The 1,006,943-nt window shown below is 39.3% G+C and overlaps 7 protein-coding genes, 1 long non-coding RNA gene, 1 other non-coding gene and 1 pseudogene across 21 annotated transcripts; 5 read left to right on the top strand and 5 right to left on the bottom strand.

Moving 5' to 3' along the window:
* Positions 1 to 51,379: 51,379 nt before the first annotated feature.
* PCCB (propionyl-CoA carboxylase subunit beta) lies at positions 51,380 to 146,619 on the top strand. 2 transcript variants are annotated; one of them, NM_001038548.2, is given in 15 exon segments: positions 51,380 to 51,566; positions 53,603 to 53,722; positions 54,865 to 54,933; positions 57,604 to 57,660; positions 59,451 to 59,564; positions 70,879 to 70,989; positions 91,620 to 91,728; positions 94,354 to 94,474; positions 96,071 to 96,152; positions 111,843 to 111,966; positions 143,047 to 143,154; positions 143,393 to 143,493; positions 143,889 to 143,987; positions 144,912 to 145,011; positions 145,998 to 146,619. In NM_001038548.2, coding segments are annotated over 15 exon segments (1,620 nt in total). In that variant the 5' UTR covers positions 51,380 to 51,383; the 3' UTR covers positions 146,120 to 146,619.
* A 4,602-nt stretch (positions 146,620 to 151,221) lies between these two features.
* STAG1 (stromal antigen 1) lies at positions 151,222 to 656,238 on the bottom strand. 4 transcript variants are annotated; one of them, XM_059889103.1, is made up of 35 exons: positions 656,055 to 656,238; positions 594,343 to 594,386; positions 503,865 to 503,976; positions 497,212 to 497,314; positions 474,966 to 475,130; positions 429,568 to 429,664; positions 373,331 to 373,407; positions 334,894 to 335,098; positions 318,257 to 318,408; positions 316,199 to 316,272; positions 291,077 to 291,200; positions 255,131 to 255,229; positions 254,551 to 254,630; positions 248,194 to 248,301; positions 245,896 to 246,010; positions 237,152 to 237,269; positions 222,490 to 222,593; positions 209,287 to 209,379; positions 209,094 to 209,183; positions 208,736 to 208,939; positions 207,665 to 207,735; positions 206,160 to 206,247; positions 192,996 to 193,076; positions 176,686 to 176,778; positions 174,624 to 174,798; positions 172,808 to 172,947; positions 170,021 to 170,122; positions 166,877 to 167,025; positions 165,940 to 166,068; positions 162,257 to 162,462; positions 157,870 to 158,044; positions 155,880 to 155,990; positions 155,251 to 155,365; positions 153,297 to 153,377; positions 151,222 to 153,209 (listed from the first exon to the last, which is right to left on the bottom strand). In XM_059889103.1, the coding sequence occupies exons 3-35, from the start codon at positions 503,891 to 503,893 to the stop codon at positions 153,186 to 153,188; spliced, it is 3,777 nt and encodes a 1,258-aa protein (XP_059745086.1). In that variant the 5' UTR covers positions 503,894 to 503,976; positions 594,343 to 594,386; positions 656,055 to 656,238; the 3' UTR covers positions 151,222 to 153,185. The 4 variants fall into 4 exon arrangements, with proteins under 4 accessions (XP_059745086.1, XP_059745085.1, XP_002685098.1 ...); XM_059889102.1 differs by lacking the exon at positions 594,343 to 594,386 and adding an exon at positions 526,483 to 526,578; XM_002685052.7 differs by lacking the exon at positions 594,343 to 594,386.
* LOC101905125 (prefoldin subunit 4-like) lies at positions 527,293 to 527,989 on the top strand. The gene has a single exon (XM_059889108.1). It carries the CDS (start codon positions 527,293 to 527,295, stop codon positions 527,842 to 527,844), a length of 552 nt encoding a protein of 183 aa, XP_059745091.1. The 3' UTR covers positions 527,845 to 527,989.
* A 76,185-nt stretch (positions 656,239 to 732,423) lies between the features above and the next one.
* Positions 732,424 to 734,501, bottom strand: LOC104971043 (heterogeneous nuclear ribonucleoprotein A1-like; annotated as a pseudogene).
* Positions 734,502 to 741,082: 6,581 nt separating this feature from the next.
* SLC35G2 (solute carrier family 35 member G2) lies at positions 741,083 to 777,374 on the top strand. Of its 3 annotated transcripts, none has more exons than NM_001075524.2 (2): positions 741,083 to 741,222; positions 775,945 to 777,374. In NM_001075524.2, the coding sequence occupies exon 2, from the start codon at positions 775,963 to 775,965 to the stop codon at positions 777,196 to 777,198; it is 1,236 nt and encodes a 411-aa protein (NP_001068992.1). In that variant the 5' UTR covers positions 741,083 to 741,222; positions 775,945 to 775,962; the 3' UTR covers positions 777,199 to 777,374. The 3 variants fall into 3 exon arrangements, with proteins under 3 accessions (NP_001068992.1, XP_059734656.1, XP_059734676.1); XM_059878673.1 differs by lacking the exon at positions 741,083 to 741,222 and adding an exon at positions 741,241 to 741,467; XM_059878693.1 differs by lacking the exon at positions 741,083 to 741,222 and adding an exon at positions 741,485 to 741,592.
* On the bottom strand, positions 741,586 to 759,127 carry LOC112447834 (translation machinery-associated protein 7-like). The gene is made up of 3 exons (XM_059889924.1): positions 759,056 to 759,127; positions 742,596 to 753,574; positions 741,586 to 742,496 (listed from the first exon to the last, which is right to left on the bottom strand). Exons 1-2 carry the CDS (start codon positions 759,125 to 759,127, stop codon positions 753,281 to 753,283), a joined length of 366 nt encoding a protein of 121 aa, XP_059745907.1. The 3' UTR covers positions 741,586 to 742,496; positions 742,596 to 753,280.
* LOC100847791 (uncharacterized) lies at positions 770,147 to 782,497 on the bottom strand. The gene is made up of 3 exons (XR_139219.6): positions 781,667 to 782,497; positions 771,205 to 771,336; positions 770,147 to 770,635 (listed from the first exon to the last, which is right to left on the bottom strand). It is a non-coding gene; the product is annotated as an uncharacterized lncRNA (long non-coding RNA).
* Positions 782,498 to 782,730: 233 nt separating this feature from the next.
* NCK1 (NCK adaptor protein 1) lies at positions 782,731 to 859,062 on the top strand. 7 transcript variants are annotated; one of them, XM_059885463.1, is made up of 5 exons: positions 782,734 to 782,849; positions 792,548 to 793,226; positions 839,235 to 839,478; positions 855,768 to 856,480; positions 858,367 to 859,062. In XM_059885463.1, the coding sequence occupies exons 3-5, from the start codon at positions 839,253 to 839,255 to the stop codon at positions 858,559 to 858,561; spliced, it is 1,134 nt and encodes a 377-aa protein (XP_059741446.1). In that variant the 5' UTR covers positions 782,734 to 782,849; positions 792,548 to 793,226; positions 839,235 to 839,252; the 3' UTR covers positions 858,562 to 859,062.
* Positions 859,063 to 868,447: 9,385 nt separating this feature from the next.
* IL20RB (interleukin 20 receptor subunit beta) lies at positions 868,448 to 908,297 on the top strand. Its single transcript, NM_001102175.3, is given in 8 exon segments — positions 868,448 to 868,666; positions 885,911 to 886,037; positions 887,882 to 888,072; positions 892,089 to 892,213; positions 894,377 to 894,469; positions 894,471 to 894,528; positions 898,709 to 898,851; positions 907,353 to 908,297. Coding segments are annotated over 8 exon segments (918 nt in total). The 5' UTR covers positions 868,448 to 868,593; the 3' UTR covers positions 907,461 to 908,297.
* Positions 908,298 to 930,982: 22,685 nt separating this feature from the next.
* LOC112448286 (U6 spliceosomal RNA) lies at positions 930,983 to 931,088 on the bottom strand. Its single transcript, XR_003036657.1, has one exon. It is a non-coding gene; the product is annotated as a U6 spliceosomal RNA (small nuclear RNA).
* Positions 931,089 to 1,006,943: the final 75,855 nt, after the last annotated feature.

Raw genomic sequence — 1,006,943 nt, 5'->3', positions numbered from 1 at the left:
CCTGTTCCATATGGCATATGGTACTACTTGAAGTTTGCTAGTATCAGGGCCACCAACTTACTGTACAGGGTTTAGCATTACATGATTGAGACAGTTCTCTAGTCAAGCAGGTTGAGTCAAGAAGGTAGGACTAAAAGAGCCTTAGTCCTAAGTTTGATTGTTCAAAATTTTAGTATTAGGGAAGGTAGCAAGAAAATTTCACTGAGAGAGTAATGAGAGTTTGGAATTGCTGCTGTGTGAAATGAAAGAGGGAACTGCTTAGGGAAAGGAAAAACGGGATTTCAGAAATTGTTTCTAAAAGGGTATATCTCTTAGATAAAATGAGATCTGTAAAGATATCTTAGGAGACACTCCTGAACAACAAGGCTTAAAAAATGATCTTTGAACCACGCAAGATCCTAAGGAGCCAAAGAACTCCTGAGAAAGAAGAACAAAGCAGGAGGCATCACACTTCTTGATTTCAAGCTATACTATAAAGCTATAGTCATCAAAACAGTATAGTACTGGCATAAAAACAGACAACTAAACCAATGGAACAGAATCAAGAGCCAAGAAATAAACCTAAGCATATATGGTCAACTAATATTTGAAAAGGGGGCCAAGAATACTCTGGAAAAAATACAAGTCTTTTTAATAAATGGTGCTGAGATAACTGGATACTCACATGTGAAAGAATGAAACTGAATTCATTTCTTATAACACTTAACTCAAAATGGATTAATGACTTAAATGTAAGACCAGAAACTGTGAAACTCCTAGAAGTAAGCATAGGAATAAAGGGCCTTCATATTGGTCTCAGCAAAGATCTTTTGGATATGACGTCTAAGTCACAATCAACAAAAGCAAAATAAACAAGGGACTATATCAAACTAAAAAGCTCTGCACAGAAGAAGAAACCATCAACAAACTGAAAAGATAGCCTGTGGGATGAGAAAAAATATTTGCAAACCATTTATCTGGCAAGGGGTTAACTATCCAAAATATAAAAAGAACTTATATAACACAAAAGAAAAAATCCAATTTAAAAATGGGCAAAAAAATATAAATAAATAAAAATGGGCAAAGGACCTGAATAGATATTTCTCCAAATAAGATATACAGAAGGTCAAGAGGTACAAGAAAAGATGCTCAGCATCACTAGTCATTAGAGAAAATGCAAATTGAATCTCCAGTGATATATCACCTCAAGTCTGTTAGAATGGCCATCATCAAGATGACAATAAATAACAAATGCTGGTGTGGATGTAAGGAAAAAAGGGAACCCAGGTGCACTGTTGGTGGGATTCTAAATTTGTACAGACACTGTGGAAAACAGTATGGAGGATCCTCAAAACATAAAAAATAGAACTACCATATGATCCAGCAATCCCACTTCTGGGAATACATCCAAAGGAAATGAAAACACTAACTCAAAAAGATAGCTGCACTTCCATGTTCACTGCAGCATTATTTACAATGGCCAAGACATGAAAACAAGCTAACTCTCCATCCATGGATAAATGGATAAAGAAGTTCTGGCATATATACAATGCAAAATTATTCAGCCATTAAAAAAAACAAACAACAAGAAAATCCTACCATTTGTGACAACATGGATAGACCCTGAAGGCGTTATGCTGAAGGCATTATGCTCTCTGTCAGAAATAAGTCAAACAGAGAGACAAATACTGTATGATCTCATTTATATATGGAATCTGAAAATAAAAACTCAGAAAAATATATCAGATTTGTGGTTACTAGGGGTGATGGGTGGGAAGAGAGAGTATTGGAGAAATGTAGTCAAAAGGTACAAACTCTCAGTTATAAGATAAATAAGCTCTAGGGATGTAATGTACAATATGATGACTATAACTAACACTGATATATAATAAATAGGAAATGTGTTAAGAGACTAAACCCTAAGATTTCTCATTATGGGGAGAAAATGTTTTCCTTTTTTCTTATTTATTTTTTCTTATTGTATCTATATGAGAAGATGAATGATAATTGAACCTATTGTAATCGGTTCATGACATATGTAAATCAAACCATCTTGCTATATACTTTAAACTTACACAGTTATGTGTGTCAATGATTTCTCAATAAAATTGGAAAAACATGGTATTTGCAACTTAAAGACAAAAAACAGGCTAAGAATGAAGATTTCTAACCTGTTTTATATATGTATGTATGTATGTATGTATGCTGTACATCTGAAACTAAATTAACACAAATTGTAAATTAACTGTACTGCAATTAAAAAAAAAAAGTTTAAAAAAGCTTTCTAACCTGAAGTTGAGCCAAACATTCTTGTTATTCCTGTGTTTTGGGGGGTGGCATGGGGTAGTGATATTAGTATGAAATCTTTATTCCAATATTTACTGTGTAGATTTGGGGAAAATATCCAAGCTCTCTGGGCTTTAGTCTTCTCATCTGTAAAATGGGGGTAAAAATACTTACCTTGAAGGGTTACCATGGAGAGTCATATAGTCATCAAATGTAATTCTAACATAGGTATTATGAGTACACAGGTGAAAAACACAGTCTCAGGAGTTCCAGTCTACCAGCTAAGACAGAAATGAATATACAGTTATAATGCAATGAGACAAGTACTTCAATATGGTGCTGTAAAAACATGAGATTTAGGTCATACCTGAATGGTCTAGTGGTTTTCCCTACTTTCTTCAATTTAAGTCTGAATTTGGCAATAAGGAGTTCATGATCTGAGCCACAGTCAACTCCTGGTCTTGTTTGTGCTGACTGTATAGAGCTTCTCCATCTTCAGCTGCAAAGAATATAATCAATATGATTTCAATATTGACCTCCTGGTGATGTCCATGTGTAGAGTCTTCTCTTGTGTTTTTGGAAGAGGGTGTTTGCTATGACCAGTGCATTCTCTTGGCAAAACTCTGTTAGCCTTTGCCCTGCTTCATTTTGTATTCCAAGGACAAATTTGCCTGTTACTCCAGGTACTCTTGACTTCCTACTTTTGCATTCCAATCCCCTATAATGAAAAGAACGTCTTTTGCGGGGGTTAGTTCTAGAAGGTCTTGTAGGTCATCATAGAACCATTCAGCTTCAGCTTCTTTGGCATTAGTGTTTGGGGCATAGACTTGGATTACCATGATATTGAATGGTTTGCCTTGGAGACGAACAGAGATCATTCTGTTATTTTTGAGACTGCACCCAAGTACTGCATTTTGGATTCTTTTGTTGACTGTCAAGGCTATTCCATTTCTTCTAAGGGATTCTTGCCCACAGTAGTAGATGTAATGGTCATCTGAATTAAATTTGCCCAGGCCAGTCCATTATAGTTCACTGATTCCTAAAATGTCAATGTTCACTCTTGCCACCTCCTGTTTGACCACTTCCAATTTACCTTGATTCATGGACATAATCTTCCAGGTTCCTATGCAATATTGCTCTTTACAGCATTGGACTTTACTTCCATCACCAGTCACATCCACAGCTGGGTGTTGTTTTTGCTTTAGCTCTGTCTCTTCATTCTTTCTGGAGTTATTTCTCCACTCTTGTCCGGTAGCATATTGGGCACCTACCAATCTGGGGAGTTCATGTTTCAATGTTATATCTTTTTGCTTTTTCATAGTGTTCATGGGGATCTCAAGGCAAGAAGACTGAAGTGGTTTGCCATTCCTTTCTCCAGTGGACCACGTTTTGTCAGAACTCTCTATTATGACCCGTGCATATTGGGTGGCCCTATACAGCATGGCTCATAGTTTCACTGAGTTAGACAAGGCTATGATCCATGTGATCAGTCTGGTTAGTTTTCTGTGATCATGGTTTTCATTCTGTCTGCCCTTTGATGGATAAGTATAAGAAACTTGTAGAAGCTTCCTCATGGGAGAGACTGACTATAGAGGAATCTGGGTCTTGTTCTGATGAGTGGGGCCATGCCAGTAAATCTTTAATCCAATTTTCTATTGATGGGTGGGGCTGTGTTCCCTCCTTATTGTTTGGCCTGAGGCCAAACTATGGTAGGGGTAATAACAGTAATGGTGACCTCCTTCAAAAGGACTTATGTTCCCACTGTTGTATTCAGTGCCCCTGACTCCTCAGCAGGCTACTGTTGACCCACACCTCTGCAGGAGACTGCTGGACACTCACAGGAAAGTCTGACTCAGTCTCTTGTGGGAACACTGCACCTTTCTCCTGGCTCCTGGTACACACAAGGTTTTATTTGTGCCCTCCAAGAGTCTGTTTCCTCAGTCCTGTGGAAGTTCTATCATCAAATCCCACTGGCCTCCAAAATCAAATTTCCTGGGGATTCTCAGTCCCTCTGCTGGATACCCAGGTTGAAAACTCTGTTGTGGGTCCTAGAACTTTATTAATTAACAGTGTGAGAATTTCTTTGGTACAGTTATTCTGCAATTTGTGGGTTGTCTGCTTGACAGCTTTATGGTGGAGCTAATGGCAACCTCCTCCAAGACCGCTTATGCTACATGCTACATGTCCCAGATCTGCTGCAGCCAGAGCCCCTGTACCCACAGCAAGCCAGTGCTGACCTGAGCCTCCACAGGAGACGCGCAAACACTCAAAGGCAGGTTTAACTCAGTCTGTGTCGGGTTCCTGGGTTCTAGTGCACACAAGGCCTTGTTTGAGCCCTCCAAATATCTCTGCCAGGTATGGGGTTTGATTCTAAACGTGATTTCACCCCTCCAACTGTCTTCTCCTTTGCCTTGGATGTGGGGTATCTTTTTGGAGGGATTCAACATTCTCTTGCTGATGGTTGTTCAGCAGTGAGTTGCAATTTTGGAGTTCTTGCAGGAAAAGAAGAGTGCATGTCCTTCTATCCTGCCAAAGATTCAAGGGATTAGATTTGATAGATAGAGTGCCTGAAGAACTAAGGACAGAGGTTCCTAACACTGTACAGGAGGCAGTGATCAAGACAACCATTTTGCTTTTTTCCATTTATTTTTCTTGGGCATCCCCAAGAAAAATAAATGCAAAAAGGCAAAATGGTTGTCTTAAGAGGCCTTACAAATAGCTGAGAAAAGAAGAGAAGGGAAAGGCAAAGGAGAAAGGAAAGATATATCCATTTGAATGCAGAGTTCCAAAGAATACCAAGGAGAGATAAGAAAGCCTTCCTCAATGATCAGTGCAAAGAAATAGAGGAAAACAATAGAATGGGAAAGACTAGAGATCTCTTCAAGAAAAATAGAGATACCAAGAGAACACTTCATGCAAATGTGGGCACAAAAAAGAACATAAACGGTATGGACCTAACAGAAGCAGAAAATATTAAGAAAAAGTGGCAAGAATACACAAAACTATACAAGAAAGATCTTCATGACCCAGATAGTCACAAAGATGTGATCACTCACCTGGAGCCATACATTCTGGAATGCAAAGTCAAGTGGACCTTAGAAAGCATTGCTATGAACAAAGCTAGTGAAGGTGATGGAATTCCAGTTGAGCTATTTCAAATTCTAAAAGGTGATACTGTGAAAGTGCTGCACTCAAAATCCCAGCAAATCTGGAAAACTCAGCAGTGTCCACAGGACTGGAAAAGTTTTCATTCAAGCCCCAAAGAAAGGCAATGCCAAAGAATGTTCAAACTACCACATAATTGCACTCATCTCACATGCTAGCAGAGTAATACTCAAAATTCTCCAAGCGAGGCTTCAGCAGTACATGACTAAGAACTTCCAGATGTTCAAGCTGGATTTAGAAAAGGAAGAGGAACCAGAGATCAAATTGCCAACATCTCTTGGATCACAGAAAAAGCAAGAGAGTTCCAGGAAAACATCTATTTCTGCTTTATTGGGGCTTCCCTTGTGGCTCAGCTGGTAAAGAATCCACTTGCAATGTGGAGACCTGAGTTCAATCCCAGGGCTGGGAAGATCCCCTGGGAAGTCTACCCACTCCAGTATTCTGCCCTGGAGAATTCCATGCGCTGTATAGTCCATGAGGTTGCAAAGAGTCGGACATGACTGAGCAACTTTCACTTTCTGCTTTGTTGACTATTCCAAAGCCTTTGACTGTGTGAATCACAACAAACTGTGGAAAATTCTTAAAGAGACAGAAATACCAGACCACCTTAACTGCCTCCTGAGAAATCTGTATGCAGGTCAAGAAGCAACAGTTAAAACTGGACGTGGAACAATGGACTGGTTCCAAATTGGGAAAGGAGTATGTCAAGGCTGTATATTGTCACGCTGCTTATTTAACTTACATGCAGAATGTATCAGGCAAAATCCTGGGCTGGATGAAGCTCAAGCTGAATCAAGATCACCAGCAGAAATATCAATAAGTTCAGATATGAAGATAACACCACCCTAATTCCAGTTGAGCTATTTCAAATCCTGAAAGATGATGCTGTGAAAGTGCTGCACTCAATATGCCAGCGAATTTGGAAAACTCAACAGTGGTCACAGGACTGGAAAAGGTCAGTTTTCATTCCAATCCCAAAGAAAGGCAATGCCAAAGAATGCTCAAACTACCACACAATTGCCCTCATCTCACACACTAGTAAAGTAATGCTCAAAATTCTCCAAGCCAGGCTTCAGCAATACATGTCCCATGAACTGTGAACTTCCTGATGTTCAAGCTGGTTTTAGAAAAGGCAGAGGAACCAGAGATTAAATTGCCAACATCCGCTGGATCATGGAAAAAGCAAGAGAGTTCCAGAAAAACATCTATTTCTGCTTTATTGACTATGCCAAAGCCTTTGACTGTGTGGATCACAATAAACTGGAAAATACTTCAAGAGATGGGAATACCAGACCACCTGACCTGCCTCTTGAGAAACCTGTATGCAGGTCAGGAAGGAACAGTTAGAACTGGACATAGAACAACAGACTGGTTCCAAATAGGAAAAGGAGTATGTCAAGGCTGTATATTGTCATCCTGCTTATTTAACTTATATGCAGAGTACATCATGAGAAACGCTGGGCTGGAAGAAACACAAGCTGGAATCAAGGTTGCCGGGAGAAATATCAATAACATCAGACATGGAGATGACACCACCCTTATGGCAGAAAGTGAAGAGGAACTCAAAAGCCTCTTGATGAAAGTGAAAGTGGAGAGTGAAAAGCTCTCATTAAAGCTCAACATTCAGAAAACAAAGATCATGGTAACCGGTCCCATCACTTCATGGGAAATAGATGGGAAAACAGTGGAAACAGTGTCAGACTTTATTTTTTGGGGCTCCAAAATCACTGCAGATGGTGACTGCAGCCATGAAATTAAAAGACACTTACTCCTTGGAAGGAAAGTTATGACCAACCTAGATAGCATATTCAAAAGCAGAGACATTACTTTGCCAACAAAAGTCCGTCTAGTGAAGGCTATGGTTTTTCCTGTGGTCATGTACGGATGTGAGAGTTGGACTGTGAAGAAGGCTGAGCGCCAAAGAATTGATGCTTTTGAACTGTGGTGTTGGAGAAGACTCTTGAGAGTCCCTTGGACTGTAAGGAGATCCAACCAGTCCATTCTGAAGGAGATCAGCCCTGGGATTTCTTTGGAAGGAATGATGCTAAAGCTGAAACTCCAGTACTTTGGCCACCTCATGTGAAGAGTTGACTCATTGGAAAAGACTCTGATGCTGGGAGGGATTGGGGGCAAGAGGAGAAGGGGATGACAGAGGATGAGACGGCTGGATGGCATCACAGACTCGATGGACGTGAGTCTGAGTGAACTCCGGGAGTTGGTGAGGGACAGGGAGGCCTGGTGTGCTGCAATTCATGGGGTCGCAAAGAGTTGGACACGACTGAGCGACTGAACTCTGAACTGTGAATGGCAGAAAGCAAAGAGGAACTAAAGAGCCTCTTGATGAAATGAAAAAGGAGATTGAAAAGCTCACTTACAACTCAACATTTAAAAAATGAAGATCATGGCATCTGGTCCCATCACTACATGGCAAATAGATGGGGAAACAATGGAAACAATGACAAAATTTATTTTCTTGGGCTCCAAAATCATTGCAGATGGTGACTGCAGCCATGAAATTAAAAAACACTTGCTCCTTGGAAGGAAAGCTGTGACAAACCTAGACAGTGTATTAAAAAGCAGAATTACTTTGCCAACAAAGTTCCATATAGTGAAAGCTCTGGGTTTTCCAGTAGTCATGTATGGATGTGAGAGTTGGACCATAAAGAAAGCTGGGCACCAAAGAATTGATGCTTTTGAACTGTGGTGTTGGAGAAGACCTAGAGAGTCCCTTGGGCTGCAAGGAGATCCAACCAATCCATCCTAAAGGAAATTAGTTCTGAATATTCATTGGAAGGACTGATGTTGAAGCTGAAACTCCAATACTTTGGCCGCCTGATGCGAAGAACTGACTCATTTGAAAAGACCCTGATTCTGGGAAAGACTGAAGGTGAGAGGAGAAGGGGACAACAGAGGATGAGATGGTTGGATGGCATCACCGACTCGATGGACATGAATTTGAGTGAGCTCTGGGAGTTGGTGATGGACAGGGAAGCCTGGCATGTTGCAGTTCTTGGGATCTCAAAAGGTTGGACACGACTGAGCAACTCAACTGAACTGAACTGACTGAAAAACATGGTAAGGGACACCTAACTAGACATCAAAGCTCAGGAAAGTATAAAGGAAGTGGTATACAAAATGTGACCTGAAGGAGAAGTAAGAGAAAGTGGGAAAGGCGGGAAGAGTCTCTAGACAGAAGAAACAGCATGTACTAAGGCCCAGAGGAAACAGCTTGTGTATTTGGGAGACTTCATGTAGCTGCGTAGGGCTAAAATATATATAGTGCAAGAGAAAAAGTGATGTAATATGAAGGACTTTATGGACACTTAGGGTCATCCTAAGAGTAATGGGACATCATAGAAAATAGATTTTGCAAGAAGCGGGTACAAGATCAGAAGCTGAGAGACCAGTTAAGAAGTTATTGCAATATCTCATCAAAAAATGATCTTGCCCAGGAGTTGGCAATTACAGACCAAAGGCCAAAGGCCTATTTTTGTATGGTACACAAAATAAGAATTTTTTACATTTAAAACTTTTTAAAATAATATTTCGTGGCACATTAAATTCAAATCTCAGTGTTCATTAATAAATCTTGTTGGAACACAGCCACACTCAATCATTTATGAATTTATATATATATTTTTTATTACTTCAGGAGATTTGAGTAGTTGTGACCTGCAAAGCCTGAGATATTTACCAACTGGCCTCTTACATTAACAAATTTTCTGACTCTTGATCTTGGGCATCAAACTAAGGAGGTATCAATGAGAGAGGAGAGATATTAGGAGACTGAATCAATAGAACTTGATGAAAAAATGGAATGTGAGAATGAGGGACAGTCACAGGTGATGTCCAAGTTCTCTTATTTTGCCAACAATAATGACAAACACTTACCTGGCTTTATCATGTGCTGGGCACTGATTGAAGTCATTTAATCATATTAACTTGTTAACCTGTTCAACATCCTTATGAGGTAATTGCTATTTTTATCATCCCCATTTCGCTTATGGGGAAGCTGAGGCACAGAGGTCCAGTAATTTGTTCAAGGTCACACAATTAATATGAGGTGAGAATTGAATCCTGGTTGTCTAGTTCCACAGTCTCTACTCTTCAGATCAGATCAGATCACATCAGTCGCTCAGTAGTGTCTGACTCTTTGCAACCCCATGAATTGCAGCACACCAGGCCTCCGTGTCCCTCACCAACTCCCGGAGTTCACTCAGACTCACGTCCATCAAGTCAGTGATGCCATCCAGCCATCTCATCCTCTGTCGTCCCCTTCTCCTCTTGCCCCCAATCCCTCCCAGCATCAGAGTCTTTTCCAATGAGTCAACTCTTCGCATGAGGTGGCCAAAGTACTGGAGTTTCAGCTTCAGCATCATTCCTTCCAAAGAAATTGAGGGCTGATCTCTTTCAGAATGGACTGGTTGGATCTCCTTGCAGTCCAAGGGACTCTCAAGAGTCTTCTCCAACACCACAGTTTAAAAACATCAATTCTTTGGCACTCAGCCTTCTTCACAGTCCAACTCTCACATCCGTACATGACCACAGGAAAAACCATAGCCTTGACTAGACGGACCTTTGTTGGCAAAGTAATGTCTCTGCTTTTGAATATGCTATCTAGGTTGGTCATAACTTTCCTTCCAAGGAGTAAGTGTCTTTTAATTTCATGGCTGCAGTCACCACCTGCAGTGATTTTGGAGCCCCGAAAAATAAAGTCTGACACTGTTTCCACTGTTTTCCCATCTATTTCCCATGAAGTGATGGGACTGGTTGCCATGATCTTCGTTTTCCGAATGTTGAGCTTTAAGCCAACTTTTTCTCTCTCCTCTTTCACTTTCATCAAGAGGCTTTTGAGTTCCTCTTCACTTTCTGCCATAAGGGTGGTGTCATCTGCATATCTGAGGTTATTGATATTTCTCCCGGCGATCTTGATTCCAGCTTGTGTTTCTTCCAGTCCAGCGTTTCTCATGATGTACTCTGCATATAAGTTAAATAAGCAGGGTGACAATATACAGACTTGATGTACTCCTTTTCCTATTTGGAACTGGTCTGTTGTTCCATGTCCAGTTCTAACTGTTGCTTCCTGACCTGCATACAGGTTTCTCAAGAGGCAGGTCAGGTGGTCTGGTATTCCCATCTCTTGAAGAATTTTCCACAGTTTATTGTGATCCACACAGTCAAAGGCTTTGGCATAGTCAATAAAGCAGAAATAGATATATTTCTGGAACTGTCTTGCTTTTTCCATGATCCAGCAGATGTTGGCTCTCTACTCAATGTTCTATAAATTCAGAATAGGGAACTTAGTAGGTAAAATAAGTGTGGAAGGAAATGATAAATGCAGGTTTTGGACATGTACAGTTGCTATGAAACATCCAAATGAAATGCCCAATAGGCAGTTAGATGAGTCTGGTGCTCCAGGTATGGAAGGGAGGGATCTGGATTATAGATATAAACCTGGCAGTCAGCTGGCGAGAGCAATCATGGGAGAGACAGGAATTACCCAGGGGAAATAAGAAGAGAAAAAGGCTAAGAATGAAACCCTGAGGACCACCAATATTTAAACAAAGAGCAGAGAAGAACATCTCACAAAAAAGACTGAGAAGGAGTAGTTATGGAGGTAAGCTGCAAACTGGAAAAAATTTTCATTTTTAGTGAAGTGGTATATGTAAATGTCTAGCATACTAATGAGCATACGGTAGGCATCACAAATTGAAGCTCCTTTTACTACTGAAGTCTTATTTGAAAGGGCCACCTCTTTCTTAGCTGTGGAATGGGACTGTCTGTTCCAAATCTTTTCCACATTCTCATGTCTTTGAACTCCCATCTTACCTTGCGGTTCTTAGCAGAACTTACCTCTCTACTTTAAGGAGAAATTTGAGATCTTTTTCTTGTCTGCATCAAAATAGTCCATAATTCCCCATCTTTTATCCTTGCCTTCTGTTTCTGGCTTCCTCCGGGAATTTGTTCCACGGTTTTCCCGAATCTTATTAAATATTTCTTCAGCCTTCCATCCCTCATTGCTATGTTCCTCAGTTCTAACTGGGGCATATGTTTCAGAAACCATCTTTCAGACCATTTCTTCTCTCTCTTCCTTTGATCTGTCAAACTTTTGGTAGAATTCAACCTTATTTCAATTTTTTTCATCTCTTGAAATCAGATTTCTGTCTCCACCATTTACTGAAGCTATATTCTTCAAAACCACAGAGAGCCCCACTGTTTGACTCATTTATTGTCCAATCACCACTTTCAACCATGCTATATTAAATTGGCCTTTCTTGTCCTTGTATTACATGTTCTGTAGAGTTCATAAATTTCTGGTTAATAAAGCCTCAGTTCAGTTCAGTTCAGTTCAGTCGTTCAGTCATGTCCGACTCTTTGCGACCCCATGAATCGCAGCATGCCTGGCCTCCCTGTCCATCACCAACTCCCGGAGTTCACTCAAACTTATGTCCATCGAGTCAGTGATGCCATCCAGCCATCTCATCCTCTGTCGTCCCCTTCTCCTCCTACCCTCAATCCCTCCCAGCATCAGAGTCTTTTCCAATGAGTCAACTCTTCTCATGAGGTGACCAAAGTACTGGAGTTTCAGCTTTAGCATCATTCTTTCCAAAGAAATCCCAGGGCTGATCTCCTTCAGAATGGACTGGTTGGATCTCCTTACAGTCCAAGGGACTCTCAAGAGTCTTCTCCAACACCACAGTTCAAAAGCATCAATTCTTTGGTGCTCAGCCTTCTTCACAGTCCAGCTCTCACATCCATACATGACCACAGGAAAAACCATAGCCTTGACTAGACGGACCTTTGTTGGCAAAGTAATGTCTCTGCTTTTGAATATGCTATCTAGGTTGGTCATAACTTTCCTTCCAAGGAGTAAGTGTCTTTTAATTTCATGGCTGAAATCACCATCTGCAGTGATTTTAGAGCCCCCAAAAATAAAGTCTGACACTGCTTCCACTGTTTCCCCATCTACTTCCCATGAAATGATGGGACCAGATGCCATGATCTTTGTTTTCTGAATGTTGAGCTTTAAGCCAACCTTTTCACTCTCCTCTTTCACTTTCATCAAGAAGCTCTTTAGTTCTTCTTCACTTTCTGCCATAAGGGTGGTGTCATCTGCATATCTGAGGTTATTGATATTTCTCCCGGCAATCTTGATTCCAGCTTGTGCTTCTTCCAACCCAGAATTTCTCATGATGTACACTGCATATAAGTTAAATAAGCCTAGTCTAGTTTAAAACTTTGAATCAAGGGTAGGTTTGGATGAAATCACAGAAAATCTAAAATAACAATTTTTAAACAACACAGGTATCCACTTCTTTCATATTTTTTAAAGAAAAAGTCCAGAAGTAGGACTTGCACAGTTAGCATGGTAGTTCCACTGTCATCAGGAACTCAGGCTTTATCTTTATACTCCACCATCCAAAACCGTCTACCTTCAAGACTGTCTTATAGTACAAGATAGCTTCTGAAGTTTCAGCACTTCAGACAACAGTAAGGAGAAAGGGAAAACTAAAGGGCCCACCTTCCATCTGAGTCAGCACCTTCTAAGAAATTTCCAGTTTTAAGCAGCCCACGTAACACTTCTTTTACATTTCTTTGGCCATAACTTAATCACTTTACCATGCCCAATGGGAAGAGAGCCTAGAAAAACAGGCTTTTAGTAGGTGCATGGACTTGCCAAGCAAAACGGAAGTTCTAACATCAAGGAAGGAGAGGGTAGACTTTGGATGGCAACTAGTAGTTTCGACCACAAACTATAATCTCAAAATATTTTAAAATCTCATCTCTTTTTCCTTCACTCAAGATCTAGCTCTTCTGGTGTGTTGGTACAAATAGGAGAGGAAGAAGAACTAGGGCAGTAGAATACTTAGACCCAGACTAGAAGGAGCCACTCTGGGGAAGACTCTCCTTCTTCCAGGTAGAGGGGTCCACAAAGCCAAAGAGATTTGCCCAAGAGTCTGAGAAGTGGTCAAGGGACAGCAGTTGGTAATAGAGGTTGGATGTTTGAGTTGAGGTGAAAAACCTCAAGGTTAGGAACTTTGAAGAATGAGGAAGAATCAGAGTAAGAAGAGAAGGGAGGTGGGCCAGGAGCCATAGTTGGAAGACCAGCTCTGCCTGTGCTGCCACATTCTGCTGTGAAACACCAAAGACTTCAAAAATTCTAAATTGTAACCCCGCCTTACATGTTGTTTTGAAAATATGTTCATCAAAGTAGGAGGATAAAACATATATCATTTAAAACTTTGTTAGTTTGATTTATAACATGTAAATATTTAGACCTATTGTATGTAAGCTGGCATTTGTACACTTGTCTTGAGCCCTGCACATGGTTGGGGTGGGTCTCAACGAGTGTCTACCCAACTAGGAAGGATCACAGTTCTTGCCCTTATAGTTACCTCTGCTTCTTTGGAATTACTCATTCTTGTTATGAAAAATGATGGAAGTTCAGACTACTCCATAGCCTGCTAAGTCACTAAAGTAGTGTCCGTCTCTTTGCGACACCATGGAAGGGGTTGCCATTTCCTACTCCAGGGGAACTTCCCAACCTAGGGATCAAACCCACGTCTCATGTCTCCTGCACTGACAGGTGGATTCTTTACCACTGTTGCCACCTGGGAAGCCCCCATAGCCTACCTCCAATGCCCATTTGACATCTCTCTTCAGTTCCTTTCGCTTTGCTTCCATCAAGTCTCCTACTCAAAAATACATTCAACAGGAAATCAGCTTCCCTTTCCCACATACCACGACTCCAAACTCACTTGGTGGTGAGAATAGAGGAAAAGCATTGCTTCCCTGGGGGAACAAAAAGCCTCTTGGTATAAACACACAACCTGGAGTGGGTTGCCATTTCCTTCTCCAGGGGATCTCCCCGACCCAGGGATTAAACTGGAATCTCCTGTGTCTCCTCCATTGGCAAGAGGATTCTTTACCACTGAGTTACCTGGGAAGCCTGATTAATTAAGGTACTATGTTGGATATACTTCGGTCACTGTCCTAAGTGATAGAAGAAAAATAAAAATATGGATACAGTCCTTTAACCCTCATGTGCCTCTACAGTAGAGTTGGAGAAACTAACAAAACTGAAATTAATCAAACATTCACACAAATAAACATACAATAACAACTTTGATAATAACAAATAAAAATAAATGGTATAAGAGATAAAACGGAAGAATTTGACTTAAAGAAGTCATGGAAGGCCTCTCTAAGGAAGTGTCAAACTAAAATGTAAGGATGAGTAGACTTCAACCACTGAAAAGAGAAGAGATGCAGTGAAGGCAAAGACCTTGCAGAAGGAGAAACATGGTGACGTTCAAGAGTTGGTAGAAGACCAGTTTGGCTGGAGCAGAGAGATTGGGGGATGTACTAGATGAGTCATAGAGGTTGGTAGGATCTATGCCATGTAGGGTCTTATAGACAGTGTTAAGAATGCTTGTCTTTATCATATGAGCACTGAGAATCCATTGAAGTGTTCAGATTTGAGAATGGCATAATCCTGAAATAGTTGCTTAAGGATGGATTAACTCAATAACTAATTCTTCCTTTAGATTTCTGATCTTCCCCATTTATATTCTGCTCTGGGCAAACCACCCACTTTCAAGTCATGTGTACCTGCACAAAGGAGACTGGAAACAAGTAGTCAGTGATGCAGGAGGGAAATTAGGAGTATGCGATGTCAAAGAGGCCAAGAGAATTTTTCATGAAGGAGAAGGTAAAGAAGAAGAGAGTTATCATTAGTATTTAAAGCTACTGAGAGTAGCTTTAAATTAAATGTAGATTTAATATGTCCATCACTTCCAAATGCTGATGGGATAAAGCCTGAATTTCTTACTCTGGTAGAAGGGCCACAACAACTATATCTTTACCTACCTTTCCATTATTTTTCTCATGACAGTGCTAAAATGAGCCTTTTAGATAAGTTGCCCTTCAGATAAGGTGCCAAATTTTCTTTTTAATCTAGAACAGATAGTATACTCTGCCTAACAATCACCATTGAATATATCTTCTGCCCATCACTACTTATCTAATTACTGCCTATTTTCTAGGCCCTGACCCTATCTTACCTCTCCTATGAAGATTGCTGTGGAGGTCATTAGAATATACTTCTCAGATCTCTGATTGCAGTGAGCATAATTGACTGTGGGCACTAGCTACTGACCTCTGAAATTCATCACTGTTTGCACCAAGGTTCTTCTTCCCATGGGCTGCTCCCAGACAATGACTGAACACTGCACAGACGCCAAAGCAGGCCTATTCTTGGGAGATGCCAGACTCCTCTGATAGATGACTTTGAGAAACCCTGAAAATCCTTGTCCAGCTGTGCTTAGAACTGCATTGGGGTGTAAGATGCTTACATTCAATCTTCCTTCTCTCATCCTTTCACTCAGAGTCAGACTTGTTTTGTAATCTGATGGCTCTTCCAGCATCTTTTTTTTTTTTACCTCCCTATTTTCTCTACAGTCATTTCCTCTAATTCATTTCTTGCATGATTAGTCTTGTCTTGCATCATTTCTCAGTGACCTGGACTTACACAAGTGGTACCAGAAGTGGTCCAAGAAAACAGGCGGTAAGATAAGAATTTGGACTGGCTTATCTACTGTCTATTCAAAGGCACACCAAGCTGGTTTGTAGGTGGAACATAGGTAGTAGCTCAACTGCTAAAGATTCTACCAGTGTTAACCCGGGGAAATGGCCCAATGGATGGGAATGCTGTGGCAGATGTGATGACACAAGCATTTTAGAACGTGGGAGCGGGATTGGGGGGCACTTCCCTGGCAGTCCAGTGGCTAAGACACCACACTTGCAATGCAAGGCACACAGGTTTGATCCCTGGATGGGGAACTAAGATCCTGCATGCCATGTGGCATGGCCAAAAAAAAAAAAATAATAATAATAATAATACATAAAAACATGGGAAGGAATAATGCTTACAAAGTAAAATTGAGTGATTACTACCAAGTTGTATTGATGCCTGCAGAGAAATCATGAGAGTTGAAAGGCCATTAACAACAAGTAATTTTTGGTTAAGCAAGAAGCCATAGGCCTTTGGAATAGCTTACAAAGAGACTTTTATGTCCATCAGGGGTAGGGAATACACAGCTGAGTTGCAGGATGAAGACCTAATTGTTAGAGTAGCAGAGCTCCAGAGACGTTGGAATGCTCAGCTAAAGCAGGTCTGCAGTGGCCTCCAAGGGCACTGAAGTACTTGATAGAGGCAGCAAGTTACAGTGTAGAGTTTGGTGGATGGGGTGCCCATCTGATTTAACACATACAAGACACAGTGTATGTGTTAAAGCAGAGATCTCTACATGGTGCTATGTCCTCGTTAGGAAGGATACATGGGTCTAGGAACCAAGAGATAGAAGCAGAAGTGACCTCACTTGCTATCAGACCCAATGTCCCACCAAGAAGTTCCGTGCTTCCTGGACCCACCACACTTTTTTTTTTTTTTTAAGTTACTTGGCTGTGCCTGGTCTTAGTTGTGGCACATGGGATCTTTATCATGTGGGCTCTTATTTGTAGCATGTGGGATCTAGTGCCCTGACCAGGGATTGAACCCAAGGCCCCTTGCATTGGTAGTGCAGAGTCTTAACACTGGATTACCAGGGAAGTCCCTAGACCCACAACTCTTAACTCTGCAGGTTAGACATCCAAGTCCCCAAACAGGGCACACTTTTGCCAGAAGATATAATGAGGACCCCTTTGAACTACAAGCTGAAGCTTCTGCCATGGCTCTTTGAGTTCTGTGCGTCCAGGACCACAGGTGAGAGGAATCACTATCCAGAAAGGGTAATTGACTCTGTTTAGCTGGGTGGGGGTGAGGTGGGATGGAGACATGGCTTTTACACATGGGGACAAGGAGGAAACATGTAGAAGCCAAGTGATCCACTTAGGTGCCTCCTGGTACTCTCTTGTAGCCATAAATGCAATATAGCCTGGGAAAGATTCAGACTCTTCCAGGATGAAAGTTTGGGTCACATCACCAGTTAAGTCAACAAGACCTGCCAAGGTGATTGCTGAGGGTGAGGGGATTTGAGAATGGGTGGTGAGGATGGAGAGAATGAACACCAGTTGTGGCTCTGAGAGTAACTGCAGCTACAGAGGCTATAGCTTGTGCCACTAAATGCCCTTTTTTGAGTTTTCCTCTCGGAAAGAAAGGCCCACAGAAACAGAGAGGAACTGCTTCCTAAACCTATGGGAAGAGGCAGATCTGTGTGGGGGTGGAGGGTAGACTGTGGTGGCCCTGAGAATATACCTTTCAGATCTCCAACTTCAAGGAATATAACTGACCAATCACTGCTGCTCTCCGAATTCCCTGGCTGGATTTTCCCCATGGCTGTACATCCCATAGGCTGCTCCCAGTCAATGACTGAGTGTGGCAGGGAAACTGAAGTTCCTGGGAGATGTGGGGCTTATCAGGTGGGTGACTTTGCTCAAGAACTCCTGGATGGTCTGGCTCCACTTTCTTTAACCTACACTGCAGTTTAAGATGCTTCCACATGTCAAAGATTGCTCAAACTACCACACAATTGCACTCATCTCACACGCTAGTAAAGTAATGCTCAGAATTCTCCAAGCCAGGCTTCAGCAATATGTGAACCGTGAACTTCCTGATGTTCAAGCTGGTTTTAGAAAAGGCGGAGGAACCAGAGATCAAATTGCCAACATCCACTGGATCATGGAAAAAGCAAGAAAGTTCCAGAAATATATCTATTTCTGCTTTATTGACTATGCCAAAGCCTTTGACTGTGTGGATCACAATAAACTAAGGAAAATTCTGAAAGAGATGGGAATACCAGACCACCTGACCTGCCTCTTGAGAAACCTGTATGCAGGTCAGGAAGCAACAGTTAGAACTGGATATGGAACAACAGACTGGTTCCAAATAGGAAAAGGAGTCCATCAGGGCTGTATATTATCACCCTGCTTATTTAACTTATATGCAGAGTACATCATGAGAAACGCTGGACTGGAAGAAACACAAGCTGGAATCAAGATCGCCGGGAGAAATATCAATAACCTCAGATATGCAGATGACACCACCCTTATGGCAGAAAGTGAAGAGGAACTCAAAAGCCTCTTGATGAAAGTGAAAGAGGAGAGTGAAAAAGTTGGCTTAAAGCTCAACATTCAGAAAACAAAGATCATGGCAACCGGTCCCATCACTTCATGGGAAATAGATGGGGAAACAGTGGAAACAGTGTCAGACTTTATTTTTGGGGGCTCCAAAATCACTGCAGATGGTGACTGCAGCCATGAAATTAAAAGACACTTACTCCTTGGAAGCAAAGTTATGACCAACCTAGATAGCATATTCAAAAGCAGAGACATTACTTTGCCAACAAAGGTCCGTCTAGTCAAGGCTATGGTTTTTCCTGTGGTCATGTATGGATGTGAGAGTTGGACTGTGAAGAAGGCTGAGCGCCAAAGAATTGATGCTTTTGAACTGTGGTGTTGGAGAAGACTCTTGAGAGTCCCTTGGACTGCAAGGAGATCCAACCAGTCCATTCTGAAGGAGATCAGCCCTGGGATTTCTTTGGAAGGAATGATGCTGAAGCTGAAACTCCAGTACTTTGGCCACCTCATGTGAAGAGTTGACTCATTGGAAAAGACTCTGATGCTGGGAGGGATTGGGGGCAGGAGGAGAAGGGGACAACAGAGGATGAGATGGCTGGATGGCATCACTGACTCGATGGACATGAGTTTGAGTGAACTCCGGGAGTTGGTGATGGACAGGGAGGCCTGGCGTGCTGCGATTCATGGGGTCTCAAAGAGTCGGACACGACTGAGCGACAGAACTGAACTGAACTGAACCTAGGATTTCTCTCGGAGAAGGCAATTGCACCCCACTCCAGTACTCTTGCCTGGAAAATCCCATGGACGGAGGAGCCGGGTAGGCTGCAGTCCATGGGGTCACTAAGAGTCGTACACGACTGAACTGACTTAGCAGCAGCAGAACTTCTCTGGAGGTCCATCGGTTAAGATTCTGAGCGTCCACTGCAGGGGGTGCAGTTTCAGTGCCTGGTCAGGGAACTAAGTTCCCGTATGATGTGCAGCACAGGCAAAAATAAAAAAGATGCTTCCAGTCAGATCACTTCTCAATTCTCCTTCACTCAGGGTCAGGTTACCTTATATTCATAGTCTAGAGTCTCTCCCAGACTCCTCTGGCTCACTGCATTTTCTCTCACTGCTGTGCTGTGCTTAGTTGCTCAGTTGTGTCCAGCTCTTTGAGACTATGTGAGTAATGCGACCACGTGGTGAGCCTGTAGCTCACCAGGCTCCTCAGTCCATGGGGATTCTCCAGGCAAGAATACTGGAGTGGGTTGCCATGCTCTCCTCCAGGGGATCTTCCCAGCCCACAGATCAAACCCAGGTCTCCCACATTGCCGGTGTTTTTACCCTCTGAGCCACCAGGGAAGCCCTTTCTCTCACAGGCATTTACCTTAATACATTTCTTACACATTCAGTCGTGTCTGGGTGTCAGTTTTTTGGAGGCCCTGGACTAAACACCTGCTCTAAGCTCTCAGCAGTCAGTGACAACTTCCTATTTTGAACTTTTATGGCACTTGCCCGCACCACTCACTTGATAATTCCCAAGTGCTACCTAAGAAAACAAAAGTTATCTTTCTATATACATTTACATCTTCCCAATAGTTTCCAGTGATCATGTATGGATGTGAGAGTTGGACTGTGAAGAAAGCTGAGCACCGAAGAATTGATGCTTTTGAACTGTAGTGTTGGAGAAGACTCTTGAGAGTCCCTTGGACTGCAAGGAGATCCAACCAGTCCATTCTAAAGGAGATCAGTCCTGGGTGTTCTTTGGAAGGAATGATGCTAAAGCTGAAACTCCAATACTTTGGCCACTCATTGGAAAAGACTCTGATGCTGGGAGGGATTGAGGGCAGGAGGAGAAGGGGACAACAGAGGATGAGATGGCTGGATGGCATCACTGACTCGATGGAAATGAGTTTGAGTAAACTCTGGGAGTTGGTAATGGACAGGGAGGCCTGGTGTGCTGCGATTCTCGGGGTCGCAAAGAGTCAGACACGACTGAGCGACTGAACTGAACTGAATAGTTTAGAAGTCTCATGGAGATACCTACCATTATGTCACACTTGTCAACCTCTGCACTTCACCAAGTGCTCTATACACAGAAGGAATTCAGTGCAACAGTCATAGGAAAGAGGTTGTCAGGGATGCTGCATTTTTCAGACTATCCTGCACCCCAGGATTGATGTTCCCCATTTACTTCCACTTCCTGGTGTACTATCTCTTTCCTCACTCTCCAATCCCCTACTCAAAGAGTTCCCCATCTTTTCAGGTTGCTTTCATCTTTACTTCCCTGATCGAAAACCCTACACACTTCACCACATACTTTGATTCAGTAGAGGATGTGGCATAGGCAGCATATTGGCAACCACACTTTTTCGATTCCCTTTCTGTAGTGTGGAGTTGTTGCTAGAAAGTGGCTGGCCAGTCAGGGATCGCATGGCCAAGCTTGCTCCTGTATCCAGGGATAGCTGGGATCTTTAAGAAGCAGGACTCCTCTTCTACTTGCCCTCTTCCCTATTCTCCAGTTGAATACAGAGGACTCTAGGGATAGTGAGGCCACAAGATGGAATATACCTCGGCCCCTGAAACACCATGTGCAGGAAAGCTGCCCACCATGTGAGGAACACCTACACTGGAATGTTGGATTAGTGAACAATAAGCTTCTATTACGTTAGGTCACTGAAATTTGGGGGTTGCTTCATTACAGTTGCTAGTATTATTCTAAATAATACAGAAATCATTTGTCCTTTTCTTGGCTACTCACCATTATAACTCCCTTTTATTTAAAGGGAGTCTCCTTTCATGGGACTCTTGACAAACGGATTATATCGTTCTCATGCTAGAGTGTGGGCATTTTACTTAGTCTCTGACAATCTGACATGTTGCCACTCAAAACTCCAAATGTGGGAGTAACACAAAGATACATAACAGTATCAAAACCATTCACAGGAGTGGTATGGCCTTGAGAATCCAGGGGCAGTGCCAGCATGGCCTGGCAACAGTGTTTTTTAGGTCAATGCTCTAAGCAGACTATTCTTGTGGTATGACCTTGGCTCTGTTTTCCTACTTCTAGATTCACTTACTTTTTGACTTTTCTTCAGACTTTTTGACAATTCCTTCCTTGCAATAGTTAGCTATCTTATTCAGAGCTACAGGACTGGTTTCATCTATACGATCTTTCCTGTCTAATTGGCCTCTCCTCTCAAGCTAGAGTCAATGAGATTAATATATATTAAGCACCTAGTGCATACCCAGCATGTGAAAGACACTTTTAAATATGCTGTCACACTCAATTTAATCCTTCCATCTCTTCTATAGGGTCAATATTAATATTGCTGTTAATAAATGGGAAAACTGCAGCTCAAAGAGATTAACTGAAGTTTTCAGTCCTGTGTTACTTGAAATTCCATTTTTATGGCATCAAAGCATATTTTTTCATTGTGCCAGAAACCCTTTACTAACTCCTAACTACTGCACTGCTCCTCTCTAGGGCCTCTTGTAGCCTGTGATCATCTGATTCTGGAAGTATGAAATACATCAATATTTACTTGATCCTTCCCTACATATAAAAGAGGTTCTAGAGAAAATTCTCCTATTTTTAAGGATTTCTAAGGCTGATTTCTAAGCCTTCAAACAATATGTGTTTTTCATTTCCTTTCTTGCCCTTCCCTGCTCTTCCTTTTCTTCCTTTCTCTTTCATCTTTCCTTATTTTCCCTTTCTTTCTCCTTCCTCGCTCCCTCCATTCCTTCTTTCATTTTTCCCTTGCTTCCTTAACAAAATAACAAATCACATGGGACAGCAGATAGCACTTGGTGGCATCACGTCATTCAACTCCCGGACTGACTTTCCTTAGAATGCACTGCCTTTTCCCAAACCTCCTTCCTTCTTTCTCTCATTCACTTAGGGTCATTCACACTTGCATCAGTCATGAAATTGGATGAACCATGTCCTAAAGGAAAACGACTATCTTTATTACTTTTGATATTCCCCAGGAAGTATGTCTCAAATATCAAAAACACCATTGGGAAACTGTATAGGTGTCCCATGCTCCATGAAAAACAAGTTGCTTTTTCTTTTAATTTATTTTTTTAATTGAAGGATAATGTCTTTACAGAATTGTTTTGTTTTCTGTCAAACCTCAACACGAATCAGCCATAGGTATATATATATCACCTCCCTTTTGAACCTCCCTCCCATCTCCCTTCCCATCTCACCCCTCTAGGTTGATACAGAGCCCCTGTTTGAGTTTCCTGAGCTATACAGCAAATTCCTGTTGGCTATCTATTTTACATATGGTAATGAAAGTTTCCATGTTACTCTTTCCCTATATCTCACTCTCTCCTCTCCTCTCCTCATGTACATAAGTCCATTCTCTATGTCCGTTTCTCCATTGCTGCCCTGTAAATAAATTTTTCAGTACTGTTTTTCTAGATTGTGTGTATGTGCATTAGAATACGATATTTATCTTTCTCTGACTCACTTTACTCTGTATAATAGGTTCTAGGTTCATCCACATCATCAGAACTGACTCAAATGCATTCCTTTTTATGGATGAGTAATATTCCCTTGTGTATATGTACCACTACTTTTTACCCATTCATCTGTAGATGGACATCTAGGTTGCCTCCATGTTCTAGCTATTGTAAACAGTGCTGCGATGAACAATGGGATACATGTGTCTCCTTCAGTTTTGGTTTCCTTGGGGTAGATGCCTAGGAGTGGGATTGCTGGGTCATATGGTGGTTTTATTCCTAGTTTTTTAAGGACTCTCCATACCGTCTTCCATAGTGGCTGTATCAATTTACATTCCCACCAACAGTGCAAGAGTGTTTCCTTTTCTCCACACCCTCTCCAGCATTTATTCTTTGTAGACTTTTTGATAATGGCCATTCTGACCGGTGTGAGGTGATGTCTCATTGTGGTTTTGATTTTCATTTCTTTAATAATGAGTGATGTTGAGCATCTCTTCATGCGTTTGTTAGCCATTGGTATATCTTCCTTGGAGAAATGTCTGTTTAGGTCTTTTTCCCACTTTTTGATTGGGTTGTTTGTTTTTCTAGCTTTGAGTTGTATGAGCTGCCTGTGTATTTTGGAAATTAATCCTTTGTCAGTTGTTTCATTTGCTATTATTTTCTCCCATTCTGAGGGTTGTCTTTTCACCTTCCTTATAGTTTCCTCTGCTGTGCAAAAGCCTTTAAGTTTAATCAGGTCCCACTTGTTTACTTCTGTTTCTATCTCCATTACTCTAGGAGGTGGGTCATAGAGGATCTTGCTTTGATTTAGGTCATTGCATGCTCTGCCTGTGTTTTCCTCTAAGAGTTTTATAGTTTCGATCTTACCTTTAGGTCTTTAGTCCATTTTGAGTTTATCTTTGTGTGTGGTGTTAGGAAGTGTTCTAACTTCATTCTTTCACATGTAGCTGTCCAGTTTTCCCAGCACCATTTATTGAAGAGGTTGTCTTCTCTCCATTGTGTATTCTTGCCTTCTTTGTCAAAAATAAGGTACCCATACGTGCATGGGTTTATTTCTGGGCTTTCTATCTTGTTCCATTGGTCTATATTTCTGTATGTGTGCTAGTAGGATACTATCTTGATGACTGTAGCTTTCTAGTATAATCTAAAGTCAGGAAAGTTGATTCCTCCAGCTCCATTCTTCTTTCTCAAGACTGCTTTGGATATTTGGGGGCTTTTGTGTTTCCATATGAATTGTGAAATTCTTTGTTCTAATTCTGTGAAAAATGCCATTGGTAATTTGATAGGGATCGCATTGAATCTGTAGATTGCATTTGGTAGTATAGTCATTTTCACAATATTGATTCTTCCTACCCAGGAACATGGAATATCTCTCCATCTGTTTACGTCATCTTTGATTTCTTCCATCAGTGTTTTATAATTTTCTGTGTACAGTTCTTTTGTCTCCTTAGGTAAGTTTATTCCCAGATATGTAATTCTTTTTGTTGCAATGGTGAATGGGATTTATTCCTTAATTTCTCTTTCTGGTTTTTCATTGTTAGAATATAGAAATGCAAGTAATTTCTGTGTATTGATTTTGTATCCTGCAACTTTACTAAATTCACTGATTAGCTCTAGCAATTTTCTGATACTATCTTTAAGGTTTTCTATGTACAGTATCATGTCATCTGCAAACAGTGAGCACTTTACATCTTTTCTGATCTGGATTCCTTTTATTTCTTTTTCTTCTCTGATTGCTGTAGCTAGGACTTCCAAAACTATGTTGAATAACAGTAGTGAAAGTGGACACCCTTGTCTTGTTCCTATTCTTAGAGGGAATGCTTTCAATTATTCACCACTGAGAATAACGTTTGCTGTAGGCTTCTCATATATGGCCTTTAATATGTTGAGGTAGGTTCCTTCTATGCTCATTTTTTGAAGATTTCTAATCATAAATGGGTGCTGAATTTTGTCAAAGGCTTTTTCTCCATCTATTGAGATTATCATATGATTTTTAATATTTCAATTTGTTAATATGGTGTATCGCATTGATTGATTTGCATATATTGAAGAATCCTTGCATCCCTGGATTAAACCCAACTTGATCATGGTGTATGAGCTTTTTGATGTATTGCTGAATTCTGTTTGCTAAAATTGTGTTGAGGATTTTTGCATCTATGTTCATCAGTGATATTGGCCTGTAGTTTTCTTTTTGTGTTGTCTTTGTCTGGTTTTGGTATCAGGGTGATGGTGGCCTGATAGAATGAGTTTGGAAGTGTTCCTTCCTCAGCAGTTTTTGGAAAGAGTTTTAGAACGACAGACATTAGTTCTCTAAATGTTTGATAGCATTCTCCTGTGAAGCCATCTGGTCCTGAGCTTTTGTTTTTTGGAAGATTTTTTGTCATAGCTTCAATTTCAGTGCTTGTAATTGGGTTGTTCATAATTTCTATTTCTTCCTGGTTCAGTCTTGGAAGATTGAACTTTTCTAAGATCCTGTCCATTTCTTCCAGGTTATCCATTTTACTGCCATATAGTTGTTTATAATAGTCTCTTATAATCCTTTATATTTCTGCATTGTCTGTTGTAACCTCTCCTTTTTAATTTCTAATTTTGTTGGTTGGATTCTTCTCTCTTTCTTCATGAGTCTGGCTAAAGGTTTGTCAGTTTTGTTTATCTTCTCAAAGCACCAGCTTTTGGTTTTATTAAGCTTTACTATTGTTTCTTTCATTGCTTTCTCATTTATTTCTTCTAGGATATTTATGATTTCTTTCCTTCTACTAAATTTGGGGGGTTTTTTGTTCTTCTTTTTCCAGTTGTTTTAGGTGTAAAGTTAGGTTGTCTATTTGATGTTTTTCTTGTTTCTTTAAGTAGGATTGTATTGCTATAAACTTCCCTCATAGGACTGCTTTTGCTGCATCCCATAGGTTTTGAATTGTGTTTTCATTGACTCTAGAATTTTTTTGATTTCTCTTTTGATTTCTTCAGTAATCTGTTGGTTATTTACAAACATGTTGTTTAATCTCCGTATGTTTCTGCTTCTTAGAGCTCTTTTTCCTGATCTAGTCTCATAGTGCTAGGGTTGGAGAAGATGCTTTATACCATTTCAATTTTCTTATATTTACTGAGGTTTGATTTGTAACCCAAGATGTGGTCTATCCTGGTGAATGTTCCATGTGCACTTGAGAAGAAGGTGTATTTTCTGCATTTGAATGGAATGTCCAGAAGATATCAAGGAGATCCATCTCATCAAATGTATCATGTAAAACTTGTGTTTCCTTATTAATTTTCTGTTTTGATGATCTGTCCATTGGTGTGAGTGGGGTTTTAAAGTTTCCCACTATTACTGTGTTACTGTCCATTTCTCCTTTTATGTCTGTTAGTGTTTCTCTTATGGATTGAGGTACTCCTATGTTGGGTTGCCTCAGGCAGTCAGTCAGTACAGTCACTCAGTCGTGTCCGACCCTTTGCAACCCCATGAATCGCAGCACGCCAGGCCTCCCTGTCCCTCACCAACTCCCGGAGTTCACTCAGACTCATGTCCATCGAGTCAGTGATGCCATCCAGCCATCTCATCCTCTGTCGTCCCCTTCTCCTCCTGCCCCCAATCCCTCCCAGCATCAGAGTCTTTTCCAATGAGTCAACTCTTCGCATGAGGTGGCCAAAGTACTGGAGTTTGTGCTTTAGCATCATTCCTTCCAAAGAAATCCCAGGGCTAATCTCCTTTAGAATGGACTGGTTGGATCTCCTTGCAGTCCAAGGGACTCTCAAGAGTCTTCTCCAACACCACAGTTCAAAAGCATCAATTCTTCGGCGCTCAGCCTTCTTCACAGTCCAACTCTTACATCCATACATGACCACAGGAAAAACCATAGCCTTGACTAGACGGACCTTTGTTGGCAAAGTAATGTCTCTGCTTTTGAATATGCTATCTAGGTTGGTCATAACTTTCCTTCCAAGGAGTAAGTTGTCTTTTAATTTCATGGCTGCAGTCACCATCTGCAGTGATTTTGGAGCCCCGAAAAATAAAGTCTGACACTGTTTCCACTGTTTCCCCATCTATTTCCCATGAAGTGATGGGACTGGATGCCATGATCTTCGTTTTCTGAATGTTGAGCTTTAAGCCAACTTTTTCACTCTTCACTTTCACTTTCATCAAGAGGCTTTTGAGTTCCTCTTCACTTTCTGCCATAAGGGTGGTGTCATCTGCATATCTGAGGTTATTGATATTTCTCCCAGCAATCTTGATCCCAGCTTATGCTTCTTCCAGCCCCGTGTTTCTCCTGATGTCCTCTGCATATAAGTTAAATAAGCAGGGTAACAATATACAGCCTTGATGTACTCCTTTTCCTATTTGGAACCGGTCTGTTGTTCCATGTCCAGTTCTAACTGTTGCTTCCTGACCTGCATACAGATTTCTCAAGAGGCAGATCAGGTGGTCTGGTATTCCCATCTCTTTAAGAATTTTCCTCAGTTTATTGTGATCCACACAGTCAAAGGCTTTGGCATAGTCAATAAAGCAGAAATAGATATATTTCTGGAACTCTCTTGCTTTTTCCATGATCCAGCGGATGTTGGCAATTTGATCTTTGGTTCCTCTGCCTTTTCTAAAACCAGATTGAACGTCTGGAATTTCACAGTTCATGTACTGCTGAAGCCTGGCTTGCAGAATTTTGAGCATGACTTTACTAGCATGTGAGATGAGTGCAATTGTGTGGTAGTTTGAGCATTCTTTAGCATTGCCTTTCTTTGGGATTGGAATGAAAACTGACCTTTTCCAGTTCTGTGGCCTTTTCCAGTTCTGCTGAGTTTTCCAAATTAGCTGGCATATTGAGTGCAGCACTTTCACAGCATCGTCTTTCAGGATTTGAAAGAGCTCAACTGGAATTTCATCACCTCCACTAGCTTTGTTCATAGTGATGCTTTCTAAGGCCCACTTGACTTCACATTCCAGGATGTCTGGCTCTAGGTCAGTGACCACATCATCGTAATTATCTGGGTCGTGAAGATCTTTTTTGTACAGTTCTTCTGTATATTCTTGCCACCTCTTCTTAATATCTTCTGCTTCTGTTAGGTTCATACCATTTCTGTCCTTTATCGAGCCCATCTTTGCATGAAATGTTCCTTTGGTATTTCTCATTTTCTTGAAGAGATCCCTAGTCTTTCCCATTCTGTTGTTTTCCTCTATTTCTTTGCATTGATCGCTGAAGAAGGCTTTCTTATCTCTTCTTGCTATTCTTTGGAACTCTGCATTCAGATGCGTATATCTTTCCTTTTCTCCTTTGCTTTTCACTTCTCTTCTTTTCACAGCTATTTGTAAGGCCTCCCCAGACAGCCATTTTGCTTTTTTGCATTTGTTTTCCATGGGAATGATCTTGATCCCTGTCTCCCGTACAATGTCACGAACCTCATTCCATAGTTCATCAGGCACTCTATCAGATCTAGGCCCTTAAATCTATTTCTCACTTCCACTGTATAATCATAAGGGATTTGATTTATATCATACCTGAATGGTCTAGTGGTTTTCCTTACTTTCTTCAGTTTCAGTCTGAATTTGGCAATAAGGAGTTCATGATCTGAGCCACAGTCAGCTCCCGGTCTTGTTTTTATTAACTGTATAGAGCTTCTCCATCTTTGGCTGCAAAGGATATAATCAATCTGATTTCGGTGTTGACCATCTGGTGATGTCCATGTGTAGAGTCTTCTCTTGTGTTGTTGGAAGATGGTGTTTGCTATGACCAGTGCATTTTCTTGGCAAAACTCTATTACTCTTTGCCCTGCTTCATTCTGTTTTCCAAGGCCAAATTTTCCTGTTACTCCAGGTGTTTCTTGACTTCCTACTTTTGCATTCCAGTCCCCTATAATGAAAAGGACATCTTTTTTGGGTATTAGTTCTAGAAGGCCTTGTAGGTCTTCATAGAATCGTTCAACTTCAGCTTCTTCAGCGTTACTGGTTGGGGCATAGACTTGGATTACTGTGATATTGAATGGTTTGCCTTGGAAACGAACAGAGATCATTCTGTCGTTTCTGAGATTGCATCCAAGTACTGCATTACAGACCCTTTTGTTGACCATGATGGCTACTCCATTTCTTCTGAGGGATTCCTGTCCACAGTAGTAGATATAATGTTCATCTGAGTTAAATTCACCCATTCCAGTCCATTTTAGTTTGCTGATTCTTAGAATGTCAACATTCACTCTTGCCATCTCTTGTTTGACCACTTCCAATTTGCCTTGATTCATGGACCTGACATTCCAGGTTCCTATGCAATATTGCTCTTCACAGCATCGGACCTTGCTTCTATCAACAGTCCCATCTGCAACTGGGTTTTGTTTTTGCTTTGGCTCCATCCCTTCATTCTTCCTGGAGTTATTTCTCCACTGATCTCCAGTAGCATATTGGGCACCTACTGACCTGGGGAGTTCCTCTTTCAGTGTCCTATCATTTTGCCTTTTCATACTGTTCATGGGGTTTTCAAGGCAAGAATACTGAAGTGGTTTGCCATTCCCTTCTCCAGTGGACCACATTCTGTCAGATATTTGGGTTGCATAGATATTTGCAATTGTTGTCTTCCTCTTGGATTGATTCCTTTGATCATTATGTAGTGTCCTTCCTTATCTCTTGTAATATTCTTTATTTTATGGTCTATTTTGTCTGATATGATGATTGCTACTCCAGATTTCTTTTGCTTCCCATTTGCATGGAATATATTTTTCCATCCTCTCACTTTCAGTTTATATGTGTCTTTAGGTCTGAAGTGCTTTTCTTGTAGACAGCATGTATATGGGTCTTGTTTGTGTATCCATTTAGCCAGTCTCTTGGTTGGCGCATTTAGTAAATTTACATTTGAAGTAATTATTAATATATATATTCCTATTGTCATTTTCTTGTTTGGGGTTGATTTTGTAGATCTTTTTTCTTCTCTTGTAGTTCTTGGCTATATAAGTCCTTTTAACATTTGTTGTAAAGCTGGTTTGGTGGTACTGAATTCTCTTAACTTAGGCTTGTCTCAAAATTTTTGATTTCTCCATCAATTTTGAATGAGATCCTTGCTGGGTACAGTAATCTTGGTTGTAGATTTTTCCCTTTCAGTACTTTAAATATATCTGCCATTCCCTTCTGACCTCCAGAGTTTCTGCTGAAAGATCAGCTGTTAAGTGTATGGGGTTTCCATTGTATGTTACTTATTGCTTCTCCCTTGCTGCCTTTAATATTCTTTCTTTGTGTTTAGCATTTGTTAACTTGTATTCTTGCCTGGAAAATCCCATGGATGGAGGAGCCTGGTAGGCTGCAGTCCATGGGGTTGCTAAGAGTCAGGCACGACTGAGCAACTTCATTTTCACTTTTCACTTTCATGCATTGAAGAAGGAAATGGCAACCCACTCCAGTGTTCTTGCCTAGAGAACCCCAGGGACAGGGTAGCCTGGTGGGCTGCTGTCTATGGGGTCGCACAGAGTCGGACACGGCTGAAGCGACTTAGCAGCAGCAGCTGCAGAGGCAGTTTGATTAGCATGTGTCTTGGGCATGTTTTCCCTTGGGTTTATCCTGTATGGGACTCTTTGTGCCTATTGGACTTGATTGTCTATTTCCTTTTCCATGTTGGGAAAATTTTCAACGATAATCTCTTCAAAAATGTTCTCATATCCTTTCTTTTTCTCTTCTTCTTCTGGAACCCCTATGATTCGAATGTTGATGCATTTGATATTGTCCCAGAGACAATCCTCAGTTCTTTTCATTCTTTTTACTTTAGTCTGCTCTTCAGAAGTTATTTCCACCATTTTATCTTCCAGCTCACTGACCCGTTCTTCTCCTTCAGATATTCTGCTATTGATTTCTTCTAAAGTGTTTTTAATTTCAGTAATTGTGTTGTTTATCTCTGCATGTTTATTCTTTAATTCTTATAGGTCTTTGTTAATTGATTCTTACATTTTCTCCATTTTGCTTTCAAGGTTTTTGATCATCTTTACTATCATTATTCTGAATTCTTTTTCAGGTGGTTTGCCTATTTACTCTTCATTCATTTGGACTTCTGTGTTTCTAGTTTGTTCCTTCATTTGTGTAGTATTTCTCTGCCTTTTCATTATTCTTTTTTTAATCTTATTGTGTTTGAGGTCTCCTTTTCTCAGGCTTCCCTGGTGGTTCAGTCAGTAAAGAATCTGCCTGCAATGTGGGAGACCTCGGTTAGATCCCTGGGTCAGGAAGCTCCCCTGGAGAAGGAAATGGCAACCCACTCCAGTATTCTTGCCTGGAGACTTCCATGAACAGAGGAGCCTGGTGGGCTACAGTCCATGGGGTCACAAAGAGTCAGACACGATGGAGTGACCAACTTTCTTTCCCAGGTTTCAAGGTTGAATTCTTTCTTCCTTTTGGTTTCTGCCCTCTAAGGTTGGTCCAGTGGTTTGTGTAAGCTTCTTATACGGTGATATTTGTGCTAAGTTTTTGTTTGTGTGTTTTTGTTTTTCCTCTGATGGGCAAGACTGGGTGAAGTGGTAATCCTGTCTGTTGCTGATTGGGTTTGCATTTTTGTTTTTTGTTGTTTGGATGATGCTTCCTGCACAGGGTGCTGTTGGTGGTTGTGTGATGCTGGCTCTTGTATTCCAGTGGTTTCCTTTGCATCAGTTCTCACTATTTGATATCCCTGAGGGTTACTTCTCTAGTAGTCTAGGGTCTTGGAGTCAGTGCTCGCACTCCAAAGGCTCGGGGCTTGATCTCTGGTCAGGGAGGAAAATTCCACAAGTGGTTTGTTACGGCATTAAGTGTGATTAAAACAAATATCCAAAAATGAGAAACCAAAGATGAACCCAAGACAAATGGCAGTTACAAAATCAGGCTGATAATAATTAAAATAATGGAATATACACATATACATATACACCCATGAGCAAAGTCAAAACAGTCCAACAAAAATAAAGTACAATAGGTTGACCTGGCAAACAAAGGATATAAAAAATTATATTTACCAGTTAAGAATAAAACTAACTATGCAGAAACTGGAAAACAAAACTAAAGCAAGGTGCCAAGTGGGGAATAAAGCAGTAAAAGCATAACTAACAAATATGTTGAGAGGAAAGGAAAGAATAGATATGTAAAGTTAAATAGAGGTAGATGAAGAAGATTTGTATATAGAAAGGTTAACTGCAAGGGGAAAAGAGCAGCAGGAAAGGCAAACAAAGGAATAAATGTAGAAAAAATATATTAGGTTTAAGAAAATTAAAAGTTAAAATTATAAAAAAGAGAAAAGAAAATTTTTAAAAATGGAAGAATAAAGAAAAATTTTTAAAAAAGGAAAACTCCACAGAATTGTAAAAGCCCAACATAGGTGTAGAAGTTTATAACAACAATAAAAATTGTGACTGAAAATACACATATACACATACACCCATAAGCAAAATCAAAACAGTCCAACAAAAATAAAGTACTATAGTTAGACCCAGCAAACAAAGGAAACCAAAAATTATATCTACCAGAAAAAAAGTAACTAAAGCATAAACTGGAAAACAAAACTAAAGCAAGGTGCCAAGTGGGGAATAAAGCAGTGAAAACAAAACTAACAAATATGTTGAGACTAAAGGAAAGAAAGAAAAGAGAGAATAGATATGCAAAGTTAAACAGAGGTAGATAAAGAAGATTTATATATATGAAAGATTAACCACAAGGGGAAAAGAACAGTAGGAAAAGCAAACAAAGGAATAAATGTATAAAAAATAATAGGTTTAAAAAGTTAAAAATTAAAATTTAAAAAAGAGAGAGAGAGAGAAAAAAATAACTATCCAGACCTTCAAAAGCCCAACATAGAGGCAGAGGTTTTATAACAACAATAAAAAAATGTGACTGAGGAAAAAAAGAAAATAAAAAATAGTTCAAAAGATTTATTGGATTTCATAGTGCCAATAAAATTGACTACAACAGAGGGGAGGGGAAAAAGGAAAGAAAAGAAAAAAAATCCAAAAGAATCTATAGTGAAAGTGTAGTCACTCAGTTGTGTCCAACTCTGCGACCCTGTAGACTGTAGGCCACCAGAGTCCTCCGTCCATGGGATTTCCCAGGCAATAATACTGGAGTGGGTTGGCATTTCCTTCTCCAGGAGGTCTTCCCGACCCAGGGATCGAGCCCAGGTCTTCCGCATTGCAGGCAGATACTTAAACCTCTGAGCACCAGGGAAGCCCCTAAAAGAAAGAATCTATAGAACAAGTCAAAACATAAGAATAATAAATGTTTCTTGAGTCACTGCTGTCAGAGTTCTTTCCCTCGCTGGGAGTCACAGTCCACTTCACCTCCCTAGGATGCCCTCTGACACTGTGCTGATCTCTGGACCTGCTGTTGGGGGCAGCTCAGATTCTGATCTGGTCCTACTCCTCTGTGTTCTCACCTCCAGTGTCCACAGCTATCAGAACTAGCATGTTTTCTTTTGTGGGAGCTCTCAATGACCTTTAATATACTCCATAGACACAGAGTCTGCCTAGTTGATTGTGTGGATTTAATCTATAGCTTGTACAGCTCATGGGAGGGTTTGGGGTCTTCTTCCTTAGTCACACTGCCCCTGGGTTTCAATTGTAGCTTTATTTCCACCTCTGCATGTGGGTGGTCCACTGGGGTTTGCTCTTGAAGCTGCTCTGGAGGAGTTGGGTTTGCCCCTGTGAGGGTCAGGTATGGAGGTGGTGCAGCTGCTTGGGTCACAGGGGTTCTGGCAGCACCAGGTACTCAGGGGAGTTGGCAGCTAAGGCAGCAGGAAATATAGTGCTCTAGAAGCAAATGGCAACCATTGGCCAATCTGCTCCTGTATTCTTGCCTGGAGAATCCCCCTCCCTGTCAGAGAAGCCTGGCAGACCACAGTCTACAGGGTCACAAAGAGTCACACACTACTGAAACATCCCTGCCCACATAGACGCAAGATTTGTTTTTGCCTGACAGCTCTGCCCCAGTGACAGTTGAGTGTGAAGGTGGTGCAGCTGCTTGGCTTGTGGGGACCCTGGCGGCACCAAGTGTGCAGGGACACGGACTGCCTCAGCCACAGTGTTACGGCCTTATCACAGTCTTTTCTCGAGCCTCTTGTAGCTGGCGATCAGAGGGCCTCTTTGGCTGGTCCTTCTCTGTAGTTCCACCCAGCCGTTCAGGCACTTAGAGGGCTTCCTTGCCTGGGGTCCTTCTCTGTTGTTCGGCTTATCAGGCACGTAGAGGGACCCCCCCCGCCCCATCTCCCCTCCTCCCTCCTACTCTGTATATCAGCAAGTCCGGCACTTAAAGGTGCACCCTGGGTGGGGTCCTACTCTGTAGTTCAGTGCGTCAGGCGTTTGATGGGCCAGCCTCTCTATTGTTTAGCTGCCAATGCTTCTATGTGGGAGGAGAGAGGCTATGGTGATGGCCCTACCCCCTATGCGTGACTCAGCAGTATCGCCTTGTTTCCATGGCTGCCCGGCTTTTCTCCATGGGCATTTCCCACCACAGTCTCCTCCCCCATGTCCCCTCAATCTGTCTCTCTGCAGTCAAAAGCAGCCCTCACCCAGGGATTGCACCACAATCCCTAAACTCCAGCTCCCATCCACTGTGCGATCTGGGGTATGTATGGCTGCAGCAAGACCTGTCTGATTCTCATTCCATTTCAGTTCAGTTCAGTTCAGTCGCTCAGTCGTCTTCGACTCTTTGCAACCCCATGGACTGCAGCATACCAGGCATCCCTGTCCATCACCAACTCCCGGAGTTTACACAAATTCACGTCCATTGAGTTGGTGATGCCATCCAATCATCTCATTCTCCGTCATCCCCTTCTCTCACCTTCAATCTTTCCAGCATCAGGGTCTTTTCAAATGGGTCAGTTCTTTGCATCAGGTGGCCAAAGTATTGGAGTTTCAGCTTCAATATCAGTCCTTCCAATGAATATTCAGGACTGATTTCCTTTAGGATGAACTGGCTGGATCTCATTGCTGTTCAAGGGACTCTCAAGAGTCTTCTCCAATACCACAGTTCAAAAGCATCAATTCTTCGGTGCTCAGCCTTCTTTATAGTCCAACTCTCACATCCATACATGACTACTGGAAAAACCATAGCCCTGACTAGATGGACTTTGTTAGCAAAGTAATGTCTCTGCTTTTTAATATGCTGTCTAGGTTGGTCATAACTTTTCTTCCAAGGAGTAAGTGTCTTTTAATTTCATGGCTGCAGTCACAATCTGCAGTGATTTTGGAGCCTTAAAAAATAAAGTCTGTCACTGTTTCCACTGTCTCCCTGTCTATTTGCCATGAAGTGATGGGATGAGATGCCATGATCTTAGTTTTCTGAATGGTGAGTTTTAAGCCAACTTTTTCACTCTCCTCTTTCACTTTCATCAAGAGGCTCTTTAGTTCTTCTTCACTTTCTGCCATAAGGGTGGTGTCATCTGCATATCTGAGGTTATTGATATTTCTCCCAGCAATCTTGATTCCAGTTTGTGCTTCCTCCAGCCCAGTGTTTCTCATGATGTACTCTGCATATAAGTTAAATAAGCAAGGTGACAATATACAGCCTTGGCATACTCCTTTTCCTATTTGGAACCAGTCTGTTGTTCCATGTCCAGTTCTAACTGTTGCTTCCTGACATGCATACAGATTTCTCAAGATGCAGGTCAGGTGGTCTGGTACTCCCATCTCTTGAATAATTTTTTTGAATCTTTTTTGGGTGTTAGTTCTAGAAGGTCTTGTAGGTCTTCATAAAACTGTTCAACTTCAACTTCTTCAGCATTACTGGTTGGGGCATAGACTTGGATTACTGTAACATTGAATAGTTTGCCTTGGAAACAGAGATCATTCTGTCATTTTTGAGATGCATCCACATACTGTATTTCAGACTCTTTTGCTGACTATGATAACTACTCCATTTTTTCTAAGGGATTCCTGCCCACAGTAGTAGATGTAATGGTCCTCTGAGTTAAATTCACCCATTCCAGTCCATTTTAGTTCACTGATTGCTAAAATGTCAATGTTAACTCTTGCCATCTCCTGTTTGACCATTTCCAATTTGCTTGGATTCATGAACCTAACATTTCAGGTTCCTATGCAATATTGCTCTTTACAGCATCAGACTTTGCTTCTATCACCAGTCACATCCACAACTGGGTGTTGTTTTTGCTTTGGCTCCGTGTATTCATTCTTCTGGAATTATTTCTCTACTGATCTCCAGTAGCATAATGGGCATCTACTGACCTGGGAAGTTTATCTTTCAGGGTCCTATCTTTTTGCCTTTTCATACTGTTCATGGGGTTCTCAAGGAAAGAATACTGAAGTGGTTTGCCATTTCCTTCTCCAGTGGACCACGTTTTGTCAGAACTCTCCACTATGACCCGTCCATCTTGGGTGGCTGCCACAGATCATCTATTTCACTCTCAGCCTTAAATGTTTCTCCTCTGACTCAGACAATTTCCCCAATGTAGGGATTGAACCCCTGCTTCAGTTCCCCCACAAGCTGAGGGCAGGTCCAGTCCTACTAATACTCCTGTTCTTCCCCCTAGTTCATTCATCCCACCGAGTTTTGGGTAGGTCTATATATTCTTTTCTGCTGGTCAGGCACTCCTGTCTGCTTTCAGCTGGTGTTCTGTATGCATTTCTGTGTCTGAGCTGTATTCCTGATGCATCCGGGGAGAGAGATGTACTCCACGTCCACCTACTCCTCTGCCACCTTGTTTTCTCTGAAGTTGCTTCTAATAATGGAACTGAGGGTCAGAAAATTCCATTTTCCCAAAGAAACTAGAGTAAGGAAATGGGAAGTTCATTCAGTGATTGAATACCTCCCCTGGACTAGGAACCATTGGTCGCTAGAAACTTAGAAATAAAAATGAAAGAATCCTTATCCTAAACAACCTTATAAACCAATAGAGAGTCATATATGAATACTCAATTTTTCCGGTTTCTAGATGTTAACTTTAATTGCTTTAGAATAGTATAATTCATACCAAATGCTTGAAACCATCCATTATAATAGAAATAATTGTGAAAGTAGCATAGATCATCTGTTTGAAAGTGAAAGTGTTAGTTGCTCACTTGTGTCTGACTCTTTGAGACCCCATGGACTATAGCCCACCAGGCTCCTCTGTCCATGGAATTCTATACCAGAAATCAGAAAAGAAGTGAGGAGGAGAAGCCCCTAAATAAAAGAAACATTTCTTAATCCAGTACCATGACTCTTGTCTTGGAATTTTCTAAACAGTTGGAAGAGGGCTAGGAAGGAGGAAGATAAGGGAAAACGAAAGAATATTTCTAGTATGATGGTTAGATTTTAATTTAAATGCAACCCAGTATCCAGAAATGGAGAGAATCATTAAGACTTTCAGTTGAAGTGGAAAAAGCTATTCTCAAGGGTAGTAGAATCAATATACTCAGAAGGTAACACTGGAACTGTTTTTGCAAGCTCAGGACTCTTTCTTCAAATCTACATCGTTTTTCTTATCTTCTATCATTCCAGCTGGGTGTATGTACCTAATGTACCATAGTCCTGAACACATTCATCCCGAACCCATTGCCAGGTATAAATACAGATAGAATTGGAGTGTAACGTGGATGGTAAGGGGCAAGTTTGCAAAACCCGAACAAGTAATTTTAATGCAACTTATCAAGAAGGTACCATCACAGAAGTAGGGACAAACAATGGGAACATGAAAAACAAATGCACACATGTTGGATATTAGAAAAAAGGGAGTAAGGGTATCAGAAAAGGCAAGAAGTTGAAGGGAGTGTTCTTGGAGAAAGTTCAGGCGATCAAGGTGACTTCCCTTGTAGTCCAGTGGCTTAGACTCTGCACTCCCAATGCAGTGGACCTGGGTTCAATCCCTGGTTGAGGAGCTAGATCTAACAGTTTGGATGCTGCAACAAAGACTGAAGAGCCCATGTGCCACAACCAAGACCCAGAACAGCCAAATTAATTAATTAATCAACTGATTTTAAAAGGGCTATCTAGTGGGCCCTGAGGAGGTAGAAGAAAACCTTAAGCAAAGAACTGAACTGGTCAAGGAGAGAAAAGGGAAGCAACCAATGGCCTGATTGAGAAGTGGAAGTAGAAAAAGGACAGGTTGCTGAGCACTGGGAGGAAGCGGAAGCAAGGGGGAGGAAGACAGAGAACTAGTTAGGGAAGAAGAATCACTAAGAATCACAAGTTTCTTTTGATTGAGAAAGACAAAGACGATTAGGGTAGAGGGACCAGGGCAGCATGTTCATTTGTGGCAGGAACAACATAAATAATTCCAGTCAGAGCTAAGGTTCCAAAGTGAAGATTGATAATGAGATAGTTTCTGCAATCCAGGGAACCAGAGATTTCACTGGTAACAGGTAGAAATTGATAAAAGCCATAAATTAGGAACAAAAAGCAGATGGGAGTTTAGCAAAAGAAGAGGTTGCTTGGTGTTTGAAAGTGGATGTATTAGATTTGGACATGCAGATATAGGGTTGAAGAGAACAGCAAGGAACAGCAAGAATCTGCAGTGATGTAGTGCAGTGTTGGGAATGATGTCCCCCCAAATGATACATCCAAGCCCTAACCCCTAGCACCTGTGAATGTGACCTTATTTGGAAATAGACCCTTGTATATGTAATCTTGTGCATGATCTTAAGATGAGGTCATTCTGGATTTAGAGAGCGTGCGTGCATGCTAAGTCCCTTCAGTTATGTTCGACTCTTTGCAACCCTATGAACTATAGCCTGCCAGGCTCCTCTGTCCGTGGGATTCTCCAGGCAAGAATACTGGAATAGGTTGCCATGCCCTCTTCCAGGAGATCTTCCTGACCCAGGGATCAAAGCCATGTGTCGTAATGTCTCCTGCATTGGCAGGTGGGTTCTTTGCCACCAGTGCCACCTGAGAAGACTTCCTGGACTTAGAAAGTGAAAGTGAAGTCGCTCAGTCATGTCCAACTCTTTGCGACCCCATGGACTGTAGCCTATCAGGCTCCTCCGTCTGTGGGATTTTCCGGGCAAGAGTGCTGGAGTGGATTGCCATTTCCTTCTCCAGGGGATCTTTCCGACCCAGAAATTGAACCCGGGTCTCCCACATTGCAGGCAGACGCTTTACCATCTGAGCCAGTTAGGGTGGGCCCTAAATCCAATGACTGGTATCCTAACAAAGAAAGGAAGAGGGAAAGTGCAGACAAGGAGATCCAGAGAAGAAGACCACATATGTGAAGATGGAGATAAGAGTGATGCTACCATAACCTTAGGAATATCAGGAATCACCAGAAGCTGGAAGAGACAAGAAAGGGGTCTCCTCAAAAGACTTTGAAGGCAGATTGTCCCTGCCAACACCCTGATTTTGGTTTCTTGTCCTCCAGAACAGAGAGAGAATAAATTTCAATTCTTTTAAGACACCAGTTTTTTGGTAACTGGTTGCAGCAACTCTAGGAAACTAATATGCCTGATATGCTTTTTTTTTTTTTTACTTCTTCCAGCAACTGTGGGCAGTCTGTGAGCAGAATCAGCATGATCCAAAAGAAGCGGTGACCCAGGGTTGGGCCTTGGCATGGTGATCTTGATGGAAAGGGGTCAAGAGAGGATAGTGCTAGAGCAGGTAGAGTTTAAATAGTTATACTGTGGGAATTAACAAAGGTTATATGGGGATTTTTCTGGTGGTCCAGTGGTTAAGAATACATCTTCCAATGCAGGGGATGTGGCTTGATTCCTGGTCCGGGAACTAAGATCTCACATGCCACAGGGCAACTAAGCCCACGTGCCACAATGAAAGATCCCTCCTGCTGCAACTAAGACCTGACTCAGCCAATAAACAAATACTACTGGACTGTCCTGGTGGCATAGTGGATAGGAATCTGGCTGCCAATGCAGGAGATATGGGTTCAATCCCTGGTCCAGGAAGATTCCACATGTCTCAGAGCAACTAAGCCCCTGCACCACAACTACTGAGCTCTAGAACCTGTGCTCTGCAACAAAAGAGGCCACCACAAGGAGAAGCCCGTGCACTCAGGGAAGAGTAGCCCCACTCGTTAAAACGAGAGAAAGCAGGAGCAAAATAACAGAGACCACCACAGCCAAAAACAAAAATAAATAAATACTCCTGCTATGTCATCTTCATTTAAAAAAAAAAAAAGAAAGGGCGGGGAAAGGTGGGGGATTATATTGAGGGCATGGACCAGATTCAGTTTGAAGAAAGGGTATTGGAAAGGAAGGAGGACAAAGAGTGGTAGGGAGAACCTCTGGGTTCTAGGTCCTGGAAGTGAAGCAATTCTAGGTGATTAGAAGGCCCAGCATGTGGGTGGCTGAAGTGGAAGACAGCTGAAGGCCCTTCTTGTTAGGGAAGCTGAGGCACTCTCAGGCCAGATAATCAGAGGATATCAGTATAAAGATTGAATGAACTCGTTCACAATGGTGGTAGAATGAAGATCTGAAGGTTAATTTGATGAGTCAACCTAACTAAGTTTAGGCTAAAGGATGTCCAAATTATTTCTGGGTGTGTCTGTGAGGGTGTCTCTAGAAAAAATTTGTATTTGAGCATACTGGGTAAAAAGGATCATCATCACAAATGTGGATGGGCATCATCCAATCGACCAGGACAAAAAGGTAGAGGAAGGCCAAATGTCTCTGCTTGAGCTGAGACATCCATTTATTTCCTGCACTTGAACACCTGTATTCCTGATGGCTTTGGGACTCAGTTGGAGATGTACATCATTAATTCTTCAGCCTTCTTTTCTCAGAATTTTCTACTCAGACTGAATAGCACAACAGGCTTTCTTTTTAAAAAATAAATAATTAAATAATCTTTAGTGCCACAGCTGCTGCGTATGCTTTGCTGGAGCAGCCATGAAGAGATACCCTACGTCCAAGGTAAGAGAAACCCAAGTAAGACGGTAGGCGCTGACAGAGGGGATGAGAGGGCAGACAGACTGAAACCACAATCAGAGACAAAATAGCCCATCTGATCACATGGACCACAGCCTTGTCTAACTCAATGAAACTAAGCCATGCCATGTGGGGCCACCCAAAATGGACAGGTCATGGTGGAGAGGTCTGACAGACTGTGGTCCACTGGAGAAGGGAATGGCAAACCACTTCAGTATTCTTGCCTTGAGAACCCCATGAACAGTATGAAAAGGCAAAAAGATAGGACACTGAAAGATGAACTCCCCAGGTCAGTAAGTGCCCAATATGCTACTGGAGATCGGTGGAGAAATAACTCTAGAAAGAATGAAGGGGTGGAGCCAAAGCAAAAACAATACTCAGCTGTGGATGTGACTGGTGATAGAAGCAAGGTCCAATGCTATAAAGAGCAATATTGCATAGGAACCTGGAATGTTAGATCCATGAATCAAGGCAAACTGGAGGTGGTCAAACAGGAGATGGCAAGAGTGAATATCGACATTCTAGGAATCATCGAACTAAGATGGACTGGAATGGGTGAATTTAACTCAGATGACCGTTATATCTACTACTGTGGACAGGAATCCCTTAGAAGAAATGGAGTAGCCATCACAGTCAACAAAAGAGTCCGAAACGCTGTACTTGGATGCAATCTCAAAAACGACAGAACGATCTCTGTTCGTTTCCAAGGCAAGCCATTCAATATCATGGTAATCCAAGTCTATGCCCTGACCAGTAATGCTGAAGAAGCTGAAGTTGTATGGTTCTATGATGACCTACAAGACCTTCTAGAACTAACACCCAAAAAAGATGTCCTTTTCATTATAGGGGACTGGAATGCAAAAGTAGGAAGTCAAGAAACACCCGGAGTAACAGGCACATTTGGCCTTGGAGTACAGAATGAAGCAGGGCAAAGTCTAACTGAGTTCTGCCAAGAGAACACACTGGTCATAGCAAAAACCCTCTACCAACAACACAAGAGAAGACTCTACACATGGACATCACCAGGTGGTCAACACCGAAATCAGATTGATTATATCCTTTGCAGCCAAAGATGGAGAAGCTCTATACAGTCAGCAAAAACAAGACCAGGAGCTGACTGTGGCTCAGATCATGAACTCCTCATTCCCAAATTCAGACTTAAATTGAAGAAAGTAGGGAAAACCATTAGACTATTCAGGTATGACCTAAATCAAATCCCTTATGATTATACAGTGGAAGTGAGAAATAGATTTAAGGGACTAGATCTGATAGACACAGTGCCTGATGAACTACGGATGAAGGTTCGAGACATTCTATAGGAGACAGGGATCAAGACCATCTCCAAGAAAAAGAAATACAAAAAACCAAAATGGCTGTCTAAGGAGGCCTTACCCATAGCTGTGAAAAGAAGAGAAGTGAAAAGCAAAGGAGAGAAGGAAAGATATACCCATTTGAATGCAGAGTTCCAAAGAATAGCAAGGAGAGATAGGAAAGCCTTCCTCAGTGATAAATGCAAAGAAATAGAGGAAAACAATAGAATGGGAAAGACTAGAGATCTCTTCAAGAAAATTAGAGATACCAAAGGAACATTTCATGCAAAGATGGGCTCAATAAAGGACAGAAATGGTATGGACCTAACAGAAGCAGAAGATATTAAGAAGAGGTGGCAAGAATACACAGAAGAACTGTACAAGAAAGATCTTCATGACCCAGATAATCAGGAAGGTGTGATCACTCACACTCACCTAGAGCCAGACATCCTGGAATGTGAAGTCAAGTGGGCCTTAGGAAGCATCACTAGGAACAAAGCTAGTAGAGGTGATGGAATTCTAGTTGAGCTATTTCAAATCTTAAAAGATGATGCTGTGAAAGTGCTGCACTCAGTATGTGAGCAAATTTGGAGAACTCAGCAGTGGCCACAGGACTGGAAAAGGCCAGTTTTCATTCCAGTTCCAAAGAAAGGTAATGCCAAAGAATGCTCAAACCACCACACAATTGCACTCATCTCACACACTAGTAAAGTAATGCTCAAAATTCTCCAAGCCAGGCTTCAGCAATATGTGAACCACAAACTTCCATATGTTCAAGCTGGTTTTAGAAAAGGCAGAGGAACCAGAGATCAAATTGCCAACATCCCCTGGATCATCAAAAAAAGCAAGAGAGTTACAGAAAAACATCTATTTTTGCTTTATTGACTATGCCAAAGCCTTTGATTGTGTGGATCACAATAAGCTTGGGAAATTCTGAAAGGGATGGGAATACCAGACCACCTGACCTGCCTCTTGAGAAACCTGTATGCAGGTCAGGAAGCAACAGTTAGAACTGGACATGGAACAACAGACTGGTTCCAAATAGGCAAAGGAGTACATCAAGGCTGTCTATTGTCACCCTGCTTATTTAACTTATATGCAGAGTACATCATGAGAAACGCTGGGCTAGAGGAAGCATCAGCTGGAATCAAGATTGCTGGGAGAAATATCAATAACCTCAGATATGCAGATGACACCACCCTTATGGCAGAAAGTGAAGAAGAACTAAAGAGCCTCTTGATGAAAGTGAAAGAGGAGAGTGAAAAAGTTGGCTTAAAGCTCACCATTCAGAAAATTAAGATCATGGCATCCGGTCCCATCACTTCATGGCAAATAGATGGGGAAACAGTGGAAACAGTGGCTGACTTTATTTTTCTGGGCTCCAAAATCACTGTGGATGGTGATTTCAGCCATGAATTTAAAAGATTCTTGCTCCTTGGAAGGAAAGTTATGACCAACCTAGACAGCATATTAAAAAGTAGAGACATTATTTTGCCAACAAAGGTCCATCTAGTCAGAGCTATGGTTTTTCTAGTAGTCATATATGGATGTGAGAGTTGGACTATAAAGAAGGCTGAGCATCGAAGAATTGATGCTTTTGAACTGTGGTGTTGGAGAAGACTCTCGAGAGTCCCTTGGACTGCAAGGAGATCCACCAGTCCATCCTAAAGGAGATCAGTCCTGCGTGTTCATTGGAAGGACTGATGTTGAAGCTGAAACTCCAGTACTTTGGCCACCTGATGCAGAGAGCTGACTCATTTGAAACGACCCTGATGCTGGCAGGAGAAGGGGATGACAGAGGATGAGATGGTTGGATGGCATCACGGACACAATGAACATGGGTTTGGGTGGACTCTGGGAGTTGGTGATGGACAGGAAGGCCTGGTGTGCTGTGGTTCATGGGGTTGCAAAGAATTGGACATGACTGAGAGACTGAACTGAACTGAATATTGATAACACATACAAATATGAAATAAACTATGAATATTACAGAGTGCTTTCTTTGTTAATTAGAATTTTTAAACTGTAGGCTTTTTTTTAAACTGTTTATTTTGTAATGGGGTACCGCTGATTAACAATGTTGTGATAGTTTCAGGTCAACAGCAAAGCGACTCGGCCATATATACATATATATATATGCATCCATTCTCTCCCAAACTCCCCTCCCATCCAGGCTGCCACATAACATTGAACAGAGCTCCATGTGCTATACAGTAGATCCGTGTTGGTTATCTATTCTAAATATAGCAGTGTGTACATGTCCACCCCCAATTCCCTAACTATCCCTTCCCCTCATCAACCATATTAGTTCATTCTCTAAGTCTCTGAGTCTCTTTCTGTTTTATAAGTTCATTTGTATCATTTCTTTTTAGATTCCACATATAGTAGATGTCATATGATAGTTCTCCTTCTCTGTCTGACTTTACTTCACTCAGTATGACAGTCTCTAAGTCCATTCATGTTGCTGAAAATGCTTTTTTTTTTTTAAATTGAGGTGTAATTGACATATAACATTATAGTAGTTTTAGGTATACAACATAATGATTCTATATTTGTATACATTGTGGAATGGTCACCACAACAAGTCTTGTTAACCTGACACTATACATAGTTACACATTTTTTTCCTTGTGATGAGAACTTTTAAGATCTATTCTCTTAGCAACTTTCAAATATGAAATACAGTATTATTAAGTATAGTCACTATGGCAACCCACTCCAGTGTTCTTGCCTGGAGAATCCCAAGGATGGCAGAGCCTGGTGGGCTGCCGTCTATGGGGTCGCACAGAGTCGGACACGACTGAAGCGACTTAGCAGCAGCAACCTGTACATTACATTCCCCATGACATATTTAGTACTGGAATTTTGTACCAGCTCTGGCAACCACTAATCTGAGCACTTTAAAAAAATTCCACGTATAAGTGAGATCATACAGTATTTGTCTTCCTCTGCCTGACTTATTTCACTTAGCATAATACGGCAAGGTCCACCCATGATGTCACAAATGGCAAGATTTCATTTTTCTTCATGGCTGAATAATATTCATATTATATTATTTACCCACTCATCCATTGGAGAACACAGGCAGTTTCCATGTCTTGGCTATTGTAAATAAAGCTGCCATGAACATGGTGGTACATATATACCTTTTCAAATTAGTGTTCTCATTTTCTTTGGACAAATACCCAGAAGTGGATTGCTAGATCATATGGTAGTTCTGTTTTTAGTTTTTTGAGGGGCCTCCATAATATTTTCCATAATGGCTATATCAATTTACATTCATACCAACAGTGCACAAGTGTTCCCTTTTCTCCCACATCATCACTAACACTTGTTATTGCTTGACTTTTGGTAATAGCCATTTTAACAGGTGTGAGACTAACACCTCATTGTGGTTTTGATGTGCATTTCCCTGATGATGAGTGATATTGAGCATCTTTTCAGCACCCATTAGCCATTTTCTTTGAAAAGATGTCTATTCAGATCCTCTGTCCATTTTTAAATCAGATCATTATTTTATTGTTGAGTATAGTTAGTTTATAATGTGTTTAATTTGTGTTATATAGCAAAGTGACTCAGTTATATATATTATTTTCTATTATAAATTATCACAGGGCAGTGAATATAATTCCCTGTGCTATACAGTAGGACCTTTTTGTTTATCCATCCTATATATAATAGTTTGTGTATATAATAGTTTGCATCTGCTAATTTCAAACTCTCAATCCCTCCCTACCCCACCCCCCACCTTTGGGAACCACAAGTCTGTTTTCTATATTTGCGGGTTTGTTTAGTAGATATGTTCATTTGGGACATAACTTATTTTATTTATTTAAAATTTTTAATTAATTTATTTTTGGCTGTGCTGGGTCTTTGTTGGTGTGCGTGTGCTTTCTCTAGTTGCAGCAAGCAGGGGGTACTTTTCGCTGTGGTGCACAGGCTTCTCATTGTGGTAGCTTCTCTTGTTTCGGAGCATAGGCTTAGGGCATGTGGGCCTCAGTAGTTGCTGCATGGGGACTCAGTAGCTGTGACTTGCAGAGCATGGGCTCAGTAGTTGTGGCACGAGGGCTTTGTTGTGCCACAGCACGTGGAATCTTTCCAAACCAGGGATCGAACTTGTGTCCCCTGGATTGATAGGTGGATTCTTATCCACTGCAGCACCAGAGAAGTCCTTGTGCCATAGTTTAGATTCCACATATAAGTGATATCACATGTATTTGTCTTTCTCTTTCCCACTTATTTACTATAATAATTTCTAGGTCTGTCCTTATAACTGTAAAGGGTATTATTTCATTCTTTTTAATGACTAAGCAAAAAGTCCATTGTCCACATATTCTTTTTCCATTCATCTGTCACTAAATATTTTGGTTGTCTCCATGTCTTGGCTGTTATAAATAGTGCTGCTATGAACATAGAGGTACATGCATATTTTAACAGTTTTGTCTGGGTATACGCCCAGGAGTGGGATTGTGGGGTCATATGGCAACTCTATTTTTAATTTTTTGAGGAACCTCCAAACTGTTCTCCATAGTGACTGCAATAATTTACACTTCCATCAACAATGTGAAAGGGTTCCTTTTTCTCTACACCCTTTCCAACATTTGTTATTTGTAGACTTTTTAATGATGGCCATTCTGACTGATATGAGGTAGTAGCTTACTGTTGTTCTGAGTCAATTCTTATAAAAAACCTCTCTGTGTGTCTTTCCCTGTCTCTATCTATTGCCCAATAGTTCTATTTCTTTGGAGAACCCTAATCCTGACTAGTATAGTAGGGAAGAGGGAAAATGTGAGCCTGACATAGACATTGTAAGAGAAGGCAGAGGAGGTATGTTGTGGAGGTCAGGGAATGCTGAAAGGTGGTATCAACACGGCAAAAACTTCAAAAGAAGAGCAGCTCATCAAACGTGGAAGAGAGGCCTGGAAGTGCCTCTGGAAAAAAGGATAAGCCAGTTCTGTTCATTTCCCACAGAGCCCAAGGAGTCAGAAAAGATAATTTTCCAGGATGACTTGAAAAATGTGTGGACTGGGGAAAACCAGGTTCCACATCTTAATAACAGTTTTAACTGGAATTTAAACCAGGGCTCTTGTGACCCAATCTCAGCAGTCAAAGAAACATGGTCCAGAAAAAAACCAAAAAGTGAATTTAAAGTACTTTCCCCCTTCACTTAAAAAAATAGAACACTGAGGGATAAGTGCATTCATAATGTACAAGAAACATTTAAAAAATCATCTCTCCCCACATGGATGGCAGCTGCTGTCCAAAATTTCCTGTAACACCCTTTCGTCCTACCTTCCCTAAGGTGAGAGGATACCAGTACTACACTAATCCTAACTGACAGAGAGCCCCTGGCTTCATTCCTTAATTAACTGCTGTACTTGCCTGAGGCCACGCCTCTCACAGTCTCTTAAAATGGCACATTACTCTAAAAAGCTCCTAGTTGCCCTTCTTCCTTCTCTTCCTCTTTGGGGGTCAGACTGAACTGCAATCTGACTGAGGGGTCTTCCAGCCTCTCCCAGGTGCTGTCCCATTTTCTCTTATAGGCGATTACCCTAATTGATTTCTTACATGTTTAATTCCTTTCTTGGCAGCTGCTTTTCTGAAGATTCTGATTAACCCACTCCCCCAAATATGCCACTTCTTCCAAATTTACTCCTTCCATTTCACCCATCTTTGCTGACAGTGGTCACTGACAAGCACAGAATGGCCAGATCAAGGTGACTCCTGTCTTGAAGTGAAGAAATAACTCAAACATAGCCCAGAGGATTCCGAAGGGCAATTGTCGAGTACTTAAATCTTCCTCCTCCTTCTCCCACCCCCCTAGGCTTACATTTGAAGTAGCAGAAATAACATGATAGATCTTCAGAATTCTGTACAGTATTGGGTAGCCAGGGTGGGTTACTAGAACAGTGATGAGGAAGACTGGGAGGAGAAAGAAAGGGAGGGAAAGAGAACTATCTGGACAGGGCTCTTAACAACTCTTAACAGTTGTTTATGGATCCCTCCTGTGCTGTGCTTTCTGTTAAATACACGTTATTCAAAGTTAATAAGAAAAACAAACTTCTTTGCTGCCAGAGGGACCAATAGTTTCCCTAACTCAGGTAGAGGGAGGATCAGGGTAGACTGCCTGAGGAGAGGATATCTGAGCAGAGCCTGGAAAGATGTAGAGGTCTAGGAGAAAACCTCCTGAACCACATGCTATTGCCACAAACACATTCTGAAGGTCTCTTTTGTTTTAGGTCTTCTTCTAGGTGCAGGTGCCACAGTGGTGAGCAAGCTGACATGGTCCCTGCTCTCTGGCTTGGGAATCTCACTGGGAAGAGAGCTAAACACAGAGTGAAATGTTAACACAGTGTGAAATGAGCCACAGGAGAGGGATCTGCAAAGCACCTTAGGACAAAGGTGTCCAATGCCCCAAGCCAAATCAAGTCCCAGTTTCAGAATGTGGCAAAATTCTTCACACTGTAATTTACCACCATTCTCCCTAAAGCTGGGGACACAATCATGTGTATGAATTTGGACAGGCCATTACTCCTGGAATGCAGTTACCTTCTTAGAGATAACTCTCCTTGACACATTCAGCCTTGCCCAAATTCTTCCCTGTGCTACCAGGCAGGTCCCTAGTCTACTTCTCTAGGTTGGCTGAGTTGCATGCACACTCAGCTGTGTGCTCAGTCATGTCTAGCTCTTCTCGACCCCCAAGGACTGCAGCCCACCAGGTTCCTCTCTTCATGGAATTTTCCAGTCCAGAATACTGGAGCAGGTTACCACTTCCTACTCCAGGGGATCTTTCTGACCCAGGGATTGAATCTGTGTCTCTTGTGTCTCCTGCATTGGCAAGTGAATTCTTTACCACCGTGCCACCCAGGAGGGACCCAAATGCAGGGCCAAGAGCATCTATTAACACTATGGAGTCAGAGAGCTGCAGGTGGGCTTTGTCTAGTCATATGACTTCAGGCCTAAAATCCTCAGCTTCCCTGCATATCTAGGTGAACAATTTGTACTCCAGGAAAGTAGTAAGTACGGATGGTTTGTTCTTGGCAGATAGCAACTGTTTCAGCAGATTCAACATTTGCTGAATTGAGCTGTATTAACACGGAACTGAACTGAACTGAACACTGAAGTCTCAGGCCAGAGTTTGGACTTTATGAGTGCCCTGGCTGTGAGCTCAGTGGGATTAATGATCAACTTCAGCAGTTTCCTGTGTTGAAGAACATAAACTTGAAATGTACCCCTTATTCTTTTCCTTAAAGAGTTGACTTTTAGCTGGGGAAACAGACAAGCTCCCAACAGTTCAGTTCTAAAGCCCCAGAGTAGTGGTTCTCAAACTCAGAGCAAGTACCGAAATCACCTAGAGGTCATCTGTTGAAACAGATTGCTGGCCAAACCCCCAGAATTCCTGATTCAGTAGGTGTGGGATGGAATCTGAGAATTTGAAAGTTTGCATTTCCCTACTGGCCTTCAGGTGACGCTGACACCAGGTGCTCAATAAGTCGTATATAATACATCTCTGTGTTTGAATCCTGGTTCCATTTCTGTAGTCCTCGCTGGATCAATCACCTTACCTCTTTTAATTTGCCTCACCAGTGAAATCAGGATAATAGCTAATACAGAAAATGCTTAAAGTGACACTTGGTACAGTGTTCCATAAAGTTAATTATTGTTGTTGTTGTTCAGCCACTCAGTTGTGTCCAACTCTTTGTGACTGCATGGACTGAAGCACACCAGGGTTCCGTGTCCCCCACCATCTCCTGGAGTTTGCCCAAGTTCATATTCATTGCATTGGTGATGCTGCCCAGCTATCTCATCCTCTGACACCCTCTTCTCCTTCTGCCCTCAATTTTTTCCAGCATCAGAGACTTTTCCAATGAGTCATCTGTTTGCATAAGATGACCAAAATACTGGAGCTTCAGCTTCTGCATCACTTCCAGTTAATATTCAGGGTTGATCTCCCTTAAGATTGACTGGTTTGATCTCCTTCCTGTCAACGGCACTTTCAGGAGTTTTCTCCAGCACCACAGTTCCAAGACATCAATTCTTTGGCCTTCTGCCTTCTTTAAGGTCCAGCTCTCACAAAACGTGACCACTGGCAAGGCCATGGCCTTGACTTTATGGACCTTTGTTGGCAGAGTAATGTCTCTGCTTTTCAACACAGTCTAGGTTTATCACCGATTTTCTGCCAAGAAGCAATTGTCTTCCGATTTCATGGCTGCAGTCACCATCAGCAGTGATTTTGCAGCCCAAGAAGAGGAAATCTGTCACTACTTCCTCCTTTCCCCCTTCTATTTGCCATGAAGTAATGGGGCCAGATGTCTTGATCTTAGTTTTTCTAACATTTGGTCTTAAGCCAGCTCTTTCACTCTCTTCCTTCACCCTTGTCAAGAAACCCTTTAGTTCCTCTTCACTTTCTGCCATTAGAGTGGTATTATCCACATATCTGAGGTTGTTGATGTTTCTCCCGTCTGTCTTGATTCCATCTTGTAACTCATCCAGCCCAGGATTTAGCATGATGTGCTCGGTGTATAGGTTAAACAAACAGGGTGACAGCAGACAGCCTTGTCATACTCTTTTCTCAATCTTCAACCAATCTTGAACTGCTACTGCTGCTGCTAAGTCGCTTTAGTCGTGTCCGACTCTGTGCAACCCCATAGACGGCAGCTCACCAGGCTCCCCCGTCCCTGGGATTCTCCAGGCAAGAACACTGGAGTGGGTTGCCATTTCCTTCTCCAGTGCATGAAAGTGAAAAGTGAAAGTGAAGTCGTTCAGTCGTGTCCGACTCAGCGACCCCACGGACTGCAGCCTACCAGGCTCCTCTGTCCATGGGATTTTCCAGGCAAGAGTACTGGAGTGGGTCACCATTGCCTTCTCCGCAGTTGTTCCATAAGAGCTTTCCATAGTTTGTCATGATCCGTACAAAGGTTTTAGTGTAGTCACTGAAACCACACATAGATGTTTTTCTGAAATTCCCTTGCTTTCTCTATAAACCAGCGAATGTTGGCAATTTGATCTCTAGTTCCTCTTCCTTTTCTATATCCAGCTTGGACAGCTGGAAGTTCTTGATTGCTACGTGTAGGACACAACTAGCGGTCTAGGTAGCCACAAAGAGCAAAGGCTAAGTCCCTTTTCTGTGCAACCTGGAGGGCACAACACAGATTGATTCGTCCCACAGGACTCAGGGTGACGTCCTAGCACAGCCTCAGGATTCCAAGGCCTTTCTCCCAAAAGCCTTCGGTATTCCAGCCCACAAGCTCCCTACGTCCCGCCCATGCTGCGCAGGCGCAGACACCACAGAGCGACCACTTGACACACATGCGCACTCCGGTTCGCTGATAGAGCAAAAATGGCTGCAGCAATGCGCGTGGCTGTGGCCGGAGCCAGGCTCAGTGTTGTACTGAGAAGTCTCCGGGGCGCGGGGCGCAGCTTGTGCACCCAGCCTGTATCGGTTAACGAACGCATCGAGAACAAGCGGCAAGCTGCACTGCTGGGAGGAGGGCAGCGCCGCATTGACGCGCAGCATAAGCGAGTGAGTCGTGAGGGGGTCCAGGCCAGCCAGCCCGCCCCCAGCGGTCGCGACCTATCACAGCGAGTGCGGCTCGCTGCGTAAGAGGCCTCCCAGCCAATCGACGCGATGTCTTGAGGGGCGGGGTGGGGCCGAGGATGTTCACCTTGTGAACCTGATGCCTTTCAACTGGGCAGGTAAAACCAGGACAAGCACCATTGTGCTTTGTCACTGTCTACTTTCTCTTTGAAATTTTAGACGAGCCTGGCTGGGCTCCAGCGGCTCACCAGTTAACTTGGACAAGTTACGTATTCCCCCGGAGTCAGTTTATTCTTAACAGAAAATGGCAATAATTCTCCCCTCATAATCTTAGTGGAATAAGATAATGAAACAACGATAGGCACGGAAAAACAAATGTTGCTCTTCTCATGCCCGGTTTAAGAGTGGTAGGAGCTTCTTGCTCCAAGGAAAATCAAGACATTTGGCAGGGGAAGTTACATGGGCAAACTTTCCTTCACCTGGGTAGGCGTGTGGTTTGTATAGGAAACTTGTGGAACCTCTTTCCCCAATGCCAGCTGAAACTCTTATGGGTCTCAGAGTACATCGACCTGCTTTCTGGGTAGGAAAGGCACCCTAGGAAGCAGGTGTTTGGGGTTTTTTTTTTTTTTTTTTTTTCCCCCTGGGGTTGCTCAGGTCAGTCTGGGTGTTTGACTGAAGTGAACAGCTTAAGCACTGCCCGGGGTGCTTCTGTAGATCATTTTAGTAGCAGAAAAAAAAAAAAAAAAAACCAAACTGAGGCCCAGATCAGTGACCTGGGACTTGAGACCAGGTTCGCCCAGTGGGTCCTGGACACGTGTGAGTCTGGATTGGTGTGCCGGAAGAGTTAAATAACCAACCTCGAAGGCACAAAAGTGAAATTCTTAGAGATGAAGGACACTGAGGCATAAACTCACAAGCAGGGGGGAGGTGGGGTCTTCAGTGAGGAGATTTGCACCAGCCTTTTATTAAGTTTAAATTGAATGTTGATTTAGATGTTGTAAATACCCGTTTGATAAGGGCCTGAAGGTGACAGTTCCTTTTTGCCATTTGGGAGTGAGATGTAACTTTGGTTGATAGTGTGTGGTGCCAGGAGTGCCCCCCGACCCCAGGTGGCTGTGTTTGTGAGGGAACTTCAGATCGTCCTCTGCAAAGGCCTGTTGGTGCTCTGTGCACTCTTTCTGTTGGGGTCCATCGCTCAGTCCCTCCCTGGATCATCACCCCAAGCATTTCCAAGTGATCCTACTGGCTTTAGATGTAACCCCCAGAAACTTTTTCTTTTGCCAAAGCTGACGTAGTCAGGAGGCTGACTTGGTTTAAAACCTCTCACTCCACCCGCTTTTACACAATTTTTGGACTACTTCCATAGGGTAGATTTCCAGAAGTGGAATTACTAGGTCAAAAGATCTGAATATTTTTCAACACTGATATATTATTGCCCAATTGCTTTCCTGAAAATATATTTTACACAGTAGTGTGGAGGATTGCCTTTTTGTGTTAATATGCAATGCTAGCTTTGGTCTCTTTCTTAAGGGGAAAATATAGCTAGTTAGAGGTGTTTTTTGTGTTGTTTTCTTTTTTTAACAGGGCTGGTGGGGTTCCCTATAGGAAGTCTGTGAACCTGGGGGTGTAGCCTCAGATCCTTTGCAAAGCCTGAGTTTTCTACCTCCTGCTTCTCCATTCTTCTTTTTATTGACCCTTGGGTCTCCAGTAAATGTTTGTGGAACTAGTTATCTTGTTCCAGGGTCAGGCTCTCCTTACCCCCTCATTTGTCCTCTCCAACTTTTCCTCCTACTCTTTATTTGTTTTCACAGTTAGTGGCTCCTGGAGCAGCTGGTTTGCCCTGATTGCCTTACTGGCTGAATTCTACTGATAACACCTGTCTCTTGGGCAGGTTGATGGAATAGAGAGAGGGCTTTCATGTGGAGTGAAGGCAAACCCAGTCCTCCTGGCCCTCCCGTGAACACTCCTTGCCTACTGACTGTGTGTCATGACATTGCTGAATGATTTTTGTTGCATTTTAGGGAAAGCTGACAGCCAGAGAGCGGATCAGTCTCTTGCTGGACCCTGGCAGTTTTGTTGAGAGCGACATGTTTGTGGAACACAGATGTGCAGATTTTGGAATGGCTGCTGATAAGAATAAGGTATCTGTTCACAATGGTGCAGGCCTCCAAGTTGCACTTACCAGCTGTGGCCCTGCTGGTCTACTGCTGCTGCTGCTAAGTCGCTTCAGTCGTGTCCGACTCTGTGTGACCCCATAGATGGCAGCCCATCAGGCTCTACTGTCGCTGGGATTCTCTAGGCAAGAACACTGGAGCGGGTTGCCATTTCCTTCTCCAGTGCATGAAAGTGAAAAGTGAAAGTGAAGTCTACTACTAGATAATAAAGTCCTGCCAGAACTCAGAATACATTGAAAATTTTCAAGTATCAGGTTCTGGAATTGCAGAAGTGCCTCTTGAGAAGCACTGTTGGGGCCTCCAGGTTCCCCACTCACCCTTGTCTGCAACTGAAGGAATGTGGGTTCACTGCTCATGCCTTGTGCAAGGTGACTGGCCTAGCTCCCAGGGCTCTGGTGTGGTTTCCTAGTTCTCAAAAGTGTAGAATGACAAACTTAGAAGGAAGGTTGAGAATGTCTTTTGATTGGGTTCTGTTCTGCCTAGGTACCAGGGACCCCTAAAGGCTAACCAGTCACCTCTTTGACATACTTTAAGTTTATGCTTTGGAGTTTTGGAGGTCAGAGTCACCGACACCTATTCTTTCGACTGGGTGTTCTCCAAGGTGCACAGAGTTCTCTGGACTCACTGGGTCCATTTTCTTCAGGTCTATGATCAAAGATTTGTAACCTTGGCAATAAACTAGCCAGCTCCATTTGATTCATTATGAACCACACAGTGACTGTCAGAATTCCAAGGAAAATGCTAGGTTTGCTTTAAGGTTTAGGGGGTGGTATGTGGCTTTGCAGAAATTGCCATGTTTCTTTGTATGTCCTCTTCTTTCCTCTGAGCCCTCAGTAGTGACAGCCCTAGGAGGGTCTCCTGATTGTTCTACTTCGAGGAAGGATACAGTGCTTTTCACTTGTGGTGATGAAGCAGCAGCCCAGTGCTTGCTGTTGCAGAGCTAAGTCGGGGAGGAGGGGATTCCTTCATGTTCTGTATTTATACTGAATTTTAAGGGATTTGGGGTGGAGTTTTATTTTAGGGTGGGATCTTTCATTGGGGCATAATTGCTAGATTCATGAGAGAAGTCTTTGGATTTTTTAACTTTTATTTTTCTGTTTTTCTGGTAGTTCCCTGGAGACAGTGTGGTCACTGGACGAGGACGAATCAATGGAAGACTGGTTTATGTCTTCAGTCAGGTATTTTCTACTCTAATTGGCTGAGCTTTCCTTGAGGGCAGAGCCAGGAGCAAAATGTTCTTTTCTTTGAAAAGAAAACAGTTCTGGGGAAAGAATGCTTACCTATAGTTGGGGCTGGTGGGGGAATTATTATTTTTTTTTAGTACATATGTCCAGAGTATTATACTATGTGGGTTTTTTTTTTTTTTTTTCTTAGGGAGAAAGAGTCCTTAGTCTGTTTGGGGGAGGATCATAGGACAGTAGTCTTGTAAGCGGTCTTGGGAGACAGGAGTTTATCCAAGTGAGTGAGATTCCCCTTGGCAGATTGGGTGTGTGCTGGGAGGGCTGCCGTGGTCTGGGCAGTGGATGCATTTGGGCAGAGGGGAGTTGACTCTCAGAACCATAGGCCCTTTTGGGCTTTCATGAATGTGTTCAAGCAAGTTTTGTTAGGCTGTATCAAGACAGATACAGTTTCTTCACATGGAGACCGTAGGAGAATGCGGTAGACAGAATAGTGACTCAAATCCTAATCCCTGAAACTCGTGAATATGTAATTTTACCTGGCAAAGTAGAACTAAGCTTGCAGATGGAATAAATGTTACTAATCAGTTGACTTTAAAATAGAACAGCTTGGGTTACGTAGGTGGGCCCGGTGTAAGCACAAGGGTCCTTAGAAGTGGAAGAGAGAGGCAGAATGGGAGGTTGGAGTAAGGCTGTGTGAGAAGGACTCTGCCTGCAGTTGCTGCCTCAGAAGAGGGTGGACAGGAGTCGTGAGGAGAGGAAAGCAAATAGATGGTCTCTAGAAGTTGGAAAAGATAAGACAAGAGATTCTCCCCTGGAGCCTCCAGAAAGGAGCATAGACCCGCTAACCACGATTTTAGCCCAATGAGACCCATGTAGGACTTCTGAATTACAGAACTGTAAGGTAATGAATATGTATTGTCTCAAGCCACTGAATTTGTGGTAATTTGTTACAACAGCAATGAAAACTAATGCAAAGAACATGTTGTATACTATTTTTTGTTTGACTTTTTTTTTCCCCCTCCACTAAGAGATGGGAATATATATATAATTCTAAATATTCAATTTCTTTTACACATCTTAAAAGTAGAGAGCTTGTTTAGAAACCTAGAATGTTTTCTGGGTTTGGCAGTAAAATAATTATACTTGATTATTTTAAAATTTAAACTATACTAATTTGCAAATAGGATTACTTTTGAAATATTTTAAAACTTTTTTATAAATGAGTCTACCAAATGCCTGACTAGAAGGAATCATATCTTTTTTTTGTCATTTAGGAGAGCTAGGCAAAAAGTTGTACAGAAGGAACCATTAGTAAGATAGCTAAAACAAAGAAGGTTATTGTGTTTTGGGGGCACAGTGTTCTCTGAACTTTAAGCAGATACAAAAATTCATTGAATTGATACTCTGAGCGCCTCTTCTGCCCCTGTCTGGTGGGAGTGTGGTGGAGGTGGAGATGATGAGACAGTTCTTGTCCTGAAGAAGCTGATCATTTTGTTGATGGAGTGGGGCAGAACAGGAATGGCTACATCTACAGTGAGGTTCCGGACTAGCTCTCAGGACACGGAAAGATCACATTGGGATCCAGGAAAGCTTTAGGGAACATGGGGCATGTGAAATAGGCCCTGAAAGATACCGAGGGGAAGAATGATGAGCCAGCTTTTTTTGTAGTGATCCCCCAGATGTTCGTATCTGCAGGCCTTTTTTCTAGGAGGAGCATACATTTTTCCAGAGAAGCAGTCACAGTCTTTTGTGCGATAATTGGCTGTAGATGTGTTCCTGGCGGAGGGAGGTCAAAATTGGCTCATCATTCACTGTACACATTGGAAATCTCACCTGTTATCAGCCTCATCTTTGCTGCCTATAGTGGCGGGGGTTGTGACAACAGCCCTCTGGTTAGGTTTCTTTAGGGAGTAAACATCCTTTCTCCTCTCCAGGTAAAGAAGAGGCCCTGTGCTCTCAACCCAGACTTCCTGTCAGCCACTTCCCACCACACTTTCTGTGGTTCCTGGGCTGTCCGCTCCTGAGGTTATCCCTACACAGGTGTAGAGGCTTCCCTTTGCTCCCAGTTAGATAGTCCTGGGCTCTCAATCTGCTCATTTGTTCACTCTCTCGTCTGCTGTTGTTTGCTCTTCCTTTTTTGTCCTCATGGGCTGAATCTGTTATTAATTCTCTACAATCTTTTTGAGGCAGTTTTAGGAAGTTGGTCATTCCTACAGAAAGCTTTTTATATCAGAAGGTAATGAAAATCTAGAGGCAAGAAGCAGCAGTGAGGCCTGTCACTCACTTTTTCACCTCTTTTGTCAAAACAGCAAATATATCCTAGTAATAGAAATGCCTGTTTGACCTCCATAGACCCTCTGATAACCTCTGACTTTGGAGGTTAATTCTGCATGAAAGCTTTTCCTTTCCTCAGCGCTACAAATCTTTTTTGTAGATAAAAACTAGGTCTTTTGCTCTTCACATTACATGGACCCCTTTTAAGATATTTTATTCATTACTTATTCTATGGAATAATTTAGAAGTCAGACTTTTCCCCCCAATCTTTTAAACTTTTGAAAATGCTTTAAAAACTTTAAAATCTGTGAATTTTTCATTTCTTCCTCCTAGTGGGTCTTCGTCTCTGCCTAGTCATTACATATTTTTTTGATTTAGTTGTTTTCTTTTTAGGATTTTACAGTTTTTGGAGGTAGCCTGTCTGGAGCACATGCCCAAAAGATCTGCAAAGTAAGTATTTAATGTTGCAAAAGAAACTCAGTACTTTCATCAGTTACATGGAGTGGGTCAGAGGTATGCAGGATGTGGTGCTGACCTGAAGGTTCCTTCAGTCCAGGGCAGGAGTTCTTAACATTTTTTGTAACATGGAACTCTTTGGCAATCTTGTGACGCCTGGACCCACATTTTTACACATGCATAAAATAAAATATGTAGGATTAGAAGGGATTAAAAATATTTAAAATCACATATGTAATATATATGCTTCCTTATTTAATGTGTTAAATAACAAGATTTAGCAGTGGATACACTCTGGTTTCAAAGTAGGTATGAATGAAAACAGTATTTTGAGATTATCTGAAGGAACTTTAGTGGGACATAAAAGTCTTTGATGACAAAAATCACAGGTATTTCTAATACTTATGTGGTTAATAAAGATGTAAGATTTTCCCATCCAAGTTCATAGACTCCTTGCTCTAAGGGTCCAAGTTCACAAGCCACTTTGGGTTCTTGGGACCCCAAGTAAAGAACCCATGGTCTAGGTGTAGAGTTCAGTTGCTAAAAGAACAGTGCAGGGATTACATGATGGTATTTAAAAACCTCTGCTAGAGATTAGATGCTCTGGAAGTGAGTAATAGTGTAGGTTGCAGTTGGAGAGTTTTGGAATTAAAGGTGCTGTGCTTAGTTGCTCAGTTGTGTCCTACTCTTTGTGACCCCATGGACTGTAGCATGCCAGGCTCCTCTGTCCATGGGGATTCTCCAGGCAGGGAAACTGGAGTGGGTTGCCATGTCCTCCTCCAGGGGATCTTCTCTACCCAGGTATCAAACCCAGGTCTCCCGCACTCTGGGCAGATTCTATACTGTCTGAGCCACTAGGGAAGCCCAGAGGTAACTATGGCCTATATGGGAATTGAACCTGCAACCTTGGCGTTACTAGCACCACGCTCTAACCAGCTGGTCTAAAGGCAGACATTACTTAATAGGTGGGTGGGTTTCCCTGTGTAACAGAACACCTGGCTTTTCGACGTGGTCCTGTCACGTGTTATTCCCGAGATCTTGGGCCAGTCACTTCATTTTTAAACCTTCCTAATTTTTCTTTTCTTACTGCCTCTGTGATGATGGTTAAATGAGATAATGGAAGTGAAAGTACTTTGTAAATTCTCTAGCACTGTTAAAAATGTTGCTCATTAGGCTGTCAACTACTGACCTGTGAGAAAAATCTGTCTTGTTGGAAGTAGAAGGCCTGAGGCTGGGTTCCACATTTACTTTCACAAAAATACTGCTTTGAGGGACTTCCCTGGTGGTCCAGTGGCTAAGACTCCACGCTCTTGATGCAGGAGGCCTAGGTTCGATCCCTAGTTTGGGAACTAGATCCCACATGCCACAACTAAGACTCAGTGCAGCCAAATAAATACATAAACACTAAAAGAAAAATATTGCTTTACCATTCTGTCTTCTATCCGTTCTTTCAAAAGAGTAATCAGGAACAAAACTGACTATTGAAAAAATATTACAGCCTGGGCCTCTGGCTCTAGAAATTGCCATGAATAGTCTTGGCCTCTGCTAATGGGAAGTTCTTTGGCTCTGGGCTGCTTGGGGGTCTTTAATTAGCCCTTTAAATATCTGATTCTCTGTCTTCCATGAAGGTACCCAGTCACCATGGGGAATGAAGCCAGTGTTACCAACTCCTGTTTTGAAAAGTACACTTAAAACATTTTCTAGAAAACCACTGTGGTGCTTTGTAAATATGGTTTTTCATAGCAAGATCAGTTGTCTCACAAAAAATTTCTCTGCTGTCTCAGATCATGGACCAAGCCCTCACAGTGGGGGCTCCAGTGATTGGACTGAATGACTCTGGAGGTGCACGGATTCAAGAGGGAGTGGAATCTTTGGCTGGCTATGCAGACATCTTTCTGGTGAGAAACTGTTCAAAGAGAATCAGAGTACAGGACTGAGTTCTCTAAGCTGTGTGCTGGTTAGAGCTTCCTCATCTCACCTTGTGTCCTGTGGCTCATTCCTGTGTCATGGGGTGGCATGAGGGCGGTTGAAAAGCAAGAGAGATGGAAGTTCCCTAGATGCCTAGTGGTTAGGACTCTGCCATTGCCTGGGTTTAATCCCTGGTTGGGGGAACTGAGATCTTTCAAGCAGAGTGCTGCAACAAGGGGAAAAAAAAGCAAGAGAGGTACCATGGGGAGGATTTTCTTCCTTTTTTACTCGTAGAGGCCTCGTACTTACTGGGGAAAAACAAAATTAAGATCATTCAGAAGCGAAAGTCACTTAAATATATATATATATTTTTTTCAAAAGCAAGGAGGAAGGAATCTAAAAGGTTAAAATGAACTGACTTGCTGGAATTAGGAATTTCTTATATAATTTTTTTTAAACTTTTTATTTTATATTGGAGTATAGTTGATTAACAATGCTATGTTAGGTTCAGATGTACAGTGTAGTGATTTGGTTATATGTATACATGTATCTATAGGATTGGAAATTTTTAAAAAGCAGTGCTTTTTTTTTTTTTTGGTTAAGACATTACAAGATAATTACAAAGTTCAAGCTGTAGGGCAAAGAAGAAAGAAATCTCCCTTCCCCCAGACCTCACCATTCAGGAACACTTGGTGAACATCATTTCAGATGTCTTTCTGCTTTCTTACAGACTGAAATTAAAGAGAAGGAAATAAAAAGAAACACAAAAGTAAATTAAATGTGTTATTTGAAGTGGGTAGTGTGTTGTGAGAGTATAGTAAGGGAGGCTGGGGTGAGGGAGAGATCCTGCCAAATGGAAACTTAAGAGAAGGGACAGGTCAGCATTTCCAGGGAAGGGAGGAGAGATAGGAGGGAGACAGGCAGACATTGTTTCTAATCAGGCCAGCTGTTCTTGTTGTCCTCTGGCCTGCAAGCTTATGAGGGCTTTTATTCCTGGCCACTGCCCTCTGTGATCAGATATAAAAATGTGTGTTTACTTTGTGTATGATACTCAGCTAGTTGTGAGAGCACTTGGGTGCGTTAAGCAGCCACTTTGTAGATCTTAAACCTACTTTTTAATCTTTAAACTTGAGCTCTAGGGATAGCCCACTAGGGAGTAAAGGAACTCCTATATATCGTTTACCCACATTCACCAGTTTACATTTTTCGTGTTTGCTCTTATCATTTTCTCTCTCTATGTGCATATTTGCATGTTATATTTTTCTGAAACATTTGAGAATAGATTGGAGATTGTGCACCCTTTATCTCCTAAATCCTTCATTGTTTTCTAAGAACAAGGACATTCTTGTATAAACAGAGTACCATAGTTAGGAAACTTCATACTGACTCATCGATGTTATTCATATTCCATCAAATGATCCTAATAAAGACCTTTAAATTACTCCCCACTCCCTGGGCATCACCACCTCCCCCACCCCCAATCCAATCTAGGATTAGGTACTGCCTTTAGTGGCTCAGAGGGTAAAGCATCTATCTGCAATGCAGGAGACCTGGGTTCGATCCCTGGGTTGGGAAGATCCCCCCTGGAGAAGGAAATGGCAACCCATTCCAGTACTATTGCCTGGAAAATCCCATGGACGGAGGAGCCTGGTAGGCTACAGTCCATGGGGTCGATAAGAGTCGGACACGACTGAGAGACTTCACTTTCACTTTTAGTTGTCATATCTCTTTAATCTCCTTTAATCTGTAACATTTCCTCAAATTTTGTTTGTCTTCCGATATTTTCAAATACAGCTTTATTGAGATATAATTTACAAGTCATAAAAGCCGTCCATTGCATACAATTCAACAAGTGCTGCTGCCGCTAAGTCGCTTCGGTCTTGTCTGACTCTGTGTGACCCCATAGACGGCAGCCCACCAGGCTCCCCTGTCCCTGGGATTCTCTAGGCAAGAACACTGGAGTGGGTTGCCATTTCCTTCTCCAACGTATGAAAGTGAAAGTGAAGTCGCTCAGTTGTGTCCTACTCTTAGCAACCCCATGGACTGCAGCCTACCAGGCTCCTCCATCCATGGGATTTTCCAGGCAAGAGTACTGGAGTGGAGTGCCATTGCCTTCTCTGTCAACAATTTCTAAAATATACTTAAACCATTACCACAATCTATAGTTTAGATTCTTTCCTTCCAAAAAGATCCTTTTTCATCTGACTCTCTCCACTTAGCATAATGGTTTTGAAGTTCATTCATATTGTACTGTTTATCAGTGGTTTGTGTTTATTGCTGAATAATATTATATAGATAGATATACCACATTTTGTTTATCTAATTGATGGACATTTGGATTTCTACTTTGGCTATTATAAATAATGCTGCAATGTACATTTGTATATAACTCATTGTGTAGACATATATTTTCATAACCCTTGAGTATATTCCTAAGAGTAGAATTATTGTGTCAAATTATTGAACCCAAGTTTGTGTGCCAGATGCACAGTGAGGCCAAACAAAACTAAAATGTTGGAGTTTGGAGTGGAGGAAGATTTATTGTAGGGCCAAGGAAAGGCCTGTACTCCTTGGTGGGTTTCAGGGAAGAGTTTTTGGGAAGGTGAGGGAGGGGAGTAGCAGTGTGTCTGACCTTCCTCTATCTGGCTGATCGGTGAGATAACATGGTGGTGTTCCAGGAATCTCACTCATCAGCATTCTGGTTCCAGCCAGGCTGGGGTCCAGTGCATATGCTTAGTCTCAAGTTACCATCCCCCACCCTGGTGGTAGAGGGCCTTAGTTTCTGTAGAACTCAGAGATGTGTGTCAAATTGTTAGGCACATCCCCTGAGGATGAACAGGCCCAGGCCCCATTCACTCCCTTAACTAGTTACTGTTTGAATCTGCCCTTTGGAACTCAGGGAAGGTCTAGGAGGCTGAACCATTTTTCCTACAAACAAGAATTGCAGGACACAGTAAGATTTTTGTATTTGGAAAGGTCTTACAAGATCCTGCTCAACTTCATTGTGATAAGTTTATGTGTAACTATACAAGAAACTGCCAAAATATTTCCAAAGTGGCTGTAATTGAGGGTTTCAGGTTCCAGCCATCTTTGTTGACACTTAGCATTGTCATCTTTTTTCCTTATAGCCATTTCAGTGATAAGTAGTGGTATCTAAGGTTTTAGTCTGTATTTTTCTGCTAATGAATCCTGTTGAGTATTTTTTAATGTATGTAGTAGTCATTTGTATATTTTATTTGCTGAAGTGTTTATTCAGATCTTTTGCTCATTTTATAATTGGATCTTGAGTTGTGAGAGTTCTTTATATATTCGGGATACAAATCCTCTATCAGATTTACAAGTTTATTTTTCTAGTCTGTAGCTTTTTGTTTCTTAATGGTGGCTTTTGAAGTACAAAATTTAAAATTTTAAAGTCCAGTTTATCAGTTTTTTCTATTGTGAATCATGTTTTATTTGTCATATGTAAGAACCCTGTGCAATATGTCATGAAATCATGAAGATTTTGTCCAGTGTTTTTTTTTTTTAAATGGAGTTTTATAGATTTTGGCTCTCATATTAGGTCTGTGATCCCTTTTGAGTTAATTTTTGAGTATGGTGTGAGGTCAGGGTCCAAATTCATCCTTGTCTCACCACCATTTACTGACATGATCATTCTTTCTCTCTTGAATTGTCCTGGCACTTTGGTGGAAAGAAAATCAATTGACATAAATGTAAGGGTTTCTTTCTGGACTCAGTTCTTTTCCACTAATCTATATGCTTATCTTCACATCAGAAGTACAGTCTCTCCTGGTATATGGTGTTTGTTGATTCATTTGATGTTTTTCCACACGTTCCTCAGTCTCTAGTCTTATTTTTTTTTCCTTTTTCGCTGTTCCTCAGAGTGAATAGTTTCAGATGTCTTGTCTTCAAGTTCTCTCAGGTTCTCCTGCTTGCTAAAATCTGTTAAACCCCTTTAGTCATCTTTTTGTTTTAGTTATTGTACTTTTTAACTCCAGAATTTATGCTTGGCTTCTCTCCATAATTTCTGTTTCTTTAGTGTCTTTCTCATTTTGTTCACACACTGTTTTCCTGATTCCCTATAGCTCACTGAACATATTTAAGACAGTTAATATAACATCTGTGACTTATAATTCCATTGTCTGGGCTTCCCAGCAGTAGTTTTTGTCAGGTTCTTTTTTTCCCTGTAAATAGACTATACTAGGCTGTTTCTTTGTTTAGTAATTTTTTTTATGTACTAGACATTGAATTACGTTTGGTGATGTTGGAAATCTAATTCTCCCACTTTTTAGATTGCTGATTTTTGCTTATTGGGGGCTGAAAAGTGAAAGTGTTAGTTGCTCAGTCGTGTCTGACTCTTTGTGAACCCACGGACTGTAGCCCATCAGGCTCCTCTGTCCGTGGGATTTTCTAGGCAAGAACACTAGAGTGAGTTGCCGTTCACTTCTCCAGGGGATCTTCCTGACCCAGGGATTGAACCCTGGTCTCTTGCATTGCAGTCAGATTTTTTACTGTCTGAGTCACCAGGGGCTTCCATTTGTGACTTTTCCAACTTATTTTGCAAAATGTTTTCCATTCAATTCAAGAGAGAAAGAATGATCATGTCAGTAAATGGTGGTGAGACAAGGATGAATTTGGACCCTGACCTCACACCATACTCAAAACTTAACTCAAAAGGGATCACAGACCTAATATGAGAGCCAAAATCTATAAAACTCCATTAAAAAAAAAAAAAACACTGGACAAAATCTTCATGATTTCATGAAGTTTTAATTCTGTTGCAGGAAGGGGAACCCCTTCCGGGGCCTGAAAGTGGGCTCTTGTCACACACTCACTGAGGGACACACATGCTAACAAAGCAAGAGGTTTTATTGGGAAAGGGTGCCTGGGTGGAGAGCAGCAGGGTAAGGGAACCCAGGAGAACTTCTCTGCCACGTGGTTTGCAGTCTCAGGTTTTATGGTGATGGGATTAGTTTCCAAGTTGTCTTTGGCCAATTGTTCTGTTTCCTGATGGCACGCTCAGCCAAGAGGGATGCCAGTGAGAAGGATTCTGGGAGGTGGTAGACACCTGGCACCTCCTTTTGACTTTTCCTGAACTCTTATGGTTGATGGTGGCTTCTTAGCTTCATGTTCTTTACCAGGACCTCCTTCATAAAATAACTCATGCAAATGGTTACTATGGCGCCTGGCCAGGGTGGGCAGTTTCAGTCAGTGTGCTTCCCCTAACAATTCCATTGTGTCTACAGTCATCTGGTGACCTGACAAAGATTTCTTTAAATATCTGGCTCCTAGGAGATGAGAAGTCCCTTTAAATCCCATCTCAGCTGGGAAGTGGCTTTAGCTAGTCAGGGGTAAAACAGTGGCTAGCCTCTGTGCTGGCCTCCCAGTGATCAAAACCTTTGATCAGTAACCAAATCCACAAACCTGATTTTTGGAGGACAAAGCCCTTGTTACCCACCCTGACCCCAGCTAGCCACCCTAGGAACCCAGGCTGCCACAGGGTTGTAGGCCGTGGGAGGGTAGCTACTGAGACCTGGGACTCTTTGCTGCAATGCTGCAATGCTTGTACCTGGACACACCTCGAGCAACAAAATACAGAGAAACTATATGGGACTAAAAATAACTTCATGCATGGGCAGTCAGGACAAATCTGGACAAAAGATACAAAGAAACCAGAAAACACAACTGCTGCTTCTAAGGAGCCTGGAGCGAAAGCAGGGTGCTGTGCATGCCGTCTGCACAGAACACTACCGAGGGGGTGGGCAAACCACCTAAGCCACCCTCTGGTCTGACACCTGGACACACCCCTGCTGCTGCTGCTAAGTCGCTTCAGTCGTGTCCGACTCTGTGCGACCCCATAGACGGCAGCCCACCAGGCTCCCCAGTCCCTGGGATTCTCCAGGCAAGAACACTGGAGTGGGTTGCCATTTCCTTCTCCAATGCATGAAAGTGAAAAGTGAAAGTGAAGTCGCTCAGTCGTGTCCGACTCCCAGCGACCCAATGGACTGTAGCCTACTAGGTTCCTCTGTCCATGGGATTTTCCAGGCAAGAGTACTGGAGTGGGGAGCCATTGCCTTACTCTCACCCAATATAATGAACAAGCTCACCACCTGCCTGCCTCCCAATTTGGGGAACCAGCAACCAAAGGAAACTTGTTTGTTCTTGCTCCTCCCTGCTGAGCATGGGTTTCCTCCTCCCTCTGCCCACCCTAAGCCTCCCCTGAATTTCTTATCTGGTCTCTAGTTAATTTCTACTAATTAAGGAAGCCAAGAACTCTGTTGCAAGACTACTATGCTAAATGTGAAAATTGACCGAAATTTACCTACCACTTTAGGAAGTCTTTCCTGGAAGCTACAAGTGTTCCCTTAGATTCCAGAGTTTCAAAAGAGTTGCTTCAGACAGTTCCTGCCAACTCCATAGTTATTTTGGTGGTGGGATGGATTCCTTTTCTATAATCTTCTTTGATGTCACTCAAATATTACGTCAAACATATATTTTTAAATGTACCTTTTCAATTCCTCTGAACTTTTGGTACTGTATGAGTTTTTTAAGTGGTTACTCTTGTTGAAACTCAGCCTCTCTTCACAGGTCCCAAATAGAAACACGGAGACAGAGTTTTGGGTGAAGTAGAAAAGACTAGCTTTTATTGCTTTGCCATGCAAAGGACAGAGGAGCCTGGTAGGCTGCAGTCCATGGGGTCGCTAAGAGTCAGACACGACTGAGCAACTTCACTTTCACTTTTCACTTTCATGCATTGGAGAAGGAAATGGCAACCCACTCCAGTGTTCTTGCTTGGAGAATCCCAGGGACGGGGGAGCCTGGTGGGCTGCCGTCTATGGGGTCACACAGAGTCGGACACGACTGAAGTGACTTAGCAGCAGCAGGCAAAGGGGGCCAGAGTGGGCTAATGCCCTGAAGACTGTGTGACCCACCCATGGAAGGGGTAGTGAAGAGTTTTATAGTGTTCAAGGAGCAGGGCATGATCAGCTCATGGACAGTTCTTAGATTGGTTGGCATCAAGGTGAAGTTTCTAGCATCATCAACTGTGGGGAAATTAACAAGATGGCTCCAGTCGGGCTCTCTCGCTCCATGTTCTCACACCCTCTCACCCTATGTTCTGTAAACAATGTCTTTGCAGGGTTATGTAACAGCTGAGATCAATTATAGCAATACTCATGCACTCCACGAGATACTTGCTTGGCCACTGGCTACTTTTGTTCTATAAATATATATAAGCTTCACCTGAAAAGCCCTGGCTGCTGGGGTGGCATCATGGTTATGTTATGTGAGATAATGTGATGACTCGGTTATGGCTATGTTGTGGCTGCTGCTACAGTTGCTGTGTCAGCTAGGAGAGAGGCTGTGTTATGGCTGCCGTGCCAGCCAAGAGAGAATAAACATGTCTGCAGTTCCTATGGCTCCTTGTGTCTTCTTCCAGCCTCTTAGCTTGCCTACCCTGGGTTCAGTGAACAGTGTGAACAGCAAAACAATTGGCATCACGAACGGGATCAGCAATACAGTCAACCTTCTGGTTTCAGCCAGCCCAGGGTCTATGCTCCTGTGGTTAGCGTTTTTCATCTGGAGGGGGTCTGCTTCCTGTAAAAACAACTTAGGAATGTGTGTCAGGGGTTTATGTCTTTCAGGAAACTGGCAGTTTGGTGATTCTGTTATGTGGCAGAATTATAGTCTAAATTGTTACCAGTGCCTTAGCCCAACAGCTACTCTTTGTTTCTGCATCTTCACCTTTCCCACTCATTAACTCTTGAGTCAGCATTTTACTTCAAAAGACAAGGACACGGGGCTTGTACATGGTTTCAGCTCTAAGGGTAATAATATGTAAATTTATCTATTTCAAATTGATCCTGACTTAATTCTGGTAAAATATAAGAGCTTTGTTCCACAGAGCTCCATTTTTATCCTCCTTTCTTTGTGCTGTTATTGTTATAAGTCTTAACATCAACGTGTTACCGTTTTTGCTTTATGTACCCTTGTTGTTTTAAAAGTATTGAGAGAGAGAACTATGTTTATGCAATATTGTATATTTAACCACACATTTACCAGTTTTAGTGTTCTTACTTCTTGTGGATTTGAATTACCGTCTGGTGGTATTTTCTTTCACCCTGAAGGACGTCCTGAGCTTGTGTGGGCAATGATAGAGCCTTGGTTAAGAATGCCTTAGACTCCCACCGTTCTTATCACACAGTCAGCAGCTTTTCATTAGTAAACACGCCTCCGTTAATGTTTGGTCCAGTTTCAGAGCCCTGAAATGTTTTTGACAATTTAGTGATATTTTATAGTTGGTTTTTGGGGAGAGATTTTCTGAACTCTTCACTCTGTCATAGCTGGAAGCCTGTTCACCCAGCTTGATATTTTCTGCAGAATATGGACAGCTTTTCTTCATCTTTTTTAAATAGTTGTGGTAAAATATGCATAATAGAAAACTTACTAAATTTAAACATTCTTAAATGTACAGTTCAGTGGTCTTGAATACATTCATGATTTTATGCACCTGTCACCATTGTTCATCTCCATAACTTTTTGTCTTGCAAAACTGAAACTCTGAACCCATTAAACAATTACTCTCTGTTATCCCCTTCCCCAACCCCTGGTAATCACCATTCTACTCTGTTTCTATTATTTGAAGAAATAGCTTATTTAAGGAAAATTGCACATTGGTTTTTTTGTGACTGGCTGAATAATATTCCACTGTATACACATACATTTTGTTTATCCATTCATCTATTGATGGGCATTTGGGTTGATCCCACATTTTAGCTATCGTGAGTAATACTGCTATGAATGTGGGTGTAAAATTATCTCCTTGAGACGCTGTTTTGCATTCTATATGGTATATCCCCAGAAGTAGATGTTGTGGGTTGGAAAAGAAATTCCTGACATGAGGCAGACTGAGAGGAGGATTGAGTTTATTAGAGTGGGGGATGCTGTTATAACAGTGGCTGGCTCAAGCGAGAGCCCACGCGTTTCGTGGGCTAGTAGCCAATATTTGTAGCCTCACAACAAAGAAAATTCCTGCTGGAAGGGTGGCATTAGGTGATTGGTGAGGATGCTATAAGGTGGTAAACAGGGTGGATATTTTTATCTAATATGCTGTCAGAGAACAAGCCAGTTTAGATTAGAGGGGCTCTCGGCAACAGTTGTTATGGGGCTCAGTCAGTTCCGGAGATGACCTTGGTTGTGGGGCTCCACATCTGTGGCCTTGGTACAAGGCCTTGCACCTGTGACCTTGGTATAGGGCTCCACAGTAAACATTCTGGATTGTGTGATAATTCTATTTAAAGATTTTTTAGAACCCACCATGCTATTTTTCGCAGCAGCTGTACCATTTTACATTCCCACCAGCAGTGCACAAGGGGCCCAGTTTCTCCTCATCCTTACCGACACTGCTTATTTTCTATTTTTTAAAATAGTAGCCATCCTAATACGTGTGATGTGGCATCTCATTCTAGGTTTGATTTGCCCTCATGCAAGTGATTCTGAGCTGGAGGGAGGGGCTTGCAACAATGAGGTGAGGTGCAACAACCATGGCTGCCTAACTTCCTAACTGCACCTCTGGTTAGAATCAGCAGCTGACCATCATAGCATGGATTTCCAGTATTTGGAGGACAGAGTCCTTTTTGCCTTTGTCTGGGTAAACTGTTCCAGGAAAACATGCATAGCTGCTGCATGTGCCTCATGGCTCGGGTTAGGGGCTGGGTAGGGGTAGCTGCTGCTGTGCTAAGAGCTGAAATTTGAACCATAGTAATGTTTTACATACTCTCCCTCCACGAAATAAACAATGAATTAAAATTAACTAAGCCTGTAGATTTAGTTACTCCTTGGAAGGAAAGTTATGACCAACCTAGACAGCATATTATAAAGCAAAGACATTACTTTGCCAACAAAGGTCCATCTAGTCAAGGCTATGGTTTTTCCAGTGGTCATGTATGAATGTCAAAGTTGGACTGTGAAGAAAGCTGAGGACCGAAGAATTGATGCTTTTGAACTGTGGTGTTGGAGAAGACTCTTGAGAGTCCCTTGGACTGCAAGGAGATCCAACCAGTCCGTTCTAAAGGAGATCAGTCCTGGGTGTTCATTGGAAGGAATGATGCTAAAGCTGAAACTCCAGTACTTTGGCCACCTCATGAGAAGAGTTGACTCATTGGAAAAGACCCTGATGCTGGGAGGGATTGGGGGCAGGAGGAAAAGGGGACGACAGAGGATAAGATGGCTGGATGGCATCACTGACTCGATGGACATGAGTTTGGGTGAACTCTGGCAGTTGGTCATGGACAGGGAGGCCTGGCGTGCTGCAGTTCATGGGGTCGCAAAGAGTCGGACACGACTGAGCGACTGAACTGAACTGAGTCTTCCTCTGGAAGTTAAAAACCTTCAGTAGGCTCTGGAGTTCCAAAAAATTACATGAGGCAGATTCTGCCAGTGCAGTTTTTGTCTAAGTGGGGTGTCAGATTCCTGGTGCTTCCCACTCTACTATGTTCCCAGAATCTTCTCTATAGATCCTTTTTATGCCATCCTGAGCTATGTCCTGAGTTATAGAAATTGGGCTCAGACCCAGGGCAGGGCTAAAAATGGACGTACTTCTCTTAAGCTGACATGGCTCAGGGAAGGATAGAATCCGGTCATTGGGCTCATATCTTGTCTGGGTCCTCCAGCACCCTGGGATCTTGTTTTTCCCAAGAGATGGCCTGAGGGTTGGCTCTTCACAGCACCGTTGTCCCTGTGGAGCCCTTCTGGCTCCTGCTGCCTCCTTATTGCCCATCTGCTTTGTCTAGGGGTGGGCAGACACTGAAGACTCAGGGTAAAGTAGCACTTAACCTCTTAGGCTTACCCTGTAACTATTGGGTATCCTCTGTGTGGAGTGGGAAGGGGCTCCAAGAAGAGGTCAAGGGTCCAGGATAAGTGTTGGCACTGTGTATTATGCCTAAGGTTTCTATTCATTCTTTCAGCCAGTTTTGTACAGACAGGCTCTGGCCTGAGGTGTGTTTAGAGGTGGGGTGAGAGTGGTGGGGTTCTCTCTGAGTTCATGTCCTGGTGGAGCTTTTGGGGAATGAATGCCCCGCCAAGGAGAGAAGAGGTTATTTGGTCCAGAAAGTAATATGTCAACCCTCCCACCAGTTATGGGGAGAAGATCCCATATACAATATTGGAAGAAACTGTACAGATTAGCTCTCTTGGATAGAATTTCTGTGAATAAAAGCCAAATGTACTTTAACTGTTGCCTCTGTCTTTCTGCAGATAATGCCTTGAACACCTCTGTAACTAGATACCTTTGCCTTTCTCTTTTGGCAGAGGAATGTCACGGCATCCGGAGTCATCCCTCAGATTTCTCTGATCATGGGCCCATGTGCTGGTGGGGCTGTCTACTCCCCAGCCTTAACAGACTTCACGTTCATGGTGAAGGTAAGAAAGAAATTCCTGGTTCTCCTCCCCTTTGAGAGTTATGCAGCACCTCACCTGCAATAGCAATCATTCCTGACCCAGATCTGGGTTGTTATCTGTACAGTTGTATTGACTTTCAACATAGTGATGATAAAATCTTGGTAGGGAGAAAGTTCTGGCATGAAAATGCAGCTTGTGTGCATTCAGTGGCAGAATGTGCTTGGGTACTTGATTGGCGGGTGATTTTACTTGCTGATATGAATTGCAGATGGTTTTAGGTAATCAAAGGATTCTATCCTCTGCCCAAACAGGTGATTATTTACTGGATTCTATTAGAAAGTTTCTCATGGAAAACTTTTCTGTAATCTGTTTCACTGGGAAGTTGTTTCTTATGTTCTGCCTTTATTTCTTCAGCTCTTTACCATTTTATTATATTTTGTCTATGATGATAATGTTAAATCTGATTTCTAGCTTTATTGTGCAAGGTACATATCTTTATTACATGATTTAGATGACTTGATATTTTAAAATGATTTTGGGGGACTTCCTGGCAGTTTAGTGGTTAAGACTTTGCCTTCAAATGCAGGAAGTTTGGGTTTGATCCCTGGGTCAGGAATATCCCCTAGAGAATGGAATGACAAGCCACTCCAGTATTCTTGCCTGGAGAATTCCATGGACAGAGGAGCCTGGTGGGCTACAGTCCATGGGGTCAAAAAGAGTCAGACACAACTGAGTGACTAACATACTTTTCTGGGAGCTAAGATCCCATAGTCCTCATGGCCAAAAAACCAAAACATAAACAACAGAAGCAATATTGTAACAAATTCAGGAAAGACTTTAAAAATGGTCCATATTTAAAAAAAAAAGTCATATAATTGGAATCATACAATATGTAGCCTTTGAAAAAAATGATTTTTAAAAGAAGCCTATTTGAAATCATACGTATGTAATTACCCTTACCCTGATACTTAAAAAAGTCTTTTCTCTTAAAATATTTTTAAACATAATGAGCAATAAATGTCAAGACACATTAGTGTGCAAAATGAAAGAGAATCATCCAAGATGAAAACAGTGTAAACACAGGGAACATACATAGGAAATGCTTTTCTCTTTGGCATTAGGAATTAAGATTTAGCAGAGTCCTTACCCCTTGATTCAACTATTTTTTCTTAGTGATGTATTAAAAACAACCTAAAAGTTCAATGTTCCATTTAGGTTGGGCTTTAAAAATTAAGATGACCACATCCCTTGCTTCCTGAACAAAGCGGGATTCCTTGAACTGCCCACTAAATCTGTGTATGCCATACCTACCTGGTGCTACCCTAGTTGTCTTCCTACCTGGTAGGAATGGAGGTGTGGGATCAGTTCCTTTGGATAAAGCCTTCTTTCCTCCTCTCCCTACTTACATGCTGGGATTTTAAAACATTTTCCCCTGTTTTATTGAGATATAATTGACATATTACATTGTTCTAGTTTAAGGTGTACATGTTGATTTGATACTTACATATTGCAAAGTGATTACCCCCATAGTCCTCGCATAAGTGCCATTCCTATTTTGTGATGATAACACTTAAGATCTACTCTCTCAGCAATTTTCCGGTATATGATATGATATTTACTGATAACTAATCACCATGTTGTACAGTAAATCCCCAGAACTTATTCATCTTATAATTGGAAGGTTGTATCTTTCAATTAACATGCCCCCCCAACTTGGTAACCACCATTCTTTTTCTACTAGTTCAGCTGTTTTAGAGTCCACATGTAAATGAGATCATACAGTATTTCTCTTTCTCTGACTTATTTTGCTTAGTATATGCTAAGCAAAGTGCCCTAAGAGTCTATTCATGTCACAAATGGTAGGATTTCCTTTTTTATCATGGCTTAATATTTCTCTGGGCATGGTTGTGTGTGTGTATGTGTCACATTTTCTTCATTGATATGCATATCCGATGGATAATGCTCTGTGTGTGTGTGTGTGTATGTGTGTCACTTTTTTTTTTATCCATTCATCCATTGGTGGGTACTTAGGTTGTTTCCGTATTTTGGTTATTGTGAATAATGCTGTATTGAACATGGAAATGCAGTTACCTCTTTGAGGTCCTGATTTGATTTCCTTTGGATATATACCCAGAAGTGAGATTGCTGGATCATTTTATAGTTCTGTTTTTAGCTTTTTGAAGAATCTTTCTGTATTTTTTTCTACAATGGCTGTATCAATTTACATTCCTACCAATGTGCACAAGTGTTCCGTTTTTTTCCCACATCCTCACTAACACTTGTCATTTCTTGACTTTTTGGTAATTGCCTTTCTAACAGGTGTGAAGCTAAAACCTCATCGTGGTTTTGGTTTGCATTTCCCTGATGATGAGTGATATTGAGCATCTTTTCATGGACCCATTTTTATATTCTCTTTGGAAAAATACGTGTTCAGATCCTTTGCCCATTTTTTAATCAAAAAAACTTTGCTGTTGCTTGAGTTCTCTATATATTTTGAATATTAACTCCTTATTAGATATATGATTTGCAAATAGTTTCTCCCATTCAGTAGGTTGCCGTTTCATTTTGTTGATTGTTTCTTTTGCTCCGTAGAAGCTTTTTAGTTTGATATAGTCCCACTTACTAATTTGTTTTTAAAAATTCATTTATTTATGGCTGTGCTAGGTCTTTATTGCTGTTCTAGGTGTGAGGGCTTCCATAATTGCAACATGTGGGCTCTGGAGTGCTGGCTCAGTAGATGTGGAGCATGGCCTTAGTTGCTTGGTGGCATGTGTGATCTTCCCAGACCGAGGATCAAAGCTGTGTCTCCTGCATTGGCAGGCGGTTTCTTTATCACTGAGCCACTATGGAATCCTCACACCTATTTTACTTCTGTTGCATACCCTTTTGGTGTCATACATAAAATTATTGCCAAGACCAGTGTTAGGGTCTTGGGAGTGTTAGGGAGTATTTCCCCTGTGTTTTTTTTCTAGGAGTTTTACAGCTTCAGGTTTTTAAGTTGTTAATTCATTTTAAGTTAATTTTTGTGAGAGGTGCAAGATATGGGTTCAAGTCCAGTTTTACCTTCTGCGTGTGGTTATCCAGTTTTCCCATTGTAAATCTACTGAAGAGACTATCTTTTCCTCACTGAGTATTCTTGACTCACTTGTCAAGTATTCATTGACTGTGTATGTGAGTGCTTGTTTCTGGGCTCTTGATTCTGTTCCATTAGTCTGAGTTTCTCTTTTTATGCCATGATGACAGATTTCTGTTGAAAAATGCCATTGCAGTTTTGATAGGAGATGCATGGAATTTATATATGGCTTTGAGTAGTATGAACATTTTGACAATATTTTTATCCATAACCATGGGTTTTTTTCCTCCCATTTATTTGTGTCTTCTTTGGTGTTTTTTATCAAAGTCCTGTAGTTTTCAATTCCTTGGTTAAATTAATCCCTAGGTATTGTAATGTTCGATGCTATTGTGAATAGGATGGTTTTATTTCTTTCTCAGGTATTTTGTATATAGTATGTAGAAATATAGCTGATTTCTATGTTGACTTTGTATGCTTTGTCTTTTAATCCTGTGTTCTCATTCTTCACTGGTAGAACTTTAATACCTATGTATTGGTACCACCTCCTCTTTCTCGTTCTCCACAACTAATCATTAAGCCTTAACCAGTCTGCATCTTAAATGTTTAATGAGAGTACAGTAAAAATGCTAGCAGATTCTCTTTTAAAGGACTAGACAAGGTAACTATAAAGTTCGTATTAGGGGGAAAACCACAGTGTAAAAATAGACATACCATGCAGGAAGTGCAATGAAGGGCTAGTGCTGCCAGGAGAGAAAATACATTATAAAGCTAAAATAACTAAAACTGTTTGGTCAGTTTGTAAATAAATAGCTGCTGCTGCTAAGTCACTTCAGTCGTGTCTGACCTGTGTGACCCCATGGACGGCAGCCCACCAGGCTCCCCCGTCCCTGGGATTCTCAAGGCAAGTACTCTGGAGTGGGTTGCCATTTCCTTCTCCAGTGCATGAAAGTGAAAAGTGAAAGTGAAATCGCTTAGTCATGTCCAACTCTTAGCAACCCCATGGACTGCAGCCCACCAGGCTCCTCTGTCCATGGGATTTTCCAGGCAGGAGTACTGGAGTGGGTTGCCATTGCCCACTTACTTGCCATTGCCATTTACTTCTCCATAGTAAATAAGTGGACCAGGGAGCAGAACAGAATTGAGAAATAAATCTAAATATACTTGTGTGTGTTAGTCGCTCAGTCATGTCTGATTCTTTTTGACCCCATGGACTGTAGCTTGCCAGGCTCCTCTGTCCATGGAGTTCTCCAGGCAAGAATACTGGAGTGGGTTGTCATTCCCTTCTCCAGGGGATCTTCCCAATCCAGGGATCGAACCTCAGCCTTCTGCATTACAAGCAGGTTCTTTACCATCTGAGCCACAGGGAAGCCCAAATATACTTAGACATTTAATTTAGGGTGAAAAGGATATTATTCTATTCAGGGTCATTGGTAATATCAGTTTCTCTTATCAAAGACATCAACGATTTCTGTATCACTAAATCCAGTGGACGTTTCTCAGGCCTCATGTTTCTTGGTCTTCCAAGCAGCACTTGGCCCGTCTTGCCACTTCTTCCTCTTTGAAACAGCAGGGCGCCATACTCTCTTGGTTTTTTCTAGCAATTCTCTCATTCCCTTGGTGATCTTATCCTACCTCAAGACTTTAAATATCTATGTGCTGACAGCTCTCAGACCTATTTCTTCATGATGGAACGGTTTCCTGAACTCCAGGACTAGACATTCAGTTTCCTATCAACGTTTCCATCTGGACTTGAATGGGTTTCTCAACATGGATAGGTTTAGATCTTTCCCGAACCTTTCCCAAAGTGCTCTTCTGTAGCCTTCCTCGTCTCAATAAATGGCAAGACCAGCCTTCCATTGGCTCAGGTCAAAAACATTGACATAATTTTGACTCATATTTTTCTGTCAAATTCCAAGTTCAATCAGTCAGAAATCATGTTTACTCTACCTTAGGATGTAATCTAAAGCATAATCAAATTGGCATGTATGTCTTATCACTTACACTGCCATTACTTTGAGTCAAACACCCCATTTAGGGTTATTGCAGAATCCTTCTAACTGATTTTCCTGCTTCTGTCTCAGCCTCCTCTCCCAGTTAATTTAAAAAAAATTTTAAGTACTCTATTTATTTACTTGTTTATTTATTTTTATTTTTGGCTGCACTGGGTCTTACTGTGCAGAGACCCTCTAATTGGGACAAGCAGGAACTACTCTCTAGTTGAGGCGTGCAGACTTCTTATTGCGGCGGCTTGTCTTGAAGACAGGGTTTAGAACACAGGCTCAGTAGTTGTGGCACGTGGGCTTAGCTGCCCCTCGGCATGTGGGATCTTCCTGGAGCAGGGATGGAATCCATGTCCCCAGAATTGACAGGCAGATTCTTAACCACTGAACCACTGGGGAAGTCCCCCAGATTTTAAACACTTTAAATTTTCTAATGTAGTACATACTCAGGGAAGTACATAAAGTATGTAAAGCAATTATTATTAAGTACAGATTCATGTAAATAACACCCAGATCGAGAAATGGCCCTCCAGGGACTTCCCTGGTGGTCCAGTGGTTAAGGCTCTGTGCTGCCACTGCAAGGGGGTGTGGTTTTGATCTCTGGTCAGGGAACTATGATCCCATATTCCATTCAGCTCAGCCAAAAAATTTAAAGAAAGAAATGGCCCTCCAGGAGCCCTGCTCTCATCACCCTCCTAATCATTATTATCTCCATCTATCCTGCCTAGAAGTATTTATTTCAACTTCTACGGTAATTTAAAAATTTGTTTTGCTGTTTGCTTTAAAATTTTATTCATGTCTCACTAAACAGTGGGGTAATGCTGCCTATTTTACCTTTAAAGTAAATATAATATACATTCTCTTGTGTGTGACTGTGACTTGTGCTTTTAAGGTTTATCCATGTACTTTGTAAAAGTATTTCATTTTAATAGTGGTATAGCCATTACAAATCATGCTGATGTAAGCATTCTTACACATGTATCTTGCTGTATACATGTTTCAGTTTCTCAAGGTCATAGGATATACATATCTTCAGCTTTTCTAGGTAACACTTGTTACCAAGAAGTTGCAGCAATTTACATTTCTGCTGGTAGTGTGTGAGAATTTCACTTGTTCTATGTCCTTGCCGACCGCATCGATGGCATCACTGATTTGATGAACATGAATTTGAGCAAGCTCCGGGAGTTGGTGATGGACAGGGAAGCCTGGCGTGCTGCAGTCCACGGGGTCGCAAAGAGTCAGACACGACTGAGTGACTGAACTGAACTAATGTCCTTGCCAGCACTTTTATTGACGTAATTTAATTAATGCCAGTTTACATGTGGTGTGGTCTCTTCTTGTCTTAATTTGCATTTACGTGACTGATGAGGTTGAACCCTTTTCATATGTTTCTTTTATTTATTTATTTTTTGTCTATGCTGTGTGACTTGTGGGATCTTACTTCCCTGACCAAGAATTGAACCCTGGCCCTTGGCAGTAAAAGCAAGGAGTCTAACCACTGGACTGCCAGGGAATTCATTTTTATGTTTCTTTTGTGGCATGCCTGTTCATCAATTTTGCCCATTTTTAAAAATTGAGGTTTTCATTTTTTTCTTACTGGTTTTTAGCAGTTCTCTATATGGTCTGGATATAAGTATCAATTATGTATGTTGCACCTGTTTTCTTCAACTCTGTGATGGGAAGTTTTCTGTCTCAATGCTATCCTTTGGGCAGAATTGAAAAAGAAATCTTTTTATCTTGAAATTTCAAATGTACAGAATTCTTAACTGAGAATGGGTTATATATATCATGTCCCTTTACCTTATTAATGTTTCAGTGTATAATTCTTAAGCACTTATATAACCAGTTGTTAAATTCCAGAGGTTTAACACTGATATAATACTTTTGAAAAGTTGTTGACTTATTTCTGACTGTGCTGGGTCTTGCTGCACATGCTCCTCTCGAGTTGCAGTGAGCAGGGGCTACTTTCTTGTCGGGGTGCTCGGGCTTCTCATTGCAGTGGCTCCTCTCATTGTGAAGCTTGGGCTGCAGGCGTGCGGGCTTCAGTAGTTACGGCACATGGCTCAGTAGTTGCGGCTCCCAGGGACTAGAACACAGACTCAGTAGTTACGGTGCATGGGGTTATTTGCTTCGAGGCACGTGGGATCTTCCCTGACCCAGGATCCAGCTGGTGTCTCCTGCACTGGCAGGTGGGTTCTTCACCACTGAGCCATCGGGGAAGTCCAGATATAATACTTAAAAAAAAAGTTATAGAATATACATAAGAAATGGTTAATGTGGTAAAAATGTGTTACGTTTCTGTGGCCTTAGGTACATTTATATACTTGTGCAACCATTACCACCAGAAATTTTTCATATCTACCACAGTTGAAACTCTGTACTCATTAAATGTTGGTTCCTCATTCCCCACTCCCAGTCCCTTTCTATCTCAGAATTTTGGACTCATATAATATTTGTCTTTTTGTGACTGGCATATTTCGGTTAGTATGTCTTCACGGCTCATGCATATGGTAGCATGTGTCAACCTTCCTTTATAAGAGTGATTATATTCCTTTGTATCTACTACTATATTTTGTTTATTCATCTGCCAGTGAACATGTGAGTTGTTTCCACCTTCAGGCTCTTGTGAATAATTCTGTAATAAACATTTGTGTATATATATCTGTTTGAATCCCTGTTTTTAATTCTTTTGAACGTATATTTAGGAGTGGAGTTCCTGGGTTCAATTTGTCTCGTGACTCAGTTGTGTCCAACTCTTTGCGACCCTGTGGACTGCAGCACGCCAGGCCTCCCTGTCCATCACCAACTCACAGAGTTTACTCAAACTCATGTCCATTGAGTCGGTGATGCCATCCAACCATCTCATCCTCTGTCGTCCCCTTTTCCTCCCACCTTCAATCTTTCCCAGCATCAGGGTCTTTTCAAATGAGTCAGTTCTTCGCATCAGATGGCCAAAGTATTGGAGTTTCAGCTTCAGCATTAGTCCTTCCAATGAATATTCAGGACTGATTTCCTTTAGGATGGATTGGTTGGATCTCCTTGCAGTTCAAGGAACTCTCAAGAGTCTTCTCCAACACCACAGTTCAAAAGCATCAATTCTTCAGCACTCAGCTTTCTTTATAGTCCAACTCTCACATTCATACATGGCAACTGGAAAAACCATAGCTTTGACTAAGATGGACCTTTGTTGGCAAAGTAATGTCTCTGCTTTTTAATATGCTGTCTAGGTTGGTCATAACATTTCTTCCAAGGAGCGAGCGTCTTTTAAATTCATGGCTGCAGTCAACCATCTGCAGTGATTTTGGATCCCCCAAAATAAAGTCTGCCACTGTTTCCACTGTTTCCCCATCTATTTGCAATGAAGTGATGGGACCAGATGCCAGGATCTTAGTTTTCTGAATGTTTTAAGCCAACTTTTTCACTCTCCTCTTTGACTTTCATCAAGAGGCTCTTTAGTTCTTCTTCACTTTCTGCCATAAGGGTGGTGTCATCTTCATATCTGAGGTTATTGATATTTCTCCCAGCAATCTTGATTCCAGCTTGTGTTTCATCCAGCCCAGCGTTTCTCATGATGTACTCTGCATATAAGTTAAATAAGCAGGGTGACAATATGCAGTCTTGATGTACTCCTTTTCCTATTTGGTACCAGTCTGTTGTTCCATGTCCAATTCTAACTGTTGCTTCCTGACCTGCATGCAGATGAGAAGAGGCAGGTCAAGTGGTCTGGTATTCCCATCTCTTGAAAAATTTTCCACAGTTTATTGTGATCCACATAGTCAAAGGCTTTGGCATAGTCAATAAAGCAGAAATAGATGTTTTTCTGGAACTCTCTTGCTTTTTCAGTGATCCAATGGATGTAAATAATTTGATCTCTGGTTCCTCTGCCTTTTCTAAATCCAGCTTGAACATCTGCAAGTTCACGGTTCATGTACTGTTGAGGCCTGGCTTGAATAATTTTGAGTATTACTCTAGTAGCGTGTGAGATGAGTGTAATTGTGTGGTAGTTTGAGCATTCTTTGGCTTTGCCTTTCTTTGAGATTGCAATGAAAACTGATCTTTTCTAGTCCTGTGGCCACTGCTGAGTTTTCCAAATTTGCTGGCATATTGAATGCAGCGCTTTCACAGCATAATCTTTTAGGATTCGAAATAGCTCAACTAGAATTCTGTCACCTCCACTAGCTTTGTTCATACTGATGCTTCCTAAGGCCCACTTGACTTTGCATTCCAGGATGTCTGGGTCTAGGTGAGTGATCATACCATCGTAATTATCTGGGTCATGAAGATCTTTTTTGTGTAGTTCCTCTGTGTATTCTTGCCACCTCTTCTTAATATCTTCTGCTTCTGTTAGGTCCATACCATTTCTGTCTTTATTGAGCCCATCTTTGCATGAAATGTTCCCTTGGTATCTCTAATATTCTTGAAGAGATCTCTAGTCTTCCCCATTCTATTGTTTTCATCTATTTCTTTGCACTAATCACTGAAGAAGGCTTTCTTATCTTTTCTTGCTATTCTTTGGAACTCGGCATTCAAATGGGTATATCTTTCCTTTTCTCCTTTGCCTTTACCTTCTTTTCTCATGTATTTGTAAGGCCTCTTCAGACAACCATTTTATTACTTTTTTGCTTTTCTTTTTCTTGGGGATGGTCTTGATTCCTGTCTACTGTACAATGTGATGAACCTCTGTCCATAGTTCTTCAGACACTCTGTCTATCAGATCTAATCCCTTGATTCTATTTCTCACTTCCACTGTATAATCATAAGCGATTTGATTTAAGTCATACCTGAATGGTCTAGTCGTTTTCCCTACTTTCTTCAATCCAAGTCTGAATTTGGCAATAAGAAGTTCATGATCTGAGCCACAGTCAGCTCCCCGGTCTTGTTTTTGCTGACTGTATAGAGCTTCTTTATCTTTGGCTGCAAAGAATATAATCAATCTGATTTTGGTATTGATCATCTGGTGATGTCCACATGTAGAGTCTTCTATTGTGTTGTTGGAAGAGGGTGTTTGCTATGACCAGTGTGTTCTCTTGGTAGAACTCTATTAGCCTTTGCCCTGCTTCATTCTGCACTCCAAGGCCAAATTTTCCTGTTACTCCAGGTGTTTCTTGACTTTCTACTTTTGCATTCCATTCCCCTATAATGAAAAGGACATCTTTTTTGGGTGTTAGTTCTAGAAGTTCTTGTAGGTCTTCATGGAAGTGTTCAACTTCAGCTCCTTCAGCGTTACTGGTTGGGGCATAGACTTGGATTATCGTGATGTTGAATGGTTTGCCTTGGAAATGAACAGAGATCATACTGTCATTTTTGAGATTGCATCCAAGTACTGCATTTTGGACTCTTTTGTTGACTGTGATGGCTACTCCATTCCTTCTAAGGTATTCTTGCCCACAGTAATAGATGTAATGGTCATCTGAGTTAAATTCACCCATTCCAGTCCATCTTAGTTAGCTGATTCCTAAAATGCAACGTTCACTCTTGCCATCTCTTTGACCACTCCAGTTTGCCTTGATTCATGGATGTAACATTCCAGGTTCCTATGCAATATTGCTTTTCACAGCATTGGACTTCGCTTCTATCACCAGTCACATCCACAACTGGATGTTGTTTTTGTTTTGGCTCCGTCTCTTCATTCTTTCTGGAGTTATTTCTCCACTGATCTCCAGTAGCATACTGGGCACCTACTGACCTGGGGAGTTCGTCTTTTAGTGTCCTATCTTTTTGCCTTTTCAACAAAATGGTAACTCTGTTTAATGTTTTGAGGGAACATCACACTGTTTTTACACAGTGGCTGTACCGTTTTACATTCCCACCAACAATGCACAAAAGTTCTGTCTTCTCCACATCCTTGCCAGCACTTGTTTTCTGTTTTGATTATAGCCATCTTAGTTTGTGTGAAGTGGTATCTCATTGTGGTTTTCATTTATATTTCCTAATATAATTAGTGATGTTGAGCCTGTTTTCATATTATTTGCCATTGATACAGGCTTCCCTGGTAGCTCATTTGGTGAAGAACACGCCTGCAGTGCAGGAAACATGGGTTTGATCCCTGGGTTGGAAAGATCCCCTGGAGAAGGAAATGGCAAGCCACTCCAGTATCCTTGCCTGGAAAATCTCATGGCAGAGGGGCCTTGGGGGCTGCAGTTCATGGGGTCGAGAAGAGTCAGGAATGCCCGAGCAACCGATACTTTCACTTTCACATATCTTTTTTGGAGATGTTTATGTCTTCTTGATTGGATTGTTTTTGTTCTTGTTGAGTTGTAGAAGTTCTTTACATATTCTGATATTACCGCTTAACAGATACATCTTTGAAAATATTTCCTCCCATTCTGTGGGCTACTTTTTTATTCTGTTAGTATTTTTTGCACAAAAGATTTTAATTTTGATGAAGTCTATGTACTTTTCTTATCTCTGCTTTTGTTGTCATACCTGAGAAATCTTGCCAAATCCAGTGTCACAAAAGAGTTTCCCCTTTTTCTTTTCTAAGTTGTACAGTTTTAGCTCTTATGTTTGGTCCTTTTGAGTTAATTTTTGTATATGGTATTACATAAGGTCCAATTTCATGTTTTTGCATGAAGGAAAGTTATGACCAACCTAGATAGCATATTAATTTTTTTTTTCAATTTCTATCTAATCAGGTTTTTTATTTATTTAAAAAATTTTTTTAAATATAAATTTATTTATTTTAATTGAAGACTAATTACTTTACAGTATTGTATTGGTTTTGCCATACATCAACATGAATCCACACAGGTGTACCCGTGTTCCCCATCCTGAACCCCCCTCCCAATTCCTTCCCCATACCATCCCTCTGGGTCATGCCAGTGCACCAGCCCCGAGCATCCTGTATCATGCATCGAATCTGGACTGGTGATTCATTTCACATGATATTATACATGTTTCAGTGCCATTCTCCCAAATCACCCCACCCTCGCCCTCTCCCACAGAGTCCAAAAGACTTTTCTATACATCTTTGTCTCTTTTGTTGTCTCGCATACAGGGTTATCGTTACTTAGATAGCATATTAAAAAGCAGAGATATTACTTTGCCAACAAAGGTCCGTCTAGTCAAGACTATGGTTTTTCCAGTGGTCATGTATGGATATGAGAGTTGGACTGTGAAGAAAGCTGAGCATCAAAGAATTGATGCTTTTGAACTGTGGTGTTGGCGAAGACTCTTGAGAGTCCCTTGGACTGCAAGGAGATCCAACCAGTCCATCCTAAAGGAGATCAGTCCTGGGTGTTCATTGGAAGGACGGATGCTAAAGCTGAAACTCCAATACTTTGGCCACCTCATGTGAAGAGTTGACTCATTGGAAAAGACCCTGATGCTAGGAGGGATTGGGGGCAGAAGGAGAAGGGGACAACAGAGGATGAGATGGCTGGATGGCATCACTGACTCGATGGATGTGAGTCTAAGTGAACTCCGGTAGTTGGTGATGGACAGGGAGGCCTGGCGTGCTGCGATTCATGGGGTCCCAAAGAGTCGGACATGACTGAGTGACTGGACTGACTGACTGATCCAGTTTTCCCAGCAGTATTTTTTTTTCATTATAGTTTATTATAGGATATTGAATTTAGTTTCCTGTGCTCTACAGTAGGTCCTTGCTGTCCTATTTTATGTATAGTAGTGTGGCACCCCACTCCAGTACTCTTGCCTGGAAAATCCCATGGACGGAGGAGCCTGGTAGGCTGCAGTCTTTGGTATCGCTAAGATTTGGGGACGACTGAGCGACTTCATTTTCACTTTTCACTTTCATGCATTGGAGAAGGAAATGGCAACCCACTCCAGTATTCTTGCCTGGAGAATCCCAGGGACAGAGGAGCCTAGTGGGCTGCCATCTGTGGGGTCTCACAGAGTCGGACATGACTGAAGTGACTTAGCAGTGTGTATCTATAGGTCAAGTGGGCCTTAGAAAGCATCACTATGAACAAAGCTAGTGGAGGTGATGGAATTCCAGTTGAGCTATTTCAAATCCTGAAAGATGATGCTGTGAAAGTGCTGCACTCAATATGCCAGCTAATTTGGAAAACTCAGCAGTGCCCACAGGACTGGAAAAGGTCAGTTTTCATTCCAATCCCAAAGAAAGGCAATGCCAAAGAATGCTCAAACTACCGCACAATTGCACTCATCTCACACGCTAGTAAAGTAATGCTCAAAATTCTCCAAGCCAGGCTTCAGCAATATGTGAACCGTGAACTTCCTGATGTTCAAGCTGGTCTTAGAAAAGGCAGAGGAACCAGAGATCAAATTGCCAACATCCGCTGGATCATAGAAAAAGCAAGAGAGTTCCAGAAAAACATCTATTTCTGCTTTATTGACTATGCCAAAGCCTTTGACTGTGTGGATCACAATAAACTGTGGAAAATTCTGAAAGAGATGGGAATACCAGATCACTTGACCTGCCTCTTGAGACACCTCTATGGAGGTCAGGAAGCAACAGTTAGAACTGGACATGGAACAACAGACTGGTTCCAAATAGGAGAAGGAGTATGTCAAGGCTGTATATTGTCACCCTGCTTATTTAGCTTATATGCAGAGTACATCATGAGAAACGCTGGACTGGAAGAAACACAAGCTGGAATCAAGATTGCTGGGAGAAATATCAATAACCTCAGATATGCAGATGACACCACCCTTATGGCAGAAAGTGAAGAGGAACTCAAAAGCCTCTTGATGAAAGTGAAAGAGGAGAGTGAAAAAGTTGGCTTAAAGCTCAACATTCAGAAAACGAAGATCATGGCATCCGGTCCCATCACTTCATGGGAAATAGATGGGGAAACAGTGGAAACAGTGACTGACTTATTTTTCTGGGCTCCAAAATCACTGCAGATGGTGACTGCAGCCATGAAATTAAAAGACACTTACTCCATGGAAGGAAAGTTATGACTAACCTAGATAGCATATTAAAAAGCAGAGACATTACTTTGCCAACAAAGGTCCGTCTAGTCAAGGCTATGGTTTTTCCTGTGGTCATGTATGGATGTGAGAGTTGGACTGTGAAGAAGGCTGAGTGCCAAAGAATTGATGCTTTTGAACTGTGGTGTTGGAGAAGACTCTTGAGAGTCCCTTGGACTGCAAGGAAATCCAGCCAGTCCATTCTGAAGGAGATCAGCCCTGGGATTTCTTTGGAAGGAATGATGCTAAAGCTGAAACTCCAGTACTTTGGCCACCTCATGCGAAGAGTTGACTCACTGGAAAAGACTCTGATGCTGGGAGGGATTTGGGGCAGGAGGAGAAGGGGACAACAGAGGATGAGATTGCTGGATGGCATCACAGACTCGATGGACGTGAGTCTGAGTGAACTCCGGGAGTTTGTGATGGACAGGGAGGCCTGACGTTCTGCGATTCATGGGGTCACAGAGTCTGACATGACTGAGCGACTGAACTGAACAGTGTGTATCTGTCAGTCCCAAACTCCAAATTTTTTTCCTCTCCCTGCTCCTTCCCCTTTGGTAACCATAGGCTTGTTTTTTATATTTAGAGGTCTGTTTCTGTTTTGTAAATAAATTCATTTGTATCATATTTTAGATTCCACATATAAGTAATATCTTATATTTGTCTTTCTCTTAGTCCCTGGTGACTCAGATGGTAAAGAATCTGCCTGCAGTGTAGGAGACCCAGGTTTGATTCCTGGGTTGGGAAGATCCCCTGGAAAAGGAAATGGCAACCCACTCCAGTACTCTTGCCTGGAAAATCCCACAGACGGAGGAGCCTGGTAGGCTGCAGTCCATGGGGTTGCACAGTCAGACATGACTGAAGCGACTTAGCAGCAGCATTTTATTGTATACATGTAGTACATCTTTATCCAGTCATCTCTTGATGGACATTTAGATTGCTTCCATGTCTTGACTGTTGTTAATAGTGCTATTATAAATACTGGAGTGCATGTATTTTTTCTGAGTTAGAGTTTTCTTTGATTATATGCCCAGGATTCCAGCATAATGCTGGATTCCAGCTCCATTTGTTGGAAAGACTGTTCTTTCTCCATTGAATGGTCTAAGGATCATTGTTCAAAACCACTTGACCAAGTATGGAAGGGTTTATTTCAGGGCTAATTATTCTGTTCCATTGGTCTGTATGTCTGCTGTTATGCCAGTTCCACACTGTTTTGATTTTTATAGCTTTGTAGTAGGTTTTGAAGTCAGAAAGTGTGAGATCTCCAACTTAGTTCTTTTTAAAAATTGTTTGACTGTCATTCTTTTATTGATTCAATTGAGATGATTTGGGTTTTTTTTTCCTTCATTCTATTAAGGTGGCATATCACATTGATTAATTTTTGTCTGTTGACCCATTCTCAAATTCCAGGAATAAATCTCACTTTATTATAGTGTATAAACCTTTTAATGTACTCCTTTGGTTTGCGTGTATTTTGTCCAGGATTTCTATGTCAATATTCGTAAAGGATATTTGTAATTAAAAATAAATATATTGTTTGCATGCAGAGTCTCTTGAGGTTCCACATCAAATTTAGGATGGATTTTTCTGTTTCTTCAAAAATGTCATTGCAATTTTGATAGGGATGACATTGAATCTGTACATTCCTTCTGGTAGTTTTGACATCTTAACAACATTGAGTCTTTCAATCCACAAACAGCTGTCTTTTCCGTTATGTCTTCTTTAATTTATTTCAGAAATGTTTTGTAATTTTCATTGTACAGGTTTTCTTTTTTTTTTTTGCCTTTTTGCCTTATTCCTAAGTGCTTTATTCTTTTTTCTTGTTTTTGTAACTTTCTTTTCAGATTTTTCATTGTTAGTGTACAGAAATGCAACTGATTTTTTGATGTGTTAATTTTGTATCTTGCAACTTAATTTGTTCATTCTAACTTTGTGTGTAATCTTTAGGGTTTTCTGCATATAAAATGTATGTCATCTGCAAACAGATAATTTTATTCTTTCTTTCTGATTTAGATGGCTTTTTCTTTTTTTTGGTTGTTTTGATTAGGTCTGTGTTGAAGTGAGAAAACGGGCATCTTTACTTTGTACCTGTTCTTAGAGGAAAGCTTCTAATCTTTTACCATTGAGTATGTTAGCTGTAGGCTTTTCGTATATGACCTTAATCATGTTGAAGTAGTTTCTTCCTAGTTTTCTGAGTATTTTTATCATGAAAGAGTGTTGAATTCTGTCATGCTTTTTTTGCATTGAGATGATCATGTAACTTTTTTCTTTGTTTTTTGTTAATGTGGTGTATTAGATTGATATTGGTGTGTTCAACCATCCTTATATTTCAGGAAAAATTCTTCTTCATTTTGGTGTATAATTCCTTATAAAATATTGTTGGTTTAGATCCTCTAGTATTTTGTTGAGTATATTTATGTCAGTATTTATATGGGATATTGATCTGCACTTTTCTTGTAGTGTCTTTGTCTGCTTTGGTATTAATGTAATGCTGGGTTTCATAGAATGAATTACGAGATACTTCCTCCTCTTCAATTTTTTGGAAAGAATTTGAGGGGATTGGTGTTTAATCTTTCTTAATATTTGGTAGAATTCAGTGATGAAACCTCTTGGTCTTGAGCTTTTATTTGGGAGGTTTTTGATTACTGATTGAGTCTCCTTACTAGTTACAGGTCTATTCAGATTTTCTACTTTTTCATGATTCGGTCTTGGTAGTAGGTTGTATGTTTCCAGGAATTTGTCCATGTCATCTAGGTTATCCAATTTGTTGGTATAGAATTGTTCATAGGACTCTTATAATAATCTTTTTATTTCTGTAGAATTAGTAGTTATGTTTCTACTTTCATTTCTGTTAAAAAAACTTTTTTGTCTTGGGCAGCACTGGATATTCACTGCTGCATGTTTGTTGCTGCACGTGGGCTTTCTCTAGGTGTAGTGAGGTGAGTGGGGGCTACTCTCGTTGTGATGGGTAGGCTTCTAATTGCAGTGGCTTCTCTTACTGAAGAGCACAGGATCTAGGGTGTGCATGCTTCAGTAGTTGTGGCTTATGGGCTCTAGAGTGTGGGCTCTGTAATTGTGGCAGGGATTGAACCTGTGTCCCCTGCATTGGCAGGTGGATTCTTAACCACAGGACCGCCAGGAAAGTCCCCCCACTTTCATTTCTGATTTTAGTAATTTGAGTCTCTTTTTGCTAAATATTGCTAAATATTTGTCCATCTTGCTAAATATTTGTCAAGTTTGTTGATCTTTTTGAAAAACCAACTTCTGGTTTTACTGATTTTTTTTTCTCCCTCTATGTTTTCTATTTTTCACTTATCTCAGTTCTAATATTTATTTCCTTCCTTCTGCTCTTTAGGTTTAGTTCTTTTTTTCTTGTTAAGTTCCTTAAGGTGTAAAGTTGGGTTCAGAACTTTCTTAGTGTAAGTGTTTACAGCTTTAATTTCTCCTCTTAGCACTGTTTTTGCTGTATCTCATAAGTTTTTGTATGTTTTCATTTCTGGATATTTTTAAGTTTCCTTTTATTTCATCTTAGTCCATTGGTTGTTTAAAGAGTGTGATGTTTAATTTCCATGTATTTGTAAGTTTCCAGTTTTCTTTCTGTTCCCAGTTTCATTCCATTGTGATCAAACAAGATAGTTTGTATGATTTCAATTTTTAAAAATTTCTTAAGCTTGTTTTGCATATGACTAACATGTAGTCCATCTCATGTAATACTTTTGTTTACCAAGCAGATTCCAGTTCAGTCAGTTGTCCCAAAAATGTCCTTTATAGCATTTTCTTTAGTACAGGATCCATTTCAGGATCACATATTGCATTTAGTTGTTATATTGCATTAATTTCCTTTACACTGTGACAATTTCTCAGATTCTTTGTCATGACATTGAAGGCTGCAGAATGAATTATCTCATAGATTGTTGCTCAGTTTGGGTTTATCTGGCATTTCCTCATGATCAGACTCAGATTAGATATCCCAGACTGTCTACTACATTAGTGATATTGTCTCCTGCTTAGATGATCACATCTGGAGGCAAGTGGTGGCCATCTGCCCTTCATTGATGATATTAATTTGATCATTGTTGAGGTGTTGTCTGGTTTCTCCACTGTGTAGTTACTGTTTTTCCTTTGTAGCTGATTCTCACTGGAAAGATGCTTTGAGGCCAAATAACTGTTCCACGTTATACTTTTGCTCCTTGATTAATATCTATCGATTATTCCTGTCCAAACCAATCTTTACAAGGTGGTTATTTTCCAGCTCCACCACTTGCTTCATATTAACTGGCATTCTACTTTAAGGAAGAGCCCTGCATTTCCTGGGCATTTATTCATTTCACTGACTTAATATAGGTTTATGGATTTCAGATTTTACTGAGTGGTTTATAATCCATTACTATCATTATTTTGATGCTCAAATCATCCTTCCCTTAGCCAGTGGAAGTTCCTGTAAGCTGGCTTCTGTGCCCTTTTGATAGGAGAACCAGTTTCAAATGAATACTTTATGGATAGTGTGTTTAAGTTCTTGAACCTTTTCCAACCCTGAAGTCATGAAGATACTTTCTGTTTTCTAAAGGCTTTTTTATTTTGTGTTTTATATATTCATCTAAAATTGGAGTGGCTTTTACACATAGAGGCTAATTTGATTTATTAAAAAATTATTTTTCCAATACAGGTACCTAGTTGACATCTAGGCTTATATTGAAAAGAACATTGTTTCCTGCTCTGTAATGTCATTTATGTCATGAATCAAGTGTCCACATATCAAGAGTGTTTATTGCGCTTTCTCAATCCTTATTTGCTTATCTCTGTGGCAGTCAGTATGATACTATCAATGACAATGGCTTTATAATAAATGCTAATATCTGGTACGAAAGTTGTTCCCCCTTATTTTCTTTAAGTCATATGGATATGGGATATTCTTGACCCTTTGCATTTCCACATATTTTACAACTTTGAGATATAATTGATATATGGTGAACTGTACACATTTAAGTTGTGTAATTAAGAGTTTTTTGATGTATGTTTATAGCCATGAAGCTATGACCACAATTAAGATAATGAACATAGCCATTACTTCCCAAAGTGTCTTCTTGTATCACTGTAATTCATTCTTTCCTACCTCCCAGCCCTGTCCTCAGGTTCATCTGCTTTTTATCACACTAGATTAATTTGCATTTTTTTATAATATTATGTTGATATAAACAGAATCATACAAAATGACATTTTACAAAATAATATTTTGTATGTACAAAATATGTACAAAAAGTATGTACTTTTTTTTTCATTCACAGTTTTCTAAAAAACTGAGTCTTTGTTGCTGTGCATGAGCTTTCTCTAGTTGCGACAAGCAGGGCCTATTCTAGCTGTGGGTGCATGCTTCTCATTGTGGTGGCTTCTCTTGTTGCGGAGCGTGGGTTCTATGCATGTGGGTTTCAGTAGTTGCGGTCCTCGGGCGTAGTTGCAGGACTAATCTTCCGGGACCAGGGATTGAACCTGTGTCGCCTGCGTTGGCAGGTGGACTCTTCACCACTGGACCACTAGGGAGGTCCACTGTGTACTCTCTTTTTGTTTGTTTTGTGACATGGGGCTGGTTTCATTCACTTAGGATAATTATTTTGAGATTCACTTGTTGATGGAATTGGGCTGTTACTAATTTTTGGCTGTTACAAGTCATGCTCTTATGAACATATGTTTGAGTCCATGTGTAGAGTGGAGAAGAGAGACCTCTCTAGCTAGGCCATTCTAGCAAGATTCCAAACACAGAGCCATAAAATAAAGATTGATACACACAGGTAATAATCTAAGCACTGATGTCCTTTACATAAAAACATCTATCCAGTAAGAAAATAGGCAAAGAACATGAACAGTGAGTTGACAGAAAATTGTAGTAAGATATTTATTGCAAGATTGCTTGCTATAGCAAAACTCTGGAAACAATCTAAAAGACCATCAGTAGGTGACAGCAGTAAATATGTGATACGTATTTTACTATCCTCATGTGGAATGATCATCAGGAAGTTCCAGAACAGTGTGTGGGGCACTGTGCTAGAGAGAAAATAAGAAGGAAAAAATATATAAATGCTCCCATATGCATGGATGTCAGAGAAACTGACAGCAGTTGCCTTTGGGGATGGAAATTGGAGGCCTGGAAATAAGGGCTGGCACGTAGACTTACATTCCACTGTATCCCCTATTCTGGTTAAATATTTTATAATATGTCTTTATTATCTTTAAGTTAGAAACTAGAAACCAAAGCCTATCAGTGTCTCAGAACACCAAACATTGATTATTATCATTATCTCCAGATGGCTTCACTTAAAGTGACTGGTTCATTTTAGGCGAGCTGCAGACCAGTGCCTTTCTTCATCTGTAAATAAGGTGATAATAGTACCTAGGCTTTAATGACAGAGTCTGGTGAAGTGCTTAGAAAAGTCCTTAGTGCATAGCAAGGTCTGCACCAGGGCCGCTTGTTAGGGTGTGGCCCTACAGATGAGTGACCCTGAAATGTTAGCTATACTACAGGTCATTCTGCTGAGAGAGAACCAGGCAACAAAGATTTTTTGATGGCAAGGCAGGGAAAACATGGCTCTTTACTTTGGTTAGGCATCTGTGAGCGTATCCTAACCTGGTTCTGCCACCATGTCACCACCTTCTCTGAGACTGAACTTTCTGGAATTCTCTGGTTTCAGGACACCTCCTACTTATTCATCACTGGCCCTGACGTTGTGAAGTCTGTCACCAATGAGGACGTTACTCAGGAGGAACTCGGGGGTGCCAGGACCCACACCACCATGTCAGGTGAGGGGCCTTGAGGCTCACCTCACTGTCGTCAGACACGGAGAGGAGGCGTTGCTAGAGCTGACAGTCTGTTACAAATATCGCTTTATCGACAGAGTTTATTTGAATAGACTGTAGTGTGATGTATTATCTACAGATAGTAATAAATGTGGATTTATATCTCAAACTCGTTAACTAATGGGGTACTTCTAATGCTTTTCTAGTCTTTGAAAATGTTGAACTAACTAGAATGATGGCTGTAAGAATTATGATTCATGTGCATATAGTTGAACTTAAAAAATTGCATTTTGATGTGACTTTTTAAAAAGAAAATAATTATTTGGCTATGCTGAGTCTTAGTTGAGGCAAGCAGGATCTTTAGTTGTGGCATGTGGGATCTAGTTCCCTGATCAGGGATTGAATCCAGGCCTTCTGCATTGGGAGTGGGGAGTCTTAGCCACTGGACCACACCAGGGAAGTCCCTTGGTGTGGGACTTCTTTTATTCCAAAGTTGGGATATGTTTTAAGAGTCATCAGAGAAGGCAATGGCAACCCACTCCAGTACTCTTGCCTGGAAAATCCCATGGATGGAGGAGCCTGGTAGGCTGCAGTCCATGGGGTCGCTAAGAGTCGGGCATGACTGAGCGACTTCACTTTCACTTTTCACTTTCATGCATTGGAGAAGGAAATGGCAACCCACTCCAGTATTCTTGCCTGGAGAATCCCAGGGACGGAGGTGCCTAGTGGGCTGCCATCTATGGGATTGTACAGAGTTGGATACGACTAAAGCGACTTAGTAGCAGCAGCAGCATCTTACCAGTCACCATTGGCCAGTGAGCACATGGTCAAGACCCGTGTGTTCATAAGCTTGGTCATAGCTTTTCACCTCCTTAAGGTTAAGTGTCACATATGCTGGAAGATTATCCTTTGCTTTCACCATTGAAAGATGCTGTTTATACACAGAGGCATGTAATTGGGAGCAGAGCATGAATCTGGTATTAGAGAAGACAGTTGTTGGAATAATGATTGGAATTCCATAATTCCTTGGCAAAAGACCTCAAATTGTGAAAGTACTGCGTACCACACAGCAAGCAGTGTAACTGAAGATGGGAGAAATTGCCTCTTTGAGAGATTTCAGAGCATCGAGGGGCTGGTGGATGATCTGCACCTCGCTGTATTGTGCGTAAGGCATTGGGTCATCATTTGATTGTCAGCATTTCTTTCTTAGTGTACATATAGTCGAGGTATGTCTTAATGTCCGTGAGGTCTTAACATTTGATGAAATCTGCTTAAAAAATAAAAGTCAGATCTCTTGATTCCCCCTACCCACAGTTGTTCCTCCCCTATCTTGGGTGGGGGTCACCTTGACACACCCCTTTTTCTCACCCCTGAAAGAGTCCTTTCAGCTCTCTGGCCAGCACACTTCTCACTGCTGACCCACAGCTTGTCACATTCCTATCTCAGGGCTCAATTGGCAGCAGTTTTTTTCTTACTGGAATATAAAATAATGTTGCGACTTTTTTTCCCCTTTGTTTGTAGTCTTGACTTTATTTTAGATTTATAGATCACAGTGCAGAAGTTCTTAAATTAAAACCATGATTGGAAATTAACCATGGTGTTTTCAAAACTGTATGTATTTATTTAATTAGAGTATAGTTTTATAATGTGTTCATTTCTGCTGTAGAACAAAGTGAGTGTGCTATATATACATAAATCCCCTCCGTTTTGGATTTCCTTCCCATTTAAGTCACCACAGAGCACTGAGCAGAGTTCCCTGTGCTATACAGTAGGTTCTCATTGGTTATCTATTTTATATATAGTAGTGTCTATTTATCAGTTCCAATCTCACAATCCATCCCACCCTAAATAATGTTGAGTCTTGATGGAGTCTTAGATTTGATGAAATATGCAATTTTTTTCCTGACTGCAATGGTATTATGTTTATAGTAGACAATTTAGAAACTATAGGAATAAAAATCACTAGGAATTTTATACCCAAAGATAAACACCATTCACTTTTTGGTTATACCCTGCAGTCTTTTTGTGCAGATGGATGTGAATATACAACTGCATACTCAAACATAGGTGTATAATGTTCATTTGTGGCCTGTTTTTTCATTTGACAGCTTAATGTAATGAATGACTGTTTGTGACATTATATTTTCTTCTATAACATAATTTTAGCTTTAAAAGCATCATTTGGTATCCTGAATCTTAGGCTCTTGGGCTGTGTCTGATGCACTTAGCTCTGTAGTCTTAGAGTAAGACCCAAAAGATGCTCTACATGCATACACACATATATATATATATATATATTTATTTTTTAGTAATAGCTTTATTGAGATATAATTCACATAGTGGGCTGCGTTTGAGAGAGGGGCCAGGGGAAACCCCAGTGACTAGGTGATATTAGGGCAAAAACTTGTATAAGGAGTGACCTCTGTAGGGGTGTAGATTCAAAGCAGAAGAAACAGGCTGCATAGACTGAGCATCAGCCTGAAGGCATGTGGTGGGGTGCCATCCTCAGTGGAGGCAGGCAGCAACAGGGCTGTCAGCCGGCCTGCCCTAGAAGGGGCAGATGGGCATGAAGCTGTGTCTCTGGGCTGACAGGCGCCCTGGCTCATCACGTCCTCCCTGTCTTCTCAGGTGTGGCCCACAGGGCTTTTGAGAATGACGTTGATGCCTTGTGTAATCTCCGGGAATTCTTCAACTACCTGCCTCTCAGCAATCAGGACCCAGCTCCTGTCCTTGAGTGCCATGACCCCAGGTGAGTTGCAGGTTGGAGTCCTTCTCTGGTCCCCCTGCTCTGGCTGGATCTCCAGGATCTGCCCTGGTGGGCAACTGGAAGTAGACTGTGGAGTGGAGTCAGGTGTAGGCATGGTGGTGGCATGTCTGGGTACAGAAGCCAAGAAAGATATCATTTATTTATTAAAATTTTTTTTCTTTTAGAGTTTATTTTTGGCCATGCTGTGTGGCATGCGAGATGTTAGTTCCCCAACCAGGGACTGAACCTGTGCTCCCTTTAGTGGAAGTGTGGCGTCTTAACCACTGGACTGCCAGTGAAGTCCCAAAAGATTTTATTTTTATTTTCCTTTTTCCTCTCTGTAATACCTGATAAGTAGCTTGGGAATAAAAAAAATGGGGCCCCAAAATATTATTTCTGGCAGTCTTAATTTGTTCAGAATTGAGATAGATTTTGTTTGTTTGTATTAACATGAAGTAAATCAGTGTGAACTGATACAGACAGCGTGCCCTTTAGGAAATGTGCTTATGCACACTTGCTTGTGGCCAGAAGCTAGGGCAGCCCTGGGGAAGGCCGTGTTGCTGGCCACCCTGTGGAGACCTTCTCCACTTTGCTTCTTGCTTATTTGGGCCACTGTCTGATGTGGGGGCACGCCACAGAGTAAACCAGACGCCCAGCTGGGGAACCACTGCTCCAGACCTCTGGCGGCTTACTTCTCCACTTTGTTTCCTCTCTGATTTTGAAGCGCTCACTTGGCTTACACGACTTCTGCAGAAGGATTTGAAATTGTGCCCCTTGAGAAGAAGCCATTTTCAGACCCTCCGCTGTGGGTGGACCTGGGCTCCCACCTTCTGGGCTGTGTCTGGGCCAGAGTTGCTCTGAAGAGTCATGTCCCCAGGACCCCTCCCTGTCTGCCTGCCTTACTCCTCAGGGGACCCGACCAGTGGCCCACTGTGTGTGGTCATGAAAGGGAGGGTGGTCACAAGGCCTAGAGCAGTGGGCACAGTCTCCTTTTCCGAGCCTCTGCACTGTGTGTGGGTTCTCAAAAAGTTTAGGGCATCTTTGAAGGTGTTACAGACCAAGGGCCTACACATGTCTGAATAGCCTGCTTTGGCCCAGCCATAGCTGCTTTCTCTTCAGTCCCAGGGAAGCTGTATGTGTCTGAGTAAACAGCGAATGAACAGTAAAGGAGGCCTTTGTTACTGGGTGGGGTGATGCCCAAAACCCCAGCGTGGGAATTGTCTTGTTCCCACAAGACAAATTGGACGGGCATTGTCTTGTTCACTACATGTCTTTTAGTGCCCTGTACAGTCCCTGGAATGTAGGAAGTGTTCAGAGGATAAATGAAGGCATCACCACATTTAGGGAAATAAGCTCGTTTTTTCCCTCTAAATGAAAATGGGAAGATCTTCTGGGTTAATATCAAGCTCAGGTTCATTTTAATGTGGTGGTAGCATAGGAATGTATCTTTGGGGACTGCTTTTCAAGCCCAGCAGAGACAAAATCAGTCCAGCCCCTACACATTCTGTCTCCCCTGTTTCCCTCTCCTATCCCCCACCACCCACAGAAGGCAACCGGCTCTTCCATGTTGATTAAATCTACTTCTCTTTCTACCCAAAGTGACCGTCTGGTTCCTGAGCTTGACACAATTGTCCCTTTGGAATCTACCAAAGCCTACAACATGGTGGACATCATACATGCTGTGAGTCCCACATCTGTTTGTCTGTCTGCTGGCTTGGCAGTGTGCATGTCCTGGTGCTTTGGCTCAGTGAGGAAGTGCAGGACCCACACGCCTTCAGAGCAGGCACCACAGGCAGGGCATGGGGTGGCGCAGAGCCAGGGCACTGAGGAACATGTTGTGGGAAGAGTCAGCGGGTGTGGCCACCCTACTGGCTTAGATGGACCTGAGGGAGGGGCAGCACTTGGGCCAGCAGAGCCCAGAGGTCCTGAGCTGGCACTCTGTGGGGCCATGTGTCCAGAGCCTGGAGCTGAGGTGGGTTGACTCTTCACACACTTCTGTTTGGGGTCTGTTGGGGTCATGCTCAGAGGGCGTTTTGTTTCTCTAGAGAAAGGAGAGTTCACGAGGCATCCTGTGACATAGTTGAGGGACATGTTTGTAGGTCTGAGGAGCACAGGAGTCCTTTGTACCTTTTTCTTGGTGTAGTGGGTTCCTGGCTCATTAAGTGAAGAGGACAGTGTTGGAGTGAACTGGAGGCGCCTGTCCATGGCCATTGTCTCCCTCCTTCCTGTGTGCTTCCCTGTGTGCTCTGAGCTCTCAGCTCTTCTTGCTTAATTCAGCCCAGGTGGCTCTGTGGGGACAGCCTCTCCCAAGGCCCTGGCTCCCCCAGGGACCTGTTCCTTCTCCCCCATGCTGTGGTAAGCCGGCGTGAGTCAGCAGCTGATCCTTGTTGCCGGGATCATTGCCTGCTGAGCACCATGTGAGCCCTCTCCCTCCAGCATGCCTTCCTCTGACCTTGGCCTTCACTACTCTCTGCACCTCGCAGTTGTCCTGTCTGTCTCTCACTGTCTCTGTCCTTCCCTTTCTTCTGGAGCCCTCCACGCTTTCTGGAAACTTCCTTCCTGGCCCAGCTTGGACTCTGCCCTGTTCTTAGTGACACTGTGATGGACAAAACTTTACCTTGGCAACCTCACCTCCGGGTAAGACATTCAGAGAACAAAAGCATACCCAGCATGGGTAATTTTAGGTCCAAAACTACAGTGAATAAGGTAAAATGGGATCTTTGTTATCAGTGCCCCAATTCTCCTTTGATCCTATGGAGCACCATCCCTGGTTCAAGGCTGCAGTCATCTGCCCATCCACCCGTGTTGCTAGCCTGCTGGGGGGAAGCCCTGGAGCCTTGCTCCAGCCTGAGCTGGGCCCTCGGTGTGCCTCTCTGGCCCCTGGCTTGAATATGTGCTGTGAACCTCCCCTCAGCCCCTGGTCTTATCTTCTTCACTCTTCCTGATCCAAACCCTAACTTTCATGTCTACTCTGCACTCGGATCACATGACATTGGCATTTCCTTTATGGAGAAAATTAAGAGCATCAGGTTCCTCGAGCCCCATAGGTTCCATTTCTCCCCTCCACCATCCCCTTCCCAACCCCCTACATCGTATCTCCCCAGGCTCAGGAAATGAGGTGCCTTCACCGGGGCTCCTTGCTTCATCCCTGTCTATCTGGCCTCTTGCTTTCTTACCTGGTTTAACTTCTCCCTCTCATAACTCTTTCCTCTGGGCAGTCAATGTGTTTGAACATGTATGGACTTCTTGTCTGCTAAAACGTGCCCCTCTTTACCTGTATTTCTGCTTAACTGCTGTCCACAGTCTTTTCTCCCTTTTTCCTTCATCTCCTCGTGTCTCTTCTTCCTTTATTCCTCTCTGGAACCTGGCTTCTGGTTTTGTCCCTCTGTTGAATGGCAGCCCTCCTGATGACTTCTCCAATTGCTAATTCCAGGGGACCAAGAGCATTACATGGGTATAGTTACAGAGGTAACCATTATTATTATTATTATTATTTTTTTTTTTTAACAATTACAAGTCTTCTAAAAACAAAGCAAAATTATGTAGAGTAGCTCAAATGCATCACATAGAGAAACAGAGAAGCCTCCCTGGTGTTCTCTTCCAGGCACTGTTTCCCCCTAAACCTTTCAGGGAAACCACCATCCTGACTTTTAATAGCATAGTTTAGTTTTTCTTGGTTTTGTATATTATAGGAATGGAGTCATGTAGTGTGTGGTCTTACCTGTCTGGCTACTTTGATTCAACATGACAATTGGAATTCATCTGCATTGGTGCAGTGTATATTGTTGCCGTGGTTCTTCATCTTTTGTATGAACAGACCACAGTTTATCTACTGTTGATGGGCATTTGGATAATTCTGGTTTGAGGCTATTGCAAATAGTTCTGATATGATCGTTCTGTTATATGATTTTGGCAAAAAAGAAAACAAAACTTTCGCGTCTCTGAGTCCATACTGAGAGTGGAAGCCCACATCACAGTCGTGCATACACGGAGCTTGAGTGAACGCTGCCCAAGTGTTCTTCCTCTTAAAAGGACACCAGTCCTTTCAGACTAGGGCCTGAATCTTTATGACCTTGTTTACTTTATCTCTTTAAAGGTCCCGTCTCCAAGTATAATCACACTGGGTGTTAGGTTTCAACATATGAATTTGGAGGGAGGGGGTACACAGTTCAGTTCATAAAGTGCCATAATAAGAATGTGCAAGTTTTCTTTCTTTTTCTATGGACTGAACAACTGAAATAGCATTGGGATTTTCTCCTCTTTAAAAATGTGGGAGAAATTCTCATAAAATTGTCAGTGCCTAATGCTTTATTATTATTTTTTTTGATGGAGGAGTGGCTTTTTGATAACTTCCTCTGCTCTTTAATGCTAATGTCTCTAAACTTTATCTTTGCTGGGGTCCGTTTTGGTAAAGTATATAAATTTTTCTCTGTGACTCTCTATTTCATCCAGATTTTTAATTTTACCTGCATAGGGTTATGTAGGGTTATATAGTCTCAGATCAGCAAAATCCGTTTCAGTAGTTTTCTCCTCTGACATTTTGTATTCTGTATTTTCTTGATAGTTACCTAGTAGTTGAAATATTTTATTGAGGTATTTTGAAGGGTCAACTTTCAGAGTTTTTTCTTTTTTAAGGCTGTTTTTTGCTTTTATATTAACTCCTTTTCTCCTTTCATTTAATCATTTTTTCCCCTTCTCAGATTTTTGAACCAGAAGTCTAATATATATTTTCTTTAATTTTGATAAAATCACATACAACTGCAGGGAAGGTTAGGAAATAGGGCCATTTGGCCGTCGTTTCTGTTACAGTGGTAGAAATGGAAGCTGGATTTTTGGTGGATACTTAGGAGTCTCTGCTACACTCTCTTAATCCTTTTAAAATAAAAGTAAGTAATATGAACAAAGGAGAAAACAGTATAGAAACATGCAAGGTGAAATGCAAATTTTTTCTCTCCTTATCAGTCTTTCTCAGAGGTAACTACTATTAAGTTTCTTGTATATCTTTTCAGAAAACAAATTATATGACAAATATGTGTCAATATATTTACTTTTAACTGAAAAAAATTATTACAGACACTTGCATACCTTGCTGGTTTTCACTTTCTTTCCCAATCATGGCATACAAATTTACCTTATTCATTGTGATGAATGTATATTATTCCATTGTATGGATGGAACGTTATTTAAGCATCACTGTACTGATAGACAGTTTAATCTTTTGTAGTTTTTGCTTTTACAGTAGTGATGCAGAAAACATCTTTGTGTATCAGTATGCTTTTGTGACTGTATCCATTGGATCAGAATGGCTATTTGCCCAGTAATGGAATTTGGCCAGAGAACAAAAGTCTTAAAATATTTTTTTTTTTTTTTAAGAAAAAAAGGCGGTGGGGAAGGTGGTATTTCTGGGTAGTCATGGTCTTCTAAATCCAAAACTGTACACATCCTTGAAAAACTATGTAGGTCAATAAGAAGAAAAAAAAAACCTACCAACTCCATGCATTTATTGTAACTGGAAGACAGGAAACCATAAACTTACTATAAAAATGAGTGGAACAATAAATACCACTTTCTAGTTGGACTGTTTCTTGAGTTTTGGCTATAAGTCTCTGTGGAGAGCTAGAAAAAGTGTCGAGATGTTGCTCAGAAGAAAGAGAAGGGTATTTAGAAGAAACCACTCAGAGAGAAAGTTCACTCTAAGAGTGAAAATATTGGAAAAGAGTCCTGTTAGTTTAGAAGAGTTACTTCAGAGGGGAGATTTAAACATGTACAAGAATCAAGAAGACAGTCATAGAAGGGTATTCCTTCTTGGGAAGAAAAGATTTAAAGGAAGAGAGAGGCACCTTTCAGTTCAGTTCAGTCGCTCAGTCATGTCCGACTCTTTGCGACCCCATGAACCGCAGCACGCCAGGCCTCCCTGTCCATCACCAACTCCCTGAGTTCACTCAAACTCATGTTCATTGAGTCAGTGATGCCATCCAACCATCTCATCCTCTGTTGTCCCCTTCTCCTCCTCCCTCAATCTTTCCCAGCATGAGGGTCTTTTCAAATGAGTCAGCTCTTTGCATCAGGTGGCCAAAGTGTCAGAGTTTCAGCTTCAACATCAGTCCTTCCAGTGAACACCCAGGACTGATCTTCTTTAGGATGGACCGGTTGGATCTCCTTGCAGCCCAAGAGACTCTCAGGAGTCTTCTCCAACACCACAGTTCAAAAGCATCAATTCTTCAGCACTCAGCTTTCTTTATAGTCCAACTCTCACATCCATACATGACTACTGGAAAAACCATAGCCTTGACTAGACAGACCTTTGTTGACAAAGTAATGTCTCTGCTTTTTAATATGCTGTTTGCTGCTGCTACTGCTGCTGCTGCTGCTAAGTCGCTTCAGTTGTGTCCGACTCTGTGCGACCCCATAGATGTCAGCCCACCAGGCTCCCCATCCCTGGGATTCTCCGGGCAACAACACTGGAGTGGGTTGCCATTTCCTTCTCCAATGCATGAAAGTGAAAAGTGAAAGTGAAGTTGCTCAGTTGTGTCCGACTCCTAGTGACCCTATGGACTGCAGCCTACCAGGCTCCTCTGTTCATGGGATTTTCCAGGCAAGAGTACTGGAGTGGGTTTCCATTGCCTTCTCCAATATGCTGTCTAGGTTGGTCATAACTTTCCTTCCAAGGAGTAAGCATCTTTTAATTTCATGGCTACAATCACCATCTGCAGTGATTTTGGAGCCGTCCAAAATAAAGTCAGCCACTGTTTCCCCATCTGTTTCCCATGAAGTGATGAAACTGGATGCCATGATCTTAGTTTTCTGAATGTTGAACTTTAAGCCAACTTTTTCACTCTCCTCTTTCACTTTCATCAAGAGGCTCCTTAGTTCTTCTTCACTTTCTGCCATAAGGGTGGTGTCATCTGCATATCTGAGGTTATTGAGGCACCTTTGGAAATTATGAAATGAGGGAAGAATAAAGAAAGAGATAAATTTATGTGTTTGCAAGATAAAAACAAAAATTTGAAGGTCGTCATACCCCTTTCCCTAGCACTCTAATATCAAGACACCCATTAACTAAATAACACTTTGTTATACTGACAGAAGAGGGTGCTCTTGAACTGGGAATCTTGTTCACCATCAAAACTGCCAACCTGTTCATTCAGATACAAGTAGTTTATCTATATAAAGCTACTAAAATTAGAAAACCAAAAATGAAAGTGAAAAACTTCAACAAAACTCCTTTCAGAGTAAGAGTTCATTCAGCAGATGATCACCCTGCAGTTGTGTTCAGTAGCCTCAAATCATTTGAATTGTGAAAAATCAGAAACGAATAACGGAATAGACATAAAATAGGAAGAAGTAAAAGTTAGTGGTGACTGAATTAAAATGTGAGGAACAAAATCACATATCAGAAATGAAGACAATTATAAAGTGCTCTAGGGAGAAAATTTGAATGAAATTTAATAAGGAATGTTGAAGAAAGGGGGAAGACAACCAAGAATATAAAGAGAAAGGTAGAAAAAAAAATCAGAAAACAAGTGATTAAAGTGGCAAAGAAGACTGAACATACATATAACTGGAGGGTCTGACGAAGGACAAACAGGACTAGAATTGATGTGTAAAACTGTAATCCAAGAAAGCATTCCAGAAATAAGACCCAGAGCCAAACTCCCACTGAGTATATGGGAAAATTAACCAAGAATGATGAAACTAGTTAATATCCACATATAACCATTAGATTAAAAAAATCCTCAGATCAGTCATGACTGAGCACATAATGCATGTACAAACAGGACTTTGAGGCAAAAAGATGAAAACTTACAAGGTTAGAAGGACTAGAGTAGCAGCAGATTTCTCAAAGCAACAAGAAAGCAAGACAACAATAGAAAAACACTTCTGGAGACTGCAGGAAAGAGTATGGGACTGAGGATTTTGTCTGGCCAAGCTGATGTTCATGTATGAAGGCTAGAGAAAACTAGTTTTAAATAGGTAAAACAGAGGGAATTCTGTATTCCCAGGTGTTTCTTGAAGCTACCAGAGGATGAGATTCATCCAACCAAGAGATAACTGGAGAAATTTTAGCAAAGGGATTGATGGTACTTATTTAATTATAAGGCTAAAACTGGGTTGGGAATGAGTGTTTCAATTGGAGAAAAATGCCACTGGAAGATGAAAGAGAAGGATGAGGGAAAGAGTATAACAATAAGTTCACTGATAGTTGTGGCTCAGCAGATTTTAAAAGTAGACAGCTCAGTTAATAAAGATATTAAATGGGGAAACAGACTGAAGGCAATAAAAAGGTATAATTGCAGTGGCAACCACTAGATCAAAAATATACATCTTTTAAAATAACAACATAAAACATATCATTTAGAATGGCAAATACAACATAATAAACAGAATAATTATAAGAATAAAAATCTGAAATACCAATAAATACGAATGGCTTAACTTATTAAATTCATCTCATTTATTAAAAGAAAAAGATGTTCAATATACCTCATAAAGTAAAACCATCTGTATGTGATGTACAGGAGACAAAGTGATTCTGAAAAGTTAAACATAAGGGATGCGCAAAGGTATGTCAGGAGAACAGAAATAGCAAGTATGTGTGGGCCTAATATTGGATGATGTAAAATTCAAATATTTACTGTGACAAGGAAAGACATTTTCAAATGTTAAAAGCCACAGTCCACAACAATGATAGAAAGATCTATTCCCTAAATGATACAACTGCCATCTTTGAAAATGAAAAGCTATAGGATATTTAAGTAGACATAGGTAGAAACAACTAAACACACCATAATTAGCACAATGTACATGAAATAGACAGAAAAATTAATATATGGAAGATCTCAGTAACATCACAGATAGATATTATGAATGTATTTCAGACTTTACAGCCTGGTAAAAGGCAACGAGGAGAAGGCAATGGCAACCCACTCCAACACTCTTGCCTGGAAAATCTCATGGACGGAGGAGCCTGGTAGGCTGCAGTCCATGGGGTCGCTAAGAGTCAGACACGACTGAAGTGACTTAGCAGCAGCAGCAGCAGCAAAAGGCAATGAATCTTATACTCAAGTGTGTGTGGAACATTTACAAAAGTTGATCACATATTTGGTCAGAAAGAAAGCATCCTAGCAGCCCATAAAGCAAAAATATTATAAACAACACTGATCAAAACTAGAAATTTATAGCTATAACAATAAATATACTCATTTGAAAATAATTTTTCTGTTAATTCTTGGATAAAAGGAGAAAATATAAGCCAAAATGACAGAATTATAAGGTGGTGCTAGTGATAAAGAACCCGCCTGCAAGTGTAGGTAGATGTAAAAGATGTGGGTTTGAGTCCTGGGTCAAGAAGATCCCCTGGAGGAGGGGATGGCAACCCACTCCAGTGTTCTTGCCTGGAGAACCCCATGGATAGAGGAGCCTGGTGGGCTATAGTCCACATGGTCTCAAAGAGTTGGACATGACTGAAGCAATTTAACTTGCACACATGACAGAATTATAAGAGAATCAAGATAAAAAAAAAAAACACTTCATATCAATATCTACAGAATACTCTCTGTGAGAGGAGGAGAATGTATAGCCTTCAATGCTTAGTGAAAAATGAAAGAAGGAAAAGAAACTAAATTCTGTACTCAAAAAGCTGGGGAAAAATAAAATATTCTAAAGAATTCTAAGAATTTAATAATAAAGCAGAAATTTTATGATTTAGGATATAGAAAAACAACTGTAGCTAATGGAATAGAATAACTACTAGACAAGTTAAAAAGACAAGTAAAAAGTGCAAAGGTAGAAATAGAGATCAATGAAACAAAATAGAAACCCCAGAGATAAATCCATGCACCTATGGACACCTTATCTTTGACAAAGGAGGCAAGAATATACAATGGAGAAAAGACAATCTTTTAAGTGGTTCTGGGAAAACTGGTCAACCACTTGTAAAAGAATGAAACTAGAACACATTGTAACACCATACACAAAAATAAACTCAAAATGGATTAAAGATCTAAATGTAAGACCAGAAACTATAAAACTCCTAGAGGAAAACATAGGCAAATCATAGCAGGTGTAAATCATAGCAGGATCCTCTATGACCCACTTCCCAGAGTAATGGAAATAAAAGCAAAATTAAACAAATGGGATCTAATTAAACTTAAAACCTTTCGCACAACAAAGGAAACTGTAAGCAACGTGAAAAAACAGACTTCACAATGGGAAAGCAACTGACAAAGAATTAATCTCAAAAATATATAAGCTGCTCATGCAACTCAATTCCAGAAAAGTAAATGACCCAATCAAAAAATGAGCCAAAGAACTAAACAGACATTTCTCCAAAGAAGACATACAGATGGCTAACAAACACATGAAAAGATGCTCAACATCACTCAATATCAGAGAAATGCAAATCAGAACTACAATGAGGTACCATCTCATGCTGGTCAGAATGGCTGCTGTCATAAACTCTACAAACAAAAAATGTTGGAGAGGGTGCAGAGAAAAGGGAACCCTCTTACACTTTTGGTGGGAATGCAAACTAGTACAGCCACTATGGAGAACAGTAGAGATTCCTTAAAAAACTGGACATAGAACTGCCATATGACGCAGCAATCCCACTGCTGGGCATACATGCTGAGGAAACAAGAAATGAAAGAGACACGTGTACCCCAGTGTTCATCGCAGCACTGTTTAAAATAGCCAGGACATGGAAGCAACCTAGATGTCGATCGACAGACAAATGGATAAGAAAGCTGTGGTACATATACACAATGGAATATTACTCAGCCATTAAAAAGAATGCATTTGAATCAGTTCTAATGAAGTGGATGAAACTGGAGCCTATTATACAGAGTGAAGTAAGTCAGAAAGAAAAACACCAATACAGTATATTAATGTATATATGTGGAATTTAGAAAGATGGTAACAATAACCCTATATGCGAGACAGCAAAAGAGACACAGATGTAAAGAACAGTCTTTTGGACTCTCTTGGGAGAAGGCAAGGGTGGGATGATTTGAGAGAATAGCATTGAAACATTTATATTACCATATGTGAAATAGATTGCCAGTCCAGGTACGATGCATGAGACAGGGCACTCAGGGCCGGTGCACTGGGATAACCCTGAGGGATGGGATGGGGAAGGAGGTGGGAGGGGGGCGTTCAGGATTGGGGGACACATGTACACCCATGGCTGATTCATGTCAATGTATGGCAGAAACCACCTCAATATTGTAAAGTAATTAGCCTCCAATTAAATAAATTAATTAAAAAACAAAAAAGTGCAAAGGAAATATAAGAAATTTCAAAATCACAAGAGGTGAGATGAACTGGACATTTTATTTGGCAAATACATTTACCAAAAACTGACCCTCTTAGACATAGAAAGCCTAAGTAGACCCAATTACATAGTAGTTGTTTCATAAAAATAGCAGCAGGCCTAGATAGTTTCATGTGGGAATTCTATGAAACTTTCAAAGACTAAAGAGTGACAATGCTACATAAATTGTTTCAGAGACTAGACATTAAACACACACATACACACACCCTTTACAAATTCTTTTCATGAAGCCAGTATGGCATTGATACTTGAATCTGATGTAGAGTAGAAAAACATTTCAGATTGGCATTACTTACCATCACTTGGCAAGAATACCAAATAAATTAACAGATTCCAACACTGTGTTAATATATACCTTAAGGAAGTAGGATTTATTGGAATGCAAGGTTGGTTATATGGAAAATCTGTGCTATACTCTGTTAAAAGATGGAAGAAAGATCATGTAGTTGTTTTCATAGATGCTGAGAAAAGCTTTTAAGAAAGTTCAACACCTAATACACACAAGAGACTAGGAATTGATGAACATTTAACATGATAGACTTTAATATACACTTCTTCAAAACCAAGCATCTTACTTGATATGGAAATACACTAAGATCTGGGATGCTGTCCATCTTCACTATTATTTAACATGGTACTGGAGGTATCAGCCAATGCAATTCGGCAAGAAAGTCAACTAGAGGCAAAAAGCTTTGGAAAGTTTAACCTATGCTTGTGCAGGACATAATATGCTAAAGATCCTAGAGGATGTGTGATAAATAGAATAAATAGGGAACAGGATATAAAATTAACCTAGGAATAGTGTTCATATACACAAACAATAATCAATTGTATATGGTAGTGTAAAAACTCCTTTTACATAGCAGTAAAGATAGAACTGGACATGGAACAACAGACTCCTTTTCAAAACTGGAAAAGGTGTAGGTCAGGGCTATATATTGTGACCTTGCTTATTTAACTTTTATGCAGAGTACATCATGCAAACTGCTGGGCTGGATGAATCACAAGCTGGAATCAAGATTGCTGAGAAAAATATCAACAATCTAGATATGTAGATGATACCACTTTAATAGCAGGAAGAGAAGAGGAACTAAAGAGCCTCTTGATGAATGTGAAAGAGGAGAGTGAAAAAACTGGCTTAAAACTTAACATTTAAAAAACTAAGATCATGGAATCCGGTCCCATCAGTTCATGGCAAATAGATGGTGAAAAAGTGGAAACAGTTGCCGGCTTTATTTTTGGGGGCTCCAAAATCAATGTGGACAGTGACTACAGCCATGAAATTAAAAGATACTCGCTTCTTGGAAGAAAAGCAATGACAAACCTAGGCAGTGTATTAAAAAGCAGAGACATTGCTTTGCCAACAAAGGTCCATCTAGTTAAAGTTATGGTTTTTCCAGTATTCATGTACGGATATGAGAGTTGGACCTAAAGAAAGCTGAGCACCGAAGAATCAATGCTTTTGAATTGTGGTGTTGCAGAAGAGTCTTGAGAGTCTCTTAGACAGAAGGGAGATCAAGCCAGTTAATCCTAAAGGAAATCAACCCTGAATATTCACTGGAAGGACTGATGGTGAAGCTGAAGATCTAGTACTTTGGCTACTTGATGCAAAGAGCAGACTCATTGGAAAAGACCCTGATGCTGGGAAAGATTGAGGGCAGGAGGAGAAGGGAGCCACAGAGGATGAGATGGTTGGATGGCATCACTGACTCAGTGGGCATGAGTTTGAGCAAACTCTGGGAGATAGTGAAGGACAGGGAAGCCTAGAGGCTGCAGTTCATGAAGTTGCAAAGAGTTGGACACAACTTAGCAACTGAACAACAACAAAGATAAAATATTTAGTAACATGAATATAGGCTTAAACAAATGCAGACATCCCTTGATCTTGGATATTGAGTTAATATAAAAATGTTAAAAGAGAAACTATGGCCATATCCTTTATTAAAGCATGCTATAGTTAAAACAGTGTAGTCTTGACACATAAATAGTGGAATAGAAAAGAAAAACTAGAAGTTGATTCAAGTACGTACAGAGTTCAGGCACATCTGATAAAGCTATTATGTCAAATTCTCGGGGCAAGATTAGCTTTTTAATGGTGCTAAAGAATTTGCTGGCAGATCAGTGGTTAGGACTCTACTCTCTCACTGCTGAGGGCCTGCATTCAGAAAAAGAAAATGGCCCTCCCCCCCAAAATAATGGTGCTAGGTGACTGGATAGCTGGTTGCATGCTTAGTCCCTAAGGTGTATTCTACTCTTGCAACCGTGTGTACTGTAGCCCGCCAAGTTCCTCTGTTCATAGGATTTCCCAGGCAAGAATACTGGAGTGTGTTGCCATTTCCTTCTCCAGGGAATCTTCCTGACCCAGGGATCAAACTTGCGTCTCTGCATTGGCAGGTGGATTCTTTACCGCTGAACCACAAGGCAAGCCCAGATAGCTGGTTAGGAAAATATAAAATTATATTTTTAGTTCATACCATATACAAAAATAAACTACAAATAGATCAGAGAACTAAGTATAAGTGAATTAGTACTAAAAGAAATCATGGATCAATTTCTCTAGGAGAAGATAAAGGATTTTGAACTGATTTAAAATGCAGTTTAAGTTAAAAAATTGATAAATTTGACTGTGTAAACATTTAAAAATTGCACTCCACATAGTAAAAAGTACATACAGTTAAAAGACATCCAGGAATGGTGGATGGACATCTTCCCTGGTGGTCCAGTGGCAGAGACTCCACACTCGCAGTGCAGGGGACCAGAGTTCAGTCCCTGGCCAGGGACCCAGATCCCACATGCAGGAACTGAAGAGTTTGCATGCTACAGCCGAAAGATCTTGCATGCTTCAGCTAAGAGCCAGTGCAGCCAAATAAAAACATGAATGTTAAAAAGACAACCAGGAATTCCTTAGTGGTCCATCGGTTAGAACTCTGCTTCCACTGCAGAGGGCTGGAGTTCAATCCTTGGTCAGGGAACTGAGATCCCACATGCCCTGAGGTGTGGCACAAGAGAAAAAAAAAAGACAACCAACAATCGGGGAGAAAATATTTGTGACATATATTGCAAATAAAGGACCGAGAACTCTAAAATGTAAAGACCTTTTTAAAAAATTAAGAGAACAAAGACTAAAATTGATAAAAAGCAGGAAAAAAATCATGAATAGATAGCTCACACACACACAAAAAAGATATGAAATTGACCTTAAACATTTTAGAAAGATGTTTAAGTTTACTCATAATGCTAGAAATGCAACTTAAAATTATACTGAATTGTTTCTCCTTTGTCAAATTGGCCAAAAACTAAAAACTTGGAAATACTTTCTGTGGTAAGTCTGTGGGGAGTAGACACTCTGATATATTGCTGGTAAGGGTTATGGTAATATTTGAGGTTTTGCCCTAGCAGCCCCACCTCTAGGGATTTACCTTGAAGATACACTTCCCACCATACAAAATTATAGATGAACAAGGTTGCTACTGTTACATCATTATTTATGATTACAAAATATTCTAAGCAACTTGAATGTCAGTTTCACAATAATGTAAACAACACATAGGCTATGCAGGAGTGAAAAAGATCGAGGTAGAGCCCTCTGATGGAGAAGGCAATGGCACCCCACTCCAGTACTCTTGCCTGGAAAATCCCATGGATGGAGGAGCCTGGTGGGCTGCCGTCTGTGGGGTCGCACAGAGTCGGACACGACTGAAGCGACTTAGCAGCAGCAGCAGCAGCAGAGCCCTCTGAGCTCATATGGAGTGATTCCCAGGATATATTAATTGAAGAAACTCAGAGTGCAAGAGGGAGTATTTCTCTGTCTAAGGTGGAAGGGGAATCAAAATGTTATAAATGTATCTACTCATTTCTGCAATACACACACAAATCATAAATCCAGAAAATGATGACATTCAAAACATGATGAGTGGAAGAGATTGGGAATGACATTTTTAAACTATGTTAATGTTTACATATTAAAAAATAAAATCAATACTGGGTGGTTAACCTTTGAAATAAAAACAAAAGAACATGAGTTTCAAGTGAATAACTTGAACACAGTATTTTGACTCTATACCTTTAGTGTAATGACAGAAATAAGGAAATGCTGAATTGAAGTTATATTTTCTGTGTGTGTGTGTATTTGGCAGTCATATGAATTCTGAAACTATTTCATTTTTATTTGCATATTGAATAAATGTTTTGAGGTTAAGGGAGTTAGATTCCACCGTAGGAGCAAGAGGTATGGAAAGGGAGGTACTAGAATGAACCCTGGAGTTGAACTAGAATGAAGTTATCAGTGTGAACTCCTGATTTTCATATTACTCACAGAAATGTGTATATGTGTATGTCTGTGGACTTCCTATCTCTTTGCTCTGGAATAGCTTCTTGGAAGTAATTATTTACCCCATCTCTCCACCGCAGGGACCTGGGCTTCTTGGAAAAATGGCTGTTTATACATTTGGGGCAGGAAAAAATTATGAGATAAACCTGAAAGGTAATTCCAGAATGTAAGGTAGTGCTCAAAGAACGATGGAGAACATCAAAAGGGCATAGAATCTATCTTGAATGAGCTCTCACTGTCAAATATGGGAACATTCGAACATAAAGTAATGTTGGTAAAGATTGTAATCCACACAATAAAATATAAATCTGTAAATTCACACTGTGGATTTTCCAGTAGTAAATGGGAAAGGCAAAGACATTTCTAACAGTAGAATGCCAAGTAATAAGTGGAGAAGGAAAATGGGGTTAGAGAAATCATTTGACGGTTATTGTGGCAGTAATTTGGGTTCCCTGGGGGCTCAGAGGTAAAGAATCTGCTTGCCAGTGCTGGAGGTGTGGGTTTAATCCCTGAGTTGGGAAGATCTCCTGGAGAAGGGAATGGTAACCCACTCCAGCAGTCTCACCTGGGAAATCCTATGGGCAGAAGAGCCTGGTGGGCTACAGTCCATGGGATTGCATAGAGTCGGACACGACTGAAGTGACTGAGCACTCATCCATGAATGTTAAGTAAACCTCCTGAGTAAAAACTTGATGAAGAATAGGATTTTTACATAAGTTCAAAATACTTCCCCACAAAATACTAATTACAAGTGGAAAAATAGTGACTTTACAGGAGAGAAACCTGGCATATCTCACCACTACTAATGGGCAAATTGACTGTGCGTGCCTTTTGATGTGATGCACTTGAGAGGGTCACTTCTGTGATATTCTGCCAAAAATGCTTAGGCTGAAATTAAACATGAACAAACATGAAACCCAAATAACCAAATAACCGACCTCAAAGATGTTATGAACATGAAAGACAAAAATGGAGGGGAAAAATTTAAAGGAAAAATTTAGGGTAAAGAGACATTACCACTAAAAGTACCAGGTGACCAGACTTTTGTTGCTGTAAGAGGTGTTATTGGAATCACTGGCAAAATGTGAATAAGATTATATAATAGATGATAATCTATTAATATTAGCATCCTTATTTTGACAATGTCATTAAAGTTACATAGGAGACTCTCCTATTTTTAGGAGATAGACAACTTAGGTACTTAGAGGTAAAGAAGCAGCATTTCTGTAATTCTCAAAATTCAGAAAAAAAGATTGCTTGAATATATATACATAGTAGTAAATACATATACACACTTATATGCTTGAGAGACTAGGAGAAGAGTAAGGTAGCTAGATAGGGAGAGGGAATGATAAAGCTTATTTGGTAAAACGTTAATAACGGGGAATCCGGGTGAAGAATATTTAAATTTTTTGTACTATTCTGGAAATTGTTATGTAAGTTTGAAATTATTTCAAAATAAGGTAAAAAAATATATTAAATATGCCAAGTTAAATAGAACCTTTAAAAAGAAGGGCGCACTCACTGATTTGTCTTCCCCCAGCCGTGCACAAGGAAGAGGCACCGCCCTTGCCTGCTGTCCTGCTCCCAGGGAGAACCTGTGCTGGGGAGCGGCTGTCCTGCCTGGAAACTTGCAAATATCTGACTTTCTGTAATGTGGTTATATCTTGTTTATCATTTTGAGCTCAGGAGTGAATTTATCCCTGCAGGTTGTGGATGAGCGAGAATTTTTTGAGATCATGCCCAATTATGCCAAGAACATCATTGTTGGTTTTGCAAGAATGAACGGGAGGACTGTTGGAATTGTTGGCAACCAACCTAAGGTGGCTTCAGGTAGGAGGGAAATGCTCTAGACACAGACCTAAATCGGGGTGGGGAGCGGATGGGGGCCAGGGCTGCCTGCGCCCGCAGTGCCTGTCTTCTGCCTTTTCCTCAGTCAAGGCCTTCTATGGCCAGAGAAACTCAAATAGATGTTGCAGAAGCTCCTTTCTCTCTTAATTTCTCAAAATTAACATACGCATCTGAAAATGCTTCTTTCATGCTTCTCTAGTTTTTTAAGTGTTTATGGATTACTTTTTAACTTTTAAGCTCTTTGCTTCTTCAGAGGTCTGCCTTCTGTCCATCTGTTTATGCTATGACTAACTTACTGAACTGTGAGCTCCATGAGGCCAGGGGTGTTGGTGTCTTATTCATAGTTTTATTGCTAGTGCCTTCAGGGGTGCCAGGAACAGAGTTATATGTAACAAGTGAACAGCATCCTGCTGTGCACAGTTTTCTGGTGACATGGCCACACTTGAATCCCAATCAGGTGATGGGGACTATTCCATGCTCATGCTCAGGGTGGGACTGGGGACTCTGCTTACCACTTCCCTCCTTACTCTCTTCCTTCTTAGGTTTCCTTTGCATCCCTGTGTGGGATGCATACACCTTCCCTTTTTGACCCAGTCTCATCTTTTGTTTCTGCCATGGCAATTTCTCCTTGTCTTTAGAAGAGGCTTTGTAAAAATGTGTTTTATTGTGGTACAATATATTAACATTAAATTTGCCATTTTAACCATTTTTTGTGTTAGTGAACTATGGTTAATTTACAATATTGTGTTAGTTTCAGGTGTACACCAAAGTGATTCAGTTTTTATATACGTGTGTGTGTGTGTGTGTGATATGTCAGTTCAGTTCAGTTGTTCAGTCATGTCTGACTCTTTGTGACCCCATGGACTGCAGCACACCAAGCTTCCCTGTCCATTGCCAACTCCTGGAGCTTACTCAAACTCATGTCCATCTAGTCGGTGATGCTGTCCAGCCATCTCATCCTCTGTTGTCCCCTTCTCCTCCCACCTCCAATCTTTCCCAGCATTAGGGTCTTTTCAAATGAGTCAGTTCTTCGCATCAGGTGCCCAAAGTATTGGAGTTTCAGCTTCAGCATCCGTCTTTCCAATGAATATTCAGGTCTGATTTCCTTTAGGATGGACTGGTTTGATCTCCTTGCAGTCCAAGGGACTCTCAAGAGTCTTCTCCAACACCACAGGTCAAAAGCATCAATTTTTTTTTTTTGACACTCAGCTTTCTTTATAGTCCAACTCTCACATCCATACATGACTACTGGAAAAATCATAGCTTTGACTAGATAGACCTTTGTTGGCAAAGTAACGTCTCTGCTTTTTAATATGTTGTTCAGATTGGTCATATTTTTTCTCCCAAGGAGCAAGCATCTTTTAATTTCATGGTTGCGATCACCATCTTCAGTGATTTTGGAGCCCAAGAAAATAGTCTGTCACTGTTTCCATTATTTCCCCGTCTATTTGGCATGAAGTGATGGGACTGGATGCCATGATCTTCGTTTTCTGAGTGTTGAGCTTTAAGCCAACTTTTTCACTCTCCTCTTTCACTTTCATCAAGAGGCTCTTTAGTTCTTCACTTTCTGCCATAAGGGTGGAGTCATCTGCGTATCTGAGGTTATTGACATTTCTTCTGGCAGTCTTGATTCCAGCTTGTGCTTCATCCAGCCCAGCATTTCATATGATGTACTCTGCATATAAGTTAAATAAGCAGGGTGACAATATACAGCCTTGACGTACTCCTTTTCCTATTTGGAACCAGTTTGTTGTTCCATGTTCAGTTCTCACTGTTGCTTCTTGACCTGCATACAGATTTCTCAAGAGGCAAGTCAGGTGGTCTGGTATTCCCATTTCTTGAAGAACTTGCCACAGTTTGTTGTGATCTACACAGTCTAAGGCTTTGGGGTAGTCAGTAAAGCAGAAATAGATGTTTTTCTGGAACTTTCTTGCTTTTTCCATAATCTAGCAGATGTTGGCAATTTGATCTCTGGTTCCTCTGCCTTTTCTAAATCCAGCTGGAACATTTGGAAGTTCATGGTTCACATACTGTTGAAGACTGGGTTGGAGAATTTTGAGCATTACTTTGCTAGCGTGTGAGGTGAGTGCAATTGTGTGGTAGTTTGAACATTCTTTGCATTGCCTTTCTTTGGGATTGGAATGAAAACTGACCTTTTCCAGTCCTGTGGCCACTGCTGAGTTTTCCAAATTTGGTGACATATTGAGTGCAACACTTTCACAGCATCATCTTTTAGGATTTGAAATAGCTCAACTGGAATTCCATCACCTCCACTATCTTTGTTCATAGTAATACTTCCTAAGGCTCACTTCAGTTCACATTCCAGGATGCCTGGCTCTAGGTGAGTGATCGTACCATCATGATTATCTGGGTCATGAAGATCTTTTTGTATAGTTCTGTGTATTCTTGCCACCTCTTCTTGATATCTTCTGCTTCTGTTAGGTCTATACCATTTTTGTCCTTTATTGAGCCCATCTTTGCATGAAATGTTCCCTTGGTATCTCTAGTTTTCTTGAAGAGATCTCTAGTCTTTCCCATTCTGTTGTTTTCATCTGTTTCTTTGCACTGATCACTGAAGAAGGCTTTCTTGTCTCTCCTTGCTATTCTTTGAAACTGTGCGTTCAAGTGGGTATGTCTTTCCTTTTTTCCTTTGCCTTTCATTTCTCTTTTTTTCTCAGCTGTTTGTAAGGCCTCCTCAAACAACCATTTTGCCTTTTTGCATTTCTTTTTCTTGGGGATGGTCTTGATTGCTACCTCTTGTACCATGTCACGAACCTCTGTCCATAGTTCTTCAGGAACTCTGTCTATCAGATCTAATCCCTTGAATCTATTGTCACTTCCACTGTATAATCATAAGGGATTTGATTTAGGTCATACCTGAATGGTCTAGTGATTTTCCCTACTTTCTTCAATTTAAGTCTGAATGGCAATAACGAGTTCATGATGTGAGACAGTCAGCTCCTAGTCTTGTTTTTGCTGACTGTATAGAGCTTCTCCATCTTTGGCTGCAAAGAATATAATCAGTCTGATTTCGGTATTGACTATCCAGTGATGTCTAGATGGTTATAGGTTATTATAAGATATTGAATGTAATTCTTTGTGCTGTACAGTAAATTCTTGTTCTTTATCTTTTTTATATATGATAGGGCATGTGTACACTTGTTCTTTAGTCACTAGATTGTGTCTGTCTCTTTTGACAGACAATGACCCTGTAGACTGTATCCCTCCAGGCTTCTCTGTCCATGGGATTTCCCAGGCAAGAATACTGGAGTGGGCTGCCATTTCCTTTTCCAGGGGATCTTCCAAACCCAGGGACTGAACCTGCATCCTGTGCATTGGCAGGCAAATTCTTTGCTACTGAGCCACCAGGGAAGCCTTATACTACATTTTATTTAATCATTCTTCTGTTGATGGACACTTGGGTTGTTTTTACCTTTTCAGTATTGTGAATAATGTCACAGTGAGCCCTGAAATTTAAGTATTTGTTTGAAACCCCATTTTCAGTTCTTTGCATATATACCTATATTTTTACATGTAGTATGAGTTAGGGGTTCACTTTATTCTTTTTTTAAAAAATTAATTTATTGATTTTAATTGTAGGCTAATTACAATATTGTGGTGGTTTCTGCCATACATTGACATGAATTAGCCATGGGTGCACATGTGTTTCCCATCCAGATCCCCCTTCCCACCTCCCTCCCCATCCCATCCTCCAGGGTCATCCCAGTGCACCAGCCCTGAGCACCCAGTGTCATGCATCAAACCTGGACCGGGATCCACTTTACATATAATAATATACATGCTTCAATGCTATCCTCTCAAATCATCCCACCCTCACCTTCTCCCACAGAGTCTGAAAGACTGTTCTTTACATCTGTGTCTCTTTTGCTGTCTGGTGTATAGGGTCATCCTTACCATCTTTCTAAATTCCATATATATGCGTTAGTATACTAGATTGATGTTTTTCTTTCTGACTTACTTCACTCTGTATAATAGGCTCCAGTTTCATCCGCCTCATTAGAACTGATTCAAATGCATTCTTTTTAATGGCTGAGTAATATTCCATCGTGTATATATACCACAGCTTTCTTATCCATTCGTCTGACAATGGACATCTAGGTTGCTTCCATGTCCTGGCTATTGTAAACAGTGCTGCAATGAACATTGGGGTACACGTGTCTCTTTCCCTTCTGGTTTCCTCAGTGTGTATGCCCAGCAGTGGGATTGCTGGATCATAAGGCAGTTCTATTTCCAGTTTTTTAAGGAATCTCCACACTGTTCTCCATAGTGGCTGTACTAGTTTGCATTCTCACCAGAAGTGTAAGAAGGTTTCTTTTTCTCCACACCCTCTCCAGCATTTATTGTTGTAGACTTTTTGATAGCAGCCATTCTGACTGGTGTGAGATGGTACCTCATTGTGATTTTGATTTGCATTTCTCTGATAATGAGTGATGTTGAGCATCTTTTCATGTGTTTGTGTTTGTTAGCCATCTGTATGTCTTCTTTGGAGAAATGTCTGTTTAGTTCTTTGGCCCATTTTTTGATTGGGTCGTTTATTTTTCTGGAATTGAGCTGTAGGAGCTGCTCATGTATTTTTGAGATTAATTGTCAGTTGCTTCGTTTGCTAGTATTTTCTCCCATTCTGAAGGCTGTCTTTTCACTTTGCTTATAGTTTTCTTTGTTGTGCAAAAGCTTTTAATTTTAATTAGGTCCCATTTGTTTATTTTTGCTTTTATTTCCATTACTCTGGAGGTGGGTCATAGAGGATCCTGCTGTGATTTATGTCAGAGAGTGTTTTGCCCATGTTTTCCTCTAGGAGTTTTATAGTTTCTGGTCTTATATTTAGATCTTTAATCCATTTTGAGTTTATTTTTGTGTATGGTGTTAGAAAGTGTCCTAGTTTCATTCTTTTACAAGTGGTTGACCAGTTTTCCCAGCACCACTTGTCTTTTTTCTCCATTGTATATTCTTGCCTCCTTTGTCAAAGATAAGGTGTCCACAGGTGCATGGATTTATCTCTGGGCTTTCTATTTTGTTCCATTGATCTATATTTCTGTCTTTGTGCCAGCACCATACTGTCTCGATGACTGTAGCTTTGTAGTGTAGCCTGAAGTCAGGCAGGTTAGTTCCTCCAGTTCCATTCTTCTTTCTTAAGATTGCTTTGGCTATTCAAGGTTTTTTGTATTTCCATACAAATTGTGAAATTATTTGTTCTAGTTCTCTGAAAAATACTGTTGGTAGCTTGATAGGGATTGCATTGAATCTACAGATTGCTTTGGGTAGTATATTGATTTTCTGATCCATGAACATGGTATATTTCTCCATCTATTAGTGTCCTCTTTGATTTCTTTCTTCACGGTTTTATAGTTTCCTATATATAGGTCTTTTGTTTCTTTAGGTAGATATATTCCTAAGTATTTTATTCTTTTCATTGTAATGGTGAATGGAATTGTTTCCTTAATTTCTCTTTCTGTTTTCTCATTGTTAGTGTATAGGAATGCAAGGGATTTCTGTGTGTGAATTTTATATCCTGCAACTTTACTATATTCATTGATTAGCTCTAGTAATTTTCTGGTGGAGTCTTTAGGGTTTTCTATGTAGAGGATCATGTCATCTGCAAACAGTGTGAGTTTTATTTCTTCTTTTCCAATCTGGATTCCTTTTATTTCTTTTTCTTCTCTGATTGCTGTGGCTAAAACTTCCAAAACTATGTTGAATAGTAGTGGTGAGAGTGGGCACCCTTGTCTTGTTCCTGACTTTAGGGGAAATGCTTTCAGTTTTTTCACCATTGAGGATAATGTTTGATGTTGGTTTATCACATATGGCTTTTATTATGTTGAGGTATGTTCCTTCTATTCCTGCTTTCTGGGGGATCTTTATCATAAATGGATGGTGAGTTTTGTCAAAGGCTTTCTCTGCATCTATTGAGATAATCATATGATTTTTATCATTCAATTTGTTAATGTGGTGTATCACATTGATTTGCGGATATTAAAGAATGCTTGCATCCTCGGGGTAAAGCCCACTTGGTCATGATGTATGATTTTTTTAATATGTTGTTGGATTCTGTTTGCTAGAATATAGTTAAGGATTTTTGCATCTATGTTCATCAGTGATATTGGCCTGTATGTTTTCTTTTTTTGTGACATCTTTGTCTGATTTTGGTATTTGGGTGATGGTGGCCTCATAGAGGAGAAGGCAATGGCACCCCACTCCAGTACTCTTGCCTAGAAAATCCCAAGGACAGAGGAGCCTGGTAGGCTGCGGTCCATGGGGTCTCTAAGAGTCAGACATGACTGAGCAACTTCACTTTCACTTTTCACTTTCACGCACTGGAGAAGAACACTCCAGTGTTCTTGCCTGGAGAATCCCAGGGACGGGGGAGCCTGGTGGGCTGCCATCTATGGGGTTGCACAGAGTCAGACACGACTGCAGCGACTTAGCAGCAGCAGCAGCAGCAGGCCTCATAGAATGAGTTTGGAAGTTTTCCTTTCTCTGAAATTTTCTGGAAGAGTTTGAGTAGGATAGGTGTTAGCTCTTCTCTAAAGTTTTAGTAGAATTCAACTGTGAAGCCGTCTGGTCCTGGGCTTTTGTTTCCTGTAAGATTTCTGACTACAGTTTCGATTTCCGTGCTTATGATGTGTCTGTTAAGATTTTCTATTTCTTCCTGATTCAGTTTTGGAAAGTTATACTTTCCTAAGAATTTGTCTATTTCTTCCAAGTTGTCCATTTTATTGGCATATAGTTGCTGATAGTAGTCTCTCATGAGACTTTGTATTTCTGTGTTGTCTGTTGTGATTTCTCCATTTTCATTTCTAATTTTGTTGATTTGATTCTTCTCCCTTTTTTTATTGATGAGTCTGGCTAATGGTTTGTCTATTTTATTTATCTTCTCAAAGAACCAGCTTTTAGCTTTGTTGATCTTTGCTATGGTCTCCTTTGTTTCTTTTTCATTTATTTCTGCCCTAATTTTTATGATTTCTTTCCTTCTACTAACCCTGGGGTTCTTCATTTCTTCCTTTTCTAGTTGCTTTAGGTGTAGAGTTAGGTTATTTATTTGACTTTTCTCTTGTTTCTTGAAGTAAGCTTGTATTGCTATGAACTTTCCCCTGAGCACTGCTTTTACTGATTCCCATAGGTTTTGGGTTGTTGTGTTTTCATTTTCATTCGTTTCTATGCATATTTTGATTTCTTTTTTGATTTATTCTGTGATTTGCTAGTTATTCAGAAATGTGTTGTTTAGCCTCCATGTGTTTGTATTTTTAATAGTTTTTTTCCTGTAGTTGACATCTGATCTTACCGCATTGTGATCAGAAAAGATGCTTGGAATAATTTCCGTTTTTTTGAATTTACCAAGGCAAGATTTATGGCCCAGGATGTGATCTATCCTGGAGAAGGTTCTGTGTGCACTTGAGAAAAAGGTGAAATCCATTGTTTTGGGGTAAAATGGCCTATTGATACCAATTATGTCTAAGTGGTCTATTCTACCATTTAAAGTTTGTGTTTCCTTGCTAATTTTCTGTTTAGTTGATCTATCCATAGGTGTGAGTGGGGTATTAAAGTCTCCCACTATTATTATGTTACTGTTAATTTCCCCTTTCATACTTCTTAGCATTTGCCTTACATATTGAGGTACTCATATGTTGGGTGCATATATATTTATAATTGTTATATCTTCTTGGATTGACCCTTTGATCATTATGTAGTGTTCTTCTTTGTCTCGTTCCATGGGCTTTATTTCACAGTCTATTTTATCTGATATGAGTATTGCTACTCCTGCTTCTTTTGGTCTCCATTTGTGTGAAATATCTTTTTCCAGCCCTTAACTTTCAGTCTGTATGTGTCTCTTGTTTTGAGGTGGATTTCTTGTAGACAGCATATATAGGGGTCTTGTTTTTCCATTCAGCCAGTTTTTGTCTTTTGGTTGGGGCATTCAACCCATTTACATTTAAGGTAATTATTGATAAGTATGATCCCATTGCCATTTACTTTATTGTTTTGGGTTTGAGTTTATAAACCTTTTCTGCATTTCCTGGGTAGAGAACATTCTTTAGCATTTGCTGAAGAGCTGGTTTGGTGGTGCTGAATTCTCTCAGGTTTTGCTTGTCTGTAAAGCTTTTGATTTTTCCTTCATATTTGAATGAGGTCCTTGCTGGGTATAGTAATCTGGATTGTAGGTTTTTCACTTTGATCACTTTAAGTATGTCCTGCCATTCACTTCTGGCCTGAAGAGTTTCTATTGAAAGATCAGCTGTTATCCTTATGGGAATCCCCTTGTGTGTTATTTGTTGTTTTTCCCTGCTGGTTTTAATATTTGTTCTTTGTGTTTGACCTTCATTAATTTGATTAATATGTGTCTTGGGGTGTTTCGCCTTGGATTTATCCTGTTTGGGACTCTGGGTTTCTTGGACTTGGGTGGCTATTTCCTTCCCCATTTTAGGGAAGTTTTCAACTATTATCTCCTCAAGTATTTTCTTGGCCTTTTTTTTTTGTCTTCTTCTTCTTGGACTCCTATGATTTGAATGTTGGGTGTTTTACATTGTCCCAGAGGTCTCTGAGGTTGACCTCATTTCTTTTAATTCTTTTTAATTTTTTCCTGTTTCATTTATTTCCACCATTCTATCTTCCACCTCACTTATCCTATCTTCTGCCTCAGTTATTCTACTGTTGGTTCCCTCCAGAGTGTTTTCGATCTCAGTTATTGCATTATTCATTATTGATTGACTTTTTTATTTCTTCTAGGTCCTTGTTAAACATTTCTTGCATCTTCTCAATCCTTGTCTCCAGACTATCTGTAACTCCATTTTTTTTTTTCAAGATTTTGGATCATTCTTACTATCATTATTCTGAATTCTTTTTCAGGTAGACTCCCTGTCTCCTCCTCCTTTGTTTAGTTTGGTGGGCATTTATCATGTTCCTTTACCTATTGAATATCTCTCTGCCTTTTTATCTTGTTTAGATTGCTGTGTTTGGGGTGGTCTTTCTGTAAGTTTGTGGTTCCTGTTTATTGTGGAGGTTCCTCCCTATAGGTGGGGTTGGATGTGTGGCTTGTCAAGGTTTACTGATTAGGGAAGCTTGCCTCAGTGTTCTGGTGGGTGGAGCTGGATCTCTTCTCTCTGGAGTGTAATGAAGTATCCAGTTCTGAGTTTTGAGGTGTCTGTGGGTTTGGTGTGACTTTGGGCAGCCTGTATATTAATGCTCAGGGCTATGTTCCTTCATTGCTGGAGAATTAGCATGATATGTCTTGCTCTGGAAGTTGTTGGCTCTTGCATGGAGCTTGGTTTCAGTGTAGGTATGGAGGTTTTTGGATGAGCTCTAGTTGATTAATGTTCCCTGGAGTCAGGAGTTTTCTGGTGTTCTCAAGTTTTGGATTTAAGCCTCCTGCCTCTTGTTTTCAGTCTTATTCTTACAGTAGCCTCAAGACTTCTCCATCCATACCACACCGATGATAAAACATCTAGGTTAATGCAGAAAAGATTCTCCACAATGAGGGACACCCAGAAAGGTTCACAGAGTTACATGGAGAAGAGAAGAGGGAGGAGGGAGATAGAGGTGACCAGGAGGAGAAAAGGGGGAATCAAAAGGGGAGAGACCAAGCTAGTAATCAGTTCCCTATGTGTTCTCCACAGCCCGGAATACCCAAAGAGATTCACAGAGTTGGGTAGAAATGAGAAGGGTAGGGAGGAGATAGAGGTGACCTTGGGGAGAAAAAAGAGAGTCAAAAGGGGGAGAGGGCAATCAAGCCAGTAATCACCCTCATAAGTTAAAATGGGTACTGAAGATTGGATTCTTAAAGGTACAAAATTGATAACAAATACCAAAAAACAAAGATAAAAAATCTGGAGTAGAGGTTAGACTCTCAAAAATACAATATTAAAAAAACAAAATCAGAAAAATTACAAAAAATATGTATGAATTTGCTTTAAAAATAGGGGTTTTTTTTTTTGCAAGGTAATAGTAGGTTATAAAAATGAAAATTAATGGAGTACTAAAGGAATTAAAATTTAAAATTTTAAAAAATTTAAAAAGTGGTAATAGTAAAATATATCTAGGAATTTCTCTGGAGCTGTTGTAGGCAGTGTGGGGTCAGTTCAGTTTCAGATAGTTCCTTGTTCAGCTTATACTTCTTCTCGAGGTCTGTAGGCACCTTCCAACGTTGGTCCGAATTACAGGATTTTCATCTGTGGCACCTGTCACTTCCAAAGTGGTTCCATCTGTTTATTTTGGTTTCTTCTGTTTGCAAGTCTCTTCAGTGTCTAATTTCCACCCTGACACAAGGGGGCAGAGGTGATTACTTATTTAGGCTCACTTGTTCAGTTGTGCTGTGGGAAGGGAGGAACACTGCAAACAAATATCACTGGTGTGTGTGGGTAGTGCTCGCTGTGTCTGGGTCACACTGGGTTTGCCCCGACTCACAGCGTGTGTGCTTTCCTGGTCTACCCCACTCAGGCTCCAGGTTGCTCTGCAGGGGAACTATCTAAAGCGGGCCTTGGATTGCGTGCACTTCCCAGGTTTAAGCTGCTCAGATTCAGATTCTCGAGTACTCCACAAAGGCACAGACTCAGTTGGGCCTGCGTTTTGTGCCCTTCCCAGGTCTGAGCAGCTCAGGCAACCAGGTGCTTGGCGAGCGTGCTGTCCCCAGGTGGGGCGGTGCATCTTATCACCTCCCTGGTCCCAGCCAGTTGGTTTCCTATGTGCGCAGTGGGAGCACCATCTCAGGTGTGCCGTGTCTCCTCTGGGGAGCTGATCTCTGGCTGCGACCCTCCTGGTGGATGTCAACTGTCCACGATCCCAGGAAGACTTGGTTAGCAACTGGGGGCCTGCTCACAGTTTGGTGGAGGATGCCGTCTGTGGGGCAGAGATTGCCCCTCTCCCTCCAGCTCTGGTTGTTGCCCGCCTGCCTCTCTGCCTCCGGCAGGGGATGGGCCAATCTGCAGCCAGCTAGCTCTCCTCTGGTATTCGCTCAGTCCTTTGTTCTGTGAGTGGGCCTGGCAGTGCCTTAGGTTAGAGCTTTTCATGGGAAAGTTCTCTCTTTCTCTCTCTCTCTCTCTCTTTTTTTTTTTTTTTCTCTTTAGCTATCCCACAGTTTGGGTTGCTGTCTCAGGTTAGCTCCCTCAGATTGTCCTCAGGGCATTCAGGCCTAGTCCTTGCCCTAAGCAATGCAGCCTGCGCCTCCTTGTTCAGTCCCCGCTCGCTGGTGGCAGATGCAAGCATGGCGGATGCAAGCTTCTGGGCTACTTTTCTGCTGGGAGTTGCAGTTAGGTTGTACTCTGTGGATTTTATTTATTTATTTTTTCCTCCCAGTTTTGTTGGCCTCTGAGATTCCAAAACTCCCCACAGACCCGCCGGTGAGAGGGTTTCCTGGTGTTTGGAAACTTCTTCTCTTTCACGACTCCCTCCCTGGGACGGGTCTCCATCCCTAACTCTTTTGTCTCTCTTTTTATCTTTTATATTTTGCTCTACCTCCTTTTGAAGACAGTGGCCTGCCTTTCTGGGTGCCTGGTGTCCTCTGCCAGCGTTCAGAAGTTGTTTTGTGGAATTTTCTCAGTGTTCAGATGATCTTTCAATGAATTTGTGGGGGAGAAGGTGGTCTCCCCATCCGATTCTTCTGCCGTCTTAGGACTGCCCCCCCCCCCCCACTTTATTCTTTTGGATGTAGAAACTTAGTTATCCCAGCATCATTTGCCGAAGAGACTATTCTTTTCCTATTGAATGGACTTGGCATTTTTGTCAGAAATCAATGGTCTTGGCATTTTTGTCAGAAATCAATGGTCTAGAGATGTATACATTTATTTCTGGCTTTTCAATACCATTCCTTTCATCTACATGTCTGTCCATATGCTGGTATTACATTGTTCTGATTACTGTAGGTTTGTAGTGAGTTTTAATAGTGGGAAGTGTGAGTCTTCTTGTGCTGTTCTTTTTCAAGATTATTTTGTAGCCCCCTTGCAGTTCCATATGAATTTGACTATTGATTGGCCTTTATACTGTTGCGAAAAAGGATGTTGGACGTTTCATGGTGATTGCAGTGAGTCTATTGATCACTTCGTGTAGTATTGACATTTTAACTATGTAAAGTCTGACCCATGAACACAGGATGTCTTTCCATTTATTTTGGTCTTCTTTTATTTCTTCAGCAGTATTTTGTAGTTTTCACTGCATAAGTCTTTAAGTAACCCCTTGGTCAAATTTACTCCTCACTGTTTTATTCTTTTAGATGCTATTGTAAATGGAATTCCTTTTTCAGTTTCCCTTTCAAATTGTTCATTATTGGCGTATAGAAAGCCAAGTATGCACCTGCTTTTGGTTTGCTGATCTTATAACCTGCAACTTTGCTGAAATTAGTAGCTTGAATAGCTTTCTTGTAAATTCTCTGGAATTTTCTATACATAGGATCATATTTATCCAAATAAAAGTAATTTTACTTCTTCCTCTCCAACTTGGATGCCTTTTCATTATTAACTGCTCTGGCTGGAACTTCCAGCACAGTGTTGAGTAGCAGTGGTACTAGTGTGCATCTTTGTCTTGTTCCTGATCCTAGGGTGAGAATTTTGTGTTTCACTATTCATTATAGGATGTTAGCTGTAGGTTTTTGTACATGGTCATGATGTTGGGGAAATTTCCTTCTGTTTGTAGTTTTCTGAGTGTTTTTCATGAAAGGTGATAGATTTTGCCAAATGCCGTTTCTGTGTCAGTTGAGGTGACCATGTAGCTTTTGTCCTTTGTTGTATTAATGTGGTATATCATACGGATTGATATTTGTGTATGTTGAACCACTTTGCATTTCTGTAGGTTTTAATAAATATATAATGATATGTATCTACCATTTGCAGCACCATACTAAATGGTTTCACTTGCCCTAAAATTCCTCTGCCTATTCATCACTCCCTTAGCCATAACCCTGATAGCCTGATAACCACTGGCAGTCACTCATGCGTCTATTGTTTCTATAGTTTTCCGAACTTTTGCAAAATACTGTGTAGTTAGAATCACACAGTATGTAGATTTTTTGGATCAGCCCCGTTCCAACTTGTTATATGGGAGAAGCTGGCCTGATAAAGCTGTTTACTCTGTGGTTCAAGTTTCCTCCATGTCTTGTCATTGCTTAATATCTGATTTCTTTTTAGCGTTAATATTACATTGTCTGGTTATATTACAGTTCATTTTTCTATTAATCTACTGAAGAATGTCTTTGCTGCTTTTAAGTTTTGGCAGGTTATGAATAAAGCTGCTAAAAATACATATGCAAGTTTTTATGTGGACATGCATAGGTTTTCACCTCATTGGGTAAATATGGAGGAACATGATTGCTGGCTCAAAAAAGTAAGAGTGTGTTTTGCTTGTAAGTAAATTTGTAAGTATGTTTAGTTTGCCAAAGTGTCTTCTAGAGTGGCTGTGCTAATTTGCATCCCTACCAGCTGTAAGAAGAGTTCTCTTGCTCCACATCTTTTTTCAGCATTTGGAGTCAGTGTTCTGAGTTTTGGCTGTTCTGATAGGTGTGTAGTGGTATCTCATTATAACTTGCATTTCCTCGATGACATATGATGTAGAACATATTTTCATATGCTTATTTGCCTTGTCTGTGTTGTCTTTGGTAAGGGATCTGTTCAGGTCTTTTGCCCATTGTTTTGATTGGGTTGTTATTGTTGAGTTTGTTTGACCTAAATATAGAGGTGAACTGAAACAAGATCAAGAAAATGAGTTTATTCAGGAATAGCAGAGGAACTGTAATTCAGGACAAGCAAACTGTAGCAAGTTACAGATGAGTCCATTGAGGGTTTGGGGCAGGTTGTATTTATGGACAAGGAATGTAAAGAGGGGAGAGTTCAGTTAAGAGTCAGTTAAATAAACAACAAATGGAGACCAGCCTTGAAAACTTCCTGAGCAGATAAAAATCAGTTTAGCGACACAAACAAAACTCAGCCCTCTCTTTGAGTCCAACCTGACCTGGGTCATCTCCCGTTTTTTAAACTTCCCGAGTTTGATATGAGACAGCCCCTGGTCAACCCCCTGTCATCTGAGAAAATTTGGGCACTACTGGTGTTGAGTAAATCAGGCATTTTAGAGAAATCCGTTTAAGTTTTGTCTCCCTGAGGACAAATGTATGAGATTCTACATTTTATATCCTATTTTAGACTGAAATTCTTTCACAAGTTTTAAGAGTTCTTTGTATATGTTAGATAGCAGGCTTTTGTCAGACTGTGTGTTTTGTATTTTCTCCCAGTCTGTGATTGTCTTCTCATACTCTGGATAGTGTCTTTCACAGAGGAGAAATTTTAATTTTAAGTCCTGCATACCAATTATTTCTTTCATGGATCATGCCTTTGAAAGTAGAGTATCTAAAAAGTTAACTGCCATACCCAGGGTCACCTAAGTATTCTCCCATGTTGTCTTCTAGGAGTTTTATAGTTTTGTGTTTTACGTTTAGGTCTGTGAATCCATTTTGAGTTAATTTTTTATGAAAGGTATAAGGTTTGGGTCTACATCAGTTTTTTTGGATAGGGATGTCTGGTTGTTTCAGCATCATTTGTTAAAAAGACTGTCTTTCTTCCATTTTATTACCTTTGATCCTTTGTCAAAAATTACTTTATTATATTTATGTAAGTCTGTTCTGGACTCTATTTTGTTCCATTGATTTATTTCACCAATACCATACCTCATTTATTTCACCAGTACCATACCTCTTGATGATATTGAGTCTTTCTATCCATGAACATGGAATATCTCTTCACTTATTTAGCTTTTTGAGTTTTGTAATCTTTGTAAACTCTACATAAGAGTTTTGTAATCTTCCTCATATAGATCTTGTATTTGTTTTGTTAGATTTATGCCTATATATTTATTTCTGGCAGAGGGGTGTGTGCTAATGTAAATGGTGTTGTGTTGTTACTGATAGTTTCAAATTCATTGCTGGTATATAGAAAAGTGATTTACTTTAGTAAATTCACTTTGGATCCCACAACTTTGCTGTAATTATTAGTTTCAGCAGTATTTTTGTTCTATAGGATTTTCTACATAGACAATGGTGTCATCTGTAAACAAAGTTAGATTCCTTCCTTCCCAGTCTGTGTGGCTTCTGTATATTTTCTTTTCTTGGTTTATTGTATTTGCTAGGACTTCCAGTACAGTTTTTACAAGGAGTGGTGAGAGGGCACATTCTTGCCTTTATACCTGATCTTAGTGGAAAAATTTCTAGGTTTTCATCATTACATATGATGTTGGCTCTGGGTTTTTGTGGATGTTCTTTATTAAGTTAAGAATATTTCCCCTTTTGTTGGGAGTTTTTAATCATGAGATGCTGGGTTTTGTGAATGCCTTTCTTCATCTATTGATATGTTCATGTAGTTTTTCTTTAGATGTTGATGTAGTGGGATATGTGAATTGTTTTCCAGATAAATTATTTAATTGGCTGTGCTGGGTCTTAGTTGTGGTACACGTGGTCTTTGATCTTTGTTGTAGCATGAGGGATCTTCAGTTGCGGCATAAGAACTCTTAGTTGCAATATGTGAACTCTTAGTTGTAGCATGTGGGATCTAGTTCCCTGACCAGGAATCAAACCTAGTCCCCCTGGATTGGGAGCCTGGAGTCTTAGCCATTGGACCACCAGGGAAGTCTATTTTTCAGATGTTGAATCAGCCTCACATACCTGGGATAAATCTCACCTGGAAGTAGTCTATAATTATTTTTGTCTGTTACTGAGTTTGATTTGTTAAATATTTTGTTGAGAATTCTTGCATTTATGTTTGTGAGAGACACTGGTCTGTAGTTTTCTTGTAATGTTGTTTCAGTATTAGGGTGATGATGGCCTCATAGAATGAGTTATGAAATATACTGTCTGATTGTATCTTCTAGAAGAGATCATAGAAAACTGGTGCAATTTCATTTTTAAAGGTTTTTTAGAATTCTCCACCAATGAACCTTTTTGGAGTGCGTTTTTTGTTGTTGCTGTTTTGTTTTTTGACTACACCACATGACTTACACAATCTTAGGTTCCCTGACCAGGGGTTGAACACAGGCCCTGGCAATGAAAGTGTGGAGTTGTAACCACTGGACTGCCAGGGCATTCCCTGAATTTGTTTTTTAAATCATGTAAGAAATAAAAAGTGGTATTACAGTAATAATGCCAGAAATAATAACCAGAAATACAGTAATAATGACTTTCATATTTCCCTATGTAGTTATCTTTACTGGAGATCTTGATTTCTTTATATGGTTTTGTGATACCATCCACTATCTTTTTATTTCAACCTGGTGGGCTTGCTTTACCATTTCTTGTAGGGCAGGCATAGTGGTAACACACTCTTCAGCTTGTTTATCTAGAAATGTCTTAATTTGTCCCTCATTTTTGAAGGACAGCTTGCCAAGTATAGACTTCTTGGTTGAGCTTTTACTTTTTCAGCACTTTGTTTCTTACATTTTTAATTGAAGTATATATTTTGTATATATTTTGTATAATATGTTACAGTGTACAATATAGTAATTCACAATTTTTGAAGGTTATAATTAAAAAATATTTATAGTTGTACATATATTTATAGTTATAAAATATTGACTGTATTCACTATGTTATGTAATATACCCTGTAGCTTACTTTATACCTTGTGCCTCTCACTCTCTTACCCCGATATTGCTCCTCCTGTCTTATTTCTCCCCATTGACAGCCACTAGTTTGTTGTCTACATCCGTGTCTGATTCTTTTTGGTTGTATACACTAGTTTTTTATGTTTTTTAGATTCCATATGTAAGTGATATCATACAGTATTTGTCTTTCTCTGGCTTATTTCGCTTAGTATAATGCCCTCCAAGTCCATCCATGTTGCCACAAATGGCAAAATTTCATTCTTTGTATGTCTGAGTAGTATTCCATTATATGTATGAGTGTTAGCCACTCAGTCATGTCTGACTCTTTGTGACCCAGTGGACCATAGCTGAGCAGGCTCCTCTGTCCATGTTATTCTCTAGGCAAGAATACTGCAGGAGTAGTCATTCCCATTTCCAGGTGATCTTCCTGACCCAAGCAGGAACCTGGGTCTCCCACATTGCAGGCAGATTCTTTACTGTATGAGCCACCAGGGAAGCCCATTATACATATATACCATTTTTCTCTATCTGTTCATCTGTTGATTGACACTTAGGTTGCTTACATATCTTGGCAATTATAAATAATGCTGCTGTGAACATTGGAGTGCATGTATCTTTTTGAATTAGTGGTGGTTTTTTTTTTTTTTTGGATACATACCCAGGAGTGGAAATTACTAGAGCAGAAGCACTGAATAGACATTTTTCCAGAGAAGAAATGCAGATGGCAAACATGCACATGAAAAGATCCTCAACCTCGCTAATTGTCAGGGAAATGAAAAATCAAACCCCCAATGAAATATCACCTCACACCTGTCAGAATCAGTCAGTTCAGTTCAATCGCTCAGTCGTGTCCAACTCTTTGCGACCCCATGAATTACAGCACACCAGGCCTCCCTGTCCATCACCAACTCCCGGAGTTCACTCAGACTCACGTCCATCGAGTCAGTGATGCCATCCAGCCATCTCATCCTCTGTCGTCCCCTTCTCCTCCTGCCCCCAGTCCCTCCCAGCATCAGAGTCTTTTCCAATGAGTCAACTCTTCGCATGAGGTGGCCAAAGTACTGGAGTTTCAGCTTTAGCATCATTCCTTCCAAAGAAATCCCAGGGCTAATCTCCTTCAGAATGGACTGGTTGGATCTCCTTGCAGTCCAAGGGACTCTCAAGAGTCTTCTCCAACACCACAGTTCAAAAGCATCAATTCTTCGGTGCTCAGCTTTCTTCACAGTCCAACTCTCGCATCCATACATGACCACTGGAAAAACCATAGCCTTGACTAGACGGACCTTTGTTGGCAAAGTAATGCCTCTGCTTTTGAATATGCAGAGACTATCTAGGTTGGTCATAACTTTCCTTCCAAGGAGTAAGCGTCTTTTAATTTCCTGGCTGCAGTTACCATCTGCAGTGATTTTGGAGCCCAGAAAAATAAAATCTGACACTGTTTCCACTGTTTCCCCATCTATTTCCCTGTCAGAATAGCTATCATCAAAATTAACACAAATAAATGTTGGCAAAGATGTGTAGAAAAAGGAGCCCTTGTATACTATTAGTGGGAATGTATATTGGTACAGCCAGTATGCAGAACAGTATGGAGGGTTCTCAAAAACTAAAAAATAAAATTACCATTAAAAAAAAATGGGGGAGCAAAGACTGCCACCACATTCTGCCTAGCAGTCTGTCTGCTGCACACACTGGGGTATCCCTCCAGGACCTGGCTTCAGAGAGGGGAGAATCCTTTGATGGGTCTGTGGCTTGGAAGAGTTTCTTCACCTGACCACACCAGGTACCTTGATCACAGACTTTCAGCCTCCAGCACAAGATCAAGCCCTGAGTCTTTAGAGTGGAAGCATTGACTCCAAGACCATGGACTACCAGAGAACTAACCCTAGGGAGTATCAAATAGTGTGACTCACTCAAAGGAAACCACTTGAATACAAGACCCAGCATCACCCAACAACCAGTAGCCCCCTGTGCAGGATGCCTCATCTAAACAACAAACAAAATAAAAATATCACTCAGCTTTGCCCATCAGAGGAAAAACAAACAAACAAATAAAAACTCAGCACAAATCCCACCTATACAAAGCTTACACAAACCACTGGTCCAAACTTAGGAGGGCAGAAACCAAAAGGAAGAAAGAATTCAACCTTGAAGCCTGGGAAAAGGAAACCTCAAACACAATAAGTTAAAAAAAGAATAATGAAAAGGCAGAGGAATACTACACAAATGAAGGAACAAACTAGAAATGCAGAAGTCCAAATAAATGAAGAGGAAATAGGCAAACCACCTGAAAAAGAATTCAGAATAATAAAGATGATTAAAAACCTTGAAAAACAAATAGAGAAAATGCAAGAATCAATTAACAAAGACCTAGAAGAATTAAAGAATAAATATACAGAGGCAGACAACACAATTACTGAAATTAAAAACACTTTAGAATAAATCAATAGCAGAATATCTGAAGTAGAAGAACAAATCAGTGAGCTGGAAGATAAAATGGTGGAAATAACTTCTGTACAGCAGAATAAATTAAAAAAAAAATGAAAAGAACTGAGGATTGTATCAGAGACCTTTGGGACAATATCAGACACACCAACATTCAAATTATAGGGGTCCCAGAAGAAGAAGAGAAAAAGAAAGGGTATGGGAAAATTTTTGAAGACATTATCATTGAAAATTTCCCCAACAAGGAAAAGGCAATAGTTAATCAAGTCCAAGAGGTGCAAAGAGTCCCATACAGGATAAACCCAAGGAAAAACATGCCAAGACACATAGTAATCAAGCTAACAAAGACTAAACACAAAGAAAGAATATTAAAAGCAGCAAGGGAGAAGCAGCAAGTAACACACAAGGGAAACCCCATACACTAAACAGCTCTTTCAGCAGAAATTCTGCAGGTCAGAATGGAGTGGCAGCATATATTTAAAGTACTGAAAGGAAAAAATCTACAACCAAGATTATTGTACCCTGCAAGGGTCTCATTCAAAATTGATGGAGAAATCAAAAGCTTTTTAGACAAGCAAAAATTAAGAGAATTCAGTATGACCAAACCAGCTTTACGACACATGTTAAAGGGACTTACATAGCCAAGAAATACAAGAGAAGAAAAAAAATCTACAAAAATCAACCCCAAATAATTAAGAAATGGCAATAGGAACATATATATCAGTAGTTACTTTAAATGTAAATGGATTAAATGCTCCAACCAAAAGACACAGACTGGCTAAATGGATACAAAAACAAGACCCATATATATGCTGTCTACAAGAAACCCACTTCAGACCTAAAGACACATACAGACTGAAAGTGAGAGGATGGAAAAATATAGTCCATGCCAATAGGAAGGAAAAGAAAGCTGGAGTCAGTTCAGTTCAGTTGCTCAGTGATGTCCCACTCTTTGCGTCCCCATGAATCGCAGCATGCCAGGTCTCCTATCCATCACCAACTCCCGGAGTTCACTCAGACTCACGTCCATTGAGTCGGTGATGCCATCGAGCCATCTCATCTTGTGTTGTCCCCTTCTCCTCCTGCCCCCAATCCCTCCCAGCATCAGAGTCTTTTCCAATGAGTCAACTCTTCACATGAGGTGGCCAAAGTACTGGAGTTTCAGCTTTAGTATCATTCCTTCCAATGAACACCTAGGATTGATCTCCTTTAGAATGGACTGGTTGGATCTCCTGCTGAAGTAGCAGTCTTCATATCTGACAAATAGACCTTAAAGTAAAGAATATTACAAGAGATAAGAAAGGACACTACATTATGAACTACATTATGATCAAGGGATCAATCCAAGAGGAAGACATAACAATTATAAATATTTATGCACCCAACACAGGAGCACCTCAATACATAAGACAAACACTAACAGACATAAAAGGAGAAATGGACAGTAACACAATAATAGTAGGAGACTTTAACACCCTACTCACACCAATGGACAGATCATCAAAACAGAAAATTAATAAGGAAATACAAGTCTTAAATGATACATTAGATGAGATGGATATCTGCAGGACATTCCATCCAAATGCAGAAGAATACACCTTCTTCTCAAATGCACATGGAACATTCTCCAGGATGGACCACATCTTGAATCACAAATCAAACCTCAGTAAATTTAAGAAAATTGAAATGGTATCAAGCATCTTCTCCGACCATAATGCTATGAGACTAGATATCAATTACAAGAGAAAAACTGTAAGAAATACAAGCACCTGGAGAGATTAAGCAACACGTTTGTAAATAATCAACAGGTTACTGAAGAAATCAAAAGGGAAATCAAAAAGTTTCTAGAAACAAATAACAATGAAAACATGACAACTCAAAACCTACGGGATGTACCAAAAGCAGTTCTAAGAGAGAAGTTTATAGCAATACAGTCCTACCTCAAGAAACAAGAAAAACGTTGAATAGACAACCGAACTTTACACCTAAAACAACTGGAAAAAGAAGAACAAAAAACCCCTCAAAATTAGTAGAAGGAAAGAAATCATAAAGATCCTAGCAGAAATAAATGAAAAAGAAACAATAGTAAAGATTAATAAAACTAAAAGCTCATTCTTTGAGAAGATAAATAAAAGTGACAAACCTTTAGCCAGATTCATGAAGAAAAAAAGAGAGAAGAATCAAATCAACAGAATTAGAAAAAGGAGAGGTTCCAACAGACAATGCAGAAATACAAAGGATTATAAGAGACTATTATGAACAACTATATGGGAATAAAATGGATAATCTGGAAGAAATGGACAGATTCTTAGAAAAGTTCAATTCTCTGAGACTGAACCAGGAAGAAATAGAAATTATGAACAACCCAGTTACAAGCACTGAAATTGAAGCTGTGACCAAAAATCTCCCCTAAAACAAAAGCCCAGGACCAGATGGCTTCCTTCACAGGAGAATTCTGTAGAACATTTAGATAAGAGCTAATGCCTATCCTTCCAAAATCTTTCAAAAAATCGCAGAGGAAGGAACACTTCCAAACTCACTCTATGAGGCCATCATTACCATGATACCAAAAACAAAGACAAGCCAAAAAAGAAAGCTACAGGCCAATATCACTGAAGAACATAGATGCAGAAATCCTCAACAGAATTTTAGCAAACAGAATTCAGCAACACATTGAAAAGCTCATAGACCATGATCAAGTTGGGTTTATTCCGGGAATGTAAAGATTCTTCAATATATGCCAATCGATCAAATTGATATGCCATATTAACAAATTGAGAGATAAAAACCATATGATAATCTCAATAGATGGAGAAAAGTCTTTGACAAAATTCAGCACCCATTTATGATTAAAACTCTTCAAAAAATGGGCATAGAAGGAACTTACCTCAACATAGTAGAGGCCAAATATGAGAAACCTGCAGCAAACATTATTCTCAGTGGTGAACAACTGAAAGCAGTCCCCTTAAGAACAGAACAAGACAAGGGTGTCCACTTTCACTACTGTTATTCAACATAGTTCTGGAAGTCTTGGCCACAGCAATCAGAGAAAAAAAAGAAGTAAAAGGAATCCAGATGGGAAAAGAAGAAATAACGTGCTCATGGTATGCAGATGACATGATACTGTACATAGAAAACCCTAAAGATAGTATCAGAAAGTTACTAGAGCTAATCAGTGAATTTAGCAAAATGCAGGATACAAAATCAATACACAGAAATCATTTTCATTTCTATATACTAACAATGAAAAATCAGAATGAGAAATTAAGGAATCAATCCTTAACAAAAAGAATTAAATATCTAGGAATAAACTTACCTAAGGAGACAAAAGAACTGTCCACAGAAAATTGAAAGACACTGAAGGAAGAAATCAAAGACGACATAAACAGATGGGGAGATATTCCATGTTCCTGGGTAGGAAGAATCAATATTGTGAAACTGGCTATACTACCAAAGGCAATCTACAGATTCAATGTAATCCCTATCAAATCACCAATGGCATTTTTCACAGAACTAGAACAAAAAATGTCACAATTCATATGGAAACACAAAAGCCCCTGAATAGCCAAGGCAGTCTTGAGAAAGAAGAATGAAGCTGGAGGAATCAACCTTCCTGACTTCAGATTATACTAGAAAGCTACAGTCATCAAGACAGTATGCTACTAGCACAAATACAGAAATATAGACCAATGGAACAAGATAGAAAGCCCAGAAATAAACCCATGCACCTATGGGTACCTTATTTTTGACAAAGAAGGCAAGAATATACAATGGAGAAAAGACAGCCTCTTCAATAAATGGTGCTGGGAAAACTGGACAGCTATGTGTAAAAGAATGAAATTAGAACACTTCCTAACACCATACACAAAGAAAAACTCAAAATGGATTAAAGACCTAAAGGTAAGACCAGAAATTATAAAACTCTTAGAGGAAAACATAGGCAGAACACATGATGACATAAATCAAAGCAATATCCTCTATGACCCACCTCCTAGAGTAATGGAAATAAAAACAAAAGTAAGCAGGTGGGACCTGATTAAACTTAAAAGCTTTTGCACAGCAGAGGGAACTAAGCCTGGTGAAAAGACAGCCTTCAGAATGGGAGAAAATAATAGTGAATGAAACAATGACAAAGGATGAATTTCCAAAATATACATGCAGCTCATAGAACTCAGTGCCAGAAAAGCAAACAACCCAATCAAAAAGTGGGAAAAAGACCTAAATAGAAATTTCTCCTAAGAAGACATACTGATGGCTAACAAACACATGAAGAGATGCTCAGCATCGCTCATTAGTAGAGAAATGCAAATCAAAACTATAATGGGATATCGCCTCACACTGGTCAGAATGGCCATCATCAAAAAGTCTACAAACAATAAGTGCTGGAGACGGTGTGGAGAAAAGGGAACACTCTTGCACTGTTGGTAGGAATGTAAATGGATACAGCCATTATGGAAGACGGTATGGAGATTCCTTAAGAAACTAGGAATAAAACCACCATATGACCCAGCAATCCCACCCCTAGGCATCTACCCTGAGGAAACCAAAATTGAAAAAGGCACATGTATCCCACTGTTCATTGCAGCAGTATTTACAATAGCTAGAACATGGAAGCAACCTAGATGTCCATTGACAGATGAATGGATAAAGGAGTTGTAGTACATATACACGATGGAATATTACTCAGCCATAAAAAGGAAAGCATTTGAGTCAGTTCTGATGAGGTGGATGAACCTAGAACCTATTATACAAAGTGAAGTGAGTCAGAAAGAGAAAGGTAAATGTCATATTCTAACGCATATATACGGAATCTAGGAAAATGGTACTGAAGAACTTATCTACAGGGCAGCGGTGCAGAAACAGACACAGAGAGTAGACTTATGGACATGGGGAGAGGGGAGGAGAGTGTGAGATGTGTGGAGAGAGTAACATGGAAAATTACATTACCACGTGTAAAATAGACAGCCAGTGGGAATTTGCTGTTATGTTTCAGCAAACTCAAACAGGGACCTGTATCAACCTAGAGGGGTGGGATGGGGAGGGAGATGGGAGGGAGGTTCAAGAGGGAGGGGACATAGGTATACCTATGGCTGATTCATGTTGAGGTTTGACAGAAAACAACACAATTCTGTAAAGTAATTATCCTTTAATAAAAAAATAAATAAAAAAATAGAACTCTCAGCACTTTAGATATGTATCCCATTGTCTTCTGGCCTCCATGGTTTCTGCTGAGAAATCAATTTGTAATCTTATTGACGATTCTTTGTATGTGATTAATCACTTACTTTTGCTACTTGCAGGATTCTTTTTCTTTAAATAGTTTGACTATAATGTGTCTCAGTGTGGATATGTGTGAGTTTATTCTACTTAGGCTTACAGTTTCTTGGTTTTGCTTCTTCACATCTTGTGCCAAATTCGAGAAATTTTTTGGATATTATTTCTTCAAACAATGTCTCTACCCGTTTCTCCTCTCTCCTTCTTATGGTCCTGACTTGCTGTATATATTGGTTTACTTCATGATATTCATAGTCCGTTAGTCTCTAATCACTTCAGTTTTTCTTTTCTTTTTGTTCCTTTGATTGGATAATTTAAGTTTTGTTATTTTCAGGATTCCTCATCCTTCTTCCCGTCTCCTCAGTTCTGTTGAACCCCTGTAGCGATATTTTCGTTTCCGTTATTGTACTTTTTAGTAATAGAATTTGTTTGGTTCCTTTTTATAATTTGTTTCTCCATCGATATTCTCATTTTGCCCATGCATTTTTTTCCTGTTTTCTGTTTGTTTGTTGTTTATTTCTTCATGTTTTTCTTTACCTCCGTGAGCATATTTAAAACAGTTGTTTTAAAATCTTTGTTTAGTAAATTTATTGTCTGGGCTTCCTTAAGGATGATTGTTTATATTTATTTGGTTCATTTGAATGGTTTTACTTTCCTGTTTCTCTGTATGCTTTTTTTTTTTATTGTTGAAAACGGAACACTTGAATATTATAATGTGTTAAACTCTGGAATCATATTCTCCCCCTTTTCCAGAGTTTGTTGTTTTTTGATTGTTGAATGCTGTAGTAGTCCATTTGTCTAGTGACTTTTCCTAACTGTTTTTGCAGAGGCTGTATTCCTTGTTCTCTTCCATAGCTAGTATCCAACTACTATTTTTGACTGAGGTGCCAAAATAGATAAGAAAACATCTCTCTTAATCTTTGCAATTTGGCTCTGTATTGAGGCTTTCTTTCAACACTTGGCTAAACAGAGCTTAGGGGTCAGCCCAAGGTTAAAGCTTAAGATCCTCTCAGGTCTTTTGTTTTGTAATGTTATGATTTCCTTTTCATTTTCATTCATCTCAAGGTATTTTCTTTTTTAGAAAAATTTTATTCAAGTATAGTTAGATGGTATCACCGACTCAATGGACATGAGTTTGGGTGAACTCCGGGAGTTGGTGATGGACAGGGAGGCCTGGCGTGCTGCAGTTCATGGGGTCGCAAAGAGTTGGACACGACTGAGTGACTGAACTGAACTGCAGTTGATTTACAGTTTTGTGTTAATTTCTGCTATACTGCATAGTCAGTTGCATTCTCATTTATCACAGGGTGTTGAATATTTTCCCCTGTGCTATACAGTAGGACCTTGTTGTTTATCCACTGTCTATAGAATAGATTACACCTGCTCATAACCGCACTCCTAATTTGACTTCCCCGTACACCCTCTCCCTTGGCCACCATAAGTATGTTTGTCCTCTGTCTGTTTCTGTTTCGTGCATGTGTTCATCTGTGTCGTATTCTGTATTCCACATAGAAGTGATATATGGTATTTATCTTTCTGTTTCTGAGTTACTTCACTTAATGTGAAAATCCCTTAGTCTATCCATGTTGCTGCACATGGAATTATTTCATTCTTTTTAATGGCTGAGTAATATTTCATTGTGTGTGTGTATACACCACACACATCATTCTGTCACTGGACATGTAGGTTCTTTCCGTGTCTTGGCTGTTGTAGATAGTGCTGTTATGAACAATAGGGATGCAGGCGTCTTTTCGAAGTATAGTTTCTCTGGGTATATGCCTAGGAGTGAGATTGCTGTGTCATACTCCACCTCTATTTTTAGTTTTTTGAGGAACCTCCATAATGTTTTGCATTGAACTGCACTCATTTACATTCCCACCAACAGTGTAAGAAGATTCTCTTTTTTCTGCTCTCTCTCCAGCGTTTATTATTTCTAGGCTTTTTAATGTGGTCATTCTGACTGGTGTGAGGTGGTACCTCATTGTAGTTTTGATTTACATTTATTTAATAATTAGCAGTGATGAGCATATTTTCATGTGTCTGTTGGCCATCAGTGTGTCTTCTTTGGAGAAATGTCTGTTTAGGCCTTCTGACCATTTTTTGGTTGGTTATTTGCTTTTTTGTTATTGAATTGTAGAAGCTGTTTATATATTTTGGAAATTAAGCCTTTGCTGGTTGCATCATTTGCAAATATCTTCTCTCAGTTGGAAGTTTCTCTTTTTCATTTTGTTTATGGATTTCTTTGCTGTTTGAAAGCTTATATGCTTGGTTGATCTCATATGTTTATTTTTGCTTTTATTTCTGTTGCTATGAGAGACTGACTTATGAAAACATTGGTACGATTTATGTCAGAATGTTTTGCCAGTGTACTGTTCTTGGAGTTTTATGGTGTCTTGTCTTACATTTAAGTTTTTCGGCCATTTTGAATTTCTTTTTGAGTATGCTCAGAGGGTGGTTTACATGTTGCTGCCCAACTTTCTTAACACCACTTGCTGAAAGACTGTTTTTTCCCATTGTACACTATTGCCTTCTTTGTCGAAGATTAATTGCCCTTAGCTCTGTGGGTTTATTTCTGGGCTCTCTGTTTTGTTTCACTGATCTATTCAAGGTACTTTCTAATTTCCCTTCTCAGATCTTTTCCGAGCATACATCTCGCCCTAGGCATATCTGCCTCTTTCTGAAGTTCCTTGTATATACAGTTGCTCTTGAATGTCCAAATTCTGCCCCACCCCCGCCAAACCCCCACTCTGCCTGTTTTTTTTCCTCCCTGGCCTTAGATGATATCAACTGTAATCTCTTGCCCCAGATGACTGTCGGCGGTTCTTTTTTCTCACAGTGAGCGTTGGCTGCTCCTTTTGTGGTCTGGGTGAGTTCTGAGTTAGGTACAGAGATGAAAGGCTTGCGTCATCTTTCAGGGCACCCTCACACAAGGTAGAACAGACTTACATGGTGGTTTGTGTCTGAGGTCGTCTTTCCTTCCTCTAGAACCAGGGAGAATGTGGGGCAAGTGTAATTCAAAATGCCACAAAGCTTTTCTGCAGTTTCTAAATTGCCTTTTTTCCCATTTCAGCTTTTGCTTAGTTAACTTGCCTGTTTCAGAATTTTGACAAAGTTAGTTCTGACTGTTTCTGCTTGTTTTTTGCTGCTTCTCTTTGAGGATAGGAGCTAGGTGCTGTCTGTCCCACCGTTTTGTGTTTAGAAATTGTGTTTACACATGCTGAATGTGCATTTTGTTTCTGTGGTAAGTTCTCATCTGTTCACATATTCTCGAGTTCCTCCTCCTCACTGTGTCTGTCCCTGGCGTGGGCTTCACATGATTTCCTGTGTCTGCACAAAGAGATTTCTTGTCCCAAGAGCATGTCTGCAGGTTCTGGTACCCTCCGGTACAGGCACACTCTCACAGGCTCACTTTTGAAGAAACTGCTTGGCTTATTCTGGAAACTTTATCTTCAAATACCTAGACTTCTATCCCAGGGCCTTCCTGAGCCCTGATTGGGGTCTGAATACTTGGTTCCATTGTGGTTCTTCAGCTTCCCTCCTTCTGACTTTGTAATTTTCTTTGTGATATTTATGGTGAGTCCTAAAGTGTCAGAGGCTCACAGAGGAGGCCTCTGTCATGGCTCTCATTTATGTTCCTTTTTCATTGATGTAGTTGATTTACAATGTTGTGTTAACTTCCGCTGTACAAAAAAAGTGATTCAGTTATACATATATTAATGTATATATACTTTTTCATATTCATGATAAACCATGGGGTATTGAATATAGTTCCCCATGCTATATAGTAGGACCTTCTTGTTTATCCATTTTTTGTATACTGGTTTGCATCTGCTAATCCCAAGCTCGCACTCCTCTCCCCTTTCTCTCCTCCCCCTTGGCACCGGTTCTTGTTTCTTCCTTGTAGAATTAGCCAGGGCTCATTGGACTCCCTGGGTGCCAGATGCTCTGACAGGCTTGGACTATGGTGAGGAAGCCAAGCTCTTGGACCTAGGGCCCACTCTTGGCTCAGGGTCACAGGTTTTCCATTTCTGACTATTTTCAATTCCCCAGTGATTTTATCTTGTTTTGGTTGTCATTGCTCATATTTTTCTTCCTTTTGATTTTTATTCTGACCTCTTTTCCATCTTGTGGTTTCTTAGAGTTGTCTTCATCCCAGGACTCATCATTCACATTCTTTATTAACATAGATTTGGATAGAGAGGGAAGAGGGGAGATTTAAAACATTTTTTTTTCACTGAGTTATAATTTACAGACCATAAAATGCACAGCTTTTACATGCTCATTTGGGTGGGTTTTGGCAGGTTGACAATTGATGTGTGCTAAATCACTTCAGTCATATCTTTGTGACCCTATAGACCGTAGGCTCCATGGGATTCTGCAGGCAAGAAAACTAGAGTGGGTTGCCATGCCCTCCTCCAGGGATCCTCCCCACCCAGGGGGAAACTCTGAACCTGTAATGCATCCAAAATAAGATACAGAACATTCTGTCATCTCAGAAAACGCATTTAGCAAGAGGGAAGCTTTGCCTATTGTTGTTATTTTTTGAGTTGTCTTTTTATTGCTAATTTTTAAGGTTCTTTACATATTCTGATGTGAACCCTTTGTCAGATTTGTGTATTTTAAATATTTTTTTCATGGTCTATGACTTGTTTATTTATTTAAGTCTTTTGACTCACATTATTTTTAAAAAGTGGTAAAATCCTTTTTATCAGTGTTTGACTTCTGATTAGAGCTTTTTGTGTCCTGTCTGGGAAATCTTTGCCTACTGCAAGGTTTCGAAGACAGTCCAAGTCACCTTCTCGGAGCTTTGTGGTCGTGGGTTATGTTAAGCTCTCTGATCCATTTTGGTTGATTTTTGTGTGTAGAGTATGGAGTGAAACAGTATTACCGTTTGTTAAGAAGACTTGCTTTCCACATTGTTTTGGTGTGTGGTCTGAAATCAGTCCTCTGGGTCTATTTCTTCTCCATCTGTCCTGTTTTGTTGCTGGTTTTGCCCACCTTTATGCCTCTGCCATCTTGTCTTGATTTCTGAAGCTTTATAGTTCTTGGTGGTTCTCAACTAGGAACAGTTTCAATGTACTGGGAACATGTGGCTATATTGGAAACAATTTTGATTGTCCCAGTGGGAGTGAGGGGTGGAGGGGGGCTCCTGACATCTAGTGTGTCTAACCCAGAGATGGTGACTAAACATTCTACATGCAGAAGTCAAACCCCCATAGCAAAGAATTATTCTGTCTGAAATGTTGGTAGTGCCAAGGTGGAGAAACCCTGCTTTTGTGAGTTTTCAGGTCAGCTAGGGAAGTCTTCTGATACTGCTGTTTTAAAAAAATACCATTGACTAGTCTATCTTCTTTGTATTACCATATGAATTTTAGAATCTGCTTATCAGTTTCTACAAAGGCATTTCCTACGATTTTGATAGGAATTGCTTGAAAATGCAAATTTGTCCAGCTATGCTAGCCTAGCTATTAAGCTTTAAATCTGAAATAATAAAATAGTATAAGTAATTAAGATTCAATACGATTAGGAGCTTAGTCTCTCACTTTCCCTAGTCGTATCTCAGGTGTTCAGTAGCCACATGTGTCTAGTGGTTACTATGTCAACAAATACCAGAGCCAGAGAACATTTTCATCATCATAGGAGGTTCTCTTGGACAGCACTGGCATAGTTCAGTTTGGGGATTTATATATTCTTCTGATCCAGGAGTACTTAAGTTTTTTACGGACATTCTTTATCAGATAGTAGGCGTTCCATTGCACTCATAGTTTAGTGCTAGTTTTTAATTATGAATATTGGATTTTCTCAGATGTTTATGTCTGTTGCGATGACCGTATTGTTTTTTTCCTTTAGTAAGTTCACTGCTTTTCACACATTAGATCAACTCTGGATTCTTGGGTTAAACTGCACTTGCCAGTGTTTTTATACTATCTCAGGACTCGCTGCATCTGTGTTCATGAGGGATTTTGCTCTGCATTTTCTTGACCCAAAACAAGAAGTTTTGGTATCAGGATAATGCTGACCTCATAGAACACTCTGCAGACTGTTCTGGGTGAGAGGATTTACTAGGAATTGAGCTCTTATTCTATTCTGTGCCATTTTACCGATACCATCTCCTTTAATCTTTAAACTATGGTAGGGCTTCCCTGCTGGCTCAGTTGGTAAAGAATCTGCCTGCAATGCGGGAGACCCCGGTTCGATCCCTGGAGAAGCAAATGGCAACCCGCTCCAGGGCTCTTGCCTGGAGAATTCCATGAACAGAGCCTGGCTAGCTATAGTCCATGAAGTCGCAAGAGTTGGACACAACTTAGCGACTAACCCACCACCTCCATAATAGGGGTAGTAACATCCCTCCTTTTCAGGTGGGGAGTCTCAGGCTCAGGAAGTAATTTCCCCAAACACATGGCTGTGGTTGATGGAGGCAGAATCCAATTCCACTACACAGACTCTAGAAGACCAGCCCTTGGATGAGGCCTCCCACTGCGGCTCCAGGGGTGAGGTGGGCTGTGCCTCAGGTGACAGCTGCCCTTCAGTTCACCAGACAAAGACTGGATGTCTGTGCTGGGGTGTGGTGCCAGCCCCTGGGGCTGAGCCACTGCTGGGTCCTCTGGCCAGTGCCAGGGGGATTCTCCTGTCTCCCCTGTTTTTCCTGGAGTATGAAGCTCTCCTTTAGTTTCTCTGATGATGAAACTTTGGTACCCCTGTGGAAACCAGCTCTGAATGGTTGCCCAGTTTGGGTGGGGCTTGGACTGGTCTCTCTCTTTCTAGGCTGCTTGGACATTAATTCTTCTGTGAAAGGGGCTCGTTTCGTCCGATTCTGTGACTCGTTCAACATTCCCCTCATCACTTTTGTGGATGTCCCCGGCTTCCTGCCTGGTGAGTCACTGATGGAGGTGGGCCAGGAGAGGTGGTTTTGTCCAGTGAGACGCCCGCTTTATTTGGAGGTCCTCTTGTACAGTTCCCTCAGGATTTGTGACGTTGCCATCCTCTGGGTGTCTGGAGGGTAGGGCTGGCTGGGGGTGGCCCTGTGGGGAAGGGGAAGCCCTCACAGCTGAGAGTGGGGGTGGGCCCTGGGGAGACTCTGTGGGGATCCAGTAACTTGCCCGTGACATAGGCACCGCGCAGGAGTATGGGGGCATCATCCGCCACGGCGCCAAGCTGCTGTACGCGTTTGCAGAGGCCACTGTGCCCAAAGTGACGGTCATCACCAGGAAGGTGAGGAGCTCAGGCTGGAGCCTGCTCACCCCCAGCGGCGGGGCCTGGGGGTTGGGGGTCTGGCCAAGAGGGTCAGCAGTGCTGGAAGGAGTCTACGCCTCACTCCCCTTAACAAGTTCTTGAGGATGGCTCGGCGTGGATGGTCCTGCAGACACGCCCAGCAGAGAAGTCCCTGCTCATCTGGGAGTGGGGAAAGGCCGGCAGACCATGACTGTGAACTGTGAAAGGCCTGTGGCTGCGCCCTGGTATTCTCGGGCCTCCCAGCCCTGGGCCTTCAGGAGCCCAGGAGGGCCAGTCTTGCTTTTTATCCTCATTTCACTTGGCTTCCTGGGGTCTTATAGGGACGTGATCTGGTTGACTCAGGCGCTAACATTCAGCATTTGGGACTGTTCTAGGCCTACGGTGGTGCCTATGATGTCATGAGCTCCAAGCACCTCTGTGGTGACACCAACTACGCCTGGCCCACGGCAGAGATTGCAGTCATGGGAGCAAAGGTAAGACCCTCCAGCTTTCCCTTCTCCTGGCTCCAGGGACTCCACTCTCCCTGCACAGCTGGGAAGTGTTGGGAAAGGCCTGGGCCCCTGGGGTCGCCAGGCCTCTGGGGAGTTGGGGTCTGGACCTTGGCAATCCCCCTCCTGCACTCTCACTTCAGGCACAGACCCAGGTAGTAGGCACCTTGAGTGGATTCAGGGGTTCAGTAGAAGGGAAAGGGCTGAGTCAGCTGAACTAGTTGTTGGAGGACTGGATGTTTCCCCAACCCCATCCCCAGCTCCCAAGAGGGCCTGGAGCCACTCCTGCAGCCCCCGGAGGCTGAGCTGTAGTCCTGACCCTGCTGACTCTGGGCAGGGTGCCTTCTGTTGCTTAGTCTACCCACCACTCCTTTCCTGCTTTGAAATAGCTGTCGGGGTTGAACCAGGTATCTCCCAGGCCCCAAGCTCCCCAAGCTGACTTTTAGGGGTTCTGACAGGAAGGCTTCTCTCTCAGTCCTCATTTTTCTACATTTGCATTATAGTTTCTCTGCCTCTGGCCATTGAGTTGTGTGCTCAGGGCTCAGGATAATGAAAAAGTGTAACAGCATTCTGCTTCCCTTGATACAGGGACCTTGACTCTTAACAGTGGAAACTAGGCCAAATATCTTAGACTCGGAGAAGGACAAATGCACTTGGAGAGGTTAGGACAGAATCTAGGGAGGCAGGTGATGCCGTGGTCTGGGCCACCCGGTCATTGGAGCCGTGGCTGAGCATCCGTTGCAGCCGTGGGGTTATGGCGGCCGCTCCAGGCACCTGTGTGGCCACTGCTCTCCAGCACATGTTGTTTACCGAGACATTTGCAATCACTCCCAGTGGTGTTGAGAGGAGGGGGGCCCTACCCTGGTCTCCGGGGGCCTCCAGGACGATCACCAACTCCTCTCGTGACAGGGTGCTGTGGAGATCATCTTCAAAGGGCACGAGAACGTGGAGGCTGCTCAGGCAGAGTACATCGAGAAGTTTGCCAACCCTTTTCCTGCAGCCGTGAGAGGTGGGTCTGCGGTGGGGAGAGCGGCTTGGCTCAGTTGTTGGATTGCTTGCTGCTTATTTTGCTTCAGAAGGCCTACCTTTGTCCTTCCTGTTGAGTCTGGAGACTAGTGAGGGCTGGCTGGACCATGAGCCGTCATCACTTAAGGGCAGAGGGGCCTGTATGGGCCACTTTGTAACAGGTCAAGAAAACATTGCTGAAGTGGCTAAATCTCTCTTTGTGGTGTTCCAGTTACCCAGTACTGTGAAAAATCTACTCAAAACAAAGTGGTCTAAAATAACCTCCCTGCATCTTCCCCTCGTAGTTCTGAGTGTCAGCATTTGGTCTGGGCTGAGCTGGGTAGTGGTTCTGCTGGCATCAGTCATGGAAGTATGTCATCTAGCTGCCTGGCTGGGGCTGGATAGTCCGTGGTGGCCCTACTTACATGGCTGGTGCTGGCTGTCAGCTGGACTCTCCTTCACGGGGTTGCTTATTCTTTGGGAGGTGAGTCCACGCTGCTCTGCAGGGTGTCCTGAGGGCAGCAAGAGGGTGAGAGGGGAGAGAAGGTGCCTTGAGGCCTGGGTGTGGAAGTTGCAGTGTTACTCTTGCTACATTCTACTGGCCAAGGCAATTTACAAGGCCAGGTGAAGAAGTACAGTCCACTTCCTGATGGGAAGAGTGGCAAAGTAAAGTGGCAAGACGGACTTATGCACAGGATGGGACGAATGATTGTAGTGAGTTTTAAAAAATAAAAGTGCACTTCCATCTTGACAGGATGGAAGAGGGGTCACATTTTCCTTTTCTTGCTGAATGTTTCTGGGCCAGTTTGGGACCCGCCAGAGGAACAGGGGGCTCCTGGGGTCATGGGGAGGTTCGCAGGACCGAGCCGCTCTTGTGTCGGCCTGGGCCCTGTGCACACTGTTGGCCCCAGAAGGTGGCGCCCACATCGAGCACCACGTAAGGGGTTGGTGGGCAGCAGGTGATCCGCTTCCTTTCCTGTGCTTCCCCAGGGTTTGTGGACGACATCATCCAGCCTTCTTCCACACGTGCCCGAATCTGCTGTGACCTGGATGTCCTGGCCAGCAAGAAGGTACAGCGCCCTTGGAGGAAACATGCGAATATTCCATTGTAAATGAATCAGGCAAAGATAAACCAGGAGCTAATTACTGCCTGGCCATTTGTATACGCCCCTGCCTTTGCAATCATGAAACCTGGGAATCTAAATACAATTAATCACTTGAAATGGCTACGTTTATTAAATCCTAGAAAGATTTCATTTGTGCCTTACTGTAAACTTATTTTATTAAAAATCTTAACTGATATATTTTGAGCTTAAATTTATTTTTCTTTGTGGTAGAAATCTGAAAAATGAAGAAAACTAGAAAGAAAACACTACAGTGTGATCACTTTGAGCTGACCCTTATCTGTGTATTGTTTTCCTTTCTTTCCCTAAGAATTAATTTTTTCTCTGAAGGTGAGATAATAAGCCTTTAGGGTGAACTACTTATCTGCGTAGGCTTCAGTTATAAATGATATATGATATTATAAATGATATAATATTTAAATGATGTATACTGTCCTTCTGTTTCCTTCAGGAAATGTTGAGGATTAAAGGTATTTATAATTGTGTTGTATACATGTGTGTGTCTATCAGAATAGATGCTTAGGAAGCATATGCTGTATAGTAATTGCTTACCTTATATTAACTTCTTTCCAGAAATGTGTTCTCAGATTTTAAAAAACTTTTTTGGAAAATTTCAAACCTGTGGAAATATGGCAAGAGCTGTATACTCTTTACCTAGATTCTCCAGTTCTTAACACTTTCTACATTTGCTTCATCTCCTACATAAATGTATAATTACTATTTTTATTGACCTATTTGAGAGTAAGTTACAGAATCATAAACCTTTGTCTCTCCAGATTTCAGTGTTTATTTCCTGTGAAACAAGGCTCATTGTCTTACATGGTCTTTAATGAGATTGACATTTTTGAAGCATGTTTGTAAAGTATTTTGTAGACAGTCGCTCAGTTTGGGTCTGTCTGTTTACAGACCTTTAGATCCAGGTAAGAATAATACACGAGTGTTCTTTTCTTATATTACATTAGGAAGCATGTTAGTTTTTTCCCATTATTGATGAAATTGAATCTGATCACTTGGATAAGGTGACAGCTACAAAGATGACAGCCTTTGTAATTTTCTCTTTGTAATTAGTAACGAATCTGGGGGCATTTTGTAAGCCCACTTTTGTCAGCACACTTTTGTCTAGTACTTGTAGTACGATTCTTGCCTCAATCAGCTGTTCTGTGTTGGTTATAAAATACTGTATTTCTGATTCTATCATTTTATCCATAAGGAAGGAAGGATGGAGTTTTCTCCTCTTCAAAAAATTTTTAGTATCAATTTAGACATGTAGATTATGTTTTCATTTTTAAACAGTTTTCCTGAAATAGTTTATTTTTCTTACTATGTTCAGTTGTGTCTGACTCTTTGCGACCCCATGGACTGTATTGCTAGGCTCTTTTGTCCATGGAATTCTCCAGGCAAGAATTCTGGAGTGGGTTGCCCTTCTCCCCATCCAGGGATCGAACCTGGGTGTCCTGCAACTGCAGCCAGACTTTTTACTGTTTGAGCCGCTGGGGAAGCCTTTTCTTACTGTGCCATCCTTCACCCTATCAAATTGTCAGACGCACGTTATACTAGTTTGTTACATTTTTCTCCCTGTCCCATACCTTCACCCCAGGGTTTTTTAATTTATGATTTTTGGCTGGGCTGGGTCTTTTTTGTTGTGTGGGCTTTTCTCTAGTTGTGGCAAGTTGGGGCTACTCTGTAGTTGCACTGCTCAGGCTTCTCGTTGCAGGGCACAGGCTCGAGGGCATATGGTTTCCCAGTAGTTGCGGCTCCCAGGCTCAGAAGCACAGGCTCCGTAGCTGTGGTGCACGGGCTTAGTTACTCTGAGGCATGTGGGATCTTACCGGACCAGGGATCGAACCCATGTCTCCTGCATTGGCAGGAGGATTCTTTACCACTGAGCCACCAGGGAAGCCCCACCCTAGGCTTTCTTGAGATTGAGAATCATATTTTCATAGCTGAAATCTGTGCTTGGTACATAATTTCATAAATGCTTGTTTTTAGTGAATGAATATAAATATATTCAATCATGGGTTCTTTAAAGATTTAATGTTACACATTTTGATGTTCAGAATTTCCTGATATGGCCAGAGGGGTGCTCTTTCAAGCTGGTTTCTTAGTCCTTTTGGTATGTTACAGTAATTTTTTGTGCCCTTGCTTATTTTTTGACACAGGATAATATACTCGGTTCATCGTATGTTTTTCTTAGAGCCGTGGTTTCTTTTAGTAGATGAAATTTGGATGCAAACATTGACCCTAGATTTTCACATTGATACTGGCTTGTCATTGCTTCTAGGTATTTTCAGCGGACTATGAAATATTTATCCTGGTATGTGTGTGTATATATATGTATATGGGGAACATATATACATGAAAATATATATATTATGTACATTTTTGAAAATATGAGTTCATACTGAAACTTTTAATTCTAATCTAACATATAAGTTATTTGCTTTTCTTTTTTTCCATAATTAGGTCTTCTCCTACACTGATGAAATGGGCTCTTATTCGGTATATACTTGACCCTTGAACAATGTGGAGGTTAGGGGGGCCTGCCCTCCTGATGTTGAGAAGCCATGTAAAATATACTTGGCTCTCCCTATATGCAGATCCAGTCTGTGGTTCCACGTCCAGGATTCAATCAACTGTGGGCCATGTAGTACTGTAGTAGCTACTGTTGAAAAACCTGTATAAGTGGACTTGCCCAGTTGAAACCTGTGTTTTTTAAGGGTATTTTACTCACTTGCTTAGTCCTACAATAAACACCAATGTCAGAGATACTATAGCTTTATCAACATCAAATCTTCTAAAGTTCAAGACTTTTTTGTAATTGTTTCTAAACAGAAGATACATGGTTATTTGGATTAGTAACTTGAGTGGTTATCATTTTTAAAGAATCAGTCCTTTATGTCTGTAGACCACTTTATAGAGTTTTTTTCCCCTACCCTTGTTGATTTTATTTTTCTGAGTATGTAAACTATTAAGTTATACCAGAAATGGTGATTTTAAGTGATTCCAACATGAAGACTAAAGCATGGGTGTGCTTCTCTGAGGTGAGAATTCTGAATCCTTCAATCCCTGATGACTTTCTTGGTTCCAGACTCTTAGCTCCAAAGGTCTGTAAGCCCTGCTTGATTGTATCATTTTAAGCTCAACTTAACCTACATGTGACTATCATCCACTTTTCCCATTTCTGCCAGTCACCCCACCATTCTGGATAGACAGGTTTATGCCCCTAGTTATTTTTCTTGAGCATCTTCCCTCTGTTGGGGGAATGGAAATCTCCCACTCTAGTTGGGTTCCGAGTTCTTTTACAACAGTCTTCCCCCTCCTCTCGCCCATCTCTGTGGCCTCCTGCTAAGCCAGAAATCCATGTCCAGATCTTGTTGCATTTCTAGCACTTCTAATGGATAGCACCCTGCTCTCCAGAGTCTGCAGCCCACACAGAAGGTTCTGGTATGTCCCTGTCCTGCCTCTAGTGAGTTTTGAGAATACTGTCTTGCTTCAAGTAGCTCCAATCTGCTCACGCTCAAGGGCCTGACTTTCCCATTAGTTCATCTCAACTTGTATTGAGATGATTCTGTCATAACATGTATTTTTTAAAGCAGCTTATGGTGTATTCCTCACCCTCCTTTCCTTTTTAGACCTGAAACAGTTTTGTCTTCCAAGCTAGGTGATAAGTTCCTAGTGGGTAGAGATGTTTGGCCAGGGGTCCTTTGTACTTCTCTTTGGCATCAGCAGAAAGATTAAGCTATGGGAGCTGGGAAAGGAGTGGTGGCAGATTCCTGGGTTTTTAGAGGCCTCCTGGCTAAGGAAGAATCATATAGGTTGGCCTGTGTGTGGCTCAATAGTTTGAAGTTGCCTGGCCAATAGTTTCTGGGGTCTGCAAATCTAGGATTTGGCCCATTTGAAAACCAAGCTGGTGGTGAAGGAGACACAAGGCTGTTAAGATCTTGGCAGCTTTGTCCAGTAGACCAGCCTTTTTGGGTTACAGAGTGGCATTGAGTTCTCACGGGCTGGTGTTTAGGCATGCCTTTCCCAACTATGGTCTTGTTTTAGAGGAAAATGCTGAATCTTGTCACCAGATTTATTATTTAGTATTTAGTAGGTAGGTACTTCCCATGTCCCTACTGTCTTTGTGATCATTTGTGTGTCCTTGGGAGTAGAAAGCTATCCTTGTCCTCTGCAGAGCAAGGCACTTGGGAGGGCAGGGACGGAACCTTACTTGAGTTTGGTCTGCTATGAACAGGCACTAAGTCTTTGCTTCCCAGGAAGATCCTGCTTCTTGTTTCTTTTCTGAGAGCAGGGCCAACAGTCACAGCCAGGGTAGAATCGCACCTGGGTAAAGCCCTGGTCTAATCTCATAAGCACAAACCTTCAAGATGAGCTGCTAGAGCCCCAATTTAATCACCTTCCATCTTTGGCTGCCTCAGAGTCCCCACTGCCCATTTATCTCCTGTGTTCCTGCTGCTTCTCATGGACATCTCAGGCCATCTAATGAACACAGCCCAGGGAACATGGTGGGGCCCGTAAAGTCTGCTGCTTCTCATGGACATCTCAGGCCATCTAATGAACACAGCCCAGAGAACATGGTGGGGCCCGTAAAGTGTAGGACATGATTTTGTGCAGTGACATCTAGCAGCAGTGTCAAGAGAAACCTTCACTTTTGGCAGCCATGTAGAACACAAGTCTTTAAAGGGCATGGTCATGCCTAAGTGCTGGGTCTGGATCTCAGACGGGGGAAGGTCCCAGGCTTCAGACCATTTGATAATCCATGAATGCCTCCTCCAACACTCAGCCCACAAGAGACTTCCTCTTGAATGCTCACTTGGTCTAACCAGTCTTTCCTTCTCTCCAAGGAAATCCAATGGATGAAAGAAAATTGATGAGCTAGTCCTAAAATTCTACTTGCTTAAAAAAGTAAAGCCTCATTGATAACAGTGATTTGCTGTTGTTTTAACAAATTATCCTAAACAGCAAATTCTCAGCTCTTGGTTTAAAAAAAAAAAAAAAAAGAAAGCGTCATCATTCTGTTGAACAGGACGAGAAATCACCTCTTTCAAGCTTTACCTAATGGAACAATAGGATGACTACCACAAGCCTGATTTTGAATAGTTTATTAAAGGAAAGGTGAAGCATCAGTTTCAAATTGTACAAAAGGAAAAAAACCTCATATTGCAAATGTACAATTTACAGAATTACTAGCAAAACCAATCAAGGAGACACTGAAAATACAAAAATTCGATTGACTTCAAACTAAACTGGAAACCCATTGGAGTAGATACTAAGCCTTTTCTGTCGTGTGGTTGTCTACGATTCTAAGTCGGCACTGGTTTTTCCACATGAAACTGTCCAGCAAAGGACCAATCTGTGCAGGTGCCAGGGCTGGTATGGACAGTCCAGTCATCCCTGCCCGTTCATGTCCAGTGAAATCCATATTTCTGGAAGAAAGCAATACCCCAGCCCCCCTAAATGGGGCCCAGGAATTGCTAAATTAGCAGATAAAACATTTTTGGTGACCAAGAAGTTTTTTTCAGAACTGTACAAATGTTGAGAAGTTTGTTTACTAAAAGGATGAATAAAATAACCCATTTTGCTTTCCCACATAGTCACTGGGTGCACAGATTTGTTATTTAAAAAACGCTTTTATTTATTTTTTTGGTAAAAAGGGAAAGCAAAGCCTCATCATTCTGTTGCAGCTACTTTAAAAACCAGCCGGGAAACAGCTGTGGTGGATTGGTTTGCAAATTTTGAGGCTTACTTTTAAAATCAGAAAGGAAGAAACTAAGTGGGCTTTTTAAAATAACAGTAGCAGCAAGTCATAAAAGTCTAAGCAGAATGTAACTCTAAACCATCGAAGGCTGTCCTGAAGATTCATAATTTCTTTCCCCCAAAGAATTATCCTTAATATGCACATTTAACACTGAAATGTAGCTGTATTTCAAGGTAAGCTTAAGAACTTCACCCTCTAAGCACAGACTTCTATGCAGCACATACTTCTATAATTGGTAAACGTAATTCACAAAATTAGTGCATAAGGGTAGTAAGTGCATGGGAAGTAGACACGGTTATGTTACACTTAAAATTACGTTTGAATGGCAAAGGAGTTCATGATTATCTTTTTAAGAAAATCGAAGTCCATGTAACTTGAATTTGGCAGGGCATGAAATAAGTGGTAAAAACAGCAAACTGATAACTTGAGAACCATTTTGTTTTACTGAGAATACTTTATTTGCTGGTAGAAGTTGCTAAAAATGCACAGAACAAATACCAATAGAAAATGTACTGTATTTGAATCTCCCTATTCTATATAAAATGAACGGTGTACAGCATCTGTTGGAAAAATGGCTGCATGGACATTTCTTATTTTATGCCCCCTTATAAATAAAAATAAACCTTTTTATTCAAGAGTATATAAAATCTGGGAATTCATATCCATGTCCACAGAGGGTGTGTGGTTTTTGGCAGAGATGCACTGTGGGAATTTCATCATAGCTTGTCAATATTCTGCTCCTCCATATTCCCGTATTCCACATGGTCAACCAAATCCAGTGAGCTCCAAAAACACTCTTCGGCAATTAGGGTGAGCTGCTTACTCATAGGTTTAATAAAAATGGTTAGCTTTTAAAACATAAAAAGGCAAAATGTTAAAACGGTTTTTAAATTGTACAACAGGAAAATAAAGTTAAAAATATTTTTTTTTTTACTCAATGCTGAGTTTTCATAAAACAGGTGTATTACAGTGTTTATCTTGACAGCTGTTTTAAAAATTTAAAATTTCTTCCTCCCTCCAGAAAAACACACACATCTGTACTGGGATAAGTCCAATAATAGGACACAAATGATTTTTCAGGTCAGTCTTTCTGAGGTGACATTCACCAACATTCCCTTGGGTAATTTACATGCGCCTCTTCTGTCACTGCAAAAAGGGATTGACCTTAATCATTTGATTAAAAAACAAATCAGATCACATCAAAAGTGTTTTTTTCCCCATACAAGCTATCACAGTATATAGGCCTCTAGCTCTAAATAATAGAGTTCCAGATTTGTAAATTTTCTTCAGACTTCAGAACATAGGCATTCCAAATCCCTAGAAAAAATGAAACACAATTATTAACTTCATGCATAAACAAGACCCAGAAAACACAAGAAAGAACAGTAATAATGTAACATTTACTGAATCGTCTTCTATGATAGCTGCAGAATCAAAGAAATCTGGCCTCAACTCCGCTCTCTCTCGCCGATTTCTTGATGGGGGCTGGAAAGAGAAACCGATACTTAATTTTTTTCCTGAGATACATTAAGACAAACTGTGATAATCAGCTAATATTTCTATGGTATCATTAATATAAATAACTGTTAAGTGTCACTTTGAAAGGAAAAGAGTCTGACTTATAGGAGCATACATTAAAGAAAAATCTAACTTTGGCTTTTATCACTTAGGTTTTTTTTTTTTTTTTTTTAAAGGCTTTCAAATTACAATGAATGTATAAAAGTATATAATTTTGGGGCCTATAAACAACACACCTTTCAATCATGGAATAATTATATTCAATTATTATGGAATAATTATATTCCAGTCAATCATGATCAAACAGTAGGTGACAAAACTTCACTAAATTCCCTACCCCAGGTAGGCAGATGGAGACCTACTGATGGGTGGGTTGAAGGCGGTTATAGACCGGATATGTCTCATTTACATTTCTTACCAAACCTTTTCGTTATGTAAAGGTTTGGTAAGCATATAAGTTACATAAAGCATACTGTTATGAGCTAAATTTTGCCCCTCAAATTAATATATTTAAGTGCTAACCCCTAGACCACAGAATTTGACTGTATTTGGAGATAGGCTTTTTAAAAAAAGAGGTGAGGTAGTTAATAGGAGATCATATGAACGTGAACATGAAATTGCTCAGTCATGTCCGACTCTTCGGGACACCATGGACTGTAGCCCGCCAGTCTCCTCTGTCCACGGGGATTCTCCAGGCAAGAATACTGGAGTGGATTGCCATTTCCTTCTCCAGGGATCTTCCTGACCCAGGGATTGAACCCAGGTCTCCCACATTGCAGGCAGATTCTTTATCCTCTGTGCCACAACCTGTAGCCCACCCGGTGTCTCTGTCCGTGGGATTTTCCAGGCAAAGCTACTGGAGTGGTTTGCCATTTCCTTTTCCAGGGGATTGTCCTGACCCAGGGATTGAACTGTGGTCTCCTGCACTGCAGGCAGGTTCTTTACCAACTGAGCTACCAGAGAAGCTCAGAGATCATATGGGTGGGTTCTAATTCAATGTGATCTATGTTCTTATAAGAAGAGGAGACACAGAGAGGAAACATCATGTGAAGACAGAGGGAGAAGAGGGCCATCTACAAGTCAAGGAGAGAGGTCTCAGAGTGAAATCAACGTTGCTGACACCTTGCTCTCAGCCTTCTAACCTCCAGAACTGTGAGAAAATAAATGTGTTAAGCCACCCAGTCAGTGGTGTGTTTGTATGGCAGTCTAGCAAATTAATACCCAGAGGAAGCAGTATGGTGAACCCCTGTGCACCTCTCACCCAGCTTCAACAATTTTCAAACATTTGGCCAATCTTGTTTCATTGAATCACCTGTTTTTTTTTTTCCTTCTCATGTTATTTCACTTCGGACAACTTCAGTGTGTCTCTTAACAGATCTCTTTTTAAAAGAACATAACCCCCATGTATTTCTGACAAAGTTAATCATTTCTTAGTATACCTACACTAAGTCCATATTCAGATTTCCTTAAACATGTCTCTCTTTACTGAACAGATAAGGTCCATATTCTGCAACTGGTTGCTATGTTGGAGCACAGTGTATATAGTCAGACTCCAATTTAAAGTACGAGAGGCCAGATGCACATGCTGCACTGAAAGGCAGATCTCGGGAAGCTGTTTTTCATGAATGTAATAAGGAGCCAGTCCCTATTATTGCCAGAATTCAAAATCTGACTTGCTTTGAAAGCAGGTTTGAAAAACACAAGCTCATCCAAATGCCACACCCACAGCTAGTCAGTGTTACCTCCTCTCGTCCCTCACAGGGTTCTTAAAATAAGAGCATCATCTTACACCAACGCTTTCACATATTTTAACAGAAAAAAATGTATTGAACTTCCTTACCAGGTCAATAACCATGGTGTCTTCAAATTCTTCGTTCATATCTTCTAACTGGCTCCGGGATGACATCATCACATCTTCAAAGATGGGCTCAGCATCTTCCTCCATGAGACCCCGACTAACATGAAAAGATACAGTCAGAAAGCTGTTCAGACTCATAGAACCTGGAATCCTGACTTTCATATTGGGTTTCCAAACCAGTTAAAGCACCTTCCAATTGCAGCCAACAGACTGCACAAATTATGCTATTGAACTCAGGTAATTAAGGATCATTCATTTGATTCACTCAAGATTTCATCTCAGTTCATCAGAAGGAAGTTAAACGCAATAACCATATTACTAGCTAACTATGTACACAAACTCCCACTATTATCCCAGATTTACAAATGAGGAACTGGAGGCACAGAGGTTTTAGAGCTTACCCAAGACCACACAGCTGACAAGGGACAGCACTAGGATTTAAATGCTGAACGCATTAAGAGCCCATGCCCTCCATTCCTATTCTACGCTGCATAGCATATTTGAATTGATTTTAACTCCTAAGACTAAACATCAGAGAAACCCAAGTCATTACACAGAATGACCATCATCACACAGTCGTCATGTTCTCATGAACTTGATGGAACACTTACACGGCATGCCTTACTCCAGTTCTCACTTTCATGTAGTTCATTCCTGTTCTGTCCTTCCGATTTAAGTCTTCTAATTTCGGCTGGCCTAACCAAGAGATCTGCATCTGAGGACTAAAAGAGGGTAGTATTATTCATTTTGTGGCAGCAGAGGCAGGGTTTAGGTAATCGGTCCCATGCTAAGAAGGCATAGTTGGTTGGTCTAATCCCCATGTAAGGGGACTTAGCTGGATTTATTCCAGGGTCAAGGTTGAGATAATTATCAAAGGACCTGTCTTGGCAGAAATGGTAGTAAGCTGGAGATCCCTAAGTCCCCAAGAGCTGTGGCAGCTAGTTGTTAGGTGTGAAAGCAATCGGAATATGTCATCCCCAAATATACCTCTTGAGCTGAAGGCAATTAAGCAGCAGCAAAATACAAAAAAACAGTTCCCCTTTTCATCTTAAAAGGGTAGGAAATAAATTATCCTTTTACTGGAGACAGACTCTGATGAGCCCAGAGATGGCAGCAGAGGAACCTGCAAACAAACCTTGCTAAGCAAATGCTCATTCTTCCTGGTTAAGGAAGATGAGGACCACCTAGCCCTGGCGCCACCCCTAGTCCAAACTCATGTGTCTTGTCATTTCTTCACAAATGTATTGTTTCTTTGTCTAAAAGGCTTAAAAGCTTCCTACTCTGGTTACTTCTTCAGATCTTCCTTCTCTTGTGAAGGCTCTCCTGTACATGTAAAAATTTAATAACATTTGTATACTTTTCTCCTGTTAATCTGTCTTTGTCAGTTTAATTTTTAGACCCAGACAGGGGCTCTAAGAGGGCTGAGGAAAACTTTTTCCTCTCCTATTAGGTACTTAAATTATCAGCTTAATTCCCCAAATCCCTACTGAACAAGAATGCTTCTCAGACTCCTGTATCCAGCGGCTACCCTATTTACAAGTGTTCCTAGCTGGACACTAAATCCCCTAAGAGACAGGAATGATGCCGGCTTGGTGGCTCAGAGCTCTCCAGAGTCAAACAAGGAAGGGTAGACCACATTTTTTCTCAGTCCTGAGGAAGTTTGGAGTCAGATACATACTGGGCCACATCTTCACCTGCACTCTATCCTTCCTGAAACATGGACACTTGCATACATATGCTTCTTGAGAATTTTATAGGATGCAAACTTAGATGGGATGACTTTCTGGTAGCTAAAATCTGCCACATGAAGTTCTCTCAAAGCAGCTGTCTTTGTATCATGTGAGGCTACCACCTTGATTCAACCTATAAAACTATAGCAGGAAAAAGGTGACAGACCACAGCCAGGAGGGCCTGACATGGTATCAAGTCAGGAAAGCAAGGCGAGCTGCTCAAATAAGACTTCCCACTGCCCAAGGAAGTGAAGTAGGAATGTTGGTCATAAGGCAAACTCCCCTCTAAGACTGCTCAGTTATGCAGGAGCTGACAATAATTATCCTTTCAGCTTTGAAGACGGCAGACCTTCAGAGAAAGGATTCCTTATGAAAACCCAAGATCTGAATACTTTTAACATTTCTAACCTTTCTCTTTTCAACCTGCTAAGTTTGTTGAGTTTGAGTGAGAATTCTTTTATCCATCAGAATAACTCAACAGAATTATTTTAAATGAATAGAAACACAAGTGAGGAGCTTAGAGACTTTCAAATTTGAATAGAAAAATAACAAAGAAAAACTTAAGGTTTTCATAGCAAGTCATGCCATCACCCTGACTTTTCTGTGATTTGCAGAGCCATAGTACCAGAAAACACTTTAATCTCTGGTGTGGGAAAAGGTAAGAGCTTGATTCTCTTTTACAGAAAGAGCAACTATTCTCAGAATTTATCACCACTTTAGAAGATATTATATATCTTCTAATATAAGTTATTTAATCTCTTGGTGGTTTTGTTTTCTCATGAATTGAGAAAAGAATATGCTCGGATGAAATAATAATTCTTACTTTAACAGCTGAAGGTTTATGCCAAGAAAACCATTTTTTACTACTCACTTGTGTAAAAAGTCAGGCTCGGAGCCATGTTCAGACTCAGGCTCCTGAATCTGCTCTCCCATGGGCCGGCTGTTCTCCCGCAGGACGGTGGAAGTGAGCTGTGGTGCGGGCAGGGGGCCAGGAGTCTGAATCATGGTGTCAGTCCTGTTCAGCCACGTATTATCCAGGCTTTCATCTGTAAAATTCCAGTTGGAGTCACAGAATGTCACAGGTGGAATGAGCTCTGGTAGAAGTTACAGCACACATTCAAAGAGCATGGCTCTGGAGTAGACTGCATAGGTCTGAATTCCAGTTATACCACTCACTTGTGTGACTTTGTATAAGCTATTAAATTTCCAAAATTCAATCTCCTCATATACAAAATGGACTTTCAGTAACTGCCCTCCCTATTGTAAGGATTAAATGAGGTGATGTATATAATCAGCAAATACATGTTAGCTATCCTACATCATCATCTCTTCCAAGTCCCTCTACTTCCAGAGAGAGGAAGAATGTAGCCAGCCAGAGACCCCTCTACCTCCCTTTGCTCAAGCCATAAAGGGCCTATTTGCTGGGTCTTACAGGGGCCCCAGGCAGTAGCACTGAAAGTCTGGCTTCACTGAGAAATCAGCAAATCCTATTACACAATTAGGGTCTGGTCACCAGACAAGTAACTCTCTGCCAAGTTATACTTCTAGGGCTGGATTGAAGGTCTGTTTTCACACCTTTAACTTCAGCCTCTTTAGGGAAGTCTTCCCTGGTCACCCTGCTTGGCCCCTACTTACCATTCTTTTTTAGCTTCTAGAGGAAACAGAATCATTCTTGCTCACTTAGGGCTTAATTTTATATACTCTCCTGGCAGTGATCTGTAATGTGCATTCGCTATCTTTATAATCAGATTTAAGTTTCTTCAAGAGACCAGGAACTATTTTTTCCTTCTTCTAAAGATCATTCATAAAGGCTTGAACAGATTAAATCACTGTTTATAGCATCATTTGCATATCTAAATTCTGATAAAATACTATGTAATCCTAAAGTTCTACCTATAAAATTCTAAATTACAGTTGATCCTTGAACAATATAGTTTGAACTGTTGGGTCCATTTAAACATGGATTTAAAAAAATAAATATGTATTCCAGTGCTATATGCTTCATGGTTGGCTGAATCCATGGATGCAGAACCATGTATATGGCCTATAAAGTTAGATATGGATTTTCAACTATGTAGGTGGTTGCTCCCCCTCACCCCATTGGTTCAAAGTCAACTGCATTTTCTTGTGAAGAAGAATTTTAATCACAATATATATTACGAAGTTTTCCTCCCCCATTAAGTCACAGAGACAATGTGCACGCGAGGCTTCTCTTTAGCCATCAAGCATTCTATCGCCCTCAGGTTTTCTAAAATTTTGTCAGATGCACGTATGTTCTAGATAAGCTTTTTTGTTCCTGGAAATATCTATCTACTATCTGGTTAAGGTCATTCCACTGATCTGAAGCTCACTACCAAATCTCTTCTAAGTCAGCCAAGATTACATCTTTTATTCATATCACTTTCATTCAACATTTAATTCAAAACTGTTATTCTCTGCTGCAAAATTTGATGACCATAGGAATGGTTTCATTTAAGTTTTTTAACTTGGTAAACCATCTTTCAGCTTTCTACTACACGTCATCTCCAAAAAAATCTTCTGGGATGCATTAAGAGATTGGTCACTCCTTGTATGTTTCCAGAGAACCTTTCTGGCCCATCAGAGCACTCACCATGCTGAACTGAAACTGCCTGCTTCTGTCTCCCTTTCTGTAGTATGAACTCTTTTCTTAATACCAAATCCCCAGCATCTAGCACAGTTCTTAGGATGGTGCTTGGTAAAAACTTACTGAATAAAAGAATAACTTCAGGAAGAATTTATTCTTCTTGAAGAGATCCTACTAACCCCTCAAGATACCTCAATGAAAACACTTCTTGCAAAGCTCTCTCATCTTCATCCCAAACTGATGAAACCCCATTGCTTAAGGGTTCTGGACACCTAACCTACCTCAATCACTTGGTAAATCTGAAACTAATACAGAGAAAGATTTTCTTTTTTTGCAATTAAATTGTTACGAAACTGGGTTATCTGGCCCCACATATACCTCTCTGTCCTGAGCACACTAATGACGAACTCTCCATTAGTGTGTAGATAAGTGGGTATCTAAATTCTCTAGGCCTTTGTTTCTTCTCTGTAAAATCTGGGTAATAGTGCTTAACTCAGAACTGATTTATAAAACATCTACATAGCATTCACTATGTGCCAGGAACTGACCTAAGTGCTTTACAAACATTGGTCAAATAAATGATTAAGTGATAGAATGTAAGTATATAGCAAGGATTTGATGAATGCTGGCTCATAAATGCATACTACACCTAAGAAAAGCTGTGAGCAGGAAAAAAAAGTCCAGATAGATGAATAGATGTGGGGTGCCCAGATAAAGACATTTTCAAGAGGAAATGACTGAAATCATTCTTTAGGGAAAAGTTGAGGATCCTACACTATAAAGATAGGGTTCTGTTATTTTCATTTTCTGGACCAAAAAGATGTTAAGTCCTAAAGTTGAAACTTCAAAGGAAATCTTTAACATTAATTTTGTAAATATATTCAAATCTTTTTATTCTCTTTGAAATATACATTCAGCCTAATCCACTGACTAATGCTAGATGAGGGGCAATACTATATGATGACCACATCTGAACAATGGCAGCTAACATTTATCAAACGATGCCTTTGTGTCAAGCACTATGCTAGGTAATCACTGTCTGTGTACTAAGTTTTTTACTTAAGAGTATCTCATTTAATATTCACAATAGGCAACAGGACAAGTACTCAGATCATCCTTCATCTGCTCAGTGACTGGGGTTTATAGAAGTTCAGTAACATGCTCAAAGGTTATACAGCTGAAAAACGAGAAAGCCAGGTCTGTAGTCTAGAACTCTGAATTTAGACTTTGTGCTCTTCATCAATAGTTCATACCACCTCCTCAATGATGAAAGAAACATTAGACTTAAATTCTAATTAATTCTGCTACAGATTTCAGCAAAGTCTTTGATGAGTCACTGTTTTTAAGGTAGCAGAAGTAAACAAATTTGTAAAAAGAAGCATATTGCTCTCTTGGTTTGGAGAAATTTTATTAGGAGAATCATGGAGATGGAGGAAGATTATTTGAGGAAATAAGCATTTTTACTCTTGAGTTTTCTCTTAGTTTAAGAATAATCCTTAAAAAAAAAAAAAAAAAAAGAATAATCCTTTGGGCTTCCCTGGTGGCTCAGATGGTAAAGAATCCTCCTGCAATGCAGGAGACCTGGGTTTGATCCCTGGGTTGGGAAAATCCCCTGGAGAAAGAAATATACCCACTCTGGTATATTATGGTCTGGAGAATTCCATGGACAGAGGAGCCTGGCAGGCTACAGTCCATGGGGTTGCAAAGAATCGTACACAACTGAGCAACTTTCATACTTTTGTTTTAATAGCAATCTTTAGTCTTTTGGGATATAGGAATTTCTACTCTTGATCACATTTTCATGACAATTCAACTCCCCGTTCCCCATAGCCTATGAATAATCTAGATCTATGAGGTCTAGATCTAAAACTAGATCTGACCATCACTATTTTAATATACAAAAATAGATTTTCCAACCAAGCAGTGGAAATGGAAAGTTGTTTTGGTATATTCAATGTGTTGGAGAGTTCTACCCTCAAATTACCAGAATCTCTCCTATATTAGGATACATGTTGATAGAATAACATTCAGTTAAGTTCAGTTGCTCAGTCGTGTCCGACTCTTCGCAACCCCATGCATCGCAGCACGCCAGCCCTCCCTGTCCATCACCAACTCCTGGAGTTTATCCAAACTCATGTCCATCGTGTCGGTGATGCCATCCAGCCATCTCATCCTCTGTCATCCCCTTTTCCTCCTGCCCCCAAACCCTCCCAGCATCAGGGTCTTTTCCAATGAGTCAACTCGTCACATGAGGTGGCCAAAGTACTGGAGTTTCAGCTTCAGCATAAGTCCTTCCAACGAACACCCAGGACTGATCTCCTTTAGAATAACATTATGACTGTCTTATTTTAAATTTTAATGTATTAGAGGTCTATGGTAAGGGAATCAATCTTGTAAACCTTCTTGTCTCCTTTACTTCTCTGTGCTTATCATCTTCCTGTGTTCAATGCTTTTTCAACTTCAATTTCTTTTTCCTTGACCCTCTTCTTGACTTTGTCTATTCTAACCTTCATGCCTACACCTCTCTCAGTGTGTATGAAACACACAAGGAAATAATGTGCATAACAGAATTACCTTGCTTCAGCAGAGTATTCACTGCTTTATTTATCTTGACAGGCACATTATTTGCCTCACACCATAGAGGCACACTTACCTTCTACTCGTTTTTTGTGAAGTGGAGGTCGTCCTTTCTTATTCCTTACTGAGGAGGTTTTGCTGCTGCTACTTCCACTGTTCACAGACATTCTGTCATCTTCACCGCCAGTGACTAAAGAATTTCTATAGGAGATGAGTGGAAGCCATACATCCTCTCTCCTTTCCATCATTTGTTCCGTAAGGAATTTTTCTAGGTATGAGTGACTAGAGACAGAACAGAAGCAGTCATTTTTATGGAAGCAGTTCATGCATCACTTATTTAATTTTTTTCACAACCTGAAATTCTCTTCTCTCTCTGAATAATCCTTAAAGATACACATTAAACTGTTCACAGTGGTTACCTTTAGAAAGACAGGGATTGAGAATTTAAGATTTTGCTTCACATTATCTCTGGAATAAGCAATGTATTACTAAGGGTGCATGTGTGTTTCTTCCTTTCTTCCTTTTTTTGTTTTTAAATACCAATGTTAAAAAAAACCCAGAAGTTTGGCTCAAAAAGGATACTGATTCTCTTTTAAAATGTTCAAACAGGGCAGGATTTCTAAAATGGTGGTGTGTGGAGAGCTGCATACCCTGTCCCCAGCAAAAACCACCTTTTTGGTGGTAGATGTTGAGAGTGGGGGACGTTAGGGGGTCTATGGGATGGGAACTGTCTGTACCTTCCCCTCACATTTGCTATGAAGCTAAAACTGCTCTAAAAAAGTAAAGTTAAATAAAATAAATATGTTATATCACATGTTTTCCTCTTGGTCTAGAAGACTACATGGCCCAAGGCTGCCCTTCTCAGGAGCAATCAGGGAGGAAGCTTCTAAGCTGCTGGTCTCCTGACTGACCATGGGGCAAAGTAAACAATCTGAACTGTGACAGCAGCTTTTAAAAGGCACACACATATCCAACAGTAAAAGGTAAAAATCTAACTTGCTAATAAGGAAGTTTAAGCACAACCTTTGAGAGGCTGATACAGGTTAAATGATAAAAAACAAAGAATAAAGATCTGAGTAGGGACAGTAGAGGCTGCATACTGCAAGAGAAACAGACCTCACAGTTTGGTGATGCAGGTCTCTAAAGAAATAAACAACCAAGTAACCAATCACATCAATCTCTAGGGAGATAAAGAATGAACATCATGAGTAGATAAATTATTATCTCATGATGTATCATAAGTGCAATGTTATCTAAAATGGTCACTTTTCAACAAAAAATTATGAGACATGCAAAGAAATAGGGAAATGTAATCCATATACAGGGAAAAAAAACAACCAAGCAACAGAAAACCTGGCATAAGAACTAAAGAAAACAATGTCTAAAGAATTAAAAGTAAGCCCCATAGTAACACTATTTTTCATTAAATAGAGAACATGAATAAAAAGATAGAAATGATAAAGAATCAAATGGAATTTTGAAGTACAACAATGGAAATTAAAAATTCATTAAAGGTGCTCAACAGATTTGAGCTGGCAGAAGTCAATAATCTTGATCATATATCAATAGAGATTATGTAATCTGAAGAGCAGACAGAAAAAAAGTGAAGAAAAATGAACAGTGCCTGAGAGAAATGTGGGATATCATTAAACACACTGACATGTGTAATGGGAGTACCAGAAGAAAGGTGTAGAAGCAAACTTGAGGAAATAATAATAACTTCAGAATTTGATGAAAAACAATCAACACATCCTCAAAGCTCAACAAACTCTAAGCAGTATAAATACAAAGAGATGCACAACAAGACGCATCACAATGAAGATGCTGAATGCCGAAGGTTAAAAAATCTAGAAAGTAGTTAGAGAAAAGTAATCGATTACAAACAAGAGAATGCCAATAAGTGTAAAAGCTGACTTCTCATCAGACACAGTAAAGGCCAGAAGGCAGCAGGATTACATAGTCAGTATGCTAGAAGTAAAACACTATCAAACAAGAATCTTGTATCTAAAAAACTATACTTTAAAGGTAAAGAGGAAATAAAAACACTCTCAGATGGACAAAAGCGTATAGAGAATTTGTTGGTGGCTGACTTGCCTTACAAGAAATACTAAAGACAGTTCTTCAGGCTAAAAACAAACACACCAAAAAGTAATCTGAATTTATATGAAAAAATGATGAGTGTGGAAGAGTAATTACCAGGTCATAAAGAACAATATAACTGCCTACTTATCTTTTCATTGATTTAAAAAGCAACTATATAAAACAATATGCACTACTGTGCTGTTGAGCCAATAACACAGAAACGTGTATTTAACAACGTACACAGAAAAGTGGGTGATGGCAAAGATGTATTGGAGTAAGGAAATGATATGAGATAGAGATGGAATATCACATCCACAATTAAGGAAGAACTGAAAAATATAATTAAGGACTGAAGGAATTAAAATGTTACAGTAGAAAATATCTATTTAATATAAAAGAAGGCAATAAAAGAGGGAAAAATCAAAGAGACATACAGAAAACGTTATCACTGGCAGAGACTGTTTTAAAACAAATAACATGATCTAATAACAAATAACATAACTAATAACCTCATTTTATTGTGCTTTGCTTTACTGCATTTTGCAGATACCTCAGTTTTTACACATTGAAAGTTTGCAGTAAGCCTGCACTGTCAGATGATGGTTAGTATTTTTAAGCAGTATGTGTTTTTAAAATGAAGGTATGAACACTGTTTATAAGACATACTGCTATCATACACTTAATATACTACAGTAGAGTGTAAATACAACTTTTCTATGCACTCACTGACAAACCGAAAAATTCATGTGACTTTATCACAATATTTTCTTGTGGTGGTGAGGAACTGAACCTATAATATCTCTGAGGTATATGCTGTCTACAAGAAACATACTTTAGATTCAAAGGCAAAAAAGATAGGAAGTGAAAGGATGGGAAAAGAAAGCTATACTATGCAAACAGTAACTAAAATAGAGCTGGAGTGGTTACACACTAGTATCAGACAAAATAGACTTTAAGACAAACTTTTCTAGGGACAGAGAAGGCGGTGGAGTTAAGAGTCAATCAATCCACCAGGGAGACATAACAATTATATATACAACCTAACAACAGAGTCCCAAAATACAAAAGCAAAAACTGAGGACTGAGAACTGAAAGGAGAAATAACAATTCAATAAAAATAGTTGGAGACTTCAATACCCCACTTGCAGTAATGGACAGAACTAACAGAAAATAGAAGACTATTATGTTATGAAGAAAACTATAAGCCAACTGGACTTTGATTTTATGGAAACAAGTCAAATACAAAAAAAACTAAACTATAACTAATATAAAAGGAAAGAGGAAAGTGTTCCACAATGGTTAAGCTAGTGTTCACAGATCTTTGAATAAGAGAATAAGAAATCATTCCCACTTGCAAATTCTAGGCTACTGAAAGGTAAGCAAAGAAAAACTATACAAAGTTTAAAAGAAAATTATAGTCCTTTAAACTATCAGAGCCTAAGTTATCAATGTAATTACATGATTAATTCCTTCAAAAATTGTAACACTTAGAATTATAACATGAGTGAAGTTGCTCAGTTGTGTCCCACTCTTTGCGACCCCATGGACTGTAGCCTGCCAGGCTCCTCTGTCCATGGGATTTTCCAGGCAAGAGTACTGAGTGGGTTGCCATTTCCTTCTCCAAGAATTATAATGGTGTCATGATAAAAACCACTTGTCCTACAATGTGCAACTTACACAGTCTTTTTGTCTTGCCGAAGAAGCTTAGATGAAAATTCACTTAGTACTTCTAGGAAAGCCAGATTAGGAGGTGGGTATTCTTGTCCTTTCTGATTTTGGTATTTAAAGGCAAATTCTATGCCATCCCTGAAATAAAAGAAAATATTGTCTTATTTTTCCAAATAGCTAGTATAGCTCTTCAATAGGCTATAATTAAAAAAAAATAGTTGGGACGACCCAGAGGGATGGTATGGGGAGGGAGGACGGAGGAGGGTTCAGGATGGGGAACACATGTATACCTGTGGCAGATTCATTTTGATATTTGGCAAAACTAATACAATTTGTAAAGTTTAAAAATAAAATTAAAAAAAAATAGTTGGGAAGGCAGCAAAATCATCACTGAGGGTAAAAATAAACTCAAATGGTAAAGTAATAATTTGCATGACATAGTCGCATAATAATATTTAATTTTAGTATTTATAGTGGAAAACAACTTATGTTGTGAAGTTATATTTCAAAACTTACATTGTAAAAGATAAAAAATAGCTATGTAGCCACAAAGCTAAATTTCTGTGTAGCTTTCAGAGGTAACAGAATACCCTGGAAAGATACAGAAATTGTCAGAAAATCTGGTTCTTAAGAGTTTTTGTAAGGTACTTAAAAACTTTTTTATCATTCAGTTTTCAATTATGAAATGAGGATGCACAGTGTTTTTAGATATATGTCTCCCACAACATTTTCTCACTGATAAGAGTGACGAGAATATTTTGTTAAAACTTTCCTTGAAAAGTCTAACATTTGTTACTTTAAAAAATTGATAATTGGCAAAACTAATACAATTATGTAAAGTTTAAAAATAAAATAAAATTTAAAAAAAATTGGTCAAATAATAGTTGTTTTTGGTAAGTTTCAGTAAACCAGATTGTGTATAACAGTGTCTATTTAGCTCACTTACTTGTGGAGTGTGGCAACTGCTTCTCGTGTCTTGATCTGGTCCAATCCGAATGTAAGGGCAAAGCGACGTGCCAATTCTTTAATGCCACTGACATGGGCAGATGTCCTATCTAGGTTGGGCCCTTGCTCTTGAACAAGTTCATTAAACAACTGGTAGAAAGAAAAAAAGAGGAAAAAGTTCATAGCTAAGAAATATTTATTTATTGTTAGAATAGGTAATACAATTTAAAAAATATTTAAAAGCCATATGGTAAGATACGTATTTCCCTTCTTGTATTAACAGTAGCCACACTTTACCCTTCTCCAAGTCATCTACTATTATCTACTATTTCTCAAGCTCATTTTCATGCTAGTTGTGTGATTACATGCAAACCAGAATTTATTTTTCTACCAAAAGGAACATATTTTGGGTTGGGGAAAATGTTTACAAAAATATACTATGTATTCTTTTTGTTGTTTTCACAGGAATGGCAATATATAAAACGCAGGGTTCAGAACTTTGTTTCTCACTCATTACATCTTAGACAAGAACATTATGTAAAAGAAGATCATTAAGATATATGAAATGTTTTTTCCCATCCAATGACAAAATACACAAAAAATGTTCTAAAACTGAGTGATGGGATTTTATAATCACATACACATTACGTGTATTGCATCAAAATAACAGAATCAAAACTCTGGAATACTAAAGAATATAAAAGCCATCGTCATTCCGCCACCAAAGTTAGACACTTTACATGTATCTGCGTCCTCTTTTATTATGAGAGAATGAACAGTCCAAGCTCTGATCTGAAGCCACTCCCTGTTTATGTACTGGATCTCGCCTCCTTTACCGACTTAGTGGTTTGGTCCTGTGTACTGCTTTTTCCTGAATCATTAACTACTCCCTCTCTTAGATGCATGCATCTTAAAAAACAAACAACCCTAACTTCTTAATTCCATCTCCTCTGCCAATTACGGATGCATCTGTCACATTCTCTACCCAACGATCCTGAGAAATACTGTTTATATTTGTTTTCTTTACTTCCTCACCTCCCAATCTCTCAATTCACTCTAGGCACACCATTTCATTGAAATAGCTCTTATCTTCTATTAATTATGTTGTCTACCTTTTTAGGTTTCTTCAGCAATAGACTGGCTTAAACTATTTACTCTGCCATGACTAGAAAAAGCAGTTCTTCCAGAGATTTTCAAATTTATTCATGAGTAATTGTTTATAAATTATTTAATTTTAAAATGTTTTCAGAGATAGTTGTATAAAATAGCCTTAAACTCTAAAATTTACATTCAAAATAAATACAAAGAATGTATTTCACTGTATAAAATTCAAGGAATATCAAAGTAAAATTCTCTTTTCTCTTTCCCATTATATATCATTCTTCTCTCCAAAGGTAATCAATGTTAGGGTTAAAGTTTTGAAAGTTTTTTTTTAATCAATTTAGACACATTAATCGGAGAAGGCCCACTGCAGTACTCTTGCCTGGAAAATCCCATGGACGGAGGAGCCTTGTAGGCTGCAGTCCATGAGGTCACTAGGAGTCGGACACGACTGAGCGACTTCTCTTTGACTTTTCACTTTCATGCATTGGAGAAGGAAATGGCAACCCACACCAGTGTTCTTGCCTGGAGAATCCCAGGGACGGGGGAGCCTGGTGGGCTGCCATCTATGGGGTCACACAGAGTCGGACATGACTGAAGCGACTTAGCAGCAGCAGCAGCAGCAGCAAACACATTAATATATTTACACGTACATAAAGTTTTAATTTTCGTTTATATGGTATTGTACTATATTTTGTCCTGAAACTTGCTGTTCTTCACTTAATATTTTGTCTTACAATTTTTTAGCTATTTCAGAATAAGTTTATTTTACTAGTCCTATGTTGATGAACATTTAGAATCTTGCAATATTACACAGACTGTTGCAATAAAATGATCTTTCATATACACGGTTTTGTGCATACCTAAATGTTATCTATGTAGATACCTAAGTAGGAAAAAACTGGTTCAAAAGGAATGTATATCTTAAACTTTGAAATATACTGCAAAATTATATTCCAAGAAGGTAGGAACAATTGCTTTCACAAAGGACCTTTTTCTTGCTGTATCTTTAACAATCACTGGTATATCTATCATTTTAATTCTTGCCAGTCTATTTGGCAGTGATAAATATCTCCTTGTTTCAATTTGTATTATATTAATTATTAATGATGTTTTTTTCACGTTTATTGCTTTTTAAGGAAAAGTTGTCTCTTCCGAAAAGTGGCTTTTTTCATTTGCTCACTTTTATATGGGATTTGTTTACCTTTATTACAGATTTGTAGGATTTGCTATGTATGATTAAAAATATTTTCCTATAATCTGTCATTGGTTTTTTAATTTTGTTCAGAGTGTTGGTTGATGTATAAAGCTGTTTAAGTCTATATTGTGGCTTCTCTCCTGGAGGACTTCCCTACTCCAGTATATAAAAATATCCTTTTATATTCTTTCAAACTTTTAATTTTATATATATATATATATATATAATCCACCTAGTAGTTATTTTGGCTACATGTTCAGTAGGGCTATTTATAGCCATTTCTCCAAATACATAGTCAATGGACCCATCACCTATTAAAAAGGAGGTGATCCTTTCCCCACTGACCTTTATCAAAGGCTAAATATATACATACATACATACATACATACATACATACATACATACATACATACATACCTATAGCCACTACTACCCCTCATCTCTACTTTAATACTAGGCATTTATTAGGAATCTTCCTTAGGAAATACATGTGACATATTTTCTTATTTGGATACTACTGTTGCCCCTTTTATTATTAAATACTTTTGAAATGTATTTTTATATTTGTTCTTTAAAAATGATCACTTTTAAAATATCCAATTTGGCATTTCATTTGGTCTAAGAATAGATCACCTTAGGATTTCACCCATTTGAAATGTAAACTATAGGACTGTCTTCCTAAAGAAAAGACACATAACACATCTTTGTACCAGAAAGTATCCATAGTAATGTATTAATATAATGATCTAATTTAAATGAGGTAAGATAACTAGCATATAATAATAAGCACATGCCAATACTCAATAGTATTAATTCTACTCATTTCTTTTCCTTCAAATTTCTTACCTGCTGTAAACTGAGAATGAGGGTCTTGGCACACTGAATTTTATCAATTTGCCTAGTTTTACTCAATGTTTCCTTAATAATATCACCATAGTCATTGTAATACTGTAAGGAAAAGAAATACAGCTTTAAAACTGTTGACATTTCATGAGATAAAGAACAGGCTGGTGAAAAAAACGGAAAGGTGAGTAAAGACATGTTTAATTTTTCATGTTAAAAACCTAATGAGAGTTAAAAGATATTGTCTAATGTTAAATATATACACATTGGACATTTAAAATTATGAAATAAATAATAAAACTAGATAACTAGGAAATTCAAAGAGGAGAAGTGATATATGTGAGCAAAATTACTCATTCTTTACAACATGGATTCAACAGACACCACTTGTCCAGATCAAGAAACAGAACTCTGACAGAAACATCTTGAAGAACTAAAACCTAAACAGTCAAAATTGCTTACTTCTGGGGAGAGGGCCTAAACAAAGGAAGGGTAGATTACAATACAGATTTAACTTTTCATTAAATATTTTTGTGTACCCATTTCCCCCCACAATGTCTGTATTTTACTATTATATATAATATAAAAAGTAAAAACAGTGATTTCTTCAACAGTGATTGGGAAAATTTCAACTAATTTTATAATTCAATTTTTTGATACAGGATTTAAAGAGTTTTCCTTGTGAGTAAATAATTAGGAGAAACTCTGAGACTATTAAATCTGGATGTTATTTCCAAACTAAAGCCTAAAACCTATAAACTATGTAAAGAAATGAGTATATTAGCTTCAAGCAGATGGATATATTTCCATGATGGGAGGTGCAAAAAAAAAAAAAAAAAAGGGGAAAGCAAAAGAAGGGGAAATATCTCAAAAGAATCATCTTTTCAGTGCAATTAAAAATTATCTCAGTGCAGATAAGAAGAAAAAGATATATGAGAACACTAAAGTAGTTCAACAGGTAAATCAACAAAAATTCAGATTTTTAATAATCACATAGAGAAATGAGGCAAAAAGCCAAATAGACAAGGATATATAAAGAATAGTAAACAGCAATTAAAATATTATAAAAGATTAAAGCCTATAATGAACACAGGTGTGTAAAAACTGCTAAGGATGATAAAAGTTTGGATAAAGCCTGTTTCTTGAACCCAAGATAGTACTGCTGAGGGACGACAAGGAAAACCATGGTAAGCTCATATTCATCCAACCAAGTCCTATTTAGATATTACTATTGGAAGCCTGCCCTAGTTGCTCACTTAAGTGTCTATATATCTGTGCTTGCTTTGTAATTTATACATCTATCACCACAATAATCATGCTGAGGTTTTGTTTTACATCTAGTGGAAAGAGTTAAGCTTTAAGTTAGAGAAATCAAATGTCAGTTTTTGCTACTTTAATAGTTGTGTGACCTTTGAAAGTTACTTTGCTTCTCTGAGCCTTGATTTCCTTTTCTATAAATGTTGATTTCCTAAATCACAGTTACTGCAGTCAACAAAGATAATATAAAAGCCTTAGAGCAGTCTCTTGAATGTAAATGGCATAGAACACAGGCAGCTATTCATTATTAGCATGTTATATAATGTTTACATTTCAGTTTCTCTGTAATCTAGAACTGCCATACTACAGAAATTGTATCTTATTTAAACCTCTGGCTACCAACATAGTACTCACATGGGAGTTGTCTAGCAAAATATTTAGTTACTGTGTCATAACTAGAATGGAGCCCAAACATGGACAAAGACACAAGTGAATGAATGGCATACACAATATTCTGAACATGGGCAAAATAAAATACTGTCTCTGACATAAAAACAAGGCAAAAATACATACACCGATAAGTATGCCTGTTAGGTTTTATCATAAAGATTTTTGAGGACTACTTTTTTTGAGTGTCAGAAACAAAATGGAGCTTCTGGGAAGAGCAGCCAGGAAGTCGGAGACTTTAGAATGGTGTAAAACTCTCAACATCTCCTTACCTCCTGCAGGAAAAAAATCCCAAATTCTCACACAACATATACGGTCTAACCTCATTTAATATCTTTAAATCTTACCTCTAGCTCCATTCTCATAAGCAATCTATGTTGCTGTATCAAATTACTTGCATTTTCCTCAATTTCCTTTGTCTTTGTACAGGTAGTCCAATGTGCCTGAAAGCCCTTTAACTAGTTCTTTGCTTGACTAATGAATGCTTCTCATCTCAGACTTAGTTCAAAAGGCATGTCTAATGGTTTTCATTAACCCTCATATTTCTTAAGAGTGTATCTATTTTATATATTTCCAGGAACCCCTATACATATCTCTCTACACTGCAGAAATGCAACTGTCTAATCACTTGATTGTCTCCAGCTTTAGACCACTTTGGAGTAGGAATTTAAAAATCTTTGTTAACTTTAGTGCCTGGCAGGTAGCATTGTAGGCACACATATAAACGTATCTGGAGAGATGTCATAGGGAAGAGAGAGTTTTCTTCCATAAGAAGTGTCCATGGCTTTAAGAAAATAAAACAGCATTCTTTCTTATAAATGTAAGGAACTCCTACTTAATGGAATTGATATAATGGTATAGAGTGATAAAAAACTCATAAAAAAGAGAAATTTTAAATATGTCAGAAAACCATCAATAATATTTAGGTAAAAGCTGTCAATTTTAGCTTGCTCACTACTCTTTCGTTTTTAGTTGCAAACTTCTAAGGCACTTAGGTGGAATGAGAAAAACAAGAATATGAAGCTACTACCTTAATCAATCAATAAATGTCCTTGACCCATTAAAAAAAAGACTATCAAACTATACCTTCATGTAGTGTTTAAAGATGTCTGCAGCTGCATGCATGTCAACAATATCATAGATGATAAGTTTGCTGAAGGCAGCAAGTAGATTCCTTCTCTTGTGTAAGGCCTCAATTTTATTAGCTTCATCTTCTTCATCACCCTCTAACCACAGAAAATAAATTAGTTATGAACTTTGGCCCTTTATCCAAGGTAAAACATTGTAGACAATCTGTAGAACAAATAACTAGGATATAACTTTACAAATAGGTACAATTTAGTTTTAGATAGGATAAAAATTATTAGCCGTACTGATTATTTTAGGGTGCTACACTTGGTTACATATTTATTAAACACTAGGCACTAAGTTTCTAGGAGATTATCATAGCAAAGACTAGTTAGAGAAGCAAACCATATATAGGTTTTTTCCTTATACTTTTGTCATAACAATACTGTTGTCCTTTTACCTGAATATTCCTTATGTGCTAATCTATTTCTACAGAGAAGAAATTTATAGAAAAATTTAAGACACAGGGAAAAGTTTTCTTTTAGAAACATATATGGGGAGGAATGGAAATTACATGAAGGAGTTAGTTTTCAGTTCTTGTCTTAAATGTGGTTACATTATAAGCTGAGAAATAAAGTATATTTTGCAAACCATGTTATGTACATACACATTTTTAAAAACAAATCATTATCAAATGCTTTCAAACAAGTGGTGTTTATTCCTCATTTTTTAGATTCTCAGGTTTATCTATTTCTAATCCCCCTCAAAATATCTCCACAAGTCTCAGACGATAAAAGATGACACAGTTGTTTCAGGTTCTGTACTGACCCTCTCATGTCTTGGCCTGCCCTTATTTAGGGACAGTGTTCTTTTTCTCTTCTTCACAAGTGTATTCATAAAATAACTTATTCTCAACTTCTCTCTTCCCTTTCTATTACCTGGGCCTGCTGTGAAGCATCAGTGCTTTTGGAAGTTGGAAATCTTTTTGCTTAGGACAAGTAGCAGGTAAATATTGTTTCCTGAGATTAACATGAACTCAGAGATCCTTTTTTCACAGTCTAGTATTTTCTAAAATGTTCTGTTAAATAAAGAACATTCCAATAGCACCAGGTAGATCTGTGGATTTGATATGCCATGGATCTTACTTAAGAGAGCTTAAATCATCTATTTCACAAATAACCTATTTTATATAGTATTTATTTATAATTATTTATATTCAGTCTTATTTTGCTAAGTTTTCATTCTGCAGGCTCAGAACAATTTTGACTGGTGAGGTTTCATAATATTCTCTTAGAGTTTAGTATCTTAGAGTAACATTTTGTTAATTTAAGTAATATATGATCACTCCTCAGGAACAGAAAGGAACTCAGATGCTTTTCTTTAGAAAATTGTGAACCTGGAAGCAGTTCTATTAGAAAAAAAATCTATCTTGAACATACATTTCAAACATGTGGGAAATGACAAATGTACACAATTATCCATTATAGTATAGCTTAGGATAGCAGAAGACTGGAAACTAGTCAAATACCAATCAATATGAGATGAATAGTATAAATTATGCTATATTTAAATAATAAAATACTGTGTAGCTATTAGAATTAGAATAAGGAACTCTGTACTTAGTGATGGGGAAAGGTCTCTAAGGTACTATGTTAAAGGAGAGACACTTCACTGTGCATATTATTATTCTTGATTTCTGACTTATATGAATGTATTAACTTTTGTTTAAAAGAGAGAAATTGTAGTATTTTTTAGGACTGAATTGGAAACTTTCTTCAATCTCTTGGGGTTGTTAAGACAAGATCAATATTGACAAGATGATAGCTGCAAATACCCATGCTCTGGTTCTCCTCATCTTGGTCAATGAAAACATGATCCATCACAAAACTGAGGAGTTCAGACTGAAGTCCAGTATCTGGATTAAACACCAAAGGCTGAAGGCCCTCCCTGCCACCTGTCATTAATTGGTGGCTAAAAATCATCAAAAGATCACAGAGTAGCATGAAAGCCTGAAATGAAAAGGAAATTCATCAGTAAAACATTGTACAATAGTAACTACAAATGAAAATATACTAAATTACACGCAGTTCAGTAATGGTACCATAACAGAAACGCTAAGTATTCAAATTGCAGCTACTTAAACTATTTTTAATTTGGCTGTATTAACTTAAAACGATTAAGAGATTTTTGACTTGAACTTATAAAAAATGAACTGAATTCAACTCTGGAAACACAAAATTGAATTACTATATTAATGACAGAGAGTATAAGTCAATCGTATACTGCATAAGCAAAAAAATAAGCACAAATCTTAAGATAAACTGTATAATTCAATCAATTACAATATAGTACACTACATCTGTAAGTTACCATTTTGGATTCTTCTTTTAATAATCTACTGTAAAACAAAATTCTGAACCATAGGTTAAAGTTGGATTCAAGATCATTCACTTAAAAAACAGTGATGCAAAGCTTCCCAACAAATGTATTCACATAAAGAACTTTCAATATATTTTCCCATAGAGAATACATTAAGGTTATATTGCCACATTTATCCTATTTAATGGATGGTACAAAATGAACTTGTGTCATTAATTTACTGTTATGGAATAACTGAGGGCTCTTACACTCTAAAACAATCCATTCACCCCCCTCTAAAAACTGACTTCTGTGGAAAACACAATTTTGGTATAAATTTGGAGATGGTTGTATACTTGGCCGTTTACCTCCAGCAAGAATCATGGAAATTCATGCTATAAGTACATTACCATGAAATACATAAATTTAGAAACAAGTCACTTGAAAAGAGGAGAGCATGAAAGGAATCTAGGGAAATGTATATTTTTAACTGAGGCCATACTTCTGCATGTCACCAAACAGTGATGATGCAGAAACACTGAATTTCTGGCTTAAGTGTCCTGAGTTCGGTACTTTTAGATAGCACTGGTTAAGTTCAGAAAATTTAGAGAATAAGGTTTAGGAAAGATAATCTCTGTTCCCATTTTAAGTTAGACTATGCTGATAATAAAGAAGAGACCTGTGATACCCTATTTGTAAGATGAGTTAGCACAGGGTAAGTACTATTCTATTCTTTAACTAGATATAGACTTTCTAGTTGAACATCATAATAAAAAAACAGCATGGAAAAGATATATCTTTTTTTTTTTTTTTTTGATAGAAGCTCTTCCTAATAGAACAGTTTTAGCTTACAAAATCACTTTGTGAAAACGGTATTGCCTTGGGCTTCACTTTGACTGTCTTTGGTCTACACCCCTTGCCAAGGGGTTAGGAGTCTGTTGGTCCAGTGGGATATGCCCATCAGCACCCCAACTTTACATCTCTGTCCAGGGGCAGGGATTCAGGAACTCCCTGCCCTCACAGACTGGATTCTGCTATAAGGGGCTGCACAGGCATCCTTCTGAGACACAGGTATCCCCAGTGTGTACTCCTAGGCCCCAGGATAGTTAAGGAACAACTTGTTTAAGGAAGTGATGCTGATAGTTTGGATATGTGGGTTAAACTGTTCACATGCATATGTGAGAAGTTCTAACTGGTGTGGGAAAGAGCTGAAGGTAAGATGAGAAGAAAGTGAACCCTAAGCCAGCTCCCATTCTGGTACAGAATCCTCAGGTTCTGGTATAGAATTCTTAAGAATCAAGAATTCTAAACTTAAACCTGACCTCACTTGCCAAGGTACAAAGATGTATAACAAGTTTGTTAGCTTACTTTATAACTTAACTATTTAGCATCTATACTCTTGTCCCAGGTCCCATAAGATAAACTACATGCTAAGAACTGCCATAAAAAATTACACCTTAAAAAATTTACATCTTCTTATGCTTCTTCAATGCATTTGAATTATTTATATTGAGGGCTCTTAACTGACAATCTCTTACCTGTTCCTTCACTGGAGTATTAACATTAGATAGGCACTGCTGGCAAACAGCCAGAAAGGACTTCACTGTTTTCCTCAATACCAACAAGTCCTCCTGTAAGACACAAATTTGCAAGCACGAATTACAGTATTCTTGAAAACTGAAGAAATAATAAATGGAAAATAGCCAAACCAGTTTATTGTTAAGGAAATTCATAAAATCAAATTTATCACTGGGAACCAAATCATAATTTCCTAGTTATCCTAATGGAAGGGGCAGTGAAACCAATAATCCCAAATACTCTGTTCAATTTTGCTTTGGAATGCTCAGTATGATTTCCTCCAACATATTTCCTTTATAAATATGGTTTACTTGGGCTGGTATTAAAATTGATAGTCATTCCTATTACAAATACTAGATGTAGTAAAATGAGGAAGTGCAGCAGCATCGGGAAAAAAACCAATTAAGCAGTAAACATGTACTGAATTTTTTCCATATTCTCAGCACTCTGCAAAATGTCAAGGCAAAGAGATAACTTTAAGATAGTGTTCATGTTCTCAAAGAGTTAATATTTTAGCAGGGAGTTAGATCAATCATAGAGTAATTAATTGTTTAATTTTTTGGTATCAACTCTAATTGTAGCAGACAGACATGGCTGAGTTGGGGGCAGCTTCATAGAAAAATGAGCTTTAATCCAAGATTGGATAGGTGAATAGGATTTAATCAGATAGCCATATTACAATATTCAATATCAAACACTGGAAAACTATAAAAGGAAATTTAAATTTATCAAGTCCCTATAAAGTGCCAGGCACTGGTAAGAGGGCTGTTGTATAATTTAATATTTATATTGATTATAAGAAGTAGTTATTATTAGCAAAGATGAAAGCAGGACTGTCTGATATCAGAGCTCACATTCTTTTCACTAATAAGCAAGATGCATGCAGATAACTCAGTATTATATTGATATTTAAAATAGTAATGAAGAGTAATTAAATGAGCATAGGCTTGTATAGAAATCACTTTTAAAAAGTATTCTATGAAACAAAGATTCTTTAAGCTTCTCTATTTTGCATAGTTGACAGTACTATTTCCTTTTTGGAATCTTCACATCCCAAATAATACTTCAAAAATTACATATATTTCCTTTTGCTAAAATGAGTGCAGTATTTAGAAGGAATAAGACCCTCTTGCGCAGAGTATTAAAAAGGACACTGTCTCTAGAAACTTTAATGTTCCTGTAGATTAACATCCAACAATCAAACCTCAACATTCCTTGATCTTCTTTAATTTCAAAGACTCATAAAGCATCAGGGGAAAGAGACAAGAGTAGGCAGTCACAAAAGAATTTAAGGAGTCCTTACATTGGAAAGCTTAACCCAGAGTCAAGAGCAGTCACAGCAGGGTTGCCAAAAAGAGTTCTGAACAACTAAAAATCATCTACCTATAAGGAAAGGTGTTCCAGAGGGCACAGAATGTTCAAAAGCCTGGAGGTGCTTTTGAGAGACTACTGTTAATTTATTGCAGTTGGGGTGCAAATGGGAGGAGAGTGGTGAGAGAAAACTGAAGAGAAAGAGGACCCATTTCCATTTAAATGGAATACAACTTAAAATGCCATGTTAAATTATTTGGCTATTATCCTGTCAGCAATAAGGAGTTAATGAATAAGGATTTTTATCATGAAGTTGCTAAAAATTTATGCTAAGGAATCATACTCTAAGGAAAAGGGAGAAAGATGTAAAATAGTAAATAAACTCTTAATAGTATTAATAATAAATACAGTCTTCTCTTGAGGGTTTATTATGTACCAAATGCTGTGTTCTAAGGGGCATGGTGAAGAGCAGGGAAGCTGGCATGCTGCAATTCATGGAGTTATTAAGAGTCCAACTGAGCAACTGAATGAACGACGATGAACAGGCATAAATTTAAGTCTTACAATCAGCCTATGAAGTAAGTGATTAATATGCCTATATTACAGAGGAGGAAACTGAGGTTCAGAGCATCTGCAGATTTTAAGTGATAGAGTAAGGATCCATACCTAGTGCCATCTGACTCTAAAGCCTATGCTTCAAACCATCATCCTACAGTTCATCATATATTAACAGACACCATAGGAATAATCTGAAAATAAAATATTGGGCCTAAAAATAAAATGCTGTCAGTAAAGATGTTAACCTGGTGTAGAGAAATTAAAGCAGAAGAATTGATAGCATTTAGGAGCTATCAGGAACAGAGGATGTTGATGTGACTCCTAATTTCTAGGTAGTTGCCTACTAGATAGATTATGGTATAAGTCACCAAGATAGTTAATACAGGAACAAATGCTAAGGTAATAAGTTTGGCTTTAGGGATGCTGATCTGCAAACCCTGAAAGATATCGTTAGGTAGTGAGAATAGGAAAAAGAGGTCCAAAATGGCGGTGGGTAAAAGACAAGGAAGGGAAAAGCCTGCAAAAATAGAACAAACGAAGGAGTGAGGACCTTAGGTAAAACAAACAGCCCTCCTGGGTAGCCCAGTTTACATAGGGCAGGCTCAGGGGGAAGAAAGAAAACAAAGAGAGGAGCAAACCTGAGGCTAGGGCTTTTCTTTTCTCGTATTTTGGGTTGGACCACCCTCACACCTCCAGGACGTATTTTCCTTTGCTTGCCAGTAAAACTGAGCTATAACACTGGTCCATTCATCACTTCAAATTTTTGCTGCGACTGAGGAAATTACATGGAGAATGCTTAAAATTCTCCAAGCCAGGCTTCAGCAATATGTGAACCGTGAAATTCCAGATGTTCAAGCTGGTTTTTAGAAAAGGCAGAGGAACCAGAGATCAAATTGCCAATATCCACTGGATCACTGAAAAAGCAAGAGAGTCCCAGAAATTTTTCTGGAATTATTTCTCCTTTATTGACTATGCCAAAGCCTTTGACTGTGTGGATCACATGGGCATACCAGACCACCTGACCTGCCTCTTGAGAAGCCTGTATTGCAGGTCAGGAAGTAACGGTTAGAACTGGACATGGAACAACAGACTGGTTCCTAACAGGAAAAGGGGTACGTCAAGGCTGTATATTGTCACCCTGCTTATTTAACTTCTATGCAGAGTACATCATGAGAAACACTGGGCTGGAGAAGCACAAGCTGGAATCAAGATTGCCAGGGGAAATATTAATAATCTCAGATATGTAGATGACACCACCCTTATGGCAGAAAGTGAAGAGGAACTAAAGAGCCTCTTGATGAAAGTGAAAGAGGAGAGTGAAAAAGTTGGCTTAAAGCTCAACATTCAGAAAACTAAGGTCATGGCATCTGGTCCCATCACTTCATGGCAAATAGATGGGGAAACAGTGGAAAAAGTGGCTGACTTTATTTTTCTGGGCTCCAAAATCACTGCAGATGGTGATTGCAGCCATGAAATGAAAAGACACTTACTCCCTGGAAGGAAAGTTATGACCAACCTAAACAACATATTAAAAAGCAGAGACATTACTTTGTCAACAAAGATCCATCTAGTCAAGGCTATGGTTTTTCCAGTATTCATGTATGGATGTGAGAGTTGGACTATGAAGAAAGCTGACTGCCGAAGAATTGATGCTTTTGAACTGTGGTGTTGGAGAAGACTCTTGAGAGTCCCTTGGACTGCAAAGAGATCCAACCAGTCCATCCTAAAGGAGATCAGTCCTGGTTGTTCATTGGTAGGACTGATGTTGAAGCTGAAACTCCAATACTTTGGCCACCTCATGGGAAGAGCTAACTCATTTGAAAAGACCCTGATGCTGGGAAAGATTGAGGGCAGGAGAGAAGGGGACAATGGAGGATGAGATAGTTGGATGGCATCACCGACTCAATGGACATGGGTTTGGGTGGACTCCGGGAGTTGGTGATGGACAGGGAGGCCCAAGCATGCTGCAGTTCATGGGGTTGCAAAGAGTCTGACACGACTGAGTGACTGAACTGAACTGTAACACTGGTCCGCCCATTGCTTCCAGTTTTGTTGCGGTGAGACAGAACCAAGGAAATTACACACTCCCAAGACAATATCCTATTAAAGATGTCTAAAAGTCAGCTGGATGAGTTCAAAGTCCACAGTAAAGGATCTGAGCAAGAAGAGATTTGGGAGGCCTCAGCATTTAGAAACAATGGAAGTAGATGAGACCGTTAAAAAGAGAATATGTAAATAGGGCTGACAAAAGTACCCTGGGGAACACCAAAACTTAACAGACGGATAAGAAAGAAAGGCATATGAAGAAATCTAAGAAATAGTCTGAGAAGTAGGAACAAAATTAGAATATGGCATCCCAGAGGTAAGAAAAGGAAACATTTAAAAATGAGTAGAATTGAGACTTCGTTGGTGGTCCAGTGCTTAAGAATTCACCTGGAGCACTATACCTTAAATAAACCACTGCAGGAGATGTGGATTTGATCCCTGGTCAGGGAACTTGGATCCCATAGGCTGCAGGGAAACCAAGCCTCGTACCACAACTACAGACAGGCCTGAGCACCACAACAAAAGATCCTGTGTGCTGGACTGAAGATCCCCCATGCAATGAAGATCCCACCTGCTGCAACTAATACCCGACACAGCTAAAAAATAAACAAATAAATAAAAATATTAAACAACAATAATGAATGGAATAGTTTAATGATGACAAATGTCACCAAGAGAAAAGAAAAGGACTTGAAGGTGTTGCAAGAATAAAGCAACAATGTTATGAGTGACCTTGGGGAGAACACTTTCAAATGGATTGTTGTTTAGTTGCTAAGTTGTGTTCAACTCTTTTGTGACTCTGTGGACTGCAGCACACCAGACTCCTCTCTCCATGAGATTTCCCAGGCGAGAATACTGAAGTGGGTTGCCATTTCCTTTTCCAGGGGATCTTCCGACCAAGGAATCATACCCATTTCTCCTGCATTTACCACTGAGCCACCAGCAAAGCTCTTCAAAACAATCTGTTGTTGTTGTTCAGTTGCTAAGTGGTTCAGTTGCTAAGTGGTGTCTGACTCTTTGGACTGCAGCACACAAGGCTTCACTGTCCTTCACTATCTCCTGGAGTTTGCTCAAATTCATGCCCATTGAGTCAGTGATGCTATCTAACCATCACCTGTCGTCCCCTTCTCCTCCTGCCCTCAATCTTTCCCAGCATCATGTTCTTTTCCAATGAGTAGGCAGGTTCTTTGCATCGGGTGGCCAAAGTACTGGAGCTTCAGCTTCAGCATCAGTCCTTCCAATGAACACCCAGGACTGATCTCCTTTAGGATGGACTGGTTGGATCTCCTTGCAGTCCAAGGGACTGTCAAAAGTCTTCTCCAGCATTACAATTCGAAGGGATCAATTCTTCCCAGGTGGCACGAGAAGTAAAGAATTTGCCTGTCAATCCAGGAGTCACAGAGATGCAGGCTCTCTCCTTCGTTTAGGAAGATCCCCTTGGAGTAGGAAATGGTAACCTACTCCAGTATTCTTGCTTGGAAAATCCCATGGATAGAGAAGCTTGGCGAGCTACAGTCCATGGGCTCACAAGGAGTCAAACATGACCGAGCACACACACTCATTCAAAGGAATTAAAAGGGCTTTAAACGGCAATGGTAGAAAGGATAAGAAAGCAAGCAACTCTTTCAAAAAAGTCTGACTGTAAAAAGTGAGAGAAAAATAGGACAGCTACTGGAGAGGTCTTTGGGGGTCTTTGTTGTCCTTTTCAATAGAAAAGATTTGAAATGTTTGTTGAATAAATAACTGAAAGAAAAACAAAATGCAGGCCATGCTATGAACTAGTTTAGACCTTAGAGAAACTGTATCTCAGGATTACAGATTTTAAAAATTTATAAACAAAAGGGTTGAAATATGTATTCTCTGAGGTTCTATGGCATTCTGTGAATCTGTTGAATTAATCTAGGCACTCAAATGAGAACAAATACAGGTGCTAACTGGTAAACCTAGTATTCAAAGGATGAATGTTCACTCTTCCTGCTGGTACCTAAAACAGTGTTTGGCACATGGGCAGATATATAGTAAATACTTGCTGAATAATATCCAAGTACACATAATACAGATGATAGCACAATCCAAGAGACAAATAAATGTGTTCATTTTACTGCACAATAAATATAGTTAAAAATGATGCCAGGAGGCATTAATGCTCCTTTATTCCCTTAAATTTCATGGTTACTGTGCAGTTTGAAGCAGTCTAGGGAATCAGCTATTGCTGGAGTTGGAGACAAAAGATTCCTTTAAAGGTCAGTCATAAAGCAGATGTGCCTTATATAAAATGATTACTTGCCAATCCATCTGAGAAGTTGTAAATTTAACATCACAACTAGGTAAGCAACCTACTGATTGCTTACTAATCAGCAGTAGCATTTTAAGAATGTAGAAATGGAAAACAACTAAGGAAATAGAAGCTTTTTTAGCAGTAAGTTTAGCATAGATTTGGATAGAACTTTAATATTCAGTGCTCAAGAAAGTTAACTTAATTGTAATCAGTTAGAACCCACTGAGAGAAGTTTAAGTACCAACAATTTTAGGTAAACAGGCATAGATACTGTATATTTAACAGAGGTAGCTAATCTCAAATAGTAAATTCCTCTGAACAGCTGAGAACAAAATTTTAGTTCTTTTGGATTTCAGAACACTGTGCTTTATTTATTCATCCTATAATTTTCCTACAAACCTCATTATGCTAGCATCTCACACTACATAAAGTTAACATCTATTGGCAGTTACTGTGTACTAGGCACTAATCTAAGCTTCTCACATATTAATTCAACTGTGACGTGTATAGATATTATCACTTCGATTCTACAAATGAAGAAACAGGCTCAGAAATGTTAAACGCAGACCCAAAGACAAAGCTTTGTCTTTGTGAGGCAGTAAATTAATCAGAACAGTTTGCCTCCAGAGTCTATAGTCCTAACCATTTTGCTATAGTGACTTTTTATAATGCAGGAAAATTAATATACTGAAGAAACAGGCAGCATTATGGAGCTAAGAAATATAAAACTCAAATTACTCAAAAAGTATTATAAACAAAAACGCAGGTCAACCCAAAAGACACTGAAAAAGAACAACACATGAGCTAACTTATCTGTAATAGACTGTAATTTTAAGTGACTAAAATTTTTAGGGAGTGCTTCTAACACTCTGAACATGATGGGATTTCTATTTAAATTCTTTCTAGCCAGAGTATTTGCATTATAGTGATAAAAACTGAAGGCAGAGTTAGAACAGTAATCTCTTCTCTCAGTCCATATAAGAGAATGTAGACTAAGAATACAGTGCCTCCTTTTAAATGCTTTTCCCTAGATGAAACCAGTATTTTCTTTTATTTTCAGAAAGCAGCTTGGGGTTAAAAGCACTTTTCCTAAAGTAGTTATGGAAAGGAATTCAAAAGAGTCAAGTGAAAAGATGACACTGAGATTTAAATTATAATATCTTGGCTATGTTCTTTTATATGCATTTTGCAAGTTGCTTCACTAAGAGAAGCTTTTGCTTCCCTGTAGATTTAGTGAAACCAAGAATCAGAAGATTGAAACCCAATATACTCAAATGTGAAAGGGCTAAAAGACCTTCAGTTTTTCAGTGATTTATTGTTAAAAATAAAAAGAAATCTCTCTTAATGAACTAACATGATGTTTTGAAAATATACCCTAGTCAGCAAAATCTCAACAAAGAAGAGCCCCAAATAAGGCTGGCACAATTAAGATGGTGGACTTATCATATAAACTATATTAGAAGTTTTCTTAAAGGTACAAAGGCTCAAACTTGACTTACCCTAATATCTTGGGATGAAAAATGTCCTTTAAGAGCCAAGTATCTCAACATGATTATAGTCAGTGAGGCAAGATAAGGGTTTAATTCATAAACACACAAAACATGAAGATCCCGACAGATTTTTTGTTTTTCGGTCATACCACAGGGCATGTGGGATCTTAATTCCCTGACCATGGATCAAACCGGCACCCCCTGAATTGGGAGGCAAAGTCATCCACTGAACTCCCTGGAAGACCCAAACAGGCAGATTTAAATGGGTGATTTCCTTTCATTTTTGCATCATAATTTTATGTGTCTAGAGGCAGACTACATTTGGCTGCCCTTTTATCCACAACTATGAAATATGATTTAGATAATCATAGAAACTGAAGCCATGGAAAAACTAGCAATAAATATCTAAAACTAGTTCAACATTATCTGACAATTATACATTTTCAGAGTGTGCAGAAGTAAAATATGGGAAGTTGTGAAATAAGGACCTAGATCAGGCCAAAGATCTTAGAATATGAGAATAAAGCCTGTTAAGAATTTAGTGAAACATTTTTTGTGATTAAAAAATGGGGCATGAAACTAAGCTAGTTAAAAACAAGACCAAGGGGTTACTCTACTAGGCCAGGTACTGGCAAAACTTTTGGGTAAAGGGTCAGATAGTAAATATTTTAGGGTTTGTGGGTCATAATGTCTCTGTTACAGCTACTTAAGTTTGCCTTTTGAACAAGAAAGCAGCACATAAATGAATGAGCATTGTTGTGTTTCATTAAAACGTTCCTTACAAAAACAGGTGTCTAGTCAGATTTGCCCCATGGGCTATACAGTTTGTCTAGCTTGTATTGGGCTACAAAGCTCTTTGGACATATAAACTGCATTATACTTTTATGTACTTAGCATCATTACTAACATAACGTTCATTAAATTATTTTTCAGCTCAACTAACTCATTATCCATAGTAAATATGACAGAAACATATTTAGGTAATTCATCCACTTGGGACACATCAGTGGGCAAGAGACAAAAGCCTCACCACTGCTATAGGGTAAACCCTATGGAATATCTTTGAAACTGCTTTCATTCACGAGTAACTGCTACTAGCTTCTCTTCTGAAGATAAGGAGAATGTGCCACTTTTGTGAATATACAGTAAAATACTGGATTTTAAAACCCCAAATGTAATACCTAGTTTTCAGTGTTGCTTTTCTTGGTGATCTGAATCCCCACCTGCTGCCTCCTGCCATTGCCTCAAGGGTAATCCACTTGATCTAGGAACCCTTAAGCTGCCTACTGTAGTTCCAAAACGTCTTCTGATTTCTCTTTTCTGTGGTGTACAAAGATGCAGGAAGCTAAAGGAGGAGTCAGAGGGACAGGGGGAAAGTAGTGACTGTTAGGAGCAAAGCAAGAGATGTGAATTCTCAAATTTTTCAAAATACAGATGGAGGACAAAATCTACCATGCTATATTCCAAACCTACACTAGACACTGAGCATGTTTATGTACTTCCATAACTTTATATAACAGTTCATTTAGCATTAATTTTTGGTTTTGGCAGGAGAGAAGACTAGGAAAGCACAGGCTAGGACTGCAATTTAATGCTATCAAAGCAACAGTTATTGCTGACTAAAACATTTCTTTTAATTTAATCTTCCCAACAACCCTGTCCAGCAATGAATATCACTTATTAGCAAACTAAAGTTCAAATGTAAAGTAATTTGTATACCTTTGTCACAGGTGGTAAGAAATAGAGCCAAACTTCAAACTCAATTTAACTCCAAAGGCCATGTTTCAACACAAAAAATGCTGGAAAGATATTATTTATTTATAAACTGAAAGTTTCTTATATATATATAAATTGGGTTAGCAAGAAGAAATCATTTCAACAAATACCTAGTAATTACAGAATGGCCACTGGAAAAAACATTTTCAAAATAAAAAACCTACTGCAGAAAGGAAAAGTGATTATTTTATCACTCAGGGAATATTAAATAATATAAAATACTTACATTCTTTTATTCAAATAAATGACCTGACAGGAAAGTAAACTTCCTTTATAATTAATTTTGGTGGAGAAAGATTTCCAATTTCTGTACTGAAGAGTGGAAGTGTTATGCTTTGTTTAAATATTATTTTTAAAAAATATCTGGCCACACCACACAGCATTAAATATTGTTAACATTGCTTTCAGCCTCTAATAAACAGTTAAAACACATTTTTACATTATAATAATTGTTATTTAGAATAGATCTTCTCAGTCCTGGCTCACTGCTTAGATCCTGAGGTATTAAATAAATTAGGAGTTAAGAGTATTTATAAAGTGGCACTTTAAAGACCACTGTCCCCGTGCAAGTAAAAACAGCATCCAAATAAACAGGCTAGTGAAGTTGAGGAAGCCTTATGCTGTCCTTCAAGGGGTGGGAAGGCATTCCTTACCAGAAAGCAAGCTCCAAAAAGTAGAGGCCCAGGAACAGGGTTGCAAACACAGTATGGAATTCTTAATAAGATGTTGGAATCATGAATTGTACATGCCCCTCAAAGTTGAACATACTTATGATTTCCAGAAATTTTTAGAATGTTAGAGTCTAATAAAATTTTGGACAAGTTGAGAGTTTAGCCATCTACTTAAGTATTCCAGTTTAAAAACAAAACAAAACAAAAAAAGAACCCTCCAGGAGCTGAAAAAGAAATGAATATAAAACAAGTCCTGGATCTTTCCCTCCTAACTTTCCTAGACCAGCCACTCAGGCACTTGAGACTGGACACACTATTAATAGAAACAAAGCTATAAAATAATCACTCTGAAGTCATGGACCAGTAAAAAGGAAAGGCTTAAGACTAAAACCAAGTAGATAGTTATTGAGGATAGACTTCTTAAGAAATAAAAAGGTAGGGGAGGGGAGATCTAGAAAAGAATGAAGCAAAACGGTTGTATACTTTATTCCTAGAGGGATAGCTACTGTTGCCAGCTGTTGGCCTCATTCCCTTCCCCTTCAAAGCAGTGAACTCTGCAGACTGAGGTATATTATCTGTATTTTGTTATTATAAGAGTTTGGGGACAAGGACCTAAGTGAGCTATCTCTTTCGTATTCACAGATATTAATGCTCTATAGGACTTGGAAGGGGAGAGAAAGAGGTCTAGAAAGAAGACTGTGGATTTTTATACACAGCAAGGTTAAACATTTCTCCTCATGGGCCTTGGCCACCATCAGTCCTATCTTTACCCTAACTGTTTGGAGGTAAACAAGTTGAAATTTGCAGAGGAGAACCTTCAGTCAAGAGTGTAATGGAGGAACAAACTTTGTAATAAATATGCTATACTTCTCACTAATAATTTGACTTGTAGCTCCCTGAGGGATGTAGATTTTCTTTAATTTGAAGACTTAAGGATAAAGCCTGGGTCCAGAATACAGGGATGTTTCCCCCAGGCCATTCCTACTGCTGTCTAGAATAGAAACATGCAGGGTAAGGCAGAGAGCACTACAAATTTAAGACTACAGAGGGCAGGACAGCTCCTCTCAGGAGGAAAAAAAAAATTGAGGATAAATTCTAGATCCCCAGGCCTAAAAAGGCAATAGGGGCATTAGTTCAGCCCTAAGTCTTATTTACCTGGCTCTTTAAATGTCTCGTATATGTCCAGAAGGAGCTGAAGGAAGAAGTGTGTTTTCTGCTACAGAGAAGAGAAACTGAAGGCTGCTTCTACAGGACCAGCACTAGGGGGCACCCGAGCAAAGTATACTGAGCTTGACCTGTGAGATAGCCAAAGAGGTTCAACTCTGGAAATTAGGGGAACAGAGGAAATACCCATCGGTAAAACCCAGTGGACTTCCATTTTAAATAAAGATCTAATCCTGATCTTGACACAGTCTTCTCATGTACTTCATTTTATAGAATACTGTTCACTGTTAAGTTATAATTTGAATTTAAACTTCAAATATAACTACCATTCATAATCCCCCAAATGACAGTGTTCATGACAACAGAGAAAGAAGAAAAGTAAATTTTAGACAGTATTCACTAAAGAGCAGTTTGGTAATGTTTAACCCTTAAAAGTATGTACAATCTTTGACCAAGCAATTCCATTTCCAAGAATGTAAGATGAAAAAATGCAAAACACAGAACAAGCTTTTGCACCAGAATGTCCATCACAGAATTTTATTACTTAAAATGTGTAAACAATCTAAATATCCAAGAGAGCAGTAAAATAAATTATAAACTACACTATGTACTATCATGCATATGTTAAAATATTATCTATAAACATTAAATACATGAAGAATGTTAATTGAAGAGACACAAAATTATAAATACATCATAATCTTAGTAAGACTGAAAAGTATGTAAGAAAAAGTACTGAAAGAAAATACATCAAAATATTAACAGGTAGTAAGATTTGGAAATTTCATTTTGTGTATATAGTTTTTATAATGAACACATAAGTAAGAAAGCTCAAATTTATGAAAACCATTCTACCTTATATTTTACACCAAAACCAAACATGCATAATTTATTAATTAAAAATATAAGTGACCTTTTCAGAGGTTTAAATGAATTTCTATAAATATAACAAAAATGAGCAGAGAAAAACAGTAGTCAGGTGGCCAGTTCCTCACTAAATAAATGGCTCATTCTATATTAACAGTTATTCAACAATAAAAAAAAAACAAAATTAATTCATGTAGTAAGACTTTCATGTTACCTCTACAAAATCAATATTACAAATGTTAAATATATAGACCCAAAGGGTTTGCTGTATTACATTTAAATTTCAGGGAACAAATTAAAGGGGAGAAAAAAGGACAGAGAATTTCAGGTGCTTCATTAGCAAAGTTTTCCATATACTTTAAGCACTGACATTACAAACTGAGCCATTTAAAAATCATGGTAACTTCTCATTTAAATACTTTGAGGGATACAGAATGACCACAGAAAACTGCCATGTGTCATACTTTTTCAATATACAACTGACAAATGATATTGTTCAGTAAGGAATCAACCAATGTGTCCTTAGAAAATTTGCTTTTAAAAAAACCAACTACGACAAAACTCCATAAAAAGTAGTTGTATTAAAAGCTTAATAATACAAGATTTTAAGGAGTAGTAACAGAAAGACAGTATGTTGAGATTCAGAGACTTGTGCTCTAAGTGTGATTTTAGACAACTCTCAATTTTTGTTAAGTATTAGGTTCCTTTTCTGTAAAAATGGGATTATAATATCCACTCTATAGGATAATTAAGCAGATTTAATCAAATTAGAACATTTATATTAAAATGATTAATAACATGTAAAATACAAACAGGTAAAAATAACAACGTCCCCTTATAGGTTTCATCAAATTATTTTCAAACTCCTTTATAGCTTTAATATTACACTTATAAACAACAAAAGAATGCTATAACAGCAAGTAAGATACAGAACATACTATGTACTTTTTTAGTACTCATCTAAGTCCAATAACTCAGTGAGTTATTTGTGATAAACCAAAACTTAAGATTAGAAGATGGAGAATAAAAAAATTTTCATAGTAATAGTTTTAAAAAATTAATTTTTAAGATATTAATATGCACCATAAATATCAACAACAAAAACAATCCCTCAAAAAGTATCAAAAGGTATAAATGGAAAAGTAAATTTCTCTCCTTATGCCTGCCCCCAAACAATTTTTACTTCCCAGAGGTAATCACTGTTAAGATTCTTGTATATTTATCCAAACATCTTCAGTATAGCGGTTTTTAAGTTTAGCATAGGTTGTAGAATTCTAGAGCTAGAAAAGATTGGCGACACACAACTATAAACTTCATAACAAAGTAACGTGAGACACAGATAAATGATTTTTCAGTTGTTACTAGAATACGGAAAGCCCTTTACAACTGATAAAATGCTTTGATATAAATTATTTATTTTAAAATTATTTAAGTGACTTGACTCAAGGTTACTTTCATAACTTAATGATGTAGCCGAGTCTATACTTAGGAATTTGATATCTTACCAAGTGGGATGTTACTAATACAGATTCATGTATACAAAGTTTATGTATGTGACTCATACATTTTCAAAGATATCCTATATTATATAGAGGATTAGAAAGTTTGACAATTCCTGATCTTGTGATTATTATAAATAAGAATCATTAAAGTAACTATTTTAAAAGAAAAAAATATTAGCAGTGGAAGATTAATTTTTCAAGTTTGTGTGTATCCTAAAGATTCATGTTTTATAAGGTTATCAGTTTCAGCGAATCAGTTTTAAACTATAGACACAACCAATACATGATTACTAAATATACTTTGGTTTACAAAAATTACCAACAACTTCAAAGTGAGAAGAAACATCCTGAGATACAGCTAAGTAAGGATAATTTCACATGTGATATAAATGCACACAAAACCAAAATGGAAATCAATGAACACTAAAGCATCTAAAAGGTGCTAGGGCACACTTTCTGGAATAAAGAAAACCAATGTTGGCTACAAAAATCTGCATTGCCATTGTGGCAATGACAAAAACAAAATCAGTAGAATGACTAACAACAAAAAGGAAGCTATTTTCATTAGGAGAATATATGAGATGAAAATTACACAGCAAAGGCAAAGAATCTCAAAATAGCTCTGCTGCAACAGGATTAAAAAAAAACAAAATATTCTGGACTTCCCTGGTGGTCCAGTGGTTAAAATTCTGTGCTACCAATGCAGGGGGGCATGGGTTCGATCTCTGGTTGGGGTTAAAAAACAAAATATTCAAAGAAGGAGGTCCAAGAATAGATTCTTACTCTAATTATGGAATTTAATTGTAAAGGGACAAAATTTAAATTAAATGAAGGAAATAACCACTAATTATGCTAAAGTTTTAGGCTAGTGTATATTTCAAATTTACTAAAATGCAGTTATCAACATTCAGTTAAAATACAAATAACTCAGACAATCAAAATGATCTCAGTGGAAAACAACATAAAAGTCAAATAAACTAAGTGAAAAATTCAAATAAACTAATTATGCATAACATATAAACTCTTGCTTTCAAATTTTAACTTACATATATACACTCTCCTTTAATCTTTTCATATAAAAGAATATTTCAAAAAACATGAAAATGTTATATAGTTTTAAAGTGGTTTTTGTTTCCAATAAAAGAAGATTAACCTTGATTTTTGCTTTTCAAGACTAAAACTTTTAATAAAATAGAAAAAAACCAAAAAGCCAACAAATGTATCAACCTCCTTCTAACTGAAAATGAACAGAACTCCCAATTACTTCCAAAGGCACAGAAATCCTCCAATCATTCAACAGAAAAGACAAAAAGAAAAAAAATTCTTTCTCCTAGAAAAGAATACTCTGTATCAAGTAGTTGGTTCTATATGGAAATGTATTATTAACATTGTTACTGGTTAAATAGCTTCTGTTTTGTTAAATGAAGAGATTCAAAGTAAAAAATATTTTATAGATTGAAATTATCTGACATAAATACAAAATAAATATATTTCAATTGTGTTATGAAATCAAAGGGGCTTGAACATATGCCCAAAGAGCACACATTTGATAAAGAACCAAATAAAGAGACTCTGATAATTTCAATCTATAAAATATTTTTTACTTTGAATCTCTTCATGGTTTCTAGTCTTTTTAGTAAAGTTGGCTTTTTAATATGAGCTCATTTTTCTTAAAACTCTGAAAAACTCTCTGAGGCAACTTCCTTCAGAAAGGATTTGTATTTGATTCTCTTAGGTGCTTGGGGATACTACCATTATAGAACATAATCCAAATCTTATTTATTCCCTCATGAATGGAATTGGTATGAGTTTATTTCTAATTTAACCTCATGCTGGGAGTAGCTCTTTTTGGGATCCCAACTTTATCAAGGGACATGCTACTTATTAGACAGTCCTCTTCAGGAGGGCTTTGGGACTTGTCTAGATTAGCAAATATTCTCAAGATTTTTCACTTTCATGCATTGGAGAAGGAAACGGCAAACCACTCCAGTATTCTCGCCTGGAGAATCCCAGGGACGGGGGAGCCTGGTGGGCTGCCGTCTATGGGGTCGCACAGAGTTGGACACGACTGAAGTGACTTAGCAGCAGCAGCAGCAGCAGTACTCTGCTTGACTTTCTGGGATCTGAATTTCACTTAAGTTCTGGTTTGTATTTTCTCTTTGTTTTGCATGGTCATGGGTAAGTTAAAAATTAAAAAAAAAAAAATTTTATCCAATGATTTAAAATGTTCACAAACAAGTTTGTTTAGTTTGGGCCCCAAGGTGCCATAATGCCAGAACTAAAACCTACACACTATTGTCTTTCAATATTATTCTCTTTCTTACAGCATATCACCTATCAAAGCTCTTCTGGTTTCAAGTACAGTTATTTCTTAAAGGAATTTAAACTTCACGTATACATACAATTCTGTGGCTACTGCTTGAAAAACTGTTTATCTTTCAAAGATGTAAAATATATATATATATATGTGTGTTTAGGATAAAACAAGAATTGATAACAATAATTACATATTTTATTAAAATTATAGTAATAAAAATAATATAATGAGTTAAGCAAGATCACTGTACTTTAGTAATAATCCTTCTGCCTACGGAAACTCTTACTTACTTTGGAAGGAGAACCATCAGTAATTTTCACCAACTGCCAAAGAATCGAGTAATGGGAACACTGCAGTGCCTGTACGACTATCTGTATCAAATAAAAAATTCAAACAAATGAGACATAATTTACGTTTGTACAATATTAAGAGAATAATATTTATCATAGTTTTTATCTTACAATAAAGTTTCAAGTCCAAATAGTTGTAGAATTAATAAGAATGCACAAAATAATATTTAGTTTAAAAAGACAAACCAACCAATCAATCTAGAGAATACAGATATAATGTATCTCAATAAATATGGACCCCAATACACTATGCTTTAAACAAAAATGCATTGTCATAAATACTTTACTCAGTCAAATTTTTAAGAAGAGATTGAAGAAACTTTTATCCAAATGTTACACTTAAATGATTATTTAATTTGTTTAGAGTTTTTCATAACTTCGTAACACTTTCGTAACACTCACACAGAAATGTGCATAAACATATATAAAACTTAATGACTGAAGTATATGAAGAAAATTCTGTCACAGATTAGTGTTTGTAGATAAATGTGGATATTATTTGATACAACACCAAATACTTCAATTTGCACTTGTGAGAGAAAGCAAATGACATCTTTCTCTTGTATGAAGATAGTTTGACCTTATGAGCCTGCCTTGGAAATCTCCCAGGCTCCCTGGACCACATTTTGAGAGTCTCTGCTCTGAGAACAGGATTGCTGGGTATGTGTGTATTTAACTTTACAGGAGATAGTACCAAATTTTTATCCAAAGTGGTTATATCTAATATTCTTTGACAGGTCTTGTGGCTCTATGTTTTTATCTACATTTGATGTCATCACATTTTTTACATCAGGTGACTTTATTTTATGCATGAGTAGTATCTTAATGTGGTATTAATTTATATTTTTCTAATTATCAATGCAGATGAGCACCTTTTCATTTTTTATTAGCACTGAACCCCTATTCTGTAAAATATTTACCCATATATTTCAGCAAGGCAAACAGTAGAGTTTAGGAAAATAAAAATTAAAAACATTAATAAAAAAGAAAACTTCATTTTGGATAGGGCTTTTATTAACATTTCTGTTTGAAAACATGATAGATCTCTATTGCAATAAAGCATATCAGATATGATACTCCATTATTATAGTGTCTCTATTATTTTCCCCTCTAGATAGACTAAAAATCATAAGAATGAATATATGTATAAGATAAATCAAGAGAGAGATCAGTAAGTGGACTGCTTCAGGAAGTAGAAATTTGATTGGTTTTACTTTAAAAATTTCAGGTTTCAGATCCAGTGCATCTTCTCAGCTCTGAAAATAACTCATCAGAATTAGAAGGATGACTGGTGCTGCTTTTCATACAGTACTAATGAGATGTCAAGGTTTTATTAAACATGATAATTAAATGCCTGATTTATGTCAGAATGCTAGAAACAAGACTTACTGAAACACCGTCAACTTATGAACATTAATGCTAAAGAAATCCTCTTACTACACTTAGAAGATACTCAATATGGTACACTTCTGGTCCTGAGACACCCTCTGATAACTTCTACCTTATAAAAAAGTATTGAAGTGGTTTGTGTGATTTAAAACTTTTTCTTGAATTTGAAACTATTTGTATTGTTAGATTACTAGAAAAGTGATATACAAAAAAACATTAATCAATGGGAAATTAAGATATGGAAAAAAGTATTATTGAAGATCTGCTTAATTTTGGTTATATCTATCCTAATCATTATAAATATTTCTTTTCATTCTACATTTCTATGACCTATATACTAGGAATTACTCAAAATGTATTTCAAAGTAATACACAAGTTTCTTAGATTTAGAAGAAACAGGTCACTTCAATACCTATACAGCATCCCCATTTTAATTTTCAATACAATGGTATTCATTATATGTTTACTTCAGAAGGGCTCCACAGTATTATTTTAAAATAAAAAGCTCACTCTCATTGATTGGGAAACATTTTACTTTCTCACAGTTATAATTATGTAACAATGTAGTTGATCACACTTCAAAAGAAAATTCAGAACTCTTTCTTCCAGGCTTTACATCAGTCATATTGATTTTTATCTCCCAAACTAGCAATGTTATCCTAAATCTGAAAGTCATTTTTATTTAGCAACTTCACCTTTTTGTAGTACAGGTAAAACAAGAAAGACAAGCAATTAAAAACTGAAAAAGCCAAATGATAATTCTAACCTAGGAGCAGGATAGCCCTTCTGCCTTTTCTTGACTAACACTGCTCTGACTCTGGAAAGGATCTTTTAATAATACCAAATAGATGGGGAAACAGTGGAAACAATGGGTGACTTTATTTTTGGGGGCTCCAAAATCACTGCAGATGGTGACTGCAGCCATGAAATTAAAAGACACTTACTCCTTGGAAGGAAAGTTATGACCAACCCAGACAGCATATTAAAAAGCAGAGACCTTCGCCAACAAAAGTCCATTTAGTCAAGGCTATGGTTTTTCCAGTAGTCATGTATGGATGTGTGAGAGCTGGACTATAAAGAAGGCTGAGTGCCAAAGAACTGATGCTTTTGAACTGCGGTGTTGGAGAAGACTCCTGAATGTCCCTTGGGCTGCAAGAAGATCCAACCATCCTAAAGGAAATCAGTCCTGAGTGTTCACGGGAAGGACTGATGCTGAAGCATCACTCTTAATACTTTGGCCACCTGATGCGAAGAGCTGACTCATTTGAAAAGACCCTGATGCTGGGAAAAATTGAAGGCAGGAGGAGAAGGGGACGACAGAGGATGAGTGGTTGGATGGCATCACCGACTTGATGGACATGAGTTTGGGTAAACTCTGGGAGTTGGTGATGGAGGGAGGCCTGGCGTGCTATGGTCCGTGGGGTCGCAGAATCAGACACAACTGAGCAACTGAAGTGAACTGAACTGAGTAATACGAAGTACTAGTCTCCCGACCCAAGAATTTCTTCCAACCCTACTCTTCTGACCTCATTTTTGCACAAGGTAATGATGTTCCCAGAAGGACACAGTAATGTATACTGCACACTTCTGCGCAAAAATTAGTTAAGAAGCAGGACTGCTTTCTTCATCCTTTCCATCTCTATCTGCCAGCCAAGATACCAACAATCCAGGAGACCATGGGTCTCTGAATGACTTGGCTGTGCAGTGACACCTACTTCCTGTAATTGTGCTTTATGGTTATGTAAGTGAGAAATTACTTTCTATTGTGTTAAGCCACTGAGATACTAAGATTATTATAGCAGCTAGTATTACCTTAACCAACATAAAAATTCTTTATTAGCCCTTTTAAAAAAATAATTACTTTAATCTATTTAAAGGAGCTAGCTCTATCTTTGATTAGCAGATTGAATCAATGAGAATCATTCAACCTATAACTAATGATATATCTTGGAGATGAAGGTGAACTGTATTTATTACATGTAAGTTAAGACTAAGAGAGAAAATCTTAGAAAGTTTAAAGTTTTGAAAAACTGAATTTGCCTGGAAAATAAAATCTGACAAGATACTAATAATAGGAAAAATGATTATGACACTAAGAATGGGAAAAATTCTATGTAATATATATGCATGTGTAGATATATATCATCTACATATACGGGACATGTTTAAAATTCTGAAAACCTGGGTGCACAGTTCTTGAGGCACTAGCCTGCTATGTTCCCCCTTTGCCTGGCAAAGTAATAAAATTCTGAAAATACACATAATGACTGGGATAAACTAAGACTCTTACTTTTTTTCTGTTTGTAAGACACTTTAAGGGGAAGGATGATAAAATTTTTTTAGTGGACAAGTGCATGTCAAAAGAATGAACTGAACTTAATACTAGTGTGCTTCTAATATCCCAAACTGGTTTTTTTTATTTATCATATTTGGACTTGGTTAACATGAATAAAAAGAACCTTTAAGGTAAAAATTAATAACCAACATGGTTTCATCAAAATGGATATAAGGCTGGCAAATAAGTACATGTAGACATGTTTAACATCATTAGCATTAAGAAAACATACATTAAAAAACACAGTGAAACACCAATGCATATCTACTCAGGTGGCTAGAGTAAAAATTGCTGATGATATGAAGTGCTGATGAGAATTCAGAATAACTGGAACTTTCATACATTGCTGGCAGAAATGCAGAAGGGTACAGTTACTCTGGAAAGTGGTTTGGCAGTTTCTAATAAAGTTAAACATATACTTACCATAAAACCCTGCAATTACACTCCTGGGAATATACTTTAGAGAAATGAAAATTTATGTTCAAACAAAATACTACACAAATATTTACAGTGCTCTTTTGGTGACAGCCAAAAGTTGAAAACAACCCAAATATTTTCAACTGAATGACTAAAAACAGTGATGCATAGGTTGGTGCAAAAGTAACTGCAGTTTTGCACTGCTGAACTTTGCCATTTGATACTGGAATACATTCTTAAATAAATGTGGTTATGTTGTACACCATTTTAATGCACATTTTTTGCTTTATGTTTTTTTGCTAAAGACTTATTACTTGCTGTTTATTTTAGACTAGGGAAATTATGTTACCCAAAAAGCAAATTCGATTTTTTTATTCGAGTTCAAAATGTGTTGTAAGCAGCAAAGATGACTTGCAACACCAACAATGCATGTGGCCCAGGAACTGCTAACGGACATACAGCATGTGGCAGTTCAAGAAGTTTCATAAAGGAGAATGAGGATGAGGAGCGCAGTGGCCGTCGGGAGTTGACAACAACCAATTCAGAGAATCACTGAAGCTGATCCTGTTACAACTGCATGAGAAGTTGCCCAAGAACTCAACATCAACCATTCTATGGTCGTTTGGCATCTGAAGCAAACTGGAAAGGTTAAAAAGCTCCATAAATGGGTGCCTTATAAGCTGACTATAAATGTAAAAAAATCGTTGTTTTTAAGTGTTGTCTTCTCTTATTTTATGCAACAACAATAAACCCTTTCTCTATTGGACTCTGATGTGTTATGAAAAGTGGATTTTATATGACAACTGGCAACAGCCAGTTCAGTGGTTGGACCAAGAAGCAGCCCCAAAGCACTTCCCAAAGCGAAACTTGCACCAAAAAGGGGTCATGGTCACTCTTTGGTGGTCTGCTACTAGTCCGATCCACGACAGTTTTCTGAATCCCAGCGATACCATTACATCTGAGAAGCATGCTCAGCAATGAACTGAAAACTGCAAGAATCGCAACTGGCACTGGTCAACAGAATGGGCCCAATTCTTTTCCATGACAATATCCAACCACACGTCACACAATCAATGCTTCAAAAGTTGAACTAATTGGGCTACGCTGTTTTTCCTCATTTTCCATTTTCACCTGACCTCTAGCTAACCGACTACCACTTCTTCAAGCATCTCTATACCTTTTTGCAAGGAAAATGCTTCCACAACCAGCAGGAGGCAGAAAATGCTTTCCAAGAGTTCTTGAAACCCTGAAGCATGGATTTTTTTATGCTACAGGAATAAACAAATTTATTTCTCATTGGCAAAAATGTGTTGATCGTAGTGGTCTCTATTTTGAATAATAAAGACTTGTTTGAGCCTAGCTATAATGATTACAAATTTATGGCTTGAAACCACAATTACTTTTTCACCAACATAATTATTTACACAATGGACTAACAATGAGCAGTAAAAACAAACTAACTACTGACTCACACAATAACCTGATTTAATCTGAAAGGCATTATGTTCAGGGTTTATACTATAAAATTTCATTTATTTGGAAATCTCAGAAAGACAAAACTATAGTGATGCAAAACAGATGAGTGATTTCCAGCAGTCCTATGTAGGTGGTGCAAGCATATGACTGTGATGGGATAATATGAAGTTTTGGGGATGATGAAACTGTTCTGCATCCTGACTGTGGTGGTAACCACATAAATCTATACATATGTTAAAATTCTTTACATAGGAAGGAAGACAAGTCAGTTTTACTGTATAACAATGAGTAAGAATCAATGTGGCAAAGAGTAGAGTTTACAGTAATATTTTTGAGTGAATGCAAGAAAAGCACAAACATGGAAGCAAATCATAGTGTTATAAAGTGACAAAAATTATTTAATAAAAAGGAGAGATTCCTAAATCCTACACGTGTTTTGGGAATGAGAGATCATCCACTGTTGTATTACCAATATGCATACTATATAATTTTTTTTTAAATTGTAAGCTTGAAAAACTCAAGCAAAATATTCAAACAATAGAAGGGCTCAGTAGTAAAGAATCCACCTGCCAATGCAGGAGACATGAGTTTGATCCCTGTTTTGGGAAGATTCCACATACGGTGGAGTAACTAAGCCCTTGCACATAACTACTGAGCCAGAGCTCCAGAGCCCAGGAACCACAGCTACTGAAGGCTGCGATTTCTAAGTCTCTGGTCTATTTTAAGTTAAGTAAATGAACTGAGATTCTTTTTTTTGGGGGGGGGGCATATGGATATCCAGCCATTTCAGCATCACTTGTGAAAAGATCATCCTTTCTCCAAAGAACTGCTTTGACACCTTTTTCAAAAATCAATTGACCATATATGTGTGGGTCTATCTCTGGATTCTCTATACTGTTCCTTTGATTTATTTATGTCTACGGGGTCACACAGAGTTGGACATGACTGAAGCGACTTAGCAGCTGCAGCATCCTCTCTTCAATGTCACACTAAAACTTTTTGTAGTCTTGAAATCAAGTAGAGTGAATCTTCTTCATTCATTTTTAAAACATTCTTTTGGTTATTTTATTTCCTCTCCATATAAATTTTAGTATCAAGTTGTCACTTTCTACAAAAAAATTTTGCTGAGATTTTAACTGGAATTGTGCTAAATCTAAGATCAGTTTGGGGAGAACTGACATTTAAACAACACAGAGCTTTGTAATTCACAAACCCGAAATATCTTCATTCATTAAAATCTTCTTTGATTTCTATCATTAGTGTTTTATAGTTTTCAGTATACATACCCTGCACATATTTTGTTGGATTTATACCTAAGCATTTTGTGTCTTTTGGTGCTATTGTAAATGGCACATATTTCTAAAGTTTCATTTGCCAGTGTTTACTACTAAACAACTGGCTTTTACACATTGTAGTTTGTATCAATTCTATACCCTTATCTTGCCCCTCCCCCATACCTTTACCCTACTGGTCTTAAACAGCTGGTTTTTAAACTTAAAAAGCAGTAAGTATATTGGTAAAATTTGTAACAATATAATTTGTTTTTCTTTTTATTGAAGTATAGTTGATTTACAAAGTTGTGTTAGTTTCAGGTATATAGCAAAGTGATTCAGTAATACATACGTGTGTGTGTGTGTGTGTGTGTGTGTGTACACAGATTTTTCAGATTCTTTTCCCTATAGGTTATTATGAAATACTGAGTATAGTTCCCTGTACTTTACAGAAGGTCCTTGTTGGTTATCTGTTTTATACATAGTACTGTGTATATGTTAATCCCAAACTCCTAAATTACCTACCCCCTTAAAATTAAGTTTTGTGACCACTACAAATAAAGCCACTGTTAAAGTCATTGTTAATTTCTTATGTATCATTCCAGAAATAGTCTGTCAATCAAAAGGAACATGTATATATAAATCTTATCATCCTTTTAAATTTACATTGTTCTGTTCCTTGACTTTTTCATAAAATTTCTTCTCACAGAGAATATTATAGAACAAATAATATCAACCCCACTCTTTTAATTATGACTACACAGTATTATACAGAGTCAAAACAGTCCTTCCATAGATAACCAGTTTTCTGTTCCTGGACATTTAAAATTATTTTAAGTTTTAAATTTTTATAAGTAATTTTGCAATGAATATCTTTGTTCCTATGTCCAAGTACATACCTGTAGTCTAAATTCCTCAAATTACTAAAGCTCAATGAAAGGTATGTCCACTTTTAATTTTGATAAGAGACTGACAAATAACCTTCCAAAAGGATCACACTAATTTTTTCTCAGAACGGTATTTGAAAGTATGTCAGTATTACAAACAACAACAACAACAAAAAAACAACTCCATAACATTTTCTGACACACACATATAGTTGAAAATTACTGGAATAGAACCTAGACTGGACAGAGGATGAAACTCAGGTTACTAAGACAAAATAGGCAGCTACTACTATGATCTGCAAGAGAAGATATGAAGGATGAAACTAAGGAAATGGCAGTAGGGCTATCAGAATGATGACAGGAAGAGACTTAAGGAGGTAGAATTTTTAAAAAGATCAAAAGTCTCCTGAGGTTAAACACTGCTTACAAGATATCCTTATACCTCCAGAATCTGACACTCAAACACATTTTTGGTCAATAAGGACCACAGAATTAAGAAGATGTGTGTGGAAGGGTCGTGAAGATGTTCCGAAAAGTTCTGATATGGCATGCCCAAAGAATAGTAAGAAGTTGGTAAGTGAAAACATTTTTATGCCCAGTCAATGAAATAAGTATGTAGTCTTTCAAGGAAAGCATGACTACATCCATATACTTCTAGAGAAAACAAGGTCCCATTATTTACATAATAAGCTTTATTATAATCATAAGCAATAACTTGACTAAAATTAAACTTAACCTCATATACTATGTTATGTCTAAAGAAATATGTTGAGGGCTTCCCTGGTAGCTCAGTGGTAAAGAATCCACCTACCAATGCAGGAGACAAGTTTGATCCCTGTTTCAGGAAAATCCCACATGTGCAGGAGCAACTAAGCCCATGCACATAACCATTGAGTCTGTGCTCGAGAGTCTAGAACTGCAACTACTGAAACCTTCTAGAAACTCATAGATCCTGTGCTCCGCAAGAAGAGAATCCACCACAATGAAAAGCCCGTGCACTGCAACTAGAGAGCAGCTCCCTCCCACTCACTGCAAATACAGAAGCCTGTGCAGCAGTGAAGATTCAGCATAGCCAAAATTAAAAAAAAAAAGAAAGGTGTTGATTTTCAGTTCACAATGATAAAGTATCAGCATCTAATCTCTCCCCATAATTCTCACTAGAACAATACAAAAGAAGTTCAGAAAAAAATATAAAAATGCAAAATAATAAGAGTTTGACATGGGACAAACATCAGAAGGCATGGGATACTATAAATAGTAGTAGCAAACTAGCAGTAGAAAATATGAAAATACAATGAAAAGAATTTAAAAGCTTGGTTTAATAAGGTATGAAGCAGTTATGAGGCTCTGGGGAAGTTAATGTCTATTTGCTTCAGTTTAATAATAAAATGAGAATAACGATGTATATTCCATAGGGTTGTCAGGAGGCTTCAACAAATGTATGCATATAAAGACTTAAAATAGTACACTGTACATAATAAACACAAAACTAAAATTTTCTATTACTGATGGCTTGAAAGATCCAAAGTTACTGACATGATTAACTTCCTTTTTTATATGTATAATCACACTATTGTTATATAGCAAATATTTACCAAAATAACTTATGAATTTTTCTTTATTGGCTTTCAATTTTTAGAATATGGTAAGATAATTCTTGGAATTACGTATTAAAGCAGAATTTTAACACTTAATTTTTCTTAGATATTGCCTAAGAGGAGTTTTAGATAACTTACAGACATACTAATAAGAAATATAAAACAGGATAAGAAGAATTTAAATATTTAATTTTTTTTGCCTTCATTTTTTTTACCAAAAAAAAAAAGTATGAATACTACAATAAATTCTGAAACGAGCTAATGACTACTGTGTCAAGGAGTTGCAGTCAGTCTCATGTTTTCCATAGGTTAAGAATTCATTAGCATAGGGGGGCCTAAACAGACCTTGGAACATATTTTTGAGCCGGAAAGTATGTTAATGCCCCAAAAGATGTTTAAAGCACACAGGAGCAGGCTGGAAAGAAATTCTGTCTGGCTAAATCTATGACAATTTGAGCACCAAAATAAATAATCATAGTACTGTTTTAATCAGATGAACAGAATAGGAATAAAACAGGAAACCATAAGTCCATTATGCTACTAAATTTTTAAAAATAAATTTAAAATTTAAAAAGGTAAATTAATGAACAAACACATAAGTATATAACTATTGGGAGTAAGGAAAAGCTCTTTCTTACAACGGAGGGCCAACAAATAAATATAAAATAAAAGAAAATCACCACTTAAGCTACCATTTTGTGACTATCATAGTAATAAACGAGTCAGGCAAAATCATAAATGAATGCTCAAATTATTATGTCAAAGTTTGATAGGAAACAGGATTGTATACAGTCTTAAGGAATCTTCCCACAGATTACTTACGCATTAAAAAAGAACATGGCAACTCTACACAGGAGTTATTTGGCAGACCTCACTTACTAAAGTAATCAAAATTAATTATTACCAATACTGAACAAACTGACGTCATGTGCTTCCTGATGTGATTCACTGAAAACAGAGTATCATTTGTGTAGCATTCCTGCCAAGAATGCATCATCTAAATCTAAACATGTAGATCACACAAAACTAAATGGAGAACATTCTATAAAATAACTGGTCTGTACTCTTCAAAATGTCATAAAAGACAAGCCAGAATGACCATTCAGATTTAAAGAAGACCAAAAAAAACACCAAAGATATTACAAAAATGTAATGCATTATTATGACTTGGATCCAGGGCTAGAGAAAAATTCTAGAGTATTATTAATATTTATTTTTAACATGCATATTATTATATGGGGAGAAGAGAGAAAGAGGGACACAGCAAGTGCAAACGTGAGTGTGCAACTATGGGAAATAGCTGATGAACTGAAGGAAACAAGTTAATTTTTCTATTATAACTTTTTTTATAATTCAACTTTAAAAACGTATTTTATGAACAGCTAGATTTTTTAAAATTTGGTTTTACATATTGTACTGTAATAGTTAAAATAGCACTGAAATGAGATCATGGAAAGAGGAAGGAAAAAAAGAATTCAGTTAATCTCAAAGAGTGGGACTGTAAAACTTCTCATTGAAATGGTTACCATAGAAAATGAACAGTCAACCATAAAAGAACAATACAGTTCCACGAAACAGCTGGTAAATAAATTTTAGTCTATCTTCAAAATGTTAAGCATAACTGAGGTTTAATAATAGTACACACTGTGGTAGTTTTTTGATATATATTTTGGATTCTGAAAGGAACAGAACTGGAATCTAAAAAAGCAAGCTTGCATGGCAATGGCTGCACACTCCAGTATTCTCGCCTGGGGAAGTTCATGGACAGAATGGACAGAATTTCATGGACAGAAGAGCCTGGCAAGCTACAGTTATGGGGTCGCAAACAGTTGGACACAACTAAGCGACTAACACTTCTACTTTTTTTTTTTTCACGGTCCTATGAAGAAATGACTGAATTCACGTTTTGGATTTTCAATACTGGGTATCTAAAGACATGTTTCTAAGAGCTGTTAAATGCTAAATAATTTCTAATTGCTAAAATGAATATGAGTACAATCTAGTAATGATGTACTCAAAATGTATACACATGATGAGAGTTTAAAGAATGTGTCTAAGAAGTTAACAAAGCTAAAGCAAATGTCACATAAATATGTTCTTTTACTCAAAGAAATTAAAATAAGATGGGGGTAAATAATGCATATGTAGTACAAATAAATAACAGAAAACCAGCATAATCACCAAAAAATATTGTGAGACTATAACAAGTGACATCTAAAACAAAAAATGATAATGATTATAAAGCAATTATCATTCAATTATAAATAAATAAAATTTAAAAAGACCACTAAGAAATTATGGTATTGAGAATTAAAAATAAATTTAGACATAGTTATAATCTCCAGATAAAACAGCAAAGTGCTATTCCTATTCTCTTCTTGAGGAAAATAAGTAGACCAAAAAAAGATTATCTTAACTCTATCATTTCAACTCTGAAGCACAGCTTAGAGTATCAGTGAATTGCATTTAGGCTATTGAAAAGTCTGAGATAAAAAGGGATGAAAGCTGGAAGAGTCAACAATAAATGAAGAACAAACAAGGGGTCAAATATTCAACATTTTCGCACAAACTGTAATAAAACATCTAATACAATCAGGGATATTTATTATTAACAGTGCCTACAAAGTGGAGATCAAAGACAACTTAAGAGTTAATCATAGCAATAATAAAGCATGGTTTCTGCAATTAAGTTTTAACGTGAATTAATAATTAATTGTTACATCTATTGACATTCTTATTGCTTTAGTATAATGAAGTGTCATCTAAGAATTCCATATTATCAAAACAGGAATGGATGAACTCACCCTTAAACATCATCTGTACCTAACCACAGGGATAGTATTAATATTTTGGTCTATATGAATGAGTGTCTGCAATGTACAAAATAACTCTTACTTCTTAACAACAGATTGTTACTGTTAATTAGCAGTAATTATAATTGCTAATTAATAACTCACAACTTAATTCTCATATAGAAGTATTATATTCTTAATTCTCTGTGTGATAACTGACAGAATCTCTTTCAGACTAAAGACACTTTTTCACTCCAACTTACATATAAATACAAAAAAGTCTAAAATCTGCTAAAAGCCTCTAAACTTATTTAACTATGATTCCTCCACAAAAACTAAGCCATATCTAAGGCTTACTCTTATCAATACCTAGAACAGTGCCTGAAACACGCATGATCAGAAATTTTCATTATATTACATTGATCAAGTTTTGAAATTGCTTCTAGATTAATTAATGGTATTTTCCCTAAAAGAGCAACAATACTTACTTCAAAATTATTCATATTAAACTTCTGCTACATTATAGCAAACTTTTTCTATTTTTTTCTGTTCAAATCTGAAGGTAAAATATACCTATCTGTAACACTCAATCACTAAGGTGATAATTCTCAAAGGAGGTGGCTGCATTTAAGAGTTGTAGGATTATCAAAAGCCTTTCATGGTCAACTATGTTTCCATGAAAGGCTTTTGATAATCCTACATGATCTCAGAAAAGCTTAGCTTTCTAAAATGACACAGAAGGACTTTGCTGGTGGTCCAGTGGGTAAGACTTTGTGCTCCCAATGCAGGAGGGCTGTGTTTGATCCCTGGTTGGGAAACTAAATCCCATATGCATCCTGCAATGGAGTTGCAAGCTGCAACTAAGATCCAGCACAGCCAAAATAAATAAGCAAATAAATAAATAAAACGACATGGAAGGAATAATGATAAACTCCTACCTGCTCTGGCATAGCTCCATGTTCAATTCCAGTCTTCAATAATCTGTAGCAATTACCAAATAGATCCCATTTTGTGAGATCATGAGCGCTAAAATAAACAAAGATGCATTAACTTTATTCTAGAGTGGAGTAAAGTTTAAATTTGTTGAGCTCAGTTTCAGTGGGGGAAAATAACATAATCTCATTTTCCAGTAGAAGTGTAAAAGTTCCATAAGGAAATGTTCAAGTCTCCAAACTTAGAAGGAAAAAGAGAAAGAGGGGGAGAGACAGAGAGAGAGAGAGAGAGAGAGAGAAATGAAAAAAAGAGGGAAGAGGGGAATGAGAGGGAGAGAAGAGGACAGAGGTGGGTAGAGAAAAAGAGTAGACGCTGATATTAGGAATTCATTAAGAGAAGTCAATAATAATAAAACTTCATATGTTTAAGTTACCATTCTTTCTAGTATATTTTAAAGCATATTTAAACAAATTCATTTATAATTTCAAAGTATAAATACATGCATATTTTTGAAAGAGATCTGTAATCATCACAAGACGGAGATAACAAAAGACATGAAAGACAAAGTCAGGGTAAGGGAAATATAGCACAGTTCAAAAACTTTAGTGCAGCTGTCTATATGGGCTGAGGACTTCTGAATGAGGTAAGACTGACACTAAATTCTCATGAGCTCTACTACTAAAAACAGTATGATTACTGGCTGTCAACTTTTATTTTCAAGTATCAAAATATTTTCTTGAAAAGGAGTTTTGACACTGGTTGTCAACTTTTATTTTCAGATGTCAAAATATTTTTTCAGATATGAGTCTGTTTCTCCATGGAATTCTAAAAATGTACTTGTGTATATAGAAAAGGCTTAGATTTTAGACAGTGCTTTTGAAATGACTCTGAAGTATTCATTAAAGTAAGAGCTATACCTAAATATTCTTTTTCACAACAAAATTTTACTTCCCCCTCTTTATGGAGAAGATAAGCATGTCTCATTACAACGGATATGTAAAGTAGAATTTGAAAACGATACCTATTTCACTGATATGAAACCTTTTTACCTTACTCAAATCCAACTGTTCTGTCTACACAGTAAGAACACAATAATAAACAGACAAACAAGAACAATTCAGGGAAAAAAGCATATGGAAATAACTTTTATGGCTTTTGTCAAATTGTGATTCTTATTTAGCAAGCTTTCTAAGATCTATGAACTGAAAATTATACCTACAAAACTCTAGCTTACAGAATAAGCCCATCTAATTTGTTAATAAAACTAATTATCTTCAAGTTTTTACAGTGTACAGTGTATATTCACCATGCTGAAAGATAAATCTTACTCCGTAAGTAATCAAATAACGCAAAATTTATCCTGAGAAAATCTGAATAATAAAAATATTTAGATCTCAATATTTCTCTAAAATTTCCCATTGTTACTCAGATGTTAAACATTACAATCAGTTTGTTTTATGTTAACTAATATAGGATATTCACTAAATCTACTTTAAATAAAATGACATACTTGTGAAAAGAGGTTAACCGCTTTAATGTAGAAAGAACATTGTAAATATCATCATCATCAGCTTCTTCTCCCTATAAACAGAAAGCAGATAGCACCTCACTACCATAAATTTTACTCATCCTCAAATTCACATGAACGTGTATTAATACATACCATATAAAGAAAAATTCTTTTAAATTATACAAAAAGTACATATTCACTGTTGGTAAATGATAAAGTACAAATAAGCAAAATACCAGAAAATAAACACCTGTAAGTCCAAAACCCAGAGATGACCACTTTTGCATTTTAAACAATGTCATAAACATGACTTTGTACCCTTTTCAGATTAATACCTTAGGATAAATTCCTTGCAACTGCGGAGTGGAAGGACATATACTTTAAAGATTTTAATGGTTATTTCAAACATTTTACTGACTGTCACTTACATGTGTAACTGCAAAATCACAAGGAAAATTTTAAAACAGGTTAAAAAATTAAAAGTTAAAATTAAAAATAGGGGAAAATTGATTAAAGGGATTAAAAAGAAATCGTATGAGCCTGGGTGTCAGGACATACAAAGCTGTGGGAATTCCAGGTTGCCTTATATAGATTGAAGGAAGATGGCAACACTCAGGAATCACAGAAATAATCATAAAAGTAACCAGTTGGAGGTGCTTGCTGCTTTCCTAGGCACACCACTGGTGAGCAGCCATTCTTTATTAGCACACTTTATTTTCATGTTCTATTCACTAGTACATCATAATAGTTCAGTAATATTAAAATGCAAATTAGATTCCAGGAATAGAAGATGAAATAAACATGAGCTAAAAAGCTGGCCTTAAAAAGAATTTCCTTAAAAGAAAAAAACAAAAAAATCTGCCCGTTATGAAACAGGTTTTTTAAAATAAAAATAAAGTGTAACTAAGGCTGATCTTTATAAAATGAACTGCAATAATGCTGCCAGGCTGTGAAACCGTTAAGAGAATTCTACTAAATTTCATTTTTAAAATGGAAAAATTTACAAACTCAGCTACCTTGAATAATTATTAGCCAAAATTATTATATGTATACATTAACTTTAAAACCAACCTCTTGCAATAGATCTTCCACAGAATGATTGAATCGATCTACAAACTCATCAATCAGTTGGCTTCGAGCTATGTCAACTCTGTTCTGGATGGTATACTCTTCACTGCATAAGATGCTATAGGTTTTACTGCAGGCTTCCAGAACATCTGATTCTACATGTTTCTCCACAACAAATTTAATCTGTTTTAATAAAGCGTCTAGATGCTGCAGAGGAAAAAAAACTATGATATTTAGATTAATAACAAAAAACAAAACTAAGCATCTGTCACATAATAAGCCTATAAATTACATGAAAATAAAATAATCCAGGTAATAAAACAGATTATAATAGTAGAATTTCAATTTTACAGTTTCTTACCTTTTCCATTCTACCTGTGCTATAAATTTCTAGATCAAAATACTGTGGGATTTGTAGCAAGTTTGCTACCTTCTCTGCATCTGCAGAATACTAGAAGAAGAAGCAAAGAAAAACATGTAACTACTTTAATAGTATAGTGTAGTAAAGCAAATTTGGTGGCATACTATCACAAGACTGAAAATGGAAACTGTACCTTTGACAGCAACATCGGCAGTGTGATAATAAAATGCTCAGTCAATTTGTTTCTGTCATCAATTTGAGTTTTCCTTTCTTTGGCAGTTAGCACCTAGAAATAAATTTACATGTGTAAAGAATAAGTGTCATGTACTAATTTAGAAATCTAGACTGTTACAAAGATGATGAAGCACTGGCAGATAATTTAACAGAATTTGCAGAAAAGCTTAACAAATGACTAAAATAAATGTATCTAGTTTTACTCAAATTACTAACAAACATGTACTCTTCCTTTATTAAATAGCTACTTATTTTAGATAAATTATTACTTGTTTAGATCAAAACAAAAACATTTCTAAAAAACCAGTTACAATATTTGAGACAGAGGGGTATAGCCTGTGCTCACTGAGCAGACTAGAGCCCTTCACCTTAACCTGTACTCAACTAAATTAAACCATAGGTGGTTCCAAAAATAAAACATTAAAATGCAGGCTCAGTGAGGATAATTACTTTCCCAAAGTATTCTGCAGTTTGAAGGAATATGCCACCATAATTTTGAATGATTTTACAGGACAGAAACATTCCAATATAAACTGCTACTTTATAAATGTAAACCTCAATGTCTGATAACATATGAAAGAATAGGATGTCCTATTTAATTGTTCTTTCAGGGGCTTTATTGCTTTTCAATAAAATCATGGCATCTGGTCCCATCACTTCAGGGCAATTAGATGGGGAAACAATGTAAATAGTGACAGACTTTACTTTCTTGGGCTCCAAAATCACTGCAGATGGCGACTGCAGCCATGAAATTAAAAGACGCTTGCTCCTTGGAACAAAAGCTATGACAAACCTAAACAGTGTATTAAAAAGCAGAGACATTTCTTTGCCAACAAAGGTCTGTATAGTCAAAGGTATGGTTTATCCAGTAGTCATGTATGGATGTGAGAGTTAGACCAAAAAGAAGGCTGAGCATCCAAGAATTGATGCTTTTGAACTGTGGTGCTGGAGAACTCTTGAGAGTCCCTTGCACAGACAGCAAGGAGATCAAACCAGTCAATCTTAAAGGAAATCGACCTTGTATATTCAATGGAAGACTAATGCTGAAGCTGAAGCTCTAATACTTTGGCCGCCTGATGTGAAGAGCAGACTTATTAGAAAAGACCAATGCTGGGAAAGACTGAAGGCAGGAGGAGAAGGGGACAATAGAGGATGAGGTGGTTGGATGGCATCACCGACTCGATGGACATGAGTTTGAGCAAGATCCAGGAGATGGTGAAGGACAGGGAACCCTGGCGTGCTACAGTCCATGGGGTTTCAAAGAGTTGGACACAACTGAGCAACTGAACAACAACTGTTCTTCAACCTCTTAAAACATAAATATTTTGGAATGCTCTACCACAAAGTGTCAAGCTTGGTTTTGCACAAAATAATTAAAGGGGCTACATATAAAATGAAATGTATATGTATATAGAAATGTATTTAGAATATTGAGAAGTCTTGAAATTCATTAGACAATGAAGGTCTAAGGATATTGATTTTAGGGTAATAGCTATCTTCAATTAAATGGTCATTGTGTCAGGCACTCTATGTACATGAATTTATTTAATCCTCACGGAATCTTCGATGGGAGAGCAAAAATGGCATAATACCTATGAAGGGGAATTTCAAAATATCCAACAAAACCGTACACACTTTTTTTCTTTGCCCCAGGTATCTTACTTTAGCAATCTACCCCACCAACAAACTTGGTACAAGTATGAAATGATACAGGATTATTCACCTCACATTATATCTAGCAAAAGACTGGCAACAACCAAAAAGACTCTCAATAGTATATCTGCAAAACAAATCCTATTCAGACATAAGAAAATACAAAAAATCTGCAAGTAAAGTTATGTAGTAATACCCAGGATATACTGCTAAATGAAAATATAAGGTACAGAACACCATATATAATATGCTATCTTTTATACAGATAGGAGATTGAAAGGGAAGAGGATGGAGAATAAAAGTACATGCACCTGTATTTGTGCATGTATTTATCTATATTTGCAAAATGAAACACTGAAGGAGAGATTAAAAAAAACAAATAAAATTGGATACAGGTAGAAAAGGAGTATAGAGGGAAGGATTTAAAAGACTTCTCTAAACATTCTGATTTTTTAACAAAGTAAATTTTTTATGTATTTCCAAAAAATAAAGATGCAAAACAAAATCAAAGAGGTAAAAACTCTGTTATGCTAAATTTAAGTCAGAAATATTAATATGAATGCATGATTTAAGCACAATGTATATATATAAATATATGTATTTCTTAGCTCTGTATACCAATGGTGCCTAGAAGAAATGATAACCAATTGGCAATGAGTATTCTTAGTGAATCACAACAAACTGTGGAAAATTCTTCAAGAGATGGGAATACCAGACCACCTGACCTGCCTCCTGAGAAACCTGTATGCAGGTCAAGAAGCAACAGTTTGAACTGGACATGGAACAACAGACTGGTTCCAAATCGGGAAAGGAATACGTCAAGGCTGTATTATTGTCACCCTGCTTATTTAACTTATATGCTGAGTATATCATGAGAAACGCTTGACTGGATGAAGCACAAGCTGGAATCAAGATTGCCAAGAGAAATATCAATAACCTCAGATATGCAGATGACACCACCCTTATGACAGAAAGTGAAGAACTAAAGAGCCTCTTGATGAAAGTGAAAGAGGAGAGTGAAAAACTTGGCTTAAAACTCAACATTCAGAAAACAAAGATCATGGCATCCAGTTCCATCACTTCATGGCAAATAGATGGGGAAACAGTGGAAACAGTGGCTGACTTTACTTTTCTGGGCTCCAAAATCACTCCAGATGGTGACTGCAGCCATGAAATTAAAAGACACTTGCTCCTTGGAAGAAAAGCTATGACCAACCTAGATAGCATATTAAAAAGCAGAGACATTACTTTGCCAACAAAGGTCCATCTAGTCAAAGCTATGGTTTTCCCAGTAGTCATGTATGGATGTGAGAGTTGGACTATAAAGAAGGCTGAGTGCCGAAGAATTGATGCTTTTGAACTATGGTGTTGGAGAAGACTCTTGAGAGTCCCTTGGACTGCAAGGAGGTCCAACCAGTCCATCCTAAAGGAAATCAACCCTGAATATTCATTGGAAGGACTGATGCTGAAGCTGAAACTCCAATACTTTGGCCACCTGATGTGAAGAACTGACTCATTGGAAAAGACCCTGATGCTGGGAAAGACTGAAGGCGGGATGAGAAGGGGATGACAGAGGATGAGATGGTTGGATGGCATCACTGACTCAATGGACATGAATCTGAGTAAACTCTGAGAGTTGGTGATGGATGGGGAGGCCTGGCGTGCTGCAGTCCATGGGGTCGCAAAGCGTCGGACGTGACTGAGCGATTGAACTGAACTGATCTTTATTGACAAGATTTTGATTTTTACATATCACTCTCTATCAAAAGGAACTAGTGCTCGTGGGAGATTCCTATTCTAGGGCAATGTAGCCTACAGCGTGGGTCCCCAAAGACCATTGGTTTCCTAGTATTCATGCCCTTAATAGAATCTCTTCCAAAAATGAATAAGGCTGACATGTGTAACCTAAAGAATACTGTGGGAATTATGCTATATGACTTTTGAGGTCATAAAAGACATAGAAGTGTCCACTTTATTCTCTCTTGCACCATTCATTCTGGGGGAGGCTTGCAGCCTTGAAACAGTACTACTAAGAGGTCAACATGGTAAGGATCTAAGGCTTCCTACCAACAATAAACACTAACTTACCAATCATGTGACTAAACCATTATGAAGTAGCAAATTTAATATTAAGACTCCAGAGGTTAAGGCCCTGGCTATATCTTAACTGTAACCCTACGAGAGACTCTAAAGTAAAAAACAGCCAAGTCATTCACAAATTTCTGACCTACAGAAACTATATGAGACAATGAATACTTATTCCTTTAAGCCTCGAAGTTTGGAGTACAGTTGTCCCCCTTAACTGTGTGGGATACATTCGAAGATGCCTAGTGGATGTCTGAAATTGCTAATTGCCCTGAACCCTTGATATAGTGTGTTTTTTACCACCACGAACATGCCTATGTTAAAGTTAAATTGATAAATTAGGCATAGTGAGAGATCAACAACAGTAACTAACAGAACAATTATAACAATATACTGCAATAAAATGTGAATGTGGTCTCTCTCTTTCAAAATATTTTATATAAATTTAATGCCTTTTCCATCTTAACTAAGAATTCATCAAGTATTGTGGCCATTACTTTTGCAGTTTGATGTATGACAGTAAACAAACAGAAATTTCCTTTTCCTTCCTCACAATGTCACAGACAGAAATTTATTCTTAACGAACATCTTTGCAAACTCAGTACATACTTTTTTCTCTTCCTGTTAAGTCTAGAACTTTCATCTTTTCACTTATAGGAAGCAGTTATGGCTTTTCTTTGACATATCCAAAATGCCAGCATCACTACTCTTGTGCATTCAGGTCAATATTTAGTACAATAAGGGATACTTGAACACAATCACAGCAACACTATTATAGCAGATTTGGTAACCTATAAGAAGTGTCTAACTGGTGGAGTACATTTGACAATGATATGATTCATGTTCCGGATAGGATGGAGAGAGACAAAGCTGGATGTCAGAATTTTTACCATGCTTCTCAGCATAGCATGCAACTTCAAACTTATCAACTGTTTATTCTTGAATTTTCCATTGAATATTCTGGACCATAGTTGACTGGTAATTAAAACTTGGGAAGAGAAATGATGGATAAGGGACAACTACTGCAATTCTTTTAAATATAGCAATAGATTACTAATATAAGCAGTAAAGGAAGAAAGTGAGCCTGGAACATTTTGCTCTAAAAGAAAGCACTCAAAAAGTGGTAGTATGTCAAAATGACAAGAAATTAGCCCAAAGGGGCTGTCAGTCAAAATTACATTCTGTCATTGCTTCATCAATTTCTCTAAGTTTTTTTTTCCCCATTTGTAGCATTTTAAGGCAAATTGTTGGTATATCATTTCACCCCTAATATTTAAGTATGTATTTAACAGATGAAGATGCAAGAACAGACTTTACATCTCCAATATTAAACAATAATCGCTTATTATCATTACGTACCCAGTCACTACTTTTCTCAGTCTTTACTTTTTGGAATCTTTCCTGTATTCATGTGGGTGTGCTAGGTCGCTTCAGTCATGTCTGACTCTTTGCAACCCTATAGCCCTCCAGATTTCTTTGTCCATGGGATTTTCCAGGCAGGATTCTGGAGCAGGTTGCCATGACCTCCTCCAGGGGACCTTCTTGACCCAAGGTTCAAACCTGTGTCTCTTAAGTCTCTTGCACTGGCATGCAGGTTCTTTACCACTAGCGCCACCTGGGAAGCCCTATGTTCATATTTAATGAAATTATTAATACGGTTAAATTTGTATCAGCCACTGGGCTATTTGTTATCTATGTATCTTTTTTTCCTCCCCTCTTTTCATTCTTTGTTGTCTTCTTTGCAATTAAACATTCTTCAGCATGCAATTGGAACTTCTCTGTTGATTTTGTTCTCCTTTTTTAGGTATGAGAGGTTGTTCTAGAGGTTACAATATATCAATAGCTCTTCAACTTATTACAAACAACTTCAAATTAATAATGAATTAATTATAACAAAATACAGCAATTTTACTCCAAGAGAGTTCTATTTCCTTTACCCTTCTTTGTGCTATTGTCACATGTCTATATGTATTACAATCTTAACACTACAATGCTAGTACTATTGCTTTAAAATAATCTCATGTCCCTTTAAAAATTACACAGCCGTTTATGTCCACCCACATATTTATCATTTCTAGTACTTTCTATTTCTTGCTGTGGATTATGGTTTCCATTCTTTACAACTTAAAGGATTTTCATCTTTAGTGTTTCTTCAAAGGCAGGTCTTTTAAACAACATGTCTCTCAATCTTTGTTTATATAGGAATGTTTTCATTTCACCTTCATACTTGTAAAATAATTTTACTGAATTTAGAATTCTTGGTTGGCAATTTTGTTGTCTTCTGGTGACTGTCATTTTACTGTCTTCTGGCCTTAACTGTTTCTGATAAGTCAAACTATTAAAGCTATTGCTGCTGTCCTCCACATTAGTTCTTTTTCACTTGCTGCTTTCAAGATTTTTCATTTTTGTCTTTCAACAATGTGACCTGTGTTTACACTATTTGGGTTTTTAAAAAATTTCTTGGATCTGTGGATTAATATTTCTCACCAAATTTGGGAAGTCTCTGGCAATTACTAATATTCCTTTAAATGTTTTCCTTCTTGTCTCCTTCTCTCATTCCTTTCTTTCTAGGACTCCATTATACAAATCTGGTGCACTTGATGTTGTTTCACACATTTCTTAAGCTCTGCCATTTCTCTTCATCTTTTTCCCTGTTTTGTTCAAAATGAATAATTTCTATTAATCTTTCATGGTCACTCTTTCTTCTGTCATCTAAAATCTGTTGAGCTCATCTAATAAATTATAAATTTGTTATTGTAATTTTCAACTCATAAATTAGCATTTGAAAAACAAATTACTCACTCCTTATTTCTTGTTACTATATTTTCTTATAATTCTCTGAACATATTTTCCTATAAGTCTTTGAATACATTTATAAAAAGGGCTCTGAAGTATCTGTTAAATCCAACAATTGGGCCTATAGAGAAGTCATTTCTTGTTTCTAAGCTTTTTTTTTTTTACATTTTAAATTAATTTTAATTTTCTTTAACCTGCCCTGGGTCTTTACTGCTGAACGTGGGCTTTCTCTGGTTGTAAGTCAGGACTACTCTTCATTGTGGTGCATGGGCTTCTCATTGTGGTGGCTTCTCTTGGGGCAGAGCACAGGCTCTAGGCATTCAGACTTCAGTAGTTGAGGCATGTGGGCTTAGTTGCTCTGTGGCATGTGGGATCTTCCCTGAATAGGGATCAAATTAGTATCCCCAGCACTTGGCAAGTGGATTCTTAACCACTGGACCACCAGGGAAGCCCCTGAGAAATCATCTCTATTGTCTACTTTCCCCCCTGAGTATGTTCACACTATACTGGTCATTTTTTTTTTTTTTTGGCATGGCTCCAATTTTTCTAGAAAAGCAGACATTTTGGGGTATCTTGTAACAGCTATGTATTTCAAAGTTATTTTCCTAAGTTTCACTTTAACAAATTAATCTTTAATTGAAACTGTGTAACTTTCTCTCTCCCATGATAGATGGTTTCTGTTTGGAATTTTACTCTTTTTTTTTTTTTTTTAACCTGTCTTTCTGGAAGTTTCCTCTGTGTTTCAACATATCACTGGTTAGCCAATGATTTGGCAGAGATTGTGTTCAAATGCTTCAAATTTGTAAGACTCCTCTCTGAGACCTGATTTGCTGTGGCATAGGGAGCACATTCAAGGTTCAGTCAGTTTTCTTGATTTTTATTTTCTGTTGCGTTTTCTCAGGTTTCCCAATCAGCCAGGGATGTATGAAGAGTTTATTAAACTTTTTACTGTTTTCTTGTTTCCAGTATTTTTATGGTTAGATTCTTGGCTGGTCCACTATTCTTGCCAATTGCAGATATAATCTCTGAATGTCACAGGTGAAAGTTTCTCTTATATGTGTTTCTTTCGTTTCTAGTTGACAAAGTTGTGGACTTTTCCCTCTTGTCCCATATTGAGCCTTTTCTCTCTGACAGCAATTGTATGCTGGTTTTTGCATACAGTGCCATTCTGGTAAAATTAGAGATGTCACCAATCAAGCTTGTGGGCTGTGTACACTGTAATCCTAGGCAAAGGCTGTAGCCCCCTACAGCTTTAAACTGAAGCTTCAGCAATTTTTCAAGAATATAAGCACACCTCATTATATTTTGCAGATACTGCATTAAAGAAAAAAATCCACCAAATTGGAAATCTGTGACAACCCTGTCTAAGCAAGTCTATTGGTGCCATTTTTCCAGTAGCATTTGCTCACTTTGTGTTTCTGCGTCACATTTTGGTAATTCTGGCACTACTTCAAACTTTTTCATCATTACTATTAGATTTGTTCTGGTGTGAACAACAATCTTTGATGTTACCACTTAACTTGTTTTGGGGTGCCAGAAACCATGCCCATATAAAATGGGGAACTTACTCGATGAATGCTGTGTCTCACTGATGCTCCACTAACTAGCTGTTTTCCCCTCTTTCTCCCTTTCCTCAGGCTTCCCTACTCCCTGAGACTCAACAATATTAAAATTAATAACCCTACTAACCCCTAATAAGCCTCTTAAGTGTTCAGGTGAAAAGCTTCATCACACATCTCTCACTGCAAATCAAAACCTTGACGCAGGTGAAAGAGGAGGATGAAAAAGCTAGATTAAAACTCGGCATTCAAAAAATTAGATCATGGCATCTGGTAATATCACTTCATGGTAAATATATGGGGAAACAATGGAAACAGTGACAGACTTTATTTTCTTGGGCTCCAAAATCACTGCGGATGGTGGCTGCAGCCATGATTTTAAAAGATGCTTGCTCCTTGGAAGAAAAGCTATGAGAAACCTAGATCAGTTCAGTTTAGTTCAGTCACTCAGTCGTGTCCGACTGTTTGCGACCCCATGAACTGCAGCACGCCAGGCCTCCCTGTCCATCACCAACTGCCAGAGTTCACCCAGACTCAACGTCCATCGAGTCAGTGATATCATCCAGCCATCTCATCCTCTGTCATCCCCTTCTCCTCCTGCCCCCAATCCTTCCTAGCATCAGAGTCTTTTTCAATGAGTCAACTCTTCACATGAGGTGGCCAAAGTACTGGAGTTTCAGCTTTAGCATCATACCTTCCAAAGAAATCCCAGATAGCATATTAAAAAGCAGAGACATCAGTTTGGTGACAAAGGTCCGAATAGTCAAAGCTCTGAGTTTTTCAACAGTCATGGACAGATGTGAGAGTTGGATCATAAAGAAGTCTGAACCTCAAAGAACTGATGTGTTTGAACTGTGTGCTGGAGAAGACTCTTCAAAGTCCCTTGGATAGCAAAGGGGATCAAACTAGTCAATCCTAAAGGAAATCAACCCTGAATATTCATTGGAAGGGCTGATGCTGAACCTCTAATACTTTGGTCACCTGATGCAAAGAGCTGACTCATTGGAAAGGACCCTGACGCTGGGAAAGACTGAAGGCAGGAAGAGAAAGGGACAACAGAGGACGAGATGGTTGGATGGCATGACAGACTCAATGGACATGCGTTTGAGCAAACACACAGGGAAGCCTGGTGTGCTACAGTCCATGGGGTCTCAAAGACTTGGACATGACTTCAGTTCAGTTGCTCAGGCATGTCCGACTCTTTGCAACCCCATGAATTGAGCACACCAGGCCTCCCTGTCTATCACCAACTCCCAGAGTTCACACAAACTCATGTCCATCGAGTCGATGATGCTACCCAGCCATCTCATCCTCTGTCGTCCCCTTCTCCTCCTGCCCCCAATTTGTCCCAGCATCAGAGTTTTCCAATGAGTCAACTCTTCACATGAGGTGACCAAAGTATTGGAGTTTCAGCTTCAGCATCACTCCTTGCAAAGAACACCCAGGACTGATCTCCTTTAGGATGGACTGGTTGGATCTCCTTGCAGTCCAAGGGACTCTCAAAAGTCTTCTCCAACAACACAGTTCAAAAGCATCAATTCTTTGGTGCTCAGCTTTCTTTATAGTCCAACTCTCACATCTACACATGACCACTGGCAAAACCATAGCCTTGACTAGCCAGACCTGTGTTGGCAAAGTAATGTCTCTGCTTTTGAATATGCTATCTAGGTTGGTCATAACTTTCCTTCCAAGGAGTAAGCGTCTTTTAATTTCATGGCTGAAATCACCATCTGCAGTGATTTTGGAGCTCCCCCAAATAAAATCTGACACTGTTTCCACTGTTTCCCCATCTATTTCCCATGAAGTGATGGGACCAGATGCCACGATCTTCGTTTTCTGAATGTTGTGCTTTAAGCCAACTTTTTCACTCTCCTCTTTCACTTTCATCAAGAGGCTTTTTAGTTCCTCTACACTTTCTGCCATAAGGGTGGTGTCACCTGCATATCTGAGGTTATTGATATTTCTCCTGGCAATCTTGATTCCAGCTTGTGCTTCTTCTAGCCCAGCGTTTCTCATGATGTACTCTGCATATAAGTTAAGTAAGCAGGGTGACAATATACAGCCTTGACATACTCCTTTTCCTCTTTGGAACCAGTCTGTTGTTCCATGTCCAGTTCTTACTGTTGCTTCCTGATCTGCATATAGGTTTCTCAAGAGGCAGGTCAGGTGGTCTGGTATTCCCATCTCTTGAAGAATTTTCCACAGTTTATTGTGATCCACACAGTCAAAGGCTTTGGCATAGTCAATAAAGCAGAAATAGATGCTTTTCTGGAACTCTCTTGCTTTTTCCAAAATCCAGAGGATGTTGGCAATTTGATCTCTGGTTCCTCTGCCTTTTCTAAAACCAGCTTGAACATATGGAAGTTCACAGTTCATGTATTGCTGAAGCCTTGCTTGGAGAATTTTGAGCATTACTTTACTAGCGTGTGACATGACTTAGTAACTGAATAACAAAAACTAGACACGATTAAGCTTAATGGGGAAGGAGTGCTGAAAGTTAAGACAGGTCGGAAACTAGGCCTCATGCATCAAACAGTTAGCTAAGCTGTGAATGCAACGGAAATGTTCTTGAAAGAAATTAAAAGTGCTACTCCAGTGAAAACATAAATAATAACGAAGTGAAACAACCTTATGGAGGATATGGAATCAGCTTTAGTGATCTGATAAAAGCAAACCAGATATATAATTCCTTATGTCAAATTCTAATTCAAAGCAAGGCCCTCTTTTAAATTCTATGCTGAGAGAAGTGAGGAAGCTCCAAGAGAAAAGTTGCAATCTAGTTCATGAGATTTAAAAAGAAGCCATCTCCCTAACATAAGACTTGAAGGTGAAGCAGCAAGTACTGATGCAGAAGCTGCAGCAAGTTATCTAGATCTAGCTAAGACAAGTAATGAAGGTGGCTACGCTAAACAAAAGATTTGCAATGTAGATAAAATAGCATTATATTAAAAGAAAATGCCACCTAGGATTTTCATAGTTATACAGGTGTGACTTTAAGCTGAAGCCAATGTTCATTTGCCTTTCTGAGAGTTCTAGGGCTCCTTGATGGTGGTGGTTTAATCGCTAAGTCATGTCTGACTCTTGCGACCCCATGGATTGTAGCTTGTCAGGATCCACTGTCCATCGGATTCTCCAGGCAACAATTCTGGAATGGGTTGCCATTTCCTTCTCCAGGGGACCTTCCCAACCCAGGAAATGAACCTGGGTCTTCTGCACTGCAGGCAGATTCTTTACCAACTGAGCTATGAGCTGCCTATCACAATATTCATTTTGCAGCCCCACGGATCAAGGGACCCTTGAATTATGCTAAATCTAACCTGCCTATGCTCTATCAATGCGACAACAAAGTCTGGATGATAGCACATCTGTTTACAATGTGGTTTCAGTTCAGTTCTGTTGCTCAGTCGTGTCTGACTCTTTGTGACTCCATGGACTGCAGCATGCCAGGCTTCCCTGTCTATCACCAACTCCCGGAGCTGGTGGTTTGGCAAGTATTTTAAGCCCACTGTTGAGATCTACAGCTCAAAAAAAAGATCCCTTTCAAAATATGACTGCTCACTGACAATGCATCTGGTCACCCAAGAGTAATGACGGAGATGCACAAAGAGAATAATGTTTTCATGCCGCCTAACACAATATTCATTTTGCAGCCCCATGGATCAAGGAGTAATTTCGACTTTCAACTTTTACTAGTTAAGAAAAATGTTGTAAGGCTATAGCTGCCATAGACAGTGACTCGTCTGAGGAATCTGAGCAAAGTCCATTGGAAACTTTCTAAAAAGGATTCAGCATTCTAGATGGCACTAAAAATATTCATGATTCAAGGAGAAGAGGTCAAAATATCAACATTAATAGGATTTTTGAAGAAGTTGATTTCAACTCTTATGAATGACTTTGAGAAATACAAGGAGTTCTGTGGAGGAAGAAACTACAGATGTGCAGGAAATAACAAGAGAAAGAATTCAAAGTGGAGTCTGAATATGTATAAACCTCATGACAAACACTTTAACAGATGAGGAGTTGCTTCTTATGGGTGAGCAAAGGAAGTGGTTCCTAGAGATGTAATCTACTCATGGTGAAAATGCTGTGATGATTGTTGAAATGACAATCAAGAATTTAGAATATGACACATACTTAGTTGATACGCAGTGGCAGGGTTTGAGAGGACTGACTTCAGTTCTGAAAGACTTCTGCTGTAGGTCAAATGCTATCAGACAGCATTACATGCTACTGAGAACCAGTTTTCAAAAGGAAAAGTCCACCAATGAGGTAAACTTCATCATTGTCTAACTTTAAGAAATTGCCACCAGCAAAAAGACTCTAACTTTCTGAAAGCTCAGATTATTGTGTTTTTCTTTAAGCAATAAAGTATTTTTAAATTAAGGTATGTACATCGTTTTTCTAGGCATAAGGCATTGTACACTTAATAGACTATTGTATAGTGTCAATACAACTTTTATATGCATTGAGAAAAGAAAAAAATCATGTGCCTGGCTTTACTGCAATATTTGCTTTATTGTAGTGGTCTGGAACTCAACCTACAATATCTCTAAGATATGCCTAGAAATACTTCTCAATTTTTTTTTTTTTTTTAAATCTGTGGTGAATTTCCAGAGCCCTGATATGGGTTTTGATATTTTTTCCAGTTTCATTCCTTTTTTTGCGGGGGTGGGGGTGGGGAAGAGGAAGGGAATTGCCTACTTCTTCACACTACCAGAGTTAGTCTTTCCATCTGTGATCATCTCAATTCATCTGGAATAACAATGAAAGATCTAATCCTTAGGAACGTTGATAAAGAGTCTGGGGTCTTCAAGGAGGAAGGGGTCCAGAGCCCTTGAGGAAGAAGGGGTCAGGGGCTCTCAAGGAGGAGAAAAGGACAAACTTTTTCTACATTGCTTTGTCTTAGTCAATATAACAATGTATCTTGCTTGAGGACATGTTTCTCCTTAACAAGAACCTTCTGACTAATCTTGTTATCTTAAGACCTTTCTATTGTTAGTTCTAATCCTATTAATTTAAGATGTATGTTGTGGGAGTGGGTCTGGTAAAAGTATGTAAGGCCAACTTACTCTCTTGCCGGTACCCCTTCCCACTGGAGGATGTGCCTCAGCAGCTTGACGAATTGTACAAACCATGAGCTCTATAAGAGCACTCTCCTGACGGTCGGACATTGCTAAAGTCAAACAAAACACATTAGCATAAGTAGATAGTTTTATAATAGCCACATATCAAAAATGCACACAATATAAAAAAAAACCTGCACACTATTACTTAAAGACTAAGGTTAAGTTCTATTCTTTGTCCTTTTTATCTTTTCAATAATATGTATCTGTCATAAATCAAATAAGAAAGAGATACACAAAGTAAAGAAAAAAAGGACAACCTCTGGTTTCTTCTAATACCTAATCTCTTGTAATATCATACTTCTGAATTGGGCAATGCCAAAATTTTCCGTCTATATCATTTCAAAGTTTACATATATTTTTCTTTTTTTAGTAAAAAAAAAATTAATAGATTCTGAGTATCTTTCAAGTGATATGACGTATATGAATAATTACCTTAAATAATTACAAGTTATTACATAGTTTGTGTTTCACAGTTTATCCAACCTGCTCTATTAACATTCACTCAAATTTTCCCCAAATTCTTGTCACATTTATAAAAAATTCAATAACAAGTATCATAAATACACACATTATGTAACTAACACTTCTATTTCAGCAGAATAAATGTCAAGAGAGGGAATAATGAGTCAAAGGTTAAAATCTTGGTACTGACAAATCAATAAGGTTACTTACTGCAATCCACACCTCCAACTGCAATGATGACAATATTTGATTCCTTTTATCCCTGCCAACACTGGATGTTATAAGTTCCTTTAATTTTTGCCAATCCAATCACTTAAAGTGCTATTTCTTATTTTGCTCCTGCATAATTAGTGGAGTGCATTTTCTTGTTTATTAAATTTTTTTGGAGATTTTTCTGTTTATTCTCTACTAACTTTTCTATTGTTATACATGTTTCTTGGATTCTTATATTTTAGTAGCATTAACTTTGTCTTAAATGATGCAAATATTTTCTCACAGTTTGTTCTTTTGGTTTTAGAACTCCTCATGGTATATTTTGTCAGAAATAGTTAACCTTTACAGAGTCATATCTATACTGATTTGTTTTCTGACTTTCAGATTTCTCTCTTTGCTTTCCAGGATTTTTATTTATTTGTTTTTTTGAGAGATAAGTGACATACAATACCATACAGATTTCAGTTGTACTACACAATGATTTAATTTACTTACATTGTGAAATGATCACCATAGTTAAGTTTAGCTATTATCTATCATCTCATATAAATTAAAAAGAAAAAAGTCTTTTGGGTTTCTTGCATTGCTTTCAAAGAGCTCCTTTCTCCCAGAGATCAAAGAAGTGTATTTTCTTCTCTGTTTCTGTTGCTTGCTTTTACATCTCTTATCTATCTGAAATTTATTCTGCTGATAGTATTAATATCAGGTATGGGTCTGTTTACTCCCACCAGAGGAGCACTCAATGATGCCCCCACCATTGTTGAAGAAAATCAGCTTTCCTTGGTTTATTTGAAATGTCACCTTTTAACATGTTTTAGATGCTCCTATATACTTTGATCTATTAATATTTCTGGATTCTTAAGTTTCAGTGTTATAAAGCCATGCTGTTTTGATTATAGCAACTTTATAATGTTATATACCTTAATGTGTAACTTAATTCAACTAATTTGAATATTTAGTTGAACAAATTTCCCTTATCTAATGCTTTTCCCTAAAAATTTCTAATTACTATAAAGGTAGTAGCAAACAATTTATTAAGTATTTTCTATATGTAGGGCACAGTTATAAATAACTTTTCAAACTACTCAATTAGTAGTAGACCCAAGATATGAACCCAGGCAGTCTGACTTCAAGGTTTATGCTCTTAAGCACTATGCTATACTGTCTTTATAACATATGCATGAAATTCTGCATAAATTTTAATTTTTAATTTTTATTGGAGTATAGTTGATTTACAGTGTTGTGTTAATTCAGGTGTACAGCAAAGTGAGCCATATATATATATATATATATATATCCACTTTTTTTTAAGATTCTTTTCTCATATAGGCCATTAAAGAGTACTAAGTAGTTTCCTGTCCTTTACAGTAGGCCATTATTAGTTATCTATGTTATATACAGCGGTGTGTATATGCCAATCCCAATCTTCCAATCTATCCGCCTCAACTTTCTGGTAACCATGTTTGTTTTCTGCTTCTGTAACTATTTCTGTCTTGCAGATTGTTCATTTGCACCCTTTAAAAAGAATATTCCACATATACCTAATATCATATATTTGTCTTCTCTGTTGGACTTACTTTACTCAGTCTATGTAAGTTTTAAAATCATTATGCTTAGTTCATTTTCTCACCTCACCTTTCAGAACTCTCTCAAATGCATTGGAATTTGAACTGGTATTTTTAAGAAAATTATACATTATGTTGGGAAGAACTGACATTTTAATCATCTTTCCAGACAGGAACATGATATAACTCTTCATTTATAAGATCATATTTGACATTATTTAATGAAACATTATGATTTTCTTCATACTGATTCTGTACTTTTCTTATTGAATTCATTCCTATATATATATCTTAAAACATTTTGAAACTAATTTGAATAGTTTAATTTTATCTTTGTCTCCTTCCTTGTGTTCTTTTCTCTGTATACATGTTTATGCTAAAGACAAATTAAAAAAAGAAGACCAATAGATATGGGGATTATAGAGACAGAATTAGGCATAAAGAAAAAATAAGAAGCTTTGGAAGCTGAGACGTTTATATTGATTATTTCAAAATAAACTGGGGCAACACCAACGAAAAGACAAGCAAAGACGTTACATCTTATCCCTTACTCTATACCAAAATCATCCTGAACAGGAATATGTATGTACATCTTAATTCAATCATTTTTAACACTTTAACTGATAGGAAAAACACATGAACTTTAGCTTGTCTTAGTAAAACCACAGAAACAGCTTCAGCTTTCCATTTATACTCTCTGATTCAATGCTTAATAATATGAAAAAACTTCCCGTGCAATAAAACAATCAAAGTTTCTACTTTATGATTCTAGAATTTCTTGTTTTTTGACATTTGGCTGGGGATAAAGGAGTGACGAGACTATGAACTACTGGGTCAGCCAAAAAGTTTGTTTGGGTTTTCCTGTAAGATGTTACAGAAAAACCTGAATGAATTCTCTGGCCAACCCAATAAATGCATTTTCTATTATTTATGAAAAAAAATCAAGTTCTGTGGAAAATGAGGACAAAGAAAACCTTATTAAATATAGAAATACTCTTCTCTTATACACTAAAATATACAGATTATTGTTGAAGAATAACTCAACCTTATATAGTGTCTAACATCATCAGCTTTATTAGTGTATAATTTGAAACATCCATTTTGATATGGCAAATTCAAAACAATTGAAATTTACAAGTGAAAACAAGCAAGCCTTAAGCCACAGTTGAGAGCCAAACAGCCACAATGGCAGAAAGGAATGGGTGCTGTTTGCTCTATGAATTATCAAATAACTACACAACTTTTTAAGTTTTCAGAAACCTTTTTACATATCTCAATTTCAATCTTATCACCTTAAACTCTGGCTTTTCTCCTTAATACCACTGAAAAGAAACACTAAAAAGTCACGGATGACCTAAATGTTCACTTAAAGCTGATGGTCTTTGCACAGTCCTTTTTCTCCTCCTTTGCAGTATTTGATATTATTAACCACAGCTCTCTTGAACACCCTTTTTACTGGGCCTTCTATAGTGTACAGTTATCTCTTACCATCCTTTTTATATAGCTTGCTCTCACCCTTGTTCTTCCTTCTTTTGTCCCTTTCCTATCACAATTTTAAAAACTCACATGGGCTTTTTATTTCTATAATTTATCTTCATCTTTTGTATTTTTATTATCATTTCCCATAGAGACCACTGCAACAGTTATCTAACTGATCTTCTGCCTATTCCAAAAATGTTGACAAAAAACATTTTTCTTAAAATACGAAGGTGATTAAATAACTTTCCTGTTTAAAATCTTTCAGTGGCTTCCTATTACACTTTAGATCAGATCAGTCACTCAGTTGTGTCCGACTCTTTGGGACCCCATGAATTGCAGCACGCCAGGCCTCCCTGTCCATCATCAACTCCCGGAGTTCACCCAGACTCAAGTCCATCGAGTCAGTGATGCCATCCAGCCATCTCATCCTCTGTCGTCCCCTTCTCCTCTTGCCCCCAATCCCTCCCACCATCAGAGTCTTTTCCAATGAGTCAACTCTTCGCATGAGGTGGCCAAAGTACTGAAGTTTCAGCTTTAGCGTCATTCCTTCCAAAGAAATCCTAGGGCTGATCTCCTTCAGAATGGACTGGTTGGATCTCCTTGCAGTCCAAGGGACTCTCAAGAGTCTTCTCCATCACCACAGCTCAAAAGCATCAATTCTTTGGCACTCAGCCTTCTTCACAGTCCAACTCTCACATCCATACATGACCACAGGAAAAACCATAGCCTTGACTAGACAAACCTTTGTTGGCAAAGTAATGTCTCTGCTTTTGAATATGCTATCTAGGTTGGTCATAACTTTCCTTCCAAGGAGTAAGCGTCTTTTAATTTCATGGCTGCAGCCACCATCTGTAATGATTTTGGAGCCCAGAAAAATAAAGTCTGACACTGTTTCCACTGTTTCCCCATTTATTTCCCATGAAGTGCGGGGACCGGATGCCATGATCTTCGTTTTCAGAATGCTGAGCTTTAAGCCAACTTTTTCACTCTCCACTTTCACTTTCATCAAGAGGCTTTTGAGTTCCTCTTCACTTTCTGCCACAAGGGTGGTGTCATCTGCATATCTGAGGTGATTGATATTTCTCCCGGCAATCTTGATTCCAGCTTGTGTTTCTTCCAGTCCAGTGTTTTTCATGATTTACTCTGCATGTAAGTTAAATAAACAGGGTGACAATATACAGCCTTGATGAACTCCTTTTCCTATTTGGAACCAGTCTGTTGTTCAATGTCCAGTTCTAACTGTTGCTTCCTGATCTGCATATAGGTTTCTCAAGAGGCAGATAAGGTGGTCTGGTATTCCCATCTCTTGAAGAATTTTCCACAGTTTATTGTGATCCCCACAGTCAAAGGCTTTGGCATAGTCAATAAAGCAGAAATAGATGCTTTTCTGGAACTCTCTTGCTTTTTCCAAAATCCAGAGGATGTTGGCAATTTGATCTCTGGTTCCTCTGCCTTTTCTAAAATCAGCTTGAACATCAGGAAGTTCACAGGTCACATATTGCTGAAGCCTGGCTTGGAAAATTTTAAGCATTACTTTACTAGCGTGTGAGATGAGTGCAATTGTGCGGTAGTTTGAGCATTCTTTGGCATTGCCTTTCTTTGGGATTGGAATGAAAACTGACCTTTTCCAGTCCTGTGGCCACTGCTGAGTTTTCCAAATTTGCTGGCATATTGAGTGCAGCACTTTCACAGCATCATCTTTCAGGATTTGGAATAGCTGAACTGGAATTCCATCTCCTCCACTAGCTTTGTTCATAGTGATGCTTTTAAGGCCCACTTGACTTCACATTCCAGGATGTCTGGCTCTAGGTCAGTGATCACACCATCATGATTATCTGGGTCGTGAAGATCTTTTTTGTACAGTTCTTCTGTGTATTCTTGCCATCTCTTTTTAATATCTTCTGCTTCTGTTAGGTCCATACCATTTCTGTCCTTTATCGAGCCCATCTTTGCATGAACTGTTCCTTTGGTATTTCTGATTTTCTTGAAGAGATCCCTAGTCTTTCCCATTCTGTTGTTTTCCTCTATTTCTTTGCATTGATCGCTGAAGAAGGCTTTCTTTTTTTTTTTTTAATTTTATTTTTAAACTTTACATAATTGTATTAGTTTTGCCAAATATCAAAATGAATCCGCCACAGGTATACATGTGTTCCCCATCCTGAACCCTCCTCCCTCCTCCCTCTCCATACCATCCCTATGGGTCATCCCAGTGCACTAGCCCCAAGCATCCAGTATCGTGCATCGAACCTGGAACCTGGACTGGGATCTCGTTTCTTACATGATATTTTACATGTTTCAATGCCATTCTCCCAAATCATCCCACCCTCTCCCTCTCCCACAGAGTCCATAAAACTGTTCTATACATCAGTGTCTCTTTTGCTGTCTCGTACACCGGGTTATTGTTACCATCTTTGTAAATTCCATATATATGCGTTAGTATACTGTATTGGTGTTTTTCCTTCTGGCTTACTTCACTCTGTATAATAGGCTCCAGTTTCATCCACCTCATTAGAACTGATTCCAATGCATTCTTTTTAATGGCTGAGTAATACTCCATTGTGTATGTGTACCATGGCTTTCTTATCCATTCATCTGCTGATGGACATCTAGGTTGCTTCCATGTCCTGGCTATTATAAACAGTGCTGTGATGAACATTGGGGTACACGTGTCTCTTTCCCTTCTGGTTTCCTCAGTGTGTATGCCCAGCAGTGGGATCGCTGGATCATAAGGCAGTTCTATTTCCAGTTTTTTAAGGAATCTCCACACTGTTCTCCATAGTGGCTGTACCAGTTTGCGTTCCCACCCACAGTGTAAGAGGCTTCCCTTTTTTCCACACCCTCTCCAGCATTTATTATTTGTAGACTTTTGGATCGCAGCCATTCTGACTGGTGTGAAATGGTACCTCATAGTGGTTTTGATTTGCATTTCTCTGATAATGAGTGATGTTGAGCATCTTTTCATGTGTTTGTTAGCCATCTGTATGTCTTCTTTGGAGAAATGTCTATTTAGTTCTTTGGCCCATTTTTTGATTGGGTCATTTATTTTTCTGGAGTTGAGCTGTAGGAGTTGCTTGTATAATTTTGAGATTAGTTGTTTGTCAGCTGCTTCATTTGCTATTATTTTCTCCCATTCTGAAGGCTGTCTTTTCACCTTGCTAATAGTTTCCTTTGATGTGCAGAAGCTTTTAAGGTTAATTAGGTCCCATTTGTTTATTTTTGCTTTTATTTCCAATATTCTGGGAGGTGGGTCATAGAGGATCCTGCTGTGATGTATGTCAGAGAGAGTTTTGCCTATGTTCTCCTCTAGGAGTTTTATAGTTTCTGGTCTTACGTTTAGATCTTTAATCCATTTTGAGTTTATTTTTGTGTATGGTGTTAGAAAGTGTTCTAGTTTCATTCTTTTACAAGTGGTTGACCAGATTTCCCAGCACCACTTGTTAAAGAGATTGTCTTTAATCCATTGTATATTCTTGCCTCCTTTGCCAAAGATAAGGTGTCCAAATGTGCGTGGATTTATCTCTGGGCTTTCTATTTTGTTCCATTGATCTATATTTCTGTCTTTGTGCCAGTACCATACTGTCTTGATAACTGTGGCTTTGTAGTAGAGCCTGAAGTCAGGTAGGTTGATTCCTCCAGTTCCATTCTTCTTTCTCAAGATCGCTTTGGCTATTCGAGGTTTTTTGTATTTCCATACAAATTGTGAAATTATTTGTTCTAGCTCTGTGAAGAATACTGTTGGTAGCTTGATAGGGATTGCATTGAATCTATAAATTGCTTTGGGTAGTATACTCATTTTCACTATATTGATTCTTCGAATCCATGAACATGGTATATTTCTCCATCTATTAGTGTCCTCTTTGATTTCTTTCACCAGTGTTTTATAGTTTTCTATATATAGGTCTTTAGTTTCTTTAGGTAGATATATTCCTAAGTATTTTATTCTTTCCGTTGCAATGGTGAATGGAATTGTTTCCTTTATTTCTCTTTCTGTTTTCTCATTATTAGGGTATAGGAATGCAAGGGATTTCTGTGTGTTGATTTTATATCCTGCAACTTTACTATAGTCATTGATTAGTTCTAGTAATTTTCTGGTGGAGTCTTTAGGGTTTTCTATGTAGAGGATCATGTCATCTGCAAATAGTGAGAGTTTTACGTCTTCTTTTCCAATTTGGATTCCTTTTATTTCTTTTTCTGCTCTGATTGCTATGGACAAAACTTCCAAAACTATGTTGAATAGTAATGGTGAGAGTGGGCACCCTTGTCTTGTTCCTGACTTTAGAGGAAATGCTTTCAGTTTTTCACCATTGAGGATAATGTTTGCTGTGGGTCTGTCATACATAGCTTTTATTATGTTGAGGTATGTTCCTTCTATTCCTGCTTTCTGGAGAGTTTTTATCATAAATGGGTGTTGAATTTTGTCAAAGGCTTTCTCTGCATCTATTGAGATAATCATATGGTTTTTATTTTTCAATTTGTTAATGTGGTGTATTACATTGATTGATTTGCGGATATTGAAGAATCTTTGCATCCCTGGGATAAAGCCCACTTGGTCATGGTGTATGATCTTTTTAATGTGTTGTTGGTTTCTGATTGCTAGAATTTTGTTAAGGATTTTTGCATCTATGTTCATCAGTGATATTGGCCTGTAGTTTTCTTTTTTGGTGGGATCTTTGTCAGGTTTTGGTATTAGGGTGATGGTGGCCTCATAGAATGAGTTTGGAAGTTTACCTTCCTCTGCAATTTTTTGGAAGAGTTTGAACAGGATAGGTGTTAGCTGTTCTTTAAAGTTTTGGTAGAATTCAGCTGTGAAGCCGTCTGGACCTGGGCTTTTGTTTGCTGGAAGATTTTTGATTACAGTTTCAATTTCCGTGCTTGTGATGGGTCTGTTAAGATTTTCTATTTCTTCCTGGTCGAGTTTTGGAAAGTTGTACTTTTCTAAGAATTTGTCCATTTCTTCCACGTTGTCCATTTTACTGGCATATAATTGTTGATAGTAGTCTCTTATGATCCTTTGTATTTCTGTGTTGTCTGTTGTGATCTCTCCATTTTCGTTTCTTATTTTATTGTTCTGATTTTTCTCCCTTTGTTTCTTGATGAGTCTGGCTAATGGTTTGTCAATTTTATTTATCCTTTCAAAGAACCAGCTTTTGGTTTTGTTGATTTTTTGCTATGGTCTCTTTTGTTTCTTTTGCATTTATTTCTGCTCTAATTTTTAAGATTTCTTTCCTTCTACTAACCCTGGGGTTCTTCATTTCTTCCTTTTCTAGTTGCTTTACGTGTAGAGTTAGGTTATTTATTTGACTTTTTTCTTGTTTCTTGAGGTGTGCCTGTATTGCTATGAACTTTCCCCTTAGGACTGCTTTTACCGTGTCCCACAGGTTTTGGGTTGTTGTGTTTTCATTTTCATTCGTTTCTATGCAAATTTTGATTTCTTTCTTGATTTCTTCTGTGATTTGGTGGTTATTCAGCAGCGTGTTGTTCAGCCTCCATATGTTGGAATTTTTGGCTTTCTTATCTCTTCTTGCTATTCTTTGGAACTCTGCATTCAGATGTTTATATCTTTCCTTTTCTCCTTTGCTTTTCGCTTCTCTTCCTTTCACAGCTATTTGTAAGGCCTCCCCAGACAGCCATTTTGCTTTTTTGCATTTCTTTTCCATGGGGATGGACTTGATCTCTGTCTCCTGTACAATGTCACGAACCTCATTCCATAGTTCATCAGGCAGTCTATCTATCAGATCTAGGCCCTTAAATCTATTTCTCACTTCCACTGTATAATCATAAGGGACTTAATTTAGGTCATACCTGAATGGTTTAGTGGTTTTCCCTACTTTCTTCAATTTCAGTCTGAATTTGGCAATAAGGAGTTCACGGTCTGAACCACAGTCAGCTCCTGGTCTTGTTTTTGCTGACTGTATAGAGCTTCTCCATCTTTGGCTGCAAAGAATATAACCAATCTGATTTCGGTGTTGACCATCTGGTGATGTTCATGTATAGAGTCTTCTCTTGTGTTGTTGGAAGAGGGTGTTTGTTATGACCAGTGCATTTTCTTGGCAAAACTCTATTAGTCTTTGCCCTGCTTCATTCCGTATTCCAAGGCCAAATTTGCCTATTACACTTACAATAAACTAAATAAATAAACTAAATAAATAAACTAATAAACTAAATAAATCCACTTATGAACTTAAATATTCTACATCATCAGGCCTCTGCCTCTATCTCATCTAGTACCGCTGACCCACAGTGCTATAGCTATTGCAGCTTCTTGAATATAACAATATCATTCATGCTATAGGCACTCTGCAGTTACCATTTCCTCTATCCAGACAGCTGTTTTCTTCTAAAGGCTAGCCCCCATATCCTTTAGATTCCTGGCTCACGGATGGCATCCTTAGAATCTCCTTTTGAGATTCAATCTAACAATGGACACCTTCTTATTGTTATCACCTATCATAGGTACTTATTAACTTTTGAAATTATTCTGACCACTTAGTTTTGGTCTACCGTCCCCACTTGAAATGTAAGCTCCATATGGGCAGTGAGCTGTCTCTGCTTAAGACTACACTCGCAATGCTTAGTATAACAGCACATAAGAGATGGTCAACAAATATGTTTATATTATAACTGAATTAATGACTCACTACCTGAAGAATTCCACTTATCCATGTTACGTCAGCCTCAACTGGATCACAGAATTCTAACCTTCAATGACCACAGAAGTTTATCTAATCAACAAGACTTTTCTTAATAAATGAAGAAGCTAAGACCCAGAGAAGTTAAATAACTTAGCTATGGCCCTGTTTTTGCCTGATTACCTGTTATCTAGACCTTCACATTACACTAAAAAATTTAACCAGCAATTTGATTTTGCTGTAGAATACACATATATCCCCACAAACTACCATCTCTTAAAAACACTGCAAAGTAGTCTTATAGAAGTTGTGACTTATTATTATTTTTCTTTTCCATTATGGTTTGTTATACAATATTGAATATATTAACAGTTCCCTGTGCTATACAATAGGACCTTGTTGTTTATCCATTCTATATACATTTAGGATTCCCTGGTGGCTCCGACGGTAAAGAGTCTGCCTGTAATGCAGAAGACCAGAGTTTGATCCCTGGGTCGGGAAGATCCCCTGGAGAAGGAAATGGCAACCCACTCCTGTATTCTTGCCTGGAAAATCCCATGGTCGGAGGAGCCTGGTGGGCTACAGTCCATGGGGTCGCAAAGAGTTGGACACGACTGAGTGACTTCACCTTTATACAGTCGTCTGCATCTGCTAGTCCCAAATTCCCAATTCAACCCCTTGCCCTATCAGCAACCACAAGTCTGTTCTCTATGTCTATGAGTCCATTTCTGTTTCACAGATAAGTTCATGTGTGTCATATTTTAGATTCCATGTATAAGTGGTATCATAAGGTATTTGTTTTCTTCTTTCTGACTGATAATCTCTAGGTCCATCTGTGTAGCTGCAAATGACATTCATTCTTTTTTATGGCTGAGTAGTATTCCACTGTACATATGCACCACATCTTTTTCATCCATTCATCTGTTGATGAACATTAAGGTTGTTTCTACATCTTGGCTACTGGAAATAGTGTTGCTATGCACTCAGGGGTGCATTTTATCTTTTTTACTGATAATTTTGTTTGGACATATAGCAGTTATAATTTAAACTTCTATTGGTAGTCTTTGATAACTGTTTTGAAAAAATTTTAGTCCTATATTTGCAACTACTAACTAGACTTTCACCCACTAGAATACCTATCAAACTTCACTTACCTAAAGTACAACTTAACTTCTAATTAGTCTTAAGAAAATAAGTTACTATGGCATTTTATTATATGAAATACAGCAATATGGTAGCTCAGAATATTGATTTGGATGTCATTCCATACCAAAGCTTATATGTGGTACAGCATGCATATGGACAAATGTATGAAAAAAAGTTGAATCAGGATTTTAAAATAGTTCTGCACTTGTTCTGAATAAATTCTCCAGCCTTGCCTTTCCATATTCAACCATACCCTAAAATTGTGGTTGATTTAAAAATTTTCCCCCATTTTACAATCTGCTTTTCTAGTTAAAATCCAACAAAATCAAACGAAACCAAACCAACTGGCTGAAAGTTAAATCCAATGTCAACTAAACTTAAACCACAAAGAAAATCTAATACTAAGATATAGTTATTTTAAGAAGGCAGATTCATCTAGAACACCCTGATGACTAACAGTCATGGTAATTATTTTCTGAATGACATGTTTTATATATTTAAATGAGAGTAAAAAGTTAACAATACCAAGGACTTTCCTGGTGGTCCGGTGGTTAAGAATTAGCGTTACTGCTTGGAAACAACACTAAGGGATGGTCACTAATAAGTATAGGAAATCTATTGCAGGTAATGGCTAATTCTGCTCTTATGTACCAGAGAGCTGAACCACACAGAAAAGTAGGGAAAAAAAAGAACAGAATCAATAGTAAACTATTTCATTTATACTCACAATATCTATTTAAGAAAATAAGAAAAAGAATCTATGTTTTAAAGAAAGGTAATCTAAGGAACAGAAAAAAGACGATATAAGTAACAAAGGATAGTTAGATATCTGAATCTGTTTCTTTCAATTCTAAAGTTCATTACAACCCTCACTTACATTAAGGTATCATCTCCATTCTAGGAATTCATATAGATTACATGAAACAGTCATTTTTTACACTACTATTGTGGGGAAAACCACTAGGCAATTCAAGTATGACTTAAATCAAATCTCTTATTATTATATAGCATAGGTAACAAATAGAGTCAAATGATTAGATCTGGTAGGCAGAGTGCCTGAAGAACTATGGACAGAGGTCTGTAACACTGTACAGGATGCAGTGACCAAAACCATCCCAAAGAAAAAGAAATGCAAGAAGGTGAAGTATCCAACATCCACTGAATCATAGAAAAACAAGGGAATTCCAGAAAAACATTTACTTATGCTTCACTAACCATGCTAAATCCTTTGACTATGTGGATCACAACAAACTGTGGAAAATTCTTAAAGAGATGGGGATACCAGACCACCTTACCTGCCTCCTGGGAAACCTGTTTGCAGGCCAAGAAGCAACAGTTAGAATTGGACATGGAACAAAGGACTGGCTTCAAATTAGGAAAGGAGCACATCAAGGCTGTATATCGTCACCCTGCTTATTTAACTTACATGCAGAGTACATCATGAGAAATGCCAGGCTGGATGAAGCACAAGCTGGAATCAAGATTGTCAGGAAAAATATCAATAACTTTAGATATCCAGATGTCCCCAACCTTATGGCAGAAAGTGAAGAGGAACTAAAGAGCCTCTTGATGAAAGTGAAAGAGGAGAGTGAAAAAGCTGACTTAAAACTCAACACTCCAAAAAACTAAGGTCATGGCAACTGGTCCCATCACTTCATGACAAATAGACGGGGAAACAATGGAAACAGTGACAGACTCCAAAATCAGTGCGGACTGTGGCTGCAGCCATGAAATCATAAGACGCTTGCTTCTTGGAAGAAAAGCTATGACAAACCTAGACAGTGTATTAAAAAGCAGAGACATCAGTTTGCTGACAAAGGTCTGTCTAGTCAAAGCTATGGTTTTTCCAGTAGTCATGTATGGATGTGAGAGTTGGACTATAAAGGCTGAGCACTGAAGAACTGATGCTGTTGAATTGTGGTACTAGAGAAGACTCTTGAGAGTCCCTTGGACAGCAGGGAGATCAAACCAGTCAATCCTAAAGGAAATCAGTCCTGAATATTCATTGGAAGGACTAAAGCTGAAACTGAAGCTCCAAAGCTTGGGCCACCTGATTCAACGAGTGGACTCACTGGAAAAGACCCTGATACTGGGAAAGATTGAGGGCAGGAGGAGAAGGGGGTGACAGAGGATGAGATGGTTATATAGCATCACCAACTCAATGACATGAGTTTGAGCAAACTTCGGGAGATGATGAAGGACAGGGAAGCCTGGTGTGCTGTAGTCCACAGGGTTGCAAAGAGTCAGATATGACTTACTGACTGAACAATATTCTGGGCTAGACTGAAAAACAAGCTATACAGAAGAGGCACTGCTAGCTTTACAGAGCTAATATTCATATAAGCTTTTAGAAGATGAATGTTTTATTAAGTATACATATCCAGTCTGCTGTTCATGTTATTACACAAAGTGTAACATTAAGACACATACTTCAGAAATTATCAGTATAGCAATTATTTCTCCGTATTTCTTCTTTTTCTTAATATTTATTTATTTGGCTGTGCTGGGTCTCAGTTGCAGCATGTGAACTCTTAGGTGCAGCATATGAGGTCTTGTTCCCCTATGAGGGATCAAACCCAGGCCTCCTGCACTGGGAGTGTGGAGTCTTAGCCACTGGACCACCAGGGAAGTTCCCTCCCTATTTCTTGAACAGCTAAGTAAGTGACTTTATTGTTGGTTTCCTAATTTTAATGTTAAGAATATATATAACGAAAGATGGGATGATTGTGGTGTAATTAAACCTTGTATGTGAAAGATCAAGTACTTATATACAGCAAAAAGACTCTGGATGAACCATTTTTTTTCTTTTTACTTTAAGTACATCAGTATTTTGTAGCTGAAATCAGCATAAAGAAAACCTTGAATGCTCCATGATGTTTACAGGGTTTTAAAAACTTGTAGGACATGCATGATTGTAGTCCTAATATAGAAAGATGTTAGATACTATTAAGACACCTTTGCTTGTTACAGGAAACAAACTGTTCTTTTTGAAAAAAAGATACACAGATATACTTGCATATACTCATTTTTAAGAAGTCATTTATACAGGATGGTATGATTATTAATATCAACCCAAAACAATATGTAAATCAACTTTTCAAAATACTGTACCTTCCTCTCCTTGAACAGGTTCTTCTAATAGCAATTCTGTCATACATTCCCAGTCTTTCAACAGTTCTTGAGAGCTCTCCCACAAACTGTCCACCAAGTAGGCAGCATGTTCATGTAACTAAAAATAACAAATCAAATGTGACTGAAGAATATTTAATGAAGAAACTACTACTAATATATTGAGTTATTCAGCCATTTTGTTTATAATTAAAACTGTTGACAATGTTTTCAAGAGCCACTTAGAGAATACACACACACACATGCTTTCTACTACTGATAATGGGGATACAATACATAGACTCAATCAATTTTTTAAAACAATAGTAAGGTTAAGATCTCCTAGTCCAACGGCATGATCTTTAATGAGTAAACTGAGAGGACAACTAGTTAACAGAATTCCTGAAGTTACATTTGGATTTATGCCACTATTCATTACTTTTGGTTTGTCTCTCTCTATAACAACCTTTAAAAAAAAAAATCAAGTACTTTCTCCCATAATTTCATTTGAAACATTGGTACCAGACTTACTTTTTATCTCTGTTTTCTTGGTAAAGGTCAAAATGTAAGTTACTCCATATCTCTGCTTTTCCCCTCTCATTTCCACTTAATTCAATGAATCTGTCATTTCACCACACCGTCACATTTTGCTGCTTATTACTTGACTATTTTCTTTGGAATCCTTGTTCCCACAGTAAACAAATGCTCTCAAGTTCCTCATCAAACATTTCATGCTCAACTCTTTTCTGCTTGTCAGTCACTAAACTGTGAAGAATATAAATCTCTTTATATAAAAGTTCTTTAGAAAAGGTAAGTAGAGGTGTTGTCCATGTTCTAGTTTCCGCTACTTAAAATTTACTTCTCTATCCTTGTATGAAAGTTCTACTACCTTTGAGTCTCATAACAACCACCTTCTAGATCAGCATTTCTCAAACTTTAGGACTGCAACCCATTCACTGGCTGTTAATATAATTTAATGTGTTGAGATCCAAGTTTTAAAAAAAGGAAACAGTAAAAAAGAGCGTATAGCACATAGAATGTTAAATACTATTTTAAATATCAGTCATATGTTCTTGTATTTGTGAGCGAAAATAGTTTTACATTATGAGGAGGGGTCTGAAAATGTGAAAGTCACCTTAGTAGACCTAATGGTTATCTACTGATATCTTGGTACATTTTGCAGGTGAGTTGCTTTTCTTCCTCATTCCTAATTCTATCGTTATGCTTAACTTCTATGTAAATTTTGGTGACCTATTTAAAGCTCTGCCTCATTTCACCTCTTGAATTCTATACTTCATTTCCATTGCATTTTTTTTTTAATTTTATTTTATTTTTTAACTTTACAATATTGTATTGGTTTTGCCATATATCAAAATGAATCCACCACAGGTATACATGTGTTCCCCATCCTGAACCCTCCTCCCTCCTCCCTCTCCATACCATCCCTCTGGGTCGTCCCAGTGCACCAGCCCCAAACATCCAGTATTGTGCACCGAATCTGGACTGGCAACTCATTTCATATATGATATTATACATGTTTCAATGCCATTCACCTAAATCATCCCACCCTCTCCCTCTCCCACAGAGTCCAAAAGACTGTTCTACACATCAGTGTCTCTTTTGCTGTCTCGTATACAAGGTTATTGTTACCATCTTTCTAAATTCCATACATATGCGTTAGTATACTGTATTGGTGTTTTTCTTTTTGGCTTACTTCACTCTGTATAATAGGCTCCAGTTTCATCCACCTCATTAGAACTGATTCAAATGTATTCTTTTTAATGGCTGAGTAATACTCCATTGTGTATATGTACCACAGCTTTCTTATCCATTCATCTGCTGACGGACATCTACGTTGCTTCCATGTCCTGGCTATTATAAACAGTGCTGCGATGATTGGGGTACACATGTCTCTTTCCCTTCTGGTTTCCTCAGCGTGTATGCCCAGCAGTGGGATTGCTGGATCATAAGGCAGTTCTATTTCCAGTTTTTTAAGGAATCTCCACACTGTTCTCCATAGTGGCTGTACTAGTTTGCATTCCCACCAACAGCTCAATTCCAGAAAAATAAATGACCCAATCAAAAAATGGGCCAAAGAACTAAATAAGACATTTCTCCAAAGAAAACATACAGATGGCTAACAAACACATGAAAAGATGCTCAACATCACTCATTATCAGAGAAATGCAAATCAAAACCACAATGAGGTACTATTTCACGCCAGTCAGAATGGCTGTGATCCAAAAGTCTACAAGCAATAAATGCTGGAGAGGGTGTGGAGAAACGGGAACCCTCTTACACTGTAGTTGGGAATCCACCGCATTTTAAATCTCACGTTCTGTTTTCTGAAATGCCTCAGGAAACTACGTACACACTCATGCACACTCAACATCCACAGTTTCCCAGTGTTTTTCGTCAAAGCCAGAGTAGATAATACTGATTAGCATCTCTGTTCAGAAAGAAGATGGGGGAAGGTTTGCAGCCAGATATAGTCAAACTTTCTAAATCACATATCCTAGGAAAATATCTCTAGACTATCAGTAACATCATTCCAACAGAGACAGGCACAAGTACGGTGCACAACCTGGTATCAAAAATGAAAATTAGCAGAAAATAGAAAAAACAATAGTTTTTTTTTTTTTCTAAACAGGCTACTAAGCCTATGCTGAAATGGAGTTACTATTTAGTGGGTATCGAGTTTCAATATAGGGAAGATTTTGAAAAAGTTCTAGAGATTGATGGTAGTGACACCTGGACATCCATGTGAATGTACTTAATGCCAATGAACAAGTACACTTACTAGTAGCTAAAATGGTAAACTGTTTCACCAAAATTTAAAAAAATGCTTAGTAAACTTGAGTTTATGCTTGACATACTTAACCATATCTATAGAATAGGTATAAAAAGTTCACAATTATATTTTTGGCAGATTATATCTTCTATACATATCGTCCCTATCCCTTTTAGTTCTGAATTCTGGACTTATATATGACATTGCCCCTTCAGCTTTTTATAAGCATTTGTTAATTACATCCAGTATTTATCCAGTTCACTTTCTGTGTTAAATTTTTGATTAAGGTATATTTGTAAACATTTAATCTCTTTATTTCAACCCTATATGATAACCTGCCTTTTAAATAAAGCATGTTAGTCCATTTACATTTACTGAGATTACAGATGTTGGCATCTGCTTCCCCTGTGCTCTACTAATGACATTTTTTAAAATATGTGCTTCCTGCAGAGTTTTTTTCCTAACTTGTTTTTTCCATCACCATGATCACCAAAATTTAAAAATTTTATTTGCCTTAAGCATAACAGCCATATTGTTTAGCTTGATTCCTAGACTTATCTGTTCACCAATATTTCTTATATTCCTTATTTTCCTGTTATTGCATCAATTTTTCACTTTGCTAAAAAAATTTCCTCAAGTAATACTTTGCATATAGGATACGAAGGTAGTAAACATTTAAACTACATATCCTTTGTTTAGTTTCTCCCCACTTCATTCTCTGTTTTCTTTAGAGTTTCTACTAGGTAACATAATAAAATGTCTTAATCTGTACCCCCTATTTCTTAATTTCTCTCTCATACTTTTAATTTCTTTCCTCCTTTGGAAAAAATTTTTTCCTTCCTGGAAAAAAATCCCTTCATCTACAGCCAATCCTTGGTTATGTCAATTCAGGTCATTTAATGATCCACCTTTCCCCCACATTTTGAAAATCATGTTAATTTCTAAGAACTCTCTTCTTTCATAATTACTTCTTATTGTATTTGGGGGCATTAATAAAAAATTTTTCGTATGTCAGGCCTTGTGCTTCTTTTCCATGGTATTTTATTTTCAGGTTCCAGAGTTTCTTGGGTACCAGCATGCATGCATATATATATATATATATATATATATGTATATATATATATATACATACATATATCAATGAGCCCAGACTGAAGAATGTTAGTAGCTAGAATGCTTTTCTTGAGTCTGATTGCAAGGTCCTTGCTTCCTTGGTTGTGAAGAAAGTGGAAAGGGGGGATATATAGGCAGGCAGGCTAACTGTAGGTATGCACTTTGTATTTTGAGTGCAGAAGTTCCCTGTCTCTACAGGTACCTATAAATTATTGGGGTATTTATTCACAATTTTGCTTCTTAGCCTAATGTCTATATCCCAATGCCTGGACCAGCATTTCTAAAGTGAAGAATAAGCTCCACTAAAGGGCAGTCACTTAATTATTACTGATAGCTTACTCCTTTCACCAGCCTTTGTTGCTCTCTCTTGTCTTTAACGTTTTTCAGATTTCTACTAAAAAAGTCTCAAAAAAATTTCCCCCTATTTTTGTCTTCTGTGAGGGTATGGGTTACTTAACTCTATTGGAATGAATTAATAATCATTTACTTTGCATTGTTCTGTCAACTGGTAATGTCTCATTCATTTTGACATTTTTAGCCTGAGGTTTTCAGTTGGATGAGTTGTTGGCACAATTCAAGGCTTTAAATATTGTGATTCCCCTAGTATTGGCATTTTTAAGGATGATTTTGCCTTAAATGACAGCATATTAAAATTTAACTCAGAAATGTTGTCATTGTTCTAGAAATTTTTTGTGTGTATATTCTCAATATAGATGCTAATGTCTTGGACCATTTCCTCTTTCTGACTGTAAGGTGGTGGCTTAGTAAAATGCATTCTGTTAACACTAACAACCTCTTGTTTCAAACTCAATGTGTACACCAGCAGGGCAAGATAATATGTTGGCCCATTATCTTATTAAAAATTTTAAGTTCAAGAGTATTAGCAACAACAATCAGTACAACATAGTCTGTCAGGAACTGGCTTGACATAATATTCATGATACCATCTTCCTGTCTTGGGGAATCTGTGATGGCCACATAACTTGCTACTCTCAAACCTCTACAAGAATACCAGGTAGACAGAGCCAAGTTTGAGAAAAAAAAAAATTTTTTTTTAATGTGGCCAATAGGGTAAAAGGTTACAGTAGTCTTTCAGACAATTCATACCAAGGGTTTTCTATTGTAAGTGAAAGATGAAGCTATTAAGAAGAAAGGTCTTGAGGCGTTCTCAATGGCCATAAAAAAGCCCTGGGATTAAAAAGGATCTGGAAACCTAACAATGAAACAAAAATTTACTTTCTAAAAACAGTTTTTGGTATCATAATTTTATAAAACAGCATGAAAATCAGGTTGTGCAAGCATTCTTTGTATTCCTTTGAAACAGATGAACAAAAAAGGTTGCTCATTAATGGATAAAGAGTCACTGTACAGCAAATAATCAGAATTATATTAGATACATAAATTAAAATTACATTTATGTGGGGGTGAATTTTACCCTGCTATATCTAAGCATAATTTATTTTATAGAGTTTCCTCTAATCTTGTATATAACAAACTAATTTCATTTTCCTGGTGACTTTAATTAAAATTTTCTCAGTGTGTTCCTACTTGTCTTTAATTGGTTTCAAGGTTATTCATAAATATTGTACCTCATGTCAAATAGTTAACTCTTCTGTCAAACAGTTAATACTCTAAAGGAGCTCACAGTATAAAGGAATCTTACACTTATTCCTTTTATGAAAAATCATTTACAGTGCAAATAACCATTCTAAATAATTAAGCCTAAATTTGTAAATACTCTTATACTGGGTTTATTCTCTGCTGAAACAGAGTCAGCTTTGGTAATCCTGAAGAACACATTAAAAAAAATAAAACCAAGAAAAAGTTATTCTGGGGGGGATTTCCTGGTTGTTATATTCATAATATATCTGTTAACTTTCTGTCTTAAATGACTGCCATAATTGGCCTTATCATTCTAAATGCCTAGAAGTACAGTTACAATACTTCTAGATTGTCCGGAAATGTTCTGGGTTATGATTAACTGCTTTGGAATAATTATTAACAGCATCATCACTCTGAAAAGCATCAGTTTCAAAAGTTTGTATAGTAAGTATCATGGTCACACAACCTACAGGGAAATCTGGACTTATCATACACAAGTACCATTTTTCCTACTATTTGGCATGTATTTCAAACAACAACGACAATCTCAAATACACTAGGTATTTTTTCACTTGAAACCAATGACTGCTAAAAAAGTTGTGATGGCTTAAAAATGCCACTTTTTGGTACAAAAAGAAAGAAAAACTAATTTAGGTAGATATCTTAATCTTGATTATTTCACCTATAATTCATATATAAAAGAGGAAGACCCTATGGACTGCAAACCTCTTTCAATTCAATATTTTACAATTCTATTATTAAAATGTTACTACTTAACATCCCAGGAAATTCCAGGGACAGAGGAGCCTGGTGGGTTACAGTCCATAGGGTTGCGAAGAGTTGGACAGGGCTTAGCAAGTAAAGAACAACATCATCATCCCAGTAAAACAAAGGAATAGGAAAGATAATCAGTTCAGTCAATTCTAGGTAACTGGTTGATAATTCAACTATAAGCTAGACTTATTCTACTTTTATGATTTCTAAGGTTTCTTTCAATTCAACTTTTTATGAGCCTATGACTAAAATATTACTAAAACACACATTATAGCAAAACCAGAGGAATTCAGAATAAGGTATAATCAGAATCCCACCATATTACAAGAATATGGGTTTAATAAGCATTCAACTCCAGGTGTACACTAGTATTACAAAATAAGAAGAGAGATTTTAATAAACAATGCTTCCTATAAAACAGGAGACCATAAACACCAATATTATGATCATGAATCAACTAGAAACCCTTAACTACAATTTGCAGTTGTTTTTGCAGCTGACAAGAATGTCACAGAAGACAACTGGGAAATATATTTTAATGTTCTTGTAACGTTTTAGTAAAGAGCAGCAAACACATAAAACAGTAATACCATTTCAAAAATAGAGCAGTAATACACTTCACAAATTACTGCTATGAATAGAGGATGAAACTGTAAAACTAAGTACTTACAGCTTTTAATATACCAAAAAAGTAAAGTCCTTGGACTTTCAGAGATCCAAAACATTTTATTTCAATTAATAATCAAGTTCAACTAATCTGATCATATTTCCCAAACTTTTCAGCAGTTTAATAGTATATATGTATCTCATTCCTACCAATTTTTGATACTACCGTTACTATTAAAGTCAAAATTTTAAATAGGACTTGATTGTTGCAAAGTACTTTTAACCTCATTTCTTTAAAACCTAAAGGGTTAAGAGTTTAATTTGAATAGTCTATCACAGGTGTGATATTTGCTGAGTATTTAGTGTTTTACCTTAAACATTCACAAGCATCTATATTTTACTCCATAATAATATCCACACTTGCTTTGTTAAGAAAATAATGCTTTGGACTCTTGCTATCCAAGTGGTTCCTGGACTTCTGGTCCAGAAGCATAAACAAAAAGTAGCATCTCAGATTCCAACTCAAAAGTAACTGAATTAGAACTGGCATTTTAAGAAGATCCCCACAAAATCTGTATACATATTTAATACACTGTTCTTAAACACATCCCTTACACAAATGCAACTCTCCAGCTGGTTTCATTTTGACTATATTCTTTCTCTGTTCCCAACTCACTTAAAAAATACCAGCAATTCCTTCACTTTTCTGGTTCTGCTTTGCCCTAACCCCACTCTTTCCACTAATCCTTACATCTCTGTCTGATCTTAATTTTTTTATAGACCACCTGTTTGTCTCTCAATTCCTCATTTCTACAGAGTATCTCCAGCATGTTCAAACTTGAGCAGTCATACAGTCTCTTACGTTTCTCTTATTCCTAGACATTCCCATACAAACCAAAAATACTCTTTCTCCAAGTAAAGTTCAGGGTCCTAGATTTCTAGATTTTTGCTACCTTTATTTGGAACTCTATTCCCACTCATTTCTAAGCCAACAAGTTTTTTCATTCAGGTATAAGTTTGCTATCCCCCCATGTTATACCAGCAGTTGGAAATACAGTTCTAATATTAAAGAACATTTAAATGGGCAAACTAAAGTTCACATGTGCAAACAGATTCTGATAGATAATATGTTACGGATGTTAACTGTTTGATAAATTGACATGGAAATGCTGCATAAGCTTGCATAACTAATTTACATTCAAATTCATATTTTTCCTTAAATAACAACTTTCAAACAAGATAGAACCAGTGGTTTTGACAGCTTGAAAATGTTCATATACTGTTTCAATAATATAATTTTTCTTTTTATTTTGGCCATACCACACAGCTTGTAGGATCTTAGTTTTCTGACTAGGGATCGAACCTGGGCCCTCTGCAGGGAATTCCCTGGTGAACTGCTGGATCACCAGGGAATTCCCTAAATAATGTAATTTAAAAGCTACAGGTAAAAAGAAAAGCTACAAGAAAAACAAAAAGTAACAAAAAGAGTATGCTGTATTGCAATGAAGTACTATAAAACTTTAAAAACTGCTAACCTATGTTCAGTGTTAATCCATATCTGCACACATATTCCCAAAAAAGGTAGTGTACTGATCCCATTATCATGGAATCAAATCTATGGAGCTAAGGAATTTCCTGGTGGTCCAACGGTTAGGACATGGGCTTTCACTCAGGGAACTAACATCCCACAAGTTGTGCAGCACAGCCAAAAAATTTAAAATATCCATGAAGGCAACTTTGTAAGAAACAGTCTTGTCTTTATTTGATTAAAAAAAAAATCACTAATTACAATGATTAAATGATAATTTTACTTAAAATGTAATCTAATACAACAAAATAAATAGCTATGTTAAAAATTTACCTCACTTTCAAGAAAGAAAAGGACAAGCATCCTAATAAGGTTCCCATTCGGACTGTTTCTCCCCCTTCTCTTTGCTAATGCTTCTTCTGCTTGTGGGTCATGTCTGCTAAACAATCTGGAAATAAGTAACAAAACAAGAATATTACAAATTTACATGGATATGAATTTAAGTCTTCTCCTTCAGTATATAAATTTCAGTGTTGAGACTAAAAAACAGACTAAGTGTATGTGGATGTACATTTGATAAAAAAACAAACAAAAAAACCAAACTTGATCATGGAATTCTGAGTCTACTCTACAGTTTACTTAACAGATTTTAAAAGATCACAATATTAAATGGTAGGAAAATGCTAAAAAAGATTAGCTTTTTCAAAAGTTCTCCAACTGAGTATTTCCAGGGCAGGGGAATAAAAGATGCTTATGAGGCGAAGCTTTTGTTTACATAGGAATTGACTCCATTTTCTTAAAGAAATAAAATATAATGGAGGCTTACATTGGTAGATATTTATATGAAATGTTAAATTTAAAAAATTTTAGCAAATGTTTCAAACTTAGACAAATACAATACAGATAAAATTACATATATCCAAGGGCTCTTTCTGATTCCAGTGTTGCCGTTAATGGCCTCCATTCTGTAGATAATGAACCTTTTTAAATCTATCTTTTCTTTGAAACTGCAGAAGCAATACATTCTTTCTAAACATACAGAAACAATAAATTCTTTCTAAAATTCCTTTTGAAAAGTTAAAAAAGAGACTAACTAGAATATAATAAAACAAAAAGAAAGGGAAATTAAGACTACAATATACCCTTGATATTTGCGACAGACAACACCTCAAGATAAATATGGAAATAGCACTATTCTATATTAGCCAATGAGTCAGAGTCGCATCTTACTGTAAAAGCCATGCCTGAAAATTCTGACTTCTTCACTTTCATTAGCAGCATGCACTACTAGCCAGCTTCCTTCTTAAATAAAGATTTTTTTTTACACAGACATAGCTCTTTCTTGTTTTGAGAGGTATCACTGAGTAAAGAGGGGCTTCCTCAATGGCTCAGCTAGTAAAGAATCCACCTGCAATGCAGTAGACACAGGAGATCAGGTTCGATCCCTGGGTCGGAAAGATCCCCTGGAGGAGGAAACAGAAAACCACTCCAGTGTTCTTGTCTGGAAAATCTCATAGACAGAGGAACTTGGCAGGCTGCAGTCCAAAGAGCTGGACACGACTGAGTGGCTAAGCACACTGGATGTGTGGCACCTCCTTGTGCTTTGCTGACTCCTATGACAGCTGAGCACCCTCAGTCTTAGCCTACTTTGTAGTTGTCCACAAAGAAACAGGTTTAAAAAGAGACAGTGAGACAAATATATAATAGTGGTAAGCAAGAGTCACTCTACCACTGAGTAAAGAGCAGTTTGTGATTGTAGCACCAAGATGCTGATGCTAGATGGAGGGCCACGCTTGCTCATTATCAAAGTCAATCACCCATGTACAACAGTTGCCCAGTGCATGACTTATATCTGTGCTTAGCATAATCACACATAATTACAAATCACTACATGTAAAAGACCTCTGGGTTAACCAGTCAAAGTGACTATGTTAAATCTATGAATAAAAACAAAAACACAGCAAAACATCCCCCTGCCCAAGAATATGCTTATATTTTAAGAATGAATTAATAAATTATAGAATATATATAGTAGAGACCATGATCAAAAACATATTTCATAAGGATGTTTAATTACATAAAAAAACTCTCATTAGCGCTATGCTTTGTCAAAAAATTGGATGAGATTTTGCTTTGAAATTAAACTGTAGCTGCATACATATTTTTACTATCATTACAGATTACTGATTAAAATAATGCTCCTCCTAATAAGATGGAAAAAAAAAACCCTGAAAATGTGGGAGGTATTTTGAAGATAATTTTAGATTACCAGTGTTGGGAAGTTAAGATGAGAACACAGAATTTTAAAAGGGAAAACAATTTGATGAAATAAAGTATCAATTACTTAGGTGAGTCTTTATAAACTTCAAGCACTTCTGCTACCTCCATTTACAAGGAGCTGACTAGCTGATGACTGTCATTTTAGATTTTAGATCAAAGGAATACGTCACAAGGGACATCCTTCTCAGAGATGTGATTCACGATGTGTATGTAGGCTGTAAGAATGTTACAGCCCACAGAATTTGCAGTGGCCACTTCTAGCACTATTTTCAGTCACTCTTTTACTAACTATAAAACAACAACAAAACAAAAACAGAAAAGTGGAACTTGTTTCATAGAGAATTAACTCACTTTTTGTGAAGGAATTCTCCAGCTGCCACAGCAACAGGGCGATGTGCTGAGTACACCAAATGGTAAACATTTTCACAGTCTTCATTGGAAAGAGCTTCTTCACTTCCACTGAAAAATTCAGAAAAGTAAAACTGAGCCAAAACAAATGTTTACTGTCAGTTCTACCTTCATCAAAATTTTGTATGGTTCTTTATAAAAGCTCAAGGTATTCTGATTTTATTTTTCCACTCTTTTTAGTTGAGTTTGAAAATAATATTTTTCCTTAACTATAAAGGGCACTTCAATTGTTATATAAAATTCAGAAAATACAGATAAAACAAGAAAATAAAAGGTCCACATTTCTTTCCATACACACCTATAGACAACAACTCTTAATATCTTGGGATATATATTAGCCCAATTTAGCTCAGTTTCTTTAAACGTGCATAAGTTTTTTTGTTAACAGACATTAGTCATATATTCACCTGTTTCATAGTTAAATTGTTACTGTGCTATGTCACTCTTGCCAGAATTGTCTATTTTATAGTTTATCACAATATTTACAATACTAGTCTTCTTTCTATATAAAATGGATTTACCAGTCATAATCATTCCTTTACTAATGTAAATTTGCCATCTTTCTTTTCATGTAGTCGTAAAGTTTCAACCTTTTATTGGTTTGCTGGAATGTATATTTAAGTATTTTTTTCCCAAAGAGGGAATATCTATTTCCTGACTATTAATATGGTTAAAAACATTTGAAAGGATTAAAGATTAATGACTAGATGGGGTACAGAATGTTTAGGCTGTACAGGTTCTTGACGAGATGTAGCAGTATAAACTCATTCCACAGAATTCAATTCTGGAGATGCCTCAGAGACTAGAAGGAAACTAGTCAAATGAATATAAATTAGAATGATCTTTGCAGCAAAATAATGTGGTTGCATCATAATATAAGGAAGAAACTTTAGTTTTGAATGAAAAAGAGCTGGATTTCAAGGAAGGGAGACAGATTAGAAGCAGTTTAATTTTAAAGTTCACACTTTTCCCCTCTCAACAAGGCCTAAGTTTTAATCACTTAATTATATGTATATAAATCAGCTCAATGAACTAATACCCTCAGGATGAAGTTAAACTCCTAGGAAAAAAAAAAAATTAAGATTTCTCAGTAATCCAAGCTCATAAGGGAAAGGAAATAATCTACACCAAAAGAAGAATAAACAGATGGAGAAAAAAAGAATTTAAAGATAGTACAACAGGATGTTAAGGTGACTTTAACTTGTTATTTTGAGGAAGTTTTGGTAGACATCTCACAAGCCAAGAAAAATAAGGCCAGATTATTTCATGCAGTGCTATAAGAGACTGGAGAGTTAGTTTGTGAACCTCACCATGAAAGTAGAAATCAGGAGACAGAGCAATATAATGAGTAGAAATTCATAGTTCCTCCAAGTTTCCTTTAGGCCAGACATGAAATAATTAAAGACAGCCAGCCTGGATAGTTTTAAAAGACATCCTGCCCAACAAGGCCATATACAGGGCAAGCGATTCAAAGAGAGGAAACCGAAAGCCAGGTGCTGAATCACAAAGTAAATAGCCAGAGGAAGCATCATCCACTGTGGGGAACCACTGTCATAAACACCCAAAGAGGGAATAAGACAGGAGGGAAAAGGGCAGGACACAAACATGAAATAATGACGATGGGGAGCACCTGCTGGCATGCTGGACAGGCTGGAGCCAGCTGAAACCAAGGTGGCTTTGAGAATAGTACAGTTACTGACCTTTCGCTCATAATACCTTCACTGAAATACTAAAAAGCACTCCTTTCACACCATGTCAGTTCTGAAAAGAACCATAAAAGGCCAAAAAGAGTGGGCAGTGGCCCCATTTTGGGGAAATACCCACCCTTCCCCAGAATAGCAAGAATATTTCTCCTACTCATTAGCCTATGAAATCACTTAACCCAAAAAAAGTACGTCCCCATGCCTCTGGGCCTATTTCACTTTCCCAGAGGACCCTGTGCCCTGGGGTGGCTCTTGCCTTCTGAGACAGACTGCATTCTGTCTATGGAATGCATATCACTAAATAAACTTGCTTTCCCTTTACTATGGTTCCCTCCTAAATTTTTCCTGTGGGTTGCCAATAACCCTCACTAGGAGGTCCATCCTAAGGACTTCTGTGGGTCTCAGGATGACACCTCCCTCTCCTGCAACAGGGAGAGCTCTCTGAGGAATCCAGAAAAGGACCAAAGTTATCTAATGAATTAGATCATCTGACACAGTTGGAGGGCCATAACTGTACTTTTAATATATGTTCTGACCTTATTTCTTCCAATGAAAACACAGAAAAGAATCTTAAAAATAGACTTTTGAAACTAGCCAAACTACTTTCTAAATTCAAGAGGAAAGTATGATTTTTTTTTTAGCCAAACAAGGTATCAGATAGTTTGAAAAACACTCTTTAAGGAAGTAAACTAGCTAGAAAATATATTGGAGGAGCCTATGAGAGACTGCTGTAAATAAGGCAGAGCACCAAAGACTTGATGCCTTCGAACTGTGGTGCTGGAGAAGACTCCTGAAAGTCCCTTGGACAATAAGGAGATCAAACCAGTCAATCTTAAGGGAAATCAACCCTGAATACTTGTTGGAAAGACTGACACGGAAGCTGAGCATAGTGAAAGTCGCTCAGTCGTGTCTGACTCTTTGGGACCCCATGGATGATACAGTTCTTGGAATTCTCCAGGCCAGAATACTGGAGTGGGTAGCCTTTTCCTTCTCCAGGGAATCTCCCCAACCCAGGGATAGAACACAGGTCTCCACATTGCAGGCAGATTCTTTCCCAGCTGAGCCACAAGGGAAGCCCCAAAATACTGAAGTGAGTAGCCTATCCCTTCTCCAGAGGATCTTGCCAACCCAGGAATCAAACTGGGGTCTCCTGCATTGCAAGCAGATTCTTTAACAACTGAGCTATCAGAGAAGCTGAAGTTGAAGCTCCAGTATTTCAGTCATCTGATGCGAACAGCCGACTCCTTGGTAAAGTCCCTTACGCAGGGAAACACTGAGAGCAGGAAGAGAAGAAGGCGTCAGAGGATGAAATGGCTGGATGGCATCACAGATCCAAAGGACATGAACTTGGCAAACTTCGGGAAATGGTGAGGGACAGGCAGGCCTGGCGTGCTGCACTCCATGGGGTCACAAAGAATGGGACATGACTGGGCGACTAAACAGCAACAACAGAGAGAATTACTCTTCCCTGAAGGTAAGGGAAGAAGTATTGAAAATATCAAAGCAGTTAACACTTGCCTGAATGAGCAAGTATTAAAACTAAATTTAAAAAAAGGCAAAAAGAAAAAAAAAAAGGGTAAAAAAGTAATCCTTAACAACAGATTTTAAACTCTAGACAATTTAAATGAAAAAAGATGAGTGGGTGGAATGAGGTTATTTTTTGTTCAAGGGAAAGACATTGATAAACTTGTAAAATTCAAACTTAGATTATAATCTACTTGTCATAGTAGTCATAATCTTCATAAATGACAAAGAAAGAGATATAACAATAAAGTGAATACTATCAGAAGATGTACAAATTATGAATAGAGAGGTACTGATCTATACAGTGTGTAAGAAAAGATAAGATAGTAGTTGGAAGACTCTAACACATCCTTCTGAAAAAATAGGCGAAAAAAAGTAAAGTTATAGATAATTTGGATGACACTGAATAAATTCAAAGTAATGAATATAAATACATTAACTATATAAGCAACACAGATAAGTATTGTTTTTACATATATTTAGAACATTCAGAAGATTAACCAAAATATGCAGAACACATTCTTAAATAATACAATAAAATAGAAAGAACAGCTTTAAACAATCTGATCTAGGGAGAACAGAAATTACTACTGAATAATCCATGATTAAACTGAAAATCATAACAGTAATCAAAATATTTATCATTAATTGCCTATGAAAATATTCCATGTCCAAATTTTTGGGAGACAAGTAAAGTAGTGAAATTGAAAGTAGTACTTAAAGGTATATTCATTACTTTAAACATGATTATTCAGAAACAATAAACAAATAGCTTAAAGAAGCTAATTCATTGAAAAGAACAGTAGGATGGACAAACCTCTAGCATGACTTATCAAGAAGAAGGGGATACAAATAAAATAAATGATGAAAAAGAGAAATAACAGAAAAATAGCAAAGTTTTATGAATAAACATATCATAAACAATAAAGTTGAAAACTGTGATAAAACTGATATATTTTCAAAAGCTTATAAAAAGCCAAAATTAATATAAGAGGAAATAAAGATTAACTTAGACAGATAACAGTTAAAGAAGTAGGAATGATGATCAAAGACTTCTCCTCAAAAGAAACTTAAAACTGATATGGCTTTAACAAGAGAATTCTCTCAAACTTTTAAGAAGAAAATCTTCATCATAGAAAAGTTATTTCAGAACAGAAAAAGGGTGAGAAATTACTGATGATAATTTACAAAGAGTATACATATAACCCTGATTTCAAAGTTGGATAAAGAAAAGAAAAAAATGTTAAAGCTATATATAACACAACTGTGAAAATCCGAAATAAAACATAAAACTGCATTTAAGCAAATTACAGTGAAAACAAATATGTCACGTTCAAACAGGATTTAGTTTAGAAATGCACATGTGGTTTACCATTAGACAAATACATCAATTTCATTCAGACTCATCTATGTAAAAAAGAAAATCCCAGAAAACTGAGAATACAGAAGAACATTTTTCATATCAAAAACCTATCTCAGTAACTGCAGAAACAAAAAAACTTTAGATGCCTTCCTAGAAAAAGAACAAAAAAATCCACTATCAGGGATACTTAAAGTGCTCAATATCCGGGCTAATGGAATTAGACAAGAAAATGAAACAAAAGTTTTAAAATGAGAAGAGGAGAAGACAGAACTAAAATTGTCTTCACATCATAAAATAATCTACATAGTAAATTCAAGAAAATCAAACCATCAGCATGGATAAAAGTTCTACTATGCTGCACATAAAAGACAAACATGAAAATTAAGGTTCTCTGTCTTAGCAATAATTCAGTAGAAAATATTTTAAAACTAAATATTTATCACATAACAAAAAAACCATAAAGTATTTAAGAATTAACCCAGTAAACAATGTACACTACTGCTACAAAACAAATTTAAACCTTACACAAGACTTAATGAGATCTGAATAAAGGAATACATCATTTTCATATATAAATTATATATATAATTATAAAAAGTTCCATTCTCTCCTAAATTTATCATAAAATTAAATGCAGTTCTTTTTTTCTTTGGCCACACCACTATAAGATCTTAGTTTCCCAGCTAGGGATCAAACCCTTGTCCGTGTACTCAAAGTGCAAAGTCTTAACCACTGGACTGCCAGGGAAGTTCCTAAATGCAGTTCTAATATTTAAACTCCCAACCAAAGTTTCTGAGGAATTAGACAAAAGCACCTTAAAAATTCATAAAGAAAAAAGTAGCTAAGTGCATTTTAAAAAGAAAGGCAAAGAAGGTACTGATCAGTAAGAGGCCATAAGCACACAACATCTACCAGACTATAAAGCCACAATAATAAAGAATATGGTAGTACAGCAGAAAGAGGCAAAATGAGACCAAAACAACAATAGACCCTGGCATACATGATATCTGGTATATGACAGATATATAGCATCATAAAATAGGGAGTAGAGGATTTGTAATGACTTTGTCAGGTCTTGCATTCTCTCATACAGATTCTTCCTGGTTTTTAGTTAGTTCTATATATGAAACTATTCCTATTTTAAAATCTATAGCATATTAATGACATAATTTAATCACCTTGTTTCCTTCTTTTACTTCTGTACCATTCTAAAGAAGTCTATTTGAAAAACCTAACCCTTTTAAGTCTTTTCTTTCTCATTTCTCTGTCTCTCTCTTTAAATAGAAGAACCCACCTGCCAATGCAGGAAATGTGGGTTCAATCCCTGGGTTGGGAAGATCCCTTGGAGAAGGAAATGGCAACCCACTCCAGTAATCTTGCCTGGGAAATCCCATGGACAGAGGAGCATGGTGGGCTACAGTCCAACGAGTTCCGAAAGAGTTGGACATGACTTAGAGATTAAACAATAACAATGTTACTTCATGGATACTTTTTCTGGATTGCATAAAAGAACTTGTACATAGAGGAAATAGAAAATATTCAAAATAAAAGACAAACAGAAAACATTTTGTTTCAAACCTAACCTTAAAATAAGAAAGCAAAACCAAAAGTGGTAAGAATACACATTAGGATTATATATGTGAAGGGCACTAATAATGCTGGGAAACAACATTAATATTTTAACAGATTAAATTAAAATATTATACTTACTGAAGTATTAGTGTAACCAATCGAATAGCTTCAACAGCAACATCATATTCCTTATCAAGTGTCATTGATACAATGCGATCCTGAAGAAAAGTCATAAGTCAAACCAACCATGAACAGAAAAGAAGCTGAGACAGATGTGAGGTAATGTTTTGTGGGGAGATGATGGAAGAGTAATGATAGATTAGTCTAATGATGATTAGATTAGATGGAAAGTTTTCCTTTTCAAATGTTATCATCATGGTTCTATGCACACACAGGAGGTGTTGTAAATGTTTATAATTTTCATCAACTAGCATTCTCTAACAAAGAGACAAACCTTACCTTGCAAAATCATTAAGTATAAAAAGATGTCCAGGAAAAAAATCTTATTTTAAGCAGGAGAGCTTTCCATTGAAGGTAATAAATAAGACCTCATGTTGGTAATATCTTTTCTAAAGCAGAGATTCATCTATTTAATACAGGGCTATTTAAAGAATATGTATTAAGAATATGAGCTACACTTGCTATGGTAATGCCATTTGCTAAGCTAGCTATAACAAGCATTTTTAAAGTGAAAAAGAAAAGAAGTTAACATTCTTACCTTGAATCGGTTAGTGAAGAGCTCCAACTTGGGGAATAATTCTCTATTGGTATACAGACTTTGTAGAGCTTTCAAACACTTCAGTCTGACTTCTCCTTGCTTCAGAAATACAAATAAAACCAAAACACAAACAGTCAATTCAATGTTACAAAAGTTAGATTTTCAAGTCTATATGAAAACTAAAGTGATTTTCAGCTTAACCATTCAATTTATTTCATACTGTAATTTGACATAAGACAGAACAAGTAACTATATTGTACTTACATTTAACTAAAAATGCACTAAAACCCCTTAGTTAGTTGAGAGTAAGTCTATATCTTTTTCAAATGTGTATCAATTCTGGTTCAACATGAAATATTTCCTACAATCATACCTGTGGCACTGTGAGATAATTTTTAGCCTATGATTTTAACTAAAGAAGGGTATGCTAATTTCTCCTTACTTCAAAAAAAATCTAACTTCATAACAAAGTATTATCACTCATTTATTTAGCAAATATTTACTAAAAGTCTTTTATATTCCAGAAAGAGCAGTTAGGAAAACATGATAAAGGGAAGAATGTTTAAAACAAAGGCAAAATGATAGTCATGTGTCCTGGGGTTGCTCTTTACTAGGGCAATATAATAAAATCATTAACTTGGAGTAGATGTTGGTAATCAAAATGCATTCAGGATCACATGGAAACTTAGCCAATCCAAATGATTCAAAAGGAAACAAAATTTCTATGTTCAAAAAGCAACATGTTCCACAGTGGGCGTCCAAATTTTGGAATCAGACAAAGCTAGATTTCCAATCTGTATATTATTAGAGAGATGATAAGTACACTAAAACCATCCCCAAGAAAAAGAAATGCAAAAAGGCAAAATGATTGTCTGAGGAGGGCTTACAAACAGCTGATAAAAGAAAAAGGAAAGGTAAAGGAGAAATGGAAAGATATATCTGTCTGAAGGCAGAATTCCAAAGAACAGCAAGGGGAGATAAGAAAGTCTTCCTCAGTGATCAGTGCAAAGAAATAGAGGAAAACAATAGAATGGGAAAGACCAGAGATGTCTCCAAGAAAATAAGAAATACCAAGGAACATTTCATGCAAAGATGGAACGGTAAAGGACAGAAACGGTATGGACCTAACAGGAAGCAGAAGATATTAAGATGTGGCAGAATACACAGAAGAACTATACAAAAAAGATCTTTATGACTCAGATAACCATGATGGTGTGATCATTAAACTAAGAGTCAGACGTCCTGGAGTGTGAAGTCAAGTGGGCCTTATGAAGCAACACTATGAACAAAGCTAGTGGAGGTGACAAAATTTCAGGTAAGCTATTTCAAATCCTGAAAGATGATGCTGTTAAAGTGTTGCACTCAATATGCCAGCAAATTTGGAAACTCAGCAGCAGACACAGGACTGGAAAAGGTCAGTTTTCATTCCAGTCCCAAAGAAAGGCAATATCAAGAATGTTCAAACTACCACACAATTGCACTCATCTCACACGCCAGCAAAGTAATGCTCAAAATTCTCCAAGCCAGGCTTCAACAGTATGTGAAACAAGAACTTCCAAATGTTCAAGCTGGATTTAGAAAAGGCAGAGGAACCAGAGATCAAATTGCCAACACTTGTTGCATCATAGAAAAAGCAAGAGAATTCCAGAAAAACATCTACTTCTGCTTCATTGACTACGCTAAAGCCTTTGACTGTGTGAATCACAACAAACTAGAAAATTCTTAGAGATGGGAATACCAGACAACCTTACGTGCCTGTTCAGAAATCTATATGCAGGTCAAGAAGCAACAGTTAGAATGGGCATGGAACAACAGACCGGTTCCAAATTGGGAAAAGAGCACATTAAGGCTGTATACTGTCACCTTGCTTATGTAACTTATATGCAGAGTATATCATGAGAAATGCTGGGCTGGATGAAGCACAAGCTGGAATCAAGACTGCTGAGAGAAATATCAATAACCACAGATATGCAGATGACACCACATTTATGGCAGAAAGTGAAGAAGAACTAAAGAGTCTTTTGATGAAAGTGAAAGAGGAGAGTGAAAAAGTTGACTTAAAACTCAATATTCAAAAAACTAAGATGTTGGCATCTGGTCCCATCACTTCATGGCAAATAGATGGGGAAACAATGGAAACAGTGACAGACTTCATTTTCTTGGGCTCCAAAATTACTGCAGATGTTGACTGCATCCATCAAATTAAAAGACACCTTCTCCTTGGAAGAAAAGCCGTGACTAACCTAGACAGCATATTAAAAAGCAGAGACATTACTTTGTCGACAGGTTCATCTACTCAAAGCTATTGTTTTTCCAGTAGTCATGTATGGATGTGAGAGCTGGACCATAAAGAAAACGGAGCACCAAAGAACTGATGCTTTTGAACTGTGGTGTTGAAGCAGACTCTTAATAGAGTCACTTGGACTGCAATAGATCAGACCAGTCAATCCTGAAGGAAATCAGTCCTGAACACTCACTGGAAGGACTGAAGCTGAGGCTGAAGCTCCAATATTTGGGCCACCTGATATGAAGAACTGACTCACTGGAAAAGATCCTGATGCTGGGAAAGACTGAAGGCAAGAGAAGGGGACGACAGAGGATTAGACGGTGGGATGGCATCATCAGCTCGATGGACATGAGTTTGAACAGGCTCTGAGAGTTGGTGACGATGGACAGGGAGGCCTGGGGTGCTGCAGCCCATGGGGTTGCAAAGGATTGGATGCGAGTGAGAGACTGAATTGAAGTACACTAATCATTCTGATACTAGTTTTCTTACTTATAAAATACGATTCTGACTTTTAAAATTTGAGTGCAGAGGTATGTTGGTAAAAGTTTTAACAACAAGCTCTGGGAATGGAGCCCTGAACTGTTCCATTTACAGATTTCTGTGATGTGATTACTCGCTCCACAGCCAATTTCAAGATACCAATTCTGAACTGATATAAATGAATGGATGTGCATTGAATGCTGATTCAAGGTAGCTCAAGCCCCCTCCTGTGAGATATGCTTGTTGGTAAAGTCTCTAGCACAGAGAAGGTATCTGTGGTAGTTGCTGTTGATGACCTGCCCAGAAGTCCAAATCCTAATATACACGGCTAATCTTCCCACTTCCTTCTCTATTGACAGCTAATGGAGCTTATCTGCATCTCTCTGTGGAGAATTGACCATGGCTGGAAAGAACCACCTAGTACAGAGATTCCTATGCTCTACTTTGCCTTTGCCTCCTTCAGGATGAAGCTCATAGCCATGGGGGAATGAAATAGGAGGGTAAAAGAGCCCAATCTCCTCGTCTCAGGACAGGATAATCTCTGAGGTGCAATTTATTCATCAAAGTTCCTTCTGAGGTGATGCTCAGACAAAACTCCTGAAACCACATTTCTGTCAGTGTCTCCTACTTTATCCTATATTCCTCATTTACTTACAGGTTTCTCCTGAGAATATAAACTTCAATGTATTTCTAGCACAAAAATCTCTGACTGAGGCGAGATTCTAGGGAATGTGACCCAAACAGCTGGTAGCAAGAGTGGTCCTAACAAACAGACCTCACTGATGGGATTCTGAAGATGGATCACTTGAATGAAGAGCTACCATGAGGATGTACCCAATTACTGTTTGTAAGTGAAGTCAATGACAGTCTCTGACATAGAAGAGTAGCCATTTGCTAATTCACTTGTACATGAAAGGAGATATGCACTTAGCTTGTACAACATGACAAGCATTTGAGGGATTACGTTATAAACAGTAACTATAAGGACTACGGAATTGGGTGGCTGTCACTGAGAGTGCTGAAGAGAGAAAATGACAGGCTAATTAATCACCAGTTTAAATTAACAAATGGCAACATTTAAGAGACTTTCATCTCCTGCAGATCAAGAGTTCATTATATTGAAGACTAGACTGAGAACTCAATTTTAGGGGTGGCAGAATTTATGAGACATTGCATCTCAGGCAAGTCTATGCCAAAATCACAGCCATATAGGAAAGAAGTGGGAGTTCAAAGGCTAGCTGGCAGATGTAGATAGAACAATGAACTTGAAGTTTTCCATAAACATGTGGGCCTGCAAATAAGTCTCAAGTTCCCCTGTTAGAAGAGAGCATGCTTCTTCCACCTAACTATCCCCTTGAATATATGGAAACCTCAAGTGAAGCAACTACCTTAAGGACAATGCTAGTAGCTTTCCTCATGATCTATACCAACCTTCCCTTATGGCCACAAGCTAAGGTCAAATTTCAGTATGGCCCAAGTGGGGAAGTAGCAGGTCTGCTAAAGGAAGAGGAAGATTATATTGCTGTAAGTGCTACAGGAATGGGTCAATTTGAACAAGAACTGAGAGTGGTTGCTAAGGGTACTGGACTAGGGAATGGGAATATCAAACAAGATAAGAGAGAGTTTTTGGATATGGGGCATTCTTTCTTGCCTCAGGATTTAAGGCCCATGCAAATAGACTAACATTGCTGGATGACCTCTGGAAAAAGCAGTGGTGCATATTAAAGAAATAAGAGATCCAAGAATCATTGTGGCAGACTGTGAAGAAAGGCAATTAAAACACAGTGAAGTAAGCAATATAAAGGATCTACTGTATAAACTCAGAAGACCTACTGGTTTGGTATGTTCCTCAGGAGGGCCTGGACAATACTGTTTATCAAGGCAATAAAGAAAAGACTGGGGGCCCAGGCATTACTGAGAAACTACAAAATGGCTGTGTTCTGGAGGCTAGAGCTGGCAACAGAAGAGACTCAAACAGAATTCAGTTTCCATTCCAATAACAAAAATGATGAAGAGATTACAGAATAGCAGAAACAAGGTAGCATCACCGAATTAGTAGATGCAAGGTGGACATGATAACTGTAGTGGGTAGAGCAATGTTGAAGAGCAGCCCATGGGATATGGATATGGCTCATAAGATATGGTTTTCCTGGAGGCATGATATATGAAAACCCAACAAAAGTATCACGTAATATGTATCCATGATCACAAGAGATCAACAGATAAGCAAAAGATTAAAGACAGCTGACCCAAAGTAAAATTATAACTCCAGATTTAAGATAGCATGTAAGAAGTTTCTTTACCTCTAAATTTCAAAATAAGGCCAAAATAGATGAAATTACTTTCACCCAATCAAGTTCACACAGAAAATTATACATAGAACAAAGACATTAATCAAGTTTTATCTACACCTTGTTTGGTGATGCTTCCCAATCAAGTACCTCTCATACCAAATCTTTGTTCTTTACCTATAACATGGCCTGCTTTCATTACAGGAACTTAACTAAATAACTTTAACAATAACTTAAATGAAAAAGCCACTTGAATTTTTGGTAATTTTTCTCTTTTGGGACTCCATTATACTCTGATTGTTATTAAAATGCATACAATAATATGAACACCCCAATGGGAATACTGCGAAAGAGTTCATATTCGGTTCAGTTCAGTCACACAGTCATGTCCAACTCTTTGCAACCCCATGGACCGCAGCATGCCAGGCTTCCCTCTCCATAACCAAGTCCCAAAGCTTGCTCAAACTCATGTCCATTGAGTCAGTAATGCCATCCAACCATCTGATCTGTTGTCCCCTTCTCCTCCTGCCTTCAATCTTTCCCAGCATCAGGGTCTTTTCTAATGAGTCAGTTCTTCGCACCAGGTAGCCAAATGTTGGCGCTTCAGCATCAGTCCTTCCAATGAATATTCAGGACCGATTTCTTTTAGGATGGACTGGCTGGATTTCCTTGCAGTCCAAGGGACTCTCAAGAGTCTTCTCCAATGCCATAGTTCAAAAGTGCTCAGCTTTCTTTATAGTCCAACTCTCACATCCGTACATGACTACTGGAAAAACCATAGCTTTGACTAGACGGACCTTTGTTGGCAAAGTAATGTCTCTGCTTTTTAATATGCTGTCTAGGTTGCTCATAGCTTTTCTTCCAAAGAGCAAGTGTCTTTTAATTTCATGGTGGCAGTCACCATCTGCAGTGATTTTGGGGCCCCTCAAAATAAAGTCTCTCACTGTTTTCATTGTTTCCCATCTATTTGCCATGAAGTTGATGGGACTGGATGGCATAATCTTGGTTTTCTGAATGCTAGGTGTTTTTTTTTTTTTTTTTTTTTGAATGCTAGGTTTTTAGCCAGCTTTTTCACTCTTCTTTTTCACTTTTATCAAGAGGCTCTTTAGTTCTTCACTTCCTGCCATTAGTGTGGTGTCATCTGTGTATCTGAGGTAATTGATATTTCTCCCGGCAACTTGATCCAGCTTGTGCTTCAACCAGTCCAGCATTTCACATGATGTACTCTACATATAAGTTAAATAAGGAGGGTGACACTATACATCCTGATGTACATAGTAGCTCTGTGAAGAATGAAGTTACTCATAGAAGGCCATCCACACATTTTTGGGGATGAGGCCCTTTAGACCATTTCAGGTGCTGATAATCTTATCACTGAGTGGTTCCTATCACTGAGTATATAATAGGCATTAACATTTTGGCTGTATATAGTACTGACCACCACCACTGCCTCATAGGGTATGTACGACAAGGACAAATTCAAGAACAATGAGACAGGTGCGCTCCTAACCAACTCCAGAGCTGTCCAAATCACGGTACACTGTTCAACAAAAACACTAAATCTATGGTGGGGAAAAGGACATCATTCTGCTAATTCAAGATAATACAAGCAGTCCAATCTGGCCCATAAGGAAGGCCTCCAGAGACTAGACGTTGACAGATTACCAAAGGATAAAAGTTGCAGTTTGAGCTTTTGCCCCAGCAGCTTCTGATATTATCACCATCGCTGAGACAGTGCAACCCATATGTGAAACAACCAAGCTGTGACTGAGCTGGCTAAGGCTTTTTACTTGATCCCTTTGCAGAATGAGGTCATGACCAATTTTTGTTCACACTGAACAGCCTCCAGTGTATTTCTACTGCACTCCTGCAGGGATACCTAAATCATTCTGCAATATGCTACCAGAGGGCAGGGCTTGATTCTCAATAAGCCCAAGTGCCCACAGAAATTTTAGTCATCCTTTAATTAATGAGATGGCTACAGTGCTGCTAATGACATGGAGGCTACAGTGCTGTACTGGGCCACTGACACTGAATGATTAGTGCCAATTTGACTATAAATCCAGATAAAGTCCAGGCCCTAGGCACAGCAAGTGCAATTTCTAAGGCTCAGGGTTCAAAAATGACATTATGGCATGGTTTACTGACAGCTCTATGAAACAAAGGCAGATAAGTCCTGCTAGGTTGTAGCCATCATCTGGACCAGTGGACGGCTATCTTTTGACTATCAGGTGTGTCAGCATTTCAATAGGCCAAGCTCTGCACTATGATAATAGCAGTGCAGGTCACCCCTACTACCATTCCTTGTAACATTTTTCACCAACAAGCAGGTTGTTGCCAATGATCTAGCCATCTGGTCAGGCAAATGGCAACTAAAAGACTGGATCCCCCATATGGGAAAAAGAACTATGGCAGCAGCTTGCTCCCTGGGAAGAAAACAACATATGTCACTTATGTAGATACTCACAGCAAAAGATCTTCTCTTTATATTTATTGAAGGATAGTGGATTATACAATATTATATTAGTTACAGGTATACAACATACTGAGTCAATATTTTATAGATTTATCCTCCATTTAAAGTTATAAAATATTGGCTATATTTCCTGCTTTGTACAGTATAGCCTTGTAGTTTGTGCCTCTTAATTTCCTACTCCTTCCTGGCCCTCTTCACTTCCCTCTCCCCACAGGTAAACACTAGTTTGTTCTCTATATCTGTAAGTTGGCTTGTTTTATAATATTCATTCATTTTTAGGTATGTATTAACATGCAGTATTTGTCTTTCTCTGACTTTTCACTAAGTATAGTACTCTCCAGATACATCCATGTTGTTGCAAATGGCAAAATTTCGTATTATTATACGGCTGAGTAATATTCCATTGTATGTGTGTATATATGTATATATAACACCTCTTCTTTATCCATTCATCTGTTGATGAACACAGGTTTCTTCCATATCTTGGTGATTGTAGATGATGCCATTATGAACACAGGAGTGTACATATCTTTTCAAATTAGTGTTTTTGTTTTCTTTGGACATAAACCTAGGAGTAGAACTGCTATATCACATATATTTTCAGTTTTTTTAGAAACTGTCATGCTGGTTTTCACAGGGGGCATCTCCAATCCATTCCCACAAACACTGTAGACAGGTTTCATTTTCTCAACATCCTTGACAACGTTTGTTACTGATGACAGCTATTTTGACAGGTATGAGGTGATATGCCATTGTGCTTTTGATTTGCATTCCTACAGTGATTAGCAATGTTGAGCATCTTTTTATGTGCTTGTTTGCCATCTGTATGTCTTTGGAAAAATGACTATTCAGATCTTCTGTCCATTTAAAAATCAGGTTGCTCGGTTTTTTGATATTGAGTTGTATGAGCTGTTTTTAACCCCTAATCCATCATATCATTTGCAAATATTTCCTCCCATTCAGTAGGTTGTCTCTTCATTTTGTTGATGGTTTCCCCTTTCAGTAGGTTGTCTTTTCATTTTGTAGATGGTTTCCTTTGGTAAAAGCTTTGCAAAACTTTTGAATTAGTTAGGTTCTATTTGATTATTTTTACATTTGTTTCTTTGGTCTTAGATTGAGCCAAAAAAATATTGTTATAATTTATGTCAAAGAGTATCCTGCCTGTTTTCTTCTAGAAGTTTGTACTTTTGGATTACATTTAGGTCTTTAATCTATTTTGAATTTATTTTTGTCTATGGTGTGGAAAAGTGCTCTAATTTCATTTATGTATAGCTGTCCCCATACCACTTATTTTAGAGACTGTATCTTCTCCATTGTATAGTCTTGCCTACTTTGTTGTAGATTAATTGACTTTATTTTTGGGCTCTCTATTCTGTTCTATTTATCTGTGTGTGTGTTTTAGTGCCAGTACCATACTTTGATTATTGTAGTACTGTAGTGTAGTCTGAAGACAGGGAGCATGGTATCTCCAGCTTTGTTCTTTTTTGTAAAGGCTGCTTTGATTATTCAGGGTATTTTGTAATTCCATATACATTTTAGGATGATTTGTTCTACTTATGTGATAAATGACATAAGTATTTTGATACAGACTGCAATCTGTAGATTCTTTTCAGTAGTTTAACCATCTTAACAGTTCTCTTTCAGTCTGAGAACAAGGAGTATCTTTCCATTTTTTCTATCATTTATGATCTTCAACAATATTTTATAATTTTCAGAGTACAGGTCTTAGCTGGAGTAACAGGCAAGTTTGGCCTTGGAGAACAAAATGAAGCAGGGCAAAGGCTAACAGAATTCTGCCAAGAGAATGCACTGGTCATAGCAAATACCCTTTTTCAACAACATAAGAGACGACTTTACACATGGACATAACCAAATGGCCAATACTGAAATCAAACTGGTTACATTTTTTGCACCTGAAGATGGAGAAGCTGTATACAGTCAGCAAAAACAAGACCTGGAGCTGACTGTGGCTTAGATCAACTTCTCATAGCAAAATTTAGGCTTAAACTAAAGAAAGTGGGGGAAACCACTAGGCCGGCCAGGTACGACTTAAATCAAAGAGAAAGTGAAAGTCGCTCAGTTGTGTCTGACTCTTTGCGACCCCATGGACTTAGTCCATGGAATTCTACAGGCCAGAATACTGGAGTGGATAGCCTTTCCCTTCTTCAGGGGATCTTCCCAACCCAGGAATCAAACCCAGGTCTCCCACATTGCAGGCAGATTCTTTACCAGCTGAGCCACAAGGGAACCCCAAGAATACTGGAGTGGGTAGTCCATGCCTTCTCCAGGGGATCTTCCCAACCCATGAATTGAACCGGGGTGTTCTGTATCGCAGGCAGATTCTTTACCAACTGAGCTATGAGGGAAGCCCATGACTTCAATCAAGTCCCTTATGACTATGCAGTGGAGGTAACAAATAGATTCAAGAAAAACTATGGATGGAGGTCTGCAATATTGTACAGGAGGCAGTGAACAAAACCATCCCAAAGAAAAAGAAAGGCAAGAAGGCAAAGTGGTTATATGAGTAGGCCTTACAAATAGCTAAAGAAAAGAAGAGATGTGAAAAGCAAGGGAAAAAGGGAAAGGAATATCCAACTAAATGCACATTTCCACAGAACAGCAAGTAGAGACAAGAAGGCTTTCTTCAATGAATAGCATATAAAACAACAGAAGGAGAAAGACTAGACATCTCTTCAGGAAAATTGTGGCTATCAAGAGAACATTTTGCCCACAGATGGGCACAATAAAAGTCATAAATGGTAGATACCTAGTAGATGATGAAGAAATCAAGAAGATATGGAAAGAATACATTGAAGAACTGTACAAAAAAGATCCAAATAAACCTGATTACTGTGATGGTGTGGTCAGCCACGTACAGCATGACATTCTGAAGACTGAGGTCAAGTGGGCCTTATGAAGCACTGCTGTTAATAAAGCTAGTGGATACAACAGAATTCCAGTGAAACTATTCAAAACCTTAAAGGATGATGCCATCAAGGTGTTGCTTTCAATATGTCAGCAAATATGAAAGACTCAGCAGTGGCTGCAGGACTGGAAAAAGTCAATTCTCATCCCATTTCCCAAGAAGGGTAGTGACTAAAGAATGTACTGACCACTGGACAATTGCAGTCATCTCCCAGGCTAGTAAGGTCATGCTTAATATCTTACATGCTAGGCTTCAGCATTATGAGAACCAAGAACTTCCAGGTGTCCAAGCTGGGTTTAGAAAAGGAAGAGGAACCAGAAATCAAATTGCCAACATTTGCTGGATCACAGGGAAAGCTAGAGAATTCCAGAAAAACATCTACCTCTGTTTCATCAACTATGCCAGAGCCATTGACTGTGAGGATCATAATAAACTGTGGAAACCTCCTAAAGAAATGGGAATACCAGACCATCTTACGTGTCTCCAGAGAAACCTGTATGCAGTGAAGAAGCAACATGTAGCAGGCTGTATGGAACAACCGATTGGTTCAAGACTGAGAAAGAAGTATGACAGGGCTGTCTGCTGTCACCCTGTTTGTTTAATGTATACATTGAGAATATCATGAGAAATGCCAGGCTGGATGAGTTACAAGCTGGAATCAAGATAAGTGGGAGAAATATCAACAACCTCAGATATGCAAATGATACCACTCCAATGGCAGAAAGTGAGGAGAGTGAAGAAACACCAGGCTTAAAACTAAATATTAAATGAAGATCAGGGCATTTGGCCCCATTACTTCACAGCAAATAAGGAAAAGGTAGAAGCAGTGACAGATTTTTCTCTTCTTGGGCTTTAAAATCACTGCAGACGGTGACTGCAGTCATGAAATCAGAGTCATTTGCTCCTTGGCAGGAAAACTATGACAACCTAGACAGTGCATTGAAAAGCAGAGACATTACTCTGACAAACGTTCATAGTCAAGGCTATGCTCTTCCCAGTGGTCACATATGGTTGTGAGAGCTGGACTGTAAAGAAGGAGAGCCGAAGAATTGCTGCCTTTGAACCATGGAGAAGACTCCTGTGAGTCCCCTGGACAGCAACAAAAATGAACCAGTCAATCTGAAGGGAAATCAACCCTGACTAGTTGTTGGAAGGACTGAGGCTCAAGTTGAAACTCTGGTATTATGGTCATCTGATGTGAACAGCTGACTCCCTCGAAAAGTCACTGATGCTGAGGAAGATTGACAGGAGAAGGAGAAGAAGGCATCAGAGGATGAGATGGCTGGATGGCATCACTATGCTAATGGATATGAACTTGGGCAAACCTTAGGAGGTGGTTCGAGACAGAGGCCTGGCGTGCTGCAGTCCATGGGGTCGCAAAGAGTTGGACACGACTGGGCAAATGAACAACAGCAACAGGTCTTTCATCTCCTTGCTTAAATTTATTCCTAGGTATCTTATTTTTTTTGATGTAATTACAAAGTATAATTGATTTACAGTGTTTTGTTAGTTTCAGATGTAGAACAAAGTGAATCAGTTATAGATATACATACACCCACTCTTTTTCAGATTTTTCCCCATTATAGGCCATTACAAAGCATCGAGTAGAATTCCTGTATAGATCATTATTAGCTATCTGTTTTATATACAATAGTGTATATACATCAATCACAATGCTCCAATTTACTCTTCTCCCTTACCCCCTTGTAATCATGTTTGGTTTCTATGCCTGCAATTATTTCTGTTTTGTAGATAAGTTCATTTGTACTCTTCAAAAATTGTTTTAAAAATTTATTAATTGAAGGATAATTACTTTACAATATTGTGATGGTTTCTGCCATACATCAACATGGATCAGTTATATGTATACATGTGTCTCCTCCCTCTTGAACCTCTCTCCTAGGTCCCTCTCCACTCCACCCCTAAAGGCTGTCAGAGTCCTGACTTTGGGTTCCCTGCATTATACAGTAAATTCCCACTGGCTATCTATTTTACATATGGTAATAGATATGTTTCAATGCTACTCTCTCAAATCATCCCACCCTCTCCTTCCCCCATTGTCTAAAGTCTGTCCTTTATGTCTGCATATCCTTCACTGCCCTGCAAATAGGATCAACATTACCATTTTTATAGATTCCATATATATGTATTAATATACAGTATTGGTCTTTCCGACTTATTTCACTCTGTATAATTGGCTACAGGCTCATCCACTTCATTAGCACTGACTCAAACATGTTCCCTTTTCAGAGCTGAACAATATCACATTGTGTATATGGACTACTTCCTTATCCATTCATTGTTGATGGACATCTAGGTTGCTTCCATGTCCTAGCTAATGTAAATGTGCTGCAATTAACACAGGTGTACCCCCCTTTTAGATTCCATATATAAACAGTACCACAGGATATTTGTCTTTCTCTGATTTACTTCACCCTGTATGACAATCTCTAGGTCCATCCATGTTGCTGCAAATGGCGTTTTTCCATTCTTTTTTATGGCTTAGTAATATTGCATTGTATACATGTACTACATCTTCTTTATCCATTCCTCTGTTGATGAACACGTAGCCTGCTCCCATGTCCTGCCTACTGTAAACACTGCTGCAATGAACACTGGGGTGCACGTATCTTTTCAAATTGTTTTTTTCTGGATATATGCCCAGGAGTCAGACTGTGGGATTATATGGTATCTCTATATATAGAGATATATAGAGATATCTCTATATATAGATATGCAGACTGCTTTCCACAGTGCATGTACCAGTTTATATTCCCACCAACAGTATATGAGGGCTCCCTTTATTTCACACCTTCTCTCGCATTTACTGTTTGTTGGTTTTTTGATGATAGCTATTCTGACTGGGGCTTCCCTGAGAGCTCAGTTGGTAAAGAATCTGCTTGCAACGCAGGAGACCCCAATTTGATTCCTGGGTTGGGAAGAAACGTTGGAGAAAGGATAGGCTACTCACTCCAGTATTCCTGGGTGTCTCCCGTGGCTCAGCTGGTCAAGAAATTCACTTGCTGTGCGGGAGACCTGGATTCAATCCCTGGGTTGTGAAGATTCCCTAGAGAAGGGAAAGGCTACCCAATCCAGTATTCTGGCCTGGAGAATTCCATGGACTGTATTGTCCATGGGGTCCCAAAGAGTCGGACACGACTGAGTGACTTTCACTTTCATTCTGACTGGTGTGAAATGATACCTCACTGTAGTTTTGATTTGCACTTCTCTAATAACTACTAATTTTGAGCATCTTTTCATGTATTTTTTAGCCATCTGTATGTCTTCTTCAGAGAAATGTCTATTTAGTGTGCCGTATTTTGACTTTTTTTTTTTTTCTTTGAGCTTTATGAGCTGTTTGTATGTTTTGGAGATTTATCCTTTGTCTGTTGCTTTGTTTACAAATATTTTCTTCCATACTGAGAGTTGTCTTGTTTATGTTTCCTTTGCTGTGCAAAAGCTTTTAAAATTAGGATTCATTTGTTTATTTTTATCTATATTACTCTCAAGGAGGTGGATTAAAAAATATCTTGCTGAGTTTTATAGTATCCAGCTTTACATTTAGGTCTTTAATACATTTTATCTTTGTGTATGATGTTAGAGAGTGTTCTAATTTCATTCGTTTACATGTAGTTCTCCAGTTTTCCTGTACTACTTACTGAAGACTTTCCTTCTTCCAGTTTATATTCGTGCCTTCTGTCATAGACTGGGTGCCTATAAGTGCATGGGTTTATCTCTGGACTTTCTATTCTGTCCATTTAATGCAGTTTTAAATGGGACTGCTTTCATGCCTTTTTTTTCTGATAGTTCATTACTAGTATATAGGAAAGCAACAGATTCTGGTACATTAATCTTGTGTCCTGCAACTTTACTAAATGCATTTCTTAGTTCTAATACTACATTAGTGGACATTTTAAGGTTTTCCAAATACAATATCATGCTATCTGCAAATAGTCTTACTTTTTCCTTTCCAGTTTAGATGCCATTTATTTCTTTTCTCTTCTGATTCTTGTGGCAAGGACTTTCAATACCATGTTAAATGGAACTGGCAAGAGTGGGGCATTCTAGTCTTGTTCCTGATTTTAGCAGCTTTCCACCACTGAGGATGATGTCAGTTGTGGGTTTGTCATGTGTGTGTGTGTGTGCTAAGTCACTTCAGTTGTGTCTGACTTTTTGTGACCGTATGGACTACAGCATGCCAGGCTCCTTTGTCCATGGGATTCTCCAGGCAAAAATACTGGAGTGGGTTGCCAGAATACTGGATCGTCCCAATCCAGGGATCAAACCCGTGTCTCTTACGTCTCTTGCACTGGTAGGCGAGTTCTGTACCACTAGGGCCTCTTAGGTTTGTCATAAATAGGCCTTATTACTTGACATATGCTTTCTTGATATCAACCTTGATGAGAGCTGTTGAATTCTATCAAATGCTTTTTCTGTGTCTACTGAAATGATGTGGTTATATTTGCCATTTTGTCAATGTGGTGTATCACTGATTCATTTGCAGATATTAAATTATCCTTATATCCATATAATAAATTCTAGTTGATCATGGTGTATGATCCTTTTCCTATATTGCTGAATTAGCTCCATTCATATTTTGTTGAGAATTTCTGCACTTTTATTAATCAGAGATATTAGTCTCTAGTTTTCTTTTTTTGATAGCTCAGTTGGTAAAGAATCCGCCTGCAATGCAGGAGACCCCGGTTCGATTCCTGGGTCAGGAAGATCCCCTGGAGAAGGGATAGGCTACCCACTCTAGTATTCTTAGGCTTCCCTTGTGGCTCAGCTGGTAAAGAATCTGCCCACAATGAGGGGACCTGGGTTCGATTCCTGGGTTGGGAAGATCCCCTGGAGAAGGGAAAGGCTATCCACTCCAGTGTTCCGGTCTAGAGAATTCCATGGACTGTAAGATCCATGGGGTCGCAAAGAGTTGGACATGACTGAGTCACTTTCACTTTTTGAAGTATCATTGTCTGGTTTTGGTATTGCGTAATGGTGGCCTCATGGAATGGATTTGAAAGTGGTTTTCAATTCTTGGGAATAGTTTGAGAAGGATAGGTAGTACCTTTTCTTTCTGTGTTTGGTAGAATGTCTCTGTGTAGCCATTGGATCTTGGACTTAAATTTGCTGGGAGTTTTTTGACTATTAATTCAATTTTACTACTAGTGACTGTTCAGCTTAGATTATTTCTTCCAGAATCAGTCATGAAAGATTGTAAGTTTCTAGAAATTTACCCATTTTTCCCCCTAGGTTTCCAATCTGTTTGCATATAACTTCTCATAGTACTCTCTTTTGAGTTTTTTTTTATGTCTGTGATATCGGTTATAGTTTCTCCTCTTTCATTTCTTATTTTGCTTATTTGAGTTATCTCTCTCTCTCTTTTTAACAAGCCTGGCTAAAGGCTTTTCCATTTTGCTTATGTTTGCAAAGAAATCAGCTCAGATTCACTGATCTTTCCTGTTGCATCTTTTTTTCTTGGGGGGGGGGCGTGGATAGGGGGCTCTATTTCATATATGTCCTCTCAGATCTTTATTATTTCTTTATTCCTGCTGACTTTGGGCTTTGTTCTAACTCCTTCAATTGGAAGGTTAGGTTGCTTGTTTGAGATTTTTCTTGTAGACCTGTATTGCTACAAACTTCCCTCTGAGAGCTGCTTTTCTATATCCCATGGATTTTGGCAAGTTGTGTTTTTATTTCCATTTGTCTTGAGGTATTTTCTGATTTCCTCTTTAATTTCTTCATTGACTCACTGATTTTTTTTTAACAGTAGCATTTTATTATTATTATTTTTTTTGCAAAGAACTACATGCCTGAGTTTGCAAAGGACCTTTTAAAATACATACAAGGAATTCACGTGCCAATCAAATTTGTGCCCAATAGGTTGCAACAGATGCCTGGGCCCATCTATGGGAAAAGGAGTCCACTTCAGATGCAAAAATGGGCTGGAGCTCAAAGGTGACCTAGAAGTCTAAGGATGTAATACAATCTTGTGATTCTCACTGATATACTTCAGTCATCCAGAGAGAAGAACTGGGATACATTAACCGAGGACTTGGACTTGCCTGGGTCTGGCAGATTATTCACATCGAACCCCTGACGACCAGCCATAGGCAAGGATGATGCTTCACTGTCATAAGGCCTGGTCAGGCTATGGTATTACTATTTCAGTCTGGCATGTGGATGCCAAAACTATCATAGCTTCTCTTGAATAAAAATACATCATATTTTTGGATACCCCATGCGACTTGACTCTGTCCAAGGAAAATCTTTCACTGCCCAAGCAAGACAGCAATGGGCACACTCCTATGGACAATGGAGACTAAACACTCCAGTTCAAGGGAACAAGGCTCTGCAAGACATGTTGGGAAACAGTTTGATCGTGGTAGAAGTGAACTAGGCAGTCACAGAATTAGGCTATGCCTGCAAAATAACAATCTCAACATGTCAATAATTATTTTGATTTTTTCTCCTTGGAGTGTACAACTTTGGGGTGGTCTGAGGTTATGGGTACCAATGTATCCCAGATAGGGCTCCTTGACTCTAGTCTTGATGTGATGCTTCCCATGGGCACTTTCCTCCTATGGGATACCATAAAGGTGGGAGATGAAACCAAGCAGTACCAGGGTGTTAGCTAGGATCCTTCTAGTAGTGCTGGCACGCTGCTGACCATTCCAATCAGGTGGGTGATGTTATCACGCATGTGAAGTTTGTGCAGTCCTTCTTAGACTGGCCAATTGAAGCTAAAACCTTTGTGTTTTGCTTCAAGCAAAACAAGCATAATGCAAGAAAGAAGGAGAACTGTACACATAAGCTAAAAGTAAAAACATTACAGTCATATTTCCTAACTGGAAAGGACAGAGAAAGGCAACCTAGAGTCATGAGCATAAATACAAAAAGATTTAGCCCAGAGCACAAGATTACTAAAGGTCTATTTAAATTAGATCTGTTCTGTGTCATTCTCAATGTTAGAAGTAAAATGAATGGGTAGGAATTTGGAAATAAGTTTTGGTGGAGAGAAAGACAAACTGAATTTCTAACAACTCCTTTAACTAAACTAGAAATTGTTTGTCTTTCTATTGGCCAAAACTTATACTTTAAAACTTACACAAACCAGCAGCATTATAAAAATGTTTGTCTTATTTTTAGGAGGGTAAACTATATAATAGTAATATATTATATAATAGTTATATAGTATTATAGTAATATAATATATTATAGTATATATTAATATTCTAAATAAAAATAGAATATCAAATTATTCTGTACACCTTAAACCAAAACAATGATAAAGGCAATTATATTGCAATAAAAATGGAAAAATGCAATTGATAATTAAAATGCAATCTTAAAAAAAAGAGAGAAGAAATTTTATCAGCTCATTAGAGTTGGATCTGAACACAGAAGCTATAGCCTATACAATGAGCAGTTTCAACCAGATGATTAAATGGAGAGAAAGGAAATTACTTTGGTCCTCAGAGGAAAAAAAAAATACAAGGTGATGAAAAGGGAATGACAAAAAAGAAAGTTTAGAAATAAATATTTAACACTTACCCCCTTTTCTAAGTAAAGCAACTGGAGAGCACACAAGAAGTTTTTAAAATCATTCTATGGAAAACTCCTTAAATCATTTTATCAACAACATAAAAGAGAAATCTACCTCTTTCTTTATCTTGACAGAAGATTTCTACAAACATAGTTTAGCGATTTATTTGAAAAGGGTGGTTATTTTTTGATAAGTAACATCAAATTGGTATTTTCCCCAGTTTTGTGGACATACATAAGTTCCGCTAAAACTAGTCAATGTTATTGTTACTGAAATTCAGTATAATACTCTACTAGGGAGATAAGGAAAGGAGGAAAACTGGTATGGTAGTAGTGGGGAACAAAAATGAAAGACTTTAAACTTATTCCTACTAAGAAGTTGGTCTTTTCGGGTTTAATTGTGTGGATATGCCCGCATAATGGCACAGGGTGAAATCCTGTAATGTCTCACACTGTAGTAAAATTTAACTGGATGTACCTGAGATGAGACTTAGACATGAAGACCCCAAAAACTACATGAAGACTGGAAAACAAAAACGAAATCGAGCATGGGATTTATTAGTGAAGAGAAAAGAATCTGAACTGCTAGGGAAAATAAATATTCAGGAAAAAATTTGCTATGTACATACTAACTGGATTTCCCCTCACATGAGATAGGAAATAAGAACCATCTATTTACATCTAACTTTCTAATCATCAAATAAAAATCAATAATTGTGAAATTGAACAACCCATCTGTGATGCTCTGAAATATCTCTTATAGCAAAAATGGCATTAGTAAATTCCACTGGAAACTTTCATTATAATTTATGTAATTTTGTCATTTTCTAAATATCTTTTATAATACTTAGCACACTACTATTAAAAAAACATGTTTGGGGGACTAGATCAAGATGGCAGAGGAGTAGGATGTGGAGCTCATCTTCCCACAGATACATCAAAAATACATTTATGTGTGGAACAACTCTCATAGAACATCTACTGAACACTGGCAGAAGACGTCAGACTTCCAAAAGGGCATGAAAAGTGGGTAGGGCAAAAGAAAAACAAAAAAAAAGAGAAAGAAATACAGACAAGACCTATGCCTCTGGGAGGGAGCTGTGAAAGAGGAATGCTTTCATCACACGAGCAAGTCCTCTCACTAGCAGGGACACAGGTGGAGCTTTGGAGCCTCAGAGAGCCCAGCAATAGGTGTGCAGAGGGCAAAGCAGAGTCAGGTCCTCACCACCCAGCACTCTCCAGCCTGAGGTATCTAGAGATGGTGGGGGCTGGGTACTAAGGCTCAGGCTTCAGTGACCCTGGAGACTGGACTGGAGTTGGCTGCATGAAGACAGCCTGAGGGGCTAGAGAGCAGTGCACCACAACCAAAGGAAACTGGGAAGAAGCCTGGGCCTGCCAGAGAGCCATGGGACCATTGTTAGGAGGTGTGTGAGGAGACGGGTGGGCCAATGCTGCTTTCTCCATGCACTTGCAGGCAGCAGGGCTCTGCCTACATGAACTCCAGGGGAGGCTGTGAGCTGTGGCTGCCATCTTGGACTCCAGATGCAGGTGCAGATTGCTGCTGTTGCTGCCACCTTGCCAAAAATTCTGTGAATGGGTGTCACTGGCCCCATCTTCCCAGAAGTCAGCATGGCCTGTCACTGCTGAGGGTCCTGTGATCCAGGACCAACATCCCCAGAAATGAGGATGGCCCACTGCTGCTGAAGAGGACCCTGTGACCTGGCACCAATCACTGCTCCCACCTCCCAGGGGTGCATGACACACTGTCGCCACCTAGGGTCCCACGCTCAGTGGCCAACTTTCCTAAAGACTGGTGACTTGCTGCTGCCACTGCTAGGGACCCATGATTGGGAGGTGATCACTGATGTGCCTCCCTGGGAGTGAGCACCCGCACATCTCCATTCAAAGGGACAATAGCCAGCATAGGCTGAGGAAACAGACAGCAAGCATGTAAACCAAAAACACCCCTCAAGTCAAAAACAAAAATTGTTTGAATCCACACAAGTTACACAGGGACGTTGTTGTTCAGTCACTCATTGGTGTTTGACTATTTGCGACCCCATGGATTGCAGCATGCCAAGTTTCCCTGTCCTTCACTATCCCAAGGAGTTGGTCAAACTCATGTCCATTGAGTCAATGTTGTCATCCAACCATCTAATCCTCTGTCACCTCCTTCTCCTCCTGCCCTCAATCTTTCCTAGTATCAGTCGTCTCAATGAGTCAGCTCTTCACATCAGGTGGCCAAAGTACTGGAGCTTCAGCTTCAGCATTAGTCTTTCCAATGAATATTCAGGGTTGATTTCCTTTAGGATGGACTAGTTTGATCTCCTGGCTGTCCAAGGGATTCTCAAGAGTCTTCTCCAACACCACAGTTGAAAGGCATTAATTCTTCAATGCTCAGCCTTTTTTATGGTACAATTCTCACATCTGTACATGACTACTGGAAAAACCACAGCTTTGACTCGACAGACCTTTGTTGGCAAAGTGATATATCTTCTTTTTAATACATTGTTTAGGTTTGTCAAAGCTTTTCTTCCAAGGAGCAAGCGTCTTTTAATCTCATAGCTGCAGTCACCATCCACAGTGATTTTGGGGCCCAAGAAAATAAAGTTTGTCACTGTTTTCATTTTATTCCCATCTATTTGCCATGAAGTGATGGGACTGGATGCCATGATTTTAGTTTACTGAACACTGAGTTTTAGGCCAGCTTTATCATTCTCCTCTTTCACTTTAATCAAGAGGCTCTTTAGTTCCTCTTCAATTTCTGCCATGAGGGTGGGTGTCATTTAAATAACTGAGGTTACTGATATTTATTCTGGCAATCTTGATTTCATCTTGAGCTTCATCCAGACAGGTATTTCTCATGATGTACTCTGTATATATGTTAAATAAGCAAGGTGACAGTATACAGCCTTGATGTGCTCTTTTCCCAATTTGGAACGGGTCTGCCTTGACATACTCCTTTCCCAGTGTGGAACCAGACTGTTGTTCCACGTCAGGTTTGAACTGTTGCTTCTCAACCTCCATACAGATTTCTCAGGAGGCAGGTAAGTTCATCTGGTATCTCCATCTCTTAAAGAATTTTCCACAGTTTGTTGTGATCCACACAGCTAAAGGCTTTAGCAGAGTCAATGAAGCAGAAGTAAATGTTTTTCTGGAATTGCCTTGCTTTTTCTATGATGCAACGGATGTTGGCAATTTGATTTCTGGTTCCTCTGCATTATCTAAATAGTCTGTACATAAGGGAGTTCTTTATTCACATACTGCTGAGGCCTAGCTTGAAGGATTTTGAACATTACCTATTAGCATGTGAAATGAGTGCAATTGTGCAGTAGTCTGAACATTCTTTGACATTGCCTTTCTTTGGGATTGGAATGAAAACTGAGCTTATCCAGTCCTGTGGCTACTGCTGAGTTTTCCAAATTTGCTGGCATATTGTTTGTAGTGATGCTTCTTCCTAAGGCCTCCTTCACTTCGCACTCCAGGCTATCACTCTAGGTGAGTGATCACACCACTGTGGTTATCTGGGTCATTAAGACCTATTTTGCAAAGTTCTTCTGTGTATTCTTGCTCCCTCTTCTTAATATTTATGTTCCTGTTAGGTCCATACTGTTTCTGTCCTTTATTGTGTTCATCTTTGCATGAAATGTTTCCTTGGTATCTCTAATTTTCTTGAAGAGACTGTTAGCCTTTCCCATTTTATTGTTTTCCTCTATTTCCTTGCATTGTTCACTTAAGAAGGCATTCTTATCTCTCCTTGCTATTCTTTGGAACTCTGCATTCAGATGGGTGTATCATTCCTTTTTTCCTTTGCTTTTGCTTCTCTTCACTCCGGCTGATAAACAGCCTTTTAAGACCACAGTAGATAATTGTTCCTCCTAAACTCAGAGTAAGAGAAATATAAGAAAATGAAAAAGCAGAGGAACCACTTTCAGTTAAAAGACCGAGAAAATGCCCCTGAAGGAATAAACAATGTAACAGACCTCTTCAGCCTAACAGATACGGACTTCAAAAAGGAGGTATTGAAAATACTGCAGAAATTAATAAACACTATTGATGAAAATGCAGGGTATTATAAAAAGGAAGTAGAAGCTATAAGGAGGTGTCAAGAAAAATTAGAAAATTCCTTTCCTGAGAAAAACCTGAGCTCAAGGCAATGAATAATAGCAGAACGAATGCAGAAGAAAGAATAAGAGATCTGGAAAATAAGACTGATTAAAAACTACCAAATCCTGCTGAATAACCACCAAATCACAGAAGAAATCAAGAAAGAAATCAAAATTTGCATAGAAACAAATGAAAATGAAAACACAACAACCCAAAACCTGTGGGACACGGTAAAAGCAGTCCTAAGGGGAAAGTTCATAGCAATACAGGCACACCTCAAGAAACAAGAAAAAAGTCAAATAAATAACCTAACTCTACACGTAAAGCAACTAGAAAAGGAAGAAATGAAGAACCCCAGGGTTAGTAGAAGGAAAGAAATCTTAAAAATTAGAGCAGAAATAAATGCAAAAGAAACAAAAGAGACCATAGCAAAAAATCAACAAAACCAAAAGCTGGTTCTTTGAAAGGATAAATAAAATTGACAAACCATTAGCCAGACTCATCAAGAAACAAAGGGAGAAAAATCAGAACAATAAAATAAGAAACGAAAATGGAGAGATCACAACAGACAACACAGAAATACAAAGGATCATAAGAGACTACTATCAACAATTATATGCCAGTAAAATGGACAACGTGGAAGAAATGGACAAATTCTTAGAAAAGTACAACTTTCCAAAACTCGACCAGGAAGAAATAGAAAATCTTAACAGACCCATCACAAGCACGGAAATTGAAACTGTAATCAAAAATCTTCCAGCAAACAAAAGCCCAGGTCCAGACGGCTTCACAGCTGAATTCTACCAAAACTTTAAAGAACAGCTAACACCTATCCTGTTCAAACTCTTCCAAAAAATTGCAGAGGAAGGTAAACTTCCAAACTCATTCTATGAGGCCACCATCACCCTAATACCAAAACCTGACAAAGATCCCACCAAAAAAGAAAACTACAGGCCAATATCACTGATGAACATAGATGCAAAAATCCTTAACAAAATTCTAGCAATCAGAAACCAACAACACATTAAAAAGATCATACACCATGACCAAGTGGGCTTTATCCCAGGGATGCAAGGATTCTTCAATATCCGCAAATCAATCAATGTAATACACCACATTAACAAATTGAAAAATAAAAACCATATGATTATCTCAATAGATGCAGAGAAAGCCTTTGACAAAATTCAACACCCATTTATGATAAAAACTCTCCAGAAAGCAGGAATAGAAGGAACATACCTCAACATAATAAAAGCTATGTATGACAGACCCACAGCAAACATTATCCTCAATGGTGAAAAACTGAAAGCATTTCCTCTAAAGTCAGGAACAAGACAAGGGTGCCCACTCTCACCATTACTATTCAACATAGTTTTGGAAGTTTTGTCCATAGCAATCAGAGCAGAAAAAGAAATAAAAGGAATCCAAATTGGAAAAGAAGACGTAAAACTCTCACTATTTGCAGATGACATGATCCTCTACATAGAAAACCCTAAAGACTCCACCAGAAAATTACTAGAACTAATCAATGACTATAGTAAAGTTGCAGGATATAAAATCAACACACAGAAATCCCTTGCATTCCTATACCCTAATAATGAGAAAACAGAAAGAGAAATAAAGGAAACAATTCCATTCACCATTGCAACGGAAAGAATAAAATACTTAGGAATATATCTACCTAAAGAAACTAAAGACCTATATATAGAAAACTATAAAACACTGGTGAAAGAAATCAAAGAGGACACTAATAGATGGAGAAATATACCATGTTCATGGATTCGAAGAATCAATATAGTGAAAATGAGTATACTACCCAAAGCAATTTATAGATTCAATGCAATCCCTATCAAGCTACCAACAGTATTCTTCACAGAGCTAGAACAAATAATTTCACAATTTGTATGGAAATACAAAAAACCTCGAATAGCCAAAGCGATCTTGAGAAAGAAGAATGGAACTGGAGGAATCAACCTACCTGACTTCAGGCTCTACTACAAAGCCACAGTTATCAAGACAGTATGGTACTGGCACAAAGACAGAAATATAGATCAATGGAACAAAATAGAAAGCCCAGAGATAAATCCACGCACATTTGGACACCTTATCTTTGGCAAAGGAGGCAAGAATATACAATGGATTAAAGACAATCTCTTTAACAAGTGGTGCTGGGAAATCTGGTCAACCACTTGTAAAAGAATGAAACTAGAACACTTTCTAACACCATACACAAAAATAAACTCAAAATGGATTAAAGATCTAAACGTAAGACCAGAAACTATAAAACTCCTAGAGGAGAACATAGGCAAAACTCTCTCTGACATACATCACAGCAGGATCCTCTATGACCCACCTCCCAGAATATTGGAAATAAAAGCAAAAATAAACAAATGGGACCTAATTAACCTTAAAAGCTTCTGCACATCAAAGGAAACTATTAGCAAGGTGAAAAGACAGCCTTCAGAATGGGAGAAAATAATAGCAAATGAAGCAGCTGACAAACAACTAATCTCAAAATTATACAAGCAACTCCTACAGCTCAACTCCAGAAAAATAAATGACCCAATCAAAAAATGGGCCAAAGAACTAAATAGACATTTCTCCAAAGAAGACATACAGATGGCTAACAAACACATGAAAAGATGCTCAACATCACTCATTATCAGAGAAATGCAAATCAAAACCACTATGAGGTACCATTTCACACCAGTCAGAATGGCTGCGATCCAAAAGTCTACAAATAATAAATGCTGGAGAGGGTGTGGAGAAAAGGGAACCCTCTTACACTGTTGGTGGGAACGCAAACTGGTACAGCCACTATGGAGAACAGTGTGGAGATTCCTTAAAAAACTGGAAATAGAACTGCCTTATGATCCAGCGATCCCACTGCTGGGCATACACACTGAGGAAACAAGAAGGGAAAGAGACACGTGTACCCCAATGTTCATCACAGCACTGTTTATAATAGCCAGGACATGGAAGCAACCTAGATGTCCATCAGCAGATGAATGGATAAGAAAGCCATGGTACATATACACAATGGAGTATTACTCAGCCATTAAAGAGAATACATTGGAATCAGTTCTAATGAGGTGGATGAAACTGGAGCCTATTATACAGAGTGAAGTAAGCCAGAAGGAAAAACACCAATACAGTATACTAACGCATATATATGGAATTTACAAAGATGGTAACAATAACCCTGTGTATGAGACAGCAAAAGAGACACTGATGTATAGAACAGTTTTATGGACTCTGTGGGAGAGGGAGAGCGTGGGAAGATTTGGGAGAATTGCATTGAAACATGTAAAATATCATGTATGAAATGAGATCCCAGTCCAGGTTTGATGCACGATACTGGATGCTTGGGGCTAGTGCACTGGGACAACCCAGAGGGATGGTATGGGGAGGGAGGAGGGTTCAGGATGGGGAACACATGTATACCTGTGGCGGATTCATTTTGATATTTGGCAAAACTAATACAATTATGTAAAGTTTAAAAATAAAATAAAATTAAAGCAAAAAATAAATAAATAAATTAAATTAAATTAAATTAAAAAACACAAAAAACTACCAAATCAATGCAGCAGACAGAATGCCAAAAATAACACACACAAAAAAAAACGTAACATAAAGAGACCTATGGGATAATATAAAGTGGGTTAATCTATGCATAATAGGAATTCCAGAAGAGGAAAAAGGAGGACAGAGGATTAAAAATGTATTTGATGAAATTATGGCAGAAAATTTTCCAAACTTAAAGAAGGAAACAGATATCCAGATACAGAAAGCACAGAAGGTCCCAAACAAGATGAACACAATCAGATCTACACAAACACCTATTATAATAAAAAAAAAAAAAGGCACAAGTTAAAAGGAGAGGATTCTAAAGGAATCCTTAGAATCCTTAGATTCTAAAGGAATCTAAAGGAAGAGAAAAAAGGTTTTTTTTAACAAGCAATTCCCATAAGGCAGTCAGCTGATTTCTCTGCAGAAATACTGCAGGCCAGAAGGGAGTGATGAAATATATTCAAAGTCTTAAAAGAGAAAAATCTGCAACCTAGAATATTCTAGCCAGCAAGATTATCATTTAGAATAGGAGGAGAAATAAAGAATTTTTCAGAGAAACAGAAATTAAAACAACATAGCAATATTAAACTTATCCTAAAATAAATATTGAAAGGTCATTGCTAAATAGAAGAAATAGGAAGGAGGAAATCACAACTGAAAAGTAAAGCACTTAATTTAGCCAGAATACAGATGAAAAGGAAAAAACAAAAACAAAAACCCTATTTGTGAAAGCAATGATGAACACAAGGAACAGCAAAGGGATAAATATGAAGATATAAAAAGGGACATCAAAATCATAAAACATACGGAAGGAGAGTAAGAAGATGCAGATTCTTTTTCTTTTCTTTTTTTTAAGAAATGTATTTGAGCCATATGAGTATCAGTCTAAATCAAGTGGATTAGGAAGGGGTTAACAGACTTGAAAAAACAGGGCAATGACAAATTAAAAATATACAAGAAATCCAAAGACTTTAAAGCAAAGGCTGAAAGATAAAGGGCATTAATAATGATAAAAGGATCAATACAATTAGAGGATTTTTACCCACTTCAATATATATGCACCTAATATACGAGCACCCCAATACTAACAGAACATAAAGGGAGAAATCAATATGAATATATTAACAGCAGGAAACTCTAACATCCTACTCACACCAATAGACAGATCTTCCATACAGAGAATCAATAAGGCAACATAAGTCCTTAATGATACAACAGAACAGCTTTGCTTAATTGGTATTTTTAGGATACTACATCCAAAAACGGAGAAGGCAATGGCACCCTACTCCAGTACTCTTGCCTGGAAAATCCCGTGGACGGAGGAGCCTGGTAGGCTGCAGTCCATGGGGTCACTAAGAGTCGGATACGACTGAGCGACTTCACTTTCACTTTTCACTTTCATGCATTGGAGAAGGAAATGGCAACCCACTCCAGTGTTCTTGCCCGGAGAATCCCAGGGATGGGGGAGCCTGGTGGGCTGCCATCTGTGGGGTCGCACAGAGTCGGACACGACTGAAGCGACTTAGCAGCAGCAGCAGCACATCCAAAAAAGAAAACAAACAAAAAAACAAAACCCCAAATAAACATTCTTTTCAAGTGCACATGGAACATTCTCTAGGACTGACCACATCCTGGGGCACAAAACTAATCTTAACAAATAGTACAGAAACTGTTTCAAGTATCTTCTCTGACCACAATAGCATGGAACCAGAAATCAACCACAGGAAAGAACTGAGAAAAAAATGATGACCTGGAGACTAAATAACATGCTACTGAAAAATGGGTCAATGAGGAAATCATAATAAAAGAATTTTAAAAATACCTTGAGACAAATGACAATAAAAACACAATCATAAAAAATCTGGATGCAGCAAAAGCAGTTCTCAGAGGAATGTTCAGAGTGATACAGGCCTTGATCAAAACCAAAACATTTCAAGTAAACACCCTAAACTACCACCTAAAAGAATTAGAAAAAGGAGAACAAAAACAATAACAAAAAATTAAAGTCAAAGGAGTGAAATAATAAAGATCAGGGTGGAAAGAAAATAAAGATTAAAAAACAACAACAACAACAACAACAAATCCAAGAGCTGGTTCTTTGAAAGGGCAAACGAAATAGACAAACCTCTGGCCAGGCTCACCAAGAAGAACAGAGATGGCACCCAAATAAACAAAATAAGAAGTGAAAAAGGAGAAATTTCAATTGATAGTGCAGGGGGGAAAAAAGGTGAGAGAATACTGCAATTATACAGCAACAAATTGACAACTTAGAAGAAATGGACAACTGTGTAGAAACATATAGACAACCAAAAGTGAATCAAGAAGAAATAAATAATTTGAAAAGACTGATCACTAAAAGTAAAATACAACCTGTAATTAAAAAACGTCCTAAAAAAAAATTCAGTCCAGGACCGGGTGGTTTCACAGACAACTTCTACAAACACACATATAAGAACGTATACTGATTCTTGTTAAACTCTTAGAAAAGACTCAAGAGGAGGGAACACTCTCAGAGACAATCTCTGAAGCCCCATCACACTGATACCAAAATCAGACTAAGACATTATCAAAAAAGAAAATGACATGTCAGTATTTTTGATGAATGTAGATGCAAAAATTCTCAATAAAATACTAGCAAACCGAATCTAGTAACACATAAAAAAGACAATATAACATGACTATGTGAGATTATATCCCAGATTTACAAGGATAGTTCAAAATATATGAATAAACGAATGTACTAACATCACATTAACAAAAGAAAAGTAAAAACCACATGATCATCTCAATAGATGCAGAAAAAGAATTTGACAAAATTTAACATCCATTCATGATAAAAATTCTTACCAAAGTCAGAAACGAGGGAACAAAGCTCAACATACTAAAAGCCATTTATGAGAAATCCACAGCCACTATAATACTCAACGAGGTAAAATGGAAAGCCTTCGCAGTAAAGGCTGGAATAAGACAAGGATACCCACTGTCACCACTTCTATTTAATACAGTTTCGGAAGTTCTAGCCACATCAATCAAACAAGGAAAAGAAATAAAAGGTATCCAAACTGGAAGGTAAAATTTTTACTATGTGTAGATGACAAGATACTATACACAGAAAATTCCAAGGACTCTACATGAAAACTAATAGATATAAAAAGTGAATTCAGGATAGCAGAATACAAGATTAACATTCAGAAATCGGTTGCATTCATTTACACAAACAATGAAATATCAGAAGGGGAATGTAAAAAAAAAAATACTATTTTAAAGAATTACATCAAAAATAAAATACCTAGGTGTAAACCTAACCAAGGAGGTGAAAGACTTATATGCTAAAACTACAAAACATTAATAAATAGAATAAAAAAATTCAAAAAATGGAAAAATAACCCATGCTTTTAAATTTGAATAATTAACACTGTTAAAGAGGCAATACTAGCCAAAGTAATCCACAGAGTTAATGCTATCCCTATCAAAATACTCATGACATTTTCCACAGAACTATAACAAATTTATATTAAACCATAAAAGACCCAGAATTACCAGAGCGTTCTGGAAGGAAAAAAAAAAAAGAAAAAAGCAAGCAGGAGGCGTAACTCTCCCAGACTTCAGACAATACTACAAAGCTATAGTAACCCAAACAGCGCGGTACTGGCACAAAAACAGGCATGTGAATCAAAGGAATAGAGGGCCCAGAAATAAACCTACACAACCACGGTCAATTAATATTTTACAAATGAGACCAGAATATACAATGGGAAAAAGAAAGTCTCTGCAGCTAGTGGTGCTAGGAAAGCTAGAGACCTGCATGTATCAATACATCAATGGAGTTAGAACACATCCTCACACAATGCACAAACATAAACTTGAAATAGCTTAAAGACTAAACATAAGAAGAGACACCATAAAACTCCTAGAAAAAAGCATAAGCAAAACACTCTGTGACATAAATTGTACCAATGTTTTCTTAGATCAGTCTCCCAAGACAATAGAAATAAACCAATGAGACATAATCAAATTTATATACCTCTGTACAGCAAAGGAAACCATTAAAAAAAACAAAACTGAAAAAACCTATGGAATGGGAGAAAGCATCTGCAAATGATGTGACAGACAAGGGCTTAATCTCCAAAATATACAAACAACTCAATACAATTTAACAACAAAAACCCAGATAACCCAATCAAAATGTAGGTAGACAACCTTAATAGACCTTTCTCTAAACAAGACATACAAAAGGCCACTAAGTCCATGAAAAGATGCTCAATGTAACTAAATTATTAGAGAAATGCAAATGAAAACTACAATGAGGTACCACCTCACACCGGTCAGAATGGTCATCATTAAAAAGTCTACAAGTAATAAATGCTAGAGAGGATGTGGCAAAAAGGGAACTTTCCTACACCGATGGTGGGAAGGAAAATTTGTACAGCCACTATGGAAAACAGAATAAAGGTTTCTCAGAAAACTATAAAAGCAGAATTATTATATGATCCAGTAGTCCCACTGCTGGGAATATACCTGAACAAAACTGTAAGTCAAAAAGATATGTGTACCCCTATATTCAATGCATCACTGTTCACAATAGCCAAAATATAGAAACGACGTAAATGTCCATTGACAGATGAATGGATTAAGAAGATATGGTAATTATAAACAATAAAATATTACTCAGCCATAAAAAAAAATGAAATAATGCCACTTGCAGCAACATGGATGCATCATACTAAGTGAAGTTAGGTCAGAAAGAGCAAGACAAATATCATGAGAACTCATATGTGGAATCTAAAATATGCTACAAGTGAACCTATGAAATAGAAACAGAATCACTGACATATAGAACAGACTTGTGGTTGCCATGGGGAAGGGGGAGAGAGAGAGAGATGGACTGGGAGGCTGAGGTTGGTAGATGAAAACTATTACATTCAGAATGGACAAAAAACAAGGTCCTAATATACAGCACAGGAAACTATACCAAATATCCAGTGATAAATCATATTGGAAAGGAATATAAAAAAAGGAATATATGTATCTGTATAACTGAGTCACTTTGCTGTATTACAGAGATTGGATAATATAAACTAAATATTTTTCAATTAAAAAAAATTTTAAACTTTCCAACCTATTAAAAAAAATAAATTGCCCTGAGCTCTTTAAAAATAAACTACAGGTTTATTTTTAAAATGTAGGTCATAAAAATGACCTACAGGTTAATAATGGTAACATACAGAAAATAAGTCTTAATTGTGGACACAATGGAGAAAAGAGAGGGTAGGATGAAGGGAGAAAGTAGCATTGACATATATACATTCAGTTCAGTTGCTCAGTTGTGTCCGACCCTTTGAGACCCCACGGACAGCAGCACCTCAGGCCTCCCTGTCCATCACCAAGTCCTGAAGCTTGCTCAAACTATATCCATTGAGTTGGTGATGCCATCCAACCATGTCACCCTCTGTTATCCCCTTCTCCTCCTAACCTTCAGTCTTGCCCAGCATCAGGGTCTTCTCCAATGAGTCAGTTCTTTGCATCAGGTGGCCCAAGTATTGGAGCTTCAACTTCAGCTTCAGTCCTTCCAATGAATATTCAGGACCAATTTCCTTTAGGATGGACTGGTTTGATCTCCTTGCAGTCTAAGGGACTCTCAAGAGTCTTCTCCAACACCACAATTCAAAAGCATCAATTGTTTGGCACTCAACTTTCTTTATGGTTCAACTCTCACACCCATACATGACTACTGGAAAAACCATAGCTTTGACTAGACGGACCTTTGTCAGCAAAGTAATGTCTCTGCTTAATATGCTGTCTAGGTTGGTCATAGCTTTTCTTCCAAAGAGCAAGCGTCTTTTAATTTCCTGGCTGAAGTCGATATTTCCAGTGATTTTGGAGCCCAAGAATAGTCTCTTACTGTTTCCATTGTTTTCCCCTCTACTTGCCATGAGGTGATGGGATTGGATGCCACGATCTTAGCTTTTTGAATGTTGAGTTTTAAACCAGCTTTTTCACTCTCCTCTTTCACTTTCATCAAGAGGCTCTTCAGTTGCTTCTTGCTTTCTGCCATAAGGGTGGTGTCATCTGCGTATCTGAGGTTATTGATATTTTTCCTGGCAATCTTGATTCCAGTTTGTGCTTCATCTAGCCTGGCATTTTGCATGATGTACTCTGCTTATAAGTTAAATAAGCAGGGTGACATTAGACAGCCTTGATATACTCCCTTCCCAATTTGGAACCAGTCTGTCATTCCATGTCCGGTTCTAACTGTTGCTTCTTGACCTGCATACAGAGTTCATGAGGCAGGTAAGGTGGCCTGGTATTCCCATCTCTTTAAGAATTTTCCACAGTTTGTTGTGATTCATACAGTCAAAGGCTTTGGTGCAGTCAATAAAGTGGATGTTCCAGATCTTTTTCTGGAACTCTCTTGCTTTTTCAATGATCCAGTGGATGTTGGCAATTTGATCTCTGGTTCCTCTGCCTTTTCTAAATCCAGCTTGAATATCTGGAAGTTCTTGGTTCAGGTACTGTTAAAGCTTCGCTTGGAGAATTTTGAGCATTATTTTGCTAGCATGTGAGATAAGTGCAGTTGTGTAGTACTTTGAACATTCTTTGGCACTGCCTTTGTTTGGGACTGGAAAGAAAACTGACCTTTTCCAGTTCTGTGGCCACTACTCAGTCTTCCAGATTTGCTGGCATATTGAGTGCAGCACTTTCACAGCATCATCTTTTAGGATTTGAAATAGCTCAACTGGAATTCCAACACCTCCTCTAGCTTTACTTCTTAGTGATACTTCCTAAGGCCCATATGACTTCACATTCCAGGATGTTTGGCTCTTAGTTAAGTGATCACACCATTGTGGTTATCTGGGTCATAAAGATCTTTTTGCCACCTCTTCCTAATAGAGTCTGCTTCTGTTAGGTCCATACTGTTTCTGTCCTTTATTGAGCCCAGTTTTGCATGAAGTGTTCCCTTGGTATTTCTAATTTTCTTCAAGATACCTCTAGTCTTTCCCATTCTACCCTTTTCCTCTATTTCTTTGCATTGATCACTGAGGAAGAGTTTCTTATCTCTCCATGCTATTCTTTGGAACTCTGCATTTAAATGTGTATATATTTCCCATTCTCCTTTGCCTTTCGCTTCTCTTCTTTTCTCAGTTATTTGTAAGACCTCCTCAGACAACCTTTCTGCCCTTTTGCATTTCTTTCTCTTGGGGATGGTCTTGATCACTGCCTCTTGTAAAATGTCATGAACCTCCATCCATAGTTCTTCTGGCACTCTATCAGGTCTAAACTCTTGAATCTGTTTGTCTTTTCCATTGTATAAGGATTTGATTTAGGTCATACCTGAATGGTCTAGTGGTTTTCCCTACTTTCTTCAAATTAATTTTGCAATAAGGACCTCATGATCTGAGCCACAGTCAGCTCCTGGTCTTGTTTTTGCTGACTGTATAGAGCTTCTCCATCTTCGGCTGCAAAAATATAATCAATCTGATTTCAATGTTGACCATCTGGTGATGTCTATGTGTAGAATCATCTCTTGTGTTGTTGGAAGAGGGTGTTTCCTATGACCAGTGTGTTCTCTGGGCAAAATTCTGTAAGCCTTTGCTCTGCTTCATTTTGTACTTCAAGGCCAAACTTCAGATATCTCGTGCCTTTCTACTTTTGCATTCCAGTCCCCTATGATGAAAAGGAATCTTCTTTTGGTGTTAGTTTTAGAAGGTCTTGAAGGTCTTCGTAGAAACCATTCACCTTCAGCTTCTTCAGCATTACTGGTTCAGTAACAGACTTGGAATACTGTGATACTGAATGGTCTACCATGGAAACCAACACAAATCAGTCTGTCATTTTTGAGACTGTACCCAAGTACCGCAATTTGGACTCTTTTGTTGACTATGAGCATTACTCCAATTCTTCTAAAGGATTCTTGCCTAAAGTAGTAGAGATAATGGTCATCTGAATTAAATACGCCCATTCCAGGCCATTTTGGTTCACTGATTCCTAAAATGTCAATATTCACTTTTGCCATCGCCTGTTTGACTACTTCCAATTTATGCTGATTCATGGACCTAACATTCCAGGTTCCTATGCAACACTGTTCTTTACAGCATTGGACTTAACTTCCATCACTAGTCACATCCAGAACTGGGCATTGTTTTCACTTTGACTCCGTCTCTTCATTCTTTCTGGAGTTATTTCTCCACTCTTCTCCAGTAGCATATTGGGCACCTACTGACCTGGGAAGTTCATCTTTCAGGATTCTATCTTTTTGCCTTTTCATACTATTTGTGGGGTTCTGAAGGCAAGAATACTGAAGTGGTTTGCCATTCCCTTCTTCACGCAACCATGTTTTGTTGTAACTCTCTGCCATGAGTCATCCATCTTGGATGACCCTACATACCATGGCTCATAGTTTCATTGAGTTAGACAAGTCTGTGGTCCATGTGATTAGGTTGCTAGTTTCCTGTTATTGTGGATTTCATTCTGTCTGCCCTCTGGTGAATGAGGATAAGAGGCTTATGGAAGCTTCCTGATGTGAGAGCCTATACTATCATGTAAAAATGGCTAACTAGTGGAAAGCTGCTATATAACACAAGGAGCCCAGCCTGGCTTTCTCTGATGACCTAAAGGGGTTGGATGTGAGCAGAGGAGGAGGCTCAAGAGGGAGGGAAAATGTATAAAATAATTTCTGATTCATATTGTTGTATGCAGAAACCAACACAATATTGTAAAGCCATTATCCTCCAATTAACAAATTTTAAAAATAGCATAAAAAAGAAAGTCAAAGAATATTACCAAAATTATCCTAAAAGTCTAAAAATAAAATTGCACTTAAAAAGATAAAATACTGGGCTTCCCTTGTGGCCCAGTGGTAAGGAATTCACCTGCCAATGTAGGAGATAAGGGTTCAAATCCCTGATCTAGGAAGATCCCGCATGCCATGGAACAACTAAGCCCCTGTGCCACAACTCCTGAGCCTGTGCTCTAGAGATCAGAAAGTGCAACTACTGAAGCCCACATTCCCTAGAGCCTGTGCTCTGCAAAAAGAGAAGCCACACCATTGAAAAGCCTACGTACCATAACCAGAATGTAGCTCAAGCTTGCCACAACTAGAGAAAAGCTGGGACAGCAATGAAGATGAAGCACAGCCAAAAATAAATAGACAGAAATTTAAAATGTTTGAATTGATGCTTTTGAACTGTGGTGTTGGAGAAGACTCTTGAGAGTCCCTTGGACTGCAAGGAGATCCAACCAGTCCATTCTGAAGGAGATCAGCCCTGGGATTTCTTTGGAAGGAATGATGCTAAAGCTGAAACTCCAGTACTTTGGCCACCTCATGCGAAGAGCTGTCTCATTGGAAAAGACTCTGATGCTGGGAGGGATTGGGGGCAAGAGGAGAAGGGGACGACAGAGGATGAGATGGCTGGATGGCATCACTGACTCGATGGACTTGAGTCTGAGTGAACTCCGGGAGTTGGTGATGGACAGGGAGGCCTGGCGTGCTGCAATTCATGGGGTCGCAAAGAGTCAAACACGACTGAGAGACTGATCTGATCTGATCTGAATACCTATGATACTCATAACAATTCAAATAATGGAATATAGCAACTTTTAAAACAGACTGCTGTGAGATTTAGTTTTATTCTGTGACAATCTGGCAGTTCAAGTTATAGGAATCTAGGTTATTCAATATAAAAATTCCAGTGATTTCTCATTCCTATCCTTTGTTATTTTAATGATTACATATCCAGTATTCAATACTGTGGGACTCCTTTTACGTCAGAGGCTTTTCTAAGAGAGTGGAAGTACAGAAATAGTTTAAAATCAAATATTCTAAAATCCAACAAATCTATTCACCTGTTATAAAAGTTCTACTATGGATATGACCCTTGAGAATCAAAAAAAGAAAGCTTATTTAGTTTCTATATATCAAGAGAAACAAGGAATCTCTTTTGATTATTAACTAGAAAAAGACTGTAATCATAATTGTAATTAGCTTCTTAAAATACTATATCCTCTTAAATTTAGATGTACCAGGCTGTCAATGGTGGTTTAAGATAACATTACAACTAAGTAAGACAAGAGTTTTGAGACATGTGCTGATGTTTCAAGTTTCATCATGGCCACAAGTAAACAGTATTCAGCTATATCATCTCAAATTTCATTATTATTTCACTTTTTGGGAAAAAACCCAACAAATGCCATCTTAATTTCAAGCTTTTTACCATTAATATTTGCACAAAGCATATCTTCTATCAAAGCTGAGAACAGAGTAACTTACCCTGTCATGAAGAGTCCAGCCAACATATTTTAGGTAACTGTCATTCAAAAAGGCATCACTATACATTTTCATCCATACTCCAATTTCTTCAATACAAATGGCTCTAATTTCAGCAATAGCATCACTAGAGGAGGAAAAAACAAAAGAAAAAACAAAGAAAGAAAAACCTCTGACTAACATTCAAAGGTAGAATGGACTTCGTACTCATTTTCAGCAAGCAACAAAAACAGTATTATCCAAATACTGGGCTTTCCAGGTGGTGCTAGTGTTAAAGAACCTGCCTGCCAAAGAAGGAGACATAAGAGATGGGGGTTTGATCCCTGGGTTGGGAGGATCCACTGAAGAAAGAAATGGCAACCACTTTAGTATTCTTGCCTGGAGAATTCCATGGGCAGAGAAGCCTGGTGGGGTAAAATCCATAGAGTCACAAAGAGTTGGACATGACTGAAGCAACTTAGCACAATCCAAATACTGTTATTTATACATGCACTCTCGAATGTCTCCAACATGAATATCTTCTATTTTTTATACGACTTCTATAAAAACTACCAATAACAAACTGAAAAAAAAAATGCTTCTGGAAATCATCTTATTTTGACTCAAGTGCTGTATTTTCAGTAGACTCGGAAATGGCATTTGCAGTTTTCTGAAAACCTCACAATTATGGGATCATTAAACATGTTAAAACTTCTAAGGAACTAGAGTATCAATATCCAAATACAGAATAATGCAGAATTCAAAAACTGTTTCTCTAAATAACTTTAAGTTATAAGCTAGTACACATCTAAAGAATTAAAACGAAAATAATTTTCATGAACATCAAATTAGTATTTATGAGGCAAAATTTTAGAAGCCTGTATTATTTGAAAATGTATGAGCATGTGTGTTCAGTCACATCTGATTGTGTGATCCTATGGACTGTAACCCACCAGGATCCTCTGTCCATGGAATTTTCCAGGCAAGAATACAGTAGTGGGTTGCTATTTCCTTTAACAGGCTATCTTCCTGACCCAGAAATCAAACCAGTGTCTCCTGAATTGGTAGGCAGATTTTTTTATTACTGTGCCACTCGGGCGGCCCTTGAAAATATAGCTTACAAAATCCAAGACCTTAATTCATGTTTAGTCATAAAAGAACAATCCTGGTGACTACACTATGAAATTGTAGGAGAAAAAAACTGCCAACGGCAAGGTCTCTGGCTCTGTGCCCAGACAACTTGTCACCTAACCATCAGCATCCACCACAACCCTCTTGGGATTACTTCTATTCTAAAATCTGTGCACCACAAACAAACATGGTATTAATTTTTCACCTTATCTTTCAACAGGTTAATAATTCTGGCTAAAAACACTCCCAAATTATACAATATGGTAAATCCTACCTTTCTTTTGTAGATCAATCTTAAAGGTTTCTGAGCTGCCATACATGAATACATAGTTAAAACTTCAGGTAATTTTTAATTCTCCAATTTACACAAGGCAATCATCTATCAAGGTGCTTTTCTTGGTTTCTTTTTTGAGATGAGTGCTAGTATTCTAATATTTCTCTGCCCTAATAAATTTTAGTTCCTTCTAAGTCCATGTCATTGCTAAAAAATAAAAATATGAAACGCTCTCTCTCAAAAGTATACTGCCAATTACAGAGTTAAGGTCTTCCTACATTTTTGTTGTTGTTGCGGTTGCTAATACCCTTTTCTCTATAGCACGGAGGCGAGTGATACAGACTTTGGAGCAAGATATCTTGAGTGTAAATCCTAACTCTGCTATTTACTAGCTGCAAATTACTTCCCTCCTTCTTAATTTCCTCATCGGTAAAACAATAATGGAATCTAGATCTCATAGTTACTGTGAGAAGGTGTAACTGTGAGAAGGTCTGAGAGTAAAATAAAATATTTAGAAATGTGTTTCGTGCACGTGTGCTCAGTCACTTCAGTTGTGTACAGCTCTTTGCGATCCTACGGATTATAGCCTGCCAGGCTCCTCTGTCCATGGGAATTCTCAAGGCAAAAATACTGCAGCGGCTTGCCATGCCCTCCTGCAGAGCATCTTTCCAAACCAGAGATCGGACCTACGTCTCTTATATCTCATGCATTGGCAGGTGTGTTCTTTACCACTCGCGCCACCTGAGAAGCCCAGAACTGTGTTCTGTACCTACTAAGTTACAGTGAAGTGAAGTCGTTCAGTCACGTCTCTTAGCGACCCCATGGACTGCAGCCTACCAGGCTCCTTCGCCCATGGGATTTTCCAGGCAAGAGTACTAGAGTGGGGTGCCACTGCCTTCTCCAATACCTACTAAAACCTTCCCTAAATGTTCATTATTATAATCTTTTAGTTATCATCAATCTAGACATTTGCATCTAGACAAGACGATATAAAAAGCAGCTTAACATCTGTAAAAGAATGTTCCCTGACCTGTAAAATACTGAATGCAATAGATCAAGGGCATTTTCTAAATATGAAACATTTATTTTTTTCTGAATATGAAACATTTCAGACATTACAAAGTTATTAAACTTTAACTTCATATTACATATTTTGAAACTTTACATACATTATATCTTGTAGGTATTGTCTGCAACTTGATTTTTTCACAAGTCAGGTTTTACAATTTATATATACTGATTCATATCACTTCAACTCCAATATATTAACTTTAACTGATTCAGTGATCTTTTCTACAAATAAATTACAAATTACTTACACATTCTCTCAGTTGCAGACCCTGGCTGTTTCCCAGTTTTTGGTTTTATTAACAATGAATGCCATAAACATTTTCTTACATGTCTCCTTATGCACATGTGTAAGGGTTTCCCTAGGGCAGTGTTCTTCAAACAGTGCATTATTACCTATCAGCACATTATAAGTGGCAACCAAAAGCGTTCAGCACAGAAAACACTAAAGTCCTTCACATCGGGTGAGGCACGTATTTTTTCTTGAATCATCTGTGTATTTGATGTAGGACATGGTCAATACAGGAATCCGCCTACAATGCAGGAGACACAGGTTTGATTCCTGGGTTCGGAAGATCCCCTGGAGAAGGAAATGGCAACCCACTCCAGTATTCCTGCCTAGAAAATCCCATGGACAGAGGACCCTGGAGGGCTACAGTCCATGGGGTTGCAGGAGTCAGAAACGAGTTATGGACTAAACCATGGTCAATGAAGTCTGTGAGACAGTGCTGTTATACTCAGAAGTAGAATTTACTGGGTGAGAATGAATACACATCGTCACCTTAATTAGATATTAACAAATTTCTCCGTATAGTGCTTTAAATCCCTGCCTGACATCGTGTTCTACTATTTCATATAAATTTCCACCTCTAAGAACTACAAGTTCATATATTTTGCGTTCTACTGGAGTAAGTCAAAAACAAAACAAACAACAACATAGCTCCTCATCCAAAACCAAAACATAAACACAAAATACCCGTTTTAGTTCTCCCAGTCCTACCAAGCAGTCATTCCCAGAGATCTATTACACTTATTCCCTGCTAAATTACTTTTGTAAAGACTAATCCTAAAATAAAAATAAAAACCAAAACAAACCAAAACCAGGCTGAGTTTTTTTTTTTTTTTTTAAACGACACAATCTCAGGGAAGCAGGCGAAGGATAAAATGAATAGGTATAGTGACTGAAACTATAGTAACTATGGGACTTCCCTTATGATCCAGTGGTTAAGAATCTGCCTTCCATTGCAGGGGACATGCATTGGATCCCTAATCTGGGAGCTGGATCCCACATGCCATGGAGGAAGTAAACCCATGCATCCCAACTACTGAGTCTGTGAGCCTCAACTGGAGAGAAGCCCATGCGCTACAATGAAAGATCCCATGAGCAGCAACTAAGACCTGATGCAGACAAAAATAAATGAATAAATAAATATTACAAACAAACTTTAGTGACTACTAAGTATGGTAATTCATAATATAGCTCAATCATTCTTCTACTCATTACTATTGGTATTATCCTTACTATTGGAATTGAGATTATGGGTGGTTGATTTCCAAGGCTAGAGAATATAAAGGCTTAGTTTTATTTCAATAGGAAAAACTGAAAATAGTGTTCAAAATCTTTTTTTTATAACCATATCTATGTCTAACCCTGATCTTTAATATCTTTTTTTAAAAAGGTATTTTTTGTTTGAGTATAGTTGTTTTACAATGTTGTGCTATTTCCTGCTGTATAGCAAACTGCATCAGCTATATGAATACATATTCTAATGCCATTTTGGCTCACTTTATTAGACTCCCCAAAGCTCATGTTTTTGGAACACAGCTCTCCTCTGTATACACTGCCAATATTTTGATTCAGCTTTTCTTCTTGGAATCCCAGTCCCTGTCTACTTCAGATGCTCATCTGACCCTTCCAACTTCAATTTAACTGTGTGTGATAAGATAGCTCATTTTACTACTATTAAAAGTCCCTTAGTATTATTTCAGGTCTAGCTATAGCTATAAATAATGATTTCTGAATCTTAAAACATATTTCTCAAAAATTAAAAAGACTTTAGAGGTAGGCAAGCCTGAAAATCTACTGTCAATAAAGTTTTGTTTTCTGTAAAAAAATAAAATAAAAATAAAAGTCCCTTGGTGATTCTTCTCCAATTTGGGTTTTGGAGTGCTAATATACTTTGTTTGCTGATACCACCCTATTAACCATTCTCTACATGTAATTATATTATGTAATCATAAATTATAGAGTAGAATTTTTTGGTGGTGGTCTTACAATTTCCATAGATTTCGTTACTATTCCCTATTGTGGAGGCACATGCCTTTTTTCTTGAATATGGGTATCTTTATTGCTTCTTGTTACATGGTGAAAGATAACCAATATTATTAATTTTTATACTGTTCAAGATGAGGGTGAAAGATGACAGTGAAAAAGCTGGCTTAAAACTCAAAAGTCAAAAACTAAGATCATGGTAACTGGTCCTATCAATTCATGGGAACTAGATGGGCAAAAAGTGCAAAGTGACAAATTTTATTTTCATGGGCACCAAAATCACTGCAGACAGTGACTGTAGCCAGGAAATTAAAAGATGTTTGCTCCTTGGAAGAAAAGCTATGACAAAACCTAAGTTCAGTTCAGTTCAGTTCAGTCTCTCAGTCATGTCCGATTCTTTGCGACCCCATGAATTGCAGCATGCCAGGCCTCCCTGTCCATCACCAACTCCCGGAGTTCACTGAGACTCACGTCCATTGAGTTGGCGATGCCACCCAACCATCTCATCCTCTGTCATCCCCTTTTCCTCTTGCCCCCAGTCCCTCCCAGCATCAGAGTCTTTTCCAATGAGTCAACTCTTCGCATGAGGTGGCCAAAGTACTGGAGTTTCAGCTTTAGCATCATTCCTTCCAAAGAAATCCCAGGGCTGATCTCCTTCACAATGGACTGGTTGGATCTCCTTGCAGTCCAAGGGACTCTCAAGAGTCTTCTCCAACACCACAGTTCAAAAGCATCAATTCTTCAGTGCTCAGCTTTCTTCACAGTCCAACTCTCACATCCATACATGACCACTGGAAAAACCATAAATAGCATATTAAAAAGAAGAGACACCTCTTTGCCAAAAAAGGTCTGCATAGTTAGAGGTATGGTTTTTCCAGTAGTCATGTATGGATGTGAGAGTTGGACTATAAAGAAGGCTGAGCACCAAAGAAATGATGCTTTCTAACTGTGGGGCTGGAGAAGACTTTTGAGAGTCCCTTCGACTGCAAGGAGATACAATCAGTCCATCCTAAAGGAAATCAACCCTGAATATTCATTGGAAGGACTGATGCTGAAGCTGAAGCTCCAATACTTTGGCCACCTGATGCGAAGAGCTGACACACTGGGAAAGATCCTGATGCTGGGGAAGACTGAGGATAGGAGGACAAGGAGAGGACAGAGGATGAAGTGGTTGGATGGCAACACTGACACAACAGAAATGAGTCTGAGCAAACTCCAGGAGATAAAGAAGGACAGGGAAGCCTGGCGTGCTACAGTCCACAGGGTCTCAAGGAGTTGGAAATGACTTAGTGATAGAGCAACCACAACTGTTAGTTTTATTATTATTAAAAGCCTTTACCAATTAAAGCCATAACAAATTTTCTTCTAGTTTAGTCTGTGAATGAGTTCTTTAGTCCAAATATCTCAACTATACAGACTACATGTCTGTGATCATTCCTAACCATACAATGCCCTCATTCCACTCTGATTATGTACAATGATTATTCTTTTAAGTTTCAGTAAAGTTTCAGTTCTCCCACGATTCATGGCATATCCTCTTATTAACAGAGAATGCTTTCTTGCTTTCCAGGAACTAATGTTCTATTTAAGTATATGAACTAGGAAATGAAAATTTAGTACACTTCTAAATATTCCCTGGTTTGATTACAGTATATCTTTTGATACACAGATATTTTTCTCATATAAGAGTCTTTCAGTCCTTGATTTTCATACTAAATTTATTTTTAATGTCTTAATCTACTTCTGAAGGCCTCACTCCATTTTGAAAGGTAACATTTAACTGCAGGTGTTTGGAAGTTTCCAAGATAAAGATTAAAGTGTGGGAGCAGAAAACTTAGTAAAACAAGAGGAAAGGTATAAAGACAATAATATGAGGAACTAATTTCTATTAGTTCTAATACTGGGGTCTTGAAATGAACAACTAAAAATGAAGTTAGAATATACATTGTTATTGATATTTAGTCGGTAAGTCATGCCTGACCCTTGATTGTGACCCAATGAACTGCAGTCTGCCAGGCTCCTCTGTGCATGGGATTTCCCAGACAAGAATGCTGGAGTGGGTTGCCATTTCCTTCTCCAAGGGATATTTCTGACCCAGGGGTTAAACCAATGTCTCCTGCTTAGACGTGGATTCTTCACCATTGAGCCAATTGGGAAGACCAGAATACACTTTACCTGCAAACTCAAAGAAAGAAAAAAACTAGAAAAGAATAATTCTGTGGCAATTAATCCTTTGCTGTACCTCTTTTTTTTTTTTTCACAGTATAAAAGAATAATTATATTCATTTCTATGGAAAACTTCCATACTTTATTGATCCTCACAGTTACTGTACCTTTAATTTAATATCTGGACTTAAGTTTTTGTTTTGAATTCCTTTCCTGGCAGATGAAATTTAAATTGTTTTCTGTTAATTAATTTTAATTACATATTTTGTGAACTACCCTTACAGATGCTTTCCCAGTAAAAAAGAATGCTAAATTGGCAAATAAATTTCAGAGACAAATTCTTAGTTAATATACATGTTTTGACACAGTTCTCTCTCTTATGCAAGAAATCTCATGAGGGCACTAGATTAGGAAGTATGATTACGAATGCTGAGAAGGTCTGCTATCTAAATTGTACAACACAGTAAATTTATGTCTCAACCAATTTTGTCACTAATGTTTAGCTAAAAAATTTACATTTTTCAAAATAGCACAACTCTTACTAGGTGAACAAAAGCCTAAGGGAGAAATGAATAGCTGAAGGAGTCACTAAAAAGTCATACTGTATCATTCACTGGACTGTGAATAAGAACTAGAGAATACACAGCTTGCATAAAATGATTAAAATATTCACTTAGAGAGTGTTAAATGTTAATAAAGGGCAGTACAGGGAACACTGAACCATGTAAATGATGGAGAGAAACAGAGGGTCAAAGAAGGCTTCTGAGAGGCAGTAATGTTTGTATAGATCCAAACAACTGAAACTCTCTTGGTGTGCTTACAAAATCCAAATCTTCCACTAAACTATTTCAGTATGACTTAAAGCTGTGGTCCCTAACCTCTGGGATTTAATGCCCGATGAAATGAGGTGGAGATGAAATAGTAATAATACAAACGAAGGGCACAATATATGAATCCTTGCAAAACCATTCCCCTTCACCTCTGGTTCATGAAAAAATTGTCTTCAATGAAACCAGTCCCTGGTACCAAAAAGGTTGGGGACCACTGATTTTAAGTGCATCAGAAACATAATAAGCTTACAGAAATTAAAAATACATTTCCTTTCATTTGTTGTATTATCCATTAGAAAAAATACAGGCAAAATACATGACAATGATTATATCACTAAAAGTATCCCACAGAACAGGTGACATAGTTATCTGCTATCTTGTATTACCCCTTAACATGTGACTATTAACAGAAGTTTATGTATAAGAATAAAAACTGAATGTCAAGGATACATTAACTTTCAAGGAAAAATATATTTAATTTATATTTACATTGAAACTATGAATTTGACCCACATGTTTAGGTCAAAGATGAAATGTTAGGAAGTAAGGATATTAAAGAAGTAGAATGACAGGTTTACTCATAATAAATCATATCACTGTAGAGTATAAGAACAGTTCTGAAAATGTGATTTGAAATGTTCCATTACTGTATAAAAAAATGAAAGACTCAACAGGTCCTTCTCAACGGGTTTAGCACTGAGCTACCAGAGAAGCCCAAAAACTAGTAACATTTAAATTCTTGTACTGACTTTAAAATAACCGTCTTTCTTTTCTGATTGCTTTTAAGACCTTTTCTTGGTCTTTGATGTTTTGTACTTTGACTATGGTATGCATAGATGTGAAATATTTTTCTTAACCTACTTAACACTAATTTTTTTTCATTCTGTTTTTCTAACCAATTTTTGAAATTTCAGTAAATTTTATTACTACTTTCCAATATGTCTCTCTTCTTTTGAAATATTATGTAAAGGACTTACAAAGCCTCTCAAATGATTGCCTTTTTTTCAGAAATGCCATTCTATTACATTCTATGTCTAGACTCTTCAACACTCTATATTTTATTCACTAAATATATATCCATTAATAGAGTTTTTATATCTGGTATTTTAAAATTGTATTTTTAAGTCTACTTGTTTATATTATATGCCATTTAATTGTTGAATAAACTGAGTTATTTGCTATATGAATTTCCCACATTCTGGACTAAAATGATACCATAAGGATTCAGACAGAATGATCTTCTATTTTCTGTATTTCCTATAATTAGGACTTAAATCTAGCAACATATACATTAATATTTAGTTTTTGTTTGAAGCTGGGGTGGCAGGCGAGACACAAAGCATCAACTGAAACTGGCATCTCTCCATGGAACTTCTATTTCTATGTATATGCAATAACATCTTTCTTTAACAAATAAAATAGATTAAGAGATACTTCTGGAAAAATCAATAACCGGTATTCATGACATGCTAATCACTTTGGCAAGAAGATCATACTCTTCCATTTTGAGGAACTGAAATTCAGCATTTCAAAAATGAGCTAGTTTATCAGGCACTCTGTTTATCAGACCTAGTCCCTCGAATCTGTTTGTCACTTCCACTGTATAATTGTAAGGGATTTGATTTAGGTCACCCCTGAATAGTCTAGTGGTTTTCCCCATTTTCTTCAATTTAAGTCTGAATTTGGCAATAAAGGAGTTCATGATCTGAGCGACAGTCAGCTCCGAGTCTTGTTTTTGCTGACTAGAGACTTCTCCATCTTTGGCTACAAAGAATATAATCAACCTGATTTTGGTGTTGACCATCTGATGATGTTCATCTGTAGAGTCTTCTCTTGTGCTGTTGGAAGACTGTGGTTGCTATCACCAGTGGGTTCTCTTGGCAAAACTCTATTAGCCTTTGCGCTTCATTCTGTATTCCAAGCCAAATGTGCCTGTTACTCCAGGTGTTTCTTGACTTCCTACTTTTGCATTCCAGTCCCCTATAATGAAAAGGACATCTTTTCTGGGTGTTAGTTCTAGAAGGTATTGTAAGTCTTCATAGAACTGTTCAACTTCAGCTTGTTCAGCATTACTGGTCAGTGCACAGACTTGGATTACCATGATATGGAATGGTTTGGCTTGGAAACGAACACAGATCATTCTGTCGTTTTTGAGATTGCGTTCAAGCACTGCATTTTGGACTCTTTTGTTGACTACGATGGCTACTCCATTTCTTCTAAGGGATTCTTGCCCACAGTAGTAGATATAATGGTCATCTGAGTTAAATTCACCCATTCCAATATATTTTAGTTTGCTGATTCCTAAAATGTCGACATTCACTCTTTCCATCTCTTGTTTGACCACTTCCAATTTGCTTTGATTCATGGAACTAACATTGCAGGTTCCTATGCAATACTACTCTTTATAGCATCGGACCTTGCGTCCATCACCAGTCATTTCCACAACTGGGTGTTGTTTTTGCATTGGCTCCATCTCTTCATTTTTCTCGAGTTATTTTGCCACTGATCTCCAGTAGCATTTTGGGCACCTACTGACCTGGGGAGTTCATCTTTCAGGGTCTTACCTTTTTTGCCTTTTCATACTGTTCATGGGGTTCTCAAAGCAAGAATACAGAAGTGGTTTGCCATTCCTTTCTCCAGTGGACCACATTTTGTCAGAACTCTCCACTATGACCTATCCATCTTGGGTGGCCCTACACGGCATGGTTTATACTTTCACTGAGTTAGACAAGGCTGTGGTCCATGTGATTATACCTGTTAGTTTTATGTGATTGTGGTTTTCAGTCTGTCTGCCCTCTGATAGAGAAGGATAAGAGGCTTATGGAAGCTTTCTGATGGGAGAGACTGACTGAGGGGGAAACTGGGTCTTGTTCTGATGGGCAGGGCCAAGCTCAGTATGACTTTAATACAATTTTCTGTTGATGAGTGGCACTGTGTCCCCTCCCTGCTATTTACCAGGGGCCAAATTATGGTGGAGGTAATGAAAATAACAGCGACCTCCTTCAAAAGATCCCATGCATGTACTGCTACACTCAGTGCCCCCAACTCTGGAGAAGGGTACCACTGACCCACACCTCCACTGGAGATTCCTGGACACTCACAGGAAAGTCTGGGTCACTCTCTTGTGGGGTCACTACTCCTTTCTCCTGGGACCTGGTGCATACAAGGTTCTATTTGTGCCCTCCAAGAATCCATTTCCCAGTCCTGTGTAAGTTTTGGCAGCTCTGTGGTGAGGTTAATGGAGACCTCCTCCAAGAGGGCTTACGCCATATGCAAGTCTGCTACACCCAGAGCTCCTGTCCCTGTGGCAGTCCACTGCTGACTGCACCGGCACAGGAGATGCTCAGACATAGTTCTGTCTCAGTCTCTGTGGGGTACCTGGGTCCTGGTGTGCACAAGGTTTATTTGAGCCCTCTGAGCGTCTCTGGAGGGAATGAGGCTTTATTCTGAATGAGAATTCGCCCCTCCTACCATCTTGCTGGGGCTTCTCCTTTGCCCCTGGGGGTGGGCTATCTCCTAACAGCTGCTCCTAGACAAAGTGCATGATGAAGTATGGGTAGAGGCATGTGACACTGTAGAGGAGGCTGGGATCAAGACCTTCCCTAAGAAAAAGAAATCGAAAAAGCAAGAGTTCCAGAAGAACATCTATTTTTGCTTTATTGACTATGCCAAAGCCTTTGACTGTGTGGATCACAATAAACTCTGGAAAATTGTGAAAGAGCTGGGAATACCAGACCAGACAGGTCAGAGCGCAACAGTTAGAACTGGACATGGAACAATAGACTGGTCAGAGCGCAACAGTTAGAACTGGACATGGAACAATAGACTGGTTCCAAATCAGGAAAGGAGTATGTCAAAGCTGTATATTGTCACCCTGCTTATTTAAGTCATATGCACAGTACATCATGAGAAATGCTGGGCTGGATGCAGCACAAGGTGGAATCAAGATTGCTGGAAGAAATATCAATAACCTCAGATATGCAGATGATACCACCCTTATGGCAGAAAGCGAAGAAGAATTAAAGAGACTCTTGATGAAAGTGAAAGAGTAGAGTGAAAAAGTTGTTTTAAAGCTCAATAATCAGAAAACTAAGATCATGGCATCCGGTCCCATCACTTCATGGCAAATAGATGGAGAAACTGTGGAAACAGTGGCAGACTTGATTTTTTGGGGGCTCCAAAATCACTGCAGATGGTGATTGCAGACATGAAATTAAAAGATGCTTACTCTTTGGAATAAAAGTTATGGCCAACCCAGATAGCATATGAAAAGGCAGAGACATTACTTTGCCAACAACGGTCTGTCTAGTCAAAGCTATGGCTTTTCCAGTACTCATGTATGGATGTGAAAGTTGGACTATAAAGAAAACTGAGCACCAAAGAATTGATGCTTTTGAACTGTGGTGTTGGAGAAGATTCTTGAGAGTCCCTTGGATTGCAAGGAGATCCAACCAGTCTATCCTAAAGGAAATCAGTCTGGAATATTCATTGGAAGGACTGATGTTGAAGGTGAAACTCTAATACTTTGGCCACCTGATGCGAAGACTGACCCATTTGAAAAGACCCTGATGCTGGGCAAGATTGAAGGTGGGAGGAGAAGGTGATGACAGAGGATGAGATGGTTGGATGACATCACTGACTTGATGGACTTGAGTTTGAGTAAACTCTGGAAGTTGGTGATGGACAGGGAGGCCTGGCATGCTGCAGTCCACCGGGTTGCAAAGAGTTGGACACGACTAAGTGACTGAAATGATAATGAAATTGAAAACTGAGCTATGGCAGACTCAGTAATAGCATGCAAGGTCTGATTAAATTAAAAATCAATAAGCTAACAGTAAGAAATTAAAGAATTGTTGTTTCTATGAGAATAATAGACTGAAGACTTTGGCAACCCTCAAAAAGGGTGAGTCACTAAAAGAAAATAAAGGCTATGTTACTTTGGGCTTGAAGACTAAAGTAAAATCATAAAAAATGAAAACGGATTCTGCACTGAATATTGCATGGCTGAGCCAAGATGGATAGGGTTTATACTTCTACTAGAAAAAAGTAAAAAAAGCTGCATAAAATATATAAAATAATAGCTTTTAGATGTTGGAATGTCAGGCAGAGAAGCGCAGTAGTATAAGCAGAGGAACCCAGAAAGAGACTGGGTATCTCCCTGAGTTGAGGAAAAGGAGCTGGGACTATAGATGGCAGGGTAGCTAAATTACTACAAGGCACGGTACCGAGATGCACATGACAGTGGGCTCCGTAAGTGTGCAGAAAGACCCCAGCAAGTCTTCAGCTGAATACTCAAGAGCATGTGCATGTGAAGAAACCACCCAATGCTGAGGAAAGAATGGCAAGAGCAGACAGGACAATATCTGGAGCAAACATAGGGCCTGGAATACCTTTGTGTTCCAGTGAATTAGAACAGAAAAGCCTTGTAATTCATCAAGAAAAGTACAAAAAATGTTTTACCTTAGTACCTGGGTAAAGTTAACCTTAGACTAAATGCTGCATTGGTCCACTTTACATACCTTGATAAAAAAGTCTTGAAAAGACCAAACACTAATTATGTCCCAGAAAAAAGTGGATGATAATTTTCAGAATGTCTTATCTGGCACTCAACAAAACCCACTGGCTGGCATCTAATAAAAATTATGAGGCCTTCAAAGAAGAAAGAAAATGACTCATGAGAATAAGAAAAGTCAATCAAAACAAACAAAACCAGAAATAATGCAATGATGAAACTAGTAAAATAAAGAGTAAAACATAACAACTAAATTCATGTGTTCAAGAAGCTATAGGAAAGCCTGCAGAGAATAAAAGAAACATGAAGAAAATGACCCCAAAGAATAGCATGAAAGAACAGTAAAAACTAGTTACAAATTTTAAAACATCTTAAATACAACCCAGTGCAAAAGATAAATTAACTACAAAGGATACAAGATAAGTATGATAGGAGTTTTAGGTAGAAACAAGGCAAACCACAGAAAGTGGATCAATTCCTTTAAAAGACTGAAAAAAAGTCAACCTAAAATCCATACTAATAGAAAACACCTTTCTAATCCCCTCCAAATAACTCAAAATATAAAAATAATCTTTTGTTTTTTTAAGAAGTTGAGAAGCATTTACTTGTAAAAAGGTGATAAAATTTGAGCCAAAAAGAGCAAAAATCTATGGCATCTTAGAAGGGACCTAAACCCTTCAAACATCCTAAGAGTAGGAGCAGAAGGTATAGTTGAGTTGACAGGACTGGGAATGCCCATGAAAATCAAAGATTTAAGCTGAGGGAGGTGACTCAACTGATACAGCATGCTACATATCTACACCCAGGGAAGATTTCAATAAAAATGCTGAACTCTATAAGAAATGAATTTGGAAAGAACAGAGTTCTGCTTAAAGCTACAGTCCAGCAGAGAGAAATTTTTCATATTAAGTCCAACTAAATTATTCAAAAACAAAATCGCCAACAACAGAACAAATTTCAGGGGTAAAATCAGAACCCAAATTTGGTATATTTTGTAAAATAAATAGTTTCTAATAAAAGTTGCATGATGTACTAAGGGAAAGGGAAGTAATAGTTATACCTGGAAATTGAAAAAATCTAAAGAAACTGTCTCTGAGTGGGCCCAGTGGTTAAATACAGCAACAGTATTAAGGCAGATATAACAAACAGAATTAGATGAGAACATGGAAGGACACGAGTGGATTATGAAGAATACCAACTAGAAAATAGGACCAACTGAAAAGTACAATAAAAAAACCTAAAAACTCACAATACTTTCAGCAGTATATTTGAATTGACAGGAAAAAAAAAAAAAAAAACCAAACCTGAAGATAACAGAAAATATCCAAATAATTGAGATGAAAAACACTGAGAAGGAAAAACAAGAAAGAGAAAGAGTGAGGAAGAAGGGGAGAAGGAATGAGATAGAGAGAGAAAGAGAGAATGTGAGTAAGCTCCAAAACCCTAAAAAACAGCATCATGTGTACCAACATATGTGAAAAAGGAGTCCAAACAAAGAGAAATAAGTAAAAAAATATTAGAAGAATCCATGGCTAAAAGCTTCTGAAACTGATGAAAATCATTAATCTCCAGTTCCAAGAAGGTCAACAAAATCTCAGGATAAACACAAAGAGGTCCATATCTAAACAGATAAACAAACTGTGGAAAGCTAATAAAAATGGGAAAGAAAAGAAAAATAAACAATACAAAAAAAGTGACTCATGATGTACAGGGGAAAAGCAAGACTAACAATTACGTTTTTATTCAGAAAATATGAAGTACAGTAAGTGGCAGAAAGGCATTGAGTTATTGCAAGGAAAATAAAACTATCCATCAAGAATTCTATACCCAACAAACCTATCTTTTAAAAATGATGATGAAATAACACATTTCCAGATAAAGAAAGACTGCTAGCACACTTGCCTTACAAGAAACAGGAAAGAAAGTCCTTCAAACCGAAAGGAAATATAACTCTATATAATAGCTCACATTCATAGAAGAAAATGAAGAATGTTAGAAATGCTAACAACAGGGTAAACAGAGAAGACAGAATGAACATTTACTTGTTTAATTTCATTGAATAGCATAAGATTTTGATAGTAGATTATGGTTAAGATGGCACTATTAAGACAATAACAAACAGAGATAAAAGATATATGACAATAACACTACAAAGGAAGAACAAGAAAATGGAGATATACTGAAGCAAAGAAACTGTATTTATGTGAAGTTAGTTATGCTAATGGGATGAAATTTCTGTAGCAACCATAAAGAAAATAAACAGATTGTTTAATGATTAAAACCCAATATCCATCTCTAGGATCTCCATAAGAGACATGTTTCATGTTCAAAGACACAAGTAAGTTGTAAATAAAAGGATGAAAAAAGATGTCATATATCAAACAAACAGAAAAGAGCTTGAGGTATGTTATTTTGAAGCAAAGAAGTCTTTAAGAAAAAGAAGTTTTATATTAGAAAAGGACATTTCATAATAATAAAAGGTCTATGGGAAGATGTAACAAAATAAAATATATTCTTCTATGCACATGGAGTGTATTTTTGGAAGAGGACATCAAGTAAACTTGTTGTCTCTCACAATTTTTTTTGAATATTATACTGGATAGTCAAGGTAAGTATTAAAAGTGTCTGTTCACAAAAGACATGATCCTGTATGTAGAAAATCTTAATGAATCTAAAAAAACAAAACACTGAAACTACAGAATGAATGAAAATATTTTATAATTTTTGAGGAATAAATGAATTATATTTTTAACATATTGGTAAGAAGGAATCTAGAACAAAATTAAGGAAACAACCCCCCATTTATAACAAAATAAAAATGAAAACGTATAGAAATAAATTCAATAAAAGCAATAAAGACATATACTGAAAATAATAAAAATTGCTAAAAGAAACTAAAGAATATCTAAGTAAATGCAGATACAACCTATACTCACAGAATGGAAAATGCAATATAATGAGGAAGGCAATTTTCTCCATATTGAAGTACTGATTGATTATATTCTCCATCAAAATTCCAGTAAGCTTTTATGTAAAGACTTTATCTATGTAAAGACTTTATCTTATGTAAAGCTTTTATCTATAAAATTTTATGTTCTCACTTTTATGTAGAATTAAAACAGTGAACCTACAGAAATACAGAGTACAAAGATGGCTGCCAAATTCTAAGGGTGGGGGTAAAGTGGGGAAGTATTGATCAAAGAGAACAAACTTCTAGTTTAACATAAAAAGGGTCTAGGGACCTAATGTACAGTACGGTGACTATAGTTAACCATATTGTATTACACAGTTGAAAGCTGCTAAGGGAGTAATTTTTAAATATTACCACAACAATAAATTTTAAAAGGTGAGGTGATGGAGGTTAATCATTTCAAAATATATGTGTTTCAAAGGACTTTGTTGTACACCTTAAACGTACGTATCTTATATGTCAACTAGATCTCAATAAAGCTTTTTAAAAAATTTATTCAACGCAATCCCTATCAAGCTACCAATGGTATTTTTCACAGAGCTAGAACAAATAATTTCACAATTTGTATGGAAATACAAAAAACCTTGAATAGCCAAAGCAATCTTGAGAAAGAAGAATGGAACTGGAGGAATCAACCTGCCTACCTTAAGGCTCTACTACAAAGCCACAGTCATCGAGACAGTATGGTACTGGCACAAAGACAGAAATATAGATGAATGGAACAAAATAGAAAGCCCAGAGATAAATCCACGCACATTTGGACACCTTATCTTTGACAAAGGAGCAAGAATATACAATGGAGAAAAGACAATCTCTTTAACAAGTGGTGCTGGGAAATCTGATCAACCACTTGTAAAAGAATGAAACTGGAACACTTTCTAACACCATACACAAAAATAAATTCAAAATGGATTAAAGATGTAAACGTAAGACCAGAAACTATAAAACTCTTAGAGAAGAACATAGGCAAAACACTCTCCGACATAAATCACAGCAGGATCCTCTATGACCCACCTCCCAGAATATTGGAAATAAAAGCAAAAAATAAACAAATCGGACCTAATTAAAATTAAAAGCTTCTGCACAAGAAAAGAAACTATAAGCAAGGTGAAAAGACAGCCTTCAGAATGGCAGAAAATAATAGCAAATGAAGCAACTGACAAACAACTAATCTCAAAAATATACAAGCAACTCCTGCAGCTCAATTCCAGAAAAATAAACGACCCAATCAAAAAATGGGCCAAAGAACTAAATAGACATTTTCCAAAGAAGACATACAGATGGTTAACAAACACATGAAAAGATGCTCAACATCACTCATTATCAGAGAAATACAAATCAAAACCACTATGAGGTACCATCTTACGCCAGTCAGAATGGCTGTGATTCAAAAGTCTACAAGCAATAAATGCTGGAGAGGATGTGGAGAAAAGGGAACCCTTTTACACTGTTGGTGGGAATGCAAACTAGTATAGCCACTACGGAGAACAGTGTGGAGATTCCTTCAAAAACTGGAAACAGAACTGCCATACGACCCAGCAATCCCACTGCTGGGCATACACACCCAGGAAACCAGAACTGAAAGAGACACGTGTACCCCAATGTTCATCACAGCACTGTTTACAATAGCCAGGACATGGAAGCAACCTAGATGTCCATCAGCAGACAAATGGATAAGAAAGCTGTGGTATATATACACAATGGAGTATTACCCAGCCATTAAAAAGAATACATTTGAATCAGTTCTAATGAGGTGGTTGAAACTGGAGCCGATTATAGAATGAAGTAAGCCAGAAAGAAATACACTAATACAGTATACTAACACATATATATGGAATTTAGAAAGATGGTAACAATAACCCTATATGCAGGATAGCAAAAGAGACACAGATGTATAGAACAGTCTTTTGGACTCAGTGGGAGAGGGGGGAAATGATTTGGGAGAATAGCATTGAAACATGTATAATATCATATAAGGAATGAATCGCCAGTCCAGGTTTGATGAAGGATACAGGATGTTTGGGGCTGGTGCACTGGGATGACCCAGAGAGATGGTATGGGGAGGGAGTTAGGAGGGGGATTCAGGATTGGGAACACGTGTACACCTGTGGCGGATGCATGTTGATGGATGGCAAAACCGATACAATATTGTCAAGTAATTAGCCTCTAATTAAAATAAATAAATTAAAAAAAATTTCAAAACTGAGATCAATACAGGTGGTATGGGTGTAAGAAAAGATTTTAGAAAGATGATAACGATAACCCTGTATGGGAGACAGCAAAAGAGACACAGATATATAGAACAGTCTTTTGGACTCTGGGGGTGGGGGGAGGGGGATGATTTGGGAGAATGGCATTGAAACATGTATAATATTATATAAGAAATGAATTGCCAGTCCAGGTTCAATGCAGGATACAGGAAGCTTGGGCTGGTGCACTGGGATGAGTCAGAGGGATGGTATGGGGAGGGAGAAGGGGGGGCGCGTTCAGGATTGGGAACACGTGTACACCCGTGGCAGATTCATGTTGATGTATGGCAAAACCAATACAATATTGTAAAGTAATTAGCCTCTAATTAAAATAAATAAATTTAATTTTTTAAAAAAGAAAAGATTAAAAAATCCAAAAAATAAAACTTTGCATTTATAGTAATTCAAGTCCCAAGAAAAGCACTAAAGCAACTCAGCTGAAGAACAGCCTTCCACCAATGGTGCTTCTAAAAAATACACCTATATCCAAAAAGTGTACTTATACCCTTATATATACCATATACAAAAATTAACTTAAAAATAGTTTATATAAATTAATTTAAATGATTAAACCTCTAGAATATAAGGCATAAGAATGGGTTAGGCAAAATGTTCACAGATATGACATCAAAAGCATGACCAAAGAAGAAAAATGGATAAATTATTGCACTGAATATGAAAACTTTTGCTCTTCAAAAGGTACCATGAAGAAAGAAAATAAAGTCACAGGCTGGGGAAAATTATGGAAATCATTTATGTGATAACACACCAGAATTAAGAATACAAAAAGTACTTTTATAAAATCCTTCTTGATAATTGTTAGAATAAAAAGATCAGTAAGGATAGAAAAGACTTAACCAAGCATCAACCAACTCTGACCTAACAGGCATAAAAACAAAAGCATGATACATACTGTTTTCCTACTGTATCACAATAGAACATACTGTGGTACATAAAACAAATCTTATTAAACTTAACACTTAAATCATACAAAGTATATTCTCTGACTAAAATGATTTTAAATTAGGATAAAATAATAGGAAGTTTTGAGATATTTGCAAATATACACAAAATTTCTAAATCTAAATAATCCATGGTTCAAAAAAATAAGCCCAAAGGGAAATTAGAAAGTATTTTGAACTAAATGAATATGGAAACAGCACACTCCACATCTAGGGAAAACAGGTATAGCACTGCTAAGAAAGAAAATTGTAGGAGTAAAAAAGCTCCAATACTTTGGCCACCTTATGCTAAGAGCAGAGTCATTGGAAAAGACCTTGATGCTGGGAATGAATCAAAGCAGGAGGAGAAGGGGGTGACAGAAGATGAGATGGTTGGATGGCATCATCAACTCAATGAACACTGACTCTTTGTGACCCCATGCACTGTAACCCACCAGGTCCCTCTGTCCATGGGATTTTTCAGGCAAGATTACTGGAGTAGGTTGCTATTTCCTTCTCCAGGGGATCTTCCCAACCCAGGGATTGAACCCAGGTCTCTTTACCATATGAGCTACCAGGGAAGCCCAATGGACATGAGTTTGAGCAAACTCCGAGAAATTGAATGACAAGCAAGCCTGGTGTGCTGCAGTCCATGGGGTCGCAAACAGTTGAACACAACAAACTGACTGACAACAAAGAATTATAGCACAAAGAAAAGCAAGGATTAAACCAACGATCTCCGTTTCCACCTTGAGAAACTAAGGACAAAGGAAGGAAACCTAAAGAAAGTAGAAGAAAGAAAATAATAATAAAAAGAGCAGTCCTCAAGTGAAACAGAAAACAAAAACAGTGAAGAACCAAAATCTCGTTCTCTTAAGAAAAAATAAATATAACTGATTAGTTCTAGACAGAAGATACATGAGATGACAGAGGAATATATTTCAGACAAAAAAACAGGATAAAACCACAGAAGAACAACAAAGAGAAGCAGAGACAGGCAATCTACCTATGCGTTCAGAGTGATAATTGTAAAGATGATAAAAGGTACTGAGAGAAGAATGGATGCATGGAGCAAGAAACGAGGCATTTTTAACAAAGAATTAGAAAATATAAAGAATAAACAAAAGAATACAATAACTGAAATGAAAAATATAACAGGAGTAATCAACAGAAGACTACATGAGGCAGAAGAATGTATCAGATGGAAGACAGAGTAGTGAAAATCACTGCCACAAAATAGGAAAAAAAATGATATAAAATGAGGAAGTTTAGGAGAATTCTGGGAAATCATCAAGCAGATTAATATTTACATTATAGGAGTCCCAGAAAGAGAGGAGAGAGGTGGAGGAAGAACTTGAAGAGCTGGAAACTTTCCTAACCAAGGAAAGAAAATAGTCACCCAAATTCCCACACAGGATTAATCCACAGAGGAACACACCTAGACACACTGTAACCAATTAACAAAAGTTAATGGGATTCCTTTCCAATCCCACCACATACACAACACAACCTTCTCTGGATGAAGAGTGGCCTTTGGTGTGGTTGGGGTTGGTTTGTTTCACTTGCCCTAAGATCTCTTCCATTCCACATTACCAAGATGGTGGAAATTATTTTCAACGCTTGATTTAGATATTTTGAGTATCTCAGCTATCTCCTGAACAGTGTAACATTGATTGTTTTCAAATAAAGTCTCCATTTGACTACCATTGACTTCAACTGCTCTATCCGACCTTGGAGCATTTCCTGCAAGAAATCCCCAGCATGAAACTTTGCAAACCTCTTTTGACATCTTTGATTAGTCACAGCACCTTCTCTACACAGTGCACAAATCTTCTGCCACTTCAACGGCAGAAAGTGAAGAGGAACCAAAGAGTCTCTTGATGAGGGTGAATGAGGAGAATGAAAAAGCTGGCTTAAAACTCAACATTTAAAAAGTGAAAATCAAAAAAAAAAAAAGTGAAAATCATAATGTCTGGTCCCATCACCTCATGGCAAATACATGGGGGTAAAGTAGAAACAGTGACAGATTTTATTTTCTTGGCCTCCATAATCACTGCGGACAGTGACTACAGCTACAAAATTAAAAGATGCTTGCCTCTTGGAAGAAAAGCTAAGACAAACCTAGACAGTGTATTAATCAACAGCGAATATTCATTGGAACTTCTGATGCTGAGGCTCCAATACTTCAGCCACCTGATGGGACGAGCTGACTTATTAGAAAAGACCCTGACGCATGGAAAGATTGAGGGCAGGAGGAGAAGGGGCCAACAGAGGATGAGATGGTTGAATGGCATCACCGACTCAATGGATATGAATTTGAGTAAACTCTGGGGGATAGTGAAGGATAGGAAAGCCTGGCATGTTGCAGTTCATGGGGCTACAAAGATCTGGACATGACTTAGTGAATGAACAACATGGCAAAAAAATCAGGAAAAAAAAACAGATTTACATTCATGTACAGTGAGTGCCCTCCACACAAACCTGCAAGTTGTGAAATTTCAAAGATGAGAATGTGTGTTTGCATGTCCAATTTATGTAAAGTAGTTCATATGTCCGGCATACATTGTCATGTGTGTGCATCCTCTACAAGTGGTTGTTCTTTTCTGTACTTTACTGTGTAACACTGTATAGAGTACAGTAGTATAGGATCTTTATGTAAGTCCAAGGTGTCTATAAGTAAGCATAAGAGCAGCAGTGATATAAGTGGTACTGCTAAGAAGTGCCAGGAATTGGAAGCTCAGAGAAAAAACAAAGAAGAGAAAGAAGTAACTCAAAGACTGAAGAGATCCATGATGCTGGAAATGGCAAGGGGATTTTATTTGAGGAAGTGTTATTTGTTTGTAGGCACAGGACTTTAACGTAGACCAGTACACGAAGCTTTCAGCAACAAGCTTCAGAATGCAATCCAGTGGTACTGTGTCATCTATGGTAAGAAAAATAGAGCTACTACCCACACATCATGGGATCATTTTTCCCCCCCAAGAGAGTACACAGAACTGAATCCCGCAAGAAACCAGAAACTGTGCAATCATTGTCAGGTGTGAGTGAAACTGCACCTTGCTCTCTCTTATTGCTGACAATCCTTCAGCTCTACCATCTCCCACTCTTGCTCCCTCCTACAGTCAGCACCTCTTCTTGCTTATTCACTCAATGCCAACTCCTGTATGTCAGCAGCTGTAATACTGTACTTTTTATAATACTGTAAAGATTAAAAATATTTGTTTTTTTGTGTATTACTCGTGTATAAAAGTATTATAAAACCATTACACTATGGTACTGTATTATATGGGCTTCCCCGGAAGCTCAGCTGGTAAATTCACCTGCAATGCAGGAGACCTGGGTTTGATCCCTGAGCTGGGAAGACCCTCTGGAGGAGGGCATGGCAACCACTCCAGTATTCTTGCCTGGAGAATCCCCATGGACAGAGGAATCTGGTGGGCTACAGTCCATGGGGTTGCAAAGATGTTGTACATGACTGAGCGACTAAGTACACTACTGTACTATATAGCTGATTGTGTTAGTTGGGGGTTCAGGATAACTTTGTTGGACTTATCAACACATTGGACTTAAAATTTGCTCTCAGGACAGAACTCATGCTTGTGTAGGGGACTTAAAGCATGTGCGATATTTTTCTGTGTGTGTGTATGTGTGTGTGTATATATATGAGTCACTTGCTGTGTACCAGAAACATGATGCTGTAAATCATTTGTACTTTAAAAAATAAACCTGAATTTATAGTGATAAAAACATTCAAATGAAGAAAAGTAATACCTCATGATTATGTGGGTTTTAACCCAAGAACTTACGGTTAACATATGAGAAATCAACCAAATTAACTCACCACATTAATAGTCTTAAAAAAGAAAAACCACAAAATGATCTCAAAAGATGGAGAAAAGTACTTGACAAAAATCAGCATTTATTCCTAATGAAGTCTCAGAAAATCAGGACAGGACATGAAACTTCCTGAACTCAACAAAGTTAATCTATGAAAAACTTAACAGTTCAGTCGTAGGGATGAAAGACTTTAATTTTCTTAGTGAAAGAAATCAGAAGGAGATAAGAACGAGAATCAGGAGTACAATATGTAAATTCTATTTCTATAAAATTTTAGAAAATGTAAACAAATCAGTTAGCTGATTAATGATTGCTTAAGGATGGGGAAGGTGAAGAGTGGTAGGAAGGGAGGAATTACAAAGTGTTATGAGAAATCTTTTCAGGATATGGACATACTTTGCCTGTCACTTTTACAGGGGTGTGTGTGTATGTGCCAAAACATCAAATTATGCACTTAAATGTACAATTTATTTTATGTTAATTATATTTATGTATGTATGTACATGCTCAGTCGCTCACTCATGTGCGACTCTCTGTGACCCTTCGGAGTGTAGCCTGCCACTCTCCTCTATCCGTAGGATTTTTCAGGCAAGAATACTACAGGGAGTTGTTGATTCCTTCTCCTGGAGATCTTCCTACTTTAGTGATCGAACCCACGTCTCCTGTGCCTCTTGCATTGCAGACAGATCCTTTAACCACTGATCCGCTTGGGGAAGTCCAAAAAGACTGCACAGCAGGTAGGAATGCAAGGAAATTCTTGCATTTTCGAAAATTAATTTGTTGATAATTTATTATGAAGTGAAGTTCGCTCAGTCGTGTCTGACTCTGCAACCCCATGGACTATACACTTCATGAAATTCTCCAGGCCAGAATATTGGAGTGGGTAGACTTTCCCTTCTCCAGGGTATCTTCCCAACCCAGGCCTTCCACATTGCAGGCAGATTCTTCCTGGCCACCAGGAAAGCCCAGTATATGGAAGGAAGAGCATGTGATTCTCCATTGAGAGAATCCACACTCAAAGTAAAAGCCTTGGTTATATTTCAAGAGTTTTATATTTTGAATGACATCAAAATGATTTAAAAGTAAATTATCAAAGTTACAATTTTTCCTTAAAAAAAAAAAAATTCCCCCTACTTTCTCTGTTTAAGTTTTAAAATTAACTGGCCCATCACAAGTTTCAAATGTGTCTAAAAAAAGTCTTATTATCTGTATCTGTGTCTTATCTATGTAAACATCACACCTAATTAACAGAAAACAACAAGCATATGTATTTGATTCATTAATTCTCTATGAAATACACTCATGTAATTAATATTTTAAAAGTTCACAGGTTTTAAAGAAAGACACTTGCAATAGAGCATGACAAAAATACTTCAGGAGTATTTTGCTCCTACTTTCATGTATATAGTTGAAGGTAAAGAAGAATGATATTACAGAGATGCTGCATTATTTGCAGAGGTGTCCTTTCCTGTACACATTTCTCCCATAACAATTTTTAAAACACTGCTGGTTAATTTGATCATATAATAAGATGTGTACAATGGGGCATTAAGCATGGAATTTAATTCTTTCAAAAATGAAGATAATGAAATCATATTAAGGCCACATTAACTTACGGATATGTTATTAATTAAAATGAAATTAGTACAAACGCAAGTACAAAGGAAGTCTCTAACAGTATATATTCTGAATCTGGAAGAACGTGTCGATGACAGCTGTGGTACAATTTTGACCACAGTTAGTAGCATGACATTTATTTAGCTTTCATATACAATGGTGCTTTCTAGCTAACAAAACAAGTAATTAAAGAGTTTATGTTTTTATAATTGAGTAGGACTACAAAGAAGCTACAAATTAAGTTAAAAATCTTCTAAATGATTTTTAAAATCCCTTACCGGTATCTATGAACAAATATACCCTTAAAAATAGAGTTCATCATATTTTCGATTTCATCCTGATTTTCTTGTAGCTGAAATGAGAAATAAATATAAATTAAAATACTAATAATTTTATTTGAAATAAAGAGTTCCAATCATTTTAAATTCATGATTATTCTCATTCTGTGTAATTTTCAATCCTTTTTCTTAAGTATTGTGCAACAGATGTCTTAAATTACCAGGATCCTTTCATTTTTTTCTACAGCTTTACTACATTGGCTTAGAACCTCTTTCTGTCTCTCTCAACATGTATTAATGGAGAAGGAAATGGCAACCCACTCCAGTGTTCTTGCCTGGAGAATCCCAGGGACGGGGGAGCCTGGTAGGCTGCCATCTATGGGGTCACACAGAATCAGACACGACTGAAGTGACTTAGAAGCAGCAACATGTATTACACAATGACTAAAAAATAGTGGTATGGTTTAAGTGTGACCAGATGCCTATCACAAAATATTATTTGCTTTGGGAATAGGCCTCAACTTATATACCTCTCCTGTCCAAACCAGGTCCCCTGCTTGGTTTTACTTTTCTCAGTAACAGATAATTCTTGATTATTACATTTGCCATTGTATGGGAACGTTCCTATTTCACCTAAAGTACCCATTAGCCTCAAAGTAAGTGTAGGTCAAATTCCCAATAAAGGAGGAATACAAGGCAGCAAGCATCTCAGCCATTAGTGATGAAATGCAGCAACAAAATGAATACTATAGAAAAGAGATGAAGAAATTTCAGGCATTACTACTCACTGAAGTTAAAATCTGAGTTCAAATATTACTCAAAAGGAATAAAACCAGTGATACAAAAAGTACATTCAATACTATGACAATAAAATACCTTCAGATATCCTCTTTTGCTATATGCTTTATTTTCAGTTTTACTGAAATAAGTTTGGGATAATAATTATTGAAACTTAGTTTAAATTTACTTTTGCTACCTTTATTATACAAAAACTTAATAATTTATATAAAAGGTATACAGTTTGGTTAGCAGGACTTACTAAAGAACAATTCCAAAACTTACAATTATTTCTAGTATGGAATGTGCTGTGAGTTGTATTGTGTTCCTCAAAACTTCATATACAGAAGTCGTAACTCCTAGACCTCAAACCTTATTTGGAAATACGGTTGTAGCAGATGTAATTAGTTAACTTGGAGTCATAATGGAGTAGGATGGACCTCAAATCTAATTGACTGCTGTCTCCTTTTTATAAGGAGAAACTTAGAGACACATACAGTGAGAAGGCCATGTGAAGATTAGAGTTACCCTTTACTTTCTTTTTTGTTTTTTTTTTGAAAAATTAATATTTAATAACAATGTAAAAATCATTTTATGTATATCCTTTACTTTCTAGCCTACACAACTGTGAGACAATAAATTTCTGTCCGAAAGAAAAATCAGTTTGTGGTATCTGCTGTAGCAGCCTTAGCCCTCCAATACATCATAGACTATGATTTAATCAATCATAAGTTTGTTCCCTCTTATTGCCAGTTATAACCCAGTATTTGTTGACAGCGATGTGTTTATAGCACTGAGATACTTTTCTTTTTTCAAGGTAAAACAGAGATTAATACTGTACATCTAAAATTTTATTTCTGATTGGATGAAAAAATATTGCCTATAAAAATCTAGTTTAAAATCATTTTCAACCCATATATGAAACCTTCACTATAAAATTGGGGCCAATCTTATTTTTTTTTTTAATTCACAGAAATGTCTCATACACCACAAATACACAGTCTTTGGCTTTCTTGTGGAATGCAACTTTGCTGGCCCCTACTTTTGATGTTAGTATTTACTGTGCTTTCTGGTTTCATAGCTTGATAATCTCTCTGAGTTATCTAACTCTCAGACTACCTTCTTTCTAAACAGGGTTGTTTTGTGATACTCTTCTGCCATCACACTGCACTCAGATAACCACTGGCTGGAATCAAATGCCAGATTCATTTGAAAACTTTGAGATCAAACAATGTACCTTTAAAAGACAAATTGAAGAATCTCAGTTACTGTGAAACTTACCTCTTTACGTTTTTGAAGTAGTAACTCCAACCTTTCATTGGCTCTCTTCCCAATCATTTTATTTCTCTCAGCTTCATATTGTCTCTGTGTATTATCCTGATGAATACTGAGGTTTAAGGCAACATTCACCAGAGCAGTCATGAGCTTCATGGCTAAGAAATAAAGGAAGATTATAGTATTCACCTGTGAATCAGAACTTCAAAAGTTTACAATTTTGTAACAGAAATGGATGATGGAAGGAAACTAGTCAACTTCTATGTTTGATAATCTAGGCATAATTAAAATAAAAAGAAAAATTGTTTTATGGAAATAAAATCATTTTAGTCTGCAAAAATTTTCTCTGTCTCAGTGTCCCTATAAGCTTGGCTTATTAATATTCCTATGAAAACCAGACTCATCCTGGGAGTTCTCTAGTGGTGCAGGGGCTAGGAATTGGCACTTTCACTGCCATGGCCTTGAATTCAATTCCTGGTTGGGGAACTAAGATCCTATAAGCTGCATGGTGCAGACACAAAGAACTAACAATAACAAAAAATAATCCCAAACCCAAACACCACCCCTACCCCCGCAACTGACTCATTCTAATTATCACCATGAAGAACTTAAACAGTATCTTCAACAACTCCTTTCCCTCACCTTCACACATACACAAATCTAAGTGTGTGCGTGTGTGCTCTCACTTCAGTCGTGTCCAGCTCTTTGCAACCCTACAGACTGTAGCCCACCAGGCTCCTCTGTCCACGGGATTCTTCAGGCAAGAATACTAACCAAGCCTTTCAGACCTCACTTCTGGCTACCAGTTCTGTGCATACAATTGCTTCCTTAATATCTGTGCTTAGATGCCTCAAAGGTGTCTCAGCTGTGTACAATCAATTTATGACTTTTATTACCACAGATGGTTCTTTCCCTGTGTTCCTCACCTCAGTGAATGGCATAACTTTTGATTCCTGAAAAATGGACTGAACCTATGAAACACATTAAATTCATCAAAAACATATTTTGTGAATTTCTGATTGATCTATTTTCCCCACAGTGTTCATGTACTTTTAAACATTCACCTGTGTTCATAAATCTATTTAAATATTTTCCAACTTCTGTTTCAAATCCTCTGAGGAACAGGTATGACACAATACTTAATCTTTTGTCTATTCCTATTCAGTTTCATCATTTAGATGCTGAGAGTATAGGGAAATCTGTTAAAGGAACGGAAGAACTTGTGATGGAAAAATAATCTCCCCTTTTTTCCCTTTAGTTTACTTATCTGCAATGAATGCTCAGTTACTACTGAGTGTTTTGGAAGAACCAATACAAATATATAAATAATTAAATGAGCCTGCATTTCTTTTAAAACTTCCGAAATTTCCTTTAATTACACATAAACATATATACATAATGCTCTATCTATACCTTTCTATTCATACACACACACACACACACACACACGTGTTATTCTGAAACTCTATCTACGTTTTGGATACTATCAATTGATACTGGCCTCAAACCAAAATATTAACACAAAAATCCTAAAAAAAAAAAAAAAAGCATTTAAGTTAGTGAGCACTTTGAAATGCATTTAAATGTTTCTTTTTTCTTGAGATACAACATCTAAATATAATATATTGAGAAATCTTGTGTTTCAAAATATAGGCTAGTGATTTGACAGCATTTTACACATTGTCAGTAGAATACCTCTGAAAGCTAAAAGTACTTTTAAAATTAACCTGTATAAAAAAGAATAGCTCAAAGACAGAATTGATCAGGGGCATTCAAACTGCCTAAGTCAAGAATAACTTTTCTTTTAGGGATAATATTTTAAGGGAGTTTGTCCTAAGCATACAAAGTCATACCCAAATGGAGCTTAATTCTGTTTATACTTCTAGACTTCTAAAATAAAATGACTTGAAGATCAAGGAGTTGGAAAGCATTTAAATTTCCACCAACTCTGTCTGGAATTAATCAGTGGACGCTGAGACATTAATGCTCTTGAACTTAACCGTGTTTTGTTGTGTTATATCGCCTTGCGAACCCAGATCCCAAACTCCCCAACTGGCAGTTGTGTAATGACCCTTCTCATACTCTAGGTATATATCAACAGCAAAATATATCAACATACTAAAACAGAAGAAATGTAAAATAATCAGTATATTTTCAGAAATATATTAGATATGATAATGCAGTATTTAATGTGTATGAGTATGTAAAATTTCAACTTCACTGAAATTTTCACCTTAAATACCAAAATACAAGCAAATACAGCTAGTGAAGAAGACTCCTAACTTAACAATATAGGTACAATAATGGGGACTGTGATAGGGATGGAGTCCCCTGAAAAAAGACTCATTCCTGCATAAAGTGAGCATGAATTACAATTTACTGGTATTATTAAAAGAATTTTATAAAATAATAATCCTACAGGAATTCAACCTGGTCTATGATATGGACTTTGAAAGTATCTTCTCTTTGCTTACCAAAGTGAATATTTCATTTAGCATTCACATTTTAAAGGTTAGCTATGGAATGACAAACTTGTTCTATTGCTGTACTACTAAAAGTGTGCTGGCTTGTTACCAGTTCAGTAAAGTATAAATTTGTTCATACATGATCTGGTTTGGCCTCTTGTACTTCTGTTAAAGTCATAACAAGAACATGCTCTGGAGAGCTGCTGATTCCAGAAGAGAGAAATTTTGAGCACTTTTAATCGAAATTACAGCTTGGAGTCAAAACACACTTGCAGCCTAGAGTCTAGCCAGCTAATCCCTATTTAGTCCACAGAGACTTCCAAGAAAAATTATAAATTTATTAGCGAGAAAAATAAACGTTTCTCGTTGTAAAAAAAAAAGTATAAATTTGAAAGTTTTTAGAAATTTTTATAACAATCTGACAGAAAATCTTATATATATTGAGTCTATTAACAAAATGACATTAAGAATATAATGTAAAAACTAGTCTTTTGCCACAAAAAATACTTATTTAGTGCTTCCCACTCATCTGCCAATCCGGAATAAGCACTGTTCTGAGTATTAGAAGCTGAAAAGTAAATGAGACAGTATCTGCGTCCATAAATTTACTGTCTAGTGAGGAGAAGGCAAAGTACCAATAGATAATATAAAATAAAAACTATATCAGTTAAATAAAAATAAAATATGGTTAGAAAGAAAAATAAAGTATGGTAAAAAGGACAGAACACAATTGCACTCGTTTCATGTGCCAGCAAGGTAATGTGCAAAATTCTTTGACTATGCCAAAGCCTTTGACTGTGTGGATCATAATCAACTGTGGAAAATTCTGAAAGAGATAGGAATACCAGACCACCTGACCTGCCTCTTGAGAAACCTATTTGCAGGTCAGGAAGCAACAGTTAGAACTGTACATGGAACAACAGACTGGTTCCAAATAGGGAAAGGAGTACGTCAAGACTATATTGTCACCATGCTTATTTAACTTATATGCAGAGTACATCATGAGAAATGCTGGGCTCGATGAAGCACATGCTGGAATCAAGACTGCCAGGAGAAATATCAATAAACTCAGGCATGCAGATGACACCAGCCTTATGGCAGAAAGTGAAGAACTAAAGAGCCTCTTGATGAAAGTGAAAGAGGGGAGTGAGAAAGTTTGCTTAAAGCTCAACAGTCAGAAAACAAAGATCGTGGCATTTGGTCCCATCACTTCACAGCAAATAGATGGAGAAACCGTGGAAAAGGTTGCAGACTTTATATTTTTGGGCTTGAAAATCACTGCAGATGGTGACTGCAGCCAGGAAATTAAAAGACACTTACTCCTTGGAAGGAAAGTTATGACCAACCTAGACAGCATATTAAAAAGCAGAGACATTACTTTGCCAACAAAGGTCCATCTAGTCAAGGCTATGGTTTTTACAGTAGTCATGTATGGATGTGAGAGGTGGACTATAAAGAAAGGTGAGCACCAAAGAATTGATGCTTTTGAACTGTGGTGTCGGAGAAGACTCTTGAGAGTCTCTTGGACTGCAAGGAGATCCAACCAGTCCATCCTAAAGGAGAGCAGTCCTGGGTGTTCATTGGAAGGACTGATGCTGAAGCTGAAACTCCAATACTTTGACCACCTGATGCAAAGAGCTGACTCATTGGGAAAGACCCTGATGCTGGGAAAGATTGAAGGCATGAGGAGAAGGGGATGACAGAGGATGAGATGGTTGGATGGCTTCACCGACTCAATGGATCTGAGTTTGAGTAAACTCCAGGAGTTGGTGATGGACGGGGAGGTCTGGTGTGCTGCAGTCCATGGGGTCACAAAGAGCTGGACACGACTGAGTGACTGAACTGAACAGCAGCTTCAACAGTACGTAAACCAAGAAATTACAGAAAAAAAGCTGGATTCAGAAAAGGTAAAGGAACCAGAGATCAAATTGCCAACATTCGTTGCATCATAGAAAAACCAAGGGAATTTCAGAAAAACATCTACTTCATTGACTACACTAAAGCCTTTGACTGTGTGGATCAGAACAAACTGGAAAATTCTTAAAGAGATGTGAATACCAAACCACCTTACTTGCCTCCTGAGAAACCTGTATGCAGGTCAAGAAGCAACAGTTAGAACTGGACTAATTAGATTAGATTAGAATCAACAATTGTGAACTGACCAGTTCAAAATTGGTAAAGGAATACGTCAAGGCTATATATTATCACCCTGCTTATTTAACTTGTAAACTAAGTATATTGTGCAGATTGCCAGGAGAAATATCAATAACCTCAGATATGTAGATAACACCATACTAATGGCAGAAAGGGAAGAGGAACTAAAGAGCCTCTTGATGAATTTGAAGGAGAGTGAAAAAGCTGGCTTAAAACTCAACATTCAAAAAACAAAGATCATGGTATCCGGTCCCATCACTTCATGGCAAACAGATGGGGAAGAATGGAATGGAAAAATAGTGACAGACTATTTTCTTGGGCTCCAAAATCACTGTGGACAGTGACTGCAGCCATGAAATTAAAAGACACTTGCTCCTTGGAAGAAAAGGTATGACAAACCTGGACAGTATATTAAAAAGCAGACACATCACTTTCGACTAAGGTATGTGTAATCAAAGCTACGGTTTTTCCAGCAGTCATGTATAGATAGTCATGTATAGAGAGCTGGACCATAAAGAAGGCTGAGTGCCAAAGAATTGATGCTTTCAAACTTTGGTGCTAGAGAAGATTCTTGAGAGACCCTTGGATAACAAGGAGTTCAAACCAGTCAATCCTAAAGGAAATCAATCCTGGATATTCACTGGAAAGATGAATGCTGACGCTCCAATACTTGGGCCACCTGACGTGAAGAGCCAATTCACTGGAAAAGACCCTGATCCTGGGAAAGACTGATGGCAGGAGGAGAAGGGGGCAACAGAGGATGAGATGATTGGATGGCATCATCAATTCAATGAACATAAGTTTGAGCAAACTCCTGGAGACAGGAAAGGACAGGGAAGCCTAGTGTGCTGCAGTTCATGGGGTCACAAAGAGTTGGACATGAATGAGCAACTGAAAAACAACAAGAAAGGACAGAGAGCAAACAGGCTGGTTAGGCTTCACCGAAGGGCTCACAATTAAGCATAAACTGAGGCGATGAACATGATTCTGTAACAGAATTGTGTCCCAGGGAGAAGGAATAAAAAGTGCAAAGGTTATGAGGTAAACTGTTCATAAAAAGAGCAACATTTGTTCTCTCTTATCCAATTAAAGTTTCTTTTCTAGAAAAAAAAAAAAAGAGCAACATATTTAGTGTGGCTGAAGCACAGAAATAGGCAAGAGACAGGCTGAGGAGGAAATGAAAAGGCCAGGTTGCAAGAGTTTTACTAGGAACTAGTTAGAACACACGGAGAAGGCAATGGCACCCCACTCCAGTACTCTTGCCTGGAAAATCCCATGGATGGAGGAGCCTGGTAGGCTGCAGTCCATGGGGTCGCTGAGGGTCGGACACGACTGAGCGACTTCACTTTCACTTTCATGCATTGGAGAAGGAAATGGCAACCCACTTCAGTGTTCTTGCCTGGAGAATCCCATGGATGGAGGAGCCTGGTGGGCTTCTGTCTATGGGGTCGCACAGAGTCGGACACAACTGAAGCGACTTAGCAGCAGCAGCAGCAGTTAGAACACAAGAATGAAATCTAAATGAGATACGAACGACTCACTGGAAATTTTGGTGTGGGTGAGAAATAGCCCGATTTATATTTTAAAATACTGTGTGAACATTTATAGAAGAGTAAAAGTGGAAGAAGGAAGACCAAATAGAACACTGAAAAAGAGCTGCACATATTTTGTCAAAACCTTATTGATTCTCAAGTTTTTGGCCTTAAGCAACTCAGTAAAGCAATTCTGGCTTTGATTAGAGTGGCAGCAAGAGGTAGAGAGAAAATCACATCTGAAATATATTTCCAAGGTAAAGCTGAAAGAATATGATAATATAGGAAATTAGAGAAACAGCAAATGCAAGGGAAATTGGAAAGTCTTGTGCTTGTTAGGTATCTAAGTGGAAATGGGGCTTTCCAGATGGCTCAATGGTAAAGAACCCGCCTGCTAATGCAGAAGGTGCAGATTCGATCCCCGGGTTAGGAAGATCACCTGGAGAACGAAATTTCAACATGTTCTAGTAGTCCTGCCTGGAAATCCCATGGACAGAGGAGCCTGGTGGGCCTCAGTCCATGGGACTGCAAAAGGAGTTGGACACGACTTATCAACTAAACAACAAGTGGAGATGGTTAACAGATATACATCATCACCAAAATACTAGTTTCTAAAGCCATTAAACTGGATGTCATATTGATTCAATGGACTTCAATTTAGTCACTGGAAACAAATGAGGCATGATTTGTATGCTGAAAAGAAGTCTACCAAGACACTTGTTAATGGAGAAAAAAAAGATGATTGTCAGTGTGTATATTATATTATCATTTATACATAAAGAAGGAATGCATTATTTACTATTATATGCCAGTCAGTCTTCTAAGCTCTTTACACACTTATTCATTTGTACCTCACAACTCTTTCAAGTACTATTATTATTTCTTTTTTATATAAGAGAAACCTGAGACACAGATTAAAGATTTGGAAATTACACAGCTAGTAGCTGGCAGAGATATAATTTGATTGCAGCCATCATGTTTCACAGTCTAAGCTTTTAACCACTATACCATACTGCCTCTCACTGAATATGCATTTGCTACCATATTCATAAAATATCACTGGAAAGATGTACTAGAAACAGGAAACTCTGGATGCATTCAGAGAAGATAATTTGTTGCCTGAGAGCCACGGGTAGGAGAGTGACATTTCACCATATAACATTTTTAAATCTGAAATTTTAAATCAAATGACAGCATTACTCTCCTACCATAATTAATTTTTAGTAGAAATAATAAAAACATGGAATTTGTTTTCACTTTACTCACTGAGAAGTGAATAAAGATATAAAAAAATGAAAATATCTTTAGATTGAGTCCTGAGATAATTCAGTATTTACAGTTTAGCTTTCTAAGACCCATCAAAATAGCATTTTAAGAAGGAAGAAGTAGCTATGTCTTTCAAGAAAGAGAAAGGTAACAATGGAACTGCCCAGTGATTAGGACGCTAAGAAGGTAACTGCCGACCTCAACAAGAGCAAAGGCAGTGAAGAGGTAGAGATAAAAACCCTACTGGAGTGGGTTTAAAGAGAGTAAGAGGAGAGTGAGTAGAGACAATAAACAGAAATAATTCTTTGATATTTGAAAAGGAGAAAAGGAGAAAAATAGGAATGTAGCTAAGGACCATGTGGAAACAAGGGATGGTGGGATGGTCAGTCTTAGGTATCAACTTGGCCAGGCTATCAGTTCAGTTCAGTCACTCAGTTGTGTCCAGCTCTTTGCGTCCCCATGAACTGTACCACGCCAGGGCTCCCTGTCTATCACCAATTCCCAGAGTCCACCCAAACCCACGTCCATTGTGTTGATGACGCCATCCAACCATCTCATCCTCTGTCGTCCCCTTCTCCTCCTGCCCTCAGTCTTTCCCAGCATCAGGGTCTTTTCCAATGAGTCATCTCTTCGCATCAGGTGGCCAAAGTATTGGAGTTTCAGCTTCAACATCAGTCCTTCCAATGAACACCCAGGACTGATCTCCTTTAGGATGGACTGGTTGGATCTCCTTGCAGTCCAAGGGACTCTCAGGAGTCTTCTCCAACACCACAGTTCAAAAGCATCAATTCTTCAGCACTCAGCTTTCTTTATAGTCCAACTCTCACATCCATACATGACTATTGGAAAAAACATAGCCTTGACTAGATGGACCTTTGTTGGCAAAGTAATGTCTCTGCTTTTGAATATGCTGTCCAGGTTGGTCATAACTTTGCTTCCAAGGAGTAAGCGTCTTTTAATTTCATGGCTGTAATCACCATCTGCAGTGATTTTGGAGCCCAGAAAAATAAAGTCAGACACTGCTTTCTGGCTAGGCTATGGTATCCAATTATTTAAACAAACAGTAATCCAGGTGTTACTGTGAAGCCATTTTGTAGATAAAATTAACATCTATAAGTAAAGGAGACTACCCGCAATAATGTGGTGGCCTCATCCAATCAGCTGAATGCCTTACGAGCAAAATCAGAGGGGTTCAGGAGAAGCAATTTCTCGTTCAAGACTGTACAACTCCTGCCTAAGTTTCTGGCCTGCAGGTCTGCCCTACAGATTTTAAAATAGCAGATTCAAAAGTGTGTGTGTCATTCACTAAAATAAATCCTCCTCTCTCCAAATATATATATATATATATATATGTACACACACATACACACACAACATAGCTTAATGGTTATATTATGCAAATAAGTAAGCAAGTAACAAAGTATATTTTCCAATGGTTCTGTTTCTGAAGAGCCCTAACTGATACAAAGTGTTTCTAAAAGATAAGGGCTGTTACAGCCTGCAGTATAATGATAAAGGGTGTGGGGGAAGTGAAGCCGGAAAGAGAAAAAACTTCTTGAGGTAGTGAACAGGGATCAGATCCACTGCACAAGTGCAAGGACTGATCTTAGCTAGACAGCACCCTCATAAGAGAAAACGCAGAGTATATGTGTAAACGCAGAGTATATGTGTATAGGTACAGCTAAAACAAGAAAATTTAATCCTTGAAGGATTGTATTCTGTTCCTATAATCAGCCAAGTGTGAAGAGGATAGCAGACATTACAGGTTTGAGAAGGTATGAAATAATATTATAAGAAAGGAATATCCATGGCATAAAATACTGTAATAGGATTGCTAGGTAGAAATGAGAGAAAAATTGTAGAAAGCCGAGTCATTATGTGTTTTTCTACACTCACTTTGAACTCCACTGGTGCAGTTATGGAGCAGGTGATAATATGAGGTTTTCCTAAGGGATATAATAGAGAGCAAGCAGGCAAGGATGTTACGGGTCCTTCATGAGAAGGACATGATTATAATTAATCTGGGTAACAGAATCTAAGCTAGGAAAGTGGAGGAAGTAAGGACATCAAGAGCACTAAACAAAGAGGATCAGGAATTTAACGGCCTAGTAGAGGAGAAGGCAATGGTACCCAACTCCAGTACTCTTGCCTGGAAAATCCCATAGACAGAGGAGCCTAGTAGGCTGCAGTCCATGGGGTCGCTAAGTCAGACACGACTGAGAGACTTCACTTTCACTTTTCACTTTCATGCATTGGAGAAGGAAATGGCAGCCCACTTCCAGTATTCTTGCCTGGAGAATCCCAGGGACAGAGGAGCCTAGTGGGTTGCCATCTATGGGGTCGCACAGAGTCAGACATGACTGAAGGGACTTAGCAGCAGCAGCAGCAGAGGAAAAACAATACTGGAGCTGGGAACATATAAAACAAAAACAGGGACCAAAGGTATCAACAAATAGGATGGCTGAAATTAAGATTATGGACACTGGCCATTTAATCACTATTCAACAATTTACAATTATGTTTTCTTAAACATGAAAATGAAAACTAAAAATCTGCCCTTATATTTAGTGATACTTATTATACTTTTGAAAAATATTACTGCAAACTCTAAAACTGTTTGATAGTGGGACAAAACTAAATTTTAAAGAGAGATAAGATTATCTTCCTCTTTTAAAAATTGAAGTATCATTGATTTACCATGTTAGTTTCTAGTGTACAGGAAAGTGATTCAGCTATGCACATATATATTATATTCTTTTCCATAATGTTTTATTTTTACATATAAAATACATTATTTTACATATTTTTACATATAAAATATATTATGTATTTTTACATACATATTTTACAAAATGTTTACAGGACAGTAAATATAATTCTCTGTGCTATACCAAACAACCTTATTGTTTATCTGTTTTATATACAGTAGCTTGTATCTGCAAATGTCAAACTCCTAATTTATCCCCCACCCTCATTCCCAATCATAAATTTCTTCTGTATGTGAGTCTGTTTCTGCTTTCTAAATAAGCTCATGTGCATCACATACCATATGTCTTTCTGATCACTAGGTCTACCCACGTTGCTGTAAATGGCATTACTTCATTATTTTTTTAAGGCTGAAGAGTATTCCATTGTAATCATGTTTCTTCGTTAGTTTTAAAAAACTTATTTAAAAAAAAAAAGGTTTACAAGCTTCCACTTTACAAAGAATACTTAATAAATCTTTGTCTCTTAAAAACCCAACCAAAATAATGAGAAAACAATTTTCATCCCCAATAAATCCAGAAAAACACTTGCAATGCCAAACCATAATATGTTAATATATGTATATGCAAAGCAGATGGATGAAGTATTCAAATCAAACTAAATGGTCAAAAAAGCTTGACAACTCTATTTAAAGAAAAAAGACAAAAACAAAACAGTTTTACTCTGTAGAACCCAGAAGCACTAAGGAATTGGAGAAGTACTGGCTTTTACAGAAGATGGAGTGAAGTAAGGTCTAAAAACAGGAGCATTTCAAAGTCTGTATAATAAACAATTAAATCTCCACTTGAACCAAGGCAGTCATGTAATTCCTCCAACACAAACTCATCTTGGAAGTTAAAAAAGTTTATTCCCTAAAGAACATAGAGATTTGGATTCATCAGATACAGAGGAGGGATACATGTGAAGTGCAGAGTGCCCTGGGTGCTCCTTCACCCTGTATAACTCCCAAAAGGTAGATAGCAACCAGACCTGAGATTGAAAGATCCTTCTACAAAGGAGCTGAACTTTCCCAGGGAAAATAATTATCAACACCAACCCTTTATGGTTCATACTGAAAACGGTAAGTGACCACAGGACCACCCTACAATGATGGTCACCAAAAAGGTTAAAGTCACTGCCACTGCCTGTCAAACACAACACACACACACACACACACACAGGCAGGCAATCAGTTCTTTAGTGTCTCATTGTTAGCAATGATTAGAGAGCCAACAGATACTTAAGGAAAGCTTCCCATGAAAGACACTCATAAAAGAGAATTGAAAAAGAGGTCAGAATGGGGCACCAAAAAAACAAAAACAAAACTTCTGAGTAATAACACTGTCAACGAGATAAGAGAAAATGTTACACTCATGATAATGTTAAAAAACAACATGGAGAATGGAAAAGAACTCTTAGAATATTTAAAACGATAATGAAAATTACCTCAATAAAGTTGAGGAATACAAGCAAAGTGAACAAAAAGAGTAAGGAATGAAAACTAAAAGAGGAAATAACAAGAAACTTAGGACTGATTCAACAGATTAACATCCAAGTAAAATATATTCAGCAGAGAGTAATGAATGGGAAATTATACATCTGTATATATCTATATATATCAGGATATATCACCATGATATTTCATAAAATGAAGCTTCCACTGACAAGAAACAGGATCAGAATCATAAGTTTGAAAATGTACTGGAATTCTCAACAGCAATGCTGGAAACAAGACAAAAATTCTCAAGAAAATCTTAATGATGAATTCTATACTGGGCCAAATAACATAAGAATATAATGTATTTCTCAGGCATGTAAAATCTAAAATATATACTTTTCCAATGCTCTTTTTCTCAAGAAGCTATCAAAAAACATGCTACCCAAAAAGAAGAGGCTAAATTTAAAAAAAACAAACAAAAAAAACAACCCAAGGCAAAAGGTAGGAGATCCAACAGAAGACAAAGGATCCAAATAATGGCAAAAAAGCTACGTTAGTTAAAGGACATCTAGATTTTAGAAGATTAGGCTGCTATATTAAACATAATTATAAAAATTTAAAGCACAGAAAACTCATTCTACAAAATTGATTATAATATCCTATTATTTGTTTAAAAATAAAAAAATCCTAATATATATGTATACGAGAAAAAAACTAAAAGGAAACACCAGCATGTCATGGCAAAATTAAGAAGTGGTATGATTATGGCTGATTTTTACTTTTGTATTTTTCTCCTTTTCTGAATTCGTTAAATTGTATGTGTAATTTTATATCTACAGAAAATGTTTACATGTGTAATATGAAAGCACTAATGGAAAATCTACAAGATTTTCTCAGTTTCTCTGCCCGCTTTAGAGTCAAACCAAGCAAGCTTTGTCATTCTATCATAATTATTACATCAGACACTTACTGAATGACCTGTATACGTGAAACATTTAACACAAATTCTTTCATTTAAGCCTCACAACACTCCTAATAAAATGGGACTATTCATATCAATATTATACAGATGAGGAAAGGCACCAAAGTTATGTAACTTGCCCAAGGTCACTAGGTTGACATAGAAAGGACATGCTTATAAAATTATTTTAAAAATCATAACTTCCTTACAAAAACTAGCTCCCCAAAGAAAACTGATTTTCATACCTGGTGATAGAAAATAAGAGATAATTTTAAGAAAATGATACTTCTTTATTACTCTAATTATCTATATTTACATTTTAAAGAGCAAATTACATTTAAAAAGTTTACTATATTTTATGTATACAGTTATATGATATATGGTGGCACTTGTAGATCTGGTCAATTATTGGGCATTAATCCTAGAATACCAGAAGTCTACCATATAGAAATTCATATCCAATTTGGTTAAGAGTCATAAAATACTTACTGAATTTAATAAACAGAATTTGGCACTGAAGAGCCAAAAGACAAATAAAATGAAAGTACATACTATTAGTTTTCCTAATAATAGTTTTTTAAAGATCTGTTAATTTACATGTTTGTTTCTGATTTCCCCATCTATAATGTCTTCTATTACTAAAATAGTAGGTGTTCAATAAATTCTGAGGGAAAAAGAAGTGAATGAAGGGAAACACTGCAAATACGACTGGCTCTTTTTGTAATTACAGAATAATAGCATTAGTTTACTATATGTCAGGCACCATTCAAGCTTTCCTAATTTCCTTTAATGAGATAGTTATCAACATCTTTCCCATTCTGCATATGAAGAAAGTGAGGCCCAATAAATTATGGACTTGTCAAAATTACCCAATTAGTAAAATGCAGAAAAGGATATGTATTCAGACAATCTGGTTCAGAACCCATTCTATGAACCCTATATTATATGATTTCAGCAACTGAAAGCCAAAGAAAAGATATCAATTTACTAAGATAAAATTATTTTTGTCTATGACAAGAGAACAAAGAAATTTCATATAGCTTGCCTTGCCTCAGTAAAAGTCCAGAGATGCTGACTTGGTAAAAAGTGCTAATTAATAACAAATCATATGTCAATATAAAAATCAATCATATACCAACACAATGATGTTAAACAATGAGATATAAAAGAAATGTTTACTTTCCCAAGAGTCTGAGAGGCACTCATTATTGTTAAATAGTGATAACCTTCCAGCATAATGAGGCCATCTATCATATGATGATTTTACCCATATTTTCTAATTTTTCCATAATTCATTTTAGAAAAAATAGAACAGAATCAATCAAGATGCTATTAATAAAATTCTGTACGGTTAATCCCTCTTTGTTCAAATTAGCATTTTTACCTTAGAAGCGAGAAATATCCATTATTAATCTATTTCTAATGTAGAAAATTATGTAGGTGAGAAAAAAGCAAAAAATAAAAAAGATAAGCCAACATTCAATTTCTAAAGTACTGTCAGAGACTATAACAGCAAATGACTGAGTATAATATAACTATAAATCTGAAAAATAGATCCTTTGAGAATAGAATTGTCTTTATAATACCAAAGAACAAAGTGGTAAAACAAAGGGAATCCTACTTAGTTTTGACCTGGAGGAGAAAAATATTTTTTCATGAAAATTTCATGAAACTGGAGAAAGAAAATATGGCCAATCCCAGATTGTAAATCCACCGAAATATTACTTATATATATTAATTCCACAAACTGTGTTCTAATATGTCTTAACTATTTAGCTATCTATTTGTCTATGTACCTTCACAACAAAGGCACTTAACTATGAAGATTGTTAATGAAAAGTTTACTACAAAGTAAAGCTTCTTTATTGAAGATAAATCAGACAAACAGGAGAGTATGCTTTACAAGTACAATTAAAAGAATAGAAAAAATAAGGAAAATGTAATATAAAATCTAATTGTTAACAGTCTGTTTCAATTTAATAGTAAAAAGAATTTCAAAAATAAAAGGGAAAGTTCAGTTTATCACCAATGGAAAATGAAACTACTTCTACCTGGAGAACAGACAAATGTGAAAAACTACAAAATGATGAAAAATTTTAATAAAAACGTGGCAAAATATACAATTAAATGCAATGCATAAACACTAACAAATTGGGACACACTATTAATTAATAACAAGAAAATGGGGTATTGGTAAACAGATTAAAAGTACTACTGATAAGATCACTCTGATGACTTATGAAGTTCTAAAACTTATCTTGTCTGTACCCTAGAAAACAACTAACCTGATTGTCTCTCTTCTCAGCTAAGATATAAGCAATGTCAAGGAGCATTTTATTCCAAAGCCGATAATCATATCTGGCCATAACTGCCTTGTTAACTGTCCATGCACATAGTCTTTGAAGCAGAGGATTAAATGTTCCTGCCCATTTTATCTAGTCCCCAAGACTCGTCCTGCAAAGTGAATAAAAACGATTATCTTTAAATCTATCCCTCATACATATACTATAAAAGAAAAAAAAGGGGAAGGGAGAACCAGAGAAGAGATTAAAGATGAAAAGAAAATAATCCTTGAAAAGATGGAAATTATTATCCAGCCTGGAATTAAATTCTCAGCAAGATTTCCACACTTTGTTGAAGGGTAGGACTGGTGTCTCACTTTTTATGAAACTGAACTTTGGAAGACACGATCATTAATGTACGAAGAGAAATTACTGTAGTATTCTGAAGTAAATTTGAGAATAACTTGAAAAATAGGTTAGCTTTTGAAAAATAAGGATAAACATAACATTGATCTCCTATTTTTCCTGGTACAATGCATCTGAAAAACAGCCAAATAAATGGAAATTGCTGTACACAGACAGAAGAATGATAGATGAAAAGTAAATAGAAAATATAACGAAAAGAAAAAAGTACATATAAAGGGCAGAAAATAATAAAAGTCATGAAATTAGAAAATATATATAGTATCAGGTAACTTTTAAGTAATAAGTAGTATATTTATAGTACCTTGTCAAAAAAGCTACAACTTGGTACAAAGTCTCTCACAACACAGAATAAAATGTGCTTGATGTTTGTTCTATCAGAAAATTTTTTCAACAATAAACTGTGATTTTACCTTTATAAAAAAGATAAAATTAAGTAAAAGATCTGCCTCTTTACCTAATAAATAGGAAAGGGATACTCTTAAATCTCATTTTTGTAATGGTAATGTGTATAAATTGAATATAGTCAGTTATTGCTACTAAAAGGGATGTAATTGGGGAATATTTAAATATATGTTTATGCAAACACAGGTTCTTTATAAACATACACATATATATAAGAAAAAAAGAATAGTCATTTAGTCATTTTAGGTAAACACAGTTAAAATCGTTGAAAAACTCAGAACAGCTAAATAAACAAAATTATCTTGTTACAGGAAAACAAGGGGAAAATGAATATACTTGACTCAGAAGTTATATAGATAATTCTAAAACAGAAGCAACAGGGAAAATGATAATGTATCAGTTCTTCAGGACTTAGTCTACCTACTTAAACTGATTTTAGAAACACTACATTTAAATTATTATACCACTAGGAACAGAAAGAATCCTAGCTAGGTCACAATTACCTATTACAATTAGATGGAACTGTTTAAAATATATATATATATATATATAAACAAATATTTACACATTTATGTATAACAATGAAACCATGTAATTAAGTAGGAAAATACCTGTGACTTTGGAATTTCAACTATTATTTGGTTTTATCAAAGAATATGGCCTGCTGGACTCCTACAACTTATTTGGTTATAAAATAACGCAAGAAAATAACTACACATTCAGAAAGAGATTTGGTAACATTCATCAGAAAATTGCAATTTTCATTCTCAAGACTAACAAATGCCAGTTATCAAAATAAGCACAAATTTTACTTCAACAGAGAATACAAACCATTCATGCAAATTTTGGAGAAACATTGTGTTTTTCAAGAGCAAAGTAATCAATTTAAATTAATATTGAATTTAAATACAGCTTAACTGGAATATATTTAACAAAACTAAATGAAAAGGAAATAAAGTGTTAGTTACTTACCAGCAAGAGTACTTGTATGCCTAAAAGCTCTGACCTGGGAGTCTGACAAACCAGTCAAAAGCGAGATTACTGTGTCCATCATATACTCATCATAAATTATGCTATATTGACACTGTCGAATCAGGACTCCAATAAATTCACAAAAGTTTGAACGAAACTTTTTCCACTGAGGTCCAGGCATGGTAAGGGGATAATCACCACTGTCCTAAAAGGGATAAAAAGAAAAAATAACATATTAAGTATGATATATGACATACAGTTTGATTTCTTTTTTCCTCCTACTGGAAAAGGAACATTTTTCTCTCAAAGTACATGTGGACAGACACCAAGAGGTACATGATGGCTTTCTCTTTTTTGCTTGTTTTGATCTACCCCAACTGAATAATTGTTAATGAGTTCAAAATTGTTATTTACAATCAGTATTTAATTCATTATTCTAAGCCATTCATTCAAAATAATAGTTTAAGTTTTGTTGTACTTGGGAACTAGCTGAGATAATTTAAAGTAAAGAAGAAAACAAAAAAAGAAAGAAGTTTAACTAGAAAGGATTACTTGCTACTGAATTCAGATCAAACTAATCATGACATGTGTAACAGCACCTTTCAATTATTTTAAATAAGACACTTTAAAGAGTTAAGAATTTTAAGAGTATAACCAACTTCCCACATATGAAATTTCAACCCTATTTCTTCTAACTCTACTATGAACTTTCATTTAACTCTACAGTTTATGCACTGAATTTATTAACTTTTCCAAGAAAAAGCCTACCATGGGCTCTTGGGATCCCCAGATTGTGTCATTTTATTTAAAATACAAAATTGAGAGCTGAATCCAGCAGAGGTTTCTCACTCTAGCCTAAAACATTTTGGTGGAGAAATGGAAATTCACAAGGCAGAGGGTGAGAAATTCTGTGAACTTCCTTATCAGACTATTCTCAATTTGTGGCTATTTGTTTTTTACAGGCCAAAATGCAGCTAGGAAAATTGGATACAAATGAGGTCTTGAGCTTTGTGGTGTTACATGAAAGCGTACTTTGATACTTACAATAACAGAGAATCTCAAAGAATCTCAAGAGCCTTGAACAGAAAGAAGGGGAAACCTTGGCACTTAGTTAAATACCCCATAAAGAGAGTTAATTTTGGTATTACATGAGTACTACATGGGCTACTAAGCTTGATCAGTTCAGTTCAGGTCAGTCGCTCAGTCGTGTCGACTCTTTGCGATCCCATGGACTGCAGCACAACAGGCTTCCTTGTCCATCACCAACTTCTGGAGTTTACTCAAACTCATGTCCATTGAGTCGGTGATGCCATCATCCTCTGTTGTTCCCTTCTTCTCCCTCCTTCAATCTTGCCCAGAATCAGGGTCTTTTCAAATGAGTCAACTCTTCACATCAGGTGGCCAAAGTACTGGAGTTTCAGCTTCAGCATCAGTCCTTCCAATGAACACTCAGGACTCATCTCCTTTAGGATGGACTGGTTGGGTCTCCTTGCAGTCCAAGGGACTCTCAAGAGTCTTCTCCAACACCACAGTTCAAAAGCATCAATTCTTTGGCACTCAGCTTTCTTCACAGTCCAACTCTCACATCCATACATGACTACTGGAAAAGCCATAGCCTTGACTAGACGGACCTTTGTTGACAAAGTAATGTCTCTGCTTATTAATATGCTGTCTAGGTTGGTCATAACTTTCCTATCAGGGAGTAAGCATCTTTTAATTTCATGGCTGCAGTCACCATTTGCAGTGATTTTGGAGCCTCCGCCCCTACCCAAATAAAGTGTGCCACTGTTTCTATTTGCCATAAAGTGATGAGACCAGATGCCATGATCTTTGTTTTCTGAATGCTGAGCTTTAAGCCAACTTTTTCACTCTCCTCTTTCACTTTCATCAAGACGCTCTTTAGTTCTTCTTCACTTTCTGCCATAAGGGTGGTGTCATCTGCATATCTGAGGTTATTAATATTTCTCTTGGCAATCTTGATTCCAGCTTGTGCTTCTTCCAGCCCAGCATTTCTCACGATGTACTCTGCATATGGTACTAAGTAAGCAGGGTGACAATATACAGCCTTGACGCACCCCTTTTCTATTTGGAACCAGTCTGTTGTTCCATGTCCAGTTCTAACTGTTCCATCCTGACCTGCATACAGGTTTCTCAAGAGCCAGGTCAGGTGGTCTGGTATTCCCATCTCTTTCAGAATTTTTCACAGTTTATTGTGATCCACACAGTCAAAGGCTTCGGCATAGTCAATAAAGCAGAAATAGATATTTTTCTGCAACTCTCTTGCTTTTCTGATGATTCAGCAGATGTTGGCAATTTGATCCCTGGTTCCTCTACCTTTTCTAAAACCAGCCTGAACATGTGGAAGTTCATGATTCACGTATTGTTGAAACATTACTTTACTAGTGGGTGAGATGAGTGCAATTGTGCGGTAGTTTGAGCATTATTTGGCATGGCCTTTCTTAGGGACTGGAATGAAAGCTGACTTTTTCCAGTCCTGTGGCCACTGCTGAGTTTTCCAAATTTGCTGGCATACCAAGTGCAGCACTTTCACAGCATCATCTTTTAGGATTTGAAATAGCTCAATTGAAATTCCATCACCTCCTCTAACTTTGTTCGTAGTGATGCTTCCTAAGGCCCGCTTGACTTCATATTCCGGGGTGTCTGGCTCTAGGTGAGTGATCACACCATCGTGATTATCTGGGTCGTGGAGATCTTTTTTGTACAGTCTTCTGTGTACTCTTGCCACCTCTTCTCCTTCTGTTAGGTCCATACCATTTCTGTCCTTTATTGAGTCCATCTTTTCATGAAATGTTTCTTTGGTATCTCTAATTTTCTTGAAGAGATCTCTAGTCTTTTCCATTGTATTGTTTTCCTCTATTCTTTCTATTTATCACTCAGGAAGGCTTTCTTATCTCTCCTTGCTATTCTTTGGAACTCTGCATTCAAATGGGTATATCTTTCCTTTTTTCTTTTGCTTTTGGCTTCTTCTTTTCACAGCTTATTTGTAAGGCCTCCTCCGACAGCCATATGAGCTCTATAAGCTCCATATAAGCTCTCCTAAGCGCTATAGGAGACCAGAAAGGAACTGAAGGGGCTGGCTGAATCTCCCCAGCTCTTTAGATTGGGGATGTGGAAACACAGATTGTAGAGGGTAGCACAATGGAAAGGTAAGGTATTTCTCAAAGCTATCTCTGAAGGCTGCCTGCTGCTTCTATTTCACAAAAGCCCACCAGGGAAGAGTTTCTTTTGCTTTGTAGCAACTGTGAAAGTCAACCACTAAGAGCTCATAACCTGACCTGGGCCCCAAGGAAATAGAAAGAAAATAATCTTTCTGTTCAGGTCCAACAGCAAAAAGAAAGGAAGCCCGAAAAATCAGCATTTGGGAAAATCTAAATAAAAAATAAGTATACTTCAAAGATTCAAATGTAGCATAAAACAAACAAAAAACTCTAGAGAACTTATATATATATCTATATATTTGTACTTTTTTGAAGTATAATTCATATATAACATTAGTTCCAGGTATAAAATATGATTCAATATCTGTATATATTTTTAAAAATCACAATAAGTGTAGTTAACATCGCAAAATCACTGCAGATAGTGATTGCAGCCATGAAATTAAAAGACGCTTACTCCTTGGAAGGAAAGTTACGACCAACCTAGATAGCATATTCAAAAGCAGAGACATTACTTTGCCAATAAAGGTTCGTCCAGTCAAGGCTATGGTTTTTCCAGTGGTCATGTATGGATGTGAGAGTTGGACTGTGAAGAAAGCTGAGCGCCGAAGAATTGATGCTTTTGAACTGTGGCGTTGGAGAAGACTCTTGAGAGTCCCTTGGACTGCAAGGAGATCCAAGAAGTCCATTCTGAAGGAGATCAGTCCTGGGTGTTCTTTCAAAGGAATGATGCTAAAGCTGAAACTCCAGTACTTTGGCCACCTCATGTGAAGAGTTGACTCATTGGAAAAGACTCTGATGCTGGGAGGGATTGGGGGCAGGAGGAGAAGGGGACGACAGAGGATGAGATGGCTGGATGGCATCACCAACTCGATGGATGTTGAGTTTGAGTGAACTCTGGGAGTTGGTGATGGACAGGGAGGGCTGGTGTGCTTCGATTCATGGGGTTGCAAAGAGTCGGACACGACTGAGTGACTGAACTGTACTGAATATCTGTTACCATGAACAGTTACAAAACTTTTTATTTTCTTGTGTTAAGAACTATTAAGGTCTATTCTTTTAGCAACTTTTCAATATGCAATAAAGTAGTAACAACTATAGTCACCATGCTTTACATCCCCAGGACTTATTTCATTACTGGAAAATTTATATCTTTCGACCCCCTTCACCCATTTTGCACATTGCTCCACATTGAGAAACACTAACATGTTCTCTGTATCTATGAGCTCAGTGTTCTTCTGTGTTGCTATTGTTTTGATTTCACATATAAGTGGGATCATATGGTATCTCTCCTTATCTGACTTATTTCACTTAGTGTAATGACCTCAAGGACCACCCATGTTGTCACAAATTCCAAGATTTCCTTTTTTTAACTACTGAATACTATTTCTTGTGTGTGTGTGTACCTACCACACTTTCTTTACACACTCATCCATTGATGGACACTTAGGTTGTTTCCATATTTGGCTATTGTAAATAATACTGCAATTAACATGAGGCTGCATATATCCAAAATACTTTATTTCTTTAGAAACTCAATTGATGAACTGAAGGAAAGGATGGTCACTGACAGAAGTTACACTAGTAGCCTAGAAAATAATACCCTAGATGGGACTTGTGGAAAAAAATCTTTTAAAATGGACAAAGGAGGTTACTATGACCTCTTCAACCTTTGCCCTTTCCTTTTTCACTGGATTTGGTACTGATATTCAACAGCCATTTTGTAACCATGAGGGAACATGGATAAGGATTCCTAGAGAGAAAGATGGATAAAGTATAGGTTTTTAATCTGTTAAGGTGTAGTACTAACCATGCTTTGTCTACTTGCAGATTTATTTTGTGTGAGACAAACTCCTGTGAATTTGAGTCACTACTAATCAGATTTTCTGTTACAAACAAATTCATTTCTGTTACAGAATAATTATGAGCAGTGGGGAAAGATAATTCAATAAATAATTTTGGTACAATACAAGTGGCTTTTCATTAGAAAAACATTAGATATCACTGTACCTTATACCAAATTAAATTTCCAATGAAATAAAAATACTCAACAAAGAGAGAAATAGAAGAAAATATGGGAGAATATTCTCAGAGTGGGTCTTTTTTTCAAAAATATTTAAAAAGTCAGAAGTCATAAAGAATCAACAAATTTAAAAAAAGAACCAACAAATTCAATCAACATAAAAGTAATTTTTTGCATTAAAAAAACACAACACTAAAAGTAAAGTCAAAGAGTAACAACAGGGTTTAGCTTCTGCTTAGAATATAAAATGCTACAAACAATGAAAATAGCTTAATCATCAAAAAAAAAATTATAGTTTTTCTTAATCCCATCTTGAGCTGAAGTAACTTGAACTCCAAAGAACAAGCTTTCCAAGAAAAGATGAGCCACACAAACTCTACCACCTGTGGCAGAACCCAGAAGAAAAGGTTCTGTGACAAAAAGAGGTAAGAAGAAATCAGGCAAAATGCTAACAAATGTCAAAGACCAAGTGTGGGCCAACTTGTCAGCGCAGAATTACAAGGAATTCACACTCACTCCAAATCTCTTTTTATCAGTTGACCACAGGTTTCAACCAGGTAATAAAAGCCTGAGACAGCAGAAAAGACAGAACCTATTTTGATGCAGGCCTACAGAGGATGATCCTCAACTGCTATGGGAAAGGTAAGACGTACAGCTCACTTCTCTAGACCTTTCTCCCATAAAAGCCAGAAACCTTAATCTTGTTGGGGAGGGTCAGTAAATGGATTCACCATCATGGCACAGCAAAAACCTACTATAGCTAGAAGAGTAGAAAAAAAGCATCCTATAGTACATATAAAGATGAGAAAAATAAGTTCTAAAGAACCTGTCCCAGATCACACAGCTACAAGTCTTCTCTGGTTCTGTGTTTGTAAAATCCATGTATTCTCTATTCTACAATGGAGCTTCACCTGGTTTACACCAGTAGCCTTGGAGGACAGAAAGGCTGTCTAGTGAATACTCTTCCAAAGGAGAAAAATTGTTTTTGTTGCCAAACAGAAAGACAAAAAACTAATGGAAACACCTATTTTGGAAGTTCTGGGAACACTGATGGGTGTGGTAGGTAAGGGTGCCAACCTTCATAGACAAGAGTCAACAAAGAGAACTAGAAGATTGTGAGCTTCTAACTAGGATTAAAATAAGAATCTTAAAAGATAAGAGGTCCACTGCAAGGCAGAACTCATGCAGCTAGCAGAGGTGGAAGGCTAACTGCCTAATTCTTAAGACTTTGGTATTTGGGAACGCATTGTGGTCACAAATTACAAATATTTAAAGAGATAAAACACTTTCTAAGAATAAATTCAAGAGATTTGATTTTTAACCCAGCTGATGGACAATGTTATAAAAAAAAGTTACCTATTTGGTAAAACGTGGCTTTTGGTTACCTAATTTCAACAGACTTTGCCGGAGGATATGTACCACTATTGCTTAAATCAATGATCTGCAAACAACTGTTTGGAGAAACTATCCATCCACCCACTCATTTATCTATTCATACCATTTATTAAGCAACAAATAAGCTCTGGCACTATACGAGGTCATCAGGCATACAAAGATAAGCAGAACAAGGATATTATTAGAAGAATTTCTACTCTATATATTTTTTACAGCTTTATTGAGATATAATTGATATATGACACTGTGTAAGTTTAAGTTATACAGCATGTTGATTTAATACATATATATTGCAAAGCTTATCACCACTCAATTAGGTAACACCTCCATCCCATTACTTTTTATATGTGTGACATAAGATTTAAGATCTTTTCTCTTAGCAAGTTTTAAGTATGCAACATATACTATTGCTGTACATTAAATCGTTAGAACTTATTCATCTTGTAAGTGGAAATTTAAACTCTTTTATCAACTTCTCCCCATTTCTTCAGTCCCCTAAAGAAACTAATTTAATTGATAAGATGAACACATTAAAAAAACTGTAAAAGAATTAAATATAATAATAGGAACTTGACAAGGGTATATAGTACTTAGAAAGGAATGTCAATTCTCTGCAGAAGCAACTGGACAGGGAAAACAGGGTCAACACCTTTTCTAGGTAATAACAATTAGTGAAGGCCTATAAACAAAAGTGCAACAATGGGAGTACAGAACTGCATTACATTTGGAATCTAAACTGGATTCTGTAACCAAGAAGAAAGATGGGGTTGGATCAAAGAAAGGTAAGGAAGTAAAACTTTACTTTGGAGAAAACAGGTGGTCACTGAATTAAAAAGCAGAGACATTACTTTGCCAACAAAGGTCCATCTAGTCAAAGCTATGGTTTTTCCAGTAATGATGTATGGATGTGAGAGTTAGACTATAAAGAAAGCTGAGTGCCGAAGAACTGATGCTTTTGAACTGTGGTGTTGGAGAAGACTCTTGAGAGTCCCTTGGACTGCAAGGAGATCCACCCTAAAGGAAATCAGTCTTGAATATTCATTGGAAGGACTGATACTGAGGCTGAAACTCCAATACTTTGGCCACCTGATGCGTAGAGGTGACTCATTTGTTTTTTTTTTTTTTTTTGACTCATTTGAAAAGACCCTGACGCTTGGAAAGACTGAGGGCAGGAGGAAACGGGGATGTCAGAGGATGAGACGGTTGGATGGCATCACCGACTCAATGGACATGAGTAAACTCTGGTAGTTGGTGATGGACAGGAAGGACTGGTGCGCTGCAGTCCATGGGGTCACAAAGAGTCGGACACGACTGAGCAACTGAACTGAACTGAACTGAAGGATGTTCATCAACAGCTATGAGCTTTAAAAATGTATTTTTGGTTCCAATGTGAAAAACAGAAGAAAAGGTGAAGGACATGGAGCAAAGGTGACTCTCCACTGCAGTCAATCCAAAACCAAAAGTGTGAGGGGAGAGACCGTTTAATATAGTAACAATAATGACAGACAAAATGGGAGGGATGTGATGAATATTTGAAAATTAAAGAAATAAAATCTACTGAAGTAAACTGAGTAATGGACAAAAATGACTTTCTGTTTCTGGGCGGAACCTGTTTCCTCACAACAGGAAACAAAGAATTCTTTACTCCCTGACTACTGCAGAAGGCATAACACTTTTAAGAATACCTAATTAGTATATCCCATAAGAAGAGACTGCTGCTGCTAAGTCCCTTCAGTTGTGTCCGACTGTGCCACCCCAGAGAAGGCAGCCTACCAGGCTCCCCCATCCCTGGGATTCTCCAGGCAAGAACACTGGAGTGGGTTGCCATTTCCTTCTCCAATGTATGAAAATGAAAAGTGAAAGTGAAGTCGCTCAGTCGTGTTTGACTCCTAGTGACCCCATGGACTGCAGCCTACCAGGCTCCTCCATCCATGAGATTTGCCATACAAGAGTACTGGAGTGGGGAGCCATTGCCTTCTCCCTTTAATTCATAAATGACTGATAGAGAATATCCTATTTTTAGACATCACAACACACTGCTATCTACAGTCAAAATAAATACAAAATTTCTGGAACGTGCTGTCAATGGATGCTAAACCATTAAGACGCAAGTTGACATAAGCAGAATGTTAATAAAGTGCAAAATAATTTGAGACTTGAAAAGGGAAAAGTAGTTTCACAAAAAGATTCAAGAGTTATTATCTTAAACTAAACAAGTGCTCAATCAGAATAATAGGTGGGCAACCTGACATTATGAGCTACCCTACTGTGACAAAATATGAAGTATACAGCATCACGGATGAAATTATCTTTCCAGAGAATGTAAATATAATTTAACAAAGTCACTAGACATAACTTTCAGTTACAAAATAGAGGCTATATTTTAGGAGGCTATACTATAGAAATAAATTAAATGATACCATGGAGGTAAAACAATTAAATAAAAATGTGAGGCATTTTTTTAGACGACAACTAAGTTGTCATCTAAAAGTTAATGTGATGTAAATAACAAAATATGTGGAAAAACTATTTCATATTTAAAAAGTCCTGAGAACACAACAATCAAGTGCAGTATGTAAGTCAGTGTGCTTTACTTCCCTGTTGTCTAATATCCTAGTTATGCTTCTATCAAGGGGCCATTTGCCCTTATTGTTTTCTCTTCCCCCAGATATATGCCTGGATGCTCCATCACCTCCTTCAAGTCTTTATCTAAGGTTACATACTTACACAGTTTTTCTGACCATCCTATTTAAAATAATCCTTCCCTTCCTAATTTCTTCAGTCTTCTCTGATTTATTATTCTGCATAGCATTTATTATCATTTGTCATACTCTTTTGGCTAATATATAGCCATTCATTAGCTTTTCCCCTGAATGAAATGAAAATTCCAATGAAGACTGGGATTTTGGTTTATTCAGTGCTGTATCTTCCATTTTTGGCATGGTTAATAGTCAAATATTTCTTGGTAGAACAAATGAATTACCTCAAAAATGATACTGTCAAAATGGGCCTAAAATAATGGTTCAGTTCAATTCCGTCACTCAGTCGTGTCTGACTCTTTGCGACCCCATGAATCGCAGCACGCCAGACCTCCCTGTCCATCACCAACTCCCGGAGATGTGCATTGAGTCGGTGATGCCATCCAGCCATCTCATCCTCTGTCGTCCCCTTCTCCTCCTGCCCCCAATCCCTCCCAGCATCAGGGTCTTTTCCAATGAGTCAACGCTTCACGTGGGGTGGCCAAAGTATTGAGTTTCAGCTTTAGCATCAGTCCTTCCAATGAACACCCAGGACTGATCTCCTTTAGAATGGACTGGGTGGATCTCCTTGCAGTCCAAGGGTCTCTCAAGAGTCTTCTCCAACACCCCTGTTCAAAAGCATCAATTCTTCAGCGCTCAGCTTTCTTCACAGTCCAACTCTCACATCCATAAACGTATCTAAGTGATCCCTATCAATATTTTCCTTAATCATAAACTTTGATGACTTTTGTTTCTTTAGGCATAGACAGAAATGAGGAAAATATATAAAGTCAAACCAGCAATGGGACTACCAATGTTGCTCCTTTTAAATATGTCCTGCTCCACACTGACATCAGTTATTTAAGTGAAGTGCTACCAAACATCTGGCCTTTACTCCTATCCATGCATCTTCACAAACATTTCATGAGGAGTGGTACATGATTAATGGGTTTGTAAGAAAAAAAAAATGCTTACATACTTCAAGACATTGATTACCTCTGATAAGAAGCATTTTAGTAGTATTAATAGTTCAGTTCTTAAGCTGAGGGTGGGAGATTTACATATCTTACACATTAAGTACATTTTTTGGTATGTATCGAGTGACATATAATTTCTTTAGGTGGATGCATTAAAAAGTGTTTGAAACTATCCACATCAACATCTTTGAGTTCCTAAAATGACTAGAAGAAATCCCAAATTCTGGGGTGTCATTATCTAAATTATCACAATGTCACAGTCTGTGTTTAACATCTGTGAATTTACATATCACAATGATCAGTAGAGTTCTTCATTTTAATTTTCCTTCAGAATGTCAAAATGCATAACAATTGTGTGTCATGGGAACAAAGAAAAGGATATAGTGCTTATCTTTGGAAAGATCAGAGAAAACATATTTACAAAACAAAACTATTTTACATTTTATCATTAATATTTTATTATTAAATGTATCCCTTGAACTTTTGTTTTTAAATTATACTGTATATTTAAAAACAAAAATAACTATAAAAATTATTTATAGGAGAGATTTTGTGGCTGTCTGCCATGATGCACAAAAGAGAAATTGCTCTTTACTATGAGACCTCTGCTAATTAAGCTGAAATTAACTCTTCCAATTTTGGCAAACCCTCAGACTTTCGAAGTATCAGTAAATTCATATGCCTATAGAAATATATGTACACTAATTAAGAAATAATATAAAAATATATTTGGAAAGAACAACTTTTCAAGTCAATCTAACAAAAATGTTATTATAATCTTACTCATCTCTGTATCTCTAGCATTTATCTAGGACACTGTCTCATGTGCTTAGGAGGACAACAATGTTTTGGACATGACTTATTTATTAGTACTAAATACAATCTCCTTAGTCTAATCTACAAGGCTATTTTCATTCTTTCCAGCTTTGTATGTCACTATCTCCTCCTCTACAGGTTAAACATCATCTTCTCTTTAAGCTCCTTCCAGGTTTTATGACTGAACTTATATTAATCTTTGGAAATCTAATTTTAATGGTTAAATAATCATTATCTGATGTATGAAGCATTCACACCTCAGATAATGAACTCATCCTTTGGGTTCTCATGGGTCTTATATTTTTTAACTATTGAAGTTGTCAGTGTATTACTGCTATTAGTTTACAAAGTTCTTTCATCATTTAGAACATAAATTCACCGTCTAGAGCTATAACCTTGTTGATCTCTATAGTACCTATCCAAAAGTTGGACATGCATTGTTATTACTGAACAAATACAAAATTACATTAACACCATAGAAATAAGTTTGAAAGATCAAACAGTTCATTTAACACTTGTTAAAAAAGAAAGTTATCCCTAAAATGTCACATTTATGTCACACATCAATTACATCATGATTTTGTAGGTATATTTTAAAACTGAAGGATATAATGCTTGAAATTACCACAAAGGAATAACCTCAATATACAGCTGATTATGATTAACGCAGATAGGGAGTTAATCCAGTTCCCAGCGATACAAGTATTACTGTTGAGTCATACTTTGGTTTATGATTATCTCATTTAAGCATTTCTCATAATGAGAGTGTCTGAGAAAACTCAATCTAAATTAAAGATATCATATTAATCAATAGAATATAATTGATCCTTTAAGAAATACTAGCTAAATCTACAACTTATTCAGTTAGTCCTAAGACACATGTAATAAAACCCACCAGAAAGTTTATAATATGACTGAAGGTGTAACTATTACTTGTACCCATCTCCAGCTATTTCAGATTATACACTTAGAGTTACATATTAGGCAGAATACAGTAGTGGCTACCAATATGAACTTAGGAGCTAAATGATCTGGGTTCAGTTCCTGGCTTTGCCATTTACTAGTTTTGTGACCTCAGAGAAATGTCTCTACCCTTTTGGCCTCAATATTATCATCTGTGAAAAGGAGATAAAGAAAACCTGCCTCATGAAAATGTCAAGAATTACATTTTTATGAAAAGTACTTACAATGGTGCATGATACAGAATAGGTATGGTATCTGTATCTGCTACTATTATTTTTCAACATGTTTTATCATGTTTCCAATAATTATACTTCAAGGTTCATAGGTACAATATTATTTCCAGTCTGGAACCTTTCCACATTACAAACTGGGTACAACTTCTTGAGTCTATATTACTTTTCTACACGATTATTCCTTTGTTTTGGCATTTCTCATATCCAACTTTGCTTCCTTTCTTTAATATTCTGTTTACCTTCCTCAACTTGGAGTAGTCTCCAAAGTAATACAGACAACACAAACTGAACAATGCACTGCAACAAAATACAACTTTTTATTTTTATCTAAAAATAAATAATTTACTATAAATATTTAAGACAATGAATAAGATTGGTATGTCCTCATTAGGTCCACATTTCAGATTGTTCTGTGTCACAGATAGTATTTGAGGTATCCTATTTGAGTTATCCTAGGAGAACAAAAATAGTTCAGTGCTCTAAAGGATTGACACGAGAAATTAAACTCTCCACAGGTTGTTCATAAGTTACTTATCATTGCAATGGATTTATGATTTATACTACGTTTAACTCTTCACAAAATGGAAATGCAAAGATTTCTGGAGAAAACAGACACAAAACAAAAATCTATAATCACAAGTGAATAACAAGAAACATGGCGGCACTGACACTTCCTGCACAAGCTCTCCTTTAGACCACTATGAAACTTAAAGCCATGATGACAAGCTAATGACTTCCATCATTAGAAACTCACCAGCAATTATCCTTCAGTTAAAAATAAATTAAAAACAAAAAGAAACTGACCTAGTAGTACAAGCACTTAATTCTATAAATAAATATATGCTTTAACAAACACTAACAATAAATACAGTCTACTGACATAAGGATAAAAGGAAACAACTTCCTATTTTTATTCATTAGGTATTTAGGAAATAAACTTAGTTCAGTTAAATTAAGAAAGTCGGCAACAATTAACAGGCAGCTACTTTTTAAGTAATTTCCTTACAAGAACAGAACTATATAGCCTTCTGAGAAGAAGTATGGGGAAGACATGGGCAGAATAATTTCATATATAAAATTAGCCTTTTCATAAGTTTTTATTACTAGAAATTTAGATTAAAAATGTTTCACTGATAGAATATACAATCAAAAATATTTAGAGACTTTAAATTCAGGTTTCCTCTATCATGTTTTCGCATCTCTTCACATTTTCTCAGTTTGTACTATTTGAACATTTTTACATTTCATAATATTTTTAATCATTTGTTTAATAACTGCTCAAATGGATAAGTAAAAAGTACTATACTTAAGTTTAAATCAACAAATTCACATAAGCACATATGATTAGAAATGAGAAGAAAAAAATCTAGAAGATAAGTCATAATCACTATAAAGAGCACAATAAACAACATTTAGAATTATGAGCAGAGCAATACAAAATAACACACATACGAATGAAAGGCACTAAGTGAATACAGTTGACCCGTGCACAACACAGGTTTGAACTATGCAAATCCACACAAAGTTTTTCAAATTTAAATAAATTGGGAAAATTTTTTATAGATTTGCAAAAACTTGAAAATTAACTGGCAAACCACATAGCTTGTCAACCAAAAAACTAAGAAAAATAGAAATATCATAAATGCTTAAAATAATGATATCATTTATTTTATCACTACCATATAATATACATAAATCTACTATAAAAAGTTAAAATATATCAAAACTTACCCACACAAACACTTACAGACTGTCACATGGCGCCATTTGCAGTTGGGAGAAATGTAAACAAATGTGAAGATGCAATATTAAAACATAACTGCATAAAATTAACTATAGTACATACTGTATTACTGTCATAGTTTTGTAGCTACTTCCTGTTGCTATTTTAGTGAGGACTGGCTTAATATGCTGTGTGACACTAATCATCTCCTGTGAGCACTTTGTTTCTTTAGTAAACTGCATAATTACAATAAAATGGAATCTCTTGCTGTTCTTTCATATTTAACATCATATTTAGTACAATACCATGAAAAACCTTCAATAATACCATGAGACCCACAGAAGTGCTACTAGTGATGCTGGAAGTGCTTCTCTGAAGCAGAGAAAAGTTGCTTGATATGTATGAAAGACTGAGGTCTGCAGCTGTGGCTGCCCACCATTTCAAAATAAATGAAATCCAGCAAAAAGACTATTTAAAAAGAAAAGGAAATTCATGAAATGATCACTGTAGCTATTCCAGCAGGCATAAAAACCTTGCACTTTTCATGATATCTTTTTATTTCATATTGAATGCAGCTCTTATATTGGTATAGGACTGCTTCAAGAAAGGCATACCTATGACTTCTAATATAAGTGGAGAAAATGTAATCATATGAAAACATAAAGCAAAAGAAAGGTGAAACATCTAAAGCTGGAGAATTTAAAGCGTGAAAAGGATTGTTGATAATTTTAGAAAAAGTGTTTGCTTTAACAAACATAAAGATAACAGGCAAAGAAAACTGTGCTGACCAAGAGGCAGCAAATTCCAAGTCTTCATTAAGACAATCACTAAGGAGAAAGGACAACTGCCTAAAATAAATTTTTTAACTTTTATTGAAATACAGTTGATTTACAATGTTGTATTCGCTTCAAGCGTACATCAAAGTTATTTAGGTGTGTACATATGTATGTGTATGTATATGTATTTCTGTTTTTACATTCTCTTCCATTATATGTTACTACAAGATAGTGTAGTTTCCTGTGCTATAACTCTTAGGTACTTGCTGCTTATGTATTTTATATACAGTAATGTGTGTACTTTGGAACCAAACCCCTTGTGCCTTTTAGTAAACCAAAAATTTGTTTTCTATGTCTGTAAGTGCATTTGTTTTCTACATAAGTTCATTTGTATCACTTTTATTAAATTTCACTTATAAATGATATATGGTATTTGTCTTTCTGTCTGACTTACATCACTTAGCATGATAATCTCCTAGGTCCAACCACACTGCTGTGAGATTTCATTCTTCTTTTTCTTCTAATGGCTAAGTAATGTTTCACTGCAAACACACATACACACACAGCACTCTTTATCCATTCATCTGTCAATGCACACTTACAGAGCTTCCATGTCTTGACTGTTATAAATAGCACTACTGTGCACATTGTGGTGTATGTTATCTTTTCCAACTTTGCTTTTTTTTCAGGATATGTTTTTTTTTCACAAGCCCAGGAGAGGGACTGCAGGATCATATGGTAGCTCTATTTTTACTATTTTAAGGAACCTCCATTATGTTCTCCAAAGTGGCTGTCCCAATATACATTACTACCAACAATGTAGGAGGGTTTACTTTTCTCCATACCTTCTCCAGCATTTATTTATAGAATATGATGTAGGTCATTCTGACTGGTATGGGGTGGTATCTTATTATAGTTTTGATTTGCATTTCTCTAATAACTAGTAATGTTGAACATCTTTTTGTGTGTCTGTTGGTAATCTGTATGCTTCTCTCTCTCTTCTGCCCATTTTTTATTTGCTTGCTTTTTTGATGTTGAGTTGCATAAGCTCTTTGTATTATTTTAGAGATTACTCCCATTTCAGTTGCATCACTTGCAAATATATTCTCCTATCCTATAGGTTATCTTTTTGTTTTTTAAATTATGTCCCTTTTTAAATTTGTTTTTGTTTCCACAACTCTAGGAGATGGATCCAAAAAGATATTCCAATGACTTATGTTAAATAATGTTCTATGTTTCCATATAGGAGTTTTATACTATCTAGTCTTTATTTTTGGTCTAATCCATTTTGTTTTTATGCATGGTATGAAAGAAAGTTCTAATCTTATTTTTTATATGTAGGTTTTAGATTTCCCAGCACCACTTACTGAAGAGATTTCCTACTCTCCATTGTGTATTCCTGCACCATTTGTCATAGATTAATTGACCACAGGTACATGGTTTTATTTCTGAGTTTGTATCATGTTCTGTCTGTCTGTTTGTGCCAGTACCATACCATTTTGATGACTGTAGCTTTGTGATACAGTCTGAACACAGGGTGCCTGCTTTCTCCAGCATCAGTTTTCTTTCTTAACAGTGCTTTGGCTATTTGTGGTCTTTTGTGTTTCCACACAAATTCTGCAAAAAGTCTACTTCTGTGAAAAGTGCCACTGGCAATTTGATAGGAATTGTACTCAGTCTGTAGACTGTCTTCAGCAGAATGGTCATTTTGACAATGTTGATTCCACCAATCCAAAAATATGGTATATCTTCCCAACTATTTGTATCATCTTCAATTTCTTTCAGCACTCTATAGTGCTTGGAGTATAGGTAGTTTACCTCCTTTACTAGGATTGTTGCTACTGCTAAGTCACTTCAGTCATGTCTGACTCTGTGTCATGCCACAGACAGCAACCCACTCCTAGGTATTTTTTTTTCCCTTTGATACAATGCTAAATGGGATTTTTCTTTAACTTTCTGAATTCCCATTGTTAGTGTATAGAAATACAACAGATCTCTGTGTATTAAATTCATACACTTTACAAAATTCACTGATGAGTTTCAGCAGATTTCTAGTACTATATTTAGGATTTTCTACAGGCAGTGTCATCTGCAAACAATAAAAGTACTATGTCTTCTTTATCAATTTGGATTCTGTTTATTTCTCTTACTACCTTGACTAGGACTTCCTAGAGTGGCGAGAGCAGACAACCTTATCTTGTTACTGGTCTTAGAGGAAGTCCTTTCAGCTTTTCACAACTAAGTATGATGGCAGCTATGCCATTTGTTCATATATGGCCTCTATTATATAGAGCTCTATGTCTGCTTTCTGGAAAATTTTTTAAATTATAAATGGATGTTGAATTTTATCAAAAGCATTTTTCTGCATCAATTAAGGACCATATGGTTTTTATTTTCCAACTTGCTAATGCAATGTATCACACTTACTGATTTGCAGATATAGGAAAGTCCTTGCATTTCTGAGATAAATCGACCTAATCACAGTTTATGCTCTTTACACCATATTCGATTTGCTTGTATTTTCTTGAAGAACTTTGTACCTATGTGGATCAGTGAAACTGGCCTGTGATATATACATAATTTTTTTTTTTTTTTTTGCACATCGTGTGGTATCACACTGATGCTGGCCTCACAGAATGACCTTGGACATGCTCTATCCTCAGGTGTTTTAATTCTCTTCTAAATATCTGATAGAATTCACCTGTGAAATTATCTGGTTACTTTTGTTTGTTGGGAGATTTTTAGTCTCACATTGAATTTCAGTACTTATAACTGTCCTATTCTTGTTTTCTATTTCTTCCTAGTTCCAGCTTGCTGCTGCTACTGCTGCTAAGTCCCTTCAGTCGTGTCCGACTCTGTGCAACCCCATGGACGGCAGCCTACCAGGCTTCTCCATCCATGGGATTCTCCAGGAAAGAACACTGGAGTGGGTTGCCTTCTCCTCCAATGCATGAAAGTGAAAAGTGAAAGTGAAGTCGCTCAGTCGGGTCTGACTCTTAGCGACCCCATGGACTGCAGCCTACCAGGCTCCTCCGTCCATGGGATTTTCCAGGGATGAGTACTGGAGTGGGGTGCCATTGCCTTCTCCCAGTTCCAGCTTAGGAGACTGTAAATTTCTAAGAATTGTTCCACTTCTTATAGATTGTCCATTTTATTGGCATACAGCTGCTTACAGTAGTCTCTTAAGGTCCTTTCTATTTCTGTAATGTCAGTTTTAACTTTTCTTTTTAATTTCTAATTTTATTGATTTGGGCCTTTCCCTTTTTTTTTCTTGATGAGTCTGGTTAAAGTTTTACCATTCTTTAAATCTTTCAAGGAATTAACTTTTAGTTACACTGATCCTTTCTATTGCTTTTTTAGTCTCTGTTGCATTCATTTCTACTTTGACGTTTGCATTTTCTTTCCATCTACTAACTGGGAGTTTTCCTTGTTCTTAATCGGATTGCTTTTGTGGATAGTTAGGATGTTTATTTGAGATGGTTCTTGTTCCCTAAGGTAAGAATGTATTGCTATAAACTTTGCTCAAAGAATTGCGTTTCCCACATCCCACTGATTTTGAGTCTTCATCTTTTCATTTGTCACTAGGCCTTTACTGATATCCTCTTTGACTTCTTCAATGATCCATTGGTTGTTTCCTAGAATACCTTAAGTCTCCACATGTTCGTGCCATTTGCACACTTTTTTTTCCTATAGTTAATTTCTAGCCTTGTGTTGTGATTGGAAAAGATGCTTCATACAATTTAAACATTCTTAAATTTACTGAGGCTTGCATTGTACCTGAGCATGTGATCTATCCTGGTGAAAGCTCCACGTATACTTGAAAAGAATCTGTACTTTGCAGCATTACGATGGAATTCTCTATGAATATTAATTAAGTCCATTTGGTCTGACACATCATTTCAAGTCTGTGTTTCCTTCTTTTCTATCCAGATGATCTGCCCATTGATGTATGTGAAATGTTAAAGGAATCCTTATTATTGTGTTATTGTGAATTTCTCATTTTACATCCATTAACATTTGCCTTATACATTGAAGTGCTTTTATGTTGGGTACATTCATTTACAGCTGTGATATAATTTTGGATTTGTCATTATACAATACCCTTGTTAGTCTCTTATAATAGTCTTTTTTTTTTTTCTTTTTAGTTTATATAGTCAGATATGAGTATTGTTTCTTCCAGGTTCATTTTGACTTCCATTTGCATGAAATACCTTCTTCTATCCCTTTCATTTTGTATAACTATAGATCTAAAGGGATTCTCTTGTTGACAGCATATATACAGGTCTTTTTTTATATTCATTCAGCCAGTCTATGTCTTTCGGCTGAGGAATTTAATTCATTTAAATTTAAGGCAATTTTCAATATGTATGTTCTTCCTGTTATTTTGGTAATAGTTTAGGATTTACTTTTATAGTTCTTTTTTCTCCCTTCATCTTCTGCTCTCTTCTCTTATGATCTGATAATTTTCTTTAGTGCTGTGTTTGGATTCTATTTTCTTATTTGTGTGTATATCTATTATAGCTTTTTCCACTGCAGTCACCATGAGTGTTTGATACAGCAGTCTGTACATACACATGAATGTTTTTAGTTGTTGGTCACTAGATTTCAAATGTATTTGAAATATCCTGCAATTATATGCTCCTTTCACAATTATTGGTATAGATACCATTTATGCACATGTATGATTTCCTATCTTTATTGAATATTTGATTTTCCTGGTGAACTTTCTTGCTATGTAATTTTCCTCCTTCTAAAAGTGGGCCTTTCAACCTGTAGAATTTCTATTAGCATTTGCTGTATATCTGCTTGGGTGGGGCTGGATTCTGATAGCTTCTCCTTGTCTGTAAAGCTTTTGATTTCTTCATTGAATCTAAACAAGAGATTTGATGGATAGTGAATTCTTGGTTGTAGGTTTTTCCCATTCTTCATTATAGAGGTACTATGCCAACCCTTTCTGGTCACAAAAGTTTCTGCTAAAAATTCAGCTGATAACACTATGGGTATTTCCTTGTATGTTATTTGTGGTTTTCCCCTTGATGTTTTTTTTTTAATATTTTCCCTTTATCTTTTTGTCAATTTGATACTGTGAGTCTTGGTATGTTTCTCCTTGGTTTCATCCCATATGCTACTTTCTAAACTTAGTAAACTTAGTTACTGCTTCCTTTTCCACGCTGTGGATATTTTAAGCTATTACCTCATCAAATGTCTTCTCAGGCCCTTTCTCTCTCTTCTCTTATTAGGACTCCTATAATCCAAATGCTGGTGCATTTGACATAGTCCAAAAGATCACTTAAAATACTATTGTTTCGAGAGAGAGCGATGTATGGGTCTGAGCACCTGCAGATTTTGTTTCTGGCAATGGGGAAATGAGATTGAAGCAGACTGCTAACGGTCTATGGGACAGCGAGACAAACATGATGCACAAGCTCTACTCTTTGAGGTCACTGTCTCTCTCAACCTTACAGGAGGGTTGTGGAGATCAAGCCCTGATCCTTGGAGTCGGAACACTGACTCCAAGATCCTAGACTACCAGAGAACTAACACTGAGAATATCAAAGAGAGAGATGCTTGAGAGAGTCAGTAAAAACAAGACCGAGAGCTGACTGTGGCTCAGATCATGAACTCCTTATTGCCTAATTCAGACTTAAATTGAAGAAATTGGAGAAAACAACTAGACCATTCAGGTATGATCTAAATCAAATCCTTTATGATTATATTGTGCAAGTGAGAAATAGACTTAAGGGACTAGATCTGATAGACAGAGTGCCTAATGAACTATGGACAGAGGTTCATGACACTGTACAGAAGACAAGGATCAAGACCATCCCCAAGAAAAAGAAATGCCAAAAAACAAAATGGCTGTCGGAGGAGGCCTTACAGATGGGCTGTGAAAAGAAGAGAAGCAAAAAGCAAAGGAGAAAAGGAAAGATATACCTATGTGAAGGCAGAGTTCCAAAGAATAGCAAGCAGAGATAAGAAAGCCTTCCTCAGAGACCAATATAAAGAAATAGAGGAAAACAATAGAATGGGAAACACTAGAGATCACTTCAAGAAAATCAGAGATATCAAGGGAACATTTCATGCCAAGATGTGCTCAATAAAGGACAGGAATGATATGGATCTAACAAAAGCAGAAGATATTTAAAAGAAATGGTAAGAATACACAGAAACTGTACAAAAAAGATCTTCATGATTCAGATAATCACAGTGGTGTGATCACTCACCTAGAGCCAGACATCCTGGAATATGAAGTCAAGTGGGTCTTAGGAAGCATCACTACGAACAAAGTTAGTAGAGGTGATGGAATTCCAGTTGAGCTATTTCAAACTCTGAAATATGATGCCGTGAAAGTGCTGCACTCAATACGTCAGCAAATTTGGAAAACTCACCAGTGGCCACAGGACTGGAGAAGGTCAGCTTTCATTCAAATCCCAAAGAATGGCAATGCCAAAGAATGCTCAAACTACCTCACAATTGCACTCATCTCACACGCTGGTAAAGTAATGCTCAAAATTCTCCAAGCCAGGCTTCAGCAATATGTGAACTGTGAACTTCCTGATGTTCAAGCTGGTTTTAGAAAAGGCAGAGGAACCAGAGATCAAATTGCCAACATCCGCTGGATCATGGAAAAAGCAAGAGAGTTCCAGAAAAGCATCTATTTCTGTTCTTTGACTATGCCAAAGCCTTTGACTGTGTGGATCACAATAAACTGCGGAAAATTCTGAAAGACATGGGCATACCAGACCACCGGACCTGCCTCTTGAAAACCTGTATGCAGGTCAGGAAGCAACAGTTAGAACTGGACATGGAACAACAAACTGGTTCCAAATAGAAAAGGAGTGTGTCAAGGCTGTATACTGTCGCCCTGCTTACTTAACTTATATGCAGAGTACATCGTGAGAAACGCTGGGCTGGATGAATCACAAGCTGGAATCAAGACTGCAAAGAGAAATATCAATAACCTCAGGTATACAGATGACACGATCCTTATGGCAGAAAGTGAAGAACTAAAGAGCCTCTTGATGAAAGTGAAAGAGGAGAGTGAAAAAGTTGGCTTAAACCTCAACATTCAGAATACTTAGATCATGGCATCCGTTCCCATCCCTTCATGGCAAATAGATGGGGAACAGTGGCAGGCTATTTTTTCTGGGCTTCAAAATCACTGCAGATGGTGACTACAGCCATGAAATTAAAAGATCCTTACTCCTTGGAAGTTATGACCAACCTAGACAGCATATTAATAAGCAGAGACATTACTTTGTCAACAAAGGTCCATCTAGTCAAGGCTATGATTTTTCCAGTAGTCATTTATGGATGTGAGAGATGGACTATAAAGAAAGCTGAGTGCCGAAAAATTGTTGCTTTGAACCATGGTGTTGGAGAAGACTCTTGAGAGTCCCTTGGACTGCAAGGAGATCCAACAAGTTCATCCTAAAGGAGATCAGTCCTGGGTGTTCACTGGAAGGACTGATGCTGACGCTGAAACTCCAGTACTCTGGCCACCTGATGCAAAGAGCTGACTCATTTGAAAAGACCCTGATGCTGGGAAAGATTGAGGGCAGGAGGAGAAAGGGATGACAGAGGATGAGATGGTTGGATGGCATCATCAACTCGATGGACATGAGTTTGGGTGAACTACAGGAGTTAGTGATGGACAGGGAGGCCTGGCGGGTTGTGGTTCATGGGGTTGTAAAGAGTTAGACACAGGAGAAAAAAAAAAAAAAGAGTTAGACAGGACTGAGCGACTGAACTGAACTGAGCGAGTGAACTGAACTGAACTGAACATACAAAGGAAACAACGTGAATACAAGACCCAGCATCACGCAACCACCAGTAAGCACCCTGTGCAGGACGCCTCATCTAAACAAGAAACAAAAGAAAAATACAAACCAAATAATCAGTAGAGATGATTACCATCTCACTTAGCCTTGACCATCAGAGGAAAAAGAAATAAACAAGTAAACAAAAACTCAGCACAAATCTCACTCTATATGAAGCTTACTGGAATCAATGGACCAGCCTTAGGATGGCAGAAATCAAAAGGAAGAAAGAATTCAACCTTCAAGCATGAGAAAAGGAGAACTCAAACACAGTAAGTAAGAAAAAATAATTAAAAGGCAGAGAAATACTACACAAATGAAGGAACAAACTAGAAACACAGAAGTCCAAATAAATGAAGAGGAAACAGGCAAATTATCTGAAAAAGAATTCAGAATAATGATAGTAAAGATAATAAAAAAAACCTTGAAAACAAAATGGAGAAATTGCAAGAATCAATTAAAAAGCCCTAGAAGAATTAAAGGATAAACATGCACAGACAAATAACACAATTACGGAAATTAAAAATACTCCAGAAGGAAGTGACAGCAAAATATCTGAAGCAGAAAAACAAACCAGTGAGTTGGAAGATAAAATGGTGGAAATAACCCCTGAAGAGCAGTATAAAGTAAAAAAAAAAAGAAAAGAAAAGAACTGAGGATCATCTCAGAGACTTCTGGGACAATATCAAACACACCAACATTCGAACTGCAGAGGTCCCAGGAGAAGAGAAAAATAAATAGTATGAGAAGATTTTTGAAGGGATTATAGTTCAAAATTTCCCCAACATGGAAAAGGAAATAGTCAATCAAGTCCAGGAGGCAAAGAGAGTCCCATACAGGATAAACCAAAGGAGAAACACACCAAGACACATACTAAACAAACTAATCAAGACTAAACACAAAGAAACAATACTAAGAGAAGCAAAGGAGAATCGACCAATAACATACAAGGGAAACCCCATACGCTTAACAGCTGATCTTTCAGCAGATATTCTGCAGGCCAGAAGGGAATGTCAGGATATATTTAAAGTACTGAAAGGGAAAAATCTATAACCAAGATTATTGTACCCAGCAAGGATCTCATTCCAAATTGATGGAGAAATAAAAAGCTTTTCAGACAAGCAAAAGTTAAGAGAATTCAGTACCACCAAGCCACCTTTATAACAAATACTGCTACTGCTGCTGCTGCTAAGTCACTTCAGTCGTGTCCGACTCTGTGCGACCCTACAGACGGCAGCCCACGAGGCTCCCCTGAGATTCTCCAGGCAAGAACACTGGAGTGGGTTGCCGTTTCCTTCTCCAATGCATGAAAGTGAAAAGTGAAAGTGAAGTTGCTCAGTCGTGTCCGACTCTTCATGACCCCATGGACTGCAGCCTACCAGTCTCCTCCGTCCATGGGTTTTTCCAGGCAAGAGTACTGAAGTGGGGTGCCATTGCCTTCTCCGATAACAAATACTAAAGGGACTTATATAGCCACAAAATACAAAAGATAAAGATCTACAAAGTCAACCCCAAACAATTTAAAAAATGGCATAGGAATATATATATCAATAATTACTTTAAAAGTAAATGGATTAAATGCTCCAAAGAAAAGACATAGATGGGCTGAATGGATACAAAAACAAGACCCATATATATGCTGTCTACAAAAAACTTACTTCATACCTAAAGACACATATAGACTGAAAGTGAGAGGATGGAAAAAAACATTCCATGCAAATGGAAAGCAAAAGAAAGCTGGAGTAGCAATCTTCATATCAGACAAATTAGATCGCAAAATAAAGAATATTACAAGAGATAAGGAAGGACACTACATAGTGATCAAGGGATCAACATAAGAGGAAGACATAACAATGGTAAATATCTATGCACCCAACATAGGAGCACCTGAATACCTAAGACAAACACTAACAGACATAAAAGGAGAAACAGACAATAGCACAATAATAGTAGGAAATTTAACGCCCCACTCACACCAATGGAAAGATCATCAAAACAAAAATTAATAAGGAAATGAAGTCTCAAATGATACATTAGATGAGATGGATCTCACTGGTATCTTCAGGACATTCCAACCAAATGCAGAAGAATACACCTTCTTCTCAAGTGCACATGGAACATTCTCCAGGAGAGACCACATCTTGGATCAAAAATCTATGTCAGTAAATTTAAGAAAATTGAAATTGTATCCAGCATCTTCTCTGACCACAACACTATGAGACTAGATATCAATTACAAGAAAAAAACTGTAAGAAACACAAACACATGGAGACTAAACAACACGTTTCTAAATAACCAACAGGTTACTGAAGAATTCAAAAGGGAAATAAAAAAATTTCTAGAAACAAATGTCAATGCTGCTCCTGCTGCTGCTGCTGCTAAGTCGCTTCAGTCATGTCTGACTCTGTGCGACCCCATGGACTGAGGCCTACCAGGCTCCTCTATCCATGGGATTTTCCAGGCAACAGTACTGGAGTGGGTTGCCATTGCCTTCTCCCAAATGTCAATGAAAACACAATAACTTAAAACCTATTGGATACTGCAAAAGCAGTTCTAAGAGGGAAGTTTACAGAAATATAATCCTACCTCAAGAAACAAGAAAAACATTTAATGGACAACGTAATTTTACTCCTAAAACAACTGGAAAAAGAAGAACAAAAAAACCCCAAAATTAGTAGAAGGAAAGAAATCATAAAGATCCTAGCAGAAATAAATGAAAAAGAAATGAAGGAAACAAAAGTAAAAGTTAATAAAACTAAAAGATGGTTCTTTGAGAAGGTAAACAGAATTGACAAACCTTTAGCCAGACTCATCAAGAAAAAAAGAAGAATCAAATCAACAATATTAGAATGAAAAAGGAGAGGTTACAACAGACAAGGCAGAAATACAAAGGATTTTAAGAGACTATTATGAGCAATATATGGCAATAAAATGGATAATATGGAAGCAATGGACAGATTCTTAGAAAAGTTCAATCTTCCAAGACTGAACCAGGAAGAAACAGAAATTATGAACAACCCTACTACAAACACTGAAATTGAAGCTTTCATCAAAATTCTCCCAATAAACAAAAGCCCAGGACCAGATGGCTTCACAGGAGAATTCTATCAAACATTTAGAGAAGAGCTAATGCCTATCCTTCTAAAACTCTTCCAAAAAATTGCAGAGGAAGGAACACTTCCAATCTCATTCTATGACCCCACCATTACCCTGATACCAAAAACACACAAAGACAACACACAAAAAAGCAAACTACAGGCCAATATCACTGATGAACATAGATGCTAAAATCCTCAACAAAAGTTTAGCAAACAGAATTCAGCAACACATCAAAAAGCTCATACACAATGATCAAGTCGGGTTTATACTGGGGATATAAGGTTTCTTCAATAAATGCAAATCAATCAATGTGGTACACCTTATTAACAAATTGAAAATAAAAACCATATGATCATCTCAATAGATGCTGAAAAAACCTTTGACAAAATTCAGCACCCATTTATGATTAAAACTCTTCAAAAAATGAGCATAGAAGGAATCTACCTCAACATAGTAAAGGCCATATATGAGAAGCCTACAGCAAACATTATTCTTGATGTTGAAAAACTGAAAGCACTCCCCATAAGAATAGGAACAAGTCAAAGGTGTCCACTTTCATACTATTATTCAACATAGTTCTGGAAGTCCTAGCTACAGCAGTCAGAGAATAAAAAGAAATAAAAGGAATCCAGATTGGAAAAGAATAAGTAAAGCACTCACTGTATGCAGATGACATGTAACTGTACATAGAAAACCCTAAGGACAGTATCAGAAAATTACTATAGCTCATCAGTGAATTTAGCAAAGTTGAAGGAAACAAATCAATACACAGAAATCACTTGCATTTCTATATACTAACAATAAAAAATAATAAAGACAAATTATGTAATCAATCCCATTCACCATTGAAACAAAAAGAATTAAATATCTAGGAATAAACTTACTTAAGGAGACAAAAGAACTGCACACAGAAAATTTTAAGACACTGATGAAAGAAATCAAAGATGACATAAACAGATGGAGAGATATTCCATGTTCCGGGGTAGGAAGAGCAAATATTGCGAAAATGACTATACTACCAAAGGTAATCTAGAGATCCAATGCAGTCCCTATCAAATTATCCAAAGGCATTTTTCATAGAATTAGAATAAAAAAATTTCACAATTCACATGGAAACACAAAGACCCCAAATAGCCAAGGCAGTCTTGAGAAAGAAGAATGGAGCTGGAGGAATCAACCTTCCTGACTTCAGATTATAGTACAAAGCTACAGTCAGCAAGACAGTATGCTACTGGCACAAAAACAGAAATACAGACCAATGGAACAAGGCAGAAAGCCCTGAAATAAACCCATGCACCTATGGGTACCTTATTTTTAACAAACGAATATACAATGGGGTAAAGGCAGCCTCTTCAATAAATGGTGCTGGGAAAACTGGACAGTTACATGTAAAAGAATGAAATTAGAACACTTTCTAACACCATACAGAAAGATAAACTCAAAATGGATCAAAGACCTAAATATAAGACCACAAACTATAAAACTCTTGGAGGAAAATATAGGCAGAACACTGAATGACATAAATCAAAGCAAGATCCTATATGAACCACCTCCTATAATAACGGAAATAAAAACAAACGTAAACAAGTGGGACCTGATTAAACTTAAAAGCTTTTACACAGCAAAGGAAAGTGAAAGACAACCCTCAGAATGGGAGAAAATAATAGCAAATTAAAAAAATAGCAAATGAAAAAACTGACAAACGATTAATTTCCAAAATATATAAGCAACTCATACAACTCAATGCCAGAAAAACAAACAACCCAATCAAAAAGTGGGGGAAAAGATCTAAACAGGCATTTCTCCAAAGAAGACATACAGATGGCTAACAAACATATGAAAAGATGCTCAACATCGCTCATTATTAGAGAAATGAAAATCAAAACCACAATGAGATTTTCAGCTCACAGCAGTTCAGAATGGCTATCATCAAAAAGTCTACAAACAATAAATGCTGGAGAGGGTGTGGAGAAAAGGGAACGGTCTTGCACTGTTGCTGGGAATGTAAACTGATACAGCCAATATGGAAGACGGTATGGAGATTCCTTAAGAAACTAGGAATAAAACCACCATATGACCCAGCAATCCCACTCCTGGGCATCTACCCTGAGGAAACCAAAATTGAAAAGGCACATGTATCCCACAGTTCATTGCAGCAATGAATGAATGAATATACTTAAAAAATAGCTAGAACATGGAAGCAACCTAGATGTCCATCAAGAGATGAATGGATAAAGAACTTGTGGTACATATATACTATGGATATTACTCAGCCATAAAAAGGAACACATTTGAGTTAGTTCTGATGAGGTGGATGGACCTAGAGCCTATTATACAGAGTGAAGTAAGTCAGAAAGATAAATATCAGAGTCTAACGCACATATACGGAATCTAGGAAAATGGTACTGAAGAATTTATTTACAGGGCAGCACTGGAGAAACAGACATAGAGAATTTATTTATGGACATGGGGAGAGGGGAGGAGAGGGTGAGATGTATGGAAAGAGTACATGGAAACTTACATTAAAATATGTAAAACAGATAGCCAATAGGAATTTGCTGTATGGCTCAGGAAACTCAAACAGGGGCTCTGTATCAACCTAGAGGGATGAGATGGGGAGGGAGATGGGAGGAAGGTTCAAAAGAGGGGATATATGTATACCTATGGCTGATTTATTTTGAAGTTTGACAGAAAACAAGAAAATTCTATAAAGCAATTATCCTTCAACAAAAAAAGGAAAAAAAATACCACTGTTTCTTTCCATTCTTTTTCCTTTATTCTAAACCACAATGGTGTTATGCACTACTCTGTCTACCAGTACACTTATTTGGTCTTCTGCTTTATTTAATGGTTCCTTCCACTGTATGTTTCATTTCAGTTTTTGTACTCTCTTTCTAAATTTTTTCTTTGTTTTATTTTTGGCTGTACTGAGTCTTCAATGCTATGTACAGGCTTTCTCTAGTTATGGCAAGTAGGGGCTACTTTCTGGTTTCAGTGTGCAGGCTTCTCATTGCAGTGGTAGCTTCTCGTTGCAAAGCATGGTCTCTAGGATGCATGGGCTTCAGTAGCTGCAGCACACTGGCTTGGTAGCTGTGAAACGGGCTGAGCTGTCCTACTTCAAGTGGGATCTTCCTGGATCAGGGATCAAACCCATGTACCATTCACTGGCAGGAGGATTCTTCACCAGTGGACCACCAGGAAGTCCTCAGATACTGCATTCTAATTTTTCTAATCCTTGTTAAAAACTTCTTTTAACTTATTGCTCTGTATATCCATTCTCTTCCTAAATGTTTGCATCCTTCATGTTTGCATCTCTTCCTAAATGTTTGCATCATTACTCTGCACTCTTTCTCATATAGTTACCTATCTCCACATCATTTAGTTGTTTTGGGACTTAATTTTGTTCCTTTATCTGGAACATGTTCTTCTGTCATTTCATTTTGTCTAAAGTTCTATTTTTATTTTATATATGTGTAAAGTTATTATTCTTGACTTTGAAAAAGAAACCCTCTGTTGAGTATGTCCTAGGTGTTCTAGCAGTACAATTCCCGCTCATAACGCAATGATCAGGTACCAGCTGTTCCCATTTTAAGTTCTGACCTATTTGTGGACTCAGCTCCACAGGGTGTAAGACTGTATGTTTTTTGCTTCAGTTGTCTGCTCCCTGGTGAGTGAGGCTGGTCTAAAGGCTTGTGGAACCTTCCTGATGGGAGGGAATGGTGCGTAAAATTGGATCTTGGCTCTCTGGTGGGCAGGGCTTTGTCAAAATGTGTGCCAAGAGGTGGCTGTGGGATCAGGAAGTCTTTAGGCAGCCTCTTTATTGACAGGTGGGACTGTGTTCCAGTCCTGGTGCTTACTTGGTCTGAGGTATTCCAGGACTGGAACCTACAGGCTATTGGGTGGTGCCAGGTCTTTGTGCTAATGTCCCAAGCAAGATGTCAACCCTCAGATAATTTCTTATGGATATGTTCACTGCCAACTTTTATGACCCAATAGAGAACCACAGCCCCGTTCTCCCTCCCAGGAAGCCTTCCAAGAGCAGGATTAGTTCCAGCCCAGGCTCCTATGAAGTCACTGCTTTCCCTCTGAGTCCTGGTGCTCACACAACCTCACATGCATCATCCAAGTCTGGAGTCTCTGTTTTCCCCAGTCCTATAGAGCTCCTGTGATCAAAAGTTGCTTGAGTTAGAAGCCAAATAAATGCTCTGTAGGCATTTCCTCCTGATGCCAAACCTACAGGCTAGGGAGCTTAATGTGAGGCTCAGAGCTCTCACTCCCATAGGAAAATTTCTGTGATGGAATTATTTTCCAGTTTCTGGGTCAATCCAGATGTATGGGATTTGATTATATCACAAATGTGCTCCACCTATCACTTCATGATTTCTTGTCTTTGGATGTAGAGTACCTTTTCGGAAGGTTTCAATCTTTTTTATTTATGGCTGTACAGAAGTTAGTTGTGATTTTGATATTCTTATGGGAGGAAGTGAACTTAAGTTCTTCTACTCTGCCATATTGTTTTCTTTCCTGGCCAGCTAAGGATGGGGCACCTGCAGGAACTAGCAAGAGCCACAGACCCTTGCTTAGTGTCAACAGTGCTAGAAACTGCTCTCCAGCATAAAAGATACCTCGCTGTTCACGGCTGGGTGTGTTCCTACATATCTCAATGGCAGGAGAGTAGCTCATCTTTGCTGGACTAGTGATCTCAGTTGCAGCTACTGTCTCTGGACTGAGCAGAAAGTTCCAACCATCCTGTCCTAGTCAACAAAACTTCTGAAAGGAAAAACTTCTTTCCCTTCTAGCTTGGATCTGGTAGAGAGGGCCTGAAGATTAACTGACAGCCAACAGACTGAGTGGAGAAGAGACAAAGTTTATTTACAACTGTACATGCTCAGTGGTATGTAAGTCTGCCTGAACAAGTTTTTAATGCAGATGAAAGTGCCCTTTTGTGAAAAAAAAATTTTTTTCAGGAAAAAAATTATCATAAAGAATATCATTAGTAAGGAAGAGAAGTGAGCACCAGGCCATAAAACATGAAGGCATAGGTTAACTCTACTTTTTGTACACACACAAGTCAGGTTTATGATCAAGACTCCTCTTAACTAAAAAACTACAAACTCCTCAGCCTTGAAGTAGAAAAGATAAACACTGGCTACCAGACTTTTGGTTGTACAATAAGAATGCATGGACAATGAGAACCCTTTTTCTGGACTGATTCCATTTATGTTTTGTCACTGAAGTTAGGAAGTACCTTGCCAGTAAGAGACTGACTTTTAAAATTCTTTTCATAATGAACAATACCCTTGATTACCCAGAACTCTATGAATTCAACACTGAAGGTGTCAAAGTAATCAAACTGTTCTGAAATAAAACATCTCTAATTCGGTCTTTAGATGAGGAAGTCACAGTCGTTGTTGTTCAGTTCCTAAGTCGTATGCAACTCTTTCCAGCCCCATTGTCTACAGCATGCCAGGCTCACCTATCTTTCACTACCGCCTGGAGTCTGCTGAAATTAATTTCCATTGATTCCGTGACACTATCTAACTATCTCATCCTCTGCCACCCTCTTCTCCTTTTGCCCTCAATCTTTCTGAGCACCAGGGTCTTTTCCAGCGAGTTGGCTCTTCACATCAGATGAGTATTGAAGCTTCAGCATCAGTATTTCCAATGAATATTCAGGGTTTATTTCCTTTAGGATTGACTCTCTGCAGTCCGAGGGACTCTCAAGAATCTTCTCCAAAAGCACAATTCAAAGGCATCAATTCTTCAGTGTTCAGCCTTCTTTACAGTCCAACTCTCACATCCATACATGACTACTGGAAAAACCATAGCTTTGACTGTATGTACCTTTGTTGGCAAAGTGATGTCTCAGCTTTTTAATATGTGGTCGAGATTTGTCATAAGCTTTCCTTCCAAGGAGAAGGGTCTTTTAATTTCATGGCTGCAGTCACTGTCCAGTGATTTTGGATCCCAAGAAAATAAAATCTACCACTATTTCCACTTTTCCCCCTTCTATTGGCCATAAAGTGATGAGACTGGATGCCATGGTCTTCTTAGTCTTTCAGTGTTGAGTTTCAAGCCACCTTTTTCACTCTCCTTTTTGACCCATATCAAATTCTATAGTTCCTTTTCAACTACTGTCATTGGAGTGGCATCATCTGCATATTTGAGGTTGAAATTGATATTTCTCCCAGCAACCTTGATTCCAATTTGTGATTCATCCAGCCTGGCATTTCACATAATGTATTCTGCATATAGGGGCTTCCCAGGTGGCACTAGTGGTAAAGAACTTGCCTGCCAATGCAGGTAGATGTAGGAGACTCAGGTTTGATCACTGGGTTGGGAAGATGCTCTGGAGTAGAAAATGGCAACCTATTCCAGTACTGCCAGGAGAATCCCATGCACAGATAAGCCTGGTGGATTAAAGTGACAGGGCTGCACAGAGTCAGACACCACTGAAGTGACTAAGCATGCAAACACACACTCTGCACACAAGTTAAATGAGTAGGGTGACAATATATAGTGCTGTTGTACTCCTTTCCCAATTTTGAACCAGTCAGTTGTTCCATGTCTGGTTCTAACTGTTGCTTCTTGACTTGAATATAGGCTTCTCAGGAGGCAGGTAAGGTGGTCTAGTACTCCCATCTCTTGAAGAAATTTCCACAATTTGTTATGATCCACACAGTCTAAGGTTTTCATGTAGTCAATGAAACAAGTTTTTCTGGAATTCCTTTGCTTTCTCTATGATCCAATGGATATTGGCAATCTGATCTCTGGTTCCTCTGCCACTTCAAAACCCAGCTTGTACATTTGGAAGTTCACATACTGCTGAAGCCTAGGTTGAAGGATTTTGAGCATTACCTTACTATCATGTGGAATGAGCACAAATGTATGGTAGTTTGAACATTGTTTGGCATTGCCCTTCTTTGGGACTGGAATGAAAACTGACCTTTTCCAGTTCTTACAGCTGAGTTTTCAAACTTTGCTGACATACTGAGTGTAGCTCTCAGGATTTTTAAATAGCTCAGGAGGAATTCTGTCACCTCTACTAGCTTTGTGCATATAATTATTTCCTAAGTAATTATTTCCCACTTGACCTCACACTCCAACATGTCTGGTTCCAAGTGAGTGACCACATCATTGCGATTATCTGGATCATTAAGAACTTTTTTGTATAGTTCTTCTGAGCATTCTTGCCACCTCTTCTTAATGTCTTCTGCTCCTGTTAGGTCCTTAACCGTTTCTGTCCTTTACTGTGCCTGATGATTGAATAAAATGTTCACATAAGGGCCTCATGATACACAGTAATTGATGGAAAGGATTGTCTCTGTACTATAGAAGATAGAACATCATGAAAGTCTGAAAGAACTTCACCACTGAAGTTGCCATTGTTGCTACAGAAAAAGTCATGAAAGCTATCAGACCTGAAATAATAAATTCCCACTGGAGATAAATTTTGCCTAGATGTTTTCCATCACTTCAGAGGACTTAGGAGAGAGCCTATCAAAGGAATCATGAAAGAGACTATGAATATGGCATAAAAGGTGGGGTGTGGTGAAGCGTTTTAAGATACGAATCTTGGAGAAATCAAGAGCTAACAGACACTACACCAAAGGAATTATGAGAAGATGACTTGACAGAGATGAGTGCTTCCAAACCAGTACTGTACAATGAGGAAGAACACATAGAATAAACAATTCCAGAAAACAAATAACATTAGACAATCTTACTCAAATACTACTTTTAACTTCTTTAACAACAAGGACCCTTTTAATATAGAGCACTGAAACTAAAGTGAATGGTGGAAGAAGGTTTGGTATTATATAGAAGCATTTTTATACAGATGAAAAAGCAAAATTCAGACAGAAATTATTATGTATTTGCATAAAATTACACTGAATATGCCTGTTTTCCTGCCTACTGTTCCACCTCTTCCACATCTGCCATCTCTGAAACAGCAAGACCAAACTCTCCTCTTCCTCAGCGTACTCAATGTAAAGATAATGAGGAAAAAGACTTTTATGATGATTCACTTCCACTTAAGGAACAGCAAATAATCACCATGCCATACACTCAATAAATGTATCTGTTGTATATGTGTGTGTCTCCAATGGAAAATATCCCACATAGCTCAGTAGGTAAAGCATCTGCCTGCAATGCGGGAGATCTGGGTTCAATTCCTGGATCAGGAAGTTCCCCTGGAGAAGGAAATCGCAACCCACTCCAGTATTCTTGCCTGGAGAATCCCATGGACAGAGGAGCCTGGCAGGCTACACTTCATGGGATCACAAGAGTCAGACACACCTTAGCACTATCTTTATCTTTTTATGGCAAGAACTGTGTAAGTTCTTGTGCCATCATCATTGCTTAAGTGTTCAATTATGTTTTGTGTCCAAGACAAGCACAAGGTGAGTGATATTTTTCACATAGTGTTCTATAACTTTGCTTTCAAAGAGTTACATTACTATATAGTAATGTATATAGTATGACTCACTCTCTCTCATATAGCTGGAGAAACTATGTATCAACATATCTTGTATCAGCTATATATGAGCTGAAACTATGTATCAGCGTGATTTACAAAAATGTTTCCAATAGTATATTATAAATATGACAGTAATACTATATGCTATAAAAATTTTATAACAATTCATTCATTAGTGTAAAGGCAAGGCTACTGTGAAACAATTTTATCAGTTACACTAGGCTAATACAAAGCAATTATATTATTGCCTTCATCATCATCACCCATAAATCATAATTATAAATCAATATGAATTATTCACAGTATCTTTTCATTTTTGATGTCTAGTGTTAGTTATATATGTAACACCTACTATGGTGTTTTGTATCATATAAGACAATACTGATAGAGGTACTAACTGGATGATTCACCTTGTAAACTGATGACATAAACTTTCTGTAATGATAAACGTAGTACACAATACTGCAAATTTACTTTCCCCTTTTAATGATTTTAATAACATTTTATTTTCTCTAGATTACTTTAGTATAAGAATATAGCATATACTACACATAAAACACAAAATACGTGTTAATTGACTGTCAATATTATTGGTAAAGTTTCCAGTCAACAGTAAGGTATCAGTAGTTAACTTTTGGGAGTGTCAAAAGTTATATTGACGATTTTCAGCTACAGAGGCATTACAGTAACCAATACCCACATTGTCCAAAGGTCAGCTGACTATGAAACGTGTTGTGTTGCAAAGATTCCCCAACATAGATGTCTTACTTAAATATTTGAAAACTACACAAACTGACCTTTGAGAAACCATATCTAAGAATTTATATATGGAGATCTGATTCTAATAATCTCAGGAAGAAATACAATTACATTTTCCTTTATCTCATGACAATTTGGTTGTCCACCAGGAACCAAGTATATCTACTGACCTTGAAGAGTTATAGACTGCTTTGGGAATTAACGTATTTCTAATTAGGTTGTTATTACAATTATAAAAGACTTTTGGCCAAGTAGAGATTTGTAGGGCTTTCAAAAAAAGGTCATGTAATAACTGGGTATGACTAGTTTGTAATAAGGAATAGAAGTTACAGCATACTAGTTTTTCAGGGAATAAGATACTTTTGACCACCTTTTTCAATTCAGTTTCAATCAAAATGATTTCTACCTCATTTCACCTTTACTTCACTTCGCTATAATACAACATATTCAGTCATTCATTCAACAGAAGTTAGTGGCTTTTCCCTATTAACTAGGCATTTTTCTAGCATCTTGGGATCTAATGACTCCTTTCATCAGATATTTCAGAATTTTATCACAAATCATAATTTAAAAACTAACCTCCTTCTACTCCCAAGGAATTAAGTATTTAAGAAAAAAAAAAACCTGTGTATTTAATAATACGCAAGGATTTAAATGCATTCTCAAGTATATACACAGTAGTAAAAGATTAATATCTTTCTAAAGAATTGAAGTTAAAAATTTTTGTTATCTGCACCTGAATTATAATTTCATTGAGTTCATTACAGTGAACAATGTGTGATTCACTCCCACTTATACTTATTATGTACTGAGCTCATAAGTCTTACCACTCTGCATCATCAATGGCTTTTGTAAATACATAGTCTATCCCTCCAAAACACAATACCACCTTTCAAACAGAATTTCCACTTGTTCTTGCTTCATTGAATCTTGTCATACTAGCAGACAATCATCTTTGTCAAATAGGTCTGGCACATCTTGTTCACTAATCTCTCTGGAAATTTTGTGTATCTGTTTGCTTGTGTGTTTATTTATTCATTATTCTGAGTTCAAATTTTTATTTTTCAAATTGTTTATACAAGAAAATCTCAAGCAAATGAGTAAGCATCCTATTTTTTTTAATGACACTGTTTTAAGCCACCTAATTAAATTATATAGATATTTAAAATTGAAACTTAAAATATTTATTAAAATTTCTAATCATCACAATTATATTTATTTACTTTTATGTAGCCCTAGGAGATATCTAATTCTGCTTTAAGTTATTCTAATAACAATAAAAATAATATTAGAACAGAATTATATTCAAATAGAACTGTGATTTTTAAAAGTCTTTGATTAGGTCAATAATCTCAAATATTCAGACAAAATGTTTAAGAATATGAAACATGCATTCTGAATAATTTCATTTGTTACACTGTATTCATTTTTGTTTTCCCCTCAGCCTGTTTTCATATATGAAGTGTTCTTATAACTTAAATCTTGGATTCCTCTTTTTACTTACCTTAGAATAATAGTTCTCAATAGTTGTTCTATGTTACAATCACCTGGTGAGCTTTTTAAAAAAAAATCCCTATGCCAAGGTCACATGCCTTACAAATTAATCAAATGTCTAGGGCATGTGTAAGGGAGCCAGGAATCAGTATCCCAGTGAGACATTAATTTGCAGCTCAAATTCCGTTTGGGAACCACTGTCTTAAAATACATAATAATCATTCTATCATGTGTTAGTCCTGGGAAGGTCCAAGACATATACCACTTTTAAATCTACAATCTGAATCACCTGTATTGCAGGCCACGCATGGGAGAATAGCAGCTGGTGAGTAAACCTACTACTTGCACCTTAACTGTATGTTACCTGGCTTTAACTTCTATTTCTAACGTATAAACTCATATATTAACAACAACAACAAAATACATTTTACTGAACAGTAGCGCCACAGAAATGTTTCAGAATCTAGGGTTTTTGAATTTTAAAAGTGAACTTGGTTCATAACCTTATATTTCATCATACCCCCAATAAAACCTGGTGTAGCACTCTGTAGTTAAGAACATTAATATTTAACAGCAATGCATATATATATATATATAATTTTTTTTTCAAACTGTGAGAAATAAAAATTGACTGTAAATAGCCTATGTTAGTTGAGGCCAAGTGGCCTTAGAGCCAAACCTCAGAGTTTGGATTACGAACTGTCAGAGCTTTTTGAGATTACAGAAATTAAGGCAAGTGATTCTGAAATATTATGTCCACAGGTTACAATTCAAGGTCTTCCCTATGTCCCATAAATTGTGACTACATAGTCTGAAATCCAATGACAGAATGTTTATCTAGAAAGATGCACATTAAAACATTTTGATACTGCTGCTAAAGGTGAACATCTGATGAGAAAAAGACATTGAGCAGCCTATGCTTGAATATTTACCTTAGTATGTATTTGTAGTACTTTTTTCAATTAAAAATAAATACTACTGCTACTATTAATAAAAAACCTAAACCCATGTTACTAAAAAAGTGGACTTATAAGAAAACCAATCCTTGTGGTTAGTGTTGAAGGTCAAAACAAAGGAACACCTATCAGAAAATAGAAAATAATACCAAAGGCAGAATGTTAAAACAGGAACTGATGCTGGCCTAAAGCATGACATGAATTGAGTTCACTATAAATAAAGAAATAAAACTGTTAAAGTGTCTCAAAAATAAACATTTATGACTAGTGTAAAACTATTTGAGAGAATATTTAAGTCTTAAAATGGAAAATCATGCATGATTAACTTGTGAAGACTAACAAAGAAAACTCGTATTCTGAATAGAAATCAGATTATCTCAAGTAGAGTGTTCCAAATAGAAGAACTATACACACACACAGAAAATGGAAAGGGGGCGGGGGAGGGCAGAGGGACACATGTCAGTGGCAGGGATCCATATAAAGTAAGAATTCTGGATTAAATTTAGGAAATTTTTCACTGTTAGGATTTCTAATAACCTTAAATAAAAAAATGTGCTTTGACAATCTTAGGTCAGGTATCTTAGGTAGGTATAATAGCCAGCCTTCTGACACTTCCTTGACCTCCAAACCCTTTTTTCTTTAAAACATTTAAGAGGACTAGCATTCCACAGAATATGGAACTGTTGGAGGTGCACTTATAAATTCAGGATTTGAGATGGTCTTCAAGAATGAATGTAAAGAATCAACTCATACCTCATACCATTAATTTTCCAATCATTATCAGCCATCAGTCATTACTCAGTGCTACTATCTCCATGCAATGTAATAAAATTTCCAAAGATGATTCATTTTGGAAATAACAGCATGGATTATCACATAAAGGAGAAAATAGTATAACTTCTCTTATACTAAGTACAAAGTCAAAACAAAACTTAAAATAATCAACATATTCACCATTTACAAGTACAAAGCAGGCAATTTGTATAAACAGCGAAATGCTATACCTCATCAAATTCTTCGGTCATTTTTCTGATGATTTCTGCATTCTGCATATTTCGAAACATCTCTATTCTCACAGTACCTGTGGAACAACAGATTCTATAGTTAATTTTTCCTCTCCATGCTAAAAGTTAAATTTAACTTGACCATTTGAAAAGTTTTATATGAAAGTGATTGGGTTTTTCTTTCTTCCTCAAACTTCTATTTTAAAGGAATCCCTTGTTTAAGAAATTTAAAATTCTTTAAACGTTTAAAAAAAAAAAAAAAACCTGAATAACCTATGCATTAGGTAAGTCTAATGAAAAATGTTGAGAGAAGTATTGAAGAAGGAAAAGACAAAGAATAAAACACGAATTTACGTAGTACAGAGGGCCCTAAAGATGGCTTATGATAACCAGATATATGAGGCTTCCCTGGTGGCAGATGATGAAGAGCTGGCCCGCAAAGCAGGAGACCTGGGTTTGATCCCTGGGTCAAGAAGATTCCAGGTGGCTAGCTACCTTAGTCCAAAAATCACCCAAGTATAGAGAATGTTATCTCCCTTCAAGGCACCTTCTGTTTTTGTTTTTTTTTTTTTAATCATCAGAATATCCTCCTTTTATTTAAAACTAACTGTTCCTTAATTTAACAATACTTTCAGTTGAATCTGTTTTCTTTGAAGATGCCAGGAACCTCTACATAAGGATCAAACAAAGGAAAAAGCTGTAACCCCCTTGTCATCTCATTCCTTTATACTTCTACCTTACTTTACTTTTATCTCAAATATGGCTATGTAAGTATTATCACTCTTATAAGAATGAGTGGTTTACACTGAAAATCTATGTTAAAAATAACAGAATTTAAAGAAAACTGAAACAAGGTTCAAAATCAACTTAGATACAAAGAATTCTGACATAATAATTAAAGGAGGTTCTGTTTTAGTTGGATAAATGTGTTGGACGCTAAGCTGTGTCTGACTCCTGTAACCCCATGGACTGTAGCCCCAGGCTTCTCTGTCCATAGGATTTCTCAGGCAAGAATACTGGGGTCGGTTGCCATTTTCTGATCCAGGAGATCTTCCCGACCCAGGGATCAAACCGAGTCTCCTGCATTGGCAGGTGGATTCTTTATGACTGAGCCACCTGGGAAGCTCAATAATTAAATGAGGTTTAGTTTCAATTGCATAAATGTAAAATATTCAAGTTAAAAATCACAAGAATAATACTCAATAAACAGTAGGAAAATAATTAATTTGTAACTTCTGACAGGCTCCTTGCAAGTGATTAATATCAGCTCTATCTGCAGTCACAATTAGGAATGGAGGCAGGAAGAGTCTCTGAGTCATACTGTATGAAAGAGCATGGAGCAATGAATAGTCATTAAAGTCAAAGTATGATCTAGAATCAGAGTCCTAAAAAAACTACAGTGGCGTATTTAGCTCTTATTTAACTTAATTTTTACTAATCTTAAAATGAGAAAAATTATGTTTGCCCTATCTTTAAATCAGAACCATTTTACAGCACATTTTATTTATTGATACATAGCTCTCATTAATTTTCAATAGGTATTCCAAATATTCAACTGTAGAAATGATAGGTTGGAAGGAGAATGAAAACGAAAATGTTTTTAAATAGTTCTTCCCCTTAAAAGTTCTTAAAAACTTCCAATAGTTTTTGGAAATATGCATGCTAAGTTGCTTCAGTCCTGTCCGACTCTGTGTGACCCCAGAGACGGCAGCCCACCAGGCTCCCCGTCCCTGGGATTCTTCAGGCAAGAATACTGGAGTGGGTTGCCATTTCCTTCAATGCATGAAGGTGAAAAGTGAAAGTGAAGTCGTGTCCAACTCTGAGCGACCCCATGGACTGCAGCCTACAGGGCTCCTCCATCCATGGGATTTTCCAGGCAAGAGTACTGGAGTGGGGTGCCATCGCCTTCTCCGTGGAAATATGCAATTTCCAAAAAAAAAAAAAAGATAAAATTTTTACTGTGATTTAAAATTTTATGAGAAAAACAGTAATGCACAGAGTATTCAACAGTGTTGAAAATAGGCTGTTTATGTACTATAGAACAGTCTATATTTTCAGAGGATTTTTAAAAATTAAATAAACAAGAAATGTCCTTAACTGATAAGTGAGCTCAAATAAAAATAACTTTCTGTTAGATATGCTTAAAAATCACTCAATTAAATAAAATTGTTTATACCTTGTATGGGTCATAAAATATTGCATCAATCTGAAACAGATTTCCATAGATAAAAAGGAAGTCATTTCAGGAGTTACTTCATGGTATTCTTGATAAGTGGAAGGACTGATGCTGAAGCTAAAGCTTTAATATTTTGACCACCTGATGCAAAGAGATCACTCACTGGAAAAGACCCTGATGCTGGAAAAGACTGAGAGCAGGAAGAGAAGGGAGCAACAGAGGATGAGATGGCTGGATGGCATTACCAACTCAATGGACATGAATCTGAGCAAACTCAGGGAGGTAGTGAAGAACAGAGAAGTCTGGTGTACTATACAGTTCATGGGGTCACAAAGAGTCGGATATGACTTAGCGACTGAACAACAACAACATTTGATAAGTAAAATTACATTCATCTGTACTTATAAAGCAAAAGAAATAAAATAAGATGTTAAAATTATTAAACATGAGAAGAACTGTTCTTAGGGGGAAGGAAATATTGTAGATCTTGAATAGAGTGTCATAAGTATGGCTGTATGCATTTGTCAAAAGCTATCTATCTATATACTCTGGTGGCTTTTAATGCATGGATATTAGACCTTGGTAAAGTTGATTCTTTAAAAATTCAAGAAAAAGGACAAAGCTAACCCTACTTCTTCAGCAATGAGTTGCACATATCACTGTTAAAATATTTCCAATGTTAATAATGCTCAACTACTCAATTTCCATAATTGACAAGGCAGTTTTCACAGAGTGGAATTTTTAAATATACTTTCAATAAAATAGCTATGTTAGTTCATAAAGGGAGGACTATTTCATGGCATCAATTTAATGTGGTGAAGGGAAAGGCAACAAAACAGCAACCAGTATTAAAAGCAATATAAAAAACTTTAAAGATGACTATAATATATAAAAAACAATTACTAAGAAAATAAAATCAGATGTTTAAAAGTCATACTTTTTAAAATGAACAGAAGCTTTGCATTGATACTTTTTAAGAAAAAAATTCCTTTTGCTGCCATAATGACTGTCCCAAAGATTGCCTTATTTACTTATTTTTCTCCTGTTCATTCTTCTCCAATTGAGTCCCACAATTCTACCGAAACTGCTTCCTCACACCAGTCATCTCTGAACTGCTACATCAAACAATCTTAGTAATAATCTATCTATTCTATTTAAAGCATTTGTTTATTTCATTGGTTCCTATAGCATTATATCGGAGAAGGCAATGGCACCCCACTCCAGTACTCTTGCTTGGAAAAATCCCATGGACGGAGGATCCTGTTAGGCTGCAATCCATGGGGTCGCTAAGAGTCAGACACGACTGAGCGACTTCACTTTCACTTTTCACTTGCATGCATTGGAAAAGGAAATGGCAACCCACTCCAGTGTTCTTGCCTAGAGAATCCCAGAGACGGGGGAGCCTGGTGGGCTGCCATCTATGGGGTCGCACAGAGTCGGACACGACTGAAGTGACTTAGCATAGCATAGCATTATATATTTGTACTATATTTTCTGTTTATTTGTTTTGATTTCTTTCACTTACTTTTAGGCATTTAACATGAGTAAACAAAGGTATTTTCTAAAGCTCCATTCAAGCATTCTTCTTTGTCCATTTTTAAATCTTCTAGCCTGCAAACGGCCCCCATCTAGCTCACCCGATAGAAAAAAGTATAGCAGTGACCACTATTTACTGATCCTTTTATTTCTCCATGAGCAAGTTCCTCCGTCCTATTAAGTTTTCTTTGATAATAATAATGAAGAATATTGCCCTAATTCAAGACTAATTTTCAGAACACATTAAAAAGCTAACCTCAGTTCATTTTCAGGTTCTTCATTCTTAAATATGAATATTTCTAATAGATTATCCTAAGATTTTGAAGAGTAAAGGTAAATAAATCTGAAATAATTCAGATTTATGGAAACAAAACTATACGAAAATACAGAATAAAAAAGAGTAAAGATCATCTTTCAAGCCCTTAAATACTAACAAGTTACCTATGAGAATCTTAAAAGAGTAAGCCACCAATATACATATTTTATGAAAGGTTGTTTCAGCAGGCTCTCCAGACAGGATTGTAGTTTTAATAAAGAAAAAGGAAGAACTTTAAAAACTGTCATTTTAAATTATGAATAATTTTAGAAACAGAAGTAACATCAGAAATCTACCTGCAAATTCTTGATTATTTAAACTATGTCAAACACTGATGACAGCAGAAATTGATACAATCCCTGTGGGATGTGATTTGGCAAATGTCTACAAAAATTACAAATTTATATTCCTTTTTGCCTTGATACTGTACTTGTTGAGAAGTATTCATAAAATCACATGTGTGCAAAATAATGAATACACAAGGTTATGCCCTGAATCATAGTTTACAACAATAAAAAAGGTAAACACCCCATTTCCCCATAAATAAGAATCTGATTAAGTAAAAATGGTGATGATAAGGACAATGATGGCCGGCAACATTTGGCTGCCCACTACCAACTAGGCATTGTACTAAAAAGTGCTTAATCTTCACAACAACCTTATTCAGAATACAATTTTTCTCCCATTTACAGATGAGAAACTTGAGACACTTAAAGAGATTTAGCAACTTGTAAAGGGCTTTTCCAGCAGCAGATCCATGGCCTATATGTAGGCGGACTGGCAACTGATCCATGGAAACCGCTACTATTAAATGGCTCTGAAAGTCAACGGAAGCCATGGATATAAAAAACAAAGTTACTTATGACTGATAAAAAAAGATTTGTAAGATATATTCATACATGAAGAAGGGAGGTCTAGGTTTTAGTTTAAGGTGGCAACATACGAAGATCCTAAACTCACCTTCTCCCATGGAAACAGTAAACAGTTACATATGCAAAGACTTCCTCTTAAAAAAAAAACCTAAAGGTTGGCAGAATGATGATTATATATCCGGCAAACAACAAGAAAATCACATCAAACCAGCAAGACAGGCTGGCACAAATATCATCAAATGTGGCACAAGATAAAACCAATCTACACTGCAGTGAACTACAACTTGGACGAACTCAAAACCAGAGCTTCTCCCTGAGGAGTGAAAGGCTCAAACTCCACATCAGGCATGCCAAATTTTAAGATATGCACTTGAGAGATGAGCCCCATCCAAAAAAAATCTACTTTTGAAAATCAACAAGGATCGCATCTTGAGACCCATAAAACAGCATCAATCTAGCAGAAAGTTCTAAAAGGGCCTGCACAACTTGAACTCTTCCACCCAGGCCTCAGCTCAGGTAGGTTAAGGCAACTAACACTTAAAGCGAATAAGGATCACATGCTTACATTAAAACCATGGCCTAAGACGCAGGCATCTAATTTAACACATGCACATCTAGGAGCCTGATGGAACACTCTGGGGACAAAGAGTAGTGGGCACCATTTTTTACTTTTCCCGTGCCATGCTCTGGAGCACCAATATCTCCTAGAAGGGGGCCTACATGTGCCTGATGTCCTAATTTTTGCAGCTGTTGCTGACAATATAATTCTTGATCACCTGGCTCTAGAGGTCAGGGGAGTTTGCATTCCTGATCACATGGAACTGTAATAATCAGTGTCATCAGAATGGAGCTCCTATCCACCTGGTGCCCTGATTTTTGTGACTGCTGCCAGGGGGACACCTTTGTTTCACTTGACTTTAGAGGCCAGTGGGACTTAAAATTGCAGATCTCGCAAGACCTTAACCAATGAAGAAAGAGTTCTAAATCAGCTACCACTTCCAGGGAATAGGAAGAAGCAACAGATCCAAGAGTTCAATCTTTCTGAGAAAGAGACCTATTAGTCAGTCATTACAATTGTGACCGGAAGGGCAGGGTTCTCTTTAAACAAATATCTAGGGACTGAGCATTGCTTTTTCAGATTTCAGAGAGTGGGCACTATATTTACCCTCACTCTCTGAAGTGTTCCAGAGCACCAGAGTCTACTGGTAGGAACTTTTACATGTATCTGGTGCCCTGGTTTTTTGTGTTTAACACCTGAGATTTTACAAATGGAACTCACGGCTACCTGATCACCCTGTTCTGATACAAGGGGCTGGGGTACCTGGATGAACTGTGGCAATTAGAGAGATGATTCTAGGCAGGTTAACACACATAGACCACTGCACAAATAGCTGCCTGAAAAACATTTCCAGTCTATGGAAGAGGCTACTTTACTTCTCTTGGACCTTTGGATCAACAAACAGGCTTCAGGTTTGACACACATGTAGCAGCATATATGGAGCAGCTCTCAAGGAATACAGACTGTGGATGTCATTTTGATGCTCTCTTTGGCCTTGTTCCAATTCACCGTTATCTTCTACAAAGAAGTTATACACTCATCTGAAGCCCTGATTTTTGTGATTGCTCTCTAAGATACGCTTTCAGATTGCCTGGCTCTGGTAACCAGTGGGTCTTATGCTTGCAGCCTTTAAGGACTGCATATATTATATCTACATATTTTTAAAAGCTGTTAGCTGATGGCCTGGCTTCTAGACTTCCTGGAGTCCACCCAAACCCATGTCCATTCAGTCAGTGATGCCATCCAGCCATCTCATCCTCTGTCATCCCCTTCTCCTCCTGCCCTCAATCATTTCCAGCATCAAGGTCCTTTCAAATGAGTCAGCTCTTTGCATCAGGGGTCCAAAGTATTGGAGTTTCAGCTTCAACATCAGTCCTTCCAATGAATGCCCAGGACTGATCTCCTTTAGGATGGACTGGTTGGATCTCCTTGCAGTCCAAGGGACTCTCAGGAGTTTTCTCCAACACCACAGTTCAAACCATCTATTCTTCGGGGCTCAGCTTTCTTTACAGTCCAGCTCTCACATCCATACATGACCACTGGAAAAACCATAGCCTTGACTAGACGGACCTTTGTTGGCAAAGTAATGTCTCTGCTTTTTAATATGCTGTCAAGGTTTGTCATAACTTTCCTTCCAAAGAGTAAGCGTCTTTTAATTTCATGGCTGCAATCACCATCTGCAGTGATTCTGGAGCTGAGAAAAATAAAGTTAGCCACTGTTTCCCCATCTATTTGCCATGAAGTGATGGGACCAGATACCATGATCTTAGTTTTCTGAATGTTGAGCTTTAAGCCAACTTTTTCACTCTCTTCTTTCACTTTCATCAAGAGGCTCTTAGTTCTTAACTTTCTGCCATAAGGATGGTGTCATCTGCATATCTGAGGTTATTGATATTTCTCCCAGCAACCTTGATTATGCGACAGTACCAAATATACTAACATTCACATTTTAGGTCTCCCAGGAGAAGGGGACAAGAAAGGAGCAAAAATCAGACATTCAAGGTCTAGAAGCCCAGAGAATACCAAATAAGATGAATTGAAAATAGCTCAAAGGAAGGCACATTATAAAATGTTAAAAGTTAAAGACAAAAGGATAATGCTAAAAACAACAAGAGAAAAGCAACTGCCTATACAAAGACCTCCCATGAGACTTTGAACACACTTTTCAGTAAAAACTTTACAGGCCAGAAGGGAATGCATGATATATTCAAAGTGGTAGGAAAAAAAAAAGGAACGAAAGAAACTTCTAACCAAGCAAACTCCACCTGGAAGAGTTCTCATTCGGAACTGAAGATGAGGGAGTTTTCCAGGCAAGCAAAAGCTAAAGAAATCTATACCATTAAACTAGTCTACAAGAAATGTTTAACGGACATCTTTAAGATGAAAGGAAATAGCACTACTTAGTTATCAGAACACATATGCAATAATTAATCTCACTGAAAAGCAAATATATAGTAAAGTAGTGGATTAATGACTTGCATGTAAATAATTAGTTAAGAAATATATACGTTTTTCAAAATGTTAAATATAACATCAAAAATATAAAACATGGAGTGTGGGGACAGAGTAGACATTTTGAGCCTTAAAATGGGATGAAACGTAAGTTATTATCAACTTAAAATGCTGTTATAAATCTCATGGTAATCCAAAGCAAAAACCTATACTATAAATACATAGAAAATAAAGAAATATACACCTACCACTAGATAAAGTTATCAAACTACAAAGGAGAGGCAGAGAAGAAGAAAGAAACAGAGAGTAACTACAATAGCAGCTAGGAAACAAGAAAAAGGCATAAGCAAAAATCTATCAGTAACTACTTTCAATGTAAGTGGACTAAATTCTCCAAACAAAAGACATGGAGTAGCTGAGTAAATTAAAAACCAAGTTCCTTCTATGTGATGCCAACAAAAGATACACTGGAGGTAAAGACACACAGACTGAAGTAAAGGTACAGAAACACTATACCATGTAAATAAAAACTAAAATAAAGCTGGGATAGATATTTACACATCACACAAAACAGACTTAAGTAGGAGACAATTAATGGAGACAATTAAGGAGACAATATAAAAAAATAATTTAATGTGTAAAATAATGGTAAAGGGATCATCCAACAAAAACACCTGAAAATATTTATGCACAAAAGAATTAAAGCAATAAAAGAAAAAAAGCGAGAAAGAGATGTATAATAGAAGACTTTAATAACTTAAGAAGAAAATAATTGCCTTAGATGAAGTATTAGAACAGATGGACTTAACAGATATACATTGAACATTCCATCCAAAATCAACATTTGTTTCTAGTGCACAGGAAACATTCTTAGTGCATTTCTAATGCACAGAAAACATATTCTTAGATCATATGTTAGGCCACAGGCCCCGTGGACCTTTTCTAGTGCACAGGAAACATATTCTTAGATCATATGTTAGGCCATAGACCCCATGGACTACAGGCGGGCTATAGTCCATGGAGTCACAAAGAGTTGTACACGACTGAGCAACTAAGCACACAGCACAATGCTGTCTGGAAAGTTGGTATAGTAGATGGACATGACCTCACCCTTTCTGACAGAAACACTATAATCACAACTAAATCCTGAATAACCATGGTGGAGGGGGGGAGCATGCTGGAAGCTACCAAAAAACATACTTTAGATTCAAATAAAAAGAAGAAACGACAATGACACAGTAGGGGGGGTGGAGTCACAATAAAATCAAATCCCATACTTGCCAGATTGATGAGCCACAAACTGGTAAATAATTATACCCACAGAAGTTCTCCCATGGTAGTGAAAGGCGTGGGCCCAGGTCAAACTTTCACGGTTTGGGGCCTGGCAACAAGGGGAAGGGACCCCACAGAATCTGGCATTGAAGGTCAGTGGGATTAGCTCACAGAGATTTCATAGGAATGTAGAAAACAAACTCCACTCTTGGAGGGTGCACGCAAGGTCCCACCCACAACAGCACATAGAGAAAAAAAAAAAAAAGCAGTGACCACATAAGAGTCTGGTGTGGACCTACCTTTTAGAACTGGATGGTCTTCTGCAGAGGTGACATGCGGGGGGGCGGCGGTTGGGGGGGGATGGGGGGGGTGGCTGTTGCTGACTGCAGGGATAAACACACTGGCAGTTTTGGTGAATAGTCACTCATATGAGCCCTCCTGGAAACCATCATTTCCTCCCCAAAACCTAGCCTAACCCAACAGCCTGTAGGATCTAGTGCTGGAAGGCCTCAGGCCACACAACCAGCAGTGCCCCACCCAACAAAAGACAGGCTGCTTAGGTCTTCCTGAGCACAGTGCTGTCCATCAGAAGAACAAGACCCAGCTCCACCTACCAGTGAGAGCAGGAATAAACTCTCCCACAAGCTTGCACAAGCCTCTCAGACAGCCTCATCCAGCAGAAAGGCAGAGAAAAGAAGGGGGAAGAAACTACAATTTTGTAGCCTATGAAACAGAAACTGTAACCAAAGAAAATTAGACAAAACGAGATGGTAGAGGAATATAATGCCGATGAAGAACATGACAAAACCTCAGAAAAGTAATGAAGTGAAGTCCAAATAGACAATCTACTGGAGAAAGAATACAGAGTAAAGAGAGTGAAGAAGATGCAAGATTTCAAGGGAAAAAAAAATGGAGGCAAAGATTAAGAAAATGCAAGGAATGCTTAACAAAGACCTGTTGGAGAAGACTCTGAGAGTCCCTTGGACTGCAAGGAGATCCAACCAGTCCATCCTGAAGGAGATCAGCCCTGGGATTTCTTTGGAAGGAATGATGCTAAAGCTGAAACTCCAATAATTTGGCCACCTCATGCAAAGAGTTGACTCATTGGAAAAGACTCTGATGCTGGGAGGATTGGGGGCAGGAGGAGAAGGGGACAACACAGGATGAGGTGGCTGGATGGCATCGCTGACTTGATGGACGAGAGTCTCAGTGAACTCCGGGAGTTGGTGATGGACAGGGAGGCATGGCGTGCTGCGATTCAAGGGGTCGCAAAGAGTTGGACACGACTGAGCGACTGAACTGAACTGAACTGAACTGAATAGAACTACAGAACAAAAACAAAGGAACAATACAATAACTGAAATAAAAAAGACAACAGAAGAAATCAATAGCAGAATAACTGAGTCAGAAGAACAGATAAATAAGGTGCAAGAAAAGAATGGTGGAAATCACATCTGCAGAACAGAATAAATTAAAAAAGAATGAAAACAGCCTCAGAAGCTCTGGGACAACATTAAATGCACTAATTTGCATTACAGGAGTTCCAGATGAAGAGAGAGTAACGACCTAAGAGAATATTTGAAGAGATATAAGAAAACTTCCTTAACATGGGAACGGAAACAGTCATCTGAGTTCAGGAAGTGCAGCAAGTTCCAGGCAGGATAAACCCAAAAAGGAATACACTGAGACATAGTAATCAAACAGACAAAAATTAAAGACAGAAAAAATATTTTTAAAAAAACATAAGAAAAGCAAGAAGTAAAATATAAGGGATATCCCTCCCGTAAGGGTATCAGCTGATTTCTTAGCAGAAACTCTGCAGGCAAGAAGGGAGTGGAATGATATATTTAAAGTGATGAGTGGGTAAAACCTACAACCAAGAATTTCCTGTCTTGCAAGGCTCTCATTCAGATTCAACAAAAAATAAAAATAAAAACCTTTACAGACAAGCAAAAAGTAAGAGAATTCAGTATCATGAAACCACCTTTGCAACAAAAGCTATGGGAACTTTCCTTAGTGAAAAATAAAAGACCACTATTAGAAACAAGACCACTACTATGAATGGAAAAATTCACTGGTAAAGCCAAATATAAAACAAAGGTAGGAATTCATCTGCATACACATAGGATATCAAAACCAGCAACTGTGAGAAGAGGAGAGCAACAAATGCAGAATATCAGAAAGGCAAGTGAATTTAAAAGGCAGCAACTTAGAATATTCTTGTTATAGACTGCTATATCAAAACCCCACAGGAACTTCCCCAGTGGTCCAATGGTTAAGACTCCATGATCCCAAAGCAGGGGACACGGATTTGATCCCTGGTCACGGAGCTAGGATCCCCACATATTGAGCAGCAGGGCCAAAACAAAAATATCCCCCACTCCATCCTTTGGGCCTTCCCCCAGAAGTCCAGTAATTAGAACTCTGCCTTCCAATGCATGGGATGCATGTTGGATCTCTGATCAAGAAGCTAAGATCATACACGTCTCATGGTCAAAAAAATCAAAACCTAAAAACAGAAAGAATGCTATGAAAAACTCAATAAAAAATTTTAAAATGCTACACATAAGAACAACCTAAAACAAACCATCACAATAACCACAAATAGAAACTCTATAATAGATAAACACACACACACATAGAAATCCAAATACAACACTAAAGTTAACCATCAAATCAGAAGAGAACAAAATAGGAAAACAGGAAGGGAAGGAAAAAAGACCTACAAAACAAATTCAAAACAATCAACAAAATGGCAATACTAACATACACTGAGATAACTACCTTAATGGATTAAATGCTTCAACGAAAAGACATAGACTGGATGAATAGATACAAAATCAAAACTTGTACATATACTGTCTACAAAAAACACACTTCAAATCTAGGGACATATATAGTCTGAAAGTGAGGGATGGAAAAAAGTATTTAATGCAAATGGAAATCAAAAGAAAGCTGGAATAGCAACACTCATATCAGACAAAGTACACTTTAAAATAAAGACTATTACAAGAGAAAAACACTGCGTAATGATCATCGGATAAATTCAAGAAGAATACATTACAACTATAAATATATACGTACCCAGCATAGGAACACCCCAACATATAATACAAATATTAAGAGCCATAAAAGGAAAAACTGTAATTACCTCAATAACAGTGGGTTGCTGCTGCTACTGCTGCTAAGTCGCTTCAGTCGTGTCCGACTCTGCGCGACCCCATAGATGGCAGCCCACCAGGCTCCCCCGTCCCTGGCATTCTCCAGGCGAGAACACTGGAGTGGGTTGCCATTTCCTTCTCCAATGCACGCCAGTGAAAAATGAAAGTGAAGTCGTTCAGTCGTGTCTGACTCTTAGCGACCCCATGGACTGCAGCCCACCGGGCTCCTCCATCCATGGGATTTTCCAGGCAAGAGTACTGGAGTGGGGTGCCATTGCCTTCTCCAAACAGTGGGTTAAGACCCCACTTTCATCAATGCACAGATCATTGATGATCAATAAAGAAACACAGGCCTTAAATGACACGTTAGACCAGATTGTCTTCACTGATATTTATGGAGCATACCATACAAAAGCCACAGAAAGACATTCTTCTCAAGTGCTCATGGAATATTTTCTAGGACTGATCACATGCTGGGCCACAAAACAAACCTTGGTAAATTTAAGAAAACTGAAATCATATCCAGTATGTTTTCTGACCACAATGCTCATGAGATTAGAAATCAAGGATGAGGAAAAACTATAAAAAACACAAACATGTGGAGGCAAAATACGATACTAAACATGGATCCTAGGTGGCGCTAGTGGTAAAGAATCTGCCTGCCAATGAAGGAGACACAAGAGACATGGGTTCAATCCCCAGGTCAGGAAGATTCCCTGAAGTAAGAAATGACAAACCACTCTAGTATTCTTGCCTGGAAAATATCCTGGGCAGAGTAGCCTATTGGGTTTCCATTCATGGGGTCGAAAAGAGCTGGACATGACTGAGCAACTGAGCAGAGCATAGTAATCATGAAGCTGCGAAAAAATCAAAGATGAAATTAAAAAATATCTAGAGACAAATGATAATGAAAACACAAATATCTAAAACCTATGGGGTACCATAAAAGCTGTTCTAAGAGGGGAAACAAACTTACCACAAGAAATAAGAAAAACCACAAATAAACATCCTAATGTTACACCTAAAGCAACTAGAGAAAGGAAAAAAAAAAAAAAAACTTGTTAGTAGAAGGAAAGAAATCATAAAGATCAGAGTAGAATAAATGAAACAGAAATGAAAACAATAGAAAATACAAATAAAACTAAAAGCTGCTTCCTAAAAAGATTTTTTAAAAATCCATAAAACTTTAGCAAACTCATCAAAAAAAGAGGGGTCAAGTCAATAAAATTGCAAATGTAAAAGGAGAAGCTACAATATACACTGCAGAAATACAAAGGATTATAAGAGACTACAAGCAACTATATGCCAGTAAAATGGACAAAATTACAGAAATGGGCAAATACTAAAAGCATACATACTGTCTCCCAAGACTGAATCAGAAAGAAAGAGAAAATATGAACTGAGCAATCACAAGTTTCAATATGAAATTGAAACTATGATTTTAAAAATTCCCAAGAAACAAAAGTCCAAGACATGAAGCTTCACAAGAAAAGTTTATCAAACACTTAGAGAACAACAGTTAACACCTATCCTTCTGAAATGATTTTTTTTAAAAAACTGCAGAGGAAGGAATATGCCGAAACCATTCTACGAGGCCATGATCACCCTGATACCAAACATTACAAAGATATCACACACACAAAAAAGAAAACCACAGGCCAGTATCATTGATGACTGTAGACACAAAAATCATCAACAAAATGCTAGCAATCCAAATCCAACAAATGCCACATTAAAAGGATCATACACTAACGATCAACTGGAATTTACCTTAGGAATGCAAAGATTTTTCAGTATCTCCACAAATCAATCAATGGGATACACCACATCAACAAACTGAATAAAAAGCACATGATTATCTCAATAGATTCAAAAACAGCTTCTGACAAACTTCAACACCCAATTAAAAAAAAAAAAAAAAAACTCTCCACAAAATGGGCACAGAGGGATCATATATCAATATAATAAAGGCCTTCTATGATAAACCAACAGCTAACATCATACTCAATGGTGAAAATCTGAGAGCATTTCATATAAGATCAGAAATGCAAAAGGATGTCCACTCTCCCCATTTTAATTCAGGATAGTTTTGGCAGTCCTAGCCAGGGCAATCAGAGAAGAAAAAAACAAATAAACAGAATCCAGATTGGAAAAGAAGACTTAAAACTCTAACTGTCTGAACTTCCCTCGTGGTCCAGTGGTTAAGAATTCACCTGCCAAGGCAAGGAACAAGGGTTTGATCTCTGGTTCAAGGACAACCTGTGCCACGGGACAACTAAGCCCATGCGCCACAAGTCCTGGGCCCACGTAGCACAACTACTGAAGCCTGCATGTTCTAGACCCTGTGCTCCACAAGTAGAGAAGCCACCACAATGAAAAGCCCGTGCACGACAACTGCAAGAGTACCTGCTCATCCCAACTACAGAAAGCCTGTAGGAAGCAGTGAAGATCCAATGCAGCAAAAATTAAATAAACGAGTAAACAAATTTTAAAAAAGTTTGCAAATGAAATGATACTTACTATACACAGAAAATTCTAAAGATGCTACCAGAAATCTACTAGAGTTCATCAATGAATTTGGTAAAGCTGTAGCATACAAAATCAATACACAGAAATTTGTTGCATTTCCATATGCTAACAAACAAGAGATAAATTAAAGAAATAATCCCAGACTACTCTGGTGGTCCAGTGGTTGGGAGTCTATGGGCCAATGCAGGGGACATGGGATCGATCTCTGGTCCAGGAAGACCCCACATACTGAGGGCAACTAAGTTCATGCACCATGATTACTGAGTCTAGGCTCTTGATTCTGCAAGGTACAACTACTATGACTGTGCACAGCAATTACTGAAACCCATGCACAGCAACTACTGAAGCCCGTCCACTCTAGGGCCTGTGTGCCACAACTACTGAACCTTTGCATTGCAGCCACAGAAGCCCATGCACCTAGAACCAATGCTCTCCAACAAGAAGCCACCACAATGGGAAGGCTGTACACTGCAACGAAGAACAGCCTCCACTCACTGCAACTAGAGAAAGCCCACACATTGCAACAAACAACCAGCACAGCCCAAAGTAAATATGATTTTCAATAAAGGAATAAAATTTGATTTCAAAAAATTTTAAATAAACAATACCATTTATCATCACATCAAAAAGAATAAAATATCTAAAAAACTCCCTTAAGGAAACAAAAGACCTGTACACAGAAAACTAAGACACTGAAGACAGAAATTAAAAATGACAGAAACACATGGGAAAGATATACAATGTTCTTGGACTGGAAGACTCAATATTGTCAAAATGACCAAAGCCAATCTATATATTTGATGCAATTCCTATCAAATTACCAATGGCATTTTTCACAGAACTATTACTTTAACAACAAGAAAAAAAATCTTAAATTTGCATGAAGACACAAAAGATCCTGATGTCAAATCAATCTTAAAAAACAAAAACGGACCTGGAGGAATCAGGCTCCCTACCTCAAGGCTATACTACAAAGCTAAAGTCAATATTAAAACAGTATGGTATGGGTACAAAAATACAAATATAAATCAATGGAACAGGATAGAAAGGCTAAACTCATGCACCTATGGTCACGTATGACAAAGCAGATAAGAACATACAATGGAGAGAAGACAGTCTCTTCAATAAGCAGAGCTGGGAAAATTGTAAAGCTACATGTAAAAGAATAAAATTAGAATATTCTCTAATACCATACATAAAATCAAAACAGATTAGAGATCTAAATGTAAGACCAAATAGTATAAAACTACTAGAGGAAAACATAGGCAGAACACTCTTTGACATAAATCACAGCAGTATCTTTTCCAACCCATTTCCTAGAGAAATGGAAAACAAACAAACAAACAAATGGAACCTAATTAAACTCAAAAGCTTTTGTACAGCAAAGGAAACCATAAACAGAACAGAAAGTCAAACCACAGAATGGGAGAAAATATTTGCACAGGATTCAACTAACAACGGATTAGTCTCCAAAATTCACAAAACAGTTCATGTGGCTCAGTATTTAAAAAAAAAACAAACCAAGGAACCCAATCAAAATATGGGCAGAAGACCCAAACAGACAATTCTTTCTCCAAAAAAGACAGATCACCAACAGGCACATGAAGCAACACTCAACATTTCTACTTATTAGAAAAATGCAAATGAAAACTACAGTGAGAAATCACCTCACACCAGTGAGAACTGCCATCCTCAAAAACCTACAGTGAATGTTGGAGAGGGTGTGGAAAAAAGGGAACCCTCCTACGGCATTGGTAGGAAGGTAAATTGGTACAGCCACTATGCAGAATGGTATGGAGGTTCCTTAAGAAACTAAAGACTACATGATCCTTAAGACCTACCTTAAGACCTGGTTCCTTAAGACCTACCATATGATCCAGAAATTCCAATCCCAGGCATGTATCTGGAGAAAAACATGGTTCCAAAGGATACTGACATGCCAAGATTCATAGCAGTGCTATTAACAATAGCCAAGACATAAAACAACCTAAATGCCCACTGACAGATGAAGAGATAAAGATGTGGTACCAAAACACAAATTATTGAGTCATTAAAAAGAATGAAATAATACCATTTGCCACAACATGGACAGATGTGGAGATTATCAAATAAGTGAAGTCAGACAGAGAAAGACAAATATCAAATAATATTGTATGTTGATTCTAAAAAAATAGGATACAAATGAACGTATCTAAAAAACAGAAACAGACTCACAGAGTTAAGAGAATGACCTTCTGGTTCCCAGCAGGGAAGGGTGGGAGAGGGACAGAATGGGAGTTTGGGACTGACATGTACACACTGCTATATTTAAAACAGATAATTAACAAAGACCTACTGCATAGCACAGGGAACACTGCTCAATATTCTGTAAAAATCCAAATGGGAAAGAACCTGAAAAAGTATGGGCTTCCCTGAGGGTTCAGACAGTAAAAAATCTCCCTGCAATGTGGGAGACTTGGGTTCAATCCCTGGATCACAAAGATCCCCTGGAGAAGGAAATGGCAGCCCAGTGCAGTATTCTTGCCTGGAAAATGCCATGGACAGAGGAGCCTGGTGGGCTACATCGAGTGGCAAAGAGTTGGACACGATTGAGAAGCTAACACATACATTCATTGAGAAAGTATAGATACATGAACAATATACATAACCTAATCACTTTGCTGTATACCTGAAACTAATACAACATTGTTAACAATTATGCTCTCTAATATAAAATAAAAATTACAAGAAAACTTAAGAGGATTGAAATCATATTAAGCATACTTCATGACCACAATGGTATAAAGTAGAAATTAGTTACACGTATAAAACTGGAAATTTTACAATTTGCAGAGATTAAACCACATATGATATTAAATAAATAATGTCAAAGAAATTTTTAAAAAATACCTTGAGGCAAGTGAAAATAGATATGCAACATGTCAAAATTTATGAGATACAGCAAAAGCAGTTTTAGGTGGGAAGTTTACTGAAATAAATGCTTACCTCAAGAAACAAGAAAGCAATCTAACTTTATACCTAAATGAATTAGAAATAGTAGAAAGAAATGAAGCCAAAAGTTAGTAGATGGAAGGAAACAATAAAGATTGGGGCAGTAATGAAACAGAGACTAAAAGGAGAGTAAGCAAGATTAACGAAATGAAGGTGAATCTTTGAAAAATGAAACTGAGAAGTGTTTGGATAGACTCACCAAAAGGGGAAAGACAGACAGAGGACTCAAACTTAAAAAAAAGAAATGAAAGAGGTGTTCTATCTGATTTTACAGAAACACCAAGGACCATAAGAAACTGCTGCTGCTATGTCGCTTCAGTCGTGTCCAACTCTGTACGACCCCATAGACAGCAGCCCACCAGGCTCCCCCGTTCCTGGGATTCTCCAGGCAAGAACTCTGGAGTGGGTTGCCATTTCCTTCTCCAATGCATGAAAGTGAAAGTGAAGTCGCTCGGTCAGGTCCGACTCTTAGTGACCCCATGGACTGCAGTCCTCCAGGGTCCTCCGTCTGTGAGATTTTCCAGGCAAGAGTACTGGAGTGGGGTGCCATCGCCTTCTCCAAGAAACTACTATAACCAAAGATTTGCCAACAAACTGGACAACCTAGAAGAAATGGATAAATACCTAGAAACAACCTATCTAAATAGTCAAACAAGACAAAATAGAAAATCTGAATAGATAGATTACTAAAGAGATACAAGTAATCAAAGCTCTCCCAACAAACAAAATCCAAAACCTAATGCTTCACTGGTGAATTCTATCAACTATTCAAAAAAGTATTAATGCCAAACCTTCTGAAACTCTTCCAAACACCAGAATTGGGGGCAAAGGGAAGGGAACTCTTTCAAAAACATTTTACAAGACCAGCATTATTCTCATACTAAAATCAGACAAAGTTGCCACAAAGAGAAAATTGCAGGCCAATATCCCTGAAGAACACAGATGTAAAAATCATCAAACAACAAGGAAAATCAAAGATCCTGTATGCTGCAATTAAGACCTGGCACAGCTAAATAAATAAATGAATAAACAAATACATACAAAATTAAACATCCATAAATGATAAATATTCTCAACTTAGCAGTTATAGAGGGAACTTATCGCAACACAGTATAGGCCATATATGACAGGCCTATGGGCTTCCCAGGTGGCACTGGTGGTAAAGAATCTGCCTGCCAATACAGGAGATATATGAGAGGCAGGTTCCATCCCTGGGTGGGTAAGATCCTCTGGGGTAGGGCACGGCAACCCACTCCAGTATCTTTGCCTAGAGAATCCCCATGGAAAGAGGAGCCTGGCGGGCTACAGTCCACAGGGTCGCACATAAGTCGGACACAACTGAAGCAACTTAGCATGCACAAATGCGTGACAAGCCTACAGCTACCATTATACTTCACTGTGCATAGTTGAAGCCTTTTCTCTAAGATCAGGAACAAGACAACAAGGCTCACTATTGTCATTTTTATTTACCATAGTACTGAAAATCCTAGTCAGAACAATTAATCAAAAATAAACACACAAACAAAAGGCATCCAAACTGAAAAGGGAGAAGTAGCACTATCACTGTTTGCAAAAGACATGGTCTTATGCATAGAGAAAATCCTAAAGATTCCAACAAAAACCTGTGACTACTAAACAAACTTTAAAAAAAATTGTTAAACTAAGGACGGGAACTATAAGAGACAATAAACGTAAAGTACTCAGCACAGTATCTGCAGGATATAAGATGTTCGGTTAGTATTATACTCTCTTACTTTAAGCATTCATTTTTGGATAGATTATTCTGCAATTTCAGAGGCAAGCTAAGAGCTCTAATTTCTTACCTGACTTCTACTGAACTCCAGATTCCTACTTGTGCATGTTGCCAGGTTAATGCTCTTTGGAGAATGAGATCAGTCACCTCTTTTAATCCAGAATTGTGGAAAGTCAGCCCAGCAACTTTCCCATCACCCAGACCTTTAGCTTCCATGTCCAGAGTGGAGCTGATCAAATACAACAGCAGTAAACATCTGTGCCCCAAAAGCCTAGAACCTGTCACAGGGAAAAGCTATGGCCATAAAGAATTCATTCTGAGAGAAGTCAAGCAGGAACCAGCAAACTGTCTTATTCTTATATGTATGAATTCATGGCTTAAAGAACATCTCATCTTATCTTCTTCAATCTTTTCAATTCTATCCCTGCACTACTTTATGATACCAGACAGACAGGAACATTAGCCTTCTCTGTATCATTCCAACAAGATACAGAAGCAGGTAGAAATGAAGAATGAAAAACCACCTATCTAAAAATAACAAATATTTGTAGCTTTTATGACATCGTAACATTACAGCTCACTCAAAATTAACCTGGGAGTTGGGATTTCCTGCATGTAGGACACTAACATTGCCTGGGAGCACTTAACAGAGAACCTTCCAACCAGTAAATGTTTTCTAAGTAACTGGTCTGTGTATTTAAAAACATTTAAGACTTTTTTTTTTTTTTTTTTCAGAGTGGATTACAGAGTCTAAATAAATAAAATCTAATATGATGAGGGACCAGAGAACCCAAGTATGTAACAGGATGGTTTGGGTGTCTTTTATTTTTTTGTCTCATTTTATTTTACCTAATATGCAGCAGACTATAAATCAAAATAAAATGGAGAAAGAACTTCTGTGGTAGTCCAATGGTTAAGAATCTGCCTGCCAATGCAGGGGACACAGGTTCCATCCCTGGTCCAGGACGATTCCACTGTCTCAGGGCAACTAAGCCCGTATGCTGCAACTACTGAGCTCACACCCTAGGGCTGGAGAACTGCTGAAGCCTGTGCTCCACAATAAGAGAAACCACTGTAAGGAGAAGCCCCACACACTGCAAATAGAAAGTGGCCCCCACTCCGCACAACTAGAGAAAGCCTGTTCACAGAAACAAAGCCTGTTTGCAGCCAAAAATAATTAAATAAAATGAGAAAAACTGAACATAAACATGGTTAAATTTATTAGACAAAATTTGAGTCAAAAGAGGGGAAATATGCTGAGGCTACTAAAACTGCTGCTGCTGCTAAGTCGCATCAGTCCTGTCCAACTCTATGTGACCCCATAGACGGCAACCCACCAGGCTCCCCCGTGCCTGGGATTCTTCAGGTAAGAACACTGGGGTGGGTTGCCATTTCCTTCTCCAGTGCATGAAAGTGAAAAGTGAAAGTGAAGTCGCTCAGTCGTGTCTGACTCTTAGCCACCCCATAGACTGCAGCCTACCAGGCTCCGCCATCCATGGGATTTTCCAGGCAAGAGTACTGGAGTGGGGTGCCACTGCCTTCTCAGGAGGTTACTAAAACTGAGGAGTCACTGAAGGAACATCTGCATACCAAAAATGTAGACTGTAACAGAAACCTAGGATTCCAGTGACTATATGTAAAAGTCTTTCTCAAGATTTAAGAGGAGAGAGTGGGGAAAAGGTAGAGAGAGAGAGATAATTTACTTCCCTTTTAATAAGCATTTCAAGCTTAATTATAAAAATCTTAGGATGTATTTGGTCTAAGTAATATATGAAAATATGGAAAAAGTTAACTTACAAGTTATTATAAATAAATATGGAGTTTCAGAAAGATAAACCTTTCAAAATTGCATAAAAATAAAACTTGTTGTGATGTCTCCAGTGACACTCTGTCTCTAGATGGCACTCTGTGCTTTGTAACATTCTTTGTTAAGAAAAAAAAAGTTAATATACTTCTTCCTCTATAAATATAGAAGGTAAGGGAAACATCAAAATAATTGCTCAAAAAGAAAAATCACACATCGGCATATGATATGATGAGTACCAAGTCTTTAAAAACTGAATACAATATATTTCATCCATATCAAGAACAAATAATTTTACTAAAATATTAGAATTTGAAATTTTGGAGCTTGTTTGAGCCATGCTAGTATAGCACAGGGCCAAAGCAAAGCAATGTCCCAGAGCTATAATATTTCAAAGTATTTTCACCAAACCTTCAACAATATTATAACAACTTTATTTTCAGGCTAGTGCTGTTCATACAGACAAGAATTAAAGAAAAATGAGGAAATAAACATTTTTAAAATGCCTGTCTGCTACCTGAGGCTCTATTACTATTGCTAATGTAATTCAAGACAGACAGGCTTTAATCTGTAGCACATGGATTCTTAAGTATCTATGAACCTTTTGAAACTATGTGAAAATCTGGCTCTATGTATTTCTGTAGAGAAAGGTCCAAACTTTTCAGGATATTATTAAAGGAATTTGAAAAATCAAAAAAAGTAAAAATTATCCACTGCAGAAAAAATACTAAAGATTTTTCTTCTTAGAAAAATAAACAGAGAAATAGAACTGTGACAGTAAAGAATAGCTCTAGACAAGATTCACCCTTCATAATGTGGTACAGAAAAGCAAAGACTCGACTTTAAAATGGAGAGAAGAAAAGGCTGAACTCTTTCCCATCCTAATAAATCAAGCCATGAGTGAAATGGTATTGTTTAAAGAGAACCCCCCCCAAAAAAGAGAACCCCTGTAATCTCTAAATGGCAAAGGAAAAAGCATAAGGGAATTTGCACATTAGATTAATCCATAAAGAGTGAAAATTTTTATTTACCTATTATCCAATTTACAGAAAATGCTACATATTTCACTTGAGCTACATAATATAATTTAAGATTTAAATATTTGAGATTATACAGGATTATTTGGCAGTTTCTTATCAAACTTCATGTAAATAACCAAGTCCTGTTTGTTTAAACTGTGTTTCAAAGCTTTATCAATAGAAGGTCCTAAATACTCTCAAGCACAGTTTTGTAAAATCCCTCTTATAAAATTTTTATGAGCCATTAAAACTTGCTCAACTTATCTTTGTCTAAAAGGCCTTTTTCCTATTTTATCAAACTTAGGTATGTGATCAAAGAGAAAAAAAAACTAACTGGTTTTAATAAGAGTCTCAAAAAGTTTTTCTTAAAGTGAATTCCCCAATATTTTCTTAAAATATACATTTTATTTCAGAATATTTTAGGCTGACAGAAAAGTTATGAACACAGTACACAGGTTGTCATATACACCACAACTAGTTTCTCCTACTATTAGAATGTGACATTGTATGGCATATCTGAAACAACAAGCCAGTATTGATAACACTACCATTTTCTGACTAACATTATTTTATTGAGAAATAATTAACATACATCACTGCATGTACGTTTAACACATATAGCATGATGGTTTGACATAGATACACAATGAAATAATTACAATAGGTTTAGTTAACATCCATCATCTCATATAGTTGCAATAAAAAGAAAAAACTTCTTGTGATGAGAACACTTAGGATTTCTACTTAGCTTTCTTACTGGAGAATAGAATTGAAAACCAAGATTTGGTCTGGGTGTGTTCATTGCTACCGGCTCACTATTAGTAGAATGTCATTTCCCCTAAGCCCTCTCAGCTAAAATAACAAGGAAACACTTATGTGGGGCTTCCCTAGTGGCTCAGTCCCTAAAGAATCTGCCTGCAATACAGGAAACTGCCTGTAGCACAAGAGTCCTGGGTCTGGAAGACCCCCTGCAGAAGGAAACGGCAACCCACGCCAGTATTCTTGCCTAGGAAATCCCATGGACATAGGGGACTGGTGGGCTACAGCCCCTGCCAGTATGCTTAGTCATATCTGACTCTTTGTGACCTTTTGGAATTAGCCCATCAGGCTCCTCTGTCCATGGGGTTTTCCAGGCAAGAATATTGGAGTGGGCTGCCATTTCCTTCTCCAAAGGATCTTCCCAACCCAGGGATCGAACCTGCATACCCTGTGTCTCCAGCATTGCAGGCAGATTCTGTACCCACTGAGCCATCGGGGATGCTCAGTCCACAGGGTCCCAAAAGTCAAATACAGCTTAGTGACTAAACCACCACCACCATACACACATATCAATAAATATTTTCATATGTAATAATATATATATTATGTTATATAAATTATACTAATAACTTCAACAGAATTACCAAATGGATTATTCTAATGTCCTCCACTGGATTATCTACAATCTCCTGCTTCAACATCAAAAAACCAGGTTCCTAACATTAATCATATATTTACTTAATTTTCCAAACTAAGCATAACTCAGAATTGGTAACTGACACTCCAATGGGAAACAACTTGCTATTTAAAGTACAGTGCTTATATACAATTCCTTTTTTTTAAAAAAAAATTCAAGTATAGTTGATTTATAGCAGAAAGTGAAGAAGAACTAAACAACCTCTTGACAAAAGTGAAAGAGGAGAGTAAAACAGTTGGCTTAAAGCTCAACATTCAGAAAACTAAGATCATGGCATCAGGTCCCATCACTTCATGGCAAACAGATGGGAAAACAGTGGAAAAAGTGGCTGACTTTATTTTAGGGACCTCCAAAATCACTGCAGATGGTGATTGCAGCCATGAAATTAAAAGACGCTTACTCCTTGGAAGGAAAGTTATGACCAAGTTAGACAGCATATTAAAAAGCAGAGACATTACTTTGCCAACAAAGGTCTTTCTAGTCAAGGCTACGGTTTTTCCAGTTGTCATGTATGGATATGAGAGTTGGGACTATAAGGAAAGCTGAGCGCAGAAGAATTGATGCTTTTGAACTGTGGTGTTGGAGAAGACTTTTAAGAGTCCCTTGGACTGCAAGGAGATCCAACCAGTCTATCCTAAAGGAGATTAGTCCCGGGTGTTCATTGGAAGGTCTGATGTTGAAGCTGAAACCCCAATACTTTGGCCACCTGATGCGAAGAGCTGACTCATTGGAAAAGACTCTGATGCTGGGAGGGATTGGGGATGCTGGGAGGAGAAGGGGATGACAAGAGGATGAGATGGCTGGATGGCATCACCGACTTGATGGACGTGAGCTTGAGTGATGGACAGGGAGGCCAGGCATGCTGCTATTCATGGAGTCGCAAAGAGTCAGACACGACTGAGCAAATGAACTGAACTGAATGACAAATGACATTGAGTGTCTTTTCTCATGCTCATTTATCGTCTGTATATTTTATTTGGTGAGATGTCTGTTAAGATCTTTTACCCACTTTTAATACAATTGTTCAATATGCTATTATTGATTTTTAAGGGGTATTTGTATATTTTGGATACAAATGATTTTTCATATATGTGTTTTGCAAATATTTCCTCTAAGTCTGTGACACTTTAAAAAAAAATTTTTTTTAATGCATTTATTTTATTTTTGACTGTGCTGGGTCTTCACTGCTGTGCTAGCTTCTCTCTAGTTGTGGTGGATGAGCTTCCCATTGTGTTGGATTCTATTTTTATGGAACACAGGCTCTAGGGATGTGGGCCCAGTAGTTGTGACTTGTGGGCTCTAGAGCACTGGTACAATAGCTGTGATGGTATGTGGGATATTCCTGGATCAGGGATAGAACCCGTGTTCCCTGCATTGGTTAGCACTTCTTTACCATGAACCACCAGGGAAGCCCTGTGACTTGCTTTTTGCTTTTCTAACCATTATCTTCTACAGGATAAAAATATTCTTTTAATATAATCCAACTTGCCAAATTTTTCATTCCAGGGATCACATTCTTCCTGGTTATATCTAAAAACCTCATCACTTAACCAAAGTTCATGGAAACATTCTTCTATGTTTCCTTTTACAAGTTTACAGTTTTGTATTTTACAGGATCGATTTTGAGTTAATTTTAGTGTACAGGAGTAAGCACTGTGTTAAAATTCACTTTTTACATATAAACATCCATTTGCTCTAGCACCATTTACTGAAAAGATATTTATCCATTTAACTCCCTTTGCATCTTTATACATATATATATATATATATATATATATATATATATTAAATCAGTTGAATACATTTGGGTGATTTCTGTAATATTTTAAAAGATAATTACAGGTATAAAAATTTGATACCTCATATCCAGGAAGCCAATGGAAAAGAAAGGCAAATATATAACAAAATATTTCAGGTTCCATTCTATCCATATTTTAATAATATTTATTCTGTTCTCTTCACATCCAACCGTAAACCTGTCAGAATTATCTGTGATTTCAACAGCACTCTATCCAATATATTACCTGTATAAGTCTATATTCAAAAGCACTTTCAAAAACAAGAGAATAATAATGAGTTTAGACTTAAACGTAGTCCCAAGAGATTCTAAAGTACATAAAAGTAGAAATTAATTTACCACAAAAGATAAATACATAAAATATGTTCAAACTGTGAAAATTTTAAAAATTTCAGTTATATTTATACATGCACACACTTATAATTATCCAAGGAAAGAAGTTACTTTTAATTGATATATACAAATCCTGATTATGTGCTATTTTAAACATTATTAGTAACAGAAATCTTTGAAATGCTATGAAAAATATGCAAAATATTAAAAAAGCATCTGAAACATTATAAAGTTGTAAAAAAAAAATTACTATGATAATTAACTAAAAGTAAAAACCCAAAATAAGGAAGGAACATTGAAATCATCTTGCTCTGATAACACCTGCTGAACCTACAATGCATGAACTCAGGATTCTAAAGTGAAACGTCAGGAGAAATAATTCTTTCATGAAGTGGGGGCTCAAAGAATTTAACCTCTAGGTTAAGGTTAAACTAGCAGTATACCTCCCCTTCACAGATCTTTCTTCATGGCAAACGGACTTGCCGGTAACTTTAAGCCATGAGCCACACTGTTCAAAGCCATTGAAGACAAACAGGTCACTTGCTGTCAGAACTTCAAGAAATGCATTAAAAAACAACAATATATGACACCAAAAGATGAGTCCCACAGGTCTGAAGGTATCCAATATGTTACTGGGGAACAGTGGAGGGCAACTACTAACAGCCACCAAAAGAATGAAGTAGCTGGGCCAAAGCAGAAACGATGCTCAGTTGTGGATGTGTCTGCTGATGGAAGTAAAATTTGATGTTACAAAGAACAGAATTGCATAGGAACCTGGAAACAGATCCATGAATCAAGGTAAATTCTTTAAGTCATTTCCTCTCTTCCAAGGTCAACAAGCTACAAAGCGAACTCCTAGTTCAACAAGGATATACAGAACTACCTGCGGCTGGGGAAAATATCCATCATTCACCGTTAGACGGGTACTGTCATAAAGACTCTGAGGCTTGAGACTAGCAGGGTTGGGAGGAGGCCCAACACCCCTTGCTGTACCAGCACAGCAGGACGTAGCCAGAGAGACCTCAATGCTCCTATCCCCAAAGAATTGGGCCTCCTATCTCTTGAGGGGAGAACATTAGGTACTTAGAATAGAAAAAAGGAGTCCAAAATGCTGGGGGCTACCGTCTATGGGGTTGCACAGAGTCGGACACGACTAAAGTGATGTAGCAGCAGCAGCAGCACAAGACAAAGAAAGGGAAAAAAGCCTGTGAAAATGGAAAAAAAGACAATCCAAGGATGACAGTGAAAACCTTAGGTGAACCAAACTCAACTCCTTCCTGAATATCCCAATGTGCATAGGGTAGGCTCAAGGGAGGGGGTAGGTGGAGACAAAACACATAAAAAGAGGAAGCACAGAAGACTACACATGGACGTCACCAGATGCTCAACAGGGAAATCAGACGGATTATATTCTTTTCAGCCAAAGATGGAAAAGCTCTATACAGTCAGCAAAAGAAGACCGGGAGCTGACTGTGGCTCAGATCATGAACTCCTTATTGCCAAATTCAGACTTAAGTTGAAGAAAGTAGGGAAAACACTAGACCATTCAGGTATGACCTAAATCAACTCACTAACGATTATACAGTGGAAGTAAGAAATAGATTTAAGGGCCTAGATCTGACAGACAGAGAGCCTGATGAACTATGGACGGAGTTTTGTGGCATTGTACAGGAGAGACAGGGAGAAAGACCATTCCTAAGAAGAAATGCAAAAAAGCAAAATGGCTGTCTGAGGAGGCCTTACAAATAGCTGTGAAAGAAGAGAAGCGAAAAGCAAAGGAGAAAAGGAAAGATATACCCATTTGAATGCAGAGTTCCAAAGAATAGCAAGGAGAGATAAGAATGCCTTCGTCAGTGATCAGAGGAATACAACAGAGGAATACAATAGAGGAATACAACAGAATGGGAAAGACTAGAGATCTCTTCAAGAAAATTAGAGATACCAAGGGAACATTTCATGCGAAGAAGGGCTCAGTGAAGAACAGAAATGATATGGACCTAACAGAAGAGGAAGATATTAAGAGGTCACAAGAATACCCAAAAGAACTGTACAAAAAAGATCTTCACAACCCTGATAATCATGATGGTGTGATCACTCACTCACCTAGAGCCAGACATCCTAGAATGTGAAGTCAAGTGGGATTTAGGAAGCATCACTACGAACAAAGCTAGTGGAGGTGATGGAATTCTAGTTGAGCTACTTCAAATCCTGAAAGATGACGCTGTGAAAGAGCTGCACTCAATATGCCAGCAAATTTGGAAAATTCACCAGTGCCCATAGGACTGGAAACGGTCAGTTTTCATTCCAATCCCTAAGAAAGGCCATGCCAACGAATGCTTAGACTACCACACAATTGCACTCGTATCACATGTTAGTAAAGTAATGCTCATAATTCTCCAAGCCAAGCTTCAACAATACGTGAACCACAAACATCAAGATGTTCAAGCTGTTTTTAGAAAAGGCAGAGGAACCAGAGATCAAATTGCCAACATCTGCTGGAGCACTGAAAAAGCAAGAGAGTTCCAGAAAAATATCTATTTCTGATTTATGGACTGTGCCAAAGCCTTTGACTGTGTGCATCACAATAAACTCTGGAAAATTCTGAGAGATGGGAATAGCAGACCACCTGACCTGCGTCTTAAGAAATTTGTATGCAGGATAGGAAGCAACAGTTAGAACTGGACAGGGAACAACAGACTGGTTCCAAATAGGAAAAGGAGTACGTCAAGGCTCTATACTGTCACCCTGCTTATTTAACTTATATACAGAGTACATCATGAGAAATATTGGGCTGGATGAAGCACAAGATGGAATCAAGATTGCTGGGAGAAATATCAATAACCTCAGGTATGCAGATGATACCACCCTTACGGCAGAAAGTGAAGAAGAACTAAGAGCCTCTTGATGAAAGTGAAAGAGGAGAGTGAAAAAGTTGGCTTAAAGCTCAACATTCAGAAAACTAAGATCATGGCATCCATGCCATCATGGCATCACTTCATGGCAAAATAGATAGGGAAACCATGGAAACAGTGGCAGACTTTATTTTGGGGGGCTCCAAAAACACTGCTGATGGTGACTGCAGCCGTGAAATTAAAAGACGCTTACTCCTTGGCAGAAAAGTTATGACCAACCTAGAAAGTATATTAAAAAGCAGAGACATTACCTTGCTAATAAAGGTCCGTCTAGTCAAGGCTATGGTTTTTCCAGGGGTCATGTATGGATGTGAGAGCTGGACTATAAAGAAAGCTGAGCACCGAAGAATTGATGCTTTTGAACTGTGGTGCTGGAGAAGACTCTTGAGAGTCCTTTGGACTCCATGGAGATCCAACCAGTCCATATTAAAGGAAATTATTCCTGAATGTTCATTGGAAGGACTGATGTTGAAGCTGAAACTCCAATACTTTGGCCTCCTTATGGGAAGAACTGACTCATTTGAAAAGCTCCTGATGCTGGGAAAGATTGAAATGGGGAGAAGAATGGGACAACAGAGGTTGAGATGGTTGGATGGCATCACCGATTCAATGGACCTGAGTTTGAGTAAATTCTAGAGTTGGTGATGGACAGGGAGGCCTGGCGTGCTGCAGTCCATGGGGTCATAAAGACTCCTAAATGACTGAGCAACTGAACAGAGACAGATTGAGGCCTCTCCTTTCGGGTCTGCCTGCCCTCATGCCTCAGAAGGTACACTAACCTTTGTTTGCCAAATGTAATTCTGAGCTGTAAGGGAGCTGTAACATTGGACCACCGTTTCAAATCTTTGTTGTGAGAGAAAGAACTGAGGAAATTACACTCTCCTAACATATTTCGTGGAACTTCTAGATGTCACAGCTGGGTTTAGAAAAGGAAGAGGAACCAGAGGAACCTTTGCTGTGAGGACCATAATCAATTGTGGAAACCTCTTAAAGAATGGGAATACCAGACCATCTTACCTGTCTCCAGAGAAACCTGAATGTAGGTGAAGAAGCAACACATAGCAGCCTGTATGGAACAACTGATTGGTTCAAGATTGAGAAAGGAGTATGACACAGCTGTCTGCTGTTGCCCTGTTTGTTTAATCTATACGCTGAGCACATTGAGAGACATGCTGGGCTGGATGACTTACAATTGGAATGAAGATAAGCGGGAGAAACACCAACAACCTCAGATATGCAGATGATACCACCCTCTTAATGGCAGAAGGTAAAGAGGAACTAAAGAGGCTCATGATGAGGGCAAGGAGGAGAGTGAAACAGCCAGCTTAAAAGTATTATTTTCAAAACTAAGATCGTGTAATCTGACCCATTACTTCATGGCAATAGAGGGGGAAAAGATGTAATTAGTAACAGATTTCCTCTTCTTGGGCTCTAAAATCACTGTGGATGGTGACCGCAGCTATGAAATCAGAAGATGACTGCTTCTTAGCAGCAAAGCTATGACAAACCTAGACAATGTGTTGAGAAGCAGAGACATTACTCTGCAAACAAAGGTTTGTATAGTCAAGGCCATGGTCTTACCTGTGCTCACATACAGTAGTGAGAGCTGGACAGTAAAGACAGAGTGCTGAAGAATTGAAGCCTGGGAACCGTGGTACTGGAGAAGTCTCCTGGGAGCCACGTGTAACAGAATGAAATTACATCATTCCTTAACTCCGTACACAAAAATAAGCTCAAAATGGATTATAAACGTAAATGCTAGGCCAGACACTTCTCTGTATTCTTGTCACGTTTTATTAATCTCTTTTGTTTTTGTTAGCTCCTTACTTTTTCTGTCCTTCATTGTGCCCATCTTTGCATGAAATGTTCCCTTGGTATCACAAATTTTCTTGAAGAGATGTCTAGCCTTTCCCATTCTATTGTTTCCTCTATTTCTTTGCCTTGTTCACTTAAAAATGCTTTCTTATTTCTCTTAGTTATTCTCTGGAACTCTGCATTCATATGAGTGTATCCTTTCTTGTCTCCTTTGCCTTTAGCATCTCTTCTTGGCTCAGCTATCTGTTAAGGCTTCCTCAAACAACCATTTTGCCTTTTTGCGTTTCTTTTTCTTGGGGACGGTTTTGATCAACACTTTCTGTACAATGTCAGGAACTTCCGTCCAGTTTTTCAGGCACTCTGTGTGTCTATCACATCTAATCCCTTGAATCTATTTCTCACTTCCACTGTATAATCATAAGAGATGTGATTTAGGTCATGAGTGAATGGTACAGTGGTTGCTAATTTAGATTTCAATATATGAAGCATGACTTCTTTTAAAATTGATATGGCAACCATTAAATCAATGTAAAGAGAAATAAAATGTTCAAAGTAATAGATGGTAAAAAAATAAACTCTTTTAGATTAAAAAAATCTAAATGTAATAAAAAAGAGAAAAATAAGGAAAATACAGAGGAGATAGGACAAAGAACAAGCACTGATTCAATGTAAAGCTACATATCCAGTGATTACACTAAAAGTAAAAACAAGATTACATGATACAATTAAAGTCAAAGACAATTTTTAGAGTAAATAAAAAACAACTCAGTTCTTTTATATACAAATAGTATCTAATACGTATGGTTAGAGAGAAATTATAAATATAAAAAGACAGAAAAAGCTGCATCAGAAAACCACAATAGGGGGTATGTCTCATTAATATTTCAATACTTTTAGAATAAAAGCATTCTCAGAGATTTTTTAAAAAGAGCATTAAGTAAATGCAAACTGAGTTGTAAGAATTATCTGAACATCTGTATTAGCCTAGTAACATAACAAGAGTAGGGGAAGGAGAGGATCTGGAGGGGAGTGAGGGAGTGGGGAGACCTTCAAGGAGTAATCAATAAGAAATATACAAATCTACAATCATAATATGGAATTTTAATATATTTCTCTCAGAAATTATGACAAAAACAAATAATGAATACAAAATATTTTAACACAATTATTGAACAACCTTAACTTAAAGGACACTGCTGCTAAGTCACTTCAGTCGTGTCCGACTCTCTGCGGCCCCATAGATGGAAGCCCACCAGGCTCTGCCATCCCTGGGATTCTCCAGGCAAGAATACTGGAGTGGGTTGCCATTTCCTTCTCCAGTGGATGAAAGTGAAAAGTGAAAGGGAAGTCACTCAGTCGTGTCTGACTCTTCGAGACCCCATGGACTGAAGCCTACCAGGCTCCTCTGTCCATGGGATTTTTCCAGGCAAGAGTACTGGAGTGGGTTGCCATTGCCTTCTCCTTAAAGGACACAACGGCACCTAAATAATACATATACATTTCAAGTATGCATGGAAAGAATATTTGCAAAAACTGAAAATAAAACTTTAAACAAGAGTTTACACAAATTAGAAAGAAACCATACAGAACATTTTCTCTGGTCTCAAGTCAATTAGTCCAAGAAGAAACCAATGAAAAGTTAACCAGAAGATCTCTTATTTGAAAATTAAGAAATATACTTTTAAGTAATCCAAGAGTCATAAAGAAAACTAAAATACATATGGAATTAAACTAACAAAGGAAACAACACAAAAAGTTAAAAACATTAAAAATACAAGGGCATATTACAAAACACTTTATTAAATGAATTTGAAACTTTAGATGAAATGGACAATCTGCTACAAATATAATCTGTCCAAATAATAAAACACCTGAATAATGTTAAATCAGTTAACAAAACTGGATGATAACAAAATACTTCAGGGGCTTATGTTTTCAATAATGAATTGGATAAAATTTCCTATAAATGATTAATTCTAATTTCAGAAAGCTTTACAGAAAAAAGAAAAAGAAGATCCTCTACATTATTCATTTTTTGTGATTAGCAAAGTCTTGATAATAAAACCTGAAATGGAAAGAATAAAAATGAATAATTTAAGTCCAGGTTCGATGCACGATACTGGATGCTTGGGGCTAGTGCACTGGGACGACCCAGAGGGATGGTATGGGGAGGGAGGAGGGAGGAGGGAGGAGGGTTCAGGATGGGGAACACATGTATACCTGTGGCGGATTCATTTTGATATTTGGCAAAACTAATACAATTATGTAAAGTTTAAAAATAAAATAAAATTTTTTAAAAAAATGAATAATTTCAGGCCAATTCAACTGATGAATACAAATGTAAAAAAATCCTAAACAAGGGATTTCCTTGATGGTCCAACAATTCAATTCCTAGTTCAGGAAGATTACACAAGCCACAGAGCTACTAAGCCAGCATTCCATAACTACAGAGCCTGTAATCTGGAGCCCAAAAGTCACACATATTGAGCCTACGTGCCACAACGACTGAAGCCTGTGCGGCTAGACCCTGTCCTCCGAAACAAGAGACACCAATGGAATATAACGTGGTGTGAGCACACCAAAACAAAGGGCAGCCCCGACTTGGCTGCAGTTAGATAAAGACTTCCCAAAACAATGAAGACTCATCGCAGAGAAAAATAAAAGCAAAATGAAAACATCAACAGAATATTACCAAACTGAAACTAAAAATGATTTTAAAAACACAATTCACCACGATCAAGAAAAATTTCTTTCAAGAATAGATAATACATATAACATTAAAAGATCAGAGGTACCCAGGATTAAGGGATGGAGAGTTACTGATGAGATAAATAGGAGGAACATCAGTTCAATTCACTCAGTCGTGTCCAACTCTCTGCAAACCCATGGAATGAAACATGTCAGGCTTCACCATTCATCACCAACTCGCAGAGTTTGCTAAAACTCAAGTCCATTAAGTCAGTGATGCCATCCAACCATCTCATCCTCTGTCGTCCCCTTCTCCTCCTGCCCTCAATCTTTCCCAGCATCAGGGTCTTTTCTGATGAGGCAGTTCTTCCCATCATGTGGCCAAAGTATTGGAGTTTCAGCTTCAACAGTCCTTACAATGAACATTCAGGACTCATCTCCTTTAGGATGGACTGATTGGCTCTCTTTGCAGTCCAAGGGACTCTCTAGAGTCTTCTCCAACACCACAGTTCACAATCATCAATTCTTCAGCACTGAGCTTTCTTTATACTCCAACTCTCAAATCCATACATGACTACTGGAAAAACCAAGTTTTGACTAATACAGACCTTTGTTGGAAAAGTAATGTCTCTGCTTTTTAATATGCTGTCTAGGTTGCTCATAGCTTTCCGTCCAAGGAGCAAGCATCTTTTAATATCATAGTGCAGTCACCATATGCAGTGATTTTAGAGCAGAAAAAAACAGTCTCTCTTTCCATTGTTTCCCCATCTATGTGCCATGAAGTCATGGGACCAGATGCCACAATCTTAGTTTTTTCAATGTTGAGTTTTAAGCCAACTTTTTCACTTTCCTCTTTCACTTTCCTCAGGAGGCTCTTTAGTTCTTCTTTGCTTTCTGCCCTAAGAGTGGTATGACCTGTGTATCTGAGGTAATTGATATTTCTCCCTGAAATCTGGATTCCAGCTTGTGCTTCATCCAACATTTCACAGTATGTACTCTACATATAAGTTAAATAAGAGATTGATAATATATGACATTCACATACTCCTTTCCCAATTTGAAACTAGTCTGTTGTTCTATGCCTGGTTCTAACCATTGCTTATTGACCTGAATACAGATTTTTCAGGAAGTAGGTCAGGTGGTCTGGTATTCCCATCTTTTGAAGAATTTTCCACAGTTTCTGGTGATCTACACAGTAAAACACTTTGGCATAGTCAATAAAGGAGAAGTAGATGTTTTTCTGGAACTCTCCTGCTTTTTCCTATGATCCAACAAATGTTGGAAATTTGATCCCTGGTTCATCTGCCTTTTCTAAATTCAGTTTGAACATATGGGAGTTCTTGTTTCATGTACGGTTGAAGCCTCGTTTGGAGAATTTTGAGCATTATTTTGCAAGCATGTGAGATGACTGCAATCATGAATAGTTTGAATATTCTTTGGCATTGCCTTTCTTAGGGACTGGAATGAAAACTGACCTTTTCCAGTCCCGTGGCAACTGCTGAGTTTTCCAAATTTGTTGGCATATTGAGTGCAGCACCTTAATAGCATCAACTTTTAGGATGTGAAATACCTCAACTGGAATTCCATCACCTCCACTAGCTTTGTTCGTAGTGATGCTTCCTAAGGCCCACTTAACTTGGCATTCCAGGATGTCTGGCTCTAGGTGAGCGATCACACCGTCGTGATTATCTGGGTCATGAAGATCTTTTTTGCATAGTTCTTCTCTGTATTCTTGCCACCTCTTCGTAATATCATCTGATTCTGTTAGGTACATACCATTTCTGTATTTTATTGTACCCATCTTTGGATGAAATGTTCCCTGGGTATCTCGAATTTTCTTGAAGAAGTCCTTAGTCTTTCCCATTCTATTATTTTACTCTATTTCTCTGCATTGTTCACTTAAAATGCTTTCTTACCTCTCCTTGCTATTCTTTGGAACGCTGCATTCAAATGGGTATATATTTCCTTTTCTCTTTTGCCTTTGCTTCTCTTCTTTCCTCAGATATTTGTAAGGCCTCCTCAGACAACCACTTTACCTTTTTGTGGGTCTTTTTCTTGGGGATGGTTTTGACCACTGCCTCCTGTAGAAAGACAAACCTCCGACTACAGTTCTTCAGACACATTATCAGATCTAATCCCTTGAATATGTTTGTCATTTTCACTGTATAATCATAAGGGATTTGATTTAGGCCATACCTGAATGGTCTAATGGTTTTCTTTACTTTCTTCAATTTAACTCTGAATTTGGTAATAAGGAGTTCATGATCTGAGCCACACTCAGCTCCCAGTCTTGTTTTTGCTGACTGTAAAGACTTACTCCATCTTTGGTTACAAAGAATATAATCATCTGATTTCAGTATTGACCATCTAGTGATGTCCATGTGTAGAGTCGTCTCTTGTGTTGTTGGAAGAGGGTGGTTGATATGACAACTGCATTCTCTTGGCAAAATGCTATTAGCTTTTGCCCTGCCTCATTATGTACAACCAGGTCAAATTTACCTGTTTTTCCAGGTATCTCTTGACTTCCTGCTTTTGCATCCAGTCCCCTATGATGAAAAGGACATCTTTTTTGGGTGTTAGTTCTAGAAGATCTTGTAGGCCTTCATAGAACCATTCAACTTCAGCTTCTTCAGCATTAGTGGTTGGAGCACAGACTTGGATTACTGTGATAGTGAATGGTTTTCTGTGGAAACCAACACAGATCATTCTGTTATTTCGAGATTGCATCCAAGTACTGTATTTCAGACTCTTTTGTTGACTATGATATGGCTACTCCATTTCTTCTAAGGGATTCTTGCCCATAGTAGTAGGTATAATGGTCAGCTGAATTAAATTGGCCCACATTCCAGTCCATTTTAGTTCAGTCATTTTAGTTGATTCCTAAAATGTTGATGTTCACTCCTGCCATCTCCTGCTTGATCACTTCCAATTTACCTTGATTCATGGACCTAACATTCCAGGTTCCTGTGCAGTATTGTTCTCTAATGCATCGGACTTCACTTCTATCACCAGTCACATACACAACTGGGGTTGTTTTTGCTGTGACTCCATCTCTTCATTCTTTCTGGAGTTATTTCTCTACTCTTCTCCAGTAGTATACTGGGAACCTACCAATCTGGGGAGTTCATGTTTCAGTGTACTATCTTTGTGCCTTTTCATACTGTTCATGGGATTCTCAAGGCACTAATACTGAAGTGGTTTGCCATTGCTTTCTTCAGTGGACCACATTTTATCAGAACTCTCCACCATGATCTGTTTATCTTGGGTGGACCTACACGGCATGGCTCATAGTTTCATTTAGTAAGACAAGGCTGTGGTCCATGTGATCAGTTTGATTAGTTTTCTAGGACTGTGGTATTCATTCTGTATGCCCTCTGAGGGATGAGGATAAAAGGCTTATGGAAAGTCAAAGTGAAGTCGCTCAGTTCTGTCAGACTCTTTGCGACCCTATGGACTGTAGCCTACCAGGTTCCACCATCCATGGGATTTTCCACGCAAGAATACTGGAGTGGGTTGCCATTTCCTTCTCCAGGAGATCTTCCTGACCCAGGGATTGAACCCGGGTCTCCCACTGGGTAGGCATTGTAGGCAGATGATGTAGGCAGAAAATAAAAGGGTCTTTTAATTTCATGGCTGCAGTCACCATCTGCAGTGACTGTGGAGCCCAAAAAACTAAGTCTGCTTCCATTCCAAAACTAATCACTGCTTCCATTGATTCCGCATCTATTTGCTGTGAAGTGATGGGACTGAATGCTATGATCTTAGTTTTCTGAATGTTGATTTTTTAAGCCAACTTATTCACCATCCTCTTTCACTTTCATAAAGAGACTCTTTAGTTTTTATTCGCTTCCTGCCATAAGGGTAGTCGCATCTGCATAGCTGAGGTTATTGATATTTCTCCCAGCAATTTGATTACAGATTGTGCTTCATCCATCCAACCATTTCACATGATGTACTTTGCATATAGTTAAATAAACAGGGTGACAGCCTTGACGGACTCCTTTCCCAATTTGGAAGCACTCTGTTGTTCCATGCCAGGTTCTAAGTGTTGCCTCTTGACCTGCATACAGATTTCTCAGCAGGCCTGTAAGCTGGTCTGGTATTCCCATCTCTTGAAGAGTTTTCCACAGTTTGTGGTGATCCACACAGCCAAAAGCTTTGTCCTAGTCAATAAAGTAGAAGTAGATGTTTTTTGGGACTCTCGTGTTTTTTTGATGATCCAATGGATGCTGGCAATTTGATCTCTGGTTCCTCTGCCTTTTCTAAATCCAGCTTGAACACCTGGAATTTCACAATTCACATACTGTTCAAGCCTGGCTTGGAGAATTTTCAGCATTACTTTCCTACGTGTGAGGTGAGTGCAACTGTGCAGTAGTTTGCGCATTTTTTGGTATTGCCTTTCTTTGGCATTAGAATGAAAACTGACCTTTCCCAGCCCTATGGCCACTGCTCAGTTTACCAAATTTGCTGGCATATTGAGTGCAGCACTTTGACAGCATCATCTTTTAGGATCTGAAATACTTCAACTGAACTACTAATGGAGGGAAATCCATCACCTCCACTAGATTTGTTAGCAGTGATGCTTCCTAAGGCCCACTTGACTCTGCATTCCAGGATGTCAGGGTCTAGGTCAGTGATCACGCCATCATAGTTATCTGGATCATGAAGATCTTTTTTGCATAGTTCTTCTGTTTATTCTTGCCACCTCTTCTTAGTGTCTTCTGCTTCTGTTAGGTCCATACAATTTTTGTCCTTTATTGTTCCCAAAACTTTCATGAAAAGACCTCTAGTCTTTCCCATTCTATTGTTTTCCTGAACACAACAATCACAGAAAACGAACCAATCTGATCACATGGACCACAGCCTTGTCTGACTCAATGAAACTGTGAGCCATGCCATGTAGGACCACCCAAGATGGACAGGTCATGGTGGAGAATTCTGACAAAACATGGTCCACTGGAGAAGGGAATGGCAAACCACTTCAGTATTCTTGCTTTGAGAACCCCATAAACAGTATGAAAAGGCAAAAAGATAAGACAATGAATGATGAACTTCCCAGGCTGGCAAGTGCCCAATATGCTACTGGAGATCAGATAATACCAGAAAGAATGAAGAGATTAAGCCAAAGCAAAAGCAACAACCCAGTTGTGGATGTGACTGGTGATGGAAGTAAAGTCTGATACTGTAAAGAGCAATACTGCATAGTAACCTGGAATGTTAGTTTAAAGAATCAAAGCAAATTAGAAGTGGTCAAAGAGTAGATGGCAAGAGTGAACATTGAAATTTTAGGAATCAGTGAACTAAAATGGACTGGAATGGGTCAATTTAACTCAGATGATCATTATATCTACTACAGTGGGAAAGAATACGTTCGAAGAAAGGTGGTAGCCATCATGGTCAACAAGAGAGTCCAAAATGCAGTACCTGGATGTAATCTCAAAAATGACAGAATGATCTGTGTTGGTTTCCACGGAAAACCAATCTGTATCACAGTAATCCAAGTCTATGGCCCGAGCAATAATGCTGAAAAAGCTGAAGTTCAATGGTTCTATGAAGACCTACAAGGTCTTCTAGAACTAACACCCAGAAAAGATATTCTTTTCATTATAGGGGACTGAAGGCAAAAGTAGGAAGTCAAGAAATACCTGGAGTAACAGGCAAATCTGGCCTTGTAATAAAGAATGAAGCAGGGCAAAGTCTAGTAGAGTTTTGCCAAGCGAAAGCACTGGTCATAGCAAGCATCCTCTTCCAAAACACAAGAGAAGACTCTACACGTGGACATCACTAGATGGTCAATTCCAAACTCAGGTTCATTATATTCTTTGCAGCCAAAGCTGAAGAAGCTCTATTCAGTCAGCAGAAAGAAGACTGGGAGCTGACTGTGGCTCAGATCATGAACTTATTGCAAAATTCAGACTTAAATTGAAGAAATAGGAAAACCACTAGATCATTCAGGTATGACCCAAACTGTATCCCTTATAATTATACAGTAGAAGTGACAAATAGATTCAAGGGATCAGATCTGATAGATGGAGTGTCTAAACAATCCTGGACCAAGATTCCTGACACTGCACAGGAGGCAGGGATCAAGACCATTCCCAAGAAAAAGAAAGGCATAAAGACGAAATGGTTGTCTGAGGAGGCCTTACAAACAGCTGTGAAAAGAAGATAAGAGAAAGTCAAGGAGTAAAGGAAGAATAGCCTTTGATTGTGTGGATCACAATAAACTGTGGAAAATTCTGAAAGAGATGGAAATATCAGACCACCTGACCTGCCTCTTGAGAAACATGTATGCAGGTCAGGAAGCAACAGTTAGAACTGGACATGGAACAACAGAGTGCTTTCAAACATGAAAAGGAGTACGTCAAGGCTGTATATTGTCACCCTGCTTATTTAACTTATATGCAGAGTACATCATACAAAATACCATGCTGGATGAAGCACAAGCTGGAATCAAGATTGCTGTGAAAAATATCAATAACCTCAGATATGCAGATGACACCACCCTTGTGGCAGAAAGTGAAGAACAACTAAAGAGCCTCTTGATGAAAGTTAAAGAGGAGAATAAAAAAGTAGGCTTAAAACAAAAAACTAATATCACAGCACCCAGTCCGATCATTTCATGGCAAATAGATGGGGAAACAGTGCAAACAGTGGCAGACTTTATTTTAGGGGGCTCCAAAATCATTGCAGATGGTGACTGCATCCATGAAATTAAAAGACACTTACTCCTTGGAAGGAAAGTTAGGACCAACCTAGACAGCATATTAAAAAGCAGAGACATTACTTTGCCAACAAAGGTCCGTCTAGTCAAGGTTATGGTTTTTCCAGTAGTCATCTATGGATTTGAGATTTGGACTATAAAGAAAGCTGAGCACTGAATAATTGATGCTTTTAACTGTGGTGTTGGAGAAGACTCTTGAGAGCCCATTGGACTGCAAGGAAAGCTAACGAGCCCATCCTAAAGGAGATCAGTCCTGGGTGTTCATTGGAAGGACTGATGTTTAAGCTGACACTACAATACTTTCACCACCTAATGCCAAGAGCTGACTCATTTTCAAAGACCCTGATGCTGGGAAAGACTGAAGGAGGGAGAAGAAGGGAATGACAAAGAATGAGAAGGTTGGATGGCATCACTGACTCAATGGACATGAGTTTTAGTAAACTCCGTGAATTGATGATTCACAGGGAGGCCTGGTGTGCTGCAGTCCACGGGGTCACAAAGAGTTGGACATGACTGAACTATGGTTTTTCCATTGGTCATGTATGGATGTGAGAGTTGAACTGTGAAGAAAGCCAAGCACAGAAGAATTGATGCTTTTGAACTGTGGTGTTGGAGAAGACTCTTGAGAGTCCCTTGGACTGCAAGGAGACCCAACAAGTCCAGTCTAAAGGAGATCAGCCCTGGGTGTTCTTTGGAAGGAATGATGCTAAAGCTGAGACTCCAGTACTTTGGCCACCTCATGCGAAGAGTTGACTCATTGGAAAAGACTCTGATGCTGGGAGGGATTAGGGGTAGGAGGAAAAGGGGGTGACAGAGGATGAGATGGCTGGATGGCATCACCGACTCGACGGACGTGAGTTTTAGTGAACTCCGGGAGATGGTAATGGACAGGGAGGCCTGGAGTGCTGCAATTCATGGGGTCGCAAAGAGTAGGACATGACTGAGCAACTGAACTGAACTGAACTGATACCCATTTGAATACACACTTCCAAGGAAAAGTAAGGAGAGTTAAGAAAGCCTTCCTCAGTAATCAATGCAAAGAAATAGAAGAAAACAATGAAATGGGAAAGACTACAGAGCTCTTCAGGAAAATTAGAGATACCAAGGACAGTCCTAAGGCACTGTCAGAAGACCAGGGAGTAGGCCCAATTTCTGGAAATCTCCACCCCTTCCCCAATATAGTTGGAATAATCCTCCCAGTAATTAGCATATTAAATTACCCAGTCTATAATAACTAACGAGGCCACATTTTGTAGCTGCACTCGCCCTCTGGAATGGCACACGCTCTATCTGTGAAGTATGTTTCTCTCTGAATCTGAATAAACCCACTTTTTTACCCATCAGTTTGTCTCACTGAATTCTTTCAAAGATAAGACATCAAGAACCTGAGCTTCATTAGGTCCTGAAACCCAAGTACCATGGATTTGGGGTGGGTTAGATTTCCAGTCTTATGGGTTAAGTCCCAAATAGGGTTTGGGCCAGGATCCAGTCCAACCATGTGGGTTCAAGTCCTAAGATGGGTTTTGGCAGCATTCAAGTTCCAGCACATGGGTTCAAGTCCCAATCCAAGGTAAATGGCTTCAAGAGCTCTCCAAAAGGCCTCCATCTCAACACTGTCAACTACCCCACCAGCACTTGCCTGTCAACTACAAATTGGTACTTCCTAAAAGCATTTGGCAGCAAGTGAACAACAAGGGTTTTTGTCATCTGCTTCATGGAGACTGAAGCCCGTCTGTGCTGTTGCAGCTACTGACCTTCAATACCTCCTGAGGGTATTGAAGAATGGTGATGAAGAATGAAGAATTCAGGGCGAAGAATGAGGCACTCTGCTTCAGGGAAACAGGTGGAACAGGTCTTCAGATAGTTAGATATTTTCAGGAACTACTTCAAGATTCCAATGCTTGCATCTTTTCACATCTAGAAAATCACTAAATCCCTTCATGATGACATCAGCTCTTTGTGACTAGCAGAAAACCTTTTGTAAAGTAGGCACTTGATTGCACTTAACTTCCCTTCACCAAAATCTTATATATTGACCTTTCCCCACAGCCTCTTTGGAGCAGTCTATCAGAGCTGTCTGAGGTGTTATCTCCCAGGCCGCTATACTCATTTTGCCCCAAATAAACTTTAATTTGGAACTCTCACACTGTGCATCATTTTACCTGACAACACTAAAACCTGGTTCCACTGAACAGCCAGCAAGCTCCAGTGCTGGATGTCTCATGCCAAACAACTAGCAAAATTGGAACAGAACCCCACCCATTAGCAGCCAGACTGTGTAAACCCATACTAAACTCAGAGACTCCCCGAAACACACAGTGGAGGCAACACTGCCCATCAGAAAGAGAAGACCTAGATCCACCCAACAGAACACAGGCACCAGACCCCTCACTAGGAAGACTACACAAGGCACTGGTCCAAACCCAACCCACCGAACCAAGATGCTAGAAGTTTAAGATGAACTATGACCCTGAAGTTTGTGGAAAGGGGACCCTAAATTCAGTAAGTTAAACAAAATGAGAAGACAGAGAAATATGCAGAAGATGAAGGAGAAAGGCAAAAACCAACAAGACCAAAAAAAAAAAAAAATGAAGAGGAAAGAGGCAGTCTATCTGAGAGAAATTCAGAGTAATGACAGTAAAGATGATCTAAAATCTGGGAAACAGAAGGAAGGCACTGATAATAGAATGGAGAGCTGATAGAGAAGATACAAGAAATGTTTAACAAGAACTTAGAAGTACTAAAGAACAGACAATCATCAATGAATGACTCAAAAACTGAAATAACTACTACACTAGAGGGAACTAATAGCAAAATAACTGAGGCAGAAGAACAAGTAACTAAGCTCCAAGATAGAATGGTGGAAATAACTGAAGCATAGCAGAATAAAGAAAAAAGAATGAAAAGAAATGAGGACAGTTACAGAGACCTCTGGGACAACATTAAATACATAAGCATATAAATTACAGGGGCCTCAGAAGAAGAAGAAAAAAAGAAAGGATATGAGAGAATATTTGAGGAGATTATAATTGGAAACTTACCTGACATAGGAAATAGCCACCCAAGTACAGGATACTCAGAGAGTCTCAAACAGGATAAACCAAATGAGAAATAAAACAAGTGAAGTGAAGTCAAAGTCGCTCATTCATGTCTGACTCTTTGTGACCCCATGTACTGAATAGTCCTTGGAATTCTCCAGGCCAGAATACTGGAGTGGGTAGCCTTTCCCTTCTCCAGGGGATGTTCCCAACTCAGGGATCAAACCCAGGTCCCCCACATTGCAGGCGGATTCTTTAACAGTTGAGCTACAAGGGAATACAACAAAACACATATCAATCACACTAACAAAAATTAACACAAAGAAAAATTATTGAAAGCAGCAAGGGAAAAGCAACAGATAACATACAAAGGGATGCCAATAAGGTTAACAACTAAAGGAAATAAAAAAGAACCAAAAACCCCCAAAGTCAGTAGAAAGAACAGAATCATGAAAATTACAGCAGAAAGAAGTGAAGAAAACAACAGCAAAGATCAATAAAACTAAAAGCTGGTTCTTTGAGAAGATAAATGAAATTCATAAACCATTAGCTAGACTTATCAAGAAAAACAGGAGAAGACTCAAATCTATAAAATTAGCAATGAAAAAAAGAGAACTAATAATACACAATACAGAAAAACAAAGGATCATAGAGACTACTGTAAGCATCTATATGCAAATAAAATGACAATCTACAAGAAATGGGCAAACTGTTAGAAAAGTATAACCTTCCAAGACTGAACCAGGAAGAAATAGAAAATATGAACAGATCAATCACAAATACAGAAATGAAAACTGTGATCAAAAATATTCCAAAAAATAAAAGCCGAGGGCCAGATGGCAGGAGAATTCTATCAAATGGTTAGAGAAGAGCTAACCATCCTGATCAAACTCTTCCAAAAACTGAGACGGAGGAACACTTCCAAACTCATTTTACAAGCCCACCATCACCCTGATACCAAAACCGGACAATGACATCACAAAAAAAGAAAATTACAGGCCAATATTCCTGATGAACATACATGCAAATATCCTCAACAAAATACTAACAAACAGAATCCAACAACACATTGAAAGGATCATATACTATGATCAAGTTGGGTTTATCCCAGGTATGAAAGGATTTTTCAATAGACACAAATCAATCAATGTGATATACCATATAAATACACTGAACAATAAAAACCATATGATCATCTCAATATGCAGAAAAAGCTTCTGACAAAACAAAATACTAATTTATGAGAAAAACTTTCCAGAAATTGCGCATATAGGGAACCTACCTCAACATAATAAAGACCATATATGACAAACCCACAACAAACATTATTCTCAATGGTGAAAAACGGAAAACATTTCCTGTAAGATTGGCAACAGGACAAGGGAACACACTCTCACCACTACTATTCAATATAGTTTTGGGAAGTTCTGGTAATCAGATAAGTACCAAGGCAATCAGATAAGAATAAGAAAGAAACAAAAAAATCCAGATTGGAAAAGAAGTAAAACTGTCTCTCTTTGCAGATGACATAATACTATATACATGAGATCAGATCAGTTGCTCAGTCGTGTCCGACTCTTTGCAACCCCATGAATCGCAGCACGCCAGGCCTCCCTGTCCCTCACCAACTCCCGGAGTTCACTCAGACTCAAGTCCATCGAGTCAGTGATGCCATTCAGCCATCTCATCCTCTGTCGTCCCCTTCTCCTCTTGCCCCCAATACCTCCCAGATTCAGAGTCTTTTCCAATGAGTCAACTCTTCGCATGAGGTGGCCAAAGTATTGGAGTTTCAGCTTTAGCATCATTCCTTCCAAAGAAATCCCAGGACTGATCTCCTTCAGAATGGACTGGTTGGATCTCCTTGCAGTCCAAGGGACTCTCAAGAGTCTTCTCCAACACCACAGTTCAAAAGCATCAATTCTTCGGTGCTCAGCCTTCTTCACAGTCCAACTTTCACATCCATACATGACCACAGGAAAAACCATAGCCTTGACTAGACGAACCTTTGTTGGCAAAGTAATGTCTCTGTTTTTGAATATGCTATCTAGGTTGGTCATAACTTTTGAAAACCCTAAAGATGCCATCAGAAAATTACTAGAGCTAATCAGTGAATTCAGTAGTCACAGGATACAAAATTAAAAAGAAATCTCTTCCAATCCTGTAAACTTATAATGAAAAATGAGAAAGAGAAATTAAGAAAACTAGAGCTAATCAGTGAATTCAGTAGTCACAGGATACAAAATTAAAAAGAAATCTCTTCCAATCCTGTAAACTTATAATGAAAAATGAGAAAGAGAAATTAAGAAAACAATCTTACTCATCACTGCAAGAAAAAGAATAAAATATATACAAATAAACCTACCTACAGAGACAAAAGGCCTGTATACAGAAAACTTAAAAACACTGATGAAAGAAATCAAAGATCACACAAACAGATGGAGAGATATACCATGTTTTTGGATGGGAATGCTATACTACCCAAAGCAATCTACAGATTCAATCCATTCCCTATCACATTACCAATGGCATTTTCCACTGAACTAGAAGAAAAAATATCACAGTTTGTATGGAAACACCAAAGAATACAAATAGTCAAAGGAATCTTGAGAAAGAAAATGGAGCTGGAGGAATCAACCTTCCTGACTTCAGACTATAGTACCAAGGAATAGTAATCAAGACAGTGTGGTACTGGCAAAAAAAACATATATATATAGATCAATGGAACAAGGAAGTCCAGAGATTAACTCACACACTGATGGGCACCTTATCCTTGACAAAGGAGGGAAGAATATACAATAGAGAAAAGATAGTCCTTCTATAAGTGGTGCTGGGAAAACTGGACAGCTATGAGTGAAAGAATGAAATTATAACACTTAACAACACCATACACAAAAATAAACTCAAAATGGATTAAAGACTGACATAGTAAGTTCAGAAACCGTAAATTATAAAACATAGGCAGAACCCTCTTTGACATAAATCACAGCAAGACTCTGTTTGACCCACCTCCTAGAGTAATGGGAATAAAAAAAATAAACAAACGGGATCTAACTGAACTTAAACGCTTTTGCACAGCAAAGGCAAGTATAAGCAAGGTGAAAAGACAACCTTAAGAATGGGAGAAAATAACCGCAAGTGAAGCAACAAAGAAGTTCAGAAATAAACAAGCAACTCATGCAGCTAATTATCAGAGAAACAAAACCCAATCCCATAAAGGGCAGAAGACCTAACCAGATATTTCTTCAAAGACATACAGATGGCCAATAAACACATGAAAAGCCCAGTACTGTTCATTATTAGAGAGATGCAAATCAAAACTACAGTGAGGTACCACCTCACACCAGTCAGAATGGCCATCATTAAAAAGTCTACAAACAATAAATGCTGCAGAGGATGGGGAGAAAAGGGAACCTTCTTACACGGTTGGTGGCAATGTAAACTGATACCGTGACTATGGAGAACAGTATGCAGAGTCCTTAAAAACTAGAACTAAAACCACTCTCTGACTCAGCAATCTCATTTTCGGCACAGACCTGGGAGAACCATAATTTTTACACATGTACCCCAATGTTCATTGCAGGACTATGTTAACTAGCCAGGACATGGGAACCACCTAGCTGTCCATCAACATATGAACAATAAAGAAGGTGTGGGCATGTATATGCAATGGAATATTACTCAGCCATAAACAAACAAACGTGAGTCAGATGAACAGAGGTGGATGAAACTAAAGCCTGTTATACAAAGTGAAGTAAGTCAGAAAAAGAAAAATACCATATATTAATGTACATATATGGAATCAAGATAAAACAGTACTGATGAACCTATTTGCAGAGCAGGAATAGAAACACAGATGTAGAGAATGAACTTGTGGTAGAAGGAGAGGGTGGGATGAACTGACAAGAGTAGCACTGACATATACACACTACTGTGTTTAAAACAGATACCTAGTGGGAAGCTGTTATATAACACATGGACGCCAGCCAGGGTTCTGTTATGACCTAGAGGGGTGGGATGCAGTGGGGTGGGAGGGAGGTCCAGATGGAGGGGTTATATATAATTATGGCTGATATGAGTTTTTGTACAGCAGAAACCAACACAATACTGTAAACAATTATCCTCCAATTAAAAAACAAGACAAAATAAAATACTAATATTTGGGTTTTGGTGCCAAAACTCCTATATATCCTGGTTCCTCCCTTACCTCTTTGGAGTAGTCCCTTTGAGCTATCTCATAGGCTATGTTTTAGGGTTAGGTCCTCAGCAAGCCCACAAAATAAAACATAATTCTCAACTTTTAGGTTGTGCATTTTTTTCAGTGGACAAACCCTAATGTCAACTAAGGACTTTAGTTAATAATATCAATACTTTTCCATCAATTTTAACAAATGTACAAGATGTTAACAGGTGAAACTGAGGGGAGAAGAGGGTATATGGGAACTGTATAATTTTCACTTAATTTTTTTGTTAAACCTCAACCTATTAAAAAAAAAGTACTTTAGAAAAAATGAAGACTCTACTTATAATGATTTAATACCTAAAGTTCAGAAATAAAAATTTTGGAAACACAAATATAAGACTTTTTTACTCATGTACACAAAATTGATGGAGATGCACCAAAAACTGGAATGCCTGAAGCCAGCACTGGTCAACAGAAAGAGCCCAATTTTTCTCCACAACAATGCTTGACCACAGGTCACACAACCAACATTTCAAAAGTTGAATAAACTGGGCTACAAAGTTTTGCCCCATCAGCCATATTCACCTGACCTCTCACCGGTACCAACTACCTCTTCTTCAAGCATCTTGGCAACTTTTTGCAAGGAAAATGTTTCCATAACCAGCAGGACACAGAAAATGCTTTCCAAGAGCTCACCAAATCCCAAAGCACGGATATTTATGCTACAGGAATAAACTTATTTTTCACAGGTAAAAAATGTGTTGACTATAACGGTTCCTCTTGTGTTTAATAAAGATGTGGTTGTGCCTCGTTATAATGATTTAAAATTCAGGCTCTGAAACTGCTATTACTTTTGCACTAACCTAAAAGCTATGTGTCTGTCATACTTACGCCTTTTTATACTGCCATATATCCTCCATACCAAGTTTGATGTTTCCCTGATAACTCAGCTGGTAAAGAATCTGCCTGCAATATGGAGACCTGGGTTCAATCCCTGGGTTGGGAAGATCCCCTGCAGAAGGAAAGGCTACCCACTCCAGCATTCTAGCCTAGAGAATTCCATAGTCCATGGGGTCGCAGAGTCAGACATGACTAAGTGACTTTTGTTTGATGAGAGTTTTTATCATGAATGAATGAATACTGAATTCTGTCTACTGAAATGATTGTGTAATTTTATTCTTTTCATGAATGTGGTGCATTGATTTATGAATGCTGAACCATCCCTGCATCCTGTATAAAACCAATTTAATCATGGTGTATGATCCTTCTGATTGCTGAATTTTGATCATGGTGTATGATCGTTCTGATTGCTGAATTCTGATCTTGGTGTATGATCCTTTTGATGATTGCTGAATTCTGATCTCGGTGTATGATCCTTTTGATGATTGCTGAATTTGGTTTTCTAATACCTTCTTGAGATTTCTGTACTTATATTCATCAGAGATATTGGCTTGTATTTGGGGTGGGGGCAGTCTGTGCATTAGTAGCCTTACAGAATGAACTTAGGAATGTTTCCTCCTCTTCAACTTTTTGTAAAAGTTTGAGAAGGACAGGTAGTAGATATTCTTAATATGTTTGGTAGAATTCTCCTGTGAAGCCGTCCAGTCTTGGACTGCCCTTGCTCTGTTCCAACATAAGACTGAGTCTGAGCTAGCTCCAAATCTCCAAGTCCTTACCCTACTTGGCAATGGCAGCCTTCATCCTAGGAGAGTACAGTGTGAGAGGAAGGGGGGCCAGAGCAAGTACCCAGTGCAAGCTAGAGTGTGCGATGGGACAGCTGCAGGAAATCAGTCAGAGTCTCAGGTCATTTTAAATCTGCTTCCTCCACCTTGTTCCCGAGGGGAAACAAGTGTTTGCATGCAACCATCACAAGTGGAATTTTGGTTTTGTATAGCCATACAGTAAGTCTTAGTGGATTTCAAACCAGCTAAGGGGACTCATATTCCTGGTAATCCCAAATCTGGGTTGCCAAATATGTAGCTCAAATGTCTCACACCCTAGGAAGGATCCTTGAGCTTGTGATATGCTCTCCTTGCTAGGGGTGCAAGTCCAGAACTGATCATTTCTCTTCTCTTCCTACTCAACTCTGTGTGAATCTTTCTTTGCAGTCTTGGTTACAGAAAGGCTGTTCTATCAGTGTACAGTTTGTTTCAGTAACAGTAGCCACACATGTACTGTATTTCTGAGATGTCCATCAGGGAGAAGGGAGCTCAGCATCCTCATACTCTGCCATTTTGATCTCTTTCAGAATTATTATATTGTTTTTACTAGTTTTGCAAACTGAACCTCTTGAAATTTCTCAACTTTCAATATTACTCTCAAATAGTGATCATACATACTTCACTTTACTGGCTTCACCACAAACATGCTGGCTTATATGGATAATATTAACTGGCAGTTGTGAAAATGGGCATCTCTGTCTTGTTTGACTTCAGTGAAAATTATTCTACTAGATTCCCTTGAGCATGATGTTGGCTTTGGGGTTAAAAGGATTTTTCATCCTTCCATTTTTCACTTTCCAGAATTTACAAAAAAGTTGTAAGAAAAGTACATGGGATTCTGAATATCCATCACCAAATTCTCAGATATAAACATTTTACATTTTTTATCCTTTCCCTCTTCACATATCCCTTTATTCATCAATACTTCTGTATATATTTCCTCAAAGCAAAAAAAATCTAATACAACTACAGAATAATGATCAGAATGATGAAATTAACAATATAATATATATGTTCTAATTCACAGAACTGATTTTGGAATTTACTATTTGTCTCAATAATGTTATGTCAAAGAAAAATCTAAGATCGTGTATTGCATTAAGTTCTGGAACAGTTCATGACAGGGACACTCTTACAGAGCACAGGATAGTTATTATGAAAAAATATACCTCAACTTGAGCTTGCCCACTGTTTTCTCATGAGTAGTTTCAGACTCTGTACTATAGGCTAGAATAATACGAAAATGAGGTTGAGTTCTTATAAGTGCCTACCATGAAGCACATGCTATCAATTGGTTTAATAACTGTTTGCACTGTTTGCTTTCATAATTTGTTTAAGGTGGTGTCTATTAAGTTTGTACAGGTAAAGCACCATTTTACTCATAATATATATCTTGTAAGAAGACAATGTGAGGAGGGAAATAATATGTTTTCCACTTTCCCCCACTAGGTTTGGAGTATAAGCACTGAGTTCAAATTTTAGTTTGTACTTTTTATACTCTTCAGCATGTGTTATTTATGCATGACTCATCTATTCTGAGTGCATCCAAGTCTTGGATTTTCTGTCCATCTTCACTGATTTTTCTTTTTTTTCTGAGTATATGATACATGAAGATAACTCCCAAAGTCAAGACTGTTCAAAAAGTATATTCCAGTATCATCCCTCCACCCCAATTCCCTGTAAGTTTTCCACTCCATTTACATACACACATAGCCTACAGGGGACTTCCCTGGTGGCTCAGACAGTAAAATGTCTGCCTACAATGCAGGAGACCCAGGTTCAATCCCTGGGTATGGAAGATCTCCTGGAGAAGGAAATGGCAACCCACTCCAGTATTCTTGCCTGGAAAATCCCATGGACGGAGGAGCCTGGTAGGCTACAGTCCATGGGGTCACAAAGAGTTGGACATGACTGAGTGACTTCACTTTCACTATACCCTACAGGTAGGCAATCATTATTCTGCGTCTTATCTTCCCTTTGTTTCTTTATGGTCAAGAGACCAGATACATGTGTATATTCTATTATTTCCCTTCTTTCCTCTAAAAAACGTTGAATACTTTTACACACTCTTTTGCACTTAAAAAAAAAAAATGTATCCTGAAAATCTCCCTGCATTAGCCCACACAGTTTTTCCTCATAATTTTTTGCCATGCCCAAAACCTCCACTGAACAAGTTTTGCCACAGTTTATTCAATCACTGTCCTATACATTGGCATTTAGGTTGTTTCCAATATTTCACTACTACAAATAATATGTTACTGAATAACCTTGTGCATTTATTTTTGTAAAATGGAAATATATCTTCATGGCAAAATTCCAGAAGCAGTATGGCTAGGTCAAAAGGTAAGAACATATGGAGTTTTGGTGAAAGTGAAAGTTGCTCAGTCGTGTCCGATTCTTTGCAACCCCATGGATTGTATACACCAGAATACTGGAGCGGGTGGCCTTTCCCTTCTCCAGGGGTTCTTACCACCGAGGGATTGAACCCAGGTATCCCACATTGCAAGCGCATTTTTTATCAGCTGAGGCACAAAGGAAGCCCAAAAATACTGGAGTGGGTAGCCTATGCCTTCTCCAGCAGATCTTCCCGAACCAGGAATCAAACCAGGGTCTCCTGCATTGCAGGCAGATTCTTTACCAACTGAGCTATGAAGGAGTTTTGGTAGATAATGTCAAATTTATATCTATGAGATATGTATCCACTTTTATTCCAACAAATAATTTAAGAGTGTCTGTTTCCTCACAGCCTAAAGAACAGAGATTATAACTTATAATTTTTTCAATCTGATAGATGAAAAATGGTATATTGTATAGTTTTATCTTGCAGCTGTCTTTCTTTCATATGTGCTAGTAGTATCTGCTTACTACACGTTCACAGGTACTTGAATCTATTTTAGATTTTTATTATACTGCACTAATATGAGAGACAATGAGCTTTCTCTTTTAAACATGTTAAGAAAATATGCATCTCAGTCTGATATACTAAAATGTTTTAAAATCTGTTTTGTCAAATGCTTTTTCAGGAACTACGAAGACAGCTAAAAGGAAAAGTAGCAAGAGATATGAACAGAAAATGGAAAAAACAAGAAAAATGGCTCTCAAGCCACACATGTAAGAGAAATACAAATTAAAATCATCCAAATACAAAACTTAACCATGGATCAATGACCTACATATAAGATTTAAAACTATAAAACTATTAGAAGAAAATATGGAGGTAAATCTTCATGCACTTAGAACTGGCAATGGATTCAAAGATTTGATACCACAAGCGTGAGCAAAAGAAATGAAAAAAAAAGTTGGACTTCACAAATATTTAAAACTTTTGTCCATCAAAGGACATCTTTAATAAAGGGAAAAGACAACCTACAGTGTGGGAGTAGTTGCAAGTTATACACAGTTCCATATTATGTATCTGATAAAAGATTTACTATCAAGAATAAACAAAGAAATCTAATACAATAACTCACAGCAAAAATAAAACCCATCTAATTTCAAAATAAGCACAGGACTCAAGTACACATTTCTTCAAAAAAGACATACAAATTGCCAAAAACACAAAAAGTTGCCCAAGTCACTGGTAATAAAGAAAATGCAAATCAAAACCATAAAAAAAAAAATACCACTTCATACCCACTAGGACATTAAAATTTTAAAACTGGAAAGTAAAAGTGTTCTAGAGGATGTGGAGAAATAAGAGTCTTCATGTATTTCTGGAATTTAAAATGGTGCAGCTGCTGTGAAAACAGTTTGGCAGTTCCTCAAAAACTTAAAATAGAATTACCATATGATCCAGCAATTTCACTCCTAGGTATTTACACCAAAGAATTAAAAAATAAGTACTCAAAGAGATACCTAACCATAAATATTCATAGTAACAATATTCACAACAACCAAAAAGTGCAAGTCCAAGTGTCCATCAATGGATGAATGGATAAACTGTAATATATACATACAATGAAATGAATTTTATCAATATATGCTACTACTCAGAGAAATCTCAAAGATATGCTAAATTAAAGAGATCAGATACAAAACGTCACATACTGTACAATCTCCTTTTACATAAAATGACTAGAACATAGGAGCAGAAAGCAGATTAGAGGTAGCCAAGGACTGCAGGGGAGAGGCTTTAATGTGGAGTGACTAGTATAAGTATTTTTCTGGGGTGATAACAAAAAAGTTTTGATACCAGAAAGAGGTGGTTGTAGAACACTATTAATGTGCTAAAAACTACTAAACCACCCACTTTAAAATGGTTAACTGTTTAAGTGTATTTCACCTCAATTAAAAAAAAAATCATATGATGTATTTTTAAATCATTCATAAAACCAATAAAAAATTTTGATAAAAACACTTTGTTGAAAAGACCAAATAAAAAAAGATATTTTCATATATTACTGATAGGAGTAAAATAGACATAATTTCCAAAACAGGAAATTTGGCAGTATCTAATATAAATGAAAATATAATAACCTACAGATATTCATTCTGCCACAAAGAACAAATGAGGTATTAGAACAGTGTTTTGGACTCTGTGGGAGAGGTTGGGGAGGGGGGGGATGATTTGGGAGAATGGCATTGAAACATGTATAATATCATATAAGAAACGAATCGCCAGTCCAGGTTCAATGCAGGATACAGGATGCTTGGGGCTGGTGCCCTGGGATGACCCAGAGGGATGGTATGGGGAGGGAGGTGGGAGGGGGGTTCAGGATGGGGAACACATGTACACCCCTGGCGGATTCATGTTGATGTATGGCAAAACCAATACAATATCGTAAAGTAATTAGCCTTCAATTAAAATAAATAAAAAATTAAAAAAAAAAAGAACAAATGAGGTACACACGAAATTACTCATTGTAAGAATAAAAGACAACAGATAGTAGTCAATGCGCTGTTAACAGACAACTAGTTAAATAAATTGTTGTACATACATAAAAAGGAATGCTTTGATGCTGGAAAAGAGGGAGAGGGAAGGGAGGAAATGGAGAGGAGGGAATAAAGAGAAGAAAAGGAAGGGAAAGGGAGGAAGGGGAGAAATGTGAGGGAAGGGAGGGAAGGCAGGAAACCAAGAAAGTTCTCTATACACCATTATCTTTTGTGTGAGAGGGATGAGGAAGAAAAGAGCATACATTTCCTACTCATACAGACAGACAGATGGATATACAACAAAGGAGTTAAGAAGTAACTCTGTGGAGATAGATGGGAAGGCAAGAAGTATAAAGGCTTTTTGATTTACATTTCTCTTATTATGGTTTTTTTTTTTTTTTTTTTGGAACCATACGAACAATTTACAAAAGCAAAAAATTTTAAGACTACCATTCGTTTTAAAACCAAAACTCATTCTAACAGGACACTTACATAGATTAGATAAGACCACATATGTAAAGCACTTCACTCAGTACTTACCTTTCCCAGTTTAAGACTGTAAAATTAACAAACTCACTTTCCTTCAAATAAACTAATCTCTTGCCAATCTTCATCTAACTCTATGCTCCAGGTTGCTGCCACAAACTCTCTTTACGCACTAGAGTGTGCTGTACTTTCTCTTCTTCTGGAATTTTTATACCAACTGTCAACTTGGACCTTTCTCTTCCACCTTAATTTACTCTTATGCAACACCTCAGTTCCAGTATCAAGTCTGTTCCTTTGAGATGCACTTTCTTACAAATATCCCCATATTCACACACACAGAAACACACAACCTAGGTTCAGTCAGAAGCTCCTCCTTGTTATTCCTACACTACACCTTGTGGTTAGACACGGAGACTCCAGATAGCGACAAGCCTGAATCTAAATCGTAAATTCAGCACTTAAAAACTGGATGATGTCCAAAAACTAACCTAAGCCCTGAATCCTTAGTTTCTTGAACGACAGAATAAAAATCATATCTGACTGATAGAAGTGTCAAACCAATATCAAATGAGCTAATGTATGTAAAGCACACAGCTTGGCACATACACTGCCAAGCTCAAACAGTCATTAAATTGTAACCAACTTTATTAGTCTTCTGGTAATGAGCAGTTCAGTGAATTACTGGTATATTTCCCTCCTTTTCTTTGCAAAACATCCTTCTTTAAAAACTCAACAGTAGAAAAAAAAATAAACTAAAAACTCAACAGGGACTTTCTTGGTCATCCGGATAAAAAGACTTCACACTTCCACTGCAGTAGGCAACAGACTGGATTTCCAGCGTAAGAATTAAGATGTTGCATGCTGCATGGCATGGTGAAATGAATAAATAGCAAATAAACTCAAATTAGAAAGGACATTAAAAAAAATTAAAGCAGAAATTATTTAAAAAAATAAATAAAAATTAAACGTATTCTAATAGTTACTGGGGCAGAGACTGTCTTGATAATATATATATATATATATATACACATACATACGTACATACATAAATACATAGGAACAATAACCTAGGTACTTGGTAAATATTCGATAAAATTCTTATGTTAATATGCTGAGTGATAACTTCATCAGAAATAAGAAAGCCTTCAAGAAATCAATTTGATCAGTGACCTCAATAGAAGATCACCTTTCTGCACTGATAAGCAAAGAAAGGTGTCTACCAACTGATTTATCCCATACGGTACAATTTAACCTGTTAATATTTATTCTACAGAAAAAAGATCTCTATCAGTTACCAACTAATACGATAAAAAAATTTTCACTTTTTAATAAACTGTCTATGGATTCCAAATGATTGTAAACTTAAACCTGATTTTCATATTTATGTTACCTTCAAACATTTATGCTTCAAGAACTTTGTCTACAAGATAAGGATTCAAAATAATGAATGTTAGCAACTGGCACAGTTCACAACATACAGCATATATACAAATAATACCAGTAAACATTAACTATAAAATCTTGTGATCTAAAAAGTCAAATCACAAACTCCTCAATTTCAGATTTCCTTCAAAACATTAAAATTTCAGAAATCTGTTATGAGTAAAATTAAACTAAGAAAATGAGAAATATTTTTAAATAAAATAAGTTAACGACAAAAGACTAGCAATGAATTCCAGAATGAATTATAAAATGATTAACACAAGGTAAAGTAAATTTGAAACTTCTGGACTGACAAAGTCTCAGTGTACATCATTTATTCCAACATTCTGTACCTCGACATCCTGAACACTGGATAAAAAAGTTGATTAAATCCAGAAGTGCAATGTCCCTGTCTTGTTTATATGATTCAATCCAGTCATCGACCACAGACTGTGGGGGGGGGAAAAAGAAAGAAAAAAATTTTAATTGATATTACAGCAAATGAATTTTCAATAAATTATTGGTTTTCTATGTGCAGCTATTTAAACACGAAAACTACTTAATTAAATCACATGTATAACATATATTAAATTATATATATAATACAAAATTAAGACCATATATAATAAAATACATTTTCCCCCAGGAACACAAGGATGATTCAACATTAGGAATTCAATTCAATTAATCAACAATGTAAAGAAGAAAACTAAATGATTATAATACCAGATCTCAAAAGGTATCTGATAAAAATCCTGGAGCCATGCTTAATAAACCTCATATAAGTAAGTGAAGTTGCTCAGTCGTGTCTGACTCTTTGCAACCCATGGACTGTAGCCTACCAGGCTCCTCTATGGGATTTTCCAGGCAATAATACTGGAGTGGATTGCCATTTCCTTCTTCAGAGGATCTTCCCGACCCAGGGATCGAAGCCGGGTCTCCTGCATTGTACACAGATGCTTTATCGTCTGAGCCACCAGGGAAGTTGCCGGTGGCTCCAAGAGCGCACAAACACGGCCGAGAGGAGCTACCCGACGTCCGAGGTCAGGGGCAGAAGCCAGGAGGACCCCATGCCCAAGGGGCAGAGGCCAAGAGGAGCTATCCCACGTCCGAGGTCAGGGGCAGCAGCTAAGAGTGCCAGGCTGCGATGGCACAGGAACTGCCGAGAGGAGCTACCCGACATCCGAGGTCAGGGGCAGAAGCCGGGAGGACCCTATGCCCAAGGGGCGGTGGCCAAGAGGAGCTATCCCACGTCCGAGGTCAGGGGCAGCAGCTAAGATTGCCAGGCTGCGATGGCACAGGAACTGCCGAGAGGAGCTACCCAGCGTCCCAGGTCAGGGGGGGCGGCCAAGAGTTCCAGGCTGTGGCAGCACAGCAGCAGCCTAGAGGGGCTACCCCACGTCGGAGGTCAGGGGCGGCGCCCTGGAGGAGCTACCCAACTCGAGGCTAGGGGCGGTGGCCGGGAGGAGCTACCCCACGCCCAAGGAGCAATGGCTGCACTGGCGCAGGAGGGCCTAGAGGAGCTACTCCACGTTCAAGGTCAGGAGAGGCACCAAAGAGCATATATCCCTCGTCCAAGGTAAGGAGCAGCAGCTGCGCTTTGCTGCAGCAGCGATGCAGAGATACCCCACGTCCAAGGTAAGAGAAACCCAAGTAAAACGGTAGGTGTTGCAAGAGGGCATCAGAGGGCAGACACAATGAAACCATACTCACAGAAAACTAGTCAATCTAATCACACTAGAACCACAGCCTTGTCTAAGTCAATGACACTAAGCCATGCCCTGTGGGGCCACCCAGGACCGGTGGGTCATGGTGGAGAGGTCTGACAGAATATGGTCCACTGGAGAAGGGAATGGCAAACCACTTCAGTACTGTTGCCTTGAGAACCGCATGAACAGTATGAAAAGGCAAAATGATAGGATACTGAAAGAGGAACTCCCCAGGTCGGTAGGTGCCCAATATGCTACTGCAGATCAGTGGAGAAATAACTCCAGAAAGAATGAAGGGATGGAGCCAAAGCAAAGACAATACCCAGCTGTGGATGTGACTGGTGATAGAAGCAAGGTCCGATGCTGTAAAGAGCAATAATGCATAGGAATCTGGAATGTCAGGTCCCTGAATCAGGCAAATTGGAAGTGGTCAAACAGGAGATGGCAAGAGTGAACGTTGACATTCTAGCAATCAGCGAACTAAAATGGACTGGAATGGTGAATTTAACTCAGATGACCATTATATCTACTACTGCGGGCAGGAATCCCTCAGAAGAAATGGAGTAGCCACCATGGTTAACAAAAGAGTCCGAAATGCAGTACTTGGATTCAATCTCAAAAATGACAGAATGATCTGTGTTCGTTTCCAAGGCAAACCATTCAATATCACAGTAATCCAAGTCTATGCCCCAACCAGTAAGGCTGAAGAAGCTGAAGTTGAAAAGTTCTATGAAGACCTACAAGACCTTTTAGATCTAACACCCAAAAAAGATGTCCTTTTCATTACAGGGGACTGGAATGTAGAAGTAGGAAGTCAAGAAACACCTGGAGTAACAGGCAAATTTGGCCTTGGAATGCGGAATGAAGCAGGGCAAAGACTAATAGAGTTTTGCCAAGAGAACGCACTGGTCATAGCAAACACCCTCTTCCAACGACACAAGAGAAGACCCTACACGTGGACATCACCAGATGGTCAACACCAAAATCAGACTGATTATATTCTTTGCAGCCAAAGATACAGAAGCTCTATACAGCCACAGGAGCTGACTGTGGCTCAGATCATGAGCTCCTTATTGCCAAATTCAGACTTAAATTGAAGAAAGTAGGAAAAACCACTAAACCGTTCAGGTATGACCTAAATCAAATCCCTTATGATTATACAGTGGAAGTGAGAAATAAATTTAAGGGACTAGATCTGATAGACAGACGGCCTGATGAACTATGGATGAAGGTTTGTGACACTGTACAGGAGACAGGGATCAAGACCATCCCCATAGAAAAGAAATGAAAAAAAGCAAAATGGCTGTCTAGGGAGGCCTTACAAATAGCTGTGAAAAGAAGAGACGTGAAAAGCAAAGGAGAAAAGGAAAGATAGATATACGCATCTGAATGCAGAGTTCCAAAGACTAGCAAGGAGAGATAAGAAAGCCTTCCTCAGCACTCAATGCAAAGAAATAGAGGAAAACAATAGAATGGGAAAGACCAGAGATCTCTTCAAGAAAATTAGAGATACCAAGGGAACATTTCATGCAAAGATGGGCTCAATAAAGGACAGAAATGGTATGGGCTTAACAGAAGCAGCAAATATTAAGAACAGGTAGCAAGAATACACAGAAGAACTGTACAAAAAAGATCTTCACGACCCAGATAATCACGATGGTATGATCACTCACCTAGAGCCTGACATCCTGGAATGTGAAGTCAAGTGGGTCTTAGGAAGCATCTCTACGAACAAAGCTAGTGGAGGTGATGGAATTCCAGTTGAGCTATTTCAAATCCTGAAAGATGATGCTGTGAAAGTGCTGCACTCAATATGCCAGCTAATTTGGAAAACTCAGCAGTGGCCACAGGACTGGAAAAGGTCAGTCTTCATTCCAATCCCAAAGAAAGGCAATACCAAAGAATACTCAAACTACTGCACAATTGCACTCATCTCACATGCTAGTAAAGTAATGCTCAAAATTCTCCAAGCCAGGCTTCAGGGATACATGAACTATGAACTTCCAGATGTTCAAGCTGGTTTTAAAAGAGGCAGAGGAACCAGAGATCAAATTGCCAACTTTCGGTGGATCATCAAAAAAGCAACAGAGTTACAGAAAAACATCTATTTTTGCTTTATTGACTATGCCAAAGCCTTTGACTGTGTGGTTCACAATATACTGTGGAAAATTCTGAAAGAGATGGGCATAGCAGACCACCTGACCTGCCTCTTGAGAAATTTGTATGCAGGTCAGGAAGCAACAGTTAGAACTGGACATGGAACAACAGACTGGTTCCAAATAGGAAAAGGAGTACGTCAAGGCTGTACATTGTCACCCTGCTTATTTAACTTATATGCAGAGTACATCATGAGAAATGCTGGGCTGAAAGAAGCACAAGCTGGAATCAAGATTGCCGGGAGAAATATCAATAACCTCAGATATGCAGATGACACCACCCTTATGGCAGAAAGTGAAGAGGAACCAAAAAGCCTCTTGATGAAAGTGAAAGAGGAGAGTGAAAAAGTTGGCTTAAAGCTCAACATTCAGAAAACGAAGATCATGGCATCCGGTCCCATCACTTCATGGCAAATAGACAGGGAAACAGTAGAAACAGTGTCAGACTTTATTTATTTGGGCTCCAAAATCACTGCAGATGGTGACTGCAGCCATGAAATTAAAGGACACTTACTCCTCGGAAGGAAAATTATGACCAACCTAGATAGCATATTGAAAAGCAGAGACATTACTTTGCCAACAAAGGTTCGTCTAGTCAAGGCTATGGTTTTTCCAGTGGTCATATATGGATTGAGAGTTGGACTGTGAGGAAGGCTGAGCACCGAAGAATTGATGCTTTTGAACTGTGGTGTTGGAGAAGACTCTTGAGAGTCCCTTGGACTGCAAGGATATCCAATCAGTCCATCCTAAAGGAGATCAGTCCTGGGTGTTCATTGGAAGGACTGATGCTGAAGCTGAAACTCCAATACTTTGGCCACCTCATGCGAAGAGTTGACTCACTGGAAAAGACTCTGAATCTGGGAGGGTTTGGGGGCAGGAGGAAAAGGGGAAAACAGAGGATGAGATGGCTGGATGGCATCACCGACATGATGGACGTGAGCTTGAGTGAACTCCGGGAGTTGGTGATGGACAGGGAGGCGTGGCATGCTGCGATTCATGGGTCGCAAAGAGTCGGACACGACCGAGCGACTGAATTGAACTGAATGCGTAATAAAAATATGTCTAGAAAAACTGGGGTTATGTGATATGCTGGTAAACAACATAAAGACAAATCTAAAACATACTTCTTGTGGAAACTTTTAACACTTTTCAGCTCTAAGAAGAATGAGGCAAGGATGCATCCCTAAGCATTTAACACATAAAGATTTTAGTTTATGCAAAAATTAGTAAAATAACAATAAGTACAATTCTCCTTCTCTACTGAGTCTCTACTAATGTGATTTAAAGATTAATAAAAAATTTGACAACTGACAAAAGATAAATGTACAAAATCAAATTTGAACATTAGCAATATTATGAAATATAAATGGATTGAGAATGCTGCTCACAACAAAATCATCTAAAAACAAATTGAAGGACTATATAAATTTTAATGAAGATCATTATAAAAACACCTTTAGGTTATAGAAAATGACTTAAATAAGTTCCATATTAAATAAGCTTCATGCTGCATCAAGAAAGTCTTTCCAAATTGTTAGATAAATTTAATGTAATTGCACTTAGCATACTACCAGGCATAACTATTAAGAGTTTTGCTGGGGGTGAAGGGGAAGCACAAGAAATAGATAAAAATTACTTTTTTAAAAGTTTTAAATAAATTTCTGTACTTAGCTACAACTGTATAATTAATGCAGAAATCTTAGGGTATTCCCTGAAGAAAGTTTACATGTACATGCACCTGTATAACCATAACCAAAATGCATATATAAAAAACACTTCCAGAACTCAAACAGGCTGCCTCATGTTCCCTTCTAGTTAGTAACCATTCAGCAAGCAAATAATTATTATTCCTTAACAATAGATATGCTTTTGAAATTCATGTAAATACTATTATGTTTGGTGTTTGATTTATTTCAGTGTTTTATCAGTGAGATTTCGTCATGTTACTATGTGTTATTAGTAATTCCTTGTTTGTACTGCTGGACAGTGTTTCATTGACTTATCATACTTTATCTTATAACCCAATTTACTATTGATGTACATGAGTGTTGTTTCCATTTTAGGGCTATTGCAAATAAAATTATTATGAACACAACTATATACATATCCTCACATAAACATTTTTTCTGCTGTATACATACCTAGTAGCAGACTTATTAACAATACATATACATTGAGGTTTAGTACACAATGTCATACTATTTTCCAAAACAGGTATATTAAATTATACTTCCTCCAGCAACATACGATATTGATATTCAGTGCTCCACATATCACCAATTCTAGATTTCATCAGCCACTTTTTTTGTTTGTTTTTTACAATTTTTAAAATCTTTATTCTGTTATTATTTTCCATAGGGTTTAGTACAATTTCCCAAACATACAGATTTTCACTGGCAAAAAAAATCTAAATTGTTTGAATGGATTTTAACCCATTCTGACTGAACATTTCTCTTCTTTAGTGATCTGAGGAGCAATCATATTTCCTTCTATGTTTAAGGGGAAGACCCTTTATTAAAAGCTGGTGTATATAACAACTCTCTCTCAACACATTAGCATCTGGTAGATTTTGTTTTTAAAGTATAAAGAAAATACAATGGTGGTGGTAGTTCTCAGTTGTGTCTGCATCTTTGCAACCCCATGGAATGCAGCATACCAGGCTTCCCTATTCTTCACTATCTCCAAGAGCTTCTTCATGTCCATTGAGTTGATGATGCCATACAATCATCTCATCCTAAGAATCTAAACAGTTAACTCCAAAAAGATAAGCCTTTCTTAGACTGGCAGACTGATAACTGTTAGAGACATTACCAAGTATGGACACAAGCACACGGAAGATACAACTTGTCAGAATTTACAGGGCCCTGGATGATAGGTGAAGAGGAGAATAAAATAAAAACTTCATAAGGTACATCAAAACTGAATAGCTGGGAACATTTAATAAAGAGGGAAAAAAATCCATAGGGTACATACATGAGATAAAAGAATAAGATATATGGCACACTTCTCAAAGAAAATAATAAAAGCCAGTGAATAATGGTATGATATATTTAAAGAAAGAAAGAAAAATTGCCTATTGGTTGGAATAAAACCCAGCTTTTCCATCATCCCATAAAAATAAATGTCTGGAGCTTCCCTAGTGATCTAGTGGTTAAGAATTCTCCTGCCAAAGCAGGGGACATGGATTCCATCCCAGGCAGAGGAACAAAGATTCCATATGCTGCGGAGCAACTAAGCCCATATGCTGCAGTTACAGAACCCATGCTCCAATGCCTCAGTGATATAAATTGTTCATAGAAATTTTGTAAGTTTGAAAAACATATAATATTGCCTTCTTGCGTAAGTCTCTAAAAGACATGTAAGGAAGGTTACATCCTGTGGCTGGGATTGGCAGGAAGATCAAAGCATAACTGCCAAGCTAATCCTCAAAAGAGCAAAGCAAGATAGAATACAGCTGTGAGGGACAGAAAACTTTTGACTCAGAGGGAGCAGATGAGAAACTAAGATTCATACAATGGTCAGGGGTGTGCGGGGGGATCATCTCCTTTTGCTTAAGTGTTTGTTCCTTGTAAGTGGGTAGACTGGGATGTGAGCAGAATTCTGTGTGAAGCAGCTTTATCCTTAAAGAGGGATAGAGAACTTGCAGTGGCCATGGATAATGAGGATGATCTTATGTAGTGCCTAGTTGTTGTGAAGATTAAATAAAACGGTATGTGTAACATTTAGCACAAACCCTGCTTCATAATAAGTGCACAGTAAGCATTGTTGGGCTTCTCTGGTGGCTTAGAAGGTAAAGCCTGCAATGCAGGAGACCCAGGTTCGATCCCCAGGTTGGGGGGATCCCCTGGAGAGGGGAATGGCTAGTCACTCTGTTTTTGCCTGGAGAATCCCATGGACGGGGGAGCCTGGTGGGCTGCAGCCCATGGGGTCACAAGGAGTTGGACACGACTGCGCAACTAAGCATAGCACACAGCACAGCAATTTGGCTAGAATCCTTTCTGTTAGTATGATTCAATAGAGAAAATCAACTATTGAAAACTACATACAATTTTAAAAAGCTGGAGCCAATCTGAATTATCATATTAAGTTATTCTGAAGAAATAAGAAGATTTGGAAAATTATATGTATGCTTACAAAATTCATAAAGATAATACATTGATGAAACTGTAACAGGTAATGATGAGAGAATAGGAAAGTGCTCTTAGAAATGCAAATCACAACTGTTGAGTTATAAAAAGTAAGAAGCAATAGGCTTTCCAGCTGGTGCTGGTGGTGGAGAGCCTGCCTGCCAATGCAGGAGACCTAAGAGATGTGGGTTCGATCCTTGGGTTGGGAGAAAAGAAAAAAAAAAGAAAAGCTACCACAATGAGAAGCACACGCACTCCAATGAAAAGTAGCCCCTGCCTGCTGCAAGAGAAAGTCCTCAAGCAGCAAGGAAGATCTAGTGCAGCCATATATAAACAACTAAATCTTTTTTTAAAAAACAAACCAACCAATGACTGAACAGCTATCCAAGAACAAAAAAAGATCCAGGAGCTCTCTATAGTCCACTTATGAAGTTTTAAGAACAACAAAACTGAGAACATTCACATTAGAAGAAAATGAAGGTTAACTTAATTTTGCCTGCATCATCCCATCCCCCAAACTGGCACCCTTCAGTGCTAAGAAGAAATCTTCCACAGCTAAAAAGAACTCTTCTTGCCAAGAAAAGGAGTGTGAGGTGACTTGACCAGCTTCCTTAGCATTGTACAGAGGTTCTGCTTTGGTTTCATTCCACCAAGCCCAGCAACCTGAGATGTTATTGACCCAGCTATGAACAAGGAATAAAAACAGAAGTAATATTATTAACAGAGAAGCAGTCAGAGGTATCACAGTTCACAGAACGGCTCTTCAGACAAACTCAGCAAATTTCACCAACGAGAAAGCCAAAGGCCACCATAGTCACTGTAGACCCCTACAGACCTTGCCAGCTTTCCCCCCACAGGTATTTGTGTTTGTGTTCATTGATGCCAACTGCCTGAGTCTCTCTGTACCCTTTTCCCGCCAATACCAAACCTACACTGTAGCCACTACAGTGGCTATTTTATAAATAAGGATATTTTATATTTTATAAATATATAAAATAAAGAAATACACACACACACAATGGAGGAGGGGAGGAAAGATTATAATATGTTATAGCTCTCTACAGCTGTGAGAGTTTAAGATGCCAGCCCCCTGAATCTACCCACCAAGGAGCCAGCCAGCCACACCTACAGCCAACTGGGGCTGCTGCAGCTGCACAAATGCAAAATACCAGCCTAACACCACCTCCCTACACTGAACCAGACCACTGTGTTCATGCTCAGGGATTGTCCCTCCAACTGTGCACTACCAGACTGACATCCATCACTGGCCTCCCCTGCAGTGAGCATGCACAGAAGGGATGGGAGGGATATGCAGCCACCAGTGAGAGCACCTACAACAAAGGCACCCCATAGCTTCTTGTGGGCCCAGATAAGGCCCTGCCTCCTGTCACTGGCCAGTACCAACAAGTCCACCTATACTTAGCCACTCCAAGCTGTGCACTGCACAACCCAGCCCAATGACCTCTGCCAGCCTTCAAAGCAGTGTGCACATGTGAGCAGAGTTGTGTGCAACCACAGGAGATGACACTGATGGCCAGGAACTCCAGTTTAGCCAATGGGGCCATAGTTAGCACCAATCCTTGTTGTCTGCAGTGGCCCTCATCACTGTATGTATGCCTGCAACTGGCCTCTACAACAGCCTGCCTTGGTCCCTAGCTGATAAATCCCTAGTGAAGGCCCTGCTTAGAACTACTACAAGGTTCCTCTCAGTGCTGAGCAAGAACCACACAGTTGTCAATGGTGTGTAGTCCAGTGGCCTGAGCTAAATACACATCATGCCCACAGGGATCCAAACTACCACATGTTCCCCACACTGTCACCCTGCATCACTTACCTAGGGTCACAGCATGTGCCAGTGTACCCTCACTCACAGGTGAAATGCTGACCCTTATCAAATTCAGTCTATAAATTCTGGAATAGGTTAACTGCTTCTTCAAATGAACAGACATGAAAACAAAGCAACTGGGATTATGAAGAATTAGGGAAATATATCTCTACCAAAGAACATAGTAAGCCTACAACAACTGGCCGATCCAGGAGATCTTTGCCTGACAAGGAGATTCAAAATAATCACCCTGCAGATGGTCAGAGAGCTATAAGAGAACACAGATAAAAAAAAACTAATGTATCAGGAAAAAAAAAAATACAAGAACAAAATGAGTTCAACAAAGAAACAACAAAGGAACCAAACAAATTTTGAAACTGAAAAATGTAAGGACTATAGTGAAGAATTCAATACATAATATATTAATGAGATACACTTTTATTGGTATAAATAGAAATTTGTTATCTATTACTGTATCTTTTGATTACAGACCTTAGTGCATTCACATTTAAAGTAATTATGGATATGTATGTGTGATTGCCACCTTATTAATTGCTTTCAGGCTGCTTTTGTAGTTCCTCTCTATTGCTTTCTCTTTCTCTTGGGAAAAATGAAAACGGAAATATAACAGACCAAAATTCATGGGATACAGCAAAAGCAGTTCTAAGAAGGAAGTTCACTCTGATAAACACCCATCTCAAGAGACAAGAAAAAGCTCAAATTAACAACCTAAGTTTATACTTCAAGAAATTTAAAGGAACTAAGCTCAAAATCAGTGGAGAGACAGAACTATAATAATAAAGATTCAAGCAGAAATTAAGAACTGGTTCTCTGAAAAAGTAAACAAAACTGACAAAATCTTTATCTAGACTCATCAAGAAAAAAAGGCTGAAATAAACAAATTCAGAAATAAAAGAGGTATTACAGTTGATTCCACAAAAATGCAAGGATAATGAAAGACTGCTGTGAACAATCATAGGCCAACAAATTAGAGAACCTAGGGAAAAAATTACTAAATTTCAGGACTTCCCCAGAGGTACAGTGGTTAAGATTCTGCCCTCCAACAAGGGGGTGTGGGTTCAATCCCTGGTCAGTGAACTAAGATCCCACATGCTGCAAGGGTGTGACCAAATATTTAAATAAATAATTAAACCTGATTTTAAAAAATGAGTAATTCCTAGAAACATACAACCTAGAAGGACTATCTCATGATGAAATAGAAAATCTGAACTAGCTAGTTACTAGCAAGGAGATTGAAATCAGTAATTAAAAACCTCACAACAAACAAAGTCCAGGACCAGAAGGCTTCACTGGTGACTTATAACAAACATTCTAGGAAGATGGTGGAGGGCTTCCAAACACATTTTATGAGGCCAATATTACTCTGATACCAAAGCCAGACAAAAATATAACACAAGAAAATGCCAATATTCCTGATCACAGATGCAAAAATCCTGTATGAATATTAGCAAATCAAACTCAACAATATATTAAAAGGATCATATACCTTGACTAATCAGGATTTGTTTCAATGATGCAAGGATGGTGCAAAATGTTAAAATAAATGTGATACACCACATGAATAGAGTAAAAGATTAAAAGTACACTCTTATCATCACTCCTGTTCAACTCTCCTAGCCAGAGCAAGCAGTCAAGAAAAAGAAAATATATTTTAAAAGACATATAAAAGGTATCCAAATAGAAAAGTAAGCAATAAAAAAATGTTTTTGCAGATAATGACGTTCCATATAGAAAATCTTCAAGACTCCATGAAAAAACAAGTCAACAAGTTGCAGGATGCAACAATAAGTTACAGGATACAAAACCAACATAAGGAAAACAGCTGCATTTCTATGCAATGTAAAGCTCCATTTCTATATTAAATCAAATTAATAAATCACTAACTTTAATAGAAAACAATCCAATTAAAAGCAGGTAAAGAATTGAATAGTTTTACACAAAAGACATACAAATGGCTAAGAAATACATGAAAAGACACTCAACATCATTTAATCATCAAGAAAATGCAAATTAAAACCAAAATGAGATATTAATGCCACACCAGTTTGGAATGGCTATTATCAAAAATATAAGACATAACAAGCATTGGTGAGAGTGCAATGTTAGTGCAAATGTCAACCAGTACAGCCACTACATAAACAGTACAGATGTTCATCATAAAATTAAAAACTAGAACCACCATATAATACAGAAATCCTACTTATGGATATATATATAAAGAAAATAAAATCAGGTGTTGGGGGCCAGAGTGAGGTACTCCGCCCATGGCAAAGGTCATGAGGAAGGAGGCTCGACATACGCAAAGGCGGGATCGAGCCTCAGGAGTCCCCCTGGAAATCCTCGAGCGTCTACCCCCATAACCAGAGCCTGCCTACTTTACTACTTTGTGCTCTCACCTACATCTCTGACTTTACGGGGGGCTGTCCCCCACCACCTCTTTCGGAGAAGGAGTTAACCTAGAGCTCCAGTTAATAATAATTCTTGGGCGTGATAAGAGTGTTTTAACCTACAAACTCCTCTGAAGGTTCTCTAGCCTGCCTGACAGGCTCGTCCAGCCACATGTGATTGCTCACAGCCTCCCAACCGTGAGAGGAACAAGATGCTTTAAACCCTCTAAAAACAGGTTCTTTAGAGAAGTTAGAAAACTATTAGTATAAGTATAATGGGCTAATTAGAAATTGTGTTGGTGAAGGGTTTTTCATTTGTTGAGCCAATGTTTGTTGCTAAGTCTCCATATCCCCTGCCCTTATACACATTAATGAATATATAGAATTAACCTTTGATATTAATCACGTTAGACCTTAGGCTAAGTAAATTCTTTCCTTAACTAAAACCCACTACACCCTCACCCTGTAGGAATGTAACTTTATTTGGGTGGCGTCTGTTTTGAGAATAATCAGCCCTGGAGAAATAAGTGTCCTGATTGACTGACCGCTGTCACAAGGAGAGGGTCGTAAATTGTCAGCAGGCCCCCCTGGCCAGAAGATGATGTAACACCCCTAAGACCTCTGTATACCTTTGTATGAAGCACCTGACTTTGATAAAAGTCAGGACTGCTGTCCCCACGTGACTTTTGCATAACATCTCAGTGTATAAAAGTAGACCATGGAAAATAAAGAATTGGGATCAGTTTCTCAAAATACTGGTCTCCCCATGTCTCTCTCTCCCTCTGGCTGAGTCTCCATCTGGAGCGCGGAACCCACCAAGCTTACTAATTTTGCCTGGGCTTCTAAGATCCGACCGGGGAGGCCTCAGTGTCTCCTCTCCTTCGGGAGAACGGAAGGACGCCTGCGGCCTACGTAAGTGGTGCAAACTTCTTGTCTTGAAGTTTTATTGGTCTCCCGCGTAAACCAAGCTACTCAGCCTCTTTTCTCCACTGAATTTTCCTACTGAGCTATCCTTATTCTATTACTCTTTATATCTTTAATTAATATCTAATTGAAGCTATTATATCCTGATCCTCGCCTACGCCGTCTCTCCTTCGAATACCCTGGATCAGCCGGGGCTGGTCCCCGGCAATCAGGATTTTATTGAAATATCCACACTCTTATGTTCACTGCATTCAATGGTCAAAATATGGAAATAACTTCAGTATCTTTTTTTTTATATTCTACATATAAGTGTTACACAGTGTTTGTCTTTCTTGGATGTACTTCACCTAGTACAACAGCCTCAAGGTTCATCTAAGTTGTTGCAAATGGCAGGATTTCTTCCTCTCTCATGGATGAATTAGTATTCCTCTCCCCACAATACACACATATAGTATATCTCAATAAAGGTGGAGAAAATAAAAAAACTGCCTATCCAGAATTTTGTATATGGCAAAAAGATACCTTCAAATTAAAGCAACATAAAAACTTCACAAAGAAAACTAAAATAAAACCAAGCAAATAGACTAATAAAGACTACTGAAAAACAGAAAATCCAGACTGAATAAAAATCAATCACATGATATTTACAAGGACATACCTGGAATATAACAGCACATATAGGTTACAGTAAAATGGAGAGTAAATGTATACCATGTAAACTTTAACTATAAAATGCTGTTATGATTGTTATATTAGACAAATAAATCAAGACAAGGAGTATTACAAAGATTTTTTTAAAAAACCTTATAATAATAAAGTGGTAAATAATCAGGAAGATAAAATGACTACAAATTTTTATATACCAAATAATGACTCCCCAAATACATAAAGCAAAATGTGAACTACAAGGAAAAATATGCAAATAGACAACCATAGGCGAGATTTTTACTACACCTCTATTGGTAACTGAGGGAAGAAGCAAACACAAAAAATAGTAAACATATAGAAGATTTGAACAGCACTGCTAATAAGCATGATCTAATGATCTAATCAACATACAATCATAATACCAACAATTACAGAATACACACTCCTTACAGCTACACACTGAACATTCCACCAAAAGACCTAACAGAAAGCCTCTATGGGTTCTTAAGGATAAAAAAACACAGGGAAAATTCTCAGAACATTATGGATTTAAATTAGACATCAGCAACAAAAATGTTATATGAAATATCCCAAATGTTTTGGTAATTAGGCAATATTTTGAACTGAATGATAATTAAAGTAAAACATATCAAAATTTGTAGAATGCAGTTAAAACAGTGCTTAGAGGGAAATTTATAGCTTCACATACTTTATAACAAAAGAAAGTTCTAAACCAATGATTTAAGCTTCCACCTTAAGAAACACACATTACATTTAAATGTTGGTTGCTCTCAGTTAAGGAGCAGAGAAAGATATTACTCCAAGATTACAAGAAAAAAACATTTCTAATAACACACCCACAATCTCTCAGATAGAAGAACATATAAAATACAAGTCACACAATCATTCTCTGGGAGCTAAGGTGACAGAGGCTCTATCATCCTCTATCACCTTATAAGGTCATATAAGGTCATCCTCTATAAGAGGCTTCCAAGGTTGATCATGAGAAGTCCAAAGCCAGCTAATGGAAGAAAAAAACAGAAAAGCATGGCAGATTTTTATAATTCAGCTTTGGAAGTAGTATATAATACTTTGTCTAATACTTCATTAGCAAGAACATATAAACTAGCCACATCTAGATAAATGGGAAGCATGAAGTCTGTTTTGGCCAGTACCTTCCTGGAACTTTATCCACTATGAAAAAGGAAAAATAAATTTGGTTAAGTGGCCAGTCATGTCTGCCAAAATCTGCCCTCTTGTCTATAAATATTTATGTATTTCTTCTTCCTACACAGAAAAAATACTCATCTGCCTGGATACGTTAAGTACTGCTTACTGGGACAAAAGTATCAATCTAAAATATTTATAGAAGAACGTTTCACAAAATTACATTATATGTGTACAGAATAAAATATAACTATACAAATGAGCTATATCAACGTTAGCACTAACGATATAAAGTTATTTGTGACATGTTAAGTGAAAAGAGAACTATATGATTCTACTCTTAGATGATATCACACACACGCATTTATAGTAGCACAGAAAAAGATATGCAAAAATTCAAACTGTGACACTGACAGGCTTGTCCTCAATTCATTACAAAAAGTTTAAATCTAAGACTTTACTAAAATGATAATCTCTGAGAAGTTAGAGATCCTCAAAGAGAAAACCATAAGCCAGCACCTGAATCACAGATAACAGTGAAGTGACAAAAATCATGACATTTGCTATACGTTTTAACATTCTACACATATAGGACAGTATAATAAATTTATAGTAGTTAGAAGTATAGCTTAAAAACTGAGAAAGAAAAACTAAAGCGAAAATACAAATGTCATGGATAAGAACAGGAAACAGAAAAAAATGTGGAGCAGTCAATATCATAGTTTAAAATGAGTTTTAGATTTGCCTCTAAGCATCATAAAGTAAACCTAAAAGAAAGATTTTAGATATTTTTTCAACACTGCTTTTACTAATACCATTTACATATTTCCTCTGAATGCAAGTAAAAAAATAAATATGACATAGGTAGACTGAGAAGAGTTTTTTATTATTCCATGAAACTAGATTGTTATTTTAACCTCAGATATAAGCTAAAATATTCTTCTTTCAGAGTTCTCTAAAGGCTGCTCTTTCTTGTTGATTATTGTGTTAACTGCAGTTTCCGGCCAGTCTGATCACCTTATCACTGTCCTTTTACCCAACTGTATTATTGCTTAGAGAAATTTGTTTTAAACTCAAAAAAATGCTGTGACCCATCATGTGACAGGGCAGATTTTATTCCTGAGTTAGGAATGGAATCACTTATTGTAATGTCATTTCAATGTCATTTTTCAGAAAAATAAACCACTTTCACACTTGACACTAATCTTGTTCTGTTTTTCTTTTGTTTTGTACTATTCAGCTTTTGAAATAGAAAGCACTTTTAACAAGTATACTTTTCAGTTTAACGTGATAACCTAACTAGGTCTGAAGTTAAGTACTATAGTAGTGATATGTAAGTAAAATGGTACAAATACATTAAAGTGATATTTTAAATATCAGTTCTCTTAATATAAAGTTTTTATATTCCTGGCCTCAGAGGAACTACAGGGGATTATTACTGTAAGGTGAGTTGCCTCCTAACTCCTAAAGCTGGGAAAACACTATCCAGTTAATAGAACTATTGGTTAGTGTGATATTCACAGGAATGGAGGCCACGGCAACACACATTATTCATGAATTTCTGGCAATGGAAGGATCCTAATAATTGGATTTGACCACCCAAATTAAAACAAGTCTTAAGAAGGCAAAGCAAAATAATACGCCAAAAAGACTCAGCAATCAAGAAGGAAAAAAGAAAATTGGGTATATATGAAACAGATGGAAGATTTAAAGCATGAAAAGACTTTCTGGAAGTTAAAAAAAAAAAAAGACTTTAAAATTTAAATATTCATTGGACCAATTTAAGATAAAGAATAAATTTAAAATCCTGGAAGGTGAATGGGGAAACAAATCTCAACACAAAAATATAAAAATGGAATTCATGAGGAAAAGGGTAAAGTCGAGATAAAATCTTATATCAGAAAGCCTATACAAACTCCACTTCTACACACAGAGCATCCAACCTGCCTCTCTCTTAAGAAAGCAAAGAGCTGCCAACACCAGACATTTAAGGAAATCTCCATCAATTACCAGTTTACTACGTTACCAGTTTACTATGCCTCAACTCCAAAGTTACCCTTCAATTATCTGCTCTGTACTAATGAGCAAATATTTCTCTCACAGTAAGCACTATTACTTCTCTTTCACAGTAAGCACTATTTAAGCTTTATTCGCATATAGCTCTGGAAGAACACTGCAAGAGGAAAGGGGCCTCTCTTCCTTTTCATATGTCGGTCAAGTTATTCTTGCTCTTAACATATAGTCCAATAGCAGCAATTATATAAAAGGAAATCCAGTGGTGTTTATCCCAGGCTCATGACAAGAGTGTGCAGTCCTTTGGCAACCTTAAACCCCAGCCTGGGATTAGTGATTACCCTTGTGATGCAGGCCTACTGACACAGACACTGGCATGCTTCAGGTCTCATGCTGGCAGCAGTGCCCCCATCTTTCATGTACAACTGTCTACCATGCTTAACACGGCTATAACTCAGTATTGTTTTCTGCTGCCCAGTAACTGTGAACCAGCTCTGGTTAAGGCAATCCAGTAAACTTCTCTGTTATTTAATAGGCTCTAACTCCACTTTCTCCAATAAGGTCTGAACTCCTGCCTAGGGAACCCTGTCTTCCAAGGCTGTCTTTCCTTGAGAAATCTCCTTCAGCCCTATAAGATTTAGTGTTATCTTTACATCTTTATAGTTACTCTTCTATCATAGTTTAGTAATTATGTATAATACATTTTACCAATTAAAACTCTGTCGTTTTCAACTCGCAACTGAATCCAGATAGGTATAGAAATAGTCCTGGGAATGGTTCCAAATGATAAACCAGTAAAGATGAGATTTGGGGACTGGTTTGGTCATGTCCTGGGGATTAAGCACAGGGCTGAGATCCTGGCCAAGCAAATGGGATGCTAGTAATATATGGCAGACAGCAGTTTCAGGAAACCAATGAACCTTTCAGCTGTGTTTCATCGTGATGAAGTGTCAACTCAACTACATGCCTTTGGAACTTACCTGGCTACTATATTTGCCACTGGGTTTCCCAAGTGATGCTAATGGTAAAGAATCCGCCTGCCAGTGCAGGAGACATAAGAGACCTGAGTTCAATATCTGGGTCGGGAAGATCCCTTGGAGGAGGGCATGGCAGCCCACTCCAGTATTCTTGCCTGGAGAAACCCACAGACAAGAGGAGCCTGGCGGGCTACAGTCCATAGAGTCACAAAGTCTGACATGACTGAATGACTTAGTACAGCACAGGATACCTCCCATTATGGTAGTAATGATGACAACTGAGCACTTAGAAAATGAAAGGTTCAAGTCCATTAACTCTCACCTTAAGTCACATTGTGAGAACAAGAGAGCTGACATTGCTGAAAGTCAAACTAAAAATTTAATTGTGTACACTGCCGAATTACAAAAATCAGCTAAATTCAGTCTCCAGTTTCTCATTTGAAAATTAAAACCTTAACGGGGAAAGAGTAAGATCCTGAAATTCGAATGAAGCATCTAGTTGGTCTTAAATGAAACTAACAATTTTGACCCCTTCCCTACTCCCTAACCCTCCCCTGGTAATTAGGAGCCTCCTATACAGGTGGAAATAGCTTGCTTTCCAGTGTCTAAGAACACTAGCCCTCTTTGGCTTAAAAATCTTCTGATAATCTCACATGGAAAAATTCTTGAAGGGTTATGCTCATTTTCCTAAAGACCCACCACAGCCAACTCCTTTGGCCATTAGATTCATAACTAGAGTCAAAACTCAGCATGATCCAGGGGGGACAGGTACACTCTATGACCCAAGAGGAGACAGCTTACATACCCAGAAGAAACTAGAGAAACGTGTGGAGTGGATTCCTAAAGTATTTGACCATAGGGGGTAAAATATAATGCCACATCTGGACAAATTAATTGACATGGGTACCCTTGGCAGAGAGAACAGATTTAATACACTAGTTCATGTAGTTGAAAGTGGTTAAAAAAAAAAAAAAAGAAAGAAAGTGGTGATCATTATTATCTAATCAGTGCACCAAAAGCTGGATTTAAAGGTTGAGATGTCAGAGCTTTCTTGGCATTGATACGGAAGGAAGGAGTAAAGAATGTAATGATTTAGGGAGCTGAACTGGACTTACCATGTGAGAATTTCATAGTGCCATTCTTCATCTATGTTACACAAGAGAGCCCAGAGAGCATTAGTGCAGGGAGGAATGACATCTACCATCCTTACAAAGGTCTGTGATTACTCTCCTTTGTGAGCCTGGTAAGACTGCAGGGAATGTGGTCATCAAGAAGAGCTTCCAGGCTTCAATGGAGATGATGAGAGCCAAGGTAACACAGTCCAAGAGGATATACTTAAGCACCAAAGACAAGGTGGGTACATTACCATCTGTACAGGGATGTACTTATCATTGGCAGCAGCTAAATGGTTACAGTGCCCCCAGGAACAAAACAGGTGTGCAGTCCATGTTTACTTTTATAACAGGAAAAATGCTAGGTCTTGTAGCCCGAAGTCTGTCACCAACACATAGTGCAGAGTTAAAGCCTTCTCATCAAGTTAGCTTCTCACCAAGCACTTAAAGCCTTCTCATTCCCAAATCTGAGTTAGCTCACAGATGCAGAGTCAGCTGAATAAAGTGGAAACCAGGTCCCTTACAAAAGGACCTTGCAGAAGTTAAGTCACACCATATACCCTCCTCTTAACCTTCCCCAGAGACTTGCAGCCACTAATTGGAGGTATTGTGTATCATAAAAATGAAACAGTTATTAATAAACATTGTCTCTGAATAGCCCTTAATTCCTGGCACTGTGGTTCAGAAGTTAATTTAAGAAAGAGGTTTATGGTGATACATGATATATGTCAAATCATATACATGGAGCTGTTAACTCCAGCCTGACCAAGAATGAGGCCAAAAGGTCCAGGAATTCACCCTGTGGTTATTTCCTTGGTTCCTGAATATATACTTGGAACAGACATACTTGGCAACTGGAAGACACTCACATTAACTTTCTGACCTGTGGAATAAGAGGCATTTTGGTAGGAATGTCTGAAGGAAGTTCATGGAACTTCCTTTCCTTACCAAGATAATAAACTAGAAGCAATACAACATCCCTGAGGGAATTACAGAATTTAACCAAAGACTTCAAAGAGGGAGAGGTAGAGAAATCTATCTTATCCCTACTAAACTCATCAGGTTGGCCAACACCAAAGTCAGATGGAAACGGGAGAACAACTATGGATTATTGTAAGCTTAATCACTTGGTGACCTATGGCACCTGCAGACCCTGTCAATTGATATGCAGCTACCAACCTGGTTGGGCTACCCAGGTGGGCTCAGTGGTAAACAATCTGCCTGCCAGTGCAGGAGATGCCGGAGACATGGGTTTGATCCCTGGGTCAGGAAGATCCTCTGGAGGAGGAAATGGCAACCCACTCCAGTGTTCTTGCTGGGAAATCTAATGAACAGAAGAGTTTGGTGGATTACAGTTGATGGGTTGCAAAGAGGTGGACACAACTGAACACACACACACACACACAATCTGGCTAATGTCTTTTTTCCTTATTTACAAGGACCACTCAGTATTTTTTATCTGGAATGGACAAGAAAGTACAACTTCCACAGTGCTGCCTCAGCACTATGCTAATTTTCCAGCTGTCATAAACAGCTTCGTGATTACCTACATATCCCAATCTTTGAGAGTCAGGAATCTAGAAACAACTCAGCTGAATCCTCTCATAGGGTCTCACAAGGCTGCAATCAAGGCATTTGCTATCCTACATTATCACTTGGAGGTGCAAATGAGAAAGAATCTACTACTAAGCTCACTTACGTTGTTGGGAGCATTTATTTCCTTGTGGTTGGTTAAAGAATTGAGGACCTTGACCGCCTGCTGGCTATTTGCTGGAAACAAGTTCCAGATCCAAGAAGTTGCCCACAGTTTCTTGCCACATGGACTTCCCCAACATGATCAATTACTTTGTCAACCAACAATCACAATCCTTAGACCAAATCGCCTAGCAAGACAGAATCTTGTATAACAAAGGGTTAGCCAGGACATGGAAGCAACCTAGATGTCCATCGGCAGATGAATGGATAAGAAAGCTGTGGTACATATACACAATGGAGTATTACTCAGCCATTAAAAAGAATACATTTGAATCAGTTCTAATGAGGTGGATGAAACTGGAGCCTATTATACAGAGTGAAGTAAGCCAGAAGGAAAAACACCAATACAGTATACTAACGCATATATATGGAATTTAGAAAGATGATAACAATAACCCTGTGTACGAGACAGCAAAAGAGACACTGATGTATGGAACAGTCTTATGGACTCTGTGGGAGAGGGAGAGGGTGGGAGATTTGGGAGAATGGCATTGAAACATGTAAAATATCATGTATGAAACGAGATGCCAGTCCAGGTTCAATGCACGATACTGGATGCTTGGGGCTAGTGCACGGGGACGACCCAGAGGGATGGTATGGGGAGGGAGGAGGGTTCAGGATGGGGAGTACATGTATACCTGTGATGGATTCATTTTGATATTTGGCAAAACTAATACAATTATGTAAAGTTTAAAAATAAAATAAAATTAAAAAAAAAAAAAAAGAAGAATTGCATTCCATCACCCTTGCTATAACTGATGGTTTGAAGCAAGTCACAGGTCTCAACACAGTCAATGGGATGAGTCAAGAGCATGAATACCAGGAAGCCATCAGGGGCAACACTTGAGTCTACCACCAAAGTAGTCCACAGGTATCTTAATCATCTTTACATTCCACAAAACATCACATTAGTTCACTATTTTGATGACATGTCCCAACCACTGAATGCCCAAATACTTAACTGAGATGGCCATGGGGCCCCTAATGTTTCTGAGTTATGGCCCTGTATTTTGCATATATCTACGGCTTGCTTGTATTTAATACCTTCTGTTCATCATATTCAATCAGCACAACGCTGTCCAAAATAAAAGTGAGTAATTATGTTGAATAAATATCAGAAGAGAATGTTGAAAGAAATGAAAATATTATTTTGAGAAGCAGGACTGGGAGTAAGTAGGTAAAGTCATGACAAATTGCAATTATAGTCCCTGTATTCTTTGATTTCTCTAAAAAATCATGTACATACATATAAACCAATTGGCTTAAAAAAGGAAGAAAATAAAGATATGGATGAGAAATACTAGGTGAATAAACAAAAACAGATATGCTGAGTGGAAATATAAACATTAAACTGGAATTTAAAATTAGAAACACTAAACAGAAAGTAGATATTATATAATTCTAAAAGGCTAAATACTAAAGACATTTAAACAAGTACAATGTTTGCTTTAAGTTTGCTTTTAGCATTCTCAATCCAATTATTTTTCATATAACTTTTTTCTAATTGTTTTATGACATCACTGTGTATATTTAATTCTCTACTACATTAAAAAAAATTTTTTTTTGGCTGAGCCAGGTCTTCCTTGCTCTGTGCAGGCTTCTGGTTCTGGTGGGTTTTCTTGTCCCAGAACATGAGTTCTAGAGCATGCAGGCTCAGCAGCATTTGGAATCTTCCCAGACTAAGGACGGAACCAGTGTTCCCTGCACTGGCAGACAGACTCCTGACCAATGGACCACCAGAAATACACTCTACTCACTTAGACTTTGGTGTATTATAGGAGAGGAAGTGCTGCATTTTTTTTCAAGTTGTTAATCAAGTGACAACTATGAAGAGAAACAAATAGGAAGGGTATAATTTTTAACAAATTATTATATATGCTTAGGTCTGTTTGTGCTTAGCGGATCCATTTTCCAGTTGTTGAGCCAATCACCAACATTAATGTTTTCTGCAGTTTTACAGTCTACTAAATGGCAGACAGAGTCCCTTGTTACTCTTTATTTTTAGAATTTTCTTGGCCACTTAAGTGTAATTTGTTTTTCTCAATCACTTCAGCAATTTCAAAATCAATGCCTAAGATTCTGAATGGTGTTGCATTATATAAATAAATAAAATTTTAAAGACTTTTAAAGGAAATATTAGTGAACAATACTATTTCAGGAAAAACATGATTTACTTCTAAGAAAAGAAACAAAATCCTGGGGATTCAAAGTTCCAACATTTAAAAACACTTTTTAAACTGATGTATAGTTGATTTATGGCAACCCACTCCAGTATTCTTGCCTGGAGAATCCCAGGAACGGGGGAGCCTGGTGGGCTGCCGTCTATGGGGTCGCACAGAGCCGGACACGACTGAAGTGACTTAGCAGCAGCAGCAGCATAGCTGATTTAGTATAAAGTATAAAGAAATATAGTTTATATTTCTTTATAAAGAAAAATAAAGTATAGAGTATGATTTAGTATAAAAAAATATCTAAGAAGGCAGTGGCAACCCACTCTAGTACTCTTGCCTGGAAAATCCCATGGACGGAGGAGCCTGGTAGGCTGCAGTCCATGGGGTCGCGAACAGTTGGACATGACTGAGGGACTTCACTTTGACTTTTCACTTTCATGCACTGGAGAAGGAAATAACAACCCACTCCAGTGCTCTTGCCTGGAGAATCCCAGGGACGGCAGAGCCTGGTGGGCTGCTGTCTATGGGGTCGCACAGAGTTGGACACGACTGAAGCGACTTAGCAGCAGCAGCAGCATACAGAAATATACTTTATTTTTCTTTATAAAGAAAAACTATATAGTATAAAGAAAGCTGAGCACCAAAGAATTGATGCTTTTGAATTGTGGTGTTGGAGAAGACTCTTGAGAGTCCCTTGAACTGCAAGGAGATCCAACCAGTCCATCCGAAAGGAAATCAGTCATGAATATTCATTGGAAGGACTGACGTTGAAGCTGAAATTCCAATACTTTGCCACCAGATGCGAAGAACTGACTCATTTGAAAAGACCCTGATGCTGGGAAAGATCAAAGGCCGGAGAAGAAGGGGACAACAGAGGATGAGATGGTTGGATGGCATCACCAACTTGATGGACATGAGATTGAGTAAGCTCAGCGAGTTGGTGATGGACAGGGAGGCCTGGTGTGCTGCAGTCCATGGGGTCGCAAACAGTCAGACACGACTGAGCGAATGAACTGATAGCTGATTTACAATATTGTGTTAGTTTCAGGTGTATAGCATACTGATTCAGCTTTTCTTTTCCAAACTATATTCCATTATAGGCAAATACAAGATATTTGATATAATTCTCAGTGCTATACAGTAAATTTGTTGCTTAATTATTTTATGTATAGTAGTTTGTATCTGTTAGTCCCATACTCCTAATCTGTCCCTCCGCTACTACTTCTGTCCTTTGAGGGTAACAATAGTTTGTTTTCTATGTCTGTGAGTCTGTTTCTGTTTTGTACATAGATTCATTTGTATTATTTAAAACTGTTTATTGAAATATAGGTGATTTAAAATATCACATTAGTTTCAAGTATACAGTATAGTGATTCAGTATTTTTACAAATATTTTCATTAAAAGTTGTAATAATAAGATAATGGCTATAATTCCCTGTGGGCTTCCCTTGTGGCTCAGCTGGTAAACAATCCGCCTGCAATGCAGGAGACCTGGGTTCAATCCCTGGGTTGAGAAGATCCTCTCCAGAAGGGAAAGGATACCCACTCCAGTATTCTGGCCTGGAAAATTCCATTGACTGTACAGTCCATGGGGTCACAAAGAGTAGGACACGACTAAGCGACTTTCACTTTCACAATTCCCTGTGCTGTACAATATACTCTTATCAATTGTATACATAGTAGTTTGTATGTCTTAATCCCATAGCCAATCTAGCCTAGACAGCATATTAAAAAGCAGAGACATTACTTTGCCAACAAAGGTCCGTCTCGTCAAAGCTATGGTTTTTCCAGTAGTCGTGGATGGATGTGAGAGTTGGACTACAAAGAAGGCTGAGCACTGAAGAATTGATGCTTTTGAACTGTGGTGTTGGAGAAGACTCTTGAGGGTCTCTTGAACTGCAAGGAGATCCAACCAGTCCATCCTAAAGGAAATCAGTCCTGAATATTCACTGGAAGGACTGATGCTGAAGCTGATACTCCAATACTTTGGCCACCAGATGCGAAAACGACTCATTTGAAAAGACCCTGATGCTGGGAAAGATTGAAGGTGGGAGGAGAAGGGGACGACAGAGGATGAGATGGTTGGATGGCATCACCAACTCAATGGACATGAGTCTGGGTAAACTCCAGGAGTTGGTGATGGATAGGGAGGCCTGGCATGCTGCAGTCCATGGAGTCACAAAGAGTTGAACACAACTTAGCAACTGAACTGAACTGAATCCCACAGCCCCACTTTTCCCTTCCCCACAGGATAAGTACTAGTTTGTTTTCTATATCTGAGTCTGCTTCTTTTTTCATATATATTCATCTGTATTATTTTTTATATTCTGCATGTGATATCATACAGTATTATCTTTCTTTGACTTATTTCACTAAGCATAATATTCTCTAGGACCATCCACATTATTGCAAGTGGCAAGATTTCTCTCTTTTTGAGGCTGAGTAATAGTCCATTGTGTATATATATATATCACATTTTCTTTATCCATTCAACAGTTGGGTATTTGGGTTGCTTTCACATTTTGGCTATTGTAAACAGTGCTGCTGAGAGCAATGAGAGGCATCTATCTTTTCAAGTTCGTGTTTCCATTTTTTCCAGATATATTGCGGAGACTGGATTTCTTGGGATTATACAGTTCTATTTTTAGTTTTTTAAGAAATTCCACACTATTTCTCACAGTGGCTGTACCAATTTACAATCCCAACAATCATGTACAAGGGTTTCCTTTTCTCCACATTCTCTCCAACACTTGCTATTTGTAGACTTTGAGAGGACAGCCATTCTGAGTGGTGTGAGGTCACTGTCAACTATTTACTAAATGCTGAATATATGCATTTTACTGCAGAAGGTGGTATACTAGATACAAAAAGTACTTGTCATAGTTGCTGATACTCAAAAATACTTAATCTTGAGGGTTTTTGGAGGGAGGGACGTGGGGGCAGGGAGGGACACAAACATATCATAAGCGTGTAGCTAGTATCTGGCATGAGAGGAGTTCATGCATTAAACTTGACCAGAAGAAGCTGTATACACTTTAAAGAAAGCTAAGGGAGTTTGCCTCACATTGAACAGATGTTTTTAAAATAACAGTTAACAGTGACCACCTGTTTTTCAGTAAGCCATCAGCAGGAGCTGATAATGGAAAACCTAAGAGAAAATGGAGCCTGCTATACAGTTGGCCAGAAGTTCATTCAGGTTTTTCTATACCATCTTATGGAAAACCCAAATGAACTATTTGGCCAACCCAATACTTACCAATAATGTCAGAGTTTAAGTTAAATTAGTGATTCAAGATGTTTTTATTTCATGAACCAGCAAGTCTAAATACATGATTTGAGAGATAAGCAAAGAGTTGCCAACAACTTAACAGTAATATAATGAACAACAAGATATGAGAAAGACAGTCAATACTTGCCTTTATTTTTCTCTTCTGCATGAATTACTGTCAAAGAATTAATGGAACTATTCTGAACTGTTATGTTTCTTTGCATACTCATAACAGTCCTTTACTAGAAGAGATACTGATATCAAAACAACTAAAAATGTCCAAATTAGTTATTTTTTTAACCTCAGCATTTTATTATAAGCAGCATTTTATTAGAGTACATTATCTAATACACATTTCAAAAGAACATGATTAATTTGTGGTAACTTACATTACACATGCTTGGCGAGGTCTGCCTTGGCTTAAAACATGACCTCCCAGAATACTTTTCTTTATAACTTTCTCCAGCTTTAACCAAAATTTTAGCATGATGCATTCTAAAATTCCCCTATAATATCTACAAATACAAGCCCAAAACACAGAATCAAAACCACATTAAGTCTCACTGAAAGGTGAGCTTTGAATTTTATCATAAACCAAGTATGACTAAAATATTTTGTATCACAACACACTGCCATAAATTAGCCTTATTTATTCTCACAAGGAGCCTAATGTGCACAATAACAATCACTGATAAGGAAACTATAGGTAAAAGATGTTCAGTGACTCTCAAGGCCATCTCAACTGAATAATGAAAATTTTGTCTTCTAACAGTGCAGCATTTTCCCCACTATTGTCTAATAAGGCTCAGTTTTAGGTCAATCAAAGCTAAAAATACCTGGAGAACTGAATGCATTGAATTTTCAAATCATCTTAAGCCACGTTTATTCTGAAAACTGAAGTCGGTAAATCTCTTAAAATGACTGTATACCCTGTATCATTTATAAACATTAAAACCACTTAGCCCATTTTTTCCTGCTTTAGAATACTACACAGTTTTTGGTTTCTTTCTCTTAATTCACTCTCCAACTATTTTCCTTTCAACTATTTTCTCTGAAAACATCCAGAACTAGCAGTTTACTGTAAAATTCCTCTACATGGTTTAAACAATTCAATGTCTCTGTATCCTTAATGTAGTCTGAAACTTGGCTATTCTCCCTAATGGCTTCATAATACTACATACTTCCTTTTTTGTGCTTTATGATAATTGGCTTTAATTTCATAGGAAAGCCACACTGTTTCTATCAGCATTCAAACCTCATCAGCCTTTAAGATCCTTGACAAGTGGCTTACCCTCCTACTACCCACCCTTTTTATGATACACTAATTATCCCCTAGGGTCACCCCCTACCCTCTCTCTCTCCCCTATGTAACCGAACCTGTTTCTTGGTCAACGTCTTCCCTTCCACCCCAATCAAAGCATCCCAAGCCAATTCTAAAATGTTAATAAAGATATATCCAATATTTTAAGATACATAATTTTTACTTCTGATCATCTGAAAAACCATCAATATTTTAAATTCAAATACCCCAAATATATCTAAGAGACTGAGGAACTACTTCCCCTTCGAAATCATTAAATTTCCATACTACCTGGCATGATCTCTGTTCATTAAACACAATGTTTTATACCCACACTGTGCCTTTTGAGCCTCATCAATAAACTTCAATCTTGTAACTTCTTTATCTTCAGTTAATTTCTTTACCAATTATTGGAGTGCCATTACAATTTATCATACTAACTAGAAAAACTTAAAGGATGAAAGGGGGTACTATTAATTACACTAGAAAAGACTGTCCTAAATCTTTTCAGTCTCTTGCCAGGATTCTCAACTGCTTTGTGCTGCTGAGGCGGGCTTCAACCAGTAACACAAGGTTATTCTGGAATTAAATGTTCAAGTTAGTAGAAAAGTGGAGTTAAAGTCACCCTAACTAATTTTTTCTCTTTCATTTTACTCTGGGATCGATCGAGTCCTTCTACAATTTATTAAATGAGTAAATATCATTTCATAAACCAAAGAGTTCTAAAAGGATTTTTAAAATAACACCTTAAAAAAAATCTTGCCAGTCCTTAGTATCACTTAAGAATAACCTACTATTGTATCAGTATGTGGAAAAGGTGTGAAATGGCCGGCTATAAATGATCAGGAAGTGATATCATAGCAGAAAAATCGAAGATATATGTGTGGATATGATGACATGATTATTAAAACTCATGACTGTAGTGAAAATACACCTGTCTTGCAGTTAATGCATGAATGTTGTCATAAAGTTGGCAACAGCATTTTCCAAGTATTGAATATACGTCCACAATGTACCTTCTGAAATCAAAATGACTAAATTATGAAGTATTGGTATTTCAAAACCAAAGTTAGGCTATGGATATTATACACTAATGATTTCCTACCATATCTACCAGAAAAACCCTGTTAATCACACTCTTCTCAGTTAAAATATCGGATCTTAGTAAAAATACAGATTAACATTTGTCAGACCTACTTAAAATGGACAGGAAGAAAAGACCTAAGCACAACCAAGTTTAATGTATAAGACATCAAAGTTCACATGGAAAAGCTAACAAGAAATATATCTAGACAAGCATCTCTGAGTGATAAGTGAAAGTTGGAGTTTTACTAGAGCTTATGAAATATGTGACTTTCTTGAAAATGTGTATTCATACACTACAGAATTTCTGTAATCAGAAAGCATTCATATTTGAGCAAAGATGCTGCAAACAACACAACATATACACATACTCTAAAACTATTAATGTCAGATTAGTTTGCATTGTTTCAAGTAATCATAACCCTCAAAGAACTACAACTGTTGAAAAGGAGTCACTAGCACAAATCACATGGAATACATTTCTCCATCCTCTCACTTTCAGTCTATATGAGTCTTTAGGTCTGAAGTGGGGTTTCTTGTAGATAGCATATATATGGGTCTTGTTTGTGTATCCATTCAGCCAGTCTGTATATTTTGGTTGGAGCATTTAATCCATTTACATGTAATTATTGATATATATGTTCCTACTGCCATTTTCTTAATTGTTTGGGGTTTGCTTTTGTAGATCTTTTTCTTCTCTTGTATTTCATGACTATATACGTCCCTTTAACATTTGTTGTAAAGCTGATTTGGTGGCACTGAATTTTCTTAACTTTTGCTTGTCTGAAAAGCTTTTGATTTCACCATTAATTTTGAATGAGATCCTTACCAGGTATAGTAATCCTGTTGTAGACTTTTCCCTTTCAGTATTTTAAATATATTCTGCCATTCCCTTCTGACCCGCACAGTTTCTGATGAAAGCTGAGCTGTTAAACATGGGGTTTCCCTTGTATGTTACTTGTTGCTTTTCCCTTGCTGCTTTTAATATTCTTTATGTTTAGTCTTTGTTAGTTTGATTAGTATGTGTCTTGGCATGTTTGTCCTTGGTTTTATCTCGTATGGGACTCTTTGCGTCTCTTGAACTTTATTGACTATTTCCTTTTCCATGTTGGGGAAATTTTTTTTACTATAATCTCTTCAAAATTTTTCTCATATCCTTTTGTTTCCTCTTCTTCGGAGACCCTTATAATTCAAATGTTGGTGTTTGATATTGTCTGTGAGGACTCTTGAGAGTATCCTCAGTTCTTTTCTTTTACTTTATTCTGCTCTTCAGAAGTTATTTCCACCATTTTATCTTCCAGCTCACTGATTCTCTCTTCTGCTTCAGATATTCTGCTACTGATTCCTTCTAGAGTGTATTTAATTTCAGTAATTGTGTTGTTTGTATGTTTATTCTTTAATTCTTCTAGATCTTTATTAATTGATTCTTGCATTTTCTTCATTTTTCTTTCAAGGTTTTTGATCATCTTTACTATCATTATTCTGAATTCTTTTTCAGGTAGTTTGCCTGTTTTTTCTTCATTTATCTGGACTTCTGTGTTTCTAGTTTGTTTTTTCATTTGTGCAGCATTTCTCTGCCTTTATTATTATTATTTTTTAATTTACTGTGTTTGAGGTCTCCTTTTCCCAGGCTTGAAGGTTGAACTCTTTCTTCCTTTTGGTTTTTGCCCTCCTAAGGCTGGACCAGTGGTTTGTGTAAGCTTCATATAGAGTGAGATGTGTGCTGAGATTTTTGTTGTTCTTTGTTTTTCCAGTTATGAGCAAGTGAGATGGTAATCTTGTCTGCTGATGATTGGGTTTATATTTTTGTTTTGTTTCTTGTTTAGATGAGGTATCCTGCACAGGGTGCTACTGGTGGTTGGGTGATGCTGGGTCTTCTATTCAAGTGGTTTGCTTTGTGTCAGTTCATACTATTTGATACTCCCTAGAGTTAGTTCTTTGGTAGTCTAGGGTCTTGAAGTTAGTGCTCCAACTCCAAAGGCTCAAGGCTTGATCTCTATTTTTTGCGCCACTCTGTGTAACAGGATGCTAGTTCCCCAACCAGGGATCGAGCACATGTCCCCTGATATTCTTTTGGAAGAGAAGCCATTGGAACGAAATTGATGTTCCGAAGCTTCTGTGAGTAGCATAGAAAGATCTGACAACCACTGTTTCTTCTCCATGCACTTACTTTTTAAAAATCAATTTCAAATTTGTTATCACTCTCTTCATCTCTGTTCATGCTTATCAAAAATTCTAGCTTTGATTCCAGGTTAAGAAATCCTGTACTAGATCAAAAGTTCTCAACAGGAGGAAAATCCTTTTTGTCTTCCATTTTCAAAGGCTTGGGTGTCCTTGCGGCTCAGCAAGTAAAGAATCCACTTATCATGCACAAGACCTGGGTTAAATCCCTGGGTTGGGAAGATCCCCTGGAGAAGGGAAAGGCTACCCACTCCAGTATTCTGGCCTGAAGGATTCCATGGACTGTATAGGCTATGGGGTCACATAGAGTCAGACACGACTAAGCAACTGTCATTTTCACTTTTTCAAAGGTTTAGGACTAAAGCCCAGAATATAATAAGGAATGTTATCAACATATATATACTTTTCTTAAAACAGTTTAGAAACAAATCCTGGAAAAATTTTTTGAAAGTTTCTGTTTTATACATGATTAGTTAGCATATACAGTAAGAAACTACAAGAGCACATAATCCAAAGTTATTGAGGTGGACAAAAGAAGAAATGCTAAGAAATCTCATTTATACCTCAATACATCTTTATTTACGCTTCCCTAAGGGCACAGCATTAAAGAATCTGCCTGCCAATGCAGAAAAAACTGGTTCGATGCCTGGGTAGGGAAGATCCCCTGGAGAAGGAAATGGCAACCCACTCAAGTATTCCTTTGTTTTTAAATTTTTCTTTATTTTTTATTTGATGGACAACTGCTTTACAATTTTGTGGTGGTAAAGAATCCATGGAATTCTCCAGGCTACAATATTGGAGTGGATTGACATTCCATTCTCCAGAGGATCTTCCTGACCTGGGATTAAATCTGGGTCTCCTTCATTAGATTCTTTACCTTCTGACCACCAGAGAAGCCCTAAGAATTAGACAGACTCAGGGAAGAATCAGAAACTTAACTTTAATATCTTTTCTCCTGAAAATATTGACATCGCTCAACAAATAGCATAAAAAGATTGTCTTCACTCGCTCATTTTTCCACTGTGGCTGGTAAACAGTAGATATATGTAAATATACATGAATCTTTGAGAAACAGTAAACAATGCTAATACTTCAAAATCTACGCAACACAAAAACTGCAAGGTATACAGTTTATGTTTAGAACTTTGTTACAACTGTTGTCAAATAACCTGGGCATCTTAAGGCACTAAACTGATTATGAAATAGTCTGGAACAGTTCTAAATGTCATTTTAACATAGGCACAAAATAATGATATGTGACCATGAATCTTAAACAATAAAGGAGTTGAAAAATAACCCATTCAAAAATCTAAAATGGATCAACAATGATTACTGTATAAAAATTTAATCATTTATGGGAAAAACCTTGGATTATAAAATTGGAACATTTCTGAAGTTAATTTCTGAAGTTAAAATTAAGTTACTATGATTCTAAGGTGTGTACCCTGGTATGTTAATACCATGACTAAAGTAACTATTTCATTTATCCAATTACTATTTGAAGTTCTATTTAAAACATCTTCCTCTTATGTAAAACCTAACTCAGGATAAAAAATATATATATAGGTTTCTTTTTTTTTAATTGGCATTATTCTGATGCAAGTTCAAACTCTCTCGTTATATATCTTCTTCACATTTTATTAAACTTCATTAAGTTTGCAATATTAAGTCACAAAAAATACTAGTGACAAAGTATATACAAGTATTTTAATATAATAAAACATTACTAATATCAGCTATAATAAAGGCAAGCTGAAGAATAAACCCTGACAATTTCTGGACAGTCTTTCACAAAAAAATAAAAATGTGTTTAGGTAACTAAATTCCCTTTTAAGTGAGAAGCATATGTGTTGGTGGTTTGGCCACATGACATGGCCATTATGCAAGCCCAAATAAAGCCAAATTTTCTTCTCATCAATAAGTAGTACTAGCAGATAATTCAGGATGAAGATGATACTTCTCTCTTTGTAATGTATTGAAAAACAGCTATTTCTCACCTAAATTCATCTAAGCCTTCAAAAGGTATTCCATCACTTTTAATGATTCTAGAATGTAATCCTAACCTTTTATTTTAGACATAATCAACGATATCATTAATTTGTCTGTCTTTAGAGAATCAGATTTCTTATCCTTGGACTAAGAGTTCAGTTCAGTCGCTCAGTCATATTAGAGTCTTTGCAACCCCATGGGCTGTAGCACACCAGGCTTCCCTGCCCATTACCAACTACTGGAGCTTGCTCAAACTCACGTCCCTTGAGTCAGTGGTGCCATCCAAGATCTCGTCCTCTGTCGACCCGTTCTCCTCCTGCCTTCAATCTTCCCCAGAATAAGGGTCTTTTCCAATGAGTCAGTATTTCACATCAATCAGGTTGCCATGGTACTGAAGTGTAAGCATCAGTCCTTTCAATGAATATTCAGGACTGATTTCCTTTAAGATTGACTGATTTGATCTTCTTGGTGTCCAAGGGACTCTCAACAATCTTCTCCAATACCACAGCTTGAAAGCATGAATTCTTTGGTGCTCAGCTTTCTTTTTGGTCCAACTCTCACATCCATACACGACTACTAGAAAAACTATAGCTATGACTAGATGGACCTTTGTCAGCAAAGTAGTATCTCTGCTTTTTAATATGCTGTCTAGGTTTGTCATAGCTTTTCTTCCAAGGAGCAAGCATCGTTTAATTTAATGGCTGTAGTCACCAACTGCAGTGATACTGGAGCCCAAAAAGAGTCTGTCATTGTTTCCCTTCTTATCCCATCTATATGTCATGAAGCAATGGGACCGGATGCCATGATCTTCATTTTCTCATAGTTAAGTTTTAAGCCAGCATTTTCATTCTCCTCGTTCACTTTCATCAACAGGCTCTTTCGTTTCTTTTTGCTTTATGTCATAAGGGTGGTGTCATCTGCATATCTGTGATTACTACTATTTTTCCCTAAAATCTTGATTTCAGCTTGTGCTTCATCCACCCCAGCATTTCACATAATGTACACTCTGAATATAAGTTAAATAAGCAAGGTGACGATATACAGCCTTGACTTACTCCTTTCCCAATTTGGAACCAGTCTGTTGTTTCATGTCCAGTTCTGTTGCTTCTTGACCTGCATAAAGATTTCTCAAGAGGCAGGTCTGGTGTTCCCATTTCTTTAAGAATTTTCCACAGTTTTGTTGTGATCCACACAGTCAAAGGCTTTGGCATAGTCAATGATGCAGAAGTAAATGTTTTTCTGGAATTCTCTTGCATTTTCTATGATCCAACAGATGTTGGCAATTTGATTTCTGGTTCCTCTGCCTTTTCTAAATCCAGCTTGAACATCTGGAAGTTCATGGTTCACATACTGTTGAAGCCTAGCTTGGAGAATTTTGAGCATTACTTTCCGAGTGTCTGAGATAAGTGCATTGTGCGCTAGCTTGAACATTCTTTGAAATTGCCTTTCTTTGGGCTTGGGATGAAAAATGACATTTTCTATTTCTGTGGCCATGCTGAGTTTTCCAAATTTGCTGGCATATTGAGTGCAGCACTTTCACAGCATCATCTTTTAGGATTTGAAATACATCAGCTGGAATTCTATCACCTCCACAAGCTTTGTTCCTAGTGATGCTTCCTAAGGCCCACTTGGCTTCACACTCCAGGATATCTGGCTTGAGGTGAGAGATCACATCATCATGGCTATCTGGGTCATTAAGATCTTTTTGTATAGTTCTTCTGTGTATTCTTGCCACCTTTTCTTAGTATATTCTGCTTCTGTTAGGTCCATACTGTTTCTGTCCTTTATTGTGCCTATCTTTGCATGAAATATTCCCTTGGTATCTCTAGTTTTCTTGAAGAACTTTCTAGTCTTTCCCACTGTATTGTTTTCCTCTATTTCTTTGCACTGATTCATTTATAAAGGCTTTCTTATCTCTCCTTGCAGTTCTTTGGAACTCTGCATTCATATGGATATATTTTTCTTTTTCTCCTTTGTCTTTCGTTTCTCTTTTTTTCTCAGCTATCTGTAGGGCCTCCTCAGACAACCATTTTGCCTTTTTGCGTTTCTTCTTCATTAATCTTAACCTTTTATTTTAAGCACAATCCAAGATGACATTATTGTGTCTGCTTTTACAGAATCAGATTTCTTATCCAAGGACTAAGAATAAGAAGGAATATTAGAAATGGGTCTTTAAAAGAGGTTGGGACACAAAGCCAGAAAGAAAGATAGTCCTAGGAAAAGAACTGTTAGGATGGAGACAAGTAGGTGAGAAGAATGGGATGTTGGTGAAGAAAGTACAATATCTGCCTTGAGTCGAGAATCAAATTTCACTCCTGAAGTGGTCTGAACACTGTTCTCCGACTCTCCCCCCTATAAGCATATGCTGGGGTGTATATTCAGTTTCCCAGTCCTGGATTCCTGCCTTCTTGTACTTCCCTACTTTCTCCTGATGTTGATCAGCAGGATTGCAATGCTAACAACCATGGCCAGCAGGACCATTACAGTGACTGGAACTAGCTGTCAAAGTTTTATGGGGGTTAGGTTGGATTTCTTATCCATGTAGAGATTACCAGCAGGGGACTTCCATGTAAGTGCACAGTGAGACTTCTAGACCCAGAAGAGTAAATCAACCCTACCCTTGACTCAAAATAGGCAGAGCTAGGAATGTCCATCTCATCCAATGTCCATCTCATCTAGGGTCTTCTAAAAAGTGCTCTGTTGCTGCTTAATATCAATGGTGGGCTGCTTGTAGTGCCAGCATATAGTTGGAATTTAGCCAGGAGCAGTCACAAAAGAATCACTGCAGCTCAACTTCCCAGTCTGAGTTGAGAAGCCACAGACATCCTAGCAGTGATGTTTTTGCAATAGGGTGTTTTGTTGAAGACTCAGATTTTCTTTTTCCAACTCATGGATGCCACCCAGGTTCACCAACACAATTACATCTAGTTGCACTAGTAGGCCTTCAAACATTTCCGTCACATTTGGGGCTCTGCAGCAATCAGTGTCCACAAAGGTATGCTTGCTAGGCCTTACTTACCAGGCTTTGACCATTCTTGTGGCCATTCATGCATGGTTTATCTACAGGAGCTGAGGTTTAAAATGAAGCAGTTCACCTCAAGAGCTCAGTGCCTGGCACCTGCAAGGACTTCCTCCCTCACCCCATCACTAAAACATCAACTTATTCATGGAATATGTAACGTGTAATGTGGCTAGCTGTCATCATTAGTAGAAATATTAGGTCCACAAGGGTCAAGACAGAGGAATGAGAAATAGGACTGAAAAGATAATCACCACATTTAAAATAGGACCCAATGTCTGCTACATTGGGTAGACTACAATTGTGCTGCTGTGGTGACTTTCTATTATGTAATATTCATTTTTTATAAATATCAAAATGTATAGCTGCCGGGAGAAATATCAATAACCTCAGATATGCAGATGACACCACCCTTATGGCAGAAAGTGAGGAGGAACTCAAAAGCCTCTTGATGAAACTGCAAGTGGAGAGTGAAAAAGTTGGCTTAAAGCTCAACATTCAGAACACGAAGATCATGGCGTCCGGTCCCACCACTTCATGAGAAATGGATGGGGAAACAGTGGAAACAGTGTCAGACTTTATTTTTCTGGGCTCCAAAATCACTACAGATGGTGACTGCAGCCATGAAATTAAAAGACGCTTACTTCTTGGAAGGAAAGTTATGACCAACCTAGATAACATATTCAAAAGCAGAGACATTACTTTGCCAACAAAGGTCCGTCTAGTCAAGGCTATGGTTTTTCCTGTGGTCATGTATGGATGTGAGAGTTGGACTGTGAAGAAGGCTGAGCGCCGAAGAATTGATGCTTTTGAACTGTGGTGTTGGAGAAGACTCTTGAGAGTCCCTTGGACTGCAAGGAGATCCAACCAGTCCATTCTGAAGGAGATCAGCCCTGGGATTTCTTTGGAAGGAATGATGCTAAAGCTGAAACTCCAGTACTTTGGCCACTTCATGCAAAGAGTTGACTCATTGGAAAAGACTCTGATGCTGGGAGGGATTGCGGGCAGGAGGAGAAGGGGACGACAGAGGATGAGATGGCTGGATGGCATCACTGACTCGATGGACTTGAGTTTGAGTGAACTCCAGGAGTTGGTGAGGGACAGGGAGGCCTGGCATGCTGCAATTCATGGGGTCGCAAAGATTCGGACACGACTGAGCGACTGATCTGATAGCTGTTATAGTTATGATTACATATTCCTTAACTTATTAAAGTATTAAAATATGTTAACAATTTTGATGCTCTGTCAGTCTACCTACTGCCATTGCAAAGATCACCTAAGATATTTTACATATAAGAGAAATAGAAATAAACTATTATTTAAACAATGGCTATTTTCAGTTTTCCACATTTACCATCACCTAACCCACTCCAGTGTTCTTGCCTGGAGAATCCCAGGGACGGGGGAGCCTGGTGGGCTGCCGTCTATGGAGTCGCACAGAAGCGGACACGACTGAAGTGACTTAGCAGTAGCAGTAGCAGTCAAACTTAATCTAAATGTTTTATGTTAAGTTTAGATATTATGATACTGTTAAAAATCAGAATAAATCTTTTCATTTTTTTTCATGATTTTTAAGTCCTATACTCCAATATCCTGTCACTGTAGTGTTTGTACTTATAAGCAGGTATTTCTCATATTACACTCATACATTGATCCTATTCAAGTACTTATGTATTTGCTTAGTTTTATAAGGTTTCACTCCTCATCATCATTATAGTATTTCCTTCTTTCAATATATCCTGACCATCTTTGTTATAAAATTTCATTTCACGCAATAGTTCTAAGTTCTCCTTTTCATTTCATGCAATAGTTCTAAGTCCTCCTTTTCATTTCACGCAACAGTTCTAAGCTCTCCTAATAGTATTTGTCTCCTAAGGTTTGTTTCATCACCAATTCTTCTATAATTACACCTCTTACGACATTCTTCAGCTATTTTCAGTTCAGTCGCTCGGTCGTGTCCAACTCTTTGCAACCCCAGCAACTGCAGCACACCAGGCCTCCCTGTCCATCACCAACTCCTGGAGTCCACCCAAACCCACGTCCATCGAGTCAGTGATGCCATCCAACAATCTCATCCTCTGTTGTCCCCTTCTCCTCCTGCCCTCAATCTTTCCCAGCATCAGGGTCTTTTCAAACGAGTCAGCTCTTCACATCAGGTGGCCGAAGTATCGGAGTTTCAGCTTCAACATCAGTACCTCCAATGAACACCCAGGACTGATCTCCTTTAGGATGGACTGGTTGGGTCTCCTTGCAGTTCAAGGGACTTTCAAGAGTCAGCTATTTTAATACTTCTTAAAACTTTTAAGCTTTTAATGAACATTCAGAAATTAAAAAACTATTATGGACATATTTATCCATTCAATTAATAGCTCAGCAAAGTATTCAATTCTCATACAGTCACTACCTAACAGTCAGTTCAAACACAAGTTAACAGGTGTGATTTTAATAAACTCATAGGTGCTTTTTCACTTTCCTTGGTGTCATCATAAAGTAAGTAAAACTTACCTACACAAACCTTGGGGGAGAACTCCCCTGCATTTGCTACCTTGAGATCTGGCATCTAACCCATTTGTAAGTTGGGTACTAGAAGAAACGAATGCCCTGTAAAAGTTTATACTTTTATTTAGCATCAGAACAAAGTTTCCTCCCTAAAAGAAAGAGTATGACTAATCACAGACTAACGCCCTAAGATACCTGTGTCTTTCCCAATCAAAACTTCAACAGACAAAATCCGTTTTATCTTCATAGTCATCTGTCGAAAGCAAACAGGAAGCCAACCTGAGCCATTGAGTATACTTCATTTATAGGCTGAATCCACTTCCTTATTCACAAAATTTATTATATCTGTACATTAAGACCAAATGGAGTTTTCTTAGCATTAATCAACAGTTTGTAATAGTACATTAACAGACCATTTGACTTTGATACAGAATTTCCTCTCCCATCTATGGTTAGAAAGTCTATGAAGGGAAGGGTCAGACAAGCTTCAGTTCAGTTCAGTTCAGTCGCTCAGTCGTGTCCGACTCTTTGTGACCCCATGAGTCGCAGCATGCCAGGCCTCCCTGTCTATCACCAACTCCCAAAGTTCACCCAGACTCACGTCCATCGAATCAGTGATGCCATCCAGCCATCTCATCCTCTGTCGTTTTCCCTTCTCCTCCTGCCCCCAATCCCTCCCAGCATCAGAGTCTTTTCCAATGAGTCAATTCTTCGCATGAGGTGGCCAAAGTACTGGAGTTTCAGCTCCAATGCCTTAAACAAGAGCTCTCAATGAATTTCTGTTGAATGAATCAACTGTAGCCCAACTTTTTTAGATGAAGTCTGGGGTACAAAATGTAAATGGATTATAAAAATTCATTATAATACTACTTCATAACTACTAAAGCAACAAATAACAGAGTAACAGCTTGAATGTTCCAAAATTCAGTATGTAGTCAGTGTCACGCATCTAAATGGCAAAATGTCCAAACCAAACTATTCCCATACCCATCACTAACACCTATATTCTTACAAATTTCCTTTCAGTGAATATTCCCAAGTCAAACAAATAGGAATTACCTTATATTCTGTCCTCTTTCTCATCTTTCAGAAGCATCTTGCAGCCTTAATATTTATAGAATCAGTCCCTTTCTCTTCTTCTTCCCCTTCACTGACACTATAAACTTTCATTACTTAGGAATTAGATTAAACAAAAAAAAAGGCCTCCTAACTAGTCTCTCTGCTTCCAGCCTCACACACCCCAAATCATCACCTAAACTGTTTCCAGAAAGGTACTTCTAAAAATGCTAATATGATCATGTCATTTTCTTACTAAAATGCCATCAATTTCAGAAAAAGCTAAATGTTTAGAATCTAGCCTCTTTAAGCTCTACTCTTACTGGACATCTTATGGCTTCCATGGTAGGGGTAGAGATTTTATCTTTGTGTGTTGCATTTCTGCTATAAGAAGTTCCCTCTGCTAACTGCCTAGCTAACTCCTTTTCATCCTTCAAGTCTCAGGTAAAATTTATTTTCAGTTATACAGGCAAGAACATTCAGGAACTATCTAGCACAACATCCAATTACAGGAGGTATGTAAGGTATCTGTTAAGCCAGTAAAGTTGATTTTTCACAATTCCAATAAGGAGAAAAGACTAAAATACAAAATGGTCATAAATAGTTATAGGAGTCAAAGGTTTGTGGAATGCTGGATAAATAAAAGAAACTAGGGTCTTTAAAACCAATCTTACCAAAGTCTTCACATGTCACTTCTCCAAAGGGGAAGGGATACAATCATTTTTCAAATATACTGGCAATATAAGTCCTCCTTTAGGAAGCATTTCAGAAATACTCACTTTTATTATAAATAGTAAGATAGATAAGAAGGTACAGACCATCCAGTTTCAACAACAGTTAATATTTTACAGCCATATTTGTTTCTTTATGCTTCTTTTTTCAGTTATTGCTATAGCAGTCCAAATACACCTGTCTGATCCCTTTAGGTATGTGTTTATATAAGTAGTACTATATATTATGTATCATTCTGCAGCTTGCTTTGTCCCTTAAAATGCATTTCTAAAATTTGTCCATAATGGTACCTAAAGCTCTAGTTCACACTAGTTTTAACTGTAATAGAAAATTTAACTGTCTGAATATACCACATTTTATTTATCAATCGTTCTGTTCACAGACTTTTACTTCCTTTGTCTTTCTTTTCACCATTACAAATTAAAATAAAAATTACTGTATGAGCCTCATCTATAAAACTACATAAAATTTTCTCTAGATCCCAGTTAAAAGAAGAAAGACATAAGAAAGAAAAAGGTGTTGCCCACAGTGTAGGTACTCATTAAATAGTTGCTAAATGAAGGAAAAATGAATAGATCATTTAACCTTAATACTGTCAAATTTTTCTCCAAAGGGGTTATACAGATTTGTACTCTCACTAGTTAGTACTCTCCATCCTTACTGACTTTTAGTACTTTCCAGATACTTTTATGTTACTCAAATAAAGAGTATGAAACAGAATTTTATTCTATTTCATGCCAAATTTTATTCATTCTTCTTCCTATTTTCTTAGATGGCCTGTTTATTACTACTTTACACAATGCTGTTTTTTTTTTATAGTGTTAATTTTCTCTCTTGGAGTTTTACTGAATACTCATTAGTCCAATAGTCTAGGTTATGTTGAAATTCCTACATAGACAATTGTATATTCTGCAAATACGGATAATTTTATATTTTCAACTATTATACTCTAGTGCTTGTTCCTGGGAATACATCTAAATTTCCCTGTTAAAAATGGTGTAACATGAGCTACAATGTTTGTGTGATAACCTTTACCAAGCTATGGAACTTCCCTCTTGATGGTTTACTCACAAAGTTATTGTTCACTGTATCAGCTATTATTTTATCAAATGATTTTTATAAACATTCTACATCAATTTTCCCCTTGATATGATTATCTGCTATATAAGTAAAAGACTTTCTAACATTAGGACTTCTCTGGTGGCTCAGACAGTAAAGTGTCTGTCTACAATGTGAGAGACCTGGGTTTGATCCCTGGGTTGGGAAGATTCCCTGGAGAAGGAAATGGCAACCCACTCCAGTACTTCTTGCCTTGAAAATCCCATGGACGGAGGAGCTTGGTGCAGGCTACTACCCATGCGGTCGCAAAGAGTCGGGCACGACTGAGCGACTTCACTTTCACTTTCTTTCTAACATTAACCTACCCTTGCATTCCTAAGATAAGACCAGTAAGTTTTAAGTGTATTGAACTCAAACTGCCAATATTTTGAATCAGTAGACCTTTCTATCATTTCTTTTTCTACTTAATTTCCATTTCTACTTTTTTTTATTCCTTTCTTCCTAATTACTTCAGGTTTGCTATTTTTCTTTCTCTAAATTGATACTATTATTGCTAATTAGTGCTTTTGCTGATATTACTTTTATTAACATTCACACTTCAACTGTTTATTTAACTCTTTACTACATGAAATAATTAAAAGTGCCTTTCGAGATTTGTGACTATGATGTAGTGTAGAAAGGGAAATTATTTTGAATATTTCAATCTTACTTGCATTGTGGTCAGCAAAAAGGTTCAGGCAATCCCTAATGAAATATTTCAAGACTTTCTTCCAAGCCTCAATATTCTACAGTTATACTGTACAGGCATACCTTATACCTATTAAGGATTTGGTTTCAGATCACTGCTGCTGCTGCTACTGCTAAGTCGCTTCAGTCGTGTCCGACTCTGTGCGACCCCATAGACGGCAGCCCATCAGGCTCCCCTGTCCCTGGGATTCTCCAGGCAGGAACACTGGAGTGGGTTGCCATTTCCTTCTCCAATGCATGAAAGTGAAAAATGAAAGTGAAGTCGCTCAGTCGTATCCGACTCTTAGCGACCCCATGGACTGCAGCCTACCAGGCTCCTCCATCCATGGGATTTTCCAGGCAAGAGTACTGGAGTGGGGTGCCATTGCCTTCTCTGCATCACAGCAAATATTACAATACAGTGAGTCACATGAATTTTTGGTTTCTCAGTTTATATAAAAGTTATGTTCACACTATATTATATTAAGTGTGCAGAAACATTTATGTCTAAAAAATCATTACACATACCTTAATTAAAAGATAATGCTGTTGGAAAAATGGTGCTTATAGACTTGTTTGATGAAGGGTTGCCATAAGCCTTCAATTTTTAAAAAATGAAGTATCTGCAAAGCGCAGGAAAAAACAACAACAACAACAAGGAATGCCTGTGTAATGATTTTCACTTATCTTACTCCTGACAACAAACTCTAGATCTGAGGAAATGTGACTGAAATTTTCTAAAAGACTACCTCTTCAAAACCTGTCTCTTCTATTCCCTTGGAATTCTTCCCCTGCATATTTTGGAACCCTTTCAATCCACATCAAAGTCACTCAACTGCTCTTTCATATTTACTTTTTTATTTCTGGGCTACATTCTGAATGAATGCCAATTCTTGAATTCTCCCTTTGATGGCATCTAATGCAGCTTTTTAACCTCAGAAAAACCTATTTACTAAGTTTATTTCCTTTTTAGTATTAGGTAGAATTTCTTTCATCTCTGTGGAAACTTAAACATACTTGTTTCTTTTATTTTTTACCCCTTCCTATGCTTTTGAGATTATCTCTGCTCCATCTACTCACTTCATGGAGAACTAGATCGTACAGTGGGCTTAAAAAGAACTTCCTGCTCTAAGATGATACAGGAAATTTTAAAGATTCCCTCACCAATCAAGAAAGTAGTCATTTTACTTCAGGTCCTGATTATAAGGACTATGTCTGTCCTCTTCTTTCCTTCATCTCACGATTTCCAAAAAGTGGGGTTTTAGCATAAGCCAGTATCCAAACTAGGCCATCCTGAATAGTAAAGGAGTCTCTATCAGTTAACTACATGGATGATAAGCATAAAGCAGAGTCTCAAGACTAACCTAAGATATTTATTAATATGATCCCCTTAAACACAAGCCTTAGCCTATGCAACAGTTATCAGTGGCTTTCTTCCATCTCCTTTCCAAGTATGGGGTCTCATATTAGGCCCTGGCTTCATGTATTTTAAGCCTAACTTTATTCATACACACTTCATGAAGCACCTTACATCCTTTTAACATACAAGATCAAAACTCTTGGCTACAAGTATCTGCTTCTGCTACCTTAAACCTAATGCTGACCACTAGGTAGTTTTTTTCCTATATAAACCACAGAAACATTTAGTTTCTAAACCCATTAATGTTTAAACTCTTTCTAGCACTTTGTCTTTCATTACTTTATGAAGGGATTACTTTGAAATGAAGGAATAATAAACACTGAAATTAGTGTGCCAGCTTCATTAAAATACTTGCATTCATTTTTTAAACATGAATTTTTAGGCATTCCTTTCGCTCAGTGACCACTTTCAAGAATTTACATTACAAAGGATTCCTACAGGCAGGGTTTCATAAGGATATATAAAGATCTTCAAAGAAGTACTATTTTTAACAGAATAAAACTACTCTTAGTTATCTTAAATATACTTATTCTTCTTAAACAATAAAGCAGTCCAAAAGAAAACTAATTAGATAATATAAATGTTAAAAATTCTAAGGTTAATCCACTGGAAAAAAATGTCCACAACAGAACGCTGAATAAAATGAAAAAAATTACAGCAATTTGTAGATTAATATGAATACAGCTAGGAAACAAAAACATAAAAGAATAATAAAAAATTACAGCAAAGTTAAAAAATACATAGGGTCACTTTCAATAGACGAATAGTGAGAAAAAGTTGAAAAAGTGAAGTTAAAACCAAATTCTGGAAGGTACTAAGGTTCTGACTACTAATCTTTACCCTTTATAAAATATGAATCCAAAATAATTTAAAAAGAGAATAAAGTATGAAAACAGCGATAGGAAAGACTAATGTAGATGAAGAATACAGAACATAGTGAGTGAAAAAGAAAAAAATCTTATACTCATCACTAGTGTATATCAAAATCAAATGACTAGATTTTGTTCACAATAAATATTGAAGATTTTATTCATATTAAATAAAAGCTAGAAAAATAAACTTTTGCATGAAAAAAGAAAGCAAAATAATGAAATGCAATTTTAGAATTTAATTTCCTTGATTTTCTGTTTGTATCTCTACCTACGGATGGGAGGCAACAAATAGATTTTGATTAATATCTCTATAGCCTGTTAACAATTTTTCTATTGCAGTTTGTATCTGCAATATAAACTATCAAGCTTAATGGCTAAAAATCACTTAATGTATTTCAAAATTATACTTATATATTTTAATGTTGTCCACTGCTTTGGATCACTGGGAATTCAGTATTTCACCATTTAGCATCATCAATATTTAGCATCATCATACCACTCTAACACCCTCCCCTTCCCATACAATATTCCAAGATTCCTGAACAAATCAATCCGGTAACATACATTAAACCCCTTTAAGGAATTCAAAAAGAAATACATGTAAAAAATAAAAGGTGTATTAATGGAAAGTTGCCTGCTTTTGGTTCTAAAGTAAATCTGTTTCATAAATTACCCATTGAAAATGAAGTATCAAAAATGAGCAAAGACAAAATAGATTAAACATACAATCATTAGTAATTTAAAAATGGAAATTAAAATAATGAATTACTGTCTTTACCTATATTGCCAAATAATTCTTAAATATAAAATCCAATTGCTAGCTAAACTTCTGGTGAAAGATAAACTAGTACAAATTCTGGAGAATAAAATGGTATTTATTACTACATAGTTAAGAAATATTCTTAAAATAATTTTACCTCTAGTCCTTTAAAATGAAAAGAAGATGTAAGGAACTAAATACAAATGATTAATAAGTTTTAAAATATTCTAAAAATGTAAACACACACTAAAGGAATCATAATACTTATAGTTTATCCTTAAAATAAATTAGTCAGAAGCCAATAAAGATATGCTCTTCGAGACTATTTAATGACACTTATTGAGTGAATGAGGGCAGAAAAAACAGTGTAGGAAGTTATAAAACATCACACAAACACAAATAACCATAAAATGTTTACTGTGGTTATTTCTAATTCACTAACGCTTTTTTTTACACCCTTTCCTCTTTCAAATATTCTTCAATACACATATGTTACTTACATTAAGTCAAATTCTAAAAATACACATGACTGAAGCAATACAAATTCTCAGGCAGTTCCTACTATATTGCAAATTATTTTATTCAACATAATGCAATTTAAAATTTGTAACATTAACTTACTATTAAACAATATGCCTTTCCTGACACTTTTACAAAACAAGCAAAGAAAAATCCTTAATAAACTTGACTACACATCAACAATTGTATAAAAATGTCAAAATACACACTAACAGGTTTTACATGTTATTGACCCTATATTGCTTTATTAGTAAAATAGAAACACTTAAAATTTACCTGCATTGCACTTTTCCCCAGTTTCACCACTTCAAATAATGTGACAGGTTCCCCTTCACCATTCTGTTGAGGGTGCCCATTGGCTCTTCCACGGCCTGTTCCTCTAACTCCAGCTTCAATTCTACTCTTCTCTCCTGGTGATTTTCGCGGTTTCTTATTTGTAGACTGAATAAAAAAAGAGGAAAAGCAAAATTAAATGCAGGCATATTTGCCTTATGCAGAGTGATCTCAAATTATGTTTGAGCCTGTGAAAGGCAAGTTAGCACTGTTATAGGTAAGAGACAATTTCAAAAGAAGCTTCACAATGTTTGTATTGATTTAAAAAAAAGTGCAAACAGCAAAATACAAGTTAATTTATACAAGGTATGAAAAGAAAAAGATTTACTATTTTGTACAATAATGACAATGCTGTAACCCTGCCCCCAAACACGACCCCATCTTGACATTTTCTTATTACCAACCTCAAGACTAGACTTCCTCAGAAATCATTTTCAACAAATTGCTACTTGGACAAACTGCATGTTCAACTTCTCCTTCAACTTAAGTACTAAAATATTTCATATTCAGTCATGCAACAAATATATATTGACAATTTTTGGAACCATCCCAAGTACTAAAAATACGGCAAATATTCTGGCCTTAGAGTTGTTTTTCAGTCAGTTCAGTTCAGTCGCTCAGTCGTGTCCGACTTTGCTACCCCATGGACTGCAGCACGACAGGTTTCCCTGTCGATCACCAACTCCCAGAGATTGCTCAAACACGTCCATTGAGTCAGAGATGCCATCTAAGCATCTCATCCTCTGTTGTGACCTTCTTCTCCCCCCTTCAATCTTTCCCAGCATCAGGGTCTTTTCCAGTGAGTCATTTCTTTGCATCAGATGGCCAAAGTATTAGAGTTTGAGCTTCAACATCAATCCTGCCAATGAATATTTGGCAGCACTGATTTCCTTTAGGATTCACTGGTTTGATATCCCTGCTGTCCAAGGGACTCTCAAGAGTCTTCTCCAACACCACAGTTCAAAAGCACCAATTCTTTAGCACCCAGCTTTCTTTATGGTCCAACTCGCAAATCCATACATGACTGCTGGAAAAACCATAGCTTTGACGAGACAGACCTTTGTTGGCAAAATAGTGTTTCTGTTTTCTAATATGTTGTCTAGGTTTGTCAGAGCTTTCCTTCAAAGGAGCAAGCATCTTCTAATTTCATAGTGCAGTCGCCATTTGCAGTGATTTTGGAGACCAAAAAATAAAGTCTCTCACTATTTCCATTGTTTCCCCATGTATTTGCCATGAAGTGATGGGACCAGATGCCATGATCTTAGTTTACCGAATGTTGAGTTTTAAGCCAGCCTTTTCACTCTCTTCTTTCACTTTCATCAGAAGGCTCTTTAGTTCCTCTTTGCTTTCTGCCGTAAGAGTGGTATCAACTGCATATCTGAAATTACTAATATTTTTCTCGGAAAACTTGATTCCAGCTTGTGCTTCATTCATCCAGCCCGGTATTTCACATGATGCACTCTGCATAGAAGTTAAGTAAGCAGGGTGACAACAGACAGCCCTGACGTACTCCTTCCCCAATTTAGAACCAGTCCATGATTTCATGTATGGTTCTAACTGTTGCTTCTTGACCTGCATATGGATTTCTCAGGAAGCAGGTAAGGTGGTCTGGTATTCCCATCTCTTTAAGAATTTTCCACAGTTTGCTGTGATGCACACAGTCACAGCTTTTGGAATAGTCAATAAAGCAGAAGTTTTTCTGGAATTCTCTTGCTTTTTCAATGATCCAATGTATGTTGCCATACATCTGCTTTTTCTAAATCCAGCTTGAACATCAGTACTGTTCATTTACTGTTGAACCGTAGCCTGGAGAATTTGGAGCATTACTTTGCTAGAGTGTAAGATGAGTGCAATTGTGCGACAGTCTGAACTTTTTAGCATTACTTTTCCCTGGGATTGGGATGAAAATTGACACTTTCCATTCCTGTGGCCATTCTGAGTTTTCCAAATTTGCTGGCATATTGAGTGCAGCACTTTGATAGCATCATCTTTCAGGATTTGAAGTAGCTCCATTGGAATTCCATCACCTCCACTAGCTTTGTTCGTAGTGATGCTTCCTAAGGCCCACTTGGCTTCACACTCCAGGATATCTGGCTTGAGATGAGTGATCACATCATCATGGTTATCTAGTCATTAAGATCTTTTTGTATAGTTCTGTGTATTCTTGCCACCAATTCTTAGCATATTCTGCTTCTATTAGGTCCATGCCATTTCTGTCCTTTATTGTGCCCATCTTTGCAAGAAATGTTCCCTCAGTATCTCTAATCTTCTTCAAGAGATCTCTAGTCTTTCCCATTCTGTTGTTTTCCTCTATTTCTCTGCATTCATCACTAAGGAAGGCTTTCTTATATCTCCTTGCTGTTTTTGGAACTCTGCATTCAGATGGCTGTATCTTCCCTTTTCTCCTTTGCCTTTCGCTTCTCTTCTTTTCTTAGCTATTTCTAAGGCCTCCTCCGACAACCATTTTGCTTTCCGGTATTCCTTTTTCTTGGGAATGGTTTTGATCAACACCTCCTGGACAATGTCACAAACCACAATCCATAGTTCTTCAGGCACTCTATCAGATCTAATCCCTTGGATTTATTTGTCTCTTCTACTGTATAATCTTAATGGATTTGATTTAGGTCATACCTGAATGGCCTAGTGGTTTTCCCTATTTTCTTCAGTTTAAGTCTGAATTTGGCAATAAGTAGTTCATGATCTGAGCCACAGTCACCTCCTGGTCTTCTTTTTGCTGACTGTATAGAGCTTCTTCATCTTTGGCTGCAAAGAATATAATCAATCTGATTTTGGTATTGACCACCTAGTGATGTCCATGTGTAGATTCAGCTCGTCTTCTTGGAATAGGGTGGTTGCTATGACCAGTGCATTCTCTTGGCAAAACTCTGTTAGTCTTTGCCCTGATTCATTTTGTACTCCAAGGCCAAACTTGCCTATTACCCCAGGTATCTTTTGACTTTCTACTTTTGCATTCCAGTCTATGATGAAAAGGACATCTTTTTGGGTGTTAGTTCTAGAAGATCTTGTAGGACTTCATAGAACCATTCAACCTCAGCTTCTTCAGCATTACTGGTTGGGGTATAGACTTGAGTTACTGTGATACTGAATGGTTTGCCGTAGAAACCAACAAAGATCATTCTGTTGTTTTTGAGATTGCACCTAAGTACTGCATTTAAGACTCCTCTGTTGACTATGATGGCTATTCCATTTCTTCTAAGCAATTCATGCCCACAATAGTAGATATAATGGTCATCTGAATTAAATTTGCCCATTCTGGTCCATTTTAGTTCCCTGATTCCTCAAAGGTCAATGTTCACTCTTTCCATCTCCTATTTGATCACTTCCAATTTACCTTGATTCACGGACCTAACATTCCAGGTGCCTATGCAACACTGTTCTTTACAGCATCATACTTTACTTCCATTACCAGTCAGTCCAGAAAAAAACTGGGATTTTTTTCTGCTTTGGCTCTTTCTCTTCATTCTTTCTAGAGTATTTCTCCACTCTTCCAGTAGCATATTGGGCACCTATCAACCTAGGGAGTTCATCTTCCAGTGTCCTATCTTTTTGCCTTTTCACACTGTTCATAGGGTTCTCGAGGCAAGAATACTGAAGTGGTTTATCATTCAGTTCTCTAGTGGACCACATTTTGCCAGAACTCTCCACCATGACCCGTCCAACTTGGGTGGCCCTACAGGGCATGGCTCATCGTTTCATTGAGTTAGACAAGGCACATTCTTCAATTAACAACCCATCCCATGCCATGCCCCCAACTTACAAAGAAAAGTCAACACCGGCTATCACCTTATCTATGTCTCACCTTTAGAGTCAAGATAGAGTAGCTTGCAGTCACTATTCTTGTTATCATTCCTATAAATTTCACTAGTATATAAACTCATTAGAGTTACTGATCAAACTCACCAGTAAAATTAATGTTGCTAAATTTAATAGACATTTTTTTGCAACCCTCCCAGCAAGCCACATTATCCCTATGTGCTTCAGATATCTCTTCCCTCCCTATATTCCTTCCCTGTCAGTGTTACCTTGCTGCTGCTAAGTCACTTCAGTCCTGTCCGACTCTGAGCGACCCCACGGACTGCAGCCTACCAGGCTCCTCCATCCATGGGAATTTTCCAGGCAAGAATACTGGAGTGGTTTGCCATTTCCTTCTTCAATGCATGAAGGTGAAAAGTGAAGGTGAAGTCGCTCAGTCCTGTCCGACTCTGAGTGACCCCACGGACTGCAGCCTACCAGGCTCCTCCATCCATGGGATTTTCCAGGCAAGAGTACTGGAGTGGGGTGCCATCGCCCTCTCCGTGCAGTATTACCGTAGGTCTCTGCTAAGCATCTTCTCAATCTTTATACGCTTTCTTGAGTGGTTTAGTTCTCTCTCATACCAGCCTGTTTTGGTTATCAATTTACTGTTCTCCAAATGTACTCTATTTTGCCACACTTTGTGATGCTGGAACTGGATTCGGTAAACATTTTTCTAGTCGTCTGCTGCAATGGTAAGCTTTATAACTCAAATGACCTGGAGGAACACTACAAAGCACAGCATAGTGGCGCTTCTCTTCCTGCTCATAGGACACATTCCCATCATTCTCTATTCTTATATTCTTCAAAGTATCTCTCACTCCTCTTGATATTATAGTTAATAGCCTGACCTCTATTTGTGTGTGTGGATTAATACATAATAAATTTACTGCCTATTTTTAAATAAAGTATTTTTAGAACAGTGTTAGCTATACAAAATAAAGTCGTGAAGACAGTACAAGGAACCCCCACATGTATCTTACCTAATTAGACCTATTATTAACACCTTATTATTTGTATGATATGTTACAATTAATGAACCACTATTGATACATTAACAAAAGTCCATATTTAATTCAGATTTTCCTAGTTTTTTTTTTAATGATCTGTTCTAGAAGCCCACCCAAGGGCTCTTAGACATATTCACATCATGTCTCCCTAAGCTCCTCTTGGCTGCAACAGTTTTTATTCTTTCCTGGTTTATGGTGACCTTGAAAATTTTAAGGAATTTTGGACAAGTATTTTATGTTGTATAGGTATTTTATACAACGTTCCTCAACTGGGGTTTGTCTGATGTTTTTCTCACAACCAGACTGGAATTATGGGTTTGGAGAAGAAGATATGAGAGATAAAGTGTCATTTTTGTCACCTCACAATCAAGGGTATAGTCTAACACAAGACTTATCATTCTTAATGCTGACCTATTAATCAGTTGGCAGAGGTGATATTTGTCAGGTTTTCCACTAAAGTTACTTTTACTCTCCTCTCCATGCTTCACTGTTTAGAAGAAAGTCACTATATGCATTCCACATTGAAGGGGTGAGGAGCTATGCTCCACCTCCTTGGAGGTCGAGCATTTATACACAGTTTGATATTCTTTCATCATGGGAAATTTCTCTATTCTCTCTCATTCATTCAATCATTTATACTAATGTAGACCCATCAACATGTATTTTGGATTACAATTCAATATTATTTTATTTTGTTGTTCAACTTGTTTCAGCTTTGGCCATTGAGAGATCTTTCAGTTTTGTCTCCTATGTCCTTCTGACATATTATATATATTGTGTGATAAATATACACATACTCCATTGTGTGTATTTTTTATTTAGTACTTGGTTACTTTCTGGCAGCACAACATTCTCCATGCTCATATTGTATATTCTGTTTTCCAGTTTTAGACTCGGGTAATAGTCCTGGTTCCTTTTATTAGAGAATTTTATTAGGAATGAAGATCTGGGCACTAGGTTTTGCTCCTTGATACTGAGTGCCCTTGCTTCTAGGCCCTTAAGTGGGCAAAACAATGAAATGTATGTTCCATGTATATACACATAACTACAAATATTTCTGTATGCAATGATCTGTTATCTATATTAAGTAAAGCAAATTTTTTTTGTAACTGGTATCTCCAACTCTAATCCATTAGCATATGGATGCTTCCTCCCCTTACTCATCTACAAACTCCCACTCCAACAGTGAGAAATCTGGCTCTCATCAGTGTACTTATATAGCAGTATTTTAAGCCCTAGTAGTATTTTAAGCCCTACCCCATGGGAAACAATTTTATGAACTAGATTGCAAGTTCTTTTATGCATTGTGTACAGCAGTTTTCTTCGACTTTAGTCTTACAGACTCATTTCCAAAGTTACTAAAGTCAGCAACAGTGTTAGATGATATTGATTCACTCTACATTCCATCCTAGTATTCCCCTGACCTTACAAATGATTTTTAAAACATGTGAATTAATAAAATTCACTTTTTATGAAAAGTTTGATGATTTTTGACAAATACATAGTGTCATGAATGCACAATTATGGTATAACAGAAAAAAGTTTCACTACCTTAAAAAATGCCTGTGCTTCACATTTAACCCTCCCACTTTCCCTTGGCAAACTCCAAAAAATATTTTTTAATCACCACTACTGTTTTGTCTTTTACACAGTCATGTAATTGTAGTCACACAGCATACACTTTCATACTGGTATTTTTCATCTTAACAAAACAAATTAAAGATTGATCCATGTCTTTTAGTAGGTGAATAGCTCATTTCTGTTTATCTGTAAACAATATTCCACTGTATGCATGTACCATGTTTTGTCATCCATCTACCTAACGGTGGACATCCTGCCCACCACTTTTGGCAGTTAGGAATAAAACTCCTATAAGAATTTACATGCAGAATTTTGTATAAACAAAACTTCCAAATCCATTGTGCAAACACCTAGGATTACCAGATCATATGGTAAAACTATGTTTAGCTTAGTACAAAACTTCCAGTCTTCCAAAGTGGCAACACCATTTCACATTCTAACAAGCAATGAGTTCCAGCTTCTGTTGCTTCACATTCGTGCCAGGAAATTGGTATTGCCAGGTTCTTAGATTTCAGCCACTCTAACACGGAGACAGTTAGTTGTCTTAATTCACAATCCTTGAATGATAAATGATTAAAGAATTTTCAACAAATGATAATTTCTCAAATTACATTTTTCTGTTTGAATTACTGGTGAAGGTTTATCTCCTGATTAGACTCTCCAACCTTGTACAATCTAACATCATAACCTCTATCCTCACAAAGCTATTAGGATGGTGCAAAAGTAAATGTGGTTTTGCACTGTTGAACTTTGCTGTTTGATACTGGAATATACTGTTAAATACATGTGATTATCATATACATCATTTAAATGTACATTTCTCACTTTTTTTCCTAATGACTTAACACTTGCTCTTTATTTTATATTTCTTCTAGAAAGCAAAATTTGAGCGTTTTTTTTTTTTTTTTGAGTTCAAAATAGGTCATAAAGCATCAGTGACAACTCACATCAACAATGCATCTGGCCTAGGAACTGCTGGTGGTTCAAGAAGTTTTGCAAACTACACAACAGCCTTGAAGATGAGGAGTATAGTGCCCAACCATCAGAAACAGACAACAACTAATTGAGAGCAATCATCGAAGCCAATCCTCTTACAACTACACATGAAGTTGTCAAAGAACTGAATATAAACCATTCTACAGTCATTAGGCATTTGAAGCAAATTGGAAAGGTGGAAAGGCTTGGTAAATAGGTGCCTCATAAGCTGACTGAAGATCATAAAAAAGCGTCATTTTGACTCACAATAGCCACAAACCATTTCTCGATTGAATTGTGATGTGCAAGGAAAAGTATATTGTATGGAATAACTGATAACGACCAGTTCAGTGGCTGGACCGAGAAGAAGTTCCGAAACACTTTCCAAAGCTAAACTTGCACCCAAAAAGGTAACAATCACTGTTCGGTGATCTGCTGCCGGTCTGATCCACCACAGCTTTCTGAATCTTGGCAAAACCATTGTATCTAAGAATTATGCTCAGCAAACCGATGAGATGCATTGAAAAGTGCAATGCCTGCAGTCAGCATTAGTAAACAGAATGAGCCAATTCTTCACAAAGATGCCCAAATGCGCATAACACAACTAAAGCTTCAAAAGTTGAATGAACTGGGTGACAAAGTTCTATTTTATCCCCCATATTTAGCTGACCTCTCGCCAACCAATTACCTCTTCAAGCATCTTCACAACTTTTTGCAGGGAAAATGCTTCCACGACCAGCAAGACACAGAAACTGTTTTCCAAGAATTCACTGAATCCCAAAGCACTGACTTTTATGCTAGAGGAATAAACAAATTTATTTCTCATTGGCAAAAATGTGGTGATTGCAATGGTTCCTATTTTGATTAATAAAGATGTATTTGAGCCTAGTTATAATGATTTAAAATTCATGACGACATAATTACTTTTGTACAACTTAATATTTCAAAGGGTAATAATATAAACATTACCTTTTAGTATCTTGTGACTTTTCAGACTCCCTTGGTTACATATTTTTGATACAAAGGTTAGGACACCTGTAAACATAGTCTCATTCCTGGACAAGAAATCACGGTGCTCTCAAATGAAAGAAATGGGTGATGCTCTGTATCAAACTTACTTGACTGGTCCAGTTTCCAGTGGTGCCATCTTAAGAACTGAGCCATACTGACCAGTGTGAAATAATATCTCATCTGTGGCTTTAATTTGCATTTCTCTAACAATTAGCAATGAGTATCTTTCCATGTGCCTATTGACCATCTATATATCTTCTTTGGATATATACTCTTTGGTCTTCTGCCTCCCCTCCTTTTTTGACTGAGCTGTTTGTTTCCACAATATTGAGTTGAATGAGCTGTCTGTATATTCTGGTTATTAATCCCTTGTCAGTCATATCATTTAAAAATATTTTCTCCCATTCCGAGGTTGTCTTTTCTTTTGTTGATGGTTTCCTTTGTGCAAAACCTGTGCAAAAGCTTTTAAGTTTAATGAAGCCCCATTTCTTTATCTTTTCTTTTATTTCTTTTGCCATGGGAAACTACTTGAAGAAAATATTGCTACCATTTGTGTCAGAGAGAATGTCTAGCCTATTTTCTCTTCCAGGAGATAATATAGTGTCATTTCTTTAGATCATTAAAGCATTTTTTAGTTTATTAATGTACATAGTACACAGGGATGTTCCAATTTCATTGTTTAAAATACAGCTGTCCAGTTTTCCCAACACAACTTATTGAAGAGGGTGTGTCTTTTCTTTTTCCCATTGTATATTCCTACCTCCTTTGTCATAGATTACTTGCCTGTGAACACATGGGTCTATTTCTGGGCTCTCTATTCTGTTCCATTGATCTATATGCCTGTTTTTCATGCCAATATCACACTGTTTCAGTTACTATACCTTTGTAGCATAGTCTGAAGTCTGGAAGGGTTACCCCTCCAGCTTTGTTCTGTTCCCTCAGTATTGCTTTGGCAATTCTGGGTTCCATATAAATTTCAGGGCCATTTGGTCTAGTTCTATGAAAATGTTATGGGCATTTTCATATAGATTGCATTAAATCTGTGGACTCCTTTGGGCACTATCGACATTTGAACTATTAATTATTCCAATTTAGGAGCATGGGATATCTTTCAATTTCTTTAAATCATTTTCAGTTTCCTTTATCAATGTATTATCATTGTCAGCATATAGGCCTTTCAACTTGGTTAAGTTTATTCTTAGGTAATTTTTGACACAACTTTAAATGAGATTTTTCTTTAGCTTTCTCTTTCTGATATTTCATTTTACTATAAAGAAATGTAACAGAACACCTCACACTGGTCAGAATAGCTTTATCAACAAGTCTAGAAATAAATGTTGAAGAGGGTCTAGAGAAAAGGGAACCGTCCTACACTGTTGATGGTTATATAAACTGATACAGTCACATGGTACAGTATGGAGGTTCCTTAAAAACAAACAAACAAAAAAAAAAACTGAAAATGAAGCTACCATATTATCCAGCAATTCCACTCTTGGGTATAAATCAGGAAAAAAATGAGAACTCCAACTCAAAAAGATACATCCATCCCAATGTTCACAGCAGCACTAAATACAAAAGTCAAGACATGGAAACAACCCAAGTGTCCCTCAACAGTCAACTGGCTTAAAAAGATGTGGCACATATATAATGTAGTATAACTCAGGCACAACAAAAAATATTACCATTTGCAGCAACACAGATGTACCTAGAGAATATTATATTTAATAAAGTAAGACAGAGAAAAACAAATATTATATCACTCATATGTGGAATCTAAAAAAAAAAAAAATGTATCTGTATACAAAATAGAAACATACTCACAGGTGTAGAAAACAAACATGGTTACCAAAGGGGAAAGGATAAATTAGGAATACGGAATTAATAGATACAAACAACTAAAACAGATAAGCAACAAGAAATGTGCTTACTGTAAGCACAAAGAAATATACTCAATATCTTATAATAACCTATAATGATCTATAACCTATAATGGAAAATAATCTGAATTATATAACCTGAATCACTTTGTTGCATACCTGAAACTAACAATATTACAGATTAATTATGCTTCGATTTAAATAAGTTAATAGAAAAAAAAAAAAAAACTGAGTCTTTCCCTTAATTCGGAGGTTACTAATGCCTTAGAAACCCAGCCAGTAACTCAGTTCCCTGGAGGTAGATTCCTGTCCATTATCAGTTTGTCTCAGGGACTGAAATCCTATCCTTGAATCCCAGGCCATTGGGTGGGGCCCTCATAACAGGCTACCAGGCAATACAGGTGCTAGCTCTAGACCAGATGTACCTTATGATCCTAGAGTTACAGTTTCCCTGGTAGAAGATGATCAGCTTACTCCATTTATCCCAGCTATTACCTGTCTAGTAAATCTTTCTTCCACTAATGGAAAGTGAACCTCTTTCCAAATATGTGCCTCAACCAAGTATGCATGCCTAGCTTCTCATGTCTTATCTCACAGAGGCTCATTTATTCTACCTCTAAGAATTTATGCTTAATAGCCCAAGTGACACTAAGCGGTAATATTATCAAATATGCATTACGTGAATTTAATCACGAGCAAAGAGACATGCTCAAATTGATTCAATCTACAGAATGTATCAGACAATTTCTTTCACTCATTCAACACAACTTTTCTTTCTATATTCATTGTCCAGTTACTATGTGCCAAAAATATTAAACAGTTGATCCTTCTATATAGTAGCACACTATCTCTCAAAAAACTCACAGTGTTTAAAATGTATTTTTCAACATCCTAATACAATTCTGTCATTTGGTGGTGGACGAGGGACACTGAAGCTTCAAATCCCATAAACCATAGTGCAAGTGAGACATCTATAGTACACAGGGTTCAGGTATTCACTGCTATAGGTAATTCAAGGGACACTGTGGGGAAAAAAGACACGAACAAATACCTGGGGGGCGGGGAGGGGAGTGGGCGGACGACTTTCTAAAACAAACCCTGACTCAATGTATAAAGTAATGAATTTTCTGGAAAACAGACTCAGGAATTCAAAAACCTATATACATCGTTCACTTTGTGAAAATGATGCATTTTAACGTCAGAGTGTACGCTTGCCTGGAGAATCCCATGGACGGAGGAGCCTGGTAGGCTGCAGTCCATGGGGTCAATAAGAGAAGGACACAACTGAGTGATGTCACTTTCATTTTTCACTTTCATGCACTGGAGAAGGAAATGGCAACCCACGCTAGTGTTCTTGTCTGGAGAATACCAGGGATGGGGGAGCCTGGTGGGCTGCCATCTATGGGGTCACACAGAGTTGGACACGATTGAAGCGCCTTAGCAGCAGCAGCAGCAGCAGCAGCAGACCAATCTTTAGAACAAATGCTTTACTTCAACTCTATACTACTTAATTTAAATGTATATCTACACTTCTAGTAAACTATTTTAAGTTGGCATAATTGGACAAGAAGATTTTCCAAACCTACTCTATCCCACAAGTTCTCTACAGGATAAATTGCAGTCTATATGTACAATAAATTGTCTACAAACTTTAAGAAACAGAGAGAGAAACTGAGCCTAACCTAAACTTATTCATGAGGTATGAATATAAAGTAATCCTCATCCTTTCACAAATAATGAATATTAAATATGTGGGGTAGCTTAAAGTAAAATCTTCAGAAACTAACAACTGAAACAGAAACACAAATAACTACAATAAACTATAGTATATTTTAAAAAAAGACTTTTCATGGAAACTTGCTTTAAGATAAGCACTGGAACGGTTCTATGAAAGGAAAAATAACTTTCACTGACTGATAATCAGGGAAAACGTCACACTAGAGATAAGTATAAAATTGAGACTTGGTCAATTAAATACAATTAATAAAATTAGTTAGATTACTACGAACAGAATTTAGGAAACAAAGATTTCAAAAAGAAAATAAACACCATGAGTTAAGGTTCAGTTCAGTTCAGTGGCTAAGTCGTGTCTGATTCTTTGCAACCCCATGAACCACACAGCACACCAGGCCTCCCTGTCCATCACCAACTCCCGGAGTCGACCCAAACTCATGTCCACTGAGTCGGTGATGCCATCCAACTATCTCATCCTCTGTCGTCCGCTTCTCCTCATGCCCTCAATCTTTCCCAGTATCAGGGTCTTTTCAAATGAGTCAGCTCTTCACATCAGGTGGCCAAAGTATTGGAGTTTCAACTTCAACATCAGTCCTTCCAATGAACACCCAGGAATAAGTAAAAACACACAAGCCATATACAGAAGGACAAAAGAGATGTATTTGACTGAATAAAAGGTTATGAGTTTACAAACACAATAAAATAAGTTAGAAGAACTTGCCCCAAATAAAAAGATGCTTCTTAATATTTGAACAAGTTAAAATAAAAAAGGGTCAACCTGGCAGTGATTTAAAAAATAGGATGGAACAGGGAAAAGTTTAAAAACAGGAAGGTAACTACAAAGTCCTTTAAAGTGAGGCCTAAAGAAAGGAACATTGGAAATGTAAAAAAAAGGGACAGATTGTATAAGACATTATGAAACAAAAATTCATGAGACTTGGAATCTCATTAGATATAGGATGGAGGGGAAGGGATTTGGGATGAGGAAATTAAATGGTGACTGCTGTTTTAATTCTAGATTCCTGGAAAAATTATGGTATCTTTTAGCATAATTAAGGAAGCCAGAACTAAATGTTAGTCTATAGAAGAAATGTTCAATGAAAAAAATTTCAAAATAAAATAAGAAAGCTGACTTGACAAAGAGGAGATAGATACAAATCCAACTGATAATTACATTTCCAAAACTGATCATAAAAGTATGTAGGCTTAAGCTGCAAAAACTATTTTAAAAAGATATTTCAGTTGCTTAGAAAATTAAAAATAGAAAAAGTGGTATGGAAAAGGACCAATAGGCAATTCAGAAAAGAAATACAAATGACCACTATTGCAGAACATATTGACAAAATGTTACAGTACTTAAAAAAAATCAGAAAAGATTTAACAATCAGTATACTCAAAAGTAATATAAGTAATGCCATATATTTTGTTGTGTGAAAAGTAAGGCGGTAACATACATTAAAACCTTCAAAATATATAGCATATCTTTTGAGTAATAAATTCTAATTTTAAGAATCTAGACTAAAAAGTATCTATGGCTCTAGAACAAAATTTATTCCTGAGATATAACCTTATGTCTGCATGGTTTAAATTAGTAAGCAAATTTTAACATTTATGTTCAAGAATAGGGAATCAATTAGATAATTACAGGCAGAATACTATGAAGTGATTAAATTTATAAAATATATATCATAAAATTCATAACATAAACAATAGTACCAAGGAATTTAGAATATCTAATTTTCAAAAATATATTCACTTGTTAACCTTTACTTCTCATACTCATTGTTAATGTTTTGTTGTATATGCTACACTAAATTTTCTATGTACATGAATATATGGGCAGAAAAGTAAAAATTGTATCTCTTTTTTTACTTTTCCTACTTACCCTACACAAATATGAAAGTTAAATAATGTTCAGAATATAAGTACTGGTTCTCACTTAAATAGAATGGAGAACAAAAAACATAATAAAACATTAAACCAGAGAGTAAAGACAAGTGACGTTACAGTTATGCTGATTTACATGACAGCTAAAAGAAACATGAAATCCTGGACTGGATCATGAACCAAGGGGAAAAAAACTTTTTTCTTTTATTTAGGGCATTATTAGAATATCAGACAAAATCTGAATGAAATTTATGCACATAAGGTCAGTATTATACAAATATTGTTTTCCTTATTTTTCAAACATGTACTGTGGTTGTGAAGAATATATTTGATTTTAAGAAAATGTATACTAAATAAAGTACTAGGAGTTAAGTGGCATCATGTCAACAAAGTACTCTCAAAGAGTTAAAAAATAATAATTTGTATATAGTAAATTTGTATATATAAATGTATACTTACATTTATGCATTTGTCTGTATATATAGAGAGAGAGAAAATATGATAAAGCAAATATTGTAACATGTTAACATTTGGACAATATGCATGAAGAATCTGCACAGGAATTCTTTGTAGAATTCTTGGAATTCATCTGTGACTGAAATTATCTCAAAATTTAAAAAATTTTAAACACTAAGGAAAAAAGAGTGATGATTTAACAAAATTAAACACCATTCATTAACTCAATAAACAGTCACTGAAGTCAAACAGTAGTATAGAGCAGTAAACAAACCAGATAAAAATCCCTCACTTCAAGCAGCTTACCTTCTAACAGACACTGACATTGACATTTAAGTCGCTCATTCGTGTCCGTCTCTTTGCGACCCCATGGACTGTAGCCTACCAGACTCCTCCGTCCATGGAATTTTCCAGGCAAGAGTACTGGAGTGGGTTGCTATTTCCTTCCCCAGGAGCTCTTCCCAACCGAGGGATCAAACCCGGGTCTCCTGCATTGTAGGCTTACCGTCTGAGCCACCAGGAAGTCAGACAATGAATAAACACCTCAAGGACATACTATGTGAGATAACAATAAGTACTACAGAGAAAGGGGAGAACACACAAACACACATACGATGAGGACAAAAAGGGGAGAAAACACACACACACACACACACACACACACACACACGATGAAGACAAAAAGTCCCTTGCAGTAGGAGGGAAGATACACAATTCCAGATACGATCATTAAGGGAGTCCCCACTGAAAAGATGACACAGGACTCTGAGTCAAGGACCACACATGATAGGTTTCAACAAAAGCACATGATGGTGGCTTAACTCAGCATTACAGTAAAAAAATGACTGATGCAATTTGCAAATCAATTAGACAACATATGTTGATAGTTTAGATATAGTCTGGGAAAGAAAGATTCAATGGCTACATGGTTTACAGCTGAGCGACTAGAAGAACAAAGCTACCATGAAAGGGCTGAGCAGGGGATAGGAAGCGTGAAAGTTTGGCTTTTTTAAATATCTTGGGACCATTAAATACCTAAATGATGATTCTCAGTGGATACTAGATGTGGTCTGGAATCCAGAGTAAAGTTCAAGCTGGAGACATAAATCTGGGTAACATGAGCTTACAGATGGTGTAGAGAGAGAAAACGATGTTCATTAATTCCTAATAAAATCACAAGGGTAGAAGAAACATGATACTATATAGTGTTTGTTTGGAGATCAATAATTATTTGAATTGTTGTTGTTCAGTTACTCAGTCTTGTCCAATACTTTGCAACCCCATGGACTGCAGTACACCAGGCCTCCCTGTCACTCACCATCTCCCAAAGTTTACCCAAGTTCATGTTCATTGCATTGGTGACACCATCCAGCCTATTCTTCTGACAACGACTTCTTCTTCTGCCCTCAATATTTCCCAGCATCAAGAATTTTTCCAGGGAGTCAGCTGTTCACATCAGGTGAACAAACACTGAAACTTCAGCTTCAGTCCTTTCAAGGAATATTCAGCCTTGATTTCCCTTAAGATTGACTGGTTTAATCTCCTTCCAGTCCAAGAGACTCTCAAGAGTCTTCTCCAGCACCACAGTTTGAAGGCATCAATTCTTTGGTGTTCTGCGTACTTTATGTCCCGCTCTCACAACCATATGTGACCGGTGGGAAGACAATAGCCTTGAATATACAGACTTTTGTCAGCAGAGTAATGTTTCTGCTTTTGAACACACTGTCTCAGTTCAGTTCAGTCACTCAGTCATGTCCAACTCTTGGCAACCCCATGAACTGCAGCACGCCAGGCCTCCAAGTCCCTCACCAACTCCCGGAGTTCACTCAAACTCAGGTCCATCGAGTTAGTGATGCCATCTAGCCATCTCATCCTCTGTCATCCCCTTCTCCTCCTGCCCCCAATCCCTCCCAGCATCACAGTCTTTTCCAATGAGTCAACTCTTCCCATGAGGTGGCCAAAGTACTGGAGTTTCAGCTTTAGCATCATTCCTTTCAAAGAACACCCAGGACTGATCTCCTTTAGAATAGACTGGTTGCATATCCTTGCAGTCAAAGGGACGATCAAGAGTCTTCTCCAACACCACAATTCAAAAGCATCAATTCTTCGGCGCTCAGCTTTCTTCACAGTCCAACTCTCACACTCATACATGACCACTGGAAAAACCATAGCCTTGACTAGATGGACCTTTGTTGGCAAAGTAATGTCTCTGCTTTTGAATACGCTATCTAGGTTGGTCATACCTTTACTTCCAAGGAGTAAGCGTCTTTTAATTTCATGGCTGCAATTACCATCTGCAGTGATTTTGGAGCCCCTAAAAAAAATTCAGCCACTGTTTCCACTGTTTCTCCATCTATTTCCCATGAAGTGATGGGACCAGATGCCATGATCTTCGTTTTCTGAATGTTGAGCTTTAAGCCAACTTTTTCACTCTCCTCTTTCACTTTCATTAAGAGGCTTTTTAGTTCCTCTTCACTTTCTGTCATAAGGGTGGTGTCATCTGCATATTTGGGATTATTGATATTTCTCCTGGCAATCCTGATTCCAGCTTATGCTTCTTCCAGCCCAGCGTTTCTCATGATGTACTCTGCATAGAAGTTAAATAAGCAGGGTGACAATATATAGCCTTGACATACTCCTTTTCCTATTTGGAACCAGTCTGTTGTTCCATGTCCAGTTATAACACTAGTAAAGTAATGCTCAAAATTCTCCAAGCCAGGCTTCGTGAACTCCAAGCCAGCAATACGTGAACCGTGAACTTCCAGATGTTCAAGCTGGGTTTAGAAAAGGCAGAGGAACCAGAGATCAAATTGCCAACATCCGCTGGATCATGGAAAAAGCAAGAGAGTTCCAGAAAAACATCTATTTCTGCTTTATTGAATATGCCAAAGCTTTTGACTGTGTGGATGATAATAAACTGGAAAATTCTGAAAGAGATGGGAATACCAGACCACCTGACCTGTCTCTTGAGAAACCTGCATGCAGGTCAGGAAGCAACAGTTATAACTAGACATGGAACAATAGACTGGTTCCAAATTGGAAAAGGAGTATGTCAAGGCTGTATACTGTCACCCTGCTTATTTAACTTCTATGCAGAGTACATCATGAGAAACGCTGGGCTGGAAGAAGCACAAGCTGGAATCAGGATTGCCAGGAGAAATATCAATAATCCCAAATATGCAGATGACACCACCCTTATGACAGAAAGTGAAGAGGAACTAAAAAGCCTCTTAATGAAAGTAAAGTGGACAGTGAAAAAGTTGGCTTAAAGCTCAACATTCAGAAAACTAAGATCATGGCATCTGGTTCCATCACTTCATGGAAAATAGATGGAGAAACAGTGGAAACAGTGGCTGAGTTTATTTTTGGGGGCTCCAAAATCACTGCAGATGGTAACTGCAACCATGAAATTAAAAGACGCTTACTTCTTGGAAGGAAAGTTATGACCAACCTAGACAGCGTATTCAAAAGCAGAGACATTACTTTGCCAACAGAGGTCCATCTAGTCAAAGCTATGGTTTTTCCAGTGGTCATGTATGGATGTGAGAGTTGGACAGTTAAGAAAGCTAAGCGCCAAAGAATTGATGCTTTTGAATTGTGGTGTTGGAGAAGACTCTTGAGCATCCCTTGGACTTCATGGAGACCCAACCAGTCCATTGTAAAGGAGAGTAGTCCTGGGTGTTCTTTGGAAGGAATGATGCTGAAGCTAAAACTCCAGTACTTTGGCCACCTCATGGGAAGAGTTGACTCATGAAAAAGACTCTGATGCTGGGAGGGATTGGGGGCAGGAGGAAAAGGGGACGACAGAGGATGAGATGGCTAGATGGCATCACTGACTCGATGGACCTGAGTTTGAGTGAACTCCGGGAGTTGGTGATGGACAGGGAAGGCCTGGCGTGCTGCGGCTCATGGGGTTGCAAAGAGTCGGACACAACTCAGTGACTGTACTGAACTGAACTGAACTGAATGGGGCCAGATCCCATTAGTTTTTTAATACTTAGTTCTAAGCCAGTTTTACTACTCTCCTCCTTCACCCTCATCCAGAAGCTCTTTGATACCTCTTTGTTTTCTGCCATTAGAGTGGTATCATCCACATATCTGAGGTTGTTGATATTTCTACTGTCTATTTTGATTCCACATTGTAAATCGTCCCATCCGGCATTTCTCATAATGTGTTCAGCGTGTAAACAAACACAGTGACAGCAGACAGCCCTGTCGTATTCCTTTCTCGATCCTGAACCAATCAGTTGTTCCATACAGGGTGTGAACTGTTGCTTCTTGACTCACATACAGGTTTCTCAGGAGACAGGTAACATGGTCTGGTATTTCCATTTCTTTAAGAGCTTTCCGTAGTTTGTTATGATTCACAGAGTCAAAGGCTTTAGCACAGACAATGAAACATGGTTTTTCTGGTATTCCTTTACTTTCTCTATTATCCAGCAGATGTTGGCAATTTGATCTCTGGTTCCTCTGCCTTTTTCAAACCCAGTGTGGACATCTGGAAGTTCTTGGTTCACATAATGCTGAAGCTTAGCATGCAAGATTTTAAGCATGACCTTACTAGCAAGGGAGAGGACTACAACTGTCCTTTGATTTGAACATTCTTTAGTACTACCCTTCTTGGGAATTGGGATGAGGATTGACCTTTTCTAGTCCTGTGGCCACTGCTGGGTCTTCCAGATCCTCTGACATACTGAGTGCAACTCTTGGATAGCATCATCCTTTCAGAGCCACAATAATTAACAAGTACGAATTAGGACATCTGCAAAGTAACAGTTCAGTAAGAAAAGTCTCTGAAATAATAACCTACTGAAAAGAAACACCAAAAATGAAATGTCTCCTAAGAATTTAGAAATAAGGAAAATAATGCTGCCCAAAGCAGAAGTCCTTATACAATTTGTTCTTCATTTCACTGAGTAAATTAGTAAAATAAGAGATCCATAAAGTCCTTTTAACAAGAATGAATAGTAACAAAAAGTTTATGAACCAAAACTTAGAATTGTTCAAAATGGAGCCAGTTGAGGGCAAGTGCCCAAGCCATCTTCAGAACAGGTACTGTGGAATAACTCAAATATGATCATTCTGACAATTATACCTCTCAATTTTAATTAACATCTTGGTATTTTGGCATTCTTGAGGGAAAGAATTTGGGAGGCAGGTTATGAATTTAAATCCTAGCTTTGTTCCTTATGCAACAGTGTGACCTCAGCCACTTTCTTTTTTTGTTTTCTACTTTGTAAACTGCATACAAGACCTATTTAACAGTACTGGTATGAAGATTAAATGACATAAAAAACATCAATACAGTACAAAGCCCAGAGTAGAAACTCAGGCAGCTCTTTTGTTTCCAAAGTTAAGAAATGGGTCTGAGTCAGGTAAAAATATAAAAAGCTATGTGACTAATGAGTGTGAATATAAGGACTAGAGTCTAACACATGTCTCTAGAATGCTATTATTCTATGATGGTTGACAGTTTTTCCATACTAGAAACATGGGATGAACATGTACTATTTACATATTAGATTATGTAGTAGCAGTTTCACTAAAGTCAGTGTTAGTCCTTCAGTCATGTCGGACTCTTTGCAAACTCACGGACTGTAGCCTACCAGGGTCCTCTGCCTATGGAATGCTCCAGGCAAGAATAATGGAGTGGGTAGTCATTCCCTTGTCCAGAGGATCTTCCCTACCCACAGACACAACCTCAGTCTCCTGCACTACAGATTCTTTACAGTCTGAACCACCAGGGAAGCCAATTTCACTAAAAATAAAATCTTATTTCTAACCACAAAAAAGCTAAGCATTTGGATACACAGACTCCTTTTCATCAGGAAAGCAAAACATTACATGAATATAGCTGTAGACTATAGCTATAGACAAGTCAAAACTAAATAGGTTATAAAAAATAATACAACAGACTGCTGAAGGGGTGATAAATTCTGTTTAGGAAAATAAATAAAGGTGTTCTTGAAGAAGACAGCACTTAACCTGAATTATTAAGTAAAGAATTTTAACTGGAGGGGAACAAATTCAAGAAAGCAATCATGTTTGCAGTATATTCTATTATCTTCAAGCAACTTTAGTCTTATTTCAAAATGTGTACTTATAAACAATGAATTGTAGAGAAGGCAATGTGACTTGCCAATAGTCTTAGAAAAACCATATAGTAGTAAGACAAACTCAAAGAGTCTACCGCTTCTAGCTACAAGACTCTCACTTTGCCCAACATGTTTTTTAAAGGAATACCATAGCATCAAATACTTCTACAAAATAAAGGATTATAAAGACTGCCTATGATATATGTCTTTTCCTCCACTATTTTTTACTTTACATAAAGGTGAAGGATAAAATCAAGTGTAAAGAAAACTGTAGATGTCATCCTTCTATCCCTTTCTTTGTTGTTGTAAGATTGTCCTGGAAAGTAAATGCTATGGAGTTTCACTGAATCTAATAAGAAACTGTGGCAAACAGAGAAATATTAATAGAACAAAATTAACATAAAAAACATTTTTGTTGCTGCTAAGTCGCTTCAGTCATGTTCGTCTCTGTTCGACGCCATAGACGGCACCCCACCAGGCTCCCCCGTCCCTGGGATTCTCCAGGCAAGAACACTGAAGTGGGTTGCCATTTCCTTCTCCAATGCATGAAAGTGAAAAGTGAAAATGAAGTCGCTCAGTCGTGTCCGACTCTTCACGACCCCATGAACTGCAGCCTACCAGGCTCCTCCGTCCATGGGATCCTCCAGGCAAGAGTACTGGAGTGGGGTGCCATTGCCTTCTCCGAAAAAACATTTTTAAGTCACTACAGATGACATACATATATAATAACTGGTTAAATAACATAACCACTGATTGCAATAGGTAGATCATGAGTCAAACTAACAAGCTAGTTTTTAAAAGATAATATTTATGAGATGATTATAAACTTTAAATGTCTTATTTGGTGATTTTACTAAAATACTGTCATCTTGCATTATAAGAATGATATTGGTTGTTGTTGTTTAGTTGCTAAGTCATGCAGTGATGTTTAAAAAAGAGAAGGAAAGCCCTTATCTTTTAGATACATTCTGAAATATTCAAAGATAGAATGCTATCTAGAATGACCTTCAAAAATAACACAGGAAAAAAAGATTGGCAATGACTTGATAACTGCCGTAACTTAGATTTATATGCAGAGTTTATTATACTATTATGACTTCCACAGAAGGAGGCTAAATTTGTCCATAATAAGAATTTTTTTTTTCATAGTAAGAATTTTTATAAAATAAAATTTTAAAACTGCAATAACAAAGTCAACTCACCTTTATACTCATAAAGGTGAGTATAAAATAATACAAGCTTTAACCCACTGATACCATTGATACTACTGCCTCTGACAGTACTACTTTCAATTAAATGACGGTGTACTCCTATGACATAAAGATACCATACAATAAGAATAATTAGAGCTTTTCTAAACTTCTCAATCATGTGTAAATGAGAATATATTCTGAGACTGAACTCAAATACTACAAAAATGCATAAAGAGCTCACAAGAAATCAGAGCTCCATCTAAAAATAAAAAGCAAGGAAATCATAACTACATCTCATTCCATGTCGATCATCTTCCCAATTCCTTCACATGGACTACCATTTATTTATAAGAGAGGCATGGAAAGCAAAAAAGATACTATAATTAATTTTCTTTTTCTAACCACTGCTAAGGCTATTTATGAAGCAAAGTTTCCAAGACATTCTAATGTGTACGATTTTAAAAAGTATTTACAGTATTATAATTAACATATAGCTCATATCAAGAACCTTTACTTGGTAACCATTATAGAAACAAAGATGACAAGTATATACATACTGGAGGCCGGCCAGGTCGACCTCTTTTTCTTTTTCCTTTGACCTCTGTTTCTTCAAGTTCACTGCCAGCATCAGAATGGGCAGTAGTCTCATTAGTTGAATCTCTAGAAAATATGATACATTATTTTAGTGAACAAATTAATAAATACATACCTATTAACAATACAATGCAGCTCTATTCCTCTAGCTTTCTTACCTTTTGCTGTATGTACACATATAGCTAATTAGAAGTGGTTTATGCTTTCACGTTCAGAAAAAAATCTTTAGCAAATTCAAAATATTACCCTCCCTGGTTAATATTATGTAACAATGAATAAAATGATTTTCCAAACAGAGAAATACAGACAAGGAAATGACTGTGGAAATGGCAGCTGCTATAGAAAATATAAATGCAAAATACAACTGCAAAAGACTGATTCTTGAATATAAAAAAAAATAAAGGCTTGGGAGGAACTTTATTGATTTCCTAATATAATGAAAGTGTGTTAGTAAATGTTTAAGAATGGCACTTCAAAGAACTTATGCACATAAATTATTAGAAACAGTACCAATGTAAATGCAGTAGAGCACACAAATTACAAACAATAATAAAAATGCACAATATTCTTTTTCATAAATTCTATCTAGTTCAGTTCAATCACTCAGTCGGGTCCAACTCTTTGCAACCCCATGACCACAGCACGCCAGGACTCCCTGACCATCACCAACTCCCAGAGTTCACCCAAACCCATGTCCATTGAGTCAGTGATGCCATCCAACCATCTCATCCTCTGTCGTCCCCTTCTCCTCCTGCCCCCAATCCCTCCCAGCATCAGAGTCTTTTCCAATGAGTCAACTCTTTGCATGAAGTGGCCAAAGTATTGGAGTTTCAGCTTTAGCATCAGTCCTTCCAAAGAACACCCAGGACTAATCTCCTTTAGAATGCACTGGTTGGATCTCCTTGCAGTCCAAGGGACTCTCAAAAGTCTTCTCCAACACCACAGTTCAAAAGCATCAATTCTTCGGCGCTCAGCTTTCTTTATAGTCCAACTCTCACATCCATACATGACCACAGGAAAAACCATAACCTTGACTAGACAGACCTCTGTTGGCAAAGGAATGTCTCTGCTTTTTAAGACACTGTCTAGGTTGGTCATAACTTTCCTTCCAAGAAGTAAGCGTCTTTTAATTTCATGGCTGCAATCACTGTCTATAGTGATTTTGGAGCCCAGAAAAATAAAGTCTGACACTGTTTCCAGTGTTTCCCCATCTACTTCCCATGAAGTGATGGGACCAGATGCCATGATCTTAGTTTTCTGAATGTTGAGCTTTAAGCCAACTTTTCACTCTCCTCTTTCACGTTCATCAAGAGGCTCTTTCATTCTTCTTCACTTTCTGCCATAAGGGTGGTATCATCTGCATATCTGAGGTTATTGATATTTCTCCCAGCAATCTTGATTCCAGCTTGTGCTTCCTCCAGCCCAGTGTTTCTCATGATGTACTCTACATAGAAGTTAAATAAGCAGGGTGACAATATACAGCCTTGACATACTCCTTTTCCTATTTGGAACCAATCTATTGTTCCATATCCAGTTCTTACTGTTGCTTCCTGACTTGTATGCAGGTTTCTCAAGAGGCACATCAGGTGGTCTGGTATTCCCATCTCTTCCAGAATTTTCCACAGTTTATTGTGATCCACACAGTCAAAGGCTTTGGCATAGTCAATAAAGCAGAAATAGATGTTTTTCTGGAACTCTCTTGCTTTTTCCATGATCCAGCAGATGTTGGCAATTTGATCCCTGGTTCCTCTGCCTTTTCTAAAAGCAGCTTGACCATCTGGAAGTTCATGGTTCACGTATTGCTGAAGCCTGGCTTGGAGAATTTTTAGCATCTATCTAGTTTACAGATTCATATAAAATGATTTGGTAATTTTGTGAAACTCTTGTATCCCTAGCTAACCTATGGTTTCAACTGATGAGCGAACAGGCTTTTGATGTGCAAGACAGTTGATACCTTTGTGCACTTTAATGAACAGAATGCAAAAGAAATGACAAAGCCATCTGTTGGAACTTCACTCATTGGTCAATGTTGTGAGCATCTTCTTTACTGAATTGCATATGTAATAGTTCTCGAACACTAGAAGGATATGTCCTCAAATTTTTGTGGTATCATAATATAATGACTAAAGACCTGATACATCTTTAAGGTTAATCTGCTTTATTAACAATTTCTACGTCACTTTATTGAGTCTACAAACAACAAAATAATAAACTAAGTTCTGATTTATTGTGTTTGCTGGTTTTCATAAAGTGAATACTCTTATCACAACCAAATTCAAACTAGCAAAGTGACATCACCAAATACAGAGTTGAGAAGTAATTAACAATAGTAGTATACTACTACAAAGTATTTCCACCATACATGGAATAAATAAAAACCTTGAGAGCATAGAAAATGGTAAGATGTAAAATAATTAGGAAGTGATGAGTTTTGAAAATTTACTTTTATTTTTAATAGGATTTATTTAATTTTAAGCTTGCACAATTTAACTTTCCATAACAGCTATGTTACATCTGGACTTCTCAGGGCTGCAAGTGGTAAAGAATCCGCCTGCAATGCAGGAAACATAAGAGATGCACGTTTTATCCCTGGGTAGGGAAGACACCCTGGAGGAGGGCATGGCAACCCACTCCAGTCTTCAGGCCTGGAGAATCCCATGGACTGAGGAATCTGGAAGGCTACAGAGATCCATAGGGTCGCAAAGAGTCGGATACAACAGAAGCAACTCAGCATGCACACATGCATGTATGTTATATTTAACAAGGTCACAAAATTCCTGGAAATTTAATATTCAGCTCTCCAGGCCAATACAGACTGGCCCTAGCATGGCATTAAAAACACATGGATAATATTAACAAAACTATCTTCACTGAATTCTATATTACTAACTGTATCTATATACAACTGCAAATAAGAGGAAGGGTACAAAGCAAATGGTAAACTCAACTCACAACTTAATATTTCTGAAACTGCTCCACTGACGGCTCTTAGCTCCATTCTCTTTGTTTTGATCCCTTAAAGCTCATCTCATTAGTATCTGCTCTTTTCCCTTTAAACTAACCTCTCTTGGAGATCTCATCCAATTGATGTGGAACTTTTATGCAAATGACTTCAGTATATTATCACTAGACCTATCTGTAATTCAAGATTTTCAACTGTGTGTGTAACACTTCTTTACATACCATCGCAAATTCACCAAATAGCACACATAAAATTAAGTCCAGGTATGACTTATTTCTAGCTCTCTATTCAAAGCAATATCACTAAATAACTAATTTATTAATACCCAAATTTGCACTGTTTTATAAACTTATTATTGTCACCATTACCCTGTTGTACTCAAACCTACAATCACATCAGTCTTTCTCTTAGGCCATCAGTTAAAAATCCTCCTGAGTCGTTCTCTATGTACTAATTCCGTCTCCGATTCTTTTTATGATTACTACCATAATCACAACTTTTTGAATTAATCACAACTTATCTCTCTGCTTCTAACATTTCCCTGTCCCAGCCACTCTATACACTACTGTCACTAATATTCTCACATCATGTTCCTTCTTTGTTTGCAAACCTTCAAAGGCAATTTGGTATTTAAAACTATAAATAATACTGATCTAGTCCAAGGGTCAGTAAACATTTTCTTTAAGGGCTATACAGTAAATATTTTAGGCTGAATGGTATGAAGTTCTCTGTATCTGATACTCAACTTGTGGACCACAGCATGAATATGGCCATTCATAAAGACAAGTGAATGGATATTGCTGTGGTCCAATAATATTTATAAAAACAGGTTTCTGAAACAGTATCAGTAGTCTTTCAATCACCTATTTAATTAAGAATAATAAATCATACTGCTTTTTCTCCCCCACTATAATCCAAATAGACCATTTAGTATATACTGTGTGCCGGTTTATACACATTACCTATGCACAAAACCTTATTAAGACAACATATTGATGTCTCAGTTTTACAAATGAGGAAATGAAAGATCTGAAAATCTTAGATCTCAAGGTAAATGTGAATTCTCTATCTCCACGGCAGGATGGCAGAATGCAAATATTATGTTTAGTATTTCTCTTATGTGGACAGAATACACTAGTACTTTTGATGCTTATAGAAATCTCCAGGCAAATACAAAAGCAAATTTGTTCCAAGGATACAAAATGTGTCCCATTAGTGAAATTAATTTATCCTTCAGCAATAGTTCACTGACAACAGAAAAAATTACAACTGCTTTCTAATTCTTCATACTTCAGCCAGCTTAAAAGATGAAAGTTATTATCAACAAACAACTAACATACTTCAATCAGTGTATGTATTTTTTATTTATGAGAATACATGATATATAAGTATGATTTTTAATTTCAAGGAAGAGTTTCACTTCACTATACCCTAACTCTGAATTTCAATCTGCAGAACAAGATTATTAAGTTTTATCAATACTGTCATAAATACTTATGTTCTGGCATATATATACATAAATACAAAGCAATGTCTACATTTTAATTTTTTAAACTTAAATTAATAGGAGTTTTCCTACAAATACAAAGGATTCCTAAATTCTACTCTATAAGTTCACTATCTGTGAGTACTTAGACTGTCTCCAGTTTTAACTGCTACAAACAGAGGTGAAACAACTATCCTTGCACCTTAACTCTTATTACACATCAACAAACACCTCTCTAGAACAGACAAAGAAAGCTGGATCAAGGGCTACGCAAACTCAAACTTCAACCAAACTGCTCTACCAAAAAGCCTGCAAATGACTACTGGACATAAATAAAGAGAATAGAAAAATCATATTCAACCTTATAAAGTCATTCTTTTTAATCCCCCGAAAACTCTCTAAATTCTGCCTTACTCTCTCCATTTTCACTGTAATCGTTTTAGCTCAAGTTGTTATTATCTCTGGCCTGGACACTGCAACACGTTTCTCCTAAAAAGACTCCTCGTTTCTTCTGTTGCCTTTTCCAGTCAAATCACTATACTGTGTACTAAGAATGATTTTCAGTGTATCTTATTCTGTCTCTTTCATGATTAAAACTCTATGATGATTTCCTTCTACTTCCAGGGGAAAACAACCTCAAAATTTTTAATTTAAGACTTAGCAGATCCTATACAATACAGCCCTACTCTACTTGCAAGCCATATCTCACCCCACTCTCCATCTTTAATCCTGAAAAAAGAAAAATCACAGCTTTATTTCAGTCCCTCAAACACACTGTGATTCCTCCTATCACGATTCCTCCTACCTCCCTACACTTCTTCCTTAGAAAAGTAGACTAATTCAAGGCATGTATTAAAATTCTAATAAAATCCTCTAGCTTACCTTCAAAGCAGTTTAAATCTATATGTTGGTGATTATTTGATTAATATCTATCTCTATAAGCTTCATGGCAACAAGGACAAAGTGAGTTTTTTCCACTTTCTCTTTCTCCTCAAAGCCTAGCATAGCTCTACTACAACATTTGGTGGAATAAATAAAATGGTGTAATTGGCGATATTTAATAACGTTTAATAAATAGTAAAGTTTGCCGGGTGGCTCAAACAGTAAAGAATTTTCCCACAATGCAAGAGACCAGGGTTTGATCCCTGAGTCAGGAAGATCCCCTAGAGAAGGGAATGGCTGGCCACTCCAGTATTCTTGCCTGCAGAATCCCCTAGACAGAGGAGCCTGGAGGGTTACAGAGTCAGACAGAGCTGAACGATTAACACTTTCATATTTAGACAAATTATTAGGGTAGGTATTGATGGCTTTTAGCATGTAAAGTAATTTGGATAGCATTCTGTCTTAAAACTCTGGAGGAAAAACAGAAGGACAGGAGACCAACTGGAAGGAGACTACAATTTCTTAGAAAAAACACATATAAATGATCTGGAACTATAAAAACATATAAATAATTATGTAAGCTGTTGGTCACTTTGATTATATCTAAACTGCTGTTATCATACACGATCAGACTATATAGATTCCTACATTGGAGCTTAATGAAACCTATAAAAGGAAAAGTATTTGCCATTACACGATCACATTTCCCAGAGAATCGAAAACAAGATCAAATTCTAAACGTGTCCTGTAACTTCAACAAAATCTAATTAGATGCCACCAGAAATTAGACGCCACCAAAATCTAATTAGATGCCAAGAAGGACTCATCAATTACAATCTCAATCCCAGGGAAAAGAAGGGGTGAGAGGGTGATATGGGATAGAGGTTTACAAACTCTTGTCTATATAGTAAAACAAAATATTTCTGTTTGCAGGTTAATTTTTTCTCTAGCACATAAACAATTCTGCAAAGGAGTCAGTGTGATTTTGTTTCATTAATACTTTATTTACAGAAGAAGTTGGCATGTCAAACCAGCCCAGAGTCATAGTTTCTGCTGAATCCTAAAATGAGATAGTAACTTTTTTGTTCAGTAACATGGGCATCACATAGTGACATGAAAATACAAGGGCTATAGATGGATATAATAAGTATAACCTCTAATAGTTCTTTTACTTCAAACATATTGCCCAACTATCAAAGAACACATTTCATGTCTCATTAATAAAAGTATTTTGATACAGAAAAGTGTTACAAGAATTTTAAAAAATGAAAAGCTGTAATACTTACTGTAACACAGGTAACTCTGAAGTAATCATTGCTGCAAAGATCTTTCCACAATGCAGCAAAATAATCAAGTACTGTACAACTCAAAACTTTCAAAATAACCTCAAAGGTAATCCTGTTAATTAAAAAAGAAAGAAAGAAATTATTTTTCCAGTTTACTAATGTATAGTTGACAAACTATAAGACAGTTACAGCAAGACAATTTGATATATGGACACACAGTGAAGGGCGTCCCTCACTGAGTTAATACATCCATCATCTCACACATCTTCTTTTTTGGCCCAAACATTTAATATATTCTACTCTCTCATAAAATTTCAATTATACAAGAAAGTGTTATCAACTACAGTCACTTTATTATATGTTAGATCTTCAGACCATATTCATTTACAACAAAGTTTGTACCTTTCACCAATCGCTCCTTATTTCTACCACGTTGCCCTTGGCAACTACTTTTTCCACTACTTTTCCCATAAATCTACCCACTCTATAGATATCACATATAAGTGATCTCATGTGATATTTGCCTTTCTCTGTGGTGCTAATTTCATTAGCCTTCCAGGCTAATCCAAGTTGTCTAATGATCAGTTGTTTTTTTGTTTTTTTTAAAGACTGAGTAACATTCCACTGTGTGTACACAGAGACAACCAGGTTTCCTCTATTCGTTAAGTCCATGGACACATAAAGCTGTTTCCATATTTTGATTATGGTAAATAATGCTGCTGTAGTTCAATTCAGTTCAGTCGCTCAGTCGTGTCTGACTCTTTGCAACCCCATGAACCGCAGCATGCCAGGCCTCCCTGTCCATCACCAACTCCCAGAGTTCACCCAAACCCATGTCCATTGAGTTGGTGATACCATCCAACAATCTCATCCTCTGTCATCCCCTTCTCCTCCTGCCCTCAATCTTTCCCAGCATCAGGGTCTTTTCAGTCAGCTCTTTGCATCAGGTGGCCAAAGTATTGGAGTTTCAGCTTCAACATCAGTCCTTCCAATGAATAGTCAGGACTGATTTCCTTTAGGATGGACTCGTTGGATCTTTTTCCAGTTCAAGGGACTCTCAAGAGTCTTCTCCAACACCACAGTTCAAAAGCATCAATTCTTCAGCAATCAGCTTTCTTTATATTCCAAATCTCACATCCATACATGACCACTGGAAAAACCATAGTCTTGACTAGACGGACCTTTGTTGACAAGGTAATGTCTCTGCTTTTTAATATGCATGGTCGAGAGGAGCTACCCCACGTCCAAGGTCAGAGGCAGCAGCCGAGAGGAGCTACCCTACGTCTGAGGTCAGGGGCGGCGGCCGAGAGGAGCTACCAGATGTCCAAGGTAAGGAGTGGTGGCTGTGCTTTGCTGGAGCAGCCGTGAAGAGATACCCCACGTCCAAGGTAAGAGAAATCCAAGTAAGACAGTAGGCATTGAGAGAGGGCATGAGAGGGCAGACAGACTGAAACCACAATCACAGACAACAGGCCAATCTGAACACACGGACCACAGCCTTATTTAACTCAATGAAACTAAGCCATGCCATGTGGGGCCACCCAAGACGGACGGGTCAAGGTGGAGAGGTCTGACAGAATGTGGTCCACTGGAGAAGGGAACGGCAAACCACTTCAGTATTCTTGCCTTGAGAACCCCAGTATGAAAAGACAAAAAGATAGGACACTGAAAGAGAACTCCCCAGGTCGGTAGGTGCCCAATATGCTACTGGAGATCAGTGGAGAAATAACTCCAGAGAGAATGAAGGGATGGAGCCAAAGCAAAAACACCACCCAGTTGTGGATGGGACTGGTGACAGAAGCAAGGTTCGATGCTGCAAAGAGCAACATTGCATAGGAACTTGGAATGTTACGTCTATGAATCAAGGCAAACTGGAATGCTGCTGCAAGCATGGGATAAACACATCTATGTGTTTGGGATAATGATTTCATTTATTGTGGATATATACTGAAAAGTGGCTATATAATATTATATATATAATACAATAGTCTTATTTTTAATTATGTTTTCTAGAGATTGTACCAAATTACATTTCTATCAACAGTGAACAAGGTTTCTCTTCTGTCGGTATTCTCAACAAGAATATCTCTCTTATCTTTTTGATCAAAGACATCTTCACATAGGTGTGAAGGAATACCTCATTACGGCTCTGATTTTCATTTCCCTGAAGATTAGTGATGTTGAGTATCTATTCATGTAGATTTTGCTTAACTGTGTATATTCTTCAGAAAAATGTCTATTTGCTGCTGCTGCTGCTGCTGCTGCTGCTAAATTGCTTCAGTCATGTCCGACTCTGTGCGACCCCATAGACGGTAGCCCACCAGGCTCTGCCGTCCCTGGGATTCTCCAGGCAAGAACACTGGAGTGGGTTGCCATTTCCTTCTCCAATGCACGAAAGTGAAAGTGAAGTCGCTCAGTCGTGTCCGACTCTTCGCGACCCCATGGACTGCAGCCTACCAGACTCCTCCATCCCTGGGATTTTCCAGGCAAGAGTACTGGAATGAATCGCCACTGCCTTCTCCAAATGTATATTTAGGTCCTCTGAAAATTACTTTAGAAAAAAATGAGTATGCCAGAATACACAGACTACAATCAACAGTACTACCAACTACCAACAATCACACTCCTTTGTATTTCCCCAAATAAACTGAAAATTCATCATTACTTAACACTTAAAAGTAATGAGCTATCAAACCAGGAAAGGACATGGAGGAAGCTCAAATGCATATTACTAACTAAAAGAAGCCAATGTGAAACAGCTACACCCTATATGATTTGAATGACATGGCATTCTGGAAAAGGTAAAACTATGAGGACAGTAAAAATATCAGGGATGGCCAAACGTTGTGTGATAGGAAAGATGAACAAGTGAGACCACAAGATTTTTAGGGCACAGAATCTATTCTGTATGATACTAGAATCATGGGTACATCTAAATAGTACATTTAAAACAAAACCCATAGAATATATAACACAAAGAGTGAACCCTAATGTAAACTACAAACACTGGGTGATAATGACATGTCAGCGTAGGTTCACTGACTGTAACAGATGGATCACTGTGATGTGGGATGTTAATAGTGGAAGAGGTTATATGTATGTGAGAACAAGAGTTATGGGGGATCTCTCTAACTTCTATTCAATTCTACTGTGAACCTAAAACTTATCTTAAAACTAAAGTTTATTAAATTAAAAAAAAGGCAGCAAAGTGAGACAAAACAGAGCATCCAAGACAGGCTATGGCACAATACCTAACAGAATAACACATAACTAGAATTCAGAAGGAGAGAGAAACATCAAGTCAAAAACAAACATTTCAAGAGGTAGCAAGCAGCTTCCCAAAAGTAATTTCAGATTTTAAAACACAGAAGAAAGATCAGAGAATTCCCATGAATATTCTAAAATATAAATATTGGTAAATATGAAGAAAATTCAAAAGGAAACAAAAGTAACATAATTCCTGACATACAAAGAAACAAACAAAAAATTCTGATCAGACTTCTCGGTAGAAACTACGCAAGCTGATTAACAAGTCCATTCTAAAAGAAATCAATCCTGAATATTCATTGGAAGGACTGATGCTGAAGCTGAAACTCCAATTCTTTGGCCATCTGATGCAAAGCCAACTCACTGGAAAAGACCCTGATGCTGGGAAAGAGAGAAGGCAGGAGAAGGGGACGACAGAGGATGAGATGGTTAGATGGTATCACTGACTCAAGAGACATGAGTCTGGGCAAACTCCAGGACATGGTGAAGGACAGGGAAGCCTGGAATCCTGGGGTCCATGGTATCAGTCACTCAGTTGTGCCTGACTCTTTGTGACCCCATGGAGTGCAGCACGCCAGGCTTCCCTGTCCATCACCAGCTCCAACAATGTAAGCTGAAAGACAGATAAGCATTGTTTGAAACGTGAAGTGGAAAAAATCATGAAAATTGAATTATCAATCTTTCAAAAACAAAAGAAAGAAATGATGTCATGGAAAATGAAAGACTAGGAAACCTCAAAACTTAGGCCCTCCAGTAAAGGAACTTTTGTTGTTTTTTAGTTATGAAGTCAAGTCTAACTTTTTGGGGACCCCATGAACTGTAGTCCACCAGGTAACTCTGTCCATGGGATTTCCCAAGCAAGAATACTGGAGTGGGTTGCCATTTCCTTCCCCAGGGGAGTCTTCTTGACCCAGGGATCAAACCCACATCTTCTATATTGGCACGTGGATTCTTTACCATTGAACCACCAGGGAAGCCAGAAGCAACTTAGTTTGGCCAAAAAAACAACAAAGCTCATCTCTTATGAACATCTGGAATCTAATAAAAGTTTATGATAAAGAGAGGAGTGCCAAAAGACGTCTATTATATGTGATAAGAGAGCACAGTAGTATTTTTGCTTACTTATATACCACCTCCATAGCCTACAAGGACAGCACACCAAGTTACTGGTGTGGCTTCCTAGTGCCAAAGAGAACACCATGGACTTGTTCTCCCAAACTGTAGCAGAGTGTTTTGAAGAGCTTCCTTTTTCTTTTTTTGGAAAAACTATTATCTTTCAAAAGCATTTAAACACACAGTGATACAAGTAGCTGTCTGTGGCAAGAGAGTGGATTGCATAAGCATTAAACAATCTAAAAAGCCTCAAATTTAAAAAGGGGGAGAAGAAAGATATTTGGGGAATAAGAACTCTAAAGGGGTATCACATATGCAAGGAAATGTAGAGTATTACATGAATGCCCAGGGCTGGATGGATTCTTAGACAAGAACTAAGGAGTATAGGCTTTCAATTCTAGGTGATCTTTGCTCTCCATGCAAGCACAAAGTGAATACTAAGGCAAAGCTGTAGGAAACCTGCCTAATTTTTGAAGAAGTACCTCAGCTAATAGACCATCTGCAAAAAAAAAAAAAAAAACAGAAATTACTTGTTTCTATTAGCAAAAGAAATCTCAAAGACGACCACTGAACAAGACAACAAAATTTTAGGACCCACACATGACAAAGAATACAGTCCTTGCAAAAACAGATTAGCAAAGCAAATAAAGAGATGACTGTAGTCCTTGAAAAGACAACAGGAAACCATGGGGAGGAGAGAAGAACCTAGTGTCCAATGTTACAACAATGGACATATTGAAAATGTCCAGTTTTTTAATAACATCAGAAATTCAAAAAGCATACAAAAAAATATGAAATGATGGCCCATTAACAGGAAAAAAAATCACAGAAATCATCTCCATCTAAGCCCAGATATTGAACTTAGACTTCCAGAAGTACATAAACAGAGACAAGAAAGAATATCTGAAGATACATGGCAAAAACTTAACCTATTTTAAATACATAAATCTACACAATCAGTAAAATAAATGAACTCCAAGAAGGCCCCTTCTCCTCCTGCCCCCAATCCCTCCCAGCATCAGGGTTTTTCCAATGAGTCAACTCTTCGCCTGAGGTGGCCAAAGTATTGGAGTTTCAGCTTTAGCATCAGTCCTTCCAAAGAACACCCAGGACTGATCTCTTTTAGAATGGACTGGTTGGATCTCCTTGCAATCCAAGGGACTTTCAAGAGTCTTCTCCAACACCACAGTTCAAAAGCATCAATTCTTCAGCAGTCAGCTTTCTTCACAGTCCAACTCTCACATCCATACATGACTACTGGAAAAACCATAGCCTTGACTAGACGGATCTTTGTTGACAAAGTAATGTGTCTGCTTTTGAATATGCTATCTAGGTTGGTCATAACTTTCCTTCCAAGGAGTCAGCGTCTTTTAATTTCATGGCTGCAGTCACCATCTGCAGTGAATACTGAAATTGGGCCAATTAGTAAACCTACAAGAGCCACTATGTGTTCAACTCAAAGGAAGAACTGTATGTCTCTCACTTTCAATCAAAACCTAATTGTGATTAAGCTTAATGAAGAAGGAATGTTGAAAGCTCAGAGTGATCAAAAGCAAGGCCTCTTGCACCATGCAGTTAGTCAAATTGTGAATTCAAAGAAAAGTTCTTGAAGAAAATTGAAAATGCTATCCTAGAAAACACAAGAATGATAAGGAAACAAACAGCCTACTGGTGATAGAAAGTCTGAGTGATCTCGATAAAAGATCAAATCAGTTACAACTTTCTCTTAAGCCAAGTCTAATCCAAAAAAGGCCCTAACTCTCTTAATTCTATAAAGGTTAAGAGAACTGAAGAAGCTGCAATAGAAAAGTCTGAAGCTAGCAGAGATTGGTACATGGCACTTAAGGAAAGAAGCTGTCTCCTTAAACTAAAAGTGCAAGGTAAAGCAGCAAATGCTGATGCAGAAGCTGCACCAAATTAACTAGAAGATCTAGTTAAAATAATTAAGGTATTTACACTAAATTGGACTTCAAAGTCAAACTCCCTGGGAGTTCTCAGTCCCTTTGCCAGATACCCAGGTGGAGAAATCTGTTGTGGGGCCTAGAACATTCACAACAGTGCAAGAACTTCTTTGGGATAATTGTTCTCCAGTTTCTGGGTGGCCTGCTCTGTGGCTCTGTACTGGGGATAATGGCGACCTCCTCCGAGAGGACTTATGCCACTAGCCACACCTCCCAGAATTATCCCAGCAGCTGGTCACTTCTGATGCACACTTCCACAAAGGACATTCAAACACAGACAGGCAGGTCTGGCTCAGCCTCTTGTGGAGATCACAGCTCCTTTCCCTGGTCCTGAGGAACACAGGTTTTTGTTTGCACCCTTCCAGAGTATCTGGATGGTATGAGGTTTGATTTTAAATGTGACTGCACCCTCCTACCATCTTCTTGTGGCGTCCTTTGCCCTTGTACACGGGGTATCTTTGGGGGGGGTTTTCAACATTCTCCTGTCGATAGTTGTTCAGCAGCTAATACACAGAGTGCCTGAAGAACTATGGATGGAGGCTCGAACGGGAGGCAGTGATCAAAACCATCCCCAAGGAAAAGAAATGCAGAAAGCAAAATGGTTGTCTGAGAAGGCCTTACAAATAGCTGAGAAAAGAGAAGCAAAAGGCAAAGGAGAAAAGGAAAGCTATATCCATCAGAATACAGAGTTCCAAACAACACCAACAAAACATAAGAAAGCTTTCCTAAGTGATCAATGCAAAGAAATACAGGAAAACAATATAGCAAAGACTAAAGATCTCTTCAAGAAAATTAGAGATACCAAGGGAATATTTCATGCAAAGACAGGCACAATAAAGGAAGAAACCGTATAAATGTAACAGACGCAGAAGATATTAAGAAGATGGTGGCAAGAATACACAAAAGAACTATACAAAAAAAAAGTTCTTAATGATCCAGATAATGACAATGGTATGATTGATCACTCATCTGCACCCAGACATCCTGCAGTGTGAAGTCAACTGGGCCTTAGGAAGCATTACTACGAAAAAAAGCTAGTGAAGGTGATAGAATTCAAGAAGAGCTATTGCAAATCCTAAAAGACTATGCTGTCAAAGTGCTGCATTCAATATCTCAGCAAATTTGGAAAACTCAGCAGTGGCTACAGGACTTGAAAAGGATAGTTTTCATTCCAATCCCAAAAGAAGGCAATGCGAAAGAATGTTCAAACTACCAAACTGCATTCTTTTCACATGCTAGCAAACTAATGCTCAAAATCCTTCAAACTAGCCTTCAACAGTATTTGAACCAACAGCTTCTAGATGTACAAGCTGGATTTAGAAAAGTCAGAGGAACCAGGGATCAAACTGCAAAAATCTACTGCATCATAGAAAAAGCAAGAGAATTCCAGAAAAAACATCTGCTTGTGCTCCACTGACTACACCAAAGCCTTTGACTGTTTGGATCACAATAAACTGTGGAAAATTCTTTAAGAGAAATACCAGACCACCTTACCTGCCTCCTGAGAAATCTGTATGCAGGTCAAGAAGCAACAGTCAAAACCAGATATGAAACAATGGACTGGTTTCAAATCGGGAAAGGAGTACGTCAAGGCTGTCTATTGTCACCCTGCTTATTTAACTTAATGCAAAGTACATCATGCGAAATGCCGGGCTGGACGATGCACAAGCTGGAATCAAGACTGCCAGGAGAAATATCAATAAACTCACATATGCAGATGACATCATCCTTATAGCACAAAGCAAAGAGGAACTAAAGAGCCTCTTGATGAGGGTTAAAGGGAAGAGTGATAAAACTGACTTAAAACTTAACATTCAAAAAACAAATATCATGGCATCTGGTCTTATCACTTCATGGCAAATAGATGGGGAAACAGTGGAAACAGTGGCTGACTTTATTTTTCTGGGCTCCAAAATCACTGCAGATGGTGATTGCAGCCACGAAATTAAAAGAGGCTTGCTCCCTGGAAGAAAAGATATGACAAACCTAGACAATATATTAAAAAGCAGAGACATCACTCTGTCAACAAAGGCACATCTAGCTAAATTCATAGTTTTTCCAGTGGTCATGTACGGATACAAGAGCTAGACCATAATAAAGAAGGCTGTGCACTGAAGAATTGATACTTTTGAACTGTGGTGTTGGAGAAGACTCTTGAGAGTCCCTTGAACAGCAAGGAGATCCAACCAGTCAATCCTAAGGGAAATCAACCCTGAATATTCATTGGAAGGACTGATGCTGAAGCTGATGCTCCAGTACTTTGGCCATCTTATGGGATGAGCAGACGCATTGAAAAACACCCTGATGCTGGGAAACACTGAAGGCAGGAGGAGAAAGGGACGACAAAGGATGAGATGGTTAGAATTCAATGGACATGAGTTTGAACAAACTCCGGGAGATGGTAAAGGACAGGGAAGCCTGGTGTGCTGCAGTCCATGGGGTTGCAAACACTTGGCCATGACTGAGTGACTGAGCGACAAAACTAAACAAAATTTTCTCAATGTAGACAAAATAGTATTACACTGGAAGAAGATGCCATTGAGAACTTTCACAGGTATAAAGAGAAGTCAGTGCCTGGCTTCTAAGTTTCAAAAAAACAAGCACACTTTCCTGACAGGGTCTAATGCAACTAGTGACTTTAAAGTGAAGCCAGTGTTCATTTACTATTCCAAAAATCACAGGGCCCTTAAGAATTACACTATTATCTATTCTGCCTGTGCTACAGAAATGGAAAAACAAAGCCTGGTTGACAGTACATCTGTTTGCAACATTGTTTAGTAAATGCTTTAAGCCTACTTTTGAGATCTACTGCTCAGACTAAAAAAAGATTCAAATATTACTTACTGTTCGTTGACAATGTACCTGATCAACAAAGAGCTCTGCTAAAGATGCACATTGAGACATATGCCATTTTCACATCTCCTGACACAGAACCCATCCTGTAGCCCACAAGGAGTTATTTCACTTTTCAAGTTTTTTTAGTTAAGAAATACCTATTTTAAGATTGTAACTGTCATAGATAGTGATTTCTCTGATGAACCTGGATGAGGTCAGATGAAAACCAGGAAAACATTCATTCATTCAAAATGGTATTTTCTAGATACCATTAGTGATGTTCCTGATTCATGGAAAAGGTCAAAATACCAACAAGAGTTTGCAAACACTTATCAACCCTCACAGATGACTTTGAGGCATTCAAGTCTTCCATGGGAGAAAGAACTGCTGGTGCAGTGAGTGAAATAGCAAAGAACTAAAATTAGAAGTGGAGTCTGAATATGTGACTGCATTGTTACAAATCTCATGATAAACTAACAAATGAGAAGGTTCCTGCATATGAGCAAACAAAGTACTTTCTTGAGATGAAAGTTGTAACTGCTGAAGATGCTGAGCAGATGTTGAAATGTCAATAAAGAGTTTAGAATATTATGCAAACCTAACTGGTAAAGCAGTGGCAAGTTTGGGAGGGCTCACTCCAATTTTTTAAAAAAGTTCTATTGTGGGTAAAATAGTATCAAACAGCACTGCACTCTATAGGGAAATCATTCATGAATTGAAGAGTCCCCAATGTGGCAAACTTCACTGTTGCCTTATTTTAAGAAACTGCCACAGTCACTCCATCCTTTGGAAACCACAACCCTAATTATTCAGCAGCAATCAACACTGAGGCATGACCCTCCTTCAGCAAAAAGACTACCAATAGCTGAAGGCTCAGATGATGGCTAGCATGTCTTAGCAATAAAGTATTCTTATATATGTAAATAAAGGTATGTACATCATTTAAGACATAGTGACACTGAAAACTTAACAAGCTATAGTTTAGACCAAACATAACTGGAAAACTTAAAACTTTATTGTGCTATTTGCTTTACTGTGGTGTTCTAGAACAAAATCCACAATATATTTGAGGTATGCCCAAATATATAAATAAAAAGTCAAGTTACTACTGTTTCAAACTAAATTGATATAAACATAAGATATCATGATCACCAGTGTAATTTAAAATGAAATTTTTTAAATGAAAAAGGTACACTAGAAGATCAAACACAAAGGAAGGCAGTGATGGAGAAATTAAGCAACAAAGAAGATCACTGTAGCAGTGTTTACAATAGCCGAAACACTGCTGTTCAGTTGCTAAGTTGTGTCCAACTTTGTGACCCCATGGATTGCAACACGCCTGGCTTCCGTGTCCTCCACTATCTCTAGGAGTTTACTCAAACTCATGTCCACTGAGTCATGATGCCATGCACCATCTCATCCTCTGTCACCCCTTTCTCCTCCTGTCCTCAATCTTTCCCAGCATCAGGGTCTTTTCCATGAGTTGGCTCTTTGCATCAGGTGGCCAAAGTATTGGAACATCAGCTTCAGCATCAGTCCTTTCGATGAATATTTGGGTTTAATTTCCTGTAGGATAGACTGGTTTGATCTCCTTGCTTCCCTAAAGACTCTCAAGAGTCTTTTCCAGCACCATAATTATAAACCATCAATTCTTCAGCATTCAGCCTTCTTTATGGTCCAACTTTCACATCAATACATGATTACTGGAAAAACCACAGCTTTGATCATACAGGCCTTTGTCAGCAAAGTAATGTCTTTGCTTTTTAATATGCTGTCTAGGTTTGTCATAGCTTTCTTTATAAGGAGTAGGAAGTTTGTTGTTTTTTTTTTTTTTTTTAATTTTGTGGCTGTGGTCACGAAAATCACTACAAACTGTGGAAAATTCTTCAAAAAATGGGAATACCAGACCACCTGACCTGCCTCTTGAGAAATCTGTATGCAGGTCAGGAAGCAACAGTTAGAACTGGACATGGAAAAACAGACTAGTTCCAAATAGAGAAAGGAGTACTTCAAGGCTGTATATGGTCACCCTGCTTATTTAACTTCTATGCAGAGTACATCATGAGAAACGCTGGGCTGGATGAAGCACAAGCTGGAATCAAGACTGCCAGGAGAAATATCAATAACCTCAGATATGCAGATGACACCACCCTTATGGCAGAAAGTGAAGAAGAATGAAAGAGCCTCTTGATGAAAGTGAAAAAGGAGAGTGAAAAGTTGGCTTAAAACTCAACATTCAGAAAATTAATCATGGCATCTGGTCCCATCACTTCATAGCAAACAGATGGGGAAATAGTGGAAACAGTGTCTAACTTTATTTTTTTGGGCTCCAAAATCACTGCACATGTTGACTGCATCCATGAAATTAAAAGACGCTTACTCCTTGGAAGGAAAGTTAGGACCAACCTAGACAGCATATTAAAAAGCAGAGACATTACTTTGCCAACAAAGGTCTGTCTAGTCAAAGCTATGGTTTTTCCAATAGTCATGTATGTTTGCGAGAGTTGGACTATATATAAAGAAAGCTGAGCGCCAAAGAATTGATGATTTTGAACTGTAGCATTGGAGAAGACTCTTGAGAGTACCTTGGACAGCAAGGAGATCCAACTAGTCCATCCTAAAAGAAATCAGTCCTGAATATTCATTGGAAGGACTGATGCTGAGGCTAAAACTCCAATTCTTTGGCCACGTGATGTGAAGAACTGATTCACTGGAAAAGACCCTGATGCTGGAAACGATTGAAGGCGGGCGGAGAAGGGGACGACAGAGGAGGAGATGGTTGGATGGCATCACTGACTCGATGGACATGAATTTGAGTAAACTCCGGAAGTTGGTAATGGACAGGGAGGCCTCACATGCTGCAGTCCATAGGGTCGCGAAGAGGTGGACACGACTGAGCGACTGAACTGAGCTGGAAAAACCACAGCTTTGACTATATGGACCTTTGTCAGCAAAGTGGTAGCTCTGCTTTTTAATACACTTTCTAGGTTTGTCATAGCTTTCTTTATAAGGAGTAAGAGCTTTTTAATTTCGTGGATGCAGTCACTGTCCACAGTGATTTTGGAACCCAGTGGAAAATGTCACTGTTTCCACTTTTTTCTCCATCTATTTGCGATGAAGTGATGGGACCAGATGCCATGATCTTAGTCTTTTGTGTGCTGAGTTTTAAGCCAGGTTTTTCACTCCCTTTTTTCACCCTCATCAAAAGGCCCTTTAGTTCTTCTCTGCTTTCTGCCACTAGAGTAGTATCATCTGCATATCTAAGATTGCTGGTATTGTTCCTGACGATCTTGATTCCGGCTTGTGATTCTTCCAGCCCTGAGCTTCACATGATTACTCTGCATGTAAGTTAAAAAAGCAGGGTGACAACATACAGCCTTGAGGTACTCCCTGCCTCATTTTGAACGAGCCAAGACATGGAGGCAAACTAAATGTCCATTGACGGAGGAATGGGTAAAGAAAATGTGGTGTGTATATATATGTGGACACACCACACACACACACAATGTAACATTTCACACAATGTAATATTACTAAGCCATTAAAAAGAATGAATTAACACCATTTGCAACAATATGGATGGACCTACAAAATGTCATACTGAGTGAATTAAGTCACACAGAAATATTATATAACATCCCTTTTATGTGGAATCTAAAAAGAAATGATACAAATGAACTAACTTACAAAACAGATACTCACAGACTTAGAGAACAAATTTCTCATTGCCAGGGTAGGGATGGGAGAAAGGGATAATTACGGAGTTTGGGATGGACATATACACACTGCTGTATTTAAAATGCATAACCAACAAGGACCTACTGTACAGCACATGGAACTCTACTCAATGTTATGTGCCAGCTTGGATGGGAGCGGGGTTTGGGAGAGAATAGAAACATGTATATGTACGGCTAAGTCCTTTTGCTGTTCACTTGAAAATATCACACTATAGTTTGTTAATCAGCTACACCCCAATACAAAGTTAAAGAAAAATGAAGATATAAGACAAGCAGGAAAGAAAAGAAAAAAAAAAGCAAAGTGTCGGAAGTCTTTCCTTATCAAGCGTGCATGCTCAGTCAGTCAGTTGTGTCGGACTCTTTGCAACCCCATGGACTGTGGCCATAGTTGGTGATTTCAATACACCACTTCCCAAAAAAAAAAAAAAAACCAAGACCAGACATAAGATTAATAAGGCAATAGAGGACTTGAACAACAGATACCATATATCAAACAGACCTAATAGACATATAAGGAACATTCCACCCAAAAACAGAATACACCCTTTTCTCAAGTGCACATACAACTTCTACAGCATAGCTGATTAGGCCATAAAAAAGTCCCAGCAACTTTTAAAAGCTTGAAATCACAGAAACTGTATTCTTAGAGCAGAAAGCAAAGGAAGTAGAAATCAGTAACAGAAGAGAAACTGGAAAATTTGCAAATATGTGGACACTAAACAGCATACTCTTAAATTACTGAGTTAAAGAAGAAATGACAAATTAGAATACTATGAGACTAGTGAAAACAAAGACATTATATGTCAAAATTTATGAGACATACCAAAAGCAGTGCTCAGAGGGAAATATAACTGTAAACACCCATGTTAAAAAGAAATGTATCAATTCAATAATCTAACTCTCTACCTTAATCAAGAGCAAATTAAACCTGTATGCGTGCTACGTCGCTGCAGTCATGTCTGACTCTTTGCGACCCAATGGACTGTAGTCCGCCAGGCTCCTCTGTCCATGAGATTTTACAGGCAAGAATACTGGAGTGGGTTGCCATGCCCCACTCCAGAGGATCTTCCTGACCCAGGCACGAACCTGCTTCTCTCATGTCGCCTGCACTGGCTGGCAGATTCTAGTGCTACCTGGGAAGCCCAAGTTAAACCTGAAGGCAGCAAATTTATGAAACAATAAAAATAAAAGGAGAAATAAACAAGAGTAGAGAAATAATAGAATTTATAAGGCTAAAATTTGACTTTTTTAAATGTATTGACATTACTGACAAACTTTCAGACTCAGTAAGTAAAAAAGAGAGAAGATGCAAATAACCACACTCATAAATTAAAGCAGTAATATTACTATCAACCTTACAAAGAAATAGGTTCCCACAGTAAGCCACTGCTGATTCATGCCTCCAACCTCTCCAACACTAGTAGTTCCCTCACCAGGGATCGGACCCATGGCCCTGGCAGTGGAAATGTGGAACTCTAACTACTGAACCACCAACAAATTCCCTCTAATGGAACATTTTCATATCAAGTATTTCAAATTAATGAAGGTCTAACTTCATGAAAGTGTGTGCACTGTCAAAGGTGTCATCATGCAGCTGGCATGTAGAATACTAAAAAGAACTTAAGGGTGAACTGAACTGAATTCATCCAGGAATTCAACCTACATGAAGACTTGACATCAGGACCTGTACCTATCATTCAGCCTACAGGAGCCCCACTCTGCCATCCTGATCTGAGCCCCATGCCAACTGGCTCCTAAGCCCTGTGCAGCTGCCCTGGGTGAAGAGATACGAGCTCCTCCCACAGTTACATGGCCTTTGTTCAGATGACTGAAGCAGACAAGCAGATGGTAGAATATCTGAGGAGGGACAGGACGTGCTGATATGATGCTCATTCTCTGTCTGCCTCTGAAGACAAGTTGGGACCAGTAAGACCCAACCCTGGATAGGCCACTGATGTTGGAGACTATGGCTTGGAGGCTTTGAATACTCCTAGGGGTTCTGCTCCTGAGGGCTGAGGGGACCAGGTCTCCATTTAGGGAATACTAGGAACATTCAGGAAAGCTCTGCACTGGGGTTTTTCAAACTTTGATGTGTATCAGAATTACCTGAAAGCCTTGTTGGAATACAACTGCTGGATCTGATGCCCAGGGTCTGATTCAGTAGGTATGGGGTGTAACTCAAGAATCTACAGTTCTTTTTTTTTTTATAGCCACGCCATGCAGTTTGCTGCATCTGTTCCCTGACCAGGGATTGAACCCATGCCCTTGGCAGTGAGAGCACAGAGTCCTAAGCACTGGACTTTCAAAGAATTTCCAAGATTCTGCATTTTTAACTGTGCCAAGGTGATACTGAAATTGCTGGTGGGGAACCATACCTTGAGAACTATTGCTATAGAGCCTGCAAGTGTTTCCTAACAGGATCTGATTAAAGGAATTTTAAATTTACATATTTATTTATTTATAAATTCCCACCTTTCTTAAATTTCTAGAATTAAAAACCTTATAGAAACAAAAAAGATTATAAGAGATAGGAAAAAATTATATGCCAATAAACTGCATAACCTATATTAAATGGCTCAAGGAAAAGTAAAAGATTAGAACAAACCTGTAACATTCAAAGAGATTCAGCTATCAAAACCTCCTAACAAAAAAGTCCAGAATCAGATGGTTACACTAGTGAATTCTACAAGCAATTTAAATAAATAACAATGATCATTCTCAAAATCTTCCTAAAAATATATGAGGAAGATTTCCTAACTCAATCTATGAAGCCAGCATTTCTTCTATATAAAAGCCAAACACAGAACCCGCCCCCCCTCCCAAAAAAAACCTACAGAACAATTTCTCCTATAAAGGTAAGTGCTGCTGCTGCTAAGTCACTTCAGTCATGTCCAACTCTGTGCGACCCCATAGACGGCAGCCCACCAGGCCCCCGCCAGTCCCTGGGATTCTCCAGGCAAGAACACTGGAGTGGGTTGCCATTTTCTTCTCCAATGCATGAAAGTGGAAAGTGAAAGTGAAGTCGCTCAGTCGTGTCTGACTCTTAGCGACCCCATGGACTGCAGCCCACCAGGCTCCTCCGTCCATGGGATTTTCCAGGCAAGAGTACTGGAGTGGGGTGCTATTGCCTTCTCTGAAATATAAGTGCAAAATTTTTCAAATAGCAAACATACAACTACATATTATATAATATATACCATGGGGAAGGGGGGCCTACCCAAGAATGCCAAAGTTGTCCAACATTAGAAAATCAAAGTAATAAGATACATTATTAGAAAGTAAAAAAGAACCACAAAATCATCTCAAATTAAGACAAAAAGCATTTCACAAAATCTCAAGAGACACTAAAGAGCCAAAACATTACTTCATGATAAAAACATTCAAAAAACTAGGAAACTGAATGGAACTTTCTTAATATAATAAAGAGCATTTATGAAAAACAAGTAACTAACTTCATACTCTGTTGAACGACTAAAATAAAAGCTACCCCCCCTAAAATCAAGAAGTCAACAATGTCCATTTTTACCATGGTTTTCAACAAATTAGTGTATGTTGAAGCAGAACAATTATGCAAGAAAGAGACATAAATCACATGCAAGTAGGAAAAAAAGTGATACTATCTTTATTCAGAGACGACATAATCCTTTATATATAGAAAATCTTAAGGAATCGACAATAGCCAAATACTAGTTGAAAATGGCATCACTGACTCAATGGAAATGAGTTTGAGCAACCTCATGGAGATAGTGAATGATAGGGAAGCCTGGTGGGCTGCAGCCCATGGGATCGCAAAAAGTTGGACACAACTAAGCGACTTGAACAAGTTGAAAAAAACTTGTAGGTGGAAGACAACATACAAAAATGAATTCTTTTTTAGAACTAATAAGTTTAACAATGTGAGAGGATAAAAAATCAACCACAAAACACTGTTTCTGTACAGTGACCATTAAAAAAAATGAAAGGGAAGAAAATTACATTTACAGTTGCATTAGAATAAAGGAAACATTTAAAAAAGAAATTTAACCCAGGTAAAAGATTTGTTTACAGATGGGAAGACAATATTATAAGGATGTCACTAGGCACTCAAAACAATCTACAGATTCAATACTGTACTTGTCAAAATCTTAATTCTTTTATACAGAAAATCTCATCCGAAATTCTTATGGAATCTCATGGAAAGGACCTTTAAAGCCAAAATGATCTTGGAAAGAGAGACCAAAGTTGGAAGTCTCACACTTCTAGAGATCAAATTTCACCACAAAGTGACAGTAATCAAAACACTGTGATACAAGTATAGAGACAAACATACAAACCAAAAGAAAACCACTTCCAGAAATAAATCCTCACATATTTGGTCAAATGGATTCTGGCAAGAAAACCAAGATCATGCAAATAAGGGAAACACTGTCTTTTCAAAAAAAACGGTGCTGGGAAATATAGATATTCACATACAGCAAAAAAAGAAATTGAATCCTGGTCTTACATCATGCACAAAAATCAACTGAAAATGGACCAAACATCTAAGTGTAAAAAAATTATAAAACTTCTTAAAGAAAAACTAGTGCAAAAGCATCATGATAGTAGATTTGGAAATGATTTCTTGGCTGTGACATCAAAGGCACAGGCAACAAAAGAAAAAATAAGATAGATTTCATCAATATAAAAAAACTTTTCTGCATCAAAGGACTTTATCAACAGAGTCAGAAGGCAATCAAAGGATAGTAAAAAAAAAAAGTTTGGAAATCATTTATCTGATAAGAATCTAGTACCCAGAATACAAAGATGACCCTTGAACAACACAAGGCTTATAAGGTTCAACCACCCATATGGTTGAAAAATCACATATAACTTCACAGATGGCACTCTACATCCAGTTATGCAGACACAGATTCAACCAACTGTAGACTGTGTTTAGTACTACTGGATGCATTTATTGAAAAAATTCTATGTTTAAGTGGATTCACATAATTCATATTCATGCTGTTCAAGAGTCCACTGTAATTTCTTACTATCGAATTACACCAAAAAAAAAAAAAAAACCCAGTTAAAAAGAAATTGTCAGAACTTCTCTGGAGGTTCAGTGGTTGGAAGTCCACCTGCCAACACAGGGGACATAGGTTCATCCCCTGGTCCTGCAAGATCCCACATGCCTTGGAGCGACTAGGCCTCTGCACAACAATTACTGAGTCTGTGCTCTAGAGCCTGTGAGCTGCAACTACTATACTCACGAATCTGAAGCCCATGCTCCACAACAAGACAAGCCAGGATAAGGAGAAGCCCACGCACCACAACAAAGAGGAGCTTCAGCTCACCACAACTAGAGGATGCTGCCTGCAGCAACAAGGATCCACCACAACCAAAAATAAATAATATATATATTTTTAATGGTCAAAGGACTCAAACAGACACTTCTCCAAAGAAGATATATTATTGGCCAATAAGCACATCAAGAGTTGAGGCTCAACTTGTTAGAGAAATGCACATCAAAACCACAATGCAATAACATTTTCCAGTTTTGAGGATGGCTATAATCACAAAATGGAACATAACAAATTTGAGAAAAGCTTTGTCATCTCTGGTTAGGTAATGAGTTCTTACATGTTGACACCAAAAGTACCATTCATAAAAAGAAACAAAAAAGAGACTAACTGGACTTAATCTTTTTTCTCTGAAAAAGACATGTGAGAGATTTTAAAAAGTCATACACTAAGAGAAAATACTTTCAAATCATGTAATTGAAAAAGAACTTATAGGAAGAAAACTTTCAAACGTCAAATATAAGACAGAAAACAGTTCCTTTTCTTCCCCATAGGTGAAGGATTTGAACAGACACTTTAACAAAGAACATAAAAGGGTAACATATATTTCCAGTGGATGCTCTTTACCATTGTTTTGTTGTTTTAGTCTATTAAGTTCTATCCAACTCTTTTGTGATCCAATGGCCTATAGCCCACTAGGCTCCTCTGTTCACAGGATTCCCCAGGCAAGAGTACTGGAGTGGGTTGTTATTTCCTTCTCCAGGTGATCTTCTCATTAGGGAATGGACTAGAACTGAAATGAGATACTACTACATACATATTAACATGACTAAAATTAAAAAGACCATTTCAAGTGTTGGTAAGGAGTCAAAACAGCTGGAAAATTCATACATAACATAGCTGGAAGAAATGGAAAAATAGCACAATCCCTATGAAAAACAGCTAGTAACCAGACACTAACTGTTAATATATAACTAAGCAGCTAAAGTTGAATGGTTCTATGAAGACCTACAAGACCTTTTAGAACTAACACCGAAAAAAGATGTCCTTTTCATTATAGGGGACTAGAAAGCAAAAGTAGGAAGTCAAGAAACACCTGGACTAACAGGCATTTTGGCCTTGGAGTACAGAATGAAGCAGGACAAAGGCTAATAAAGTTCTGCCAAGGGAAAGCACTGGGCATAGCAAACACCCTCTTCCAACAACACAAGAGAAGACTCTACACGTGGACATCACCAGATGTTCAACAACAAAAAATCAGATTGATCATATTTGTTGCAGCCAAAGATGGAGAAGCTCTATACACTCAGCAAAACACAAGACCGGGAGGAAACTGTGGCTCAGATCATGAACTCCTTATTGCCAAATTCAGACTTAAATTGAAGAAAGTGGGGAAAACCACTAGACAATTCAGGTATGACCTAAATCAAATCCATTATGATTATACACAGGAAGTGAGAAATAGACTTAAGGGACTAGATGTGATAAGAGTGCCTGATGAACTATGGACAGAGGTTTGCGGCATTGTACAGGAGACCGGAATCAAGACCATCCCCAAGAAAAATGAAAAAAAGCAAAATGGCTGTCTGAGGAGACCTTACAAATAGCTGTGAAAAGAAGCGAAAAGCAAAGGAGAAAAGGAAAGATACACCCATTTGAATGCAGAGTTCCAAAGAATAGCAAGGAGAGATAAGAAAGCCCTCCTCAGTGATCAATGCAAAGAAACAGAATGTGAAAAACTAGAGATCTCTACAGAAAATTAGAGATACTAAGGGAACATTTCATGCAAAGATGGGATCAACAAAGGACAGAAATGGTAGGGACCTAACAGAAGCAGAAGATACTATGAAGATGTGGCAAGAATACAGAGAAGAACTACACAAAAAAGATCTTCATAACCCAGATAATCACGATGGTGTGATCACTCAACAAGAGCCAGACATCCTGGAATGTGAAGTCAAGTGAGCCTTAGGAAGCACCACCATGAACAAAGCTAGTGGAGGTGATGGAATTCCAGTTGACCTATTTCAAATCCTAAAAGATGCTGCTGCATTCAATATGTCAGCAAATTTGGAAAACTCAGCAGTGGCCACAGGTCTGGAAAAGGTCAGTTTTCATTCCAATCCCAAAGAAAGGCAATTCCAAAGAATGCTCAAACTACTGCACAATTGCACTCATCTCATATGCTAGTAAAGTGACACTCAAAATTCTCCAAGCCAGGCTTCAGTGATACGTGAACTGTGAACTTCCAGATGTTTAAGCTGGTTTTAGAAAAGGCAGAGGAACCAGAGATCAAATTGCCAACATCCACTAGATCATCGAAAAAGCAAGAGAGTTCAAGAAAAACATCTATTTCTGCCTTATTGACTATGCCAAAGCCTTTGATTGTGTGGATCACAGTAAACTGTGGAAAATTCTGAAAGAGATGGGAATACCAGACCACCTGACCTGCCTCTTCAGAAACCTATATGCAGTTCAGGAAGCAACAGTGAGAGCTGGACATGGAACAACAGACTGGTTCCAAATAGGAAAAGGAGTACTTCAAGGCTGCATATTGTCACCCTGCTTACTTAACTTATATTCAGAGTACATCATGAGAAACGCTGGGCTGGAAGAAGCACAAGCTGGAATCAAGATTGCCGGGAGAAATATCAATAACCTCAGATATGCAGATGACACCACCCTTATGGCAGAAAGTGAAGAACTAAAGAGCCTCTTGATGAAAGTGAAAGAGGAGAGTGAAAAAGTTGGCTTAAAGCTCAACATTCAGAAAACTAAGATCATGGCATCTGGTCCCATCACTTCATGGCAAATAGATGGGGAAACAGTGGAAACAGTGGCTGACTTTATTTGGGGGGGCTCCAAAATCACTCCAGATGGTGACTGCAGCCATGAAATTAAAAGACACTTACTCCTTTGGAAGCAAAGTTATGACCAACCTAGACAGCATATTATTATTTTTTTTTTTAGACAGCATATTAAAAAGCAGATGTTACTTTGTCAACAAAGCTCTGTCTAGTCAAGGCTGTGGTTTTTCCAGTAGTCATGTATGGATGTGAGAGTTGGCCTATAAAGAAAGCTGAGTGCTGAAGAATTGATGCTTTTGAACTGTGGTGTTGGAGAAGACTCTTAATAGGAGTCCCTTGGACTGCAAGGAGATCCAACCAGTCCATCCTAAAGGAGATCAGTGCTGGGTGTTCACTGGAAAGACTGATGTTGAAGCTGGAACTCCAATACTTTGGCCACCTGATGCAAAGAGCTGAATAATTTAAAAGACTCTAACGCTGGAAAAGATTGAGGGCAGGAGGAGAAGGGGACGACACAGGATGAGGTGGTTAGATGGCATCACCGACTCATGGACAAGAGTCTGAGTGAACTCCAGGAGTTGGTGATGGACAGGGAGGCCTGGCGTGCTGAGGTTCATGGGGTTGCAAAGAGTCGGACATGACTGAGTGACTGAACTGAAGGGAACTGAAAGCAATGCCACTCCTAGGTGGCGAAGTTCAAAGAAAGCTTATGTTCTTACAAAAAAAAAAAGGTGCATTAATAATCAAATGCTCGTAGTAATTTATTCATAACTGCCAGAAACTGTAAACATCCCCAAAGTGAAAGTGAAGTCGCTCAGTTGTGTCCGACTCTTTGCGACCCCATGCCCTGTAGCCTATCAGGCTTCTCAGTCCATGGGATTTTCCAGGCAAGAATACTGGAGTGGGTTACTATTTCCTTCTCCAGGAGATCTTCCCAACCCAGGAACTGAACCTGGGTCTCCCGCATTTTAGGCAGACGCTTTACCGTCTGAGCCACCAGGGGAGTCCAAACATCTCCAAACTATCCTTAATTAAAAGATTATAATTATACGATAGCACATTCACAAGATGGAATACTATTCAACAATTAAATGAGTCTCAAGTACACAGACTATGTACTTACTGTAGAATTCCACTTACAAGACATTGTTAGAAAACCACACAGAACAGAACAGACCAGTGGTTGTTAGAGACTGGGGTAAAAGAGGACTGACTAGAAAGCGACAGCATAACAGAATCTGGGGGTTGAACAACATATCCAAATGACAACTAACTTCTAAATCCAATCAGGATCGTCTGCAGAAACTCATTTAATTCTCAAATAAAATCTCAAATAACTGAGATAATTCTCAAAACAGAAAGGAACTAAAATGAGTAACTACAATATTTTGAAAAAGAAAAAAGTGAGAATAAACAAAATACCTGATTTCTATAAGTACACAAACTTACACAAGTTTAATAAGAAATACAATTATGGAATGCTTTACATGTTTATATGCAATTTACATTTTTTACTTGGAAAAAGCACTGTGGAAATTCTATACCATTTGTTAATACTTATGTGTCATAAGTGTATTTAGATCCTTAAGGATCTGTCTTCCTTAATCAGAAAAACATTTTAATATATACTTTAAACTTACATAAACACAGTATGGGGCTTCCCTGGTAGTTCAGCTCTTAAAGAATCCACGTGCAATGTAGGAGACCCGCGTTCGATCCCTGGGTGGGAAGATCTCCTGGAGAACAGAATGGCAACCCATTTCAGTATTCTTGTCTGGGAAACCCCATGCACAGAGGAGCCTGGAGGCCTACAATCTGTGGGGTTGCAAGAGTCAGACACAACTGAGCAGCTAAGCATAAACCTACTATAGTTTTAGTTTTATACCAATACAACATTAAAAGGCAGAACACTCAGCTTACCTTCCTGCATTTAATATTCTCGCTCAGAGAGTAAAGTCCACTGCTAGGTTTTTTTTTCCCTTAGGGGCTTCCCAGGTGGCACTAGTAGTAAAGAACCCGCATGCCAATGAGGGAGACATCAGAGATATGAGTTCAATCCTTGAAGTCAGGAAAATCTCCTGGAGGAGGGCGAGGCAACCCACTCCAGTATTCTTGCCTGGACAGAGCAGTCTGATGGGCTATGGTCCACTGAGCTGCAAAGAGTCAGACACAACTGAAGCAACTTAGCACATATGAACACCAGGTTTTGGGATCAAGAAACAAGAAGTCTAGTGATAGTTTCAGGACATCTGCAAAATTTTGAGAATCTCATTTTATGAGTATTTTACTTAAGTAAAATAACCCAGTGCACTCTTATTCTCTATTCCCCATTTTTAATTAAGTCTCATTTTACTAAACACAACCAACTTTGTCTTATAAACCTATATATTTGGCTCTCTACAGCTCTCAAGGAAAAAAATCTCCCTTGGTGGAGAAGGTATATAAAAATGATGCATACCAATTTTTCACTTAACATTTTACCATCCTTTAATCTTATTTCTGTTCTAATCATAGCTTTAAAACTCATGTTTACCAAGATGGCAGCCACCATGAAGAAGACAGCTGCAGAAGATGTCAATATCACTTTTGAAGATCAACAAAAGATAAAAAAATTTGCACAGAATACAAGTAGAATCACAGAGCTGAAGGAAGAAATAGAAGTAAAAAAGAAACAACTCCAAAATTTAGAAGATGTCTGTGAGGACATCATGCTTGCAGATGACAACTTCTTAATGACACCTTATCACATTGGCGATGTTTTCATTAATCATTCTCAAGAAGAAACACAAGAAATGTTAGAAGAAGCAAAGAAAAATTTGCAAGAAGAAACTGACGCCTTAGAATCCAGAATGGAATCAATTCAGTGGGTGTTAGCAGATTTGAAAGTTCAGTTCAGTTGCTCAGTCATGTCCGACTCTTTTTGCAACCCCATGAATCACAGCAGGCCAGGTCTCCCTGTCCATCACCAACTCCCAGAGTCTATCCAAACCCACGTCCATTGAATCAGTGATGCCATCCAAACCATCTCATCTTCTGTCAGTTACATGCAAAATCTGGGAGTAACATAACCTTGAAGCTTAAACATTTTATATAAGTTAAACATTTTAACTTATGAAAGTTAAACATTTTATATAATGTTTTAGTTTAATAAACTTGTATTTTGTTTAAAATGATAATTTCCCTTCTTCAAATGAAATGGAAAGCAAAACTTTTTTTTAAATTTTCATTTATTTAATGGAAACTTGCCTATTTTCACGTCTTGCTTATTTATTTCATATTTTTAAAAGAAGACAGTATTCATCTATGTATTTTGCATAACAATTATATCAAGTGTAGGGGCTTTATGTCATGTTATTAAAATCAGTTAAGCAATCAAAAAAACAAAAAACTCCTGTTTGTACTTACTACGTTTTTCATAAGCCATTCTAAACATTTCTCTTGTCATTCCAGCAATCTTATAAATTTATCATTGGTCATATAGTCCTCTATTTCATTTTTATAGTAGTCACCCATAAATTGGTATCACTCTATAACTAACTTGGTATTGTTTTTTTTCTCTTTACTGAGAACATCCAACATTCATTAAAGCATCTACCTACATGCTAGACACTGTGCTAAACTTCACTTTCAATAAAGAATATTCCCCATTCTTTCTGAATTATGTTGGTTTTAAAGATGCATGCGTGCTCAGCTGTGTCTAATTTTTTGCGACCCAACTATAGCCCATGAGGCTCATCTGTGCATGGGATTTTTTCCAGGCCAAAATACTGGAATGAGTTGCCTTGCCCTCCTCCAAGGATCCTCCTGACCTAGGGATCAAATGCAAATATCCTGCACTGGCAGGCAGTTTTTACCACTGAGCCACCTGGAAAGATACTACACCTGAAAAAGCACATACATCTCTCTCTCTCTCTCTCACTCTAAAGGTACATTTCTCATCATTCCCAAGGTTATCTTCTAAGCTGAGCACTTCTTCTCAGGGCTCCTAACTCTTTCACTTCTCCCATCAGTTCTCACCCTCAAAACAGAATGTAAAAGAGCTGTTCCTCTCATTTTGTCAAACTTCTGAGGGATAAAGAACAGCAACAAAAATAGTAAAAAGCAGGCAGAAAATCAATAAAGACACAAGTGAACTCTATAACACGATCAATCAACTGTATTTAATTGGCATCTATAAACTGTTTCATTCAACAACAGCAGAATTCACATTTCTCTCAAGCTCACATGGAACATTCATCAGAACAGATAACATTCTGAACCATAAAAAATTCCTTAACAAATTTGGAAAAGCAGAAATCATACAATGCATGCTCTCAGGCTACAATGGAATTAAATTAGAAATCATTAATAGATAGTTGGAAAAATCACAAAACACCTGGAAATTAAACAACATGCTTCTAAATAGCATGAGTCAGAGAAGAAATCTCAACAGAAATTTTAAAACATTTCAACTGAATGAATATGAAAATACAACTCATCAAAATTTTTAGGATGCAGCCAAAGCAGCTTACAGAGAATTTATAGCACTGTCTGCATGTAGCAGAAAAGAAGAAAATCTAAAATCAATCGTCTAATCTTCCAACCTAAGAAACTGGGGGGGCGAGAGGGGGGGCGGGGGAGAACAAAGCAAATAAAAACTAAGCGTTAGAAAAGAAATAATAAAAACTAGAGCAAAAGGCAAAGAAGTTGTAAAATAGTAAGTCAAAAATTATGGAAGTGACTAAAACCAAATACTGGTTCTTTGAAAAGATCTATAAAAATTAATAAACATCCACCTAGGCTAACTAAGGACACAATATCAGAAATAAAAAATGGAATGTAAACAGAAAACGACAACACAAAAAGGGTAATAACAGAATACCATGAGTATACTCACAAGATGTGAAACAGAGATGAAATGGATCCAATATTTGAAAGATAAAATATGCCAAAACTCACAAGAAACAGGCAATATAAACTGGCCTACATCTATAAAAGAAACTGCATCAATATTTTAAAACCTGCCACGACATAAAGAACCAAACCCAGATAGGTTCACTGGCAAATTCTAACATTTAAGGAAGAAGCTATAACCAAGTCTCTACCATATCTTCCAAAAGATGAAAGGAGAGGGGATATTTCCTACCTCATTTTATGAGACAGTATTACCCTAACATCAAAATTAGACAAACACACTGCAAGAAAATTACAGACCACTCTATGTCTCATCAACACAGATATAAAACTGTCAACAAAGTGATAGCAAATCAAAAATTTTAAATGTATTTTAAAATTATGTACCACAAGCGAGATTTATCCCATGTACAGTTCAGTTCAGTTGCTCACTCATGAGCAATCCCATGAACTACAGCACTCCAGGCTTTCCTGTCCATCACCAACTCTCAGAGCTTCCTCAAACTCACGCCCATTGATTCGGTAATGCTATCCAACCATCTCATCCTCTGTCAGCCTTTGTCCTCCCGCCTTCAATATGTCCCAGCATCAAGGTCTTTTCCAATGTGTCAGTTCTTAGCATCAGGTAGCAAATATTGAAGCTTCAGCATCAGTCCTTCCAATGAAAATTCAGGACTGATTTCCTTTAGGATGGACTGGTTTGACGTCCCTGCAGTCCAAGGGACTCTCAAGTGTCTTCTCCAACACCACAGGTCAAAAGCATCAATTCTTTGGCGCTCGGCTTTCTTTATGGTCCAACTCTCACAACTACACATGACTACTGGAAAAACCACAGCTCTGACTAGAAGGACCTTTGTTGGCAAAGTAACGTCTCTGCTTTTTAATATGCTGTCTAAGTTGGCCATAGCTTTTCTTCCAAGGAGCAAGTGTCTTTTAATTCCATGGCTGCAGCCACCGTTTAGATGGTTTCCCCATCTATTTGCTATGAAGTGATGGGACGGGATGCCATGATCTTAGTTTTCTGAATGTTGAGCTTTAAGCCAACTTTTTCACTCTCCTCTTTTACTTTCATCAAAAGGCTCTTTAGTTCTTCTTCACTTTCTGCCATAAGGGTGCTGTCATCTGCATATCTGAGGTTATTGGTATCTATCCTGGCAATCTTGATTCTAGTTCATGCTTCATCCAATCCAGCATTTCACATGATGTACTCTGCATGTAAATTAAGTAAGTAGGGTGACAATATACAGCCTTGATATACTCCCTTCCCAATTTGGAACCAGTCTGTTGTTCCATGTCCAGTACTAACTATTGCTTCTTGACCCGCACACAGGTTTCTGAGGAGGCAGGCAAGGTGATCTGGTATTCCCATCTCTTTAAGAACTTTCCATAGTTTGTTGTGATCCACAAAGTCTAAGGCTTTGGTGTAGTCAATAAAACAGATGTTCCAGATGTTTCTCTGGAACTGTCTTGCTTTTTCAATGATCCAACCAATGCTGGCAATTTGATCTCTGGTTCCTCTGCCTTTTCTAAATCCATCTGAACATCTTGAACACTTCTTGAACATCTGGAAGTTCTCAGTTCACATACTGTTGAAGCCTCACTTGGAGAATTTTGAGCTCTGCTATCATGTGAAGAGTCCAGCTGTGCAGTAGTTTGAACATTCTTTGGCACTTCCCCTTTCCTGGATTAGAATAAAAACTGATCTTTTCCAGTCCTGTGGCCACTGCTGAGTTTTCCAAATTTGCTGGCATACTGAGTGCAGCACTTTCACAGCATCATCTTTTAGAATTTGAAATAGTTCATCTGGAATTCCATCAACACCACTACCTTTGTTTGTAGTGATGCTTCCTAAGGCCCACTTGACTTTACATTCCAGGATGTTTCGCTCACGGTGAGTGATCACATCATCGTGGTTATCTGGGTCATTAATATCTTTTTTGTATGGTTCTTCTTTGTACTCGTCACCTTTTTTTTTAATATCTTCTGCTTCTGTTAGGTTCATACCATTACTGTCCTTTATTATGCCCGTATTTGCATGAAATGCTTCAGGTTCTCTATAATGTTCTTTAAGAGATCTCTAGTCTTTCCCATTCTATTGTTTTTCTCTATTTCTTTGCACTGATCAATAAGGAAGGCTTTCTTATCTCTCCTTGCTAGTCTTTGACTCTGCATTCAGATGGGTATATCTTTCCTTTTCTCCTTTGCCTTTAGCTTCTCTTTTCTCAGTATTTGTAAGGACTCCTCAGGCAACCATTTTGCCTCTTTGCATGTTTTTTTCTAGGGGATGCTTTTGATCACTGCCTCCTGAACAATGTCACAAAACTCTGTTCATGGTTCTTCAGGAACTCTATCAGAGCTAATCCCGTGAATCTCTTTGTCACTTCCACCGTGTAATTGTAAGGGATTTGACTTTGGTCATACCTGAATCGTCTAGTGGTTTTCCCTACTTTCTTCAATTTAAGTTTGAATTTTTCAGTAAGATGTTCATGCTCTGAGCCACATTCAGCTCCCAGTCTTGCTTTTGCGGACTGTATAGAATTTCTCCATCTTCAGCTGCAAAGAATATAATCAATCTGATTTCAGTACTGACCATCTGCTGATGTACATGTGTCGAGCCATCTCTTGTGTTGTTGGCAAAGGGTGTTTCTATGACCAGTGCATTCTCATGGCAAAACTCTGTTAGCCTTTGCCCTACTTTATTTTGTACTCCAAAGCCAAACTTGTCTATTACTCCAGGTATCTTTTGACTTCCTACTTTTGCATTTTAGTCCCCTATGATGAAAATGACTTTTTTTTTTTTTTGGTGTTAGTTCTACAAGGTCTTTTAGGTCATCATAGAACTGTTCAACTTCAGCTTCTTCAGCATCAGTGACTGGGGCATAGACTTGGATTACTGTGATACTGAATGGTTTGTCTTGGAAATGAACACCATGAACTATAGCCTTCCAGGCTCCTCTGTCCATGGGATTCTCCAGGCAAGAATACTGGATTGGGTTGCCATTTTCTTCTCCAAGGAATCTTCCTGACCTAGGAATCGAACCCTGGTCTCGTGCATTGCAGGCAGATTCTTTACCATCTGAGCCACCAATAACGTCCTTTATCCCAGGTACACATGTCTAGTTAAAATGTGAAAATCAAATAATGGAACCCATCATAACAAGAGGCAAAGAAGTAAAGCCACACAGTCATATCAATAAATTCAGGAAAAACATTTCATAAAATCCAACACACATTCATAATTTTTAAAAGAACTTTCACTAAACTAAAATAGATGGGAACTTCTGAACTTACACCAAACACATACATAATGGGAAGAACTAGCCCTCTTAAGAACAAAGCAAAGATATCTTTTACCATTCCTTTTGAACACTGTACTAGAAATTCGAGCTAAAGCAATAAGAAAAGGAAATAAAAGGTATACAGACCAGGAAGGAAGAAATCAAACTTTCTTTGTATGCAGATCACATGACTGTCTATACAGAAAACCTGAAAAAACTGAAAAGCCATTTTTCATATATAAAATGAACAAATGAAATTTGAAATTAATACACCATTTACATTGTTCAGTCGCTATGTCATGTCTGACTTTTTGTGACTCCAAGGACTGAAGCACACCAGACTCCTCTGTCCTCCACTATCTACCAGAGTTTGCTCCAATTCATGTCTATTGATTTGGTGATGTTGTCTATCCATCTAACCATTTATATCAGCACCAGAAGAAAGATAAATATTTGAATATAAATCCAAAACAATATGGACAAGATCTAGACAAGGAAAACTCCAAAATTTCAATGAAAAATCTAAGAACTAAATATGTGCTCAGTTGCATCTTGAGTCTTTGTGATCCCATGGACTATAGCCCGCCAGGCTCCTCTGTCCATGAAATTTTTCAGACAAGAATATTGGAGCAGGTTACCATTATCTACTCCAGGGGAATCTTCCAACCCAGGGATGGAACCTGTGTCCTTGGAATCTCCTGCACTGGCAAGTGGATTCTTTACCACTGCGCCACCTGAGAAGCCCAAGAACTAAATAAGCAGATAGCTATTCCTGGTTCAGATAGGAAGACTCAAAATTGCCAAGATGTCAGTCCCATATTGGTCCATAGATTCAACACATTCCCTGTTGACTGCATAAGAAGTTAATTTCTATATATCAAAAACTGGTGCTAAAGTTGATTTGGAGGGCAAAAGATCTAGAATAGGCAAAACAATATTCAAAAACAAGAACAAAATTAGAAGACTGATAATATCTGAATTTAAGATTTGCTTTAATATGTCTATAGCAATCAAGACTATGATAGTGACAAAAAAAATAGACAACTAGATTAATAAAATAATACAGAGAGCCCAGAAGTCAACCCACCCAAATAGTCAATTGATCTGTGACAACTGAACAAAGTGATATAATGGAGAAAACATCATCTTTTCAACATATGATGTTAAAATTGGATATCCATGTGGGAAAGAAAGAATTTAAAGCCTTCAAAAAATTAACTCAACATGGATCAAAGAACTAAATATAAACTCAAAAGTAAAACTCTTAAAATAACATATGGAAAAATCCAGATGACCTTGGGTATGGTGATGATTTTTTAGGCATATGGTGATGACTTTTTAGATACAACACCAAAGGCACGAACTATGAGGAGAAAATGATAGTTAAACTGGACTTACTAGAATTAAAACTTCTGCTCAGCAAAGGACTGTCAAGAAAATGAAAAGACAAGTCACAGACAGGGAAATAATATTTCTCTAGACATTTTTGTTTAATATTTTCAATATGTTTTTAATCTAATATCTTAAGCATCCAAAATATATAAAGAAGTGTTAAAACTCAATAAGAAAACAAATAACCTGCTTAAAATATGGGTATAAGACTCGAACACCTCACAAAGGAAACTACACAGCTGGCATATAAGCAAAGAAAAGATACTTAACATCCTATGTCATTAGAGAACTGCAAATTAAAAAACAGTACGATACTTCTACACTCAGAATGGTGAAAAGCCAAAAGACTGACAAAACCAAATGCTGACAAGTAAATGGAACAACAGAAATTCACTGCTGGCAGGAAAACAAAATGGTATAGCAACTTTGGATGACAGTCTGGCAGTTTCTTACAAACTCCATATATTCTTACCATATGTTCCAGCAATCATGCTCCAAAGTATATATCCAAAGGAAGTAAAAACTCATCTTCACACATAAACCTACATAAAGATGTTTAGTGGTTTTATTCAAAAGTGTGAAAACATGGAAGGAACCATGATGTTCTTCAGGAGATGAATGGATAAATAAACTGTGGTACATGCAGACAATGGAATATTACTCAGTACTAAAAGGAACGAGTCACCAAGTCAGGAAAAGACACAGGAAAAGTCATATGCATATTAGTAACTGAAAGAAGTCAATCTGAAACTGCCACATACTCCATGATTTCAACTACACTGCAGTCTTGACAAGGCAAAACTATGAGACGTTAAAAATACCAGTGGTTGCCAGGGATTACAGGGCAGAAGAGATAATAGGTGGAGCACAAAAGGTTTTTACAGCAGTAAAACTTTTTGTATGATACTATAATGATGGACACATGTAATGATATAGTTATAAAAAGCCATAGTTTATACAACACCAAAAGTGAACACTAATGTTCACTCTGGGTGATAAGGACATGTCAGTGTAAGTTCACCAATTAAACTCACCGCTATGTGTGTATGTACCGCTATGGTACAAGATGATGATAGTGGAAGAGACTGTATGTACTTGGGGACAAGGAATATATGGGATAGTCTCTGTATATTCCATTCAATTTTGCTGTGATTCTAAAATTTCTCTTAAAAATAAAGTCTTTTTTTAGAAATAGTAAATAACTTATTAGCCAATTAAAGTTTTCCACAGAGTTAATTTATATCCTTGGTCAATTTTCTGATCTCACGTGGATTTAAGCACATGTGTACACCCAGAGATACAGAGGCATAATGCCCCATCTACTTAAATACGCAGTGCCCCTATCTGTTTACCATGCACTGTGCCAAAGATGATGACAGGAAGAAAAATAAAATTCAGAATATAATGACCAGCCAGTATCTTGCCTAAATAACACCCGGTTTTATAAATTCTCATTAACTGATTCAAGAACAAGGGTTAAAAAGCAGTATCTATCACACAGCTTATTTCCAATTACAGGCAGTATCACCTGTGGAGTACAAAGTTCTAGTCTTTAATCAGAGGAATTCACTCTCCAGGCAGACTTACAATCTAATTAATTCAGGACCCTATTTTATCACTCCTAAAATTTTATCTGAGCTGTCTCAGAGAATCTCTTAGCAGTGAATATGTATATATATACGCATGTGGGTATATGGTAGTGGGTGGCACATGATTTGCAAAGCAAAACAATGATTAAAATGGTGTTTCTGAAACTGTGGACTTCTCCAGTGATCCAGAGTTTAAGAATCCACCCTGCAATGCAGGGGACAAGGATTCAATCCCTGGTTAGCAAACTAGGATCCCACATGCTGTAGGGCAACTGAGCCCTCACACACTAGAGAGCCCATGCGTTTTTCGCAATGAAGATCCTTAATGTTGCAGGTGGGATCTGAAGTACTACTCTGCACCAACACAGAAATGTTATACTCATTTACTGTTTTAACTAGAATTATGATTGTTACCTATGTTCATGACAGCAAATTAAAGATATTAAGAGAAAAAAAATTTCCAATACATAAATGTATACATCATACTATGAAAAATTTAAGTAGATTTCAATCAAGAAAACAAAGTACCAATCTCTTTTCTAAGTAAAAGTAGCCTACAAATGAGAAAATTTTTCTAGTTCTTTCAGTGAATAAAAAGAATGCCAAAATAGAGTTCAAACCTCCAATTTACACAGCAATACCTACTACAAGATGAAGCAAATAGGAAAAAGGCACTATTATGACACAGGAAATGGAGAAGTAATAAACTTTGGAAAACATTAATCCTCAAAATCTCAAATATTAAAGAGACAAGACAACTTACACCAAAATTGAATTACGTGCTAAATGGGATAGTTCACTGGTAACAGCAAGTTGACTCGTTCATTAGTCCTCTTTTTCTCTTCAAATATTCTAAAAAAGTATCCCCTTCTTTTACCATCTCCAGGTAACAAAGCCTTAAAATTAAAAGGAATTATAGCAGAGGGCTTCAAGAATTTGGGCCCTGGATCCAGATCATCTGGGCCTTAAGCTTTCTAACTCTGTAACTCACTATGCCTCAGTATTCTCACCTCTCAAACAGAAATAATGCAACTAACAAAAAAAAAAAAAAAAAAAGCTTCATTTGGTTGCTGAGAGAAATAATTGGAAGAATGCCTATAACTTTAAAAAATATTAAGACTGAGCTACAGAAAGAAGTATATAAAAACATAAAGCTCTGCAAGCCCAAGTATCTGTTCTTTTTGCCCCATCTTACACTCTTAATGGGGCTTCCCAGGTGGCACTGGTGGTAAAGAACACGCCTGTCAATGCAGGAGATGCGGGTTCGATCCTTAAGTTGGGAAGATCCCCTAGAGGAGGGCATGGCAACCAACTCCAGTATTCTTGCCTGGAGAATCCCATGGACAGAGAGGAGCCTGAAGGGGCTATAGTCCACAAGGTCGCACAGAGTCAGATATGACTGAAGCAAATTAGCACACATGAAAGCATACTCTTAATGCCTGAAACCTAGTAAAAATTTGTTCAATTAAACTATGTGACCATGCATGTATATTATGTAAATACATTTGTAAAAGCAGTAGTTGCAAAACTGAACATGAGAATTCTCAGATGGTTAACAAACCAAAAGCAGCAGCATTTTCTTTAAAAGCAAACACAAAAATAGTTGACAGTAGTATTCTCAGTAACTGACTTATTCAGCAGTGACATTAAGATGTTGGGCAGATGAAAGTGGGAAGCAAGGGGGTTAAGTGAAAAGATGGAGGAACAGCGCATATGAGAAATGGAAGAAAGTTGTTTGAAAAAGCCTCCCACAAGTGATCTTATACACACATACAACTCTACCACACAGAAAAATGTCCTGGCACTAAGGAAAAAGGACAAGCCAAAATAAGACTCCTGTCATATCCAGAGAACTTCAAATTTTTTTGTTTTGACCGAACTCTTCCAAAACTTTACATGTTGCCCTTGGAAAATGCAGTTCCATGATAAACATCCTCAAACTATTTCCCAAATTCTTCCTTCTTATCTTCTTCACATCTAGTCACATTTTCCCTTTACTTTTTATATTTCCATTACTTTATGTTCTTATAACTCTAAAACCAAGAGATAACAGCAAGAAACTTAAAACTCTCCTACAATCGCAACTTTCACTGCTTCTCTCCCATTACTTTACTCCTAATTTCAAAGTGCTTGTTATTTCTCGACAAAACCAATTCTCTTCTGCTTCTGTGCATGTGCAAATACTACCTCATGCCCAATAAAACCCTACTCCTCCTGAAGCAAATTCGAAAGCTCTAAACTTCTTGAAATCTAGGCAGGGTTAAGAATCACACTTATAAGCTTTCATACCACGCTGTACGTACCACTGAGAGTACCTTTTGCTGCATACTATGTGTGTGTGTCTGTGTGTGATCATGTATTATTTTGTTAGTAATAGTTCCACAAATTTCTTTCAGCTCCTTACTTCTGTCACTCCACTCTGTTACTTTCTCTATTAATTTATTTTTAATTGAAGGATAACTGCTTTACAGAATTTTGTTTTCTGTCAAACCTCAACATGAATCAGCCATAGGTATACATATATCCCCTCCCTCGTGAACCTCCTCCCCATCTCTCTACCCATCCCACCCCTCTAAATTGATACAGAGCCCCTGACTGAGTTTCCTAGGGCAGTTTTAAGTTCACAACAATTCACCACGCAATTTAAGTAATTCATTTGCATTTCTAGCTCTGTAGGAGATTTTATGATCTTCTAAAGAGAAATGTACCCATTCCAGTGTTCTTGCCTGGAGAATCCCAGGGACGGGGGAGCCTGGTGGGCTGCCTGCCGTCTATGGGGTCACACAGTTGGACACGACTGAAGCGACTTAGCAGCAGCAGCACCAGCAGGGAGAAATGTCTTCTCATCTTGTTCTTAAGGAAATGTCTAGTACCTGGCACCCAGAAAGGTGGCTTCTTAGCAAGTGTAAAACATTAATAAAGTGGTAAGTGAAAGTGTTAGTCGCTCAATTGTGCCCCAACTCTTTGCAACTGCATGGTCTGCCCATGGAATTCTCTAGGCAAGAACACTAGAGTGGATTGTCATTCCCTTCTCCAGAAGATCTCCCCAACCCAGGGATCAAACTGCATCTCTTGCATCTCCTGCATTGGCAAGTGGATTCTTTACCACTGAGCCACCAGGGAAGCTCACTAAAGTTGTAAGTAAATTGCTAGTTCATTTATAAGTTTGTTTGAAATATTTATTTATGTGGCTTTAGTTGCACCATGTGAGATCTCAAAAAAAAAAAAAAAAAAATCGTAGTAGGTGAACTCTTAGTGCCAGCAGATGGGATCTAGTTCCCTAACCAAGGATCAAACCCAGAGCCCTTGCACTGGCAGTGTGGAGTCTTAGCCACTGGACCACAAGGGAAGTTTTTAAAGCTATTGTGCATGGGATCTTTTTCTCACTATAATTTCTAACCAGTTACATAGCTGTCATAAAAACTGCCTTTTAGTTTGACTGAGATTTCTCATTTCTGTAAATCTGTACAGCACCAAAACTACAAAAAGAAGTCAGATTACAGTAAGCTTCACCCCTGGTTCCTCTCTAGAGAAGGTTGAGGCCTCCTGAGTTAAGTTTCAAGAGTTCAACAGGCAGGTGTACTATGTGAAAAATGTAGAAAAATAAAAAAGCATCAATTGAACAGATCCAAACTAGAGTTTTGATAAGGAATCAGAATCCAAAGTCAGATGCAAAATGACAAATCTAACAAATAGGAGTAAAATTACAAACACAAAATGGAACTAAGAGAAAAGAATCTTACATAAAGTATTACATCAAGACCAGAGCAGACTGGAAACAAATAACAAAACTTCAAAGACCACATGAATATAATACATGGATTTGTGGCAGAGTCAAGACATTTGCTCATCTTTATTATTAATCTAACTTAACAAAAATTTTAAGAAAGCATTATAAATATGTATCCATTATCATTTTAAGAAAAAATTAAACTTAAATAAATTTAAATATATAGCCCTCTAAGTGAAGTGAGTGAGTGAAGTCGCTCAGTCGTGTCCGACTCTTTGCGACCCTGTGGACTGTAGCCCACCAGGCTCCTCCGTACATGGGATTCTCCAGGCAAGAATACTGGAGTGGGTTGCCATTTCCTTCTCTTTTAGCCCTCTAAAATTATCTTTAAAAATATTAAATTATACAACTAACCAACTACAAATATGTTATTGATTGGCTTGCTCTAAATTTAAATAGGATTAAAAATGCCATCAACCTTTAAGATAGCTAATAAGTAAAAATGAACACCAAGGAGATTAACTTCCTTACACTGAATCATCCTGTACTAAGTATACAAGAGAGAATACAATTGCAAACACTTAACTGACATACCTGTCTGCCAAAATTTCCACAATATTCTTTTATTTACAATTCACTGTTTATCAGCTTGTACAATATTAATTTGCAAAACTAACTTTCTAACAGTAATTCTAATTTTCAAAATAAAAGCAACATATTAAACTTTTCTCACTGCACAATGCATACTTCTATTCTCTGGTTTAGGGATGAATGTGTAGTCTCCAGGAGACATTCTGGAATAGTTTTCTACATGCTTAGTTTCACAGATGAATAATCCCACAAACTTAAAAAGACAAGACCATATTCTTCTGGAGCCCTCCATTCCATATCCCCAGTGGTATTTAAATGCCCCCAATGGTATTTGATCTACAAAATGCAAGGCAATGTTATAAAATGTTGGTATCAAAAAATGTTTAAATTATGGTGCTTGCCATGGTCAAGTAGGGTTTATCCCATGGATGCAAGGATCCTTCAATATACACAAATCAATCAATGTGACACTCTGTATTAACAAAAGGAAAGACAAAAACCATATGACATTCTCAATAGATGCAGAGAAAGCCTTTGACAAAATTCAATACCCATTTATGATTTAAAAAAAAAAAAAAAAACTTCAAAAAATGGGCAGAGAAGGAATCTACCTCAACAAAATAAAGGCCATACATGATAAACCCAGAGTAAACATTATTCTCAATGGAAAAACTGAAAGCATTACCTCTAAGATCAGGAACAAGACAAAGGTGCCCACTCTCACCACTATCATTTTTTGGAAGTCCTATCTATGGCAATCAGAGAAGAAAAGGAAATAAAGGGAACCCAGATTAGAAAAGAAGTAAAACTCTCACTGTTTGCAGACAACAATGATACATGGAGCCCTAAAGATACAGTAAGAAATTTACTAGAGCTAATCAGTGAATTTACCAACATTGCAGAATAAAAAATCATTACACAAAAATCACTTGCATTTCTATACACTAACAATGAAAAATCAGAAAGACAAATTAAGGAATCAATCCCATTCACCACTGAAACAAGAATATCTAGGAATAAACCTACCTAAGGAGACAAAAGAGCTGTATACAGAAAAACATAAGACCCTGATAAAAGAAATCAAAGATGACATAAACAGATGGAGAGATACTCCATGTTTCTGAGGTAGAACAATCAATATTGTGAAAATGACTAAACTACCAAATGCAATCTACAGATTCAATGCAATCCCTATCCAATTATGAATGGTAGTTTTCACAGAACTAGAACAAAAAATCTCACAATTCATATGGAAACAAAAAGGACCCAGAATAATCAAAGCAATCTTGAGAAAGAAGAATGGAGCTGGAGCAAACTTCAGACTATACTACAAAGCTACAGTCATCAAGACAGTATGGTACTGGCACAAAAACAGAAATATAGGCCAATGGAACAACACAGAAAGCCCAGAGATAAGCCCAAGAAACACCTATGGACACCTTATTTTTGACAAAGGAGGCAAGAATATACAATGGGGCAAAGACAGTCTCCTCAGTAAGTGCTGCTGGGAAAACTGGACAGCTACATGTAGAATAAAATTAGAACACTTCCTAACACCATATACAAAGAAAAGCTCAAAATGGATTAAAGACATAAATGTAAAACCAGAAACTACAAAACTCTTAGAGGAAAATATAGGCAGAACACTCTGTAACATAAACCACAGCAAGATCCTCTATGACTCACCTCCTAGAATAATGGAAATAAAAACAAAAGTAAACAAGTGGGACCTAATTAAACGTAAAAGCTTTTACACAGCAAAGGAAACTGTAAGTAAGGTGAAAATACAACCCTTAGAATGGGAGAAAATAATAGCAATTGAAACAACTGACGAAGGATTAGTTTCAAAAATACACAAGAAGCTCACACAACTCAATATGAGAAAAACAAAACACCTACCCAACAATTGGGCAAAAGACCTAAACAGACGTTTCTCCAAAGAAGACATAGAAATGGCTTATAAACACATGAAAAGATGCTCAACATCATTCCTTATTAGAGAAATGCAAGTCAAAACTACAGTGAGTCAGTCTCACACCAGTTAGAATGGCCTCCATCAAAAAATTTACAAACAGTAAGTGCTGGAGAGGGTGTGGAGAAAAGGGAACCCTCTTGCACGGTTGGTGGAAATGTAAATTGATACACCCTTTATGGAAGACAGTACAGAGATTTCTTTTAAAACTAGGAATAAAACAACCATGCTGCTGCTGCTGCTGCTAAGTTGCTTCAGTCGTGTCCGACTCTGTGCGACCCCATAGACGGCAGCCCACCAGGCTACCCCGTCCCTGGGATTCTCCAGGCAAGAACACCAGAGTGGGTTGCCATTTCCTTCTCCAATGCAGGAAAGTGAAAAGTGAAAGTGAAGTCGCTCACTCATGTCCAACTCTTCGCAACCCCATGGACTGCAACCCACCAGGCTCCTCCATCCATGGGATTTTCCAGGCAACAGTACTGGAGTGGGGTGCCACTGCCTTCTCCAAAACTACCATATGACCCAGTAATTGCACTACTAGCCATATGCCCTGAGGAAACCAAAATTGAAAATGACACCTGTATTCCAATGTTCACTGCAGTACTATTTACAATAGTTAGGATATGGAAGCAACCTAGATGTCCATTGACAGATGAACAGATAAAAAAGCTGTGGTAATATCCACAATGGACTATTACTCAGACATAACAAGGAATGCATTTGAGCCATTTCTAACGAGATGGATGAACCTAGAGCCTATTACACAGAACAAAGTAGAGAAAAACAAATACCTAAACTAACACATAAATATGGAATCTAGAAAGATGGTACTGATGACCTATTTGCAGGGCAGCAATGGAGACACAGAGAACAGACTCATGGACATGGATGGGGGAAAGGAGAGGGTGGGCTGTATGAACAAAGTTAACATGGAAACATATTACCATATGTAAAACAGATAGCCAACGGGAGGTTGCTGTATGACTCAGGGAACTCAAACCTGGGCTCTGTAACAACCTAGAGGGGTAGGGTGGGGAGGGACAAGGGAGGTAGGATCAAGAGGCAGGGGACACAGGTATACCTATGGCTGATTCATGTTGATGTTTGGCAGAAACCAACACAATACTGTAAAGCAATTATTCTACAATTAAAAATAATTATTGAAAACTTATGCTGCTTGCTCTTAAGAAACTCAGCAAGACAGAAAAAACACACAGAATCCATGATAGATTCTTAGTTGTTGAGGGAGGAATATGTGCCTATTCAGTTTGATAAAAGCAGTGAAAAAACAGATTCTATGGGTTCATGAACAAGAAGAAATGGGTTCTTAATAAATCCTTATGACTAAACAAACTTTAAAGAATGAGGTCCAATTTTTCAAAAGATGACACAGTGATGGCTAACAGGCACATCTGCTAATTATTGGAGAAATGCAAATCAAAGCCACAATGCGGTATCACATTATACCTGTCAGAATGGCTATCATCAAAAAGTTTATAAATAATAAATGTTAAAGAGGATGTACAGAGAAGGGAGTCCGTTCAGTGCTGACTGGAACGTAATTAATAACAGCACTATGGAAACATTAAGTTGTTGCTGCTTAGTTGCTAAGTCACGTCCTACTCTTCCTACTCTTTTGCAACCCATGGACCGGAGCCCACTATAAGTTTTCCTCAGTTTAAGGGATTTGCCACGCAAGAAAATTGGAGTAGGTTGCCACTTTTCCCTCCAGGGGACCTTCCTGACCCAGGAATTGAACTCGGGTCTCCTGCATTGGCAGGTGGATTCTTTACCACTGAGCCACCAGGAAGCCCATGGAAACAGCATGGAGGGTCCTTTAAGAAACTAAAAATAGAACTACCATATGATCCAACAATTCCATTCCTGGGCATATACCGAAAAAAAAAAAAAAAAAAACCCGTAAACTTTAACTTGAAAAGATACATGTACCACAGTGGTTACAGCAGCACTATTTACAACAGCCAAGACATGGAAGCAACCCAAGTGCCTATCAACAGACACCGGGTTAAGAAGATACAATAGCCTGTTACTCAGTCACATAAAAAGAATAAACTACTGTCATCTGTAGCAATGAGAATGGACCTAGAGAATACTATGCTTAGTGAATTTAGTTAGAAAAAGAAACATATTATATGTAACTTATATGTGGAATTACAAAACTAATACAGATGAATGTATACACAAAACAAACCCACATAGAAAACTTGTGGTTACCACAGGTGACACAGAAGGGGAGAGAGTCAAATTAGGGGTGCAGGATTAAGGGACACAAACTACTATATATATATACAAAATAGATAAGCAACAAGGATATACTAGTATAGCACAGTGAATTATATCTATCATCTTATAATAACCTATAACGGCATATAATCTGCAGAAATGCTGAATTACTATGCTGTACATCTGAAACTACCACAATATTTAATACTTCAAGTTAAAAAAATAGAGATCCAAACCAGATAAAAGATATGAAATTTTACAGATTCACTGCTTTGTGCATAGGTTTATGAAAAGTTCTTTTACAACTAGAAAATTTGAACATTGTTTATTTGAATAATAATTAAAGTATCTAATTGTGTCTTGCTACTTTAAATCCAGAGAGTTACTGTGAGTTCTCCTCAAATCTACTGTTCCACGAACAACTAATATTTTATCTTAAATTCTGAAAAATTCTTTAAATCTTGAAGACTAGTATAATTAGAAAAACCTGAACTATAATAGCTTGCTAAGTCACTTCAGTCATGTCCGACTCTGTGCGACCCCGTAGACGGAAGCCCACCAGGCTCCCCCGTCCCTGGGATTCTCCAGGCAAGAACACCTGAGTGGGTTGCCATTTCCTTCTCCAATGCATGAAAGTGAAAAGTGAAAGTGAAGTTGCTCAGTCGTGTCCGACTCTTAGTGACCCCATGGACTGCAGCCTACCAGGCTCCTCCGTCCATGGGATTTTCCATGCAAGAGTACTGGAGTGGGGTGCCATTACAACCCCCAAAATAAGACAATCATCTAACAGTACATAATGATACAAATAAAAATTGAATGGAAAAGTAAATGGGGGAGAAGGGAAAGCTTTACCTCACAGTAGAATAAATGTATAAGAAATGATAAAAGAAGAAAAATCACCATTTAATAAACATCACAACTGCTTTTTCAGGTAGGAATCATTAATGGATACCAAAACTGGAAGGCAAAAGTATAACGAAAAGTATTGCTCGAAGCATCTCCTTTGTACAAGATACTAACTAATGACAAAGAGGAAAACAGTCACACTACAATGGAGAAACCTGGCAAGCCCTCCTTAACCAGGGAATCAGTTAACAGTGCCAATAATGGGTCAAAATTATTTAACAACATAAAAACAGGAGCCTCCTGATAGGAGGAACAAAAAAGGATACAATTTCAGTTCCACTGTATTCTTGCCAAAAAAGAAAAACTTAAGTTCAATCATAATCATATGAACCAAAACTGAAGGACATTCTAGAAAATAAAAACCCGGTATTTGTCAAAAAGGTCAAAGTCATGAAAGACTGAAGGCTGAGAAACTGCCACAGTCAAGAAGAGGCATAACAACCTAATGCAATATGTGATCCTGGATTAGATCCTAGATCAGAAAACGGATGTTAGTGAGACAACTGATGAGATATGAATAAGGTCTGCATACTAGTTCATAATATGGATTAGTTTATTTTCTGATTTTGATAATTGTGCTGTGATAATTAAGATATTGGCATTTGGGGAAGCTAGATGAAGAATGTGGAGAATAAATCTCTGTATTAATTTTGGGGCTTAATTTATATTATTTTAGGAGGTAAAGAGAAAAATCCAAAATAACTCCCAAACTGTACACTAAATACACCTCACTATAAGATCCAAGAACATGAAAAAAGAAACAATTGATTTTATAAACTGATCATTCAACTTGCCCCCAAAGGTTGAAAACATTGCTTCGTTCTTGTTGCTATTTTGTCACTAAATCATGTCCAACTCTTTTCTAACCCCAGGGACTGTTAGTCCGCCAGGCTCCTCTGTCCATGGAATTTCCTAGGCAAGAATACTGGAGCTCCATGGGACTGTTCAGTTCAGTTAGTCACTCAGTGGTGTCTGACTCTTTGCAAAACCATGACTTTGCAGCACGCCAGGCCTCCCTGTCCATCAGCAATTCCCGGAGTTTTCTCAAACTTATGCCCATTGAGTAGGTGATGCCATCCAACCATGTCATCCTCTGTCTTCACCTTCTTCTTCCACCTTCAATCTTTCCCAGCATCATGGTCTTTTCAAATGGGTCAGTTCTTCACATCAGGTGGCAAAGTATTGGAGTTTCAGCATGAGTCCTTCCAATGAACATCCAGGACTGATTCCCTTTAGGATGGACTGGTTGGATCTCCTTGCAGGGACTCTCAAGAGTCTTCTCCAACACCACAGTTCAAAACCATCAATTCTTCATCGCTCAGCTTTCTTCACAGTCCAACTCTCACATCCATACATGACCACTGGAAAAACCACAGCTTTGACTACACGGACCTTTGTAGGCAAAGTAATGTCTCTGCTTTTTTAATATGCTGTCTAGGTTGGTCATAACTTTTCCTCCAAGGAGTAAGCATCTTTTAATTTCATGGCTGCAATCACCATCTGCAGTGATTTTGGAGCCCAAAAAAATAAAGTCTGCACTGTTTCCACAGTTTTCCCACCTATTTGCCATGAAGTGATGGGACCAGATGCCATGATCTTAGTTTTCTGAATGTTGAGCTTTAAACCAACTTTTTCACTCTCCTCTTTCACTTTCATCAAGAGGCTCTTTAGTTCCTCTTCACTTTCTGCCATAAGGGTGGTATCATCTGCATATCTGAGGTTACTGATATTTCTCCCGGCAATCTTGATTCCCACTTGTGCTTCTTCCAGCCCAGTGTTTCTCATGATGTACTCTGCATATAAGTTAAACAAGCAGGGTGACAATATACAGCCTTGACATACTCCTTTTTCTCTGTGGAACCAGTCTATTGTTCCATGTCCAGTTCTCACTGTTGCTTCATGACCTGCATACAGGTTTCTCAAGAGGCAGGTCAGCTGGTCTGGTATTCCCATCTCTTTCAGAATTTTCCACAGTTTACTGTGATCCACACAATCAAAGGCTTTGGCATAGTCAATAAAGTGGAAATAGGTGTTTTTCTGGAACTCTCTTGCTTTTTTGATGATTCAGTGGAAGTTGGCAATTTGATCTCTGGTTCCTCTGCCTTTTCTAAAAGCAGCTTGAACATCTGGAATTTCACGGTTCATGTACTATTGAAGCCTAGCTTGGAGAATTTTGAGCATTACTTTACTAGTGTGTGAGATGAGTGCAATTGTGTGGTGGTTTGAGCATTCTGTGACCATGGTACTGATCTGTGCAACAAATGAAATTTCAATAAATCCTTAAAGGGGGAAATTTTTTTTTCTGATAAAAACTGATATTTGTACATTCTTCAAATGCAATAAATGTTCAATCCCACTAAGAAAATTACTAACAAAAGAATTTAAAAGTCAGAAGCCAGAAAAACAGAAGTAAATTCTTTCATCGTTTATGCTTATATTTTACACTTCCAAGGTTCCTTGAGCTGCTGTAAGAATATGCCATAAACTGGGTGGCTTTAAAGACCATCTCCATAGAAAAGAAATGCAGAAAAGCAAAATGGCTGTCTGGGGAGGCCTTACAAATAGCAGTGAAAAGAAGAGAAGCAAAAAGCAAGGGAGAAAAGGAAAGATATAAGCATGTGAATGCAGAGTTCCACAGAATAGCAAGGAGAGATAAGAAAGCCTTCCTCAGAGATCAATGTAAAGAAATAGAAAAAACAGAATGGGAAAGACTAGAGATCTCTTCAAGAAAATTAGAGATACCAAGGGAACATCTCATGCAAAGATGGGCTCGATAAAGGACAGAAATGGTATGGACCTAACAGAAGCAGAAGATATTAAGAAGAGGTGGCAAGAATACACAGAAGAACTATACAGAAACGATCTTCATGACCCAGATAATCACGATGGTGTGATCACTGACCTAGAGCCAGACATCCTGGAATGTGAAGTCAAGTGGGCCTTAGAAAGCATCACTACAAACAAAGATAGTGGGGGTGATGGAATTCCAGTTGAGCTATTTCAAATCCTGAATGATGATGCTGTGAAAGTGCTGCACTCAATATGCCAGCAAATTTGGAAAACTCAGCAGCAGCCACAGGACTGGAAAAGCTCAGTTTCCATTCCAATCCCAAAGAAAGGCAATGCCAAAGAATGCTCAAACTACCGCATAATTGCACTCGTCTCACACGCTAGTAAAGTAATGCTCAAAATTCTCCAAGCCAGGCTTCAGCAATATGTGAACCGTGAATTTCCAGATTTTCAAGCTGGGTTTAGAAAAGGCAGAGGAGCCCGAGACCAAATTGCCAACGTCTGCTGGATCATGGAAAAAGCAAGAGAGTTCCAGAAAAACATCTATTTCTGCTTTATTGACTACGCCAAGGCCTTTGAATGTGTGGATCACAATAAATTGTGGAAAATTCTGAAAGAGATGGGAATACCAGACCACCTGACCTGCCTCCTGAGCAACCTATATGCAGGTCAGGAAGCAACAATGAGAACTGGACATGGAACAACAGACTGGTTCCAAATAGGAAAAGGCTTATTTAACTTATATGTAGAGTACATCATGAGAAACGCTGGGCTGAAGGAAGTATAAGTTGGAATCAGGATTGCCAGGAGAAATATCAATAACCTCAGATATGCAGATGACACCACCCTTATGGCAGAAAGTGAAGAGGAACTAAAAAGCCTCTTGATGAAAGTGAAAGGGATTCTCCAGGCAAGAACATTGGAGTGGGTTGCCATTTCCTTCTCCAATTCATGAAAGTGAAAAGTGAAAGTGACATCGCTCAGTCATGTCTGACTCTTAGCGACTCCATGGACTGCAGCCCACCAGGCTCCTCCATACATGGGATTTTCCAGGCAAGAGTACAGGAGTTGATTGCCATTGCCTTTTCCGGAAAGTGAAAGAAGAGAGTGAAAAAGTTGGCTTAAATCTCAACATTCAGAAAACAAAGATCATGGCATCTGGTCCCACCACTTCATGGGAAATAGACGGGGAAACAGTGGAAACAGTGTCAGACTTTATTTTGGGGGGCTCCAAAATCACTGCAGATGGTGATAGCAGCCATGAAATTAAAATATGCTTACTCCTTGGAAGGAAAGTTATGACCAACCTAGATAGCATATTCAAAAGCAGAGACATTACTTTGCCAACAAAGGTCCGTCTAGTTAAGGCTGGTTTTTCCAGTAGTCATGTATGGATGTGAGAGTTGGACTGTGAAGAAAGCTGAGTGCCGAAGAATTGATGCCTTTGAACTGTGGTGTTGGAGAAGAATCTTAATAGGAGTCCCTTGGACTGCAAGGAGATCCAACCAGTCCATCCTAAAAGAAATCAGTCCTGGATGTTCATTGAAAGTTCATTGGATGTTCAGTTGAAGCTGAAATTCCAATACTCTGGCCACCTCATGTGAAGAATTGACTCATTGGAAAAGATTCTGATGCTGGGAGGGATTGGGGGCAGGAGGAGAAGGGGACGACAGAGGATGAGATGGCTAGGTAGCATCACCAACTCGATGGACATGAGTTTGGGTAAACTCCGGGAGTTGGTGATGGACAGAGAGGGCTGGAGTGCTGCGATTCATGGGGTCGCAAAGAGTCAGACCTGACTGAGCGACTGAACTGATGGTACTGAAAGGAACAGAAATTTACTCTCACACTGCTCTAGAGGGAAGAAGTCCAAAATCAAGATGTTGACAGGGCCATGCTCCCTCCAATGCCTCTAGGTGAGGATCCTTCTTTGCCCCTTCCAGTTTCTGGGAATCCCAGGCATTCCTTGGTGTATTACAGTGTAACTCCTACCTCTGTCTCCATCTTCACATGGCTATCTTCCCTATATCCCTTCCCTGAGTCTTTGTGCTTTCATACAGCATTTTTCTTCCTCTGTTTTAATTCTTTCTTCTTATAAGGACACCTGTCAAACTGCATTAGGGCTCACTTCCCAGGTGTTGTAGTGATAAAAAAAAATCTACCTAACAATGCAGGAGATGCAGATTTGATCCCTGGGTCAAGAAGATTCCCTGGAGTAAGACATGGCAACCCACTCCAGTATTCTTGCCTGGGGAATGTTATGGTCAGAGCAGCATAGCAGGCTAAAGTCCATGGGGCTGCAATGGACACAACTGAGCACATTTGTAGATCACAGAATCAGACAATAAATAGACAAACATGACTACTGCGGATTATGCAGTGACAGGAGGTGATAAAGTACTTTAAACAGATGGTTTAAAACTTTCTGAGAGGCTAACGTTTGAGTAAAGACTTGAGGAGTGTGCAAGTGTAATGGTCAATGTAAAAGGATGGGAAGTGAAAGTCACTCAGTCGGTTCCAACTGTTTGTCCAACTGTTTGTGATCCCATGGAATAGTACATGGAATTCTCCAGGCCAGAATATGAAGCGGGCAGCTGTTCCCTTCTCCAGGGTAGCATCCCAACCCAGGGATCGAACGCAGGTCCCCCACATTGCAGGCAGATTCTTTACCAGCTGAGCCCCGAGGGAAGCCCAAGCAGAATGACTATTCTTGACAACGAAGGAAGGGAAGGTATTTCTTTAGTTATCTGTTATGGCCATGTGGCAATGGTGCAGACAGTTTACAATTTATTAAGCATACCTAGTTTAAAATTATGATTCTTACTTAGAATCTTTTATTAAATTCTGTACATCAAAATGTTAAGACACTTAACTTTTTATGTTATTTCAATTTTGAATCATTTAAAACTGTATAGTCCCCAATCATACCATGAGAGTTTGCTGATCACAAAAGTTGGGTTTCAAAAGACATTTAACTTGGTAATTGTACGTTAAGTCAAGACACCATGCTGTTTTCACACAAAATTAATTATATAGTTGTAAGTTTACTGTTACTAAATATTGTTGTTGTTTAGTCACTAAGTCGTGTCCAACTCTTTTCAATTCCATGTACTACAGACTGCTTGGCCTGTGTCCATGGGATTCCCCAGGCAAGAATACTGGAGTGGGCTGCTGTTCTGTTCTCCAGGAGATCTTCCCGACCCAGGGACTGAACCTGCGTGTTCTGTATTGGCAGACAGATTATTTACCACTGATTATTATTGCCCACCAGAATAAGACCCAGTTTTCCCCAGAGCCAGTCCCTCCCATCTGGAAACTTGCACAAGCCTCTCATCCTCATCCATCAGAGGGCAGACAGACTGAAAACCACAGTCAGAGAAAAGTAACCAAACTGATCACAAGGACTACAACCTTGCCTAACTCAATGAAACTATGTGCCATGCCATGTACGGCCACCCAAGATAAACAGGTCATAGTGGAGAGTTCTGACAAAACGTGCTCCACTAGAGAAGGGAATGGTGAACCACTTCAGTATTCTTGCTTGAGAACCCCATGAACAGTATGAAATGGCACAAAGATATGGCACTGAAAGATGAACCCCCAAGACTCGTAGGTGTCCACTATGCTACTAAAGAAAAGCAGACAAATAGCTCCAGAGGGAATGAAGAGACTGAGCCAAGGCAGAAACAATGCCCAGTTCTGGATGTGACCGGTAATGGAAGTAAAGTCCAATGCTATAAAGAACAATATTGCACAGGAACACAAATGTTAGGTGCATGAATCAAGGTAAATTGGAAGTGGTCAAACAGGAGATGGCAAGCATGAACATTGACATTTTAGGAATCAGGGAACTAAAATGGACTAGAATGGACGAATTTAATTCAGATGACCATTATAACTACTACTGTGGGCAAGAATCCCTTAGAAGAAATGGAGTAGCCATCACAGTCAACAAGAGAGAACAAAACACAGTACGTGGATGCATCTGAAAAACGACAGAATGATATCTGTTCATTTCCACAGCAAACCATTCAATATCACAGTAATCCAAGTCCATGCCCCAACCACTAATGCCAAAGAAGCTGAAGTAGAACAGTTCTATGAAAACCTGCAAGACCTTCTAAAACTAACACACAAAAAAAGATGTCCTATTTATTATAGGGGACTGTAATGCAAAAGTAGGAAATCAAGAGACACCTGGAGTAACAGGAAAGTCTGGCCTTGGAGTACAAAATAAAGCAAGACAAAGGCTAACAGTTTGCCAAGAGAACACAATGGTCATAGCAAACACTCTAATTCAACAACACAAGAGACAATGACACATGAACATCACCACCAGATGGTCAATATCAAAATCAGATTCATTATATTCTTTGTAACCAAAGATGGAGAAGCCTTATACAATCTGCAAAAACAAGACCGGAAGCTGGCTGTGGCTTAGATCATGAACTCCTTATTGCAAAATTCAGACTTAAATTGAGGAACATAAGGGAAAACCTCAAAGCCATTCAGCTATGACCTAAATCAAATCCCTTAAAATAAATACAGTGGAAGTGACAAAGAAATTCAAGGGATTAGGTCTGATAGACAAAGTACCTGAACAACTATGGACGGAGGTTCCTGACACTGTACAGGAGGCAGTGATCAAAACCATTCCCAAGAAACAGAAATGCAAAAAGGCAAAATGGTTGCCTGAGGAGGCCCTACAAATAGCTGAGAAAAGAAGAAAAGTGAAAGGCAAAGGAGAAAGAAAAGATATACCCATCTGAATGCAGAGTTCCAGAAAACAGCAAGGAGAGATAAGAAAGCCTTTTTATATGAATAATGCAAAGAAATAGAGGAAAACAATAGAATGGGAAAGACTAGAGATTTCTGCAAGAAAATTAGAGATACCAACGGACATTTCATGCAAAGATATACACAATAAAGGACAGAAATGGTATGGACCTAATAGAAGCAGAAGATATTAAGAAGAGGTGGCAAGAATACACAGAACTATACAAAAAAATCTTAATGACCCAGATGACCACAATGGTGTGATCACTAACTTATAGCCAGACATTATGGAGAGTCAAGTCAAGCAGGCCTTAGGAAGTTAGGCTTTACTAGAAACAAGGCTAGTGGAGGTGATGAAATTCCAGCTGAACTATTTCAAATCCTAAAAGACTATGCTGCTAAAGGCTATACTCAATATGTCAGCAAATTAGGAAAACTCAGCAGTGGTCAAAGGATTGGAAATGGTCAGTTTTCATTCCAATCCCCAAAAGGGGCAACACCAAAGAATGTTCAAACTATCACATAATTGCACTCTTTTTCCCATGATAGCAAAGTAATGCTCAAAATTCTCCAAGCAAGGCTTCAACAGTACATGAACCGAGAATGTTCATGTTCCCGATGTTCAAGCTGAGTTTACAAAAGGCAGAGGAACCAGAGATCAAACTGCCAACATCTGTGGGATCACTGATAAAGCAAGAGAGTTCCAAAAAAACATCTACCTCTGCTTTGTTGACTACGCTAAAGCCTTTGACTGTGTGAATCATAGTCAAACTGCAGAAAATTCTGAAAGAGATGGGAATACCAGACCACCTTACCTGCCTCCTGAGAAACCTGTATGCAGGTCAAGAAGCAACAGTTAGAACCAGACATGAAACAACGGAATGGTTCAAAACTGGGAAAGGAGTATGTTAAGGCTGTATACTGTCATCCTGTTTAACTTCTATGCAAAATACATCATGGGAAATGCCAGGCTAGATGAAGCACAAACTGGAATCAAGATTGCCGAGAAAAATATCAACAATCTCAGATACGCAGATAACACCACACTTATGGGAGAAAGCGAAGAGGAACTAAGGAGCCTCTTGATGAATGCAAAAGAATGTGAAAAAGCTGCTTTAAAACTCAACATTCAAAAAACAGATCATGGCATCTGGTTCCAACACTTCATAGCAAATAGATGGGGTAACAATGGAAACAGTGACAAACTTTATTTTTTTGGACTCCAAAATCACTGCAGATGGTGACTACAGCCATGAAATTAAAGGACACTTGCTCTTTGGAAGAAAATCAATGACAAACCTAGATAGCATATTAAAAAGCAGAGACATTACTTTGCCTACAAAGGTCTGTATAGTCTAAGTTACAGTTCTCCCAGTAGTCATGTATGGATGTAAGAGGTGGACAATAAAAGAGGCTGAGAGCAAAAGAATTGATGCCTTTGAACTGTGGTGCCAGAGAAGACTCTTGGAGTCCCTTGGACTGCAAGAAGATCAAACCAGTCAATCCTAAAGGAAATCAACCCTGAATATTCATTAGAAGGACTGATGAAGCTGAAGCTTCCATACTTTGGCCACCAGATGCAAAAAGCTGACTCATTGGAAAAGACTTTGATGCTGGGAAAGATTCAAGGTAGGAGGAGAAGGGGACAACAGAGGATGAAATGGTTGGATGGCATCACTGACTTGATGGATGTGAGTTTGAGCAAACTCCAGGAGATGATGAAGGACAGGGAAGCCTTTCATGCTGCAGTCCATCGGGTCACAAAGAGTCAGATACGACTGAGTGACTGAACAACAACGGAATATTATTGCCCATGCCATTCATGGTACCTATTTATAAAACTTGACTCATTTTATATTTATACATGACTATTTTGAGTTTTATGGGTAAGGCCAAGATCTTGGACATCTTCATATTGAAACATCTCAGCTATGTAGAACTCAGCTGAAAAGTTGGACAAATATTTTCCTATAAACTGAATTTTCTTCATTACCCACAGCCTCTCCTAAACTATTACCACTCCTGCCCTCCAAGTATGTATAGGCTCTAATCTTCCTCAACAGCGTCATTCATCTACTCATTTCCTGATCACCTACCACTGTTCTTCATATTCACTGAACAAGTTTATATCTTGGTCAGAATTTTGCCTTTTTAAGTTCTATCACCATGGGCAACACCTATCTAAAACCAAAATCTCAAGATTCCTGAACCTTTTCAATTCCAAAGACCTTCACACACAGCCTCTGGACTTCATCTACCAATTTTATATAGAACACTAAGTTAATCTGACCCAATCTTCCAATATTCATAACTCCTTCATGCCCACACTATCCTTACCTCCGCTCCTCAACTTTATACACAAAGCCTAGCACTAACCACTGTCTACCTAGTCCCTTTGTCATCTTCTTTCCTTGTGTGGTGTGGTTTCGTCACTAAGTCATGTCCAACTCTTAAGACCTCAGGGACTATAGCCCACCAGGCTCCTCTGTCCATGAGATTTCTCAGGCAAAAATACTGGAGTGGGTTGCCATTTCCTTCTCCAGGGGATCTTCCTGACCCAAGAATTGAACCCAGGTCTAATGCATTGGAGGTAGATTCTTTACTCAGCTATGAGGGAAGCCAGTAACCCTACATGTGAACTATCTCTTAAACCTCTTCCTCAACAGCACGTTTTTACCGCTGGTCCTTCTATAAGATCTGTCATGCAAAAGTCCAAGCCTAAAACAATCCCACATAGTGCTGCTAAGTCGCTTCAGTCATGTCCGACTCTGTGCCACCCCAGAGATGACAGCCTACCAGGCTCCCCCGTCCCTGGGATTCTCCAGGCAAGAACACTGGAGTGGGTTGCCATTTCCTTCTCCAATGCATGAAAGTGAAAAGTGAAAGTGAAGTCGCTCAGTTGTGTCCGACTCTTAGCGACCCCATGGACTGCAGCCTGCCAGGCTCCTCTGTCCATGGGATTTTCCAGGCAAGAGTACTGGAGTGGGGTGCCACTGCCTTCTCCAATCCCACATAGTATCTTCTCTTAAATATCTAAGCTACTGAGAATCTGGAAAAAGGATCAGATATGAAAATGAATACCACTTTTAACTGTGGTCTACAATTTCATATGGAATCTTAATTCCACTAAAGCAATATTTTTATTTAACCCTGGTAGGTACCCTTTCTTACTCTCTTTAACAACTACTTCGAAGTTTAATCTTAAGACCCTTTCCCTTGGCCAACCTCCACCCTCTCTAAAGTTAATTAAAAAAAAAAAAATCAGTGATTAAATCTGCCCAACTCTCAGCCTCTCCTTCACTCACTGTCTCTTATTTAATATTATTTCAGAACATAATTCCTTCTCTTGTTTTTGCTCTATTCCCTCATGTCATTATTTTGTTCTCTACTTCTCTTTCCCTAAGTCTACAAACCACTCAAGTGTCCCCTTATCACTTAAAACAGAAAGACTGCAGCTCCCTATCCTTGGTAGGTACCACAAGTATCTGTTTTCCTTCTTAGAAGAGTAAGTTACATTCACTGCTTCCATCTCCTTGCTTCTCATTTCCCCTTGCAGGTTTTTAAAATCTGATTTTAGCCTTAATTTTCTGAATTACACTTTCAAAACAATCACTTGGAAATATTTTTAGATTATGAAATTATCAATATTTTAAATGTTTCTTAAGGTCATTATCTTTTATAAATACATACTAAAATATTTACAGATGAAATGGTATGTCACGGATTTGCCTCAAATGAATATAGGATTGGAGATACACAGATGAAACACTATTAGCTATGAGTTGGAGCTGGGTTCATTACATATGGGTTTACTATACAATTCTATTTATTTCTATATATGGAATCTTCCTTAATAAAACGTTTATAATAATAAAGAACACAGATCTATATATTTTAGTATTCTTTTCAACTAGACCATAATTTTTAACCACCACAGAATCTTTGAATCATCAACCTCCCCAAAATCCCCCAATCCTTGTCTTCATGTGACAATCAAATACTTTAACCTATGGGATGTGATATATCCTTTGGGTGTGTTGGAAAGGTTTAAACATCGTTTACATCAATTTTAAAGTACCTGATCACTCCAAAATCTTATTTCAGATTTAACTACTTCTTCCTGTATACATTTCTTTAACTGAAAAATAGTGACTTTCAGCTATTATTATTATAAATTGAGCATCTTTTCTCAACAGTACTTCTTGACTTTCAAAAAAAAAAATAAATTAATAAAATTAAATTTTAAAATTGTTTTTCCTCCAAATTGCTCATCTCATCTCACAGAGTTCATCCTGCCACCCAAGCTGAAAAATCAGAATCCCTGAGATCAGCCTTGATTCCTCCTTAAAATCTTACCCATTTTACCAGCAAAATGTATCTTAAATTCACCTTTAATCTCTCTAATCCTCCTCACACTACCCTAATAAAGTCCCTCATTGTCCCCATGAGTATCTCAATAGTTTCCTACTCTTCATGTTTCCTTCAATTCAATACACCATCCTAGAGCCAGACTGGTTTGTTTAAATATTAATCATACTAGATCAGTTTAAAATCTTTCAATTAGATCCATATCATTTCTAGGGTGAAACTCAAGTTCCTAAGCATAGCAAACAAAAATTGTAATGATCTGGTTCGTTCCTAGATTCACTTCCAATCTTTCCCTGACATTTTATAATACTACTCTGATAATACTAAATTACTTGCAGTTTCAACGCAAATACTTTTCTGTTTTACACTTTCATGACTTTGTTCATGTTATTTCCTCCCTCAAACATTCTATTTACCATTTTGTTTGTGTGTTAAATTAAGAGTCCAGTGTGAGTTAATAAAGACTTTAATAAGGAAGCTAATGAACCAGGGAAAAAATGAATAACTTGTTTTTATACCAAAAAAGCTGAATAAAAATAATAAAAAACTAGGATTTGAAAGTCCATATTAACAACACAAAAATTCTAAGTTATGTATAGGATTTCCTGAAATGACAATCCACTCCACTATTCTTTCCTGGGAAATCCCATGAATAGAGCAGTCTGGCAGGCTACATACAGTCTATGGGGCCGTAAAAGAGTCAGCCACGACTTGGCAACTAAACAACAACAGCAACACAGGACTCCCTGATGGCACAGTGGATAAGAATCCGCCACCAAGGCAGGTAACACAAGTTTAATCTGTGGTCTGGGAAGATTCCACATGCCTTGAAGCAACTAAGCCTGTGCAGTACAACTCCTGAACCTATGCTCTGGAGCCTGTGTTCTGCAACAGGAGAAGCAACTGTACTAAAACCTGTGTACCACGAGAGTAGCTGTTGCTCACCACAAGAGAAAGCCCACATGGAGCAACAAAGACCTACCACAGCCAAATAAATAAGCAAAAATTTTAAAGGTATGTATAAACTTATCAAAACACACAAGATATATATGAAAACACTCAACTCTTATGAAGTTCATTTTAAAAGACTTGACTAATGATTATCTCTATTTAGTGAGGTTATGAACAACTTTTATTCCCTGTTTTTGCTTCTCTGTACTTACTATAACCAACTATTACATACACAATAAAAGAGTTATGATTTTTAATTGAAATAGTTAATTTACAATGTTAACGATACTTCAATTAAAAAAAACAATGTGTTAGTTTCAGGTGTATAGCAAAGTAATTCAGATATATATATATATCACATATATAAGCTCACATCTCAGTTCCAAATTTGCAATGGTCCCTGCTGCTGCTGCTAAGTCGCTTCAGTCGTGTCCAACTCTGTGCGACCCCAGAGACAATGGTACCTGAGGTACCTCCATAAAATCCGGACCTCTACGGAAACTAACAGTGAGGGGAAGAGCCTGTGAGGGAGGAGAGTGAATATTTATGACCACCTTCAATCCCAGCACTTCAAGAGAGGTAACACCCAAAATCAGGTGAGTGATTCAGAACAAAAGGGAACGGATTAATAAGAACAGCCCCCTTTAACCAGGAAAACATCACAGATATAAGCAGAAAGATCACAGGAAAGTCTCAGAAGAAAACAGCAGCAGGCATAAAACCATTAAATGATCTTAACAAGGAAAGATAAGTAGATTTGACTTCATGCAAATCAAAACTCTGCACATCAATACAAACAAGCAAGCTAGGAAACAAACCATAAAAAACCAAAGTGTCCAAATTAACAGAGTTGTTAACTTACAGAAACAGTGAAACTAGTAACACTAGGCAAGCAAACTGGTAAAGGCTAAAACTACAAAGGAAATCTGGCTAATGCACTTGCAGAAAAATTCTTGGTATCACCAGTGAAACATATTTCATAATTCCTTTAAATTATTATATTTCTTTTGACTAATAGTGAAGTTAAATATTCTCCCCTCAAAAACATACTTTAAGTATTAATACTTGACAATAGCAAGGTAAAATGAGATTGTGACTATCTCTTATATTTATGGTGTTACTTTACATTAAGAAACTTTAAACTCATTCTATAAACTTGAGAGGACAACAAACATGCCCACTGTCACTGACAGTGTTTAACCATGGTAAAGGTCCTGGCCAATGCTAAACGAAAAGAGAAAAAGGATAGAGGGAGGAATGAAGAAAGAGTGAGAAAATACAAACCAAGAGACCAGATCATCAACACAGACAAATAATTAGAATCTACAGAATTTAAAGAGTCCAGCAGTATTGCCAGAGAATTCCAGAAAAGTATCTACCTCTGCTTTATCGACTACAACAGTCTTTGACTGTGTGGATCACAACAAACTGTGGAAAATTCTTAAAGATATGGGAATACCAGACCACCTTACCTACCTCCTGAGAAATCTGTATGCAGGTCAAGAAGCAGAACCGGACATAGAACAACAGACTGGTTCCAAATTGAGAAAGGAGTTCATCAAGGCTGTATATTGCACCCTGCTTATTTAACTTACATGCAGAGTACATCATGAGAAATCCTGGGCTGGATGAAGCACAAGCTGAAATCAAGATTACAGGTAGAAATATCAATAACTTCAGATATGCAAATGATACCACCCTTATGGTAGAAAGCCAAGAGGAAATAAAGAGCCTCTTGATTAACGTGAAAGAGGAGAGTGAAAAACCTAGCTTAAAACTCAACATTCAAAAAACAAAGATCATGGCATCCAGTCCCATCACTTCATAGCAAATAGATGGGGAAACAGTGGCAGACTTTATTTTTTGGGGCACCAAAATCACTGCAGATGGTGACTGCAGCCATGAAATTAAAAGACGCTTGCTCCTTGGAAGAAAAGTTACTACCAATCTAGACAGCATATTAAAAAGCAGAGGTATTACTTTGCCTACAAAGGTTGATTCAGTCAAAGCTATGGGTTTCCCAGTAGTTATGTATGGATGTTAGATTGGGACTATAAAGAAAGCTAAGAGCCGAAGAATTGATGCTTTTGAACTGTGGTGTTGGAGAAGACTCTTGACAGTCCCTTGGACTACAAGGAGATCCAACCAGTCCATCTTTAAGGAAATCAGTCCTGAATATTCATTGGAAAGACTGATGCTGAAGCTCCAATATTTGGCCACCTGATGCAAAGAACTAACTGATTAGAAAAGACCCTGATGCTGGGAAAGACTGTAGTTGGGAGGAGAAGGGGACAACAGAGGATGAGACGGGTTGGATGGCATCAACGACTAAACGGACATGAATTTGAACAAGAAAGCCTGCTGTGCTGCAGTCCATAGAATCAGAAAGAGTCGGCCACAACTAAGCAACTGAACTGAACTGGGCGGTATTGCCAGATACAATATAACAGAAAATCTATACCATTTCCAACTAAAAAATAAAATACACAATTTACAATGGAAACAACAAAAAACATGTATCTACCCTGGGCTTCTTAACTCATCATTTCCTGACACAGGGAGCTAGATAACCGTTGTTGTGGAAGAGAGTGTGTACAATGCAGGACGTTTAGCAACATCCCTGTATTCTATTCACGAGATGCAGGAGCATCTCCCAAACTATCTCCAAGACAAACAAAAATGTCTCCAGACAAGGCAAATGGTTCCTGGGGGACACAAAATGACCTTGATTAAAAATCAGTGATCAAAAATAATGAGTACTAAAGAGAAAGAAAATAAAATCTAATTTTAGTAAAATACACGAAAAGTTTTGATCAATGGAGAGTCACTCCACACCCTTGGATGTATCAAATATACCAATTCAATGTAATTTCCTCCTATATTCTAGCTGGATTTTCTTACTTTGGTAACAGTAAGCCACTTAATGTAGCATCTAATCTGTGCCAGTCATTAATGTAACACTACACACATATTCACAAATTTAATCCTCAAAAGGGCAGGAAATTTCTCTTAACTTCATTTCGCAAATTACAAAACTGAAGCAGCCGGTGGTTAAGCAAGCCCAGGGTCACAGAATTACTACCTGACACAGCCAGGATTCACCCTAACCTGACTGGGTCCAAAATGTACACTCTTAACCACTTCACTATCCTATCTGGCAAAACAACACAACAACTCTTTCAGTCTTTCAGAAAGACTGAAATGAAATGCCTGGAAAACAAGAACACTCCTAGAACTTGGAAGCAACTGGCTCTTTCCTACTAATATTGAAAAAACTGACCATATTAGGAATTTATTTATAGTGGAAAAACCGGAATCCTCATGAACTCCTGGTGGGAGTAAAGACTAATGCAATTACTCATAAGAGTAATCTGGCTTTAGTAAAACTGAGTATATACACACATAACCCAGGAATCCAAATCTTGAAAATATATCCATAAATGGACATGCATCAGTTCAGTCACTTAGCCGTGTCCGACGCTTTGTGACTCCATGAACTGCAGCACGCCAGGCCTCCCTGTACATCACCAACTCCTGGAGTTTACCCAAACTCATGTCCATTGAGTCGGTGATGCCATCTAACAATCTCATCCTCTGTTGTCCCCTTCTCCTCACACCTTCAATCTTTCCCAGCATCAGGGGCTTTTCAAATGAGTCAGCTCTTCACATCAGGTGACCAAAACACTGAAGTTTCACCTTCAACATCAGTTCTTCCAATGAACACCCAGGAATGATCTCCTTTAGGATGGACTTGTTGGATCTCCTTGCAGTCCAAGGGACTCTGAAGAGTCTTCTCCAACACCACAGTTCAAAAACATCAATTCTTCGGTGCTCAGCTTTCTTTATAGTCCACCTCTCACATCCATAAATGACTACTGGAAAAATCATAGCTTTGACTAGACGGACCTTTGTTGGCAAAGTAATGTCTCTGCTTTTGAATATGCTGTCTAGGTTGGTCATAACTTCCTCCCAAGGAGTAAGCATCTTTTAATTTCATGGCTTGCAATCACCATCTGCAGTGATTTTGGAGCCCAAAAAAATAAAGTCTGACACTGGTTCCACTGTTTACCCATCTATTTGCCATGAAGTGATGGGACCAGATGCCATGATCTTCATTTTCTGAATGTTGAGCTTTAAGCCAACTTTTTCACTCTCACTTTCATCAAGAGGCTCTTTAGTTCTTCTTCACTTTCTGCCATAAGGATGGTGTCATCTGTATATCTGAGGTTATTGATATTTCTCCCAGCAATCTTGATTCCACCTTGTGCTTCTTCCAGCCCAGTATTTCTCATGATGTACTCTGCATGTAAGTTAAATAAACAGGGTGACAATGTACAGCCTTGACGTACTCCTTTTCCTATTTGGAACCAGTCTGTTGTTCCATGTCCAGTTCTAACTGTTGCTTCCTGAGCTGCATACAAATTTCTCAAGAGGCAGATCAGGTGGTCTGGTATTTCCATCTCTTTCAGAATTTTCCATAGTTTATTGTGATCCACACAGTCAAAGGCTTTGGCATAGTCAATAAAGCAGAAATAGATGTTTTTCTGGAACTCTCTTGCTTTTTCCATGATCTAGCGGATGGTGGCAATTTGATCTCTGGTTCCTCTGCCTTTTCTAAAAGCAGCTTGAACATCTGGAAGTTCGCAGTTCATGTATTGCTGAAGCCTGGCTTGGAGAATTTTGAGCATTACTTTACTAGCGTGTGAGATGAGTGCAATTGTGCAGTAGTTTGAGCTTTCTTTGGCATTGCTTTTCTTTGGGATTGGAATGAAAACTGAGCTTTTCCAGTCCTGTGGCCACTGCTGAGGTTTCCAAATTTGCTGGCATATTGAGTGCAGCACTTTCACAGTATCGTCTTTCAGGATTTGAAATAGCTCAACTGGAATTCCATCACCTCCACTAGCTTTGTTCGTAGTGATGCTTTCTAAGGCCCACTTGACTTCACATTCCAGGATGTCTGGCTCTAGGTCAGTGATCACACCATCGTGATTATCTGGGTTGTGAAGATCGTTTTTGTATAGTTATTCTGTGTATTCTTGCCACCTCTTCTTAATATCTTCTGCTTCTGTTAGGTCCATACCATTTCTGTCCTTTATTGAGCCCATCCGTGCATGAAATATTCCCTGGTATCTCTAACTTTCTTGAAGAGATCTCTAGTCTTTCCTAGCCTATTGTTTTCATCTATTTCTTTGCACTGATCGCTGAGGCAGGCTTTCTTATCTCTCCTTGCTGTTCTTTGGAATAAGAATAAGGATGCTTTTTTTCAGCACTGTTTGTGCTAACAGAGAGCTGGAGGAATTATAGTGTACATCACCGCACTAAGGCAATGGTTAAGTGAAACATGGCAGGTGGAACACTATGGAATACTAAGAAACCATTAGATTCAATGGACAAGACAGGCATAGAGTAACATGAATAGATCTTTAAAACATTATGCCAAATGGGTAGGAAAAAAAGTAAAGGACAAAATGATGCCAATTCTACCCTATGTCTGACAAGGAAAAACTCCACACAAGACAGCAATATGTTTCTCAAGAATGCACACAAATAGATTTCTGTGTGTGTGTATGAATCATGTTATATAAACGCCTGTGAGAAGAGATAGAAGAGTAGATAACACAGATGAAAAGAAATAAATAAAATGAGAGTAAGACCTTAAGTGAGTCAGTAATTACCATGTGCCATAAAGTGAGGAGAGTATTCATTCTACATTCCACACTTGGGGTCCAACAAGTAAATTTAAAGTAACTTCAAAGAAGAAAAAAAAATGAAAAAAAAAAAAATTTCTTCTAGAAAGCAGCTAACAGATTAAGACCTTTAAAATATCAGTAATCTTTGACTTACTGTTATCCTCTGAATCTATATTAAATTTTTAAAAATTAAATATTTTTACACATACAAATTTTCACACATTGTCCTGAAACATTATAATAGAAAATAAAAATAAAACTGGAAACAATGCCCTATAAATGGACAGCAGTATATTTCATGTATCATTAAAATAATGACTATGAAATATTAAACATGAAATGTTAATGAAACTGTATGGAAGGAAAATATATGAACAGTGACTTGCACACGTACATACACAGAAGACTGAAAAGGAGATGCACTAAGAAGATGCACTAAAATGTTAACAGGTGATTATCTACGAGCTACATACAAATCTGAACATGATTTCCAGTACTTTTCTTTAAATTTCATAGTATTAAATACAAAATGGGAGTGCTATTTAATATTTTCATTTAGGTAACAGAAATAATAATAATAATTCAGTACTAACAGAATGGCCCAGGCAGACCAGGACCTAGGGTCACCAGATCCCCCAGATCACATGTCATTATCATTTAAAAACAAATGCTATTTTAAAATATTTCCAAATATCATACTGATGATGGGCATACAGGTTTAGTCTTTAGAAGTCATTTACTGAACTTCCAAAGTGTTTTGTCCAAAAATTAATGGGGGTACCACACACTTCTATACAGTGTTATGAAAAGTTCTTTAATATCATAAAGGATTTCTTTAATAAGGGACATATCAAAGGTAATTTAGGGTGTTACCAAGTGCTAATTAATTTTTTATCATGAGTTAGTTTTGCTAGCAAAATAAGAAAATCTAATATAACTATACATACCAACACAGCTATTGCTTAGTGTATCAATTTCAGCACCACCACCACAATTAACTGTTTTTAACCCTAACATAAAGTAGAAACAGCAGTTACTTAAATTCATATAATTGCCCTCATTCTAACATCATAGTTACTAAAGAGGTGGTAGGTAGACACTGAGAAAAATTCCATCATTTAAGTAGATAGATATAAATGTGCCAATTTGCATGGCTCAATTTATTTTTACTATCATAGTCCCTAATTAGACTTGATTTTACTTAATAGGCCCCAAAATCCAAAATACACACCACCACTCCCTTTTCACACCATTCCTATACCCCTAACACAGGCAGGTTCATGAGACTTCATTAAGAATCCAAGTGACAGCAGACTCTTAACTCAGGTAAATAGAGTCTATTTAAACTTCATTCCTAGTTTTACCATTCTTTCTGAGCCTGCACAATTAGTAATCTCTCCATGTCTCAATCTAATTAACTCCTCTGAGGTAGGTGCTACAGACAGTAGAATATGGAATGTAACTGACAGTTTTGAGTGTTTCTTTAAACAATAGTAAAATGAGGAAAAGTGACAACGCAAGCTTCCAGCATTCTTAAAAGGGTTCAGAAAATTATTTTTCCAAAAATGTTTCCTGCCTTTCATTATTCATAAACTAGTAAATTGTTTAAACAGTGTTATAAATATTAAAATTTTGTGTGTTAGTCTGTTAAACTTCAAGAGGTTTAAGAGGATCCCTTCAAAACCCTCTTTCATTTGCTCAATTCTCTTCTCAAGCCTATTAGACTCCATTAACAGCCAATCATGTAAGCTGAGCTGCAAGTGACCCGAGAGTTGCCATAGCAACAGCTGCTTTCAGAAATACGTGTTATGCATTTTAAAAGCTCTAGCAGAGAGGATACCACATCTATCAATTAACAACCTAAGCTCAACATAGCACATTACCCTAATGAAAGGAGAAACTGAAATATCTTTAACACAGGCAACTACTTTGTAACAAAAGGGATACTGGATACTCTTGAATCAAAATGTTACCATATTCTGTAAATTTCAAAATTGAGCTTATAATTAATAACACAGAATATAAAGAATAGGTGCAGAGTTTTTTTATAAATGCACAAAACTGATACAAGAAAGGAGATAAATCAGAACTATATTTAGCAATAGACCATCAAAGGTAATAAACATAATATGCTAAAATAAAAACTGCCAAATTTTCATGCAATTTTACTAATGGAAAAGTTGGCCTAAATGTGGTAGAGCAAAATGTTTCTCAATGCACATATGGCGTGTGCACGTGTATGTGTCACACACACTTCACAGATAAAAGATGTGCAGGCAAATAATAAATACAAAAGACATTTCACTATTTTTAAGAAAAATTATTCTTCTGGCAACCCATCAGAGATAAGACATCTTTTCTTCAAAGACTATACTGACGAAATTCCTTCTCATGAAGAGATACACAGCTAGTCAGGGTTAACCAATGAAGTCATTTGAACAGTATGCAATTCTGCAATAAAAAACTTTCAAAAACAAATCTGTATCTACAAATAACTTCAAATGTCTATTTAATGCTTTTACATGACTAAAGGAAAAAATAGTAAACAAAACTTAGAAGTCTTAAAAAATCTATTTCTAAAGCTATACTCAAACATATAATTCACCTAAATAAACACAATGTATAAAAAGTATTACCCAAAGTGTTTTTAAACAGGAAAAAAGTTGCTACAAATAGGATAACTAGGTAAACTACACTGAAATTACTAAAAATCTAATACTTTTGAGTATGTGATACTCAAAAACTATAAAAATATTCTGAATAACTCTCTGGAGCTCCAGAAAAACATCTATTGCTGCTTTATTGACTATGCCAAAGCCTGTGACTGTGTGGATCACAATAAACTGTGGAAAATTCTTCAAGAGATGGGAATACCAGACCACCTGACCTGCCTCCTGAGAAATCTGTATGCAGGTCAGGAAGCAACAGTTAGAACTGGACATGGAACAACAGACTGGTTCCAAATAGGAAAAGGAGTACATCAAGGCTGTATATTGTCACCTTGTTTATTTAACTTATATGCAGAGAACATTATGAGAAACATTGGGCTGGAAGAAGAACAAGCTGGAATCAAGACAGCCGGGAGAAATATCAATAACCTCAGATATGCAGATGGCACCACCCTTATGCAGAAAGTGAAGAGGAACTAAAAACCGTCTTGATGAAAGTGAAAGTGGAGAGTAAAAAAGCTGGCTTAAAGCTCAACATTCAGAAAACGAAGATCATGGCATCTGGTCCCATCACTTCATAGGAAATAGATGGGAAACAGTGGAAACAGTGGCAGACTTTATTTTGCAGGGGTTCTAAAATCACTGCAGATGGTAACTGCAGCCATGAAATTAAAAGATGCTTACTCCTTGGAAGGAAAGTTATGACCAACCTAGATAGCATATTCAAAAGCAGAGACATTACTTTGCCAACAAAGGTCTGTCTAGTCAAGGTTATGGTTTTTCCAGTGGTCATGTATGGACGTGAGAGTTGGACTGTGAAGAAGGCTGAGCACCAAAGAATTGATGCTTTTGAACTGTGGTGCTGGAGAAGACTCTTGAGAGTCCCTTGGACTGCAAGGAGATCCAACCAGTCCATTCTAAAGGAGATCAGTCCTAGGTGTTCTTTGGAAGGACTGATGCTAAAACTGAAACTCCAATACTTTGGCCACTTCATGCAAAGAGTTGACTCATTGGAAAAGACTCTGATGCTGGGAGGGATCGGGGGCAGGAGGAGAAGGGGACGACAGAGGATCAGATTGCTGGATAGCATCACTGACTCAATGCACATGAGTTTGGGTGAACTCCGGGAGTTGGTGATGGACAGGGAGGCCTGGCATGCTGCGATTCATGGGGTCGCAAAGAGCCAGACATGACTGAGCAACTAAACCAAACTGAACTCTAAAAGGAAACAATAAGTTAATGTTATATCTGTATATCATGTATATCTGTATATAATATATCATATTATATACAGATATAATGTTATATCAGTGTATCATCTGTATATAATATTATATACTATATATCATACATATTTTAACTTTAAATTTTGTACAACTTGAAAATAAATTTCTAATAGGAGCTAGGGGAGGAAGGAATAGGAGTTTGAGATTAGGAGAGGCTACCTATTACATATAGAATGGATAAACAAAGGTCTTACTGTATACAGTTCACAAGGAACTATATTCCAGTATCTCATGACAACCATAATTGAAAAGAACATGGGGGTCAGATATATATATCTGAGTGACTCTGCTCCACAGAAGAAATTAACAAAACATCATAAATCAACTACACCTCAATAAAACAAAAATAAATAAATAGGGGTTAACTACTGTTAACTACTAAAGGAGAAACTTTTTTAATAAGACATAACAAAGATGAAAGAGAAATCTTTTAATGGCTATTAAATGAGACAGCAACAATGACTAGGTATGGCTCCAAACACATAAGAACAACCCTAGAAGGCCCAATGACTGCAGTATTATCTGTATTAATAAAATATTCATTAATTTAGATTAATGCCTTTGCTCCAAATGCTATCTCACCTCTAAAGAGTAGAAAACAGTACATTTCTCCTTTCACTGCAAAAACCTCACCCTTTTTACATCTCTATACTCCTTACACTTTAACTCTGAACACCATCAAACACAATTCAAAACTCTAGCAACATATCAAAATTACTAATAATTAAGCTCTTCCAAGCAATTTTTATGTGTTAATTCATGGGATCTTCACAATAATCCTTATTATCTCCACTTTACAGATGATGAAACTGAGGTACAGAAAAGTAACTTACACCAAGTGACACAGCCAGTAAATAAGTCATGGAATCACTGTTCTAACCCAGACAATCCGACTCGATATCCCTTACTTTTACCTATATCCACAATGCTGAAGTAAGTGAATATGGTTTACAACCTTCAACCCATTAGCCTAACTGATGTTTCTCTAATTACCTCTTACCCTTGCTATCCTTAATTTAGTTAACTCATTCTTAGCTATGTCAATTTCCCAGCTTAATAATTCCATTAAAGTAAAAATGAATTTGATTTTTTAAAATAAAAATCAAGTAGGCTGAAAACCCCCACAAAAGGAGGAAATTGCTTTAATATGAAACCTAGATAAAAACAATGTTCAAGAGGATAAAACAAAATACCATTTCCTTCTTCTTATGCAAAAAACCACACATGTATAGATGAATATGGTTATGATAGTGACATAGACAAGTAACAATCAAATGCTTACTACATGTCACAAAAGTGAAGTGAAAGTCACTCAGTTGTATCTGTCTTTTTGTGACGCCATGGACTATATACAGTTCATGGAATTCTCCAGGCCAGAATACTGGAGTGGTAAGTCTTTCCCTTCTCCAGGGAATCTTCCCAACGCAGGGATCGAACCTAGGTCTCCCACACTGCAGGCAGATTCTTTACCAGCTGAGCCATCAGGGAATCCCAAGAATACTGGAGTGGGTAGCCTATCCCTTCTCCAGCGGATCTTCCTGACTCAGGAATCAAACCAGGGTCTCCTGCATTGCAGGCGGATTCTTTACCATCTGCGCTATTAGGGAAGCCCTAAAAGTCAAAGTCAAGTCGCGCCAACTCTGTGCGACCCCATGGATTATACAGTCCATGGAATTCTCTAGGCCAGAATACTGGAGTAGGTAGCCTTTCCCTTCTCCGGGGAATCTTTCCAACCCAGGGATCGAACCCAGGTCTCCTGCGTTGCAGGCAGATTCTTTACCAGCTGAATATGTCACTAGCACTGTCCTAAAAGTTTTGTTTTTTTTTTCAATATGCTCTAAATTCTAATGATTACAACAACCCTAAGAAGTACATATTACTACCCTTACTTTAGAATAAGCAAACAGGTAGAGAGAAATGAGGTTATTTGCCCAAAGGTACAGAGCTAGTAAGTGGCAAAACTGGAATTCAAAAACCTCTGGCAGCTACACCACAGACAGCTTAACTCTTAATTATGACCCAACCAACCACTTAGCTCTGGTGAAATGGGGAATCAAAAGATTTTACAGGTAGATACGTCACACAGTCAGTCAACATAAACATTCCTAAAATAACCGTGGCTATGCATGCAGATTTAACCATCATAAACTTGCATAAAAATTGGAAAACACGTCGCACAGTTGTGTCTGACTCTTGGAACCACACGGACTGTAGCCCACCAGGCTTCTCTCTCCATGGAATTCTCCAGGCAAGAATACTAGAGTGGGTTACCATTTCCTTTTCCAGGGGATCTTAGCAACCAAGAAATTGAACCCGAGTGTCCTGAATTAGACGCAGATTCTTTACTGTCTGGGCCAACAGGGAAGCCCAATGTTAAATAAACTAAAGAACTTCCAATTCAAGATGGCAGACTGAACACACAAAGGTGCCTTTAAGAAAATACATCATAAACATATGGAAGAAAAAGCATTCCACAATCAGATCAGAAATTTTGGATAATACCTGGAAAAAAAATTCAGATTAAGAAAAAGTGAACAAAGGGAACTGAAACAAAGATAAGCACTTTGGGTCTTCCCAAAGTCAAAAAGAGGCATAAGCTTAAAATACTGGGTTGGCCAAAAAGCTCGTTCATGATTTTCTGTAGATCCCAATAAAGAGCAGCAGGTGAGGGTGGGGTGTCATCCAGAATATAAATCAGTATATCAGTAATAAAAGAACTGCATTCCAAATAATTAGTCAGCTCTTCCTGCTTAAAGAAAAAGCTGAGAGCAGTGGTTCTTAGTCTTACAATTAATTAAGCCCAGGCACTAAAGTCCTCTTCAAACTATGCTGCTGTGCTCAGTTGCTGCCCAGCTGTCCAGCTCTGTGCAACAGCACAGACTGTAGCCAGCCAGGCTCCTCTGTCCGTGGGAATCTCCAGACAAGAATACTGGAGCAGGCTGCCATTTCCTACTCGAGAGTATCTTCCTGAGCCAGGGACTGAACCCACATCTGCATCTCCTGCACTGGCATGCAGACTCTTTACCACTGCATCATGTGGGAAGACCCTATTCAAACTACAGGTCTGAAAGAATTTAGATGGGTTACAGCTAGCAATTTTTAACAGTCAAGAATGAATAGTACAGAAAATACAAAGTGAGAGTGTACACTACTTCAAGGAACTTTTGCTCAGTTATGAATCTATAAATTTATGTATATTTGTATGTACTAAGTTTCAATGAAAATATCAGAAGACTGTTACTCGAAATAAAGTGTGCAGGGCTGTGGAGGGCTCCTAGGGTGGGTGCTGAAGCATGAAAAAAAAAGCAAAGCAGCAGCTGAGACACTCTCCACATAAGCTATGATGCGTTTGGCAACTGTGGATACCCAACAGTCTGCCTCCTCCTCAACTAAATACCTTATAGCACTTTTCCCACCTTCCTTTCCAATATTTACCTACTAGGGAGTTTTTCTAACATCTTCACCCTAATCACCATTTCCATGAAATTGTAGTACCACAGATATACTGTGAATTTGTTTGTGTACTACAGATATATGTATCTGTGGTTTATACTTAAAAAGAGCCACTTTTTTTAAACCCCATAACCAATTTTTATCCCATACCTGTGGTGGATTCATTTTGATATTTGTCAAAACTAATACAATTATGTAAAGTTTAAAAATAAAATAAAATTTAAAAAAAAAAAAAAAAGAATTAATGCCTTAGAGCAAATAAAGAAGCCTACCATAGTATAGGAAGGAATGTATTAATAAAACAAACCTGCAGCAAAGAAACTCACTTACCAACTTAGTCCTTCTTCCATGAGTATGAATAGACAACCAAGAATTACCAAATATAAGGAAAGATAAAAGATGAAAAACCAAACAACAGAAATACCCAAATAGGGCAGAGATGCAAGCCCAGAGGGCAAAGGTCCCAAATGCAGAGGATTATTCACTCCCAGGCCTTAACATCTACTAGTAATTTCCCAACTGGTTTTTTAAAAAATTAATTAATTAATTTTAATTGGAGGCTAATTACTTTATAATACTGTAAAGTATTGTGGGTTTTGCCACACATTGACATGAATCAGCCATGGGTGTACATGGGTCCCCCCAATCCAACTGGTTTTTAAAAGTTACTTGGTACTTGTGACTAATTTTTCTTTCCATTTTCTCCCTTTTGAACTGAAAAATCTAATAACTATCATCTTAATGCTGTCCCACCACTGTATTTTTGGGATGGATAACTATCTCATTAGTTTCACAGGTCCAGACAGAGAGCTTCACCCATACTTGAATTAAATAATTTAGACACAAAACTTAAGACTTCTAAGCTGATGATACTTAGAACTCCAAATTGATACTCTAAGAAGGATGAGGCCTTTGGGGATCTTGAGACAGGGTTAACACATTTTTATACAAGAGACAGACAAGGATCACAGAGGCCAGAGGGAGGACTGTATTAGGCCAAGATTTTGGCCACCTGATCTCCGTTCCCTGTAGTTACTTCTTTATACATCTCACTACATGAGAAATTAGTTAGGACCTTTTAAACAAGGAGATTATCACAGAGCAAGAGTCATCACGACTTAGGGACTAAACCACCACCATCACCATACAGGTAGACTATACAGGATTTAGAAAAGGCAGAGGAACCAGAGATCAAATTGCCAACATCTGTTGGATCATCAAAAAAGCAGGAGAGTTTCAGAAAAAATTCTACTCCTGCTTTACTGACTACACCAAAGTCTTTGACTATGTAGATCACAACAAACTGTGGAAAATTCTTAAAGAGATGGGAATACCAGACCACCTGACCTGCCCCCTGAGAAATCTGAATCAGGTCAGGAAGCAACAGTTAGAAACGGACATGGAACAACAGACTGGTTCCAAATTAGGAAAGGGGTACATCAAGGCTGTATATCGTCACCCTGCTTATTTAACTTATAAGCAGAGTACATCATGGAAAATACCATGCTGGAAGAAGCACAAGCTGGAATCAAGATTTCTGGGAGAAATATCAATAACCTAAGAAATGCAGATGACATCACCCTTATGGCAGAAAGCAAAGAGGAACTAAAGAGTCTCTTGATGAAAGTGAAAGAGGAGAGTGAAGAAGTTGCCTTAAAACTCAACATTCAAAAAACTAAGATCACGGCATCCGGTCTCATCACTTCATGGCAAATAGATGGAGAAACAGTGGCAGACTTTCTTTTTGGGGGCTCCAAAATTTCTGCAGATGGTGACCACAGCCATGATATTAAAAGGCGCTTGCTCCTTGGAAGAAAAGCTATGACCAACCTAGACAGCATATTAAAAAACAGAGACATTACTTTGCCGACAAAGGTCCATCAAGTCAAGGCTATGGTTTTTCCAATAGTCATGTATAGATGTGAGAGTTGGACTATAAAGAAAGCTGAGCACCAAAGAATCGATGCTTTGAACTGTGATGTTGGAGAAGACTCCTCAGAGTTCCTTGGACTGCAATGAGTTCAAACCAGTCCATCCTAAAGGAAATCAGTCTGGAATATTCACTGGAAGGACTGATGCTGAAACTCCAATACGCTGGCCACCTGATGCAAAGAGCTGACTCATTTGAAAAGCCCCTGATGCTGGGAAAGGTTGAAGGCGGGAGGAGAAGGGGCCAACACAGGATGAGATGGCTGGATGGCATCACCGACTTGATGGACATGAGTTTGAGTAAGCTCCGGGAGTTGGTGATGGACAGCGAAGCCTGGCGTGCTGCAATCCATGGGGTCACAAAGAGTAGGACACAAATGAGCAACTGAACTGAACTGATACAGGTAGGTTCAAAGGTAATCACAAGCAAAGAGGAAGGGAGAAGATCAAGGATCAGCAGAAGAGGCAGGAGAGATTTAAAGCTTGAGAGGAACTCAACCCTCCATTGCTGTTTCTGATATGAAAGGGACCATAACAAAAAGAATGTGGTAGGCCTCTACATGCTGAGAAGGACTCTTCTCCCCAAAGCCAGCCAGGAGGAAAAGAGACCTCAGCCCTAAAACAACTTCTATAAATTCTGCCAACAATCTGCATGATCAAGGAAATAGTTTCTCTCCTAAAGCTTCCAGAAAGGAACCAGTCCTGCCAATAGATTTTGGCCTTGGGAAACTACAGAGGCTCAGCCTAGTCTACTGAATCTAACCTATGGTAACTGTAAGATGCCATGCCCATGGTAATTTCTCAATTGTTAATCAAAAGTCAATATAACTGATATCAGATGGATTCTATCCTTTGCAGTCGAAGATGGGAAAGCTCTATCCAGTCAGCAAACACAAGACCTGGAGCTGACTGTGACTCAGATCATGAGCTCCTTACTGCAAAATTCAGACTGAAATTGAAGAAAGGAGGGAAAACACTAGGCCATTCAGGTATGACCTAAATCAAACCCATTATGATTATACAGTGGAAATGACAAATAGTTTCAAGGGATTAGATTTGATAGGGAGCTTTTAGAACTCTGAAAAAAGTTCAAGGTCATAACATTTTACAGCAAACAGTGGTCAAAACCATCCCGAAGAAAAAAAAATGCAAGAAGGCAAAGTGGTTGTCTGAGGTCTTCTAAATAGCTAAGAACAGAAGTGAAAGGCAAAGGAGAAAGGGAAAGATATCCCAATCTGAATGCAGAGTTCCAAAGGATAGCAAAGAGAGATAATAAAGCCTTCTAAAGTGAATGCAAAGAAACAGAGGAAAACAATAGAATGGGAAAGACTGGAAATCTCTTCAAGAAAATCAAAGATATGAAGAAAACATTTCATGCAAAGATGGGCACAAAAAAGGCAAAAACCTAACAAAAGCAGAAGATATTAAAAAGACGTCTCAAGAATACACAGAACTGTACAAAAAAAGGTCTTAATGACCCAGATAACCATGATGGTGTGGTTACTCACTTAGAGCCAGACATCCTGGAGTGTGAAGTCAAGTGGGCCTCAGGAAGCATTACTACGGAAAAAACTAGTGGAGGTGACAGAATTCGAGATGAGCTATAATCCTAAAAGATGATGCTATTAAAGTACTGCACTCTATGCACCAGTAACTTTGGAAAACTTAGTGATGGCCACAGGACTTGAAAAGGTCAGTTTTCATTCCAATCCCAAAGAAGGGCAATGCCAAAGAATGTTCAAGCTACCACACAATTATTCTCATTTCACATGCTAACAAGGTAATACCCAAAATCCTTCAAGCTAGGCTTCAACAGTACATGATCCGAGAACTTCCAGATGCACAAGCTGGATTTAGAAAAGGCAGAGGAACCAGAGATCAAATTGCAGACATACACCGGATCATAAAAAACAAAACGAATTCCAGAAAAACATCTATTTCTGCTTCTTGGCCTACGTTAAAGCCTTTGACTGTGTGGATCACAACAAACCGTGGAAAATTCTTAAAGAGAGAGGAATACCAGTCTACCTTACCTGCCTCCTGAGAAACCTGTATGTACATCAAGAAGCAAGTTAGAATAGACATGAAACAATCAACTGGTTCAAAACTGGGAAAGGAGTACATCAAGGCTGCATATGACTTGTCACCCTGCTTATTTAACTTATATGCAGAGTTCATCATGCAAAATGCCAGGCTGCATGAATCCACAAGCTGGAATCAAGTTTACTGGGAGAAATATCAACAACCTCAGAAATGCAGATGATACCAGCCTAATGGCAGAAAGCAAAGAGGAACTAAAGAGCCTCTTGATGAAGGTGAAGGAGAGTGAAAAAGCTGGTTTAAAACTAAACATTCAAAAAACTAAGATTATGACATCCAGTCCCATCACCTCATGGCAAATAAATGGGGAAACAATGTAAATAGTTGCAGACTTTATTTTCTTGGGCTCTGAAATCACTGTAGATGGTGACAGGAGCTATGAAATTAAAATACACTTGCTCCTTGGAATAAAAGCTATGACAAACCTAGAGAGCATATTAAGAAGTAGAGACATCACTTTGCCAACAAAGGTCCATCTAGTCAAAGCTATGGTTTTCCAATAGTCATGTACAAATACGAGAGTTGTACCATAAAGAAGGCTGAGTGTCACAGAATTGATGCTTTCAAACTGTGGTACTGGAGAAGACTTTGAGAGTCCCTTGGACTGCAAGGAGATCAAACCAGTCCATCCTAAAGGAAATCAGTCCTGAATATTCACTGGAAGGACTGATGCTGAAGTAGATGTTACAATACTTGGGCCACCTGATGTGAAGAGACGACTCACTGGAAAAAAACCCTGATACTGGAAAAGATTGAGAGCAGGAAAAGAAGGGAGAAGAGAGGATGAGATGGTGGGATAGCATCATTGACTCAATGGTCATAAGTTTATGCAGACTCCAGGAGACAGTGAAGGACAGGGAAGCCTGGCGTGCTGCTTCCATGGGGTTGCAAAGATTCAGATTTGACATAGCAACTGAACAACAACATATGAACTTTGCAGATCAGAATTTTTAAGCTGAGAGCTTAAGTAACTTGCTCAATATCACATTACCATAACTACTGATATTCAGATTCAACCGTAAGTAGTGTGGAATGTGTTCTTAACCACTGAAGAAGACAACATGAGCAGGAAGGAACAGAGATAGCTGGGCATCTAGAATGAAACTTGAAGACTTTCTCTGGCAGAAGCTAAAATACATAGAATTATACTCCTCCTTTGTAGTTTCAACAAATCACTTGGTTCACAACTAAACTATACAATTATAAAATAGCAGATGCTACTGTTTAAAATATATTTTTTAAGTCAACTGATAGTCAAAACACAGTATAAATTATAGATTTTATAACTACGTATAAACAAAACTTTGATGAGGTAAAAATAGTAACAAGTTAACAAAAATTAAAAGAGAAGGAGGAATTATAAAAGGAATGTAAGATACACTAATTCCCTGGTTTTTCAAAACAGTAAGATAACATACTACCTAAAGTTGACAAATACAAAAATAGTAAGAGTATGACACTGGTATAAAAATTAACTTGTGAAGATTGTTTTCTGAGGGTTTGGGGGAAGGGGTAGATATTTTACTTTTCATTTTGTGAAGTTCTCTGCTTTTTTAGAACCAAGCACATGTATTACATCTATAACACTGAAAAAGATTTAGTAAACACTACACACCTGGATGTGAGTCAAGTCAGTTTCTCTGGGAATCAGACCCAATATGCAGTTAGAAGTTAAAGAAATTCATTATGAGAAATGCCTATGAAGAATGAAAGGGAGGGACTTCCCTGGTAGTCGAGTGGTTAAGACTCCAGGCTTCCAAAGCAGGGGGCACAGGTTCCATCCCTGGTACAAGAACTAAGATAAGATACCACATGCAATGCAGCCAAAATGAAGAAGAAGGAAAAAAAAAAAAAGAATGAAGAAAAGGAGGAGGAACAGAAGCAGAAGCTGACAGGCAGAGAAACTGTTCAGGCTGCAATGCAGGTCTGAGTACTGTAGGAGCCTCAGACCAGTGCAGCTCTGGTCTGCCAGCACAACAGGGAGTTTAGGTACAAAAGATAAAGATGTCCTATTCTTGTGATCCCATGAACTGCAGCCTGCCAGGCTCCTCTGTCCTTGGGATTCTCCAGGCAAGAATACTGTAGTGGGTTGCCATTTCCTTCTCCAGGGGAACTTCCAGATCCCCAAAGAACTGCCTTAAAAAGAACCCATGTTGGGAAGAAATGGAGTGACGTTAGTATCCCACTGTACTCAGTTACTGGCAGACAGCTGCCCAGGAAGAACATGGCCACGCCTCAATGCTGCAGCAAATCCCACCAGCTCTGTTGCCTGGAGGCTGTCATCTAATACTTCTTAAGGCAGGTTTCTTCCAAGGGAGAGCTAAACAGAATACCTATAGGGCTATTACAGATGCCATATAAAGGAATACACTCTGCAGCCATTAAAAATGTATGTTAGTCCTAACTTTGAACTACACTTCCCAGAGTTCTTCAGAGGTATCTCCAAGGAAGATTATTCAAGCTAGGGAAAAAAAGCCAAATACTAAGTTTTGTATTTCCATCCTATTTTCAACAAACCAGCTCCACTGTTATCTATTTACTACATTTCTCCCTAAAATTAGTTTGAACTAATGGCTGCAATGCTAAAAAGAACTCAGAAACATCTCTGCCACAAAAAATAACTTCTAATTGAAAAAACTAACAAATTGTGTTTAGAATTATTCTTGTGCTTGTGTGTAAGTCTGTAACAAACATAAAAGACTATAAGGATAAATGTTATAGTCTTTTAAAAAACATCAAAATGATGTAACCTACTCAGTGGTGAGATTATAACTTTTTTATTTTTTGCTTACTTGTATTTTCTGTACTTTCTACAATTCCCACTACAAGATCTTGCCAATCAGAGAAAGTAAACTCTATTAAAATTTAAAACCCTGAACTGACAAACTGTCTTTCTCTACAACTTCAGATCTATGTATTACTTCAAAAAATTACTTGGCATCTTATTAATAACAGAAAAGAAAATCACATTTACAAAGCCAAAGACAAAATCCCTTATATGTGGAATCTAAAGAAAAAAAAAAAAGTACAAATAAACTTATTTACAGAAAAAAAAAAAGTACAAATAAACTTATTTACAGAAAAAAAAATAGATCCACAACTTAGAAAACAAACTTATGGTTACCAAAGGAAAGATGAGGAAGATAAATTAGGAGTTTGGAATTAACATATACATACTACCATATTTAAAACAGATAACCAACAAGGACCTAACTATATAACACAGGGAACTATATTCAATATTTTGTAATAACCTATAAGGAAAAAGAATCTGAAAAGAACAGATATATACATATATGCATAACTGAATCACTCTGCTATATATATAAAACTCACACACTGTAAATCAACTATATTTCTATTTTAAAAAAAAGGAAAAATGCAATATACCTATCCCCCTCCCCAAAAAAAGTCACATTACAAATTATAACATTCACTTCAAAGAGCACCCTACCCATTAAGGAACAAGACCTGAATTTAATTATTCTAAATAACATACTTACATTCAACTAATGAAATCATGGCACTTACTATTTATAGCAGCACACAAATAACTAACACATATTACATAACTTTCGGGAAATTTTCAATGATTTGAATATATGTGTCAGGAACAACTTACAGTCAAATTACTCACTTACCATTTCAATTTCACAGACTCCTTCAACATTACCAGCAATGTATGTAGTAAAAAGCACATAATTTCACATTTCTCTTTTGATTTTTCCAACCCTGTAGCCAAAAAGGCTTCCAGTATTCCCATTTAATAAATGCAGAATTTGATGTATGAGTCCAAGGTTGCCAAGCAAGTAAGTGGCAAAGCCAGGGAAAAACACTGATTCATAACTGATTTTTAGACTATACTAGTAAGGCTCTTGCAAAACTCACCCATTCTTTCAGAACTCTTATTTACCAGAATAAAAATATTCACTTTAAAGAAAAGAGCTAGAACTCTAGGTTTTTTTTTTTTTAAATCAACTTGTACTTTGAAGAAAAATAATGTATCCCAGTACATGCTGGGATAGATATTAACTGACACCACCAAGAGTTTCAATAATGGATGAATTTTCCAGCTCATGGTGAACTGTTATTGTTTTGCATCTATAAAGACTATCCCAAAAACAACACAAAAACAAACAGGCTCAATTTTTTAATGACCTTTTATTCTCTTTAAAATAAACTGACCACAACATGTATTTATCTTACAGCTCATGTTTTTTCTCTTCCAAATGCTTTATAAACCTATAACAGATACTATCTCATACTCTATTTGGTTCTCAATACAGTCTTACTATTATCTTCACAAACGCAGACTGATAGGAAGCAAAGGAGAAAGCTAACGTCTGGATCCAACGTATCTCTAGATAACTCCTTTGACAGCACCAAGAAAAATATTGTTGCTGTAGGTATGTAGTGTACAGTCACTAAGTCACGTCCAACTCTGAGACCACATGGAGTACAGCATGCCAGGCTTCCCTGTCCTTGACTATCTCCTAGAGTATGCTCAAACTCACGTCCTTTGAGTCGGTGATGTTATCCAACCATCTCATCTTCTGTCATCCCCTTCTCTTTCTGTCCTAAATCTTTCCCAGCACCAAAGTCTCTGCCAATGAGTTGGGTCTTCGTATCAGGTGGCCAAAGTATTGGAGCTTCAGTACCAGTCTTTTCAATGAATATTCAGGACTGATTTCCTTTAGGATAGACTGATTTGATCTTCTTGCTGCCCAAAGGACTCTCAGGAGTCTTCTCCAGCACCATAGTTTGAAAGCATCAATTCTTTGGCACTCAGCCTTCTTTATGGTCCAATTCTCACATCCTTACATGACTACTGGAAGAACCACAGCTTTCACTAGATGGACCTTTGTTGGCAAAGTGATGTCTCTGCTTTTTAATACACTGTCTAAGTTGGTCATAGCTTTCCTTCCAAGGAGCAAGGGTCTTTTAATTTTGTGGCTGTAGTCACTGTCTGCAGTGATTTTGAAGCCCCAGAAAATAAAATCTGCCACTGTTTACTTTTTCCCCATCTATTTGCCATAAAGTGACAGAACGGGTTGCCATGATCTTAATTTTTCAATGTTGAGTTTTAAGCCAGGTTTTTCACCTTCAGATAAACTTAAGAAATACTTGAAAAACAGGACTCTTGAAGAAGAATTTTAATAAAAACACAATATACTGAAATGATGACCAGATACAAATGAACAGATACAAATAATTTAAGTGCAGAACCAACAAGGAATAAATTAATATTCTCATCTTTAGTGATTTATGACATAGTAGGAAGCTGAGCTACTGAAACATGAGCTAAGTCAAATAACCCATTCAACAATAAAGCATATTTCTACAATTTCATTCAAATAAATATGCAGAAACACTTCTCTATTTTGTTGCTGTTGTTACTATTTACAAATCAAAGATTTCCTTGACATGGACCTAGCATTCTAGCCAACATATATGAGTCTAACTAGAATATAGAAATGTCATCAGAATTCAGATTAGCCCGCAAAAATGAAGCCCACAAACTGAAAATTACTGCTCCTGCTAAATGTATCAGTTAAGATGGAAATAGCATTTTTAATGGATGTATGTACACACAGAGATATGTGAGCTTCATTACAACAGAAGATCTTAAATCTGGGGATAGGGAGTTAATAAGTAAATAAGGATACATAATGACAAGACTCCTTACCCCAGAGGCAACTAGACCCACCACTGTAATCAATTGTGTCTGTATCTTTTCATCTGTATTATATGCCTAAACAAACATATATGCATATATGTGTACATTTTTTAAGTAATCCAATTTAGAGAAAGAAAAAAACTATGATGAAGTTTTGCTATTTTGTATTTTTGACATCCACATATTTTAATTAAAATTTTACCACAAAACAGAAATTAACAAAGTGATTTTTACCAAGATGTAAAAATCAACTAGAGAACCTGGAATAAAGTTATCATTGAGTAAATGTACCAACCACTCCACTCCATGCCAAACACACACACACACACACACACATACACACACCCACCCCAAGTCAAAAGAAGAGAAGAAACAAAGAGAATTAGTACAGTTTCAGATTTTGAATACAAGATTTTGAATGCAAGAATATTGTTAGACAAAGGGAACAATAAAGAGGCTGACTAAACTAGTAAATCAGATATAAGGGGAAAGAGACTACAGAGAGCATACCAACACAGATATTCAGGTCCTGTGAACTGAAAATTGTCTAAAATCCTTCATTAATCTATGGTTAAACTTTTTTTCGCAAAGACAGTTTAAAAGTAACATCACGTACCTTCTATGTTCCTGCTGAAGTGTGAACATAAATTCAATTTTTTTCCACTGTGAGTGATGATGAATCTGATCATTTAGTTAATAAAATGGTAAGATTTACCAGATCTTTCCCTTTGCAATTTGTGGAGTGATATTGTTGCCCAGAATACCTTTCATGTAATGGCATTAAAATTCACTGATGATTTTTATCTGAATCAGTTATTTCACTGGTGATAGCAAAATGGTAATTTTCTAATTCTTTTATTTCTTCCACATTTACTCACTGGCATTTTTCTATTACCAAAAAAAAAAAAAAACACCTTCCCCTTACAAGTGAAGGTAAACTATAGCTTGCCTAAAAATGCAGCAGAAATGCTTAATTCTTTACCTTAACCATATTTTCAGAATAGGGAGTTTATCCAATGTACATTTCTATGGTAGCAAGTCAGTTTCTCATTTTGTCTTATTGAGTACCCTTGTGTATTCACAGTTCTTATATTTTCTATAATCAATTATAGTTATTCTTTTTGACGTTAAAATTTTCAGAATTTAGCCAGTGAGGTTTTTTTCATGCACAGGGAAAACAAAATTGGAGACCAAAGACTGTCATCTAATGGGCAGGCGTTGAAATGAAAAACTTCCCCTTTCTCTTTAGATATTAGTTACGAAAAAGAGATTAAAATATTGAGGTAGTAACACTGTAGCATATATATACAACTTGAAATAGGGGTTGTTGGATTGTTATATTATAGTTTTCTAATGCCTACATCAAGTGGTCATTTCTGATGACCCAAATTCATCTTTGTTAAACTTGCTACTCCTTTTAGATTTAACAACTCGTGTGTTCTAATATATTACATAATATATTATCTAGTAATTATATAATTATAATATATTATGAACATTTCCCTGGTGGCTCAGACAGTAAAGCGTCTGCCTACAATGCAGGAGACCTGGGTTCGATCTCTGGGTCGGAAGATTCCCTGGAGAAGGAAATGGCAAGCGACTCCAGCATTCTTGCCTAGAAAATCCCGCGGACGGAGGAGCCTAGTAGGCTACAGTCCACGGGGTTACAAGGAGTCGGACACGACTGACCGACTTCACTTCACTATTATAACTAGTACAATTTTTCCTTCCAAAAATTAAATAATAAATGAAATATCTATTCATCCTGGGCTCAGAACATACTCAACATTATCAGAGAGTTAAGAGACTTTATGGTAAAAACTAGTTATAACTAAAAAGTTTTCAGCAAACACAGTCATTCAGTGTTTTCAGTTCACGAGGAATACAGAAGGAACAAGTTAAGAATACCTCTGAAACAATTAAAAAAAAAACCAGTTGAGACATTTTAAAAGTAAGCAGTCTTGTCTAGTAAAAAGTCAGTATCTTACAAGGAAAAGAGCATGAGTTATTCTAGATTACAAGAGAACAAAGACATAACCATAGGCCTTGATGCAGTGGGTTACCTATACACACAAGGGAAGGAAAAGACACTATGAAAGACCTTTGAAATCAACTAGGTAAATTTGAACAAAGCATTATATTATAATAAAAAACAAATCACTAGTATTTTTCTCAGACATGATAATGATACAGTAGTCATCTAAGAGAAATGACATTTTTAGACAATGTGGACTGACATTATCTATGGAAATGAAAACTTACATCCACACAAAAACTTCTACACAAATGTTTGAGAAGAATTTATTTCTACTGGGTTAGTGAAAAATGTTCCTTTGGTTTTAAAGTAAAAACAAAAGACACACCTGTCTTTTCACCAAGAACTCTACTGAACAAGGTATTCACCAAGCATTTTGTTTCACTATCTTCTGCAATTTTTCAGGCAACTTCATAATTCCATCTTCCCAAAACTTTTCATCTTTTTGAGCAAAGAACTGTACAATCTTTTACAATCTTCCAGGGAATTAAAACTTTTTCCCATTAGAAGAATTTTGTAAAGATCAAAATAAATGGAAATCTGAAGGTATAATCTCTGGTGAACACAGCAGATGAATCAGAACTTCTCAGCCAAGCTGTTAACAGTTTTTGCCTGGTCAACAAAGAAACAGGCAGTCTTGGATTATCCTGATATAAGATTATGCATTTTCTGGTGACCAATTCAGATGCTTTTCATCAAGTGCTGCTTTCAGTTTGGTCTACCTGGGAGCCACACTTGTTGGAATCAATCGTTTGGTTTTCCAGAATGAGCTCATAAGAGAGGACCCCCTTCCAACCCTAGCATGTACATAACATCACCTTCTCTGGATTAAGACTGGTCTTTGGTGTAGTTGGTAGTGGTACATTTCACTTGTCCCACATTACTTAACACTATCCAGTTTTCATCACTCCTCACAGTGTTTAAAAAACAGAACATTTTTGTTACATTTAAGTAGACAATCACATGCAGAAATAGGGACAAGAAGGTGTTTTTTTTCCACTTAACTTAGGTGGATGCCAAACAACAAAGCAATTAACAAAACCAAGATGGTTCCAATGATTCTCAATGGCCGATTTAGATATTTTGAGTATGTTGGCAATCCCAAGTGGTAGAACATTGATTGTTTTCAATTAAGGTCTTAATCTGATTGCTATCAATTTCAACTGGTCTACCCGACCGTGGAGCATCATCCTTTGAGAACTATTCAGCATGAAACTTTGCGAATTACTTTTGACATCTTTTATCAGTCACAGCACACACCTTCTCCATATACTGTACAAATACTTTTTTCCATTTCAGTTGGGTTTCTACCTTTGTTGAAATACTAAAGCATAATATGCCAAAAATGTTGCTTTTTTTTCTTCCATCTTCAATATTATAATGTCTACACAAAAATTTGCCATTTCTGGTAAGTTTTTTTTTAAATCACAGTTGTCACAAAACAATCTAACAAAATTCTTTCGAATTAAGTTAAAGATAACTAAGTGCTATAGAGCCATCAATGGAAAAAAAGTGAACAAACTTATTGGCCACACCAGCAACAGCCAAAAATGTCAACAAGGGACTAGACAAATTGAATACATTCAAACAACAGAATGTTTTGCATCAATAAAAAAGAGAAAAATACTGATACATACAACAACATGAAAGTGAAAGTCGCTGAGTTGTATCTGACTCTTTGCAACCCCATGGACTACACAGTCCTAGAACTCTCCAGGCCGTAATACTAGGGTGGGTCACCTTTCCCTTCTCCAGGAGATCTTCCCAACCCAGGGATCGAATACAGGTCTCCTGCATTACAGGCGGATTCTTTACCAGCTAAGCCACAAGGGAAGCCCAAGAATATTGGGGTGGGTAGCCTATCCCTTCTCCAGCAGATCTTCCCAAACCAAGAATCGAACCAGGGTCTCCTGCCTTGCAGGTGACCTGCTGCTGCTGCTGCTGCTGCTAAGGCGCTTCAGTCGTGTCCGACTCTGTGCAACCCGAGACGGCAGCCCACCAGGCTCCCCCGTCCCTGGGATTCTCCAGGCGAGAACACTGGAATGGGTTGCCATTTCCTTCTCCATGCATGAAAGTGAAAAGTGGAAGTGAAGTCACTCAGTCGTGTCCAACTCCTAGCGACCCCATGGACTGCAGCCTACCAGGCTCCTCCGTCCATGGGATTTTCCAGGCAAGAGTACTGGAGTGCCATTGCCTTCTCTGGCATTGCAGGTGGATTCTTACCAAGTTAGCTATGAGGGAAGCCCTATACAACAACATGCATGACTTTTAAAAGACACTACCTTACCAAAAGAAGCCAAGAGCAAAACTATATACACTTATTGATTCTATCTGTTCTATTGAAATATTCTGTCACATACAATGTAACTATAGGTGCCTGAGATAATGACTGAAGGAAACATGAGGAAACTCTCTTGGACCACTGAAAATGGTTTCATCTTGATCATGTGGCAGTGGTTACAAAAACCTATACATTTGTCAAAACTAAAACCATATACTTAAAATTCAAACATAAACACCATCCCCAAAAAAGTTGATTTTAGGAAGTAACAAAAAAAAAAGTCCTATTCAAAATTGTATCAAAAAGAATAAAATGCCTAGGAATAAATTTAATGGAGAAGAAAGAAGTACATTTTAAATTAGAAGACACCTATGGAAAAAAAACTGAACATGACAGAAATAAATGGATATACCATGCTCAGGAATTTAAATTAATGCTGTTAATATGCCCTTACTACTCAAAACAATCAACAGATTCAATGAAATCCCTATCAAAATTCCAACAGCGTTTTTCACAGAAACAGAACAATCCAAAAATTTGTATGGAGCCATAGTAGACCATGAATACCCAAAGCAATCTTGAGAAAGTATAACAAATCTGGAGGCATCACACTTCCTAATTTCAAAACAGTATTGTATTGGGAACCAAACAGGCACAGAGATCAATGACAGAGCCCAGAAATAAAATCAAGACTATATAGTCAATTAATTTATGACAAATGAGCCAAAAATACACAAGGAAAGAACAATCTCAATAAATAGTGTTGGGAAAACTGGACAGCCACATGCAAAAGAAAGAAATTGGACCACCATCTTACATCATGCACAAAAATTTATTCAAAATGATTAAAACTGAAGGTAAGACCTGAAGCCATAAAACTCCTAAAAGAAACTATAGGTGCTAAGACCCTTGGCATTAGTCTTGTAAATAATTTTTTGAATTTGATAGCACAAGCAAAGGCAACAAAAGAAAAAACAAGTGGGACGATATCAAACTAAAAATTTTCTATACAGCAAAGGAAACCATAAACAAAGTAAAAAGGCAACCTACTGTATGTGAGAAAATATTTCTAAGCCATATATCTGATAAGGGGTTAATATCAAAAATACATAAAGAACTCATACAACTCAATAGCAAAAAAAAAAAAAAAATCCAATTTAAAAACGAGTAGAAAATCTCAATAGATACTGTTTTCAAAGGCATACATATGGCCAATAGGATATGAAAAGACACTCAATATAACTAACCATCAGGAAAATGCAAATCAAACCAAAATGAGCTACCACTTCACATGTAGTAGAATTTTGTTGTTCAGTTGCTAAGTCATGTCCAACTCTTTGGCTATAATCAAAAAAGAGAAAAAAAATAAGTCTTGGTGAGAATATGGAGAAAAGGTAACACTTGTATAATGTCGATGGAAATATAAATTGGTGTAACCACCACGGAAAACAGTATGAAAGTTCCCCAAATATTAAAAATAGAACTACTACATGATCCAGCACTTCCACTTCTCAGCATTTGTCCAAAGGAAATGAAAACATTATCTCGAAGAGACCTGCATTCTCATGTTCACTGCAGCGTTATCCACAATAGCCAAAACATGGCAGGAAGCAACTTAGAGTGCATGTTGCATAAAGAAAACATTTCATATATATACATGTGCATGTGTGTGTACACACGTGTGCACACACACCTGTATATGTAGCTATATATATATGCAATTAAATATTATTCACCTATAAAAAAGAAGAAAATCTTATTATTTGAGAAAAATGGATGGACCATGGGGGCATTATGATAAGTCACACAGAGAAAGAGAAATACTACATGATCTCTTAAATACAGAATCTAAAAAATTTAAAACAGAACACCAGCTCATAAATACAGAGGGCATTGGTAGTTCTCAGAGGCAGGAGGTCAGGGCAGGCAAAATGGGTAAAGGTAACCAAAAGGTACAAACTTCCAGTTACAAAATAAGTTAAGTCCAAGGGATGTAACGCACAGCATGGTGACTACAATTAATAATGTTGTATTATACATTTTAAAGTTACTGACAGTATTAAAAGTTCTTATCACAAGAAAAAAAATTTGTCACTGTGTATTGATGGACATTTACTAGACTTATTGTGGTGACCACTGTGCAATACATACAAATATCAAATCATTATGTTGTATACCTGAAACTATTATAATGTTACACATCAATTACATCTCAATAACAAGAGAGGCATTAACAAAAAAAAATTTCCTAACTTCAGTGACAATGTTTTCACAAGCGTATACTTATGTCAAAACTTAATAGTACAATTTAAATACATACATTTTATTGTATGTCAATTCTAATTCAATAAAGCTATTAAAAACAAAGCTAAACAAACCTGAATAATTAGTTCCCTATTCCCCATTCTGTAAATAAACAAATGCTATGAACAACCCCTGAAAATGTAGAGAACTTTAAAAGAAAAAAACTAAGTGAACTAGGAAAAAAACTTGAATATAACTGAGACAACAAAATTAACGAGTGTCTTTTTTAACTGTGAAACGCTAAATGACATTAGTTTAAATAAGGATCTAGATGGGAAAGTTCATGTGCCACAAACTTTCTGACACAAATCTCACTCCCCACCATCTTATCGCCCACCAACTTCCAGCCAAGAGTGACCATTTAACAAGGTCAAGCCTTGAGATTTGAAGACTACTTTGGAGTTACTGATACAATCACTGTTGTTGATACAATCACTTCCTCTATCTTCCTGTGCTTGAAGCCATATCAACCACATGCAAACATGAACAAGAAGTCAAGAATAAATTATGGAGCAAGAATTAATTATCTGTTCTGCTATCACTGTATCAATGAAGCAATACAAAAGACAATTGTGTAAGAAAAATGAAGTTCTATTTTATCAAGCCAAGGTTATCTGGTTTTCTGTTTCCTAACACCAAGTTCAAGGCTAAGTAATACAAATAAAAAGTCACCGTTTCTTTTTAAACACTGAGATATAATTCACACAACACAAAATTCAACCTTATATACTTTAAGCACACAATTCAGTAGTTTTCAGTTTATTCACAACATTATATAACCATCACCACTATCTACTTCCAGGACATTTTCATCATCCCCAAAAGATACCCTACACCCATTGGCAGTAATTTCTCATTTCTCCTATCCATAGCCCTTGACAAATAGTAATCTACTTTCTGTATCACTGCATTTGCCTATTCTGAACATTTTCATATAAATGGAATCATACACTATATGAACTTCTGGATTTGACTCTTTTTACTTGGCATACTGTTTTCAAGGTTCATCTATCTTATCTAAAGCACAAATCAACACTTGGTCCCTCTTTATGGCTAAATAATGCTTTGTTGTATACCACATTGTTTTTAATCCATTTACCAGCTGATGGCTAGAGAAAACAGCAATATACAAAAATCAATAGTTTTTGTGCTGAAGGAAGAATAACCTTAGAGAAATAAGTAAGAATAAAATGTTCTCATTACAAAAGCATCAAGACCTATAAAATATTTAATTAAGTAATTTGGAAAAATACATAAAGTATGCATTATTATTAAAAAATATAAACATTATCATATATTCAGAAAGCACTATCACAGACATCAGTTATCTCTTATGCTAATGAATTTCATGTAATTCAAATTAGACTCCAAATGGCTTTTACAAACTATTTTTAAGGAAAAAAACAATCATACTTATATATAAGAACTAATGCTGCAAGCCAAAGATGAAAAAGGTTAAGCTGGAACCTGCATCTAATATGGAAACACATTACTGTTAGAGAAAACTACTCAGTATTTATACAGAAACAGAATAGTATAAATAAAAAAACAAACAGAGAAAGAATACCATAAAACTGAAAATTTTTAATAAATAAGGGCATTCCCTCAAGTTAGAGGAAAATGGATGGCTTCAGTTCAGTTCAGTTCAGTTCAGTCCACTCAGTCGTGTCCGACTCTTTGCAACCCCATGGACTTCAGCACGTCAGGCCTCCATGACCATCACCAACTCCCAGAGTTTATCCAACCTCATGTCCATTGAGTCAGTGATGCCATCCAACCATCTCATCCTCTGTCGTCCCCTTCTCCTCCAGCCTTCAAACTTTCCCAGCATCAGAGGCTTTTCAAATGAGTCAGTTCTTCTCATCAGATGGCCAAAGTAATGGAGTTTCAGCTTCAGCATCAGTCCTTCCAGTGAATATTCGGGATTGATTTCCTTTAGGATGGACTGGTTAGATATCCTTGCTGTCCAAGGGACTCTCAAGAGTGTTCTTCAATACCACAGTTTAAAAGCATCAATTCTTAGGCACTCAGCTTTCTTTATAATCCAACTCTCACATCCATACATGACTACTGGAAAAACCATAACCTTGACTTGACAGACCTTTGTCGGCAAAATAATGTCTCTGCTTTTGAATATGCTGTCTGGGTTGGTCCAAGCATCTTTTAATTTCATGACTGCAATAACCATCTGCAGTGATTTTGGAGCCCCAAAAAATAAAGTCTGTACTGTTTCCACTGTTTCCTCATCTATTTGCCATGAAGTGATGACTGGATACCATGATCTTAGTTTTCTGAATGTTGAGCTTTAAGTCAACTTTTTCACTCTCCACTTTCACTTTCATCAAGAGGTTTTTTAGTTCCTCTTCACTTTCTGCCATAAGGGTGGTGTCATCTGCATATCTGAGGATACTGACATTTCTCCCAGCAATCTTGATTTCAGCTTGTGTTTCATCCAGTCCGACATTTCTCATGATGTACTCTGCACAGAAGTTAAATAAGCAGGGTGACAATATACAGCCTTGATGTACTCCTTTTCCTATTTGGAACCAGGCTGTTGTTCCATGTCCAGTTCTAACTGTTGCTTCCTGACCTGCATACAGATTTCTCAAGAGGCAGGTCAGGTGGTCTGGTATTCCCATCTCTTTCAGAATTTTCCACGGTTTACTGTTATCCACACAAAGGCTTTGGCATAGTCAATAAGGCAGAAGTAAATGTTTTTCTGGAACTCTCTTGCTTTTGTGATGATTCAACTGATGCTGGCAATTTGATTTCTGGTTCCTCTACTTTTTCTAAATCCAGCTTGAAGATCTGGAAGTTCTCAGTTCACGTACTGTTGAAGCTTGGCCTGGAGAATTTTGAGCATTACTTTACTAGCATGTGGACGAGTGCAATTGTGTGGTAGTTTGAATATTCTTTGGCATTGCCTTTCTTTCAGATTGGAATGAAAACTGACCTTTTCCAGTCCTGTGGCCACTGCTGAATTTTCCAGAGTTACTGCCACATTAAGTGCAGCACTTTCACAGCATCATCTTTTAAGACTGGAAATAGCTCAACTGGAATTCCATCACCTCCACTAGCTTTGTTCATAGTGATGCTTCCTTAGGCTCACTCAACTTCACACTCCAGGATGTCTGGCTCTAGGTGAGTGATCACACCATCGTGATTATCTGGGTCATGAAGATCTTTTTGGTATAGTTCTTCTCTGTATTTTTGCCACCTCTTTTTAATATCTTCTGCTTCTGTTAAGTCCATATCATTTCGGTCCTTTATTGAGCCCATCTTTGCATGAAATGTTCCCATGTTATCTGTAATTTTCTTTAAGAGATCTCTAATCTTTCCCATTGTATTGTTTTCCTCTATTTCTTTGCAATGATCACTGAGGACGGGTTTCTTATCTCTCCTTGCTTTTCTCTGTAACTCTACATTCAAATGAATGTATCTTTCCTTTTCTCCTTTGCTTTTCACTTCTCTTCTTTTCATAGCTATTTGTAAGGCCTCCTCAGACAACCATTTTGCCTTTTTGCATTTCTTTTTCTTGGGGTTGGTCTTGATCCCTGCCTCCTGTACAATGTCACAATGGTTTAATTAATTTGTTTTTTAAATGAAGGCTATGGTTTTTCCAGTGGTCATGTATGGATGCGAGAGTTGGACTGTGAAGAAAGCTGAGCGCCAAAGAATTGATGCCTTTGAACTGTGGTGTTGGAGAAGACTCTTGAAAGTCCCTTGAACTTCAAGGAGATCCAACCAGTCCATTCTAAAGGAGATCAGTCCTGGGTGTTCACTGGAAGGACTGATGCTAAAGCTGAAACTTCAGTACTTTGGCCACCTCATGCAAAGAGTTGACTCATTAGAAAAGACTCTGATGCTGGGAGGGATTGGGGGCAGGAGGAGAAGGGGATGACAGAGGATGAGATGGCTGGATGGCATCACTGACTCGATGGACCTAAGTCTGAGTGAACTCTAGGAGTTGGTGATGGACAGGGAGGCCTGGTGTGCTGCAATTCATGGGGTTGCAAAGAGTTGGACACAACTGAGCAACTGAACTGAACTTAATCTTGAAGAAAAAGTGGGTACTCTAATGTTGTAAGACACACAAAAATAAACTTAAGACAAATATGAGTGTAGAAAAAGTAAAAATCTTCCACGAAAAAAAATCTGGGAAACATCTTATTCAAAATTCAAAACTAAAAAAGTACAAAGGGATTCGCATAAAAAGCTTTCTGTACCTGGAGAGAAATAAAAACATCTGCAACAGAGGTAATGTATTAATGTATTAAGACACAGTGAGCTCTTACAATATGAAAAAGACAAAGAACTCAAACAGAATTTGGGCAAAAAGGATATCAAAAGAACAATTCACAAAGAGGAAAATCAAATGATCACAAATAAAAAAATAAGATGTCCAAACTCCTTAGTACTCAGGGAAATTCAAATTAGAAACAACAATGAAATGAACATTACACCTACTAGACTGGCAAAGGTTTAAAAAACTATAGCCCCAATTCCTGGCAGAGGTGTAGGAGAAAAAGTATTATCACACATTGCTAATGGAAAATTTTGGTAAAAAGCAATTTGGCAGCATATACTTAAATAAAAAATATAAAAACCCTTCAAGTCAACAATTCTACTTCTGGAAATCTATCCCAAAGAAATAAAACCATCTGGAAGAAAGGACATATTCAAAGACGCAATACTGTTTAAAATGACAATGAACTAGAAAGACTATTTCCATAATTTTATACAACACACAATTAAGCATTCTTTTGAAGTCACAAAAACAATGAATTATAGTTATACTTCAAATGGATAGCAAAGTTACCCTTTAGATGGGGGATTTCTCTAAGGCACTATTAATGAAAACAGAAAGGATGCAGAAAGTATATATAATGATCCCACCTTTTTAAACTCGACATCACAGCAAGTCTATATATGTAACTGGGAATACAAATATCTGTATAAGATAATATGAAGAGAGATAAATATGGAACAATAGATATTATGCTATTTACATAGAATGAAGGAAAAGTTGAGAGCTAAGACAAAAAGAATAGCAAAAGGGGGATAAATTCTCATATCTTTATGTAAAAACTATATGAATTGAATATTTTTAAGTAGATTATATCAAGATGCAAATTTTGTCCAATATAAGGATTAAAGAATTATATATAATAAAGAAAACTAAACTAAGCACTGCCTGTTGTAACACACACAAAAATTTGATTTTTTGCATGGTAAAAATATGTAAATATGAATAACTATCAACTGAATTATACAGAGGAAAATAAAATCATTCAAACTCCTGAAGATAGTAAAGGATAGGGAAGCCTGGCATGCTGCAGTCTATGGGGTTGCAGAGTTGGACACAACTTGGTGACTGAAGAACAAAAATTATAGTATCTCTTTGACTTAAAATATATTAATCTGAGAATTACAGTTCAGAACATTACAAAATAGCAACATATCTATGCCTCTTTTATACTAGAACTGAAAACTATCAAACTCACCAATATTTAACTATATGACTTAAATAAGCAGCTTTCATATGTGAAATTCTGTCTGTAGCCTTAGGGGAACCAATATACTCCCTTAAATCAGGTATAATCCAAGCAAGGCAGTATATAAACACGAGGTCAAAAATAAGAACTGAATTACCACACTATACAAACTCTGTATAAAATGAACATAGTCTTGTCATTTACTAAGACTATCATCATATAAACAAAAATTATTTTTTTAAATGTTTCAAGATTGAGCTAAACAATAGCATACTGAAAGAATTATACCCCTTAACCAAATGGGATTTATTCCTAGAAAGCAAGGATGGATCAACATATTGAAATCCATCAATGTACTACACAGTACGTTAATGCGCAAAGGGGGAAAAATTACATAATCATCTCAAGCAATACAGAAAAAGCACTTTACAAAATGTGACACCATGTTAGATTGAAAACAACAAACTAGGAATAGAAGGAAATCATCTTTTTAATGATAAAAGTAATATATGAAAATTTCACTAATACCTAATAGTGAAAGGCTGAAAGCTTTTCTCTAAAATCTGGAAGGAGCTAAGGATGCCTACTTTCAACACTTCTTCTCAACACAGTATTAGAAATCGCAACAATCAGGCAAGAAACATAAAGAAATGGCATCCAAATAGGAAAAGAAATAAAGCTATCTGTAGATCATATAATAATACATGCAGAAAATCCTAAAGATTACACACACAGAGAAAAAATTTAGCACTAATTTTAAAAATTTAGCAAACCTGTATGATTAAAAATAAACAAATATATGCTGTTTCCATATAATAAATATGAACAATCTGAAAATGAACAATTCCATTTATAATGCCATCAAAAATAAAATACTTAATCCTTAAAACATTAAAAACAGAGCTAACATATGATCTTGCAACCCCACTTCTGGGCATATATCCAAAGGAAAACATAATTTGAAAAGAAACACACACTCCAATATATATTGCAACACCATTTATAATAACTAAGACATGGAAGTAACCTCAGTGTCCATCAACAAATGAATGGATGTGTATGTATCCCCACCCCCCCCAAACACAATGGAATATTACTCACCCATAAAAAAGAATGAAATGTCATCTGCAGCAACATGGATGAACCTAGAGATTATAAGCCAGACAAATTTCATGCAACATTGCTTATATGTGGAATCTAAAAAACTGATACAAATGAATTTACAAAACAGACTCACAAAGAAAACAAACCTATGGTTACCAAAGTGAGGGATAAATTAGAAGTTTCAGATTAAAATATACACACTTCTATATAAAAACATCTATTTCTGCTTTATTCACTATGCCAAAGCCTTTGACTGTGTGGATACAATAAACTGTGGAAAATTCTGAAAGAGATGGGAATACCAGACCACCTGATCTGCCTCTTGAGAAATTCGTATGCAGGTCAGGAAGCAACAGTTAGAACTGGACATGGAACAACAGCCTGGTTCCAAATAGGAAAAGGAGTTTGTCAAGGCTGTATATCGTTACCCTGTTTATTTAACTTATATGCAGAGTACATCATGAGAAACGCTGGACTGGAAGAAACACAAGCTGGAATCAAGATTGCCAGGAGAAATATCAATAACCTCAGATATGCAGATGACACCACCCTTATGGCAGAAAGTGAAGAGGAACTCAAAAGCCTCTTGATGAAAGTGAAAGTGGAGAGTGAAAAAGTTGGCTTAAAAAAACGAAGATCATGGCATCCGGTCCCACCACTCCATGGGAAATAGATGGGGAAACAGCATCAGACTTTATTTTTCTGGGCTCCAAAATCACTACAGATGGTGACTGCAGCCATGAAATTAAAAGACGCTTACTTCTTGGAAGGAAAGTTATGACCAACCTAGATAACATATTCAAAAGCAGAGATACTACTTTGCCAACAAAGGTTCGTCTAGTCAAGGCTATGGTTTTTCCTGTGGTCATGTATGGATGTGAGAGTTGGACTGTGAAGAAGACTGAGCGCCGAAGAATTAATGCTTTTGAACTGTGGTGTTGGAGAAGACTCTTGAGAGTCCCTTGGACTGCAAGGAGATCCAACCAGTCCATTCTGAAGGAGATCAGCCCTGGGATTTCTTTGGAAGGAATGATGCTAAAGCTGAGACTCCAGTACTTTGGCCACCTCATGCGAAGAGTTGACTCACTGGAAAAGACTGATGCTGGGAGGGATTGGGGGCAGGAGGAGAAGGGGAAGACAGAGGATGAGAGGGCTGGATGGCATCACTGACTCGATGGACGTGAGTCTCAGTGAACTCCGGGAGTTGGTGATGGCCAGAGGGGCCTGGCGTGCTTCGATTCATGGGGTCTCAAAGAGTTGGACACGACTGAGCGACTGAGCATCTGATATGATCTGATCTGATATATAAAACAGATGATCCACAAGGACCTACTGTGTAAACATAGAGAACTATACTCAATATCTTGTAATAACCTATAGTGGAAGAGAATGTAAAAAATAAATATATATATTTGTGTGTTTGTGTGTGTGTATTTTAACTGAATCAATTTGCTATGTATCTGTAACTAACACAACACTGCAAATCAACCATAAGTCAATAAAATAAAAAATAAAATTGAAAATCTGAAAATAAAATACTTAAGAACAAATATAACAAAGAAAGCAAAATCCTTAAATACTAAAAACTACAAAAAGTTGTTTAAAGAATTTAAAGAAGAAATGAATGATCCAGTAATTCCACTTGAGTATATATCAAAAACAATTAAAAACAGGGCTTCAAGGAGATACATGTATATCCACATTTAGCAATCCAAGTGTACATTGATGGGTGAATGGATAAAAAAAATTATATATACATTATACATATAATTCAGCCTTAAAAAAGATGAAAATTCTGACACACGTTATAACATGGATGAACCCTTAGGTCATTATGCTAAGTGAAACAGACTAGTCACAAAAAGACAAATAGTGTATGATTCCACTTATATGAGGTACCTGGAGTAGTCAAATTCATAGACACAGAAAGTAAAATGGTGGCTGCCAATGGCTATTAAGAGTGAGAAATACAAAGTTGTTTACCCAGTATGGAGTTTCCATTTTGCAAGATGGAAAGAATTCTGATATTGATTGTACAATATGAAACTACTAAACACTACTGAAATGTGCACTTAAAAATCAAGATGGTACATTTTATGTTACGTGTACTTGAACACAATTAAAAAAAACCTACAGCTAATTTCATTCCTTAATGTTGAGAAAACAGAAGCTTTCCCAGTAAGATCAGGAACAAGTCAAAGATGTCCCATCATCACTGTGGCTAATGCAATTAAACATAGAAAGGAAATAAAAGGTACATGGATTGGAAAAGATGAAATAAAACTGCCTTTATTCACAGATGACATGATTGTCCATGCAGAAAATCTAAATGAATAGACAAAAAATTCCTATATAATAAGCAATTATAAAAAGGTTGCAGGATACAAGGTTAACATACAAAAGTCAACTGCTTTCCTATATTTCAGCAATGAGCAAGTGCAATTTGTATCAACACCAAAAAATGCAAACATAACACCATTCGTATCAACACCAAAAAATGCAATACTTAAGCTAAATCTAAAAAGTTATATATAAGATCTATAGGAAGAAAACTAATAATGATGAAACTGGTGACAGACACCCAAGAACTAAGTAAATGGAGAGCTATTCCATGTTCATGAATAGAAAATATTGTCAAAATGTCAGTTCCTCCCAAGTGGAGCTATAGATTCAACACAATCCCAATCAAAATCAACAAGTTACATTATCTATATCACAAACTGGTTCTAAAGCTTATACAGGTAGGCAAAAGACAGAAAAACCAATACATATTTTTTAGCTTTTAATTGGAAGATAACTGCTTTACAATGTTGTGTTGGTTTCTGTCACACAACAACGTGAATCAGCCATAAGTGCTGACCCCATCCCACCCCTCTAAACTGTCACAGAGCACTGGACTGAGCTCCCTGTGTGGTACAGCAACCTCCCACTAGCTATCTAGTGTAAATATGGTCATGTATATAATTCCAGGCTACTCTCTCAACTCGAACCACCCTCTCCTTCCCCTACTGTGTCCACAAGTGTGTTCTTTATGTTGGTGCCTCTATTCCTGCCTTGCAAATACATTCATCAGTACCATTTTTCTGGATTCCACATATACACATTAATGTACAATATTAGTTTTTCTCTTTCTGACTAACTTTATATAATAGGCTCTAGGTCCATCCACCTCACTAGAGCTGACTCAAACTTGTTGCTTTTTATGGCTGAGTAATATTCCATTCTGTATTTATACATCACAACTTCTTTATCCATTCATCTGCTGATGGATATCTGGGTTGCTTCCATGTCCTAGCTATTGTTAAACAGTGCTGCAATGAACACTGGGGTATACGTGTCTTTTCCAATTATGAACCAACACAATATTAAAGAAATTCAGGGGGACTGAAGCCACTCAACTTTAAAACTTTCTTTTAATCTACAGTAATCAAAGCAGTGTGATAATGGCAAAAGAACAGACAACTAGATTAAGAAAATATTACAGAGAGCCCAGAAATAGACCCACACCAATTTAGTCAACTGATCTTTGACAAAGGAGCAAGGGGTGATACAGTGGAGAAGAAAGTAAACGTTTTCAACAAAGGGTGCTGGAACAAAGAGACACTCACATGCGGAAAAAAAAAAAATCCAAATGAAGATTATACATCTTCACAAAAATGAATACAAAATAGATGACAGGCTTGTATCTAAAATGCATAAAAATCTTAGAAGATAACACAGGAGAAAAATCCAGATGATCTTGGGTCTGGAGAGAACTTTTTAGATACCACATCAAAGGCACGATTCATAAAAGGAAAAAATTAGGTTGGACTTTGATAAATTAAAAACCTCTCCTCTGCAAAAGACACTGCCAAGAGAATAAGCAAATTCAAAGACTGGGAAAAAAATGTATATAAACAATATATCTAATAATGACTGTTATCTAAAATATACAAAAGACTCTTAGCACTAAACAGTAAGATAGACGAACAATTCAATTTATAAATGGGCAAAAGACCTAAATATCTCACCAAAGAAGATACTCAGATGGCATATAAAAAGATATTCAACAACACACATCTATCAAAATGGTCAGTCTGGAACACTGACAATATCAGATGCTGATGAGGATGTAGAGTATCAGGAACTCTCTTATATTGCTGGCAGGTATAACCACTTGGAAGACAGTTGGGGAGTTTCTTATAAAACTAACGTACCTTTACTCCTTGAAGGTTATCTAAATGAATTAACAACTTGTGCTCACATAAAAATATACACACAGATATTCAGAGCAGTTTTATTCCTAATTGCTAAAACTTAGAAGCAATCAAGATGTCCTTCAGCAAGTAAATGAATAAACTGTGGTGTTATTCAGTGATAAAAACAAAATGAGTTATCAAGTCATGAAATGACATGGAAAAAGTTTAAATGCATATTTTTAAGTGATGTAGCCAATCTGAAAACACTACATACTGTATGATTTCAACTAAATGGCATTCTGGAAAAGGCTAAACCATGGAGGACAGTAAAAAGTAGCTGCCAGGGATTAAGGGGATAGAAGGGATAAACAGGCAAAACACATTTTTTTAGGGCAGTGAAACTATTTTACTACTACTACTAAGTCAATTCAGTCGTGTCCGACTCTGTGCGACCCCACAGACAGCAGCCCACCAGGCTCCGCTATCCCTGGGACTCTCCAGGCAAGAACACTGGAGTGGGTTGCCATTTCCTTCTCCAATGCATGGAAGTGAAAAGTGAAAGTGAAGTCGCTCAGTCGTGTCCAACTCTTCACAACCCCATGGACTGCAGCCTACCAGGCTCCTCTGTCCATGGATTTTCCAGGCAAGAGTACTGAAGTGGGTTGCCATTGCCTTCTGGTCGATACAGGTCATTACATTTTTGTCAAACAAAAAATAAACAATAAAATGAACCCTAATGTAAACTATGGACTTTGGGTAATAATGACGTGTCGATGTAGTTTCATTGATCATAACTAGTGAACCACTCTGTTGTTAATCAGGTCGGCTGAGAATGGGGGGGGTTGTGGCTATACAAGATTCTCTATGCTTTCAGCTTAATTTTGCTATAAACCTAAAATGCTCTTACAAAAAGAAAGAAAGAAATGAAGTACTGATAAATGCAACATGGATGAATCTCAAATGCATTCTGCTTAGTGAAAGAAACCAGAATATGTGATTTCATTTATATGACATTCTTAAAGAAGCAGAACTATAAGATGAGAAAGGAGATCAGTGGCTGCCTAGGTATGGGGTTGGAGAAATAGGCGACTACACAGTGGCATGAGAGAATTGTTACAACTCTTCTATATTTTGATTCTGATAGTTTCACAGTTGATGCATTTGTCAAAACTCAGGAAAGAGTAACTTCTACTTTATGTAAATTCCACCTCAATAAACCTGACATGAGGGAGAAAAATTTGCTTTCTTCAACATCAGAGGATATTCTTTTTGAGGAGGAAATGGCAACCCACTCCAGTATTCTTGCCAGGAAAATCCCATGGACAGAGGAGCCTGGCGGGCCACAGTGTGTGGGGTTGCAAAGAGTCGGACATGACTGAGCAACTGAGCACACACACATTATTAATAATATTTGGGATTTTTTTATTTCATCTAAAAACTTTAAAGGTTTAAGACTTATGAATACAATGAATACAGTAATAACCTTTCTCCTTTACAAATTAAAATACAGAGTTTACCACATAACACTTTTTACTTTGAAATCTATTATAATTCCTATGTTCCTTATCAACTAAGCTTCTTCATTTAATATTGCATATCCTCCAAAACAAGCAGTTCATAACCTAAGAGTACAGTTCTCAAAGTGTAGTCCCTGGATTGGCATAAGTACCACCTAAGAACTTACTAGAACTACAAAATATCAGGCCCCAAACATAACCAGCTGAATCACAAATTCTCAGTTTGGGATCTAACAAACTCAGAAGAGCCCTATAGGTAATTCTAACACTATTTTAAGAACCCCTAACCACAACTCCAGATGCATTAAATCAGATTTTCTGGGGGTGGGGTCCAGTCATCTGTAATTTTTTTTAATCTTCCGAGGTAATTCCAATGTGCAACTAAGGTTTATTTTGATTCAGCAAGTCTTGGGTTGGAATCAGAGGTCAGATTTTTAACAGCACTCCAGTCATTTCTAATGTCAGTAGCCTAAGGATCCACAATTTTTTAAAAAAATCATTCATCACAAATAATGACTACAACCCACTACCACAATGTACTGTACTTTTTTATTACTGCTAAAACTCGTCTACTTGAACATTCTTGAAATCAGACACAAACCAGACATAGAAATAGAAAATGAAGAGACCAAAATTTCCTCATCCTGACTGCATCCCCAAGATCTGTATCTTGTTTAAGAGAGGAGTTAAAGTATATATTTATAGAAGCTAGACTATACAACAAATATTTAAGCAAATAAATATGAGGTACATTTGGCAAAAGTGAGACAGATATCCACAATCACATTTTTCAATGAAATACACATTACAACTACAGAAGATCCAATGATTATCAAACTTTAGCACTAATACAGACTCTGTTTCAGATTAATTTTACACACAAGAAGAAAAATAGTGAAGAAAAATAAATGATAGGTGAGCCAACTGTTAACTTTGGGCTATTAAAAACTCATTTTATACTAAATACTCTTTGTAAAACTTAAACATAAAATTTTATTGGGTTTTAATATTATAAGACTCAACTTTTTGACATTTCTTTTCCTTTTTTCCCCACTTTCCCCTGGCTTTCCATTTACAATCTTTAACATACACACACACACACACACACACATATATATATAACAGTTTACTAATCACTTTCAGATACCTTCTCTCAGTCCCATTAATAAGAAGCATTATCAATTTATAGAACAGGAAACTGTGACTAAAGAAGGTATTTATCCCAAAAAATCAAGTAAGTCAAGACATAAACCTATATTCTCCTGCTTTTCAATGCTATTTTATTCATTGCTTGAACCCCACTTTAAGACCCACTGATTCCTGAAACAAACAGTTGCAAAGTAATTCTCCTTAAGATGATCCCTTACTTCCTGAACGTGTCATTTTGTCTTCCTGGAATTCTGTCTCATACCATAATGCAGTAAACAAGTTTGTGGAGAACACACTTTCTTGTTTTCATGTTATTTTAATCTATATAAAAAGACAGGCAATTACTGCTTAAGGAAGGTTGAGTTTCCTATAAAACTGGTTACTCTTTGTAAAAATCTTCTGTCATTTACCTTCTAAAATTTATATTCATTTTAGAAGGTATGAGAATAAATGCTGGCAGAATGTTGTTCCCATGGAGACTCTTAAGCAAAAATCTTCCATTCCTGGGATTCTGTATCTAACAATTCAACCACACTTGCTTCATAGTCGAGAATCAAAATAGTTTCTTATTTTGCTCACACTGAAAATACTTTGATACTAGTGCTATTTGCTAACCAGCTGTCTTACTGGCCAGATCAAACCATCTTCCTTACTCCTATTAAAAATGTCTCCTTTTAATGTCTCACTAGCCTACTTAATTTTATAGGGAGATAATGTCTCTGCTGAGATACCTGCTTATTCATATACTTAAGGCATTCTGTGTTTGATTGTTTATCCACTGTTGTATTGTACTTTGTAAGAAGAGGGTCAGACTTTTAAACCCTATCCCCTGACCTCCAAGGAAGGAAGAAAAGAAAGGATGGAGATTAATTAATCACCAATGATTAATGATTTATCAATTATGCCTGTGCAATGAAATCTCCATAGAAAGCCAAAAGGAAGCTGAGAGCTTCTGGGTTGGGAACTCATGGAGGTGGGGGTGCCATGTCTCTTCTCCCACACCTGGCTCTATACCTCCTCTTCCACCAGGTATTCCTGAGTTCTATCCTTTTATAATAAACCCATACTCTAGTAAACAGACCACTAACCTGAGTTCCATGAGCCATTAGAGCAAACTAATCAAACGCAAGGAGGAAGGTGTAGGAACCTCCACTGACAGCCAGTTGGTCAGAAGCACAAGTAACAACTTGGGTTAGTTATTGGTATCTGAAGATACGTGCATGTGTGTCTGTATGTCTGTGGGAGGAGAGGTGGTGGGCTTTGGTCCTGTGAGATGGTCTTTTACTTGTGTGATCTGCTGCTAACCCCAGGTAAAATGTCAGAATTAACTAAAATTTTGGGATACCCAGCCAGTGACAATGAATTGCTTGATGTTTGGATAACCAACACATCTGGGCAGAGTCTTCAATATTGTAGCAGAGAAGAGAATAAATACAAGAGTGTTCTTCTTTTCACCCACATAACCAAAAATTGTCCCAAATCAGAAAATCAGTCAACTGCATTTTCTCGTCATCACTTGATTATACTGGCCTGGTACTCTTCATTGCCTTCAAAGTTTTCCAGGGTCCCTCATAACTATGATCACAGCAAAAAAACAAAAAACCAATAACTCCTTCATTCCTAAATGATGTTGACTTGCCTCATCATGCACCATTTCCAAAGTGTTGTTCAGCTTTTCTTAACTTTATGACAATTTGTCATTTTTCATCCTAATTTCTTTGGCCAAGTGTAAGAAAAAGTAAAAATGAAGATTAAAATTTTTTTAAAAATTGAACAAAACTCACAAAATGTATATTCTGAATTAAATGACTGTATTAGAACAGTACCTTAAGACAGAGCACACTGAATCTGGGCCATCTTTCACAGACCTATGACTCAACAGACATCAATCTACCAAAACAGTAGAAAACCTAGTTAAGGAAAAAACCAAAGGGATCAATCAAATCTTCAGTGTTGGAAGTAGTAGTTAATATAGGAGTTTCTTGATTAAGTGACTCATTTCTTAATTTCAGATGGGGATCAAACTGCAATCTAATTCACTAGTCATATTTTCTGTTTATGACAACAGGAGCAATAAGTCTTTCTCCTTTAATTATCTTCATTTAAATAACCTAAGATGCTCTGAACGTATTTAATTTCAGTAATTAAAAACATCAGGTTGATTTGATTTTCATAACATACAGGATTCTTATTATGAAAGACCAATGTCATGCTTTACATGAAACACAAAGAAAAATGAAATGAAATCTAGGAATAGGGCTCAAAGAAGAGTGGTGTGAGAAGTTGTACCAAGAACTCATTATTTTAAGTGATGAGAATTACATACACTTCATAACAAAAGTGGTTTTCTAATACTTACAAACGACCAGATTCTGTGAGTTAAACAATTTCATTATATGCAGGCTTACCTGTATTTTATACAAGTTCAACATACCAAACTACGTTTACAAGATTCTACTTCTGTCTTCAAAGGTTACAAAGCCGCCTCCCCCAACTCTGCCCTCCCTTCTTCTAAATCAGCATTTTATGTTATGTTAGCCTTATTATTACCTTTGATTAAACTAATAAAGGAAGATAACTGTCAACTACAAACAAAAGAAGATTATACATTTGTCTCTTAAAAATATACTTGAAGTTTATTATACTTAGCTATTTTCTTTTAAACAATGGGTATCATGGCAGAAAGTGAAGAGGAACTAAAAAGCCTCTTGATGAAAGTGAAAGTGGAAAGTGCAAAAGTTGGCTTAAAGCTCAACATTCAGAAAACGAAGATCATGGCATCCGGTCCCACCACTCCATGGGAAATAGATGGGGAAACAGTGGAAACAGTGTCAGACTTTATTTTCCTGGGCTCCAAAATCACTGCAGATGGTGACTGCAGCCATGAAATTAAAAGACGCTTACTCCTTGGAAGGAAAGTTATGACCAACCTAGATAGCATATTGAAAAGCAGAGATATTACTTTGCCAACAAAGGTCCGGCTAGTCAAGGCTATGGTTTTTCCTGTGGTCATGTATGGATGTGAGAGTTGGACTGTGAAGAAGACTGAGCGCCGAAGAATTGATGCTTTTGAACTGTGGAGTTGGAGAAGACTCTTGAGAGTCCCTTGGACTGCAAGGAGATCCAACCAGTCCATTCTGAAGGAGATCAGCCCTGGGATTTCTTTGGAAGGAATGATGCTAAAGCTGAGACTCCAGTACTTTGGCCACCTCATGCGAAGAGTTGACTCACTGGAAAAGACTCTGATGCTGGGAGGGATTGGGGGCAGGAGAAGGGGACGACAGAGGATGAGATGGCTGGATGGCATCACTGACTCGATGGACCTGAGTCTCGGTGAACTCCGGGAGTTGGTAATGGATAGGGAGGCCTGGCGTGCTGCGATTCACGGGGTCGCAAAGAGTCGGACACGACTGAGCGACTGATCTGATCTGATCATTTTTAGGCAGCCTTACAAATGGCTGAGCATAAGAAAATATTTAATTCACTAGCAATCAGAGGAAAGCAAAACAATATACTACTTTTTACCCATTAGATAAGAGAAATTAAAGATTCTTAATATTCAGTGTTAGTGTAAGCAATGCTCAAACTGAAAATGGGAATATAGATTAAAACAATCTTTTAGGAGGGCATATTTGGCAGATTTTCTGGAAATGTGACAAACATACAGCTACTGAAGAAGGATAGATTTTGTTCTTTTACAACAATTGCATTATATCTCCATATGCTCAATCTACTATGCTCACCACAAAGGCTCTAGAGGAAAATTCTTCCCTGCCTCTTCCAGTTTCTGCTGGCTCCTAGTGTTCCTTGGCTTGTGGATTAAACCTCTGCTTCCATCTTCACATCACCTTCTCCCCATATTTGTTGACTTCACATGTCTGCTTCTATGTCTTCTCTTCTCTTCTAAGGATATTTGTTATTGGGATTTAAATTCCACCCTAATCCAAGATGATCTTGCCTCAGGACCCTTAATTATATCTGCAAAGACCCTTTCTTTCAAAGTCACATTCACAGGTTCCAGAGGTTAGGACATGGACACATAACTGGTACTATTCAACACTACTCAGCTCAGCTACATGTTGTTAATTGTGTGTGTGTGTGTGTATATATATATATATATATATATACACATTTATATATATATACATATATATATATATACACACATTTATATATATATATACATATATATATATATATATATAAGAACATACATTTTTAGCTAGAAAAAAGGTATGAAAGGATACAGAGAAAAATATTAACAGCAGTTACCTCTGAGGAAGGAAGGCAGATAAAAAAATGAATGGTAATTTTCATATTCTACTTTATATACTTCTGAAAAAAATTAAATAATGAGCACTTTATTTCCCACTGTCCTAGACAACCATTTTACACACACCCACACTAAATCTCTCTTCAATCCTACAACACACCGTTTACCATTTTTGCTCAGCTTCCCCTTTCACAGAAAAAAAAAATTGAAATTATCAGAAAACTTCCATGAACCAAAAACCCTTCATTTACCCACTCACTGGCACCTACACCCACAGACTTGCCTCCCTCCAGTGAACCTGTCAAGGATATATTCCCACAATTTCTCAAATTTTTTCCAACATCAATTTTTCACATACTATTCATTCACCTCAGCACAGAAACGAATTTGCATTTTCTTTTAACACCTTCACCAGGGAACTCCCAAGTGGTCCAGTGGTTAAGACTTTCCTTCTAATGCAGGGAATGTGTGTTGGTTCCCTGGTCATGGAACTAAGATCCTACATGCCTCAGGGTCAAAAATATCATCAAATAGAACAGAAACAATACTGTAAAAAATTCAAGAAAGACTTAAAAATAGTCCACATCAAAAAATTTTTTAATTAAATAATAAAAAAATCTGGAGCCCATTTTAATTACCTGTACTTGCTATTTCCAACACTGCTCATTCCATTCTTTCTTAAATTCACTTTTCTGTAAGACTTTTCCTCCACTACACCATCAAAAGAGCTAGCCGAAGTCACCAGTAACTCCTTTTTGCTAACCCTAGCAGTCAATATTCAGTCTTCATCTTAACTTGACCTATCAGCAGCACAAACATTTAATTTAAAACATTTGTTGACTTCTGGATTACCTTACTTTTCTAGCTGTTCTCCTTTGCTGGTAACAACTTTACTGGATCGTCCTCTCCTTCCCTGGCTTCCCAAGTGACTTAGTGGTAAAAGAATCTGCCTGACAATGCAAGAGACACAGGACGCAGTTCAATCCCTGGGTCTGGAAGCTCCCCTTGAGGAGGAAAGGCCAACCCACTTCAGAATTTTTGCCTGGCAAATTCCATGGGCAGAGAAACCTGGTGGGCTAGTCCACAGAGTCGCAAAGAATCAAACACTACTGGGCACACACACACACCTCTCCTCCCCAACCACTTGAGTACATACCTCAGTGCAAAACAACCCTAAGGCTCTTCCCTATCTATGATCAGTCTCTGCAGATGTAATTTTACAGATTTAAAGATCTAAAATATCCCAACTTTATATTTCTAGTATAGAAATCTTTCCCAAACTCCTGGTTTGTTTTATGTAACTTCCTACACTGACATCTTTCCTTTTCTCTTTTGCCTTTAGCTTCCCTTTCTCAGCCATTTGTAAGGCTTCCTCAGACAACCTTTTTGCATTTTTTTTCTTGGGAATGGTTTTGATCACTGCCTCCTGTACAATGTCACAAACCTCCATCCATAGTTCTTCCAGCACTCTGTCTATCAGATCTAATCCATTGAATCTATTTGTCCCTTCCACTGAATAATCATAAGGGATTTGATTTAGGTCATACCTGAATGGTCTAGTGGTTTTCCCTACTTTCTTCAGTTTCAGTCTGAATTTTACAATAAGGAGTTCATGATCTGAGCCACAGTCAGCTCCCAGTCTTGTTTTTGCTGACTGTATAGAGATTCTCAACAATCCAGTGATGTCCAGGTGTACAGTCATCTCCTGTGTTGTTGGAAGAGGGTATCTGTTATGACCAGTGCATTCTCTTGGCAAAACTGTTAGCCTTTGCCCTGTTTCATTTTGTACTCCAAGGCCAAACTTGCCTTTTACTCCAGGTATCTCTTGACTGCCTACTTTTGCATTCCAGTCCCCTATGAGGAAAAGGACACCTTTTTTTGGTGTTAGTTCTAAAAGGTCTTGGTAATAATAGAACTGTTCAACTTCAGTTTCTTCAGCATTAGTGGTTGGGGCACAGACTTGGATTACTGTGGTATCAAATGGTTTGCCTTGGAAACGAACAGAGATCATTCTGTCATTTTTGAGATTGCAACCATGTACTGCATTTTGCTGACTCTGAGGGCTACTCCCATTTCTTGCCCACAGTAACAGATATAATGGTCATCTAAATTAAATTTGCCCATTGCAGTCCATTTTAGTTCACTGATTCCTAAAATGTTGATGCTCACTCTTTCCATCTCCTGTTTGACCACTTACAATTTACCTTGTTTCACAGACCTAACATTTCAGGTTCCTATGCAATATTGTTCTTTACAGCATCAGACTTTGCTTTCATCACCGGTCACATCCAAAATGGCATTTTTTTTTTGCTTTGGCTACCGACCTGGGGAGTTCATCTTTCAGTGTCATATCTTTTGGCCTTTTCATACTGTTCATGAATGCAGAGTTCCAAATAGCAAGGAGAGATAAGAGAGCCTTCCTCAGGGATCAATGCAAACTAACAGAGGAAGACAATACAATAGGAAAGATTAGAGATCTCTTCAAGAAAATTAGAGATACCAAGGGAACATTTCATGCAAAGATGGGAACAACAGAGGGCAGAAATGGTATGGACCTAACAGAAGCAGAAGATATTAAGAGGTGACAAGAATAACAGAAGAACTATACAAAAAAGATCTTCATGACCCAGATAACCACAATAGTGTGATCACTACCTATAACCAGACATCCTGGAATGTGAAGTCAAGTGGGCCTTAAAACCATCACTACGAACAAAGTTAGTGGAGGTGATGGAATTCCAGTCGAGCTATTTCAAATCCTAAAAGATGATGCTGTGAAAGTGCTGCACTCAATATGCCAGCAACTCTGGAAAACTCAGCAGTGGCCACAGGACTGGAAAAGGTCAGTTTTCATCCCAATCCCAAAGAAAGGCAATGCCAAAGAAAGTTCAAACTATCACACAACTACACTCATCTCCCACACTAGCAAAGTAATGATCAAAATTCTCCAAGCAAGGCTTGCAACAGTACGTGAACCAAGAATTCCCAGATATTCAAGCCAGATTTAGAAAAGGCAGATGAACCAGAGATCAAATTGCCAACATTTGCAAGATCATAGAAAAAAGCAAGAGAGTTTCAGAAAAACATCTACTTCAGCTTCATTGACTAACACCAAAGAATTTGACTGTGTGGATCACCACAAACTGTGGAAAATTCTTAAAGAGATGGGAATACCATACCACCTGACCTGTCTGAGAAATATGTATGCAGGTCAAGAAGCAACAGTTAGAACCAGACATGGAACAAGGGACTGGTTCCAAATTGGGAAAGGAGTATATCAAGGTTGTATATTGTTACCCAGTTTATTTAACTTCTATGCAGAGTACATCTTGAGAAATGTCTGACTGGATGAAGCACAAGCTGGAATCAAGACTGCCAGGAGAAATACAAATAACCTCAGATAGGCAAACGATACCATCCTTATGGCAGAAAGCCAAGAGGAAATAAAGAGCCTTTTGATGACAGTGAAAGAGGAGAGTGAAAAAGCTGGCTTAAAACTCAACATTCAATGGCACTGAATTATGTATAATATCATATATGAAACGAGTCGCCAGTCCAGGTTCGATGCACGATACTGGATGCTTGGGGCTGGTGCACTGGGACAACCCAGAGGGATGGTATGGGGAGGGAGGAGGGTTCAGGATGGGGAACACGTATATTCCTGTGGCGGATTCATTTCGATATATGGCAGAACCAATACAATATTGTAAAGTTTAAAAATAAAATTAAATTAAAAAAAGAAAAAGAAAAAAATAAATAAATAAATTTTTAAAAAGATTAATTAAAAAAAAACTCAACATTCAAAAACCAAAGACCATGGCACCCAGTCATCACTTCATGGCAAAAAGATGGGGAACCATGGAAACACTGACAGACTTTATTTTCTTGGGCTCCAAAATCACTGCATATGGTGACTGCAGCCATGAAATTAAAAGACGCTTGCTCTGTGAAAGAAAAGCTATGACCAACCTAGACAGCATATTAAAAAGCAGAAACATTACTTTGCCGACAAATGTCTATCTAATCAAATCTATGGTTTTTCCAATAGTCATGTATGTATGTGAGAGTTGAACCATAAAGAAAGCTGAGCGCCAAAGAATTGATGCTTTTGAACTGTGGTGTTGGAGAAGACTCTTCAGAGTCCTCTGGACTGCAAGGAGATCCAACCAGTCCATCCTAAAGGAAATCAGTCCTGAATATTCATTGAAATGCTGAAGCTGAAACTCCAATCCTTTGACCACCTGATGCGAAGAACTGACTCATTGGAAAAGACCCTGATGCTGGCAAAGATTGAAGGCAGGAGAAAGGGACGACAGAATATGAGATGGTTGGATGGCATCACCAACTCGATGGACTTGAGTTTCAGCAAGCTCTGGGAATTGGTTATGGACAAGGGAGCCTTGTTTGCTGCAGTCAATGGGGTGGCAAAGAGCTGGACACAACTGAGCGACTGAACTGAACACTGACATCACCACCAAGTATCTGCAAAGTTAACTTTCCCTACATTAAATCCCTATTTAATGTAGATTAAATACCTACACCAGATTATTTATGTCTTCTGGTCTCTGGTTCTCAACAGTTTTACTCTTACCATCCTAAAACAAATTTCAACATTCCACCTCTTAACACTCTCAATCTCCTTACTCTGCTCTACTTTTTTCTTTTAGAAGAGTACTTACCACTTAATCTATTTACTTATGTTCAGCTATTGTTTACACTGTGCCCTCCTCCTCAAATTGAAATGTAACTTTCTTTATGATAGCGATCTTTGTCATCTTTGTTCACTGATTTACCTAGAACAGAGCCTGTCACATGATAAACACATTTATTTGCTAAACTGATTTTTTAACTAAAAAAATGTAAATAAGAGTAATACAGAAGCATATACACTACCATATGTATACTAGATAGGCATCAAAAATTTGCTGTATGACTCAGGAAATTCGAACTGGGGCTCAGTAACAACCTACAGGGGTGGGAAATGCTGGGAGGTGGGAGGCGACATTCATACATGTGTGGCTGATTCATGTTGATGCATGGATGAAATCAAACAAATGTTGTAGAACAATTATCCTTCAATTAAGAATAAATAAGCTTTTTAAAAATGTAAATTAAAAAGCCATTCTTTATTCTGCTAATATATGTAGTTCACTTGGTACCCAAATTTCAGTTGTCTGTGATTTGCCTCTGAACTCTTCTAATTGTATTTCTAAAGATAACTGAAGAAGTCTTTCTCTGTGACACATCATTCTGTGTTATATCTCCTATTCAAAACATCAATTCAGTTTCAGCATTAACATATTCAGTTAAACAAACATACTTTAAAACTCATCCTTATTTTAAAGCTTTTTCTATCAACTCCAAATTCAGACTTCTCCAAATTCCTGTCTTTGATGGAAGATTTAACTTTTTCAACCCTCTTTTCAGAGAGAAGGTAGTAGGCTGATACAGAATAATCACGTGGGTAGCTTTCCCCAGAATATAAATAGTATCTTCCTCTCTACTCTGACCCTACATTTGTACATTCTGATTTACCAAGGAGAATCATAAATAGATATGTACTTTCCAAAAAGCTTCCCTAGACACTTCTAACATTATATAACCCCAAACACTACATTGACAATCACTGAATTAAAATATACAAGGCTGTGATTCATAATCTGTAAGTCTTCACATCCGTGATTCTCTTAAAGAAAAGTACTTTCAGAGGAACAAGAAGTTAATAGTTAAATTAATAGATTAATCAATAGGTTTGATCAATACTAAGAAATAAGGAGGGACCTACTAAGTAGCCACATCTTGTCTACATATGACCACCTTCAAAATTCTATGCTTGTTACCATGCAACAGGTCTCCAATTCTTCCTCTTGTCTGCTAATATCTATAAATTTACTTTAGAAGATTCAAGAGGCCTCATTGTTGAAAAAGAATAGTTTAGTCTTCCCTTTCTTTGATATTCTTCCACATGATTAAAATGCAACAATGTCTTTCCAAACCTTCTCCCCTTATTGGCATACCTCCCAAACTTTTTCTTCCTCCCTGTCTAGAAAGCTTTGCCTAGAATTGGCAATTACAGAAAATGATTTCTAGATGTTCATGCTATCTTCCATTCCTAATCTTGAGCAATTAAGCACCAAGGGAACGGAAAGCAAATGTATCACAAAACTGGGTCTCTCTCTGGAGCAGGAAACGGCAACCCATTCCAGTATTCTTGCCTGGAAAATTCCAAGGACAGACTAGCCTAGTGGGCTACATACACTCTATGGGGTCACAAAGAGTTGGACACGACTAAGCACATACACACAAACTGGGTTTCTCATCTTAGTAACTTTCAAACTCAGTTTTCTCATCTGATAAATGGACATACAGAAGTAGATTACATCAAAAATCCCTTTCAGTTACAGGATATATGATGTAATGATTCTGTTACTTATATGGCATTGCTAGCAAGAAATCAACACAAGGTCTTGCAAAAACAATTTAAAAGGACATAAATATGCTTCCTCAAGTATTTTAAGTAAATGTATTATTCCCTATCTTGAGTTATTGCATCTTCAAAAACCTTTAAATATTTTTCAAATATCCAGTTTGTCTGAAATATATTAAAAGTTTTTTTTTTAATAAAAACCTGACTTCTATCCTTGAATAGTTTGGTTCCTGATTAAATTTTAATCCTAGCTGACACACCACCACCACTACTCTATCCTCAAATGTCTACATGTGTACACAGCCATAAAACTACTAAGAAAGAATCTCCTAATGAATTTATGGTTGCCAGGGCAGAAGGATGTGGGAAGAGAGGGAGTCTGGAATGGACATGTACACACTGCTATATTTAAAATGCATAATTAACAAGGGCCTACTGTATAGCACATGGAACTCTACTCAATGTTATGTGGCAGGCTGAATGGGAGGGGAGTTTGGGGGAGAAAGGATACAAGTACATGTATGGCTGAGTCCCTTGCCTGTTCACCTGAAACTATCACAACATTGTTAATCAGTTATACTTCGTACAAAACAAAAGGTTTAAAAAAAATAAAAAAGATCCTCTTTGAAAACATCAATACCCCATACCTCATCATAGGAAATCTCTCCAGAGTAAGTCGTATTCTTTCTACTTTTTCAGGTAAGTTCTAGAAGTCACTGTATCCCATAATTAAAAGCAGATCAGTAAAAGAGCCAGAAGGACCTGAACATGCCTCCAACCTCTGCCACTTAATAGCTGGTATTGGCCACCCCACTGTGTGCATATACCTAAGCACTCTGAACATCAACTGTCTCCAACTGAAAAGATAAATACCTATCTTGTGAGGATGCTCTGAGGATTAAAATGGATCATATACTGCAACTTTCAGTGTCCTAGGAATATAGCAATCGCTCAATAAAAGGTGACTATTACTTTTGTGGGACTCATTTAATAAATCAATTCTTTCTATCCACTGAAAACTTCAAATGAAGTCAGCTAATTAACATCATAAAATATGAAGAGCTATTTCTCTGCCCCAACAGTTTTACTACACAAATTAATTAGATTTTAATTATTGATTCAAACCTAGTTTGACTATTCTTTTACATTTTTAAATGAAAATCACTACTTGTTAAAATTATTTCCAACCAATAATGGCCAATATTAGATTAATTTAAATTATTAAATTAAATTAGCAAATGTAACTTTATAAATTCACCATAATTAAACTTATAATTCATTTCAACAATCCAGGTTCATTTACTGATTTTAGGTCAAAAAAATTGATAATGATTATAAGCAAGCAAAAAAGCCCAGAAAAACACATGCAAATATTGAGAACTGAATGGAGAAACAGATGATAATAGTTGTGAAGACTCTAAAATTCTGCTTTAAACAACAGCTGGAACAGCTAGACAGAAGATCAATAAGAAAATAGAGTACACAAATAATACTATAAGTCAACTAGATGTAACAGACATACATAGAACATTCCACCTACCAGAAGAGCATATACTCTTCTCAAGTATACATGGAATATTCTCTGGGATATACCACATATTGAGGTTTCAAAACAATCCTTGATAAATTTAAACAGACTGAAATATACAACATATCTTCTTGGACCACAATAGAACGAAACTAGAAATCAATATCACTGGGAGGGATTGGGGGCAAGAGGAGAAGGGGACGACAGAGGATGAGATGGCTGGATGGCATCACTAACTCGATGGACGTGAGTCTAAGTGAACTCCAGGAGTTGGTGATGGACAGGGAGGCCTGGTGTGCTGCGATTCATGGGGTCACAAAAAGTGGGACACGACTGAGTGACTGATCTGATCTGATCTGATCTGAAACACTTGCAAAATTATTTCGAGAATGGCTGCATTCATTTTCACAAACTTTCCTGTGCGAGAACCTGAGGATCTTTATCATAATTTGGAGAATACTTGTATGTTTTATAATTCAGAATTTCTCATGATTTACTTTTTTTCAAGTCTGTCTTAAAGATTTTTCAATAGATGTTTTCCCAAGGATATGCTCTGCAAAAAATCAGATTTAATACAGACAATCATTTTCATTAAAAAAAAAAAAATCAATATCAGAAGGAAAACTGGAAAATTAGCAATATAAACCCACCTTTAAACAAGAAACAAGTCAAAGAATAGATCACAAAGAAAATCAGAAAATAACCTGAGACTAATGAAAATGAAATTACAAGTTACCAAAACCTGTATATAGCAAAGGCAGTGCTCAGAAAGTAATTTATAGCACCTATAAACATCTACATTAAAAAAAAACAGTATTTGAAATCAATAACCTAACTTTATACCTTAAGGAAATAGGAAAAGAAGAGCAAACAAAACCTAAAGCCAGCAAAAAGGAAGACTAGAGCAGAGATAAATGAAATATAGAGAACAGAAAAACAACTTACAAAAATCAACAAACTTGGCAAATCTTTACCTAGATTAAGAACAAAAAATCAAAATACAAATAATTAAAATCAGAAATGAAAGTGAGGGTATTATCACCAATCACACAGAAAATAAAAGGACTATAAGAAAACACTATGAACAACTGTACACCAGCAAATTACATAATGTAAATGAAACAGACCAAAACTAACTCAAGAAGAAAATCAATATATTTCTAACAAGAGAATCAATCATCAAAAGCCTCCAGACAAAGAAAATCCAGCTTCACTGGTGAATTCTACCAAACATTTTAAAAAAGATAACGCCAATACTATCAAACTCCTCCAAAAATTACAACAAGAAATACTTCCTAACACATTCTATGAGGGCAGTATTACCCTGACACCAAAGCTAGACAAAAGTACAAGGGGGAAAAAATAAAAACACTACACAACAATATTCTTTATGAATATACATGCAAAAACCCACACAGAATATGAGCGAACTACATACAACAGCACATTAAAAGGATTATATACAATGACCATATGAGAATTATCCTGGAATGGCTTACACAATTTCATTAGTGTAATAAATCATATTAATAGAACTTGGGTGGAGAGACCATATGATAATATTAACAGACATACATACAAAAAGTATCTGACAAAGTTCAACAGCCTTCCGTGCTAAAAACAATACTCAGAAAACTAGGAATAGAAGGAAGCTTCCCTAACATAATAAAAGAAATTTATGAAAAATCAATAGTTATCACTGAAGCTTTTCCTCTAAGATCAAAAACAAGATAAGGAAACCCACTGCTATTTAACACTGTACTGGCAAGTTAAATTAGGCAAGATTTAGACAAGAAAAAATTAAAGGGCATCCATGATGCTGAAGCTTCAATACTTTGACCACCTGATCCAAAGAGCCAACTCACCAGAAAAGACTCTGATGCTGGGGAAAATTGACGGCAGAAGGGGATGACAGAGGATGACATGGTTGGATGGCATCACCGATAATGGACATGTGTTTGACCAAACTCGACGAGATAGTGAAGGACAGAGAAGCCCGGCGTGTTGAAGTACATGGGGTTGCAAAAAGTCAGATACAACTTAGTGACTGAACAACAACATAGTAGAAAGGAGAACTACTTCTAATGTACAGACAGGATCAGATAGATATACAAACTATACGAAAGAATCCACAAAAAAGTTCAGATCAGATCAGTCACTCAGTCGTCTCCGACATTTGAGACCCCATGATTCACAGCACGCCAGGCCTCCCTGTCCAGCACCAACTCCCTGTCCAGCACCAACTCCCTGTCCAGCACAGGCCTCCCTGTCCAGCACCAACTCCCTGAGACTCATGTCCATCAAGTCAGCGATGCCATCCAGCCATCTCATCCTCTGTCATCTGCTTCTCCTCTTGCCCCCAATCCCTCCCAGCATCAGTCTTATCAGGTGAGTCAACTCTTCGCATGAGGTGGCCAAAGTACTGGAGTCTCAGCTTTAGCATCATTCCTTCCAAAGAAATCCCAGGGCTGATCTCCTTCAGAATGGACTGGTTGGATCTCCTTGCAGTCCAAGGGACTGTCAAGAGTCTTCTCCAACACCACAGTTCAAAAGCATCAATTCTTCGGCGCTCAGTCTTCTTCACAGTCCAACTCTCACATCCATACATGACCACAGGAAAAACCATAGCCTTGACTACACGGCTAATTTGTTGGCAAAGTAATGTCTCTGCTTTTGATTATGCTATCTAGGTTGGTCATAACTTTCCTTCCAAGGAGTAAGTGTCTTTTAATTTTATGGCTGCAGTCACCATTTGCAGTGATTTTGCAGCACAGAAAAATAAATTCTGACACTGTGTCCACTGTTTCCCCATCTATTTCCCATGAAGTGATGGGACCGGATGCCATGATCTTCGTTTTCTGAATGTTGAGCTTTAAGCCAACTTTTTCACTCTCCACTTTCACTTTCATCAAGAGGCTTTTGAGTTCCTCTTCACTTTCTGCCATAAGGGTGGTGTCATCTGCATATCTGAGGTTATTGATATTTCTCCCAGCAATCTTGATTCCAGCTTATGTTTCTTCCAGTCCAGCGTTTCTCATGATGTACTCTGCATATAAGTTAAATAAACAGGGTGACAATATACAGCTTTGATGTACTCCTTTTCCTATTTGGAACCAGTCTGTTGTTCCATGTCCCGTTCTAACTGTTGCTTCCTGACTTGCATATAAATTTCTCAAGAGGCAGATCAGGTGGTCTGGTATTCCCATCTCTTTAAGAATTTTCCACAGTTTATTGTGATCCATACAGTCAAAAGCTTTGGCATAGTCAAGAAAGCAGAAATAGATGTTTTTCTGGAACTCTCTTGCTTTTTCCATGATCCAGCGGATGTTGGCAATTTGATCTCTGGTTCCTCTGTCTTTTCTAAAACCAGCTTGAACATCAGGAAGTTCACGGTTCACATATTGCTGAAGCCTGGCTTGGAGAATTTTGAGCATTACTTTACTAGTGTGTGAGATGAGTGCAATTGTGCGGTAGTTTGAGCATTCTTTGGCATTGCCTTTCTTTGGGATTGGAATGAAAACTGATCTTTTCCAGTCTTGTGGCCACTGCTGAGTTGTCCAAATTTGTTGGCATATTGAGTGCAGCACTTTCATAGCATCATCTTTCAGGATTTGGAATAGCTCCACTGGAATTCTATCACCTCCACTAGCTTTGTTCGTAGTGATGCTTTCTAAGGCCCACTTGACTTCACATTCCAGGATGTCTGGCTCTAGGTCAGTGATCACACCATCGTGATTATCTGGGTCATGAAGATCTTTTTTGTACAGTTCTTCTGTGTATACTTGCCATCTCTTCTTAATATCTTCTGCTTCTGTTAGGTCCATACCATTTCTGTCCTTTATCGAGCCCATCTTTGCATGAAATGTTCCTTTGGTATCTCTGATTTTCTTGAAGAGATCTCTAGTCTTTCCCATTTTGTTATTTTCCTCTATTTCTTTGCACTGATCGCTAAAGAAGGCTTTCTTATCTCTTCTTGCTATTCTCTGGAACTCTGCATTCAGATGTTTCTATCTTTCCTTTTCTCCTTTGCTTTTCGCTTCTCTTCTTTTCACAGCTATTTGTAAGGCCTCCCCAGACAGCCATTTTGCTTTTTTGCATTTCTTTTCCATGGGGATGGTCTTGATCCCTGTCTCCTGTACAATGTCACAAACCTCATTCCATAGTTCATCAGGCACTCTATCTATCAGATCTAGGCCCTTAAATCTATTTTTCACTTCCACTGTATAATCATTAGGGATTTGATTTAGGTCATACCTGAATGGTCTAGTGGTTTTCCCTACTTTCTTCAATTTCAGTCTGAATTTGGCAATAAGGAGTTCATGGTGTGAGCCACAGTCAGCTCCTGGTCTTGTTTTTGCTGACTGTATAGAGCTTCTCCATCTTTGGCTGAAAAGAATATAATCAATCTGATTTTGGCGTTGACCATCTGGTGATGTCCATGTATAGAGTCTTCTCTTGTGTTGTTGGAAGAGGGTGTTTGTTATGACCAGTGCATTTTCTTGGCAAAACTCTATTAGTCTTTGCCCTGCTTCATTCCATATTCCAAGGCCAAATTGGCCTGTTACTCCAGGTGTTATCTTGACTTCCTACTTTTGCATTCCAGTCCCCTATAATGAAAAGGACATCTTTTTTGGGTGTTAGTTCTAAAAGGTCTTGTAGGTCTTCATAGAACTTTTCAACTTCAGCATCTTCAGCGTTACTGGTTGGGGCATAGATGTGGATTACTGTGATATTGAATGGTTTGCCTTGGAAACGAACAGAGATCATTCTGTTGTTTTTGAGATTGCATCCAAGTACTGCATTTTGGACTCTTTTGTTGACCATGATGGCTACTCCATTTCTTCTGAGGGATTCCTGCCCGCAGTAGTAGATATAATGGTCATCTGAGTTAAATTCACCCATTCCAGTCCATTTCAGTTCGCTGATTCCTAAAATATCGACATTCACTCTTGCCATCTCTTGTTTCACCACTTCCAATTTGCCTTGATTCATGGACCTGACATTCCAGGTTCCTATGCAATATTGCTCTTTACAGCATCGGACCTTGCTTCTATCACCAGTCACATCCACAGCTGGGTATTGTCTTTGCTTTGGCTCCATCCCTTCATTCTTTCTGGAGTTATTTCTCCACTGATCTCCAGTAGCATATTGGGCACCTACCGACCAGGGGAGTTTTTCTTTCAGTATCCTATCATTTTGCCTTTTCGTACTGTTCATGGGGTTCTCAAGGCAAGAATACTGAAGTGGTTTGCCATTCCCTTCTCCAGTGGACCACATTCTGTCAGATCTCTCCACCATGACCCGCCCATCTTGGGTTGCCCCACGGGCATGGCTTAGTGTCATTGAGTTAGACAAGGCTGTGGTCCTAGTGTGATTAGATTGACTAGTTTTCGGTGAGTATGGTTTCAGTGTGTCTGCCCTCTGATGCCCTCTTGCAACACCTACTGTCTTACTTGGGTTTCTCTTACCTTGGGCGTGGGGTATCTCTTCACAGCTGCTCCAGCAAAGCGCAGCCGCTGCTCCTTACCTTGGATGAAGGGTATCTCCTCACTGCCGCCCTTCCTGACCTTCAAGGTAGGATAACTCGTCTAGGCCCTCCTGCGCCCGTGCAGCCAAGGCTCCTTGGACGTGGGGTAGCTCCTCCCGCCCGCCGCCCCTGCTAAGCTAATAAACTAAGCCAAGTTGCAGAACATAAGATCAGTATACAAAAACCCTGAGTTTTCTATTCACAATGAACAATCCAAAAAGGAAATAAAGATAACTCCATTTATAACAACATCCAAAAAATAAAACACCCCAAAATAAGTTTAACCAAGGAGGTTAAAGACCTGTAAACTAAAAATGAAAAGAATACTGCTGAGAGAAATAAAGAAGACCTAATGAAATGGAAAAGCATCCCATATTCACAGAATGAGAGAGTATTTAATATTGCTAAAGTGGCACTACTCCTCAAAGTGATCTACAGATTCAGGACAATCCCTTTCAAAGTTCTCATGGCCTTTTTGCAGAAATGGAAAAATCAACTCCTAAATTAATATGAAATTACAAAGGGCCCTGAACAGTCAAATCAATACTGAAAAAGAAAAACAAAGTTGGACAGTTCACACGTCCTAATTTCAAAACTTCCTACAAAGCTACTAAGTCAGAACAGTGTTGTACTGGTACAAAGACAGACATAACCAAGAGAAAAGAAATGAGAATCCAGAAATAAACATAATTCTACAGTCAACTGATTTTTTACAAGGATGCAATGACTATGATGCTGGGAGGAATTGGGGACAGGAGGAGAAGGGGACGACAGAGGATGAGATGGCTGGATGGCATCACTGACTCGATGGACTGAGTCTGAGTGAACTCTGGGAGCTGGTGATGGCCAGGGAGGCCTAGCGTGCTGCGATTCATGGGGTCGCAAAGAGTCGGACACAACTGAGCGACTGATCTGATCTGATCTGAAGACAATTTAATGACAAACAAATCTCTTCAACAAAACATGTTGTGGTAATTTGATATCCACACAAAACAGAATGAAGTTGGACTCTTACCTCACACCATATAAAAGTTAACACAAAATGGATCAAAGACCTAAATATGAAGGCTACAACCATAACACTCTTATAAGAAAATCCAGAGGTAAGCAATGGACTTGCAGTTGGCCATGGTTTCTTAGAGATAACATCAGAAATAAAGAACTTCAAAAAATAAACTGTACCTCATCAAATTTAACTTTGGACACTATCAAGTGAATTAAAACACAGTTCAACAGACTTCAAGAAAATACGTGTGAATCATACATCTGATAGGGAAGCCCTGGTGGCTCAGACGGTGAAGTGTCTGCCTGCAATGCAGAAGACCAGGGTTCGATCCCTGGGCCAGGAAGATCCCCTGGACAACGAAATGGCAACCCACTCCAGTACTCTTGCCTGTAAAATCCCATGGATGGAGGAGTCTGGTGGGCTACAGTCCATGGGGTCACAGAGTTGGACATGACTGAGCGACTGAACTGAACAAGATGTAGACTAATAGGAAGTCTACAATGCTGGTGAAAACGTACAGTGGTGCAGCCACAGTCAAGAAACGTTGACAGTCTCTCAAAAGCTAAACACCGATCTGGCATATGATCTGGCATATGATAACCATGTGATCTGGCAATTTCACTCCCAGGTATATACACAAAAGAAATGAAAACACAGGTTCACACATAAATAAATTTGTACACAAATATTTATAGCAGCATTATTAACAATTAGCCAAAATGTGCATTAGATGAACGAACAAGCTGTGGTACAATTGTCCCTTGGTCCCAAAGGGACCCAAGGGATTGGTCCCAAGACCCCATCACAGATACCAAAATCCACAGATGCTTTAGTCCCTTATATAAAAAGGCATACATACAATGGAATTATCATTCAGTCATATAAAGGATTAAGCTACAACCTGGATAAACTTTGAAACCATTATGCTAAGTGAACCCATATATTAAATGATTCCATTTAAATGAAATACCATAAATAAACAAATCCATAGAGATTTGCTGAGGGTTGATTTCTAACAAGTGTAGGGGGCAGTGGGGAGTGATTCCTTAATGGATATACTGTGTGTTGTTCTGGTGTTATGAAAATGTTTTGAAACTGGAGAGGTGTGGTTGCACAAAACTATGACTGCACTAAATGTCACTTTAAAATAGTTAACTGGATGTTATACGAATTTTTCAATTTAAGAAAAAAAGGTTAATGGAAAACCAATATGAATTATGAAATACTAATTTGAAATAAACAGTTTCATTGCTTACTAACAGTGGTATTTGTACCATTTAGGTGCCTAATTCAATCCTCCAACGCCCCCAAATACAATGTGTAGTAAAAGTCACAGAATCTTTGAAATGTGTAGTAAATTCTTACAATTATTTTAAGCATGTGTATATTTACTAGTACCTACTTTATAACCAACCCTGATGTAGAATTTATGATGTAGGAAAGTCAGATTACAGTATGATTTACATAGATGATGTATGGTTATTTGTCAGTTTAAATGAACTTTGCCCTAATTAAGGAAGAATTTGAGAACACCAGATAAGTCCCACAGAATTCACTCATAAAACATTATACATTTTCTGGTCTATTTACCCCCAGAAATACGTGGGATTTTTTCTTTTTCCTTCATTTCTGGACACTGTTTTTAAGGGCTAGGAAAGTTCAGTTCACTTCACTTCAGTTGCTCAGTCATGTCCGACTCTTAGCGACCCCATGGACTGCAGCACACAAGGCTTCCCTGTCCATCACCAACTCCCAGAGTTTGCTCAAACTCATGTCCATCGAGTCGGTGATGCCATCCAACCATCTCATCCTCTGTCATCCCCTTCTCCTCCTGCCTTCAGTCTTTCCCAGCACCAGGGTCTTTTTCAATGAGTCAGTTCTTTGCATCAGGTGGCCAATGTATTGGAGCTTCATCTTCTGAACTGAATTAAACTAGCCTATCTATCCCCAAAAATATCTGGGTTTTGTTCTTTTTCCTTCCTTTCTGGATATTGTTTTTAAGGTCTAGGAAAGTTCATCCACACAAAATTCCAATGCATAAGTTTTTATTAAATGAAGATCAGTCTTCCCACAGTATTGAAATCTGAATTCATCATGATTTTCCAAAAACAAATAAGCAGTTCAAGTATTATTTTATTATTCCATTCTCTAGGGTATTTTATTTTACCATTATTCTCTGATACTTTTCTCTCTTAAACACTCTATTCCAGGGCTCCAGTTCCAGAGTTCCTGACTAATTTTTTCTCTCACACACATACATCACTATGCAGAATTAAACCTACACTGTATACACTTTCCTTTCCACAGTCACAGAATTTCAAAATATCTTTTTATACTTCATATTCATTGCAACAAGGCTGGAATTTGCATAATGTATTTCACTTTAATGTTTATTTAGGTCATAGTCCTACCCCATTATAACCAGGGACCAGAAGAAATGATTTAATACAAAGTAGAGTTTGGCCAGAAAAATCTAAAACTAAAAAAAAAGTAAATAGATCGTTTTATTTAAGCAACGATTTCTGTAACTAGCTTAAAACTGTAAATGCAAATAAAGGTCAAATGCCAAAAAAAAGTCTATTCAACCAAACTGGGTTAAAGTGAAATGGTCATGTGTATGTATTTTTATCACAACACACAAGAATCACTTGTCTACCATCTTTGAAAGCAAAAGGAAAATACCATTATTAGAAGCAGTTACTTTGTGTAGTATCTGGAACTTGTCAGGCTTTAGAAATGCTAAAGATGCTTTGGACAATTTGGCTTAGAACTAGAATAAAACTCTGTTCACAAAAAATTTTGCTACAAAACTCCTGATTAAAAAAAAAAAAAAAAAACTCCTGATTAAAGTATCCCAATTTCTGTGAGCTTACCAAAAAAAAAAAAAACATTAGAGTACTTATAATAGCATTTTAAAAAACCAAATATCTAATAATAAATCTAACAAAAGATATGTATAACTTCTACCCAGAAAGCTATAAAGGATGTCATTTCTCCCCACCACAAAACTGATTTAAAGCAACAATGCAATTCCAATCCAAACTCCAACATGTTCTAGAGTTTTATTGATTTTTTTTTTAATGGGGGTGTGGTGAGGGAAGACCTGGCAGGATAGTTCTAAATTACACATGAAATGCAAAAATTAGACTAAAAAGTCTTGAACGAAAAAATAAGGTGGGAAGACTTGCTTTGTAGAATAGTCTAAGTCAACATTAAACTCAATAAATAAGGCAATGATATTAGTGCAAAGACAGACAATAGATTGATGTAACAAGATGGAAGCACAAAGACAAAGCATGCATATATGAACACGAATTATAAAAAGATGATGCTGCAGAGCAACAGGAAAGGTTTCTGATGTCTTGTTTGCTTGTTTCTAAATGCTGCCAGGACAACTGGATATCTATATAAAAAAATATTAAAATATGACTTAATACATACACAAAAGTCATTTCCAGGTAAAGTACACACCTAAATAAGAAAAGCAAATAAAGCTTCTAAATGATTTAAAACAGTAACTTCATAACATCCAAGTAAGGAATTTTTTTTAAACAGGACACAAAAAGCACTAAGCAGAAAGGAAAAAACTGCTAAATATAACTATATAAAAACAACTCTGCACCAAAAGATACCACTTTAAATGGCACCTTAGGCAACTACAGAATGGAAAATGGTAGGGATCTATTTAAACTGACAAAGGACTCAATATTAAGAACCTCTATTAATCAAACCAGAGACAATCCAACAGAAAAATGGACAAGTGATAAGAACAATCACTTCACTTATAAAAAGAGCCAAAAGTGAGATTCTTAACAGCATTAGTACCCAGTGAAAATACAAACTTAAACCATCAAAAATGGCTAATACTTTAAAAGACTAGGAGCAAGTGCTGAGGAGAAATACAAAGAAAGGAAAGAGAATTCTCATATGCTAGTAGAAATAAAACATGAAACAACAAAACTACTGCAGGAAACAAATTGGCGTTTTTGGATGACATACATTAGGACCAGAAAATCTGACTCCAAGATACAGATCCAAGAGAAATGGCATTAAAAACATATACAGGATTGTTCTTAGAAGCATTATTCATAATGGCCCTGACCTGAAAATAATCTAATGGACACTGACAGCAGAATGAATAAACTGTGGCATAGTCACACAACTGAGTACTTACTAAAAATGAACTATGTCTTCACAACCTGGATGAATTTCACAAATACAGTACTGACTGAAAGAAGCAAGACATTAAAAAAAACAGCGTGATTCCGCCCATGTGTAACTATAAAATAGACAAAGCCAAGCTATAACATTTAGGAATAAAGACTTAGGAGGTAGAAATATTTTTTAAAAACAAGAAAAATTCTAACCAAAAAAAAATCAGGATAATGATTCATTTAGGGTAAAGGGATGGGGCTGTAATGCAAACGGGCATGCAGTGGAGGAGATTCTCCAGTGTGGACAATGTCCAAGTTCTTGACCAAATCAGTTTCACAATGTTTACTTTATAATTAAGCAGTACATTTATATTTGATGCACTTAATGTGCTTTATTTCACAGTTGAAAGTCCTTTTAGAAAGGCAAATAAATAGAGAAAGTCTGCTAAACATCTTAGTCAATTACTGTAGCTAAAAAAGGAATATATAAGGTGGCTCAGAGCATAAAGCATCTGCCTGCAATGCAGGAGACCTGGGTTCGATCCCTGGGTCAGGAAGATCCCCTGGGGAAGGAAATGGCAACCCACTGCAGTACTCTTGCCTGGAAAATCCCACGGACAGAGAAGCCTGGTAGACTACAGTCCATGGGATCGCAAAAAGTCGGACACGACTGAGCAACTTCACTTTCACACATAAATTGACATGAATCATTTCTAATGGCTCACATCATAGATAAAGAAGTCACTTTGGGCCTGTCATAAATGGTTTTTGCTCTGGTCTTGCTCTTGCTTAGTATGAATGCCTGCACCTTCCTTAGCTCAATTTTTCTCTATCAGCTTATTTTACCTTGAAAAAAGATAAAACTCTTAGGGTTAAATCTTCCAAATCTGAGTTTTCTCCAATGAGTGCTATGCAAACCACCAGTGGCTAAGGAAGAGTTCCCGGTGCAACACTAAAGAAGTTTTTAATCTAAAACTGGAAAATGGCAAAACTGCTGACATTTGTATCTGAAAAACTGAAGTTCTGAAAACACATTTGATGACCCATTGCTTTGACCATGTGCTTTCAGGATGCTTATTCTATAAACCCAATTCAGCCATGCAGATATCAGAAAATAACTCAAGTTTTACTTTTCTGTAAAGTCGCCAAAATATATTACTAACAAGTATGGTTATATTACAAATATTTTAATTAACTAACTGGCCAAAGTAGCTTTTAACATTATAATGCTTAAGACAAAAAAAAAAAAAAGAGTAAAAATGTGCATTATCTCCCTGGTGTACAACTGCCCACAATAGAAAGAAGCATAAACTTTCAAATTAAAGCAGCCCTAGACTGAAATTCTGACATTAACTAGTTGTAAGCACTTTTGCAAATTACTACACTTTTGCAAGCCTTAGATTCCTCACTCATAATGAGGAATGTGTATGTAAAACATACACATTTTGTAAAACACTTCACATTTCTGAGCTTTGGTTTAGAATGAAGATAATAATATATATAATCTTTCCAGCATTGTTGTAACAAGAGCAGGAATTTATGTAAATAAATTACCACAATGAGTTGTATCTAACAGGAACTTAATAGCTGCCCTCTGTTTTTCTATTTCTCCTTGCTCTGCTCTGTAAATGCATGAAGTTTAACACCATCAGTTCAGTTCAGTAGCTCAGTTGTGTCCGACTCTTTGCAACCCCATGAATCACAGCACACCAGGCCTCCCTGTCCATCACCAACTCCCGGAGTTCACGCAAACTCATGTCCATCGAGTTGGTGATGCCATCCAGCCACCTCATCCTCTGTTGTCCCCTTCTCCTCCTGCCCCCAATCCCTCCCAGCATCAGAGTCTTTTCCAGTGAGTCAACTCTTCGCATTAGGTGGCCAAAGTACTGGAGTTTCAGCTTTAGCATCATTCTCTCCAAAGAAATCCCAGGGCTGATCTCCTTCAGAATGGACTGGGTGGATCTCCTTGCAGTCCAAGGGACTGTCAAGAGTCTTCTCCAACACCACAGTTCAAAAGCATCAATTCTTCGGCGCTCAGCTTTCTTCACAGTCCAACTCTCACATCTATACCTGACCACTGGAAAAACCATAGCCTTGACTAGATGGACCTTTGTTGGCAAAGTAATATCTCTGCTTTTCAATATGCTGTCTAGGTTGGTCATAACTTTCCTTCCAAGGAGTAAGCGTCTTTTAATTTCATGGCTGCAATCACCATCTGCAGTGATTTTGGAGCCCAGGAAAATAAAATCTGACACTGTTTCCACTGTTTCCCCATCTATTTCCCATGAAGTGATGGGATCAAATGCCATAATCTTAGTTTTCTGAATGTTGAGCTTTAAGTTAACCCTGTCCAATATCCATGCTCCATCTACTAAACCTTCTCATCTTATTCTTTAGTAAATCTGAAAGCCCAGACTTACCATAAAGTTACCACTGACTTTGATATTACAGGTGTTTTGGTACTAATAAGAAATCAATTATGTGTATCAGGAAAGGAAAAACTGTACTCTTTTCAGAAAACAAAACAAAAAATAGACTATGAATCTGGGAGTATCCAGAGGATCTATAATGCTGATCAAAAATCATGTTATAGAAAGTTGTGTGCTGTGCTTAATCACTCAGTTGTGTCCAACTCTTTGGAACCCTGTGGACTGTTGCCCACCAGGTTCCTCTGTCCGAGGGGATTCTCCAGGCAAAAATATTGGAGTGGGTTGCCATGCTCTCCTCCAGGGGATCTTCCCAACCCAGGGATCGAACCCAGGTCTCCTGCATTGCAGGTGGATTCTTTACCGTCTGAGCCACCAGGGAAGCCAATTTTGAATGTAAATTTTAAAAATTTTCCTAAAACTGCAATAAAGTAAATTTCAATGAGAAACAGCAAATTCCTTCTAACCTCGCCTCATGTTTCAAAGATACTTTAGTTGCTCAGTCGTGTCCAATTCTTTGCGACCCATGGATTGCAGCATGCCAGGCAGGCTTCCCTGTCCAACACCAACTTTCAGAGCCTGCTCAAACTCATATCCATTGAGTCTGTGATACCACCCGACCATCTCATCCTCTGTCATCCCCTTCTCCTCCGGCCTTCAATCTTTCCCAGCATTAGGGTCTTTTCTAGTAAGTCAGTTCTTCGCATCAGGTGGCCAAAGTATTGGAGCTTCAGCATCAGTCCTTCCAATGAATATTCAGGACTGATTTCCTTTAGGATTGACTGGTTTGATCTCCTTGCTATCCAAGGGACTCTCAAGAGTCTTCTCCAACAATACAGTTCAAAAGCGTCAGTTCTTCGGCATTCAGCTTTCTTTATAATCCAACTCTCATCCATATGTGACTACTGAAAAAACCATAGCTCTGACTAGATAGACCTTTGTCAGTAATGTCTCTGCATAGAAGTTAAATAAACAGAATGACAACAGACAGCCTTGATATATTCCTTTCCCAGTTTTGAACCAGTTCATTGTTTCATGTCTGGTTCTAACTGTTGCTTCTTGACCCGCAAACAGGTTTCTCTGGAGGCAGGTAAGGTGGTCTGGTATTCCCATCTCTTTAAGAATTTTCCACAGTTTGTTGTGATCCACACAGTCAAAGCCTTTAGCATAGTCAATGAAGCAGAAGTACATACTTATCCTCATGTAAATGGACCACAGAAAGCATAATCCCATTCTCTATACCCTCAAAACTTTGTCATATTTTTCTAGGTGGGGAGGAGAGGAAAATATAGAACTAAAAAATGCATAAAGAGACATTTCTTTAAAACACAGACACACACTCCAATTCCTGAGTTAGAAATATATTTTTTAGCATTAATATTTTCAATAGTAGACATTTAAAATTTTCTTTCTGCATCTCACTCTTCTAAAGCAATAAATTCTTAGTAAAGGATTATTACTAATAGCATCAGGTATGATAATGGCTTTATCTTTAAAATGTCTAGGGTTTGCTTCAAAATAATATCAGGGAGAAGAGAACAGATATGGCTATAGACAATACTGGACATGGTAATTTTGAAACTGGGTGACGAGTATGTGAGGATTCACTGAACTAACCTGTCATCACCTACATATTTTAGGTTTTTCTGTAATTAAGAGCTAATTTTAATTAAAGTAACAGATTTTCCCCACAGTTCTATAGAATGCTTTGTCTTAATTTTTTGATTACATTCACCTAGTTGAAATTTAGGTTTTTAAACATTCAGAAGAATATTTTTACATTTTCTAATTTTTCTTCTAGCTTTAGAAGTAAAATCCTGTAATGCTATGATTCTTGTTTGCTGATAGCAACTAATATCATATGTGATATTAAAATCTAATCAAAGAGACATCTAAAACATTCAGAAACCCTCACACACTGATAAGCAGAAACGTAAAGTGGTACAGCAATTTTGGAAAATAGTTTGGCAATTTTTAAAATGTTAAATATAAATTTAACAACAATTCTACTCCAAGGTATCAATGGAAAAGAAAAAAATATGTCTTTACCAAGACTTGTACACAAACTTTTAACAGCATTGTTCACAACACCCAACAAACGGAAATCCAAATGATCGTCAACTGGTCAATGTATCAACAAAATCAATATTCTTCAACAATTAAAAAGTAAGTACTGAAACATGCTATAGTATAGGTCATCCTTCAAAACCACTTAAATGAAAGAAGGAAACACAGAAGACCACATATTTTATAATTCCGTTTATATGAATTATCCAAAAAGGGCAAATGAATAAATACAGAAAATAAATTAGTAGTTGCCTAGGTTTAGGGGTGAAAATGTGGAGTGACTGCAAATGGTTACGGAATTTCTTTGGGGATGACAGAAAAATTCTAAAATTAGACTGTGGTGATTGTTGTACAGCTTACTGTTGTACAGTAAGTTAACTAAAAATCACTGAATCGGATACATGAATTATACCTCAGTATAACTGTAAAGGAGAAGGGAAAAGGGGGCAAGACGGAGCAGAGAGACTAAAGTGCCTCTGAGATGATGAATGAATGGACAGACTGATCTCAGTAACCCGACCAAAAATCTCAGCTAAACAGATGTCAGAGCCAATACTGAGATCCAAACTTGACTACAAAATCCTTATTCTTCCTACATCCAGAAGTAAGGGTACACTCAAAGCAGTATTACTCAACTTTGCAAGGATAAATTCAATCCACTAATGAAGCAGTACATGGGACACAAAGAAAAAGGTTCCTTTAAAACTGAGGTAAAGTCAGAATGAGAATTAAATTAGAGAATGAAACATAAGAAATAAATCATCTGTAGAATGAAAAAAAGTAAATACATAAAATATAAATAAGGCAGCATGGGAAGCAGGACCCCGCTCTTGTCCATGACTATATGAAAGCAGAAACCAAATTAACTGAACACTGAAGAGCACTGAAACAAATTAAATCTGGCAGTTTGTCTCCAACCCTGTCTCTGGATAGTGTTCTGACCCAGATCTGCTGCAGTGCAGACATATGTATCAGGCTATCACAGTTCAATAATACTGACAACTAAGATGACTGAACTTACTTTGGGTTCATTCTAGGTTTACTGGTCAATCTTCAGATTATAATCTGTGTCTGACACAGGTCTTTGGCCAGGAGCAGAATAAAATGACTAATGAGCACAGGCAGTCCATTTCATTTGAAAGTTACATTTCTCAATGTACATCAATAGACTGACATCCTGACTTACTTATACCTCAGACTTCACCCGAAACTTAAATCACTCCTACATTTAAAAAATAAATTGAACTTCTAAACATATCAATTCTGAAAACCAGAGTATGGTACATAGTTCATCAGTTCCTGCCACACTTAAGAATTGACTCATCAGACAGTCAGCCTTCCCTGGAGACACTCTACCGCCCTGCTGCATGCCTCTGACAACTGCAACTTGTATTTTGTTTGTTTAATAAACTGGATGAATGCTGCTCAGAAATCTGCAAATGTACAAAGTGTCCCCTCAAAAGACAACTGTACATATTTATTTTTCATAGTTTATAGAGCACTGTTACAGTAGCCCATTTACTAATATCCTCTGAGATAACAAGGACACACATTCTTATCCCTAACGTCAATGAAGCTTATCCCTAAAAGTTATTCACAAAAAGACATGCTGCTAATAAATGGACTAGCTTGGATTAGAATCCAGATCTTTGGTGTCCAAATTCAGTTGTTCCTTCCACTTTACACAATGCAAGTGTCTAAAAAGCAAACCCAATAAGACCAAGAAAGCCTATGCTTCTACCAGAAAAACCAATGATTATTTTCTGCACTCTTAAGAGCAGTCAGAGAAATCTTTTAATAATAAGATAATCTTATAGGGATCAGGATGAACTATAATAGAAATGATAAAATCTGAATACAGGTAGGAAATTTATAAATACTTATAAACAACACTGAAGGAAGTACTAGCAGAAATAAAAATAGTTCCATTTGGAGCCAAATGAAGAATTTTAATCTTATATGTAAATGTAAAACAAAAAAAGTGCCTTTTCTTAGAGTCTTGTTAGAAAGTCTAATGCTCTTTTTGTATTCTTTACTAAAAGGAATGACATTGCTTATAGACAGGGGTACACATGGACATCACCAGATGGTCAACACCGAAATCAGACTGATTATATTCTTTGCTGCCGAAGATAGAAAAGCTCTATACAGTCAGCAAAAACAAGACCAGGAGCTGACTGTGGCTCAGATCATGAACTCTTATTGCCAAATTCAGACTTACATTGAAGAAAGTATGGAAAACCACTAGACCATGCAGGTATGACCTGAATCAAATCCCTTATGATTATACAGTGGAAGGGACAAACAGATTCAAAGGATTAGATCTGATAGACAGAGAGCCTGAAGAACTACGGGTGGAGGTTAGTGACATTGTACAGGAGGCAGTGATCAAGAACATCCCCAAGAAAAAGAAATGCAAAAAGGCTAAATGGTTGTCTGAGGAGGCCTTACAAATAGCTGATAAAAGAAGAAAAGGTAAAGGAGAAAAGGAAAGCTATTCCCATCTGAATGCAGGGTTCCAAAGAATAGCAAGGAGAGATAAGAAAGCCTTCCTCAAAAAAAAAAAGAAAAGAAAGAAAGCCTTCCTCAGTGATCAAAGCAAAGAAACAGAGGAAAACAATAGAATGAGAAAGACTACAGATATCTTCAAGAAAATCAGAGACACCAAGGAAACATTTCATGCAAAGATAAGCACAATAAAGGACAGAAATGGTATGGACCTAACAGAGGCAGAAGATATTCAGAAAAAATGGCAATACACAGATGAACTATACAAAAAAGATCTTCATGACCCAGATAACCACGATGGTGTGATCATTCACCTTGAGCCAGACATCCTGGAATGAGAAGTCAAGGGGGCCTTAGGAAGCATCACTATGAACAAAGTTAGCGGAGGTGATGGAATTCCATTTGAGGTATTTCAAATCCTAAAAGACAATGCTGTGAAAGTGCTGCACTCAATACACCAGCAAATCTGGAAAACTCAACAGTGGCCACAAGACTGGAAAAGGTCAGTTTTCATCCCAATCCCAAAGAAAGGCACTGCCAAAGAATGTTCAAACTACCGCACAACTGCACTCATCTCACACGCTACCAAAGAAATGTTCAAATTTCTCCAAGCCAGGCTTCAACAGTATGTGAACCGTGAACTTCCAGTTGTTCAAGCTGGACTTAAAAAAGGCAGAAGAACTAGAGATCAAGTCGACAACATCCAAGGATCATCAAAAAGCAGGAGAATTCCAGAGAAACATCTACTTTTGCTTTACTGAATACACCAAAGCCTTTGATGGTGTCGATCACAACTGTGGAAAATTATTAAAGAGATGTGAATACCAGACCATCTGACCTGTCTCTTGAGAAATCTGTATGCAGGCCCGGAAGCAATAGTTAAATTGGACATGGAACAACACACTGGTTCCAAATCAGGAAGGAGTATGTCAAGAACAGGTATATTGTCCCCCTGCTTATTTCACTTAAATGGAGAGTACATCATGCGAAATGCTGGACTGGATGAAGCACAAGCTGGAATCAAGATTGCCGGGAGAAATATCAATAACCTCAGATATGCAGATGACACCACACTTATGGCAGAAAGTGAAGAAGAACTAAAGAGCCTCTTGTTAAAAGTGAAAGATGAGAGTGAAAAAGTTGGCTAAAAACTCAACAGTCAGAAAACTAAGATCATGGCATCCGGTCCCATCACTTCATGGCAAATAGATGGAGAAACAAGGAAAACACTGACAGATTTTATTGTCTTGGGCTCCAAAATCACTGCACATAGTGACTACAGCCATGAGTTAAAAGAAACTTGATCTCTGGAAGAAAAGCTATGACCAATCTAGACAGCACATTAAAAAGCAGAAACATTACTTTGCCAACAAAGGTCCACCTAGTCAAAGCTATGGTTTTCCAGTAGTCATGTGTGGATGTGAGAGTTGGACTATAACGAAAGCTGAGAGCCGAAGAATTGATGCTTCTGAACTGTGGTGTTAGAGAAGACTCTTGAGAGTCCCCTGGACTCCTAGGAGATCAAACCAGACCATCCTAAAGGAAATCAGTACCAAATATTCACTGGAAGGACTGATGCTGAAGTTGAAACTCCAGTACTTTGGCCACCTAATGAGAAGAACTGACTTATTTGAAAAGACCCTGATGCTGGGAAAGATTAAAGGCGGGAGGAGAAGGGGACGAGAGAGGATGAGATGTTCGGATGGCATCACTGACTCGATGAACATGAGTCTGAGTAAGCTCTGGAAGGTGGTGATGGACAGGGAAGCCTGGTGCACTGCAGTCCATGGGGTCGCAAAGAGTCGGACACAACTGAGCAACTGAACTGAACTGAAAGTTAATGATTTGGTTTCATTACAAAAGAGGCATTGACTGAGCTACCTGGAAAGCCCAAGAGGCATTGAAAAGTATACTAACCCAGCAATTCCATTCAAGGTATATGTATCCAAATAAAATTAAGAGCATATGTTCACCAAGAAACTTGTACAAGACTGTTCACAGCAACTTTATTTTAATAGCCAAAAACTGAAACAACCCAAATGCCCACATACACATGCAAAAAAAAAGGTATACATTTTGGTATATTCATATAGTAGAATTCTATACAGCAATAAAAAAAGAACTGTGAGTACATGCCACAGTATGGATGAATCTCACAAACATCATGTATAGCAAAAGAACTCAGACAAAGTACAATTAAACGACAGCTACAAAAGTTGGAATAGTTTAGGGGAGGAGAGGGAGAAGTAACTAAGAGAAGCTTTTGGGGTGCTAGAATTGTTTTAGATCTTTGATCTGGGAAATGGTTACATGGTAAAATATCATCAAATTTATGGGCAGTGTTATTTACGTATTAACATGTTATACTGCAGTTTTAAACGGTGGCACAAGATATTTATTTGGAACTTTTAACACAACGCAGAAGAATGGTTTTAATCTTAAATTTCAAAACATAAAACTACTCCAAGAATGTAATTATAATTGAAGTGATTTTATACTAAAATCAGCCCACAGTAGATTCAACCAAAAGTATTACAAAGATAAATATTTTAAATTTTGTTCTAATATTTCTATCTTAGTTTGGTGTATGCCTCCAAGGGTTGGGCATAGCAAATGTCAGGGTAATCTCTATCTAGCCTCATTTCAACATATTCTGGAAATAAAATAGTAATTAAATCCAAGTTTATCAATGAATAGATATGATCATCTACTGAGAAAGAGGGTAAGTGGTTAAGTAAGGGGGTTACAAGAGAGTTAAAATTTTTTAATAACTGCTATGAGAAGTGAAAAAGAACTAACTAGGCAAAAAAGAATTACTGGGTAATGATGATGATCCAATTAAGATTGGTTAAGCACAAGTAATTTAGTAACTCCAGTCAGCAAAGTTATGGTTTTTTCCAGATGTGCTCAGCAGGTGGGAGCCAGGTACATAGAAATCAGTACTGATCTGTGGCTGAGTACTGATTGAAAAGATACAATGAAGAGACAAAGAAGGAAAGCAGCACAACATATTTCGAAAGTTAAATAAGGTTCCAAGCTACATGAGAAAATTAAATCAGGAGGGAGATAAGAAAGGTGTCAAAGAACGAAGGCTCTGGACTGAAAAGAAACTGTCAATGACTGTGTTCAAAAAAAATTTTTTTTCAAAAATTCAACATATACAGAAATTCATGAACAGGTCTTATATACAAAGTATCATTTTTTTCTCATTATTTTAGAAAATGAAATGCTCCTATTAAAAGATTTCCTGTTTTAAGGGAACTAAGATTACAAATGGAAAACGTTAAATGTCTGAAGTATTATAATTACAAATTTATATTTTCCTCAACATTCTATGTAAATCCAAAGATAATTTTTTTTCAATAATATTCTGAATTAACTAAAGAAGCATCCAAATTTCTTGATCAATCAATGAACCTGTACCATCTTTATCAAAAAATCTAATGTAAGCAAACAGGTCAATACATACATCAATATACCATTCTTTAATTGTGTGGGTATCTGTTTAAAGTAAAGTCATATGACAAAGAATTATTTCCCATTTCCAAGCTCTGTTCAGCTTGACCTTAAAAGTGAAACTGGTCAGTAACAATATGCAATGAATGAATGAAGTATAAGTAGACAGGAAAAAGGTAGCTGACAAGATTTAGGAACAAATAGCATGATACAGGAATTAATCTCAGCAAAGAATGATGTTTTCAGCATATCTAAAGCTAAATGCAGTAATATCTAATAAAAAGATTTAAAGTATAACAATTAAGCTTAGTATATAGTATGAATCTAAATTATTCAATACAGTTGAATTAAGCAGTATTTATTCTGTCTATTATTTTGCCCAGCAATGTGCTTGCTCCACTGCTATAAGGCACACATGCAAAATCATGTCCCTACCCTGAAAGACACTTTATAGTATAGAAAACCATATGTGAATTATTACAGTTTATCACAATACAAACAATATTTTAAGTGCCAAACAAGTAAGATAAAGTCATAACAGGGTATTTGCGACTTGACCAATATGGTTATTACGGGGGGGTGTGGAATAATATCACTATGAGACCTCACAGGTGTACCTGATGTTTCTGACCGGCTCAGAAGAATGGTAGCAGTGAGAGAGTTGGGTTTTGTACGTCAAAGAAACATTACTAACATACACACATATGCACACACCATTTATATACAAAGGAACTTCGTTTTGGTTAACAAACATTCAGTATCTGTTTTACCTTTTAATATAATGCACCAAAACTATTAGCAAACTGCTTTCCAAAGCTATGTAAGTTAAACTATTAATAGAAATTATAATGCAATATGTGTGTGGGGGGGAGCCAGCTAGGTTTTCTAACTAACCAAAATTAAGATGTATTTGCCTATACATCGACTCTGTAAAACTGTGCTGCTAGTATAGGCACAAGGAGAAGGCAATGGCACACCACTCCAGTACTCTTGCCTGGAAAATCCCATGGACGTAGGAGCCCGGTGGGCTGCAGTCCACGGGGTCGCTAGAAGTCAGATACGACTGAGCGACTTCACTTTGACTTTTCATTTTCATGCACTGGAAAAGGAAATGGCAACCCATTTCAGTGTTCTTGCCTGAAGAATCCCAGGGACGGGGGAGCCTGGTGGGCTGCCGGCTATGGGGTCGCACAGAGTCGGACACGACTGAAGTGACTTAGCAGTAGTATAGGCACACAGCCTCAAAAATCACATACACATGGAATTTCATTGCTTTAATTTCATCCTTTAGCTTCTACAATACTGCCTTAGAGTGATTTCTTACTTGTCACCCTCTGTATCCATTCTTTCAACAAATTCTATCACTGTTTGACCAGCTCATTGTAAATCCAAGTTTTCACCTGCCAGTGATCTTTAAAAAGTGAGTTTCCCAACTCCATTCACCATTGCAACGAAAAGAATAAAATACTTAGGAATATATCTACCTAAAGAAACTAAAGACCTATATATAGAAAACTATAAAACACTGGTGAAAGAAATGAAAGAGGACACTAATAGATGGAGAAATATACCGTGTTCATGGATTGGAAGAATCAATACAGTGAAAATGAGTATACTACCCAAAGCAATCTATAGATTCAATGCAATCCCTATCAAACTGGTATTTTTCAAAATGGTATTTTTCACAGAGCTAGAACAAATAATTTCACAATTTGTATGGAAATACAAAATACCTCGAATAACCAAAGCGATCTTGAGAAAGAAGAATGGAACTGGAGGAATCAACCTGCCTGACTTCAGGCTCTACTACAAAGCCAAAATCATCAAGACAGTATGGTACTGACACAAAGACAGAAATATAGATCAATGGAACAAAATAGAAAGCCCAGAGATAAACGCACGCACCTATGGACACCGTATCTTTGACAAAGGAGGCAAGAATATACAATGGAGAAAAGACAATCCCTTTAACAAATGGTGCTGGGAAAACTGGTCAACCACTTGTAAAAGAATGAAACTAGAACATTTTCTAACACTATAAACAAAAATAAACTCAAAATGGATTAAAGATCTAAACATAAGACCAGAAACTATAAAACTAGAGGAGAACACAGGCAAAACACTCTCCGACATACATCACAGCAGGATTCTCTATGACCCACCTCCCAGAATATTGGAAATAAAAGCAAAAATAAACAAATCAGACCTAATTAAAATTAAAAGCTTCTGTACAACAAAGGAAATTATAAGCAAGGTGAAAATACAGCCTTCAGAATGGGAGAAAATAATAGCAAATGAAGCAACTGACAGAGAACTAATCTCAAAAATATACAAGCAACTCCTGCAGCTCAATTCCAGAAAAATAAACGACTCAATCAAAAAATGGGCCAAAGAACTAAACAGACATTTCTCCAAAGAAGACATACAGAAAGCTAACAAACATGTGAAAAGATGCTCAACATCACTCATTACCAGAGAAATGCAAATCAAAACCACAATGAGGTACCATTTCACGCCAGACTTCTGCTATCCAAAAGTCTATAAGCAATAAATGCTGGAGAGGGTGTGGGGGAAAACCCTCTTACACTGTTGGTGGGAATGCAAACTAGTACAGCCACTATGGAGAACAGTGGGGAGATTCCTTCAAAAACTGGAAATAGAACTGCCATATGACCCAGCAATCCCACTGCTGGGCATATACACCAAGGAAACCAGAATTGAAAGAGACACGTGTACCCCAATGTTCATTGTAGCACTGTTTAGAATAGCCAGGACATGGAAGCAACCTAGATGTCCATCAGCAGACAAATGGATAAGAAAACTGTGGTACATATACACAATGGAGCATTACTCAGCCATTAAAAAGAATACATTTGAATCAGTTGAAGCATTTGAATACATCTGAATCAGTTCTAACGAGGTGGATGAAACTGGAGCCTACTACACAGAGTGAAGTAAGCCAGAAAGAAAAACACCAATACAGTATACTACCGCATATATATGAAATTTAGAAAGATGGTAACAACAACCCTGTATGCGAGACAGCAAAAGAGACACAGATGTATAGAACAGTCTTTTGGACTCTGTGGGAGAGGGAGAGGGTGGGATAATTTGGGAGAATGGCATTGAAACATGTATAATATCATATATGAAATGAATCGCCAGTCCAGGTTTGATGCATGATACAGGATGCTCGGGGCTGGTGCACTGGGATGACCCAGAAGGATGGTATGGGGAGGGAGGTGGGAGGGGGGTTCAGGATGGGGAACACATGTACACCCGTGGCGGATTCATGTTGATGTATGGCAAAACCAACACAGTATTGTAATTAGCCTCCAATTAAAATAAATAAATTTATATTTTAAAAAAATAAAAATTGAGTTTCCATACATAGAAATCATTTATATTATTAACAAGTACTATCAGTAGTGCTATTAATCCATTTCAACATATCATATGTTAAACGGACTGGTATGGGATGTTTCTGACCACCTACTGCATTTCACATTTTCCCCCTATTTTAACATTTCTGAGATAAAGATGTATCTCACAATTAAAGGCATTTTATAATGTGCTCAACAGACAGTAATTAAACAAAGCTGCCACTGTTCACCCATGAACTCAAGCCTAATTGTTGACTGACCTTGTCATCAACTGAATTGTCTGCACTGTCAGTTTCATGCATGTTGAGTTTAACTACCTGCTAAATGTCTTAAAATATTACTCTGCAATTTAATATTGAAATGAAAACTTACCATGCACAAAGTTACAAAAATTAAGATTAGTAAATAAAATTTCATTATTGCTAATAACAATCTCAATTTCATGTTTTCTTGAAAAGCAACAAAGCGACTTATGGGGAATGAGAACAGCCACAAGTATTATGTTTTGCTACTGAGATACATGCTAAAGGACAGCCTATCACATGTCAAGCAATGGAAATGAAGGCAGAAGAAGTTGTCAAATCTCTGGAAATAGATAAAAGGTTTCCAAGCAATGAGTGGCTGGTATGACCAATTGTAGACTGCACAAGCGTACAGCATTTTCTTTCTTACTGCCCATAAAATAGTGCTGTGTTATCTTTTAATGGCAATTCAGGTTCCATGAATAAGATTTAAAAAATTAGAACTCATCATTCTCGGTCTTTCCCAAGGTGGTGGCCAGGATGGCACCACCATTCACTCAGTTACTAAAGTCAGAAACCTAGAGATCATTCTTGACTCATTGTTTCCAAAACATAAAAACAATTACATTTCTCATTATTAGCTCTACTGCAACCATGGTACAGGTACCATCACCTGGACACTGCATCAACCTAACTTTTCCTTCTTCCATTCCAACCCTCAGCACAATCCAATATTCACAAAGCAGCTAGAGCAGTTCTCAACTTTGGCACTATGACATTTTGGGCCAACAATCCTTTGCTGGAGGGGGCTTAATGAAGAACGTTTAGCAGCATCCCTTGTCTCTACCCACTAATGCCAGTAGCATATATCATCACCCCCCAGTCATGACAATCAAAAATCTCTGCAAATTGCCCAATGTCCCCTGTAAAGCAAGATATAACCCATAGTTGAGAATCACTGAACTAGAGGGAGGGATGTTGTTTAAATGCTTCCCTGCTTAAAACTCAATGGTTTCTCATTTTACATATAATAAAATCTGCACTCCTTACAGTCCCTGCTAACCCAAACATATCACACATAAGCCAGACTCTGGCCTAGCCCTCTAGCCTCAGGTGAAGCCACTACACTGTTCGGGTATTGTGCTCGCTCCCTGCATTATCACCTCTCAGTTCCTAAAATACAACAGCCATTTCTGCTACAGAGATTTTGCACCAGCTCTTCCTTGTGCCTGGACCAGTCTCGTCAGGTTTTGTGCAAGCTCAGCTTAAATTTAACATCCTTAAAGATGCCTTTCCTGACTGTATGTATCTCATTATTGCTAATCACAATACCTCAATCATTCCTTTCACAGCTTTCAACACATGTATGGTTATTTTGTTTACCTGATTATTGACTGTCTCTCACATGAAGACAAATACCTTGTCTGCCTTATTTCCAACATCTAGGCAAAATGAAATGAATGAATTTATCAGCTGGAGAACCTTAAGTACTAGATAAGCTGTTATCAATAACCTCAGCACCACTCCCCTCTCATTCCCCACCTATATTTATGATCATTCCCTTGAAGTGGAGAGGGGAAAGCTGAGAGAAGAGGAAGAGACTAACAAAGTCCTCATCCATAATCCTTGTCATCATCATGTTCTCTGAGGCATTGCGTGCAGATTAAATGACATATATAATGAATCTAAAGCACTGGAAGGGTGTGAAAAACAGCCTATATTTAATAAATGATGACTTTATATGTAAAGCCTCAAGCACAATGCCTATACAGATAACTGAAAAATGACAGTTTTCTTGCCCCTTTTAATATCACTCTACCACCAGCTCACCCGGAATAGAGCAAGAATGGAATTTTGTACCTCAGAGATATACCTCTCCCTTTCTGGGCCTCCAGGAACCCAACATACCATACTAGATGTAACCTAAGTTAGTCACATGTGTATATTGACTAAGGAAAGCCAAATATCTATTAACCAAAGCCAACTCATCACAAAACAGCTTCAGAATTATATTTCAGTTAGTTTCAGTAAACAAAATAACCACATGAATATTCAGTTTCTGAACTCAGCTTTAAATTAAACTTAAGAAAAGTATAAATTACTGTTTAACAATATCAGTATTGGTTACTAAAAATACCTAATACATCTAAGACAAATTTACTTACAGGAAATAAACCAGTAAGCTCTGCACAACTTTTAGCTAATAAAGCAAAATGAGTGATCTTAAATTCCTTTTTAAAATGTTGCTTCTGACAGCATCCTGTATATGCATGGAGGCAGCGGGGGAAAGTGATTAAAGGAATATATTAAAAAGGGAACATAAAGGAAGCCAGACTGCCAGGGTCTGAATCCCCAGTTCTGCTAATTACTAGCTATGTGAACTTTGGAAAATCACTTAACTTCTCCATGTTTCAGGTTATCTGTAAACTGAAACGTAAAAAGTGTCCACCTCATGGGGTTGTTATATGGATCCCATAAGTTAATATATAGGTAGTACTGCTATTAGTGTTATTATATTGCTGTTATCATTATTTTGATTCTTTGCATTATTATGGTTAATAGATACCATACTGGATAGCACATAAACAAAACATTTCCATCACTGCAGAAAGTTCTATTAAATAGCATTGTATCAGATGACCAGACAGTTAGAATGCCTGATAAGATAATGCATATATCTCTTCTAATTTTTCAGAAAGTACTTTTTAAAAAGGCACTCCAAACCCAAGTAGTCTTTAATAACTTTGACAATAAGAAGAACTTGGATTTTGGTCCTATTTAACAGTCAAAGAAAAGAAAAGTGGTGAAGGAAAGAGAGATTGTCTTTTATAAGAATCTCAATTCTACAAGATAACAAAAATGATTTATTTTCTGTCCACCTTACTCTACTAAACTCTCTCAGCAAAGGCTATTATCTAGAAAAGGAATTCATTATTAATTATATTCAAATGTAATTATCAACATATTAAGAAAACACATTTGTGAAGAAATGCAAAAAAAGCAAAATGGCTGTCTGGGGAGGCCTTACAAATAGCTGTGAAAAGAAGAGAAGTGAAAAGCAAAGGAGAAAAGTAAAGATAGAAACATCTGAATGCAGAGTTCCAAAGAATAGCAAGAAGAGATAAGAAAGCCTTCTTCAGCGATCAATGCAAAGAAATAGAGGAAAACAATAGAATGGGAAAGACTAGGGATCTCTTCAAGAAAATCAGAGATACCAAAGGAACATTTCATGCAAAGATGGCCTCGATAAAGGAAAGAAATGGTATGGACCTAACAGAAGCAGAAGATATTAAGAAGAGGTGGCAAGAATACACAGAAGAACTGTACAAAAAAGATCTTCACGACCCAGATAATCACGATGGTGTGATCACTGACCTAGAGCCAGACATCCTGGAATGTGAAGTCAAGTGGGCCTTAGAAAGCATCACTACGAACAAAGCTAGTGGAGGTGATGGAATTCCAGTGGAGCTATTCCAAATCATGAAAGATGCTGCTGTGAAAGTGCCACACTCAATATGCCAGCAAATTTGGAAACCTCAGCAGTGGCCACAGGATTGGAAAAGCTCAGTTTTCATTCCAATCCCAAAGAAAGGCAATGCCAAAGAATGCTCAAACTACCGCACAATTGCACTCATCTCACATGCTAGTAAAGTAATGCTCAAAATTCTCCAAGCCAGGCTTCAGCAATATGTGAACCGTGAACTTCCTGATGTTCAAGCTGGTTTTAGAAAAGGCAGAGGAACCAGAGATCAAATTGCCAACATCCGCTGGATCACGGAAAAAGCAAGAGAGTTCCAGAAAAACATCTATTTCTGCTTTATTGACTATGCCAAAGCCTTTGACTGTGCAGATCACAATAAATTGTGGAAAATTCTTAAAGAGATGGGAATACCAGACCACTTGACCTGCCTCTTGAGAAATCCGTATGCAGGTCAGGAAGCAACAGTTAGAACGGGACATGGAACAACAGACTGGTTCCAAATAGGAAAAGGAGTACGTCAAGGCTGTATATTGTCACCCTGTTTATTTAACTTATATGCAGAGTACATCACGAGAAACGCTGGACTGGAAGAAACACAAGGTGGAATCAAGATTGCTGGGAGAAATATCAATAACCTCCACCCTTATGGCACAAAGTGAAGAGGAACTAAAAAGCCTCTTGATGAAAGTGAAAGTGGAGAGTGAAAAAGTTGGCTTAAAGCTCAACATTCAGAAAACAAAGATCATGGCATCCAGTCCCATCACTTCATGGGAAATAGATGGGGAAACAGTGGACACAGTGTCAGACTTTATTTTTCTGGGCTCCAAAATCACTGCAGATGGTGACTGCAACCATGAAATTAAAAGACACTTACTCCTTGGAAGGAAAGTTATGACCAACCTAGATAGCATATTCAAAAGCAGAGACATTACTTTGCCAACAAAGGTCCGTCTAGTTAAGGCTATGGTTTTTCCTGTGGTCACGTATGGATGTGAGAGTTGGACTGTGAAGAAGGCTGAGTGCTGAAGAATTGATGCTTTTGAACTGTGGTGTTGGAGAAGACTCTTGACAGTCCCTTGGACTGCAAGGAGATCCAACCAGTCCATTCTGAAGGAGATCAGCCCTGGGATTTCTTTGGAGGGAATGATGCTAAAGCTGAAACTCCAGTACTTTGGCCACCTCATGCGAAGAGTTGACTCATTGTTAAAGACTCTGATGCTGGGAGGGATTGGGGGCAGGAGGAGAAGGGGACGACAGAGGATGAGATGGCTGGATGGCATCACTGACTCAATGGACATGAGTCTCAGTGAACTCCGGGAGTTGGTGATGGCCAGGGAGGCCTGGCGTGCTGCGATTCATGGGGTCGCAAAGAGTCGGACACTACTGAGCGACTGATGTGATCTGATCTGATTGTATGTGCTTCTTTAACACAGTAAATAACACATCTAGAGGTGGATCTACCAGTTAGCCCAATTTTAAAGCACTGCTTAGGATAAAAGATATTTTGAGATATCTGCAACATCTGTAATTTAATATGAAAATATTTCTGATTTCTATTTGTAAGAAAGCTATAGTATTGCTCATACAACCATGATTTGTTACCTACATTCAAAATCAAAGAAAATGTGAAATCTCTCTTAGAGATTAGGGAAAATGAAAATATGATTATTTTCCCAAGTTTATGAATCCCAGGTTTAAAAAAATTGCTTAAGAGATTTATTATAGAGTTTATTGCTTAAGACTTTATTATAGAGTTATAAAAACTTGGACTCAAACCTACCACTTCCTAGCTAGGGAAAAGTACTTAACCTCTGTACCTCATCTGTGAAATGTAATACCTATGTAAGACTGTGGTGTTATTTATCATCATGCTACTGGACAAAGTATTTGACACATTCTCAATAAACACATATTCTATTATAATCAGTAACCAAGTTCTGTCAGGTACGTACTTCAGAACCCTCTGTGCATCACAAAGTCAGAGACTGGATGTCAGTTGGTCTGGGGTAGATACCAACCATTCTTTATTTTCTGTTTTTTTAAACTTCTATTTATTTTTAATTTTTTGGTTGTACTGGGTCTTCATCACTGCAGGCAATCTTTCTCTAGTTGCAGCTACTGGGGGCTACTGTTCATTGCAGTGCACTGGCTGTTCACTGCAGTGGCTTCTCTGGTTGGAGAGCACAGGCTCTAGGTGCAAGGCTTCAGTAGTTGCAGCACATGGGCTCAGTAGTTTCAGCTAAAGGGCTCTAGAGCACAGGCTCAGAGGTTGTGGTTCACAGGCATAGCTGAATCTTCCCAGACCAGGGACTGAATCAGTGTCCCCTGCACTGGCAGGCAGACTCCCATCCACTGAGCCACTGCTGCTGCTGCTAAGTCGCTTCAGTGGTGTCCGACTCTGTGCAACCCCAGAGACAGCAGCCCACTAGGCTCCTCTGTCCCTGGGATTCTCCAGGCAAGAACACTGGAGTGGGTTGCCATTTTCTTCTCCAATGCATGAAAGTGAAAAGTCAAAGTGAAGTCGCTCAGTCCTGTCTGACTCTTAGTGACCCCATGGACTGCAGCCTACCAGGCTTCTCCGTCCATGTTTTTTCCAGGCAAGAGTACTGGAGTGGGCTGCCATTGCCTTCTCCGGCTGAGCCACTACGAAGTCCCATTCTTTAGCTTATGTTTAAAGCTCCCAGGTGATTCTAATGTGCAGTCACTGGCCAAAGGACAAAGTTCAAACTCTACTTTGGCACACTCGGCACTCTGGTCACTGCTTACAGCTCTATATTTTAATCTCTCTCTATAGCTAACCCCAAGCCTCTTCACACACCCTCAAACTAATGCTTCCTCAATAAGTGGGCTATAGCAGTGGCCCTCAAACTTCAGACTGCATCAGAATCACCAGAAAGACCTGTTAAAACACAAACTGCTGGCCTCTACTTCAAGAATTTCTTGATACAGCTGGACTAGGGTGAGGGCCAAGAACCTGTATTTCAAACAAGTTCTCAAACAGGTAATGTTAATAATACTGGTGCAGGGAGCACAATTTAAGAACCACTGAGTTCTAGACCAGATCACTACATTATCCCTCTATATTTACCTGGAATATTTACCTCTATATTTACCATTCCATCTCCATCATCCCAGTCTTGCCTGGTTAACTTCTATTCTTCTTTCAAAACTTATGTAAGAATTTGTGTTCAAGAAGCACATGCTCCTTCAACAAACCATTTCAAGGCATGTATTACCTACTATAAAACTTATCTGCCAAAAAAACACACTATGGGAAGTTCTTAATGGTACACTTATGCACAGGGTAGATATCTGCTACCATATGCAAGTTCTTTTCTAAGAACTGGGGGAAAGGGCCTCTGGGCAGATGATTAAAAAATCATGAAAAAAGCAAACGGATAGTTGGTCAAGAAGACTGAAATCTGGATTTCAGCCCTGACCAAGCCCCTTGGCTGGAGCACCTTTATGCAGAGCATCACCAATTCCACAGCCAATCATGGCACCCCGGCACAGCATACCACTAAAAGACAAAGGAATAGCACTTTGACCAATCCTGGATTTGAGAAAGGGAGAAATAGTGGGAGGAAGGAGCAATAAGGCTATTGGAAAAGGATTTTTGGAGGTTATCACACCTAAGTTCTGAGTCTTGAATTCTCTGCACATCAGGAAGACAAGAACTGTGCTTTTATGTCTTTATAACCAGAGTGTAAGGCACACTACAGGTGTTCAACAAATGTCTCAATAACTCAAAATGACTAAAATTATATGAAGACACTTGCTAATCTTTTTTACACCAAATAAAGAAGTAAACACCCATAGCTAAAACCAAAAACTGTTAAGTACGATCTAAATATTAACGTATTTGGTCTGTACACGAATCAGCTAGAGCAAAGCATGAATTATTCTAATAAGCTGTTAGAAGATGAGACAAAGGAGCCTGCTGATAACACACTCAAACTTTAAACTAAAGTCTTTAAAATCAAAAACTTTGCATTACCTGATTCAGACTTGATTTCCTCAACAGAGACTAAAAAATTTACAGGAATCTTGGAAACTAAGTCCAAGTCACAAATTTTACAATGAAGAAACTGAGGTTCAGAGAAGTAGTGATTCAAAGACACACAGCTATTTAGTGGTAAAGCTGCGATTAAAACTCAAGTCTCTAGCCCTACCCTCGTTTTTCTCTCTTATATCACATTCTCTTCACATTTATAAATTATTAAATATCCAAAACTTTTTTAAAAGCTCAGATTAACCCAGGTTTTGCTTCCTGTACCCCATTTTTATGACAGGAAAAGCAGCCATCTGACCATCTTACTTTAAGAACTTACACAAAGAAGTAACTTTCGAAATTATGTTTTGCTTTTGGTAAAGATTCATTCCTAGTCTCTTTGCGAAATTATACATGCAAAGCTATTTTTATTTTTTTATAAATAAAAATCTTGATACAGCCATCGAATCTTAATTACCAAGGAAGCATTACAATGGATTTCCAAGATGTACTACTTTCTAGAGAAAAAAAAGTCCGATTTTTTAAAAATATATTTAACAATAAGCACAAAACTCTGGCTATAACCCTCATCTCTCTATTAACCTGAGAACCTCACCCTCTGACCACTCTCATTAACAGAGCTTATTGTTGAACCAGCTTTACGTGCTAAGAAGAATCAGCTAGCTCTATGTGCTAGTAAGAACCAATTAATTAATAGTCCTTGCTTCTGGAAAGTAATCTTATGATGTATCTGGATTGTAACTTTATTCACCTTTTAAATTTAACACTAATATATTTACATAAAAAACAGCATGGTCTAACAGGTAAAAGTTACCTTTTTAACTGATACATTAATCCATGAGGCATTAGTGACATTACACAGGTGAGAAGACTGAGGTTTAGAGAGGTTAAAGAATCTGCCCATGTTTACATACCTAGGAAGGAGATGAATTAGAATTTGACACCAGGAGTGTAACTCAGGCCAGAATATCTCTTAGACAACAGACAATGGCTTTCTTAGCCCTTCAGTATGTGACAGTGCTTCCTTCATCTGTGAACGCACAAACTTTTTAACTATCTCCACAGTACAAAGCATACACTAGGGCATTTTCTTCCTGAAAATTAATTTAGGCTTTAACAATTAAGCAGAACATAGCGTAAGACATTCTTTAGCTTCTATATCTTGCGTTCTGTCATAAGAATTTCTGCACATATACTACTTTGTACTGTCTAGTATCTACTAGAGAACAGAGAAAGCCTACCTCTCAGTACTCTCAATGAGATAGGAAAAAAATTATAATAACCTAATATAACAGAATTGGCAGAGCTTCAGGATAACTTCACGGAAGATAACTTCAGGATAGCTTCAGGGAATCAGTTACCTCAAAAGAGGCAATTAGGTCATATTCATGCTTGACTACGTATAAAACACTTTTTTTTGCCTCTCTAAGACTGAGGAAACAAGCAGTGGCGTCTCAAACCTCTACCTGTACCTTTAGACCAACTCAACAATTATGAAGAGAAATCTTGCCAGAGGCTAAAAACAGTACAGGTGATACTTAACTACCAAAGTCAAGGAACTACCCTGAAAAACTCTTCTAACTCTTCCTGATACATTAAAAATGATCTACTTTGGGAGGCGGGGGGGAATGACAAGGAGAGGGGCACGGCCTCTTACCTCTGTACTTTATGCTTCCAAAGTATCCTGAACCTAATGCTCTCACAACTTCCATGTATTATCCTTATTAGCTTGGTTTGTTGCTTTGGGGGGTTTGATTTTTAAATCTCTCTCGTTAGAACAGAAGCTGCTTAAAAGCAAAGTCTACGTATTAAACAACTTTGTATACTCACTACTAGTCATGGAGTAGGCATTCATAAATATTTATTGAAAGAATCTTAACTGGATCCTCATCACAGAGATAAGACAACTGAGGCCTCTAGAAATCAAATGTTCTACTCAAGACTACCTGACTGCTGTATGATGGAAAAGGAAAGAAAATCAAATCTCTGTAAGATAAACTTCAAAATGCAAAAGATTTCAAACAGCATAAATAAGGCTGAGATTAAAATGCCCTTTTAAAAGATTTAAATTGTGGGTTCTGAAAGTAAGCAGGTTTAAATCCTGACTCTCATTCATTAGTTGTGTGGCCTTGCAACAAGTACTCTACAAAATACCATCCTTATGAACCCCACCACTTACCAAACATTACTGTGCCAATACTATATCTGCAATAAATGAAAATACAAAGAGAGTGAAGATATCAGGAAGACTTGAAATAGATTCTACAGCTCAGTGTTTATTTCCTTTTTCTGTTTTTCCTTTCTTTGTGAAATATAACAATTATATAGCATAATACATAAAATCTAAATAATAGTTTAAAGAATTATAAAGTGAGCACTCCATGTAACTATCACTAACATCAAGAAATCAAAGAATTCTCTATAATGTGTCCCTCCCTCATCACAAACATGAGACTTAATCAAACCTAATAAACTTATCTAGTTAAGATTAAATAAATTTAACCTAACCTTTAAAACAGAAAATAGCAATATAACTTCTTCACAGGGTTATTGCAAAATATTTACTGGTATACAGTAAATACTCAAGGAGTGTTCCTTACACACACATTATACACCAGAACAAAGACATGAAGGACGTGGGATAAAGTATGAAATCAATCTAGTGAGAGCATAAAACCCAGAGAGAAGTACAGTGCAGAGACAGAAGTGGAAAGCTAGGCCGGGGCCATCTAACAAAGAAAAGAAAAATCTAAGCTACATAGGGGAAATTGAGACAATTCACTGGGCAGTTTTGAAAGAATTTTCCATGGATCTCTTGTTTTTCTGCCTATCTTGAAAACAGAGACACCAACTGTCTTTGATCCAACATTTTCAAGTATATTTGTAGAGTGAATTATCTTGGGAAAGAGAAATAGCATCTCCCTCAGAGAAAAGGAGAGGTATGCTTATAACCCATTACAAAAATACGAGTTTCTCTAAGCTTGGGATTCCTCTCCTCTAACACAACCCAATACACATGTAGGTGTCACATCTTCACTCTACCATGTACAAAGTGGGGCTCCAAGATCTGACACCAATGCTGATGCTGTGGCTACTGTTATTGCTGTAGTGCACTGTTCATCTCTGACCAAGGAGTCTCATGACTCCATTAAACTGTAGCAGGTTAACTTGTTAGCAAGTTAAATCTCAGTAAAATCTTAGAACTTCCACATTTTTTGACAGGCATTAGTACATAATCAATGTTCAATCAAACCGAAAGATGCCACTTCCATACTGTCAGAATGGATTTTTAAAAAAGCAAAACTCAACTATATGCTGCCTTCAAGAGGGACATTTTAAACACAAAGAAAAATTTAAAGTAACTGGATAGAAGAAAATACACTACAGAAACAGTAAGCTCAAGAAAATTAGAGTGGCTGTATTAACTGAATGTGCCTAGAAACATAGCTTCAAAATATAGAGGCAAAAAACAACAAAATTAAGGGAGAAATACGTAATTCAACAGTCATAGTTAGATATTTTAACATCCCTCTCAGCAACTGATATAACTAGACCAAAAAACAAACAAAACAAACAAACAAAAAAAAAACAGTACACACAAATGATTTGAAAAATGCTACCAAAACACCTGAATCTAACTGATATTTTACAGAATAGTACACCATACAATTGCAGAATATGTATTTTTTTTTCAAGTGTGAAAAGTATATTAATATAAACCACATAATGAACCATAACTCAAGGTTCTATACATTTGAAAAGATTAAAATTATACAGCATATATCTCAAGCCTCAAAATGAAATTGTTAGAAATAAATAACAAGATATCTAAAATAATGCCAAATATTTGAAAATTAAACAAAACCCTTTTTAAATAATCCCTGGGTCAACAAAGAAATCACAAAGCAAGTTAGAAACTATTCCGAAGTAAATGATAATAAGAATATCAAAATCTGTAGGCAACGGCAGTGCTTAGAAGAAAATCTAGAGCTTTGCATATTTAAATTAGAAAACAAGAAATGTCTGAAATCTCTAACCACTTTAAGAAGCAAGAAAAGGAAAAGCAAAATACATGGGGGAAAAAAATTATAAACAACAGGAAAAAAATGAGAGAGAAAAGACAAACGGAGAAAACCAACATTGTTATTTTTGAAAAGATATACAGATAGACCAAGAATTAGACTGGTCAAGAAAAAAAAGAAAGAACACACTAATAACATCAGAAATTAAAGAGATATAGATACAAATCCTACAAACATCCTAAAGATGACAAGGGAATTGCACAGAAATCAATGTCAACAAACTTCTTTAAAAATACACCAAAATTAACATAAGATGAAACAAAATCTATGTCCAATTAAAAACAAAAAAGAATTTGAACTTACCAAAAGTCTCCCTACAAAAAAAGAAAAAAATTTAAGTCCAAACGGTATCACTGATGAATTCTACCAGTCAAGGAATATTGCAGTAAGTAGAGGGAACACCTCCCATACTTTTGAGTGAAAGTGAAGGTGAAGTTGCTCAGTTGTGTCCGACTCTTTGCGACCCCATAGACGGCTGCCATTTCCTTCTCCAGGGATCTTCCCAACCCAGGGATCGAACCCAGGTCTCCTGCATTGCAGACAGACGCTTTACCGTCTGAGCCACTAGGATACTTTTGAGAGTATCCTAATCCAAATACTGAAACCTGACAAAGACATTACAATCAAAGAAAACTACAAAATAATATTCCTGATGAAAAAATATCCCCAAATTCTAGCAAAACATTAAATGTAAAAGAGATAATACACTGTGACCAAGTGAGGTTATCCTACAAATCAAGATTATTTTATCATTTGAAAATCACCACTGGTATTTGAAAAACAGTGGTAGAATGATGAACATTTTGGCTACATTTTGGCTATTGCAAACATTTTTGTTCACATATCCCAGCATACAAGAATTTCTCTCATTAGGAATAAAAAGACAAAAACATAATTACTAGGTTAACGTACATGTATTCTACTGCTACAAAAGTCACTTTCTTTTACAAAATGACTATGTCCCTCCAAAAGTGGTAGGCTAATTTCTCCACATTCTCACCAACACTTGATATCATCAGAATTTTTAGTATTTGCCAATCTGATAGAAGTGAAATGATTTCTTATGGTTTGGTTTTACTTCGCACTCTCCCAATTAACAATGAGATTATAATTCAGCCAAGTGAAAGGGTTGCTATAAATCACATAAGTGAGCTGCAACCAGCATTCTTAGTTTCAAAAATATATACAATATATCAGCATGTACTGCATAAAAGTTAAGTGTTATTTCCATAGTGTGTGTTTGCACTGGGTCACAACATTAAATGTTTTTGTAACTTTGTCTTCCAATAAGTTAAAAGCCATCTATAGAGCTGTTTGGAGAAGGCAATGGCACCCCACTCCAGTACTCTTGCCTGGACAAATCCCATGGACAGAGGAGCCTGGTGAGCTGCAGTCCATGGGGTCGCTAAGAGTCAGACACGACTGAGCGACTTCACTTTCACTTTTCACTTTCATGCATTGGAGAAGGAAATGGCAACCCACTCCAGTGTTCTTGCCTGGAGAATCCCAGGGACGGGGTAGCCTGGTGGGCTGCCGTCTATGGGGTCGCACAGAGTCGGACACGACTGAAGTGACTTAGCAGCAGAGCTGTTTAATTGCAGCAAAACTCTATAGAGAAATTTGAAGGACTAACTGGTGCATCATTTAGGCTCACAGCACAAAGGAATGTATCCTATAAAGAAGGTAGGACTGACTATCCTTTAAGCACTAACTGGCAAGAACACAGAAAAGGAAAGGGAAGAAACTTGAAAGAAGCAATAAGGTGTGAATTAGTACACAGAGAAAAGATTCTATAAAACCAACTGGCCTATGACCTACTTAAAGCTCAATTAAATAGAATCTCATTTGTCAAAAACAAGGTTTCTCTCAGCACTAAAACTCAGGAAGTTGGGATCCTGTCCTCTTGACTACCAAACTGATCCCTTCTCCTCTGTAGACACATCCTTATTTCCACCTCAAGAATCATCTTTCCTAGGCTTATGCAAGAGCATCCTTTTAATTCTCCGCTTCCTTCTTTTCCCTACAGTATCACAGTAGCAAGGATCCTATAAATTCTAGAGACATATTTTAATTCAGCTAACAAAGATCTACCAAGCCCTTACTTTATCACCTCTCTATTAAGAAATTTAGCTGTATCTCCTGAACAATTTTAACTCCTGGTTATAGTCTCTAAATCTTATTCTTAACTAAATTGCCTTCTTTTGAAGATATTTTGCTTCTTAGACTGTGAAACCTCCAATATACCATGACCAATTTTTGCTCCCCTCTTTGTCCACCAGTTGATCTAGGTTCGATTCCTGGGTAGGGAAGATCCCCTGGAGAAGGAAACGGCAACCCACTCCAGTATTCAAGCCTGGAGAATTCCATGGAGAGAGGCTATAGTCCATGGGGTTGCAAAGAGTAGGACATGGTTGAACAACTAACACTTTTCAATATCTGTACTCCATTTTAAATAATTATTCTTTTTCACAATTCTCTCTTCAAAAGTAACTGGACCAACCATACCACAGCAACTGTCTGATGTAATAAGTTTGTAAATCTACCTGCCACTTAATAGGAGGGTGATCTTAGTCATTTATATTTCTTAACTTCCCTGAGATTCAATCACATTCCTAAAATGAGTAAAACAATAGGTATCAAGCAATGATGAGAACTGCATAATCTCCACTGTCCTTTTTTTGCCTTTCTACTTAACTTTTTAATTTTTAATTTCTTTTATATACAATAAAATATTTTTATAGAGGCAGGCACTTCAACTGAGGTACCAGGAAATACAAAGAGGAAAAAGCATAAAGACAAAACAAGTATGAGTAAACTTATCAAGTGGGGTTACTGCTTTGCCTAAGTGGTCTTCTTGTACATAAAGATTCTAAATTGTAAAGATACTTCTGTCCCCGTGGCAAGCAAAATTCTAACAAACCACAGTGACTCACCCTCATAAGCAACCCTCCAGTATGGGAGAGACCTGTAATTATAATGGGGTATCACTCCTGTGATTGCTATATGGCAAAAAGATTTTTGCATATGTACTTAAGGTCCCTAATCAGTTGAGTTCATCAAAAAGATCATCCTGAGTAGGTCTGATCTAATTAGATCAGCTTTAAAAAGGAGTCTCCTAAGGGAGTCCAGAGGACAAAGACAGAGGAAGCCAGAGCAACTTACTCTTGCTTGCCTGGATGAAAGCAAAAAGTCATGACGTGAAAATGCCTATACGACATGTGGTAAGGAAGTGAGAAAGCCCTGCCAACAGCTAGAAAGAAGATGGTGAGTCCAGTCATACAGCCACAAGGAAATTCTGCCAACAAGTAGTGAGCATGGAAGGTCCTAAGTCTCAAATGAGAACTGAGCCAGCACGCCCAACATCTTGATTTTAGCCAGGTGAGATGTTGAACAGAAAGCCCCGCTACAAAGTACCCAGATTTCTCACCTATATAAACTGTGAGATAATAAATAGGTGTTGTTGGAAGCTGCTAAATGTACTCTGCATTTAACTTACATGCAGAGTACATCAGGAGGAACGCTGGGCTGGATGAAGCACAAGCTGGAATCAAAATTGCCGGGAGAAGTATCAATAACCTCAGATATGCAGATGACACCACCCTTATGGCAGACAGTGAAGAACTAAAGAGCCTCCTGATGAAAGTGAAAGAGGAGAGTGAAAAAGTTGGCTTAAAGCTCAACATTCAGAAAATTAAGATCATAGCATCTGGCCCCAACACTTCATGACAAAAAGATGGGGAGACAGTGGAAACAGTGGCTGACTTTATTTTTCTGAGCTCCAAAACCACTGCAGATGGTGATTGCAGCCATGAAATTAAAAGACGCTTATTCCTTGGAAGGAAAATTATGACCAACCTAGACAGCATATTAAAAAGTCGAGACATTACTGTCAACAAAGGTTCATCTAGTCAAGGCTATGGTTTTTCCAGTAGTCGTGTATGGATGTCAGAGTTGGACTATAAAGAAAGCAGAACACCGAAGAATTGATGCTTTTGAACTGTGGTGTTGGAGAAGATTCTTGAGAGTCCCTTGGACTGGAAGGAGATCCAACCAGTCCATCCTAAAGGAGATCAGTCCCGGGTGTTCATTGGAAGGACTGATGTTGAAGCTGAAATTCTAATACTTTGGCCACCTGATGCAAAGAGCTGACTCACTGGAAAAGACCCTGATGCTGGGAAAGATTGAGGGCAGGAGGAGAAGGGGACGACAGAGGATGAGATGGTTGGATGGCATTACGGACTCAATGGACATGAGCTTGAGTGAACTCCGGGAGTTGGTGATGGACAGGGAGGCCTGGCGTCCTGCGGTTCATGGGGTCGCAAAAAGTCGGACACAACTGAGCAACTGAACTGAAGCTACTAAATGTGTGATACCTCGCTATACATTAAAATATATATATATACAAGCCAAAAATTTTCATTTTAGTGATAAGGAAAGTAAGGCTCAAAGAGCGACACCACAAAGATCAAATACCTAGGAAAAGTTTAAAATAACTTCAGTCCTGGGCTCTCTTCCTACCACAGCCCCCTTAAGGCTTTAAGAAAGTTATTCAAATCAACAGTATTTGTATACTGTGTTCAAAGGAAGCAATTCTAGCAACATTTTCCATATGGAAAATAACAATTTTCCACATTTCACATATATTTAAATACCCCTAAGTTTTGCCAGAATATCAAAACTGAAGTGGATATTGAGGAATTTCCAATCAAGTAGCTTGGTTGTTAAAATGACCATTGATAGACCACCGGAGTAAACTTAATGTACGTTTTTAAATATAACGAAAAAATTGTAGCAAAACTCCTGTCGATTCTTCTAGTACTTTATTTAGATAGCAAACTACTTGTGTTATAACTATTCTCAAAATCTGAAAGCAAGTAAACAACCTTCCCGAACTTTTCGCTATTTCCTCCCTGGAGCAAATTTTTTTAGCCTGAATTTTTCGTACAGTATAAATATGAGTACAAGGTACACTATTCAATACAATACACAAGTTGTTTTTATTTTCACTGTTCTGAATCTTTATTTTCCTAAGTGTTTCACCATCAGAATTTGCAATTTTCTGAAAAAGACACATGAAAATCTAAAAGATGGAGTCAAATACCACGTAAGTCACAAATCACACAACTTTCTTTATGCCATGTCAAATACTTTCATAAACACTACGTTCGCGAAGAGATGAAAGAAAAAAAAACTCCTCTCTAGTCACAATCACGAAAATAAACTATACACATCATCTTAACATCGACGAACAGCAAATAATTCGCTATCGTCGCATACAAACAGCATTGGTTTGAATCTATAAGTGCCCAAAACCATCCCCTGCTTTACACTCCCGGGGCACGATTCTCTGCAATATGAAGAGAATCGGTTAACATTTTAAATGTAGGTAGAAGAGGTGACGTGACTATCCTAAAACCTGAAAATTTCTTAGTCCCCATAGCACACAAGAAGCACCCAGTTTGGACTCTCCAATTGAGGCCCAGGTTCAACTCCAAGCACTCCCGTTTCCTAGCTCTTCACCCCGCCCCCACCCCGAGAAAGGAGGGAAAACAACTTTTATTGGCCTCGTCTCCCGGGGGGCTGGAAAACTAGCGGGGCAGTGCTCCGGCCTGCACACGTTTCACAAGGAGGCCTCCGTCGGGGGCGGGGAGGGCAGATAGCGGGAAAGGCCCGGCTTTGACGTCCCCTCTGCCCCAGGCGCCAGCCCCCCGCTCCTCCCCACTGAGAAGAGGCCTGGGCCGGTCGCCTCGCCGAGCGACCCCCAGGCCCCTCAGCCGAGGCGAGCTCGTTGTCATGTGACGACGCCGCCGCCGCTAAAACACCGCAGAAACGCAGGGCGGCGGATGGCATTCGCACCAGCCGCCTCGGCCCGGCCCCGCCGGGCGCGGGCGAGTCCCGAGAGTCCGGGCGGGGGGGCGGAGGGCGGGCTTGGCGGCGGGCCCGAGCGCGCCACAAAGGCTTCCGCGCCCGTCGCCGTAGTGCCCGAGCGGGCGGGGGCACAATTTTCGGGGCCCGCGGGAGGGGTGCGGAGCGACTAGGGTTCCGGGGTACCCGCCGCGCCCACAGCCGTCCCCACTGGCGCCCGGACGGCCGGAGACCGCCGCGCCCCGCACAGGCCTGCGCGGCCTCCCTCCCCCGCGCGGGGCCCGCGCCCGGCCCGCCCGCTCTCCGCTCGCGCTCTCTCGCTCTCGCCCGGCCTCCATCTTGGATCGGCGCTTCCAGCCCCCGCGCCGCTGCCGCCGCATTCCCCCTCTTTCCCGCCCCCCGCCGCCGTCGCCGCCGCCCGCGCTCACCTCAGCTGCCCATCCGGGCACCGCCGGCCGTCGACCTAGTTTCCCCCCAAAAGTCTCCGGTGTGTTATTCCCGATGTGGGGGGGTTGTTACGGGGTGGTCGCCGGGGGTTCGGGAGCGGGGGCCGCGCCTTCAACGGAGCTGCAATCCTAACCCGCCATCTGGTGGCATTTTCCACACGCCAATGGCGCCGCTGCAGACTTGGGTCCGGACCGCCCTCTGCTGGCCGCGGTGCTTACTGCCTCGCTGACGGGACGGGCCTGCCCGGAAAGGGGAGGGAGCTGAGGCGCGAGCTGGGGGCCGCGGCGGGGACGCGCGCGAACGCTTTCCTGTGGGGATTGCGCGCACGCGCACCAGCGGGGCGGGAAACGTGGCCTCTGCGTGGCGGCCCGGCCCCCGCACGGAGCGCTGGCCCAGCTCAGCCAATCGCAAGCGGCGGATACCTCTCCGTGAGGGGGCTGTGGAGGTTCGTGGGCCGCCCGAGGCGGGCGGAAGGATGGCGGCAGTGGCGCCTGCGCGCCCCGCTAGCTGAGTTGCCGCCCGCCATTTTTGGAGCTTTTCCGAGACCTAGGAGGGAAACCCGCCCCTGGCCCCTTCACCGCGGCCCCTCCCCAGGTCGCTGGACTAGCGCAGCCCCGCCCGGTCCAGCTGCCCCCATCCCCCGCCTCTGCAGAAAAGCGGAAGGGTGGCAGCGCTAAACCACGCTCCCGCCTCTCCTGGTGTCAACCAGGGCCTCAGAGCTTAGCATTGTACGAGCGATTTATTGTCTACGGTTGACGAGGTGCTTTCCCGGGCCTGGGTGAAAAGGTTTTGAGAGCTGTTTGGGACCTCCCTCGCCGTGCATCTAGACGCAACACTGCGCGCCCCAGGCCGATTGGCGTCGTCACTGCCTCTAAAGCAGATCCTTTCCGTGGTGCCGGCTTTGCATAAGGCGGCAGCATTGGCTAGTTAGTGAGGAAAGAATGTAAGTAGATTGAGAAAATACAGCCTCCGCTTTGGAATCAGATTTCTCCTTCCACAGCCTAAGACTATTCTCAGTAGCTCTGAAATGGACGGGAGAATCCTAGCCGTTTAGCTGCCAAAAGGGAAACAATTGACTAGCGTGAGATCATGCCCAAAATATGCCTTTGAATGTCGCCTTTTCCCTACTCTACCCCCTGCCTCTGCCTGATCGTGGCTCCTACCTTTCACCCACTCAAAACTTTCAATACAGAAGTGAATCCTTAATCTCGCAGGTCATCAGCCCCATTTATGACTAAATTCTCTTGTTACTGTAGCCAGCAAGCTCTATTTCTGTATTGCCTTAGAATCGCTCGACTCCTTTATAGTCTTAAGGGTCAGTCTCCAATAAATTATCCCAATTTCTGATTTCTCTCTCAAAGGTCATACTGTGTGGTTTTTCACTGGAGAAAGCCCCAGTTCTACCTGGTTGGCTATGAAGTCGTGACTGCACTCCCACTTTATATATATGTATATATATATATATATATATAATATAAACTCATCTTTGGATGAATTCCTATCGTATTCTCTACAAACTGTTTCTCATTTTCCTTGTTAAGGTGCCAATCCCGATCCATACTAATAGATAAAATCTTCTGATTAACAGGGATCAGAGCCATGAAATTCCAGTTTAATATTCTCTCCATCTTAAAATATTGTTGACACGCCGTGTTCATGACCTTTCAAATTCTCACCAAATTGACTCATTCTCCCCCTCTCCTTCTCCCCCAGATCAGTGCTTCTTCCAGGACTACCTATGTCGTTCATTCCTATTTCCTCCTTCCACCTCTACTTTCCTAGGACCTTATATCTTCAGTATCTTAGCCGTTGGCTTCTATTTTTCAACAGTTTCCAAGGGCTTTTTAAAAATTTGTACTACTACCGCCTGTTACTGTAATATCAACCTTCTTTTCACTGTCTCCTGCTTTCACTTCCACCTTATTCCTTACCTTTTATCAATCTAACCCATAATGGCAAACTGAATTTACACTTTATAAAGTGCTCAAGTTCTAACCATGCTCAAGCTTCAACCATTTTCTCATCCTCTTTTTCTTGGCACACCCAATCCTTATCCCCTTCTTGAAACCCTGTCCCCACCGCCCCCCCCACCCCCGCCCCCACCCTTTTTAAGACAATTCCTGGGATCAGTCTACCTGGTTTTCTGGTCTTTGTATTCCTTTGCTAGTGCCTCCTCTTTCTTCCAACCCATAGGTCAACTCTTAAGGCTCTCTGTGGTGTTCTCTACTACATTATTGCCCTTCAAAAATCTCTTTAAATTACTATCTGTTCCTGATTTTCCCTTAGCATTCCTCATATTCAGCTTTCTTGACAGGAAGCTCCAGTGCAAAATTCAACATTTAAAATAATACATCTTTCTTACTCAAGTTTCTGATTCCTCTTAGTAGCTTTGTAATATCAGGTACATTCAACTTTTAACTATTTGATAAGATAAAGTAAAAGCAGTTCAGTCATCTGACCCCATGGACTGTAGTCCATGGAATTCTCCAGGCCAGAATACTGGAGTGGGTACCCTTTCCCTTTTCCAGGGGATCTTCCCAACCCAAGGATGGAACCCGGGTCTCCCGCATTGCAAGCGGATTGTTTACCAGCTGAGCCACAAGGGAACCCCAAGAATACTGGAGTGGGTAGCCTATCCCTCTTCTCCAGCAGATCTTCCCAACCCAGGAGTCAGACTGGGGTCTCCTTCACTGCTGGCGGATTCTTCACCAACTGAGCTATCAGAGAAGCCCAAGATAAAGTAGAAAGTTTAAGTTCAGTCGCTTAGTCATGTCTGACTCTTTGCAACCCCATGAATTGTAGCCTCCTCCGTCCATGGGATTTTCCAGGCAAGAGTACCGGAGTGGGTTGCCATTTCCTTCTCCAAAGGATCTTCCCAACCCAGGGATCAAAACTGCGTCTCCCACATTGTAGGCAGACGTTTTACCGTCTGAGCCACCAGAGAAGTCTATAGGTCCTACAACAAGTTGACTGTTGCAGAGCCATATGTTTCCCAGGAGCCTCTGCTTTCATGAAATTCTTAACCAAGAGTCCAAAGACCTCGGCAACGGTTTTCAAACACCACAATTTTTATTAACAGCTTCAAGTTAGAGGTATGAACAAAAATGTCAAAAAGAATACCTGGAACTAGTGTGGATAGAGCTAAGGATTCTTAAGTATTATTTGGGGTAGGGAGTAAAGTATCAATAGAACAAATATTTGACCTGAAATGAGACCTGACCCACTTTGAAGATTCAGGTTGATAGGTTAGTTGTCTAAAGAGGAAGCACATGCCTATTAGACTTTTGTTTCAACTCAATCTCTTAGCCAATCTGGTCCAAAAGTATATAAACATAAAATACTAAATTTGAAAGTTTTATTACTATAAATTTTTAATTACATTACAGAATTACATGTAAATGTAATATAAATGCTTCACAGAATAAATTGTTAACATTTATTACCCAACAATGTGAAGAACTTTGCCTTATAAAAAGCTAACTTGTGGCTATTTAGATGGCAGAACTCCTTCTAAATTTTGACTGAACTTACATCTTTTTCCCTTCTGGATAATTTTAGCATGAAGAAGATTTCAAAGTTATTCCGTTGACCTTAGAATCCTGCTTAAAGTAAAAGACATTCAGCCAACTTGCTTCATGACAGTAATGATTGCATTCCTTTCACAGAAGCCTTTTTTTTTTTTAATGACTTTTTTTTAGAGCACTGTTAGGTTCACAACAAAATTGAGCGTGCACACATGTATAGCCTCCCCTGTAATCAACATCATTCACCAGAATGATACAGTTGTTACTGAGGATAAACCTATATTGACATATTATAATCACTCAAAGTCCACAGGCAATTCCCTAGGCTTCACTCTTAGTATTGTACTTTCTATGAGTTTAGACAAATGTGTAGTGACATACGTCCATCATTATAATAGTTTTTTCATTGCCCTAAAAATCCTCCACACTCTGTATTCATCCCTCCTCCTCCCTCATCCCTGGAAATCACTAATTTTTATTGTCATATGGATAGGTAGCCTTTTCAGTGGCTTCTCTCACATTGTAATATGCATTTTAGCCATTTCCATGCCTCTTCCATGTCTTTTGATGGTTTAATGGCTCATTTCTTTTTAGAGAATAATTCATTGTCCAGATATACCACAGTCTTATTTATTCATTCACTCACACACACGTAACTGGGACCTGTTGTTTGCTTCCAAGTTTTGGCAATTATGAATAAAGTTCCTGTGGACTTCCCCAGTGGCTAAGTGGTAAAGACTCTACCTGCCAATGCAGGAGATGCATGTTCAATTCCTGGGTCAGAAAGATCCCCTGGAGAAGGAAATGACAACTCACTCCAGTATTCTTGCCTGAGAAATCCCATGGACAGAGGAGCCTGGTGGGCTACAGTCCATGGGTCGCAAAGAATCGGGCACAAATGAGTCACTAAACAACAACAACAAACATTCCTATATAGGTCTTTGTGCAGACATAAGTTTTCAACTCCTCTGAGTAAATACCAAGGAGTGTGATTGCTGGATCATATGGTAAGAGTCTCTTTAGTTTTGTAAGACACTGCTAAACTGTCTTCCGAAGTGGCAGTACTATTTTGCACCCCCACCAGCAATGTAAGAGAGTTGCTGTTGCTCCATATCCTCATCAGCATTTGGTGCTGAAAGTGTTCCAGATTCTGGCCATTCTAATCAGCATGTTATGATATCTCATTGTTGCTTTAATTTGCACTTCTCTGACGGCACATTATGTAGACCACCTTTTCGTGTGCATGTTTGCCATTGTGTATCTGGTGACATGTCTATTAAGGTCTTTGGCTCATTTTTAAATTGGGTTGTTTGTTTTCTTATAGCTGAGTTTTAAGAGTTATTTGTACAACAGTCTTTTATCAGATATGTCTTTTGCAAATATTGTTTCCCAGTATGTGGCTTGCCTTCTGATTCTCTTGGCATTGTCTTTTCCAGGGCAGAAGTTTTTAATTTTATGAAAGTCCAGCTTATCAATTATTTCTTTCATGGATTGTGTCTTTAGAGTTGGGTAATACATAAAAAGGTATCACCCTACCTATGGTCATTTAGATTTTCTCCTAAATTATCATCTAGGAGTTTCATAGTCTTGCATTTTACGTTTAGGTCTATGATCCATTTTGAGTTAATTTTTGTGAAGGATCTAAGACCTGAGTCTAGATTCTTCTTTGGGGGGGATGTGGGTATGCAGTTCTTCTAGCAACATTTATTGAAAAAACCATCTTTACTCTACTATATTACCTTTACTCCTGTGTCAAAGATCAGTTGATTATATTTATAGGAGTCTACTTCTGGGCTCTCTGTTCTCTTCCATTGATCTATTTGTCTATTCTTTCATGAGTACCACAGCTGTCTTGATTACTGTACCTTAATATTTAAGTCTTGAAGTCAGGTACCATTAGTCCTGGTACCTTTGTTCCTCTCCTTCAATATTATGCTGGCTATTCTGGGTCTTTTGCCTCTCGATATAAACTTCAGAATCAATTTGTTGATATTCATAAAATAACTTGCTGGGATTTTCATTTGTATTGCATTGAATCTAAGATCAATTTGGGAAGAACTGAGGTCTTGATGATACTGAGTCTTTCTAGCCATCTCTTCATTTATTTCGTTCTTTTCTGATTGTGTTTATCAGAATTTTATAGTTTTCCTCATATAGATCTTGTAAGAAAAACTGTTTGAAGTAACATTTTATTCATAATTCTCCCCTTTCCCATACCTTATAATAGAGTTCCAGACACACCTCTTGATATTTAGACTAAAGAAAAGTCTTCTGATCATACTTCATTTTGACTGCCTCCACAAACCACATGGATATCTGTAACACAGTATTTTAGGGATCATGACCACTGTCTCAATTTACTCTTCCCAAATCAAGTATTCTTCCTTTGCATTTTTCACTTGCCTACAGGATATTTCCTGTTGTTTATCAGCTAGACTTTTGCAAAAATCATAAATGGTTTTCCCATCTTTTCTACTCTTGCAATTAAGGCGTGCTGCCAACTGGTGGCAGTAATGTGCCATAGTGGCCTACCTATCAAATTAAACTGTGACTTTTTCCATTCCATTTTTTAAAACATTTTAATTTATTTATTTTTAATTGAAGGACAATTGCCTTACAATATTGTATTGGTTTCTGCCATACATCAGCATGAATCAGCCATAGGTATACATATATCCCCTCCCTCTGGAACCTCCCTCCCACCTCCCACCTCATCTCACCCCTCTTTTTTCCCAACTCCTTCTAAACATGAAAAATCAATTCTGTCCCAAGACCAGAAGTCCTCCCCTTTCAGAATCAGTAAAACTGGATTCAGGAAAAACTCTGTCCCCCCAAAAAATGAGGAAAAGAACTACTCAGACACTTTAAAAAAGAAAGCAGAGTGCTGGAGCTAGTAATGGTAGAATTAAGGACTCTTAAATGTCATTTGGGCTTCTGTGGTATCTCAGATAGTAAAGAATCTGCCTGTAATGCAGCAGACCTGAGTTTGATCCCTGAGTTGAGAAAACCCCCTGGAGAAGGGAATGACTATCCACTCCAGTATTCTTGCCTGGAGAATCCCATGGATAGAGTAACCTGGCAGGCTACAAATCCATGGGGTCACAAAGAGTCAGACACGACTGAGAAACTAAGTAAATATCATTTAGGGTAAAGAGTAAAGTATCAGTAGAACAGCCATTTGCTTAGTCCAAGTATCTTGGTGTCCTTGGAATTTCATTTTAAAAATTCTGAAAGGAGGCCTGACATATTTCAGGGAGTCAACTTTGATAAAGGTAGATGTCTAAACTATTGTTTCCATATAAACAGAGCAACCAGTCTCTAATTTTTTTTCAATCAAAGAAGTGCACAAATGGCAACAAATGAAACAAATTATACTGTAACAAACTGCACAAAAGAATTTGTGATGAAAAGCAACAAATCTCATGCTAATCGTTTCTACCTCTATGCCTATTCACCAGGGACAACCTATTTTACATGTTTTTGTTTGTGATTACTTCAGTATTTCTAAATATTCTCATATCAGTTTTAGACAGTATCTAAGGACACGCTCATAGAAGATGAGGATTGTGTTAACAACCAGTCTTCTGATACTTCAGTTCAGTCGCTCAGTCGTGTCTGACTCTTTGCGACCCCATGAATCGCAGCACGCCAGGCCTCCCTGTCCATCACCAACTCCCTGAGTCCACCCAAACCCATGTCCATCGAGTCAGTGATGCCATCCAACCATCTCATCCTCTGTCGTCCCCTTCTCCTCCTGCACTCAATCTTTCCCAGAATCAGGATCTTTTCAAATGAGTCAGCTCTTCGCATTAGGTGGCCAAAGTATTGGAGTTTCAGCTTCAACATCAGTCCTTCCAGTGAACACCCAGAATTGATCTCCTTTAGGATGGACTGGTTGGATCTCCTTGCAGTCCAAGGGACTCTCAAGAGTCTTCTCCAACACCACAGTTCAAAAGCATCAATTCTTCTGTGCTCAGCTTTCTTTATAAGTTACATTAGTTTCAGCTCTTTTGTTGGTTATCTTTGTAACTTTTAACAGAATACTGTGAAACTCTAGGTAATACTTCAACCTACGATAATATTTCAGTTCTAGTGTTAATACCACCATTCTTCCTTCCCACCTTCTACTCACCTCCCTTAAACACAGTCAATATCATTTGTGTTTTGTCTATTAGTTGATTCTAAATTAACAGCCAACTTCCAAGCTATGAAAAGTGCCGGGATTACATTTTCGTCTCTAGGCTACCCACTCCAGTATTCTTGGGCTTCCCTTGTGGCTCAGCTGGTAAAGAATCCACCTGCAATGCGGGAGACCTGGGTTGGGAAGATCCCCTGGAGAAAGGAAAGACTACCCACTCCAGTATTCTGGCCTGGAGAATTCCATGGACAGTCCATGGGGTCACAAGGAGTCAGAGCCAACTGAACAACTTTCACTTTCTCTTTCTCTTTAAGACCTCTGTCACAACCACTAGAAAGCCACTCAAAACATGCAGAGCAAGGATCAAATAAATTCTCTCCCCTTATTATCCATTGCCCAAATATACGTGCATCATACTTGGACCATAAGCTGCTCATTTGGCTTTATTGCTTCTAGAGCTTCAAATTGTACTTTTTTTCCTGTATGTTTTACATAGTTTATCTAATCAAGTTTTTCTGTTTTCTCTATCCTTTTACAGAGATGATCTCTTTCTTTTGTCCTCTGGTGATCACACCTGACTGACCTTTGGCCTTCTACCCCTACTTTGCCTAACTGTTCTTAAATTCTACTGTACTGCTAAGAGCCTCCCTTTACTCTGCTCCAAAGTTGGAGCTACTCTTCTAGAATCTTCGTCTATGTTCTTGGTTAATCTTCTTGTTTTTCAGAAGAATATCCTCAATAACTACATATTAAAGAATAGGAAGTAATGCTGTCAATATAACTGAATTTACTTTCCCTTAAAACTCTTAAAGCATTGTCTAGTGTATTCTAGTATTCAGTGATACTGATAAACTGGGTGGAAGTGTGGTCTTACTCTCAATGAATGACTAGTTGCTTAATTTCATCATCACCACCAGAAGCTTACACATGTTTAATTTGCTTTATTTGCTATAAATCATCACTGGATAAAATATTTTATGGAAACACATTCAAATCAATTCCTGTGATTTTTTACTGCATTTTTTAAATATCAAATTTTTTCTTAAAAATAACTTTTTTTGCTGGTTTCCTACTAATTTTGTCAAACTTACATAAGTATTTTCTCAACTATGAGATGAACTAGGATCTAATATTAGTTTTCTATTGCTACTGTAACATTTTGCCGAAAACATGTGGCTTTACAGCAATACAAGTTTATTATCTTACAGTTCTAGAGTCAGAAGCTCTAAATAGTGTCCACAGGACTGAGTTCTTTTGGAGGCTCTAAGTGAAAATCTACTTCCTTGCCTCTAGCTTCTAGAGGTTGCCCACATTCCTTGGCTCATGGCTGCTTCCTTAGATCACTGTTCTCTCCTCTATAATTTGCCCTCCTCTATTACATTGAGAAGAAGAACCTCTTAATATAAATACTACATGCATGTGACCAATTTTAAAAGTTACCTATCTTTTCCCCCTAGCCTCTTAGTTCTTTCAAGAAGCAGCCACTATTACCCAGTTCCAGAAACATTTGGACTTTTTCTTTAATCTTAGTGTTATGACATTTCTAGGGATCAAATTTTAATAAAAAGTTACCAGGACCTTGCAGTTTTTCTGAAACCATGGAAACAATCAATGAATATAAGCATCTTCTTTCAGTGATGTTTAGGTAGATGTGCATTAAGCACTTACTAGTATATATGGCAGATACTTGGTATGTTTTGTTTGTTTTGTTTTGTAGATTTAGTTTTATTTTTTACAGTTATATTGAGGTCTGATTGATATATAATAAGCTGCACATATTTAAAGTATATGATTTACTAATCTGTAACCTATATAAACCCATGGAACCATCACCATAATCAAGATAATATATCCATCAACTCTAAAAGTTGCCTCATATCACTTTGTAATCCATCCCTCTCTGCCTTTATTGGGGTTTCCCTGATAGCTCAGCTGGTAAAGAATCTGCCTGCAATGCAGGAGAACCCAGTTGATTCTTGGGATGGGAAGATCTGCTGGAGAAGGGAAGCAGCTACCCACTCGAGTATTCTGGCCTGGAGAACTGCCTGGACTGTTCAAAGAGCCAAACACGACTGAGTCACTTTCACTTTTTTGGACTTCCCTCCTGACTCAGCCAGTAAGGAGTCTGCCTGCAGTGCAGGACACCCAGGCTCAATCCCTGGGTTGGGAAGATCCTCTAGAGAAGGAAATGGCAACCCACTCCAGTATTCTTGCCTGATAAATCCCATGGACAGAGGAGCCTTGCAGGCTATAGTCCATGGGATCACAAAGAGTTGGACATGACTGAGTGACTTCACCTCTCTCCTCTCTCTCTGCCTTTATTCATCCATTCAGGCAACTACTGGTCTGCTTTCTGTCACCATAGATTAACTTCATTTTCCAGAATTTTATATAAACTGAATAATATATTGAAAGGGAAAATGTTAGTTGCTCAGTCATGTGTGATTCTTTGCGAGCCTATGGATTTGTAGCCTGCCAGGCTACCCTGTCCATGGGATTCTCCAGGCAAGAATACTGGAGTGGATAGTCATTCCCTTCTCTGGGTGATCTTCCTGACCCAGGGATTGTACCCGGGTCTCCTGCATTGCAAGCAGGCTCTTTACCATCTGAGCCACCAGGGAAGCCCTGAATAATCTATTAAGTTCAGTTCAGTTCAGTTGCTCAGTCTTGTCCAACTCTTTGCGACCCCATGAGTCGCAGCACGCCAGGCTTCCCTATCCATCACCAACTCCCGGAGTTCACTCAGACTCACATCCATCGAGTCAGTGATGCCATCCAGCCATCTCATCCTCTGTCATCCCCTTCTCCTCCTGCCCCCAATCCCTCTCAGCATCAGAGTCTTTTCCAATGAGTCAACTCTTCGCATGAGGTGGCCAAAGTACTGGAGTTTCAACTTTAGCATCATTCCTTCCAAAGAAATCCCAGGGCTGATCTCCTTCAGAATGGACTGGTTGGATCTCCTTGCAGTCCAAGGGACTCTCAAGAGTCTTCTCTAACACCACAGTTCAAAAGCATCAATTCTTTGGCGTTCAGCCTTCTTCACAGTCCAACTCTCACATCCATACATGACCACAGGAAAAACCATAGCCTTAACTAGACGGACCTTTGTTGGCAAAGTAATGTCTCTGCTTTTGAATATGCTATCTAGGTTGGACATAACTTTCCTTCCAAGGAGTAAGCGTCTTTTAATTTCATGGCTGAAATCACCATCTGCAGTGATTTTGGAGCCCAGAAAAATAAAGTCTGACACTATTTCCACTGTTTCCCCATCTATTTCCCATGAAGTGATGGGACCGGATGCCATGATCTTCGTTTTCTGAATGTTGAGCTTTAAGCCCGCTTTTTCACTCTCCTCTTTCACTTTCATCAAGAGGCTTTTTAGTTCCTCTTCACTTTCTGCCATAAGGGTGGTGTCATCTGCATATCTGAGGTTATTGATATTTCTCCCGGCAGTCTTGATTCCAGCTTGTGCTTCTTCCAGCCCAGCATTTCTCATGATGTACTCTGCATAGAAGTTAAATAAACAGGATGACAATATACAGCCTTGACGAACTCCTTTTCCTATTTGGAACCAGTCTGTTATTCCATGTCCCGTTCTAACTGTTGCTTCCTGACCTGCATATAGATTTCTCAAGAGTCAGGTCAGGTGGTCTAGTATTCCCATCTCTTTCAGAATTTTCCACAGTTTATTGTGATCCACACAGTCAAAGGCTTTGGCATAGTCAATAAAGCAGAAATAGATGTTTTTCTGGAACTCTCTTGCTTTTTCCATGATCCAGCGGATGTTGGCAATTTGACCTCTGGTTCCTCTGCCTTTTCTAAAACCAGGTTGAACATCAGGAAGTTCATGGTTCATGTATTGCTGAAGCCTGGCTTGGAGAATTTTGAGCATAAAAAATTTCTTTACTTGGTACAATTATTTTGAGATTCATCCACATTGTTGTGTATAGAAATTATTTATTCCTCTTTAGCACTGCTGTAGTGTTCCATTATATGATTAGACTACAATATGTCCATTTAACTGCCAATGTATATTTTGTACTTAATTTTTTTCTTATAGTAAATGAACACTGAGACACTGATTATGTTTCACTGGATTTGGTATTTAGTAGGTAGACTAAATCATGAATCACAGATAGCTGAGGAAAGAAGAGAAGCAAAAGGCAAGGGAGAAAGGGAAAGATACAGCCAAGTGAATGCAGAGTTCCAGACAATGACAGGGAGAGATAAGCCTTCTTAAATGGAGAATGAAAAGAAATAGAGGAAAACAACAGAATAAATAGAGTAAAACAATAGAATAGGAAAGAGAGATCTCTTCAAGAAAATTGGAGATATCAAGGGAATATTTCATACAAGGAAGGGCACAATAAAGGTCAGAAGTGGAGAGAACCTAACAGAAGCTGCTGCTAAGTTGCTTCAGTCATGTCCGACTCTGTGTGACCCCAGAGACGGCAGCCCACCAGGCTTCCCTGTCCCTGGGATTCTCCAGGCAAGAACGCTGGAGTGGGTTGCTATTTCCTTCTCCAATGCATGAAAGTGAAAAGTGAAAGTGAAGTCTCTCAGTCATGTCCAACTCTAGCGACCCCATGGACTGCAGCCTACCAGTCTCCTCCATCCATGGGATTTTCCAGGCAAGAGTACTGGAGTGGGGTGCCATTGCAGAAGCAGAAGAGATTAAGAAGAGGTAGCAAGAATACCAGAAAAACTATACAAGAAAAGTTGTAATGACCTGGGTAACTGTGATGGTTTAGTTTCCAGACATCCTGGAGCGTGGAGTCAAAAGGGCCTTAAGAAGCATTTCGATTAACAAAACTAGTGTAGGTGACAAATCTCTAGCTGTGCTATTTCAAATCTTAGAAAATTATGCTGTTAAAGTACTGCACTAAATATGTCAGCAAATTTGGAGAACTCAGCAGTGGCCTGAGCTGAAAACTCAGCAAATTTGGAAAACTCAGAAAGTAGGGAAAACCACTAGACCATTCAGGTGTGACCTAAATCAAATCCTTTAAGATTATACAGTGGAAGTGACAAATAGATTCACAGGATTAGGTCTGATAGACAGAGTGACTGAAGAACTATGGACAGAGGTTCGTGACATTTACAGGAGGCCGTGATCAACACCATCCCCAAGAAAGAGAAATGTAAAAAGGCAAAATGGTTGGCTGTTGAGGCCTTACAAATAGCTGAGAAAAGAAGAGAAGCTAAAGGCAAAAGAGAAAAAGAAAGGTATACCCATCTGAATGTAGAGTTCCAAAGAATAGCAAGGAGAGATAAGAGAGCCTTCCTCAGTGATCAATGCAAAGAAATAGAAGAAAATAATAGAAAAGGAAAGACTAGCAATCTCTTCAAGAAAATTAGAGATGCCAAAGGAACATTTCATGGAAAAATGGGCACAATAAAAGACAGAAATGGTATGGCTCTAACTGAAACAGAAGATATTAAGAGGTGGCAAAAATACACAGAAGAGCTATACAAAAAAGATCTTTCTTCATGACCCAGATAACCACAATGGTGTGATCACTCACCTAGAGCCAGACATCCTGGAATGCGAAGTCAAGTGGGCCTTAGGAAGCATCACTATGAACAAACCTAGTGGAGGTGATGGACTATTGAACTATTTCAAATCCTAAAAGATGATGCTGTGAAAGTGCTGCACTCAATATGCCAGCAAATTTGAAAAACTTAGCAGTGGCTCCAGGACTGGAAAAGGTCAGTTTTCATTCCAGTCTCAAAGAAAGGCAATGCCAAAGAATGTTCAGACTACTGCACAATTGTGCTCATCTCACACACTAGCAAAGTAATGCTCAAAATTCTCAAAGCAAGGCTTCAACAGTACATGAACTGTGAACTTCCAGATGTTCAAGCTGGATTTAGAAAATGCAGAGGAACCAAAGATCAACTTGCAAATATCCACTGGATCATAGAAAAAGCAAGAGAGTTACAGGAAAACATCTACATTTGCTTTATTGACTATGCCAAAGCCTTTGACTGTGTGGATCACAACAAACTGGGAAATTCTTCAAAGGATAGGAATACCAGACCACCTGACGTGCCTCCTGAGAAATCTGTATGCAGGTCAAGAAGCAACAGTTCAAACTGGACATGGAACAACAGCCTGGTTCCAAATTGGGAAAGGAGTACATCAAGGCTGTATATTGTCACCCAGCTTATTTAACTTATATGCAGAGTACATCATGTGAAATGCCAGGCTGGATGAAGCACAAGCTGGAATCAAGAATACTGGGACAAATATCAATAATCTCAGATACGCAGATGACACCACCCTTATGGCAGAAAGCAAGAAGCAACTGAAGAGCCTCTTGATGAAAGTGAAAGAGGAGAGTGAAAAAGCTGGCTTAAAACTCAACATTCAAAAAACTAAGATCATGGCATCCAGTCCCATCACTTCATGGCAAACAGATGGGGAAACAATGGAAACAGTGACAGATTTTATTTTCTTGGACTCCAAAATCACTGCAGATGGTGACTGCAGCCATGAAATTAAAAGACACTTGCTCCTTGGAAGAAAAGCTAGGACAAACCCAGACAGCATATTAAACAGCAGAGACATTACTTTGTCAACAAAGGTCCATTTAGTCAAAGCTTTGGTTTTTCCAGTAGTCATGTGTGTATGTGAGAGTTGGACTATAAAGAAAGCTGAGTGCCCAAGAATTGATGCTTTTGAATGGTGTTGTTGGAGAAGACTCTTGGGAGTCCCTTAGTCTGCAAAGAGATCCAACCAGTCCGTCCTAAAGGAAACCAGTCCTGAATATTCACGGGAAAGACTGATGCTGAAACTGAAACTCCAGACTTTGGCCACCTGATGCAAAGAACTGACTCACTGGAAAAGACCCTGATGCTAGGAAATATTTAGGGCAGGAGGAGAAGGGGATAACAGAGGATGAGGTAGTTGGATGACATCACTGACTCGATGGACATGAATTTGAGCAAGCTCTGGGAGTTGGTGATGGACAGGGAAGCCTGGCATGCTGCAGTCTATGGGGTCTCAAAGAGTTGGACACCTGAACTAAACTGAGTGGTGGCCACAAATTGGAAATGGTCAGTTTCATTCCAATCCCAAAGAAAGGCAATGCCAAGGAATATTCAAACTACTGTACAATTGTGCTCATTTCTCGTTTTGTTTTCAGTCACTCAGTCATGTCCAACTCTTTGCAACCCTATGGACTGCAGCATGCCAGGCTTCCCTGTCCTTTACTATCTCCTGGAGTTTGCTCAAACTCATGTCCATTGAGTTGATGATGCCATCCAACCATCATCCTCTGTCACCCCCTTCCTCCTATGCAAGTAAGGTTGTGCTCAAAATCCTTCAAGCTACACTTCAGCAGTATGTGAACTGACAAAATTCCAGATGTACTCGCTGAGTTTAGAAAAGGCAGAGGAACCAGAGATCAAATTGCTAATATTCGTTGGATCATGGACAAGGCAAGGGAGTTCCAGGAAAATATCTACTTCTGCTTCATTGACTACACTAAAGCCTTTGACTGTGTGTAACTGTGGAAAATTCTTTAAAAGATGAGTGTACCAGACCACCTTACCTGTCCCCTGAGAAACTTGTATGCAGGTCAAGAAGCAACAGTTAGAACTGGACATGGAACAACTGACTGGTTCCAAATTGGAAAAGGAATACAATAAGGCTGTATGTTGTAACCCTGTTTATTTAACTTATATGCAGAGTATATCATGTGAAATGCCAGGCTGGATGAAGCACAAGCTGGAATCAAGATTTCCAGGAGAAATATCAATAACCTCAGATAGGCAGATGATACGACTCTAATGGCAGAAAGTGTAGAGGAACTAAAGAGCCTCTTTATGAGGGTCAAACAGGAGGGTGAAAAAGCTGGCTTGAAACTCAACATTCAAAAAACTAAGATTGTGGCATCCAGTCCCATCACTTCGTGACAAACAGGAGGGGGAAAAGTGAAAGCAGTAACAGATTTTATTTTCTTGGGCTCCAAAATCACTGCAGACAGTGATTGCAGCCATGAAATTAAAAGACGCTTGCTCCTTGAAAGCTATGTCAAACCTAGACAGTGTATTAAAAACCAGAGACATTACTTTGATGACAAATGTCCACATAGTCAAAGCTATGATTTTTCCAGTAGTCATGTATGAATATGAGAGTGGAACCATAAGGAAGGCTGAGTCCTGAAGAACTGATGCTTTCAAATTGTGGTGCTGGAGAAGACTCTTCAGAGTCTCTTGGACTGCAAGGAGATCAAACCAGTCAATCCTAAGGGAAATCAACCCTGAATATTCATTGGAAGGACTGATGCTGAAGCTGAAGCTCCAGTGCTTCGGTCACTTGAAGAGCCTACTCATTGGGAAAGACTCTGAAGCTGAGAAAGATTGAAGGCAAAAGAAGGAGGGGGCAGCAGAGGATGAGATGGTTAGAAAGCATTTCTACTCAATTGACATTAATTTGAGCAAACTGAAAGACAGCAGAGAACAGAGGAGCCTGGCATGCTACAGTACACAGGGTTGCAAAGAGTCAGATGACTTAGTGACTGAACGACAACAACGTGGACTGAATTGTGTCCTGCTCCCTCAAATTCATCGGTTGAAGTCCTAACCCCCTATGTGATTGCCTTTGAAAACAGGGCTTTTAGAAGATAGTAATTAAGGTTAAATACAATTTTATAGGGCTTCCCTGATGGCTCTGCAGTAAAGAATCCACCTGCAATGTGAGAACACAGATGCAGGTTCGATCCCTGGGTAGGGAAGATCCCCTGGAGGAGGACATGGTAACCCACTCCAGTATTCTTGCCTGGAGGATCCCATGGACTGAGGAGCCTGGTGGGCTACAGTCCACAGGGTCGCAAAGAGTCAGACATGACTGAAGCAACTGAGCACACACAAAGTTTTATGAATAGGATCCTGATCTGATAGAATTGGTGGTCTTATAATTAAGAGGAAGAGACCTCTCTTTCTCTCCCTCCTTTCCTCCCTGTCTCCTTCACATTCCCCTCCCTTCCACCTCCTCTTCTCACTCTCCCCACCACACACAGGGAAGGAAAGGTCATATAAAGATACAGCCATAAGGCTGCTGTCTGCGTACCAAGAAGAAAAGGTTTATTGGGAACCGAATCAGCTGGCAGGCACCTTGATCTCTTCCTAGAACACTGAGAAGTAAATTTCAGGTGTTTAAGTCACCTAGCCTATGGTATTTTGTTATGGCAGTCTGAGCTGACTAAAACAGGTGCCTATTCCTTAGCCAGATTGATGCACTGTAAAAAGATAATGATAAGCTAAGTGATTAATCACCAACCGAAAGCTAAAATGAAGACTATAGTACTTTGGTAGTGCACAAAGTAACTGTCATCTCCTACAGTGGGAAACCAAAATAAATTCAAAGTGGCTAAGCTCCGAAAATTAAATTTTTAGTCAAGACAGATATATTAAGCCAAAGTCAGGGCCCTGGTTGGAAAAGAATGGGGCTTAACACAGTAGATGAAGATATTCCTAGTAGTGGCCCACCTTCCTCTGCTAAGACCTGTTCCTTTCCCATTATTCAGAGATGGTACAAAGACTTCTTCCCATCAGGACAAGTGCCCTCCCTCTCAAGATTTGTTCTCAGTTTGTATCCTGTCCAAGAGGCCTTAACTCAAGGTACATCTCAATGTGCTGGATCTAATAATTTAGGAAAATAACTATATTCCAAAGGAGCTTTAATACCTAGTCAGCGTAAACTGAGAGAGCATGTGTAGAATTGAATTTTGAGGCTGCCTGATGAACAGCAAGGGAATGTAAGGATGGATAAGGATGAAATTAGATTTGAGAGCATTCTCCTGGTAGTCAAGATTTAACATCATAATTAAACCTCCAGGAGACAGTGTGAATTTGCTACTAGAATGATTTCTGCTGCTGCTGCTGCTGCTAAGTCACTTCAGTCGTGCCCGACTCTGTGCGACCCCATAGACGGCAGCCCACCAGGCTCCCCCATCCCTGGGATTCTCCAGGCAAGAACACTGGAGTGGGTTGCCATTTCCTTCTCCAATGCATGCAAGTGAAAAGGGAAAGTGAAGTCGCTCAGTCGTGTCCGACTCTTAGCGACCCCATGGACTGCAGCCCACCAGGCTCCTCTGTCCATGGGATTTTCCAGGCAAGAGTACCGGAGTGGGGTGCCATTGCCTTCTCCGAGAATGATTTCTAGAAGCATGGAAAAAGCAATGATCCATACAAAGTTGGTTTAAAATCCGTAACTGCCCTGACAGACAGCGGAAGAAAGAATTTAAAGAATCAATTGATTAAGCAGACCATATACTATGCACAGATGAAAAACCCACCAGATGATCAGATTACAAAAGGCTAGGAAGCTACATCACATGTAAAGACACAAGAAATGTAGCGTTGTGAGGACACCAGTATGATTACAAGGCTCCATGGTGACTTTTTATCAGCTAGAACTGATGGTAAAAGAAGCCATTAAGGAGCTAATTTTATTGATACCAACAGAGACAACAAGGCCCCCAAATGACAGAGGTCATGTTGTGGTGTTTAATGGTCAGAACCCAAGTTGGACAATTGTTGTCATATAAATTTAGAGGAGCAATTGGGGGAAGTGACCTACAAGAATTATGGAGACATTATTAGAATATGATGTCCCTAGGGGAAAAATAGATGGGCAGTCAATAAAGGTGCGACTCAGTTTGTATCATCAGTTGAATTCAAAATTGATAGGAGACTAAGGCAATTGTCCCAATTAAAAGCATGATTCCTTGCCAAGTTTTAAAACATGAATCTGTGTTTAGACCTGGAGTCCCACTAACTTAAGAAGGGATCAGGTCCCCAGGAGGAAGGAACCTGTAACTCATTGCAGATGTAGTCAGTAATGGATTCCCTCAATTTTTCACCAAAGTTTGGTCCAGAGCCCTTGGGCCTAAGGCCATTTACTCAGATAACTGTGCAACTGGGAAAATGAGAATATATAAAATTTTTCAAGGACTATTGATTATAGAATCTGAATTGACACTGATACTTGGAGACCCAGAGAATCATCACGGCCTCCTTTTCAGAGTAGGTGCATATGGGGACCATATAATAAGTGAAGTCCTATCCAAGTCACAGGTCAGGTCACAGTGGCCCCAATGGCCTGTAGATTCACATGTTAGTCATGTCTTCAGTACTCACATATGTCATCGAAAGAGATACATTTCACAGTGGGCACAAGTCCCACACTGAGTCCTTGATCCATGAAGTAATAGGCATCATGATGGGGCAAGCCAACTGGAAACCTCTGAATCTGCCCCCTCCCTTAGCTAAGACATACATTTTGAAAAGTATTGCTGAGGGAAAATGCCACTCCTAAAGATCTACAGAATGTAAGGATGATGATCCCCCATCATTCCTCCATTTTATTCACCAGTTTGGTCCCTGCAAAAACCAGACTGATTATGGAAAAAGATACAAAATATGATTCTTTGCTAGAGTAGAATAACATAGACACAGGTTCTTTTCCATCTCTTTCAGAAACAAGCATCAGAAGCAGTTCTCATTTACCTGTACTAGAAAACAGAATACATTAACATTTCTGCCCCAGGGCTGTAATTCTCCCATCCTTAGTAATAACACAGTTGTCAAGAACTGTGAAGGTTTTGAGATTTTACCCAATTTGCAATCTGACAAGTTGGCCTGCCACTACTGTAGATGCTGGTAGAAGACATGAAACTCCTGGGTCAGAGTCAGTAGACTTTAATGTTCACAGCACAGCAAGCAACATGAGACTTACATTCATGCTGGTTTCCCTTGTTCCCCAAGAACCATAAGGAAGAAGTAGAGTGGTCTAGACACAGCTGTACATAGATACAGCAGTATCATGGCTGACATATTTTGAGTTTAGAGAAACTTTTATCAAATAACTTGCTCAAATTTTTCCCTAGATGCATTATCTTTATTATATTGAACAGTAAACAAGCTGTCTTCTGCAAATGTCATATCACTTATACATGGAATTTAAAAAATGACACAAATGAACTTATTTATAAAATAGAAATAGACTCACAAACATAGGAAACATACTTATGGTTACCAAAAGGGAAAGTGGGGGAGGGATAAATTAGGAGTTTGGGATTAGTGGATACACACTACTGTACATAAAATAGATAAACAATAGGGATCTACTGTATAGCATAGGGAACTATATGTAATATCTTGTAATAACCTATAATGGAAAAGAACCTGAAAATAATATATATTATATATGTGTATATAACATATGGGAACTTCCCTGGTGGCTCAGACGGTAAAGCATCTGCCTGCAATGCGGGAGACCTGGGTTCAATCCCTGGGTCAGGAAGATCCCCTGGAGAAGGAAGTGGCAACCCACTCCAATACTCTTGCCTGGAAAATCCCATGGACGGAGGAGCCTGGTAGGCTACAGTCCATGGGGTCGCAAAGGGTCGGACACGACTGAGCAATTTCACTTTATATAACATATATGGGCTTCCCAGGTGGCACTAGTGGTAAAGAACCCGCCTGGCAATGCAGGAGACATAAGGGATGCAAGTTTGATCCCTGGGTTGAGACGATCCCCAGGAAGAGGGCATGGCAACCCGCTCCAGTATTCTTTCCTGGAGAATCCCATGGACAGAGAAGCCTGGTGGGCTACAGTCTGGGGTCTCAGAGTCGGACACAACTGAAACGACTTAGCACACTAGCCTGCATAGCATATATATAACTGAATCACTTTGCTGTACACCAGAAACTAAAACATCCTTGTAAATCAACTATATTTCAATTTTCTAAAAAACTTTGTCTTTTATTCTGAAGAGAGACACCAACTCTATCTTCTAAGGTTGTTCCTGTACAAACATCCTTGAAAAGATAGCTCAGAACAAAAGCTGTTGGTGTCCTCAGGGAAAATCAGCAGAAACAGATCCATGGAAAATTGTCTCCCAGCTCTGCAGAGTTGGAGGTACAGGTCTCCAAAGGCAATCCAGTTTTACCAGCGAACACAGCGAGACTCCCACTGAGCTACAAGCTAGGCTGCTAACCCAAGCTCTTTGGGTTCTTTGACTCCAGGGACCAGCAGGCATCAGTTTCTGAAAAACGGCTCAAAGGATCTGCCTCAGAACATTTTCTATAGCCCTTGAGGAGGAACTATAAGTCCTTAACTTTGCTTTAGAACTGTTAGTCACTCAGTTGTGTCCAACTCTTTGCGACCCCATAAACCATAGCCCACCAGGTTCCTCTGTCCATGGAATTCTCCAGGCAAGAATACTGCAGTGGGTCATCATTCCCTTCTCCAGGGGATCTTCCCAACCCAGGGATCAAACCCAGGTCTCCTGCATTGCTGATGGATTCTTTACCGTCTGAGCCACTAGGGAGGCCCTAACTCTGCTTTATGGCTAAACTATTATTATTTTGTCTTAGACTCTTTTCCTTTGTTTCTGCATTTTCTGACTTCTCTCATTAAACTTGCTCTTTGGAACTTGGGGAAGGCCTAGGAGGTTAAAGCTTTGCTACAAATGAGAGGTGGGGGATTGGGAGGCTGTCTCTAGAAAGGCCCTGCAGGGTCCTGATTGGTTTCAGCTGCAGTGGACATCATACTATGCTGCGCCCAGATCACTATTCAGTGAAGGATTTGTTACCCTGATTTCTGGGAATGCTATTAGCTCCTTCAGAGATGGTCTTCTCTGCAAAGAGGTGTGTCTCTTCCCAGAATGGCCCATATCCATTGACAAGGCAATGCCAGGGTATGAAAGGCCTGGCATCTCAGTCTAATGTGGGATAATTCTTGGGGGCAGGAGGTGGCATTTCAGCACCAGAATTCTTTGTGAGGTCAACTGACGCTCTCATTGGGCTTGCATCCCAGTTTAACTTCTCTCTTTCTAGTTCTGCTTCCTTCTCCTTCCTCCCATAGATTTTGATACCAAAGTCACTCCTTAATAAATATCCTACCTATTAAAATTCAACTCAGAGTCTGCTTCTCAGGGGACCCAGCCTGAGACAGCCATTTATAGTATTACCTCTTAATAGATTACTGTATACTTATTAAAAAGATACTGTACCTCCATAAGATGTGTTGGCTTGGAAAGAAACATTAAGTTAAATAAAATCAGGTTACTATATAGTAAGAAAAGAATCTGGATGTATACCTTGGTGTTAATGGTAATAATATCTGGATAGTAATTTTTCCTTTTTACTATTTTCCTACATTTTCTGAACTTGTATACTTATTTTTAATCAAATGTGCAACAAAGCTATTTTAATTTTGGAAAATTAACTTTGTCATAAATAGACAATCTCTTCCACACCTAAGGCAGTAAACTACTGTAAACAATCTGGAAATTAACTTAAATGTATGTATAAAGACCCTTAATTCCCAGTAATTCTATTTTGAGGAATTTATTCTTTGAGTATAATTTTAGACGGGATTAAATAAATTAATGGGGAATTGAATATACACAAAGATATTTATCACAGCCTTACTTCAATTAGTCAGAAAGAAAAGAATAAACAACATAAATGATTCACATGTATGCATATGATATATGAAAAGTGAAAGTGAAAGTCACTCAGTTGTGTCCAACTCTTTGCAACCCAGTGGACTATACAGTCCATGTTCTCTAGGCCAGAATACTGGAGTGGGTAGCCTTTCCCTCCTCCAGGGGATCTTCCCAACCCAGGGATCAAACCCAGGTCTCCCATATTGCAGGTGGATTCTTTACCAGCCGAACCACAAGGGAAGCTCATACATGATATATGTATGTGCATAAATTTTATAGCTTTTCAAAATATTGTTTTCAAAGAATATTCATTAACATAAAAACATTACAATATAGTAAATGGCAGCAATTTGCCATTTACTATATTACAAACTAGTAATATTACAAACTAGTAAATGGTAGAAATTAATATATAAAGTTATAGATACAGATTGATAATTAATAATCCCCATTATCTTGGGGATTGGGGATTGTTTTGTACCAGCATATACACATGGATGTATATGTATCCACACGCATACATATACTCTCACAAAGGAAAAGACTGAGAGAAAATATATCAAAATGTTAACAACAAATATTTCTGAAAATTGGAATTTCAGGTCCTTTTAAAAATCTTTAATTTTTCTTAATAAAAAATATAATATACATGCTCATGACTATTAAAATAGAAAATTATATTGCAAAAAAGTATATGCAAGGGAAAATAAAACTTCCTAACACTTCAGAACAATATTCCTCCCCAGAAGAACCAGTTTTACAAATCAAAAGAAATCTTTTTGTGCCCATATTGCCCGTTTTAAGTTTTCAAATTTTTTGCACAGATGAGTGCATACTGTTAACATTATCCTACATCATCCATTTTCTCTAACAACTGAATGAGAAACAAGACATCTACTTTCTTTCTAATGGCTGAATAGTATTTCACTGTGTAAATGTACCATATGGACATTTAGGTTACTTTAAATTATTTATTGTTGAAACATTCTTTTACATTTTTATCTTTTCATGCTCATGGAATGTACCTAGAAAATAAATGGAATTGCTAAGTCAAAGAGTATACGGATTTTAAATTTGTATCATTAATTTTAATTTCCCTTCAAAGAGAGAATACCAATTTGTACCCACAATCTACCAAAAAACAGGCAGGATATAAAACTAAAAATGCATATAATTTCATTTTTCTAAAAAATTGAACTATATGGTATCAATAACAAAAACACTATCAGAAACTACACGAAAATGTTTGTGGTATATTTCTAAGGTATTAGAATTAAAGGTGATATTTATTTTCTTCTCTGTTTTTGTGAATGTTCCAAATTTTCTATAGTAAACATAGACTGTTATAATCAGAGAAAAATGATGTCTTTAAAGTTAAACAATGTTAAGTGTATTATACATTTTTATGTATTCATTTCTAGAAACTGAGTAGTATTACAAACATCATTTTGTTTGCTACTTCTGAAGCTATAAAATAATATGGTATGCAATATATCATAATGGAAAATGAATTATTAAACATTCATATTAGTATTTAAATAATGAAAAAACCATTAAAATAATTGAATCTAATTTTCACCACTGAAAAGGTTCTTTTAACTTGGGCTAAAGCACTGAATAACTCTTGGATGAATGGTTTCTGAGCATCATAAGCAGACAGCTAGAACTGGAAAGAAACATGAAATCCAAGTCCAGGTGACCTTCCATTAGAAAGAGAGAGGCCTAGGTATCTGCATGTGCCTCTCAGAGGCTGAAACCAAGACATACTGTGAGTCTTAAAGAAAAGAGATTACTCTTCTCACAGAAGGCTGGGAGAATCTGAGAATGAAGCAGTTCTCATTCATTTACCAAATATATTTGAGTACCTATTATAGTATATAAAGCCCCATGTTAGGTGTTGGAAAGACAATGATGAACAAGACAGACACAGTCCTCACCCTCTTAGAGATTAACATTCTAGCAGAGGATAAAAGCATTAAACAGCTAATTACATAATAACTAAGGGACTAGATCTGCTAGGCAGATAGCCTGATGAACTATGGATGGAGGTTTGTGACACTGTACAGGAGACAGGAATCAAGACCATCTCCAAGAAAAAGAAATGCAAAAGAGCAAAATGGCTGTCTGAGGAGGCCTTAAAAATAGCTGTGAAAAGAAGGGAAGCAAAAAGCAAAGGAGAAAAGGAAAGATATACCCATTTGAACGCAGAGCTCCAAAGAATAGCAAGGAGAGATAAGAAAGCCTTCCTCAGTGATCAATGCAAAGACATAGAGGGGAAAAAATAGATTGGGAAAGACTAGACATCTCTTCAAGAAAATCAGAGATTCCAAGGGAATATTTCATGCAAAGATGGGCTCGATAAAGGACAGAAATGGTAGCGACCTAACAGACGCAGAAGATATTAAGAAGAGGTGGCAAGAATACACAGAACTGTACAAAAAAAGATCTTCACGACCCAGATAATCACGATGGTGTGATCACTCACCTAGAGCCAGACATCCTGGAATGTGAAGTCAAGTGGGCCTTAGGAAGCATCACTACGAACAAAGCCAGTGGAGGTGATGGAATTCCAGTTGAGCTATTTTGAATCCTGAAAGATGATGCTGTGAAAGTGCTGCACTCAATATGCCAGCAAATTTGGAAAACTCAGCAGTGGCCACAGGACTGGAAAATGTCAGTTTTCATTCCAGTCCCAAAGAAAGGCAATGCCAAAGAATGCTCAAACTACCGCACAGTTGCACTCATCTCACATGCTAGTAAAGTAATGCTCAAAATTCTCCAAGCCAGGCTTCAACAATATGTGAACCGTGAACTTCCAGATGTTCAAGCTGGTTTTAGAAAAGGCAGAGGAACCAGAGATCAAATTGCCAACATCTGCTGGATCATCGAAAAAGCAAAAGAGTTCCAGAAAAACACCTGTTTCTGCTTTATTGACTATGCCAAAGCCTTTGACTGTGTGGATCACAATAAACTGTGGAAAATTCTTCAAGAGATGGGAATACCAGACCACCTGACCTTCCTCTTGAGAAATCTGTATGCAGGCCAGGAAGCAACAGTTAGAACTGGACATGGAACAACAGACTGGTTCCAAATAGGAAAAGGAGTACGTCAAGGCTGTATATTGTCACCCTGCTTATTTAACTTATATGCATAGTACATCATGAGCAATGCTGGGCTGGAAGAAGGACAAGCTGGAATCAAGATTGCCAGGAGAAATATCAATAACCTCAGATATCCAGATGACACCACCCTTATGGCAGAAAGCGAAGAAGAACTAAAGAGCCTTTTGATGAAAGTGAAAGAGGAGAGTGGAAAAGTTGGCTTAAAGCTCAACATTCAGAAAACTAAGATCATGGCATCCAGTCCCATCACTTTATGGCAAATAGATGGGGAAACAGTGGAAACAGTGTCAGACTTTATTTTTCTGGGCTCCAAAATCACTGCAGATGGTGACTGCAGCCATGAAATTAAAAGACACTTACTCCTTGGAAGGAAAGTTATGACCAACCTAGATAGCATATTAAAAAGCAGACACATTACTTTGCCAACAAAGATCCGTCTAGTCAAGGCTTTGGTTTTTCCAGTGGTCATGTATGGATGTGAGAGTTGGACTATAAAGAAAGCTGAGCGCCAAAGAATTGATGCTTTTGAACTGTGGTGTTAGAGAAGACTCTTGAGAGTCCCTTGGACTGCAAGGAGATCCAACCAGTCCATCCTAAAGGAGATCAGTCCTGGCTGTTCATTGGAAGGTCTGATGTTCTGAAACTCCAATACTTTGGCCACCTAATGCGAAGAGCTGACTCATTTGAAAAGACCCTGATGCTGGGAAAGATTGAGGGCAGGAGGAGAAGGGGACAACAGAGGATGAGATGGTTGGATGGCATCACCAACTTAATGGACATGGGTTTGGGTGGACTCCGGGAGTTGATGATGGACAGGGAGGCCTGGCCTGCTGCGGTGCATGGGGTCGCAAAGAGTCGGACACAATTGAGCGACTGAACTGAATTGAACTGAACTTACATAAAAAACTATGTAACAAGTAGGTATATAGTTGTTATTATTATTCAGTCACTAAGTCATGCCTGACTCTGCAATCCCATGGACTGCTGCACAACAGGCTTCCCTGTCCAACTCCCAGAGGTTGCTCAAACTCATGTCCATCAAGTCGGTGATGTCATCCAACCATCTCACTCTCTGTCCCTTTCTCCTCCTGCCTTCAATCTTTGATCTTGCAATCCAAGGGGATCTCAAGTGTCTTCTATAATAGTGAAAGTGAAAGTCGCTCAGTTATGTCCGACTCTTTGCGACCCCATGGAATAGTCCATGGAATTCTCCTGGCCAGAATGTTGGAGTGGGTAGCCGTTCCCTTCTCCAGGAGATCTTCCCAACCTAGGGGTTGAACCCAGGTCTCTCGCATTGCAGGCAGATACTTTATCAGCTGAGGTACACTGGAAGCCCAATAGTAGCTATTCTAATTGTCATAGTGCTATGAAAAAGTGCAGGATTGTAAGATGCCACATACAGGGGCATCTGACTGATGTGAGGATTCTTGAAAAGACAACTTCAAAGAAATGTTGCTTTAGCTGAGACCTGTAGAGCATGGGTTGCTTGTAAGAGCTATTTGTGCACATGTCTTCCCAACTGTGCTCTGTGATGTCAAGTTGAAATTGGGATTTACACCATGGATATTGACAAATGCTAAAACCAGTGATTCTCCCCTTCTTCAACCCTTGAGAGCCAGTTGCTAAATATTTACTGAACTTCGCTGGTGGCCCAGTGGCTAAGACTCCACCCTTCCAATGCAAGGAACGTGCCACAACTAAAGATCCCTCATGACACAATTAAGACCTGATGCAGCCAAATAAATAAATGTTTTTTTAAAACTCTGAATGAAAAAAAAATTTTCCAGCATGTCACTGCTACTAATTTATTCTTCCAAAATAAGGACTCAGTTTCATGGCAGCAGATGTTACCTGCCTCTGAGCAGTGGTGGAACTGAGGATGGCTTTGAGTTTAGTAAGAGATGTTCACTTTACCTTTGTAAGGTCCATCAGCTTTTGGCAAGGTGAGAAGAAAGCACTGACTTTGTCCCAGGATAATGCATGATGGATGCATTCACAGAGTGATCTTTGGAACTATAATCTGTCCCACATGGTACACACTTTGGTTGCTACTGTATTTGATTTGATCCTGTAGCGTTTCTACCATGGCTCCGAGTCTGTAGGTAATTGTCAGCCTTTGTTTTACTCTTGCCTCATCCCAGCTGTTCAGCCTTTCAGCTCCCTGCAAATTGTTTACCCATTCTTTGGAATTATAAAAGGCTAACAGTAGAAGGCAATTGGATGGCTCTTATCCCAGGAGTCAGTGGCATTGGTAATAGTCTTGGGCTGCTCCTTCTTAGCTTCTGTAGGTATCTTGTAATTTTCACCAGAAGGAAGGCCTGCTGCCTCCCAGATCTCCTTCTGGAAGGTCACTTTGGTACACTTGACCACTTTCTTCCCAGTCCCCTTTCCTCAATCAGTGATGCAAACGTGAAGGATACTCCTGTATCTCCGCAGTCTACCACTAACAACTTGGATACTTTCTCCAGTCAGGTCCATTTTCTGGGGGCTGTCTGTTGGCCTTTTCTTCCCTGACTGGTTTTTAGATGGCTTTCCACAATGACACTGCTCAGAATGATACTACTGCTGTATCTACCTATGAAATGTCCTAAGCATCTTACCAGAGGAGAGGATGGGGTTGTTTTTGTAGCTCAGAGTTCAGGATGGTTCAGGGCCTTAGTCATAGGTCATAGGCCTTAGTTCAGGGTCAAGGTCATAGCATCCCCTTAAAAGTTTTAGCTACTGTCCTCTTCAGCTGAGGGAACTTCTCAGGCTGTTTTGTTTTTTTATTTTTTAAAATTTGGCCATGCCATGTGCCCTAAGGAATCTTAGTTCCCTGACCAGGGAACAAACCCATGCCCTTGGCAGTGAAAATGCAGAGTCCTAACCACTGGACTGCCAAGAAATTCCCACAAGGCAGCTTTAAACTGTCCTTTTATATTTAATTCTTTTTCTTCTGCCTGTTACCTTTAATATACATTCTCTCTCTTCATTTTTCCTTTAGCACAACCTAGGTTATCCTAGCTATTAATCTTTTCCTTTTTTTTTTTTTGCACTATGCTTATTCACTCAGTCATGTCCAACTCTTTGTGATCCCATGGACTGTAGCCTGCAAGGCTCCTCTGTCCATGGGGATTCTCCAGGCAAGAATACTGGAGTGGGTTGTCATGCCCTCCTCCAGGAGATCTTCCCAACACAGTGACTGAACCCATGTCTCCCACACTGTGGGTGGATTCTTTACTATCTGAATCACCAGGGAAGCCCAAGAATACTGGAGTAGGTAGCCTGTCCCTTCTCCAGGAGATCTTCCCCTGGAATCGAACCAGGGTCTCCTGCTTTGCAGGTGGATTCTTTACCAGCTGAGCTTTTTTTTTTTTTTACTATGGAAAATTTCAAACATGTACAAATTTTGAAAGAATTGTATAATGAAGGGTATACTTACATATATCCATGACCCCAGCTTCAGAAATATAGTGTATATACCCCTATATAGTTTCCCAACAGATCTGCTTTTAGGCAGATCAAAGAAGTCTGAAACTGAACTATTTCTTTTTTCTAGTTTGAGAACAGGTCATTTTATGCAAAACCATCTCCTCATTGCCTCATTCTTTGTATATGACTCCTTAGTGAATAGCCCCACCCTCCCCGCTGGAAACACAGCTTGGCTCCTCCTCTTAATCTTTCACTGTCCAGTTGATAGTCTAGCTGGTCCTGCCTCCTACATACTACTCGGCTCCATTCCCTTTGTCATGGTCCTGGTCCAGGCTTTTGCATTTCTGGAGCCTGACACTTGAGATTTGGGACACTTCTTAGACAACAAGCATTAGGAGTTTAGTGTGTTTATTATTTATCTATTGCTGTGTACAAATTACCCCAAAATTTAGTGGCTTCAAACCATACACATATACCATATTACAGTTCATGTAGGTCACAAATCTGGGCAGAGCTGGGCTGGGTTCTCTACTTTACAGTCTTTCACAAGGCTGGGATCATGGTTTTAGCCCAGAGTCTGTGATCTCATCTGAAGGTTCAACTGGGAACGAATCAACTTCCAAGCCAACAACTCACTGGCTGTTGCACAGAGGACTTCAGTTCGTTGTTGCCTTTTTGCTAAAACAGAGGTTCCCAACCCCTGGGACATAGACAGGTACTACTCCATGGCCTGTTAGGGACTGGGCAGTCAGCAGGAGGTGAATGGTAGGTGAGTGAAAAAAGCTTCATCTGTATTTACAGCCACTCCCCATCACTTGCATTACTACCTGAACTCCACCTCTTGTCAGATCAGCAGCAACATTAGATTCTCATAGGAGCGAGAACCCTATTGTGAACTGCACATGTGAGGGATCTAGGTTGCATGCTCCTTGAGAATCTAATGCCTGATAATCTGATCTGAATTATGGTGAGTTGTATAATAATTTCATTATATATCACAATGTAATAATAATAAAAATAAAGTGCACAATAAACATAAGGCACTAGAATCATCCTGAAACCATTCCTCCATACCCTGGTCCATGGAAAAATTGTCTTCCACAAAACCAGTCTTTGGTGCCAAAAAGGCTGGCAACCACTGAGCTAGAAGCTGCCCTCAGTTCTTCGCCATACAGTCCTCTACTACATGAATTGCTGACTTCCTCAAAATGATCAAGTCCAGAGACAACAGAGAGCATCTGCTAGCAAGACAGAGTTATAATATCTTATAACTTAATCATCAAAATGACATCCCATAACTTATTCCATAGAATCAACTCAATAGGTCTAGCTCATACTCAAGGGGAGGGAATTATGCAAGGGTATGAATACTAGGAGTTGGAGAATCATAAGAAGCCACCTTAGAAGTCTACCTACCACAGTGAGACAGGAGGGAGGTTTTTACAATGGCCAGAGAGCGAAACTGAATGAGCAACAGAAAGTTCTACAGTAAAATACAGCACAAGATGAAGTTATGTTTGGGACTTCTCTGGTAGTTCAATAGTTAAGACTTCAGCTCCCCAATGCAGGGGCTATGGGTTCAATCCCTGGTCAGGAAGCTAAGAGCCCACATGCCTCACAGCCAAAGAAAAACCAAAACATAAAACAGAAGCAATACTGTAACAAATTCAATAAAGGGCCCACATAAAAAAATCTTTAAAAATGTAGTTGCATTTGCTATAAGTTTTTTTGTCAGTATAAATATTGGCTGCCAGGCATATTTATAATGCACTTTTCACAGGGAAGCCGAGTTTATATGTCATTAAAATACAGAATCATTTCTTGGCTTTTCTCATTAATTATTACGCTTCAAGGGCTCACTTTCCTCGGCTACCTGTGAAATGTGAACATTATCTAGGATTAAGAACTGTGCTCTCTCTCTTTTTTGTGTGTGGTTACCTCTCATTTCTCTCCCTCACAACTCCTTCACTCTCACACCATTAACAATGCAGAAAAAAATTCCAGATCTACCTCATTAGTTCTCACTTCTCCAACTGCCTATTTAAAATGACCAGCTGTTCTTGGAACATTGCCACCAAGATATAACATCATAATCCTCCACTTAATGTGTCTCAAACCAGAGTCATAATCTGTCTCTCAAAATTAATCCTTCAGATTCACACAGAGGAAATCATTAACCACAGTTACTGATTAACTATGGGGTAAGGGATGATGACTTCAGAGTGGGGAGGTTCTTACTTTTCACATTAATGATACATTTACTTTTCAGAAGGAGCACGTTCAATATAAAAATAAAATAAACAAAAAGGAAATTATAATTTAAACCCAGTCATCTCTTCCTCCTGACTTAAGCTGGTATATTTCTGGTCATGGTTCCCCATTCCTGGTCATCCAGACTCTGCCTCCTCCTTGATCCTCTCTCTTTCAGGGTCTATTCAAGTGTCTGAGGTGATAGGTACTGGTGTCACTTCATATTGTGACAATTGTGAGTGATGATTAGAATGCAAACCAGAGACTCAAGGAAAAAACCATGATGAACCTGAATGTGATGGGACTGTGGATAAGAACATAGGGCAGAAATTCTTGAAGTAGTTATTGTTTTTGATATTGTTACGGCAGAATTTTACATTGATTTCAGGGTATGAGACCAGCAAATTAGGTAGCCATGAGAAGTGGGCAGAGATTCCCAGGCGGCTCAGTGGTAAAGAATCCACCTGCCAAAGCAGGAGCCACCTGCAGGTGATGCAGGTTTGATCCCTGGGTCAGGAAGATCCCCTGGAGGAGGAATTGGCAACTCACTCCAGTATTCTTGCCTGGAAAATCCCATGGACAGAAGGTCCTGGTCGGCCAGAGGACCATGTGGTAGTTCATGATTGGTGTTAAGAGTCAAGGCTGTCATAGTGGCAGAGGCAGGTTTATAGTGAAATCATTAGAACTTAAGCTCCAGGGTTACTGACATGCACACAATTCTTTCAGAGCTCAAGAGAGAACCCAAGAAGAACATTCTAATAGTGGTATATTTTTGTAAACTTTGCAAAAATAAGAAATTTATTTCCACTTAAATTTCTCCTGTGTCACACTTCTTGAGTTGTGCATCATTGGAATGGCCATGAGCATTTTGGAAATCTGGTTAAGGAGAAGTTGAGTTGGAAAAACAATTAGTTTGGATTTACTGAAGTGTATTTATGTACTTGGGCTTACCTGGTGGTTCCAATGGCAAAGAATCCACCTGCAATGCAGGAAACCTGGGTTTGATTCCTGGGTTGGGAAGATCCCCTGGAGAAGGGAATGGTTACCCACTCCAGTATTCTTGCCTGGAGAATTCCATAGACAGAGGAGCCTGGTGAGCTACAGTCCATCAGTCATTTCTATATGTAGTAATTTATTGCTTACTGCCCTGGGTTATAAATGTCTTCCAGGAGAACTCCTTCTGCCCATTATACTGATTTACCTGGGATCATGACATTAGGGTATGAATTAGAGGATGAATTGCCATATGAAGTTGTCCACAGAACCTGACAATTGAAGTATATGGGGAGTGGAAACATAGTTTGAAATATATAGGTCCAGATGTTACTCTGTGGAATATTTTAGCAATCACTACACATAACAATTATAAACATGTAATTCTATTCTCATTCATGCCTTTGAGAATGTGGACTTCCCTGGTGGCTCAGACAGTAAAGTGTCTGTCTACAATGTGGGAGACCTGGGTTCGAGCCCTGGGTTGGGAAGATCCCCTGGAGAAGGAAATGGCAATACCCACTCCAGTATTCTTGCCTGGAAAATCCCATGGACAGAGGAGCCTGGTAGGCTACAGTCTATGGGGTCGACACAACATTTATAACTATAAATACTTAATACATTCCTAAACCTTTTTTGATGGAATTTCTATGAACTAGAATTTGTCAAAATTTCTGTGTTTAACTTTATGGCTAATTTGATACTACATATTGATATGGATGGACTTCTCTGGTAGCTCAGCCAGTAAAGAATCTGCCTGCAATGCAGGAGACCCCAGTTTGATTCCTGGGTTGGAAAGTTCCTCTGGAGAAGGCAATGGCTACCCACTTCAGTATTCTTGCCTGGAGAAGCCCCAAGGACAGAGGTGCCTGGTGGGCTACAGTCCATGGGGTCACAAAGAGTTGGACACTACTGAGCAACAAAGCATAGCACAGCAGCACTGATGTGGATAAAGACAATATAAAACTCAAAAGGTAGGGCTACAACTGGAACACTGACAATGTACCAATGAGTGAGCATCATCAGTTCAAAAAGTGCTTCAGATTAGTCCTTGTGTTAGACAGAAATTTATCTTCTAACAGTTCTGGTGGCTAACAGTCCAAGATCAAGGTGTCAGCAAAGTTTTTCTTCTGAAGTCTCTCAACTTGGTTTGTAGATGGCCATAGATGGAAGAAGAGCATTTGACGAAATCCAACGCCAATCATGACAAAAACTCACAGAAAATCAAGAATAGAGGAAAACTTTGTTAATCTGACAAAGAATGTCTATAAAAAAATTTACACATGGTATCATACTTAGTGGTAAGAAAATCAAAACATTCCTATTATGATTGGAAACAAAGCAAGGATGTTCCTTTTTATCACTGTTTTTTTATCATACTGGAATTCCTGGCTAGTGCAATAAGACAAGAAAATAGAACATATATAACTTGGAAAGGAAACTATATACATTTTAACAAAGACATCCATCTTTGTTCACAGAGGAAATGGTCATCTATGTAGGAAATCTGAAATAATCAACTAATAAGCAATTATAGAAAGTTTGCAGGATACTAGATTAGTATCTTGTAAGTAAAAAAATCAATCACTTTCCTATATATTAATGATGAACAAATCAGATTTGAAATTAAAAACACAATACTATTTACACTAACTTTCAACAAATTAATTAAGTATAAATCTAATAAAATATGGACAATATTTATATGAGGAAAACTATAACACTCTGATGAAAGAAATACAGAAAGAACTAAATAAATGGAGAGCTACTCCATGTTCATGGATAGGAACACTCAGTATTGTCAAGATGTCAGTCCTTCCCAACTTCATCTATAGGTTCAATACAATCCTAATCACATTCCAGAAAGTTATTTTGTGGATATTTATAAGCTGATTCCCAATTGTGTATGGGGTGATGTCACCAAGATGACACTGTAGGAGGCTCCAGTCGCTGTCCTCCGACAACAGTTGACAATTAGAAGGGCATCCAAAATAAAAACAGCTCTGGGAGAGCTCAGGATTCCACTTAAGAAATTTCAGCCACACAGTAGGAAAAAAAAAACCTGAGAATAACTCACAAAAAGGAAGAATTAACAGTTCCATTTTGCCTGCATCATCCTATCCCCTAGGCCAGCACTGCTCAGCTCCAAGAGAAAATTTTCCAGCTAGAAAGAATTCCCCTCATCAATAATGAGAGAGCAGGATGAATAATTAGACTTTAGGGGCAATACTGAAGAGACCCAGTTCAGTTTCACCCCACCCAGAGACAATCAAAGCTGAGATATACAGAAGTATGTAGATATACAGAGATATATAGACATATAGAGACAGCCAGGAAGAAGTTCTCCCATTTTCATCCATGTAGTATATTCAAAAGCAGAGACATTACTTTGCCAACAAAGGTCTGTCTAGTCAAGGCTATGGTTTTTCCAGTGGTCATGTATGGATGTGAGAGTTGGACTATAAAGAAAGCTGAGTGCAAAAAGAACTGATGCTTTTGAACTGTGGTGTTGGAGAAGACTCTTGAGAGTCCCTTGGACTGCAAGGAGATCCAACCAGTCCATCCTAAAGGAGATCAGTCCTGGGTGTTCATTGGAAGGTCTGATGTTGAAGCTGAAACTCCAATACTTTGGCCACCTAATGCGAAGAGCTGACTCATTTGAAAAGACCCTGATGCTGGGAAAGATTGAGGGCAGGAGGAGAAGGGGACAACAGAGGATGAGATGGTTGGATGGCATCATTGAGTCGATGGACATGGGCTTGGGTGGACTCCAGGAGTTGGTGATGGACAGGGAGGCCTGGCGTGCTGCAGTTCATGGGGTCGCAAAGAGTTAGACATGACTGAGTGACTGAACTGAACTGAACTGAGTAGGAGGCACTGCACTTTCCAGCGATCAGCTATGTAGGGGATCCCAGAAAATTTTGACACCGATGAAACCAAAGGCCAGCACAGCCACCAAGGACCCTATACAGATTTCAATGGCTTTCACCCCAGCAATTTTCACATTGGAAGACACCAGCTGTCTAAATGCCTCCCAGCTCCTTCTTTAGTCTCTTTCGCTCCTACCGCTCCAGCCCAAGATCCATAAAAGCAGCCAGCCCCTGCCTCTACACCTGCATAAGTGAAAATGCCAACTTAGCCCCAAGGGCTAGACTCCAGAATATTGCATGTGCCTGTGGTGAGATTCTGTAGCCACAAGAACGCACACCAACATCCAGAGTCCCCACAGTTGTTTCTGGATCCCAATCCAGCCCTGTCTCCTATCACTGGCCTGCACTGGTGACCTCAACTGCAGCTAGCCCCTTCAGCTGTGCACCTGTACCCTGTTGACCTGCATATTGTCACCAGCCTTTACTGCCATGCACTTGTTGCAAGATTTTGCAGTTGCACAAGTCCAGGCCAACAGCCAGAGGCCCCTCGGCTGCTTATTGGCACATATAAAGCCCCTCTTTTGTCACTGGCTTGCACTGCTGATCTCACCTGCAGCCCTTCCCTCTGTGAAATTTGCACACCTTGGCACAACTCCTGTCATTGGCCTCCACTGCTGTGTGCATTCCCATAGAGTCTGTGGCCATAGGAGTACGCTTGCATAGCCAGCATACATAGATGCCATTGTCCCTGAAGTTGGCCCTGGTCTTTAGTTCTGGCCCTAGCTGTCACCACTGAGTGTGTCAGCAACCATCCCCTGCCACTTAAGAGACACCTCATCTGGTTCCCACAGCCAAGTGTGTGCACACAATTGGCTCCAGCCACCAACAGTGCCTGCAATGATCTCCATAGAGATCATTGGTTGTTGGGAAGCACCCAACAACCCTTACAGCCATTGTGGACTCCTCACAGTACTCACCAAGGACCACATAGTTGTCAATGCTGTGGACCCCAGCAGCCTGAGCCATTGTCATCACATACATCATGGATCTGGAGCTGCCACATATCCCTTCTCATGACACCCTACACCACTAGACCTTGGGTCATAGCATGCTCTTGTGTACCCCACCCACAGGTGAATATCTTTCTTTACCAAAGTCAGTTCATAAAATCTGGAAGAGGTGACTTCTTTCTCAGATGTGTAGACACCTGTAAAATGCTACAAGGATCACAAAGAATCAGGGAAACATGATGCCACTAAAGGAATACAGTAAACCTCTAGTACCTGAACACAAAGAAATGGAAACATGTGAATTTTCTGACAAAGAATTAAAAATAATTGGTTTAAAGATGCTCAAGAGCTACAAGAGAAAACAGATGATTTAATGAGATCAGGAAAACAACATAAGAATAAAATGGGAAGCTTAACAAAGAGATAGAGAATAAAAAGGAGCCAAGCAGAAATTTTAAAGAATTAAAGAACTAAACTGAAGAGTTCAATAGGGAGTTTCCACAGTAGACTGGACCAAGTGGAATAAAGAATTACTGCACTTGAAGACAGATCATTTGAAAACATTCAGAGAGAAAAAAAGAATGGAAAGAAATGAAGAAATCCCATGGGATGTGTAGGACTCCATTAAGATAAATAATCTATGCATCATTGGAGTTCCAGAAGGAAAAGAGAGGGAGAAAGATGTAGAAAGTTTATTTGAAGAAATACTGACTGAAAACTTCCCAAATCTGGGGAGAAATTTGGAAATCCAAGTCCATGAAGCTAATTTCATGTTTCAATTCAAAACAATCCTCCCCAAGACAAATTATAGTACAACAGTCTAAAATCAAAGACAAAGAGAAAATTTTAAAAGCAGCAAGAGAAAAAAGTCTCTCTCATACAAGAGAATCTCCATAAGGTTATCCATGAATTTCTCAACAGAAACCATGCAGGCCAGGAGAGAGGGGCATGATACATTTAAAGGGCTGAAAGAATTAAAAAAAAAACTGTCATCAAGAATATCTTACCTGGCAGAAATGAAAGTAAGATAGAGACTTTTTCAAACAAAAAAAAGTTTAGAATTCCAATGGCACCCCACTCCAGTACTCTTGCCTGGAAAATCCCATGGGTGGAGGAGCCTGGTAGGCTGCAGTCCATGGGGTTGCTAGGAGTCGGGCATGACTGAGCGACTCCACTTTCACTTTTCACTTTCATGCATTGGAGAAGGAAATGGCAACCCACTCCAGGGTTCTTGCCTGGAGAATCCCAGGGATGGGGGAACCTGGTGGGCTGCCATCTGTGGGGTCGCACAGAGTTGGACACAACTGAAGCAGCTTAGCAGCAGCAGTCCTCCCTTACAAGAAATGATGAAAAGAATCCATCAAACTGAAACAAAAGGGTACTAATTCGTCGCACAAAAATACGACACGTCAGAAAATAATACTCAAGGCAATTCTGTGGAAGTTCCGTGGTTAGGGCTTAGCACTTTCACTGCTATGTGCCTTGGTTCAATTCTCGGTTGGGGAAATAAGAGAACATTCCATCCAACAGCAAGAGAAGATTTCTTCTCTAAAGAACATGGAACATTTTCCAGCACAAGTCATACGTTAGGCCACAAAACAAATCTTAACAAGTTTAAAAAGACTAAAAATGCATCGGTTATCATTTCTGACCACAATGGTATGAAACTATAAATAGAAAACAAGAGGAAAACTGGAAAATTCACAAATACACAGAAATTAACACACTCCCGAACAACTAATAGGTAAAAAATGAAATAAAAAAATATCTTGAGACAAGTGAAAATGGAGGGGCTTCCCTGGTGGTCCAGTGGTTAAATATCCACCTTGCAATGCAGGAAACATAGGTTTAATTCCTAGTTGGGGAACTGATAAGATCCCATATGCCACAAAGCAAGTAAGCCCATATGCTGCAATTGCTGAGCTCGTGCACAACAGCAAGACAGTTTGTGTGCTGGGGCAAAAGATCTTGCATAATGCAATGAAGAAGATCTTCTGTGCCATAACTAAGACCTGACACAGCCAAACAAGTAACTGTTAAAATTTAAAAAGTGAAAAATGGAGAAAAAACACACTAAAACTTACAGAATGCAGCAAAAGCTGTGGTAAGAGGAAAGTGTATAGTGATACATGCCTACATTAAGAGAAAAAAGAAAGATCTCAAGCAAAGCACCTAATTTTACACCTTGAGCAATTAGAAAAAGAAAAGCAAACTAAGCCAAAAGTTAGCAGAAGGGAGATAACAAAGATCAGAGTAAAAGTAAATGAAATAGAGAATAGGAAAAAAAAAAAATAGAAAGGATCAATGAAACTAAAAGTTGACTTTTGAAAAGATAAGCAAAAAACAAATTTTTATCTAGATTAACCAAGAAAAAGAGAGACAGAATTCAAATAAATAAAATTATAAATGAAAGAGGAGGCATTGCAATTGATATCACAGAAATAAAAAGGATCATAAAAGATGATTAAGAACAATTATATGTCAACAAACTAGGCAACCTAGAACAAATGGATAAATCCCTAGAAACATTCAACCTACCAAAACTGAATCATGAAGAAATAGAAAATCAGACCAACAAAAAGTAAGGAGTTTGATCAGTAATCAAATCCTACCAACCAAGAAAAATCCAGGTGGCTTCATGGCTGAATACAACAACATATTAAAAGAATGAATGCCACTCCTTCTTAAATTCTTCCAAAAAACTGAAGAGGAAGGAACACTCCTAAATGCATTTTACAAGGCCAGCATTACCTTTTTACCACAGCTAGATAAGGATACTATAAGAAAAGAGAACTACAAGACAATATCCCAGATGACTATAGATGAACTAAATGACAAATTAACTATATGAAAAAGAAATAAAGAAAACAATTCTATTTATAATAGTATCAAAAACAATACACTACACAGGAATAAATTTAACCAAGGAAGTAAAAGGTCAATACATCAAAAATTATTAGATATTAGATATTCTTGGGCTCCAAAATCACTGCAGATGGTGACTGCATCCATGAAATTAAAAGACGCTTGCTCCTTGTAAGAAAAGCTACGACCAATCTAGACAGCATGTTAAAAAGCAGAGACATTACTTTGCTGACAAAGGTCTATCGAGTCAAAGCTATGGTTTTTCCAGTAGTGTGAGAGTTGGAGTATAAACAAAGCTGAGTGCTGAGTGATGCTTTTGAACTGTGGTGCTGGAGAAGACTCTTGAGACTTCCTTGGACAGCAAGGAGATCCAGTCAGTTCATCCTAAAGGAAATCAGTCCTGAATATTCATTAGAAGGACTGATGCTGAATCTGAAGCTCCAACACTTTGGCCACCTGATGTGAAGAACTGACTCATTGGAAAAGACCCTGATGCTGGAAAATATTGAAGGCAGGAGGAGAAGGGGATGACAGAGGATGAGATGGTTGGATGGCATCACTGACTCAATGGGAGCAAGCTTGAGTTTGCTTGCTCCTGGAGTTGGTGATGGACAGGGAAGCCTGGCATGCTGCAGTCCATGGGGTTGCAAAGAATCGGACACAATTGAGTGACTGAACTGAACCGATTGAGGGGAAAACTTGAAGTCTTAAATAAATGGAAAGATGTCTAATGTTCATAGATTAGAAGAGTTATATTGTTAGTGTCCACACTGTTCTAAGCCATCTATAGATTCAAAGCAGTTCCTATTAAAATTCCAATATCATTGTTTTCAGAAATAGGAAAAACAGTCCTAAAATTCATTTTTAATCACAAAGACCCCAAATAGGCAAAGCCATTTTGAGAAGTAACAGAGCTTGAGATATCACGCTTCCTGATTTCACATTATATTATGAAGCTATGGTAATCAAAACATAGTACTCGCATAGAAACATACACATAGACAAATGGAAGAGAACTGAGATCCCAGGAATAAACCCACACATATGTAGTCAACTCATATGCAATAGGGAAAATATATTCTCATCAATAAATGATGTTGGGAAAATAAGATATTCATACAAAAAAGAATGAAACTGGATCCCTGTCTTACACCATTCACTAAAACTAACATACAGTGGATTAAAGACTTAAACGTAAAATTTGAAAATATAAAATTTCTGGAAGGAAACAAGGGAAAGCACACAGGTATCAGTCATGGCAATGGTTTTTTGGATGTGGCACTAAAAGTACAAGCAACAAAAGCAAAAATAAATGAGTGGGACTATGATTAGCTAAAAAGCACATCAAAATAATCCGTCAACAAAATGAAAAGGTGACCTAGGAAGGAGAGAAAATATTTATAAACCATATATCTGTTAAGGGGTTAACATCCAAAATACCTAAGGAACTTATACTACTCAATAGGGAAAAAACAAATAATCTGATTAGAAAACGGGTAAAGGGTCTGAATACACATTTTCCCAAAGAAAACATACATATGGTCAACAAATAATGAAAAGGGGCTCAAAATCACTAATCATCACTGAAATGAAAATCAAAATCACAATGTGATACCACCTCACACCTGTTAGAATGGCTATCATAAAAAAATAAAGATAACAGAGACTGGTGAGAATGCGGAGAAAAGGGAACCTTGGTGATTTGTTGGTGAGAATGTAAATTGGTGCAGCCACTATGTAAAACAGTATGGAAGTTTCTTAAAAACTTGAAAATAGAACTGCATATGATCTGGCATTCCCACTTCTGGGTATAGAGCCAAAGGAACTGATATCATTATCTTGAAGAGATATCTGCATACTCCTGTTCACTCCAGCATTATTTACAGTGGCCATGACAAGAAAGCAAGCTAAGTGTCCATCAATGGATGAAGGGATAAAGAAAATGTGTGTTACTGTGTGTGTGTATATATATATATATATATAACTGCATGAAATATTAGTCAGTCAGAAAAAATCTTTCCATTTGTAACAACATGAGTGAATCTAGAAGGCATTATACTAAGTGAAATAAACAAGACAGAGAAAGACAAATATTGTATGGTCTCACTTATACTGGAATCTAAAAGTATTGATGTCATAGAAATAAAGAGCAGATTGATGGTTATCAGGGAATAAGGGGTAGGGAAAATGTCTGCCAAAGGGTACAAAGTTTCAATTGTAAGGTGAATAAGTTCCAGGGATCTAATGTACAGCATGGTGGCTATAGTTAACAATACTGTATACTTGAAAATTGCTATGAGAGTAAATCTTAAGTGCTCTCACCATAAGATGAACAACAAAAATGCTAATTAGGTGAGATGAAGGATGTGCTAACTAACGTTATTGTGACAAACATCTCACAATATATACATATATCAAATCATTACTTGTACACCTTACGGTTACATGATGTTTTATATCAATTACATCACAATGAAGCAGAGGAAAATAAAATTAAGAATTTTAAACAATAAATAAAGTTTAAATTGAAAGGCAAAATATCCAGAGTGACAAATATAATACTGAAGGAGAAGGACAAAGTAGAGGATTGACATAATTCAGATTCAAGACTTAACTATAAAGCCACAGTAATCAAGATGGTGCAAGAGGGGCAAAAGAATAGACAAATAGATCAATGGAATAGAATTGAGAGTGCAGAAATAGACCCCCATAAATACAAGCAACTCATCTTTTTTTCTATCTTTTAAAATTTACTTTATTTAAATTTTATTTATTTTTTATTTGAAAGATAATTGCTTTACAGAATTTTGTTGTTTTCATACCTCATCCTGAATCAGCCATTGGTATATATATCCCCTCCCTCTTGAACTTCCTCCCCATCTTCTTCCCCTCCTCACCCATCTAGGTTGATACAGAGCCCCTGTTTGAGTTTCCTGAGGCATACAGCAAATTCCCTTGGCTATCTATTTTACTTATGGTAATGTAAGTTTCCATGTTACTCTCTCCATACATTTCACCCTCTCCTCCCCTTTCCTCATGTCCTAATCAACCCATCTTTGACAAAGGAGCAAAGATGATACAATGGAAAAACCACAGTATCTTCAACAAATGGTGCTGGAACAATTGGATATCCACACACAGAAAAAAAATTTAGACACAGATCTTATTTTCTTCAAAAAAAATTAACTCAAAATGGATCATAGACCTAAGTGTAAAATACAAAGCTTATTATGAAACTCCTAGGTGATAATACAAGAGAGAAGCTAGATGACTTTGGGTAAGATGATACCTTTTTACCAACAGCAACGAAGATACAATCTATGAATGAAATAATTGATAAAGTGAACTCCAGTAAAATTAAAAACTTCTTCTCTGCAAAAGACAATGCTAAGAGAATCAGAAGACAAGCCACAGACTGGGAGAAAATATTCGCAAAAGACTCATCTGATAAAGGACCATTATCCAAAAGAACTCCTAAAACTCAAAAATGAGTCACCAGTCCAGGTTTGATGCAGGATACTGGATGCCTGGGGCTAGTGCACTGGGACGACCCAGAGGGATGGTATGGGGAGGGAGGAGGGAGGAGGGTTCAGGATGGGGAACACATGTATACCTGTGGCGGATTCATTTCGATATTTGGCAAAACGAATACAATATTGTAAAGTTTAAAAATAAAATACAATTAAAAAAAAAAACACTCAACCATTAAGAAAACAACACAATTTAAAAATGGGCTAAAGACCTTAACAGACTTGTCACCATAGAAAATACACAATGGCAAATATGCATATGAAAAGACTCTCTACAGCACATGCCATCAGAGAAGTGCAAATAAAAGCAACAATGAGATATCACAACATACCGATTAGAATGGCCAGAATCTGGAATACTTTCAACACCAAATGCTGATGAGGATATAGAGCAACAGGAAAACGTTGCAGGTGGGAGTGCAAAATAGTACTGCCGCTTTGGAAGACAGTTTGACAGTGTCTTACAAAACTAAAAATACCTCTTACCATATGATCCAGCAATCACACTCCTTGGTATTTACTCAAAGGAGTCGAAAACGTATGTCCACACAAAGATCTGCATGGGAATGTTTACAGCAGCTTTATTCACGATTGCCAAAACTTAGAAGCAACCAACATGTCCCTCTGTAGGGGAATGGATAAATAAACTGTGGTCCATCTGGACAGTGAATTATTATTCAGCCCTAAAAAGAAATGAGCCACCAAGCCATGAAAAGACATGGAAGAAACTTGCTTGTATACTACTAAGTGAGAGAAGCCAATCTGAAAAGGCTACCTACTGTATGGCTTCAACTACATGACAGTTTGGAAAAGACAAAACTAAAGAAGCATTCAAAAATCACTGGTTTCCAGGAATAAAGGAAGGTGGAAGGAGGACTCCCTTAACAAATGGGGGTCCATTTGTTAAGAATCTGCCTTGCAATGCAGCAAAATTGAGCAGAAGTTACAAAGATTTCTCACATAACTCCCTGCCCATCACACACACAGCCTCCTTAGGTATCAAAATCCCATATCAGAGTGATCCATAAATGATCCAATACACGTGTCCCTTGCAATGAAGGGCAATGCAATGTTAACCCTAACCCTTGCATTGCAGGAGACACGGGTGTTGAGGGAGCTAAGATCCCACATGCCACAGAGCAACTAAGCCTGCTTAGCCACAGATTCTGAGCCTGTGTGCTCTGGCGCCCCTGTGCCCCACAACTAGAAAGTCTGTTAAAGTTAAATCGCTCACTCAGTCATGTCCGACTCTTTGTGACCCCATGGACTGTAGCCCACCAGACTCCTCCATCCATGGGATTCTCCAGGCAAGAATACTGGAGTGGGTTGCCACTTCCATCTCCAGGGGATCTTCCCGACCCAGGGATTGAACCCAGGTCTCCCGCATTGCAGGCAGACGCTTTAACCTCTGAGCCACTACTCATACCTGGCAACAAAAGATCCTACATGATGAAAATCCTGCCTGCCTGCATTTTAAGAGTTGTTTTGCATAACTAAGGCCTGATGAAACCAAATGAACAAATAAAATATTTTTTTAAAAGGAAGGAAGGAGGGATGAATAGGCAGAGCACAGAGATTTTAGGGCAATGGAACTACTCTGTATGACACCATAATAGTTGATACGTACCACGATGAACTTGTCAAAACTTATAGAACCCTATGGACTTCCCTGGTGGCTCAGATGGTAAAGAATCTGCCTGATTCTTTAGGCAGGAGACCCAGGTTTGATCCCTGGGTTGGGACGATCCCCTGGAGAAGGGAATCATTGTCCACTCCAGTATTCTTGCCTGGAGAATCCCATGGACAGAGGAGCCTGGTGAGCTACAGTCTATAGGGTCGCAAAGAGTTGGACACGACTGAGCGACTAATACACATACACACACACACACACACACACACACACACATGCAGGACTCTAATGGGGCTTCCCTGGTAGCTCAGTGGTAAAGAATCCTCCAGCCAATGTAGGAGACAAGAGACACGGGTTTGGTCGCTGGGTGGAGAAGATCCCTTGGAGTAGGAAATGGCAACTTGCTTCAGTATTCTTGTCTGGAAAATCCCTTGGACAGAGGAGCCTGGTGGGCTACAATCCTTCAGGTCTCAAAGAGTCAGACATGACCATGTAACTAAGGACAGCACAGCACGTAGAACTCTAATATACACTATGAACTTTGGGTAATAATGATGTGTTAATGTAGGTTTTTCAGTTGTAACAAATGAATCACTCTGATGTGGGATTTTGATATTGGGGGAGTATGTGGGAGAAGGCAATGGCAACCCACTCCAGTACTTTTGCCTGGAAAGTCCCATGGATGGAGGAGCCTGGTAGGCTACAGTCCATGGGGCTGCTAGGAGTCGGACACAACTGAGTGACTTCACTTTCATTTTTCACTTTCATGCTTTGGAGGAGGAAATGGCAACCCATTCCAGTGTTCTTGCCTGGAGAATCCCCAGGACGGCGGGGCCTGGTGGGCTGCCATCTATGGGGTCGCACAGAGTCGGACACTACTGAAGCGACTTAGCAGCAGCAGCAGTGTGTGTGATGGGCAGGGAGTTCTGTGAGAAATCTTTTTACCTTCTGCTCAGTTTTGCTGTGACCCTAAACCTGCTCTAAAAATCATCTAAAGATTGAAAAAATATTGAAACAATTTATCTCAGATTATATTCTCCAGTAAGCAGATTGAAGGCAATGGCACCCCACTCCAGTACTCTTGCCTGGAAAATCCCATGGATGGAGGAGCCTGATGGGCTGCAGTCCATGGGGTCGCTAAGAGTCAAACACGACTGAGTGACTTCACTTTCCCTTCTCACTTTCATGCATTGGAGAAGGAAATGGCAACCCACTCCAGTGTTCTTGCCTGGAGAATCCCAGGGACAGGGGAGCCTTGTGGGCTGCCGTCTATGGGGTCGCATAGAGTTGGACACGACTGAAGCGACTTAGCAGTAGCAGCAGCAAGCAGATTGAAAATGGAGTTTAGTGTGCTGGCTATTTATGGGGAAGTGCCCTCAGAACCAACCCTTGCTGAACGAAGGGGAAAGAAGCAGGAACTGACAGAGTGAGAAAGCAAACTCCAGTGCAAGGCCAGCAGTGGCCTTGGCTCCCTCAAACGGAGTATAAGAGTGAGAATGGCCCTTCAAAGTTTTCCCAAGTTGGAGTCAGGTGGCTAGGTCTTTATTTGCTGCATCTTTTTTCATTGAATATGGCCTGCCCTGAAAGACTAACCTTAGGTGAAGCAAATCTCTACAGACGAGACAACCTCTGAAGGAACTGAAGGCCAAAGGCTGTCTGCTAACAGCACTCCCAGTGGCTGGGACGGCAATCCTGCAATGCAGGGGATCTGAATGGCAGGTTACCACATATAAAACATTCACCAAGGAGATACGCACCACAGCCGAGTGGCCCGGCTGCCCAGATGGAAGGAGGTGGTCTTCGATGTTGTATTTTAGAAAAGTAAAAATACAGCTGGAGAATCCTAACTTCAAATTGTAAAAGTTCATTTTAAATTTCTGATTCATCACTGACTAGTCCCACAAAAGCATTGCTAATCCTTGGAGGATATGTTTTCAAAATAACATTTGCAAGCTTTCGAGTATGGAGAAGGGGAGAGGAATCATTCCAAGGTTGGACAAATAGTCAGTTGCTTGAAACTGTACAGTCTCTTTAAGTTTGGATTTTGTCACTTTTAAAAGTTGGTGTTTTCTCTTGCCTTCTTGGCTCTGGCACTATCTTTGTTCACTTCCAGAAATTCATCAACGCTTAATTCTTCAGTCTTCTTGTTTGACAGCAACAAAGGAGCGGTGAAGCATATGTTTCATATCCCTTAATGAGATCTTCTTCTGGCCCTCAGCCTGCTGGCTCCTTGAAATGCAAGAAACACGAGCCAACAGAGGCCAAGGGTGATGCAGCCCAGCCTGCACTCGCAGTGTGCAGTGGAGTCTCCAGGAAGGGCCTCTCTCAGCTTGCATGCAACCAGGAGGCAGAACTGATAGGTCAGCACAGAAGCCAGCCCTCCTCCTGTCCCAGTTCTTTTTTGAGTGGAACACTCAATCACTCTGAGTCTCCAGGGAGAAATGACACTGGGCCCAGAACTTGGTGACTTCCAGGGCTGGTGGAAGGCTCAAAGGATATCTTAGATGTGAAAATGTTCCATAATTTGGAATACACTGAACAATCACCAGGCAGCGTTTCTTTTTGTGTTTCTCTTAACAGTGTGACCTTGTAAAAATAAATACTCTTCCCTTGGCAAAAGAATTTTAGTACCTTCCAAGGGCTAGGACAGCCTGGTGCCCTGAACATGCCCTCAATCTCAGTCATGAGGTTTGGATTCCAATCCCCAATTTTCTACTGCCTTAAACTCACTTAATCTCTCCTCTGAAGTAAGAGAATTGGACTCCATGACTACTGAGTCCCCTCCCAGCTGGGTTAAGCTGATGTGTGCTGAAGGGAACGGGACATATCAGGGTGGAGGACACATTGGTGTACAGAGGGAAAAACACCAACTACGATTTAGGAGACTGGAGTCCTGCTTCATTCTTGTATTAACCAGCTGGTGACCTTGGCCATAACACTAAAATTCTCTCAATCTTCAAAGAAAAGTGGAGATAATATACCACTTTATAATAATATGTCAAGACTTACTATGAGGATTAAACAAAAGAATTTATGTAAATGAATTACCTACCAGTGTCTGGGGGCCTTCTTACTTAACTATCTCATGGTCTGGTTGTGGCAGAAAGAAGGTAGTAGGCACTGCTTTGCCGTTAGGCTCCAAAACTCAGCACCTGTTATAGGTAGGATCCACCAGCCTTGCTAGACTTGAGCCATGAGCTTGAAGAATGATGATTTTAGCATGGACCCTGAGGAGAATGGAAGTTCGTGTTTCCATCAGAGCCTGATGACAGCTGGGATACTGTGAGGCCTGATGCACAAAGCTGAGCCCACAACAGAGGTCCCCCTATGAACTAAGGGGAAGGCCAAGGAAATTTCAATACGTGTAGAAAGATGGTAATAGCATTACTTGGTTGGAATATTCCAGGAATTGTTAGTGGATGTGTTAGTGAGCTATAGTCACAATAATTCTGTGTAGCAAATGATCCCAAACTCATTTATTTTTGCTTGTGTATCAGAGAGTTGACTGATCTAGACTGGATTTGATTGGCTGGCTCTGCTTCAAGCTATGGGTTCACCTGTGTTTGGCTCTTCATTGAAAATGGGGCTCAGATATGCTCCATATACGTTCAGTCTAAGGCTCAGGCTGTGAGGGCAATTGTTCCTTAGGACAGTTCTCATTGTGACAGCCGAGATGCAAGAGGGCAAGCTGAATTGCACGAACAGATTTTAAGCTTTCCCATGCATAGTGTCCAGTAATATCCTCTTGGCCAAAGAGAATCCCAAAGCTTTACACACAATAAGGAGAAATATATTCTGCCTCTAATGAAAGGAACAATAAAGTCACATGGCAAAAGGTGTGTTTGCAGGCAAAGGTGAAGAATTGGTGCTAATAAATCCATCTACCATACTGTCTAAATAATACACATCTGTTTAATGGGCCACAGAGATGTAATAGGCATACTGTCTCATAATTCAGAGAGGACTGGTCATAGAACAGGATATTTGAGTTAGCTTATGTGAAGGGTATATTATTGTAAGAGGTCAATGAACAATGTCTTAAGCATCTGAGGGTAGGAAATGAGGCTGCACTGGTGACATGGGACTCAAACTAGAAAGTCAGGATGAGAAGCTGTTGCAGAGAAGAAGCCAAGCCTGACTCCATGGTGGAACTGTTTCTTTGACTTGCTTTTCATTGCTTTTTTAATTACAATCATGTATAATGGCCTGCCTCAGAGGACCCTGTCCCTCTGCCTGACTGTAAACTACAATGCCTTTGTTCAGCTCATAGATAATCTGAGCCTGCCCACCTGTGAAAAGCTATAACAAAAGGAAGAGATTAACACACCACTTCCAAAGGCTGGTCAATCCCTTGGAGATGTTATGCAACACTGAAGACCCTTTCACTTTATTTCCCTTCTCAATCCTGCTCTCCCTCTCTATTCTGCCTTTTGACTTTAGTTCCTCATCGCTTCTTTCTGCTTCTTTCTCTGACCCTACAAAAGACACGCATCCAGACCCTGACAAGATGGTTACTTTGAGACACTAGTCTGCCTTCTTCTTGGTCAGCCAGCCTTCGGAATAAGCCCTTGTCCTTGCCTCAACTCTGTCTCTGGGATTCATGGGCATGTCGTGCAGTGAACAGAGTGAGCTTGGACTCAGTAACAAAGCTACCCCTGCCATTCTCACAAAGTGGTATAGCTCTTGGTTTCTGCTTCTTTTGCATTTGCTATATTAACCTGTTTCTCTGTGAGACCAGTTTCTTCTTTCTTCTCAAGGGGACCCTTCTTTCTTTATTTTTGTTTCCTGTTAGCTGTGGTGCTGACTTGTTCCTGTGCTGATTTAGGTTCACTGTCTATGGTTTTTTATTAAAATATCCATCAGAGTCAATCATTTGACTTTTCAGCTTAGATTAATCAGAGAATTTGGTTGCCTTTGGATTCATTTCCATAGGTTCTAATAAACTGTGGCCAGAGGAGACAGGACTCCAGAGTGATCAGGAACTATGCAAGGGATCATGTCCATGGGTGGGTGGGGGGGTTGATTTAGAGGCAACAGTGAACATATCCATTTCACAGTTGCAGGAGATCTAGAAAAGGGGGAAGGTGCTGCCCAGAGATATTCCACTACACTAATTTCCTAAAGGAATTTATGCAAAGCCTCACTGACACAGGCTCAAAACCTCTTCTTCAGTTTAGATTCTTGTTTCTCTGACCTCTGAGCATCCTCCATGAGTGTTTCTTCTTTGGTCCCCTCCTTAAATATTTGTGCCTCCAGGACTCAGCTTTTATACTTTGCCCAGCTGAACATCACCTTGTCCAAGGCTACCTGCCTGTTTATACAGCTGGTTGTGAGACAGTGCCATCAGGACTCTGCTTCTCTATATTCCTCTACACCAGCTCTCTGTTTGTTTCTTTCCTCTTTTTTATCTTTCTTCCCTCACCCCCTTACATGTTTCTCCTAAGAGCACACCCTGCCTTTCTTATCTCTGAATCCTTGCCTCAGGTTCTTCATCTAGGGAACCTCATCTAAGACACATGCACATTTCTGAGTCAGTTACTGGTAGTTAAGGGGAGAGATTATGCTAAGAAATAACCAAGGTCACATGCCCACCTATACCACATAAACCTGAATTCCCAAACAGCTGTCATTAAGAACTTTGAATTGTTCGCTGCTGTGGCTCCTAGGTCCAGAATAGCACAGTGAAAGCATCTAATAAGTACTACTTAAATAAATTAAGAAGGGACTTCCCTAGTGGTTCAGTGGCTAAAACTCTGGGGTTCCATCCTTGGTCAGAAAACTAGAACAAATATTCCACAGCTAAGGGTTCTCATGCTGTAACTAAAGATCCTGCATGCTTAGAAGAAGGAAACAGCAACCCACTCCAGTATTCATGCCTGGAAAATCCCATGGACCGAGGAGCCTGGTGGGCTACAATCCATGGGGTCGCAAAGAGTCAGACACGACTGAGCGACTTCTGTGTTTTTGAAGCTCAAAGGGATATGGGCCACTGAAAAGGATATAAACCAGGGCAGAATTTCTTAAAGAAATAACAGATTAGTTAGTTACAACATCAAGATAAATGGAATTGAAAGAGAGATGCTACCAAGAGAGTTGGGCAGTACTGCTTAAATAATGCTCAAGAGTTTCTATTCTTAAATTGTTTCCTCTTGAGAGAAGATGAGCAGCACTGGGCCCACTCACCTCTGCCTTTTTTGTTCCCTGCTTTGGTTATGTGTTGTTACTTTCAGAATTGCACTTTTTCACCTTGTCATAGTAGCTGCCAAAGTGTGTTTTATAAACATGGGGTTCTAGAGCGCTGGCTTCCTGGGGCAGAGGAAAGAAAGAAATGCGTGTTGTACAAAATAAGTACATTCATATGTTTAATAAAATAGCTCTATTATTGGAAAAAAAAAAAAAAAGATCCTGCATGCTGCAACTAAGACCCAGTGCAGCCAAATAATAAAAATAAATAAATAAAGATAAATTTAAAATTAATAAAATAAAAAGTGAACTGAGTATGCATTTATTGATTTCCCCCCAAATTGGGAGGGGGAGATGATAACTACATGCTATAAAGATGAACAAGCAGAACTAGACTTAAAAAACCAAAGCCTCTTTCATGCTGCCAAAGGCCAGTTTTCTCACAAAGACCAGATACACCAAGTAGCTGTGACCCTAAGCAGTCCTTTCACTTAAGACTTAAAACACATTCCAGGAAATGTGTTTGTTGCTTACTTGCCATCTGGTGAGTTATGGAATTATTTCAAGTAGATAATAAGTATGTGCTTTTTGTGTAATATAGAAATTGTAGAGAGCAGCAACTAAATCCTGGGAACAGGTTTCTTGCTGAGTCATTCACCCTTGTTCAAGACAAGCTTTCACTTTGCATTGAATTTTAATGTGATGACTCCTCATCGTCCCCTCCCCCTCTCCTGGAGTCCCAGAGTCAGCTAGTCAGTAATTTCTCTGTGGCTGGAGTAACAGCTGAGTAACAGTAACAGTTGGCCTGACCCTCCCAGGCACTTCCAGGGGTGCCAAGGCAGGGGCCCCCATGCCTTGGCACTTCTCAGGACCCATTCATGATCTTTTCCCCAAGGGCCTTTGTGTGAGAGACCTCTTTGCAAAACACAGCATGGGACTGGAAAAAACACACATTTGTTTTCCCAAAATTGATTAATTAAGCCAAGCATGCTGGTACAATTCTAGGCCAAACTCAAGCAGTTTTGAGTTCATTTGTTTTACTTGCTTGAGTAAATGTGGGATCCCCATCGAGTTTTTGTAATAATGAAAATATTGGGAGTCACTGAAGAATCTTATTTCGGGGAAATAGAAGTTTACAAAGATCATACTGGGTTGGATGGGAGCAAAAGTCCGGGCAGGGAGAGCCACCAAAAGGTTGTTTTGGTAGGCCAAGAGGAAGACTTGTTAATTTTTTAAAAAATATAAAAAATGCACTTTGGAATAAAATTGATTACCTCCAAGTGTCTGGGTTTACTGTGTGAAGCGGGAACCTGTACTGTGGAAACTGGAACTAACAAGGTTCTCACAACCACTGTCTTCAGCATCTCGTCTAAATCATTTACAATCTTCGTAGCTGTCACCAGGTGACAGGTGCTGGGAGCCTAGATCTTGGTGTGTAGCCTTCATGATTAGGCCATGGACATAATTAGCCATGGACAAGTGGCAGTCCATATGATTTGGCCCATAAATACAAACCTCATCATTGATATGAATTAACCAACTATTCATTATTAGTAGGACTGAATTATGACTTTCATGAGCCTTGGCATTTTGAATTTGTAGGCCTTTTTTTTCCATTAATTTTTTTTTTAATTGTATCTTATGATTGTTGGTATAAAGATTAATACAATCCAGGCTGCTGCATTCACTTTTTTTTGGTGTTTTATTATGCATCACAGAAAATTTACCATTTTAAGTGTACAGTTCACTGGCATTAAGTATACTGGATTCATTTTTATATAGTCATTGTATTTATTTTCATTCTGATTTTTTAAAATATTTTTTTAATGTGGGCCATTTTTAAAGTCTTTATTGAATTTGTTGCAATACTGTTTCAATTTTTTGGCCCTGAGGCATGTGGGATCTTAGCTCCCTAACCAGGGACCGAACCTACAACCCCTGCATTGGAAGATGATGTCTTAACCACTGGACCACTAGGGAAATCCATATTCTGATTTCCAAAAAAAAAAAAATGGTGGTCCCTTTCAAGTGTCACAGATCCTCGATGCTGTGCTTGCTGTGCCTAACAGATAAGTTGGCCCTGACTATGAGAGGGCAAAAAGGGTGAGAAGAACCAAAACTGAAATGTACTCAGACTCACTTTATAGTTCATGTTCAAAACCAATATTCAAATCTGCATTTCCACTCTGCCGCCGCCAAGTCGCTTCAGTTGTGTCCGACTCTGTGTGACCCCACGGACTGCAGCCTACCAGGCTTCTCCGTCCATGGGATTCTCCAGGCAAGAACACTGGAGTGGGTTGCCATTTCCTTCTCCAATGCATGAAAGTGGAAAGTGAAAGTGAAGTCACTCAGTCGTGTCTGACTCTTAGGGACCCCATGGACTGCAGCCTACCAGGCTCCTCAACATCCATGGGATTTTCCAGGCAACAGTACTGGAGTTGGGTGCCATTGCCTTCTCCCTTCCACTCTGCAGGAGACATTAATCCTGGGAAGCAGTGTGTCTGAGTGGACAGAACACAGGACTCAGGCAGACTGAGATCCAGGGCTATTTTTGCCCTGTCACACCAGCACAGTTGGGGCTCAGACAGGCCCCAAGAGGAGTGGGGGTGGGGAACAGTGCCAGCAGACTCAGACATAGCACCAGCTTCAGGATGAGAGGTCTGGGCTGGACTCCAGATGAAGCCCAAGACAGCCTCCAGGAGTCCAATGGGGAGAACCCAGAGTTCAGAAAAGGACATACGTATCAGTCACAGCTGCAAACTAGGGAACTAAATAAATAAGCAAACAGGAGACTGAAGGGAGAGGAGCAAACGCGTCAGGCCGGCTCAGAGCTGCTTTTCTCAAACTTGCTCTGAGCTCCTTGTTCTTGATACAAATGCCACGGGTTCCCTGAAACCCTGTGCCCCTCAGTACTTGTCTTCTCAAGCCTCAGTTTCCCCATCTATGCCATTAGGAATTGGACTAATGACTCCTCCAGTCCGATGAACCATTTGCCTCTTTCCCACCTCCTGATATCTCCACCATCTTTCCTGTTCTAGCTCTGGATTGTTGAAATTCAGAGCTTAATGTCTAGTTTCCGAGCAGAGATTGCGACTTGGTAGCTGCTGGGCCAAACCCACCCAACAAGTGAGCTTTGTTTGGCCTGCTCACTGTCTTTAAACTTTGAATTAATTGCCAATATCCCCAGACCAGGAGATGCCTCATAAAACTGAACTTCTGCCTCCTCTTGAGAAGTTGGCAGCCCTCCCTTCCTTGGGCCCACGTTGCCACAGGGTCTTGGCTGGAGCTGCGTGGGAGTTGCCCCTTCTGGATGAGACATACCTGCTCCAGGGTACCAGTCTCCCCCGCCCACTTCACTCTTGAATGGTCCGTATAGGCAGTTGGATTTCCTACCGCTGAAGGTGAAGTTCACGGCCTTATTTTATTTGCTGAATTTCATGTCTCCCGTGCCTTGGCACTGTCCCTTGTGAGTCAGCTCAAAGCTGACTCTCATGCCTCCCAATCCTTGTGGTTCATTCTGAACAAAACCTCTGAGCACTGAGCCACCCACAGCTCATCTCCCCAGGGAGACCTTGATTCAAAGAGCAGTTTTCCCTGTTACCTACCCACCCCTTCTCTAGCTGATAATTGTCCTGAATCTGGAGATTTGGGGATCCGTGTGACTAAGTGTCGTTTTGCCTTTTCAGGGGATTGACTAAATAGATCAGAGGTGCCTGCTTCTGAGGAGTCAGTCAATTAAAGGCTGGAAAACTGAAGATGGACAGTGCTGGTTGGAAGCTTTGAGAGAGTTAGAGAGAGAGAGGAACCAAGAGAACATGGGAGCTACCAAGAGTTATGGAGCTAACACTCCATAACATAACACTCCAGCTACATGCCCACCTACCACTGCCGTATTACTGCCTGTGTTCCTCCGAATTTCCTCACAAGTGGGTTCTGTGCTTCCCCCCCCCCCCCCCGCTACAATTACAGAGGAAACTGTAACTGTTAATCTCAGTTACAACTGGACTAGAACAGAATGAACTTTTAAAGCAGTTCTACAGAGATTTACTCATATTAGTTTGAGACAATTCAAGGATAAATTCAAGTCAAAATGATACAGATTCTACAAAGTCATGTTCTAGACTGTTTTCCTGAACCAGCTCGAACATTATCCATACTGCAGTGTTCTCTTCCCTACCCGCCCCCCCACCACATCACTGAACACCATCCTTCCTATAAGCTAATTATCCCTGGGACCTCTGCACTTCCTCCTGAGAGCCTCTGCTTTGGTTCAAGTAGCCTGGCCTCCTGGCAGCTCCCTACTGGTTCTGATCATCTCCTTGCAGCTGTCAGGGTGAAGATTCTAAACAGAAATAAAAGTATCCTACTTTCTAGCTTAAAATCTCGAAGGACTTCTCTCACAACTCCAGGGTAAAAGCTAAGTTTCTTCAGTAGATGCTGGAATGCTACTGAGCCCTGCCTCCCTCTCCAGCCTCCTCCAAAGCCCATACTCTCCAGTCACATAAAATCACCCACAAATCCTCAAGCAGTCTCCTAAGTGTTCTACCCCTCAGTTTTTGCTCTTGCTACTGTTATTATTTTGGCTGTGCTTGTTCTTCACTGTGGGGCAAGGGCTCTCTAGTTGTGGTGTGTGGGCTTAGTTGCTCTGAAGCATGTGGGCTCTTAGTTCCCTGGCCAGGGATGGACCCCACATACCCTGCATTACAAAGCAGATTCCTAATCACTGAACCACCAGGGAGGACCTTGCTCTTGCTACTTCTTTCTACATTTTTCTTCACTGTCAAACTCCTCCCCGGCAAACTCATACCCATCCTTTAAGACCCAGATCAACAAAGCCTCTCCTGGGCTATCCCTCAAGGGATTAGGATGGGACAGGATGCCAAGGTGACAGTTCCTTAGAGGCTGAGCACCAGAAAGGGGTGCTCTCTTGTGCTCAGTCATGGCCGACTCTTTGTGATCCCATGGGCTGTGGCCCACCAGGCTCCTCTGTCCATGGAATTCTCCAGGCAAGAATACTGGAGTGGGTTGCCATTTCTTTCACCAGGGTATCTTCCTGACCCAGGAATCAAATCTGGGTCTCTTGCATTGTAAGGGAGGCTCTGGCTATGAGCAGGGAACAAAGAAATAGACCGCTTGTAAAGAATCAGATTGCCAGTGCAGGAGACACCAGTTTGATCCCTGGTCCAAGAAGATCCCACGTGCCACGGAGCAGGGAAGCCCTTGCGCCACATTTGAGCCTGGGCTCTAAAGCCCTGGGAGCTGCAACAACTACAGCCTCTACGCCTAGAATTCCTGCTCTGCAACAAGAGAAGCCACTTCAACAAGAAACCTGTAAACTGCAGCTCGAGAGTAGCCTGCTCACTGCAACTGGAGAAAAGCTCATGAAGCAACAAAGACCCAGCAGAGTCAAAAAATAAATAAATAAGAAATAGACCAGTGATCACAAGCTGGCAACTTCCCAGTCTATATTCTGTCTCCAGAAGTGTTTTCTTTGTCAGTCATAGGCTTTCATGTTTTTGGATTTGAGCATTTGTTCTTTAGTTCTCTGTCCCTCAAGACCTCTGGGTAAATGAATGAAAGGCCTGTGGATGAAGAGCTGGAAAGGATGCAAAAGGGAGAGGTTTCTTTTTTATCTATGAGGAGTTGGCCACATGAGGTGGCCTGAGTGTCAGGAACCCTCACCCCACCTGATCCCACATCAGCAGCAGTAGCTAGACATTCAAGTTCAATAGAAGCCTTGCCCACCTTTATTTCTTCTCCCTGCTCTCTACTCTCTAAGGATGGGAATATACCATGAAAGGCAAAGTTAAGAGCTGTCTGTATGGTCCTGGACCCCCATGTGGGCTTGTCTAACTCACAGCAAGCCTGAGAAGCAGCAGAAGGTAGAGAACTTGGACTTTAAATTCAGACTGAGTTCATGTCTCGGTGCTTTGTAGAATGTGGTGCTGAGAGCAGGTTATTTCACCTCTATGCCTTTATTGTCTTATCAGTACAGTGGAGATGCTGCTGCTTCTGCTGCTTAGTTGCTTCAGTAGTGTGCAACTCTGTGCAACCCGCTATGGACTCTAGCCTGCCAGGCTTCTCTGTCCATGGGGATTCTCCAGGCCAGAATACTGGAGTGGGTTATCATACCCTCCTCCAGGGGATCTTCCCAACCCAGGGACTGAACCCAGATCTCCTACATTATAGGCAGATTCTTTACCACTGAGCCACCAGGGAAGACCACAATGGGAATGCATGCTCAGTCGCTTCGGTCGTGTCCGACTCTTAAGATCCTATGGGCTATTGCCCACCAGGCTCCTCTGTCCATGGGGATTCTCCAGGCAAGAATACTGGAGTGGGTTGCCATGCCCTCCTCCAGGGGATCGTCCCAACCAGGGACTGAATCTGAGTCTCCTGCTTTGCAGGCAGATTCTTTACCCACAGAGCCACCTGGGAAATCCACAATAGGGATAGTCATGTCTATAAAGTTGTTGTGTGTATTAGATGAATTCACTGTGTAAGCCTCTTAGAACAGTGTCAGAGTTTTTACACAGAAAGGTCTATGTAAGTGTTTGCTATTCTTGGTTTTTGGACAGTACTCTCCCTCCAGTTCACAAGGAAGAGTGTGGTGCTGGCACTTTATAGTATATGTAGGGTTTCTTATTAGTTTGACTGAAGGTGCCCCTGAGAGTAGCCATGCTAAAAGTGGATACAACAGACAGAGCCTCCCTCAGCAGGTCTGCCTCTTGCTGCCTAGGCTGCAAGAGCCAGGGATCAGTGCTCACAGATGGCCATCTGTGGGCACAAGCCTTGCCACGCAAGTTCTATTCCTTTCATCTTTCTGTCATCTCTGTGTAATAAGGTAAGGCTGGTGTGGCATGTTGAAAGAGAGAGAAGGTAGGGGGAATTTGATTTGCATCCTGCTGGTACAGTCCTGTATCTTTTTCTGTATCCAAATAATTCAGACCCAAGGCAAAAATTTGCAGAACGCTTCCTGGGGAGCTCAACTACATTTCTGCTGCTTCTCCCTCCCTCCAACACTTGGTCCCTTCTGTCCTTTGAACAGGCTTCAGTCACAGCACAGGGCACAGCAGTATACCAAATTTCTTCAGTTCCAAGCAGTTACAGATTGTAAGACATCTTTTAATCTATTAACTTAGTAATAGATATCTGGGTCTATATCTATTACTAATAGGGAGAACCCATATGTTAAATGAACTCATCCATTGACACATCTGATTTCAGAAGCTTTAAAATGTTTTTAAAAAGCATATTTTTAACACAATGATTTTTTAAAATACTCTTTCTATCCAATAGACTTGTGAACTTGGTGGGGTCAGGGACAGTGCATTTTTGTCCCTCTCCCCACCCCCTCCTCCCCCCAGGCCATGCCTGTTGATGCCCTGAATGAATGTTTCATTTGGAAAAATTTCCAGAACCTCCCTTAGTTACCATGGTAACCCAAAATTGGTTTCACAGTCCTGTGTACCAAGGGGAGCCCTGCTGAGGAAGGCTGCCTGCTGACCTGGACTCTGAACCATGCTGCAAATGCTGGCCTCCCTTCCCCTGCAAGCAGAACAATGATGGAAATGAAACATTTGAATGAAAACCTCAGGGATGCCCTTGCTAATATAAAACAGTTTGTTTAAGATAATTCTATTGTCAATTGTCAGATTTTCTTATCAATGCAAAAAACAATCTATCTCTCAAAGTCTTTTCTCAGTGAGCCCTAAATAATTTGAACAAAGAACTCTCAGTAGAGAGTTAGAAAATCTATCTTCATGGTTCAGTAATTTGTTGAACTCCTGTTGAATCCAGTTATTCTCTGAAAGTTTAGAGATTCTAGCTAAGAAAGATGCCTATAAAAACAATAATAGCTTATATATATGTATATATCCCTGGCTTCTGTTAATGCTCCTGGCACTTTCCATGCATTTCTTTGTAAACATTTCTATATCACTTACTGTGTGCCAGGCACTGCTCTAAGCACTTTGCACATATTAATTCATTTAATCCTCATGGGAAACCTGTGAGGCATCTTCTATTGTTATCCCTATTTTACAGATGAAGAACTTGGGATACAGAGATGTTCTAGTGACTTGCCCAGGGTCACGTAGCTAGTAAGCTAGAGAGACAGATTTCAAGCCAAGAACAGCCTAACTCCAGGATCTGTGTTTCTAACCAAGTTGCTATGCTGCCTCTTTCAATGCTTTCAATAATTCAATAAAGTAGATGCTATCATGTTACTGGATTGGAGCTCAGTCAGGTAACACGTCTCTATGGCTTCTTCACTCCTGATCACAATCTGACCTTGAGAAATTCTGGAAACACTTCAATGACTTAGACTCAACTTTCCATCTTCCACCTCCCCCGACACATATTCATACAGTCACAGGAAATTTATAATGCTCTTCTCAAAATTATATTTAGGAGATTACAAACCCTAATCTTTGCAGATCAATTATTTTGAAGTGATCTAAGGCATGTACTGGCAGGAGTTGAATATGCAAGCTTAATGAGTTTAATTAACTAGAAGAGAGTGTTTCTTTTAAGATCACAAGGAGCTGCTCTTTGAAGTGTGAGTTCATAATTGGGAATATAGTAGCTTAAAGTGTTACAGCATTTGAATTGCATTATCCTAAGAAAGGGCTCTAAGAACACAGAAGAGTGATTATCTCCCACAGGTGAGAGGTGGTCAGTGGGAAGAAAGACCCTAACACCCTAAAGTTGGGGTTGCTTTTCCCAAACCACATTGTGAATTCCTTGAACACAGAATAGTGAAGTGACCAACTATCCTGTTTGACCTGGGACTGTTCTGGTTTTATTGCTGAAAGTCCCTCATTCTGAGGAAATCTTTCAGTCCTGGGAAAACTGGGATGGTTGGTCACGCTAATGAACCACCTGTTATGAATGACAGTTTGAGATTGAAATTCCCTGTTGGATGGAGAAGGGGAACTAAGGGGAGAGTTGAGGAGCATCCCAGGCAGAAGGAGAAGTTTGAGCAAATGCCTGAGGTACAGAATGAGATGGTGGTTTGGGGAGGAGTTGTAAGGATCCCATGTGAGAGGGGTGCCAAGTAGAAAATGAGGCAAAAGGAGGGGGTAGGCCAAATGGGAAGTTGGTGGAATCTGAAGTAGGCAGATAGAACTTTATGAGCCTGGCTCAATGCTAAGAAGTTTATCCTCGGTGATAAGGAGCATTATCAGGACTGGGAGCCCTTTTATGGTGATGGTTAATTTAAAACAAAATAAAACAGTCGTAACTCAGTGGGCTTCAAACATTTTTGCTCTTATGTTCCTTAAAATAATTTGAAAACTATATATCCTGTGCATTTCTTGCATATTTTTAAGTTGAACTTTAAAATGTTTATCATAAGTTTAATCATGGCAAAGGATATACTTTCTGGTGCTTTATAAATATTGGTATTTTAAAATAAACTCTTTTAAATGAATCCAGTAGAATTTAAATACCAAAGCAGTGCAGTACCATCCTCCAACCAATATCCATTTAAAATATACATGAACAGTCTTTTTTTCAGTAGAAAATTTTGTACTGCAAAATTTCATTGCATTTTTTTCTCCTTGAACTTATATTTCCATCTCACTTCCTTCACAGAATTATATTTTTATGCTTGTCAGTCTGTTATTGATCACACTATCATGCTTCTTTGTGACAAAATTGTGTATATAAATTGAAATGGAATTTTAAAACGTTTGCTATGACCATTAGCCTACACTAGAAATCATTTAAATACTTTTTATGGATTGAGTTATCATTACAATTAATATAAGTACTTATTTGATTAAAACAATATAAATATACCCCAAGTTTTGATAAGTAATACTAAACATCAAGATTAAAATTAGAGTAAGTTTATTAATGAAGTGGAGGCCTATTTAAAAAATTAGTTCATGAATAGATGGATGAAAATTATTTATTGCTGGAACAAGATAGCATCCAGTAGCAACAATATTTCTTTTTCGTTTGCCTATATATGTGTGAGCCCTGAGAAATCTTATTTATATGAATAAGATGATGGAGATGAAAGGCATTTTGTTATAAATAAATGTCACTCAGGACTTCAAATTCCTCTAAGTTATATGCCACAAAATAATAGAATTATATATTATAAAAATTTATTTTCTTTTAGCTGTCAGCTGATAACTTGATTAGATCCTCCTTCAATTTATTGAAGAAAGAATAGGAAACACCTTGCTTACAAAAAGTTTTGTAATCCAGTGATTCACCTCAGCACCAACACAAAATTATCAAATTCCTCCACCCCAATACACTCACACCCTTTTTTGGTACACCATAGTAAGATTCGGGATGAGTGACAGGTGTGACTCTCTTTTGTAAAGAAGGAGAAGGATAACCGTAAAATAGTAGGTAGGACAGGATGCAAACCCACATCAGCCATTTAGCAGGAAAAAAATAAGAAAATCTTCAAGTGTCTCTAGAGCTATACAAGCCTCAGGTCAAAGACCACTGTCTGGGGGGTGTTGTTGGGCCATATGAGATCTAGGATGGGAACGTCTCCCTCCTCAGTCCATAACCAACTTTTGAAATAAGAATTTTCTAAGAAAAAAGAGATCCCCTTCTTGTAGACCTTTGCCTTGAAGATGCTTACCTTAGGAGGGTTCCTGCACCTTGAGCTTTCTGTCTGTATCATGACCCTCCTTCAGTTCTGCTTCTTAACTGTGGGCGCTCCACTAGGGGCTGTCATCCGTACATGAAAAATACCAGGGGATGTCTTTCCTGTCTTTATCCTGGTTCACAGGGACTGACCCCGGGAAAAGATTCATTATCTTTGGAGGAGTCATTATCTGGTTTTGAACCTACAGAAAAGGAGATGGGAAAGGACCCAGAAAGCTGGGGTCCTTGACACCATTTTCTCCATGAACATCCTTCTAGAGTCTTTCTCTCTCTCATAACCCTCTCCCCATGCCACACCACACACACACACAGACACACACATACCACACACACACACACACACCACACACACACACACACCACACACACACACACAAGCATGTAACAAAGACTGGAGATGTTTTAAACAGCAGGAAATCTATTTGGCAGGAGTGTGAAGAATGTGTTGAATGGGCCAAAACTAAAAGCAGTGAGATGACTTAGGAGACCATTATAGTTCATGCAAGAGATGCTAATGGCCTGAACTGAGGCAGGAACAGAGGCTCCTGGACAGAGGAATCTGCTGGGCTGCAGCCCATAGGGTTGCAAAGATCCAGACATGACTGAGTGACTGAGCAACATTGCCCCATCAATGCCACTACCCCATCCCGTTTCCTTCCTTCTTCTAAAAGCTAAACTTCTGACAAGAGTTTTCTATTTCTGTCTCTAATTCCTCATGTTGCTTCTGCATTTTCCATTTGACAGATCTTGATCTCTCAGGAATCTTCAGGCTATCTGATCAATGACCTTTTCTCATTGTAGTCTTTTTTAGATGATGCCAGGAAGCAACAGTAAGGAAAGTGAGAAAGAAAAAGGAACAGAGGCAATAAATGGTAGCCTATCAAGTCAGTTACCACTGTGATTAGAACTTAATGCTGCACAGGAACTCTGAGAGTCCGTGCAGAACATGTGCTCAGAATTATCCTAAGGGGTGTGGAACCTGGGGTATTTATACACCAACTCTAGTTAGTCATTGACTAAGTTAAGGGCTGTTGCGCTGCAGCAAGGATAGGAAAGCACTAATTTCCTAGCACTTTCTTTTCTTTTTTTTTTTAAAGTACTTATTTTTAATTGGAGGGTAATTACTTTACAATATAGTGTTGGTTTCTACCATACATCAACATGAATCAGCCATAGGTAAACATATGTCCTCTCCTTCTTCAACCTCCCTCTCATCTCCTACCCCATCCAACTCCTCTAGGTTGTCACAGAGCACTGGGTTTGAGCTCCCTGCATCATACAGCAAATTCCCACTGGCTGTCTATTTTACCTATGGTAATGTATGTTTCCATGCTACTCTCTCAATTCGTCCCACCCTCTCTTTCCCCCACTGTGTCCACAAGTCTTTCTCTATGTCTGTTTCTCCATTGCTGCCCTGCAAATAGGTTAAGCAGTACCATCTTCCTAGATTCCATGTATGTGTGTTAATATGCTATATTTGTTTTTCTCTTTCTGACTTATTTCACTCTGTATAATAGGCTCTAGGTTCATCCACTTCACTAGAACTGACTCAAATACATTCTTTTTATGACTGAGTAATATTCCTTCATATATATGTACCACAATTTCTTTATCTGTCAATGGGCATCTAGGTTGATTCCGTGTCTTAGCTATTGTAAAGAGTGCTGCAGTGAACCCTGGGATACATGTGTCATTTTCAGTTATGATTTTCTCAGGGAATATGCACAGTGGTGGGATTGTTGGGTCATGTGGTAGCTTTATTCCTAGATATTTAAGGAATCTCCATACTGTTCTCCATAATGGCTGTATCAGTTTACAGTCCCACCAACAGTGCAAGAGGGTTCCCTTTTCTCCACACCCTTGCCAGCATCTCTTGTTTGTAGATTTTTTGATGATGGCCATTTTGACTGGTGTCAGGTGATACCTCATTGTAGTTTTCATTTGTATTTCTCTAATAATGAGTGGTGTTGAAGTATTTTTTTTCTTGTATTTCTGTCCTGGCACCCTAAGCAAGTTCTCATTCCCATCTTTGTCCTGTCTCCTTAAATAGCTGGTTTTCTTTCTTCTACCTCTTAAATAAGAGCACACTGCAAGGTGGAGCTCCAGTCTTCAGTCCTCTGTTCATTCTTCCTTTACACACTTACTTGATTGTTTTTCTATCCTCGTTAACCTAACTCTTGCTTCCATGCAGATCACTCCCAGTGTGTGAATGTGATTATGTTCAATGGCTTTGCTGTTGAGATCAAGATTTATTTAAAGGTCTTCAGGAAAAAAAGACTTCGAATATCTTTTATAACTTAACAGACTGAAAAATCTATAAATGTCTGCTGGGAGTCATTCAGGAATTACACTTCCCACTGACAGTGTGAGAAGCAGATTCAATATATGACTCAGCTTGCAATCAATGGAGCATTATGCTTCAAGGAAATCGGAAAGTCTCACACCAATTTAGAATTTGTCACTAAGTCTAGTCTGACTCTTTGTCCAAAGAGAAGTGCAGCTCCCTACTGTCAAGGCCTGAGCTCCTGGGATCTTTGCCTATTTCCTGGGCAGAGCCATAATTAACAATTTTTGCTATCAAGAAAAGCAGCATGATGCATGTCCTCGAATTAAGCTAGTGTATGTGTGTCTGTGTGTGGGTGAGAGAGAGAGAGAGAAAGGGTGGTAGCAGTGAATAATGAAAGGTTGGGTGGCAGAGGTGAAGTCTGAGGGAAAAATAAAGGGTTGGCTGGCAGGCAGGTCCTTAGCTCTGGCTCCGTCCATCCCACTGGTTGCTCAGGATGTAGTGGAGAGGGGAATGAGTTTTAGACTTTTAAACAGGACTTAGTCTTCTACTATCATCATTTATAATTTTCTTTTGTCCTCAGTCTTTAACTTATATTTAAGAGTGGAGCACTGAAGGGAATCCCCCGGTGCTCCAATGCTTAAGACTCTGCACTTTCACTGCTGTGGCCTGGGTTCAAGCCCTAGTTGGGGAGCTGAGATCCTGCCAGCCCTGTGGCATGACCAAAAAAGGAAAAGAGTCAAGCACTGAAAATTTGGCTGGAACCGCTGAGCACATGGCAGGGGCTTTGTTCAAGAAGCCCCAGGAATTCTAATTCTTGATTGATTGATCAATTATTAAAGTATATTTGTTGTGCAATATTATATAAGTTACAAAAGAGTGATTCACAGTTTTTAAAGGTTATACTCCATTTATGGTTATTATAGAATATTGGCTTATGTTTCCCATGTTGTACAATATATCTTTGTAGCTTATTTGCTAAATAATAGTTTGAATCTCTTATTCCCCTACCCCTGTATTTCCTCTCCCCCTTTCCCTCTCCCCAGTGGTAACTGCCAGTTTGTTCTATACACTTGTCAGTCTGCTTCTTCTTATTATATTCATTAGTTTGCTGTATTATTTAGATTCCACACACAAGTAATATCATATGATGTTTCTCTATGTGACTTATTTCACTTAGCATAATTCCCTCCAAGTCCATTCATGTTGCTGCAAATGGAAAAATCCCATTCTTTTTTATGGTTGATGCAGAGTACATCATGAGAAACGCTGGACTGGAAGAAACACAAGCTGGAATCAAGATTGCCGGGAGAAATATCAATAACCTCAGATATGCAGATGACACCACCCTTATGGCAGAAAGCGAAGAGGAACTAAAGAGCCTCTTGAAGAAAGTGAAAGTGGAGAGTGAAAAAGTTGGCTTAAAGCCCAACATTCAGAAAATGAAGATCATGGCATCTGGTCCCATCACTTCATGGGAAATAGATGGGGAAACAGTGGAAACAGTGTCAGACTTTATTTTGGGGGGCTCCAAAGTCACTGCAGATGGTGACTGCAGCCATGAAATTAAAAGACGCTTACTCCTTGGAAGGAAAGTTATGACTAACATAGATAGCATATTGAAAAGCAGAGACATTACTTTGCCAACAAAGGTTCGTCTAGTTAAGGCTATGGTTTTTCCTGTGGTCATGTATGGATGTGAGAGTTGGACTGTGAAGAAGGCTGAACGCCAAAGAATTGATGCTTTTGAACTGTGGTGTTGGAGAAGACTCTTGAGAGTCCCTTGGACTGCAAGGAGATCCAACCAGTCCATTCTGAAGGAGATCAGCCCTGGGATTTCTTTGGAAGGAATGATGCTAAAGCTGAAACTCCAGTACTTTGCCACCTCATGCGAAGAGTTGACTCATTGGAAAAGACTCTGATGCTGGGAGGGATTAGGGGCAGGAGGAGGAGGGGATGACAGAGGATGAGATGGCTGGATGGCATCACTGACTCGATGGACGTGAGTCTGAGTGAACTCTGGGAGTTGGTGATGGACAGGGAGGCCTGGCGTGCTGCAATTCATGGGGTCGAAAAGGGTCGGACACGACGGATCGACTCAACTGAACTGAACTGAGTATTCCACATCTTCTTTATCCATTCATCTGTTGATGGACAGTTAGGTTGCCTCCATATCTTGACTATTGTAAATAATGCTGCTAAGAGCATTGGTGTGCATGTATCTTTTCTAATTAGCACTTTTTGTTTTTGGATGTATACCCAGGAGTAGAATTGCTGGCTCATATGGTAATTCTGTTGGTGGGAATGTAAATTCATGCAGTCACTGTGAAAAACAGTATGGAGGTTTTTCACAGTGGCTGCACCAATTTACATTCCCACCAACAGCGTACAATAGCGTTCCCTTTTCTCAATATCCTTGCCAACATTTGTTATTTGTGTTCTTTTTGATGATAGCCATTGTGACAGGTGTGAAGTGACATCTCGTTGTGGTTTTGATTTGCATTTTCCTGACACCTAGTGATATTGAACATCTTTTCATGTGCTGGCTGGCCATCTGCATTTCCTTTTTGAAAAAAATGTCTATTTAGTTCTTCTATCCACTTTTAAAATTGGGTTGTTTGTTTTTTTGATGTTGAGGTGTATGAGCTGTTTGTACATGTTGGATATTAACTCTTTACTGGTCATATCATTTGCAAATATTTTTCTCCCATTCAGTAGGCTATCTTTTCATTTGTCAGTGGTTTCCTTTGATGTGCAAAAGCTTTTAAGTTTAATTAGGTCCTGTTTGTCTATTTTTGCCTTTATTTCCTTTGCTTTAGGAGATGAATCAAAAAAATATTGCTATGATTTACATCAAAGGGTGTTCTGCCAATGTTTTTCTCCAGGATTTCTATGGTTTCTGGTCTTACATTTAGGTCTTTAAGCCATCTTGAGTTTATTTTTGTATGTGGTGTTAGAGAGTGTTTTAACTGAATTTTTAAACATGGGGCTGTCCAGTTTTCCCATCACCACTTATAAAGAGGTTGTCTTTTCTCTATCGTATATTCTTGCCTCCTTTGTCATAGACAGTAATTGGCCATAAGTGCATGATTTACTTCTGGGGTCTCCACTCTGTTCTACTGATCTGTCTCTGCTTTTGTGCCAGTATCATACTATCTTGATAACTGGACCTTTGTAGCATAGTTTGAAGACAAGGAGCATGATGCCTCTAGCTCTGTTTTTCTTTTTCAAGATTGTTTTGGCTATATGAGGTCTTTTGTGTTTCCATGTACATTTTTAAATTATTTGTTCTACTTTTGTAAAAAATGTCATTGGTATTTGATAGGGATTGCATTGAATCTGTAGATTGCCTTGGGTAGTGTTGTCATTTTCATATTAATCCTTCCAATCCAAGAACATGGGGTATCTTTCTGTTGGTGTCATTTTCAAGTTTTTATATATTTTATCAAAATGTTTTTCATTTTTATTTTCCTTCTAGAAGCTTGAAGATGTTCTGCTTGTCCCTGTGTGTGTGTGTGTGTGTGTGTGTGCGCTCAGTCTTGTTAGACTCTTTGTGACCCCATGGACTATAGCCTGCCTCTTCTGTCCATGGGACTCCGAGGCAAGAATACTGGAGTGGGTTGCCACTTCCTTCTCCAAGGCATCTTCCCAACCAAGGGATAAAACCTGCATCTCTTGTGTCTCCTGCTTTGACAGGCGGATTCTTTACTAAGTGTGCCACATGGGAACCCCCAAGGGTTATGAAATTTCACCAAGATATGCCTTCATGTGGGCCTATTTTAGAAAGCCATGTTGGATACTATATAGGCTCTTTCAATTTGCAAACTCTAGGATATCCTGAATCATTTCAAGGATTATCTCCTCACCTCTGTTTTCTCTGTTCTATTTTTCTGGACTCTTTATTTGGATGTTGTACTTCCGGAATAGGTCTTCCCATTGTCTTACGTTTGCTATCCAATATTCCATCCTCTTGTCCTTTTGTTTCACATCATGGGGCACTATTCTTTTCCATGTCTTTACTAACTTAAGAAAAAAAAGCTTTCGGGATTTCTGTGGTGGCACAGTGGATAAGAATCCACCTGCCAATGCATGGTACATGGGTTTGATCCCTAGTCCAGAAAGATCCCACAAGCCTCAGAGTAACTAAACCTGTGTGCCATAATTACTGATCCTGAGTTCTAGAGCCTGTGCTCTACAACAGGAGAAGCCACCTCAATGACAAGCCCACACACCTAGAGAGTAGCCCCCGATCGCCACAACTAGAGAAAACCCGGAACAGCAATGAAGACCCAGCACAACCAAAAATAAATAAATAATAATTTTAAAAAAATTTACTACCATGTTTTAAATTTTCAAAGGTTCCTGTTGTGTTCTATGAGTATTCCTTTTTATAAATATATTTTCTTTCATTGATGGAATATCCTGCTGTCTGAGAATTTGGGTTATTAAAAAAAATTTTTTTTTTCTCCCTGGATAGACTCTGTTTCCTCAAAATTATCTCTGTTTGTTCTGGTCTCTCTGAGGCTTTCCTCAGATGTGTGGTGATCTTTGACCTCTGCTCATCTTTAAGGATAGGGCATAAAGAGCTGATTGGATGCTCTCAGAGCATAGACTGTGGCCTGTCAGTTGTTTATTTCACTGTACAGAGGTCTAGCATCGCCAATGGCTAGTAAATCCCTATGTCAGAATTTTGAAGTCTCTCTCTTGAGCATCAGAATACTCAGAGAAGGCTCCTCTAGGCTCTTGGACGGTACAGGCCTGGCTGCCATTATTCTGGTAGTTAAAATGTAGAAGAGGGCCAGTATGTTTTAACATTCAGTATGTGAACATTCACACCCTCCTGCTTTCCATGTGGCTCTCCCTACCCTCAATTAGGCCTGATGTCCTCCAGTTCAAGGACCCTCAGATTTCCTTCGCCAGAGAGCATTCCTCTTTGCTCTCAGAGGGAAGGCATCTAGTCTCCTACTATGGTGGGGAAGAGGTGGTTTCCTTGCTGTGTGAATTGGGAGGGGAATCTGGGGAACTGCAACTTCTTAAAAGAACCTTCAGTCAATCCATTTTATCTCCATCCCTTACTTCAGCCCCACTTTACTGATACCTAGTGCTGCCAGTTTATGAGCTTTGGGGTTTTGCAGTGTAAATTGGGCTGCTTCTTGTTTTCCACCATCACTGATTTAAGATTCTGTTTACTAGAGTCTTTGAAACCAGTTACTGCTCATTTAGGCATTTTATAACTTCCTGAATTCAGATAAAATTCAGTTGTTGTCTCCTCATCTTTTATCTTTGTCCTTGTAGATACATATCTTAATAAATAAATAAATAAATAAATCTTTCCTGAACTTTCCCGGTGGTCCAGTGGTTAAGTATTTGCCGGCCAAAGTAGGGGACACAGGTTCAATACCTGGTTCGATCCCTAGTCCAGGAGGATTCCATATGCTGCAGGATACATGTCTGAGCACAATTCCTGAGTCCACGCACCTAGAGGCCATACTGAACAACAAAAAAAGTAACAGCAATGAGAAGCCCGAACACCGCAAGTAGAGAGTAGCTCACTCACTACAGCTAGACAAAGCCTGTAGGCAGCAATGATGATCCAGCACAGCCAAAAATAAATAAAAACAAAACAAGCAAAACAGAAAAACTCATTCCCACTTGTTTTAGTGAGATTTTTGAGAGGGAGTGGAGGTTACTTCAAGCTTTCCAATTGTCATCCTAATTTAGCTGTCATGGGACAATACCTTGGATGTTTCCCCCCTAGTTAGGGCCCTCCTCTAGGAAATAGAGGTGGTGGGAGAGAGCACTGGGTCCCTGGAGGAGCTGCAGAAGAAGGGAATCCTATGTATCTAGAATACTCAACCTCTCCCCAGGCCAAAGGGCATGGGGAGTTAAATGCACACAGAGGCTGTGAGGGTGTTCTCCGAGGCTCACTAGAGACTCAGGAGGGTCAGGACCTGCACAGGAGCTTTTCCTCCACCTGTCTACACCCTGTCTACACCCCACCTCTTCCTTAATCCCTTCAGCCTGAATGAGTGTTTCTTAGTGATCTTTCCTGTTGTAGAAAAAATAAGAACTCTTTATTGGTAACTTCTCATTTGTGACCTGTTAAAAGCAAAATCAATTTCTTTGAACATTTTAGAATGCTGCAGGTGAAGACAGCTTAGAGAACATCAAGTTTAATCATGCTCTTTAGAGCTAAGGAACTGGTAGATCCAGAGGGGTTAATTGATTTGCTCAAGGTCACACAGTTGCAGGGCAGCAGAGCTAACAATAGAGCTCGGGCCATCCTCCCCCACCAGTCAGGAGCTCGTGCCCAACGCCACCTGCCGTGTGGGCAGGCTGCCAGTCTGCGTGTCCACATCTCCTTAAAGATCATTAAAGTGTTTCATAAACTACCTCACTGCTGAAGCAAAATTTGCTCTAATTTTTATCACATTGGTTATTATTACATATGGTATTAAATACCCTGTGTGAGCAGTTATATCTCCAGTTTTAAAGTGAAAAAGTCTTTGAGAATTAATGAAGCGAGAAGAGAGAGGTTATTTTGCATAAAGAAAATTTGGTGGCAGGCTGGTTATTGTTCTTCACCTGTGTTTAGAGAGGGCTCAGAGGGGAGAAAAGTGAAATGGCAGGGGGCAAAGGCAGGAAGCCCGGGTGAGTCCCCTCCACCCCAACTGCCGTTGGGCTCAGATCCTGATGACCCCCTCCCAACAGACCACTTCTTTTTCTTTGTATTTTCACAGTCAAATCGAAGCAGAAAGACCCATATGTTACAGATATTATTAATATTATTAATAATAACAAGCGATGTGATGAAAATTAGAGCAAACTCTGTTCAGTCGTAGGTGATTTATGAACCATTTTAATGCTTTTTAAGGAGATGTGGACATGTAGACTGACAGCTTGCCCACATAGCCAGGGGTATTGGGCAAAGGCTCCTGTTTCTCATAAAGCCCCAAGGGTTCAAACAAAGTCCTAGGGCAAGGACAGAGACTGAAGACAGAAGTGGGCTAGGACGCCTAGGAAATAGGGGAATTTTGTGTATCAAATGCAGACACTAGGTTATTATTTTAAAAGAAATTTCCCCAAGCAAGAAGCAGGAGACAAAAAAGGATCGGTACCATGAGGAAGAGTTGTTAAGATTAGGTTGTTTCTGTTTTACAATTTTTTTTTTTTTTTTTTTAGTATTTAGTTTGATAATTGCTTGTTGAGCGGTAAGTCAAATCAAATCTGGTAGGCACTGGAGGTAGCCCACATCACTATCATTGGTCACCCAACACATGTTTCCCTTTTTCCTGGTTAATGATATCTACTGCTTATTCCCATGATCCATGGGCTTCAGGGGAACCTGATACCCATCTTCTGCTTTAGGGATGGAATATTTCACATGGGATGTGGTGTTTAACTTAAGCTAAAAGGTATCATCTCAATCACCACAATGATTGGATCAGGGAAGGACAAATACAACCCTGGCTAAGCTCAGGATTTTGGTTCAAAAGTGGAAGAGGAAATGTGCTCTTCTTTCCTGCAAGTGAACAAGAAAGCCTGTGGGTCCTGGAGACTCAGTCTCCTGGAGCTTTTGGAAACTACGAGGGGAGAAACCTGAGAAAAATGGAACCAACAACAAACATGTAGATTTGAGAAGCAGAGAGAAACAGTACTAGTTTCATCATTTCAGCATTTGGTTAAAGCCTGGCCGGAAACTCTGGACTGTTCAGTTAAATGAGCAATTATATCTCTTTATTGCCTAAATCAGTCCATTTTATTTAATTTAAAAAAACACACAGAGGAGGAGTCAAGATGGTGGAGTAGGAGGACCCAGAACTCCTTTCTCCTCACAACTACATCAAGAGTTCAGTTCAGTTCAGTTCAGTCACTTAGTTGTATCTGACTTTCTGTGACCCCATGGGCTGCAGCATGCCAGCCTTCCCTGTCATCACCAACTCCTGCAGCTTGCTTTAACTCAGGTGCATCAAGTCGGTGATGCCATCCAACCATCTCATCCTCTGTCGTCCCCTTCTCCTCCTGCCTTCAGTCTTTCCCAGCATCACAGTCTTTTCTAGTGAGTCAGTTCTTAGCATCAGGTGGCCAAAGTATTGGAGCCTCAGCTTCAGCATCGGTCTTTCCAATGAATATTCAGGATTCAGGATTCCTTTAAGATTAACTTGTTTGATCTCCTTGCAGTCCAAGGGACTCTCAAGAGTCTTCTCCAACATCACAGTATAAAAGCACCAATTCTTCAGTGGTCCATTCTTCAGTGGTTCAATTCTCACATCCATGTATGTCTACTGGAAAAACCATAGCTTTCAGCAAAGTAATGTCTCTGCTTTTTAATATGCTCTCTAGGTTTGTCATAGCTTTTCTTCCAAGGACTCTACACATGGACATCAGCAGATGGTCATTACCAAAATCAGACTGATTATATCCTTTGCAGCCAAAGATAGAGAAGCTCTATACAGTCAGCAAAAACAAGACCAGGAGCTGACTGTGACTCAGATCATGAACTCCTTATTGCCAAATTCAGACTTCAATTAAAGAAAGTAGGGAAAACCACTAGACCATTCAGGTATGACCTGAATCAAATCCCTTACAATTATACAGCAAAAGTGACAAATAGATTCAAGGGATTAGATCTGATAGACAGATTGCCTGAAGAACTATGGGTGGAGGTTTGTGACACTGTACAGGAGGCAGTGATCAAGACCATCCCCAACTAAAAGAAATGCAAAAAGGCTAAATGGTTGTCTGAGGAGGCCTTACAAATAGCTGAAAAAAGAGAAGCTAAAGGTAAAGGAGAAAAGGAAAGCTATTCCCATCTGAATGCAGAGTTCCAAAGAATAGCAAGGAGAGATAAGAAAGCCTTCCTCAGTGATCAATGCAAAGAAATAGAGGAAAATAATAGAATGGGGAAGACTAGAGATCTCTTCAAGAAAATTAGAGATACCAAGGGAACATTTCAGGCAAAGATGGGCACAATAAAGGACAGAAACGGTATGGACCTAACAGAAGCAGAAGATATTAAGAAGAGGTGACAAGAATATACAGAACTATAAAAAAAGATCTTTCTTCATGATCCAGATAACCATGATGGTGTGATCACTGACCTAGAGCCAGACATCCTGGAATACAAAGTCAGGTGGGCCTTAGGAAGCATCACTACAAACAAAGCTAATAGAGGTGATGGAAGTCCAATTGAGCTGTTTCAAATCCTAAAAGATGATGCTATGAAAGTGCTGCACTCAATATACCAGCAAATTTGGAAAACCCAGCAGTGGCCATAGGACTGGAAAAGGTCCGTTTTCATTCCAATCCCAAAGAAAGGCAATGTCAGAGAATATTCAGACTACCGCATATCAAGAGGACATCTACAAATGGAACAGTTCTCCAGAGCACCTGCTGAATATTAGTGGAAGACTTCAGGCCCCTAAAAGGACAAGAAAAATCTCTTCACAACTAGATAGGAAAAGGAAAAAAGGAAAGCAGGAATCAAAAAATAGAGCAGCAACTCTGGCAGGAAGCTGAAAGTGAGAAGAGATTTTCTCAATCAGAAAGAAACCCTCATAGTGGGGAAATCAGCTGGGACAGAAAGGGATGTTTGGGGGATTGAAGGAGAACACAGTGGATGGTCTGTGGAAGGCAGGACAGGGTAAGAACTGTGTATGTGGGCCATGCCGCAGCCCTGCCCACCCTGGCCTGAGTAGTGTGTCTCACTGCAGGGGATGCTGGGTGCTGGAGAGTGGGGGTCTGGAGCGCAGACTCAGGGAGGAGACAGTTGTTGGCTGTGAAAAGATAGCCTGAAGGGACAGGAGTAAAATAATATACAACGGGTTCTTCTCTTTTGCATTTCCATGTATATGACCTTCTCTCTAGTCCTTCAAAGTTACCTACTAACCATGAGGGTGGGGATGATTAGGACTCCTGAAAAAGGAATTTAATGAGAAAAAAAATAGAGTCAAAGTTCAGTTTGCTACTTGAGTGCAGAAAGGAGAAGAAAGGGAGAGTAAGAGTAAAGAGGTAGACCCTTGTATTGTCACCTCAGTCTTCCAAGCAGAAATTCCAAGGCTATGGGGAAGCCAAGAGTAGAAAGAGCTTCAGTTTCACTCCTGATGTGAATGAGGGAGGAGGAAGCCTCACAGGTGGCTTTGCACCAACACAGGATGGCAAAGCAGAGGGAAAGTGAATGTGAGTCAAGGCAGAAAAGTGGGGCTGAGGTGACATTCCCGACTCTTCTCATACTCCTGTAGAGTGTGGAAGCGATCCAGAGGCTCCTGTCTGCACTGTGAGGGATATGGAAAGTAACTGATCGTGCAAGCTTGTCTCACCAGAAGGTCACCATGGCGGCAGCAAAGTGACCTTGTAGCCAAAAGATGTTTGCAGATTTCTTGGGCTAGAAATCCTCTGGAAGTCACAGCCAGACATCAAGGGGATCCATAGTGCCAGTAGGAAGCAATCAAGACCAGAGATGACTTCCCTGCTACATCTCCTTGACTCTCCCTACTGATGATTCCTCATGTGATTTTTAATTTTTAGTTTGTTCACATCTTATCCTCTACAGGTTCTATGACTTGTGATTATGGATGTGTTTGAGAGAGTGCTTATGTATTTGCATTTTGTAACTTAACTTTTAAAAAATTATGCCAAATATTCATATCATGCATTTACCATTTTAACTATTTTAAAGTGTACGTATCTATTCCTGGTCAGGGAACTAAGATCCTACATGCCATGGAACAATTAAGCCTGTGTGCCACAACTGCTGAGCCCATGCGCTTTGGAGCCCACACCACAACTAGAGAAAAGCCTGAGTGCCACAATGAAAGATCCCACATGCTGCAATTAAGACTCACTGCAGCAAAATAAAATAAGTTAAAAAATTTAAAAATAAAGTGTATGATTCTACATTGGCAGACATTCTCTGACATAAATTGTAACCAATGTTTTCTTAGGTCAGTCTCCCAAAGCATTAGAAATAAAAATGAAAATAAACAAATGGGATCTAATCAAAGGTACAAGCTTCTACACAGCAAAGGAAACCATAAGAAAGAAAAATGAAAAAAGACAATATACAGAATGAGAGAAAATATTTGCAAATGGTGTGACCGACTTTCCAAAATATACAATCATACAACTTGACAACAAAGAAACAACCCAATCAAAACATGGGCAGAAGACCTAGAGTGAAATTTCTCCAAAGAAGGAATGCAGATAGCCAATAGGCACATGAAAATGTACTCATTGCTAATTATTAAAGAATTTCAAATCAAAACTACAATGAAGTACTGTCACAAGACGGGAGACCCCTTCCAGGGCCCAAGGGTGGGCTCTTTTCTAATGCTCAGAAATGACTTGTGTGAAAAGAAACACACTGACAAAGCAAGAGACTTCACTGGGAAGGGGTGCCTGGGTAGACAGCAGCAGGTTAAGAGAACACAAGAGAACTGCTCTGCTACAAGGCTTGCAGTCTCAGGTTTTACGGTGATGGGGTTAGTCTCCAGGTTGCCTCTAGCCAATCTTTCTGACTCAGAGTTCTTCCTGGTGGCACGTGCATCATTCAGCAAAGATGGATTCCAGCGAGGAGAATTCTGGGAGGTTTGTAGGACATAGGAACTGGTGCCCCTCTCTTCTTTTGACCTTTCCAGAATTCTTCCTGTTGGTGGTAGCGTGCTAGTTCTGAGTTCCTTACCAGGACCTCCTGTTGTAAGATAACTTCTGTAAGAAGTTCCTGTCTTGCCTGGCCAGGGTGAGCCAGTCAGTGGTTTCCCTAACAGCACCTTATGCCAGTCAGAATGGTCATGGTTAAACAGTCTACAAATAACAAATGCTGGAGATGATGTGGAGAAAAGGGAACCCTCCTACACTGTTAGTGGGAATGGAAGTTGATGCAGCCATGGTGGAAAACAGTATGGAGGTTCCTCAGAAAACTATAAATAGAATGACCATATGATCCAGTAATCCCACTTTGGGCATACATCCAGGAAAGCTGTAATTCCAAAAGATACATGCACCCCTATGTTCATAGCAGCCCTAGTCACAAAGGCCAAGACATGAAGACAACCTAAATGTCCACTGACAGATGAATGAATGATGAAAATGTGGTACATGTATATCATATATATATATATCATTCAGCCATATAAAAGAGTGAGATTGGGTCATTTGTAGAGACATGGATGGACCTAGGGCTTCCCTGATAGCTTGGTTGGTAAAGAATCCAACTGCAATGCAGGAGACCCCGGTTTAATTCCTGGGTCAGAAAGATCCACTGGAGAAGGGATAGGCTACCCACTCCAGTATTCTTGGGCTTCCCTCGTGGCTTAGCTGGTAAACGATCTGCCTGCAATGTGGGAGACCTGGGTTCCATCCCTGGGTTGGGAGGATCCCCTGGAGAAGGGAAAGGCTACCCACTCCAGTATTCTGGCCTGGAGAATTCCATGGACTGTATAGTCTATGGGGTTGCAAAGAGTCGGACATGACTGAGTGACTTTCACTTTCACAGATGGACCTAAAGACGGTCATACAGACTGAAGTAAGTCAGAAAGAGAAGAGCAGATATCATATACTAATGTATATATGTGGAATCTGAAAAAAATTCGTATAGACAATCTTATTCACAAAGCAGAAATAGAGACACAGACATAGAGAATAAATGTATGGATATGAAGGGGGAATTCTCCAAGCTACGCTTCAAAAATACCTGAACCATGAACTTCCAGATGTTCAAGCTGATTTTAGAAAAGACAGAGGAACCAGAGATCAAATTGCCAACATCTGCTAGATCATCAAAAAAGCAAGAGAGTTCCAGAAAAACATCTATTTCTGCTTTATTGACTATGCCAAAGCCTTTGACTGTGTGGATCACTATGGAAAATTCTTCAAGAGATGGGAATACCAGACCACCTGACCTGCCTCTTGAGAAATCTGTATGCAGGCCAGGAAGCAACAGTTAGAACTGGACATGGAACAACAGACTGGTTCCAAATAGGAAAAGGAGTACGTCAAGGCTGCACATTGTCACCCTGCTTATTTAACTTATATGCAGAGTACATCATGAGAAATGCTGGGCTGGGTGAAGTGCAAGCTGGAATCAAGATTGCCGGGAGAAATATCAATAACCTCAGATATGCAGATGACACCGCCCTTATGACAGAAAGCAAAGAAAAACTAAAGAGCCTCTTGATGAAAGTGAAAGAGGAGAGTGAAAAGGTTGGCTTAAAGCTCAAAATTCAGAAAACTAAGATCATGGCATCTGGTCCCATCACTTCATGGCAAATAGATGGAGAAACAGTAGCAGACTTTATTTTGGGGAGCTTCAAAATCACTGCAGATGGTGACTGCAGCCATGAAATTAAAAGATGCTTGCTCCTTGGAAGAAAAGTTATGACCAACCTAGACAGCATATTATAAAGCAGAGACATTACTGTGTCAACAAAGGTCCATCTAGTCAAGGCTATGGTTTTTCCAGTAGTCATGTATGGATGTGAGTGTTGGACTATAAAGAAAGCTGAGCACCAAAGAATTGATGCTTTTGAACTGTGGTGTTGGAAAAAACTCTTGAGAGTCCCTTGGACTGCAAGGAGATCTAACCAGTCCATCCTAAAGGAAATCAGTCCTGAATATTCATTGGAAGGACTGATGTTGAAGCTAAAACTCCAATACTTTGGCCACCTGATGCAAAGAGCTAACTCATTTGAAAAGCCCCTGATGCTGGGAAAGATTGAAGGTGGGAGGAGAAGGGGACAACAGAGGATGAGATGGTTGGATGGCATCACCAACTCAATGGACATGAGTTTGAATAAACTCTGGGAGTTGGTGATGGCCAGGGAGGCCTGGCGTGCTGCAGTCCATGGGGTCGCAAAGAGCTGGATACGACTGAGTGACTGAACTGAACCAAGGGGGAAAGGGGTGGTGGTGAAATGAATTGGGAGATTGGGATTGATAATATACACTATTGATACAATGTATAAAATAGATAACTAATGAGAACCTACTGTATAGCACAGGGAATGCTCCGCAGTGACCTCAATGGGAAGGAAAATCACACAAGAGGAGATGTATGTATGTGTGTGTATATGTACATTCATATATATGTATAGCTGATTCATAATGCCGTATGGTAGAAACTAACACCACGTTGTAAAACAACTATACTCCAATCAAATTTTTTTAAACATACAGAGCAGCACTATTTACAATAACCAAGTTATGGAAAAGACCTAAATGTCCACTGACAGATGGATGAAGAAAATATGGTAGATATACACAATGGAATATTTTGTACGGGTGACCCTCTTAACAGTGAGCTTCAGGTCACTACACAGTAACTGTCAGTTCAGCTACACCAAGGTTTCTGAAGACAACAGCTTCTCCACCAAAGCAGGTTGTAAATAAATTTTGACTTGCCCATACACATGAGTATTGTCTAAAACACGCTTTCTTTGTAGCAGCTAGACCCTGCCACCATTGTGCTTGCCTGAAAGTTCACAAATCAGTTGTAACCTGCAGCCTCCCTGTCGCTTCTCTGGCTGTCCTCTCCTGCTAACCTTTGTTTCCTGGCAGTAATTAAAACTTTCTGTCATTGCCATAGTTACTCATGGTTTGGCAAAATACTGGCCTCCACCACCACTGGGGCCAGGATTGTTGTCTCCAAAGTTTCCTTCTTTCATGGGTCCAAAATTTGAAGATCAGTTGTCATAATTGCCAAGATCACTGTAGCTTCCACCACCTCCAAAATTGCTTACATCATTACCAAACCCATTATAGCCATCCCCATTGCCACCATATCCACCACCACCACAGCTCCCACCAAAGACACTTCGACCACCGAAGCTTCCTCCACAACCGAGGTTGTCATTTCCATCAAAACCACATCCATGACTGCCACCAAAGTTTCCAGAACCAGGTCGACCTCTTTGGCTGGATGAAGCACTAGCCATCTCTTGCTAAGACAGGGCTTTTTTACTTCACAGTTGTGGCCATTCACAGCGTGGTGTTTCTGAATGCCAATCTTGTCTATGGAGTCAGTGTCAACAAGGTTACAAAAGCCTCTCTTTTTGCCACTGCCTTGGTCAGCTGTGATTTCAATCACTTCAATTTTCCCGTACTATTTAAAATAATCTCTTATGTGATGTTCTTCAGTGTCTTCTTTAATCCCACCAACAAAACTCTTTCCCAGTTAAGTGGGCAGCAGGTCTTTGACAATCTTCTCTCGAGATGGCCTACTTTGGTTCCCAAAACTCTTTGATCCACCTTGTGTGGCCTTGCATTCAGGGCTGCATCCACCTCCTCCACAGCGGCCTACCTGACAAACTGGGAGCCTCTGGAGCCCTCGGGGTTCGGAGCCCTCATTCCCACGCAGTCTGTGAGCACTCCCTGTTGTTCAAAATGGCTCCTCAGACTCTCATCGGTTGTTTCAAAGCTCAGTCCTCTGATGAAGAGCCTCCACAGCTGTTCGGGCTCTTTGGGAGACTCAGATTTAGACATAACATCAGTGGAAGGGGGTAAACTTCAACGATGATTATTCTGCGGTATCCATGAGCAGAAAAGAAAAGCAATACATTTTTTTAAATATCAAGATTTCTGGGAATTGTCTGGTGGTCCAGCAGTGGTTAGGACTTGATGTTTTCACTGCTATGGACCAGGGTTCCATCCCTGGTGGGGAAACTAAGATCCATCAAGCCTTGTGGTAAAACTGAAAATAAATCAAGATTTCTACCTCATATTTAAAAAAATAGAGGGTCTTTCAGCACTGGATTTGAATTTCCTTAAGGTCTCTGAAACTGAATGAACATCTACTCTCCCTATACAGCATTCTCTTCAGACATGATCTCTACAGATTTTTTTTTCACATGTTTTACTTATGGAGAGGGTTGTACTTTTGGGCCCCTGTAATCATAAAAGCAAACATTAATTTAATGCTTACTGAGTGCCCAACATTGTCCTCCTCAACACTTTACATGTATTAATTAATTTAATCCTCAGAACACCCCTGTGTATTAGGTTATTGTTGTCCCTTTTTCTGATAAGGAATCTGAAGCACAAAGCTAGTAAATGGTGTAGTCAGCAAATGTGGTGAAGTGAAAATTGCTTAGTTGTGTCTGACTCTTTGTGACCCCATTGGCTATACAGTCAATGGAATTCTCCAGGCCAGAATACTGGAGTGGGTAGCTTTTCCCTTCTCCAGGGGATCTTCCCATCCCAGGGATTGAACCCAGGTCTCCCTCATTGCAGGTAGATTCTTTACCAGATGAGCCACTAGCTATTGTGGTAAGAGGGTACTAAATGATAATGAAGAAAGAACTGATTGAGGGGAAAACAGACAGCTCTGCATATTGTTGGTGCCCTTTGTTTTGTACACAATTTGAAGGCTAACGCAAGTGCTTGATCTTTGAGACAGCAAGTTGTCGCACATATTTCAAGGTTTGTGGTGGTGTGCCAGGTATTTGGGGCTTTCCTGGTGGCTCAGTTGGTAAAGAATCTGCTTGCAATGCAGGAGACCGGGGTTGGATCCCTGGGTCAGGAAGATCCCCTGGAGAAGGAAATGGCAACCCATTCCAGTATTCTTACCTGGAGAATTCCCGTACAGAGGAGCATTTGAGTTAATGAAAATCTGAATGCTCCTGAAATGGGTTGTTATTGTGTGCCTCCCTGTGTGGATATGCAAACCAATTCTTAGCTGTTTAGCCCAGAGTGCTACAAGTATTGGGCTTTGTGTCTAATCCCAAGAGTGAAGTTGTGGTGGCATTGATGGGGGAAACATGTATTTTCACAATGGTAATCAGGAACTCTAGCTACTTCTTCAGGCTTTCAGGAATTTGAACCATTTCCCGGGATCAGAAAAGAGGCCTTTAAATAGAGGCTGTATGTATATGGAAACTCAGAACAAAAATATATTTAAAAAATCTTTTCTGGCACCTCTTTCTGTAGGAACAGCAAGATATTTCACTGTATTTTTTTAGTTGAAAGAACATTTCAGCTGCCATGCTTCTCATGTCAACATGATGCCATTTTCAAAAGAAACGCAATTCTAATATCAAAAAATTAAAAAGCAAACGTAAATCTTAACTGAAGTTTCTTTGAGAAGAACTTGTAGTGGACACGTTCTATTTTCCACCTGCCTATCACTTTACAGTTTTTTTCTGATAATAGAACTTTGACTTTTCTTTGGAGAATGACTCATCCCCCATTCTTTGTCCTCTGGACTAAAGCATATGGTTGAGGATATAACCCAGAGTTTGCTAGTGAGAATAAGATTTTATTGGAACTACTAGGAAATATGTACTTTGTTTCTACTGGAATGATTAGCTATAAGGATAATATAGGTTCAACACTGGGGAAAGGTGAGGAGGTGGGGAAAAATCACTGCATGAGAATAAACACTTTGAAGGCAACAGAGAGGGAAGGACCATATTTGATAACATTGTTTGCACCCTAGATCCAGCCATACCTGCCGCTATCTATTTATATTTTTTTTTTCAGTTAAATCAGTTTGCATTTTTGACACTTGCCAGAAAAAGTTCTCAATATTATAGCACAAAAGAAGAATTCCACTTAATACACATAACAAAATATCTAAAAATCCTTTTTCTTGTTTCTCTGTATCTCTCAGTATCATTCAGAATGGCAGCTGTGCTAAATTTCTAGTTTTATTGTCTCAAACCTCCCAGAAACCTCTCTTAAACTCAGATTACTCTCTATCTTCATTTTTCTCACTCTGATTCTCAAAACTTTTCAGGTTCTCTTCCTCCCCCACTTCCTTCAAGAGCAACATAAGCTCTAGCTGAGTTTTGTGCATCAGTCTAGCCTTCTGAGGCTCCTTTTGCTTCTATACCTCTGCTCCTTACCTAGATCAGCAGTTAGTGCCCAGGCTGCTTTCTGAACAACAAAGGATCTTTCCTCTTCAAACTGATGAAAGGCCAAAAATACATGTTAAATTTTCTGTTCTGGCCTCATTTGTATTCAGTACAAATAGTGGACATTAATTCTGTTTGCAAACAACTACTCCTGGGGTTACCTTTCAGTAAATTTTGTCAAGATAGTTCCTCAGTGTTTTATTTTGTCTGTATGATTTGTTTAAGAGGGTGGGGTGGGGTGAGGAAAAATTAAGTTAGTTAAACCAGTTTGATTGTCCTTACAAGTCAGAGGAATGGTCAGGAAACCCAGCTAACATGAGTGCTATGGGCAATTGCTACTCACTATTGCCTTTCATTTCTCCCTCCCAAAGGGAACATTCTTTGGGTTTTCTACAGAAACAGCTGGAGACTCTCACTGACAACTGCCTCACTCAGCAGCTCCTTCTCAAACACATTTTTTAGACACTGTGCCCAAGACTCTTTAAGTGTTCCAAGGATTTTGCCTCATTCAAAAGCAGCCCAGCTGCGGTTGGAAGGGCACCAGCTCTTGCCCCATGAAGGTCTAGACTGTCTCTACATTAAGAGGCATCCAAAAGCTCCGCTATGCTTTGCACTCAGATGACCCCCAGCCCTTTTGTGAACATGTTGATTGTGAGTAGTCTGAACCACATTCTTGGGTCTACTCAAAGTGTCTTTGATGCCCTCAGGCTGGGGAACCCAGTGGGGAGACCACCATGATGACTGCCCAGAGCCTGAGAACTATCAGGATGAGTCTGGGAGACATCTCACCTTTTAAAAGTCCCATCTTTCTTTGACACTTTTTTTTTTTTTAAATGAGCCTTCCCAGCCACAATAAAGTCAAAGTCTGTTATAGTATCTTGGAATGGTAGGAAAAAGGTGGGAAGGTAACGATGGCATGGCACATCCAGGGGATAGTTGAGAATTTAATGAAGGGACTATTTAAAAAGATGTGGGCAGGGTTAAAGGAAACCTCTGGGAACCATAGGCTTCCCAGGTGGCTCAATGGTAAAGCATCCACTTGCCAATGCAGAAGACCTGGATTCCATCCCTGGGTTGGGAATATCCCCTGGAGGAGGGCACCACAACCCACTCCAATATTTTCGCTGGAGAATGACATGGATAGAGGAGCCTGGTGGGCTATAGTCCATAGTGTCACAAAGAGTCAGACACCACAGATCCACTGAACATGCATGTACTGGGAGCCATAACTAGCCCCAAGTCTGTAGGGGAAGAGGCAGCAGGTGGGAAACAGAACTAAGAGAGAAGTGTAGGAGAAGGCCACAGGGTTGGAGAAATGGTGGTCAGATAAAGAATGCAGACACAGCTAACAGAGTGGCCCTCTGATGCTGCAAGGGGGAGGTCTTGAATAACATCCTGCCTTGTGATCCATTGGTGGCTCAGCGGTAAAGAATCTGTCTGCAGAGCAGGAGCCCCAGGAGACCTGAGTTTGATCCCTGGGTCAGGAAGATCCCCTGGAGAAGGAAATGGCAACCCATTCAAGTATTCTCGCCTGGAGAATCTGCATGGTCAGAGGAGTCTGGCAGGCTACATTCCACTGGGTCACAAAGAGTGGGACACAACTGAAGCCACTTAGCCTGCAAGCACTGTGATCCATCTCCTGCAGGTGCCTTCCATTGGCCAACACCAGGCAAAAAGTCAGAGGACAGTTGATGTCATCCCTAAACGTCAGCCCTGAGTCACAGAGCAGGGTGCTGAGTGGGTCTCGAAGGACACGGGGAAAACCAGCAGTCACTTCCTATCTTTTCCCGCAGCTGGCACCTTGGTTCAGGCATCACCCTTTCTTGTCTGGCCTGTGGTGCTGGCCTTCTTGCTCATCCTCTTGACCCATCTAGTCCATTGCTTTGATGACCAGGTCTGTTTCCAAGAAGCTGTATTCATTCAGCACAGGATTGGGGTGCATAGACCTCAGTTCAGGAGCCAGCTCTGGAGCTTCAAGACCCAATAATTTTCTATTAAAGAAAAAAAAAAAAAGAAACCTCATGGGTAAAACTTCCAGTGGAGTCCAGGATGCCCGAAGACATTTCCAGGCATGATTCACTGATGCTAGACATATTTTCTTATCTCTCCTCGCTATTCTTTGGAACTCTGCATTCAGATGCTTATATCTTTCCTTTTCTCCTTTGCTTTTTGCTTCTCTTCTTTTCACAGCTATTTGTAAGGCCTCCCCAGACAGCCATTTTGCTTTTTTGCATTTCTTTTCCATGGGGATGGTCTTGATCCCTGCCTCCTGTACAATGTCACGACCTCCGTCCATAGTTCATCAGGCACTCTATCTACCAGATCTAGTCCCTTAAATCTATTTCTCACTTCCACTGTATAATCATAAGGGATTTTATTTAGGTCATACCTGAATGGTCTAGTGGTTTTCCTTATTTTCTTCAATTGAAGTCTGAATTTGGCAATAAGGAGTTCATGGTCTGAGCCACAGTCAGCTCCTGGTCTTGTTTTTGCTGACTATATAGAGTTTCTCCATCGTTGGCTGCAAAGAATATAATCAATCTGATTTCGGTGTTGACGTCTGGTGATGTCCATGTGTAGAGTCTTCTCTTGTGTTGTTGGAAGAGGGTGTTTGCTATGACCAGTGCATTCTCTTGGCAAAACTCTGATTAGCCTTTGCCCTGTTTCATTCCATATTCCAAGGCCAAATTTGCCTGTTACCCCAGGTGTTTCTTGACTTCCTACTTTTGCATTCCAGTCCCCTATAATGAAAAGGACATCTTTTTTGGGTGTTAGTTCTAAAAGGTCTTGGAGGTCTTCATAGAACTGTTCAACTTCAGCTTTTTCAGCATTACTGGTTGGGGCATAAATGGGAATACCAGACCACCTGACCTACCTCTTGAGAAACCTATATGCAGGTGGAAGCAACAGTTAGAACTGGACATAGAACAACAGACTGGTTCCAAATAGGAAAAGGAGTACGTCAAGGCTGTATATTGTCACCCTGCTTATTTAACTTACATGCAGAGTACATCATGAGAAATGCTGGGCTGGAAGATGCTCAACCTGGAATCAAGATTGCCAGGAGAAATATCAATAACCTCAGATATGCAGATGACACCACCCTTATGGCAGAAAGTGAAAAGGAACTAAAAAGCCTCTTGATGAAAGTGAAAGAGGAGAGTGAAAAAGTTGGCTTAAAACTCAACATCCAGAAAACAAAGATCATGGCATCTGGTCCCATCACTTCGTGGGAAATAGATGGGGAAACAGTGGAAACAGTGTCAGACTTTATTTTTGGGGGTTCCAAAATCACTGCAGATGGTGATTTCAGCCATGAAATTAAAAGACACTTATTCCTTGGAAGGAAAGTTATGACTAACCTAGATAGCATATTCAAAAGCAGAGACATTACTTTGCCAACAAAGGTCCATCTAGTCAAGGCTATGGTTTTTCCAGTGGTCATGTATGGATGTGAGAGTTGGACTGTGAAGAAGGCTGAGCACCGAAGAATTGATGCTTTTGAACCGTGGTGTTGGAGAAGGCTCTTGAGAGTCCCTTGGACTGCAAAGAGATCCAACCAGTCCATCCTAAAGGAGATCAGTCCTGGGTGTTCATTGGAAGGACTGATGCTGAAGCTGAAACTCCAATACTTTGGCCACCTCATGCTAAGAGTTGACTCATTGGAAAACACCCTGAAGCTGGGAGATTTTGGGGGCAGGAGGACAAGGGGACAACAGAGGATGAGATGGCTGGATGGCATCACTGACTCTTTGGACATGAGTTTGAGTGAACTCCAGGAGTTGGTGATGGACAGGGAGGCCTGGCGTGCTGCAGTTCATGGGGTCGCAAAGAATCGGACACGACTGAGCGACTGAACTGAACTGAACTGAACTGAGACATATTTTAAATAGCAAGGAATCGACTTGCGACCTTAAACACAAACAGAACGGTCGAAATGGATTGAGGCTGCCTCCCTGCCCTCTTCCAGAAAACCAAGTCACTCGGGCTGGCTGGCGATTGCTTCAAATCTGGTCTCTCCAAGGGCGTGTTTCTGAGGGCGTAGGCTCTGGCGGTCCGGAAAGGCAGGCTCCCGGCTCCTGGGCCCTCCCACCGTGCGGGTAGGGGAAGTCCCTCAGTCCCGCCTGCCACGAATACCCGGCGCCCCCGGTAGTCTTCCACTGGGGCACCTGCGGTGAGGGACAGGGGGAGCCGCAGAGAGCGCAGGCGCAGTGTCCGCGCGGGCGACGCCCCTCTCCCCGCCCAGCCCCGCGGCCTCCGCCGCCCGGGCCGCGGTTTTCCTGGCGAAGCCCGCGGTGGCCTCAGCGGGCTCAGAGCCTGGACTAGGCGCGCGGCAGCGGGCAGCCCCGGCCGGAGCACCGGTTCGCGCCTTCCTCTCCGCCACACGCAGGTAACCCGGCCGCCAGTCAGCACAGCAGACTGGGCACTTGACCCTGCCTGCCCGGCCGCCCCCACCCATAAGGAGTGAGAGAAGTCCACTCACTTTCAGCCGAGGCACCTAAGAGGCCGAGTCCCTCTTTGGGGCTTGGGCCGCCCCCTTCACACCCTTTCTCCGGGGCTCTGCTCGACGCCTGAGGGTCCGCGGGGCCCCCACTTCCCAGCACTGCTCCCTTGGAACACCTGGACGCGAGTTCGGTAGGGTCAGCATCAGCTATGGCCTCTGCGCCCCGGTTTCCTGCCACCGTCGTGTGTATGTGTACTTCTCTGATAAAGGCCAGGGCTCTTGCTTTCCTCACGCCCAGGAGCCCACCCAAACCAGGGTGAGTCCCTGTGGCGCCATGGCATCAATTTCAAACTTTTTAAGAATGCTGGGTGGTTTTAGAAATAAGGTTATAAGAATGCTGGGTGGTTGTAAGAAATAACAACTTCTAAATTCTTATTTAGAAATAAGAATGAGTATTTTCGTTTACTCTGTTGCCGACCCTTGGACGCCTGTGTGTATGGTTTGAGATTTTCGCGGAGAATAAACGGTACAGCGCGATCTTTCCCCAGTGAAAGGCAAGGGCAAGGGGTAGTGGAGGAAGGGCCAGGCCGCGGCCGAGTGTGGTGGCTAGAGGCGCAGGGCAAGTCCACGCAGCCTCGCGCAGCTCCGAGGAGGAAAGTGCTACCCCTCCCTGACCCGCCTTTGGGCCGTAGGGTTTCTACGCCACGTGCGCCGTGTGGCCCCTTTGGAGAGAGGAGGATGGAGGGGTGCGCGGGCCAGCAGGAAGGACGAGTAGGGGGGCCGCGCAGACTCGCATCTGTGTCCAGGCTTTTGCCGGGGTTGGCGGGGGAGCGGGATGAAAAGCTGGCGACTGAGTGACGATTGAGGGCCCAGAGACAGTGACGCACTGGGCGGAGAGGGCTGGGAGCGCTTGGGAAACGGGAGGTGTCGGCTGTTTAGTCTCTAAAGGACCTGATTGGGATTGCCCGTGTCCGTGGTGCTGAAGTACCTCCAGCGTCTTCGTCGTCGGCTTAGTTCCCTGGAGGCGGCGTGCCTTGCGGTTCTACGCCGCACCTTTGCCAGAAATAGCCGGCCTCCAAGGCAGGTGGCCAGAGTAGCGCCCGCTCGACAGTGTAACCCTTTTCGGATGAGTTGATGCTTGTTTCCTGAAGATAACTGAAGGCAAATGTGGCTCGTCCTGGTGGTGCAGATAAAGCATATGCCTAACAGGCTTGATTTACCTACATGGGAGGGCACGGGGTGAGCATAAACAAGAACTCTCACATATGAAAATACATAGTATATACACACAAACATTACAAACATGTTAATACACTTACTGGTTTTCAGCGCCATCACACACCACAAATTACACATGTTTTCCAGAACTTTTTTATAATCCATCTTTATTTTTTGACATCTTTAGTATTTCTGAACTCTTCATAACCATTAACTTTCATAATCATCTGTTTCCAAGTCACAGAACCTGTGAATTAAAGTGTTTGGTGTTTGGCTGAGCAAGAAAGTATTTACACATATTTTAAAATTAATTTACTTATTTTTACAAGGACCTACTGTATAGCATGTTACTTCCCTGGTGGCTCAGGGGTAAAGAGTCCACCTTCCACTGCTGGATACGCAGATTTGGTCCCTGGGTCAGGAAGATCCTCTAGAGATGGAAATGGAAACCCACTCCAGTATTCTTGCCTGGAGAATCCCATGGACAGAGGAGCCTGGCAGGCTACAGTCCATGGGGTCACAAAGGGTCGGACATGACTTAGTGACTGAGCGCATTGAGCACCATATGGAAATCTGCTCAATGTTATGTGGCAGCCTGGATGGGACAGGAATTTAGGGGAGAATGGATATATGTGTATGTATGGCTTAGTCCCTTCACTGTTCACCTGAAACTCACAACATTGACTATACCCCAAAACAAGATAAAAAGTTTAAAGTCTAAGAAAATACACATATTTTAATTACAGAACAAATGTAGTCTATAAAGAGGTAAAATTGATATTAATACAAAAAAGATATTCCTAAATGAAGTTTAAACAAAAAGAATTAATGACAAATTTAATAGGAAAAAAGCTAGACAACAATCTTATGGAAAGTTATAACCTGAAGAAAATAATGACTAAGATGTATCACAATGCTGATAATCTCAATTATACTGGTGGGATACGCTTTGTGAACTCTGTAAAGATTACATATATGCTCTTCAAAATGTTGAATAGCTGTGGTTTTTCTCTAATAAAATGTATGCTCATTGTTAAGAAATTTGGGTAATAGGGCAATACATAAAACCAGAGAAAAGTATTGTAAATAGATTTTTAAAAAATTGAATTATAGTTGACTTACAATATTGTGTGAGTGCAGCAAGTGATTCAGTTATACATATATGCATTATATTCTTTTTTTCTGATTCTTTTCCATTATAGATTATTACATGATATTGAGTATAGTTCCCTGTGCTATACAGTAAATCTTTGTTATTTATCTATTTTATATTTGGTAGTGTGCATCTGTTAATCCCATATTCCAATTTATGCCACCCTTTCCTTTTGGTAATCATGTTTGTTTCCTATGTCTGTGAATCTGTTTCTGTTTTGTAAATAAGTTCATTTGTATTATTTTTTAGATTCCACATATAAATGATGTAATATTTGTCTTTCTCTGACTTACGTCACTTATATGTTAATCTGTCAGTCCATTCATATTGCTGCAAATGACATTATTTCATTCTTTTTATGGCTGAGTAATATTCCATTGTGTATACGTACCACATCTTCTTTATGCATTCATTTGTTGATGGACACTTATGTTGCTTCAGTGTCTTGGGTATTGTAAACAGTGGCTCTATGAACATCGGGGTACATGTATCTTTTTGAATTAGAGCTTTCATCTTTTTTGGATGCATGTCCAGGAGTGAGATTCCTGGATCATTATGGTAATTCTATTTTTAGTTTTTTAGGACACTGCTATACTCAAACAGATTTTCTTTTAAGTAAATCCACATGTATTTTAAATGAACCAATCTTCTGTTGGTTGCATTTTCACTGTATAATTTATCACTAATGTCTTTCAAATCAATACATATAAAACTAGGTCATCATTAAGTGTCGTGTAATATTGTACTATGTAAGCAGAGCAATTTATTTAAATAATCTCATAATAAAGAACGTTCATTTATTTCTGATTTTTGCTGTTATCATACCATTCTGCAAATAGTATCTTTGAGTAAATATTTGTGCACTTGATTATATCCTTGGAAAAAATTCCTAGAAGTGAAATTGATGGTTCAATGGATATGCATGTTTTATTTTTGATACATTGATTTATTTCTTTAATTACTTCTTATCTCCTCCCTTGTCTGTTTTATTCTTTACTATGTTCTAATGTCAGATATATGTGTATTCAAGAAATATTTGTTGGAAGAATGATATTTCTAGATTGTGCTACAAAAAAGATGTACCAATATACCAGTATAAAAACTGAATTAGAATGTCAGAATTCCCACACTATTACCAAAATAAGGTTTTTTGTCAATTGGATAGGCAGTAAAGAGCATCTTTTTATATACTTACTGCTGCTGCTGCTGCTGCTGCTGCTGCTGCTGCTAAGTCGCTTCAGTCGTGTCCGACTCCTTGCGACCCCACAGACGGCAGCCCACCAGGCTCCCCCGTCCCTGGGATTCTCCAGGCAAGAATACTGGAGTGGGTTGCCATTTCCTTCTCCAATGCATGAAAGTGAAAAGTCAAAGTGAAGTCGCTCAGTCGTGTCTGACTCTCAGCAACCCCATGGACTGCAGCCTACCAGGCTCCTCCGTCCATGGGATTTTCCCGGCAAGAGTACTTACTGGTTGTTTTTTTTTTGTTTTGTGAGTTTCCAGCTCATAGCTTTATTTTTCTGTTGGTATGCTTATAGGCTTTTTCTTATTTGTGAAAATTCTTCAGATGCTAAAGATTTTTGTTGAGTATGTTGCAACTTTTTCCCTGACTTTTTAAAAATTTTTAAACTTTATTATATTTTCTGCTGTATAGAAAATTTCACATTTTATATAGTCAAATCTATCTTTTTACCCTTTATAATATCTGACATTTACATTTGGTTGTTCAATTCAGTCGCTCAGTCATGTAGGACTCTTTGTGACCCCACTCTTTGTGGCAGCCCGCCAGGCCTCCCTGTCCATCACCAACTCCATCCTTCTATAATAAAGATAATCAACTATGTTTCATGATATGATAAAAAGATTACATTTTAAATTCTAGGTTTATACTCCCATTTTCATTTTTAAATTCATTTCATTACTAGATGTAAAATTCTATTGAAGATGGCTTTGTGAGAAGTAATTGCTTATTTTAACCCATATGTACATAGGCTTGTCTTCTATGAGGAATAACATGTTACTTAGTTTGAAACTTTTAATACTTATTCAGTTTCTAAATATTTAATGATAATGATTCAAAAAGATACATGCACCCCCATGTTCATTGCAGGAATATTTACAATAGCCAGGACAAGGAAGTAACCTAGATGTCCGTCAACAGATGAATGGATAAAGAAGTTAGGGCATATATACACAATGGAATATTACTCAGCCATAAAAAGGAACAAAATTGTGCCATTTGCAGAGATGAGGGTGGACCTAGAGACTGTCATACAGAGTGAAGTAAGTCAGAAAGAGAAAAACAAATATCGTATAGTGTCACTTATATGTGGAATCTAGAAAAATGGTACAGATGAACTTATTTGTAAACCAGAAATAGAGGCACTAACGTAGAAAACAAATGTATGGATATCAAGGAGGTGAGGAGGTGGAATGAACTGGAAGATTGGGATTGACATATCTACACAATTATGTATAAAACAGATAACTAATGAGAACCTACTGTATAGCAAAAGGAGCTCTATACTCAGTACTCAGTGCTCTGTGGTGTATTAGGAAGAAAATCCAAAAAAGAGGGGATATGTGTATATGTATAACTGATTCACTTTGCTGAACAGCAGGAACTAACAACATTGTAAAGGAACTATACTCCAATAAAAATTAATAAAAAATACTTAAAGTGTTTTTATTTAAATGCCATTTAGTCTGTCATATTTTCAAACTGTTACTATCCAATCTTTTTAAAAAGGAGCTACTCTTTAGAGTATTTTTTGTAGATGAAAGAAAATATGACAGTGAAGAAAATATGTATACATATAAATATACCTGGAGTATTGGGAAAGGAGTACATCAAGGCTGTATATTGTCACCTTGCTTACTTAATTTATATGCAGAATACATCATGAGAAATGCCAGGCTGGATGAAGCACAAGCTGGAAGATTGCCAGGAGAAATATCAATAACCTCAGATATGCAGATGACACCACCCTTATGGCAGAAAGCCAAGAGGAAAAAAAGAGCCTCTTGATGAAAGTGAAAGAGGAGAGTGAAAAAGCTGGCTTAAAACTCAACATTCAAAAAACTAAAATCATGGCATCCAGTTCCATCACTTCATGGCAAATAGATGAGGAAACAATGGAAACAGTGAGAGACTGTTTTTTGGGGCTCCAAAATCACTGCAGATGGTGATTTCAGCCATGAAATTAAAAGACACTTACTCCTTGGAAGAAAAGCTATGACCAACCTAGACAGCATATTAAAAAGCAGAGACATTACTTTGCTGACAAAGGTCCATCTAGTCAAAGCTATGGTTTTTCCAGTAGTCATGTATGGATATGAGAGTTGGACTGTGAATAAAGCTGAGCACTGAAGAATTGATACTTTTGAACTGTGGTGTTGGAGAAGACTCTTGGGAGTCCCTTGGACTGCAAGAAGATCAAACCAGTCAATCCTAAAGGAAATCAGTCCTGAATATTCACTGGAAGGACTGATGCTGAAGCTGAAGCTCCAATATTGGCTAACTGATGCAAAGAACTGACTCACTGGAAAAGACCCTGATGCTGCGAAAGATTGAAGACAGGAGGAGAAGGGGTGACAGAGGATAAGATAATTGGATGGCATCACCAACTCAATGGACATGAGTTTGAGCAAGCTCCAGGAGTTGGTGATGGACAGGGAAGCCTGGAGTGCTGCAGTCCATGGGGTCGCAGAGAGTTAGAAATGACTGAGCAACTGAACTGAACTGAATATGCCATAATCAAATATAAGCTTAATTGGAGCTTATAAAATTAATTTTTACAATATTTTAATTCAAATGGATGGCTGAATTCCCCAGTAACTTTTTAAAATTGAAGTATAGTTGATTTACAATGCTGTGCCAGTCTCTGCTGTACAGCAAAGTGACTCAGTTATACACATATATACATTCTTCTTAAAAATAGTCTTTTCCTTTATGGTTTATCACAGGATATTGAATATAGTTCCCCATGATAGACATTAGGACTTTGTTGTTTATCCATAGTGACTTTTAAGTTGGATAGTACTGCTATCCACACTTCAGGTCTTTTAGCTGATCATAGCAATTGTTGGCCTGTCTAGCAATCTGGCAGTTTGTGCTGGTCTTCATGAGGACTAGATCATTCCCAATTAGTAGGTGCTTGAGGAGTCTTTGCATCCTGGTGAACTGAATAGCAATATAATTTTCCAGGTTGAGGTTGGAATTTGTTGATGGGGAAAATGATGATGGTATTAATTGTATTCTAACTAAACTCTCTTTCTTGGGCACTTTCGAACGTTTCATTGGTGATGAGTGTCTTGTCTCATTTTCCTTGTGGAGGTCACGTTGCCTCTGCAAGGAAATATGGATGATATTCTTAAACACTCTGGTAAGTCACAGTTCCAGGATGTTATGTGCCGCTGCTCTTTCTTATTTCATGTTTCTCCAGCATTATTTTTATTATAAAATCAGGCACAGTGACCTTTTCCATCACCACACTTGTTTTTGTTTTTCTTTTGCCATTCTGTCCTTAACAGTTGATTCTCTATGTAACCAAAGTATTGTTTAAAAGTCACTGTGTGCTGATCACTGGCTTGGGTGTCAGAAGGAGAATGATACCCACTCCAGTGCCTCTCCCTTCTCACTTTTCATCCATCTACCTTCTAGTCTGGACACAGGAAATCCCCGTCTACTTAGGGAAATGTCAGAGATGAGCTGAGATCATTGAGTTTTGTCTTTCTGTGGACCAAAACTGTACTTTGCCCTATAAATGTTTATATATATATATAAAGCTTAAAAATTTTGGCCCTTTATGAGCTTCTCTGATGGCTCATTTGGTAAAGACTCCAACTGCAATGCAGGAGACCCCAGTTTGACTCCTGGGTTGGGAAGATCCCCTGGAGAAGGGAAAGGCTATCAGTATTTAGAATACTCCAGTATTCTGGGCTAGAGAATTCCATGGACTACAGTCCATGGGGACTCAAAGAGTCAGAAACGACTGAGAAACTTTCACTTTCACTGTATAACATTATACATGTTAAATACTTACTCCTCTGATTTCCCTTATAGTCACTGCTGTAGTTGAATTATATATGATCAATGAGCATATGTAATAATTTATGTGCACTTAACTGTGTTGTTGGAGAAGACTCTTGAGAGTCCCTTGGACTGCAAGGAGATCCAACCAGTCCATCCTGGTTGGATGTTCACCAGTCCTGGGTGTTCATTGGAAAGACTGATGCTGAAGCTGAAACTCCAGTACTTTGGCCACCTCATGCGAAGAGTTGACTCATTGGAAAAGACTCTGATGCCGGGAGGGATTGGGGGCAGGAGGAGAAGGGGACGACAGAGGATGAGATGGCTGGATGGCATCACTGACTCAATGGACGTGAGTTTGAGTGATCTCAGGGAGTTGGTGATGGACAGGGAGGCCTGGCGTGCTGCAGTTCATGGGGTCCCAAAGAGTCGGACACGACTGAGCAACTGAACTGAACTGAACTGAACACCATTTCATGTATTGAATTTTATATTAATTCAATCCACATGTGTGTCATCATTACTTAGGTTCATTTAGTCATTTCCTGACTTCTCAAAATCACTTTTCTCTTTCCTTGTATTTAAGGCCCCGGAGTATCAGCAACTTTATTGAACCATGACTTTTACTTTAAAAACCTGAAGGAAAGTAAAGCTATTAGGTAATCTAATTTCTCATTTATTTTGCCTCTGGGCTCTGTGTAACTCTGGCTGAGCCATTGTTCTAAATGGGGGTGAGGGACTTGCCCGGTGGTCCAGTGGTTCAGAATTCACCTGCCAATGCAGGGAACGCATGATCCATCCCTGGTCCATGAAGGTCCCACTTGCCTCAGGGCAACTAATCCCATGCGCCAAAACTATTGAGTCCTTGTGCCGGTGTCGCTGTGCAACAAGAGAAGCCACCACAATGAGGAGCAGCGCACCACAACTAGGTAGGAGCCCCTGCTTGCCACAATTGCAGAAAGCCCACACACTGCAACCAAGACCCAGTGGAGCCAAAAATGAATAAAATTTAAAAAGTAATAAATGGGAGCGAGGATCCCAAAGATGAATGAGGCTGCTGAGGGCGGGATGGACTGAAGCCAGATACTCACAATTACTTCTTGGATGATTCCCTTAATTTAGAGCTGAGATAGAAGATAGTGTTAGATTGCAGAACTGTGGCAACCAAAGCTCTACACAACAAATGAGACCCAGAATTAGAGGTCTCTGGTTAAACGGGTGACTTTATTCAAAGCATGCTCCCAGCATTTGTTGAGTCTGGCAATGCCTTAAGGTAAGGGGATACCATGAATAAGTAAGGACATAATCTCTGTTCTTGGAGCAGTAACACTTTATCAGGAGTGAGTGTTACATAAACAATTCACAGTGAGTGATACGTTATGCCAAGGATTGTAACAGAGTTCTGTAGAAAGTGTTCTTGAACCCAGAGGAGGAACAGGTTGTTCATTGAGAGATTTCTCCCAAGTAGTTCTCCAGGAAGGTTGTGGGAATGTGGGTGGGAGTTTGCCGGATATTGCTTCATTAGGCAGTAAGTAGTTGACGACTTCAAGTCAGACTGGAAGATGACAGTCTGAATTTGAAGGCTGGCTGCCATAAGCAGCTCTGTAACCTTGGGCAAGTCACTGACGCTTGTTGATCTTCACTTGATTTGTTTTTAAAGAGAGACTAATATTAGTGCCTACCTTGTTGGGGTTGTTGTGGGATTTAGTAAAATAATAATGTAAAGCACTAGGTGCGTAGTAGTCAATTTATTTGTCTCTCTATAAAGTTGTATGTAAATCAATCTGGACTAGTGTTTATTGATCACATTGTTACAGGTCAAAAGGATAAAAATAAAAACTTTTTGTGTCTTTTCAATCGATGCGTAATTCTCCCAATCTGGAAATTCCTCTCTTAATGTTGCTTAAATCCCACGCCTACTGCTTTTTACCAATTCTCATGCTATCCCAAACCAAAACAGGTCTAGTCTGAAACTGTCATCACTTTTTGTTCTCTAGTACTTAGTGTTACAGCAAATACATATTTAATTGTATAATTTCCTTCTTTTAACATACACAGCACTTGTGTCTATTTTTGGTACTATTAGCATATTTCTTTTCTCCCACATGAATGTGTAAGTTCTTTAAGAGAAAGCATATGTTTTCTTAATTTTATCTCTCGCAGTATCCTAGCACAGTGCCTTCCACACCACAGGCATTTAGTAAATATTGACTGAAGGAAAAACCCTAAATGTGTGAGGATGCCAGAATAGCTGGTGTGATCTCAGGCTCCCCTCATAGAAGTAGAATCTCTCCTGAATAGGCGAGATCATAGAAACTGGAGTGGTTAATATGGTGAGATGAAAACCATGATTATATGTGGAGTAACTAAAAAAAGAGGAGATTTTCAGTCTGGAGAAGAGAAAACTCATGATGGGAGACCTGGGACAGGGAGGGTAGAAAAGTTCCTGATACTGAGATTTCCTGTGGAAGAGAAATAATTAGTGACCCCAGAGCTAATATGTAGGAACAGATTCTGGAAACTATAGATAGGGAGATTTTGACTGAATGTTAAAAAACAATTTTCTAACAACCAGAATGATTCCCAGGTGGCTGCTTTCAAAAGGAATAAGTAGGTTCAAACAGAAACTGAACTATTTGTTGCAGATGCTACAGAGGTGATAGTTGCTATTAAAGGAACTGGAGTAGATGACCGCCAAAGGCTTTTTCAACTCTCATGGTTGTTAACTCTATGTGTATTATTATAATGTTGTATATGACTGCCTTATAGTAAATATATACATCTTAATGTATATATTGTATATGGATAAAGACATATAATGTATTTATGTACAGATCATATAACCTCATTATCACCATATTGCCTAAATTAATGAAAGATGAAAATGACTTTTCAAAAGCTTATCTTGATTATTTAAAATATTTTGCTAACATCTTTTTTACTTGAGGACAGTGGTTTATAAAATATTGTCCTACGTGTACACTGTGTGCTTAAATTTCAATAAAAAGTTCAGTGATGGTGTTAGCATCTCAAATACAAATAAATATTCTTTCAATCTCAAAATTAAATCTGAAAAGAGAAAATAAATAAGTGAGCCAGAGTCAACTTGTTCTGATTCAGATGAGTTGTGGTGTACAGTTCAGGTGTTCATTACTACTACCACTACCACAATTATCACTAACATTTATTTAACATTTACCGTGTACCTTGTTGTTGCTGTTTTAGTTGCTAAATTGTGTCTGACTCTTTGCAACCCATGAACTGCAGCACACCAGGCATCCTTGTCCTTCTTTATCTCCTGGAGTTTGCTCCATTGAGTCAATGATGTCATCCAAAAATCTCCTCTGTTGCTCCCTTCTTCTCTTGCCCTCAACCTTTCCCAGCATCAGGGTCTTTTCAAAAGAGTTGGCTCTTCGCATCAGGTGGCCAAAATATTGGAACTTCAGCTTCAGCATCAGTCTCTCCAATGAATAGTCAGGGTTGATTTCCTTTAGGATTAACTGATTTAATTTCCTTGCTGTCCATGGGACTCTCAAGAGTCTTCTCCAGCACCACAGTTCGAAAGCATCGATTCTTCAACGCTCAGCCTTCTTTACAGGTACTGTATACCTAGCTATGTTTTAAGCACCTCATATGTATTAACTCATGTACTTCTTCCAAAAACTCTTATGTTATCCCCAATATATTTTTTCATATTTTATTTAGAAATAATTTCAAATTTATAGTAAAGTTTCATGCTTTTAAAGTCCAACAAACTATTGGGGTGAAAGCTAATTCTCATGTATACTTCACCCCAAGTTCTCCAATGATAAACATTTTTCAATGTTCTCTTTGTCACTCATTCAGATACTTTTTTTTTCTGAACCAATTGAAAATAAGTTGCAAATGTGATGCCTAATTATCCCTACTTAAGTGTCTTCCTTAAAGACAAGACACTCTCCTGTATAACCACAGTCATTCAGTATTTGTCCCAGTAATTTCCTTTTTGGAAAAATATTTTTTATTTCTTGTCTAGAATCAAATCCAGGGTTGTAATTGCATTTAGTTATGTCCCTTTAATCTTTACTTTGTGATAGTTCTTCATTTCTTCCTTGTTGTTAGTGACTTTGACATTTTGGGAAGTTCAGACCATTCATTTGGTAGAATGTTCCTCATTTAGGTTTATTTAGGTTTGTCTGAGGCAAGTTATGCATTTTTGGCATAGTTATACATTTTTGGCAGGAAAATGATAGATGTGATATTGTGTGTTTTCAGTGGATCTTATTAAGAGACACAATATTGATTTGTCCTTTTTTTTTTTTTGCCATTTTAAATGAATTCATTTAAATCCAAGTAGTACAGAATTCAGTATAGAACAAAGACTTAACAACACACTTCGGCAGGATTCTGGGTTGGATTTATGCAGATCTCATAGCTAAAGTAGAAATGGCTAAGAAGAACTAAAGAGGAGCTACTCTATGATTACTTATTAATTTATACAAACATTTGTTCTTAAATGTACTAGGTTCTAAGACAACACCTCATTCTAGCTGTAGATGGCAACAGATGTTACAGCAGGAAATCCAGATGTTTAAACATGAATGGAATTAAGGAGCATCATTGCCTCAGGCACAAGGAACAGCTTCCTTTTTGCCAGATTTCTTAATTCCATCTGTGCCCATGGGGCCTTTCCCTGTGGCCTTCACTTTTGGCTCCTCGAGTTTCTTCTGCTCCTCCTTTTTCTGCTTGAATGCCTTATCTTCCTGGTCCATCTTTTTGTCTTGCTCCTTGGACTGCTTCAGGGGCTTCTTCTGGTACCTTTGCTGCCCAATGTGGTGTCTGCCGCCCCTTACCCAGTGACTGGTCTTTTTGCTGCTGATGTGAACTTTGATGACTTGGTAAAGGTGAAAACTTCTCCACTGTCAAGTTGTTATTTTTCCTTTTGTAGTTTTTAAGAGATAATTTTATTTATTTATTTTTGGTTATGTTGGGTCTTCATTGCTGCAAGGGCTTTTCTCTAGTTGTGGAGAGCGGGCGTTACTCTTCATTTGTGGTGCTTAGGCTTGTCATTGCAATGGCACCTATGGACTCAAGGGTGCACAGGCCTCAGTGGTTGTGGCGCATGGGCCCAGTAGTTGTGGCTCCTCGGTTCCAGAGCACAGGCTCAACAGTTGTGGCACACAGGCTTAGTTGCTCTGCAGCATGTGGGATCTTCCCAGACCAGGAATCAAATCGGTGTCTCCTATATTGGCAGGCGGATTCTTTACCACTGAACCATGAAGGAAGCCCTCCCTTTGTAATTAATAAGCATTTTGTGGGGAGATACTTTGAGACTATGTCATCCTATTCTTCAGCAAACTTTCAGTCACTTATGATGATTCTTGCTTGAGTAATTACTATGATGATTGCCAAATGGCGATTTTTCCAATTTTTCCATCTTACCTTTTTTGTTTTCTTTGGCCTTGCCATGTGGCTTGTGGGGTCTTAACTCCTCAAGACCAGAGACTGAATCCCAGGTGGAGTCCTAACCACATGACCACCGGGGAATTCTCCATTTATTTTACTTTTACTAGTTTGTATTCTGTTGTAAAGGAGTTTTCTCTTTATTTATGTATTCATTTATTTACATCAATTTGGCTTGTGGATTTCTATTGTGTTCAGTGGATTACTTTCATTATTGACTTTGATGCTGAAATTGTTACAGATTTGGTCATTTGAATCCCATTCAAGTTGTTTCTTGTGTTGCTTTGAAATCTCTATTATCCGAGTACTTTCTAGTGTAAGATGTTTCAGATTCATCTTGTACTTTTCCTGTCCCTGCCATTTCAGTCATTTCAAAAGATATTTTTCTAAAGAGCCCTGCTTTCTTTTAGCAGAGAATGCAAGCTCTGGGTGCTAGGTGTGGTCATTGCTCCTGGAGTCTCATTACTTTAGGCTACTTTAAGGCCATCCTGGGCTTCCCTGGTGGTTCAGCGGTAAAGAATCCCACCCGCCAATGAAGGAGAAAGGTCCCATGAAGAAGGGAATGGCTACCCACTCCAGAATTCTTGCCTGGGAAATTCCATGGACAGAGGAGCCTGGTGGGCTATAGTCCATGGGGTCACAGAGCTGGACATGATTTATTGGCTAAACAACAACAACAAGAACAATGGCCATCTTAGCTGACAGAACTGGGGAACTCATAAGTACATATGCACATCTATATTTATTAACCTATTTATATTAAAATTAGTTTAATATCTTAAACGGCACTCTAATACCACAGTGTTAATTCTAGTCTTCACCTTTTTTCTATTTATATCTTCCTTCTCTGAGGGTGAGAAATTTGGTTCCCATTATCTTCAATATATTTAACTATAATATTTGTTTGTTCTCTCTTTATATAACCAATATCCTGACCTCACGGGCAATCCCCTTGGCCACAATTCTTCCTCATGCTCAGTCTTGCTGCCTCTACCAGCCTCTTCACAGCCTTAAGTTACACAGCTAGAAAGTGGTGAAGCAGGAAAAAATGTGCAAAGTTGCTTAATTGCTTGACTGCAAGTTCTCCAACCCAAGAGTGTCTATTGTGAAGCTGCTGCTGTGAAGACATACTCAAGGAAAAGGGGCCCTTTGGCTAATGAGATGAAGATTTAAGCAGGCAGAGTGGCAGCTTTCAGGACTGCGCCTTCCAAGGGAAACTTGGAGAATGAAGGATGGAGGCAGCCGAATGGCGGTACCTGCCAAGAACCGCAGTGAGGGGATTCTCCAAAACTAGTGCAGTTGGGTGGTCAGTCAGCCAGCACCTCCACTGCCACAGGTCTCCACTATGTTTTCTTTCTCTATCAAGAGCACATTCCATTAAGACAAACGTATCGCTGTGCTGTTATTTCTAAAGACGGAATTTTGCTTTTATTAGCAGTTCCTTAAATTAAAATGCTAGGAGCTGGATGATGGTGTCTGCTGTTGTAGAGCTGACTTCATTTCCTGGTCCAGAAGATCAGAAATCTGTTCATGTTTTAGAAAACAGCGTGAGATCCATCTGTTCAGGTCAGATTTTTCCACATTAACATGGAAATTTATAGAGTGGTAACTTATGTAAGAAAAACCAATGATGGTTATATTCTTTGCTGCTATTTGGAATCCATGTTATTTTTTTTGTTAGTCATGAAAATATAGTAATCCATGTACACATGCGCAATGACTTAATTCTTTTGAACACTATGTATAATAAAGGCATCCACTTTAGTTTATGTAGTATTTCACCTCTGTTTTGGTTTGGGTTCTAGGCACCATTTATCCAGTTTCCCTTTGTAATACAGTCTGTTTATATGCAGTTTTCCTTGCAACAGAAGGCATAGAAATGTAAGAGCTACATTTGGCTTCCTGGGTGATTTCTGGTATGACTGAAACACGGAATACTGATTATTTTCCCTCTGATGAAAATATGAAAAAAAAATTAAAAAAATTTTCCCCCTGATTTTAAAGTAGATGCATGGCTTATATGGAAAATAAAACTAAAAAGTAAATAGAAGAAAGTGTTGAATAATTGAAATTTCACCATCCAAAGTCTAGATACAAATTGTTTTATATAGATTCATAGGATGAATGCTTTTTTATATCTTTTGTACCTTTCTTTTTACTTAGCATTGTGACATGAAGGGGCTTTCTAGGTGGCACTAGGGCTTCCCAAGTGGTGCTGGTGATAAAGAACCTGCCTGCCAATGCAGGAAACACAGGAGACATGAGTTCAAGGTTTGATCCCTGGTTTGGAAAGATTTCCTGGAGGAGGGCATGGCAACCCACTCCAGTATTCTTGCCTGGAGAATGCCATGGACCAAGGAGCCTGGCAGGCTACAGTCCATAGGGTTGCAAAGAACTGTACATGACTGAAGCAACTTAGCACGCATGCAGGTGACATGAAGATTTTTTCTGTTAATATATGTGTACAGATATACTATCTTTTTTGATGACTGCATAATATTGCATTGATTTTTTTGTTTAACAGGTCCCTCATTAAAGGACAATAAAGTTATTTTCCATTTTTCACAGTGTAAAGAAAGCCGTGATGAGTGTCCTTGCTTGCCATCTTTATGTACTTTACTAGTGATCTCCTTTGGATATATTCTTGGAAATAGGACTGCTGGGTCAAAGACTTCACACATTCTAAATTTTTGTACATGCTGCTGGTAAAATTAACTCTTGATGAGATGGATTATACTATGCTTTTCTTTCATATACAGTGTCCCTGCCGATGATGGGACTTTATAAAGTCTCTTTTCAGCTTTGTAGTAGCATCATATATTTGTGTGCATTCTCTAGATGACATTAAAGGAGTGGAACAACTTTATTTATAAAAATATTTATTTATTTAGCTGTGTTGGGTCTTAGTTGTGGCATGCAGGATCTTCATTGCATCACGCGGGATCTTTCATTGCGGCACACAGACTCTTTAGCTGTGGTGTGCGGGCTTAGCTGCATGTGAAATCTTAGTTCCTGGATCTGAGGTAGAACCCACATCCTGTGCATTGCAAGGCATATTCCCTAAGCACTGGACCACCAGAGAAGTTCCCTGAAATAACTTTGATATATCTATGTATGCCATCTAAGCAACCAGATGTTGTCAAGTTTCATTCAAAATCTGACATAGTTTGGTCTGAAACAAGATGGCATCTGGTCACCATTTTTTCTATTGCTTTATGTTATTTCAGTTTAATAAGATGTATGGAGAGATGTGACGGAGTTGTAATGTCATCAAGTGGTGCCTATAGCATGAAGAATAAGTTAAATGAAACCAAATGTGTAAAATTTTGAACTGATTCATTTGGCATTTCCATAAGTCTTGGCTTCAAGAGAAAATTCGGGCTTGGCTTTCTCATGGGTAAACAGCAGCAAGAACAGGGCAAATGTGAGCAGGTAGTATATGTAGTATTTGTGGGATTTGAGAGTAGACTGTTGATCCTGGGTATTCCTTTTTTGTTCAGGGACTGGTGTTAAGACCTGGGAAGTTTTCAGCTTTCTTTGTACTCAGTTGGGTTATTTGATCATCTTTCATAAGTGTTGCTGCTGCTGCTAAGTCGCTTCAGTCGTGTCTGACTCTGTGCGACCCCATAGATGGCAGCCCACCAGGCTCCCAAATCCCTGGGATTCTCCAGGCAAGAACAGGTTAGGTAAAGAATAAACAACTGACAAGTTCAACTTTAACAAGATATCAGAACAGCACAGTAATCTATTGTACACTTAACATCTAACCTACGTGGTGATTTAACCACTTAGATACATACAAAAAAAGATGATGGAAACAGAAAAGGATCATGTTATTCCTTTCCCTCCCCCTTCCAGCAATGGCTTCCTGCCACTCTTGACAGATTCACCCAGCATGGCTGAATTTAAAGGTGCTGATTCACTGCAAACTAATTCTGTTTTGTTTTTTGTTATTTTTGGCAAAACTAATACAATATTGTAAAGTTTAAAAATAAAATAAAATTAAAGACAGTAGGAAAGTAAGTGGTAGATGATAAATATGTGTTCATTGAGAATGGCAGATTTTATGCAAATTGATAAGTCCACTGCTTCAGAGATGAGACAGGCTCTTTCCTAGAAGGGGAGTGTCGATTATAAATGGTGAGAGACTTTGCATTTCAGCAAGTTCTTAGCTGCCAGCTGACACATTCATCACAGTGTGCCAGAATGGATTTTAAAACGGTACAACATATATTGCTCTTTTCCAGATCAGGCATCATCACCTTCACACAAGCCAAGTCAACCTGCTTATTTGAAAACTGCCACATGAGGCTGTTTTTCAGGTTAATCTCAGTTAACCTTTTCCTTTCCCGATATACACAGTTCATTAGAATCTACCCAAGTCATTTGAGTACAGAAGAGACAGGCTTCTCATTTCAATTTTGCCTACACAGCAACTGAATGCCCACAAGTTCCAAGCTGATGGGCAAAATAGAATGTTTAGCCCAGCTCTAACCAGACTGATCTGGAGGAGGAAATGGCAACCCACTCCAGTATTCTTGCTTGGGAAATCCCATTCACAGAAGAGCCTGGCAGGCTATAGTCCATGGGGTCACAGAGAGTCAGACACGACTGAAGCGACTTAGCACACACAACCAGACTGGTAGCTCTCATCCTTACCTCCCCTCTTTCACCCCTTTCCTTTCCCACATTTTGCACCTCTACATTTAATTATTTCTTTTTTCTCAGTCTTTTCCCCTCCCAGAGTTGACTGCTGGAAGCTCCTGCACAGCTGACAGCCCCTGGCTATCCCTTCCCTAACTTTCTGCCCTAGAACTGTCAGCTGAATCTTCAGGTCAAACTAGTGCTAGGCTTCCTGTTTGGTGCATCTCTCCACTTCTCCTTCCTACCTCTCCTGACCCCATATCCACCCTGCTAGATCTCTCTCCCCACCTCACCTTACCTCCAAGCCCTTTAGCTGTAATTGTCTCCTCTCTTATATAACCCAGACTGACACAGCCCAGCAACATCCTCGGGCCTTGCTCTAGTTTTCTCATAGCCCAGCAGAGCACAGTACTTCTTAGATCACTGAGACCAGTGGTCCCCAACCTTTGGGCACCAGGAGAAGGGTTCCTCAGGGATCTGGAACCAATATTTCTAACACAGAAAGTCAGAACTGTAGCCAAGTGGCAAAGATAACAGTATGAGGACAATCTCAAAGGTGAAACCAGGAGAGAAATGGGAGACTGAACAGCAGAGCCTGTGAAAAGTGATAGCAGACTGGGACAGGATGTAGTTCAGAACTGAGTATTTTTGTTCAACCTGCATTTGTTCGATGTGTTTTGTGTTCTATGAATACAAATATGGATGAGAACTCTCTTGCTTTCATGGAACTTACAGGCTACAAAGGAGATTGTGACTTGGCAAGTTCCCTTTAAATAGTGCCTGGATCTGTTGAGAAAGTGGACATGGCAGATTAAAGGAGCTACACTGGGCTGTGCACAACCCAGAAAATTTGAGATGTACTGACAAGTCCTGCCTAGCATGGATGTGGGAGGAGATGGAGTCATACTGTGATGACTTTTGACTTCTCTGTGTCTCTGAGTCCTCTCAGAAATAGCTCTTTTTAAAAAATCAGAGGATTGAGTAACTTTTAATACTTGCCTGAAATTTGCTAGCTGGGCCTACAAGATTTGTGAAGTGGTTGACAGAGTAAACAGAATGTGTAAGGAAGTTGTAAGAAACTCAGTTTGATAATTGCATTTACAGAGAATTATTAAGTAGTCCACATTAAATTTCAAAAGTTTCTAACAACAGTGGAAGATGGATTGAAGGAATTTTTTGGATTTTGTCCTAATTAGCAGTCCTAAATTCTTATTTACCACAATTAACATGTATTTCTGCAGTAGGAGCTCAAAGTGCTGTCTACCCATCTTTATGAAAATCTTATATTATTATTACTCCACACAATCCTGGTTGATTCTTTCAAAAATCTGTTCTAGCTTTCTTGATAAATTGTAGGCCATTTCCCCCAAAAAATAACTACATGAGGAACAAAATGTTAGGTAACTGTCTACCATGAATTATTGTTGTTCACCACCCTGTCTCATCAAGTAAAGAGTTAATGGCAATTTAAGATTATTGGAAGGGATCACCAGCATTATCTTCAGTCTTTGGTTCATTACATTGGCATTATGTATGAGTGAATACTCTTCCATAAATTCCAAAATATTAATGCTTTGTTAGCATCTATGTTGTTAAAAGCAGAATAAGCAGAAGTTGTTCCTTGACTGACAGGATTCAGTTTTACATATCTCATGGTGTAATACACAGTGCATCTGTGTATCTGGCAGGGTGTAGTTACAGATTACAAAAATCACTCTAGCTCTTTGAATCAGTAAGAGATATAACACAAGGGATCAGAAGCCTCTAAAATCATTGGAAGGGCTGGAGGAACAGATTTCAATCTGGGCCTCCAGGCACATTTCCTAGAATGAATGTTTATATCCTTTAAAAAAAGTTCCTAATCTAGAAATTTATAAACTATATGTAAGCCTTCTTGCAATAAAAACAGATCATAGAGGAAAATAAGCATTTCCTCTCTGCTGGTTAAAAAAAAAAACACAAAACCTTTACAGCATTTCGGTAACATGAAGGAAGTAAGCTAATAGGTATTGGCTGCTATGTGCCAGGTATTGTTCTAGATGCTTTAAAAAAATTTTTTTTTTAATTAAAAAAATTTTTATTTGTTTGCTTTTGGTTGTGACAGGTCTTTGTGGCTGTGTGCCAGCTTTCTCTAGTTGCAGTGCATGGGCTTTTCACTGTGGTGGCTTCTCTTGTCACCAGAGCACAGGCTGTATGCAAATGGGCTTCACGAGTTGCAGCATGGAGGTTCAGTATTTGTGGCTTACTGGCTCTATAGCACACGCTCAGTAATTATGGTGCACAGGCTCAGTTGCTCTGCGGCTTGTGGACCAGGGATTGAACTCACGTCCCTTCACTGGCAGGCAGATTCCTATCCACTGCACCACCAGGGAATTCCTTGTTCTAGATGCTTTAGATCTATCTTTTTACTAAGTCCTTATTAAAAACCTTTCCAAGCTGGTAATATGAGCCCATCTTGATGAAAAAATGGATGTTTAGGAAGATTACACTATATATGCACAGGTAGAAAGTAACAGAGGTAGAATTCAGGTTCAGATCTTCTGCCTCAAGAATTGGTAGACCTGTTGTCCAGCACTGTTTATTACTCCAAAGTCTTATCTGTGGTATCCAACCAAAGTTCTGACTCAGTATTTAATGACTACATCCAACAAGGCAGTTTACTGAGCCCCTGAGAGGTGTTTTATAATTCACTTTTTTCCCTAGATGATCCACGAGGTTCTTAAAAGCAGATGTCTCAAACAGTATCACAGGAGTAAGCAAGCCATAGTAGTAAATAGATAGTAGACATTTTTCTATCTCAGGTTGAAATAATCTTGTCCATGTCACTTGACCCAGAACTTTGTACTCTCATCCAACACTTTTCTAGATCTTAAGAACTCTTTTCTGGGGAAAATCATGGATTTACATGCAGGAAGTAGCAAATGAACAACAACAACTAAATGTGTGGGTCTTCTCTAAGAATACAAATCTGATCTTTAGATATTCACAAAATGATGGTGAATGAGTTTTCTGTTTGCTGCTGTAACAAATTACCACAAACTTAGTGGCTCAAAACAACATGAATTTATTATATGGCAGTTCTGTGAGTCAGAGGTCCAGTTCAGGTGTCACTGGGCTTAACCCAGGTGTTGGCAGGGTATATCCCTTTCTGGATGTTCTAGGGAAGGATTCACTTCCTTGCCTTTTCTAGCTTCTAGAGGCTGCCCACATCTCTTGGTTCATGATTGCCTTCTATCTCCAATGTTAGCAACAACAGGCTGAGTCCTCACATTGCATCACTCTGACTTTGCCTCTGTTGACACACCTTCTCTGTCTCTGTTTTCCACCTTTAAGGACACTTGTGATTACAATGGGCCCAACTAGATAATCCAGGATGGCCTCCCTATTTTAAGGTCAATTGATTAACAACTATAACTCCATCTGCAACCTTAATTCCCCTTTGTCATATAAGGTAATGTTCTGGCAGTTAGGATGAGGTGGGGGGCATTACTCTGCCTACCATGAATGGTTACTTAATAGAGTAACATAGAAGAAAGGGCTTGGGAAGGCAGACCTTGATATGAATCTTGTCTCTAGCATTAACTAGTTATGTCACCCACTAACTGGCAAATTATCTAATCTCTCAGAACCTATTTCCTCATGTACAGAATAGAGATTATAACCTACTTCACAGAATTTACTTGACCTTTAAATGGTAAAGTTCTTAGTATATGCCTGCCACAGAATAGAGGCTAAATAAACATATCTTTATAATTAGAGAACCTAGAACTATATTCAGGACCAAGCAATCCAAAAGAGTACTTCCCAGATGCTTGGAAGCATCTGTGCTTGATATTTCCTGTGGTTTCATTTTTCCTTTAACTCTAATTGGATGGTTACCTCAAAGTTTTTCAAAATCAAACAGTGTATTGATCCCAAATAAACACAAAAAATGAATGAAGACACTTTATTTCACTACTTGTCTCAGCCAGTTTCTCTCCATAGATGACATTTGAACAGGGAACAAAGAGAGAAACATGAATCCTCTTGACTTATCTCCTATTTATTCTTTCACAATCTTCCCCTGGCCATCAAAAACTGTTTCCTCATTTATAGTCAATGAGAAAACTTCAATATTGTTATCTGTGCCTTTTCCTGGGGCAGTTATAGATCTACCCTGCATAAAAGATCAGCAGCAGTTGGTCATCTCATTTGCCTTTCAGCTGTCATAAAGCTGAAGTTAATGACTGACCTGTTGTGTTCAGAACCCAATATTGGGTACATAGTAACTGGCCATTAAAAATGACATTCAATGACGTGGAAAAATGTTTACAATGAACTGATAAGTAAGGGGGGAGTTATAAAGTAGGATACAGTGTTTGATACCACTTTTGTTCCCAGGTGGCATTAGTGGTAAAGTGAAAGTGAAGTGAGCGAAACTTGCTCAGTCGTGTCCAACTCTTTGTGACTCCATGGACTGTCCATGGAATTCTCCAGGCCACAATACTGGAGTGGGTAGCTTTTCTCTTCTCCAGGGGATCTTCCCAACCCAGGGATCAAACCCAGGTCTCCCACATTGCAGGCAGATTCTTTACCAGCTGAGCCACAAGGGAAGCCCAGTGGTAAAGAACTCACCTATGAATGAAGGCGACATAGGAGATTCAGGAGACCGGGATTTGATCCCTGGGTTGGGAAGATCCCCTGGAGTAGGAAACAGCAGCTTGCTCCAGTATTTTTGCCTGGGAAATTCCATGGACAGAGGAGCCTGGAGGGCTACAGTCCGTTGGGCCACAAAGAGTCATATATGTATGAGTGAGTATTTATATTGTATTACATTGGGGAGGTATTCCAATTGTAATTCCAATTATAATTGGTATTCCAGTTGTAATTCCAATTGGTAATTCCAATTGTAATTCCAATTGGTAACTCCAATTGGTATTACAATTCTAATGTAATACCAATTACATTGGGGAATACTGCACAATTGCACTCATCTCACATGCTAGTAAAGTAATGCTCAAAATTCTCCAAGCCAGGCTTCAGCAATACGTGAACCGTGAACTTCCTGATGTTCAAGCCGGTTTTAGAAAAGGCAGAGGAACAAGAGATCAAATTGCCAACATCCGCTGGATCATGGAAAAAGCAAGAGAGTTCCAGAAAAACATCTATTTCTGCTTTATTGACTATGCCAAAGCCTTTGACTGTGTGGATACAATAAACTGTGGAAAATTCTTCAAGAGATGGGAATACCAGACCACCTGACCTGCCTCTTGAGAAATCTATATGCAGGTCAGGAAGCAACAGTTGGAACTGGACATGGAACAACAGATTGGTTCCAAATAGGAAAAAGAGTACGTCAAGGCTGTATATTGTCACCTTGCTTATTTAACTTATATGCAGAGTACATCATGAGAAATGCTGGACTGGAAGAAACACAAGCTGGAATCAAGATTGCCGGGAGAAATATCAATAACCTCAGAAATGCAGATGACACCACCCTTATGGCAGAAAGTGAAGAGGAACTCAAAAGCCTCTTGATGAAAGTGAAAGTGGAGAGTGAAAAAGTTGGCTTAAAGCTCAACATTCAGAAAACAAAGATCATGGCATCTGGTCCCATCACTTCATGGGAAATAGATGGGGAAACAGTGGACACAGTGTCAAACTTTATTTTTTGGGGCTCCCAAATCACTGCAGATGGTGACTGCAGCCATGAAATTAAAAGATGCTTACTCCTTGGATCCCTTCTCCAGGGGATCTTCCCGACCCAGGAATCAAACCGGGGTCTCCTGTATCGCAGGCAGATTCTTTACCAACCGAGCTATGAGGGCTTCCCTGGTGGCTCAACTGGTAAAGAATATCTGCATAACTGTCAATAAATTTGGAATTAGCAATCTGTCTGTGAGCAGGACCGGTCCTAGGCAGCTTCTGTGATAAAACAGAAGCATATCTGTCTGGCTTTCTTCTACAAGGATTTTTCACTGTTCTTGTGCTAGTAAACATGGAAAGTATTAGATTCGGTTTCTAAGTGAGAATTACAGTGAGAAACTAATGGCTAATATCCCAGCTGGCCATTGAAGTACTTTATGGGAGAGGCAATCCTAGCTCTACCAAGTAGTAGCCATCATGAAGTTAGCTATTGTCATTGTGTCCATGTTCCTTGAATTTGTAGTGTTATTTGCTGTGTTATTCAAGAATATGCCTTCACTCTGTCAGTGACACATATTTCCATAACACATAGTGATGCACTAAACCGATGTGTATCTTACAGTAAATCCCAGCCCCGATGTCTTATAGGAGCCTCTCCGGCCATTGTCATAAGTGAGTCTAATTTTGTGTGAGACCATGAAAACTCAGTGTTTTGATTATGCTCGTGCTTATGACGGGAGGTCTGAGAAGGCACTTCTGAAGGTTTATTCCTACCAGTTGTTGTCATTTTTATAGAGTCTTTAAAGGTTGAATCACTGAGGTGTTGCTTCTACACTTGTACTAGGCTGAGTAGCAACATGCCCTTTCTCCCTAAGTGCAGTAGAAGTCATTCCCACTTCCCAACATGTCTGTCTTCTGTCCTCTGGAGTATGTATTGCTTGAGCTCACCACAGCCTGGTAGATGGAAATCGTCAGAATATTCTAGAAACCCTTTTGATTGAAGTCTCTTCAGGAGGTTACAACTGCTGCAAACCTCAGGATTTTACAAAGCACTTTTTACAACCTCAGATAAAGGAGAAGTCAACACTCGTGACAGTCACAGGCTTCCGTGGCCTGTATGTGATCATGGGCTTTGCTTTCTTAATTATCCTGTTTCTTATACCAACTAAGATGTCACTGTATTTTTTTTATCATCATATTATCTTTGATGTTTTTTAGTTATATTATGGATTTTCCTATATATCTTCACTTATTGATGAAGGTCTTATGTTAGTAGTAGTTACTAAAACTGACTTCCAGTCAGTTAGCTGTGGTAGAATAGGAAAAAGAATGACCAACTGTATGTTATTAACATTATATATTAATATATTATTAGTTTTATTGTTTTCAGGCATCCAATTCTAACTTTCTGAAATAAACATTCAGAAAAATCATGTCCTTTGAATTTCCATTTGACTGTATAGGAGCACAGCAATGTGATTACATAAAATTGTTTAGTTTACATTAAAAAAAAAAATGGACAGAAGATCCAAACAGACATTTCTCCAAAGAGAATATACAGATGACCAATAGTCATATGAAAAGATGTTCAACACCACTAGTTATTAGAGAAATGTAAATCAAAACTACAATGAGACGCCTCACATCAGTCAGAATGTCTATCATTAAAAAATTCACAAACAAATGCTGGAGAGGGTATGGAGAGAAAGGAACCCTCCTACACTGTTGTTGGGAATGTAAATTAATACAGCCATTATGGAGAACAGGATGGAGGTTCCTTAAAAAAACTAGAAATAGAGCTACCATATGACCTTGCAATCCTATTCCTGAGCATATATCCAGAGAAAAGCATGATATGAAAGGATACAAGCACCCCAATATTCATGACAGCACTGTTTACAATAGCCAAGACATGGAAGCAAACTAAATGTCCATCAACAGAGGAATGGATAAAGAAAATGTGGTACATATGTGCAATGGAATATTCCTCAGGCATTAAGAAGAATGAAATAATGCCATTTGCAGCAACGTGGATGGACCTAGAGAGTGTCATACTGAGTGAAATAAGTCAGATAAAGAAGGAGAAATATTGTATGACGTCCCTTACATGTGGAATCTAAAAATAAATGTTATAAATGAACTTGCTTAGAAAACAGAAAGACTCACAGACTTAGAAAACAAACTTATGGTTGCCAGTGGGGAAGGGATAGTTAGGGACTTTGGGAAGGTCACGTATACACTGCTGTATTCAAAATGGATAACCAACAAGGATATATTTTATAGCACATGAAACCCTACCCAATGTTATGTGTCAGCTTGGATGGGATGGGGGTTTGGGAGAGAATGGATACATATATATGTATGGCTGAAACTGAAACTGCCACAACTGTTAATCAGTTATACCCCAATACAAAATAAAAAGTTTAAAGTTTGAAAGAAAAAACAAAGAACACTGGAATGGAATGCCATTTCCTTCTCCAGGAGATCCTCCTGGCCCAGGGATCTGTCCTAAGTAATATATTTGAGTTAGAATGATTCTGTCCAGGTTCTTTGAAATGTCTTTCTATATTTTTATAGAGATTCAGTGTGCCCATTTCACATGCTAGCAAATAATGTTCAAAATCCTTCAAGACAGGCTTCAACAGTACATGAACTGAGAACTCCTAGATATACAAGCTGGATTTAGAGAATGTAGAGGAACTAGACATCAAATTGCCAACATCTGTTGGATCATAGAAAAAGCAAGGGACTTCCAGGAAAACATCTGCTTCATTGACAACACTAAATCCTTTGACTATGTGAATCACAATAAACTGTGGAAAATTCTTAAAGAGAAGGAAATACAAGGCTACCTTACCTGCCTCCTGAGAGGAGAAACCTGTATGCAGGTAGCAACAGTTAGAACCGGACATGGAATAATGGACTAGTTCAAAATTGGGAAAGGAGTATATCAAGGCCATATACTGTCACTCTGCTTATTTAACTTAAATGCAGAGTATATCATGCTAAATGCCAGGCTGGATGAATCACAAGCTGGAATCAAGATTGCTGGGAGAAATATCAATAACCTCAGATATGCAGATAATACCTCCCTAAGCTAAAAGGAACTAAAGATCCTCTTGATGAAACTGAAAGAGGAGAGTGAAAAAGCTGGCTTAAAATTCAACATTCAAAAAACAAAGATCATGGCATCCAGACCTATCACTTCATGGCAAATAGATGGGGAAAAAGTGTAAACAGTGGCAGATTTTTTTTTGTTCCTTGGGCTCCAAGTAAATTTCTGCTGCTGCTAGGCCACTTCAGTTGTGTCTGACTCTGTGCGACCCCAGAGACGGCAGCCCACCAGGCTCCCCTGTCCCTGGGATTCTCCAGGCAAGAACACTGGAGTGAGTTGCCATTTCCTTCTCCAATGCATGAAAGTGAAAAGTGAAAGTGAAGTCGCTCAGTCGTGTCCGACTCTTTGCGACCCCATGGACTGCAGCCTACCAGGCTCCTCTGTCCATGGGATTTTCCAGGCAAGAGTACATAACTATAAGACATGAAATTAAAAGATCTTGTTCCCTGGAAGAAAAATTATGCAAACCTAGAGAATGTATTAAAAAACAGAGACATTACTTTGCTAACAAAGGTCTGTATAGTCAAAGTTATGGTTTTTCCAGTAGTCACGTATGGATATGAGAACTGGACCATAAAGAAGGCTGAGTGCCAAAGAACTGATGCCTTCAAATTGTGGTGCTGCAGAAGGCTCTTGAGAGTCCCTTGGACAGCAAGGAGAACTAACCAGTCAATCCTAAAGGAATCAGTCCTGAATATTCATTGGCAATACTGATGCTGAAGCTGAAACTCCAATACTTTGGCCACTTGATGTGAAGAGTCAACTCAATGGAAAAGACCCTGATGCTGGGAAAGATTGAGGGAAGGAGGAGAAAGGGGCAACAGAGGATGAGATGGTTGGATGGCATCACAGACTCAAGGGACTTGAGTTTGAGCAAACTCTAGGAGATAGTGAAAGACAGGAAAGCCTGGTGTGCTGCAGTCTGTGGGGTTTGAAAGAGTTGAATGGGATTTAGTGACTAGACACAACAACAAGAGATTCAGTTGGTTTATCATAGGAGATTCCTAGGTTGTATGTATCTTCTTTTTCCCTCCTTTAGTTGAATTTGCTTATGTTGGTTCTTTTATAATCTGAGTATTTGAAATCTTATACAATTAACTTTTCTTGCAGCCCCTTATTTACATCTTCATAAAAGTGTTCAGTTTCATGATTTGTTTATAGACTTATTTCATTTTGATCATTTACTACTTACACACAATGTGAATATTATCACACCTTCTAAGAAGGGCAGACATTTACTTCTTCATGGTAAATCCCTCACTTCCTAAGTGTGACTGATTTAAGAAAGGGCATGTTCTTTACTTTCTACTCTGTTATTTCTCACTTATCATTCTTGTCTTTCAAATCCTACTTTGTTAGTTTGTTTAAGAACTAATTTTCTAGTTCCAGAGGTTGGAGCTTAAAAGGAGGTTCTTTTCCCACTAAAACAGTAGGCTTTTACAAAAAGATATAGACTCAAAGAGTATTAATAAAATACAAGCAGAATTAAATGATGCTCATGGGTTGCAGTGGAGAAGAGAGAGAATTTAAAGAGAGATTTTAAAGGTTATGCTAGGCAGGGTTCAGCACAAGGATGAGTAGACTCATGCTCACAGCCTTTGGAGCATCAGAATATGGTCCCCTTTTTCATCAGTTTGGAGGGAGAATGGCTTCTTTCAGTAGGTCTCAGAAGGTATGTTTAATAGCACAGATCCTATGCATATCGTGATATCTCACAATATCCCAGAAAGATGGTTGTTGGGTCTTCCCTTTCAGGTGACCAGTTAGGTATGGTCTTTTTATTTTCATTCAGGGGCAAGACTGTCCAAGGGTTCCAGGGTAATAAGGTTTCTCAGGACTTGGCTTCTCAGGTATAAGGTAGTAACCTATCAGTTTCTGATAAATATTTAGTTCAAAGCCAGTCTGACTCATGAGTGTCAAATATCACATCAATGCCTACATTTAAATCACTATCTTATAATCAAGTTGCACTAGCTAGCTTTATATCTAAGACTTTTTACTATTTTAGGGGTTAGTCTGCTAACTAAAGAAAGAAGTTCTTATTACCAAGTGCCATTTGCCTTAGGCACCATAAGGGTTATGTCTAAGGATTCCCACTAAAATGATAGGGATGCAATGTTAATATTTTCAACTTTAGGACAGAAGTGATCTTGGGCCTCATGTTGTGGGATGTAGCATAGGAAAGGACCTCTTTTGGATACAAATACTGCTTTCAGGTTTGAATTGTGCCCATTGTTCAAGCAGATACCAACTATGTATCCTTTTAATCCATTTATGCCCAGCATTTCAAGTTGATACGTTTGTAGCTGGGGAGGCTAGTCTTCTGGTCCTGTTGTTTCACATTCCTTCTGCTCAGGGGAGTTGCTTTAGGCAGCTGAAATGGACATTTCTGCCTGGGAGGAGGATATCCCCATATAAAGTCAGGGGCCCTGGAGCCATGAAATTAGTTCAGATTCCTCATCTCTGTAAAGGAGGAGGAGAAGTTGAGTTGGCACATTGGTCAGAATAACTTAGAGCAGGTAGTAGAAAGTTGCGATCATTGAATTACATGGTGATCCCTCATGGGAGGGATATCAAAATACTAGATATGTGAACTCATTAAACTGACAAACTGATTTTGAAGTGAGTTGAAAGATCCCAACAATTATCATCTAAAACTCTTTATTTTAAAATAGACATAGTTATTGCTCTATTTGGTGGCAGAGCTAGAACTCAAAATCAACATTTTTGACTCCTAAATTTTGTATCTCTAGAAAAAAAATTTTGGTTTTTCTCTTTCTGCTCTTTTTTTATTTGTAGGTTACATATACTTAAAGTCCCAGTTCAGGCATCCTTTCCACCTGGAAATCTGCAAAGATCCTCCGTGTTTGGGTTTAGATGCCTTTTGTATGTGCCCTTTCCTGTATTGAAGTAGTTACTTGCATTATTGACTTCTAAAAATATTAAATTTGATTTGCTTGCTCTCTCTTCCACTAGTTTTATTTATCTTTCTACTTATAGAGCCTGGAGTGGTGCTGGGGACATGGTGCCTTATTATTTACTGAAATGTTCACAGGTTGAATGACTTACATGTGCACAAATGTAAGTACTAGTCAGGATTCCAGATTCTCTTCAAGAATTATACTCACAAAGCCTGAAATTAAATGAAAATTAGAGAGAATGAATAAGATCTTGAGCCTTCCCTGGTGGTCCAGTTGTTAAGGTTCCATGCTCCCAATGCAGGGGGCATAGGTTCGATCCCTGGTAAGGGAAGATCTCACATGTTGAATGGTACAGACAAAAAAAACAAAACACCCAAAATCTTTATGTATCCCTTTAGTATAAGACTGACTTCTGCATCAGTGGGATACAATATAATATTAAAGGTGTTGAGATATACCTGGAAGATATCAGGTACAGACTAATCCAGTGACAGAAATGAAATAGATGACACAGTTCAAATAATACTTTAAAATATGCAGTTGGACTAGGATTAAATACACTAATCTGTGCTTAACAGGATGTTGAATAAAATTTTCTTCTTCATTCATATATATGTATGTATACATATATATATATATCTCAAAGTGATTCAGTTATATACATGTGGATATATATGTATATACATATATCTAATGAAATTATTTTGCTGTACACCAGAAACTAAAACATTGTAAATCAACTATACTTATTTGAAAACAAAACAAAAAACTTTCCTCTTACCTCAGAAGTAGAATCCAGGATCTCACAACAAGGGACAAAATGTCCGACTTCAAAAGCCAATCAACTTGGTCCAAATATAAGAGGACTTTAAATTATCATTAAGACCATTCCTCCTTCCCATTCCTTAAAATCCTGGGAAAGGAAATAGGGTGTTCCAGTTATCTATTGCAGGTAACAAGTCACTCCAAAGCTTTAGTAGCTTAAAATGACAACACTCATTTTACTATCTGTCATGGTTTCTAAGATCAGGAATTTGGAAATACCTTGGAAGGGCAATTCTGACTCAGGGTCTCGTATATACTTAAAGTCAGATGAGTGGCTGGACTTGGAACAGCAGGGGCTGGGGCACCCGGGGGCTGACCAGGAATTTCTCTCTGTTCAGTCTCAGGACCTCTCCATGTGGTTTCTTTACATGGCTCATTTGAGCTTATTCACAGCATGGTGGCTTCTGAGCAGTCAGACTACTGACCTGCTAGCTCAGAGCTCCAAGCACAAGTGCTGCAGCTAGGAAGGCACAGTTATATGTATGACTTAATCTCAGAAGTAATAACAAGTCACTTCTGCCATACGCTACTGGTGAAATAGTCACAAAAGTGGGGCTACTTTTAAAGGGAAGGAGCATAGACCCTACTTCTCTATTTAATAATGTCAAACTCACATTTAAAAAAAAGCTAGATATGTAGTATAGGAGATATGAGATTGGTGGCTCTGTTTGGAAAACACAATCTGTCAAAGGGGTCATATCTGTTATGGGTCCTTGGTCTAAGAACAGTGTTGTGCTTTTTCCTAATGGGGAGGGAAGAGGGATATTCCCCTTTAAAATCTACTGAGGGTGAAGGTTGCTGCTGCTGCTAAGTCGCTTCAGTCGTGTCCGACTCTGTGTGACCCCACAGACTGCAGCCTACCAGGTTCCTCCGTCCATGGGATTTTCCAGGCAAGAGTACTGGAGTGGGGTGTCATTGCCTTCTCCAGAGGGTGAAGGTTATCAAATCATTATTTACAATGACTGGGTATGCTTTCTTCCTCCAACTGAAAGTCTGCTTAGACAGCACATTTTAATTTGCTCTTTACTTGCTCGAGCAAAGAGAAGTAAGATTGGAGAGAAGGGGGCAGTGGTGAGTAGCTGATATAATACTCACTGGAGTGGTAAGGATATATGACTTTCCTGGGGTCAAGTGAATACTGTTGGTGCCTCACTAAGAGAACTTCCCAACAGGCAAGAGAACCCAAACAGCAAAAACCTGTGGCCCATAGCAGCCTACACCAGGGCTTTGTGCACTGGGGAGACTAAGTAACTGATGCAAGATAACCTGCATTTGGATGTCTACAACCTAGAGACTATCAGTGGCCTTTTAGAGTTAGTACAGAAACAAAGACAACAATCCAAGACAGAATTTCACCGTGTATTAGAGTCAGGGTTCAACCTGAGACACAGAACCAGTAGGATATTTATTGTAAGGAACTGGCTAATTGTCAGGGCTGGATAACGAAGTCTGTGGTCTGTAGGGCAGGCAATCAGAAAGCAAAGATCAGGAGCATGCTGGAAACCATGAGAACAGGCCAAAGCTTCTTGTCCACAGGTAGTAAGGAAGGAAGGTCATGAGAAGGCTGGAACCCTAACGGCATGAACTATTTGTAATTTCTGAGGTCATGGAAAGCCTAATCTCTTTTTGAAAGAGCTTACTTGTTTAGGTCAGAGGTTAACCCACTCCAGTATTCTTGCCTGGGAAATCCTATGGACAGAGGAGCCTGATGGGCTACAGTCCATAGGGTTGCAAAGAGTCAGACACAACTGAGTGACTTTCACTTCACTTCACCCAGGATAGTCTTTCTTTTATTAACTTAGAGTCAGCTGATTAGGGACTTCTGTCACATCCACAAAAACCTTCATAGCAGCACATAGATTAGTGGTAGATTAAGTAACTTGGGACTGTAGTTCAGCCTAGCCAAGTTTATACATCCAAAAGCCATCACACAGCAGCAACCAATGTCTGAGATATGTGTCCTTTCTCTTCCTCCCTCTGCCAATACACCAGAGAAGCTGGAGCCTAGCTCCTTTCTCTCAGAAAGAGTAAAACAGCAGAATGTGTCCTTCCCCTATTCACGCTCCTGGGACTAGAAATCTGGCTACAGTGGGAAGGGAAAAGCTTTGATGGATATAAACTACAATTTTAACAATTTTCAGCAAATAGGAAGTTATGAGATGTCATTAAGATACTTGCTGAAAAAAAGAAAAAGATACTTGCTGACTAGCAAGGAAAGGCAATTTAACAGCAAATTTGGGTACAATGACTGCAGATAAAATTCCACTGAGTTGAGACAAGTAAATAACAAAGGGATGAGATTACAAAAATTAGAACTATTGCAGCTGTTAAATAAGGAAGAAAAAAAAGTGGAGTGGTCAGGGAAGGTGTATTTCTAAAAGGCAGGATTTGGACTGGGCCTTCTTAAAAGATGAGCAGTTTATAAAGTGGGAGCAGAGAGGAAACTAGTAGGAATAAAGACTTAAGAGAAACATGTAATGTGGGGTGTCAGGACAGAGAGAACACTGGAGTGAAGTCTCTGTGTTAAGGAGCTAAGTATTGATAGGGGCAAGGCTAGGCAGGATCTTGAGAGCTAGGCAGAGGAGTTGAGACTCGGTGAGGTAGTTGGTAGGAAATAGTGTATGTTCTTGAATGGGAAAAGCTTGAGGGAAGTTTTTTGTTTTGTTTGAATCTTTTAAAGGCATTAATGTGACAGTAGTATAATATAGTTGGATTTTAGAAGAGAAGGACTAGGATTCAAGGGGACTAGTTAGGATGCTGTTGCAATATGCTAGATGGGAATTTGCAAAAATCTGATCCAGATTCAAAAGCTAAAATAAATTGGAGGAGAAAGGAAAAGTCTGAGAAATATTTCAGAGACAAAAACAATAAAATAAATGACCAAATGGAATGTGATGGCAGAAAGAATAATTGAGTGTTCCTTGGTTTCTAGCTTGGGGAATTACAAAGATAGTGGCATTTCAAACATAAATGAGGAATTTAGGGACAGAAAATCTATTTGGGAGACCAAGACTGTTAATTCAGTTTGTGACTAAAGCTAATCATTCAAAGTGGAAATATCCTGATAAAAGTTGAAAAAAAGAGAACATCCAGATTAATTTAATAGCATTATGCATGAAGGACTCCAAGTTGGAGATCCAGGCCAGGAACTGAAGGGCTTGGAGGCACAGGTGGTGTTTTTTAAAATGACTCTTCCAACTGAAGGTAGTGTCATTTAGAAGAGAAATGAATAAATAGGAACAGTTGGTTTACCCAGATGGTGTTAAAGAACAAAATGGGATTTGATTTCTGGACTGTGGTTTAAGATCCTGGAACTGATGAGTTTTTGGCAATGAACAAGGGAAATATGTCATGAAGACAAAAAATAAAAAGGTTTCCTTTTTAAATTTTTTTGTTTTGGGGGGAAGAAATCATTGGGAAGGAAATAGCAAATTGTTCTTGGGGAGAGGGAAAAGAACTAAAGAGAACTGAACGAACAAATACTGGTCTCAAAGAAAGAATAAGATTGTAGATGACATCCAGTGTTTCAAAAGGGTTAATTATAGGTGAAAGGAAGCTGAATTTATTAATATTCTTTGAGATTTTACTATATGCTAGCACCATGGCAAATCCTTCATACAACATGGACATCTTTCTACATCAGTAAAGATCGGCATTATTATTTTAAACGGATGCATAGTGTAGTATGGAGGGTCATTCTGGTGCGCTACAATGAAGTCTTCTATTCATACATTTTCCCAACCTTTTTATGTGCTCTCTTTTCTCAATACCAGATGAACTTTAAAAAAAAATTTAAACAATTATCATGATTCAAATAATATATTAAAAAGTATACAAAATGTTTTCTTTCTATTATTTCCTGTCCCACCTCAATGATTATTAGTTTCCTTTGTATGTTTCCATAATTCCTTAATGTTGTACTTTTTATATTATATAAACAAATATAAATATGTACTCTTATTTTTTCCTTTCTTAAAAAACACATAAGGTAAAAAGCATCTTGTGTTCATCTCTTTAGGGTAAAATCTAGATGTGATATTGCTGAATTGAAGGGTAGTTTCAGTTAGAATCTTAAACCTATTGCCCAGTTGCTCATCAGAAAAGTTGTATATACCAACAGTGCATGAATGTCACAAAATCAAAAAGAAAATTTTATTTTCTAGTTTCAGTATTCCATATATCTGAAGATGCATGGGAATCCAGAATAAATGTTTAAAAAGTCACAATAATTCATACTACTAGTTTTTGTATCATACAGAAGTGATTATACAAAAACATTTGGACTTAATAACTTATAGACAAATGACACAATCAGAAGGAGAGGTTTGATCTACCTTGTTATTTATTTTTTGTGTGTTTATCTTATTGGGTTGATAGAGAGGTAGGAATGAAAAAAATGGAAAAAATCAGTTATTATTTAGAGAAATCCAGTTTAATGAGACAAAGAATAATCATGATGAGAAACTGGGGCTGGCTTAGGATGAGAGTGAAAAAAGGGTAGACAATCTCATTGGAGCTTGTATACTGATAAGGCATATTGTCAGATCATCTCTTCCTATTACTTTAGGGAAAAAAAAAACTCCTGTTACAACCTCTGCTTTCTATTATTGAATTGATGCATGAGATTATAATGGAATTTAAAGCTATAATTCAACTGATGAACATGTACATTTGTCTTTTTTTCCTTCTTAAATAGAATTGATTGCCTGGAGAAATGGATACTTCTCCCTCCAAAAAATATCCAGTTAAAAAACGGGTGAAAATACATCCAAACACAGTAATGGTGAAATATACGTCTCATTATCCTCAGCCTGGGGATGGTGGATATGAAGAAATCAATGAAGACTATGGAAGTTTTATGGAAGAAAATTCAAAGAAAGGCCTGCTCAGTGAAATGAAAAGAAAAGGAAGAACCTTCTTTGGAACCATGGATACCTGCCCTCCAACAGAAGACCCAGTGACCAATGAAATTGGACAGTTCCAGAGCTTTGCAGAAAAAAATATTTTTCAATCCAGAAAAATGTGGATAGTGCTGTTTGGATCTGCTTTGGCTCATGGATGTGTAGCTCTTATCACTAGGCTTGTTTCCGATCGTTCCAAAGTTCCATCTCTAGAACTGATTTTTATCCGTTCTGTTTTGCAGGTCTTATCTGTGTTAGTTGTGTGTTACTACCAGGAAGCCCCCTTTGGACCAAGTGGATACAGACTGCGACTTTTCTTTTACGGTGTATGCAATGTCATCTCTATCACCTGTGCTTATACATCGTTTTCAATAGTGCCTCCTAGCAACGGGACCACTATGTGGAGAGCCACAACCACCGTCTTCAGTGGCATTTTGGCTTTTTTACTTGTAGATGAGAAAATGGCTTGTGTTGACATGGCTACAGTTGTTTGCAGCATCGTAGGTGTTTGTCTTGTCATGATCCCCAACATTGTTGATGAAGATGATTCTTTGTTAAATGCCTGGAAAGAAGCCTTTGGGTACACTATGACTGTGATGGCTGGACTGACCACTGCTCTTTCCATGATAGTATACAGATCCATTAAGGAGAAGATCAGCATGTGGACTGCACTGTTTACATTTGGTTGGACTGGGACAGTCTGGGGAATATCTACTATGTTTGTTCTTCAAGAACCCATCATCCCATTAGATGGAGAAACCTGGAGTTATCTAATTGCTATATGCATTTGTTCTACTGCAGCCTTCTTGGGAGTTTATTATGCCTTAGACAAATTCCATCCAGCTTTGGTCAGCACAGTACAACATCTGGAGATTGTGGTAGCAATGGTGTTGCAGCTTCTAGTGTTACATATATTTCCTAGTGTCTATGATGTCTTTGGAGGGGTAATCATTATGATTAGTGTTTTTGTCCTTGCTGGCTATAAACTTTACTGGAGGAATTTAAGAAGGCAGGATTATCAGGAAATACTAGACTCTCCCATTAAATGAATACTTGATTATTACCTTGTTAATGTTCAGTTACTAATAGGTACACTGCCATTTTAATGTTCACCCATAAATGGTTTTTTGTGTTGTATAACTGACAGAGTGCTATATAGAATTAATATATGCAGATGTAGAAAAATTTAGTCTTCTAAATATTAAATTATGTGGAATATCATGAATCTGGTCTCTTTGCTGTTAACAATAAAAGGTAATTTTTATTATAAAATTATTATTTATTATAAATAATAAAAGGTGGTAGAGAATGTCAACTTTTAGCACTAAAGAACATAAGACTTGAAGAAATGACTCCTTTCCAGTGGAAATTCAGCAGTCCTAAATATTAAGAAGTTAGAAAAAATGTTCATGTCCAATGTTCTATAAGTGTTCAACAAAAATCCTTCAATATTCAGAACTCTGTAAGATGAAATGCTGAATACCAAGCCCTGTTTTTGTCATCTGTTTGCATTAGGGAACTAGAGATGATTGGGCTGGGTAAAGTAGCTGGAGTTGAGGCAAGAAAGAGGAAACAAAGGAAAGGAGTTGGTTTTTCACTGGCAATGGTGGTCATCCTACCTTAGGAGAGGAAACTGTCTTCTCCTTGCTCTGGCCATATTAGGCAATGCGTAGGAAATGGAGGTAGGGAGAATATGGATTCCTGCAAGCTCTACTTAGTCTATGCCCTTTTGTGCCGTATGGTGTGAGACTGAATGCTCACACCATGAGGTGTGAGGAGGGTCTACTCATCCTCAGTTATGCCAGTCTCTTCCAAACCTGCCCTTGTTTATGATTTTGTAGCAAGTACATGTGTGAGGGGCAGCAAAGGTACTCCTTACTCCTGGAAAAGACACTAACGGTGATCATTGTACAGCAGAAAACTGAAAACTTCGTGTACTGGATTCTTTTCAAAAGAGCTGCTGCTGCTGCTAAGGCGCTTCAGTCGTGTCCGACTCTCTGTGACCCCATAGACGGCAGCCCACTAGGCTCCTGTGTCCCTGGGATTCTCCAGGCTAGAACACTGGAGTGGGTTGCCATTTCCTTCTCCAACGCGTGAAAGTGAAAAGTGAAAGCAAAGTCGCTCAGTCTTATCTGACTGATACTGACCCCACGGTCTGCAGCCTACTAGGCTCCTCTGCCCATGGGATTTTCCAGGCAAGAGTACTGGAGTGAGGTGTCATTGCCTTCTCCTTTCAAAAGAGCTAAAAGTCTGTAAAACTGCATAAGGTAGCGTTAATTTGGATCCAATCTGGGAAGTTTTTACTAATTTAGTACAAACAAATGTTGATATGTTACTGGTTATTAAGTTATTGTTATTGAGCTATCTTAACTTCTGATTGGAGAAGGCAATGGCACCCCACTCCAGTACTCTTGCCTGGAAAATCCCACGGATGGAGGAGCCTGGTAGGCTGCAGTCCATGGGGTCACTAAGAGTCAGACACGACAGAGCGACTTCACTTTCACTTTTCACTTTCATGCATTGGAGAAGGAAATGGCAACCCACTCCAGTGTTCTTGCCTAGAGAATCCCAGGGACGGAGGAGCCTGGTGGGCTGCCGTCTATGGGGTCAGACAGAGTCGGACACGACCGAAGCGACTTAGCAGCAGCAGCAGCAGCAACTTCAGATACACTCATCTATAACTTTCCTATGTGATGCTATGGCTCAGACCCTGCAAACTACATTTTTCCTATGCCAGCTGGTATCTTGCTAGGTTAGAGGTGACAGCTGCTCTCTGTAGTTACCACATCTGGGCTACTTCAGTGTTCCCTTTTTGCTTTTCCAGTCCATCAACACCCAGTGGTAAGTTCTCTGTTGTAATATCTTGATTTCTGTTCTCTTGACTAACATGCCTTTGGACAATAACCCAAAGGAACCCAAAGCCATTTGTAGGGTGTTTGTGTTTTTGGGAAAATGTTAACATTCAGATTTTCCAGGAATTACTGGCTCTCAATAGAAATTATGCAAATTGAAGCAAAGAAACAAAAAGATTTGAAAAAAATGAACAGATCTTGGAATGACCTGTACTAAGGAATAAGAAATTTAGCATAAATTTAAGTGTAGTCAGAGAAAGAGAGAACAGGCAGAAAAAAATACTTGAAGAAATGCTGGCCAAGAGTCTTCCAGATTCAATAAAAAGATACAATAATCAGCAATCCACACATCCAGGGAAATAAGTGAACCCCCCCCAGCAGCATAAATACAGAGAAAATCACACCTAGAAACATAGTGTAACTGCTGATAAACTAAGATAAAGAAACAAATCTTAAAAGCAGCCTAACCTACAGAAAAACAATGATAAGAATTACAGCCAGCTTCTCATCAGAAACAGTGGAGGCCAGAAAGCAACAGAATGACAGTTTAAAGTGCTGTTAAGAAAACCCTTTGATGGCTTCTCATTGCCTATAGTATAAAAACAAAGGCCCTTAACTTGCATAACCCACTCTTGCTTACACTTTGTCATCTTTTGCTCTAGCAATATTCTGCTGTTGCATACTTCCTTTTTTAAAAAACTAAAAGAAATATTTTTATGAAGGCCTCTCTATGTGAAAAGCCCTTCTCTTCTTTGCCTACTTATTTACCTTGACTAGCCTAATCACACACACACCTCCCCTCGCATTGTGGCTTAATGTCTCCCTGTAGACATCTATTGCTGCATTTACTATACAAATAATAAATATCAGTTTAAATGTCATTCTCTGACATTGGATGGAGCTCCTTTAAGACTGATTTTTAGATCTCTGGTATGTATTGTAGTGCTTAACACAGAGTGAACCCAATAAATTTTTGTTTAATTAATTCCCATAAAAGAGTAATACTACTCAACCCAGAAAGTGAATTTAGCTACCAGGGTTCACTAATTTCAACACTTCATAGTCAAGACTGTGATTAGTGACTTCTTACTGATTTAGTAGGTAGGATTTTGTTTTTGTTTGTTTTGCCCTATGTAGTCCTTACAGTGATATTAAACCAGATCATTCTCTCTAATCATTTCTACAAGTCCTCAATAGTTTCCTGGGAAAAGTCTTGTGACACGGAGGCTCATTTTCCCTTTCCTTGTCTTCCCAAATTCTTTCCTTGGGGATGAATGAAGTGAACTACCTATATGTTCTTATCCTAGATTGATTAGCTACCTTTATCTGAAACCCCATTTCTAGTCCATAGGTCATAAGTTTTGACCTAAATGTTGTTGCCTGATTCTGGCTAGTCCACTCAGAACTAATTAGCAGGGTTGATTCCCATTTTTGGTTTGAGTTCCGCTAAAAGAGAGGAAGAAGAAGTCAAGCACATGTTTCTATTTGGAAGTAGAGGAGACAGTGTGAAAGGTCTCTGGGACAACACCCACCCCTTACAAACATGGGCTCCATACTTCTAAGTACACTATAGAGCAATTCCATACATGACTTCCTGTCTATCTACCCCAATGCTTTCCTCTCATTGCTGTTTCCTTATTTTTATTCAATTCCTTCTCTTTTTATTGTATTTTTTTAGTTTTTCTTTCTTTCTTAAGAGTTTCTGGTAAGAATAGGGTGATAAGGGAACATTTAAAGAAAAGTTAAAAGGAAAACACGTATTTACAGGAAACTAAAATCCTTCTATGAAAAAGTTCTCTCCCTTACTTCTTCTATTACTTAAACAGATGGCACACAGTAGTTAAGAAATCTGGATCAAAATCTCACAGTCTGTTTGGATCACTGACCCATTCAAAATACATAATCCCTTACAAAATAAAATCTAAAGTTAAACGACTTCAGCGTATTTTTTTTCTGGGTTTATTTTCCCCATTTATGGAAGTGGTCTAAGCTACCTGATAGCAAGGACTATTTTACCTGTTATATTTGTATTCACATTCCCCTACTCACATCACATGTTAAAAAACTAAAGTTGAACTGAGCCAGGTGTACCTAATAGTTTGTTGTGTGAAACTATTTTGGAGAAATAGTTTCAACCTCTTGACAATGGGTTTATACAGCTTCAAAAATGAATGAAATATCTCAATCCATAAACTTTATGAGATGTATCAACAAATAAAACTATTGGGCTGCTATAACAAAATGCCATAGACTGGGTGGCTTAAACAACAAAAATTAAACTTCTCACAGTTTTGGAGATTGGAAGTCCCACGTCCAGTATGCCAGTTTGGTTAGTTTCTGGTGAACGCTCTCTTCCTGGTTTGCACATGGCTGCCTTCTCACTGTGTCTTCCAGTTGTGAGGACAGACAGCAAGACAGTGTCTACGTCTCTGCAGTCAGTTCTTATAAAGGACACTAATTCTATAGGATTAGGGCTCCACTCTTAGCACCTCAGTTAACCTAAATTATCCCTGAAAGGCCTTGTCTCCAAATACAGTCACATTGGGGAGTTAGAGCTTCATTTCAACACAGGAATTTTGAGAGGGGACACAATTCAGTCCATAGCAGCCATGATAAAATATACAAAGGTATTTAGATCCTTAGAATAAATCCAAAATCCACTTACATTATTGACTTTAGATCCTAATTACAGGATATAGATGGAGTTGCTGCCCTGATTTGAGTTTACAATCCCGGTAGGGTAGGGAGGTCTTCCCAGGTGGTAAAGAATCCCCTTGCCAGTGCAGGAGACTCTGGCTGGATCCCTAGGAAATGGCAAAAGGCTCCAGGATTTTTGCCTGGCAAATTCCATGGAGAGAGGAGCCTGGCGGGCTTCAGATCCATGGAGTCGCAAAAAGTCTGGCTCTTTCAGCAGCTGGATGGGGAAAACACCTGTGCACTTTGCAAGCTTCCCTGGGCGGGAAACGCCTAAGCAGAGCCACAGAGATGGCTGGGGAGGAAGAGGCAGGTGATGGGGTCTGAAGCTCCGGCGTGGAGAGAACCGACTTACTGATGGCAGGTGTCTGGGGCTGGGCCGCTAAGAAAGGACAGACCTGTCACCAAAAGTTACTGTCCTCACAGCAAAGCTACCGCAGCCAAGAATGGAAGCTATCCACGCACCAGGGCGCTTCGAAGGCCCTCAGACTCAGCTTATTTTCATTTGCGGTTCAAGTTAAGGACACGTCTTACATTTTTCTCCCAGGACTTCACGTTCAGGCCTTTTTGTTTGCTTTTCATTTTCTTTCCCCATCCCTAAGAACTTTCTGCTGGTAAGACCTTCTTCAGGTGCAGAAACCAGAAGGAAGCTCCCAGAGCAGTTGGGGCTTAACTCGGAAAGCAGTCAATTTTGCTGTGGAATCTCCCGTGGCGCTGAGGAGGAAGGTCCCAGAATAATCAGCCAGAGACACAGAAGCAACAATACCCAGACGCAGGCAGGGCGCTTGTCTCTCTCACTCCTCCGCGGAGCAGCCTCAGCGCTAGACCCAGCACAGCAATTGATTGACAGGCGGGCTCGCCCAATCCCAGAGCGGCGAAGACCGCCCTCGCGTCAGTGATAGGAGGGAAGGGGAAGACTGAACCTATCATATTGGGCAGGAAGGTGGGTTTCCTGTCCGCGCGGGTCCGCCCAGGGCCTCGCGACCAGTCGGCGCTGCAGCCCCGCCCTCCCGCCGCGCGCGCCCCGCCCCTCTCCCCAGAGCTACGCGGCGGCAGAGCGGAGGCCTCGTGCCGTAACGGCCATCGCGGCGGCCGTGGCGGCGTCCCTGCCCTCCTCAAGTGAGCTGGCGCCGCCCGGGCTCGGCAGAGGGGAGGTGAGACGGTCCTGCCTGCAGGCAGACGCAAAGACAGGCTTTTCTCGTCCGGGGAATCCACATAGCCCGTTATTCGCGGTGCTTCCTCTTCCCTGCTGAAGTTAGCTCCCGGGGCGCCGTCTGCCGGCCCGGAGCTAAGCCGGAGGGGGCGGGGAGGCCGCTTGGTCGGGCCTGGGCTTTTTGCCTCGCGGCTTTGCGCGACCCTCCGGCCACTGCCCTGTGCGGCGTAGTCCTACCACCTTCCTGTCCCTCTCTGGAGCGTCGGGTCCGGGTGACCGCTGCGGCCGGCCGCCCCCGGAGACTGGGAGGTCGAGTGTGTGGCGTGCACCCTTCTCCTTTCTTTTCCTCTCTAAAAGTCCTGACGGCTTTGTGGCGCATTCCGAGGCCGCGGAGGTAGGGACGTGGTGGTGGTGGTGGGGACGCTTACCTCTAGGAGTGGGAGGGAGCCGTTCCGGGTGCGCAGGATGGACATCCTCGGGATGCGCCTCCCGCCCCTCCCCCCCACCCAGCCCCCTGCCGTTTCCCTCGTCGGGAAATCTGGGTTATTTTAATATTATGGATTCGTACGTGAGTTACTTGGGCTGTAAGCTTTTGACTTGAGTTGTAATATATCCGGGAGAAAAAAATGTATCTTGATAGTTGATTTTTGTAACCTTTCTTATGTGTATCCACAAAAGTTTGCCATTAGAAGCTCGGGAAGCTGAATTTTGTGCGGGACTGAGAACCCTTACTTTTTAGACGCCCAGTTTAGTGTCACACTAATGAACTAGTTACTTAAAAATAATTCTGCCCGTTAACTTTGGCAAGAAACCATGGGAGTTAGGAAAGGATGAGTTGAAGGAGAAATTTCTATCCCTATCTTGGGTGGTGAGCAAAAAAAACTCACTGTCCAGTCAGGACGAGTAAGTGTTGCAAGAGGTATTCATTTTAAAAATCTTATTTTGGTAGATGTAAGAAAGACCAACCATACAGTTTATTAAGCAGATGGAAAGCGCTGTGTCTCAACCTTCAGGGACTTTACAGAGTAAATGGGAAAATTATCCAAGGAGAAGGTTCTGTTTGGTAATTGTCAGTAATGTTCAGTTCTTAAATAGGTATCCCACTCATAGTTTAATAGAAACTCGAGAACTACGAATTGGTTGATTAATAGTTTTATTTCATTTTCATGGCAAACTTTACCATCTTCTTCTTTGGAAAATTGTGAACAGTTTGCAGAATGTTCAAGATTTCTCAGCTGTGCTTTTTCATGTTACATTTTAAACTTGTGTGTTTGTTTTTCTGAATATTTAGTCTAGATTTTACTAGTGCTTTCAGGTCCTTGAAAATAAAACTTGAAACATACATGGTAGGTTTTGTTAGATATTGAAATATATTGTAGGCCACTGGATTTTTGCACCTTTGAGAACTTCCCTGCCAAAACTCAAGGTAGATTTGATGCAAATGTTGTTAGAAATCACTTGTCAGGAAGACTTAATAAATCCATATCCTGTCTATTTTATTCTTTTATAGTTTAACAATTTTTACAATTTATTTCCCTTTGTAATATGGAAAAATATCAGATATTTTTCTGCCTACACCAGAAGACTAAATGATTTTCTTATTTAGTCAATAAGTAGAATTGGAGGAAACTCTTGAAATCACTAAGCATTTAACAAATTCTCTGTCAATACTTTGCTGTGCTGTTTTAGGAAGACAACTGACAGGGCCAGAAATGACATTCAAAGATTATTTAATAAGGCAACAATTCTGTCTGTTCCTCACTTTATTTGAAAGATATAATTTATAGTCTTCCTTCAAAACTGATTCCATATGCTGACATTGTTTTGGTGATATGTATCATGCCTTAAACTACCCAGGCATAAGCCCTGGTTTTATCTTAGACTTCCTCTCACCACATAACATTGCCCAATTTTTGTCAGCCATTTTCTGAAATTTCTTTCAGATAGCTGTTCTAACCACTCGTTTCTTTTTTCCCCCAGTAGCTTTTAACCGGATTTTCTGCCTCTTTTCTCCCTGCTTTGTATGTTCTGGCTTCTGCCTTGTTCTAAAATAGTGCTTCCACCCGCCCTCACTGTTAAACCAGCATTAGTTCCCTGTTATTGAGGGTATAGTTCAGAATTCCCAGCCTTCTAACAGTCTGCTCAAAACCTGTTTTTTCTGATGATAACAGTAATTCTCTATAGGAGCTGTCCATCCGAACACAAACCAATCTCTTGTTCTTATCTAGATTGTGTATTTTTCTGCCTTCATGTCTGTTGACACTTTGACTGCCTATTTATTGCTGCTGCTAAGTCACTTCAGTCGTGTCTGACTCTGTGCGACCCCTTAGACGGCAGCCCACCAGGCTCCCCCGTCCCTGGGATTCTCCTGGCAAGAACACTGGAGTGGGTTGCCATTGCTAGTATTTTTTAAAAGAAATTTTCCTCCTTAAATTAAGTGGCAAGTAAAGTCAGATTTTGTTGACATTTCATATTTGGTCCTTGCGCACAGCCTTCTAGATCTTTCTGTTCTCTGTGTTGTTGCTTTCCTTTGAACCCACAGCCCTGTTTTATCATTTGTTTGGTTTTTAATATGTGGACTTGTATTGTAATACTATGGAACAATATTGTGGGAATGTTGGAATCCATCCTTCCATTTTATACATAGGGAAAATGTAATCCATACAGACTAAGTTGACTGAAATTCACCTAGTGACCCTGGCAGAGCTGACTTAAACCTTAATTTCCTACTTGGTTTCCTAACTCAAGTTCTCTATATTAAAAAAAAAAAAAACAACTGTGTTTATTCTTATGAAACTATACTTCTTTTCATCTCTTGCAGTGTCATTTTGTATTGTTTGCTTCACATGACTTTGCATTTTGTGTATTAATTAGATTCAGAACTTCTGTATGAGGGGAGGGGAACCTTTATGACCTGACTTGTTTGGATCATTGAAACAGTGATTTAAAGTCTACATGAAGTCTTTCTCTAGCTTGTTGGGTATGGTAACAGCATTAACTAAAATAATATTGGTGTGTCCACTGTTGAGTCCTATGACCCATTAAAAGTGAATCTCTTACAAGTTTTACTGTTGGATTTTAGTTTGAATCTCTTGAAAAAGAGAAACTCTTTGGGAGCCTTGAAAGTAAATGTGAACGATGTATTACTTGTAAGGCATCTGAGTGTATTGATCTAACTAAATGCTCTTTTTGATAGAACAGGAACACTTTTGCTATTTTTTCATTTTGTTCTGTCAAGAACCAGATTATTGAGCAATTTGTTTATTGAGCAGAACATTCTGAAAATCATTTGTTCCACTTGGAAAGTTGGAGAGCTTTTGTATGTTTGTTCTTCACACTCTGCTCCTCCCCCAACTCTAAAATTTCTGTTAAAAACAGCCGCAGAGAGTTTCTTCGGTATTTTTCTTAATATTTATGTAACAAGACAAGTAGCATAGATAAATTAGGTGAAATATCTAAGGAGAGTATGCTTGACATTTTTGGCCTGAAACAAATTAGAAGCTATTTTTGTTTTATTTTTTGGTTGTTTGTGAATGGCTTATTTTTATTTGTTTAAATAAATTATCTGCTAAAATAAACTGTTGAAACACTGATTCTCTTGTTCTTTATTCCTGAAATTGTACTTAAGGAGTGCTAAATTGGATAAATGTGCTGTGAGTAATTTCTGTTCAAACAGACCAGTTGAATAAAGCAGTGAGGTTATGGCTTGGGGAAATGTTTTTAAAAAATGAATGCATCTAGAAAGGTTTTTTTTTTTCTTGGTGAACCAGCCTTCCAAAAGTCTCAGTACATGCTTCAAAATCATGTTGCACTTAGATCAGTTCAGATAATAAATAGAACAAAGAATTTAATATTCCTTGTACTTCATGCCTATTCCAGGTATATTATGAAAACAGTTTATTAATTAAACAACGCATTGGAAAAGTTTTTGGAAATGCATGATCACTTCCAGATACAGTATAGGTACATTTTAGGAACACTTCTGTACCACCTCTCAATTTGCTGCCTGGGAAGTCAGGTTTTTTTTCCTCATTTTTCTTTCCACATGTTCTTAGAAAGCCCTGTGAAACTTTCCATAATTTAGCTTTTGCCAGCTTCTATCTGCATCTCTTGTCGTTATCTTTTTCCTTTAGGCTGCTCGAATAGTCAAGCTCCTTTTTGCCTTGTAGCCTGTGAACCTGTCTGGCAGATAGCTTCCTTAGGGTAATAAGTATTAAGTTTGGCTGCTAGTAATAAAAACACATCAAATAATTTCTCTCCTATGCCAGAGAAATCTAGAGTTTGCATGGCACTCGTTTTTTTAGTGTTATTCCTATTTTTTTTTTTTTTTTACCTATTATAAATAACTTTGAAATAAAGATCTTTGTGTATAAGGCCTTAGAAAATTTTCCTTTTGATTAGTTCCTGTTGTGGGATCCATTTGAAAAGTCCATTGATTTCTTTAAAAACTTGTTTAGAGACAGTATTGTTACATTTTTTTAAATTATAAGGTGCCCAAATTTCAGTGTATCCATAATGAATTTTTCCATTTGTAGGCATCATATTACCATCACCCCGGTCGAAGTATAGAACATTCCCAGTGCTCCAGAACGCTTTCTCCTGCTTCCTCCCAATCTGTGCCTCTTGCCTCCCAAAGTAATCACTGTTTTCACCTGTATTACCATAGATTATTTTTACCTGTTCTTGAACTTAATGTAAGTGGAACCATACTGTATATACTCTTTTGTGGCTGCTTATACTTAACTTTTTGTTTGTGGATTCACTCATGATGCTGGGTGCAGAAGTAGTTGGTCTTATTCACTGATGACTGTATTTTGTCGGATGAATAAATATGGGGAAAAAAATCACCATTAATGAATACTTATTTACATTTTTTTAAAGCAGTTATGAATAAAGCAGCTGTGAACATTTACTTAAAACTCTTTTAGTGGACATACACCCTTATTTCTTTTGAGAGTGTGTGTGTGTGTGTGTATATATGTGGGAGTAGAATTGCTCTATTTTTGTCTACCAGTTTTTGCACTTGATCAAACTAGTTCTTTAGCTGGTCTATAGTAGTTTCCTGGAATTTCCCCCATTACCATAAAACTATTCCCTTTGCCTTAAATTTCTTATTTTCTGTGAATCATAATTTTTTTTATTGGTTTGACCCCACTCATTTTGATGGGTTATATTGCACAGTAGATTCCTGTGAAAAGTTGAGATCTGTATTAATAACCCCTCCTTCATTTATTTATGTAGGTCTTCCCACTGATTTGGTTGGTTGAGTAATGTATTGTAGATTGGAAATAATTTCCCTTAGAAATTCTGAAGGCATCTCTCTGTTGTTTTCTAGTTTATAACAGTTTTAGGAATTCTGAAGACATTCTGATTTCTGATCCTAATGCTTTTGGCCATTTTGGAGTTTTTTTAATTTCATGAGACTGTGACTTGGCATACTTCCATGAAATACATCTAGTTTTGTGCATTTCCCTAGATGTTATTCATTGTGCCCTCCAAATCTACCAAATTATGTTCATCAGTTCTGGTAATTTTTCTTTAATTTCTTAATTGATGGTTAGATTAATTGCCTAGGACTGCCATAACAAAATACCACAGACTATTTGTTTTAAATAACGGTACTAATTTTCTCACAGTTCTGGAGGCTGGAGATCAAGGTGCCACTGGGATTGGTTTCTGATGAGTTTGCTTCTTGGTTTGTAGACAGCTGCCTTTTCACTGTGTCCTTACAGGGCCTTCTGTGGAGAGAACTGTATCTTTCCTCCTCTTAGGAGGATACCAGTCCTGTTGGATTAGGGCCCCACCCTTATGACCTCTTTTAACCAAAGGTTGTATTTCCAGATGCAGTCTCGTTGGGGGCTAGGGCTTCAACGTACGAATTTTGACAGAACACAATTCAGTTCATAACAGTGGTTTCCTCTTCTCCTGTTTGTATCTCCTCTCTCTATGAAACTTCTGTTATTTGTTTGGATCTCTTAGACTAGTCCTCTAATACTTTCTTTTTCTTTTTCTTTTCACCTCCTAGTCTTTTTGCTCTATTTTATCTGGGACTCTGTTAAGTTTATTTCCTAAGCCTGGTGTTGAATTTTCCTTTTTTTGTTGTGAAGATTTTGATTTTCCAAGAGTTGTTTTTCTCTTAAAATTTCTCTTTTATAGAGCACATCTTGTGTTTGTGTCATGGATGCCTTGTCTTTAATTTCTGAGTATAATTAAAAAAAAAACAAAACTTTTTTTTCTTTTTACAGCCTCTTTGCTTCTAAATTGGTTTCCAGCTTTTCATTTGGAGGCTTACTTAAGTGTCAGTAATCCTTGGATGTTATCTAGAGAGTGAAAGTCTGAATTGATGGGGACTTAAAGACTTGATGGTGGCCTAAGGGAGCCATTTTTAAAGAAAACCCTGATTGATGTCCAGGAGGTGTTTTCCTCTTGGGTCAGGTTTGTGAAGGAAAACGAAAATCTGCTCCAGTGCTGAAAATTTGGCTGCCAGTTTTTTTTGGTGTGAGGGGCTGGATTTCTCAATCCTCTACTTTTGGTAGGGTATGCTGCTACTACTAAGTCTCTTCAGTCGTGTCCTGCTCGGTGCAACCCCATAGACGGCAACCCACCAGGATGCCCCTTCCCTGGGATTCTCCAGGCAAGAACGCTGGAGTGGGTTGCTATTTCCTTCTCCAGTGCATGAAAGTGAAAAGTGTAAGTGAAGTCGCTCAGTCCAGTCGTGTCCAACTCGTAGCGACCCCATTGACTGCAGCCCACCAGCCTCCTCCGTCCATGGGATTTTCTAGGCAAGAGTACATGCCAGTCTTTAATTCTGGTGAGAGTGGGGAAGCCAGCCAGTCTGAATGATACTACATTTTTAAAGGGTTGTAAAAAAGAGAAGAATATGTAATAGAGACTATGTGTGGCCCATAAAGACTAAAACGTTTGCTATTTGGCCATTTACAGAAGAAGTGTGTACCTTGCTCTTGTTCTAGTGGTTTTGATTTCCTTTAATAAAGCTTCTGGACTATAACTACTTTTAGTCCTACTCAGGTTTAAGTTTACAATCTTGGAACTTCCTGAAGCTCTTTGTTTTAATTTAGTCTAGTGCATAACATGGAAATTATGACTAAGAATCGGTAGGATATACTCTGTTCAGAGATACGAGATATTTTTAATTTAAAATCTCAAAAAGACACAAAATATTGAAGAAATAAACCACAACACATAACGCGTGTATGTGTGCATTGTTCTTTGTCTTGTCACCTAAGTGCAGAACATGAGTGCATATACTTTGGAAAACAGCAGAGTGACAGTTGTATTAAGAGCAGGCCCAAGTCATATTTTAAATGAGCCACTTTCAACTGCTCTCTGTAGTCAGTAAAATAATTGGCAGAATAAATCGGCTCTAGACAGGAAGCTGTTCCAGCAGTAGTATATGTCTATATGTGTGTGTGCGCGCTTGTATTTTTCCACCTGATATCAGTCAGAAATGAGAGAATTAATGTAAGCCATGTGGCAGAATGGGAGAAACAGGAATTACATTGTTATAGGAAATAAATGTCTTATCCTTTAAGTCCTAGCTGCTGAAAAACTAAGTTATGTTTAGTCTTAATTGTGTGAGCAGTCTCATCACAGGTTTCTGTATAATGATCTTTTCTTTCCTCTAAATGATAACTGTCTTTAGTGTTTATGTGTTTTTCTTGTTTTGGCTGCACCATGTGGCATGTGGCGTCTTGGTTCCCTGATCAGGGATCAAACCCATGTCCCCCGCTCTGGGAACATGGAATCTTAACCACTGGACTGCTAGGGAAGTCTCTGTTATTTTTTGATATGTTTATTCCAGAGTTGTTTCTATGAATGTATAAACTCATGCTAACTTAAAAATAGGATCACATGCTACATCTTGTTTTCTAACTTGTCTTTTATAAACATCCTTTTAAGTCAGAATGAAAGTGAAAGTCACTCAGTTGTTCGTGTCTGACTCTTTGCGACCCCATGGACTGTATAGTCCATGGAATTCTCCAGGCCAGAATACTGGACTGGGTAGCCTTTCCCTTCTCCAGGGGATCTTCCCAACCCATGGATCAAACCCAGGTCTCCTGCATTGCAGGCAGATTCTTTACCAGCTGAGCCACAAGGGAAGCCCCAGAATACCGGAGTGGGTAGCCTATCCCTTGTCCAGCAGATCTTCCCAACCCAGGAATTGAACCAGGGTCTCCTGCCTTGCAGGCGGATTCTTTACCAACTGAGCTATCAGGGAGGCCCTGAGTCAGTATATATAAGTTTAAAGATTCTAAAGTCAGGCAACTTAAATTCCAGTATAGGTAGACTTCATCACTATTTGTTTGGGCTTAAGCCTTTTTTTAAGCTTATTCTTCAGAAGTTTATTATAAAGTTTACATGATAAAGTTGGCTTAAAACTCAACATTCAGAAAACTTAAGATCATGGCATCTGGTCCCATCACTTCATGGCAAATAGATGGGGAAACAGTGGCAGACTTCATTTTTGGGGGCTCCAAAATCACTGCAGATCATGACTGCAGCCGTGAAGTTAAAAGACGTTTACTCCTTGGAAGAACAGTTATGACCAACCTAGACAGCATGTTAAAAAGCAGAAATATTACTTTGCCAACAAAGATCTTTCTAGTCAAAGCTATGGTTTTTCTAGCGGTCACGTATGGATGTGAGAGTTGGACTATAAAGAAAGCCGAGTCCTGAAGAATTGATGCTTTTGAACTGTGGTGTTGGAGAAGACTCTTGACAGTCCCTTGGACTGCAAGGATATCCAACCAGTCCATTCTGAAGGAGATCAGTCCTGATTATTCATTGGAAGGACTGATGCTGAAGCTGAAACTCCAGTACTTTGGCCACCTGATGTGCAGAACTGACTCATTGGAAACGACCCTGATGCTGGGAAAGGTTGAAGGCAGGAGGAGAGGGGGACGACAGAGGATGAGATGGTTGGATGGCATCACTGACTCAATGGACATAAGTTTGAGTAAACTCCAGGAGTTGGTGATGATCAGGGAGGCCTGGCATGCTGCAGTTCATGGGATCACAAAGAGTTGGACACGACTGAGTGACTGAACTGAACTGAACTTATATGATAATTCATGCGTCCTCTTAACTGCTAAGCAATGTTTGGTGCACATTAAGAGCTTTAGAATCAGTTTCTAGGTGTAAAATACCAAGGTTCAAAGATACAGAGGTTTTGAGTGTTGATAATGGTTGCCAAAGTACTATTCAGAAAAAAATACCTATTTATCTATTTACCAACAAAGTGTTCCTTGTCTTTGCATTGTTATTCTAATTTTTGCCAACCTGGCAGATAAAAAACTGGCAGAACTAAAAAGGAGACAAATCTACAAATATAATTTGGGATATTTTAGCGTAACTTTACGTGTGTTGGGAAGATCCCCTGGAGAAGGGAAAAGCTACCCACTCCAGTATTCTGGCCTGGAGAATTCCATGGACTATATATAGTCCATGGGGTCACAAAGAGTTGGACATAACTGAGCGACTGAGCAACTGAACTGAGTGTAACTTTAGTAATTATTAATAGTAGAATACTATTAATAATTATTATTAATAGAACAACTACATACTCTTAGATTATTATACAAAAGACTTCTGTGTAAAGATGAATGAGTGAAAGATACATTAATTTTTACTCCCCTCCAAAGCCTACCAAGATTATCATATAGAATTTTTTTTTTATAGATTTGAACTGTACAGGTAAAGAAAATGGAAGAAACAGTGAAATTTGGAAGCTGGAAAGCAACAGACTGATAGAAACATCTTCAGTTCAGTCACTCAGTCGTGTCTAACTCTTTGTGACCCCATGAACCGCAGCACGCCAGGCCTCCCTGTCCATCACCAACTCCTGGAGTTCACCCAAACCCATGTCCATTGAGTCAGTGATGCCATCCAACCATCTCATCTTCTGTCGTTTGCTTCTTCTCCTGCCTTCAATCTTTCCCAGCATCAGGGTCTTTTCAAATGAGTCATCTCTCTGCATCAGGTGTCCAAAGTATTGGAGTTTCAGCTTCAACATCAGTCCTTCCAATGAACACCCAGGACTGATCTCCTTTAGGATGGACTGGTTGGATCTCCTTGCAGTCCAAGGGACTGTCAAGAGTCTTCTCCAACACCACAGTTCAAAAGCATCAATTCTTCGGCGCTTGGATTTCTTTTTATAGTCCAACCCTCACATCCATACGTGACTACTGGAAAAACCATAGCCTCGACTAGACAGACCTTTGTTGACAAAGTAACGTCTCTGCTTTTTAATATGCTGTCTAGGTTGGTCTAAGAAACATCTTAGTAGACTTCAAAATGTTCAGTTCTGAAGTGGGAAAAATGGAAAAGAATCCTCAGGCTCAGGAATTTGCAGCATCAGGTATTGTTGTGGAAGAAGCACCCTAGAGTGGTGCTAAAAATAGGATTGTTTGAAAGCCTGTTTAAGGAGTCAGCTCAGTCAATTGTAATAGCCAAAAAATTAGAAACAGCCCAAGTATCCATTACCTGATAAATGGTAAATAAAATGCATATTAGAATAAAAATAGTGAGGGACTCATACATGTTGTAGCATGAATGAACCTTAACAATATGTTTATGTGAGAGAAGCCAGTCACAAAAGACCACATATTATGTGATTCTATTTTCTATGAAATGTCTTGAAAATACAAATCTATAGAGATATGGAGTAAATTAGTGGTGGCCTAGGTCTGGGAATTGGGGAGATAAGAGGGAGATGGGAAATGGCTGCTCAAGGGTACAGATTTCTTTTTGGTGTAATGAAAATGTTCTAAAATATTGATGGTAACACAACTGAATGTACTAAAATCATTGAAATGTATGCTCTAAATTGATCACTTATATAGTGTTTGAGTTATATCTCAGTAAGCTCTTATTTAAAAAAAAAAAGCAGCATGAGCCTAGATATTTTTGTCAATTTGTATAGCTAAGTGACTCCCCTCTTTACTACCTCAGCAGAAGACTGAAGGTTTATCCTCTACAGTGGATAAAATGCAGTGTCTCTGAGAGAGGGATAGATAGTAGATATAATTGAAGACCAGGTATCCTACAGAGAACACTTGGATTACATAAATGTGCTCAATGTTAGAACCTTATTTAAGTCTCTTCTCTTGGGGCCTAGAATCTTGACAGTCAAGTAGGAACTTAGAGCAGGGTTCCCAAGCCTCCAGGATCTAATGCTTGATGATTTGAGGTGAAGCTGATGCAATAATAATAGGAATAAAGTGCACAATAAATGTAATGCATTTAAATAATCCTGAAACTATACCTGATCCATGGAAAAGTAGTCTTCCATGAAACCAGCCCCTGGTGCTAAAAAGGCTGGGGACCGCTGACTTAGAGGATGATTCTCGGTATCGGTACAACCAAGAAGAAAAACTCTTTTAAATTATACACAGTCAGTTTTAGGGGCCAGCTTTTAAATATGAGCAAATCAAGGATCACCGGGTTAATGAGAAAAGCTTTTTTAATACAGGAGACCAAAACAAATAGAAAAAAAGAATTTGGAGCAATCAGAGCAAAAAAAAAAAAAAAAGCTCTTGAAAATTAGAGGGTAGTAGCAAGAAGAAAACACTCTAGAAGAATAGAAGTTGAAGTAAGTGTTAGTTGTGTCTGACTTTTTGCGACCCCATGGACTGTCCAGCTCCGCTGTACATGGGGATTCTCCAGGCAAGAATACTGGAGTGGGTTGTATGCCCTCTTCCAGGGTGTCTTCCTGACATAGGGATTGAACCCAGCTTTGCCTCATTGCAGGCAGATTCTTTACTGTCTGAGCCACCAGGGAAGCCCTAGAGCAGACCTTGAATAAAGTAGAGGAAAAGATGGAAAACAGGTTAAAAGAAAACAGCAATACAAATCAAAAGTCAGTCCAGGAAATCAACTTCCAAGTAACAAAAATGCTGGTAAGAAAACAGTGTAGAGAAGAAATATTCATGAAATATTAAAAAAGAAAACCCAGAGAGTTCAGGAACATCATTTTACATATTGAGAGGTCTTCTAAGTACTCAAGGAAAATGAATGAAAAAAGATAAATGTACTCAGAATCAGTGTCTGGTCAGGAAAATGAGGACCGTGCTACTAATAACAGAATTTTTATAATACAAAGAATTATTTAGCCATATGTAATGGGTTAAGTTGTATCCCTGCAAAATGATATTTGAAGTCCAACCTGTAGTACCTCAGAATGTGTCCTTACTTGAAAAGATTGTTTTCAGAGGTAATCAAGTTAAAGTAAGAAGGTAAGGTCATAGAGTATCCTTTAACCCAGTATGACTGGTGTTAAGATTTTTTTTTTTGGAGTTGGACTATTTTTAAAGTCAGTATTGAACTTGTTACAATGTTGCTTATGTTTTATGTTTTGGCTTTTTGGCTGCAAAGCATGTGGAATCTTAGTTCCCTGACCATGGATTGAACCAGCACCCCTACACTAGAAGGCAAAGTCTTAACCGTTGGACTACCAAGAAGTCCCAACTGGTATTCTTTAAAAACAGCCGGGAAATTTAGACATAAATCTGGACACAGGTATGCATAGAGGGAAGATGGCCATCTACAAACCAAGGAATGCCTGCCTTGTAGAAGCTAGGAGAGAGTCCTGAAACAGATTCTTATTAGTACTTTGAGAAAGTACTGAAGTACTTTCAAAGTATTGTTTGCCAATACTTTGAGTTTAGACTTGTGGCCTCTACAACTGAGAGAAGGATTTCTATTGGAATCCAGTCTAGTTTGTGTTACTTTGCTACAGCAGCCCTCAGAAACGTATAGACTAGGTAATTAGAGGATTGAAAAGGCAATAAGGGAACTTTCAGGTATCACAAAGATAATTAACTGTAGGAAGTAATTTCTAGCCCACCCTTAGGTTTAGGAGAACACAGAGAAGAGATTGGAATTAAATACTGAAGAGTGTCCCTGAGGCACTGGAACTCAAACTTCTAAGAAGTTGCTGTTGTGCTCAGGAAGTAAAAGTATTTTAGGAGACTTGATGAGGCTGGTCTGGGAATGGCAGGAGAAACACAAAAGTTGTTAACCGAAAACCAGTTGCTGATAACTAGAATAATTGCTATTGCCAGAGTGAAGGTTGACCGTTGATACTGAGCTGAAGGAGTATCTCTCTGTTTCTTCCTTCAGTCTTCCAGTGTCTTGCTAGTGTCCCTTTGGGCAGAGTCTAACAGGAAGCCAGCTAGCAAAGAAATGTGGTTTGCAGGGTTCCAGCCCCTACAGAGCAGTGAAGAGTAGGTGTGAACTCTGGGACAATAGCCTACTAACCAACAGACACTGAAATATGTTATTGTAAAAGTTTGGAATACATGGGCCAAAGAATATCTATAAACTTCCAGAGGGGGAGAAATGGGTCTTTCAACTTCAGAGATTGAGTATTCTCAACTGTACTCTCTCAAGCCAAAAGACTGAGCAATGCCCTCAAATTCTGGAGGAAAATGATTTCCAAGCTAGAATTCTTTACCCAGCCAAATTATTACAACTATAGAATGTAGACATTTTAAGTCATGCAAGGTTTCCAAATATTTTCTTCCTCACTAATGCTATTGTGTAATTTGCTCCACCCACCAAAAAGAAGGAGTAAATGTCAGTGAGAGAAGAAGGTGAGCAATATAAAAGCAGGAAATAGAATTCTAAAGGGACAAGTGGGATTCTTAAGGTAATAAAGAGGGAGGATTCCCTTGATGCTGCTGCTGCTAAGTCGATTCAGTCTTGTCCGACTCTGTGCGACCCCATAGACGGCAGCCCACCAGGCTCTCCCATCCCTAGGATTCTCCAGGCAAGAACCCTGAAGTGGGTTCCCATTTCCTTCTCCAATGCATGAAAGTGAAAAGTGAATGTGAAGTTGCTCAGCTGTGTCTGACTCTTAGCGACCCCATGGACTGCAGCCCACCAGGCTGCTCCGTCCATGGGATTTTCCAGGCAGCAGTACTGGAGTGGGGTGCCATTGCCTTCTCCTCCCTTGATGCTAACTGATTGCTAAGTGAAAGAGCGGTGAGTCTGGATTTGAATAGGTGAAAAGGCCTTTGTAGTTTTATGACAATGAAACTATTAGAATACCTTGTGTCTGTATCTCTTAATTTAGGCAATTGGCAAAGAGTTTGAAGTTGATTTAGTGATGTCTTTTGCTTACTTAGTTGAAGCCTAAGAGCCTCATTTTAAGAGCTGGAGTTTAGAGCTTCATTCTGAAATTACTTTTCTCTTGCACTGTCCCTTAGTTTAATCGTGTCACGTGATTATGCATAGTATTGGTATGTGGTTGATTCACAAATTTCTGTCTCTATGCAAGACCTCTGCTCCAAGGTCCAGAGTCATAGATTATATCTATTATCTATTACTTTGTAAAAGCCACTCCAAAACTGAGTGGTTTAAAACAATGATCATTTTATTTTGTTCATAGGTCCACGTTTAGGCAGGACTTGGGTAGAGATGGCTTGTATCTGTTCCATGAGGTATCATCTATAGGTGGCTTACTCATGTTGCTGACAAGTTGTTAATAGTTGATTGGGGGTTCTGTGGCTGGCTGTGGGTTCGGGACCTTGTTTCCTCTCCTATGGATATCTACCTAGGGCTGCTTGGGCTTCATCATAACATGATGGCTGGGCTCCAAGAACAGGCTTTTTTAGAGTGTCCAGCAGAAGCTGTGACAGTTTTTATTATGACAGCCTTGGAAGTCGGGTAGCTTCACTTCTGCATAGTAATAAGCATACCATTGTTCAAGGCTAGGGAAATTGCCTGTCTTCTCCTCACTTCCCCCCATTCAGAGGCTGTGTCTAAATCATACAGAATCATGCAGTATTGAAGATACTGTTTGAACCATTTTTGAAAAATACAGTATGCCACATATATCAAACTTTTTCCTCTATATTGCCACTTGTATATTTTAGAGATTTTGAACTTAATCAAAATAAATTCTTAATTTCTTACTCTTAAACTCCACCTTTCCCTTCTTTCCTCCACTAGTCCACTCCATTTCATTAAATGGTATTGCCATTCACCTAGTAGCTTGCTTGCTTTCTTTACTTCCCATACTTCTAGTCCATCCTGTCTCTTTGAACTCCAAATACATCTTGAATTCTTCTGTTCTCTGTCTACACAGTCACCATAACATTCATGTCCAGGCTGCCAAGCCACCATCATCATTTCACTTGCACTCTTGTCAGTATTTATTTGAGATATGACTAACATTTTATTAGTTTCAGGTATGCCATGTAATGATTCATGTCTTTTTAAAAATTTGTGGTAAAATGCTCATAACATAAAATTTACCTTTCTAACCAGTTTTAAGTGTATATAGTTCAGTATTGTTAAGTAAATTCACATTGTTGTACAACAAATCTTCAGAACTTTTCTGCCTTGCAAAAACAAACGCTGCACTCACTAAACAACTTGCCATTCTCCCATTCCCACAATGTCTGGCACCCAGCATTCTCCTTTCTCGTTCTTTTTGTTTCTCTTTGTTTGCTCTGGTTACTTCGTGTAAGTGGAATCACTGGCATTTGTTTTTTTATGGCTGCATTATTTCACTTAGCATAGTCTTCATGTGCAAAATTTTCTTCCTTTTTAAGGCTGATAATATTCCATTGAATATATATACCACATACTGTTTATCCATCTGTTGATGGACACTTAGTTTGCTTCCACTTTTGGCTATTAAGAATAATGCTGCTATGAACATGAATGTACAAATGCCTATTCAAGTCTCTTTTCAGAAATTGCTGGACCACATGATAATTCTCTGATTTTTTTTGAGGAACTGCGATACTTTCTTTTGAGGAACTATGATTCCTCCCTCCCTTCCTTCACTCCTTTCTTGATAGCAGCTCTCCTAATGGATACAAGGTGATATCTCACTATGCTTTTGAGTGTTGTTTTCCTAATGATTCATGATGTTGAGCACCTTTTCATGTGCTTGTTGGTCATTTGTATATATTTAGTTGTTGCCATTAAGTCGCTAAGTCCTGTCTGACTCTTTGCCACCCCATGCCATGCACTGCAGCATGCCAGGCTCCTTCTGTCCTTCACTCTCTTCCTGAGTTTGTTCAAATTCATGTCCATTGAGTCAGTGATGCTAATTAACCATCTCATCCTCTGTCTCTCCCTTCTTCTTTTATCTTTAGAGAAATGTCTGTGTAAGTATTGTATTTAAAATTTTTGTTGTTGAGTCTTAAGTAGTCTAATGGACCAGTTTATATTTCTACTGTTTTATTTTTTCCTTTAACTAATTCTTCACCAGTAGTCAAAGAATGGTTTTTAAGATTTCTGTATTAATTGTGATATGCTAACAGCTCTATTAAGCAACAAATCTTAAGTGGCTTAACATGATGGAAGTTTATATTACTTTCTCACATCAGTCTACTGTATATGTGTTGTGGAGGATTTGTTACTAAATCATGTCTGACTCTTTTGTGGCCCCATGGACCCTGCCAGGCTCCTCTGTCCATGGGATTTCCCAGGCAAGAACTCTGGAATGGGTTGCCATTTCCTTTTCCAAGGGATCTTCCCGACCAAAGACTCAAACCCGTATTTCCTGCATTGGCAGGTGAATTCTCTACCACTGAGCCACTAGGGAAGGCCCTGTGTGAATAGAGTAGGAGTGGGGCTGCCTCTACTCTGTGGTAATTCAGAGGCGTAGGCTCCTCTATCTTTTTAAGTTATCACTGTCACATAACAATGTAGCTTTTGAGATGGTCTTGAAAAGGGAAGCAAGTATGGAGGAAGATTCTGGGGTCTGCTCAGAAAGTGACATACGTCACTTTCACCCACATTTCATTGGTTAGAACTGAGTCCCATGACTCCGCCCAACTACAGAGGCTGCTGAGAAATGTTGTATAGCAGTTGTACTAATGAGAAAACATAGATATTCATGAGCAATAGCTCTAGCAGTCTCTGTCACAGTGTGTATTAGATTAGAACTCCCCTGATTAAGGGCTTCCCGGCAGTGGCACCCCACTCCAGTACTCTTGCCTGGAAAATCCCATGGACGGAGGAGCCTGGTAGGCTGCAGTCCATGGGGTCGCTAAGAGTTGGACATGACTGAGCGACTTCACTTTGACTTTTCACTTTCATGCATTGGAGGAGGAAATGGCAACCCACTCCAGTGTTCTTGCCTGGAGAATCCCAGGGATGGGGGAGCCTGGTGGGCTGCCGTCTATGGGGTCACACAGAGTCAGACACGACTGAAGCGACTTAGCAGCAGTAGCAGCAGCAGGTGGCTCAGTGGTAAAGGATCGGCCTGCCAGTATAGGAAATGGCAGGTTCAATCCCTGAATCTGGAAGATCCTCTAGAATAGGAATTGGCAACCTACTCCAGTATTCTTGCTTGGAAAATCCCATGGACAGAGGAGCCTGGCGGGCTGCAGTCCATGGAGTTGCAGAGTCAGACATAACTGAGTACAGCACAGCCCAGCCCTGATTAAAACCCTTTAATAACTTTATTACCTGTAGAATAAAATAAGCCTATATCTGTTCCAACCTTATTTTGTACCACTTCCTCCTTAATATTCTCAAGTTATATTAGAATAGGTTATTTTCCATAACACACCAAACATTTTTCCTGCTGGAGCCTGTGTGCTTTGCAGTTTCCTTTGCTTGAAGCACTCTAAATATTTAGATAACTTCCTCATTTTCATCTTCATTATCAGCTTAAAATCCATTTATAACTAAAATCGCAAACAAAAATAGCTCTCCTATTCTCTTTTAGGACAGCACTATGTTTATATCTGCACAGCATTTACCACAATCCTTAATTTTACTTGAAAAAATAATTTGTTTGCTTTAGGTAAGCAAGAGTTGTCTTTCTCACTTACCCCTGCAATACCCAGCCAATACTTAGCACACTCTAGTCATTCCGTAAATGTGTTGTGTGAATGAATGACCATTATACTGAACAGACTGAAATGGAGAGGTTGGAGTGAATTAATTATAACGAACACTTCTAATGGTAGTTCAGGTGAATTGCTGAGGGCTTGGGTTTTAGTTGTGGCAGTGCCAATGAAATAGAAAAGGATAGACAAGAAAGGAAAAAATGTATGCAAATTGCTGTGTGACTAAAGTGGGGAGTCTGGGTAAAGGGAATGATAATGGTTTGTAATTTACAGATGAGTACAGAGGATAGAGGAGCCTGGTGGGCTACATTCCATGGGGTGGCAAAGAGTTGGACATGACTCAGCACAAAGAGGATAGAAGAGTTGGCATTTTGGAGTTAATGATAAGTTGGGATTCATACTGTTGAGTTTGACGTGATAGCAAGACTTTTCATGTAGAAATATTGAGGAACAGTGGCTTGGATTAGAGCACACGATTGAAATTTTAGATCTGGGAATCAGTTGACTAAGGTGGAAAGATGAGGCCACGAAAATGGATGATCTACTGAAAGTGTGTATGCTGATAAGAGCAAAGGGAGAAGAAAAAAAAGAGAAGCCAGAAATGGAAATCAGGAGTAGGTAGAGAGGGAGGAGGAGAACCAACTTAATACAGGGTTAAGGAAGCCAAGGCATTTCAGGAAAGAAGTTTAACTTGACTGCTGCTAGTGTGCCATTGCCGGAGAAGGCAATGGCACCCCACTCCAGTACTCTTGCCTAGAAAATCATGGATGGAGGACCGTGGTGGGCTGCAGTCCATGGGGTCGCTAAGAGTCGGACACAACTCAGCGACTTCTCTTTGACTTTTCACTTTCATGCATTGGAGAAGGAAATGGCAACCCACTCCAGTATTCTTGCCTGGAGAATCCCAGGGACGGGGGAGCCTGGTGGGCTGCCGTCTCGGGTTGCACAGAGTCGGACATGACTGAAGCGACTTAGCAGCAGTGTGGCTATTCCTTGTGATGGCAGTATTAATGTCTGCTTCATAAGGTCACTGTGGGGATTATTAACATATTATATTAAAAGCACTTAGTGTACTTGCTCTTTTCCTTAAGTGCCCAGTAAACGTTTTGAAGTGAAATTCAATAAGACAATACAATTAACCATCAAGGAGACATTAAGTAGTTTGTAGAGGAAGAAAAGACTTCTTGGTTTGCTGTAGCATCTTTTCTTAGATACACATTCTTTTTAAATGTTGTAGATAACATTTATGAATTTATTTTGAAGTGTTTTTAGTAGGAATTTTCTGACCTGAAAGTGTGCAGAATCATAGCAGTACAATGACAGTTCATCTGTTCATGCTTCTTAACCACATCCTTTTACTGAATCTTACTCCAGATGCATTTATAATGCAGGTGCTTCTTTGAACGGCATTGTCCTTTAAACTGGGTTGAGATTAAATTCTTATTTAACATTGAAATTAAATGAAGGTATATTTAAAATGGAAGCATAGATTAATATGTCAAATTGTATTAAACTCAAAGAGCACTTGACTTTTTGGTAGTGGAACTTAGTTAGAGGTAGTGTGACGAAATTCCAGTTCCATTTATGTAGCTACCACAAGATTCTGTCTCCAGATAATCAAGTAAGAGAGCCCTACGAGGAAAGGTGTGGGAGCTTCCCTGCATTCATTTTCATCATTGTCTTTTTGTTTAGGGTTTTTTTGGCAGCTAACCTGCCAAAAAAAAGTTTGATTGTTACATAGTTTTCCTGACCAGTTTCTCATTTTTTCTTTTCTTATCTTCACATGTATTATTATGAAAAAAATAAATTATTGTTGCTTTTTCATAATCAATAGCAATGTGTAAGTAAGAGTAGTAGTTTGGAATAAAGGGTAAGGTAAAAAGTCAGGGAGGCAAGGAAAGACCTGTATAAAGTGAAGGAGGGGAAGAGAAAGGGAAGCGGAGAGATAATTGGTGAATGGAGCTTCTAAAGGTTATCTTTTGCTTTGCCTCAGGTTTCAACTTGCAGTGAATTAGCAGTTGAAAATTGTCTTGCCAGTAGCATATAATTGATGACTTTTAGGTCATTTGCTACCTGGAATGGACATAATTTCTTTATAAAATTCAGATATAACTATCATTAAGTTAGGTGGGAGGATAGGGCAGGAAAGGATGCTTGTGTAGCAGGCACTGTACTGTTTTACATATTACTTTGTTTAATCTTCACAACGGCTCTGTAAGTAGATGTTATCAAAGCACAGAGAGTTTAACTTGCACATGGTCACACACTTAATAAGTGTCAGAGCAAGAATTCAAGCTGTGATGTCTCTGTTTTCTCTTTTATTCATCTCTTTGCTTCATTTTACAGTCCCAGTCAGTCCCTGGGCCCTGTTGACATTAAAAAAAAAAGAAGCTTACTGAGATATAGTTCCCATACATACAGTTCACCTATTTAATGTATACCATTTTGAAATCAACCACAGAAAGAGAAATGAGGAAAAAATGATTACATGGAGACTTAACAACATGCCACTAAAAAACCAATGGATCACCAATGAAATCAAAGAGGAAATCAAAAAAATACCTTGAGATGAAGTGTCCAATTCAGTAGCTTTTAGTACTTGTGCAGTTTTGCAGCCGTTACACATAGAATGTTTACGCCACCCCTGAAAGGAGACCCCACTCCTGTTGCCACGGTCTGACCAGCCCTACCCCCAGCCCTCCTGTTACTCCACTTCCTCTCTCTAGATTGGTTCATTCTGGGCATTTCATAGAAATGGAATCATACCACATGTGGTCCTTTGTGGCTGGCTTCTTCCCTTAGCATAGTGTTTTTAAGGTTCATCCATGTTGTAACATGTATTTAGTACTTTGTTAATTCATTAGTACTTTATTATTTTTATTACTGAATAATATTCCATTGTATGGATATACCAGATTTATCCTTTTTCATCAGTTGATGGACATTTGGATTGTTTCTCCCTTTTGACTATTAGATAATACTGTTAGGAACATTCATGTATGAATTTTTTAATTGTGGTTAAAATATTCATAACATAGTATTTACCATTTTAAGCCATTGTTCTTTGGCTCTGAGTATATTCACAGTGTTGTGCAACCATCACCACCCCAGCTAGTTCCAGAACTTTTTCATCTTCCTCAACTGAAACTTGGTGTCCATTAAACACTGAACTTATCATTCTCCCATTCTCCCTGCCCCTGATAACCACCATACTTTGTCTCTATGTATTTGACCTAGGAACCTTATTTACAGTTTCCTTTTGTGTTTGGCTTATTTCACTTAGCATAATGTCTTCACATTGTGGCACATCATTTTTAAGGCTGGTAATATTCCATTGATTGTGTATATCATATTTTATTTACCCATTCACCTGTTGATAGACTCTGGTAGCTTCCACTTTTTGGTTATTGTAAATAGTGCTATGTGAATATGTGTGTACAAATATCTATTCAGGATTGTGCTGTTATTTCTTTTGAGTATATCCCGAGAAGTAGAATTGTTTGATTATATTTTCAATTGTTAAGGGACCCCAAACTTTTCTGCAGTGGCTGTATCATTTCACTTTCCTACCAGTGATGCACAAGGGTTCTAAATTCTCCATGTCTTCACCAATACTTGTTATTTTCTGTTTTTTGATAGGATTAGCATCCTAACAAGTGTGAGGTAGTGGTATCTCGTTTGGTCACTAAGTTATGTATGACCCTTTGTGACCCAGTGGACACAAAGCACACTGGGCTTTCCTGTCCTTCACTATGTCCCAGAGTCTGTTGCCCCTTTTCCTCCTGCCCTTAGCCTTTCCCAGCATCAAGGGCTTTTCCAGAGAGTCGGCTCTTCGCATCAGGTGGCCAAAGTATTGGAGCTTCAGCTTCAGCATCAGACCTTTCAATGAATATTCAGGGTTGATTTCCTTTAGGATTGATTGGTTTGATCTCCTTGCTGTCCACGTGATTCTCAAGAGTCTTCTCTAGCACCACAGTTCAAAAGCATCAGTTCTTCGGCACTCAGCATTCTTTATGGTACAACTCTCCCATCTGTACATGACTCTTGGAAAAACCATCAGTTCAGTTCAGTTCACTCGCTCAGTTGTGTCCAACTCTTTGCAACCCCATGAATCGCAGCACGCCAGGCCTCCCTGGCCATCACCAACTCCCGGAGTTCACTCAGACTCACATCCATCGAGTCAGTGATGCCATCCAGCCATCTCATCCTCTCTCGTCCCCTTCTCCTCCTGCCCCCCATCCCTCCCAGCATCAGAGTCTTTTCCAATGAGCCAACTCTTCGCATGAGGTGGCCAAAGTACTGGAGTTTCAGCTTTAGCATCATTGCTTCCAAAGAAATCCCAGTGCTGATCTCCTTCAGAATGGACTGGTTGGATCTCCTTGCAGTCCAAGGGATTCTCAAGAGTCTTCTCCAACACCACAGTTCAAAAGCATCAATTCTTTGGCGCTCAGCCTTCTTCACAATCCAACTCTCACATCCATACATGACCACAGGAAAAACCATAGCCTTGACTAGACGAACCTTTGTTGGCAAAGTAATGTCTCTGAATATGCTATCTAGGTTGGTCATAACTTTCCTTCCAAGGAAAAACCATAGCTTTGACTATATGGACCTTTGTTGGCAAGGTGATGTCTCTGCTTTTTATTAGGCTATCTAGGTTTGTCATAGCTTTTCTCTCAAGGAGCAAGCGTCTTTTAGTTTTATGGCTGCTGTCACTGTTTGCAGTGGTTTTAGAACTGAAGAAAATAGTATCTGCCACTGTTTATATTTTTTACCCCATTTATTTGCCATCAAATGATGGGACCTGATGCTATGATCTTAATTTTTTGAATATTGAGTTTTAAGCCAGTGGCAAATTTTATTTGATTGACATTTTCCTAATGATTAGTGATGTTGAGCTTCTTTTCTTGTGCTTATTGGCATTTGTATATTCTTTAGAGAAGTGTCTATTCAGATTCTTTGCACATTTTTAAATTGGGTTGGTTTTTTTTGTTGTTATTCAGTTGTAAGAGTTCTTTATATATTCTGGATATCAATTCCTTATCAGATATGTGACTTGCAAATATTAACTCCCATGCCAAGATGGATTCCTTTGATGCTCAAAAGATTTTAGTTTTGTTAAAGTCCAGTTTATCGACTTTTTCTTGTGTTGCCTGTGCTTTAGGTATTAGATCCAAGAAATTGTTGCTGTGTCTAATATTGTGAAGCTTTCGTCCTGTTTTATTCTAAGGGTTTTATGGTTTTAGTTCTTCCATTTAAGTCTTTGACCCATTTGGGGTTCTTTTGTTTTGTGTATATAGTGTAAGGTAAGGCTTCAACTTCATTGTATAAATTTTATGTGAATATAGATTGGGGTTTGTAACTAGGAATGGAATTCTTGGGTTATATGCTAACTATGTTTAGCTTTTCAGGGAGCTGTCAAAACTGTTTTTCAAAGTGGCTATGTTCTAATTTCTAATTTCTCCATGGCTTCTTGAATTTACACTATATTACTTTCTGACTGGCTCGTTTCAATATTTTCTAGGCTTGCCTCTTTGGTATAATTTCTCAGTTCTGCCTGTCTACTGTCCCCTTTCACCAGTCCATAGCGTTGTTTGTTGTATCATCAAACTTTCGAGCTGAAAGGAATTATAGAGAATCATGGAAGTCAAATCATTCATTTACAGGTGATAAAACAGAGAAATTAAGAAATTTGAGTCCAAGTAATACAGCGGTAATCTCAACACTTGACACCCTCCTTTATGCATAGTTTTTGTTTCCCTTTTCTGTGTCTAAAACCCTATACCTGACTGAGCCTTAACCGGGTCTCTTCCTCATCCTCTCCCCTGCTGCTGCTAAGTCGATTCAGTCGTGTCTGACTCTGTGCGACCCCATAGACCGCAGCCCATCAGGCTCCGCTGTCCCTGGGATTCTCCAGGCAAGATCACTGGAGTGGGTTGCCATTCCCTTTTCCAATGCATGAAAGTGAAAAGTGAAAGGGAAGTCACTCAGTCGTGTCCAGCTCTTAGCGACTCCCTGGACTGCAGCCTACCAGGCTCCTCCGTCCATGGGATTTTCCAGGCAGGAGTACTTGAGTGGGGTGCCATTGCCTTCTCCACATCCTCTCCCCTAGAACAATCTAAAAGCAGAGTTGCATGTAGGTAATGTATTTGGCAGATGATCTTAGGGAACAAGAGCAAAGGACCAAGGTGAATGAAATAAAAGAAAAGGTGATATAAGAGTGTGTTATTGAAAGCGCTGTGACAATTAGACTCAATCCCAGTGGGAACTTCTGAGGATTTTGATGCTTCTCAATTTGTCGATTCAGGGATGGTCAGGAGTGAATTGTATCACACCATCTGTCCTTGTTCTCCACCAGTAGACAGTTGCCTCAATGGGGAGCCCTATTTTAGGGTTGCACACAGGAGCCTGCTAAGTGGTGTCTCACTTCATGGCTTTCAAGAAGCCTCGGGGCACAAAGAAAATGAATCACAGTGAATATTGTTGGGGAAGTAAGTCAGAACCTACCTGTAACTATTAGCCTTGGCTTATGCCTAGTGTGGTAGGCAGAATAATGGTCTCCCAAAGATATATACATCCTAATCTTCTAAACCTGTGAATGTGTTACATTGCATGGCAGATGGAACTCTGGAGATAGGTTGAGTTTTCTGGATTATCTGGGTGAACCCAGTGTAATCACGAGGAACCTTATAAGAGAAAGTAGGGGGTGTCAGTTTTAGAAAGAAAAAAATGGAAAAAACTATAAAATATAAAAGAAAGGTGAAATAAAAATTATATAAAGGTGAAACATTTTAGAAATAACATATTGACTATACATTTTGAAGAATTTCAATAAACTTGACTGTTTCATTTAAAAAAAATAAGTATGACAGTGGAGACAGAGGTCATCATAATGATCTGGCTAGGAGCCAAGGAATATGGGAAGCTTCTAGAAGTTGGAATGGACAGGAATGGATTTTCCCCTTGAACCTTTTGAAGAAATGTAGACTTTGATTTCAGCTCTGTAAAACTTATTTTGGACTTATCTCTAGAACTTTAAGATAAATTGGTATTGTTTTAAGCCACTAAATGTATGGCAGTTTGTTAACATGGCATTAGGAAAATTAATACAGTTAGAATCAAAGGAGAATTGGACCATATGAAGATGAAAATTTTTCTGATAGACTCTACACCTTGCTTCCAGCCTCACCTTCAATTCTAGCTGTTTTAGGCTCTCGCTATGTAACAAATTACCATAAATGTCCCTCTTGCTCTGCTCAGATCTGATTGTTGTTGTTCAGTTGCTAAGTTGTGTCCATCTCTTTGCCACCTGATAGACTGCAGCCGGCCAGGCTCCTCTGTCCATGGGATTCCCAGGCCAAGAGTACTGGAGTGGGTTGCCATTTCCTTCTTCGGGATCTTCCTGACCCCAGGTATCGAACCCATGTCTCCTGGCAGATGGATTCTTCACACCACTGAGCTACCAGGAAGGGCTGCAGATCTATTTGGACCATGCATTGATTCTAATCCTTCACCGAGTCACTGCACTCTCAACAGAAATTTACAAAGGGTTGTTGATGTTGGTACTGGCTGCTGCAGCTAGTCTTGAAGCAAGGATTAATATTCAGTCGTTTTCCTCTTCCACCACCCATTCTAGATTTTCCTTATGCTGGCCAGCCGTTCAGCTGATGTAGGTGGCTTGTGATCTCAAGTCCCTTCCCTTCCAAACCTGAGGGACTTGAGCCCTTAATGGTCTTACCATTTTTGGGCCCTGGTTGCTTTGATTTCCTGTTTCCTTTGTTAGTACCAAGCATGAAAAAAGGTTTCAGACTGCCTGCTTCCTACCTCCATTGTGTACAACTCCTAATGATACTCAGAGTCCATTGTCACATCTAGTATATTTTATTCCTTTCTGTGTCTGCTATTCTATCAACATGAGGAGCCCACAGTGCTCAAGTAGTGGTTGTAGCTTTTTTTTAAAATGCCAGTTCATCTAATTACATTTCCGTTAGTACAGTTATATTTGCATTAGTCACATTTCAGCCAACACGATTGGGATAACAGTTATGTAGAAAATTTTCAGGACCATGAGCGCATATGAAAGGAGAGAGACTAGGCCTAACTATTCAGGAGTTGGGGATGGTCTCTCTAAGGGAATTCCACTTACTTGGAAATTGGATGGATAAGTTGAAATTAAGTAAGGTGGATAAGAACATTCCAGCCGATAACACATGTCAAAGGCCCTGCATCAAGAAGGTACTTCTTGCCTTCCTCCTTTGGAAGCTTCTCTTTCTTTGATTTCCATGGTTGTAGCTTTTAGGCTCAGTGAAACCCTTATTGTATCTTCTGGTAAAAGTATTACCCTCAGAAACTCTAGTACAGAGAGCTTGCAGATTCTACAAGTGAGTTACTGGGATTGATGGTGAAAAGGAGTCCAGCTTTTACTTTTTGGTTTCTGGACTTGTGCATTCTTTAAGAATCTGCCTGCCAGTGCAGTAGATGCCAGAGATGTGGGTTCGATCCCTGGCTTGGGAAGATCCCCTGGGGTAGGAAATGGCAACCTGCTCCAGTATTCCTGCCTAGGAAATTCCATGGGCAAAGGAGACTGGGGACACGAATGAGTGACTGAGCACACATCCGTATTCTGGATAATAGAGATACGACACCATAGTCACTGGTTCAGTGCATATACTGCAGGCTGGAAGACTAGCAGGGTGACTGTTCAGCTGAGTAACGTGCCACTCCATTGTTTTGTTAATCTGGTAATTTCCTGATGATGTGATATGTGCTAAGAACAGTAGATGCTTATTACTAATACTATTTTTTCTTCACCATTAAGCAGGTCTTTTGGTTTGAGGTGATGTTAAGAGGGATCGCATTTTGGTAAAGCAAACATTGTTAAGCCATTGGATGGTAGTGCTGTATGGAGCCTTTACTGTGGTTTCTGTGAGAAAGCCCAGATGAAGCAGGTAGGCACACTTGAGCAAGTTTGGCACTGGATAGTTTGAATAATTTATGACTTCAGGTGATAGGGGTGGTCTTCAGTTGTTTCTCGTAGTGGCCCTGGAGTGATTTAGGGCAGGGAGATATTAGGGCAGGGAGATATTAGGCTTGGTATATATGAGAGGATTTTTTTGATGGAAATAGTTGGGGATATGGGCCCTGGGTTCAGTGTTGTACATCAAAGATGTGCTTCTGGGTTTATTTGCTGTCTTTAGGGATTAGGCAGGTAATCCTTGGATGGCCAGCCTTTCCCTGGGTCCTAAAGAGAAAAAGTGAAAGCAAAGTCACTCAGTCATGTCCGACTCTTTGCGACCCATAGACTGTAGCCTACCAGGCTCCTCCATCCATAGGATTTTCCAGGCAAGAGTACTGGAGTGGGTTGCCATTGCCTTCTCCAGGGGATCTTCCTTACCCAGGGATTGAACCTGGGTCCTCCCCCATTATAGGCAGATGCTTTTACCATCTGAGCCACCAGGGAAGTCCAAAAGGCTGGGTCCTAAAGGCTCTGCCATATCAGAGCATGAAGATATGTTGTTTAGTCACTGAGTTGTGTCCAGCTCTTCTGCAACCCCACAGACTGTAGCCTGCCAGACTCCTCTGTCCATGGGTTTTCCCAGGCAGGAATGCTGGATTGGGTTGCCATTTCTTTCTCTGGGGGATCTTTCCAACCACATGGATCAAACTTGCATCTCCTGCTTTGGAAGGGGATTCTTTACCTCTGAGCCACCAGGGAAGCCTGTTAAAAGATACAGAAAATTTAAAAACATGATTAATGCATTTATGCTTTCTTTAGGCTTACATTCTCTTTTACAGTTTTTGATTGAAAATGTATTAATTAAGCATATTTTGTCTTACTAGGGTAATAAAGGCATTAAAACTATAAGCTGAGATCTACCTTTGGATAGCATAATACTTTTATTGTTGCCTGATTCTTATTCATTTCTATTTTGATTTTCTTTTAAATTTTTTGTGTAGGAGTCCATTCTTAAAAAAATACTTCTTTGTCTGCACCTGGTCTTAGTTGGGACACAAAGGATGTTTGATCTTTGTTGTGTCATATGGAGTCTTTAGTCATGGCATTGAACTCTTAGTTGTGGCATGTGGGATCTAGTTCCCTGACCAGGTATTGAACCTGGGTCTCCTGCATTGGGGGCACAGAGTCTTAGCCACTGGACCACCAGGGAAGTCCCTTGGAGTCCCATTTTTTAAGTTTTAAAACAGTTAAAAGACGTTTTATTGATTATTTCAATATTATATTGTGGTCAGAGAAGGTAATCTTAGACATAAGTTCTTTGAAATTTTGTGACTCTGTAATTAGTTTTTTAGTTCCATGTGTACTTGAAAATAATTATATTCTTATATTTTTGTTTAGTGGAAAGTTCTCTATATAACCGTTAGATTAAACTTATTAATTTTGTGGATCTATTCTACATACTTATTCTGATTTATCAGTTTTTAGTACAAGTAAATTAGCAGTTCATGTAGTGGTTGAAGATTGATTTTTTTCTTATAATTATATTAGTTTTGCCTTACTTAAGAGTGAGATATGAATAAAGTTTTATGCATTTTATTAGTTTATTTATGCTTTTTTTTTTTTTTTTTGCCACCCTACACAGCTTGTGAATCTTAGTTCCTTGACCAGGGATTGAACCCAGGCCCTTATAGTGCTGAAAGTGCTGAATCCTAACCACTGGACAGCCAGGGAATTCCTGTTTATTTATACTCCTTTTACTGTATATCATACCTTTCCATACCTATTAATGTTGTCATAATATTGTTTTGTCTGATATTAAGATTTCTGCATCATCTTTTTTCTGTGTTGGTGTTTGCCAAAATATTTTAAAATTTATTTTCAGCCTGTTTCTCCTATAAACAACTTTTAGTTGAATTTTGTATTTTATTTTTATGTCAAATTTGATAACTTCTTACAAATGAACTAAACACATTTACATCTAGTAGACTGATTTTTTTCATTGATTTGTTTACCACTTTTACTTCTCTTTTTCTGTCTTTTGATGAGTTGATAATTGAATACTACTTCTAACTCAGTTTATAACAAAGTGGGAATATAGAGTTATCTATTGACATTGCCTCAGATCCTTGTGTGGCATCAGCCTCAGCCACTAGATCCTCGTGTACCTCATATGCTAGGGAACTGGGTGATACAGTGATAAATACTGTTTTTATCTCAGTAGTGATGATATTTCTGAAAGTAGATTTGGAAGCTTTTGTCCTTCAAAACTGCAAAAGAAGGGAAGGGAGGGAATAAGGGAGGAAAGAAAAACAGTTGATAAGATTTTTGTATTGAGCATGTGTTTCTTTTTAATAACAAAATAAGTACATGCATATCCTATATAGCTATACCATACTAACATTTCTTCACCAGTATCTGCAGGGACCCATATATAGTTTTAATAATTGGTTGGATTAAGTTTTTAGAATGGGTAATATATGCCTGGTCTATAAAACCAATGATAGATAAAATAGAATTTTAAAAGGTAAAGCCTTGTTTGAAAAAATGAGATAAATTTATATGTGGGAGTAAGTAGTAGATTAGAAGTAAGACTTGGAAAGTGGAGTTGAAGCCTTGGCTGTGCCAGGATTTAGATATGGAAATAGTTGAGGTGGTCCTGAATTCATGTCCTGTAAGATCCTAGAGGCTGAGAGTCACACTTGATACTGGAGACCAGAGCTAAGGATACTGAGTAAAACCAGACATTGGGGTGGGTTGCCTTACTTGTTATGGGAGGCACACTACAACTGCCTGCTACTTGAGGGTAAAACTCAACATGGGCACAGCTAACTCCAGATTTACATTATATTTTTTATTGTGGTTGCCATGTGCTGAGCTCAGTTGGGGAGTTCTGTTATTTAGGAAGAAGAAAACAAAAAGGCAGACAACTAATGGTTCCTGCCATATGGAGGTACAGAAATTGTAAGAACTGTGTACAAGAGGATTTCCGATTCACTGGGTTAAGTATATAAAGAGAAGACGTCAGGTAGATGCATGGTGAAGGGATTGACTAACTCTGCTCAGACATGTATGGGGAAATAATGAAACAAAAAATAAATGAGATCATAAAGGATATTCAGGATTTGCTGACTGAGGAAGAACACTTGTATTGAGGAATGGAATACCATATGAAGGAAGCTTAAAGTTATGATATTGATTCTGTAAATTTAATTATCACACATATGGTATTCTGTTAAGGTGCCAAGAATACAAAGTGAAATGAGACTTTGTGTAGTTCATCTAAGAACTTGCTGGGTGGCGGGGGGAGATGCTATTTAAGCAGCCTGTTTCAGTGACAGGACACTTAGTGCCTTAATAAATAAAAAGTGGTGCAAGAGCACAGTGGCCTGCCTGCTGTGCATGCTCAGTCGTGTCCAACTTTTTGCAACCCCCAGGGACTTCAGAGGGTAACAGGCAGGAAGGCCCAGGGGTCTCCAAACGGAGGAAATAGGCTGCAAGCGTCAGACATTTTTTCTCTCTCCCTTAATTGGCAGGAGGAAACAAACTCCAAGTGTCAAATTTTTTTTTCCTTCTCCATACAAAATTAAAAGGAGGTTCTCTATGGAAATGTTTTTCTTAAGCTATGTTAATGAAACTATGTATTTGCTTTGGAATTTGCCTTTCTTCAAAATGGTTCCACCTAAGACTAACTTTCTTTTCTCAAGCCTTGGGCTAATAATAGCTCAAGAAACCAGAATTCATATCAGTTGTTTTATGGCTGGGGGATGATACACCTCATGCCATCCTATCTCAGAAATGCATATTGTGGGAGAGTGGCCTGGTGAAACTCCGTCAGCCTTGAGGTGTCTCTCTTATCTGATTAATAGCTTTCTAACAGACATGAAACAGCTTGCTAAAACTAGCAAGAGGCGGCACTATCCATCCCCCTTCTGATGTCTTATGTCAGAAGCTTTCTCTGTCCCTTTTTATACTTTAATAAAACTCTGCTATACAAATGCAGAGTGATCAAGCCTGGTCCCTGGTCCCGAAGTTAAATCTTCGGAGATCACGAATCTGACACTGTTCACCATAAGGTATCAGACTGTAGCCCACTAGGCCTCTCTGTCCATGGAATTTTCCAGACAAGAATACTGGAGCGGGTTGCCATTTCCTGCTCCAGGGAATCTTCCCAACCCAAGGATTGAACCTGTGTCCTGCATTGGCAGGCAGATTCCCACTGTGCCACCTGGGAGCACAGTGGAGAGGCACCTAAATCAGCCTTATCTGATGATAAGAGAAATGACTCTTGAATTTAGGTTCCAAAGAAGGAGCAATGCAGAGACAAACATCTTTAAAGGATGCCAAATTGGGGGAGCAGAACATGGACCTTTATGATGGAGCATAGGTGAAAATATGGAAAGATAGGTTTATATGAAGGTGGTTTTATCCTGAGGGCTAGGAGGAACCATTGGAGGATTTTGAGTAGGGGACTTTAAAGCTCAGATTACTGTGGTCATTTACAATTTAATAATTAAACAGAAAATGATTAAAAAGGGAAACATGGACCTAGGAAGTATAAATCTATTGGGTTGGCCAAAAAGTTTGGTTTTTCCACAACATTTTACAGAAAAACCTGAATGAACTTTCTGGCCAACCCAATATATACCTTTCCCCCCAAATTTTTAATATTGTAGTAAAATACATATAATACAAAATTTACCATCCTAAACTCGCCTCCCAGTTTTATTGAGATATAATTGAAATCGAGTGCTATGTAAATTTAAGGTATACAACACAGTGATTTGACTTACATGTATCATGAGATGATTAGCAGAGTAGGTCTAATGAATATTCATCATCTCATATAGATACAACATTAAAAAATAGAAAAAAAATTTTCCTTGTGATGAGAGCTCTTAGATTTATTCTCTTAACAGTGTTCATCTGTAACTTGCAGCAGAGTTAATTATCTTTATCATGTTTTACATTATATCCCTAGTATTTATTTATCTTGTAACTGAAAGTTTGTAATTTTTGATTGCCTTCATCCAATTCCCTCTCCCCGAACCCCTCTGATAGTTATAAAACTGGTCTCTTTTTCTATGAATTTGTTTGTTTTTGAAGTATAATTGACCTGCAACACTGTATGTCTCTGATACACAGCATAGTGATTCATATTTTTGTATATTTCAAATGATCATGATAAGTCATTGTCATCTGCCACCATACCCAGATATTACACTAATTATTGACATATTTCCTATACTGTATATTTCATATCTGTGACTCATTTATTTTGTAACTGAGAGTTTATACCTCTTAATCTCCCCCACTTATTTATCCTGTTCCCCCCACCCCTCCCCTCTGGCAACCACCTGTTTGCTTTCTGTATCTTTCTGTTGTTATGTTGGTTCCTTTGTTTTCTGCTGCTGCTACTGCTGCTAAGTCACTTCAGTCGTGTCCGACTCTGTGCGACCCCATAGACGGCAGCCCACCAGGCTCCCCCGTCCCTGGGATTCTCCAGGCAAGAACACTGGAGTGGGTTGCCATTTCCTTCTCCAATGCATGAAAGTGAAAAGTGAAAGTGAAGTCGCTCAGCCGTGTCCGACTCTTCTCGACCCCATGGACTGTAGCCCGCCAGGCTCCTCCATCCATGGGATTTTCCAGGCAAGAGTACTGGAGTGGGGTGCCATCGCCTTTGTTTTCTAGAGTCTGCATATAAGTGAAATCATTCAGTATTTGTCCTTCTCTGTCTGACTTACTTCCCTTAGCATTGTACCCTCTTACGTCCATCCACATTGTTGCAAATGCAAGATTTCATCTTTTATATGGCTGAGTAATATTGTGGTGTATGTGTGTGTACACATACATATATACCACATCTTCTTTATCCACTCACCTGTTGGTCACTTAGTTTGTTTCCATGTCTTCAGTTCAGTTCAGTTCAGTCGCTCAGTCATGTCCGACTCTTTGAGACCCCATGAATCGCAGCACACCAGGCCTGCCTATCCATCACCAACTCCCGGAGTTCACCCAGACTCAAGACCATCGAGTCAGTGATGGCATCCAACCATCTCATCCTCTGTCGTCCCCTTCTCCTCCTGCCCCCAATCCCTCCCAGCATCAGAGTCTTTTCCAATGAGTCAACTCTTCGCATGAGGTGGCCAAAGTACTGGAGTTTCTGCTTCAGCATCATTCCTTCCAAAAAAATCCCAGGGCTGATCTCCTTCAGAATGGACTGGTTGGATCTCCTTGCAGTCCAAGGGACTCTCAAGAGTCTTCTCCAACACCACAGTTCAAAAGCATCAATTCTTTGGCGCTCAGCCTTCTTCACAGTCCAACTCTCACATCCATACATGACCACTGGAAAAACCATAGCCTTGACTAGACGGACCTTTGTTGGCAAAGTAATGTCTCTGCTTTTGAAAATGCTATCTAGGTTGGTCATAACTTTTCTTCCAAGGAGTAAGGGTCTTTTAATTTCATGGCTACAGTCACCATCTGCAGTGATTTTGGAGCCCCTAAAAATTAAGTCTGACACTGTTTCCACTCTTTCCCCATCTATTTCCCATGAAGTGATGGGACCGGATGCCATAATCTTCGTTTTCTGAATGTTGAGCTTTAAGCCAACTTTTTCACTCTCCACTTTTCACTTTCATCAAGAGGCTTTTGAGTTCCTTTTCACTGTCTGCCATAAGGATGGTGTCATCTGCATTTCTGAGGTGATTGATATTTCTCCTGGCAATCTTGATTTCAGCTTGTGTTTCTTCCAGTCCAGCGTTTCTCATGATGTACTCTGCATATAAGTTAAATAAACAGGGTGACAATATACAGCCTTGACATACTCCTTTTCCTATTTGGAACCAGTCTGATGTTCCATGTCCAGTCTAACTGTTGCTGCCTGACCTGCCTACAGATTTCTCAAGAGGCAAGTCAGGTGGTCTGGTATTCCCATCTCTTTCAGAATTTTCCACAGTTTATTGTGATCCACACAGTCAAAGGCTTTGGCATAGTCAGTAAAGCAGAAATAGATGTTTTTCTGGAACTCTCTTGCTTTTTTGATGATCCGGTGGATGTTGACAATTTGATCTCTGGTTCCTCTGCCTTTTCTAAAACCAGCTTAAGCATCAGGAAGTTCATGGTTCACGTATTGCTGAAGCCTGGCTTGGAGAATTTTGAGCATTACTTTACTAGCGTGTGAGATGAGTGCAATTGTGTGGTAGTTTGAGCATTCTCTGGCATTGCCTTTCTTTGGGATTGAAAGGAAAACTGACCTTTTCCAGTCCTGTGGCCACTGCTGAGTTTTCCCAATTTGCCGGCATATTGAGTGCAGCACTTTCACAGCATCATCTTTCATGATTGTAAATAATGCTTCAGTCAACATAGAGATGCATATATCTTTCTAAGTCAGTGTTTTGATTTACTTGAGGTAAATACCCAGTAGTCAGAATGCTGGGTCATATAGTAGTTCTATTTGTAGGTTTTTGAGGAACCTTGATACTGTTTTCTGTAGTGGCTGTACCAATTTACATTTCCACCAACAAGTGCATAAGGCTTCCATTTTCTCCACATCTTCACCAGTACTTATTTGTCCTTTTGTTAATAGCCATTCTGGCAAATGTGAGATGACCTCTGAGTGAAGTCCTAAATCTATTTTTGAATGAAAATTACACATGGAGCCTTAGAGGGGAAAGTAGAATTAAGTACAACAGTTAATGTGAAAGATGCCCAAATGTTATGATTAATTGCATGTTGAATAGGCTGGAATTTCAGGTGACCTCGAGTTTGGTGTATGTCAGGAGAATATGGTTGGTAAATTTTACCATAAATATGGTAAAAGTGATGATGCAATCTAAACCTTATTTATACCGTACATTCCCCTGTGCTGTGTGTTCCATATTCTTTTGGAAATATGTACAACTTCAAGTGACACTTTTAAGATGTACAATAATTAGAGTATACTAAAGAGTAAGGAGTGGAATAGTGAGGTGGTTAATATAATGAAAAAAAAAATTAAAAAAACAAGATAAATATGGTCTTGTTTAGGCCATAAAATTTAAGGGGAAACTTAGATTGTAATGTTGATACTCAAAAAAAGACTTTTTGATTTTATCTTATTCAATCCCCTTGTTTTACACATAAGGAAATGGAGTTTCCTGGAGGTTGATGTGACATTCCCTGAGTCATAGCTAGTGAGTGACTGAGCAATGTTTAGAACCCAAGTGTGTGGTTAAAAAGGAAATTGAATGCATCATAAGCATGTTTTATTCACAGGGCAGTCAAGCAGGACTGGAACTACAAGCAACTAAGTCGCCTAGGATACAGAATTGAGGGAAGTCCTCATTCTTAGGTGCAGACCTTGCACTTGCAAGATCCTTATTTGTCAGTGTAATATATGAACGTGATTCAAAATGTCAAATAAGACTAAGAGGTACCTCCCAGCCCAACACATTAGGGAAGGCTGAGGAAGCTAGGTGGCGTGATGATAGAAGAGAATTGTCCCTTAAGACCTAGCCTTCTGTGTGCAGTTATCTAACAGTTGGTGAGCACTCGCGGAACGTTGCTTCACTCTCTGAGAGCAGTGTAGGGTGTACTGTTGTCAGGCTTGGACTGTTTCCTATTCTTTTTCCCTTGAATCAGAGAGATTTTCCTTTGTGCTTCTAAAGTTGTGTTCACCTACACAGCCACCTGGGATTCTCTCAAGCTTGGCTGCAGAGTTAGAGAATCTAAAGACAATCCTCATTTCTTCTGCGTTACAGCGCACATACCAATGTGGAGGAAGTTTAGAGATAATTGTAAAAAAGACATAAGATAAATCAGGTGTTTTACTGTTGTAGTCAAGTAAAACTGGTCTCTTTCTGACTCCTTTTTTGTTTTTTGAGGGTGGAGTCACCTGGTAGGCTGCAGTCCATTGGGTTTTGAAGAGTCAGACACGACTGAGCGACTTCACTTTAACTTTTCACTTTCATGCATTGGAGAAGGACATGGCAACCCACTCCAGTGTTCTTGCCTGGAGAATCCCAGGGACTGAGGAGCCTGGTGGGCTGCCGTCTGTGGTGTCGCACAGAGTCAGTCGGACACATGACTGAAGCAACTTAGCAGCAGCAGCAGCAGCAGTTACCTAGTTCAGCTCCATTCTTCTTGGAAAAAGAACATGTTTCTTTTTGAGAGTCCTTTCCCCCAGCAGTTAGGGGTTAGAGGCAGACAAGGCTGAGTAAAATGCCTCCTTCCATGTTTGTATTTACCTGCACTTCCAGGATGGATGACTCATGGAGTAGAAAAGCTCTCCTCCAACTATTAGTAGTTTCCTTTTTCACATTACCCTGTGTGAGGAGAATGAAGCCAGAATGTACAGCCTCTTAGAACTATTAAGAATCTTCTGGATCTGTCCTGTTTTAACCTGATACCAAGCTTGGCTTCTTAGGACCATTATATTTTTTGTTTTTTTCAGTTCAGTTCAGTTCAGTTGCTCAGTCGTGTCTAACTCTTTGTGACCCCATGAGTCGCAGCACACCAGGCCTCCCTGTCCATCACCATCTCCCGGAGTTCACTCAAACTGACGTCCATCGAGTCAGTGATACCATCCAGCCATCTCATCCTCTGCCGTCCCCTTCTCCTCCTGCCCCCAATCCCTCCCAGCATCAGAGCCTTTTCCAATGAGTCAACTCTTCGCATGAGGTGGCCAGAGTATTGGAGTTTCAGCTTTAGCGTCAGTCCTTCCCATGAACACCCAGGATTGATCTCCTTTAGAATGGACTGGTTGGATCTCCTTGCAGTCCAAGGGACTCTCAAGAGTCTTCTCCAACACCACAGTTCAAAAGCATCAATTCTTCGGCACTCAGCTTTCTTCACAGTCCAACTCTCACATCTATACATGACCACTGGAAAAACCATAGCCTTGACTAGACGGACCTTTGTTGGCAAAGTAATGTCTCTGCTTTTGAAAATGCTATCTAGGTTGGTCATAACTTTTCTTCCAAGGAGTAAGGGTCTTTTAATTTCATGGCTACAGTCACCATCTGCAGTGATTTTGGAGCCCCTAAAAATTAAGTCTGACACTGTTTCCACTGTTTCCCCATCTATTTCCCATTTTGTTTTTTAGGCCTTTAGAATTCAAGGCAGACCATATGTTTTTATATTACATTTTAAAATAGGTGTGTTCTGGCAGCTGAGAGTTTATAAAGTGAAAAGAGAGGCTAAGTCACCATGGAAGCCCAGATAAATGTATAAACAGTAGCAACACACTGGACCTAATTTATGCATGCAGTTGGCATAGTTTGTGAAGCTGATCGGAAGTGAAATGTGTTTAAGATAAGTCAGCATTATAGGTAAAATAATAGTAACAAGAAGTAAAACTTTGCCCACTAGTCTGTAAGCTCTTCCAGGACAGCTTTAGTTTTGTAAGCTGGTTCACTGACACTGTGCTCAACACACAATAGGACCTCAAAAAAAAAAAAAAAGCCTGGTAAACGTTTACAAGTGAAAGCTTGTTTATAAGCACCACATAGTGTTCAGTGTTAGCTTTCATTCACCCATTGCAAAGTGTTTCTATGTACAGGCACACATACACACGAAATTGTTACATCTGAAATTATCTGTACTTGCTAATGTTAGAGTTTCCTTAATCCTCGTCTAGCTTTTTATATTGTTTTTTCATTTTTCTTCCATCTGAAGTCTTCTTATACTATTCTTCTCTCTTTTAAATTTGACACTTTTTTTCCCCAGTCAGTTCGGATGCCTGTCATTCTTGTATGTGACCCTTTTAGTTTGTTTGTAACAGAAAGGTACTTTTTTGCTTGTGAAATGAAAAATTCAGAGATAGATTCTAGATAAAGGATGATTAAGTTTAGAGGCTAAAAAAATGAAATCTAATCTTTGTTTGCCTCTCAGCTTCATTGCCAGGTTCCACGTGGTGATGGTTACTCTGAGTATACATGTTCTCAGGTTTTAGTCTGTTGGGAAAAGGGTATCATCCCAGTAACCCCCCTAGACATACTGGGAGTCTTTCAGGATGAGCACATTGAAGTTAGTTATTTGGGGATTTCCCCTTCTTCATTGTTTACTGAGAGATCTGTAGCCCAACCTAACTTCCGGAGCTAGTCACTTGGGTATTGTCACTCCGCTGATTTTTATCAGAAACAGGAAGTTGTCAAGTTATGTACTAAAGTACAGTAGATTTCTAAAATTGCATTTGTATTAGCATGGGAGATTTCCCTTTAGAACCACTGCTGCTGCTGCTAAGTCACTTCAGTCGCTAGCTGGTTCTTTACTTTTTCCTTGGAATATAATAACTGGCTTCCCCCAGATGGTCTATATACGTAGCAAGACGCTTCCCAGGTGGCGCTAGTGGTAAAGAATCCGCCTGCCTGTGCTGGAGACACGGGTTCAGTCCCTGGGCCCAGAAGACCCCCTGGAGGAGGGCACGGCAACCCACTCCAGTATTCTTGCCTGTAGAATCTCATGGACAGAGGAGCCTGGCAAGCCACAGTCCACGGGTTTGCAAAGATCGGGTACTACTGAAGTGACTGAGCACTCAAACATATGTAGCAAACATTACCCTTTCTCATTGTGTACATATCCTGCACAATATGAAGATGATTGTTAACATGACTTAGTGTCATTAATATGTATGGATGTGAAAGTTGGACTATAAAGAAAGCTGAGCACTGAAGAATTGATGCTTTTGAACTGTGGTGTTGGAGAATACTCTTGAGAGTCCCTTGGACTGCAAGGAGATCCAACCAGTCCATCCTAAAGGAGATCAGCCCTGGGATTTCTTTGGAAGGAATGATGCTAAAGCTGAAACTCCAGTACTTTGGCCACCTCATGCGAAGAGTTGACTCATTGGAAAAGACTCTGATGCTGGGAGGGATTGGGGGCAGGAGGAGAAGGGGACAACAGGATGAGATGGTTGGATGGCATCACCGACTCGATGGACATGAGTTTGGGTGGACTCCGGGAGTTGGTGATGGACAGGGAGGCCTGGCGTGCTGCGATTCATGGGGTTGCAAAGAGTCAGACACAACTGAGTGACTGAACTGAACTGAATGAATTTATAAAAGTAGGTTGGGAAGAACTTAATTTTAGGTGTTTGGCTTGATGTTATTCCCGCATTTAGATAAGCAGTTCTTTAAAGGGGCTTCCCTGGTGGCTCAGTGGCAAAGAACCCAGAGGAGCCTGGTGGGCTACAGTCTGTGGGGTCACAAAGAGTCAGACATGACTTAGCAGCTGAACAACAGTAACAACAACAACACCGTTGCTGAAGTGGACCTTTTAGGGAGTTCCTAAGGCCCAAACTGTTTTCATTAGACTGAGATGTTCAGTTTCTGTTTCCACTCTGAAATTACTAGAGACTGCTTGAAATGCAGTGTTATAAAGATGTCAGCATTTGGAAGATCTGCAAAACTTGGTGAATGTATATTGAGTGATGATACAATACCATATATGAGTAAAAATAGTTAGATTTAAGGTCAACCAACGAATGTTTTCTGCTGTACAGTAGGATTCACACTTTGGGGTATAAATGAGATTTGACACTTGGAGTGATGTAATCACAGTGATGTAACACCACGGTGTTGGTACAGAACAGTTCCTTCATCTGCTCAAGAAAAAAAAAATTTCCTCCTTGCTTTGTAGTCATACTTTCTTCCCACCATTAACTTGTGAAAGCCACTGATCTAGTCTCTGTTCACAGTAGTTTTGCCTTTTCCAGAAGGTCATATGTAGCCTTTTGAGTCTGACTCGGTGAGATAGCTGTGTCCTACGTAAGTTATGTTTAATTCTGTAAGAAGCTGCCAGACCGTTCTCCATAGTGGCTGTGCTGTTTTGCATTCCAACAAGCAGTGTATGGATTCAGGCTGCTCTGCAGCCTCATTCACACCGATTATCGTCAGTTTTTGTGTTTCCTTCTTTCTCCTCTGTTTCACTTGCTTTCCTTGCTCCCTTTTTCCCTTTCTTTCCTTCCTTCCTTCCTTACCTCCTTTCTCTTGTTAAGCCATTTAATAGCTGTGTAGTGATAGTGTCTTGTGGGTTTAATTTGCATTTCTGTAATAACTAATGATATTGAAGATCTTTTCATGTGCTTATATGCTCTCTCTATGTCTTCTTTGGTGAAGTATCTGTTCAAATATTTTGTCTATTCTGGAACTTCCTGGTGGTCCAGTGGTTAAGATTCCATGCTTCCAGTGCTGGGGGCAACGGGTTCAATCCCTGGTTGGGAACTAAGATCCCACATACTGTACAATGTGGCCAGAAAGAAAAAAGAATATTTTTAAAAATTGCCCATTTAAATATTAAATATTTAACATTTAATAAAATGTATTAATTTAATAATCAGTGGCAAAGCATTTATTATTCAAGGATAATTTAGTGTATGAAACCTCACATACTAGTGGTTCTACTGGCCTGGCCCCCATGGCTTTGGGCTGGGAGTCTTTGTCAGGCCTGTTGAAACCCAGGTAATAGCCTCCTCTTTGGAAACTGGGGAGGCAGCCTTCATGATTTCAGAGTTGCCTTTAGGGTCTTTGTTCTCTTGTCTTGAAGAATATCCCAAGTTCCCAACTGAATAGGTTTGTGGTCCCACCATGTATAAGTCTTCTAAGAAAACTGACAATCTTTCTTCTTCTTCCAGTTCAGATTGGCTGTTTCCTGCTTGGGTGTCTAATTAAGTCTAATTTCACAACCGTACTAATCTCTTTATCAAGGGGTCCTTGGCCACAACCTTAGTGTTCTGTTCTGAACATAGTGCTTTCTCATTTTTTCCAGTATATATAGGCAGAGAGTTTTTCAACTTAACATTTAAATTTCTGTTTACCACTTGACAAGAGAACAAGTCAAGTGGTAATCTTTATTTCTATAAAAATTTCTATCTTTATTTCTCTACTTGCATTTTAGTATTAGCATTCAAGGGAAGCTATACTGCTGCTTCTGCACGTTGTTTGGAAATAGCATCAGCCAAATAGTTCAATTTCATCCTCAAAAGTTCTACCTTCCACTGAACAATAAGACACGAACAAGTTGTCTTCTTGGTCATTCTTGCTAGAGAGAGGGCGATTTTATTGACCATTTCAAAGAACATCCTTTTGGTTTCAGAGTGAGTAAGTAAGTGTTAGTCACTCAGTTGTATCTAACTCTTTGCGACCTCATGGACTGTAGCCCGCCAGACTCCTCTGTCCATGGGATTCTCTAGATAAGAATATAAGAGTCAGTTTCCATTTCCTCCTCCAGGGGGATCTTCCTGATACAGGGATTGAACTCAAGTCTCCCACATTCATTTATGTTTTGTTTCAGTTTCATTGATTTCTGATCATTATTAAGTTCTGTTTCCTTTGGGTTTAGTGTGTTCTTCTTTTTCTAGTTTCTTAGGGTGGAAGCGTGAAGTGAAGTCGCTCAGTCGTGTCTGACTCTTTGGGACCCCATGGACTGTAGTCTACCAGGCTCCTCAGTCCATGGAATTTTCCAGGCAAGAGTACTAGAGTGGGTTGCCATTTCCTTCTCCAGGGGATCTTCCCAACCCAGGGATCGAACCCGGGTCTCCCACACTGCAGGCAGACGCTTTACCATCTGAGCCACCAAGGAAGCGTACATTACTGATTTGAGATCTTCTTTTCATACATCTTATAATAGCATTTTAATGCTGTAAATTTTCTTCCAAGCAGTGCTTTAGCTTCATCCAGCAAATTTTCATTGTTGTGTTTTCATATTCATTCAGTTAAAAATATTTTCTAGTTTCTTTTGAGAAGACCCTTTGGTGCATGAATTATTTAGAATTATTGTTTAATTTCCAAATATTTAGAGATTTTCCAGTTCCTTTCTGTTCCTAATTTCTAGTTTAATTCCTTCATGGTCAGAGAACATATGCTATGTGATTTCAGTTATTTTACACTTATTAAGGTTTGCTTTATGGTCCAGAATATGGTCTGTTTTGGTGTACTTGAAAGATTTGTGCATATATTGTGTTGAGTATAGTTTTCAATTAGATTCAGAGGGCTGATGTTTAGATCGTTTGTATCTTTGCTGCTTTTCTGTCTACTTGTTTTATGTATTATCAAGAGTAGTGTTACAGTCCCCAAGAAGAATGGTGAATTTCTTTACTTCTTTCCGTTTTAGTAGTTTTAGCTTCATGTACTTTGGAACTCCTGTTTGCTGTTGTTCAGTTGCTGAGTGGTGTCCAGGTCTTTGCGACCCCATGGACTGTAGCACGCCCGGCTTTCCTTCCTTCACCATCTCCTGAAGTTTGCTCAGATTTATATCCATTGAGTCAGTGATGCTATCTAACCAACTCATCCTCTGCCACCCTCTTCTCCTTTTGCCTTCAGTCTTTTCCCAGCATCAGGGACTTTTCCAGCTCTTCACATCAAGTGGCCAAACTATTGGAGCTTCAGCTTCATCATCAATTCTTCCAGTGAATATTCAGGGTTGATTTCTTTTAGAATTGACTGGTTTAATCTTGCCATCAGTCCAAGGGACTCTCAAGAGTCTTCCCCAGCACCACAGTTGGAAGGAATCAGTTCTTCGGCACTCAGCCTTCTTTATGGTCCAACTCTCACATCCACACATGACTGGAAAAACTATAGCTTTGCCTGTACAGACCTTTGTACAGGCAAAGTGACGTCTTTGCTTTTTACTATGCTGTGAAGGTTTGTCATAGCTTTTTTCCCAAGGAGCAAGCGTCTTAATTTCATGGCTGCAGTCACCATTCATAGTGATTTTGTTTGGAGCCCAAGAAAATAAACTGTGTCACTATTTCCATTGTTTCCCCATCTATTTGTCATGCAGTGATGGGACTGGATGCCATGATCTTCGTTTTTTGAATGTTGTGTTTTAAGCCAGCTTTTTTAACTCTTTTCTTTCACTCTGATCAAGAGGCTCTTTAGTTCCTTTTTGCTGTTTGCCATTAGAGTGGTATTATCTACATATCTGAGGTTATTGATACTTCTCCCAGCAGTCTTGATTCCAGCTTGTGATTCATCCAGCGCAGCATTTTACTTGATGTACTCTGCATGTAAGTTAAATAAGTAGGGTGTCAGTATACAGCCATGTCTTACTCTTTTCCCAATTTTGAACCAGTCTGTTGTTCTGTGTCTGGTTGTAACTGTTGCTTCTTGACCTGCATATGGATTTCTCAGGAGACAGGTAAGATGGTCTGGTATTCCCATGTCTTTAAGAATTTTCCGTAGTTTGTTTGGCATAGTCAGTGAAGCAGAAGTAGATGTTTTTCTGGAATTCCTTTGCTTTCTCTGTGAGCCAGTGAATGTTGGCAGTTTGATCTCTGGTTCCTCTGTCTCTTTGAAATCTAGCTTGTACATCTGGAATTTCTCAGTTCATGTACTGTTGAATCCTAGCTTGAAGGATTTTGAGCATAACCTTACTAGCATGTGAAATAAGCACAGTTGTATGGTAGTTTGTACATTCTTTGGCATTGCCTTTCTTTGGGATTGGAATGAAAACTGACCTTTTCCAGTCCTGTGGCCACTGCTGGGTTTTCCAAATTTGCTGACGTGTTGAGTGAAACACTTTAACATCATCATCTTTTAGGGTTTGAAATGGCTCAGCTGGAATTCTATCACCTCCATTAGCGTGGTTTGTGGTACAGCTTTCTAAGCCCCACTTGACTTCAGACACCAGGATGTCAGGCTTTAGGTGAGTGACCATATCATTGTGGATATCTGGGTCATTAAGACCTGTTTTATGTAGTTCTTCTGTGTATTCTTGCCACATCTTTTTAATCACTTCTACTTCTGTTAGATCCTTACCGTTTCTGTCCTTTATCATGCCCATCCTTGCATGAGATGTTCCCTTCCCTTGATATTTCCAATTTTCTTGAAGAGATCTCTAGTTTTCCCCATTCTGTTGTTTCCCTCTACTTCTTTGTACTGTTCATTTAAGAAGGCTTTCTTACATCTCTGCTGTTCTCTGGAAGTCTGCATTCAGTTGGGTATCTTTCCCTGAATCCCTTGCTTTTTGTTTCTCTTCTTTCCTCAGCTGTGTAACGCCTACTCACACAACCATTTTGCCTTCTTGCATTTCTTTTTCTTTGGGATGGTTTTGGTCACTGAGTCCTGTACAGTGTTACGAATCTCTGTCCATAGTTCTTCAGGCACTCTGTCTACCAGATCTACAGAATATTAGAGTGGGTTCCCATTACTTTCTCCAGGGTGTCTTCCAGACCCAGGGATCGAACCCACATCTCCTGCATTGGCAGGTGGATTCTTTGCCTCTGAGCTACTTGGGAAGCCCCTGGTAATTTTCATTCTGAAATCTATGTGGTTAGATATTAATATAGCCACTACAGCTTTCTTTTGAAATAATACATGCTTGATCCTTTTACTTTTAATCTATATAGCATCATATTTAAACTGGATTTTTGGTAACAGTTGGGTCTTATTTGTTAATTTAATCTTGTAGGTCATTTATATAATTATTGATACACTTGAGTTTTAATATTTGTCTGTTTCTTGTGTTATTTGTTCCCATTTTTCCTTTTCCTTCTTTTGGATTGAGTATTTTTTAAATATCTGTTTTAATGTATCAGTTTTTGGCTATATTTCTTTGTCCCTCTTTTTAGTAGTTGCTCTAAAGACTTTTCAGTAGTATGCTCTAAATAATATACCATATATTTAATATTTAATTTCCCCCATATTATTAAATATAAATATAGTATATTAAATTAAACATTATACTTCCCTGGTGGCTCAGTTGGTAAGGAATCTACCTGCAATGCAAGAAACCCATGTGGGTCAGGAAGATCCTCTGGAGAAGGAAATGGCTACCCGCTCCAGTATTTTTACCTGGAGAATTCTATGGACAGAGGAGCCTGGTGGGCTATTACAGTTCATGGGGTTGCTGACTTGAATGCAATTGAGTGACTAACACTTTTACCCCTTCTTCCCCCCACCCCCACCCTCCCACCTCCTCGTATATCTTTTAAGTTTATATTTTACAACTTAAGCTAGAACATAAAGCCTTAACAGCTGTTTAGGTTCCATTGCCCTATCCACTTACATGATGATTGTCATATGAATTGTACATATATAGGTTGAAAGCTCCTCCATGTAAATGTTATAATATTCCCTTTCAAGAGCTGTGTATATTTTGAAGATCTTAAGAGATGAAAATCAGTCTTCTTATATTCACCCAGATAGTTCGCATTTTTATTACTCCTCCATCATTCCTGAAGTTTCATTTCCCTCTGATACAATTTTTTTTTTTTTTTACTAGTTTTAGCCTTGAAACTTCTTTTACATTTCTTTTAGAGCTAGGGTGTTGGCAACAAACTGATATTATTTTGCTTCATTGAGAATATCTTTATTTCATTTCATTCCTGAAGGATATTTTCCCTGAATATAGAATTCTGAATTTTCAGTTGTTTTCTTCCAGCATTTTAAGATATGGTTCATGGTTTCTGATGAAAAGTCATTTCATTCAAATTGCTCCCTATGTCAGGATTTTTCAACTTTAGTACTTTGGACAGGATAATTTCTTGTTGTGGAGTCCTATCCCATTTATCATAGGATGTTGAGCAGTATCTCTAGCCTATACCCATTAGCACTCCCACCCCACGCAATGATGATAGAAAAATGACTCTGGACATTATAACATATCCCCAGGGATGTAAAATAACCCCCAGCTGAGAACCACCAACTTGTATGTAATATGTTGTTTTTCTCTGGCTGCTTTCAAGATTTTTCTTTTATTTATTGTTTTTAGCAGTTAGATTATGATGGGCTTGGACATGATTTGAATTTATCCTGTTTGGGTTTGCTTATTTTCTTAAATCTATAAGTTCTTGACTTTTGCTTACTTTTGGAAAGTTTCAACTACTCTTTCTTCCAAGTATTTTTTTCTGCACCAATAGCTTTTCTTTAGGGTTTCCAAAGACATGAATAGCTTTTTTGATATTGTCTCATTGGTCCCTGAAGCCCTGTTTTTTTCTTTTTCAAAAATATTTTCCCCTCTCCGTTTTTCAGATTGGATAATTTTTATTGATCTGTCTTCAGGTTTACATAGTTTTCCCTTTGTGGTATTTTGCTGAATGGGACCCTTTAAAAAGATATGTTCATTTCCTAATCTCTGGAATTTGTGAATATTACCTTATGTGATAAACTGGTGTGATTAATTTGAGAATTTTGAGGAGGATAAATTCCTGGATTATCTGGTAAGCTGTAAATCCCGTGACAAGTGTGCTTATAAGAGTGAGGGAGGGGGAGATTTGCGAGACAGAAGGGGAGGAGGCATTATAACCACAGGGCCAGAGTGATGCAGCCGCAAGGAATGTTACAGCCGCCAAAAGCTGAAAGAGGCAAAGTACAGGTTGTTCCCTAGAGCCTTCAGAGCTAGTACAGTTCTGTCAGCACCTTGATTTCAGACTTCTTGATTGTATCCTTGATTGAGACCTTCAGATCTGTGACAGAATAAATTTCTGGTTTTTTTAAACCACCCAGTGTGTTACAGCAGTCATAGAAAATGAATACATCTGCCATCTTGATTCTGAGTTCTATCCAGTGAAGTTTTTATTTCAAATATTGTGGTTTTTTAATTCTAACATTTACATTTGATTCTATTTAATAGCAGCTTCTCAGATTTATTTTTCCATTTGAGTGTTTACCTTTACTAATGGAATACGATTATATTGGCTACTTTAAGATTTTTGATAAGTCCAACATCTGGGTTATTTATTGGTTGGCATCTATTGGTTGTCCTTTTCTTCCAATTTTCCGCCAAATTTTCTTGCTTCTTGATATGTTGGGTAATTTGGGGTTATATACTGGACATTTAGGTGTGAGAATTTGGATCCTGTTAAAATGCTTTGGAGAATTTGCTGTTGTTTAAGCAGGCGTCGGTCTGGTTAGGTTCAGAGCAGTTTTTACTTGGTTTTGATGGACAATAGTTCCAATATCAGTTTCAGTTTCTAAACCTTTGCTGTATTGATTGCATCTGTTTGCTGTATGCACCGGTCATGGATGGACTGGGCTTGGGCGGCATTTATTTTGTATTTCAGTTCTCAGTGCTTTTGTAATACTTCTTTGGAAATTCCATGAATGTCCAACTTGGTGGAGGTTTAGTACTTACGTTGGTTCATAATTAGAATTATAGATATTAAAGATTTCACAAGCTCAATACTAGTTGAAGTGTTAAGGATAATTTTTATTCAATAAATATTACAGTAGGGAAGAGAGAATTCAACTTTGTCAAAACAAAAGGCAGGAGGCTTTTTAGAAACTGGAGTGTGCTAAGGGAAAGGCATCCAGTGGTGTTGAAGTGGGGTTGGTCCATATGCCTAGGGGAACCTGGGTTTGTAATTGTTACTTATCCAGAGGAGAAATAAACTTCTCTTTATAACAGAGGCAGTGGTGCAGGTTTTAGAGCTAAGTGAAAGTCTTTCAGTTGTGTTTGACTCTCGCGACCCTTTGGACTGTAGCCCACCAGCCTCCTCTGTCCATGGAATTCTCCAGGCCAGAATACTGGAGTGGGCCACCAAGTTAGAGCAAGGCACCCACCAAAGTTCAGTCCCTGTCCTACAGGGTCTGGGAACAAGATTGAGAATTATCTTCTTGAATGTTTGTATTTTAAACAGATTGCTCTACGGTTCTTGAAAAAGCAGTTTTAGGTGGTAGACAATTATTATCTCAGAGGGGCAGAGGAAGTATTTATAATTGCAAGCTTTCTAAAGTAACTGCTCTAAGAGGGATTTCAGGGGCCTGTCATCAAGGTTTAGCTGGAACAAACAGTAAATTCTTCTGGCAACATTGAACTTTCTCAGGCAGGAAATTAAGGGGGCTGGAGGAGTCATCTTAGGGATGGAACCATAAGTTGTTGGAAACTATGCTAGTGTTTGTTCAAGTCTGTTAGTGTGAGAAGTCATTTATGACAAAGCATTTATGCTGAGAGTCTGCAGTTTTTATAGATCAAATTTGAGGCCTAGTCAAGAAGAGGGTTCAGAGGAGCCTGACTAGAATTTGGTCAAGAAGAAGTCTTTGTCATAGATTACATTCTTCTACTCTTCTTTCATGGGCGTTTTCCCCATATCCTCCAGTTCCTATAGCCAGAAAAGTTGAGTTCTCTTATTAGACGTCTGAGCACTGAAGAATTGATGCTTTCGAATTGTGATGCTGGAGAAGACTCTTGAGAGTCCTTTGGACAGCAAGGAGATCAAACCATTCAATCCTCAAGGAAATCAGTCCTGAATATTCATTGGAAGGAGTGATGCTGAAGCTCTAATACTTTGGCCACCAGATGTGAAGAGCTGACTCATTGGAAAACACCCTGATGCTGTGAAAGATTGAAGGCAAGAGGAGACAGGAATGACAGAGGATAAGATGGTTGGTTGGCATCACCGACTCAGTGGACCTGAGTTTGAACAAACTCAGGGAGATAGAGAAGGGGACAGGGAAGCCTCGTGTGCTGCAATCCATGGGGTCTCAAAGAGTTGGACATGACTTAGTGACTGAACAACAACACGTACAGTTTCAGTCTCCCATGTTGTTGCTCAGTTTTGGGCACAACTATGCCTGCCTTCAGGGTGAAGTGGTTAGAGAAAGCATAGGTGTCCCTTTGGATTCTTTTTTAAGAAAAATTATTTCTCTTTTGGTTGTGCCGCACAGCATGTGGGAAGCTAGTTCCATGACCAGGACTCAAACCCACATTCTCTGCATTGGGAGTGCAGAGGCTTAACCTCTGGGCTGCCAGGGAAGTCCCCTCTCGCGGTCTTAATATATATGCTCTCTCCACCATTGTGGCAGTAATGCAGAGGCACCGTTGGCGGCCTTGGGGCACGGCTGGGAGAGGAGGGAAAGAAGAAAACCACCTCAGGGGCTGAACTTACCCACTCTGGCTTTCCAGAGCCTTTCCCCCCAGTGCTTTGGCCAGGTGAGCTGCTCTTCCATATGAGGTTTTTCCTTATTGTACCTGCTGCACAGTTTCCTGTTCCACTTAGTTTTAGGTCAAAGCTAAGAAATAAAGTGTGTGTGTGTGGTGGGGTGACCAAAAAGAAATTTATTGTTCAGTCAAATTTCAAAGGAAATTTATATATTCAAAGAGAAATCTGTGTATTGATCTTTTTTTCAAGTTGATTTTCCTCTTCAAGCTACCTGTTGTATACTTCCCAGAGTCCTTAGTTAGCTGATTCTTTGCATCTTTTTCATGGAGATTTTGGTTGTGATCAGTTGGAGAGAGGGTTTGCAGCAGGCTTATTTATAGTCATCATTCCTGAAATTAAAAATACTTGGGCCAATGATTTTTAATATTTAAAACGGTATGGAAAAGTTCACTGATAAAGTTTTAAATTCCACATTAGAAACTAGTCTTTAAGAAACTCTACTGCTTGTTGTGTTTTGGTATAGTACCAAAATAGAATCCACAGTTATCTGAAAACACTTTTAAAATACTCTTTCCCTTTTTCCAGCTATGCATTTATGTGAAACCAGGTTTTCTTTTCAGCCAAAATAATATTGATGGTGGTTTAGTTGCTAAGTCGTGTCCGATTCTTGGAACCTCATGGACTGTAGCCCACCAGGCTCCTCTGTCCATGGGATTTTCCAGGCAAGAATACTGGAGTGGATTGCCATTTCCTTCTTCAGGGGATCTTCCCGACCCAGGAATTGAACCCAGGTCTCCCACATTGCAGGCAGATTCTTTACTGACTGAGCTATGAGGGAAGCCCAAAACAACACTGTAATACAGTAAATGTAGAAACAGGAGAATCCACCTTCTATTAAATAGTCAGACATTTTTAAAAGAAACGCAAAAAATGTAAAATAATTCTACTCTTTTCATTAACGTTTTGTTTTAGAAAATATAATTTTCATTTAAAATGTTAAAACATATTGACTTAAATGTGATTATATTTAATTGAATTTAAAATGCCCTAACAATTTCTTACCTTTAATTTTCATGGTAAATATTGATAAAAGCTCTTTGAGTCTTCAGATTTTAAGTATGTGAAAGGGTTTTGAAACCAAATAGTTTGAGAATTATTGATTTAGTAGGTAATTGGTTTCCATGTATTTATAACTTGTGTATTCCTCTTCTGTTCCTTAAGAGTCAGCAGTAATCAAAAGTACATGAACTCGGGGCGGGGAGTGAAAAGAACATGTATTTGACTCCCAGTTGACTCCCAGTTTCCCCTGCTTATTTTCACAGGTTGAAAAGCCATTTAATTTCTTAATATCTGTATTATAAAGTGAGGATAATACTTTGAATGATTGTTGTGAGGGAAATGCTAGGATATGCCTGAATCATAGACCTTCAGTAAATGTTCCTTGGTGTATAGAGTTAGATATTTTTAACAACTCTCAGCCTTTGTGAGGGTGTAGAAACCTTTCATTTTAAGCCAGTAGGTGTTCTCTAACTCAGTTCGTTGATCCCTTTCCAGTCAGAATGAAGGGTATAATTTATGAAGATTCCTAGAACAGTAAATTTCATATTGTCTTTAGTGACATATTGAAATGATTGAGTTCTTTAATTCCAACTTGGTTCTGTCCTTGTGGTAACCAGATTAGTGAGTGTGTGAAGATCCAGTTTGGGAATGAGATTGGAAGTGAATTTGAAAAACAAACTAAGATGAGGAAATAAGCCCAGGAAAAAAAGACAAACAGGATGTGGGTACTATAAGGTGAGAATTATGTCAAGTGCGAGGTCCATGATGTTTATATGATGAGAGCAGGGCAGGCAGTCAGTGCGAATTAGTGGACAGCTTTATAATGGAAATCCAACACTCGGTGTCAGGGAGAAATTGGACACTGTTTGGTGAGGCTCTTCGGTTTAGGTGCTAGGCTCAAGGAAGAGACAAAAGGATAGGAATCTCATTCCTGAAAGCAAGAATGCGGGCAGAGAACATCCCAATGCAAATATTGTTAGTGTGGTTGGAAATATGGAGCTGAAGCTTTTGTAGGAAACTGTGAGATATTAATTGACAGTCTTTACAACCAGCCCTCTGGGTTGGATCAAAAAAAGTGCAGTGGAGTCACTACATTTTAAATTTAGGTCATTTAAACTAAGCTTGGATAAAAGATAGCAAGAGAGAAATGGCTGTTAAAATAGTGCAAATGTTACTACTTGTAATTCTCCTCTGAGTATCTGTTCCAGGGCAAGTGTGAGATGGGAAACATTTACTTTTCTTTTCTCAGGTTGCCTCAGTTGCTGTCCCTCTCATAGTGTCATGTCATTTCACTTTGTGACTTGTTCTCAAAGATGCAGAGTTTTCCCCACTATCTGAACTCTAAAGTTAGCTCTTCTATCTGGTCCTTAACTGAGAGATGGTCATCAGAGGAAAGCTAAATTATAGTGGGTTTTGTTTTTGTTTTAGAATGTAATTGTTTAAATTTTGAATGTAATTCTGCTGGAAAGCAGATTGCATTTTATATCAACCTAACTGCTCTTAAATTTTTTTATGTTACTTGCCCCATGTTCCTCATCCATATTTTGTGTTTTGGATGCCTGTTCTGATTAGCAAGCTTTCAGTTCGTTTTCTCTATTTTTATAGTACATTTAAAAAATCAAGTAATGTGAATGAAAAATATTCAAACCACACACATATATGGAGTGTAGAGAGGGAAATGAAAGTCTTAACCACTCAGAGAGGCTACCACTGTACAGTTTGATGTGTATCCCCCTTGAACTTTTAATGTAGTAGGATTTTTTTCAAAATATCATAGTCATATTGTTTTGGAATTTGATGGTGTGATCACTTACCTAGAGCCAGACATCCTGGAATGCAAAGTCAAGTGGGCCCTAGGAAGCATCACTACAAACGAAGCTAGTGGAGGTGATGGAATTCAGTTGAACTATTTTAAATTCTAAAAGATGATACTGTGAAAGTGCTGCACTCAGTATGCCAGCAAATTTGGAAAACTCAGCAGTGGCCACAAGACTGGAAAAGGTCAGTTTTCATTCCAATCCCAAAGAAAGGCAATGCCAGAATGTTCAAACTGCCTCACAATTGCACTCATCTCACATGCTAGCAAAATAATGCTCAAAATTCTCCCAGCCAGGCTTCAACAGTACGTGAACTTTGAACTTCCACGTGTTCAAGCTGGATTTAGAAAAGGCAGAGGAACCAGAGATCAAATTGCCAACATCCATTGGATCATGGAAAAAGCAAGAGAGTTCCAGAAAAACATCTATTTCTGCTTTATTGATTATGCCAAAGCCTTTGACTGTGTGGATCACAATAAACTGTGGGAAATTCTGAAAGAGATGGGAATACCAGACCACCTGACATGCCTCTTGAGAAACCTGTATGCAGGTCAGGAAGCAACAGTTAGAACTGGACGTGGAACAACATGAAACATGGTTCCAAATTGAGAAAGGAGTACATCAAGGCTGTATATTGTCACTGTGCTTATTTAACTTATATGCAGAGTACATCATGAGAAACGCTGGGCTGGATGAAGCACAAGCTAGAATCAAGATTGCTGGGAGAAGAATCAGTAACCTCAGGTATGAAGATGACACCACCTTTATGGCAGAAAGAGAAGAGGAACTAAAAAGCCTCTTGATGAAAGTGAAGGAGGAGAGTGGAAAAGTTGGCTGAAATCTCAACATTCAGAAAACGAAGATCATGGCATCTGGTCCCATCACTTCCTGGTAAATAGATGGGGAAACAGTAAGCAACTTTATTTTGAGGGGCTCCAAAATCACTGTAGATCGTGACTGTAGCCATGAAATTAAAAGATGCTTCCTCCTTGGAAGAAAAGCTATGACCAACCTAGAAAGCATATTAAAAAGCAGACATTACTTTGTCAACAAAGGTTCATCTAGTCAAAGCTATGGTTTTTCCACTAGTCATGTATGGATGTGAGAGTTGGACTATAAAGAAAGCCAAACGCCGAAGAGTGTTGGAGAGGACTCTTGAGAGTCCCTTGGACTGCAAAGAGATCCAACCAATCCATCCTGAAGGAAACCAGTCCTGAATATTCACTGGAAGGACTGATGCCGAAGCTGAAACTCCAATACTTTTGGCCACCTGAAGAGAAGAACTGACTCATTTGAAAAGACCCCAATGCTGGGAAAGATTGAAGGCAGAAAGAGAGGACGACAGAGGATGAGATGGTTGAATGGCATCACCAACTCAATAGACATGAGTTTGAGTAAACTCCGGGAGTTGGCATTGGACAGGGAGGCCTGGCGTGCTGCAGTCCATGGGGTCGCAAAGAATTGGACACGACTGAGCAACTGAACTGAACTGACCATACTTGAGTCATTATTTTAGAAGACTGGTAGGTTTTGAGTCCTTTGCAATAACCCCCCAAATGTATCTTCCTTGTAGATACAGTTGAATGCTAGGGGTTGTTGAATTCTAAATTAAAATGGATTTTTCTGAATATACTGAAGAACTTAACTTCTTTGTTGAGAAAACAGAATGCTGTTCAATAAGCAGAAGCAGAATTTATTTGCTTGCTAAACCAGGGGTAGCTATTTATGTGTAATAATCTCTCTGAAGAAAGTAGAGAGCTAATCTAGGTTCAGGAGTGACTTATGACTTAAGTTGCAACATTTCTTCTCTTTATTCTAAAAGAGTTTGTGTAAGTTGGAATTATTTGTTCCTTTTTTTGTTGTTGTTCTTTGAATTTTAATAGAATTTGCCTGTGAAACTATTTGACCCTGGTGTTTTCATTTATGGGAAGATTTCTTAATGACTAATTCAATTTTACTACTTTTGTTACTTTAATTTTTCTATAAATTTGTACATTTACTTTTTTCTCATATATATTGAGAAAGATTTTAATATTGCTGTGGCTTCTGAATGTCTAGCATCTATAATTATGACTCCTTTTTTATTTATATTTGGGTGTACTTTTTTCTTTTTTTTCATTTTTAAAAAAATTTGTTGAAGTATAGTTGATTTACAAGGTTGTGTTAGTTTCTGCTGTACAGCCAAGTGGTTCAGTTTTATATATGTTCTTTTTCATATTCTTTTCCATTATGGTTTATCACAGGGTATTGAATATAGATCCCTGTGTCATACAGTAGGTCCTTGTTTATCTATTCAATACATAATAGTTTGCTAATCCCAAGCTCCCTCACGCATGTGCCCTGCCCTCGACAGCCTCGACAGTTTTTCCTCTGGGTCTGTCAGTCTATTTTATAGATAATTTCATTTATATCATTTTAAAGTAATTTTATTTTGGCTGTGATGGGTCTTCATTGCAGTGCATGAGGCTCTTTGTTGTAGCACATGGGCTTTCTCTAGCTGCAGTGGGTGGGGCTATTTTCTAGTGGTGTGCGGGTTTCTCGATGCTGTGGTTTCTCTTGTTGCAGCATGGGCACACGGGCTCAGTTGCTCTGCAACCTGTTGGATCTTATTTCCCAGTCCAGGGTTCAAACCCTTGTTCCCTGTGCTGGCAAGTGGACTCCCAACCACTGGATCACCAGGGAAGTCTCAGTGTGTCATATTTAATAAGTGGTGTCATATGGTATTTGTCTTTCTCTTTCTGATGTACTTCACTTAGTGTAATAGTCTATAGGTCTAATCATGTTGCTGTACATGACATTATTTCACTCTTTTTATGGCTGAGTAGTATTCCACTGTGTATATATACCACATCTTCTTTATCCATTCCTGTTTCCATGGACATTTAGGCTATTTCCATGTCTTGGCTATTGTAAGTAATGCTGCAGTGAACATTAGGTATGTGTATCTTTTTTATTTATAGTTTTGTCTGGATATATGCTTAGGAGTGGGATTGTAGCCTCATATAACAGCTCTATTATTAGTTTCTTCTGTTTTTTTTTTTTTTGAGGAAACCTTATCTTGTTTTTCATGGTGGCTGCACCTATTTTCATTGCCACCAACAGTATAGGATTTTTCTCCACACCTTCTCTGGCATTTGTTATTTGTAGACCTTTCAATAATTGCCATTCTGACCAAGGTGAGATAGTGCTTCCTTACGGTTTTGATTTGCATTTTCTAATAATTAGTGATGTTTAGCAGTGTTGAGCATCTTTTCATGTGCATGTTGGCCATCTGTATGTCTTCTTTGGAGAAATGCATGTAGGTCTGATGCCCATTTTTTGATTTTTTTTTTTTACTGAGTTGTATGAGCTGTTTGTGTATTTTGGAAATTAAGCCCCTGCCAGTCGCATCACTCGCAGGTGTTTTCTGCCAGTCCATAGGTTATCTTTTCATTGTGCTTGTGGTATCCTTTGCTGTATAAAAGCCTGTGAGTTTGATTAGGTCCTATTTGCTTTTATTTCCATTGCCTTGGGAGACTGACCTAAGAAAATATTGGTACGATCTATGTCAGAATATCTTGCTTATATTCTAAGAGTTTTATGGTGTCATATCTTATATTTAAGTCTTTAAGCTATTTGAGTTTATTTTTATGTATGGCATTATGAGAGTGTGTTCTAACTTTATTGATTTACAGGTAGCTGTCCAGCTTTCCCAACACCACTTGCTGATGAGACTGTCTTTCTCCATTGCATAGTCTTCCCTCCTTTGTTGAAGATTAATTGACCATAGATGTGTGGGTTTATTTCTGGGCTCTCTATTCCTTTTTTCATTTTTTAGTCTTGTCAGAACTATGTCCATTTTTTAGTCATGACATCTAACTTTGTTTTGAGCCTTTCTTCTATGTCTTTTTGCTTTCTGTTTCATTAAATTCTGCTTTTATTTTTATTATTTCCTTTTACCTGGTTTTCTTTATGTTCTTTTATAACTGAAGACAGATGATCCGTTCATTAATTTATTTTTAACTTTTCTTATTTTTCTGATGTAACTATGTATAACTACAGATCTCTTTTTTATATTCTCCTTTGCTGCATCACACAAAGTTATTCGTATAGTCTTTAATTTTACTTACAAGTATTTTCAAAATTCTGTTAAGATTTCTTCTCTGGCTCATCAGTGTTTGTTGTTATTGTTTTGCTCAGTCGTGTCTGACTTGGTGATCCCATGGACTATAGCCCACCAGGTTCTTCTGTCCGTGGGATTCTCCAGGCAAGAATACTGGAGTGGGTTGCCATTTCCTTCTCCACATCAGTTTTTAGAAGTTTCTAGACCTATAAGATTTTTTAAAAGCTATCTTTTTGTTAGGATTGTCAAAGAATATGACTTAGGATACCAAGTACACAAAAAATGTGTAGAGATTTTTATGGCATTTGATTGGATTTTGTACATACTCTTGTTTGTGTTCTTCTGTTTGGAAGTTATATTTGTGTATGTTTATTGCATCATACTTAATAGTTATGATGTCAGTTCTTCTTTAACCTTTCTAATTTTTTGTCTTCTTAATTTACTACTGAGATAAATATGTTAAAAGTTAAACCTTTACGACAATGGATTTGTCAGTTTTTTCTTGTTTTGTCAGTCTATTTTGAACCCATATTAATAGGTACACATAAGCTTAGCTGTTTTGTATATTGAATAAAACCTTTTATCAGGATATAGTGACTTTCCTTATCACTAGTGATAGCTTTGCCTTAAAGTCTTTTTGTATGTTATTAATATATCTATACCAGTTCTGTATTGATTAGTATTTGCCTGGTATTTTAATTTTTTTCCCTATTTTTATTTTTTAACCATTCACTACTTTAGGTTCTTCGGTGTGTTTCTCTTGACAAGCATGTGGACAACTTCTCAACCTTACATAAAATATTTTCTGTGTGGTTGCAGCGCAGAAGGTGCTGAAAAATGGCAGAAGAGGTGGTGGTGGTAGCCAAGTTTGATTATGTGGCCCAGCAAGAGCAAGAGCTGAACATCAAGAAGAATGAGAGACTGTGGCTTCTGGATGACTCAAAGTCCTGGTGGCGAGTTCGAAATTCCATGAATAAAACGGGTTTTGTGCCTTCTAACTATGTGGAAAGGAAAAACAGTGCTCGGAAAGCATCTATCGTAAAAAACCTAAAAGATACCTTAGGTAAGTTATTTTTGTTTTAAAACAAGAACAGCGATACTTTCTAATTAATGCTAGAAATTCATTCTTTGTACAGAATTTTGGCATCAGTGGGCAGAACTGACTAGAACATCCCAAGCTGGGATTTCAGCTAGGCGAGATAAGTTTGGCTCATAGCAAGTGTATTCAAGTCAGGTGTGTTCAAAAAGACCAGTGAAGGTCATTTTCTGTAAATCTAGCTAGTGGAACGCACTCTTGATTTTCTGTCAGGGGCTTCTTGAACCGTAGGTACCTATTGGAGTTTAGACAGATTCTCCATATAATTGAGATGGGGATAAATGAATGAGATGCAGAATATCCTCCTTGTCATTAAGGTCACTTATTTTACAGGATACATTGATGGATTTTACATCTAATGGCTTTAGTTCAGTTCAGTTCAGTTGCTCAGTCATGTCCGACTCTTTGTGACCCCATGAATTGCAGCATGCCAGGCCTCCCTGTCCATCACCAGCTCGCGGAGTTTGCTCAAACTCATGTCCATCGAGTCGGTGATGCCATCCAGCCATCTCATCCTCTGTCATCCCCGTCTCCTCCTGCCCCCAATCCCTCCCAGCATCAGAGTCTTTTCCAATGAGTCAACTCTTCGCATGAGGTGGCCAAAGTACTGGAGCTTCAGCTTTAGCATCATTCCTTCCAAAGAACACCCAGGGCTGATCTCCTTCAGAATGGACTGGTTGGATCTCCTTGCAGTCCAAGGGACTCTCAAGAGTCTTCTCCAACACCACAGTTCAAAAGCATCAATTCTTTGGCGCTCAGCCTTCTTCACAGTCCAACTCTCACATCCGTACGTGACCACTGGAAAAAGCATAGCCTTGACTAGACGGACTTTTGTTGGCAAAGTAATGTCTCTGCTTTTGAATATGCTCTCTAGGTTGATCATAACTTTCCTTTCAAGGAGTAAGCGTCTTTTAATTTCATGGCTGCAGTCACCATCTGCAGTGATTTTGGAGCCCAAAAAAATAAAGTCTGACACTGTTTCCAGTGTTTCCCCATCTATTTCCCATGAAGTGATGGGACCAGATGCCATGATCTTAGTTTTCTGAATGTTGAGCTTGAAGCCAACTTTTTCACTCTCCTCTTTCACTTTCATCAAGAGGCTTTTGAAGTCCTCTTCACTTTCTGCCATAAGGGTGGTGTCATCTGCATATCTGAGGTTATTGATATTTCTCCCGGCAATCTTGATTCCAGGTTGTGCATCTTCCAGCCCAGCGTTTCTCATGATGTACTCTGCATATAAGTTAAATAAGCAGGCTGATAATGGCTTACATTTTGATATTTGCTTTTAAAAACAAATTCATCTTGTTCTTATGTTTGATAAAAGAGTTTTAAGTTGTGGATCATTGCCATATATTAGCATCTACAAAGCTTATCTTTCTTATTTTGTTTCTCTTTCTTCCTGTAACTGTAAATTTTGTTTTTACTGACCTTCCCTTAGGGCCATAAATAGGGGGATCTACTTCATGTTGGGCTTGGCCAAGCTGTGATAGGAAGGAAATATGCACAGATCAGAACCAGTCTGTCTCTCTCTTTTTAAAGAATTCTCCTTAGCTAACAGGAAGGAACTGGGAGGGACATAATTTCCCTCAGGTATTTAGGCAAGCATGCTGTTACTTAATAGTTCTTGGTGTATATGTAGAAGAAAAAGTATAATTTCTCCTTGAAAAAGATAGTTTGACAATAATGTGACTTTGGAGAATAATGTGACATGATTGAACATGGAGTATTATTGACTGCTTTATATTAATTTTTATTTCTTACTCAGCATTATTGTTATTCTGTTCTAAAGGTAATTTAATAAATGAAGTTATTATCCACACATTTAAATGCTTTAACTAGGCTTACCTTTTTTTTTTTTTTTTTTGAGATTTTTGAGGTCATTGTTATTAGTTAATTATTTAATATTAGTTTTTAAATGGAAGACAGTTGGAAAGAGATTGTCCTTGAATGGTTGAAGAGATCAAAGTTAAAACCAGGAATACTTATGATTTTGTAAATAATTAGATATTTATTTAAAGTATATTGATTAAGGGTGTTTGAGAAAATTAAGGTGACTTCTGTCAAAATATGCTTTATAGTGATGAAGGCACAGAAAGGACTAAGGACACACCTAGATAAACTTTCATGTCCTTTAAAAAAGGATAGTGGTATCCTGAGACTATAGCAGAGGTGACGGTAATTAACAAAAGACAGTGAAAAAACTAATATAGAGCAAGGAGAAAATCCCAGTTTTAGATACAACTTCATATAAATTGCAAAAGCTTTAGTAGATACAGTTTTTGTTATTAATACTCCTGGGAAACCTTCCATACTATTTTCTGATATTATTGAGACAGTTTTAGCTGCTCAAGACTGTATCTTTTTAACTGTCTTGAGACTGTATTATTGAGACTGTTATCTATTTAAGTTCTAGGCTTAATATCATTGTATTATATTACAGTTATTGCTGTCTATTCCAAAGTACTTGGAAACATTCTGTTTTAAGGTAGTGACCTACAGTTAGCCTGTATAATGATGTAAATCCAGTTTTTGCCTTGGGTGGACAGCCTTCTCCCCTTTCTCCAGGTTTCTGAATCCTGTTTTGGTAACTTAAATGTTCCATATAACTAATGGATTTGTTTCACAATGATTGTGCTGATGGAGATATTGTTCGAAGGTTAAGAAAAAAAAGGAGAAAACAAAGAAAAGAATGAATACATGATGAGAAATAGAAAAATAGTACAGATGAATGTAGTTCCAGGGCGGGAATAGAGATTCAGACATAAAGAACTCTGGGAGAAGAGGTTAGGAAAGGGGAGGGTGGGATGAACTGGGAGATTAGGTTTGACAGAAATACACTTAGACGTGTGAAACAGATAACTAGTGGGAACCTGCAGAGCAGCACAGGGAGCTCAACTTGGTGCTCTGTGATGACCTCAATGGGTGGGTTGGGGGTGTAGGATCAAGGGAGCTCCAAGAGGGAGGGGATATAGATATACATATTGCTGATTCACTTTGTTGTACAACAGAAACTAACGCAACATTGTAAAGTAATTCTACTCCAATTAAAAAAGAATGAATACATGAATATATTTTCAACTACTGAAAAAAATATGCTTTAAATATGTGCTTTAAAACTTTTTCCAAAATAAATCTGAATAGTAAGGTCATATTTGTGGCCATCATGATATCCTTGTTTTATAAGTTCTGTTAGCATTCAGGGAAAGAATGTTTTGGCAAGAGGAAAGCCTTAGGAAAACTTTCTATTGCCTGGGTGTGGGCCAAGTCACATGGATGGGGTGTGGGGAGTTTCAGTGTTGCAGAACCAGGAAGTTCACTGAAAATTATCCTGCTGTATTAACAAACTAACGAAAGAGAACACGGGATTTTTTTTTTCAAGATGAATTGGCTAAAGGTGTTTAAAGATTTTTTCAGTAAGTGAATCTGTTTATTATATCTATAGCTTTCTTGTTTTTGAATTAGAATTTTCAGTTTGTGAATTTAAAGGAAAACTGTAAGGAGAGAACATGGTGGGTTTATATAGGCTGGTGCTTTATGTTTGTGAATCATAAGCTAAGTGATTGGCAGTACATCAGATATTAATAGCTTTGACTTGATAAGTAAAATAATTTCAAAATTTTAATATCAGTATTTAAATAACAAATAGAGAAAGTATAAATGATTTGACTTTGATGTAGTTCTCTGAACTTAGCGTAGACATTTGAAATGAACTAAATAAATTGTAAACATTTTAGGAGGAGAAAAAGGATTTAAGTGAGCAAGTTCCTTCATCCTCAGCATTTGAAGTAACATGATACTGTTACTGCTTTTTACTTAGACTTGAGAGGACTGATGTAGAAGATAATGCTTAATGAAAGCGCCAGTATAGAGGGTATTTTAATTTAATCAGTGTCAGATTGCTAGAAATTGCTGTTTTGGTTAATGTGAGATTTGATAGTTTGAAATGAATTGTGAGAGCAGCTGCATACAAAGAATTTGAAAACATTGACAGAAAATAGTGAACTTGGATTGCTTTGAGTCGAGGTTTTAAAGTGATTCTGATACTAACAAAGAACCTAAATTGTGGATCTGCTGATAGCCTTTGTATACTCCTGTGATAGTGAATTTGATTTGGTCTCTTTGAACAGTTGCTCAGTGGTTCTAGAAAAATGAACAGAGAAATTGTTGTAGAACTCTCTTATGTGTAAGGAGTCTAAGGAAACAGAGTAACCTGTCAGAGATTTTGGGGCAAAGAGCAAAATGGAAAGGGATCAGGCACTTCATTGTCAAAAAAGCTATAATTATAATATTAAGACTCATTCATTTTTTTTCGGTAACTTTGGTGGCCAGATGAATCCTTCTGGAATATGTCTCTCTTGGTTACTTTTTGGGGAGTTGTTAAAATTTTAGATCCATTTTTGGGGGTTAGTTTTCCTTTTAAAGAGTTTATTCATTCATTCATTTATCAACATTTTTATTGAGAACCTACCTACTGTAGGCCAGATAAAAACTAATTGTCACAGAACTTAGATTCTGATGGGGAGGTAGGTGACGGTTATTTATTGTTAATATTTCTTAAGTTTGATTTTAAGTGATACTGACCATAAACCAACTAGAAGTGATGTAAAAAGGATATACTGTATCACTGATACAGTGGTTTAATATATACCATCAATATAATATAAAATTATCATTCTATTGAATCTTAGAAAGTTGATAGTTATTCTTAAATACGTTTGTAGACTTAGAGTCAGGATTTGAGATTGATAGCCAAAGTATTTGTTCCTCACTGCTTACAGTAAGCCGAAATTTTACTAATTTAGTTTTATAGCTTGTTAGAATAGAAATAGGCTATTCACCTACTGTTTTCCCTGAACGAACTTGAAACATAGAGGAAACAATATTTGTGCTCCTTGTGTGGTAGGCAACTTAGAACCCTTGAGAACAGAAAGGGCATTGTTTCAGATAAAGCAGAGAATAATAAAAAGCAGTAATTTATCTTATTTCATATAAATCAGGTAAACTGATAAAAATACAAAAAAATATTAAATAAAAACCTCTGTTGGAAAGAACATCATTTATAATATTTAGAATTCCTTCATTCTCCTCCCAGATATATCAGTTATTAGCCATGTGGCCAAGGGTGTATAACTTTCCTGATTTCCTGTTTCTTATTTGTAAAGGAGAGAGTTGGGCAAGACCAGATGATCTTGGAAATTCCCTACTGACTCTGAAAGTCTTATAGTCCTGGTACACAGCTGATCAGCCTTACGTGTATCATAGAAATCAGGGGGAAATCCATAAGGGAGAAGCTGGTTTTCAAGAAATAGGAACATAACAGAATTATAGTTCCCTAAAGAATTAGCAAGGATCAGTATTATTCTTTTATTTTTGCTGTGCCGGGTCTTCATTGTGGCACACAGGCTTCTCTTGTTGCAGAGCACGTGGGGCTCAGTAGTTGAGGCATGTGGGCTTAACTGCACACAGCATATTGGATTTTCATTCACTGACCAGGGATTGGACCCACCTCTCCTGCATTAGAAGGGGGATTCTTAACCACTGGACCACCACGGAAGTGCCCCCCGTCAGACTCATTCTGTCGAGCATTTATTTACTGTGTGATTTAGATGGAGGGGAAATGACATCCTTAAAGTAAAGACCTAATGATGAAAGTGTAACTAGCACATTGAGTTCAGAAATACATTTGAAAGCTACAAACTGAGAAATAGATTAATAGAGACAGACATTAATGTAAAAGGCTACATTAACTTTTTAAAAGGGATTGAAAAATTGCTGAGAATCTGTCCTGGCAGTGGTTTACATGAGTAAAAGACTTAGCAGGAGCTGCTGTGATAATGTATGTGCTAAAAAAACTCTCAACATGTTATATGATGGTATTGATTCAAATTTATGAGGTAATCAGGTGAAGGGCTGCAGTGTGTGCTGGCCAAATAAAACATGACACAGTCTATTCATTTTGGGGAGCTATACTTTAACAGGGGTTTTGAGAAACCCAGGTGCTTCCAAATACTGGCATAAGGTTTATCAAAGGATTTGGAAACCAGGTTACATAATGAATAATTAATCGGTACAAAGATTTGCCTTAACTATCCTATAGGAGAGGACAACCATTTTATAAAGATGGAATATTCACAGTGCTTCACTAGATTCTTAAAAACTTTTGAGGAGTTAATAGTACATTGTTTTGGTCAAGAAATGGTGCTATAGGAGGAAAGAAGACTAGTGGATTGGAGTGGAAGGGGAAGAGTGTGAGTGAGGGGAAGACTGAAAGCTATACTAATGCTTTTGGTTTTTTTTAAACAAAGCTAATGATAAAAATGACTACCTCAGAGTTATGCACATCCTGAGTTCATGAACCTGAGTATTTCCCTCCCAACCCTGGCCATGTCCAGCTATTTCATGCTATAGTAAAAAAATAAAATAATAAAAATAGTAAAGAAAAATAAATAAAATAATAAAAATAGTGGAAAAAAAAGTATAGTAAAAAAAATGCTTATATTTGAAAAAATAAATTCCGGAAGCACTAGGAGGTAGGAAAATATTGATAATAGTCACCATTGATTGAGTGCCCGCTGTATGCTGTGTATGCACTGTGCTGAGTGCTTTCCATATAAACTTTTAAAAATTCGTTACAAAATTTTTCTGAGATAGGTAGTTACTACGCACCACATTTCACAAACAAGGAAACTAGAGTTTAAAGAAGATTAAATAACTTGACCAAGCTCTGATTAATCTGTAAGTAGCACCATTGAAATTTAAACTTAGGGTCTCTTGTTAAAGAGTTTTCCTAGTGCACACATTACATTTATGACTATAGTGTTAGAGTCAGATAAGTAATGGATTGGCAGGATTTGCTGCAAAAGGGTCTGATTAAAATTAGGATTGTGGTGAACCAGCTGAAGTTGAGAAAAATTTAGAAAAGATTATACATTAATCTGAAGGAGCCTGCTTGTTGTTGTGATGTGATGTGAAAGTCACTCAGTCGTGTCTGACTGTTGCGACCCCATGGACTATACAGCCCATGGAATTCTCCAGGCCAAAATACTGGAGTGGGTAGCCTTTCCCTTCTCCAGGGGATCTTCCCAACCCAGGTCTCCTGCATTGCAAGCAGATTATTTACCAGCTGAGCCACAAGGAAGCCCAAGAATACTGGAGTGGGTAGCCTATCCCTTCTCTAGCAGATCTTCTCTGCATTGCAGGCGGATTGTTTACCAACTGAGCTATCCAGGAAGCCCTGTGTTGTTGGAATGATCTAATTGTTGATTATAACATACTTGAGAAATTGAGATACTAATACTTTACATTTGTATAATTTTGAAAAGTGCATTTGCATCTACTCTCTTATTGATAAAACATGAGATTAGAAGGAATGTTTTTAAGCAGTGGAAACAAGCCCTTCCTAAAGATTTGTAAGCAGGGGAAAAAGCAAACTATCAATTTTGCATGCATTTGTATCATCCACATGATAAACAGGACTTTGTGTTGCACAGAAAACAGATATTCTAAGTTTATATTTTCTGTGAACTGTTTCTGGCCTCTAAGATTAAAATAAGTTGTTTTGATTGTTTCCCACTTGGGATTTAATTGTTGGGTCTGTCTAGAAATCCTTCATTCTTTTTTTGGACAAGGTATAATTAGTCTTAGACCATTTATCTTTTTCAGAATCAAAAAAATATTTTAGAACTAGTCTTCATTTTCAGATTTAAATTTTGCATTTGCTTATATCAATATTCAATTTAATCAATTTAATAAACCCATTGATCATCTTCCATCTGTACAGTTATAAGTAGTATATAGGAAATGCAAAAGATCAGTGAGATAGTAAAATGATCCTCTCCGAAAGCTTATATTCTTGTAGATAGGGTTAAAAGATAAATACAGGAAATACTAGCATACAAGTACCTCAGAAATACAGAATACTAAATAAAAATATTTTTTAAAAAAGGAGAGCTTATATATCATGGGAGTTGAGGATGGAGAATGAAGGATGTTGAAAAACACAAAGCAAGAAGATAATAAAGTTGTTATTTGAAATGACGCTTCTTGAATGGGTAGATTCTTTAAAAGACAGAATTTTTAATAAGGTTTTGGGAAAAGTCATGAATTAGATATTTCCACATTTTTATTAAACTTTAGAGTAGTTTCAACGCAGGGCGTTACAGAAAGATGCTTTTATTTAACATTTACTCCTGTGTACTGTGCTATTACATTATTGTATTCAGTTCTCATAACACTCATGATAAGTGCTGTTCACAAGCTCCAAAAAGTGAAATAGCTTCCTCAAGATGGCATGGTTAATAAGACACATACCTGGGATGTGAACCCAAAGGCCTATAATGTTTCAAGGCCTCTACTGTTTTCTATAGTCTATAACATAAGCCTGGAAATGAAGGTTTGAAGACAGTCTGTAGAGGACTGTAGACTCTAGGCACAGTTGTTGTTGTTTAGTCACTAAGTCGTGTCCGACTCTTGTGATCCCATGGACTGTAGCCTGTCAGGCTCTTCTGTCCATGGGATTCTCCAGGCAAGAATACTGGAATGGGTTGCCATTTCCTTCTCCAGGGGATCTTCCCGACACAGAAATTGAACCCGGGTTCTCCTGCATTACAAGCAGATGATTTAACAACTGAGCTATGAGGGAAGCTCTAGGCACAGTATTTCTTGTAATTTATTAGGCAGAAGAGCCACTATTGGCTTTTGCGCAATCAGTTCAGTTTAGTCGCTCAGTTGTGTCTAACCCTTTGAGACCCCATGGACTGCAGCACGCCAGGCTTCCCTGTCCATCACCTACTCCTGGAGCTTGTTTAAACTCATGTCCATCAATTCGGCGATGCTATCCAGCCTCCATCCATCTCATCCTCATTCCCTCCTCCTCCTGCCTTCAGTCTTTCCCAGCATCAGGATCTTTTCCAATGAGTCAGTTTTTCACATCAGGTGGCCAAAGTATTGGAGCTTCAGCTTCAGCATCAGTCTTTCCAATGAATATTCAGGACTGATTTCCTTTAGGATTGACTGGTTTGATCTCCTTGCAGTCCAGAGGACTCTCAAGAGTCTTCTCTAGCACCACAGTTTGAAGGCATCAGTTCTTCAGTGCTTAGCTTCTTTATAGTCCAACTCTCACATCCATACATTACTACTGGAAAAACCATAGCTTTGAGAAGATGGACCTTTTGTTGGTAAAGTAATGTCTCTGCTTTTTAATATGTTGTCTAGGTTGGTCATAGCTTTTCTTCCGGGGAGCAGGCATCTTTTAATTTCATGGCTGCAGTCACTGTTCATAGTGATTTTGGAGCCAAGAAAATAAAGTCTGTCACTGTTTCCATTGTTTCCCCATCTATTTGCCATGAAGTGATGGGACTGGATGCCATGATCTTTGTTTTTTGAATGTTGCGTTTTAAGCCAGCTTTTTCACTCTTATGTTTCACTTTCAAGAGGCTCTTTAGTTCCTCTTCGCTTTTTGCCATAAGGGTGTTATCATCTGCATATCTGAGGTTATTGATATTTCTCCCTGCAATCTTGATTCCAGCTTGTGCTACAATAGGTCATGTAATTGTAGCTGTAATATAAAGTTAGACTGGATGATATGGGTGATGGGTTTAAGTCAGATAGACTGGATTAGTAAAAGAAAAAGGAAAAGAAAACTAGAGGGTAGTGACGGCTCAAGCACAACATGGGCCTGAACTAGAACATGAATAGTAGAAATGGAAAGTTTTGGCAGAAAGGACACATGATGACTTTAAGAAATTGACGTGGGAATCTTTTAAGAAAGTAATTTTTATAATGTATAGTTCATGAAGGTAATTAACCATTTTTAAGTGTATAATTCAGCATTATTAGTTCATTAACAGTGTTGTGCAACCATCGCATCTGTCTAATTCCAGACTATTTTCATCACTCCAAAAGGAAACCCTATTCCCATTCAACAGTTGCTCCCATTACTCCTTCTCTTCAGCCCCTGGCGACCAATAATCGTCTTTCTGTCTATACAGAGTTACCTACTCTGGCTATGTTGTTTAATATGTAATCGTTATATGACATAACCAGAGTAGATAATATAGAATCATACAATATTAACCTTTTGTGTCGAGTTTCTTTCACTCAGCACACTGTTTTTGAGTAATTTTTATGATGTAAAGTTAATAAAATTAATTAACCATTTTAAAGTGTATACTGTTGTAGCATGTATCACTGCTTCTTCCCTTTTATGGCTGAATATTGCCTTTAGGATGGACTGGACTGGTTGGATCTCCTTGCAGTCCAAGGGACTCTCAAGAGTCTTCTCCAACACCACAGTTCAAAAGCATCCATTCTTAGGCACTCAGCTTTCTTCACAGTCCAACTCTCACATCCATACATGACCACTGGAAAAACCATAGCCTTGACTAGATGGACCTTTTGTTGGCAAAGTAATGTCTCTGCTTTTGAATATGCTATCTAGGTTGGTCATAACTTTCCTTCCAAGGAGTAAGCATCTTTTAATTTCATGGCTGAAATCACCATCTGCAGTGATTTTGGAGCCCAAAAAAGTAAAGTCTGACACTGTTTCCACTGTTTCCCCATCTATTTGCCATGAAGTGATGGGACCAGATGCCATGATCTTAGTTTTCTGAATGTTGAGCCATAAGCTAACTTTTTCAGTCTCCTCTTTCACTTTCATCAAGACCATCCTAAAGGAGATCAGTCCTGGGTGTTCATTGGAAGGTCTGATGCTGAAACTCCAATACTTTGGCCATCTCATGTGAAGAGTTGACTCATTGGAAAAGACCCTGATGCTGGGAGGGATTGAGGGCAGGAGGAGAAGGGGATGACAGAGGATGAGATGGCTGGATGGCATCACCGACTCGATGGACATGAGTTTGGGTGAACTTTGGGAGTTGGTGATGGACAGGGAGGCTTGGCGTGCTGCGATTCACGGGGTCGCAAAGAGTCGGACACGACTAACTGACTGAACTGAACTGAATATTGCCTTATATGGGTATATACCACGTTTTTGTTTATCCATCCATCTGTTGATGTACATTTGGGTGATTTCTTCATTTTGATTATTGTGACTAGGAAGCTGTGAACATTTGTACACAAGTATTTGTTTTAATTCCTGTTTTTGGTTCTTTTGAGTATATACCTAGGAGTGGAATTATGGTAGTTCTGTATTTAACATTTGAGGAACCATCACCTGTTTCCCTTGGCATTTGTACCATTCTGCATTTTGACCAGTAGTGTAAAAGGGGTTCCAGTTTCTACATATCCTCATCAACACTTATTTTCCTTTTTTTTTTTTGGTTTGGTTTAATTTGGTTTTATTATTCCAATCCCAAAGAAAGGCAATGCCAAAGAATGCTCAAACTACCGCACAATTGCACTCATCTCACACGCTAATAAAGTAACGCTCAAAATTCTCCAAGCCAGGCTTCAGCAATTCGTGAACCATGAACTTCTAGATGTTCAAGCTGGTTTTAGAAAAGGCAGAGGAACCAGAGATCAAATTGCCGACATTCACTGGATCATCAAAAAAGCAAGAGGAGTTCCAGGAAAACATATTGACTATGCCAAAGCCTTTGACTGTGTGGATCACAATAAACTGTGGAAAATTCTTCAAGAGATGGGAATACCAGACCTCCTGACCTGCCTCTTGAGAAACCTGTATGCCAGTCAGGAAGCAACAGTTAGAACTGGACATGGAACAACAGACTGGTTCCAAATAGGAAAAGGAGTATGTCAAGGCTGTATATTGTCACCCTGCTTATTTAACTTGTATGCAGACCGCATCATGAGAAATGCTGGGCTGGAAGAAGCACAAGCTGGAATCAAGATTGCCAGGAGAAATATCAATAACCTCAGGTATGCAGATGATACCACCCTTATGGCAGAAACTGAAGAGGAACTAAAAAGCCTCTTGATGAAAGGGAAAGTGGAGAGTGAAAAAGTTGGCTTAAAGCTCAACATTCAGAAGACAAAGATCATGGCATCTGGTCCCATCACTTCATGGCAAATAGATGGGGAAACAGTGGAAACAGTGTCAGACTTTATTTTTGGGGGCTCCAAAATCACTGCAGATGGTGACTGCAGCCATGAAATTAAAAGATGCTTACTTCTTGGAAGGAAAGTTATGACCAACCTAGATAGCATATTCAAAAGCAGAGACATTACTTTGCCAACAAAGGTCCGTCAAGTCAAGGCTATGGTTTTTCCTGTGGTCATGTATGGATGTGAGAGTTGGACTGTGAAGAAGGCTGAGAATTGATGCTTTTGAACTGTGGTGTTGGAGAAGACTCTTGAGAGTCCCTTGGACTGCAAGGAGATCCAACCAGTCCATTCTGAAGGAGATCAGCCCTGGGATTTCTTTGGAAGGAATGATGCTAAAGCTGAAACTCCAGTACTTTGGCCACCTCATGCGAAGAGTTGACTCATTGGAAAAGACTCTGATGCTGGGAGGGATTGGGGGCAGGAGGAGAAGGGGACGGCAGTGCATGAGATGGCTGGATGGCGTCACTGACTCTATGGACGTGAGTCTGAGTGAACTCCGGGAGTTGTGATGGACAGGGAGGCCTGGCGTGCTGCGATTCATGAGGTTGCAAAGAGTCGGACAGGACTGAGGGACTGAACTGAACTGATAGCCATCCTAGTAAGATGTAAAATGGTATTTCATTGTTATTTTGATTGGCATTTCTGTAATGACTAATGATATTGAGCTTCTCTTCAAGTGCTTTTGAGGTATTTGTATACCTTCTTTGGAGAATTACTTATTCAAGTCCGTTGTCCATTTTTGAGATAAGTATTTCTTTTTGTTGTTGGGTTCTGCAAGTGCATTATATGTTCTGGATATAGATTCTTATCAGAATTATATTTGCAAGTATTCTTTTCTAATTCTGTAGGTTGTCTTTTCATTTTCTTGATAGTGTCCTTTGCACAAATGGTTTTTTTTTTTTAATGAAGTATAGTTTATTATTATTATTTGGTGTCAAATCTGAGAATCTGTTGCTAAATCCAAGGTCAGAAAGACTTTTCCCTAAATTTTCTTCTGACAGTTTTTAAGTTTTAACTCTTTTATTTGCATCATATTTATTTTGAGTTGATTCTTATATGTGGTATGAAGTAGGAATCCAATTTCATTCTTTTGCATGTGGATATCCAGTTGTCTCAGCATCATTTGTTAAAGAGACTATTCTTTCCTGTATTAAAATGGTCTTGGCACCCTTCTCGTGGTCAGAGTTAAAAATCAATTGACCAAAGATGTATGGTTTTATTTCACTACTCGGTTCTATTCCATTGGTCTATTTTTCGTTACTTTTGTGCCAGTACTACACTTTTTTGATTACTGTGCCTTTGTAGTAAATTTTGAAATTGGGAAATGTGAGTCTTCCAACTTTGTTTTCCATTTTTAAGATTTTCTTTTGGCTATTTGGGGTCTTTTACAATTTCATATGAATTTTAGGGTCAGCTTTTTCCATTTCTGAAAAAAAAGGGGGATACTTTGATAAGGATTTCACTGAATCTGTGCATCACTTTGGGTAGTATCGTCATCCCTTGGTATCTGCTAGGTTTTGGTTCCAGTATCCCCTGCAAATACCAAAACTTAAGGATAATCCTTGTACAAACAGCATAGTATTTGCATATACTCTTCACATACTCTCCCATATATGTTAAATCATCTCTAGGTTACTTGCAATACCTAATACAACGTAAATTCTATGTAAGTAGTTGCTGATAATGGCACATGCAGGTTTTCCTTTTTGGAACTTTCTAAAAGTTTTTTTCTCAATTTTTTTTTTAAGATTTTTATGTTTTTTACCTCAGGCTGCTGCATCAATTAAATAATTTCAGCAGAAAACACCCTAATCCTGAAAATGCTCCAAGTCAGGTGAAAGCAAGGCAAGCCACTGTGCCAGTCCTTCAGGTAGCTGCCTGAGAGGTTGAAACCCATAATTACAATTCTTTGTGAGAAAGATTTGTATTACTCTCTCTGACAGGAGATACTTAGGCAGACAACTTTGGAGAAGGCAACGGCAACCCACTCCAGTACTCTTGCCTGGAAAATCCCATGGACAGAGGAGCCTGGTAGGTTGCAGTCCATCGGGTCGCCAAGAGTCAGACATGACTGGAGTGACTTCACTCTCACGCACTGGAGAAGGAAATGGCAACCCACTCCAGTGTTCTTGCCTGGAGAATCCCAGGGACGGGGGAGCCTGGTGGGCTGCCGTCTATGGGGTCGCGCAGAGTCGGACATGACTGAAGCGACTTAGCAGCAGCAGCAGCTTCTTTCTTCATTAAGCCTTGCCCTAGTTATTTTAAGCTCCTTACTGGATTTTAGAGTTCCACAAAAGTTGATTTTGACAGTATTCATGAGCTCATTAATTACTCTTTTGGAAGGATGAGTTCCTACAGTGCCAGAAATCCCTGATGTACAAATTTTTCATAATCATGATATATCATTAGCCAGAAGGAAGGAAATTGGGGGGGGTGGTTTAGTTGATTTGTGGATATTAGAGATTATTTTCATTTGGACATGGTGGTTGTATTTGAGTTGCTCATGGTGCCTTCTGTAGATGACCAGTGGCAGTTGGAATTGTAATGTGTAAATTCAAGCTTGGAGCTGCAAAGAGACCTTGGAATCTTCTCTGTGGAAGTTACAGAAAATGAAAGTGATTTCCTTGAAGTAGAGGCTAAGTCCAAGCATGGCATCTTGGGAAATACTTTGAACTAAGGAATCATTGACTTACTCTTTCAGCAGACATTCCATTTGCTCCTGCTACTAGTATAGTTACTGCTAAGTGCTGGAGAGACAAGGTAGTAAAATCCAGTTTACTGCCCCAGGAAACTCACTGTTTTATTAAGTTTTTTTTTATTAATAAAACACAGTTTTATTAAGATGGACAAGTAAGCAAGTAAAAATGCAGTTTTTATAACAAGGTTTACAGGAGCCCAGACAGAGGAACACAAGAATAGTTAAACAGGTCAGTGGGGAAAACAACAAACTCTTGGGGAAATTAAAGAAGGAGAAATTGTTGTAGAGAGTAATCTGTGATCTTGGTTCTGTATAGAGAGCTTGAAAAGACTTGAGGACTCTAAAATGGTCTGATTTGCTGTGAAAAGATGACAGCTGTAAGTAATTGAGTAGTTTTGGTGGAGATGAAGGACCAGATTATAAGGAGTTAGGAGTGAGTGAGTGGCGAAAGAGTTGAAGGAAAAAGGGAAGACAACCTTTTAAGAATGATGTAGTTAAAAAACAATAGCAGAGTTGTGTAACTCTGTTCCGGAATAGAAGTGATCTAAGTGTTTTTCTAGACTTTGGGAGTGAGTGGGAGGAAAACACATCTGGATGGCCAAGAGTCCCAAAAAGAGGCAGGAAAGATGGTATTAAGAGTCCAGAAGGATTAGAGGTTGGGAACTTGGCAGAAGAAAAAGAGTAAGGGTAATGAGAAAGAATTTTGAGATAGAAAGTATTTGAGAAATTTTACCTAAGGATGCCTTAGTTTCTTCAGTAAAAGGAGAACACAAACTCATATGCTAAAGTTGCTGTAGCATACATTTATGATGATAGTACCATTTGGTTATTTTTTTCATTCTTTTAACAAATATATATTAGGCATCTCCTGTTTACTAAGGCATTGTGTGAGATCCTTGGGATTATATCTGTGAACAAAGTCAGCAAAAATCTCTGCTGTTTTGGAGTTTATTTATATGTGAATTGGGTGAAGACAGATAAGCAAGTAAATTGTATATTATTATAAAATAAGCATGAAGTAAATAGAGCAACTTGAGTCTTGGAAACTAAGAAAGCAAATGGGAGGATTACCCAGACATAACTAAAGTTTTATATTGCATATCAAATTGTAATTTAAGTTACTATTTAATTTTTATACAGCTAGTTATAGACTCTTAGTTAATAAAGAAGAACTTGGGTTTGCTGGAGCCTTTATGTATTTAGATTGTAGATATGTAGGAAATAATTTAATACTTACATTTAAGAGACAGTTTATTAATTTTAGGGCAACTTTAGAATGATGCTATACAATTACTTCAGGGTCTTTAACATGAGAAAAGAGAATTTATGAGGGGAGTCAAAAGTAACAAACTTGCAGTTATATAAAATAAATAAGTCATGAGAATGCAAATGCAAAGAAAGAAGAGTGACATGGAGAGGAGGAGGGAGGGTAAAAAACTTAGTTACTGAGTTGAAGATCCTTTTGTAATGAATGAATTGGTGTTTTTTGTTTTTCATTGTTTTATATTCTCATTACCCTTTTTTATTTAAACAGGCATTGGAAAAGTGAAAAGAAAACCTAGTGTGCCAGATTCTGCATCTCCTGCTGATGATAGCTTTGTTGACCCAGGGGAACGTCTCTATGACCTCAACATGCCTGCTTATGTAAAATTTAACTATATGGCAGAGAGAGAGGATGAATTATCATTGATAAAAGGGACGAAGGTGATCGTTATGGAGAAATGCAGTGATGGGTGGTGGCGGGGTAGCTACAATGGACAAGTTGGATGGTTCCCTTCAAACTATGTGACTGAGGAAGGCGACAGTCCTTTGGGTGACCATGTGGGTTCTTTGTCAGAGAAGTTAGCAGCAGTCGTCAATAACCTAAATACTGGGCAAGTGTTACATGTGGTTCAGGCTCTTTACCCATTCAGCTCGTCCAATGATGAAGAACTTAATTTTGAGAAAGGAGATATAATGGATGTTATTGAAAAACCTGAAAATGATCCTGAGTGGTGGAAATGCAGGAAGATCAATGGAATGGTTGGTCTGGTGCCAAAAAACTATGTTACCATTATGCAGAATAACCCATTAACATCAGGTTTGGAACCATCGCCTCCACAGTGTGATTACATTAGGCCTTCACTTACTGGAAAGTTTGCTGGCAATCCGTGGTATTATGGGAAAGTCACCAGGCACCAAGCAGAAATGGCATTAAATGAAAGAGGGCATGAAGGTGATTTCCTCATTCGTGATAGTGAATCTTCGGTAAGTTGGTTTTCAAAGGTAAATGGAAATAGAGCCCTGAATATTAAAAAAAAATAAACGGAAGACCAGAGAGGTTTAGTGGCTTCCCTAAACATGTGAAGTTTCTGAGTAAAGTCAATGTTCTTTCCAAGTATGTTTATTTTTAGTAAAATATAGCCTTAAACAAGATTATTTGGCCTTGTATAGTTCTGTTGGTTTTGCCTTCCTGAAATATTTGTTGCGTTAAACTGAAAAATGGAGAAAATTAAACACTGACTTTTTCACTGAGAACAACGCGGTAGATAAAACTGGAAAAACATTTCTTAAATTGCATAATTGGTACACTGTCATCCTTATAATAAATGAAATCCCTGAATTTAGAAAAAAATCTATATTTGTTTCTGTATAAATACTTGTTTGGAAGTTGGAATACACTTTTAGGTACCTCAAAAACCCATTTGAACATGCACCATATTTGGAGGGCATTTACAATAATGATAAATTCTGTTCCCATAGTAGTGAAACAATAAAATTGTAAAACCATAAAAATTGAATAAGAAAATAGTTATGTGGGTTCTTTTGCATACTGTATAGGATTTTAGAATTTGACAATACTCATTTCCCTTAAAAATGACCTTTATTTTTCCTTGATAAAGGATATCACTATTTTTACATGATTAGTATTAGCTTTGTGTGTATATATCGTGTGTGCGCCTGCACGTGCATGTGTGTAAGGGATGGGGGAAGAGCGAGCGAGATTGAAATTAATTGAACCGCCTGCTCTGAAGTTCAGGAAATGGGGGTCTGTATGTAACCCCACCGGAAGAGCAGGTGGTTGATGATAGGGAAGAGTAATGGGAATTGTTTTCTGTTAGATGCCTGACCTGGCCCTGGTTTCCAGGACAAGCAGTGGGCAGAAGGGCTAGGAAGGGAGTGACCCTGGAATGGGTGGTTAATAACCATAAAATGTTTCCAAGAAACCCACTGTTTGAAACTTTGACAGTAACTGCATAAGAGGGTGATATAGACTATTCAAAGAAGTGTTAGAATTAAAAAAAGAAAAAACCTAAGAAAGTAGCTTGATTGCAGAATACCTTGTATTTTCTTATAGGTAATTGAGCATAGATATTAGCCAAAATATACCAGTATTTTTAGTAGTAGAAATTTTAAAGTAGAGCTCTCAAATAAGCATATTTTGTTTGACTTGCACAGTGTTTTTAATCATTTGAATTCATTGTCAGTATTTAAATATTGGGAGGTTTCAAATAAAAATTGAGACATCAGACTTCCCTTTTAAAATTGGAAGACCTGTCAATGTTGAGCTGTATTCCTACAGGGCAACAGTTGCAGCCAAGTGGCCATGCATTGTTGTTCCCCCTATATAATCCCCCTGGCTCTTGTTTATATTTCTTTCTTCCCCGTTACAGGCATTTTGATTTTATGACCTCTTAGGGTTTACATTAGTTCTCATTTTTGTGTCCTTCATCTTTGAGAATTCAGAGTATATATCAGCTATTCTGTAAGACAGCTGCTGTTTGCTACTAATTGAAAAGGGGTGGATGTCTTGGATTTTCTGCTGTTTCTCTAGTAGTTTGAATGAAGAGAAGATCACGAATCAAATGTTAAACTAAAGGATTTGCCATGGTGTTAGGGAGATTTTGGTGTCTTAACTGGTTCAATATTGAATCCTGGCTCTTTTAACTAGATAGATGAACTTGGACAACTCAACTTCTCTTCAGCCTTTATTTTTTCATCTGTAAAATGGGTTTGTTTTGAGGCATAAAGGAGATAATTCATGTGAATAATTTAGCATTGTGCCTGGTGTTTAAAGTGCTCACATTTTAGCTGTTATTAGTTTATATAAAAATGCTAATAGATGTCTTTCAAAATGTTTTTTTCTCTTCTAGCCAAATGATTTCTCAGTATCACTAAAAGCACAAGGGAAAAACAAGCATTTTAAAGTACAACTAAAAGAGACTGTCTACTGCATTGGGCAGCGTAAATTCAGTACCATGGAAGAACTTGTAGAACATTACAAAAAGGCACCAATTTTTACAAGTGAACAAGGAGAAAAATTATATCTTATCAAGCATTTATCATGATACTGCTGACCGAAGCGAACTGCTGTACAGTTGTAATTCGTCATGTAATTGAAGACTGAGAAAATGTCAGTCCAGTCATGCTTGACTGGAAATTGCTGTTTCTAACTCTATACGAGAATTGACTATAATACATAAAATATTTTTATTATAATTCAGCCCATATATATATATATATACTACATACAGCAAGTATCTGCATAGAGCAGTTCCTTGTCCTTGGTCTGTTTTATTGTTTTCTTTGCTCTTCTCTTGCTTCTAATATTAAGGTTTTATATTTTGAAAAAATGATGCAAATCAAAAGTCTTTATATGAAAGAATGTCTTTATCGCCTTTCCTTTATTTTCTTGTAAGGGCACCACCTTAGTTACTTCTGCAGTGGTTTCTATTCATGTAAAATTATTATATCTATTATATCAACATACCATATGCTAAAATAAATTTCTTGGAGAGTTAATCTTTTCTGTGACTAAATAGCAATAATAAATGGAAAATTAGACATTATTTTCAGCTATTATATTTGTCACAAACCATTGTAAATACCAAATATGTTGTGTCTGTCATTTTTCAGAATTCATTTGTTTTCAGTTTAAAGCAAACCATATGGGACATAGGTTAGAAAATATATATCTTGTACAATTTAAATTTACAGCTGTTGGAAACAAAAATCTCCAAATTCCTATGAATTTTTTCCCCCACTTCTCTCTGGTTATTCAAGAGAAAAAAGCATTCTCAAGATATTTAGCTTTTAACTGTAAATGGATGCTATAGTGTTACTTTTTCCCCCTAATGTTATTTTACCAAAGCGTCTAGTTTTTGAGTATGTTATATCTTGTCACTGTGAAAAAAAGCTGTGGCCAAATTTTGAAGAAGTAGGTGACAATGAGATACTTCGTTCTCTCCCTACCAACCCTCCCCCCCCAAAAATCAGTAATAATCAGGCAAAGTAGTTGTAGTATTTTTATTTTCTTCATTCAGCTTTGAGTTTATTGACCAGGACACTAAAATTGATATGTATTTGAGGAAAAGATGTGATGTGCTAATGCTTTGAGAAAATTTAAGACACAAAATTACTGATTCTAAAATCGAAGTTGTCTAATTCATGAAATTCTTGATTTTGGTGGTTTTAGATTTATTTTGTTTTTTAATTCTCTAAATCTTCACATCATTTAAAGACTTAGATTGCCACTGGGTGGCAGCCCTGACTTCTCCCTCTACGCATCAGGAGTTAGCAAATATAAACATTTTATTACAGTTTTTAAAATCTTTATTACATCTGCTTATAAAGCCTTTTAGTTTGTATTTCATTATCTTTCTCAGCCCCACTTTATTTATTAAGATAATTATGAGTAGGCAAGTTTAGTGGAAACAAAAGTCACATTCTTACCTTTTTTGGCTGTAAAATCACTTGAATATAAATTGAGGAAAATAGTTTTAAAGTAGTTGTAAAATGACTTTTTAATTTTAAACAAACATCTGATGCTTTCTTTTTATTCTCTACCTCTTTGTGGATTCCCCTCCATCCAGTCTTCCTTACTTAAAAAATGGATGTTTGTTTAAAAAAAGAAAGGACAGCGATGGGTTCAATTACTACTTTGTATCACACACATGAGCTATTTATAGCAAACCCTGCTGAGCTGATGTCAAGCATTTTGAAAAAGGAATGGAGCAGCACTGGAAACAGAATGCATATTTCTGTGCTATAATTAGATTTATAATAACTAGAGAATTTGTAGGAGATCCATGTGTGCCAATAATAGCTATTGTGTGCTCTTACTATATGATGGAAACCTCGCTGGGCACTACTTAACTTTGTAGTTCAACATTTTATCAATTTTTTTAAAGTCTTAAAACCAATGTTTACATCAATGACTTTTTTTTAAAAGTATGAATTTTCTTAAGAACTGGAACCATTTTTAAAAACATCTACATAGCTAGCTAGTAGCAGGACTCGTGTTAGAAAGCACTTTTCCTCATTCCTAGCCTGTACACTTGCCTTGTGACACATTGGCCTCATTGTGCCTGTTTTTAGACTAGTAGGAAAGTCCTGGAAAGAGCAATATTACAGAAATTTTCTTTCATCTGTGAGGAGATGCTTAGCTTTCAATTTAAATATTCATAACACACGTAACTGCCCCATAGCCCACTTCTACAAATAACTTCAAATTCTTGGAAGAAGGATTTCGAACTTTATATAAGCTCAGTGACAGAAAGCTATTGTTGCTGTATCTGTTATTTAGTCAGAAGTCCTTAAGTTCAGCTGAATACATATTCACACATATTACACGCCTTTGACTATACACAGTAACACCTGGCACTTTTAAAGATGGTGTGTCACAGATAAAGCACTTAACAAAATCAGAAGGCTTTAGTGCAATCCATTGTAATTGCTGTAAGAATAGAATGCCTAGCTTTGGTTGGTGGAATGATGTCCTCATGGATATGTGGATAGATAAGTTGTCTCCAGCTTTAATGCTTTAATTTTGTCATCTAATCTAGAGATTGCAAGAAGCAGGGCCACTACAGTCTGTGTAGATACATTTGTGAGAATTGCAAAAAGGCACATCTTCCCCTGGCAAGACAGCCACTTTTTTGCTGTTACAAAGTCCAAAACTCACAATCACCACCCTTCCCCCATCTTGCAAGATAACCCATTTCAGGATACAACCAAAGAGGAATACAGTTCAACCTACAATGCTTAAAAAAATAATTGTTAACATTTTTTAATGGGGTGGGGAGGGGTTTACATAAACAGAGTTTTGGTTTCCCCTGAAAAATGAGAAGCTGGTAACACTGGATTTGAATTCTCACAAGGCATTGGATAGTACGGATGCACCCCATATTTTTACCAATACATTAAAGATAAACAGCGTAAAACAGTGTTTCCCAACCTTTATCCTGCTAGTTCAAATCTCAAAATGCAGTTACTCCCTGTTTTTCCTGTAACTTGGAGTTTTAGGTTTGGAATCTGAAAACTTAGCATTTTGCAGAAACATTTCAGTTGCGATGTCCAAATTAATTAGGAATAAATATTACAGCATGCCTTAACTTTTCCACTTTAGTATTTTGCTAGAAGAAAAGGAGATCCTTTGTAGTCTTATCTAGATTCTTTAAATGTTTTTGAATGGTTTCACAATTGAAGTCACTTCTAACATAAAGCAAATTTGATACAGCACAAATGACATCCTCATTTTATGTTTTGAACAGCATCCAATGGACTCTTTGAAAATGCCATATTACTGCTTCTTGGGAAAATCCGTGTTTTTTTCTATCGCAAGGCAAAGTAGGAAAGCTCCTTCTGAAAAACTGGTTCTACTGGCTTTTAACAAGTTTATATGACTTAACTCTCATCTTCTAAACTCTTAACAGACCAGCACACTATGCATACTCCACACCCTAGTTTCTTGCTGTTAAATGACCTAAAACCAGTGACCAAAGAACTGAAATACATTTTTCTTGTTTACTGTGAGGGGTTCTTTTGATTTAGAAGTACTAATAAATATAGTTTGCTGAGACTTTAACGAGAACATAAATTGGACTTAGTAAGGTTTTGGAGAGCAAGAGTTTTTGTTACCACTGGCCCTGTTCACAGAGATAAACCACCATGTCTTTTAGAGTATGTTTGTTGGTTTGAGCACTTATATTATCTTGGATACTTCAGAACTGGCCTGATGCCTACAAAGGATTCACACATTTAGTTTACCTAGCAGATTTTTTAAACGTTCCTCTCAAGTTACTTTTTAAGCTGCTTTTAAATCTCCAGGGAAAGCTGGTCTCTGTATTTTGAAATAATGTTGCAAATTTTATTTGTAGTTACAGAAGACAAAAAGTACTCAATTTCCTCTCTCCCATGTATTACTGTGACTTTTGAACAGGAAAACAAACTTACAAGTAGACAAGAATAGACATCTCAAGTAGTTTAGATATTGCTTTAAATAGATCTCTGGACTCAGAAAATATATTAAACTCTGTAGAACATTTGAAGATAGCTTTTGGGAAATTATGGAGACAGGTATATTCCAGAATGAGACTACAGAGTCTGTTAAATACTGGAATGGTTATAATTGATGTTTTTTGAGCATCTGTAGAAAAAATTAGTGATCCCCGAATAAATGTCTTTTCTTGGAACAAGTAATGCAAACAGACTTTCACTTGTTTTGATATGTTTTAGACTATAGATAAGGGGGATGGTGTAGAAGACAATTTCATCAGGGCATATGCTAATCACTTGGCGTCAAGATGAGAAAAATACTTTTTGGGCAGTTATATCTATGTGTATAGTTTTGTGTCTGCTTAGGTTTTGGAGATACTTATCCATCAACCAACCATCCAGCCACCTCACGTTAAATAATTTTGCGTAGGTGTCAGACCATTCTAACCTAGCAATATGAGCGTGAAGAGAAGGGACACATTTGTCCAAAGCTGTACATTTCTAATAATGTAAAGCCTAATGGAGAAGTTCTATGAAGAAAAACAGAGCAAGATGAGAGTGAGAGTGGGGTGTTAATTTATGCAGGATGGTCAAAGGAGATCTCATAAGATTGACCTTGAGTGTACTGTGTGCTTCACTTAATCTCTGGTGACTAGCTTTAAACCAGTGAATGAGTGAAAATACAGCAGTCAAAATCATTTGAAAAATTATGTTAAGATCTTCACTGTTACAGAGCATTGTTTCTGGTTTTCAAATTGTAAAATTGAATAAAGTATTTGTTTTATTTAGACATGGAACTTTTAACTGCAAAGTTCTATTTTGAATAAGGCCTGATTCTCCATCTTGAGTTGTTGGGGAGTGTCACATAGAAAAGAATCAGTTATAACTACAGGAAGGAGGACAGTTTGTTGACAGACTTGAAGGTTTTAATTCATACCCGAAGGAAAGAATTGAGGTTAACATTCCTGATGTTTTGCACTGTGGCCAGACAATAAATCAGGCAGGAAATTGAAAAAGTAAAGTATGTTCAGAGGAGGTTGAAAAGGGGCTGTAAGAATCCTGAAAACGAGAGCTGGAAAGTGTGTCAAAGTTACATCTGGAGCAGACTCAGTGGAAGCAGGAGTAAAAAAATCTAAGACAAGGCAAATTCTACTGTTTAAATACCCACTGTGTTACTTGCAGAAGAAAAATAATAATTGAGATGGGGTTACAATGAAATGTCAGATGTGCTGAAACACAGGACATAGACATATTCCTTTGGTTAAAGGGAAGAGGACTATTTTGTGCTAAGTAGAGCAGGGAAGCATTATTGCAGTTAATTGACCTCATGGTCTGTGCCAGAGCACCAGGACCTACCCTGAGTTTGTACAACCTTAAGAGTAGTGTGTCAAGTTTTGTGCCCTGGGCCTCCCTTGCTTCAGTTTAATCCCAGCACTTACGGGGCTCAGAGGGCTTAGGAGTTTCTTCCTTGAACATCAATTGCCTTTTCCCTCCCAACTGTCTTGCCTTTCCATAAAAAAAAAAAAAAAAAACTATCTCCTTGCTTTTCCTTCCATAATCATTCAAGTGGCAAATAGTGTAATGGGAAAACGAATTCCTATTTGTAGACTGTACTTAGGATAGGAAATAGCTTTGTTCTTGCAGTGGTTCATCTTCAGACATAGATGACTGATCATCTTCAGCTCTGGAATGCTGTGGGAATTAATCTGAGAAGTCCTGGCAGCAGGTTAGAGGATAGTTCGATTTTGGCAGATTGTATAGACCAGCCAACCAACCAATAGATCACAACCGACTGATGCGAAGGTATAGAGGGGGAAGTTCCTCAGAGTCAGAAGAAAAAGGCATGGTCAGAGTCAGGCATGTCCAGGCAAGGGGAGTGGCTAGCAGGTGAGGCGCAGCCCTCCAGAAATTCTCAGCCAGTGGCATGGCCCATGCAGAGGTTGATGGTCTGAGCTCCTCATTGATTCAAGGGCCAGTCCTGAGATGAACTGTCATTCAAAAGCATTGGTAGCGTTCAAAAAGGTAGCATTACCCTTCAGCGCCCCAGAAGTCTGCTGAGCAGAGTTCAGAGTCCTTACAGTGGACTGTGAAGGACTGGCAGGCAGTACTGCCTTGTCAATAGCAGTGGTGGGCAGGGGATCTTGACAGGGACTCATGTCCAGACTGAGCTAAATACCTTAGGATTTCAAAGTCTAGTGGACAACTCTCCTTTCCCTACAGCATAAGTAAATGAGTCTTGTTCTTTCTCCCATTTTCTGTTTACTTACCTTTTCATCCTCAGTCTGTTTTCCTTCGATTTTTCCATCCTTGAGCCTTACCCATGCCATCCTCTCAGTTGGAATGCTTAACTGCAAACATGTATCTCCTATCCAAATCTTAAGTGGGTACATCCTTGAAATGCCATATTAAGGACTGTCCTCTCAAGCCCTTGCTAATCTAGATCATTCATTGTTTTATGTCCCTCATACACATTGCAAGCCCTCTTTTGGTGCTAATTGGGAGGCAGTAAGGTGAGTGAAAAGAACTTGGAGTTAGGCAGATCTCTGTCAAAATTCCTGTCTGTCTAGCTCTGGGGGTCTACAGTAAATTTTCAGGGGTGTCCTCATCTGAAAAGTAGGGAATGAAATCTTAACTTGAAAGACTTAAATCGTATATATACTATATCTATAATGTGGGGATCAAGGAGACGGGGCAGCAAGTGTTCTTGACCGTTACGTTTTTAAAAAACACAGCTAATGCTTATTGTGTACTTAACTTTGCCAGATCCTGTCCTGAATGTGCTGTCTCATATAATCTTCACAACAGCCCTATGAATTAGGTACTATTACAATTTTTTTCCAATTTGCAGAGGAGGACATTAAAACAGATTGCTTAAAAGAGCTGGCTAAAAAAAACAACTAGTAAATGGCGAAGCCGAAACGCCAAACCAGACAGTCTGGCTCCAGAACCCATGCTTTTGATGACCCTCTTAATAGGTGTCGCCAACTGGAAGCCTTTCTTTGCTGATCCAGGGTCCAAACTGAAAGATGGGCAGCCTACAAAGGTCCAGCCAGTAAGAGCAAATAACCCCTAATGTATTTATTGTTAATACAACAAATGGTCAATAAGCCATTTGTGAAGACCTGTTGTGTTCCTGGCACTGTGCTAGTGTGCTCTGTCTGCGTTCTTTAATTCCCGCAACTATTACGCAAGACATCGTTGTTTTATAAAAATGAGGCTCATGGAGTTGCTGTCTTCCCCTTCACATCAAGAGAGCACTACTTTTTCCAACACGCTCCTCGGCCTACAACGATCTAACTTCTGATCGAAGTTCTCCACTGGAACTCCTCTTACTGAGGTTACAAATGACCTTCTAAGTGACATAAATCTTGGAGACATTTTTTGATGATCAAGTGACTTTCTTCTGCACTCCCACTTGGTGACCACCCCTTCCCTCATTGTTTCCAGGACCGTAGTCTGTCCAGAACCACCTTTCTGACCTGTTTAATTTCCCCGTATCTTTCTATGCCATTTTTCGTTTGTCAGTTCATTCTTAAATGCTGATCAAGAGCATACCCACCCACCTCCTTAATCTGCATACCCTCCCTGAATATTCTCACCACTTCTAGTCTCAGCTACCCCTGAAATGCTGAAGGTAGGGGAAATGGTGCCCTGACACTCATAAACTGAGACAAAGATCGTTCACATTTGGATCGTTTACATCCCCCAGTCCTTAGGAGCACCTCAAGTTCAAGTGTATCAAACTGAACACAAGCACACTTTTTCTATACCATCCCCAACACTGACTACCTTGCTGCCACCCCACCCTCCTTAACATTTAGGTTAAGCTGCTGTCACCACCTAGTTACTCAAACCTAGGACCTGAAAATCATGTTTGCCTCCTCCTCCAATCTACTCCATGTCTAGGAGCTGTCAATTCTACCTCCAAGTTTTGAATTTGTTCGCTTCTCTCTCGAGACATGGGAAAACCGAGTGGAAGCCAACATCTCTCACCTGACTGACCAAAATATCTCCCTCCTCACCTACCAGCCTCCAGTCTTGCCGCTTTCACTGTTTCTCCACCCTAGTCATAAACTTTCTCAAACTCAAATACAGAGCATGATGTGATCAGATTGGAGTCCCTTTAATTCTCATTGCCTCAGGATAAACTGCTCCTTGACAAGGTATTCAAAGCTCTCTCAAATTCTGTTTTTTGTCTGCCTATGAGCCCCATTTCTTGCTACTCCAACCTGGTTCTCTAGTTGCACCAAACTTCTTTGGGTTTCCTAAACACACTATAGCTGGCTGATTTTTATTAGCATTTAATACTCAGCCCTAAAGTCACCTCCTCCAGGAAGTCTTCTCTGATCCCCTAGGCTGTTTCTGTTTAATGCTCCTATATTCCTTTGATGACATTTCTGTCACTTCATTTCCAATATTGATTTGTGATTATTCTTATGTCCATTTTCTCCACTAGTTGGGAAGTTTGTGGTTGAGGTCAGGAACTATTAATTTCCAGTATCTAGCATATATAAGCCCTTAGTGAATGGCAGTTGAATGAATAAATAACTTTCCTAAGGTTATATTGCAAATAATATCTGACACTGTAACTAAAATGTTGCACTCTAAAATTCACGTTCTTTTTACTAATGCATTTGCACATGTAGAGTGTTTAGAGACTTTAAAAAGCTGACATTTTAAGGGGCCAAACCTTATAAGATTTCCTTCCAATTTAAAAAAAAGTTAAATAATACATTCACATGGTTCAGTAATCAAATAATATAAAAAGATACATAGCACCCACAAGAGTTGAAAGCAGAGTCTCAAGATATTTGTACGTCTGTTCAGAACGGCATTATATTCACAGTAACGAAGATGTGGAAGCAATTCAAGTGTCAATGAATGGATAAGCATAATGTGGTATATGGAACATAATTCAGCCTTAAAAAGGAAGGAATTCTATAATAAGCTACAAAATGGGTGAATCTTGAGGACGTTATACTGTTGTTTGAAATAAGCAAGTCACAGACAAGTATTGCGGGATTCCACTTACACAAGGTACTTGGAGTAGTCAAAATCGTCAAGACAGGAGATATAATGGTGATTTCCAGGGGGAGGGGGGAAAGGGGAGTTACTGTTAAATGAGTATAGAGTTTCAGTTTTACAAGATGAAAAGAATTATGGGGATGGATGGTGGTAATGGTTGTATAACAATTTGGATGTATTTAATACCACTGACTGTATATGGAAAAATGGTTAAGATGGTAAATTTTATGTGTATTTTACCACAATAAAAACAGTTTTTAAAATTCCCCAAACAAGTTACTGGAAAGAGTCTGGTTCCCATTTTTCTCCTCCATCTTCCCAATTCCTACTCCCTTTGCCCCCAGATAAACAACCTTGGTAGTTTCTCTGTCTCCTTCCAGGTTTTCTTTTTGCAAATGCAAACAAATATGAAGCTATATATTCTTCATCTCCTGACTTTCAAAAAGATATTTAAAAAAAATTTTTTTAAACATCTCTACTTCTGAAGTGGAGATGTAGCAAAAAAGTACCCACCTCCAATGAACTCACAAGAGGGAGCCTTGTGAAAGAGAACAGCTATAATGAGAGGGTCAGATAATCTTGCCTGCTACTGCCCAGGAGACCTCTAGAGGTCTATCCAGGGTCCCCCAGGTTAGAGCCTGTGATCCAGGCAGATTTTTTATCTTTTTAAAAAAGGTAACAGTAATATTAACTTTATTTACACACAGGATCTTAGTTCCCCGACTAGGGATCGAATCTGTGTCCCCTGCAGTGGAAGCACAGAGTCCTAACCACTGAACACCAGGGAATTCCCCCCACCACGCTTAAGCTTCCCAGGTACCTTTTCTCTGGAACTCTCCTAGGCCACTCCCACTTGACGCAATATCTAGGTTTAGGCGGAAAGGAAGGTGCTGCACAGCCTGCCTCTTCGGAGCCGGGCTGGTTCCTCTTTCCAGAACAATTCAGGCTTTACAGCAACTCAGACTCAGCTCCAACATCTGTGTCCCGAAGCAAGGATGGCTGAGATGGAAAGCATACTTCATTCTGGAAGGAAACAGCATTCCAGGTCAAGCTGAGTCTGCCAAACACCGACCCTCAAAATGGTTCTAGAAGAAATCAAGACAAGTCTTATCATGTGGTTTTCCTACGCCTTGATTCCTTGTTTGTTTGTGGGTAAGTATTAATTAGAATACTGCCAATAGGCTGGGATTCAACTATAGGTTAAGAAACTGAAAAATGCTTTCCCAGGGGGGGTTGTAATATATGTATAGATCACCTTATGTCTGTTTTTAAAAAGGTTTTTCACTTCCTAATCCTCCATCCCCACAAAGAAGAGGCCTGCATTCTATTAAGAAACTTCTGTTAAATTCCACAGAGCAATCTAGAAAGATAAAGCATCAGAACAAATAGTTTGAGGGTGAGCAGAGATCCACATGCATTTTATTATTCATTTCATTATCGAGTTTTAAAAGCCACAAAACAGTATTATTTCAGTCTTTCTGTTTGTGCCTCAGAGATGTTCTCTGTAAGGAGAGGCTTAAGTAAAATAAAGATTCTAACAAAACACAGGCGAATAAGAAGACATACTTTGCAACCTTAATATTGGGTCTAAGACTTATGAAAATTGGATTCCTCTCCTGGTCAGGTACTCTGTAACATTTTTAAAAGTATTTGGTTTGGAGCATTTTGCCTGCCAGTTAAGATTACATAATTTTCTCTGCTCCATTTCTGGCTGCTTGCACCTACATGTTTTATTGTTATGAAATCGCAGCTCTTTTGCTTTTGATGTTTCTTCCTGTCAGCATTTAAGAGAAATTTCTAATTTGAATACATCAAGGTACTAGACGCTTTGCACTGTTGATGGGTATATTGAATACTTTCTTTTTCATACTTTCTTTTCTTTTTTGGGGGTAACATTGAGAACTAATCATCCAGTGAGTTTAAATCAGGCAACAAATCAGTGCCAAGGTGATTAGCAGATGTTTGGAGCTGACTTAAACATCAAATTTATGCCTGTGTAGCTCACAGCCCTTCACAGCTCTGTGTCTCAGCACGTGATATGTAAATTTGCTCTTTGTTTCGTGACCCACTGTATTTAGACTCCAATCCTCTTTCTCACAGCTCCTTGTAAACAAGTATAGGCCACAGGCAGCTGTTGTCTTCACAGTTGGCATGTAACCCCCTCATTTCCTCCTCCTGGACTTTATTATTGTTCTTCTCCACCAGAAGCTCGATCTCTAGTTCTTACTCCACCCCAAACCCATCGTCCCATCATCATTCCAGGGGGACCCTGCTCCTGCAGATCCATACCAGACCTCTCTCCTTTGACCCTTGACCCCGTGTATTCTGTTTCAGTGGGTTATTTCTGTTTCCTACACTGGCCTGAAGGCAGGGCCAAGGCATCTTTCCTGGTGTCCCCATGGCCCATAGCATAGGCTAAGCGTGTTGGTTGATTGGTTAGTTAGTTGATCGATTGATTAGTTGGTGGGACAAACAAGTTGCCAGGAAACTACTCCTCCACTAAGCCCAAGGGAGAAGATGGGGAGGCTGCATGAGAAGGGGAAAAGCCAGCATATTTTTCCTAATTTTTTTTAACAGGAAATTTATGTTTTTTTGATCCCCTTGACCCATTTGTTAATTTGACATTTTCTTCAATGAAGCAGTCCAGCCTTTTAAGGAAAACTATTTTAAACAGACCTAGAGGTGAGTACTCCTCTGATACCTGTAAACTTGCACAGAAAAACAAGGAAACGAAAACAACCACCACTATCCTTGTCTCTCCCTGCCCACCGCCCCCCCCCAAAAAAAAACGTGCTAGAAGCCGCAAGGATGTCAGAGTGAGAAGGACCTATGGGTGAGTCTTGATTTTTATCACTTGCTAGTTCAGTGAATGTATCACATCACTTCAATTTCCTTGTCTGTAAAATGGTCAAAATAGCTACCTTGTGGTTGGGAGGTGTCAAACGACGTTATGCAAACAAAGGCACTCTGAGGATGTCAGGGTGCCCACCCCATGTTACCATCTGTTGGTTGTGCAAACTGGTGGTGGTGTCAGCAAATATTTGCTTTAGCTGAGGTTACCTTTATGTGATTTTGATCATTTCCTCTGAATTGTGTTGAAGCCTGAAATGATTTCAGCAACATCTAAATGAACTATTACTCTAGATCCTTGGGAGAGATGGGTAGAGTTCTTGCTCTCTTTTATAGAATTATTTTGCCTTGCCCTGTCCCTTTCAAGTAATTTGTGTGATTCAAGAAACTGATTCCCACTACCAATAATAATAATAAAAACAGCAACAACAGTGACCATCACAACTGCCATTTATGCACACACACTGTGTGCTAGATTAGTAAAAACATTCTCTTGACATCTCACACCAGTCCTGCAAAGGAGGTGATATAATCCCCATTTATACACTAGGGAACAGACTTAGATTCAGTTAGTTACACAAGAGTATACATCTTGTAAGTTGGAGAACTGGGATTTGAGCCTGGTTTGGGTGCCCACAGAGCCTGTGCACTTTTAGTTCTCTGCAGAAGAAGCTGGCACATAAGCAGGACAGGAAAAGGTTGGAGGCACAAAGTGAAAGTAATAAAGAAGATGCTTCTACATTTTCTGACACTTGGCCAGAAGGGCTATTGAGGTAAAAGTGACAGAAGCAGATCCAAATGAGGGGAATTGACAGCAGACCCCCTGAGGAGAAAGCCAGTGTGGAGTCATGCAAGGAAGAAGATGCAAGGTTTTCTGCTGGGGAAATTTGCCCGAGGACTTTGTGGTGAGCGTAAACCTCAGAAGGGCACAAAGGTCTAATGTGAGATAGGAACTCTTGTTGTTGTTCAGTTGATCAGTCATGTCTGACTCTTCACGATCCCATGGACTGCAGAACATCAGCCTTCCGTGTCCTTCACTACTTCCCAGAGTTTTCTCAAACTCATGTCCATTGAGTCGGTGATGCCATCCAACCATCTCATCCTCTGTTGTACCCTTCTCCTCTTGCCTTCAATCTTTACTAGTATCAGGGTCTTTTCCAATGAGTTGGCTCTTTGCATCACATGGCCAAAGTATTGGAGCTTCAGCATCAGTCCTTCCAGTGAATATTCAGTGTTGAATTCAAATCAGACTTGAAATCCTTCAGATTTGACTAGTTTGATCTCTCTGCTGTCCAAGGGATCCTCAAGAGTCTTCTCTAGCACCACAATTCAACAGTATCGGTTCTTCAGCACTCAGCCTTCCTTGTGGTCAGCTCTCACATCCATTCATGACTACTGGAAAAACCATAGCTTTGACTATACGGACCTTTATCCACAAGGTAACGTCTCTGCTTTTTAATATCCTGTCTAGGTTTGTCATAGCTCTTCTTCCGAGGAGCAAGCATCTTTTAATTTTATGGCTGCAGTCACCATCTGCAGTGATTTTGGAGCCCCCAAAATAAAGTCTGTTACTGTTTCCATTGTTTCCCATCTATCTGCCATGATTGGACTGGATGCCAGGATCTTAGTTTTTTAAATGTTGAGTTTTAAGCCAGCTTTTCCACTCTCCTCTTCAACCTTCATCAAGAGGCTCTTTAGTTCCTTTCCGCTTTCTGCGATAATGGAGGTATCATCTACACATCTGAGGTTATTGATGTTTCTCCCAGCAATTTTGATTCCAGCTTCTACTTCAACCAGTCCGGCATTTTGCATGATGTATTTGGCATATAAGTTAAATAAGCAGGGTGACAATATACAGGCTTGACATACTCCTTTCCCAATTTGGAACTAGTCCATTGTTCCATGTCCAGTTCTAACTGCTGCTTCTTGACCTGCATACAGGTTGCACAGGAGGCAGATAAGGTGGTCTGGTATTACCATCTCTTTAAGAATTTTCCACAGTTTGTTGTGATCCACACAGTCAAATGCTTTGGTGTAGTCAGTGAAGCAGAAGTAGATGTTTTTGTGGAATTCTCTTGCTTTTTCTGTGATCCAACAGATGTTGGCAATTTGATCTCTGGTACCTCTGCCTTTTCTAAATCCAGCTTGTACATCTGGAAGTTCTCGGTTCACATATTGTTTAAGCCTAGCTTGAATGATTTAAGCATTACCTTGCTAGTGGGTGAAATGAGTACAGTTGTGTAGTAGTTTGAATGTTGTTTGGCATTGCCTTTCTTTGGGATTGGAATGAAAACTGACCTTTTCCAGTCCGGTGGCCATTGCTGAGTTTTACAAATTTGCTGGCATATTGAGTGCAGCACTTTCACAGCTTCATCTTTTAGGATTTGAAATAGCTTAGCTGGAATTCCATCAGCTCCACTAGATTTGTTCATAGTGATGCTTCCTCAGACCCCTTTGACTTCATACTCCAGGATGTCTGGCTCCAAATGAGTGATCACACCATTGTGGTTATCTGGGTCATTAAGAACTTTGTGGTTAGTTCTGTGTATTCTTGCCACCTCTTCTTAATATTTTCTGCTTTTGTTATGTCCATACCATTTCTGTCCTTTATTGTGCCCATCTATGCATGAAATATTCCCTTGTTATCTCTTAAGTTTCTTGATGAGGTCTCTAGTCTTTCCCATTCTGTTGTTTTCCTCTGTCTCTTTTCATTGTTTGCTTTAAAAAGGCTTTTTATCTCTCCTTGCTATTCTTTGGAACTCTACATTCAGATGGGTATATCTTTCCTTTTCTCCTATGCTTTTCGCTTCTCTTCTTTTCTCAGCTATTTGTAAGGCCTCCTCAGACAACCATTTTCCCTTTTTGCATTTCTTTTTTTGGGGGATGATTTTGATCACCGCCTCCTATACAATGTTACAAACTTCTGTACATAGTTCTTCAGGCAGTCTGTCTATCAGATCTAATCCCTTGAATCTATTTGTCACTTCAGCTGTATAATAGTAAGGGATTTGATTCAAGTCCTACCTGAATGGTCTAGTGGTTTTCCTTACTTTCTTCAACTGAAGTCTAAATTTTGCAATAAGGAGTTCATGGTCTGAACCACAGTTATTGCCCACTCTTGTTTTCACTTACTGTACAGAGCTTCTCCATCTTTGGCTGCGAAGAATATAATCAATCTGATTTCAGTATTGATCATCTGGTGATGTTCCTGTGTAGTGTCATCTCTTGTGTTGTTGGAGGAGGGTATTTGCCATGACCAGTGCATCCTCTTGGTAAAACTGTTAGCCTTTGCCCTGCTTCATTTTGTATTCCAAGACCAGATTTGCCTGTTACTTCAGATATCTCTTGACTTCCTGCTTTTGCATTCCAGTCCCCTATGATGAAAAGGACATCTTTTTTTCATGTTAGTTTTAGAAGGTCTTGTAGGTCATTATGGTACCGTTCTACTTCAGCTTCTTCGGCCTTAGTGGTTGGGGCATAGACTTACATTACTGTGATATTGAATGGTTTGCCTTGGAAATGAACTGAGATCATTCTGTCATTTTTGAGATTGCACCCAAGTACTGCATTTTGGACTCTTTTGTTGACTATGATGGCTACTCCATTTCTTCTAAGGGATTCTTGCCCCAGTAGTAGATATAACGGTCATCTGAATTAGATAGGAATCAGAGGGGAAAAAAATTCAGGCTGAGGCCAATTTCACTGAGCCAAGATTTGGTTCACGTATTTTGTTTTCATTCATTTTAAATTTCTGAGCACCCACTATGTCTCAGTTTCTGGATTAGGTGCTGATTAAAGATGAACAAAACAGAGTGTCCTGTCTTCAGGGAACATAAGAGCCTACTGGGAAATACGCTCAAGTCTAAGGATTTATCATTCATAGTTGTTAAAATTGAAATATAGTTGATTTATAATTTTGTGTTAATTACTCCTGTACAGCACAGTGATTCAGTTATACATATATATCTTTTCCATTATGGTTTATCGCAGTGTATTAAATACAGTTCACTGTGCTATACCAGAGAAGGCGATGGCACCCCACTCCAGTACTCTTGCCTGGAAAATCCCATGGATGGAGGAGCCTGGTAGGCTGCGGTCCATGGGGTCGCTGAGGGTCGGACACGACTGAGCGACTTCACTTTCACTTTTCACTTTCATGCATTGGAGAAGGATATGGCAACCCACTCCAGTGTTCTTGCCTGGGGAATCCTAGGGACGGGGGAGCCTGGTGGGCTGCCGTCTATGGGGTCGCACAGAGTCGGACACGACTGAAGTGACCTAGCAGTAGCAGTGCTATACAGTAGGGCCTTGTTGCTTATCCATTCTATTTATAAAACCTTACATTGCTAACCCAGACTCCTACTCCACCCCTTTCCCCATCCCCTCCCCCTTGGCAACCACCATTCTGTTCTATGTCCATGATTCTGCTTCTGTTTCATAGACAGGTTCTTTACTGTCGTATTTTAGATTCCATATAAAAGTGATACCATATATCACTCATAGTTTTAACTATCTTTCAGGCCCCAGAAGTAAGGTCTAGGTCAGTGGTTCTCAATCTCAAATGCACATTGGAATCACCTGGAGTGCTTTTAAAAATACAAACACTTTCACTTTTCACTGGCATGCATTGGAGAAGGAAATGGCAACCCACTCCAGTGTTCTTGCCTGGAGAATCCCAGGGACGGGGGAGCCTGGTGGGCTGCCGTCTATAGGGTCGCACAGAGTCGGACACGACTGAAGCGACTTAGCAGCAGCAGCAGCAGCCAGGATTTCAAAGCCAGAAATCTGACTTAATTAATCTAGGGTGCTGCCTTGGCTCTGGGATTTTTAAAAACTTCCTGGGTCAGACTCCTTAGAGAAGGGTTTATTCCATAACTGGGAAGAGAAAATACAAGTTTGGAGCATCTTGTGGTAATGAAGGAAGTGCTCAAAGAAGGATGGGGGCCAAGCTGCCACAAGTATCCTGGATTGGAACCTGGGATGGAAAAGAGTATCAGTGGAAAATTTGGCAAAATCCAAGTAAAGTTTGGAGTTTAATTAAAAAGTAACATATCAATGTTAGTTTCTTAGTTTTGACAAGTATATCATGACTATATTAGATGTTAGCATCAGGGGAAGCTGAGTGAAGGGTTTACAAGAACCCTGTACTTACTGTCTGTACTTTTTCCTATAAATCTAAAATTATTCTAAAAATTAAAAGTCTATTAATAAAAACAACATGAAAAAAGAGAAGGAGAGATGAAAGTAAGTCAAAAGCACACAAAATCCAAAATAGCTCCCAATAACCGAAGATGGAACAATTTGAGTAACATAATCAACATTGGTAGAATAAAATAAATTTCTATGAGTCCACACTGATTATTACAAATCACAAATGGTAGAGCGGGAAGAACTCTTCCTTACAAAATTCCAATGAACACAACAAAACCACTGCGAGAACATCATAGCAATGATTGTTGCAAGTATCATCCACCAATAAATATAAAAATTAATGGATGAAAGTTTGAGGAGAAAGAATCACTGCTCAGTATCACAGTATTTCCCCTAAATTATTTATTAATTATAAGGGGGAAAATGGTAATTTTATAGTGAAGACACTGCCTTAACCAAGTGGTCAAGGGTAACTCCACCAGTCATAAGATATATGAGTACATGGCAAAAATGTACAACCATAATCAAATTATGAAAAAATGTTAGACAAACCCAAACTGAGGAATATCGTACAAAACAACTGACCTGTTCCTGTCAAAAATGTCAAGGAAAGACTGAGGACAGACTGGGGAAGACTAAGTAGATATGACAACTAAATGTAGGACCTGGATTGGTTCCTGAAAAAAGGAAAAAGGAAGGAAGGAGGGGAGAAAGGAAGGAAGGAAGGAAGAGAGAAAGAGATTTACGGGAAAATTTGGTGAAATTCAGATAAAGACTGAGGCTTCATTATGGATATTGGGCCAATGTTAATGTCTTCCTTGTCATATTTGTTTCCTGGTTGTGTACATGTGGAAAACTGACTGAAGGGTATATGGGAGCTCTCTGTACTATTTTGTAACTCTTCTGTTAAGTCTGAAATTATTTCAAAATAAAACTTAAAAGCCTCTTCCCCAGTGATTGTAATGGGCAGCCAAGATTGAGAAAGGTTAGTTTAACCTCTATATACCAGTGCTTCTCAAACTTTAATGTTTATGAATTACCTGGGATTTGGGGTGGTGTGTCTTGTTAAAATGCAGATTCTGGTTCAGTAGGGCATAGGTTGCAGGGTTTTGTGCTGCTGCTGATCCAGACCATACTTCAAGATCCTGAAACAATAGACCACTTTCCTGAGGCATGAACTGGTTTGCATACCTTTTGAAGCTGGGATGTGGGCACTAGTTACTAGGCAGCAAGTGATGCCAGCAACTTGTTTAGCAGCCATGTCCTGGCTCGGCCTTGCTCTTTTGTTCAGATCACATACAAGGGGATTCTCTTGAAATAATCTACTGTAATTGAGAGACATGTCATGTCAGTTTGCAGTACCAGTGTCCCCTAAAGTGCAAGCCCCTGTAGTGGTAGTCAAAATGATGGTCCCCCAGTGATATCCACATTCTTTTTCAAAAAACATTTATTTGACTGTGTGGCTTGTGGGTTCTTAATTCCCTGACCAGGGATTGAACCCCTACCCCTGCATTGGGAGCACAGAGTCTTAACCACTGGACCACCAGGGGAATTCAAGATGTCCATACTCTAATTCCTGGAAACCAGTGGATATGTTACCCTGTGGAAAAGGGGATTTTTTTCCCCCACATTAAGATGCGATTAATGTTATGGGATTTTGAGATTAGGAGATTATCCTGGATTATTGGATGGGCCCAATCTAATCATATGAGTCCTTCAAAGCTGAGAAGCTTTCCTGGATCCAGGGAGAGAGGGATGGGAGGACAGAAAAAGAGGCAGGGAAATATTTGAAACATGAAAGGGACTTAACCAGCCATTGTTGGCTTTGAAAATGGAGGAAAGAGGGGCCGTGCGCAAGAAGGTGGGGCCTTGTCCCAGCAAATGGAAATGGCAAGAAAACAGTCTTCCCTGGAGCCTGCTCTTCTGCCAACGCCTTGATTTTAGCTCAGTTAGACCTGATTCAGATTCCTGACCTATGGAACTGGACAATAATAAATCTATGTTGTTTTAAGATACTGCCTTTGTGGAAATATATTGCAGTGCAATAGAAAATGAACAGGCCACAAGAAAAAGGGATCAGCTTTGTGAATGCAGCTCTGTGCAAAAAATGTTGCTCAGCTAGTTTTGCCACACTGAGCACCAAAATCTTAATAGTCAGGTCACAGTCACCCAGCTCAAGTTTTTGTTGGAAACACCATCCAAGAGGCTCCACCCCATGGGCCTTCTTGAGATACTGAGTCAGACAGTTAAAAGAGAATAATTCTCTATAGTGACAAGAGTGTAACTATTCAGAGGAACCAAATGACCAGAAGATATTCCAACATCTCACTCCAGCTCCCGGGAGAATTCTCACCCAGTGTGGCTGAGCAAAAAACTTCCCCATTTTGTACCCTCCTCCCTATGGCTAATGTGTCTTTCCCATTCTCACTACAAGCTTACTCTCCCCTTCCCCCTTGACTGTATTCCTTTTTTTTTTTTAAGTACTTTTTAAAAGTGTTTATTGAATTCGTTACAATGTTACTTTTGTCTTACATTTTGTATTTTTTGTCTGTGAGAGCTGTGGGATGTTAGCTCCCAGACCAAGGATGGAACCTGCACCCCTTGCCTTGGACAGTGAAGTCTTAACCACTGGACCACCAAGGGAAGTCCCTTAACTGTATTCTTTGTTTTTGTATTTGCTTATTTACATCAGGGAGAGTGTCTATTAACTGGTTTATTCAGGGACTTGACTTCAATACATATTACTCCTGGCTCTTAGATGACATTTCTTGTTAATGAGATTGCTGGGTGGATGACAAAGTTTTGTTTTTCTCCATTGAATTGCGTTCTAAGGACCACCGTGTGCCTTCTCAAACAACTGGAGGGGATTTTAAAACCTCTCATAGGTGAAAGGAGTCACTCTCGCTTAGAGTTGAGCTGAAACTAGAGTTCCCTATTTAGTGTCCTAGCATAAAACGGATCCTTCCTCATGTAGTGCCACCTTAGTTGTGTGTGTGTGCGTGTGTGTGTGTGTGTGTGTGTGTGTGTGTGTTTAATTTAAAATTTTGGCTGCACGGCATGTGGGATCTTAGTGCCCAGACCAGGGACTGAACCTGTGCCCCCTGCCTTGGAAGGTAGATTCTTAACCACTGGACCATCAGGGAAGTCCTCTTCCATACTTTCTATGTGACCCAATTAAACATACCCTGGCATCAGTAGTTCATTGGCATTACTGATTTTCCATCTCATTCCCAATGTGTGTGTGTGCTACATAAACTACAGTGAAACCAAGATAGAATTTGGAATATACTCTACAAGTGGAATAAAGATATTGAAGATGTTGCTCATAGGGCTCAGAAAGAAGCAGTAATTTTCATTTTAATATAGGAATGAGACAGTATTTTGCCCATAATGGAATTAGATTTGGAATTGCACAGCTAGGTGAAGACAGTTACACAAGTGCAAACTGTTGCATAGCATAATGAAAGAAAGTGAAGTTGCTCAGTCGTGTTCGACTCTTTGCAACCCCATGGACTGTAGCTCACCAGGCTCCTCCATCCATGGGATTCTCCAGGCAAGAATACTGGAGTGGGTTGCCATTTCCTTCTCCAGGGGATCTTCCTGACCCAGGGATTGAACACAGATCTCCCGCATTGCGGGCAGACACTTTAACCTCTGAGCCACCAGGGAAGCTCTATAGCATAATGGAGTGACCTAAAAGTTGGGACATCTCTTGCTGTTGTCCTGCCTGTGTGCCCTTCATGAAGAAAGACATATCCAGAAATTCAACCTCAGAGTGTCTTCCTTAAAGCCTTGGTAAGTGCCCTAATCATTGGGATGGCTAATCATTAGGTCTCCCTCTGTAAACAGTCTCCCTCGCTGATTTAATTGACTGCACTCAATTATACAACTTTTTTCCTAGATGCATTTCATCCTGTTTGAGTTTATCCTATCATGGTCTTTTAAAATGTATCCTGTCATTCAGATAATCAGAATTAATGTTATTTTTTTAGGTGTGATGGCACTGTATTTTTTAACTGAAATTTTGTTGTAATTCTAGATTTTTATGCAGTTATAAGAAATAAGTGGGCTTTCCTGGTGGCTCAGATGGTGAAGAATCTGCCTGCAATGCAGGAGACCCTGGTTCAATCCTTGGGTCAGGAAGATCCCCTGGAGTAGGAAATGGCAACCCAATCCAGTATTCTTGCCTGGAGAATCCCATGGACGGAGGAGCCTGGCAGGCTACAGGACATGGGGTCGCAAAGAATTGGACATGACTGAGCAACTAACACTTTCACACTTTTCATTAGATATAACACAGAGGGACTTCCGTGGTGGTCCAGTGGCTGACTCCACCCCCACAATGCAGGGGGCCCTGGGTTTGATCCCTGGTCAGGGAACTTGATCTCACATGCCACAACTAAGAGTTTGCATGCCAAAACTTAAAAAAAAAATCCTGCATGCTGCAACTAAAAAAGATCCCTCATACCTCATAAGACTTGGTATGCTACTGCTAAGTTGCTTCAGTCGTGTCCGACTCTGTGTGACCCCATAGACAGAAGCCCACCAGGCTCCCTCATCCCTGGGATTCTCCAGGCAAGAACACTGGAGTGGGTTGCCATTTCCTTCTCCAAAGCATGAAAGTGAAAAGTGAAAGTGAAGTCGCTCAGTCGTGTCCGACTCTTAGCGACCCCATGGACTGCAGCCTACCAGGCTCCTCCATCCATGGGATTTTCCAGGCAAAAGTACTGGAGTGGGGTGCCATTTCCTTCTCCAAAGACTTGGTGTAGCCAAATAAATTTTTAAAAAAAGGAAATAATACAGAAAACCCAGTTTCCCCAGTGGTATTTTGCAAAACAATAGTATAATACTACAACTAGAATATTGAAATCCTTGGTATTGACAAAATCCACACATCTTATTCAGATTTCCCCAGCTTTACTTGCATTTGTTTGAGAATGTGTATGTGTGTGTGTGAAGGTTTGTATATTTATCACCGCAGTCAAGATACTGAACATTTCCAATATCACAATGATATGTCTTGTTGCCTTTTTATAACCTCACCCATCTCTCACTACTGTGCCTTTCCCAACTCTTCCTAACTCCTGGCAACCATTAATCTCTCAAAGTCTAAAATTTTGTCATTTGAAAATGTTATAAAAATAGAAATATACAGTATGTAACTTTGGGGGTTTGGCTTCTTTCAGTTGGTGTCATTCCCTGGAGATTCATCCAGATTGTTTCGTGTAGTTTGTTCCTTTTTCTTGGATATACCATATTTGTTTAACCATTCACCTGTGGGCATCTGGGCTGATTCCATCTTGTTTATGGACATTTGTTGTGCAAACTTAGTGTGATATAAATTTTCATTACCTTGGGATAAATGCCCAAGAGTGCACTTGCTGGGTTGTGTAGTAATTTACAAGTTTAGTTCTGCAAGAAACTGCTGAACGGCCTTCCAGTGTGGTGGTGCCACTTTGTTCCCACCCAGCGATGGATGAGGGACCCACTTTCTCTGCGTCCTCACCAGGGTTTGGTTTTGTCACTGTAAGAATTTTTAGTCATTCTGATAGCTGTGTGGCACTCTCTCATGGAAGTTTAAATTTGCATTTCCCTAATAGCTAATGATATTGAACATATTTTCATGTGCTTGTTTGCCATCTGTGTGTGCTTTTTTGGTGAAATTACTCTTCACATCTTTTACTCATTTTCTAATTGAATTGCTTGCTTTTTTTACTGTTGGGTTTTGAGTATTCTTTATATATATGTTCTAGATAACAATCCTTTGTGAGATATATTGTTTGCAAATGTTTTCTCCTAGTCTGTATCTTGTCTTTTTATCCTCTTAACAGGGTCTTTGTGGTGCAAGAGATTTTAATTCTGGTGATGCCTGTTTATAAATGTTTCCTTTTATGGATCATGCCTTGATGTCAAGTGTGAGAAATCTTTGGCCCTGAAGATTTTCTCCTATGTTTTTTCCTAAAAGTTTTAGACTTTCACATTTTACATCAAGTCCATGGCCTACTTTGAGTTAATTTTTGCTAACATGTGAGATGTAGGTTGAGGTTTTTTGTTTGCCTGCAAATAGCCAATTGCTCTAATATTGTTTGTTGAAAAGGCTATCCTTCCTTCAGTGAATTGCTTTTGTACCTTTGCCAAAAATCAGCTGAGCATATTTGTGTGGGTCTATTTCTGGGATGTCTATATTGTTTCATCAATCTATGTGTCTATTGCTTTGTCAATACCACACAGTCTTAATTATTGTAAGTTTTAAAATTGGGTAGATTGAGTTCTCTTACCTTTTGCTTTTTCAAAATTGTTTTATTCTTGTGCCTTTGCCTTTTCTCTTAAATTTTAGGAAAAGCTTACCTATCTCCACAAAAAAACCTTGCTGGGTTTTTGATAGGAACCCTGTTAAACGTATATATCAATTTGGGGAGAATTACCTTTTTAACTATGTTGAGTTGTCCAATCCATGAGCACAGTATGCCTCTCCATCTATTTAGATTTTCTTTGAAATTTTTTCACTGGCATTGTGGTGTTTTCCCCATAGAAAGATATGTTTCATTAGATTTACACATGAGTTTTTCTTTTGGGGAGGGGCAATGATTGCAAATAATATTTTAAGTTTCTGCATGTAAGTGTCCATTGCTAGTATTTAGAGATACAACTAATTTTTTAACGTTTATCTTATATCCCATGAACTTGCCAAACTCACTATTAGTTTTCAGAGGCTTTTTTGGTAGATTCTGTGGGATTTCCTACATAGCCTAACATGTCACCTGGAAATAGAGGGAGATTTATCACTTATTTTCCAAGCTGTAATGTCTTTCACTTCCTTAGTTTGCCTTATTACAGTTGCTAGAACTTCTAGTACAATGTCAAATAAAAGTGATAAGTGTGGGCATCCTTGCCTCATTCTTGATATAGGGAAAAGCATCCAGCCTTTTACCATTGAACAAGATGCTAGCTGTAGGTGGCTTTTGGCTATGCTGGATCTTCACTGATTTGCATGGGCTTTCTTTAGGTGCGGTGAGCAGGGGCTGCTCTTCATTGCAGTGCCTCTCACTGTGTGGCTTCTCTTGCTGTGGGCACAGGCTCTAGGTGCACAGGTTTCAGTAGTTGTGGCTGGCAGGCTCGAGAACTTGGGCTCAGTAGCTGTGCTGTACGGGCTTAGCTGTTCCACGGCATGTGGGATCTTCCCAGATCAAGGATCAAACCTGTGTCTCCTGCATTGGCAGGCAGATTTTTATCCACTGCGCCACCAGGAAAATCCAGCTGTAGGTTTTTTATAGATGGTCATTATCAAATTGAAATAATTCCTGTTGTTCATAATTCAAAGAAACGGTTTCTTTTTTTCTTTTTGTTTTGTTTTTAAATTATTAATGGGTGTTGAATTTTGTAAATGCTTTCTTGGTGTCAGTTGAAACAATTATGATTTTTCTTCTTGATCTTGTTGACGTGGTGGATTACATTAATTGATTTTCAAATACTGAAGCAGCCTTGCATACCTGGAATAAATCCCACTTGATCAGGGTATATAGTCTTATACAACACCAAATTTGGATTGTATTTGTCAAAGATTTTTGCATCTAAGTGCCTGAGACATATTGATCTGTAGTCTTTTGCTTTTAAAAATATATACATAATATTGTCTGATTTTGGTATCAGGGTAATACTGACCCCATAAAGTAAGTTTTTTCCTCTTTGATTTCTGGAAGATATTGTATAAAATTGGTACTACTTTCTCTTTAACTATTTCATAGTTTGTGGTGTTGTTCAGTTGATAAGTAGTATCCGACTCTTTGTGACCACATGGATCGCAGCATGCCAGGCTTCCCTGTCCTTCACCATCTCCCAGAGTTTGCTCAAACTCACGTCCATTGAGCTGATGATGCCATCCAACCATCTTATCTTCTGTTCCCCCTTTTCCTCATGCCCTCAATCTTTCCCAGCCTCAGACACTTTTCCAATGAGTCAGCTCCTCACATCAGGTGGCCAAAGTACTGGAGCTTCAACTTCAGCATCAGTCCTTCCAATGAATATTCGGGACTGATTTCCTGAATGGACTGATTCGATCTCCTTGAAGTCCAAGGGATTTTCAAGAGTCTTCTCCAGCACCACAGTTCGAAACCATCAATTCTTCAGTGCTCAGCTTTCTTTATGGTCCAAGTCTCACATCTCACATTCGTATTCTCCAGTATCTGGGCCAGGAGATTTCATTTTTGAGAGTTCTTTATGTTTATAGTTTTAAAATCCTCACATATCTGACTAGGGAAATGTTTTGTCTACTTCACCAGAGGAAACATGTCAGAGGGACTACACCCTGCCCTCCTGTGCTATCTTATTGCAGCTGGCTCTTTGCCCTTTCTTCCCTTGGATGACGACAAGTATAAGGGTGGGGAGGGCAGGAAGCCTCCCTTGAGGGCACCCCAGGTGTTTCCTCACAGGCCAAGCCCTGGATGCTGAGAGTGAGACTGGGCTGCATCACCAGGGTCTTACATTAGTGCCCACAAGGGCACTAAGTGGGATGTTCCTGGCAGCCCCCATCCCCTCATGGTTACAGGACTTGATAACGAACAGCAGGTGCCAATTTGGAGACAGACACAAAGATGAAAAGCCCCAGGCGAGGGTCCCAGCCTCATACACACTGTGCTGTTGATGTTATCACTGCAACTGTAACAGCAAAAGGAGGCAGGTGTTGGGCATTAAAAGGGGAGTATGTAAAAGTCAGAGGGGAAACCACAGTAGGAGATCCAGACTGGGGCTGCAAAGTCCTTATAAGGGATCAGCTTCACAGATGATTCTGTGAAGAATCACAAGAATCACAAATCAGCTTTGATTCTGTGTGCAAGCTGTAGACCCACTGTGTGCACACTCTGGGCACACAGCTGCATGAGCAGATGCTTGAGTCTCATCTGGCTCAGAGGCCTGCAGGCTGTCTGGGGTGGAGTCTCCCAACTGGCTTGGTGCCCTTCTGTACTGGACTCCTTCCATGGCAGACCTGAGCCTGCACTTTCCAAATAGCAGCTGTGCCACGTTTGGCCATTTTGGGGACACAAAGGAATTGCTCTGAGGATGGCAGTAGCAAGAGGGGCTGGTGATAAGAAGCCGGCAGGAGCCGATATGGGTTTGCCATGTAGAGGTGGGGAGCTCAGGTTTATGCAACGTGTTTATGGTCACAAATTCAGTGGCAAAGTCCAAACAAAGTCCAGGCCTGCATCGAGGCCAGTGTGACACAAGGGTTGTATATAATGTGCTTCAGTTTTCTCACTTGTACAACAGAGAAACTGATGGTCCTTACATCCCAGTATGGTCATGAGAATTAAATGAGAAAATCATGTGATAATCGAGCTCACGGCATAGATAGAGCTTGGTAAGTGCTCAGTAATATTGTTGTTCAGTCGCCCATTCATGTCTGATTCTTTGCGACCCCATGGACTGCAGCACGCCAGGCCTCCCTGTCCCTCACCATCTCCTGAAGTTTGCCCAAGTTCATGTCCATTGCATCAGTGATGCCATCCAGCCATCTCATCTTCTGATGCCCTCTTCTCCGTCTGCCTTCAATCTTTCCCAGCATCAGGGACTTTTCCAATGAGCTGACTGTTTGTATCAGGTGACCAAAAATACTAACCATTATTAATGTCAATAATGTTAGCTATTATTATTAATATTAACTGGGTTTTCCAGATGGCTCAGTGGTAAAGATTCAGCCTGCAATCCGGAGATGCAGGGCATGTGGGTTTGATCCTTGGGTCAGGAAGATCCCCATGGAGAAGGGCATGGCAACCCACTCCAGTATTCTTGCCTGGAAATTCTCATGGACAGAGGATCCTGGCAGGTTGTATTCCATAGGGTCACAAAGAGTCACAACTAAGCACCCATACACATACATATTAATATTAATGTTAATATGCTAATCACCAAAGGGAGAATTACAATGATGATAGCAATATTTAGCATGAACACAAATATGGTAAAATTAGAGTTTCTTCTAGTTCCAACCAGTCCATCCTAAAGATCAGTCCTGAGTGTTCATTGGAAGGACTGATGTTGAAGCTGAAACTCCAGTACTTTGGCCACCTGATGCAAAGAGCTGACTCATTTGAAAAGACCCTGATGCTGGGAAAGATTGAGGGCAGGAGGAGAAGGGGACGACAGAGGATGAGATGGTTGGATGGCATCATTGACTCAATGGACATGAGTTCGGGTAAATTCTGGGAGTTGGTGATGGACAGGGAGGCCTGGCGTGCTGTGGTTCATGGGGTCACAAAGAGTCGGACATGACTGAGGGACTGAAATGACTGACTGACTAGTTCCTAAGCATGTCTGACTTTTCGTTAGAAACTAACCTGAAGCTGTGGCATTCCCTGAGGTGAACTCGCCTTGTCAGCTTGTCTGTCTCCTTGGTCCCAGATGGAGTGGCTGTTCTACCTGCCCCTCAGAACCTCTCTGTGCAATCAACCAACATGAAGCACGTCTTGACATGGAGCCCAGTGACTGTGCCTGAAGAAATAGTACACTATTCTGTCGAGTACCAGGGGTGAGCGTTTGTTGTTGTTGTTGCTGTTGTTTTGTTTTTCAGTTTCTCTCCTTTAGGCAGTAGTTGATTCCTAGAGGCACAGCCCTCATTCCAGAGCTCAAGAAGGCTTTGTGAGCCCAGAGAAAGATGATTTCCTATGATCTGCCTCCTCTGTCTTCATGGGCCCTAAGAGAATTGAAGCAACAAGGGAAATTGTCCCATGGATTTGGCAGTGAACTCTCTGGGAACACAAAAGTATATAAACACATTTTCGTGAAGTTTCTTTCCAACAGTGAGTCAGTTGTCTAAAGCTGAAGAAAATCTTAAGATGAAATGAGTTTGGCTCTGACTTGAGGAAGAGAAATTATTTGGAGACTCAGATATTTTAGGGGTCGGTGAGACCTCAGTTTTCCTGACAGTACGCTTGCCTCCAGGAGCCAAAACAAATTGTGACCCTATAGGTCAGCTGGTCCTTCTCCAGGTGTCCAGGCTCTCAGAGCTGTCAAGGAGTGACAGGGATGCAAAAGGTACTCAGTAAAGCTCACTAACAATTCATACAAACCAAGCAGCTACATGCATAGACATTCTCCTAGGCTCAGGGGTACAGACCACAAAGTTTCCAGGCAGAAGAAGATTACATTTAGAGGAGGAGACAGTAAAAACTTAAAGAAATAAGTACACTAGGTCTGCACTGTCCAATGTGGTAGCCACTAGACACGGACAGCTATTTATACTTAAATTAATCAAAATTAAATTCAAAAGTCTGTTTCCTAGTCATATGAACCACATTTCAAGTTCTTAACAGCCATCTGTGGCTACAGGCTACTGTATGCTATGCTATGCTAAGTCACTTCAGTCGTGTCTGACTCTGTGCGACCCCATAGACGGCAGCCCACCAGGCTCCCCCGTCCCTGGGGTTCTCCAGGCAAGAACACTGGAGCGGGTTGCCATTTCCTTCTCCAATACATGAAAGTGAAAAGTGAAAGTGAAGTCGTTCAGTCGTGTCCGACTCTTAGCAACCCCATGGACTGCAGCCTACCAGGCTCCTCCATCCATGGGATTTTCCAGGCAAGAGTACCGGAGTGGGGTGCCATTGTAAAACAACACAAATACAGAAGGTTTTCACCATCACAGGAAGTTCTATCAGGCAGCACTGCTGTGGGTAAGTTCAGATAGAAATCAGTTCTAGGAGGGAGCTAAAATCCATTGCACAGTGAGTTGGCTCTGTGGCAGCTTTTTATCTGATGGTTAGGGAAGGTCTGTCTGAGGATGTGATATTTAAGCCAATATCTGAAGGACAGGAGTGGGCAAGCAGTGTGAATGCAGGGCACTCACACTGAGGGCAGGGCACTGAGACACAGCAGCACGTTGCCAAGTTGGAGGAATCGTGAGGAGGACCGTGTGGAGGGAGTATCACCTTTAGGGGCGGAGCAAGAAGGCCAGAGATTCTTGTCAGCCGGGGAGAGTATGCATTCCATTCTAGGCTCTTTGGAAGTCACTAAGGAGAGAAATGCTCTGCTCTGCTGAGTGACAAATGGTCTGAAGACTGGCAGGAAGGGAAGTAGGAAAATCTGTCCAGAGACACAGCAAGGCAAGGGGTGACAGTCGCTGAGACTAGGGTGGTGACCGTGCAGATGGAGAGACCAGGACAGAGCGGGGTTGATGCCTGAGGCTCCCTGTCTTTGGAGAAGGAGTCAGAAAGAAGGGATGGTTGGTGACGGAGGAGAGGGGAGGAAAGGAATGTGGAGCAAATACTTGTTTTCCTGGCCCATAAAAAGTTAGCGGAGGAGGCGGTTACTTGAAACCATCATTGAGCCAGGGTGGAAGGGCCTGGTGTGACGCTGTCCCCTCCTCTCTTTGGCCAGGGAGTATGAGAGCCTGTACACGAGCCACATCTGGATCCCCAGCATCTGGTGCTCACCCACTCAAAGGCCTGAGTGTGACATCACAGAGGACATCACCGCCACTGTGTCGTACAGCCTCCGGGTCAGGGCCACCCTGGGCTCGCTGACCTCGACCTGGAGCACTCTGAAGCACCGCTTTAACCAGAACTCAAGTAAGGCCCTTCTCTCCTTACTCCCCTGACCCCAGCAGCCTCCCCTGCAGCAGCTGTGCTCACTGAGACTGTTGGGATTCTCTTCAGCATCAAATGAGTCTTATAAAGTCAGAATGCTGCAAACATAGACAACCCTAACTGGTCTGTTGAAAACATTGCCAGCTGCTTCCTCTCTCTCATTTTGAAATGAGACTTTGGAAGTTATTCCTGACTGTCTCTGGAAGGAAAAGTGCTCTGGAAGTGGGTAGAAGCGCTAGGACGGCCTTTCCCTACCATGATCACACATCATTAACTCTTAACACTGCCTCCCATCTGAGGCTTACTGGCCCCATCTTTGTTGCCTGTGTAAGCATCTTCTTTGGCAATAGGGTCTATACATGATCACAGTGACCAAAAACAGCCCTTTGGAAATAAATAACTTTTCTATAGCAATGGAACCTGGCAAACGTACTGAGAAAGAAGTAAGGGAAGAATCTGGATTGGTGACCAAACTGGCAGAGTGCAAACAATACCCAGTGTGTAGCAGGGTGTGAGGGGAAAGAGCAGGAGCAGGGTCTGGATGGCTGGGGGTGAGGAAGCAGCTGGTCACACGGTGAAGGGCTTCGACATGAAGTCTCATCAGATCAGTAGAGGAGCGTCATGGAAGAAGAGGGGATCTGGTCCAGGTCTGCCTACAGAACAGTCGCACTGGCTGTGGTGTGGAAAGTGAGCTGGAGTAGGAGAGACCTGCAGGCCATGGGAAGAGTGAAGAGAGGGCTGTAACATTCCAGCTGAACCAGGGTGGATCGTGATCCTAGAGGAGGGGGAGGCATGGGAAGGAGAGGACAAATTCTAGAGACATGGTTGAGTTAGAAGGGACAGAGCTCGGTGACCAGTTCCCGTGAGACAGAGGTGGGGGAGATGGTGATGGCACCCAGCTTCCAGATGGGGTTAGGAGGAGTGCCATCCAAGGAAGAGGACCCAGGAGGGGCGGCTGGTCTGAGGAATAAGAGATGCTGCTGGCTTTGGGCTCTTTGAGGTTGAGATTCCTAACAGACATCATCCCATGGATGTCTGATTGGCAGTTGGGAATCAGGCCCTGGGACTCAGACAGGTCACAGACACACAAAATGAAATTAATAGCTAACGGCTTGAGAGCAGGTGAGGGTGTCCAGGGACAAGATATGGGGACAAATAGAACCAGGCTAGGATTCTGGGAAACCTAGGGTTTGAAGAGAATGGAGGACAGGGAGAGAGTCAGAGAAGGGAGAACAGACGGCTGCTGCTGCACCTGAGGGAGTCCCCCAAATAGGTCCTCTTGAAAGTGGTCTCATGGAGCAGGAGGAGCGGGGATGTTGGGCAGGCTGCCAACTGGGGGATTGAGTGGAGGTACAAAGACAGCTGTGGGTGATGATGTGACCCCCGGGGACACACAGGAAAGGCAAATGAAAGGTCTTTGGGGACCTGTATTCTCTGGGTGACAGGTGACCCTCTGCTGGGAGTGAGGACACGGGGAGGTCGGGGCAGCCTCTAAATTAATGGAGTGAGTCAGAGCTTCCTGAGGAGCGTGGGAGTTGGGAGAAACCAGGAGGGTTAGAAGGTGAGGGAGCCCCTGCTGGAGGAGGTGAAGATAGAGCTGAGAGAGAACTTGGTCCTCCAGAGTCAGACAGATGGGATTCAAATCCCGGCTCAGCCACTTGAGTGAGAGGGGCAACGGCTTGCCTTGGTGGGTGGTTGGGGGTGAGATGAAAAGTGTAAATGCTCAGGGCAGTGCTGCCTTGTAATAGCACTCAGCTATTTGTATTATTATTATTACCCTAGGGATATGCCCAGAGTTGAGAGCCAGCAAGCAGAGGAAGAAGGGAAGAGCTAGGGGGTGGGAGTGGGACCATTGGAATGGATGTGTGTGTATGTTAGTCGCTCAGTCGTGTCCAACTGTTTGCCACCCCATGAACTGTAGCCCACCAGGCTTCTCTGTCCATGGAATTCTCCAGGCAAGAATACTGGAGTGAATTGCCATTCCCTTCTCCAGAGGATCTTCCTGACTCAGGAATCGAACCCTGGTCTCCTGCATCACAGGCAGATTCTTTACTGTTAGAGCTACAGGGAAGTCCTTTTGGAATGGATACCAGTAGGAATTTTGGTGCAGGATGTGGGCTCCTCTGCCTGCCCTCTCTCCCATGGTAGGACATGGTGGAAGCAATGGGATCCCAGTGCCAGGCCCTGGGGTAGCCGGAGGGGCACCGGAGGCTGCTGTAGCTCTGCCTCCACCCACAGTGCCTGGGCAGCACCAGCACCACCTCCCTCTGGCTCCTGGAAGCACAGGGTTCCAGCCAAGATCATTGCTGGAGGCTGGCAGCTGTTGTTGGAAAGGCAGGCATGGGGCATTTGGAGATAAGGAAGTGTCTACACAGCTCTGAGGGTGGGTGTGTGCAGTAGCAACTTGTGCTTGAAAAGGCAAGTATAAACAGGAAAAGGGCTCGCTGCTGAGGAGCTGAGGAAAGGTGTCTCCATACCTGCCCCAGAAGCAGAGGATGAGGGTCCTCACACAGGTGGATCCAGCTGCAGAGCTGGGAGGAAACTGAGACTCCTCAGGGCATGACGTCTGCTTTTTGGCCTTTGTAAAACCCCACCCCAGCTTCTCCTCATACATGAAAAATCTGGTTTTAAGGCTGTCTTGGAAAGGATCCCCAGTTCTTAAAGGGAAGCCTGTTGAGAGCAGAGGTTCTTAACCTCAATGCAAATTCAAGTCACAGGAGAGCTTGAGAACCCCTGATCTCCGGGACCCATCCCTAGAGTCTGATTTAAGTGATCTAAGTGCATCCTGTTCCTTGGGAGTTAAAAATCACCCCACACAACAGAGTCTAGAAACGTGGAAAGACATGAGCTTAAAGTCTGGCCATTCACTGGGTGACTCTGGGAATGTCATGTAACCTCTCTGAGGCTCTGCTATGTCATCTGTAAGTAGGAGTAATATTTACTTTCTGAAGCTTGCTGGTTGGATTAAATGAGATGAGTATGTAGAGTACCTAGGAGAGAAGTTCCTGCCCCAACGTTGTCAGAAAATCATCTGAACGGAAATGACATGTGGTCATTTTGTCTAATTCTATTCTCTACATAGATGGAGATCAGGGGATCCAGTTCTAATCATGTTTAAATTAAAAGTGGAGGAGTCAAACATCTCCTTTCTTACTGGAGGTGTTTCAGAGGCAATTCTAGTGGTGCTGTGTGCTCATATGAAACCTCTAATCTGGGTATGTTTTGCACAGTTGGCCCCTGACTTCCCAAGTCCTCCTGCCCTCTTTCCAAGCAGCTCTTTAGATGCCAGGAAATACTTTGTTCTCTGAAAACTCCCTGCAGGAACTGCCTTTCTGTTGAGTGTCCACTGACCCCGGTGCAGGAGGATTTAGCCAGAACACACTCCCAAGCCACAGCCCACAATTAGGGTGGCCCTTCTGGTCTTGCAGTGTCTGGATCTGAGACGAAGGTCTGGATCCATCATCAGTAGGCAGGGACTGAAGACTGTCTGTGTGGGCTCTTTGGTTCCTGGTCTACTAAGTGGAAAGTATCCATGGGGCCTGCGGGGTCTCTCTGTTTTGGATCCAATAACATGAAAGATGGTGTTTGTGCTTAGGTTGTAATTACTAGAGCTGATTCTTGGAATTTGTAAAACCCTCTGACTTTCCATAACGCTATGAGATGAAGACTCCTTGGACTGGGACTAGAAAGGCCAACCCATCCACAAGCTGCTGATCTGCTGATGTTTGAAAGTTAGCAGCAGACGGTATATGTCACTGATCTATGTGAATTGTACTACATGGCTGTTGTTTGTTTTTTTCATTTGCGCGTCATTCACAAAGAGTTTGCTGAGCACCTGCTGAGTACAGTCTTGCTTCTGCATGCCATGAAGCCGCATCAAAACCCCTCCCCTCCCATGAGCCTGGCGTGTTTCCACTGATGGTTTGGTCATGGTCTCCCTGGACAGAAATCAGTCCTGTCTGGGACTGGCTTTGACTCTCCCCTTGTCTTGCCAACAGCCATCCTCACCCCGCCTGGGATGGAGATCACCATGGACGGCTTCCACCTGCTTATTAAGCTGGAAGATCTGGGGCCCCATTTTGAGTTCTTCGTGTCCTACTGGAGAAGGGAGCCCGGTGCCAAGGTGAGACTTGCAGCCTGGGCCTTCGAGTTAGACTTTGGAGAAGCTCTGAGAGCTGGATGAGGAAGGCTGGCCCCTGCAGTGCCTGCTGTCTGGGGTGGCCAGAGGATGAGCAGGCCTGGGTGAAATGAAGGCACACAGGAATCGGTGTAGGCTGACAATGCTGGCAGCATCAAACTCAAAGGACTGCCTTCGTCCCACCCAGACTTTAGCTGGAAGCCGTCTTAGGACATATTCGCTGAAGTAGAGGGGCCACCTCCTGGCTTTAAACTCTGTCGTAGTTGGATCCACAATACCTGTGCAATGCATTTCTTCTCTCCCATCAGCATGTCTTCTCAGCCATTCTTCCTGCTGTTTAGGGGCAGCAGACAGGACTGTTGCAGATCAACTGGATGATTTCATAAGTATACGAGGCTGGTCCCAGCTTCTTGAGGGTGTGCATCTGGGCTGGGTGCAGAATTCGGGGCAGAGAGCCAGAAGCTAGCTAATAAACAACCCTAATTGTGAGCCAATGGGCCACCGGGAATGCCTAGATGGGGCACGGCCCCTCCCTGTGGGGTGGGTGCTGCAGGCCAGGCTGGGTGGGAGGTCAGCTCTCTCAGAGGGAGTGCCTGAGCTGCGGCAGCAGAAGGCATGAAGTGTGGGTGCACCTATGGAGCCCTGTCCAAGCTGAAACAGTGATAAAACCCACTCGAATCAGCGCAGGGAAAAGTAGGCTCTGTCACAAGGATTGCTGTTGTTTAGTCACTCAGTTGTGTCTGATTCTTTGCGCCCCATGGAATATAGCCCATCAGGTCAGGTTCCTCTGTCCATGCGATTTCCCAGGCAAGAACACTGGAGTGGGTTGTCATTTCCTTCTCCAGGGGATCTTTCTGACCCAGGGATTGAACTTGCATTTCCTGCATTGGCAGGAGGATTCTTTACCACTGAGTCACCCGAGAAGCCCTGCCACAAGGATTAACACGGTGCTGTCGGGGGCTCTCACAGAATCTGTGACTGGAGCAGGCCCAGAGCCAGGCTGCTGCACAGCCTCGCTCACCCAGAGGCCCCCGTCCACCTGGGGAGCCCTTGCTTCCCCCTGGGGTCCTCTCTATGTGCTCTGTCCGTGGCCCTCACCCCAGCTTGCCCTGACCCCTCATCACTCCTTCCCGTGAGTGCCTTTGGTTGCGACTGACTCCCCTCACCATGTCCTCTCCCCTTGGTCCCTGCTTCTGGCTGGGTATTCAGTTCCTCAATACCAGTTCCCAGGACAAGAAATCTGACTGGGCCTGCTGATTTTATCAGGCCAAGCCTAGGGGTTGCCAGATGTTGGCTGGCCTTTGATAGACCCTTCTCTGGCCAAGGGTACCCCTGAGCTAATGCCAGGACATGCGCCCCACCACATGCCCCTGGAAGGGGAGTAGCCACGGTTCCTAGCATTTACTCCTGCTGGGTCAGGGCCCAGTGGTAGGGCCTGGCACTGCGAGCCAGGCGGATGCAGTCATGTGGGAGCAGATTGGGGCCTGGGCTGCAGGGAACGGGCAGGTCCCTCAGGTTCTTTGGGAGAGGAGCACCTGCCCTGAGTCACCTGGGCTTGGCCCAGACAAGCCTCTGCAGGTCTCAGGGGTGGCAGAGGTGGAGGGCTGTGCAGATGGACGGACAGACAGTGGATGGGTGCATGCATGAGGAGGCACTGCCCACTGGCTGAAGTGCTCCTCTTCACTGACCCTCTGGAAGTCATGGCCGGGCCAAGCACCCAGTCAGCTTTCTGTCGAATATGAGCCTATCAGAGAGGCCTCCCCGAGCCACTCTGCTGGTGCCTCCTCGTCACTCTCTACCTGCTAGTCCTGCTCCATGATTCCTCATAACTCTCATCACCACCTGATGTGTGTTATCAATGGTCTGGCTTCCTCATATATGACATAAGCTCTGCGAGGGCAGGAACTTTTTGTTCTCTTCGGTGCTGGGTGTCCCTGTTTTGTTCAGTGCCTGAGACTGTGCATGGCACACAATACGTGCTAAATAAATGAGTAATTTTTTAAAAATGAGTGAATGAATAAATGAAAGAATGAGAGGAACATTATGTAAGCATGCTGGAAAGGAAGTATTGACAGCTTTCCTTCCCTCCTCCTCTCCCTTTCCTGGCCTGCTTCACTCAGGGTGTGACTGTTCTCTGGTTTCCTAAAGGAACACATCAAAGTGGTGAGGCCGGGGGTCCTTCCCGTGTACCTGGAGACGGTGGAGCCCGGGGCGGCATACTGTGTGAAGGCCCGGACGTTTCGTGAAGGCCATCGGGCGGCACAGTGCCTTCAGCCCGACAGAATGTGTCAAGGTGCAAGGTAAGGCAGCCTGCCTGCCCTCCTGGGGCTGCACAGCGCCTGCTACTTCCTCTGGCTCTGAGTCTCCCCTTGGTTTCCCTGACCTGCTCCCCCAGGCTGCATGGGTTCTGGTGGTGAAACTGTGCTGTGTCCTAATCCCCACCCCAATCCTGAGGTGAAAGTCCACCCTCGGGCTGGGTGGGGGTCCCTTGGCAGCTGTCTGGCACGCTTTCTCCCTGAAAGCTTCCGAGGCCTGAGGACAGACTTTGCAAAGCTGGTTGACCAGGTGGCCGCTGCCTGCGAATCAGGGGCCAGTGCAGGTGAGGCGGCTGGGGCCCTTGAAGGTCAGACCTTGTGAGGGGGTGCCCACTGTGTAGCACAGCTCTCAGCTGGGAGGGGCCTGACGGAAAGTCTGTAGAATCCTCTTCTTTAATTTTTTTCCCTTAAATTTTTTATGGTCTACAAACCTACAATGAAAATGAACAAAATGAAACCCCATATCCCATGATTCTGCCATACAGACACTGCTAGTGACATTTGTGTATAGCTTTTTAGTTTTTAAAATATAACTTTGAATATTTGGTACATATATATTTCAAAAAATATGATAAGAATTTGGAATTGGCTTCCTCCTCCTCTTCCTCATCCATGTCATTCCTATCCACTCCCCCATAGGGGTTAGCTCTTTGTATATCTTTCTGAAAACTTCCCAATGCATTTACAAGTAAATGGAAATAAATTATTATATATGTTTCTTCTTTTTAGCACAAATGGTAGCATACTCTGTGCACTGTTCTGGATCTTTTTATAGATCTTCTGGATCTATAAAGTCTTTTTCACTTTCTACATATTATAGATTTTTTCATATCTAAAAAAGAATTTCTTTAACCTTCTTTTACTAGCTACCTAGTTTTCCATTGTGTGTTGTATACCTATAACTAATTTAACTACCCCTCTATTGAGGGGTGGGCTTCTCTGGTGGCTCAGCAGCAAAGAATCTGCCTGTAAGGCAGAAGACACAGGAGACGGGGATTTGATCCCTGGGTTGGGAAGATCCCCTGGAGGAGGGCGTGGCAACCCACTCCAGGATTCTTGCCTGGAGAATCCCATGGACAGAGGAGCCTGTCAGACTATAGTCTGTAGAGTAGCAAAGAGTTGGAGATGACTGAAGCAACTGAGCTCACGTGCGCGGTATTGAGAGCTATTTAGGATTTTTCCTGATATTTTGCTATTATAGCCAATGCTCTCATTAGTTACCTGGTACATAGATCACTTGCTGGTGTATGTGAAGGATAAATTCCTGGCAGCAGAGTTGCTGGGTTGAAGGGATACACATTTGAATTTTGACTGCTGTTTCCAAATTATCCTCTAAAGGGGTGTTATCCTTCATGTAGACATATGTTCCAGTTGTATTATACATATGTTTTGTGTCTGCTTTTTCACAAATATCATATTAAAACATTTTTCATGAAGACTTTCTGATTACCATTTTATACTATTTTTTAGAACCATGTAGGTCAAGCTTGTTAAAAAAAATTCAAACAACAGAGAAGTATGTAGAGTAAGAAGTGTGCATATGTGTGTATGAGCTCAGTTGCTCAGTCGTGTCTGACTCTTTTGTGAGCCCATGGACTATAGCCGGCCAGACTCCTCTGTCCCTGGAATTTTCCAGGCAAGAATCCTGGAGTGGGTTGCCATTTCGTCCTCCAGGTGATCCTCCTGATCCAAGTTTTCCATTCTCCCCACACCATTGAGGAGGTTTCCTTTGGCAAGTGTGGTGTTTAATTTTGCAATCATCGTGTGAGGCCAGAACTCACCAGCACAGCTGGGACTGTACTGTGCTTACTGCTCCGCACCACCCGTGCCGTCACTTGGTATTGCTGTTGTGAACGTCTGTTCACGTCAGCACCTATGGATCTACCTCGTTTTAAAGATGCATAACAAGCCGCTGTGTGGATGTGTCACAATACGTGTAACAGAACCCTGCAACTAGGTGTATTCTGTGCTCCCCAGTGTTTTGTGACTGCCACCCATGCTGCAGTGGACACGCCTGTGCATATTATGTGTCCTAATTCTCAAGGAGATGCAACCAGTCCACTCTAAAGGAGATCAGCCCTGGGTGTTCTTTGGAAGGAATGATGCTAAAGCTGAAACTGCAGTACTTTGGCCACCTTGTGCGAAGAGTTGACTCATTGGAAAAGACTCTGGTGCTGGGAGGGATTGGGGGCAGGAGGAGAAGGGGACGACAGAGGATGGGATGGCTGGATGGCATCACTGACTCAATGGACATGAGTTTGAGTGAACTCTGGGAGTTGGTGATGGACATGGAAGCCTGGCGTGCTGTGATTCATGGGGTCGCAAAGAGTCGGACACGACTGAGCGACTGAACTGAACTGAACTGAATTCTCATTTTAATAGCTAACCTCCTGACCTGCCATGCTGATATTTGATGATGTAGTAAATCATCCTCTACTTGGGGATATTTAGGTCATTTCCATCTGCTTTTTAAAGAAAATTATTTAGTTTTTGTCTGTGCTGGGTCTTCCTTGCTGCATGTGGGATTTCTCTAGTTGCGCCAAGCAGGGGCTGTGCTCTACGTGCGGTGCTCAGGCTTCTCATTGCAGTGGCTTCTCTTGTTGCAGAGCATGGGGTCTCAGTAGTTGCGGCTTGTGGGCTCTAGAGCACAGGCTCAGTAGCTGTGGCACATGGGCTTAATGGTTCAGTGTCATATAGGATCTTCCCAGACCAGGGATCAAACCCATGTCCCCTGCATTGGCAGGTGGATTCCTAACCACTGGCCTACTCCTGGAAGTACCCATTTCCATCTGCTTTTGAAGATGATGTTCATTTTCACTGATTCATTCATTCATTCAGTGAATAATTACTGAGCACTGTCACTGGGATATAGCAGACAAGTCCCTGCCCTCACTGAGCTTACCTTCTAGTTGAGTAGACAGACAAGTAAGCAAATGCAATGGTTTCCCGTCGTGGCTCGTGCTATGAGGGAATGCACCAGAACATGCTGGGGTGGAGGGAGGTGCAGGTGTGCTGCTGTGGGCTCTGCGGACAGCTGGTTATGAAGCTGAGGCTCTAATCTAGACGTTGCTGTGAATTGCTTTATGTGTATGTTTTGTCCTCTTTGGAGTTATTCTTGGGAATCTACTCAGAGGAGGGGATGAAAGAGTCTGAACATTTGTGTGTCTCCTGATGCGTGCTGTGTGCTCAGTCACTCAGTCGTGTTTGACTCTTTTGCAACCCCGTGGACTATACCCCACCAGGCTCCTCTTTTCATGGGGTTTTCTAGGCAAGAATACTGGAGTGGGCTGCCATTTCCTTCTCCAGGGGGTCTTCCTGACCCACGGATTGAACCCACGTCCCCTGCATTGGCAGGCAGAATCTTTACCACGGAGCCTCCTGGGAAGCCCCGTCTCTTGATGTGTGCTGCCAAATAGTTTCCAAAAGCACTGAGGAGACCCTCCCAGCTTCTCTGCAGCTGCATCAGCTGTGCCACCCTTCACACTGTGGGTGAGCAGCCCAGCTCAGAGGGGCTACACGAACAGGATGGAGAGATGGGGAAATAACCCATCCCCCACTTCCACATCTCCAGATGCTCAGACTTGGCACTCTCTGATACATCACTTAGTAGCATTTGGAGCATGGCCCTCCCTGTGTGACTTGGGGTAAGTCACTTCAACCATCGCCAGGACTTAATACATCAGAGTTATTATGTGACTGTGTTCTGAATTCAATATTTTCCTCCGTAATACAGATCAACGCCAAGAGAAAATTGTGAAGCACACTTTGTTTTCAGTTACCGCCCAGCTCCCTTCTGGGCTGTGCTCTTGGGCACCGCCCCCTCATCCTGCCTGGGGGCCTGGCTCTCTGCCTTCCTTCTGGCAGTGGTGCCAAGGTGTGTGCAAACACAGCTAGTGCTTAATGCACGAGGCTCCTCCCTTTTCCTTCCCAAGAAAAAGACTGTAATCTTCCTTGGCTTTCTGGAAACCAATCTGGATTCTAGAAAAACGATTGAATGGTGGTCACTCTTGTCCCTGGGGCATATGTCAGATCTCAGGGTGCCGGAGTCTGCTTTCTTGATCCGTCTGCAGAGCCAATCCCGGGAAGGCCAGGGAGGCCCAGGACTGGTGAGTGAGTTGGTCTTCAGGGCTGTCTCCTAAGCCGGTTCCTGTCTTTCTGTTTTCAGGAGAGGCCCTGCCTCTGGCGCTGGCCCTGTTTGCCTTCGTGGGCTTCATGCTGATCCTGGTGGTGGCGCTGCTCTCCGTCTGGAAGATGGGCCGGCTGCTCCGGCACTCCTGCTGCCCCGTGGTGATGCTCCCCGACACCTTGGTAACTGCTCTTCTTCCTTTCAGTGTGATGCGCTGTCCAGATGTCATCTGGGCCTGAGCCAGGCATGGACCTCCGCTTCGTGGGTTTACAAGCATTTGCACCAAGAAGGGAGAAGGACCTCCCTTCTAATCAGCGGGGCTGGGAGACCACCCTTCTGGGTGGAGGTTGGCCTCCCCCAGGCTCCCATCAGGCCTCTGCTGCTTGCCCCTAGGGCCTGGCACAGCCAAGGCAGCAGGTGTGAAGCCCAGCCCAGGAGCTCAGCGTTCCAGGAATCATGCACAGTCTTACCCTGAGGACTGGCATGCCAGGCCTTCTTTGCCCCCTCCCATCATTGTAACAGCAGCTACATCCAGAAACATGTTCCAACACAACAGAGTCAATTCATACACCAAGAGTGTCCTGGGTTCTTGGGGTGAGGCGCACGTGTGTGAGTGTGGGGCATGTGGACAGTGCTTCGCCTTTGGCTGGGGCAGGGGAACTATCCGCACCTGCCCAGTGACTACCCAAGGTGAAGGGTCCCCACAGCTCACAAGCCAGGAGGACCCTGGGCCATCGATCTGAGTCTCCCAGTTGGGGCAGGCCCTGTGTGCTTTGCAGGGGTGGGGGAAATGCAAAGCAGGCCTCCAGAGCTCCCTCCGTGTTGCATCTGTACAGAACTTCAGGAGTACAAGGAAAGCCCTCAAATGACAAGCGCTCCTAGGAATCCTAATGCATTCTGTTCTTGTTGCTGTTCAGTCTCTAAGTCATTTCCAACTCTTTGCCACCCCATGGATTGCAGCATGCCAGGCTCCTCTGTCCTCCGCTATCTCCTGGATTTTGCTCAAATTCATGTCCATTGAATCAGTAATGCTATCTAATCGTTTCATCCTCTTTTTAAAAATTTTTTTTACTTTACAATATTGTATTGGTTTTGCCATACATCAACATGAATCCACCACGGGTGTACACGTGTTCCGCATCCTGAACCCCCCTCCCACCTCCCTCCCCATACCATCCCTCTGGGTCATCCCAGTGCACCAGCCCCAAGCTTCCTATATCCTGCATTGAACCTGGACTGGCGATTTGTTTCTTATATGATATTATACATGTTTTAATGCCATTCTCCCAAATCATCCCCCCTCCCCTCCCACAGAGTCAAAAGACTGTTCTATACATCTGTGTCTCTTTTGCTGTCTCGCATACAGGGTTGTTTTTCCAGCTTTCTAAATTCCATATATATGCATTAGTATACTGTATTGGTGTTTTTCTTTCTGGCTTACTGCACTCTGTATAATAGGCTCCAGTTTCATCCACCTCATCAGAACTGATTCAAATGTATTCTTTTTAATGGCTGAGAAATACTCCATTGTGTATATGTACCACAGCTTTCTTTATCCATTCATCTGCTGATGGACATCTAGGTTGCTTCCATGTCCTGGCTATTATAAACAGTGCTGCGATGAACATTGGGGTACACATGTCTCTTTCAATTCTGGTTTCCTCAGTGTGTATGCCCAGCAGTAGGATTGCTGGGTCGTATGGCAGTTCTATTTCCAGTTTTTTAAGGAATCTCCACACTGTTCTCCATAGTGGCTGTACTAGTTTACATTCCCACCAGCAGTGTAAGAGGGTTCCCTTTTCTCCACATCCTCTCCAGCATTTATTGCTTGTAGGCTTTTGGATCGCAGCCATTCTGACTGGTGTGAAATGGTACCTCATTGTGGTTTTGATTTGCATTTCTCTGATAATGAGTGATGTTGAGCATCTTTTCATGTGTTTGTTAGCCATCTGTATGTCTTCTTTGGAGAAATGTCTGTTTAGTTCTTTGGCCCATTTTTTGATTGGGTCGTTTATTTTTCTGGAATTGAGCTGCAGGAGTTGCATTTCATCCTCTGCCACCTTCGCCTTCTGCCTTCAATCTTTCCCAGCATCAGGGTCTTTTCCAATGAGTCGGCTCTTCACACTAGGTGACCAAAGTATTGGAGTTTCAGCTTCTGCATCAGTCCTTCCAATGAATATTCAGGGTTGATTTCCTTTAGGATTGACTGATTTGATCTCCTTTCAGTCCAGGGGACTCTCAACCTTCTGGGAAAATCCAAACAACTGAGATGAGACCAGAGACACGAGATTCTGTGAGAGGATGTCCACTTGGGTCCATGGAAGATAAATGCCATGATCCTTGACCCCCTTTTGCTCCTCTGTTCTCCTTACCATCCCTCCTACATCATTCCAGTGTCTTCTACATGCATTCCTTTCCATAAGGCTTTTAATTTCTATTCTGTTTTCCCCCAGATTTTAACGTGGACAATTTCTCTGAGTATATGCATTTCCTGCAGTGCTGTGTGAGAAATAGATCGCTAGTGTCCATCAAACCCCAAACAAGTTCTGGAGCTGCACACCTCCACTGACATCTCTCCTCATCCTCAGCTTTGACTTTAGTACAGGCTAGCTGCACTTCGGGAGAAGCCAATGGCAACCCACTCCAGTACTCTTGCCTGGAAAATCCCATAGATGGAGCAGCCTGGTAGGCTGCAGTCCATGGGGTCGCTAGGAGTTGGACACTACTGAGTGACTTCACTTTCACTTTTCACTTTCATGCATTAGAGAAGGAAATGGCAACCTACTCCAGTATTCTTGCCTGGAGAATCCCAGGGATAGGTGAGCCTGGTGGGCTGCCATCTATGGGGTCGCACAGAGTCGGACATGACTGAAGCAACTTAGTAGCAGCAGCAGCAGAAGCTGCATTTCAGCATTGGCCTTAGTCATAGATAATCCTCCAAACTATTAAAAAGCAGCTTCCAGCCAACCTTGCAAAATCCATGCATCTTTCCAATTAAACCATGGAAAATTACCAAGTGGAAATCCTTGAGAGTCTTCAACAAGTCCTATTGAGCTTGTAAGTGTTTTAACTCTTTGGATTAAACATTTCATGTCTACATCTGTAATTTTATACTTGGTGATGGTTGCACTTTGAAATATACCATTAAGAATGCCTTTCCATTCAACTTTATATCACCAAGGAACAGTCTAAAGCAAAAATATATATGCAAGGAGAATTATATTAAGACTGCTTGGTGTGTGTTCCCTATTTTAAAATATAATGTGTTTTCCTTGTCTTTTATCCATAATTGCGTCATGGAGATGGAGGCTTTGGTGCTAAAGGTCTTAGTTTCCTTCTGTGACTCACTTTATTCTTTGTCTTCTTGCTGTCACATTCCACTGTAAATGTGGGGAGCAAACATCAAGATGGCCCCAAGTTCAGTTCAGTTCAGTCACTCAGTTGTGTCTGACTCTTTGCGAACCCATGAATTGTAGCACGCCAGGCCTCCCTGTCCATCACCAACTCTCAGAGTTCACTCAAACTCATGTCCATCGAGTTGGTGATGCCATCCAGCCATCTCATCCTCTGTCGTTCCCTTCTCTTCCTGCCCCCAATCCCTCCCAGCATCAGAGTCTTTTCCAATGAGTCAACTCTTCGCACGAGGTGGCCAAAGTACTGGAGTTTCAGCTTTAGCATCATTCCTTCCAAAGAAATCCCAGGGCTGATCTCCTTCAGAATGGACTGGTTGGATCTCCTTGCAGTCCAAGGGACTCTCAAGAGTCTTCTCCAACACCACAGTTCAAAAGCATCAATTCTTCGGCGCTCAGCTTTCTTCACAGTCCAACTCTCATATCCATACATGACCATTGGAAAAACCATAGCTTTAACTAGACGGACCTTTGTTGGCAAAGTAATGTCTCTGCTTTTGAATATGCTATCTAGGTTGGTCATAACTTTCCTTCCAAGGAGTAAGCATCTTTTAATTTCATGGCTGCAGTCACCATCTGCAGTGATTTTGGAGCCCCAAAAAATAAAGTCTGACACTGTTTCCACTGTTTCCCCCTCTATTTGCCATGAAGTGATGGGACCGGATGCCATGATCTTAGTTTTCTGAATGTTGAGCTTTAAGCCAACTTTTTCACTCTCCACTTTCACTTTCATCAAGAGGCTTTTGAGTTAGTCATCTCCAAATTGAGATATGCATCAATGGACTACCCCAAGTCTGACTTTGTGTGCTTCATAGAAAGTGGAGTCTGTGAACAGAAACAGACTCAGAGACTCAAAGAATGAACTTATGGTTTCCAGGGGGACGTGATACTTAGGGAGTTTGGGATGGACAGGTACTCACTGCTATATTTAAAATGGATAACTGCCAAGGACCTACTGTGTAGCACATGGAACTCTACTGAATGTTATGTGGCAGCCTGAATAAGAGGGGAGTTTGGGGGAGAACGGACAAATGTATATGTATGGCTGAGTTCCTTTGCTGTCCACCGGAAGCTATCACAACATTGTTAATTGGCTAAAAGTCACTTCAGTCATGTACGACTCTTTGTGACCCTATAGCCCGCCAGGCTCCTGTGTCCATGAGATTCTCCAGGCATGAATAATAATCGAACGGTTCTATGAAGACCTACAAGACCTTTTAGAACTAACACCCAAAAAAGATGTCCTTTTCATTATAGGGACTGGAATGCAAAAGTAGGAAGTCAAGAAACACCTGGAGTAACAGGCAAATTTGGCCTTGGAATACGGAGTGAAGCAGGTCAAAGACTAATAGAGTTTTGCCAAGAAAATGCACTGGTCATAACAAACACCCTCTTCCAACAACACAAGAGAAGACTCTATACATGGACATCACCAGATGGTCAACACCAAAATCAGATTGATTATATTCTTTGCAGCCAAAGATGGAGAAGCTCTATACAGACAGCAAAAACAAGACCAGGAGCTGACTGTGGCTCAGACCATGAACTCCTTATCACCAAATTCAGACTTCAATTGAAGAAAGTAGGGAAAACCACTAGACCATTCAGGTATGACCTAAATCAAATCCCTTATGATTATACAGTAGAAGTGAGAAATAGATTTAAGGGCCTAGATCTGATAGATAGAGTGCCTGATGAACTATGGAATGAGGTTCATGACATTGTACAGGAGACAGGGATCAAGACCATCCCCATGGAAAAGAAATGGAAAAAAGCAAAATGGCTGTCTGGGGAGGCCTTACAAATAGCTGTGAAAAGAAGAGAAGCAAAAAACAAAGGAGAAAAGGAAAGATATAAACATCTGAATGCAGAGTTCCAAAGAATAGCAAGAAGAGATAAGAAAGCCTTCTTCAGCGATCAATGCAAAGAAATAGAGGAAAACAACAGAATGGGAAAGACTAGGGATCTCTTCAAGAAAATCAGAGATACCAAAGGAACATTTCATGCAAAGATGGGCTTGATAAAGGACAGAAATGGTACGGACCTAACAGAAGCAGAAGATATTAAGAAGAGATGGCAAGAATACACAGAAGAACTGTAGAAAAAAGATCTTCACAACCCAGATAATCACAATGGTGTGATCACTGACCTAGAGCCAGACATCCTGGAATGTGAAGTCAAGTGGGCCTTAGAAAGCATCACTACGAACAAAGCTAGTGGAGGTGATGGAATTCCAGTGGAGCTATTCCAAATCCTGAAAGATGATGCTGTGAAAGTGCTGCACTCAATATGCCAGCAAATTTGGACAACTCAGCAGTGGCCACAGGACTGGAAAAGGTCAGTTTTCATTCCAATCCCAAAGAAAAGCAATGCCAAAGAATGCTCAAACTACCACACAATTGCACTCATCTCACATGCTAGTAAATAATGTTCAAAATTCTCCAAGCCATGCTTCAGCAATACATGAACCGTGAACTTCCAGATGTTCAAGCTGGTTTTAGAAAAGGCAGAGGAACCAGAGACCAAATTGCCAACATCCACTGGATCATGAAAAAAGGAAGAGAGTTCCAGAAAAACATCTATTTCTGCTTTATTGACTATGCCAAAGCCTTTGACTGCGTGGATCACAATAAACTGTGGAAAATCCTGAAAGAGATGGGAATACCAGACCACCTGACCTGCCTCTTGAGAAATTTGTATGCAGGTCAGGAAGCAACAGTTAGAACTGGACATGGAACAACAGACTGGTTCCAAATAGGAAAAGGAGTACATCAAGGCTGTATATTGTCACCCTGTTTATTTAACTTATGTGCAGAGTACATCATGAGAAATGCTGGGCTGGAAGAAGCACAAGCTGGAATCAAGATTGCCAGGAGAAATATCAATAACCTCAGATATGCAGATGACACCACCCATATGGCAGAAAGTGAAGAGGAACTAAAAAGCCTCTTTGTGAAGGTGAAAGAGGAGAGTGAAAAAGTTGGCTTAAAGCTCAACATTCAGAAAACGAAGACCATGGCATCTGGTCCCATCACTTCATGGGAAATAGAGGGGGAAACAGTGGAAACAGTGTCAGACTTTATTTTTTTGGGCTCCAAAATCACTGCAGATGGTGATGGTGACTGTAGCCATGAAATTAAAAGATGCTTCCTCCTTTGAAGAAAAGTTATGACCAACCTAGATAGTATATTGAAAAGCAGAGACATTACTTTGCCAACAAAGGTCCGTCTAGTTAAGGCTATGGTTTTTCCAATGGTCATATATGGATATGAGAGTTGGACTGTGAAGAAAGCTGAGCGCCAAAGAATTGATGCCTTTGAACTGTGGTGTTGGAGAAGACTCTTGAGAGTCCCTTGGACTGCAAGGAGATCCAACCAGTCCATTCTGAAGGAGATCAGCCCTGGGATTTCTTTGGAAGGAATGATGCTAAAGCTGAAACTCCAGTACTTTGGCCACCTCGTGCGAAGGGTTGACTCATTGGAAAAGGCTCTGATGCTGGGAGGGATTGGGGGCAGGAGGAGAAGGGGACGACAGAGGATGAGATGGCTGAATGGCATCACTGACTCGATGGACGTGAGTCTGAGTGAACTCTGGGAGTTGGTGATGGACAGGGAGGCCTGGTGTGCTGCGATTCATGGGGTTGCAAAGAGTCGGACACGACGGAGCGACTGAACTGACTGATAAAATACACAATAGATTTTGAAGGTAGTACAAGGAGAGTGTAAAATAGTTTATTAATATTTTATATTGATTATATATTGAAATAGCATTAAAAAATAAAGTATATTATTAAAATTAATTTTACCTATTTCTTCTTAGTTTATAAAATGTGCTACTAGAGGATTTTTAATTGCACAGGTAGCTCCCAGCACATTTCCGTTGGACAGCGCTGCTGTAGAGTTTAAGAAACAATCAGGTATAAGCACTGCAGATGTAGGTAGCCAGCATCCTGAGAATGAGTGGACCATCAGTGTGAACTGATGGCGGGCTCCACACTGACATCCTGTTTGGTGAGCCCTGCTTGTACACTGTCCTGCCCATTATTTGCCGAGCCCTGAAGCCACTTCTTTGCAAACAAGATCCAGAGCAACTCTCTTGATGAAGCTGTTGTCTCCTGGGCACTGGGGTGGAGGAAATCATTGGTGCCCACCTGTCTGTGCCCATGTGCCACTCTTCAGAGTAATGATGAGCAGAGCTTCAGGAGAAGCTGTTTAAGAGTCAAGTGAGTCTGTTGGAAGTGACTGAGTTAGCAACAGTGGAGGGAGTTACCCTGAAAGGAAGATACCTGCATTTTTACCATCAGTTATGATGATGTAGGAAATGGCACCCCACTCCAGTACTTTTGCCTGGAAAATTCCATGGATAGGGGAACCTTGTAGGCTGCAGTCCATGGGGTCGCGAAGAGTGGGACACAACTGAGTGACTTCACTTTCACTTTTCACTTTCATGCATTGGAGAAGGAAATGGCAACCCACTCCAGGGTTCCTGTCTGGAGAATCCCAGGGATGGGGGAGCCTGGTGGGGTGCCGTCTATGGGGTCACACAGAATCAGACACAATTGAAGCGACTTAGCAACAGCAGCAGCATGATGATGTATTGGGGTCACTGGGAGAAGATGGCAAGAAAGTGAAATACTAGTAGGAAGGGACTTTTGTTTATGGAGCACCATCCTTGGAGCGGACACCCTGCTGGTGCTGTTTGTAGAGCGCCTTGGACGAGGTCACTATTCTCAGAGCTCTCTGGTGGAAGAAGGCTAGATTTTTGGAACCAGCACTACATGCTGGACTTTTGTGGGGCAGTGTCCCTGAGGAGGCAGGGCCCCAAGAGATCCACTGGTCAGTGACCTGGGAGATGATCTCAGTAAAATGGCAAGCCCATGCTCTAGGGGTTAGAATTGTCTTTTTTTGTTTGTTTGTTTTTAAGTTTATTTATTTGACTGCATTGGGTCTTGGTTGCAGTACGTGGGATCTTTGTTGTGGCTCAGAGACTCACTAATTGCGGCTCATTCCAGAGTGTGTGGGTTCAGTAGTTGTGAGGCATGGGTTTAGTGGCTCTGAGGCACATGAAATCTTACTTCCCTGATCAGGGACTGAACCTAAGTCCCCTGCATTGGAAGGCAGATTCTTAACAACTGGACCACTAGGGAAGTCTCTTTGGGCTTTTTTTGCTGCTAGAAAATTAATGAGTCAAATAGTTGGGATTTTTGATGATACTCTCTTCAACTCTGACTATGACTATTAACCTAATGAATATGAATGAAAATTGTCTTTCAGAAAATAACAAATTCACCCCAGAAGTTAATCAGCTGCAGAAAAGAAGAGGTAGAAGCCTGTGTGACCTCAGGGCTCTCTTCTGAGGAGCTCCTCAAGGCCTGGATCTAGCAGATGAAGCGGAGAAATCTGGGCTGCCGGACGCAGAAACCACGAGGGGAAAGGCCGCGCTTCTTTTCCTTCAAGGACAAAAGAGAAGAGAAGAGCCTGCCATGTCCACGTCTAGAAGCGGCTGTCAGAGGCAGGGTGGTATGGCTGATGGAGTGCGAAGAGGGGGTCAGGGGATGTGACCTCCAACACTCGATCTCTGCCATCTACTAGCAGGATGACTCTGGGGGAAAATGACTTAGTCTCTCTGCTCCTCTGTGCAATGGTTAACTACTTGACCATTAAACTGTATGTGTATATATATATCCATATTATCTCTCTGCCACTTGCAGAGCTGTCAGGAAATTGGCAACATTGTACACTGTGATTAGTTCTGCTTTTCTGAAGAGCAGCAGGTCCATGTGTAACAGGGATGATCAGAGACTACACAAGCAATGGCCACTTTCCTGGAGGAAACTTTGAAGACGAAAGGAAGGGTGGGTACAACGAGGTTGATTTCACTTCAAGCCAAATGCCTGTGCTTGCATGTGGGCTAAGTCACTTCAGTCGTGTCTGACTCTTTGTGACTCTGTAGACTGTAGCCCGCCTGTTCAGAGGTGACTGAATGGCTCAGCCAGCAATAAGATCTGTGGCCTAGAGGGAGACTACAGCCCCACTGAAAATGGGCCTGTGCAGGGTGAATAGGGTGTTCACGCTGAGGACAGCAGCTGAAATGAGTGTGTATGATGAGATGAGACTGCAAAAGGCTGTCGATCGTAAATGTAATGTTTTCTGTGCTCCTTTTTCCTTTGGAGTTGTTACAGTACAGCATGAAAAATAAAAAGAGGTCACCTTGGGGAATTATTTTGGTTTCTTCCAAAACAGTGGTCTTTAGGGTTCGAGTTACATCATCAACCTTGAGTCCAGGCTGCATGAAGGCCACCTTTGGTTAGGATGTAAGCCCAGGTAGGGGATGGAGCAGGGGTAGAGTCGGGGACAGCATCTGGCTGCATGGGGGCTCTGACTGAGGCAAGGTGCTCCTGGCTATTCCTGGGGGCCTCACACTACAGGAAATCCCTTGGGGAACTCTTTTAAGATAGCCCCTCAGGGTGTCCTTAATTTTCCCGGCATGTTCGTCCTGGACCCATGACTGAAGCCTCTTCCTGACCGTCTCGCCCACCAGGTGAGGAAGAGTCAGGGTCAGAGAAGGGATGGAGGGGGAGTCTCTTGCGGGCCGAAGCAATTGTTGGGCAAAGCCTGGGTCTCCCTTCATAGACCCCACCCTTCCCAGCTCTGGAGCCTCTGAGCTGGTTTGTTTCCACCCCCACTTCCTGGGCCCCTTCCAGCCAGCCTTGAGGTGGAGACAATCTAACTGCTTCAGCCAGGTGTTTCCCCTATAAGGCAGAGGCCCCCAGCCCTTTCTCCACCTGGGCAAGGGTTTCCAGGGGCCAGAGGAGAGACTGTCTCTTAAGATGATATCACTGGAGATCTTCTCTTTTGTACCATTTTGTATGCTTCTGCGTTGTTCGATTCTTTTATGAAGAGTATATGTTCATTTTACCTTTGGCCAAACTGGAATCCCACTCCAGTTTGGAATGGCAAATGGCAACCCACTCCAGTACTCTTGCCTGGAAAATCCCATGGATGGATGGAGGAGCCAGCTAGGCTACAGTCCATGGGGTCGCAAAGAGTCAGACACTACTGAGCGACTTCACTTTCACTTTCTTTCTTTCTAAACTGGAATCATATTTTCAGTATGCAGGAATAAAGACTCTACTACTCCACCAGTCATGACCCTCTCCTTCTTATCCCCTGCCCTCCACCCTTGGGCCACAGTTGCCCCGTCACCTATCCAGACCCAGAACTCAGAAATGACCTCTAACTTCCCTCTGCTTGCATCCCTCTCACAGCTAGTTCCCTTGCCCATCCACCTTGCAGGTTTATACAGGTATCCAGACATTTCCCTCAATTATCGTATTGTCCTTCCATGTCCCCAGAATCATTTATGGAAGTCTGACCACGCACCAAACATTTAGCTGGTCCTTGAGAATAGAGGGGCGCCCTCCCCCATAGCTGGCCGTTCCATCTTCCCTGGAATACTGGTATTTTGACTCCCTGGCCTCTCCTCCGATTGATTTACCCCTATCACCCGGATTCTTCAATGAGTGAAAGGGGTGTGATTAGTAACTACAACAGGAATACTGACCATTTCTCACAGTCCTTGATGATGCTCAACGAGCAGACACTCCTGATCCCAGAGTCAAGCACATTTTTCTTAGTCCTGCCTTCAGATGCTGCCAGGGTCCAAGGAACAAAATCCTGGTTCTGTGAGGCTTACCTTTGGATGGTGGGGCCGGGGGGAGGAATAATAATAAAATAATAACAGTATTTTCATTATTAGGTGAATTATCTAGAATATTGGGAGTGTGTAGGTCCTATGGGAAGATGACAAGATGGAGCAGAAAATGGAGGGGTGGGGTGAGGGCAGATTGCAGCTTCCTCTGAATGAAAATAAATGGAAACAGGAGAACCACAATGCTAGTTAAGTCCTTCCACAGTGTGGGGGACTAAGCATGTGTGTGTGCTAACTCACGTCAGTCGTGTCCTGAAGCGCAGGACACTATGGACTGTAGCCCTCCAGGCTCCTCTGTCCATGGGATTCTCCAGGCAAGAATACTGGAGTGGGTTGCCATGCCCTCCTCCAGGGGAATCTTTCTGACCCAGGAATTACAACCCACATTTCCCACATTGTGGGTGGAATCTTTACTGCTGAGCCACTGGGGAAGCTCAGATTAAGTGTGACTCTAGAGCAAATGCTTTGGCAACAAGTCCTTAAGAGTGTGCAGCCTAAAACAGGAACTTCACTCAGTATTTCTACTGTTTGTACTGATAGTGTATTTTTTTTTTTTTTTGAGCTATTCTCTTAAGTTGTCACAGCAAGTAAATAATTATGTTTGTTTGGATAGGAAGCTAGATTTCAGGATTAGTGAAAGGGAAGGTCAATGGTACACTCAGTTATTTGAGTAGGAGCAGTGAAACTGAATTGAGTCTATCCATATGAAGTCATGCCTTTATAAAACATGACATTAGAAGTAGATTTCCTTTTGGGCTTTTTGCTACCGAAGTGGCCTAGTTGGAATGTACCCCATATTTTGCCTTTTTTTTTTTTTTTTTTTTTGCTATTTTTCTCTCAAAAGGAGCCAGGGTTTCTTGGAGCAATGTCTGATTCCATACCTGGTCTGGGGTAGAAATGAGCAAGATAATAATGCCAGGACACTTATACCTTGTTGGGCCAGAAGCAAAAAGCTTTAAATAATTGGGTCATTCAAAATTATGCAAAGAATCAATCTAAAAGAGGTAAATTTGCCTCGGCCAAAGTTGGGACAATGTGAGCATCAAAAGGAGAATACTGGCTGATATCAATAGGCACAACGCATTTGCAAAGTCACGGGTCCGTAACTGTACACGAAAAGAGCAAATGTTAATACAATGAATTCTCAAAGAAGATGAATAAAATGTATTTCTACTGAGTCTTGTTATTGAATCCTGTTGGGCTTGTTGACTCACTGTATCTAAGGAGCATACCTGTAAATGCAAACTGGTAAATGTAGCTACATTAGTCAGAAGGCGTTCTTCTGTACCACCCTTCCCTGGCCCAGGCCATGACCTGCCGAATGCCTGCAACAGCCTCCCCTTCCTGCCTCTGCACTTGCCCATCTCCTGTTTTTCCAGGGATTCCCTGGCAAAACTCTTTTAAAATTTCCTTTTATAGACTGTCTAGCTTCTGTGCTACCCTTCCCCATCTCTTAATTTTTCTAATTTTTCTGTGTGCCCTGGTTTTTTCCTTTGGCTAACTTCCTGTGGGCGCTCAGAGTTCTCAGTTTCCTTGGAATCTGGCCTGACCCGGTCCCTTTAGGGACCAGCTTCGGAGCCCGCCTGGAGTGGGGACCTCATCACGTCCACGGGTGTCTGGCGCCACCTAGTGTTTAGTGCTGGAAATTCCTTCTTTTGTTCCCATTTGCCTGGAAGTGCCCTGGGCTTCCTGGAGAGAGAAAAGGAAAACTCGGGCAAATTTCCTAGAATGAGAACTGCAGAATTTCCATGGGCTTGGTCCCTGGCAAACCTCCACCATCGTCAGGGGATTTATAATTTAGCAGACACCATATCCTCACTCATGCTCAGTCTGCCCCTCGCACTCCATGAAGGGCTCTGCTCAGTGCTCCTGTGGCTCTCCCTCCTGGCTGGACCCTGGCCTCTGCCTCAGGCCTCTGTCTACCAGTCTTTCCTCTGTGCTGCCCTTCCATACATCTTTAAAAAACAGTTTTTGATATTTTCTCCTGTATTCTATAGCCTATCTCAGGGTTTAAGTGACTTATTTGGGTGGTGGTGGGGTTTGTGTCCATGACAGGGGAGTCGTGTTAATTATTTTGGCACCCAGACTGTGACATTTGGAACCGGCACACAAGAGGTGAACCCAAATTACAATTTTCTCTTGCTGGCTGTCAGGTCCTCAAGGATCAAACAAAAAAGCCCGGAAAAATCTATCTTCCCTGGAGGTGGGAGCACACGCAGGTGGGAGCAGGAGGGAAGACACAGCCCCTTCCGCCTCCTTCAGCGAGGGGCCACCAGCGCAGGAGCCGCAGTAAAACCCCATAAAGGACCCTGGAGGAAAAACTGAGACGCCTTGCCAGGCACCTGCAGAAAGCCCCCAGAGCCAAAGGACAAACTCTCCTATGGGAGGAGGTTTGTGTCCCCAGTCCCTGCATTGGAGCCCACTGGGGAAATTTTAAAAAGCAACCTTAAAAAACCTGACTGTTGAAAAAATAAGTGCCTGTGTAAACCGAAGTAACTTCTACATTTGCTCCTGTGCTTTCAAATCACCCATCTACAAGGTGGCCACGTATCTCCAAATTTCCTGGAGATGCCAGCAAGTCTTCTGCCAAACTGTCTACTGATGTTACTACAGGTTTCTAGCCTTAGGAGATCACACCCCAGAGCTGGGCCCCCTGATGCCATCCCACCTACATTACCCACACTGGAGGGCTTTCCCAGGTAATGCCCGTTTCACTGAAGACTTTGGAATCTTGCACTTAGAAACAGGTCGAAATGAAACAGCCCTCAGGTTAAGCCTAGGTTGGGCTTCTCTGGTAGCTCAGGTGGTAAAGAATCTGCCTGTAATGTGGGAGACCCGGGTACACTCTCTGGGTTGGGAAGACCCCTGGAGAAAGGAATGGCTACCTATTCCAGTATTCTCACCTTGAGAAGTCCATGGACAGAGGAGTCTGGAGGGCTACAGTCTATGAGGTTGCAAAGAGTCAGTCATGACTGAGTGACTAACATACTTAAGCCTAGGTTAAGGAGGGCCAGTGGGGTGGAAGAATTACTGTATTTTAAATGAGGAGTTTTAATTTAGCAGATGGCAACAAGTAGATGCTAAAATTTTAATATGGGTAACTGTAAGCAGCTCACTTTTAATTTATGAGATAATCTCTTTGCCTGAGAAAAGGATTTGTCTCCTTTCTCTCTCCTCCTTTCCTTGCTTTCTCCCCCCCCCCACCTTTCCTTCCTTTATACCTACTTCCTCTCTCTCTCTCCTTTCCTTCCCCTCCCTCTTTATTTCCTTTTTCTCTTTATTTCCTTTTCTAACAAAGTTTTAAACTCTGAAGGAGAATTTTAACTTGGGGTTGGCAAAGACAATCTTCAGGTTGAAGAACTGATAAGAAGTTTGGGTCTGAGGTGTGGTTCTAAATGTGTTGCCTAAAAGCCAAAAGCCCAGGCCCTAGACATGAGTATGGTGTTGGAGGTGGCCGCAAACATGCAGGGCGTGGGTCTGGACTTCCCACATACCCCAGTGGGCAGCGCTCACACTCCTCTCCTTTCCGCTCTTACCCTACTTGGTTGTTAGAGCTTCAAGACTTGGGGGGATCAGCCAAGGCCAAGCTGGGCTGAAGGTGCAACCCCTGGAGGGAGCAGAAGCCCAGGGAGCAGCACGCTGGAGGCCGAGAGCTCACTGAGTCTGAAGGAGGAGCAGTCTGACCTCTGTAGTATCAGTGTTTGCACCTGAGATTTTATCTGAACGTCCTAAGGCCCCCCTCAAGTTTCTTACATGAGGAGGAGGGCTTGGGGAGGCCTCTGGAACTGTGGCTCTCCAGGACATTGCTCCGGCCTGCCCTGTGTCAGCTCCTGTGAGGAAATGACCATTCTTCTCGGTATGACAGGATAGGAGAGGATAAGATTTCTGCTTTAGTCACTAATAAGAAAACTCCTCCTATCACAGGGAAAGTGTTCCCACTTTGGAAATGGGCCTGACCACTCTGTGAAGACTGAGATTGTTGCCAAAACCTTGGCTCTCTGTGCACTAATGCCGAACAGAATACGGAGACAGAGTTATGGAAGAGAAAGAAAGAGTGCCTTTATTACTTGGCCAGGTAAAGGGGAAAAACAGAAAGCTAGTGCTTCAAGAACTGTGCCCCCTGCCCTGGTGAGTAGGGAAAGGTTATATAGTCAGGCAGGAGATTGTGATAAGGATCAAGGCAGTACCAGGCGGCACTAGTGGTGAAGCATCCGCCTGCCAACGCAGGAGACCTAAGAGACGTGGGTTCAATCCCTGGGTTAGGAAGATCCTCTGAAGAGGGCATGGCAACCCACTCCAGTATTCTTGCTTGGATAATCCCATGGACAGAGGAGCCTAGCAGGCTATAGTCCACGGGGTCGCCAAGAATTGGGCATGACTGAAGTGACTTAGCATGCATATTCTTCTTTCTTCTGCAGTTTCAAAAGGGTGGGTTGTTGACAAGATTAGGGTATGTGCAGGGTCCTAGGAGAAGGCAATGGCATCCCACTCCAGTACTCTTGCCTGGAAAATCCCATGGACGGAGGAGCCTGGTAGGCTGCAGTCCATAGGGTTGCTGAGAGTTAGACACAACTGAACGACTTCACTTTCACTTTGGAGAAGGAAATGGCAACCCACTGCAGTGTTCTTGCCTGAAGAATCCCAGGGACGGGGAGCCTAGTGGTCTGCCATTTATGGGGTTGCACAGAGTTGGACACAACTAAAGCAACTTAGCAGCAGCAGCAGCAGCAGCAGGGTCCTGGTAGTCCTCTCCTAATATTGATGAGTTTCTGCCTCAGGTGGTTTCATTGCTGCTTCTCCTTTGATTAGCAACTGTTCTGCCCTTTGGAACTCAGAGAAGGTCATGGAGTTTGGAGTCTCGGCTACAAGGAATGGGGAACAAAAAGGCCTCCATGCCCAGGAGTCCCACAAGGCCCTGCTTGGCATCAATGACTGGGTCTGGGACATGTGTCTTCTTTTTTAAAAAAATTATTTATTTATGTGAATGTGTCAGGTCTTAGTTGCAGCATGCAGGTTCTCTAGTTGTGGCACGCAGGCTCTAGAGCAGGGCTCAGCAGATGCTGCACACTGGCCCAATTGCCCTGTTGCAAGTGGGATCCCAGTTCCCTGACCAGGGATCAAACCTGAGTCCCTTGCAGTGGAAGGCAGACTCTTAACCACTGGACCACCAGGGGAGTCCCTGGGGCATGCTTCTTGCTTGTCTAGCTCAGTAGCATCTGAGATGTGCCTGGAAGACCTTGATCAAAATGGTGGAGTGAGCACACATCAGATCCTCTCTGTAACCTCCACAGAGGAGTGATTGATGAAATTCACACACACACACACACGGACACATACGCACACACAATGAATCAGTGAATCAATCAATCTTTGTGACTAATAATGAAGAATAAGCCTACTGCGTGGGCTGGTAAAATGTAGCCCAAAGGTAGAAGGTACCGGGTATACTGTCCACAGGGTGGGCCTCAAGACTCACGTGAGAACAGAGATGAGTGCACCCCATGCTTGGCAGGAGAGTGGACCTGTGCTCGCTGCATGAAACTGAGGTAGCGGCTGGTTGTCTTGCCTATCCAGTGGATGGGGGCTGAAAAAGCTCCAGAAATGTGCTGCTTGCCCATGCTGCTGGAAGAAAAAGAGGGATCTTTGTTAAACTGAGGAACTGGGCTGGTCGAGCAAGGGGTGCAGCACCTGGAATCGTGTTGGCTGAGAGCAAACGTATGAAAGTCCATAACTGAAGACCCAGTCCTGGGTGTGCAGACCAGGAAGAATGGTCTAAGTCAGCTGCAGAGGTGCTTACCAAGCAAGGACTTGTTCATGGAAAAAACCTGGCAGAATGAGCTGAGGAACAGGAGTGACAAAGAACATTGGGAGGCATACTTTACAGACTCAACGAATAAGAATTCATAACAGAAGGCTGGAAATAATAGATTACCTGAAAATCTAAAACTCATGGAATCTCTCCCACCCTTCCTTAAATTTAGTGGTGGCATTTCTTCCCCCTGCCAATTGAGACTATTTTGCTTAATTCTGGACAACCGAAAGCGCTACAGTCATTTTAACTAGGAGTTTGCATTCATAATTAAAATTGCCTCTTCCCAGATAGTAATAAAAACTCTGAACTCTCTCGGGAGATATAAAGCTTCTTTTGTCTTTGGGAGGTGGCTTCCTTACTTCAGGGAAGGGTGCGGTCAGTTTCTATCTCTTAAACCTCCTTCTCCCTCACCTGCTGCCATTGTGCATGTCTGAGATTGGAGTTCAAGAAGGGGGGATGGTAAAGGGGGAGCAGGAAGGGTCTTACTTCATTTTGTAACAGTGAAAATCTGGATTTGGGATCCCTGAGACTGGCTGAGATTTAAAGCTGATTCTCCTGTGAGTAGTTTTGTGAATTCTTTATAAGGTTTTCCTGCTGAAACTCTCAGACTTCGAGTCCCAGACAGACAACGAATTTTGTTTTTCCAGCTTGTGATGGTTAACTTTATGTGTCAACTTGGCTGGGCCATGGAGTGCCCAGATACTTGGATAAACATGATTCTGGGTGTGTCTGTGGGGGTGTTTCTGGATGAGATTAATGTTTGAGTTGGTAGACTGGGTAAAGCACACTGCCCCTCCCATGATGGGTGGGCCTCCTCCAACCCAATGACAGCCTGAGTAGAATAAAAAGGCAGAGTAAGGAAGGAACAAAACTGTGTCATTTGCAGATACATGGAAGGACCCAGATACTGATACTGAGTGAAGTAAGTCAGAAAGAGAAAATCAAATATTGTACGTTAATGCATATATGTGGAATTTATAAAAATGATATAGATGATCTTATTTGCATAGCAGAAATAGAGACCCAGATACAGAGAACAAATGTATAGATACCAAGGGGGAAAGGGAGGTGGTGGGATGAATTGGAGATTGAGATTGACATATACACTATTGATACTATGTATAGACAACTAATGAGAACTGACTATATAGCACAAAAAACTCAACTCGGTGCTCTGTGGTGACCTAAATGGGAAGGAAACCCAAAAAGAAGGGATATATGTGTATGTAGGTGGCTCAATGGTAAAGACTCTTCCTGCAACGCAGGAGATGTGGGTTTAATCCCTGGATTGGGAAGATTCCCTGGAGTAGGAAATGGCAACTCACTCCAGTATTATCACTTGGAAAATTCCATTGGCAGAGGAGTCTGGCAGGCTACAGTCCATGGATTCACAAAGAGTCGTAGATGACTGAGCGACTGAGCATGCACGCACATGCCTGATTCACTTTACCGAACGCAGAAACTGATCCAGCAATGTAAAGCAACCATACTTCAAATAAATAAGTAAATAAACAAAACTACTTAAAAAAAAACCAAAATTCTCTCTTCTCTGTCTAACTGTTTTCAAGCTGGGACGTCAGATGTCTGTCTTCAGACTCAAACTTGGACTGGAATTTATACCATTGGTTTTTGTGATTCTCAGCCTCCAGGCTCGACAGGAACTATACCATTGGCACCCCTGGGTCTCTACTGGGCCAACTGAGGTTTTGGGACTTGTCAGCCAAATCACATGAGCCAACATAGTAAATCTCTGTCTATCTCCCACTGGGAGGGTCCACAAGACATACCTTAATTTTTATTTTATTTTATTCTATTTTATTTTTAAAATTGAATTATAGTTGACTACATTAGTTTCAGGTGTACGATACAATATTTTGCAATTCAGTATTTTTATAGATTATACTCCATTTAAAGTTGTAAGATATTGGCTATACTCCCTGTACTGCACATTGTATCCTTGTATGTTATTTATTTATGTTTGTTTTCATGTAAATCATTTATTTATTATTTAAACTGATAATTTTGTATTGCGGGATAGCCAGTTAACAATGTTATGATCATTTCAAGTGAACAGCAGAGGGACTCAACCATAGGTATACTGCCGGGGTCCAGCCCCGGTGGATCCAGGGAATTTGAAGGGGAGATGGCTTCGGCGATCAGGATACGATAGAATTAAAGATATAAAGAGTGATCAAATAAGGATAGCTCAGTGAGAAAATTCAGTGGAGAAAAGAGGCTGAATAACTTGGTTTATGTGGAAAGCTAATAAAATTCCAAAATAAGGAATTTGCGTCACCTACGTAGGCCGCAGGCATCCTCCCATTCTCCTGAAGGAGGGGAGACACTAAGGCCTCCCTGGTCGGATCTTAGAAGCCCAGGCAAAATTAGTAGGCTTGACGAGCCTCCACGCTCCAGATGGGAATTCAGCCAGAAGGTGAGAGAAAGAACGACATGGGGAGACCAAGTTTCGGTGAACAAGGCCCGCACTTTATTTTCCAAAGTAGTTTTTATACCTTAAGTTGCGCATAGAGGATGATGGGGGAAGGAGTAGAGTCATGCAAGGACAGCAGTCCTTGATCCTAACCGAAGCCAGGCTTTCTTCCTGCAAACTTATCATATGCAAAAGTTTAGGTGATTTACATCATCTTCTGGCCAGGAGGCCTGTTAACATTTTATGACCCTTTCTTCAGAAAACTTTTCTCTAAAGGTGATTATTCTAAAGTCAGGTGCCACCCTCTGAAAGCATTAGATAAAGTTGCATTCCTATAGAGCAAAGGTGTGGTGGACTATAACAAGAAAAGAATTAACTCAAGGGTCCAAGGTTACAAACATTAAAGCTACTACTTACATTCCTATACACCAATTATATTAATCAATACACTCCCAGGGACACAGTAGGTAAGGGATATGGAAACTTAGCAGCAAACATTGGCCCAACAAGTGAAAAACTCTTCACCAATACAATTTCTAATCAATCTTTTAACTGCTCAAAAGAATCTGTATTTAGACAGTTTAGAACATCTCATGCCTCTCATGGTTAGGAGGCTGTGAACAATCACACGTGGCCGGAAGAACCTATTCAGGCAGGCTAGAGAACTTCCAAAGGAGTTTGTAGGTTGAAACACTCTTGTCATGCCCAGGAACTTTATTAACTGGAGCTGTAAGTTAACTCTTTTTCAGAGAGAGGTGGTGGGAGACAGCCCCCTGTAAAGTCAGAGGTATAGGTGAGAGCACAAAAGTAAAGTAGGCAGACTCTGGTTTTGGGGGTAGGTGCTCTAGAATTTCCAGGGGGACTCCTGAGGCTTGATCCCGCCTTTGTGTATGCCGAGCCTCCTTCCTCATGACCTTTGCCACGGGCGGAGCTCCTCACGCTGGCTCCCGGCAGTGTACATGTATCCATTCTCCCCCAAACTCCTCTCCTATCCAGGCTGCCACATAACACAGAGCAGAGTTCCATGTGCTACACAGTAGGTCCTTGTTGTTTATCCATTTTAGATTGTGTGTTATTTATTTTATACCTGCTAGTTTGTATCTCTTAACCTCCTTCGCCTATCTTGCCCCTCCTCCTACCCCTTTCCCCACTGGAACCGCTAGTTTGTTCTCTGTATCTGTGAGGCGGTTTCTGTTTTGTTATACTCTTTTTTTTTTTTTTTGAGTTTTTGGATTTCACATTTAAGTGAAAACATACAGTATTTTTCTCTGCAAAGATCTTTCACCACCACTGTGAGAAGTAAGTGTGAGAGGGGAACCCTGGCATCCTTGAAGAGCAATCTGATCACCCTTCTCTGCAGGTCATATCTCACAGTGGGAGCTGCACTAACTGAGACCTAAATGCAATGGGAGTAATTGCATCCAGGGGTTGCAGGAGCCAAATGGTGGCAAGCAACCACCAAAGCAAGGTGGATGTGGTTAGTGTAATGGACAGCAGAATGAGGGCAGCGATCAGGATAGTCTGACTCACAGAGACCTGGGGCATTGGCTAGTTGATCACAATGCTCCTAGAAGTGAAATAGATAGGAAGCCTCCTACTCAATCTGTAGAAACAGAAAAATTCTAGATCAAGGGGAAAAAAGTCTAACCTAAATCATTAAAAACAGAGAACTCTGTGTTGCAGCACCATTTAGCCAAGACATGGAAGCAACCTAAATGTCCTTCAACAGATGAATGGATAAAGAAGATGTGGCACATATATATGAGTGGAATATTAGCCATAAAAAAAGAATGAGATAATGCAATTTGCAGCAATATGGATGGAACTAGAAATGATCACATAAGTGAAGTAAGTCAGAGAAAGACAAATATCATATCACTTATGTGTGTAATCTAATTTAAAATGATATAAATGAACTTATTTACAAAATTGTAACAGACTCACAGATTTCAAAAACAAACTTATGGTTACCAAAGGGGAAACATGGGTGAGAGGGATAAATTAGGAGCTTGGGATTAACATATACACACATATAAAATAGATAACCAAAAAGGACCTACTGTATAGCATAGGGGACTCTACTCAGTATTTTGTATTTTGGCCACCTCATGCAAACAGTTGACTCATTGGAAAAGACTCTGATGCTGGGAGGGATTGGGGGCAGGAGGAGAAGGGGATGACAGAGGATGAGATGGCTGGATGGCATCACTGACTTGATGGACGTGAGTGTGAGTGAACTCTGGGAGTTGGTGATGGACAGGGAGGCCTGGCATGCTGCGATTCATGGGGTCGCAAAGATTCAGACACAAATGAGCGACTGCACTGACTGACTGACAGATAAGGGAAAAGAATCCGAAAAAGAATGAATATATGTATACCTGAATCACTTTGCTGTAAACCTGAAACTCATGCAACATTGTAAATCAACTATACCCCCAATAAAATTAAAAAGAGGAAGAGGAAGAAGGAGAAAATACTAGAAGACTATGGCCTCCCAGTCAATCCCCAGACCTGAGCCAGTTTATAGACCCAGAATGAAGGAGGGTGGTGGCTGGTGCCCTTAGGAAGGATGCTGGCACATTTAAACATGGTACTGTTACTCTTCCTCTCATATTTCCTGAAGGGACTGACTTACAGCCTTTTTTCAGGGTAACTGCATTGGAGAAAATGAAATAATTGGGCATTCTGGGGATGACTGGACACTGACTCTGAACTAACAGTGATTTTGGTAGACCCAGCATGTCAGGGAGTTTTGGAGGTCAGATGATCAGGTCTGTGTCAGAGTGGACCAGTGGGTCCCTGAGCACATTCTGTGGCTATTTCCATGGTTCTGGAGAGCACAGTGGAAGAGATACACCTGCTGGCTGGCAGGATTCCCACACTGGCTCTCTGACCTGTGGCGTGAGAGCTATCATGGTGCGAAAGGCTGAGCGGAAGCTGCTAACGCTGCCGCTGCCTAGGAAACTATTAACTCAAAGGCAGTACTACATTCCCAGGGGGACTGCAGAAATTAGTGCCGCTATCAAGGACTTGAAAGATACAGGAGTAGATTCCTACCCCACCCACTCCACCTCACCTATTTGGCCTCTGCTGAAGAAGGTGGATCCTGGGGAATGACAGTGCATCATGGAACATTATAAGCTTAACCAGGTGGTGTTCTTTTTAAGATTAAAAAAATTATTTATTTTTGGCTGCACTGGGTCTTCATTGCTGTGCATGGGGTTACTCTAGTTGTGGCGAGTAGGGGCTACAGTCTAGTTGCAGTGCACAGGCTTCTCATTGCGTTGGCTTCTCTTGTTGCTAAGCACAGGCTCTAAAGCATGTCAGCTTAGTAGCTATGGTGCGTGGGCTCAGTTGCCCCATGGCACGTGGGATCCTCCTGGACTAGGACCGAACCTGTGTCCCCTGTATTGGCAGGTGGACTCAACCACTGGACCACTTGGGAAGTGCCCAGGTGGTGTTTTTAATTGCAGCGGCTGTACCAGACATGGTTTCATTGCTTAAGCAACTCAACACATCCCCTGGTATGTAGTTATTGACCTGGAAATTGCTTTTTGCTCATTCATTACCTGTTGGTAAAGGTCACCAGAAATAGTTTTCTTTCAGTGAACAAGATCAGCAATACACCCTCCCTGGCCTGCCTCAGAGGTATATCAGTTCTCCAACCTCTATGTTATAATTTAGTTCACAGGGATCTTGATCACCTTTCCCTTCCATAAGATGTCACACTGGCCCATGACACTGATGACATTATGCTGATTAGACCTACTGAACAAGAAGTAGCAAATTATCGGTATTTGAATGTTAAAGGATGGGAAATAAATCTAACAAAAATGCAGGGACCTTCTACCTTAGTGAAAATTCTAGGGCTCAAGTGGTGTGGGCATGTCAAAATATTGCATCTAAGGTAAAGAATAAGTTGTTGCTCAGGCCCCTCTAACAACCAAAATTGTGGCACAACACCCAGTGGGTCTATCTGCATTTTGGGGATAACATATTCCTCCTGTGATGTGTTTCTCCTGCCCATTTACTGAGTTATCTGAAAAGGTGCTAGTTTTGAGTGTGGCTCAGAACAAGAGAGGACTTCACTGGTGGCTCAGACAGTAAAGAGTCTTTCTGCAGTGTGGGAGACCCAGGTTCTATCCCTGGGTTGGGAAGATTCCCCTGGAGAAGGAAACGGCAACCCATTCCAGTATCCTTGCCTGGAAAATTACATGGATGAAGGAGCCTGGCAGTCTACAGTCCATGGGGTCGCAAAGAGTCTGACATGACTGAGCGACTTCACTTTCAGAACAAGAGAAGGCTCTGCATCGGTCCAGGCTGCCCTGCAAGCTGCTCTGCCATTTGGGCCATAGGACCCCGGAGGTCCAAGGGGGCTTAGACTGTCCTGGCAGATAGGGATGCTGCTTAAAATATTTGGTGGCCCCTGTGGGTGAAGCACAAATTGGGCCCCTAGGGTTTCTCTGGAGAACCCAGACTAGTCCACAACTCAGCTTTCCTCCTTAGCTTCTGGTTTCCCCAGACACTGCCACCTCCTCTGAATGCACAGGCCCTTGGCCTCCTCCCAGTGAGCCAGGCACCCAGCCTCTTTTTGTCTCCAACAGCAGGGAATACATATTGGGCTCTGTGCATGGGACCCCCAAGTTGGGGTTAAAAGATAAACTGCTCTTCAATCCACCCTTTGCCAGGGTTCAGTGACGCTCAAAGCACTCCAACACTCTCTCCAAAGGTACCCTCTTCACACATCCTTGAAATGTCCAACAACTCAATCCTTTTTATATCCTCTCAATAGGTGTTGGGTACAATATTTGGATATTGCTTTCTTTTGGCTGTGCTGGGTCTTCATTGTAGCATGTGAGCTTCTAGCTGTGAGGTGTAGGCTCAGCAGTTCCAGCGTGGGGGCTTCTCTCGTGGTGCACAGGCTTAGTTTCCCTGTGGCATACAGGAAGACGGGAAGCTGCCCATCACTGAGCCATGTTGATATAGGGCTTCCCAGGTGGTGCTAGTGGTAAAGAACCCAGCTGCCAATGCAGGAGACTCAGGTTTGATCCCTGGGTGAGGAAGATCCCCTGGAGGAGGGCACAGCAACCCACTCCATTACTCTTGCCTGGAGATTCCCATGGACAGAGGAGCCTGGCGGGCTATGGTCCATGGGGTCGCAGAGTCAGACACAACTGAAGCAACTTAGCACGCACACATGCCAAGCTGTCTGCGTAAGATCTGCATGCCACAGGGAAACTAAGCCTGTGCACCATGAGAGGAGCCCCCACACTGGAACTACTGAGCCCACACATCAGAACTAGAAGCCCACACACTGCAGTGAAGACCCAGCACAGCCAAATGTTCCCTAAGGGATCGCAGATTCTTAACCACTGGACCATCAGGGAAGTCCCTGGACATTACTTTCGAGTTTAAAGTCATGTTATGTACTGAAGGGGTAAAGATAGAAGAGGACCTTTGTAAGGAGATCAGGAGATCATTAAATGTGAACAGGCAGTTATGAAAAATATTGCTCTTGGTAATAAAAGACTTCAATATGTAGGCTAAACAAGAGGCTAGAATAGTTGATAGATGAGTTGATCCAAGGAGAGAGAGAAATTACATATAAAAAGCACCAAAAGATAGAGAAATGAAAATGTGAAGTTGAGAGTCATGGAAGACTGAGAAATTCTAATCCAAGAGGAGTTCTGAATGAAAACACTGATGAGATCATAGGTGAGGGAACGGATGAAAAACTTCCCAACTGAAAAAATTCCAGCTTAGATACTGTACTGATTGTGGTGAGAATAAAGTAATAAAAAACGAAAAATCCCTCCTGAGCACCATGGCCACCATGCCTCACTGGGAACAGACAGGGAGGGGGCCACCACCACACCGACCACATTCCCATCACAGGAAACATCTGGGTCAGGAGTGTATCCTGCCTCCTCGGTCCAGGATGGGAGAATAGAGAGCATGTGACTGGCGTCTCCACAACTTTCTACTACTTCCTTCTCCCTCCACAAACTGATCAAACAGGTTTTTGATTTTTTTAAAAAAATCTATTAAAGATAAACGACTTTTCTGCTGCTTCTTGTGATGAGCTCAAGGCACTTGTTTAGGGCTCAGACACATGGAACACAGTAGGAGCTTATTCCAGGGCTTTTTTTCTCAGTGTTTATTTTTTTTTTAAGGGGATAAAGAGTAAAAGTGTTAGTTGATCAACCACGCACGATCTTTGTGACCTCATGGACTTGCTGCTAGGCTCCTCTGTCCATGGAATTCTCCAGGCAAGAATACTGGAGTGGGTAGCCATACCCTTCTCCAGGGGATCTTCCCCACCCAGGGACTGAACCCAGGTCTCCTGCATTGCAGGCAGATTCTTTATCGTTTGAGACATATTTATTTGGCTGTGCCAGTTGTGGTGTGGGGAATCTTAGTTTTCCTACCAGGAGTCAAACCCACACCCCCTGCAATGGTAGCTCGGAGCCTTAGGCACTGGACTACGAAGGAATCTCCTTTTTCTCATTGTTAACACTCAACTCGCTAATAGGGCCTGGCTGATTCAGTGATGGGGACTGGGTTGGTAAGCGAGGAAGCAGCAGGACCCATCTCTTAGGACGTATTCTGATTGCTCTCCTATTGCAGAGCTGTTGCAGGCAATGGTTTCACAGGATGAACAGAATAGGAAGGGAACTAACAAGATTTGTCTAGTCTTTTGATTTTTAACCTTTAGGCCAATTAAATCGATCCCCAAAAGCAATATCCGCTTATTGTAAAAAGTCTGAATGATAAGGAAGTACACAAATCAAAAAGCTTCTCCCTTCCTCCCCTTCCTCCTTCACCCAGGGAGTGAGCCCTGTGATTATTTTATATATAGAAGAAAATGGCAACCCACTCCAGTATTCTTGCCTGGAGAATCCCATGGACAGAGGAGCCTGGTGGGCTACGGTACATGGGGTCGCAAGAGTTGGACACGACTTAGCGACTAAAGAGAGAGAATTTTTATTTATTTACTTTTGGCTTCGCTGGGTCTTCATTGCAGCCTGTGCGCTTTCTCTAGTGGCGAGCAGGGGCTACTCTCTAGTTAGGGTGTTCAGGCCTCTCACTGCAGTGGCTTCCCTTGTTGCAGAGCACAGGCTCCAGGGCGCATGGGCTTCAGTACTTGCAGCACGTGGGCTCAGGAGTTGCGGTTCCCCGGCTCTAGAGCGCTGGCTCAGCAGTTGTGGTGCATGGGCTCAGTTGCTTCGCTGCATGTGGGAGCTTCCCCAGTCCAGGGACTGAACCCGAAATTCCTGAGTCTCCTGCATTGGAAGGCAGATTCTTTACCACTGAGCCACCAAATACTCACAGGGGGACTTCCGGGTGCGCGTCCTTCCAGATCCTTCTCCCTGAGAGGTGGGATAATACGTGAAGTGCCACCAGCTCTGGTTCGCCCACCCTTCTTACCTTCTTCTCTAGAGGAGCCCTCCTCCACTCCTGATTTGGGAAGGTAAATCCTCATCCCCTCGGGGAAGCTGCCACCATGGAATCAGAGATGAAATATGCCAATTCTTAAGTTTTAGTCTGAGAAGTTCTATTCCCGGATATGAAATAGGAAAGACTGCCTGGCCAGTTTTCCCCTCTTCCCAAACCCAGACTAGACAGAGCCAAGGATGAGGAAGACGAGGAGGAAGCGACAGAAAAACAGGGTCTCCTGTGCCCTCCCGCTGGGGTTAGATATAACCATGAGGGTGTTATGGAACACTAGGGGCAGAGTGTGCGGACTCAGGGGCTGAGGGGTCAGCGATAAAGCTGCCATTTGGAGCTTTGGGAAGCAGACACCTCTCCTCTTAAAATGGGATACTAAGCAGGCCCCTAAACCTAAGGGCCAAGGTAAGGAAAGAAAACTTCTGCACTAAGTCTAAATATAAAATACCTGACTTTACCCAGGACTGACCATGGTTAGTCAGGAGGGATGGAGACTCCAAATAAAGGTAAAATTGAATTATGTAACAACGAAAGTCATGACAAGTGCACCCAGCTGATATATATATGGCTTTTGTCATGCATCTATATAATTTTAATATGTAGTATATAGATATAATATATCAATATTTATATAAAAATATATAGTCTGTCACTATATAATATTTGGCCTTTTAAAATTGTTTCCATTAAAAAAAAATTTATTTGGCTTTACTGGGGTCTTAGTTATAGCATGTGGGATCTATTTTCCTGACCAGGGATCCCAAAGCTCCTCCTGCTTTGGGAGCGTGGAATCCTAACCACTGGAAGTCCCGAGTTTCCATTAAAAAAAAAAAAAAATTCCCAACACAGCTGCAGTGACTATCTCTGTGCACTTTTGTGACTATACGTCGGTCGGAGTCTTAGATCAGAAGACTGTGCAGTGTGAAGCTGAATTCCACTTACGCTTTCGACTCTATTCCTCCGTTTCTTTCTCAATAGACTATCCTATGGGATGAAAAAGTAATGGTTTCAATTCTTCCTCTCCTTCCAATTTAAGATATTTAACATGAAGTGTGGGTTTGTCTATCACCAAAGAGGTTCTGGAAAGTGAATTTTTTGTTTCCCATTCTGTCTTCCTCTCAGGTATTTGTAAATACCTGGATCAGTGGCTTTTATTTCACTTCACTTATTCTCCCCTGGTGGCTCAGATGTAAGCCTCTGCCTACACTGTGGAGGACCTGGGTTCCAGCCCTGGGTCGGGAAGATCTCCTGGAGAAGGCAATGGCAACCCACCCCAGTATTCTTGCCTGGAAAATCCCATGGACAGAGGAGCCTGGTAGGTTACAGTCCATGGGGTTGCAAAGAGTCGGACACGACTGAGCGACCACTTTCTTTTCTAAAGGAACCCTCCAGAGCCAGCTCAGTTCCGAGAGATGCCACTAGGTGTCAGTGTAGGTCTTGGTTGGTGCCTACTCCCGGCTGCTGTTAATTTGATTTGGAGCCTCTGCGTCCTCTCCTGCAAAATAACAAATGTCCGTGATGCAGGGCACTTTCTTCGGGAGGGACTCCAGGGAGTTCAGGAGTTTGCATACGAAGCCAAGAAAGCGAGGGGCTTCTGATAATGATATTCAATGTCTAACGGAGTCGCTTACAGGCAGAACCGGGGTCTCTCCCAGGTTTGATGTATGAGATTATTACGGAGAGGTAATGCAGGCCGACGAACGCTATATGGTGGGCTGTGCAGGTGGGTTCCTGTGTGAATAGGGAATCCTGGCGCTGCCAAGATGGTCACTTCACAGGGTGAAGGGAGAGCAGTGCAATGGGGACCACCATGGAGGGCCAGGCTCCCTCCCTGTTCTCGGCAGCAAAGGACAAGGCCTTTTCTGTGGGATGTGAGGGCGGCCAGACCTGGTGAGTGTCTCTCCCAGGGCCTGCAGTGGAGAACAGAGCATATTTCCTTGGGGAGATGGCCAGAGGGGCTGCCAAGGGGTTGCTACTCTGGAATCTAAAATGTTGACTGAATCAGTATTAAATTAGTGCAGGGAGCTCTTCAATTCAGGCCTTTATGAAGGTGACAGGAGTAAAAGAGGAGTGGGCTGGCACTCTGGAACGAGGTCCCAGCAGAGGTTCGTCCCCAGCTGACCTCCAGGGACAATGGTGGCAGGGCCGGTAGACCCCTAGATAGGGTTGCCAATAAAATAGTCTTTCTTCTCTTTCAGCTGTGCAAACCTTTTCCATGGCCCACCCATTTAGACTGGAGTCTTGTTTTCTGTTTTGCTTTGAGATTCTTATGTTTGAGCCATACCACCAACTTGAAACAATAATTTTATCCTCTTGTTTTGATGTTTTTACCTCCCCTGGGGAGGAGTCCCTGCAGGCTCTAAGGGTGATGAGAACCTCCTCTTAAGGCCTCCATATCCCACCCCATGCTGTTCCAGGACCACAGATGTTTACGCCTTGGGACCCAACTGTGATCACTGCCACTGGGCATCTGGCCATAGATGAATGGATGCTTGTCCTCTGCAGAGTGAATTCTCACCCTGTCATCCAAGTTTTTACTCAATTTTTGCTCATTGGCTCGGCTGTTACCCCCAGGGTGAAGCGCAGGCCCCAGCCAGGTCTCGTCTCTCCCACAAGCCCTGACCCCAGGCCTCAGGCTCAGGTTAGAGCCTGAGTCCCCACCTCAGATTTCCCCTAGACCTGTCCACCCTGACAGCTTTCTTTCTCTCTCTCTTTCTCTTTTTAGTTTTCTCCTCTCTTGTTTACTATTTATGTGGCTACACTGACTCTAGTTGTGGCATGTGGGATCATAGACTTCATTGCGGCACACAGGATCCTTTAGTTGGGGCATGTCGGATTTTTTTATTTTTATTTTTCTTTTTATTTGCAGCATGTGGGATCTAGTTCCCTGACCAGGGATTGAACCGGTCTCCCTGCATTGGGAGCTTGGGGTCTTAGCCACTGGACCCCCAGGGAAGTCCCCAACAGCTTTCTTAGCTGCAAGTCTGGATCTTAGACCCTTTGTTTCTCAGAAGATCCTGGCTCCTGCTGCAGACTGTCTTCCTTTCCCCTGAGCTCTGCAAATCATGGAGTGTCAGGCAGGGGCTTCATAGCACCCCATAATCCTGCTACACTCCTACAGGGCATCAGCAGTAGGGACTTATAGATCTGCATCCCCTTGGGGCCTTAGCATCCTCTCCCCTAGTATATGTAAGGCCTTAATGTGCGTAACTAAGAAGGGTCCCCCAATGGCCCCAAGGTGACTTACTATCCTTACCCAAAGGACAAACAGGCAGACAGTGTAATTTGTTCAATTCTGGACTTACTCTGGACAGAGTTACTTTTACTGTTGACAGAAAACTCCTCAGCTTTGTACGATATGATATGATATGCAAGGTAAATCTATCATTTTGACTATTTGCTGATCTGTGGACGGGCATATTGGCAATTACTGTCTGTTTTCAAATGAGTGAACACTGGGCTCCGGCTTCAAACCTGGGAGGAGTGACTGCTCGCCAGCCTGATGGGGTGGAGTGGAGGTGGGGCTGTGTGTGCTGAGTGACTGTCGTTTTCCTCTTACTCTCTTGCTGTCCCTCATTCCTTGGCCTCTCCTCCCTAAACCCGGGCACTCAGCCTGTTTCTGGGGTCTGGATGTTGGGTTTCTGTCCTGCTCAGTGTCCTTCGCTGCTTCCATCTACAGTGGGAGGGCCATTTTAAACCACACTGGGTGGCAGAGTCTTGGATCTGGGACCAAGGGCAGGCAGGCACTGTGGGGCTTTCTGTGTGACACTGTTAAATATGCTTCCAGGCTCTTGCAGCTGAGGGTAAGGAAGAAGAGTACTGGGGTTCCTAATTTAGCTATTTTGTGCTCAGTGTCACATAGCTGACAACCATAAAAATGGTTCAGTGGTTGGCAGGCAGGCAATTGGGACGTGGGATCAGCCAAGAGGTGAGGGGGGCTGGAGACTGCTATGAATAGGTGAGTTGTGGGCTGGAGAGAATTCTGGTGGTCTGGATCAAGCTCTGGAAGACTCTTTTCTAGATTTCAGTTCTGTCCAGGACTGGTAAATAGACTTCTGTTTAAACCGTCTGAATCCCTGAAGTGGGATACTGGCCATTAGAGAAAAGCATAATGAAGCCAAGAGGGAAATGTGCAGAAATGGTGAAAGGGACCCCAGGGGGTCTGGGTGGAGCATGGAGTCCCCTCCAGCCTTTGTGCACATTGGGACTGGAGCCGTCAGCACACCCTCTTGTGACAGGTGATGCGCAAAGCTCTTGGACAGCCTGGTCAGAGGATCCCTGTACTTTGCTGGCGCCGACCCTCCAGTCTCCATCCATGTGCTCAGATCCACTTTTATTTGGGATCCCTTCCTCTCAGTGCCAGTTCTAGTCTGGGGTCTGGACTTGGGGATGGAGCTCTGCCAGAGCTCAAGTGGGACCCCCAGCCAGACCTCCAGCTGTCCCCTGACGAACAGCAAGCCCAGAAATCTGTGGAGAGGACAAGCTGGAGGAGGCATTGTACACAGAGCACGGGGGATGTCATTGTCATTTAGTCCCCTCCAGGCGTCTCACACATGCGGACATTAGGCCAGAGGTGTGGATACAGTCAACTCGTTGGGACTTCTTTGGCCCCTGGGCTCCAGGGCCTGGCCTGGCTGTGCTGTTGGTTTCATCACTGGTCATCATTCAGGTTTCTGCCTTCCTGAGTCCAGGAAATGGGGAAATAGATTACTGTGCTGTCATCACCTGAACACCCCCAAACAGCCCTGTTTGAAGACCCCATGCAGGCGAGGATCTTCCAAGGAGGGGCAGGCGTTCCCCCAGCAGTGCAGCTGGGGCTCTGTCTGCTGCATGCCAGCTTCTGTTGGAACAAGTGTTAGGTTGAGCTGCCTCAGATTCCTTGGGTCGATTAATTCCAGATATTAAAGCAGACATGCCTCAGATTCACCCTGGACACCCACTTCTCCTCCATTCCTTCAGCTAAAAGAATTCATCACCAAATCCTCTTCTTTCACTTTTTGGAAAAAGTACTCCATACATCTGAAAGATGGGACAGAGTCGTGGCAGGAGTGCTGAGCCTGCCAACGTGCTGAGTGCGTTGCCTACACATACCACTGAATCGCTAGAGAAGGAAATGGCAACCCACTCCAGTATTCTTGCCTGGAGAATTCCACAGACAGAGGAGCTTGGCAGGCTATAGTCCATGAGGTCGCAAAGAGTCGGACACGACTGAGCGACTCTCACTCACTCACTGACCACTGAATCATAGTAAACTGTGGAAAAGTCCATTCTAAAAAACCCACACATTTAACTAATTTATGTTTGATGCTCCAAATTTTTTTAAAAAATTATTTATGTGTTTTTAATCTTTTGGCCACACCATATGACATGTGAGATCTTAGTTCCCCAACCAGGGATTGAACCTGCATGCCCTGCACTGGAAACAGAATCTTAACCATTGGACTGCCAGGGAGGTCCCCCCTCTTTTTAAAAAAGTTAATTTTTAAATTTTTATTAAAAAAAAAAACATGGCACATGTCATGAGTTTTCACGTCATCCTTGCATGGGGGCCAGGCTAATGGTCTCTGTATTGTTCCAATTTGGGTGTATGAAGCCAGCATTGTGTTCCAATTTATTCATTGGGGGTACTATGTGGTATGGGTGGAATCTGTAGGAAACATTTTTAAAAAATAACAAATGACATCCTGTGGTCTCTCTTCCTTTTTTATTTTTATTTTATTTTTTACCTTAAGTACAATGTATACCGATAAAAAAGATGTACATTGCATGTATCTGTGATAATAGCCTCGGCCAAGGCAGTCTGAAGCATATTAACAACAGACTTATCTGTGGAGCAGCACCTTATGTAAGATGCATTTTCCTCTAGAGCCAAGCAGCGCAGAATCCACCTACATGGCAGATAAGTGGCCCCTGGGCCCACATGCAGCCCAGTGCCAGGGCTGCGGCTGGGGGGTTTTCTCAGCCACAGAATTAACACAACAAGGGTAGGATTTCCATTTAGTGCAACAGAAGCTGCCATGTAAATTGGCACTTGGTGCTTTGCAGTCTGGCTGTACTAATGTCATCTATGGAACCCAAGATAATTTCAGTGACATCTTTCTTTGCTCTGGCGGAGGAATGTGCTTTCAGCCAGGGTCCATCTGACAAGCCTGGGTAAAGATTTGCATGGCAGGTGGAGACCGTGTATAAAACTGTCCCCCACCCACTCCAGTGCTCTTGCCTGGAGAATCCCAGGGACGGGGGAGCCTGGTGGGCTGCTGTCTATGGGGTCGCACAGAGTCGGACACGACTGAAGCAACTTAGCAGCAGCAGCAGCAGCAGCAGCTCTGCAAAAGATATAGGGCTAAATAACTTCTTGGTGGAAGCTGATGGAATAACCTTGATTCCTTGCTTCTGGGTGGCCTGGGGCTCCTTAGACTGTGGTGACCAAATGGATCATCCAAGAAAGCTGGCACCCTCATCTGTGCAGCTCTGTGAGCCTTGGGTGTGTGGCTTGGTTAGGGATGTGATGCTATTCATCTGTAGCTCCGCCCCCATCCAATCACAACCTCTACCCTTCAGCCCCAGGTCCTAACTCACACCCATGTGGCCGCAGATTGGCTGTTCATTCTGACCTGCATGCCATCACTCCCTGGTGCAGATGCAGCCTTTCCCCAGGCTGCTGTCTGTTTCCCCTTCCCACTTCAGTTCTCCACTGCCAGCCTTCCCTGGCTTCTCTGCCTTCTCAGTTGTTCTACTGTTGGTCTCTCTAGCAGACCAGTATTGCTCATTTCCCAGAGCCTCCGTGAAACCATCCAACCTTTGCCTTTTGCTCTTTATCCAGGCCTCGGAGCTCTTGGGAAAGTCATGAAGGTGGAGTCAACATCTAACATCAGCTGGAGACTCTGAGTCGTGTTGAACTTCTCTTCCTCTTGGGACTCCTTCTTGGCATTTCCCCGGAGGGAGCTTCAAGCCTGGGACCTCAAGGCATGGACTACTTCTGCCTCGTCCTGTCTCAGGGCAGTGGGGTCTTCCCCTCCAACTTTCGTACCTCAATGACTCTGTCGCTCCTTACGCTCCTTTGGTCTGTCTGATTCTCTCTCTGTAGTTTTCTCCTCATCATCCTTTGCTGGACTTTTCCTAGGAGTGGTCAGCATTTCTGCCTCCTTGCTTTTATCACCTGCATGCCTCTAATTGCTTTTTTTTTGGTCACATATCATGAGGGAACATAGTTTGCTGATCAGTGATCAAACCCCTGCCCCCTGCATTGGAAGCTTGAAGTCTTAAGCCCCAAACCACCAGGGAAGTCCCTTGTAATCTTTTGTTATTTAATTTCCATTTCTTCCATTTTGTGAAAATGATATTTTTGAAGGACACAGATGAGGCTGTGTGAGACTCAGTGACTGTTCCTTAAGCTAGTGTCAGGGCTTGTCTTGTATGACCACCATATCCCTCTTTTGGTAGACAAAATAATGACCCTTCAAGGATATTCACGTTCTAATCCCTGGGATCTGTGATTATGTTACCTTATATGGCAAAAAAGACTTGGCAGATGTGACTAAATTAAGGATCTTGAATTGGGGAGATTATCCTAGCTTATCTGGGTGGGCCCAACGTAATCACGGGAATCCTTATAAGGAAAAGAGGGATATAGGAGAGTCTACTTTGGGGAGGAGCTGTGATGACCCAAGCAGAGAGCAGATTGATACTGGGCCAGGAGCCAAGGAATGCTGGCAGCCTCTAATAGCTAGAAAAAGCAAGGAATGGATTATCCCATAGAGCCTTCAAAAGTAACACAGCTCTTCCAATACTTAATTTTAGCCCCATAAGACCCATTTCTGATTTCTTCCCTCCAGGACTGTAAGAGAATAAATTTGCATTGCTTTAAGACATTGAGTTTGTGGTAAGTTGTTACAGCAGCAATAAGAAACGAATACACGTCTCAAAACTCTCTTTTCTCTAGATTGTCCCATCTAAAGTGATGGAAACTTCTGCTTCATCTTCTGGTCTTTTTCAACCTGTTTCCTCCAAAATAGAAAAATGCATTTAGCATTTTCACAATGAATATTTGCAGAAGTAGTCTGTTTAAAATGATACCACTGTATTTAGCACATGTGGGGATACCTCCCTTCTTAGAGAATCTTCCTCCACCCACAGCCCTTAATGGGTAGACCTCAGATCCCTGACCCACCCCCAAAATAGCTGATTGACTCAGGGGTGTGCATCTCATCTAAGGGGACCTTATTGGTCAGCTGGCCTGGTGCAGAAGAGGGGAGTTGAGCCAATCAGATGCCCACTCTGGGAAATCTGTCTGGTACCAAGTTTTGGTTCATGACAGGCACTGGAGCGGAAAGACTGGTAGATTTATATCTGGTATGGCAATAAAGGACTAGATGAAATTCAGAGAGTGGAGAAACTCAGAGGTGACTAATTGGAGGATGAGAAGCGGGTGAAGGTAGAGATACTGAGGAACCGCTAAGGCGGAGGAGGCAACAGCCTCTGTGTCTTATAGCAACTTTGGTTTCACCTTTGCTGAGGCCTGTGAGTTTTCCCTTTCTCTGAGACACTCCCCTTTGACTTGGATGGATTTCTGTTCCTTAAGATCAAAGATTCTCAGACTAGAATGATCTGTGTTTGTCCAGTTGCTCAAGCCAGAAACCTGGGATGTCACCTTTGACTCTTCTTGTCTTCTCTGTTGTCCCAGAGCCTGAATACATAAGAAGGAGGAGAGCATGGGTCAGACCCTGAGAAAAACCAACAATTTGAGGAGCAGAAGAAGAATCTTCAAAAGGAGAAGAGAAGGAGAAATGGGAGGAAAACTAGGAATGCTTCCTGAAGCATCCCTGAAGTGAAGGAAGTGAGTGCTTAGAAGCACTGAATGTCATCAGATCCCAAATCAACTGATTTTTGTTTCGATGGGTGATGAAAAAGGAAACAACTTTTTGGAAACTCAGTATCTTAAAACTGGGAGCTGGGGGAAGAGCATTTGGGTGAGGGAATACATAAGCCATTCTCCAGTGGAAGCCAAGGCAAGTTGTTTATTAATGCCAACTGCAAAATACATACAGGGATGAGAAATGAGTGATGAGGATTGCAACTAGATCTGACTTTGAGCTCCTCAAGGTCAAGGCTTGTGTCTTATTCACCCACCTATTTGCAATACCTGGCTTAGCTCCTGGCATTCATTCATTCTTGCCACAATCTCTGTCACATATTTAGGTATCAAGAACATAGTAGGCATTCAGTTGGACAAATTAAGCTCTTTTTACATCATGTTCTGAAAATTGTTCATTTGAAAAACTCCAGACTTCCCTGGCTGACAATTTTAGCCACCAGAATGCATGGGAAGAAGAGACAGTTTGTTTAGAACTAAAGATATTTTCCACTTGTTAAGGAAGGAATCCAGATTTTGAGCAAGTATTGAACTGTGTGCTAAAGAAAATATTTAATGAAAAGAAATTTGTTGTTTGGATGGATGGATCCATGCAACTAAAACTGTTCATACAGAGATAATCCTCGCTGAAAAAGGATTGCCCCGAATGAAGGGGATACCCTGAATGTGCCAGGTTACCACTCTGAAGTCATAATGATCCATATGGAGTACTTTGCCCCATCAAGGGAAATTCAATGTGGACCCTGGACCTTTGACAGTAGAAAATAAACTCCTTACCTCTGTGGCTCATTTTGGAAAAAAGAAAAGGGAAATTGTATAATCAAATATGCTCTTTTGAAGATTCTGAGAGCAGCAGGACAGAAATCTTGTGGGTAGTATGCTTAGGTTGGGTTGAAAACAACTGGAGTGTTTCTGTGTCCATAGGAAGCCCTCTAGGTTGGATGCAGCCTGGCTTTGTGAGAACTGATTAGGATGCAAAGCAATCTTGCAGTCTTGTTCCTGGAGCGTGTCTCACCTCTGTCCCCTCAACTCTGCCTCGGCCCATTCCTAAGTGTGAAAGTTCTGATTGTTATCTTGGTTACAGAATCCCATTCCTTGTCTGTTTTCTTTTGCCCTTATCCTCACACTTCTTTGAATGTCCTTTCATGGGACGCCTTGATCTGCTCCCAAAGAAATGCAATTATCAGAAATCAACCTCTCTCACCCATTTCTGCCCTAAGCAGCTTTTGCCCACTGGTGAATTTTGCATTGTACTGAGAAAGTCAGCAACTAATACTAGTAACAATAAAATATGTTTGTATTTTTTAGATGACTTTTTCCACTGGGGACTCCCTGGTGAGAGCCAGGCGCTGAGCAGAGTAAGTGTGTATATGAGCTGGAAATGGAGAGCAAGAAAGAGACCTGGCCGGTTGAAGCCTTTCCTTGACAGCTAATTTCCATTTTTTGGTATCAAGGGGTCTGTGCCAGTAATTGGCATGCAGATTGTGTCTGATGGGCCTGTTATACAGAATAAAGGAATCTGCTAGTTAGAATAAGCCAACCCCAGGCTGATGGATGGGGCATAAGGAGGTCATTGCAAAAGAGAAATTGTGTGTGTGTGTGTGTGTCCCTGTGCGTGCGTGTGTTTCACAAGAATTCCACCCCCCCATCTCCCTCTTGATCCAGCAAACTCTAATCTTTCATATTGCATTGAGACAAATGTTGCTCCATTTCTCTCCCTCTCTCTGTTTTTCCCTTAAAGGGATATTTGATAGAACCCAGTCCAGGTTTTAATAAAGTGTGGGGGCAAAGGAGAAATTAAAGCAGTGTCATGGTTTGTTAGCAGCCCAGGATCTTCCAGGATGGGCCCAGGCTACAAATTATACTCTGGAATTAATTGGCAGAAGGTAGTTCTCCCGTCCATCATGCTTAATCCAAAGGTGTGGGTGGAAGGGGCTGTGGGGCATCTACAGGAATGTATATACTCTTATCCACTGCCCCTGTGCTTTGTCCAAGTCACTGGTGCCATTAGGTGGCTGTTTCCTGGACCCTCACCCCATGCCTCGTTTAGGTAGGAGTTGTACCATCTCCTGTTACCTCTAGAGTACAGGTGCTATATAATGTTGTGTTAGTTTCTACTGTACGGCAAAATGAAGCAGCCATACATTCATTTATCCCCTCCCTTTTGACTTCCCTCCCATTCAGTCCCTCACAGTGCATTAAGTAGAGTTTCCTGTGCTACACACTAAAACAGAACATTATTATATTTTAAAAAAGAAATAGATGAATCCCTCATAGAAAATTCTTTGCTTTATTTTTCATTAGAGAAATTCAGTTGTGTCACTGAGCAGATGTCAGCAAGAGTTCTGAAGCCCTTTGTCTTCTGAACTGATCCAGAAGGGTCCCATTGGGTTATTTTTTTCTGGCTGTGTCTTTCCCCAAGGCTGCCATAACAGGTGAATGCAGAACATTTAAAGGGTCCAATTGTAGTCCTATACTTTTGGGTAGGACTATGATTTTACCGTTTTAACTCACTAACCTCTAAGAGTGGGGCCAAGGGCCTCTAGAAAAGTGGTACTGGAGGGAAAGTAGAATGAGGAAGAAGACAGAGGAAGAACAAGGACAAGCGGCTAAGGAGTAGGAGGGAGGGAAGTGAGAATGAGAATGAAGAGAAAGGGACAGAAGAGGGAGACCAAAGACGAGAACAGAGGATGAGTTGGAGGTTCAGTTCAGTTCAGTTCAGTTCAGTTGCTCAGTCATGTCCGACTCTTTGTGACCCCATGAACTGCAGCACGCCAGGCCCCCCTGCCCATCACCAACTCCCAGAGTCCACCCAAACCCATGCCAATTGAGTTGGTGATGCCATCCAACCATCTCATCCTCTGTCAGACCCTTCTCCTCCTGCCCTCAATCTTTCCCAGCATCAGGGTCTTTTCCAATCAGTCAGCTCTTCACATCAGGTGGCCAAAGTATTGGAGTTTCAGCTTCAACATCAGTCCTTCCAATGAACACCCAGGACCGATCTCCTTTAGGATGGACTGGTTGGATCTTCTTGCAGTCCAAGGGACTCTCAAGAGTCTTCTCCAACACCACAGTTCTTCTGCGCTCAGCTTTCTTTATGGTCCAGCTCTCATATCCATACATGACTACTGGAAAAACCATAGCCTTGACTAGATGGACCTTTGTTGGCAAAGTAATGTCTCTGCTTTTCAATATGCTATCTAGGTTGGTCATAACTTTCCTTCCAAGGAGTAAGCGTCTTTTAATTTCATGGCTGCAATCACCATCTGCGGTGATTTTGGAGCCCAGAAAAATAAAGTCTGCCACTGTTTCCACTGTTTCCCCATCTATTTGCCATGAAGTGATGGGACCGGATGCCATGATCTTAGTTTTCTGAATGTTGAGATTTAAGCCAACTTTTTCAATCTCTTTCACTTTCATCAAGAGGCTCTTTAGTTCCTCTTCACTTTCTGCCATAAGGGTGGTGTCATCTGCATGTCTGAGGTTATTGATATTTCTCCCGGCCCCTCCTAAACCCCAATCTGAGGACAGAGGCTGCCTGCCTCCTCTCTTGGTCCTGCCAGGGAGCTTCCACGGGTCCAGGACAGTGCTGCTGTGCCACCTACAGGCCTGGAGGTTGAACAGAGGCGGGCGATGTCTCTGCCAACATTCCTTTGTACTCTGTGCAGCCCCTACTTAATGCCCTCTGCTGTGGAGGAAAGACCTCCCTCCCTTTTGCCAAGTGTGCCAGAGGGTCTTTTATTGGCTGCTGCTGTAGGTGGTACTATTTCTCTCAAACACATCAGTATCTCTGAGTTTTTGCTTCACAGAGGATTTTTTTGGTGGCAGAAGAGGGTAAAAAGGAAGAGGAGGGAGTCAGTGGTATGGTAACTGTTCCTGATTCAGCTTGGTGGTTGGGGCACCAGACCTGTGGGCTGAATCCCTGGAGGATACGGGGGTCCCTGCTGGCTCCCAGGTTTCACCAGGTTGCCCAGGCCCAGGGGTGAGCTTGGGGTGTTCTAGGAGTTGACAGGGCCCTTTGCTGAGACTCTGGGCGCTGACAGTGCTGATTTGGGACCCAGGTGATGAGGACAGGCACAGATCTGGGGAGACCATCTTCCCCTTCTGCATGGGGACCAGCACCATGAGGGCACCTGAGGACGGTGGCTTTGGGAGTGTCTGTCACAGCACCCACTGCACAGCTGGAGGGATTTCCCCATGGGCTGCTGGAGCTGAGGCTCAGGGGATACAGACAAATAAAATGTGGGGTCCCGGGGAAGGGAGGGCTGATGCCTGGATGCAGCTCATAGGCCAGTGGTAAGTCCATGGCAGGCTCCCCTTTGAAGACTTCCAGAATAGCTGGGTGTGCTCTAGGTCTATCTGGGGGCTCTGGAGGCCTACTGTTCTGTACGGGGAGTTATTAAGCCTATCTGAGGTCATAGTTGACTTTCTAAGTCCTAACTTTATAATTTGGGCCACCTTCCCAAATGATAGAGAAAAGAAAAGGCTGCTGCTATGGGGAGCAGGTCACTTGTCAAATTATGGGCCCCCTTCTAACAAGGTCTTCCAGCAGGGGTACTGACACCCCAGCCTTGCCTCAGGACTGGGAGCCTCCTTCTTAAAAGTCCCTTCCCCTTGTGTTCTCGGAATGTTAAAAACCTTACACAAAGCTCTTGGGCACTCAGGTGGGCCTTATTTTATGCTCTGTTTATATTTCTTCCTGCTTCTCCATTCTCTTGCCTGCCATGGGTTTTGGCAACTCTGGACAGGACCAAGGCCAGCCAATGAGAATTAGAGAAACCTCTGTGTAAACTTGGCACTAGTTATAAAGAAGTGTCCTTTCCTCGGGAAACTAGCCTCATGCAGGGTGCAGAGTGTGATGACTGAATCACAGGCTGAATTTGAGCCCCCACTCACCTCCTTGTCCAGGCGCCCTGTATAAACTGCAAGGGGTCTGGCCTCTCCTGCCTTTCCACTTGTCAAGGCTGCTACCACTGTCATGTGACCACACTCTTCATATTCAGCATCATTTTCTTATTGCTGGCTGTGAATTTTGTTGATTTCTACCAAAAATTATCTTCCTGTTCTCCTTAAGCATGTATCCACCTTTGAAGCATTGCTCCCTGAGGATATGAGTTTGTTACTGTGTTAGCCATGTGGCCATTTGGGTTGTAATTGAGAAAACAAAGTTACTTTAGTTATTACAACAGGAGGATTTTAATGCAGGAAATTGTTTAAGCAGGTGGTAGAGTTGCTGAGAAGACAAACAGTGGATGGATAAAACAACCTAGAAATTAGCACTAGCAGGGAGCTGCTCCCACCCTAGGAGGAAAGCGAGGTGATGGTGTTACTGGGACAGCCAGCTTACAAGTGAGGCTGCACGCATAAGGCTCAAAAGCCCACAAGCCAAAGATGGGAGCACGGACAGATATACACTCTTGGTTTCTCAGTGGCATCATTAGGCTGCCAAACCATCCCTGCTGCTGCTGCTAAGTCGCTTCAGTTGTGTCCGACTCTGTGTGACCCCATAGATGGCAGTCCATCAGGCTCCCCTGTCCCTGGGATTCTCCAGGCAAGAACACTGGAGTGGGTTGCCATTTCCTTCTCCAATGCATGAAAGTGAAAAGTGAAAGTCCCTTTCAGTCGTGTCCGACTCTTAGCGACCCCATGGACTGCAGCCTACCAGGCTCGGATCACCTTTTTTCATTTTCTTGTTAGTGTTGCAGAAGTCAATCTGTTAAGAAACCAAGCACCACACTCCAGACTCAGTTGGAGAATTCAGGTTTTTACGCCAGCAGGCCCAGAGGAATTAACACTTCCAGCTATGAGCCCTGAACAAAGGAATTACAGAGTTTTTATAGACAGTGCATGACACCAGACTTTAGGCGCAGTGGGGACTGAATAGGCTAGTTCAAGGTAGGGGTCTCATATACTCCAGAACAGTGATTAGGATGCAGCAGCAGGGGGCTGGGGGTGCCTGACCTTCACACAAACAAACATGGTTAAGCAGGATTACAGGGGCTGGGTAATTGACAAGGGTGAGGGTAGAGAATTTCAGCTCCTAGAATTGTTGCAAGTTTCCGTTTTCCCAAAACTATGTAACTTACGTGATTATGCAAGGAGCTGGCTGAGTTGCAGAAGCAGAAGGAGCATGAGGTTTTTTCTAGCTGGGTGCAAGGTTTTAAATTTTCCTCTTCATTAGCAAATAATAAAGGCCTATATTTGTTTGAATCTGTTAGATTTTCTGTTACTTATACCTAAACATGTCTGATGTAATAGTCGTCCAATGTGGACTTATGTTAACAAGTGTGTTACATTTTATCACCCTTTGAAGCAACAGCTGGCTGGTTGAGGCCACATTGAACCCCAGGTCTGTGGGTGCAGTGCCCCTCTACGCCCCTCAGTGCCAAACTGTGGGTGCTGATCAGTGATGGAAGCGGAGCCTGGGTTGAAGCATGCTGGGATTCAGTTCCAGGGTCTCCCACCGGACACCACCATTGTGTGATTCATTCAACACACCCAGCCACCTGTGTGCCTGCTAGGAGTCCTGGAAGAAGTGTTTTCCACTTCCTTCTGGCCAGTGAAGACTCAGGGCTTCCTGATTGCCCCACATAATATAAACACACAATTACAGTATTTATCCTGGAAGCTCCCCTGAGCCTGGTACTCAACAGTGCATGCAAAGATCTCCTTTTCTTTCTCCTGGGTACTCTGATCTCAGGGCAGTGAGTTAATGAAAAAAAAAAAATTGCTTGAGGCAAGGCTTCCTTTTCTGTTCCTTTACTGTTGATTTTCAGTGTGAGGTCAGTTCTGCTTGTTTATTGGGAGTGGCAGTGGTCAAGTGTACCTTGTAACTGGGAGAGTACAAACATTTGTCTTAAGAATTGTCTGCCAGTGTGTTAATTTTGCCCAACTGGTGTGCTCAGTTTTGTGGCACACAAGCCAGGCTCAACTATTCCACATGCTGGTAGAAATTGGTCTCTGAACAATCAGAGAGTAAACATTTTTGGATGGATTTGCCTTTTCTTTCATCTTTTGGGAGTTATAAAGCTTTTTCTATTTTGTGTTAGAACCACTTTGCAACCACTTTTATGTCTTAGTATTACACGGTACAGAAATTCTGAAGTTGATTTAATTCATCATCATCATTCTTGCCTGGATAATCCCATAGACAGAGAAGCCTGGCAGGCCATGGTCCATAGGGTCGTAGAGAGTTAGACATGACTGAAGCAACTAAGCACTCATACACGCATCATTATAGCATCATGTGTCAGTATATAGGGCTTCCTCTATGTCAGGCAGTGACTCCTTTTAATCCTCATGACAACTCTATAAGGTAAGTGTTCAGGGTCGTATTGTGTCCTCAGTTCAATCCCAGTGCCTAGAATGTGCCCTTATTTGGAGACAGTGTCTTCACAGAAGATAATCAAGTTCATTGAGGTCACTGTGTGTGTGGGCTCAGTAGTTCCCAACTCTTTGTGATTCCATGGACTGTAGCCTGCCAGCCTCCTCTGTCCAGGCGAGAGGACTAGAGTGGGTTGCCATTTCTTTCTCCAGGGGATCTTCCCAACCCAGGAACTGAACCCATCTTGCATCTCCTGCAGATGGGTTCTATACCACTGCACTGTTTGGGAAGCCCAGTTGAGGTCATTAGAGTGAACACTAATCTACTATGACTAGTGTCCTGATAAAACAGGAAAATTTGGACAACCAGACATATATCACATAGAGAAGACTATGTGAGACACAGGGCCATCTACAAGCCAAGGAGAGAAGCCTCAAAAGGAACTAGAATTGCCAGCACCTTACTTTCAGACTTCCAGTCTTCAGAACTCTGAGATAACAAGTTTCTGTTGTTTAAGCCACCTAATTTGAGGTGCATTGTCCTGATCCAGGATCTGCACTGCGCCCCCAGCAAACACCAAACTCTGCTGGATGCTCATGTCCCTGTGTAAACTGGGGCAGTGCTTTTGGATGCAGAACCAGTGGATATGGAGAGTCCACTCTAGTAAGTATTCTATTATTATCTAATATCTTCATTGTTTATTGTTGTCTAATATCATTCATTATTGTCTATTATCTTCATTTTCAGAAGAGGAAGCTGAGGCAGAGAAATGTTGGGAACTTCGCTAAGTTCATTTAAGAGGAAGTAGGGGTGGTTCTAGCTTCGCAGGGACCCAAATGTGTTGAAAGTGGTCAGGTGCGGTGGGTGTCTTCAGTCTTGGTGGCCCGGGTATCATTTGGAACAGGACTTCCCTCTTCCCCAAGTCTTTCATTTATAGTCAGTGGACTTTGTGTGAAAGTGGATCTGATGTTTGCCTAACAGAGAAATGAGGCTATGTTCATGAACACTTCATAAGAGCCGGGGATATAGCTATTTGCTGGACTTCAGAAGGAGGTGGGCTCTGCTGGCTGTAGAGATGTTCAAGTGCTTTGAGTTACTTCTACCTTTGACCCTCCCAGTAGGAGATCTAGACACAAGCATATGTGCCCATGTACACACACCCATCACTTCTTGTATACACACATATTAACTTGCACACATTCTTCACTTATATCCATATTTACAAATAGAAACACACAGACACATATCTGAACACATGTACAGGCAAACACACTTGTCCCCCTGAATACACATGTGCTTATTCTCCTGCATGCTTACATTGTTATGCACCAACATGCCTGTCCTCACGCTCCCTTCCACATGCATGTGTGCGTGCACACACACACACCTGAGGACATAGATGGTGAAGCAGGCTCAGACCAGTAGCCCTGCTAATCATCAGAGTGTGTGACAAGCTAGTGTTCATCTTAGGTCAAGTTACTTAGAAGCAGATCCTGAGATCAGAGGGAGTGTGCAAGAGACTAATTAGGGAAGTGCTCTGGGAGAGTTCAACAAGGGAGTCAGGCAGGCAGGACAGGGGTGGATGAGGTGATCATTTGTGAAGTTAGACGTTGCCCTGATCCTTGGTGGTGCTCTCGAGCACCAGTCATCCCTCATGGTGTCTCTCAGAAGGCAAGGAATCTGGCTGTCCTCTTGCACCTGTCAGCCATGCACTGGCTTCAGACAGCTTAGTGGGGGCTAGTGGCAGTAAACTCCCAGCCACTTGTGTCTGTCGCTGTGTCTGGGTGAAAGTTCTAGCCACTCAGGGGTCATCTCCTGAAGACTGCGGAGTGAGAGCTCTTGGAAGCAAAGCACAGGGGGAAGGAAGCTAGGGGCGCCTGGCACTGGCACACGGGGTCTCAGTGTCTCTGGGCAGGGTACAGTGTATGCACGTGTGTGTGTCTGTGTATACTGAGGGGAGTTCCGGGGGCTCTGGGTGTTCTTTCAAGGAGCGGAAGGATGATCCGGGGGCCTACGGAGGGGTGAGGCCTGTGGATGTTGGTCCTGACCCAGGAAGGCCCCCTGAGCAGAGGCTGGATCAGGTAGCTCAGTGAGGCGGCCCATGGGCAGAGGCTATTTGTCCCTCTAGGGGTCTTTGTGCGTTCTTGGCCAGGAAGTGAAAAAGACCAAGGTCAGCCTTGGTGCCAGTTGGAATTCTGTGTACGTGGGGCAGAGGCAGATCGTAGGGAAAATCTCCCACATTGTCTGTGAGAAGATAGATAACCCGAGATCCTGGGAGAATTCCTATGCCCTCCATATACTTAGCAGCTCTCAGGGGGCTGCTGCAGAGATCTGGTTCCGCTGGTCTATACAATGGGCTGAAGGAGGTGGGTAAGCAGTTGTCTCTCTTGCTTACCGGCTCCTTTGGCTGATTGGATGTCAATTTCTATATACAGGATGGCAAAGCCCACCCCTCCGCCACCCTAGGGTGGGGGCTGGGGGCAAAACTAACCTTTTCTTGGCATCCCCCTGGTAAGTTAATCTCTCCCCATTTTGCAAATAAGGAAAATGAATCAGAAGAGGTAAAGTGAGTTGCTTAAGGTCATACAAGGATATAGTGGTCAAATTGGGGTTCAAATGGACACTTATGCTCCTAGCAACTAGATTGGGGCCACTGGGCTAAGGCAGTGATGGCAGCATGGCCAGAAGTTCAAGGGCAGGGTCCCAGCGGGCCAGGCCAGGGAGCACCTGCCAAGCCCAGTGCAAGCCCTCTTTCCTCAGTGTGAGAAGACCACCAGGCCTGATGTTGCTCCTGGCATGGGCTAGTCTGGCAATTCACTGGGAATAAACACTAAGAGGTAGAGAAAATAGACATATCTCTCCTAAGCAAGCAATGATTTTCAGGGACTGAACAGTTTAAATTCATATTTTAAAATCATTTATTTGCAAGGCACAGTCCTGCTAAAATATAAACCAAATTTTCATTATTGAACAGAATACTTAACATCCAAAGCTCTGACTGGTTCAGGGTGTTTGAAAAAAAAAGGGGGTAAGAAATTGCTTTATCTTTGTCTGCATGACTAAAAAGGTCACCGTAGAGGCCCTTCCAAAGGAGAAGGAAGGCCAATGTGAGGACAGATTCCAGCTTAATCTCTAGGATGTAAAATTTAGTCGAGTGCCAAAATGAGTTTCCCACCTTCGAAAATTAAGCCTCACCTGTAGCAATGGGAAGAAAATGTTGGCAGTTTAAAAATATTAATTTTCTCTGCTACAGGTTGTTTACTTGGCAGCTGGTACCCCACTTTCAAGCAAGATTGCTTATGGCTCTTAATAAATATTTGGTAATTTGGTTAAAAACCAGTATTTCTAAACCTGCCTTTGGCTTTAATGTAGCAGTGTTTGAAAACTGATTCCTCAAATAATGGGAGGTTGAGGATGAAGATGTCATCTCTTAGCAGCCTGCTGATTCTGAAGAATAGCCACGCTTTAAGCTTCTGGACTTCTGTTGAGAAGGTGTAAATATGGATATTTGTATACTTCAAAGAAAATATCTTACTAAATTTCCATGCATTTTGAAAATATTTTTTCCAATTATTAATAGATTTTTTTTTGTTTTGAGATAGTTATAGATGCACATGCAGTTGTAAGTAATAATACAGATAAACAGGCATTATAATATATGTTTTGCAAATAGCAAAGCAGAAATAGAGACACAGATGTAGAGAACATAAGTATGGACACCAAGGGAAAAGGAGGGGTGGGATGATGTGGGAAATTGGTATTGATGTATATATACACACTGCTGCTGCTACTGCTACTAAGTCGCTTCAGTCGTGTCTGACTCCATGCGACCCCATAGACGGCAGCCTACCAGGCTCCCCTGTCCCTGGGATTCTCCAGGCAAGAACACTGGAGTGGGTTGCCATTTCCTTCTCCAAAGCATGAAAGTGAAAAGTGAAAGTGAAGTCGCTCAGTCGTGTCCGACTCTTCGCAACCCCATGGACTGCAGCCTACCAGGCTCCTCCGTCCATGGGATTTTCCAGGCAAGAGTACTGGAGTGGGGGTGCCATTGCCTTCTCCAATATACACACTACTATGAATAAAATAGATAACTAATGAGAACCTACTGTATAGCACAGGGAACTCTACTCAATGCTCTGTGGTGACCTAAATAGGAAGGAAATCCAAAAAGGAGGGGATATATGTAAACATATAGCTGTTTCACTTTGCTGTACAGCAGAAACTAACACAACATTATAAAGCAACTATACTCCAATAAAAATTTAAAAGATGTGTGTGTGTGCATGCATTTCCTTCATCTCATGATGCTTATAACTTCCCTGGTGGCTCAGATGGTAAAGCGCCTGTCTACAATGCGGGGAGACCTGGGTTTGATCCCTGGGTTGGGAAGATCCACTGGAGAAGGAAATGGCAATCCACTCCAGGACTATTGCTTGGAAAATCCCATAGACAGAGGAGCCTGGTAGGCTACAGTCCATGGGGTCACAAAGAGCAGGACACAACTGAGCAACTTCACTATTCACTATGATGCTTATGGACATCCTTCTACTTGCTCTGTCTGGTGATGAAGGAATCCTGCAGGAGGGTGAGGCATATGAACTCTGAGTTCAGGCATAGCTTGAACTCTGAGTTGATCTGCACCAACCTACCACCCAACTAAAAGACTGTGCATTTTTTGGGGGACTTCACTGGTGGCCCAGTGGCTAAGACTCTGTGCTCCCAAAGCAGGGGGCCCCGAGTTCAGTCCCTGGTCAGGGAACTAGATCCCACATGCTGCAGCTAAGATCTGGTGCAGCCAAATAAATAATTAAAAAAAAAAAAAGACTGTGCATTTTTATCCTCTGTTAATGTTACAAGGGAAGAATTTAGCTACATATGTCAGAAGTCCAGGTGATAATGAAATGTACCTCAGGTTTGCACCTTGTAAATCACCATGAAACAAGCCATAGAAAAATCAAAAGAGAATGAAATAGCATATTTATTTATACAATGGAAGATAAATGTGTGATATTTAAAGCAATAGAAGATATCATCAGAAACAAGGTTAGTCAAATCAATTATAAAATAATTTCAACTTTTGGTAGACAAAAAACACTAAATGAAGTGAAAAATTAGAAAATTATTTAAATTATTAAAATAAGGCTTCAGGTCCAAAATAGATACAGAGTTATGCAAATTTATGGTGAAGACCTGTATTCTACTTGAGGATTTATCAAAAGATATGAAGATATTGTTTACATATAAAGAATGACAGGTTACATCTTTCATTCATATCACCTTTACCATTTATAATGTTGCAACATCATTGTAGGGAATAGATTTTCTCTACCAAAAATGTCTTGTTTTTGTTTCTTACAGATGATAAACTAACATGAAAAGATATTCAATGTGAATAATAATTAAAGAAATACAAGTTTGAGCAGCCAAGGAATGCCAACAGGAAATTAATAAAAATAAATAAGATCAAGAAAACCAGTTAAATTAGGTTCTGCATGGAAAACCCACACTGTTGTTGGCCACTCTAATTTGTTCCTATTTTTCTCAAGTGCAATCTGGAAATTTATAATAAAAACTATTCATATCTTTTGACTTGGTAATCCTACTTTTGGGAAAATACCCGAAGGTAACAATCCAAATGAAAAAAAAGCCATTTATATGAAGATATTTATGGCAGCATGTTCATAATGGGGGAAAATAGAAAGTGACCTAAATGCTCAGTGAGTGGGAATAACTAAGAGAACTATGGTGAATCAGAATTCCCTGTGACCATGAAAACTGAGAAGTATGTGAGCTGTGAAAATGTGCACATATCACAAAGCTAAGTGCAAGCAAAGCAGAATGCAGAATAGACTAGCCACTCTTACGACTTCACATAAATGGTGTTTGTGCTCTGATGAGTTTGGGAAAAAAATGTAGGTAGATGTAAATAGCTAGGAGTGTTCAATTCCTCCTTAATTTCCCTATAAAAGTATTTATTTAAGTATTTGTCAAAAATTTACTATTTGACAAAGCAATGAGATGGTAGTTAAAACTTCATTATATGTGTAATCCATGCAGACAATTGTTTTCTAATGTGTAGGGTATTTCTAGGTTTCCTTTGGAGGACTGACCTCACTGTTTCTGTACTATTACTCCTACTGTAGTTGGTTGATCACCTGAGCCTTCTGCCTGCAGAAAGCCATCACAAGGTTGCTGTGGGTGGCCTGGAGGAGGTGGAGTCCCTTTTCCCTCCTCGTTCCAGATACCATCTTCTTACTTGTCCCTGAAGTTAATACATCCTCTGAGTTTTGGCCGATGGACCACCAGGGAAGTCTCCCAGTTCTTCTTCCCTCCCACGTTCCTCTTCATCCTGGCAACCACTAATCTGCTCTCTGTCTCTATAAACTTTGCCTTTTCTCTATATTTCTATAAATTAAATCATAGATTAGAAAAAAGTATATCCTCTGAAACTTGAGGAGGAATTAAGTAATGCTCTGCCCCAGGGATCTAAACATAGAGTAAGAGCAGCATTGGGTAGGTGAGGTCTGACACTTTGTCCATGGTCTAGCAATCTTTTTGCCTTTGTCTAGCAATCTTGCCTTGGAGAAGGCAATGGCACCCCACTCCAGTACTCTTGCCTGGAAAATCCCATGGATGGAGGAGCCTGATGGGCTGTAGTCCATGGGGTCGCTAACAGTCGGACACGACTGAGTGACTTCACTTTCACTTTTCACTTTCATGCTTTGGAGAAGGAAATGGCAACCCACTCCAGTGTTCTTGCCTGGAGAATCCCAGGGACTTCGGGGCCTGGTGGGCTGCCGTCTATGGGGTTGCACAGAGTCGCACACGACTGAAGTGACTTAGCAGCAGCAGCAATCTTGCCTAGTGGTAAAGAAGTCACCTGCAAGACAGGAGACCCAGGAGATGTGGGTTTGATCCCAGGGTCGGGAAGATCCTTTGGAGTAGGAAAAGGCAACCCACTCCAGTATTCTTGCCTGGAGAATTCCATGGACAGAGGAGCCTGGAAGGCTACAGTCCACGGGGTCGAAAAGAGTTGCACATGACTGAGTAGCTAACACTTCCACTTTTCATTGATTGGATGACACATTCTTACAGAGACATAGGAGGGAGAGAACATCACAGATCATTATTTCCAGCCCTCTGCCTTCAATTAGAGCTGGCTGAAATAGGGGATCTATAGTACAGTGCATGTTAGGGAAACACAAACCTCACAATGTAAGCTTGGCAGACTAAGAGAAAAGACTTAAAGACACTGACATGGGAGTCCCTGGACAAACAGCTCAGTCAGATCATCTGGCTGGGAAGATGATGGTTCATGAACTCTACCCCATACTAGGGACTTCTGGTCACTTTTCGTTTTTTAAAGTCTTTATTGAATTTGTTACAATATTGTTTCTGTTTTATGTTCTGGATTTTTGGCTGAGAGGCATGTGGGATCTTAGCTTCCTGACTAGGGATTGAACGCACACATCCTGCCCTGGAAGGCGAAGTCTTAACCACTGGACTGCTAGCAAAGTTTCTGCTGCTGCTGCTGCCATGTTGCTTCAGTCGTGTCCAACTCTGTGCAACCCCAGAGATGGCAGCCCACCAGGCTCCCCCGTCCCTGGGACTCTCCAGGCAAGAACACTGGAGTGGGTTACCATTGCCTTCTCTGAGGAAAGTCTGTAGTCACCATTTAAAAGTCATATTCTTAGGAGCAGATAGGATAGCCATGAAGAAGAAATAGGATACTATGAAGAAATCTTACATATAAGAGAGAGACAAAAACCAATAGTTATAAGCATTTTCAAGTAAATAGTTGCCATAGGAAAAAGTGAAAAACAACTATCATTAATATTCTCAGAGAGCTTAAAGAAGATATTTCACAAGAAAAGTAAGAAAAACTACTATTGGACCAAGAACTATTAGAAATTAAAAATATGAAAGGGTGAAATGATAAACTTAATAGAAGAGCTGAAAAAATGGTATGACATCTCTCAAAAGGTAGAAGAAAAAGTCTAGTGATAGAAAATAGGAGGGACACAATTAAAATAAGTTAATTAAAAAAAAAGAAAATAGGAGGGACAAGGTGAGAAAGTTAGAGGACCGTGATGTTCACCAACATCCAAATAATGGAAGTCCCTGAAAGAGAGAATAGAGAGAGCAAAAAAGAACACATCATCAAAGAAGCAGCTCAAAAGGATTTTGAAAAATTAAATATGTGAGTATTCAGATTGACAGGTGTCCCTGAGTGTCAAACATAATGAAAGAAAATCAACTGACTCTAAGATATATCAAGAAATTGCAGAACACTGGGGCTGAAGTAGATTTTGAAAACCTTCAGAAAGAAAAGTCAGGCTATATAGTGATGATTAAGAATCAAGTCGTTTTGGACTTCTAAACACTGGGAACTAGGCTAGGGTGACAAAGTAACACCATCAAAATATCAGATGGAGTGACTCTGATGCTCAGCGGTATTAGTCAGAATTCTCCAGAGAAACAGAACCAATAGGTCACATATATCCTATTGGTTATATAAATGTTTAACGGAATATATTTGTGTAAATATATATAAGGAATATTTCAAGGAATTGGTTCATGTAATTGGGGAAACTAGTGAGTCTGAAATCTGTAGAGCAGGCTGGAGATGCAGGCAGAAACTAATGTTGCTGTCTGGAGGCAGAATTTCTTTTTCCGGAAGCCTCAGTTTTTGCTCTTAATTTCTTTCAACTGATTGGTTGAGAGTCACCTACATTATTGAGGGTAACTCCTTTTACTTAAAATCAACTGATTGTAGATGTTAACCATATCTATAAAATCCTGGCACAGCAACATCTAGATTAATGTTTAGCTAAGTAATTGGGTATGGCCTAGCCAATTTGATGCATAAAGATAACCATCACACCACCAAACTATCAATTAAGGATGCCAGGACAATAAGACATTTTCAGGCATAGAATGTCTTAAAATGTTTATATTCCATACATTCTCAGGAAGCTACTCAAGAATGTGCTCCAACAAACTGAAGGATCAAACCAAGCAAAAGGGAGACTTGGGTCTCATGGTGGGCTCCCTTAAATACTGAGACAGGGATTCTTGTGCAGGTGATTTATTGAGGAGATCTGTAAGGGATTTGAGGAAGTAGGTCTAGGAAATAGAGAAAGCTCAACAAGGAGTGATTTTAGGCAGAGTTCAGTCTAATCCTCCCGGAATATGCTGGAGGGCAAGTTACTTTACAGTTGTCCTAACCTGAAACAAAGGAACTGGCTTGCATACTCCCCTCTGGTCCATCGAGAGATGCTCCGGCGGGTGGCAGGTGAAGGGTGAAAATTTCAAGACCCTTGGGTCTCCAGGTTCAGGCTGAGTGCCCTCAGTTGTCCAAGGACAGTCCTCCGAAGATGAATTGAAAGTACTGGCTGTTGGAAACAAAAGCACACTGAAGCCAGGAAGTGTGGGTGTGTGTGTGAACATGAAACATGGTGAAATAGGGACAGAGGAAACAGAGACGCCAACTCAGGAGAGAAGAAAAGAAATCTCCAGGATAATGGTGAAGGGAAACCCCAAGAGGACAGACATGCAAACTGTTCAGATTGCTGGAGTGGATCAGAAGACTGTGAGAAAACTATTCAAAAAATAAAAATGATAAAATTCCTAGTGAGTTTGAATACATTGAGAAGAGATTTACATGTATGAGGAAGAGTTCACAGCTAGATTAATGATAAGAATATAGAAAACTTAGCAAAGGAAATGACAAAGTAATGATAAACTCCAGGGAAAACAAAATGTAGTAGAAATTAACACCAGCTCGTAAGCTTCATGACTCAGTTGTGAATAGCATTTACATGATCATAATAATGTAAACAGTGAAGCTATTGAGTTTAACTAAAATTATAAAGAAATTCCATTGGGAGAATGAGGATAAGAAGGTATGTGGTGGGGCTGGCGACAGAGACACAAAGTCTCATCTTCTGTACTGGGAAGCCAGTGAAGAGTGCAACTGAAAAATCAAGAAGTATCAGTATCAGCATGTTTCTTAGAGATAGGGAGGAAAACATTTAGAATAATCATCTTAAAGTTGAGAGTGGTTTCCTCTGAGTGGTGGTGGAATGGAGCAGTGTATGCAATTGCCATTTTTCATACAAGGCTTATAAAACAATTTGACTCTTGAAACTGTGGGCACAAGAAATTTTTACTAGAAGTAAAAGAGTAAATTAAAAAAAGAGAAAATGCCTCCAGGCAGAGATGACAGAGATGTGGGAAATGATGAGGAATAGGATTCTGATTCAGATACATTTCAGATGGTTTGTGTTCTCCCGGCCCCTGAGTAGGGGCCCAGGATATAGCAGTGCTGGCAGGGAGCCTCTGATCTGTAGACTTGAGAAAAAAAGGCATCTTAGAACCTTGAAAACTTAAATGCATGGAACCATGAAAGTTTGTAATCTTCTTAAAAAATTAATATTTTATTTATTTATTTATTGGCTGCACTGGGTCTTAGTTGGGGCACGCAGGATCTTCGATCTTCGTTAGGGCATGTGGGCTCTTATGGTTAGGGCACGAGAACTCTTAGTTGTGGCATGAGGGATCTTAGTTCCCTGATCAGGGATCGAACCCAGGCCCCTGCATTGGGAGTGTGGAGTCTTAGCTACTGGACCACCAGGGAAGTCCCAAAGTTTGGAATCTTATATTCATAGAATCTCTTTTTAATTCATTCTCTAAAATGCAACTCAGCTGTCATCTCCTCCAGGAAGCCTGTACAGATTGATCCTTTTTCCATACCCCTGAGATCCCTGCCTTGTCCTGATACCCCAGTACTCATCAGCCTGTAGCATCATGCTGCTCACCTCCCTCCCTCCTCCACTGATGACAGAACACGAAGCCTTAATCATTTCCAAGTGAACTCAGTCATTTCTACTTCGAACACGATTGTTCAGGATTCCCACCCCAGCTCCCATCCTCTCCCTGGAGGGACATCCAGTCTGGGGACCTAGAGGGGCCTTGGCTTCATGGAGGGCTCCCGGTCTCTGGTTTTGGCAAGAGTCCATGTTGGCACCTGGGATGTGTCACTTACCCCTCTGGTTGGTTTGTGGCATCCTGAACCACAGACACCGCCTGAGATATCTACGTCATAGATCTGTGTCTTCCTGGTCTTGCCCACAGCGCCCCTTCTTGTCTGCTGTCCCTCCTCAATCATATCCTTGAGCCCCTTGAATGAAACTCTGGAGCTTCTACAGTATGACGGAGGCTCAGAGAAGGCTCTGCACATCCTATTTGCTCAGACGTGCCCCGCCTGCCACCGTTTTACCCCACCGCATTTTTACTGAGATGGGGTTGTGAAACTCATGGGTCCCCGCAGGACCTCACTTACCCGGCTGGCCCTTTCCTGGGAGTGACACACATCCCTTCTCCCACGGATCCCTGAACTATCAGACTAGTTTTCTGTTGTTGCAAAACAATATTACCACTAATGCTGAGATTAACAATATTACCACTAATGCTGAGATTTAAAACAAGACACACATGTCATCTCATGGTTTCTGTGGGTTGGGAGTCTGGCCATGGCTTAGAGGTGACTTTGCAGTCAAGGGGCTGCCAGGGGTGAGTTCTTCCCTGAGGCTTAACTGGGGAAAGATCTGCTCCAGGTTCTCATGGTGGTCGGCCGCATTCCATTTCTCAGCCATGGGCCTCGGGCCTCGGTTTCTCGCTGGTGTTGGTTGGAGAGCGCTCTCAGATCCTTGTCATGTAGTCCTCACAGGGGTGCTCCCAGCATGGCAGCTGGCTTCTTAGAGTCAGCAAAGGAGGGTATCTCCGCATACGGCAGACACAGAAACTGTGTGTAGTGTGATCATGTACCTATAATCATGGACATGCTGTCACCTGTGCCACATCTGATGGTTGGAAGCAAGTCCAGGTTCTGCCCACACTGTGGGCAGGGGAGGGGATTAGCAGGGGCATGAGTACCCAGAGGTGGAGGCAGATCCGTCACTGAGGGCCAGCTCAGAGTCTGCTCCCTGCAGGGTCTGGCTCCAGGGTCTTGAACATCCAACTAGGGGTGTGGGGCCCCCAATCCTGCATTAATCTCTGATTCTCCCAATACCTCTGTCTCCTCCTGGCCTGTGGAGTCTTGGGTGGGGGAACTAACACAACTCAAGCATGTCTTCTTAATTCTACTTTTGCAGCATGCTGCCTTTGTGTGCTCAGAAGCCTGGATTTTGGTATCTCAAGCAGTTTGCAGTTAGAAATTCCAAAATTCATGGATCTTGAGAAAGAAGAATGGAACTGGAGGAATCAACCTACCTGACTTCAGGCTCTATTACAAAGCCACAGTTATCAAGACAGTTTGGTACTGGCACAAAGACAGAAATATTGATCAATGGAACAAAATAGAAAGCCCAGAGATAAATCCACGCACATATGGACACCTTATCTTTGACAAAGGAGGCAAGAATATACAATGGATTAAAGACAATCTCTTTAACAAGTGGTGCTGGGAAAACTGGTCAACCACTTGTAAAAGAATGAAACTAGAGCACTTTTTAACACCATACACAAAAGTAAACTCAAAATGGATTAAAGATCTCAACGTAAGACCAGAAACTATAAAACTCCTAGAGGAGAACATAGGCAAAACACTCTCTGACATACATCACAGCAGGATCCTCTATGACCCACCTCCCAGAATATTGGAAATAAAAGCAAAAATAAACAAATGGGACCTAATTAAACTTAAAAGCTTCTGCACAACAAAGGAAACTATTAGCAAGGTGAAAAGACAGCCTTCAGAATGGGAGAAAATAATAGCAAATGAAGCAACTGACAAACAACTAATCTCAAAAATATACAAGCAACTCCTACAGCTCAACTCCAGAAAAATAAATGACCCAATCAAAAAATGGGCCAAAGAACTAAATAGACATTTCTCCAAAGAAGACATACAGATGGCTAACAAACACATGAAAAGATGCTCAACATCACTCATTATCGGAGAAATGCAAATCAAAACCACTATGAGGCACCATTTCACGCCAGTCAGAATGGCTGCGATCCAAAGTCTACAAGCAATAAATGCTGGAGAGGGTGTGAAGAAAAGGGAACTCTCTTACACTGTTGGTGGGAATGTAAACTAGTACAGCCACTATGGAGAACAGTGTGGAGATTCCTTAAAAAACTGGAAATAGAACTGCCTTATGATCCAGCAATCCTACTGCTGGGCATACATACTGAGGAAACCAGAAGGGAAAGAGACACGTGTACCCCAATGTTCATCGCAGCACTGTTTATAATAGCCAGGACATGGAAGCAACCTAGATGCCCATCAGCAGATGAATGGATAAGAAAGCTGTGGTACATATACACAATGGAGTATTTCTCAGCCATTAAAAAGAATACATTTGAATCAGTTCTAATGAGGTGGATGAAACTGGAACCTATTATACAGAGTGAAGTAAGCCAGAAAGAAAAATACCAATACAGTATACTAACGCATATATATGGAATTTAGAAAGATGGTAACAATAACCCTGTGTACGAGACAGCAAAAGAGACACTGATGTATAGATCAGTCTTATGGACTCTGTGGGAGAGGGAGAGAGTCGGGAGATTTGGGAGAATGGCATTGAAACATGTAAAATATCATGTATGAAACGAGTTGCCAGTCCAGGTTCGATGCACGATACTGGATGCTTGGGGCTGGTGCACTGGGACGACCCAGAGGGAGGGTATGGGGAGGGAGGAGGGAGGAGGGTTCAGGATGGGGAACACAGGTATACCTGTGGTGGATTCATTTCGATATTTGGCAAAACTAATACAATATTGTAAAGTTTAAAAATAAAATAAAAAAAAAGAAATTCCAAAATTCTATTTTAAACTAAAAAGCCAAATTCTAACATACATTAGGTGCAGCCAGATACTGCTTGATTCCACTTATATGAGACACCTAAAGTAGTTGAATTCATAGAGTCAGAAAGTACATTGGTAGGTGGCAGGGGTTGGGGATGGGGGGTGGTGGACTGAGGAGTTAGTGTTTCATGGGGACAGAGTTTCAGTTTAGAAAGGTGAAAAATTCAGGAGACGGGTGATGGTGAGATTTGCACAACACTGTGAGTGTACTTAGAGCCACCGAACTGTCCAGTTAAATACGGTTGAAATAGTACGTTTTATATCATGTGACTTTTACCACAATAAAAAAAAAAATGAAAAAAACTCCCCCAATCCCCCTCAAAAGCTGAAAACTTATGTCTTTTTTTTGTCCTTCCTTTTCAATGTAACAAACCCCAAATTCCCAAACTGCTGCCTCAAATGTACAGAAAAATGATGGGCAAGAGTGAATGGTAGGGAGTCCCGTCCCCGTGCCCTGCTCCCACATGTGGGAGCTACAGGAGTGAAAACCACACAGTGTCAGGGCCCTGGGTGCAAATTCTGGCTCTGCCACCTACTTGATTTGTGGCCTTGGGCAAGTCACTTATTTTCTATGAGCCTCAGCTTCCTCCCCTATAAGATCATAGGGCTAATACTTATGCTGTGAGGATTAATTGGAATAAATCTGGCCCAAACTCCTTTGTAAACTATAAAGTACCATATATGTGTGCATTCTCATTATAGTCACACAAGTGCCCAAGAGGCTCCTCTGATTGTAGGCAACACCCAATTGTGATACGGTTTCTTTGTTGTTCTGGGGATAGAATCGCAGCCTTTGATTAGATGTGTAAGAGCAGATGCTGACTACAAGCTTGTAGCTGTGTCTTGGGCAAGGCCTGCTTTGTCTTGAGGTTTTACCAAATCAGCGTCCAATAACCAGAGTGTAATATTAGGTGTGTGGATGTTCCTGGTAAATGACAGATGTGGAATGAAACAACAGTCAGATTCCTAAGCTGGAAGTGAGATTCTAAAGTGCCACTTGAGGGACTTCCCTGGTGGTCCAGTGGTTAAGACTTCATCTTTCAATGCAGAGGGCGTGGGTTTGATCCTTGGTTGGGGAGCTAAGATCTCACATGCCTTGTGGCCAAAAAACCAAAACAAAGTAGAAGCAATATTGTAACAAATTTAATAAAGACTTTAAAATGAGTCCTATCAAAAAATCTTTAAAAAACAACCAACCAAACAAATGCAACACAAAAAAACAAAACCAAAACACCAAAATGTCATTCAGAGTTTATTCATTCCTTGCACAGCGTTCTTTCCATCACAGCGGTGTTATGACTCATTGTGTTACGAGGTTGCTATGGTCCCAGGCTGTGTGAGGGCAGAGTTATGTTATGCAAAGACTTGCAGAAGTGCTTTCTCCTTTTTGGACTTGCTCAAACAATATTAATTTTAATAAGTATTTATGGAGGCTGGCTGCCATCGGATGGTATGGACAACACAAACAGGCCATAAAATTCCTTTAACTTTCTCGCGAAAATCTCATCTTCTGCTGCCTCATAGCTCATCTTTTACTAGAAGAAAGAAATTGATACATCAAACTGCAGATCCAGCTGGAGGTCCATAAAATGAGAAAAGCAACCTGTTACCTGGGTATGAAATGAGGGCCCTCCTGATGGCAGAAGGAACTTCCCAGGGCTGTCTCATTCTGTCCACAGATGTTTTGCATTTGTCTTTCTGTAGTTGATCTGAAGATCTCTACTCTAGTTGGGGCTTTCCACAACATTTCTCTTTAAAGGGACCTCCTTGCTGCTCCAGTGGTTAAGAATGTGCCTGCCAGTGCAGGGGACACAGGTTCATCCCTGGTCTGGGAAGATCCTACATGGCATGGGGCAACTAGCCGCATGCATCACAACTACCAAGCCTGTGTACTGCAGCTGCTGAAGTCCAAGTGCCTGAGCCCATGCTCTGCAGCAAGAGAAGCCACGGCAACAGGAAAGCCACACACCACGATGAAGAGTAGCCCCTGTTTGCCACAACTAGAGAAAGCCTGAGTGCAGCAACGAAGACCCAGCGCAGTCAAAAGGAAATAAATAAATAAAGATAAGAAGAAAATAAAGCCAGTTGAATCGAACATGCAGTATATAGGCAAACCGCATTATTTATCTAACATTCTTATCAGGGTGACGGTGGGTATACCTCTGGCTTCACATTGACATGGAGTAAAGAGAGGGTGAGTTAATCATCTTAATGGTGGTGTTTTGGGCAGAGAACTCAGAAGTTGGCAAAGGGAAAGCATTAATCCATAGGCGTCAGAGCCCGAAGCCTAGCTTAGCCTGCTCTGCAGAAAAGAGACACAGGGACAGGGAACCAGTCAGTGTCTTGGAGGCAGTTCCCGCCTGCAGGATACAGCGAGCAGGGTTAGGCACTGCTCCAGGGTGGAGAGTGTTCGCTCCTTGTGTTGTTTCTTTAGGCCCAATGGTGCTAACTCTGGAGGGGTGAAGGCAGACAGATGTTACCAACGTTCTGTGTCTTATGTGCTGAGCCCAGTGTTAAGGCCTTTATGGATAGGGCCTTATTTAATCACAATAAAAAGTCTATGAAGCAAGTACAATGACCATGACTTTTATACTCACAATAGCCTCAAAGACTCAGATGAGAAGAAATGAAATTTTAAAAATGTCCCTAACATTGAACTTAGAGGCAAATCTTACTGATAGAAGATCTGTAACCTAACAATATTTCAAGCCTTTTCAACACAAAATATTAATCTATTTGTCCCTTCTGGTTGAAAAGATATCCATTTCAAGGTCTGTGGCCCCACCTCCCCCAACTCCACTCACATTTCATACGTCCTGTTTAAGGGAGCCTTCGGGACCCAGTGGCATTTTCTTGGTGGGCTTCAGGTCTGTGTTGGCTCATTGATGAGGTATCTGCTGCAGATGCCCCTCCTTACTTCTTTCCACCTCAGTTTGTGCTTAGGCCAGGAGCAGGGTATCTTCCCCTTGGCCCCACTGCTACCCTTGTGCTGTTGCTGTCACCCTGAGCTCAGCTGCAAAGAGCTTCCTCTGTCTGGAGGATCAGCGATGGGGTCCACTTGCCTTGTGCTGTGCTTACTTCTAGACTGACTCATGGTGTTCATTCTCAATTAATTTCTGTTTTCCATTCATGCTCATGGACACCCCTAGGGCTACTGCAGCCAGCCCATCACCTCTCACTGTCAGCTCTGCAAGGCTGCTGGCTGACTCTCAGAGCTCTCAGAGGGGCAGAGTACAGCTCTGTCCACTCTCAGATGCCCTCTGCCCAGCCTGAGCCTGCCCTGGGATGAGAGGCAGGGATCTGGGTTCTTACAAGGTGTCTCCTTCCTCTTTCTCTCAAAACTTTCTTCCTTCTCTTGCATCTTGGAGCTCTTCCATTTGCTTTGGAGTACAAGACAAGTGTACTTTCTCTATTGGCATCCCCATTTAAACATCTTCATGTTTCTCATCCAAAAAGTAACCTCTTTTGATCTCAAAAGATAAATCACGCAGCCATTTGTTCCCAATGGTGACTGTAGCTAGCTCGATGGATGTCCTTCCTTCCCTTTAATTACAGAGTATGAGTGGGACAGTGACAATACACTAGCATAACAAATGCTTTGAAACACAATTTCACTAAATTAATGAAGGGCTTCCCAGGTGGCGCTAGTAGTAAAGAACCCACCTGCCAATGTACGAGATACAGGAGACACAGGTTCGATCCCTGGGTCCAGAAGATCCCCTGGAGTAGGAAATGGAAAACTACTCCAGTATTTTTGCCTGGAGAATCCCATGGACAGAGGAGCCTGGTAGGCTATAGTCCATAGGGTAGCAAAGAGTTGGACATGACTGAAGTGACTTAGCATGCATACTAATGTTATCTCCATTTCACAATGAAGAAACTGTCTCAAAGAGGTTGAGTATCTGACCAAGCTGGTACAAACCCCAGAGTTGTCTTAAAAAAGATGTTCCCCCTACCCACCTCTTGCACCAATCATGCTACTTTCCAGAGGAAGCCCATGCTCCTTGCCAGTTGCTGAGTGGGTACAAAGGAAACCCTTTCAAAGCAGGAGTTGCTGGTCTTAAGGTACAACAGAAGCCAGAGTCCTCATGGGAAGACTGGCTGTGTTAGGTGGGGTTGTAAGAACCATGCTAAGGGAACAGACAGATGCTAGCAAACAGGTCCCTGTTGCTTCAGCTAAAGCAGGAAAAAGGAAGAGAGGGTGAGTAAATTCCCAGGTATGAAGACTGTTCTCTGTGTTCAAGAGGTCGGAGAAACCAGTGAAAACCTCCAAGTGGGTTCTGTCCAGTGAGATGACTGAAGAAACAAAGGAGGAAGAGATAAGGGGATGTGCTTGATTTCTGAGAGCTGGTTCACCAGCTGGTAGGAACACAGGATTCAGGACACACAGGAGGTATGTGAACTCCCAGTTCCCCAGAAAGAAACACTGACTGTCCCAAATGTAATAGAGTACTCTCAGCTCAATGATTTCTTCTCCCTGCTCAAATCTCACTGAAAAGGCAGAGGAATTAAAATGGGAATAAATCTACAAGAACAAAGAATACAACAGAGAATGAATCTCCGGACACTGATATTTGGAACCCCCCATACAAATGGCTGGGTTACCACGTGATCTCCTATTGCAAAGTCTAGAAGCCAACAAGCTCTGCCAAAGCACAAAGAGCTTCTGGTCAACCTTTCAGGACTTCACTTTTAGATGGGCAACCATTGACCATCAGACATTTGTAACAAGCCTCGTATGTGACCAAAAAGGCACACAGGAAAAGGTAACTGAAGAAACCCAAATGAGAAAGAAAGAAAAAATCTTTATAAAAGCTCCCTATAATTGAATATCCTCAGAGTGATAAGAGGTAATATAATATTAAGTATCCTTAGAGAGATGAGGTGAGGTAATGTGGAAGAGTTCATGGGAATTTAAAATGTGATAAAAGTGATATATTTACTAACTGAGTTGGAAGATAAATTGAGTAAGATAGTGTGGAAGGTAATCCCTCAGAAATAGAATAACAAAATAAAAGAGATGGAAACTAGAAAAAGAAAAGATAAAGCTGGAGAATCAGGTCAAGATGTCAATATTTAATGAAAAAGAGCCCTAAAGAAAGAATGAGGGAAGTGGATGAGAAGAAGCTATCCAAGAAATAATGCAAGAGAAATTTATAGAAATAATATAATTTCTAAGACAAGAACTTCTGGATTTAAACTTTCAGCAAAATGAATGACCAGAGTTTGACTATAAGGTACATCTTCATGTAGTTTCAGAACACCTGGGATACAGAGACAAGACTAAAATCTTCTAAGGAGAAAAAGCAGTCTATGCCTCACATATCAGGAATTGGAATGGTGTGGGATTTATCATGGGAACTCTGCAAGATTGAAGACAATGAGTCATGCTTTCAAAATTCTAGGAAAGATATGTTTCAGTCTAGAATTCCATATTCTGCCAAACCATCAATCAGGATTGAAGGCAGAATATTTGCAGATGTACAAGTTTTTACAAACACATCTCCTTTGTTCAGATGTTCAGAAAGCTACTGGGTGTGTGTTCCACAGAACGAAACTGAAACCAAAAAAGAGGAGAACGTCAACTTAATGTGGGAAGAGCCAACACAGGACAGTAGCAAAGGGAATCCTCAGGACGATGGGAGGATAATTTCCAGTATTGCAGCTAGTCTAGGTCCAGAGAGCACCCGTTGAGATTTGAGAAGGATGGAAATCTCCAGAAGGAATGGCCTCAAGAAATTCTCTGGTCCAGTGATTAGGAATCTGCCTTCCAATACAGGAAACACAGGTTTAATCCCTGGTTGGGTAACTAGAACCCACGCAATGCGGGACAACTAAGCCTACACTCCCACAACTACTGAGCCCATACTCTAGAGCCCATGCACAACTGGAGAGAAGCCATGGACTGCAATGAAGAGCCTGCGTGTAACGAAGACCTGACAAATAAATAAATATTTAAAAAAATCCCCTAGAATTGGTAGCTTATCTGATGGGATGGCATTGAGATTGTCCATATCTTCCACAAGATGAAGTGACATATACAAGATAAAATAAAAAGATCATGAGATAAAGATATATTAATATTATTTAGAAATAAGCAATCAAGAATAATAGTTTAAAAAGCTAAAAATGGTTGCCTCTGGGTAGCAAGAATCAGGGATGTAGTGGGAGTTATCCTGAGGAATAATGTTTTCATTTAAGTCTGTAGTTTTGTTTAAAAGGATGCATATATATATTATTTTGAAATTGGTGATATTTGTCATTTTTGACCTATAAAAATGGTAGTTTCCTTGGTCCTACTTAATAGAAATGAAATTATAGCATAAGTGTGAATCATTAAAACAGTGTTATACACATCAAGATGTATTAGTTCCATAGTATTATAAAAATAATTTTTAATCAAGATAGAAAAAGGAAAACAAATTATGAGCACTTTGGCATAACTCAGTGGATGAGATAACACTTCGGTTATGTCATCTCTGCCCTTCTAGTATTCTTCATGTCTGTGTATGAATTATGTTTTCATGACAATGTTACATCTATCTGGTTTCTATCTTGATAAATGATTATTTGAAGACCATGGCAAAACATTTGTATTTCTTGTTCATCTCTTGGTTTCTCTTGATGCCTATCAGATCAGATAGGTCGCTCAGTCGTGTCTGACTCTGCGACCCCATGAATCGCAGCACGTCAGGCCTCCCTGTCCATCACCAACTCCCAGAGTTCACCCAGACTCACGTCCATCGAGTCAGTGATGCCATCCAGCCATCTCATCCTCTGTCATCCCCTTCTCCTCCTGCCCCCAATCCCTCCCAGCATCAGAGTCTTTTCCAATGAGTCAACTCTTCGCATGAGGTGGCCAAAGTACTGGAGTTTCAGCTTTAGCATCATTCCTTCCAAAGACATCCCAGGGCTGAGCTCCTTCAGAATGGACTGGTTGGATCTCCTTGCAGTCCAAGGGACTCTCAAGAGTCTTCTCCAGCACCACAGTTCAAAAGCATCAATTTTCGGCGCTCAGCCTTTTTCACAGTCCAACTCTCACATCCATACATGACTATTGGAAAAACCATAGCCTTGACTAGACGAACCTTTGTTGGCAAAGTAATGTCTCTGCTTTTGAATATGCTATCTAGGTTGGTCATAACTTTCCTTCCAAGGAGTAATCGTCTTTTAATTTCATGGCTGCAGTCACCATCTGTAGTGATTTTGGAGCCCCAAAAAATAAAGTCTGACACTGTTTCCACTGTTTCCCCATCTATTTTCCATGAAGTGATGGGACCGAAAGCCATGATCTTCGTTTCTGAATGTTGAGCTTTAAGCCAACTTTTTCACTCTCCACTTTCACTTTCATCAAGAGGCTTTTGAGTTCCTCTTCACTTTCTGCCACAACTGTGGTGTCATCTGCATATCTGAGGTTATTAGTATTTCTCCCGGCAATCTTGATTCCAGCTGTGTTCCTTCCAGTCCAGTGTTTCTCATGATGTACTCTGCATATAAGTTAAATAAACAGGATGACAATATACAGCCTTGATGAACTCCTTTTCCTATTTGGAACCAGTCTGTTGTTCCATGTCCAGTTCTAACTGTTGCTTCCTGACCTGCATACAAATTTCTCAAGAGGCAGATCAGGTGGTCTGGTATTCCCATATCTTTCAGAATTTTCCACAGTTTATTGTGATCCATACAGTCAAAGGCTTTGTCATAGTCAATAAAGTAGAAACAGATGCTTTTCTGGAGCTCTCTTGCTTTTTCCATGATCCAGCGGATGTTGGCAATTTGATCTCTGGTTCCTCTGTCTTTTCTAAAACCAGCTTGAACATCAGGAAGTGCACGGTTCACATATTGCTGAAGCCTGGCTTGGAGAATTTTGAGAATTACTTTACTAGCGTGTGAGATGAGTGCAATTATGCGGTAGTTTGACCATTCTTTGGCATTGCCTTTCTTGATGCCTATACTAAGTATCTATCTTTCTGTATCTGTAACTCTCTATTTAATCCCTTTCTCCAAAAGCTTTCTCTTTCCTGACTTGGTTCAGATTTCCTGGCAGAGACTGGACAGACTTCAGACTGTCTAGGGTCAGGAGAGACGCAGTGGCCCACTGTCCAGGGCTGGTTCTGGACCTTGCAGAGAACACAACACCTCTACCCTGGGAACTGCTCCCAGGAGCTCTGTATGTGAGACAGGCCTGGGACCTGGGACTCTTTGCTGCAGTGCTTGCACTGGACACAGCTCTCCTCAAGCTACAAAATACAAAGAAACTATTTGGGGCTAAAAATAACAACATACATGGGCAGTTAGGGCAAATTCTGAACAAAAGATACAAAAAGACCAAAAAGCCCAACTGCCAGTTCTGAAGAGCCTGGAGCAAAAGCAGGGTCAAGTGTCTGCCTTCTGCACACAATCCCACCTGGATTACCGAGGCTGTCCCTCAGGGACCCTCACCCCAGGTAAAGAACCAGTTTGCCCTCCTCAGGGTGTAAGCAAGGGAAGCTGTTACTTGTTTTTGCTTCCTTCTGTGGCAGCAGGGGTCCCAATAAGGCCTTGCTTGAGTTTGTTGTCTGGTCTCTGATCAATTTCTATTGATGAAGGAGGTCAAAAACCCTGATCAGTAATGCACTGTAGGATATCTCCTTAGAGCTGAATGGGACAGAAATGATAATTAACCTGATCAGATTCCCTTCTCCAAGAATTTGGACTTGAACTGGAGAGACACCAGATATTTTGTTTCTTTGTGGAGTGGCAGAAGCTGTGGGTCTCTCAGGAGGCGTGGATTATGCAGTTTGTCCCATGAGCTGAGGATCAGGAAACGCCAGGCTGCAGACACAGGGCAGTGAAGCACATGCTCAGAGAGAATCAGAAAAGAGAGGTGGAATAGAAATCAGGATGACTCCTAGTTATGGTTCTTTCCTGAGAAAGCCTGCATTCTCCTCAGATTCTATAAGACAGCTTAATGATCTTAAACAAAAGTCTCCCCCCTTTCTTTGTTGAAATTAGATCGTGTGTGATTCAGTGATCTGCCACCATAATACTAGTGGTGACATGTTAATTTCGAGAACTCTGTAATTCAGTGATGCACAGGACCGCTTATGTTTTTGAGGATGGGGAGAACTGGAATGTGGGTCCTGGGCAAATTGAGGGGAATTGAGGATGGGGACTGGGAGGGGTTCTGTGTGAGAGAAATTTACCGGGCTTACTGAATAGGATAAGAAACTCCCCGCTTCGCAGGCATACCTCAGAGAGCACCTGACTAGACTAGCTAAATATTATTTTCCTTCAAGTTGTGGTGTTAGTCTTTGAAGTGCTGTGGATAGTTTAAAACCTAAATGAGTCCAGTTGTGGTGAGTAAGGGGAGACACCCTTTCTGATGAAGATATTCTCCCTGGTCTTCAGTGTGTGCAGCGTGGAATTCAGTGTAGAAAGCGCCTGTCTGGATTAATTTCTTCTCATGCTCAGTGTTTTTCTTCCTTCCTTCCGCTCTGTCTGACCTGATATGATGTCATTTGGGCTGTATTAAACATTTTTTTTTTAAAGAGTGAACATTATACATTTCATCCAAAAAATGCTATTTCTGGGTCTACAATTCATCTCTGCCACGGCATTTTCCTGGTTCCTAAAGGACTCTGGTACAGAAGTATCCTCTCCCCCTCCTCCCTTTCACCTTGGATTCAGCACTAAAAAATGTAAAAGACGTTAATAAGGCAGGAGGTGCTTTATGCCACAGGGTATAGATGATACTATTGGAAATGAGGAATCTTCTTCCTGAATGTTGTCAATTTGTTACTTTTCTGAGTCCGCTGGTGGCGGCTCAGCATGGGGCCCCCTTATCTCCCGGCCCAAGCAGCTGGCTTTGGGCACAAGTCTGGACTAGGAGAGATTGCTTCGCGGCCCCAGTGGGGCATTTCACAATTTCCTTTTCCTTGAGAAACTTTAAAAAGCCATCTAGGCCTCACTACCTGTGCACTTCATTTAAAGCAACTGTCACGTGACTTGGTTCAGCAAAGGCAGCAGCAGAGTCCCTGCTGTGGAGAAAGCAAAGCATGTCATCCCACGGGGGGCTGGCGCCCGGGACACAGGGCACAGGGGGTCTCGGAGTTAGGCCGGTTTGGCTCAACAAGCACTTATTTGACTCCTACTGTGTGCAAGCACTGTGCTAAGTCGGGGGGACACAGGTGAGTAAGGGGTGGTCTATGCCTTCGAAGGGGCTTCCGAGATTGTGCGGTGGTAAAGCATCTGCCTACTATTGCAGGCGACTCAAGAGATGCAGGTTGAATCCCTGGGTCGGAAAGATCTGCTGGAGGAGGAAATGGCAACCCACTCCAGTATTCTTGCCTAGAGAATCCCACTGACAGAGGAGCCTCATCTGTCCATGGCGTTGCAAACAGTTGGGCACAACTGAGTGACTGAGTGCAGCACAGGACAGCACATGCCTTAAAAGAACTCACAGTTCAGTGATGGTGATGGAAAAACAAACAAATAATTAATATATAGCATGTAAAGTGCAGAACGGGAAGGAACTTCAGGAGCAGGCACTGAGAATTGGTAGATGTGGAAGGGTGAGGGGTGGAATGTGGAAAGAGGTGTTCTTCTGTTCTGATACTCCAAGAACGAACAGGAACAGTCAGGAGTAAATTGAGGGAAAAGCATTTGAGGCAGGGGGAACAGCATGAACAAAATATGGAAGCATGAGACCAAGAGACCCATTTGGGAGATAAATAGATGGCTAGAGTGTTCAAGAGAAGAGAGGGAATATATGAAACAGGGCTGGAAAGGTAAGCAGGGCCTGGGCACTTGTGTACCTTGTTGTGGGGGGGGGGAGTGGCCTTGTCCTGTAGGGGCTGGGGAGCCATCAAAATAAGGGTGTGTCTTGCATGGATGGGGGGCTGAGTCTGAGGAGCAGCCCAGGGGTTGAGGCTCAGGCCCAGAAGCCCTGGGGAGAATCTGGTGGCAGAGTGAAAACTGAAGGGCTGGCAGCAGCAGTGCCGGACACCTTCAAGTGCTGGGAGTCTGAGTGGGACCAGGACAGCTGGAGACAGCCAGGTGCATAGACAGGCAAGGAAGAATTGATGGGTGCACTGGCCTTGAAGGCTGGGATCTTAAGTCTGCACTGTGAGGTTAATACTGAGGGTCAGAATAAGTCTGAACAGACCAAACTAGGCCTCCTGCAGAAGCTGGAGGCTCACCCAGCTGCTGACATAGGATGGGTCAGGAGTTGTGATCCCCACTTCTTCCCCACCCCAACCCTGCTGAGTTAGCTTTAGGTGATCACAAATTTCCACCCAAGAGTCTGTTTCAGTGCTGGAGGTGACAGATCAGAACCAGACCTAGTTATCAGGCTGCTGATGGGGTACCTGTCAATGGCTGTGGTGGCTTGGGCCAGGTGGTGGCCCTGGAGGTAGAGAGAAATGGGCTGATTGAGACATATTTTGTAGGTTGACACAGAAGGACTTGGTTATAGGTTGGATTTAGGGGTGAGGAAGAGGCATTTCAGGACTGACTCCCAGATTTCTGGGTTTTAGCTACTAGAGGTTGGTGGTAACAGCTGTTTATGTGGTGTGTTCAGTTGCTAGGGCTGCTGTGACCAAATACCGCAGGCTGGATGGCTCACACAATAGAAGTTTATTTTCTCACAGGTCTAGAGTCTGCATGTCCAAGATCAAGGTGTCGGCCTGGTTGGTTTCTGCTGAGGGATGAATTTGTTCTAAGCCTTTCTTTGCTTTATATTGATAGATGGTGGTATTATTCCTATATCTTCACGTTGTTTTTCCTACGTATGTGTTGGTGTCTAAATGATACCAGTCATATTGGATTAGTACCCACTCCAATAACCTCACTTTAACTTAGTTATCTCTTTAAAGACCCCTTACTCCCAAGTATAGTCATTTGTGGAAGTACAAGGAGTTAGGATTTGGTGTGGGGGGAGCATAGTTCAGGGGCTTAGAATTTTGAGGGGGGCATAGTTCAGACCATAACAATGGGGAGGAACAGTTTTCTGAAAAATTTAAATAATTTACTATTGAATGTATTAATTTTGAGAGGTCTATCATAAATACAAGTGAAAATATCAGGAAAGCAGTTGTATACATAGGATCTGGGGCTCTGAGGTGAGGTCTGAGCTGAAGATACAAATTTAGGAATTATTGGCAAATCTAAATTTTCTTGAAAGCGATGGGAAGTGGCTCTGTGTGTAGGGAGCAAGGGCACTTGTATGTTCTGTAACATACAAGGAACAAAGAGTCCAAGTTGAATCCCATGGATTCACAGAAGTTCTTCCCTCCTATAAGGCTATGGCCCATGACTTCAGGCCTGCCACAGGTCAGTTCTCAAGGCCAAGTTCAATGTAGAAAGTGAAAAGTGAAAGTGAAACACTCTCATTCGTGTCTGACTCTTGCGACCCCATGCACTGTACAGTCCATAGAATTCTCCAGGCCAGAATACTGGAGTGGGTAGCCATTTCCTTCTCGAGGGGATCTTCCCAACCCAGGGATCAAACCCAGGTCTCCCACATTGCAGGCGGATTCTTTACCAGTTGAGCCATCAGGCCAAGTTCAATGTAGAAACTAGCTTGAAAGAAATGTGGAGTACTTTGGATTACCTGGGACTTCTCCATTGCAAATAGAGACTAATTTTAAAAGAGAATCCTAATTATATCATCACTGTAAACATAACCCATGTTTATTTTTCAAAATATTTATTTATTCATTTAGGTTGGCTGCACCGGGTCTTAGTTGCGGTACACAGGATCTTTAGTTGTGGCATGTGGGATCTAGTTCCCTGGCCAGTGATAGCACCCGTCTCCCGCGCTCCATCGGGAGCCCAGAATCTTAGCCACTGGACCAACAGGGAAGTCCCATCCTCCTCATTCCTAAAATGGAGACAACAGGTATAACTACCATTAAAAGCTATGATGAAGGAAAGCGAGAAAACATCACGTCATCTTTTGTTGTTTTTGTGCTTCATCTTCTTCTAGTCTCAGTCCTTTATTGCAGGATCAGCTATGGCAATGGTTTCATGTGGGCTTAACTTCCTTCCTTTGATAGCGCCTTGGCTCCCGCATGAGTGTCTCTTGCACTTACTCTGGGGCTTCTGTGACACCACGGCAGGGGATATCAGTGCTGGACACTCAGCCATGCACAGCCTTGAAGTGTGACAACCCTCAATTGATGGGGATGGAAACCAGTGGATAAATACTTCTCCTTATTGATCTTTGGAGGCCACAATTCTAAGACACTTTTTGTATATTTCCTCAAGAGAACCTGGCCAGATGGATCATCAGTTGCCCATGGTGCTGCTCAATTTGACAGCATCCTTATATTAGCAATTCCTCCTTGCCTGCTTCACTGTCCTTGGTTGCTAGAAATCACTTCCCAAATAAACCATCTGCTCATCTTTTCTCTGGGAATTTAGGCTAAGATATACCTCTAAACATTCAACCCTGGCATAGTCGTTCTCAATGCAAATCCATTCTAGAATATCTCTGTGTATATAAGACTGTCAGAAAGTAAAAAAAAAGTTTATAGAAATAAGATAATGGTTTCCAGCTTTACTGAGGTATAGTTGACATATAACATTGTGTAAGTTTAAGATGTATAACACGATGATTTCATGAACTTGTGCATTGTGACGTGATGACTACAGTAGGGTTAGTTAACACCTCCACTGCTTCACATAATTACCATTTATTTTTGTGGTGAGAATATTTCAAATCTACTCTATTAGCAGATTTCAAGTATATAATACAGTACTGTTAACTATGGCCACCATGCTGCACACTAGATCCTCAGAACTTATTTATCTTATACCTGGAAATTTGTGCCCTTTGACCGGTCTCACTATTTTCCCCACCCTCCAGTCCCTGGTAACCACCATTCTATTCTGTCTCTGTGAGTTTGGCTTTTTCAGATTCTACATACAAGTGATGTCGTGTGGTATTTGTCATTGTCTCTCTGACTTATTTCACTTAGCATAATGTCCTCAAAATCCATCCATGTTGTAATAAATGGCAGGATATCCTTCTTTCTCATGGTCAAATAATATTCATGAATTACAAATGTATTAATACATTTGTTGTTGTTGTTCAGTTGCTCAGTTATGTTTGACTCTTTGTGATTCCCTGGACTGCAGCACACCAGGCTTCCCTTCACCATCCTGGAGATGGTCCTTCACCATTTCCTGGAGCTTGCTCAAACTCATGTCCATCAAGTTGGTGATGCCACCCAACCATCTCGTCCTCTGTTGTCCCCCTCGCCTCCTGCCTTTTTTCTTTCCTTGCATCAGGGTCTTTTCTAATGAGTCAGCTCTTTGCATCAGATGGCCAAAGTATTGGAGCTTCAGCTTCAGCATCAGTCTTTCCACTGAATATTCAAGACTGATTTACTTTTGGATTGACTGGTTGGATCTCTTTGCAGTCCTTGGGACTCTCCAGAGTCTTCTCCAACACCACAGTTCAAAACCATCAGTTTTTTGGCGCTCAGCCTTCTTTATGGTCCAACTCTCACATCCACACATGACTACTGGAAAAACCATAGCTTTGACTAGACGGATCTTTGTTGGCAAAGTAATGTCTCTGCTTTTTAATATGCTGTTTAGGTTTGTCATAGCTTTTCTTCTAAGAAGCAGGTGTCTTTTATTTCATAGCTGCAGTCACCACTTGCAGTAATTTTTGAGCCAAGGAAAATCGTCTGTCACTGTTTCCATTGTTTCCCCATCTATTTGCCATGAAGTGAATGGGACTGGATGCCACGATCTTAGTTTTTTGAATATTGAGTTTTAAGCCAGCTTTTTCACTTTCATCAAGAGGCTCTTTAGTTCCTCTTCACTTTCTGCCATAAAGGTGGTGTCATCTGCATATCTGAAGTTATTGATATTTCTCCCAGCCATCTTGATTCCAGCTTGTGCTTCATCTAGCCTGGCATTTTGCATGATGTATTCTGCATACAAGTTAAACAAGCAGAGTGACAATATGCAGCCTTGATGTACTCCTTTCCCAATTTTGAACCAGTCCGTTGTTCCATGTCTGATTCTAACTGTTGCTTCTTGATCTGTTATTGGTAGTTCACCTTGAGGCCTGACTACTGGGTGGGGTTATGTGTGGGTGAGGTGCACAGAACATTGCCTGTGGACCAGTTATGGGGATCTGTGGGCCAGGTGTCCCTAGCAGGTGTGGGTGGGCTGGATGGAGTTCTTGATATAGCAATTGGTCTACATCCTTTTAATGTTCTCCAAGATTCTTATATGCTGCTCTTCCACTCTCTTCCTGCCTTCCAGTCACATAGTTCTTGAATCAGTGACTGTGGATGGAGTAAGAGAGAAATGGGCCTTCTTGGTAGCATCCTGCATATAGGGAAGTCAGGTGTCTACCCAAACACTCTCTTTCCCCTGTGGGACAAATCACAGGTCACGAAGAGACAGTGTCTCTTGACCCTGAGCTGGGCTGCTTTGGGAAGGGGTGATGCAGGTAAAATCAAATTGTTCCTCTTATCTCTCCCTCCAATGCATTCAGATTTGCATTTTTTCCTTCAGTGGCATGCTGGGACTTCTCCACTGGAAACCTGAACTTCCAAAAAAGCTCTTTGTCCATGGGCAATTGTCTAAGACAGAATTTTCCAGGGACTCCCAGACCATGGCTGAAAGGACCTGGAGAAGGTTCATGGGCCACCATTGCAGGGACAGGGCTGTGACAGAGGTCTCTATGCCTGTTATCTTCCACATGGGTGGCCATGACCCTCGGGGTCCCTTGGTGAATAGTGCTGGACCCCACAGACCCTTTGTCTGTGGATGGATGCCAAATTGTCACTGAAGCATGTGTAAGGGTGAATGAGGAATTCTTGGTCATGCTGGTGACATCACTCCCCAGATGAGATAATTTTGCACATCTTCGAATAGTATATATTTTTTAGCATATCAAAGAAGATCCCTAAGGGAATCTATGTCTAGGACTAGGGTGAGATGACTGAGACTCCTATGGTACAAAATTTAAGGAGATCTTCACTCTTAGGGTCATGTACATGCAAGGTCAGCCTCTTGCCTTACCCTAGTCCCAGGCCTAGGAAAATCAGTAGGGTCTCTTGATGACTAAAGTCTGAAAGCTTGTCTAGAGACAAGGCATAATGCCTGTTGAATAGGGAAAGCCTTTAGGGGCAGAATATTCCCCTCCTTGCACCACAGCTTTGGATAAGTGAAGATGGCACAGTCTTTTAAGTCTTTTTATTTATTTATTTTTAAATTTGATGTATGGTTGATTTACAATGTTGTGTTAATTCTGTTGTACAGCAAAGTAATTCAGTTATACACACACACACACACACACAGAGAAAAATTGAAAATGAAAGCCGCTCAGTCGTGTCTGACTCTTTGTGACCCCATGGACTGTAGGCTGCCAGGCTCCTCTGTCCATGGAATTCTCCAGGCAAGAATACTGGAGTGGGTAGCTGTTCCCATCTCCAGGGGATCTTCCTTACCCAGGGATCAAAATGGGGTCTCCTGCATTGCAGGCGGATTCTTTACCAGCTGAGCTGCCAGGGAAGCCGCCCCCCACCTCACACATATATACTTTTCAAAAAATTCTTTTCCATTATGGTTTCATAGGATATTGAATATAGTTCTCTGTGCTATATGGCAGGGCTTTGTTGTTTATCCATTCTATATGTAATAGTTTGTACCTGTTAACCCCAAACTCCCAATCCATTCCTCCCTGATCCCCTCCCCTTTGGCAACAATAAGCCTGTTCTCTTTTGGAGTGAGTCTGTTTCTCTTTTGTAGATATGTTCATTTGTGTCATATTTTAGACTCCACACATAAGTGATATCATATGGTATTTGTCCTATTCTTTCTGACAGCCCCTAAGTCTTAAATAGGACAGGCTTTGGTATCAGATGGGCTGGGACACCTACATGAGAATCCATCTGTTGGAGAGTGGTGGGCAAAGCATGCCAGTTTGTTGGGAGAGGAATCTGCTTCACTGGAGTCTAGTGATGGACCTTACTCAGAAGGTAGGTGCCCTGGGAATCCTAGGAAAGTGAGAATCACTTCTGTCTTGGGAAACTGGAGGAAAATATAGCAAAGGAGAGGACCACCAAGTGAATTTCAATGTAACATAATAATCAAGGACCTGTATATATAAGACACTGTGCTGAGCTGGTGGGGACATAAGGATGGAGGTGCAGTTAGGGTAACATACACCCTGATGCTCTCCAGATATGAGGTGTGGGGCAGCCTGTGTGTGATAGAGGTGAGGCTGGGGGTCTGTGTGACTTGGGAATGTTGGGCCCATGATGGTTCCAGTGACTATGGGTAGGGAGAGGCAGGTGGGTGGATACACCTTGGATGTATGTACACAAGGGTGGATGGCCTTGGGTATGTGTGAAAGGTGGTAGGACTCAAACTTTAGTCTGACTGTATCAATGTGACGAGAGTTGTTCAGAATCCGAGTAGGTTTAAGATAACGACATGGATGTAAGTTTCTGTTTGGTTGCCTGCGGGATTGTGCTAGCTGCTTTCAAGTTTGCTTCCCCATTTCTATATAGGGTAATAACTCCACATTTCTTCCCACCCTGAAATTCTGCAGCAAAGCACAAACAACATAAAACATGATAAAAATATAACTATTATATTAAAGAAACAGAATTACTATGGAGAAAAATTAAAAATCAGCCTAAAATGTTAAAACATAAAGATGGGTTTCAGAACAATTTCTTACTGTGGTGTGGCCCGTCATGGTTCTGTTCCAAACACTACAATTCATCATTCATTTCCTTTTGCTGATTAGAATGTGGCTGCAGAAATTCAGGAAGCCTTGGGCTGCAGAATTCATTTCACCCATCCTAAAACACTGATCTAGGACACGCTTGACTTGCTCTGCCCACTCTCTGAGCAAGGAGGCTTTTCCTAAGAAGGTTTCACAGCTTATCCAAGGCAGCAGTTTATCCCTGAACCCAACCCAGAACCCAGAGTTTCTGTCCCTTAATATGGTTTTGTTTTCATCTGGCCTCATGGCTTCTGTGATGTCATGAAGCAAATGTCTATCTTTGATATTGCTTTCTCTAAGGAATTTACCACCTTGATTCCACCTATACGGGAATGGAATAAATAGAGGAACATTTCCCTGCAGGCCTTGTAGTTCACAAGAGGAAATTTCAGAATTATATAGCGTGTGTGCGTGCTAAATCTCTTCAGTCATGTCGAACTCTTTGCGACCCCATGGACTATAGCCCCCCAGGTTCCTCTGTCCGTAGGGATTCTCCAGGCAAGGATACTGGAGTGGCTTGCCATTTCCTCCTCCAGGGGATCTTTCCGACCCAGGGATCAAACCTGCATCTCTTATGTCTCCTGCATTGGCAGGTGGGTTCTTTACCACTAGAGCCATCTGGGAAGCCCCTCCAAAGATGTCTATGTCCTAAATCCCAGGAATCTGTGGGTATGTTTTTACATAGCAAGAAGGAATTAAGTTGCAGATAGAACTTAACATTGTTAATCAGCTGACTTTAAGACAAATTTTTGCTTACTTGGTGGCTCAGTGGTAAAGAATCTGCCTGCAATACAGGAGACACGGGTTTGATCCCTGAGTTGGGAAGATCCCTTGGAGGAGGGCATGGCAACCCAATCCAGTATTCTTGCCTGGAAAAGTCCATGGACATAGGAGCCTAGCAGGCTACAGTCCATAGCGCGGCAAAAAGTCGGGCATGACTTGGCAACTGAACAACAACAAGCTCTGTCTCACTGCCTCTCCTGATAGGGGCTGGGCCTGGTCTGGCTGGTGGTGTGTTCTGTGCCGGTGGCAGGCCAAGGAGTTTGTCACTTACCTGGGGATAGTTTGGCTGCTGAACTTATGGATGTTTTCAAAACTGGAGGTACAGTGGATGTAGGAGTGGAGAGGTGAATTAAAGAATGGGATCTGAATGGGTCAACAAAAGCGAGGAAGGTGAGAGGTGGATACTGGAGACAGGGAGCGAGGTTGTGGTGGTTGAGGGTGGGAGATGGATCAAGAGAATAAATAGAGTTGTAGTTGAATACTTGGGAAAGAAGCTGTTATCTGGAGCTGGCTTTAGCTTCATGGCATGGCTCCTGGCAAAGCAATGTGGCAGACGCCTCTCACCCAACATGGGAGTCATCTTCCTGCTTCTTCTCCAGGTCTGAGTGTTCTTGATGAGGCAGGACTACATTTTCTGGAAAGAGAAACCCTGAGTTTAGAGACAGTACCTTGAAAATTCAAGTGTTTTCATTTTCTTACAGGTCAGCCTGCTGCTGCTGCTGCTGCTGCTGCTGCTCAGTCGCTTCAGTTGTGTCTGACTCTGTATGACCCCATAGATGGCAGCCCACCAGGCTCCCCCGTCCCTGGGATTCTCCAGGCAAGAACACTGGAGTGGGCTGCCATTTCCTTCTCCAATGCATGAAAGTGAAAAGTGAAAGTGAAAGTGAAGTCGCTCAGTCGTGTCCGACTCTTTGCGACCCCATGGACTGTCCTACCAGGCTCCTCCGTCCATGGGATTTTCCAGGCAAGAGTACTGGAGTGGGGTGCCATCGCCTTCTCCGACAGGTCAGCCTAGTCTGAGCTTTAAGTCTCTGTCCCCATTGCCACAAATCATCTTATTATTCTTGACTTAGCTGTCACTGAGCTCTGTCAGTCACAGAGTGTCAGCAATAAGCACGTATATGAGCTCACTTAGGAGAAATACTGGCCGGGGCTGCTGGTTCCCACCCCACAATGCATGCATCCGTGCTCAGTCACTCAGTCATGTTCGACTCTTTGTGACCCCCATGGACTGTAGCCCACCAGGCTCCTCTGTCCACGGGATTCTCTAGGCAAGAATACTGGAGTGGGTTGCTATGCCCTTCTGCAGGGGACCCTCTCGACCCAGGGATAGAACCCATGTCTCTTGCATTGCAGGTGGATTCTTTATTGCTGAGCCACCAGGAAAGCTCCCCACCCCACAATAAGTTGTATCTATTTTTCTTGGATATTAAAAATACTCTTCTTTGACCCATTCTGTCCACATGTCTTCATTCCTGTGAAGCTAGTATACTTCACCTCTACTTTCTCATGTCCTGCTTTTCTTCACATGAGCTCAATCACCTAGTTTTCACCGCATTCACCCCATAGATACTTTCTCACTAAGATCCCCCTGGATTGCCACAGCCAATGGGACTCTTTTAGTGTTTACCTGAAGTCCTCACTCTATGGCAGCTACTTTGGACCACATCCCTCTTCTTGATTTTCTTCATGGGCTTCTTTTTCTTAAGTCTCTTTTATTTGAAATTTTTATACAATTACACATTTGTTTATTTTTTAATTGTATAAATTAAAATATATTATCAGTTGTATAAATGATTTGGCCGCATTGGGTCTTAGCTGTGGCACTTGGGACCTTTGCCCTGCCATGTGGGATCTTTCACTGTGGTATGTGGGCTCTAGTTGTGGCCCCCAGGCTTAGATACTCGGCAGCATATGGGATCTTAGTTCTCTGACCAGGGGTCAAACCTGTGTCCCCTGCATTGCAAGGTGGATTCTTAACCACTGGACCTCTAGGGAAGTCCCCTCATTTTTTTCTACAATTTTAAAGGTTACTTTCCATTGACAATTATTACAAAATGTTGGCTATATTCCTCATGTTGTACATCCTTTAGTCTATCTTACACCCATTAATTTGCACCTTCCACTCATCCACCCTTTTATTACCCCTCTTCCTCATCCCCACTGGTAACCACTAAGTTTGTTCTCTATATATGTCAGTCTGCTTTTTTGTTATATTCACTGGTTTGTTGCATTTTTTAGATTCCACATCATACTGTATTTGTCTTTCTTTGTCTGACCTATTTTACTTAGCATAATGTCCTCCAAGTCCATCCATGTGTTTGCAAATGGGAATTCTGTTTATGGCTGAATAGTATTCTATTCTCTACCTATCTATCTACAAACCACATTTTCTTTATCCATTCATCTGTTGATGAGAACTTAGGTTGCTTCCGCATCTTGGTTATTGTAAATAGTGCTGCTATGAGCATTGGCATTCTCCTTGGGCTTCTGTGTTATTATTTCTTTGTTATTATTTCATTGTCTTCTCCCATCTCTCTGGCTATCCCTGGCTCATTCCTTCTGGTTCATTTGCTCCTCAGAGGTTGCTGTTCTACAGAGTTGTGTCCCGTTCCCTCTCTTTCCTATCTCACTGTGTATTTTTTCCTTCCTATAATTATGGAATAATATTCCATAATATATGTAGGTCACTGACCCCCTCACATCTTTATCTGTGGTTCAGATCTTACTCCTGAGATCTCAGATCGATGTATTCAACTGCCTCCAGGATTATCCCAGAAGTATTTCACACTTAACATGCCCCAAATTGGACTGATTATTTCCTAAAAAACCTGATATTGTCCACCTATTACCTTTATCAGTAAATGTAACCTTTTATTCAGAAGTCAGGGCCTTGGGTATCATCCTAGACATGCCTCCACCTTCATCCTTCACATGAAACTAAGGATCAAGTCCTGTTCTTTCTACCCTGTTGACATCTCTCTTGTTAATTTCCTCCTCATTCCCTAATCTTATAATTAGTCTCCTTGGCTCCAGTCTCATCATACAAAAAGTGTTCTTCAAATTCTTGTCAGTGTGATCTTTATGAAATACAAGTTTTACCACTTCACTCTCTGGCTTAAAACTAATCAAAGGCTTCCCACCATCCAGGAATAAAGCCTAGACCTGTCAGTCTGCCCTTCCTGTGCCTCACCTCATTGCTTTGTAAAAGGATGAATAAGTGAATGAATCCATCATTGAAGTCACTAATAAACAAGGTGTACCAAACAGCTCAAGATCTGCCCCTGAGGAAGCCCACTTATCATGCTGATAAGCCTATAGGACGTCCTGAATAAAAAGTTTCAAAATCAGAGGCTAAGTTTAGTCTCTGTGACTCAGGAGGGCAGTAGCACGTAATTTCAGGGAGATGGGTTTCAGCCCAGCATGACTGTCTCTGTGAGCTGGCCATAGAGCAATGGATTCCCAGAGGATGTGAGCTTCCCACATCTGGAAGTGACCAGACAGGAGCTGAATGACCAAAGCAGGAAGATGGAGGAGGGACCCCTGCACTGTGTGGAGTATTGGATCTCTTATCTCCATTCTGTGAGAAGGAGACGAGAAAGGGAAAAAAAAACAATATTTGTTGAGCACTGATTATGTATCCTGTGTTGTGGTTGATGCTTTATATTATTAGCTCATTTTCCCTAACAATCACTTTAGTGGGAAAGCGCTATTATTATCTCCATTTTTTTTGATAAGGGCTCTAAAACTCAGAGAGGTGAAATAACTTTCCTAAGGTCATTTGGAAGGTACATGACAGAGCCAGGCTTATAATCCAGTCTGGAGTGGTTCTCAAAGTGCATCCCAATCAGTGGCATCAGCGTCACCTGGGATCTTGTTAGAAATGCAAATTTTCAGGCCTCATCCAAGATCTACTACATCAGAAACTCGGGGGGTGAGTGGGACCTAGACATAATATTTTAACAAGCCCCCCAGTTGATCTGATACCTGCTAAGTTTGAGAATGACTGCTCTAAAGAATGTTCTATTATATTTAATTATATTCCTGGGAAACATTAGGAAGCAAGTTCATCTCAAATTTCTGGAGAACTTTGGGGAAAAAACCTGCTCTCAGTCCACATGGCATACACATTTAGTCCACCACCCTCGAGTGTGGGGCAGGCCCGGGGGCTTCATGGTAGGTCCGAGCATCCCGCAGCTCCCAGCAGATTACAAGGTAATTCAGAACTACATTTTCCTTGAGAACAGCTTCTTGTAGCTTCTCATGTCATTGTGCATAAGGAACAATATGAATCTGGATTTTAAAAAACCCCAAACATAACCCAAAACAAAAACACCTTACCATATAAAATACAAAGAAGATAGCACAAATCCTCCAAACCACTTTTTAGAGAATGAGTTCAATAAAAGCAAGGGAAAAATTTAAAGCCCCGTAGAATTGCTGGTAATATGCTATCATTTATTTTGTGAATTCAGCAACACTTGGAGGGAGACCCAGACACTATAGCATTTAAAAATAACACAACCTTGCTCTTGAAGCAAGTGGCAAAAGCGAGAGGTCTCCGTGGAGCTTTGCTAAAGGGAAAAAAAAAGAAATTAGAAACCGTCCACTAATGTGCGGGCGAGTAATGAAATAAGAATCTGACACTTGGTGCATTGAAATGCAAACAAGATGTCCCTGTGTTACCCTGGCAATTCATCATAAGGCCGGTGCATTGCTGCTTATTATACATGAGGTGCAGTGAATTATTACCAGTCTGGTTCTTCTAACAAACTTTTCAAAGTATGTACATGATAGGGTCAAAAGAGATTTATATACGTGTGTGTGTGTGTGTGCACTCATGCTAGGATGTGCACAAGAAGTATATTTCTGCCTGTGAATACATGGACCTGAATCTACTTGCATTATAGATATGAAATTCAGGAGATGACCCAGGTATTTGGAAGCACTCTCTCTCTCTCTCCCTCTTTCTCTCTCTTTCTGTGCAGATAGATCTGCAGATAAAATGGAATTTAGTGTCAGGAAACACCAACCCAAACAGGTTTTATTTGCAAGAGTTTTGATGGGTTAAGACCATCTTGGAAACCTATGGTTGGAGATACTGGATCATCATACATGAAAGAGTTGGAAAAGAAAGAGATGAAATGAGATTTAAAACCAAACCAAGACAAAACCCGAAAGGTGACGAGCTAGGTCTTGGGATTTTAGAGACAATGTTTGGGACACATATATATATCTGTATGAACACGTGTCAACCCATGTTATTCCTCTAATGGAAAGACATCTGTTTGTTGAGAGGGGCTGAAGAAAACAACTAATGCTTTGATTTGTTTGACTGTCTTACATTTTAATGCAGTGAAATCTGAAACATTAACATGTTTGTGGTGTGTGTGTGTGTAAGGTTTGAGTAGACGTTTGGCCATGAGTTTGGCAAGAACTCACAGTGAGGCAAGAAGATATGGTAAGTAGAGGACTGAGGGTGAGGGGAGCAGAAATTGAGCTTTACAGGTGTAAAGTTGAGCAGTTAGTTTTACTGTTAGTGTCATGAACCGATGGCAACACTGAGGCACAGGGAGATTAAGTGTCCAGCCAGAAAGTGATGCAGCTGTGATCTGAACTCAGACTTACCTTTCAAGGTTGCTTTAAAAGCCTCTGATGTGCCCAAGGAAGGGAGAATTGGGCTGTGAGAAAAATGTAGTCACGTTTCACAGGCCAGTCAACTAGGAACTAAGGCGCCCCCTTCTGTTTGCCATGGGAGTGACATGGGAGATGCTGGGAGTGAGGAAGCAGGAAGGCTGATGAGGGGATTACAAAGATTTTCTCAATGGAAACATTTCAGGCACATCTCCAAAATCAATTTCATTACAGGATTTGGCACAAGGTTGGCGTATAAGTGGGATAAAAAAAATGGACATTCATTTAAAATACACAGAAAAATGTCTGAGAGAATATAGAATCAACTTCAGGTAACAGCACTTCTGGGGAATGAGATTATAAGAAGGGAGAAGCAGGAGGCTTTACTCATTATTCACATACCTCAGTTTTATTTTTAAAAACTCTTTGTCGTGGGAAGTTTCAAACATATATGAAAGTAGAGAGAATAAAATAGTAAAACAAAATAGGATGCTTTACTCTGCCCAGGTTCAACAATTATCAACTCATGGCCAATCCTGTTTCATTTTATCCCATTCCCCCCAGCACATTCCTCAACTCCCCAGCTTATTTTGAAGCAAATCCAAGACAGCATAGCTTTTACTATAATGTATTGACTTTAAACTGGACATGGAACAACAGACTGGTTCCAAATAGGAAAAGGAGTACGTCAAGGCTGTATATTGTCACACTGCTTATTTAACTTCTATGCAGAGTACATCATGAGAAACGCTGGACTGGAAGAAACACAAGCTGGAATCAAGATTGCCGGGAGAAATATCAATCACCTCAGATATGCAGAGGACACCACCCTTATGGCAGAAAGTGAAGAGGAACTCAAAAGCCTCTTGATGAAAGTGAAAGTGGAGAGTGAAAAGTTGGCTTAAAGCTCAACATTCAGAAAACGAAGATCACGGCATCCGGTCCCATCACTTCATGGGAAATAGATGGGGAAACAGTGGAAACAGTGTCAGACTTTATTTTTTTGGGCTCCAAAATCACTGCAGATGGTGACTGCAGCCATGAAATTAAAAGATGCTTACTCCTTGGAAGGAAAGTTATGACCAACCTAGATAGCATATTCAAAAGCAGAGACGTTACTTTACCAACAAAGGTTCGTCTAGTCAAGGCTATGGTTTTTCCTGTGGTCATGTATGGATGTGAGAGTTGGACTGTGAAGAAGGCTGAGCACCGAAGAATTGATGCTTTTGAACTGTGGTGTTGGAGAAGACTCTTGAGAGTCCCTTGGACTGCAAGGAGATCCAACCAGTCCATTCTGAAGGAGATCAGCCCTGGGATTTCTTTGGAAGGAATGATGCTAAAGCTGAAACTCCAGTACTTTGGCCACGTCATGCGAAGAGTTGACTCATTGGAAAAGACTCTGATGCTGGGAGGGATTGGGGGCAGGAGGAGAACGGGACGACAGAGGATGAGATGGCTGGATGGCATCACTGACTCGATGGATGAGAGTCTGAGTGAACTCCGGGAGTTGGTGATGGACAGGGAGGCCTGGTGTGCTGCGATTCATGGGGTCGCAAAGAGTCGGATATGACTGAGCAACTGAACTGAACTGACTGATTGACTTTAAAAAGCATGTTGTAATATAAAATATAAGTGAAAAATTAATTTGGTATCTATAACTATTTAAACAAGGTTAGAGTTTCCATTGTCTAGTTAATTTTTTCTAGAGCAGTGATTCTCATACCTGGCTGATCACTGAAATTTTCTGGGAAGCTTTTTAAACATGTAGATTTCAAAGCTCACTAGGACCCATAGAATTGGAATCTCCGTGGCAGGCCCAGGGATCTCTGTGATTAAAAAGTTCCACATATGATTCTGATGATGAGTCAGGTTTGGGAACAGTTGGTCTACCTAAGATAAACTGTTTCAAGTACCTTCAGCACTTTGGAAAGACTTAATTCCATACAAGCTGTTGATACGCTAATTACAAACTTGCCTTATCTAGTCATTAAATTAGGTTCCCTAAGGACCATTCTGAATTTCCACCGCCCCGACCCCCGCCACCCTCGCCTTGCATTAAAGGAGTGGTTGAATATAGTTAACCTAGTTCTGATTAGTATATAGCTATAAAATAGGAGAACACATTTTCTTAATATATTTTGCAATTCACACTTATTACCAATGTAATACTAGTCTTTGCTACAATCGGTGAAACCACACGGTTTATTTTTTCTGGTAGATTACCTAATTTTAAGGTGAGAAAATGGAATCTCAAAGCAATTAAGCAATTTCCCTAAGGATATATAGCTGGTTAATAGCTAATCTAGGACAATACAAAACCTGCAGTAAGTTAGGCACTGGTGGGTTACTGACAAATAATACGAGTTTCTAGTGTTTTAGGAATTTAGAGATTAGTGAGATGGATGGACAGGTCTTGGAACATGATTTCCACAGTCAGAACACCCGCACTCTGGGTCAGGACAACAAAAGTAGTGTCTTGATCTCATTAAACAAACTCAAGTGCACCCAATATAAAACTGTTTTTTTTTTTCCCCAGAACAGTACTTAATTTCCACTTTTAGCTTTTATTCTGACAACAAACGGACACTTTTTTTGGGCCACACCTCAAGGCTTGCAGGAACTTAGTTCCTGACCAGGGATGGAACCCAGACCTCCTGCAATGGAAGCGCAAAGTCCTAACCACTGGACCAACAGGGAATTCCAACAAATGGACACTTAAATTCCACTGATGTAAGTATCTTGGTCAGCTCAGGATTTTCTGCCTCTTCCATGGGGTTGAAAGGAGTTCTGAGTGTATCAGAATGCTAAGACTTTGGGGCATGGGGGATGCCAGTATCACCTTCCACACTGGCATCTCCTGAACATCTTATTTCCATCTGGTCCATAAGGGCTGGTCCATGAAGATTACAGCTACAAGGCTTTTTCAGGTTTGGGTCTTAGCTGCTCCAAAACCCTCTGCTTGTTCCTAGAGAGTCAGCTGTTTCATGCACTAAACTAAAACATATATACTTAGTCTTTGTCCCTGGTTCCTGGCACAGAACTCCAAAGATCTTTGGAATTTCCTGAGTGATAAAGATGATAGGAACATCTTTTGTTAATAATAGCAAACCATCTCAACCATACTTCAGTTTAAGCTAATGAAGTGACTCTTGGTGGGCTCATGGATAGATTTAGAATGGGACTGGTCACCAGAAAGACCAAGTCTTGATTTTCTTAGAATTTTTGGGCCCACCTTTTATCCTAGTCTCCAGGCTGGAGATTGATTTCAATCACCAAGGCTAATGATTCAGACAATCTTACCTATGTGGGTAAACCTTCATAAAAATTCCTAAATGGCTGGATTCAGAGAGTCCTGATACTGGGATTTGGGAAGTCCCATGACTTTTAGCAACTACTGAGCTCCATTTTTTGGGCTCCAAAATCACTGCAGATGGTGATTGCAGCCATGAAATTAAAAGATGCTTACTCCTTGGAAGGAAAGTTATGATCAACCTCGGTAGCATATTCAAAAGCAGAGACATTACTTTGCCAACAAAGGTCCGTCTAGTCAAGGCTATGGTTTTTCCAGTGGTCATGTATAGATGTGAGAGTTGGACTGTGAAGGAAGCTGAGCACCAAAGAATTGATGCTTTTGAACTGTGGTATTGCAGAAGACTCTTGAGAGTCCCTTGGACTGCAAGGAGATCCAACCAGTCCATTCTGAAGGAGATCAGCCCTGGGAATTCTTTGGAAGGAATGATGTTAAAGCTGAAACTCCAGTACTTTGGCCACGTCATGCGAAGAGTTGACTCATTGGAAAAGACTCTGATGCTGGGAGGGATTGGGGACAGGAGGAAAAGGGGACAACAGAGGATGAGATGGCTGGATGGCATCACTGACTTGATGGACATGATTGAGTGAACTCCGGGAGCTGGTGATGGACAGGGAGGCCTGGTGTGCTGCGATTCATGGGGTCGCAAAAAATCGGACACGACTGAGCAACTGAACTGACTAAACTGAGCTCCACCTGGGAAGCACAGATCCTCCTTATTCTTGGATTCCCAAATCTGGGAATTCTGTTTTGTACACTTTATCCAAAAGGCTTGGCTTGGTGAATGTGGATTGGTGGGGGTAGGTGGGAAGAGGAGGGAGAGTTAATGGCTTGGGTACCCCTCTCAGGAACTCACCTGGATCCAGGTTTCTTCCTTCCCATGCAGTGATTGCAATACTGTTTTTTGATGACCCATTATTCCCAGAATGTACTTATTTTTCAGTGGCTAATGCCAGTGTGTGTGTGTGTGTGTGTGTGTGTGTCTTCTCCTTTCTTTGCCTTAGCCCAGGCCTATCTTAAGGTGCCAGACCAGTTCCTAGCAAACCAAGGCCAGACTGACTTTATTCTTTCTCAGAATAAACTCAAGGTTTGTGTTCCCTAAATGGTTTTTGAAGCACTATAAGCCAAGAATCAGTTCATTTCTGTTCAGTCGCTCAGTCATGTACAACTCTTTGTGACCCCATGAGCCACAGCACATCAGGCCTCCCTGTCCATCACCAACTCCCGGAGTCCACCCAAACCCATGTCCATCGAGTCGGTGATGCCATCCAACCATCTTATCCTCTGTCATCCCCTTCTCCTCCTGCCCTCAATCTTTCCCAGCATCAGGGTCTTTTCAAATGAGTCAGCTCTTTGCATCAGGTGGCCAAAGTATTGGAGTTTCAGCTTCAACATCAGTCCTTCCAATGAACTGGGGGACTAATCTCCCCAGGATAGACTGGTTGGATCTCCTTGCAGTCCAAGGGACTCTCAAGAGTCTTCTCCAACACCACAGTTCCAAAGCATCAAGCCAAGAATATATCACTTATATACATCCTAGGTTTCCAAAGTCTAGCTTCTCAAAGAGAGAACTTCCAGACATCAGGAAATCTTGGAGAAAATGACATCAATTACAGTATTAAAACTGTTAAAACATCGTTTTATTATCTGCACAATGGCATTACAAGATGGAGGGAGCCCCCTGAAGGGGGAAACCTAACACAGCCTCTTCCTGGAAGAAGTGACCTTTGAGATGCCTTTTCCACCAAAACAGGGAGAGGGAAGAAAAGAGAACCGTGCGCAGAAGGAAAAGCACTCATTGGCTGAGCTGGGGGAGAGTGGATGTGCACTTAGAGTAGTCAGTCATGGTGCTCGCTTTGCTCAGAGTCCCTTCTAAATAAAAGCAAGAGATTCCACCCCTGTCTACAGCTCATGGGATCAGAAGTGCTTATGGACCCAAGGGGCAGCCATTTTGCAGGCTGGGTAGCAATCCTAGAAGTTGCCTTGCACACGAAGAAGAGTTGGGCCAATCAGATTTTCTCTCTTTCAGGACCACGAACTGGAAGATGCCAAGAAAAAGAGGCTGTGAGGAGCCAGAGTTGAAGCTTAGGGGTTGTGTGAAGAGGAGTTTTGAGGAAGAGTGGGGGCCAAGAGGATGCTGGAGAGTCCAAATTATGAGGAAGGCAGAGAAACGGCAGTTTGAAAGGATGAGCAGTGAGGAGACTGCAGCAGACAAGCCCCAGGGAGACAATCTACCTGATGACAGCTGAATCCTATCAGTGAGGGAGAGTGGAAGTCTGCTTATCCCAAGGGTCTCCTTTTTCTGCTGGTAGGGGCTAATGTGACCAGGAAGTCCCCTGTTCCTGGAATTTAGGTTCTTTCCTCTCCCTCATTGCTTCACATACATCCTTAAAAATCTTCACTCCCTCCCGCAACTTATTTGAGTTTTTTGCAACTAAAAGAAGTAGTTGAGGGAAGAAGGGACTAGACCAGGTTGTCTATCTTATAGACCCAGGTATCAGTTTATAGATGCTCCATCAGAGCTTAGTCTATTGTATGTGATAGAAAACCCAGCTCAGTTTGGTTTCAGACCAAATAGTGTTGCATTGGAGAAGGCACTGGCGACCCACTCCAGTACTTTCGCCTGGAAACTCCCATGGACGGAGGAGCCTGGTAGGCTGCAGTCCATGGGGTTGCTAAGAGTCAGACACGACTGAATGACTTCACTTTCACTTTTCACTTTCATGCATTGGAGAAGGAAATGGCAACCCACTCCAGTGTTCTTGCCTGGAGAATCCCAGGGACAGGGGAGCCTGGTGGGCTGCCGTCTATGGGATCGCACAGAGTCGGACACGACTGACGTGACTTAGCAGCAGCAGCATTGCATTGTCTCACATAACTGAAAAGCCAGTAGTTAGCTCAAGTGTGCTGGGTTGGGGGCTTCAGACACTGTCCTCAGGACTCTCTCCATACGTCTTTGCTCCATTCTTTTCTGTGTTGCCTTCAGGCAGGCTCTCTCTAGGTGTACATCCTATGTGCATGGACGGTCTTCTTCCTGGCTGAGCTGGCAAAAATCCTGGGAATGAGGACTGGACCAACTTGAATTAGATACCTGTGCCTGAACAAATCTCCATGGCTGTCAGAACTTGGTGGATTCGTGGGACCAGTCCTGCTCAACTTCATGAATTAAATTAATGGCAAATGCTAGACAAATAGATTTGGCCATCTACCAGGGTGTGCTTGTGTGTGTGTGTATGTATCTTTAAATGTATTCATTAGTTCCAGCCACCAGGAAATGAGGAGCTTAGACAAGAAGGAAAAAACAAGGGATAGCCATTATCTGGACACAAATGCATAATTATTTAAGTAAAAATTAATTCAAAAGCCAATACACATTTAATCTGTTTTCATTACTATTTTTTCATCTTCCCAAATAACTTGGAATTTCATATAGTTGGTGGCAAACCATGATTAGAGGGTCATAGGACCATCAGAAAATGAGGTTCTCTATGACACTAGAAGCAAACCAGGATGTGTAGCAGAAAGGTAGGTGCTGGAGTTGAAAGGGTGGAATCTGATTCTGTCACCTACTGGCTTGAGTTATTCAACCCTTTAGGCATCAGAATTTGTAATTGGAGATGGTGATAGACATCTTATGTTGTTGTTGAGGCTTAAATGCAAGATAAGATGTCTGGCACATGGGAGGTGCTGACTAATGGTAGCTATTGTTATCAGGACCTTGTTTCATGGCTACATAGATAAGCCTGCAAGATCCTTCTGTCTTCAGGCAACACACAACAACAAACATCATTTCAGACTTCCTGTCGGGCTGCTCTACCTGAGCCGACACTCAGCTGTGTGTATGTGTGTGTGTTAGTGGCTCAGTCGTATCTGACTCTTTGCAACCCCACAAACTGTAGCCCACCAGGCCGCTCTGTTCATGGAACTCTTCAGGCAAGAATACTGGAGTGGATTGCCATTCCCTTATCCAGGGGATCTTCCTGACCCAGTGATTGGACCTGGGTCTCCCACATTGCAGGCAGATTCTTTACTGTCTGAGCCACTAGGGTCAGGACTCAGTTGACCCCCTGTAAAGAAAAACTCTGGTAGAAATCAGTTGGCAATGAGCACTTTGAAAACTATAGGTGGCATGCAGCTGATAGCAAGTTAATAACTAGCTGGTTCCAGAAGAGCCTGATAATGAGTAGAGAAAATGTATGTCAAATAGAATTCAATCTTTTTATTTCCCAAACTAGTTTGTCCTGGAAAGATTCCTATTATAGATGATATCCTAAAACCTTATACCCAGGAGTTGGTAAAGCAGTCCCCCAAAGGGTGTTCATGAATGTTGTGTGTATATATTTGTGTGCACGTGTGTTTTGTGTGAGTAAGAGGAATAGTGGCATTGTTGAAGGGGCCATTGGTTTGGGAATAGAGGCCAACGAGGCCCCTGGCAGGTGATAGGACCTTTGCCAAACCTGTGACTATGCTATGCTATGCTAAGTCACTTCAGTCGTGTCCGACTCTGTGTGACCCCATAGATGGCACCCACCAGGCTCCCCCATCCCTGGGATTCTCCAGGCAAGAATACTGGAGTGGGTTCCCATTTCCTTCTCCAATGCATGAAAGTGAAAAGTGAAAGTGAAGTCACTTAGTTGTGTCCTACTCTTAGTGACCCCATGGACGGCAGCCTACAAGGCTCCTCCATCCATGGGATTTTCCAGGCAAGAGTACCTGGAAATGGCTGAGGGGCTTGGGTCCCACTTGAGGCTGTAGAGAGAAGACCCAGAGAAAATATCTAAAGGGAGAATCCAAAATCTGGTTTTGAATAGAACTTGCAGCAGCCAGTGTTGTAAGAGACAGAGGGAAGCTGGTTCTGTGGCTCATGAGCTAAGTACTGTGCCATCTAAGCAGCCAGGCACCTACTGCCTCGTGCTTGCAAGCCAGGTGTGGTATTGACGCAGTGAACCAGCTCCCAGTCAAAGCCCACATGGACATCATCTGTCACTGACCCTTTCTTCAGTTTATTAGAGGGGAATGGTGTGGCAGCTAGAGTTTTATAAAGGTTAAAATATCAAAGTATAGGGCTTATAGTTAGGGCTGCTAGCTTCCAAGTCTGACATTTCTAGGCTAGAAATGAAGTGCAATGAGAGTTTAGTCGTTCATTCATTCATTTGTTCATTTCACCCTGCTGCTGCTGCTAAGTCACTTCAGTCGTGTCTGACTCTGTGCGACCCCATAGATGGCAGCCCACCAGGTTCAGCCGTCCCTGGGATTCTCCAGGCAAGAACACTGGAGTGGGTTGCCATTTCCTTCTCCAGTCCATCTTCTTCTTAAACAGAAGCATTTTCCAATTAAAGGAGAAGCCACTGAAGAACAGGTCTATAGAAGCACCCCCAGCTTCAGTTGACATTTTAATATAATTGATGGTAAAAATAAGAGTTTTGAGCTTTCTAGAAGAAAGGGAAACACACTGCATCTGGTAAAGGGAGGCATGCCAGCACATCTGGAGAAAAATTTTTTCTTGTGATAATTTCCCTAGGTAAGCACCAAACAAGTGTGTAAGTTCCTCTAAATTTTAGTGGCTATCTGAGTGTGGTCCTGAAATCATATACAAAGCCCTGTGTCTTTTGAAGTAAAATGCTGACTCATGAGTTAACAGTTGGGAAATGTGAAGATGTAGAAACGAAGAATAGCTATTGGGCTGGAGAATTGGTAACAATTTAGACTATAAATCTGCCACACAGCAGAATCACAGAACCCCCAGTTCCCTGAAAGATATAAAGGCCTGACATGGCACAAATTCCGAAATTGTTTCTACAGGAAGCAGACTCCCATCAGATCAGATCTGCTGATCACAAAAACATAGACCCTAGATTGGTTGAAACCAGATAGCTGATGGTGTTTGAAACTTCACCTTGTTGCCAACCAATCTGAAAACTGTCCATGAGCAAATGATGCCCTGCTCCTTGACCATTATAAAACTCCTCACTACCCTTTCCAGTAGGGGGCACAGTTCTTGAGGTGGTAGCCTCCTCTGTTCCCTCTTTGCCTGGCAAAATAATAAACCTACTCTTTCTCTTTCCTCCCAAACTCTGTTTCTGTATTTTTATTCGGCATTAGTGCACAGAGAACAAAAGATTTTGGCAACAGACCCTGGGCCACCATATGGAACTTGTTAGGCAGATCCCCAGGCTCCATACCATACCTGCTGCTGCTGCTGCTGCTAAGTCGCTTCAGTCGTGTCCGACTCTGGGATTCTCCAGGCAAGAACACTGGAGTGAGTTGCCATTTCCTTCTCCAATGCAGGAAAGTGAAAAGTGGAAATGAAGTCGCTCAGTCGTGTCCGACCCTCAGTGACCCCATGGACTGCAGCCTACCAGGCTCCTCCGTCCATGGGATTTTCCAGGCAAGAGCACTGGAGTGGGGTGCCATTGCCTTCTCCGCCATACCATACCTACAAGTCAGATATTCTGAGGGATGAGGCCAAGCAGTCTGAGCTTTAACAAGCCCATGAAGTGTTTCTGATGGATGCAGAAAAATTTAAGAACCACTGTTTTAAATATGTTTAAAAGAGGGGCCAGGTGTTCCTGACTATGTTGATACCAGCCTGCCTTGTTTAGCTTGCCCTCAGCAATCTGCAAATACAGACTATTTCTTGGCCCTCCTCATGCCTATGGTTTATAACACTGGAATAGAGAGATGAGAGCTGTCTGTCAACGGCTCTATTCAACCTTCACTTGTTTTTAGGAAGTCGATGGCTGTATTTGAGAGGCACATTCTATCAGTTTTTTTTCACTTGCAGACTTGCAGTGATCTAGCATGAGTGCACCTTTGCATTTCCTTCAACTTCGAATCTTTGTTTTATTGCCAGGGAAAAAGCCCCTAAAAATATGACTAGATAATTTCTTCTCAGTTTTTTTCCTTAATATGTGCCTTATTATCTTATTTGAGGTAGAAATTTAATTTACATCCACTAAATCTAATAAAATTTCGTATTTCCCATAATATATCCTTATATTTGTCTTCCTATCAGTACACTCATTCATCTGGATTTTGCAGAACAACTAGTTTTTCCCTTTCTATGGAATTTCACGCTTTCTATTTTTTTCCTAAAGTGAACAAATAAGTTTAGTAACAGTAACATGACAAATCCACATAATTGTCTTTCAGTTTTGAAGAAAATTGAGAGACTTGATTTTTATCAGGTGTATCATTTATATAGACTCACCCAATATACAATCCACAGTTAAAACATTTTTGAGGATTCTTCATTTAGAGCATTTCAAACTCTTGGTCTAGGTCAAGTAGAATATCGTATGCATCTGTCTTTTTTGGTCTACCCTGTCTAAGGCAGTGCCACTTACACCATCTCTGTATAAAAGCACAGCTTTGTCATAGCTATATATTGTCTTGAAATTGGGTAGACTAATTCTTTCTAATTTATTCTTATTTCAAAATAGTTTTAATTATTTTAGTGCCTTTGCCTTTCTATATAAGTTTTAGAATATTCTTGTCTATATCTGCAAAAAATTTTTGCTGAGATTCTGGTAGGAATTATGATAAACTGTATATCAGTTTGGGGAGACGGACAATATTTACCATGAGATCTTTACCATGTTGAGTCTTTCAATTCATGAATATGGTATGTCTCTCCATTTATTTAGATCTCTGATTACTTTCATCAGCATTGTATGGTTTTCAGTAAGGAAGTCCTATACATGTTTATAAGATTTATATTTAAGTATTTCATTTTTTGAGAGATTGTGAATGGTATTGTATTTTTAAATTAGATGTCCATGTGTTTATTGCTAGTATATAAAATACAAGAGAAATTTTCATGTTTATGTTGAATACTATGACATTTTGGAATTTACTTATTAGTACTTGGAGGGTTTTTTACTATTTTTTAGAATCCTTGGGATTTTCTATGTAGATTATCATGTCATCTGCAAATAGGGACAGTTTTCTTTCTGTCTTTTTGCTCTGTATGCCTTTCTTGCCTTATTGCACTGGATAGAATGTACAGCATTATGCTGAATAAAAGTGGTGAGGGTGGACATCCTTTCCTTGTTACTGATCTCAGAGGAAAAGCATTTAGCTTCTCACTATTAAGTATGATGAATTAGCTGTAAGTATTTTGGTATATCATCTTTATTGAGTTGAGGAAGTTTTTCTCTATTCCTATTTTTCTGAGAGTTAAAAAAAATAATGAATGAATATTGGATTTTATCTAATGCTTTTTCTGCATTGACTGATCTTTTAGCCTGCTAATGTGGTGGATAGCATTGATAGATTTTTGAATATTGGACTAGCCTTGCATTACTAGGGAAAAAGCTTAGTTACTCAATATACTGCTGAGTTCTATTTGCTAAAATTATGTTAAGGACTTTTATGTACTCATGAGGGATATAGGTTGATAATTTTCTTTTTTGTGTTATTTTTGTCTGGATTTAGCATCAAGGTAATATTAACTTCATAAAATGAATTGGTATCTGTTCCCTTCTCTTCTTTTTTCTAGAAGAGATTGTGTACAGTTGGTGTTAATTCTTCCTTAAACATTTGGTAAAAATCTCCAGTGAAACTACTTGGGCCTAGAGGTTTTTTTTTTTTTTTGGTAGTTCCCTGATAGCTCAGTTGGTAAAGAATCTGCCTGCAATACAGGAGATCCCGGTTTGATTCCTGGGTTGGGAAGATCTCGGAGAAGGGATAGTCTACCCCCTCCAGTACTCTTGGGCTTCCCTTGTGGTTCAGCTGGTTAACAAACCGCCTGCAATGAGGGGGACCTGGGTTCGATCCCTGGGTTGGGATGATCCCCGGGAGAAGGGAAAGGCTACCCACCCACTCCAGTATTCTGGCCTGGAGAATTCCATGGACTGTATAGTCTGTGGGGTTGCAAAGAGTCGGACACGACTGAGAGACTTTTACTTTCACACTTTTTCACTTTCAAAATTGTGGATTAAGTTGTCTTAATAGCTATAAAACCATTCAAATTACTTTTTTCAGATTGAGTGAGTTGTGGTAGTTTTTGTCTCTTGAGAAAGCGGGTCATTTTATCTATACATGTACAGAGTTGTTCATGGTATTCCTTTATTTTTCTTTTGATGTATAAGGATTTTTAGTGATATTCTCTATTTAACTTCTGATACTGGTAACTTGTGTATTCTTTTTTCCTCCTCAGTCTTGCTAGAGATTTGTCAATTTTATTGACCTTTTCAAGAACCAGTTGTTTGTTTCATTGACTTCTCTATTCTGTTTTCAGTGTCATTGTTTTCTGCTCTTTATTAAGTCTTTCCTTCTGCTTGCTTTGGGTTTATTTTTTTGTTCTTCAGTGGAGAGCTTAGATAAGTGATTTTAGACAGTTCTTTTCCAGTGTGTACATTTAGTGCTATAAAATTTCCTCTAAGAACTGCCCTAGCTATGTCCCACACATTTTGATAGGTTGTGCTCTCATTTCCATCCAGTTCAATTTATATTTTGATTTCCCTTGAGATTCCTAATTTGACCCATGGATTACAGTAAGTCTCCTACATAAGAACCTTCAAGTTGCAAACTTTCAAAGATGCTAACATGCATTTGCATGTCCAATCACCTAAGTTAGTTCACGTGCCTGGCATACATTGTCACATGTCTACGAGTGGTTGTGCTTTTGTGTACTTTACTGTATTGTGCTGTATAGAGTACAGCAGTACAGTATCTTCATTTCAAGCTAGATCTGCAAGAGGACAACTTCACTGAACTCCTTGCTGTGCAACACAAGCAGCTCATTAATGAAGACTTAATTGGAAAAGACTCTGATGCTGGGAGGGATTGGGGGCAGGAGGAGAAGGGGATGACAGAGGATGAGATGGCTGGATGGCATCACTGACTCGATGGACATGAGTTTGAGTGAACTCCGGGAGTTGGTGATGGACAGGGAGGCCTGGCGTGCTGCAATTCATGGGGTTGCAAAGAGTCGGACATGACTGAGCGACTGAACTGAACTGAACTGAACTGAATGGAGTTGGAGGTCCAGAGAAAGGATGAAGACAGACAAGAGGAAGAAGAGAACCAGAGAGATTCATGATGTAGGAAATGGAAAGGGGATTGTCTGTATTTGAGGATGCACTGTTAGTTTTTAAGGCACAGGACCCGAATGTAGAATGGCACATGAAGGGTGCGGCAGCCACTCAGAATGCAATCCAGTGCTATCGTGTCATCTATGATGAGAAAACAGGAACTACTGCCAGACATCACTGGATTGTTCTTGCAAAAAGGTGGATGGAATTGAACCTAGCAAGGAACCAGAACCTGTGTCACCAATGTCAGACTGTGAGTTAAATTGCAGCTTGCCCTCCATTGCCTATAGCTGATGATCTTTCATCTCTATTATCCCTCACCTCCTCTACCTCCTCTACCTCCTCCAGATAGAAACACTTCTTATCTGTTTACTTGATGCCAGCCCCTGTGTGCCAGCATTGTACTGTACTTTTCAAGGTAACGTATTGGAAGATTAAAAAATATTTTCTTTATTTTTTGTTTTATATGTATTATTTATGTGAAAAATATTATAAACCTATTAAAATACAGCATTATATATCTGACTGTGTTAGTTGGATACCTAGGCTGACTTTGTTGGTCTTATGAACAAATTGGACTTACAAACACACTCTTAGAACAGAACTCATTTGTACGTATGCCCTGGTAGCTCAGATAGTACAGAGTCTGCCTGCAATGCAGGAGACCTGGGTTCGATCCCTGGGTCAGGAAAATCTCCTGGAGAAGGGAATGGCAATTCCTTCAGTATTCTTTCCAGGAGAATCCCATAGACAAAGGAGCCTGGTGGGCTGAAGTCCATGGGGTCGAAAACAGTTGGATATGACTGAGCGGCTTTCGCTTTACTGTATTTGTTAGTGTGTTTAGTTTCCAAGTGTTTGGAGATTTCCCCATTATCTTCCTTTTTCTTTCTTTTTAAAAATAATTTCATGTGGTTACTTTAATAGTTTTAAACATTTATTTATTTTATTATTGGTTGCTCTGGGTCTTTGTCGCCACACACAGGCTTTCTCTAACTGGAGTGAGCAAGGGCTGCTCTCCAGTTGTGCTGCATGGGCTTCTTATTGAAGTCGCTTCTCTTATTGCCGAGCATAGGCTCTGGAACATGCCAGCTTCAGCAGTTGCAGCCTATGGGCTCAGTATGTGTGGCACGTGGGCTCCAGAGTGCAGGCCCAGTAGTTGTGGTGCAGGAGCTTAGTTGCCCCATGGCACATGGGATCTTTTCAGACCAGGAACTGAACCTGTGTTCCTTGCATTGGCAGGTGGATTCTTAACCACTGGACCACCAGGCAAGTCCTCCCCTTTATCTTTCTGTCACTGAACTTTAGCTTGATTCTATTGTGGTTGCAGAATACACTCTTAAAATATCAGTTCTTTTAAGTTTGTTGAGACTTGTTTTATAGCCCAAGATATAATCTATCTTGTTATATGTTCCACGAGCACTTAAAAAGCATGTGTATTTTGCTGTTATTGGGTGGAGTGTTTTATAAAGGGCTTCTTTGGTGGCTCAATGAAGAATCTGTCTGCCAGCACAGGAGATGTGGGTTCGAACCCTAGATTGGGAAAATTCCCTAGAGAAGGAAATGGCAACCCACTCCAGTATTCTTACCTGGGAAATCCCATGGATGGAGGAACCTGGTGGGCTACAGTCCATGGAGTCACAGAGTCAGACATGACTTAATGACTAAACAGCAGAAGTAGCAGTTCTATAAATTGGTTAGATCCTGCTGGTTGAATGTGTGGCTGAGTTCTTTGTCTAGCTTATTGTATGTCTAGTACTATAAATTGTTGAGTGAGGGGTGTTCAAAGTCTCCAGCCATAACTGGATTTGTCTGTTTCTCCTTTCAGTTCTTGCTTCACAAATCATTCAGTTCTATTGTTTAGTACATACAGATTTAAGATCGCTATGTCTTCTTGGTGGACTGACCCTTTCATCATTACAGAATATCCTTCCCCACCTCTGGTAATTTTCTTTCTCTGAGGCCTACTCCTCAGAGAAAGATTATGTTTGCATGATATATAGGTTTGTGTTCTTTTACTTTCAGCATGCCTTTATCATTACCTTTAAAGCAATTTCTTATAGAAGGCATATAATTGGGTCAGATTTTTAAATCCATTCTACCAATTTTGGTCTTTTAATTGGTGTATTTAAATGATTTACATCTAATCTAATATTTGATATATATTTTTTCTTTTAAATTAATTAATTTATTTTAATTAAGGAATAATTACTTTACAATATTGTGATTTTTTTTTTTTTTTTTTTTGCCGTATATCAACTTGAGTCAGCCACAGGTATACATACGTTTCCCCCATCCTGAATCCCCCAACCACCTCCCTCGCTAGCCTATCCTTCTGGGTTGTCCCAGAGCACTGGCTTTAGGTGCCCTGCTTCACACATTGAACTTGCACTGGTCATCTATTTTACATATGGTAATGGGCATGTTTCAATTATATTCTCTCAAATCATCCCACCCTCTCCTTTTCCCACTGAGTCCAAAAGTCCATTCTTTACATCTGTGTCTCCTTTGCTGCCCTGAATGTATGATCATTGGTACCATCTTTCTAAATTCCACATATATGTGTTAATATGCAGTATTTGTCTTTCTCTTTCTGACTTATTTCATTACTCTAATCACTGATGTATTTATGCTTATGTCTGCCATTTTATTTTGTGTTTTCTCTTTGTTCCCTTATTTTATTTTTCCTCTGGGTTGGTTGATGATTCTTTAAAATTCCATTTCGATTTTTTGTATAGTGCTTTTGAGAGTAAATTTTTATAGCTTTCTTTTTAGTGGGTGCTCTAGGTATCACATTATATATACATAACTTATCAGTCTATTGGTACTGTAATTTTACCAATTTGGTGGAGTACAGAAAACACCTATATTTTTCCCTTTTACTATTTACCATTTATAATATATTATCTTAAATATTCCCTCTATGTACATTTAGAACCATATGGTTCTATAATTTTCCTTCAACCATCATTCATAATTTAGAAAACTCCAGAGGAGAAGAAATCCATTTTACTTGCCCACATTTTTACCTATCGTGTCCTTTTTTCTTTTATGATTTTCCAAGCTTTCCACTTTTATCATTTCTCTTAGGAGAATTTTGTTTAGCTTTTTTTTTTTTTTAAAGAAGATAGGTCTTCTGGTAACAAATTCTTAGTTTTCCTTAATCTGAGAATGTCTTGATTTCCCCTTCATTCCTGAAAGATATTTTTGCTGAGTGTAGAATTCTAGGTTGATGTCTCTTTTTTTAACACTTAAAAATATTCTGCCACTTTCTTGTGGTTTCCATGGTTTCTGATGAGCAGTCTATTGCTATTTGAATTATTTTCCCCTATAGGTAAGGTGTTTTTGTTTTTTTTTTCTGGCTGCTTTCAATATTTCAGTTTTGTTTTTAGTTTTTAGAATTTTAATTATGATGTGACTTGACATGGATTTATTTGGGTTTATACTGTTTAGGATATCTTCTTAAATCTGTAACTTTTTGTCTTTTGCCAAAGTTCAGAAGTTTCCTCCAAGTCATACTTTCTTGGAGGACTTTATCAACCCTCCCCTCTTCCTTCTTTCCTTCCAGCACCACCAATGGTGTGAAACGTTGGATCTTTGTTATGTCCCATATGTCCCCCAGGATTTGTTTTTTCCCAGGTTGCAAAAATTTTCAACACCCTTGTCTTTATCTCCCTTCTTTCCCCTTGTTTGTCTACTCCAAGCTGGCTAAACTCAATTATCTGCTTACACAAGAGAAGCAGAACATTAACCATAAAAAATACATTCTCACTTAAATTTGTGATCATAAATTTAAAATAAGCACTTGGGTGCTAGGTCTGAAATCCTAGCCTCTTTCATAGTGGGTTTACTCTGTTTTCTTACCAAATTTCCTGCAACATCTTCCTTCTTCCTCTTTTGGTTAGTGACCTTATTGTATCTTTCAGGTACATTTCTGTTTCTCCACAATCAAATGTTCAAACCTTTTTGCCCCTATACTGACATTCTCTGTCTTTTGTTACAGTGGAAGAAGATTCTTCAGTGTGTACTTGAATCCCTTTCTCCTCTTACCTTACTCAGAACTCTGTTCCTGCAATCTCTTCTCCTCCTCCCCATCTCTTCAGCCTCTCACTTACAAGTGGGTCATTCTTGCAAGTCTACAAGCACATGCTTAAATACCATTCTTTATCTGACTAACTTCATTTAGCATAATGCCCACAAGGTCCATCCATGTCAGAAATGGTGAGATTTCTTCTTTTTTTTAATGACTGAAAAATATTCCACTGTATATATTTATATATTTTCTTTCCTTTTTAGTGACTTAAAACAATTTATTACTATCTTTCATGGTTCTGTGAATTGACTGGGCTCAGTTGGGCAGTTCTTTCTTGAGTTCCCCCAGTCAGATGGCATTTGATTTTCATTGTTGGTTGGGTCCTCAGCTTGGGTATTGACTGAAACACCCACATGTGGCTTGAGCCTCTCAAGCATGGACAGAAGGTTCATAGGGTGAGCATTCTAAAGGGAAATACTTCCAAGAGACCAAAGCAGCAAGGCTCCTTACAAACTAGTCATGGAAATCCCAGAATGTTACTTCTGCCTCACTGTTCAAGCAATGGTTTGAGGTCAGACCAGATTCATAAGAGGTGTTTTAGATTTCACTTCCTATGGAGGAGTGGCATGGTCACATTGCAAAAGAGTATGTGAAATGAGAAGTATTATTGCGTCTATCTCTGAAAAATTTAAAATGCCTCAAGGTCTCTTTAGCTGCTGTGATGGGTAGTTGGGGGAAGAATGGGAGTGGCAAGTACTAAAGACAGACTGTCTAAGAATTTCTCTGGCAGACACCAGGAATGAATGGAAGTGCCAGATCCTACAGTAATGCATTTTCAATTTTACCTGAAACTGTCAAACTGCTCTTCAACATGACAGTACGTTCCCACCAGCACTCTGAATGTTCCTGTTTCTCTATGTTCTCCAGTCTTTGATACTCTCTGACTTAGAAAATATTTGGCAATCTACAAAACATGAAAGAAGTGATCTTTAAAGCAAACATAAAAAAGAGATGTCACATCATGTTACCCAACTCTTCAGTGGGGTCCTTGCATTTAGAAAAAAAATTCACACTTAAAAAAAATATGTGGCTTCACAAAGCCCTCTGCCCAGGTCTCCACCATCTCCTTGTGGCATTCATTCTGTTTTACTTCAAATACCAGGGACATGCTGGACCTGTTTCTGTTTCTCAAGACAGCCAAGTTTGGGCCTGTCCTGTAGCCTTTATATTTGCTGTTCTATCTGCCTGGGTTGTTCTGTTCCCAGCTCGTAGCTTGACTGTCAGCTATCTTTGAGGCGTCAGGATCAGGGAACAAATACTTCCTCAGAGGGGCCTTCTTAGACCATCTTGTGTAAGATGGCAAATCAGTGCTCCCCCCTCCCCCATTTATTTCCTATCAGATTATCCCTTTTCACTTACTACAGCTTGTTTATTTATATTTACTTGTTTATCATGTATAGGCAATATAGCTGATCCTCCCATCTTGGGAAAGTGAAAAGTGAAAGTCACTCGGTTGTGTCTGACTCTGCAATCCCATGGACTACACAGTCCATGGAATTCTCCAGGCCAGAATCCTGGAAGGGGTAGCTGTTCCCTTCTCCAGTGGATCTTCCTTACCTAGGAATCGAACTGGGGTCTCCTGCATTGCAGGTGGATTCTTTACCAGCTGAGCTACCATCTTGTGAATCTCCAGCAAAATGTCTTTTGAGCTCTCTGCTAACTCAGGATTATGCAGGAAAAGGAATTTTGGGAAATGTAGTTCTAGCAAAGTTAGGTTGACACAAGACAAATCTACCACAGATTCGGCATACTTCTTATGGTTTAGGAAAGGAGCCAATATTTATTGGATACCTTTTATGGGCCAGGGACCATGCTAGATGATTTACACATATTCTTATTTAATCCTCAGAACAGCTCTATGAAGTAGATGGCATTATTCTAATTTTATTAAAGATGGAATCTCTTAAGAGATTGCACTGCTTGTTGCATGTCATATAGTTACTAAGTGATATCACTGGTATTTAAATCTAAGTCTTTCCAATTCCCAAATTCATTCATTTCAATGAAACAGTCCCAGGCTTAAAATGATGAGATAATTGCATTGCTATTTATACCATTTTGGAAATCAGTCCTGAATATTCTTTGGAAGAACTGATGCTGAAGCTGAAGCTCCAATACTTTGGCCGCCTGATGCAAAGAACTGACTCACTGGAAAAGACCCTGATGCTGGGAAAGATCGAAGGCAGGAGGAGAAGGGGATGACAGAGGATGAGATGGTTGGGTGGTATCACCAACTCAATAGACCTGAGTTTAAGCGAGCTCCAGGAGTTGGTGATGGACAGGGAAGCCTGGCGTGCTGCAGTCTATGGTGTCACAAATAGTTGGACATGACTGAGCGACTGAACTGAACTGAATTTTGTCTTAGTAAAGAAAAGCTGTTGGTGACTGTTAGCTTTTCATCTATACCAAAAGGAGACTTGGCTCTGGTTGCCCATTTAAACCAAGATAACCCTCTGAGGCAGAAGATCTCAATTATTAACTTTTATTTATTCATTTGTTTAAAATGTTTCTTTCTGATAATTATTTTATTGATCTACCATTCACTCTCACATTCAGTGAAACTATTGCCTCTTTTTCCCCCCAGTTTTGAGATATAATTGACATAAAGAACTATATAAATTTAAGATGTATAGCATATGACATTTATTGTGAAATGATTCCATCAATAAGCTTAGTTAACATTGGACCTCAATTGTTAATGGGCACAGGAGTCACCCACAGAGTGGGTGATGCTCACAAGTATTTTCCAAGCTCCTTGAGAGTTACAATCACATAGGGTATTTGTCCAAAGTACAAATTTCTAAGCTACTCCCCAGGAGATCTGAGTCACTAGATTTAGGGAAGGGTTGGGAAACTGTTCTCAAACAAGTGTCCCAAAAAGTTTGTATCATAAGACAAAACTGGGAAACACTGCCTTGCTCTCTACTGCAGAGCTTTTGATGGAGTGGCAGCTAATGAGTTTGGAAAGGAAGGTCTCTGGAATTTAGGAAGAATGGCATGGATGCAAGGTACACCTTGCTCATAAAAGCAACTTTCATGACCAAATGTTATTTATACAACTGCATATATGCAGACATGTGTGAGTACTCAGATAGTCAGGTTTGACACTTAGGCAGTTCAAATGAGAAAATTTATCTAGGAATTAGTAATAAAGGTGCTGGAAAAACAAAATAGAGGAAAGTGAGGTTATCCAAATAGTAGTAACTTCAGGAAACCACTAGCCTTCCAGGGCTTGGAGGGAATAAAGGGGGAATAGAGCGATCTGGAACTGGGAGGAGACTGAGGCTTAGCCACTGTTGGGGTGGACTACTCAAAGGGGTGGGTGGGAGAGTGAAAGGAGCAGAGACGGAGAGACCCAAGTTAGAGAGACAGAGAGAGAATGGACAATGGCTTCTGCCTTCTTCCTGCTCTTGAGTCTCTTTTAGTGCTTCTCATTGGCTGAACAAGACTGGAATTCTGCTGGGAATGAGTGTGGGAATTATAGTTTGAGGGTGTTTATCCCACTGTGATACTTACAGAGCAGAACATAGATAGAGGGCATGGAGCTGAGAGAGTTTAGGTTGGTGAACACTGTGTCCATTTTACTTTCAAGTGTTGGTGAACAGTGTATGATGTGGTTTATGACTTAATGAATGAAAAAAGAATCTATTGCCATTGGTTGATACTAGAGGTTGAAACTGACACCCCTGTGGTGAGTCAAGACCACAACCTTATTTTGCAAAACTTACACATAAAAATAAGTTTGAATTGGTTGTTGAATGCAAATTATAACATTTCCATAAACATCAAGAATTTCAATTTCTCTTGATAAGTTAGAATATTTAGCAAAATTGGAATCTCATTTCAACCTGGCAACAATCAGCTGAAAGAAGATAGTGGCTGCCCCAACTTTTACAAACCTCTTATCAGTCCTTGCTTTGGAATGTGACTTTTTTTTTCCCTTCCCACCTATAGATGGCCTCAGGTCATGACCCTCTTCTGACTGGACACTTGGCTGGTTATTTGCCTGTTGACTCTCAGCTCCATGCCCTCCAACTATATTCTGCTCTGTAAGTATCACAGTGGGCTAGACACCTGCTAACTACAATTCCAACACTCACTTCCCAGCTGAATTCCAGTCATGTTCAGCCAATGAGAAGTGTTGAAAGAGACTCAAGATCAAGAAGAGGACAGAAGCCATTGTTCATTCTCTGACAGACTTAGATGGTATGTTCTTCATACGTGCCTTCCTCACATGTACTACGTGCCAGGTCTCTGTGGGCATTCAAGTTTACCACTGCCAGTATTAATACACCATTGCAATTTTTATTTACAAAAATATAGAGTTTTAGCTTATAAAAAATGTGAGAGAAGAGGTTTATCTGTGCCTGAAGCAATTTACTACAGTCTGTGCACCGTAGTGAGAAGGAATATTAGTGATGAGGATGCTAGTGGTTGAAGGCCCTCCTAAATATCAGGTAGAAACTTCCAGTGGTGAATATTGCTCTCTTGGAAGATGTTACAAATCCTCTCTAGCCCTGAAAACTCGCTCTTTAATGTAAACAAATGTCACATTGAAAATGAAATCTTGAATGTGAAAGTTGCTCAGTTGTGTCCAACTATTTGTGACTCCATAGGCTTTTCCATGGACTTCTCCATGGAATTCTCCAGGCCAGAATACTTGAGCAGGTAGCCTTTAGGCCAGAATACTGGAGTGGATAACCTTTCCCTTCTCCAAGGGATCTTTTCAACAGAGGGATCAAACCCAGGTCTCTCGCATTGCAGATGGCTTCTTTAGCAGCTGAGCCACAAGGGAAGCCCAAGCATACTGGAGTGGATAGACTATTCCTTCTCCAGTGGATCTTCCCGACCCAGGAATTGAACCGGGGTCTCCTGCATTGCAAGTGGATACTTTACCAACTGAGCTATCAGGGAAGCCCTAGTGGAGCTTGTTTGTTTCTAAAAAATGTGGGTCCCCTCTAGGTACTTAATGCCAAAGTCCCTGCACATCTTACAGGGAAGAGAGGGGTCACAGACATGTGTAATCCTCTCTGCTATTTCCTCAGTAAGCAAGTAACTACAGAAACACTTAGCAAATAGCTTGGTGACCATCTTGAACTCGAGGAAATTTCAAAAATTAACTTGCCTTTGGACAGGAGCTTTGATTAGGAACTCTTCAAAGATGCTTTTCTTCACATCAGCATAAAGTTATTACCTGGTTTTGCTACTAAGATTATAAGAACTGTTTGAGCATAGTTCTAGAAAAAACAAGAATTTTTATCCAGCTGACACTGGGTCAGAATCTTGTCCTTACATTTGCATGTGAATATCATAAAGGAGCTGAAAAGATCATTCATTGTATTGCTTATGTAAAAATTAATATAAAACCTTGGAATTCCAAAGCTGCATGACTTACCAAAACTAGGAGGAGAGATGGACAATTACAAGGTGCCCTTGGCTAAGGACAGAGGGAAAGGGGTTCCCAGGTAAGACCAGCTTTCCCAAACATCTTCCCTGCCATTATCTGAAAAAAAATTTAACGGAAGCAAAAAAGCAACATTTTACTAGAATATGTTTATATGAGGAAAAACATACAACGTTTATTTATTATAAAGTTAATGAGAACAGTGAATTGGTTTTCGTAAATCCATACATTTGAGATCAGGGTACAGACCCTTACTGTGGCTTTACAACCTCAGAATTCCAGTTCATTTCTGTGTTTTCTTTGGGTTGCAAATATTGTGAAAATTTCAATCCATATGAATAAGTAGTTGTAAAAGGTAAAAGATTTTAGATAGCTGTTTTTACAACTTGGAATATGTTTTAATTAAATGGAGGTGAGAGAAGATTATTCTGAATTTTGCACACAAAGAAATTAGTAGTAGGAGTCTGTGTCTGCCTCCTTCCAAATGTGTTAGAATTTGAGTTACTTAAAAGTTAAACTAAAAAAACAATTAGTTTTTAACCATATTATCTTCACAGTTAAAACATTAAATTACAGAAAACCTATACTACAGTTTAGTAGTTCCTTCCTCTAGCTCTTCCTTCCCAATTCCTTCTCACCAAATACAGCTACTTTCAACCACTTTAATCTGGTTTTCTGAGTGTTAACCTCTACATCTCTAAATAATCTTGTTCTACTATTCCTTGAGTCACCTGTTTTAATTATCTGCTATGTAATTACTTTTATGGTGACTGAGGGTTTTACCCTGTGAATCCTCACACGTCTTACCTTCTACATTATTGCCACCCCTATTCTCTCGATGGTACAAAGCTTGGTTCAACTTAGTGTTTACATTATAATGACAATGTAAATATTGTTTGCTGCTGACCAGATAGTTTACTATGATCATTTCTGCTACCACCTTTATTTTTCCTTGAGTTGATAATTGCTTTGTTTATTTATTTCATTCACTTAGTTTACTATGTGATTGTTATGGGCTAAATTATGTCCTCCCCAAATATGTATGTTAAAATGTTCGCCCTCAGTACCTCAGAATGTGACTGTATTTGGAGACAGACTGGATTTAAAGAGGTGATTAAGTGAAAATGAGGCCATTATAGTGGGCCCTAATCCAGTATGACTGGTGCCCATAAAAAGAAATTAAGAAATGAGGACACAGATGCATACAGAGGAAAGACCACATGAAGACACAGTGGGAAGGTGGTTGTCTGCAAGCCAAGGAGAGAGGCTTCAGAAGAAACCAACCCTGCTGACGCCTGGGTCTTGGACATCTAGCCTCTAGAACTGTGAAAAAATATATTTCTGTTTTTAAGCCCCTTAGTTGGTGGTATTTGTTATGGTAGCCCTAGCAAACTGATGCAATTGACTAATTTTTTCCCCAAAATTGTCCAACAATTATATCAATAATTTTCCCAAACCCTCAAGAGTTCCAAACATTCTGTCCACTCCTCCTACCTTTCTATCCCACAGCCTTCTTTCAGGGATGCTACAAGCTAGTATGGAACTTTGGGGCACATGGCCCTCCATCAGACTTGGTGAGCCACGTGTGGGCTGGGTTTCAGTGCCCTGGGACTTTTGGATGGCGTGTCTGTGGGTAGGACCCAGTCTGGATGAGCACACTTAGTGCCCCACCTGCAGTTCCCCTGCTGTCATCGGCACTTACTCTCCAGGCTCTGGATGAATGACACCCTCCTCTTCCCCACTCTCCTTGTCTGCTTCACTTGTTTCCTGAATCCTGTGTTATTCTCTTTTTGGTTTACTCCCTCCTTTTGACAAAGCAAGCTTCCCAGTGATTTTCTAGAAATGGTATATGGGAAGCCACATCTTAAATCCTTAAATATCTGAAAATTTTTTTATTATACCCTAACTCTTAATCAATAGTTTGGTCAAGTGTGAGGGTATAATAATTCAAGGCTGCGAATAAAATTTCCCTCAGAACTTTGAAGTTACTGGTCTACCATATTCTGTCAGCCAGTGTTGAAAATTCCCATTATATTTGTTTCTTTCTTTTTTCCCTAAGCAAGCAAAGTTTTTTTTTTTTTTTTTTTAATTTATTTACTTGGTTGTGCTGGGTCTTGGGCTTCCCAGGTGACTCAGTGGTAAAGAATCCACCTATAAATGACAGGATTCTCAGGAGACACGGGTTTGATCCTTGGGTCAGGAAGATCCCCTGGGGGAGGAAATGGCCACCTACCCCAGCATTCTTACCTGGAAAATCCCACCGACAGAGGAGCCTGGCAGGCTATAGTTCATAGGGTCACAGAGTTGGACACGACTTAGCAATGGAGCATGCATGCATGCCAGATCTTAGTTGCAGTACGTGGGATCTTCAGTTGTGGCCTATGGGATCTAGTTCCCTGAGCAGAGATTGAACCTGGGCCCCCTGCATTGGGAGCATGGAGTCTTAGCTGCAGGCCCACCATGGAAGTCCCAAGCCAAGCTTTTTATTAAAAGTGATAGCTTTTGCCCAAGGGAGTAGGCAGAGGGGAAAAGAAGTGGCAGGTGGCCAGGGTATTTCTAATGATCTGATTACCTGTATTGGTACACAAGGAACAATTTTGAAATCCTAAGGAAAGCTCACTTACAAATAGTACTTTGCAATTATATATAGAAAATAATGCAAGAATAACATGATTTTACACTGAGCAATGATACATGTAAAAGCATTTAGGAACTCTGAAGACATGAAAAAGATTCTTACCATAATTTTGACCCCGGTTGGAGGGGTATTTGGTAATGTGGAAGAGAAAGACTCCACCAGTGATGTACAATTCAGTTCATTTTAGGCTTGATTCAAATTTGGCACAGAGAAATCAGTTATTTTAAGGAAGCATAGAGAAATGGTTTATTTGGTATGATATCTTAGGATGCTTCATGCTGGAACAGGCCATAAAATTATTGTTGGGAGAAAAGTGAATATTCTGTGAGTACAAGGAAATTGCCTGATCCAAATTCATTCAACAACAACAAAAATTTTAACAAAGTTTTATTTAATTATTATTATTTTTTGGCCATGCCATGTGGCTTGCAGGATCTTAGCTCCCTGACCAAGGATCAAACCCATGGCGCCTGCAGTGGAAGCTGAGAGTCCTAACCATTGGCCCTCCAGGGAATCCCATCATTCAACAAATGTTCACTGAACATTGCCATGTGCCAGTGCTGGTGCCAGGTGTTGGGGATGGAGAGGTGAGCCAGATAGACCTGGCCTCTGCAGCCCTAATGTCTGCCCTGAGTGGAGGAAGTGGACATTAACAAATCAGAATACATGAAGCAGTTACTTAATTAAATTGAGATGAGGTTTATAGCAGAGAGTGTGCAGGCAGTAAAGGGAGCCTCTGGTTGGGGGGCGGTCAGATCCTAGTCCAGGGGCTCATGTGAGTCAGGCCTCTGGAGGAAGTGAGCTTTATCTGAGAGTAAAGGATGGGTGTGGTGAGACATGTGAAGGACATCAGGAAGAGAGCTCCAGCCAGGGGGCATAGTGTCTGCTGGGCAGGGAGAAAAGTGGTATATTTTAGGAACCTAGGAAGCATCCATGTGGCTGTACCATGCTGGATGAGAGTTGGGGAGACAAGGATGGAGGGCTCGGCAGAGCCTCAGCTGTGGAGGGGTTTGGTGTTGATCCAAGCAACAAGCAGGAATTACAAGCTTTTGTAAAGGGGAATGACATGATCAGATTCACCTTTTAAAAAGAATGGTTTGAATGGATATGGGAAAGGATGGAGGCAGGGGATCAGTATTGCCATCAAGGGTCGCGATGAGGTAGCCTGAATTTGTGTTGTGGGGTCAAAAGAAGTGGGGGAGATTCTGGAGATACTGGGAGATAGAATTGACTAAATAATAGTTTATTCTCCTCGAAGAGAGAGGTGTTTTCTGCCACGGGGCTGAGTGTTTGTAGCACGTGGCTGAGGGTAGGACAGGAGTGGTGAGATCGTGGCAAGGCAAAAGGAATCTGTTGAAACCCATGGGAGCCTCCACTCAGACAGACAGAAGAATCAGGAAATCCTGTGGCGAAGATCCAGGGCTGAACAAGTTTCTGACGTCTGCGTAGACAGCAAGGGGTTGGGGACAGAGCCTTAGGAAGAAGTGGTTGGCAAGAAAGTCAGCTCCTGGCCACCAAGAGATGTGAGGTGGCCTTGGAGAGTCTGACTTAGTGGGGTTCTCAGAGTTCTCGATGAGGGTCAGAGTGTCCCACAGAGGGCTGGCCTCCCAGAGAGGGAAGATGACCTCAGAAAAATAAAGATTCTCATCAGCTCTGCTAATTCTGCCCTCAGTAGACAGAGATATGGCTCCTCAAAGGTGACTCAGTTCTGCCAATGTGACAGAAAAGCAGTGTTTCCCCAAAGTTCTGTGC

The sequence above is a fragment of the Bos taurus genome, chromosome 1 (assembly GCF_002263795.3).
Source record: "Bos taurus isolate L1 Dominette 01449 registration number 42190680 breed Hereford chromosome 1, ARS-UCD2.0, whole genome shotgun sequence".
NCBI classification, from domain to species: domain Eukaryota; kingdom Metazoa; phylum Chordata; class Mammalia; order Artiodactyla; family Bovidae; genus Bos; species Bos taurus.
The sequence above is the reverse complement of the archived record's forward strand: the minus strand, read 5'-3'. Positions and strand labels throughout refer to the sequence as shown.

Coding starts and splice junctions, on each gene's coding strand:
- LOC112447834 (XM_059889924.1), bottom strand. CDS start 759,127: ATGTTGCTGGGCTGTGTCAGTCTGGGTTATATAAGAGAGGAGACAATT. Junction 753,575..759,055: donor CTAAAGGGCTTGGAGGTAAG/GTGAGGTGGGGA, acceptor ACAACTTGACAG/TGGAGAAGTTTTCACCTTTA.
- SLC35G2 (NM_001075524.2), top strand. CDS start 775,963: ATGGATACTTCTCCCTCCAAAAAATATCCAGTTAAAAAACGGGTGAAA.
- STAG1 (XM_059889103.1), bottom strand. CDS start 503,893: ATGATTACTTCAGAGTTACCTGTGTTACA. Junction 497,315..503,864: donor TCAGAGTTACCTGTGTTACA/GTAAGTATTACA, acceptor CATATTTTCTAG/AGATTCAACTAATGAGACTA. Junction 222,594..237,151: donor ACCTGTTCAAGGAGAGGAAG/GTACAGTATTTT, acceptor GTTTGACTTTAG/CAATGTCCGACCGTCAGGAG.
- LOC101905125 (XM_059889108.1), top strand. CDS start 527,293: ATGCATACCAATTTTTCACTTAACATTTTACCATCCTTTAATCTTATT.
- PCCB (XM_024987430.2), top strand. CDS start 53,669: ATGTTTGTGGAACACAGATGTGCAGATTTTGGAATGGCTGCTGATAAG. Junction 53,723..54,864: donor TGGCTGCTGATAAGAATAAG/GTATCTGTTCAC, acceptor TTTTTCTGGTAG/TTCCCTGGAGACAGTGTGGT. Junction 143,155..143,392: donor TGTCCCCGGCTTCCTGCCTG/GTGAGTCACTGA, acceptor CCCGTGACATAG/GCACCGCGCAGGAGTATGGG.
- NCK1 (XM_005201879.5), top strand. CDS start 839,253: ATGGCAGAAGAGGTGGTGGTGGTAGCCAAGTTTGATTATGTGGCCCAG. Junction 839,479..855,767: donor AAACCTAAAAGATACCTTAG/GTAAGTTATTTT, acceptor TTATTTAAACAG/GCATTGGAAAAGTGAAAAGA. Junction 856,481..858,366: donor TTCGTGATAGTGAATCTTCG/GTAAGTTGGTTT, acceptor TTTCTCTTCTAG/CCAAATGATTTCTCAGTATC.